The 1,060,809-nt window shown below is 38.8% G+C and overlaps 2 protein-coding genes, 3 long non-coding RNA genes and 1 other non-coding gene across 9 annotated transcripts; 3 read left to right on the top strand and 3 right to left on the bottom strand.

The window, feature by feature from the left end:
* The first annotated feature begins 32,018 nt into the window (after positions 1-32,018).
* Positions 32,019-84,860, top strand: TRIM36 (tripartite motif containing 36). Of its 4 annotated transcripts, none has more exons than XM_067731460.1 (11): positions 32,019-32,410; positions 43,834-44,068; positions 47,308-47,337; positions 51,369-51,694; positions 53,246-53,392; positions 57,549-57,644; positions 74,335-74,588; positions 74,821-74,945; positions 78,350-78,640; positions 81,664-81,961; positions 83,416-84,860. In XM_067731460.1, the coding sequence occupies exons 1-11, from the start codon at positions 32,348-32,350 to the stop codon at positions 83,768-83,770; spliced, it is 2,220 nt and encodes a 739-aa protein (XP_067587561.1). In that variant the 5' UTR covers positions 32,019-32,347; the 3' UTR covers positions 83,771-84,860. The 4 variants fall into 4 exon arrangements, with proteins under 4 accessions (XP_067587561.1, XP_067587562.1, XP_067587563.1 ...); XM_067731462.1 differs by lacking the exon at positions 32,019-32,410 and adding an exon at positions 41,588-41,720; XM_067731461.1 differs by lacking the exon at positions 47,308-47,337 and having other exon boundaries at positions 32,022-32,410.
* On the bottom strand, positions 39,716-42,172 carry LOC137221574 (uncharacterized). The gene is made up of 3 exons (XR_010942067.1): positions 41,996-42,172; positions 41,524-41,688; positions 39,716-39,969 (listed from the first exon to the last, which is right to left on the bottom strand). It is a non-coding gene; the product is annotated as an uncharacterized lncRNA (long non-coding RNA).
* On the top strand, positions 77,298-77,370 carry TRNAW-CCA (transfer RNA tryptophan (anticodon CCA)). The gene has a single exon. It is a non-coding gene; the product is annotated as a tRNA-Trp (tRNA).
* A 407,685-nt stretch (positions 84,861-492,545) lies between the features above and the next one.
* KCNN2 (potassium calcium-activated channel subfamily N member 2) lies at positions 492,546-819,894 on the bottom strand. The gene is made up of 10 exons (XM_067731458.1): positions 819,807-819,894; positions 676,488-676,686; positions 674,364-675,652; positions 673,638-673,733; positions 630,432-630,850; positions 537,953-538,094; positions 518,781-518,891; positions 502,610-502,737; positions 496,258-496,327; positions 492,546-493,349 (listed from the first exon to the last, which is right to left on the bottom strand). The coding sequence occupies exons 2-10, from the start codon at positions 676,507-676,509 to the stop codon at positions 493,062-493,064; spliced, it is 2,565 nt and encodes an 854-aa protein (XP_067587559.1). The 5' UTR covers positions 676,510-676,686; positions 819,807-819,894; the 3' UTR covers positions 492,546-493,061.
* LOC137221572 (uncharacterized) lies at positions 673,750-676,961 on the top strand. Its single transcript, XR_010942066.1, has 2 exons — positions 673,750-674,339; positions 676,693-676,961. It is a non-coding gene; the product is annotated as an uncharacterized lncRNA (long non-coding RNA).
* Positions 819,895-831,132: 11,238 nt separating the features above from the next.
* LOC137220773 (uncharacterized) lies at positions 831,133-980,127 on the bottom strand. The gene is made up of 4 exons (XR_010941791.1): positions 979,709-980,127; positions 972,475-972,578; positions 858,084-858,165; positions 831,133-831,318 (listed from the first exon to the last, which is right to left on the bottom strand). It is a non-coding gene; the product is annotated as an uncharacterized lncRNA (long non-coding RNA).
* Between the last annotated feature and the right edge of the window lie 80,682 nt (positions 980,128-1,060,809).

Below are 1,060,809 nucleotides of genomic sequence, written 5' to 3'. Positions count from 1 at the left end.
CCTAACAACAGATGTCATCCTTCCATGAGTTATTCCAGTTTGTACCAGTTTAAATTCTGACAAATTAAGACATCTACATCTCAAACTAACTCATTTCGTAGACATCAGGAGTTAAAATGGCATATATGTAACGGCTTTAGAACTATTCAAAAAGCCCCCATTTTTTTTTTTTTCCTGAATTGCCATTAGTGGTTGGAAGCTTAAAAAGTTAGTAATAGTAACCGTATTCGTATGAAGGAGAATTCCAAGGTCAAAGTATTTCAAAAAACTACTAAATATTTTCTAACTCCTTGTGTAATTTAATAGCATAAGATTATATATTACAATATGATTCTAATTGATATACTCGTGAGAGACCTCCTTGTGAAACTTTATGGGCCAGTGAATGTTCACATTCCACAGCAGCATATTGACCAAAAAAATACCAGCCCATTGTGAATTGTGGAGAAACTATTCCCAACTTTTTCTAAATAGTTACCTACAAGAAAAGTATTAATAAAATAAATTATAAGCACTATTTCATATATATACTTGGTTCTTTAGCAGTGGTGATAGAATGAGGAGGGGAATATGAAGTCTCAGTAACTCTGCTCCCTATGCTCTACGGCCAACTCCAGTATGGTATTTTTTAGACTATGGTAGGAGAGGCCTTGTTTTGAGCATATGCATGAAAACAAGGTTCATCAGGTCATATAACACAATTCAACCTATTTATCATCTACAGTGCTTTTAGATTTGACCTATACTATGTGTACATTTTAATTAGATCTTTAAATAATTATTTATAAATATTCAAATTCAAATAGAAGTTTTGCCGACAGTGCTACATAGTTTGAAACTGTTGGGCCTGATAATATTTGAGAGTCAGTATAGTAAGGAGGTGCTCTGGAGTCAGATGACTTGGGTTTAAATCCTAGATCTGCCAGTTCACCAGTGTAATCTTGGACCCTAACTTCCCCTTTGATAAAATGAGGGGGGAAAAATGTAACTCACAAGATTGTTTGAAGATCAAATGAGGTAATACATATAAAGTACTTAGCATAGTACTAAGTAAATAAAGTAAATTCCTAATTATAATTTGTCATAACCATCATAAAGTTGTTTTTAAAACCTCTCTTTTCTGTAATAGAGATCCCACAGAGTTTAAACTCGAGGAAGATGATGGCAGCACTGTAGTTTCTGAATCTCCCCATTCGAATCCAGAGTAACTAGGATAGCTATTCTACAAAACTAGATGACAGGGTGTCCCCATGAACTTTAGAATACAGTTTTATAAGGACAAACCACTGACCAACATAGTTTCAGCATCTCTGTGGGAGGAAGTGAAAGGCAGGCAGCTGGTTTCTGACAGCCTTGAGAATAGAACTATAGCATTGCCCCCAGTTTCTCACTAGAAAGTACAGTGGGCCAGTCTGAGAACAAAAGCTGAAACTGGGAGGGGTTCTACAGGTCCCCATTTGCAGGTAAGTGTTAGAGCAATATGATATGGTCTGATGATTGTGCTAAGAGCAGTCTGGGCCCGTCCTGTATACATCTTAAGACTAATGAGATAAAGCCTAGCTAGAATGAGAATCCAAATTGGGATAGGTACAATAGGACAAAGAGAAGAGAGAGTCCAGATAAATGTTGGGAAGGAAAGTCAATATACCTAGACATTATATGTGGACATAGATAATCTTTTAAATCACTTTGTGAAAATGAAAGAGGAACTTTAGGGCCGTAGAGCAAAGAAAAGTCGTCCTAGGGCACCCCTTCCTCCTAAAAGTACAGGAAAACTCATTTCACCCAAAAACAAAAACAAAACCTGAGGATTACAGTCAAAGCCCATTCAAAGTTGTTTTAAGGAATAAAAGAATAAGCAGCCCAATATCCCCACAGACATTGGAAGCACACCAGCAGGACATGACCACAAGACTGATGAAAACCTAGTATTTATTGATTAAAAAAAAGCCATTATGACAGGAAATTTATAATTTTAGAGCAATATCAATAAAAATGAGAAAAGCTAAGAATTACACAATCGAGTCTTAAAAGCTGGAGGAAAAAGCAAACCAAAAGGAAGTAGAAGGAAGGGATTAATTAAAAGGGGGAAGGAGGGAAGACAAGATAGACAAACCACCAGACAATCTTTTCAAGAAAAAAAGGGAGGAAGCAAAAACACAAAAATTTAAATGACAAGAGAGAGAACATAAAACAGTAAATTTTTCAAAATTATAACACTACTTTGAGTAATTTTATATAATAAATTAGAAAATGATAACCTTTCTTAGAAAAATGCCAATTGCCAAGATTACCAAAGTAGATACAGAAATTCAAAACAAATGGACTCTTTACAAAAAAAATCAGGCCCCGATTGTTTCAAGGGTATTTCTACCAAACTGTCATGATTAAATCATCCTAATGTTGTTTAAACATTTCCAGGGGCTATAAAGAGACTCTTGAGGGCAAAAAAACACAAAAAAGGCTTCTAAATTCATTTTGTAAAGTGAACATGATAAGCATTGTTTCTAAAACCTGACAAAGTTTGTACCAAAGAAAATTATAGACCGCTCTCACTTATGAATATATCAGTACATAAATGTTAACAGTACATTAGCAAACAATTCAGCACTTTCAAAAAATATTGTCATGAGTAAGTTGGATTTATTATAGGAATGCAAGAATATTATTAGACAATCCATTAATATTCATCATATTAAAAGAGTTAAGGAGAAAAATCATATGATTATCTCCATCTTTGCAGAAAAGACACTTGACAAAATTAACATTTATGTTAAATACACTTAATAAGTAGAAATTGATGAGTAATTCATTGACAGTGTACCTGTGCCCAAAAGCCAGCATCTTAATGTCGATACTAAAGTCAGGAACAAGGCCCACTATCTCCTCTACTATTTAACTTTGTGTTGGGGGATTTAGTCAATGAGATAAGACAAAAGAAAACAAAGAGGTGAATTGAAAAGGAAGAGGAAAACTTTTAAAATATGATTTTATATCTGGAAAGCACAAAGGAATTTGTTGAAAAGCTTATAAGAGAACTTAGTAAAGTAGCAACTGCATACAACTTACAACTATCAGTAGCCTTCACCAGACACAAAAGAGTGCATACTCTGATTCCATTTAGATGAAGTTCAAAATGGGCAAAATTGTCTATGGTGTCAGAAATCAGTGCCCTCATTCAATCACTACCTCCCTCCTCAAAGGTAAGCACTATCAAGGCTTAAATCACCATCAGTTATGTCTGGTTTTGAACTTTCTTTAAGTGGAATCATAATCAACGCGTTAGTTTTCAACTGGTTTCTTTTGCTCCACAGGGACTGGAAGAGTACAAGGCAGAGTCTTTGGTGCTGGCGATGTTCTGTTTCATAATTTAGGTGCTGGTTACATAGGTGCATTCACTTTATGAATATTTATCAAGCTGTACACTTATGATTTGTGCACTTTTCTGTACGTATAATTACAGTTCAATAAAAATGTTTACTAAAAAGAATAAAAGACTATATATGTATATAAACCTAAACTAGTTAGAAGATGTTCTTGAAGAGAAGATCCCTTTTATGATTGCAAAAAAAGAAAAAAAAACAAGAAACGTATATGTAAACTTGAGGTCCAAAACCTGTATGAGAAAATCTTAAAACTCTTGAAAGCCCTCACATGGCTCTGATGCACACTGAAATTTGAGAGCCAATTGCTGATTTAGAAAAAGCAGCTTGCGCAGGAGAAGCAAGTAAGAGCCCCATAATTATTTGCAAATGTAAATTTTAAAAAGTTTGAGTTAACAGTAAGCTGAGTGCGATTCAACAATGTGCTCTTTGCTCCCACCCCAAAAAAGCTAATGTGATCTTAGTCTGTGGTAATAGGGTTGAAATGTAATGAATGCTCAGCTATGCAAAGAAAATATGACATTTATTTTCTCAAATGGACCCAATCTTCATTTGCCCGTATCTTCATCTATCAAGAGGTAGCGGAGGCTAAGGAGCGGGGCCATTTAAATTTGTCAGCTAACAATCTCAGTCTCTTCTGATATCAGTGTTTTTTTTTTCTCTCTTGCTCCTTGTTGGCTGAGTATATGTGCCTCCTGGCAGTTCGTGGGGGCCTCTGTTGCAGGTTGCTGCTCTGATCTGGTGTCTACTAAGGTGTCTGCCGCCGGTCTAGTGTGGCCTTTGCAGGTGGGTTGCTGCCACTTGCCGCTAATTGCACAGTCCCAGCGCTATGGCCGTTTTGCTCTAATCCCAGGCCACCGCCCATCTCCCTGATTTTAGTGACACTGTATCTGCACCCTCCTGTCCCCTTCACACACACACACACACACACACACACACCCCACCCCACCCCATCTCTTTGGCCTATGCAGAAGCTCCTAGGTCTTTATTCCTGAAACACTGTCATTTCATTTATCTAGTAACCTCCCCTTCCACTTAATGGTACTGAGCCACCCTGGGTGTAGAGGTAAGCTAAAAGTATTTCTCCTAGGACTGCAGCCTCTTCTAGGAAGCCTGGAGAAGCAGGTCAGAAGGCCACCTCATGTACCACATGTCTAAATATTTAAGAGTTACAAATCACACCAGAAAATTATGTTCTATCCTCCTAGACTGACAAATATAATAACAGATTTGGTGGGGGGAAAGCAAGTCATACCAAATAATTGTGAATAGCATAAATGCACAATTAACTTCATTTTCCACCCCAGGCCATGATTTGGCAGTTGGTGCTGCTGGGCTGGAGCAGAGCAGGCAAAGGGGAAAGATTTCTCCCTGATTTGCTAGCCTGCCAGCCCTGGCTCCCTGCAGTCATTAGAGAGATCCACAGATTCCACATCCACTTCTTCTTCTTGGAGGGAGTGTAGGGGGTGGCTCTTTCACACCCACTTGATCTCTCTCCACCCCCCTGCACCTCCTCCATCTGAGCACAAGCTTCTCTTTACCCCACACAGTCTGAGTCAGGTGATCTTTGCCCACATACATGTCCAGCCTCCTACCCTACCAACATCACCCTATCAAGGATCTCAAAGGAAACTCAGGCTCAGATCTAGAAATCTTGGCCTCCTCAGGGTTCCCAGCCCATGGCCAGCCCTCTTTCCCCACCCTAGGCCCCCTCCCACACCTTGACAAGCTCTATGTCATCTCCACCTCCCCCAGGCAGCTGCTCCATCATCACACCTTGGACCCAAGTGTGAACACACACCCTGGCAGCACAGTCCAAAAGGGACCCAAGAGAGAACCCCATGGAGGCCCTGGAAGTGGGCTCACATGGGAATTCCATGATCTCTGGTAGCTGGGGGCATGCTCTAGAAAGGGGACCCACCAGTCTTATGGGGAGCATTGGAATGGGGTGCTCTTGCCTGGATCTAAGGGCTGTACTGACAGACTACCAGGCCCTATGTCCTTAGTTTCCTTCACACCTGTCTAGACCTTGCAACTAGGCATTCCACGCACCTCCTCTCCTCTGCCCATCTCTTTCATCCTTTCCACACTTTCCCAGGGCTGGGAGTAAATAAGATTTCTCCCCTTTGTTTGTGGCAGGGACTTTCTTCATTTTCTGAGTTCTCTCTACCATTGCCTTGACATGTTAACTGGAGGGGTTTTTTTTGTTTTTGTTTTTAATTTATTTATTTTTGGCTGCATTGGGTCTTCGTTGCTGTGCGTGGGCTTCTCATTGTGGTGGCTTCTCTTGTTGCGGAGCACAGGCTCTAGGCGCATGGGCTTCAGTAGCTGTGGCACACAGGCTCAGTAGTTGTGGCTCGTGGCCTCTAGAGTGCAGGCTTAGTAGTTGTGGCACACGGGCTTAGTTGCTCATCAGCATGTGGAATCCTCCCAGAGCAGGGCTGGAACCTGTGTCCCCTGCATTGGCAGGCAGATTCTTAACCACTGCCCCACCAGGGAAGTCCTTAAACTGCAGTTTAATTTATAAAATCCTTTCTCAAATGACAAAGGCTAGCTTTATGATTCTTACTTTGCTACAAACTCTAAAGCTGCTTATTCCCTCCCTTCCTCATTGCTGTAATATGCTAAACCTCTCAAGCTAAATGAGTGCCTCTGGTGGAACAAGAAATGCAAAGGCAAAAAAAATCAACAGTTTTTCAAAGTTACTATCCCTGCCTATTAAAGTATCATTTTAATAGAAGTAGGGCAGCTAAAATGAAGGAGGTGATGACACCACTGTGTACTGTTGGTTTCAAGGTACCACATATTAAAAAGGTCAGAAGTGGGAAGATCAGGCTTTCTAGGGGGGCAAGGAGAAATGGGCCATATTTATCATATTCAAATAGCTGAAGAGCCGTTCTGTGGAGTAAGGTTTAGATTCAGTGCCAACTCTAGAATTTCTGTTTAGTGGGGGCTTAGGGGGTGGCCATCTTAAGAAGGTGAGGCCTAGGGGACTTGTCTTGGAGTTGATTTGCATATCACCGAACTCTGTTTATTGTGTGATCATTTGAGCTGGCTTTAGAGCATGTGAGGATTAGGGGTTAATCTTAGCATATACCCCTCCTTAGTCACATTCTGGCTCCACCAGTAACTGGACTGCTCAAAACTTTAAACATGCACAACAAATAATATTTTTCGAATAGTGGAATTGATAAATGAATCCGTATGTGAGAAAGATAAAGGACTGCAACGTCAGAGCTGTGTGAAGCTGGAATGGAACCAGTAAGCTCCCTGCCCTGGAGAAGGTAAGCTCAGCTGGGAGCCAGGGAGGAAGCAGAGGACTGCAGGCTGGCAGTGCATAGCTAGACTCACTTTCAGTTGACAGTTTGGACAGGGAAGTGTCAAACAGGAAAACAGACACCATTATTTTAGAGCATTACCTCATTTCTCTAAAAGTCAGCATTCCTATTGCCTGTTCTTGAACAACCTGCATTTTCAGAGTAAACAAATCATCCTAGTTGATGAGGGAAAGTTCCAGTTTTCAGAAAAATTCTCAGTTTAAATGTAAAAGGAATGATGGCAGAAAAGAATTATTTTGAAAATGCTCATAGATTCTAGGCTAAAACCATCAGTGGATACTGAAACCATTAGGAGAAAAGGTGATGGAGAATGTTAAAATGGAAGGCTCGGGCTTCCCTGGGGGCACAGTGGTTGAGAGTCTGCCTGCCGATGCAGGGGACACGGGTTCGTGCCCCGGGCCGGGAAGATCCCACATGCCGCGGAGCGGTTGGGCCCGTGAGCCATGGCTGCTGAGCCTGCACGTCGGGAGCCTATGCTCCGCAACGGGAGAGGCCACAACAGTGAGAGGCTCGCGTACCGCAAAAAAAAAAAAAAAAAAAAGGAAGGCTCATGATGCCAGCACCTGAATCCACTAATCAACGCTGCTGTCTCTAAAAGGAGAACCATCAGTAAGAGCCTCCTGATTAATGCAGAGTGAGGTACACAGTACTAGCTACAAAGTATCCTTGCCAAAACCAGCAGAGACTGAAGCTAATCAATCTGCTAGAGCTAATGTCTAGATCTCACCAGTGAAATGGGAAAAGTAAAATGGCACCACGAGGAAGCATCCAACTGTGTCAGAGGTAGCACATCCTAAAGATAAATCTGGTTTCTTCAACAAGCCAATGGCATAAGGAAGTGGAAGGAGAGGGATAAGGTAGACTGTTCTAGATTAAAAGAAATGTAAGAGACATAGGTACACATGGACCTGACTTGGGCTTGGGTCCTAATTTAAGCAAACTAACTTTCAAAAGACATTTTTGAGAGGACTAGGGAAATTTGATATGAACTAGATATTTAGTGATATTAAATAATTATTTTAAATTTTGTTAGTTGTGATAATGGTTTGTGTTATACAAAATTTTTTTCTCATATTATAGAGATACATTCAGAATTTGGATTGACAAATTCAGAACTGCACTTTAAAAAGGTGAGACTCACCTCCAAAGCTTTTCATTCAGAAGGTTATGGTAGAGACAGGAATCTTTTTAAGTTCCACAGGTAATTCTGATGAGAAGCCAGGTTTAAGAATCACTATTAAATAACTCAAAAGGTCCATTCTAACATGGAGAGTAGATGAGCTTAAGGTGACTTCAGGTTGACAAATGTATGTCTTTTAAATGGTAGTTGGGAGTAGGGTCTTTAGGAGGCAAAGTATATGTATGTACCTCCCCACGCGGCCCCGCCCCACGCGGCCCCGCCCCACCCTGCCCAACACCAGAAGTTCCTCAGTACTAAGAAGCCTGAAGATTTGGAAGAGAACAAAAGAGGTAAGGATCCCAGCAGCTCTTGGATTTTTCTCTGTCAGACCTAGCTCGATGCGGTTATGTCCAACACTGGAGAAGGAAGATGTTTTTATTGAAAACATTGAGGAAGTGGGGACTGGCTCAATGTTAATTACTACGTTGAAATATTTAGATTTTATCTCTAAATCCCTCCTAGATGAAACCTAAAAATGCAGGGAGAATTTCTAAGTGGAAGGCCTATTAATATGTAAGTAGACAAATGAGTTTCAGGAAGCACTACTTCTAAGTTTTTTTCAAACATTGTACTACCTTCTATGAGGAGAGGAAATACAGATTACAGAACATAGAGCTCCAAACCAAATTATTTCAGCTTTCATTTCTACAACAGGCATGTACCAGTATTACCTTAGTGTCTAAATGACTTCAGAGAGCTCACTCCAGTTCACTAAAATGAGATTTTAAGTCAGAGCAGGTTGCAAACTGGGTTATAACTTGTATGTTTAATACTCATAGTGTTTATGGAAGACACGATGCTTCTTCTCTGCTTATAAATATATAATACCATAATGAAAGTTATCCATTAAATGTTAATAGTCAGTATGGCATCTATCTGGAATATGCTTTTCCCCAGAGATCTGTCATAGTGTGTTTGGGGAAGAGAAGGTGGTAGGAAGGGCATCAATGAAGATGTTTCCCTGTGTTAAAAAGATATGTCTTTCCTTCCAGTTCATTTTTATTTTGTAATCTTACATTTCATTTCTATTATGTTTCACCGTTTTCTGAAGAGAGGGCAGAAACTGTCAACTGAGGACACAATTGAAAAAACTTCTGACTTTCGGGGAATTTATTTCAAAGGTTTAGTTCCTTAATAAATTACTCAGGCTCTGGGTAATTTAGCTTCAGGAGACCTGATGACTTTCATCTTTTCCCCTTAAACACACAGAACAAAAAGAGCTTCAAGACGAGGTGGCCCAGGAGGAAAGTGTTACTGCCCAAACCAGCAGACTAAAGGGTGCTGCAAGTGTCATCATGCTTTTCAACCACTGAGACATCTGTCTTCTCTTTTTTTTTAAAAGGTAAGCAGTTATATCAGAAAAACTTTAAACAGGACAAAAAGGGTACTGTTGATGAGGAACTCTCCTCCCACACCAACCCCCATTCTGCAGCCCTCTGCAGAGGCAACATGTGTGACCAGCTTCTATAAAAGGACCTGCACATGCAACCACATATGTGTGAATGTGTTTATATTCACATGCTTACATATGATGGTGACCTCAAGACCAATCAACTCAGCAGAAATTCAAGTTTTCATTTATTTTACGCAGCCTGGCATTTTCCTTTTCCAGATTTCTGTTACCGGTTATTAGGAAAAATGGCCAATTTAATCATCTCTGTTATAATTTGAGAAAGGACTAAGGAATGACTTAAAATAACTTATAAAAAATAAACGATTATATCTGGAAAGTCATAGAACAAGATTCTCATTTCTCATTTCCACCACTCCTTTGTTGCCCCTGCGTAGTGGAAACGTTGAGCTTGGTAGACCTGGGCTGCCACAGACACCACCACAGCCTGGATGAACTGAGTCCCCTGCAGAGGTGAACTAGAACCAAGATTTCAATCTCCTAATGCTTAATGCTTGAGGAGGGAAGGCTCTGGGCCACGCCTACAACCAATATCAGCTGCTTTGGGTAACGGGCTATTTGTTGCAGCACTGTGTTTTCTCCGTAGAAAACCAGATTGTGGTTCTTACAGTGCAGAGCTGCTTGTTTGGACTGGCTTGCCTTCTCCACCCTCCTCACATCATAGAACACAGAAAAGATGGTAGGGCACCCACAGTAAGCCCAGGAGGCAGCTTATGGGCACAATCCTAGAGGCTCTGTTGGCCCAGGTCCCACCCCAAACCCTTCCTCTCAAAGGATTAAAGGTGGCATATCTTAGCACACAGGTGATCCATTTCAGCTATTGGAATTGGCGAATATCTGCTACCTCAGTGAGGCCTGAAAACCACTTCATTGCAGCAGCAGCATCACCTGGCACTTGTTAGAAAAGGTAACGCTCGGACCCATAGAATCAGCATCTATTTTAATGAGCTCCCCAGTGAGTCTTGTGAACGTTAAAGTTAGAAGTGCTGTCCACGGGGTAACATGTATCTCCTTAGCATAATGCCGTGTCAGGCCCTGGAGACCTAAGCCCTGCCTCCCTTTCCAGCCTCACCTTTGGTCATTCCCCTCTGCCCAACCCGTGATACCTGAAGGCACTCTGCTCTCTCTGTTCTTGACTTTGCTCAGACCGCCTCTCAGCCTAGAACGTCCTCTACCTGCCCTTCTGAACTCTTATCCTTCAACTGTCAACTTAAAAGTCCAATTTCACCTGCCCAGCTGAATTAGACAAAGCAAGACACTGGCCCATTATAGTCTTTCTCCCACCCTGTTGCTCCCTGGTTCTGCTTATGTGCTTCTGATAGAGAACTTTGCATGCTGGGCAGTAATTACCTGTTTACTGTCCCTTGTCTCAGGCAGACTGTGAGCGCTTGCTGTCAGCAGCTTTGGTTTATTCTTTTTTTTTTTTTTTTGAATTTCTAAGTTGTGACACAGCACATGGTAGGTGTGAAAGTCATGCTTATTGGAAAAATCAATCAGCGAATCTTGGCCATTTTTACTGGAAAGTAATTTTCCTAAAACAGTAGTGCATATTGTATGTATAAATCATTTCAAAATATTTCTGTTTTTATTCCTCTGATTTGTGGCCAGTTTCATGAAATGCAGGATAGCATGTAAACCCATTTCTTATCCCTCAGGCCAGATGTAAAATTATGTTCTATCTTTGCACAATTTAATATACTTTAAATGCAACGCAGTTATTGAAAAGAGAAATTAAATCATATCAAATAAGTTATAGATAAAAAACATCTTCTGATATGACTACTGTCTACTAAATCACTGTTCATTGCTTATTTTCCAAAAATGTAACACTAAAGACTGATCACTTTTTCCTTAAAAACACTAAAAAAAAAAATCCTGACTCCTAGTTGGTCTGCATCCACTTTAAAAATCACATTCTTGTATTGTATCCTTTTTCTTCCCCAAGTATGGTGAACTTATGTCCACACACATCCTCAGCCAGCCTTTTCTACACACCATCTTAAATTTATTTATTTATTTATTTATTTATTTATTTTTTGCGGTACGCGAGCCTCTCACTGTTGTGGCCTCTCCCGTTGTGGAGCACAGGCTCCGGATGCGCAGGCTCAGCGGCCATGGCTCACGGGCCCAGCCGCTCCGCGGCACGTACACACCATTTTTAAAATCCTCTTCTGGGTGTTAAGGTCATTTCACGGTGTTAGGAAGACTCATTAAAGGAAGATGTTATAAAAGACGAATTTCCCCCTGATGGCTGAAGAATCATTGGGGTAATTTACCAAGGAATTGCAGCCTGTGAGACCACACCAGCCGCTGAACAAAGCCAAGCATATAGAGTTTCTTTTCTCTTCTCTTCTGAGTTTAGGAAAATGAGTGTGAGGGGAAGGATGTTAACTCTCTCAGGATATGATGTGGGCATCGTCTTTGAGAGCAGGAACTTCTAGGACACCAGAGAGGACCTGGTGGTGACAGAGAAGACTCCAAGCAATGACAGAAGAGGACCCAACAGCTGGCTGCTCGCCATCTTCAGAAAACATGGAAAGGGAGCAAATAATTTCAAAAATATACAGAATAAAACTAGCAGAAACAACTGATTTGGAACCTCCAGTTTAGGAAATTGCTTCTTTAATTCAGACACTCACTATTAAAAAGAAAGAAAAAAATCTCTTGCATTTGCCAAATGGGCTTTGTACAGTGCCTCAGATCATGGCCTAGGGGACTGACGAGTTACCATGGCTCCTCACATCTCCCACAGGGAGGAAGTCGGCCCAGGAAGTGGTTCACAACCTACAGAAGAAATGCCTATGCCCCACTATCAAAGGGTATAAGAAAATAGCATTAATTTACGTTGTCCCGACTAGCTAATCAGTCACTAAAAGCACAAACAGAAAATTCAGGCTGTCACACTCTCTTAGGAATGCCAACATACCTCACAGTCCAGAAAATCCTGCACGGATCTCCCTTCATTTATACCTCACAGACACAGGAGGAAGCTGAGTAAATTGGACTGTAACTTTTTTTGCCTTTTTTCTTCTTTTTGCTATTTTGCTATTCATGTATAATCAAAGCCCTTTCATGTTCTCACAAGATCTGGGCCACTGAATGTAAGATTTATGCCCTGCCAGAAAATGGGCTTCAGTGTTGCAGTCCCACTCCTGCCACCAAGTGAACTTTCAGAAGAGCCTTTGGGACTGTAAGAAATCGGATGCAGCAGGGGCCCTAAGGAACCAAGAAACACATTTTCCCTAATCAGGGCTCACCTGCACTTCAGGCTGAGATTTTTCCTAGGGCTAAATAGCCACCTCATGTCTGGGGGAGACTTTCCTCCCAGCTCCCTCAACACTCTCCACATGTCTGCTTGGCACTTAGCTTCTTGTATTGAAAATAACTCTTGATGTATTTGTCTCTCCCCACTGCACCACAACATGGCCCTTGAGCAGGGAGCTGAATTTCATTCAGTTTAAAATTCCCAGTGCTCACAATACTAGTACGTGTTAGCTAACGTCGGTTGAATTGAATGGAATTGAATTCATCTAAGCCGGTTTCCCTGCCCAGCCTGCAGTGATACCAGGAAAGGTAAACAGGGCTCCATGCCCAGCTCTGCCCCCATCCTGGTGACCTTGAGCAAGCCATTGCATGTGCCGGATCTCATTACTCTATAACACGGGGATCATAAAATGTGCCATGTAGATTGGTACAAAAACAAAAACTAAGGTGTCTCTCTCTATAAACTGCCCAAAGCTCTTCAGAGGAGAGGAGGGGTGTTGGGTTCAGGGTTTCCATAAATGTGAGGACAGTATGTCAGCCAGCCCAGTAGAATTTTACATATACAATAGGACTTGACAACACTGCCCATGTTTGTTTTTTTAATAAACTTTATTTTAGAAGTTTTAGATTTACAGAAAAATTGCAAAGATAAATACAGAGAGTTCCCAAACACTCTGCACCCAGTTCCCCATATTATTAACATCTTACATTAGCAGGGTATATTTGCTACAATTAATTAACCAATATTAATGCATTCTTATCATTATTAACTCTATTCAGATTTCCTTAGGTTTTGCCTGGTGTCGTTTTTCTGTTCCAGGATCCTATCCAGGATACCACATTACATTTAGTTATCATGTCACCTCTTGGCTGTGACAGTTTTTCAGACTTTTCTTCATAACATTGACAGTTTTGAGGAGTACTGGTCAGGTATTTTGTAGAATGTTCTTCCTTTGGGATTTGTTTGATGTTTTTCTCATTATTAGACTGGGGTTATGGGTTTTGGGAGGAATATCACAGAAGTAAAGTACATTTTTATACTTTTCTGATTTTTAAAAATTCTGTGTCACTTCCTCCTTATCGCCCCCTGACTCTGCCCAAACACTGTTATTACATTGATAGTGCCAATTAGGATCAAGGAAATAGGCTCTGTTCTTGCGTGTGTTACAGGAAATACTTTTCCCCAACTGGGTATCACTAGCAGGAATGGACTCTTCAGAAAAAAATCTCCCTGGAGAAGTTGACTTGGAGCTGCAGACCAGAAGTTCTCATGGGCTTTTCATAGTGAGCTCAGATGAAGGGTCAACCAAAGGCAGTAAGCGCCCCCAGCACAGAAAACAGTACAATCCTGGTATTTGATCTGGTAGAAGCACTGCCTGAGAGAGTTTACCATCCTTTGTGAGTAAAGAGAGAGTGGAATACGGAATGACAAGTGATAAAAATATGGCCACAATCAAAGGCACTTGGTCAAAGAATCACACCTCTGCCCTCCTTCCGCAGGGACTGAAGCTTGGAGTGTAAAGACAGAAAGTGGAGAGTTTATGACTCCAAGACAGATACAAGGTGCTGGCTAAGAGCATGGGCTCTCTCCTGGCTCTGCCACTGCCTCTCCCGGTGATGCTGGGCAAGTCACTCCACTGTTTGTGGCTTAGGATGACCTTCTCTGAAGGGCGGATATAATACTACCTACCTTGTAGAGTTTCATGAGAATCAAATGGGATGGTAGGAGTAAGCGCTTACAATAGTGCTGACTCAGAGTGAGTGCCTTAGTACATATCAGCTGTTATCATTATTATATTAAGATTAGAGTGGAGCTAATCTGAGAGGCATTCTCAAGTTAAAACCCTAAGGCTCGGGCTTCCCTGTTGGTGCAGTGGTTAAGAATCCGCCTGCCAATGCAGGGGACATGGGTTCGAGCCCTGGTCTGGGAAGATCCCACATGCCACAGAGCAACTAAGCCCGTGCACCACAACTACTGAGCCAGCACTCTAGAGCCCACGAGCCACAACTACTGAGCCCGCATGCCACAACTACTGAAGCCCGCGTGCCCAGAGCCTGTGCTCTGCAACAAGAGAATCCACCGCGATGAGAAGCCCGTGCACTGCAACGAAGAGTAGCTCCCGCTCGCCGCCACTAGAGAAAGCCCGCGCGTAGCAATGAAGACCCAACACAGCCAAAAATAATAAATAAATAAATAAATAAATTCTTTAAAAAAAAAAAAACCCTAAGGCTCAGAAGCTTTCTAAATAAACTAGCTGAAAAAAACGTCAGATTTCTGAAAAAGATTCAGGAAATCTCTCTCTTAAAAAAAAGCCTCACTTACAACCCACATGTACCTGCTGGCTGGTGGAGAAGGCAGACACTTAGTTTCAGTTTCTCCAGCATGGCTGAGTTATACTCCCTCATGTCTTCTCCCACACGATTTAAACTTGGAATCATGTTCAGAGAGCAGTTAACCACGGCTAAGTATGCTGCACAATCGAGGGCTATGAAATGGAATCCAGCCAACTGGCCCTCACTGGAACAGTGAACTTGGACTCTGGCCACTGAGACAGTCAGCTAATGACCTGCCAACACAAACAAGCTTCAACGTTCACCCTCATCTCAGAGCTCTGGTAAGGCTTAGGGGAACTCAGTTATGTGAAGGTGCTTGGTAATCTGTAAAGTGATTTTAATTGAGAAGCGTGCATTATCGTATTATCAGGGTTCTGTTCTGCTCTTTGCTCAGGTCTCCGTCCCTGAAGAATGGGGCAAGAAACAAATGCAGTGATTTCGTTTCTTCACACACCCTCTCCCTTCACATTTAAACTCCAGGTATGATATTATAGATGGTGCAAGTGAATAATAGTAACAGATGGGATTCATTGAGTGGTCAGTCTGCTCTGGTTACAATTCTAATCACTTTACATGTATTAATTCATTTAATCCTTATAACAACTCTCTATTATTGTGCCCATTTTTATAGATGAATAAATTGAAATACAGAGAAGTTAAATGAATAGCTAAAGGTCAAATAGCTATAATGTGGCTTTATCAGTTGGGACTAGATTTGGTTGCATGTAACAGAACTCAAATAACATGGTTTAAACAAGTTAGAGTTTTATTTTCTCTTGAGTGAAAGAAGGTGGGTGGTAGGTAGTCCAAGGCTAGAATGGAAGCCCCATGATTCCTAGAGACTTGGGCTCATCTCTTTCTCTTCTCTAGCCATCCTAGTGCATGACTTCTATCCTCAGGTTCTCCTCAGGAGTCCACGATGGGGATTGGAATGCCAGGCCTCAGAACTGTGTTTCAGTTAGAAGAGAAGGAAGGAGGGGGCAGAGGGCTTTCCCAGGAGCCCCACCTAACAACTTCCAGTGACATCTCATTGGCTACCCCTAGCTACAAAGAAGGCTGTGTTTTTGCTTGTTTTTTGTTTGTTCATTTGTTTGTTAAGTTGAGCACATTAATCAAGGTTTTGTAACAAAGAAGGGGGAGAAAATAAATTTTGGACTGAAGTGCCGTAAAACAGTTTTTCAGACTAGAACTGTGGTGCTGGTAGCAGGTGAAGACAAGGCTGTATTTCTGGTTTTATTTCCCACTTGCAGTAGTCATTTAGAAAAGACAAGGTGGTATATGCAATTTTTAAAAAGTTAGAACTTGACGAAGATTTCCAGCTTTTTCTTATCCACAATTTCGAGTTATAATTGATGAGACTCTGTAACTTCATAGTATTTAAATGGTCTTTTCAATATTTTACAATTAAAAGAAAGACAAAAGTGGTGTTTAGATGAAATAATTTTCTTCCTTATTTTTATTCTGAAATTTTAATCTGAAGGTTTTTTATCTACAAAACATTACTCTCTGGGCTTCCCTGGTGGCGCAGTGGTTGAGAGTCCGCTTGCCGATGCAGGGGACACGGGTTCGTGCCCGGTCCGGGAAGATCCCACATGCCGCGGAGCGGCTAGGCCCGTGAGCCATGGCCGCTGAGCCTGTGCATCCGGAGCCTGTGCTCCGCAACGGGAGAGGCCACAACAGTGAGAGGCCCGCGTACCACAAAAAAAAAAAAAAAAACATTACTCTCAGATTTCCCTTTCAAAGAGTAAATGTCCATTATTAGAACTTTCACTTGTCTTTTAAGAAAAGAAGGGAAAAGAATATTTGAATCAGATTTTCAGGGGATTTCTTGAGTTATACATGATTATGGCTAAAACCTTTCTTTTGACTTCAGTTTCTCCATTTGTAAGGTAGATATGTTCATTCATTCATTGAATATATATTTGTGGGCTTAGTAGGTGTTGGATACTTTATATATGATAGTCATTTTTGTCTCATTGTTAACAAAATAATGGGGTAACGTAACAAATTATTTAGAGTTTGTTACTCAGTGAGTACTTTTACAGTTAAATAGAAAGTACTTCGTTTCGTACAGGTAAACCAAATTTGTAATATTGAAAAAAGAAATTTAAAACTCCTTCTGGAATCACGAGATAGAAAGATTTCAGCTAGGTACACATTACACGTAGTAAAACGCGTACTGTGAATCTTTACATGAAAGGATACTAGAAGATAAATATTAACAATTTTCCTTTTTAAGAGTAAACAATATACTATGAAATGCCAATGTGAAATACAGCGCTCCCCCCTAGCAAGCTGACGGAACTCTAAAATAGATATATTTGCAGCAAATATTCTTCTCATTTATATTAATGTAGCTATATTGCTACTTCTCTAGGGAAATACTTATAGTGTCACTGTGTTCCAGAAGTGATGTTAGAAAGAAAATCATAGTAGAATCCTCTATAATGGGAAGTGTCATAATAATGTTTCCCCTGATAGAATTCAAAATTGTGCATGTCTCAGTAAATGAAGAGATAGGAGTTCAGAGTCAGAGCGTGAGGCTGTGCCTGCGGTATTGTGGTTTAATTCTCAGTTTGTTACTGATTGTAATTACCTTCTGACACTGGCCACACCAGTCAAACTATGGAATTCCCCGTTTTCTTTTGCCAGAGTACATGGGCAGCAGTGTCTGTGGGGGAACCTTGGAGCTCCTGGGAGCTTCAGGATGTAGTTGAAGATACGTGGGCATTAGGAAAGGGGCCGCAAAAGTGGTTTGAGCCCTTAAAAGAGAGTATATCTGTTTCACATCACAAAAGACTCAGATCCCTCCATTTCAATTATGGATTCAAATAAGAAGCAGATTGAAGTAAAGCCGAGTCGTTGAGGAGAACTGAGCAAGAAGAGCCAGACTCTGAAGGAGATGTTCTGTGGGAAGGGAGTACATATCGTAGTTACAGAAAAGCAGCAGACAGGTTAATAAATACAATTCTCAGTGTGTTTTCCCGTTGTGCCATTAATCTTATTCAGAAAAAGGTGCTGTTTTAAAACTTTTAAGCATACACCATAGCTTCCCTCTGCCTTGGCTGGCCAGTTTGTAGGTGAAAATGTGGCTGCTTCTTGGCCAAAAGCTTGTCCTTCCTACTGCTCAAAGTCGACACTATTTTTATAGTACGATGCTTATAGAATCCCTTTCTTAGCATTTTCTTCTACTTTGCAAATTCCTTCCCAGATATTTCTCCCCTCTGTAATAGAACAGCAGTGCTCGAAGCCCTAGCAAATACTTAGATTAAGCAATAAGTCAGTGGCCAATATTGATGTTGTTAACATTTTTAACTTCAAATTAATGGAGATATGGGCTGTGTTCTTTGTTGAGGACCAGTGACACAAGAAGGAGATTTTAAAAATATGTCTTTGTGGCAAAATAAAACAAAGACACACTTTATCACTTTTGCCAGAGCCAATAAACTCTGCTATATGATAATCTTACACTAATTTCTTCCTCAGAATACACCCCCATCTCCTCACTCACTGCCGCCAAAACCAATACCAGATCTGAATATGAGGTCCTGAAAATGATCCCTTCTCCTTCCTCCTATATTGTTACTCCCCTAACTCTCACAAAACAAACAACCCTCTAAAATAAACAAGGAATTAGAGGAAGATGGTCGTGAGAACCAGCCCATTTATCTTATTCCCAACACTAATAAGTAACTTCCTTTATCCCTGGCTTATAACATCTCAAAGCAACAATGCACTCAGGATCCTTCAGGATGGTTAAAAAAACATCGATGCTGAGCTATGAGGCAGGAGGAATAATACAAAGTGGACCTTTGCCCCAGGAGGATGACTGAGGTCCTGCAAGGAGATTCTTTAGCCTCGCAAAGAGCAAACTTCTGTGGCAGTAACACAACCAGGCATCATGATAGAAGCAGATCAAAGAAACTAAAAACGGAGTATGTGGTTAAATTATTTATGATGATGATGCAGCTGTATTGATCAGAGGCAGTTTTCTCTCTTAACCCTCCCTTCCCCGTACCTATAGAAGGTGTCATCCGCCAAAGAATTATGCCCCAATGTGAGCAGGTTGGGGGATAGGGGTGGGGTTAGTGGTTAGGACCTTAGTTAAGAGAAACCTGGTTATCCAATATAGTTCTAGCATATCTAATGACAAACAAACCAATGATCTCTTTGCATATCTCATTTCCTAGGAAAGAAATGGTATATCATTTCACAGTGTACCTTGCAGGAAAAAAAGGTTCTGCCCTCCCTACCAAGATCATATTACCTCAGCATCAAAAAATCTAATACAAAATTGAAGCTTTCAAAACACAGCATGGTATTAAAAGGACATTTATATTTTAAGAATCTTTTTTATCTTGTTCACTGCTGAATCTGCACTGCCAGAACACTGCCAGGCACACAGTAGGCGGTCAGTCATATTTAATGAATGAATGAATGTTGTTGGTATACATATCAAGACTCAGGGAATGGACGTGGGATGCAGGCAGTGCAGTCTCTGCTCAGCAGCATGTCTTGTACGACCGCAGTCTCCTAAGATAGCCTGAGTTGGCCATCCTAGGCTTCCTCCTGGGCCAAGTCTTGCTTGCTAGAGAAATAATAGTGTCCTCCGAGGACGAATTTAGGATATGTGCACGCAGTTCCAACTTTGCAATTTGGGAAACTCTGAGACAAGAATTGATCCTCTGTCCTTAAACAAACCACCCCAAAGCAGTTTGCCCCCCTGTTTGGGCCGAAGATTGTCTGTGATAAACTTCTGAAGAAAAGAAACTGCTAGAAAGTACAATATCCTTTTCACCTCAAGGGAAAGGGGACTTAAAAAGAAAACTCTTCTTAATGTTGCTGAGGTAACCAGCATTTCATTTGGAGAAAAAAAAAATCCTTATTCTGATGCAGAGGAGAAAACAAATGTTGGTAGCTGACCAAGTTGGTTCATTCTAAGAAGAAATTTAAAGAATTTATCCCCAAAAATAAAAAAAATAAAATCTCAGGTAGCTGTGACTTAAAGAAAAAAAAAATGGAGATCTATTGCCCCACATTCTCAGGGTTAATACAGATCTATACTGAAAATAAACCATAGCATTTGTATGGTAAAAAAAAAAAAAATTATCCCAAATGGGTGTTGAAAAGTCACGTAGGAAAGGTATATTGTGACATATCTCCATAACAGACAACTCTGGCTAATGTATTACTGCCTTTCTTCCTAACAGTTAACATTTTATGGAATTAAACCAAAAAGCATATTATGGAAAGGGAAGAAAATGTTAGGTAGATGTGCTTAGTTTTCTGGTGATATTTAAACTGATTGGAAAGTACCAGAAATAATCAAGTTCCAGCAAGAATCTAAAAATGGCATCAGGGCTTCCCTGGTGGCGCAGTGGTTGAGAGTCCGCCTGCCGATGCAGGGGACATGGGTTCGTGCCCTGGTCTGGGAAGATCCCACATGCCGTGGAGCGGCTGGGCCCGTGAGCCATGGCCACTGAGCCTGCACATCCGGAGCCGGTGCTCTGCAACGGGAGAGGCCACAACAATGAGAGGCCCGCGTACCGCAAAAAAATAATAATAATAAAAAATAAAAATGGCATCAATTTTGAATTTTGAACAAGATAGAAGATAGAGCCATGCAAAGGCTTCTGTCCCTCCCATTCCAAATTCGTGGAAATGACAGATCTTTTTTGTTTTTTTAAAAAATTCATAATAGTACTAGAAAACAGAAATGAATACGCTGGGCGGGCCAGAAATTATCATAAGGAATCCTGAAATATGCAAAGCAGATGGAATAATGTTAACAGAGAAAAGCTACTACCTAAAAATGGAAATGACTTCAAATGTGCTACTGACTCAGGGCAGATAAAGGGAACAGGAAGAATCCTAGGCCACCAGAAAGTGACCAGTTGGGACAAATGTGGACATTAAAGCAAAAATGCTGAAGAACATGTTGGTACATCAGATTGAGTAATGTATTAATAGATTTATGTATCATAACCAAGCAGGATTTATCCCAGAAGAGGTTCAACACTGGAAAAAAATTAATATAATTCACTCTATTACTAGATTAAAAATGAAAATCATACAGTCATATAAATAGATAAAAGAATTTGATAAATTTCAACATGTATATCTAATAAAAAATTCTTTTTAGCATAGTAGGAATAGAAAAAACCTTCTTAACCCAATAAAGGGTGTTATTAACTCCAAATCCTCAACCCCCAAGATCCTCAGCTACAAAGGTGAATTATTTGAATGGTTTCCATTAAAGTCAGAAATAAATCTAGAATGATTGTTTTCATTTCTGCTATCCAACATTATAATGAAAGTTATAAGAAAATAAGAAAAAAAATCTCTAAATATTGGCAACAAATAAGAAAAATGACCTATGTGTATTCAGATAATTTTTTTTTAATTCCAGGAGGATCAACTAACAAACTATTAGAAATAGTAACAGAGCCCAACAATGTGACCAGAAACAAGATCAATAGACAAAATCTTCAGCCTTAGACTGAATGTATGTGTCCCCTCAAAACTTCTTATATTGAAATCCTAAACCCCGGTGTGATGGTATTAGAAGATAGGACCTTTGGTATTAGAAGATAGGACCTCAAGAATGAGATTAGTGGCATCTATGAAAGAGATATTTTTCTTTCACGAAAAATGTCATGGGTATTTTGATAGGGATTACATTAAGTCTGTAGATTGGTTTGGGTAGAATGGACATTTTAACAACATTAATCTTCCAATCCAAGAACATGGGATATCTTTCCATTTCTCTGTGTCATCTTCAATTTCCTTCATCAGTGTTTTATAGTTTTCAGAGTTTAGGTCTTTCATCTCCTTGGTTAAGTTTATTCCTAGGTATTTTATTCTTTTTGATGCTATTTTAAATGGGATTTTTTTCTTGCTTTCTCTTTCTGATAGTTCATTTTTAGTGTATAGAATAGCAATAGATTTCTGTATATCAGTTCTGTATCCTGCAGCTTTACTGAATTCCTTGATGAGCTCTAGTAGTTTTCTGGTGGGATCATGGTGTTTGATCCTTTTTATATATTGCTGAATTTGGTTTGCTAATATTTTGTTGAGAATTATTGCATCTCTATTCATCGGAGATATTGGCTTGTAAATTTTTTTTTGGTAGCATTTTTGTCTGGTTTTGCTATTGAGTAATGGTGACCTTGTAGAATGAATTTAGGAGTGTTCCATCCTCTTTAATTTTTTGGAATAGTTTGAGAAGGATGGGCATTAGCTCTTCTTTATATGTTTGATAGAATTCCCCTATGAACTTGTCGGGTCCTGGCTTTTGTTTGCTGGGATTTTTTTTCTTAATTACAAATTCATTTTCACTACTAATGATCTGTCTGTTCAGATTGTCTATTTCTTTTTCTTTCTGATTCAGTCTCGGAACTGAATGTTTCTAGAAATGTGTTCATTTCATGTGTTTCTTCTAGGTTTTCCAGTTTTTGGACATACAGCTGTTTGTAGTATTCTCTCATAGTTCTTTGTATCTCTGTGATATCTGTTGTTATTTCTCCTCTTTCATTTCTTATTTTGTTTATTTGGATCCTCTCTTTTTCTTAATGAGCCTGGCTAAAGGTTTATTAATTTTGTTTATCCTTTCACAAAACCAGTTCTTGATTTCATTGGTCTTTTCAATTGTTTTTTGTTGTTGTTGTTGTTCTCTATTTTATTTATTTCCTCTCTTATCTTTATTATTTCCTCCCTTCTGCTGACTTTGGACTTTGTTCTTCTTTTTGTAATTAGGTTAGGTTGTTTATTTGAGATTTTTGGTATTTCTTGAGGTAGGCCCGTGTCACTATAAACTTCCCTCTTAGAAGTGCTTTTACTGTATCCCATAGATTTTAGAAAATTGTGTTTCCATTTTCATTTGTCTTGGGGCATTTTCGGATTTCCTCTTTGATTTCTTCATTGTTCCATTGGTTTTTTTAGTAGCATGTTGTTTGGTCTCCAGGTGTTTGTGCTTTCTCCATTTTTCTCCCTGTAATTGATTTCTAGTTTAAGACTGTTGTGGTCTGAAAAAATGCTTGATATAATTTCTCTCACCTTAAATTTGTTGAGACTTGTTTTGTGGCCTAGCATGTGATCCATCCTGGAGAATGTTCCATATGCACTTTGAAAGAATGTGTATTCTGCCGTTTGGGGATGGAATGTCTGATAGATATCTCTTAAGCCCAACTGTTCTATTGTATCAAGACCACTGTTTCCGTCTGGATGATCTGACCATTGATATAAGTGGGGTGTTAATAGTCCACTGTTATTGGATTATTGTCACTTTCTCCCTTTATGTCTGTTAATATTTGCTTTACATATTTAGGTGCTCCTGTACTAGGTGCATATATGTTAACAAGTGTAATATACTCTTTTTGTATTGATCCCTAATGCCCTTCCTTTTCTTTTGTTATAAACTTTGTTTTAAAGTCTGGTATGAGTATTGCTACCCCTGCTTTCTTGTCATTTCCATTTGCATGAAATATCTTTTTCCATCCCCTCACTTTCAGTCTGTGTATGTATTTAGCTCTGAAGTAAGTCTCTTGCAAGCAGCATATAAATGGGTCTTGTTTTTTTATCCAATCAGCCACCTAATATCTTTTGATTGGAGCATTTAGTCCATTGATATTTAAAGTAATTATCGATAGCTACATACTTATTGCTGTTTTGTTATTTGCTTTCTGGTTGTTTCTGTATTCTCTTTTTCTTCTTTTAGTTTCTTCTTTTGTGTTTCAATGATTTTCTTCAGTGGTGTGCTGGTGTTCCTTTCTCTCTGTTTTTATGTATCTGTTGTAGGTTTTTGATTTGTGGTTACCATGAGGTTCATATATGTTGACCTATAACTATGTCTACTTGTTTCAAACAAGTAGTCCTTCATGTTCAAACATTCTAAAAGATCTACATTTTTTTACTCCCCTCCCCAACATTTTGTGTTTTTGATGTCATATTTAACAATTTCATGTTTATATTTTTAATAATTATTATAGTTATAGTTGATTTTATAATTTTTTTGGCTTTTAATTTTCATACTAGCTTATTTAAGTGGTTGATCTTCAGCCTTTACTATGTATTTGCCTTTCCTATAGAAGACCCTTTAAGACTTCTTTTAGAGTAGGTTTAGCATTGATGAACTCTTTTAGTTTTTGCTTGTCTGAGAAGTTCTTTATCTCTCCTTCAATTCTAATTAATAATCTTGCTGGGTAAGGTATCCTAGGTTGCAGATTTTTCCCTTTCAGTTCTTTGAATACATCATGCCACTCCCTTCTGGTCTGCAACGTTTCTGCCGAAAAATCAGCTGATAGCCTTTTGGAGTTTCCCTTGTATGTGATTCTTTCTTTTTCTCTTGCTGCCTTTAGAATTCTCTCTTTTCTTTTACTTTTGCCATTTTAATTATGATATGTCTTGGTGTGGGTCTGTTGAGTTCATCTAGTTTGGGACACTGTTTCCTATACCTGGATATTTTTTTCCTTCTTCAGGTTTGGGAAGTTTTCAGCCATAGTTTCGTCAAATACATTTTCAATTCCCTCCCTTTCTCTTCTCCTTCTGGGACCCCTATAATGCAATTGTTGGTACACTTGATGTTGTCCCAGGGACCTCTTAAACTGTTCTCATTTTTTTTATTTGTTTTTCCTTTTGGTGGTTGATTGGGTGATTTCCATTATTCTGTCTTCCAGATCACTTATGAATTCTTCTGTATCACCTAGTCTGCTGTTAATTCCTTTTAGTATGTTTTTCATTTCAGTTATTGTATTCTTCAGCTCTGACCGATACTTCTTCATGTTTTCTAGTTCCTAGTTAAAATTCTCATTGTGTTCATCTATCCTTTTCCATACTTCAGTTAGCATTTTTATTCCTAATTCTTTGAATTCTTTGTCTGGTAAATTGTTTATTTCTGTTTCATTTTTTTGTTTTTTCCCAGGGGTTTTGTCTTGCTCTTTCAATTGGGACAAACTCCTTTGTCTTCTCATTTTGTTTGACTTTGTCACTCTGAAATTGGGTGAGACAGTTACCTATTGTGGTCTTGAAGGAGTGTCCTTATGTGGGAGCATCCTCACTCAGTCTGTGTGTGCCCAGTGGCTTTGGTGGGGGGAGCTGAATCTCATGTGATCATGAGTCACATCTTTCCCCAGGGTGTGCTGGTAGCTATCACCATGGTAGGAGGTGAGGCTTGAGATGGAGCGGCTAGGGCTGGAGCCAGGTGTGAGCTAGGTCTTCCCGTCTTTTCTGTGACCATCATCACCCTATCAGGGGTGGGGTTGGTCCCAAGTTACTGGAACAGAAATCTTGAGAGTTGGGTCTGAGCTGGTTCTGTTCCCTTTAAGTGTGTGCTCTCGCCCTTCCCAGCACCAGTACCCTCACCCCAGAGGGAAGCAGTGCTGGAGCAAGAGGGGCTAGTGTGGGCACTTGGCATGAGTCAGGGTATGGCCTGTGGCAGTCTGGCTGGGGTCAGAGACCCAGACTGCTTCTGATATGCTGCCTATGTAAGCACCAGTAATGGCTGCCCCCACCCTGCTCAGACGTCACATCAGCCACATTTTTGTCTCACTGCAGAGCTCTCTCCTTGGGCCTTGGCAGACTTTGCCCTAGTCTAGAGCTGTGTCATGATGCAAGTGGCTGGAGCTATCACTCATCTCAGGCTGGGGTACATGCAGGGGCAGTGGTATGCCATCTCAATCCACTGTCTCTGTCCTGCTTCAAGAGCAAGTGTTCGTGCACTCTTCACAAGTGGAGTCCAGGCTTCCCACAGCCCTCCTGTTAGTGCCACCAGCCCTCCAACCAGGCAACGGGGCTTGTCTTTCCTGTGTTGGACCGCAGGGCCAAGGCGCCCAATATGTGGCTTGAAGCACTCACTCCCAGGGCAAGTCTCCACCTGTGTAATCTCCTTTTTCCTCTGAGACCTCTCCCAGGAGTGCAGGTCCCAACCTGATTCTTTCTCTTCCCTTTCTACCTGATTCTGTGTGTAGCTTTCTTACAGGCTTGGTTGTACAGCAGTCCTTCTGCCAGTCTCCAGTTAGTTTTCAGTGAGAATTGTTCCACATGTAGTTGTATTTTTGATGTGTTCGTGGGGGAAGGTGAGTTCCACATCCTCCTACTCTGCCATCTCGACCTCCTCCCTTTCATCACTGATTTGAAATATCACCTTTATTACTTAGTAAATCAACAGAAATCATGTAAAATCTAATCATAAGTTTTAATCTGGATTTTCTATTCTGTGTTATTGATCTACTCGTCTATTCTTATACCAGTTGTTCTAATTATTATGGCTTCATTTTTGTATTTGCTACAGCATTGTACTTTTATAAATTGTCTTGGCCAATCTTGTGCATTTCTCTCTTTTTAAAAAAAAATTATTTATTTACTTATTTTGGCTGCACCGGGTCTTAGTTGTGGCACGTGGGATCTTTGTTGTGGCATGTTTAGTTGTGGCATGCGGACTTCTTTGTTGTGGCATGCAAACTCTTAGTTGCAGCATGCATGTGGGATCTAGTTCCCTGACCACAGATCAAACCCAGGCCCCCTGCATTGGGAGTACAGAGTCGTACCCACTGGTCTTTTGAATTAATTTTAGAAGTAACTTGACATGTTTCTAGAAAATCCTGAAAGTAATTTTATTGTGATTATTTTGGATTTACAGATTAATTAAAAGACTGAAGAAACATTGCTAACACATTGTCTTACAAATATACTAAAGGAGGTCTTCAGAATGAAAGGAAATGACTACAGATAGCAGGAAATGATAGGTACCAGAAATGATAAACTGTGAATAAATAAATTGTGTACATATATTTTTTCCTCCTCTCAATTTCTTTAAAACACAGCAATCTTGTCTTAGATTGTGTAAAGCAGTAATTATAAGAATGTATTCTTGGGTTTATAACATACATAGGTGTTATACATACATAATATGTATGGCAGTGGAGGGAGGAGAATTGGAACTACATTGTTAAGTTGCTGTATTTTACTGGTATTAAGTCAGTATTAACCCAAAGTAGATTGTGCTCAGTTAATATTTATATCATAATTCCTAGAGTAACTATTAAGAAGTAGTAATTTTGTTAAAATCAACAGAAGAATGAAATAGGTTCACTAAAAAAAGTTTAACACAAAAGAATGTAGTAGAGGAGGAACAGAAGAAGAACAAAGACCTAAGACATGGAAAACCAACTTTACCTAGCTGATTCCTGGAACGCTGCACCCAACAGAAGAATACACATGCCTTTTAAGCATACATGGAATATTACCCAAAACAGATAATATTTTAGGAAACAATCAGTAAACTACAACTCAAGAGCCAAACACTTAATTTTTTAAAACCATCTTTAAGTGTGCAGTTCAGTGGCATTATTTACATTTGTAATGTTGTGCAACCATCACCATTAACTATACCCCAAATTTTTCATCATCCACAACATAATCTCTGTACCCATTAAACAGTAGCTCCCCATTCCCCTCTCCCTCCGGTCTGTCTAATCTACTTTCTGTCCCTATGAATTTGCCTATCCTAGACATAGGATCCTATCCTATGTCTTTCTGTCCCTATGAATTTGCCTATCCTACTTTATATAAGTAAAATTATATAGTATTTGTCCTTCTGTGTCTAGCTTATTTCACTTAGCCTAATGTTTTCAAGGTCTATCCATATTGTACCATATATCAGAAGTTCATTCCATATTGTAGAAAAAAAATATTCCATTATATGTATATACTACATTTTGTTTATCCAATCATGTGTTGATCAACACTTGGGTTGTTTATATCTTTTGTTTATTGTGAAAAATGCAGCAGTGAACACTTGTGTACAAACAAGTATCTCTTTGAGTCCCTGCTTCCAGTTCTTTTGAGTATCTACCTAGAAGTGGAATTGCTGGTAGTCTTATGTTTAACTTCTTCAGGTACCACTAAACTGTTTCGCACTGCATCATTTTATATTCCCATCAGCTATGTACAAGCCTTCCAATTTCTCCACATCATCACGAAGACTTATTTTCCATTTCTTTTAAATTATAAGCATCCCAGTAGGTATGAAGTGGTATTGAGTTGCATTTCCCTAATGACTAATGATGGTTGAGCACCTTTTCATGTGCTTATTCAGTTGCCTAGTTTTGGAAATAAATGTTTATTGGAACATAGCCTCACCCGCTTGTTTATCTATTGTTGACTGTGCTTTCATCAAAAAGACTGTATTGCTGCAAGTGTTAAATGTTTAACTAACATCTCACCCAGTAAGAGAAGGTTTGCTAACTCCCATGTTAGCCCATAAAAAAGCCTTGATATATTTTAAAAACATTGAAATAATTTTTAAAAATGGTATTTGTTTAAAACTGAATTAGATTAGAAATCAACAGGAAGAAATATGGGAAAACTAAATTATTTAGAAATTTGGAATAATTTGGAAATTATTTCTAGATAGCCTGTCACAAGGAAAAATTAGAAAATATTTCTAAATGAATAAAAACAAACCCACAATGTGTCAAAATTTATGGAATGTAGTTAAACCAATATTTAATGGTTAAAGATGGACTGTTTCTCTGCTACTATTGGAATGAGGCAAGGATGTCAACTCCTGTCACTTTTATTCAGTATTATAATGGAGGTTCTAACTAGAGTTATAAGGCAAGAAAAATAAAGGCATACAGACTGGAAAGGAAAAAGTAAAACTTTCTTTAATTAGGGATTAATGAATTTTACAACATTGCAAGATACAGTTTATTATGCAATTATTAGTTGCATTTCTCTGTACAAGCAATAAACAACCCAAAAATGAAATTAAGAAATCAAGTTCATTCACAATAATGATACTTAGCAATGCATTTAACAAAAGCAGTGCAATATATCTGAACACTATAGAGCACAACTAAAAGAAATTAGAGAAAATCTCAATAAATGGAGAGATATTCCAATGTTTTAGAACTGGATTATGAGATGATTGCATAACTCCATAATTTAATAAAAATTACTAAACTGTACACTTACAATTGGTGAATTTTATGGTAAGTAAATCATACCTCAATAAAGCTGTTAAAAATTTTGGTTTTTTAAATGACCTTTCTAGGTATAGGTGCTAGGATGCATTTGTGTCAGAAAGCTACATTGTATGTTTCCACTTCTGAAATAAAGACTGTTGAAGTAAATATGAGGGTTTATTAAAACCAGGATATTTTTATATTACTAATTCTAGTCTCTAACTCTTAAACTGCTAAACATTCATCATCATAGATTTCAACTTCTAAATTTGTACAATTATTTATTTGTGTCCACAGCTAAGAAAAACTTGGAATGTGTATTTTTTGTGTTATTTGTTAAAACTGTTGTGTTATGTTGTTTACTATAAGGAGGAGAAAATAGGGTGTCATGGATGAAAATGAAGCCAAAAGCTGTGGCTCTCTATAGGTTAGTCATTTCAGGAATCCGCATGGCAATTAAGCAGTTATATTGAAAAGTTTTCTCCATTAGATGGAAACTGACAATTAGATTTCCCACAGCGAGGGACTCTTTAATATTGCTAGACTTCTCAGTGTGAAAAATTCACACATCACGTAATCCCTCTATTAAATATCTTTCTTTTAGGTGGGGAAGTTCCCTGTGAAGCAGCATCTGTCATGCTACTTTTATTATTTTTGAGAAATGTGAATTAACTTTTTTCTTAATTTTGGTTTCTATGGGGAATGAAGTTAGATATTAATCTGTATGATATTAATCTTATTTTGTTCTTTGAAGTAAGAGAAATAATAAAGCAAATTTTGTTTGGCACCTACTGACTGATCCTGTGTCTTTGAAGTCTGTACAGAGAATTTCAAGGGAAATGTAAATGCAGTCTTCATTTTGTATGCCTGTCATCTTTGAAAGGTTCTTAATGTTCCATAGTGCTATTCACTCAGTGACTAAATAAAGAGTGGTAAATACCACCAGGCATCTGAGTAAATGTTCAGTGTCCAACTTGTGGGCACCAATCTGGACTCTTATGGGCAGTTCCACTTCTTGCCACTACAGCAGCTGATTCTAAGACCCTTGCCCCCAGCCCCATCTTGGCCTTGGGTGGGAATCCAGGCAACTGTTAAGCATATTTTGCCTGGAGTATTTCCTAATAGCAAGTGATCGGGTGGACAGACCTTTTATAATAGCAACTTATTCAGGGAAAAGAGGAGAAGCTAGTGCTGCCAGATGGTAAAGGGATCCTTAGATTGGAGACATCAGCATTAAGAGGAGGAAGAGGTTAGAGACCATTTAGTTCAAAACCAGTCATTTTACAGAAGAGAAAATTGAAACTCAGCAAACTGGGACTTCCCTGGCGGGTTCAGTCCCTGGTCGGGGAACTGAGATCCCACATGCCGCGTGGTGCTGGCAAAAAAGTGAAAATAAAGAAGAAAGAAACTCAGGAAACTGAATGGACTTACCCCAGGGGTAGCAGAAACCAACAGTTTCCTACTCAACATCTCTTTCCTCTTCTTCCTCACTAATAAATCCTTGATTTTGTTTAGAGTGGCAATGTTCCCAGAGTAAAATAATCACCTTCCCAGCCTTCCTTGTAATTATGGGTGGACATATGTCCTTGTTCTCATACAGGAGATGTAAGTGGAGGTCATTGGATGGGGTTTTGGGGGTAAGCTTTTTAAGGGGGAACATTTGGCTTTTTTTGTTCCTTTGTCTCTCCCTTCCTCCTTCCTGCTTGTCATGCCTGACTTAAGACTAGTTTGGCTCTAACATCGTGATTTTTATTATGTGCCCAAATACTTTCTGGGTGTGAAAAACTCTCTTTTAAAGCAATACCTCTTTCTGGCAATCTGTCAAGTATTGCTAATATTGGGGAGGAATGCATTCATGGATGCTACAGACCTTGCTTGAATTCTGTTTAGTTTTCCTTATGGAAGCAAAGGGCATACACAGGGTTCTGGAGAACTTGAGAAGGACAAGCTTCTAAACAAGAAGCATTATGATTTTGTCTTATCTCCTACTGAGCCCAACTGTGAACATCCAACACATTAACTTTTGCTGCTTGCTCTAAGAGGCGATCGGCACCAACTTAGAGAGAAAAGTAACACACTGAAGAAGGAGCAAAGTTCTAGTGGAAGAAGAGTCAAGGAGCAACATTATTGGAGCTTTATGTGCAGGAAAAAGAAGAAAGAAATCATTATATACTTTTGGATTTCTGGACCAGAGAAGAGAAATCAGAAAATGACCCAAAGAAAAGGCAAACAAGAAAAACCCCTAAGGGAAATGGTTTCATTCTTGCAGTAAATCGTATAGTTGGGTCTAATCTAATCATAGCTGGCATTTCTTTTCTTTTCTTCTTTCTCTCTCTTTTTTTTATTTAAAGAAAAGGTCATGACCTTATCACTTTCCTCCTTTTCAATTAAGATAAGAGACTGCCTATAGTGGAGGAATAGAGTAGTCCTGACTTTGTTCCGCCAAGTTTTCTTCTCAAGAGAAGCAAAGATAGTCAGGTATGAGCGAAGCAGGGAGAAGACTAAGAGGCCGTTTCAGCTGCAGCCTCCTAGGGGAGCTGCTATTTTTAAAAGAAGTATAAAATGTGAGAAACATGCACTGAATGTTTAACTCAATCAATGAAATAAATAATTGGAAAGTGAGTTAGTCGTAACTAGGAGTGAGAATGTCCAGGAATCTTGCTGGCAGGAATCTTTTTTTTTTTTAAATTAAAGGAAAGTTGAGTATCAAGAGGATATAGAGATACAATCGACCTTACACACTTAGAGTGTTTAAAATACAATCCTGGTATTTGTTCTCATCTCAGAAGCGCTGGCTTGGTCTTTGTTACCTATTGGATTTCAGGAAGGCTGACTTGAGATGCGGCGTTGCCGTTTCCTGGGCCCTCACTTATTTTTTTTCCGGCGCTGTCAGCCAGATCCTTTGTTGTGCCTGCTTTGCATTCATTCTCTCTGCCCTCGCACCTCCAGACAGTGGGGTGAGGATTTTTCCTGGTCCTTGCGTTGAGAACTCCAGACAGCCACCGTCTCAGCCATCGCATAAAGGACGGCTTTAACTATCCCGTGGGTGTCCGGGCTGGGGCGGCGCCACGCCGGGAGCAGACAAGCTTTTGTGTAGGTGTTTGTCTCCGCAGCCTTCCGACCCCTGGCAGGAGGCGCGGGCCGCGATCCCCGAGGAGGCGGGGCCTCCGCGCCCTGCTCCGCCCGGTGAGGATTTCACGGTCGCCACCGCCGCCGACGCCCTCGTTTGTTGCGTTACGTCGCCCTGCCCGGAGCTAAGAACGCTAGACGTGGCTGCCCAGTAGCCCTCTATGGCCTTCATCCCACCCAACCCCGCTTTTTGCTTTTTCCCCCCGCTTTCTCATTTTTCCTCGTTAACAGCACACAGGCGGGGCGCTTGGCAAAACTCAGACTAAAAACAGAGCAAGAGAGAGAAAAAGAACATATTCGATGCACCTGCCTGGTTCCTCCCGAGTTTGCGAAGGGTCGTAACCATGTCTGAGTCGGGGGACATAAGTGAATTTGGCTACATCATGGAATTGCTAGCCAGAGGCAAGGTAAGTGCCGGGGCGCGCGGAGCCGCGGACTGGGCCCCCACTCCAGGCACTACTCAGCCTGTGGCCCCCACTCCAGGCACTGCTCGGCTTGTGGCTGTAGTCGTCCCGGGCCCTTGAAGCCGCCGGGGAGGGCGGGGCTGGAGTCCCAGGTCAGCGCTCTCAGCCAGGGCGCCCCAGCAGCTGCAGAATGCAAAGTAGACGCTTTCTTTTTTTTTTTTTTTAATTGCGCGGCATTTCTGAAATGAGCCAAAAGGCACTTGGCCAGCTGGGCGACCGCGGGGGCTCTCGGGACGGCAAGGGTCAAGATCTCAGCCTGCGAAGATGGGGAGGAGGGTCGGGCATTGGCCAGGGGGCTCTCCTTGACGCACCCAGGGCTCCTAAGCGTGGTGACATCGAGTGGTTGACGTCGCCCGTCCAGGCGCGGAGCGCAGAGGGAGGGTCGGACCAGACGGTGGATAGGCGAGGAGGGTGGGATCGGGTTCAGCAAGCAGTCCGACCTTATGGCGGATAAATAGGAAAAGAACCCCCGTTCGCCAAGCCTTGGCGTTATCAGCACTCCTTCCAGGTCCTTGGCCGTTGTCCCAGGTCGGGAACATTTCAAACATCCTTCCTTTGGTGGGGAGGAAGAGATGTTAAGGCACCGGATTTCAGCCAGGCACCTGTCCCGGAGCCCTTTAGAAACCCAGGCTTGCGCTGTCGGTGACGCGTGGTGACCGCGCCCTCGGCCGGGCCGGGTGGCGCCGTGCCTAAGCTGAAAGCCTTGCGGGGAGGCGGGCCTCCGCGCTGCCTCAGAGAAAGTGCCTGGAGAGGCACCTAATTGGTTTACAGGCGGGAAGTGTCGGGAAATGCGAAGGCTGCGCGGTGCGCGGCCTGCCGGGATTCGCCTGTGGCTAGAAGGCGAGAAACGGCGTCTGCGTTTGTCTTCTGCACCTGGAGTTTCGAGAAAAGGTTGTGGCCCTGCGCACGGTCATCAGAAAGGATAAGGATGATCTGCAGCTCTGGTGCGAGCACCTGAAACATCAGTCTCATACCTCACTAACCCCAACTTTGTGGATGCTTCAGGCCAGACAGTCCCGCGGCTCCCGGGGCTGGGGAGCCGCTTAACGCCCTCCCAGACGAAAGCGTCCCGGGCGAACTGTGAGCCTCCCTGAATTCTCTCTCCTGTTCTGCAAACACGGAACACTCTTCCGAAACAGAATACTTATTAACATTTCGAAGGTAGAGGCTGTGCTTCGGGCCACCCCTATCATTTACACCCCGGACCAGAAGTACAAATGGAGGACCCTGGTTCTACTTTTCTTCGAATCCTGGGGCTCCATCCTACAACTCGAGGAGCCTCCTGCACATGCATAGGGACATCCTGACCAGCATCTCCAAGCTCCTTGTCGCCCCAAACAGCTTCCCCTTGGCCACCAGCACCCTGCCCCTCCCCGCCCCGTCTGGGATGCGTACTACAGCCCTCTCTACCCTCTGGAGGACCGACCCTGGGGAAAGAAGTCCAGGAGGAGGTGCTGGCCCTGAGCGAGAAGGCTTGCCGCAAGAGGGGCAGAAACTGGCCCTCTAAAGCACACAGCAGGACCCTGGTTGCCTAGGAACTCGGGGGGCGGGGGGCGGGGAGAAGGAAAGAGGACGCCTTCTGTTGATTGTAAAATAAATGTACCACTCTTGATGGGATCGGAATAGGATGATGGAGAGGTGAGTTTAGGCCCGTGGTGCTCAGACATTCTTCAGAGTAAGCCAGAATTGTATTGGTTGGTTAATAATACTTTCCTTCAATAGCAGGCAACACTTGATATACGGAGAGAATAGTTTTGAGGTGGGACCAGGGATCTGCAAGTTGACATCCCAGGTGATTATGAAGCAGGCAGGTGAACTTCTCATGAATACTAAATGGGCGAGTAGGGCAGAACCATTAGTGAATCCTTAAAACTTATAATTAAGTCAGGTGAACAAAAACAAACCTCTCAGAATTAGCATTGTGTTTCACAATATGCTCACTGTAATGAAAAAACAGAACCCAAATAACCTTCTGGCTTCATCCACTGAATTTCTCTGCCTCGCTCTCCAGTAGGCGGACCCTCTTCACTAGGTTTCAGTAATGGGCCTGTAGCAAAAGCAGGAGCCGGAGGTCAGCTGACTTCCAAAGTTAGAGAGGCAGGTATCCCTGTGAAATCTCTGGAGTTGGGAAGTAGCCTCTCACAGTGAGATCTTAGGACAGTTCCTCCCTCTGCCTTTTATTTGGCGGGGTGGGGCGTGAGGGGTCAGGAGTAGCCTCCTAACCATGACAATTCAAGCTTATTCTCTGCCCACTTTCCTCACAGCTCCGCCCCCTAACTCTATTTAAAACCCTGCTTATATATGTGATTATACAGGATTTGAACACCGAATACCTCGCTGAGTATTAGCCAAGGACTAGCAGACCTTTGACCTGCTTTATTTTCCTCTGAGAAGTTAGGTTCCACTTTGTAGCTCAAGTTGGTAAGGTGAAAAATAATGTGAAACTGATCTAATTATGCCAAGTTCATGGAGTTAAAAAAAAAAAAAAAAAGAGCAGAGGCTCTTGTCTTCCTAACCCCCTGCCCTTTCCTTCCCTTCCTTCAAAGTTGAGACCAGTGGGTTGACCATCATCCTAATTTCTTTCACTTTTCTCTGATGGCTTTAAAATTTTACAACGTTTAATACATGCTCATTGCAAAATATTCAAACTTTACAGAAAATTTTACGAGTAAAAGGTGGAACTTCACTCCCACCTCCAATCCACTGCATCTCCCAGGGGCAGCAGTTTGCTGTGTGTCTATTTCAAATTAAATTAGCTTACTGTTGTGTTCTTGAATGTGGGAGGTGAGCCTTTCATCTTAGAGTAACATAAAACCCACATGACAAAGTTGATCATCTAGGTTTACTCTATTGTGATGATGACTTTAATATTTAAAGTACACAGTGATCTCTACCATTGTAGTCTTTCTGTTCATCAAACAATACCCTATGAGTATGGTTAATACCTATGATAATTCTCAAGAGGTTTAAAAATCAATGTAAATGGACTTGTTTATATTTCACTATCACAGAAATACAGAAATTTGTACCATTTCTGGAAGCTGCTTTCTGAGGTTTTGTTTTTTTGTTTTGTTTTGGTTTTTCTTTTGTAACTCATCTCTTTGGGCTAAAAGAGAGCTTTCCAACTCTGTGGTCAATATCTAGGATTACACAAAGCAGTATTTTCAAACTGTTTTGGTCTCTAGAAAGATTTACCTTATTAATTTTTTATCATCTTCATACACTTCTTTTCTTCACACTGTCACACACTTTTCTAGAATCATATAATGAAGATTTGATGACAAGGAACATAGAAGAATTTAAATTCAGTATGCTTCTTTATTTAGCATTTAAACATACTTATATTTATGTATTCACAGCCAGAAAGCACTTCTTGTGTCCCACAGTTCAATAATTACTGTTCAGGTACATCCAAGGAGTACAATAATTTGAGCAAAATAAAGAGGCTTTGGAAAGCTTACATTTAATTTTAATCGAGAAACAGGTGATGATTCCATTACTTGGTGAATTATTACTTTTAACTTTGAATATCTTTGAGGCACAAAAGATTCAAGAACTTTTATAAACACAAAATTTGCTTTCAAGAAGATGCTTATACTCTGAAAGAATTACGTTTAGAAGATCCTCACATCTCGACTAATGTAAAGTCTTAAACATCTCCTGAGACCAAAACAAACATACCACCAAATGATCTGTTTCAGAAGGCTCAATAGATAGTTGCTCACACAACTGAATCTAAACTGGGTGATAATACTAAGGTTGTGCACACTGCAAAGTATCCTTTAAAATATTTTTTTATATCTTGGGGTTGGGTAAAGTGTGTGTGTTGTGGGGAGGAGGAAAGCTGAAGAGATTTAGATGATAGCAGGATAACTTGAACATAGCTAATTTTATAAATATCAGAATTTTCCTCTGATGTTTTTACTACATTACTCGAAAGATAATTTGGGGGGGGAAAAACTGTCTCTGAAACTGCTTTGTCAAAGAATGTTTAAATCATATTTTCTATTAAATTGAAATTGCATGTTAGACACTCCTGTGGGCCTGAGTAGGGATGCTAGAGTGACACCCAGGTTTGAATCTTGGCTCTTGGTATCTAGCCATGTGACCTTGAGGGTATTACTTAATCTCCGAATAGAGGTGGAGAGGACTTGTGACTGTTACATGTCCCCTCTGAAGGGAATTATACCTATTTCACAGGGTTATTGCAAGGATTAAATGAATATTCTGTGCAAAGTTCCTAATACTGTTATTGGCACATAGTAGGCCTTCAGTAAGTAAAGCTATTACATCTAGCTACTTCGACAACAGGGTTGGGTCTTGAGACCCCTTATATGCAAACTATGATCATTAACAATGGGAGGTAGAGATGCCAGATAAAATACAGAATGTAGAGTTAAATTTGAATTTCAGTTAAACAACAGATTTTTTAATGTAAGTATATCCCATTCAATATTTGGGACATATACTAAACAAGTTCATTATGTATCTGAAATTCAAATTTAACAGGATGTCCTGTGTTTTTATTTGCTAAACCTAGCAACCCTAAGTGTAGGAATAATAAGATGTGGTCAAAGGGGACCTGCTAACAACCTCTGAATATTATCGAGATTGTTCACACCCCAAGTTGGCTAAGGGACCCCTTTGCCCACCAGTTATGCAGCCAATACACTCCTGCCTTTAATGGGGAAGTGTCTGCCAGAGCAGCACTGTACCTCTCATCAACTCTCAAATCGCTGGTCTGGTGCTACCAGTTAGCAGATAAATGCCTCCTGGATTTTCTCTTAAACAAACAAAAGCTTGAAATGGATGGGAAGATAAGGCTTACAAAACATCAAACATGAGTGTACGAAATGAGAGCATCCTAATTGTGTTAAACTGAGCGGTAAGACTCTAAGTGCTAGAGGAGCTCAGAGTAAAGGGAGCTGATCAATGAGAACTAGACTAATGAGGATGCAGGCTCTAGATTTGCACCTTGAAAGATGAGCTCGAGTTGGCTCGGCAAGGGAAATCCGAACTTCCTGGCTTGCTGGACTCCTCTCCCCTGAGGTTGTTCCCACAGAAACACTTTATGACAGGTAAGCTTGGCTTGTCAGATGCTTGGGTCAATAATTGGTAAATGTCATTTGTCGTGCCTTCACCTGTAACCTCCCGATACCCAGCAGCTTAGACAGTGCATGTGGCAGTCCACTGTGAAACCCTGTGATTGACTTCATTAATTGACTTCATTGCCACCTTCTTTACTTCCCCTAAGTCCAGGGGCTCTCTTAATTGAAAACCCAGGTTGTTTCCACCAGGAGGCAAGGTTTAGAAGTATGCTGGCCATGGGACCTTGTTGCTTGTTCTTGTTCAGGATATACTAACAGAACGGTACCCTGGCTGTTTGACCTCTGACCAAACAGATTAAGAGCCTCACAGCACTGACTCAAATATGCACCAGGGTCATTAGGACCTGACTTGGCCAGGAATTTAAGCTCTTGTTGGGTATTAGGAGTCAGTGTGGAAAGAGAGCAAGTCAGTTTAGTGAATAGTGTAGAAACTAAAGGGTATCAGGTTTATATTTTAAGTGTGAGGTAATGAACATTTATTGAACGTCTGTTTTACCAGACCTGAATAGTGTATGTGTGTGTGTGTGTTTTGGGAGTGGTGGTTGATGGCAGGTGAAGGAGGAGAAATTGACCTTTGGACTTCATGAAGCAGATAGATTTGAGACAGCTCACACCCTCGTGATAGAAGAGCAATTACACAACGCCACCAAGCACAAGATATCATAATATAGGCAGGAGTATTGAAGGTCTGTAGACTGGAGGTGGTGATAGATGTGGAATAGGCTTCCTTGAGTTGAATTTTGACCCATGTTTTAAAAGAAACTACTGGAAAAGAAAGTGCTAGGATACTCCAAACTGGGGAGGGGCAGGCACCAAGGGATGGTGTATGCAGTACAAACTGGGAGAATAATGATTTGAAGAACAAAACAAAACACATCTTTCATGTCATTCCTACATAAACACCTTCAAATGTCTACAGAGAAGAAGCATGGTAATTCTAGGCCCTCCATACTATACTAGATTCATTTTGAGTTGTTGTAAGAGGATTTGAAGGCTGTCAGAGAGAGGTACGGGGAAAGGAAAGAGAAGAATTTAAAAAAAAAAAAAAAAACCCCAAACCACACAGGATTTTAAGTTGAGGAACTGGGAAGGCTCTTGGTATCTTTGATAACTGGGAGGCTGAGATGGATGGATGTTGAGAGAAAGTGATGAGATGCCCCAAAGCATGGCAGCCAAGGGGGGAGAAATGACTAGGCAAATGGGAGAGTGGTCATTTAGACTGCTGGTTTTCATATTTGCTATCTTCTTACCAATATTCCCCCTCCCCCGTTTTGCTTTTAAAAGTATATGGGTTAAATAGTTTAAATAAATATGGATTTAAAAGTTTATGGATTAAGTTACATTAAAAAGTTTCTAGAAGTAAAACATACACATATTATAAAGTGCAAATAATACAATACAATGTGGATGGAAAGTGTCTTCCGCACCTGACTCCATCCCCTTACTTCTCCACAACACTGTTACCAATTTTTGTGCTCCATTTCGGACTTACTTTTATTTACTTATTTGCGTATGTAAGCAATATGCCTGCCTGTCTCACCTTTTTTTTTTTTTTTTCCAAAGTGGCAACATACAGAATCCATATGGTTTTATATTTGTTTTACACTATTTTAGAAATCCTTTTCATGGCATGGATGTACATTATGGATAGTTGATATTTAATTTCTATGAAGTCCCCCTGAGATCTTTGTACATGTTTTTGTGCACAATGCAAGTCTTTCAGTGGGAAAGTTATTAGAAGTGGAATTGCTTAAAAGGAGAAACACTGAAATTTTTTGATAGGTTTTACAAAATTTCCCTTCAAATAAGCTGGACCAATCTACACTGTTACAAAAAAGTTTGAAAGTGTCTAGTTTCCCACATTCTTACCAAGTGTATTAACATATTTTTTGAACTTTGAGAATCAGGTGGAAAATAACTCATTGTCATTTGATTTGCATAATGGAAGGGCTTTCAAATTTATTTTCAGCCAAGTATTGTCTATACAGTTTTTTCTTTAGTTCATGTTAATGAAACCTTCTAATCTCTTTTACTCTGTACTTTCCTTAGTTTTGGACCAAAGCACTATTCAAGTGTGCTGATGTGAGATTACAGCCAAAGGGGTATTGTTGAACCCAAAGACCAGAATTAAAGACAGAAACCGACTTATAATGCTTTTTAATGGTCGAGCCTTTTAAAATCTATATGGGAACATGGTGTAGGACATCATATAGGTAACTAAATTACACACGCATTTTGTTATCTTCCTCAGTTCCCTTCTGATTAGGACGCTTCAGAACCTGTGGGGAGGAAGCAGCCTCAACTCCAGCATGTTCGGCCACGCAGCGGGCATTAATCTGGATCAGAATAGTCCAGTCATTACTTGGCAAGGTGTTCATCCTCTCTGCACCTCATCTGTAAATTGAGGGTATTCCATTAAAGACAATTGCTACGGTCCCTTGCTGTTCTTAATTCTGCACTGCCACAGCGTTATTTAATTGTCGGCTGGAGAAGAGGCTATTACTGCTGACAGTGCTGTGGGAAGACGGCGGAACCTGCCACAGACAGAGACTTGTCCCAAATGGGAAATAAAAGTGGGAAGCGTGTCAAAACCTAAACGGGATGCCGCGCTACAGCTCTGTGGTCCCTTCGCCCAGCTGCTTAGAGCTCCTGTTTTCTCAGTCTATACATGAGATGGAATTATTTAGCCAGCTGGGAGGGCGGTGGCGTGATCTAACAATACGGTTTCCAACAACCCCACGTTAATGTGTTTTCGGTTTGCCTTGAAAACTGGAAGAAACGCGCTTGAACCGCAGCAGGTGAACTTTATGCGGCTAGTCTCCAACCTGGAAAAACGGTGCCTGAACACAGGGCGGGCGCCCACCGCCTGGGTGCGTGGGTGCCGGAGCCGTTAAAGACCAACCAGCTGTCCCGATTTCCCCACACCCTCCGTGCCCGGGGGTGGGAACCGCGCGGCGGCGGCGGCGGCGGGACGCACACACTAGGCGGGGCAGGGAGCTGCCGCCTCTAATTCCCGGCCAGTACCCGGGAGAGGGACCCCTATGCTGCGGCTTGTCCCCGCGCCACTTGGCAAGAACGTGCCGTGCGTGGCAGCGCGGCGCCCTGGTGTGTAAAAGCAGAAGCAGAAAACGAGTGGTTGGTGACCAGTCAGGGAATGTGAAGTTCACGCTACGAATCGGGCCGGAAGAGAAGGAGGAGAGCGGGGCGGAGACAGGGACCCTCTAGGGGAAACCCCCGACCCTGGTTGGGGCGGGGTGAGCTGGGTCTCGCCCTGGTCGCCTCCCCCGCGCGCGACTCTGTGTGCCGGGTGCGACGGCACGGGAAGGCGGCCTGGGCCAGCCCTCTCCCTGCCGCCCCGGCTAGAGTCAGGAAATGGAGCTTGTCTCTGAATGCTTAGTCCGCGCTTTAACAAAGCGCACGGAAAGAAAAATGAAGAGCAGAGGGTCGGCGCGGAGCAATGGCCAGGACAGTAGTCTGTGGCAGCACCGCCGGACCGCTCCACCGCGGCCCCGCCCCGGCTCGGCCCTCGGCCTCCACCGCCCCTTCCCCGCCCTCACTTCCGACCCTCCGAGACTTCCTACCCGGCAGGGGGCGAAGGTGGCGGCCCGGGCGGCAGTGAGGAGGGGCGGGGAAGGGGCAGCTGCGGTGGCTGAACGAGCTGGAACCCCGCCGACTGCCACACCCCCGCCCACTGCTCCGCCGCTGGGCCTTCCACCCGCCCGCCCGCGGCCCCTCCTCCTTTGTGCGGTGGGCGCTGTTGCCCGGGCGACGGCGCCGCCCCGCCCCGGCCCCGCCCTCCACGGACCCCTGGCCCGGTCTCCGCGTGGCTGCCCGCCCAGCCGCAGGCCGCAGGAGCCGACGCTGCAGCCGGCTGCGGGGCGGGATTCACGGAGCCACCGTAGGGAGCAAAGCTCGTCTCTCCGCGTCTTTGCTTTCGCCCGCCCTGACCTCCTCCTCGCCGCGTCGGTCCGCTGGTGGGGTCCGGCTGACCAGCTCGCCCTCCGGCTCCGAACCGAGGCTCCAAGGCCGCCACAGGGACCCGCTTACCAGACCCAGCCAGGGGCCGCCCGTCTGCCTGTTTGGATCCTGCCTTTGATGACACCTGGCAAAAGGCTACCATGGAGGGGGATGGTTCAGACTCGCTGGTGAGTGGGGGAGAGGGACGGCCGCCTAACGCCTCGGTGGCGGCGCGCCGGGTCCCCTGGGTCTCTCTTTCCCCTCTGCCCTGAGCCGTGAGGGACCCTCTCCCCCCGGAGGAGCGAGGGCGGGCGTGTGGTGGCCCCGCTTCCTCTTCGCCTTTCCCGCCCCGGGCAGGGTTTCGCAACCCGGGGCGCCCCCTTTCTGCCCCTCAGTGGGACGGTCGGACTCGGGGTCACCGGGGCCCGGAAGAGTGTGCCACTCCTGTGCGGTGATGGCTCACCTGAAAACCTCGGGGAGTTTGGGCGGGGCTCTTTAATGGTATTCAGATTGTAGAATTAATTCGTTTTAGGGAGTCGGGTGCCCGTCGCGGCCCGGGGCGCGTGTCCCGCGCGTGTCCCGCCTTCCTTTGTCTGGGAGCGCGGTGGCGGCGGCTCTCGAGTCCCCCTCGGACCCTCGCGGGCCGGGCCCGCAGTCACCGCGAGCAGTGGCTCCTCCCCGCCTTTGCCTGCTCGCGGGAGGCGGGCTTACTGCAGCAGCTGTCGGGGTACAAGTGTTTTTGTTTCAAGGGGTCGGATATGCAATTCTTTCCAACTTGCTAGTTTCCCGTCGAACCTCATTTATTTTGAAATAGCTTAATTGGGGGAGCCAGCACATCACATTTCTCTTAATCAGGTTGTTTCCTCTCAATGAGTGTAAAATGAGCACTAAATTTTTCTTTTGCGTAAGAATTGCTTTATATCCATCGTGATTAGCAAGCTTATGCACTGCTCTGTGTACAAGAAAAGTGGAAATGATTTTAGATCTTTCAGTGGGAAGTACACCTCTCATAAAATGGGGCGTGAGAGCCTGTTCTGAACATTCAGGACAATAATTTCCTTTTGAATCAGATGTCAAATTCTTTACAAAATGAGAGAGGATGTGAATATTCTGTATTGTTTGATGTGAATTGTGAGGTGTGGATATCCTCCAAATTTACTAAAACTGTGATGTGATGTGGGCTTTTTTTAAACATTGTGAGATGCATCAAGAAACGCTGCATCACAAGACCCATTGACAGTGATAAAGCCAGTTGGCTGAAGTGCTATTGTCAGGGATTATTAAAGCCCTTGGTGTCATTTTAAGGGGAATACTCACATGCATTTTTATGTAACTAAAACAAGTGAATTAATTCAGTTTTAATTTTCTCTGTGTTTCCAGTAGTTGAAATGACTGTACAGGTTTATGAGTACTTTAAAATTCTACCATCATTAAAATTGCAGGTATGCTAAATATAGATTCATAGCACCTGAAGTTTGGGATCCGTGGGGAAAAACTACACAGGCAAAGAATGGGAAAACTGGTATGAGGTCATTAGACCTTTTTAGTTGTGATGAGTCTAAATGTTTCTCACTGAAAATATTCCAAGCCTGTAGTATCGAGAGAGCATTTATAATGGTTCCTTCTAATCCCCTATACCCTTTTAGTATTCATAAAGTGCTTTTAAGATAACTGCTTTGATATGCAGCCTGAGAAACTCTTACCTACATTACAGTTGCAGCATGTGGAAAATGGTCACATTTAATGTAGAAAGTTGCAGATAATTCAGCTTGTAAATAGATTTCAAGTAGAGTTCCATGAACATAATGGCTAACCCAGTTTTTACCAGCTCTTGTTACTTGCCAGTTACAGAGCTAATGTGCTAAATAGGAATAATCCTATTCTTAGTGCTATATACTTAATTTTTATTGAAGTAATCTACTTTCAGGATTTCATTGAAGTCCTAAATCAGTTAATTAATAATGATTTAATAACTTAATAATTGTTGATGAAATATTATGGTCCCCTAATACTTTATGCTAATTTTCTCATACTTCAGGTTTTCTCTTTTTTTTTCTTTAACCATTTCATGCCCCTTCACCTCTAGGCAATGGATAATGAGGGGGACATAATTAATGGTATAGACTTTCATAACCAAAATGAAACTTCAGACTTTAAAAAAATCTGTTTAATTCTTTTTTGAAAGGTTAACACATGTACTTATACAAGAGGTATAAGCATGTTAATTTACACTAAATGTATTTACACTAAATGTATTTACACTAAAAGCCTTTGATTCTGATTTCTTTTTCTCAACTTAAGGTTACCATTAAGAATATTGAAAGAGAGCTCATTTGCCCGGCATGCAAGGAGCTGTTTACCCACCCGTTGATTCTCCCTTGTCAACATAGTATCTGTCATAAATGTGTAAAAGAACTCTTACTGATGCTTGATGATTCATTCAATGACGTGGGATCAGACAACTCCAATCAGAGCAGTCCTCGACTTCGGCTTCCCTCCCCTAGCATGGACAAAATTGACAGAATTAGCAGACCAGGTATGTGGTAGAACCTGGGGTGGTGGAGTTTGGTTATATGTTCAGTGATAATTGTGGAAGGGAAATTATTTTCGTTGTTTTGGGGTTAATCATTCCAGGTGAATAAATTAAAACTATAGTTAGAAAAGAATCCCTCTCTCTTTTAAAATGAACTTTTAAAACGTCAAAATGAACTTTTATTGTCTTTTGGTATGCATTTAAAATGGATATTGGATATTGAACACGAATTTTGTATTGAACCCATTATTAACTGTGTCTGTATTTTAGGGGGTGTTCTGACCCTGTGAAGTCCTTTATATGAGGAATGAAATAATGGACCACTGAAGTACTTACTAGGGAACCATCTATGTGTGGTAATAGGTAAATAAATATGCAGAATTAAGGGATGAGACTACATAATGCCCAGTTCTAGAAGACTTTTTAGAGGAATGTTATTTGGTATCATTTTATTCCATTTTATTCTTCAGCCATTTTTTAATCCAAATTTTAAAGTAAGGACTTTGAACATCAGCTAAACAGTAGTGGAATTCTGTAGTAGTGTGTAGAAGTAGATCTAATTAGATGTATAGCACATGTACTATACCATTATTTATTTATTTTTAAAAATAAATTTATTTATTTTTAAAAATTATTTATTTTTAAAAATAAAGTTATTTATTTTTGGCTGCGTTAGGTCTTCATTGCTGTGTGTGGGCTTTCTCTAGTTGCGGTGAGCGGGGGCTACTCTTCATTACAGTGCATGAGCTTCTCATTGCGGTGGCTTCTCATTGTGGAGCTTGGGCTCTAGGCGCACGGACTTCAGTAGTTATGGTGCGCAAGCTCAGTAGTTGTGGCGCATGGGCTTAGTTGCTTCTGTGGCATGTGAGATCTTCCCAGACCAGGGCTTGAACCTGTGTCCCCTGCATTGGCAGGCGGATTCTTAACTACTGTGGCGCCAGGGAAGTCCTATACCATTATTATATAGCCGGTGTTTAAATTTTTTCCTATAGGGGTGGTGTTTCTTTCTTCTGAACATCTATTGCAGGATTAATGTAGATCAAAATTAATTTAAAATCATTGGGAACAGGGCCACTGGGAAGTTAAGGGCCAAAATCGGCAGTAAGGGTCAAGGGGAGGTAGAGGTTTGGGTAGAAATACCACAGCATCATGTTCAGCACTTCCTTCCTATGGAGGAGAGTCCTCGAGCGGCCATGAGCACCAGACTTCAGGGCTTCAGCTCTGCCCAGTTTGGGCTTTGAGGTTTTCAGTTTAATCCTTTTGTCCACTCTGTCCATTTCTCCCTCTTTAGTATAGGAGTAACTTTTTAATATTGTAAAAAACAACCCTTTTTTTAAAATCAGAAAAGAATCTTTTTCTCCTCATTTGCATGTTAGAGAATGCCATCTTTTTTGGTCCATGCTGTGATATGGAGTCTCCTTGGGCAATATTTGTGTCTATGTGCTCCATCAGAGAGTGTATAAGAGGAGATTTGTTCTAAGAGTGGTATTATGATATTTTAAAAACATGAATTTTTTTAAAATGGTAATCACCAATTCCTTGGAGGATATTTTACACACATAAAAATTATACGTATATACAAAAAAGGGAGCATTAGGTAACGATGGGAGTGCAGGATGTGTGAGGTTGGAGAGGGTTATGCTCTTTGTGAAGTCATCACTTTTATGTTTTCGTCCCTGTTAGGAAACTGGCATACTGAGGAGGGGAGGAAAGACAGTGATAGCTTAAAATCATTCTATCAGATAAAAATTCATATTCTGTTGCTAGATCCTCATTGGATAATTAGGGACCCTGGCTTGATTGACCAAGAAGATTCACTTTTTGTATATTAATATTCAGCACAGATCATGAAATAAAATTGTAGTTAAATACTAGTATTTCTACTGATCATTAGATTGAGCTCACATGTGTATTTCATGAAATTCTGTGTTTTATATAGGCTTTGAATCTTAAGATTTGGTTTTTATGTGATCGATATAAAGTATGAATGAAATATAGATGAAAAATAGTTAACTGTTTCTGTTTTCAGGAACTTAACTAGCACAGTAGTTGGTAGATGTTTAATAAATATGTGTTGAGTGGATGTTGAATGACAAACGTTTGCTATAAGATTTGTACAGAGCATGCCATGATGGCTTATATTTATCGATGATGGCATTTTTCCAGAACAAGAGATCAAAACTAGATTTACCGAGATGTTCCTCCCTCTTCTTTACGAAGAGCCCTGTTAAGCTGTATTATGTCCTCATGGGGGGCAAGTTAGAAAGCTTCTCTGTGGAGATCAATTATAGGAAATAAGAATATTTGGTGAAGGGATGACTGCAGAATATGATGGCTGCCTTGTGGAAGAGTAGTAGTACTCTGGGTATATTCACAGCAAAAATTCCAGATCTGTCCAGTACACTAGCCACAGGTGGCTGTTGAGTGCTTGAGACACATTAGTCTGAATTGAGATATGCACTTGTACCTCTTAGAGTGAAAAAATGAATATAACATACCTCTAATAATTTTATATTACATTTTGAAATGAGAGTTTTTGGATATATTGGGTTAAATATGTATTACTAAAATTAATTTCACTTGTTTATTTTTACTTTTTTGTGGCTACTGGAAAATGTAAAATGACATATGTGGCTTACACTTTCACACATATTCCTTTCAAATAGCATTGCATGGGTCATTTGACAGATTTTAAAATAAAAGCATGCCTTGAAAGGAGAGTAAGATTTGTGTGTATAACACTAGCATGTTAAATTCTGTAAAAATAAAAGAGCTATATAAGTGTTCATTTTTGGTCATATATATGCAAGCTTTTCTCCCATTCTGTATTACCTGTTGTCATTAAGATACAATCATTGGTAGTAATGTTTATTTACTGTGTTGATTTAGATCACTTAAAAAAACCAGAAAAGAGATGCTTGATTTTTACTTTATATATTCAACAGTTTTCAGAAGTGTGATTGTTTAAAAATACAAATCTGTAGGATAAAGTATAGGTATCTTAAATGATGCACCAACAGTGATTAATTCTGAACCGTGATAGGATAAGCTTGATGACTGTTTTACATTGGTGGCTTTATATAAATACCATGCGTACCAGGAAAAACATTTTTTTTTTTACTGTTAATTCAGTAATTGTATTATGTGTAGGACACAGTTACTGCTTTATCTTTTGTTAACATGTTGTGAATCTTCTCTTTGAAATTAAATTCTAAATCCAGCTTTCTGTTCATTGTTCACAGCATCACAACGGAGATCTTTGGGGTGGAGAGGTAGAAAATGCTTTATTGCTTGTGTGGCCGCAGGCAGTATAGTGTTAGATTTAAATTAAATAACTTTATATAGATAAAGTTTTTTTTAAAATAAATATCAGTGGTCAAGTCTTCAAAATCATGTAGAAAGTGAACAAATTTGGCTGACATGACTTAAAGGTCAACAGGACTAAAATTCCAAACAATTTCTGATGTTTTTAAATGGAGCTCTGATTATTAGTGCTTGCATTTTGCCATGTATACACACACACACACACACACACACACACACACACACACACATCCATTATGGGATATTTTTAAAGAAAATGACATCCCCTTGTTTTTTTTTAATGTTACCTTAAAAATGCTTTACATTTACTTAGTGGAACAAAGCTTACGTTGACAGCCATATTACCCTTCGGGAGGTTAAATAAGCCAGTACTTTCTTCTGTATTTAAAAATTTGCTTAAAGGTATTGATAATTTTTGTAGTTAATACCATAATCTTTGCTTGTTTGTGCGTATGGTGTATTTTTTGTTTTTATTTTAAGGTATTTGGGTTCAGAGTTTTAACACTCAGGTCTCACTTGTGGGTAAATAATGTACATTGCTTTTGTGTGAAAGGTGGGCCAACCCATTTTATTAAAATAATTTTTGTTTTTTTACTCCAGTTGACCTTTAAAGTAAAATTGGCTACTTTTTTTCAGGAATGCTGGTGATACCTTAAATTTTAGTGGAGAAAATAAACACCTGAAATGTATCCCTTTTCTGGTTTCCTCACCTGCTTCTACATGCCTCGATTTTAAAATCTTACAGCCACTTCTAGAAGCCACGTGTAATCCATTCTCTTACAGGCTTTAGTGAGTCCCTGAGAATTTTAAGTGTTGAAAGTTAATAATTAGGAGGAAAGATAGGAACAGTTTGCTTAAAAAATTACCTTGTTACCTACTTTTGCTTCAGAGGGTAGTCGAGAAAAAGTTTTTGCAGTTTGAAAATGCTAATACTCAAAGGGTAAATGTAACTCATAGGCATCAGATGGTCAGAATGTGGAAGCATTAAGGTGGAAGCATAAGGCATCAGTCCAATGCACAACACCAGGAAGCCCAACGTGAGTGTCCAGCATGAGGAGAAATAGTCTACTTAACGTGTCCAGGTGTTAACAGTGGGGAAGTTGTTTGCAGCCAGGATATGGGAGAAGATGCAGCTGGCACAGGTTTGGAACCTGTTATGAATTGACTCTCTTTGTTTTGAAATACTTTATTATTCTCTTTGATCATTTAAACGGTAAAACATATGATGGAAAGCTGACTTTTGGGGGGGGATTTGCTATAAACGAGTTTGAAATTTTTATTGCGTCTTCATTTTATAATTGTGTCATGGTTTATGCTTAACTAGTTTAATCTGTCGTTGAAGTTAAAGGTATGGGGTAAAGAATTGATTCTGTGAGGTGGCAGTGTTCAGATAATTAGCAAATATTATTGACCCCGCAAATGGAGTTTGACATAGAAAATTGCATTGCTTGGCCTATATTGCTTCTTTACCTTTCCAAGACATCATTACTTTTTTTCCCCATTATATCATGCTACTGGGTAGTACTGTCCCATAGACCTTTCTATAATTATAGAAATGTTTGACCATGCACCATACAAGATGGTAGCCACTAGCCATATGTGGCTCTTGAGAATTTTAAATGTGGGTACTACAACTAAGGAAATGAATTTTAAATTAAATTTTAATTAAATTTAAATAGCCACATTTGGCTAATGTTTACTATATTAGCAGAGTTATAGAGAAATGTTGATTCTGTTATGTTTTTTTCTTAGTTCTACCATCTTGATTTTTTTCCATCAGGTTCACTTCCCAGAATATCCTTAGATCTGTCCTGTTTTCTTTATTGCCCTGAATATATATTCTATTGATTGTTTTTATGAAAACAATGGTAGAAGTTAAGACAGATGAAATAAAAGTTCTTTAGCAGATATATTGATTTAGTATTTTGTCTGATATAAGAAGTTCAGTGTGATGCTTTATACCTTGTTTTTTTTATTATAAAAACAAAAGAGGTTTACAGAAAAGGGATAAAACTTTTTTTCTAAAATTTCTGAACATGAGGCCAAAATCTGGGTGTCACCAGTGTATGTGTTAAAGCGTGATTTTACTGGCATAATTTACTTTTGTTTTTCCCCATTACATAATTGATCACAATCTTCTATTCATAAAACCAATAATTCATTTTTTTAAAAACATTGACTGTTGAGATTAGGTATCCATTTTAATTTATATCACCTAGTTCATGTGTGGAAGCATGTAATTAAATATGAATTTCCATTTGTTTAAACTTGACCACTGTACTATATCACTTCCAGAATTATTTGGCTTGTTTTTTCACTAAACAAAATTTTCATTGGCATGTGTTTTAAAAGTAGCTCTGCTGCTTATTTTATTATGTGCCTGCTGTGGTGTGAAATATCTTGTACTGTATTGCATGTTTTTAGAATTATTACAAGAGTATATTTTATGTCAGATTTTCAAATTTTTATGGGGCAGATTTTTTTGTATGCTTTTTTGGGTATGTTTTAAAATGTGAAGGTTAAAAATATCTTTAAATATTTTGAAAATATTTAAAATTTAAAATAGTGTAGCTGCATGTTTGTTGCATAAGTAGCTTTGGGGGCCTAATGCCATTTTGCATGGTGTAAAGTCACTTCAAATGAATAATATCGTGGGCTGATCACTAAATTTTACCTGTAGTGATTTATGTAGTGATATGCCAGATATCTTTTAAGACAGTCTTCAGTGATGATAGTAATGTTGCCAAGGCAATATTAATATAGCTGCTTAAAGACCTTTTCTAAATGTCATATACTAAGTTTAACCATTCACTTTTGGTACTGGATACATAGTAGTATGAAAGAAGGCTGTAGGTTAAAAACTTTGTGTTTATATTTAGGAAGTTATTTTGCAGGCAACCAAGGCTACATACTCAAATTTATACAGAAGAGGAGGGAACATGATAGGCATACACCTGTGTTAAACAGACTACCCCAGATTCTTGTGAACCTGTGGGTAAGGGCCGTCATGCCTTGGTTTCTTGATTTGTTAAAATCAGGATAATACTGAAGAAGAGTGTGATGTTTAAGGTCATTCATTGTATTATTTATATATTGTAAAGTTATCTGTAATTTTTTTGGTGTATCTTCTGGCTTACTGAATTAAATAATCTTAATGATTCTTTTTTTCAGGTCATAAGAAGATATTAAATGGTTGGTTCCTCTTAAAGTCACTAGATTCTAGATCTGTGAATGAGCTTTTTACTCTTTTATAGATTGCACTCAATTAACTAATGATTTTGCCTACTGAATTTTCTAGATAAAACAATACTACAGTGGGATACCCTCTCTTGCGGTGGTTCTTAACAGTTTTGTGGTCACATATTCTTTTGAGACTCTGATAAAAGCTATGGGTTATTTAACCAGAAAATATGTATGGATACATACATGCGAAATTTTGCATATAATTTCAAATAGTTTACCAAACTATTTGACTCTTCCTGGAGTCAATCCATGGACCCTGGCTGGGTTAAGGACTCTTGCTCTTTTATGTATAAACTCAGTTCCTATCAATGAGCCAAGGCTGTGTTCATTTAAATGCAAGCCAAATTCCTTTGGGAATGATATATGAAATTAACTATAAACATTAATTGTATAATTTCAAAAGATCTTGACCCTGTGTAGTATTGTATTATATGTTTTGTCCACATATCTGTTTGATTTAATATGGTTTTTATATGGGATTTATTACAGAATAATTTCATTCCTTTTTGATTTGATCACTGTTTAATAACTTGGGCTTATCTTTTGTATGCCAAGGAAAAACCATTTTAAAAAAAGCATTTTCAGTACATAAATTGATTTATATGGAGCCACTTTGAGTATTATGTTTTTGCAATATGTTTGTAGTTATGTATCTTTCCAAAACATGACTCCTTAGTTTTCATTCTATCCATTTTCCTACTGATGTAACTAAACAAGGACTTAACTAATTACACAGGCTGGAAGCGCAATTCATTGACCCCTAGGACAACTACTTTTCCGTGTCCTGGCTGTGAGCATGATGTGGATCTTGGAGAACGGGGAATCAACGGTCTGTTTCGAAATTTCACTTTGGAAACTATTGTTGAAAGATATCGTCAGGCAGCCAGGGCAGCCACAGCCATTATGTGTGACCTTTGTAAACCACCACCTCAAGAATCCACAAAAAGTTGCATGGACTGTAGTGCAAGCTACTGCAATGAATGCTTCAAAATTTATCATCCTTGGGGTACTGTAAAAGCGCAGCATGAGTATGTGGGCCCAACTACGAATTTTAGACCCAAGGTAAGTGAAGTTTCTATTAAGTTAGAGTATTAAACTTAATATGATAAGATAAATTGTAACAAGTCTAGAACCTGACAGTAAGAAGGGAAATAACTTTAAAAGCTGGAACAAGAAATTAAGGCCTAGTAGTTGGAGTTATTTAGTATGTTGCTAAACGTCCCCAGAGCTTAGAAGGCAATATTATGGTTCACTCTATTACAATACAGTGTGATACAATACAATATATGAATGTTTGTAATGATAACTGAGTAAGAGAGGAAAGGTGATGTCAGATATACTGTCTAAGATTGAAATGGTTAAAGTTAAAAAGCTTTTGTGCTTTAATATGATAAATCCATAATTGTCTAAAAGATGTGATTGGGAAACATTCTGACATTTTTAGTTACCTAAAATTGTATTATGAATAAATAAGAGTAACTAACTACAGCCTAATAGTTTGAAGCTTATGATATAATGGTTCTATAGTATTTAAAGTGGAATTTGCATTTCTTAAATATTCTGGGTAATTTCTATAGTAACGTACAGAAAAACTTTATGAATGAAGTTATAGATGAAACAAAATAGTGAATAGTGTAATTCACTATAGTCAAGTTCTAAAAAGGTGTCTCATCCTATAGAATATTTGCCTTATAACTTTTGAGTTCTTGCATTCCTTGCAGAAAGCCTGACTTTATATTCTATTTTAAATGTAATGGCTTTGAGAATGTAGGAACCTGGGCATGCTTAGAAATTTGAAATCTTTTCCAGTTTTTCTCCTGGAGCTACACATTGGTATTAGGACTTTTTATAATGGAATTAAAAAAAATTTTCTCTAAGTTATCAGACCAGTTGTAGTTGCTTAAAATCTAATCTTTTGGAATAATGGGCAGCTTTTTGATTTCCATTAACACACTAGTTTAAAAGAATCCTCCTTCTTTTCCAAATGAAAACAGCTACATTATGTAAAAATTCAGTGTAACTATGATGATAGTTTACAGAGTAAACAAAAAGGTAGAAACTTAAATCAGGAGAACACAGTTCTAAATTTGGTCAATGTGTGTGCAATCAATATGTAAAAGCAAACATCTGGAAGCTTATAAAGTGTTCCAAGACTCTCTTAGTAACAGATTTCTTGTGAGGATAATGAGGCTATGGGTCCTCATAAGTTATTTGTTATGATACCTTAAAAAATATTGATCATGATCATTAAGAATTTACCTAGTCATTATGATCAGAGGACCTTTCTAGCTTGTTTAAGCATTTCATTTAAGTCTTATAGGAAGTAAATTTTTACCTTCTTATCAGCAGGTTTAGAGGAAATAACACTTACATAATTAATTGACCGTTTGAACCCTCAAATTGAAAAACAGTAATTCTAATGTAGAGAATTCTCATATAATGTACCAAATGCTTTTATTTCTTTTTACACTTTCATTACTTTAAATGGCTTTATTTAGTGATTTCATAAAGCAAATCTTTGTGTTTTGGGACTTTACCCAATTACTTGAAATCTTTTGAGTGCCATGTAAGCTATGAAGACCCTTAATCCTACTTTTATTCTTTATTCAATAGATTTTAATGTGCCCAGAACATGAAACGGAGAGAATAAACATGTACTGTGAATTATGTAAGAGGCCAGTTTGTCATCTCTGTAAGTTGGGTGGTAATCATTCCAACCACCGTGTAACCACTATGAGCAGTGCCTACAAAACCTTAAAGGTAGAACTTATTTTTGGAACTAAATTTTGATCCTTTATAACTTTAGACCTTTAACTTTTTCTGTATAAAATCATACTGTGCATATTGTGTGGTCTGTTTTACTGAAATGAGTTAATAATCTAAAGTGTTACTTAATGATCTATTAATATTAGGTTGTTAGTATTTCTGACCAGGCAGCTCTTTATCCTACTGATATCTAGTTCTGAGGAAAGAGAGGGATGAAGGACACTTCATTATGATCCATCCCTACATGAGCCCAATGCCACGACATTGAGTGTGGTTACGGGAGTGACACACTTTGAAGGGTAGTAGCTGTTTTAAGACACTTGATTCTTATTGCTGCCAATAGAATTAGTATAAGCATTTTTGTTTATTCTGGTGGATTCCAGCTAAAACTGAGTTATTTACTGTCTGTTAACCTTATACACGGCCTTTTTTTTTTTTTCGGTACGCGGGCCTCTCACTGTTGTGGCCTTTTCTGTTGCGGAGCACAGGCCCTGGATGCGCAGGCTCAGCGGCCATGGCTCACGGGCCCAGCCGCTCCGCGGCATGTGGGATCTTCCCGGACCGGGGCACGAACCCGTGTCCCCTGAATCAGCAGGCAGACTCTCAACCACTGCGCCACCAGGGAAGCCCACATGGCCCTTTTAAAACTTTTAAATTTGATAATCTACAGCCAAGTAGGCAGTGGTATAGTGCTATTTTTTTGTTTCATTCTTTTTTCCTTTTTAAAAGGGAATCAATTCATTTATAAATCTACTACCCATTTAAATTTTTGATTCCTTTAACAATATGTGTATGCATTTTTTGACCTGTATCTATTTTGCATCTATACATACAGTTTCATATTTTGTATTTTGTATGTCTGACATGCTCAGTCCTCCCTCTACATTCAACACATGGGTTACAGTATTGTTGTTTTATTGTCTGTCCTCATTTACTAATTCTGTTATCTGTGTCATTACTAGGTCAATTTTGACTGATTTTTCTTATCATTATGAGTTGTATTCCCCTCCTCCTTTGCAAGCCTGGCAACTTTTGATTGGCTGCCAGGTATTGTAAAGCTCACCTCGTTGGGCACTGGATATTTTTATATTCCTAAAGATATTCTTGAGTTTTCTTCTGTTGTGTGATGAAGTTACTTGGGAACAATTTGTTCCTTTTTGGTCTTGCTGTTAAGCTTTGTTAGGACAGAGCAGCATTTTGTTCTAGGACTAATTTTATGTGATTATTGAAGTAAAGCTATTTGTTTACTCTTCCCAATGCCCTATGAATTTTGAGGTTTTTTTTTTTTTTTTTAGTCTGGCTTGTGGGGAACAGGCACTATTTCCGGCATGTGTGAGCTCTGAAATTCTTCCTTCTAATTCTTTTGGGTGATACTTGCCCTGGCCTGTGGCAATTTCCTCACACATAAAAATTGATCAAAGCTCATATGAATAAGCAAGGGGGCTGCTTGGTAAATCTCTGGAGTTCTTTCTCTTTATGGCCACCTGTTCTTAGGTGTTATGTTTTATAAACTCTGGCCTCCGCAGACTCCCAGCTTCATCACCTCATGTCACGGGAGATCCTGGGCCCCATTTGAGTTCTCTGCACCAGGCCTGGGAAGCCTTCTCCTGACAATAAGCTGAGAGCAATCATAGGCTCATCTTGTTTCCCATCCCTCAGGGACACTGTTTTTTGTTTCTTGATGTCCAGTGTCTTGAGAGCTGTTTCATTTATTGTTAGGATTTTTTAGTTGTTTCAAGTGGGTGAGTAAATCCAGTCTTTGTTTCCCTGTTGTGCCTCACAGTGGCAATAACACTGTTTGCTAATTTTAACTTTGACACCTTTTTCGTTTGTTTCTTATTGGTTGGATATTATATAAGTTGTCCAAAACTTTTTTTTTCTGTTACTTGGAATCAGTATTTGACAATAGCATACACTTAAGTTATCCTTTGCCTTGTTGTTAATTTCTCCCATTTATGTTTCACACTTTTAAAACTGAGACTCCATAATGGATTTTGCAATTTATTCACTTTTTAGTAAGAGTAAAATTATTCAGTTTTGCTGAAAGTAGTAAACAGATCTCCCTAGATCTTCCTTTTTACTTGTTTTAGATTTTAAGCTGGAGGCCTTCATGATGTAGGTGACATAGGTAGGTTTATAATATCATTTTCATTTTTACTCACTTGAGTGTTGCAGGAAGAGAGCTCAAACTCTGCTGGGTGTTAGAATCACCTGGAACACTTGGTAAAACTATGGAAGCCAGGCCTGTACTTCTTTAATGACCTTGGGCCTCTGTGTTCTTTATGGACTCTCAGGAGACTGATGCACACCAGCATTTGAGAACCACCGCTCTAGAGGAAGCTTTGAGCAACTTTGGGGTCCTTGAGAATTTAGCCTCTGATCAGTTCCTAGAGAACTGGGGTCCTAATAACACTAAAGGATTTAAACCTGCTTCTCACGTTAGATGAACTAGTATCAGTGTCTGGTGCATATACTTTTTTGAGGATTATGAATAAATGGACCACTGATTCTTGGTTAAGACAGATCTAGTCTTAACACAGACTGCCTAAGTTTAAGGGGACTGAGAAGACTGGAGCCATCTCAGATAAAGGCTGTGGTTGGCCAGAGACTTGGTCTAAGCATCACAGCTCACTGGAACCACTTAGACCTTGGATGGTATTTCTGAATTCTGTCCTCTATTCTTCTCTAGCCTATTTAGCACTGTTAACTTAAGCTGTTTCAGAACTAAGCCCTACTTCAGTTTAAATGGCCAAATTCCTTTCTTTGCTACTATAGCTAAAAAGAGTGCCAGCACTCATACCCCGTAGGTCTGGTCCTAACATGGGCCTGACAGCGGTGGTATTGGAAGAACTATCATCTTCCTTGCAGCTTGGTGCTGAAGAAGCACCTCTCAGCCTGTGACATCATGGTTAATGCGTGGTGAGGAGTTTTCTAGTTCAGCTATTGACTATGTGATATTTGTACTCAGTGAGCTTTGGTTTCCTTATCTGTAAAATGCTGGATTAAAATGCAGGATTTTAATGTCTCTTCCTATCCTTAACATCCTATGATTTCCTTCTTGGTCCCATCCTGCCTTGAGTTCTCAGAAATCTTGTTCCTCTGCCTGACAGGTCTTTCCTCTGTCCCTCCAGTGAGCCATCAAGGAAACTCACTGGGTCTGATTGCTGGGTGTCCCAAAGAGTTAAAGATGGGCCATGCTGGAGACCTGTCACTTTCATTTCTGCATACGTTCTCTTACCCTGTAACATGGTCTAAGTAAAAAAAGAGGACGATGATATAAGAAGGAGACTCACTTCTTCAATTCCTAGGAGCTTTGCCCCTCTTCTTCCAAACTCTTTTCAACCCTTAGTCCAGTTGTGAGCAAGAAATGTTCAGATCCTCCTGTCAGGGCTACAGCATGGGAGGTGTTTTCTGGATGTTCTTATTCTCACTTAGTCTCAGGATACATTGTCTCTTACTGCTTTGTACCCCGTGGTGCGTCAGGGTATTATTGTTTGTTTTTAAATGTATTTCAGGTATATTAATGTTTTCTGGGCCACACTAGTGATCTCACCAAAATCTATGACATTATGGTAAACTATACCAGTTTCAAAATGACTACTTTACGAACAAACTATTCAATAAGCTCTTGAAGTTACCTATTTTTATAAATCTGTGTTTTCATTATTGTGTATTGTGTAATTGTTTAGTGAACATCTAGGCTGGGATGGACTCTGAAGATTATTTTGGAAGGGTCTTTGTTGTTTTTCCTGTTGTGTGTGGGGTGTGTGTGTGTGAGAGTGAATTATAAAATCTGGTGGAAGACAACACTATTTGGATTGCTGCCCTTCCATCTACTTAGAAGCCTTGGGAGGAAGCATTCTGGGAGTGATGATGAGACAACAAAAATATGCTATTTGTGTATTCAGGAGTTTTTACTAATCTGAGCATCACTACCTTGTTCTTTTTTCTAACTGCTTCTAATCCCTCATGTATCTTTAGGCCTGTGTGCTCAACGCCAGTGACTGTTTACGCTGGGTTAATAACGATAATAACCATTGTTGATTTTACTGTCTGTTCATCATAGGCTAGAGAAGAGGATACTGTGTTAAAAGAAATTCTGGAAGGCCTTTGTTACACTTCTATTTCTGTTTCTAATATATTCCAATAGGAAAAGCTTTCAAAAGATATTGATTACCTTATTGGCAAGGAGAGCCAGGTGAAGAGTCAGATTTCTGAACTGAACTTGTTAATGAAAGAAACGGAGGTAAGTGATAAGCTGGTTTGCATATTTTTCACTTATTCATTTAGATATTCATTTATTCGTTCATAAAATCCAGAGGGTATTATTTGAGCTGGGAGTACAAAGTTGTGTTAGATCTCACTTCTGCTTTTCTGGGACTAAGAAAACAAATGTAAAATATAATGCTATGTGATCGGTGCTGATAGAGGTTGTGATTAAATGATATTGGAACACAGAGGAAAGAATGACTAATTCTTTATGTGGCAGTTAACGAGTTCTCCAAAGTAGCAATATAAGGAAAATGATAGCTTTTATGATTATCTGTATCTTATAAAACTAACAGATTGCATTTGAAAAATATACTATATGTCAATAAGACCAGGTTTATTTAAGTTTCCAGATACTCCGAAATATATTCCTGTCACATATGTTCACCAAAAGACATGTATTAAGATGTTCTTAGCTGCATTATTTGTGATAGCCACAAAACGGAAAGTACTCAAATGTTCATTAACAGTGGAATATAAATAGCAGTGAAGGATGAATATCTACAACTATGTGCAACAATGTAGATAAGTCTGGCACTAATATTGAAAGGAAGATGCCAAATACAAAGGAGTACATGCTGGGTGATTCCAAGACAGGTGAAACAAGACTGTGTTGTTCAGGATAGGAGTTACTGAAGAGAGAGAGGATTAGTGCCTGGAAAAGTTATAAGGGTGGCTTCTGGGATACTGGTAATATTGTTCAATCTGGATGCTGGTTACATGGGTGTGGTTGCAAAGCCTCACTGATCCTTACACTTATATGTACATTTTCCTCTTTGCATATTATACTTCAATAAAAAATTTTAAAAACTGATAGCACTTTAAAAATATAGTAAGAGAGGATAGGACTGGGTTATTTTAAAATTCCTAATAGTCTTCACTGATTTTGATCCCTATTTCTTTTCTCTATTTGAAATAAACTGAAGAGCCATTACCCTTGATCACTTTATGTTTTGTAATTAAATATAAAAATACTTTGGCTAGTATGAGACTGTCATTTCTTACAAATTTTTTTCAAAAATGGGTAAAAATCATTGAAAAATTATGTGAATTAGCACCATATTACCAGTAAATTTTTTTTTGAATTTTATTTTATTTATTTTTTTATAGAGCAGGTTCTTATTAGTCATCCATTTTATACACATCAGTGTATACATGTCAATCGCAATCTCCCAATTCATCACACCACCACCCCCACCCACAGCTGCTTTCCCCTCTTGGTGTCCATACGTTTGTTCTCTACATCTGTGTCTCAATTTCTGCCCTGCAAACTGGTTCATCTGTACCATTTTTCTAGGTTCCACATATATGTGTTAATATGTGATATTTGTTGTTCTGACTTACTTCACTCTGTATGACAGTCTCTAGATTCATCCACGTCTCTACAAATGACCCAATTTTGTTCCTTTTCGTGGCTGAGTAATATTCCACTGTATATATGTACCACATCTTCTTTATCCATTCGTCTGTCGATGGGCATTTAGGTTGCTTCCATGACCTGGCTATTGTAAACGGTGCTGCACTGAACATTGGGGTGCATGTGTCTTTTTTTTCTTTTTTTTTTTGCAGTACGCGGGCCTCTCACTGTTGTGGCCTCTCCTGTTGCGGAGCACAGGCTCCGGACGCGCAGGCTCAGCGGCCATGGCTCACGGGCCCAGCCGCTCCGCGGCATGTGGGATCTTCCTGAACGGGGCACAAACCCCTGTCCCCTGCATCGGCAGGCGGATGCTCAACCACTGCGCCACCAGGGAAGCCCACATGTGTCTTTTTGAATTACAGTTTTCTCTGGGTATATGCCCAGTAGTGGGATTGCTGGGTCATATGGTAATTCTATTTTTAGTTTTTTAAGGAACCTCCATAATGTTCTCCATAGTGTCTGTATCAATTTACATTCCCACCGAAAGTGCAAGAGAGTTCCCTTTTCTCCACACCCTCTCTAGCATTTGTTGTTTGTAGATTTTCTGATGATACCCATTCTAACTGGTGTGAGGTGATACCTCATTGTAGTTTTGATTTGCATTTCTCTAATAATTAGTGATGTTGAGCAGCTTTTCATGTGTCTCTTGGCCATCTTTCCATCTTCTATGGAGAAATATCTGTTGAGGTCTTCCGCCCAGTTTTTGATTAGGTTGTTTGTTTTTTTAATATTGAGCTGCATGAGCTGTTTATATATCTTGGAGATTAATTCTTTATCCATTGCTTCATTTGCGAATATTTTCTCCCTTTCTGAGGTCTGCCTTTTTGTCTTGTTTGTAGTTTCCTTTCTTTTGCAAAAGCTTTTAAGTTTCATTAGGTCCCATTTGTTTATTTTTGTTTTTATTTCCATTACTCTAGGAGGTGAATCAGAAAAGATCTTGCTGTGATTTATGTCAAAGAGTGTTCTTCTTATGTTTTCCTCTAAGAGTTTTTTTTTTATTGGAGCGTAATTGCTTTACAATGGTGTGTTACTTTCTGCTTTATAACAAAGTGAATCAGTTATACATATACATATGTTCCCATATCTCTTCCCTCTTGCGTCTCCCTCCCTCCCACCCTCCCTATCCCACCCCTCCAGGTGGTCACAAAGCACCGAGCTGATCTCCCTGTGCTATGTGGCTGCTTCCCACTAGCTATCTACCTTACGTTTGGTAGTGTATATATGTCCATGCCTTTCTCACGCTTTGTCACAGCTTACCATTCCCCCTTCCCATATCCTCAAGTCCATTCTCTAGTAGGTCTGTGTCTTTATTCCTGTCTTACCCCTAGGTTCTTCATGACATCTTTTTTCCTTAAATTCCATATATATGTGTTAGTATACGGTATTTGTCTTTCTCTTTCTGACTTACTTCACTCTGTATGACAGACTCTAGGTCTATCCACCTCATTACAAATAGCTCAATTTCGTTTCTTTTTATTGCTGAGTAATATTCCATTGTATATATGTGCCATATCTTCTTTATCCATTTATCCGATGGTGGACACTTAGGTTGTTTCCATCTCTGGGCTATTGTAAATAGCGCTGCAATGAACATTTTGGTACACGACTCTTTTTGAATTATGGTTTTCTCAGGGTATATGCCCAGTAGTGGGATTGCTGGGTCATATGGTAGTTCTATTTGTAGTTTTTTAAGGAACCTCCATACTGTTCTCCATAGTGGCTGTACCAATTCACATTCCCACCAACAGTGCAAAAGGGTTCCCTTTTCTCCACACTCTCTCCAGCATTTATTGTTTCTAGATTTTTTCATGATGGCCATTCTGACTGGTGTGAGATGATATCTCATTGTAGTTTTGATTTGCATTTCTCTAATGATTAATGATGTTGAGTATTCTTTCATGTGTTTGTTGGCAGTCTGTATATCTTCTTTGGAGAAATGTCTATTTAGGTCTTCTGCCCGTTTTTGGATTGGGCTGTTTGTTTTTTTGTTATTGAGCTGCAAGAGCTGCTTATAAATTTTGGAGATTAATCCTTTGTCAGTTGCTTCATTGGCAAATATTTTCTCCCATTCTGAGGGTTGTCTTTTGGTCTTGTTTATGGTTTCCTTTGCTGTGCAAAAGCTTTGAAGTTTCATTAGGTTCCATTTGTTTATTTTTGTTTTTATTTCCCTTTCTCTACGAGGTGGGTCAAAAAGGATCTTGCTGTGATTTATGTCATAGAGTGTTCTGCCTATGTTTTCCTCTAAGAGTTTGATAGTTTCTGGCCTTACATTTAGGACTTTCCATTTTGAGCTTATTTTTGTGTATGGTGTTAGGGAGAGATCTAATCTCATACTTTTCCATGTACCTGTCCAGTTTTCCCAGCACCACTTACTGAAGAGGCTTTCCTTTCTCCACTGTACATTCCTGCCTCCTTTATCAAAGATTAGGTGACCATATGTGCGTGGGTTTATCTCTGGGCTTTCTATCCTGTTCCATTGATCTATCTGTTTTTGTGCCAGTACTATACTGTCTTGATTACTGTAGCTTTGTAGTATAGTCTGAAGTCTGGGAGCCTGATTCCTCCAGCTCCGTTTTTCTTTCTCAAGATTGCTTTGGCTATTCAGGGTCTTTTGTGTTTCCATGCAAATTGTGAAATTTTTTGTTCTAGTTCTGTAAAAAATGTCAGTGGTAGTTTGATAGGGATTGCATTGAATCTGTAGATTGCTTTGGGTAGTAGAGTCATTTTCACAATGTTGATTCTTCCAATCCAAGATCATGGTATATCTCTCCATCTATTTGTATCAACTTTAATTTCTTTCATCAGTGTCTTATAATTTTCTGCATACAGGTCTTTTGTCTCCTTAGGTAGGTTTATCCGTAGATACTTCATTCTTTTTATTGCAGTGGTAAATGGGAGTGTTTTCTTGATTTCACTTTCAGATTTTTCATCATTAGTGTATAGGAATGCCAGAGATTTCTGTGCATTAATTTTGTATCCTGCTACTTTACCAAATTCATTGATTAGCTCTAGTAGTTTTCTGGTAGCATCTTTAGGATTCTTTATGTATAGTATCACGTCATCTGCAAACAGTGACAGCTTTACTTCTTCTTTTCCGATTTGGATTCCTTTTATTTCCTTTTCTTCTCTGATTGCTGTGGCTAAAACTTCCAAAACTATGTTGAATAAGAGTGGTGAGAGTGAGCAACCTTGTCTTGTTCCTGATCTTAATGGAAATGCTTTCAGTTTTTCACCATTGAGGACGATGTTGGCTGTGGGTTTGTCATATATGGTCTTTATTATGTTGAGGAAATTTCCCTCTATACCTACTTTCTGCAGGGTTTTTATCATAAATGGGTGTTGAATTTTCTTGAAAGCTTTCTCTGCATCTATGGAGATGATCATATGGTTTTTCTCCATCAATTTGTTAATATGGTGTATCATGTTGATTGATTTGCGTATATTGAAGAATTGTTGCATTCCTGGAATAAACCCCACTTGATCATGGTGTATGATCCATTTAATGTGCTGTTGGATTCTGTTTGCTAGTATTTTGTTGAGGATTTTTACATCTATGTTCATCAGTGATATTGGCCTGTAGTTTTCTTTGTTTGTGACATGTATGTCTGGTTTTGGTATCAGGGTAATGGTGGCCTTGTAGAATGAGTTTGGGAGTGTTCCTCCTTCTGCTATATTTTGGAAGAGTTTGAGAAGGATAGGTGTTAGCTCTTCTCTAAATGTTTGATAGAATTCGCCTGTGAAGCCATCTGGTCCTGGGCTTTTGTTTGTTGGAAGATTTTGAATCACAGTTTCAATTTCAGTGCTTGTGATTGGTCTGTTCATATTTTCTATTTCTTCCTGATTCAGTCTTGGCAGGTTGTGCATTTCAAAGAATTTGTCCATTTATCCAGGTAGTCCATTTTATTGCCATAGAGTTGCTTGTAGTAATCTCTCATGATCTTTTGTGTTTCTGCAGTGTCAGTTGTTATTTCTCCTTTTTCTTTTCTAATTCTATTGATTTGAGTCTTCTCCCTTTTTTGCTTGATGAGTCTGGCTAATGGTTTATCAATTTTGTTTATCTTCTCAAAGAACCAGCTTTTAGTTTTATTGATCTTTGCTATCGTTGCCTTCATTTCTTTCTTTTTTTCTTTTTCTTTTTTTTTTTGCATTCTGCGGGCCTCTCACTGCTGTGGCCTCTCCCGCTGCGGAGCACAGGCTCCGGACGCGCAGGCTCAGTGGCCATGGCTCACGGGCCCAGCCACTCTGCAGCATGTGGGATCCTCCCGGACCGGGGCACGAACCTGTGTCCCCTGCATCGGCAGGCAGACTCTCAACCACTGCGCCACCAGGGAAGCCCTTTCATTTATTTCTGATCTGATTTTTATGATTTCTTTCTTTCTGCTAACTTTGGGGGGGTTTTTGTTCTTCTTTCTCTAATTGCTTTAGGTGCAAGGTTAGGTTGTTTATTCGAGGTGTTTCCTGTTTCTTAAGGTAGGATTGTATTGCTATAAACTTCCCTCTTAGAACTGCTTTTGCTGCATCCCATAGATTTTGGGTCGTCGTGTCTCCACTGTCATTTGTTTCTAGGTATTTTTTGATTTCCTCTTTGATTTCTTCACTGATCACTTCGTTATTAAGTAGTGTATTGTTTAGCCTCCATGTGTTTGTATTTTTTACATATCTTTTCCTGTAATTGTTATCTAGTCTCATAGCATTGTGGTTGGAAAAGATACTTGATACAATTTCAGTTTTCTTAAATTTACCAAGACTTGACTTGTGACCCAAGATATGATCTATCCTGGAGAATGTTCCATGAGCACTTGAGAAAAATGTGTATTCTGTCGTTTTTGGATGGAATGTCCTATAAATATCAAATAAGTCCATCTTGTTTAATGTATCATTTAAAGCTTGTGTTTCCTTATTTATTTTCATTTTGGATGATCTGTCCATTGGTGAAAGTGGGGTGTTAAAGTCCCCTACTATGAATGTGTTACTGTCAATTTCCCCTTTTACTGCTGTTAGTATTTGCCTTATGTATTGAGTTGCTCCTATGTTGGGTGCATTAATATTTACAATTATTATATCTTCTTCTTGGATTGATCCCTCGATCATTTTGTAGTGTCCTTGCTTGTCTCTTGTAACATTCTTTATTTTAAAGTCTATTTTGTCTGATATGAGAATTGCTACTCCAGCTTTCTTTTGGTTTCCATTTGCATGAAATCTTTTTCCATCCCCTTACTTTCAGTCTGTATGTGTCTGTACGTCTGAAGAGGGTCTCTTGTAGACAGCAAATATATGGGTCTTGTTTTTGTATCGATTCAGCCAATCTGTGTCTTTTGGCGGGAGCATTTAGTCCATTTACATTTAAGGTAATTATCGATATGTATGTTCCTATTCCCATTTTCTTAATTGTTTTGGGTTCGTTATTGGAGGTCTTTTCCGTCTCTTGTGTTTCTTGCCTAGAGAAGTTCCTTTAGCAGTTGTTGTAAAGCTGGTTTGGTGATGCTGAACTCTCTCAGCTTTTGCTTGTCTGTAAAGGTTTTAATTGCTCCATCAAATCTGAATGAGATCCTTGCTGGCTACAGTAATCTTGGTTGCAGGTTTTTCTCCTTCATCACTTTAAATATGTCCTGCCAGTCCCTTCTGGCTTGCAGGGTTTCTGCTGAAAGATCAGCTGTTAACCTTATGGGGATTCCCTCATGTGTTATTTGTTGTTTTTCCCTTGCTGCTTTTAATATGTTTTCTTTGTATTTAATTTTTGACAGTTTGATTAGTACGTGTCTTGGCGTATTTCTCCTTGCATTTATCCTGTATGGGACTCTCTGTGCTTCCTGGACTTGATTAACTATTTCCTTTCCCATATTAGGGAAGTTTTCATCTATAATCTCTTCAAATATATTCTCAGTCCCTTTCTTTTTCTCTTCTTCTGGAACCCCTATAATTCGAATGTTGGTGTGTTTAATGTTGTCCCAGAGGTCTCTGAGAGTGTCCTCAGTTCTTTTCATTCTTTTTTCTTTATTCTGCTCTGCAGTAGTTACTTCCACTATTTTATCTTGCAGGTCATTTATCCGTTCTTCTGCCTCAGTTATTCTGCTATTGATCCCATCTAGAGTATCTTTCATTTCATTTATTGTGTTGTTCTTCGTTTTTTGTTTCATCTTTAGTTCTTCTAGGTCCTTGTTAAATGTTTCTTGCATTTTGTCTATTCTATTTCCAAGATTTTGGATCATCTTTACTATCATTATTCTGAATTCTTTTTCAGGTAGACTGCCTATTTCCTCTTCATTTGTTATGTCTGGTGGGTTTTTATCTTGCTTCTTCATCTGCTGTGTGTTTTTCTGTCTTCTCATTTTGTTTATCTTACTGTGTTTTGGGTCCCCTGTTTTTAGGCTGCAGTTTCGTAGTTCCCATTGTTTTTGGTGTCTGTCCCCAGAGGCTAAGGTTGGTTCAGTGGGTTGTGTAGTCTTCCTGGTGAACGGGACTAGTGCCTGTGTTCTGGTGGATGAGGCTGGATCTTGTCTTTCTGGTGGGTAGGTCCACGTCTGGTGGTGTGTTTTGGGGTTTCTGTGGATTTGTTATGATTTTAGGCAGCCTCTCTGCTAATGGGTGGGGTTGTGTTCCTGTCTTGCTAGTTGTTTGGCACAGAATGTCCAGCACTGTAGCTTGCTGGTCGTTGAGTGAAGCTGGGTGCTGGTGTTGAGATGGAGATCTCTGGGAGATTTTCGCCGTTTGATATTATGTGGAGCTGGGAGGTCTCCTGTGGACCAGTGTCCTGAAGTTGGCTCTCCCACCTCAGAGGCACAGCACTGACTCCTGGCTGCAGCACCAAGAGCCTTTCATCCACATGGCTCAGAATAAAAGGGAGAAAAAGTAGAAAGAAAGAATTACTAGAAGGAAGGAAGGAAGGAAGAAAGGAAAGAAGGAAGGAAGGAAAGAAAGAAAGAAGGGAGGGAGGGAAGGAGGGAGGAAGGAAGGAAGGAAGGAGGGAAGTAAGGAAAAGAAGAGAAAGAAGGTAAAGTAAAATAAAAGAAAGTAAGATAAAATATAATAAAGTTATTAAAATAAAAAAATAATTAAGAGAAAATAAAAGAAATAATAATAAAAAAAGGACGGATAGAACCCTAGGACAAATGGTGGAAGCAAAGCTATACAAACAAAAATCTCACACAGAAGCATACACATACACACTCACAAAAAGAGGAGAAGGGGAAAAAATCATAAATCTTGCTCTCAAAGTCCACCTCCTTAAGTTGGGATGATTCGTTGTCTATTCATGTATTCCACAGATGCAGCGTACATCAAGTTGATTGTGGAGTTTTAATCTGCTGGTTCTCAGGCTGCTGGGAGAGATTTCCCTTTCTCTTCTTTGTTCTCACAGCTCCCGGGGCTCAGCTTTGGATTTGGCCCCGCCTCTGCATGTAGGTCGCCGGAGGGCAGCTGTTCTTCGCTCAGACAGGACAAGGTTAAAGGAGCCGCTGATTCGGGGGCTCTGGCTCACTCAGGCTGGGGAGAGGAAGGGGCACGGAGTGTGGGGCGAGCCTGCGGTGGCAGAGGCCGGCGTGATGTTGCACCAGCCTTAGGCGCGCCATGCGTTCTACCGGGGGAGTTGTCCCCGGATCCCGGGACCCTGGCAGTGGCGGGCTGCACAGCCTCCCCAGAAGGGGGGTGTGGAGAGTGACCTGTGCTCGCACACAGGCTTCTTCGTGGCGGCAGCAGCAGCCTTAGCGTCTCATGCCTGTCTCTGGCGTCCGTGCTTTTAGCCGCGCTCGCGCCCGTCTCTGGAGCTCCTTTAAGCAGTGCTCTTAATCCCCTGTCCTCGCACACCAGGAAAAAAAAGAGGGAAGAAAAAGTCTCTTGCCTCTTCGGCAGCTCCAGACCTTTTCCTGGACTCGCTCCTGGCTAGCCGTGGCGCACTAACTCCCTGCAGGCTGTGTTCACGCCGCCAACCCCAGTCCTCTCCCGGCGCTCCGACTGAAGCCCGAGCCTCAGCTCCCAGCCCTGCCCGCCCTGGCGGGTGAGCAGATAAGCCTCTTGGGCTGGTGAGTGCCGGTCGGCAGCAGTCCTCTGTGCGGGAATCTCTCCGCTTTGCCCTCCGTACCCCTGTTGCTGTGCTGTCCTCTGCGGCTCAGAAGCTCCCCCCCTCCGCCACCTGCAGTTTCCGCCCGCGAAGGGGCTTCCCAGTGTGTGGAAACCTTTCCTCCTTCACGGCTCCCTCCCACTGTTGCAGGTCCCCTTCCTATCATTTTGTCTCTGTTTATTCTTTTTTCTTTTGCCCTACCCAGGTACGTGGGGGGTTTCTTGCCTTTTGGGAGGTCTGAGGTCTTCTGCCAGCGCTCAGTAGGTGTTCTGTAGGAGTTGTTCCATGTGTAGATGTATTTCTGGTGTATCTGTGGGGAGGAAGGTGATCTCTACATTTTACTCTTCCGCCATCTTCCCGGAAGCCTACTCCTCTAAGAGTTTTATAGTGTCCAGTCTTACATTTAGGTCTCTAATCCATTTGGAGTTTATTTTTGTGTATAGTGTTAGGGAGTGTTCTAATTTCATTCTTTTACATGTAGCTGTCCAGTTTTCCCAGCACCACTTACTGAAGAGACTGTCTTTTCTCCATTGTATATCCTTGCCTCCTTTGTCATAGATTAGTTGACCATAGGTGCGTGGGTTTATTTCTGGACTTTCTATCCTGTTCCATTGATCTATATTTCTGTTTTTGTGCCAGTACCATACTGTCTTGATTACTGTAGCTTTGTAGTATAGTCTGAAGTCAGGGAGTCTGATTCCTCCAGCTCCGTTTTTTTCCCTCAAGACTGCTTTTGCTATTTGGGGTCTTTTGTGTCTCCATACAAATTTTAAGATTTTTTGTTCTAGCTCTGTAAAAAATGCCATTGGTAATTTGATAGGGAGCGCATTGAATCTGTAGATTGCTTTGGGTAGTATAGTCATTTTCACAATATTGATTCTTCCAATCCAAGAAAATAGTATATCTCTCCATCTGTTGGTATCTTTAATTTCTTTCAACAGTGTCTTATAGTTTTCTGCATACAGGTCTTTTGTCTCCCTAGGTAGGTTTATTCCTAGGTATTTTATTCTTTTTGTTGCAATGGTAAATGGGAGTGTTTCCTTAATTTCTCTTTCAGATTTTTCACCATTAGTGAATAGGAATGTAAGAGATTTCTGTGCATTAATTTTGTATCCTGCAATTTTACCAAATTCATTGATTAGCTCTAGTAGTTTTCTGGTGGCATCTTTAGGATTCTCTATGTATAGTATCATATCATCTGCAAACAGTGACAGTTTTACTTCTTTTTTCCAATTTGGTTCCTTTTATTTCTTTTTCTTCTCTGATTGCCATGACTAGGACTTCCAAAACTATGTTGAATAATAGTGGCGAAAAATAAAAAATAGTGGCGAGAGTGGACATCCTTGTCTTGTTCCTGATCTTAGAGGAAATGCTTTCAGTTTTTTACCATTGAGAATGATGTTTGCTGTGGGTTGGTCATATATGGCCTTTATTATGTTGAGGTAGCTTCCATCTGTGCCCACTTTCTGGAGAGTTTTTATCATAAATGGGTGTTGAATTTTGTCAAAAGCTTTTTCTGCATCTATTGAGATGATCATATGGTTTTTCTTCTTCAATTTGTTAATATGGTGTATCACATTGATTGATTTGCATATATTGAAGGATCTTTGCATCCCTGGGATAAATCCCACTTGATCATGGTGTATGATCCTTTTAATGTGTTGTTGGATTCTGTTTGCTAGTATCTTGTTGAGGATTTTTGCATCTGTAGTCATCAGTGATATTGGTCTGTAATTTTCTTCTTTTGTAGTATCTTTGTCTGGTTTTTGTATCAGGGTGATGGTGGCCTCATAAAATGAGTTTGGGAGTGTTCCCTCTGCAGTTTTTTGGAAGAGTTTGAGAAGGATGGGTGTTAGCTCTTCTCTAAATGGTTGATATAATTCACCTGTGAAGCCATCTGGTCCTGGACTTTTGTTTGTCGGAAGATTTTTTTTAATTAATTAATTTTATTTTATTATTTATTTTTGGATGCGTTGGGTGTTCGTTACTGCATGTGGTCTTTCTCTAGTTGCAGCGAGTGGGGGCTACTCTTTGTTGCGGTGTGCGGGTTTCTCATTGCGGTGGCTTCTCTTTTTGCAGATCATGGGCTCTAGGTGCGTGGGCTTCAGTCGCTGTGGTACATGGACTCAGTAGTTGTGGCTCTCAGGCTCTGGAGCATAGGCTCAATAGTTTTGGCGCATGGGCTTAGTTGCTCCGCGGCATGTGGGATCTTCCCAGACCAGGGGTCGAACCTGTGTCCCCTGCATTGGCAGGCGGTTTCTTAACCACTGCACCACCAGGGAAGCCCTGTTGGAAGATATTTAATCACAGTTTCAATTTCATTACTTATGATTGGTCTGTTCATATTTCTTCCTGGTTCAGTCTTAGAAGGTTATACCTCTCTAAGAATTTCTCCGTTTCTTCCAGGTTGTCCATTTTATTGGTGTAGAGTAGCTTGTAGTGGTCTTAGTATGGTTTGTATTTCTGCGGTGTCTGTTGTAACTTCTCCTTTTTCATTTGTAGTTTTATTGATTTGAGTCCTCTCCCTCTTTTTCTTGATGAGTCTGGCTAATGGTTTATCAATTTTGTTTATCTTCTCAAAGAACCAGCTTTTAGTTTTATTGATCTTTGCTGTTGTTTTCTATTTCATTTATTTCTGCTCTGATCTTTATGATTTCTTTCCTTCTGCTAACCCTGGGTTTTGTTTGTTCTTCTTTCTCTAGTTCCTTTAGGTGTAAGTTTAGGTTGTTTGTTTGGGATTTTTCTTGTTTCTTGAGGTAGCCTTGTATAGCTATAAACTTCCCTCTTAGAACTGCTTTTGCTGCATCCCATTGGTTTTGGATTGTAGTCTTTTCATTATCATTTTTCTCTAGGTATTTTTTGACTTCCTCTTTGATTTCGTCAGTGATCTCTTGGTTATTTAGTAACGTATTGTTTAGCCTCTATGTGTTTGTGTTTTTTACGGGTTTTTTCCCTGTAATTGATTTCTAATCTCATAGTGTTGTGGTTAGAAGAGATGCTTGATATGATTTCAATTTTCTTAAATTTACTGAGGCTTGATTTGTGACCCACAATGTGACCTATCCTGGAGAATGTTCCATGCGCACTTGAGAAGAAAGTGTAATCTGCTGTTTTTGGATGGAATGTCCTATAAATATCAATTAAATCTATTTGGTCTGTTGTGTCATTTTAAGCTTGTGTGTCCTTATTAATTTTCTGTCTGGATGATCTGTCCATTGGTATAAGTGAGGGGTTAAAGTCCCCCACTATTATTGTGTTACTGTCGATTTCTTCTTTTATAGCTGTTAGCAGTTGCCTTATGTATTGAGGTGCTCCTGTGATGGGTGCATATATATTTATAATGTTATATCTTCTTGGATTGATCCCTTGATCATTATGTAGCGTCCTTCTTTGTCTCTTGTAATAGTCTTTATTTTAAAGTCTGTTTTATCTGATATGAGTATTGTGACTCCACCTTTCTTTTGATTTCTGTTTACATGGAATATCTTTTCCATCCCCTCACTTTCAGTCTGAATGTGTCGCTAGGTCTGAAGTGGGTCTCTTGTAACAGCATATGTATGGGTCTTGTTTTGTATCCATTCAGCAAGCCTGTGTCTTTTGGTTGGAGCATTTAATCCATTCACGTTTAAGGTAATTATCACTATGTATGTTCCTATTACCATTTTCTTAATTGTTTTGGGTTTGTTTCTTAGGTCCTTTTCTTCTCTTGTGTTTCCCACTTAGAGAAGTTCCTTTAGCATTTGTTGTAGAGCTGGTTTGGTGGTACTGAATTCTCTTAGCTTTTGGTTGTCTGTAAAGCTTTTGATTTCTCCATCAAATCTTAATGAGATCCTTGGCGGGTAGAATGATCTTGGTTGTAGGTTCTTCCCTTTCATCACCTTAAGTATGTCATGCCACTCCCTTCTGGCTTGTAGAGTTTCTGCTGAGAAATCAGCTGTTCACCTTATGGGAGTTCCCTTGTATGTTATTTGTCGTTTTTCCCTTGCTGCTTTCAATAATTTTTCTTTGTCTTTAATTTTTGCCAATTTGATTACTGTGTGTCTCGGCGTGTTTCTCCTTGGGTTTATCTTGTATGGGACTCTCTGCACTTCCTGGAGTTGGGTGGCTATTTCCTTTCCCATGTTAGGGAAGTTTTAGTCTATAATCTCTTCAAATATTTTCTCAGGTCCTTTCTGTCTCTCTTCTCCTTCTGGGACCCCTATAGTGTGAACACTGTTTTGTTTAATATTGTCCCAGAGGTCTCTTAGGCTGTCTTCATTTCTTTTCATTCTTTTTTCTTTATTCTTTTCCGCAGCAGTGAATTCCACCATTCTGTCTTCCAGGTCACTTATCTGTTCTTCTGCCTCTGTTATTCTGCTATTGATTCCTTCTAGTGTATTTTTCATTTCAGTTATTGTATTGTTCATCTCTGTTTGTTTGTTCTTTAATTCTTCTAGGTTGTTGTTAAACATTTCATGCATCTTCTCGATCGTTGCCTCCATTCTTTTTCCGAGGTCCTGGATCATCTTCACTATCATTATTCTGAATTCTTTTTCTGGAAGGTTGCCTATCTCCACTTCATTTAGTTGTCTTTCTCTGGTTTTATCTTGTTCCTTCATCTGGTACATAGGCCTCTGCCTTTTCATTTTGTCTATATTTCTGTGAATGTGGCTTCTGTTCCACAGGCTGCAGGATTGTAGTTCTTCTTGCTTCTGCTGTCTGCCCTCTGGTGGATGAGGCTATCTAAGGGGCTTGTGCAAGTTTCCTAATGGGAGGGACTGGTGGTGGGTAGAGCTTGTTGTTGCTTTAGTGGGTAGAGCTCAGTAAATCTTTAATCTGCTTGTCTGCTGATGGGTGGGGCTGGGTTCCCTCCCTGTTGGTTAGTTGGCCTGAGGTGACCCAACACTGGAGCCTACCCAGGCTCCTTGGTGGGGCTAATGGCGGACTCTGGGGGGGCTCATGCCAAGGAGTACTTCCCAGAACTTCTGCTGCCAGTGTCCTTGTCCTCATGGTGAGACATAGCCACCGCCCACCTCTGCAGGAGACCTTCCAACACTAGCAGGTAGGTCTGGTTCAGTCTCCTATGAGGTCACTGCTCTTTCCCACTGGCTCCTGATGTGCACACTACTTTGTGTGTGCCCTCCAAGAGTGGAGTCTCTTTTTCCTCCAGTCCTGTCAAAGTCCTGCAATCAAATCCTGCTAGCCTTCAAAGTCTGATTCTCTAGGAATTCCTCCTCCCCTTGCCAGACCCCCAGGTTGGGAAGCCTGACGTGGGGCTCAGAACCTTCACTCCAGTGGGTGGACTTCTGTGGTATAAGTGTTCTCCAGTTTGTGAGTCACCCACCCAGCAGTTAGGGGATTTAATTTTATTGTGATTGCGCCCCTCCTACTATCTCATTGTGGCTTTTCCTTTGTCTTTTGATGTGGGGTATCTTTTTCATGAATTCCAGTGTCTTCCTGTCGATGATTGTTCAGCAGTTAGTTGTGACTCTGTTGTTCTTGCAAGAGGGAATGAGAGCACATCCTTCTACTCTGCCATCTTGAACCAATCTCCATATTACCAGTATTGCTTTAATATTTTAAATATTATTTTTCTGTTAGTCACAGATTGCATTTTCATGTAATTTAAAAGTAGGATTCTGTTTCTCACATTTGTATCTGATTGACAGACTCTCTCAGTTTACTGTAATCCCCGAACACATAGCACATTATCATCTAGATAGTAGGTTGCTTCAGGGATTGTGTCTGTGGTAATTTTAGATTTGTCTTTATTGGTTTTCTCAGTCAGCCTGCCTTTACTTCTGAGAGAAGGAAACCCAGTGCTTGTTTTTGAGTTTGTCATTCAGTAGGTTGAAAACTGAGGAACTCAGGCATCAAGTATTCATGTAGGCATTGATGCTTTGGGATCCTGGAGAAATTATTTAACCTCTTCTTTTGCCTTTGACCTAAGCTGCATTTGTAGGCTTATCAGTAAGAATCTTCTGCACTAGAGAATTTGTCTCCATTCTTGAATTTTACTCAGTGAAGACTGTGACACTGTCTTTTTACCTATAATTATACTTAGCTGGAAAAAGTCTTCTCTTGATCTATGTGTAATGATATTTCTGAACTTAATGTGATATGTCACTGAAATACTACCAGAATGTCACTACCCTCTGTTCTCTCCTCCTATCCTCCTTTAAAAAAATTGGCTGTTGAGGTTAGGAATCAGAGAAGGAAATCTGGAAAAAATTTCCTTTCATTTTAAATGTTGGCCAGAAGCCATTGGAAAATGAGCAATGCACTTCTACCATATATTGTCAGCTTTTAAGAATGTTCCTGAAGACTCTTCTGTTGGCTGCTGCTATGAGTCTATTATGATAAATGCTTGTAAGTGCTTTGCTGGTCTTATTTTCAAAATCAGGTCGAGCTCTGATTTTGTGGACATTCAAAATGTTTAATAAGCACTACAGAGAGGATCATTTTATGGCAAAGTAGAGGAATAGCTATGTGTGCAGTGAAAATAATGTTTATTGCGAGTATGTGACATTGTGGTGGGCATTTTATGTGAATAATCTTTTTCAATCTTCAGAAAAACCTAAATGGTCTCTCTTACCCCTAGTTTTCAGAAGAGGAAAAACTTAAGCATAAAGAAGTTAATTTGCATAACTTATAATTAAATCAATATTAATTAAATTACAGCTTAATTACAATTATATATAACTAAATATTAATTTGAAGAGAAGAGAGTTACATTTTTATTACTTAGTATAGGATGTAATTTTTTTGAGTTTCATAGCTGTGGCTTAACTTTTTAAAAAATTGGCATATGGTAGAAAGGATAAAATTTCCTGAATTAGAAATGAATGAAAATAAATAAGTGCAAGATTGTATTTTCCTGTGTCTTTGGTTAAATCAGTTCATTTCTGCCTCAAGTTCCTTTGTATACAAATTGAACGTTGCTTTCTTATTTCATTGAATAAATTGTTTATTGCTGGACTTTGGAGATTGAAAGCTTAAGGAAATATAGTATTATAAAATTACAAAGTATGTCTCAGAGTTGCTGATCATTCCTTAGTAAGCATATTTGATGCCAAATTATTGTTCTGAAAACAAGGAGTCAGACAAAATCTTTTTCTTTCCAGTATTTGGGTTCGTTTTGTTGAATTGTGACTCTTTCTTGAAAAGACATTTGGATTTAGCAGATGAGGTAAAGCTTTGCTTATTTTATAATAGTGTAATGGAGAGCGGGCTAAAGAAGACGCAATTACACATTTTGAAAAGCTCTTTGAAATCCTAGAAGAAAGGAAATCATCTGTTTTGAAGGCAATTGATGCTTCTAAGAAACTAAGATTAGACAAATTTCAGACTCAAATGGAAGAGTATCAGGGGCTGCTAGAGAACAACGGACTCGTGGGATACGCTCAAGAAGTGCTGAAGGAGACAGATCAGTCTTGCTTTGTTCAGACCGCAAAACAGCTCCACCTCAGGTATTTAACTTTGAACTGACAGTCTCTCTAGCAGTGTCATTAAATGCTGCTTTATGTTTCAGCTGTAGCTCTGAGTGGTTCAGAATGCTGTGTTTTGTGCAGTATCTCTTGCTTCACTCTTAACTTGAATGTTGAGTGAAGTTTTCTTTTGTTAATCTCATTGAAAATACTTAGTCTGATTTGCCTTTTTAAAGAATCATTTTTGTGTAAAATATTTTATGTCTGTCTGTAGAATACAGAAAGCTACAGAATCTTTGAAGAGCTTTAGACCTGCGGCTCAGACTTCTTTTGAAGACTATGTTGTTAATACATCTAAACAAACAGAACTTCTTGGAGAATTGTCCTTTTTCTCTAGTGGTGAGTTTTAGTAACAGCATACCTTCACTTTTTTAGTTTGAATTCACATTGTGTAGGAGAAACACAAATTCTCTTTAGTTTGACATTATAATGCAGCATCTCAGTTGCCCAGACCATCATATGCTAAAATCATATGCCATTTATGTTTTTATAACCAAGTTTTTATGCACAGAAGCTAGATTCTTTTGGTTTGTATGTTTTTAAACATTGTGTGAATGGCACCACATTGTATGTATCTTTTTTTGTAATTTGTTTTTTTGAGAAATTAAGTTTAATATAAATATTTGTTAATACATGAAATTCTGGTTTATAGCTATATGTTAACTTTACAGTATTCCATTATGTTAGTAAGTTTCCCACTGAGAGACAGTCTGTTCCTGTTTTCTTTTCTGTTGTAAGCAACGCTCTGTTGAACATCTTTGTCAGTGTTTCTTTGTGCGTGTGTATGAGTTTCCCTAGGGCAGAAACCTAGAAATGATATCTCCAGGCTAAAAATGACTCTAAGATGTTTAAGTGTTTACATTGTTGTATGAGTTTGCTAGGGCTGCCAAAACTAAATACCACAGACTGGGTGACATAACAGAAATTTAATTTCACAGGATTCTGGCAGTAAAAGGTTTTATTTATTTATTTATCTGTCTATCTATCTATCACACCTTGGGGCTTGTGGGATCTTAGTTCCCCATCTATCTATCTCTCTAATCTATCTATCTATCAATCACACCTTGGGGCTTTTGGTGATATTAGTTTCCCGACCAGGGATCAAACCCAGGTCCTTGGCAGTAAAAGCCCACATCTTAACCACTGGACCGCCAGGGAATTCCCTTAGGATTCTGGAGGCTAGAAGTCTGAGATGAAGGTGTCGCCAGGGTTGGTTTCTTCTGAGGTCTCTCTCCTAGGTGTGCACATAGCCGTCTTCTCGTGTCTTCATGTGGTCTTCCCTCTATATATGTCTGAGTCCAAATTTCGTCTTATAAGGACTCCAGTCCTATTAGTCATAGTAGACTAGGGTCCACCTTAACGACCTGATTTTAACTGTGTTACTTCTTTAAAGACCCTCTCTCCAAATAAAGGCACATTCTGAGGTACTAGGGCCTACAACTTCAACATACGAGTTTTAGGGCGGGCAACTCAGCCCCTCACATTTGGTTGTGTTTGTGTTCTGCTGCTCCCCAGCAGGGAGGTCTACCTTTCCTTTTTTCTTCTCACGTTGTTCATCTCCCTCAGATTTCTCTTCTAATAATGGTGAACAATTACAGTCCTTGGAAAAGTACACTTATAGTTTAATTACTGTACAGGTATGGATATATAGATTTGTATTCAGTCAGAGGAAATTTGTCTTGTTTAAAAGTTAAACACGCTGAAGGATTATTACTATGACCACCTTTCTCTTCCAATCAATACCTGTATCTCTGTCAGGTATATACTTTTCTTGTCTATTATGATGATCTTGTTTTTCCAAATATGTGGTGATATTTGAAATGCTGATTCTATTTCATATACTGTACTTTCTTCTTTTTCCAAAATGTATACTTGAATTGTTTTTTATATACATGCTAGTTTACTTAGGAGTACCAGGTCCTCCCTTCCCTGGGGGTCCCCAAACAGTCTTTGGAAAAAGGAAGTTGAGTGTGGGTAATCTCGGATTATACCAGTGCATAACGAAGGACCAGTAAAACGGGTGGGTCAGAATGGAAAGCTGCTGGTCACCCAGCTTCCTGCTGATGGATGCTCTTCTCATTTTTTCCTGCATGCACGTAGAGCATTCCAGTCATGTTATTCTTTAACTAGCTTTTCTTTTTTAACTTTAAAATGTAGTTTGGATGACTTTTCAGATCCCATGGCTGCATAACATTCAGTTGCACAAATGCACACGTAGACATACTTATGCTGTACATTGCTTGTACATAGCTGGAGGATAAGGAGAAGAGGGAGACTTCTGCTTTTCATTTCATGTATTTCTCTGTGATTTGATATAAATATGTGTTTATTTATGTGTGTGTGTGCATGTGTAACTCCTATAGCTTATTTTTACCATATGACCAAAGCAGTTAAGCTGTTTGGAATTTATTCTATGGAAAAGATTATGAATATGCACAAAGATTTAGCTGTGATATTTTAAACATTGTATTTTTAGTGAAAAATTGGAAACATGTTTCTGAAAATAGTTAAATGTTGCTACAGTGGAATGCCACTGGAAGAAAAACACTGGCAGGAGCTACACAAAATTATTGTAGTGATAATCTTTGAGTTACTTAATTTGTGTGTGTTTTATGTAGTTTCTGATTTTCTTAAAAAAATACGTATCTTGTTTATACCAAGAAAAAGTCATTTAAGTTGCTTTGCCAGACTTCCCTGGTGGTCCAGTGGTTAAGACTCCATGCTCCCAATGCAGGGGGCCCAGGTTCGATCCCTGGTCAGGGAACTGAATCCCACATGACACAACTAGGAGTCCGCATGCTGCAACTAAAGATCCTGCACGCTGTAACGAAGATCCCGCATGGGGCAACGAAGATCCCGCATGCCCAACTAAGACCCGGTGCAGCCAAATAAATAAATAAATAAATTTTAAAATAAATAAATAAGTTGCTTTGCAACTCTGTGGAAGATAATATGAAAGAAAACTATATAATGTTTTATTGAAGTTTGTTTATTATTATACTGACCAAACTTAGATTTAAAAATATTTATTAAAATAATTTTTAGGAGGACACATAAATTTCAAGTCTAGGGTTGTTATTCAGTAGATGGAAATTGAAGAGTATGTGGTTAAAAATTTTAATTTATGGTGTTTCAGAATTAATATGTAAAGCTAAAATTGAGTTTTACTTATTTTGTCTGTCTTATTTTTCAGTCTTCTTTCCCCTTTCAGTTATAAACATAAATATACCTTTTAAAATCTCAATTTACTTTCCTTTTTAAATTTTATTATGATAAAACTTACCGTGAGATCTAGCCTCTATATCTGGTATACAATACAGTATTGTTGTCTACAGACACAAGTTGTACAGCACATCTCTAGAGCTTATTCATCTTGCTTAACTGAAACTTTATGCCTGTTGATTAATAAGCGCCCATTTCTCCCTGCTCCTCAGCCCCTGGTAACCACCATTCCAGTCTTTGATTTTATGAATTTGGCTACTTTAGATACCTCACGAAAGTGGAATCACGCAGTCAGCATTTGTTTTTCTATGTCTCACTTATTTCACTTAGCATGTCCTCAAAGTCCAACATCCTGTTGTATTTGCAGGATTTATTCTTTTTCTTATACACAGTATAATAAATGTAGAAAGTTCTTGAACAGCAGAGAAATCCTTTATTGTCAATAAATCATTTTTACTGAGGAAAAATGAAGGTTCTGAAATAATATTTTAACATTGTTTTCTATTTCATAATTCTTTCAGGCATAGATGTGCCAGAGATCAATGAGGAACAGAGCAAAGTTTATAACAATGCTTTGATAAATTGGCACCATCCAGAAAAGGATAAAGCTGATAGCTATGTCCTCGAATACCGGAAGATTAATAGAGATGAAGAAATGTTGTCTTGGAATGAGATAGAAGTGTGTGGCACAAGTAAAGTCATTTCCGATCTTGAAAGTAATTGTAACTATGCTTTCAGAGTAAGAGCCTACAAGGGTTCAATCTGCAGTCCTTGCAGCAGGGAATTGATTCTTCATACTCCTCCAGCTCCAGGTATTGTGAATAGTGGGAATAAGAAAAGCATAGAGTTGGAAAAGACTGTGATAAAAAATAAACCAGTTAATGTGTCCATGCAGACCTACATTAAAACCACCTCTCATCTGTAAAATACTCTAGAAAAGTAGATTCCATACCCAGCTAGGATTTAGAAATAGACTGAATACTTGAATTTCACCATCTAGGCTGAGAACAGGATTAGATTTCTGACTGACATCAGATACAGAAAAAACATGACATTTGAGTGAGCAGGGCTATTAATTTGGGATTAAAATAGCATAAATGCTTGCTTACAAGTATTAAATAGTATAATTCTGTATTTTTGATCAGTTTATAGAAATCTCTATTAACATAGACTCTAGGCAGATATTTAAAAAATTTATTGGTACAACAATGGGAAGAATAATTTTAATTTACCTAATTCTGACTTGTCTGGCTTTTCTAACTCAGTGATTACGAGCACATGGGGATGGAAGGCAGTTATTAGAACCACATGGATAGCTTTTTCCTACACTAAAAGCTCCTCCTGCCCAGCAATCTTCCCTCCCCTTTCCAAGTTAATAACCACTGATACTACTTAAACAACACCTGTAAATTTTTATAGAATGAGAATGACTTACAGGTTAAGTTGATGTTCACTACAGTGTCTCCGTGGGTAAGGGACATTTAGAACCAAAGTTGTGCTCATCCTGGTGAGCAGGAAATCATTGTGCCCAGTTGGTCACGGCCTCAGAGATTCCTTTATTTGGCTTTTAGACCTCATTGCTCCTGCCCATTGTTAGTGGCTTATGTACCTATATTTTGTGCACTCTGCCCATCCTTCCCTTTTTGTCCAGAGTGTACTATTCACTCTGTTTTTCATGTACATTGTGGCTAATTAAAAAGAAATACAAATAAATAGGGTTGCCTCAAATTATTTTTCTTGAATTTTAATAAAATCCAAAAGAGAGTTTTAGGATCCATTTGCAAGTATTAAGTAAATATTTTACTGTTTATGCAGTTTCCGCTTTCTCTTCTAGTCTCTGACTGAAATTGGAAGAAAAAGGAAACCTGAAAGTAGCTACTGTTTTCAGTGACAAAGTGAAGGGGGATGGAGGAAAGGAAACGTTAAAAACTGTGTTTCTTTTCTCCAAGAGAAACCACATGAATAGGGTGACCGTTTGAATTTATTTTGCAAACTGGGAGACTTTTGAGATTGAGAGACAGTGTGAATTGCCATGCCAGGGCAATAGGCATTACCAGGAAGACTGGTCAAATCACATATGGAGAATAGTTTTAGCTTGTTAGCAGACAGTTTTTTACAATTGTGGTATTGTATAGTTAAAATTTGCCATTTTAACCATTTTTACAGATCAGTGGCATTAAGTACATTCAACAGTGTTGTGCAGCCATCACCAGTCACAATCTCTGGAACTTTTTCATTTTTCCAAACTGACACTCTATGCCCATTAAACAGTAACTCCCCATCCACCCTTCCCCCAGAGCTTGGTAACCTTTATTCTACCTCTGCCTCTATGAATTTGCCTATTCTAAGTACCTCATGTGAATGGATTCACATAATCCTTTTGTGACTGGCTTATTTCAAGGTTCATGCATGTTGTAGCATGTATCAGAATTTCCTTGCTTTTTTAGGCTGAATAGTATTCCATTGTACGTATATACCACATTTTCTTTATCTATTCATCTATTGATGGGCGTTTGGAATGTTTCCACTTTGGGGGCTAGCAGCCACCAAATGTTAGGCTTAATGGGTTTAAGTTGATAGAAGAGTAGTGTTATTGAAACAGGAGGGAAGGGGCAGGGCACAACCTTTAAAAGAAAGATGTAGCCATAGTACATGAAGAAAACTAGTGAGAACCAACTAGGTCCAAGATGGCGGAAGATTCGACTTCCAGTAGACCTTGAGCCTCATACACTCATTGTAATACATTAGCATGTTAATGACACATCTGCTAGCACCATGACAGTTTTGAGGCCAACCATAAAAGGTCAAGAAGTGGGTGGTAACACACCACTGTAAAGCAATTATACTCCAATAAAGATGCTAAAAAAAAAAAAAAAAAGTGAGTGGTAGCCCAATTCCTGGCTATCCCCGCCCCTTCCCCAAAATAATTGGAATAATCCTCCTACTCATTAGCTTATGAAATTATCCAGCCCATAAAAACTAACCACTAAACTATTTCGAGGCCTCTTGCTTCTTGTCTTCCAAGGTGGCCCACGCTCTGTCTGTGGAATGTGTTTCTCCCACGGCTTCTTGCCCTCCAAGATGGACCACACTCTGTGGAGTGTGTTTCTCCCAAGGCTTCTTGCCTTCCAAGATGGACCACACTCTGTCTGTGGAGTGTGTTTCTCTCTAAATAAATCCACTTCTTGAATTTGGAATTCTCCAAATTCTTTCGCGAGGAAGAAAGAACGTTAAATTCACCGGCAACATTATCTCCATTCTGTAGTTGAGGAAATCAAAGTTTAGGTTAAACTCTAGTTAAATGCTTGAGCCAGGCATCAAACCCAGGTCTCTCTGAACCCAAAGCCTGTGCTTTTTTTTTTAACACTGTACACTGTTTCTCATGTCTGCCATCTTGATTGATAAGGAAAAGACCTTATTAAAATTGCTAATAGTTTCCATATTTATAAAATTTGGAATAAAATTTTAATAAAATACACAGATATTTTTGAAAATGTATAGCCGCTTATTTTAGGGATAAAAGGACAGATTCAAGAGTGTAAAATACTTAGGATAGATTTGCTATATCTATTCCAAGGAACTGCATTCATAAATTTCTCATGCATTTAAAATGTTTCTTCTGCTTTGAAATTTCTGAAGATTTTCAGGTACAGAGAATTTACTGGAAATTATTTCTAAGTTGGGGTTTTGTTTTGTCATAGTTTGTGTAGGGTAGAATGAGATATTCCTCTTCCTGTATCTTTTTAGTAATTTCTATTTGAAAAACCTGTTAAATTTAACCATAGATTGTAGAAATGCTAACAATTTGCAGACTAATTTTCTGCTCTGTTTACAGTTTTCAGTTTCCTTTTTGATGAAAAATGCGGCTACAATAATGAACACCTCTTGCTGAACTTGAAGAGAGACCATGTAGAGAGCAGAGCTGGATTTAATCTTCTGCTTGCTGCAGAGCGGATCCAAGTGGGTTACTACACAAGCTTAGACTACATCATTGGAGATGTTGGAATCACAAAAGGGAAGCACTTTTGGGCCTTCCGTGTAGAACCATATTCATACCTGGTAAAAGTGGGAGTTGCTTCCAGTGATAAACTACAAGAATGGCTCCGGACTCCCCGGGATACAGTTAGTCCAAGGTAGATTCTTCTACTGATAATTCTTTAGTTCTTTAGGAAGTAAACATCCTGGTTTAGCAAAGGTGAGACTGAAAATAGACTTGGATTTACTTGTTGCATTTAGAGTATTTAGTGTTTAGAGTATACATTTCTTAGACTCAGGTGTTTTGGCTGTGCTTATGTAGCTAGCTGGCTAAGAAAAGGAGTCAGGCTGTGTTGTATTCACACAGTGAATAATGAGATTCAGCAGTTAATTTCTCATGCTGTGAGGAAGTAAGTCTGTTTTGGGTACACCTCTTGATTATGATATAGCTTCGCAATTTAGAATTTTCAAAGTCTTTCAATCAGGTACCTTAATGATGTGATAAAATTGCATAAATAGTGAAATGCCTCTAAATGCCATATTTCACAATTGATATTAAGTTGTTCTTTTGTTAAAGGATACAATTCTTTAAACTGTCCCGTAAGTACTTACAAAATTGGGTCATGGTAAACGTGTTTCCATGGCAGAGAATTCCAGTTTCTTGAGTTTGACTACTTAATGGAGACTGTACAGTTTATTTTTGTTAGATGGTATAGTGTGCACTAGTCCAGTCAAGTAATTTTTGACCATTTATGTCTACAGAAATCCCAGATTAACAATCTGAGTAATAGGAAAAACTTTTTGCACCAAGATGAGAAATTGAAATAACAGCGAAAATTGAAATAGGGAAATAGTCCCTTAAACATAGTGGCATGTCTACTTGGTAGATTATTATTAATAATGGTAAAAAAGTTTACAACATGAGAAATATTAGAAGTGAAAAGACCCGATTAAAGTTGTTGATGTAGTATTATCACAAATATATAAGAAGCAATCATGCATAGGGAAAAAATGGAAGGAACTTTGTATCAAAATTTTCTTCAAGGTGTTACTGTTTTATAATCAAGGGGGGAAGAAAAACCTTCATAATACTTGCTTGCATCATAGATCCATGTAGAGCTCCCAACCAGTAGATATAGTTCTTAGCAGGAGAATGAAACATGTTTTTTTCTCCTGCATTATTTTGCAGTGCCCATTTATTTTACTTAGTCTGATAATTCCTTGGATTAGGGGGCCTGTCTTGGTTTTTAATTGTTTTATATACGATTTTTGTGCTAGGAATATTTAATCTTTGTCAAGTCCCTTCAGTTCCCTTCCCCCTGTTTTATTTTTGTTAGGCCAAACTTAGTATTTTTAGGTTCTCAGATAATATAGGTAAAAATGGATGCTACTTAATGGCAGAATTTGGGGCTGAGTTTGTGGTGTAATTCTAAGTGGCAATGTGTAGTCCTTCTGTTTTTAATTGATTATGGTTTACCAGAAAGGTTTTGATGTACAATTGATTTTAATTTTAACTCAATATATACTATCTTGTGAAAATGTCTTGAAGCTACTTGAAAGCCTGTGCTGATACAGATAAGATTCTGCTTTGTCTGTCTGTGTTGCATTTTAGATACGAGCAAGACAGTGGGCATGACAGCGGAAGTGAGGATACCTGTTTTGATTCTTCACAACCCTTTACGTTAGTTACTATAGGCATGAAGAAATTTTTTATTCCCAAGTCACCTACTTCTTCTAATGAACCTGAAAACCGAGTTCTCCCCATGCCAACAAGTATAGGGGTTTTCCTCGACTATGATAAAGGCAAAGTGGGTTTCTATGATATGGATCACATGAAATGCCTTTATGAGCGCCAAGTGGACTGTTCGCATACTATGTACCCAGCATTTGCATTAATGGGCAGTGGAGGAATTCAGCTTGAAGAACCCATCACAGCAAAATATCTAGAATACCAAGAGACCATGTAGTTTAAGCATCTGATGTGACTTAGGATAAAAAATGTGAGCAAAATAATGCCTTGGTGTTAACCTTTGTAACTCATTACATATCATCTAAGTATCCTGTCGCCACACTTGTTTTTTGTGTATGTTTCTTCTTAAAACCAAAAGCCTAAACAGCCTTCCTGCCTTTTACAAACACCGGGAAAAAGGTACTTTTTCATAGTTAACACTGAAATGGTTAGCTGGATTATCTTTTTATGCACGGAAAATCTAATTTATTTATGTCAGCTTGTGTTGCTGATACTTACATTCCTGTTTCGGGGTTGCGGGAAGGGATACAAAAGTATTTATTGTGCTTCTTTTGTGTTTGGTTTTTCATTTTTGTATCATGTTTATGTCCTAAGAGAAGATATTTTTTAAATGCCTTCTGGATAGAAATTAGTACTAAGCATTGTGTTGTGCATTCATTTTTAATGGGAAAACAAAGGTATAGATAGGTAAAAAAAGGCCATAGAAACGGTAGTATATTTAAGTGAAAAATTATGTATTTAATATTCAGAATATATTGCCTGGAAAATGAATACTACTGTTTTGTTTTTTGAAGACCACAAACTGTATTCTTAAGGACATTTTTAAGAGTTCTCTTAGCTGTAATGCCCATACTTGCATGTGTAGGAAACATGGTTTCTTGCAGGAAACACAAAATTCTTGGCTAATATACGAAGCTTTTCACTTCATATGATTTTTTGGGAAATTTTTTTTCTTCAATTTTTTTTTAGTTCCTCTATGAAAATATTTGAGCTTATATCAAATAATTATTTTTCATAAATATTAGTGAAGATACACTGATAATTGTCATATACTTTTGCTTTCTTTTTGTGTCTTGTAATTTTCATTCTTTGGCACAAATATTATATATCAGATTGTTCTGGTTTATGTTCGCATGTTTGAAAAGTTCTTGATACATTTTTAGTGTCATTAAACATATTATAAAATGTGAAGTAACTATCTGGTCAGTTGTATGGCATTTTCTATGACTCATTGGTAGTAAGCATTTGTCATATAAGCAAGTAAAAATACAAATTTAATTGTTTAGGAATAATAATTAAAATCATAACGATTGTGTGTACCCTTTGTTAAAGTTAAAAGTTCTTTGAATTTGAAGAATCTCATTTTATCTAAATTTTATCTTCATTTTTGGAAGATTCTTTCTTGGGTGTTTTTATTTAAATTGGTTAGTTTTTTTTTAAGTTAGAGTATTCAGAAACTAGACTGTTAGGCATTTAACATTAATCATCTTGGAATTCTTTTGACATATTTTAATTGACTAAACAAAACTCTTAGATCTGTTTTTTTTTTTTTCTTTCTGGTTATATATATATATAAATGGAAATCTGCTATTCAGGTTGGTAGCACTAAATTAGCTTTCTTTTCCCGGACTGAGGTAGGAAATATCATGGAGAATTTCAGTGTTTAGTAAGCTTTGTTCCTTTCCCACCTATGAATAGCACTTTATGACATAGGGTGAACTAAACAAATATGCAGTGTTAACGTAGATCATTGTGCAATAAAGCTGCTAAAGTCACATGTGTGGTAAACTTCGATAGTGCCAAGCCTGTGAAGCACATATTATGTAGACATTTTAAATATAAAGCTTTAACAGGAATAGGAAAGCCACTTAAACATTGTATAGTTGCATATAAATTGTTCTCTTGGACTTCTTTCATTTTTAATAAAAGCTGAAAGTAAGTTAAGTATAATTATAGAAATCTACATTCCAGGAATTCTCTGTGTTTATATGGAAAATAAGAACAGTTTATGAAAAGATGTTTGACTGAATATATTAACTTAGAGCTAAAGTTCTATATAAAATTATTTTGGGCATTTACTAGCTTTAATTCTTGTGGAGATGATCATTAGAAAAGCGTAACATGAAACTAATTTACAGTTGACCCTTGCATAATGCAGGGGTTAGGGGTGTCCACCCTGCCTGCGGTTGAAAGTCCGAGTATAACTTTATGGTTGGCCCTCTGCATCCTCGGTTCTACATCTGAGGATCCAACCAACCGGGGGTTGTGTAGTACTGTAGAACATGTTTACTGAAAATAAATCCATGTATAAGTGGACCTATGCAGTTTAAACCTGTGTTGTAGAAGGATCAACTGTCTAAACTGATCCGTTTGTCTAATATTTCTTTTCTGATCCATAATAGGACAGATTTTGGTTTAGATGAGTGGCCCTTTAGTTCACATTCATACTCTTGGGTTATGGGGCTCTGGTAGTTAAGTTTGAATTGCAGTGAATTGTTACAAATGCTTGATGGGTCTTAATTTTAAAATAAATAAGAGTTGACTCATGCATATCCCTATGATACTGTATAATAACTTAATTCTCATATTCACAATTGCTTTCTTGAAAGTAGTAGGAATTAGAGCTACCTTTGGGGGATTGAACACCATCTGAGCCTGTTAAATCTTTGGACTAGTCCCCGTTATCTGATAGACCCTGACAGTGTATCCCATGTGGGAATATAATCAATTATTGGATTGCTACAGAAAACAATCGAGAACTAGTGTTATAGGCGGGAATATTCTTAAGAAATTATGTTCTACCAAACATTTACATTCATTTTAAATGAGTTTTACCTGCTTATGGGAATAACATCCCATAAGAGTTGGAGATTGTCTTGGGACTCTTTTGCTTTAAAAATTAAACTTGAAGGAATTTTTTTTTTAAGTTTGATTTGAAACCACGTCATTTCACACGAAGTCTTTAACTCCTGCTGTTATTAGACTCCATGCTGTACACTGGGTAAAAGGTGAACAAGACAGCCTAGTTAGGCTCCTACTTTTAGGAGCTTAATTTCTAGGAAAGAGAGATGATAAAAATGGAAGGGAATAAGAGAGTGCTTGAGGTGGGAGCTAATACTAGATTTGGTGGTCAGGGAAGCCCCTCTGAGCAGGGTGATAGGAGTTTGACACCTGATCTCTAAGGAGCCAGTATACAAAAGGGCTAAGTGAAGAACACATTAGGTATAGTGAACATGAAGTGCAAAAAGGCTTTGAGATCATGAATTGGTCAGAGTTCTGGCTGGTAATAGAATTACCCTAGCTGGTTCAATTGAAAAGAAGTTAAGAGTTGCTTAGAGATATGGGCAGCCTGAAAGGAAGAAACAAGCAGTGGTGAGAGGCTGGATAGACTAGCCACAGCCTAAAGCCATTACCGCCTCTAGAGCAAGGGGGTCAAGGGGAAATAGTGTTACTAGATCTCAGGGAGAGTGAGAACAGGAAGGAAGGGTTGCCATGGGATGCAGCGGTTGCCAAAGATGTGGTGCCCAAGACAGGGAGGGAGTCAGAAAGAAAGATCCTCCACCTGATCTGCTGGGGCTGCCTGTTGACCAAACCCAACTGGCAGCCAGCCAGCAAGCGCTCTCTAGAGATGCACACAGCAGGGATCATCTTCCTGGGGGCAGAGATGGGAAGGCAGGGATCTGGTGGTGGTTGTGCGGGTGGCGTAAGGGAGAATAACTGGCACAACTGGGGAGGAGTTTGGTGTATTTGAGGGAAATGAAGGGAGGCTATGGGCCATTGTGCTGGCTGGCTGCTTAAATGAGGGTATTTATAATATTCTGAAATGCTAAAACACATAAAAATGAAAGGAATGATTTTGATTCCTAAAGGGGTTAGAAAGCTAATGCACTTTTTCCTTTTAGCTTTTTTTTTTTTCTTTTTTTTAGTATTTCTCTTCCCCATTGGGCATTCTATGCTGAGATCATTCATCTTTGAGACTAATGGAGTTGCTTCTTTTCTGAGTTTGCCATCTCTTGTCGGAAATATCTTTGGATAGAGAAGAATAAGTGTTATGGTTAAGAAAAAAGTGCCCTTAAAGTTCTGGCCAGACTGATGCCTGCATGTAGAAGTAAGTTTGTAACATACTGTCAAAATAAAATTGAAATGTGCCATAAGTGAATTATATAGTCTGACTGCCTGTGGATAATAAAACATACTTTTTTTCCCTATATTCCTTTGTTTATCTTATCTGAACGCAGTGATTTGTTAGTTTTTCAAATGCCATACTGCATGCTTTTAGAAGACCTAAAAAAATTCCTTGGCTTTGTTTATGTTGGAATGTGGTTCAGATGAGTTTGAATCTATGCTCACTGGCCAGATCATATGACTGCTTCTGAAGATCTGGTTTCTTTTTTTCTAAGTCTTGGTCTCCTTAAAAGACCTTAAGTCTTTTAAGCACAGAGCTAACGTCCTTTGGAATAGTACACCTGTCATGTGTTATTCAGACTATTGGAGCAACATTGATTTTCTAACTTTCTTTCCTTGGTAGAGTGGTGAGTACTGTTAGCTGCTGTAAAAGTATTTTATCTCTTCTAAGTAATATCTATATAGTATATCTATATATCTCCAAAATAATAAATGCAGGGTTTATAAAGTCAAATAATGGTAAAATATGCATACCAAAAAACAGAGGCCACCCAATCCCCCACCTCTACCCCTTCCAGTTCCCTAGAGTCAGTGACATTAACTCTTACTTGTTTTTTCTGCATTTATAGTAATGTTCATTTTCTCCTAATAATTTTAGACATTACTTACCAACATCTTATAATGGATTTTAACTCTCTAAGTAAATATTGTTCAATATTTAGCTAAGTAGATCTGTTATGTCTACCTTTCTTGTACAACTTTTTTTTTCCCTTGGAGTTAATAAGTGCCTATTTTGTTTACATAATTTTCTTTGGCTCTCTAGCTAAGTTGTCCTACATCTTCCAAAAGCTCTATAAAATGCCTCTAATGTGGCATTTTCACAGATCAAACATATTTCTATGTTTTTATTTTTCCTGGGGAACCTCTCCTAGAGCTCTTTGTCATCCTGTTCCAATATGGACTAGCTGGTTCCTCAGCTTGTTACTAGCTGGTTCCTCAGCTTCCCTTTGCCCTTATGCCAGGAATAACCCATCCTTCTCTTCTGAGTTGAACCTCATTTCCTGGATCCTATGTTTTACTTTGACTTGGTTTATGCCCTAGTTTTAGTGAGCATATTCTGCAGTAAGTATCTTGAGAAAAGGTTTGGAGAAGGTAGAATTTTTGGAAATCTTGCATTCTAAAATTTCTTTATTCTAACCTCCCACTTAACCGTTTGAAATCATTTTCCTATTTTTCAAGGCATTGTTCTGTTGTGTCGTAGCACCCAGTCTTGCTATTAAAGTCTGATGCCATTTTGATTATTGATTTTTTTGTTTCTGACCTGTTTTTCCTCTTTGGAAGCTTTTAGCTTCTGTTTTTCTCTCTGTTGTTTTGAAAATATGTAATGTTTCTTAGTGTGTGTTATTTTCCCCTGTTCCATGTTTTGGAAATTTGGTTATTTCCTTCAGTTCTGGGAAGCATTCTTGTATTATTTCTTTGGTGATTTCTTTCCCTTAATTTCATATCACTACCTTTTTGCAACTGTCTTACTAGTGACTATTAGACTACTTCATATTCTTATTCTTTTTGATAGCATCCTGTTCATGTTTCACTGATGCGGTATTTTTTTTTTTTACTACTCTTAGACTTTAAATTATTTTTCTGAAAATTTTTTTCCTCCCTTTGTTACTTTATTCCTTTGAGTTTTCCACTCTTTTTTCCTGACTTCCCTGTTAGAGCATTTTCTCAATTGTTTGCATGTTTTGGGCTATTTCTATTAAAGATTGAAGCACTAAAGGCTGATTATTGACTATTGGACTTCACTACCACTTAATCAAGTGATGAGGTGGCTTTTGTTAGATTCCAGCCCCCAGATCCCCCAAATCACTCTGCAGGTCTTTCTTCTGGGGATATTCATTTTTCTCCAAAGAAGAGTTCTTCAATCTTCTGTCGGAATAGTGGTCCTTAGGAACTGAGGACTTACTGTCCCTGAATAAGGAACTCTTGCAGTTTTCTTCAGAGACTTTCTCTTCTGTCTTCTTTTGAAGTGATTGGTGGTGGTAGTGGTAGAGGCTCAGGTGGAGAGGAGAAAGGTGGAAGGGAGGGTCATCATCTGATAATATAGGGTGGAGCTGGGAAACTGAAAGGGTGGGGTTTAACTGTTTCTTATATATACTAATTTTCCAACAGTCCCTGTTGGCTCGACTTTCAGAATACTCAGAATCCAGCTTCTCCCACCTCCACCATTACCAACATTCTAACCTGATCATTATAATATTTTCCTAACAGGTCTTCTTTCTTTAGCCATGAATTAGTTGGATAGCTAAGTTCTACTACTAGTAAACCCTGAAACCTCTGGATTTAACCAAAATTTATTTCTTGTTCTCACAAAATCTATTGTAGATCAGTAAAGCTCTCCTCCACTGATGATACAGGGATCAGGATCCCTATATTCTGTGACACCACCTTCCGAGCTCACGGTTTCTAAAGTTACTACAGCAGGAAAAGAGCATGGAGGAGTCCCAGCAGATAATAATGCCTCAGCACATGCTTTCCATTCATGTTTTATTGGCTAGAACTAATTGCATGGTGCTAACTAATAGGCATGGGTGTGTTATCTTCTGAGTGCTCAGGAAGAAGACAACCAGATATGAGTGAGGGCTAACAATGTTATACCTCAAGCCCTCACACCGTTACTTTTTCTCCATTAAAAAATCAGAATAAGCCTTTTGAAAAAAAGTGAAACATTTCGTACTACTCCTGCTGTTCCAGGTATCTACACGTTCTTCCCTACCTTTGTCTTTTTTTAGATGTCACTTTCTCAATGAGAACCAGGTACCATCCTATTTAAATTGTGCCCACCCCCCCAATACTTTTCATTCCCTGCTTTGTTTTCCAAAGCACTTTTAAATTTAACTTTTGCCTGCATCCTCTAATGCAGCTTCACGAGGGCAGGATTTTTACCCAGTTTTTATCACTGCTGGATCCCAGCACCTTGAGTCTCCCTTGGTTTTCAGCCCAGTGACTCATCTCTGCCTTTGTGGTACATGGTCCCTGCAATTCCTGAGCCCATCTGGGGTCTGTGTGAGTTAATCAGCCTGCTTCTCATGGGCTTCTCCCTCTGCAAACATTTAGATTTGACCTTCCTTTGCTAAGGCATTTGCCATTCCTCCATCTGTTCTCTTTTCATTATAGTTTGCAGTTATAATGTCTCCTAGGTGCACTGTAGTTGAGTTTGCTTTTCAGTTTCTTGTTCATTTTGGGGGTGATTTTCAAGAGGAGGAGGTGGATAGGACTTTGCCATCTTGAAACTAGATAAAGTATTATTTTGGGAATGGTGAATCCATATAATTAGAATCTTTTTCAGATCTTCATTTTATAATGCTCTAGAAAATAACTCCTTGACTCATTTTTTTTAAGTTTTTTAAAAAAATTTTATTTATTTTTGGCTGCGTTTGTTCTTCATTGCTGCGTGTGGGCTTTCTCTAGTTGCAGCGAGCGGGGGCTACTCTTTGTTGCAGTGCGCGGACTTCTTGCAGTGGCTTCTCTTGTTGCAGAGCATGGGCTCTAGGGCACGTGGGCTTCAGTAGTTGTGGCTTGCGGGCTCTAGAGCGCTGGCTCAGTAGTTGTAGCACAGGGGCTTAGTTGCTCTGCAACACGTGGGATCTTCCCGGACCAGGGCTTGAACCCGTGTCCCCTGCATTGGCAGGTGGATTCTTAACCACTGTGCCACGAGAGAAGTCCCTCCTTGACTCTTAAGGTTTTATTTGTTTATTTTAAATGATGGTGCTATAGCATAGTGTATAGATGTACTTTGTTTGGTAGAAGATATTTTTTGGAAAATCAATGGTAAATTGAACTTGTATTTGGTGAGTAGATTCAGTATTTTACAAAATCTGAGTGTTTTAAGGTGCTGTATGACACCTTAATTTGTTTTCCCATTTGGATTCTTTGTATCCTAGATGGTCCCTCCATTTTTTAAACAAAGCACATCTGACTAAGTGGAAATATTTGTATTCCAGAAGTTATTTTCCTGGTAAAATTTCTTGGGTTACCAGTTCTGCCCATATCTTTGACATGTAAGCATTTGAATTCCTTCTTGGAGCGTCCCTAATATGCCTTAAAAATGTTGAGTGACAGGGAGTTCTAAAAACATTTAAAAAATGTTGTAAAGGTTATTACATTGTGGTACATGTCTAAAGGGTGATCTAACAGTAGTTTATAGGCTTGAGGGAAAGGAGGGGACTCCATGAGCAAATAAGTTTTGGTGATACTCCATTAAGCAAAATTAGATATTTGATGTGTTTTTGACTGCAGGAATTCTCACAGCATTTACTGCCTATATGGCTCAGTCTCAGAATTTTGTGGATCACATGGACCGAGCAGTAGTGTTTAGTATGAAGTTTTGGTTTGGATTTATATCTGAGGTTTGTCATTTAACAATTGTGTGATCTTAGACAAGTTCATAATCTGTGAGCTTCATCTTATCTGTAAAATAGTTCTAGCACTGTGTACTTAGGTAAATAAGATAATGTATACAAAATAGTTAGCACAGTGTCTTGTATATAGTAAGTACTCACTATATGGTGACTTCACATATACATTCTGCTTTTAAATAGCATTTCTGAAAATAGTGTTTAACCTCATAAGATATCTTTTACAAATGATGGGAATATATTTGAATACAAAATTGTACTAGGGGACTCAGAGTTTTCAACTGATGTTATTTGCTTTTAATGTCCAAAACCAAACTGCAGAGGTACAGTAGTCCCCTTTTGTCCCCCTTTATCCACATGGGATATGTTCCAAGACCCTCTGGGGATACCTGAAGCTGCAAACAGTACTGAGCCCTATATATACTATGTTTTTTTCCTATACATACATACCTATGATAAAGTTTAATTTATAAATTAGGCACGGTAAGAGATTAACAACAACAATAATAAAATAAAACATTTGTAACACTATCCTGTAATAAAAGTTACCTGAATGTGGTCTCCCAAGATATCTTATATTTACCTGTACTCATCCTTCTTGTGATGTTGTGAGATGTTAAAGTGCCTACATGATGAGATGAAGTGACGTGAGTGACGCAGGTGTTGTGAATATCATTAGGCTACTATTGATCTTCTGACCATATGACAGAAGGAGGATCATCTGCTTTGGGTGATCCTGGATCATCAAGCCATGATCATATCGTGGTTGATTTTGGGTGTCAGGAGTGGACAATGTCAATGGTTGAGGGTCCTGGGCAGGATGCAGCAGGACAGCGTGAGATATCATGTTACTCAGAACGGTGCGCAATTTAAAACTCATGAATTGTTTATCTCTGGAATTTTCCATTTAATATTTTTTGGACTCTGGTTGACTGTGGGTAACTGAAACCAGAAACTGTAACTGTGGATAAGGGGGAAACTATTGTATATGAATAATTAACTTGAGGTATAATTCAGCCAGTCAGATAATTCAGTTTTCTCTGAGGTCACGATAATATGGTCCAGGTGTGTTTCTTTGCTGTTACATAAAAATGAGCAAGAGAACATAAAACACAAAGGAAAAGGACATGTAGTCTGTGTCACTTCTTCAGGGTCTCATAAACTCAGTTCACTGTGTATCTCTCAGTGGCTCCTGGAACCCGCTGATGATCTTGTTAATTAAAAAGCAGCAGGTACTGTGGGGCAGTGCTTCTCCAGTGTTAACGTGCACATGGATCACCTGGGGATCTAGTTAAAATGCAGATTTTTATTCAGGAGGGCTGAGAAGGAGCTTAAGACTCTGCATTGCTAATTAGCTCCAGGTGAAGCTAACAGTGCTCACCCATAGATCACAGTGTGAGTAGCCGGGCTGTAGAGAGCAGGACGGTTCCTCTGTGCGTGTATGGCTGGGGAGCCAGGAGAGGAGGTATGACAGCATAAAGTTTGCAGTGAAAACTTAGCAGTCTCAGCTCAACTGGAATGGGAACTGTCATCTGAGGTTGGCCTCATGAGATTGACAGGTAAGGCCAAAATTATCTTTTAAAAAAGCTTTGAATCAGCTCGGGCAGTTGGGTAAACACTCAATTGAAATTTCCAAGATACTGGGTCATACAGTATAATAGAGTGAGTTTGGACGTCCCAAATTAAGTGTAGGGGTTATAGAACACATCTATTTAAAACAAACCAGCCAATCTCAACATATATCTGCCAGAATGTGTCTTATATAGAATTTGCTTGATCCTAACCCTTGGTCCTTGGTAATAGTAGAATGAGGTAATTGCAAAATATAGCCACGATTAGCCAAAAGATTCGTTAGAATTTATTTATTATCATTTGTTGACTGCTGTATTATAGGAACTTATGCATATTGCTTTATGTAGATCTTATTTTAATTCTCGTAACATTCACAAGAGTGTATCATTTAGCCTATTTTATAGGTGAGGAAACTTAGAGATTAAATAACCTCCCTAGCATCTCAAAGCTAATTGGTGGCAGAGGGGGATTTGAATGCAAAACTTATCCCCAAATCTAACTATTGAATCAGTATCCAACTTTCCTATTAAACCCATTTAAATACTGAGGAATGTTTGCAAGTAAAATGATGACAATAATTGAAAAAATAGGTTCTATCATTAACTCTTAGAAAACAAGTTTTAAATGACTGAGTAGAATTTAATTGTTGGATCATTAGATTTTCTAGTCTCTTGTACATAATGCTTCGAAGAATATCCTTGGTACGTGGGTTTGAAAGTGGCCACTCCAGGAGGAATGTACCTGTGTATATTTTGTTTCCTCAACTGTAAATGGGAAAAATACCTATCTTGTAAACAAAACAAATCTGGAATTTGAACGCCTTTCTGCTTTGGGGCAGGGCATGTACCCTTCCATTTCAGGATCACTTCTCACCTTTGTGACTTGCCCTGCCTCTGAAAGCCTTTGAGTTTTTCAGTGCTCACATAGAGTTTTGAAGAGATGTATTGTCAGTTGGGAAGATGAGAAGTTCTCTATCTTTTCAGTATCTTTAGTAGACTCAGCTTTTATGTATTTTCGAGAGAAACCATACCCGTGAAGTTTGTAATGCAGATGGTTTAGCAAGGAATCTGGTGGTAAGAAATCTTTTTCACAGGCAATTTTCAGATTTATATAATCAATTCTAAAGTGGATGGAGTTATTAGATTACAGTTAAGGAAAATCTCGTCATCTACAAAGTTTAGATTTATTCTCGGTAGCACCTTGCTTTGCCATTATTAGATATGTGTGTACCTTAGTGACAGTGCCCAAATCTGTCTTTATTATTTGCTTAGTCTACAGTACCCTTTGCCTTTTCCCTTTACCCTAAAATGTAAGTTGCTTCAGAAAAGATTTTAATTTAATCTGTGAATAGTCTCAGTTGAGTTCTTTGAGATCATTTCCCTAACTCCTCCAAAGACTTTTTTGTTTCATCAGTTTTAATTCAACCAACGGCACAACCACTTCTCTCCAGTTTTCCAACCTGTCCACAGTTCATTTGTATGTAGTTAGTAAAATTACTTTATACTTTAAAAGGTTATTTGTGAAACTAGAAAGGTTTCCAGTCTATATTAACTTCCTTCTCTTTATATGTTGGCATTCCACTGATGTATAGTTTAATTTAGGGGCAACTGAAGTTAAAAAAAAGTATTGATTTAAACAAAATAATCACATCGAAGATAGTCCAAAATATTTTGATGAGGGAGGTAAATGAAATAAAGGGCTATTATTTGAATCATTTGCATCAGTTCCTAATTTATCTAGGAATGTAATTGACTCACCTGGACTTAAATTATGGCTTTTAATATTCTTGGATTATGTTGGCCCATGAGTTTGACATTTTTTTTGCCCAGATGATCATTTTTCTAACGATATTTCCAAGTCTTTCCAACCTAGATTCCCCGTGAATAGGGACATGAAACAGCCTTTGGCAGTTAGATGACTTTAGGTTTGGATCTAGACATCTGAGGAATCTACGCTTGTATTAATAGAAGAGATGGGTGCAGTATGACAAAGAAACGCAGACTGAAGGATTAGGTTCTTACTGTAAAAAGACAACTGAAATTAGGCTGCCTATCCTGGTCTCCTGTACTAAGAGACTAGATTGCAAATGAGTTAAATTTGAAGAGATCAGATCTCTTGGAAACAGTTAAGTCTTTAGAGGAAAAATAGAGACTCCAGATGATTGCATTTTTCTCCTACTGACATTCTGGGAGAGGATCTTGAGTCATTTTGGACCATCTGTGTTTGCTTTTGGTGTTTCAGGATTTTCCAATTCCAGCCTATTAATTGATTAACACTAGGAACATAGTGGAGCCCTGGGGATTATCCTAATCCCTTAGGTGCTCGCATCTTTGCACGTGCCTTCAGTCATGGTTCCACAGTTTATTTTCTCCAGCCTGTACCTCTCCTCTGTGTCCCAAATCCATTTATATAACCGCCTACTTGCCATGGACACTGGATGTCTCAAGAGTTTCTCAAAACTAAGCTGCAGTTTCCCAGGGCTCTTGACCCTTGCTCTCCCCAACTAGGCAATTCATTTTAAAAGGAGAGCTATTAATTTTTTTAAAAAAAGATAGAATAGTGGGTTAGAGAGATAATTTAGATAGAGGGTCCTTTTGGTATCCTCAACTGCTCATCAAAGTGCGCCAGAAAATCATGTCAGCAATTCGCCGTCCCACTTCTGAAAGCCTAATAAATCATAAAGAATAATGGCTTCTGTGGTAAATTCTCCCCACCTCCCTGCCTCCTGTCAGTGTTGCTGACTCAGTTGGTCTCCTGGACTTTGGCAACAATGTCCTCATTTGGCATGCTTTCTGGACCCACTGCCTAGGGATTGTGGTGAGATGTAAAGAACTCTGGAACGAGGTAGACAAGTTCAATTCGCAGATCCACTACTTTTTAGGGAGTAACCTCCGCAAAGTGTCATAACCCCTCAAACTACCGTTTCTTCACCTGGGAGATTAAAAAATACCTATTTTGTAGAGTTTGTGAAGATTAGATGAAGTAATGTATGCCTGGTGTATAAACAATATTAATTCCCTCCTACTTTCACAAACAGGGAGCAAATGTCACAAAGTCCCAGTTTCTCTAGAAGCCCCTGGGTTTCTCTATAATTCTCTCACACAGTGGAATATACTCGTTGGCTCCCTTCAATAACATGAGATTCTCGTTTGATCTTGGTAGATTGAGGAAGTAAGATTTTTTTCTTCTGTTTTCCATTTTGTTGTTGTTGTTGTTCTCCTTTATTCAAATGTCCTATCAATAGAGTATGTTCAAAGAAAAATGAATTTTTTTCATTGTAATTTAACAATTTTATTTTTCTAGCTAGACCAGTATCTTGAATTAGATGATAAAAAGGAACTAATAGGAAGGTGTCTCCGGAAGTGCTGGTGATTTCTAGACTTAGGTGGTGATTATAGGAGTGTTCACTTTCTTATTTAAACTATACATTTGTTTGTTCTTTTTTTTTTACTGAAGTATAGTTGATTTACAATGCTATGCCAATCTCTTCTCTACAGCAAAGTGACTCAGTTATACACATATGTGCGTTCTTTTTTTATATTCTTTTCCATTATGGTTTATCATAGGATATTGAATATAGTTCCCTGTGCTATACAGTAGGACCTTGTTGTTTACCCATCTTAAGTGTAATAGTTTGCATCTACTAACCCCAGCCTCCCAGTCCAACCCTCTCCCTCCCCCCACCCCCCTTGGCAACCACAGGTCTGTTCTCTATGTCTGTGAGTCTGCTTCTGTTTTGTAGATATGCTCATTTGTGTCATATTTTAGATTCCACATATAAGTGATATCATATGGGATTTGTCTTTCTCTTTCTGACTTCCTTCACTTAGCATGATCATCTCTAGTGGCACATACATTTGTTTTATGTGCTTTCTTATATGTGATGTTTCACAATGAAATAGCTAATGCAACAGCCTTCCAATTTACTTGGTTTCATTTTTACATGCTTATTTTGGAGCATAGTTGAGAGGAAGGGGCATACGGGGACTTGGGGAAGATCCCACGGCGACTATTCTCCCTGGGACTGTATGTTAATGTTGTGAGGTCAGATTGACACTGGTAACCATACAGCTTTTCATCGTCTGCACCAGAACATCTTTGTAGATACTTAGGCACTGCAGACCTGGGTTCGATTCCTGCTTTACCACCTACTGGCTGTGTAATGTGGGAAACCCATAGCGAGGCAGGTTCCTCAGCTGTGAAGTGTGCGTGATAGGAGCCACCTCATAAGGTTGCAGTAACTAACTGAGGATTAAGATAAACCGTGTAAGCCATTTTCACTGTGGGGGCCACTGCTAGTCCATGGGGTGCTTTTGTGTGAATTAGAAGAGGCACCCTCCTCCTCACAGACACTGCCTTGGGGGGTACACAGCTTGGTGAGCAGATGACACCATTGTGTCAGTTATAAAAAGAGGCAGTGCTGAGCGTGGGCCCCTGAGCTGAGTACTGCTGTGCAGTAAATAAACTGCAGAACTCTCTGCATCCGCTTTGGCGTTTTGCAAAGGGTAAATGTTTAGTGTAACTGCCGTGATATAGATGCAAATTGCTATCCACTCCACACATGAGCTGTGTACAAGCAATCAGCTGAATTACCATGGTGGAAACAGAGCCTCAATTCTTCCTGTTGGAGAAGTTTTTTACACCACCTGAAGGAATCGTTTTCTGTCAATTCTATTATGATGTTTTAAAATACAACTTCACTGGAAAGAACAATGTTTGGGGATTCTCCAGACCATTGGCTCTGGTCTCAGAGCTGGATCTGGAAGCTCTGAAGAGTAACTGATTTTCAGTTTCCTCAATGACACAATGGGAGTTGAACTGAAACTGTGGTCCATGTACCTGCTAGGTGGAAGCCAGAGGTGCTTTGGGGTTAGCAGAACAAGTTATGGTGAGGGCGGGAGCAGTGCTGAATGGGTAAGACCAGGAGTCATTCACACAGAAAATCACACGTTCTAACTGTTCAGGTAAAAATCAGAATTCAGTGACCACTCTTGGGAGTTTTTTTTTTGTGGTACGCGGGCCTCTCGCTGCTGTGGCCTCTCCCGTTGCGGAGCACAGGCTCCGGATGCGCAGGCTCAGCGGCCATGGCTCACGGGCCCAGCTGTTCCGCGGCACGTGGGATCTTCCTGGACCGTGTCCCCTGCATCGGCAGGCGGACTCTCAACCACTGCGCCACCAGGGAAGCCCAGTGTCTGTGTTTTAATCTCTGATAGATATTGGGTGTGCCCATAAGATTTTGATGGAACAGGCTCTTTTACTTAAACAAAAATCAAATGCCATTTAACAATGGCTAAAAACCCACTGAAATTGTGTCCCTGAGGTGATTTAGAATGCAGCTTCTGCCAAACCTCCCTTTCTCTCTGGTGCCCACACAAGGTCAGAGTGTAAGGCTGGAACCAGGAGAAATTCTGGAGATACAGGCTCTTTGGTGATGCTCAGTTGTGTGTGGTCTGTCTTCCAAGCTCCCAGCTCCCTTGTTATCCATCACTGAAAACTCCAGAAGATGTGACAGCCAAGGATCTCCAATTGATGTGAGACATCTGTGGTGTCATTTCCCAGGCACTCCTCCCATGATTTAACTTTCCTTTTGTAACCCCTCCTCCACGCTCCACGCTCCCCACCCCCCGGCCTTACTCCTGTGCCACTGAAGAGCTTTCATAGTGGCTGTCTGTACTTCTTTTCTTCCCACCATTTCTTGAACATATCCCATTCTGGTTTCCGTCCCCTCCATTCAGGGATGGATGCAGGTTTTGTGGACCTGAAGCTTATACAATTTTCTGGGTGGGGAAGCCTCTGTAAGAGTATCAAATTATCAAATTATGAATACAAAACTAGGCATGAAAATAAATATGTGGAATGAGAAAATAAGTCACAACGAATGAAGAATTTTAAAAAGCTGGTAGAGATCACAAACATTACAAAATCCAGAAAAAAATTTTTTTATTACTCAAGTGTCTGACACAGTTTTATATAACTTGTCCCTTACCTTTCTTGGTTCTGCATGTTCTCTGTTTCCTCACATGACAAAATTCTGTAATATAATTTTCTACCGAGAGAATATAAAGACAGTTTAATCTTTCGTCTAGAATAATTGACCAACATTTGTTTCTATTATTGGTACTTGGGATACATAAAACATACAACTTGACATAAAGTTACCTTCATCGTTTGTATTATTGCTGCAGGTTTGTACCCAACAAACATAGGGACTCTGATAAACTCTATCTTACATGATTCACATAAAAAAGCAAATAAATAGCCTATGTTAATAATTGTCTTCACAGCAATATCAAGTATATTCTTGACAGGAGAGAATTTCCGTTTTGGCAATGTGTTGATGAAAATGAACACCCTGCTTATAAATGGGAACTTTGCACAGACTCATTTCTCTCTCCATATATTTTGAGCCTTGTCTCTCCCACCACCCAAATACTCCATGTGCGGGTTGCTAAGCCCAGTGGCCACTCATCATTCCTCTTCTGTCACCAGGACTGGGTCACTCCCTTCCCAGGGAAACACTTTTTCTCTTAGCTGCCACAACTTCATATTCTCCTGGGTTTTTCCTTTTCATTGGCGGTTCCTTCTCCATCTCCTTTGTGTGCTGCGGGGCTCAGTACTGGCTGTTGCTGGTTTATACTCTCTGATGATCACATCCAGCCATATCATTGCACATACTGGTTAGAAAATGGTGCCTCCCAAATTTATACCTCTGGTCTGGACCTCTCCCAGAGCTTGAGACATGTAAGTTATTTACCTACTTGCTATCCTGCTTGCATTCAAATGAGCATCTCAGAAAATCAGTATGTTCAAAATGAACCCCAATCCCAAAGCTTGTCTTCCCCAATTTTGCAAATGCCTCCACCGTTACTCAGCAGGTTGCTCTAAAACGAAGGAGTCATTTGATTTCTCTCTCTGCTTCTCATACACATCAGTCCACTGGCAAGTGCTGTCAGTCCTACCTTCAAAATATATTCTGAATCTGACCATTTCCCCTCCCCCTCCCCCTCCAGCCACCCTAGTTCAAGACCTTCACTATCACTGCCTGAGCTGGTGTCGTTGCTCCCCAGCTGGTTGCCTACTTCCACCCTTGCCCCTCACAGACAGTTTTCCTTCATCCCCTGCTTGGAGTCCTCCAGTGCCTTCCTGACACATTGAGAACATAATCCAAAGCCTTATCATGATCTGCAAGGCTCCACATCAGTGGCTCTCAGAGTGTGGTCCCCAGGCCAGCAGCATGAGCACCACCTGGGAACTTGGTAGAAATGCACATTCTCAGGCCCCACCTATTGAAGCAGTAACTCTGAGGGTGGCCAACAACCTGTGTTTCCAGCCATCCTCTGGGTGGCTCCATGGGTCTGCATGGGCCGGCCTGTGGCCTGTGCTCTGCCCTCAGCTCCTAGCCCTGCCCCTCACTCCTCCCTCTCCTATTACTGGAACATGACAAGTGAAATCCTCCCAGCTTTGGCACTTGTGGTCCCCCAGCCCACCCCCTCCTCCCCAGCCCCGTGGGTGGCTCCCTCCTCACTGTAGGCAGGGCTGTGCTCAAGGGTCATCTCCTCAAAGGGCTTTCCCTGGCCACCCTTCCAACATCACTTGTCCTGTCCCCTTGGCCCACTGCTGCATATTTTTCTTCATTGCCCTTGTCGCCACCTGTCATGACTTCTTTGTGTTTATCATCTCTCTCCCTGACTAAAATATAAGCTCTATGAAGCTAAGGATTTTGTCTGTCCCCATCCAGGCTATCCCCAGCACCTAGAACATCCTCTAGCACTTACAACACTCAGTAAATACTTGTTGAATGAATGAATGTACCGATGTTATTGAATCAGTGCAGGGGCCACTTCTCACCTCTCCCTCTTTTCTTCCCCAGTGAGGATCTTAGGAGTCTACCCAGTTCCTCTATTAAGTTGACCTGTGTGGACCTTAACCCAGTCTAGGTGCATTTTTTTTCATAGCCACAAACCTAAGAGTACAGTGATGAAGTGGAAAAGGCCTCAGGTTTTGTGTCAATCAGATTGGTTTTTTCGTTGCCTTCTGACTCCACCCCAGTTGCTGACTTTGGGCAGGGGTTTGAGCCCTAGGAGCACCGGTTCCTCCCTTGGTGAAATAGGGGCAATAACACCTACACTCAAAATGGAGATAAATTGAGGATTAAATGCACGCAAGTCACCTTTTACAGTGCCTGATATGGGTAGGTGCTAAAGGATGTTCGTTTTCTTTCGAATTTAATGTTCTTGGTTTCTGAACAAGGGAGATATCCCCAGAAGGCAATGGGAACGGCCTGAATATCCCTGGGTTGGTGGGAGGTGGTTTAGAAAGAGGAAGATTCTCAGCTGTTTGGAATGCTCAGTTCAAAGCAATTCTTCTGAGGTGGTGGTCAGCATCTGGAGGCTTTGCAGACTTTCTTTTTCTCAGAAAAGCTTTCTTGCCTTGCCTCAGGGGCTAACTGATCTGTGACCAATTGTCCTCACTGTTAAAACCCAGCAAGGTGTGCAAATACAGAGAAGGGCCTGCAGCGGCTGTGGTGAAATTGGAAACCCACTGCTGGGGCAGTTCATTCATCTTGTGAAACGGGTGGGTTTGTGAAACTCTGGAGAGGCCCCAAAGACTGAGGTTGAGTGGGAGGAGTTAAGACCTTCTAGGCTTGTCCATTATGTGTTTTAGGTGGGCCTTATCTAAGCCAGTAAATCACACTTTAGCAATCACCTTACTCTGGAGTCCAGAGGCATTTTCCTCTGAGCCATACGCCTTCCAGATGTGCCTGTGAGTATGCATACCCAGCGGAAGCCTGGCTGGCGCAACTGGAATGGCTCAAAATGTGTATTTTCCCCCTCCCAGGTCTTCCCGTTTTAGGGTTCTCACCTCAATCTCCATCTCAACTCTCCTTCCCTTGGGGTCTGACTCTAAGTTGAAAAACACCCTCCCCAAAAGGTGATAGTTGCAAAAGATTTTCGATTGATAGCCTTGTTGCTATTTGCATAAGAAACCAAAGGCCTTTGAGATCTCGGTGAATTGAATTTCAAAGGTTGAATTTCAGTGGAGGAAATTAGGGACACACGCTCCACTGGAAGCTTCTAGGGTCCCTCAAATTACAGTATGGGTATCTGCTTCTGTGTGGTTTTCAGTCCCTGAGGAATACAAGGTGCTGCTTTCCTTTGTGCTGTATGAAATCTTGAGCTTTGTTGTTGCTTTTATTTTTATCCAAATAATTATCTCACATTTTATTCTGTGATTATTTCCAAGCTTGCCAAAACAAACCAACCTATAGAACTGTCAAATCATAGCTTATTAAAAACAGAGCTATTATTGAATGATTTCCTTATTATTTATTTTCCCCATAGCTTGCCAGGACTTTGTTAACTTTTGGAAAGCCCTAGGTCACAAGGCTTTATGTTTAAATGTACGACTTCAGCCCCAGCATAACACTTTCCTTTCCTTATTTTGCTCAGTGTAAAACCATGGAAATGAGCCAATGCTTTTCCTGGATTCCTTCACAAAATCTAGCAGTTCCACTGCCATTGATAAATGCTGACTTCTTAAAGCATTTAAAGTTTTCTCTTAGGTCAGCATAGAATTCCAAATATTTGCTGAGCGCTGACAATCTCAAATATGTTGGTGAAGCTTATGAATAAAGATTATTCACCATCTGTCTCCTGTTTTAGTTTATTAAAGATATTAACCCTTTGTCATAGTATATATTACAAGCGTTTCTTCCAGTTGATTGTTTAGCTTTTGACTTTCTTTTTATGGTGTGTTTTATCCCCCCCAGTTGTCTTACGTTTTTATGTGGTAAATTTTAAAATCCTTTTCATTCACGGTCTGGTCTGTGACATACGCTAATCGGTTTTCTCTCAGTAAAAAGGAAGATTTCCATTGACAGAAGCCATTTTTTTGTGCCTTAGTTACCTTCTGCCCTGTTGGACTCAGAAGGTGGGTCAGAATTGCTCGGAGTCTGTGGGGTAGTGAGTTTTGTTACTGAGTATCCCAACACAGAGGTCAAGCTTTTCTTCCAAACTGCGGTTGGTTTACAAAGGTTGTACATGGTTAGTCTAGCTTCTCCCATCTAGGCTTTCTAAAGCCACAACAGAATCAGCTGAGCTTCCCCAGCCTTCTCTCTGGGAGCAAATGACCAGCTTTGGGGAAAAGGACTGGCAGGACCCAGGATGTGATGATCTTGTGGTTTGTGACTGCTGAGAACTTTGAGAGCAACGCTCTCATTAGAACCCTCAGCACCTTGACGCTATTTGTCTCCCTCCTTGAGAGACTTTCTTCCTTCAACTCCAACAAAGCAGTGGTCAATCTCTCTATTCTCTTTCTAAGCATATGTTTTCACATGCTTTCGGTTGTAAACAGAATAAACAGTTGTCTTTCAGTCAACATTATAATGCATATGTCTTTTCATATTCCTATATATTTAGCATTTTCATTGACCACATATTATTCTATTAATTGGATATATCAACATTTCCTTCACTTTCTGGTCCTAGGCTGGATTTCCCCTAAAGTAGACCTTTAGTCAAGGATTTGGGAGTTAAGAAGTTGATTTGGGAGGTGATCCCAGGAAGAACTCAGAAGGAACGGGGAAGTGAGACAGGAAAAGGAAGACAACAATTTGGGTGGCATTAATCAAGGGTGACATCTGGGGGTAACTGGGGCTCAGTCTCTTTGGGATCCCTCTAAGAAACAGTGTGAAACACAGCTCAGAATTGTGCCACCGAAAGGTGAGAAAGCTGGGGTCATTATCAACGCCTCTCATTGGTTGAGTCACTCCGGAGTTGTTAACTCCCTGGTACTACCAGCTTACCCCACATGGGAGAGCCAAGCACACTTCCCAGGTGGAGAAAGCCCTCAGACTCAGAGAGATGCAGGAAGCCAATGGAACATGCGGGAATTATCATTTTCACATGACCTCCAGGGTGTGTCAGGTGATAAGAGCAGGGCATGGATACATCTTCCCTGGTGCCTCCCTTGTACTGCTCATCATCATGCCCCACATTAAGTCACTCTGGCACTGATTCTTCTTCAACATGGTTTTTAGTCATATCTCTAATATAAGGACTTAACAGCAGGAGAGTTGGTAGGGCACTGCTGTGGTGTTCCCTAGGCTAAGATGATATTCATCCTCTCCCTCACAGATGCTTATACTGGATTCTCCTTGCCTTTGGTTAACATTTTCACTGTAGATTGCTAGCTTGATGGGATGACCCAGACCTTCTGCCCTGCTGAGACTCCCTGGTTATTTTGCCCTTGTAAGGCTGTGGAAGCATTAAGAGACACCCCAGTGAATCACCCATGTTCTCAGGCATATTCCTTCCTGCCCCCATTATGTGGTACCCACCTTATTATAATCACAGCCTACCCCTAGTAGTATATGAACTCCTATAGAGGAGCCCCAAATGGCCAAGTGGCAGCGGTAACTAGGTTCAGTGGAATTCTATACTGTGTCCCCTCGCATGTGTATTCCACCCCCATGGACTCTAACTTCTATATCCCCCAAAACCTGAAGTTGCAAGGACAATAAGCCACAAATCCACAAGTGGCTCACTGGAAGTGATGGAGAGAGGGTCATTCTACTGTTACCCGTTAGTTCCCAGATCAGTGTATTCTAACTATCGGGACGCTGACCTCATAAGAGTTGTGATTCAATGTTTATACCTCATATTGAAGGCCACACCCCACCTTCATCAGGTGTCATTCTCAAGTTAGTACATGAGCTGTGCCTTAAAGAGATCATTTCAGTGTTCTATCAGGCAGGCAGCCTTCTAGGTGGAGTGGTAAATGATAGGGCCAGTAGATCCTCTGATCACGTGTCCATTGTTGCATTGCTGTAAAGTGGGTTCCTTGGTCCAAGAAGAAGTTATATGGGATCCCACACTTGTAAATCAGATACTCCGTGAACTCTCTGATAGTGGTATTGGTATAGGCAGCATAAGCAATGAAGGCAAACCTCATACTTGGAATACACATCAATCCTAGTAAGGATGAATCACTATCCTCTCTAGGGTAGAAGGAGGTCAATGAGATCAACTTGCCGCCAGATGACCTGGCCTCCTTTGGAATGTATCATATCAAGGGCTCAACATTAGTTTCTGCTGCTAACATTTATCAGAGGGAATAACTAGTTATCTTTAATAAGAAGGCACCCATGCTACTGGGCCTATGCATAGCTTCCATCCCTGCCACTCTGACTACTCCGTTATGAACCTGTTGTGTAAACGCTCGAGGTGCTCAAGGACAGAGGCTCGCTGTCATGCATGGGATGAGCCTTTCTGTACATCATCTCATGGTGGATGATCTGGTGCTGGACATGGATCTGATTCACAGTGACCTACATTTTGTGCCCATTCCCCTAGATCCAACTATGTGCTGCTTCTCCAGACCTCCTCGCGTCTATTTCTGAATATTGTTCTCTTGCTCCTTCTAGGCCCCTGACCAACATACTGAGTCAGTTGCCACTGCCCGGGAGTTCTTGAATATCCTGACTTCTGATTGCTTCTCCCTCCACACAAAGTTAATGACCATGTGTGCTGCTTGGAGGATTTCCCGGGGTGCCCTGTACTGTGGTAGCAGTACATTTTTATGACCTACCCATGAACCAGGCCTCTTATTCTTTTTTTCCTTTCTTTATCGGCTGGTGTTTGGGAGTCTCTCACAGGATCATAGATAAGAACTAAGGGAGGGACAAGAGTTTGGCAGCTTAGGGTCTGGGTCATCTTTTTGTGTCAATTTGTTGTGTCTTCCATTCTGTTTGGGCTCAGTCCTAAAAGTAGCACTTCTCTTGTACCAGCCACTCATGTTGTGCCTGCCTGACCTTAGGACTTCATGGATCTGACCACACCCAGCTCCTGAATGGCAGCTCTGGTCACGCAGTCTCTTGATTTTCTGTGGTCAGCCATTCAGCCTCTAGCAACATGTTAGAGCTGCTTTCCAAATGGTGAACTGCTATTTGCTTTGCTGTGATCCTTCCATTGGGCTTTTCCAAGGACTCCATATAGGAAGTTTATATGAGAGGTGGTTACAGAAATTACTATGAGGGATTGTGGGAACAAGACAAGGAAAGCCACTAATGAGCCATGGACAACCAGATCTTCATTGTGCTGGGGACCACGTGAGAAATTTGTTTGGAGCATAGCTCTGAGTTGTCCCACTGAGGGTCAGGAAACCAGGACATTTATCCACTAACCTTCCTCCTTCATTGGGGCATTCAATCCTCACACTTCATCTTATACAAGTAGGTTGACACGCTCCCATGGCCTGATGGCATCCTCTGGGCATAGAGATGCCTGAAGACAGCAGTGGGAATAAGAACCACCTACAAGTGCCCTCCAGGGTGAGCTGAGGTCATTAACACAGGGTACCATAGCATCGGCTTTATGCGTCTCTGTTTCTATCAACTCTTACTCCTTTCACAATGAATACAACACAGTGCCTCCTCAGAGGGGCTCACGGTTCCATGGGGAGCTAAAGAGGACACAAGTAACATTACAGTAGAAATGTAATAGAATCAAAGTGCTCTTGGGATCCTCCACCATAGAGAAACTAAACCAAATTCTCCAAATTCCCAGGAATACCTGAAATGATGAGATTTCTTCAGATCAGAACTGGAGAAAGGCAGTTGGTGGGGTTAATTAGATGATTTGGAGGTAAGTGCTTCCGTAAGCATGTAAAATTCCATAGGAAGGAGCTCTATCAGACAGTTTGTTTGGTCTTAATGGTAACGTGGTAGATCTAGTATTTTGCTAGAAAGCATGTTCTTGGTGTGTAGGACGTGGAGGCCCATCAAAATAAAAATCAAAAGCTTGCCTCTCTGTAGGGAAATCACGAGTTAAAGATGAACTCTGAGACTAGCAGAAGAAGGAGGGTGATGCCATGCATATACCCATATACCTCTCCTCTAAGCTACTGAGTCCCCACCCCTTTTTTTTAACATCTTTATTGTAGTATAATTGCTTTACAATGTTGTGTTCTGAGTCTCCTTATGAATTGTCTTGTTTGCTTCTGTTGGGTGGCTTGAAAAACTGGGCAATTTTCTCAGGTGAAGTTTTTGGTTTGTTTAACCTAGGGAAAGGTGGGTGAAGTTGAAGGGTAATTGCTTCTCTATGGTAAGACCAAGAGAATTAGCAAATACTAAGCCACTGATCAACATTTTTCCTTTCCATCTCCCCACACCCTGCTCCGTCCAAGCCCTTGTCTCCCTGCTCTGCCTCAGACCGTCAGCCTCTCTGTTCAGGGTAACAGATTGTCAGAGAAAGCATTGTTTTGCCCTGTAAAATCATTCGTTGTTGACTTTATTTCAAAGCCTTTATGGGTAAAGCTGTAGTAGCTTTAAATGGCAGCCTCACCAGTTCCAGTATTTGTGGTGTATTTGGATAACCTGGACCTCTGGGGGAGGCCACTGGCTTCTGCTTGGAATGGTCTTTAAACCTCTGTTCAAAAGGCATCTCCTCTGGAAAGTCTCCCCTGGTCCTTTGGGTAGAATTACGTTTCTACAAAACTTTGTTACCACCAACAGTAGAGCAGTTACCTGTTTCCAGTTTCTGTTCAGCACTGACAAGCAGTCATGGAGTGGTTGCTATGAGACACCGTCTAGGTCTTTTCACAGACTACATCTTAGATTCTTACATCTAGCAATACATTGTTGATCGCTCTTCTCTGTATGTTCAACTCTAAACTCTTTGAGGTCAAAATTTGTCTCCCATTGTTCTCATCATTTTCAGTCATGTGCTTATTGTATCATTTGATAACTTTTCAGTGAAATTAATGAATGCCCTGTACCAACTAGCTTGAGCCTGTAAGTTTACGTATATAAGAAAAGCCACTTAGCCTTGCCGCATATTGTAGATGGCAACGAATGGTCAACCATCACCAGTGGGTCAACGGTTCAATCATTCCTGACTGAATTACCAAATGCTATTTTTTTAAACATCTTTATTGGAGTATAATTGCTTTACAGTGGTGTGTTAGTTTCTGCTTTATAACAAAGTGAATCATCTACGCATATACATATATCCCCATGTCTCTTCCCTCTTGCGTCTCACTCCCTCCCACCCCCCTAGGTGGTGACAAAGCACCGAGCTGATCTCCCTATGCTATGTGGCTGCTTCCCACTAGCTATCGGTTTTACATTTGATAGTGTATATATGTCCATGCCACTCTCTCACTTTGCCTCAGTTTACCCTTCCCCCTCCCTGTGTCCTCAAGTCCATTCTCTAGTAGGTCTACATCTTTATTCCCGTCCTGCCCCTAGGTTCTTCATGACCATTTCTTTTTTTTTTTTAGATTCCATATATATGTGTTAGCATACGGTATTTGTTTTTCTCTTTCTGACTTACTTCACTCTGTATGACACTCTAGGTCCATCCACCTCACTACAAATAACTCAATTTCGTTTCTTTTTATGGCTGAGTAATATTCCATTGTATATATGTGCCACATCTTCTTTATCCATCCAAATGCTGTTTTAATTAACATTTTTTATTGTAGTAAAAATAGATAAGATAAAATTTACCTTTTAAATGATTTTTAAGTGGCATTAAGTACACTACCATTGCTGTACAACCATTGCCACCATTCATCTCCGGAATTTTTTTATCTCGGCAAAATGAAGCTCCTTAGCTGTTTTCATTAAAAATATTTTAATCAAAGTAACACATGCACATAATTTAAAAATAATATAGTCCAACAAGTCTTACAGAGAAGATCAGTGCCCCCCTTTTCTCTATCTCCTTGACTCATCTGAGAGGCAATTACTTTCTACTCTTTTAATGGTTTCTTCTGATGTTTACCTGCATATCTACAAACATTAAGTTTTTACCACTATTTTCAAATATATCAATTTCACTTTATCTCTAGACTTCTGTGATAGGATTTTAGGCTCCTGCTGTCTTCTCTTCTCTCTGCCACCTTCCCTCCCTCAATCCTCCCTATAGATATTCCACAATTTTTGGTTAAATCAGTAATGATTGTGACATAGTTTTGAAGAACTGAATAATAGTGTTTACACCGTTTGAATCCATAGTGATGTGTAAACCTGGTTGCTGGTATTCAGGGTGCAGGGCTGAGTTCACTCTGAAGTCTTCTTTTTTGCCTGATGCTATATCGGAATTTTTTGCTCTGCTTGGCACCCCAAAATTTTGAGCCTCTCTTAGGCTTGATTTCTCCAGAGAATAAACCCCAGTCTCCAGTGTGGGTGGGGCAGGGAGCCCAGTGGTGGGTGAGAAAGGTAGTCATCTTGTTCTGTGGGGATGGGGTTGTCTGGGGAGAAATGGCTTCTAACAGCTCTGTCTCTAGACTTTGAACCAAGTCCTTTTCCTGTACCTCTTGCTTTACCTGCCTTGGATTGCAGGTGCCTGCAGACACTCGGCTCTCCTCTGCGACTCTGCAGACTGAATTCCTGTGCTTCTCTGCAGCACTGTTCCCTGTGGGCACTTAGGTGGAAATACCACTGCTCTGTAACGTCCACCAGTGCTCAGTGTTTCACACGTGTGCCAGGATCCCTTGTCTGCCGTTGCCTCCTCTCTCATTCTCTTTGCCCTTGTGGGTAATATCTTTAAAATTTTGTCATTGTCATTTTAGTCAAGTGTTGGGAGGGAAAGGAAATGAATACGTGTGATCAATCTGTCACGATTAACCTGAAATTCACATGCACTTTAAACAGAGAAAAGACCCCAACACTTAAAATTTATTTAAAGCCCATTAGGCCAGTTTCTGACAAGTGAGAGCACAGGGCAATGAGGTAGGCTGGCCGATCTTTCTTCCTTATTCTCATCTTTTCTCAGGATGTGGAGAAGATTAGGGAACAAAATCAAATCTTGAAAAAGAAAGTCACGTTTGGAAGGACTTGCTGTTACTGAGAAGCTCCGGGCGTTGCAAGGGTGTGGGCCTTGAAATCAGATTTGCGCGATATGTTTTTAATATGTTTAATACAGAAATTTCTAATTTTATATGAGCTTGGCAAGGATATTATTATTTTTCAGAGAATATTTCCATTGAAGGTCAGTAAAAGAGTTAACATTAGGCTTTAGTTTGGGCCCTAGAACGTTATTGGCATTCCTTCAAATTTGGGCTCACAAGTTCAAGTTCCTGGGAAGAGCAATGAACTGCTTGCTCACCACTTTGTCCGCTGGCCCGCCATGGGCTTGTGCGTTCTCCAGGCCATCTGCCAGCACACTGGGAAACATCAAAGTCCTCCTGGGCTGTCTTCTGGAGCTTTCTCTAGGATGTTCATATTTGCCTCTTCTGTCTGATGCGTTTTCTTAAATGCAGTTTCTTTCTTTTCTTTATTTTTTTTGCGGTACGCGGGCCTCTCACTGTCGTGGCCTCTCCCGTTGCAGAGCACAGGCTCCGGACGCACAGGCTCAGCGGCCATGATTCACGGGCCCAGCCACTCCACGGCATGTGGGATCTTCCCGGACCGGGGCACGAACCCGTGTCCCCTGCATCGGCAGGCGGACTCTCAACCACTGCGCCACCAGGGAAGCCCTGTAGTTTCGTAAATGGAAGAAAATTTTTGGCCAATGAAGTACACAAGGACCACTCACTTGTTCATAGTGTTTCTTTAGGGAGACACAGATATTGCCAGCAGCTTGGGAGTGAGAACTTGCCTTGCTCCCAGCCTTTCCATGGTTGCCCAGCAGATCTGGGCCTTGGAAGATCTAAGGACATGAATATTTGGTAGAGGGCAGCTGTCAGGTTCCGCTCCCGTCTTTCTTTTCCGGTGTCCCTGCCCCTGGATTCTTGCTGCTGCTTCTGGCCAGTAGATGGCAAGCTAGGCCTGGGAAAAACAGCAAAAACGTGAGGCTTGTGTGAAGTAGGTTTGATCTTGCAGGGCCGTTTTCCCCAGACGTGTGGGGCTGTGAAGAATTCTCTGAAGGAAGCAAAAGGATTCCTGGGAGGTCTATCCTCAGGCTAGTTAGAGGGTCATCTTAGTATTAGCTGTTTTTTTTTTAAAATAAATAATGTGGTTGTATCTATGTCTAGTACACACACACTAATTCTTTAATAGGAAGACTTTCTTAGCTCACATGTGCTGATTGTTTCTGGCATCGCGTTCATGAGATGGGGCTCTAGACCAACTGGAAAAACTACTTGGGAAGGATTGACTAGGCTCAGATTAGAGATGAGGATTTGGGATAAACCAGACCCCAAACTAGAAACTAATGTCAGAAGCAAAGAGATTGGAGTCGGTTCACCAAGTCAAAGTCAGGACTCGGGTGGGTCAAGGCAGGCTAGCCACTTGGGGAAGGGGAGACAGAGGGGAATACGGCTGTGTGGACTCACCAGCTGGCGTGACTGGCCAGGAAAGACGTGTCTTGGGGTGTCCCTGGCACCAGCCACTGTAATCCTGCTAACTCCGGGTCTGCCAGTCTGCCTCTTGGCAGGTGTATCTAGTGAGGTGGTAAGAACTTAGGTTTTGTAGACAAAGAGATGCGGGTTTGAATTCCAGCTCTGGCGGCTCCTAGGACTGTGAAGTGTGGCGTGTTACACGCCTTCTCTGAGCCTTTGACTTAACATCATCCAGATGTGGTGATAATACTTAGCTCAAGGCTCGTTGTCGAAGTTAAACGAAAGGGCTTATTACCGATCCTGGAATGGAATAGGCGCTTTATAAATGGTATCTTTCAGTATGGTTATTCGTGGATTATAGCATAATGAAATGGGAAAAATAAAAAAGAGAGGCATCTCATAAACATAATCTTTGGTCACAAGGGGGAATAAATACGAGAAAACAGCACTAAGCAGCTGCCCTTCCCTGAAAGGGTGTTTCCCCTCTTCCCCTCTTCCTCCAGAGAGCAGTATATCTTTCTTTGTGATGGGTGGGAAACCTCTGAGTACGATACAGCAGTGTACCTTGAAGGTGGCAGAAAAAACCACTGTTGAGCTTGTCAGGAGGTACGTCCCTAATTTCTGTCTTTTTATTTAGATAGTAACAATGCAGTATTTTCTAGTCCAGACATATTTAGCTTCATTTAGGAAGAAAATACAGAAGTGTGTTCAGAGCATTCCAAGATATACTTTTAAATAAAATAAGGAAGCCACATAAAGGAGTGCAGACACAAAACAGAAGGACGTTACTTCTGTCCTCTTTCTTGGCTTCCCACACAGTTCTTCACCTCTGGGGTAGACAGCATCACCCCTCAGACCCACAAACCAGCCTAGGCTGTGGAGAGGTTTGGCTATCTCAGGGGATGGAATTTCTTCTTCTTCTTCTTTTTTTTTTTGGCCGCACTGGGCAGCCTGCAGGATCCTAGTTCCCTGACCAGGGATCAGACCCCTGCCTCCTGTGCTGGGAGTGTGGATTCTCAACCACTGGACCACCAGGGAAGTCCCCGGAATTTCTTTTGTGTGCAGGTGTGTTGAGTGTCACAGCCAGCTCTTATTGACTTGGGATACAGTCCTTCTGGTTTTTAACTCTCCCACCTCTAATTTCATTGTGCTCCAGCTTGGTGGTGGTCTGCAGTTAAGAGCTGATAATGATGGTCGGCCTATAAGTTTATGTATTTAGGGGGAACCTATTGTCTTCTTTTCCAAGTGCTGTGTTGAGGCTCTGCTGGTTACAACCGGTAGTCACAAATGGGATGGAGATGGAGCCTTCTATCCCATCGCTAGCCAGTTCTGCCCCATAGAGGTTAACTTACTCCACAGCCACAGAATCCTCCTGAATCCAGACAACAAAGGTACGTGGTTTGAGGGAGGCATAAGGATAAAAGCCCAGGAGGAGAGCCCAGGCCTCACTGAAAAGTAACTGTTAGAACCACCATCCCATTCAAGACATAGAAGTTGTGTTATCTATTAAAACAGAGGCCAGCACCCTCACTTAAAATACATGTTTTACATTTTGTAGTCACTGTTACAGTGTGATTTTATTGAACCAATTCTGCAAAAATATCACTTCACATCTAGTTATGGTTTAAAAAGAAGGCAATCACTGATTTGCTACTTTAAGAGGAGCTTGGGGAGGATTGATGACAGTGGCATTTCTTTGGTTCTTTGTATCAAAAACTCAACAGCAAGTAACTGAGAGACTAAAGTATTTCTAGGTAACTGCCTACCTAGCTTTGTTGTCCATTTCCCTGGAGCCATGGAAGAACTTCATCTGAAGTGGTGGTTCCTAAGTTTTCTATCACTAAACACCCTTTTTATTACTATGTTTTTGGCAAGCTGGATTTATGAAAGCATTCCTCATTTCCTTTTCCATTAAAGCATTCAGTATACTTGTCTAATATGCTGGTTATATTTTAGCATCTTTGTGACTGTGTAGTTGTTAAGATGTCTATTATGACTTTAGGAACACAAAAACATTGCTCTCATTAATCTCTAAGGGGTTCAGGAACCCCAGTTTGGAAACTACCATATTCAGTAGATCTTGTATTCTCTTAATTTCTCCTTTTTTCCTTCCTTCATTCATTGAAAATAACCTGCAATATCTATCAGTGAGTACCCTAGTTACTAAGACAATACTTTGGATGTATGACCATAGGATGAGATATTTGAAACTGAAGTTGTCCTGGAAATTCTGAGATACCTGATCTTTTTTAAAAATTAATTTTATTGAAATATAGTTGATTTGCAATGTTGTGTTAATTTCTGCTGTACAGCAAAGAGACTCAGTTATATATATATGTATAAATACATATATGTATGTGTATATATATATACTTTTTCATGTTCTTTTCCATTACGGTTTATCACAGGATATTGAATATAGTTCCCTGTTCTATACGTAGGACCTTGTTGTTTATCCATCCTATATATACTAGTTTACGTCTGCTAATCCCAAACTCCCAATACATCCCCCTTGGCAACCACAAGTCTGTTGTCTATGTCTGTGAGTCTGTTTCATAGATATGTTCATTTGTGTCATATTTTAGGTTTCACATATACATGATATCATATGGTATTTGTCTTTCTCTTTCTGACTTACTTCACTTAGTATAATCTCTAGGTCCATCAGTGTTGCTGCAAATAGCATTATTTCATTGTTTTTAATGGCTGAGTAGCATTTCATTGTATATATGTACCACATCTTCTTTATCCGTTCATCTGTCGATGGACATTTAGGTTGTTTCCATGTCTTGGCTGTTGTAAATAGTGCTGCTATGAATATAGGGGTGCAAGATACATAATCTTTTTAACGAACCTCTTGATTGTCATAACAATATCAAGATTTACAGAATCTTAACTACAAGTATTGTAATCAAAATATAATAACTATTGCTAGCATTATAGAGAATTCACTGTGTACTGTGGGCTAGGTCCTTTATATGTATTAATCTTACATTTTATAATAATACAATGAAGTAGATAACAGTTTAATTTGCCTAACAGGGAAATGGAGACTTCAATCCTACTACTAGGAAGAGGAAGAAGTGGGACACAGTTATCTCAGACTATGGAGGTCATGCTCCTGTTCTCTCCGTAGTACTGCTCCTCCATAAATGGAACCTGAGAAATCTCAGCTTATCACGGGGAAGTCGGTTTGCTTTTGAGCTCCTTTCTTTCTAGAGAGACAAAGGGGAAAGTACCCGTTGTGATTTAGGTGGTCTTTGTTTTGGATCCGCTTTCTCCTCAAACACTACAGCATGATCTGCCAAAACAGTTCAGTGAGGACAGGAAAGCTTGTTCATGGTAAAGTGGCTTCTTGTAACCGACTGTGATCTTCCTTGTGTGGTCATTGGGTTTTCCATCTGATAGTTTTTGAGAAGAAAAATATTGTTCCATGAAAACCTCTGGGAAGTAGCTCAGCATTATTTGGTTTGGCTTCAGGTGTTCTCTACCTGATGATATTTGAGAAGAAAAATATTTCCCCCTGAAAACCTCTAGGAAGCAGCTTAATGTTGTTTAGGTTTGGCGTCATATGTTCCTGCATTTGTGTACAAACCTGCAGTACTGTTTTTCAATTCTGTACTGATGTCCTAGGAATGATGATCAGTTGATCTCCCTATCTATGTGTCTACCTATCAATCAATCAATCGTCAACCTGCCTATCTCTATCTAGCTCTGTCTGTCTAGATCTATCTATCCATATCTACCTATCTGTATTTTTTGTATCTAACTATATATTTATATATAATATAAATTTATAAAATATTTTAATTATATATTTATATATAATATATAAACATATACTTTATAGATAGTATAAAAACATTATGTTTATATTACATATAAACATAATTTACATATAAATATATATTTATATTTTATAAAATATTTATAAATATTAAAAATTTATACAGAAATATATTTTGTATCTATATATTTATATATCTATGTCTATATGGATATATTTAACATTAGCACTTCCTCACTGGAAAAGTATAACTGTCTGTTTTCTCCCAGAGAGGACTGATAAGATCTCACTTCCTCTGACAGAATTTATCTGCTACTCAGAAAGAAGGGTTGAAAAGCAATACTGAACCCCGGATGATGCTGAATAGTCATGAATTTCTCTTATTTGGATTAAAATGTCTTCTTATTTTAGCTATGTTCTTCTTATGCCACCCATCTAGGTTTGTAAGGTAAGGAATGAAATTAGGTAAAGAACTGCCTGAAGAATTGAGTTGTGGCTGTCTACTTTCACATGGCCCCATTTACTCCTCTTTCTTCAGGAACATTCACTCTGTTCGAAGGGACTCTGGGTCCATTCAGGACAATGGCAAACAGAAGTTTCAGGGAGGAAATTATGGGAGGAAAAAAGAAGGCAGAGAGGAGGATGTTACTGAAGAGCAGTAGGGAAATGAATATTGTTTCTTGTAACCTAGCATGTCTTCACTCCCTAAGCCAACTGGGCTTATTGTTTAAATGGGGAATGAAAGAATTTCACACGACTTTGACCTTTTGAGAGCTGCATGCTTCCTTTTACCAAATGAATGAACTAATTTTTGGTCTGGGGGCTGTGTGGGTTCTGTTAGAATGAATTTGCCAAATGGTACCTAAAACGCCAGTCTACCCAGCTTTGTTCCCAACTAGAGAGAACGGGTGAAAAGATCAGACTCCAGCTGTAGGGCAATTGTTTTTTATTTATTTTTTTTCCCTACTGTTTTTGCTTGCAGAGCCCAGTTATTAAATTTAGGGACATTGTATCTAGTTCATGGCTTTATAATCACATTACAAATTTCACTACCAGGCAAGACAAGAGTACATGAATTGGGATAGAACAGTAAAAATAGTTTTTCTATTCCCAGCATCAAGTGCTCATTTAGGTTTTAGAAAAATGACCAAGAATTCTTTTTGTATTTTCTGCGAGGTTATTTCTATGAGAGGAGTAGTAGGTCTTTTGGTCCGATCCACCCCCATGACAAGACTTTAAACCAAGAGAAGCAAAAAGAGGCTATGAAGCAATAAGATGGCTCCAGCTGCAGGAACTGGAGTCTGTAGCTTAATTTGTTTGAATAGAAAGAGAAATGTAATCTCATGTTCCTTGAGCATGAAATAGCCAGTGAGTTGAGGAACTATAAACTTCCTGTGATTTTCTTGCATTTGCTGTACCCAAGCTAATGGCCAGACTTTCTCATCATTGCCTTTTGGGGCAGCTTAGGGTGGGAATCAAATGCATCACTTGTTGTCTGAGAACATCCCAGTAATATTTTATGAAAGTGAAGTGTGCTGTACTCGGAGTCCAAAGATGCCTTTCACCCACCATGAGCACAACCTGTACTTTGCGTCTCTAGCCATGGTGATGACTTTGTTGAAATTCACCCACACCCTGTTCTCTCTGCCTCAGGACCAGCAGTTCCCAAGGACAGGGCTGTGAGCAGGGCAATGGGTACAGTGTGCTCTCAGAGTGCAGCGTGAAGACAAGTGGCTCCAGAGAGACTCACCTTGGTCTCCAATGAGGCTGTGCAATTCAGACAACTTCTATAATAATTTATTCACCAACTTAGAACGTCACTGGAAGATATCTGTGAGTGAAGACGAAACTATGGATGAACTTCTACATTTTAGAGGTCTAGGAAAGTTGATGAAAGGAGTCAACTATCAGACTCAAATACAATTTATGATGCCAAATCTAAGTAACAAATATGGCTTAATGAAACTCCTATCACCCAAGACTTATGCTTTAAAAATTTTTATTTTACTTTTTATGAATTGCCTTTGAAGGCAGAAAATATAAACAGAGTAAAAACCTGTGTCTCCATGATGCCAAATCATCTGGATGAAAAGTGCAACAAATCAGACAGGCAGGGAATTTTCAGTCTACTTCAGGACAGATACTGGTCTTTTTACTTTTGTAATTTTCTTATCTTTGGTCACTGGCCAACTACTGAGTTCATTGTTCTTCAGGGAATGCTGAAAGTGGTGCTGATTGGAGTCAACTTGGTCTTCATATGTTTTTATTTGTCTTTTCCTGGGGGGAAGGAGAGGATAAAGGGTGAGATGGGAAGTGGATAAGATTAGCAGCAGTATGTTTTTGAGTTTTTTAATAAAATGAAACAGAATATGCGACTTCACTGGGAAAATGCAGAAACCATTCTCTGAGGATGTACAGGTCTCTTTGTCCCTTGGCTTTCCTCTGTGTTGGGATGCCCAGAGAGAAGCATTTTTAGTGGAAATTCTGAGGCTGAGGATGAAGTAACTAAGCTTTAGAAGTACAAGGATCTGAGTTGCATCAAGTCTTAAGGCTTGAGGGGATCTCAGAGACATGGTGACTTACCTTAAGGTCATATACCTTGCTAGTAAGCCCAAGCAAGCTGGTTGAGCAGACTGTCTTCTCTACCATGAGGGAAACTGCCCCACATGGATAAGGGTCTGGATCATGGTCAATGAGAAAGCTTTTCCTGGAAGTCTGCTGTATGGAAAGCATTTGCTGGGCACTAGGGATGTAGGGAGGAATTCAGCATAGTCTCTGATGGTGAGGGAGTTACAATTTAGTGTGGAGAGGGAATAATATAATAATAATTATTATTATTAATCACAAGAGAGTGCCAGATGAAAGATACAGACAAAAGCAATGTTGCAGTTAGTAGGTGTTTGGTAAATCTTTGTTGAGGAATGAATGAATGAATGCTGAATGTAGGTCATCAGTGAAGTGTGACCCCATCACAGGTTAGGTTCATTGGGAAGAAAGACCTCACATAGGAGGTTTTAAGGGAAAAGTAAGACTTGGCTAAATGGTGAATGAGGGAATCCCATCACAGGAAATGTACTTATAAGATCTGACTCTTAAGCATAGTTAAATATGGAAAAATTCAGTCCATTCCCCTTTATGAGTACCTTTTTTATCATGGGGCAACTCAGAGCAACCTGAGAGAGAGATTTTAAAAAGTTGTGATGCTGATGTGGATGATGCTACTAGCTCTGGGTAAAAATTCAGATGTCGGGTATACAAGCAAATTTGGAAGCCAGGAATAGAAAATATTTTAGCAGTGGGTGACCACACGAGGCCAGTGTTAATTAAAAAGCTGAGTAACACTGAGACTTCACAATAAAAATAGTAATGAAACTGGTTAATACTTATGGAGCTTTGACTAAGTGCAGATTCTGTGTTAACTTCCTTCATTTCATCCTTCTAATGACCCTGAGAATGAGCTTTCATTATTACCCTAATTTATAGATGATGAAGTCAAGACCCACAGAGTTTCAATTACTTTTTGCCCAAGGACACATGGTATGGAGACAGGAGTTGAAACCCTCCAGGTCTGCCTGTTTCCTCAGAGACTCCCTCACCCAGCCTCCCGCAGGCCAGCCAGTAGATGGAAAGAGGAGAGTCTCAAATCTACCATGTAGTAGGGCCTAGATGATGGAGCCTTCTGTGAGGTAGGCTGGGATCAAGACCTTTTTCAGTTACTTAGAGGATTCACTGACTTTTCCTAATTTCGGGTCTAAAGTTCCTAAGAAAGCACAGTCTCTAAAAATACAGGCAAGTCTCAAGTGAGCTTATTCTTTGACTTTTATTTGAATTCCAAATAAATCTTTATTAGTATATTTATTAGCACAATGGATGCCTTCAGCTTCTTCTGTGCTGGCGGTTTTCTTCAAAATCACCTGACTTTTGAAAATAATTGCTAAGTGGTCCATTTTCCTTTAATTCTTACTCTTCTCTCAAAAATGACTTTCCCATTGTATTGTATTTTAATGTTTTTAAACCTGAAACCACTAAACATTCATTTGAGTTAGGAAATAGCTTTCAAAATTGTTACAGTGGTGAGGCTCTCATGTCACAAAGACCATTGCAAGAAGGTCCTGGACTATTGCTGTGTTTCTCAGACACGTCTGCTCTTACGAGGACCTGCAGTCCTTATGAAAAAGACTCACGCCCTGGCCCCTGGAGACTCGGATTCAGTAAATGTCGAGTCAGGCCCAGGAATTCATATTTTTAAAACAAGCGCCCCAGTTACCCTATGCTTAGGTAAGTGTGGAAACCCTGTGGGGACGGGAGGCTATGGAGGGGGCACCTGGAGGTTGGGCTTCTTACCTTGTTTCCCTCACTGACCTGTGTGAGATCAGGTGAGGCATCTCTGTTTTTTAATCTCTCAATTATCTAAAAATGCTGCCATTTTCCACACCCCATCCCCATCTAGAACCCTGGTCCCAAATTCCTGCTTTAGGCCAGAAGAATTCCAGCAATCCATCTCATGTGGGGTTTCAAGGCAACACATCCAGGTCCAAGGTCTTGTTTGCAACTTGTTTCATTTTTTTGTTACAGAACTGATTTTTAAAAATTGAGGTATAATTGATGTACAATATTATATGTTTCAGGTGTATGACATAGTGACTCACAATTTTTAAAGGTTATATTCCATTTATAGTTATTGTAAAATATTGGCTGTGTTTCCTGTGCTGCACAATGTATCCTTGTAGCTTATTTATTTTACACATAGTCGTTTGCACCTCTGAATTCCTCACCTTGTTCATTTCTTCATCAGGCATCTGTGGAGCATGTCCTAGGCCAGGGCCTCTGTTGCCAGTACTGCATCTCCTTGGCCTTTCAGGCCCCCTTCTGTGCTCCCCAAGGCTGCATCTCCCCAGAGCTCTGGCAGTGAGATATGGCAGCTGGAGTTGTGGCCTCCTGCAGCCTGTCACTTGTCAGCTCAGCTGGCTTTATGTGCTTCCTTAACACCCACCCTGCAGTGGAGGGTAAGACTCCTCATAGAGGGATTCTCATTTCTCCCTTCACAGCGTCACAACTTCTGCCCTGGCCTTCAGGAGCAGGATGTGACACGTGTCTGTGGATGTGACAGCTGGAAGCTGGCTCCACCCTGGGGGTCTGTCCTTCTGGCCCACCGAAGGGTCTGGTAGCCACTTGGCCTAGGTCTCCTCACTCTTGGAACAGAAGGGGCCCTGTGTTACTCCCCGCCCCCCCCATTTATTGTCCCGACCAGCAGGTAGGTGTTGTAAACTCACCTGGGGCTCTTGTGATGTAAGCTGGAAGCAGCTGGGGTCGTGTCATTTCAGCTCCATGTCGTTTGCTGACATCCTGCTGTGGTGGCCATGCTGCAGAGATGAACAAGATGCTGCCTTTTTGGGGGTGGGCAGTCCCGGCTCTGAAGGTCTGTGCTTTCTAGTTGTGTGACCTGGAGCAATTGATTTGACCTTTCTGAGCCTCGTTCTCCTCAGTTGTGATATGGGTGTAGTGAAAGTACCAACCTTGTGGGGTTATAGTGAGAAATAATTGACAGCATGCAGATACAGCATTTTAAACACTGCTTGGCATACCAGTGGTGCTCAATAAATGCGGATGATAGTATCCATAGGGTGCTCTAGAGGCTGACCCTCGATGACCCTGTGTGAACTCAGATCAAGTTGACACTCAGAGCCTTGCTCAGGCTCAGCTGGCTACTTTTCCTTTTTTTTCAAGTTTTATTTAAACAAATGACCCCACCCACAGTTTGCACTGACATCCTTCGGCGGCTGCTGCTCTCTTACCTCTGTTTGTCATCTTCCTCTCTTAGTTTCCCCGTTGTCAGGTCAAGAAAGCATACGATTGCTCCTAAATTTATTGCCTCTGGGAGCCTAGAGCCCCAGTCAAGCTCAGAAAAAGGGGGGAAGCATACACATTTTTTTTGGACCCACTGCTGGATTTGTCTTAAAGCCCTGACAGGCAGTACCATGTTTACTTGGACGTTGCCCCCTCTGAATCCCACCATCTCATGATTCTGGATTGTTGGATGCGTGGGAGGGAAAGCATCAGTGTGGACGAGTGTACTAGCTTTCCCAGCAGAGCCCTCCGGAATGGAGCTGGGCGGTTCTCCTGGACTACCTCTGCTGGCCTTTGGTAGGCCATTGTTATGGAGGGTGAGAAAGGGCTCAGCTAAATGGCTGAGCGCCAGGGCTGCCGAGGGACCTGGAAACCACCGCCCGCAGCTGGATAATCCCTTCATTGAAGACAGAGGGTGAGCTGTGGTATGTGTGTCTCATCGTGGGCAAGCCTCATGAAACACGCTCTGAATTAGGAATATTTGAAGCTTATCTTTCTTTATGAGCTACTTTTTAAACTGATAGTAAAAAAGGATCAACTTTGGTTCAAAATAAACTCGTAGTTAAATACTACGGGCCTCAGGTTAATCTCTACTGCTTTTCTTCAGAGATTGAAAAAGCCTCTGCCCTTCTTTTGGCTTATGATTTTTCTAACTTCTAATGAATTTGACAAAGTGGGATCTTCATACAGTTTTCGTGTAGTCTACTTTTCCTCTGTCTCTCGAGCAGCACAGTTACTTGTAAAATAGAAGTCTTCAGTAATCCTGACCTTCCTCTCTGGTGGTCTGGGTCCAGCTGGGTGTGCTGGGGGTGGGTCCAAGCAGAAGGATGCCCGAGGTCAGCTGGATGAGGTCCTAGCTGGGGATAGGGTGAAAATGCGACCTGGACAAAGGGCCGCCTCGGTTCCATCTGGGGTCTTTGTGACTTGCTTCACTGGATTCATTAGTGTCCCTGTCCCTGAAACATAGCGTGAGGATTTTAAACTGACTGAGTGAAAGATAATGCTGCCTTTCAAGAGCGCTGAATCTCAAGGTCCGCTCCTCTCCTGGATTCGCTTTCATCTCTGCAGAACTGCAGCTGAGGCTTTTTTCCCTTGAACTTTCTTCATCATCGCAGATGTTATTCACTGTAAAGAGTCCTTCACATTTACGTGGGTTATTGTTGGCAAAGTTGCATTTTTTTTAGCATTAATGCTGAATGCCACGCATGGCATTGAAAAACAACATCCGGTGCTCGGAGTCCTCTTGGTAAGTGGTGTTCTGATCTTGTTTACCAGCAAACCAGAGGAAGAGTCTTGCAGGAGCATTATGTACTCTAGGAAAGGAGGGGGCACAATTCACAGCTCCTCAACGTGGACCCCTAATCGCTATCACTGGAGAACACTTGTTGATGGTTTGACTACTAACTGTTGTGCTGAAAGCCTCTGCCCTCCCTGTTATGAGCTCACCTCTGTCATCAGAGCACCACACTCTTGGTATAAATTCACAATAAAATACAGTCTTAGGTAATGTTAGAAACTGGATGTGGTTGAAACCAGGAAGGACCCAGGTGGAAAGCACTAGATTTCAGAGACCAGGCAGGCCTGCTAGGGAGGGCGGCGTCATGCATCCCAGAGGTGGGGCGGTCCAGTGAGGCAGGGGGCATTGGCGGAGAAGGTGCTTGGTGGTCTTTTGTCCTGTGCCACCGGGCTTCATGTCACCTCTCCAGTGCTGTTTCCCACCACGTTCATTTGACTGTGTGCTCCAGCCCCTTCGGCTTTCTTTCACTTCCTCTAATGTGCAATCCTCTTGCTGCCTCAGGATCTTTGCACATGCTTCCTTCAGTGCTCGTTTACCTCCTTTCCTCCCCTCCCTCTTAGCTTCCTCAGGGATACCTTCCTTCACTCCACTCCCTAGGTCATATCCCCGATAATAAGCCCTCCCAGCACCCTGGGCTTTTTCCTTTTTTGGCATTTAGAGTAGTTAGCAATTATGTGTTTTTTGCTTAGTTATTAATTTTTGTCTTTAATTCCACAATGGCAAAAACTGTCAGTTTCACTGACCACCACAGATAGCAGAGCATTGGTGCACAGAGAGTGTTCAGTAAGAATTTGTTGAATTTGTACAGACCAATGGGAAGAAAGAATGGTCTCCTTGGTAGTCACAGTGTCTGTGATGGTGTAGACCTTGGTGGTCTCAGTCCCTGTGATGGTAGAGACCCTGTATGTAGAGACTCTATGTGCTTTCCATGGCATGACTCCCTCCTCCGTGCTCTAGGTAACCATGTGCTGGCTGGGGTTTGTTGCAGCCTCTTTTATGACAGTGGGCTAAATGGGAGAAGGTGATGTTGTAGAAAGAAAATACAGTAACTTAAAAACGTTTTGTTAAGATACAAGTACAGCCATCCCCGTAAACTCCCTGTGAAACTTGTTAGTATAAAATTTCATAGATGGAGACGCTAAGGCTCAGCAAAAGCAGTCAAAAGGGTAAGAACATCCATTTCTCAAATTTTCAACTTCAAACGTGATGATTTCAAAAGAGAGTATTTTAACCCATGTCCTTTTTACTCACTAGTTGTGTTGGTGAAGGACCAACATCCTGAACCTGGAGGGGCTAAAGGCCTGGACCCCGTCTCCTCAAGCCCTGCATCCTACCTCTTCTGCAGGGTTTAGGGCTGGACCTTTGAAATGGTTGTCGGTCTTCTTTGTAGTACCGGGAGGATGAGATCTTTCCGGGGCTGCACTCCCTAGAAGAATGGACCCTGAGACAGGGGTCCATGTGCAGGAGATTTATTGAGGAAATGATCCCAGGAGAAACTGGTGAGGGGGGGCGGTAGAGGCAGGATGGGGAGGGGGAAAGAGGCAAGCAAGGATGACATTTCAGACAAAGATTCATCCTCAACTTGATCCCACCAGGGAACTCAGAGTTTGTCCTCGTGCAAAGCAAGAGAGCTGGGCTTTCATACTTCTGTGCCTGTCATTCTTCACGCTCCAGTAGCCTGAGGTGTCACCCAAGAGAGGCCCAGGTGCAGATTGTCAGAGGCCAGAGAACACAGAGACCAGGGGAGGGGCAGTCAGGAAAGTTAAAGGAGATGGAAAGGATGTGGGAGGGGCACTGACAATGTCCAAAACAGGTAAGAAATTATGTTACAATACTGTAGACAGACCCCCATGTGAAAGCATGTTTTCTCATTAATTCTAATAACAGATACTATTTATTTAAGCCTACTCTATGCTAGGTATTGTGTAAGTGCTTTACACTTATTATCTCATTTGATTATTATGATCTCCCTATAATGTTATTATAATTGCTCTTCTTACTGCAGGGATTCGGAAAGTGACTTTAAAGAATTTAAATGGGGCTTCCCTGGTGGCGCAGTGGTTGAGAGTCCGCCTGCTGATCAGGGGACACGGGTTCGTGCCCCGGTCCGGGAAGATCCCACATGCCGCAGAGCGGCTGGGCCCGTGAGCCATGGCTGCTGAGCCTGTGCGTCCAGAGCCTGTGCTCCGCAACGGAGAGGCCACAACAGTGAGAGGCCCACGTACCGCAAAAAAAAAAAAAAAAAAAAAAAAAAAGAAAGAATTTAAATGGCTTGCCCAAATTCTCACAGATAGAAGTAATATTCAGACCTAGGCTGACATGACTCTAAACTCCATGCTTTCAAGCAGTGCCTTAAAGCAGTCTTTACTCTCCCAGGCAAATTCAGAGGGACATGGATGGTTGTAAGTGTACGTCCTGAGGCTCAGCTTCAATACACCAATAGTATCTTCCTCCCCTGATGGCTTTAACCCCCATCCCTACTACCTTCCTCCTCCTTCCATGGCCATCATAGTGACTTCTTGTGGTGGTCCACCAGCTGGGCTGAGAGCCACTCTTCAGCTTCCAAGTGGAAAGGAGACTTGGCTTTTTATAACACTCATGCTTTAAGCAATAATCCAGATTAGCCCCAAGAATTCCAGAAACATTAGACAAGTTTTCCTCGGGAAGCCATGGCATGTGTGGAAGAGCAGAGGCTCTGGAGCCAGGTGGTCTTTGCAAATCCATGAGCGTCTCAGGTTCCTTCTCACTAGGGACAATGGTCCTCGTCAGAGTTAAAGGAGATAATGTAACAAAGGGCCAAGGGCAGGCCCTGGCACAAGGCATGTGCTCAAGAACCGATAGCTGTTATTTTTGGAGGTGATTTAGGAATTTTGTTTAGGGAGGATATTTGCTAGGGCCACTGTAATAAATTATCATAGACTGGGTGGCTTAAACAACAGTAATTTATTTTCTCACAGGTCTGGAGGCAGGAAGTCAGAGATTGGGATGTCAGGAGGGTTGGTTTCTTCTGAGGCTCTCTCCTTGGCTTGTATTTGACCATCTTCTCTCTATGTCTTCACATGGTCTTTCTTCTGTGTGTGACTGTGTGCTAATCTCCTCTTACTGATTTTACTTACCAGTCAGGTTGGATTAGGGCCCACCCATATGACTTCACTTTACCTTAATTACTTTAAAGCCCTACCTCCAAATATAATAACATTCTGAGATACTGGGGGTTACGACTTTAACACATGCAGTTTTTGTAGGTTAGGGTTAGGGGGAGCACAATTCAGCCCATAACAGAGGAGTATTTCCAGGAGGCAGAGTGAGTGGGAGCTTGATTTCAGACTAGGCTGGAGAGGGAGGCAGGGACCTGGCCATGTCCTGCCTCTTAGGTCATGTTAAATAAGCAGGCAGTGGTGGCAGGAGGGTATTTGCTCTTCAGAAGGTTACTCTGGGGACTTTCCTGGTGGCGCAGTGGTTAAGAACCTGCCTGCCAATGCAGGGGACACGGGTTCGAGCTCTGGTCTGGGAAGAGCCCACATGCTGCGGAGCAGCTAAGCCTGCATGCCACAACTACTGAGCCTGCGCTCTAGAGCCCGCGAGCCACAACTACTGAAGCCCGCACGCCTAGAGCCCGTGCTCCGCAACAAGAGAAGCCACCACAATGAGAAGCCCGCACACCGCAACAAAGAGTAGCCCCCGCTCTCCGCAACTAGAGAAAGCCAGAGCGCAGCAATGAAGACCCAATACAGCCAAAAAAAAAAAAAAAGGTTACTCTGGTTGTATTGTGGACAATTGATCTGTGTGTGTGTGTATCTGCATCTGTGGGGCATTTAGACTAAATGCCCAGAATTTCAAGAGAATGGAGAGGAGACAGAGTAAATGCAGGTAGAACAGTTGGGAGGATCCTGCATTGGTCCAGATGAGAAGTGGTTGGGACTAGAGTAGGTGTGGGCGTGTTGATGGTAGTGGAGGAGGTGGACAGGAGTGGATGAATTTTAGAGCCATCTATCCTGATTTCAGGAAGTAAAATCAGCAGGGATTGATTATAGATTTAATATAGGGGTTGAAGAAGAAATAGGTGTCAAGGAGAATTCTTAGATTTTTGGCCTGAGCTATTGAATGGGTGGTGGTACCATTTGCAGGAATTGGAAATATTAGAAAAGGACTGGATTGTGGGGAAAAATTATGATGTAGGTTTTGGACGTGTTGAGTTTGAGGTACCTTTGAGACATCCAAGAGAAGACATGGGATAGATATTTGTAGGTAGGGTCATAGCTGAGGAAATGGATGACTAAGTTGCTCAATGTCTTAACTAAATTATATCATTATCAATTGAAAATCCAATTCTAGAGTTCAGATCTCTTAGTTATTACTCCAGTGCTCATTCCCAAGGCAGTGCTTCCTTCTCTTAAATAATTTCTAAGGATAAAGGACAGCGCATACATTTCCCTGGGATTCTGGGCATCCAGTCCAAATCAATCTGCTAAAACACCACATTTATTTGAAGTTGTCTGTTTTTTTGAAAATTCATCTGATTCCTTGTCCTACTGTATAACATATTTGTTATTTCTATATAGTAATGCTATTAAAAGCTACTTATCTTGGAGAGGAACTTCTGCTCCAGGAGGATGCTTTGAATATATTCTGGGATATGGAATCATGTGCCAGAGAAGATGCAGTGCCAGGGCTACACAGGCTGTGGCACTGCTTGCCTGGGAACATCGCATTTGAGCAGCATGGCAGTGTGCTCGTGACAGATACGAAAAGTAGGATGTGGAGTGGATTGGCAGTGGGGATAGAGATGACGATGAGTTCAGTTTGGATGTGTTACTGTGATGTGCCACCTGCACCTACTTACCACAAAGGAAGTGAAGCAATGCACCCCTGACCGTGGGATCCACTGTGTCCACCACATACTGCACCTCCAGCCCTAATATACCATGCCACCTAGAAGGTGCGGCCAAAGAGAGCAACAGAATGGCCTTTCAAAGGCACAGCTGTGGCACCAACTTTGAGGTAATACCTTGCCAGGATGGGGTCATCCTCCAGGATGCAATATGCATTCTAAATCAGCAACCAGTATGTGGCGCTGTGTTCTAAGAAGGTAGAATACATGAGTCTGGAAACCAAGGGGGTAGAAGTAGAAGGTGGCCCCTCTTGCCATTGCTTCATTGACCCACTTGGGGAATTTGTGTTTCTTGCCTCTGCAACTCTGGGCTTCACGGGTTTAGAAGTCCTGGTTCTCAGAAGGACATGTTTCCATCAGGAAACACAAGAAGAGTCTCTATTAAACTTCCAGCTATGACTTCACTTGGTTACTTCAGGCTCCTCGTGCCAATATAGCATAAGGCAAGGGAAGAAGTCACGGTCTTAGCAGGAGCACCTGCTTCTGACCATCAGGAGGAGCTAAAGCTGCTAGATATTCATTTCCTGGGAAGTTGGCTGCCATGGCTCGTAGCTGAATCCCTCCCTGGAGATCGCCATGAAGGACACTGCTTTGCTGAAGATTATGCCCCCTTCTCTGGGGGTGGCCTACAGTCAAGGGCTGGTAGATCTTGGGATAAGAAGTCTGAGCCTCCTTGCCCCAGTCTGGAAAAGATTTGAAGGATCATCTGGTCCCTGTGGGATTGAGGGAGCCTCTGTTGGGGCTGCATAACTGTTCAACCTCTTCTTGCTGACAGGGCTCCCTCACAGGTGGTGTTCCTAAGAGCAGCTCCAATAAACCATCACGTGGAAATCTCTATCTCAGATTCTGCTTTCCAGGGAAGCCAAGCTAAGCAAGATGGCTCAGGGACATGTCAGGTAAATAGCTGAAAATAGAGGCTGGCATTTAGAAGAAAGGTCTGTGCTTCAGATACAGACTTGGACCTCATCCCTCTAAGGACAATAGTGAAACCATGCTTGGATGAGTTTGCTCTGGGAGAGGGATAGATTCTGACAAAGAGAAGGAGGACACCTGTGGTAGGAGAATGGAAGCAATAGTAGTATGTGGTTCTATACATGTTACTGTTTGGCATTTGGTGAAAGGCCTTGTAAAGAAGTAATCTTGTAGACCTTAGTACTTGGGGTTTTTAAAGTTAAAGTTGAAATACTCAGTTCACTAAGATAATGAAGAGGAGGCTGAATAGCATCTGAATTCTTGTAACCCTAACGGTGACATAAACAAGGAACACACTCAAAGTGCGGCCAGATAGGACAGAGGTCTTAAGAGTGAGTAGCTGGTTATTGGAATGAGAGGTCTCTTCCTTGAAAATGATATTATAAAGAGACAAGTCAAATGTAAATAAAACTCAAACAATAATTATAAACGGACAGTATTTGATCAATCTGGCTCCACCTTGGAGAAAGATCTGGAAAGGAATTTGGAAGGGTCGTGAGATGTGATTAGGGTGAGATCATAGGGGTGGTAGTCTTGGAGTTGTAAACAAAGGACAGAATTGAGTTTTCATACTTGGAACTTCCTCTGTATTATAACCTGTCCTGTCTCTTGCTGGCTTGGTGTCATGAAAATAAGATGAATATTTTTATGTATCTGTGTTGCCATTTCTTTCTCCCTGGTGATCACTTTTGCTTAGAATGAAACCCCAAGACTGGGAGGATGTAGAATTCATTCTCCTGACGTGGTAGCTTTTGTGAATCGATTTGGGTCAATGACAATTGTCATCACCCTGTCCTTTCTGCCACTCAGAAAGGTTAAGCCTTCCCAGTGGAGTGAGGGTAGGGAGGTAAGAGTCAACAGAGAGTGTGTAGGGAGAAAAGAGAGGGTGGCTGAGGATGGATCTCAGAGGTTCCCTGAGGGATCATTAACATCAGCTAATGTTTTAAAGGCTTTTATCCAGGATGGGACCAGCTCTTGCCCTAAACCTAGTTTCCCAGGAAAACAATCTTGTATTTTCACTTTGCAGTAAATTTTGTCGCTAAACTTTTCATTTCTCTGTTTGTCCTCCCTTCTTTGACCATGTTCAACTTCTACTTCCAAATTTGAAAGTCTGTAACTTTGCTGAGACATTCCCTGGAGGAGAGGAAATGCATCACATGCTACTCCCACATCTTGGGAGTCAGGAAAAAAGAAAAAGAAAGAAAGAAAAAGGAAGGGAGGGAGGAAGGAAGGAAGGAAGGAAAGAAAGGAGGAAAGAAAGAAAGAAAGAAAAGCAGACACTTGCCTGGCATTTTCAATCTTACTCTGGCTCCTATGAAATTTCATCAGCTTAGTGATGCTGGGATACCCAATCTCCAGTTCCAGTGGAAAACATTTCAGGGACATTTAAGAAGATTTCTGCATCAGGCAGGGGTAGGTATGGTGTTTGGGACCTTCCTACTCACAAATTCTGTGGTCCTACCAGGTATAAGACAGAAACAAAAGCCTGAGATGGTAATTTTTCATAGGACATCAGGCTCAGGGAACACTTCTGCCCAGCTGATTCCATGTGGCCGTTCGCAGTCGTTTGTCCTTTCCTCCCTTTTCCTGGTAGCTTGAGGGATGCTGGTAATGCATTTCTCTGTTTACACACCTTCCCTTGCTTCACTCTTTTCTCCAACTCATTCTTTTTTCTCTATTCTTGTGGTTTTCTCTCTGCTTAACTCTTTTCTTTTTTTCATTTCACGTGTTGGCTTGCTTTGGTTAGTCTTTGTCTATGTGGATGAAGTCTGTGTACTTGAACGTTTGTAATGGATTATTGGAGTTAAAGTATATTCTGGTAACATGGGTGTTGAGATTCCAAGGGGCAATCCAAAGAGGCCTCATAGGGCCACATACAAGCACAGAGGGGAGTCTCTACTGTTGAAAATTACAACTGTTGCCTGACACTGCAATCTAAAAATTGCTACCTCAGTGCTCTAAGTAACTAGCTTTTTCTAAAAGGGATACGAAATGGGATTTTGTCAAAACCTGGTATTGTCTCTGCTCAGTCTGCTTTGTCAATGAGCTTTTTACAATAGATTATAGTCACCTTCTCTCCAAGGGAAACAATCCAGACACAAATCCAGTCACTCTACCCAGCTCTGAGTCCAGGATCTCCGGGTGATTTGCAACAGTTTCTATTAGTTCAATGGACTCCTCCTTCCTCCTATAAACTAAAGAGATAAGATTTTTGCCCTCTCTCCTCATGTATAAATTGTGGAGCCATTTTAAAACTCCCATTTGGAAGGGGGAAGAATGGCAGGCCTACAGCAGTCACTGGTTTACAGCATGCTGAAATCCCACTGGGCAGACATTGTGAAGACCCCCTTACTCTGGAGGTGTGGATTGTACCTTAATTAGACCTGGCTATTCTTGGATAATGTGTGTTTCTGGAGGCTTAGCTGTCCTTACTTGATGGAAATTTTTGAGCAGACGAGTAATGTCATTGAAGCTGAACTTTAGGAAGTACATTTGGGTCAGAGACACAAGTCAGGAAGTTATTGCATCAATTCAAGGGATAGATAATTATTCTCAGAACCAGAGGATCAATCAGAAAGGAAGGAAATGATAAATGTGAGAAGCATTTTGGAGGCCACATTCAAATGGCTTGCTGGCTGGTTGGGAGGGAAAGGAAAGGACCTCTGACTCCAAGGACTTACTCCTGGGTGACAAGGAGAATGGCGGTGAGGTAGGGAAGTCAAGAGTCAGTGCTGACTTCGGGGAAGATGAGTTTGGTTTTGGCCATTCTTTTGCACCTTATCCACTCACACAGAGGAAATGAACCCATGTCCTAACTTCATCAATGCACAGGAGCTTCCTGGTTATAAATTTTAGTGGGGAATCTTTTTCAGGTTTAAGAAACTTTAAATAAATGCATGTTATACATGATGATCAAGCACTCATTGAGCCTTATAAGTTACCAGCATGATGCTTCGTGTCGAAATGAGTTGTACTGTTATTAAAATGCCTTGAGTGTGTTTCTCCTGGAGCAGATTTCCTTGTCACCAGGCTTACTTGAACTCCTTGAGTGAAAAGGACCTCTCAGCCTTTAATGGGAGCCCATATTATTGTTGGGCAGTTCTGGTTGTTGATATCCTCAATTTTATATTGAGCTAATAGTTGTTTTCCTGAAACTTCTGTTCAGAGTACCCAGTTTTTAAGTCTAGAAATACACAGGACAAGTTACTATTTTGAGTCTAGAAGGTAGCAGCTGTGCTGCCTTATCTACTTTCTTTGTGCTCCACAACGCTTGTTTCTCCATTGCTTTTGTGTGAGTTACTTTGTAGGATCCTCCACAGGCTGCTGCTGGAGCCATCTGCAGGGGCTCATGCTTACTGCCTGCTGGCCCTGCAGATCCTCATGGTGGCGGAGGCTGCTTAAGCTTTGACATGAGCTGAAGGTCTCTCTGCTCTATGATAATCCAGTCAGGACTATCTGAAGAAGGAACCCTTAACTTCCACAGACCTTTCGTTGTAAACCTTCCCTTGGAACTGGACTCTGAATTGAATAAGGGATTAATCACTTAGAACATGTTTCTATCACCTTCCCTTGCATAAGGGACGGCTGATGAATGCCTATAGCAGGCACCACTGGTCGCTCACCAGATAGCAATTCCCTCCTTTCTCCTTCCTAGCAGAGACTGCATTTGTTCAGGCCTCCATCCTTCTTTCACACATCCATCTGTACGCTTCAGGAAAAGCTGTCTCCAATTCCAGCCCTGGTGGTGGATGCTAGTTGGTTCCTGACAATACTGGGAATCCTATTCTCTCTGTGTGGTGCTGCTTTAGGGAAAGGGTTGTAACCCAGGTCTGGTTAATGACATGTGAAGGGAGATCTCTGGGGACAGGGGCTTCTGGAGATGTTTCCTCCTTCCCCAGGGAAGCCAGTGGGCGAAGTGACACTATTCTGCCTGTGGACTTGATTGCATCTGATGTGAAGCTTAGAACTCTCCCACCCATCTGGAAGGTGAAGCTAACACATGGAGAAGAACAAAGCCAAGTGAATCACAGGAATTGGATGACCAGATTTCTGAACTTTTATTTAAAGTTAACTCATTTCAGAGTCATCTGTGGTAGTTTCAGTTGGAGTTCTCAGTTACCAGCAACTGAAGGCATCCTAACTGATACGGCGATTCTTTTAAAAGGCACTGGGAAGAGAGAACACAGTGCCATAACAATGGAGACATCACCTCCGAGGTTTCATCCGCTATACTTGTGGAAATGGGAATGCATTATAAGATTGATTGATTGATTGATTAATTCCAGTGTACATTTACCACACATTGATCTTGTAGACAACTAAGACCTTCAGGTTTTTTTGTCTCCACAAATTCCATTTTATGTGTAAATAAGATTCCTGAAAACCCTTTCTTCCTTAGGCTGTGACACCAGGGAAATGGTTGGGAGTGGCCAACTTTATGACTGATCAGAAAATCTTCTGTGAGAGTGTCTAATGTATGGCATTCTGCATGCAAGTCCACCAATGAAGATGGGGGTCATTGGTGACTTATGGAAATTTCTCCAGCTGAATATGCATCTGAGGATGTGGCCCAGTGGCTGCCTCAAATGCCTCTGGATGTAGTAACTCTGTATTTAGTCGACTGTGAACTTGTCAGAAAACTACAGCCCTTCCTCTTCACCTCACTCCCTATCCCAAACAACCATGCAACACCTAGCCTGGATAGATTCTAGCTATTCTGCCCTTGCCAGGGTCCACCTCTGCTTACATCCCCAAACATACTAGAATGTGAGCATTTTCCTCTTGCCTATAAACACTGTCAATCTGAGCTGATTTCAGAGGCATGTCCTTGCCAGTCTGCTGGTGTCCCCTCTGAAATGAGCTCAGATTCATCTGAGCTTGGAGTATAAATCCATTTCCTGAACTGGTTTCTCCTCTCAAGCTGGTGCTTGGCTAAAAGGCTGCCAAGTGCATTTGCTTGCGTATGAAGTCAATGAAAGGGGTAACAAAAAATGTCAAGCCTCTGACACCTTGCCTTTCTTAATAATAAGCTGTCAGCTTCCAAAGATAGAAACTTCAAGTCCTCCCATCCCCTCCCTTCTCTCAGACCAGGAATTGGGCTTTGGTGGTTTTGCAGGAATTTCAAATAATCACTTATTCAGATGCTTGCTATTATGTAACCTCAGATGGCAGTGAGTGCCCTGAAAGAATCTTCCTGCAGAATCCTTCAGCTAAAGCAGTGGAGAAATCCAAATAGCCCCTGGGCTGGCAGCCAATTCTTATAAACCCTACCAGTCACCGCTTCTGCTTCAGAGCCAGTATCCCCTCTGTGTGAGACAAAAAGGCCCCAGAATGTGATAAGTGCCTGCAGGCATGGTGGCCGCACTCCCATGGCCAGCTTGACCTTGTGTGGCGTCATTGTGCACATGGCACTGGCTGGGAGAGCAGAGAGACTTCTTTTAGAAAGCCACTCAGTGGAGTAACTACGGATGAATGTTTTCAGTGGCTTTCAAGAGCTGTTTTTGACTCTGTCCACAGTGAGCATTGCAGCTGCTTCTGACTTAACCAAGCAGCACAGGGAAAAGTATGTGTCCTTCTGGGAACTATTCTAGATAACACAATGATAAAGCACTTTTGTAGGGGGGAAGAATGCATCTCTGCTTATTCTTATTGTGAAGATTGGAACATGTAGAAGTCACCAGGTCTCCACATTTGACATCGTGAAAATTGTGATTTTCAGTATAGGTCATCAAAAGGATCGCTTGAGTTTATGTATATGGATTTCTTCCCAAAGAGTAAAAGCTCTTTTGCATGAATTATGTCTAATATTACTTTGTATTCCTGCTAAATGTTTGGAACATCAAGTTTACTACTTGCTTGTTGGAAGTGATGAAGGAATTGTAACCGTGCGATGGGATTCAAAAATGTCCGTAATCGATTGCTTCACCTCATTTAGTTTTTGAGAAAAATGAATATAATACACAAGGAGACAATGACCTACAACTCAGAGGCAAAGTACTACCTTATTGTTTGCTAGAGCTTTGGACCAAAGCCCCAACTTCTAGGAAGCTGGGCAGGACCACCTGGAGTTCTTCTTTTCAAAGCTAGTGAGCATTTTCTGTTTTATCTCCTGAAGCTCACACCCAAATCTTCAATCTTGCCACCAGGAGAGGACCATCCAACACTCACATTACCTGTGCTGGAGGCATCCATCTGGCATTGAGTGGAATCAGTGGAGGTTGCTTGATAACCCCAGCTCTTTTCTGGAGGGCCAGGCTGAGATATGCTTAAGTGTGTGCTTAGGACATCTGAAAAGCTGGGGCAAAGAAAAGAAAAGTCAGCTGCTTTGAATATTCATAGAAAAATCTAGAAAGAAACTTCTATTATAAGCATACAGCTTTTGTTTCATTTTGAAGAAACTTTAAAAATTTTATTTCGTTACTTTTGTCAGAGGGAATTACTATAATATATTTAGTGCTTAGGCCTTTAGAGATCTTGGTCCAGCCAAGATCTTCTCTTTCTCCTGGTGAGAGAAGTGGGAACATCTGAAAGGGGGTGGTGATGGCAGGACTTACTTGGTCAAGAGAACTTGTTGCTCTGGATCCATGGGTATTAGAGACAGAAGGGAGAAAGCCGTGCCTAAGAGCTGAGTTTTTAGTGCAAAGTGACTGCACCCCAAGCAAACATGATCTACCCAGTGTTTCCATGTCTGACTAATCCCTACCAACTCTTCCTTCCAGGAAGTGTAGAGTCCAGGTGAGGAATTATAAGGGAGAACAGAGGTAAACCTTGGACTTCTTTCACTAGAACAAACCTTTAGTATGTATCAGAATCATCTGTTGAACTTGTAAAAACACAGGTTGCTAGGCCCCATCACCAAATTCTGATTCGGTAAATTTGGATTCGGGATTAAGAATTTACATTTCTATCTTGTTCCTGGGTGATGCTGATGTTGCTGGTCCAGGAACCACACTTGGAAAACTTGTATCCAGAGATTCTGGCCATTGGGGGTGGGGTGGGGCAGGGAGTTAAAAAGTTCTCCTGGTGATTATAATGTGCAGCTAAGATTGAGTAGTACTGCCCAGTGGAAACCTTTGCTAAGGGAAATCCAACAGGAGTGGAAAGCATCTTTTTATCATGATCAAAACTTTTCCTACCATGATCCTGCCATTGATCAAAAGAAAAATAAATTGAGGAAGAAAAATAAATACATACATCTGTGTCTGTATGTCTATCTGTCTTTAGAACGTTCTACTCATGTACTTAAAAAATTAACGACAAACTTGCACAAACCTCTTAGATAGGCTCATCCACCAGAGGGTAGACAGCAGAAGCAAGAACTACAATCCTACAGCCTGTGGAACAAAAATCACATTCACAGAAAGATAGGCATGATGAAAAGGCAGATGGCTATGTACCAGATGAAGGAACAAGATAAAACCCCAGAAAAACAACTAAATAAAGTGGAGATAGGCAACCTTCCAGAAAAAGAATTCAGAATAATGATAATGAAGATGATCCAAGACTTCGGAAAAAGAATGGAGGCAAAGATCGAGAAGATGCAAGAAATATTTAACAAAGACCTAGAAGAATTAAAGAACAAACAAACAGAGATGAACAATACAATAACTGAAATGAAAAATACACTAGAAGGAATCAATAGCAGAATAATTGAGGCAGAAGAACAGATAAGTGACCTGGAAGATAGAATGGTGGAATTCACTGCTATGGAACAGAATAAAGAATGAAAAGAAATGAAGACAGCCTAAGAGATCTCGGGGACAACATTAAACACAACAACATTTGCATTATAGGGGTCCCAGAAGGAGAAGAGGGAGAGAAAGGACCCGAGAAAATATTTGAAGAGATTATAGTCAAAAACTTCCCTAACATGGGAGAGGAAATGGCCACCTAAGTCCAGGAAGTGCAGAGTCCCATACAGGATAAACCCAAGGAGAAACACGCCAAGACACACAGTAATCAAATCAGGAAAAATTAGACAAAGAAAAATTATTGAAAGCAGCAAGAGAAAATCGACAAATAACATACAAGGGAACTCCCATAAGGTGAACATCTGATTTCTCAGCAGAAACTCTACAAGCCAGAAGGGAGTGGCATGACATAATTAAAGTAATGAAAGAGAAGAACTGACAAGCAAGATTACTCTACCGGCAAGGATCTCATTCAGATTCGATGGAGAAATCAAAAGCTTTACAGGCAAGCAAAAGCTAAGAGAATTCAGCACTACCGAACCAGCTCTACAACAAATGCTAAAGGAACTTCTCTAAGTGGGAAACACAAGAGAAGAAAAGGAACTACAAAAACAAACCCAAAACAATTAAGAAAATGGTAATAGGAACATACATATCGATAATTACCTTAAATGTGAATAGATTAAATGCTCCAACCAAAAGACACAGGCTTGCTGAATAGATACAAAAACAAGACCCATCTATATGCTGTCTACAAGAGACCGACTTCAGACCTAGGGACACATACAGACTGAAAGTGAGAGGATAGAAAAAGATATTCCATGCAAATGGAAATCAGAAGAAAGCTGGAGTAGCAATACTTATATCAGATAAAATAGACTTTAAAATAAAGAATGCTGCAAGAGACAAGAAAGGACACTACATAATGATCAAGGGATCAATCCAAGAAGATATAAGAATTATATATGCACCCAACATAGGAGTACCTCAATACATAATACGACTGCTAGCTATAAAAGAGGAAATCGACAGTAACATAGTAATAGGGGGGAACTTTAACACCTCACTTACACCAATGGACATCCAGGTGGAAAATTAATAAGGAAACACAAGCTTTAAATGACACAATAGACGAGATAGATTTAATTGATATTTATAGGACATTCCATCCAAAAACAGCAGATTACACTTTCTTCTCAAGTGCTCATGGAACATTCTCCAGGATAGGTCACATGGTGGGTCACAAATCTAGCCTCAGTAAATTCAAGAAAATTGAAATCATATCAAGCATCTTTTCTGAACACATGCTAAAGAGATTAGAAATCAATCACAGGGGAAATAAACATGAAATACACAAACACATGGAGGCTAAACAATACTTACTGAATAACCAAGAGATCCCTGAAGAAATCAAAGAGGAAATCAGAAAATGCTTAGCCACAAATGACAATGAAAACACAACGATCCAAAACCTATGGGATGCAGCAAAATCCGTTCTAAATCCTACCTCAAGAAACAACAAAAATCTCAAATTAACAATCTAACCTTATACCTAAAGGAACTAGAGAAAGAAGAACAAACAAAACCCAAAGTTAGCAGAAGGAAAGAAATCATAAAGATCAGAGCAGAAATAAATGAAATAGAAACAAAGAAAACAGTAGCAAAGATCAATAAAACTGAAAGGTGATTCTTTGAGAAGATAAACAAAATTGATAAACCATTAAGCAGACTCATCAAGAAAAAGAGGGAGAGGACTCAAATCAATAAAATTAGAAATGAAAAAGGAGAAGTTACAGTGGACACCACAGAAATACAAAGCATCCTAGGAGACTACTACAACCAAATCTATGCCAATAAAATGGACAACCTGGAAGAAATGGACAAATTCTTAGAAAGGTATAACCTTCCAAGACTGAACCAGGAAGAAATAGAAAATATGAACAGACCAATCACAAGTAATGAAATTGAAACTGTGATTAAATATCTTCCAACAAACAAACTTCCAGGACCAGATGGCTTCACAGGTGAATTCTATCAAACATTTAGAGAAGAGCTAACACTCATCCTTCTCAGAGTCTTCCAAAAATTGCAGAGGAAGGAACACTCTCAAACTCATTCTACGAGGCCACCATCACCCTGATACCAAAACCAGACAGAGACACTACAAAAAAAGAAAATTACAGAACAATATCACGGATGAACATAGATGCAAAAATCCTGAACAAAATACTAGCAAACAGTATCCAATAGCACATTAAAAGTATCATACACCATGATCAAGTGAGGTTTATCCCAGGGATGCAAGGATTCTTCAATATATGCAAATCAATCAATGTGGTATTAATAAATAGAATAAAAACCATATGATCATCTCAATAGATGCAGAAAAAGCTTTTGACAAAATTCAACACCCAATTACGATAAAAACTCTCCAGAAAATGGGCATAGAGGGAACCTACCTCAACATAATTAAGGCCATATACAACAAACGCACAGCAAACATCATTCTCAGTGATGAAAAACTGAAAGCATTTCCTCTAAGATCAGGAATGAGACAAGGATGTCCACTCTCGCCACTCTTATTCAACATAGTTTTGGAAGTCCTAGCTATGGAAATCAGAGAAAAAAAAGAAATAAATAGAATCTAAGTTGGAAAAGAAGAAGTAAAACTGTCACTGTTTGCAGCTGGCATGACACTATACATAGATAATCCTAAAGATGCCACCAGAAAACTACCAGAGCTAATCAATGAATTTGCTAAAGTTGCAGGATACAAAATTAATGCACAGAAATCTCTTGCATTCCTATACACTAATGATGAAAAATCTGAAAGGGAAATTAAGGAAACACTCCCAACTACCACTGCAATGAAAAGAATAAAATACCTAGGAGTAAACCTACTTAGGGAGACAGAAAACCTGTATGCAGAAAACTATAAGACACTGATGAAAGAAATTAAAAATGATACCAAGAGACGGAGAGATATACCGTGTTCTTGGATTGGAAGAATCAATATTGTGAAAAGGACTCTACTACCCAAAGCAATCTACAGATTCAGCGCAATCCCTATCAAATTACCAATGGCATTTTTCACAGAACTAGAACAAATAATTTCACAATTTGTATGGAAACACAAAAGACCCCGAGTAGACGAAGCAATCTTGAGAAAAAAAAAAAAAAAAACGGAGCTGGAGGAATCAGGCTCCCTGATTTCAGACTATGCTACAAACTACAGTAATCAAGACAGTATGGTACTGGCACAAAAACAGAAATATCGGTCAGTGGAACAGGATAGAAAGCCCAGAGATAAACCCATGCACCTATGGTCAACTAATCTGTGACAAAGGAGGCAAGGATATAAAATGGAGAAAAGACAGTTTCTTCAGTAAGTGGTGATGGGAAAACTGGGCAGTTATATGTAAAAGAATGAAATTAGAACAGTCCCTAACACCATACACAAAAATAAACTCAATGGATTAAAGACCTAAATGTAAGGCCAGACACTATAAAACTCTTAGAGGAAAACATACGAAGAACACTCTTTGACATAAATCACAGCAAGATCTTTTTTGATCCACCTCCTAGAGTAATGGAAATAAAAACAAAAATAAACAAATGGGACCAAATGAAACTCAAAAGGTTTTGTACGACAAAGGAAACTACAAACAAGACAAAAAGACAACCCTCAGAATGGGAGAAAATATTTGCAAATGAATCAACAGACATTAGATTAATCTCCAAAATATATAAACAGCTCATGCAGCTCAATATTAAAAAAACAAACAACCCAATCAAAAAATGGGCAGAAGACCTGAATAGACATTTCTCCAAAGAAGACATACAGGTGGACAAGAAGCACATGAAAAGCTGCTCAACACCACTAATTATTAGAGAAATGCAAATCAAAACTACATTGAGGTATCACCTCACACCAGTTAGAATGGGCATCATCAGAAAATCTACAAACAACAAATGCTGGAGAGGGTGTGGAGAAAAAGGAACCCTCTTGCACTGTTGGTGGGAGTGTAAATTGATACAGCCACTATGGAGAACAGTATGGAGGTTCCTTAGAAAACTAAAAATAAAATTACTATATGATGCAGCAATCCCACTACTGGGCATATACCCAGAGAAAACCATAATTCAAAAAGACACATGCACCCCAGTGTTCATTGCAGCACTATTTACAATAGCCAGGACATAGAAGCAACCTAAATGCTCATGGACAGATGAATGGATAAAGAAGATGTTGTATATATATACAACAGAATATTACTCAGCCATAAAAAGGAACAAAATTGTGTCATTTGTAGAGACGTGGATGGATCTAGAGACTGTCATACAGAGTGAAGTCAGAAAGAGAAAAACAAATATCATATATTAATGCATATATGTGGAACCTAGAAAAATGGTACAGATGAACCAGTTTGCAGGGCAGAAATAGAGACACAGAAGTAGAGAATAAATGTATGGACACCGAGGGGGAAAGTGGCGGAGGGGGTGGTGGTGGTGTGATGAATTGGAATTGACATATATACACTAATATGTATAAAATGGATAACTAATAAGGACTTGCCATATAAAAAAATAAATAAAATAGAATTCAAACAAAATTAATAACAGGTCATGCAAAATGCTCTCTAAAGAATAAAACAAAAATAGGTTAGTGCTTGTATTAGTTTACATAGTTTGTATATAAACTTGTATGATTTACATAGTTTATATAGTTCTTATAATAAATTTCCACAAATGTAGTGGCTTAAAACAACATAGTTTTAAAAATTTTACAGTTTTTGTGGTCAGAAGTCCAAAATCAGTCTCACTGGATAAAAGTCAGTATATCAGCAGTGCTGTGTTTCTTCTGGAGGCTTTATGGGAGAATCCGTTTCTTTGCCTTTTCCAGCTTCCAGAGGCCACTTGCATTCCTTGGCTTGCAGTTTCTTCCTCATCTTCCAGATCAGCAGTGTAGCATCTTCCAATCTCTCTCTCTGACTCTGATCCTCTTGTCTCTTTCTTATAAGGATGCTTGTGATTAGATTGAGCTCACCCAGATAATGTAGAATAATATCCCCAGCTCAAGATCCTCAATTTAAATCATTTCTGCAAACTCCTTTTTGTCATATAAGCTACCTTTTCATAGGTTCTGGAGTTTAGGATATGGGCATCTTTGAGAGGGGACCATTATTTGGCCTACTGTATTTCTTTCTTTCTTTTTTTTTTTTAGCCTACTGTATTTCTTTGATAAATTACAACAGTTAAAGACAGAGTGGGCGGAGGAAAGTTAGAGGGAAAGGAAGTTAGGGGATGAGAAATGGAAGAAAGTTCCTCTGTGTCTTTCTGTGGGTTTAATCGCCCTTTCAGCTGATGATTTCTAAACTCATATTTAAAGAGGTCTAACTGCTGAGCTCTGGAGTCATATTTCTATTTGCCCACTGGATGTGTCTACTCTATTCCACATAAGTTGAATTCAACATGCCCCCAAATGTACTCATTCTTTTCCACTGCACCCCTGCTCCTGGCTCCACAGCTCTTCCTGCTGTTCCCTGTATGAACTGATTACTTATGGTCCATCCAGGTACTCAAGTCATGACATTTGGAGTCACTATCCATCACTTCACTCATCCAGTCACTAAATTCTGCTTAGTCTGTTTTCCAATCCTTATTAAGTTTATAGTGATAGCCTAGAAGTCAACCTTATCCAAATTTCTTTCTCTACAATTAGCTATACTGACTTGTTTCCTTATTTATTTATTTTCATGGAAATGTACTTAAAAAAAAACTGATCCTTATTACATATTTCAAGACTTAAATACTTTAAAATTATTACACAGATGTAACTTCATAGAATAACTACACAGCATGCTATTTAGCTAACAATTATTAAAATTTATGCAGAGATGTTCTCAAAAACAAGTCTTCCTCCCATGATTATGATTGTTTGGTAGCTCCTACCTGATTAAAGGATAAATAGAATCCTAAACATGGCATCCAAGGACCTCCCTGACCTGCCCCCATCCCATTTCCTCCAGTCCAGCCAGCGATTCCCACACTGGAACCAAAGAGACTTGAGATCCAGTTCTGGCTCAGCCCCTTGATAGCTGAGTTATCCTGGTCCAGTATGCTAACCTCAATTTACATCAGTTACCTCATTTATAATATAAGTTCAGTAATGACATTTAGTCAAAAAGAAATGAGAGAATTAAGACAATGTATATAAAGATGTCAGCATGGTGCTTAGTAGATCCTAAGTGCCCAATGACTATAAATTCACCACATATATTTTTATGTTACTTATTTAGATGCATAATGATTATTTATGTGCTCACCTGTCTCCTACATTAGACTCAATACATTTTGATATCATTCAGTTCAGAATCCCCAACTCTTAGCCCTACACATAGTAGGGTGTTTCATAAATGTTTGAACAGATGAGTGGTGGTCAAGATCTAGCTCATTTTGTAAAACTAGTTTTTAAGATAAAACAAGAGCAAAAATATTTGAAGGTAATTGACTACATATATATTGTTATATTTTGTTAAAAGAGTGTTTTAACTTTTATTTAAGGTCAGTAACCCACCCCCACCACCCCCATAGTTTGCCTCCCTAATAAGATGGCAGTGTCTCATTTAATCTTCTATGGATAGGAAAACATTTTCGGGAATAAAAGAACTTTTTTTTTTTTTTTTTTTGGTCTTTTGAGGATAATCTCATTTAAAGATTTTAAAGCCAGATAACATTTTTTACAACTCAGAGCACAAATGTGGTCACCTCTTAGGATTTGCCTTCCTGTCCAGAAGCAATTAAGCTGAGAACCAGAGGGGGCTGGAAGGTGGAGGCTGCCTTCTTGTGCTCTAGTAAATGAGAGTGGTTAAGATTTTATTTTATGTTTGAGAAATAATTGGATTTGTCTTAACTCTGCTTTTAAGGATGACAGTTTCAGGTTGATTGAGTTAATATAGTAATTTCATATGGTGACAATAATATATATTAAAAAACCTTTTTTTTCCCTTATTCTACTCACTTGTTTTCTTATTTATTTATTTTCGTGGAAATTGTACTTAAACCACCAGATCCTTATTACATATTTCAAGACTTATGTACTTTAAAATTATTACACAGATGTAATTTCATAGAATATCTAGACAGTATGTTATTTAGCTAACAATTATTAAAATTTATATTAGCGTCTCTCTGTTTTGACCATGGAATTGTCAATCTTTTCTAGGTGTTTGGCGTTATCATACATTCCTCTTTGGTCACTTGCTAATATCTTACACATCAACTCCTGTGGGTATCTAGCTGCATAGCATAAAGAAAAGTCTAATCGAGGTGGGAAGAAATTCATGTTATTTGTTTTTCAGCAGCACTCATGTGCAATTTTATCAGGATGCTTGTCTTTACATAAGAACAATGGTTTGGGACGTGACCCATAGACTGAGAGTCTTAGATGGCTGCAGGTAGTGTAAGCGGAACTGGCACATTCCCCCTCCTCGCCATCATCACTGTTGTTTAACACAGTATTTCAGGTTAGAGATGCAGAGAATGGAGCAGGGCTGTCTCTGTGGAGAGGGGAGAGGCCTTGCTTTAGTCGAGAATGCCTCTTATTCCTCTGTGCAGGGGTCTCTGTGAAGGGCGAGCAGGGTGCTGCACAGACTCAGTCTAACCGCAGGCCACTCTTCTTGCTCCTTTGAGCCTCTCTCCTGTCTCTACCCCGGCACAGACGCTGATTTTCCCATCCTGAGCGCCGGAGATGATGACCTTCCAGGGCAGCAGTAAATGTCTTCATTCCCCACAAACAGTAGCCTGGTGCTGGGCGGTGCATCTTCCCCATTCGTGACAGGAGTTAATTTTCTCAGTGACTCCCGGGCCTGGGACTGGAAGAGGTGCTGGTGCTGTGGACAGCGGCGTGGCAGTCACTTCATCACTAAGCCGTCCACGTGCACAGACTCATCCTTCAGGTTCACACATTAGTCCCACCTGTGACGTTTAATTAATTAATTAATTTATGGCTGTGTTGGGTCTTCGTTACTGTGTGAGGGCTTTCTCCAGTTGCAGTGAGCGGGGGCCACTCTTCATCGCGGTGCACGGGCCTCTCACTATCGCGACCTCTCTTGTTGCGGAGCACAGGCTCCAGACGCGCAGGCTCAGTAGTTGTGGCTCACGGGCCTAGTTGCTCCGCGGCATGTGGGATCTTCCCAGAGGGCTCGAACCCGTGTCCCCTGCATCGGCAGGCAGATTCTCAACCACTGCGCCACCAGGGAAGCCCCCAACTGTGAAATTTAGACTGTGGCCACCACCTTGCGACTAGAGCACTGCGCTGGCCCCATTTAAAAGGTGATTCATTTGCTGTTCGTTCACGTCGTCTTAGGTCTAGTTAGTGTGATATTTGTTTCTCTGACAGATAATCCAAGACAGAGAGACCTTGAAATAAATATTTATTAATTTCTGAGTACAAAGGTGCTGTGTGCTCTTTATCTTGGGGATACCCCCAATATCCCAGACATCTGTAATGGAGAAAATGACAGTTCTCTATAATACAATCTCCACACCCCAGCCCCACGGATCCCAGCTGTTATCAGTTTGGTGACCGAATCCCCACATCTGGCTGGTCTTCTCTGCCAGTCCTCACACTGACTCACAAAGTGAGGAATGTGAAACACTAGTGGGACGCACAAGAGATGAGCTTAGGTGGTGCAGGGAAGAACATATTTTAATATTCTGCATTTATTTTCCAGGAGTATCAGAAAAACATACATATTGAACTCAAGATTTCATGGATGTTATCACTCTTCTCTTCCAATACATTCATCTATATAAAAAAAATTGGTTGATTTTTAAGAAACAAGTAAATAATAGCACGAGTGGTATAGAATATGGCAGCAATTTTGAAGGTAGTACCCTAATACTACCCTGAAGTAGAAAATTTTTTACAAATAGTTATCATTTTAAATGAAATCCTTTAATCATATTATTCTTTAATAATCATTTAATAATATTCTATAATTTTCTTTGACATAACTATATTGGGCATGTTTCTGTCTCAGAACATTTTCATTTTGGTTGTTTTAGTGGGTGTATAGAATTCTATTCATAGATGCACCAAAAGTCACTTAACTGGCAACATATGGTCACGTGATTATTCCCAATTTTTTTTGCTGTCTTAGTGCTGCTGTGAACATATGCTGTGTACATGTGTTTTTTGCATTCACACAGGTATATCTACAGGATTAATCCCTAGAAATGTGATAAGTTAAAGGATATAAACATTTACTTTTTTATTTTTTGGATATTGTCAATTTCCCTCCAAAGATGCCGTATGAATTTACATTCCTGCTGACAGTGCCTGCTTCTCTACTTAACTAAAGCCAGACAGGATCAGTCTTTTTAATCTTTGTCAGATTATAATCCTCGAACTGCTTATGTGAGCAGTGCTATTTCTTTTGTGAATTACTAGTTTACAGTCTTTGCGCATTTTGCTTTTAGGTAGTTCAACTTTTCTTTTATATCCCTCAGTAGAGTTTTATAGTTTTCTTCTTAAAACTCCATTATATTTTCATACTTAGTCCCAAAGAGCTCCTTTACATGTCCCCAAACACAATGTAGATTATTGTAATTCAGGCAGAACTAGAGATGGCATCTATAGAGACCAGATGGTTCCCACTGGATGAATTTATCTTGATGTGGTTATCATATTTTGAGAGAGGGATCTAGGAATTTCTTTATTTTTTGAAGTCCAGAATCATGATTTTATCAATGTACAAAAAAGGTATCAGGTCTCTAGAACTGCTTTACTCAAACCCTGTTCAGAAAAGACTATTGAATAAGCTAGAGCATCAGATTAAAAAACCCACTATAATAAATAACAAGTACTAATACATAAATAATAAGATGTAAATGCAAGCAAACATTTATTGGGCACCTACTGTATGCCAGGCCACTGTGCTAAATTCAGAAGATACAAAGGTGACTAAGAAGTGGCTCTATTTTCCAAGAGCTAATACTCTCAAAGATCAGACACACAGTTACGCATGCAATTGCAATAAAATGCTGTAGGTGTTATGTGCAGGGCAGAGCGAGGGTACCGTACAAGGAGTTCTTTCTACCTATGGTGGTATGAAAGGGTGCTTATCAGGAAGGCTTTGGAGAAGAGGTATGTCTGAAGGGGCGTCCTGGAAGATGAGGTGGGAAGGAAACCCCTTCACAAAGGCAGGGCTGTGTGAAATGGCACGGAGGTTCTAGGGAGCCCCAGAGGCTTCAGTACGATTGAGGAATGGGTAGGTTTGCTGGGGACAAGCTGGGGTTGGATTTTTTATGCCATCAAAGAGTTGGGAATTTTTCCTGCAGCAGTGCGGAGCCGTTGGAGGCATAAAACAGGGGAGCAGTGTGGGGGATTTTGGGGTGTTAGAGGGACTGCTCTGACTTCGACTGGAGAATGCGGTGCTATCAGGATGCCGCCTGGATGGGATGTGGTGATTTGGGGGTGAGGGAGGGAGCAGAGTCCAGAGTCTTCATCTGGGTGGGTGATAATGGTGTTAACCTCCTTAGAGAAGTGACCAAGGGAGCAGATTTGGGGGAAAAGATAGTAAGGTCCACTTTATAGATTGAATGTGAGGTGCTGGTGGGAAGCCCAGGTGAAGAGACCCAGTAGTCAGCTGTGTGTGCCCGACTCTAACATTCACTCATTCACTTGGTGAATATTTATTAAGTGTGTGCTCTGTGCCTTGCACCTTAGATAAAAGAAGGTGCTTCCAAAACTCCTCAGCCACATATTTATTTATAGACAATGCCTTTGCTCCTTCTAGCCATTCCTTAGGTGGCTAATATCCTTCATGTTTTTCATTTTTCTAAATTTTATTCTCATCCTGGTATGATCACTTTGATGTTTCCATAAACTGACCACATACAGTTACAGAAGAGACAGAAGAGTAAACATAGTTATTAAATTACATATTTTTTTAACATCTTTATTGTGGTATAATTGCTTTACAATGGTGTGTTAGTTTCTGCTTTATAACAAAGTGAATCAGTCATACATAAACATATGTTCCCATATGTCTTCCCTCTTGCGTCTCCCTCCCTCCCACCCTCCCTATCCCACCCCTCCAGGCTGTCACAAAGCACCGAGCCAATATCCCTGTGCCATGCGGTTGCTTCCCACTAGCTATCTACCTTACTACGTTTGTTAGTGTGTATATGTCCATGACTCTCTCTCGCCCTGTCACAGCTCACCCTTCCCCCTCCCCATAACCTCAAGTCCGTTCTCTAGGAGGTCTGCGTCTTTATTCCTGCCTTACCCCTAGGTTCTTCATGACATTTTTTTTTCTTAAATTCCATATATATGTGTTAGCATACGGTATTTGTCTTTTTCTTTCTGACTTACTTCACTCTGTATGACAGACTCTAGGTCTATCCACATCATTACAAATAGCTCAATTTCGTTTCTTTTTATGGCTGAGTAATATTCCATTGTATATATGTGCCACATCTTCTTTATCCGTTCATCCGATGATGGGCACTTAGGTTGTTTCCATCTCCGGGCTATTGTAAATAGAGCTGCAATGAACATTTTGGTACATGACTCTTTTTGAATTTCGGTTTTCTCAGGGTATATGCCCAGTAGTGGGATTGCTGGGTCATATGGTAGTTCTATTTGTAGTTTTTTAAGGAACCTCCATACTGTTCTCCATAGTGGCTGAACCAATTCACATTCCCACCAGCAGTGCAAGAGTGTTCCCTTTTCTCCACACCCTCTCCAGCATTTATTGTTTCTAGATTTTTTGATGATGGCCATTCTGACTGGTGTGAGATGATATCTCATTGTAGTTTTGATTTGCATTTCTCTAATGATTAATGATGTTGAGCATCCTTTCATGTGTTTGCTGGCAGTCTGTATATCTTCTTTGGAGAAATGTCTATTTCGGTCTTCTGCCCATTTTTGCATTGGGTTGTTTGTTTTTTTGTTATTGAGCTACATGAGCTGCTTGTAAATTTTGGAGATTAATCCTTTGTCGGTTGCTTCATTTGCAAATATTTTCTCCCATTCTGAGTGTTGTCTTTTGGTCTTGTTTATGGTTTCCTTTTCTGTGCAAAAGCTTTGAAGTTTCATTAGGTCTCATTTGTTTATTTTTGTTTTTATTTCCATTACTCTAGGAGGTGGGTCAGAAAGGATTTTGCTGTGATTTATGTCATAGAGTGTTCTGCCTATGTTTTCCTCTAAGAGTTTGATAGTTTCTGGCCTTACATTTAGGTCTTTAATCCATTTTGAGCTTATTTTTGTGTGTGGTGTTAGGGAGTGATCTAATCTCATACTTTCACATGTACCTGTCCAGTTTTCCCAGCACCACTTATTGAAGAGGCTGTCCTTTCTCCACTGTACATTCCTGCCACCTTTATCAAAGATAAGGTGTCCATATATGCGTGGGTTTATCTCTGGGCTTTCTATCCTGTTCCATTGATCTATCTTTCTGTTTTTGTGCCAGTACCATACTATCTTGATAACTGTAGCTTTGTAGTATAGTCTGAAGTCAGGGAGCCTGATTCCTCCAGTTCCTTTTTTCGTTCTCAAGATTGCTTTGGCTATTCGGGGTCTTTTGTGTTTCCATACAAATTGCAAAATTTTTTGTTCTAGTTCTGTGAAAAATGCCAGTGGTAGTTTGATAGGGATTGCATTGAATCTATAGATTGCTTTGGGTAGTAGAGTCATTTTCACAATGTTGATTCTTCCAATCCAAGAACTAAATTACATATTTTTTACATCAGAATTTTAAATTTTCATTTGTTTGTTTCAGGTATATCATCTAAAATAGACATATGTGGTAAAATAGATAGCTAGTGGGAAACAGCTGCATAGCACAGGGAGATCAGCCGAGAGGGGTGGGATAGGGAGGGTGGGAGGGAGGGAGACGCAAGAGGGAAGAGATATGGGAACATATGTATATGTATAGTTGATTCACTTTGTTATAAAGCAGAAACTAACACACCATTGTAAAGCAATTATACTCCAATAAAGATGTTAAAAAAATAATAAATAAATTAAATAGACATGTGCATTTTTCACTTAAAGGCTTTCATCCCAGACGACTGTAAACTATACTCCAAACTTTCAGAGTTGATCTAACTTTGTTAAGAGGTATTATAAAAAAATAGACAACTACTTAAACACCTAAAGAAAACTCATGCGTTATTTTTATTATAAATAATAACATTAATGATGATGAAATTTATCATTTGTGGTGTACCTATTATGTTCCTGGTCTATCAGGGACATTATGTTTCATTTACATACATACATTACCTAATTCACACAACAGCCCTGTGGGGTATAGATTGTTATTTACATTTTAGGGAGGAAATTTTTCCTGTTATACCTTTCTAGAAGCTCTTTCACAAGATCTTTTGTGGGCTGGTCTTCCTATGCACATCCCTTAATGTGTTCGGTGCAGATCTCTCTTCTGAGCTCCAAGTTAGTCTAATGCTCGTTGGTCCCCTGCAGTTGGCCATGCCATTGACACCTGATACTTAACACATCCAAAATGGAATTCTTTGTCTTTCTAAAATGTACTTGGGCTCCCTCTTTTAGGAATGACATTGCTGCATGTGCCAGAAACCTGGAAGTTGTTTTTCCCTCCTTTTCTTTCTCCTCACATCAACCTGTCTCCAGGTTTTGTTGATTCTGGTTCCTAACTCACACCTCCCCCACTCCTCTATTACTCCTCTGCCAGGGCCTTAGTTTGGCTCCTTAATATTTATCACCTCCATTATGGCAACAGCCTCCCACCGACCTCTTTTTCTAAGTCTCCTGTCTCCTCCAATTCTTTCTCTACAAATCAGTGAGACGAGCCTTTGAAAAACAAACCTCTGATTTTGTCTCTTCCTCTTCTGCTCAGTAGTTACCCATGATTCTCACAGTTCACTCCAGACACCTTACAATAACAAGTCAGTCCTTATTTATACCTCATTTTCTGCCAGGCTCTTTCCTACCTACCAATTTTCAGCCACATTACACATCTTATATTTCCTCATCCTGCTGTGCTTTCTCATTCTTGGAGCCTCCATACATTCTGCCCTCTGTGCCTGGAATGTTCTTCTGCCCTGATGGCTGTCTAGTTCTCCCTCCTCCTTTTGCGCTCAGCCCAGGTGGTATGTCTGCTGGAAGCCCCCCTCTTTAGGTTACGTGAGCTCTCCCCTGTGCTTGATAACTCCATTTGCTTCCCATCATCAGAGTACCCACCATGCTCTTTTGAAATGATCATCTGTCCTGCCTTGCTCTGAGCTCCACTAAGGCAGGGAAGGAGTTTGTCTTACTCCCCATTGTAACCTCCTGCCATATAGTAGGTGCCCAATAATTACTGAATCAATGTATTAATGAGTAAGTGAGTGATTCCAATAGCTCAGGTTAAAGCCAGATCACTCTGCCTCTGAAGTCCATATTCTTTCAACTCCCTACTTGGTTTACTTAGAATCTTCTACTTTACAGCCTTGTTTAGGACAGAGTAACAGCAGGGGGTGGATGGGGTGGGATAGGAAGGACCTCGCTATGCAGTGTTACATTTGAGAAGGCAGCAAGATACTCTTGACCCAATTTTAGATGATGTTGCCTCCCACTTGGTAAAGCCGGTGTAGAAGAAACGGACATAGCCTTAAGCCCAGATGCATATCTGTCACAGGAGCCGCATCTGAACTTCACTTCTGGGCTTGCCAGTAGAATGGGTATAGAGCCATTTAAGTACTTTCAGGGCAATTATTGGAGGACTTGGAATATAAAAATTAATACCTGAAGCCCATTTCATCAAGTAAAAGGGAATAATGTTTATTAGAATATGAAAGTCATGTGAGCAGCTCTGGAGATGGACTAGGAATTAGCATTGCAGCTGCATCTTGAGCCAACTGTAAGCTGGAAATAGAAAGCAGAGGAGGAGCTGCTAAGGGACTATCACAATAATCCAAGCATGAGCTCCCTAGGGCATGGGACCAGTTTTCCAGAGGGAAGGGTAGGTGTTTCTGATATCAGTACAGTGGATGGTACTCAGCTTCTCTCTCTATATTTTTTAAAATTTAATTTAATTTTTTATACAACAGGTTCTTATTAGTTATCTATTTTATACATTTATACATTATATTTTATACATTAGTGTATATATGTCAATCCCAATCTCCCAATTCATCACACCAACTCCCCCCGCCCCCTCAACTTTCTCCCTTGGTGTCCATACGTTTATTCTCTACTTCTGTGTCTCTATTTCTGCCCTGCAAACTGGTTCATTTGTACCATTTTTCTAGGTTCCACATATATGCGTTAATATACGATGTTTGTTTTTCTCTTTCTGACTTACTTCACTCTGTAGGACAGACTCTAGATCCATCTGCGTCTCTATAAATGACCCAGTTTTGTTCCTTTTTATGGCTGAGTAATATTCCATTGTATATATGTACCACATCTTCTTTATCCATTCGTCTGTCAATGGGCATTTAGGGTGCTTCTGTGTCCTGGCTATTGTAAATAGTGCTGCAATGAACACTGGGGTGCGTGTGTCTTTTTGAATTATGTTTTTTTCTGGGTATATGCCCAGTAGTGGGATTGCTGGGTCATATGGTAATTCTATTTTTAGTTTTTAAGGAACCTCCATAGTGGATGTATCAATTTACATTCCCACCAACAGTGCAGGGGGGTTCCATTTTCTCCACACCCTCTCCAGCATTTGTTGTTTGTAGATTTTCTGATGATGCCCATTCTAACTGGTGTGAGGTGATATCTCATTGTAGTTTTGATTTGCATTTCTCTAATAATTAGTGATGTTGAGCAGCTTTTCATGTGCCTCTTGGCTGTCTGTATGTCTTCTTTGGAGAAATGTCTGTTTAGGTCTCCTGCCCATTTTTTGATTGGGTTGTTTGTTTTTTCATATTGAACCTCATGAGCTGTTTGTTTATTTTGGAGATTAATCCTTGGCCTGTTGCTTGTTTATAAATATTTTCTCCCATGCTGAGGGTTGTTTTTTCATCTTATTTATAGTTTCCTTTGTTTTGCAAAAGCTTTTAAGTTTCATTAGGTCCCATTTGTTTATTTTTGTTTTTATGTCCATTACTCTAGAGGTGGGTCAAAAAAGATCTTGCTGTGATTTATGTCAAACAGTGTTCTTCCTCTGTTTTCCTTTAAGAATTTTATAGTGTCCAGTCTTACATTTAGGTTTTTAATCGATTTTGAGTTTATTTTTGTGTATGGTGTTAGGGAGTGTTCTAATTTCATTCTTTTACATGTACCTGTCTAGTTTCCCCAGCACCACTTATTGAAGAGGTTATCTTTACTCCATTGTATATCCTTGCCTCCTTTGTCATAGATTAGTTGACCATAGGTGCATGGGTTAATCTCTGGGCTTTCTATCCTGTTCCATTGATCTATATTTCTGCTTTTGTGTCAGTACCATATTGTCTTGATTACTATAGCTTTGTGGTATAGTCTGAAGTCAGGGACTCCGATTCCTCCAGTTCCACATTTTTCCCTCAAGATTGCTTTGGCTATTCGGGGTCTTTTGTGTCCCCATACATATTTTAAGATTTTTTGTTCTACTGCTGTAAAAAATGCCATTGGTAGTTTGATAGGGATTGCATTGCATGTGTAGATTGCTTTGGGTAGTATAGTCCTTTTCACAATATTGATTCTTCCAATCCAAGAACATGGTATATCTCTCCATCTGTTTGTGTCATCTTTTATTTCTTTCATCAGTGTCTTATAGTTTTCTGAGTACAGGTCTTTTACTTCCTTAGGTAGGTTTATTCTTAGGTATTTTATTCTTTTTGTTGCAATGGTGAATGGGATCATTTCCTTAATTTCTTTTTCTGATCTTTCATTTTAGTGTATAGGAATGCAAGAGATTTCTGTGCATTAATTTTGTATCCTGCAACTTTACCAAAGTCATTGATTAGCTCTAGGAGTTTTCTGGTGGCATCTTTAGGATTATCAATGTCTAGTATCATGTCATCTGCAAACAGTGACAGTTTTACTTCTTCTTTTCCAACTTAGATTCCATTTATTTCTTTTTTATCTCTGATTGCCATGGCTAGGGCTTCCAAAACTATGTTGAATAAGAGTGGCGAGAGTGAATATCCTTGTCTCGTTCCTGATCTTAGAGGAAATGCTTTCAGTTTTTCATCACTGAGAATGACGTTTGCTGTGCGTTTGTTGTATATGGCCTTAATTATGTTGAGATAGGTTCCCTCTATGCCCATTTTCTGGAGAGTTTTTATCGTAATTGGGTGTTGAATTTTGTCAAAAGCTTTTTCTGCATCTATTGAGATGATCATATGGTTTTTATTCTTCTATTTATTAATACCACATTGATTGATTTGCATATATTGAAGAATCCTTGCATCCCTGGGATAAATCTTACTTGGTCATGGTGTATGATCCTTTTAATGTGATGTTGGATTCTGTTTGCTAGTATTTTGTTCAGGATTTTTGCATCTATGTTCATCCGTGATATTGTTCTGTAATTTTCTTTTTTGTAGTGTCTCTGTCTGGTTTTGGTATCAGGGTGATGGTGGCCTCGTAGAATGAGTTTGAGAGTGTTCCTTCCTCTGCAATTTTTGGACGAGTTTGAGAAGGATGAGTGTTAGCTCTTCTCTAAATGTTTGATAGAATTCACCTGTGAAGCCATCTGGTCCTGGAAGTTTGCTTGTTGGAAGATATTTAATCACAGTTTCAATTTCATTACTTGTGATTGGTCTGTTCATATTTCTTCCTGGTTCAGTCTTGGAAGGTTATACCTTTCTAAGAATTTGTCCATTTCTTCCAGGTTGTCCATTTTATTGGCATAGATTTGGTTGTAGTAGTCTCTTAGGATGCTTTGTATTTCTGTGCTGTCCATTGTAACTTCTCCTTTTTCATTTCTAATTTTATTGATTTGAGTTCTCTCCCTCTTTTTCTTGATGAGTCTGGCTAATGGTTTATCAATTTTGTTTATCTTCTCAAAGAACCACCTTTCAGTTTTATTGATTTATTATTATTATTATTATTTTTTTGGTACACGGACCTCTCACTGTTGTGGCCTCTCCCGTTGTGGAGCACAGGCTCCGGGCGCACAGGCTCAGTGGCCATGGCTCACGGGTCTAGCCGCTCCGTGGCATGTGGCATCTTCCCGGACCGGGGCATGAACCCTTGTCCCCTGCATCAGCAGGCGGACTCTCAACCACTGCACCACCAGGGAAGCCCAGTTTTATTGATCTTTGCTATTGTTTTCTTTGTTTCTATTTCATTTATTTCTGCTCTGATCTTTATGATTTCTTTCCTTCTGCTAACTTTGGGTTTTGTTTGTTCTTCTTTCTCTAGGTCTTTTAGGTGTAAGGTTAGATTGTTTATTTAAGATGTTTGTTGTTTCTTGAGGTAGGAATGTATTGCTATAAACTTCCCTCTTACACATTCTCATTTGTCTATAGGTATTTTTTTCCCTTGGTTTCTGCTTTGATTTCTTCAGTGATCTCTTGGTTATTTAATAATGTATTGTTTAGCCTCCATGTGTTTGTGTTTCTTGAGTTTTTTCCCCCTGTAATTGATTTCTAATCTCATTAATGTGTGGTCAGAAAAGTTGCTTCATATGATTTCAATTTTCTCAAATTTACCGAGGCTTGATATGTGTGCCAAGATGCAATCTATCCTGGAGAATGTTCTATGTGTGCTTGAGAAGAAAGTATAACCTTCTGTTTTCGGATGGAATGTCCTATAAATGTTAATTAAATCTATCTGGTCTATTGTGTCATTTAAAGCTTGTGTTTCCTCATTAATTTTCTGTCTGGATGATCTGTCCATTGGTGTAAGTGAGATGTTAAAGCCCTCCACTATTATTGTGTTACTGTTGATTTCCTCTTTTATAGCTGTTAACATTTGCCTATGTGTTGAGGTGCTCCTATGTTGGGTGTGTATATATTTATAGTTGTTATATCTTCTTCTTGGATTGATCCCTTGATCATTATGTAGTGTCCTTTCTTGTCTATTGTAACATTATTTATTTTAAAGTCAATTTTATCTGATATGAGCATTGCTACTCCAGCTTTCTTTTGATTTCCATCTGCATGGAATATTTTTTCCATCCTCTCACTTTCAGTCTGAATGTTTCCCTAGGTCTGAAGTGGGTCTCTTGTAGACAGCATATATATGGTCTTGTTTTGTATCCATTCAGCGAGCCCGTGTGTTTTGGTTGGAGCATTTAATCCATTCACATTTAAGGTAATTATCAATATGTGTCTTCATATCACCATTTTCTTAATTGTTTTGGGTTTATTTTTGTAGGTCCTTTTCTTTTCTTGTGTTTCCCACTTAGAGAAGTTCCTTTAGCATTTGTTGTAGAGCTGGTTTGGTGGTGCTTACTTCTCTTTGCTTTTGTTTGTCTGTAAAGCTTTTGATTTCTCCATCAAATCTGAATGAAATCCTTGCTGGGTAGAGTAATCTTGGCTGTAGGTTCTTCCCTTTCATCACTTTAAATATATCATCCCACTCCCTTCTGGCTTGAATAGTCTCTGCTGAGAAATCAGCTGTTAACCGTATGGGAGTCCCCTTGTATGTTATTTGTCTTTTTTCCCTTGTTGCTTTTAATAGTTTTTCTTTGTCTTTAATTTTTGGCAATTTGCTTACTCTGTGTTTTAGCATGTTTCTCCTTGGGTTTATCCTGCCTGGGACTCTCTGCACTTCCTGGACTTGGGTGGCTATTTCCTTTCCCATGTTAGGGAAGTTTTTGACTATAATCTCTTCAAATATTTTGTCGAGTCCTTTCTCTCTCTCTTCTCCTTCTGGGGCCCCAATAATGTGAATGTTGGTGTGTTTAATGTTGTCCCAGAGGTCTCTTTGGCTGTCTTTATTTCTTTTCATTCTTTTTTCTTTATTCTGTTCTGTGGCAGTGAATTACACCATTCTGTCTTCCAGGTCACTTATCCTTTCTTCTTCCTCAGTTATTCTGCTATTGATTTCTTCTAGTATATTTTTCATTTCAGTTATTGTATTGTTCATCTCTGTTTGTTTGTTCTTTAATTCCTCTAGGTCTTTGTTAAAAATTTCTTGCATCTTCTCAATCTTTGCCACCATTCTTTTCCTGATGTCCTGGATCATCTTTACTCTCATTTTTCTGAATTTCTTTTCTAGAAGGTTGCCTATCTCAACTTCATTTAATTGTTTTTCTGGGGTTTTATATTGTTCCTTCACCTGGTACATAGACGTCTACCTTTTCATTTTGTCTATCTTTCTATGAATGTGGTTTTTGTTCCACAGGCTGCAGGACTGTAGTTCTTGCTTCTACTGTCTGCCCTCTGGTGGATGAAGCTATCTAAGAGGCTTGTGCAGGCTTCCTGATGGGAGGGACTGGTGGTGGGTAGAGCTGGGTGTTGCTCTGGTGCACAGAGCTCAGTAAAACTTTAATCTGCTTGTCTGCTGATGGGTGAGGCTGAGTTCCCTCCCTGTTCATTGTTTGGCCTGATGCTACCCAGCACTGTGGGCTACAGGGCCTTTGGTGGGGTTAATGGTGGACTCTGGGCCTGCTCATGCCAAGGAATATGTCCCAGAACTTCTGCTCCCAGTGTCCTTGTCCCCATGGTGAGCCACAGCCTCCTCTCAGCTCTGCAGGAGACCCTCCAACACTAGCAGGTAGGTCTGGTTCAGTCTCCTATGGGGTCACTGCTCCTTCTCCCTGGGTCCTGATGTGCACATTACTTTATGTGTGCCGAAGTAATGTGTGCATTACTTTGGCACACACAAGAGTGGAGTTTCTGTTTCTCCCAGTCCTGTTGAAGTCCTGCAATCAAATACCATTAGCCTTCAAAGTCTCATTCTCTGGGAAGTCCTTGTCCCGTTGCTGGACCCCTAGTTTGGGAAGACTGACGTGGGGCTCAGAACCTTCACTCTAGTGGATGGACTTCTGTGGTATAATTGTTCGGTTTGTGAGTCACCCAACCAGTGGTTATGGGATTTGATTTTCTTGTGATTGCACCCTTCCTGCTGTCTCATTGCAGCTTCTCCTTTGTCTTTGGATGTGGGGTATCTTTTTTGGTGAGTCCCAGTGTCTTCCTATCTATGCTTGTTCATCAGTTAGTTGTGATTCCAGTGCTCTCACAAGAGGGAGTGTGCAAACATCCTTCTACTCTGCCATCTTGAACCAATCTCCTGGTGCTCAGCTTCTGACTATGCCACGTGCTGCGAGGCATTGGCATCAACCTGTAATCACTGGTCCTCTTCTACCTCCTTCAGGGACCCATCACTTTATTTGGTTTCTTCTTGCTCTTTCCTTTTTTCTCTCCTCTCAGCCCAATACTTTATATAAAGAACTTCCAGGCAGGAATATTTATTTATCTTCCCTGGCTATGTAAAGTGCTTCTGATTTTTGCAGCAGAGTTAGTTTTAGGCAGATTCATTTAGTGGAAAGTAAGCTGCTTATACGCAGGCACTGTTTTATTTGTCTTTGTTTTACCCGCAGACACTTTTATACTCAGTGCCTAGCCCAGTGTTAAATGGAACTGAAGCAAAAAGTTAATCCAGATAGTGTGATGAACAACAAAAATTGAAGTGATAAGTTAGAATGAAATGAGTAATTCTTCCAGTCACAGTATTTGACTGTGAAACATAAAAATTCTTTAAGTCCAAACATGGAGAGACACAAATTATATAATAAATAATTTGGAATTCTTGAAGGTTTTGTCTAAATGTTGCTCCAAAATACAGGGAAATCATTGAGAAAGGAGATGTGATAAGACGAGTACACAGTCAAGTGCCAAGTGAATTATTCAGACACCACTTACTCCAAGTTCAGGGATGAGATCATTTCAGACTGCATTTAAGGGAAAGCATTGAAGATGGGTGAAGAAGCTGGGATAAAATTAGAGTAAGGAATGGAGGCTGGTGACAAAAAGGTATCTGAGGTGAGAAGTAAGGAGAAGTGCTTTGTGCTACCGTAACCTTAACCATAGATATAAGTAGGCCAAGCCATCTTTAAAAGGCTAAAGGAAAAGTAGGGAAAATGTAATACAATTTGATGAACTTTTTCTTTTTTAACTTTCTAAACATAGAAGATGAGAGATTTGAGCATTTGTAAAATGAAAACTGGCCAGAATGTTCCAACACAATGTATTAGACAATTAATACGTTCCCAGGTAACTCTCTTTCTCTGTCTAGTCAGTGATTCTTTGTTAGGGGCCTAGTGTATTAATACAGGTGACAATTTTGCTGTTTGACAGAAGGAATTCCATATTTTATGCTGTATGTGCTTATTATTTATCATCCCCATTATACCTTAAAAAAAAACTTTGTGAAAATAGCTCACTTAGTAGAGTGGGTTTTAAAGTAAGAGGGTGGATCAGATTTAGTGGGTCAGGGCCTGTTCTTGTGCCAGTGAGCATTGGAATGGCAGGGGGTGCTCTCTTTGAGCTGTGAGTCATTGTTGTGGGTTTCAGCCTGTGTGCTGCAGGTGTGATCCAGAAGACCCCAAGAAATGGTTTATTTCTGCCCTTTATGGCCCTATATTCCTCCGTGACACAGCTCCTGTCAACTTAAGAGTCATAAAACACAAATGTTTCTCGGTGTCCCTTCAGAAGGGGACAAACAAAAACAATAAAACAAAATCGGCAGTCTCTGCAGATGTTTTTGGAGGCTTTTCTTTTTACCCTTTATATTTCACACCAGCAACATCAACCATCATTGTTTTTAAAGCCTCCTCTTTCCAAAAGAAGAACCATTACTCATTCTTCCCCAGGAATGGGAGGTATGTGAGATGCCTACCATCACAGTGACTGTTCACCTCCTTACCAGAATCCTACATTATCTTTTCTTACGTCTAAAACCTCCACTGAGAATTCACCCAGCTCTCTCCACGCACAAGTTAACAATAGGCATTCTGTCCTTGGTTAGAGAATTGTTCTCTGAGAGGAGGTTCCTAACATCCCAAGTCAAATTCACAGCATTTGGTTCTGTGATAGGATGAACCACTTAGCAAAATCTGTCGGTTGCTCTCAAACTTTAACAAGCATCAGAATCCCCTGGAAACGGGGTGTGTTAAAACACAGATGGCTGGCCCTACCTCTTGAGTGTCTAATTCAGTAGGTCTGAGGTGGGACCAAAGAATCTGCATTGTGAACTAGTTTCCAGATGCTGCTGCTGCTCTGGGCCTCAGACTTTGAGACTCAGCGATGTGATATTCAGATTTCTGTTTGTCAAAGAGACGAGTTCAGAGTGGCTTATGTTGTTTCACTAAATTTAAGACTTGACCCATTCCAGAAATGAATTCTGATGTTGCCTTCAAGTTGGAAAGAACCTAAACTTTTATGTCGTTCTATGTGGGCTCTCATGGATAAAGATCATTCCAGTGACCCAGCTGCAAAATCTTGAACAACTGCAGGAATTCTTGGCAGTATGTCTGAGAGTCTCCCAGAAAGAGGCACCAACCAAGATTATGTTCCCTGCTAGACTTGAGTAAGAAACTGTAGTCTGTATTTAAATGGAGATAAAAGACTCATAAGTCAAATATGGAAGATAAGCCCTTCCAAAGAATGCTCAAAACCTAGAAATAAGTGAACAAGATCTCTGAAAATTGAGAAGGAACACTGTCCAAAGCATGTGGACTTGACTTCCAGGAACGGGCTGCTTCTCGTGTTAGGTCCCCCAGCTGCAACCCGCTGATGGAGTATTGTGTGTGAATCTGACGTTTGATCAAGCTAACTTGGTAATGGCAGACGACAGGATGGGACTGCTCTAAGCCTACACGTGACACTTTGTAGCGATTGAATGACCAAAACTATTAACGAGAAATAGCTACTGGGGTCAAGTTTTGTGATGACCAAGGACCTGCTGCAGCTGAGAAATTGTGGCAGCTAAAGTGGGATTGGAAAGGGAATTGACTTAAAACAAAACAGAATCTACAAAACTGTAGGTTTAGTAAATTGATCATTAGCTATTTATATTGGAATATCATCTAAAGCAAAGAAATGATATTTTAAATATAATCGGAGATGTTTTAAATGGTTCTGAATAATCTTTTTAGTTAGAAAAGTGAAATGTATATTCTAATATGTGTAAAATAAAAATGAAAGTCTCAGCCCCACCTCATCCCAAATACCATATCTAGGGAAGGAGGGTATCTTTTGTTTGGTATCTTTTAAAAGAAAATGTAATTCCCTGAATCAACATAAGGAATCAGGTATTCCTCGAACATCAGAGTGAAGATTTATGCTGTCTTGTTTCAGGAGTAGCTTCCTGGGAAGGCACTCCCCTCCTAGGGGAGGGGCAGCACACCGCACCCCTGGAGACCGTGAGGAGGGGGGTAGATGTCCCCAAGTAGAGGCCAGATGCCCACCTGTGAGGGACTGTGGACAAGGATTTACCCCACCTTATTATTATTGAGAAAATCGTGTTAACAAGATCTGAAGTGTTACCTGCCTTTGCGCCTGTCTTCTTGGCCTTCCTCCTGTCTCCGTGGAGGAGGTTTTCTGCTTCTGTCACGAGTCAGCCGTCGACTTCTGTTCTAGATCCCTAGATCGACTTTTGCTGCTTTAGTTGTCCTCTTGGCCCTCTGCCAGCTTCCTGCCCCATTTCTCTGCTTCCGTCCTGAGCCGGACTTCTCAAGAGAATTGTCTGCTTTCTCTGTTTTCATCTTTCCTTCACATGTTGACCCATTTCTACTCTGGCTTCCACCCCACCGTTCCATATGGAACTCTTTGCAGCGTTTGACACAGTTTACCACTCCTGCCTTCCTCTAGCATCCTTGTGTGTGTGTTTTTTTTAATCTTCTACTGAATAACCAATTACCCCAGTTTAGTGGTTTAAAATGACAGACATTTATTATCTCACACTGTTTCTGAGGGTCGGGAGTCTAGGAGCGGCTTTGCTGGGTAATTCTGGCTCAGGGTCTCTCACAAGGCTGGGACTGCAGTCATCTTAAGGCTTGACTGGGGCAAGAGGGTTAACTTCCAGGGTGACTCCCTCACGGAGCTGTTGATTGGAGGCCACAGATTTTTGCCATGTGGGTCTCGCAACAGGGCTGCCCGGCTGTGCATGGCAGCTAGCTTCCCTTGCAGTGAGTGACCCAAGAGAGAGAGAAAGTGACCAAGACAGAAGGTGCAGTGTCTTTTTATGACCTACTGTCTGAAGTCGACTACACAGCATCACTTCTTTATTTTACTCATTAAAAGTGAGTCACTAAGTCTAGCTCATGCTTAAGGGTAAGAAAATTCAGCTCCACCTGAAGAAAACAGTATCAAAGAATTTATAGACATATCTTAAAAACCACTCAACCCTTGTCTCTTGATTTTGCTAACACCACTCTCTTCTAGTGCCCCCTCCCCTGCCATCACCCCCACTGACTTTCCTGGCTGCTCTTCTTCTGTATGCTAGCCCACCCTTCCATCTCTGCCCTGTCCTTGTAATGTTAAGAGTTTATCAAGAATCAATCCTGGGGGCTTCCCTGGTGGCGCAGTGGTCGAGAGTCTGCCTGCCGATGCAGAGAACACGGGCTCGTGCCCCGGTCCGGGAAGATTCCACATGCCGCGGAGCAGCTGGGCCCGTCAGCCATGGCTGCTGAGCCTGCGCGTCCAACGGGAGAGGCCATAGCAGTGAGAGGCCCGCATACCGCAAAAACAAAGAATGAACCCTGGCCTCTTCTCCTCTTTTCTTTCTTCCCCTTTCCCCCGTTACGTTCTCTCTTTCTCCTAGAAACTTCAAATACTCTCTGCTGGACAATACTCCCAAGTTTCTATCTTCAGTTCTGGATTCTCTTTGGATACGAAGACTTACATATCTATTTTCTTCACCTTTGTAGTTGGAAAGACTGTATATTTCTAAATCTTAACTCTTGGGCTTCAAAACCTGCTTCTCCTTTACTTTTCCACTTCTCTATAAACATAGCACCTCAGTCCGTTGCTGCTGAAGCCAGAAATCTGAGCGCCATTTTTATTCCTCCTCTTTCCTGATCACCACTGCACATCTAAAGCCTTCTGTTCTGAACACTTTTATTGGATTATTTCTCCTTTTGCCCCTCCCCATTCCTTCTCTTACTCAAGTAACAAAGAAAATTTAAAAATATCTCGTAACACAGTTATTTTTTATATTGTTTATTAGTTTTTGATCTTGTATTCTTCACTTTATAAATTGCTTTTTCATAGTTTACATTTTATGTTCCATATTTTCTCCTTTTGTTTTGAACAAAAAATATAATTTATTGTCTCGCATGGTTAGAAACTCCAGGGAAATGGTTGGCTTCAGGGCTCTAGGATGAATCTCCTCATTATATCCACCTCTGCTTTCCTCCTGTTGATCTGATTCTTACACAGTCTCTTTCTGTGTGTGGGTGGCCCCCAGAAGCTCCATGTCTGATCCCCAGCTGTGAAAAACAACTTGCTTTTATTGCATTCGGGTCCTTTTCGTTTCAATTACATTCTAAAAAAACATCATTGGTGATTTTTAGTGAGATTTTACTGTGAGACTTACTCAATGTTAGTTTATATAAAAAATGTCTTTTTCGTTGGTTAAGTCAATTATAGATTGACAGCTTTGGAATATTATTCCATGGGCTCGACCTTCTATTGTTGCTTTCCGGAAGTCACTCATCAGTCTAATTGTCATTTCGTTTAGGTTTTCTGTCTTTTCTCTCTGACTGCTTTTAGGATCTTTGCCTTTGTTTTCCTGCACTTCCACTGTGATGAGGGATAAGGATGGAAAGAAAGGGGTGAGCCGACCAGTTGGCATTGGCTCAGGTGAGAAAGGATAGCAAGGTTGAAGAGAAATTTATTCCAGGATGAATCGTGCAGAAACCTTTGACCTTAAATGTGCTTAATTTTTCAGAGTTGATGAAATGAACTATTGGAGGTGATTGAAATAGAGATTTAACTTGATTGTGGACTAGTATTACATTTTCTTATATCATGTTTGAGTGTCACTTATAGCACATTACTAAGAAGCCAACACAGAGTAGGCTTTCTTTTACTTGCTTTGCCTAAACTTCTGTTGTTTATTTACTTGATTCTAATTTGCATTATTAATGCAAGGTGTGTACCTTTTGTCATCTTTGAGATCCTTATGAATAGATTTTGATATTGAGGATACACATGAGGTGGTGCTGTTATTTGTCCTAAAAATACTTTGGATTTCAGAGGCTCGACTTTGAGAAACTCATTTCATCCATTTTTTCCCTAAGGTGCAAGGCATCACTAGAGGATTCCTTTCTTAAATGTCTGTAAAAAAAAAAAAAAAAATATATATATATATATATACACACACACATATATATATTACTCTCAGTCTTCTGTAGTTTTCAGTAGATCGCAGGTCTTACCACGTTTCCCTAATATCTAACTTAATTTGTTTTGCGCTGCAATATCATCTCTTAAACTGTTATCAGTAAAAATAATCATGTTCATGTCACTCACATTAGCCTTTATCTATTTAAAGGATATTACTAAGTTTCCCTTGAGCCTTTTCTTTTCTAGGTTAAATAAGCCCCATTTCTTTACATTTTCCTCATGGGGGAATGTTTCCTAATCATTTTCATTGTTCTTTCCTGGAACCCCTCCAGATTTTCAGTATCACACTTTAGTTGCTGAGCCAAAAACGGGCAATTATTAAAAGCTTGACCAGTGCTGAATGGGAAGGGAGGCTGACCTATGGTTCTTACTTACATGACTAATTATAGATCCTGTGCTATCAGGCAGGGCCTAGTCCCAGTGAGGAATAATCCACGCACCCCAAATTTTTCATTATTTCTTCAGAGCCTTAAAAACACCCCTACTGGATCACCTCAACAATTCAGCATTGAAACAATGACTATTTCTTACAGGAAGGCTGAGAGGTTTTTTTCCAATGCAAGTGAACATCTAATTCTAGGTTTCTTTCCTAAGTCATCTTCACAGCATTGCATTGCTTTAACTGAATTTTTATGTATATCTGAGGTGCTTAGGTGTGTCTTTGTTTTATTTTAGCTCCTATCCTGTTTTTGTTTTGTCTGAAGTCAAAGAAAGAGGGGAGGTAATGGTCTCCTTTCTAAGCATTTTGTTTGTCCAGGACTCATAAGACATCCCCCTGATCTCAGTAACACACAGGCCACTGGGCACTTTGCAGAGCATTTATATATATATGTTTATTTTTAAATTTTTATTGAAGTATAGTTGATTTACAGTGCTGTGTGGCAGAGTATTATATTATTTCATCGTTGGCTATCCTGATTAATAGATCTGGGGAAACTTAGCGTTTTCCTTGAATAGTGGGGTCCTGGACAACCAGGACGGTGGAACACTCTGTAGCACCCTTTCCTCAGAAGAGAGCTTTGAAATAGCTGGGTTAATGCTGTTCCCAGTATACTCAGCGTGTTCTCCATAGAGCATTAGTCACTTCAGCTCCTCCAGGGTGCTGAGAATTGGACATGGATATAATTTCATTAGCCCTGACTAACAAATGTATTCTCTATATTGATGACTTAAAAAAAATAAAACCACATGTTAATCAAAACAGTATGTAAACACTGGTCAGTAGATTTATTGGAAAAAAAATATTGACCCTGTTAGCTGAAGTTTAAAACTGATTTTACACCCCTGTATCCAGCGGTGGCCCAGTCCTCCATATCCGCTAAGGGTTAAGTTCCTTGCTTTAAACTCTGCTCTGAGTTACTGCTGTTTTAGCATCTTTGTATTTCTGGAACTCCATGTCTGACACTGCTGGTGAGATTATCTGCAAACAGCTGGTACGGAACATCTGCTTCATAATTTGAATGGCTTTTTTGGATGAGCTAAATCTCCTCATTTTAGATAAAAAGCGTTATTAATCTTTGGAATAATTCCTCTCTTAGCAGAATCTCATTGTTGAAGGAGAAATGAGGGACAGTGGGTACGCATTATGATAGGATTTAATTTCTTCACCCCTTTTTACCAAAGGTAGACTTTATTTTTTAGAGCAGTTTCAAGTTCAGAGCAAAATTGAGGGGAAAGTATGGAGAGTTCCCATATACCCCTTGCCCCACACATGCACGACCTCCCCCCAACAATGAACATCCCCCTCCAGAGTGGTTATTTGTTATAACTGATGAACTTACATGAATACATCATTATCACCCAAAGTCCATAGTTTACGGTTCGCTCTCGGTGTTGTATGTTCCACGGATTTTGACAGACATACAGTGACGTGTATCTACCACTATAGTGCCATACAAAATAGTTTCCGTCTCCTAAAGATCCTCTGTGTTCCACCTCTCCATCCCTCCTTTTCCCTTAACTCCTGGTCTTTTCACTGTCTCCCTGGTTTTGCTTTTTCCAGGATATCATGTACTTAGAATTGTACAGTGTGTAGCCTTTTCAGATTGGCTACTTTCACTTAGATACATTTAAGTTTCTTTCATGTCTTGATAGCTCATGTTTATCCATTCACTTACTGAAGGACATCTTGGTTGCTTCCAAGTTCTGGAGATTATGAATAAAGCTGCTATAAACATCTGCGTGCAGGTTTTATGTGGACGTATGTTTTCACCTCGTTTGAGTAAATACCAAGGAGTGTGACTGCCAGTTTGATTGATCCCTTTTTGCGAATTATCTTCTCCCATCATAGAGAGCTGGCATCTGTTGGCGACCCACTAACTGTCAGAATTTTTAATAGGTAATGTCATTTCAGCCTCATTACTACTTTGCAAAGAGTTTTTGGGTTTTTTTTTTTTTAATACATGAAAAAACTGATACTTAGAAAATTTGAGCAGTTTGCTCAAGGAGTCATGTGAACAAATTGAAGATTGAAACAGGGCAACCTCTAATCCCAATGTTCTATTATTTTCTCTGAAATAAGTTAGAGCTGGAAGGGACCTTAGAGAGGTATGATCCGAGCAGGCACACCTTTAACATGTATGGGGCAAGAATACAAAGGGAGACCCCTGCATAGGGTTTAGACAACCCCGATTGTCTAAACGTTTAAAAGCAATAAATCAAGCTAAAAAACTGTAAGTAAGATGTTCTGTCCTCCTACCTGGACACGACCACCTTTGCAACAACCTAAAAGGCCAATTTTGAATCTGGAATTCAAATGCTCAGAGTCTAACGCCAGAATATGGCAGCACAGGAGAAACTACCACAGCACCCCTGCTACCCTCCTTTCTCCCCTTCCTTAGGGACCTTGCATGGACGTATGTGGGTTCACCAACTCACGTGTACAAATTCCGTCCATGCTGCCTGCCCACAGCTGTCCCTTGGCCCCATTTCAGACCTAAGATGTACACGATGAGGTGTGTTCCTTTGTTGGGAGAGTAGACCCAGAGAAGAAGTGTACACTGGCCCAGGAGGCAGGGTTATGGTCACTGAGCAGGGAATTCAAGGATTCCAGGGGTCCAGTGCATGTCTAGCTAGTGCAGAATGTAGGCTTCATGTAGGCAGATTTCTTTGACCCCATGGTCTCCCCATTCCCCTGGAGGTGGGAGAAGGGAGGGTGTGGCCAAGGAGATCCAGAGTCAGGCCCAGAGCAAAAGGCCCTTCTTGCTCATGTCTGAGGATGGAACTGGATCCGGATGCCCCAGTTCATGAATGGGAAGACAGAGGCCAAAGTCACATGGCTCTTAGTGGCTGCACAGGGATGTCCTGATTCCCAGCACTTTTTGTAAGGTTGTCCTTACGAGTCTGGGTTGTTCTCTATATGTATTTATATAAACTCCTCCCAGGAATCACTTCACAATTCTTTTCAGCAAAGAACTAAAAAACCTGCCCATGGATATCATTTCTACTCATAGTCACAACTAGGTGCTCTTGAATGAACAAACAATCATTTAGGTGATATTACAAAGCAGTCAATACCTTAGGAGATATCTAAAGGCTAATTAGAAACTTTTGGGGACATCAATCACAGAACAGTTCCCAAATAATTTCCAAATTACTTCCTATGTAGGTCAGTTTATTGATGTACTTGATGAGTCGACTGGCTCACCAAGAAACCACAATTAGAAATGTGATCAACATAAACTTGGTTGAAACCACTGGCAGATGTTTTCAATGATTTGCATGTAAATTAGTCACCAGCTTTAGAAATCCGGCTTATTAAGGGTTGAGATTATTTCATACATTTTCTCTTTTGTTGGAATGTGCTGAAAGAAGACTTTTGTTTATTAAAAGGTCGTGTCTTAAGAGTCTTCTAGTATTTAGGTTTTTCCCCTGCATACTTAACTCGTGATATTATTTTCTCACGCATTGATAAATATCTCTAAAGATACCTTAACATTTGAACAGCACTTTGTTTCTCATAATGTATGTTTGATATGCTATCTACCTTGATTCTTATGAATGCTCTGTGAGATAATTTGGGCAAAGATGTTATCACTCTAGTATTTTTTCAGATGGGGACCCTGAGGTGTTGAGAGATGGCTCACACAGCTGCTGGGTGCAGAGCTGAAGTCTGACTCCAAATCTCCCACACTTTCCATTATGCCATGGTGCTTTTTTTTTTACTAGTGGAGGATCCTCAGCCTGTGTTAAACCCCCAGGTGGCTTTGCTTTCCAGCCATTCTTGTGAATACCCCCTGAACCAGCTGGAGGTAGACTCATGTTATACTGGGAGGGCTCCCCACTCCAGCCCCCCATCTAGAACATAATCTTTCATAATTAAAGAACCCAAATGGATTCTGGAACCTTTAAAGAAATCAGTAGTCATTTAATAATAGAATAAAATGTGATGTATACTCATTATATTTACTTTTAATTCAAATAACACATATTTATTATTATACATTTTATCCCTCACTACATAATCAGTGAGTCAAATTTTTTATGTTGCTTTTTTTCTTTTTTTTAAATAGAGCAAAACTCTCTCTGAACTTATCCATACTTGATATGGGGCTGGATCTTCTCAATGCTCGTCTAATCCACACTGCCCCCAAACTAGTGATAAGGAGCAGAGGGGAAGGTGCTCAGAAGACTAACTCTGTTGGGAGTATTCTTCAACCACTTTTCATCATTTTGGGTATTCATTACTTCCCCCCTTGAAACACGTCAAGGTGTTAATACTGTGAGGGTATCAGGACATTGTAAACAGTAAAGAGAGAATGGTGCGCGGTTTAAAGTAAACCCATGTTGAAGGGGTGCTCTCTCTTCTGATAGGAGACATTTTCTGATGTACAGTTAGGAAATATTGTGTTAAAAAACAATCCCTTATTTGGTCTCTTACATCAAAGTATAGGGCAAGACAGTAAATATTTTAAGGCCTTGTGGGTCACACCGTATCTGTCATAACTACTAAATCCTGTTGTAATGCTGAAATGGGCTTAGACAATACGGGCAAATGAGCATGGCTGTGTTCCAGCAAAACTTTATTTATAGGAATAGGCAGCTGGCTAACTTTGGCTCACAGGGTAGAGTTTGCCACCCCCTTAGTTTGTATATTTGAACCTACTTCTTTAGCCTATTTGTCAACAGTCTAAAAGGATGCTGTTCCAGTGGTGGAATTTGGGGTCCTGTATCCCTATCAGTTACCATTACTGACCTAGGCACAAAGCCTTCTGACTTCACACATACATTCTGGTGTCATCCTCTTTATCTGTCAACCTCCCCAAGACATGCTATCCTTCTCCCTTTTCTCTTAGCAGTCACTGTGTCAGTTATCCACAGCACACAACCACAAAAACTCAGTGGCACCCAGTCCTAAGTTCCTTGCTCCTAAGTCTGGGGTCAGGTTGGGGCTGCCTAGGTGGCTCTCCTGATCATGGTTGGACTCACCGGCCTGGGGCTGTGCTGGCTGAGGTGATGGGTGGCTCGCTCTAGCTGGCTGTTTTCATGACAAAGGCAAAGGTACAGAGCATGAGTAGAAACAGGCAAGACTTGTAGAAGTCTGGGCTCAAACAAACTCTCTCCTGCCTCTTGCCAGTGGATGAGTTCAGATTCAAAAGGTAAGATGATCCCACCTTTTTAGTGGGAGTGACTACGATTTTGCGTGGCTAAGAGTGTGGTTACAGGGAGGAGTGAAGAACTGGGGCTGTTAGCCCCAAGTCCAGTAGATTCTATCTCCTTTCTGCTTCTCCATGCCACCTCTCTCGATTCCTGTTGCTTCTTCTTAGGTCCACATCTTACTGCTTTAAACAGATGTATGACGATTCTCCTCACTTGCACTCTCCAGCCCTCGAAGTCACCAAGCCCTTCTTCCTTACGGCTGAGCCCTGGTCATATCACTTTCACAAGTAAAAATATTTAGTGCCTACCCATCAAATTCTCTTGGGTTGATTTCCTAGGAGCTCTACCTTTTAGCTCCATTTTACCTGTTGTCTGGGTCACCCTATAGCCAAGGCAAGTTTCTCCCCCTTCTAATAACTTCTTAATTTTTCTCATCTTGAGTCTTTGTTCAAGCCTCTGTGTCTTTTCAAGATGTTCTTTTATGCTGTCTTTGTTTGCAGAAATTGTATTCCTCCTTGAAGATGTGGCTCAGATGAATCTCCCTTTCAGTAACTGGCTCAGGTTCTTCTCTTTCCCCACTGACTCTCTTCCCTGGCAAGCCATGCTTCTTTCCTTCTACTTTTCATCAGCATTTGGCACATTTTACCTGGAGCTATAGGACATTTATTTGGATGATGACTCAACACTTCTAACAATTGTAAGTTCCTTCAGGACGATTAGTGGCTATTTGATGTCTATATGTCTCTGGCATGGGACCTGTTCCAGAGTAGGCATTCAGAAGAGGTCTGTTGAAGGAATGAATGCTTGAATGAATGTGACTAAGGAAGAGGGTGCCTCAGCCTCCAAGACAATGCTGTGAGGTCCTAGCATTGCTGCTGTTTCCATCTTTCCAGATTCAGTGGAAAAGGAACAACCCCCTTCCATTTATTTCCAAAGGGCTAAAGCAAGCAAACAGCTGAAGCCAGCCTGTCCTTCACCTGATGCTGAAAAAGCTCTCTCTTTTCTTTTTCAACCAAAACCCTTATTTTTTGTTGCCTGGTTAATGTCTTCTTTTTCTAAAAGGGACTCCTGGCCTGGGTAAGGAGGACATGACACCTAGTGGCTGCATGTACTGTGCTGGATGGTTTTCTTCCCCCCAGGCTTGGGATGCGCAACAATGGTTGGAATCCAACACAAACCTTCTTCCACACTCACTCCCTTACCCACCCCTCTGGCTAGCAGTATTCCTCTGGCCGGACGCTTCCTATCCCATGGGTATGTGTGGACTTCACCTCTTCAGAGTATACTCACCTCTAAGGGCCTTCAGATTGGGTTCAGTGTTGCTTCTTGGAAAACTGTTTTCTGAACATACCCAGTGAAATTGCAGCAATAGGCCAGTTTTATCTGATTATTGTCCTTATTGATTCTGGCCCTGTCTACTTTCATTGCTCTGCACATTATCTCACTCTGTGTGGTGGATCACGACAGGCTGAGGCCCTGGACCTCTTCAGCCTCATTCTACCACTTGTTAACATTTGTTAAAAGTCTCGATTACATGTGCTTTTAGCTGATTGTCTTTGGCCCATTTTTATTTCTTCTTGAGTTCGAACCACTGGGCTAATATTTATTTTATGGTTAATTTTTCTCTTCATTGAAAATGTGAATGCTTTCCAAGACTTGCTGTCTCTAATTTGAGCTTGTGGCCTATTTTACAACTTATTTTTTCAAGAGCTATTTTAATTCAAATCAGCTAGAAATTATGGCCATCATTTTCTATTTAGTCTTCTCATTTCCTGCTTTGCAAGAAAGATAAGACCAGAGAGGTTGTCATTTTAGTGCTGTGGAAACTTCTGAAATTACATTATTCTTTTGAATTTATTTTGTGTGCTAAGCTGTAAGAAGCTTTGATTGATTCGCTCTCAGGGGTTTTTTTGTTTTGTTTTGTTTTGCTGTTTGTTTTTTTGGAGGCATTGTTTCTAAAGGTAAACCAGTGTTTGTCCATTAATGAATAGATTTCAAACGGCCACTGAGTATGGTGGCCTAGAATTACAGAGTGAAGATCAGGTTTACTGCCTGGCTCATTTCTCTTACGTTCTTGGGTGGATAGATCCGTAAGAAGATTAGATATTTATTTTTCCCAACATCCTTTCTCTTCTCTTTCTTACTAAAATTATGAGACAGTGTACTGTAGAATTAACAGTATGGATGCTGGGGTCAGAGTTCCTCAGTTTAAACTCCAGAGTCATTATTTACTAAGTGTAGGACCTTGAGGAATATATCTAAACCTGTGGCTCAGTTTTCTCTTCTCTAAAATAGGGGCTGGTATGTGAATTAAGTGTGGTAAGATACATTAAGTTGTGGGCATAGTTCACGGACATATTAAAGTCATACGAATGCTATTATTCTTATTACTGCCAATACTGTTTGAATCCTTGCTTCAATTTTGCCCAAATTTTCACATGAGCAAAAATTATAGCTAGAATCTTGGTCATGTCACAAGATAGGCAAATGGAAGGATAGAGTAGAAACGCTATTGATAAAATTAGGTAGAATCGGGCTTCCCTGGTGGCGCAATGGTTGAGAGTCCGCCTGCAGATGCAAGGGACGTGGGTTCGTGCCCGGTCTGGGAGGATCCCACATGCCGCGGAGCGGCTAGGCCCGTGAGCCATGGCCACTGAGCCTGCGTGTCCGGAGCCTGTGCTCCGCAACGGGAGAGGCCACAACAGTGAGAGGCCCGCGTACCGCAAAAAAAAAAAAAAAAAAAAAGGTAGAATCTTCCCACAGAAAATTTGCAATATACTTGGACGGCGCTATATAGTAGTTGCATTTTTTTCCCATTATGCTTACAATTTTATTCAGAAAATAACGAGCAGGGGTGTAGTAGATAACTGTCTTCACAAAGCAAATAATCATTGAGTGCTAGGAAGCTATTTATCATGAATGCAACCTTCCTTTCCTTTCGAGGATAGGAAAGAAAGCATGGTATGTTTAAACTGAAGAATCTTTATAAGTTTTCTGCATGAATCATTAAGGAATGCCAAACCTATTGTTTTCAACCTTAAATTATAAGATAAAAAGTTCAATATTTTTATGACCAGAAGTTAAAAAAAATGTTTCAATGAGTAGTTATTATTTTTAGGTCTTATTAATAATTCTTTGAAAATATGATTTTTTAAATGGCTAAATAATTTTCCATTTTATAGAAGAAGCACAGTTTTTTCTGTAGTGGGCCAATGCCCCAACTTAGGCTCTTTCCCCCAACTCAAGTCTCTCTCCCCAGACAAGACATTATTGTCAGTCAGAAGTTACTGAGCCATTAGGACAACGAGCCACTGTACAGGGAAGGAAAAGACAGGTCCTTGTCCTTGGTCCTTTGTCATGCAGAGCAGCCTGGAAAATGGAGGGGGGTGTTCCTTTTCCTTGTGCTTATGGTAAAAAAAATGACTATTTCAAATAATTCTTGAGAGGACAAGAGAACACTGAGAAATAGACAGGAATAGAGAAAAAGCCCTTGCATATCAGGGGTTTGATCTTCGGGGAGAAGCAAAGTGGGTAGACTACTTGGATAAAGAATGTACACATCGTGATGAGACAAGCCTGATTTCTTATTAAATTGTAAATTTTTAATGGAATCCTACTTAGAGAATATTACTGAGACACACCTCCTCCGACTTCTACGCTTTAAAATTGATCAAGCGGAAAAACCATCTGATTTGTTTTTCATCTCTAGAGGAGAGTGGATTTTCCAAAAATAACCATCGGCTGCGTGATGCCATTTTTCACTGGCAAGCAGCTGAAATGGGTTTTAAACCTACTGTCTTCTCTATTTTTGGTGAAGAACTCAGAAAAAGCACAAATGTCAGCACAACTTGGGATGTATAGGAAGGATTAGGGGCTTTGGGGCTTCAGGTATTGAATATGGGTGTTGATTCTCTTCTCTTTAAGGGATTATATCTATAATAACATGCTGCTCTCTCTTTTAGATTCTCTGAAACATTTGTCTGGTGTCCCAGCAGTTACCATGCCCCTCCTCGCAGCATTTAGAAAAGCCTGCATTATTTTCAGATTCTCTTTGAGAATTCTCGTCTCTTTCTTAGTCAATATGGTCATCAGTAACTTGCAGTACTACAGTAAATCTGAAGAAAGCTAGCAGAAAAAAGCTTATTGATTCTCAATGACCTTTGAAAATAACCACAAGTAAGGGGAAAACTCTGTGGAGCTGAATGGAAAATGCCTGTGTACCAAAACCTGTCTTCCCCTTTTTCCATAGTAGGTGGTCCATGCTGCATGACCATCCTTGCTGGTCACATGACTAAGCCTTCTCCAGGGGAATGAGAGCAGAAGTGATGTGTACCACTTCCAGGCCTGGCCTACGAAACCACCTGTGACATTTTCTAGAATAGTCTTCTTCCAACTAAGTAAAAATCTACATCCCTATCATTGCTATCTGCCAATCTTTGTTTATTTCTCTTACAAAGTAAATAGGATAAGCCTACCCCATCTTCCACATGTCTCTTTAGGGCCCTTTCTAACTTTAAATACCTATGATTTCACAACTGAGCTCAGAATGCCCTTTCAAAATGACTCTGTGATTAGAATTAAGAGCATCCAGGTTAATATTTACAGATATTTGATTATATATCTGTGAGAGGCAGGTGAGTATAGGGGTTGAGAGTCTGCGCCCTGGGGCTTTAATTCCTGCAGTACCAGTTTCTGGCTGTGTGACGTTGGGCATATTGTTTTAACTTTTCGAGTTTCAATTTCCACATCAGTAAAATGGGGATAATAATAGTACCTTATAGGGTTGTTGTGAGGATTAAAAGAATTAATATGTGCAAAAGACTTGCTCAATACCCTCAATAAATGCACTCAATAAATGTTAGCTATCACTGTTAATACTTGTAATAAAACAGGCCACCAAAGCAGGACATCAAGTATTAAATCTGACCACTGCTCTATATACCTATATTCAGCTTACCATATGTAATAATCAGTGATCTCTCCCTACATGTCCCTTTTTTGTCCAGAGCAAAGTCTGTGAGTCTGTGTCATTTTTTTTTTTTTTTTTTTTGTGGTACGCGGGCCTCTCACTGTTGTGGCCTCTCCCGTTGCGGAGCACAGGCTCCAGACGCGCAGGCTCAGCGGCCATGGCTCACGGGCCCAGCCGCTCCACGGCATGTGGGATCTTCCCGGACCGGGGCACGAACCCGTGTCCCCTGCATCGGCAGGCGGACTCTCAACCACTGCGCCACCAGGGAAGCCCAGTCTGTGTCATTTCTGATTGTTTGACTTAACTCATAGCCTGCCTGCTCTGAGGTGATAGAATGAAACGATGAAGGAGCACTGGCAGATAACAAATGGGTTTCTAGAGAGTAAAATATGGGCCAAAGGAAATCTGCTTAAAAGTGATTATGATTCTAGCTCCATTAGTGCCTATCAATTGCCAAGTTTCGTCCTGATGCAGTTTGGGGCTGAGAGATGCAGTTTGTAGGGAACACATCTGCCTCCCTGGCTCTTGGCCCCCTGTGTTCTCCGTGGGGGGCGTTCTGAAAAATGGCCCAGTGAACACATTTCTGGGCTACAGGAATGCAGCTGTCATTAGGCTATCATTTTAAAGCCTTCTGGAAATGGAAAGAGTAACTCTAAATAAAAACCAAAAGATATACACACTAGAGAGTTTCTCAAGACTTTTGTGCAATGTGGGATACCGAGGTTTGCATAACAATGACTGAGGCAAATTGGAAAAAAGTACAGGCATGTCACTGTAGAAGACCCACTTTTGTGAACAGACAAGATCATTGCAAGATGTAAAGCTTGAGTCTGGGGGCCCTTTGTATTCTTTGTACATCGTCTCCTATCATCTGAACTGAAGAGCACCCTAAGGTCTCTCCCTACCTTTGTATCACCTGCATCTCTGCAGGCCCAGGGAGGAAGACTAGCAGAAAGATGAAGAGTGTGTTTTTACTACTCATCCCCTGTATGAACTTGGACCTGTTAGCCAAGTCTTGAAGTCTTGGTTTCCTCATCTATGAATGGAGAATTATTGGTCCCGCTCCTTGGGTTGTGGTGCTGACTAACTGTGCTGTGCTTGTGAAGGGCTTAGTCTGGTGCCTAACACAGAGTAAGAGTTTGCGAAATGGTTGCTTTTGTTGTACGTGTTAGGAGGGTGTGCTTTCTGAATCTGTGTGCTATCTCCTGATTTCCTTCAGTGTGTTAGTCTCACGTGCCCAGGAAGTTTCACCTTGGAGACTTGAGAGTGGTTTGTGAATCTTCTAATCCACTTGCTTACATATGACAAAATACTAATTGGGGTTTTCATAAATTATGCTCTATGTACAGCAAAAATAAATTGAAAACCTAGAGAGCCACACATCTCAAAGGCTGGGTGAACAATTCTTATTACAAAAGAACATGAAGCAACATCTAGGATTCATAAGTTATTAGGCTATTGCCACATGATGACTTTAATAGTTGTGGAAATGGTACATCCACACTCACAGCTTCCATACTTCATTCACTCGCTTTTTAAAAAAATAGATCTTTATTGGAGTATAATTGCTTCACAATATTGTGCTAGTTTCTGTTGCACAACAAAGTGAATCAGCCATATGCATACACATGTCCCCATATCCCCTCCCTCTTGAGCCTCCCATCCATCCTCCCTATCCCACCCCTCTAGGTCATTGCACTGAGCCGATCTCCCTGTGCTATGCGGCTGCTTCGCACTAGCCAACTATTTTATATTCGGTAGTGTATATCTGTCGATGCTACTCTCTCACTTTGCCCCAGCTTCGCCTTCCCACCCCATGTCATCAAGTCCATTCTCTATGCCTACCTCCCTATTCCTGCCCTGCAATTAGGTTCATCAGTATAATTTTTGTTTGTGATTTTTTGTTTTTGTTTTTTTTAGATTCCATATATATCTGTTAGCATATGGTATTTGTTTTTCTCTTTCTGACTTACTTCACTCTGTATGACAGACTCTAGGTCCATCCACCTCACTACAAATAACTCAATTTCATTTCTTTTTATGGCTGAGTAATATTCCATTGTATATATGTACCACATCTTCTTTATCCATTCATCTGTCGATGGACACTTAGGTTGCTTCCATGTCCTGGCTATTGTAAATAGTGCTGCAATGAACATTATGGTACATGTCTCTCTCTCTCTCTCTTTTTTTTAAAACATCTTTATTAGAATATAATTGCTTTACAATGGTGTGTTAGTTTCTGCTTTATAACAAAGTGAATCAGTTATACATATACATGGCCTTTTTTTTTTTTTTTTGCGGTATGCGGGCCTCTCACTGTTGTGGCCTCTCCCATCGCAGAGCACAGGCTCTGGACACGCAGACTCAGTGGTCATGGCTCACGGGCCCAGCCGCTCTGCGGCATGTGGGATCCTCCCAGACTGGGGCACGAACCCGTGTCCCCTGCATCGGCAGGTGGACTCTCAACCACTGCGCCACCAGGGAAGCCCTACATGTCTATTTTTGAATTATGGTTTTCTCAAGGTATATGCCCAGTAGTGGAATTGCTGGGTCATATGGTAGTTCTGTTTTTAGTTCTTTAAGGACATCCATACTGTTTTCCATAGTGGTTTTATCAATTTACATTTCCACCAAGTGTAGGAAGGTTCCCTTTTTCAGCACACCCTTTCCAGCATTTATTGTTTCTAGCTTTTTTGATAATGGCATTCTGACAGGCGTGAGGTGATACCTCGTAGTTTTGCTTTGCATTTCTCTAATAATTAGTGATGTTGAGCATCTGTATGTATGCTTCTTGGCCATCTGTATGTCTTCCTTGGTGAAATGTCTGTTTAAGTCTTCCACCCATTTTTTAACTGGATTTTTTTTTTTTTGATACTGAGCTCCCTGAGCTGTTTGTATATTTTGGAGATTAATCCTTTGTCTGTTGTTTCATTTGCAAATATTTTCTCCCATTCTGAGGGTTGTCTTTTTCTCTTGTTTCTGGTTTCCTTTGCTGTGCAAAGACTTTTAAGTTTAATTAAGTCCAACTTGTTTATTTTTGGTTTTATTTCTGTTACTCTATGAGGTGGGTCAAAAAAGATCTTGCTGTGGTTTATGTAAAAGAGTGTTTTTCCTCTAAAAGTTTTATAGTGTCTGGTCTTACATTTAGGTCTTTAATCCATTTTGAGTTTATTTTTGTGTATGGTGTTAGGGAGTGTTCTAATTTCATTCTTTTACATGTAGCTGTCCAGTATTCCCAGCACCACTTATTGAAGAGGCTGTCCTTTTCTCCATTGTATATTCTTGCCTCCTTTGTCATAAATTAGGTGCCCATATGTGCATGGGTTAATCTCTGGGCAGTCTATTCTGTACCATTGATCTATATTTCTGTTTTTGTGCCAGTACCATACTGCCTTGATTACTGTAGCCTTGTGGTATAGTTTGAAGTCAGGGAAGCTGATTCCTCCAACTCCGTTTTTCTTTCTCAAGATTGCTTTGGCTATTCGGGGTCTTTTGTGTTTCCATATGAATTGTAAGATTTTTTGTTCTAATTCTGTGAAGAATGCCATTGGGATTGATAGGGATTGCACTGAATCTGTAGATTGCTTCGGGTAGTATAGTCATTTTCACAATATTGATTCTTCCAATCCAAGGACATGGTATATTTCTCCATCTCTTTATGTCATCTTTGATTTCTCTCATCAATGTTTTATAGTTTTCTGAGTACAAGTCTTTCGCTTCCTTAGGCAGGTTTATTCCTAGGTATTTTTTTCTTTTTGTTGCAGTGGTAAATGAGAGTGTTTCCTTAATTTCTCTTTCTGATTTTTCATTGTTGGTGTATAGGAATGCCAGAGATTTCTGTGCATTAATTTTGTATCCTGCAACCTTACCAAATTCATTGATTAGTTCTAATAGTTTTCTGGTGGCATCTTTAGGATTTTCTATGGATAGTATCATGTCACTGGCAAATAGTGACAGTTTTATTTCTTTTCCAATTTGTATTCCTTTTATTTCTTTTTCTTCTCTGATTGCTGTGGCTAAGACTTCCAAAACTATGTTGAATAAGGGTGGCAAGAGTGGACATCCTTGTCTTGTTCCTGATCCTAGTGGAAATGCTTTCAGTTTTTCACCATTGAGTATGGTGCTTGCTGTGGGTTTGTCATATATGTCCTTTATTATGTTGAGGTAGGTTCCCTCTATGCCCATTTTCTGGAGAGTTTTTATCATAAACGGGTATTGAATTTTGTCAAAAGATTTTTCTGCATCTATTGAGATGATCATATGGTCTTATTCCTTAATTTGTTAATGTGGTGTATCACATTGATTGATTTGCATATATTGAAGAATCCTTGCATCCCTGGGATAAATCCCACTTGATCATGGTGTATGATCCTTTTAATATGCTGTTGGATTCTGTTTGCTAGTATTTTCTTCAGGATTTCTGCATCTATGTTCATCAGTGATGTTGTTCTGTAATTTTCTTTTTTTTTGTAGTATCTCTGTCTGGTTTTGGTTTCAGGGTGATGGTGGCTCTGTAGAATGAAGTTGGTAGTGTTTCTCCCTCTGCAATTTTTTGGAAGAGTTTGAGAAGGATGAGTGTTAGCTCTTCTCTAAATGTTTGATAGAATTCACCTGTGAAGCCATCTGGTCCTGGACTTTTGTTTGTTGGAAGATTTTTAATTATGGTTTCAATCTCATTACTTGTGATAGGTCTGTTTATAATTTCTAATTCTTCCTGGTTCAGTCTTGGAAAACTGTATCTTTCCAAGAATTTGTCCATTTCTCCATGGTTGTCCATTTTAGTGGCATATAGTTGTTTGTAGTAGTCTCTTATAATCATTTGTATTTCTGCAGTGTCAGTTGGGAGTTCTTCTCTTTCATTTCTAATTTTATTGATTTGAGTCCTCTCCCTTTTTTTCTGGATGAGTCTGGTTAAGGGTTAATCAATTTTGTTTATCTTCTCAAAGAACCAGCTTTTAGTTTTATTGATCTTTGCTATTGTTTTCTTCATTTTTATTTCATTTATTTCTGCTCTGATCTTTATGATTTCTTTCCTTCTACTGATTGGGTTTTGCTTGTTCTTCTTTCTCTAGTTGTATTAAGTGTAGGGTTAGATTGTTTATTTGAGATTTTTGTTGTTTCTTGAGGTGAAATTGAATTGCTATAAACTTCCCTCTTAGAACTGTTTTGCTGCATCCCTTAGGTTTTGGGTCATCGTGTTTTCGTTGTCATTGTTTCTTTTTTTTTTTCTTCTTTGATATTTTCAGTGATCTTGTGGTTATTTAGTAGTGCACTGTTTAGCCTCCATGCATTTGTGCTTTTTACAGTATTTTTCCTGCTATTGATTTCTAGTCTCATAGCATTGTGGTCAGAAAAGATGCTTGATATGATTTCAATTTTCTTAAATTTTCCAAGGCTTGATTTGTGACCCAAGATATGATCTATCCTGGAAAATGTTCCATGTGCTTTTGAGAAGAAAGTATATTCTGTCACTTTTGGGTGGAATGTCCTATAAATATCAATTAAATCCATCTTGTTTAATGTATCATTTAAAGCTTGTGTTTCCTTATTTATTTTCATTTTGGATGATCTGTCCATTGGTGAAAGTGGGGTGTTAAAGTCCCCTACTATGAATGTGTTACTGTCGATTTCCCCTTTTATGGCTGTTAGTATTTACCTTATATATTGAGATGCTCCTATGTTGGCTGCATAAACATTTATAATTAGTATATCTTCTTCTTGGACTGATCCTTTGATCATTATGTAGTGTCCCTCCTTATCTCTTGTAACAGTCTTTATTTTAAAGTCTATTTTATCTGATACGAGTATTGCTACTCCAGCTTTCTTTTGATTTCCATTTGCATGGAATATCTTTTTCCATCCCTTTACTTTCAGTCTGTATGTGTCCCTAGGTCTGAAGTGTGTCTCTTGTAGACAGCATATATATGGGTCTTGTTTTTGTATCCATTCAGCCAGTCTGTGTCTTTTGGTTGGGGCATTTAATCCATATACATTCAAGGTTGTTATTGATATGTATGTTCCTATTCCTATCATCGTTTTCTTAATTGTTTTGGGGTTGTTTTTGTAGTTCCTTTTCTTCTCTTGTGTTTCCCACTTGGAGTATTTTCTTTAGCATTTGTTGTAGAGCTGGTTTGGTGGTGCTGACTTCTCTTAGCTTTTGTTTGTCTGTAAAGCTTTTGATTTCTCCATCAAATCTGAATGAAATCCTTGCTGGGTAGAGTAATTTTGGTTGTAGGTTTTTCTCTTTCATCACTTTAAGTATATCCTGCCATTCCCTTCTGGCCTGTAGAGTTTCCACTGAAAACTCAGCTAATAACCTTATGGGGATTCCTTTGTATGTTATTTTTTGTTTTTCCCTTGTTGTTTTTAAAATTTTTTCTTTGAATTTAATTTTTGTTAGTTTGATTAATATGTGTCTAGGTGTGTTTTTCCTAGGGTTTATCCTGTATGGGACTCTCAGTGCTTCCTGGACTTGGGTGATTATTTCCTTTCCCCTGTTAGGGAATTTTTCCACTATAATCTCTTCAAATATTTTCTCAGACCCTTTCTTTTTCTCTTCTTCTTTTGGGACCCCTACAATTCAAATGTTGGCGTGTTTAGTGTTGTCCCAGAGGTCTCTGAGATTGTCTTCAATTCTTTTCATTCTTTTTTCTTTATTCTGCTCCTTGGCAGTTATTTCCACCATTTTGTCTTCCAGCTCACTTATTCGTTCTTCTGCCTCCATTATTCTGTTATTGATTCCTTCTAGTGTATTTTTCATTAAAGTTATTGTGTTGTTCATCTCTGTTTGTTTGTGCTTTAATTCTTCTAGATCTTTGTTAAACATTTCTGGTATATTCTCAATCCATGCTTCCATTCTATTTCTGAGATTCTGGATCACCTTTACTCTCATTACTCTGAATTCTTTTTCAGGTAGATTGTCTATTTCCTCTTCATTTATTTGGTCTTCTAGGTTTTTACCTTGCTCTTTCATCTGTGAATCTGTGACATAGTTTTTTGCTGTCTCACTTTTTTTTTTTTTTATGAGTGGAATTGTGTTCCTGTTTTACTGGTTGTTTGGCCTGAGGTTTCTAACACTGGAGTTTGTAGGCTATTTATTAGAGCTGGATCTTGGTGCTGAGATGAGGAACTCTGTGAAACCTCACTCCAATGAATATTCCCTGGGGTCTGAGGTTCTCTGTTAGTCCAGTGGTTCAGATTCGGAGCTCCCACCACAGGGGATTCCACCTGACCCCAGGCTCACAAATCAAGATCCTGTCAGCCATGTGCGGTGGCAAAAAAAAAAAAAAAAAAAAAGAACAATAACAAAGTAAAAAATAAAATTAGACTAGGAAACTAACAGATATGTTAGAAAGAATGTAAAAATAAAAATATAGATGAATCAACTGCTGGAAGGTACATCAGTACCACAATAATAAAAAAGAGGAGGAGGGAAAAGAAAAAAAGGGGGGGGGAGGCCTTGGTTGTGGAGAGTGGGGCCTAAATAAGGGTGCGGTTTGGGCAGTGAGCAGGGCCAATGCTCAGGACCCACAGGGCTGGAAAAGGCCCTGTGGGGGTTGGGGCTTAGGCTCAAAGAACAGAAGGGGCCCAGGTGTGTGCCTACCCCTGGTCTCAGAGGGCAGGGGACCTCATCATGGAGCCCAGCAGGCTTCCTGGGCTTGAGTGGGTGGTGTAAATATCCTCCTCTTCTCTCCTGCTCCTCTGGTCTGGGGTCTGGGAGGGCCCCTCCTGGGAGGGGCCCCCCTGCCTGCCTCTCCTGTTCTCCCTGGCCTCCCTCCTATGCCCTCAAAGACCCACAAGGCCTGGAGAGGGGTTTGGAGGGCAGGGGATCGGCCTGGGAGCTCAGCAGGCTCCTAGTGCCCAAGTGGGCAGGGCAAATGCCTTCCGCTCCTCTCCCACTCCTCCCAGAAGGCCCCTCCCGCCTGCCACTCCTGATATCCTGGGCCTCTTTCCTATGCCCCCAGGACCCACATGGCCTGGAGAGGACTTTGGATGGGGGGGCACCGGCTTGGGAGTTCAGCAGGCTTCCCAGCCTGAGTGGGCCAGGCGATCACCCTCTATTCCTCTCTCGATCTTCCTGGAAAGTCCTTCCCACCTGCCTCTCCTGATCTCCCTGGCCTCAGGGACACTGATCTTGTCTGGCCTCTACTTCTCCTACCCCCTCAGTCCTCCTACGACCTACTGGTTCACTCTGGGGTTCCTCCCGTCTCCTTGGGGGTCAGAGTTCCCCACCAGCATCCAGCAGTCACCCTAGTTGTGGGGAGACACTAACTCTGCGTCTTCCCACACCTCCATCTTGACTCCTCCCCCCTCGCTCACTCACTTTTATTAATTCATTCTGCAAATGTCTAATTTGATATCGAGTTGTTGTCAAATATTGATTCAGATGCCGGAAATACCATGATGAACAAGGCAGATGTGTGCCTGCTTACATGGAGTTAGTATTTGAATGGGAAATACAGGAAAACACTGTTAAGAAAACAACTGAATTATTAAAAAATAATTGTAAATTATAATAAGTATTGTGAAAGAAACCAACTGGAAGTAATACCAATAGAGTGGGGGACAACTGTTTTATACCTGAGAAAGAATGGAAGGAACTAGCCATATAAAGAATAGAAGGGAAGTGCATTCCAGAAGGAAGGAACAGCATGTGCAAAGATAAGTGATAAGGTAGGAGATGGGTCAAGCCAGGTCACACAGACCCCTACAGGCAATAATAAGGAGTTTACATTTTATCCCACAAAAGGGAAGACATTAAAGAATTTGTTTGAGCAGAAAAACTACATGATATCATTTATATGTTAGGATTACTCTGGCCTCTATGTGAAGAATGTTGGGGAGAGGAAGGGTCAAGAATAGCAGCATGGAGATAGGAGACTATGGTCATAGTTTAGTCTTAGCCTTGGCTTGGGGCAGGGGAGATGGAGGAAAGGGAACTGACTCAAACAGTCTATGTCTCCATCTATGTATTAGGATTGTTAGAATTTGTGGAGGGCTTAAATGTCTAGTGGGCAGTTGGATATGTGAGTCTGGAGCTCAAAGGAGAGGTCTGAGCTGAGATATAAATTTGGGAGTTGCTGACTTTTATATATTACAGCATTTAAAGCCACATTAAGGAGAAGATCAGCTAGGAAATGTGTGTGGAGAGAAGAGAAGAGAAGAGCCTAGAGAAATGCAATGCTTTAGAGCTCAGGTAAAGAGCAGCAAAGGAGATTAAGAAGGAGTAATTAACAAGGCAAAGGAAATCTTGGAGAGTATAGAAACCAAGAGATGAAAGAGTGTTTAAAGGAGAGAATTATCAACTGAGCTGAATGCTGGCAAGAGGTCCAGTAAGATGAAGACAGAGTGGGTGTTTGTTGGACAACATGGAGAAATAGTTGGTGACCATGATAAGAGCCATTCCAGTGGAGTGGTGGGGTTGGATTTGGTGATGCTGTGTTGGGATGATATTAGAATGGGTTGAAGAGAACATGGCAATGAATAAGTTGATATTGTATGTATAGACATCTCTTTTGAGAAATTTAGTTCTGATGAGGTCATGAAAAAAGGAGGGCTTTCAAAAGATGGATTTCAAGTGAGCATGTTTCATGTGATGGAAATGTTCCTCCAGAGGGGTAATAAGGGAAAAACAAAGTCCTTGATCCAGAGCATAGGGGAAGGATTGTTTTTGAGAGAAGTAGGAAAACTTCTTTTGTTAACAGGAAGGAAGATGGACTTTGGTATATTGTAAGGCCTGTGGCTGTCAATTTGTCTATTTTTTTGTCGATGAAGAATGAGTCAAGACCTTCAGGTGAGGATATGGATAGAGCAGGGAGCATGGACAATTTGAAAGAAAGCAGAAGGTATAAAATGATCAAATCAGATGGTGGGAAGCAGGCCTACAAGAAAAATAACATAGGATTGCTAGCCTTTCGTAAGAGTACATTTGAGCTCATAAACTTCAAGTGAGGCCTGCCCATTAGAATATAGGTTCCAGAAAGCAAGTGCCTTTTCTGTCTTCTTTACATGGTCTCCATGGTACCTGAATGGCCTAGTAAGTAGTAGATGCTAAAGAAATATTTATTAAATGAATGAATGAGTAAATGAACTCCGTTATTAACTTACCCTAGCAATATACAGCTGCTCAGGTAAGGCACTGAAAAGACAGAAGGTAAAACTCAGAGGACTAGGGTTTTCCCAGGCCAGGATGACAGACAGACAGCAGCCAGGGAGTTGAGGACATTAGCAAGGGAGTGGTTTTGATAATGGGTCATAGGATTAAGGATGGATGAGAACAAAAGGAATGCTAATGGATAATTAGCTAATGGATAGTGAGAAAGTGGTTTTGAGGTCATTAAGAGGTCAGAAGGAGTTCTTGAGAAAATCTTCTACAAGAGTAAGGGTCATAATTAGCGAGTGGCAGGTTTGAAACTGGGTTTTGGGAAGAAGGGCAGATACCGGCAATGGCACAGTTCAGTGCATAACAATGACAGGGGTCCAGGTAAAGCAGAAAAAATGTCACCAACGTTGAGGTGGTCAAAGAGCTGACTGTCCCTATTTATTTTCTCTTTAGTATCATTTAATACATCCTGCTTATTATCCTGGCCCATGTGGAAAAGCAGGTGAAACTTACGATGAATTCAGGAAAACATAAATATGAATTTCTTACCCTTTTTATCCCTAACAAATACATATAACCAAGCCTGACGTTCATGGATATAAGGATATTAATATGGTCATTTGGGGAGCCAGAACATACTATGCAGGGATTTGGTCAACAGTCACACATAATCGAATCATGTGGAATATAAGATGTCAGAGGAAAGGCTTAACTAAGCATAAATACATTGTTAAGCCCACTGAACTGTGGTTGTTGAATTGTAAATGTTGAAAATCTGAATAGTATATTGTTTTGCCAAATATGGAGCAATGATGTTAGGCCTCAGCTAGTCTAAGGTGGATTGTCACAGCTGTTATCAAATTTTTTTTTTAATTTGAAATGTTTAGAGTTGGTGGAGAAGGTGATAAGAAAATAATAAAGGAAGTTTATAGATTTAAGAATAGAGGGGGCTATGCCTTGCTTCCTTTTTCATTGCCCTGGGAAGGTGCAAGCTGTCCCATGTTATTAGAACATGAAAGAGCAGGGATCAGACAACCACATGGGGTGCCCAGGCAGAGGGGCATGAGGCACAAGTCTGGATGAGGCACCCTGGATGGTTTGGGGGAACAGTAAAATGTCATTTTCCCATAAGGCTACCAGTAGTATGGACATAGCTGAGAAAAGGCCCGTCTACTCGGAGGGGCCTTTGGGGTGTGTGGACCTGTCAATAGATGTCCCGTAGACATCAGGACTACAGGAATCTAGGTACCTAGCCAAGGTACAACTTGAAAAATGCCAGCATGTCTTTATCATGACCAAGTTCAGAAGTCTCCCTTCATATCTGGACACTAAAGACTCTCAGAGAACCAGGGAATGAAGAAAACCCTAAATTAGTGTAGAAAACCTTGAATGGCTGAGACAACTCTAGTTTGATTGAGGTGATTTTTTTTCACTGTCAAGTTGGAGCTTGAAATAGAGGTTAAGCTGTCATAATGAAAAACTAACTTGCATTTCTTGCACATTTGAGTATATGGATTGAAAAATTTATGCTTATTACATAAAAGGTAATGTTTATGATATTGGTATGGCTGCTAACAAAGGCCCAAATAACAGTAGCTTAAAGAAGATATAAATTCACTTTTCTCTCATGAAGCAGTCTGAACATAAGCAGTACAGGCCTGATGGGGTGACTTCACAATATTGGGTATCCAGGCTCCTCCCGTCTTATTGTTCTGCCATCCTCAGTGCACTTTTTCCAAATTATAGTCTAAGATGAATGCTGTGGTTCTCATCATCATACCCACCTTCTGGCCAGTGGGAAGGGGAATACTGTGGAGGGCACAGCCTGTAAGTTGCAAGTATCCCTTTTTCTCTTACCCCATTGACCAGAACATAGTCACATGGCACAGATAGCTGCAAGGGAGGCTGAGAAATGTACACTTGAGCTGGTCAGCCATCCATCAAGCTAAACTTTGGGGAGAAATATTAACTAAAGGACAAAAGAGAGAACATATTTTGGGAGACAGCCAGCCACTTTTGGTGCTCAGTGTTATGGGTGCCTTGGGGACTTGGATGAGGTATTGAAAAAGAAGCATGGAGGGCATGAGAGATCCTTTGGGAATGAGAGCTGATTTAAGCTACTAACCCAAGGGTGGGCCCTCCATCCCCTGGGCCATTTAATTTCTGACTTCTTGAATGAGCTCATGTCTGGCCCCATCCTAATGACTTCTTTGCATTAATGCTAACTGCTGGAAGCACGACAAGGCTGCTCTTAAGTTTATGTGTTTAAGTTATATTTTGGTAGCTTCTGGATAATGGATACATTTTATTTATATTGTTAATAATATCATAAAACAGTAACTTACAATTGTATACCTATGTGTATATTTTTGGTGGCTTGTTTATATCTGTGATTTGATTTGATCCTCAAAGACTTATGATAAATAAGTACTAAGATACTAGATGTTTACAACTTTCCCTGTCTTCTCAGGTTTCAAATCTATCTGCACGTTCCAATTTTACTATTTCTCCAGTTATGACCTTCGGGGCTTCCTGTAGGTGCCTCTGTTCATTTTACCCAGGATTCCTTTGTTTTCCTTCCTTTCATTTTTTTCCTTAGTTCTAGACTATTTCCTACGGGTCCTTTCTGAAGTCGTCTGAACATATGAAGTTTATTTTCTGTGCTTTTTCCTTTTCTTGGTTTCCCCACTGTTCTCACTTCCCATCCTTTTCACCCTGGTGTCTTTCGAATGTGGCCATTTCTCTGAAGCAGGTCCTACATGAGTCCTTCCCTCTATAGGAGATAGCGTCTCTCTTTTGTTCTGTGCCTCTTGTTTACCACAATCATTTTCTCTTGTTTTTCTTGGCCTTCTCCTCTACTTTCCAAATAAATAGTCTTTATTTCTACCCACATCTCCCTTCTGAAGCACCTTTAACTGCCACTCTTTCTTTTACTATCTAGGAAGTGTCCCTATATCTTTTAGGTGTCCATAACCAGATGTAGTTATTTGATTTATTCATTCTTGCTTGCTTCTCGAAGGTGGTCCAGGGTGTACCTGCCTCTTAACTGTAATCTGGGCTTGATCTGGGACTCTGTGCATGGCATGGTTTCTCAGCTTTCCTGCTAGCAGCCTTATTTTTCTACTCTGAGTGCCCCATGACTTCTCTTCACAACAGCCACCCACTGCCTTCCACATCTAGAGCTACTTTTCAGAGCCGGTGAAACTTAGCTGATAGCTTCTCTTTTGACAGTGCTCCCCTACAATTTCACTTCCAGCCTACTGGTCCACTCACTCGCTCACCCTTTATCTGATGAGAGCAGCATTCTCCTTCTTCTGGACCACTGTTTTCTGGTCTTCAGAGCACTGGGGCTGTCTTCCTTCTGTGGGATAGACTGTACTTTAAATCTTCAGATTTCAGTGAGTCAGAAATTCCAAGCATCTGGGACCTGTACCAAGTAATGTCAGAGCATTCACCACTCTGCCTCTGCCCACTGCCTGAACTATTCTGGGCCCCAGAACTGATGTAGCTAACTGCCTTGGAGAGACAGTTTGCGATGCTGAATGGTGAAATGTCTGCAGACCTAACTGGGATATTCTTTCACAGTGAAGAATGAGTGGGATCCTGACCTTTTTATTATTTTCCTCATGGCAGAAATGTGGATCCAGGACTATCTTCAGTCACTCTGCACTTACATGGTTTTGGATACTGTGGGACACTTTTCCATTTATTCTTTTTTTTTAAATAGTATTTTAATTTTAGAAATACATTTATTTATTTATGGCTGTGCTGGGTCTTCGTTGCTGTGCGCGGGCTTTCTCTAGTTGCGGTGAACGGGGGACTACTCTTCATTGTGGTGTGCGGGTTTCTAATTGTGGTGGCTTCTCTTATTGCCAAACACAGGCTCTATGCACGTGGGCTTCAGTAGCTGCAGCACGCGGGCTCAGTAGTTGTGGCTTGAGGGCTCTAGAGCACAGGATCAGTTGCTGTAGTGCACAGGCTTAATTGAGCTGTGGCAGGTGGGATCTTCCCAGACCAGGGATCGAACCCGTGTCCCCTGAGTTGGCAGGTGGATTCTTAACCACTACTTCATGAGGGAAGTCCCCTATTTATTCTTTTACAGAAACATAAAAAGTATGCAGGAATTCATAAACAGAGAAAAACTTCAAGTAAGGGATATTTAGACAATACTATTTCCTCCCCTTGTTGAATGTATGTGGTCCATTTTCTGGGAAAAGTTGTTGTGATTTTTGTGACTGCTTAGAGAATAACAGCTAATGATCAGTCTGCCAATCCTCTCTGTTTCCTATCAGAAGAAAAAGTGTCAGGATGGGTGGGGTTCCAGTTCTGGTAGAGAAATATCCGGAGAGCTCCCACAATAGCCATCATGTCACTTGTTCATATATTTATTTGGTCAACTATTTAGCTGTATTGTCCTTATCTGTTTACAACTGTGCCTCCCTCACTGGACTGTGAGTTGCTCAAAAGCAGTGCTATTGTCTTATTCTCAGTGAATGGCAGTCTTTGGAATTCAACAAGTGTTTATTTAATGAATGAACAGATAGGTAAGCAAGTGAGGAAATGAGTCAAAAGAGGTAATAAGCTGCATGGTCATGGGCTGTGTGTTAAACTGTCTGGGCCTCACTTATTTCACCTGTAAATTAAGGATGTTAGCAGAGCAGAAGGGAGTAAAGAGGGTTGGATGTGGTATTGGGTACCTCTGAGAAGGGATCTTTTGCCTGGTAGAGGGTAGAGGAGTGAGTGAATGAGTGCTCCAAAGGCTGGGAGGATCTTTCCTTCACACTGAGTGAGCAGGAAAGACAAGTCATAGAGTACCCGGCACCCCTCATTGTGTGGTGAGAGAAGAAGAATTGAAATGCGGACAGCTGTGTCCAAACAGAGAGGGCCTGACAAAGCTATCAGGTTTGTTATAATCTGAGACTGGCAGAGGAGAACATCGAAACATTTCCCACATACCTGCTGACAGAGCCAGAGAAAGAACTGAAGGAGGCCCCAGGATGTGGGGAAGCCTCTCACTGGGATGAAGGGTGCAGCAGCACGGCTGATGTGGAGAGTGTGGCTGACCAGGGACCATCAAGGCTGTGCATGGCTCTGCACAAGTCAGTGGGGGATGCGTGCCAATCAGTGACTAGAGGGATCCAGGACGCTCTAGTAGATGTCAGGGCAGACAGATTAGACCGTGACCAAAGACCATTTCCCATGTTCTGATGCTGAGTATCACAGTCCTTGCTCTTTCTTTGTCCTTGGAACATAACTGCAACCCCAGGGATAAGGGTTAAGAAAACCCTGACTTGATTGATTTTACCCAGAATTGCCTGATTAAAGTTTCTGCCAAAAGATGGAATGGAAAGTTTGAGATAGAAAATCAGGTCATATATAGAAAATAAAGTTACATTTTGGCATAGGTGAGTTTTGTGGATTGAGATTCTGTGCCTCCTGCATGCATGAGATGCTAATGCAGCCAGGAGCACCGAGCACTAACCGATGGTATAGACTCCAGGTAGTGACTTAGAAATGCAGGGGCGAGAACGGGGATTTATCTTGGCTGTGGTTCTCCAAGCATGGAGTTTTGGGTTTCATTTCAGGATTCTGATAATGTCCCTTCAGCCAACCCGTAATCAGGATTTTATTTTTCTTTCTTGTTCTCATTTATAATGTCCATAATTTCCATATATTTGCATTTTAATTTTTCTAACTGAAAGAATTGAATAAATATGCCATCTCTGCATACCACTGGAGCAGAAACACATCAAACTCCAGTGGTATGAATAAAGGTCAATGTTGACATATTCCTTACTTTAGCCCCAAATTATTTGCTAAGCTATGGGTGTACCTTTCCTTTTCGGCACATGAATCAAGTAATTCCATTCCATTTTCGTTTTTCCTTACATTGCTGAAAGATTTTAGACAAGCAGTCTAGGCCAGGTCCTTCACTTTGCAAATGAAGAAATGGGGCTGCAGAATTGACTTCTCTAAGACCACAAGTAATGGTTAGTTACAGATAGAGGCAGTTTTAGAACCCGGGTCCTGTGATGCTAGTGCTTTTCCTATGTCCTATCTCACCCATCCCTCTAATTCGGGAGGCGCCTTCCTATCTTTTAGAAGCTAATTTTTAGAACATATCTATGGTGGAAGCATTAAAGCCTTGGCTTTTTATTGTAGTTCAAAAAATGTAACAGTTAAACATTTTGACTGTATGAAGATACAAGTGCAGCTAATGGAGGCTGGGGTATGTTGAAGGTGAGGAAAGGTAGAGAATGCGGACACATTTTTTCATGTTCAAAGTGAGGCTCAAGGGCTAATGTCTAAAGTTAAAGGAATAATAAGGTTTAAATGTGCAAGGTAACAAACTCTTAATAACTATTTAAAGAATCCCTATCTATCTATCTATCTACCTAATCTGTCTGTCTCTGTATCTATATCTCTATCTGTCTATCTATCTCTATTTCTATCTCTGTCTCTACCTACATCTATATCTGTATATCCTTGCAGCCTACTTTAAAAAGTAGGAAAAATAATAAATAAGAAAAATTTCATTTTCTAAATTGTGTAGTTAATAGTTTAATAATGTTGATAAATCAAGAAGAGTGGGGTAGCATATTGCCTAGAGTTATGGAAGTAAAAACTATATAGGCAATGGAACTAAAGACAGGAACAATTAAGAGCTTGACTGCGTCAGGATGGGAGGCGGAGAAAGCTGTGATTGGGAAGGGGCTGGTGGGGGTTTTGGCTTTTCAGCATTAACACTGCCATATTATTTTGTAGATTTCCATATACATGTACTGCTTTGACAAAAAGTATATGTATTTTATATTTTGATTGGTATTTGCCAACATAGCCTTTGAAAAGACTGAACAATTTATACTTCACCAACAGAGTAGAATAGTTTTTCCCCTACATACTCACACCAAAAATGCACATTGGTTATTTGCTATTCATTGATACTTGCTACTACACGCTTACTTTTTATAAGTCTTTTCTGTGCATATGAAGTAAATGAGTATTTTTGAATGCTTGGAGTTTGTTAATTATGATGTTTAACTCTCCTGCATCTTTACTAATATTATGTTTGATTAAACTATGAATCACTGAGAGAGGTGTTAAAACATTGAACTACCAATGTGGATTTGTTAATGTGACCTCATAAGTGTGGCAGCAATTCCTTCATATATTTAGATGTTATGCTATTAGGCGAACACAAATATAGAATTGTGATATTTTCCTTGTGACCTTCTTGTTTTATCATTGTATGGTGACTCTCTTTATTCATAGTAAGTCAGGTTGCCTTTGGCTTAAGCAGTTAGGAATCTTATTACCTTTTATAGAAAGAAGTCCCCAAAAAAGAGAGGTAGAGGGATGAAGGAGTGGTAGCCATGAGAGACGTCTAACTACAGGGAGCATGATCAACCAAGAACCTTGGTTACCATTCTCTGAAAATCATTGCTGTGCTTTCATGGAAGCTGTGGTTCGCCCAGGCTGCTCCCCACCAATGGCTGAGTGTGGCATTGAGACTTAGGCAGGCCCAGGGAGACACAGGACTCCTCTGACAGCTGGCTTTGGCTTGTGGACCCCCAGACAGTCTTGGACACTTCCATCCAATCTTTCTTCCCTCAGGAGTCAGACTTGCATTGCAATTGGATGGCTCTTCCAGCCTTTCCCAACTCCCTCCCATTTCCTCTCATTTCCTTAATAAAATCCTTGCATGTTTAATCCTGTCTTGGTATCTCCTTTTCAGAGGACCTGTTTCAGCACAACAGGGCTGCTTATTTATTGAATTAGAAGCTTGATGATTTCATCAATGTACCTGATTCCCTTTATTTCTCACTCTTTCATCCTCAGTGTGTTGTTCTGCTCTCAGGACAGCTCCCTTTATGGTCACTGCAGACAGCATATTCAGACACAACAATATCCAGAAGGGGGAAGGGATCACGTTTTCCAGTGATCTCTTTAATCCTGAGAAAATCTTTCCTAGAAACCCTCCAGAAGCTTTTTTTTTTTCTTTTTCTTCTCATTGGCCAGAGAGGGGGTGATGTGTTTGCTTCTCAATCACTGGCAAGTGAAAAAGATCTCAATGATTGACAGACACAAATTAATGTTAACCCCTGAGTTGGAGATGAGGTCACATCCCTCTAAGTCGTACGGTAGAGAGAGGGTAACTGAACAAAAGTAGGGTTCTACTATGATGGAAGAAAGGAAAAATGGATATTGGGGAGGCTAACAACTGTCCGCTATACTTAATAACACTTTTATCTTTAGAATCTATTTCATCAGATATCAATGTCACCTTTCTTTTGGTTAGTTTTTGCTGGTATATCTTTTTCTGTTTCTTTACTCTTAACATTGCTGTATCATTTTATTTTAGTTGTCTCTGTGTAGACAGCCTATGACTATATTTTGGTTTTGTTTCATTTTCCGCCCCCCGGTCTGAAAGTCTTTTACTTTTAGTTAGTATGATTAGTACATTTACACTTATCAGAATTATTGATATAATTGGATTTATTTCTGCCATCTGATTTTTCTACTTTCTTTTTTTAAATTAAAAAAATGTATTTACTTATTTATTTATTTATTTAGGCTGCATGCAGGTTTCCTCTAGTTGCTGCAAGCAGGGGCTACTCTTCATGGTGGTGCACAGGCTTCACATTGTGGTGGCTGCTCTTGTTGTGGAGCATGGGCTCTAGGTGTGCGGGCTTCAGTAGTTGTGGCACGAGGGCTCAGGAGTTGTGGCTTGTGGGCTCCAGAGTGCAGGCTCAGTAGCTGTGGCGCACGGGCTTAGTTGATCCTCGGCATGTGAGATCTTCCCGGACCAGGGATCAAACCCATGTCCCTTGCACTGGTAGGCGAATTCTTAACCACTGTGCCACCGGGGAAGTCCTACTTTTTCTTTTTTTCTTTCTACTTTTTATTTATTGTGCTTTTTTCCCCTTTTTTGTATGCCACCCTTTTTCTGGCCTTTAAGATAAAGCTTTTTATTAAAAAAAAGTCAAGTATATATAAAAGTAGAAAAATAGTATGATAAACTTCCATATTCTTCCATGTAGGTGTGACAGTTATCAATGTTTTGCCACATATATGTTGTTTAATCCTTTTTTCTCTTTTTGTTGTAGATTTTAAAGCAAATCACAGATATCATAGTATTTCACCCTAAATATTTAAGCGTGACTGGTTGAGTTCTCTTTATTTTCCCTTTTCACTCTAATTCTTTAAAATTATATTCATATTCTATTTGTTTTAAACATGCATAGTTAGTCAATATAGCCACTATTCTCCCAAAAAAAGCACAGGCTTTAGAATTAACTTCCCCCCTTATACATTACTCTTGTCTAGTGGTTTAGTTCTATCTTGGTGTATTAGTTAGGCTAGGCTCAGCTATACTGTGATAAATAAATCCTGAAATCTCAGTTGTTTAAAATAAAGGTGTTTTCTTGCTTACAGCCCAGTCTCATATGGATTGGGAAACTCTACTCCAAGCAGACATCAGGGAATCAGCCTGCTTCCACCTTGTAGCTATGGCATTCAAATATTTGATTTCTGAAGTTCTGGTGAAGGAAAAAAGAACTAGAGGATTTGGGGGGGTGATTTTAAGGCCTAGCACCTTAGAATCCACCCACCTTCCATTTCATTGGCTCTAAGTCAATTAAATAGACTCCAGGCTATTTAAGATGGTCGCTAAGAAATGCAGTCCCTATATTTTTAGAAAAAAGTCTGTATAGCACATCAACTCTTACTTTAACTCTTTTTCTTAAAATTGCTTCATTTTCTCACTACTTCTATGAGCATCTTGAGCTGCCATAAAAAATATAATAGGCTGGGTGGCTTAAACAAACATTTATTTCTAATAGTTCTGGAGGCTGGGACATCCAGAATCAGGGTGCCGATAAGGTTTCATTCTGAAGCCTCTTCTCTTGGCTTATAGGTGATCACCATTTCACTGTGTGTTCACATGGCCTTTCTTTAGCATGTGAGTAGAGAGAGAAGCATTTTGGTTTCTCTTCCTCATCTTTTAAGGGTCCCACCGTTAAATGGCCTCATTTAACTTTGATCATCTCCTTATAGAACCTATTTCCAAATACAATCACATTGCAGGTTTGGGCTTCATCATCTGAATTTTGGGGTCCACAATATAGTCCATAGTACCTCTGCTGCTTGGAGCAGGAACATGACCAAAAATCCAGTCAAATCCCTTTTTAGGGATTTATACAGATATTGATGGAGGAAGAATGGTCTCTGCACCAGACATAGGGATACATAAAATTGGATCTGCTGGGGGTCACTGTTACCACCACATGGGTAAGGCCTGATTGAAAGAAGTCAACTGAGTAAAAAATTGAATGGGAAGGAATGGAAAGACAGATAAAATCCTGGCAACATCATTAGAAACTTTGAATTTAGTTGTCACTGAAGTTAGATTTAATCTCTGTATTTCTCAGTTATGTTAGTCAGTATGTTTCACGTTTTTACTTAGAATCTCTGACACTTGCAATGGCAGGATCCTGAAAATACAGTGGTGCCAAATAGAGACTGGTAATATAGGTAAATGCAAGCCCAGAGAGTCAGATAATTTACTGGTTGATACTTTGTTGAGTCGCATGACATGATGTTATTAACTTACTGTCTGCTGTTGATGCCTCAGGATTTCCTCTACAACAGTAAACCATAACTGAACTCGACCATAGCATTCTACACTGCAGTGGATTAGGTACCTGATGAAAAAGAGAATTAGGGAATTGGGCTTGGGAGAAATGTTAAAAACTTTGGTTTTTTTTTTTTTTGGCTGGATCCCCCATTCTATATCTACTGTGAGTGAGGAAGCCTTTGACTGAATCAGAAAATCCTGACTCAAAATGATTAATCAATAAGAAAATTTATTATCTCCTATATTTGCTTCAGGTGTAGTATAAAGCAGTGGCTCGGTAATGTCACCAAGGGCCTAGGTTCTCCTGTCTCTCCATTTTGCTGGTTTTAGTGTTGGCTTCATCCCAAGACTAGTTCTGACATCACCTCAAGGTAGCCTTCAGTGTTACAGGGACTACCTACTTGCCTTTCCATGTCCACCTGCCTACCCTGGACCAATAACAGTGGTGAGGGAAACACCATTCTCTTTTTGATTTAGATTAATCAGAAGCCGAGTTTCGTGCGCCTGAGGATACATCATGACTGGTCTCAGTGTTGGGTCTCTGAGTCCCCCAGCTCTCCCTTAAAGCATAGTGGGAAGGAGTGGATAGTTGTATAAAATTGAGGTTCTGTTATTAAGGAAAAAGAAGACAATGAATGTTGGATTGACATCAGCACTGTCTACTATCAATACATACTGTGTCATAGCAATGAAAGAGAAGAGCTGGATTTACCTATGAATTCAAAGGAGGGGCTTAATATTACCTTGTTACCAAGGTCTTTTTTCTATGAGTGGTAGTACATCACTCTGATAGTTCCCATGGCAACATGAAATTCAGGTGAGTCCTCACAACTTGTATATAGCAGAGGAAGAACATAATGCCAAATTTGTTAGTTTGTTAGTGAATATCTTAAGTCTCAGGTCTTAATTTGGGGACCCAGAATAGATTGCACAAGAGCTAATGATACTGTATAAAGGGGAACATTTAAGCCAGTCTTTGAATGACATTGGAAATGTGAGGCAGTTTTGGAACTTATGGAATAGTGGGGGAAACATTGCAAGACATCCTGGTTGGATAGGCCTAGAGATCTGTGGGGAAAATTTTAGTAAGTCACTTAAGATAGTATAAAAATTGAACAGTTTATATATTAATTGCATGAGTAGAAAAATAAATCAGAAGAAGAAGTGCAGTGTTTACTGGTTACCTGAACCACAATGTACTTGTAGTTGTGGGCATCCCGTCCCCCAGATTAGAGAAAGTGTTAGATTCATAATGAGTATGAAGCAGCTGTTCCATCAAGCTGTTTTCCAAATGGGCTTTTTCACCATTATTGTTGTTGTTACAGAGAGAAGTGATTTTAGTGTGAATGTGAAAATGAATTAATGTTGCCTGTCAGGAAACAAAACCAGTGCCAGGAGATCAGCTTATGCATAGCTGAAATATTGAAAAAGAAAACTCTGGGAAATGAGAGAGCTAAAAAGACAATGATCCCAAATTCATACTAGTCTTGGAACATGGAAGTCGATGTTCCACTTTAGAGATGAAAACAGCTTCGGATAAGGCACTTTGGTCACTATATCCAGGCAAACTGCTCCCAACCTGAATACCAGATAAAAATATCAATTCCTTGACTATCTGAGTTAATCTGGGGTAGGGTTGCCATATTTAGCAAATAAAAATACAGGATGTCTACCTAAATTTTAATTAATTGGGGGTTAAGTATGTCCTAAATATTGCATGGGGCATGGTTAACACTAAGAATTACTCACTGTTTATCTGAAATTCAAATTTAACTGGACGTCCTGTGGTAACTCTAATCTGGGATAATTGATAACATTACATTCTGGGAATCAAGATAATATTATGGTTACTTTTGAACTCTTCCCTGAAATGCCAACACCAGACTCTTACTAATCCTTCATGGCAGATTATATTATATATCCCATCCCACATTGTCTTCTGACAATGTGACATTTACACTCCTCTTTTGAGAAGTGGGGTCTGGGTGGACTTTGTAACTGCCTTGACCAATAGAGTGTGGTGGAAGTAACACTATTTGATTCCTAAGCCTGGATTATTAATGGTAGGATAACTTCCAGTGAGCTCTCTTTCTCTCAGTACATGTACCGTGGGAGCTCTGAGCTGGATGTAAGAGTTTTGGCTACTCTAAAGCCACCAGGCTGGAGACAGCATGTGGAGAGGCCACATAGAGACAGAGAAGATGCCTGAGGAGCCTTGGTGTTCCAGCCTCCAGCTATCACATCTCTGTTTAGTTAATCCCAGCTTTGAGATGACCCCAGTTTCAACCACTATTTGACTGAAATCTCACTTAAGAAGGAGCTGAACTGCCCAGCCAATTCACTCCCAAATTTTTGACCTAAGGAAACATGAGAGTTAATAAATGATTATTGTTTTAAGCCACTATATTTTGGGTTGATTAGTTACACCGCCACAGATAACTAATATATATTGGTTTTTTGGGAAGAGGAATGACACCACTTTCTAGGTTAACTTCTTTCATAATTGTCTTTTAAAATAAGTTGCTTTGTTTTTAGGGATGTGGACATAGTAATATGCCCAAATCTTTATTTAAGTCAGGTTCTGAAGGATTTACTGTTACTGTCTCTTCAGCTACCTTTTTGAAAGTTCAAACAAATGGAGTTAGTGCTACAGGAAAATTGAATTGTCCATGGGGAAAAAGAACCCCCAAACAAAAAACTTAGTCCCAGTATTGTATAACAAAATAAGCACTGATATAGGAGACCTAGGTTGTCTTGGCTTTGACACTAAGTAGCTTCTGGACTTTGAGCAAATTACTTATTCTCTAAAACTCAGTTCTTGTATCTGTAAAATGAAGGCATGATTCTAGATACAAGTGATGGCAAGTACACAGCATGCAAGCTACCATTTTCCCTAGCAGGCATCCCTAATTAATTGTAGCAGTCTTTCCACAGGAAATGACCTTAGAGTTCTTCTCAAAGCGGAACTCCAAGCAGTCAGGAGTAGTCAATCACAGTTGGCAACAATGACAAAATCACTTTTTGCCTTCCCAGACCTTGAACATGTCTACTGTTACTTCCAGCATTAAAATTTAATATCTCTATAAGTTTTTAAAGAGTTGCTGAAGTGATTGCAGAAGTCATGTTGGAAATATCTGAAGACTCAAAGAGCCACATTAATTGATTATGCATTGAGTGTGACAAAGCTATATATGTATTGTGATGGATAGAGTGACGAAAAAGACAAGTTTCTCAAAGAAAGAAAAGGAGAGACACAAATAACTCTAATTAAGATAGTTCTATCACCCTGATTCAAATTAGACTGATTTTGCCCAGATGGTTATGTGAGACCATCTTATACTTGTATCTTCCTATCCTCCCAAAAGCAGTATAGAACAACCAGAACACAAGGCCTCAGCTGTGGCCTTGAGGACAATGTAAGAAAAGAGGTAGTGATGTGTCTCAGGAGTACTTTGTTCACTTAAAAATTTTTTATTTAACTGATCTATTTGTTGTCTATCTTTTTATTTATTCCGATTTTTATTGGAGTACAGTTGATTTACAATGTTGTGTTAGTTTCTGCTGTACAGCAACGTGAATCAGTTATATATATATATATACATATATTCACTCTATTTTATTTTATGTTTTTATTATTTTTATAAATTTATTTATTTTGGCTGTGTTGGGTCCATGGCTGCCTGGGCTTTCTCTAGTTTTGGTGAGCAGGGGCTACTCTTCGTTGCAGTGCGTGGGCTTCTCATTGCGGTGGCTTCTCTTGTTGCAGAGCATGGGCTCTAGGCATGCGGGCTTCAGTAGTTGTGGCACACAGGCTCAGTAGTTGTGGCACACAGGCTTAGTTGCTCCACAGCATGTGGGATCTTCCTGGACCAGGGATCAAATCCATGTCCTCTGCATTGGCAGGCATATTCTTAACCACTGCACAATCAGGGAAGTCCCCACTCTTTTTTAGATTCTTTTCCCATATAGGTCTTTACAGAGTATTCAGTAGAGTTCTCTGTGCTATACAGAAAACTTATTAGTTATCTATTTTATATATAGTAGTGTATATATGTCAATTTTGATTCCAAGTGTATCTAAAGGATCCAGCTGTATAACAGCTCCACATGCAACTCCAATTCTGGAAGAATTCATGAGTCAGCTCCTCTCAGCTCCCTACACCTGGGCTTATTTCCCAAGAATTCATACTCCTCTGTAGTACTGACGACAGCTCCCATCTCTCACTCTTTCCTTACAGGGTTCTCTGCTTTTAATTTAGACCTTCTTTCAACTGTATTACTATCTGCTTATTTCTCCACCCTAGGCTTGGAAATCTCCCTTGAAGGCCACCACCAACCCCCCTTTCACATGCCTCTTATTTGATCATTAGCCATTTCTTATCTTTCCCTATCCTGGACCAAGTTTTCAAAAATTTTCTCCAAGCATGTGGTTAGAATTTTTTTTTTCTAAATTAGGTGAGGTTTCAATTTTTGTTTCTGTGTAACATGTTTTTGACCATTTTATGTATTTTAAATGTACATATTCAGGTGCAAAACTTCCATATAATTTTTTGAATCCTTGAACTATATAGCTCAGGACTCCCATTTTAATATTATCCACACTGTCACATATTAAATCCTGACCTCTTTGCATAGACTACCCCATATCTGAACCAAATAATAAAGTAACTGATCTCAGAAAGTAAAGGAGAAAGTCTCATTTCCAGCTAGGAGAATTGGAGAAGGAACTCTAGAGGAGGTAACATCCTTGACCTTGAAGGACAGATAGGAAATCAGGAGGCAGAAGTATAATAGGGTGGAAATGGGGGAACATTCCAGACTGAGGAAAAATCAGGAGCAAGGCATGAAGACAGAAAGATAGAAGCATGAAGTGTAGTTTTGCCTGCAGTGCAGTTGTCATTAGAGTAGAAGAGAGACGGTGGAAAGACCATCTTTCAGAGGCCCTTGGTATCTGTGGATTGGTTGATTAAGTAATTGAAGGCTAGTCCTGCTTCACTTAATTTTGGGGAGTAGGTGATATATTTGCATGTGGTCTCTAGTGCTTAGTCTCTGCTCTATTTTTGAAAATTAAGGTTTGGAAAAGATGGCTCTCTTGTCTATGTCTCCAGCCTTTTCTGTGGGAGAGAAATGTGGCAAAGGCAGAATTCTTTCTTTTCCCACTATAGACATCCCCTAAGCCTCTAACTGTTGATCCTTCTTGTATACGCTTAAACACAAATGTATAAATTGGGCTTCCTAGGAGCCGCTAGAGAAGTAACACAGATTTCTTTCACAAAGAACTTTGTCTAGCAGTCATTCTCCCTTTATCCATCCATTCAGGAACTGTTTGTTGAACATCTACTGGGTATGAGGTAGTGAACTGGATATTAGATGTAGATTAGTATAAAATATAGAATATCCTTTAGGGGATGAATTCCTGAGGAGCAAAGGTTAGGCATAATTCGTCAGGAGAAACTGACATGCAATAGCACACATTATGCCAAATGTCAAGATGGAAACTAATGGGCTGTAAATATAAAAACTCACAGGAGAAAGAAATTGGGAGATTTGATCAAACTGATATGCTCTAGCCAATACCAGCCTCAATCCTTAGAAATAATAAAGAGGCCTTTTTAGTCAGTGTACTGTATAGATAATACTAGCTGCTGTAACAGATAAACCCCAAACTCTCAATGGTTTCACATAACAGAATTTTATTTCTTTTTCATGCAAAATTTAAAATGGGTATTTATGATGAACTGGTGGCTCTCCTCCAAGAGGTGATGTAGGGATCTGACTCCTTTCTTGTGGCTTTGTCCCTTTCACCATCTGACTTCTAAGGTTGCTGTGTTCATCAGCTCAAGTCTTAAGAGAAAAGAACCCTGTGGATCAAAAGTGGGAAAGACTTGGAAGCGGGCACCTTATTTCTTCCCTCATTCTTTGGCCATATCTGCCTGGATGGGAGGCTGGGAAATGTAATATAGCTGTGTGTATACAAAGAAGAGGAAACAGTTTTGGTGACCAGCGTATGTGTATATATCCTCACGTGAAACATTATCAAACAGATCGTGTGTTAGGCCATGAAAGAAACCCAAACCAACAAAAAAGAAGGGAAAATCACACAATCTGTATTCACTGTCTACAACACAATCCAAGTAGACATTCTCAACATTCAATTCTTAAAATTGAATAAAGAAGTAGTTAGAAAACCTAAAATATAAAGCCATAGAAAACATCTAAAATTTGTAATATCTTCTTAAGTCTCAGGCAGTTTTATGAGTAAAGTCTTCCAAAACTTTAAGGAGAAGATAGTCCTCATGTTCTAGAACAGAGAAAAACATGGCACAATACTTAACTTATTTGAGGAACCTAACACTTTGTTTCACATGGGTCCAAAAATCTGAAGTGAATTCTTTACAAATGTAATTTAGCAGTGAATATATTATGATCAACATAGAGGTCATTACAATAATGGAAGAAGGGCCTACTTTAAAAAAATCCATTGATGTAATCACTATTTTAAAGAACATATGAAGAAATATCAATTCATTATCACCTCACTAAATGTAGGAAAGCATTTTGTAAGAATAAATACCAACTTTAAAGAAAAATCCAGAGAAACTAGGAATAAATGAAACTTCTTTACATTGATGCAGGCATCCACATCAAGCCTCATTTCTGAGGGTAGACTAGGACTATGGAAAGCGCTTATACTTGTATGTTGATATCCTCCCCAAACCAGTATAGAATAATCAGAACACATCATATCATGCCTTCAGCGTAAGTAAAGGGTAAAAGATACTGAATTTCAAATTAACTGTTAATAAAAAATGAAAAAGCACCAAATCCCAGTGAGTGAATGCCCATGCTTCTGGTGTAAGTGTTTGGGGCAAGTAAGGGCAGCTGCAGTAAGGGCAGAAAAACTGGGTGGAAGAGAGAAGTAGAGAGCTGGGGTGTGCCTGGAATTGCTTGAAAGCAACCACCTGAAAGAGAAAGTTCATTTAAAACATAAAAATAATAATAAAAAAAACTGTCAGATTAGAGCACTGATCATAGACAGGGTCTTAAAATTATGCATGATATTAGGTGGCAGTCTTTAAAAAGCATATCTTCTGGGTGAAGAAGGCAACAAGGGTGGTAAAGGGAAAGTTAAGGGTAAATTTTAGAGACAAAAAAGAAGGGAAAAACCCAGCGGACCACAATTCCTTCTCCAAAAAAATAACCTCCCCCCAGAAGCACACAAACATAGTACTAGGAAGTGAGAGGTTTTTCAAAAAGTAAAAGGATGGAGACATGTCAAAGGGACACAGGACCCAACCTGAAATAATTGCCAATGAGCAAAGGTGGAATATTTTGAGCAACAAAATATCGGATTATAAACCAAAGTATACAATAATATAGATGAGTCCATACTGCTATAAATAAATGATGAAATAAACTCATAAATGGGGAAGAACAGACTACTTTTTCTATATAAGAATTCCAAATAATATATGTTGATATTCCCCTCTCCAGGAGGTAAAGCTTAGATCCTCCCCTTTTGACTGTGGGCTGGACTCTATGACTTGCTGCCGAAGAATAGAGTGAGGAAAAGGAAAAATAAGAACTTTACAGTGGAGAAAACTGGCAAATGCTACCTTTATCAAGAAATCAAATTTAACATCACTAATGAAAACATGAGGATATCCTGTACCCTGTGATGTGGTATGATGAGAAAGTCACCTCAACTCTGGTATTCTTTCCAAACACTGTCTTGGTTCTTTCCAACTCTAAACCTAGTCTAATTTGAGAAAAAATCCAGCCAAACTGAAATTGAGGGGCAGTCTGCAAGATGTCTGATTAGTATTTCTAAGAACTGTCAAGGTCATGAAAAATTAGGGAAGGTTGAAAAGATTTCATAAAGCAGAGGAAAGATGGCAACTATATGCCATGTGTTAACTTGGATGGGATCTTGGAACAGAAAAACATAGTAGTGGAATAACTGGTGAAATTCAGATAAAGTCCAGAGTACAGTTAATAGTAATATACCAAGGTTGTTTTTTCCTAGTTTTTATAATTAACACTAGGGGAAACTGAAATTGGTTGATGGGTATACAGGAGTTCTCTGTACTCTTTGCAACTTTTCTATAAACCTAAAATTATTCCAAAATGAATATAGAAACAAACATACAGACAAAAACATTGAACCCATCTACTAAAGAAACTGGATGCTCACTGATAGAAGATGGCACCTTTGAATTAGGAATCTAGAAAAGCACCTCAAATTTGCAAAATGAATAGAAAAAAATGGGATACATCTATGTAAAATTACTGTATCCGAAAATGAGAATTAATCTACCTCAGCTGATGACGGTTCCCCTGTCCAAACAAACAAGCAAAGCAACCCAGAAGCATTAGAGAACTGTCAGGCATCTGTCCAAACTGATGAAATGTATTTCAAAGAGCATTTGGGGATATGATAGCCTATCTTGAGTCAGAAATACAAAAGCCAAAAACAGAAATAGACAAAATCAAAGAAAGAAATGAAAAGAGAGTTGATTAAACTCCTGAAAGAAATAGAAGAAAGGAGACCAAATCATCTCACAAATGAAGACTAAATTACAAGTTGCCAAAGGGAGAATAGACTCAAAAGGAAATTTAATAGGAGCATTCAAGAAAGACAGAAAATAACCAAAGAATAAAAGTGGGATAAAGATAGAAGTAAAAAGGGTCAGAGATGAAGTGGTTGAAATGGAAGAAAAAGAAGACATAACAAATGTTTGATTAAAGCCCTTGAAGAAGAAACAAAATATGAAAACAAAACTGACATTTAAAACCTTAATTCAAGAAAACTTTTTGGAAATAAAAAAGATCTAGTTCTACATATTAAAAAAGTTCACTGGATACATGTAGAAATTAACCCAGAAAAATTAACTTTAAGATGTACCTGAAAAAAATAATTAGACTTAAGAGATAAAAAATCCTCAAGGCCACCAGGCATAAGGATCAAATAACAAAAGTCAAGGTGTCAGACTGGCATGATTTCTCAAAAACAACATAAGAAACAAGGCAATTATGGAGCAGCATTGTCAACAAAGTGAAAGTGTGAACTAAAAATTTATATCTAGCCAAGATATCCTTCAAGTAGCAAAGGTATCAGTAAATAACTTTAAACATAGAGCAACTTAGGGAATTCCCACTATTTCCACCACTATTCATCATTATATTGGAGGTATTGACCAATGCAATTAGAGAAGCAAAATCAGCTAGGGAAGAAGAATTGAAAAAGAAGTAAAACTATTTCAGTTTGCAAGTTATATCATCACATACCTGGAAAACCCTAGAGAATCAATGATAAAATTAACTCAAACAATAAAAAAGTAGTAAAGTACCAGGTTATAGTTATAAAATTAATATACAGAAACAGTTTTTATATCCACACATATAAAAAATGAGGTTATATAGGTAGAGAAAACCCAACGTACAATAGGAACAAAGAAGAAGACTAAATATCTAGAAATAAACTTAACAAGAAATGTGCAAACCTTATTTTGAGGGAACTTTAACACTTTCGGAAAACTCAAAAGTATACTTGAACATATGGAAAGACATGGAAAGACACACCCTATTCTTGGATAGGATGACTCTCTGAATTCATGTGTGAGTTTAATACAATCCTTGTAAAAATACCGGTAAGTTTTTCTTGGGGGTGCTAGACAGGTTGTATCATTTGGAAACACAAACATGCATGAATATCCAGGAAAACAGCTAAAAGAAAAACCATGAAGGAGACTAATCTTATCAGACATTAAAACATAATATAAAGCCTCTATAATTCAGGCAGCATGATACTGGTACATGAGTAAACAGAGTAGTGAAAGAACATAAAAAGTTCAGAGAAAGACTCAAGTATATAAGGAAATTAAGCATATGATAAAGATGATAAATTACCAAGTCAAAGATCCACTTTTTAATAAATAGTGCTTAAGAAACTGTTTATCCCTTTGGAAAAGATAAAATTCAGTCATTCACTCACACCACACACAAGAATAAACTCCAAATGCATGCAGATTTTAAACATAAAACAGAGTGGTAGAAGAAAAAGGAGTGAATTCCTCTATATTCTGGGTATAAGGGAAGGTTTTCTAACTATGATTCAAAATCGAGAGGCTATAAAAGAAAAAGTTGATAAATTTCACTACAGAAAAATAAAAATCTGTATGTCAAAAAGCACCATACACAGAGTCAAAAGACAAGTGACAAACTGGCAGAAAATATTTCAGCAAATATTGCAGTCAAAGGCTAATATCTCTATTGAATATAGTACTCTTAAACATTGAGAGAATAAAATCCAAAAACTTGACAGGTAAGTAAACTAATGATATAAACTGATTTTTAAAAAAAGATAAAAATCACCTTTAAATTCAGGAAAAGCTCTTCAAATTCACTCATAATTACAGAGATGCAAATTAAAACTACATTGTGATACCAGTTCTCACTGATCCTATTGGTGAATATTAAAAATAGTATGACTAAAAATGCTGTTGATGAGGCTGGCAAAACAGTCACTTTCATATAATATTGGTGAAAATGCAAACTGGTACAACCCATTTGGAACGGAATCTAGGAAAATCTAACAAAATTATATATGCACTTACCTTTTAACTCAGCAATCCCACTTCTAGAAATTTACTTGAAGATATACCTCCCCAGATCTCAAAATACATATATGCACATGGCTATTTATGGCAGCATTTAAAAATTTTCAAAATACCACTTAAGGAAACAAATACCCATATACAGGATAGTGATTGAGTAAACCAAATAAACTCCACACTGGAGGGTTAGTGGGGAGAATCTCTATGAATAAAAGTATGTATGATTTCTGGGGGTATATTGTTAAGTGAAAAATATAAAATGCAGAAGAGTATCTGTAGTATGCTATCTTTCATGAAAGAAAGAAGAGGAAATAAGACAACATCTATGCTCATTTGTGCAATGCCCCCTCCCCCGCCAAAAAAAAAAAAACAACATAGGAGGGGCTGGTGAAACAGAATTATGAGGGATGGGAATGGGGTAGAAGGGATGGAGAGAGTGACACTTCTCTGCATATGCCTCTTGCTATATTTCTGACTTTTAGAATCATGTTAATGTTTTTAAATATATATATGTATTGAATATATATGTATTTTTTACAACTTTAAAAATATCCGAAATTATTTCAAAATAAACACTTAAAAATTCACACAGAAACCACTCTCTTTATAGTCAGAAATAAGTCAGTGGTGCCTGCCCTAATTGCTTTCATTGCTGCCATTCTACTTTGTACTAAAAATCTTAATGCATGCAATAAGGAGAACAAAATGCATAATATGCATTAATGTTAGAAGAAAAGTCACATATATATGCAGATGTTGTGTTTGTCTACTTGAAAATTGAAACAGAATCTCATGACATGAATTGTGTTTCTAAGAGAGTAAATCAAAATGAAGGTATAAAAATCCACATCTTTTCTATGCATGATCAATCAACAGAACATATGAGGCAGATGGTGTAAGATGCCAGGTTGAAGGGAATTGAGGAGTGAATGGAAGCAGGTTATAGAGGCTGTGTGTGCAGGCAATTCTTTTGAGAATTTTGCATATGAAGAGAAGCAATGGCTGGCAGGGTATGTGCAAAAGGGTAGTTTTCTTTCTTTTTCTTCTTCCTCCCCTTCCTTGTTCTTGAGGAGAAATATTAGAGCATTTGGGGATCTCTCCTAGAAATTATCAGTAGAGGGAGAAAGACTAATATTGCTGGACAGCAATGGTAACCAACAGTCCTGTGAGAGCATTGGGATAACCTTAGGGAAGAATAGGACACTTCGTTAATTGAAACAGGAATTTGTGGCAGATGTGTCCACATGGCAAAGTTGTAGATCTGTTGGTGTAATGATGAGGAAGCATTGTCAAGCATGAAGCAAAGTCAACATCTGAGGCTGAGAGGAGGTGGGACATTTGGGGAGACAGGTGAACATGTGAAAGAGTAATCTTAGAGGACTGGAAATCAAGTTTATTATAGAAAGGAGTAGAATTGCTGGGCAGTTGAGATTCTATTTGCCACTTAAGAATAGGAACTAAAAGTGAAACCATTCTTCCTGGTAGTTTATTTGGATTTCTCTAGACATATTAAGCTGTTGTGAGTGCAGGCACAGAAAGGTGAATGGTTGCTTTGTATCCAGAGTGGGGTCTTGCCAGGTGGGTATGATGGAGGGAGAGAGAGGAAGTGGATGGTGTTTGCCAACACAAATTATGGTATGATTATAATGATGGAGCATATCATCTAACCTGAGCAAGGAGGGAGGTGAATGGAAGATGAGCTCTGGGTAGAGAAAAAAGTTACTGGACCAGTGGATTGGAAGTCATGATGAGGTTGAAATGTTTAAAAATGGTGGTATTTAAGCAAGTGAGGTAACAAGAGAGGAGATTGTCTAGAGAGTGAAATGTTTGCGTTCAAGATGTCAAAGTTGTACAATTTTTGGTGATGACAAGGTCCAAACGTGGTTTGACTATGAGAATAGGGGACTAAAAGTGAAGTCGTGTCACAAAATAAGGAGGTCAAGAATTTGAGTGTCCTGGGATGTCAGCGAGGTCTTCTATACATGTGTTGGTATTATGAAAATGATAAAAGGCATTGGGGTGCAAAGGAGGGTTGTAAGCCAGGAGCAAGGTGGTATAACCAGATGGCATAGCCTCACAGAACAGGGGATTTGTAAGAGGGTGAAGGTGCAATGGGGTGGACATGGCAATGAGAAACAGGGAGGGCAACCCGTCCACCACAACGTGAAACTTAAGACGAGAACAGCTTGTATCAGAGCCTACCCAGGGATGCTTTGATCTCAAGAGGTAATCAGATTTCAATTAAATGAGAAAGTGGAGGAGCTATTCCAAGAAGAAGATGAGTATGTAGGATTGTTTGCTGATCACCAACACGAGTGAAAGTCTCTAGGAGAAAGGGGATCAAAGGCACATTGGCTCAGACGGGATAGATAGAGCAGTGTGGGTGTAAAGGTTTCAGTAAAAGTAACCAGGGAAGGTTGTACTATGATTTGAATCATGATAGGATTCATCCTGCTCATTTTCTAAAGGGGCAGGAATTTGCTTCACTGTATTTGGGTACAAGAAATATAATATTTATTTAATTTTTCCCAATTAAATCGTACTCGGCTCTGAGTCTTTGCCTATCTGATAAAAAATGAAGTTTTAGGCATATTTGGTGGACCCCTTCTATTCCCTGGGGTTATGTAAAAATGGGAGTTTCTTACACTGTGCAGGGAGTTGGGGTTGCCCTTCTGCGCTCCATGTCATAATTGTTGCTGATAAACTGCTTATGGTCCAAATGGTATTTAATTTGAAGTCAGGCAGTTATTCTGCTTAAAAGGGTCTATTTGTTTCAGCCCCAGTTTGCCCTGTGAAATTTGACCATGGACTTCTAGGCCTGTGTCTCCTGGTCCAGCCCCTGGGAATCCACATCCTAGCTTTATGAGAAGGCCCTAGTGTCTCATTCGATGGAGCATTCAGTGGGGTTGGGGCACTGAACTCTGCCACTGGAAGATCCCACTTTCCTTTCAATCCTCCATATCTTCACAAAATCCTTTGTACCCTGAATTTGGGGAAAACTCCATTTTAACTGTTCCCATGTGTGAGGTCTTTTGAAACAAATAGCTCTATTCTTTCCAAGAGTTAGGTCTGGAAGATAGAAAACACTGCTTGCCCACAGGGTAGAAGGAAGGGAAAAAGACTGCATTTTTTTTCATTTTGAGGCTATAGGGACATTTTTCTTTTGTTTTACACAGCACAAGTCTATTGTCTTATAGTTCTGGTCAGAAGTCTGAAATGGGTCAAAATCAAAGTGCGGGCAGAGCTGCATTCCTTCTGCAGGTTCTGGGGGAGAATCTGTTCCTTGCCTTTTCTGGCTTCTCCAGGCTGCCCTCATTCCTTGGCTCATGGCCCCTCACCACTCCAGCCTCTGCTTTTTTGACCATCTTCTCTGACTCTGACCCTCCTGCCTCCTCACATAAGGACCTTTGTGCTTAGATTGGGCTCACCCAGATGATCCAGGATACTGTTCCCATCTCAGCAGCTTTAACTGAATCTCATTTGCAAAGTCCCTTTTGCCATGTAAGGTGACATTCATAGGTTTTGGGGATTAGGACATGGACAGCTTTGTGCCATTACTCTGCCTACCATCCTGCCACTATGTGGTCGGCTGTATCTGTTCTTCTCTTCTCAAGCCCATGGCCCTCTTCAGGCCCTCATTGTACCTCTTCTGGAAGAGTCCATCAGCCACCTGACCAGTCTCTTTTTGTCCATCTGGCCCCTCTGCAACCCCTGTCCACTGCAGCTAGGGTGTCTCACCCAGAGCATATGGGTCATTTTTAAAATCGCACTCTTCTCATCTTCCTCTTAGAGTTGAGTGGGCACTCAGATCTTGTCCAGGGGTCTGAATACATTACCCATGGCGTGGAAATTTCCAGGGCAGCTAGTCCTTCTGCTTTTAAGGTTTCCTGTGACTATACTTTAGAGTGATGAGAGGCACCGCTGCCTCAAACAGACAGGGTGACCATGGCTTCACTATCTGGCTCCCGGTCCCTTAGAAACTAGCACTACATGTGGAGCTGCAGAAACAGGAAAGACTTCCCCCAAACAGGACTCCGGGAGTTCTCCACCATTATGCAAATCAGTTAACACCAAACAGTTGCTTTCACAGTCACACAGTCATGGTGCCCAGAGTAATCGTTTCCGTTGCCACCATCCGGTGGGTGTGAGAGCTGGGCTCATTTTAAAACATATGACTAATGAGCATGTATCCGGGTGGTCCATCTGGTATTGATCGGGCTGATCTGAAATGATGGCAATGTAGCTGAGACCCAGGAACACAGTTGGGCAACTGACTGAGCTTTCATGACTTTCTGCTTGTGGGGGTTGGTGGTGGGAAGGGAAGGGTTTCCGTGTCTCCTCTTTCACTCAGAATCTATCTTCCCTTTGAGAGCATTTAGTTGAAAGGTATCTAGGCAAATCAATTACCTAATAAGTTTGTCACCTTCTGTTCTCTGGAAAATACAGACAGGGTAACACTGAAATAGTTTTGTGCAGAAGCAGCCTGTGGTCACTCTGGTTCACACCACTTGCCCTTTGTCTTGATCTCACTTAGGAAGGAGCACATGAGTGTGAGGGGCATCAGCTTCCAGGGAAAACAAAATGAGGGCTACATTCATGGGAAGAAGTGCAAGTTCAATCATCCACTTGAATAATTAAGAATAGGAAACACAGGGTAAATCTGATAAATGCAACATGGAAAACAAATGTACTTTAATTCTTTATTATAGATATTTATTTGATTTAGATGTATGTGACTTTCAGTTTATATTTTGATCTCTACTATTACCTGGGGTTTTTCTGGAAATGGGCTAAAACCTGCATCTTATACCTCTATTTTCTATTGCTACCATAACAGCTTAACACAAACTGATTATCTTATAGCTCTGAAGCTCAGAAGTCTAACATAGGTTTTAGGCTAAAATCTTGGTGCCTGGGCTAAAGTCAAGGTGTTAGCAGGTCTGCATTTCTTTCTGAAGTCTGTAAGGAAAAATATCTTCCCTTGCCTATCCCAACTTCTAGGGGCCACCCACAGTCCTTGGCTTGTGGCCCCTTCTTCTGTCTTCAAAGCCACAATATTGCATTTTTCTGACCCTTCTTTCATTCTCACATCTCACTCTCATCACAGCTGGGAAAGGTGCTCCACTTTTAAGTGCTGTGTGGTTAGATTGGGCCCACTTGGATAATCCAGGATTAATCTTCCCCTCTCAAGGTCAGCAGATTAGCAATTTAATTGCTTCTGTAAACTTAATTCCCCTGTCATGTAACATAACACATTCAAAGGTTCCAGGAATTAAGATGTGGCATCTTTTGGAGTTATTATTATGGGTAAGCTATTGATATGCCTACCACAATTTCTTTTGTTTTATAATAATTAGATAACTCCCCTTGTAGGTCTATCAGAATTTATCCTAGTGTGCCAACAGAATTAATCTATGAGGAAAGTTGAATAAGGACATTGTGACCCTAGAAGTGGTTCACTTTTTAAATTTTTTGGAGAACTCACTTCTCCCAGCCAAATTCCATACATATATTTTAAAGATTGTTCTAAAAATTTTGGTCTACTTGAGTCATGGTATATGTGATTTATATTTTATTTTATTAAGTGTTCCACAGTATTTGTCATCTAATGATATTTGGAATTAGCTTTTATGTGTATAGATAGTGCTAGGAAGAGGGAAAATTCATTATGAGGAAATAGGTTTAATCTAAGTTTCTGACTCTGGAGTCCTGATTGTACAGTGTCACATTCCTGTAGGAAATGAAAATGTCTTGAAGAGCTTACTGTCGTCACTTGAACATGAGTCTTTCAAAATAAAAATGTCAATATTAGTGATTCTGTTAACATTGTCTCTGGTTCAAAATTTACTTAAAATTTTTAAGACTTTTGACCCTGGTCATGCCAAAAGCAATGAATTAAATGAAGGTAATGAAATGAAATTACCTTGTCATCTTTCTGTTTCCCCATTTTCTTCTACATCACATCCATTCCTTCCACCCTCAGAGAATCAGGAATAGCTGCCATGGGGAAGCCAATTCTTTGTATTAAAACTCTGGGATGCTGTTTGGTTTTTGCCCACCTACCTCTACCTCGGCACTCACCAAGAGTATTCTCCACATAGTGGAAGTTAGGTATCAGAGAGGGTAATTAATCGTGCCCAAGAACTCATGTCAATATTCACCTCTGGTTCAGCCACTGTAAAAAGCATTATTATTCTTCCCACTTCGTGCACATTATAACCTGGTCTCTACAATGTTAGAAAATGTACTCCTCTCATCTCATCTGTAGGAAATGGCCCATGTCAGAGATACACTCTTAGACTGCTGTTTGGCCAGTGTACCAAAAAAGAGGTGAAAAATAGTTGATATTTTTAATGCCAGAATTCTTGCATGATGACTCCTGAAAGCCTTGATGCTCTGTAATCAGTTTTTTGAAAAGGTTGGACACAAAAGAATGCACTCAGGAAATCACTTACTTTTTCTCTCTGATTCCTGCCTTTAAGCCCATTTCCCTTCTGTTCCTAGATAATATCTTGGGTGGCTGCCAGAGTTTTTTAGCCACTGAAAAAAATTTATTTTTATACAGTTTTTAAAGGTTACTTTCCATTTATAGTTATTATAAAATATTGGCTATATTCCCCAGGTCATACAATACATCCTTGAGTTTATTTTACACCCAGTGGTTTGTACCTCCCACTCTCTGATGCCTATATTGTAATATAGCCACTTTTGAATTGTCTCATAGGAAACGAACGTCAGAACATCACCTGTTATGAGCAAAAGCCCTTGCCTCTGTCCACCACAGGCCCTCACCCAGGCTTTTCCCAACCAGCACAAGGGAAAGAACACATGTAGTTTGTTCATTTACTCGCCTCCCTCTACTTTTTCTTTTACTTGTGGTTGGCGGGTGTAAAAGGAGAGCAGAGTAGGGGAAAAATACAGTCTTCGTTGTATTGCCCAAGTGCTGGCTCTCTCTTATGGGCCCCTGGTTGGCTATTTTGACACCTTCTCACTCCTACACTGAGCCTCTCCCTAGTAGCTGACCTCTTATAACCCATCCCTACCTGCTCAGTTCTTGCTCCCTGGAGTACACTTCTGGCCAAACTGGTATTCAGCCAATATGGATCTGTACTGGGTTATCATTTGCTGGAGTCCATCCTCATTGTTTGGTGCTGGTGTCTTACTGGTATTTAAAATATTGTCCCTACTTCCAGTCTTTCTTCTTCTGGGGACACTCTCCAGCCTGTGGTCCTCCTGGGTGATCTCCTCTCAAGATGACTCAAACCCAGTTACCTTCCATGGGATTCACTTAGTTTATGGCAATGACACTGTCAACACAGCCGGGCTTTCCAGCAGACTCTCATGAGCACAGCCAGACACCAGTCTCCATTGTGCCCCTCTTCTCAAATCTGGGGAACAGGTATCAAGTTTCCCCAGGAACTCTTTAACCTCACCCTTCTCGAGCTGCCTGGCAATATCAAAGCCAGCAAAGCTCTTCGTTTGAAAGGAAAAGTGAAGGAAGGAGAAAATACACAGTCATTTTCTGCCCTTTGTAATTCCTATGAAGACAATTTTCTGACACAACCATATTCACTATTGAATTCAGGTCTCAAAGTTTCTTATGTCCCATACCGAGTGCCCACTATGAGCAGGAGGGTGTTGGGCTAAGTGCTGCTGGAAAAGTCAAGAGGATTTTGTTCTTTAGTCATGCAGTCAATGCACTTGGAGGTTAGAAGGTGGCAAAGATAAAATCTTGACAAGAATAGCTCAAAATCTGATCATCATAATAACAGAGGAATAGTAAATATGCTGTGAAAATTCAGAAAAGAGAAGTTATTTTCAGCTCAGACGACCAGTGAAAGTGTCATAGAGGAGATAGTGCTTTTTATCCAGTAAGACTGGATGAGCTAAAACAGTGGCTCTTAATCTGAAAACCAGCAGCAAACACTGGAGGAAGTTAATTTATTAGTAAAATACCTAACATTTTTGAGTCCTCACTGTGTGGTAGGCTCTGTGTTAAGTTATTTATAAGTAAAGAATTTAATTTTCACAATAACCTTTTGAAAAACATGCCATGATTATCTCCATTTAACTGTTAGGAAAATTGAGACATTGATTAAATTAACCTGACCAAGGTCACACAGCTAGTGAGTGATGGAGCTGGGAACTGAGTCCAGGGTTTTTCTGACTTTGAAACCCAGAAGTCAGAATCTCTCTAAAAGGCAAAAATGAACAGAAAGACATGAGTTCATAAACGAAGGAGAATGCCCGCTAAAGAAGACCGGTTGGATACACACAAATGTTACAGTGTTTAGTCTAGCTGATCCCTTAGTCTTCCCAGGGTGAAGCTCACCCCTGCTTCTGGGCCTCTGTTCTCATAGTTCTTACATTCTCAGATGTTCTCCCCTATCTTCTCTGCTTAGACCAATCCCATATTTCTTCAAGGGCTAAAAAAGACTCGTCATGATGAAGGCAGCCTTGATCCAGCATCCTCATAGGCCCAGGTTTCTGTACTTTTTCATCAACCACTGTAATCCTAGCTCACATCACTAAGTACTGGATGACATGCTTTGTCTATTATTTCTCATTTAACTCTTCAGATAAACTATAAATTCTTAGAAGATGGAACTATATTTTATGTTCCTTTTGTATTCTCACAGTGCCTGGTAGTTCTGCTGATTGATTATAGGGTTGGGGGCTATTTTTAGAGTAGAATTAATTGCTGGTATCTAAAGTTCTGCAGGAAAGATTTGACCTTCCATTTTTCAAAACTTGTGGCAGGATAAAACTACAGGGTCGAGAAACTTCTTGTGAGTTCCAAATGCACTGGAGTATAAGGAAATTGAGAGGATGCTTGTAGTGCTGAAGAGTCATTAAAGATGCCTCCACAAGGGAGGATGTTGGGTTTGATAAGATCCAAAGCGACAGCAGGGAGAATCCAAAGATTCATAAGATCAGTCTGCACAGAGGAGTGTGAGAAACACGAAGGGCCGTTGTTTTTGTCTCAAGTGTTTCCCTTCCCAGCAAATGATCCAAGGGAATATGTGGTTTCAGAGCTTCCCTTCTGTTCTCCAGCTTTTGTGACACCCTGGCAAATGCAAAGTATTGTGCGTGCATGAATTTCTTAGTTGAACAGGAAGAACTCGGGAGGCAGTGACAAATATTTCACAGTAACTCCCTGGCATCTGAGATGGTTTTCTGAGAGAACACAAGCTCCTATTTAGTGGATTCTCAGGGGACATCTGTGGGAGGAGCTTTCCATAGCAAATATGTACAGTCTCACCATCCCCACAGTGCAAATGCCATGAGACTTGTAAAATCTGGTGCAAACCAAGAACAATTAAGGGAGAGTTAAGGAAGTCGTAAGGAAAACTCATGACCACCCACTTTGTCAAGAATACTGCATGGTAATTAATTACATAAATCATACATGGTGTTTTCAAGAAATCACAGAGTGTATGTAGCAGAAGGGAACTCAGGAAGGCAGCAGGTTGGGGTAAAGCAAAATCCGTATTACATTCATGAGGAAGTAAGAAGCACCTTTTGAGAACTGCTCATCTTGAAAAATATGACAGTGTCAGTCTTTAGAAAAAAAAAAGACAATCCAAAATACATCAGTCTTCAAATAGCAGTAGAAACCTGGATATGACTTCATTGACAGTCTCCCCATCCCCCAAATTAAATCACAGTCACATGTCTTAACAGCTAAAGAGCCATGGCTGCTTATCTTCTTGGCTGATATATTTAGATTTTGTTCAGCACATGCTTGGTGAATTTATACTTGCCAAATTAATTCAAGTTGACTTGAATAAGAGCTTAGTCATGTGGCTCTCAAAGTGGATGAAACTGATTAATAATAAATGTCAGAATTTTCAATAATGAATGAAATGCAAGAAATGTAGATGAGAAGGCAGACTTTTGACACTATCTCTTTCCTTTCAGAGCAGTGTCTGTTTGCTCCACCCTCACCAAGGAGGTAGGAAGGCTGCCAGGAGGCGGATAGCTAGAGAATGATAATTATTTTGTGAGTTCATCTTGTCCCTTTGTATATGTGCACATGTGTAGGAATCATCTAGTTGTCTTAGGTGCTTTAGTTTCCTGAGTTCTGTGACTGCCCTTGGACCCTTTTCCATATTGTCTAGGACAATGAGAGTATCCAAGGTGGGATCCTGCCAAGCTCCCCTTGCCCCAGAACTTGCCAAAGGCCTCCAGCATGCTCTGAAGGTGGAATAAGATAAGGTTATGGTTAGCCTGGTGTGGTGGGACTATACAATGAAAAGCCCCATCTCCAATTATGGCCACTGGTCAGTTCTTCCTTCCTTCTCCTTGTATTTTGACCATGCTTGTTCATCTCCTGAGCCTGTTGCTTCAAGTGTAGGAAATTCACTCATGATTTAATGAATTAACTCAACGAAGATGTATTTTTCTGACACCAAGAAGAGACAAAGAAAAATGAGACAAGAAGTTCACAGTCTGGAGGAGCAAGAGCACAACTACGGTTCAGGGAGACACATGCTATGTTAAATGTGTGCACAGCATGCATGGCTATGCAGAGGGGAGGGGCTTACTCCAGCCAGGAGAGCATATAAAAGGGTTAAGGCAGCTTTCACAAGGGGGCGATGCACGGAATGAGGTCTCTTGAGAAGTGAGAAAAGGGCATTCTGTTCATTCATTCATCAAATATCTCTTTAGCACCTGCTAAAAATCTGGCATTTGACTGGTTGCTGGGAAAACATCAGTAAACAAGAACAGATATAGCAGGGCCAATCCAGACATGCGAGCAAGCAATCAAACAAACAAACTAAAAGAAAGTGCTTTAGATTCTAAAATGAATCTTGCTCTAAACACCCTATTCTCTACCAGCAGGGGTGGAAGATGGGAGTAAACTTGCTAAAGTTTAAAGGTTGCTATTTCTTTTGGCTCAAAACAGTCTCTTGTAGGTACACTCAGTTTCCTTTGGGTACCTGGTTGGCCTTTCAGAGCTTTCCTCCCTTCCTTTTCTTTCTTGCTATGAAGCATCTGGAAACAGATGGAGTTTATTTAACCTACTGGAGTTGTGGGGCTGGAGGTGGCAAAGTGAGTTTGATCCTGGGAGTGTCCTACTCTGTTGGTTCCTACTGACCTCAGCTTGTCTCACTCAGTTCCTGGGAACTGACTCTGTCATCACTTCATCTACTGGGTATAGTGGGTAGTATTTGATCTTGGCACAGGGGATGTGTGATGATAGTGGCTTAGGAGCTTGCATATCTCATTCTACTGAATAAGCATCACCTGAGTTCTTACTAGGGATGTGTGACCTGTAAGGTCGAATTATGACACCTCCAAATCTTGACTCCTCTAGATTATGACTGCTGCACTCTTTGCTATATGGACATTTCAACCTTCACCTTAACAGGCTCTTAGTTTCTACCCTCAGCCATCTTCCTTGCCCTCTTCCACCTCTACTGTTTGGAGTATTAATAGAACTTTAAGTTCCTTCTACATAACATGGAAGACAGGGGAGCCTTGGGGGCACCATTTTCCTTTTTATTCTGCTGTGCTGCCTTCCCACAATTCTCAATGGAAATTGGGGTTCAGACTCCTACTGATTTTGGCTTCCCTCTCAACCTATCTAAGATTTCTATCTTCTTGACCCACTCCCCATGGTTAGGGGGCCCAAGCATCATCTTACCCTAGGTCTATACTGGCTCTTTCCTTCAACAGGAAGAGCTATGTATTACTTCCATGGACAACTGGGAGCCTCCTTTGTGTCATATCCTGAATTCTCTCTGTCTACAGCTTGTGGTAAAATTCTGTTAAATCCCTAAGTTTTGTTCTTGGTATGTAAAAGGATGTTTCTGAAAATTATAAAACTTTTCTTTAAAAGGACTAAAGCCTGGCTTTTAACATTATTGTGTCATGCTGGCCTTAGAAGCTTATTTTAGAGGAAAAAATCTGAACATTTTTTCTTCATTGCATTTCTGCTATATCAATTCTAATGATTCCTCAAGTATTAGTTGCCTCAGAATTGATAGAGGGGCGTTTGACATAAGAAAGAAGAACAAAAGAGGACTTATTAACATATTATGCAAATTATTTTCCCACAAACCAGATAAGTTACTGTATCTGCTTTCACCGAGTTTATATTTAGTCTCAGGAAACTAAACATGTAAGATGTTTCCTGATATTGGTAAAAGCAATTAAGATAATACGAGAAGTAACATGATAGAGTATGACTTCGTGTGGGGTTGGGATGGCGGTTCCCTTTAGACTGCCTTTTGTGCTTTGTTGTTATGCATTTTAGTCTACATATATTTAATACCCCACGCTTATTGTTTTGTAAAATTATTATTTGTTTTTATTTTCTCTTACAGTTACCTTTTCTTTGCTGTTTACTCATTCTTGCATTTTAATGTTTTTGTCTGGGATTTTTGCCTTATACTTAAAGAATTCCCTTTAGTATTACTTTCTGGAGTTGGTCTGATGTTGATGATTTCTTTCGTGTTTTGTTTCTCAGAGAAGTTCTTATGTCGATTTTCTCTGGGTACAGAATTCTAGACTGACATTGCATTTTCTTCTGCCCTCCATAATTTCTGCTAAGAAGTCAGTTATCTGGATTATCCAATTTGTTGGCATATACTTTTTCATAGTGGTCTCTTAATGATTCTTTGTTTTTCTGTGATATAAGTTGTAATGTCTTTTCTTTCATTTCAGATTTTATTTACTTGAGTCTGCTCTCTTTTTCTTAGTCTAGCTAAAGGTTTGTTCATTTTGTTTACCTTTTCAAAAAACCAGCTCTTGTTTTTGTTGATCTTTCTATTGTCTTTCTGGTCTTTATTTCACTTATTTCTGCTCTGATCTTTATTTCCTTCCACTAACTTTGGGCTTAGGTTGTTCTTCTTTTTCTAGTTCCTTGTGGTATAAAGTTAGATTGCCCATGTGAAGTCTTTCTTTTTTCTTAATATCGGCATTTATCACTATAAACCTCTCTCTTAAAATTGCTTTTGCTGTATCACACAGGTTTTGATATGTTATGTTTCCATTTTCATTTATTTCAGGATATTTTTTGATTTCCCTTTTGATTTCTTCTTTGAACTATTGGTTATTCAGGAGTGTGTTCTTTAACTTTCATATATTTGTAAAATGTCCAGCTTTCCTCTTGTAATTGATTTCTAGGTTCATACCACTGTGGGAGAAGATACTTGGTATGAATTCAATCTTAAATATTCTTAGCTTGTTTTGTGACCTATCATATGATCGATCCTGGAGAATGTTCCATGAACCCTTGAAAATAATGTGTATTCTGCTTCTGTTGGATAGAATGTGCTATATAAGTCTGTTAGGTCCATTTCGTCTAACGTATGGATTATGTCTGTTTCCTTTTTGATTTACTGTCTGAATGATCTGTCCTATTGTTGAAAGTGGGATATTGAAGTCTCCTATGATTATTGTATTGTTTTCTGTTTCTCCCTTCAGATCTGTTAGTATTTACTTATAATTAGGTGCTTCATTGTTTGGTGTGTAAATTGTATATTTACTATTGTTATATCTTGATAAATTGACACCTTTATGATTATGTAATAATCTTGTTTGGTCTCATTACAAGTTTTGATTTAAATTCTATTTTGTCTGATAGAAGTATAGCTACCCCCACTCTTTTTTGGCTTCCACTTGTATAGAATATTTTTTCGATCCCTTCACATTGAGCCTATGTGTGTCCTTAAAGCTGAAGTGAGTCTTTTTAGGCAGCATATAGTTGGGTCTTGTTTTTCTTTATCCATCTAACCCCTCTATGCCTTTGGATTGGAGAATTAAATCCATTTACATTTAGAGTAATTATTGATGATTAAGGACTTCCTGATGCCATCTTTTTGTTGGGAAGTTCCTCTGTTCCTTTCTCCTTCTCTCACTGCTTTTGTAGTGGTATGTTCTGATTCCCTTCTCTTTCTTTTTTGTGGAAAAAGAGAAAGGTTTTTGCTTTGTGGTTACCATGAAGCTTACATAAATTATTTATAATATAACAATCTATTTTGTACTGATAACAACTTAACTTTGTATACAACAACTCTGTCCTTTTATTCACCCTTTTATGTTTTTAATGTCACAATTTACATCTTTTTAAATTGTGTATTCATTAACAAATTATAGTAGCTATAACTTATAGTAAATATAAAAATATAGTAGATATTGTAATTACTCTTGTCTTTTAACCTTATACTGTAGTTAAAATGGCCAACATACCACCACATTATAGTATTAGAATATTCTGAATTTGACTGTATATTTACCTTCACCAGTGTGTTTTATATTTTCATGTTACTAATTAGTGTCCATTAATTTCAGCATTTTTTGTAAGACAGGTCTAGTGGTGATGGATTCCCTCAGCTTTTGCTTGTCTGGGGAAGTCTTTATTTCTGAAGGATAACTTTTCCAGATAGAGTATTCTTGGTTGGCAAATTTTTTCTTTCAGCACTTTGAATATATCATTCCCATTCTTTCATGGCCTGTAAGGCTTCTGCTGAGAAATTCACTCATAGCCTTAAGGGGATTCCTTTATAGGTTGCAATCTTCTTTTCTCTTGATGCTTTTAGGATTCTCTCTTTGTCTTTGATTATTGACAATTTTATTATAGTGTGTCTGGGGAGGATCATTTTGGTATGAAATTAGGGAGTGACTTATTTGCTTCAAGAACTTGTATGCCCAAATCTTTCTCCATGTTTGGGAGGTTTTCAATCATTATTCCTTTAAATAAGCTTTTTGCCATCTTCTCCATCTCTTCTCCTTCTGAAACTCAAATTATACACACGTTGGTTCTTTTCATGGTGTTCCATATACTTTCTTCACTCTTTTTTATTCTTTATTGTTGTTCTCCTCTAACTGAGTAGTTTCACATTTCCTATCTTTCAACTCACAGATTCTTCTGTTTGGTCTACTCTGGTTTTGATGCTCTCTATTGCAGCTTTCATTTTATTTGTTGACTTATTTAGCTCCAGAATTTCTCTTTGGTTCTTTATTTAATGATTTCTATCTCTTTATTAAATTTCTTATTTTGTGTGTGTGTATTGTGTACTTGATTTTGTTGAATTGTCTTTCTGTGTTTTCTTGTAACTCACTGAGTTTACTTAAAAAAAAAAACAACTATTTTGAATTGTTTATCAGGTAAATTATAGCTCTCCGTCTTTGGTTTCAGTTACTGGACGATCATTGTGATCCTTTGATGATCTCATGTTTCTTTGATTTTTCATGTTCCTTGGAGTTTTGCATTGCTGTCTTCACATTTGAAAGCATAGTCACTTCCTCCAATCTTTACTAACTGCCATCGTGGGGGTAATACTTTCCATCAGTGCTGCTTAAGATTTTGAGGTTTCTCAGCCATTGTATGGATACATCTGCTCCATGCTTCTTGCTCCCTGTTCTGGCAGAATTCTTAAATGTGTATATCTTGATCCTACAACACACCTGTCTAGCTGCTGCTATCTTCTCTTTTGTTTTCTTAATGGTGACACTGTAGCTTAAGTTTGTGGGTTCTCCCTGGCCTACAAACCCTGACCTGCTTTTTGCACGTGCTTCCTAGCTATTTATCAAAGCTCACTCTTGTTGTCATGCTCAGGAGTGTACACAGGGAGCTGGTACAGAGTGAGGGGTATATGTGGGTAAGGCATGAGGAGCATTGGGGGTGTGCACCTACCAGTTGGAATCTGTAGGTGATGGTTTCCCCGTGGCTTGTGGACTGGCTTCCTGATGGAGTCTACAGTGCAGTCAGCAGGAAGCATATCCCTTTAATGCCCTCCAAGAATTTTAACGACCACTTTCCCAATATTGTCCCTCCCCACAGTTATAGAGAATCTGAGCTGCAGGAGAAAAATGAGTCTCTTTGGCAAAAATCTGCACAGCTGGGGAAGCCAAGTGCTCACTCACCTGCTCTCCTTTTCTCCCTTGCTGGAGAAATCACAGGGCAAGAAGGTTTTGCTTAGTTCTAAGCTGTGATGCCTTGGGGGAGGGGTGATACATGCAAGATCAAGCTGTTTCTCTTACCTACTCCAAACTCATACTTTTTTTCCTTTAGTGGAGTGCTGGAACTTCTACTCTGGAAACCTAGATTTCTACAAAGGCTCTCTTGTCTGTGGTGACTGCCCAAGTCAATGTTCTCTGCTTCCTGTACAGTGGCCAAGAGGGGCTGGAACTAGTTCACAGGCCACTGCAGGGGCCACAACCATGGAGGTCTCTCTGCCCATTACTTGATACACAGGTGGGTGAGACTCCTCCAGAGTCCCCTGGTGTATGGTGCCACAACTCCCACAGAAGCACTTTTGTTAGTGGATGAATCTCAAATTTTTGTCATTGTGGGGGTAGACAAAAAAAGAGGGACAGCCTCTGCCACCATAATGCTGACCTTACTTCTCTGTCTTTCTTCTTTTTTTAAATAGTGGCCATTTAATGGGTGGGAGGTGATGTCTTATTGTAATTTTAATTTGCATTTCTCTGATGATTAGCCTCAAGGAGGATCTTTTCAAATGCTTTTTGGCAATTTGTATATCTTTTTTTGGTTGTTTTTTGAGAAATGTCCATTCATATCATTTGCCTATTGTTTTAATTAGGTTATTTGTGTTTTTCTTTTTTCTCTTTTTTTTTATTATTGTTGAGTTGTAGGAGTCTTTATGTATGCTGGTTATTAACCCTGTATTAGATATATGATTTATAAATATTTTCACACATTTTATAGTTTGTCTTTTCACTCTGTTGGTTGTTTTCTTTGATACGTAGAAGTTTTAAAATTTGATGTAGTGTCATTTGTCTGTTTTTGCTTTTGTTGCCTGTGTCCCTTTAGCCTTTTTTGAAGCCCAAGTACACAGCTCCCCATTTAGCTACAGTAATAGGACTGGAACACATACCACTAAGCACACAGAATTAACGTCTGTGCTCCATCTTCTGAAATGCAGTCATTTTGTAAGGTTCAGGCAGGGCAATCCTCTTCACCTTCCTTTGACTGAAATGCCATTGAACTACTCAGCTGTTTTTACAAGATAAAAGCAATTACCTTAAAATTTGAAATTACAGATGGTAGAGCAGTTTTGGTGAGAATGCTTCAGACTAGAAACGTTTTAGAAATGTGTGAAGGATATATAAGCCTTTCTTTCCCTTCTAATGTCCTGAAATTCTTTCTCTCATTATCTGTAAATGTCTGTATACATGGTTTGGAAACATGTCTAAACTTTCAGTTAGATAAATTATTATTGTTTTTTTTAAAGTTGCTAATTAAATTGCGGGCTGAGTTTCACCCAGCCATAGTTTTCCAAACTTTATTTGTGTAATATTTAGTACCATACAAGATTTCTCAATCCAATATTACCTCTACTATCATTATTTTATTTAATAAAAAAATTGATTTTAAATGGAGTCACAAAATTCTACTTAACATTTCTGAAATAATTTGTTGCAACATATTAAATTAAACATATAAAAATAAAAATAAAATTTGTGTATGACCTAAAATGACCTTGTGTGGAATGTACACCAGACTTCTCTATTTGCTCACCATAATCTCCTAGGTGCTGCAAAGTCACCTCAAACTCAGCTCCAAACTCAGGCTGCACCAATCCCAATCATCCTCATCAAACTCTCCCAGTGTCTCTTATCTCAGTGAACAGGACCATCCTCCATCCAGCTGCTCAAGCTGGAAACCCAGGAATCATTCTACCCCTACCTTACCCACTCCCCCCACCCCCGCCCTGCACCATATCCACTATATGTAATCCATCATCAAGTCTTGTCAATTTTACCTCCTAAAATTTTACCTCTTGGATCCATCCTACTCTGAAATAACATTATCTCAGTCCTACCCTCCTGACCGGTGTTGAATGATGTTTCAGTCACCCTCCATTCGGCCCTAAATACTGCAACCAGATTGCTCATTTCAAAGAACAAAATCCTTAACAAGACCCTTCTGCACCTCCAGCCTAATTTCACATGGTATTCTTTCCCAGCCTCTTTCACAGCTACGGGCCTCTCTCAACCTCTTTTGCGCCTTACACTCTGTCTGGTTATGGGATATTTTCACATAGTCCTCTCCCTTCAAAACTTTTCTCTCTTTTATGCATTCTTTAGCCCAGTTACTTCCTACTCCTCTTTCAGGTTTCAGCTCAGTTGCTACCTGCTTAGGGAAACTCTTTTGACTTCAATAACTAGGTCAAATTGACTTATTTTCAGTTCTCCTACTGCTTCAACTCTACTTCATTCCACTCACCAAACTTACAATTTTACATGCATTTATGTATTAATTTGGTTAACGTTTGGCTCCTTCATTAGACTGCAGGGCACGACTTGTGTCTATTTTGCTCTTTCTTGTAAAACCGGTGCCTGTCATGGTTTCTGGCACATAGAATGGCCTCCCTAAATATTTTCTGAATAAACGGATGGATTCATGATGGGTTGTGGAGATGGAACATGAGAAAGACACATTTGCCGAGGGAAGAAATTCAGTGAGAGCCCAGTTTTAAATTTTCCCCAAGAACAGATTGGTTACATAGGCAAGGAACTGTTTGGGAAGCTTCTCTTATCAGCTCTTTAAAGATTGATTGAAACATAATCAAACATTGAGTTTGACAGATGTTTCAGAGAAAAGAGGAAGGAAAGCAGAAATAAAAAGACAGATATTGATCAATGAGCACAATGTTGAGAAATTGGAGGAAGCCTGGAAGGAGAGTTGAAAAATAGGTTAGAGGTAGAGTCTGGGAGTAAGAGCTGAAACACTGGGCTTAATCTGAGGAATCAATGACTGAGGTGTCATTTAGCAAATGCCCTTAACATACCACTGTGCTGACCAGAGCCAGAGAAAGTGGAATGAAATTGCACATAGAGAGTTCTGTTTGATAAAGGAGGGTCTTCTTGTCTTTATGGATGACTACACCATGGAACAGACTAATAGGGAGGGCTGATGAATCTTGGAGATCCTTTAGGAATGGAAAAGACAACCATTTATCTCGAGTAAAGGCAGGTGATAAACTAGTCTCACTCAACTCCTTTGTGCTTTTGGAATTGACGGTTGTCTCACTAAGGAATTTTTTCCCACCTTTTCTGCTCAAATCTACTCATAGAGGCAAGAGTTTTATCTAGGAATACATTACAGTAAAGGAAATGCTCAACTCTTTCCACCTTACAAAGGAAATAAAAATCTTTCAACCACAGGGTCCTTTTTTTTTTGCGGTACGTGGGCCTCTCACTGTTGTGGCCTCTCCCGTTGCGGAGCACAGGCTCTGGACGCGCAGGCTCAGCGGCCATGGCTCACAGGCCTAGCTGCTCCGCGGCATGTGGGATCTTCCTGGACTGGGGCACGAACCCACGTCCCCTGCATCGGCAGGCGGACTCTCAACCACTGCGCCACCACGGAAGTCCCACAGGGTCCTTTTGAGCTGCCATCCTGTCTATCTTCTCTTTTCAGGCAAAGCTCCTTAAAGACTTGTCTGTGTTTGTCTACCTCACTTCTCCACTTATTCCTCTACCAACTGCATCCTGACTTCTTCTCTCCAGCACAGACCAACATACTAACGTGGACACTCTCATTAGCGTATTCGAAGGTGTACTTTTTATCCCTTATCTTACTAAAACTTGTAAGAGCAACAACATCCTTTGACCAGTCTCCTTCTTGAAACACTCTTTTCCTCAGATATTTTGTTGCTATATTTTTTATTGTAGTAAAATGTATATAACATAAAATTTGCCATTTAAACTATTTTAAAGTGTACAATTCCATGACATTAACTACATTCACAATGTTGTTCAACCATCACCACTATCTATTTCCAAAATTTTTCATCACTACTAACAGAAGCTCTGCATCCATTAAACAGTAACTCCCCATCTTCTCTCGGATTTTGTGACACCATACTCTTCTAGTTCTCCCTCTCTCTCCCTCCCCACTCCCTCTTTCTCTCACCCTCCCTTTCTTACTTCTCAGGCTTCTTTGTGGGTGTCTTTTTCTTTGTCCATTACTTAAAAATCTGCCCTTTTTGGATACTGTCCTAGACCCTTGTCTCTTTTTATTACATACATTTTCTTCGGTAAATCTCTATGTGTTCTGAAGCTTCAATGAGCATCTAAAGCTCAGATCTCTTTCCTGAATCCTTTGATATAATTTCTTACTTATCTCTTGCCACCCACCAATGCTACCAGCTTTTTTGTCCCTATGTTTTACATTATTTTTACTTTTTTGCTTTATGTTATTTTTTCTTTAGCAGCATCCAGTTTGCCTCGTGATTAGTGAGTAGCTAAACAAATTGAAAATATCTGACTTTATTATCAATCTTTACTACAAAACTGTAAGATCTTTGAACCCTGGGAAGCACATCTTGTTCAGTGTATTATTCCAGGACCACCCCCAGTGAGGCCTGTTGAGACCCTCATATTCCATGAAAGGAGATAAGGGTGCTGGACCTTGAGTGCATGGAACAGGAATTTTAACTCAGGTGGTCCAATTCCAAAGTTTGAAGCTTCACCTCACCAAAAATCAATTATTGTTAAGCAAATTTAAAAAGCATTGGAATATATGCCATTCATAAAAACCCTTCCTTTTCTTGGAGAGCTTTACATAGATCATGACTTGTGTGTGATTTACTGACTGCTACAACCTGATTGCTCCTCTTGTTTTTCCAGTGGGACTGTAAACTCCTCAGGGTAAGGAGAGTGCTTTGTTGTCTTTTTTCATCCAGTTTTATTGAGATATAATTGGCAAAGTTTTAGTTTCTTTTTTCCTTACCTTTGCAACTGCATTTCCCTATACTTGGAATTTATTTCTCCCTTTGCTTACTTTTCTTCATATTCCTAAGATCTCAGCTTGGAGGTTACTTCTCCAGGGAGCTGGTTGGAAACTCCTCCTAACTTCTCTTACTATGTTGTCATTGCCAGTCTTCCTTGCTGGTCCCTAAATTCCATGACTGGTATAGATGAGAACTAACATATCTATTATGTATTTCCAGTCTCAGCTCATAGTAGGCAATCATTAACTATTTGACTCAACAGCAATGACTATTATTGAATGAAGTTATAAGGAAGTACTGAGGACATCTAAGTATCTTTATGCTGACACATGGATACTAGAGGTTGGAGATAAGTGATTTGGTCTGGCCCTTGCTTTTTTTGTGTGTGATATCAAAACACTTTACATTTTATTGAGAAACAATAAAAGTAATGACAGGGCTTTTATGGACAATTAACTAGAAGCTTCAAAACCTTATTTGAGACTTAGCTTGATGGGTACATTAGCTTAATTGATATTCATTAAGCTAAAGTCCTATCCAGCACTGTTTAAATTGAGGTTCTACCTTTCCTTTTTAATTATGAAAAAAAAGAAAGAGCTCCTATGAAATAGAGTTGCCTCTGCTCTGTTATTTATAGAGCGTGCAAATTTCTGGATGCTCTTGCTCTGTGAACTACCAGAAGGAATCTGTAATGGCCTGTTCTGATGCTGTCTGTGTTCCAGGCACTTTGGAGGATGTATATTTGCTTTGAAATAGACAGCCTTGTTGCATTTCATGTGGAGAGGAGTCTTGTTGAAGAAGATCCAGTTGCACTGATCAGGGTTATGCAAGGGCAGTGTGATGTTATACATTCTACAACAGCCCATAATTGTGAAATCCATACTTCCAAGCCCTTGTTGATAGGAGTTCTATAAAAAGGACTTGGAAGCATTTTCTAACAAAATTTCCATAAAGTATATATATATATTTCAGATTTTATTTTATAGCCATAAGCTTAGCCTTCAGTTTCTTTATATTTAAAATGCCTTAAGATCTTGGTGTCTTGAAAAAACTTCCAATAGGTTTCATGACTGAAAAATGTATTGTTTAAATTCCTTTTTATGAGATGATACTTTAAAATATAATTTAAAAAATCTAAAAAGCCAGACTTAGGAAAATATCTGCAAATCAGTTTAAAAAAAAAAAGGCAAGTGAGGAAAACGGACAAGGGAAATGACTAATTTCCAATATAAAAATAATAAATGGTTAATACATATGAAACAATTCAATTATATTTATAAGGCAAATGCAGATTAAGACAACAATAAAACTGAATTGACAAAGCTCAAAGAGTTGTAAAGATATAAAAATTAAAGATAATTTCCAGTGTTGGCAATAGTAATGGCTAGTGATTATTGAGTGCTTACTTCATGCTAGATATAGTACTTAGTTCTTTGCCTTTACTAATGTACTTAGCCATCATGAAAAATATTTGAGGCAGATGTTATGGTCAAGTCAAATTTTACAGATGAGGAAACTGTGGCAGAATGATGATGAAAAATTGCTGAAGGACATACAACTAGTAAGAGACGAGACAAAGTTTGATATGATATCCATTATACTACACTGCTTGGTGAACTAGTAGGTTAATAGATGCTGCCATAAATAAATGGCTACTTGGGATGATTGTTGTTATAAATATTCTGGAAATCAATATTGGTCTCATTTGGGTTACAGAATATGTGGTTTAACTCTGCAGTAGATGATCATCTCTGCTGCTCTTGCTCAAGAAATTTTTTTACATCTTTTTCCTGTATTCTTTATGTTTTTTGTTCCCCTAAATATTATCATTATGACTGCATCTTACAATTTTATAATCCATGTCAATACACATCTGCCCAAGAATTCACTTACCTAGGTACTCACCTTTGGTAACTATCATATTTCAAATCAGTTTTATCTTAGAATATCTTCTATCTTAAGCTGAATCACACCTCAGAGCAGGAAGAGACAAGGCCCCCCAGTGGACTGAAATGACCCCTATTAGAAGAGATGGGATTGTACAAAAGCCATACTTTACAACTGTGCCCAGAGTCAGCTGTGGCCTGGTTGATCGCGTGGGGCTGATAACTCAGAAAAAGGAGAACACCTTGCTGGGGGATGGCAGATTTCCAATCTCTACCTATGTAAACATCTTGATTAGACCATCTTAACCATCAGGAGCAGGGATCCTGTACATTTTTTGCTCCTCTGCACCCAGGCTGCTCCTTAGACAGAGTGCACCTCAAGTTATGAATCATTCCCTACAGCTCTGCCCCTGTCTTTTCTACTCAGGAAAGTATATCCTATGCTTTTTCAAGCTACACATTCTCCCCACCCCATCACTGTAGCATATACCACCACCCTTAGGAGTACCCCACCCACGTGCACCTGGAGCATTACTGCTCTAGATTAAGAGAAAGAATTTAGAAGAACTATGACTTGATCTGTTTTGCCAAATCAGGAACTTCCGAAACTTAAAACAAAATGGATTTATCTGGAGTGAGCTCGTGCTCCTCCATATCAAGCTGCTCAAGGCCTGAAAGACAGATGCGTTCCGATCTGATCTCCTTCTCTCCAGCCTCCCACCCAGCATCTGGCACTCCCATTCCTTTGAGTGTAATTCCATTGCATTAATGAAAATGTAGCCCCTGCAACTTTATTTCTAGATCTATAAACAGTACCCAAGAATATTCTCATGGGCTGTGCTTATTTGAATATGGATATGCTTTAATTTTTAAAATTAGATTAAATGGCTTAATTTTATCCATAATGGGGATAATTCAAGGTGAGAAGAGTTCTGAGTTATTTATCTAAGGGAGTTTAGTTAGCTGTGGCTCGAGGAAAGCACTGTTTAAAGTCCTTTGATGTGTTTGAGCATTTTGGAAAAAAGCATCTTCTGTATATTAAAAACAACACAGGAAAAAGAGTGTTTGGTTTGGAAAGTAAATTATGTTACTTTCAGATTATGTAAATTCAGAACTTTGTTAGAAATTAAATAGGAATTAATCAGAAATAATCAGCAATAAAAATTAACTTATCTAACTAAATTCAAAATATGTGGGTTTTAGCAAATTAAATGGATGAAATACAGACATCCAAAGCTATTATTATAGTAAAATTAAGAAGATATTTTTCATTCATTATCCTTATTAATTTGATAATCAAAACAATCTCATTATGACCTTAATTTACATCTCTGGTCACTACTTGATCAGGTTTTTCATATATTTATTTTTTCAGGCTATGCCCTCTTTTGGGAATTGTCTGTGTCCTTTGCTCATGTACCTATAGAGATCTTGTTGTTTTTCTGATCAATTTACCACCTTTGTTGCAAATATATTTTGCTCTCTATTTCATGGTCAAGGGTACTACCTAGCACACTTACAGGTGTTCAGTAAATATTGATTTCATTTAAAAAGAGCAATTTTTGTATTTAGAAGTATTTTTTCCTTGTATTATTGATTTATTTTACCAGTACATGAATTAACTGATATATTTATTACTTTAAAATACATTCTAATTTTATTTGCATACCTCCAGAGCATTTCCTTTGGAGTTGTTATTTTTCCTGTTCTAAAGCTTTCTGTGATTAGTATAAGTGCAGGAGAAATTTAAAATGTTCCATAAGGCTGAGCGGTTTCAAAAAGAAGGCAGACATATCTGAATTTGGGTTGCTCCTCTTTCTGCTAATAATAGCTCTCTGCTTTCCATGAGACGAGGTTTTTATGGTGCTTCAGGGGGTTGAAATTGGAATGTAATATGTTGATAACAGAAAATATTTTTAAAAATGATACATAATTTGTCAAAGTTTTCTTATTTAAATGTGTTTGAGCCATTAAATTGCCTATTGGCTTCATAGGGGCAATAAAATCTCCAATGTTATTGCAAGTCAAGTTGGTCTTTACCATTTTTCTGCTTTCCTGGCAATGTTAGGGACCATGACTAATAAGGGAAATCTCTTTGCAGGAACATATTCTGCCTCATTATGTTGAGCTCATGTCTAGGCCTCCAAATGATTAGATTTCCTGGTGCTGAAACACAGCCAAACCAGTCTTCCCGGGACTGGACTTCCATGGTTACTACTAGACAGTCACCATCATTGGCCTTTCCTGCTTTGACCAAATGGTCTTATGTACCACCTGTTTTTTCTCCTACAGGTAAGTTTCCTGATTTTGCTCTTAATCTCAGACTCTTGTCTTTGCATGTCTTATGAACTAAAAAAGCTCATGTAGGACCCTGTGAAACCTTGTCTGCTTTCTTTTTAAAAAAATTTTTGAATTTTTTATTTTTTTGTACAGCATGTTCTTATTAGTTGTCTATTTTATACATATTAGTGTGTATATGTCAATCCCAATCTCCCAATTCATCACATCCCCCTCCCCCCGCTTTCCCCCCTTGGTGTCCGTACGTTTGTTCTCTACATCTGTGTCTCAATTTCTGCCCTGCAAACCGGTTCATCTGTACCATTTTTCTAGGTTCCACATATATGCGTTAATATATGATATTTGTTTTTCTCTTTCTGACTTACTTCACTCTGTATCACAGTCTCTAGATCCATCTACATCTCTACAAATGATCCAATTTCATTCCTTTTTATGACTGACTAATATTCCATTGTATATATGTACCACATCTTCTTTATCCATTTGTCTGTTGATGGGCATTTAGGTTGCTTCCATGACCTGGCTATTGTAAATAGTGCTGCAATGAACATTGGGGTGCATATGTCTTTTTGAATTATGGTTTTCTCAGGGTATATGCCCAGTAGTGGGATTGCTGGGTCATATGATAGTTCTATTTTTAGTTTTTTAAGGAACCTCCATACTATTCTCGATAGTGGCTGCATCAATTTACATTCCCACAAACAGTGCAAGAGGGTTCCTTTTTCTCCACACCCTCTCCAGCATTTGTTGTTTGTAGATTTTCTGATGATGCCCATTCTAACTGGTGTGAGGTGATACCTCATTGTAGTTTTGATTTGCATTTCTCTAATAATTAGTGATGTTGAGCAGCTTTTCATGTGCTTCTTGGCCATCTGTATGTCTTCTTTGGAGAAATGTCTATTTAGGTCTTCTGCCCATTTTTGGATTGGGTTGTTTGTTTTTTTTCATATTGAGCTACATGAGCTGTTTATATATTTTGAAGATTAATCCTTTGTCCATTGATTCATTTGCAAATATTTTCTCCCATTCTGAGGGTTGTCTTTTTGTCTTGTTTGTAGTTTCCTTTGCTTTGCAAACCTTGTCTTCTTTCTTGCATAAGCTGTAATGACCTCCATACTGTACTATATAAATGAAACCAACCTTGCTATTGATGATTGGGTCACGTATGACAAACAAGTCAAACCTAACCATGACAGGGTTGAATATGCAGAAGGCCAGCAGCCTCTGAGATGATGGCTTTATCTCTTCATTCATTCATTAATTCATTCTCTTCTCCATTTGATAAATATTTTAGGGTTGATCATGTTATAGGCGTAGCGCCTGTAACTGTGGCATTCTTTTTTTTTTAAACATAGTCCATTCTCATTATTTTTTAATTAATTTATTTATTTTTGGCTGTGTTGGGGGCTTCTTCATTGCTGTGTGGGGGCTTTCTCTAGTTCTGGCGAACAGGGGCTACGCTTTGTTGTGGTGCACAGGCTTCTTATTGTGGTGGCTTCTTTTGTTGTGGAACACGGGCTCTAGGCACACAGGCTTCAGTAGTTTTGGCACATGGGCTCAGCAGTTGTGGCTTGTGGGCTCTAGAGCACAGGATCTGTAGTTGTGGTGCATGAGCTTAGTTGCTCCACGGCATGTGGGATCTTCCTGGACCAGGGCTTGAACCTGTGTCCCCTGCATTGGCAGGCGGATTCTTAACCACTGAGCCACTAGGGAAGTCCCTGGCATTCTTCACAGATCGTATGTGGCTTACGGTGGCTATTATCAGCACCAGGAAAATGTCGGTAATGTTTTTCCCTTCCTTCAGACCAATAGTGAGCTAGCTCAGACTAGGAGCTGTGTTATAGGATGGCTCTGCTACAGAAACATGGAAATGCTATTTAATTTATGCTCACCATTTGGGTAAAGATTCTGCCTCTTTTTAAAGGTCTTGGGAGGCTTGACAAAAGCAGTAACCATAGTTATCCAGAAGACTTTTTTTCATGATGAGTAAAGAGCCTGAAATGTTCTCATACATTACGTATATTAGAATAATATGGTTTTTGATGACTTCTTAATTTTGTAATAAGTTTGGTTTCTAAGCTCTACTTCTGAACATTGTTAGAAAATTTTAAAAGAGCCAAATTTAAAATAAGTTTAAATGCTTTTAATTTAGTTAATATCTAGAATTAGAAAAAGTTTATATCAATATATAAGGTTGTAAATTAAAAATGGCTAGCTTCTCCCCATCCTTTCTTATCCACACTGACTCCCTTGAGTATTATTGCTAAAAATATGTTATTGCTGAGGCTATAAGTGTTTGCTATTTTTTTTATCTTTTTCTATACAGTCGTATATATACATACACATATATACACACATACATGTTCAAATACACACACATATATATACTTTTTTAAACACATAGCATTACATTGTATATGTTGTTGAAAATTTGGTTTCCTTTTTATTTATTTTATTATATTGTATATGTTATTAAAAAATTGGACATTCTTTCATATCAGAATATACAAATATAATTGATTTTGTTTAAAGACTGCATAGTATTCCTAGTTTGAACAGTTCATGTTTTATTTAACCATTCTCAAACTGATGGGCATTTAGATTGACTTCAGATTTTTGCCTTTACTAAAAAATCTTGCCATGGACATCACTTGTCCACTTACTTTGGGATACTTGTACAAGAATTTCTTTAGGGTGTATTCCTAGAAGTAGAATTGCTTGGGCAAAGGTTGAGCATATTTAAAATTTTCAAAGATACTAAGGACAGAACATTAGAGAATTGGAAGTGCTTCTTTCCCTCTTCTCTCCCCTCCAGAAAGGAATGTATCCATCACAGTTTGCCAGAGCTCTGCTCTAAGCTAGGATATCTGAGGATAAACTTGTATCAAGGAGAGTCAGCCAGCCAGTTCTCCAGCCTGGTATAAGAGCTTGAATTTATAAATAGAGAGGGGAATATTGAATTTGTTATTACTCAAGCTGTTATAAAATTTCTTCCCAGATATTAAAAAAGTAATTTGTTTTGTTTTTGAGCCCAATTTCAAATGGTGTACCCCTTATGTGCCTTGAGAAGATTGTCTCTGAGTCTCACAACTCTTCTTCCTATTGGTCAGGTTTGGCTCTTCTTTTCTTCATAGGACCATCTTCTTCTTGTTGATTATTTTGTATTTCATAAGTAATGAGTTTGCTGACTCACTAGAGGTCCTAGGCTGCTCTATATAGTTTCACTCCTATCAACTTAAATGACATCTTAGAAACATCATGATGGTAAAGGTACAGATCTTCTTTAAAGTAAAAGGAAGAAAAAGTATGTTCCCATTTTCATACTATCTTGAGTTTTCTTAGCTACAACAATCCAAGTGATGTCAGTGACCTTGGTTTATTCCCTCTGCCCCTGATTTTAATAGGTCTGAGATTCTTATTAAAACCAGAACGATGTTTATGTTCATATATAAGTAGCTCAAACACATAGACTGATTTTTACTTACCTCATCAATTTCAGGTTAATGTCCGCACCATTTTCCTCACTGACCTTTAGGCTCTCTGTGAGCATTACTGATTTCTCAGTTTCTGCCTTATATTGAATATATGTTTCTGCTAATTGTATATTCCCTTAGCTGCATAATTTATCTTTTAGTTTGTTTTACTATAAAAGTAATAAACATTTTTTATAACAGAACATACTTTATTTTTTTTAATTTATTCATTTTTGGCTGCGTTGGGTCTTCGTTGCTATGCACAAGCTTTCTCTAGTTGCGGTGGGTGGGGGCTACTCTTTGTTGCGGTGCGTGGGCTTCTCATTGCGGTGGCTTGTCTTGTTGCAGAGCATGGGCTCTAGGCGTGTGGGCTTCAGTAGTTGCTGCACACGGGCTCAGTAGTTGTGGCTTGTGGGCTCTAGAGCACAGGCTCAGTAGTTGTGGCACATGGGCTTAGTTGCTCTGCGGCATGTGGGATCTTCCCAGACCAGGGCTTGAACCCATGTCCCCTGCATTGGTAGGTGGATTCTTAACCATTGTGCCCCCAGGGAAGTCCCATAATAAACATTTATTAGAAACCATTTAGAGAGTATATACATGGGATTTTTGAAAAGTAACCATCACTCTACTCCTCAGAAAGATTAGCTGTTAATATTTTGTGCATTTTCCCCTCGGATTTTAATTTTTTCATTCTACATAATTTAAATCATCCTATATATAAAATTTTTTTATCTTTATACATTTTTATCTTTACACATTTACTTTTTATATTTTGTATTGTGGTAAAATATACATAATATAAAACTGACCATTTTAGCCAGTTTTAAGTGTACTCTTAAGTGGCATTACATACGTTTACATTGTTGTGCAACCATTACCATCATCCATCCACAGAACCCTTTTCATCTTCTACAACTGAAATTCTATACCTATTAAACAAAAACTCCCATTCCCCTCTCTCCTCAGCTCCAGTCAGCCACCATCCTACTTATTATCATTATGAGTTTGACTATTCTAGGTACCTCATAGATGTGGAATCTTACAGTATTTTTCATTTTATTCACTTAGCATATGTCTTTAAGGTTCATCCCATGTTGTAGTATGTGTCACAATTTTTCCCCTTGTTAAGGCTGAATAATATTCCATTGTATGTACATAACTCATTTCTGATCTGTTTACCTGTTGATGGACACTTGGGTTGCTTCCACTTTTTGGTAATTGTGAATATAGGTGTAAAACTATCTCTCCAATCCCTGATTTTACTGCTTTTGGACATATGCAAAAAAGTGGAAACATAGGATCTTTTGGGCATATACACAAAAGTGGAATTATATGTTTGATTTTTTTGAGGAATTGCCATATGGTTTTCCGTAGTGACAGCACCATTTTTTGTGCACCAACAACCGTCCACAAGGGTTCTAGCTTCTCCACATCCTGACCAACACTTGTTCTTTTCTTTTTCTTCTTCTTCTTTGTTTTTCTTGATAATAGCCATCCTAATGTGTATGAGGTGGTATCTCATTGTGGTTTTGATTTGCATTTCCCTAATGATTAGTGATGCTGAGTATGTTTTCATATGCTTCTTGACCATTTATAAATATTCTTTGGAGAAATATTTATTCAGGTCCTTTGCCCATTTTTATTTGGTTTTTGTTGTTGTTGTTGGAGTTGTAGGAGTTTTTAGATATCTGGATATTAACTTCTTGTCCTTAGTCAGTTGGTGCTGCTATTCTCCTTAACTTTTGAAGGATAATTTCTCTGCTTACAGAAGTCTAGATTGGTGGGATTTTTTTTTTTATCTCGCTGTCTTAAATATTTCACTCCACTCTCTTCTTGCTTACATGATTTTTGAAGAGAAGTTAGATGTAATTCTTATCTTTTCTCCTGTCTAGGTAAAGGTGCTTTCATTCTTTGGTTTATTTTGATATTTTTTCTTAATCTTTGATTTTCTGAAATTTGGATATGATAGGTCTAGACATATTTTTTTTGGCATTTAACCTGCTTGGTGTTCCCTGAGCTTCCTGGATCTGTGGTTTGGTGTCTGACATTAGTTATCTCAGGCCATTGGATCCTTTCTTACTCTGTTCCAGTAATAATGCCTTCCCTCTGGGCCTCAAGCGCACCAAGCTCCTTTCTAACCTTAATATCTCCATTCTGCCATTCCTTCTCCTTGACAGACTTCTGTCCTTACTCTTCCTCTAACTTCATTTCATCCTTCAGGTCTGAGGTGAAACATTTACTTCTGTAAGAAGGAAAAAAAGTAGGACATTGACAGGTACAGGCTCTCTGGCTCAGGCTCTCATCTACTTTCTATTGCTTTCTGCAGAGTCTCAGGAAGACGTGAGTTTTAATAATTTGCCAGGGAAAACTTAAGGGCAGAAAGTGGACAGTTATTACAATTTTGAAAGATTTATTTTCAGAGAGTAAAGTTTGTAAGATAATGTTCTGAAGAGACTTGAAGAACAGGGATCATGTTATTTAATTCTTTTGTGTTTATCATAGCAATGGTTCATTATTTGAAAATTTTGTTGACATTTGCCATTAACACTATGGTCGTTACAAGAAATACTTATTGGTAGGTTGATTTCTAAGTATTCCTATTGCATTAAGAGAGATTTACTGGTAAGTAGTCTAGTTTCTAGACTGGTCTACTGTGTTTCTGTATTCTTTGGGCCTCTAGTAATGTACTCATACCTGATTCATTCATTTACTTAATCACTCATCCATTCAACACACATTTCTTGAGACCTTTACATGGCAGGTGATATTGAAATTACAAAGAAAAATAAAGAATAACGATTGGCTCTGTCCTTAGAGCCCACAGTTTGCTGAGGGAGACAGATTTTTGGAGAAACCTCTATACTGTGGTATCCAATATGAGAACCAAGAAAGAATGTTAATCAGGCTTCACTCTAGAGATAAAATATGAACATGTTCTGAAAGGAGAAGTGCAGTCTTGGCAGAGCGAGTGGTGTGAACCAGGGCAGGAGGCTATAGAAATGATGCACATGTGTGGGAACTGAGAATGGTTTAATGTGACTGGAGTGTAAATTGTGTGTGGGAAGAAGGGGAATGGCAAAGGAGGAAGCGAGAAAGCCAGATGGGGCCAGATGGTAAAGTAAACCCTTGAATACTACACAACTGTGTTTGAATTTTCTCATGGACTTGATGGACGGTGACAGTGGGAATGACCTAATCCAATTATTGTTTAGAGATATAATTCTGGAATCAGTGAGGAGAATGGCCTGCATCAGTTGATACACCATGGACTCAATTAACTACCTTGTTTGTGTTCCCAGATGGTGAATGTAAAAAATCTTGTTGCCACCTAAAAAATAATATAGTCGCCCCTTTTTATGGAAAAAAAAGGTAAATGAGAATAAAACAGTCAAAGCAAAAAAATAATGTGTTAGCTCCTCTCTGAAAAAAATAATTTCAGTTGATGTGTTTTTTTAATCTCCATCAAATTATTTTTCTCTATATAATTAGGTTTTTTTTTTCCATTTAAACATTCCACCGTAGTCTTTAAGAAGACCTGTGCCTTATAAAACTGAGTGATTATATGCTTACCAAACAGATTTTAAACTTGTCAAGACTCAGGAACTGGTTTTGGCAGAGGAGAGATAAAGCCAGCGCTTAGGTGTTTACAACATAACGTGTCTATCAAGAGTAAAAACACTGCAGCAGGCAAGCTTCTGCGAAGGCCTTTTATATTCTGTCACTTACTTTTCACACTTCTTCATTCAGAACATTTATGAACAAACTTGGGAGATTCACAGCCATCCCCTAACAGTCAGTGTGTACATTTATGGGTCTAAATGAATATAAAACTATTTTATGAGTGAAAATTCCCCTTCCATAAGAACTGAGAGCTGTACAGCTGTTTTGTCAGTGGTATTTTATCACTTTTCTGTATCATTGGCTTTAAGTAGATGCAAGGGGAAACAAATCATTTCAGTGCTTGGAAGCAATGCCAATCATTTTGAGAGAATGAGAAACATCAGGATTGATTTCACTTTTTTTTTTTTTTTTTGCAGTACGCGGGCCTCTCATTGTCGTGGCCTCTCCTGCTGCGGAGCACAGGCTCCGGACGCGCAGGCTCAGCGGCCATGGCTCACGGGCCCAGCCGCTCCGCGGCATGTGGGATCTTCCCGGACCGGGGCACGAACCCACGTCCCCTGCATCGACAGGCGGACTCTCAACCACCGCGCCACCAGGGAAGCCCTGATTTCACTTTTTATAAAAGGGGTCACTCTCATCGAATGATTTAGAATCTATTTTGAAGAAATATGTTATTTCTGTGAAAAAGGATGGTCAAAATCTTCAGGGCTAGAAGGGACTTTAAAGGTCATTTGATGTTGACTCTCCTCTCCAACATTCCAATCAGTTCCTCCTGTAGGGAGCTTCCTGGTTCATTGGGCTACCTGTGTCTGTACTTGTTATGACACGTGAACATTTTTTCCTTATTTCTGTCTAAAATCTATTCTTTTAACTTTCATGCTATTTGTCCTACTTATACACTCTGGAGCCTGGATTAGAGCTCAATGTTTAGACCAGCACTTCTCAATTTGGGCTTGCTTAAGAAATTATCACAATACAGATTCCTGGGGCCAATCCCCAGACATTCTGATTCAGTGGGTTTGAGGTTTTGCCAGAGCATCTGCATTTCTAAGCTCCCAGGTACTGCGGCTGCTGGCCTGTGGATTACCTTTGAACAGCTGATTTAGACTATTCAAGATTCCTTCTCCCATCTTTTGGGAACTGCACCTGGTTTTCCTTTGGGGACTAACTTGTCTCCTACTACAGGCAGACTGGTTGGTACTGGCAGCCAAGCCATTTAACCAGCCAAGTGGTGGGCATGTGACACAAGGTAGGCCAAAGGGATGCTGATTCTTGAGAATGTGAAATGAGGGCAAGAGAGGTAGGAGCTCCGACCACAACTCCTACCCAGGTCCCAGGGCCTGTCCTGTTCCCCACTGCTTCTGAGTCTAGAACTCAGGTTTTTCTTCTATTCTTTGAACTACCTCATATCTCTTCAATAAGTGATGGTTTTTCTTCTAGTTCCACTTCAGTTTTTTCTCCTCTTCTTTCTCCTCCTTTTCTTCCTCCTCTTCCTCTCCTTTTTTTTTTTTATTTTTACATTAACTGTTTAGTTTCTACTTCTTGCCACCAACAATCTGAACAGGTAAAAATTACAAAGAATACACCTGCTGTCTTGACCCTAGTCCACACTTCCACATAAAGACAATGCTGACTTGCTTCTCCAGGTTCAAATTCCCTGTGCTTTCATTGATTTTTTGTAGAACACGTGTTTTAAGTCTCCACATTATGATGTTTTCTTTTGGTCCATCTACTAGTTGTCTTCAATCCTTTGCCAGTTCAATATAGCATGATCCAGACTGCAGAGAGGAAGGAGATTTTTATTACCCCTGCTGTGGGCACTATACTCTGATTAGTGCCACTTAAAGCAGAAAAAGAAAGAAAAAAAGGACAATTACATAGTAGTTTATTGATCAGTGTCAACAGTGAATAGAGATCATCCAGGTTCCAAAGTGGATCTTCTGTACTGAATGTTTAAGTTTGGATATGATTCCTCCCCTACCTTTCGTGCCATGTTGCCCAGACAGAATACCGGATGTCTCTCGCTTCTGCTGATAGACAAGCAGGGAAATGGGCCTTAGATGGCACAGAAAGCAAGGGTTTCTTCAGACAGCGTGTGCTCAGGGCTGGTCTTGTATAAAGGACGAGACTCAGAATCATTATCGTGTGCTTGGGGAGTGTGTTGGCAGTCTGAAAAACAGTAGAAGCAAAAGGCTCTCCTGGGATTCTTCTTAAATGCAGACAAGACAATTATTTATGGGCTGTTTGGTCTTCTTCATTCTGGGAGAGTCAGAGAAGTCTGCGAAGAAAGCAGGGATACTCAGGGGTATTAGGAATTAAAAACAAAAAACCCTAAGTATTGTTATTATTGCTATTCCATGTAAATACTCAGAAGTTTAACTTTTTGACTTGATATGCATATTCATAACGAGTCATTTCTTGGGCGGGAACTTCTCAGGCAATAACAAATGGTCCTCTTTGTCCTCAACAGTGATTCTGAATTTAAAGCAGAATGACACAAAGCATTTGGTCCCTTGCCATAACAATGGTAGAGAATAGAGGAACAATACGTCTTTGGATTTTTTCCTCTAACTTGCTTAAAATTACTGTCATGTGTTCCTGAGATTTACGTTCAGGCTGCTTCTGTCCAGCAGAGTGAGGTTGGACAGAGGGAGGGGATGGAGTGTGATGCTTTTGCAACAAAGGCCTCTGCGGAGGCATGGGGAGGTCTGCTGTCAGGATGGTCCATCAGAGTTGTCCCAGACTGAAGCAATGGGGCTGAGCCTTTATATTCCCTGATCAACTGGTCACTGGATGCAGGCTACCCTCGGCAGGGGGTGTGACCCTGGCTGAGGTGGTGTTCTCTCTCTGACTGCAGTTCTCACAGAGGGCCTCAGCTGAGAGCTGTCAGATGGCCACAATCCCAGCAGCTGGCCATTAGGTCCTGACCGGGGGATACTGACAAGGAGCTGGGCAGTGCCCCACACCCTCCACCGGTTCTGGCTGTCCCGGTGGAGACCTGGTGGGTCTGGGTGACACAGGGGAGTTACTACTCTGTTGAGAGGGTTTTGATGGACGATGGGAGATGGAAAGGCACCAACAGATAAATCCTCTCCTTTCTTTCCCCCTGTGGACTGTTCTGAGATGCGGTTCCTGAGACTGAGCAGTGTGCTGTATTTGTTGCAAAGGTGTGCCTGGCTTGATGACGTCCTTCCTTGTATGTGTTCTCCCTCACTTCTCCACCTCATTTCCCTATCCTTCTTTTTACCCCTGAGGGTGTACCCTTGCACTGAAATGTCAGCACAATATCTTTTGCCTTAGCCCCTGTTTTCTAGGGAAACCAGGTTAAAGCTGAATGACCTTATTGAAACTCCTGGAATTATAGAACTTAAGTTAGCAGGGGCCTTAAAGATCACCTAGTCTAATACTGCCCATTTTACAGGTCAAAAAACAGAGGCTCAGAATGGTTCAGCTATTTAAATGCATTGCAGACCCAGAACCTGGGCTTCCTGATTCCTGCTCCCATGCTCTTCCAACCCGGTCATACCTTATCTACATTAACCCGCTTGGAAAGCGACTTTACCCCAGAAAATGGCCTTGTGATGGGATTATAGGAGTATCTGGGACGCATCTTGGATACATGTGCACTTGATCTTTTTGAGGCACCTCATGTGAATGCCTCCCAGGGACCGTCAGTAGTCTAGTCTCTAGACTGTTAAAGCTGGTAGAAATCAGGGGGATCAGCAAGCCCTGTGTTCCCAACCTAATCACCATCGAGGATCCCTTCTGTTACTTTCCTTCATCTCTACCCCATAATTAGTTTAAAAAAGATTTCTTCTGAATTGCTTTATTAAGACATAATTACTTTTCTACTTTAACTAAAAACTTATAACGCTTCAGCCTTTTATATTGTGGATAAATATATGGCTTCTATTTAACTCTTCAAAAGAGAGAAGAGAGTGATAAAGCCACCTTTACACAATCCTCCCAGGAGCCCCAGAGATAGAACCACTAATCAGATCTGCCCCCCGTACCTACCCTCCACCGCCCCACCCAACAGAGGTCCAGCAGATATCAGAGCCTGGACTAGAATCTGGGTCTCCTGACTTGAGGCTATTCCCAAGTTCCCGGCAACATTCCTCCTCAAGAGGCTCCCAACCTCATCAGTCACGGTCAGGGTCCTGACGGTGGACTATTAGTTAGCAGACACTGTCACTGCCCACATGTTTGTGCCTGTGGTTCCCTCAGCCTCCCTGCTCTGTGGAGATTCCTCTGCTCCGTCCTCCGTCCTCGGCTGCCGTCCCTCCTCTGGGAGGCTCACGCAGGGGAGAACATGCTATGGGGTCTTGTTAGTTAAACTCCAGTTGTTCTTTATTCCCTTTTCCAGAAGCAGTTGTTGGCGAGCTAGCCATACCACACTGCTCAGCTCCAAACTGCATGTACGACCAGGAGAGAGGGGACACATGTAAGTGGCCCCTGCCTGTCACTTTCAGGTCTGTCTGCATTTGGATTTCCCTGGGAAGACAAGCACTGAGGTTCAGGGAGAGAGGAGTCTGTGGTATGACTTTATGGGAGACATTTTGCTAGAGCTGAGTTCCTTTCTTTAGTTATTGGGACTAATTCATTCAACAGATGGATTCTTATTAGCCTCCTAAAATTGAGCTGGGAATCAAGAGAACTAGGTTCTGGTCCTTTCTCTGCCACTCATTTGCAATGCCATCTTGAGAACATCTCAACTTCTGTAGGATTCTGTTTCTTATTTTATAAATGGGGATAATAACAACCATTTTAGCTTCCTGACAGTTAATCACTCTCTCCGCCGCTGTGTCTTGGTTCAAGCCATAGTCATCTCCCCTTGGACATCTGCAAGATAGGCTCCCAGCTGCTTCCACTCTTCCTTTATAGAAAGTCTGTTCACAGAGAAATCAGAGTCATCTTTTAAAAATGTCAGACTCTCACTCTCCTGCTTCAGTGTCTCCAATAGCTTCTTCTTGGACTTGAAATGTGCGTGTTTTGTTATGGCCTTCTGTGGTCTAGCCTCTGTTTATCTCTCAGTCCTCACCTCCCTGCTCTTGCTGGCACACCATGCTCTAGCCACATGGATGTTCGGTTTGTTCTTGCAAAGCACCAAGCTTTCTTCCTGCCTCAGGGCCTTTGCATTGCTGTCTCCTCTGCCTGGAATGCTTTTCTACACCTGGCTGCCCCTTTGTTGTCAGTCAGGTCTCAGCTCAAATTATTTCCCCTGCGAGGTCTTTCCTGACTGCCCTACTTAAAGTAGTCCTTCATACCTACCCTTAGCCCTTCTTTTTATTCCATGATTACTTATCCCTGTCTGAGATGATTTAAACTTAATAAATAAATAAATACTACATTTAGTAAGTTTTCTTCCCCTAAAATGCAAGCTCCATCAGCCAGGGCCCGTGCTGGCCTGCTTCACTATTGAATCTCTTTCAGCCACTAGACTCCCAGGGCTGATGTTCATTAGCGATGTGTTGAATGCTTTTGTTCATTTCATGATGCTTATTGAGCTCCTACTGCATGGTAGCTACTGCTCTAGTCATGAGGATTATCAGGGAACAAAACAGACAATGCCCCCGACCTCCTGGCACTTGTGTTCAATGGGAGCTGATTTGGAGGAGAAATCAGAAAGTATAAATAAATTAACAACTAAATAAATGTCAAGAGGTGTAGAGTAAAGATAAGACAGAGTAAGGAGTTTTGGAGTGTTGGGGCAGGATGGGGGTCAGGGGAAGTCTCTCATTTGATGAGAGACTTGAGGAGAGTGGGAAGGCAAAGGGTGAAGGTTGGAGGTGGTGGCGAAAGAATATTCTGGGCAAAGCCCTTGAGGTGGGTGTGTGTCTGGTGGGTTGGAGGAATAGTGTGAGGCTGGTGTAGCTGCAGCAGGGATAGCAGGGGAAAGCAGGAAGAGTCAGAGGGTGGGAGACCAAGTCAGAGCTCCTAGGCTGTTAGGTCATGAAACATGCAGGAGTGTGGGCTTAACTCTGAGTGAGAAGGAAACCTCTGGAGGCACAGGATCAGAAGTGACATATGATCTGTCTTACGTTCTAGAAGAGACACTGGCCATCATGCTGAGGATGGAGTCGGTGGAGGGTGAAGATAGGGAAATACTGAGGAGACCAAAAGAGGGGTGTTCTGAGTCAAGGTCTATTTCACAGCGAAGCAGGCAGGATTTGGTGATCGAGGGAATATGGGATGGGAGAGAAAAGAGTCAAAGTTTGTTCCCAGGTTTTGGCATGAGCAATCGAAAGAACAGAGTAGGGTTTCCCTGGTGGCGCAGTGGTTAAGAATCCGCCTGCCAATTCAGGGGACACGGGTTCGAGCCCTGGTCTGGGAAGATCCCACATGCCACGGAGCAACTAAGCCCGTGCGCCACAACTACTGAGCCTGTGCTCTAGAGCCCGTGAGCCACAACTAACAAACCCAAGTGCCACAACTACTGAAGCCCGCGTGCCTGGAGCCCGCGCTCCGCAACAAGAGAAGCCACCGCAAGGAGAAGCCCGCGCACCGCAACGAAGAGTAGCCCCGGCTCACCGCAATTAGAGAAAGCCCGTGCACAGCAATGAAGACCCAACACAGCCAAAAATAAAAACAAATAAATAAGTAAATTTATATATATATATATATATATAAAAGAACAGAGTAGAATAGACAGCATTTCTTGGGCAAGAATCACAGTTGATCCTTGAACAACACAGGTTTGAACTGCACAGGTCCACTTATATGCTGGTTTTTTCAATAGTATAATAAATACTTCAGTGATATAGTATCCAGGTTGGTTGAATCTGTGAATATGGAGGAACTGTGGAGATGGAGGGCTGACTCTAAGTTAATGAGGATTTTTGACTGGAAGGAAGGTTGGCACCCCAAACCCCCATATTGTTCAAGGCTCCACTGTATATCATCTTAAGATGGTGTTGTTATTAACATGATTGATTCTAGACCTGCCTTTATTTAAGAACTATTCTTAGTTTTAAAATTTCTTAAAAATATATTTACATGTGTGTGTATGGGTGTGTTTTGGGGTATATATAAAATTTCGTAAAAATATATTTGCATGTGTGTGTATGGGTGTATTTTGGGGTATATATAAAATTTCGTAAAAATATATTTGCATGTGTGTGTATGTGTGTGTTTTGGGGTATATATAAATGGCCGGAGGGCATTAATAAATCATAACAATAATTGATAGAAGCCTACATTTGCTATGTTGCTAGCTGGGATGGCCTGCCTACCCTGCTTCCCATCTCATTTTGGATAGTAGAAAATCAAAGCCCAGAGAAGTGAGGTGCTCTACTTGAGGCCAAATAACTAGCGAGTAGTGGAACCAGCCCTGGAACAAAGGTCTCTGCTCTGTCTGGCCTCTGCTCCTTCCACAATATCACACTAATTCTCTACTACTGTTACATTGCGTTACAGCAACTGGCATTTTTTGAGAGCAAGGATTAGACAGAGATTGAGTAAAACATACACATTGTTAAAGATCACTGTGTCCTCAGAAATGCTCAGAATCTCCCAAAAGTCAGAGAGGGGAAGGGAAGGCAGCATGAATGTTTACAGTCACAGGATGTGAAGCACTAAGCATGTGTCTGTAACTTATCCCCAAACTTGAGTATTTATTTCCTCTTCTTTATGCTTGTAAAGCAGCAAGAAGATACAAGCTGTCCCATTCAGAAACCACAGAGAAATGCTTCCGTGATCTGAGGCTGCCTGTAGCATATGGGATAAATTCTTTGGATTTAAGATGCAAACATTCAACAGACCATCCTTCCCTCCCAGAGTCTCCGCCTGTGACACTGGGCCCTTGGGCAGGACTGGCTGGCTGTGCTTGCCTTGGGAAGGATAGGTCTTTCCCTCCCTTCCACCCCTACCCCAAGAAGGGTCTTTTCTTGGCAAAGCTGTGAAAGGTCAGTAGTAAAACTGGCACGCTCAGACTCTCCTTGGCTGTTTCTTAAGGTTGGAAAGTGAACGATATAAATGTCTAATTAGAGAAGAAAGACACTTGCACATTTAATCTTGGTGGGGCCTGGGGATCACACTAGGTCTCATTCTCGCCTCTGCTACCCCCGGTCTTCCCTGACACTTCTCCTATTACTTTCCGACAGCCGTGCCAGTCACTGCACTTGAGCAGCTGAGCCGCGGTTTGCTGCTGCTGTCATTGATACAGACAAGACATGAGGACCAAAGCCTGGGTCAGGTTTCTTTTGTACTCCATGGGAAAAAGCCATCAATTCAAATTCCGTCAAGGATCATCATGAGACTTTAGGCTCTGCTAGATTCATCTATAGAAAATTCCCTCCCTGAAAAACAGACTGAAGTGTTCAGATAGGTTTCAATAGAAACTACCAGGCTGTCATCTTCTGGGGAGGCGTGATTTTTAAAGCAAATTAGCCATCGGTATTTTGATGAGTTTCAGCTTCTGAGCTTTTCCAACAATGTGTGGGAACTTTAGAGTACCACTCTTTAGATTTGAAAGCAAATATGTGAACACTCCACAAGTGTTCATAATTCCCAGTCCTGTAGGGGTAAAACACTGGGGAAGAGGATATAAAAAAACAAACATCAAACAGGCCCAAGTGGAAGTGTTAGGCCATTTTGGGGTTGGGACAGGTTCACGATCTTGTCTAATCACCAATTATCCCATTCATTTGAGAGAAGAAATCTCAGTCTTTTTCTTGCAGGGTGTCAGGGACCACATGGCAGAGTTAAAAAAAAAAAAAAGAAGTACAATTAACAGAAATTATCCTTTGCATTCCAAAAACTTTGCCAGTAATTCAAAGGGATGAGGATAACAACAAGCTGGGTTTCATGCCTGATCACCTCTCAGCCCTTTGTTGAAGAAACCCAGCATGTACCTGGATGACTGACTTCAGACACCACAGTGGTATTTTGAATTCAGACCTCGGAAGATGCTGCCTGCTAGGGGTAGCTCCCAGCGCTGCTTGGTGGGAGGCCTCAGTACCCACGGCTTAGTTTTTCACTCCCCTTCTGGCAAATTAGCATACTTCAATTAAAAAAAAAACCAAAATCTTATTTAAAAAAATAAAACACATAGAACAAAAAACAAAACAAAACAAAAAAACCTGGAGACTTGTTTCAGGAAGGACACAACATCGCGCAAGAAGGAAAATCCCAGTAGTGGACAGGGAGGCCCTGTAAGGAGACGCGCGCTGGGGGCCCAGTCCGGGTGCTGGTGGGAGGCGCACACAGCACGGCGGAAAAGCAGGGCGGCCGAGGACCAGCGTGGCCGCAGGCACTCCGCGTTCGCACCGAAGGCGTTCCGTCTGCCGTTTTCGCAGAGCGGGAACAGCCGGCTCCACGCCCTGCCTGCTCGCAGGGAGGGTACAGGCTGTACGGGATCAGGGAGGAGGCAGATGACGGCTGGTTCTGTCATGACAAGGACTGAGCTCTCCGTTGGAGCAAAGTGTCTTCTTCGTGACGGAGGTGGTTATGCTCCCAGGGACCGCGCCTTCTTCTCAGCTGTTGTGGGTTTTTTCCCCCCCGCAGGGCTTCTTGATCTCCTAGAGCAGCTCCATTCCTGCGCAGAGGATGAGCCACGGGCCTCCCTCCTACAGGAGATAAGCCCCGGGAAGCCTTCTGTCTCCCACTCTCTCCTTTTTGGCCTTTCATGCAGATTGTATCTTGATTTAAAACTCATCAGAGGGGTAACAAATGCAATCAAAACGGCAGAGAGCCAAAAGGGAACAGCCTATTAATAAAGGGATAATAATTGGAGTACAGAAAAGGATCAAAGTCAGCAGACAGAAAGCCAGGATGGGTGGCCAGGTGTGTTCTCTGTATTTTAAGGCCTGCTCTTAGGCGGAGGTTTTGACACTGGTGATGTCCTCGGCATAAAGTCCAAACAGCGAGAAATGTTTCTGCTTGGGCTTCTCAGGACACATGGCATCCACTCAGGGCTTCCCACATGTAATCTATGCAAACTTCTTGAAATCTCTTTCTGTACTTTTAGGCTCTTTTTACGGTATGGGAAGGATTTTAAACCACTCTCGGACTAAGCCAGGAACAAGTGGTTTCTTTTTTAAAGTTCTAAGTGCTGCCCCAAAGCCATTTAACAATTATCTTGTTAATTGGGAGACTTTAGATTTTGTTAATTGGGCTCCAGTATTTCTCCATACCCTTCCCAATTAACCCAGTTTCATTTTGAGACAGGGAAATTCCCCAGTGGAGGTAATCCCTTTTAGTGCAGGCTTCTCACAATGCAGAGATTTTATTTTTCTAACAAACGAAACAAAGAAGGAAAACCTTAGAATCGGCCATTGGACATGAAGCCCATAAAAATAGGTGAGCAGAAATGAAGTTCCCAGTGTGCTGCAGGGGCCAGTGGCTGAGCGAAAAGGACAGAGGTCTTGGGATGATGGTACCCTGCTAGAGTGGTTCTCGCAGAGTTGAATTCTGAGTGCCCCTACCAAGCGAGCAGGATAAAAAGGGAAGAAAAATAGAAGCAAATGAAGCCCAAACCAGCTGCAGGCTCAGATGATGCAAAGAGCGGGCGATTGAGTGTTCTTCTCATGGATTATGACAAAGTCTCGAGATGGTTTATATAGAGCTAAATTCCCTTTTCCCCCCTAATTTTCATTTTTCCACCTTCAGCTTCTCCTCACATTTATTTTTTTAAAAACAATATTTTTTGATTTGGTTTTCATTTCCCGTATTTGGTTCGTGCCCTGTCTCTGAATAGCCCACTATCTCATGTCCTTTCCTATATACTTTATTTTCATTTTCTAGTCTTTTTCTATTCTCCCATGATTTCCTGAGCTACTAGCTTTCCAACAATTGAGAAATAAAGCATCTTTCTACAACAATGTTTGTCTTTTATCTTAGAGGCAAAGCTTGTTTGTTTATTAAAAGACATGAGTTCGCTTATTAAATAGTCACAGCAGCTAGTAGGTTCTAGCCACGGTTCAAAATGCTGGGAATATACATTTGAATAAGATAGTAAAGGCAGCTACTTTTTACTGACCATGTACTCTATTCCAGGCACAATGCTTAATGGTTTCTATTTTTTCTTCTCTGCTAATCCTCGCAGCCAGCTTTATGAGGAAAGTTCAATTTCCCGCATTTTCAGACCATTGCCTTTAAGTGTTGGGACCACAGTGTGAACCCAGCAATTTGGTTATGGAGCCCTGCCTTTAACAGCCTGCTCTACTACCTTCCTTACTCCCTGCCATAGTGTAGCCTGCAGTTCAGTGGAGGTGATTGATAGGTTAAGTGAGGAGTACTGCAGTAGAATGTGTGGGTTGCTGTGCTGAGCCATCACGTATAGTTGGGCAGGTTGCACACTGCACAACTCCAGGAAGTGTCATTCATATATCCCTTAGAAATATATAGTGCTCTATCAGGAGACACAAACCATACAAATAATTTAAATGTGGAAAATTTAAGAAGAAGAATTTTTACCTAGTAATGGAGATGAACTGCTAAAGGAGAGTAAAGAGATTTTTAAAGAATAACAGGAATGGCAGATATAAGACTTTAGTATTCTGATTCCTCTGAAATCAGAAGGGGCTTATAGCATGAAAAATTTTTTTCAGCAATTGTAAAGAATATTTCACTAACATCTCAAATGCAAATTAAGACTTTACATCACATATCCAAATTAAGAGGTGTCAACAGGAAATAGTGTGTCTGAGAGATTTTATTTCCCACAAGGAAACTGACTTCAGCGTGCTCATGTGTGCCAGGCCTCCAGACCAGAACTTCCTCTGGTCACAGTCAATGTCCAAACCACCACTGTGGGTGAAAGGACACAGGGACAAGTCATATTTAAAAATTAGCCTGATGTTGCTTCCAAGAGTTGTAAGATAGCTTGTATTGCGATTAGCATTTGCCCCTCACATTATATGGAACAAGTAGCTTATTCAAGAACCAGTGAAATCAATTTGTGGTTATGTTCTAGTTCACCTTTGTTTTCTGGGAAGACTTAGGGCTCATAGTTCAAGGATGGAAGTAACCAGAGGACCTTGTAGAGGATAACATGACAGCCTGTGTTTTGCAACGTGGAAGCCTCTGCACTTCGTTCAGTCTTACTGTAAATGCAGTTTCCATAGGGTAATACTATGACTGCATCATCGTGACCAGGAATCGACAAGCACATCCTAGGAACAGGTGGATTGGATTGCTTAGGTAGGTATCAAGACCTGAGTCATTGTACCAGTACATTTGGTGCCTGCTGTGGTCACCAGCCCCATTTAAATGGTAATTTCTTCCTCTAGCTTCTACTCACTTATTTCTCTATGTAAGCAGACGCATTACTGGACCACTGAGGCACCCCCAAACTTGAGGCTGGGAAAACCTCAAATGGCCAATCTAAAAAAAAAAAAAAAAAAAACCCTAAAACAAAAACCAGGACCTCTCTCTCCTCCTGTTCATTTTTTCCTATTAATTCAACAAGGTATCCTGTAACAGCATCGTTGGAGCCTTCCTCCATTCCATAGGAAACAGTGTTAGCATGTACTATTCGTTACTTGGCTGGCTGCAAGTTAATTACTCTGCTTATGGTGGGGAAAGTACAAAAAAGCATTGAATCAAGGCATGGCAGGCAGAACTTGCCCTGTCTTTTTCCTTTTTCTCTTGTCGCAGTGTCATAACGAACTCATGGATTGCAAAAGGCTGAAGATTTGTTTGTTTTGCTTTTATCCAAAGGCAAAGCAGTGTGCTTCGGTGTTTGTATTTGTGAAATTAGAAACCATAGCTCAGACTATCAAGAGAAGGTGAGGGTTGGGAGTATATGCCCATGACTTTGCATACTGTATTTTTCTAGGTCTGTGATACATTTGTTCTTTGAAAAACAATAAACGTGATTTCATGTAGAAATTCTGAGAATAGTTTTTTTTTTTTAAAGTAGAAGGTGAAAGATTTATTTGATCTAAAGGGAAACCATAGTATAGTCTTGTTTTTTCAGTGTAGTAATGAGATGCCAATTCCTATAGACTTTGAGGGGACTAAACAAACAAAGCTGACAGAATAAAGGCTAATGAAGCCCAAAAGGGAGAAAACTGCATTTGCATGTTACATGTATATACGGGTTTTCACTGGGTAAACACTGTCCAAGAGGGAACGGAAGAAAGATCACTGACAGGATAGGACACAAGAAAGTGTTTGTGAAATATTCTGGTAGCCTCCAGTGCTTGTCTGTTTGCCATTCTCAGGCCTGGATGCTTTTGCCTGATTTCCCTTTTCAAAGTAAGGCTTAAAAAAACTCCAGCTTTATTGAGGTATAATTAACGTATAGTAAATCACATATATTTAAACTACATCATTTAATATGTTTCACATATGTATACAGCCTCACCACAGTCAAGATGTCAGATGTTTAAGTGACTGAAATAAATATTAAAGGCTAAGCTGATATGTATCAGGGAGCCTCTGAAGACCAAGTAAGTCCTGCTCAAAGCAGGGCTGGGATTTATGGAGTGAGCAGAAGAGAGGGATACATGTCCTTGTGCTGTGGCTCAGATAGAAGTCTTAGTTTTTAACTGTTGTGAATCTCACAGCTGGAATCATCAGAATTTATTCCCTTCTTGGTGCTTCTTGCTCAGGACAGGGCAACCTCATCCACATAACTGTCAGAACAGTTCTCCTCAGAGCTGTTTTCTGTAATCCTTATGCTCTGTTAGTCAATGTTTGGGGGAAGGAAGGAGTAGCAAATAAAAGTGAGGGGGAGGGAAAGGAAAGGCATTAAGGGTCAAAGCCAAGGGAATCTGGGGTCTTGCTGTCATGATTTAAAAAATCCTTTTACAAAGATAATATCTGTCACCCTCAAAGTTTCCTCATGCTCTATTGTACCTCCTCCCTCCGACTTCTCCCCACAACAAGGCCATCGCTGGTCTACTTTCTTTTTCTTTTTTTTTTTTTAAAGAAGATGTTGGGGGTAGGAGTTTATTTATTTATTTATTTTTGCTGTGTTGGGTCTTCATTTCTGTGCAAGGGCTTTCTCTAGTTGTGGCAAGTGGGGGCCACTCTTCATTGCGGTGCGTGGGTCTCTCTTGTTGTGGAGCACAGGCTCCAGACACGCAGGCTCAGTAGTTGTGGCTCACAGGCCTAGTTACTCCGCGGCATGTGGGATCCTCCCAGACCAGGGCTCAAACTCGTGTCCCCTGCATTAGCAGGCAGATTCTCAACCACTGTGCCACCAGGGAAGCCCTGATCTCCTGATCTACTTTCTGTCACATACATTAGTTTGTATTTTGTAGACTTTTATGTAAATGGAATCTAACAATTTGAACTCTTTTTGTCTCCTTTCATGAGCAAAATTATTTTGAGATTCAGCCATGTTGTTGTGTGTGTACCAATGATAGTTATTCCTTCTTTTTTCTTTTTTTTTTTTTTTGCGGTACGTGGGCCTCTCACTGTTGTGGCCTCTCCCGTTGCGGAGCACAGGCTCCGGACGCGCAGGCTCAGCGGCCATGGCTCACGGGCCCAGTCGCTCCGCGGCATGCGGGATCTTCCCGGACCGGGGCATGAACCCATGTCCCCTGCATCGGCAGGCGGACTCTCAACCACTGCGCCACCAGGGAAGCCCTCTACTAGATAATTTTGTAGCTATCATTGGATTTTCTACACAGATAATCATATTGTCTGTGAACAAAGACAGTTTTATGTCTTCCTTTCCACTGTGCATGCTGCATTTTCAATTTTACCTTGTAGAGTTCTGTATATCTCTATAAATGTTCTTGAGCTTTTTTTTTAAGTAATTAATATGATTTTTGACTCTGATTTTGGAGAATAAACAACACAGATACCCTCCATACATCAAACCCAGCTCTGACCACACCCGTGCTGTCCTCTTTCTTCATGACTGTTCATGAAGTTCGACCAGGATCCATTTGTGGGTCTGGGTAAAGGGGCTGGGATCACGAGGAGGTGAGGTGAGGTGTGGATTATATGGTGTAATTTGAGGGGAGCCACGTGCATCTCTCTAGCTCCATCCAGACATGAAATATTTCCACCAAGAGATTCATTCCTGAAGGTCAACAAAAGAGTCCTGTCTCTTGAGAAATGTAAATATCCCAGAAAGGGCAGTTGAGCTTTGTTCTTGGATATAAGTTGTTACTTGGAAATAGTTTGATCTTTTAGGATCAGTTCTAGGCTTCTGCAAACTGTTGGGCATCTCATTCCACAGTGCTATTAAGAGCACCACATTCTGGGTGTGCTTCTGAAACTTACGAGGGAGGCAACAATGACAATCACTTCATTTCCCTTTAACTGTATCACCTTTATTTCCTTATTTACTGCTTCAGGAGCAAACGGATGTAAAAGCAATCTTGAAACAAAACTGAACAATCAGTCTTATCCACCCCCTGAAATGTATGGCCTAGTTCAACTCTGTATCTCTTAACCTCTCATACTTTCCCTTCCTTTGTCTCTCTATTATGCATTATAGGTAACTTCTTCAGTTGTAACTTCTAGTTTAGTAATTCTCTTTTCAGCTGTGCCTAATCTGTGGTTTAACCCACCCACAGAATTTCTTTTTAATTCTTTTTTAGTTTTTTTCCCCCGAAAATTTTCAATGGTTAATTTTCCTTGTTAATATTTTTATTCCATTTTAGTTTATTTAAACGTTATTTTGTGTTACGTACATATCTGGTAATTTCTAGGGCTCTAATTCTGCTGGCAGTTGTCTCTGCTGATTCTCATTCATGACAGTTTAAATAATTATGTACTTTTGAATCCATGTTCTCTGGTGCTTTATCTTTGGGAGTCTTTTGAGCTTAGATTGATGACATTTCTCACCAGAGTTGATTCAGGTTTGCTTCTAACTGGTGCCCTAGGTGGCTACGAATCTTGGAGTACTTTAAGTTAATGTTTTGCCTATTCTTTTCCTAAACCACTTTGGTGGTACAAGTTCAAATCTTAAACCCTTGTGAGGGCAAGCATGAGGTTACATGTGCTTAGAGAGATGTTTTCCCCCCCTTCCCGAGTCCAGACTAAGACGGACAAATTTTCTTATCATCTCTATTTGTCAGCAAGCAAATTTTATTTTCATTTTTTTCTATTCCAGTCCTCCACTGAATGCATAGCCCTGATACAACCTGGACTTTATGTCAGGGTCTCAGTTCCAACTTCGACTTTCTCCTCCTGGCTCCTGTGTGGTGGTCAAAACCAAGGCTCTTTGTTACCAGGACTGGCAAAGATACACACATTGGCTGTAGCAGCCACTTCTCACCTAGTTTCCAGCATCTTCTTCCCTTTTGCTCCTGACCTTTTTCTTATTTTCTTTCAAGCTAAGTTCTGCATTTCAATAGGGGACAATTATATTTTATTCAGCATTTCTTTGGTTTTTGATTTTTGTATTGGAAGGGATTTTACTTTTTTACTCTATCTAGCATACCTTTATATATTAAATCAACTAGAAAGAAATCAGATTTTTTTTCCTATTTAGTATCCAGACTGTTGCTGGAATGATTACCAGGTCCACATGTCAGATGGCCAGATGTCATATAATCATGAGGTACTGCAAGGGATGGGAGGGGGTTCCACTACATGGGAGAGTGGAGTTGACAATGGTGTTCTCGTCTACTTTGCTGCTTTCAGTGTTTTGTAGAGTATGCAGGTTTACATGCATGTGGTTGTATGGGTTTGTGCTTACATTGTCTAGTTTAAATTAATCACCACACATGGCTTAAAAAGATTCCTGTGAAAAACCAGGGACTGAGACAATGTTACCTGTGCAAGCACATGGAAACAGCAAGAGAAAGGCAGAGTTTACGCTCCTGCACCTAGGATGAGATCTTCATCAGCCTCATTTTTAACCACTACCAGAAGTTGAGGTCATTTCTTGTTTTTTCTGTTTTACTTTCCGTGAAGTTTGGTCTAATATAATTGCCAGGTCTATGAAATTCTTTTCTACCTAGCTTTTCATTTACTCTCATCAGCAGTGGTATCCTGTAGAGGAGTTAGAATATACATGAGTCAGACTTCTGGGTTTGAATTGTGGGGCCACACCTTTCTAACTCTAAGACTTTAGCAAGTTTCTTAACCCCAGTGCCTTAGTTTTAATCATTTGTAGTAATATCTACTTCTCAGGCCTCTTGTGAGGATGAAAGAGGATGTGTAGAGTGGTTACAACAATAGCTGGTTTAAAAAGAGTTACCCTTCCCTCTGTCTTCCTGTTACAGATGTGTTATGATGTAAAGAAATTGTATGTAAAGTTGCATTGTAAAGGGTGAAGTGATATAACAAAACAAAGGATTATGACGGTAACTCTCTAACCCTGGTGCCTTTCTCTAGAGTACATCAGAGTTATAGAAGGGAGAGGAACTTAGAGAAGGACAATGTTTAGGAAGGCTCTGGTCCAGTAGAACTAAGTGAAAAATAGTGTTATTCCAATAGTAATATACTCAGTAGTGTTACTATTCAAGGTATTATAACAAATATCTCATTTGCTAGGAAGCTTGAAGGGACTAGTTTCTGGAAAATACTCTAAACTTTAAAAACCCATTTGAATATCTAAACCTTTTGGGAAAAAAATGAAAACAGACATTCGAATGTAATTTCTGACCTTCATCTGGAATTTCTCTCTTTCTCTGTCAGCCAGTTTTTAAAAACTAAATTGTGGTAAAATAACCTACTGTATAGCAAGGAGAACTCTACTCAACACTCTGTAATGGCCTTTATGGGAAAAGAATCTAAAAAAGAGTGGATGTATGTATATGTACAACAGACTCACTTTGCTGTACACCTGAAACCAACACAGTGTTGTAAATCAACTATACCCCAATAAAAACTAAAGAAAAATTTTACTTAACATTAAAAAAAATTGTGGTAAAATACACATAACATAAACTTTACACATCTTAACCATTTTCAAGTGTATAATTCAGTAGCATTAAGTATATTCATATTGTTGTGCAAGTTCAAACCGATCTTTGAACTTTCCATCTTGGAAAACTGAAAGTCTACACCCATTAAACAACAACTACCCATTTCTCTCTCCCCACAACCTGTGGCACCAACCACTCTACTTTCTATTTGTACAATCTTTCAGTCAATTTTTAAAACCTCAGGCTGTTTGAGTAGATTCAATGCCTAAGAAGGAACATACCTTTTTGATATATTTATTTTATGATCAAATTAGTTCTTGGAGAACTGTTAAAAATGTTGAAATTCTCCTCTTCTGTATTTTGTTCTTTGAAGGCATCGCCACTTGATCTCCAATTTGAAAGTTCGATGGCTCTTAGCCATTGGAACTCAAAATTCAGGGCCTGGAACAAGACAATTTAAGGGATGCTTCAGGTTTCTCACTCACTCTAGTGGCCATAACTATGGGATTCCTTTTCACCTCAAAGCCACAACACCACTTTTGAAGGACAGTGACTAGCCATTTGGGCCTCTGTAGGAATCATATAATTTTTAGATTTTTCTATCATACAATTTATGTCACCTTGAAGACTTTTGATTTCAAGAAATTTCAGAGCAGAGTGAGTAGATTGGTATCCATTGCAGTATCTGGTGCATATTAAGTACTCAGTGAATATTTATTATGAGTGATTATGTGATAATAAATAGCTAATTAAAACTGTTACACTGAAGATACGTAGTAGGCTAGACAGTCACCAGAAGGATCGGATCATAAAATAAATAAGAAAGTATCATATTGAGAAAATTATTACAATTACTTACATCATGCATTAGTACCTCTAAATCTATCTTTCACATGGTAATCCATATAGGGGATTTAAATATTTAAATTAAAACTTATTTAAATTTTAATTTTAATACGAAAAATAGGTTTGATGTTTATACTATTGGGATGGAGTCCATGTCACAATTTGGATTTTTTTTCTCCTTGGGAAAGCCATTTTTAAACAATTTTATTGTTTTTATTGAAATATAGTTGATTTACAATGTTTCAGGTGAGGGCTTTTCTATTTTAAACTCATAGAAAGGAAATAGGTGGCAAACTCTGCCTAGTTATCTTGCAAACATTCCAGTATTCTGGGAGTCAAAGACAGCTGTGTTTTTATTGCCTCCCTGACTCTGACTGCTGTGTGAGCTTGGGACAAACATCCTACCGTCTCTGTGCTCCCCTTTCTTCTCCACGTGTGTGGAAAGAAGATCCCAGTGTCTTTCCTGAGTGAACCTCAGAGCAGACAATGGACATTTGTTTCAATTTCAGCTTAAGGACAAACATCCTTTCTCCCTTTGGCAGTTGCCAGCAACATAAGCTTGTCTCTTCTGAAAGAGGCAGCCTTCTGTGTGGTACGCAGCTACGCTGTGACGGAGGCCTCTCTGTGGCACGTCCTCTGCCAGGGTTAGGCACCTTCGGCTGTTCGTCAGATTTTGTTGTCTATCTAAGGCAAACCTGGCCCCCACCTTTTCTCCCCGTGGAACTCCTCTGCCTGTGGCCTCACATCAACGAGACAAGATATTGTCTTCATGGTCTACCACACTCACTGTCTGTAACTGGACTTCTGCAATTCAGTCAGGCTGCTGACAGACAGGCAGCTGGCATCTTCTAAGTGTCTTTCTTTTGTTGAAAAAGATCATCATCTACAGTCTTTGATACAATGAAAAAAAAAAAAACGGGCAAGGGTATTTTAATTATGTAGGATTATTCCCAGGTCAAGATTGTGCCCGTAAACACAAAGGAAAATAATTAAAATAATGCCACATTCTTTTACAGTTTACTTATCTAACTTTTTTTTTTTTTTAGTCGTTACTATCTTTATCTTCTGAGAAAATGGTGAGGATGCTTTGTGAGGAAAAGGAGAGAGGAGAACTATAAAGTCTATATGAAAAAAAAATACAACAATCAGAAAATGAGGTGTCCTTGACTTAGCAGACTTTTGGCAAGTTTCCTAGCCTGTCCTGCATGTGAAGGGTCTGGTTTGGGTGAAGTAGGGAGGTATGCTGTTACTTTCCCTTTGTGGAAGTTGTGGCTGGCACTCAGAACTCTGCCACTTCTGGCTGTGTGACATTAAATAGGTGACTCCATTTTTCATGCCTCAGTCTCCACATCTCTAGAATGGGAGTCATAATAGCCATCGTTGGTGAGAGGTCCGAATGAGAACTTGTGGATGAATTGTTTTGCTCTGTGACTGTCACACAATAAATACCCAATTAATGATCACTTTTATTAGTTCTATTCTATTATACTTTTTAATCTGCTTCAGAAAGGCTCAGACTTAGTTCCCTTTTTCTTTATGCTTGGTTCTCCTTTCTCCCAAAAAGGCATTCAATGAATCTTGAGTCTGGAGCATGTAGATGATGATGGCAGTGATGATGATGATGATGGCAGTGATGATGATGATGATGATGATGATGATGATGATGATGATGATGTAAGGGTACCATTATAGGGAACACAGAATGACAGACAAGCCTATAGGGATTTTATGAGAGCTCCGAATAAGCGGGTGTATGGCAGGCAGATACTCAGCCTTACTCTCCTTCCAGTAACACCTTGAAGAACATACAGTTACTATCCCCACTTTAGAAATGAGAAAACTGAGAATTAGAAATTTAGATAACTTACTCAGTGTCACACAGCTAGACTAGGCAGAACTGTCTAGCTGCTGAGCCCACACAATCGTGCAAAGAGGAGAAGTAACCCTGTTCTATCTTCACCTGTTCTCCAGCCCTCACGCCAGGCCTCTGATTATTCTGGTTGACTTGGAGCCAATGAGTCACCTCCTGGCATCTGGTTTCTCCAATGGGGCTGTGAGATTGGGTTTAAAAGGAAATGCGAATGACACAGAGCATTTCTCAGGAGTCTTTTCAAAGCCAGTGGTCACTACTGATATATGTGGATGCTAAGACACCACTTAGAACTAAAGGCCTCTGGAGTCGATTTTCCTCAGTTTCTCTAACTCAGATTTTTTGTTCTCCAGGTTTAGTAGGGGGTCATTGATCTCTTTCTTGGGTGTTTGGATTCTTAAAATACTCAGGCAGAAGTTTTAGAAATAGGTGGCATGTTTTTGGAGATTTGAAATTTCTGTTATAGTGTGGTTAAAACCATTTCAGATCTGTTCAAACCCTGATGAGTCTATGGTATGAATACCAGTGAAACAGATTCTTCTGAAAGAAGTGTGCTTTTTGAACAGTAAAGAAAGTAATGTTTGTTAAGCTCCTGCTTTGGGCTGTCTGTAAAGAGTATCACAAAGTTTACTCCATTGAATTTCTAAGATACCTCTGCATCACTGAAATGTATGTTTCTAGAAGGGCTAGCACTGTATGTTACTCATCTTTGAATCCATGCCTAGCATACCATAGCACTCCATTAATTTGACGAACACTTGAATGAATGTGTCCTTTTTCACACATCAGAGTACTGACGAGGGACAATGTATCCAATGCTAGGGAGCATCTCTGCTAATTGATCGATAACAAGCACAGATTCCTTACAGGCATTGGAGGCTCTGGAGTGTCTACATAGGAGGGATTGGAGAAGACATTCTGGTTGGAAGGGAGGGCTTCAGGACAGGTCTAAAAACTCTCTTGGCATAAAATGCACTCAGTTTTTTGTTTTTATTGCATTTATTTGGAGTGGCTTTGGAGGTGCTGATAGAGTTAATGCAGAGAGATGAGAAAGCGTTTCAACTTGCTTTTTGGTACCGTGATCATACGTAAGCTTCTGAAGAAGTACTCCCAGAGGCTAACAGGACCAACATGGAAATGTACTTAATCTGACTCCTTTCATCAACCCTACGTGAGTCAGCATCCAGTAGAAAAGATGAACCAGTAGTCAGCGGCAACATGATAGCAGAGGAGCCCCAAAAGGAGTGGGCTGTCCCCTGCTCTTGGACTCAGTTGTAATAGGCACTTAAGCTTTCTTTGGTAAAGGAGTTAAAGGTTCTGTCTATGGCAGCAGAACAACTGACCATAGGCTGTTGACCCTTGCAGAAAAGGACTTTTGACCTAAAAGTTGAAAAGGCTATCCATGATGATAAGACGAGCTATAATCATGGAGCGCTAAGGACTTTGTAGATAATGTCTCATTTAGTCCTATCAAGTAGGCCCTGTTTTTAACTCTACAATGTGGGTGAGGAAGTCAAGGCTCATACACAGTACACCACTTGCCCAGAGTCACACAAGTCATCCACGTGAAGCCAGGATTCAACCCTGGGATCCTGGCCCTGTCTGGCTCTTGATCTGGTCTGTGCGACTGCTCACATCTGGGCCTAATAACACCACTACCTACCGGCGGTGTCCTCTAATTGCAGGCCAACAGGAAGTTGCCAGGAGAAACTAAATGTCTAGCCGAGGACTGGGCTGTCAATCCTGACCTCCAAAGGGGTAATAATGTCTCAATAGCACGTTAGTGAGTTGTCGTGATGAGTATGATGTAACGTGTCTCTTCTGACCTCAGGATTCTACAAGCCATTTGCCAGAATGATTTAGGATTATTAACTTTTTGCTTAGGTTAAAAAAAATTCAAAGTGCTCAAAGAGAAATGGATTTCCCTTTGCTTCCCAGCCCAAAATACAGATACAATTCAAAGTCCTTCAAAATATCTAGAGACTGCTTTGTTTGGTATGATGAACACCAGTAAGTACCAAGATGTGCTCAAGGATTCTATCACCAGTATTATAAGGTTTGAATTAACTGAAGAGCCTTTCCAACCTGCTAGAAAGCACTATACCTCTTAAAACAAGAGAACACTCTAAAAGCATTACACCACCATTCAAGAAATTCCAAAAACTAGTCTCTGGCTCCAGCTGACTTCCGATTTTTTATTTTTGATGTTTCTGTTGCAATAAAAGCCTTCCTACTAGGTAGGATGAACATGACGGTTGCCAGTTGACTGACCTGATCATTTATCTTTAATGTCTGAATGAGAAGTGTCCCTGGCTCAGCAATGGAGTCCCTTGGCAGCGCTGACCAGGGCCCCAGGGAGCATCGTCAGCAGCAGCTATTACTAATTTAGTTGGCATCTTGCATTGTATTTAAAGATCACCACGACTCAGCCAAGTGCTATGGGATTATAAACTGCTCAGGCCAAGGGGGGTCACTCACAGAGCCTCAGCCACAGTCAGAGCGCCCAGTCATATTGTGTTACAAAGATACAGTAAACAGCTCTAGCATTGGAAAGTAGGATGCAGCATAATTACACGCAATTAACTAAGGACTCCTTGGGCAGCAGCCCAACTTGAGACTTTATCTGACAGGGCTGCAGGGCTGCAGAGACAGTGGGGAGAGACCTTATTTTAGCTGAGTTAGGGAAAATAATGTCAAAGGTTGTGCCTGATAGGAGTACATCATGTATAATGAGAAATGAAAAGCTTCGACTTCTGTCTTTTGAACTGACCATCTGAAGTATTGCTTTCAACTATTTTGTAGAATACTATTGGTCCACAGGGCCTGGTTTCCCTCTTTGTGTCCTCTCAGAGGGCTGGAGAGAATATTAAAGGGAAGGCAGAGTAGGAACCCAAGTAGAGGCAAACTCCCACCAGGTCAATTAGCAACTTTAAGGTGGAATCCACACTTCTCTATAGAACAAAAAGAAACAGTCTTAGATGATGATTTGGTATGATCTTTCTATGACAGAAAGCATTGCTAAACTTGGAAATACTTCCTCAATATGAATACCTTTCCAGATCTTTTTTTTTCCTCTGCCGCTCAGGGCGAATATTAACTTGAAATCCACACTTGTATTTGTTGCATATGCTAATTCCAGATAAAACGCAAGAATTCATTCTGGAAATCTAGGATTTATTTTCTTATATATTTGCTGTAGCCTGGTGAAACTGCTTTGCATGACAACAGAAATGTACTGTTAGGCTGGGGGAAAGCGCTTCTTGAAATGACAGAATGCTGATCTTCCTATAACTTTGAGGATTAAATGTTTGTGTACAGAATGGCTTCCGTTAACTATGGTGGGATTATTTCAGGAAAAAACCATATCTTTCAAGGGAAGAATGAGGATAAAATTATGAGGAAAGAATTATATAGGAATGAGAAAAAAATTATGTAGGCTCTTGGGAAATTAGGGTACCAGTTCTGTGCAAAGGTCAGTGAATGTATTCCTCACTAGCAAACATCGCAGGAAATAGTCCTATGAAAAGTACTGGGAGAAACACAAGACACTAAGGGATCATTCTAAAAATCCAAGACATAAATAACTTTGCTGCACTACATAGGTTTTACCTATTGTTCACTGGCATTTTATTTTAATTTTTTTTTTTTTTGCGGTACGCGGGCGTCTCATTGTCGTGGCCTCTCCCGCTGTGGAGCACAGGCTCCGGACGTGCAGGCTCAGCGGCCATGGCTCACGGGCCCAGCCGCTCCGCGGCATGTGGGATCTTCCTGGACCGGGGCACGAACCCGTGTCCCCTGCATCGGCAGGCGGACTCTCAACCACTGCGCCACCAGGGAAGCCCTGGCATTTTATTTTTAATGGGTATATTCCATCTTCATCTATAACTGGACTACTGGAATGTTGTCTTTGCCTCAAACTCATCCGAGGCACAGAGTTCCATCTATCCTCTTTTTACCTTAAAGGATGGGGTTTTCTCCTTGCCTAAGACTCTTCAGACCCTGGTGCTTGGCTCTGGTCCTATATGTTTCTCCTCTTGCCGCTCAAGCTCTAAGCTGAAGTGAGACACTTTAATCACTAAAGAGAGAAGTAAGCATCTACATTCTGTAAGTATGTATCTGGATCCCGCAAGGTCTTGCCCTCTGGCTCATTCTCTGCAGATGTAAAGGTGCTGGATGAAATTATTTAGGTATTAAGGCTTTCATCTCCCTTCCTTCCTTCCCTCCCTCCTACCCTTTCCTCCCTCCCTTTTTTTTTTGAAGTAGGAAGAAACACTAATTGTCTTTTTTTAAAGTTTACATATTATAGGTCAAATTTTGTTATGGCAACAATCTCCCTGAGGATGATTTTCCAGCCCAGCAGAAGGACCACATTTTGAGGAAATGTTATTTGTGTTGGCTATTGCTTGAAATCAGTTCTAAGACCAAGTTTCCGGTGGAACAAAAGAGGTGCCGTGTGGTAGAGGGCACCCTGGGCTGGGAGACATGAGGCACGCCTGTACCTTACTCTCCTTGTGCGGAGAACCACTGTGTAAACCTGGGACAGTCACTCCACCCTGGGCCTGGGCCTTCCTACCTGTGACACAAGAGCTTCAGATTTAAAGGAACTCTGTACTCTCTCCCATTCCTCAGAGCCTACCATTCTCTGTGTTGGTTGACAAAGATTTAACTGGACTTCGGAATTTTCAAGCTTCTTTTTTCTTTGTTTTTTTTTTTTTTTTTTGCGGTTCGCGGGCCTCTCACTGCTGTGGCCTCTCCCGTTGCGGAGCACAGGCTCCGGACGCGCAGGCTCAGCGGCCATGGCTCACGGGCCCAGCTGCTCCGCGGCATGTGGGATCCTCCCGGACCGGGGCACGAACCCGTGTCCCCTGCATCGGCAGGCGGACTCTCAGCCACTGTGCCACCAGGGAAGCCCCAAGCTTATTTTTTCCTTCCTTCCCTCCTTCCTCCCTCCCTCCCACCCTGCTTTCCTTTCTCCCTTCTTCACTCCCTTCCCCTATTTCTCCTCATCCCTCTCTCCTCCTTTTCTTCATTTTCCTCAAGCATCCGTCTTTACCTTTATTTTATTTCTCTGTTTCTTAGGGCCCATTATTTTACAATAGGGAAATGGAGGATCAGAAGGGTTAAGTGATATTCTTAAGGTTGCACAGTTAGTGGCTAAAACGCTGAAGGCATCTTTAGGGTTGGGCCTCTCTACTGTGTTCCATAATTTCTCTCTTGCTTTGTCCTCATGATTCTTCTTGTAAGAAGTAATAAGAAGTCCTCCAAAACATAAGTACAGACAGTTAGATTGTACTTTTATCTCAGAACACAACAAGGAAGAGGCAAGAGAGGGATGGACCGTGAGAGCTGTACTGTGGCCCTTCACTCTGGGAGATGGGGAAGAATCAGGCTTGGGGAACCTAAGCAAGTGCTGGGGATGTTTGCTTCTTTAAGAAAGAGTGATGTAAGTGAGGCAAGGTGTTTAATAGCTGGAATTTAATTCGTGAAGGCAGTAGGAAAGAATAACCATTGCGACTACCACCCAAACCACATTCCAGGCTTTGCTCCAAATGCTAGCTGGGTAGCGTGGAGCAAATGACTTCACAAACATCTTAGGGCCTGAGTTACTCATAAAATAATGGTTTGTTGACTATCAATATCAATAATAATAACGTAGAATCTGCCTCAAGGCAGGGAGACTGGATCCTTGAGGGCCTCTCTGGGCTCCATGTTCTAAGTTGATTTTATAACGGAAAAGTAAACTTGGACAGACATTGCCAAAACTGCTAAAAAGCCTGAGGCACTCCGTAACACAACGATGAACAAAATAATTGGATGGAACCAGGTTTTCATCATTCTGAGCTGAAAAATGATAATATACCTTTGTACTTAAAAAGGTGATTTCTCCCCCTCTCCTTCTGGTTCTTTATAGCATTGCATGGTATTTAAAATTAGAAGTCAATTAAAATAATTTTTTAAATAAACATTTTCCTGGCTCTCGCTTGCATCTACTAAGGCAGGCTTCCAGAGGCCTGCGAGGTCTCCCAGGCAGCTGCCTGTAGGAGTCCTGGTGTTTGCCCTTTTCCTGTGCCGTCACCCTGCAGCTGGGCAGCTGCCCACCTTCACTGTCTAGCGATCACTGCTATCACTTAGATGGTATTGCTGTGTCAGGAGGTGCCCCAGCCCCTGGTTCCATTGCCGCCCTGCCTTTGCTTTTAGACAAAGTGAGGCAGAATCCTTTGTGGTACTACATACCTCCAGAGGCTCCTATATGGGGCTGCTGGTTCTGGACAGTGAGACAGTACTCTGGAATTTTCCTTATTGTTTCTTGTTCCCAAATAGGAATCCAACTCTGTATGTTGGGAAAGAGGTAGGGAGGCTAAGTCAAATGAGAAACACCTCCATATACTCAGATCCAGGCTGAGGCTTTGTTCTTGGGTCGAGCATGCTGTGCTCCACAGATGACCAGCTTTCCTGGTCTCCTGGGATGGAGGAGTTTCCTAGACTGAGGACCCACACTGCTAAGACCGGGGCAGTCCCCGGTGAACTGGGACAGTTGACCATCCTCACAGCTCCCTTAGCCTGCATCCCTTTCTGAGGGGTTCCTCAGAGGCCTGAGCACTTAGCCATCTTTGAACCTCAGCAGTGTTTGTAGCTTAGACTCAAATTAGGATTGCTGCTTTCTATTTACACGAAATTTAGTATAGAATAAATAAACCTGAATTTCTTCATTTTTCCGTATCCAAGGAGAACCACTGTACTTGGCACACCACGAGAAGAGGCAGCCCTCCTCACCTGGGCGTCAGTCAGAAGTCATGGCAAAGTGCTAAGACCTCAGCAACCTCAGCAAATATTTACTAAGTGTCTAATAGGACCCTATGCAAACCTTGGCCTCTCTAGGGCAAACCTGAACTCTCTTCTTCCTAACAGAGTAGAAAGATTCTTCACCATTTCCACACCCTTTCCTTGAAAAAGCTCCCACCCCCAAAGGGGATTTTTGGTTCTTTTGTCATTACATCAAAAATTAACAATATTATTTTAAGTAATACCGCCTGGGAATTAGAACCAACCCAGCAGCTTACAGAGATCAATCAGTTTCTCAGTTTTTTCTTTTAAACCATGTGAAGGTAATTTAGCTCGCTGCTAATTGCAATCTATTTAATTACAATGCATGCAGATGTAAAAGCGAGTGCTAACACGGGTTGCAATTAGAGCGTCATGTCAAAAAGCTGTTGTGTGTCTGTGGTGGTAGAATTAGAGGATGGAGGAAACTTCAGAGGTCATTTAGCTCGTCCTATTGCAGGGCCTTCACGCCACATTTATATAATGCTTTGCGTACATCTTCTGTGATTGTTACATTACAGAAAGGTAGAAAGGATTGACACTAATATTTATTCTTTAGCCACCAGCTATCAGACCTGATCTGGGAAGATGACAAAGATGATTTCACTGCATCTGCCCAACAGCCCTATGAGGGAGGTACTTCACCCCTACTTGTAGGTAAGTTCCCAATGCTCAGAGAAATGAAATGACTTTTTCCAAGTCATCACAGATCAAAGGTGGCATAGGGATGAGCTGAACCAGATAGGCTTGGTGTGGATGGCCACACTCTCACCACCCTGGAAAGCAGCTGCTCTTTTCTCATGTGGGGAGAACACGAGATTCAACAAGTGACTTGGCCAAGGCTCACTGACAGGATGTGAGATCTGGGAAGGGTATTGGAGGTTATGAAGCTCAACTTGCTCATTTTCTGAGTGATGCAATCGAGGTTTGGAGAAGCTGGGTTGAACTTAAGGCACGCTGATTGAGGCCGGGAAGCCAGTATTCTCCCCTCTCTCTCCCCCTTCTCCCTCTCCCTCTCCCTCCCCTTCCCCCTCCCTCCTCCCTCCCTCTTCCTCTCCCCACTTTTCCCCTCCCCCCCTCCCCCTCCATCTCCTGCCCCATCAGTGGCTCCAGTGTTCCAGTTCAAACAGTCTCCCCTCTGCTCTCCTGGACAGCTCGCCTGACAGAACTCACCTCTGTGTGATTAACTGTGCTGGGCAGACTGGTGCCTGGAGCTTCCCATCCCTCTAAGGAAGGCAGGGGAGTAAGTGATGGAGAGTTGTCTCTCTCTGTAAGAACTCTTCTGGCGCTCAGGAATTTGCCTCCACAATCCAGGAAAATGTGGCTGTTCCCCAGACAGGGTGCAGAGCTGGGATGACTCTAAACGCTGTGGCTACATATACTCTAAGGAGGAACATCAGGCAGCATGAGCAGAGTTATAAGATGTTTTGCAAAACTGGATAGAATTCCAATCTTGTGTGAGTGGAATTTTGTTTGTGAATAATGCTTTGTTTGCTGGTGATCCTCCAACTAGCTCACATGTGAATCCAGAGGGCCTGTAAAGACTCAAATGCCTGAGCCCAGAGATTCTGATTCAGGCAGGCTGGGTGTGGCCCGAGAATTCTCATTTCTCACTGGGCTCTGGGTGATGCTCAGGCGGTAAGGCCTGAGGCCAGCCACACCCCAGGAGCATTCATGCACTTACCGAAAGCTAGCTGGGCCTCCACATTCCAGCAGGCTCAGGACACAACAAACCTGAATATTTGAACGTGGCCGTGCTTTTTTAAGGTATTTAGTTTTCAGCAAAACATAATTCATAAAGAAAGAACTAAGGATGTCTACCAGTTCGTCCATCTGTTGCTAATTTATTTTCCCTTGTAAACAAATGTAGAGTCTACAATTTGTTATGATGCATAAATTTGGTTATATAATGGGTGAAATCCAGTCTTCTGAAATACACAATAGTGTATACACAATAGTGTAATACTTATAGTGTATACACAATAGTGTAATACTTAAACAATAACATCATTATTCTACACAGTGGATGATGCTGGTTTTTATCCCAACTCGGAGTGTCTATAGCACTTCTGTTGTTTTTTTTAGTCTTCCGTGTCCTTCATAGCAGGTTCATTTGTAATCTTGGCTCCTTACTAATCGCCCCAGTCTCTCTGATCTCCCTTTCCCTTAGTTCAAGGAAGACTAAAAGTCACAGGCAGAACTCTGTTTACATGGATTCATTCCCCTTTTCAGTGGCCATTTGCTGATGAGAAGGTGTGAGATCCTGGCAGCATAACTAAGAAACATACCGTGAAAGAATGACTAATTGATCAAAGGAACCAAAGGCTGAAGTGAGGAAATCACCTTTTAAACTGCAACTTCTCCTTGACTTAATTTGCAGGAGCCCCGCCAAACATTTACAGCGTAAAAACCATTGAGGGGAAGGAAGCAGTATGTTGTTTTCCCTACACCTCCAGAGATAATTGTCCACACTGATTTGTGATTTATTGCTTTCATTGAAAACTTAGAGAGGAGGAATGCATTCAGGTAAACAGAAAAAGGAGAATCCCAAACAAGTATTTTTTAATTACTGGAATAAAATGAAGCCGCATAAAAAGACCCCTTGACAGCTTGCATGATTAAATTTGATAAACAGTTTGGGAAATCTTAGGACATTCACTTGCAAAATTTACCATAAAAGAGCAGGCTTCTTTGAGAACTGAAAAGATCTGACTTTCATGCAGAAAATGACATGGTGCTTTGACGTGGGAAAGTTGAGAAACTTGCAGGAAGTTGAGTAGGGCTGTGCTCTTGACTCTGTCCACCGCTCAGCCTCCTGTGCCTATGCCTACCCTCAACTCCTTTCTCCTGTTTTCTTGAATTACGTCATTCAGTTTCCAGCTGTGCTTTTCTCACCCCAAGAAGGAAAAAATCGGGAGATGAATGCTGCTTCTTTTGTAGTCTGCTATTTTGGGAGGTATTTGAGGCTGTCTTTGCAACTTATTTTATTTAAGTTGTTTTTCCATGCAAATGTTTGTTCTCTACCTAATTTTGGTCATTTCTTTGCAATGCCTTCTCAGAACAAAACCAAAAATATGTGCCAGTGTCACTGTGTGGGTTTGTTACCCAAATGTCCTAATTGTCCTTAATCCACTTCTCTCATATTAGAGAACTATAGCTGCTACTCCTGTTGAGAAAGATTATTTTCTCTGCTTCTGACAGATTCCTCCCTTACTGTCTTGATCCTAAACCCTCTAACTATGGTTAAGTGTCCTGGCCTTATGATACCTGAACATGAATCGTTCTTAAACAACTAGGTTTTCTTTTGGCAATTCACTATTTTGTCTTCTTCTTTCTTACTGACAGTTATATAAAAAGACTTTCAAATTTTAATGGCTATGACAAACTCCATTGAGCTAATGTATTACGGTCCTTTTAACCATTCCTCAGTGATGAATATTTTAAAATTTTTCTTGTGTACCTGATGCTTTTCTACTTTCTGTTCTATTTAATCAGAAGGCATTCCCAAGAGTGAGATTATTAGATTGAAGGACATTATTATTTTTATAGCTCTTGAAACAGTTTGTCAGATATATTCCAACATGTAACAACAGTTTCACGATGATGATGCTGGAATTTGGTGTTACTATTATTTAAATTTGTTTTGTGATCTTAGTAGATAGAAAATGGTGCCTATTATTTTTCCATTTTCATGGCTTTCATAACTAGTATCATAATACATTTTGTAATATATTTATTTGCCATTTGTATCTATCATTTAAAAAATGCCACTGTATATTGGTAAATATTAGTTCAGTGAATACTGAGTTTACTGGACACTTTCCATCCATGGGCAGGATGGGAGGGAGGGAGAGTGGAAGGAAAAAAGGAAGAAAAGGAAGGGACCCGGGGAAGAAGGGAGAGCTCGTGTTCTAACAATAGTCATTGGTAGTGCTTGACCTTGCTCAAATATGGGCCCATCTTAAAAAACCTGTCCTGGTTTAAAATTAGACTACCGTGGGGGACGGTCCATATATACAGGCTTTAGGAACTGAAGCCTTCTGTTTAACTATTCTTTGCTTCTTTGTTATGAACGTGTTTAGTGATACCATATGCTCCTCTCCCTTTGAGACGGGCATTTTGCCATGTGTATAACGCTTTGAGACTATTAATTACTCTGTATGAAATAAGTTATTATTACTGTGCTTCTCTTCTCTGATGATTCCAGTTCTCCAGGAGAAGTGGGTTTTTGTCTTGTTTGTTTTTAAACAGGCTGCTTCTTACTTTGAGACTTAGGTGCAGTGACAGGACACACAGTCATGGTGAGCTGTCATGATAGCTTTCTGGGCTCTGAATAGCTTGGAGGAGACATTTGTCACTGGTGACATTCTTGGAAGACTTGAACCTGCTACATGGCTTCAGCTCTGCTTGGGGGCATTCAGTATCTCCAGTGTGTTTTTTATGGCTAATGCCTGTGAGGACCCATAGACTTAGACAGTCTAGTTCTCTGCCTTTAGGTAGGGCAGCCAGCAGTTAGGTTTGGTCAATCATTTGTTCAATCATTCATTAGTTCATGCATGAATCCAACCCATGTTTATTGAAAAACTGCAATTCCAGGTACCTTCTAAGAATTCTGATTCAAGATTGTTTAGGGAAGGAAAAGCAGCTATGCTTTCATGGGTCTCCTGCTGCTAATTCTCGAATGTCTGTCAAATATTCTTTCAAAAAGTGGCAAACTCTTTCTAACAAGCTAACTTTGGCTAATACAACATGCTACCTCACCCCACTGCTTCAGCACACAGGGCTGATAAAACCCTTGAACAAAGAAAGGAGTTGGAGAAATATATAGGACGTCAAGATCTGAACATGTGGAAAATGGTAGCCTCATCAGAAATAGGATCAGAGTAGGGACGGGCAAGAAATTAATATTGGGCAAATACCAGGTGCTCTACACTGATGTGAGAATTATAGAGGATGACAAATATAAAGCACCTGGTGATCTGATTGCGTTTTCTGAGGGTCTGTGACTCTCAGGTTGATTGAATCGTTGGAGAGCAAGAGAGGTTGAGAGCGCAGGCAGAAGCTGTTGGAGTGTTCCGAGTGATGATGGCAGCTTAAATCACATGGTGGAGGTGGAGAGAGGTGGACAGAGTCCAGATATATTCCAGACATTGAAATGACTGCAGTTGCTGGATGATTGGATGTGGAGGATGAGGGCAAGGAAAGACTCAAGCGTGACTTCTGGGTCCTGCCTTAGGCAAACAGGTGTTGCCATTTAGGATCATTTGTGATCAGGAACGACAGGAATGGGGTATGCTGGGTGCGGAAAAGTTTGGACCTGTATGTATTATGGGGAAAGGGGAAATTCCTGGACCACCATTTTGAGAAATCTGATCTATAGGTTTCTCCTGACAAGTAGGAAGAAATATGTGGGTTACTTATATGTGTGTCATCTTCCACAAATCTGTCCTGATTGAATACCTGGGTTAGGTTCTCAAAGATTTCCATCTCCTTTAGCAAGACGTGATTCCATTCAGGCATGGAAGAAAGTCATGACAAAGAGAAGGAGGTATATTACAAACGTTTCTCATCCCTGAAATTTTCTCTTCAATTGTAGTGATAAGAATCACCGTGAATGTTCACATAGCTGTCACGATGTGCCAGTCACTGTTTGAAGAACTTTGCAAATATTTCCTCATTTAATCCTCTCTGTAACCATGTTAAGTAGGTTCTCTTACTCCTTCTATTTTACAAATAGGGAGACCGAGGTACTAGGAGGCTAAATATCTGTCGTAGTTTTATATGTCACGCATAAAAATATATAAAGATGGTAAAAGATAAGATTTGAACCCTGAAAGTCTGCTTTCAGAATAGATGCTTTCAATCACTAGATTACACAGAATAGAAGAAAATACCATAAGAATTAGGATTGTTTTCTCATGTTGAACGTTTAGCTTTAATAAAAGCATGCTGAATTTCGTGGCTTTTAAGCACAAGTTAATCTGTTTCTCTAGGGTCTGATATTGCTGGATGCTGTTATGCATATTCCCCGGAGGGAGAAATATAGGAAACAAATTAGGAAGGTATCCTATTTTTTTTTGTGGTGTGTTTTTTGTATGTCTGGGTGGCTGTGTATATCCATATGACAAACACAAACACACACACACATGTTCACTCACATAGGCATCTAAAACTATGGAATCTGGGTATCGTAAGGGAGCTCAGAGATCATCTTTTTTCAGAGATCATCTTTTTTCAGCTTCAGAGGGTTAGGTGACTCCACACAACCTGTTGGTAGCAGAAGCAGCACTGGAACTGAATTTCTCAATTCCTAGACCACCTGTATTTTTCTGTTTCTCTCTTATATATGCTATGTCACCTCCATCTGCCTCCAAAGATGCTCCTTTTATGATAATTCTGTGTGAGAAGTTTGGAGAAAAAGTAATAACTGTAGACAGTCATTCACTTAAAGGTAATCACAGATCCTCCAGAGTTAGCAATTCAGATTGCAGAGAGATTTGGAGAAACCCTAACTTATGTCCTGAGATTAGTCATCCTCCTAAAGATCTTCAGTTAATTATTTCTGCCACTACCTCTAGGTGGCACTGTTTCCCCTTTAACACTACTGTGAGCAAGCACCATACTTTCCTTGTAATACCCCATAGCACAGTGGAGTTAAGGCGGAAGACTGTACTTAAATTTTCAAAGATAGAAGAATAACTAAAAGTGTCTGCAGCTCACAGAGCCAATCTACCCTGGTTCTTTTCCAGTTGCTGCAGCTGGACAGAGGGCTCCAGAACCTGGGAGCTGCTAAATTAGAGAAATCAAGGTGGTAGAATGTGTCCCTCTAGGGAGTATATGGGAAGATAGGTTTAGGTTGAAGGGAGCCAGAGGAATCACGTTCAAAGTGTGGGGCACATGGGGAACTAAAAAGCAGTATAGCAAATTCATTTCAAGCCCTAAACATGAAAGTTTAAAAGGGCAAGAAGAAGATAGGAGGCTAAGTGGAAGCTTCCTGCAAGAGAGACAAGAAATGGCTGGGACCCAAAGAATATGGCTGTTAAGATGAGGAAGAAGGGAAAGTCTTGGGGATGGAGAAGAAAGCTGGGATTTGGTGAGAATCTGGCTATGCAGAGTAAATGGATGTGAAGAACTAAGCTTGGCTTCTAGTTTTGAGTCTTTGTGTAAATAGAGAGGAGGAGACAGCAGATAAGTAGAGACACATGCCCCTTGGCAGTGGGAGATTTTTTGGGAATCCCCCAGGAAGAGTTGTTAATGGTGCATCCTGGAATCAGGAGAACTGAGGGGGCCCGGTCCAGGAGAATGTAATGACTATTGATGTGATTTTTAGTAAGAAGGAGAGGAGAAGTATGAGTAAGGATAAACAGTTCTTAAATTTTATCACTGCAAATTTAAGCCTATCCTCTACTCTCCAACATTACCTGTAAAGTGATATGCAGTTATATCTTCAAGCTGTGCTTCTCGGGACCCGTTTACACATAACACAAAGAAAATACTGGTATGAATTCAGCTTCTTGTTTCTATTTTTCTATCAGGAAATGATTCTTTTTACCAAAAGGGACTTTTGGTAAACATCCCTCACTGAAGGATGCTTGCCTATCTATGCTCACACAGAGGACTCAGAGGAGAGAGGCAGGGAGCTGCAGCATCCCTGGCATGGCTGGCACCTTGACAGTGTTGAGCAAACAAAGCCTCCAGCAGAAATCAGTCACTCTTCTATATGCTGAGCAAATATAAGCAAAGACCACGATTTAGTTACAAAGGCTTTGAAACAGTAAGGAACTACCCTGGTGAAATTGAACTTTTCAGAAAATTTGCAGATAGAACAGCACAGAAACTGTTTCCTTAGGTTGAGCGCAGGCCTGGCAGCAGTTCCACAGGGAGGAGGGGCTGAGTACTGTAACTAGAATTACAGGTATATTTTTTCATACATATATATTATGGAAAATTTCAATCATCTATAAAAATAGACTAGTATACCCATAATTCAACTTCAACGATGATCAGCTCATGGCCAATTTTGCTTCAACTGTATCCTTTTTGCTCCCATATTATTTTTGAAGCATAATCCAGACAGTATATTTATTTGTCTGTAAATATTTCAATACACATACATAATCAGCATTCAAACTTCTAAGTATCTCATAATTGTTATAATTTTTTGTTTAAGCCAGGATCTAAATAAGGTGTACTCATTGTGATTGGCTTATGTATCTTTTGGTCTTTTAAATTCTACAGGACCCCTTCACTCCCTTTTTTTGTTTATTCCTTACAATGAATTTGTGGGAGACAACTATATTATTATATATAAGTTGTTTGGATGTAAGACTCTGTGTGGCAGAGACTGGCTAGACATTCACCAATCCTGCTTCCTTTTCCTTCTAAGCACACAGCTAAACCAGTGTTCCCACACTTTTTTGCAGTCAGATGTGACCAGATGACTGAGTTTTGGCCAATGGAACGTGAGTGGAAGGGATGGGAGCCACTAATTCTTGGCCCATAAAGACTTGCCCTGTGCCCTCTCCCTGCTCTTTCCTCTTCCCTAGTGAAAAGGAAGCCATGAATTAAAGATGGTGGAGCCACGGGATGCAAAGAGCCTGCATTGCTGAACCAGCACTTGGAGGATAGCTCCTGGCTGCCTGGGAGCACCTTCTATTTTGTTACTGAGATTTTGGGTTTGTTTGTATCATCAGCTAGCAACTCCTTGACAAATGAAATTTTATATGAATCTCATTATAAAGTGATTCTCAACCCTGGATGCATGTTACAAACACCATGGAAACTTTCAAAAAAGGCTGAACCTGGCCCAGGACAATTAAATCTGAATCACTGGGAGGAGTTTGGGGCATTTAAACAGGGTATTTAAACAGAGCACAACATGTAAGTCTAATGTTTCTGGGGTTGAGAACTACTGTTATTGGTTGTGGGTTCAATAATTTTGGGGGACACCTTTTCTCATATTCCTAAAATACTGAGCTGAAAAACCCCACTAGATATTGTTTCCTTTGTCATGTACAGATACCAGGCAGGATAAACATTCTCTGGTTATTAAGATTCTGGTGTGTAGTGTGGTATTCAGGTATACAACCTCTCACCCCCCAGTTGCCTTTATAGAACACCATTTTAATGGGACTGATTTCTTTCTGGGCCATACTGGTACACACAGTCTTAAAATCTCTCCACAGCAATCCTCTACTTACATGTACATTTCTGCAAGGAGAAAAAGGAATCTTCTTGGGAAGACAAGCTCTGTGTCCTATTATTGTGTCCCATTGACTGGAAGAGTGGCAATCACATAGTGGGCTTTTATTAAATATTATTGATGAAGGAATGAGTGAATGAATTTATCGCAAGGAGATTATGGAAACACCTGTACAGAGTAGTTCTTCCAGAGAGGAGAAATAGGAGTGAAGAGAAATGAGGAAACAGTTGACTCAAAGCACGTAAAGCAAGAAGGCTTCTGGCAAGTTAGGTTTGAAGTGGAAGAGGGTACAGGAGAGAAGAATGAGATCCACAACATCATTAGAAGCATGAATAAGCACATCATAAAATGTTAGACTTGGTAGGGATGCAAGTATCAATCCAGTCCAACAATGCTCAATCTACTACAATATTTAATACCTTCCTAATACTGAAATGTTCTCCTATGAGATTGTGGTAATATTAATGAATATGATTTTTAAATGTCATACATTTTTAAATGTCATACAAAGTAATGTGTCAGTATTTGAAAGATCTGAAATAAGGCAGTGAACCAATATTTCCAAGTGACCAATGCATGCTTTTACAAAATCATGTATCAGGGCTTCCCTGGTGGCTCAGTGGTTGAGAGTCCGCCTGCCGATGCAGGGGACACGGGTTTGTGCCCCGGTCCGGGAAGATCCCACATGCCGCAGAGCAGCTAGGCCCATGAGCCATGGCCACTGAGCCTGCGCATCTGGAGCCTGTGCTCCGCAACGGGAGAGGCCACAACAGTGAGAGGCCCGCGTGTGGCAAAAAAAAAAAAAAAAAAAATCATGTACCAGTAAAAGATACATTCAAAGTGCAAGACGAGCCCATGGATGTAACAGAATACAAAAAGTTTACTGATATGCCTTTTGCTTTGTAAATGATCTAAGAAACTGTAACTTATGAAGTTCAGTATCGAACCATGGATGACGAATGACAATTATCTGGAAAGGCTATTAAAATACCCCTCCTTTTTTCCAACTATATTTTTGTGTGAGGTTGGATCTACTTCATATACTTCAACCTAAGCCACATTTCACAATTGATTGAATACAGAAGCGGATGTGAAAATCTAGTTGTCTCCTCTCAAGCCAGATATTGAATAGATTTGCAAAATTGTAAAAACAATCCTATTCTTCTAATTTTTTGTTTTGAAAAACAGTTACTTTTCAAAAATATGTTTTGTAGGTTAACATGTAATGGGTTTACTGCTACTGATTTAAAACACTTTCCAGTTTTAATTCCTAATATATTAAATATTGATGGATGTAGTCTACCTAAATGAAAGATTTTTGGGCTCCTCAATAATTCTTAAGAGTGAAAAGGATCCTAAGACCAAAAAAGGCTGAGGACCGCTGCTCCAGCCCATCGTCTCTTTGTTCTCATGGGGAAACTGAAGCAAGAACAACATTAAAAGATGGGACATTAAACATCACTAGAGTAAGTTGCCAAAATATAGACGATAAGTGCTTCTTTTGCAGAAGAAAGCGCTTTCAGACAGAAATCAAACACAGAAACAATTCTTTGGTAGAAGTGTTTCAGTTGAGTCTTTCTATGACCTGGCAGTGCAGTTGTCATCAGTGGAGAGTCTAAGCTTGAATAATGTATGACATGGTGCAACCTACCAGAAACAAGTGATTTACGTTATTATTCTAAATTTAAAAACCTTCACTGTGCATATCAGTCCCTTGTCTTTTTAGAAAAGTACAAAAGAAAACAACAGCAACAAAGAAGGAGTAATAGAAATTACCATCATCTGCCCATAGAAAAATGGGCAGATGATGGTAATTTGAGCTGGTGAGTGGTTACGCTGCAGCCAGAAGTCCGAGGTCCTGGTTGTCAGCCCAGGTGACTACAGAAATGAGACCTGCTGCAACCAAGTTCTGAGACAGATGTGATTGAGCAGCACAGGATGCTTTAAAACATGTTTCCTGCAGGCCACGTCCTTGTCAGAGACACAAGAAGGTTCAGCCAATCAAAAACTTTCAAGGACCAGTGGTGGTAAGCTTCAAGTCACGCAGAATTGTTGGGGGCTGCTGGGGAATAGAAGCAGAAGGGTTCTGGGGAGGTGGCAGAGAAGAGGGTGACTCTTCACCCAGAGTTACTAGCATTTTAAACAACAGAGATCAAGGTCTCAGAACATAGACCTGGGGAAGAAGAGCCCTGTGTTTTAGAGGCCCACAAGCTAGCCTGCTCTAGCCATGTAGCTCCCCGCACACAGGGCCAGAATCTGCAGGGCCAAGGGAACTTTCACACACTCAGCCCATGCTATTCACTGGTTGGCCACATTCTGGGTTCAAGGCTCCTGGAATTCTCTGCACAAACAGCCCCATCCTGTATCCAGGCTGAGCCTATCTTGAGGGTAGCCCAGGCACGAGTGTGTGACCCTAAGTCTGAGGGGTGGCTGAAGGGTTGACTATTTGAAGCGAGTGTGAATGGAGCTTGGACATGTGGTCTGTGGTGTCTATGCTCAAAGACATGAGGTTCCTTGTGGTGCAGACAGAGTCAGGAACCCTGGTGACTGTCCTCATGTGACATTATTCCTACACCAAACTCTGAGGAATCTAAGAATGCTAAGTTCGAACCTGACCTTCTCTAGTCCATCACCTCATTGTTGTCAGGGTTAAAAGACAGAACATATATATTTTTAAATAGTGGGGCTCCATTTGTTCTCTTGTCTGTGGACCCATGGATATTAGGGGCAGGTTTGTCCAAAACTGTTTTGTAGACCTGCTGGCTACCTTTAGCACTGGAATATTCCTGGTGAGCCACGGTCTCTGTCTTTAGTCATTTGTTATCTAGAAACTTAAACTCACATTGTGAGTTCTTAGCAAAATAAATGTGTTTGTGTCTAGGCATCATATCAAAGAATTTTACAAGTCACTGTAGTTATTATGGGGTCACTAAACCCCTCCCTGAGTGTGACTCAACTGGGCCAGTGCCCATATTTTGAGCTGGTGGACACAGAGTGGTCATCCTTTTGGGAATATCCGGAGTGTTTGTCTGCGTTGGTGCTGGAATCTTCCCATACGTTAGTCCAGAGATATGGCAGCCCCAGGGCAGGGCCACTGCCCTATCTACAGCTTGTAGGGAAGCCAAGCCTGTTAATTCAGAGACTATCAGACCCAGAGGAGTGATGCGCGGAACCAGAGCTCCTCAATCATGACAACGTCTGGGTGCACACCATACATTGGAGAAATGCCTGTTGACTCACCATCTTCACGGCAGATGGCTCAATTCACCATCCAAACTGTGGCTACTGTGGGGAGTTAAAGATAGGACATTCAGAATCTTTGCAAGTCAGTCATAAATACAGTCGCCATTGTGGAGAGCTACCTCTGTGCCGCTAAGCGCGTCATCGTCATTGTTTACTTATTTTAATTTAAATTCACATAACCTGACTCTGAGCCTGCACAGACCTAAGCATTTTAAAATATCAATGCATACAATCCTGATAACAACCTTATATGGTAAGCACAATGTTAACTTCGTTTTATAGTTGAGGAAACTGAGGCACAGAGCGGTTAGGAAAAATGCCCAAGGTTGTAAACTAGTAGGCGGTGGATTAGGGGCATGCCCTGGGGCAGCCTGCTTCCAGGGTCCAGTTCTAATATATTTAACTCTCTTCGGGCAGACATTATTATCATCCATTTCACAGAGACTTTGATGCTAAGCCCTCTAGTTTCTCCAGCTTCCCTGGCTAAGGTTGCATAGCTGGTGAAAGGTGCTGGAGCTTGAGCCCTGTCTACTAAATCACCTGGACTGTGGAGCTCCTCCACCCCTTTTCTGAGAGTTCTGGATCCACAGGACTTTGCTGCATATTGAAAGACTGACAATAGTGGATATCTGGTCACTGTGTCATTTCCATTCTCTCTAATGACTGTAGGATGAAGGCCTACAGATGGTCTGGAGGAGGCCCGGTGATAGCTTTGCAAAGCACTTGAGATCTGTGAGGAGGAAAGATGGGCATTGGGGGGAGATGATGGCCCTTGCCGCCTCATGACTTTGGAGACTGGTGTCTGAGTGCTCAGTTGACATATGGCTTGATGAGAACCAGGTCGTATGGAGTGGAATGCCTCATGGTACAGTGAAAGGGCCCAGGTTTTGGAGGGTGGCAGACCTGAGTTCGGGTTCTACCTTCATTGTTTACTTGATCTGCTTGGAGTCTCATTGTTTCCTCCTGAGTAGAATAGGGATGGTGGTACTGACCGCGTGGGTGGAGGTGAGGGCAGGGCATAGAGAAGGCAGCCCATACGCGTGCTGGTTTCCTTCCCCTTTCTTCATTCAGAGACTCACATGAGCTCTGAAAGGACCTGTAGAAAGCTCCCTGTACTGGGGATCTGGCTAGCGGGGAGGGTGTCATGCCAGCGTATTCGTCCCCTGGACTCCGGAAAGCGGAGACCTCCCTGGCCAGCAGTGTGGCCTGCTGAGCTCACTGACGCAGTGGCTCGGGCAGAAGGCCCAGCTCTGCCTGGCCCTTTGCCTGGGCTGCTTGAGCCAAAATGCAGGAGCCGGGAGGCCTGGCTGGGGAGGTCCAGGGCCTGCTGCTGTTCTTTCTCTTCAGCCCAGAGTCTGCCTCACCGGACTCAGAGGGATGCATGGGACATTTGCAAAATGGGGGAACTGGTGCCACATTTCTCCTCGTTCTCTCTTGCCGGTTTTATTTTGTGGTGTGAGGTAAAGCCAACTGGGTAGAAAAGGCATTCCCGAGAAGCAATCGAACTTGGCAGTTTGCTCCTGGGTCGGGGCTGCACGGGGCCAGGGAGCTGTAACCTTACGGTTTTTGTCCTCTTGAGGGGAGAGTAAGGAGTCCAGGTCTAGAACTATTTCTAAAGCATTTCCTCTGCTCGCCCAGCCTGGCTTGGAGGGAAGAGAGGTAGCGGGAGCATATGTTCCATACCGATTTGCATGTGCACACTTTCCTGCATCCATTATCTCACCTCATTAGGGCTTGGAAGGGGAAGTGGAGCCGAGTGTGGCAGCAGCATGTGTTTTCCTGAGCCCTGTGGAGGATTGTCCCAAACGGTAAATGAAACAGTTGCGAGGGCCGGCCAGGAGCCCGCAGGTGGCTGGGCATCTCCCGGCCCAGGCCCAGCAGTGCCTGGCCGGCTGCAAGGGTCCAGCTGCGCTCGAGTCACGTGGCCTAGCGAGGGCGCATCCTGGCCAGGCAGCTCTGTGATGGATGGTCCTGCTGGAGCTGCAGAGGCTCCACGAGGCTCTGTGGATCCCCACACGTCTGCTCTCTTGGTTTGGTGTTCCTTGAGCAGAAAAACAAATGGTTAAAATGAAGCAATGCCTTCCCTCCTTCACTGACAGCCACCTTTTAAAAGTGGAGGTGGACAGAGAACTAATGTTTAGCGCTTAATGAAAATGACAGTAGGAAAATCTCAAGGTCAGGGCTGATCAAGAAGTGGGAGGCATGGTGATGGGCGGAGGGGAAGCAACTTTCTTGTGTAGCTTTCATGCACACCTCAAATTTGTAACCAAATGAGCCTCAATGTTCAGTTGTATTTCATATGAGTGTATGAAAATTATACATATGTATGTATATAATATATATGTATATGCATGCATATATGTATGCATCTGTACACATATTTGTACGTATGCATATATGTATGTATATATGTAAATATGTGTATATATGCATGCATATATGTATGCATATGTATGTGCATATGTGTGTATATACGTATATATATGTATATGTATATATGTATATGTATATAATCAACCGAATCATTAAAATACAGGTGTGGAAGTGGCCCAGGCCTCACTAGATATCCGAATAGGCCTGCCTAAGTTTATCCTTAAATGTTTGTGTGATTGTCACCTTTCACCCTTTGATGCCTGTCACATGGTTTATTTCTGAGACTTTCATCTCTCACCCCTTGAGTGGAGACCTGTTCGTAGACCTCACTCTCATTCATCAGCTGTGTGAACATGATCAAGTCATTTGACTCCCCTGGGTCTCAATTTCATCTTTTGAGTAGATGGTGTCATATTGACTGACCTAGTTATGAGGTTGAGGCCATTGAAAACAAAATGACCCAACAGTACCTGCCCCCATACTTTTATGGTGATAAAATGCCACGTAAACATGGAGTGATATCATTTGAGAATGAATAAAGCCATTTTCCCCCTTTGCCTGTGAAAAATTATCTATTGATCATCTCTTGAATCTTTCCCTTAAAGTGGTCTGGACTAACTTAGGGCCTGCTATCAACAAAGCATCGCAAGACCAAAAGCTGGTCTTTGGAAATAAAAAAAGCCCTTCATAAGCTTCCCCAAGGGGTAGGAATTAAACAAATTCAGGGTTTACTGAAGGAGGGCTTTGAAACAGAGAGGTGTTTGGTGGTTGTTCTCGCCTCCATCCAGAATGGGAAGTGGGCGATGGAGCATTTGCTGCCCTGCCTGGCGGTCTTGAGGAGAGAGGGGTCCAGGCTGGAGGAATGTCAGGAAGGTCATGGAGAATCTATGGCAAGAGGTAAGGTCCAGCCAGCTGTGGGGCCATGGCATGACCCGAGCACAGGGTGGGAGAACATCATTTCATTGATTCTGACCTACACTGAACAGACACAAGAGCTGTCAGGACTGCTTTTCACCCCATATCCTTGGAGAAAGGTTTCTCATGGGTCTGTGTTTTATCATCTCTAAATTAAATGGTTCACAGTGCCATTTGCTTGAAGACAACTTGAAAAGAAATCATTAGGCCCAGAACACACAGTACAGAAAAGTGGGGTGGATTAGAAAGTAAAATCAGGCATCAGGATGACAACAGTTTACCCTCATGGAAAGGAATATTCTGCCAACTGTTCCCATATACTTTTCTTTCGAACATCCCCTCATTACCATTTTAAGACATGTGCTTATTCAGCTGCTCTCCAATTCTGCAGTTTGGCAAAGTTAAGTTGGTAGTATTAGCCCTTATGTCGTAGCTCAGGTGTGAGGCCTGCTGGGTCCTTGGCAACTCGGGGTGTGAGGGTGTGTGGAGGAGGAGTAGGGGGAGGGTGGACCCGGTCACAGGGTCCGGAAGCCTTTAGCCCTAGATACACAATGGGGAATGGGCCTAGCAGAGGGGGATGCAGGGGATGTGGGGATGGTTGCAAACCAAGGGATCAGGCAGGCTGTGGTTGCTGTTCCCAGGCAACAGGAGCAACCTGCCTTCAGCTTGGAGGGTGGCATCTCATCTTACGAGAAGGTTCCGGAAGACAGTAATAGAGGCCAGGTGTCCAGACCCAGCTAAATGGACTGTGTCCTGGGTTGGGCTTGGGCATTACACAGGGCAGCAGGCTGTACAAAGGAGGAACAGTCCCTGTTGCCTGTCAGGATCCAAGGGCTAACAGAGCTGGCTTAGGGGCCACAGGAGAGCCCAGGCTTGGCCCTGTTTGCCTGGCTGGGGGTCTGCTTGGCAGGCCAAACAAAAGCCCAGCTGTCTTGATGGGGCTTCTAGTTACAGTTCAAACCCCTCTTGGCTGGCCACAACTATCTGGTGATTGGATCAGGGACTGAGGCTGCCTGAATCTGAAGGATGGACACTGCAAGAGATGCCGCTAAAGGACTTAGAGAAGATAGAGGTTGAGTTTTGGGGATAACGTGGCTCCCTTAAATATCGTTTGCAGGTGCTCAGTTTGGTACAACTCTGTTACAAAACAGAGAAAGTTTTTCTCTTTGGAATGACCATCTTTTACCCTTTTCACACTGTCTTAGATGAAGAGGAAAATCTGATTGGTTCGCAGGGCACCTCACCCTTTCTCCCCACCCCTCCCATGATCATTTTCCTGCGTTTGCTGGGCAGGTGGCTAGAGTTGAAAGCAGTCCGTCAGCATGACATAGAGCACAAGTAATGGGTTCAAACAGTACTTTTGGCCTTGGCCTCATTAACCTCAGGCTTTCAGCAGTTGAGCCAGTTGAGTCTCCACTTGGTAGGGGTAGTTGTGACAACTGCTGTAGCTCTGAAGAGGCAGAGGCAGTGTGCACGGCTCTGTCATAACTGGGGAGGGGAGGGCTCAGGAAGGGGGCTGGGCTCAGGGGCAGGCTGAGCCACCCGTCAGTGTTGTGTAAAGAGCAGGACTTCACTGGGAGGTAACACGGAATCTGAAGTAACAAGAACTTTACCCTTGCATTTCTGAGGGGAGAAGTCAGTCAGTTTGAAAATGTTTTTGGGTTCTGAGCAACGTCCTATCTTGAGAGTGACAAATGTACCTGGCTCAACTGAATACGATCGACATTTTTCTAAAGTCCTGTGATTCTTTGGCCAGTAACACCTGTGCGTAGGACCCGCACGGGCAACTCAACAGTCTGTGCGTCCTGTGAAACTCTCCAAAAGTGCTTAACATGACCTATAAATAATAAGTAATGGTCAGCATAATGAAGATAGTAAGCACTGAGGTGTGTTTACTGGACCTAAACTGATATATTATCCTGCTGAGGATGAAGCTTCCTGTTGGTTTGCTAAATTATTCTTTTTGTTATGTTTAAGGTGCAGTGTTTAGTGATTTTTCCTCTTTGTAATCAGGCTGGGTGATTAGAGAAATCTTGCAGTGGCTCCGTTCTTCCCCTTTAATAACATGCTCACGGGGAGTCTAAAGGGGACGTGCTGCTTACTGCGAGAGGAACATTTAGAGTTGGGTCAGAACATTCGTGCAAAGTGAAAAGAAATGTAAATCTTCTCCAGAGGTTACCATCAATAGTGTCTGTCTAAAATATGCAGCAAAACTCCAATGGCTGGTCTATCTACCTTGAAACATGTTTGGGAAAATAGCTCTTCCGAATGCAGCTACCTAAAATTAGGTCAGACGTCTCAAATTTCTGAAGTCTTGCTCTAATATCAGCTTTTAGAGGGCCAAATATGATGCTAGAGTGATGTTATCATCTTGGCCTCACCTACGGAGATCTCATTTTCAGAAGGCATGTCTATTTTTTGTCTCTGCTGCTACAGATCACCTACAGCGTTTCCTTCAAAGTTGGACTTACACATGGAGGCTGTCTTTTGCATGGCAAAAGGCATCCCGAATGCAGTCAAGGTTCTGATTGAAATTTTCAATAACTTCCTATATCTGCTTCCTTTTTCCATGTATGATATATCGTGGAAGAGTCTCAACCTACAAGGTCCTCGGCATAGATCAGCTTTTGGGAAGCCTGTTTTCTTAGTGATTATATTTAACAACTTTGATAGCCTAGTAATTTTAGTCTTAAAGATGCACTTTTGTATTATCTGGGTAGTTTGCTCCTAGGATTAGAAAAGAGGGCACTTTATTGGGCATCAAGGGACATACCTGAATTAGTGGACCTGAGAGTTCTTGTGAAGTTTTAATGGGAATCGGCAGCATGTTTGTTCATGAGAAAGATGGGAAATACACTATGGTGAATCAGAACCACGTGGTAGTTTTCATTTTAATGTTCCCAGAGACATAGCTCCAATATTTTTTTCATTTATGCTCTTCCCAGATCTTACTTTCCCTCGGTATAAGTCCAGCATTTTGGGAAAAGTCACTTATGTTAAAGGTGACATTGCTTCCTCTTTTGGAACATGCATTTGGCAAGGAATTCATTAGCCAGACAGGTGTTTATGTCACTGTCAAATTGCAATTGCTATTTTTTTGTTCGTTTCTGCCTATGGGAATAACACAGCTATTAGATGTTAATAAGAAGCAAATAACTTTCTATGACCTTTTCTAAGTTTAGGCGCCTGAAAGAAACAGCAGCCGTTATTTGAAAGGTTGCTTATTATTATTGTTTTCTCTCTATAAATTTAAAATGACATGTGCCTGGAGGTAACCTGGGATACATATGCTTGGAGACTAGCTGAAAGAGTATAAAATCAAGAGTATAAAATCAATGCAGGAGGCAGTTGGAAGCCTCTCACGAGAAGTAAAAGTGTCAAATAACACATGAAAGACTTGATTGCTGTTGTATAATTATATAGAGAGGATGGGAAAGGAAAAAAGGGTAAGGAGACTACATTAGCAAGAGTGGAGAAGTTTACACTGGAAAAATTTATGCACAAGTAAAAATGACATGGATGGAGGCTGAAACAAAGGGAAATAGAGGAACACATTTAAGTGCTATTATTCAGCAGAACTTGGCATTGGTTAGGCTAGTTCTGCAGGCAAAATAATCAAGATCATCTCCAAGGTTAAGACATTAGGGTACAAACTGGAAATGCCAGCCATTAGGGGTACGATCAGAAGATGGATAATAAGGGAACAAGCTGTTACTAATTTTAAATGGTAGTAAAACGTTGGAAGGGAAAATCCAGAAAGTTAGAGCTGAAGGAAGCTTAGTAATCATTCAGAATGCTCATCCCAGAGAGGAGACTGGAGAACAGCAAAGGTCAATGAGTCGGCCAGTTAGTGAGACACCTGGGACTACCACCCGTGCTTCTTAGTTTGTGTTTTATACCAAAGTGCTTTGTCAATGCCTCATGGAAAAATAAATGAGAGAGAAGGATATACTAATTTTTGGGGGCACCCATGTTACAGGCAAAAGAGAAGCCAGGATTGCATGTAGAAGCTGGACACCAATGGTTTGAGTATGAAGCAGCGTCCAGGAATAGATGCTTTGGAACCAAGTGTCTAAGATGGAATATATGATGGAAAGGACATTTGAAAGGACGATAAGCCAAAACTCCAATAGTGAGGCTGTGCAACTGCAGTTCTTAGATGTTTGGGAGTTCCTGGGGACCTTAAGTGTGAGGTGGAGCTCAGGATTTGGGGCAGGGGTGCAGGTTTGGGGGCTACTACTGAGGGTGCTCCGTGTAGCTGTAACATACCTAAGAATTTTAAAATGGTCCCGTGAGGCCTCTCCCATCCCCGCCCCGCCACGTCTGGCCAATATGTTACAGTGTTAGGTCAGACGTATCTGTTGCCTTGGTTACCTGACTGGAGATTTAGAAACCAGCCTGGTGAACTTGGGGAGTCTCACTGAACCATCAGGTAATACCAGAGAAGACTCGGGGGCCTTAGTTAATTCCTTGTGCTGGTCAGAAGCCAAGCCTGGTTACTTTGAGAGTTGGAGGGCTTCTCCGGGGGAAGTGGGGATGCTAACTATAGTTAATAGGCGGTGACTCCAAGGGTTGACCTTGACTCTTCAGGGATGACGTTGGGCAGTCAGTGTCTACAGAGTTGCAGAGCGTCTCCTAGGGCCTCACATAAAACTTTCCCTGTGAGCTGTTGCTGAGGGGAGCTTCCAGCTCTGCTTAGCAGTTCTCAACCAGTTTCTCTAGGCTGGGCCCCCAAGCTTTATCTGAGACTGGCTTATAAGTGCACAACTCAGTTATGTGTAGGAGGCTCAGGGAGCACATTAGGGTTGGTTTCAGAGGGCTAACTAATGAAATGATTTCAATGATAGTATAGCCCAGTGGTTAAGAGCATTGAGACTTGACTCTGACACCTTAGTTCTATGATCTTGGGCAAGTTGTTTTACCTCGCTGAACTGCAGTTTCATCATCTGTAAAATGGGCATAATAAAAATACCTGTAAAATTGGGTTTTAAGGATGATTAAATGAGATACTGTATATGAGGTGCTTAACCTTGTGCCTAGCTTATGGGAGGCATTCCTTCAATGTCAGGTGTTATTATTGTGACTCCTGATGAGTGAAGGGTCTGGACTGTAGTTTGAAGACTCCTTTGGAATTCTCAGCCCTGGAGTGCTCTGCATCTTCAACCAGCAAGCAATCTGGTCTCTCAGGATATAGTAGGAAAAACTTCCCTGGGCCTAAAGGAAACCCACTGACTCAAGTATCCATGAATTTCAGAAGGAAGAAAGAACATGGAAGTAAGAGGTGAGCTCAGCTCAACCTCCCCTCACCCCCAGAAGAATGGGGTCTGTGTGTGTTTTGCAAGGATCTGAACCCTGGAGTTAACTGGTCCCCAACATTAAATCACCATGAGCTTCAAGGGTGGGGATTTCTGGGTCTGAGTACCAACAGGAACAAAAGTATTTGGATGTTTGGGAGAGGTTTAGGAAATGGCACAGAGGCAAGAGACAGAGTCCACATGAAGTGCGTGTGGCAGTGGAACTAGTGGGCTTCAGAAACGGCTAGGAAGTAGACGGTTTCACTTACTGGGGAAACCCAAGGCCAAGGTCCTGACATTCTAAGAGATGACTAGAAGTGAATTCCTCCTACGTTTGGCTACAGTCTCCAGAGACTCAGACCATTGGGACGATGATGGGCGGTGCCAGGCCTGGTTGGCGAGGCAGGTGTGCCAACATCAGGGAGCCCTGCAGGGTCCAGGGGGCCCTGAACAGACAGAGAGCTCCTGTTGGCCATGGAGGTGTGAAGAGTAACAGCAGTGACCAGTAATGGTGCCTTCTACTTGCCTGATGCTTTGCAAAGAGCTTCATGTTGAGGCATAAAAAATCTGATCATTTTACTAACGGGCATGAGTTTCTTTTACAAAAGGAATTGTATGTATGTATTAAATGCTTTGTCAAGAGTTTAGGGACAGAAGACAAGGCCCCAAGGGAATGCATTTTAAAGAGACAGAGAACTGTACTATTTTACATCAATGGACATAAATTAGGGGATGGTAGGAGAGAAGAAATATGAGCTGGGACTGAGGGGGCAGGACAGAAATAGGGCTTCGAACCACATCTTGGGCACCAAATGCCTGTCTTGCTAAATAGGGCCCAGGAGACACTGGAAACGTATCTCATATTTAAGTTGTTTTTCTTGGTGTGTTGTAATCCCCCTCCTTTTTCTCAACGTTCAATAACGTCTGCAACTTACCCGACAGCTCTGGTGAGCGTGTGCGAGCTGTGTGCAAGACAAAGGAAATGACCTGGATCTGCTGGCTGGGTTGATGTGGAGAGGAACCCACAGCTGGGGATCTCCCCTCAGCCACTCTGTGCCCGTGTGGGTGCCAGTTAGGAGGAGAAGTCCCGGTTCCTTAGAAATTTCATTTGTTCACCAATTTAATGTGGAGAAAGAGACCTTTTAAACACTAAAATAAAAATACTTTCTTTGACAGAATTCTATACCGTGGCCAGTTTTCTCAGGGACCTCATCAGACAGAAACTCAGGTGAGGGAGACATTGAGAACTCACTGTCCATCGTCAGGACAGGCTGACGGATTCTGTCACTGCTTTGAGAGGGGTTCTGTTCTGGTGACTGTCCTGCAGTGAATCATCGCGTCTGGAGGGATCTTACAACCGCATCAGCATTTTCCTCCCAGAGATCACAATTACCCTCCTTCTATTATCATGTATATAGTCCAGAAGCAAATTATTTTACATCTCAGAGTTCTCAGAGATTGTAATACAAAGTCATACCATGTTCAATATAACCGTTTCAGATCTTTCCAGTTTATGTATTTTCTTGCAGGGGATGGGGGAGGTTGGCATTCCACACCAGTTACTTCTTTATATCTTCCAGCACATTTTGGACAACCCTCCTTGTGTTTTAAGAGTCACTGCCAAATGTCAGCCTTTCCAAATCTCCGGGTAAAGCTAGGCCTCCCCTTCCTCTCCTTTGCAGTCCATTCATGATCCAATCCAGTTCTCCACTTAAATGACATCTCTAGTGATTTGTAAGCTCTGCTGCTATGAAAAATAGTGAGAAATTACATATTAGCTCATGCATCCTTACAGATACTTTTCCTAGTAAAAAAAAAAGCTTTTCATTCTAGCATACAAACTAAAATGCCTTAAAAGTATAAACTATACGTAGTTTTAATATATAACTTGCTTTTTTATCTTCCTTTCATTTCCAGCTATAATGTGTTTCTCTTTGATTGGCTATCTGCTCTTCTATGTTTTAAACATCAAATTCCTCATACAAAGCTTAAAAAGCAATGTGCTGACAAATTATTGGCTTCTTTTTTCTTTTGACCCCTTGGTTCTAATGTTCTTTCCATTAGATTCCTATCCAACAATCATCAGCAGCATCAGGATATTTGACCTTTAACATGAATGATCTTTGAACACAAGAGACCTTCAGAGTAACTCCCACTGATAAATTTGCTTCTGAAAAAATATCCTAAAATTTGTTAAAAAAAATTTTTTTAAACATCTTTATTGGAGTATAATTGCTTTACAATGGTGTGTTAGTTTCTGCTTTATAACAAAGTGAATCAGTTATACATATACATATATCCCCATGTCCCCTCCCTCTTGTGTCTCCCTCCCTCCCACCCTCCCTATCCCACCCCTCTAGGTGGTCATAAAGCACCGAGCTGATCTCCCTGTGCTATGCGGCTGCTTCTCTCTAGCTATTGGTTTTACATTTGGTAGTGTATATATGTGCATGCCTAAAATTTTTAAAAATTTGTTTTTAAGTAATATGTTCACATCATTTTAAAGACATCAAAATCCTTATTAATGTACAATATTGATTTTTTTCTAGAGTTAAGACTAACAACATGTTTTAATAAGTAGAATATGAAGGAGGACAATTCAGAAGTCACCAGTATTTCTGAGGACAAGATGGCCATCATTTATTTTTAAAATAAAAACATCTCCTAGCATATTCTTTCACAAAAACAAATGTTAGATTTTCTTAAACCCCTAGTTTGTGGACCCTGGTGGACACGTCCCCTTGGCCGCAGCTCTTTAGTGGGTGGGTTGGGCAAGGCCAGGGAAGGGCCAGAGCAGCGTTCTCTGAGTGACATCCAGGGCAAGTGTCCACTTGTGCAGAGTTCAAGGGCTGTCTTGTGTCAGAGGTGGAGGCTGGGCAGTGACACCCAAGAGATCCAGTAAGATACGAGGATGGAGCTATCAACTCTACAGTGGCTAGATTTTAACCTATGAGCATCCCTGGTCCTGATGGATCTTGAGTTTCCTTTCACTGTGAAACAAACAAACCAAAAAGGTAATTAACTGTAACCAATAATCATATGGGGTCACACTTTCATGTTCTGGAATGACTCCCAAGAAGGTCCTCAAAGAGAAAAGGTGTTGTAAACACATTTTATTTATCTATTTTTGTAAAGTATTCCGTGATCCCAGTACAAAACTCAAAAGTTACAAAAAATATTCAGTGAAAAATGTCTTTCTTATAATCTTAGCCCAGCCATCCAGTTATTTCCAAAGGCAACCATTGTTACCAGTTTTGTGTGTAACTTTTAAAAAAATATTTATTTATTTTACTTATTTATTTTCTTTATCATTATTATTATTATTTTTGGCTGCGTCGGGTCTTAGTTGCGGCACATGGGATCTTTTCTGAGGTATGTGGGATCTTCTTGGTTACGGCACGCGGTCTGCTTGGGTTTCTCTCTAGTTGTGGCGTGTGGGTTTTCTCTCTCTGGTTGTGCTGCAGGGGCTCCAGGGCACATGCATTCTCTACTTGTGGTGCACAGGTTCCAGAGCACATGGGCTCTGTAGTTTGCGGCACATGGGCTCTAGTTGAGGTGCGTGAGCTCAGTAGTTGTGGCACATGGGCTTAGTTGTCCCGCAGCATGTGGGATCTTAGTTCCCCAACCAGGGATCAAACCTGCATCCCCGGCATTGGAAGGCGGATTCTTTACCACTGGACCACCAGGGAAGTCCCTGTGTATCTTTACAGAGGTGGTTTTATGCATTTACCACTTAAATATACGTATGTGTATGTATAGATAGATATAGATATAAATATTGTTATGCATCTTGTCTTTTCCCCACTTATGTAACTTCGAGATTCCACACCATATTGGTACATTTAGAGTTGCCACAGAAAATGATATTTTTGTCTTCTGTCCTCTGTTTTTCCTGATAGTTGAATAGCTGTAAAGATTTAAGAAAGAGGATTTTACAATCTGCCCAAAACTCTATAAAACTTTTGCCTCGTATTTTCCGTATTTCTTCTCCAAGCACTACCTTCTGAAGATTTAATATAAAATTTGAGAGTTAGAAATTCAAGAGCATCTCATCCGGAGCCAGATTTAGATTCAATTTCTAGTTGTGGTTTTCACTAAGTAGATGAAATACATAGACAATCAAAAATAAAAACCGAGAAGAAAATTGATACAGCCACTATGGAGAACAGTATGGAGGTTCCTTAAAAGACTACAAATAGAACTACCATATGACCCAGCAATCCCACTACTGAGCATATACCCTGAGAAGACCATAATTCAAAAAGAGTCATGTACCAAAATGTTCATTGCAGCTCTATTTACAATAGCCAGGACATGGAAGCAACCTAAGTGTCCATCAACAGATGAATGGATAAAGAAGACGTGGCACATATATACAATGGAACATTACTCAGCCATAAAAAGAGACGAAATTGAGTTATTTGTAGTGAGGTGGATGGACCTAGAGTCTGTCATACAGAGTGAAGTAAGTCAGAAAGAGAAAAACAAATACTGTATGCTAACACATATATATGGAATCTAAAAAAAAAAAAAACAAAACAGGTCATGAAGAACCTAGGGATAAGATGGGAATAAAGACATAGACCGACTAGAGCATGGACTTGAGGATATGGGGAGGGAGAAGGGTAAGATGTGAAAAAGTGAGAGAGTGGCATGGACATATATACACTACCAAACATAAAATAGATAGCTAGTGGGAAGTAGCCCCATAGCACAGGGAGATCAGCTAGGTGGTTTGTGATCACCTAGAGCGGTGGGATAGGGAGGGTGGGAGGGAGGGAGACGCAAGAGGGAAGAGATAAGGGAACATAAGTATATGTATAACTGATTCACTTTGTTATAAAGCAGAAACTAACACACCATTGTAAAGCAATTATACTCCAATAAAGATGTTAAAAAAAAAAAACAAAAAGAAGAGTAGATTTTCCATTGAGACTTGTGATGGAAGATACTCCATCAGAATTTCCTCACTATCCCTGATGATAAGAATCCACTGAGACACTTCATAAATCAACAGTTTCCCAGGCTTCTTCTACCTTAGGAAATCTCATTCAGTGGGTCTGGAGATTTGTAGCTGCAACAAGTATATTTAAATTTACTACATTAGTTAACTATTACCTCAAAATCCCTCACAACTTCATGGCTTAAAACAACCATCATCAGATATTATCTCTTATGATTTTTGTGGGTCAGTTTCTCAGATGGGGCACAGTGCAGGTGGCTAGTCTCTTCTTCATGATATCTGGGGACTCAGCTGGAAGACTCAGTTTGGGACAGGAAGCACTGAAGACTGTTCAGTCACAGGTAGTTGATGCTGGTTGTCAGCTGAGCACCTAAAAGGAACTGTCAGCAAGAACACCCACACATGACCTCTCTGAGTGGCTTGGGCTTCCTCACAATATGGTGTCTCTGTCTCAAGGACTATTATCCTCAGAGAAGGGGAGAGGAAATACAGCAGAAGCTTTATCCTTAGCATGTCCTAGTCTCAGAAATTTACATAGTATTACTTTGACCATATACACTTCCCCACTGATTGGGGCAGTCACTTCCTCCCCTCTCCCTTCCCTCAATTCAAGGAACAAAACATAGACCTCACCTCCTGGTGGGGGGAGTTCACTCAGTAAAAAGAGCCTGTGGGGTGGGATAAATATATAGATGTGGCCATCTTTGGAGACTACTCTGTTCAGGGCACTCGATGGCCACAACAATTCATATTTCTCCATGTGTAGAATACATGCATCCCCTCCCCTGAGACCCCCAAGCCTCATCCCATTACAGCATCTGGCTCAGGATTGGGGACTAGAGGGTGGACTGTGGTAGGTGGCTTCCAAGATTGTCTGTCCTCATGAGCCTCATGTCACCTGGTATTCATGCCTTTGTGAGATCTCCCACATTGGGTCTGGCTGACCCACATGATGGAAAGAATATAGCAGAATGGACAGTGTGTGACTTCTAAGGGCAGGTTGTAAAAGGCATTGCAGCTTCTGCTTGGTCTCCTGTTGCTTGCCCTTGGGGAGGCTAGCCCCCATGCTGTTAGGATACCCAACAACCCAATGGAGAGGCCCACATGGAGAGGAACCAAGGGTTTTCAACAACAGTCAGCTCTAATTTGCCAGCCTTGTGGGTGAGCCACCTTGGAAGCAGCACCTCTGTCCCCAGTCTGGCCTTCCAGTGACAGCAGCCCTAGCGGACGTCTGCCTACAACGAGACTCTGAGTCAGAACTGCCAGCCGAACTTCTGAATTCTTGTCCCTTAAGCCACTGAGTTTTGAGGTGATTTGTTTCACAGCATTAAATAACTAATACAGCTCCCCAGGTAAATCTCATCTTCAGTAAAATTTGACAACCCTGGCTGAAGACTTTACTGGTTATACAGATAGAGTTCCAGGCAGAGGCAGGGAGGTACACCTTTCATCACTGTAAACAATCTTGTTAGAAGTAAACTATGTCCATCTGAAGTAGAAATAAGGGTTCTGTTTCTCATTTTTGAGGTATGTCATGGAAAAGGATGAAGAGAAGTAGGGAAGATGTAACATTTTCAAGTATTTTGTAAAAACAATTCTGGACAGCAGTTCCTTCAGGTAGAAAGCTCCATGATGGGCAACTTTATCCTCAGATTTTGATTTGAGTTTGTATATGTCTAGGCAGGTGTTAGCTCTGGATCCCGTCAGGAACAGAACTTTAGAACACCATGTTTAATTCTGTTTCTCCTGAGATTAGGTCCCATGCAAATAATAGTTTCCACCCCTGTTGTTCTTTCTGTAGGCTGCGTGTCAGTTAGTAATTATTCTCCCAGGGAAAGTCTATCAGGCTGATTCAGCTTTTCATGTCCCTTTAATCTGCCAAGCTGTAAGTGTGTTTTTGAAGGAGTGGAAACCACCTTCCTGTAAGAGAGTTTACGGTGATATCAGCTACAAAATATGTCGCCAATGTTGTAGGTCAGCAACGTTTTAACATATCAAATGATTCTTAAATATTCCATGATGTTTTTCCTTTGGAAAAGGAGAACTGAAATGTTGGCCATTATATTTTCCTACAGTAGGAATAATATTTTAAGTTTAAAAAGGTAGAATAAATTAAAATTTAAAAGAAAGAACAAATAGAAAAAATTTCCAGAGGTAGTGGGAGAACTAAAGAAGTAGGTTTGAAAACCAAAGAATAAACTAAATATAACACTTGCATCAGCCATTAGCTTTGTCTTTTTTATCTGCAGACTCTGTGCTCTTTACTGCTGCCTAACATCCATTCTGTTAGGGTTCATGTTAGTGAGCACCCAGCCCTTGTGATGCTGGAGGGCTCATGGCTCTTTAGGACATGCTCCATGACATCACGTAGCTGAGGCTCATGAAGGAGAAATAGAGACACACACAGAGATGTGTATGATATGAGCTCCTAGGTGACATAAATGATAAATGATTGCTCTGATATCCAAAAAGGAGACTGCTTGAAGGTTGGCCCTTAAATAATAGCTAAGAGTTTTGCAAGTTGTGAAAATAATACATATTTATTATAGAAAATCAAACCAATACAAATAAGCAAATGGAAGAAGAAAATCTGTTGTTTAATCACATGGAAATAACCAGTTAACAGTAAAGTGTATAATCTTTTACTCTTTATCTATCTAGTATCTAGATGTTATCCGTATATTCATTACATTTAAAAAATAAAATAGGGATTACATTATATACATTCTGTCATTTTTTTCTTAATATATAGAGAGTGTATTTCTACATCATTAAATATCTCTCCATAACATTTAAAAGTGACTGCATATCTTATTATCAGGAGGACAATACAAGTATATTGTTATCATATACCATACATGAAGTTGTATAAGATCACTGGAAGGTACGTTCTACAAACCCTAAAGCAACCACTAAAATTAGCTAAGTAAAGGAGCTGTTATAGAATCATAAAATAATTAATTACAAGAATCAGAAAAAGAAAACAAAGCACAGATGAAACAAATGAAAAACAAATAGCAAGATGATAGATTCAAACTTAACCATATCAGTGATCACATTAAGTGTAAATGGTCTAAATAACATAATGAAGAAGAAAATATTGCCATATTGTATAAAAAAGTAAGATGGAACTTACTTTTATATCCTGCCTGCAAGAAGCACATTGCGATATATGGACTCAAATAGCTTAAAGTAAATAATGGAAAAAGATTTCTGTTCTAACACTAACCAAAAGAAAGCTGGAGTGGTTATATTAATATCAGACAAAGTAGATATTAGAGCAAAAAATGTTACCAGGATAAAAGAAGGTCATTTCTTAAACTTAGAGGTTGACTCATCAAGGGGAGATCCTAACTTCTCTGGCTTAAATAATGAGGACACATGATCTCACATGACAGGGAATGCTGAGGTATCTGGTTCCAGGGTTGGCTAGTTCAACAGCTCAAAGACGTCAAAGACTCAGGTTATTTCTGCTTTTTTGCTCTGCTATCCCTAGAATGTCAACTTGGTCCTTAGACTGGCCTCCCTCATAAATGCAAGATGGCTGCCATCATTCTAGGAGTTGCATCCAGAGGAAGAAAAGGAAACTCTTTCTTTTCCCAATTGCCCTCAGCAGACTTTTCCTTAAGTGTCATTTATCAACACTGGGTCAACACTTGTGCACCTGTAAACTAAACCAAACTCTGGCAAAGGGAATGGTATTACTAATTGGCTTAGACCAGCATTTAGCAAAATTTTTCTGTAAAGGGTCAGATGGCAAATATTATAGTTTTGCAGGCCATATGGTTTCTGTTGCAACTACTCAGTTCTGCAGTTGTAGCAGAAAAACATTCATAGATGATACGTAAATGATAACATGGTTGTAGTACATTTTTATATACAGAAAGAGCCAATGAGCTGGGTTTGGCTTGCGAGCCATTGTTTGCTGGCTCTTGACTTAAACTAATCAGCTGGAGTGGAGACAGGGCTACCTTCCTTGGGGGTTGGATACGTAAACAAAATTAGTGTTCTCTAGGCTAGGAAGTTGGAAGGAATGGCTGTTGGGTAAGCAATCAGCAGTATCTGTCACATACTGTCTCTTCCACAGTCCATGTAGTTATTCGGTGCTCAGTAAACACCAGTTGGATGAATGGTGAGTGACATATGCAATAGGAGGGTGAATGAGCACCTCTACAGACAGAGCTAAGTTTTATAGGGAGTTGTTTCCACATTCTCACCTCTTTGTCCCAGGGCTTTGCACACCCTTGAGATGAGATTCGTTCTCCTTACAGTTATTGCATAATGCAACTTGGGTAAGCTGGAAGGCAACCAGGTGAGGCAGAGAGATCGTGGTGCTGAAGTGACATCCCCGCTCCTCCGAGATGACGTCCTCGCCTCCCTCAGGTCCCTGACATCAAAGCTTCCCGATGGCAGCCTTACAAATAATAAATTAAAAGGGGAAAGATCAAGCATGGCCGCACATGGCTGAAAGGTTGAATTATGATGTTATGAAGCAGAAGAAAGAGAGCCCCTCCCCCCCTTTAAACCTAGAGTTATAGTTCTTCTTCCCTTGGCTAGTGAACACACTTCTGTTACTTCTGCAAATGCATTCTTTCTGTACTGAATGTGTACATGCTGTGAAAATATGTGTGTGCCTGCTAGGATTCATTTCCCCAAAACACCTAGCAATTGGGGGAGTCATGTCACCCCATGTAATTGCAGGTTTGGGGTACCCTTCCTGCAGCTATCCAGGAGTTATCATATTCATGACCCATTTGTTGTTAATCCATCCAGGATCCTGGGGAATTCTGAGTGGGGGAGGCACTTTTCTCACGAACTGACAAATCGGTAGTTGGGTAAATGATTTTGTTACTGGGATGAATTCTAGGAAAGGAAACCTCAGGACTGATTATAATAATAGTTTGTTTATAGAAGTAAGAGCTTTCAGGAGTGTTGCCTTTAATTTAACAGAAACAGAAAAATTCCAAACATACAGAAGATGGCAAGTCCTGCTCCATGCCCCTTTCCTCTCAGTGCAAGGACATTTGTAGTAAGATGCAATTAAGATGTGGGGAACACAGTGGGCTCAACTTTTTGGGTTCAAAATCTCAGCTCTGTTATTCACTAGCTTTATGAGTTTGGTCAAGTTGATCAAACTCTCCGAGCCTCTATTTATTTAACTTCAAAATGGGTGTGATAATAGCACCTACCTCACGGAGATACAATGAAAAGAGTCCATCCAAAAGTGCAAAGGAAGGGAAAGTGACTGAGATGTTAGAAAGAGGTACAGGGACCATCCTATCGCAATAGGGCAGGGAGGGCCGGAAACGATGCTCTGGGGGTTATGCTTTCTTGTTCTTGCTCTGTATGCATCCCAGCCTGACTTTTCTTAATTGGCCTCCTGGGAACATGGGATTTTCTAAACAGAGAAAAAAAATGCAAAGTATTTCCTGGGCAGTCCAGCTCAGGAAGTAAACAAAGGTGTGGACAATTTGCCCACTTGTTTGATGAGGTCGATAGAACTGGGATTCCAGGCGGAGCAGAAGTGTGTGTTCCCACTCTGGCTGTCTGAGTCAAGGCCTTCTGTGTCAGGCTTTTAAAGATTTTGTTTGCTTTTCCATTTTCTCTCCTCAAAGTTGAGCCAGCTCAGAAAAAACAAATTCCTAATCTGTGTTTTAACCTAGTGTAAACATTGGTTTTCTCAGACAACAATAGGAAATACCAGCCAATCTGGGGAAAGTTTTAAAGAAGACCATCAGCACGATTGTGAAATGTTTTACAGAATATTAAATTCTATGAATATGATAATCATATTCACATTCTACTTGAGTCTTTTAATTTCAACTATTTACTTAAAACACTTAAATTTACAGAAATACGTGTTCAGTTTCCTGAATACGTGGTCTTCTTCAAATAGTCAATAGAATGACTATTTTCACCATTTTTCCCATATTAGATTGATATATTTATCATAACGCAGGCTTTCAGGACATCACGTGGTTTTTTTCTAAAATCTTGTCCTCACAGCTTCTTGAGTTAGTGTTGCTTCAGTTCACGGCAGCCAAGGTGGTTAGAATCACTGTCTCCAAAGTTGTTGAGATAGTATTCTCTGTCCTTTCCAAAAATAATAATAACTAAAGGAGTTTAGTGGGGTTCCTGGTGCCAGCAGATGTTTTCTGTATTATATTCCATCAGTTACCTTTAATTCCATCTTTTCCTTCTTTTATGTTTACTGATTGAAGATTGAAGTACATTTCATATATGAGTTTCTGTCACTTTAAACATGGTTTAAATGTGCAGGACACATGACAGAGAAGAGAGACTGAAGCCTTAGGGAAGAAGGCCTGAGTGCCAAGTCCGACCCACACTGTCTATTGGTGGTCTGATCTTGAGAAAGTCACTTTGTGTTTCTCAGTTTTATCTGTAAAGTGAAAATAATTTGAACTTCCATACTGTGGATTAGTTGAGAGTATTAAGTTAAAATCCTTATATGAAACTACTTGTATTTGTTTGGCTACATTGGGCTCAGAGCCTTAGTGATCTTTGCTAGTGATCTGTCTAGTAACCCAAAGTGCCCATTGCTTAACTCAATACTTCCTCACAGCAGCAAGAAAAAATTTCTACCCAAAGGATTTGGGTTTCCTGCTCCCAAGGCTGTGATCTCTAATACCTCTGTCACTGCTCAGATGTTCATTTAAATTGTAGGAATTCTGCTTAGGTTCTGTCTCTCTATTTTCTTTTCTTTCTCCTGGTTTTTAAATTATATATATATATATATATATATATATATATACACACACACATATCATATGTATATGCAACTCAGGGTGCTCCTGCATAGGAGAGGGTGGGGCTGCTACCCAGGGCAGCCTGGAGTTCATCAGGAAGTTGGCCCTAAGAGGAGCCTGGATCAGGGGCTAGGGCCTGTGGGTTCCCGGAAGAGCTGTTCTAAAGAATGATAATAAGGAAGGCACAACTTAGATTCAGAGGAAGGGATATATTCCAGGATAAGGCTTTATTTTGATCAATTTCCGCATGTCACTTGGTTCCTGATGTAACAGTGACATCTTGTTCAATCTGAATAAGCGGCTGTGCAGAAGAGGAAATTGCAAAAGGAACACGAATCGGTATTATGCCTTTCACTAATTTATGCATGCAGGGCTCATTTCCTCTAGCAGAGTCCAGGATTAGAAGTGATGGATGCCTCCCAGGGGCCCCAATCCATCATTAGTCGGAATACTCTGCCACCTCCTCAAGGAAGAGCCTGATTCTTTGAGATGCTTTTTTCTCTCCTTATTTTCTTTTCTATTTCTTGCTTGCAAGGATTATCTTTCTTCAGTAACCTGGGCTTTAGTGTGACCCTGAATAAGGAAATCATTCATTCGTGAATGCATGTATCCATTCATTTATTTACTCAATAAAAATCCACTGAAAGTCTACTTTGCGCTAGCCCTTCTATGCACTGAAAATAGAAATGTGAAGAAAAATTAGTTCTAGCCCTCAGGATTTCCAGTTTTGAAGAGACACTGAAGAGATAAACCAGGCAACGCTTATGATGGACTGAATGCTTGAAGAGAAAGACTGTCTTTATACTGTTGCTGTGGGAGAATAGTAATAGCTAATCTTTTACCATGTGCCAGGCGCTGTTCTAAGCACTTGATATGTTTGAACTCATTTAAGCCACACAACAACCTTATGAGGCAGATACAGTGTGTCTACTTTTATAGTTGAGAAAATCAGGTACCCGGAATTTAAGCAATTTGTCTAGTTTTTTAAGGAAAGGGTGGCTGAGGAAAATGAGTCCCTGCTACTGATACTGATTAATGTGTTGTGATTAGATAGATAACACTGTTGTGGTTTGGGCACAGGGCTGCCCTTGAAAGGCGTGGATATGGACCCTGGTTCTCATTTGGGGAGGTGTCAATGTCCTGAAGGAAGGCAGAGCTTAGATTCAGAGGAAGGGACATTCCTGCTTTTCCATGGGTCACTCTTTTTTTTTTTTAAACATCTTTATTGGAGTATAATTGCTTTACAGTGTTGTGTTAGTTTCTGCTGTATAACAAAGTGAATCAGCTATATGCATACATATATCCCCATATCCCCTCCCTCTTGGGTCTCCCTCCAGCCTTCCCTATCCCACCCGTCTAGGCGGTCGCAAAAGCACCAAGCTGATCTCCCTGTGCTATGCAGCTGCTTCCCGTGGGTCACTCTTTTGTGCTTGGACTCATCCATGCCCAGATACAACTCAGGGTGCTCCTGCATAGGAGAGGGTGGGGCTGCTACCCAAGGCAGCGTGGGAGTCCATCAGGAAGTTGGCCCTAAGAGGAGCCTGGATCACAGGTCAGGGCCTGTGGGTTCCCAGAAGAGCTGTTCTAAAGAACGATAATAATTGTGATCGCCACCATTTGGGCCAGTCAAGGTCATCATCATGATAATAGCTAATACTTATCGAGCACTTCTCCAGCAGACAGTGCTGTTCAGTGCTTTGCCTATATTAGTTCCAGTCTTCTAGCCATGCAATGAGATGGGTATTATTTGCATTTATAGGTGAGAATACTGAGGAGTAGATAAGCTCAATCATTGCTCAGGATTACACTAGTAAGTAAAGAAGTTGCCCCAAGGAATTGGGGAAAAGGCTTGTGGTCATGCTTGGGTCAGGAGAATTAAGGGGAGGGCAGGGCCTTCATGCCAGGGGGGATGCTGGCAGCAGTGGCCCAGGCCCGCAGTAGTGACCAGAAACTGTGGACATCAGCTGGAGGTGGGCCTTGGGAGCTGGCACAGTGAGGAGCATGGAGGTGGCAGCAGTGGCACAGGCATTGGCCCTCTTGTGGCAATGAAGGAGACACTGGAGCAGAGCAGGGGAGGCGGGCAGCTGTGGCAAGGACGTGCTCACATAATATACCTGCCGGGACCCCCGGATAGAAGGAGAGGAAAGGGGAGGTCCTAAAAGAATATAGGAGGGGGCCACAAGCTCACAAAACCTGCATACGTATCAGTGTGTTTCCAGCTCACCAAGTACTTATTGAACACCTGTTATGTGCCTGGTGTTGTTTTAGAAGCTGGGGATTCAACAATGGAACAGCTCACACAAAAACTCCTATCTTCACAGAACTTATATTCACATAGGGAAGAAATACAGTAAAGAAGATAGACTAGTAAAATACAATATATGTATGTGTGCTCCGCATAGAGAGAAAGCAGGAATGGGAGAAAGGAAGTGAGAGTGTGTGTGTATGTGTGTGTGTGTGTCTGTGACTCTGTGTGTGTGTGTGAGGCGGGGGGGGGGGGTTGGCTGAAATTTTAAACTGGAAGTCCAGGGAAGGCCTCACTAAAAATGTGACATTTGCAAACATTCCCAGGTGAAGAAGGTGAGAGATGAGCCGCAGACTTGGGGGGAGAGGATGAGAGGTAGAGAACAGCAAGCAGGTGTAAATACTCAAATGTAAATGCTCCAGGAATGGCAAGGAGGCCATTGTGGTGGCCTGGGGGCAGGATCACAGGGGAGGAGGTCTGAGAAGTAGGGGCAGGAGGCAGACAAGGTAGGCTCACAGCAATGACTGGAAGAATCTTTCCTTTTGTTCTGAGTGATGGAAGTTAATGCAAGACCTTGAGAGAGCATCATCTGATCTACGTGATAATAGAATCACTCTGGCTGCTGCATTGAAAATAGGGGGTCAAGAGAGGAAGCAGGTGGGTTACACAGGCTATACAATAATCAGGTGGGAGGTGATGGTGGATTGGGCCAAGGTGGTAGCGGTGGAGATGGTGAGTTGTGGTCAGATTCGGCATATAATTTGAAGGTAGAGAAAACAGGTTTTGCTGCTGAGTTGGATGTGGGGTATGAGCTGAAAAGGAGTCTAGGATGAATTCTGTCTTTGTCTTGAGCCTGTGAGAGAGTGGTCTTGCCATAGCCTCCAATGGGGATGCCTGGGAAGAGCAGGTTTGTGGCTTGTAGGATCAGGGCTCAGGCTTGAACATGTTAACTTGGGAGCCTGTTAGACATCCAAGTGTTGATACGTGCTCATGTGTGCCCAGGACCTGAAGAGACTGTAGAGTACTCTGAACTGAATCAAGTTAAAGAAAGTAAAAACTGTATTGAAAATTCTTCGAGGTGACAAAGCAAATTCTTGCATTTTCATGTCACTGATGTTGCTTACAAGTTCTGGTTTTGATGAATTCATGGTGGGGAAGATCTTTTGCAGGGAAGTCCCTTAGCAGAGTGGCGAGTAGGGTGTATCCCCAGAAACGTGATTTTGAGAAGTGATGCCTGGGACTTGCAGATCTAAAAAAAGAAATATCAGTATTACGTATGTGGACAGTCTTTCCTCTCCTTTCTCTGTGGTACAGGTAACCCTTCTGAAGCTTGCAACCAGTTAATACACTTTAGAGAACATCCTTGATTTTCACCATCTGAAAATCCAAGTTCAGTCATAGTCTATTATGCATGTTGCTCAGGTTGAGATGGTCTGTGTGTTAAGACTTCTGATAGAACTGGTTTTACTGTTTACTCTCCTTTCTACCTTTAAATAGGTTGTCACCTTCTCAAAAGGTGAACTGAATGATTTGGTGCTATGCTTTGTATAGTATTTTGAGGACACTGAGTCTGACTGGATTAATGGTAAAGGGATACAGGATGCGACAAGGCAGAGTTTTGGAAATTTCTTACCTAAAACATCCTTCTGACTTGGATCAGATAAATTTAACAACACCTTGGAAACCCAAGAGAGTTCATGCAGCGTTACCCTGCAGAGTTACTATTTACTCCATAGCAGAGATATATCAATTATTTGGATTTTCGAGGCAGTGAATTTTGATATATTACTGATATCCCTGTAGCTATAGACATAAGAAGTCTCTTTCTATATGATCGAAGAGCTCCAAAATATTTGTAAGTCAAAAAATATCTTCTGCTATAAGGCATGATATTTTAACAATAAAATGAGTTAAGGCATTATTTCTATAAGGCCATTGTAGCTCAGTTCATGCTTATTTTTTTAGACTCACGCTTGGGCATGCTCTTTATTCGAATACCTTATCTATCAAGGTCCTAAATATTGCACCTGGAGTAGGTAAGTTTTGAGAATAAGAAATTGGGGAGAGTTTCTAAACGGAGAGCCGCCCATTGAAGCTAGGATGTTATGCCTGGGCTGTTGTATCTCAGATGAGAATGTAGGTGGTAGGACGTAACTGGGAACTTGGAGACCAACATTTAATGGGACTGGAGGTGACAGCAGAGGAGATGGATGTAGTGGTAGATGAGCTTCGCTTGCTTAAAACTTTGTCTTAAACCAGACTTGATCAACATGCATTGCTTGCTCCAGAGGTAAATTAAATCATACCTTGTCTTGTCCTCCTAGATCATGGCTCCCAGTGGAAACCTAGGGAGTAGAGGAGGTTGGGACACTCAGTTGAAAAGCACAGTTCCTGCACTTGCCATGAAATGCAAAGGGCTACTGGACGTCCAATGCTGTGCCAGGTAGCAGAGGGTTAAGTCATGGTGCAAACATGCCTGGCCACCTTCAGATCAGAGCTCCAGCTGTCAAAGCCATTTATAAAAGCTGACACCAGAGCACATGTCACTATTGAGAGATCAAAGGGAAATTTCCCTGGTAGAAATTCCAGGGAGGACATGTCTTTGTTGAACATTACCATTCTGTAGCTTGTGTATACTGTTCAAGTTGCTGAAAGGAGCAAACAAGGTGAATGGTAATGCTTGTGGATCAGCTCTCACAGCAGGGCTGGTTTCTTTGGCCTCTCGCTGGTAGCAGGGTCACAGGTGGAGATAAATTAAATGCCCCAGGCAATCAGCTAGTGTGAGCATCAGGAGGAGAATGTGAACCTCCGTGGGCAGGGACACATACCAAAAGGGGCAAGACCTTCCCATGATTTAGCTAAATCTGCACACTGTGTAGAACAAATTGGTACAAAAGGCATGTCCTTTGATCACGGAAGAAATCTCTACAAGTCCTGCCTGTTGGAGCAGTCCTAAGTGAAATGAATTAGAATCCTAGGGAAACAACATTTTCAGGTTACTAGGTTTCTAGGAGGGCAGAAAGTTCAATATTAATTTGTCTGGCAAAAATCTTCACTACAGAGATGTGGCGCATATTTTAAGGAGAATCTGTATCTGTTCCGTCTGCTGTGGGAGCCACTAGACTCAGGTGTCTAAGTAAAAGTAACTTAAATTAAATTAAATAAAAACTCCAGCTTCTCAGTCACACTAGGCACATTTTAAGTCATCAGTAGTCACTTGAGGCTAATGGCTACTGTCTTGGACAGCACAGAAATGGAACATTTCTATCCTTGCTGAAAGTTCTATTGGTCAGACTTGACCTGGATCATGAAATTGGCTGACGTTTTTCTGTTTCCACTAAAGGAAGGACAGACACAGGTGGAAATTATGCACCTGGCACAGATTAGGTACTTAAACGCACTTCCTGGAGCGGGGAAGAAGGGGTGGTTCTTGGACCCTGAGCTGCATCACCAAGATGGTGCAGTTTTTCTCTTCCCCTTCTGTCTCTGAAAACTTGAGGTAAGAATAACCTAACTTATTTCTTTTGAGGGATTGTTGTGCATGGATTTGTAGAATTTTATAGATATCCTATAACAGAAATTTTCAAACTATGGGCCATGACCCATTAGACTGTGAAATAAATTTAGTGGCTTGTACTGGCATTAAAGGAAATGGAATGAAAATGTCATCATGCTTTGTGTGTAGTGGGAGTGAATATTATTCTGCAAAATTTTGTTTGAGATGTGTACATATTTGGGTATACTGGTTCACTGTGTAAAAATGTGTATTTTACTCTGAATGATGTTTAAAGCATGTTTCAAGTCAGCTGTGAAGTTGAAAAACTGTGAAATGGCAAGCTCTTAGGCTCTTAGGGCCTAAAGCAATGGCAAGCCGCAAGTAAAAGTGAAGAAGCTCATTTAGTTATTTATACCAAAGTCCATTTATCAAGTCTTACTTTAATGTTGCCTGTAGATGCAGAAGGGAACAGGGCATTTGGCCTCCCTAAGAGGAGATCTTTAAGGCAATCCTGTAGTGATCTATGGGGACAGGATAAGTGTGATGGGGATGATCTCTGTTATCTAATGTCTTTTTTTTTTTTATTTTTGCGGTACGCGGGCCTCTCACTGTTGTGGCGTCTCCCGTTGCGGAGCACAGGCTCCGGACGCGCAGGCCCAGCGGCCATGGTTCACGGGCCCATCCGCTCTGCGGCATGTGGGATCGTCCCAGACCGGGGCATGAACCTGTGTCCCCTTCTTTGGCAGGCAGACTCTCAACCACTGCGCCACCAGGGAAGCCCTAATGTCTTTTAATACCTAACAGCAAAGGGATTTGAGAAGAAGGCATTTTGTAAATGTCAAATAGATAACATGGCATTTAATTACATTTAAGTATTTTATTTCCATTTTGTTGGAAGCAGATTTAGCACAAGAGTTATTGGTAGCATTTCCATTGATTCTGCTAAGTCAGGTGGTTTGTATATATAACTTCCATGTGTAATTTCCTTTTATTCATCGATATAGTCTTTTTAGGTATAATTAGGCCTTGAGTAGGAGTGGCAGTGAGAATTCAGGTTTTTTTGATACAAAAGCGCTTTCCAGAACTGTGAACAGCAAATATATTCTTCCCTTTGTTCTCTAACGGCCTGCCTAGGGTGGGTCTTTTTGCCTCGTTTGAGAAGGGATTTGCTAAAACATAAACAGGTAGTTTGATTGGTTTTGCTGGATTCAACCCTATAGCAGCCAGAGAAAAAGGACACAGGTGAAGAGTAGGTACCAGCACTCTGTCTTTGGAGATGCCATTTCTCACCCTAGAGAATTTCTAAGTGGATTTAACACAGCACTGCCAGAAAATTCTTCTCATTTGCATACTTGCTTGTTGCCTGATGTCCGTTTATTAGATGATAAGCTTCATGAGAGCAGAAACCTTGCCTGTCTGTTTACTGCAGTCTCTGCACCTGGGTCAGTACTTGGGCCATAACAGGCACTTAACATAACAATTCAGTGCAATGATTGTTAAAGTGCAGGCCCCAGATCAGCTGCTGGGGAGTTGGTAGTCATGCAAGTTGTAGGGATCCTACCCGACCTACTGAAACGCTGGAGGTGGTGCCCAGCTGTCTGTGTTTAACAAGTCCCCCAGGTGATTCTGGTCTACATTAAGTTTAGAAAGGGTTTGATAAGTCCATAACTTTAGGAGAATTGGGAGCCTTATGTGGCTTTTTTGTATGTTCTTCTCAAGTGTAGATTTTCTTATTTAGGTTTTCACCTAAGGTCTCAGAGATTGAGTTAGAAAATGTGAGAATCAAAGTTTTTAGGAATAAGCCAGTGAACTAGTCTCTTGAAACCCTCATCTATCAGTCTTTGAAGACTTAACTAAAATGGTCTACTTCTATCATGCCTGTGAAGAAGGAATACCAAAGGTGAGAATTGTGTTTGATTGTGCATGGTTAATGTTGATCAACTGACTTTCTAATAAATATCCAGGTAGAAAATCTTAAAAATTTGAACGAGAAGATTTTTACACATAAAATTATCTAAGTAAATGGTCAGAAATGCTATTATTGCTATTCCATTTGTTTAAAATCTTGTGCTGTTATAACCTCTAAATGTCTAACTCTGGAATAAGTAAACAGAATTATGATATAGTCTTTCTTTGGATTATTATGTAGCTAATAAAATATTCTTAAAGATTTGAAGTGATGTGGAATGCTTAGTATCTAAAGCTAAATTAACAAAGCAGTTTACAGAACATTATGCTTTATGCAATGTATATGTCAGGAAATAAACTGGTAAAGACAAGACAGAAAGGAAATATAATAGTAACACCTTTTGAGGATGGTGTAAGAGACCACTGATTTCCTTAACTTTTCTTTGAATGTTTTATTTGTTTATGAGGATATTTTAAAATGGAAACATTTATATTTTTATGCTACAAAATACTAAAAAATTAAAAGGAAGAAACTTAACCACCCTCCTACTGTGCTAACATAACTGTGTCCCTATGTTCATATTTTCTTCTAGTTTTAGTCCTTACGTGTGCATGTGTTTTACAACTGTGCTGATCAATCACTTTTTAACATTTTATAACTGGCCCTAAACAGAGAGACTTGTCAATTCCTAATGTTTGCTTTCTCAAACCGATGTTTTAGGATTACAGATTTCTTGTGTAGTTAAAAACACTTTCAGAACATTTAGTGCCTTGAAATTTATTTGAAAAAAGAACACATTGCATAGAACACTGTCAATTCAAGAGGTGCTTCTAGGGGGCGTTTCAAGAATAGAAAACAGGGATCTGAATCAGTGAAGTCAACTTTTCCAAGCAAAGATAAGAAGATGAGGACAGTGCATGGGAAGGAAGTATGGAAGAGAGGATGGATGGGCAAAGGTCTAGAGAGGGTCCTGAAGCATGAATGTGGGATTGGGGCTCAGACCTATGAACAATGAACACCCTCTACGTTCCAAGAACTAGGAAGATCATTGTCTCTGCTTTTAGGAAACTTATTCTATTGTTTATACTACTTCCTCTTCTGAGTGAAATGTAACTAAAAAAAAAAAAAAAAGAAACTGTTGCTGGAAGCCATGGTTCTGAGTAGTGGAATAAGCAGACTTGGACCATTGCAAATCAATGCCTACTGCAGCAATCACAGGGAGGTTTTCCTTAGGAGCATCTAGTGGCTGAGATGTTGGCCCTCTATCTTGCAAAGTATACATATATCTGGATATCATACAACACAATGGGCCTAATAATTTGCAGTTTTACTGTACTTTTACTATAAAAATACAGATTAAATCTTTGATCTATTTGGAATTTTCACTAGTAAAAAAGTATATAGTATAATATAATCTTATAAGAAAATTTTTTTTACTTTTCTCAGAATGGTGGTTATCCCAATATCATGAATTTGTTTGAAATGCCAAATTTATTATACCATGAGTTCCTTATGTATTTAGGCCTATTTCTGAACGCTCTACTCTGCTCTTTTAGACTCTTTATGCAGGCACTGGTACCAACCGTTCCATTTATGATATGTTTGTAATGTTTTATTATTTGGTGAGGTTAGTCCCCTCCCATGACTCTTTTTTTTAATGGAAAACTTTGATTATGTATGATCTTAAGAGTCAACTTGTTCAACTTCAAAACTAATGCGAAAATCTTTACAACTTTACAACTTGAGTCTTTTAACCCAAGAATAAGGTATATCTTTTTATTTATTCACCATTCTGTATATTTATCTTCAATGTTTCAAAGTTTTCTTTATCTATAAAGGGGACATCTCTTACAAATTTCACATCCACATGTTTTATCCTTTTGTATATACTGTGAATTTTTTCTTATTTTCTAATTGCACATTGTTGTCATATAAGAAATATGATATATTAAATAAGAAATATATATTATAATAACCAGATACATTACTGGATTCTACTACCATTTTTATTAGTTTTCACCTGATTTTCTTGGGGTTTACAGGTATGAAATTGTATATTCTAAAATGGTGAGTGTTTAACTTTGTCCCAAGTTTTGTCTTTTATTTCTCTTAGCTAATTTGAGTACTTTCAAAACAGTGTTAAATATTGATGATAATGTGTTTCTTATAATATGGAAATGTTTCTAATAATGGTTATGAGAATTATAAGTAATAGTGAACACATGTTTGGTACTAATTATCTTCCAAAAACCTCTTCTAAGTATTTTGCATATATTTAGCATTCAGAATGGCTGGCATTTGACATGAGATATATGTATTTTATCAGGCAACGGAGTTTCTATATATTTATCATTTGCTAAAAATTAAAATTCTTCATTCATTCCAGGTTATAAAGATGAAATGCCATTTCAGCATCTGGATAGCTGATAATACAGGGTGCTTTTTTCTTTTGACTTGTTGATAGAGTGAGTTATATTAATGTGTGTCTTAATATTGAATCATCCTTGGCATGGTTAGTGATGAGTCATTCTTTTAGGGTGATTCTGGCTTCTATTTGCTTATATCTTTATATAGAATATTTTTTGTTAATATTCATGAATTGGATTAGACTATAGTTTTGTGGGGGTTTTGCTATAGTTAGCAGATTTCTGTATCACTATCATGCAGGCTTTTGAAAAAAAATTGGCAGTTTGTGTTCTCTCTATCTGTGTTGGAAAATTTTAAACAATTGAATTTGTTCCTTGATGGTTTTCTTAGAACTCACCTGAGACATTATCCGTACGGGTGCTTTTTGTGAGGAAGTTTTTGGATAACATAGGGTTTTTTTCTACTCCTTCTCATTTTTAGTGTCAATTTTAGTAATGTATATTTTCCTTTCCATTTTTCTTGGTTTTTATTTGCATAGACTTTGAAAAGTATTCTCTTATAATTTGTATTTTATTTTTTTTCTCTACCTCCTATTTGTGTTTATATGTTTTTCTTTGCTCTTCACCTCCTTCCTCCCCCATGATTCTAAATGAGGTTGATTAGTGGTTTGTATTTCCCTCTCCCCTTCCCAAACCAATTCTACCCTTAGATTTAACCTTGAAGTTCTACTTATCTGAAAAATATTACTATACAGCTTTTATTAGAATGTTTTATCCAAGTCTTTGCAAAATATTGACTTTGTTCTTGTTAAGGATCCAGGATCTTTAAAATAGCTTAGTTTGCTAGATGAAAAAAATAACAGAAGAGTGAGGTAAGTCATCAGCCTTGTTGGATTGCAGTGGAGTGTTTGGAAATGGTGCAAGCACTAGGCAGGGGAGAGAGGTGGGCCTTAAAGGGCCACCACTGTTCTTGTGACCAGAGGCTTTTTGGCTTTAGTGGAGCGTCAATCCCTTGTAGTCAGTCAGACTTCCGACATCAAAGATCACATAGCACTTGTGATTCCATGTTGATCTTGAGCAATTTTCCCTTTTATTTCCCACTTTACCTCTCCACCCATTAAAATCAATAGTGTTTGGTGACCAGCTGGAGAGGAGGGGCAGGAACGAAGAGGAATGTTGGAGTTTTCACTTGTTTCTAGGCTGGGAGAGTCGATGGATGAAAGAACCGCTAACCAGTATAAGAAAAGAGGAGAAGGAATAGTTTTGGTTGGAAATGTAATGAGTTTCATTCTGTATATGCAGCGTTTGCAAAGCCTACCAGATACCAAGAGTGAAATGTCCAGTCTGTGTTTTGACACTTGAAGAATTTCAAATACTTCCCTACCTCTCTGTCTGCAACCTCTGCCTTATATCAGGTTCTTATAATTTCATACATAATTATTGGAATAGCTTTGGTTTTCCTTGCTTGCAGTCTTGACTTTCTATGATCGAATCCAGATGAAGGTCTTTCAAACTCTTTATGGTGTCTGGCAGGGTTCTTTACAGTTTGCCCTCCCCACTTTTTTCTTTCAAGCTTAACTTCCTCAGCATTACTCCAGCCCTGACCCATAAACACACACCCCAGGATCAGTCAGGCTGAACTGTTTTATTCTCTGAACACTTTCTCTCATGGCTCAAATGATTTTCACACATTTGCTCTTGTAAGTTGCCCCTCTGCTTGAAATTCAACTTCCCCAACACTTGTACAGCTGAATTCCTCATTCCTTGCCAAACATCCTAAATGCTGTCTCCTCTGTGAAATGCTGCAGACATTCCCCTGATCACCCCATAATGGTCTGTTTTCTTATTCATCTAACTTACTAAAGAACAGACTTGATAGCAGAGATTCACTTCTATGCCTTCAGCACCTGTGTTGGTCTTGGTATGTACTGAGTGCCCTGGACTCTTGGCTAAATGAATGGGTTGACCTTTTAATCAGAATGATTATATAGTGAGAATTTCAAGTTGAATGATCAGTGGAGGTGAATTTTGAAACAAGCAGCTGAGATGTTTGGGGCTATGATGGATCTACCTATAAAACAGCCAGATCCACATATGTGCTGTGATAAAGGTGGTACTTAAATTCTTCGGCCTATAACAGCCACTGGGAATCCATCTGCTTACTTGTCGCTGCACTCTTTGTGCTCCAATTCTTTCCTCTAAATTTGAACTCTTTGCAGTGTGTCTGCAACCACAATCCGACCTCTAACCCCTGGGGTATAAGAGTCACTCTTAATCCCACTTCATTTGAATCTTTTCACTTCCTTACTGGCTCTGCAGTACCCTATAATACTTGTTCTCACTCTACTGCCTTTGTCTGAGGGAGGAGCTCCTGCCCCTCCGAAGCCTGAAGAACCCACCTACTGGATGAGTAACTAGATTCCTGGTAAAGCAGGTCTGGTCTACTGTGAAGGGAAAAATGATATGATCAATACTTTAAATGATTGTGTTTTACCATAAACTTTCATTTTCCATTATAATTGGGCATAGATACACACAAAACAAAAACAGGGATAATGCTGTTAAGGTTTTGAGGAAATAATCAGTTTGAGATATTGCAAAGACAAATCTTCGTTTTCTGCAAGAGGGTGGTAGATGATGAATCATTTGCAGCTGGTGTGGTTCTAGAAGGTTCTGAGATAGTAGTGATTACCCAGGCAGCATCAGCCACTATTTGTCCTGTTGAGAACTCTTTGGAGAGAGTCCTGAGGATTAGGCTTGGAAACAAAATCAAGACCTCTTGCTATGTGATGAGTCCCAAGAGGGACTTGGCTTCTCCAGTATTTAACAGCATATGAGTAATGTTAATGGCCATAACTACTAATGGCTCAACAAGGAAAACCAAAAGCCCCTGAGAAGAGGAGTTAAAGAAAAAGTCCCTCAATTTGTTTTGTTGGGTCTTATTTCACAGGTCTTACTTCACTTAATTCTTTCCTCTTTTTCTTTGTGCTTTGATTTTTTGCCATTAAGTGTAAGGGAAGATCATTTAGGGGGAGTAATACATTAACAATTACTGAGCATTTATCATATAAAGTCACCATATGGATTAACTCATTTACCTCACAATAACCCTCTAAAATAGGCAACATTATTCTCTACCTTTCATAGGCAAATAAACTGCAGCTCAGCTAGGCTTAGTGACTCGTGAAAGTGACATGGTCAGTAGGTGACAGAGCCCAGAATTGACTGAAGGAAGCCTAACTCTAGGACCTTCACTTGGTGCTATTCTAACACTACAACCTGAATCCATGTTTGAAGATGGTCTGCTGAGCTGCCCAGTCTGAGAGGAGAGATGAAGAGAAACAAGGTCTTTGTCTGGGCTTTGCTCAGGAAGAGAAGCCATTGCAATAGGGAAGTGGCAGGTGATGGACCTCAGGCCTTTGGCTGTTTCGGGGAAGAGGGAAAACTAGGCTGGGGGTGGACAGGAGACAAAAACGGATTTGTATACCGCAGAACTGATTCTGAAGTGATCATCTCTCCAGTGCCATTATCAAAGAGCACAACGAGATAAACTGTGGGTGTAGATTGTAAAGGTGATGGGGGAATGATTAGAAACCTAGACCGGGAGAAAGCAAGGGGAGACAATGGGAGAGTTCTGAAAGGACAAGTTGATCAGCCAAGTGGTATAGAAATGAGAAAAGGCTGTGGCTTCCTGGAAACATCTTGACAAAATCAAAGGAGACAGAGAATTCCCGACAGATGAGGCAGGCGCGAGCCCCTGTGGTGAACTCAAAGCAACAGGGCTGGCTTCTCCCAGCAGACAGGAGGGAGCCACCAGGAAAGCAGAGCTTACGAGAGATTTCCAGGTATTTTGTTATAAAAACTTTTCTTTGGCTTCCAAAGTCAATCTTGCAAAATCGTTTTGAAAATTTGAACTTTTTTCTGTACCAGAACTTTTCAATATTATTCACTTTAGGGGCTCTCATTTCCTCTGATGTCAAGATTCTGTGGTTTTACAACTAGAGATTAACACTAGGTACATGGGGACTTATCTAGGTCATGTTTCATGATTAATGTATTCTGCCCTCAGGACACTAATAGCTTCTTTTCACTTATAATCAGATTTTTTTTAAAACTGATAATGACCTTTTAACCTATTTTCATATAAAGTAAGACTTCTCCTCTGGGAATGGCAATTCCTTAATAGACTTGTGCATTAAAGCTCTTTATAGAGAAAAATATTTTTTCTGGGAGTTTGGGGAGAGTTTGGTATACTAAGTTTCCTCACTTTTGGAAAAATGTGTAGTTTGGCCCATTTTCAAGTAATGAGAACTCAAAATAGAAACATACTTAAAAAAAAAACCTCACTGGTTAAAAAAATTAGAAAGTTTGCTCAGATATAGAAAAATGTAAATGGAAATAAAAATAGGAACGCAAATGAGTCCCAGATTTAGTTAAGATGACAGCCCTCTTTAATGCCACCATCCTAAGGCACCCTTTGTACACTCTTTTCTGTTATATGGTTTTAATGGAAAGCAGCTGCCTTGGAAGGCATTGTTTACAATGGATCTCTGTCATAGCTCTGCATTGTAGCTATAAATAATGTCAACATGTTCTCCTATCCAGCAGCCTAGATGCTGATGCCACCCATCCATACCAGATGAGGTTATATTATTCTTCCCAAACATATTCATTATCATCTTAGGCTGTCCCCATCCCTGAGTGTAATGATGACCCTTTGTAACACCATTCATCACTGCCTGTGATTGTTTGCAGCTGAGGCTGTTGGCCTGCGGGTCCTCTCCCACCCAGCTGCTTTGTTGCCCAGCAATATCATGTTTGCTCTGCCTTCTTTTTGATCTTTCTTGAAAACATTTTCATCTTTTTCAATATGGACATGTGGCTGTAAAAGCAATGCAAAGCCAAGGTACATCTATGTTAGCATCTGACATACTCACGTAGTGGTCTCAGCAGTTTAGCCTGGTAAGGGATGAGCCACTGACGGAAAGTCTAGGAAGGATCTTGAAAAATGGATAAAAGGTCAGGGGGAAACTGTGAGGTGGGGTTTTAAATATATTTTCTGGGAAAAGCTGGAGTGAATGGAGGCCAGTGAGTCAGTGACATTTTCTTGTGTCCACTCCCCCTAGCAGATTGGTAAGAGTCAGGGAGCCCTGAAGTCTCGGTGCGTATGTATTTTTCTGGGTAGGGGGTGACTTCATTTTGTTGGATTCTTGGTTATGAACCACAGATACAAAAGGCAATGAATAAATACATAGCAATACTAAGAAATAGGGAGAGGAGCCATCAGTGAAACAGAATTTGAAGACTACTTGAAAGACAGAGGCAGGTGGGATTAAATGATGGGGAAATAGCTCAAAACAGGCAGAGGAGAAGACGGCTACTGCCTGTGGAGACAAATTTAGAGATTCTCTAAAAATCAGTTTTAGGTATCAGGTGCAGAAAGGGGTCCCAAGAGAATCATCAGAGGACTAGTTTATGGATCAACAAGCGGACTAGCCTCCAGTGGGAGGAGTAGGAGGTTCTCTCACCGAGAAGATTAGCTACTTGTAGATCATAATTTTACCCCAATAAGTGGAGAAATCTGTGGGAAAAATAAAGTCAACAAATAAGCTAGCAGTGAATCAAGCACAAAGACAAACCAGCAACTCAGATCTCCAAATGTTTGAAGAAAAAACACCACCAACTCAACAGAGCACCTAAGATCTGAGGTTACTGTGGAGTTTAAAAGAAGTATATTTATTGCCTTCCAGGAGGTGAGATGACATCATACTTACAAAACAAGATTAATCCGTTTCATGATACAGTAAAATCCTTAGAGCCCTTGGGACTAGGAAATAAGATTACCCAAATTGAAAACCAAAAGTTCTGTTAACCTGAATAGCAAAAGGAACACAATTTATGTACCAAAATATTGACCTAAGATACTGAGCAGAAGATTATCCCGGAACCACCACAAAAAGGCATGGAAGCAAAAAAGCGTGGAAGAAAGCTGAAACCAAAAGACCTGGAAATCCCAAAATCTATCTAATGGGAGCTCCCAAAGGAGGAAATGGAAGAGAGGATATAATTAAAGTACTAGAAGGTAATTCCCCACAACTTAGAGGTTAAATGGTACCTAAATTTGAATGGGCACGCTGAGGCCTGTCAGAAGGAAAATGATGACATATCTTCCTTAACTTACCAGGGAGAACTTTCAGAGCACCAATCATAAACAGATGCTTCCAAAGAAAGAAACAAACCCACAAAGATACATATAAGGAAAAAGAATTGGACTGACATCATATTTCTCAATGGCAACATTAGATACAGGAAGACAAAAGATTTGAATCCTGATTTATATGTTTGGTCAAATTCTCATTCATCTGTAAGAGCAAACTTAAATTTTTTCAGATTTAAAAAAGATAAATTCCACTTCCTACAAACCCCACTTAGAGAATAACCAGCATGTATTCTAGCAAATGAACAATATATGTAACAAAAAACCATATAATTACAAGAAATCAGGGTGAGGAAGAATCCAAGAATATAATATTGCTATTATGTCTGAATAATTGTTCATTTCTAGACAAAAATTTATATACCTTAATGTGGAATTAGAAGAGAATAAAGTATGAACTAACATGTATTCCTTGCTCAATGAGATAATGTGATATTAACTAACTATATGTGGTAGGAAAATAAATATAGATATTCATATACAAATAGGATGTTTGAATTCCAGACCACAAAGGACAAAAAAAAAATCTACATTTGTTCACTCTAAGTAAATACCAGAGAGGAAAAGAAATAAGAAAATACAGTACATAGAAAAATAAGGTGGCTAATATAAATCCAAATATACTGATAATCCTAATAAATGGGAAGAGATTAAATTCCCCAATTCTGGGTAGAAATTCTGAGATTGGGTTAAAAAAAGTAAGCTCCAAGCTATTTCAGGAAACTTAAAAAACAAAATGAAGCCGTAAGTTTGGAATCAAATCATAAAAAGAGATACCCTAGCATTTGCCTTTCAACAGAGCGCAAGTAAAGCAAAACACCAAGCAAAAATGGCATTCAAGGTAGGAAGCACTAAAAACATTTTAATTAGATAAATCAGTTAAAAAACATGAAGGACAAACCTTCATAAACCTAGTAACACAGACTTATGATGCATTAAAGCAAAACCTTAAAATGTCATAAGAAGTGAACAAATTCACAATCAAGGTGGAAGACTTAAAAACAAATCCAAAACCTCATTCAGAAATTGATCAAGTAGGTTAAAATGAATTAGAATATAGAGTGATATAATCCACAGATTTGACCAAATGATTATATATATAAATTTATAGAGTACAGAGTATAGTCTTCTCAGATATACATATTCATAGAACTGGGATTAAAAAAATCAAAACTAAAATGAGAAGTAATCATTTAATTGGAGTGAAAGAATTCTGATAAAAATTACACTTTTAAGTACATTTATTGGACACCTAGGATCTCAATGTAAAAGTACTTTTAAAAAGAAGAAATGTATAAAGATAAAATCAAAGATTAGTAAAAAAAAAAAAAAAGCAAATCAATTAAAGTATAAGATGTTTTTCACCTTTAAGTAGAATCTAGAAGATTTCTGGAGAAATCTAGTTAGAAATAAAAGAACCAGAACCTTTTCAAAAATTAAAAATGTGGTAGAATTAAAGATTTTAGGGAATTTTAAGTAAAAGATGTCTAACATTTTGTTAATAAACTTGAGAATCTAGAAGAAATGGATGAATTTCTAAAAAATCAAAAATACTAACCTTGGCTCAAAAAACAATTTATCTGAATAGGGCTGCTACATAACAGAATTGAATTGAGTAAATTTAAAAGCTCTTATCGGCTTTATTCAGCCATTCTCGAATTAGGCAGGGTCCCACCTAGCAGATAGGAGGATGCTCCAAAGAATTTTACAAGATGAAATCCTTTTATAAGCAGAAGGGAGCTGGACAAGGAAGTTTAGCAAAATGCAAATTGGCTGTGGTAAGGTCACCTTCCTTTAGGGGAGGCAGGGGTCTATCAGGCAGATGACCTCACTAGTGCTGACCAGGTGATTCCAGATTAACTGGCTTAAGATTCCATTCTTGGGAGATGCTGAAACTGCAATTAAGTGTTAAGTCTTGGTGATGTGGGCAGGCATAACTGTCTTGCTTTTAACAGAGCAATAAGGATGAAAGTGAAAATACAGTTTAAAACAAAAAACTCTCCAAAAGATGAACTCTGTGTCTATGGGTCAAAATATATATAGGAAGACTAATAAGTAATTACAAGCATAATGAGTGTCATGAATGTGGAAGAAAGAATGCCTTCTTTTTATGTGGCTTTGCTAGAAATCCTTGAGAAAAAGCCAAGGGAGCCTATTTTTTTCAGCCCTTTCCAGGAAACTCTTGAAGTTTTTAAAGAATTTTGACAATCAAGCTGCCACCTGTTTACTCCAAAACACTTGATTTTCCAAAGGAAGCAGCTCAGTCATAAAACAAGCAGGAGAGAGAAGACCTTTCCTTTCTTAAGTAATATTTGATCCCTGAAGGGAAAAAGCAAAGATTAAAGTAGTGGTAATGATATGAGAAAGATACCCTGTTATCTTGATTTACACAGAAAGTGGAGAGGAAGCATTTCTAATTTATGGTTCCATATATATCACAGAATGGAGAACATATGATAACATTTAATGAGTGCATTAATTTTTTACAGTGCTCAGTTGATTAGAACCATGCTGGAATACTAAGGAATGCTGGTGGTATAAAACGGTCCTCTAAGCATCAGTGACAAAGTGTCAGGTGGAAGTTACATTAAGTTTGGCACACATCATTAAACAGTGTCTGATATGAGCAGATGTTCAATTTTTCACACTGAAGAGGTGGTGCAGGAGATTCTATTGTAATGTAACATAATGTTATGGCATAATTTGCTGTGAAAGTAAAATAAGCCATCTATCTTGGATGAGGTAGTTGGTGTTTGTTTGTGAAGTGTGTTAATAATTTCAGTGTTTATGTCTGCAGTGGAAACTAAAGACTCTGAAGGTCCTAAATACCCCTTGTCTACAACTGCTTTTATCCATATTGTACTGACACAGTACTATAGGTGCCATGCTCAGGTAGCATCTTTAAATATCTGATAATGTTTTTAGTGGTGTCCTTTAAGACTCATATTTCCTCAATTTTGCCATTGTATCCTTTAATACTGCCTCACTCTGCCCACTTCCTATGTCCTAGAAGTGAAGGGAAAGTTGCTAAAATATGAGAGTAGTAAATTCCTTAAAGCCTCAACTTCCTAAAAGATATCTTCTTGACACACTTTTCTACCTAAAGGCTGGGTTCTCTAGTCAGCTGTTTTGAATGGTGATGTTCATTGTCATACCTATTCCTCATTTTTTTTGTGTCAGTATCTCAGAAAATAAAAAAATAGCTGAGCCAAGGGTGGATACGTAAATTTGACTCTCCCAACTTCTCAAAATAATAAAGAGCAATAAAAACACAACCACACAAACTTTTCCATCATCATAACTATAAGTCAGACTGGTCCAAACCTTGAATTACCAGTAAGTGGAAGAATAAATATGAAATCCCAGCATGCTATCTCTTGTGTTCCCCACTGCAAGCCTTTGGGAGACTGTATGGGTAGTTCAGCAAAAACTACACAGAAGAAGTAAAATGGGGAGATAGCAGTAGGGGGAAAATAAATCCAATAGAAACCACCAACAGAAAGAAAAAGGCTGAGAAAATACAGAAAAAGTGTAGTGGTGGCAGGCCAGAGCTCTGACTGCAGGGGAGGGACTTACAAGTATGTGTGAGACATGAGTAAAGAGTAGCTGAGTGGTAACACTATAGGCAAAGAAGAAGGTTAAGGTAATGGAGAGCCATCCTTGGAAAGTGTCTGGTGGAGGGAAAAGGAAACAAGATGGGGATGTTTGGACAGAAGAGAATCAAAATATGAGAGGACACACCACACCCCTCCCTCATTTACCTCTCCCCCCAAGCCCCAAAATACAACACTTGGTTAAAAAGAAAAATTACTCCTTGTTACACTGTGGTGAGAAATTATTTGTTCTTTCTCACAAGCACCTCAAACTGCTGGCTCTGTCTACAGAAATGCAGAAGCATGTTTCCATCTTGTTTTTAAGGTTATTACAAAAATACAGAATGAGAATAATCCAAATGTTTAGCTGATTAAAGACTCATCCTCTATGTGGCACATATATACAATGGAATATTACTCAGCCATAAAAAGAAACGAAATTGAGTTATTTATAGTGAGGTGGATGGACCTAGAGTCTGTCATACAGAGTGAAGTAAGTCAGAAAGAGAAAAACAAATACCGTATGCTAACACATATATATGGAATCTAAAAAAAAAAGGTTCTGATGAAACTAGGAGCAGGACAGGAATAAAGATGCAGATGTAGAGAATGGACTTAAGGACATGGGGAGGGGGAAGGGTAAGCTGGGATGAAGTGAGAGAGTGGCATGGACACATATACGTTACCAAATGTCAAATAGATAGCTAGTGGGAAGCAGCCGCATAGCACAGGGAGATCAGCTCGGTGCTTTGTGACCACCTAGAGGGTTGGGAAGGAAGGAGGGAGATGCAAAAGGGAGGGGATATGGGGATATATGTATATGTATATCTGATTCACTTTGTTATGCAGCAGAAACTAACACAACATTGTAAAGCAATTATACTCCAATAAAAATGTTTAAAAAAATTAGGTTATCAAATAATAATTAATAAAAAAGTTTTTGTGATATTAAAAAAGAAAACTCATCCTCATCAAAACCAATGGCAAAAAAGAAAGAAAATGAAATGCAACACTTCAAACTGAATTCAATATCCTCAAACAAGCTTTTGTGGTTTTGGAGGATGCTTTGAACTATAAGTCCAAAATCTGAGAACAAAAGGCTCATAAACCCAAATGAAACAACTTTATTGAACTGAGGGAAGAAATAAAATAAAAAGTTAAAATCATATTAGAAATGTAGACTAACTTATAAGTTAGCAAAAGAAGAGTAGATTAAAAAAGATAAAAAAGGACATTGGAAAAATGTAGAAAAGCAACAAAGAAAATGTGACAAAGGATGTAAAAAGACTCAGGGATGGCAATTGATTTGGAAGACAACCACAGAAGGAATAACATTTAAATAGTTGGAGTCCCAAGGAACAAAAACAAAAAGTGGAACAGAACTAGTAGTTACCACCATTAAAAACAAACAACAACAACAAAAAAAACCTTTTTGGATGTAAATGACTTGTGTCTACATGTTGAAAGGGCTCACTGACACTACTGTAAACTAACCCTTAATAATCAACTCAAAGTCATGCTCTCATAAAGCTACTAAACAAAGATAAAGATTCCTTAGCACCATCAGGGGAAAAGATAGAGTAACTTACAAGAGAAGATAACTAGACTGGTATGAGACTTCTCAAATACAACAGAAAAAGCAAGTCAACAATAGAACGTCATTTTCAAAAAAAGTGTGAACCAGCGATTTTTCCCTCCAGCCAAGCTGTCCTTCAAGTGTCAAGGCTATAGAAAAACAACTTTAAACCCAGAAGAGCTCAGGGAATTATGTATCCTTGAGGCTTTTTTGAAGAATCTACTAGAAAATGAACTCAATTTAACCAGGAGATAACGAGGGAAACTTTAGCAAAAGAAGCGATGGACATCATTTAATAACTTAGATCTAAAACTAAAACAAAGGTGAATAAGAAGGGTGAAGAAGGACTTCCCTGATGGTCCAGTGATTAAGCCTCCATGCTTCCAATGTAGGGGGCGTGCCGTGGGTTTGATCCCTGGTTGGGGAAATAAGATCCCATACGCAGTGCCGTGCAGCCAAGAAAAAAAAAAAAAAATAGTGAATAATGAAATGTTATATGACATATGCTAATATTATGTGTTCTGTGTTCTGATAAAGTAGACATAATGTGATTAGAAAGGTGAAAATAGAGTAAATTCACTAATTGTATAGGTGTTAGATGGGGGTTAAGAATACCATTAGAAACTCATAAATGATTGTGATGATTTAAGAAAACAAGGGAATAATGGCATTTAAAACAGTATAAACAAAAATACAAACCTTAAAAGCCCAAAAAAGGTAAAAACATATAGAGAAAAAAATTATACAGTTGAGATCAAATGTGGCAGTCTTAACAATAAATGTAAATGGGTTCAACTCACTTATTAAAAGAAAAAGCTGTTCAACTGGCTCTCAAAGGAAGGCCTACCTATATGCTATAAATGTAAGAGACACACCTAAAATGAAATAATTTGAAAAGGCGAACAAGAAAGAAATAGGCAAAGTGTATCAGGCAACTGGAAACAATAAGAAAGCAGGTTTAGCAAAATAATATCATACAAAGTATAATTCAATCCAAAAGCATTAAATGTAAAAATGAAGGATGCTTTTTAATGTTAAAAGGCCTAATTCATGATGTATAACAATTATGAACATTATGCACCAAAAAAACATAGCAATCATCTTTATAAAAAAAACACAAAAAACCTAACCAGAAATGTAGGGAGATGTAGAGAAAGCATGATAATATGGGATTTTAAGACACACAAAACAGATCAAATTGACAAAAGCAAGGATGGAAAACCTAAACATCATAACTAAAAGATAGATTTTATGATATATTGAACTTTATACCTCAATATAGATGATACATGTTTCTCTGAAGCACAGGTGAAATGCTGAAAACATTAGATAACAAAGAAAGCAACAGTAGAAATATTAAATATTACAAATAACACTATTAGATTACAATGGACTAAAACTAGAAATTTTTATTAAAACAATACCCAAAGTACTTGTACCTGGATACTTAACTTTTTGTTATACAGCTCCTGAAAGGGAAATATAAAATTTTATAACTTCTAAAAAATTACATAATTATAGAATTTGTCATTTTATGTAATTAAAAAATATGTAGTTTTTAAAAAATGAAAACATTCAAACAGTGACATGTTTAAAGCAGTGATAATAGGGAAATCAGCAGCACAAAATACCTTTATCATAAAAGTGAAAGAATAGAAAAATGAAATTACAAGCACAAAAGTTAGAAAAAACCTCAACGTAAACCAGGAGAGAGCACAAGGAAAGGGCTAATAATGATGAAAGCAAAAATTAAAGAGGACAATAGAAAAACAGATCTAGTTAAACAAACTCCTGGTAATTTGAAAACATTAACAGGCAAACCTATAGATACCATGATCAAGAAACAAAGGGACAAATCACAAATATACAAAGTAAGAAATGGAAAGGGAGAAATGGCCCGAGTGAGTTGGACAAAATTTTAAAATATCATCAGACTATTTTGCAAAACCCTAAGTAATACATTTGAAAATGGAGATGAAGTAGATAATTTCCTAGGGAGATAAAAGTTTACCAAACTGACCCAATTAAAGATAGAATGTTTACTCAAACAACTTGCCCTAGAAGAAACTGAGAAAGTTATCAAGATACTACCTCACAAAAAGTACCATATTCAGGTGAGAATTCACAGCAAAGTTCAAAGAGTAGATGGTCCCAATGCTTTATGCATTATTCCAGAGCATTGAAAATGAAGGAAGACTTACTAATGTTTTAATGAAGCAAGTATAACATTGACATATAAATTTGATATAGTACAAAAAATTTATGAACCAATATCATCAATGAACATTGATGCAAAAGTTCAAAATAATATATGGTGAACAGAATCCAGTGCTACTATAAGGAAACAATACACAATGACCTGAGCTTATTTTAGGAATGTGAGGTTAGTTCAATATTTGGAAGCCCATTAATATATAGCTAAATAATATACTAAAATAATATGTCTAAGGAAAAAACAAAGGATTATCTCCACTGATACTAGAAATTTCAAATTGTTAAATCTGTTAAATCTGTTAAGATTTCAAAACAGATTCCTGATAAAATACACTCAAGCAAATAGGAATTGATGTATACATTTTTTTTGTTGTTACAGATTTAAATAAAAAATATATATACATATCCTACTCCTGAGGCTGGCATCCTCCTTAACTGGGAAGTGCTAGCAGCATTTCCAGTAACATCTGAGAGAAACAACTGTAGCAGGGAATCTGGGTGAAGCTATCTGGGAATTCTTTTGACTAGCCTTGTAAATTTTCTCAAAGTCTGAAATTATGTCAAAATAAAATATTTTAAAATGTGTAGAATGAGGTTACTAATGCTTCTTTTCTTTATTATGACCTAGGACAGATATTTCTAGCTATCTACCCAATGCCTAGTTTTCCATTTTTCCAAATTACTTTTTAGGGAGGTCTGAGGTTAAATACCTTGTAATGCAACTCTGTTGCCTGAGATAAACTTGAAAGGGTAGGGCTTCTGGGAAAAATTCCAAAAAGAGGCAGGCCTGGCTAATAATAGCCTCAGGCCTTTTGCCCTTCAATACCTTCCTGCCGGGAGGCAGCAGCCACCTTATCTCCACAAGGAGGAAATGCTCAGGCTGAAGATGAAATGACAGATATAGAAGGAGCTTGAGTCCCTGGTGGAGTCCGGGAGTCATTACATCAGCCACTGAGGGCCAATTTTTGGATGTTTTGCGTAACAGGAATAATCCTCTTCCTCACTTGGCCGTAGTTGGTTGGGTTTACTGTTTCTTGCAGCTGCATGAATTTAATTTTTTCATATAGGTATGACATAGACTTTAAATGAGAAAATTAACATAGTTGAGAACCACCACAAGATCCAGGATTAAATCCCAAACTGCATTTCCAAGTGAAGGTTTTAGAGAGTTCACACTATGTTGAGAACCACTCCAGTGACTTGAAAAACGAAGCACAAGGCAATAAGCATGGGTAATGCTTTCATCCTCTCGTTTTATCAATTCCATATGATTTGTTGGGAAACTACTAAGTGAAAAATACTGGAAAACAGAAATGTGTCTCAGTAGTTCACAAGGACCTTATAATACCTGCTAGCAAGTGAATAGAGATGTGTGTGCTTTAAGAAATAAAACCCACGCATGACATTATGTTAAAAGTGTCAATAAGCAGTATGGATGGTACAAATCCTACATAAATTCAAAGACGTACTGGATTGAGTGGAGAATTCATGGAGGAGGTGGTATCTGAGTAAGTCTTGGCAAAAAGGTAAAACTTGGATCATTGGAAGGGGGATAGATGGGAAGGCAGTCTTGGCAAAATAAATGCCATATACCAATGGGTGGAAGTTAGGGACAGTAAGACAGTCAGTTCTTTTGGAGTAGAATGTTTCGGGTTTTTTTTTTTGTAAAGAAGATGTTGGGGGTAGGAGTTTATTTATTTATTTACTTTGGCTGTGTTGGGTCTTCGTTTCTGTGCGAGGGCTTTCTCTAGTTGCGGCAAGTGGGGGCCACTCTTAATCGCGGTGCGCGGGCCTCTCACTGTCGCGACCTCTCTTGTTGCGGAGCACAGGCTCCAGACGCTCAGGCTCAGTAGTTCTGGCTCACGGGCCTAGTTGCTCCGCGGCACGTGGGGTCTTCCCGGACCAGGGTTCGAACCCGTATCCCCTGCATTAGCAGGCAGGTTCTCAACCAGTGCGCCACCAGGGAAGCCTGGAGTAGAATGTTTTTGACATTATAAATTCTTCAACAGGGTTATAGTCTGACTGAAGCAGAATTTTAGAGTTATCTAATATGTAGGATGAAACAGAGGAAACTTAGAATCAAACAGGATGAGAAATTTAGTAATCTTAATCGTAGGTGGAATGGAAAAGACAAATTTAAGAGCTATCTCTAAGGAAAAATTCACATGCTTTGGTACCTTATCAGATTTAGGGGTGGATCATAAACTATCCTAAGGTTTCTAATGTAATTGCTTATTAAAAGAATAGTGGTGTCATTGACAGAAACTGGTAATTAGGAATGGGGCTCTTTGCTTGGAGAGAGCTGTGGGAAGAGTAAGAAGATACTAGTTTAAAGAGTTACACTTACTGTCAAAGCGAATATTGGGTCTTTTTCTATGTGTACATTTACAAACTTGGTTTAAACTCTACTGTTCTTTTTTTCTAGTAATTTGAAAGCTGTGACCCTACTCTAAAATGTAAATTTTGGTTTCAAAAAATACACTAAAATATGATGTCTCCGTTTGTTAGTATTAACAATGAAGAAATAGCTAATAAAAGTATATTACCATATTACAGGTTGAAACAATTTTCTCCATTTTGATCTAATCCCATTTATCTTATTATAATCTGACTTTTAGACTTAAATTGTTTTCAACCTATCTTATTGTAGACACCTTTTATTTTGTATACATTCTTTGCTAAGCTGACCAGAAAGAAATAACTGTGTTCAGTGCTGTTATAAAGTGGTATTTAAAACATCACTTCTTCAGGTTTTTATTTAAAATTCTTATTCTCATATCATGTAATTGGGTATCCCTCTGTGTGTGTGTGTGTGTGTGTAAGGATAAATTAATGTAATGTTTTGAGTATTTGATTAGCTGAGAAAGATTTACTCTTGCTTTCTTACATTGACTATAGCTTAACTACTCAGAATTATTAGGTGTAAGAATTACCTTTAGATAAATATTTATTTATTATCTCTGTCCTTCACAGTATATAAGAAAGCACAGTTTCTTGAGAAACTCCTTCCATCGAAAATACCTTTTTTCATCTTTGCTCCTTTTTTTCTTGGTGCTTGACATATCAATATTGTATGTAGGTATGTTTATATCTTGGTTAATTTTAATAAACAATATTGTATGGCACTGATAGAACTCTTCCAAATTATTGTTTGTCCTTTTTAGCTCAAGCAAGTGTTGTAAACTTTGACTACTACTTTTGTTCTTTTTACCCCCAGATGTTATCTGTTAACAGAAATGGTAATAAAACTCTAAAAAACTTTGAGAAATCTACCAGAGTTGGTGTATTTTATCTTACCTTTCGTCTAACATATTTGTAGTTTACATTTGAGGTAGCAGAGATGTTAATATTATTACCTAGGCACAGTCATTGGTAAATAATATGATTAATCATAATTATAGACACTTCAGAGGTTTAAGGTAGTTGCTCTCTCTAGATAGCAATTACATCTGAATTCTAGGTGTTTCATAAAACTCTTTTTGCCAGGAGAGCTGATGATGTGGAATAATTTGCTTTTTCTGCTGCAGCAAAAGGATAGGATATATTTTCTTATCATGCAGATACCTTTAATAGTAGTTAGAAGAACATAACGGCTTTAGAGTAAGTGCTAAATCCATTAGCTTTTGAAAAAAGGGACATCTGAAAAACATTAAAAAAGAGGTCAAAATAAGATTATTAACAAAAGGAATATGTGGCATGTAATGCTTTGCAGCTCTATTTTTGAAAAAAATATCAGTAAGATCTAGGCTGACTTCATTCTCTCTTCATTTAAGTTGTTTTTCTCTCATAATTTCAGTTGTCACTGTGTCTGCATTCTGAGAGGTTTAAAGTTTCTCTTCCATATAACTGATTGTATTTTCAGCAATGTAAAATATACTTTTTATTGCTTTGCCTGCTCATCTTAATTCTAATGTTGCATTTAAATTTTATAGTCATTCTTAATCCTATCCAACTTCCTTTTCATTTCTGCCTCTATCTTGGTTCTAGTTAGCTTTTCTATAATGTAAGTTCTCTTGATTTTTTTTTTTATCATCTTACCCAGAATATATTTTCAGAAGAAAGCTTTTCTTCTCTTTATTGGGTGTTGTGTCCTCATTTAAGTTGTAGAATCTCTATATAACCCCACATTGACAGTTTCTGAAATCCTTGTTCCTATCCTATCCAGGCCTATGTGAAGAGGTAAGTATTTGTTAACAGACCAAATGGTTAGGTTTGCCTCACCCTTCCTGCCTTTTCATCTGTGAATTAACACAGCCCCACTAAGGTGTTAACCTGAAGAACAGATTGGTGTTCATAGCTCCATGCCAAATTCCTGGCCCTTTTCCTGGGGTGATTCTGCTAGACTGAGGAGGGATATTATCTTCCTCCTGCTTTCTACTTTTCTATTGCTATTAGACTATTCATAAGAGGACACACTTGATCCTTTTCTCCTGGTCATGAACGATCTCTGGGGGCCGTGGGGTGTGGTGGCTTGAAGTGGGGTCTTAGTTCCCTGACCGAGAATTGAACCCCGGGCTGTGGCAATGAGAGTGCCGAATCTTAACCTCTAGACCACGAGGACCAGTGGGCTTGAAACAGGAACACGGTCCTTGTCTTTCTTGAGGAAAGAATTCAGCAAAGAGAAAGAAGGTAGTGAAGCTTGTCAAGCATTTATTAGAAGCTAAGTACGTGTGAAAGGACACTGGTGGGCTCAGAGTGAGCTGCACTTTTGGGGTAGCTTATTTGGGGGCAGTTTTCTGGGTTTCTTCTGGCCAATCATCTTGCTCGTTGTTCACATCTGGTCTGACTCAGGGCCTTTCTCGATGTGCACACTCACCTTTTAGCCAAGATGGATTCTAAGCACGAGGGTCACTGGGAGGTTGGCAGGACATAGTACGGGCTGGCACCCCTTCCCTTCCCTGGCTCCTGAGGATATTTTCTGCGCATGTGTGGTCTGGGAGGTCGCCTTGATCCCAGGAAAAATGTGGCTTCCTTATCTTTTACTCAAGCAGAGCTCTGCCCCTGCTGTTATCTTTATCTTGAAGTAACAGGAGACAAGTTCCAGTTGCTCAGCCTGGGGCCCAGCTATCTCCTGTCTAATTACCAGCACACACCAGGCTCTCAGAAGGCAGTGCTTTCACATATCTCTGCTTCTGCCCCTTCCTATCACCAAGCTCTTCCTCAAGATGTGGGGTCTGCCTGCTCCTTCCACAACCAAATAGGCATTGCATTCATCAAGTTGGATGTTCATCGAGTAGGTGCAGTGGAAGAAGCACTGATGAGGGTAGTAGGGACAAGAAATGCTTTCGTCTGACTCAAGCTGATTTGGGCAGTAGTTAGGTCACTCCTTTAGATCAGAGAAATCCTGTGTGTCTGAAGTAAGGGTCTGCCATACTGTTGGGTAGAAATTTTCCATGTCTTTTTCTAACTCTTGTAATTCAGATACATTCTCTCCCTTTTCTTAGTCAAAATTCCTCTGGGTGTATTGCAAGCAGCTGTTTAATATTACCTGTGTTGCTCTGTTTTGCATCCCTCAGGCTTCTATGAATATTTTAATAAATGGATGAAGAAGAAAAAAAGATTTTATCTGCTTTTTAAATCAAGAAGTCTCAAATTTCCTTTATTTTAACAGAGTGTTCATGGTATTAGGAAGTTACTGGTTCACCAGTAACTGCGTTCATCTGTTTTGGGCCATTGACACCACAGCACAAGTCTCTGGATTGAAGTAGAACTATGTGAAGTCCTCAAAAGATGTATGGAGGCAGCAGGCACCATACTCAGGACTTTGTCCCATGACACACATTACACATATCACATGTGGATATTTAATAAAAAGCCAAAAAACTCTCCAACAGGCAGTGGTTCCAAGCAATTAAATTTAGATTGTTTATTTTGCAGAAATAGGGTCATTAGAAGGAGAATTTTAGTTGATTGCTGAAAAGAATAATGGGTGTGAAAATTGCCTTCAGGGATCAGAAATGGACTTTAATGGCATACTAAGGATAAAAATTTGGTATGTCATAAAAAACTGTGACTGGCATGGTTTAAAGCAATAAATGCTGATACCTCTTGTGAATCCATATATGTAACTCACTTAGGACATAATCAGAAGGTGCTGGAACTCTGGAGAACTGTTTGCACTGCCAGAAGCTATGTGACACCCTTCTAGGATATATAACAATAGTATCAGTTAGTTGCCTTGCAGAGATCTCTCTTTCTGTCTCACCACCCCCACCCCATTTATCTATTTCCACAGTGTTGTATATGTTTCTTCTCTAATCCTGACTTGTCCAGAATCAGGATCAATAGTAGTTGGTGGAAAAGAAGGAATAGAGATGAGAGAAAACAAGAAGTATCTCCTATTTGTAATGCAATGATAATGTCGGGACAACTTAATTACCTGAGAGCAGTTTTCCTAGTATCATGGTCATGGTTGCAAATGGTAGCCTAACCTATGTGTGTCACTTGGAAAGTTATTTCAAATTCCAGGGCATTGAGAAAATTTTCATGACTACACTGAGCACACACTTGCCATAGCTTTCCAGAAAAGAGCAGCGGCAGAAGTTTGCTTTAGTAAACACAGAATGCTGGTGCTGGAAAAGATCTGACAGTTCATCTGCTTCTTTCTCTTTATTTTACAAATGAGGAACTTGAAATCAGGCAGGTGAAGTGACTTCTCCCAGATCAAATGTGAGTTTAAGGACACATTCTGGGCCTAAACCCAACTCTCCTGCATCCTACTCCAGCACCCTTCCATTTCCCCATACTTCTGTCAGGAAAAGCCCTTTTGGGAAAGGCAACAAAAAATTGCCTTAAATATTAAAAAGTGCCACATTATTTGGAAAAGTAAAAAATCAGACAGTTGAGGGAAAGAAAAATTCCTTTAGGTTAAGGAGCAGAAATGAAGAAAAGACAAAATGGAGAAACTTGGTTCTTTTCTTACTTTTCAAATCTTTTTAACTTATGATAAAATGTCTGGGGAATTTTTTGAAAGCTGAATTTAACCCGAACTCTACTATAGTGCCTGTTTTTCTTCTTTTTTTAAAAAGCAATGGTCTAGGGCTTCCCTGGTGGCGCAGTGGTTGAGAGTCCGCCTGCCGATGCAGGGGACACGGGTTCGTGCCCCGGTCTGGGAGGATCCCGCGTGCCACGGAGCGGCTGGGCCCGTGAGCCATGGCCGCTGAGCCTGCGCGTCCGGAGCCTGTGCTCCGCAGCGGGAGAGGCCACAACAGTGAGAGGCCTGCGTACCGCAAAAAAAAAAAAAAAAAAAAAAAAAAGCAATGTCTAGTCGTTGGCATGGCAGATGACAGTTTCTGTTTTAAACAATCCAGTAGTTTCAGTTCTTGATTGCGTCTTCCGACTCTTATTTTAGCTCATTATGTGTATTTTTGTAATATTGTTTAAATTATATTTGGAAGGTGACAGAAATAAATGCAGTGATTTTAAACTCCTATTTCCTTATTTAGATTTCTTTAAGATCATTATTTTCATTCCCTTTTCTGAACCAAGTCACTAATTAGCATCATGAGTGGATTTGAAATGTTCCCATAAACTCTTGGTTTCATCAGGATTGATGAGAAAGCCTCTAAACTTGATATAAATATCTTAAATTATTATTTTTCTAATTAAAATGAAACAGCTGATGGGGAGAGGAAAGGCGGGTCCTGCCTTAGTTTATTTGATGAGAAAGGAAAATACCTGTTCTAACTACTTCAGAAAGGAAGAATAGACCTACTCCTGGCCCATTAGTACCCTTTTGAATTCACCAGTTGTATAATTCAAAGGAGCAGAAGCTTTGAGAAGAAATCAGAATGAAATCGCTCCCCCACAAGACCTTCCTCCTCTTGTTAGACCTGCGCGGTCTCCTAGGAGTTTCGACTCGCCCAGGAAACAACAAGAGTCGGAAGTCGATGCAAAACGCGAGAGGTTTATTGAAGGCCGGTGCACCGGGGTTCCTTGGTCCTCACGCAGGAGGTCGAAGAAGGAACCCTTTTGGGCGCGAATATGTCAGTTTTATAGGTTCCCACTTCCCCGTATGTAAATTATAGATTTGGTTGTGTTCTCCTGCTGATTGGTCCCGGCTTAGGCTCGGACCAGAGAGGGAACTTGTCCCCAGCTGCCTGATTGGTCTTTGACAGACACCTTTTTTACATTTTGTTATCTCCCTCCTTCTCCCCAGCTGTCTGATTGGTCTTTGACAGACACCTTTTTTACATTTTGTTATCTCCCCTCCTTCTCGGAAGGGGGCCGGACATCCTGGAAATTCACCCATTGTCTAAGAAGCCCCTATTGTCTGGAGAGTTTCTTAATCATTAGCTGGAACAATGTCCCTCGAGTCCCACACTCTCCCAGAGAGGACAGTGGAAACTGAGCCTCAGAACATGGAACAGTGCCAGAGTCTCTCGGGAAGCTCAGAGGCTTGAAGCTCATGTGGAGATGAAATTCAGGTCCAAGATTGGCAGAGTTCCAATCTGTTGGCCTTTAGTATCTAAAGAGAATTTCCTTGACGAGGAAAAGATGTCTTAGTTTAGGTTATTTTCCTGTGAGCTAAGAGACCCTGAGTGCCAGTTCTGTTTTTGTGTGAACCTGGGCAAGTTAATGAACCCCCCTGGTGCTGTGTTTTCATCTGACAAATGAGTTAACAGTGCTGTTCTACCTGCTTTATGAGGAAGAATGAGGTATTGGTAAACGTGCTTCAAAGAAATAAAAAGGCTTTTCGAAATATTGTTATTCACTAATTCATTCTCTTGGAGTAACTCCTTTGTCAAAAAGAGTTGACTCCTCTTTTCATGGGAATCACATCTGATGGATTGTCTTTTATCCTCTTTTTTCTGTGCATTTCATTTCTGATCCATTTTTTTTGAGATGGGGGTTTTATCATATTGGCTAACTGGGTATGGCTACTAAAAATGAAAAGCAGATGTTCTGAGCTTACCATCACATGGATTCTCAAACTGCCCCAACATTTGGAAGAAAAAGAACATTGATGCTTATATTAAACTGAGCATTCAAGTTCAGTTGGAATATTTGCCATGAATTGTTACCCTTAATCAAGTCAGATACAAGCTCTTAGCCAATGAAATTGTTGACTGAAAAAAAAAAAAGAAAAAAACAATGCACAACCTAAAAGCTGAGAATTTTATTTGGGGATGTTACTGAGGACTATAGCCTACGAAATCAGCCTCTCAGAAAGCTCTGGGGGAACAAACGTATGGACACCAAGGGGGGAAAGTGGCGGTGGTGGTGGTGGTGGTGGTGATATGAATTGGGAAATTGGGATTGACATGTATACACTAATATGTATAAAATGGACAACTAATAAGAACCTGCTGTATAAAAAAATAAATAAAATTCAAAAGAAAAAAAAAAAGCAAGCTCTGAGGAACTGTTCCAAAGAGGTAAGGGAGAAGTCGGGATTTATAGGAATTTTTGCTGGAAAACAAACAAACAAACATGTAGTTGAACATCAAAAGATTACTGCTAATCACAAAAACAAGATATCTCAAGTTAACGATTTTAGTGCTTTCCTATGTATGGGAAGATGCAGGAATCTGGGCTCACGGAAATTATCCCTTTGATCTGCATCATAACTACCTAGGGCCATTCTCCTGTTTTTTTCCACCCTGAATTCCCCTCAGGGTGCACCACTTTGGGGCAGCTACAGTGGCTGATGGCTTGATGGTGGGCATAAGATGTTGTTTACTGGAATGGTAGGCAACATTCTTTGTTTACTGAAATGGCAGGCAACTTTGTTTTTTGTCCACAGAATAAACGCTGGATTCCAGAGGTCTTCCACAAAGGAATTCTCAGAAGTATTCTCTACCTGCCTGGCTCATGTGCGTGGGAGTCCTATAATTAGCATTATTGTGAGAGTGTGTGGCGAGAGGTGGGTCCAGAGCGACCTTGGTAAATGCTGACGGCCCATTTTCTCAGAGACAAATGAATGACTGGGAGTTTGAGAGCACTGAGAGGGGAGACAGGGAGAGGAGGGCTCGTGAATGCCCGGTGGGAAACTTACTGAGTAGGGGGAACACACACTGGTCACTAGAGGCAAGAATCGAGAAAGAAGGTGGTTTTCAGCTTTAGAGTGCGGGGGGAAGCTAGAAGGTGTTTCTTCCAACGCTAAATATTTCAAGGCTCTTGCTTTTTTTGTGTAGAATTTGACCCATGAAAGGCAAATGAGGTGATGTGAGGCCTCTAATCCGCTCAAGGAAATGCAATGAGAGAACTGCGTTACATGATTTATTCATCCGCAGTTTCTTCTCTGGCACCTGAAAGAGCATTAGTACTCCAAACAGCAGATTGAGCTCCTTTGGAAAGGCTGATAGACACATAGGAAGTTAAAATTCAAGTCAGAGGCTCAGATTATTTTAATTTTGAGTTCTTGAATATCTGGAGGCAAAATAAACTTGAGGGGTAAAAAGAGGTGGGTTTTAGTTTGTTTTTTCCAGTGTTGACTGTATCAGGTCACATCATGTGCTCTGGTGACATAGCAATCCTGGGAAGGTTCAGCATGGAGGGAGCCAGCCTGTGAGTTTTATTACCAAAAACAGGAGTTAAATTGAAAGGGAGCCTCTTCTGCTTTCCAGGAAAGACAATACACTTAAATTAACTTGTGACCTCTGTCTCCCTCTTTATCAACTGTCAAAGGACCAGTTTTGCCTAGCTCCAGGCTCACTTCAGTAGTCTGTAATCACCAATCTTGTTTTTCCCTCTCCTTGTTCCAATCTAGTTAGGGTTTCCAATCATTCTTAGACAAGATCTCTGTCAGCTGGGGGCAGGATCTTTCCAGTAAGCACAGAGATTAAATTTGCTAGGTTTTGGTTTGCCAATTTGTTAAGTGGTGAGTAGTTTTGCCTGCTTTTATTTGACCAGCAGCGTGAACTCCTGCAGATTGCAAGTATATTTTGTTTGCAGGGAATCTGTGTGTTGTATGGGAAGGAATGCTGACCTAGTAGTGAGGACCTGAATCTTACCCTCAGTTCTTAGATCTACTTATGAGTTATTTTACCTGTTTGAAGTTTAGTTTCTCATCTTCAAAATGCGAATGACAATGAAAATAATAATAGATGGTTTTAGCACCTTACATGTATTAATCTGTGTTACACGTATTAACACAACTATATGACTTGGGTGCTATTATCATTTTCTCAGATGAGGAAACTAAGTCACAGATAGTTGTAACTTATTCCCAAGGTAACTCAGCTAGTACGTGGTCCCATAGGGATTTGAATCCAGGTGGACTGATGTTTCGTGAAGCAGAAGGAAATGTTAAGGCTTTCTTGGTCACCAAGATGGGGGCCAAATGACTGTATCTAGACCAATCACTGGAAGGATATACTGAAGGAGTTCTTCTCCCATCTGTGCAGAGTGGCATTTGTTGTCGTGGGACACCTTGTGGCCACTAATTCAGCTTTATGTTCAGTTTTGGGTCTGTAAAAATTATCCCTTGTTCAAACAAATTCTGCTGATTTATACTTGACTGAGAATACCAGGATGTTTTCTTCTCAAATCTAACATTTAACTCTGGGCAAGACACTAAAGTTAGGTTGCCTGAATTCCCTTTACTATATCATTCTCAACATTTTTCCTTTGAAGCCTAACTCTAATTTTTTTTATGGGGCTTTATGAAGTATTATTTATATACAGTAAATTGCTTATGTATGAGGTATGCAATTTGATAAATTTTGACCCATGTGTATACCCATAAAGCTATCACTGTAATCAAGATAATGAAAATACTTTTTATTAGATTATAGTTGCTTTACTAGATTATGAAAATATTGATATCCTCACAGAGTTGTCATATACACTTTTAACCTCAGTACCTATCCCCATCCCTGAAAAACCTTGATCTGCTTTCTGTCTCTTGAGATTGGTTTGCATATTGTAGAGTATTTTATGAATGGAATAATACTGTATGCATCATTCTTTTCTCTGGCTCCTTCTACCCATACTCTGCATGATTATTTTGAGTTTCATCCTGGCTGTTGGGTGTGACAGCTGTTCTTTTCTGTTGCTAAAATGTTTTTCATTGTATGGTTATGCCACAATTTGCTTAACTATTCACTTGTTGATGGACATTGCATTGCTTACTGTTTTGTTTTTGTTATTACAAATAAAACATGAATATTCATGAACAAGCATTTTTCCAGGTTTATTGAGGCAAAATTGACAAAACTGTAATATATTTAAAGTGTACAATGTGATAATATACACACATACATTGTGAAAGGAAAGAATTCCCATAATCAAGTTAACACATCCATCAACTCACAGTCCCTTTTTCTTTTCCTTAGTGAAAATGCTTAAGATCTACTTTCTTAGCAAACTTCAAGTATATAATACAGTATTATTACTATAGTCACTATACTATACATTAGGGCCTCATAATTTATTCATGTTATAGTTAAATGTTTTGCACCATCTTGCCAGTCTCTCCCCATTTCTCCCACTCTCCTCCCCAGCCCCTGGCCACAACCATTCTATTTCTATGAGTTCACCTTTTTCTTTTTTTCTAAGATTCCACATATAAAAGATATGAAAATACAGTATTTTTCTTTCTCTGTCTGCTTTATTTCAGTTAGCATTATGCCCTCCAGTTTTATCCATGTTGTCGCAAATGGCAGGTTTTCCTTCTTTCTTAAAGCCAAATAATATTTTATTGTATACATATACTACAATTTCTTTGTCTTTTCATCAATTGTTAGACATTTAAGTTGTTACCATACCTTGCCTATTTTGAATAATGCTGCAATAAATATGGGAGTATATGGGAATAGTATAACTATTCTTCCAGATGGTTATTTAATTTCCTTTGGATATATATGCAGAAGTGGGGTTGCTGAATCATATGGTAGTTACAGTTTTAATTTTTGAGGAACCTCCTCTTTGTTTTCCACAGTGGTTATACCAATTTATATTCCCACCAACAGTGTACTAGGGTTCCTTTTTCTCCATTACCTCAACAACATTTGTCTTTTTAATAATAGGCATCCTGACTGATGTATGTTTTGATTTGTACTTTCCTGATGCTTAGTGATGTTGAACATATTTTCACATACCTATTAGTCATCTGTAAGTCTTCTTTGGAAAAATATCTATTCAGGTATTTTGTCATATTGGGTTATTTGTATTTTATTTATTACTGAGTTGAGTTCCTTATATAATTGGATGTTAACCCTTTATTACATAGTTTACTAATATTTTCTCCCATCTGTAGGTTGCATTTTCATTCTGTTAATTGTTTCCTTTGCTGTGCACAAACTTTTTAGTTGGATGTATTCCCACTTGTTTATTTTTGCTTTTGCTGCTTGTGCTTTTGGCGCCAAATCCAAAAAGTCAGCACCAAGGCCACTATCAAGGGGTTACCTCCTATGTTTTCTTCTAGTAGTTTTATGGTTTAAGGTCTTATGTTATATTCCTCAATTTATTTTGAATTGATTTTTGTGTATTGTGTGAGATAGGGGTCCAATTTCATTCTTTTGCATGTGACTGTACAATTTTCCCAGCACCATTTATTGAAGAGATTTTCTTTTCCTCATTGTGTATTCTTGACACCTTTGTTATAAATTAATTGACTGTATATGCATGGGTTTATCTTTGGGCTCTCTCTTCTGTTTCATTGATCTATGTGTCTGCTTTTATTCCAATACCATATTGACTTGATTACTATAGTTTTGTAATATAGTTTGAAATTAAGAAGCATGATGCTCCCAACTTTGCTCTTCTTGCTCAAGATTCGTTAAGCTATTCAGGGTCTTTTGTGGTTCCATAAGAGTGTTAGGATTGTTTTCTCTATTTATGTGAAAAAAGCCATTGGAAATTTGATAAAGATTGCATTGAATCTGTAGATCACTTTGGGTATTTTGGACAAGTCTGCAATATTAATTATTCCAGCTCATGAATGCAAAATATCTTTCCATTTATTTGTGTTTCCTTTAATTTCTTTCATCATAGGTTTTATAGGTTTCAGTGTACAAAACTTTCACTTCCTTGGTTAAATTTATTCCTAAGTATTTTCTTTTTTAATGCTATTATAAATGGTTTTTCCTAATTTATTTTTCAGATAGTTGGTTGCTAGTGTATAGAAATGCAACTGATTTTTGCATGTTGACTTTATTCCTGCAACTTTACTGAGTTCATCTATCAGTTCTAACAGCTTTTTGGTAGAGAATTTAGGTTTTAAGTATATCTATATCTATAATCATGTCATCTGCAAACAGAAAATTTTAGTTCTTCCTTTTTAATTTGGATTCATGACTTTTCTTTTTCTTGCTTAATTGCTTTGGATAGGACTTCCAGTACTATGTTGAAAAAAAGAGGCAAGAGAGAGCATTTTGGTCTTTTTCCTAATCTTAGAGGGAAAGATTTTAACTTTTCAATATTGAGTATGATGTTAGCTGTGTGCTTGTCATATATGGCTTTTATTATGTTGAGGTATGTCCCTTCTATACCCAATTTGTTGAGAGTTTTTTAATCATGAAATGTCAAATTTTGTTAAATACTTTATCTGCCTTTATTGAGATAATTGTACTATTTTTATCCTTCATTTTGTTAATGTGATTTATCATAATTACTGATTTGTGTATGTTGAACCATCCTTGCATCCAAGGGATACATCCCACTTGATCATGGTATATGATCCTTTTAATGTGCTGTTGAATTGGGTTCAATAATATTTTATTAAGAATGTTTGTTTCTTGGTTCATGAGGAATATTGGCCTGCAACTTCCTTTTCTTGTAGCATCCTTTTCTGGTTTTTTTATCAGGGTAATGCTGGCCTCCTAAAATGAGTTTGGGAGTGTGCCCTCCTCTTCTGTTTTCTGGAAGAGTTTGAGAAGGATTGGAGTTCATTCTTCTTTAAATGTTTGGTAGAAATCATTAGTGAAAACGTCTGGTCCTGGACTTCACTTAGTTGGGAGGTTTTGGATTACTGATTCAATCTCTTTACTCATTATTGATCAGATTTTCTATTTTTTTATGATGCTTTTTTCATAGGTTGCATGTTCCTAGGAATTTATCCATTTCTTCCGGATTTTAAATGGTCCCATTTTTCTCTGAGTCTCTGAACAAAGATAATTCATAGAAATAATGTTCCCCAGGCACAGACTGTTTTATTTCTTCATTATCCTTTGGGATTATAATAATTTCAGAGAGTTTTTTTCTGCCTCCACCTAAGAAATTGTTAATGTATGGTGACATCACCTATATAGTATACTCTAATCTACAGACCATAGGTAATCTCAATGGTCTAAAACTCAATAAAATAGTGAAAGAAATTCTAAAACGTTTTTAGGTCTAACAGTTAGAGCAAGGGTAGTGGAAAGAGAGAGACAAAAAGAAGACATGCTGAGTGAACGGGAAGAATGTAATTTCTCATCAATCCTACTTTCTTCATGCCTTGTTCCCAATAGGAATATTAGTATTTAGAAGGGGAGCAAGGGAGCAGGGACCTGAGCAGAAATGGCCAGTGAGGTAGGACAAGAGCCAGGAGAGTGTGACCTCAGGGATTCTCAGAAAAGATGGTTCACTCACTAAAGTGTGAGAAATAATCAGAGACTATTGAGGTTTGAGTGAATGAAGGATGGAAATGATCACTGGATTTGGTGACATTGAGGCAACTGGTGACCTTGTGGTCTCAGGGGCATGGTGGAGAATTGGAAGCATGTTTGGAAGGGATTGAAAAGAGAATGTGGGAGGAGGAGGAGACCACAACTCAGGCAGTTCTTTGGAGATGCTTCACTGCAAATTAGAGCAGAGAGCAGCTACAGCAGCCAGAAGCAGTTTGCCCTGCCCCCTAGCCCCTAGTTACTATGCTCTGATAGGTATCATATCAGCAACAGTCCCAGAAACTAGATTAGTGTCACTTTCTCCCATGGGATGGAACAAATGGGAAGAGGCGGAGAGAAGGTTTGGAAGATTTTATAATTCTACTCACTCCTGAAGATTATAAGAAATTTTAACTTATGTGATTAAACCCTGCCACCAATGAAATCTAGTATTTTTAACTCTCCTGCAGATAGCTAGCCCCTTTCTAATAATGTAGTCACAGCAAAGAAAATCATGACAGAGGTTCTTATTTTAATGCTTAGCTTTAGTAAATTTTTTTAAATTAAAAAAATTTAAATATTTTAAATTAAAAAACATTTAAAAATTTTTGAAGAAAAGCAGGCTTTTTCCCTGTAAAGAAACAATATCTAGTGGAACAAATATCATCATACTTTAGGCTTGTGGGATAATTTGTCATTTTCATTATTATTCATTAGCAGTTGGGTGACAAAACCCTCCCCTTGTAAGAAAAGAACATTTCAGGACAAAACAGCGGAATCATTTGCATTTTCTTCAATGTCTGCCTTAAAAACATACTTCTTTCTTATTTTTCTGATAGTGATGGGATTCAAGCCAAATTTATTTTTAGTCAGGTTTGATGTCCTCTTTTAAGATATTGCTTGAAACATTTTTGAGTATTTATTTTCTACTTCAAAGATGAGAGGATTTTTAAGAAGCCTTTTGCCTTCTTTGAGAGCTGGACAATTGTGTATATGATGCCAGATGATCCAAGGGGAGGTTACAGAAAGGCAGGAGCAGGGGACACACCTAGAATGTTTCCAATCTCCCTTTAAGCAGGTAGTTTATAAGTCATGGAGGAGAAAGTCATCTACCTTTACTTTGAAGAACAAAGCAGTGTTATATTTTAATTGTACATTTCAGTGTTACATAACATTTGGACAAAAAATATTTCCCTTTGGCTAAATAAATAACTCCTTATAATTTTCAAATTTTATTTCAAGGGAAATGGTGGGTAGAATCTCCTGTATTGGCTTTTTGTAGCTATAATATTGTTGACAACATTTATCTTGGATTTTGATGTAATCCCCACATCATTTATTTCAAATCTGATGTGATTTGTATGGAAAGATAGCAGTTTCTTTCTTGATTAAATTCTGTGTTTGCCTTCAGTGATAATCATTTTGTTCATGTCCATTCCTTTTATCAACATATCCTAGGTATTTAAAAATTTTTTTAAGATTCTAAGTAGTAACTATTACTGTGATTTGATAATACATTTCTCTTAAATCCAGTCTTTAAAATATTTAAAATATATTTGTAAATAAGTATCTAAATCTGGATTGATTAAAGAAATGGTGAATAAAATTGTATACAGACCAATTTATAAAGTTAAAAAATTATTTTCATTAAAAATTTTTTTAAAAAAATCAGGAAACGAACTATCTCCAACTGTTCTAAGTAAGTTGTTTTTAATTTGCTACTGAAGAGTTTCTTTCTTCCTGGCTAAATTTTGAAAACTTATAACCATGAACCAGTGCAGTTATCTTGTTTTGATATTCTGCTCTTAAACACATTTTGTTATTGAGTGAGATATTTTTGAAAGCTGGCTCCTCTTGTTTTCTCTTGTCTGACTTTTAAGTTCCTTAATTGCAATATGTGTTTTGTCTCACAGGGATTCTCAATAGTATGCTCCCTGAAGAGAGAGAGAATTTTTCTTTGCAAAGAGCCAAACTTCAAAAATTCATTTGAAAACTTTCAAATATACATGAAATAGAAAAGAACAATGAATATCTTTTTGCCTGTCACTCAATTTCATCATTTATCAAGATTTTGCCCCATTTGCAATATTTATCCTTTATTTTCCTTTGCTGAAGTATTTAAAAAACAAACATGTTGTTTCACTCCTACATACATCAGTATCCTTCTCTAAAAATTATGGACCATAATCTAACCACAATCTTATTATCATAACTATCATAATTCCTTGATAACTTCTTATAATTATTCTACAATCAAATTTCTTCATTTCTCACTGAAGGTCATTTTACAGTTGGTTTGGTTGAGTCAGGACCCAAATAAAGTACACATTAATATGTAGTTGATCTTCTTCTTGAATCTCTTTTGATCTGGAGTAGTCCTCTTCCTCCTGCTTTTTTATCTTCTGCAGGTGACATGTGTCAGAAACTGAGTTCATTCTTTAGAATGTTTTTTTTTTGGATTTGTCTGTTGGCTTCTTTGTGGTGATGTTTAACTTTCTCTTCTATTCCTCTCTTGCCAGTAAATGAGAAATGTCTACAGGCTTGATTTTATTCTAGTTCATTTGTTTCCACAAGAACACTTCATAGCCAGGGCTATGTGCTTTGTGTTGTGTCCCATTGTGAGACACACACAGTCTCTGGTTTTCTCACTTCTAAGGATGCTAAGATTGATCATTGGTTCATGTGGTAACACCTAGTCCCTCCATTTTCATGTTCCCCATTCTTTTATCTAATGCCTCTGTCCATTGGTGACTGTTGCAAGGGATTGCACAATGGTGCTTTTCTAGTTCTGTTTTTCCTTTCATGTCAATTACCTTCAATTCTTCAGTAAAGAATAACTTTTCTGTTGTTGAACATACTATACGGTTCCCCTAACGTATAAGTTCTTCCAGGAAAGGTGGAATAAACGTTTAATTCTTTAATTGCCAATAATTGCTCCTTCAGCCCTCAGAACTGTTTGCTGCTAACAATTTCCCTGCAGAACCCACAGCTGGCTGTCAGGCAAAGTAAGTGACCAATCTCTCTTTGTCTGGTAGACCTGGCCTGTGAGCCCTTGATTAGAACCTAGCATGGGGTTCCTGATCCTAGCAGATTGAGCCCAGCCCTCTCTGAAAAGGTTTCTGAAATTATGCCCCAAGTCAGATTGCAAAACTGAGGGGGTTTGGAGATTGCTCAGCCAGTGATGTAGGGTTCGTTTTCAAGGTTTCTGATGAACATGCTATGTGAAGTGTTAAAGTCTGTGTCACATCCCTTCACAGTACTTACACAGCTTGAAACCACAGATGTGCTTATCATTTGATTGATATTCTTTCTCACTAGACTGTAATGTCAGAGGACAGACCAGGTGTGTTTGGCCACCCAGTATAAGAAGCTAGAACTTTTCTGGTTTTAAGAGATAGAAGTTCAGCTCAAACTACAATTGGCCCTTGAACAAAATGGGGGGTAGGGGTAGGTGTGCCAACCCTCCACGTAGTCGCAAATCCATGTATAAATTTGTATTCATTCCTGAAAAAAAAACCTCCTTGGAAGTGGACCGGTGCAGCTCAAACCTGTGTTGTTAAAGGGTTGATTTAATGTGTAACACGAGGAGAAATTATTTGGAGAGCTATGAGGGTAGCTCACTGGGCTGAAGGACAAGTTACAGAATGTTCAGCTGCTCTTAGAATTTCAAGCAGTTCAGTTGGACTTGAACGTCTTCAACACTCTCTGTCTCTTTTCTTTTTACCTGTGATTGACAGCTTTGTTCTCTCAAATGCTTCCATGTGGTGGTGGCCATGGTAACAAGCTGCACAAGGAGTTGTGTCCTTTTAACATCAGGGCTCTTGATTGATCTATCTGGAGACATGCTCATCTCTAGACCAGTTATTACCGCCAGGGGAAGTGGGTGCTCTGGTTGGCCTACTTTGGGTCAAGTGTCCGGCTCTGTATTCATGACGGGGGAGAACAGTGATAGTTTCCATCATTCTAGACGATCAGAGTAGAAGTGAAGCAGTTCCCCATAGAAACAGGAGGGTGCTCTTAAGCAAAGAATGGAAGATGTGTACTGTGTAGGCAAAAATAGATGTTACTATACATTTGTATCTCCAGCATCCAAAAAAGTAAATATTGCATTTAGCAAAATTTTGTGGAAGACTCAGTGGAATCAAAGAAGGCTGATAGCTTTCATGTAATGCATTAGGTATGTAGAATCTATTTTGACACAACATACTCCATAAAATCACGAAGATTTTTATTTGCTCTGTGGATTATCTGATCCACAAAACATTTTACTTAAAATTGCTGTTTTAATTTTTCTTTAAAAAACACTTTGCTCTAGCCTTCACAAATTCTCAAAAGTAATGTTGAACTCTCAAAGTTAATCTTTTATAATGACATAAATAATTTCTCTAGTACTAAAAATAGCGAGTCATCAGGACCTACAAATTTCAACATATCTCAGCATGTATTCAAGTGCTGGATCCTTTCATGTTGGTTATGGTACCTGCCACTATTCTGTGCTTCAACGTGAGAGCTGATATACATGAAGACTCAGCCAAATAAAATTTTGTTTTCAAATTTGTTCATCAAGTGATTTTTTTAAATTCCAACAAATAGATATTTTTCATTTTTTTCTGGGACAATGAAAGATCACAAAGTTTTCATCATCATTGTTTTCTGATCCTGTGTATAACTCATTGCCAACTGAGAATTATGACTCCCTGCTACCCACTGCTTCAACTTGACCTAAGTTTATCTAATGAGGAATCATGACCCTAAATTCATTCTTCATGTGTGAATTCATTCAGATCACTTAAAATTATAGGACTCTCTAGGAAGAAAACAGCACATATTATCAGTGGCAGAAAAGTATAACATTCTTCTTTTGTTTCCTAAGTTAATGAAATCTTTGAGCAACTGGATGCAATCCTTTTTTTTTCCTATTAGTAAATGTATCATAAAATATTTCATATAAAAGTTGGGGCCTGTTTGCCTTGAATAATTATTCAACTTTTAAATTGGACTCCTTACAATCATCATAAAAATATGAATTTGGAATTATGTAAAAAATTAAGTAAATACTCAAATGTCTTTAACATTTCATTCCCTTAACTCTTTTTGATATCTATCGTCAAAGGGAATTTCACATTTAAAAGGTAACAAAGTGTTGAATTTATTATCCCCCCTCTCTCCCATTATGGTAAATGTAAATCAAGTTGATGATGAAATCTGCAGTAATGTTGTTTTGATGGCTTTAGATGCAGGAGAATTTGGAAGCCAATATGCAGTTCATTTAACTTGTGCCCAAGCCATCTGTTTATCTGCATCACTCAGCCAGCCAGCTTGCTTCTTTGCTCCTTGAGTCTACAGAGCTGATTAACCTGGATGAAGATTCCTGGCAGCCTCAATTCACTTCCTGAATCTTCCACACCATCCAGAATTCCCTGGTGGAGCCTGGCAGGATATTTGGAAAGGCAAAGAGGCTCTTTTGGCCTGAGATGTAGTGTAGATATAAATGTCAGCTGCTGAACCATTGCTGGGGAGAATGACTTCAGGGTTCAAGGCTTGTTAGAAATAAATTTCGAGTTACCAGCCAACTATAATATAGAATCACCAAGAAGGGGAATATTTTGGTCTTGATCATCTCATTTCTTTGTTTTATAGCAATAGGAATAGTGTAGTTCAACTAAGTTTAATGTGCCAAGAAATTATTTATCAAAGTCACTTGGAGGATAAGACAGGTGACTCTGTTTTACCTTCCATGCCAACCTATATTAGAAATGACCTGGCACTAGAAGTCTTATTCCTTTGGATGGTGGAGGCTGTGCTTTTTAATATCCCCTGGGATATAATTGTATTAAGATCCATTATAGGGGATCAGCCAGGGCAGCAGTGATATTTGGCCTGAGTGACTTCGAATCTTCTCTAAGCGAAGCACAGAGTATTTGGCCATTAATTTGTACCATGAATATGAGTCAGGGACCTGGCCTGCCTTTCTCCCTCATGACTGTGGTTTTAGTCATCTTGTCCATTTGACCTCTGGACTGTGCAACTGCCAGGAGCTGTCCAGTTGTCCAAATCAGAAGCAAGGAGGAGTGTGAAAGCCGATGATAGAATACAGGCCTGTAAATCAGAGAAGAAAAGTCCCTTATTGCCAACAGCCCTTAGGCAGCGGAAACTTGTCTTGCCGTGCTGTCACGCTGCTGCTAAGCGTCCAACCACAGGGCACACCCACCCATCACTGGGTCATCAGTCAGAATAATTCATGGCAATTGTATATTGCCTTGTGTACAGTCCAACAGCATTTAAAAAAAAATTTGGCTTATTTCTTCTTCAATGGCAAGCATGGAGAAAATAGTTTTCTGATGAAATTACCAGTATGAAAAAGAAGGAAGACAAAAAAAGGCAGGTCTAAGAGTACTGTATATCAAGACAAGGGGGTGGTTTTATGATAAAAGCCCAATCACTTAGTGAGGATGAAGGCATCCCATCAGACGTGATCAGGCCCCTCCCTCAGACTAAATTGTGTACAGTTCATTGACATTCCTCGGCACCACTGCCCTGGACTGAGCCTTCTCAAAATTTTGAAGTCAGTCGTGTGTGTTTTCGGTGCCTCCCAGCTTCCCTTGTTTAGCCCCATGTCTGTCTGCATGATCCCTCTCATGGCCACCCAGAGCCCTCCCACCACAGTGCCCCTCAGAGCCTTGCTCCCTTGGGTTGCTGTTTTTACTGCAGTGCGGCCGTCCCTCAGTCCCCCCTCAGTCCTATGCTTTGTTCTAAAAGCACTGCTGAAACTGTGCAACTAAGTACCCAAGAACTGGTGAAGTGTTAGGGATAAAGGTCTACTGATCTATGTGCCTTTTACAGAGGACCCTGGGATGCCACTGGTATTGACTCTATGAAAGAGCACATAAATGGTGGGATATCCCGCTTTTCACCCTTCCCCAGTCCAAGATAATTAGTCCCAAGTTTTGACGTTGGAGCTTGTTAACTATATTCCTTGCTCCTAAAAGTGTGGTCCACTGACCAGTGGCATTGACATCACCTGGGAATTTATTAGAAATGAAGAATCTCAAGCCCTATCCCAGACCTACTGAATCAGAATCTGCTTTTTTACCAAGAGCCCCAGGTAATGATTTTTCATATTAATATTTGAAAAAAAATTGATCTATTCCATACCAGGTTTCAGTGAAAATAAGTGCTGTGTTGTGTCAGGCTTCTGATGAAAATAGAAAATAAGTATCCTGACATATGTAAGGGTGAAAAGCTTGGTATGGAACAGTTGGTCTCAAAATTCCTTATGTGTAAGAGTCAGCTGGAAGGTTTATTAAAACATGGGTTACTAGGACCCACCCTCAGAGTTTCTGATTTAGGTCTAGGGGAAGCCTGAGAATTTGCATTAATAAAAAGTTCCCAGTTGATACTGATCCTGCTAGTCCACAGATTACACTTTAAGAACCAGTGACATATAGTGATGCATATAGTGATACAATGGAAACAATCTATGCTGGTTGAGGCCCTGGACAGGAGCTTTGTGGCAGGAACTCTGGTAGGTCCTTGTACATAAATCAAGAACACTCCATTTAGAAGCTTTAGATCAGAGTTTTAGGGCAATCTTTACCATTGCTGGTCCTGGTGACTTAGTACAGGTCACACTGCCTCTCTTGACTTCTGCTTCTGTACCTGACAAAATAAAGAGCAGCTTAGATGCTCTATATCATACCCACCATTTCTAAAATTCTATGCTATGTAATTTTTTTGGTGACTCCTTGAGACCTAAGTCAGAGAAGTAATTCTAAGTAGAGGATCTCAGATCCAGGAGATGGAAAGGAGCATGAACCATGATGAGAGTTAGTTGGGGATTATTTGAGACAATCAAAAATTATTTCTCTCAAAGTTGGCCAACATTGTGCCTGCAGGTGGACCTAGACACACATTTCCTAACAATTCATTACCGCTGGAATTCTATCTTTACTGGGGAATTGGAAAAAATCAAAGTCTAACTTTTCAGCAGTATGAAATATCTTGGAACCAAAGGATAGAGAGGTCTCAATATATTTGGAACCCAATCAGATAGTTTCAATTTTTTGGATTTCTACCATATGGGAAAAATATATTTCTCAGTAAATACACAGCTCTAGTTAACAAATTACTGCACTGTTTTCATAGATTAGGTGTTAATGTTTAGGAATAAGTACACTCAGGGATTTGGTCTTTCTGTAGGTATGTCTGGGAGTATCAAAATCTGAATCTGTGTTCTAATGAAATTTTACTTCTGTTGTGTAAGTAAATGCATCAGCTATCATGTGTGATGGTAGAGTCTGATCATTGGTGTCAAGGCTCATACATGTTGAAGTACCTTCACCATGTCAACCTGAAATATATTACCAGTTCTCTTGTTAAGGAGATACACCTTCAGAGGAAGGAGACCTCAAGGGTCAGGTTAAACATCCAGATGTCAGAGCTGGGGGTAGAGGTGGGCAGTGTTCTAGCAGAATATGCTGAGAAGCAAGCAGAGAGCTATGGATTTGTCATAAGGAAAGTTAAGAGTCATCACAGGTGATGCCTCAAGCATAAGGAACAACAACGAGAAACAAAAAGAAAAAAAATGTGGAGTCCGTGGTTGTTGAATAGTTTGCAGGAACATACTGACACTTGGGTTTCTGATAACTGCCTCTAGTATATGAGCCTTGAATTCGCTTTCTTTTCCCCTTCTTCGCAGTGCAGTTTCATATGTGAAAGAATTTCTCTGGAGAGGGCTTTAAAAAAACTAACTAAAAATATCCTAGAACATGAGAAGATCCTTCAAGTTTCCGAGGTTTATTTTATATTTTAAAACATAAATTAAAAAGCATTGAGGACCTGATCTAACCCAAGATAAGACATGAGTTCTGGCAGTTGCCACTTCTGCAGTGTGTAGGAAAGTAGGAGTGTGTAATCAAATAGAATAAGTAGCTAGGATGACCCCACATAGGTCCTGGGAGTTAACACTTGTGCCTTGCTTCTAGGCCCTCTTGCCAAAACCCTATTGCTTTACTTCTCTACTAAAATAACAATCCTCTGTCCTACTTTTTTGTTATTATATTTTTTTTATTCGTAGGAAATTTTCTCACTTCATGGCATCGTCTAAAAGCTTTATTTACCCTTGTTTTAGCTACTGTGTATCTAAGTGAATTATAGTGAAAGCTGCCTTATCTAATGCCTGGCAATCCTGTGGAAATCAGCATTTTGAATGTTAATCTATTAACACAAATTCTTTTGGAATAAAGTGGTCAGACCGTGGTGCGGTTGGTGGTGTAAAGTTTAGAGGAAGCAGGATGTTTTATTCTGTCACAAAACGTCTACAGATAATGTTAGTGTCATTGGGTTCTGTTCATTTAATACTGAACAATGAAAAGGTGACAGCCTGGTACAATATACACGGCCTCATAGGTGTCTATCTATATGTTTACTAATTGGACAAGCATGCCAAATACATAAAGATTTTATAAAAGTAATTCATGCATGTTTTGGGAAATTTGGTACAAGCAGAATATATAAAAATGTAGAAAAAGATTTAATCATGACCCCACAACTCAGAGGGCACCATTCATTTGTTCAGTGTAAATCATTTATAATATATTAAAAACTTCTATAACCTGTTTTGCTGTTTCTTCATGGATTTGTTTAATCCTTGCTACAGTGAGGGTGTAATGATATGGCAGCAATCTTGCCCTGTGGATTATTTAAAAAGTAATAACTTTTCTTGACCCCATATTCAGGATTGCCATTGGTAACCTGCACCTCCTTTTTCAAATGATCTCCTCTCTTGGCCCCCTGGACTTTATTCTCCCTTTCGATCCCCTCTTCTCTGTATTCTCCACTAACTCTTTTTTTTTTTTGGATGTTGGGGTAGGAGTTTATTAATTAATTAATTTATTTTTGCTGTGTTGGGTCTTCATTTCTGTGCAAAGGCTTTCTCTAGTTGTGGCAAGCGGGGGCCACTCTTCATCGCGGTGCGCAGGCCTCTCACTATCGCGGCCTCTCTTGTTGCGGAGCACAGGCTCCAGACACGCAGGCTCAGTAGTTGTGGCTCACGGGCCTAGTTGCTCCACCGCATGTGGGATCTTCCCAGACCAGGGCTTGAACCCATGTGCCCTGCATTAGCAGGCAGATTCTCAACCACTGCGCCACCAGGGAAGCCCTCCACTAACTCTTCAACCTCCACTTTGTGCTTCTTTTTTTAAAAAAAATTTAATTAATTTGTTTTTGGCTGCATTGGGTCTTTGTTGCTGCACGCAGGCTTTTCTCTAGTTGCAACGAGCAGGGGCTACTGTTCGTTGTGGTGTGGGCTTCTCATTGCGGTGGTTTCTCTTGTTGTGGAGCACGGGCTCTAGGCACCTGGGCTTCAGTAGTTGTGGCATGTGGGCTCAGTAGTTGTGGCTCATGGGCTCCAGAGCACAGGATCAGTATTTGTGGTGCATGGGCTTAGTTGCTCTGCAGCATGTGGGATCTTCCCAGACCAGGGCTCGAACCCGTGTCCCCTGCATTGGCAGGCAGATTCTTAACCACTGCACCACCAGGGAAGTCCCCACTTTGTGCTTCTTGATGACCACTTCCCAGGCTCAGTTTTCAGCCCTCTGCTTCCTGCATTCTTCACCTAGGTAATAACATCCTTTCTCCCGGTTTCAGCCATCACCTCTGTGGGCTGGGTTCTAAATTTGTGTATCCAGCCAAGACCCACTTGTGCATCTTTGCCACAGGCACTTACCAGGCATCCTTTTGCATGCAGCCCTGGATCGGGCACTGAGTGTGGAGTGGCTAGGAGGTAGGCAAAGTCCATTCTCTCAGAGTTGTATTCTAGAAGGAGTAGACAGACAATACACAAAGAAACAAATAAACCTATAATTTAGGGTGGTGCCAAATGTTTGTGAAGATTAATAAAGCAGAGTGATCTGAGAAAGAGTGATGGGGGTAGCCAATATTATTTTGATAACGTGGTCTTTAAAATCTCTCTAGAAAGGTGATGTTTGAGCTGACACTTCAAACAAGAAGAGTCTGACCATGTGAAAATTTTGGAGACACTCATTCAGATAAAAGAAAACAAAAGGACAAGTGCACAGGTCCTAAATGGAAAAGGCCTTCATATGCTCAGAGAATCAAAAGATCAGTTACAGAGTTAAGAGCAAAAATACTTAATTCCAATTGCAGTAATTTCTATGACAGAGAGGTATGGAATACTATGGGAACATCAACAGGGGAACCTCATCTTAATAATGTATTGTAAAACTTTTACAGTATCAGTATAGTATGTTATTTTATAGCAGTATTTTTAATGTTTACATCTGTATTCCATTTTATGATTATACCACAATTTTTAACCAAGAGTCTTTTAAAAAATTGAATTCCACAGAATCATTTTTTTAATTACAGGAATTCCCAGTGTCTCAAAAGAAAATTACAACCACAAGGCGAGCATATATAAGAAAGCAGCATAAAGATGCTGGCAGCAAACCAATGTGGGTGGGAAATCACCAGCAAGGGGAACTCTGCTCCTCCTCTGGTAGTTCTGTAATGGTTTCAGGAGTGTTATTCCTGTTCCTAAACCATACTGTAAGATTATTTTTTTAAATAAACTTATTTTAGAATAATTTTAGATTTATAGAAAAGTTGCAAAGATAGTACAGAGAGTTCCCATCTACCCTCACCCAGCTTTCCCTATTGTTAACATCTTATGTAACCGTGGTAGATTTGTCAAAACTCAGAAACTAACGTTTGTATGCTACTATTAACTAAATTCCAGAGTTCATTAGGATTTCACTAGTGTTTCCACTAATACCCTTTTTCTATTCTAGGATCCGGTCCAGGAGGCCACATTGTACTGAATAATCTCCTTAGTCTCTTTCCTTGTTTTTCACCATCTAGACAATTTTGGGAAGTACTGGTCAGATATTTTGTAAATGTTTCTCAGTTTGGGTTTGTTTGATTGTTTTTTTTTTTTTCATGATTAGACAGGGATTATGGGTTTGGGGAAGAATACCACAGAAGTGAAGGGCCCTTTTTTTCACATCCCATTGAGAATACATGGTATCAACCTGCCTTATCACTGGCAACGTTAAACTTGATAGCCTAGCCAAGGTGGGGTTTACCAGGTTTTCCACTGTAAAGTTACCTTTCCTTCCTGTTTCCATTCTCTAGTCATCAGAAGCAGGTCACTAAGTCCATCACACACTGAGTGAGGGTTGGGAGGAGTAAAGGTGGGGTGCATAAGTAGAAGGGTTAGGAAGGGTAAGGTCTGTCTCCTTAACAGTGTTATCTGCATAAGTATTTTAGACTTCTTCTGAAGGAAAGATTTCTGTTTTTCCTTCTATATTTATTAATCATATATTTATATTAGTGGGAACTTGTGCATATTTATTTTATACTTTGGCTTATAATCTATTACTCTATTATTAATTTTTCTAGTCACAATGTTCCAGCTTTGGCCATTGGGAGATCTTTCAGATTGGCTCCTTTGGCCCTTTGATAATGCCTTATCCTTTTGTATTTTGATAATCTCTCATCCTTTCTTACTGTTTGCTCCATGTTCATCTTGTATTTTCTCTGCCCCGTACCCAGAATCAGTCTTTTCTTTAAGGATCCCGAATTCCTTTTATAAGAAAATCATATTTAGAAACCAGGACCTGAGCAACCACCAGTCTTTTGATGATTTTCAATCTTAGTTTATAACATTGTTGCTCTAAATATCCCTTGAGCTAACTCTTTGCACATATCTGTGATTATTCCTTATTATAAATGTCTAGAGGTGAAATTGTTGGGTTAAAGGGAATATTAATATTTTAAAGCTTTCAAAATATTGTCAAGTTGTATTATAGAAAGATTTTATCCATTTATACGGCGATGAGTGGTATAGATTTCTAGTTTTGGGTTTTGAACACCCAACCTACTTTATTTCCCTACCAAGTGAGCTCATCTTCATTGCCAACACACTAGTCTAAGTCATACTCACCTCTCGCCTGCATCTCTGCAATGGACTTGTAACTAGTCTCCTCCTCTGCTCCCACTGTCTCCATCCTTTAGAGAAAAGTCAGAACAATGTTTTGAAAAAAAAAAAAAAAAAAGAGAGACAATGTTGTGCTCTTGCTTTAAAACCTTCCACGAGTGTTCAATGTACAAATAATAAAGCATAAAATCTTTGATGAGGACGTAGGGCCATAGGTTTGTCTGGGTCCTGTTTACCTGTCTGGTGTCTTCCTGGGCCTTTGTTCCGCTCACTCAATAAGTACGTTGGGAAAGCATTGGCCTTCTTTATGTTTGCCCAGTATGCCAACCTGTTTCCTGCTTCATGGCTTTTACATAAATTCTCCCCACTGCCTAGAAATCTTTCCACCACCCCCTAAATAGTAAATTTCTAGTAATTCTTCAGGTCTCAATTTAAAATCTCAAGTTCTTGATTCCTACTATAATTCTACCTGAAAATACTTTCATAGTTTCCTACACATTATTTAAAAGCATTTCTCACAGACTCTAATTATAATTATATAATTATTTCGTATCCACCTCTCCAGTAGATTTTAAACCCATGAGAGCAGGAATGGTGTTCATGTTAATCAGCATCTAGCAGAACTCCTGGCACTTAGTAGGAACTCAGTAATTATTTGTTGAATGAATGTGCGACTCATGTCTTGAATTCACTCAGTGAAACACACTCCAGGAAAACATCTGCATTAAATAAGGTGCTATAAAATTTTATTCATATTTAGAAGATTATTAATTGATGTATATGAGAAGTGAAATGGGTCTGTCTATTCCCCAAGTAGAACATGATTTGATTTAGAGAAAAAAATCTTATTTTCTTCATGTAAGGATTAGAGCGTTTATAACACCTCTGGTTTACATTGTCAGTGTAGCCTTCAGAAAGATACCCGTTCACATTTAGCATTCTATGAGAGTATGCATTTTCCTACAGTTTTTCTGTGGCAGACTGTATCTTCTGAGAATGGCCACAACAAAATCTCCCCTCTCATACGGTCTTTGTACAATAAGACTTTGATATTCCTCCCATTGAAAGATGGGGTTTGTTTCCTCCTGGTGAATCTGGGCAGGTTTGTGACTTCAGTGGATTTGATACTATGTGAATCTGGAGGCTGGGTCACAAAGGTGATAAGCTTCCACCTGCTTCCCTTTGGACCCTTGTCTTTGGAGGCCTGGGACACCACTGTGTAATAAAGGTGAGGGCTACATACCAGGCCACATGGAGAGGAGACAGGGGGGTGTTCTGGCCCATAGCCCCAGATGAGTTCCTAGGTGACAGCCAGCATCAACAACCAGCCACGAGTGAAGACACCTCCAAGTGACTCCTGCCACCCCGCTGTCCAGTCATCTTCAGTTCCTGAGTCTTGTTATCTGAGGCCACAGATATCGCAGAGCAGAAACAAACTGCCCCACTGTGCCTTTTCTGAATCCCTGACCCACAGAATCTCTAAACAGAATTAAATTGTTTTAAGTTGCCAAATTTGGGGGCAATTTATTTTCCAGCAGTAGGAACTGGAAGAAACTTCAGGATTATGACTTTCAATTTTTCTTACCTTAGTCTGAGAATAAAAACCTAGTATTTAGACTTATATTCCTTTCAGTACTTGGAAGATTGAATAAGTATTAACCAGTTGTATCGCTTTTCCTATTATCCTTTTCCTGTTTTTCATAGTCTTCTTTTGGATTTGTAAGACTTCTTTGTGTATCAAGGATATCAAACTTCCTTTCTGTTATGTGTTCCAAATATTTTGCTGTTACCTTGTTACCTGTGTTTATTCTTCTTTTTTAAAAATTAATTAATTTATTTTTGGCTGCATTGGGTCTTCGTTGCTGTGCGTGGGCTTCCTCTGGCTGTGGCAAGCAGGGGCTACTCTTTGTTGCGGTGCACGGGCTTCTCATTTCCATGGCTTCTCTTGTTGTGGAGCATGGGCCCTAGGCACGCGGGCTTCAGTAGTTGTGGCACATGGGCTTAGTTGCTCTGGGGCATGTGGGATCTTCCTGGACCAGGGCTCGAACCTGTGTCTCCTGCATTGGCAGGTGGATTCTTAACCACTGCGCCAACAGGGAAGTCCTTGTGTTTATTCTTTAAAGTGAGACTTGTATATTTTTTCGATGTTCTTCCTAGTGAACTCATGACTGTTGAGTCATTGTCTCTTTAATCCCAAGCCACTTATGTTTAATTTCTTCTTCCATGTTGAAGGGTGCAGTGTTCCCTCAGCTAAGAAAACGATCCCCATAACACTTCTATTTTTTTCTTTCATATAATTGACATACAGCACCGTACAAGTTTAAGGTATATAGTATAATGATTGTCTTACCTACCTCATGAAATGATTACCAGAGTAGGCTTAGTGAACATCCATAATCTCATATAGATACAAGATTAAAGAAATAGGAAGAAAATTTTTCCTTGTGATTAGAACTCTTAGATTTACTCTCTTGACAACTTTCATGTATTGTAAATATAACATACACAAGTATTAATTACATTTATCATGTTGTACATTATATCCTTAGTACTTATTTATCTTATAACTGGAAGTTTGACCTTTTGACTGCCCTTCTCCAATTCCCCCTATACATCCTCCACATCCCTGCCTCCATTGATGTAAGTGGGGTGTTAAAGTCCCCCACTATTATTGTATTACTGTCAATTTCTCTTTTTATGTCTATTAATATTTGCTTTATGTATTTAGGTGCTCTTATGTTGGGTGCCTATATATTTATAATTGTTATATCTTTTTCTTGGATTGATCCCTTGATTTTTATGTAAGATCCTTCTTTGTCTCCTGTACAGCCTGTTTTAAAATCTGTTTTGTCTGGTATAAGTATTGCAACCCCATCTTTCCTTTGATTTCCATTTGCATGGAATACCTTTATCTATCCTCTCGCTTTTAGTCTGTGTGTCTTTAGATCTAAAGTGAGTCTCTTGTAGGCAGCACATGTAAGGGTCTTGTATCCATTCAGTCACACTGTCTTTTGATTGGAGCATTAGGTCCATTTACATTTAAAGTAATTATTGCCAGGTAACTATTGCCATTTTGTTAATTGTGTTTGTGTTGTTTTTGTAGTTTTTTGTTCTCTTTCCTTGTGATTTGATGACTCTGTTTAGGGTTATGTTTGGATCCCCTTCTCTTTTTGTGTGTATCTACTACAGATTTTTGATTTGTGGTTACCATGAGGTTTATATATAGCAATCTATGTATAAAAGCATGATTATTTTAAGTTGCTGATCAATTAATTACAAACACCTTTTAAAAATCCTGAATTTGTACTCTCTTCCCCCATAATTACTGTTTTTGACATCATATTTTATATAATTTCATTTTGTGTCTCTGAACTACTTATTGTGAATATAGATGATTTTACTATTTTTATCTTTTAACCTTCCTACTAGCTTTATATATGGTTGATTTACTACCTTTACAGTATATTCACCTTTACCAATGTGATTCTTCCTTCTGTAATTTTCATGTTTCCAGTTGTGGCCTTTTTTGTTTAAGGAAGTGCCTTTAACATTTCATGTGAAGTTGGTTTGGTGGTGCTCAGGTGTATTAACTTTTGCTTGTCTGTAAAACTTTAGATCTCTCCATCAAATCTGAACAACAGCCTTGCTGGGTAGAGTATTCTTGGTGGTAGATTTTTCCCTTTCATTAATTAAAATTTATTGTGCTTCTCCTGTATGGCCTTCAGAGTTTCTGCTGAAAAGCCAGCTGATAGCCTTATGTGAGTTTCCTTCTATGTAACTTTTTGCTTTATCCTTGCTGCTTTTAATATTCTTTCTTTATTTTTAATTTTTGCCATTTTAATTACAGTGTGTCTTGGTGTGGTCCTCTTTGGGTTGATCCTGTTTGGGACTCTGTACTTTCTGGACCTGGATGTCTATTTCCTTTCCCATGTTAGGGAAGTTTTTACCTATTATGTCTTCAAATATGTTCCTTACCCTTTCTCTCTCTCCTCCTTCTGAGGTGCCTATAATGTGAATGTTAGTACACTTATTATTGTCTAAGAGGTCTCTTACATGATCCTTAAAATTCTTTTTTCTTTTCTTCTGTTCAGCTTGGGTGATTTCCACTACTCTGTCTTCCAGCTCACTGATTTCTTCTTCTTTATCATCTAATCTACCTTTGATTCCTTCTAGTGTATTTTTTCATTACATTTTTTATATTCTTCATCTCTTTTTGGTTCTTCTTTATATTTTCTAACTCTGTTAAAAACTTCTAACTTCTCACTGTGTTATACCATCTTCTCCTGAGTTCTTTGAACATCTTTATGATCATTTCCTTGAATACTTTATCAGGTAGATTGCCTGTCTCCATTTCACTTAGTTCTTCTAAGGTTTTATCTTTTTCCTTCCTTTGAAACATGTTCCTCTGTCACCTCATTTTGCCTAATTTACATTTTTATTTCGTTTATCTGGTAGGTTGGTTATGTTTCACACATTTGGAGAAAGGGGCCTTTTGTAGGAGCTCTCCTCTATATCCCTTTGGTACCCCTTTGGCCACCAGAGCTATATGATTTAGAGGTGAACACTTGTGGGATGCACAAGTCTTCTGTTGTGGTAGGCTGACCACTGTGGGTGGTCTGGTAGACATGGCTGGCCTCATCTCATTGGTTGCCAGGTCTTGCCTTGTATGAAGGCTAATGACTACTGGTTGGTGGGGATGGGTCATAAGGTTGATGGTTGAGGAGCCTGGGGAATCCTTGGGCTAGTACTGGCTCACTGGTGGGTACAGCTGGGTTTGGGGATGGGTGGTTGTGGGGTTGGGGTTCCTGGATTAAGTGATGGCCTATGGGTGGGTGGATCAGTTCCTGACATGGCTGGCTGTGGGTTCCAAGGTGTCCCAAAACTGGTGCTGGCCCACTGATGAGTGGAGCTGGATCCTGGTGTGACTGGCTTAGGGGTACAAGGTGTCTTGGAGCTGGTGTTGGCCTCCTGGTGGGTGGGGCTGAGACCCAGGTGGTCCTGTGGCTAGTGCTGGCTCACTGGTAGGTGTAGCCAGGTCCCAGAGTCTCTGGGTCCATATCCCTACGGGTCCTGGAGTTGGTATTTTGGCCTGCTAGTAGGTGGGGCAGGGGACTAGGGGGTTCTGGGGCTGGTGCCTTCCCACTGTTGTGTGAGGCTGGTCCCATGGCTAGTGTCGGCGCACTGGTGTGTGGCCAGGTGTCCTGGGGATGCTGTGGCCTTCTGGTGTCTTAAGGCAGCCTGGTGGCCAGTAGGTGGGGCTGTGTCCCTGCCCAGCTCATTGCTTGTCCTGAGGGGTCCCAGTTTTGGTGACAGGCTGGTGGATGGGGTTGGATCCTGGTGCTGATAAGCTACAGGAAAGGATTCCAAAATGGTGCTTGCTAGCAACAGTGTACTTGTGGTAGAATGAGTTCCCCCAATGGCTATCACCAGTGTCTCTGTCCCCAGGATGAGCTCCATTTGCCTCCTGCCTCTGGAGTCTCTACAAGATCAGCAGGTGGACCTGACCCAGGCTTCATTCAAATTATTGCTTCTTCTCCCTACCCCAGAGCATGAGAGATTTTGTTTGTGTGCCCTCTAAGAGTGGAGTCTCTATTTCCCACAGCCTGTGGCTCTCCTAAAAGTAAGCCCCACCTGGCCTTCAAAGACAAGTATTCTGGGGGCTCTTGTTTCTTGTGCAGGACCCCTGGCCTGAGGAGCCTGATGGGAACTGAGATCACTTGCTCCTTGGGGATAACCTCTGCAAGTGCAACTATACTCCATTTGTGGATTGCCTGCCTGAGTTATATGTCTTGACTATACTGTGTTTCTACTCCTCCTACCCATCTCCCTGTGGTTATTTCTTTATATCTTTAGTTGTAGAAGATCTTGTTGCTAGATTCCAGTCTTTCTCATCAATAGTGACTCTGTAAATCATTGTAATTTTGGTGTACCCATGGTGAGCTCAGGGCCAACTTGGCCTCTCCCCACTTCTAATTTTTCTTAAAACTTTGTTATACTTTGGTTAAACGTATTTTCAACAGTTACATTTTAGTAAAGCTTATAGTTACTTTTAATATTGAGCCTCTTAACAGAAAAGTGATTTAGTGTAATCTTAATAAAGTGTAGGGAAAAAAGACTCAATGATAAATTGATGTAAATCACATACTAATCAGTGTAATGTGGAAATGAAGAACCTTATAGATCAAGGTAAAAATGATTCTTGAAAAATTTAGAAAGGAGATACTAGCAAATTACTGGAGAGAAAACAGTAATTATGAAAATATGTGCTAGCAAAAATTCAGGTGAGGTGTGCTGATGTATTAATTATAAGTGATGAAATGGGGGAAATCCAGGTGTAAGGTAGGTATAAAAATAGAGTAGAAATTTAGAAAAGAAGAAAGGCCAAATATAAAAATGTAGCTAAGGAAGTGACATTTCAAGGCAGTCAATGGGGAATTGAAGTAAGTGATGGGTAGATAAGAAAGGTGCCTGCTTTTGATACATGCTATCTTTAGGCCTAAATTGTAGAATTAAAACCATAGATAAACTCTGGAGATGTATCTTGTGAAAGATATTTAACTAGAAGCATAATGATTAGGGTAGGTAGAAAGACATATATAGTTCAATTCTGGTTTTGAAATTTGAAATTATATTCTATAGTGAATATTGCTAATTAAAGGTTAACAGAATGCCATCTTAAATACCCTATGAATTTATATTCTTAAAATCATGTTCAAGTGAATCTTTTCAAGAAGGATGTTTTCTGAGTCTTTGCTGATTTATTTTCAGTTATCATAGGGAAGCAGATATAATTGAGAAGAAACAACATATTCTCTGCATTTAGATAATATTACAGGAAATGTAGGTGGTTAGACCTTCATATTGTAACAGCTAAGTATTTACCCATTTATTTATTGTCATTTTATCCTAACTACAAACAAGATTCTTGGAGGAACAAGCTATGTCAAGAAACCCACAAAGAGACATGTATTATACTCTGAGACAACCAAGTAGCAGCAGCATCAACTGTTACTCAGGAGAAATCCATCCAAAGTGAAAGGGTGATCATCAGTATTTTACTTACATGATTGGAAAGAAATGTGATTGAAGGTGAGTGTCTATATAATTTTAAAATCCTTCTACATGTAATGCATCATTGTTGATTTCAGAGTGTTTTTGAAAACACTCAAATAGAATAATTTCTATTACGTTTAAGGACTTTAAACATGCATAGTTTTTAGGAACAATGGCCAGAGAATTCTCAATGCTTCCCTTTTTGATAAAGAGCTTCATCTATCAAGCATGGTTTCTTTTAAATAAAAATGTTTTCCCACCACTGTTGCTGGCTCCTAGTGGGTGTGAAGAGGTATCTTGTTGTGTGTTGCTTTGCATTTCCCTGGTGGTGAATGATGTTGAGAATCTTTTCATATGCTTATTGACCGTTTGTATATCTTTGGAGAAATATCCATTCAGATCACTTAAATTTGCATTATTTGTCTTTTTATTATTTATGAGCATTCTTTGTATATCCTAGATACAAGTCAATCATCAGATAAATGATTTCCAAATATTTTTCCTATTCTATGTGTTTTCTTTTCACTTTCTTCATGGTATCCTTTGAAGTACAAAAATTTTGAGTATTGATGAAGCCCAGTATAAACTTTCTTATTGTTGCTTACGCTTTTGGTTTCATAATTAAGAAGGCTTTGGCTAATCCAAAATCATGAATATTTAGTTCTATATTTTCTTTGTAACCTGGTAGCAAAGTTGTTGGGGAAGAGCTAACCCTCATCCACCTAAGACTTTTGTAAGATCATCTTATTTGCCAAAATAATCTAAAAGTTGTGCTTGATCAAGTTGTCTAAGGTCATTTTGGAATAACCATTTGAGCCATAGAATTGAAGCTTCATGAATAGGGTAAATTGAAACTCGAGATCTGGATGAAATCAGCAACACAGTTTTGGAAGGAAATGAAACCTCAAAACTTCCAGCTCACTCAGGTTGCCATCAAGTTACTAAGTAAAACCCACAGTACTTACATGGACCATATTACTCTATTCCCTGCTCAAACTCCCACAGTCTCTTTCTGCAGATCCAGGTGAAAAAAACTGGAAAAAAAGAGGAAAATGTCAATGCCTACATAGGGCTTAACTTGAAAAGGTCCTAGGTAACCCAGCTCTCTTGTTAAGCAAAAGTACGCTGGCTTTAACAAGTCACAACAGGGATTTTCAAGTGAGTCCAATGAGTCAAAGCCTTTTCTGTTCCATAGGATCATAAGAGGATTATGAGGCAATTATATCCTGGCATAATTTATTAAAATCAATGCATTCCTGCAGTGACAGTCTCATTTCCTTGATCTTAATCCTTCCCTAGGTGTCATACATGGGAGAGTGGTTATGAATGTTAACATTTATTAAATATGTTAAGAGTGCTGAGCACCACAGAGTGAACACAAGAGAGGCCACACCAGTAACCTCAATGAATATGGACCCTAGAGCAGTTTCTTCCCACAGCCTGCCCTAGCTGCTGCTGTACGGAGAGCACACTGCAGGGTTTCCTACCAAGTTAGACTGAGGTCAAAGTCACTCACTCGTTCACTGTGTTAGATACTATTTAGCTGGATTCCCCAACTCTACAGAAGAGGTGATTAAGAATCTAGTAGGGTGGGGAAGGACAATACAGGCACAGAACAATGTATTCTAACATTATTGCCTAGAAGCTGATTCCCTACCTTTTAAGAGTTAGCTTATTTCATGATTCCCAAGCATCAATTTTGTTAAGAGTGTCCTAAGCAGGTAGATTGAAATATAAGTAGATTGAAATGGAGATAGACTGGCTATCAATATATCACTTAAAATGTCAAGAAAAGAGCAAGATATACTGGAGGTTCTAATCAGGCAATTAAGGAAGAAAATGTCAAAATTTACATCTTTTTATATTGGGTATCCATTAACAAATTACCTTTTTTAAATAATCTTGTCCTTTAACCTTTATACTAGAATTAAGTGGTTAACACATGACTATATTGTGGTATTAGTGTATTCTGAGTTTGACAACATGCTTACCTTTACCAGTAAAAAATCTTTTTGCTACTTAACATCCTTTCATTGTACCTCAAATAACTCTCTTCTGCATATCTTGTAAATCAGGTCTACTGCTGCCAAACTCCCTCAGCTTTTGTTTGCCTGGGAGAGTCTTTATCTTTTCTTTGTTTCTGAAGGACAACTTTACTAGGTAAAGTATTCTTTGTTGGCAGTTTATTTTCTTTTAGCAGTTTGAATAGATCATCCCACTCTCTCCTGGCCTAAAACGTTTCTGCCTTATGGGGTTTTCCTTGTATGTGAAGAATTTTCTTTATCTTGCTGCTTTAAAAATTCTCTCTTTGTCTTGATTTTAGTTGGTTTAATCACAGTGTACCTTGGAAAACATCTTTTTGAGTTGAAATTTTGGGGAGATTTAGGAGCTTCCTGACATGAATGTCCAAATCTCTCCTCAGATTTTAGACGTTCTCAGCTATTATTTCTTTAAATAATCTTTTGCCCCCTTTCCCTCTCATTTCTTCTGGGACTCCAAACAACTTCTGGTGGTTTTTCTTAATGGTATTCCAAAGTTCACATATTCTTGATTCTCTGTCATTCTTTTTTTTTCTTTGCTATCCTCTGGCTAGATAATTTCAAATGAACTGTCTTCTGCTTTCCAGATTCTTTATTCTACTTGATCCAATCTGATGTTGATGCTCTCTATTGTATTTTTCATTCTCTTCATTGTTTTCTTCAGCTTCAGAGTTTGTTAGGTTCTTACAATTTCTTTTTTCTTTTAAATGCTGTTTTGTTTGTGTATTGTTTTCCTGATTTTGTTGATTTGCTTTAAGTGTTTTCTTATAGCTCACTGAGCTCCCTTAAAACAACTATTCTGAATTCTGTATCAGGCAAATCACAGATCTCCATTTCTTTGGAGTCGGTTACTGCAAAATTGTGTTCCTTTGCTGGTATCATGTTTCCTCGATTTCTCATGTTCCTTGAAGTCTTGCTTTGTTGTCTTTGTATTTGAAGAAGCAGTCACCTCCTCTAGTCTTTACTCGTGGGCTTCAAGAGAGAAATACCTTCTGTCAGCTCTGTTAGGGATTCTGAGGCTTTCTCAGATCTTTTCTGTGGATACTACTGCTCTGCGTTTCTTGTTCCCTTTGGTGGGGAATTCTTAAGATTGTCTGTCTTCCTTTGATCCTGCAAAGCCAGGCCACTTGCTGACCACCTCCTGTTAACTTTCTTGAGGGTGGTACTGAATACTCAAGTTCGTGTGCTTTCTCCCAAACCTGCAGGGTCAGATCAGCTTTCTGTGTGTGCTCACTAGCTCTCACTGCCCTTGGGGACGTGCACAGGGAGCTGGCCACAGGGTAGGGGTGTGTATGGGTTAGTAATGTGCAGTATTGGGAATGTCACTGGGCCAGTTGGTCAGACTTGTAGGCAAGGCATCCCCAATGGTTTGTGGATGAGCTTCCTAATGGAGTCTGTGGTTTGTAGGGTCTGTGTCCGTTTGAATGCCCTCCAAGAACCCTGGTTGCTGTTCTCCTAGTCACTCTCTGCACTCTTACCCAGTGACACAGTACACTTCAGTATTTGGAATGGAGTGAGAAAGAAATGGCCCTCTTTGGCAGCATCCTGCACAGCTGGGGAAGCTGAGTGCTCACTCACATGCTCTCACTACCCCAGTGGGAGGAATCATGGGTTGAGAAGGTTTCTCGTGGCCCTGAGCTGTGCTACCTTAGGGGAGAGATGACAAGAATAAAGTGAAACCATTCTTCTGACTCTCTTCAGTGAATCCAGTCTTGGATAATTTGCTGGTGTTATTGTTCCAACCGTGTACTGGATCTTCTCCATTGGACTCATAGGCTTCCACAGAGGCACTCTTATCCATGGATGATTGTCAAAATTGATGTTCTTTGGGGGAAAGGTGGTAGGAGACTCCTATTCTGCCATTTTGATGGTATTGCATAACAAGTCTTAATATCGCTATTTTCACCAATATAAATGTAATATTGAAATTGCTTATGCTAATGAAAAAAGTCTGTGGTGTTGACTGAGATAGGGATGGAAAGCTACCTCTGGAATATGGCCTCTCAGATTAAATGAAGCTGTCTTCTGCTGGAGTGTGCACTTGTAATTAGTGTCCTTGGAGTCTTGCTTCAACTCTCTGACACCTTATATGATACTATAATAATTTAAAAGTGATTTACAAATACCATAACTGGGTGGATTGGGAACTGCAAAAGATTAAATGCTGTTCTTTTTCAAAAAGCTTATGAAGATGGGAGAGTACATGCCGTTAAGATTTATCTGATATTTTCTATGGAAGAGTCTGCATTAGGCATTGGGGATGTGGAGATGAGTAACATGGTAGCCATGCTTTCAAGGGCAACACCCTTTAGTGGAGGAGAAGGACATGTAAACAAATAATTCTAATGCCATGGGAAAAGCACAAAGCCAGGAAAAATATATAGGTAGTTGGAGGAGCCAAAATCACCACAGAGGGGTGCTGAAACAGGGAAAGCCTTCTCAGGAAAAGAGACATTTGATTTCAGTTTTGGAGCCTGGGCAGAAGGAAAGGATAGTTCAGGTAGAAGCCCAGCACAGTGAAGGCAGGGAGTCACAAGACAGCAGGTGGTGTTGGAGAGATCAATGTTAGTGTAGGGTGGCTGGGTCATGAAGCACTATAGCTTTTGTGGCTGGAATTTGGGTAGGTAGGGGCTAGGTTGTAAATGGCTTTGAGGCTCCACAAATGAACACAAGTAACTAGGAAAAATATTTCTGTTATTTCACTTAGATGCTGAGGATGTTGTTAGATGTACTGGCTTTCTATTGAGTGGCAGAGTTTTCCTTTCTAAAAAACCAAGGTGCAAAACCGACTGAATGTTATGTAAGAAAGTTAAGGATCTTAATTAGGACCATCCAATGGTGAAACTGAGAAGCAGGTGGGATTTGGCTTCTGGTGGCTTGCCGACAAGTGTTTCCAGGACCCTGTCACAGCTTTCCCAGACTCTGGGTTGGGGGTGTTTTACTTGGCTGTCTCTTCTATGAAAGCTCAGGCTCCCATTGCTTTCAACTCTCCTCTTCTTTACTGATTTTTATCAACCAAGGTGTCAATATCAGTGTTTACTTTAGCACAAGCTGTGAAGGTGAAGAGGTGAACAAAATAATGACCAGAATTCCTGCTAGAGGAAGCCTGGACTTTGAAAGAAATACTTGCATATTTTGCTTGGAAACAAAGTATAACCCCAAGAGCATGTTTAAGCCACACAAAGTACTCAGGAAGCAGCTATGACTAAGAAAAGAGGAGCCATTTGTTTTATTCCAGAGAAAGAGAGAGAAAGAGGGAAGAATTAAGTCAGAAGAAAGCTATCTGATCAGGTATCCCCTTTTCTGCCCCCTCTCCTGTTGCGGGGAAAGTGATCAACCAGCTGCAGGTACCAGCCACAGTTAGCTGTACCTGTCAAGAGCTCTGAAAAGGCTATTCTTCAAAAATAAAGAAATTCTCATTTCATCCCTTTCCACACAGCACTCACTGGAGAAAGAGGTAAGGAAGCTGCCAGAAGTCCTTTTGGATTCTCTCTGTTACACCCAACTGCTTTCAAATGATGAATTTTGAAACTAGAGAGTAAAAGAAGAAAGGGAACTGAGACTCTCAGGTTCTGAGAGAGAGAAAAAAATACACTTCCCTTCTTGCCTTCTGGCTTGGGAATCCTGCTGGCTGACTTACAATTTGGAGAGAAGATTTCTTTTAGGCTTTTCTAACGGGTTTCCCAGGCTTTCTTGTACTTATATATGACAGTTAACCTACATGGTAGCAAGTAGAGGGTTTAAATTCAAATGCCATGGGAGTGAAGGGGTACAAGCACCATTATTATAAGAATGATTGTTGTTAAAAATACAGTTCATAAATTAGCTTAGTTTTTGCCCATGTTACTTTAATATTATAATTAGGTGAACCATTAATCAAGCTTTGACAAATTTGCCATAAGCATTTTTAATGAACTTGTATTTGTTATCACGGGATTTGGCATATGTAGTAACAGTCAGAAATAAGGACAATAAATAACCAAAATTTATTAACAACTCACTAAATTATGCCAAGATACTTTTCTTTATGAAAATAGGGGATATTGAATCCTATGTTCATGGAATTTTTATTTTAGTTATAGAGAAGGATGTGAAATGTAGACCAAATAGTATGGTGCCTGATGGGAAAGGAATTCCGTTACAGAAGAATCATTAAAGTTTGGATTGTCAGGGAAAGTACTTCTCTGGATTTGGAAAGAGGATGTTTTATATGAAAAGAAAAAGTATGGGATGAGGAAATAATATTGGAGAGTTTGTAGGACAAAGGCAGCCAGCCACCCTGGAGTGGAAGGCATGTCTCCAGGAGCAGAGGGTGATGGATCTGATTGTATAGACCAGCAGGTTCAGAGGGGCCTTGGAAGACAGATTTGACTCTGGTAGGGTGTTGGTATCATTGAAGGTTGTTGAACAGAAAAATAGCTCAGTGGGGATGTCCTGCTTTACACACAGTGAGCTCTACTGATGTTTAATAATTCTGGTGATAGTGTTCACACGTCGGATAACCTGGCCTCTGCTGCTATTTAGAGCATTTGTACATTGGAGTCAGGTTATCCCTGGGTTTATTGTCATCCCTTACCAAAACTCTTCCTTTCTCTCACATACTAGCAAACTCACTCCATTTCCAGGATACGTCTCCAGGTCTACATGGAATTATTACATAAAACAAAGTAGGTTTCAGTTTGTTGAGAAAGGACGCGGCATAGAGTGGTTAACTGGCTGAATTCAGGACACCTGGTTTACAATTATGTCTGGAGCTGGGACTAGAAAACTTTCCCTTTTTAAAATAAAATATTCAAAATTAGAAATATCAGGGCTGATTTCTCAGGCTAACAACCTCATTGACTTAATTGGTTTATAGTCCAAAAAGAGAAGATTTTTTTCAAGTCCTAAAGACTATATTGTCCCCTGATTGCAATCCAGGAACATAGAGTGATGTTCCTGAATGTTTATTTTTCAAGTTTTGCCTCGACTTCATAGCTCCTGCCTCTGTGGTTTTGCCTCTCCATGGAGAAGCATTATGGAGAGTCAAGGCTTCAAGAGGAGCATCTCACCCTGAATCTTCTGAGTGCACACTCTCCTCCCTAAATCTACACACCCTTCCCCATTTCTCCAACTGGACTGAAAACAGAAAATGTGGTTTTGGGTTTAGTTTAACACTGCTGAAACTTCACTAAGGCATGAGAACACTTCTGTACTGTGGATGTTCCTTGGTTAGTCAACCTCCCTTTGAGCTTCTGCTGTGTTGGAAGCATGAGAGGCACAGTGAGGAGGCTGACCATTCTCTTCCCAGGAGACTTTTCCAACTAGAGAGACAAAAACACTGCTTGAGTCTGAGATTACCAACCCTTTCCAGCCTTGTGAGTCTTTAATCAGGCTGCTACTTTGTTCTCAGAATGAATTGTCCAAAACTGGATGCAACGTCCATTTTCTTTGTTTCTTTTTTTTTTTTTTTGATGTGGACCATTCATAAAGTCTTTATTGAATTTGTTACAATATTGCTTCTGTTTTCTGTTTTGGTTTTATGGCCACGAGGCATGTGGGATCTTAGCTCCCCAGCCAGGGATTGAATCTGCACTCCCCACATTGGAAGGCGAAGTCTTAACCACTGGACCACTGGGGAAGTCCCTGCAATGCCCATTTTTTAGGATGTCCCTAGAAAGATTAACAGTTTTATTTTTAGCAGAATGTTTTATGGCTCTTGTAAGAGGAAACTTTCATGTTTGCTTCACTGAAACAGCTCATTTTTTTACTTTATTTGGTTGTTTTTGTTTTTACTGATACACTAGTGAACTGCTATGACATAGTTCTCAGCTCTGAATACAGCTCTGAATTTTTGTCAATGGGGAGATTCATACCACCAACTTACAGGGATTCATTTGACCCAGGAGTCATTCAGGAGTAATTTAGTCAATTAGCAACACTGGCAGTTACTTGCTTATTTGGTGGAGTCTGAGAAAGAAAATTTACTCACTAGCAATTTGACTTCTTAGGAGGATAAAAAATTATATACATTTAACTGTAATAGCATTATTATTGATATATTATGAATCTTATTACTATAAGTGGCTGAAGAGCCATGTGAAATGGTAAATGATAGCATTGGATGCCATTCTTTGAAAATAAATATTATTAATACAGCTAATGAACATTGCATTTAGTTATAATGGTAAATGTACTACAATTGAATGACTATCTGTTGATTAGACTGCTCCTAAATAATTCTTATTAAATTTAATGAAATCAGTGGGCAGCCTTTACAATCTATTAGAGATTGCATTTTCTTTGAAAAAACTTTATCACCAAATATGGATATGGATGTATATATCGATATATAAAAACGTTGTATATATAATGTGTATATATATAATATACATATATACTATTGTACAGTCTTACAAAATAAAAATCTCATTAAGACTGACAAAATAAAATGGTGCCCACAGTATTCATCTGTAGTTTTCATTACCTTCTAACCACTTTTAGTAGAAGTTCCCTTTTACTGAACTAAGGGTTTATGAAGAAGGTTCTGAATTGATTTCAAGGCATGTGGATTGCATGGTGATCTCTGCTTCCCATGAGCTGTGGGACTTCACATAAGCCATTTTCCCTAAGTCCCACTTTGTCACCCACAAAATTCAGTCATTCACCCAATGAGCTGAGAATATAGTAGTGAAGGAAGACGTGGTCCCTGTTCTCAAGGAGATGGTATTGCTAGAGGTTGAGACAGGTAAATGAGCAAGATGCTTTCAGATGGTAATGAGTGCTGTGAAGATCATAAAAAAAGAAGAATGTATCAAATAGGGACTGAAGGATACTTTTAGATCGGGCAATCAGGGAAGACTTCTGTGGCACGGTGACATTTGAACTGAGACCCAGATGACGAGGAGCCAAGCTATGAAAGAGCTGGGGGAGTGGCATTTGGAACAGCAAGTGAGTCAGCCCCACGGCTAGAGCACACATGGTGGTTCAGGAAGAGAAGGGAGGTCAATGAGCATGGTGTACAGTGAGGAAGGGGACAAAAAAGGGAGACTCAGAGGTCAGAGTAGGGTTGTGGCTGATTCTGTGGGGCCTTGAAAGGCATGCCAAGGATTTTACTCGAAGTGTGTGAGAAGCCACTGGAAGGTGTTAAACAGGTGAACATTAGCAGCTGATGTTTTATAAAGAATCCCCTGCCTGCCCTATGGGAGAATTGACCACAGATGGGCTTGATGGAGGCAGGGAGACTGGATGAGAAGGCTTGCATCCTAATCCCAGGGGCAAGTGATAGGGTTGAACTCTACTTAGTGTTCCTTAATTTCTGAGGATACAGCTCCTTTCCCAAGAAAAATGCAGAAATCCACTTGTATAGCCTTATAAATTCTCAGGGGATTATTATACATCTTGAAGACAATCCATGGATTGCCTCCAGCTAGGGATGGATATTTGCCAAAAGTTTCCTTCACCTCTGATACTATGTTTAAGTGTTTTCTCAAAAAAAGGTACTTACATTTTTTTTTGCATATCCAGATTAACATGAAAACCAAAGACCACTACAAATTTTTTGTATGTGATAGTTTAGTAACATCATTTTTAGGGCTTAAAGCACTTTATCAACAATTTCATTGTTTCTGATGCTCAAACATTTTGCAGTCTGTTTTGATAACTGCTCATTTTAGATGTAGAAGATGTCAAAAAGTCAGGTAAGGAAGACTTCAGATTTTTATGATGATATAAAAACATTTTTACATACTCTCCTCTCTTTAAATACACAAAATAATAAAAAGAATAACAAATAGAAGGGACTTCCCAGGTGGCACAGTGGTTAAGAATCCACCTGCCAATGTAGGGGACACGGGTTCGAGCCCTGGTCTAGGAAGATCCTACATGCCACGGAGCAACTAAGCCCGTGCGCCACAACTACTGAGCCCACGTGACACAACTACTGAAGCCTGTGTGCAGCAGCTACTAAAGCCTGCGTGCCTAGAGCCTGTGCTCCGCAGTGAAGCAACTGGAGAAGACACCTCAATGAGAAGCCAGTGCACCGCAATGAAGAGTAGCCCCCGCCTCCACAACTAGAGAAAGCCCCCGTGCAGCAATGAAGATCCAATGCAGCCAAAAATAAATAAAATTTTAAAAATAACAAATAAATATAAAATAAGTAAATTAAAAAAGATACAGAGGAAACTTAAATGCATAAAAAAAGAATAAATAGAAAAGGTGGCTACAAAATATCTCAAATTAAAAAAATAAGAAAATTCACCTGGAAAGACGAGAAAAAAAAAAAAAACCCAGCCACAACCCCCAAAATAAGGTATAAAAATGATCTGCCAAACAGAATGTAATGTGGACTCAGGGAAAGATGATTAGAACAATACCACATAGCTCCTCTAAAACCAGGGGCCAGGTGACCAGCATACTGAAGGGAGCTGAATTTAAGGCAGCAGGGAATAGGGAGGGGGGAAGTAAATGGCACACCCATATAAAGAGGACAACTGTAGCTCAGTTCCAGCCAATTTTGCCATGGAGGAAAAATTGCCATTGAGGACTGCCAGATCATCTGTTTTTTTTTTTTTTTTAAGGTAGCTGGAAGATGGATTTTTATATGAAATGTTCCTATCTTTCAAAAACTGTGTGGGCCAAACAAAATTATCTGTCAGCTGCATCCCATCCGTAGGCTGACAGTCTGTGATCCCTGTTCAAAAAGTGGTATAATCCTCAAAGGCCCATCTAATCATTCTTTGATTAGGTGGATGAGATCTAGGAGTGGAAAAGAAGCATCCCTGAGATGTCTAATTCCACATTGTAACAAGGTGGGAAGGTAGATTGGTTTATGACTAGGCTTCGAGTCAAGGGGACTGCGTTAGGGAAGGAGGGCGAGAGGGAGCCGTGACATTGATCAGCAGTTTCTGGGACTTTCAGGGCTTCGCTGTGAACTTCCTGACTCCCCAGGCTGTGAGCACTGTGGGGAGATGTGACTCGTGGCAGAAGACACATTCAATCTGGTTGGGTGTTGGAAATGAACCCAAAGCAAAACTGGAAGTGCTTCAGTTCGTCGTTCTCTTCACCCTTCCCCTCCTGTTCTTTGGCAGTTGTTGGCCTGGATGGAACTGCTGCAGAGATGATGAATCACTAGAAGACGCAGCAAATATGAGCAAGTGAACAAGTAGGCATCCAGGCTTAACGTAAATAAAGGAATAGAAGCAAAGAGGCATGATACACCTTAGATGGAGACTTCTCCTAGAAAATAAGGAAGAAGTCAGATGCTTTTCTCTAGTCTCAAGGAAATTCAAGACCACAAGCTTGAAGAAGAAATGTAAACCGTCAAAGAGAAGTCACGCACACAGGAAAGATACAGGGCTATCTGTTCTCTTCACAAGCTGCTAAATCAGGGATTCCTTTCTCTGATTATGATGCTCTTGCTTTCTGGCTGACTTGTTTGCTCCTTCCCACAATGACTGTCCTTCAGACTCACAGACAACTCAGTCCATTCCTGGATGCATCTACATTCTCGCCATTTCTCTCTCCTTTCTGTTTTCCCTCTTTAGTCATATTTTACAGGCCATTCTTTCAAGAACCCTGTCTTTTTGGGGGTTCAGTTCACTTCCTCGTGCTTTGGGTACCAATCTTACCCATTTCTCAAGAAAACATAAACTATTGTTTATATTTTCTGTATTCAACCTCTCCCTCTCAGCAGGAGCCTATCATTTAAAAAAATGCTCATTTCCCTTATTAAAAAATAATGATCCCAAGCGAAAAAAAAAAGAAAAAAAGGTTTGTGCCTACATCTACCTCTAGCTACCAGATCTCTTCCTTTTTTACTGCTCTACAATTTGCTGTCTCTTTCCTCAACTTCCTCGCTGCTTAACTCTTTCGGGATTGCCCCACCTCTCCACCAGTTTGCCTCTGCACAGCAATGACTCCTATGTCACTCTATCCAGGGACATTTTTCAGTCAGCTTGTCCTCTCGGTTGCATTCAACCCTGCTGACTACTCCACCCACCTGAAACCCTCTCTTCTCCTGGCTTTTCAGGCTCCACACTTCTTGTCACTCAGCCTCTCTGGCTTCTCCCCCTTCGATTCCTTCACGGGCTAGTGCTCCTCTGATGGTCTTTGTAGACTGAAGCTCTTCAGGGCTTAGTCCTAGGCCTTCTTCCCTTCTGCTCAGATTCCATCCTCTCTCCCTAGTTGGTTGCAACAGTAATCACCACTGAAGTCATCATGTGTGAGCTTGATACTCTCAGAATTCACATCCTCAGCCTCGCTTCCTTTTCCACTGTGCACCCCGCTCTGGGGACTTTACACGGCCTTCCTCCAGAGCCATGGTTTGTCCCAGTGCGGGCCCTTTTCTCACACTTTCCTTCTGACTGGGGCAGTGCTCCTCAAAATCTCTGGGATGAAAGATATGTTTTCTTAAATTTTCTAATCCATCACAGACTGATATTTTTATAAGGACAATCAAAATGAAACACTAGAAAACTAAAAAAAAAGACACACAAAAAAGCCTCACTTTTTATTATATTCAAGGGACATAAAATGACTCTGTCAAATTGCTCCAAACTTCTAAATGCTTACCTTCAATTATTGTACAGGTGTTGCTGCAGCATGGTAACAAGTAGTCCAAGGACTGGAATGGGTCAAAAGACCCTCGTGTGAGTGGAATTCTGCCTGCCTTTGCTTGGTGTACTCATCAGATTTCAATTAAAACATCTCTAATTTAAGAAAGCCTTCCCTCATCTCCCTAAGTCACTTACACCTATGATTTATTCTGAAAGCTCACGTGCCCCTCCCCTGTACTACTTTGAGCAGTTTTGACATTCATAACCTTTGTGCCCTCCAGGTAAGCACCATGATGGCAGGAACTGGGTTTCTTCTTTTTCTGTTCACTACCATATTCTGGGCACATAGTGCACACTCACAATTACTTACTTGTCGTGTAAAGAGGACAGGCGTGCAGAAAGAGGTGACTACAGAGGCAGTAGATAATTTTGCCCAAAGATTTCAGGCAAATTGAGTTTTGAATGAGACTTCCAGGTACAGATGGTGGAAAAGAGCATTTTTGGTGAAGGAAGTTGCGTATAGAAAAGCACAGATGCACAAAAGCACAGAGCTTGTCTGAGGAAGGGTGAGTGTGTTGGGGGTGCTTAAAGCATGAAGTGAGCTGAGCTGGGGAAAAGGGCTGTGATTCTGTCAGATGGGGATAAAGAGGCGAAGATAAGAGTGTGGTTGGTTAAAGTCCTTGCTGTCAAACTAAGGAGTTCAGATTTTATTACCTCTAGCCAGAAAGTCATTCTTTTTATCTAATGATAGAAAGTCATTAAATAATTTATAGCAGTAGAGTTCATGATTAGATTTGATTTTGTCAAAGATGATTGGTGGTTTTGTGGGACTAAGATTGGATGGGTCAAGGTGGGAGATTCTTGGAATAGCCTGCCTCATGAGGACCTATGTGGCCATTGGGATGGAAAGGAGCAGGTGAACTGGGGAAGTATTTAGAACGTGGAACTCTAGGATGAATCTCCTATTGTCTTGGGGATCTGAGGATGAGGAGGGGCCACTCTAAAATTATATTCCCGGAGATGGCAGCATTGTGAGTTTCTGTTGTATTGCTTCAGTTCTCTGACCACGGAACTCTTTGCTTCACCAGAGTGTTAGAAGTGAGTTCTTGGAGTATATCTTTCTTAAGACCCTAAGTCATAATATTAGCACAATTAACCTTACAATATCTGATTGGAAATGTTGATTAAAAAAAAAAGTTATGCTTTATCCTCTGAATGTGATACACATCTTTATCAAATATTATTTCCTCTAAATAACAATAGGCATTGATAAAACTAGTCTCTTATGCCTGGATGATAATCAGGTGGTTTTACATTGATTTATGGTTCCATGACCTCTAAAATATCAGCATCAGAATTGTAATATTGTACCTCCCAGATTTTGGTGAAGTTGTCCCATTATCCCATTTCAGCTTGGCCAGTCATTCTGAGCTGCTCCAGGAGAGCTGCTGGTGACTTTGACCAGCCATAGGTCCCCAGATGAGAGACAGGAGTCACCTCAAAAGGAAGATTGGGAGGCAGCCATGGTGGAGTGGGAATCACCCCACCTCTTGAGTGCTGCATTCTTGATCTCTAACATGTTGTTAGTAATGCCCACCTCCCAGCCCAACTTGCAAGATGTCATCACTGCCTTTTGATTTCCCATTTCAGCTGCCTTATTCGGTATGTGCCTTTTATTAAAAGTTGCCCCATGTTCTCTTCAGATGTTTTTGGGGTATACTTTACACATAAATATCTTGACCATTATATTGTGTGTAAATAACACTACATCCTTTGACATAATCTGCTGTACTGTTTTTTTTTTGTTTGTTTTTGTTTTTAAAGAAAGAACTTGTATTTTTCTAGCTTCCAATTTTGACGCCTTGCATGAGAGCTGGAAGAAATGGGCTGAAACTAAGACAGAGGCATTTTCAACCTCAAAGGAAATTGTGGAAAATTTTTACAGAAGTGTATGAGCTGATTCAGTTTGGTGGGGCAGGGAGAAATGCACTCTGTCTTGCCTAAATGATGTTCACTGCTTCTTTATGGACCACTCTATCCTGGTGGAACCAGACCTGAGTTTGCCTACCTAAACAGGAACCGTCAGATACTAAGCTAAGGAGCTGAAGGTAGGGGCAGTGAGGGAAAAAATCCCAGGAAACCCTAAGGAAAAGTAGGGTCTCTTACTCTTTCTTATTTTCATTACCTGGATTTCTATTTCCTGGGAGGAGCTTACATTCTGGGATTCTTTCTGCTCTGACCCTTATGGACATTTTAGTTGTTTTTCAGATTTCCCCAGGATCTAAATGAGGCCTTTGCGTTGATTTCCTACTGCTTCCAGATAGAGACCAATTCTGAAAAGTCAACCACGCAGCTTCTCCAGATTTGGGAGGCAGCAGAGCTCTCCTTAATTTGGCCTCAAAAAAGAGAGCTGGCAGATTGAGTACTGGTGAGGTGGTGGTGGACCTTCATTCTTGTCCTGGAAAAAGTCAGGGGTGGAGGGGCAGAAGGCATTTGGGGGGAGGTACGTAATGGGGATGAAAAGAATGAGGTGGACTGGAGAGGTATTTAGAAGGTAGCAATTCTAGGATGAGGCTCCCAGTGTATTGGAGATCTGAGGATGAGGAGGGGTCACTGTTAATTCATACTCCCTGGGAAGGCAGCCTTGTGTTCTCTGCCATCCCCGAACTCCTTATTCTCTGTAGCAGCAGCTACACTGATGAGTTTGTGTCAGCTGGAGTAGAAGTTTCTGTGAGGGGAGGCAGGCACTATTCATAATGTTTGTAAAGAGAAAGTCAACAGCTGCCCCCATGTACCGATACATGCAGGGAAGTCTCCCAATTCCTTATTCAGCTAATTTAAGTTAAATTGTCCTAAAAAGTAGCACTACATATTCAGGTTTGGACAAGAAACATCGTGGAGAAACCAGACTCAATAAAAATGTGGGACCTTTTGGTCATGGGATAGTCTATCCAAAGCAAACAACATTAAGTATCTCTATCAGGAAAGGCTGAAAGTCAGGTTCTCCGTCTCCAGTCATTCTCCTTTGGAAATGATACCGACCAGGGTTCTTGGTCTTCCCCAATCAATAGAAATTGATCAGAGGCCAGACAAGAAATTCAGGCAAGGCTTTTTCGGGGCCCCTTATGCATCAGTGGGGAGCCAGAACAAACAATAGGTTCCCTTGCTCACTCTCCAAGGAGGGGCAAACTGGTTCCTTATATGCGGTGAGGGTAGAGGTGTGTCCAGGGGTGGGACTGGAGGGGTGGCTTAGGTGTTTTGCCCACTCCTTTGGTGGTGTTGAGTGCAGGGGCTTGCACAGTATCCTGCTTTTGCTCCCAGCTCTTCAGATATAGCAGCTGGGCTTTGTGTCTCTTTGTATCTTGTTGTCCACAATTTGCCCCAACTGTGCATGCATGCAGTTATTTTTAGTCCCTTATAATTTCTTTGCATTTTATTGCTCAAGGAGACATTTGTCCAGGTGCAAGCACTGCAGCAAAGGATCCCAGGTCCCAGCCTGTCTCAGAATCAGACAGATTTATCTCAGAACACAGTGCAGGAGTAAACAGCCTCTTCCTCTGTGGTCCCATGATACTTGGCCATAGTGTTCATTGGACACATCACTGTGTATGGTTATATCTTCTTCTCCAGCTGGAGTGTATCAAGGGCAAGAGCTGCTGCTTACTCATCTTTACGTACTTGGGCCTTTATGCAGAGCAAGGCCCAGAGGTGCATTCTATAAGCATTTGTGGAATTAGTTTAATGATACTGACTGTTCTTGAAAACCCCACGAGGGATCTCAAGACCACCTGTGTTGCTGGTAGCGCTATGGCCTCTCTGTGGGAGGGGGTCATTAAGACTATCAGGAAGTAGGGTCACTCATCCCTGATGACTCATCCTGAGCTGACATGAGTAATGCTTAAAATCTGAAAAATCTACAAGGTTCTCTCTTAGCCACGAAGAGCTCACATTGCTGTCCAAAGCAATGTGCATTTGCATACCTAGGAAAAAATGAGTCTATCAAAGTTTAGTGGCTGGTCTAACTAACTTGCTGATAACAGAACCCAGGAACTATGTGACACAGGTAATACTCATCTGGTGCTCTTTTCATCTAGAGGCAGTGCAACTGGCAGTCATAGGTGATCACATTAATCCTCATTTACTAGATTATTTGTGTGGTTATTTTATTAACGTTAGTCTCCCCCAAGGACTATGTCAGTTCCTGCTCACCACTGCATCACACAATGCCTATAGAAAGTGGTCACAATAACTGTTTGGGGAGAAAGGGAAGTTGGGAAGGAAAGACATGTGATAGCCTACTTTGGCTCACATCTTTGTTTCTCTTCATCTACTGCCTCTTTTCCAAATCCAACCACTTGATGTCCTCCTGTGTCACAGAATTCCATGGATCTTACTAGTACTTAAAGAGGGATTTTCTCCTGTTATTCTCTATCCACCAGATGTACATATCACTTAAGTAATTTCTTTGATCCCTTTCAACAGCACAGGGCTGAGGTGAATTATAGTCTTTCGTCTTAATTAAAAAATGAGGAGGAGATTATGACTTTCTAACACGGAGAGCTAATTTGTTAATTCCAGACAAGTAGACAGTAGGTCAGAAACTCGATGCTCTGAGAGATGGTGTGGCAGCTGTCTAACAGTAGCAGTATTCAATAAGGATGCTGTTGTGCTATTTCAGTTAGGAAGTTCTCTACTGTGCGGCACCCTTCTATGGCACGTTGCAGGACATTTAGCGTCACTGGCTGCCATTCATTAAATGCCAGCAGTGCCTCTCAATCATTGTGACCACTCACGAAAGTTCAAGTATTTCCAATTGCCTGCTAGTGGGAGGAGCATGGTACTGAGCTGGGTTGAGCACCACTAGGGGGAGACGGTACAGGAGATGGAGATGATTTTGCTTCCTCTGGTTGAATTGCATTTTTAGTGTATCCTTTTGGAAACTACATTTCTCATTCCTAATGTATGATTCACTTCAGTTATCTCAAAGCCAGAGAGTAGGGCAGGAAGTTATCTCCCTGGATTCTTAAATACTAAATATGACAGTCCCTTCTCAGTAAGTAGGCCTCCTAAACTGACTTAGTGCTTTCAAGCGTTAAGAATTTACTGATAGAAATTTATGGTGGTACATTTGCCATACTCTTGTCTTTTCTGGCTGTAAGCTAACTTCAGTTTCTATTAAATTAGTCTAAGTGGCTAGATCACTTAATGGTAGTCTATGATAGTGATTTCACTTGCAGCTTTGAGCTCTTCTCTCACACCAGCAAAATGACTCCTTCAATCCCTTCAACCACTTGAGAAGGAGAACTTGTGTGTGTTTATAAGATTAGTGGAAGAAAGTGAGAGGAGTAGTAGAGAACATGGGTAGGTGAAAATTAAACATCATCTCTGGGATTTATAGTTGACCAAATATCTAACCAACAAGAAATAGAGAAAGGTATGTTTTCAGAGCTGGTCCTCAGTTTCTACAGTGGTGAGTTGCTCTGGCCCTGGCAGAGAGGCCACCTGACCCATTGGGCAGGGTGAGACTGCTCAGAATCCCACCTTCTGTGGTGCATGGGGGTGTCTTAAGTATGCCTGGGCATCAGGCAGTACAACTTTATGACACATCCTTTGGTTTAAAAAAATAAGGGAAGAAACAGTGCTTCTCAGAAATGGAGATTTGTTTTTCTAGTATTTTTTTCAGTACTGCCTTCCTGACCATAAATTTTGGGTCACTTTGAATAAACATTAGAAAAATAGTTTCCATGTATTATTTTTGAAGGAAACATTTTAATACTACTTTTAATTTTATAAATGTGAAGCACACACTATAAAAATTCTAACATCAATAGTAAATTCAATAAGAAATAACTAACTCCAGATTCAAAATTTTCTTTGCCAGTACTGAAAATCTTAACCGTGTAGCATGTTCTCTGAATATGTAAGCACCCAGGTATATAACGGTCCTTGGTGAGCATCACAGTGCAGTGATAAATGGTGGAGGCCTTGATTTCTAGCCGTCAGACTGCCTGGGTTCAAATTCTGGCTTCACCATTTACTAGCTAATCTAACTTTCTGGCCTCAAGTTTCCCCATCTCTAAAATGGGGATAATAAAAGCACCTACATCACAAGACTTGTGATGACCAAGTGAACTAAACTATGTCAGGTTCTCAGAACATAACCTGACTCATGGGCAGCACAGTACAAATATTAGCTATTTTTGGTTTACAGTCTTGAGTAAAGCTTAATTCAGAAGTTTTTCTTTTAACTCTCTTTGCTAGGCACACTGATTCCTTAATATCTTCTCATCCTGGTACTAAAAATCATTATGAAAAATGTTAGTTTAAGAATTCTTGAAATGAAAACTTTGGAATATGTTCTTTTTCCCCTCTCCCACTCCTTCTCTTCTCTCTACTGTGCCTTTCCTTTCCCTCCAACAAACAACCTTCAGAACACTATGAAATTGAAGAGGTGTGCCCTATTTCTTCATCTTTCTCTACCCTTGGGGTGCTCAGACCTCCAGGAACATACAGCCTGTCCACAGGAGACACCCACACCTTTCTGGATGACGATGACCCCATATGTTCCCATATCCGAGGGTCTTTGCATTCTGTCCTTGAATCTCGGGAGAACCAACACCATAAGTGAATGAAATGAATCTCTCTGGTGGAATTTCAGGCATCATGTCATGGCAGCTGTAAGGATTATTTTTGGACAGGACCCCTTCTTAGTATCCCTCAGAATGTAGTACATAGGCAGCTGCCCAGCCCACTCAGCTTTCCCTTGTGCTTCAAGTGGTGAATGAGGCAAAAGAAAAGCTGGCTTCTTTAAGGGAGGGTGATAATACTGTTAAATAAATAGTTAGCTTTTCTTTCCTGGATATGGCATATTCCAGGCTCAGAGGTCAGTTGGAATGTTGATAAGAAGGATACTTGCTTGCTTCTCAGGAAGGACTGTGAGTGAGGAATGAAAACATGAATCAAATTAGAAGTTTCATTTATAATTTACTGAGTAGCCAGGGAATATAATATGTCCATAAAGGAACTTAATGTTAATCCAGGATTCCAGTCACCTCCTAAAAAGGCTTACCCTTAGAAAATAATAGGGTAGAAGGAGTTAGATGCTCATTGAGTTTGTTCTGATTGGAGCCAAGTAGGGGTCTGTAATGTTTTTCCTTTATCTTTCTGAAGGATCATATAGGTCCAGGTAAAAAAAGACTGCATTTTGAATTTGCTGCTTTGTCAAGAATGATGGTGGTGGCTTTTTCCTGTTTACCACCCACTGAAGCCATGGAATGTGAAATGTTGGATATTGTTTTAGGTGGTCTCCATAAATAACCATCTACAGCCCTCCCATCTCCCTATGTGAAATGCTTTTCTCATATCAAGAGGTGAAGTCTGGACCACTGAATCTGGACTGACCTTGGAACTTGCCTTGACCAGTAGAATGCATCACAAATGATGTTCTGGGACTTTGGAGCTGAGGCCCCAAGAGAACCGGGAGTTCCCGGTCCCCTTCTCTTGGGGCCCAGTTTCTCTGCTGTGAGAAAGTTCAGACTAGACTACGGAATAGTGTGAGAGACCCTGGAGGATCAGGGGTACCTTACATATCCCAGCCCCAGGTAAGTCCTCTGTCAAATGCAGCCACATGAGTGGCCTCAGCTACACCACAAGGAACACAAAACTTGTAAGCAGGGACCAGCCAACTCTCAAAATCGGGAGCAATAGTAAATCATTGCTTTGTACCTCTAAGTGCTGGGGTGGCTTTTAACACAGTAGTAGCTGACTAAGACAGGGGTTGATCTTTCTAATTCCCTGCAGTTTTCACTTCTTCTCTTGCACATCACCTCAGGGACTTGCCTGGACAGAATCACAGGTCCTTCAGACCCAGGGGCTGGAAGTGCCTAGCTGAGAAGGTGGCAATGGGCCAGTGATCCTCCAGAAAAGGGCTGGCTGCTGCCGAGGTCACCTTCAAGCAATTCATAGCCGAGCTTTTCCAATGGGCCTGAGGGAAGTGAAAAAGGATTCATTCTCTTGCATGTGTGGGGTTCAGATTACAAACTGTTCCATTAAATCAGGGCAGCATGCGTCATCTAGGTATCATGGTGCTGCAGCCTTCTAATTTCCGGTATGTTTGGCTACTCAACCATAAATACAGTTCTTCCTACATGTTAACAATACATTGGACCACTCAGATGTGCTTGTAGGAGAGCTCCTTTGTTTCTCTTCTTTTTTTCCCTCTCTTCTCAGCTGCCCTGGGGATAGGAAATGAGAGTCAAGACCCCCACACATACTTCCAGACGGGACAGAGTTTTCCAATATATGCCCTTCTGAATATCAGTTCTGTGATATGAGATGCTAATAGCTATTACATGGCAAAGAAAGATTCTGGGCACTCAGGTTTAGGGGGGAAAGGCTAATCAGAGGTTTTTTTGTGGGGGTTTTTTTGCCTGGTTTTTCAGAGCCTTTGATATACTAACATGCCTGTGAATATCCAGGAAAGTTTGTTACTTTGCTTTCTTTAATTATATATGACCATTGCAAGTTCTCCCTTCATCTCAAAGAAAAGAGCATCTCTAGGGACACGTATTTCATAGGAAATTCTTTGGGCACTGCCCATTTTTAACAGGAGGTTGTTGATGAAGTGTGGAAACGTACTGTTGGAAACTCGGTAACAAATTTGTGTGAAGGAAGTGCAGATGTTATGATCAACTATTTCTTGAACAAAGAGAACAGTAGGATTGATATCCTGCCAGGATATCAGATGAACACCTTTTATGGAAATCAGTACTTTTTCCATATGGAGAGGGGAAGAGTAAAGGATCTTTAAACGTGTTTATTCCTCATTCTCTTTTTTGAATATCCTGCTCTACAGCAAAATGTCAAGAAAATGTTTTCACGGTCTGTCTTGCCACCTAGAATGTTTGGGTGTCACTTGACAGTGGTAGTCATTGTGATCCTAGGTCTGGAATTCTCCTTTCAGACTTCTTTCCATGGTGAGAAGCAGAGAAACTTCTGACCATGGTCTGCATTCCCTATATCCATGCTCATTGAGTGCTTGCTACTGTCATCCTGAATGTTTGACATTGACAAACCCTTATGACCCACGGTAGTGGGTCAGAGGTTATCCCCTAGCTGGCTGATCACAGATGTTGCCTAGTTTCTGTCGCTCAACTGTAACCTGATGTTAAATTCTGTCTTGTGATTCTGGGTTCTGACCTAAATGGTAACAGTTTCATTCTATTCTCAGATTTCCTCAGAACGGGGTTTTGTAGGCTGCTAGGGAAACCTGATACTCCCAGCTACAGGCTGTAGCATCTGGAAGGAAAGTCTACTCATGCTAACCAAAAGGTGGCATTTTCTTCAAGAGATGCTTCTGGATGACAATTAAATTTGATGAAATCCTATTGTTGCATTATCCAAGAACATTGCCCAATGCAATGTGGGGTTGACCTAGCAGTGTGGGCTGCATGAGCCTGCCTTCGTTCCTCACAATTACAGGGCACATACTCAAACTCATGACCCCAAATTGAGGTGATACAGATGCGCTTTTAGATTTCTTTCTGATGAGAACATATACAGTGTCTCTAGACTAATGGAAAACAAGTACCCTGTAACTCCGAATGCAAGGATGTCTGGTAAAACTGAACTGAAGGCAAGGCAGAGGACTGACACTGAATTCAAATACCTATTTTTCTCTTCTGCTGAGTTGAAAACAAGAAAGCCTGCAGTGCTGGCCTGAAATGAGTTATTCATCCAGCTTCATTGATTAGGGACTATGTCCCTACTTCATAAAGGAAGACAGAAGGAGATAAAATGGCCAAAGTGGCAATCATGCCAAAGAGTCAAGTGGGATGCTCTGAAAAATCAGATCAGTGACTTTTCTTCCCTTGGTATGGACTGAGTAAAAGAGTGGAAAGAGAAGAAAGGAATGGATACCCTAACATTCTTACCTTGTGGGGAGAGGGAGTTTGAGCTAAAAGTCAGTAGAATTATGAGATGGGAGAGAACATCTCTTTTTCAACACAAATACATCTTAAAAAAAAATTACAAACCCCTCCAAATTAGGTGAAACTGGAAACATCAATCTGCCAATTGCAAATGCTACATTACTCTGTAAAGAGAAACAAATAAAATTTGTCAGTTTTATTGCAATGATGTTCCAAAGCATGCAATCTGGCATAGGCTGTGGCATAGCCTTAGGGTTAGGAAATACTTCCTTACTTATAATTCATAATTACTTCCGTTCAAAAACTTGACCCTTCCTGGTGCCATCTGGATGAACGGCATGACTACATGACTCAGTAATGTCTGGTTAACTTGTCTTTTGAGAGGTGTCTATCATCTGGTGGTCTGCTTGTGAATGGCGCATATTCATTTCAACCAAAAGATAGAATTTAGACACATCAAAACTGAAAAGCTCCGAGGTGCAAAAGCTCAAATACCTTGACATTTCATAGTGTGTTATGAAGATATTAAATGGCCGGTCGAGAAGATGTAAAAGGAACTGGAAGAAATGAAATGAACATGTAACGACTAAAGAGCATATAGGGAAAAGAATGAAAGCTGACTTAAAGATAAATTAGATAGTGCTTTCAAGGTTTAGACTAGTAGGTGAGCCAATGATAGGCATTTTCTTTTACTGTCTATGCCCATGTAATATTTTCAATATTTCACAGCATGCAAACCACACAAAACTGCTGAAAGAAAGAGTCATTACCTCGCTCATTTTGCAGAGAGGAAAGGGACTCAGGGTAAAATGACTTGCTACTGGTTGCTCAGCCCAGTAAGTCAGAATCATAATACAGAGCTTCTGACTCTAAACTTATTGCTCTTTTCACTATATCATACCTACCTTGGTCTTTTCATATGGTTGATTTACTACCATGTCTGTTTGGATCCATCTCTGAGGTCCTCTATTCCCACCCCCGACTTTTTAAAACTGACCTAGAGCTGGGAGAGAATTGGAATCAAAGGAGATCAGGAACAGGTCTACAGAGAGCTGTCTAATCCAGCCTGTCTCAGGTTGGATGCAGAACATTGGGCTGGTTTGTATCTGTGTTTAAGCTGTTCAGTTGGTTCTGTCCTGTACCATGGGTATCTTCCGCTCTCAGCCAGGACATGGGGGAGGGCAGAGTATTTCCTGTCAGTCTATCTCTAATGTGAGAGGAAGCGATTCCTTAAGTGGAGGTAAGCAAAGGCTAACTGAAGCGTAATGAAAGTCCCAGCACTTCTGGTACTTTCTTATAAAACTGAGCTTAAAAGGCGAAAGGAAGTGTGAAAAGTCAACTCTTCCAGTTTTGTATCTGCATCTGAAAGTCTGTCACACAGAAGACCTTGTGAGTGTAAAGTTAATCTTATTTATTATCTTTTCTGTGATTTGGGATCAGTGACAGGTGAACAGAACCACTTGTAATTTGTTTTCCAAGGAACATCAGACTTTGATGGAGACACAAGAAGGGCAGGATATTCTTTCTGAAGCTTCAGTTTCAAAACCTATAGTATTAAAGGAAAGCTAGAAACAAGCTCTCCTCATTTTGCAAAATTTTCTTGAATGGAATTGAAGGGCTTGTTGCAAATAGCATATTTTGCCTTGGCAGGGAGCAGAATGAGAAGTCTATTAGGGAAGGCAAAGCTTTATAGTGTTTTGCAAGAGGTATTGTTAATTATGTCGGTTGAACTATCCTCTTGGTAGATCAGATCCCAGCTCCAGATAACCCACATTGCTGGGTTTTGTGTGTGTGTGTGTGTGTGTGTGTGTGTGTGTGTGTTTAAGTATAAAACATTTGAAAGAGAAAAGTGAAGAGTACAACAATGAACTGTGTACCCATTGCTCACCTCTATCAAATTGTATCATTTTACCATATTTGTTTCAGTATAATTTAAAATAAATGAAACATTACAGATACAGGGGAAGCCCACTGGTACCCTTCTCCCCTTTATGGTCCCCATTTCAAAATATCAGTATCCAGAAATGGAAGTTCATTTCCATTGCTTTTTATTTTTGTAAATGTTTTAACTGAATAGCACACAGAAGTGAGCAAATCATAGTGACATATAATGATAGATAATAAACATATAATGAGCATATCCATCTCAATCGATGTTTGCTAATGAACATACCCATGTAACTGCCACGCTGATCAAGATACAGACTTTTACCAGGACTCTAGAAGCCTCTCTTGGGCGCATTTATAATCATTATTCCCGCTGAAACTAATTACTCTTCTGACCCCTGTTGTAATTGATCAGTTCTGCCTGATTTTGAACTTCGTATGAATGGAATCATGTACTATTTTGTGAAAGACTTCTTAGGCTCCACACTGTTTGTGGAATTGTTATGTGTTGTTGCATATTACTATTCATCCTTTTCACTGCTGTATGATGAATTTTAAATAACAGTTTACTTAGTCTATTCTACAGTTGATGGATATTCGGTTGTTTTTGCTCTTATGAACACTGCTGCCAAGACCAGGGATGGGACTAGAGTGAGGCAAGAGAGGTGCCTGGGGTGCAAAATTTGAGGAAGCACTCACTCTCAGGATCACACTGGCACTTTTATGACCCTGGGAGTGAGCACCTCCTCAAATTTTGGGTACTAGGCATCTCCCTTACTTCACCCTACTCCTGGTACTGGCCAAGAACACCCTTGCCTATGTCTTTGTTTGCCTGCATTTCTGTTAGGATATACTTAGGAATGGAACTGACAGAGCACAAGATCCATGAACATTTATCTTTTAAAGGTACTACCAAACCGTTTTCCAGAGTGATTAAACCAATTTTATATTCAACAGCGTATGAGAGTTTCAGATGCTCCACATCTTTGCACAGTTGATATTAAGGGATTTTTACTGTTGTTTATTGGTCATTTAAATATTCTTTTTGGGGTATTGTATCTAAGTCCTTTCCCCCATTTTTAATTTAGTTGTCTGTTTTTCTTTTTTTCTTGTTCACTTGTAGGAATTTATATATTTTAGACCCTTTGGCTATGTGTGCATAAAATCTTCTTTCTCTTTAAGGCTTGACTTTTCATTCCTTAATGACTTATTTTGATAAACAGGAATCTTATATTTTTAATGAATTCCAATTTATCAATCTTTCATTTATGGTTAGTGTCTTTTCCTCCTGTTTAAGAAATTTTTGTCTAACTCAAGGTCACGAAGATACTCTTCTATGTTACCTTCTAAAAATTTTATTCCTTTTTTTAATTGAAGTACAGTTGATTTACAATGTTGTGTTAGTTTCTGGTATACAGCAAAGTGATTCAGTTATACATAAATTCTTTTTCATAGTCTTCTTCATTATAGGTTATTATAAGGTATTGAATATAGTTCCTTGTGCTATACAGTAGGACCTTGTTGTTTATTTCATACATAGTAGTTTCAGTTAATCCCCAGCTCCTAATTTATCCCTCCCCACTCCACTTTCCCCTTTGGTAACCATAAGTTTGTTTTCTGTCTCTGAGTCTGTTTCTGTTTTGTAAATAAGGTCATTTGTGTTTTAGATTCCACATGTAAGTTATATTGTATGATATTTGTTTTTCTCTGTCTGACTTACTTCACTTAGTATAGTCTCTAGGTCCATCCATGTTGCTGCAAATGGCATAATTTCATTCTTTTCTATGCCCAAGTAATATTCCATTGTATATATATATACCACATCTTCTTTATCCATTCATCTGTTGATGGACATTTAGTTGCTTCCATGTCTTGGCTGTTGTAAATAGTGCTGCAATGAACACTGGGGTACACGTATCTTTTTTATTTAAATAAATTTATTTATTTATTTATTTTTGGCTGTGTTGGGTCTTCGTCGCTGCATGTGGGCTTTCTCTAGTTGTGGCGAGCAAGGGCTACTCTTTATTGCGTGTGCGGGCTTCTCATTGCAGTAGCTTCTTGTTGCGGAGCACGGGCTCTAGATGCGCGGACTTCAGTAGTTGTGGCTCACAGGCTCTAGAGCACAGGCTCAATATTTGTGGTGCGTGGGCTTGGTTGCTCTGCAGCATGGGGGATCTTCCTTTACCAGGGATCAAACCGTGCCCCCTGCATTGGCAGGTGGATTTTTAACCAGTCCGCCACCAGGGAAGTTCTCATGTATCTTTTGGAAGTATGGTTTTCTCCAGATATAAGCCCAGGAGTGGAATTGCAGGATCATATGGTAACTCTATTTTTAGTTTTTTAAGGAACCTCCATACTGTTTTCTATAGTGGCTGCACCAATTTACTTTCCAACCACTCCAATCCCTTTTCTCCACATCCTCTCCAGCATTTATTGTAAAACTGTTATTCTTTTAATATTTATATCTAGATTCCATGTGAAGTTAAATTTTATGTATGATGTAGGGAAGGAGTAAAAGCTATTTTTTTTCATATGTAAGCCAATTGCTTTAGCATAATTTATTGAAGAGATAAACCATTTTCTACTGTATTCCAGTGACAACTTTGTCATAAATTAGGATCTGTTTCTAGCTATTATATTCAGCTCAATTATCTATTTGTCTATTTTTGCACCAACAAAGGAAGTTTAAATATTTATGTCTAATTTATATGATTTTTTGTTTCTTTCTTTTACATAATTGCAATTGTTAGGCCCTGCAGTACAATGTTGAATAGAAGTGGTAAGAATGGGCATCTTTGCATTACTCTGATCTTAGGGAGAAATTGTTCAATATTTCAAAGTTGGGTATCTTATTAGTTGTAGGTCTTCCTTAGATGCTCTTTATGAATTTGAGAAATTTTCTTCTAAGTTTGTAAGTACTTTTATCATGAATGGGTAAGTAAAATTGTGTCAAAATTTTTTTCTATATCTATTATGTAATTATATAATTTTTCTCCTTTAATATGTTACTCTGATGAATTGCATTGTTTGAATCTCATAAATTGTCACTCTTGTATTACTAAAATTAATCCTTATTTGCAACATATTATCGTTTTTATTTATGTCTATATTCTATTTGCTAATATGATTATTATTGAGTCTATGCTCATAAGGAACACAGTCTCTAATATGATTTTGTGGTCTTGATGTCAGCATTATGTAGGCCTCATAGAGTGAGTTGGCAAGTATTGTATCCTCCTCCATTTTTGAAAAGAGTGGATCTAAAACTTATATTTCTTTCTAAAATATTTGATAGTATTCACCAGTGAAACCATCTTGGAGTGACATTTTCTTTGTGGGGGAATTTTTAATTACAATTTAATTTCTTTAATGGATATAGGGATACTTACATTGTTCTTGTTCCAATTTTTATAAGTTTTTTTCCAAGGAATTTATGCATTTAATGTATGTTGACAAATTTATTGGCATAAAATTGTTCATAATATTTTTCTCTTTAGTGGCCGTAGTATATGTGGTGATAATCCCTCTTTAATTCCTGATATTTAGAATTTGTAGTTTCTCTTTATTTCATTCAATCTTGCTAGAGATTTTTCAGTTTTATTATTCTTTTCAATATAGAAACACTTCTGACATTAGTCATTTTTCTCTATTTATTGTTTTCCATTTTACTGATCTCTGCTGTCATTTTGTTATTTTCTCTCTTCAACTTGTGGTTCAATTTACTCTTCTTTTATAGACCCTTAAAGATAAGCATAGATCATTGATTGTGGCTTTTAAATTGGGCCTTTAAGTTAAAATTTCCTTATAAGTACTGCTTTAGTTGCATCCTGCACGTTGTGACATAATGTTTTTTCATTATCATTTAGTTCAAAATATATTTTGAACTAAACTATTTTCATTGTGGTGTCTGAGTTATCTATGAGTGTTTTGTTTGGTTTATAAATATTTGAGGGATATTTTAGCCATCTTAATGTTAGTGGTTTCTAATTTAATACTGGCATGATCAGATAACATCCTCTCTATGATTTTTTGTGTGTCTATGATTTTGATTCTTTAAAATTAATTGAAACTTGAGTTATGGGTCAGTATATGGTTTTTCTTGGTGAATGTTCCATGTACACTTGAAAATAATGTGTCTCCTGTAGTTATTAGATATTAGAATCTATAAATGTTAACTAGGTCAATTTGGTGGATAGTGTTCAAATCTTTAAAACATTTCTAATTTTTTAAAAGTAATACAGAAATGCTTTAAGGTCAGCAGCATTCAGTGGGGAGTTGTTGCATTGCTTTTATTAATTTTTTATTCGTGTTTTTGAGTACTTTTTTGTTAGGTACATATACATTTCTTCTTTATGAACTGTGACTTTTGTTACTGTGACATATTTATACAGCCACACTAGCTTTATTATGCTTCGTGTTTAAATGGTAAATCTTTAAATCCATTGTTTAGTAATTGATATATGTCCTTCAGTATGTTTCTTATACTCAACATATAGTTGGACTAGGTCTTGCTTTTTTGTCCAATATAGCAATCTAAGCTTTTAAATAAGTTTTATTGCATTTATATTTAATGTAATTATTGACACACTTGTAGATAAGTCTGTTCTCTTGGTGTTAAATTTTATTTGTTCCATTGGCTCTTTCCCCCTCCTTCTTTCTTGCCTTTTATCATTAAATTTAATAATTTTAGTATTTCTTTCCATCCATCTACTGACTTTTAATTTTATCTTTTCTATGTTATCTCTAGTGGTTGTTCCAGAGTTGTACTACCTAATGGAAATATAATATGAGTTATAAATGTGGGCCAAGTATAATTTCAAATATTCTAGTAGGCACATTAAAATAGTAAAAATAGGGAATTCTCTGGTGGTTAGGAATGGTTAGGACTTCACGATTTCACTGCCGACGGTGCGGGTTCAATCTGGTCAGGGAACTAAGATCCCTCAAGCCACATGGCATGGCCAAAAACTAAAAAATGAAATAGTAAAAATAAACAGAATTAATCTTGCTAATATATTTTATTAAAACCAATATATTCAAACTATTATCATTTCAAATGTAAGCAATATAAAATTTTTAATGAGATACTTTACTTTTTTTTTCCTTCCAAGTCTTTGAAATTTGGTTGTATTTTACACTATAGCACATCTAAATTCTGACTAGGCACACGTTAAGTGCGGAATAGCTAGAGACCTGCACCAACTACCACACTGAATGGTGCAGTACAGTCTTCAGCAAATATTTTCCTGCTTCATGAACACTGTCAGGACCTTACAAAGTATACTCCAGTGAACACTTTCCTGATCTTTGTAATCTTACTGCCATATACTTTACACACACACACACACACACACACACACGCACATATACACACATATATCTGTACTCCACATTTCTCACATTTTTAAAACAAACAATCTTTTAAAGAATTTTAAATATATAGTTGACCCTTGAACAATGCAAGGGTTAAGGGTGCCAACCCTCTCAGTCGAAATCTGTATAATTTTTAGTTGGCCATCCATATCTGTGGTTCCTCCATATCTGTAATTCCACAGTCATGGATTCAACCAACTGTGGATTATATAGTAATATAGAATTTATTATTGTAAAAAATTTGTGGACAAGTGCTCCTGTGCATTTCAAGCTCATGTTGTTCAAGGGTCAACTTTATATGTGTATCTATAGCACATATTGTGTGTTAATGTGTATATAGAAATAATAATTTTTAGATGTAAAATCATATATATTTATGAACATTTTAATGTTTCTGTTTTGTGTTCTTTATTCATTGTTTTATAACTTCAGCCTAAGGAATGTTCAGTATTTCTTGTAGTACAGATCTGCTGGAGAGTAATTCTCTCAACTATTTTTCCTGAGAAAATCTTTATTCCATTTTTAGCAGATATTTTTGCTGCATGTAGAATATTAGATTTACAGGGTGTTTTATTTCAGTAATTTAAAATGTAGTATTGCTTTCTGTATTCCATTGTTTTTGATGAGAAGTCAGTCTTCATTCTTATCATTGCTTTTTGGGTAATGTGTCTTTTTTTTTCTGAATGCCTTTAAAATTTTCTTTTTATCTTTGATTTTCAGGTTGAATATCATGTACCTAATTGTGGTTTTCTTAATATTTATCCTTTGAATTTTCTGAACTTCTAGGATCTGTGTGTTTGCTTTCTTTCATCAGTTTTGGAAAATTGTTAAACACTATCTCTTCAAAAAGTCTTCTGATCTATTTTCTTCTCCTTCTGTGCTTCATTAACACAAATTTATTGTTCTGTATATCTCTGATGTTTAGTTTTAAAACTTTTTTCCCATTTGTGTTTTAGATTGAATAATTTCTACTGAACTGTCTTCAAATTCAGCAACTTCTCCCTGTGCTATATCCACTATGCATGTAAGCCCATAAAAATAATTCATCTCAGAATTCCCATTTGGCCCTTTTGTATAGTTTTCATTTTCTATTGAAGTTATCTATCTGCTCATGCATATCATCCACACTTTGCACTAGATTCTATAACATATACATATTTATTTTAAAGTGTCTGCTTTGACACACCAGATTATTCTAGATCTGGCTCTCTTGACTCTTTTCTTTCTTAATGATGGGCTACATTGTCTTGTTCTTCACATGTCTCATAATTTTTGAGTAAATGCAAAACACTGTGAATAAAAGAATAGCAGAGATTTAAGTGGTTAGAGATTTATATCTAGACCTTTTTGTTGTTTAGATTGTGTGCCTCCAAAAGATATGGTGAAGTCCTAGTTTCTGGTCTCTGAGAATGTGACCTTGATTGGAAATAGGGTCTTTGCAGATGTAATCAAATTAAGATGAAGTCATACTGGAATAGGGTGGGATTTAATTCCAGTTATTAATGTTCCTATAAGAAGAGGGAGATTCATAAACAGAGAGACATAGTGAAGAAGGCCATATGAAGACAGAGGTAGAGACTAGCGTTATCCTGCTACAAAATAAGAAATGCTGAGGATTGCCAGCAACCACCAGAAGCTAAAAGAGATGAGAAAAGGTTCTTCCCTAGAGCCTTCAGAAGGAGCCTGCCCTGCCAATATTCTGATTTCAGACCTCTAGCCACTAGAACTGTGAGAGAATAAATTTCTGTTGTTTAAGTCACCTAGTTTGTTGTAATTAGTACAGTAGCCCTAGGAAACTAATATAGGCCTAGAAAAGAGCATGCTGCTGCTGCTGTGAGTCTGTTATACTGTGCTAAGCCAATTTAGTCTATAGTTAAACTGGGTCTAGTGTATGCTGGGCTTTTCTTTTTAGTTAGATTGAATTTATCACAGGTTTAAAATTACAGTTGACCCTTGGACAACATGAGTTTGAACTGTGCAGGTCCACTTATACATCAATTTTTAAAAATAAATACATACTACAGTACTACACAATCCAGAGTTGGTTGACCCCATGGATGCAGGACTGTGTATATGGAGGGCTGACTGTAAAGTTATACACAGATTTTTGACTCTGCAGAGGGTTGGCACCCCTAACCCCTGTGTTGTTTGAGGGCCAGCTGTAATTGAGTATGTTATCAGAACCTTTCTTTCATCGGGACTTGGAATCTGATTGCCTGAAAGAATATCTTATCTCTCCTGCTCTCCTCCAGTCATTGACTGTTGTTGTTTGGTACTCATTACAAGGCATGGAGTACCTGTGGGGTGTACTTTGTTTCTCCTTCCTTGCCCTCATATATCAGTAAGCCCTTTATAGCCTGTGACTCAAGGAGATTTTATCTCAGTGCTCATGCTCTGTCCACAATCATTCTTGTGAACAGTTGATGAAGAACTTGGGTACAAGTTGGCAGGTAAGTGCATAGTAAACCAGCATACCAATCCAAACTTGTCTTGTAAAAACATGTTAAAACTTTGTTTTCTTTTAACATGACTATGGTAGATTTCTCTGCTTTCTGCTGTTCTGCCAAAGATAAAAGCAGCTGTTGATCTATTTCTTCCTGAAAAGGACTTGATGTTTCTTGGATTTTAAGCCAATAGATTTCCTTGTGACCTTTACTTTCTTAAGAGTTTTTAAAATAATGATTTTTATAAGTTATATAGTTTATTCTCACTGTTTGGGCCTGCATCAGAGGTCCCAGAGATCAACACAAGTTTGGTGATTCACTGGAAAGCCTCATAAGATTCAGAAGTTGTTATGTAATTTCTGGTTACAGTTTTTTGCAGCAAAAGAATACAAAGCAAAATCACCGAAAGGAAAAGGCACAAGTCCCCTGAAGGAGAGTTGCACAGGATGTGCTTAGTTTCTCCAGCAACTGAGAGTAACACATGCAAAATGGAAGCTGGCCTGAGCCTATGTGCCCAGGGTTTTTATCAGAGGTCACCCACATAGACATACAGTGTCTTCATGACTAATTGCAGTTACTGAACTGGTGTACTCCAGGCCCCCAGAAGGAAAGCAGGTGTTTATCACAAATCAGAGTGTTTGCACAAACTATCTAGACAAATTGTTTCAAAGTCCTGAGTGAGCAAAATATTTTTATCAGAACATTTCAAGATGTCAATTCTCAGAAACCACCTAAGAGTCAGTCACGAAACAGGCACTGCTTGGGAGTATGCAAGTTTGAGCAACTCAGACCTATTGTATTAACTCCTGAAGTGAGAGACACCCCACAGGAAATTCCAGGGTGCAAGTGAATTTCTCTAGTTATTTTCTATATTCTAAGCAGAATGAAAGCCTCAGTAATAAAATAAAATAATAATAAATAAAATAAGATAAAAGTTCAGTTTCATTAGATTTATTCCTAAGATAGTAATGTTAAGATATTACAAGGAATTGGCTACCACAGTTATGGAGGCTGGCAAGTTCTATGCTCTGCCATCTGCAAGCTGGAGACCCAAGAAAGTCAGTGATGTAATTTAAATCCAAAGTAAAGAAGTTCAAGCCAAAGGTCTGAGAACCAATGAAGTTAATTGTGTAAATCCCAGTCTGAGGGCAGGAGAAGCTGAGTTCCAGCTCAAGCAATGAGTCAGAAAAAAAAAAAGTGAGGGCAAATTCCTCCATCCCCTGCCTTTTGTTATATTCAGGCCCCAAATGAATTGGATGATGCTCACTCACATTGTGGAGGGCAGTCTTCTTTACTGAGTCCAGCAGTTCAAATAATAATCTCATCCAGAAACACCCTCACAGACACACCCAGAAATCTGGGCATCCCATGGCCAGTCAAGTTGATATGTAAAATTAACCATCACAATATTTTATAATTTTTCCCTGTTATGTAAATACTATTATTTTATAAATTTTATTTTCTAATTGTTACTAGTTCATAGAAATATAATGATTTTAAAATTTTAACCTTGAACTCAGCAATGTTTTCTAAATTTAGTTATTAATTTTAAATTCCAATAACTCATCTATAGGTTCTTTGGGATTTTCTATGAATACAATCATATTATCTGCAAATAAGGACTTTTTTCTTCCATTTAAATCCTCTGAATTTTTAATTTTTTTAAATTTTTTTTTTCTTTGTTGCACTGGTCAGAACACTTCAATATAGTGTCATTAGCAGTTGTCAAAACACTTGTCATTGTCTCATTTATAATTTTACAGAAAAAGCTTTCAGTATGAAGTATAATGCTTGCTAAAAGACTTCCTTCCTTTCTTTCCAACTCCTTCTATCAAACTAGGAATATTATTTTTTATTTTTAGCTTGGTAAAACTTTTTCCATGAATGTTTGTAGAATTTTATCAAATGTCTTTTATGCATTGCTTCAAAAGATCATATTTTTTTCTTCTGTTAATGTGGTAACATACATTGATATCGATTGTTGCTCCTGATTTTCATTTCATAATACTTTGTTGAGGATTTTTGTGTCTGTATTTATAAGTGATACTGTTTTTTAACTTTACTTTCTTGTAGTATCTTCGTTCGTTTTGATATCACATTTATCATATCCCAGTAGAGCAAATTGGAAATGGTTCTCTTTCTTTGTACTCTGAGAGAGTTTGAATTAGATCCTAACTATTTATTTTATAAAAATATTAATTTCCTAGAGCTGCCATAACAAATGACCACAAAATGGGAGGCTTAAAACAACAGAAATTATTCTCTCACAGTTTGGAGGCCAGAAACAAATTAAGGTTGGCAAGACCATGCTTTCACTGAAGGCCGTAGGAGAGGATCCTTCCTTGCCTCTTCCTACCTCCTGGGGTTGCTGGTAATCTTTGGCATTCCTTGCCTTAGAGAAACATTACTGCAGTCTCTGCCTGCATTGTCACATGGCAATCTCTGTGTGTCTGGGTCTCTTCTCTTCTTCTTATAAAGATACTAGTCATATTTACTTTAGGGCCCATCCTAATCCAGTATAATCTGATCTTAACTAATTACATATACAATGACCCTATTTCCAAATAAGGTCATATTCTAAGGCTCTGCGTGGACACAAATTTTGGAGGGATACTTTTCAACCTAGTACAATAAATATTGTGAGGAATTCACACTTGAAACCATCTGGACCAAGAGTTTCTTTGTGGGAAAGTCTTTATTATGAGTTCAAATTATTTAATTAAAATTTTCAGATTTTTTTTTTGGTTTCAGTTTTGGTAAGTAGTATTTTTTTAACATATTTATTTGAGTATAATTGCTTTACAATTGTGTGTTAGTTTCTGCTTTATAACAAAGTGAATCAGTTATACATATACATATGTTCCCATATCTCTTCCCTCTTGGATCTCCCTCCCTTCCACCCTCCCTATCCCACCCCTCTAGGTGGTCACAAAGCACCGAGTTGATCTCCCTGTGCTATGCGGCTGTTTCCCACTAGGTATCTGTTTTACATTTGGTAGTGTATATATGTCCATGTCACTCTCTCACTTTGTCACAGCTTACCCCTCCCCCTCGCTATATCCTCAAGTCCATTCTCTAGTAGGTCTATGTCTTTATTCCCATCTTGCCCCTAGGTTCTTCACGACTTTTTTTCTTTTTTCTTAGATTCCATATATATATGTGTTAGCATATGGTATTTGTTTTTCTCTTTCTGACTTACTTCACTCTGTATGACAGACTCTAGGTCCATTCACCTCACTACAAATAACTCAATTTCGTTCCTTTTTATGGTTGAGTAATATTCCATTGTATATATGTTCCACATCTTCTTTATCCATTCATCCATTGACGGACACTTAGCTTGCTTCCATGTCCTGGCTATTGTAAATAGAGCTGAAATGAACATTTTGGTACATGACGCTTTTTGAATTATGGTTTCCTCAGGGTTTATGCCCAGCAGTGGGATTGCTGGGTCGTATGGTAGTTCTATTTTTAGTTTTTTAAGGAACCTCCATACTGTTCTCCATAGTGGCTGTATCAACTTACATTCCCACCAACAGTGCAAGAGGGTTCCCTTTTCTCCACACCCTCTCCAGCACTTATTGTTTGTAGATTTTTTGATGATGGCGATTCTGACTGGTGTGAGATGATATGTCATTGCAGTTTTGATTTGCATTTCTCTAATGATTAATGATGTTGAGCATTCTTTCATGTGTTTGTTGGCAATCTGTATATCTTCTTTGAAGAAATGTCTGTTTAAGTCTTCTGCCCATTTTTGGATTGGGTTGTTTGTTTTTTTGTTACTGAGCTGCATGATCTGCTTGTAAATTTTGGAGATTAATCCTTTGTCAGTTGCTTTATTTGAAAATATTTTCTCCCATTCTGAGCGTTGTCTTTTCATCTTCTTTATGGTTTCCTTTGCTGTGCAAAAGCTTTGAAGTTTCATTAGGTCCCATTTGTTTATTTTTATTTCCATTTCTCTAGGAGGTGGGTCACAAAAGGATCTTGCTGTGATTTATGTCATAGAGTGTTCTGCCTATATTTTCCTCTAAGAGTTTTATAGTGTCTGGCCTTACATTTAGGTCTTTAATCCATTTTGAGTTTATTTTTGTGTATGGTGTTAGGGAGTGTTCTAATTTCATACTTTTACATGCAGCTGTCCAGTTTTCCCAGCACCACTTATTGAAGAGGCTGTCTTTTCTCCACTGTATATTCTTGCCTCCTTTATCAAAGATAAGGTGACCATATGTGCATGGGTTTATATCTGGGCTCTCTATCCTGTTCCATTGATCTATATTTCTGTTTCTGTGCCTGTACCATACTGTCCTGATTACTGTAGCTTTGCAGTATAGTCTGAAGTCAGGGAGCCTGATTCCTACAGCTCCGTTTTTCGTTCTCAAGATTGCTTTGGTTATTCGGGGTCTTTTGTGTTTCCATACAAATTGTGAAATTTTTTGTTCTAGTTCTGTGAAAAATGCCAGTGGTAGTTTGATAGGGATTGCATTGAATCTGTAGATTGCTTTGGGTAGTAGAGTCATTTTCACAATGTTAATTCTTCCAATCCAAGAATATGGTATATCTCTCCATCTATTTGTATCATCTTTACTTTCTTTCATCAGTGTCTTATGATTTTCTGCGTACAGTTCTTTTGTCTTAGGTAATTTATTTTTTTTATTTCAAAGGTAAATGGGAGTGTTTTCTTAATTTCACTTTCAGACTTTTCATCATTAGTGTATAGGAATGCTAGAGATTGGTAAGTATTATTTTAATAGGATTTGTCTATTTTATTTATATTTTCTATTTATTTTATTTAAATTTTCCAGTTTTGGTATAGAGTTCAATATATTCTTCTGTGATCTTAATACTATCTATGTAGGATCTGTAGTAATTTCTTTTTCTCTCTTTTTTTCTTGACTAGTCTTGCTAGGGGTTTATCACCTTTGCAAAGAACCAACTTTTAAGTGTCAAATTTTTCTACTGTAAGTTTTCAGTTTAATTAATTTCTGTTCTTTATTATTTCATCCCTTTTATTTTGTTTCGGTGTAATTTGCCATTCCTTTTCTAGCTTCTTGGGATAATTGGTTTTCAACCCTTCTTCTTTTTGGATATATGCATTTAAGACTGTATCTTTTCCTCTAAGCAGATCTTTAGTTGAATCTCACAAATTTTCTTTATTATTCAGTTCAAAATATTTCATAACTTTTATTGTCTTTTTTTTGATTCATTGGTTATTTAGGAGTGTAATGGATAATTATAAATATTTTGGAATTTTCTAGTTATCTTCCTGTTACTGATTTCTAGCTTAATTGTCAGAGAACAAGTTCAAAAGAATTTCAGTGCTTTGAAATTTGCTGAAACTTGCTTTATGGCCCAGCAAATTGTTTATCTTATTAAATATTAAAGTTGTGCTTTAAAGAGATATGTATTCTACAGCAGTTAAACAAAGAATTTTATCTATTTCAATTATGTTACATTTGTTAATTATGTTTAAAAAGTCTTCTATATCAACTACACCTCTGTAAAAAATAGAAATAAATACAGTAAAATAAAAACTAGTTTGGGGACATATTAAAAAAAGTTTTCTACATGTCTATTGATATTTTGTCTATTATAAAAATGTTTTCAGAGAGGTTATTAAAATCTCTAACTGTAATTGGAATTGTTACCTTTTCCTTTAGGATTGATCAATTTTATTTTTTTTAATTTATTTTTTTAAAGAGAGGTTTTAAAAAAAAAATTATTTAGGTTGTGCCAGGTCTTAGTTACAGCACACGGGATCTTCGCTGTGGCATGTGGGATCTTTTAGTTGTGGCATGTGAACTCTTAGTTGTGGCATGCATGAGGGATCTAGGTCCCCAACCAGGGATTGAACCCAGTGCCCCTGCATTTGGATCATGGGGTCTTACCCACTGGACCACCAGGGAAGTCCCTGAGTTGAGCAAGTTTATAATTATAAAATATCCCTCTCAACCTCAAGTAAAACTTTCAGTCTACTTTGTCTGGTATTTACATCACTCCATTGGCCTTCTTTCTGTTAGTGTTTTCATTAAATAGTTTTCCATTCTTTTCCATTTTTTTCTTTTTGTTGTTCTTACCTTTAACATGTGTCTCTTGAAAACAACAGGTAGTGTTTCTTGGCTTTTTCTTCAATTTAACAATCTTTATCTTTTAATTCAAGTATTTGGTTTGTTTTCTGTTAATGTAAATACTTAGAATCTTTTTGTACACTATTAAATATTTTCAGTATCAGTGTAATTGAGTATTTCTTTTTTATTCAGTTTAAAAATTTCATTGCTTTTATTTTCCCATACTGCCAGTTAGCTTATAAGCTATAACCCTAGTGATCAGGATATCTTTTTTTCACTTCTTATAATTTATCAATTTTTACCGTTATAAACATGATTGTTATGAATATTATATAAAAACTTGAAGTAAATTTTTCTGGAGAATAATCTTGAAAAATTATCACTAGGACTTAGATTGAACTTGCATTGAATTTATGAATAATTTGGGAAGCAGTGGCATTTCAAAGATACTGAATCCTATCATTCACAGGATTTTGTTTTATGTGCTTTTCTAATATTTTTCAGTTTTCTCTGTAACAGTCTTCCATATCATTTGTTCCTCTAATTCTTAGATGTTTTATATCTTTTGGTAGCATTGTAATAGGATATTTTATTATATCCTATATCCTATTTTATTATAATTCCAATTATTCGGTAAGACTAATTTTTTATATATTGTGTATATTAATTATTTTCGTAGTCTTGTTTGATTTTGTATCCAGTTACCTTGACACATTCTCATAAATGCATTTGCCATTTCACTTCCCTGATGGAGTAAGATAAACACAGTATAAATAAATTTTGTTCTCTGCTTCTCTCTTTCCTCCTTTTCTTCTCTTCCCCTGACCCCCTCTCTCTTACAAAAATCGGTAGGATGAACATGTTTATGCATATAGCTTTTCCATATCTTGGATTACATCCTTAGGATAGATTTCCAGAAGTGTCATATCTGAGTTAAAGGAAATCAACTTTTTATGGCTTTTGAAATATATTGCCAAATTGTCTTCCCAAGGGCAAAATCCTAAATCTTGAGATTGCAATTCCTCCAACCGGTATATTCGCCACCAGTGCATCCTTCTTTTCCTGACACTCAGTCTTTAGTCTGTGTAGACTCTGAGTTTTTCTTTGACCACTGTTTCAGCTACCCAGTCTCTTCTCATTGAACTTTGTTGTTCTCCAGACCAGATATGAGCCTCTGAATGGTGACCAGCCTGACGACACAGGAAATGTGTAGAATTTGGAATCATACAGATCTGGGTTCAAATCTCAACTCCATCATTTATTGGCTCTGTTATCTTGAGCAAGTTATTTAACTTCTCTGATCCTCGGTTTTCTTATCTATAAAGAGGGGTACTGCTGACTATCTCACAATATTGCTGTAGATTATTTGAGTCAATATATGCAAATGTCTCCCTAGGGCCTGAATGTCTATCAGGTTTTTCTAATGCTAGTGAAAGTTTAAAGCTTAAAGGAGATGTTCTGTTTTCTTTATTTTGTCAGTTATTGTTGTTATTGGCTTAGTGAACTTTGCACATTTTAGACAAAATATACATAACTGTGTCCATTATTGAAGAAGCACTATGGTAGAGGCCTGGCCCTTTTTTGTGGGATCGTAGCAGAAGATTTTGCTGGATTGACATTATTGATGGATCTTGCCATCAACCGAACCAAACTAGCAAATGTATGTTTCTCATTTTTAAATTGACTTATTTTTCTTTTATTATTGAGCTTTTAGTTTTTTAAAAAAACTTTATATTTTTAGAGCAGTTTTAGGTTCACAGCAAAAATGAACAGGAAGTACAGAGACGGCCCACATACCTGTTGCCCCTGACATGCATAGCCTCCTCTGTTATTGAGATTCCCCCACTAGAGTGGTTCATTTGTTACAATTCATGAGCCTACACTGACACATCATAATCACCCAAAGTCTATGGTGTACCTTAGGGTTCACTCTTGGTGTTGTACATTTTATGGGTTTGGACAAAGTATACTAATATGTATGTATCATTTTCATGTCATACAGAGTATTTCCTGCCTTAAAAATCCTTGGTGCTCTGCCTAGTCATCCCTGTCCACTGGCACCACCTGCCCCAACCCCTGATAATTACTGATCTTTTTACTGTCTCCATAGTTTTCCCTATTATACAATGCCATATAATTGATAATATTCCTTTTTCTGGTTGTACCAGTTTATTTATCTATTCACCTACTGAAGGACATCTTGGTTGCTTTCAAGTCTTAGTAAATACCAAGAAGCATGATTACCAGTTCATATGGTAAGAGTGTGTTTAGTTTTATAGGAAATCACCCAACTGTCTTCTAAAGTATCTGTACTATTTTCATTCCCACCAGCAATGAATGAGTTCCTTGCCAGCATTTTGTGTTTTCAGTGTTCTGAATTTTGACCATTCTAATAGGTGTGCAGCGACATCTTATTGCTGTTTTAAGTTGCATTTTCCTGATGACATTTGATATGGTATATCTTTCTATATGCTTATTTGTCATCTGTATAACTAATTTCTTTGTCAAAGCGTCTGTTGGCCGATTTTTTAGATCAAATTATTCATCGTCTTATTTTTGAGTCTTAATAGTTCTTTATAGATTTTGGACAACAGTCCTTTATCAGCTGTGTCTTTTGTAAATATTTTCTCCCAGTCTGTGACTTGTCTTCTCACCTTCTTGACATTGTCTTTCACACAGCAGAAATTTTAAATTTAAATGAAGTCCAGCTTCTCGATTCTTTTATGGATTATGCCTTTGGTATTGTATTTGAAAAGTCATCACCATATCCTAGGTCATCTAGGTTTTAGAGAGCCCATAAAAAGATCTACATAAATATAGTTAACTGATCTTTGACAAAAGAGCAAAGTCAATACAATGGAGCAAAGACAGTCTTTTCAACAAATGGTCCTGGAACAACTAGACATCCACATGCCCCCCACACCCCCCAAAAAATATTTAGACACAGGCCTTATACCTTGCACAAAAAATTAACTCAAAAAGGATCTTAGAACTAAATATAAAATGCATATTACTCTTGGGATAAAAAACTCTAATCACTTATTTTCCCATATATATTGGCCCAGCATCCCTTTAGTGCTAATATTAGGTCTAAGTAACACAAAGTATTTGCTGTTCTTATTAAAGTCCTTTGCTCAGATGTGGCTTCCACTCAGGCCTCTGTGTCCTTATTCATAAAAAAAAAAAAAGTTCACATAGAATTTAACTTGAAAGAGTCATTCTCTTTCTTCTTGCCCACTAGAGTCAAATCTGTCACCCTGGATATAAATCACATATAGCTTCCTACTCCTAAATGTGAAATTCCACTCTTACAAGGACTCAGTGTAAATGACAAAGTAGATAAAGTATTTTGTGCCATCTAAAACCAACCTCATAAACCTACTGATTTTGGCAGGTTTCTCAGAATGTATAGATAGCAGGAAATTAATATCAATTTTTAAAAGGCATGTACTTTTGGAAAGTCATACCCAATAAAAACAAGAAAAAAATTGAGTGGTTTATGAGTAATGACACTAGTGATACCAAGAAGAAAACAAGGTCCCCATATTGGAATAGCTCCTGTTTTATGAGAGAGACTGACCTGTAAACAGATAATTTCAATCCAGTGAAGTAAATGCTATGACAGAGGGATGTGTGATGTTTTATGAAATCACAGAGGAGGCTCACTAAATTAGCTTGATGTGAGTGGGAAGTAGTCATGGAAGGCTTTGTTTAGAACAACTGTTGGTCCATCATGAGTCAACTAGACATAGGAAATTTTTTTTTTTTTTTTTGCGGTACGCAGGCCTCTCACTGTTGTGGCCTCTCCCGTTGCAGAGCACAGGCTCTGGACACACAGGCTCAGTTTAGGTGCTCTTGTTTGCTGTGTGGCCTTCTGGACTTGGGACATCCTTTCCATATGGCTTATGATGACTACCTGCTTCCCTTTGCCTTAGCTGATTGTATTTGACGCTTCTGGTTATTCCTGAGTGCCAGTCCTGGCTCAGCAGACTCTCCTTGGCCCATTAACACTCATATAGAGGTTTGACATGTGTTCTTCTATACTTTTAGCCCTTCCTTCACTAACACATTCTAATATCCTCTTGTGGTTGTGTGTTTGTATGAGCGTGTATATGAAATAAAGGATTTTAGAGTACATAGAGATCGTAAGTATACTTTTTCAACAAATTCTTCTAGACTTCAGAATATCCATCCTTAGAAACTTTCTCCTTGGCAGGTAATATGTATACAGCCTTCCCTGGCTTGTGGACCAAGTGGCAATGAAGCCATAGTCCTTTCAGGGGTGATTTTTTGTGGCAGTAAAGTTCTGCCAAAAGTTCCTTTGCATTGCTAAAGATGAGGCATTTCCCTTTTGTTCTTCTAAATACACCAACTTTTTGGTTAGCTCAAGGATCCTTGAGTTTCTGCTTTTATGGTTTAAATGTAATACAAATCCCAGGTTTATTTCTACTACCAATGTTTTACCGGCTTTTCTTTTCACGGTACTTTTCAGACACTGGTCAGTAAGATCCATGACAAAGCTACCAGTGTAAAAGCCCTTTGAGTAACCCAAGAGTTGTTGCTAGTTACATCCATTAATTTTCCAGCAGAAAAGAATGCCACAGCTTTGACAAGGAGCTGTACAGTTCTGAGAATTACACACACAAAATTGCTAGCTAGTAAATATTCTTTCCAGGTCCATAGCTGTAATTGATTTTGGGAAGGGTGAGTCACTGAGCAATGATAGCTTAAAATGAGAACTGAATTAGCTACAATGGTGAAGGCTGTGTCTACTGTGGCCAAAGGAATCAGAGAATTAACAAGTTCCTCAACAAGAGATTTGCTTAGACTGCCTGATCTAGAAATTCTTGGCAGTAGTCAATCCGGCCATATGGGAATAGAGTGGTAAACAAGACCATAATAATCACGGAACTGATGATGTTTCCAGTGTATAAGGGATAAAAACATTACATAAATAATTACATATTCTAACTTTTATAAGATTTTAAAAGAGTGTAGGAAATTTTGCAAGCAGAAAGCAGGCTCCTCTGTCCAGCTTGGGATGAGAAGATTACCTAAAAATGGAAGGATATGGCAAGTTATTCTGAGAACGGCAGGAGTGTTTCAGGCCAAAATAGCATGAGAGAAGGACATAGGGTAGAAATTGGCTTGATACATTCAGGAGACTGACAGGTCACGGTCTTTGTTATGTGGTGGGGTAAGGAAAAGAGGGGCTACTAGATGATTTGGTGAGAATGCTCAGGGCCCATTTATGTTCAAGGTGTTACACACATAATTATCAATGTAAGTAGTAGCCAGTTGAGACTTTCTGGAGCTGAGTGGGTTGGGGGAAGAGGTGTGTTTGGTATAGCCATGGAAACTTTTAAGTTATCTAAGGTATCAGGTTCTTGTATCATTAAAGATAAAAAAGATTTTAATTACATATTTAATTTAAGACATATTGTCTGTTAGTGTTGTTGACTTTATTTTAAAGATCTTTATTGGAGTATAATTGCTTAACAGTGGTGTGTTAGTTTCTGCTTTATAGCTGTTGACTTTTAAGGTTGCTTTTTGCTGGGCTTGAGATGTGGACTCTTTTGGATAAATGAGCTAGGATTAATGCCTTTGGTTGTTATGTCCTTGGCTTGAAGTTAAGTTCCAACATGAAAGTGACCTGACACATTTCTAACATGTCCTTCGGCATGGTGAAGTACTCACCTCAAAAACCCAGGGAGGAAAAGCCCTTTCAGAATGGGCCTACTGGGCAGTCATTTACTCTGGGATTCATCCTTCTGTTTTTTCCCACACAGCAGTGTATATTTCAACTCAGCAGGTTAAGCTCTGATTCTCATTATAAAAATTTACCATTTTTTGGAATATAAAATAGACCAAAAGTTTCCACTGGAGAAGATGCTTTAACACCACCCTCATCAATTTGTTCAGGCCAAACTATTTTGTCAATAAAGACCAGTGGACCAATAGGAAAAGGCTTAAAATCTTGGGCCCAGCAGGTTATTTACACCTGCTTGGATGCATTTCCTTTGTATGTTCTGACTCTCAGTGCCTCTGAGGTTGCTAGAAAGAGAGCTTAAGATGGGGAAAAGTAAAACCCATGCTCAGGCTCTGCATAAGGCAAGAGAATGCTGGGAATACCTTTCTGTGTCTTTCATAGTCTCCATTCCCAACCAGCAGTCATCAGACTCAGCATCTTTTTAATGGTTTATCAGCTTTTTGTTTTTTATTTTCTGTTGTTTTTATTTGTTTTTTCTTAGATGTCTGAAATATTCGAAATGGGATAATGCTTACAGTTAAGTGCTTTCTAAAACTCCATCTGCTTTTTTGCCTGGATAGCCATTTTAGTATGTAGTTCCACTAACAAAGGTGGGGGCAGGTGGGGGGAAAGTAGATAATTAATAGAGTAGCATCCAGGAAGAGGCAAGATGGGATGTAGTGTAGTATGTGAGCAGAAGGATTTGCTTTGGCGAGGTGGGAGGGGACAAGGATGCATGTGTTTGTTTCAAAAGCAAATAATTAGGGGATCTAGTAGTGAGAAGGTGGAGAACAGAGGTAATAATCCATTTTCCCAGTGAAATGTGTGTTGAATTCTCCAAGTGTGAGGTAAGTTTTAGGAATGATCAGAAATCTTGAAGAAAGCAAATGTTTGCCAATTTTATATATTTTTGAGATGTATCAATCTCAATATGTAAGTATTCTTAATGCTAGAAGATGTTAGTTGACTTAAGTTGCAGTTTAGATACTTTTTTTTGATTGATTGTATTAGAAGAGCTCTAGTGAAAGAGCTCTTTATTACTGCCCTAGACAATGTACTTGTAAATTGGCCACTTTACATGGAATCTTCTTTTCTTACTCTACATTATAATTTCTTAATGCATTTTATCTGCTTGATCTTCAATGACAGTGACTTCTAACACACTAACTTTAATTTCTCTCTTCATAGTCTCTACCCAGGGTTTCTATTAAATATTTATAACTAAGTAGTAAAGTGAATTGGAAGAATATATTCTTTATATGCTTGGTGACATAATTGTTTTATAAGTTCAGCTGTTGCATACTGTGTTTTACTAAGGCCTATCTACAGCTTGGTCCCCATAGCTGCTTTGCTAATTAATGAAACCTAATATGACTGGTCCTATTGGGAAATACACTTTGAAACTTACTGTTTAGAAATAATACCAAAATATGTTTGAAAAGGAAGAAAAAAAGTAAGAAAAAGTTTTTCATCAGTCTTCTATAAGTAATTTTCTCTTTGAATCTGGTGAGTGATTAGAAGCCAATGAAACACATAATGAATTTTTTTTTTAACAATTTCTTTGGAAAATGTAACCATGGATTTCATCCTTCCCCACTGGTGAGAAACATGGTTTTGGTAGAGAAGAAGGGTTCATTTGTTTCATTAAATTTAAATGAAATGTTTAAGACTAAATGGATGTGGAGCATAATGATTTACAATTGTGCTAAGATTGTATTGTCTTCAAATTCAGATGGAAGGTCCATGGCCCCATTTGTTTGTGTCCAGGCACAGATATACTCTCATACACTCTTGCCTCCAGCCTATCTCTCTCAGTTGATCTCTCATGGAATACGCTTCTCAGCCAAGAAATCAGCAAACCAAGTTATTGAAAGTTAACCAGATTAAGTGTCCACTTAAAAATTACATTTGCTCTTTTATATACATTTTAATTTGTTGTTTCATATTTACTTATCAGTTCCTGTTAACTATAGGAATCTTGTTTCTTTTTTTGTGACCAATAAAATTTAATTCTAGAAAACTGTTGTTGATAAGCTGTTGGAAAGAGAATCCCAAATCATGAGAATGTTGTATATTCCAATGGCAATTTATTTCTGTGTATTTTTGGTACAGGGATATACTTGGAGCAAGGCAAGGGTACACAATTCTGAACTGTATATGAATTGTTTGCCATAAATTATTACACATAATGCACACTGAAAGAACCAGATGTTCATTGCACTTTTTATTTTGGGCATCCTAAAACCAGTTGGGGTACAATGAACTTTTGGAAAAAGCTGTTGTTAAGAACAGTATGAAAAATTTGCCCCTTGATCATTGGATTTATTTTTCAATTTTGTCAGTTATAGTCTTTGAAACTGAAAATATTCTCTATAAGCCATTTGTATATCTTTTCATTTTAAGAGACATATTCATTCTAATAATTATCTGGCTAAATCCATGATTGTGTTGTACTATACAGTTTATGCAAATGGTTTAAAATTTTTTACATTCTTATACATATTTTAAATGGAGAATTTATCTTGACTTATCATCTAAGAGGCAACAAATGTAAATGATAATTATTCTCTCCTGACTTCATTCATGCCCTTTATTCCCCTTTAGGAATAGGGAAAACAGTACATCCTATAAAGCACAGGGATCCTCTTTATTTTGCAGCCTATGATGCTTCCTCGTTCAGTAAGAGATGCCCTTAAGAACCTTAGGTCCAAAACTTTTGAGAATCTATAGAATAGAAATCTAGAATAGTGGCAAAGGAAGGTATCTGTGGTAGGCAGAATTATAAGATGGTCCCAAGATTCCCAACTGCTGATGTACATGCCCTGCATAATTTTGTCCCATTGAATGTGGGCAGGACTGTGAATATAATGGATTTCACTTGTAATTAGGTTACATGGTAAGGCAGAGGTGAAGGGATTTTGCAGATGTAATTAAAGATCTCAAAACAGTTGAGTTTTAGTAAATTAAAAGAGGAGATTATGGGATGGGGGAGGAGAGGGCCCATAACTTGATCAGGAGATCCCTTGAAAGGGACCAGGCCATTTAGGAAGAAAGAGATACAAGGCATGAGAAAAACTTTCCAGCTGCCCTGGAAGAAAACAAACAGCTGTATTGTGAACTGTCTACAAGGGTCACAGGGCAAAGTATTATGGGTACCACTAGGAGCTGATAGAGGTTCCCTGGCCAACAACCAGCAAGAAAATGGGAAGCTTAATCTCCAACAAGTACGAAGACCTGAATTCTATCAACAATCCGAATAAACTTGGAAGAGGATCCCACACTTCACATGGAAGGTGAACACTTTGATTTCAGCTGAGCAGAAGACACAGCTAACCCATGTTTGGACTCGTGACCTACAGAATCTGTGAGATAATAAATGGTATTGTTTTAAACATTTAAATTTCTCTTACACAGTAAGAGAAAACTAGTATGGTACTTAAAGTCCGCATATCTTATTCCATATTTTAATTACATCAGTTTGAAGTGGGATCTTAGGAACTTCTGTGTCAATCTTTGAGAATCGTCAGATGGGGTATAAAATGTGAAGACAGAGTTTTCTGTGGGTAGAAATACTTTGGCAGAGTAGGAAGTGCCCATATGATGGAGTGTTGGGCAGCTCAGAGGAGATAGGGGTGAAAGAAGAAATGGGGATGTGGGAGGGGATTAGAGAAAACATTGATTAAACCACTTGATGTATGTTTACCCTATCTGTAGTAGATGGTATGAAGAATCAGTTTACAACTGCAGGCTGAGTAACCAAGCACACTGTTCCTAGTAAAGGTAGCAGTTAGTTCCAGGATTGTATGTTGTACACAATATATACAACACCCAAGGAGAAGATGCTATCTTGATACTGATTTTGACCTTTAGATAAAGTGGTCACATCATACTTAAGAATTCCTATTCTATAGATTTTCACTCTGAATTTAAGAGAGAAATCTTTAAGATGCAGTGTATTTTTCATATGCTTTCTTCTAGACTTCTATTTTTCACCTCATTTTATAAACCAATTGTCTGAATGAATCGTGTTTCACCTAGACTAATTCTCTGTAACCATATTTATTTAGAGTGCTTTTGGACAACGTATTTTGTTTAATTTTGACCATGATTAAGCCAACTCTGAACTTGACAGAATTTTAGCTTATATAGTAAAATTTACATTGCACTGTAGGTTTTATCCTGTATTGTTGGATTACACAGGCAGGAATTAGCAGACCCAAGTTTCTAATCTTAGTCTGACTCCCTCACCATAGTACTTCTTCTTTGTTCAGGGAATTTGCTGTATAGACCAGCCCCTTAGGAGCTCTGTATAGTACTTGTCTTCTCCTTCTGACTTATTTCACTAAGCATAATACCCACCAAATTCATCCATGTTGTTGTAAATGGCAAAATTTCATTCATCTTTATGGCTCAGTAGTATTCCATTGTGTATGTATACCATATCTTCTTTATCCGTACATCTGTTGGTGGACACTAAAGTTGCTTCCATATCTTGCTATTGTAAATAATGCCTCTTTGAACATTGGGATACATATATCTTTTTGAATTAGTGTTTTTGTGCTCTTTGAATATATACCCAGGAGTGGCATTGCTGGACAATATAGTAGTTTTATTTTTAGGTTTTTTTTTGGGTTTTTTTGCAGTATGCGGGCCTCTCACTGCTGTGGCCCCTCCCGTTGTGGAGCACAGGCTCTGGACGCGCAGGCCCAGCGGCCACGGCTCACGGGCCCAGCCGCTCCGCGGCATGTGGGATCCCCCTGGACCGGGGCACGAACCCGTGTCCCCTGCATCAGCAGGTGGACTCCCAACTACCGTTCCACCAGGGAAGCCCCTATTTTTAGTTTTTTAAGGAACCTCTATATTGTGTCCCACAGTGGCTGCACCAATTTACATTGCCCTTTTCTCTATATACTCACCAAAATTTATTATTTGTGGTCTTTTACACGATAGCCATTCTGACAGTTGTGAGGTGACAGCTCATTGTGATTTGGATTTGCAATTCTCTAATGATCAGTGACGTTGAGCATCTTTTCATGTGCTGTTAGCCATCTGTATGTCTTCTTTGAAAAATGTCTATTCAGGTTTTCTATCTATTTTTAATCGAGTTGTTTGTTTTTTTGATATTGAGTTGTATGAGCTCTTTATATATTTTGGATATTAACCTATTATCAGTCATATCATTTTAAAATATTTTCTCTCATTCAGTCGGTTGCCTTTTCATTTTGTCAATGGTTTCTTTTGCTGACAAAATCTTTTAGGTTTAATTAGGTTCCATTTGCTTATTTTTGCTTTTGTTTCCTTTGCCTTAGGAAACAGAGCCAAAAAAAATATTGCTACTCTTTATGTCAAAGAGTGTTCTACTTATGTTTTCTTCTAGGAGTTTTATGGTTTCTGGTCTTAATTTAGGTCCTTAATCCATTTTGAGTTTATTTCTTTATATGATGTTAGAGAATGTTTTAATTTCATTCTTTTACACATAGCTGTCCAGTTTTCCTAACACCACTTATTGAAGAGACTTTCTTTTCCTCATCAGATATTTTTGCCTCCTTTGTTTTAGATTAATTGACCCTATATGCATGGGTTTATTTCTAGGCTCTCTATTCTGTTTCATCTATTTATGTGTCTTTTTTTGTTTTGTACCAGTACCCCACTCCTTCTTTTACTGAAGTTTCGTAGTATAGTCTGAAGTCAGGGAGTGTGATACCTACAGCTCTGTTCTTTCTCAAGAGTGTTTTGGCATCTGTGTGTTTCCATACAAATTTTTAAATTATTTGTTCTAGTTCTGTGAAAAGTTCCATTGGTATTTTGATAGGGATTGAATTGAATCTGTAGATTGCCTCAGGAGTATGGTCATTTTAATATTAATTCTGCTAATCTATGAACACTATATATCTTTCCATCTGTTTGTGTGATTTTCAATTTCATCAGTGTCTTATACTTTTCTGAGTATAAGTCTTTTACCTACTTAGGTAGGTTTATTCCTAGGTATTTTATTCTTTCTGATGTGATAGTAAATGGGATGGTTTCCTTAATTTCTGTTTCTGATATTTCATTTTTAGTATATAGAAATGTAACATATTTCTGTATATTAATTTTATATCCTCCAACTGTACCAAATTCGTTGATGAGCTTAGCATTTTTTGGTGATATTTTTAGGATTTTCTATGTATAGTGTCATGTCATCTGCAAGCAATGACAGCTTTACTTCTTCCTTTCCAACTTGGATTTCTTTTATTTCTTTTTCTTGTCTGATTGCTGTGTCTTGGACTTCCAGTACAAGTAGCGAGAGTGAGTATCCTTTTCTTGTTTTTGATCTTACAGAAAATACTTTCAGTTTTCCCCATTGAGAAAGATGTTAACTGTGGCCTTATCATATATGGCCTTTATTATGCTGGGATATGTTCTCACTATACCCACTTTGTTGAACGTTTTTATTATAAATGGATGTTGAATTTTGTCAAAAGCCTTTTCTGCATCTACTGAGATGATCATATGATTTTTATTCCTCAATGTTTATTAATATGGTGTATCATATTGATTTCAGATATTGAACCATCCTTGCATCCCTGGCATAAATCCCACTTGATCATGGTGTTATGATCCTTTTAATGTGTTGTTGCATTTGGTTTGCTGGTATTTTGTTGATGATTTTTCCATCTATGTTCATCAGTGACATTGGCCCATAATTTTCTTTTTTGTGTGATATCTTTGTCTGGTTTTGGTATCAGGGTGGTGCTGGCCTTTTAGAATGAATTCTGAAGCAGTCATTCTTCTGCAATTCTTGGACTATTTTAAGAAGGACAGGTGTTAACTCTTCTGTAAATATTTGGTAGAATTCAACCGTGAAGGCACTGGTCCTGGACTTTTGTGTGTTGGGAGTATTTTTATTATTGATTCAATTTCATTACTAGAAACTAGTGTGTTCATATTCTCTATTTCTTCCTGATTCAGTCTTGGGAGATTATACGTTTTAGGAATTTTTCCGTTTCTTCTAGGTTGTCCATGTTATTGGGGTGTAGCTGTTTATTATAGTAATCTCATACAAACCATTGGATTTGTGTGGTGTCAGTTGTAACTTCTCTCCTTTTTCATTTTGATTTTATTGGTTTCAGCTCTCTCATTTTTCTTGTTGATTCTAGCTAAAGGTTTATAAATTTTCTTTAAATTTTCAGAGAACCAGCTCTTCATTTCATTAATCTTTTCTATTTACTTTAGTCTCTATTTCATTTACTTGCACTCTGAGTTTTATGATTTCTTTCCTTCTAATAACTTTGGGTTTTGTTTGTTCTTCTTTTTCTAGTTCCCTTAGGTGTACGGTTAGGTTGTTTATTTAAGATTTTTCTTGTTTGGTGAGGTAGGATTGTATAACTGTAAACTTCCCTCTTGGAACTACATTTGTTGTGTCCTATAGATTTTGGATCATTGTGTTTTGTTTTCATTTGTCTCCAGGTAATTGTTGATTTCCTCTTTGATTTCTTCAGTGATCCATTGTTTAGTAGCATATTGTTTAGCCTCCATGTGTTTGTGTTTTTGGCAGTTTATTTTCTTGTAGTTGATTTGTAGTCTGATAGAGCTGTGGTTGGAAAAAAATGCTTGACATAATTTCTTAAATTAACTGAGACTTGTTTTGTGGCCTACCATATAATCTATCTTGGATAATGTTCCATGTGCAGTAAAAAGGAATTTGTATTCTGCTGCTTTTGGATGGAATGCTCTATTTGTATTATTAAGTCCTTTTGATCTAATGTGACATTTGAAGCCAGTGTTTTCTTATAGATTTTCTTTTTGGAGGTTCTGTCCATTGATGTAAGTGGGGTGTTAATTCCCTAGTATTATTGTTTTACTGTCAATTTATCTCTTTATGTCTGTTAATATTTGTCTTATGTATTTAGGTACTCCTATGTTGGGTGCATATATATTTAGAATTGTTATATCTTCTTGTTTTATTGATTCCTTTATCATTATGTAATGTCATTCTTTGTCTCTTTTTACAATCTTTGTTTTAAGAGTATTTTGTCTGATATAAGTATTCCTATCTGGCTTTCTTTTGATTTCCATTTGCATGGAATATCTTTTTTAACCTCCTCACTTTTTCCATCCCCTGACTTTGTATCTATTCAGCCACTCTATGTATGCTTGATATTGTTGCAGAGGTCTCTTACACTGTCCTCAGTTCTTTTTATTTTTCTTTTTTCTGTTCAGCTTGGGTGATTCCTACTACACTGTCTTCCAGCTAGCTGATCTGTTCCTTTGTAACATTTAGTCCACTGTTGATTTCTTCTGGCTTATTTTTTATTTTAGTTATTGTATTTTTCATCTCTTGTTCTTCTTTATATTTTCTAACTCTTTGTTAAAAAAATTCTTACTTCTCACTCTGTTCATCCATTCTTCTCTCAAGTTCTCTGATTATCTCTATGATAATTACCTTGAACACTTTCTTGGGAAGATTGCTTATTGCCACTTCACTTAGTTCTTCTTCTAAGATTTTATCTTGTTCCTTCATTTGGAATGTGTTCCCCTGTTGCCTTGTTTTGTCTGATTTGCTGTTTTTATTTCTGTGTATCTGGTATGTTGGTTAAATTTCCTGTACTTGGAGAAATGACCTCTTGTAGGCAATGTCCTATGAGCCTCAGAAGTACACTCCCCTCTGATCACCAAAGTTATATTCTCTAGGGTTGCCCCTTCTGTGAACTGTGTGTTTTCTTCTGTGTGGCAGGCTGACTACCACGGGCAGTCTGAGAGGTTGGCTGGCCCCCAGTCTGGTTGGTTGCCAGGCCCTGCCTTGTGTGGAGGCTGCCAATCACTTGTTAGTAGGCCAGCTCACAAGGCAGCTGGCTTGGACCCCAGGGGTATCCCAAGAGCAGTGCCAGGTCATGCTTGACAGAGTTGTGGTCCTGGGTGGGTGATTGTGGAGCTAGGTTTCCTGGATCTAGTGTTGTCCTGCTGGTGTGTTGAAATGGTTCCTGACCTGGCTGGCTATAGCTTTTGGAGTGTCCCAAATCTGGTGCTTGCATGCTGGAGATTGGGGCTGGATCCCAAGGTGGCTGGTTGAGGAGTCCAAGGTGTGTCAGAGCTGGTGTTGGCCTGCTGGAGGGTGGGCCTGGAGCCTGGGAGGTCTCAGGACTAGTGCTCTCTCACTAGTGGGTGGAGCTGGTTTCTGGGGCCTGTGGTTGCCAGACTCATGGGGTCCTGAAACTGGTGTCAGCCTGCTAGGGTGGTTCTGGGTCCTGGGGCTGCTAGCTGAGGCACCCAAGGTGTCCAGGACCAGGGGGGTCCCTGGGCTGGTGTCAGCCTGCTGGTATGTTTGCTGGGTCCTGACAAGGCAGGTTATGAGGTTGTGCTGGTCCTGGGTCCAGTGTCTACCTGCTGGTTGGCAGGGCTGGGGTCCAGGAGATCCTGGGGCTGGTTCCCACACACCACTGGGTGAAGCTGTGTCTTGGGGCTAATGTCAGCTAAGTGCTGGGCAGAGACAGGTCATGGGGCCTCTGGCTACTGGGCCCAGGGGTCCCAGAATTAGTTTCAGAGAACTGGTGGATGGAGTCAGTTCCTGATACAGCTGGCTGCAGGGTCCAGGGTATCCTGAAGCTGTGTCAGCCTGCTGGTGATTGTAGCCAGATGGCAGGGGTGGCTGGCTGAGGGGCCCAAGGTGTCTCAGAGCTGGTGTCAGCCTGCTGGTGAGTGAGCAGTAGTCCTGGGGCTGGTGTCCACAAGCTGGTGGACAGGGTGGGGCCCAGTGGGTTCTGGGGCTGGTGCCTGCTCACTAATATGTGAGGCCAGTCCCAAGGCTAGAGCTGGCTTGCTGTTGGGCAGCCTTGAGGCATAGGAGTTCCTGGGACTGGTGTCCCTTGGTGGGTGGAGCTGGGTCCTGGGGTCTCTGGCTTGGCAGGGCCCTGGGCGTCCCAGGTACAGTGTCTGTGCACTGGTGTATGGGCTAAGTCTGGGCCCTTTGGTGGACAGGGCCATGTCCAGGGGTGGCTATGGGCTCAGGGGACCTTAAGGCAGTCTGCCTGTTCATGGGTGGAGTTGTCTTCCCATCTGGCTAGTTGCTTGGCTTGGAGTGTCCCAGTGCCTACAGGCTGGTGGGTGAGGCTGGGGCTGGGTCCCAAGCCTAATAATCTAGAGGGAGGATTCCAAAATGGTGCTTGCCAGTACCAGTGTCCATGTGGTAGAGCAAGCTCCCCCAAATGGCTTGCCCTTGTCTGTGTCCTCAGGTGAGCTCCATTTGCATCCTCCCTCTCCAAGAGACTCTCCAAGATCAGCAGGTGGGTCTGATCCAGATCCTTTCAAATTACTGCTTCTGCTCTGGGTCCTGGAGCATGTGAGATTTTGTGTATGCCCTTTAAGAGTGGAGTCTCTATTTCTTACAGGCCTCTGGCTCTCCTGAAAGTTAACCCCACTGGCCTTCGAAGCCAAATGTTCATGGGGCTTGGGTTCCTGGTGCAGGATCCCTGGGCTGGGGAGCCTGATGTGGGGCTCAGACCCTTTGCTCCTAGGGAGAAACCTCTGCAGTTGTAATTATTCTCCTGTAATTATTACTGAGCCTGGGTTATGGGTCTTGACTATATCACTACTGTGCCCCTCCTACCTGTCTCCTTTTGGTTCCTTCTTCATATTTCTAGTTGTAGAAGATCTTTTCTGGCAGATTCTGATCCTTCTCATCAATAGTTGCTCTGTAGATAGTTGTAATTTTGGTGTGTCCATGAGAGGAGGTGAGCTCAGGGTCTTCCTATTCTGCCATCTTGGCCGTGCCCTCAAAAAGATACTGTTTTGGCGGTGGTGTTTCCTTCATATAGAGTTAAAAGATGTGTATCCATATGGGTGACTGCTGGGATGGAATGCCCACTGATGTTACGGAATAGCTAACACAGGGCGGTCTTCCCCCATTTGGATTACTAGTAGAAACAAAGCAGTTGTTTTCAGCCATTTGGATCATTCAAAACCCTCGCTTGTTATGCCTATTCTCTCTATCAAATAAAAATCAAACTAGGGATTGAGTTTTAGATATATTTCTAGCCCATCTGAATGAGAAGAGAACACACTGTGAGAATCATTGCTGCGAGAGAAATCATTTATTCCTCTTAAAAAGTTGGCTTGGAGAGTATAGCTAGTAGCATGCTAAGTCAATGTCAATTGAAAGTCATGCAAAAGATGATCCACAGTACCACACAAATACATTAATTAGGTTAACAAAACAAAACAAACCCCCTATATTGGATCTACTATATCTTAAGAACATCTTATGGGAAATTATGGGAAATTCTTATAAAATTGAGACTTGCAGTCTGCAGAATTATTTGGTCACTCTTGAAATTGACCAACTCACCCAACTTTCTCATCTCATTTTGGCAAGTTAGCATTTATCTAAAAAGGTCTTGAATTACACTGGAGAGGTGATGGGACTTGAATGTTGGTAAACACGGTTCTATTATGATCTTGCCCTTCAGTAATCTCCTATATCATTTAGAGGCAATGAGATCATCCAGGGCTTATAATTCAGTGGCTCATTGACCAAATGCCACTTCCCTGTGTTTTGCCATTTGTCAAAGGCCACCTAGAAAACCCAGCCTATCCAGGGTTCATGGGGAAGAGCCATTTTGAGGAAACCTTGGGCATGTCTGCTCTTTCTTGATATCTGTTAGTTTTGAAATGTTAGACCAGAAATTGTTATTTTAATTGCTAATATTTTTTGGCCATTTACCATGAAGCAGGCACTTTTTGGTAAGTACTTTTTACATTTTATCTCATTTTACACAAACTATGAGAAAGATACTATAATTACACTCTCTTGAGGCTAAAGAAAATAAGGACATTTGCTTGAAGATTACACAGCTAGAAAGAAATAGGGCCAGGATTTTAAACTTGACCTAGACCTAGACCTTACCGAGTGTACTTTATTGCTTCTCATTATGGCAAAATGTGGTGTTTCTCCACCTTAAGTTATTCACAGACCCCTTTTAAAGAAAAAAAATTCTAAACTCTCAAGGTAGACAAATTCTTTTTAGAATACTATTACTTAAATATATACATACATAAAACTAGACATGAACTCTAGCTTTATAGCATTTTACAATTATAAAACTGAATAAAAAATAAAATTTAAAAACAACTCCAAAACCTATAAAATTCAAATGAACAATATTAACAACGCTATAGTTAATATTGGTTGAGGCAAAGTTGTCAGTGCTGGAAATAACAGTAGAAGAATATATTTTCCGATCGGATGCTTTATTTGTGGTCAAGTGGACCTTTCATTATTTTGAGTACGATGTATCACTGTTGCCTGTTTTTCTTCTGAACATGAGTATCTTTAACTACTGATATATTATTTTGAAATGGTAGCTAGTTGCAGAATACATTCCCAAAAGTACCATTTGCTGAATATTTTCCATTATATATCTGTACCACTCTATTTTCTGGTAATGAACTGTGGCAAGTTGTTGGAGCAAAAATGAGACCCATGTGACAGCCTGTTATATCGGCTGTCAGAGGTGAGTTTGTTTCGAGTTGTGCACGCCCTTGTTTGTCTGATGAGGGCTCAATTTCTTGGCCACTTTTTTCTCTTTGAGAAGGGACACAACCTGTCTTAGGTATTGCTTGCTCTGAGGTCATTTGTCCTTCAGTTGTGCCGCCCGGAAAGTGAACACAAATGCAAATCCGAGATGTGAAGCTGAACATTTGACGTCAGTGCTATTATTGGAATTATATATGTTCTTCTTGATAATAACTTCCAAGTGACATATTATGAATCACCTTATGATCCAGTGCTGCTACACAGTCTCAGTTCCCACATGAGAAAAAACTTTTGGTTTGGTTTATTTTGGTAAATCATTGGCAAAGGCTTTGAGGTCCTTCTGGCAGTAATACTGAATGGTCAGAAATTGGTTATAGGAGCTTACCATACCTCCAGTTACACTGGAAATAAAACACACACACAAATTAAGATCAGCTTACCCAGAGGAGTAAGAGGGCTCCTTTGTCTATTTTGATGAATTTTAGAAGTGCTTCTATACCAGAATAGCTCTCCTCCCCAAATAGCTCATTTTTCTGTTGTGTCCACATTCTTAAGCCTCGCATATTTTACGTTAAATGCAAATGCCCCTGGAAAGAGGGAAATTATTTAACCATAGTGCCATAGTAAAAGGATTTTGTGTTACCATTTACTTCTAGTGGTAGAATCAGAGGAAACTAGAAACCATTACTTTTCGGGGTGAAAAGGCAAACCAAAAAAGAGGAAACGGTGAGGGCAAATTTTTAAACTTCTGCCTGGGACCAGTCCATGCTGTGGGCTGGTCAGATGTGATCTTTGTGTGTCTGACAGTGTTTGTGGTATTACAGTTCCAGTACCTTAATCCCAGTAGCACTGTGAAATGGGAAGGAAAGAAAAACTCTGATTTGAATCAAATTGTGTGACTAGTTAAGATTTTCACAGGCCTACGGGGAATCATGACCACACATTAATCTTTAGGCTCTTACATTGCAATCTTGTTTATTGAAAAGAGGAGAGGCAGGGCTGCTCTCCACTCTCTGTTCCCACGCAGCACTCAGAACACTGCAGGCAGCTCTGGAAGTAGCAGCATCAGGTCCCCTGGGTATCGGAGAAGAGAAGTTAAAGTCTGTAAATCCCTGCTGGGCTCCTTCTGTGAGCTCAGGCTTGTTTCTGTTCCTCAGCCACTCATTACAGGGGCTGGTAGTGAAGCTTCCTGCCAGGAGTTCTAGGCTATGTCCTGGGTCTGAGTCCTGGTGGCACTGAAGCCCACATGTCACAGGTCACAGCATTCTCTAGACCTCCCTCTTCTCCTCAGGACTGTCTTCTCTAGCACAACAACCCTTATTCTCATGTGAATGAAATAAAGGCAGAAAAATTATTGGGATTAAGTTGTCCTGATGGTGGCACCCTCAGGGCACTGCCCATTAGTTCCTGTCTAATGGTTCCGTAGAGTTGATCCATTTGTTGCTGTGTTATGGTTCCATGGAGCTTGTCTTATTCCTGTCCTTCATGAGGCCTTTTCTTCATTTCTGTATAGCCCTTCAGTTAACTCCCTATTTTGATCAAGTTCTCTGGTTTGTGTCAGCTCTTTTCCCCAGAGGCCGGATTCAGCATCTTTCCACCACCTGCTCTCCCCAACCATGGATCTGCTCATCTGATGTTATGCTTTGCATATGAGCTCCACATCTGTTCTCTATTGCCAAGTTAAAAGTGTTCCTCCCTCACCCACCCCACATTACTGCTTCCTACCTGAATCAGAGATGAACACATCTGTTGGACCCTACACCCGGGAACACAGGTGTTCCATTGTACATGGACTCTACCTCTATGGTGGTAATTGAAGCTTTCACTCTGCCTCTTGTCCACTGGCCTTTCTGTCTTCCAGTCTCAGCTTCTCTTTAGCCCCAGGTCTCCCCTCCCTCATGTGAGAGAGAAATAAAAGAAAAAGTGGGGTCCTTCACATGCTGATAGGAGGATAAAATGAAGAGGATAATAGAAATTTTGAGTAAGGCAAATTATTTCAGATAAGAGGAGAGAAAAAAATAGGGAGTCAAGGAAAACTGGGGGTAGTAGGACAGAAAGGAAGAAAGAAGATGTAAGAAGTGGGACACTGGGGAGAAAATAAGCGGTGTAAATTAAAATTTTAAAAAGACTTCTTTCATGAATTCCCTGAATGCTGCTTTCTCAAGAAAGCTTCAGTAAAGAAGTCCTTTGCTTTTTAGGGTTAAGCGAGTGAGATTCATTTTTCTTTTGAGAGTGTTTTCATACTAGGATGAACCTTCAGGAGGGAGCAAGTAGGTCTAGTTTAATTTGAGATGCATTTCTTACTGTGCATTCTTCACTCCAATGACATAAAGGTGGTGAGGAGGAAGAGTACCTAGGAGAAGTTGGGATGGAGAGAATTCTATTATAGGCTGTTATTTTTGCCCAGGCTATTGCATGTATTGAAAGTTATAAACAAACTCCCACCTTATCCCAAATTATATTCAGACTTTTATTCAATCAGTATTTTATTTTTATTTATTTGCATATACTCAAGACCAGTGGTGAACATAAGTGTAGCCATGGTGCTTGTAGTGCTCTAGGAAGGAAACCCACCTGGGCTCTAGCCTCTCTGTTCTCAGGCCACCTGGAGAACTCTAAGGACATCAACACTCCCCCTCCCCTGCCCTGCACAGGAAGAAGGTATGGGCACCATCATCAACACTGCATTTCACTATGAATTTGTTTACTTGGTTGCTGCTCTTCTTCACATCTCTCTGAGAACTGAGCATCATGTGTTAGGGCTCAAAGAGAGGAGAGTTTTTTTGGAATTTGGAGTATAAGGTGGCAGCACAAAGTCCCTGAGTATCTGGAGATATGGAAGAAATGTGGTGTTAGGAAGACCCAGAAGCTCTCCTGAGAGAATGAGTCCTGTGCAAGATTCTTTTATATCATTACCCCTGAATAGTTATGGTCCACTAAAGGGTTACATTTCTTTTGGGAAGTCTGCAAAGGGCAGCCGGTGTTTTCCTGGTGGTTTTCAGAAATGCACCATCTTGTACTGATTAGGGCATGAAATGATTAGATTCATTTTTGTGGTGCTAAACTTAGACGTGGTAAAAGCAAACATACTCTTTAAAAATGTTTAAGGCTCAGAAAAGCTTCCTGAGAAGCCCATTTTCCATTTCAGTAGGGGAAAAATGTACAAAGAATGCCAGTTAAAAAAATTCATAAAGACTGCATTACGCTCAGTGGAAGCATTTCTTTGAAAAAAGAAAAGAGGTTGGTACTTAAAGATACAGTCACAGACATTTTATAGAGCCCTTCTAAGAAATAAGACCAAGCCTCTCCCAAAATGGGAAGAGTTTTAAAGAAACAGGAAATGATTGGTTTCATGATGTATATATGAGAATAGTGGGTTCATGAGGACTTCTGTAATCACAAGCACGGATGTTCCAGATAAAAGGATTGTGTATTACCATTTACTCGTATCAATGGTTATTTGAGGGCTCTCTGGAGACACAACGAATAATTCAGTCTCTATGGGCTGTAGTCCATTCAGGTGGTCCCATAAACAGATCAGTTTCCCGGCCCTTGCTTGTGGAGAGTTGTGCAAAAACACGGTAGGGCATTCGAATGCATTTTGGCTGTACACAGTACCACATGAACAAATAACTACATGTATGGCCACTGTGTCTTGTGTGTCATTGATCCAAGTTGACACTGGGGTGCCAATGCCCAGGATAAACAAGTAAAAACAGGGCAGGTAGAACCGAGTAATCAACTCTTTTTTGATTCCAAGTCTTCAATGGGCAAAAAACCCAAATGCTTCCTGGCAATCCTCTCTCACCCAAATCTATTCCTGTGTCAGTAGATGAGCTTTTCTTAGATCATGACTTAGCCTGAGATCCTGTCTCACAGATTCTGCTTGAGTGCTTCATTATTTATCACAGCCTTGTCTTGGATGTAAGTAAATCTCCACCAAATCTAAGAGCTGGACATATCCTGGAGATAATTTGTGACACTTCCCTCTTTGTGAAGATGAGAAATTTGATACTCAGGGAGGGAAAATGACTTACCTAGGTCATGCAATAGTTAGTGGTAGAATTGGTGACTTGGATAATATCTTTATAAATTATTTTTTTTCATTTTGTCCTATGTGTTAAATCTTAAACTATTTGGTACCACTTTTTACCTGGGATCTGAAATTGATTTATAACAAGAAAGCCCTTTGCTGTTAATTTAAATAATGATAGAGGACTGGAGTGAGGCAAGTATTGAAATACTGAAATGGTATTTTGCTGATTGATTACATTATCATCTACCAAACAACAAGAGCTATTTAATAGCTAATGATTTTATCTTAGAAGAGTTTTATCCAGTGGACTATTACCAGCAGCATCATGATTTTGTGATTATATGTCCAAAAGTAGCACCTACCCCGGCTTTTATGCAATGTGCCTCTTAAAGGTTTTAGAGTGAGAAATGATAATGGTTTGGACTAAGAAGGTTGCATTGAAGGAAAAGAGAAATAGGTGGATTTATGGTATGTTTTACAGACTGAGTCAGCAGGACTTGCTGAATATTCAGTGTGGGGAGAAAGAGAAGAGAATTAAACTTGACTCCTGGTTTTTTGGTATTGCCACTGGGTAGGGTAGGGAAGAATTGGAGAGGAACATGTTTGGGGAGGAAATCAAGAGTTCTGTTTGACATAGTAATTCTGAGATGCCTGTGAGAGATGCTGTTGTTCCTTTACTTTCAAGACATGTTTGAGTGGCTTGTTCTAAATTCCCATAAGGTCTTTTTACAGAGCTCTGATTCTTTTTCCTGCCTGTTTCCATATATACCCATTACTTTTAGGAACTCAAATATGTCAGATCTCTATTTCTTACAAGCAAGGGCACTTCTCGTAAAGAGCTTATCAGCTAATGTGTACAGCTGGGGCCATATTGGAAAAGATAACTTACTAATAGGGAGAGAAAGTTAAGTCCTTATGTTCAGCAGCCAAACAAAGGCCACAGACATTAAGGCCTCAAGAGTTTAGAGAAGACACAGTGACTGTAGGCTGAAGTGCTAAGAAAAACTTCCTGGGAAAATTGGAACTTGATTGTGGAAAAGGAGATCTGGAATGTATCCAGTCCCTCAGAACCAGATTAGTATGGTTATTGACATGTCTTAAACTAGGATTTTGATGGTATTTGAAGGTAGAAACTAACCCTTCAAATTCCATTTTAGAAAATTAATTTTTCCCTAAATGCTTTCAAATACAATTATAAACTTCTTTTGAGTATCAGATGTGTAGAGAGAGAAATAACCTACTTTTTCCAAGGGTATCTTAAGACTTAGATTAGTATTATTCACCTAATTTAAATTGAGATGACCTGATATGTCATGAAAACATGGTGTATGACAGGAATTTTAAAATTGTAGCAGGTGATGTAATAAGTGAGAGAAACTATTCATTCACGAGTGATTGTGTATATGCACTTGAGGAGCATATGAGAAGAGGCTCTCAGGACTGTCTAGAAAATAATATTTTTAATATTTAATGTGAATATTTAATACAGAGCACAGAAGCAAGTGATGAAAGTTTTCATTGTAATGAACATTATAGATCAGAAGAAAAAGCTAAAGTAAGGTGTACAAAATCAGAGATTTTGAAGAAACCAGGATAGGCCACCAAAGTCGAATGGGGAAACAGAAAAAAGTAAGGTGGAGAGTTGTATATCCTCACAAAGACCAAAACAAGGTGAGCCAAGAATACAGTTGAAGCTGGACCAACTAAAGCTGAACCATGCTTAATGGCCCATGAAATTGGGCTCTCTTCTCATGACAATGACATAATGAGAAAAGTCCCATGTCAGTGAAGGGCATTATAATTAGAGCCAGAGCTTCCACCTTGGTGGAAATCCTAGGCTGGATTCTGGGAAGACATTCTATGAAGTAATCATTTGGGTGAAAACTTTCTGTGTGGGATGTATGTCTTTTATTTCCACCACAGATGAGACACCATTTGGGTGCATAGCCACACAGTTTCACCTTTTCTACTTGTCATCCCCACTGCCCAGGAGGAGCTTGGGACTGGGAAATGTTGGGAGCTCACTCTCTCGACTTGGCCTGGAGGTGACTGCAGCCTGCTTCTTAGTGGCTGTTCTTACCTGTTACAACCTGGGGGTGGTCATGGCAGACCAGAGTGGGTGGTTGATGCAGGCACAAGACAGGGAGTCAAAGCAATGATTATTAAAATTTTGTCCAAAGAACCTTAGCCTCTTAACTGCTGAGGTTCAAAGGGCTGTGATTTTACAGGTCTGTCTTTCTGAAACTTGGTGTTTCAACTGTCATTGGTGCTTCTCTGCTTTCAGTAGACTCAGGGAAAGACAACTTCAGCTGAGGACAACACAGTCATATAGCTCAGAACTTGGAAATTGTCTAGTTGCTCCAGGCGTCCTGTAGGTCAACAGGGTGTTAAACTGGTAACTGAATTTCTTCTTGGTATTTTTCCCCAAAAGGAAAGATATAAAGAGGTGCTCGATTAGTCTTGACCCACATTTAAAATTTCTCCAGTTTAAAAATAAAAAGCAGAGAAGTAGAATCTTCTCAATACTCATTGTGAGTAAAATTATTAGAGATATGGGTTTGTTATCAACCCAGGTCCTTGGACTCTTTAATCAATAGAAATTGATAAGAGGCTGGACAAGAAATTCAGGCAAGGCTTTATTAGGGCTCATGCTGTAGCATGAGGGAGTGAAAACAAGTAAGAGGTTTCCTTGCTCACTCCCCGAGAGGGGTGGAGAAGTGGTCCCTTAAATGGGGTTGGGGCAGATCCATGGGTTGGGCCAGAGGTGTGGCTTAGGTGGTCTGCCCACCCCGTTGGTGGTGCTGTGTGCAGGGATCATGCCCAGTACCCTGCTTTTGCTCCCAGCACCTCAGAAGCGGCAGTTGGGTTTTGGCCTTTTTGCATCTTGCTGTTCATAATTTGCCCCAAGTGCACATGCGTGCAGTTATTTTTAGTCCCTTATAGTGTCTTTGTATTCTGTTGCTTGAGGAGACGTTTGTCCAGGAGCAAGCACTGCATCAAAGGGTCCCAGGTCCCAGGCTGTCTTAGGTTCAACTGAAAACTAGGTCCTTGGGATCTGCTCTAATAGTCTGAGGGACAATGGGAAAATCATCACCATCTCAGGGCTTCTGGTCCCTTTAGGATCTTTAGTGAGATTAAAAGAAAGTCAGACTTTAAGATTTACAAATAGAAGTAACATGTAAACCCATTATTAATTCCTAACCAAGTAAGTGTTTACTTAAACATGTATCATCATTAAACAGGAAGTATAACGATTTAGAGTAGCTCAAATACTGAGGGAAACATAAGCTCACAGGTCAAAATAGCCAGGTGCCTGAAGAGTGTAACCCCTCAATGCCATGGTCAGCCAACTGCAGCCCATGGACCAAATCCACTCTCTATTGTTTATATATGGTCCCTGAGCTAAGAATGATTTGTACATTTTAAATGGTTGAAAAAAAGATAGAAAGAAGGATACTATTTTGTGACACATTAAAATTATATAAAATTCAAATTTCAGTGCCCATAAATAAAGTTTTATTGGAATACAGCCACACTCTCATTTACGTGTTGTCTGGTGCTGCTTCACACTGCAATGGCAGAGCTTAGTTGTGACAGAGACCATCTGGCCCACGAAACCAAAAATTCTTACTATCTAGCACTTTACTGAAAATTAGTGTGCTGACCTCAGCTCTAAGAGAAAGATAAACTGAAAAGCATATCCAACCTGAGGCAGAATTATTGGGACAGCTTAAAAATAAATATAATAAATCTATTTAAGAGATAATAAAGTATAAACGATATGAAAAAACAGTGAGTTATATTTAAAGAACAATTGGAAACATTAGGTGTGGAAAACATAATAATGGAAATGAACACAATAGATGAGATAATTACTAGGGTAGACGGTGCTGAAGAATGAATCTAGCTAATGCTTACTGCTACTTAGTTAACCAAGAGGATGCTTGATTCTTTCCCTTTATTTACTAATTGTCTAGATAACGAATTGGTTCCCTATCATTGTCTGAAGTTAACCAGGTAGTTCATTTTATTATCATTAGGACTCATGAGTATAAACATATTTGATGGGTTTTAATCTGTCACAATTGTTAGCTCAAGTTCGTGTGCCTGGCGCACAGTGAGGCCAAACAAACCAAAATGTTGGACTTTGGAGTAGAGAAAGGTTTATTGCAGGGCCATGCAAGAAGATGGGTGGCTCATGCCCCCCAAAACCTCTAACTTCCCAAAGGATTTCAGCAAAGCATTTTTAAAAGCCAGGTGAGAGAGGGGTGTCACAGGGTATGTGATCAGCTCCTGTATAGTTCTCTCATTGGCTGATGGTGAGCTAGTCCTTCAGGTTCCAGAAGGCCCGGGGCTATGTGCTCATGGTCATCAAGTAATTAACATCTTCCATGGTGTGTGTGGGGGCGCACGGGATGTTTCACATCTGTAAAACAACTCAGGAAATGTGCATTCGATATTATTATCTAGGTACTTCAGAGAGGAGCCAAGGCAGAGGATATGGGGGAAGGCCTGTCCCTGGAAGGCCCCATAGTGTCCTGCTTGGTTACACAATTATTATCTTCATTGAAATTCCAATTTTCCCATATTTGGCCAGTAGAAGCTTCTTCAGGTTGGCTCCTGAGTTTCTTTTCTTTTTTTTTTTTTTTTTTTTTTTGGTACACGGGTCTCTCACTGTTGCGGCCTCTCCCATTGTGGAGCATAGGCTCTGGACTCACAGGCTCAGCGGCCATGGCTCACGGGCCCAGCCGGTCCGCGGCATGTGGGATCTTCCCGGACCGGGGCACGAACCCATATCCTCTGCATCGGCAGGCAGACTCTCAACCACTGCGCCACCAGGAAAGCCCCTGAGTTTCTTGAAGTGAACAGAACTGTCTTGAGAGCTGCTTTCCTATGAACTATGACAACACTTACCAGGATTCTCTTGTCCATTTCCTGCTCAACACCTGGAATCAGCCATTCTCTAAGAAGCCCTGAGTTCTTGTGATTGGAACTAGAATTTCAAGACTACCATCTCTGTACTAGGGATGTTTAATATGACTGTGTTTGTCAGTGTTTCTAGGCTTTTCCAGTGGTCAAAACTACAATGTATGTGTGTGTACCTGTGTTCATGTGTAAAATAGATCATGAAATAATGCTGGTTCTCCCAATTCAAGTTCAGGACTATGGGAATTTTACTTATCTTCTATACTACTTACGTATCTCTTTGTTTCACTCTAAGAATATTCTGCTCAATTATTTTACCCCACATTATGTACACAATACTTTCAGAATAACAGTATAAATACTACCACCATCGATATGATTAATATAACTATATACATAAGCTTTTCCTAGTCTCCCTCTCTTTGATATAGTTGTACTCTATCTGTACTGTCAGAACACATAGCCACCAGTTTTTATACCTTCATTTTTAACCCTCATTTAGAATTAGTAATATATTTAATGCTCAACACCAGCTTTTGTGTTAATGTTTCTCTAGATATTTTTGATGTTTGGATGGAAATAATATTCCCTGAGTTCATGACGTCGATAACTTTATTTGTGCCCTTTGTACTTGAAAGTAATTTTGATGAAAATACAATTCTTTGCTTACATTTTCTTTTTTGTTTTTTGAGTGTCTCCAATATGTTATTTCATTATCTTCTGACATGAAGGATTTTTATCAATGTCTGCTGATAATCCAATTTCATTTTCATTTTATTTATAAGTCACCGGCTCTTGGGCCCAGTTAACAAAAGGAGTAAAATTTTTTTTAAAAGTAAGTTCTAGTAATTTTACTAGAGTGAAATTCAGTTTGTCATTTTGTGTCTACATTCTCCACTATATAGTATACTCTTTCAATGCATAGTTTCAGAATGTATGTAGATATATATGTATATGTGTGTATACATATATACGTGTGTTTACTCACATGTACATATATATATTATTTTTTTAAAGAAGTTTTTCTTAAATTATGCTTTTTTGCTGTTTTCTTGTTTTGGTTTTCTACTTGTTTAGAGATTCATGTTATCTGGATGTTTGATGTGCTTTACTTATCTTACATATTTTCACTTACTCACAAATTTTAAGCATCTCTTTATTTTCTATTTTTAAAATGTTCTTCCTTTTTCCTCCATGTTAAGCTATTGATTTTATTAGCCCTTCTGTTCTTTCTAGATTATTCTTCATTTCTAAAATATTTTTGACATTGTTAAAATATATTTAACATTTTTTCCTGTATTCTGTCACTTCATTTCTAAGTTTTACTATTTCAGCTTTATTCTCTGTTTCACCTCTTGTATCATTTTCTAAATTAATTTTATCTTACTTTAAAATAGAATACTTGGTTTTAGTTTTGCGAGCATGTCTTTCAGGTGTGCTTTCATCCCAGGCATGTTATTCTGCTTCTTTCTTTCTTTTTTTTTCCTCTGAGAATCCCTGGCTCTGTTCCCTCCTCTGACATTTATCTGAAGCTTCTTTTCCTTTGTCTCTGTTTTTCCCTTTATTTCCTCCCACACAGTTGCTGGTCTCATGCTGATTTTGATGGCTCCTGGTAGTTGGTCCATCCCCACATGTCTTTTGAGATTCCTGGGGATACCTTGTTACTTAGTTTTGCTGTAAAATTTGTTCATGGATTTTACAGTTTTGTATTTATTTCAATTTAGTTTTCAACTGTAGAACAGAGAAAACTAGCCAAGTAAAACACAAAGGAATCGGTAAAGACAAAGCACAGATTAAAGAAAAACAAAAAAATTAAGGAAATAAATAAAACTAAGATCTTGTTCCTTGGAAAGATTAATAAGTAAACTCTACACAGGAGTGATTTTTAGGAATGAGAGAAATACAACATGAGGAACAAAAATGTAATTTGATGGACAAAAATATAACATTTAATGTGAAAGCCCAAGCAAAAGATTATTTTCCAGGTAAATATAAACTATAAAAACAAGCTCAAAAATAGAAAACTAGAGGGGTAGAGTCAAGATGGTGGATGAGAAGGACACGGAATTCGTGTCTCTGTACAACTAGGGCATCTACCAGGCACCGGTGGGGGGGACCATGGACACCGAAGGGGATGGGAGGAACCCCAAGCGACCGGGTAGGACGTTGGGAATGGGGGGAATGAAGGGGGAGGAGAAGTGGCAGTGGGACAGGACTGGCACCCCTAAGGGGTGGCTGGGGGTGGGGAGAAGGGATCCCATGCCTGAAGAGGGAAATAGGGGAACCATTGGAACTGCAGAGGATCGAAATGAAGCGTGACCAGGTTTTCCCTGCCCATTTGGACCCCCAAGAACCTGCTGAGATCCTGGGCCTGATCCTCTGCCCACTGAGGCCCCCTCCAGCTGTGCAGGTCCTGAGGAATGGGAGGGAGGGAAAGGGGAGCAAAAGTAAAGGCCAGACGTCCAGGACCAGCACCCCTGAAGGGTGGCTGGGGGAGGGAAGGAGTTCCTACATGCAGCGGGACCCACCCACAGTTAGGGGTCCAGCGGCGACAGAGGAGACCCTTGGGGGGGAAGTGGGGGAGGGGCCTGAAGGAACAGAAGGGAATGGGGCCAGTGCTTTCCCTGTCCACTTAGGCACCAGGAAGCCTGTTGAGAGGAACATCTCAAATAAACAACCTAACCTTACCCCTAAAGCAATCAGAGTAAGAAGAACAAGAAAACCCCAAAGTTAGCAGAAGGAAAGAAATCATAAAGATCAGATCAGAAATAAATGAAAAAGAAATGAAGGAAACGATAGCAAAGATCAATGAAACTAAAAGCTGGTTCTCTGACAAGATAAGCAAAATTGATAAACGATTAGCCAGACTCATCAAGAAAAAAAGGGAGAAGACTCAAATCAACAGAATTAGAAATGAAAAAGGAGAAGTAACAACTGACACTGCAGAAATACAAAGGATCATGAGAGATTACGACAAGCAACTATATGCCAATAAAATGGACAACCTGGAAGAAATGGACAAATTCTTAGGAAAGCACAACCTTCTGAGACTGAACCAGGAAGAAATAGAAAATATAAACAGAACAATCACAAGCACTGAAATTGAGACTGATGAAAAATCTTCCAACAAACAAAAGCCCAGGACCAGATGGCTTTACAGGGAAATTCTGTCAAACATTTAGAGAAGAGGTAACACCTATCCTTCTCAAACTCTTCCAAAATATAGCAGAGGGAGGAATACTCCCAAACTTATTCTACGAGGCCACCATCACCCTGATACCAAAACCAGAGAAGGATGTCACAAAGAAAGAAAACTACAGGCCAATATCTCTGATGAACATAGATGCAAAAATCTTCAACAGGGCTTCCCTGGTGGCACAGTGGTTGACAGTCCACCTGCCAGTGCAGGGGACACGGGTTCGTGCCCCGGTCTGGGAAGATCCCACATGCCACGGAGCGGCTGGGCCCGTGAACCATGGCGGCTGAGCCTGCGCGTCCGGAGCCTGTGCTCCGCAATGGGAGAGGCCACAACATTGAGAGGCCTGCATACCGCAAAAAAAAAAAAAAAAAAAAAAAAAATCCTCAACAAAATACAAACAGAATCCCATAGCACATTAAAAGGATCATACACCATGGTCAGTGGGGTTTATCCCAGGAATACAAGGATTCTTCAGTATATGCAAATCAATTAATGTGATACACCATATTAACACATTAAAGGATAAAAACAATATGATCATCTCATTAGTTGCAGAAAAAGCTTTTGACAAAATTCAACATCCATTTATGATAAAAACTCTCCAGAAAGTAGGCATAGAGGGAACTTACCTCAACATAATAAAGGCCATATATGACAAACCCACAGCCAACATCATTCTCAATGGTGAAAAACTGAAACCATTTTCACTAAGATCAGGAACAAGACAAGGTTGCCTACTCTCACCACTATTATTAAACATAATTTTGGAAGTTTTAGCCACAGCAATCAGAGAAGAAAAAGAAATAAAAGGAATCCAAATCGGAAAAGAAGAAGTAAAACTGTCACTGTTTGCAGATGACATGATACTATACATAGAGAACTCTAAAGATGCTACCAGAAAACTACTAGAGCTAATCAATGAATTTTGTAAAGTAGCAGGATACAAAATTAATGCACAGAAATCTCTTGCATCCTATACACTAATGACAAAAATTCTGAAAGTGAAATCAAGAAAACACTCCCGTTTACTACTGCAACAAAAAGAATAAAATATCTAATAATAAACCTACCTAAGGAGACAAAGGACCTGTATGCAGAAAACTGTAATACACTGATGAAAGAAATTAAAGATGATACGAACAGATGGAGAGATATACTATGTTCTTGGATAGGAAGAATCAACACTGTGAAAATGGCTATACTACTGAAAGCAATCTACAGATTCAATGCAATCCCTATCAAACTATGAATGGCATCTTTCACAGAACTAGAACAAAAAATTTCACAGTTTGTATAGGAATACAAAAGACCCTGAATAGCCAAAACAATTTTGAGAAAGAAAAACGGAGCTGGCGGAATCAGCCTCCTGCACTTCAGCCTATACTACAATGCTGTAGTAATCAAGACAGTATGGTACTGGAGTAAAAACAGAAATATAGATCAATGGAACAGGATAGAAAGCCCAGAGATAAACCCACTCACATATGATCACCTTACTTTTGATAAAGGAGGCAAGAATATACAGTGGAGAAAAGACAGCCTCTTCAATAAGTGGTGCTGGGAAAACTGGACAGCTGCATGTAAAAGAATGAAATTAGAACACTCCCTAACACCACACAGAAAAATAAACTCAAAATGGATTAAAGACCTAAATGTAAGGCCAGAAACTCTCAAACTCTTAGAGGAAAACATAGGCAGAACACTCTATTACGTAAATCACAGCGAGATCCTTTTGTGACCCACCTCCTAGAGAAATGGAAATAAAAACAAAATAAACAAATGGAACCTAATGAAACTTAAAAGCTTTGCACAGCAAAGGAAACCATAAAGAAGATGTAAAGACAACGCTCAGAATGGGAGAAAATATTTGCAAATGAAGCAACTGACAAAGGATTAATCTCCAAAATATACAAGCAGCTCATGCAGCTCAATATCAAAAAAAACCAAACAACCCAATCAAAAAATGGTCAGAAGACCTAAATAGACATTTCTTCAAAGAAGATATACAGATTGCCAACAAACACATGAAAAGATGCTTAACATCATTAATCATTAGAAAAATGCAAATCAAAACTACGATGAAGTATCACCTCACACTTGTCAGAATGGCCATCGTCAAAAAATCTACAAACAATAAATGCTGGAGAGGGTGTGGAGAAAAGGGAACCCTCCTGCACTGTTGGTGTGAATGTAAATTGGTACAGCCACTATGGAGGACAGTATGGAGGTTCCTTTAAAAACTAAAAATCCCAGTACTGGACATATACCGTGAGCAAACCATAGTTCAAAAAGAGTCATGTACCATAATGTTCATTGCAGCAGTATTTACAATAGCCAGGACATGGAAGCAACCTAAGTGTCCATCAACAGATGAATGGATAAAGATGTGGCACATACATACAATGGAATATTAATCAGCCATGAAAAGAAATGAAATTGAGTTATTTATAGTGAGATGGATGGACCTAGAGTCTGTCATACAGAGTGAAGTAAGTCAGAAAAAAAAACCAAATACCATATGCTAACATATATATATGGACTCTAAGGAAGAAAAAAAAAAAGTCGTGAAGAACCTAGGGGCAAGACGGGAATAAAGACAGAGACCTACTAGAGAATGGACTTGAGGTTATGGGGAGGGGGAAGCGTGAGCTGTGACAAAGTGAGAGAGTGGCATGGACATATATACACTACCATATAGAAAATAGATAGCTGGTTGGAAGCAGCTGCCTAGCACAGGGAGATCAGCTCGGTGCTTTGCGACTATCTAGAGGGGTGGGATAGGGAGGGTGGGAGGGAGATGCAAGAGGGAGGGGATATGGAGATATACATATGCATATAGCTGATTCATTTTGTTATATAGCAGAAACTAACACAACACTGTAAAGCAATTATACTCCAATAAAGATGTTAAAAAATAAGATAGAAAACTAAACAGACCAATGTGCAGAAAAGAGTTAACATAGCAGGGCTGAAGCTGCTCTCTTCAGAAGGACCTACTTACAGGCTGGTTCTTGGCTGGCATCTCAGATCTTGGCACTTGACCCATCCTCCACACTATTAAAGGTAGTTCAATGTGCTGTAGACTATGAAATCACTCTGATTTATGCTGAATACCTGCTTTCCATCTGGAAATTTGAAATTTTGGAATGTGCTAGAAAGAAGATATGTGAGTAGCCCCCCCCCCCCCATGAAAACCTTGACCCTGAGTTTCTAATGGGCTTCACTAGGCAGAAACATTGCACATGTGACTGCACTTTTCATTGCTGGAGGAAAGAGCACGTTCTCTTCTTCTGAGTGTCCCCTCCCAGGAAGGAGAGAACATAAGGAAGCTTATGGATGGATTTTTCTAGACTTCACCCATGCTTCTTTTCCTTGGTGATATCCTTTTACTGTAATATGTCTCAGCTATGAGAACAACTACATTCTGTGTCCTTTGGTTAACACTAGTGGACTGTTGAATGTTGCCTTTCTAGTGAATCACACGCTGACAACCCTAAAATATATGGGAAAGATAGTCAAATTTCTACCCACCTAAAAATGTACCAGCTTCAGAGAGTTTCAAGAACACTCTACCAAATCTTTAAAATACCAGGCTTGTAAATTTTCTTACTGAAGCCTATTGTCTTGATTTTTTTCTTGATAGGGATTTCTGAACAAGATCTTTAGATTTGTCACATTCTCTGGTATTTTTTAAGTCTTGTTTTCCTCTCTCTATTTCAGATCTGTTTTTAAGCATAGAAAAATTCATGATTGTTAAATCTTTTAATATGTTAACTCAATCTTAATGATTAGAATATCTCTTTGTCTAGAACACGTGCTCTGAAGTTAGATTCCCCAGATTTGCATTTTCAGTCTTTTTCCTTGATAGCTATAAGATGTAGTGCAAATTACTTAAATTTTTTGAGCCTGTTTCTTCATGTGTAATGTACTAATATAGAGCACTCCTATCTAATATACTTATAGAGTAGTGTAATATACTTTATAGAGTACTCCATAAGTTGTGAGGATTAAATTAAATAATGTACTTATAAAGTGCTAACAAAATGACTGATACATGGAAGTCACTTGACTGTTAAATATAAGGTATATAGTGAATATTTAAACCCACTGGCATTTATTTTGATTACTGATGTTTGAAATAATTTCAACCTATTAAGTGTAACCCCGAAATACATTTATTCATTTATATGTTCATTTACATATTCACTCATCATGTATTCAACAAACCTTAAGTGTCATACAATTCTGGGTCATGATATTCTATAGCAATTGTATAAGGATTGTACTCTGATGAAACATACATTTGAGTGTTATAAAAGCACACAAATAAACTTATAAACTTATATTTTCTATCAACATCTAGAATATTTTTTTCCTCCAATTAAGTCAAGATTTCAGCATTCTTGTATGTCTCCTAACTCCCTCTTCATCCCCTTCTCTCACCTCCAGTTAATCTACTATCTTAATATTCTTTGGAATTTTTGCTTCAGAGTATGGTTGTTCTTGTTTACAAATAAACCCTGTAGACTAAACAATAATGACTATAGCTTTTTTCAGCTAAGTTCATCCTTTTAAATTCATTATTTGTTTCCCTTCTATTAATTGTACTAGTGACTAGACAATTACTACAGTATCAACCAATTGTACAGGTAAAATCTTGCTCACATATACGAAGCAAAAATTTTACATTCTAAGAACTTTGAGAGATTCTCTGCTAGTAAGTTTTTTCTTTTCTTCTTTGTATATGTGAAAGTCTTTATTTTGTTCTCAAAACTGAATAATTTTTTACTTGGAATGAAATTCTAGGATTAAACCCATTTTCCTTTGAAACTAGACAAATTCTTCTGGTTTAACTGATAGAAATTTTATTAATCGGCTTCAAAATTCTTTTTTAAAAGAGAATTTCCCCCTACACTACATGCTTTTGGGTTTGTTTGTTTTTTTAACTGCTTGTAACCACTACTCTGTCCTCCATTTCTGTTATTTTGTTATTTTAAGAGTGTTATTTAAATGGAATCATACAGTGTATAACATTTTGAAATTGGCTTTTTTCACTCATTCAACATTACTCCCTAGCAATTCATACTAGTTGTGTTTATCAGTATTTTCTTATATATATATATATATTTTTTTTTTTTGATTAGTATTCCATGGTATGTACATACCACTGTTTGTTTAACCCATTGAAGGACATCTGAGTGGTTTCCAGTTTGGGGCTATTATGAATAAAGCTTTCAGTAGCATTTGTGTACAGGATATTTTGTGATCATATGTAATTGTTTCTCTGGCATAAATTCCCAGAAGTGCAGTTACTGGATCTATGGCTAAGGCATATTTTACTTTTGTAAAGAAACTGCTATGTTCTATTCTACAGTGGTTATGACATTTTACATTCCCACCAGTGATGTATGAATAATTCAGTTTCTTCACATCCTTGCTAGCATTTGGTGTTAGTACTAAATTTTATTTCAGCCATTTTATTAGATGTATAGTGATATCTCATTTGGGTTTTAATTTGCATTTCTCTAACAGCTAATGATTTTGAACATCTCTTCATGTGCTTGTTTGTCATCTGTACTCCTTCTTCAATGAAATGTCTATTCATATATTTAATCTTCTTCTAATTGGATTAATTGGTCTTCGGCATTGACTGAGAGTCCTTTATATATTCTACATACAAGTCCTTTTTTGGATATGTGGTTTGCAAATATTTTCTCACACTTCTTCCATTCTCTTTGCAGAGCAACTTTTAAATTTTGATATGGATATGTGGTTTGCAAATATTTTGGATATGTGGTTTGCAAATATTTTCTCACACTTCTTCCATTCTCTTTGCAGAGCAACTTTTAAATTTTGATGAGATCCAACTTAGCAATTTTTCCTTTTATGGATCATGCTTTAGGTGTCAAGTCTAATAATATTTTCCTAGTCCCCACATCCTGAAGACTTTCTCCTGTTGCTCTGTAAAAGTTTATAGCTTTACATTTAAGTCTGTTATTCATTTTCAATTAAGTTTTATATAAAGTGAAGTTTGGTTTTAAGTTTAATTTTGCTTATGGATGTCCTATCATTAACTTCTTACACTTCAGTATTATAAGTTTGCATAAGTGTGCAGCTTAATGAATTTTCACAAACTGAGCACATGCAGATAACCAGCATCCAGACCAAGAAGTGCACAACTACAAGATCCTTTGTGTCCCTTTCTACTCTACTGATGGGGTACTTTTCTTGTTTTTGAACTTTATATTATCAGAATCATGTTGTATGTATTATTTTGTTTCTAATATCTTCCATTCAACATTATGTTTATGAGATCCACCTAAATTGTTGTGTGTAACTCTAAGTCACTCATTGTATGACTATTATATGAATATATTTTGATTAATTTCTCCATTTCCATGTTAAGAGATGTTTGGGTTGTTTCGATTTGGGGACTATTGTGAATAGTAATAGTGCTGCTTTGATTATTCTTATCCATGTATTTTAGTGAACAGATATGACCTTTTCTGTTGTGTATATACCTAGAAGTAGAATTGTTAGATCATAGGATAGGCATATATACTGAGCTTTCATATATATTACCAAAGAGCTTTTCTAAAAGGAGTTCCAATTATCTCACCTCCTTGACCACACTTGGTACTTTCAGTCTTTTTGATTTTAACCAATCTAATAGATATGTGTTACATTCCCACTTTTTTCTCTAAGTACTTTTAAACTTTTAATTTGGGGAAAATTTTAGACTACTCAAAAAGTTCTCAAATGAATGAAAAGAATTCCAGTATATCCTTCACCCAGATTCCTTAAATGTTAAGTGTGTGTGTGTGTGTGTGTGTGTGTGTGTGTGTGTGTGTACATAATTTGAAATTTTGAGAGTAAATTGTAGTCAATGTGCCTGTACTCCTAAACACGTGTGTATTTTCTAAACATAAGGACTATCTCTTACATAAACATAGTCCAGTGATCATAACTGAAAACATTACCATTAAGACAGTACTGTTATCTTATCAACAAATCTTATTCAGATTTCATGAGTTGTCACACAGTTATTCCCTATATCCAAAATATATATTTATTCTGGTTTGAGAAGCTGCCCACTTGTCTGGCCCCAACTTGATCTGGACATACCAACCTTCTTTCTCTTCCTGAACTGTGCAAAGCTCATTTCAGCCATCAAAGCATTACACTGGCCCGGTCCTTCTACCCTGCAGTTTCTTTTTTTCTCCAATATCCTAGATTTTCCTCCTTTCACTTAAGTCTTGGCTTAAATATTACCTCCTCAGTGAGATCTTCTCTACTCACCTGAACAGTAGTAGCACCCACTCTCTCTCTTAAATTATCCTATTTTAATTATCTGCATAGGGCTCTTTATTCATTTTATTAGTGCATCATCTACCTCCACTAACATGAGAGGTCTATGAGAGCAGAGAACTTGGTGTCCTTGTTCTTGACTATTTCCATTGCCAAGGTAATGACTGACATTTAGTATGTAATCAATACAGATATATTACCAACTGATTGAACTGATGTTATCCATGGATGTCACATTAAAACTCTTGAAAGGTATCACTCTTTCCTTTCATGACAGTCTATCTGAAATGCTTGAAATAGACTTACCAGATATAATATTATCAAGGACCTACTGTATAGCACAGGGAACTATATTCAATACCTTGTAACTTACAATAACTTACAATGGAAAAGAATCCAACCTATATATATATCTATATATATATATATATCTGAATCACTGGTGTACATCATAAACTAACACAACATTGTAAATCAACTGTATTTCAATTAAAAAATAGTAATTAAGATAATCTCCCAGGACAAGTAACTTTGTAATACAGAGTAATGCTCTACTAGGAAATCCATGAAGGTACAATATATGAAGACTGGAAAATGGGAACTAGTTCAGATGACCAATTTATGGAAATGATGTGAAACTGCTACACTAGGGAGAGCTTAGATAAGTTTAGAAAAATAGAAACTTGAAATAGGGTAAGGACAATTTGCTCTCTGCTCATACTTCTTTCAGGATAAGTCTACTTTTAAAATTAAAAAATACAATTAAATTTAATTTACAAATTAATTCAATTTTTCAAATCAAAAGCAGCAGCATTTTTTGTTTTCAGCTTTAATTTACTTGTCCTCAGTCAACTGTGTTTCATTTCTTGTTTTGAACCCTGTATGTTTAGTCAAATATTTCAGAATATTAAATTCTACCTCTTTTGATAATCTTATGGTTAATTATCAAAGCTTATTGCTCAAATAGCAATCATGGAAAGATACTTTCAGTGTCATGTGAAATTATAATTGTGCATGTTGATAAGTATGTAACACTTGATAGCTATTCATTTAACCTTATAACATGCTGGTGAGTAGAGGTGGGTGATACCTATTTTATAACCAGTCTGTAAATGTGCAAAGGGGTTAAATGACTTGCTCAGCGTTCTATAGAAAAACTGGAAGACAGGTCTATGGGGGCAGCCACCTCCTTAACCAAGACTTCATTCAAAATTGATGGAGTATTTCAAGATCTACTCTTGGAGAATGCTAATCCATGGGGTCTAGGGTTAGACCTAGGAAATTACATTCTTAACACTCCCCCAGATGACTCTAACTAATATTGAGAAATATTTAGTAGTTAGTCATGATCCAGTGATGGTTGTCTGATCCACTAATAGAGAAATAAAAAAATGTATTGGGAAGAAGGGTTCATCTCTGTATTTATACAAGCCCTGGTCAGAACATTTTGGCTCTAACTTGGTACCTTCCACATACTAATTAGACTGTTTTCCTGTCAGACATAAAATTACAGCCCCTCCTAAATTCTTTTAACTTAATTTAGGATCAAAAAGGGCCCAGCTACTGAAAAGGATAAGCAGTTATTAGATAGTGTCAGAAAGAGCTATGAAATTAAGAGATTATGCAATTTCAGAAAGAGTTTGTGAAATTAAACTCCCTGCTAAAATAATCCCTATTTAGAGAAAGCTTGGGAGACAGGTATTCAGAAGCAGCTTTATGAATAAGCTTTTACAGGAAAAAAAAAAAAGGAGAGGAGACCTGATGCACTGAGTTTGTTTCTGTTTTTCTTTTTTTTCCTCTCTGTGCTCTCATTCCTGTCTACCTGGTCTAAAGTTTTCTAGTATCCGCTCCTCACTTTCCTCAGCATGACTAACATTTTCCTGTGCAAGCTTACTTAGCACATGAGATGGAAATTTCAAAAATGCTGTGAGGGGCTCAGAAGAAAATTACTGTGCCAGGCTGAGCTTGATGGTAAGATAGGGTAATAAAAACTGTTCACTAGGAGCACTCTCTAGCCCCTTGGGTCATATTGTAAAAGATTCAGGAAGTAGATCTGTTAGGAGCTGAGCATTCATTGAGTACTTTCACATGGAGAGAAATATATTCCCCACTTTTGTTCTTCTTTCCTTAAGTATCAGAGAGTGGCATTACTCTGTGAGCATGCTGCCTTTCTGGAGATGGGTTACAAAGAGCCAAAAGAAAATGTTCGCATGACTGAGATTATGGTTATGTGAAAACAAGACTAGGAAGATGTATTAAAAGGAGATGCCTAGGAGGAAAGCAACCTGGGTTCTCGTTCCTGATACTGACCAGTCATGTTTCTTCTCTTAGTGTGAATTTCCATGTCTGTGAGAGCAGTAGGTAGACTAGAGCAAGGGTGGGAACTGGTGGTCCACAGACACATTTTATTCATTTTATTTGGCTTTCATGATGCTTCTTTCTTCCCTTTGCTTTCTCCACCCATTTCTTAATTTCTTTTTCCCCTTCCTCCATCAAATTTAAGATAAAATCTGAATATTAGGAAAGCCCATATAACAATATATGTTGTTTATTTTATTTTATTGAAGTCTAGTTGATTTACAATATTAGTTTCAGATGTATGAGATAGTGATTCAGTAATAGATTATACTCCACTTAAAGTTATTACAAAATAACAACTATGTTTCTCTGTGCTGTACAATTATCCTTGTTGCTTATTTGTTTTTAAATCTTTAATTGAAGTGTTACAATCGTGTTAGTTTCAGGTGTACAGCAAAGTGATTCAGTTATCTATCTATGTATCTATGTATCTATTCTTCTTCAGATTCTTTTCCATTATAGGTTATTACAAAATATTGAGTATAGTTCCGTGTGCTATACAGTAGGTCCTTGCTGATTATCTATTTTATATATAGCAGTGTGTATATTTTAATCCCAAACTCCTAATTTATCCCTCCTTCCTTTCCTCTTTGGTAACCATAAGTTTGTTTTCCATGTCTGTGGGTCTATTTCTATTTTGTATGTTGTTTGGATTCTCTTAGGAACCAGGGAGGGATGGTGGCACCAGATCTGGATGGCACCTGTGTCCCATTAGAAGTGGCATGTCGGGGTCTGTGATGTCTCTGTCACTGCCTACTGACTCCCAACCCTAACGGTTAATGTCAGCTGTGTTCATCACTACACTGTTGTTTGTCTTGGATAGAGAAATGCATTTCTTACCCATGTCTCTTTAAAAAGGGTGAAAATGAAAGATAGACCATAACGTCTGCATTAAAAAAAAAAAAAAAAAGGAGTGGTGAGAGAGGGTGTTCCAGTTTCTCTCTTCTCTGTTAACTTGGTCGCATCTATAATGTTTGCCTCCCAAGAAACAGACATCATAAGTGTGTCAAATTTAGCCCATGTTCAATGTGTGCAGTGTCATTGGGGTGAATGAGGTGAATCCTGTGACCCAATGTCTGCAAGAGGGTTTGATGCAGTCTCTGCCCAACACCATGCAGCAGGGCTCAGGTCTGTCCTGTTGGCATGCTGCTCTGTATTCTTTCAAGCGAACATTGTTGGCATTTTGTTCTGTTTCTGTGTTCTTTGCCTTTGCTTCTATTCTTTCACTGAGTAGGCAAAGACATGTGGGCTAAGGTATTTAATTTCTTGTTGAAACAAAATGCAAACTAAACTCCAGATGCTACATTTTAAATCTCCCAACTTTCAGTCTTGAATAAACTCAGTCATTTAGTAAGCATTTCCTTAGTGTCTACTATATTCCAGGATTTGTGCTCCACGTGGTCATGTAGAGATAGAAAAGTACCCCCTGACTGACAGGCTGATGAGAATGAGAGACAAGAAAATAATATCCGGTAGGGTGAAGTCCAAGGCTCTGCCAAAGACCAGCAGGGAAGCCCATTGGTCATGCAAAGCTTGGTTTATTGGACTTGATGAACTAGGAGAGCACTACGTTGACTGAGTCCCAGTGATGTCTACAAAAGGGGAAGTTGGAATAATATTTTTTACTGAACTGGTGGTGGTGGGAGAGGGGTATGAGTACTTGGATTTGTCATAAGGTGGTTTTAAGGCAGAAATTAGAAAGTGGGATCTGGCAGAGATTCTTTGACATTTGCAAACTAGGTGAGTTGCTGGACCACCGAGTGGTCTTACCTTCTATAATTCACCTGGTGCAGGTGATCGGCCAGCATCCGTTAGGCTGATGGCTTTCCTAGCTTATGTGGTTGTGATTTTCCTAGCTATTGATTTTCAAACTAACACAGAGCTGAAGACAGGGGTAGGGAGTCACAAATCTTGTTGTTCTTACTGGGGTTCAAACGTTTTTCTTGAATAAACGCTCCTTGAAGTTTTTGCAGGGCTTCGGTTAATTTCCAGGGTTCTAAAGAAGTTGACTCTGATCATTTTTGCCAGTATTCCCATTGTTTTTTGAAGGAACAAAGTTTTAGAGTGGATTTCCATTTTGGTAGTGTTTATTTTGGACTTACTTTTTTTTTTAAGTTAATTTGTTTATTTTTGGCTGCATTGGGTCTTCGTTGCTGTGCACAGGCTTTCTCCAGTTGCAGTGAGCGTGGGTTACTCCTTGCTGCGGTGTGTGGGCTTCATTGTGGTGGCCTCTCTTGTTGCAGAGCAAGGGCTCTAGGCATGCAGGCTCAGTAGTTGTGGCTCGCAGGCTGTAGAGCGCAGGCTTGGTAGTTGTGGCGCACAGGCTTAGTTGCTCCATGGCATGTGGGATCTTCCCGACCCAGGGCTCGAACCCATGTCCCCTGCACTAGCAGGCAGATTCTCAACCACTGTGCCACCAGGGAAGCCCGTGTTTTGGACTTACTTTTAAATCAGTTTGGTGTCTTATAAAATATGAATCTGAATGGGCTGATGTTAAAACATTTCCAGCTTAGTTTGTCTTGAAATTTTGTTTTGGTACAGATCACCTGTTTTGTGAGTCACAGTACATTTTGAAAGTTGTGATCTTTTTCTTTACTCAGTGACCAGGTGATTTGGATGAAGAGGTCCTGGACTGAGCCTGGATTTGGAGGCAGGTAAAAGTGAAAAGGGCAGGCAAATCATCCTGGAGGAAATGATGTTGAAGAAGAGGAAGAATGAGCCCCATGGAAGTGTTAGTGATGTCCTGGGGTGTGGCAGCATCATCTGATACATAATTCTTGAGCAGCTGCTAATGTGTCAGGCTCCAGTACGGGCCCTAAAGATACAGCAGTGAACAACAACAAAAAAATCCCTGCCTTTATAGAATTTATATTCTAATGCTGGGATGCAGGAGAGGGATAGAAAACAGATGTGATAAGTAGTGAAAAGTGCTATGAAGAAAATAATCTGGCAGGTGATGGAGACCAACTGGGTTGCTATTTTTCACAGAAAGATCAGGAAATTCCTTTCTGATAAGAAGATATTAGAACAGACCTCAATGAAGTGAGGAGTGAGCCCTGAGGCTTTCTCAGGGCAGAGTGTTCTGAGCATAAGCAATGGTGAGGGCAAATGCCTGGGGTGGGAACAGGGCAGTGAATAACCCTGGGTTTAGAGAAGTGACACACTGGTATGTGAGGATTCGGGTGAGAGAAGAAGTCCTTGAGAAAAGATGCTGAGGCTGTCAAGTCACGGAGGAGGGAGGAAGGGAACATTGTCAGAATAGCAGGGGCTTAGAATAAGGAGTGTAGTTCCTTAGAGGGGCTCGTGTTACTGCCTTTAGGATGGACCTGACGAAGACAAGAGTGAGAAGTGGTGGCATCAATTGTTACAAGGTCTCCTAAGGTTTCTTGGTCTGAGGTTGTTAGTCAGGTGGGTGACACCCACAGGAAGCATTGGAGGCTTGACCACTGTGTTTAGTTTTTGCCATTGGCTTTGTAACTGCTACCATGAAGATCCTGCTCTGCCTTTCCGAACAAGAATAATTGTCACAGGATCAGACTGTCTAGTCCAATTCAGATTTCCTAGTCTTAAAGAAGCCCCTCTGCTTGGTCTAAATGGACCCAGTGTTCCCCTGCCCTCAGGAAAGAGGCCGTTAGAGATGCTTGTGCCTCAAAGAACTGTACTGTGAACAGGTATTCAAAACAGAGAATGAATATATTTTCATTCTCTGGGCTTCTCCAGTGAGACAATGCTTACGCTTTACCACATTTTCCTAGCAAGATCCATAAGTTTTAGAACTGTAAAGAAAAGATTTGTATTGTCGGCTTCTTATTTGAATGAATTTGAGTCACTATGATCTTTTTACTAGGAAATTACTGTTTATTGCTTATTCCCTGCTGTATCCCAGTGTTGAGATAATAGGGACTCAAACAGAATTTGTTGAATGAATCAATGTCTGTTAGAAGTGACTTTTAAAAGTGTTTCCTATATTATGGAAAGTGATCATTACTTCCTCTCCTGGGGTCTTTAGACCTCTTTCTCTCTAAGGCTCCTTGGGTTCAGCCTATATATATGCTTGTGTTTGTCCATTCTTAAAATGTCCTCCTTTAATTCTGACTCCCTCTGGCCACTCCATATCTAGTCCTCATTCTCTTATATTATTCACTCCTGAAGCCACTGAGGTCTTACTTCCACATCTATAATGCCAGATCCCATTAAACTATTTTTTTATGGCTAAAATCAGTTGATGACTTTGGAGCCATGTTTCAATTCGTATATACTACTCTTTTTCTTTAAAGATTTATCTCCTTAACTTTCATGACATATTTCTCTTCTAGTTCCTGTATCTCTCTCTGAACAGTTCTCTTCCTCTGTTCATTGCTTCAGTGTAGGTCTTCCTCAGAGTTTCGTCCTTACCCATTCTTCTCTTCTCTTACTCTGTTCCTATAGAAAGATGCTTGGTCTAAAGGTACATCTGAGCTGAACTCCAAACACAGACTCAAACAGCCTCAAATTTAACAGTCCACAAACTTGGATTTATTATCTTCTCTCATTCCTCCCCTGGAAATGTTGTTGTTCTTCTTTTCTTCTCTTTTTTCCTTTTCTTTCTCCTTTTCCATTGCCTTAAAGACCCCTTCCTCTTTTACCATCATATCCAGTCTCCCCCTAGGAGCTGCCAGTTCTGCCTGCTGCCCATGTTTTGAATCTTCCTCCCCTTTATTATTCTCTCTGTATCTACCTTGATTCAGGACTCCTTTAGCTTTAGTCTGTGTTACTTAATCTCCTCTCTTCCGTTCTCTTCATGCCTCTGTTCCAATAAGATGCAAGACGGTTATGTAGGAAAGATCAAGTTGACATCTATTATGTTATTTTTAAAAATTTTCCTACTGATCCATCAGAGACTGTTAAGAGGCAGCAATCCTCCTTCTGACTATACTTAATTTGTGAAGCACATCCTTCTTAGATAAGTGGTGAATTTGAGCAGTATCCAATTTTATAATAATGGATCATTGATCTCGCTAATTCCTTTAAAATAAGGCATTATTATGATGGTTTGGAGACCTTTTCTGTAGCAGTTTTGGTTCCCTCTCAAAAGCCATTCCCCAATTCTTTGCTAATAGCCCCATTTTCCCAGAGCCGTGTCCTTCAGGGGCATCCAGACACATTTCCAAGGCCAAAGCTTGAAGCTATGATCGTACTGATACTAGGTCAAACTTGGTGGTCTTGTTTTTACTTTCAAATGGTTGGTGTGGGCAAAGGCATGTGTAAAAATCCTGAGACTTGGTGGAAATCTGCTGGAATTACTGGGAATTGTTTTCCTAGCTGGTATGAGACACACAAAATAGGGAAAACATGGCTCCTCTTTTCCTGCTGCACGTGGTCGTGAGGACATATTTCCTAGATCTGCTGCAGCCACCTGGTAAGCATAAGAAGAGCTAGTGGGAGAAAAGGCCCATTTGCTGAAGGTGACAGTGTGGCAGAGTGTCGAGAACTTGGGTCTTGGAGAACATTTTTTAGTGGCATGACTTCTGAAAATCTGAGAAAGAGAGAAACCATTCCAGTGTGAGAGAAACCATTTCCTTCCTATTTAATAAAGTGTATTGAGGATTTCTATTTCTTGAGGTCAAACTCATCCTAACTGATATCCCAAGACATTTTGCTATGGTGGTATGTGCTCGGTGACTGAAGATCTCACTTCTTGTTATAGAAGTCTTGTCTCCAGAACTATTTTTTCTCAATTTGTTGTTTTTTTTAAATTAAAATCATATAAGGGCTAAAAGTAAATTTAGCAATCTTCCAGTCCAACTTCTGTCAACCTCAATTCCATTTCTGGAGCTGGTTAGGCATAAAACATAACTACATCAATACTAATAGCTCACCTTCTTTATTCTTACACATAAAAAACTAGAGACCAAAGAGAGTAATGAGTTCTAATGATCTCACCACAGTAACAAACATGGGATCAGAACCCAGGTTTCTTCTTTATTCTCTATGTTGTGTCTGCTTGGTTTCATCCATACTTTTATATATTGAGTCATCCTGTGATTGATTAATCCTGCTTTCAATAAGGAAGTTTCACTTGTTCAGTTACCCAGTTTCCGTGCTTTCTTATATGCCTGCAGATGGCCACTGTCAGTCTCTATGTCTCCTCAAATACTTATGTATAAATGTATTTGACCCGACACAAAGGCCTTTGGATTTTTGAAAAGTGACAGCTGAGTCACTCTGAGTGAAGGTCAAGTATTGACACCTCAGAGTTCAAGAAGATTGATGGATGTACTTTTGGTTAGTGTCTACTGGTAAGTGACTAGCCAATCCAGGACATTATCCAAATAATTTAAGCCAAAGAAATGTGCTTGGCTTTCATGTTTTTGATTTTGGAGGTCTGGGGTTTTGTTTTTGTCTCTAGTATCATGTGTTAGTGTAGTCCTGAATCCAGCAGTCTGCTGGAATCTGCCTGGAAGATCCCTTGCTGAGGTCTTTCAAAAATGAATAGAACAAAATTTGTCCGATGACATGAACCAAGTTTGAGCTGATATATGGCAAAGGAAGCAGGGTCCAACAGTGTGATTCTCTGAGCTCCAGACATAACTCTTGGGATTGGGCTTTTCAGCTTCAGTCCTATTGTCCACTGGTTCAAGTTTCATTGAGGTCCCAGCCAGCCCTTGTAAGCAGCTGCTGCATTCAGAAAGCAAAGAAGTCTTGCTTCTGACCTCCTCTGATCTTTCCCTCTGATGTGCTGACTAAATGCTCCCACTAAAAACCCACATAACATTCCATCATTACCTCATTTGCCTAGGGCTTGGTTTTTTGAGAAGGGAGTGGAATGAAAAATGTTATGGGGACAATGTAGGGGTGAGTAATTGAATTGTACACATACTTAACATTGAGATCCTGGAGCAACCTAATTTAAGCTTTCATTTGTTCGAATGGGTAATGTGTTCATTAAGTTTCAAGAGGTACTCTGAATTTCACTAGAGGTTCAATTTCCTTGTCTAGAGATGTCTACATTGAATACCAGCTTGCTCATTGTTGTGACAGCTTGATAACCAAAACTAATGTGTGGAGGACTCAAGGGGGAGTTGGGGTACAAAATAGTGGTTCTGTCCTCTGAGATGTTGCCAACTTTAGAGTGTTTCTAGCCTAGAATAGCGATTTTCTTCCACAAAAGAATCATTTAATAGTTTGTAATTGAACATAATACCATACGTTCTTGGGTCAAAGCAGAACTTAGTAATTTGAGTTGACTTTGGTGCGAGGTAAACTTTGAATTTTATTGTTAATAGTGTTCCTCTTTCTTTCCTAGTCACATGGCAAGGACAGAGGTGGGCAAGAAGGTGTTGCATTTTAGTATTTCTTTTCTATTCTCTGCAATGAAAGTTGCTATTATTTAGTTTGTATCCATAAATGACAGATTTGTCTTTAAGAATTAAATCTTAAGGTTTGTCTTTAAGAATTAACCCTTACGGTTATTTTCTTCCTTTCCTGTGCACAACACATTGCTGATCTTTACAGTTACACTAATACTTGTTTGGAGAAATAGAAACTATAATTTTAAGGTGTTTTTGCTTTGTTTTTAGTTTAAATAGGTTTTACTTTTGCAGATTCTGATACCAAGAGATATAGTGGTGGGGAGGTTCAGCTTTTATCAAGTCTAAATCTTGTCCTGCTCTGGTTAAACACTGTCTTTAAGGAAGAACGATGGGAAATGCTGGTGAGTTGAGAGGAAAGAATAAGAACTATTGAGGTGCGATATTCATGACTGGAGTCTAAGGGGAGAGGGTGGGTTGAGATGCCTACTGAATACTGTTAAATATAAGAACCCCTATCCCTGAGATGTTACCAGGCATGTCAAGGCATTCTAACATCTTAAATAAGCCAGGCCAGGCTCAACATGTGCCTGATCATTTCTTCTCCAAGGAGAAAATTCAAGTCCTGTCTTTTTAATCAGCTGAGCATCCTACTGGGTGCAGTTCTCCTCACTATTCGCACTGTTCCTATGGTTACAAGTCATTAGTTCTTTTAGGGAACTAGATGCCATCTTATTCGTTACTACATATGTGGTTATTGTTTCCTCCCTTCCTTCCTCTTTCCCTTCCCTTTCCTTCTCCTCCTCCCTCCCTTCCCTCCTTCCCTTCCCTCCCTCCTTCCTTCCTTCCTTCCTTCCTTCCTTCCTTCCTTCCTTCCTTCCTTTCCTCTCCTCATTTGTTCATTCACTCATTCATAATGACTCTTTTCTATTTGCAAGACATTGGGTAATGTGCCACCAGGGATAAATAAGAAGCAAAAGATGCCCATAGCCTACCAAGAAAGATCATATTTGTATTCATATAATTATAATGCAATGTAGAAAGTGATACAGGCCATGAGAGTGATGTGAGGGCCAGCAGGAACTGAGAAGATGGAGAAGTCTCTTCTAGTGAGAAAAATCAGGAAACTCTTCATATCTTTATTTAGAAGTCTAAAAGTTTTATGGTGAAGAAAAAAATTGATTTAAATAAGAAATATATCAGGGGCTGGAATTTAGTATGCTGATAGCCTGAGATAATTTGTTCTCCTCTTCCTATTTGAATTCATAAGGGGATTTTTTTTCTTTTCTTTTGCGGTACGTGGGCCTCTCACTGTTGTGGCCTCTCCCATGGTGGAGCACAGGCTCCGGACGCGCAGGCTCAGCGGCCATGGCTCACGGGCCTAGCCGCTCCGCGGTATGTGGGATCTTCCCGGACCGGGGCACGAACCTGTGTCCCCTGCATTGGCAGGCAGACTCTCAACCACTGTGCCACCAGGGAAGCCCCATAAGGGGATTTTTTATGTTTTATTCTCTTAATCAGACCAAAGCATCTTGATTGCAATTAATCTATATGAACAAAGATCTGTTTTACTTCCCTTTTCTCTCTCATAAATATTTTCATGATATCTGTGAAATCAATTCCAGAATTCTAGTAGAGAAACACTTTATAAGAATTTTTTTTTATAAGCATTGGACTTTCTCCTAATTTTTTTTTTTATAAGCATTGGACTTTCTCCTAATTAGAACAGAACAAAGAATCTTGGACATACAGGGGTCTTCAGAGACTATTATCTAGGTTAACTTACTGCCCCCACTTCATAGGTGAAGAAACTCGGGCCCAGAGAAGCAAAGTAACCTGTGTCTCTTGTAAATGACCAAGTTAGAGATGGAGCATGGATTAGAACCAAGGTTCCTTTTTTGTCTTCTCATGTTACCACATTTCCTCTCTTTTTTATAAGCGTATGGAATGTGGATCAAGTCAGAATGCGTAATGTATATGAAGTAGAACTGGGAGAAAGGTAGCAACAGGAAGATCAATTAGAATTTCTATTACTACAGAAAGGGTAGACAGTTTTTGTAGAAATAGCTTCTTTCTCATCTCTCTTCCTTTGCTTATGCTCATCCTTCCACATTGTTGCCACAACTTGGGAAATGACGGTTACTCCTAACATCTAAATGATACCCAAGTAGACAAACTTGCTTCTCAGTATCGTTGGACGATCCCCACACTCATACTTCTCATTTTACTCAAGGTCTAAGGGTGGATTTTGTTTTACTTCTACTTATTCCATCTTCAATGCTCTTCCTTTTTTTATGTAGGTCAGTCTTTCTAATCTATATTTTTTCCTTCTCTCTAAAGAACTTCTTTCAACATTTATTGCAAGGCAGGTTTATTGGCAACAAATTCAATTTTTATTTGTTTAAGCAAGTCTTTATTTCTCCTTCACTTTTGAAGGATAATTTCACAGGGTTCAGAATTCTAGGTTGGTTTGTTCTTTGAAAATTTTAATTATTTCCCTCCACTCTCTTCTCGTATGCATGATTTCTGAGAAGCCGAATGTAATTCTTACCTTTGTTCCTCTATGAGTAAGTAAGGTGTTTTTTTCCTCTTGTTTCTTTCAGGAATGTTTCTTTAGCTTTGATTTTCTGTAATTTGAAAATGATATACCTTGGTTTCATTTTTGGGGAGGCATTTATCCTGCTTGATGTTCTCTGAGCTTCCTGGATCTTGGATTTGGTGTTTCACATTAATTTTGGAAAATTCTCCGGCATTAGTGTTTAAAATATTTCTCTGTTCCTTTCTTTCTTCTCCTTCTGGTATTCCCATTATGTGTATGTTACGCCTTTTGCCGTTGTTCCACGATCCTTGGATATAATATTCTGGTTTGTTTTTTGTTTGTCTTTAAGGATCCTGTTGCTATATTCTCTAGCTCAGAGATTCTTTCCTCAATTATGTCCAGTCTACTAATAAGCCTAAAGGTAGTCTTCATTTCTGTTACAGTGTATTTGATCTCTAGCATTTCTTTTTGGTTCGTTCTTAGGATTTCCATCTCTCTGCTCACATTACCCATCTCTTCTTACATGCTGTCTCCTTTGTCCATTAGATCCTTTACACTGCTGTTTTAAATTCCTGGTCTGGTAATTCCAACATCACTGTTGTGTCCGGTTCTGACGCTTGCTTTGTCTCTTCAAATGGTGTTTTTGACTTTTGGTATGCCTTGTAATTTTTTTTTTTTGATAGCCAGACATGATGTAACAGGTAAAATAAATGCTGTAATAGGCTTTTAGTAATGTGGTGGTATGGTGTGGGGGATGAGGAAATGTTCTAAAGTCCTATAATTGTCTCAGTCTTTCAGTGAACTTCAAAAGTGTTTCTCACTTTTGTTCTCCTCCCTTAAGGGGGACAGGATGGCTAGAGGGGGTTGAAGTTGGGTGTTTCCTTTCCCCAGGTCATTAGGCTCTGATAAGACCCCAGCAGGTTAGGCTCTGGTTAAATAGTTTCCCCTGAGGTCAGGCCTTGTTAAGAAGAACGGAGTGCTGTGGCATATGTCAAAATAGCCCCTTTTCTCCTACCCCTGCCTGAAGGCTGAGGAGGTCTTTTTCTTTGGTATTTACATGAGAACCTGGTCAAGCTCCTGCAGGTAAATCGTACAATATTGTGTGCCCTCCATCCCCATGACCAGATTCCCCTGAAGTTTTTAATTCTCAGAGTTGTCCTCACTGAGCCTCCAACAATTCATCATCAATTACATCATCAATTACAGTTCAGGTTTTCCTACCCTGGCACCTGTTCCCATGGGAGTTTCTGCTCATGAGCCTCTGCTCTGATAAGCCATGACTCTATTTGCCTGTCTCTCTCTCTCCAGTCTTGGGGCAATGTTTTGCCTGGTGTCCTCTCCACTCGTAGGTATTTAAGAAGAGCTGTTGATTTTTCAGTTTGCTTAGCTTTCTATTTGTTGTTAGGACGGAGTGGTGACTTCCAAGCTCCTGAGATCCAGAAACAGAAACATAAAAAGTCTTAAGTATGGGTTTTGAAAGTTTCTTCTTTATGGTTTACTTCACTAAGCTCACAGTAGTTAGACCCCAAAGAGGCACAATCAATCCTCCCTACCCATATATAAATAAATGTGAGTATGTATGTTGTGTATGTGTTTTTAATTAGAAATTCCGAGGGCATACTTGTTTCATTCCACACCGAACTTACTGAGCAGCTATGCTTCAAAAATAACAGCATTATTCAAAAGTGTATTTGCATTTACCAACACACATTGAATTAACGATTATGCTATAGCTTGGTGATGCAGCTGTAAAAAACCTAGGCAGAACAAAGAATGGGGATGAAGCTTGGAATATATATTTTTGTGTAAAAAACAATTTTTGTTTCTTTTGGTCTGAGAAGTCTCTGATACTGAGGCTTTGAGAATGCTTACAGTACTTTAGTCCACTCTCATGATACTTAAAGAAGGCTTGGCCTGAGGAAAGTATTCAGCATTTAGCTCAGGAAATTTAGTAAAATGTGGTAAATTCATTCTGGAACTCAAACTGCACCAACTGAGTATAATGAATGCATTGGCACTGTTAGTAGGCACCATGGTAATTTTGCTAACTACAAAGAAATAAAGTCTTCCTCAAGGATACAGACATCTATGTATATTGGTGAGAAAATATCGAACCAAGCTCTGACTTTTGGAAAACATAAGTAAGCTGCAGGGGTTCTCAGCACTTAGTAAGTTCTTTTCTTACTATTTATTGACTAAATCTTCTCTTTACTGGACTGTTTGACCTTTTATTGCTTACAGCCAGCAACCTGGGCTTCAGCCCAAATTGTCCACTCCAATCAGTCATTTCTAAAGCCTCTCAAGATCCTGACCCGTTTCTTTGGTCTGTGGTCTGTGGTGACTGCTTAGGGCTAACTTGGTCCATTTATTGAATTTTTTTACCCCTCCTAGTCACCAGCTTAGCCTGTATGCTATTTCTAGCCTCACCTATTAACCCCCCATCTTGGTTTACTCAACATATTACTCTTCCAGAGACATCTCTGCTATGCCCCTGACTTAGAACACTGTTACATCTCTCTGACCAAGCCCTATCTCTTCCTTCATTTGTGAGTTTCTTGAGAGCCTACTTCCTCCACAAAGTTTCTTTTTTCTTTCTTCATTTGTGTCTTCCTCTATTTGCTCCTGAGCACGTGATACCTGCCCATAAAATAAATTGAAAACTCCATTTAGCTTTTTATCTTCCTAGCTGATTGTCACTATAGCTCTTTCGCTATATTTTTATGCTTTTGCTTATGGTAAAATGGGTAGGTACAAGTTTTAGTATTTCAAAGTTTTCATTTATTTGGAGAGGTAAAGGAGAGTGCATTATTTGAAAAGCAGTTGGCCTGAATCATGATACGTAGTATACACAGGAAAGACCTCTGTCTAGTACAAAATACCTTAAAGAATAAGGCCATTCTCAGAAGGGTACATGTGATTCTAAGGCCAAAACTCACTCTCATAATAATTAGTGACCCTGTTTGTAGCCAAACTCTCAACCAAATGAGCAAATACAATCCATATTTTAGTGTATACTGGATTATAACATTTTCTCCCTACAATTTGTAAATAACTTGACCAGTGCAGCAATACCTATAAGGTGTTAAAATTTTTTCCATGTTGTAACTGTTTTTAACAATCTTGATACAAGAAAAAATTTTAGAAGGCAGAACCTATCATTTAAAATATTGATAAATTTTACTAATGTGAAGTTTAACTTGGTACGAACTTTCCCAATGAGGTATTCCATGAAGGCAAAATCTTGACAGAGTTAACAAAAATTAGAATTCTCATTAGGCCATTACCTTTTATATTCAGGCTTATATCACCATTATCAAAATTGTTTACAGTAAAAATTATACACTCTTATTCAAGGGAAAGTTTGACACATGGGATTTTCCTTGTTCTTGAACCATACTGAGCACAGGGAAGGCCATATGCTTATCACTGGAGGTGGGAAACAGACAAGGATAAAGGGTAACCCCACCATCCAGGTGTCCATGGATCATATCTTTGCCTCTAGCTTTCCAGATGTCCAGAAACCCCATATCCCCAGGGTATTCTAACTCTGATTTGATTTGATTTTCTATAAAATTTTATAAGATTTATGACCTCAAATGTAGATTTTTTTTCCTATCATGCCTTTTTGTTTTCCTTCAGTATTTTCTATTTTTTATTCTTTTCTCAATATTTATCTTTCCTCCTTTTCTTCTTTTCTTCTTTCCTTCCTTCCCTCCTCTTTCTTCCTTCTTTCTTTTTTCCTTCCTTGATTACAGAGGTTGAGTCAATCAGATATTTCAGGTCATTACTCATGACCTTGACTGGTCCCTGAACATTCTCCCGTATTTATTTTCCATTCTCATTTTCCACTTCTACTCTATAGACATCATCTTTCAGTGTTTTATGTATATCCTTTATTTGTGTAAATTATTGCAAAATAAATGCTGTTATTTTTGTGCATGTGTGAGGGCTTATAGCCCTCAATCCTCAATCTGTTTTATTTTTTTCATGCCCTTTTGGCCATTTATGACACATCCATTTTACTATCTAAGTCCATCTAGCTTGTTGCTTCTAATTGCTGCACAGTACTTCTGTAGAATGCCTTCACATAGTTTATTTATCCATTTCCCTCACACAAATACCTAAATTTCCTCAAGTCCCCAATTCCACAAATAATGCTAAATAAACCTTTTTATGCAATTGTCACAAATCAGAGCAAATGTTTACTAGGAGTCACAATACATGTAGAAGAACCTCTGTCTTAATACCAAGTGTCTTAAGTAACAAGTCCTTGGTTAAACCCCGTTCTCAGAAAAAAACAAGGATTCCAAGGTCAAAATTTATTCTGTAAGTCTATATTCCCTGTAGATTGTGGCCACTGAAGTCTCTACTCAGTCAGTTAATGATTGAATAGAGATTTCTTAAATGCCTTGAATCAATAAGTCTTTTAGTCTTTGTTGAAGGTTTTGCATGTGTGTGTTGGACCATGCATTTAACACTAAGGCAGCTTGCAAGTCTACCTTAACCTTTACTTTCTGCTTGTGCAGGGTCTCAAGGTCTACTAGAAGAAAGAGCTTAGCACCCTATCAGGTCTTTCCTGGTCATATGCATAGCCCTGAACATTTGTGTGGTCTTGTAGATCTCCAGAAATACGTCAGAGCTTCTCAAAGTCAACTGTGGATATCTCATTACTCAGATCTTCCTTTCAAATGTTTTGGGGTCAGGTTCTTGTTTGTTCAACTAGTATCATGGCTTTAGGCAGCTGCGTTTTTAAACAATTGCCATATATTGTTTTTGACAAACACCCTAGGGATGCGGCTTTTTCTGCAGAGTAAACTTCAAGTCACGTCAAATAATGACAACGTTCTGAAAAGTTATTTAAAAATTTTTTTCTGGGAAGCCATGAGATAAACCAAATAGCACCAATGCCCTGGTGATGGGACTTGAGGAGTGTCAAGGCCCCTTAATCCCCCTGTGATGGCAGCCTGACTGCAGGTTTTACAGCTACTGCAGATGCAATACTACTGGTTTTCAAGGTTACATGGAACTTACAAGAGAGGGATGGGAGTAGGCCAAGTTAATATGCCCTAACTTCACTGCCATTCTTAGTGAAGTTTTACAGTTTTTCTTGAACAAATTGCTCCTCACATTATTGCGAGCCTTTGGTTAATTTGCATAGTTCCTAAAAAGTTGATTTTGAAAAATTTGCATGTGTTTTTATTGATTTTTATGGAAGAGCAGACTTATGGAGGTCCTCATTCTACCATTCCAGAAGTCCCAGTGCTTGCATTTTTTAAAAAGTCTTAATTATAAATCACTTTTTAAGACTTCTGTGGCTTCATCAAGTCCATGTTTCTTATATATTAGGAATTACAGATCCAAATTTCTACAGGGATCAGGTGGGTGCCACAGATGAGAGAATGAGCTTGTGATAATAATATAGGGAGCGATGGTGGGTACCATAAGCCCACCTTAGGGAGTGGCTCCTTCTCAGGTCCAGCCCATTGGTCTGCACTTGGAAATAGGGACCAAATATTGCCAGGTTTTCCAGTTTACTGAAATAAGCAAGAAATTCAGATTTAAAAAGGAAATGTCCTTACATATATTACATATGTTATTTCATGAAGCCTAATGGCACACTTCTGTGGATCAGATTCTACTATCAGGTCACAGACTTGTGTCTCTTATTAATTATTAATGATGGTATGAGCTAGGCATTGTCTTCATTTTTTTTTTCTTAGAGAAAGTTATATTAAGCCAAATGCTTTTCTTCATGGTAATTGTCCTCTATCTGTTATGTGGGGGGAACTTTTTATGAGCCCTATATTAGGAATTTTGTTTTTAATTCATTTTTCAGAAGGGGAGGTCTATCCTTCTGGAATTTTTTGACAGGAAGCATGGGTTGCTTCTGGATAACTTCCTCTTTCTACCCCTACCTATAGGTCTCTCAATATGGTCTGATTATGTAGACCTGGGCAAGATTTTGTGTGTCTTCATCAACTTAGTAGTTACATAATACAATTCTGGAAAGGGTCAGCAATTGAAAGATGATGATTTAATTCTTATGGGATCTTGCATGTGAGTTTTTGGGTAATTCTTTGCCATTAGCAGCCAAAGTGCTCTCTCTTGAAATATTCAGTGTTCAACTACAAGCATAACGAAGGACCACACTCTTACAAAGAAAAGTAGAGTTGGCAGGGAAGATCAGCTTTCTTTGTTTCAAGCAGGAACTCATTTAAACTATCTCAGACCTGACAGAGATGTTTTTTGGACTTCACCCACTTATTCGAGGGAATGGTAAGTATTGCGCTTTGCTTACCTAACTCTAAACTGTAGCAGCTTGCCCTGAAACCTTGTGAGTATTCAGTAAAGAAAAACAGTTGATTTTCATTCTAGGCAAACTAATATAAGGTTATCTTCTATCCTACCTCGCCCAGGCTATGGAATCCCCCTGTGAATTACTCTTTTTTTTTTTAATTAATTGTGTTGTTCCTTCCTGTGGTCATTGCCATTGCTCTCTGTCAAGCCTTCTCTCATGCTCTAATGAGGCATTGTAAAAGAAGAATTACTCTCAGTTCTCTTCCCCATCAGAGATGTATGCTTGTTTTTTCTCTAGAATCCATAGCTTTAAAGCTAAAGTGATACTTCTTTGTGGCTTTCCCAGTAATAAACCATAAGAACTTATCTTGCCATGAGGGTCAAATATAGCTGGGCAGCTTGAGGTGATGTGTACCCCATCTGAAAGAGTAGACAGAAATTCTCTTTCCAACTTCGTTGTCTTCTCCCACTCCTCACTGGCAAAGATCAAACTACTGCTGATCTTTGGCAAATGTAGGCTGGATGTTAAAACCTGTCAATTTTGAAATGGGTAGAAAAAGAGAAAATGAAGTGGTTGAGGAACAAAAGAGTTTGAGAAGGAAAAGTCTAATAAAATTAATTTGTGAACAGGATAACTAGAGGTTGGATAAAATATCTGCTTTTCTGGATGTGGGAGGAGTCAGAAAATATGACTTCTAGAATTATCAGTTGGATATATGAAGTGTAACTCGAAGAGACAGACTGCCAAAGAAATATCCAATTCTCCCAAATGAGCACCTTTTTATATGAGAAATGAAACTCAATGTGTCAAGAGGTTAAGAAGACACACCACAGACTGGGAGAAAATATTTGCAAAAGACATATCTGATAAGACTTTTATCCAAAATATACAAAGAATTCTTAAAATTCAACACTAAGAAGGTGAACCCAGTTAAAAAACGGGCAGAAGTCCTGAATAGACACCTTACAAAGAAGATATATAATGGACAAATAAGCATGAGAAAATATGTTCAACATCCTATGTATTTAGGGAATTGCAAATTAACAATGAGATACTCCTACATATCTATTTAGAATGGCCAAAATTCAAAAACACTGACAACACCAAATGCTGGTATAGATGTGGAGCAACAGGAACTCTCATAGATTGCTGGTTGGAATGCAAAATGGTACAGCCACTTTAGAAGACAGTTTGTCTGTTTCTTAAAAAAATTAAGCATACTCTTTCTATGGGATCTAGCAGTCACACTCCTTGATATTTACCCAATGAAGTTGAAAACTTATGTCCACACAGAAACGTGCAAACCAATGTTTGTAACCGCTTTATTCATAATTGCCAAAAGCTGGAAGCAACCTAGATATCCTTCAGTTAGTGAATGGTTAAATAAACTGTGATACATGTAGACAATGGGATATTATTCAGTGCTAAAAGGAAATGAGCTGTCAAGATATGAAAAGACATGGAGAAACATTAAATGCATCTTAGTAAGACAAAGAAGCCAATCTGAAAAGGCTACATACCATATGAGTCCAACTATATGATGTTGTGAAAAAGGCGAAATTATGGAGACTGTAAAAAGATCAATGTTTACAGGGAATGGGGGAGGGGAGTGATGAATAGTGGAACACAGGATTTTTAAGGCAGTGAAACTGTTCTGTATGACATTATTGTGGATACATGTCATTATACATTTGTCCAAGCCCAAAGAATATACAGTACGAAGACTGAACCTAATGTAAACCATGGGCTGTGGGTGATAATGATGTGTCAATGTAGATTCATCAATTATAAAAAGAAGTACCACTCTGATGTGGTGTGTTGATAATGGGGGAGGCTATGCATATGTGAAGGCAGGGGTATATGGGAGCTTTCTGTACTTCCCACTCAATTTTTCTGTGAACCTAAAAGTGATGTAAAAAATAAAGTCTGTTTTAAAAGCCCCTCAATATGAACCATGGGGTTATATTGTTATGTTTGGTTCAAAAAAATGGGAAAAGCGATTACTGGGATTGCAGCAAATCATCCTGAACTTTGTTTGCATATTTAGCCCAAGTAGCTTTGTGTTAAGACTTAATGAAAACTAAAATAGTAAACATAGCTGATCAGATGGGCAAGATATATGATGAGAACCTTCTGAGTGGGAAATACTAAGTTCTCCCATGTGGTATTTGAAAATGTTTCTCTTCTCTTCTTTCCACCTTTAAATGTGAGTACATTCATCATTCTGGTTTATTTATTCACATTTTCCACCATGTATTTTTTATAAAGGTGATGTTGCCAAAAACAAAAGCATTAATCTATTGGTAGCCTGATGTGGGACAATTAATTAAAGCTTTTAAGTTAGAATCAGTTTCTCAAAACTCCACACTCAGAGATGGGCTCTTTATTTCCCTGGTGTTTCCAAGGCTGGAATCTGCCCATTTAAAAGGAAAGGAAAGGAAAAAAAACCCGCGTCCCTCTTCTGGTTATAATTTGGTGGTGTGACATGGAGGAGTAGCAATTCTAGATGAGATTATGGAAACTCACTCTATGAACGCCTCATTTTGCTCTTTTGGTTGATCACAAGCCTGCTAGTAAATTTTTTTATATGTAACTTTTTAAAAATAATCGAGCCCTCAGTAAATGTAGGTGTCTTTCTAAAAAATTTTATTTATTTATTTATTTATTTATTTACGTTGGCCGTGCTGCGCGGCTTGTGGGATCTTAGTTCCCCGACCAGGGATTGAAGCTGTGCCCCCTGCAGTGGAAGTGGGGAGTCTTAACCACTGGACCACCAGGAAGTCCCTATATATAACTTTTTAATATATAGTTTATTACTGAAGTTAGAATTCTCCCAGAGTGTTCTCTTCTGTCCCCCAGATGAAGTGCACTTGCTGCTCCTCTCGGACTTATTCTACCTGCCACTCTAGTTATCCTGAGGTATGTTCCTGGTACATTCAGAGTTAGCCAGACTCTCACAAAACATTGGATCCACTCCAGCATTGAGATACCCAGGAAAGGATTTAGAGTCCTGGAAGTAGTTTTTCCTCCAGCATAAAGGAGATATTTACAACAAGCTTGGGAAAGTTCTGGCCACTAGGGCTTTACAGATTATACACAGACTGGGAAGGGAGCATCCTTTTCATGATGGCTCTAGACTAGGTCACTCTTGGATGATTCAAAACAAGATATTTAAAGACATCTTTAGGGCTTCCTCGGTGGCGCAGTGGTTGAGAGTCCGCTTGACGATGCAGGGGACACGGGTTCGTGCCCCGGTCGGGGAAGATCCCGCATGCCACGGAGCGGCTAGGCCCGTGAGCCATGGCCGCTGAGCCTACGCATCCGGAGCCTGTGCTCCGCCATGGGAGAGGCCACAACAGTGAGAGGCCCGTGTACCGCAAAAAAAATAAAAAAATAAAGACAACTTTATAAACCTTAAGTTCTAGATAGGAATTTGTATTTAGGTAAAACTTTTTGTTCAGTCATAGTTGAGGCCTTGGTTGTGTTTCTCTCTCCCATGGCACTTTTTTTCCACTTCCCTGTGAAGAGTTAAGAGCACAAGTCCACAGTGGTTACCATTCAGGTACTGCTGCTCTCATAAGAGTTTGGTGGCCTAATCCCTGGCTCAGCACATGATTTTACAATTAGTAAAATTATGGCCAAAATCTGCTTATCAAAATAACTCTACAGAAAATCTTGGGGCAATGGCGTCCTCAATATGTCGAGTGTCTTTGTACAATTATAGTTCGATATATATAATTGCTGATGATCACCAATGGAATGAATGAGTGCTTAGAAAAATATAAGATGTGTTTAGTTGATGAAAGGAAAATGTGGCTAAATTCTCACTAGTCATCAAGTATAGTAGGCCTCACATTTTCCCAGCAACTCAATCTTTCACTACTATTTAAAACTCCTGTAAAAATAATAAGGATTATCAATAAATTAGTAAAATATTTAAAAAAATTAAAAATAGTATTATCCAGTGAACTGACAGAGGGAGGTGAGATTATATGGGGAGGAAGACATATTCCTGTTAGTGTCTCATTCTGTGACTAAACTAGCCTCTTTTTTAATATTTTATTTCCAGCAGCTGTAAAACTGATACAAATAATTCTGTCTTGTACCTTCTCACCAAATCATCCTACATTTTTTTAATCCAACACTTTGAGTACCTCTAAGAGCAGTGATATAGAAACATAGCCCTATCTCCTTCCTCAAGCCTCATCATGTTTTTTTTCCTGGTTCCTGGTAAGATTCTTGCCCACAGTGACTGAAATCCAGCGCAGCACCCATACACATTCTGCTCCAATGTATTTGCTGTCGATAATCATATCAACAAGCAGGTTGAGTCCACCCAAAACAAGTGCTCCCCTTTCTTCTGGTGATATATGAGCTGCTGAATAAAAGAAATAAATGATTTTATGTTAGGATTGGAACGATATTTTAAAAAATGTTCCTAAGTGGAAAAGCATAAGAAAAATGAGAAAACCCTTTTTTTTTTTCGGTACGTGGGCCTCTCACTGTTGTGGCCTCTCCCGTTGCAGAGCACAGGCTCCAGACACGCAGGCCCAGCGTCCATGGCTCACGGGCCCAGCCGCTCCGCGGCATGCGGGTTCCTCCCGGACCAGGGCACGAACCCACATCCCCTGCATCAGCAGGCGGACTCCCAACCACTGCGCCACCGGGGAAGCCCACCCTTTTTTTTTTTTTTTTTCCAGTCTCTGAGCTGTGAACAGAGGCTTGATGCTCTAAAACTGTTTGACTTGGATCATGCTAGGGAAAAAAATTGTACATTTCTTGTTAAGCAATGCTCTTGTTCACGTCCTCCTTGCTTTCACAGAATATCTCTTTAAACAAATGAATTTCCTCATTCTCAGCCAACTTTTAAAAGTAGAGGTCACTTGTGTTATACTGAGGCATGGTTACAATTTCTTCTCTGCAGAGGCACAAAGTTCTTATTCTGCAAACTCCTGCCTTCCCCTTCTCTCCTCCCAGCTACCCAGTCATTCCCAAAGAGGATAGTATTAATATGGTAGATCTGGGGAATCTTCATGGAGTAGCTCCCCCAAAGTTGAGACTTCTCATAGAAGAGAAGGAGAAAAAGAGAATGTTTGGGGCTTGCTCTTTATATTGAAGTAAGTCACTTTCTCATGATAAGATGGCACCTCCCTGCCACAGTTACCCACTCTCTAACCTAAAGACCTTCTTCAAGGACCCTGTGCTACTCTGGCCCAGATCCATCAGAGACCCACCATTTTTTCATATTTAAATAAAAGTGTGTTAAAATTGAAAAAGTTGGCCCAACTCAATTGTCATCTCTTCAAGAAAGCATTTCCCAGAATTTTAGACTGGACCCTCCTAGCCCCTGGTATATATCTCTGACTTAGACACTCACCATTGTATTGAAATTGTCTTATGGTATATCTGTTATCTTATGTATCTCTGTACCCTCAATTCCTGGGATATTGTATACTTTGGACACTGTACAACTCCAGGGTAACCATTCATATTTGTAGTCATCTTAGATCTGTGTATTTCTTATAACAGCTTTCAGGTGGATGGCAGTAAAGCATCTTGGGAAAGGGGTGACACTTTGTGTTTCTTTAAGTGGCGGCATTTGGACTTGTGACAGAGCTCATCTTTTTCATTGTTTTATCCTTGTAGTACAGAAATGGACAAGGTAATATGAAATTTAAACATGTTTGTGGGATAAACAGGTGAATGAATGTATTATGCTCTCAATAAGCACTTTTCAAACCAAATTAAGGTATCCAGTTTTTTGCTGCATTCCAAATCTATGTTCTCTTTCCAAATACTTTTTCTCAGTGGCTATATGTGTACATAAACAGTTATAATTTCCTGCACTTCTGAGTGTGTCTAAATGGAGTCGTACCTTTTCAAACTTTGGCTCTTTTTTACAATGTTCATTTATCACTTCCCAGACCAGTCACCCATCCATAATAAAAGGCCCTAAGTTGAACTGGCTCTGGCATTGTTAAAAACGAATCCAGTTTGGACTTGAGTTTCCCTCTTGAAATGCTGGTTTGTTAGGAGAGCATCATTTAAGGTCCCCTTAGATCCATTAAAGCTAGTGATATTTTAATTAGCTTCACTCAACAGGATTGATTAGAAGTCAACGAGAGCAGCTTTAGTGTAGTGGCAGCACACTTGGCTGTTTTTCCAAACTGTGTTATGAACTTAGTGAGTATAAACTTACATTTGTTCAATAGTTTTGTTACCCTTATGGTAAACCTGTAAATTTGTGGCATTTAATAAATAACACATATATAAAAAGTACATAGTAAATATTAAATAGGCATGAATATATGATTACTAGAAAATAAACTTTCCTAATTATAAAAAATTATTTTTTAATAGCAAGGAAAAAAGGTAAAAGTCATCCCTAAAAACAATTAGGCCTTTTCTTGCTACTGGAAAGGAAATTATTTTTAATGTCAGATTTTTTCATTAAAAAAATATATGGTTATTATATAACTAAAATAATATAAAAATGTATGAAGAATTAAATTATTTTCTCTCCTTTGTCTTCCCTATGATAACCTAGTATGTACCTTTACCATTATTCTTACTCATTGAAAATAAATCCAGGCACAATGTTTTTTATAAAAATGAGAGCCAACTGTACATGTTTTTCTACTCTTTGCATTTTTCATTTATCCATGTATAATAGAGAGCCCTCAGGAGAGTGGATAGAGATCTAACTTGTTGTTATTCCATGCCTGCATTATATGTTCTAGGATGGATATAACATAATTTATGCAACTGTTTTCTTAGTATTGGATATTCAGATTGTTTCCCACTATGAGCAGTGATTCAATAAATATCCTTTGTCTTTATACATTGGCACTTTTTCTTCCCCCTCTAAGAATTTCTAAAGTGGAATGTCTGGGTCAAAAAATGTATATTTAAAAATGTTACATTTTAAAAATATTTAAACATTTAAAAATATTCTTCTGAAATAATTACAAAATTATAAAATTTAAAATATCCTGAAATGTTATAATAGCAGGCAGTTTTCCGACTAATTCCTTTTTTTTTTTTGACTTAACACAAATTTATTATTTTACAGTTCTGTAGTTCAGAAGGTCATTGCCAGTGGCTTAAAATCAAGGTATCAGTAGAGCTGCATTCTCCTTTCTTAAATTCTTCAAATAAGTCTAGGTTACTTGAAGAGATCACCATTTAAAAAAGTTGTTTTTCAAAGCAACATGATATATAAACCTAACTTCCATGATACTGTTCTCTGAAATCTATTTTTAGTGTTGTTTTTTTAAAATAAGCACCTGACCTATCTAGAAATGTAGAAAATTAAGTTCTATAATCATGATTTAGGATACTTCATTTTACCTGGAAACATGCAAAAAATAAGGTTCAGGATTCATAAAATTCATCAAACTAAATACAAATTAGTAAATGCTGTACCTGATTCCAAGACATTAGTATATATCACATCCACACTTATTATTAGCGAGTAGGTGGTATCATACTAAGGAATTCACTGAACCTCCCTCTGATGGTTACATTCTCTCTGGAAGTGAACTTTATTACCTCATAGGGATGGGTCTACTCCATGACATTGGAGGAGGAGAATGCATTTGTAGATTGCACAGTAAGTAAGTTAATTACATTAAATTGGTGTTTCTGAAAGTGTGGTACATCCCCCTCTGGTAGTGTGCAAAATCAATTTGGTTGTAAGAACAGATTTTTAATTTTAATTGTACTAGAATTTTAGATTTTTAAATATGAACTGGAAGAAACAACTGGAATAGCAAACCCATGATTTCATATATATTTATGTTTATGTATATACATCTGTGTATACACTTATTCTCACATATATGTATTTGTAAACACATACATATTTTGCTTATACAATATTAAAGTGGGTATTTCAATTCAAAATGTAAACCTATTGAAAGAAAAATATTAAGTACAGGTGAAATATATATATATATATATATATATATTTTTTTTTTTTTTCCATTTAACAAATAACTATCGAGTACTTACCAGGAGCCAGATGTTCCAAGGGCTGGGGATAAAAATGATAACTTCAATCCAGCAAAAATGGTGAAGCTGCTGTAAAAATTACTGAAGTTCGGGAAAACTTTGGAAAACACACATAGCCATAATTTCATTTTCAACCAGAATGACTAAATCTAACTTGTATAAAATGTTTTTTAGTATCAATACTACATAGGTAGAAATCTCTCTATTTAACTTTCACTAACTAGTTAGAGTGTAATAACTGATGATAGTCGACAAATTGTACGTTGTCCAAACACAATAGAAGTTTACTTCTCACTGTTGTAATAGGAACGAGCAGGGGAAGAGGTTGGCAGGCCACCCTCCTTCATGCCATCTTTCAGGGTGGTAACTTGGAGGGGCTCTGCCATTTTCCACACAGAGCTTCAAGCCAGCCCTGGGAGTTGTCTTCACTCCTGGCAGCTGCCAGAGGAAAAGACCATGTTAGGTTTTGTCAGCCAGGCCTGAATCCAACACAGAACTCTTCCCCTCATATGCTTTTGGCAAGAACTCACTCAGGAGACCCAGCTGACTGCAAGAAAGACTGCAATGGGTAGGCTACCTATGACCATGAGAGAAAAAAAGGGAGCAGCCAGCAAACTCTGCCACTGTGGGTACCTAAATGTTAAGGCAGTCATCATAGTCTGTCTCCAATTCCCCAATCCTGGAATAATTAGAAAGGCACCCTTTGGGTTATGCATGTAAGAAATAATGTAATACACATACATTATTATCCTGTGGACCAGGATGCTGGGAAATGTTTATGATAAACACAAAATCTAATACCAAGCTGGCTTAGAAACATTCTCTCTTCTTTCCACAGACAGACATGTCCAACGACTAAGCTCTATTGTGCCTCTACCTGTTCATCCTCTATACTCCCCATTTAACCTGTACAAACTGTTTTCTACCTCTACCAATTGGCTGCAGCTTGAGTCTCAAAGTCCATGTGGATTTTTCTCACCATTAAATCTAGTGGATTCCTCTCATCGCTCATTCTCTTTTTTTTTAAATATTATTGACTACTACTCTTCTAATTAGCTATGTAAGAAATAAACAAAATGCCAGTGCTTTTGTAATAGCAATAGTATCAAACACATAAAAAGCACATTACTTTCCAAGAACGAGTCTATGAGTATACAATTATTAACTTAATCTTCATAAAAAGCTTTATGGGATACATCTGTTCTTAATCCTTTTTATAAATGAAGACGCTGAGGCATAGAGAAGTTAAGTGACTTGTGCAAGTTCACACAGCTAGTAAGCGATGGGACTGAGATTTGAACTCAAGCAGCCAGTCTTTAGATTCTGTGTTATCCTCTACGTTATGGTGATTTTTTCCCTTCATTTCTACTGTGAGCCAAATTCTGCCAAATCATGGAAACTTAACTCAACCTAATTTGTGGTAAATTCGTATTTTCTCAATCAAATCAGAGCTCTTCCCCATCTTCTCCTTCTCTTCTAGATTTCAGGTTTCATGGAGTCCTACATAAAGTCAGGGCATGAGGGAGTGGTGAGCAACTCGTTCTCATTCTCCACCAGTTCATGCTGGCATTGGATATTAACCTCAGTGTTTGTGGTCACTGTTACCCCTTTGTACTGCTCTCTATACTGCATCCTGTCACCTTGGACTTGTCACCCCTCAGTATCTTGTCAAAGGAATACATTCTGCTGAGGCTCAGAGATCTCTGTGCTTTCCTCTCAGACCCATCTCTCTTGATCCACCTCTATCTTAGGGCAGCATGCAGACCTTGAAACTCTGCAAGGCCATCTACCTTCCAGACCCCTCAGAGGAACTGCCACACAACTTCCCTCCACTCTGGAATTTCTGGACATAACTGGTGGCAGGTTGGCTTTCCCATGAGTCACATGGCAGAGGGTAACACTGCCTCTTAGAGATCCCCTGGCATCTAAGTCTTTGTTGTTCCACTCTTCTCCTTCTCTGCTTTTTGGAAAACTCTCCTCATCATCCTCTGACCTTTGAAAGTTTTTCCTCTTTTGCCTTCTTTGCCAGCTTGTCCACCCTGGTTTTCTGTGTCTCTGGTAGATTTTTTTTTCCTTTCTCCTTGACTCCTTTCATTCTTCCTGTCTCTAATTTGCAGACCTTCTCTAATGTTTAGTTCTCAGTTCTAATTTATTTTCCTGTCAGAGAATCCTTTATCTTTTCTCTTATGATTTCAACTTTCATTTCTTAGGGACTCCAAAATCTGAATTTCTATTCTTTATCTTTCTCCCAGAATCCAGTCCCTAGTGTATATAGACACCTTCACCTGGATACTATCATTCACCTTCAATTAAATTAGACCTGTCTCAAACCAAACTGACCATCTTGTTTCAAAACTTGGGAAGCAAGTTCTAGTGTGTTCTTATTCACTAGTGCCCTTCCAGGATTAGTAGAGCCTTCTAGTTAACACACACTCAATATCTGTTGAATGAATGAATGCTTATTGAAGGTCTCATGCCTTCTGTCTTTCTGTTACATTCACAACTTCCTCATGGTTATACTGTTATCGTCTACTTCTGTCTCACCATTGAAGTTGATTGTTGTAAGATTTTGCATTTATTCTCCTTTTGTTTGACTGATTTGCTGGGACTGTTTCTCTATTAGCAATTTTTCCTTGCTTGTTTAATTTGTATGCTGATTTAGTTTTAGTTTATTTGTTGGAGACTGTTTCCCTTGTTTTCAAAACCTTTCCCTCTGGTTTCTTTTTTCGTGGGATTAGAGATCCAGGTGCTTCAGAGTTCTGTGGTTTCCCCCTGACCCAGGGCTATGGACCAAATCCTCCTCTAGATGGTGATTCTGACAGATGTCCAGAAAACATCTATGTGAGTGTATTAGTTAATGTTCACCAGAGAAACAGAACCAATAGTGTGTGTGTGTGTGTGTGTGCGCGCGTGCGTGTGTGTGTGTGTGTGAAGAGATTTAGTGTAAGGAATTTACTCACTTGATTACGGAGGCTAAAATGTCCCAAGACCTGCATTTGGCAAGCAGGAGACCTAGGGAAGCCAATGGTATAGTTCCAGTCCAAGTGCAAAGGCCTGAGAATCAAGAGAGCCAATGGTGTAAATTCTAATCTGAATTAAAATTTGAAGGCAGGAGAAGACCTATGTACCAGCTAGAAGACAGGCAAAGTAGAAAACAAATTCTCCCTTACTCAACTTTGTGTTTGATTCAGACCTTTGGCAAATTGAATGAAGCCCATCCATTTTGGGGAGGACAATCTGTTTTATTCAGTCAACCAATTCATATGTTAGTCTCATCCAGAAACACCCTCACAGACTTACCCAGAATAACGTTTAACCCAATGTCTGGGCACCCCATGGCTCAGTCAAGTTGACACATAAAATTAACCATCACTGTGAGTAAATCCATGAATGTGTGGTCATGCTAGAAAATAACCCTAACTGCCATCAGTTTGTTTTAATGTGATGGGCTGTATTTGGTTCATATTTATTCCTGTATTATATTCCATTAAATGAATGTACTTCAGTTTATTTCTTCAATCTACTATCAATAGACATCTGGTTAGTTCCATTATTTTTTAGAACGATGAACAGTGCTGCCATGCCCCTCATTAATCCTTATCCTATTCCCTATTTAATGCTTCAGTTCTTCCTGCTTGAGTTTCCCAAAGCACCACAATTTGAATAGTTTTGTCTATAGCACATGGTAATCATGGCTACTGAGCTTCATGCTCCCCTACAAAGATTTTTTTATGGGAAAAAGCCCTGCCAAATGCCCTTACATAGAAGTCTACATTCTTCTGTCCTGGCAGAGTGGAGCCTGAGGAAAGAGAGCTTCTTACAAAAGTGACCACAGTAAAGGGCAGTGTGAGATGGGAATATAGTATGGTTTGCAAACCTAGTCCAGAAGAAAAGAGTAGGTGAAGAAAGAACCTGGTTCATGAAAAGAACTAGGATTTTAGACTGAGTATGGACTTCACTGCTTAACATATCAGTAAACTGGAAAATTTTCTTCATTTCTCTGAATGTGTTTCCTCATCTGTAACATGGGATAATAGTGAATGCCTACCAGGATTATTGGAGGAATTAAAGTAATAAGATAATATTGCTATATCTAAGAATATTCAATAAAATAGTCCATTTTCTTTACCTTTGGGTCTATTTCCAAAAAAAAGTAATTTATACCCCAATAGCATAGATTATGGTGGAAATGTTCTCTATATGTATGGTCATATTAGTAAACTCAAAACTAAGTTTTGAGCAGAATTATAGCCAGGTACCTAGTATCTCTGTAAAGGGAACGTAAATCCATTTCCTGGAGATATTTCTCCTTTTTTTGGCCAGAATTCATTACCAGAAAGTTTGCAAAGTGCTATTCATTATGTCCGGGCCAGTAAGTGAATGTATGGTTTTTCGAATAGGTGAACTGTCAAAAGTCGAGGATGTTATTAATGTCTTGTTTAAAAACCATCACTGCCAAAGTGGTACCAGACTGGGGGAGCCATGGCCACATTAAGAACCTAGAAAGAGGCTGTCAGAGTTAAGTGGGCCACTGGCACTCAATCATATATCCTTTTGTGACTGACCTCACTCTGATAGTGGGCATTATATTTAATGGCTAAATCATTCTTCCTTCCAATCTGACTGGAAAAGAATAAAGCATGGAGGTAATACTATGTTATGCCAAAGGGCGACATGAATCAGGGAAACTGATACATTGAACTTTTAAACTCTGATTTTCAAGCTTTTAATACCTTTTGGTGAGTGTGGTTACCCAGTTTGGAAATTTGGAAATAATCTGCTCACTGAGAAGTCAATACTTTATTTCTTAAAACTGAAAAAGTATTGGAATTGTGTTTTCTCAGGGTGATTCCCCGGATATTGGTAAAATTCTCTTGCTAATCCATGATGGTGGTGATTTATTTTCATTGTCATTGCATCGTCCGAGCTCTTTTGAGAGTAAAGGTAGCATTCCTGTAGGATCTTGAATGGTTTGTAGTGTTTCAACAGCAGGATCATGACATAGTTCATAGAATACTGGCCTGAATCTTAAGGACCAATCATGAAAGAATACTTACTGAATAGTTATCATGTGCCATGCAATATACTAGATGGTAGAGGCTTGATGGTAAGTGAAATATCCTTGCTCCTGTCAATCTTCAAAACTAGAAAGGTAACAGATATTAATGAAATAATCACACAAATCTAAAGTTATAGTCTGTGATGAGGCAACTAAAGGAAAAAACACATACAAATACACACATATATACGCATACATTCAAACAAAAGAGATGTACAGTGTGGTGGAAATAACAAACTATTTAGAATTAGTTAATTCAAATCCTAACTCTCTTATTGGCTATGTCATCTTGGACACATCAATTAACCTGTGATTATTTTCTCTTCTGTTACAATGATAATTGTGAAAAAATCAAATTAAAATCCAATGATATATAAAGTACCTGGTACTATGCATGGCATAAATAAGCACCTAATAAATTGAAATTAATAATAATACTTTGAAGTTACTGAAAAATAGTAATATTAACTATTTACAAAGTTGTCACTCACTTCCTCTAACAGAAAAAGGCCTGAAAATTTGGAGTAAAGCAGGTTCTCTCTCTGTACATGGGTACGTGTTTGTCAATTGGATATCATTTTCTTATTGACTTATACTGTAATTTTAGAGAATATTTATCTTTTTTGAATAATGTGTGGCTTTTATCTTACTTCACCCTAATTTTTGCCCTCCCCTATTCTGTCTGGTGCTAAGTATCTACTGTACAGCATCATTCCAGTGAAGTTAGGATGTTTTCTTTTAGAGTGGAAAATATTAATACAATGCAAACCATGACCTTATATCCACAGATTTACTTAAAGCAGGAACCACCAATGCATTTCGCAAATAATGTTTCCTTTACTCTGGCTTATGCTTAAAACTGTGGCATCAAACATGAATATATTTAGTGTATTTCTTACACTTATTCTTAGGATTGTACCATTTATGGAAGCAACACAAAGTTTTGCTTTTTCTCTTAAAATGTTGCGATTTTTCTTGCAAAAATTTTACAAGTTATCGTTAAAATCTGGAGTAGGGAGGATGCACTGGAAGAAGTTAAGTATACTTTTTATGAGAAGAGGTCAATAATCAAACTATCTGATTGCTCCCCATGCACAGTACCAAGAAGACAAGTTTCTAGAGATCTGAAAAAAATACATAAAAAGTTGGGAAAAATAAATACACAAGTTGGAACACAGTTTTATCTAAAATATTCTTTATTTTTTGTTCTAAATTTAATACAACATGTGACTAAACTGGCTGTTTTCGGAATCCAGATTTTTGGTTAATGCATTTTTCTTAGCACAATAATAATTTATCTTTATTAATGACAGGAAATCCTTTATGTTTATCTTTATAGGAAAATCTTTTTAATGTTTATAATCTATTTTTTGGTCTTGAGGGAGAGTCAAAGCAGCTAAATTCTTAGGTGTGTGATTACTAGTTTAAAGTCAGGACTATCTTTATAACCTTTTTATAGTGTAGTATCTGTATAATTCCAGTAATATTTAAAAGCAAGATATTAAATCTCTCTTGGCCTTGGCTTCTTTTTCTGCACAGGTAGGAAACTTGTAATGAAAGCATCATATCTCCACCAGAGGATGCTGGAGAATAAAATAATTGGTGTCAAAGACTTTGTGAAGCATAACTCAAAATAAGAGTGTTAATAACTGCTTGAAAAATTACTTGTGGTTAGGTCTTCCACTCCTTGGACCTCCATGACGTTTCTATGAATCTTTATAACAATATGTATGACAGCTATAGTTCACTGGTCATTATTTGTGAATTTATCTGCCTATTGGATTCTGTACTCTTTGAAAGAATTGCTTTTCTCTTTTTCTTTATTCATCTTTGCATTCTCAATCTTCATTTGCCGCCTAGTTCCAGAAATGTTTGGATGAATGAATGAATAGTATTGAGGTAGGGGATAGAGGATTTTGGCACACCATTCTTGTTTCGGTCAATGTTCATTTATCCATTCAGTCTTTTCCATTTTCCAACCTCCCAAAGGAATTGTGTAAGTGAAGGGGCTAGTATTTTGACTAATAACAGGAAACAACATGCTTCTAATTGGAGAGTTGTGGGATTTGTTTAGAAAATTAATTAATGGAAACAGGGTGAGAAGGAAGAAAATTTTCCTTCTAAGAAATATTAGTATCTCTCTGCTTGTCCAGGATATCATAATGACTGGGTATTTATTTCCCAGTGAAATTAGGGCATCCACATTTGGCACTATGTGATGAGTATATCATTGACTCCATAAATTCAGAGATAATTCAAAGGAATCATGAAAACTGTTCAGTACAAACTGATACAGATGAGGAAATGGAGGCCTCATGACCTCACTTTTCACATCAACTTAATGGTAGAACCTAACTTAATTACTTATCTGCCAGTTCCAGTGCTGTGCTCTAACCATCCCATCTAATTTGATCTGATAGGTTCTGGGTAATTGCTTCTCTCTGTTGAGCTAGAATGATCAGCTATGAGGGCCAATATGTACTTAGCTAATTTTTCAGAGCCTTGAAAATTGACATCTTGGAGGTACACACATCCTTTTATCTTCCCCATGGATAGGAAATAGGAAGAGGAGCAAAAGATGGTAGCTATTGCTAGAGAAGTTCCTCCCTGTTAGATGGTCTCCCACTTGAAGGACCAAATAAGAATCATACAGCGAGTGGGCATAGGGAAACTATGTAAATCCAGCTCCTTACACTGGAAGGGAGAGTATAGGGTCTTGGAATGTTGCTGGTCTCTGGTACATTTCAGTGAAATGAACATGAAATTTTCCTCAGTTATCAGTAGAACAGTGGTTTATACAGATTAGGAGAAATCCATCAATGCTGTCCAATTCTGGTCTGCTTTGAAGGAAAAGTGTTACTTTTTGTACTTCAGGCTGTGCTCGGTTACTTCTGGCTGTGATTCTGTTTGTCAGAAGGGCTGAGGGGAAAGTGAATGTTCTGGAATAGACAACAGAAGAAAAATCGGGCTTGTTCGGGGACTTGTCAACCCCATTCATATGCAATTGGTGTACAATTACAGACAGGGTTCTCAGAGGAAAACATTACACATCTACCACTGTCACTGTTATCTATAAAGCTTAAAGGCTTTCTAAAAAACAGATAGCTTCAGCTTGTGATAAAGTTCCTCACACATAGTTATATGAAAGACACTGGAGTGTAATACAGCAATATGCAAGGTGACAAGCTTGCAGTGTAGGAGGTCTCATTCATGGATCTCTCAAGCATGGTAGTAAATATTTGCAATATGGAGAGCTAGAGTAGATTGCATTCTCCCTGTGTCCAGGTTCTTTACCATATGACCTTGCAGCTCCTTCCACAAGAGGTGGGGTATATTTTTTTGCCCTTTAACTTGGAATTCCTACGTGGTTTGCTTTAGTCAATAGAATGTTATTGAGTATAGCATGATGGAAAGCTTGGGAAGTATTATGCATTTGGTTGTGCTCTCTACCTTCACCATGAGAAGATGACAATATTAGCCACTGGGTTTGAGAAAGAGGATGAGTCATCCCAGCAAAAATTAGCAAACTGCTAACCAATGCACATACTGAAGAGCTAGACATTACTATTGTATGGCACTGACATTTTGTGGTTGTTAAATAATATTATTGTGGCTATAGTTAGCTGATACATACCATTTGGTTAAGCAGAGTAACCACTTAAACGTCTGTCCAAACTGAGATTTTTAAAAGTGAAATAGATAATAAGAACATGGGTCAGCATATGTAAACTGGGACTTGTCCTAGGTGAACCAAGATGTATGACCACCCTAAACGTAAAGATCTCTAAACTTTCATTAACCCTAGAAGAATTCTTGATGTGTCAGAATTAAGTAAGTTAAAAATAAATAAACATACTCCATTTTTATCTATTTTACTTATTTTGTTAAAATTTATTCAGTGCTTGCTAGGAACCAAACTGATGGCAAGTAGCTTACATTTGATTAGGGAAGATAAGAAATAGAAAAATTATTATGATCATATAGGCAATTGGCATTTGGGGATTTTACGATCAGTGTTAGGACTTGTTTAGGCAACCAAGTCCATGACATGTAGAAATTTGAAATTCTGCAGGAACGTGGTTTAGAATCGTTTGTACCTTTAGGCTGGTATGCAGAAGGAATTAATACTTAGTGAGTGAGCCTAGCCAACCGCCTTGCGTCTCCTACTCAACTCAGCCTACGTGACCTTTTCTTTTTGAATTTCTCATAACTCTTGTGAGTTAAGAAAAATGCTTCCTTGTGGAAAACTGTGACCACCAAGTGACAAAAACTGTAATGAAGAGCTGTACAGATAGCTAACTTGTACTGTGGGTATGGACACAGGAAATGTAAAACTCCCAAAGAAATAGAATTGGGGAGAAAGCTAGAAACTACAGATATATTTAAAGCTAGGACCTACAGGGGGGTTAGTTTTCTTAAACTTTTTCATAGTAAAAGTAAAGTAAAAAGACATACAGAAAAGTATGCAAATGAATGATTTACCCAGATTTAAAGAGGAATTCAGATCAGAGGGTAACTGCAGCTTCATCACAGAGACCTCAGATACTCAGATGCATGTTCTGATGCCGCAAAGCACCACACAGAGTTGCATTTTGATTACAAGTTTGACAAAGACTGACTAGATCATATCAGCATGGGAGGCAACCAAGCCTGGGACCTTTACCTTAAATACCTTGCCAGCCATACAGTACCATTCTTTTGTCCTTACGTTATAACTTATACAAGTTTTACAATGAACAGTCCTGACAGGCATGCAGGGGTAAAGAACCTTCATGTATCAGTATTCAATATATGGCAGGCCCTGAGAGCCTCTTCCATCTTCAGGGTTGATGTTATAAGGAATAGAATGTTAGCCCACAGAAGGCTTCCTTGTGCTTCTTCTTATTAATATACAGCTCCTCTTAGTAATTGCTATCATGACTTCTACTCCCACAGATTATTTTTGAAGTTTATGTGCAAGAGTAATACACTGCTTACTATTTTGTGGCTGGCATCTTTTGCTCAACATCAAGTTTTTGAAATTCATCAATGTTATTGGATGTAGCTGTAGTTTTCCATTTTGATAGTATCTCGTATGGATACACCACAATTTATTCTTCGGTTGATTGACATTTGGATTATCTCTAATTTATAAGTAGGATAAATAATGCTGCAATGCATATTCTTGCAAAAGTCTTTTGTTACACGTATGCATGCATTTCTGTTGAATATATACCAAAGCGCAGAATTGCTTAGTCCTAGAGCAACGTTATTTCTAAGCAAAAACTGACAAAATGTTTTCCAAAGTGACTGTACCAACTTATATATATTCTTTTTCAGATTCTTTTCCATGATAGGTTATCACAAGATATTAAATGTAGTTTCCTGTGCTATACAGTAGGTCCCTGTTGTTTATCTATTTTATACATAGTAGTGTGTATATGTTCATCCCAAACTCCTAACTTATCTCCCCCCAACCCTCGCCATCCCCTTTGGTAACTATAGGTTTGTTTTCTATGTCTGTGAGTCTATTTCTGTTTTTAAATAAGTTCATTTGTATCATTTCTTAAGATTCCACATATAAGTGATAGCATATGATATTTGTGATATTATCAATAATTTTTATTGGCAATCTTGTGTATGTATACTTGTAATATTATTGCATTTTAAATTTCCAGTTCCCTGTTAAATCTAAGGTTTAGGACCTTTTAGAATATGTATTGTCCATTTGAATATCCTCTTTTGTGAAGTGCCTATTCATGTCTTCTTTATTTTTCCATTGGAATGTCAGTCATCTTTTTTTTTTTTTTTGGCGGTACGCGGGCCTCTCACTGTTGTGGCCTCTCCCGTTGCGGAACACAGGCTCTGGATGTGCAGGCTCAGCGGCTATGGCTCACGGGCCCAGCCGCTCCGCGGCATGTGGGATCTTCCCGGACCGGGGCATGAACCCGTGTCCCCTGCATCGGCAAGCGGACTCTCAACCACTGTGCCACCAGGGAAGCCCAGTCATCTTTTTTATTGGCAGGAAGTCTTTATAAATTCAGAATGTGAACCATTAGCTGGTTATGAGTACAGCAAATGTTATCTCCCTATTCTGTGGTTTGCCTTTTCATTATCTTAATGATATCTTTTAAAGATTTTGTTAATTTTGATATAGCTCAATTTGGCAATCTTTTCTTTTATGGGTAGTACTTTTATTCTGCTTATGATTTTTTTGTAATTCAAATTATGAGATTCTACTCCATTATAATCTTCTATATGCCACATTGTTTTCTTACATTAAAAAATTAAAACTTGATAGGGTAAATAATCTCTTCTTCTTCAGAAATGTCTTGAATATTCCTGGCCATTTTAATTTTCATGTAAACTGTAGCTTGTCATTTTCCCCCAAACAATGGCTGCTTGAATTTTTATTGAGATTGCTTTGAAACTTAGACCATTTTGAGGAGAGATGACTGACAGTGATCCTCATGGTAATGAGTTATCTAATTCATTAACACGAATATCTCTTCACTTACATAAGACCTTTAAAAATTACTATCAGGACTTCCCTGGTGGTGCAGTGGCTAAGAATCCGCCTGCCAATGCAGGTGACACAGGTTCGATCCCTGGTCTGGGAAGACCCCACATGCCGCGGAGCAACTAAGCCCGTGCGCCACAATTACTGAGCCTGCGCTCTAGATCCTGGGAGCCAGAACTACCGAGCCTACGTGCCACAACTACTGAAGCCCGTGCACCTAGAGCCCGTGCTCCACAACAAGAGAAGCCACGGCAATGAGAAACCTGGGCACGGCAACAAAGAGTAGCCCCCGCTCGATGCAACTAGAGAAAGCCTGCATGCAGCAACAGAGACCCAACGCAGCCAAAAATAAATAAATTAATTAAAAAAAAAAAAGTTCTTTGTACACTGAAAAAAGAGAGTCAAACTGGTTTAAAAATAAAGAGAGAATATTTCTCCTGTTCCATGTTTTTTTTTCTTAAATTACTATCAATAATGTTTTTTGACTTTATTATTAGAGTTCTTACATATGTTTTTATAGATTTATTTTAGGTATTTCATACTTTTGGCACTATTGTAAATTATATCTATTTTAAAATTTCATTTTCTAATTATTTGTTGCTGGTACAAGAAATGTAATTTTTAGACATTAGCCTTGTGACCAGCAATTCTACTGAGTACATTTATTAATTTAATGATTTGTCTGTATTTTCCTTTGAGTTTTTATGTATGCAATTATGACTTTAAAAAATAACAGTATTATTTCCTCTATTCTGATTCTTTTAACTTTTTTTCTTCTTTTCTTGCTTTATAACACTTAGCAGACATCCAGTTCAATGTTTAATACAATGATGGTATTAGTCTGCATTCCTGTATAATTTCTGATGTTATAAAGAAAATTTTCTAACATTTTAACTCAAGAAATTTTTTTCCCGGCTTGCTAGTAGTTATATTTTAATTTAATATGAATGGAAGTTGGATTTTATCAAATGCTTTTACTGAATCAATTGAGATGATAGTATATTTTTCCTCCTTTATTCTGTTAGTGAGGTGAATTACATTGATTGCTTTCAAATATAGAACCATCTTTTCATTTCCATAATAAGCTCAACCTCTTCATGATAGAGTTTCCTTTTTATATGTTGCTGAATTTGATACTTTTAAAAGTATTTTTCACCTATTGCTTTAAAATCAGCCTATACTTTTTCTTCTTTTTAATATGCATGACAGGTTTTGACCTCAAGATTATGCTAACTTCATAAAATGATCTGGAAAGTTTTTCTCTTTTCCTATTCTCTGGAAAAGTTTAAGGACAATTGGTGGTAATTTTTCCATAAGTACTCAGTGAATTCATTGGTAAAGCCATCTTGGTTTGGGTATTTCTTCATGGATATGTTTTTAATTATAGATTCAATTCCCTAATATATTAGGGTAGTAATTTTTTTTCTGTGTCTCCTCAAGTCAGTTTTGGTAGATTATTTTTTGTAGGGATTTTTATTTCATCTGAATTTTGTTGTGTATTGACATAAATGTTTATAGTATATGACATGTAACCTTTTTTTTTCATTCTCTATATTGCTTATTTATCCTTTATCTCATATTTCTTAAATTACTTTCACTAAGGTTTTATCAATTTTATTGATCCTTTCAAAAAACATCTTTTAACTGATTCTCTTCACTGTAATTTTGATTCTTTTTTATTTCTTTCTGCTCTTTATTATGCTCTGCCTTCTATTATTTTTAAATTTGATTAGCATTTCTTTTTCTAATTTCTTAAGATAGATAACTGTAGTGTTGATTTTTCAGCATCTTAATTTTCTAGTAAGAGCTTTTAATATATGAAAGCAATGTAAGGCATAAATGATAAGGTGCAATTCTCTCTCTTAGATAACTTCACCTGCAACCTAAAAATTTTGCCCCTTTTAAAAACCATTCATTTCACATATATTTTATTTCCATTGTGATTTCTTCTTTGATTCATTGTTTGTTTAGCAGTGTTTTGATTAACCTCCAAAGATGTGGAGACTTTTAGTTACATTTTAAAAAAGTAATTTCTAGTTTAATTCCACTGTGGTCAGAGTGCATGTTCCGTATGACTTCAGTCCTTTGACAGTTTTGGAGACTATCCTTGTGGGCAGTATAAGATCAATTTTTGTAAGTGTTCTGTGTGTCCTTGCCAATAATATGTATTCGTCAGTAGCTTACTAGACATTCATTTGTGTCTGCCTTGCTGCTATGTTGGTCAAATCTTTTACAGCCATACTGACTTTTTTTTCTTTTTTAGTCTGCTTGACCTCAGTGACAACTGAGAGAAGTGTGAAAAAAATCTCTACTTTCTTTGATTAATACAGCTACATAGGCTTTTTTGGTTCAGTATTCTTTATGATATCCTTTTCCACCCCTTTAATTTCAAATGTTCTGTATTCTTATATTTTTGAGTTGTCTCTAGAAGTAGCATACTATCTGGTTTAATATTTTTAAATATTCTGATGATTTTTAAAAATTTGGATATTTAGTACATTTAATTTAATATAATACTGATAAATATGGTTATAAATCTACTTTAACATTCTTTATATTTAATGATGTTTATCATTTTCTCTTTTCTTGCCTTCTGGATTAATTTTTACATTCTATCCTTTTATATTCTATTAACTTGTCATTTGTACACCATTTTTTATTTTACTTTTAATAGTTATCCTAGTGATTATGTGTCCTTCACTTCTAAATGTTTACTATAAATTTGTATTTTATCCCTTTCCTGAGAATGTAAGGATCTTAAAATTCTTAAATTCTCTTTATCCCACTTCTTACTTAAACACTATTGTTTCAGGGTGTATATTAATGAAATACATATGTTTAAACCTCATAATTCATTTTTGTTAATGTTTTCTACTGTCAGCGTTTATTTAAATTTCCCATTCATCAATCCTTTAGATTAGTACTCTTCATTTCTTAGATGTCGGAGCTTCCCTCGAGCATAATTTTTTTTTTCTGCCTAAGGAAATCCCCATAGTACTCCTTTGATTAAAATACTTCTCTTTTAATTTTTCAAGAAAAATGTTTTCTTTTACATTTTTTTGGAGGTAAATATTTGCTGGTTATGGAATATTAGATTGGTTGTTATCATTTCTTTGCTTCTGTTGAAGTTAGCTATCAATTGCATTTTTGCTTCTATGGAGGTAAAATCTTTTATTCCTCTAGTTTAAAAAAAAACTCTTCATTTAAAAAAAATTCTACAGTTTTCTGTAATGTATTTTAGTGTTTTTTTTTTTTTTAATTGTGTACATCATGCTTGGGATTCATCAATTTGTGATGATGTGTTTCTCAGTTTTGAAAAATTCTCATCCATTATATTTTAAAATATTGTTTCTCTCCAATTTTCCATTAACTCTCTTTATCTGGGGTTCTAATTATGTGTGTATGAGATTTTCTCCCTAAATTCTTATTACATTTCTTTTTCTCATACTATTTTTGTGTCTTATACTCTTTTCTGTGTTTATATCTTAAAAACTTTTTTTAACCCTGCATCATGGACATTTTCTCTGACCTTTCTTCCACTTTACTAATTCTCCATTTCATGATGTCTTATCTGATTTTAATTTTATCTGTTTAATTCTTAATATCAGTTATTTTATTTTCCAGTTTTAGGATTTTCAGTTGATTCTTTTTTTCTTTCTTTTCTATGAAGAAATTCTATCTTCTGTTTTGTTGAACATACAGTTGACCCTTGAACAACACAGGTTTGAACTGTGTGGGTCCACTTATAGGTGAATTTTTAAAATAAATACATATATATATACTGTAAATGTATTGCCTCTTATGTTTTTCTTAAACTTTTCTTTTCTCTATCTTACTCTATAGTAAGTGTACAGTATATAGTACATATAACATACAAAATATGTGTTAATCAACTGTTTACGTTACTGTTAAGGCTTCTGGTCAGCAGTAGGCTATTAGTAGTTAAGGTGTTTTTGTTTTTGTTTTTTTGTAGTAGTTAAGCTTTTGTGAAGTTAAAAGTTATGTGTGGATTTTCAACTGCACTGGGGGTCAGTGCCCCTAACCCCTGCATTGTTCAGGGTCAACTGTATGGAGTTCATTTAAAATTTATGTCTGATAACTCCATTTTGAAGATCTCCTATGGGTTTATTTCTATAATTTATTGTTTTTCTTGGCTTTGTAAAATGTTTTTCTCTCTCTTTTATAGCTGGTGATTTTTATAATTGGCTTTAGGATATAGTATGTGAAATGATTTAGAGATAATGGTGAGCCTAAAGTTGTGCTTTCTGTTTTATCATCCCTTGAAGAAGAGCTACTTTTTTTATTATCACAGAAAGGATGGGTACTAACAATCTGGATAACCTTAATTCTGTTAGAATCAGAAATGATATCCATCTGAGGTTTAGGTTCTGAAACAGGGTCAATTTCTAGCCCACCCCTATTGCTAAGATGTCAATCTCGCCCTCTTCCTTTGTATGCCCTGAACTCTAATCCCTGTTACTTTTTTACTGTGATTGTCAAAAGCTCTGCTCAGCTTCTCAGTGTGGAATTACAGAATTGGCAGATAATGTGGGCAAAAGTAGCTCCCAGTGCTCTACTCAATTATCCAGCTTTCCTTTGTCTTGCAGATATTGACTTGTAATTCTTCACTTTTAAAAATTTTATTGATTGATTGATTAACTCTGTAAGAACTTCAAATGGATTTTTTAAATATTTTTTTTCTAGTTATAGTTTCAGTAAGAGGGTTGCTCAAATTTCTTTGTCTACCATTAGTGAAAACAGAACTCTGTGTTTAATAGGACTTTGACTGTAAGAAAGGATCATAGCCTGAGTGTGGCATGGAGGGAATCAAGATTGGAGTTTTTACTGGCAGGATTTGGCTGATTAACTTATCTAAAATAGAATGCTGTTTAGGGAGAACAGGGAGAGCCAGTGTCCACTAGGGCTAGATGGTGGGTGGGTTTCATGTGCACAGATAGAACTTAGGACTTTATCCTGTGGGAGAGTGGTAAGACACTCAGGATTTTGGAGTTAAGGAGAGAAGTAATGTAAGTGGCATTTTATAAAAATGAATTTAACAGCATACAGTCCTGCATGCACTGATGTCACAAAATATTGTATCTGATGCCAAGAAAAGATTTTAGTCTCACAGGAAGTACACTATATTTTGAATACCATCATCAGTTCTTGTGACTGTTCTTGCTCAAACCTTATTTTCTATAGGGCATCCCTTATTTTAGACTTGGGATTCAGAAGTAATTTTGATGAACTAGTCCCAGTATATAGATTATGTTAAAAGTCAAATAACCACTGGGGAGAGAGGGTATTTGCTCCCTTACACAATGGAAATCTCAAGAGTCCTGAAAATTGATACATGTCTAAGCTATAGATCTGATTCTTGGACTCCTACAGATATCTGCAAAGAGTTTACTTTAAAAACCTTTTAAAAATCATTGAGTATTTATGATATTCAGTGCTTCCCCGTCGAGGCAGATTTATAATGCACATGTCCTTTTCTTCATCAGGGAAACTCCAATGCTTTGGAACTGAGAATTTCAGAACTGTAAGGAACTTTAGAAATCATCTTAGTTCAACCTCCTTAATTTACAGGTCTGGAACTGAAGCCCAGATTATTTATGGAATTTATCCAAAGCCACACAGCTGGCTAATGACAGAGCTGGAAGTATAACCAATATAGTTTGGATAGTAGCCTTCTAGAGCATTTTTTATTCCAAAAAAGATTTTAAGAGATCTAACAAGTTAAATGCAACTATGAATATATAAATCAGAAGATTAAATAGCAAATTATTAGTTTATAGACAGGAAGACATTAGTAGTTTTAAAATTCTCTATAAAATTATTAATATGTATACCAGAAGTGAGCTTCAGTGTACCCCTAAAATCACCTACATAATGTTGTATTACATGCATTTGTCTCTGGTAAAAATGTTTTCTTCCCTACAGTTCTCAAAGGAGTCCATGAATCAGAAAAGACTAAGAACCACAACTATAACTTCTTAGATGGTTGGAGTTACAGTATAGCATTCATTCATTCAACAGTGTTAGTTTAGTGCCAATTAGTGACAGGTACTTTGTTAAAGCCTGGGAATACAGAGATAAACGATGCTATTTCCTCAGTGAATGGCCCCACATTCTAGTCAGGGAGATAGGTAAGCTGTGATGTGACAAGAAAGTCATACAAACTCCTGATTAGATGATCTGATTCCCAGTTCACTTTATCTGTCAGATCAAGATCACATTGTTAGAGCCTGAGTAGAAAACGGAAGCAATTACAGAATTAATCTAAGCTAATCCAGGTACATTTTACCTGAACTCCGCAGAGACACATGTCTGGATTCCTACATAACAGAATATGTCTTACCCATTTTTGGATTTCACATCCAATACAGTATCAAGCACATAGGAATGTCCTAATAAATGGTTGTTAACTTTTGCCAATATTTTCTTAAATCACTGATCCATGACTATCTCTTGCTGCCTTGCATGAAGTTAGCAAATCAGTCTATTTTTTCTTAGAGATAATTGAAAATGATGGACTATGGCAATAAAGAAGCTAATCACTTGCATAGTTAAGCACATCAGAATGGTCATTCAGCAAAGTTTACATGCTTGGATGATTTTTAACTATACCAAGTACAGCATTTCTTAAATTTGCAATGTCAGTAGCTGTCAGCTTCTTTGGGTGCCAAAGTGTCCTAAATTGCTAGTTTTATGAAGATAACAAAAATAACATTAAAACCCAAACACTTCTAAAGCTTTTCACTGTTGCTTAAAGACTATGATGATAGAATAAATAGCAAATGTGGGTTTAATAATAAGTTCATGAAATTGAAAAGCATTTTCTCTGGATAACAGTGGCATTTTTCTTTATAAAATGTATGTAGCATAAAAAATAGAATCTCCATTGATGCTTTCACAGAAATTAGTTTCTCTAAGAAGGGCATTGGACTCATGGTAGTGTTCATTTACTTTGAACAGAATTGTCAGGAAACCCATTAGAGAACATACAGAAACTTATGGATAGATAATTTGTCTTTGGACTACCAAACCCCGTGGCATTTTGGAAAACTAAAAACAATTGCTCTAGTTCCCAATTTTTATGTGTGTTATGACATAAGGGTCAGTTTTACTTTTAAAAAATATGGATATCTAACTGTTCAGTCCCACTTGTTGAAAAATTACCCTTTCCTTGTTTAATTATCTTGGTGCATGTGTAGACACACACACACATATATACATTACATATATTCTCTCTGAATATTTATAAATTTATTTGTAACTTTATGGACTCTCTTCTGTTCCCTTGATTTATATATTATACCATTATGTCAGTATCACACTGATTTCAAATAAATCTTGAAATCAGGTACTTTGACTCCTCCAGATCTTTTCTTCTTTTTCAATGTTGTTTTGGCTATATTAGTTCATTTGCATTTGCATTTCCATTTTTTAATCAGCCTGTCAAATTTTACAGAAATACTTGCTGAGGTTTTAATGAGATAACCTTAGTCTATAGATCAATTCAGGGAGAATTAATGCCTTAACACATATTAAGTACTCTAATGTATGAACATAGTATACTTGAAAAATTAGAGAACTAGAAAGCTTGAATACTCTGGGCAGTCACACAGTCAGTTGATGGCAGAAATGGAGGAAGTCAAGCATACTAGCCAACCGGTATATTGCTGAATTATTCAACCCAACATCCTTAAATGTGTGTATACCATACATGCCTTCAGCTGGCTCATGTCTGATTTGAATGTTTTGTCACCTCCTGCCTCTCAGAGTATTTCTCCTCACCTCTTTGAGCCATGTCTGAAACATCGTTTCAATTTTAATGCAAAAGTGTTTTCTCTTTATGCAGCTGCACTATGCTGTATGATATGTAAAGGAGGGAAAATGTAGTTACTGAGTGAAAGATTTCAAGAAACGTGGGTATCAGGATGTCTTTGCCATGATCTTAAGTTGATTAAAAAATGGATAGACTGGAGAAAGCTGGTGAAACAAATAGTAATGGTTCTGTGCATATTAGTGAAGAGTTTTATTGTCTACACAGGAATTTTAGGCATTGCTTCATTTGTTCCTACTTTAGATAGAGGAGGAGAGATGCAGGGGGTTGATAAAACGTGGTTTAAAAATCCCATCCAACAGAAGAGCAATGTGTTTCATGGTTGAAAACTTTGGCTTTTCACACAAAAGATTTTTTTTCTTTAATTCACCTTGCTTGTAATTTATTTATTAGCATCCTGGAGGATCCTAGCTCTTCTATTTTATCTTCAGGCTGCCCTTTCTCAATGTCTGAAAAAAAATTTTTTTTATTTTATTATCTCTTCTGACTTTGGAAGAAACTCAACAAATCATGTGGTTTTTCTGGACCTCTGCTCTAATATCTAATAAGATGATTCTTAAGTTTTTTTTTTTTAACATGGAATACTAAAATTTATTCAATTAACTGAAAAGGAGATAGGAAAGGAGGAACAAAAACCAGATAGAACACATAGAAAAACCCCCAGCAAGGTGTAGACTTACACTCAGCCACATCAGTGATTACATTCAATGTAAATGGACCAACCATTTCAGTTAAAGGCAGAGATTATTAGACTGGATTAAAAATGAAAAGCAAGGGGCTTCCCTGGTGGGGCAGTGGTTGAGAGTCTGCCTGCCGATGCAGGGAACATGGGTTCGTGCCCCAGTCCGGGAAGATCCCACATACCGCGGAGCAGCTAGGCCCGTGAGCCATGGCCGCTGAGCCTGTGCGTCCGGAGCCTGTGCTCTGCAACGGGAGAGACCACAACAGTGAGAAGCCCATGTACCACAAAAAAATAAAATAAAATAAAATAAAAATGAAAAGCAAGACCCAATTATTTGCTGTTTGCAAGAGATTCACTTTAGAAGCAAAAACATAGACAAATGGAAAGTAAAAATATGGAAAATGATATCCATGCAAACACTAATCATAAGAAAGATAGATTAGCTCGAATGATTTCAGACAAAGAAGACTTCAAGACAAGAAGAATTACTAGAGATGATTAGGGTCACTTCATAATGATAAAAGGTCAGTTCCTCAAGAAGACCACATTAATCTGACCCTGATGGTATCTGCCTCACATACCACCTCCTCTCTACTTCATTCTTAAGTTTGGACATGAGACAATAAGTAAATATGTTACGAATGGCTCTGAGATTTGATGCTATTGTTTTGCATAACACAGCACTGTGGCATATCCCAGACAAACACAAATAGGACTCCGAGGGCTTGGAGGAGAGGTCATAGAGACCTCTACAAGATGGCATTCTTCATGGGAGAGGTGAGGCAGAAAATTAAACAACTCCATGTGCAGCAAAATTTCCTAAAACTTTTCTTGAGCCATGGTTTACCAAGTCTCACATGACTTAGTAGCTTCTCTTATTTCCCTTCCCATCTTTTCATTTCTTCACTCCTCAATCTTTTCTACTCCACATTCCTCAAGTTACTCTCTTAGAACCATCTACCCCCTTCTTTGGGCTTGTTCCTTCATTCCTGCTTCATTCCATTGTCCTTGAAGATACAACAGTAGACCCAGAGCCAAACTACTCCTTAAAAGGTGAGGGAAGGAGAATGTTTGGCAATATTTATATTTTATTGCTAGTCTCTCTACCACAAATGTCAGATGGACTTAATGTTTTAGCTTAGAGACCTCCCTGATATAAGGACCCAGCTATACACGGTGAAGACAATTAACTAGAACAAAGGAATGGTGACCTTTTTGCTTCTGAGGCTCTGGGAGTGTGGGAACCTGTGAAAAACCTGGTCTTAGAGTTAGAAGACCAGGACTCAACTTCAGGCGTTGCCCATTACTGTGTCTGTGCCATTGAATATGCTTAACCAGCTTGAGACCTGGTTTTGCCACCTGTAAAATGGTGTTCATTTATCTAACAAATTTTCACACAGTCCAGCACTCTGCCTGTCAGTGTGTATATAGAATAGTTTAAGATTGATTTTTTCTGAGGAAGCTGACAATATGGTTTGAGTAGAAGGACATAAACATAATTTTATGTTAATTATAATAATACATCAGTGCTGTTGTAGAGGAATGAGGAGAGTGGGAGGGAGCCCAGCAAATGCAGCAGCCCACCTTCCTGGGCAAGTCGTGCCATGTTTTAAATTGGTAGGTGATATTTGTTCTAGATCATGATGGTGGGGATTTAATTCCCAGGAAGGAAATGCAGTTCTGGATCAAGAGGCATAAATTTCAATGCCTTCAGGGGCCAAGCAAGTGATATAAATAAGCCAAGAGGAGCGGGGGTAGGCAGAGATACCAAAGGAGCCTGTGGTAAACGGAAGAGTGTATGCCTGTTTAGAGTTATTCAAGCTCAAAATTATTTTCTAAAAGCTCTGCTGACCAAACTAACAAAAATCTGTGGGCAGATAGTGGTAATTCCATGCATAATGTGTGTGAGGAACACACTGTAGGATGCTCGGGGGTAGGGGCAGCTAGCACAGTCAGGGAAAGTGCAAGGGAGAAAGGACATTTGGAACTAGGTGTGAAGAGCCTAAGAAGTTTAGGATTTGTCTTGTAGACAGCAGGGAGCCAATTGTGTTCTTCCATGAGGAGGAATGACATACAAAAGTTTGTTTTGTAGGGTAGTTTATCTCCCCCCTCCCCCATCCCAGCCCCCACCCCCGCAGAGGATGCCAAGATCTCAGAAAGGCAGTGGCCAAACCCATGGGAATGGTGATGAGGCCTGAACCAAGGCAGTAACAGTGAGAATGGTGATGGGCTTAGTAAAAGGAGAGATGTGTGATGTAAAATAAAGCCGGTCTCCTGAGTTCTCTCAAAAGGGTGACATGAGGGAAAGCAAATTTGTAACCAGCACAGTGTGATGCGCATGGGAGGTGATGGTAACCCCTTACATGCATGGAGTGTGGCTGGGGTCAGGCGGGGAGGGACTGGCGTTCCCTTCTTCCATTGTCATGGCCTCCAGGCTGACCTCTTTTGTGCAAGAAGACAGGCCCGGACCTCAGCCTAAACCTGGCCACTTCATCTGGGTCTGGGTGCTCAGACTTCTTGCTGCCCCCCGGATGGCTTCTTCTTTGAGCCTTCAATTTTCTTCACTAAGAGAAAAGGCTAAAAAGAGCAGACACTTATATCTGCAGAAATGTTACTCCATGTAAAAAATAACAACACGAATACATCTTACAACTTCTAGCCAGAATCTGTTAGGCTGCTGCTATAGCAACCCCAACAGAATAGATTCAACAAACCCCTACCCGATCCCCTGCTGAATCCATATACCTGACAGTCACCCTCCTAGTGAGGCTGTCTCTCTTACATTACACCCACTACGTGAAGATCCAAAGCAAAGAGACAGAAAATAACATCTTCTAACAATCTGCTTGTCATTTAGAAAAAGCTCCCTGTATAAATGTCATGGAAACAAGCTGTTCTTGCAGAGAGAAAAGAAGAAAGCCCTGCCTCACTTGCTTCCCTTTCCATTTTAATCTTCCTAATAAAAGGGTAACACAAAGCAAATGTTAAGTGCTTGAAAGCAAATATCCCTGGAGCCTGGCCATGGTGTGGTTCAGCCGCGTTCAGCCTGCTGGAGGGCTCCAAGCAGCAGGAGCTCCAGATCAAGTTCTAGGTGAAGAGCAACTGACTGCTCAAGATAATATCTTGAGAACACTTAGAACTCCAAACGCACTGATAGGAGACAAGGAATATTTTTCTTCTAATCAGGATCGAGGATCCTTGCTAGGATACTGGCTGCAAGGCCAACATATTTCTGTTCAGTTAACGAGCATTCATGGGCACGTAGCACGTAGAATTCACCAGGCTTTGATTCTTTGAGGGGTGCCCAGATAAACACGAGTCTGTTCTCCGTTCATGGGTGAGGGGTCTTGTATGTCTCAGCTGCAGCAAGAGGCAGGGTGTGTTAAGCACACGAGGAAAATGTGGAAACTGTCTGCCCAGAGGAAGGAGCATTTATTTTCAACTGGGATGAGCAGGGAAGGCTACAGAGGAAGGAGTATTTGAACTGAGCCCCAGAGGAGAGGTAGCATTCTAATAGCCTTTGCACATATGAATACGAATGCAGAGACATGTATGGTTTTGTGTGTGACGTAAGTGGGGTGATAATGAATTTGTTTTCCAAGTTTAAAAAGAAAACGATAATACTATGCCTTGGAGAGCTTTCCATGACTGTATTAGACCTATCCCATTCTTTTTATTTTCTGTAAAGAACTCTTCTTATTATATCTGCCCCCTATTGATATACTTTCCTTTTGATAGAATTGAGATATAATTTCAAACTTACAGAAAAGTTGTAGAGATAATACAAAGAACTTTGGTATAGCTTTTAACTAAATTCCCTAATTGTTAACATTTTTTTCCATAGTGCTTTATCAGTCTCCCTTCAACCCCCCACTCCCTCCCCGTTTTCTGCCTCAAGACAGGTGATATCTTTCTGGATCATTTGGGAGTAAGCTGAAGACATTAAGCTCCTTTATGAAAAATTCTTAAACGTGTATTTTTTAAGAACAAAGCCTTGTCATTTATAATCACAATATCTTTAGCAAAATAAGAAAATTTAAGATTGATACAAAACTATTACCTAATCCATAGTCCGTATTCAGATTTTGCCAGTTTTCCCTGTAAATGTCCTTCATAATTTTTTTCTCCTGGTCCAGGATCAAATCCAGAAACATGACTAGCATTTAGTTGTTATATATATTCAGTTTCTCTTAATCTGGAATATTTCCTCAGGCTTTCATTGTCTTTTCTAAAAATTGAGAGTTTTGAAGAGTATAGGTTGGTTTTTTAAAAAAATCAATTTGCATTTTTTTGGGGGTGTTTTTGGACTGTCTGCTAGCTCCTCATCACTAAATTCAGGTGTGCATTTTTGGCAGGAATATCACACACATGATGCACCCTCCTTATTGCATCATATAGGGAGGCATATGACATTGGCCTGAACCATTATTGGTGATATTACTTCATTTCCTTGGTTAAGGAAGGGGTCAGTAGGTTTTTCTTTACTTTTTTTCTTTCAACAGTAAAATTACAATTAACCCTTTGTAATTAGTAGAATAATGTATTGGGAGATATTTTGATTCTTTGTAAAAATCCACACTGTTCTCCACAAACTTTCACCCACTATAAGGAAGAGTATTGCTTTTTTATTTATTAAGCATGGATTCATGCATTCTGTTTTAATTTGATGGGTTATAAACTATTAATATTCAGTATTTTTGATGTTCCAGTTATCCCAGATTTATGATTTTATGATAAATCTGATTTTATTTTATGATTTTATGATAAATAAATTCAGGCTGGCCTTTGTGCCTTTAATGTCCTCATGTTCTCACTTGAATATTTCTTACTCTCAGGCATAAGATGTCCAGGCTTATCTGAAACTTCCCTGCCCTATTCCTGGAATCTGCATTTCTACAAGGAGGATGGTATTCAGTGTTTAGCAGAGACTTGTTTTAAGAATACAAGATTGGAGCACTAGGTTTGGGATTTTTTTTTTTTTTTTTTTTTTTTTTTGCTTCTAGGTGTTTTCGGTAAACAGAATTAGGAAACAAGCACACAAACATATGTTTATTTAAAAATATATCTCTATCTATTTCTGTATCCATGAGTCCATACTGACGCCTCGAACTCTGTTGCAGTGGCACAAGGTTGTTCCCAGCCTAATGCCATTCTGCACTGGTAACTCCCCTTCTTCAACAGTGAGAAACCTGGTCCCACTGTCCTCAATGATTTACTCATTTTCTCAACCTTCCACTACACAGAAAATAGTTTCAGAAACGCTAACCCACTCTACTGTGAAAAGCAAGCCTAATAAATTTCTTTAGACTGAGGTTCTTAAAGGTCTGTTGATTAGTTGATACTGTACCGATGTTAATTTGTTTTGTTTAGTTTTGTTTAGTTTTTAAAGAAGATGTTGCGGGTAGGAGTTTATTAATTATTTTTGCTGTGTTGCGTCTTCGTTTCTGTGCGAGGGCTTTCTCTAGTTGTGGCAAGCGGGGGCCACTCTTCATCGCGGTGTGTGGGCCTCTCACTATGGCAGCCTCTCTTGTTGTGGAGCACAGGCTCCAGATGCGCAGGCTCAGTAGTCGTGGCTCACAGGCCCAGTTGCTCCGCGCCATGTGGGATCCTCCCAGACCAGGGCTCGAACCCGTGTCCCCTGAATTAGCAGGCAGATTCTCAACCACCGCGCCACCAGGGAAGCCCGTTAATTTGTTTTTTTGTTGTTGTTTGTTTTTTGCGGTATGCGGGCCTCTCACTGTTGTGGCCTCTCCCGTTGCGGAGCACAGGCTCCGGACGCGCAGGCCCAGCGGCCATGGCTCACGGGCCCAGCTGCTTCGCGGCATGTGGGATCTTCCCGGACCGGGCACGAACCCGTGTCCCCTGCATCGGCAGACGGACTCTCAAGCACTGCGCCACCAGGGAAGCCCCGTTAATTTGTTTTTATAAGTATACTCTGGTTACGTAAGGTGTTAACATTAGGGAAAGCAAAGTAAGGGATATAAGGGAATTCTTGGTTTTTGCAGCTTTTCTGTAAATATATGACTAGTACAAAATAAAAAATTGTAAAATATTACTAAGGTTTTTCCCCCCTCAACACACGCACTTTGATATGGTTCTATTTTTCTTTTGAAATACAATGAGGTTTATTTTGTTTGTGTTCCGTTTTAGGGTTTTTCCCATATTCTTGTTGATAGAATTTTTTGAGCACGAAAATATTAACATGATTCAAAAAGTAAAAACTGTTAATAATATGCACGGATAAGTGTCAGCTACTCTTCCCCATCCCTTCCACCCTATTCCCACCTGTGCCCTGTAGGTATAGTTTCATTACTTTCTGGCTCATCCTTCCAGTATTTCTTTTTGCAAAAATAGGTGTATTTTTCTTATTTTTCCTTCTTTTTATACATATATATATATATATATATATATATATATATACCGTTACATATATATACGGTTACACTTCGCTTTCTTGACATTTATCAGTAAATCCTGGAAGTCATTCCCTATTTGTTCAGTGAGATCTTCATTGGTCTTTTATGCAGCTGCATAGTATTCCATTTTGAACAACCATTTTAAAATGTCGGCATTTACATTGTATCTGATGTTTTGCAATTACAAGTAATGCTATAACTTATGACCTTGTTTGTATATACTTTCATACTGTTGAAGTTAAATCTTCAGAGAAAAAACTTAAAAGAAGGATTTCTGGTTCAAAAAGAAATCCACTGTAGTTTCCTTAAATACTGTCAAATTTCCTTCCAGAGGGTTGGACCCTTTGACATTCCCACATGCAAAGTATTGAAGTGCTTGTATACCCACTTCCCAGAAAACTAGGTTGTCAAACTTTTAATTTTTGCCAGTTTAATGGGTGAGAAGTGGTATATCAGTGTAGTTTAAATTTGCATTTCTCTTATGAATGAAATGCATATCTTGTGATCTGTTTTAGAATTAGTTTATATCCCTTTTTGGTAAGTCATCTGTTTTTTGCCCATTTTTCTATTTTCTATCAGGGTTTTAGAACTTTTTCTCTCAATTTTAGGAATTCTTTCTCTATGTTAGAGATTTTGGTCCTCTGTCTGTGATAAATGTTGCAAATATTTCTTCCAGTTTAATCACCTTCTTTTAAGTTTGGTTACCATCTTTTCTTCTATTGCTATGCAATAGTTCTTTTATTTTTATGTAGCCAAATTAATCAGTCTTTTATTGCCTCTGGAGTCTAGAAAACCTTTCATTATACCTAGGTTTTAGAGAAATTCATCCATGTTGTATTCTACTACTTGAGTAGTTTTAGTTTTCACTTTGAGCTCTCTGATTCATTTGGAGTTTAATCTTTTTTATGATGTAAAGCATGGAACTAGTATTATCGTTTTAAAAATGCCTACCTAGTTCCTCCAGGTCATTTATTAAAAAGTACATCTTTCATGTTTCTGTTAGTTCTTAGGCCAATTCTGATATTTATTTTTCTTGATACCATGACTATTAATTTTTGGTTCATTTCATCCCTCCAGGCTGAAAGTGATCTTAAAATCTACCACAATTGTTTTTTCTTTTATTTCTGATAGGTTTCCTTTACATGCTTTGCTCTTTAGTGCATACAATTCATGTCAGCTTTCTCTTCAGTGATCAATCTAACATAGTCTTCCTCTTATAACTTCTTATTTTTTCTCTTAAATTCCATTAATCTGAAATGAATATTGCTACCACTGTTTCTGTTTGTTTGCACTAGCCTAAATTATCTGCTGTAATTTGGGTTTTAACTTTTTTCTATAATTTTATGTCTTTTCTAAAAAGCACATGGATGCATTTTGTGTTGAACTCAATCTTATAGTTTCTGTTCTTGATGAGTATAAATTAAACCATCTTGTGCACTTGTCAGGCTGTCATGTTACATTTTACTTTGGACTGCTTGCTTTGTGCTTTCTCATTTTTGTGCTTTCTTGCTGGGGTTTTTTGTTTTTCCAAAATCATTTTAATTTATAGTTTTCTAATTATCAAAGCCAGAAATGAAAACACATGTTATACCTTTATTTTCATCCTTTTTATAAACAAGTTTTCATTAAATACTGTTGCAAAGAGTTTTTCCTCTAAACATTTAATCTTCAAATAAAATCAAACACTGCTTCTTAAAAAGCAGCATTTGGCTTTTTACTAATCTTTCAGATCCTCTCTATTATTGATACAGAAAAAGTATCCTCTTAATGTGATTCTTTCTAGAAAAGAGAGGGGACAGGAATCTAATGCAGGTACAAAGGATTTCACACTGGGGATATTACCCAATCACTAGAAAATTTTTGTTACCTTTTTGTTCTCCACTGCAGCCTGATTTAAGAGCAATAACACCTTTGTTGCCAGTGCTCTCTGTTAATTATAATCCTCAAACTCCCTGAACATGGTTTAGAACATATACAAGTAATATAGAATTAAGGTTTTAAAGAAAGTAAGTGAAAATGCCCTATTGCAGTCATATTTAAGGGATGCCAAAACTTCTTTACAGTATATGTTTTTCCCTCTACAAATTCAAAAATAAAAATATTGGCTCACTTAAAGCCTTTTATCTAGTCACTGTCAGTTTTCTCTCTGAAGCACCATGGTTTTATCCAACAGAAAGGCTAATTTTGGACTTATATTCCCCAAAATATGAATGTTTGACCTAACAATTCCATTTATAAGCAGTATAACAAATGAAAGTGAGAATGAATGAGCTAGAGGGATGATAGGTAGTCAGACTCAGAGTGACACGTCATCACATTATGTGTGTAAAAACCGAAGAGACAGGCTGCATCTACTCTAGGCCCCTGAAAGGGATAGTTGGTGGCATGGTGAAGATTCTGGGGTTTTAGACAGAATAATGTAGATTTAGAATGTTATGACCAGAAGGTGTTAGATTTTTGTTGTATGCTGTACCAAATGTCTTCTTCCTAAAGCAGTTTTGATTCTTTCTTTACAGTGAAGATGCCAATATCTTTATTTTACTGTCACATCTCATCCCTCACCCTCCATCTGAGGAGGGCTGGTGGCCACAGTCTCTATAAGCACGTGAGGTGTTGGCCTGCATGACTGAGGGCTCAGTAACTGCCCAGTTTTAGCAGAGGTGATAGGTGGCCTTGCCTCAGAGCATGGGTGGGAACACAGTTTGTTCTGTGACCGGAGTCCCTTGTCCCTCATATCTGCAAAACATCCCACAGTGCATGTTCATTTTTTCTTTGAGTTAAAGTCCTCAAGTATTTTCCTTCTTTCACCTTAGCTAAGGGCACTAGGTTTCCCTGTCCCCAAATATTTTTTTTAAGTGTTAGGATTGATTAACAAGATATATCTTGTTTCCAGATTTTTCTTTTTTGTTTTTTTTTTTGGCCACGGTAGATGACCACAGGGAAATTGATAACTAAATAGCTGGGCTATGGAGAGAGGCAAGAGTTGCTTTCCTAACAAGGAGTAGAGGAGGCAAGTTATTAAGAAAGTGGGAGGCCTGGAGTGGAAGTATCCCTCTGTTCAGCTTCCTACTTGGCTGCGGTCTGTGGACCACTACCTTCCTCACACTCTACTTTTAGCTAGATCTGAAGTTGAGCAAGCTCCAATCCAGTGGTCCTAACACTGCCAGGATGAGCAGGCCCACTGGTTTCTAATTACTTTTGTAGCTGCTTCCCCTCCCCCACTACCATGTAGGGACAGCAAGAACATTGGGTCAGAGGAAAACCCATAACTGGAGAAAAGCATAGGTTGGGGGGAAAACAATTCAAAGTATTTCTAACAGTTCAAAATAAGAAATATCTGTGACATTATATTTTCCATTTCTGGGTTCACTGACTTGTGACATATTTAATAGAAGAAGTATTAGAAAGCATCACTGACAGGGCTTTTTTGTTGTTGTTGCTTCCTGGCCTAAGAAACTGAAATAGGGCATGCCCAGCAGGGCTTCTCAAAACAGTGACAGTGAGGAAAGAATTCCGTGTGTCATCCTCATTGATGCAGGTGCTCCAAGTCTCACATCTTTCAGGACTCTATTTGTCAAACCACCAGTCTGATCATTTTTTCTGAATAGACTGCCTTGACAGTTCAGTGAGAACACACACGCTGTGTCAGGGAGGGTTACACAGACAGGGAGAAGTATGTGAAGGCTCATAGACTTGAGCCTATAGGGATGGATTTGGAAAAGGAAGTGAGCCCTTTGGTCCAAGTCTTGGTTGATGGTACCAGCACACCCGTAATCAAGTATTCCAAGTCCTAAGCATAGGGCACAATCATCATCAGCATTTCTGGATCATTTTTGTGAAGAGATTTTCTGGGATGGCAAGAAGTAAGTGTATGACAGAATCACAAAGAGCATGTATACCTGTTGATATTCTAGGACCACATTAAACAAAAAACAGTGATAGCATCAGGAAATTAATAAATGAATCCAGAGTCCAGTAACTTGTTCTAAGAATTAATTAGGTGAGGGGGAGAATTTATAACTTCTACTGCGAGGTATTGAAATTATAATAAGGTAGGTAATATTTTAGGGGTGTTTAATATTTAATTGCCTTATATTGGAAATAGCGTTAAGAATATCTACCATCATTTGGTAAAATAGATGCAAGGTGTTACAGAGCTCCACTGATATCTGTGTCTTTTTATATTCCTTTGTAGATGAGAAAAAGGGGGCTCAGAAGGATTAAGGCTGTTCAAGTACATAGAGCTATAGCAAGAAGCAGATCTCAGTTCCAAACCCAATTCTGACTTGTTTTAACCCCCTATTCTTTCCATTTTGTCATTCTACTTCTCAAGACTGGGCAAAGTTGAAAGACAGTAGGGATGTAAAACTTTAATCCATCTCTCAAGATTTGAATGAAACCTAACCAACAGATTTTTCTCCCAGTTCCCATATTGTTTTGGAATATAATTATTTGATCATTACAGATACCTTGATGGAGAGTCTCTTGGAAAACTGTTGCCAATGGAGGTGAAATTAGGGAGAAAGCATATGAAATTTCCTAGATCTACTACCTGTTATGACTTTGGTTCATCATTTTTTTTGAGAGCATAGAGTCTTCTTTCTAGTGGCTAACCCATGACACTGTGTATAAGTAGGGGAAATGAAGAAAATTATTGAGGAAGGTGGTGCTATTGTAATTCACAATGATTTGTGGTGGTCATATGTTCTGGTACTGGCTGCAGAGAAAAGACAGGCTAGGATGTGGTCGGTTGAAGTGTAACAGACTCAATTAACATTAGAAATTTTGGAAAACAAAGTATAAATTAGAGAAAGTCATAGATCTCACTAAAGACTGGTTATCTAAGGAGCGCTCAGAGGATCTTTCTTAATGTTAAAAGCCATGTGGGGAGAGGCTTGGTAATATCAGGTAGAGTTGGGTTCATTCAGCAAATTGCTGACCACAAGGTCTATGCAACAGATGAGTCCTCACCTCCTCTTCAAAACTGTGGTTATTTGGTATTGTTTAAAATACAGAAACAAGAGATCATACACTTTTGTTGAATCATCACCAGTCTTCATATACTTTGTATACTTTGTATACATATACTTTGTATACATATACTTTGTATATTTCATATACAAAGAAACAGGAAAAGTAAGATCAATTTTGGACTAAAGAATTACATCCTACATGAGCTGCAGTTAATTGGGAATAGGAGAATAAACAGCAGACAATGAAATCTAAATTAAAACTCACATTCTCTTCTCTCTTCTTCAGCCAGAGGAACAATACATTATTCTTGCCCTAATCTTCTAGTGTTCTGGGATGGTGGGGCTAATTGATCAGTAAGATGATAATTAAACTGAATTCTCTGCTATTGGGCCTTTCCGTCACAGTAGAGATAGCATATACAAGAACTAGCTGCAACAATTGCAAGAAATTAATCATCTTTTCACAATATCTCTTCCTTACATCCAGTGTTCACACCAAATACTTGATATATTCTTGTATGTTACCCAGAATAAATAAAAGAAATTTTTTTATTTCATCCATGAAGTAGAAATCCTGATGGAGTAGGATTTTGCAGTTCGTTTAACTCAGCAGTATGTTCTGGTAAGCAGTGCTCTAATAGTTTTTCTTTCACTTATTTCCAGGCTTTGTCCTACACTGACATATATAAGACGTGTGAAAGAGCTTCATTTTCAGCCACTCTGGATGGGTAATAAATGGTAAGTGATTCTCAAGCAATCTACAGGAATCATACTTTTATGTCCTTGATGTTGAATGGAAATGTTTGATTTTTGCCTCAGTTATAGAGAATAGTTATGAAAGTGATTTTGTTCATTAAATTATGCAAGGTGATGAATGTATAGCTCTAGTTTTGTGTTAAAGAAGAAAAATACTTGGTATACTAGCAACTTGCAATGTCGTAAGGTACACACCAAAGGGTATGGTGCAGAATAAAGGAGAAGAGGGCAAAAGCAGATTTCTCTGAAAATGAAGGAGTCATTTTTAAGTTTAGGCCAACCCAAGAGGGTTGGTTTAAGAGCTGTCCAAATGAAGCCTTATTTTTATGATGTGTTACCCTTACCACTGACCAGCTCTTCCACACTGCTGTCACCTCAAAGGTGGTTTTTCTAAATCCACTGGATTCTTAGAGTAAATTTGGAAAGAGATGTGTTTGCAGCAGTAACTGACCAGTTCCCTTTCACAGAAACCCATCTTAAGTGCCCGTGAAACAAGCCTAATAAAACTTGTGAAATTTACTAGTTGCCATTCACCTCCCTGTACCAAACATGCACAGACCAAGAGTACAGACCATTTGCCAGGTGGTATGTGACATGTTAAGAGTTACACTCATTTATGTTGATTATGCTATTAGGAGCTGCGCCATCACGTGTATATGTGAATAAGCATGTGTGTAATCCAAACGCTTAGAGTGCATCACGGGTCCTTCATGATAAATAAATACATGTGAAGAGATGAAATAAGTAGTTTAGATCTAAATTTCTGCAACATTAGTTCATAGACAGTGGTGTACCCTGATACTTTCTTCAAGTAAATTTGCTGGTAAACTGGGAATAAAATAATTCTTGAAAGCATCTGTGCCCCTAGTTTATATACAGGCTTTGATGTAACAGCATCACTTTCCACATAATTTGGAAACAAACTGAATTAGAAATGAGACATGGGGGACTCAAAAAGAATAGTAAGCTGGCTGGGTCAAATGGTTTTGACTATAATATTTCATAATGAGAGAAAAGTCTTAGTGACTAGGGTATGGAGTAATGGAAAAGTTTCTTCCAATTGGCAAAGTGGGAAATAAAAACGATCAACATGCATCGGGTGATAATCAGTCATTTCACCTTGAAAATAATGTGAAGAGTGAACCTTTAGACATCTCAAGTGACCAAACAAGTATGTGCAGAAATTAACTTTTTTTTTTATTATATATCATATAATGTAGTAGTAAAGTCTGAAGTGCATGAATAAAAAGTTAGTGAAATTACAGGAGGAACAATCTATATAGCAATAATAGGTGCATTCCCTGTGCATCTGAAAGAAAAAAAAAAAAGAGTTTTCACTCATTTTGGCCTAAAACTTAGTGTTCAGGTTCCCAGGATTCTGACATCAGAACCCGGATAACGCTGATTAGAACCATAGGGGCTTTACAATAAAAGCTAAAATATTGACCATATGATGGCAAAAAGTCTTATTTTGTGGTTAACTGATTCTCTTCTAGCTACTCTCTGATGAAGTTGGTGGTGCTGTAGAGGAGGACCGCCGCCTCCTGGACGAGGACCGGGACCGCTCAGCATCGTAGGGGACATGCTTGTCGTAGTTCTCCATCTGAGCCTCAAGGAAATCTCTCTGCTGCTGCCTCATGGTCTGGCTTATGAGCCCAGGTAGGGCATGGATGCTACCAATCAAAGTCTCCAATTTGGTTTCCAGGGTAACGATCCTCTTCTCAAAGTCTTCACTCCTTTCGTTTAAGTCGGAAATCATGTCATACATGATGTTCTGGGTCTAGAAAACAGGATTGAGAGAATAGAGAGATGAAGAGCAAAGTTTTAATTCACTTGCCCTGGAAGCAAACTATCAACTCTCAGAGCTTGAGGGCTGGTCTCCTTTCGGTGACATGCAATGCAGCAGTGGGGTCAGCTAACTGAACACTTGACCTGGCAAAGCAAATTCAGTGTGTCCGTTCAATGCCAGGATTTAGGAAAGAAAAGATCTTAGGCCTTAATTTGATCCAGCTGCAGAAAATGGTGTGCAGGTACTGCTGGTGGTATGTCCAAGGATTTTAGGTGGTGTGCAGGTAGACAAACACGTTTTGATTTCATATTTATGTATATATTCTAATGGTTGTTAGAAAAGTTAGCATGTCAAATTCATTTTGCAACATGTAATACTAATTAGGGCAAGGCTGATTTTTAAAAACAAGCCCATTTAAAGAACAATACATAATAGTACAGATGGTATTAGGATGTAGCAGAAATTTTGAGCGTGGAATATGAATGAAGTTTAGGACAAACTGATTTGATCAAGTAATTTAGTAACTTAAAGCAATTAATATCTTTTTGCTCTCCTATGTTCCAAATTACAGGCTCTCCATTGGGTCAAATAGCATTTTTATAGATAACTGCTGAGAGAATAAAAGTTAGGGGAGACACTAAAGTTACCAATCCACCTTGTTGGCTATGGCTGAATCAGAACTAAGTGGTTTGAAATAGGAAAATGCTTTTGGTGCCCTAGAGAATTTTGCAATTGGTTGTCCTGATCAAAGGGTATTCATAACTCTGACACCCAGTTATAGTTCCGGAAATAGCCAGGAGACGGGGAAAGAAGACCTCAGGGCTGATCAGCTCAGAGCCAGAGAGGGAAGGGGGTGCTCAAGAAGGGAAGGCTGGAGACATTAACCTTAGCCCAGTGCAGCCTTTCCCAAGCCTAGACCCCTTTGGCTAAGCCTGCCCTCCTGTCTTATTTCCCTCTATAATATGTGCTCTTATCCTGCTTAACAACCTCTTAATGGTGATAAATAATGATGAACTGATTAAATAAGGGAGTTACTGTTCGGAACACAGGCACCTCCTTTGAGTTTGGCCAGGAAGACAGAGTGCATTAACTTTATTTTTACTGTTGATACATAGTCTTGAGACTATATGAGCAACATCCATTCATTCAGAAACCCTTATGGCATGGATAGTCCTGCAAACATAATAATAAGCACGGCGCTAAAGAAATAATTGAGGGGCTTCCCTGGTGGCGCAGTGGTTAAAGAATCTGCCTGCCAATGCAGGGGACACAGGTTCTAGCCCTGGTCTGGGAAGTTCCCACGTGCCGTGGAGCAGCTAGGCCCATGAGCCTGCACAACTACTAAGCCTGCACTCTAGAGCCCGTGAGCCACAACTACTGAGCCCGCGTGCCTAGAGCCCGTGCTCTGCAACAAGAGAAGCCACCACAATGAGAAGCCCATGTACCACAACGAAGAGTAGCCCCCACTAGCCGCAACTAGAGGAAAAAAATCCCACGCGCAGCAACGAAGACCCAACACAGTCAAAATGAAAAATAATTAAAAGATACAGCATCTTGCCTCATAGATATATAATTTTACTTCAAGAGACTATCTATTATATATAATAGTATATATAATATGTATTTATATATGCTATATTACATATAGTGAAATGATATATAATATATATATTATTTTCAAGGGGTCTCTTATTTTTTCATAAAAATACCCAATTTCTTTTATCATTTGATCTAGGAGTGGTGGAAGAACCTGCCCCATCTTTGTCCATGATGTGTCCCAGTGAGAACAATGTGTGTAAATACTGAGCACATCTTCAGGCCTCGTATGTGTGTGCTGCCCAGCCTAAATGAATGATATATGATCTCCCAGGGGTAAGTCATTAAATACTTCACTTATCATCTTCTATGTATAAGATATCAAATATTCATCTTCAACATATTTATACAGTATGTATTATTGATATACATTAAAAAATGAATATAATTAAGCGCGTTATTTCATGGGACTAGGACAAATGGATGTAATTTTTGGAGAATATACTGGAGGCTTTATAAAGGACATAGCAGTTATAGCAAACAAACAGCAGAACACAGGTCCAACAGAGAGTTGCCTCTTTCAAAGGATTCATGTTAACAGGCTCAACACTTACACATAAATCTATTCTAATGCCTCCTATAGAATTTAGAACATTGAAAGGTAACGTTGTCATTATTGACAAATATTCACATTTTGAAAGTGGACTTCACTTGAGAGGAACAACCAAAAATAAACCAGATAAAGCGTATAACTGATAGAAGAATTGGGGATTATTAATGTCCTTTTAAAAAGTGGTATGAAGACCTTGAATAGTCAAAACTATCTTGAGAAAGAAGAAAGGTGCTGGAGGAATCAGGCTCCCTGACTTCAGACTATAGTACAAAACTACAGTCATCAAGACAGTATGGTACTGGTACAAAAACAGACAGGTAGATCAATGGAACAGGATAGAAAGCCTGTTGCTTAAAATATATAAAAAATAATTTTATTGATGAGTCCTATTTAGCCCTGAACCTCATAGTAAAGCCTAGAATGTGGTTCTGCTCTCATAGAGATGAGACTAAACTACATATAAGCATTCCCAAAGTACTATCTCATAGTCCACTTACGTTTCTTACTGAACTTCCAAATCACTGCAAGTAGGAAAGCTTTTAGAATGGGGTTGAACAATGTAGGTAGGGAAAGTGCATATTAAGTAAGAGTTTCAGAAGAATTCTTATAAGTTGGGCCATCATGTCAGCATAGTTTGTTGGTTTGATTTGTTAAATAAGTTTGGGGTGGCCTCCTCCTGAAGCATTATTGATTTCTATGCAGTGGTTAGTTCCAATAGATGCAATCATGAGGGCTGAGACCCCAGCTTACCTTTGCCAGGTCCACCAAGGTATTTGCTTGATCATTCAGTTTCCTCTGCTCCATTTTTACACTTCTTAATCTAAAAGACAGAATCTGAAGTCAGAAAGGTTCCTTTTCTTCCCTACGACTATCGTAAGCCTTCCAAAGAGCATGCACAAAATTGACAAGAGCAAATAACTGCATGGATAATGCCTTGAATATTTGGCATAAAGTCCAAACTGGTTATGTATCTGGTACAATGAGAAGCATGCTTCCCCAACACCGCAAAAAGGAAGGGAGAGAGAAAGAGATGAGGTGTCCTTAGGACAACTATTTACTAGGTAGTTAAAGTTCAACTGAGAAAGGCTCATAAGGCTTTAACCATATGAGAAAAACCAAAACATTCCTTAAAGACCCAGTATCGTGACAAATAGACATAGGAAGAAAAATGCAAAGCAACTGGAATTTTATCAATGTTGGAAGCAGTAAGCACCTTCCTATGCCTATGTGACTAGATACAGGTGTTAGCCCTATTTAGTCTGAAATGGATTGGGTTAGGTATTTGAACCTGATGAAACACAGTGATAAGTGAGATTCTCATTAGCAAAAATAAAACTTTTATTCAACCAGCAGCAAGATAACTCAAAACACATAATTCTCTTATTCGTCATTGTATTTCACTTGACTTTTATCTTAAACTGCCATTGAATTTGAAGGGAAGCCAGACCATTTCCTTGGGAGAACTTCCTTTAATTTTTATTCTAGATAAAGGCACAGGACAATTAAAGTGTCTGACAGGTGGGATCTCTTCTACTGGTAAAGTTACCTTTAGAAACTTTTAAATATCAATGTGTGTATCTGATTGACAGTCAAAAAGCTGGTTTTCTTAAAGACAAATTCTGAATGAGTACCTACTATTCCTTAACTTATTCACAGTAATATTTCAACAAACATTTACTCAGTGCTTGTTATGTAGCAAGAAATTAAGATTTTCCAACCAGAGAAAAGTAGTTGATTGTCCTTTAAGCCAACAATTCAAAGCCATGCTCCAAAAGAGAAGCAGGTCTCTCTGAGCTGCTTTGTGAAAAACCCACGCTAACCTTATCACTTTGATGACGAGTCCTTTGCAAAGTATAGTGTTAATGTTGGAGAGAGTACGCTTGAGTATGTCCCAATTTAAATGAAAGGTAATTGGTTAAAGGGATAAAAAAAAATTCACAGGGCAAGATTTTCCTGCCAGGGAGATTTTTGTAACACATGTTCACGATGCTCAGTGATCCTGTTCTGAAATGTGGATATCCAATATGTCACCAAATCTGCTCCACAGTGAAGAGACAGTGCCTTCTGCCAGTAAGAGTTGAACTGACACCTGCTTACAACATGATCTTTAACAGTCTAAAACAGTTTAAGGTTAGAACTTGTGATTGTGACTGTGTGTTTCTTTATTAGAAGACTTGGAACTAATTTAACTGGCTCCTTTTTATGTTATTATAGTGATGGAAAATGTTTCAGTCTAAAAGAAATTTACAAACATATATTTAAATCTAATATGTTGTTGAGAAATGTTTCTCTAAGTACTTACAAGGGTTACAATTCTTGATGTGTGCCTTTTAAAAACAAGTCAAAAAAAAAAAAAACCAAACACAACAAAAAAAACCAAGCAAAGCGACTTTAAACATGTGTGGGTCATTACAGAGAAATGTACTAGAAAGACTAAGTGTCAGACATGTATTCTGTCCGCCTTGGCCCTAACCTGACATTCAGTTTCTTCATGTATGAAAAGAAGAGAGTTAGATTAGGACTTTGTTTTTGAAGTGCTGGATTTATACCAACAGAGGTGTTCTAGATGACTAAATGATACTCAAACAAGACATTAACCAATACTAGAACAGATGGAGAGAGAGTTATTCCCTTTAATTCTCTTCCAATTCTTGATTATTATAAGAAAAATGTCTCAGGCTAGTCCTATCCTGTTTTTATCTCCTAACAAACACCTGCTCTTCCCCTGTTTTTAAAAAAAGAGGGAGGAGAATCTCAGCTCAGAGCTTTCTGCAGGCAACAGCTTGTGGCTAGAATTCAATACCGGTGTTTCAATTGTCGACTGATGTTCCCTTTACCTCACTCTCCTTGCTGGGAGTGATATATTTTTAAATCCACTTATGATAGGGATTTATCATAAGCTTTCTTTTCAAATTTAGGTAAGTCATAGCAGAGCTGGCACATGAAGTTCGGGGACACCGGAGCGGAAGCCTCCAGCAACTCGTGAGGGCAGCACGGCCCTGAGCCCTACTAGCCTGGGTGAACTGCCTGAAAGGTAGGAGAACTGGTACAGAAAGCCTACGTAAGCTGCAGCTGCCAGAATAAAAGGTAACATGCAGTTGTGTTTTTCACTTCTTCCCACCACCCGCCCTCACCCCCAAAAAAGAAGAATAAGAAACATATGTTGATTTCTTCCTTGTGAACTTCACTTATCACAGGAAAATATCATGATTTTGGAACACATTTCCATAGCAGCAATCAGACTACTAAAATTCACAAATAAAGGATCCGCTTGGGTGCATGCAGCCAGTAGAAAATTCTGCGAATGTTGAGAGGAGCGGCTCACACAACTTACTTCCGAGCTCTATTTTCATTTTGTTGAAATAAAAAGACAAAACAAAAGAAAAGAAACTGTAAAATATTCTGGAACAAAATAACACAGAGTGGTGTTCATTCATGCACAGGGGGCTCGATTCATTAGCTGGAAGGTCCTGTTAAGATTCTGCAGGATTTTGGCATATCGATCAGAAAGAAATGCTATTCCATTATGTTATCATCCTTCTGCATCGCTACTCTACTTCCCCACCTGAAAGCACATAGCTTCCTCCAGAACTAGAGTTCGGAAGGAAGAAGTTGTGTAAAGTCATCTTGGCCTCTTTGAAACATGATGTTCAAGTAAACAATAGGAGACATTTTTGCCTAGTATCAAAAGATAATATTCTAAACAATAGGATTATAATTTTTGGAGGGGGGTACGTCTTTTCCAAGTTGGTCTTTTGAGAAGCCGGGGCTATTGAAGAGCCCGGTCTTCTGACAGGGGGTTAACCTAACACTCTCTGTTATAGACATCACATTTATTGGATTTCTTGGCTGTGAGACAAGTTCATGTTAATTGATGGGTCTCTAGCTGAGACCGAAGAATGAGAAACTGTAAAGTTGATACCAGAAAAAGTGGTAAAAGTTACAGAAACAGAATGCTTCATGGCACTAAGTGACGATCCCCAAAGACAGCTACGTTACTGAAGAGAGGACACAGGCCTGCAGAGTTAGGCATCCAACAGAGACTAGCAAGGTCATGTGTCCGGGAGAGAGGCTGGGAAAAGAGAAGGAGAGTTGAGATAGAGGAGGCTGGTAGAAGGGGGAGAGAGCTGCTGCAAAAGCTCTCTGGACAAATCAGAGGAGAGCAGAGGCCAGGAGAGCTCTAGCAAGTCAACTGGTACATTTTCCCTCAAGTGGCAAGGTCCGATTTCACCTGGTGCTGCCTGACAAGGCTGGGGCAGTAAAGGCAGTAAAGGCCTTGCCCTTAGGAATCGAGCCCTGTGTGCTTTCATGTATGGCTTCACTCATTAAGTTCAGTGAAAGATAATTATGCATAATTAGCATAATCTATCCACACCCAGCCCATCTACTTTTCACAAAGTATAAGTACCCTCCCACCTCAAGGAAACCCAACAGCCCCAAGACTAATTTATAAAACAATTCAGAACATTTTTGCGTTGCTTAAAGCTCATCTACTTTAGAAGTACACAAGGCTACAGAAGAAACAATGAGAAATGTCTGAAAGAAGCAGAAGAATCACGTGTGGTTTCCTCTGTTACTCTACCCAAAAACAGCATGCTGAACAACCCATGTAACCTACACCACGAAACCCTTCAGATCATGTCAGTACAGCTTGTAGCAATATGCCAATGGCCTAGGGACAGTTTTTACACTGAGTTTCACCAAAGATTTTTTGCCTTTTTTTTTTTTTTTTTTTTTTTGCGGTACGCGGGCCTCTCACTGTTGTGGCCTCTCCCGTTGTGGAGCACAGGCTCCGGACGCCCAGGCTCAGTGGCCATGGCTCACGGGCCCAGCCGCTCCGCGGCATGTGGGATCTTCCCGGAGCGGGGCACGAACCCGTGTCCCCTGCGTCGGCAGGCAGACTCTCAACCACTGCGCCACCAGGGAAGCCCCTGCCTAACATTTTATTATAAGAATGTTCAAACCTAAAGCAAAGTTGAAAAAGTTTTATAATGACCACCCATAAATTGTCCCCCAGGGTTTTGAGTGTGAATGTATTCCACACTTAAGAGTTCTATGACAATTTATATAAATATAGAAATACCCACTATTTACACATGGCTACAGAATTATATGACAAAAATTGTCAAAGCGTTTGCTTTTTTTTTGGTTATAAGGAAATTTATCAATGGCATCAAAGGCAAGTCACGTTTCATTACATATTGACCAGGTAAGTTACACTAACAGGAAGGGACACAAATACAATCCTGGAGGAAATGGGATGTGTGGATGCTCAACCCAAAGACTGACCCACTTGCCTACTTCCACGTCATCTCACATCCTTTCCATCCTGGGACACCACATTTTCTCACACCCGCAAAGGTAAGTATTCTTTTTAATAGATCTGAACAATATAGGTTAGTATCGAAACATACAAAGAATGATTTCTCCACAGTATACCATGTGTACCTCTTGTATGAATGTTGCGGTTATTGTGTTGTATATGGTTTGGGGGCTGTAGGAATGATCACTCTACCAGGAAATTTTACCAGGTGACCCTTGAGGGAGAGGTAAAGGCTCAGCATCTCTCAGGGGACCCACTCTCTTAGGTCTAAGCTTCAAGGAGTCAAGATGTGGAGGCAAGTGGTCCTAGGTGGTGGCACCTGGTTATAAAGGTAGCTGTGAGCTCCAGGGAGCGAATTCCTGCTTGTGAGCCAGATCGAACACAATGTTGCTCTCTGTGTTTTTCACTTTTACTCTCTCCCAGACTTTGAAAGAGTACTCGCTTAAAATTCTTTTCCTTATATGGGGAAAATGCATAGTTGTGTGTCCAGTCAAGTCACAGAGCTAAAGGAGAAATAATGTCACTTTGGTGTTGATGGCAGCAAGGGAAAGAACATGTGTGAATTGCTAAGAGTAGCAATGAGGACCAGCTTACTCTACCATATATGCAGAGTCTCCTATTTTAGAGCTCAGGGTGCTTGGATTTTATTTTCATTAAGAAAGGTAGCAACTTCTATACAAGTACATGTATGTCTATAATTATAGACATATTCCACATTTTCAGTGATACCTATTTAAGAAGGAGAGTGGATGGCAGATGAAGAGGTGAAAGATGAATGCTTGGTGATTTTCAACGGAATGTGAGTGTAATATACATATGAATTCCCTAAATATGTAAAATTAACACTTCAGCCTCAGAACTTCCTGTCTGCTGTACTAATTAGCTCTAAGAAAACACATCTCCCTTTATAATCAGGATACCTAGTATTTACCTACCTTTCCACGATTACCCTGGTAGGTTGCATGAGAAAAGCCACTTTTCTGACCCACAAAATGTGATGCGTCTGCCCTGCCCCATACAGAAATGGCATTAAGAGCAAAGCTGCATGGCATCATAACTGACACCCGCATAATGTACTTACGGTAAGGATGCTGCCAGCCTGGGGGAGAAAGACCTGGTGCTTTCAAATTATCATTGAAACTTGCTAGATAGAGATTTGTATTTTACAAATCTATGATGGTAGGTATAACAATAACAATAAAATGGCACGAAGGACTTAAACAAATTGAATAACAGTGGCCTCGATGAAGTCAGAATAATGACTGCAAGGCCTATAGGAACTCTAAACTCTATAATGAACACATAGCATCTAGAAAATCCCCCAAGTTCTGAGTGAAAACTAATTTAAAAATTCGAGTATTAAGTCAATTGTACGTACTACCTTCATATAAAGATGCTTGGCAGTATGTTAATTTCTTTAAAGAGTCTGTAGTAGATACAAACTAAACATCTTAGAGCAAACTATATGAGTAAGTAAATCAAGAAATACAATTTTAACTAAAATTATTGCTTCTATCTAAAAAAAGAAACTGAATAGACCCTTTAATTAATATATTATGCGGCTATTCTCCCAATAATAAATGATTTTTAACCATCAAATGAACTGACAAATGAAATCCTGAGAAAAATTATGGAATTATTAAAATGCCAAATAACGTCTTCTGGGAACAAACATGATAATGTTCTCTTTTTCCCTCCCGCATGAAAGAAGAATAAGCAGGTGCAAGAATTAAAACCCAGAGATACAAATGCAGAATGAAAGAGGAGAATGGTACTTACTGATGAATAGCTTGCAAGAATTTCCGTTGATGTTTTCTGACTTTTGCATGATCTATCTTTTTTACTAGCTTTGTATTTTTGTAAATTAGCCATGTTTCCCTGAGTACATTGGCAGCTGCGTTTTTCACCTGTTAGGAAAAGAAACAAACACAGCAGTTGATAAATTCCAGAGCAGAATCCTTTGCAACTTGGCTGGGTGTCAAGCTCTTCATCCCAATGAACATGGTAAGCTCTAGCTCTGTTTAGTAACTGTATCTCAAAAATTTTTTTCTTGACTCTGTGCCTGTCTAAAAGTACCTGTATCTGTCTGGGAATGCTTACCTTGAAGTATGAGGGGCTAATGATCACTTTCACGGCTAACTTCTACTCTAACTCTACCCCATGAGGAAACTTTCTTTTTTTTTTTTTTTTAAATCAAGAGGTGCTGCTTTCTTCACCTTGTATCGCAGTTGCTCTCTCCATGTTCTTCGTTTTCCTGGAGAAAGGCAAAGTGCCAGAAGGCCAAGGTTAACCCTGTCCTTTGCAAGCTTGCTCGGCATTTCTGGCTGTGCACTACAGGAAGGGCATGTTTCCCCTGCTGAATGTACAAGAAGACCCAGTCATCCAGCCTCCCAGGGTGACTTAGCAAATTGCTTGTTAGCACACTTTAATCAACTGACAGAGAGTCTGTGTTGTCATGATTTTGTTGGTAATTTAAGTACACTGCGTTTCACATGGACAGGACAAACCTAAACGATAAAGGCATGAAAGTAACACTGCCAAGACTTACTGCAGCTGATGGAAGGTGTGAATACTTCCTAGTGAGACTTCAGTCACTTGCTTTCTTGACACTTTCAAGTCTTCAAAGATTCCTGCAAGTTGGTAAGTCCTCTTCCTTGCTCACAAGACAAGAACTGATGACCCAGAGCTTTCACTTGTGCTTGTTGTTAGCTACTTATTCTGGGAAGTTGAGTCATTTAATTCTTTTGAGTGATCGATAAAGGGTGTCTCACAAGGGGAGCTGCAGGCTAGAGGGGGGCTGGGTGGAGGAAGACAACTTTTTAAAGACAGGCAGTGTGGTGGGGTAAGACAGAACAGTGAACTGGGCTGCAGAAATGGGTTCTAAGTTCTTGACTGTGGACCAACCAAGTCAGGTCAAGGAGACAAGCTAACCCGGCAGGATTTTAGTTTGCCCTAACATGAGAAGGTTAGAGAGAATTATTGTTAAATTCCTTTTCAGCACTTAGATTTACAATAAGGAAGAGTATTATAATTTACCAAAACTATGGCCCAAGTACGTATGTGTATTTTTTCACTTTAGCAGAGAAAACATCAGGTTGGGTGGCTGAGGGTGAACCCTTTTTCATGGCGCTGAGTTTTCTTTTTGAGTGAAATTGTATGGCTAGAACCCACTTTAAGAACATGGCTGGTTTCTGAAGACTGCTTTTAGTTGTGACTTCCTCTGGATATTCATTAGACTCTGCATGGAGAACATTCTCCAACCAACAGAAAGACGAAACACGGGGTGTTGAGCACCAGCGGTGCGTGTAAGTGACTTGTCCGCAGTGAAGTGTAAGTGACTTGTTCCAGTGAACTCTTGCTCTTCGTTCTTATGGAATCATTTCTCTTCCTCACAAGGTAAGAGTCACCATTCAGAAGGCTCTTCCATCTGACACTGGTCACCTTTGCAAAGGTAAGGAACTGGATGTAGTGTAATTTGCTGAGGTTGGAGGACCTTGCTTTTATTTTTAATGAAAACATTTTTATTTTATATCGGGGTATAGTTAGTTGATTAACAATGATGTGTTAGTTATGGGTGTACAGCAAAGTGATTCAGTTATAACCATTCAAGTATCCATTCTTTTTCAAATTTTTTTCCCTTTTACGTTATTACAGAATATTGAGCCGACTTCCCTGTGCTATGCAGTAGGTGCTTGGCGGTTATCTATTTTACAGGCAGTAGTGTGTACATGTCAGTCCCAAACTCCCAATCTATCCCTCACCCCCACCCTTTCCCCCTGGTAACCATAAATTCGTTCTCTAAGTTGCTGTTTCTGTTTTGTAAGTGTTTCTGTTTTGTAAATAAGTTCATTTGTATCATTTGTCTTTTAGATTCTGCATATAAGCGACATCATATGATGATATTTGTTTTTCTCTCTCTGACTACTTCACTTAGTATGATAATCTGCAGGTCCACCCATGTTGCTGCAAATGGCATTATTTCATTTTTTAATTTATGGCTGAGTAATATTCCATTGTTTATCTGTACCACATCTTCTTTACCCGTTCCTCTGTTGATGGACATTTAGGTTGCTTCCTTGTCTTGGCTACTGTAAACAGTGCTGCAATGAACATTGGGGTGCATGTATCATTTTGAATTATGGTTTTCTCTGGGTATGTGCCCAGTAGTGGGATTGCTGGGTCATATGGTAGCTCTATTCTTAGTTTTTTTAAGGAAACTCCATACTACTCTCCACTGTTTTACCAATTTATATTCCTGCCAACAGTGTAGGAGGGTTCCCGTTTCTCCACACCCTCTCCAGCATTTGTTGTTTGTAGACTTTTTGATGACGGTCGTTCTGACCCGTGTGAGGTGCTACCTCACTGTAGTTTTGATTTGCATTTCTGTAAATAATTAGTGATGTTGAGCATCTTTTCATGTGCCTCCTGGCCATCTGTATATCTTCTTTGGAGAAATTTCTATCTAGGTCTTCTGTCCACTTTTGGATTGGGCTGTTTGGTTTATTTTTGATATTGAGGCACATGAGCTGTTTGTAAATTTTGGAGATTAATCCCTTGTCAGTTGCATCGTCTGCAAGTATTTTCTCCTATTTTATGGGTTGTCTTTTCGTTTTGTTTATGGTTTCCTTTGCTGTGAAAAAGATTTTGAGTTTAATTAGGTCCCATTTGTTTATTTATTTCCATAACTCCAGGAGGCAGATCAAAAAAGATTTTGCTGCAATTTATGTCAAAGAATGTTCTTCCTATGTTTTCCTCTAAGAGTTTTACAGTGTCTGCGCTTACATTTAGGTCTTTAATCCATTTTGAGCTTATTTTTGGTGTTAGTGAGTGTTCTAATTTCATTCTTTTACATGTAGCTGTCTAGTTACCCCAGCACCATTTACTGAAGAGACTGTCTTTTCTCCATTGTATATTCTTGTCTCCTCTGTCATAACTTAATTGACCATAGGTGTGTGCGTTTATTTCTGGGTTTTCTATCCTGTTCCATTGATGTATATTTCTGTTTTGGGGCCGGTACCATACTGTCTTGATGACTGTAGCTTTGTAGGAGGACCTTGCTTTTAAAGAGAGAGGAGTGGGAAGTGACTAGCCAGCACTGCCTGGGGTTGGGACAGGCCCTTCCCTGCCAGCAAGGAGAAGGGCTGGCTACTGGAGGTCTCAGCTCTCTGAGCAGATATACTGCCTGGAGGACTGGTAAGGGCCCTGGTATATCCTCCCTCCCTGGTTTTATCCGCTCAAGACACAGAGTAAGAACCTAGAACACAGACCAACGAGGCACCGAGAAAACTGGGTAAGAAGTGATGAGACAAGAACACAGCAGTTCAACACAGCAATTAATTTTGGTTTGGATTCTCATCTAAAGTCTATAAAATTTTCAAAGGTGATCCAATGCTTGTCCTTAATGTATTTTAAATGATTCTTTTTCTTTGGGATGGTGGGGGAATGACTGGAAGGGCGTAGGGAACCTCAGTTTCAGAGTGTACTGCAGTGGGCGATAACCCCTGGACCTTATATTGTAGGATTCGTATTCACTAAACATGCAATGTAGATGACAGGCTGAAAAATAATTGACTCCTCATCTGAAAATGAAATCCCTACAGCTGCTTTTAAGAACTGTGAAATATATCCATTTATGGCAAAACAGCCCCTTTCTAACGAAAACTCCCTTTCAAATACAGGAATAAATCTCTCAAAGCATCTTATTTAACTGCTACTTTTCAATACAGCAGAAACAAAACAATACATCCAAACATAGAAAAACTTATCCTCTACTGATAATAGTAGATTTTTTTCCCTCGGTTCCTCACAGGGTTGAAAGGGAACAGAAGACAGTGTGGAAACACCTCAGTGTTTTACAGGTTTGAAGGACGGGAATTGTTACATGAAAATGCTAATCCAAACTTACAGGAAAAACAGGGGAGAGGAGAAGTAGGTCTGCGCATTTGTGATCACTGAGGTGAAAGTTTACTTGCAGTTAAGAACCCTGCTCTATAGTCATGTAACAATGTAACTCTGGAGCCCCTGCTCCACTTTCCAGGGCATTTACAAAGTTTTAGAGGTCACGTCATTGTTTCTCCCTAGCTCAGTGCTTTTGGCATAGCTGGTACTAAAACGTGTCTATGGTGTTAAATTTGGCACCACAGTAATTTGTATCATAAAAACTTCTAATCATAACCATAGATGCATATTTATCAACCAAAGGACCTTCCTGATACGAAGGGTGTACAGGTTTAAAGAAGAGACCTAGGATCTAAAGGGGACAGAGCATTTCCATTTATTAATTCAACAAATTTACTGAGTCTCTATCACTTGCTAGATAACATGAGAGTTGGTACGAGGGATTCACAGATATCTCTCAATAATTAGTAGCTGTGTTATATGTTGCCAATTAATGGCCCAGTGCTACTCTGAAATAATAACTTATTTCTTCTACTTCACAGAACAAGGAAAGTGAAAAGTGGGCCCTTTCTTAACAGGAACCTTCTCTTCCTCTCTCCATTTCCTGTACCCCCAAAGACACAAACAGGGAAAAAGGAAAATAAGAACATTTGTTCTACCTCACTAATTGACATGTACACACTGCTATATTTAAAATATTGATAGATAACCAACAAGGACCTACTATAGCACAGGGAACTCTGCTCAATAGTCTGTCATGACCTAAATGGGAAAAGAATTTGAAAAAGAATAGATACATGTATATGTATAACTGAATCACTTTGCTGTACATCTGAAACTAACACAACATTGCAATCAACTATACTCCAATATAAAATAAAAATTAAAAAAAAAATTATGGGCTTCCCTGGTGGCGCAGTGGTTGAGAGTCTGCCTGCCGATGCAAGGAACACGGGTTTGTGCCCCGGTCCGGGAAGATCCCACATGCTGCGGAGCGGCTGGGCCCGTGAGCCATGGCCGCTGAGCCTGCACGTTTCGGAGCCTGTGCTCCACAAGGGGAGAGGCCCGCGTACCGCAAAAAAAATATTAGTGGTCAACTCAAATGCAAGTCTTTTATCAGAAAAATTTTGAAAGGCATAAAATAATCAGGAATATTTGAGAAAACAAAGCCCCTATAAGCCATTTATACTATTAAAAGTAGTAACAGTCACTAGATGCCTTCAACCCTCTTTCATAGGTATAAAGGACATGACATGTTATATTGCTGGCTCCTAGGTAAAATAAATATATTTTTTATGTGAAACAATACTTTCTAAACCACAAAAGCTCTTAAAGCTGATTATGATACATACAATTAGAGTTATTTAGCAGGCTACTTTGTTTATAGATTTCCTTTGCTTTTTACTACTTTCTTTTTCTTCCTCTTGCTTCTCCCTTCAGAGGCTTTTCTGAGGCAGAAGAGTTTCTTGCCTCTCATTCTGATAATTACAGTAAAATGTTGCTCTATATGCTGTGGGTGATGCCTGGGGGACAAAGTCAAGGCCACTAAGCCTGTGCAGCTTAGTAGGACATCATGTGCTCTCACTGCCCCTGCAGCAGCGGGGCTGGATGTGCTCAGGGCACCAACCTTTCTTGCCAGCCCAGTTCTCCTTGAGACCAGGTACCTGTGGCGGGGTGGATGGAACAAGGCAAGGTCAAGGGTTCCATGCATTTATATTTTAACCCACTGGGATATGTAGCCAAGCAGGATATAAAAGTTACACAGTAAATCCTCTAGAATTTCTGTTCACTTGTTAAGAGATATGCAAGAAACAAAATTACATAATTACATATAATTACATAATAGTGTTCTTATTATGGATCTTATTGAGAATTCTTAACAGGATTGGAAACACCCACAGTGGACATTAATATGTATAATTATCCTTCATGGTACATCTAGCAACTTTAAATATTATGCCTGGGTTCTCAAAGTTTCTTTCCAAAATGAAAGTAGCCAGAGAGCCAAACTCCAAGATTTCTTTTTGGTTCAAACCTGAATGAATAGTAATAATAATATATTTCCTGAAGCTTTAAGCATGGTAAACACATTGCGGCTGTAAGGTCATATGCTACGAATCGATTAAATAGCTGGTTCTGTCTTACTAAGCCTACTGATAAGTTATTGCTATTATGCTTTGATTTTGGAATCCTTAGATTATTTAGGTTACATGGACCTATTGGCCATTTTTGAATTGCAGAGTGTCATGTAAACTTTTGGAATTATATAGGACAATCCTCCATTAATGCTAGTGCCCAGTGAATTGTGTGTTCTACTTTCAAACATAGTATTTTATGTGGTTAATGTAGTTCCACAGAGAAATGATTTCTGTATAAAATTGTTCCTCAAACTTTGTACATGGTGGATAATTTTTCATGGACATTGTTCAGTTTAGTTAAAACACACACTAGAAGGCTTGGAAGGTTCCATTTCTTCCTGGAAGAATAATCTATCAATCATTTAAAGAAAAGCAATATGAATGTTAAAAAAGTCATATTAAGATTTCAGAATGTCTGTGACCACTATTCCTGTTGACCATCAAAAAACTTCGATGTAGTGTTTCAGGGGATATTTTCATTTTTAATCTGTCCTCTTAGTAACTATGTATGGCTTTTAGGTCCTTGTTTATTCTTGGTTATTATCCAGAAATTATTTTAGATTTTTTTCTTCAAAAATTCCATAAATAACCAAATGGAATCAATGTATAAAATAATACAGAGAGAACCATAAAAGGGCTATTATTTTCATGTTATATTGAGTATAATAACGGAATGGGAATCATAAACCAGAAATTTATGTTTGATTTAAATTTATGTTTGATTTTAATGCCATTTTAACATTTGCTTTGGTACTTAGTGACATTTTGCCTATAAAAATAATAGACCTGTCATCAAGCCTGCTCGAGTGTCTTTCTCAGACCTATTAGAGACCCTGTTCGCAAGAAATACTTCAAAGTAGCTGCGCTTTTAAGCAATAGTAGTGAGATAACAGAATTAATAAAGCATCATAAGCATGATGGAGAATGTGAATTTTGAAACTAGAACAGTACTTTTTACTGAAAAAGCTTTCTACCAACAATATGACTCCTAATTCAACATCATCTACAGGGAGTTTATCAAATGTATACAAGAACTTACGACAGAAAAGCAGTAACATCAGAAAACCTGATGATTGATTGGGGAAGTGAGTTCTAGTCCCAAGAACTAAAGGAAGGTCATCTAGATCCATAGATCTTTCCCGCCAAGCAGGTAGAAACAGAACTTTCATCTGATTTACTGAAGGAACAGCATTATAAAAGCTTAAAATTATCTGATCCCTGGAATATAGCAGTTAACTCAGAACCCTGACTACATTAGGTCCAAGTATATTTTTGTGAAATGAATACATTATTCCCAGGAAGAAGATGACAATAAATTCAGGATGGTCAAAGAGTATCTGTTAAGGGGACTTGTCCCCGTCTCCAAATCTTTGGGGAATAACGAGCAAAACCAGTGGTTCTCACTGTAGACGTTTTGTCCCTTTAGGAGACACGTGGCAAAGTCTAGAGGCAATTTTGTTGTCACAAGTTAGTTAGGGGAAGTGCTGCTGGCATCTAGCTTCTAGTGAGTGGAGGCCAAGGGTGCTGCTATACATGCCGCAATGCACAAGAAAGTCCCATACAACAAATGCCCAGCCCAAAAGGCCAATAGTGCTGAGGTTGAGGGACCCTCAGCTAAAGTAGCTAAACTGTAAAATCAACCTGGAGTGTCTCCTGAAAGAAACTGGGAGACTTCTGTGATTCTCACATACATCCTCATCAAAAGCAGTATACAACAATGTTAAATGGTAGATTTTTAAATCAAAGCCCTTGTCTTTTCCAACTGCTAAAATGTTTCAATAATAAAGATATAGAATATCAATATCCCAAGGTAAATGTAAAGAAATTACTTTTTTTTCCTTCTCAAAATAAAACATGGGGAAATCTGTCTAAATGTGCTAAGTTGTTTTTTAAAAAGTTTTTTCATTATGTGGATTTTGTCACCAGTTTTTTTTTCTATTGAAAAGATTTCTCAATACATGGATATATGTGGATTATACGCTGTTGTAAGGTATTTTTCTACATAGTATCTTAAGTGTGGCATTAACTTAATTCCTGTGAAAACATAATCTTCATGATAAAATTATCTGGCTTATACAAGGGACTTTATGGAAGAGATTTTTTTGATATTGCACAACTTCTGATCCTTAAGATACACGAAACATGTGCTACAATTTTGGATTAGATGTGGACTAATAATGTAATGTGCACGTATTTTCGTTTCCTAGGATATCTTTGAGGGTTACAAGAACCCCAACCTTCAACTCAGCTCTTTTACCTCTCTCCTTCCACCCTCTGTGTGCTTCCCTGTAACATTTAGAAATGTTCACGAATTTAGAGAATGAATTCAGGAACTGAAGAAGATGAGAGAAACCTGTGTAAAGTAGAAGACATTCCAAAGTGGTAAATCCAGGTTGAAAGCATGGTGGCAACTAAGTGTCTTTGATCATCTAGAATTGTGTGGACCTACTAACTGCAATGAAGTCTCAAAATAGTGTCTGATAGATAAGATGTAGAGTGAGTAAAAACACTACAATTAGAATGCTGCTTGAGACCTCTCTTGATTCTTTTATGGGTAAAGTATGACAACGTATTTTGTTATTTCAATGGCAGACCGATCAGATTCCATGTTGAGGAGTGGTTATATAGCAAGATGACTGCTGTAAAATAATTTTGTTATTTTGGTGTCTCAAGTGACTATGAAGAGAGGCTAAAAATTTAGCGTGATACAAATCTTTTTCTTTGTACATGGGATACCTAGCCTCTGGGTCTTGGCTTCCACATTTGTATAATGGCTATGATCCTAGCACTTCACTCAGAAAGTTGTAAGGATGAAACAAGTGTGCCAGCCAGCGCTCTAAGGTGACATGCTTAAAGCAGTGGCTGGCACAGAGCGAGGGCTCTGTAAAAACCTGTGATGACTGTTTTCTCCTGTCTGGATGCCATACCATTTTCAACATCTCTCTACCCCTACCTTGGGGTCCTAAAGGTAGTGGGTTTTTTTTGTCTTTGCAACCCCAGTCTTTACAACAGTGACTGTCTCACAGAAGCTCAGTAAAATATCAGTTGAATCACCTTCCCATACAATTTTTTATAATACACGGATGGTATATTCTTTCCTACTCAATCCAATATTGGTCTCCTCTTGCAGGCTGCAAACTTAAATGTTAAGTATGCCTCTTTTAGCTTTATGTGGTTTATTTTTATACTTGAGTAAATACCAAGGTTTTCCAATTACTTCCTGACTGACCTAAAGTTAGGAAGAGTTTATTCTCAATGTGAAGAAATGGAACTGACTCCAAGAATGCCTTCACTTTAAACCATATCATTTCAGCTTCAAAGTAAAAACTATTATTGTCCAACACTGAAAGAAACCAGGCGCCCCGGACAAGATGGCAGAGTAGAAGGACCTGAGCTCACCTCCTCTCACGAAAACACCAAAACCACAACTAACTGCTGAACAACCATCAATAAAAAAGGACTGGAACCTACCAAAAAAGATATTCTACTTCCAAAGACAAAGAGGATGCCACAACAAGATGGTAAGAGGGGTGCATTTGCCATACAATCCCACTGGGTGGGTGACCCACAAAGTGGAAAATAATTATACTGCAGAGGTTCTCCCACATAATCATATCACAGAGGTTCTGAGCCCCACATCAGGCTCCCCAGTCTGCAGGACTGGCATCAGGAAGAGGAGCCCCCAGAGCATTTGGCTTTGAAGGTCAGTGGGACTTGATCGCAGGAACTCCACAGGACTGGGGGAAGCAGAACTGCCACTCTTGGGGGGGTGCACACAAGGTCTTGTGCACACTGAAACCCAGGGGAAAAAGCAGTGACTTCGTTTGAGCCTAGAGCAGACCTACCTGCTGCTCTTGGAGGGTCTCCTGGGGAGGTGGAGGGGCAGCTGTCGCTCGCTGCAGGGAAAAAGGACACTGGTGGCAGAGGTACTGGGGAGCACTCATAGGTGAGAGCTGTCTTGGAGGCTGCCACTTTTGATGCCAAGACCTTGCCCCACCCAAAAGCCTGAAGGCTCCAGTGCTGGGACACCTTAGAGCAAGAACACAGCACCACCCAACAGCAGACAGGCTGCTTAAAAGCTTCCTGAGTGCACAGCTGCCTAAAAATACACCCCTTGATATGGCCCTGCCCACCAGAGGGACAAGACCCAGCACCACACACCAGTGGGAAGACACCGGAAGCAAGAGGAACCATAATCCTGCAGCCTGTGGGACTGCAAACACAGACAGATAGACAAAATGAGATGGCAGAGGAATATGTTCCAGACAAAGGAACAAGATAAAACCCCCAAAGAACAACTAGGTTAAGTGGAGATAGGCAAGCTACTTGAAAAAGAATTCAGAATAATGATAGTAAAGATGATCCAAGATGATGGAAAAAGAGTGGAGGCACAAACCTAAAAGATACATACAGGAAATGTCTAACAAAGATCTAGATAAACAAAGAACAAATAACCAGAGATGAATAATACAATTACTAAAATGAAAAAATACATTAGAAGGAATCAGTAGCTGAATACATCAGGCAGAAGAACAGATAAGTGAGCTGGAAGACAGATGGTGGAAATCACTGCGTCAAAGCAGAATAAAGAAAAAGTAATGAAAAGAAATGAGGACAGTCTCAGAGACCTCAGGACAGCAGTAAATGCACCAACATTCACCTTATAGGGGTCCTAGGAGGAGAAGAGAGAGAGAAAGACCCTGAGAAAATATTTGAAGAGATAATAGCTGAAAACCTCCTTAACATAGGAAACACTCACTGAAGTCCAGGAAGTGCAGAGAGTCCCATACAGGATAAACCCAAGGAGAAACACACCAAGACACATAGTAATTGAATTGACAAAAATTAAAGACAAAGAGAAAATATTAAAAGCAAGAAGGGAATCCCCATAAAGTTATCAGCTGATTTCTCCACAGAAACTCTGCAGGGAGTGTCATGATATATTCAAAGTGATGAAAGGGAAAAAGCTACAATCAAGAATATTCTATCCACCAAGGCTCTCGTTCAGATTCAATGGAGACATGAAAAGCTTTGCAAACAAGCAAAAGCTAAGAGAATTCAGCACCACCAGACCAGCTTTACAACAAATGCTAAAAGAACTCTAGGTGGGAAAGAAAAGGACATAACTAGAAACAAGAAAATTACAAATGGGAAAGCTCATCAGTACAGGCAAACGTACAGTAAAGGTAGGAAATAATCCACACACAAATATGATATCAAAACCAGCAAGTGTGAGAAGAGGAGAGTTCAAATGCAGGATACCGGAAATGCATTTGAAACTAAGAGACCAGCAACTTAAAACAATCTTATAGACTGCTATATCAAGACTTCATGGTACCCACAAACCAAAAACCTACAACAGATATACACACAAAAAAGAAAAAGGAATCCAAACACAACACTAAAGATAGTCATCAAATCAGAAGAGAACAAAGGGGGAAAGGAAGAAAAAAGACCCATGAAATTAATCCCAAAACAATTAAGAAAATGGCAACAGTAACATACATATGGGTAATTACCTTAAATATAAATGGATTAGATGCTCCAAGCAAAAGACACAGACTGGCTGAATGGATACAAAAACAAGACCCACCTATATGCTGTCTACAAGAGACTCACTTCAGATCTAGGGACACATACAGACTGAAAGTGAGGGGATGGAAAAAGATATTCCATGTAAATGGAAATCAAAAGAAAGCTGGAGTAGCAATTCTCGTATCAGACAAAATAGACTTTAAAATAAAAGACTCACAAGAGACAAGGAAGGACACTACATAATGATCAAGGGATCAATCCAAGAAGAAGATATAACAATTATAAATATATATGCACCCAATGTAGGAGCATCTCAGTACACAAGGAAAATGCTAACAGCCATAAAAGGAGAAATCGACAGTAACACAATAATTGTGGGGAACTTTAACACCCCACTTTCAGCAATGGACAGATCATCCAGACAGAAAATCATTAAGGAAGCACAGGTCTTAAATGACACATTATATCAGATAGACTTAATTGATATTTATAGAGCATTCCATCCAAAAAGAGCAGAGTACACTTTCTTCTCAAGTGCTCATGGAACACTCTCCAGGATAGATCACATACTGGGCCATAAGCCCAGCATTGATAAATTCAAGAAAGCTGAAATCATACCAAGCATCTTTTCCGACCACAATGCTATGAGATTAGAAATCAACTACAAGGGGGGAAAAACACTATAAAAAACACAAACACATGGAAGCTAAACAAGTGTTACTAAACAACCAATGGATCACTTTAGAAATCAAAGAGGAAATGAAAAAAAACCTAGAGACAAATTAAAACATGATGATCCAAAAGCTATGGGAAACCTTTAACAGAGAAGTTTATAGCAATACAATCTTACCTCAGGAAGCAAGAAAAATCCCAAACTAACAACCTAACCTTACACCTAAAGCAACTAGAGAAAGAACAAACAAAAATCATAAAGATCAGAGCAGAAATAAGTGAAATAGAAACAAAGAAAACAATAGCACAGATTAATAAAACTCAAAGCTGGTTCTTGGAAAAGATAAACAAAGTTGATAAAGCTTTATTCAAACTCATCAAGAAAAAGAGAGAGAGGGCTCACATCAATAAATGAAATGATTGAAGTGAAAAAGGAGACGTTATAATGGACACCAAAGAAATACAAAGGATCATAAGACTACTACAAGCAACTATATGCCAATAAAGTGGACAACCTGAAAGAAATGGAAAAATTCTTGAAAAGGTACAATCTTCCAAGACTGAACCAGGAAACAATAGAAAATATGAACAGACCAGTCACAAGCACTGAAATTGAAAGTGTGATTAAAGAATGCCCAACAAATGAAAGTCCAGGACCAGATGGATTCACAGGCGAATTCTATCAAACATCTAGAGATGAGTTAACACCTATCCTTTTGAAACTATTTTGAAAAATTGCAGAAGGAACACTTCCAAACTCATTCTATGAGGCCATAATCACCCTGATACCAGACAAAGATGCCACAAAATAAGAAACTTACAGGCCAGTATCACTGATGAACATACATGCAAAAATCCTCAACAAAATACTAGCAAACTGAATCCAACAGTACATTAAAAGGATCATACACCCATGATCAAGAGGGATTTATCCCAGGGATGCAAGGGTTTTTCAATATTTGCAAATCAATCAGTGTGATACACCACATTAACAAACAGAAGAATAAAAACCAAACGATCATCTCAGTAAATGCAGAAAAAGCTTTTGACAAAATTCAACACCCATTTATGATAAAAACTCACCAAAGTCACCAGAAAGTGTGTAGAGAGGGAATATACCTCAACATAGGGGCCATATATGACAAACCTACAGTTAATATCATACCCAATGGTGAAAAGCTGAAAGCATTTCCTCTAAGATCAGGAATAAGACAAGCGTGTCCACTCTCACCACTTTAATTCAACATAGTTTTGGAAGTCCTAGCCATAGCAATTAGAGAAGAAAAAGAAATTAAAGGAATCCAAACTGGAAAAGAAGTAAACATGATATGACATGACACTATACACAGAAAATCCTAAAGATGATACCAGAAGACCATCAATGAATTTGGTAAATTTTCAGGTTACAAAATTAATACACAGAAATCTCTTGCATTCCTATACACTAACAAACAACTGAAGATCAGAAAGAGAAATTAAGGAAACAATCCCATTAACCATTGCATCAAAAAGAATAAAATACCTAGGAGAAACCTACCTAAGGAGGTAAAAAGCCTATACTCAGAAAACTATAAGACACTGATGAAAGAAACTGAAGAGGACACAAACAGCTGCAAAAATATACCATGTACCTGGATTGGAAGAATCAATTACTGTCAAAATGACTATACTACCCAAGGTAATCTACAGACTCAATGCAATCCCTTTTAAATTCCCAATTTTCTGCAGTTCTAGAACAAAAAGTCTTAAAATTTGTTTGGAAACACAAAAGAACCTGAATAGCCACAGCAATCTTGAGAAAGAAAAATGGAGCTAGTGGAATCAGGCTCCCTGACTTCAGACTATACTACAAAGCTACAGTAATCAAGACAGTATGGTACTGGCACAAAAACAGAAATATAGATCAACAGAACAGGATAGAAAGCCCAGAAATAAACCCACACACCTATGTTCAATTAATCTACAATAAGGAGACAAGAATATACAATAGAGAAAAGACAGTCTCTTCAATAAGTGGTGCTGGGAAAACTGGACAGCTACATGTAAAAGACTGAAATTAGAACTTTCTGTAACACTGTACACAAAAATAAGCTCAAAATGGATTAGAGACCTAAATGTAAGACCAAATACCATAGAACTCTTCCAGGAAAACGTAGAACACTCCTTGACAAAAATTGCAGCAATATCTCTTAGGATCCACCTCCTAGAGTAATGAAAATGAAAACAAGATAAACAAATGGACCAAATTACACTTAAAAGCTTTTTCACAGCAAAGGAAACCATAAACAAAACGAAAAGACAACACACAGAATGGGAGAAAATATTTGCAAATGATGCGACTGACAAAGGTCTTAATCTCCAAAATATACAAACAGCTCATACAACTCAACAAAAAGCCAATCCAAAAATGGGCAGAAGACCTAAGTAGACATTTCTCCAAAGAAGACATACAGATGGCCAGGAGGCACATGAAAAGATGCTCAACATCACTAAGTATTAGAGAAATGCAAATCAAAACTACAATGAGTTATCACACCAGTCAGAATGGGCATCATCAGAAAATCTACAAACAAAAAATGCTGGAGACAGTGTGGAGGAAAGGGAACCCTCCCACACTGTTGGTGAGAATGTGAATTGGTGCAGCTACTTTGGAGAACAGTACGGAAGTTCCTTAAAAAGCTAAAAATAGAGCTATCATAAGATCCAGCAATCCCACTCCTAGGCATATATCTGGAGAAAACCACGGTTCGAAAGGATACATGCACCCCAATGTTCATTTCAGCCCTGTTTACGATAGCCAAGACATGGAAGCAACCTAAATGTCCATCTACAGATGAATGGATAAAGATGATGTGGGGGCTTCCCTGGTGGCACAGTGGTTGAGAGTCCGCCTGCCGATGCAGGGGACTCGGGTTCGTGCTCTGGTCCGGGAAGGTCCCACATGCCGTGGAGCGGCTGGGCCCGTGAGCCATGGCCACTGAGCCTGCACGTCCGGAGCCTGTGCTCCGCAACGGGAGAGGCCACAACAGTGAGAGGCCCGTGTACCGCAAAAAAAAAAAAAAAAAAAGATGATGTGGTACATATATACAATGAAATATTATTCAGCCATAAGAAAGAATGAAATAATGCCATTTGCAGCAACATGGATGGACCTAGAGATTCTCATACTAAGTGAAGTAAGTCAAAGACAAATACCATAGATGTCACATACGTGGAATATAAAAAAATGATACAAATGAATTTTTTTTTTTTTGCGTTACGCGTCCCCTGCATCAGCAGGTGGACTCTCAACCACTGCGCCACCAGGGAAGCCCCCATACAAATGAATTTATGTACAAAACAGAAACAGACTCACAGATTTCGAAAACAAACTTATGGTTACCAAAGGGGAAAGGGGTGGGAGGGGATAAATTAAGGGTTTGGGATTAACATATACATACTACTATGTATAAAACAGATAAACAACAAGGACCTACTGTATAGCACAGGGAACTCTACTCATTATTCTGTAATAACCTATGTGGGAAAAGAATCTGAAAAAGAATAGGTATATGTGTATGTATAACTAAATCACTATGCTGAACACCTGAAACTAACACAACATTGTAAATCAACTATGTACTCCAACATAAAATAAAATGAAAATTTAAACCAAAGAAAGAAAAAACACTAATATTCCCCTTGGAGATACAAGGGTGGTAACTTACTCTTTTTGTCAGTTGAGTGTCCATCATGAAGTTGTGCACGTGCTTTTCTGCTTTGGTAAGTTCCAGCTTCCTTGCGACCACAGCTACCACCAGGGCTGTGCAACCAGCACCCTGAAAACCAGGAGAGAAAAGAACCCTGAAGAGTTATTATTTTTGGTCTCAAGCACATTAAACAATGTTTTGTACTAAGTACATTACTACAGTTTTTAATCTTCAGATAGTTATCAGTGTCTTCCATCAATATGACAGAAACCGCATGGCCAATACGAACAAGTAACATGCCTTTAGCTTGATGGTAAAAAACTTAAAATAGGTGAACTAAGAACAAATGTGTTTGTATCAAACACATTTTAATCAAAAGAAATAAATGGTAAAACAGCAACTTGCTGAATTTTCAGGGACTTAAACACAGAGCAAATCAGTTATACATGGATATACAAACTAGTGATTAGCATAAATGCACAGAGAGGAAATAATTATTCTCTAAAAATAATATTCTATAATCTTCTGTGAAGATAAGACCAGCAGGTCTTCAGGGCAATCAACTGTGAAAAGCCAGGGATGGAAATTGATGCATTATGTGCACAACTTCAAACGTGTTCACATGCAGAACAGAAAGGATCACAGTGATCTGAACCTGGACAACAGACATACGTGAAGTGCTGAAGGTCAGGGATAACAGCCTTACTGTTCCAGAGGTTTACCAGCATGAAGAAAGGAATGGGCTACCTTTATTTTGAAAAACTCAACAGTGGTCCTTTTATGAATTATAGGCTATTGTGCTGATCTCTTAGGAAGAGTCGTGTGACACTGCATGGTGCCCCAGAGATTAAAGCCTTCCTGCTCCAAGATCAAGGTGCATGCATTCCAAGTTGTGAGGTATGGGGTCTTCTTGGTTGAAAGACCAGTGACTACATGCAGGGTCAGGAGGCAAGGCTGGGGCACCTACAGGAGGGTCCAGGCGAGGAAGTCCAGATCTCCAGACAGAATCTCAACCTTGGGAGGACCACAGAGAATCAAGATTGCCTAGCCATCTCAGTAGGCAGACAACGAGCCACAGGGCACAGGCAGGACCCACAGAATAGGGCCGCAAACAATGAGACTTTACAATATATGGGGATCTTTCAACAGACTGGAATCCTTTTCAACTACTTTTAAATAGCATCCCTTTTATGTTAGCTAAGATGATTAGGATGCTCACTGTATAGCCATCCAAGAGTCTCAAATTCGCACAAGGTAACCTGGTTTTCCTCATTCCCAATAGGTCTCAAAATCATGAGTTATATCTAAGTTTGAGGGAATGGTTATTACTTATAGCATTTCCCTAATATATTATGAATATATTTTTATATCTATAATATTTAAAGACAATGTGATATTTAAACAAGCAAGTCAGAAACTTGTATACATAATTTGCTCCTAATTTTATTTTTTAAAAGGAATTCATATTTGTGAAGCAAAGAAATAAGCCCAGCTGTGAAAAGAGCATCTCTCTCAGTGGTTGGAATACCAGTAAGTTATTTAGTTCTTTGTGCTTTCCCGAAGAGTCCACATTTTCTACAATGAATACATATTACTTATACAAACAAATGCTTACACATTTCAAAAATGACAACAGTTTGTAGTTTAAGAAAACGTCTAACCTAACCTTTACATATCTTTATTAACCTTAAAAAAACTCAATCTAGGAAAATGATCTTTCTTCGTACTTACTTTTGTTTTATTAAATAATTAATTATAATCATCTCCATTTGAATTGATAAATGTAATTCAGCCATTCAGTTACTAACCAAAGAAGGAATTTTTGGTCTCACTGAATGAGTTGTTGCAACAAATCTGGCAGGAGGGACAAGACTGAGGAGAAAGGGAGAAAATAAATACACTTGCCCTGTCTTGCTACAACCGGATAATTACAATCATAGAAACATGGCCTTATTAGTAAGTTGATACTGTTTAAATATAATATTTCCAGAGGGTTTAAATATCCCCTTCCACCTAGCTCTATGGAGAAATCAGTATCCTCAGAAATGAAGTGGTACTGATGATAGGATCAGAGAAAGAAGCCAGAAGGTATTAGACCTACCTGGTTTAACCTTCAGATTTTGGAGATGAGGCAATTAAGGCAGAGTAAGTGATTATTCAATTATGAACTCAGAGTAGCATTGGTATATTTCCCACCCTTTACCTCATCTCATAATACTTTTCTGTATACGTAAGATCACATATATTCTTACTTGTGGTCACTTCCATATTCATGACACAATATGAAGCACTGTATTTCAAAGCAAAACAAATACTCTTAAGAGTATGAATGTTTAAAAATTGAGGAATATGGTTACCAAAATAAGGCAAAACATTATTCTTATTTTGTAACTGGTGCAACTTTTAAATCAGTGTTTTTTAAACTTAAATGTGACTAGAATCTTTTAAAGCTCTCCATGTGATTCCAACACAAAGTCACTGCTTTAACTGAAGGATGATATGGAAAGGAAATGGCAAACTCCATTACTTACTTTCTCATTTAAACACGAGGTAAAGGTTCTTACCAGAGTCATTTCACTTATGAAGACATTCTGATAAACAAGGAGCATAAAGGAAGAGGACAGAGAGGACAAGGTCAGAAATGTATGGGCTGTGTGATAGCTATCTTGATATTTTGGGCTGTGTACAGACAATGAAAGCAAGTGATTTTTATGGCTGGATACCAATGAAAGAAAAGAATGGCCTTTGGAAGCATCTACACCTATTATGTTGACTTTCAGACACGTGCCGCAAAATCTAAATAAGTTACAGTATACTGATGAGAGGCTAGCCTGAATTGGTGGAAGGAATCAGTGGCCACCCAGGCTAGCCTTCTGTACCTACCCACAGTGTGATGGCATTTGTTTGACAGAAACGGGATCACCTGTTGTATGTAGGCTCCCAGGCATTCCTCGATCAGTGAGCCAAGGGAAAGTCAAGAGCTTTTTAATAAGCAGCAGATATAAAAATCTGAGGGGCTTCTACCACTGGAGAGATAGCTATAAGTGGCAGTTGGCACTATAAGCTGAATATTGTTCTCCTTTGGCAGGAGGCCACTGCTGCAATTCTTCTGGAAAGAAATCAAAATCCCAACAGGAGTGGAAAATCACTGGTATCACGAGCCTTTGGAAGTTGATTTTTTATTTGTGCTTATTCTTGAGTGATATTTTTTCCCACTGCCAGCCCATTTCTTGCTGAGTGTTCTCTAGCTCACCAAAGTCTTGTGTATTAAATGATTACCTCTGTTGTAAACTAGAGAAGCAAGTGAATCTGACAGTTAAGTAATTAGTGAAACCATTGCCTATATCCCTCACTCCATTATCTTAACTGTACCCTTTAAATTGTACCCCAAGAGCCACTTAGAAACCTCTTTTTCTTCAAAGTCCATTACTCCTTATATGTAAGTCTTACACCTCCCCAGGTTCTTAATAAATCATAAGAAGACTTGATATGTATAGAATCAGGTTTCAAAAAAGTAACTTAAAAAAAAAAACTTTTAGAGTTATGCAAAATGAAGCTGGCTTACCCCTGAAAGGTGCAAGGTAAGTTCCTGCCAACACATTAATTGTTATAGTAATTTAAGTAATGGCATGATGGTATTGTCCACTCAGTGTCTATTTCCTGGACTATTCTGTTCCATAAAATGAATAGAATGAAAGTAAATATGCTTTTACAACATTTTCTCCAAATCTTGTCATGATCACAATGGATATAGAAACAGTTGGGACTAACATATGTTATTCTCTGAAATTAAGATCCCTGCATGCCTTTAACAAGATGAGTCATAGTCCTTTTACCAAAGTCAGAAAATGTATCCTGGTTACTTTTCTCTCATTTCATTTATGTTATTAAGAAAAAGCTAAGCAAATCACTAACTTGCCACTTCAAGATGCTCAGACAACGAAAAACTAAATAAAAAACAAAACAAAACATGGTGTTTATGACGCCAATACATTAAAGTCAAAGGTTTAGGTTTTCCTTGGCTAGTTTATCATCTTTCCTTCTAACAAATTAGATGTTGCAAGAGAGAGAGGAGGAGGGGGGGAGAGAGGCCTTGTCCTTAGAAAAGATAAGTAAGTATTAATGCTCGTTGTGCCAGATCAAAGTGAACAGACAAATGACAATCAGAACGCATAAGCTATAGTTGAATCCCAACACCTGGAGAGTCTTAGATGCTGCCAAATTAAAATGCAGTGCCTGCATAGCAAACGAAACTGTAAAAAAAAGAGACAATCTACAGAATGGGAGAAAATATTTGTAAACAATGCGACCGACAAAGGCTTAATCTCCAAAATATACGAACAGCTCATACAACTCAATATCAAAAAACCAGGGACTTCCCTGGTGGCACAGTGGTTAAGAATTCACCTGTCAATGCAGGGGACACAGGTTCAAGCCCTGGTCCGGGAAGATCCCACTGGCCATGAGCAAATAAGCCCATGTACCACAGCTACTGAGCCTGTGCTCTAGAGCCCACGAGCCACAACTACTGAGCCCACGTGCCTAGAGCTCATGCTCCGCAACAAGAGAAGTCACCACAATGAGAAGCCCGCGCACTGCAATGAATAGTAGCCCCCACTTGCTGCAACTAGAGAAAGCCCATGCACAGCAACAAAGACCCAATGCAGCCAAAAGAAAAAAAAAAAACGACTCAATTGAAAAAGTGGGCAGAACACCTAAATAGACATTTCTCCAAAGAAAACATACAGATGACCAAGAGTCACATGAAAAGATGCTCAACATCACTAATTATTAGAGAAATGCAAATTAAAACTACAATGAGGTATCGCCTCACACCAGTCAGAATGGCCAAAAAGTCTACAAATGACAAATGCTGGAGAGGGTGTGAAGAAAAAGGAACCCTCCTACACTGTTGGTGGGAATGTAAATTGGTACAACCACTACAGACAAGAGTATGCAGGTTCTTAAAAAAACTAGAGTTGCCATATGATCCAGCAATCCCATTCCTGGGCATGTATCCACACAGAACTACATTCAAAAAGATACATGCACCCATATGTTCACAGCAGCACTATTTGCAATAGCCAAGACATGGGAACAGCCTAAATGTCCATCGACAGAGGAATGGATAAAGAAGATGTGGTATATATATATATATATATATATATATATATATATACACAATGGAATATTACTCAGCCATAAAAAAGAATGAAATAATGCCATTTGCAGCAACATGGATGCAACTAGAGATCATCATACTGAGTGAAGTCTGACAGAGAAAGAGAAATACTATATGATATCACTTATATGTGGAATCTAAAATATGGGACAAATGAACCTATCTACAAAACAGAAACAGACTCACAGACATAGACATCGGACTTGTGGTTGCCAACGGGGAGGTGGGGAGGGAGAGGGATGGACTGGGAGTTTGAGTTTAGTAGATATAAACTGTTACATTTAGAATGGATAAACAACCAGGTCCCTACTGTATAGTACAGGGAACTATATTCAATAACCTGTGTTAAACCATAATGAAAAAGAATATGAAAAAGAATGTATATACGTGTATAACTGAGTGACTTTTGTACAGCAGAAATTAGCACAACGTTGTAAATCAACTCTACTTCAATAAAAAAAAATAAATTAAGATGTAGTGCCCTTCTCTGTTGTATTCTTCTCTAATATAGCACATACAATGAAAGCCATGTCGGTCCCTAGAATTTAAAAGAAGTTCAAGCAGCTCGTTTTCCCCAAGATCATTCATCACACAGTGTTTGAAAAATTCAGAGAAGTGACATATTTTTACTTTAGATCACTGGTGATGCTGATCCTACTAACACTTTTAAGAATGATTTTGAAATACCACTTTGGGATCAAGCTTTAATAACTTAATACACAAGGCTATGGAGAGGGAAATTCCTTTAATAGCACACCGGGGAAAGGTTTTGATTCTTTTCTTATTTAAAAAAGCATCTGCCAAAGATTCAACATAATAATAATAAAATTTATAATTTGGGGGGAAATTCCAGAATACTCACCATCACAGAGAAGCACTCTGCCAAAAACTGCTAAAGTTCCAATTATTCCAGTGTTAAATTAATTATCATCCTGGGTCTTACAATAGCTCTTAAAAGGCCAAACTTTAGTTTGATAGCTGATTGATTGCCTATCACTAATGACAATTTCTTAACATATTTTGAAAAAATCATGCTTTCTACTGAAAATGCACCTAAGTTAAAGATTAACTTGCATTTTAAAATATTAACTTGTTCTTCAAAGGGAAGGTAAAATGAGTACTTGAAAACATTACCCATGTTTTTGTCCCTGGGGTTGACTGATTCAATATCCTAGAAAAATAAATACCTTTTTTAGTGCACTTGCCTGACAATTATTCTTTCATAAAGATACATAAAACAAGCATTTCTGGCAAGTAAGAAGGATTCTATAAAACATTCAACTTCACTATAATATCCCATTGGAGTTTTACAAGATCTCTTTAGGTTATGAAAATAAACAACATTCAAGATAACTTTGAAGATAAATTCCCTCTGAGTATCTTCAAATACAGTTGGCCCTTGAACAAGAAGGGGGTTAGGGATGCCCACCCTCCTTGTTGTTGAAAAGCCGAGTATAACTTACAGTGGGCCCTCCATAGCTGTGAATTCAATCAACCATGGATTGTGTAGTACTACAGAATTTACTACTGAAAAATATCTGCAATAAGTGGATCCAGGCAGTTCAAACTGGTGTTGATCAAGGGTCAACTGTATTGTTGATAGGAGGGCAGAGGTCAGTTAAAACGTTCTCATCCTAAGGAAGAGGGGAGAAGGTGTGTGTGGGTTTTTGAGTTCAGTGATAAAACCTGGGTTTAGGAACCCCAACTCTCCTTTAGAGTCATTTGCTTGTTTAGCTCCTTGTGTGCTCTGGTGGCTGGAAAGAGGAAGTTGTACATAAGACGGGTCATTAACAATGAGTCATCCTCAGGTTTAAATCTCCTTATTAGCAATGGTGCCAATGTGAGCGCACGCGTTTCAGAGACAGGAAGGGCAGCTCTGCCAATTCAAAGTGCTGATAGTTTAGAAAATGTAGGTGGAATTGTAGAGACAATATGAGTCGAATACTAGAAGGTCACAACAACTTTCAGCTATATTTGCCTGTACCTGGAAAAAAGCAGCTGTCTTATTTCTTCAGAAATTTTCTTGGGGAGAAGTGAAGGTCTGCTTAGGGCAATGGTGGGGAATTTAGCTTTAGGACTGAAAAGGCCCATCATCCCCTCCAGCTGCTCTGCACAAAACAGAAATTATGCTAAGAATTTAAAGATACGCTCTCTTCAGTGAGGCTTTATTTGATGAGATTCAATGAACATGCCAGAAAGTACCAAAAAACAAAAAGTAAGGTAAAAACCTCTTCAAGGTTATTATTTGATATTAAACACCTCATATCAAATTGTACAAGACATATAAAAGATCCTGAGATTTTTTTTTTTCCTTATTCACACATGCAACACCAAGGAATGGCTCTAGTCTAGTTTTTCAGGGCTCCTACTTCTACTGGCAGGGTAAAAGTAATCCTTAAATGCAAAGACAGGAAGTAGCAGGAATATAATCATACTTTAGGTTTAGCCTTCTTTAATACCAGTCATTCTCTTACTATAAGCTCTGGCTAATTTATGGCTCTCTTTTGGAATATCTTCTGATTGAATTAACACGGTAGTGTTACTACCCTTCAGGGTGAAAACTACTGAACTCTGACAATTGACTGAGATGCCATGTGACCTTAAATCAAGACTCTTTGATACCTGGTAAATTTGATGATGACAATTATGAAGTGTTCTTATCCTAATGTGGTGTAAAAAAGTGATTACTGTTTTATTTTTGCTCCCTGAATAAAATTTAAAAAATTAACTGGTGTGATTTTTAAATTATTACAAAGTGGAAAACCTTTATGCATTGCTTTTGTTTATACAGAATTACTGATGGGATGGAAGAAGCTTAAATTGGTCATATCTGAAGTCACCTCACTTTTGTTGAGGAATACATAGTGGACTTGTTGAAATCTAGGGTTTACAGGTCACTATCAGTAGAGGACCACTTATCAGATAATAACCAGTATCCCTAGGACTGTGCAGATATTACTCCATATTTAAAAATAATTTATGCCAAAAAATGCAGTCATCCATACTCTAAATAGTTAAAGGGCCAACAGGAGATGTCATAATTTTACAAAAGTAGAGAAGCAAAAATTAAAAATGAATGATTTTCATTTTAATATAAGACTAGAGATACTCTTACTAATGAGGCTGTATTCTACTCTTGAAACAAACATATATACCCATAGGTAAGGAAAAATGATAGCATTCAGCTTGTGTTGTATCTTTTTTTTTTTTGGTGGTACGCGGGCCTCTCACTGTTGTGGCCTCTCCCGTTATGGGGCACTGGCTCCGGCCGCGCAGGCTCAGCGGCCATGGCTCACGGGCCCAGCCGCTCCGTGGCATGTGGGATCTTCCCGGACCGGGGCACGAACCCGTGTCCCCTGCATCAGCAGGCGGGCTCTCAACCACTGCGCCACCAGGGAAGCCCTTGTGTTGTATCTTTATGTACAGATATAAAATGGTAGATAGGGTAACTTTTTAAATGCTAAGCAAATCAATTACTTTATTATAAAGTTGGAGATACTGAGAAACTAGCTGGTACTGACAAAAAGCTAAGACACCATGATGTAACACTGTTATTTGCCTGCCTTCAACCAAAAGGATAAAGCCATTTAAACTTCATCCCAGAGTTTATCATGACATCCAAAACAATAAATCCTCAGCACCTCCTCAAAAAGTGGAAGGATAGGGGATCGGAATCAAGATGGTGGAGTAGTAGGACATGGAACTCATCTCTTCCCACAAATACATCAAGAATACATGTACAAATGGAAGATTTCTCACAGAACACCTACTGAACACTAGCAGAACACCTCAAACATCTGAAAGGACAAGAAAGATCTCCAAGTAATGGGGTAGGACGAAAGGGGCTGTGCAATTTAGGAAGCAGAGCTGAAATCTTTGCCCACGGCTATGCAAACTGCAGATTCACACCTCCGCAGCTGGCTTTGTAAATGCAGTGCCTGTGGAACATCTGAACGGACAACTGGTGCTCCCATGGCTGGGACGGGTCTGGCCTTAGCAGCTGTGGGCTTTGTGGGCACGTACACATGGGGGCTGGGCTGGGCCAGGGTCTGAGATGCCTCCATAGCTCCCACAGTGGGTCCAGGTGTGTGATGACTGCAGTCCTGGGACCTGACTTCAGCAGCCCTGTGCTGGTGGCTTTGTGAAAAACAAAGACTGAGAAGCACCAGGGCTGATAGTCAGCATACCCATGGTTACATAGGGGCCAAGGGCAGTGCTAACAACAGTGTGCTTTGTGAGCCTGCTTAATGGATGAAAGTGACATAGCAGAGTACGCTCACAGGTGAACAGGCCCAGTGGAGGAATACTCAGTGGCTTCTCTCCCCATGGGAGCACTCCAATCCCGCCCACCTCACCCTGCATATCAGAAATGCAGGTCAGAAATGGAGCTGGGGGCTTCTACTCCAACAACTAGGGAGCAGACTCTGCCCTGGACAGGTCAGTGACAGCCACAGAGCAAAGAGGAGGCCCTGCTCAATATTCAGTGCAGGCTCTGGTCACCACAACGTCAGTCACACCTCCTATCAAGGGGATAATGGCCAGAGTACACTCAGGAAAGAGGTGGCAGTCATCCATACTAAAAACAGCCTTCACACCGAAAAATATTAATGAGTTGACATGCAGGCTACACAGGGATGTTCCCACATAAAAATAGTCCTCCAAGACCACGGTAGATAATTGTTCTTCCTAAACTCATAGAGCAACAGAAATATAAGTAAAATGAAAGCAGAGAAACCACTCCCAATTAAAAGGTCGAGATAATTCCCCTGAAAGAACAAACAATGAAACAGCTCTCTTCAGTCTAATAGTCATCGAGTTCAAAAAGGAGATAATGAAAAATCTGAAGGAATTAAGAAAGGCTATTGACAGAAATGCAGATTACTGTAAAAAGGAACTAGAAACTATAAGGAGGAGCCAAGAAAAATTAGAGAATTCATTTGAAGAAACAAAAGCTGAACTAAAGGCTATGAATAGCAGAATGCATAATGCAGAAGAACAAATTAGTGATCTAGAAGATAGAATAATGGAAATCACCCAATCAGGACAGCAGACAGAAACCCAAATGAAAACAGAAAGAAAGCAGTATAGGAGACCTATGGGATAACATAAAGCATGCCAATCTACACATAATAGAGATCCCAGAAAGAGAATAGAGAATTGAAAATGTATTTGAAGAAATTATGGCTGAAAACTTCCCAAAACTAAAGAAGGAAACAGATATCCAGATACAGGAAGCACAGAGGGTCCTGAACAAGATAAACCCAAATAGACCTACACCAAGATATATTATAATAAAAATGGCAAAAGTTAAAGAGGATTCTAAAGGCAGCAAGAGAAAAACAAATAATTAATTGCAAGGCAACCCCCCATAAGGCTATTAGCGGATTTCTCTACAGAAATGATGCAGGCCAGAAGGGAGTAACAAGATATATTCAAAGTCCTAAAAGGGAAAAATCTGCAACCTAGGATACTCTACCCAGCAAGATTATCATTTAGAATAGACGGAGAAATAAAGAATTTTTTAGACAAGTAAAAACTAAAAGAATACAGCAATACTAAACCTACCCTAAAGAAAATATGGAAAGCTCTTCTTTAAATAGAAAAGTAGCAAGAATCTGTAGAAAAGAGAAAATCACAATTGGAAAGTAAATCACTTAAATAAGACAGTACACAGATTAAAAAAATCAAAAAAATTCTGTGAAAGCAATAACCACAATGAACAGAAAAAGGATGAAAATGAAGATCCAAAATAGGACATCAAAATCATAAAATGTGGGGGAAAAGAATAAGAAAATGTAGATTTTTTTTTTCTAGAATGTGTTTGAGGCTATATGACTACCAGTATAAAGCAAGTAGATATAGGAAGGGGTTATCATACTTAAACACAGCAACCACAAATCAAAAACATACAATAGAGTCACAAAAACCAAAAAGAAGAGAACATAAGCATAATACAAAAGAAAATCATTAAACTACAAAAGGAAAAACAAAAAGAAAAAGAAAGGGACAAAGAAGAAATACAAAATCAATGGAAAAACAAGGTTAAAATGGCAATAAATACATATCTATCAATAATTACCTTAAATGTCAATGGACTAAATGCTCCAATCAAAAGACACAGAGTGGTAGACTGGATAAAAAAACAAGATCCTACAATATGCTGCCTACAAGAGACACACTTTAGGGCAAAGCACAGATAAATTAAAAGTGAGGGGATGGAAAAAGATATTTCATGCAAATGGAAAGGACAAGAAAGTGGGGGGGGGGCACAATGCTTATATCAGACAAAATAGACTTTAAAACAAAGGCTATAAAGAAAGATAAAGAAGGACACTATATAATGATAAAAAGATCAATACAAGGAGAGAATATTACACTTGTCAATATATATGCACCCAATATACGTACACTCGAATACATAAAACAAATACTAACAGACATAAAGGGAGAAATTGACAGGAATACAATAATAGTAGGAGACTTTAACACCCCACTCACATCAAAAGATAGATCTTCAACAGAGAAAATCAATAAGGCAACAGAGATCTTAAATGATACAACATAACAGTTAGACTTAATTAGGACATTACATCCAAAAAAAGCAGAATACACATTCTGTACAAGTGCACATGGAACATTCTCTAGGATTGACCACATACTTGGGCACAAAACAAGCCTCAGCAAATTGAAGAGTACAGAAATGACTTCAAGCATCTTTTCTGACCATAATGGCATGAAACTAGAAATCAACCACAGAAATGAGAAAAAAAACCAATTACATGGAGACTAAACAACATGCTACTATAAAACCAATGGGTCAATGATGAAATCAAAGAAGAAATTAAAAAATACCTTGAGGCAAATGACAATGAAAACACAACCATACAAAATCCATGGCATGCAGCAAAGGCAATTCTTAGAGGGAAGTTCATAGTAATACAGGTCTTCCTTAAGAAACAAGAAAAATCTCAAACAATCTAACCCGTCTAAAAGAATTATAAAATGAATGATAAACAAAACCTAAAGTCAGCAGAAGGAAGGAGATAATAAAGATCAGCGAGGAAGTAAATAAAATAGAGATTTAAAAACTATAGAAGAAATTAATAAAACCAAGAGCTCGTTCTTTGAAACGGTAAGAAAATTTACAAACCTCTGGCTAGGCTCACCATGAAGAAAGAGAGATGACCTAAATAAATAAATAAAATAAGAAATCAAAGAGGAGAAATCACAACAGATACAGTAGAAATACAAAAAAACATGAGAATACTATGAACAATTATATGCCAACAAATTTGACAACTTCAAAAAAATGAACAACTTTCTAGAAACATACAGCCCACCAAAACTGAATCAAGAAGAAATAGATAACTTGAACAGACCAATCACTAGAAATGAAATCGAATCAGTAATAAAAAAACTCGCTACAAACAAAAGTTCAGGACCAGATGGTTTCACTGGGAAATTCTACCAAATATACAAAGAAAAACTTATACTGATTCCTTTCAAACTCTTCCAAAAGCTTGAAGATGAAGGAATACTCCCAAAGACATTCTATGAAGCCAGGATTACCCTGACGCCAAAACCAGACAAAAACAGTAACAACAAAGAAAATTACAGGCCAATATCTTTGATGAATATAGATGCAACAATTCTGAACAAAATATTAGCAAAGTGAATCCAACAGCACATAAGAAATGTCATACACCACGACCAAGTGGGATTCATCCCAGGTTCACAAGGATGGTTCAACACACACAAATCGATCAATGTGATACACCACATCAACAAAAGAAAAGACAAAAACCACATGATCATCTCAACAAATGCAGAAAAAAACATTTGATAAAATTCAGCATCTATTCATGATAAAAACCCTTATGAAAGTGGGTATAGAGGGAACATATCTCAACATAAAAGCTATTTATGACAAACCCACTGGCAGTATAATACACAATGGTGAAAAGATGAAAGCCTTCCTGCTAAAATCTGGAACAAGACAAGGATACCCACTCTCACCACTTCTCTTCAACACTGTAGTGGAAGTCCTAGCCACAGCAATCAGACAAGAAAAAGAAATAAAAGTTATTCAGTTTCGTAGGGAAGAGGTAAAATTGTCATTATGCAGATAACATGATAATATATATAGAAAACCTTGAAGACTCCACACAAAAACTACTAAAACTGATAAACTAATTCAGCAAGGTAGCAGGATACAACATTAACATACAGAAATTGGTTGCATTTCTTTACACTAATAATGAAATATAAGAAAGGGAATGCAAACTAGCAATCCCTTTTAAAATTGCACCAAAAAAAATACTTAGGAATAAATCTCACCAAGGACATGAAAGACTTATATGCTGAGAACTACACAGCATTAATACAGGAAATTAAAGATGATTCAAAGAAATGGAAAGCTATCCCATGCTCTTGGATTGAAAGAATTAATACTATTAAAATGAGCATACTACCCAAAGCAATCTACAGATTCAATGTGATCCCTATTAAATTACCCATGACATTTTTCACAGAAATAGAGCAAATAATTCTAAAATTTATATGGAATCATAAAAGACCCAGAATTGCCAAAGCAATCCCGAGGAAAAAGAACAAAGCTGGAGGCATAAACCTCCCAGACTTAAGATGATACTACAAGGCTATAGTAATCAAAACAGCAAGGTATTGGCACAGAAACAGACATACAGATAAATGGAACATAATAGAGAGCCCAGAAATAAACCTGCACACCTATAAATGATTAATCTTCAACAAAGGAGGCAAGAATATACAATGGAGAAAAGACAGTCTCTTCAGCAAGTGGTGTTGTGAAAGTTGGACAGCCCCATGTAAATCAATGAAGTTAGGACCCACGCTCACACCGTACACAAAAATAAACTCAAAATGGCTCAAAGACCTAAAATATAAGACAAGACACCATAAAACTCCTAGAAGAGAACATAGGCAAAACATTCTCTGACATAAATTGTACCGATGTTTTCTTGGGTCAGCCTTCCAAGGCAAAAGACATAAAAACAAAAATAAGCAAATGGACCTAATCAAACTTACAAGCCATTGCACAGCAAAGGAAACTATAAACAAAATGAAAAAACCTACGGAATGGGAGAAAATATTTGAAAATGATGTCACCAACAAGGGCTTAATCTCCAAAAAAAACTAAACAACCCAATCAAAAAATGGGCAGAAGACCTAAATAGACATTTCTCCAAAGAAGACATACAGATGGCCAACAGGCACATGAAAAAGATGCTCAACATCACTAATTATTAGAGAAATGCAAATCAAAGCTACAGTGAGGTACCACCTCACACCAGTCAGAATGGCCATTATTAAAAAGTCTACAAATAACAAATGCTGCAGAGGGTCTGGAGAAAACGGAACCCTCCTACATTGTTGGTGGGAATGTAAGTTGGTGCAGCCACTATGGAAAACAGTATGGAAGTTCCTCAGAAAACTAAAAGTAGAGTTGCCATATGATCCAGCAATCCCACTCCTGGGCATATAACCAGACAAAACTATAATTCAAAAAGATACAAGTACCCCTAGGTTCATAGCAGCACTATTTACAATAGCAAAGACATGGAAACAACCTAAATGTCCATCAACAGATGAATGGATAAAGAAGATGTGGTATATATATATATATATATATACACACACACACACACACACACACACACACACACACACACACACACACAATGGAATACTACTAAGCCATAAAGAAGAATGAAATAATGCCATTTGCAGCAACATGGATGGACCTAGAGATTATCATACTAAGCAAAGTGAGTCAGAAAGAAAAAGACAAGTACCATATGATACCACATGTGGAATCTAAGATACCACACAAATCAACATATCTATAAAACAAAAACCGACTCACAGACATAGAGAACGAACTTTTGGTTGCCAAGGCGGGTGGGATAGGGGAGGGAAGAATTGGGAGTTTGGGATTAGTAGAGGCAAACTATTATATATAGGATCGGTAAACAACAAGATTCTACTGTATAACATAGGGAACTATACTATATTCAATATCCTGTGACAAACCATAAAGGAAAAAGAATATGAAAAAAATATATATTATGTATAACTGAGTCACTGTGCTGTACAGAAGAAATTAATACAACGTTGTAAAACAACTATATTTCAATAACATTTTTTAAAAAAGAGGAAGGATAGAAGAATAAGGAAAAAGTAAGTAATTGCAACCATTATAGTTTTCTCTTGAAGGGTAATGAGGGACCTTGTCTATTAGGCAATCCTATGATCTTAGGTTTTTAAAATAATACCCAGGGGAAAGGAAGAGATCTTTGTCTCTTAAGCTCTAATATTAGTTAGGTCTTGGTAAAAGAAAAATTTCTACTTGACTTGTTTGATCTATCACAATGGAATTCTTGTTCAGGCATTTCAGTATATGAAGTCCACTTGTTTTAGTATTTTCATAATCATCTATGTATAGCATTGTAAACACAACCTAAAACTCATTTAAAAAGCTTTGCATGATTGTCTTGGATTTACAATTTACATTTCAGGCAAGGAGAAGTTATTTTTTGATAAGACCATTTGTTTCTCTCTTAGAAATATTCTGGAAAACTCTCTCTCCTCATGGTTTAACAATATATTTCTGCCAAGACCATGGCTGAAATGTCCTAAATCTTAATGTCCTTGGCTCCCAAAAATATAACTCATGACATAAATTAAGCTATTTAAAAATTTTAAATTACATTTTAATTTTGAGTTTTTACCAATGAAATGTGAACATCTAAGATGATCCTATGACATAATTCATTAGCTTTATGAAGAAATAATGCAGTGCTAATTTCTTGATGTCTACATTTTTGAAATAGGAAAGCTTTGTAGGTATTAGCATTCAACTGTATTTTACTTCAAAGTGAAAAAAAAAACACATAAAGGTATAAATTCTATCAAAATTTCCTAAACACAAGAACAAGAAAATTGAAATATAAAAGAACACAAAGAATCATAGTACTTCAGAGACAATACACAAGATGATTCAGGGATGACCCTGTGCTCTCCCAGGAGTATTGTGAATTGCGTTTCTTTTTCACAATTTATTAAAGGCCAGAGAGATGACTCATGAGAAATGTGACAATATGTATTTTACCTAAACATGCATTGCAAAAGTCCCGGGGAGAATAGGCTGGAAAAAGATAGAAAAAAAAAAAAAGGAAAAAGAAAAAAAAAAAGCCTGAAATTTTTTTTAAAAAGTCATATCTAGCTTAGACAATCCCAAAGTAACAAACGGGTATTTAAACTTCCTGATATCAAAAGCAAAAAAAAAAAAAAAAAAAAAATTGTCTCACAAAAGAGAAACACAGTTCATCTAAAGGAAACTAACCTTTTCTATAGACTCTGAAAAAAATTTATGTCTTAGGAAACTATATTCGTCAGCCACTCTCTGTAATAGTTTCTAGGTAACTGCAATACATAGGCTCTTCATCCCCAGGAAATTTACATGGGATATAACCAATTCCCAGAAGCTCACCCCCAGAAGACTGCTCTGTGGCCTGCCTCTGTGGGAATTTATTTGGCCGATGGATAGAGACAATGCAACTCTATACAGTATTTCAATTAGGCTAGTCAAAGAGCACCCAATTTCTCTATATGCAAGTAAACAATTTTTGATTGGGTCAATTAAGAAATGTCTGTTCCTTAAGAGGGAGATGGAATGGAGCTCCTCAGCTTAAGGAGGGACTGTTTTCACCATGAGCTTAGAGGACAGCAGTGAAGTCACTGTAAATTTCACTGCATATAACATTTTTGTGTCCATATAGATTAAAAGTGGCTTATAAAATATTTTCTAAAAATAAACTAGGATCACCAGTGACATCTAAGCAAGGAAGTAGTTCAATGAACTAAATATAAAATTTGTGCCATCAGATGAGATTTTGCAGGAGCTGTTCTTGAGACATTAGGGACAGAGAAAAAAATCAAGGAAAGATAAAAGTATTACAAGATCCAGGCAAGGTTAACCTCAAACTTGGCTCTGATCCGTGGCAAATGAAGAGGTTTGCATAAACCCTGAGTCATACCTGATTCAAGAATAAAAGGGAGGTATCTTGCCAAAAAGCAAAACCAAGGAAATTGTTTCTAAGAAGCATAAGGGGAAAGACTCTGCAATTACCAGTTCTGTGTTTATAAATAGCATCATTCATGTCCCTTGTGGGCTTGTTATGGGCCCTCCAAAAATACATCCATGCAAATTTTATTTCCCAAAGCATTATACTATATAATAAAATGCTATCTTTTGAGGAAAAAGGAAGTGATCCAAGAGTAAACATAAAGGACCATACCAATTTTAATGAAAAAAAAATCACTAAAATTCACAAAACTGTACTTTTCTTTTACAAGCAAACAATGTTACATTATGACCCCACATTATATTTTCCACGAATGGTCATCTTGTTACTACTGTAACCTTAAAATTAGCCCCCCAGGTTTTATTTTCACATCTAGCTATTCAGTGCTACTAAGTGGGAGAAGAATGTTCCCACTCTATGTATGTCATGGGCACTCAGTCCTTCCAGCTAGTTCTGACTCTTGGAACAATCTTCCTAGGCAGCTGCTACAAGGGTACACGCTGCCCTGGCTACCATTCAAAGGCCCTCGCATGGGGAGCCTGTTCCTCTCCTGCCAACTTGTGGGTGGACACAATGAAGGCGTTGGGCAGAGATGCCTAACTTCAGACATTCTGGGAATTTCCTGACTAAGGAGCTTCCAGTACTAGTTCACATCCTTCTGTAGGCAGGAACCAAACAAGTATCAGGATAATGCTCTTTGCTGTAATCCAATGATAAAAAGAAGATAAGAACCTAGGTCACTAAAAGTGGTGCATCTGGCTTAGACATTTCAAAGTTCACACCACATAATAATAAATTTTAGACAATTTGCTAGCCTTTCATTTTCAGACATCTAAAACAAACGGTACACACCAACCCTGGCCACATCATAGTGTGTAAGGGGCAAGAAACATGTCTCAGCCTGCTAGGTGTCCCAGAAGAGTGACACATCACCACAGGCAGCAAACCTCACTCAAGAGATCCCCAAGATCTGGCCTCCCACCCCCAGCCTCATGCCACTTTTCCTCTTTACTCTGTACACTCCTGGCCTGGTGGCCTTACATCAACGTACCAAGCTCCTCCTTGCCTCACTCTCTTCAAATAAACTATTTCCTCTTCCTGGAATGCCCTGCCTTCCCCCCACTTTGCCTGGCTACCTACCCTTCCCACCTCAGTTTAAAAGTCAACTTTCCAGGAATTTATTTCTCTTAGTAGATCCCATTCTTCTCCCTCAGTCCCCCCGAATCTGATCAGAAATCTTACTTCCTCACATACTTGTCACAAATGTAAATAACAATGATTTTTTAATTATTTTAAAAAGTAGGCATTCCCCTGTAAGCTCCATGAAGGCAGGACAGAAACAGTTCATCCCTTTCCTGCTATATTCTCAGTTGCTAGGCCAGCGCCATAATCGGCACTCAAGTATTTGTTAAAATGATAAATATTATCTAATTATATAATTGGAAAAAAAATGTAATTCTTCAACCATTCAACACATTGCAAGATAGTTATTATGGTCCACATTTTACAGATGAGAGAAGCATTTCAGAGAAGAGAATTTCACTCAAGTTCACATGGCTAATAGGAAATGGCAGAACTCAGACTTAAACAAAGAACTTCCGACCTTGAAGCTGAAGCTCTAAGATCAGATTTGCTCATCAAATTAGCACACAGCCCACAAAGAGCATTCTAGCAGCACTCTGTCCTCAATGGAGCTTCACAATGAAGAGAATTAGGATGAGAACTGTTGATGTTCTCTCTGAACAGAGAACTGATTTATTGATGCTGCCTTCCTGATGTTTGGAAATTGAAGTAGCATACTATGACTTATGCACATGGATGGAATGGTCTAAAGTACTTTCTTGAGTGTTCATCAAAGAGACAGAAAGTGAAAAGACACTTACCATAATTCCAGTGAGCAAACAGACTCCTTTCCCACAGTATGTGTTAGGTACCATGTCACCATAACCAATGGAGAGAAAAGTTATTGATATCAACCACATTGCTCCAAGGAAGTTGCTAGTAACATCCTGTTGATCATGGTACCTGAAAAATAGCAAACAAAGCCAGTCCTTCATAATTAATCTAGAGTAGGGCTTCCAAGGGCAGTTTGATTCAATACAGTGAATTTACTAATAGCGTCTATAAAATGCTGTATTTAGAGGTTTTCAAAGCTCATTATTATAAATAAAATTGGAGTTCTACCTAAGCAATCTGAAAGACATCAGAATTTCTCAACTTTAAAAATAATCTGAAAGAGAAACTGTAAAATATAAAAATTGCTTTTCTCACTGGTTTAAGTTGATTAACGCACATTTATCTTTGAATCCTGCTTTGGCCTTGCTCACATCTCATCCTTCCTTGATGCCCACTGATGTGCCCAGCTGGTGGAACAATATGCAGTGCCCCGATCTCCCTCCTCACCTTTGTACCAAAAGGAGCCTCGGTGTTCCCTTTGCTACCTTTATTTCTTATTGGGCCAACTCCTAGTCATCTTTCAAAATAAGTTCAGGTGGGAGCCTCTTCTATCTACGCTCCTCCCAGCCCATTTCTGGGGCTCCCTCAGTACCCCATATATTCCTCCATCACAGAACTACATTGTAACTGTCTACCTGGAGGTCCTGTACTAGCCATCCTCCTTGAAGATGGAAAATGTACCTTTGATTGCATAATCCATGCCCAGAACTGGAGCTTAATATAAGTTATTACCTCACCAGATACACACAAAGAGTTTATAGTCAAAAAGAGGGAGAAGGATGCAGTTTATCCTCATTATTCTATGAGGTGTCAAATTTTTCTAATGAGAAGAAGGATTTTTATATCAGAAACAGATATAAAATTTTGCTTGAATTATCAATGTGAAACAGTAACCCTGGCCCATCGTGGGGCACTATTATCCACCATGCATACAACTGTGAGGCCATGCAAGTTGTTACTTTAGAGAAACTTGCCCTGGATGCATGCTCTGTGTAGTCATGGGGCAGAGTAGCCCTCCTCCATGGCAGTCACACCCCAGACTCTCTCTGGTCACTAGAGACATTCCCTGCTCTTCATCCAACTTCTGTAAGGACCACCCTTTCTTCCCAGCTCTCATATACCACTGCGGATGGCTTTCCCTTCCTTATTTCTTGCTCTCCAAAGCATGCTGATAATCCCCTAGCTTGCACTCACTCAGTCCTGCCTTTCAGCTCGACGATATGTCTGTGTAGCCAGAGCTGTGGAGGCAAGGAGGCTGCCCCATGACCCGAGCCCCAGGATTGATCCCATATACAACCTACATTGGGCCAGTGCATTCTCTCCCTCTTTTTTTTTCTGTTCTTCATATCATTCCAAGGCTTCTGCATCTATAGCCCAAAGTGCAGGAAGTTTATAGAGTATAAGCTTTCCTCTGCAGTATCATACCTCTGAAGGGGAGACTGTGGATCTTGCCTCTGTCTTTGGATACAGAAAGGCCTATGCTTAACACTTTGGTACCTTTGTTTTCTAACAAAGAAGAGAGAACTAAGAAATGGTATTTTTTGCTACTTTGGTCTAGGGAAAGAGAAACCTCTGCCTGGAGTGAGTGGAACCCCAGAGTAAGGAAGAGTGACGGCATCACCGTATCTTCAGAAAGAAAATGGAAGGGCACACACACAGGCAGCCAGCCCTGCTGAGGGGCATCCTGTGATTTCCCTGGTGATGGGAGGGCAGCAACCTCCACCATTCTACCCCAGGGAACTGCCACTATGACTTAGATGCAGAGTCCCCTCTTCCCAGGATGGCTGGGTGGAGAGGCTGTCATTGCCAAAAGGAAGGTCAAGATGTACTCGTATTACTCAGCCTTAAAAAAAGAATGAAATAATGCCATTTGGAGCAACATGGATGGACCCAGAGATTCTCATACTAAGTGAAGTAAGTCAGAGGAAGACAAATATCATCTGATATCACTTATATGTGGAATCTAAGAAAATGATACAAATGAACTTATTTACAAAAAAACCAGACATAGAAAACAAATTTATGGTTAACAAAGGGGAGGGGTAAATTAAGAGTTTGGGATTAACAGATATACACTAATATACATAAAATAAATAAACAACAAGGACCTATTGTATACTACAGGGTACTATATTCAATATCTTGTAATAACCTATAATGGAAAAGAATCTGAAAAAGAATCTAGATATGTGTGTATATATATATGAAAAGAATATATATTTATCTGAATCACTTCGCTGTACACCTGAAACTAACAAAACATTGTAAATCAACTATAATTTAAAAACAAGATCAATTCCTAGCTTTTAAGGAAGCCAGATGAGTGCATTTCCTCTGAGAAACTGTTAAATAACATGCACATAGGATTAGGGTAACACGATCCATGCTGTAGTTCGGCTACAACATGAGCTACCAGGCTCTGTGGACTGCTCGGGGAGCCTGCTATGCCTGTGTGATGAGGCTTCCATGGGGCCATGTGGTTTTTATTTCAAACAAGACCCTTAGAAGTAAGCTTTGGATGAATAACCCACTCATGGTATTGGGGCTTTCTATGAATAGTCCTCATCAAGCAGTTGCCTGAAACAGGGAATACATTACCCTGGTGTGGGTGTGGGCTACGTGAGAGAGGGGAGGCAAAAGTTTCATGGCCTATTCAACCTTTAATTGTGAGACAAAGTTTCTTCTTAACAAATCATGATTTACACAAAGATTTGATACGTATAAGAGCCAATGGCCCTAATTTCCTGGTGCATATGAAATATGTGTTGAGCCTTCACTATGTGTTCAACACTTGACTTTCATTTTCTCATTTTACATTGATGTTTTAAGACATGGACAACCTTTCTGGCTGAAAAAACTATACTCTTCACCCTTTCTATATCAACAAAGTGTCCTCAATCACTACCCACTTAGAAAATGTGACCACGTCTGAGTGATAACCTCAAGTTATTGCTACATCGCTAGTGACCAGAACACATCTCTAGGCACATGGTGTTCCTTTGGTAGAGCAACTACAAAGAGGAGTTTGAGATTTCATATTGTAAACAAAGGTCTTTAAAGGGGCACCTTCACTGCTGGTGCCCACAGGTAAATCTTCTCAACTTTGGCAAGGGTGTGAAAGTCTTTCTCATCTGTTCTTCCTGAAGCACTTTGATTTGGTTTTCAAAGTTTAGAGCAGTAAATGACTTTGAAAGTTACAATAAAAAGCATTCACTGACTCTCCTTTAGTTACCTACATTTGATAAGTACACAAGTTTTAAATACAATTTAAATACAAATTGCTTCCATCCTCATTAAACTCTTCACCATTCTCAAGTATTATGCCATTATATCATTCAGTTATTATTTGTTATATGTTATGCATGTTATATTGGGTCAGATACTGTAAAGCTGTATTGAAGGGCCTAATTAGAAACAAATATCTTTCTAGGAGTTGGTATTTAAGGGCTTGGGGTTCAATGGTAAATTATCTTTTTTGCTTAATAAATAATTAACCTACCTGAAAAATGGCTCAGAATGGAAAAATAACATTTCATACTCATGTTTTTGTTACATTCAGGTATACTTAGTCATGACTAGTCAAGAAGAGGCAGGTAATTAGGACCACATTACCTACTATTAGAACAATAAAGGGTTCTTTCTTGGCAACTCAGAAACAAATATTAGACTTATCAACAGGATGACGTTTTCACTTAGAACACTTCCAGGTTTTGAATTTATGCCAGAGTCACACCACTGCGAACGATTAGTATATACAATTTAAACGGTTAAAAATTTTCAAAACGTTTCTTACAGATTAAGTTCACGTCACAAACTTACTCAGACAATTCCGACCTTCTCCACAAGGGGAGCTATTCTGGGAAAGACTTGAAGAAATGACTTACATGGCAAAATTCAAATTCTAATGAATATGAATGCTTGTTTAATTAAAATATATTAAAGAAGATTAAAATTAGTGTAAGGAATGCCTAATGATCGCAAGCTTTTTAAAAAAAGGACTTTAGCGTTTAGGGAGAGGACTTATTGCTGTTTTACAGCATTGCATGTTTTAGAGACTTAAAGATTGTAAGATCAGCTTTAATGTTTTAAAAGAAGTAAAACGTTCCTTTTCTTAGTTTCCATTAATTTCTTCATTCATTCTTGACTGTGGGTATACCACTGTTTCTTAAATCACAAATATGGCAGCTTTCCATAATATTTGTTTAAATTCACAAGGGTGATCTTTCCAAGAGCATTACTGAATTCTTCCCACTCAATGAAGCAGTCTCTGCCCATCACTCCTGCCTCTCTCACAGCACCATTCCATAAGTAACAGGAGCTCTGGCCACAGTAATAGCTGGCAGTTATGCCATCCTCTTCACCAGCTCTTTCTCTACAGGTACATTTCCTTCTGACTAAAATCACCCTCCCCCACCTTCCTAACCCTGATTTGTACTTTGAGAATCTGCTCATAACTCCCCTTTTCCAGACTCCACATAGCATTTTTAGCATGGTACTCTAGGCTGGACCATAGGTCCTTTCTCTGTATCCTGGGAACCTCTTATAGATATCTCTCATGCCATCAGTCAATGTCAACATGGGTCATAACACATATAATGTATACTTTGCTTATCAAACATGCCCCGAGAATCTAAATTATAAAGCATTTGAGCACAAAGATTATGCCTTACTCATTGTTTTATCTTCACTTAGAAGAATAGAGCAGGGAATTGGTGTTTATTGAATTAATTAATATGACAATATGAAACATTTTTTCTCAAACTGACTGGCCCTTGGCCACATGTTAGGCCTTCAGGATCACAAATATAGAAGTACAAAAAAGGGACAGAAATGAGTCTTTCCCATCAATCAATATGAATCAGATTTGTCATGTTATGTTCTAAGACCTGTAGGCAACTTATAAGTTATTTTTACACATGTAAAAAATATTCAACAATGGAAGCTTACAGCTGACAAACTATGTTTATTAATCCTTTTCCATTAAACATACTATTAATACTATGAATAGCAAAAATACCTTAATTTTCAGCTCTGATCTCAAATGTCAGCCTCAGTTATATAGTGAAAAGTATTATGGAGATTCAAATGCATGTGATCAATCTATCATCAATTCTCTCTCCTGAATCCACCATTCTCTCCTGAAATATTGCTAAAATGATAGTAAGGCAATTTTAAAAAGGTATAAGCCCACAATAACAAAAAAGAAAAAAAAGAAAGAAAAGACAAATCAGAGAATGAAAAATAACACATTTTTATACAAACAAAAGGGCATGGGGAATTCTGCTTCCAGCCAAGATGGAACAACAAAGGACGAATTCATGCTGCTTCTTGAAACAACTACAAAACCAGACAAATATTTGAAACAATAGTGAACAAGACATAGATAATCTAGAAACGAAGAACAATGATCCCTGAGAGATGGTAAACAGCCAAAGCGAGTCATAAAATTGCCCCAGCTTAATGCCTCAAGAAAGATTCCAGAATGTAGCTCAGGTATGGAAATCAGCAGAGCCCAGAGGTCTCCCCAAATTGAGGACAGAGCTGGGAATACAGGGAAGCCATGAGTTTATAGGGCGAAAAACCAGAGAGGAAACATCTGCACAGAGAGAGATCCAGAGATCTGTAGAAAGGTCTCCTTGATTATTCATCCAAGTACTTACTGATAGATATGCACAAGTAAAACGGCAAGGTTGGAGAAGTGAAAATACTATAGGTAAAGTGGTACATTATCACTTGAAGGTAGACTGTAGTAAGTGATACAGTGTCAGGGGAAGATAAAACTGTGACAATTTAGTTATAGTATACCTAAATGTATAGGTATGCTATAACTCCTAAAAGAATCATTAAAATAATACATCAAAGAGTAATAAGTGATAATCTTATAAAGGATATAAGATAGAGTAAAAAAAGATAAGCAATCCAAAAGGAGGCAGAAATGGAAAAAAGGAACAGAGACTAGATAGGACAAATAGAAAACAAGTAGCCAGAGGACAGATTTACCCAAGCGTATCTGTAACCAAATTAAATATAAATGGCCTAAATACCCAAAATTAAAAGGAATAGATTATTATAGAACCCATGGAAGGCTCATAACTTGGAGAAACCAGATGTCATGCAATGAGTGGGTAAAGTCCAAAGCTGAAAACAGGAGAAATTATGATGTCTAAGTATATGGCATAATAGATGCCCAGGTGCTTGTCCCTGCCTGGTATTGCTAGACAACTAACAGGAGATAGAGGTTTGTTCACTGAGGAAACACTGGAGATTTTGATCCAGGCCCCAGCTAAGGTCAGGAAAGATGTTTGGGGCTGAAAATGTGGTAATTAAATTCAAGTTTCCAAGCTGAACAACAACATTCCCAGTTTACTTTCTTCACTCCCTGTTCTTGACCCTATATTAGAACTTACTAATACAGAGAAAGAATATATTTCTCTCTGGAGAAACAGAATAGTTTCAGTGAAAAGACATTCATTACTAACAGCAAGCATTTTCTAATGAAAAATGCAGCTTTCCACTTATCCACCCATAGTGAATTTCACCAGACACTAAGCTCCTCTCTCCATACAAAGTTTCCAATTCCCACTCTTGAACGTGAAAGACTAGCAAATGATCAGTACACATTGGAAGTATACGTTCTATAAAAAAGATACTGACAAAAATAGGATGGGAAAGAAAGGAAAGAAAGAAGGGAAAAGGGAGGAAACAGAATAATCTCCAGACAATGGAGAGTGATGGGGTGTGGGATTCCTGAACTTTCTAAGTTATGTCATGGAAGAACTAAAGGAAAATATAACATCCATAAAAGGAACAGGATGCTACAAAGGAGTGCAATTAAAGAATAAAAAAGAGGGACTTTTAAAAAACTTAAAATTATAATAAAAAAATAATTGCAATACAATTAGAATATAAATTGGTAGAAATCTCCCAGAAAGTAGAATAAAAAGACAAAAAAAGAAGGGAAAAGGGAGAACAAAGAAGATATATTCTCAGAGAACACAGAGCGTCTAACAACTAACTTCAAAAGGAGAACATAAAAGTGGAAGGAAAGAAATGATAATTTTTTTTTATTTCTTTAGTTTTCCAGGAAAACTGGAAGGCAGGCATCTCTAAAGGAAAGTTCTACTTAGTATTTGCACAGAGAATAATGAAAGACCTGTGCCGAGGGTGATCATCGTAAAATTTTAAATACTAGGAATAGAGAGATGATCTTTGAAAGTTTCAAAGGGGAAAAATAGATCACAGATAAACATTAAAAATGGTTGCCTCACAACAACAGACGTATGGGTCAATGGAACAGAACAGAGAGCTCAGAAATAAACTCACACACCTATGAACAATTAATCTTCAACAAAGGAGGCAAGAATATACAATGCAGAAAAGACAGTATTGTCAGCAAGTGGTGTTGGAAAAGTGTGACAGCCACATGTAAATCAATGAAGTCAGAACACACCCTCACACCATACACAAAAATAAACTCAAAATGGCTTAAAGACTTAAATATAGGACATGACATGATTAAACTCCTAGAAGAGAACATAGGCAAAACATTCTCTGACATAAATTGTACCAATGTTTTCTTATGTCAGTCTCCCAAGGCAATAGAAATAAAAGCAAAAATAAACAAATGGGACCTAATCAAACTTACAAGCTTCTGTACCAAAAAGGAAACCATAAACAAAATGAAAAGACAACCTATAGACTGGGAGAAAATATTTGCAAATGATGCAACTGTTAAGGGCTTAATTTCCAAACTATACAAACAGCACATACAACTCAATAACAAAAAAACAACCCAATCCAAAAATGGGCAGAAGACCTAACCAGACATTTCTCTAAAGAAGACATACAGATGGCTTAGAGGCACATGAAAAGATGCTCAACACCACCAATTATTAGAGAAATGCAAATCGAAACTACAATGAGGTACCACCTCACACCGGTCAGAATGGCCATCATTAAAAAAATCTACAAATAATAAATGTTGGAGAGGGTGTGGAGAAAAGGGAGCCCTCCTACACTGTTGTTGGGAATGTAAACTGGTGCAGCCATTATGGAAAACACTATGGAGGTTCCTCAAAAAACTAAAGATAGAGTTGCCATATAATACAGCAATCCCACTCCTGAGCATATACCCAGACTATATAAAAGCTATAATTTTCGAAAGCTATAATTCAAAAAGATACATGCACCCCTATGGTCATAGCAGCTCTATTTACAATAGGCAAGACATGGAAACAACCTAAATGTCCACTGACAGACGAATGGATAAAGAAGATGTGGCATATATATACATACATATACATACAGGTACAATGGACTATCACTCAGCCATAAAAAAGAATGAAATAATGCCATTTGCAGCATCATGGATGGACTTAGAGATTATCAGACTAAGCGAAGTAAGTCAGAAAGAAAAAGACAAATGCCATCTGATAGCACTTAAATGTGGAATCTAAAACACGACCCAAATGAACATATCTATGAAACAGAAACAGACTCACAGATATAGAGAACAGACTTGTGGTTGCCAAGGGGGAGGGGGTGGGAGAGGGAAGGACTACAAGTTTGGAATTAGCAGATGCACACTATTATGTATAGGACGGATAAACAACAAGGTCCTACTATATAGCACAGGGAATGGTTTCAATATCCTGTGATAAACCATAAAAGAAAAGAATATGAAAAAGTATATATATGTATAACTGAGTTGCTCTGCTGTACAGCAGAAATTAACACATTGTAAATAAATCAACTATACTTCAATAAAGTTAAAAAAATAAATACTAAAAATGGTTGCCTCTAACATTATTTAATTGTATTCACGTGTGTGGGGGGGTGGGGGGGAGAGGAAGGTGGAGGCAATCTATTTCTCCCAGATTTGTAGAGGGGAAGGATGGAGAATCTGGGAGAAGGAACTGAACAGGAGTAATTCCAGCCCTCTCTCTGCTCTGCCTGCCCACAGAGCAGGTGTATTTGGTTCTCTATATGGTAAGCTGCCCAGGCCAGGGGTGATCCAATACAGGGTATAAAGGTTCAGCTATGACTCCATCTAACTCAGTGGTGAATCATCAGAACACCAGGCAGCCCACTGGGATATAGGTCAAGTGGTGGTATCCAGATCTGCTTCACATCAGTAACGAAGCTGATAATTTGCTGTCTGCCAATTGAAGACCCAGAGAAGGATGATAAATTATCTCTCTCCAAGCTCCAAATATGTGCATGGAGTTTTCACCTAAAGCAAAAGCAAATAAAATAAGTGATCCAATTAATTAAAACATATACAAAGAAGTCCAATGAAGGGACATATTTAGGTTCAAAGGAGAAAAGTGCTGAGTGCCAAATGGCTCAGAAAGGAGGGGTAACATGTATCTCTTATTTGCCACTGATCCATATCAAAGGGGCACACCTGTAGCTGCATATTAGAATCACCTGGGAAGCACTGACAATTACCTATGCAAAAGCCCCATCCTCAATCAATGAAGCCAAGAACTCTTGGGGTGGGGTCATGACAGAGATTTTTTTTTTTTTTAAAGCTCCTCTGGTAATTTGTATGTGTTGTCAAAGCTGAGAACTAACTATTAGCTTTATTTCAGAAGTTCTCATTCAGTAACATGTTGAGCTTCTATATGTATAACAGAACTTTCGGAGGCACTGGGAACATGCAGATGGATAAAAAACAGTAAGCATTCATGAGAAACCTAAAATGCAGAAAGGCGGAAAACTGCAAGAAATAATAAGGTAATATACAAGTTGTAATAAATGTGAATATGAGCGGCAAAGGTAGATCAAGAAAAAATGTATATAATAGATTAGAAGTAACCACACGAGTGTCCAATATAACACTGACACCTAAAATTATAGTTTTAAACTAAAAAAAAAAAAATGTAAAATTTTGTAGGTCCAAACCCTTTACTAAAAACCTCTCTGAGTAAGGGTGCTCTAAAGTGAAAACACTTTAATTATATGTATAAAACTACTCAAATAATTTACAGAAATCCCTTCAGCTCAATTTGAATTGCCCCAATCTGTGTGACTTTCTCCTAATCCCTTCTTCATACTCCTACTTTTTTCCCTATCGCTGAGTTATGAAAACACAGACATGACTTTAGGACCTTGGGGATCCCCATATAGACTTCCTTCAATACCAACAAGTATCCAGAGAAAAGCGGCAGAGACAGGCTGTGTAATGTTACCTATAAAACCTAACTCATTTGGGCATAAGCCAGATTCAATTTTTATTAACTGCTTAATTCTTTAACTCTAAAACACCAAAATGAGTTTTCTACTTTAAATTTATTTTGCTCCTTTAACCTTGCACGTTTGGAATTTTTTCTTCTCTTCTGTTAATTTAGAAAAGTCAAAAAACTAAACACTTCTCTCTCTTTCTCTCTCCTTTCCCCCACACTTCCACTTTCCCTCTTCCTTCCTCTCCCTTTCTCTTTCCTCCGTGTGTGTGTGTGTGTGTGTGTGTGTGTGTGTGTGTGTGTGTGTGTGTGTGTGTGTGTGTGTGTTTCATTCACAATACAGACACAGAAGATTGATCTTTGGGTAGAGACCATCAGTGGGTATGTCTAAGGGCATAAGCTTCCTATGAAATACAGCTCAAAGTCCCGAAAGGAAAGCAGTGTGTAACAGAACATATATAGATTTTCAAATTTGAAGAATTACATTCCTTATGTTTCCCTAAAAAGATGACAAAATGTTTTATTGTCTGACTATTATTCATTTATGCATTTTCATTTCTGTTAGAATAAGTGAGTTCAGAAATGACATCTGTCAATAAGCTAACAGTCTTAGATCGCATATATAATTATTTGACGATTATCTATGTTAAAGACCTATAGGAACACAATGGTATCACATCAACATAAGCTAAACAGACCTGAAAAGACTTATCAGCATTCAGGCTCTCTTTGATAAAGGGGGTTAGTGAAATATGCCCAGCTCTAGGAAAGAACTTTCAGGTCAGAGAGCCATGGAGATTAAGTCTGGTTCCTAAAAACGAAGATGGAGGAAGAGCCCAGGGCATAAGTGTCCATCATGAGAGATTTCCTGAATGCAGAACTCGATGTAAGCAGCAGTTCTCAATCCTAGTGCACCTTAAGATGCTCTTGCTTAAGATCTTGAAATATAATTCAAATAATACAACTTATCTATACACATGATTTATAAAACAAAAATCAATATAATATCCTAAATGTAATATAGAAAAATAAGAGAGAAGTAATTTATAATAAATAATGTATTTCAATATCTAAATGCTCGGGCAAGGCTAACCTAGAAGATTTAAGAAGCAGTCAGTTGTTTGCACCTATATGTAAAAGCACTTGAATACAGTTCAGTCTGATGAAAGTGTATGGTTCTGAATTCAAATGCCACAGGGGCATGGTCATACCTAATGTGATTTTCTAAAATGTGAAAAACTTTTGGTCAAATTCCAAATAAAACAAATGACAATTTTCCCTCAATTTACACACTAAATAACATTATTTAAAAATCAAGCATATGTTACAATTGAGCAAAAATATTTTATGTTTATATTTTAAATGGATTTAGGTCTAAACTAAGAAGATTATAAATAGGTTTTTAGTACACAGAGTGTCTACCAGGTGAGTCTAAGGTCAAATGGGATACAGAACAGTTCTTTGTTGGGTGGGAATGTCCCATACAAACAGAATACAGAGCATCCCTGGCCCCACTGATTGACAGCAAAAAACCCCTTCTCTGGAATGGCTCCAGGGAATAAAACTACCCCCAGTGAGAACCAGTGGTCCAGAGTTTCAGGGCAGCTGGCACTGTGCAACAGCCATCAGAAAATCTGGAGCTAGCTTCATTTCAACACATCTGGAGTGCAGTGAAACTAGAAAACCATGGAATTTGGCACAAATTATATTCTTAAGCCCCGGCTACTCCCCAGGCTATCAAAAAAATACCAAGTTCCAGAGCAATGTTATAACCACGGCTTGCATTTCCACCAAGGTTCTCTTCCTTCTTTGTTTCTTTACTAACTTCCCAACCAACAGTTATTTTAATTTTTCTGGAGCGAGGTCCATTCCTTCCACTCCTGCTATGTGCCAAGCATCCTCCACACACTGCTCCTCTAAGGGGAAGGTGGAAGCCAGGAGACAGACCTGGAGACACACTTGGTCAGGCCCCAGATTTCCTTACCAGAAAGTCAATTTTCAAGCACTCCCTTACCAAAATCACTTAGTACAATTCATGTCTGACACACACCAGGCTCTACTAATAGCAGAGAGAGCATGTCTATACTGGCCTGGCGGGCTGTGGTTTTAGAAGCCCCTCTACCCTCAACCCTCCATGATTTTCCATCAGCGTGACAGCCTGCAGAGCTATTTACTTCCCTTCTGGGAAGAGCGGCGGGCAGACCGTCACTAGGTGGCAGTGCCACACTAATTTATCCCCATGGCTGCCTGGCTGAGTTTGGGCCGACCAGTGCCAGAGTCAGCTTGTGAGGGGACTTTCCTGAGAATACCTTCAGGCAAAAGCCCCTCTCCTGGGCATCCTGGAAGAATGGACTGTTCCACTGAAGAAACAGCCACTACAAGTGATACACACAAGCCCAGGGCCACTCCTACACCTGCAGCCTCAGGTGTTACCAAGCATCTTAGGGGTATCATCTGAGGTGAGAGAGTATGTATATGTGTGGGTCTGGACATGCATTCCATTCTAGATCCAATTAATACAGATCTAAGGTAGCTGCATATCTTCACATTTCAACCCTCTGAGGTTCTCTAGATCAAATACCAGAACATACCTTGTAAACCTGTAAGAACAAAAAAGTCCCTGTGGATTTTTCTAACCAGGCCATGTTGGAATAGAACCAGCATTTGAGGATATAGATGTCAGGGTCTTGTTTACTCACTCTGAGATCGAGTCCAGGAAGGGTTGCTCTATATTCAGAGGCAGTGATCGCCCACCGCCTCCCTTAGCTTCTTTACCCAAAGCAGCAAGTCTTAATGTCTGAGCCTCCCTTTCTTCTATTGTGAGACTCACCCATCTACCTCCCAGGTGGCTGCCAGCACTGAGATCACGAAGTACTAGCCAAATGCTACTGGATCAGTACATAAAGACTGTGTTTGTGTTCTACTTGACCAAATCCCTCTCTATTTATGGAAAAGCAGACACAAAGAAAAGTCACTGCTTTTGCAAGTGTGCCTTCTTGCACGCAGGTGAGGTGGCAAACACTGGGGCTTTTCCGAGCATAGGCAGCTTTCAGGTTTGCTCCCTTCTGTTGTCACTGTCAATGAGTACAGTGATTGGTACCACTGAGACGTGAAAGAGTGGAAAGAGGACTGGGGAAAGGAAGGAGGGAGAGGAAGCAGTAAGTCGGGCGTTATCCTGGCACAGCAAAAGTAGTAGGGGGTGAGGGTAGATCAGTCAACAAAATAAAGAGAGTAAGAAGAAAGACGGATTGTTCAGCAACAAGAAGTCCAAACAAGAAAAAAGAGAAATATCGCAACCTTTCTATGCCATACTGTTCCCCTACTCCTCAGCTGCCCTCCCTCCCACAGACACTAGGACTTCAATCCTCAGGGGTGCAGGGGACGGGGATGGTACATTTCTGTGTCCCAGCATCTATCATGCATTCCTGAGAAATTTTTAACATCTGTTTAGGGCTCTCAGTCAACTGGAAAAGAATATACCCTAGTGATTCCAATCAGCCCAGCTCTTGGTGGTGGCAGCAACAGCCTTAGCGTCTCATGCCCATCTCTGGGGTCCATGCCTACTGGGGTCCATCAACAGTAGGCAATTATCATGAACTGATTTTAAAGCTTGAGTTTTCAAATACAGCAAATGAAAATTCCAACTTAGAACCTATGATGACAAGAAGTTTTAGCCTCCAGCACTTCACAGTTCCAGGCTATGTTTCTAGGGAAGCAAAACATTCCTGGATGTCCTTTAATTTCTCAGAGAGAGACGAGAAGCAGCAGAGAGTCAGAAAACTGAGCCACCAAACCAAGAAGAGAGCAGAGAGCTCTCAGGGACACTGAGCTGAAGGTGACTTCAGCAAGGCTGAGGTGATGGATCGTACACTTTCTGAGAAGGTCATTTGCAGGGTTCACCAGTTAAATTTTCCTATTTCAATTCTAACAATTCATCTTTGAGGGCCTGCTAATTGCATCTTGCTTGATTGAGCACGAGCAGCTTAAATATAGACTGCAACACCAAAACGTCGTGAACGGAATTAAAACCCAGGTCTAGGTTCATGAAGGAGAACACGTGGGGAACAGACCTTCCTCAAACCCAACCCACTGTCACCAAGGGCCTGTCAATCCTCCACTGTGTAAAGTCCTCAGAGGTCTGAAGTTGAAACAGTATGTCTGGAAAAGGGCCAGGGCCCCGCTGGATGGTGCCCCAACTGGCCAACTCTGGTTCGAGAAGACTGAGCCAGAATCCCTTCCCTAGGACTGGAAACGTCTTCTTCCTCCCTCTTTGGGGCTTGGAGGCTGGGAAAGAGGAGGAGGGGGACCTTCAAGAGGGCAGAGGAGTAGGACATGGAGATCACCTTCCTCCCCACAAATATATCAAAAATACATCTACGTGTGGAACAACTCCTATAGAACACCTACTGAATGCTGGCAGAAGACCTCAGACTTTCCAAAAGGCAAGAAAATCCCCATGGACCTGGCCATGTGTCTGACAGGGTCTTAGTGTCCCGGCCTTGTGTTAGGCCTGAGCTTCTGAGGTGGGAGAGCCGAGTTCAGGACACTGGAGCACCAGAGACCTCCCAGCCCCATGTAATATCAGTTGGCGAGAGCTCTCCCAGAGATCTCGGTCTCAAGGCTAAGACCCAGCTCCACCCAACGTCTGGCAAGGTCCAGTGCTGGATGCTCCATGCCAAACAGCTAGCAAGACAGGAACACAACTCCACCCATTAGCAGAGAGACTGCCTAAAATCATAAGGTCACAGACACCCCAAAACACACCATTGGACGATGCCCTGCCCACCAGAAAGACAAGATACAGCCCCACCCACCAGAACACAGGCACCAGTCCCCTCCACCAGGAAGCCTACACAAGCCACTGAACCAACCTTACCTACTGGGGGAAGACACCAAAACAACGGGAACTATGAACCTGCAGCCTGTGAAAAGGAGACCCCAAAACTGGTAAGTTAAGCAAAATAAAAAGACAGAGAAATATGCAGCAGATGAAGAAGCAAGGTAAAAACCCACCAGACCAAACAAATGAAGAGGAAATAGGCAGTTTACCTGAAAAAGAATTCAGAGTAATGATAGTAAAGATGATCCAAAATCTTGGAAATAGAATGGAGAAAATACAAGAAATGTTTAACAAGGACTAGAAGAACTAAAGAGCAAACAATGATGAACAACACAGTAAATAAAATTACAAATTCTCTAGGGAGGCGGACCTTCAAGATGGCAGAGGAGAAACACGTAGAGATCACCTTCCTCCCCACAAATACATCAGAAATACATCTACACGTGGAACAACTCCTACAGAACACCTACTGAACGCTGGCAGAAGACCTCAGGCTTCCCAAAAGGCAAGAAACTCCCCACGTATCTGGGTAGGGCAAAAGAAAAAACAGAGACAAAAGAATAGGGACGGGACCTGCACCAGTGGGAGGGACCCGTGAAGGAGGAAAGGTTTCCACACACTAGGAAGCCCCTTCGCGGGAGGAGACGGAGGTTGGCGGGGGTGGGGGAAGTTTCGGAGCCACGGAGGAGAGCGCAGCAACATGGGTGCGGAGAGCACAGCAGAGAGATTCCTGCACAGAGGATCAGGGCCGACCAGCACTCACCATCCCGAGAGGCTTGTCTGCTCACCCGCCAGGGCGGGTGAGGGCTGGGAGCTGAGGCTCGGGCTTCGGTCGGATTCCAGGGAGAGGACTGGGGTTGGCTGCGTGATCACAGCCTGAAGGGGGCTAGAGCGCCACGCCTGGCCGGGAGGGAGTCCAGGAAAGAGTCTGGAACTGCTGAAGAGGCAAGAGACCATTGTTTCGCAGTGCTGAGGAGAGGGGATTCAGAGCGCCGCCTAAATGAGCTCCAGAGACGGGCGCAAGCCGCGGCTATCAGCATGGACCCGAGAGATGGGCATGAGACGCTAAGGCTGTTGCTGCCACCACCAAGAAGCCTGTGTGCGAGCACAGGTCACTCTCCACACCACCCCTCCCGGGAGCCTGTGCAACCCTCCAAGGCCAGGGTCCCGTGATCCAGGGACAACTTCCCCGGGAGAACACACGGCGTGCCTCAGGCTGGTGCAACGTCACGCTGTCCTCTGCCGCCGCAGGCTCGCCCCGCACTCCATGCCCCTCCCTTCCCCCGGCCTGAGTGAGCCAGAGCCCCCGAGTCAGCTGCTCCTTTAACCCGTCCTGTCTGAGCGAAGAACAGACGCCCTCAGGCGACCTACATGCAGAGGCCGGTCCAAAACCAAAGCTGAACCCCAGGAGCTGTGCGAACAAAGAAGAGAAAGGGAAATCTCTCCCAGCAGCCTCACGAACAGGGGATTAAATCTCCACAGTCAACTTGATGTACCCTGCATCTGTGGAATACCTGAATAGACAACGAATCATCCCGAAAATGAGGCAGTGGACTTTGGGAGCAACTGTAGACTTGGAGCTGGCTGTATGCGATTGACTGATTTCTGGTTTTATTATTATAGTTTAGTTTTCAGAGTGTATTATCATTGGTAGATTTGTTTATTGAGTTGGCTGCTCTCTTCCTTTTTTAAAAATATATAGATATATTTAGGGAGGGTGGGAGGGAGGGAGACGCAAGAGGGAGGAGATATGGGAACATATGTATATGTATTCACGTTATAAAGCAGAAACTAACACACTATTGTAAAGCAATTGTACTCCAATAAAGATGTAAAAAAATATATATATAGTTCACTTTTCTTTGTGTGATTTTGTCTGTATACCTTTGCTTTTACCATTTGTCCTAGGGTTCTGTCTATCTGTTTCTTTTTTTTAATATAGTTTTTAGCACTTGTTATCCTTGGTGGATTTGATTTGTGGTTTGGTTGCTCTCTTATTTCTTTTTTTCTTATTTTTTAAATACATTTTAATGTTTTTATTTTTAATAATTAAAAAATTATTTTAATAATTTTATTTCTTTTTTTTTTTATTTTTCCCTTGTATCCTTCCTCCCTCCCTCCCTCCCTCCTTCCCACCATCCCTTCCTTCCTTCCTGTCCTTCTCAATTTCTTTCTCTCTTTTTTTCTCCCTTTTCTACTGAGCCATGTGGCTGACAGGGTCTTGGTGCTCCAGCCAGGTGTCAGGCCTGTGCCTCTGAGGTGGGAGAGCTGAGTTCAGGACACTGGTCCACCAGAGACCTCCCAGCTCCATGTAATATCAAACGGCAAAAGCTCTCCCAGAGCTTTCCATCTTAATGCTAAGAGCCAGCTCCAATTCAAAACCAGCAAGCTACAGTGCTGGACACCCTATGCCAAACAACTAGCAAGACAGGAACACAACCACACACATTAGCAGAGAGGCTGCCTAAAATCATAATAAGCTCACAGACACCCCAAAACGGACCACCAGATGTGGTTCTGCCCATCAGAAAGACAAGATCCAGCCTCATCCACCAGAACACATGCACTAGTCCCCTCCACCAGGAAGTCTACACAACCCACTGAACCAACCAAAGCCTCTGGGGACAGACACCAAAAACAATGGGAACTATGAACCTGCACCCTGCGAAAAGGAAACCCCCAAACACAGTAAGTTAAGCAAAATGAGAAGACAGAGAAACACACAGCAGATGAAGGAGCAAGGAAAAAACCTACCAGACCAAACAAAGAAGAGGAAATAGGCAGTCTACCTGAAAAAGAATTCAGAGTAATGATAGTAAAGATGATCCAAAATCTTGGAAATAGAATGGAGAAAATAAAAGAAACGTTTAACAAGGACCTAGAACAACTAAAGAGCAAACAAACAATGATGAACAACACAATAAATGAAATTAAAAATTCTCTAGAAGGAATCAATAGCAGAATAACTAAGGCAGAAGAACAGATAAGTGACCTGGAAGATAAAATAGTGGAAATAACTATGCAGAACAGAATAAAGAAAAAAGAATGAAAAGAACTGAGGACAATCTTAGAGACCTCTGGGACAATGTTAAATGAACCAATTCGAATTACAGGGGTCCCAGAAGAAGAAGAGAAAAAGGGTCTGAGAAAATATTTGAAGAGATTATAGTTGAAAACTTCCCTAATATGGGAAAGGAAATAGTCAATCAAGTCCAGGAAGTGCAAAGAGTCCCATACAGGAAAAATCCAAGGAGAAACACACCAAGACACATATTAATCAAATTATCAAAAATTAAATACGAAGAAAAAATATTAACAGCAGCAAAGGAAAAACAACAAATAACATACAAGGGAATCCCCATAAGGTTAACAGCTGATTAACCTTATGGGGATTAGCAGAAACTCTACAAGCCAGAAGGGATTGGCAAGACATATTTAACATGATGAAAGGGATAACCTACAATAAAGATTACTCTACCCAGCAAGGATCTCATTCTGATTTGATGGAGAAATTAAACCCGTTACAGACAAGCAAAAGCTAAGAGAATTCAGCACCAAAAAACCAGCATTACAACAAATGCTAAAGGAAATGCTCTAGGCAGGAAACACGAGAAGGAAAGAACCTAAAATAACAAACCCAAAACAATTAAGAAAATAGTAATAGGAAGATACATATCAACAATTACCTTAAATGTAAATGGATTAAATGCTCCCACCAAAAGACACAGACTGGCTGAATGCATACAAAAAGACCCATATGTATGCTGTCTACAAGAGACACACTTCAGACCTAGTGACACATAAAGACTGAAACCGAAGGGATGGAAAAAGACATTCCATGTAAATGGAAATCAAAAGAAAGCTAGAGTAGCAATTCTCATGTCAGACAAAATAGACTTTATAATACAGACTATTACACCAAAGAAGGACACTACATAATGATCAAGGGATCAATCCAAGAAGAAAATATAACAATTGTAAATATTTATGCACCCAACATAGGAGCACCACAATACGTAAGGCAAATACTAACAGCCATAAAAGGGGAAATCGACAGTAACACATTCATAGTAGGGGACTTTAACACCCCACTTTCACCAATGGACAGATCATCCAAACTGAAAATAAATAAGGAAACACAAGCTTTAAATGATACATTAAACAAGATGGACTTACTTGATATTTATAGGACATTCCATCCAAAAACAACAGAATGCACTTTCTTCTCAAGTGCTCATGGAACATTCTCCAGGATAGATCATATCTTGGGTCACAAATCTAGCCCAGTAAGTTTAATAAAATTGAAATCATATCAAGTATCTTTTCCGACCACAAGGCTATGAGACTAGATATCAATTAGAGGAAAAAGTCTGTAAAAAATACAAACACATGGAGGCTAAACAATTCACTACTTAATAACCAAGAGATCACTGAAGAAATCAAAGAGGAAATCAAAAAGAAACCTGTAAACAAATGACAATGAAAACATGATGACCTCAAACCTATGGGATGCAGCAAAAGCAGTTCTAAGAGGGAAGTTTATAGCAATACAATCCGACCTCAGGAAACAAGAAAAATCTCAAATAAACAACCTAACCTCACACCTAAAGCGATTAGAGAAAGAAGAACCAAAAAACCCCTCAACATTAGCAGAAGGAAAGAAATCATAAAGATCAGAGCAGAAATAAATAAAATATAAACAAAGAAAAAAAAAGCAAAGATCAATAAAACTAAAAGCTGGTTCTTTGAGAAGATATACAAACTTGATAAACCATTAGCCAGACTCATCACGAATAAAAGGGAGAAGACTCAAATCAATAGAATTAGAAATGAAAACGTATAAGTAATAACTGACACTGCAGAAATACAAAGGATCATGAGAGATTACTACAAGCAACTCTATGCCAATAAAATGGACAACCTGGAGGAAATGGACACATTCTTAGAAAAGCACAACCTTCCGAAACTGAACCAGGATGAAACAGAAAATATAAACAGACCAATCACAAGCACTGAAATTGAGACTGTGATGAAAAATCTTCTAACAAACAAAAGCCCAGGACCAGATGGCTTCACAGGCAAATTTTTTCATTTAAAGAGCTAACACCTATCCTTCTCAAACTCTTCCAAAATATAGCAGAGGGAGGAACACTGCCAAACTCATTTGATGAGGCCACCATCACCGTGATACCACAACCAGACAAAGATGTCACAAAGAAAGAAAACTACAGGCCAATATCACTGATGAACATAGATGCAAAAATCCTCAACAAAACACTAGCAAAAAGAATCCAACAGCATATTAAAGGATCATACGCCATGATCAAGTGGGGTTTATCCCAGGAATGCAAGGATTCTTCAATATATGCAAATCAATCAATGTGATACACCATATTAACAAATTGAAGGAGAAAAACTATATGATCATCTTAATAGATGCAGAAAAAGCTTTCAACAAAATCAACACCCATTTATGATAAAAACTCTCCAGAAAGTAGGCATAGAGGGAACTTACCTCAACATGATAAAGGCCATATATGACAAACCCACAGCCAACATCGTTCTCACTGGTGAAAAACTGAAACCATTTCCACTACGATCAGGAACAAGACAAGTTTGCCCACTCTCACCACTAGTATTCAACATACATTTGGAAGCTGTAGCCACAGCAATCAGAGAAGAAAAAGAAATAAAAGGAATCCAAACTGGAAAAGAAGTAAAACTGTCACTGTTTGCAGATGACATGATACTATACACAGAGAATCCTAAAGGTGCTACCAGGAAACTACTAGAGCTAATCAATGAATTTGGTAAAGTAGCAGGAAACAAAATTAATGCATAGAAAACTCTTGTATTTTTAAACACTAATGATGAAAAATCTGAAAGAGAAATTAAGGAAACACTCCCATTTACCATTGCAACAAAAAGTATAAAATACCTAGGAATCAACTATAAGACACTGATGGAAAAAATTAAAGATGATACAAACAGATGGAGAGATATACCATGTTCTTGGATTGGAATAATCAACATTGTGAAAATGATTATACTACCCAAAGCAATCTACAGATTGAATGTAATCCCTCTCAAACTACCAATGGCATTTTTCACAGAACTAGAACAAAAAGTTTCATAAGTTGTATGGAAACACAAAGGACCCAAAATAGCCAAAGCAATCTTGAGAAAGAAAAACAGAGCTGGAGGAATCAGCCGCTCACACTTCAGACTATATTACAAAGCTACAGTAATCAAGGCATTATGGTACTGGCACAAAAACAGAAATATAGATCAATGGAACAGGATAGAAAGCCCAGAGATAAACCCACACACATATGGCCACCTTATCTTTGATAAAGGAGGCAAGAATATACAATGGAGAAAAGACAGGCTCTTCAATAACTGTCACTGGGAAAACTGGACAGCTACATGTAAAAGAATGAAATTAGAACACTCCCTAACACCATACACAAAAATAAACTCAAAATGGATTAAAGACCTAGATGTAAAGCCAGACACTATAAAACTCTTAGAGGAAAACATAGGCAGAACACTCTATGACATAAATCACAGCAAGATCCTTTTTGATCCACCTCTTAGAGAAATGGAAATAAAAACAAAAATAAACAAAAGGAACCTAATGAACTTTAAAGCTTTTGCACAGCAAAGGAAACCATAAGCAAGACAAAAAGACAACCCTCAGAATGGGAGAAAATATTTGCAAATGAAGCAACTGACAAAGGATTAATGTCCAAAATATACAAGCAGCTCATGCAGCTCAATATCAAAAAAACAGACAACCCAATCCAAAAATGGGCAGAAAACCTAAGGAGACATTTCTCCAAAGAAGATATACTGATTGCCAACAAACACATGAAAGAATGCTCAACATCATTAATCATCAGAGAAATGCAAATCAAAACTACAATGAGGTATCACCTCACACTGGCCAGAATGGCCATCATCAATAAAATCTACAAACAATAAATGGTGGAGAGGGTGTGGAGAAAAGGGAACCCTCTTGCACTGTTGGTGGGAATGTAAATTGATACAGCCACTATGGAGAACAGTATGTAGGTTCCTTAAAAAATTGAATATAGAACTACCATATGACCCAGCCATCCCACTACTGGACATATACCCTGAGAAAACCATAATTCAAAAAGAGTCATGTACCACAATGTTCATTGCAGCACTATTTACAATAACCAGGACATGGAAGCAACCTACGTGTCCATCGACAGAAGAATGAATAAAGTAGATGTGGCACATATATACAATGGAATATTACTCAGCCATAAAAAGAAACGAAATTGAGTTATTTGTAGTGAGGTGTTTGGACCTAGAGTCTGTCACACAGAGTGAAGTAAGTCAGAAAGAGGAAAACAAATACCACACACTAACACATATATATGGAATCTAAAAAAAATAAAAGGTTTTGAAGAACCTAGGGGCAGGACAGCAGTAAAGTTGCAGATGTAGAGAATGGACCTGAGGACAAAGGGAGGGCGAAGGGTAAGTAGGGATGAAATGAGAGAATGGCATGGACGTATATGCACTACCAACTGTCAAATAGACAGCTAGTGGGTAGCAGCTGCATACCACAGGGAGACCAGCTCGGTGCTTTGTGTCCACCTAGAGGGGTGGGATAGGGAGGGTGGGAGGGAGATGCAAGAAGGAGGGAATATGGGGTTATATGTATACATATAGCTGATTCACTTTGTTATACAGCAGAAACTAACACAACATTGTAAAGCAATTATACCCCCAAAAATATGTTAAATTAAAAAAAAAGAAATGATATGTCTTGTTAAAGCCTAGAAACCATACTTTTTTACAAGCAGAGTATAAAAGGGGAAAGAGATGAAGAGAAGAGAGGAGAGAGGGGTAACACAGAAGAAAGGCCAAAAGTGACAAAAGTGAATAAAAAATAGTGGAAATTATTACATGTAAAGCTCTACAGGGAAAACGTAAATAAATGATTGGAGAAAAATCACTACATAAGCCAGGAAAACTCAAAAACCTTACTCACTTAAAAAAATTAAAAATCAGCCTCATTTTCTAGCATCATGCACAAATCGATCCCATAGCCTTCACTAGTTCCTACTACAGTTTCCAACTACTCCAGAAAAAGAAAAACAACAAAAAACAACTCAAAAGTCTTTCATTATCCTTCAAGTTTTAGTATTTTCAGAATTTAAAATGGTAATCAAAACCCCTCCTGGCTGTATGTGTACCACCTGCAGAAGCAAGGCACGTAATGTGTACACTCAGTAAAGTGGGCTATACACTCAGCTCTCCAAATACACTGGAGATGATTGCTGTTGCCAGATACAGAAGCAGACGTTTTTCCCCTAAAGAATCATAATTTTAGCTTGCCAAATGGGTGAGATTCACTTTTTTAACCAGAGAATTCAGGAATCAATAAAAAGGAATACTGCAAATGGAAACCTGGGTGGAAAATGACCTCTGCACTTGGGCTGTGCGCACGTAACCAAAAGCCATCAAGGATCAAAATTACAACAATCAAACAAACCCATGAGCTTAAGCCTAGGAGTGTAATGCTTGTCAGTCATCTCTTCATCTCTATCACATGGCAATGGTATGTTCTCCTTAAACTCTATTCCTGTTAAACTGCACTAGCCAAATGTGAACCTACCAAGCCAGAAACATTTCCCTCTGCTAAAATGACAAAACTGGGCTTATAGCAGCCAAGTGCAACAGCTGGATCTAAAAGCAGAGCACTGTGTGTGATGAACTTAGATGATGAAGGGGTAGCTATGGAGGTAAAAGTCAATAGCTCATCACTAGCTTTCTCTTCCATCCTAACAAATCTGGTTAAAAATTACCGTGTGCATAGTTTGGTAACCATAGAGTGCCCCAGGGGATAAAGTATTTGCATGAGTTCTACATTTGCTGTGAGGCAGCATATAGGAAATATGTAACCTGAAGACATACAAATTAGAATAGGAAGCATGAACTATATTACAGCACTGTTTAAAAGAACTTTCTGCAAAAAATGTGAAAATGTTCACTATCTGTGCTGTCCAATTCAGTGGCCACTAGCCACAGATGCCTACTGAAGATCTGAAATGTGGCTAATGAAAATGAAGAACTGAGTTTTTAATCTTCATTTTAACCAATTTAAAATTAAAATTAAATATCCATGTGGGGTGTCTGGCTGCCATATTGGACGGTGAGGACAAGCAGGCCACACAGTGGTAGGAGAGCCACAGAACACACATAATCATGCTTTAATAACACAGTTGTTTTAATTCAGCAGTAACATTCACACTGAACTCTCTCTCCACCAAAGTGAAATTGGGTAAAGAAGTACAATATATTCCCTGACTTCCAAGACCTTAAACTATATATATATATGTTTACATGATATTCCACGTTCCATCGTCATTTGGTTACTTATTTTCTTGTTATGCTTCTTGGATAAAGAAGTATTTTAAAGAAATACATTGAATTTGGATTACCTTGTGTATATTAATTCATTCAGACATGCAATGCTCCCCAAGTTCAGAGAGACTGTGCCAGGTGCTGGGGCCAGCAGGGCAGGCCAAGTACCCTACCCAACAGTTCTGAAATCCACAGGGAGTCAAGGATTACCCCTAGTCTCCACTGGCGGGCAAAGCACCCCTGTTCTTTCTATCAGACCTACTTTAGTCCCTTTGCATGATACTGCTCATACCGTGGGACTCAGCTGGTACCCCAGGAGGAATCCACAAAAAGATTATATCAGGGCAGGTGTCTTTTGGGTTGATTGCTTTCCAAATCAGACAACCTGAACACCAGAGTTCTTCTCTCATTGTCAGTATTCAAACTCTGCCCACATGGTGTACTATTGAAAAAATGACAGAAGCAGGCTCCATATGTATTTACAAGATAATCCTGCATATTGTTTAGTGGTATGTATACTGATAGCCAATAAAGAAAAAAAAAGTCATGGGAATGGGTGCATAGACGATCTCTTACTACTCTGTATCTTTTGATATATATCGACATTATTTCAAAACAGATGTTTCTATGGTGTGAATATTCTATTTATGCAGCTACTTAGCTTGCATAGAAATAGTTTTGAAGCAGTGTGAAGAATCATGCAACCCACAACGGTTTTCTTTTGCTTCATTTGATTTAATGAATGTTTGTTTCTGAACTTGTACATTTTACTTAAAAATAACATTTTCATAAAAATCTCTCACTGATGTAAAGTCAGCTGAACACATTATACAAGTGTTGACTTCTAAAATTAAAGAGGAAATCAGGAATAACTGCCACACCTTTTTTTTTTCTGAGTTAGTCAATGGAGATAAGGTTTACTGTGGGATATTTTCCTTTCTATATTAAGGATTATATGATTCTCAGTTTATATACACACATTATTAATATAAGGTATGCTTATCCTGCAATCACTTGGCAGGTGTCACTTCATATATTGTCCAGGGTATATCTTTCAAACCTACAAACATATATATATATATATATATATATATATATATATATATATATATATATATATATATATGTTACTACTGTATTCAGAATTGTGACCTCCATCATATTCAGCTCAGGAACCACTGAACTTTGTTTTCTGAGAATGACCAGCACAGACATATGGTGGCTTACGAACAGAATGTGATGTACAGGTAATGAAGACACACACTGAGCTCAGTGCAATGTGGGGTGCAAGGGAGAAAACTATTTCAGGGGCTATTTTGGGGTTGGCTAAGAGGAGCAGCGGGCTTCCTGCAGGTCTGTGTCCTAATCCCCCTGGCTCCAAGGAGAGACAAGAAGTACAGTGTTCACCACGACAGTTGGGGTGCACACCAGCCTCTGGGGAAGCTCAGGTCAGTCAGCACTGAGACATATAAATAGTATGGCTTCCAATCTGTACCATTTCTGCAACACACTGCTGTCCTCCATCCAGACCCCTCTTCTCTGTCAAGGGTATCTCCAGACACCAAGCTGCCCCAAATCAGACAAGTTGGGGTGACCTTTATGCCTCATCCCTACAATCAAGGAACCATGACGTTCTGAGGCATCCACCTGCAAACATTCCTAAACTGAGCCATTTCTTCTCCACCTGGCCTCTCCGGTCTTAATTCCTGCTTGTCTCACACTTGGATTCTTAACTCCAGCTGAAAAACTTTCACAATTCATGGGATATACGTTGCTCACACCCCTCCAGGCCTCTGCACATGCTGTCCTTTCTTCTTATACCTTAATCCCCCTTTTAGCCTGGCTTCTGGTCCTTCGAATCCAGTCTACAAAGTCATGTCTTAACATTTATGCCCCTCTTCCTCCTAAGAGTGGGTCAGGCAGCCTCCTCTGGATGGGCTCATGGCTCCTGCACTGCACTTTACCACCTACCACTTGTCCATAGGGGTGCACACTGTTTCTGGTTCAAAGTTACATGCCCAGTGCTGGTTAGTATTGTGACTGATGCATAGTAGATAAACAATAGATTTTCTTAGTGAATGAACAAGTGAAAGATTCCCCATTCCCACTATTGTATTCTAGGTCTGGGATGATGGAGGCTTAGTCAATTACAATAGACATTTTCCCAGCCTCTCTCTCTGCATCCTCCTCCTCTCTCTGGTCCCTGAGTTATGTTTCTAAAACATAAATCTAACAATGCTATTTTGTCTCATAACCTTGGATGGCTCCCTGTTAAAAAGAAAAGTCCCATCTCCTTAGCATAATATCCAAGGCCATATGCAACTTGGTCCAACCCACCATTCTTGCCATTTCTTCCCATCACCAGCTACATGCCAAACTCTGCTGCTTTTGTCCCTTGGCTTCTAATTGTCCTTATCTCACTTCTCCATCTTCAACATCCATCCCATCTGAGAAGTATCCCTTACTTCCCTGAGGCACAAGTCCTTACAGATGTCACAGCATTTGTGTTAAACTGTAATTTTATTTTGTTATTTATTTGCCTCTTCCACTGGTCCTTAAGAATCCAAAGGGGGAAAGTCTCTTAAATCCCACTGACTAGCTCAATACTTGGTTCCAGTAGGAGCCCAATAATTGTTTGAACACTAAATTTCAACAAGTTTAAATTCTATATGCTTAATCACTAACAGGATTTCAATTTTGGAAGTTATTTGCTTTAAATAGGAACATAAAGGCAGGATAAATCAAACTTAATACAGGTGCATTTTGTCATGTAGCCAAATAGTAAGATAAACACATTACTGAGAATATTTATCCCCATGTTCTCACTTCTAGTTTGTATTGTTTTGTGTTGTAATAGGTGGCAATTTGCTGGTTGCTTCTGAGTCTCAACATTAACAAATTAATGAAATTTAGTGAATGCAAAGAAAATCTGATTTTTATTGGTTTTGGTTCTATAATTATAAACCTATCAAATTAATTAAAATTGTTATTAACCCCTTTTCCCAAGATAAAATGACAAATTCCTTAACGTGTAGGATACTATATATTAATTTGTGATTCTTGTGCTTTTGTTCTTTTTTTAACTCTTCAGTTCAATTTTGACTCTAGAAGAAAGATATTTCTTACACAATCCCAATGAAGCAGCACCTAATGATTCTAAAATTCTTTCCGTTTGTGGAAAATGAAGATTAAGTGACAAAATGCTGTAAATAGCTTATAGATTATGTACTGCAACAGAAAACAATTTCAAAACAGCTGTTATTGCTGTATTTAATACCCCAAGTTATTACCATGTATGTATGCCACAGATAAATGGAAATACGGCTTAGCTCCAAAGGGTCTGATTACAAAATCCACAGGACAAAAGGTAACAAAGGCCTCTGAAGAACGTGAACTAGTTGATAAGGCTGGGAAGTAACACAGTCACCTGATTTTAAATGGCAATCAACAAAACACTTATTAAATAAAACAGGATGTGCCCTTGGCGGTACAGCGGTTAGGGCTCTGTGCTTTCACTACTGAGGGAGCAGGTTCAATCCCTGGTCGGGGAGCTAAGATCTCCCACAAGCTGCGTGCGCAGCCAAAAAATGAAGTTTAAAAAAAAAAAGATGGAGAAATAACTTAGACTTAGGAGTTTGGGAATGATATATACACACAACTATATATAAAATAAACAAGGACCTACTGTATAGCACAGGGAACTATACTCAATATCTTGTAATAACTATAATGGAAGAAAATATAAAAAAAGAATATATATCTATATATGTATAACTGAATTACTTTGCTGTGCATCTGAAACTAACACAACATTGTAAACGAACTATATTTCAATAAAAATTTTTTAATAATTAAATTAAGAAACTAATCCCCTCTGTTACTTTCAGTTTAAAGAAAATTGGAATACACTAATGACTAAAACTTAAATTTCTTCTCTCTGAAGTTTTTTCTCTACTTATTTATTGTCTTACTTTCCTACACTTATGAACTGATGAATGGATCTTACAAGCCATCCAGTTCAACCGTCTCAATAATAGCTAAAGAAACAGCCCTAGACATGTGAACTGACTGCCCAAGGTGAGAAAAGTAATGATCATCAGACAGGAATTAGAACCCAGGTCTTCTTACTTCCAACCACACACTCAGGCTTCCCCTCTTAAGTAAATCTGAGCTTTGCCAACTGGCATCCAGGTTTCAAGACTTGCTACCCATGGACTTATTTCACAGGTCTTCACAGATTACTTCTACTACAAAACTTTTAAAAGCGTCTAAAATCAGTACCCTTCATTAAACTGCTTTCCTGAGAGCCCTTGAGGGCAGAAAAATAATTTTAGTAAAATCCACTTATTCATAAGAAATTAAATATTTTATGCAATGGATAATTTGAGATCCTTGTGTTCATGCTCCTTTTTAACTCTTCAAACCGATGTAGACTCAGGAAGCAAGACATTCCTTACATAGTCCCCATGAAGCAGCTCATAATGATTTTAAAGTTCTTTCTCCATGAGAAAAATGAACGTTATGTGACCAAATGCTGAAAATAACCTACAAGACTTCCACTGAAGCAGAAACATTTTAAATCGACTGTTAGTACTATATTAAAGACCCCCATGTGCTCGGGCATTTAAATAATCAGTCGTTCTTTTCTTGAAAACACTTTAAAAATCTCTTATGCTGGCATTTGGGGTCCACTAAATGAGTCTCCAAATTGCCCTTCTGACCTTACACACTATGTTCCCAAACAGAACAACTAACTTGTGTATTCTCTCTTCAATCTGTCCCACATCAATCCCTTGGTTCACAACTGTTACGTATTCTTAAGGTCCTGTTCAAATGACACTTTCATACCATCATAGCATTTTCTGTCCCTTTCTTGGGCACGTGTCCCTTTCCAATTTAGATTGTTGTTGGTGCTGCACATCCTCCCGCTCTCCTCCTAGACTGTGAGCCCTCGAGCTGGGTCCTTGGTCCAAGTATTCTTTAATTGCATCCATCAGCTGTGACAGCATCTGGCAAGGCCTGTTCCAGAAGGCACTCAAGGAGGATGTTGCTGAATGACGGCAGGAAGGAGAAGAATCTACCTCAGCTGAGAAGCACAGACGCAGCCGCTGAATCCCAGGAAGCAGAATTCCAGGTTGATGCAGAGTCTTGCCAAAGCCCACATAGGGGAATTTCTGATCATTGAATCCCAAATAACCAGCTAACTTTCTGCATCAAATCATATTGACTGCTTACATATTTTTTTTCTAAAATTCACTACTTAAACGTCCCAGTCCTCCTTGTAAGGAACGGCACCAAAAACGGTGGAGAGCTTAAACAAGCTTTATTTGGGAACGCTCCTGGGCGAGGTTCACTGGTCCGAGAGAAAGGGGCCAGAGAAGTCGCGCCTGGGCGAGGGTTTGGGCAGAATTTATACGGGAAGAAGGGAAAGGGGTGTGGTGAATCTGGGAGGGCGCAGGGTAGTCCTTACTTGGTCTCTTCGGGTATCGTGGCAATATCTGGTGCCGGTTGCATCAGTCTTGGGACCGTTTGTCCCACCCCTCGAAAGGCGGGAAGGCTGGGCCGGGTGGAAAGTCCCCAGGTCAGTTCCTGGAACTGGGTGGCTGGGAGCTCCAGATCAATTCCGAGAACTGGCTGTGTGGAACGTTCAAGGCTGATGCAACCTGTGAGTCTGATTGCGTTCCCCTGCCTCGGGCCAGTTGGCCTTACACTCCTGACTTGACTACACAGAACAGGAGTTCCTTTTTGACTCATGAAAAAAACTTGTCTCTCTCTCTAATTGACTCTAGGTATTTGTTCTGCTGTGATAGTGACACTGCACTGAGCAGCGACGTTTGTCCCCAAATGAAAAAGCATTAGACTGTGGTGTCTAATGTAGTAGCTTTCTCATTGCTTTGTTTGTCCTATTCCCATGCAGACAGGTCGTCACTAACTGCTGCTATCCCACTTCAGCAGTGTCCTTCCCTTTCTAATTTGCAGCTATTGGAGAAACGGGATTCCAAGCTGCACTAAAATAGTGTCTAATGAAAGGCAAAAATCTCTCATTGAGACTGCCACTTATTTTTTCTATGAATAAAGCACACTTTAGCTTTAAAACCTATATTTTTGGCTACTCGCTGACAGTTTTGATTTTTTCTCAGTTGAATTTTGGAAGGACAGGCTGTTAGATAATAGTTCACTGGGAGCAAAGAAAGTCCACCCAAGGTCATGCGCCTCTTTTATGAAGCTCTTCTTTTAGATAGAAAGTTATATCAGTAATCTATTAAAGAAGGACACCTGTAGGTACTTCCGTAGAAGCCTATCTGTGATAGCCTGCTGAGTTAAAAGACACACAGGATGTTGTAATCATAAGAGTTATCTATTTTAAAAGTCTATACTGATATACAGTTTGGAAGAATACAAACCTATTATTATCATGGAGTTTTTGCTATGGAAATAGCCGTTATTGCTAGGGAGCAGGAAGGCTAAAGTGGGATGTTTCTGGTTTAAATTTTGTTATCTTTAGAATTTTGATTTCTAACTTCTCTGCATTACTGTCCAGAAACACAGACTATACAATGATGCTAAGTCTAGGAAATCTACTAAGACATATTTCTCAGATCACATCTGGTCAATTACTGAAAAAGTTTATGAAAATTAGAAACAATGTATATTCACTAATTGCTGGGTACAGGGCTGAATATATGTTTGTAAGATCGGGGTTATTAATTGTTATTCATATCATGTATAAGTCATTTATATTCTTACTGACTTTTGGTCTGCATGACTTATTAAAAGCTGAGGTGTATTAGTCTCCCTCTGTGATGGTACATGTGTAAACTTCTGCTTAGAATTTGTTCATTATTTTATGTATTTTTGAAGTTATATAATTAGACATACACAGACAAGTTTAGAATTCTTAAATCTTTCTGGTGAACTGTACCTTTATGTTATGTAATGATCTTTTTCACTCCTAATAAAGTTTTTGCTTTAAACACTATTTTTATTTGGTATTAACAAAGCTATACCAACCTTCTTTTGATTAGTATTTGCCTGATGTATCTTTTCCCAGTCTTTTATTTTCAACCTGTTCATGCACTTTAGATATATCTCTTGTCAACTTTACATAGGTAGAATTTAAAAGAAAAATAATAATCTCATTTACTGCAATTACTAGTATCTGTGGGTTTGTTTCTATCATACTATTGTGAATTTCTAGTTGCCCTATTTGTTATATGCTTCCTCCATACCACACATTTTTCTATCCTCCATTTGCTTGGGTGTTATATGCATTCTAGTTTTCTTTTACTAGTTATCCTTGCAACTTTCAACAAGAACTTTAGACCTTAAGTTCAATAACCCTCTTTCCCCAAGTGCTACATGGACTGTAGAACTTAAATCTAAACCTTCTTTCTGAAGGACATCCTTTAGAAGTCCCTTTAGGGAGGATCCGTCGGTGGTAAATACCCTTACTTTGGATTATCTAATAATGCCTTTACTTTGACCTTGTTTTTAAATGGAATTTAGGTAGTTATAAAATTCTAGATTGTCAAGAAGATTACCTTCTTGCAACACTTCGCGGACATGCCACTGTATTTCAGCTTCTGTTTTTTTGAAGTTGGGATGTCTACCTAAATAGGGATAGCAATCACTGTGACAAGTTTCTTTTCTTTTTCTGATTCCTTTTAAGATCTTTTACTTGATGTTCTACAATTTACTACAATATGTCTACATATATATTTGTTTTTCTTTACCCTCTTGTTATTTATTTGGCTTCCTGAATCTGAGGATTCATGTCTCATTAGTTTTTAAAAATTCTAAGCCACACCACCATTTTCATTATTTTCTTCTTCTGGAAGTCTAATCTGAGGTATTTGTACATTCTCACTGTACCCATGTGTCTCTTCATTTCTTTCATATTTTCTATCTAATTCTAGACATAAAGAATATACACCATTCAAGAAATATTTCTTTAGCTCTATCTTCCGGTTTACTAATTCTCTGTGAGATAGCTGTGTCTAATCTGCTACTTAACCACTGAGATTCCTGTTTGGTACTTTTAAAGTTTTCCCCAGTCTTTATGACAGTGTACTTCTGCTTAATGCTTTCATCTTTCTTCAATCAATTTAGACATATTTATTTCTTATTCTGCATATCTGAAGTTTTGAGGGGCCTGGTGTTCAATTTTTCTGTTTGTTATTTCTGCTTTCTCCCTTGGTGGTTTGTATCTTTATGCATTTGGCAGCCTTGGATGATTGAGAATGGGGTGGGGAAAGATGTATATCTTAGGTTAGGAAAGACCTCCTGCTGGACCTGGGTTGAGGTGTGCCCCTCTGGAGAGGTTTGCATCTGCTCTGCCAGGTGACTCAGAGCGTCACATACCAGGGGTTTAAAATGTTGGTCTCTCAATGGGCAGTAGTGTAAATTTAAAAGCATGTATGATTAGCCAGTGGTTATATATTCTTCAGGGGAGACCACTTTGGACCCCAACATACCATCCAGGCTGGGAGATAGTATGTTTTCTGTTTGTTTGGTTTCCTTCTGTGGTGGGAGATTTTCTATTTAGTCTACCATTTCATTAAACGTATATCCCCTTAGAGCAGTGTGTTTCAAACCACTGTCAAGCCCTATTAGTAGATAGTGAAATCAGTTTAGTGCTGTGGTTCTCAACCTTGACTATGTGTTAGAATCACCCAGGGAGCTTTTAAAACCCTGACTCCCAGGCCACAACCCAGGACCAATTAAATCAGAATCACAGAGGGTGGGGAGCCAGCAACGTATATTGTTATAGCTCCCAGGTGACCTGAATGAACAGCCAAGATTGAGAACCACCACGATGACCAGCATTTTATAATAAAACAGAGTGGAATACAACAGAACAAAGAGTACATTAGCATTGATCCTTAGTAAGAACTCTGCACATTGCTACAAGAGCTGCTGCTCAGTGGTGTGTGTGTGACAATGTATCATGTTCTAATACATACTGTATTCTTTACTGTGGTTTTCCCTTAAAAAAAAAAAGAACCTAAAAACATTAAGCCTCTTGGTTACCAAGATTAGAAGCTGTCCTCAGAATAGCTGAAGCATGAGAGCCAGTTTCTTACCTGCATTCCTACTGCAATTTTTTTTTTTTTTTTGGTATGTGGAGATTTCCCTAACTTTCTTGGACATCCAGCTGTACATTTCCATTTCATCCAGCTCCTCCAGGTGTTTGGTAAAAGGTTATCAGGATATCAAAACTACCATATTGCTGAATATGGAATTTCACATTTCTTTATATACTTCTGGTGTCTTTGAAGTTTATTCAAAAACACACACTATGATGTCTAATTTTACACCTAAAATGTGCTCTAATTATACTCTATGGATATTAATATATTCTACAAAGACATCACAGAAAGTGATGTGGTGTGCCTTTACAACACACCCACCACAGTACCAAGCTTGTCATAGATAGATCTGCAGGAAGATTCTGTAAGATCAGGGCTTTGGAGTTTTTGTTGCCCAGTTCACGAGACCAATGGGAGTTTTCAGAAGGGGAAATAAGAGAAAACAGACAGAACTCAAAAGGAAGAACCAGGGTAGAATTTCTTATTGACCAAGTGCTAAAGTAAGATGACCAGTGGGCAAAGTGACCACATGTGAAGGGCACGTCTGAAGCATAGAAATGTTACCACTTCTCTATAAACTGGAATGAGGGAGGCATCAGAGACATGGTGTTTGTTGTTGCTGCTGTTAGCATGGCTAAACTAGCCATTGCGAACTTTCAAGCACCTTCCCAAGCTCTTTTGGACAATTTTTTTTTTTGGTGAGGTGTGACAATAAATGAAATTAAAAATTCTCTAGAAGGAATCAATAGCAGAATAACTGAGGCCGAAGACGGGATAAGTGACCTGTAGGATAAAATAGTGGAAATAACTATTTCCACAGAGCAGAATAAAGAAAAAAGAATGAAAAGAATTGAGGACAGTCACAGAGACCTCTGGGACAATATTAAATGCACCAAGATTTGAATTATGGGGTCCCAGAAGAAGAGGAGGAAAAGAAAGGGACTGAAAAACCATTTGAAGAGATTACAGTTGAAAATTTCCCTAATACGGGGAAGGAAATAGTCAATCAAATCCAGGAAGCGCAGAGTCCCATACAGGATAAATCCAAGGAGAAACATGCTAAGACACATATTAATCAAACTACCAAATATTAAATACAAAGAAAAAATATTAAAAGCAGCAAGGAAAAACAACAAATAACATACAACGGCATGCTCATAAGGTTAACAGCTGATCTTTCAGCAGAAACTCTGCAAGCCAGAAGGGAGTGGCAGGACATATTGAAAGTGATGAAAGGGAAAAGCCCACAGCCAAGATTACTCTACCCAGCAAGGATCTCATTCAGATTCGATGGAGAAACAGAAACCTTTACAGACAAGCAAAAGCTAAGAGAATTCAGCACCACCAAACCAGCTTTACAACAAATGCTAAAGGAACTTCTCTAAGCAGGAAACACAAGAGGAGGAAAAGACCTACAATAACAAACCCAAAACAATGAAGAAAATGGTAACAGAAACAAACATATTGATAACTACCTTAAATATAAATGGATTAAATGCTCCACCAAAAGACATAGACTAGCTGAATGGATACAAAAACAAGACCAATATATATGCTGTCTACAAGAGACACACTTGAGACCCAGGGACACATACAAACAGAAAGTGAGGGGATAGAAAAACATATTCCATGCAAATAGAAATCAGAAGAAAGCTGGAGTAGCAATTCTCATATCAGACAAAATAGACTTTAAAGACTATTACAAGAAACAAAGAAGAACACTACATAATGATCAAGGGATCAATCCAAGAAGAAGATATAACAATTGTAAATATTTATGCACCCAACATAGGAGCACCTCAATACATAAGGCAAATACTAACAGCCATAAAAGGGGAAATAGACAGTAACACAATCAGAGTAGGGGACTTTAACACCCCACTTTCACCAATGGACAGATCAAACAAAATGAAAATAAGTAAGGAAACACAATCTTTAAATGATAAGTTAAACAAGATGGACTTAATTGATATTTATAGAACACTCCATCCAAAAACAGAATACACTTTCTTCTCAAGTGCTCATGGAACATTCTCCAAGACAGATCATATCTTGGGTCACAAATCAAGCCTTGGTAAATTTAATAAAATTGAAATCATATCAAGTATCTTTTCTGACCACAATGCTATGAGACATCAATTACAGGAAAAAATATGGGAAAAATACAAACACATGGAGGCTAAGCAATACGCTACTAAATAACCAAGAGATCACTGAAGAAATCAAAGAGGATATCAAAAAATACCTAGCAACAAATGACAATGAAAATATGATGACCCCAAACCTATAGGATGCAGCAAAAGCAGTTCTAAGAGGGAAGTTTATAGCAATACAATCCTACATTAAGAAAAAAGAAACATCTCAAATAAACAACATAACCTTACACCTAAAGCAATTAGAGAAAGAAGAACAAAAATCCCCTAAAGTTAGCAGAAGGAAAGAAATCATAAACATAATATCAGGAAAAAATGAAAAAGAAATGAAGGAAACAATAGCAAAGATCAATAAAATTTCTTCTTTGAGAAGATTAAAAAGTCGATAAACCATTAGCTGACTCATCAAGAAAAAAAGGGGGAATTCAAATCAATAGAATTAGAAATGAATAAGGAGAAGTAACAACTGACACTGCAGAAATACAAAGGATCATGAGAGATTACTACAAGCAACACTGTGCCAGTAAAATGGACAACCTGGAAGAAATGGACACATCCTTACAAAAGTACAACCTTCCGAGACTGAACCAGGAAGAAATAGAAAATACAAACAAACCAATCACAAGCATTGAAATTGAGAATGTGATGAAAAATCTTCCAACAAACAAAAGCCCAGGACCAAATGGCTTCACAGGCGAATTCTATCAAACATTTAGAAAAGAACCCATACCTACCCTTCTCAAACTCTTCCAGTATATAGCAGAAGGAGGAACACTGCCAAACTAATCCTACGAGGCCACCATCACCCTGATACCAAAACCAGACAAAGATATCACAAAGAAAGAAAACTGCAGGCCAATATCACTGATGAACATAGATGCAAAAATCCTCAACAAAATACTAGCAAACAGAATCCAACAGCACATTCAAAAGATCATACACCATGATCAAGTGGAGTTTATTCCAGGAATGCACGGATTCTTCAATATATGCAAATCAATCAATGTGATAAACCATACTAACAAACTGAAGGAGAAAAACCATATGATCATCTCCATAGATGCAGAAAAAGCTTTTGACAAAATTCACCATCAATATATGACAAAAACCCTCCATAAAGTAGGCATAGAGGAAAATTACCTCAATATAATAAAGGCCATATATGACAAACCCACAGCCAACATCGTTTTCAATGGTGAAACACTGAAACTATTTCCTCTAAGATCAGGAACAAGACAAGGTAGTCCACCCTAACCAATATTATTCAACATAGTTTTGGAAGTGTTAGCCACAGCAATCAGAGAAGAAAAAGAAATTAAGGAATCCAAATTGGAAAAGAAGAAGTAAAGCTGTCATGGATTGCAAATGATATGATACTATACACAGAGAATCCTAAAGGTGCTACCAGAAAACTACTAGAGCTAATCAATGAATTTGGTAAAGTAGCAGGATACAAAATTAATGCACAGAAATCTCTTTTATTCTTATATACTAATGATGAAAAATCTGAAAGAGAAATTAAGGAAACACTCCCATTTACCACTGCAACAAAAAGTATAAAATACCTAGGAATCAACCTACCTAAGGAGACAAAAGACCTGTATGCGGAAAACTATAAGACAATGATGAAACAAATTAAGGATGATACAAACAGATGGAGAGACATACCATGTTCTTGGATTGGAAGAATCAACATTGTGAAAATGACTCTACTACCCAAAGCAATCTACAGATTCAATGCAATCCCTATCAAACTACCACTGGCATTTTTCACAGAACTAGAACAAAAAATTTCACAATTTGTATGGAAACACAAAAGACCCCAAAGAGCCAAAGCAATCTTGAGAAAGAAAAACAGAGCTGAAGGAATCAGCCTCCTGCACTCAGTCTATACTACCGAGCTACAGTAATCAAGACAGTATGGTACTGGAATAAAAACAGATATATAGATCAATGGAACAGGATAGAAAGCCCAGAGATAAACCCACTCATATATGGTCACCTTATCATTGATAAAGGAGGCAAGAATACACAATGGAGAAAGGCAGCCTCTTCAATAATTGGCGCTGGGAAAACTGGACAGCTACATGTAAAAGAATGAAATTAGAACACTCTGTCACACCATACACAAAAATAAACTCAAAATGGATTAAAGACCTAAATGTAAGGGCAGGCACTATAAAACTATTAGAGGAAAACAGAGGAAGAACACTCTATGACATAAATCAAAGCAAGATCCTTTTTGACCCACTTCCTAGAGAAATGGAAATAAAAACAAAAATAAACAAATGAGACCTAATGAAACTTAAAAGCTTTTGCACAACAAAGAAAAACATAAACAAGACCAAAAGACAACCCTCAGAATGGGAGAAAATATTTGCAAATGAAGCCACTGACAAAGGATTATTGTACAAAATATACAAGCAGCTCATGCAGCTCAATATCAAAAAAAGCACCAACCCAATCCAAAAATGGGCAGAAGACCTAAATAGACATTTCTCCAAAGAAGATATACAGATTGCCAACAAACACATGAAAGTATGCTCAATATCATTAATCATTAGAGAAATGCAAATAAAAACTGCAATGAGGTATCACCTCACACCAATCAGAATGGCCACCATCAAAAAATCTAGAAACAATAAATGCTGGAGAGGGTGTGGAGAAAAGGGAACCCTCTTGCACTGTTGGTGGGAATGTAAATTGATACAGCCACTATGGAGAACAGTATGGAGGTTTCTTAAAAAACTACAAATAGAACTACCATACAAGCCAGCAATCCCACTCCTGGGCATATACCCTGAGAAAACCATAATTCAAAAAGAGTCATGTACCAGAATGTTCATTGCAGCTCTATTTACAATAGCCAGGACATGGAAGCAACCTACGTGTCCATCGACAGATGAATGGATAAAGAAGATGTGGCACATATATACAGTGGAATATTACTCAGCCTTTAAAAGAAACGAAATTGAGTTATTTGCAGTGAGGTGGATGGACCTAGAGTCTGTCATACAGAGTGAAGTAAGTCAGAAAGAGAAATACAAATACCGTATGCTAACACATATATATGGAATAAAAAAAAATGTTTCTGAAGAACCTAGGGGCAGGACAGGAATAAGGACGCAGATGTAAAGAATGGACTTGAGGACATGGGGAGGGCAAAGGGTAAGTTGGGATGAAGTGAGAGAGTGGCATGGATATATGTACACTACCAGATGTAAAATATATAGCTAGCAGGAAGCAGTCGCATAGCACAGGGAGATCAGCTCGGTGCTTTGTGACCACCTATAGGGGTGGGATAGGGAGGATGGGAGGGAGACACAAGAGGGAGGAGATATGGAGATATATGTATATGTATAACTGATTCATTTTGTTATAAAACAGAAACTAACACACCATTGTAAAGCAATTATACTCCAATAAAGATGTTAAAAATAAATAAATAATGTGAGGTGTGAGATTAAGGATTCTTGCTTTTAAGCCCTTTTACTATTCTGTCCCCAGCACATCAAAAGATGCAACAGAAATATTTTTTTAATACTGCCATGTCCCGCCTTTGGAATTCAACACTTCCTCCTATCTTAATCCTCCCAAATGCCACTGACCTGGCCATAATTCCATCCACCCGCATGGGTTTTAGGAATTAGTTTCCAGTGCAGTCTGTCCAAACCAGGCTAAGCATCTCATTATCTAAAACTTTCAACCTCCTTCTTTGTTACTGTTGTGGTGCTCCTACATTTTAAACTGTAAATATAGTAAGTATGTTCTCCTGGAATCATTATATAAAGAAATGTCACACCCAGACCACAATACTGAAATCTGGCAGATTGTGGGCAATCTGTTTTTTCTCTCCAAGGAAGTAAACAGCTGCACAGTTGCTTTAGAAATGTTAAGAAGTAGATAAAGGTGAAACGAAATATATTAACAGATTGACTGAGGTAAGATGAGGCTTTGCGTTTTGTTTTGCTTGGGTTTAACTGGTCAAAACATTTAAATATGTTACTATGCCCATAGAACTGGATGATAATACTTTGGGATAGATAAAAAGCAAGAGAAATGTAATCAGAGAAAAATAAATGTTGAAGGAAAGAAAGGTAAGAGAGAAATAAAGCTTTGGAGAGAAAAAAAATATTACTGCCCACCTAGATGAGGTTTTACTCCTTACACATCACCCAGGCACTGCTGCTTGACCTCCTCTCCCAGCATCACAATTTGCCACCTTCCCACGAGGGTGGAGATCCCCTTACACTGGACTGTACTACAGGAAGGTAGATTCTTTAATTTCAAATTATATTTTAGGACCACCAATAATTGGAAAAACCCCTGAGTTTATCATAAAGGATCTGAATTATGTAACACTTTCAGTAGTATCCAAATCTGTAAATTTAACTTTTTATTTTCTACTTTTAGGTCTTTCCATCTTTAATCTGAAAGTTAATTGTCATGGAGGAATAAGTAGATTTTGCAGAGCATTGTTTATTTACCTGTAACTCATGAGTGTTCACTATAGAAAGCAGATTAGTTTTTTCCCCTACTGTATTAGAAAGCCAGTGCAGTAATAATATCTCGTTTAGAATTTCTAAAATTTCAACAAATAACTCCTACATTCATCCATATCCTCCCTTTCTCTCTCTCTCTCTCTCTCCCCACTGGCTCCCTCTCTTTCTCCCTCCTGTTAGCAGACACTGTTTTCAATTCCTAGACTGCTGTTCCACTGTTCTGGGAAGAAGTCCATTTAATCTGTGTACCAAATTTATTATACTTTAAACTATCTCTTGGACAATTCTTTCAGGTTCTATATATAACCACGTCTATAGTTTTTGTGCCAATTTCTCTTTTGGATAGCTTTCTTTGGATGAAAGACTTGTCCTTAAACTTTTCTTGCAACAAGGCACACACAACCAATTTTATAGACATTAAGAAAACCAACCAATCAATAAACAAAAGTCTAAGTCTGTGCTACCCAAAATGGTAGCCACTAGCCAAAAGTGCCTACTTAAGTTTAATTAAAATTACATAAAATTTTAAAATCTGTACTTTAAAAATGTTAGCCACATTTCAAAGGCTCAATACCCACATATGGCTAGTGACTATCATACTGAATAGCACAAAAGAACAGTGCCATCACTGCAGAAAGTTCGACTGGACAGCATTGTTTTAAAATGTCTACAGAATTTGCAAAAACACTGGAAAACTGAAATACATGACTCACTGGTTTCTTTTTCATGTTTTTACATTCCTTCCTTTAACCAAATGAAAAACTACACAGATGTCTTTCATTAAATGTCAATGTTAGATACAGTCCAAAAATGGAGAAATAAAGTATATTATGAGGATAAAAAATAAACAACCCCCAGTCCAAGTGAGTTTCAGAATAAGCATCAAGGTCAAAAGTCAGGATTCTGAATGCAGATTTCATGGGGGGCTGATTTTCTAAGGCCTTATCCACCTAATCATATTTATACAAGCAAAATCAAGACTGTTGATATTAACACATTCTCTGCTCTCCTAATAGTTTAATGGTTCCATAGGGCAGTGGTCCCCAACCTTTTTGGCACCAGGGACAGGTTTTGTGGAAGACAAGGATGGGGTGGGGGATGGCTCAGACAGTAATGCGAGTGATGGGGAGAGATGGGGAGTGGCAGATGAAACTTCATTTGCTCACCCACGGCTCACCTCCTGCTGTGCGACCCCATTCCTAACAGGCCTTGGACCAATATTGGGGACCCTTGCCATAGGAGAAAGAAGACAACCATCTGAACTGTTTATTACTATATTCATACACTCAGGTCCAACACAGTGTGTTACTGACTATCTCAAGGTTGATAGAAAATCATTCCTAAAGCTATTACACTGACCAAACATCGAAAACCTCAAAAATACTACAAAAAAACAATATAAAGTGTCGGTTGCACCTTGCAGGCCTACAAGCCTTATAGTGGGCCAGCCTTGAGACTGAAGAAAGAGCCCAGAGACAGCAACAGAAACATCAATGGCTTATTGGACAGGGGGAACTTAAAAGGGTGCTGGAGCCACACCCTACCAGGTGCAGCAGATGGTGGAGAAGACATGGCAGCAGGCTCTGCTCCTTGGGAGAGAAGGAGGTTACCATTCTGGGAGGAATTGATGTCAGGTGGGCTCATCAGTTACCAGGGAATAATTGAGCCCTATAATTAAAAGAATTGGCTAGTCATGTGAATGAACAGGGACTGGTCGAGCTGGGGATGTAGAGAGAGCAAGATAACAGCCATCCTGAATGGCCTAACCATTTTGATATTTATAAACTACAGCCAATAGATACAGCTTTTTTACAAGTTTTAAGTTAGAGTATGATGAGCTGCACAGTGTCATTTCATATTTCACCTATGATGAAATGACGTTGACTACTCCATTAGAGTGGGAAAAGTGAAATGCTGCTTTCCTGAGAACACACAAGCAGATTAAAGCAAGCAACCTACCCTGCTACCCAGTTCCATGTATTCAGTGATAAGGACCCACACCTGGGGGATTAGCAGAATTTAAGGCAATCCTTACTAAGAAGCTTAGTAACTAAAAGTAAAATAAAAGTTCAAATGCTCATTAATTTATTTAGTTAATGAACTGTGCCTTCTTGAAGATAACACAAAATAAAGATAGTTTCCTTGTAGAAGAAATGACTAAATTTTGCTTTTAGATTCATGTAAAAATTTAAAATGGAAAGCCTCCAAAATGATTACCATCAAATACTTCATATTTACTCCTGAAGGTATGGAAGGGAAGACTTAAGAAGAAGAATCTAAAAAGCCTAAGTTAATAAATAGAATTACAAACATGTAAAATAAAATGAATTCCCAGGGTAAAAAAGCAAAAAATTCTGTGATATTTATACTTGGGTCTCTGACTGAACTAAAAGATCTTTTCTTCTTTCAAAACAAAATTTTGTCAGGAGTTAGACATATATCCACATGATGAAATACTATTCAGCAATTAAAAATAATGCTTCTAGACCTTTGGGTTCTAGTCTAACACATAGAAGCTTGGAAGTTGTCACTCCCATTCTCACAATAAAAAGGTGAAAGACTGAAAATCAACACCTCTTCTTAGATCCAGGGGAGGTCATTGGACAGATAACCACACTGAAAACTAGAGCCATGAGCAGACACAGAAAACCAAAGCTTACCTGGCACAGAAACTGCTCAGAAACCCGCTCTGAAGCCAGTATCTGATAGGAACACTTCAAGGCTAATTGACTAATTGCTGGAGACTGAGCATGAACTAGCTTGAAAGATAAACACAACTCCAGGAGGCCTCAGCTTGGGGTGGGAGTGGCCAAACACAGTTGGTGAGTTTCACGACCAGGAGCCCCACCAGGATCTTAGGGGAAAGATCACAGAAAAATTCCATCCTGCTTACAGAAAGAAGGGAAAAATAACCATTTTACAATAAGCCCAGAGCAATTTGTTTCCCTTAACAAAAGGCTGCACTCATGACTATTTTACCAGAGTCTAATCAAGTGGGGAAAGGGCAATACCCAACTGTCCCCAAAGTCTGACTTGGAGGAAGGGAATTGCCTAACTCCAGCCCCCTCTAGCTTTCTTATATCACCTAAAGGGGGAAAAAAGAACCTGAGAAGCATTTGTGAAGATCATAGCCCAGTGACCTGGGCTCACTAAAAGACTGAGACTTAATCATAGCATATAGAATGCTTCCCTCCTCCACACCTCACTACCACATCAATAGGGCTTCTGTATAATAACAGGGGATTACAATGGACCAGTTTAACCTCAGTTCCTTTTACCCAATATCTTATGTCTGGATTTCCAAAACAAAAACAAAAACAAAAAACAAACAAAAAAAAAGAAGACATGCTAAAAGTAAAAAAAAAAAGAAAAAATGAGAAGCAGCAGCAAGCAGCAGCCAGACTCAGCTATCAGACATGTCAGAGATGTTGGAGATCTCAGACAAGGATTTAAATTAATATAATTAAAATACTAAGGAATCTGATGGAAAAAATAGACAGCATGCAAGACACATTAACAGTATAAGGAGAGAGAGATGGAAGCTGTAAGAAAGAACCAAACAGAAATTCCAGAGGTTAAAAACAAAACAAAACAAAACACTGTAAGACTGGATAAGGCTGAAGCTTGAAGATATGTCAACAGAAACTTTCAAAACAGAAGACAGATAAGAATAAACACTGAGGCATGATACTATACATAGATAATCCTAAAGATGCCACCAGAAAACTACTAGAGCTAATCAATGAATTTGGTAAAGTTGCAGGATACAAAATTAATGCACAGAAATCTCTTGCATTCCTATACACTAACAATGAAAGATCAGAAAGAGAAATTAAGGAAACACTCCCATTCACCACTGCAACAAAAATAATAAAATACCTAGGAATAAACCTACCTAAGGAGGTAAAAGACCTGTATTCACAAAACTATGAGACACTGATGAAAGAAATCAAAGATGACACAAATGGAGAGATATACCATGTTCTTGGATTGGAAGACTCAATATTGTGAAAATGACTACAGTACCCAAAGCAATCTACAGATTCAATGCAATCCCTATCAAATTACCAATGGCATTTTTTATAGAACTAGAACAAAAAATCTTAAAATTTGTATGGAGACACAAAAGACTCTGAATAGCCAAAGCAATCTTGAGGGAAAAAAACCGAGCTGGATAAATCAGACTCCTTGACTTCATATTATACTACAAATCTACAGTAATCAAGACAGTATGGTACTGGCACAAAAGCAGAAATATAGATCAATGGAACAGGATAGAAAGCCCAGAGATAAATCCACACACCTATGGTCAAGTAATCTATGACGAAGGAGGCAAGGATATACAATGGAGAAAAGACAGTCTCTTCAACAAGTGGTGCTGGGAAACTGGACAGCTACATGTAAAAGAATGAAATTAGAACCCTCCCTAACACCATACACAAAAATAAACTCAAAATGGATTAAAGACCTAAATGTAAGACCAGACACTATAAAACTCTTAGAGGAAAACAAAGGCAGAACACTACTTGACATAAATCACAGCAAGACCTTTTTTGACCCACCTCCTAGAGTAATGGAAATAAAAACAAAAATAAACAAATGGGACCTAATGAAACTTCAAAGCTTTTGCACAGCAAAGGAAACCATAAACAAGACGAAAAGACAACCCTCAGAATGGGAAAGAATATTTGCAAACAAATTAACAGACAAAGGATTAATCTCCAAAATATATAAGAAGCTCATGCAGCTCAATATTAAAAAAAAACCCAATCCAAAAATGGGCAGAAGACCTAAATAGACATTTCTCCAAAGAAGACATACAGATGGCCAAGAGGCACATGAAAAGCTGCTCAACATCACTAATTATTAGAAAAATGCAAATCAAAACTACTAATGAGGTTTTGATTTGTGAGGTATCACCTCACACTGGTTAGAATGGGCATCATCAGAAAATCTACCAACAACAAATGCTGGAGAGGGTGTAAAGAAAAGGGAACCCTCTTGCACTGTTAGTGGGAATGTAAATTGATACAGCCACTATGGAGAACAGTATGGAGGTTCCTTAAAAAACTAAAAATAGAATTACCATATGATCCAGCAATCCCACTACTGGGCATATACCCAGAGAAAACCATAATTCAAAAAGACACATGCACCTCAGTGTGCATTGCAGCACTGTTTACAATAGCCAGGTCACAGAAGCAACCTAAATGCCCATTGACAGACAAATGGATAAAGAAAATGTGGTACATAAATACAATGGAATATTACTCAGCCATAAAAAGGAATGAAATTGGGTCATCTGTAGAGACGTGGATGGACCTTGAGACTGTCATACAGAGTGAAGTAAGTCAGAAAGAGAAAAACAAGTATCGTATATTAATGCATATATGTGGAATCTAGAAAAATGGTACAGATGAACCGTTTTTCAAGGCAGAAATAGAGACACAGATGTAGAGAACAAATGTATGGACACCAAGAGGGGGAGGGGTGTGGTGGTGGCGGTGGGATGAATTGGGAGATTGGGATTGACATGTATACACTAATATGTATAAAATAGATAACTAATAAGAACCTGCTGTATAAAAAAATAAAATAAAATTCAAAAAAAGAAAAAGAAAAACAAAACAAAAAGAATAAACACTGAAAAAAATAAAACAGAATGTTCAAGAACTATGGTACAACTATAAACGGAATAACATACATGTAATGGGACTACCAAAAGGAGAAGAGGGAAAGGAAAAGGAGAAACATCTGAAGCAATTATGACTGAGAATTTCCTAAAATTAATGTCAGACACTAATCAACAGATCCAGAAAGCCCAGAGAACATTCAGCAGGGTAAGTGCCAAAAAATCAACACGTAGGGACATCATATTCAAACTACAGAAAATCAATAATAAAGAAAAATCTTGAAAAGAAGACTTAGAAATAAAAAAAGTTACCTATAGAGGGGAAAGAATAAGAGGTACACCAGATTTCTCAGAAATCATGCGAGCAACAAGAGAGAGGATTTAAACATTTAAAGTCTTGAAGAGGAAAAAACTCACCAACCTAGAATTCTATATCCAGAGAAACCATCCTTCAAAAGAAAAGGAGAAATAAAGACTTTCTCAGACCAACAAAAATTGAGGGAATTTGTTGTCAGTGATCTTGCAAGAAATGTTAGAAGTTTTTCAGAGAGAAGGAAAATGATACAGGTTAGAAACTTGTATGTATTTAAAGAAAATAAAAAGCATTAGAGAAGGAATAAGTGAAGGTAAATGAAAAAAAATTTATTTTCTTATTCTTAATTGATCTAACAGACAATAGTTTTGTTAAAATAATAACAGCAACAATGTATATGGTCATTATATACTATGGATAAATGAAATAAATGACAGCAATGATATAAGAGATGGGAGGAAAGAATTAAGAATACTTTGTTATAACAGACTTGCACCACCCAGTGAAGCGATACAGAGGCATGTCTGAGAGATATTGCTGGTTCAGTTCCAGACCACTGCAATAAAGTGAATATTACAAAAAAGCAAGTCACATGGATTTTTTTATTTCCCAGGGCATGTAAAAGTTATGTTTTCTCTATACTGTAGTCTATGAAGCGTGCAATAGCATTATGTTTATAAAACAATGTATATACCTTAATTTAAAAATACATTGTTCTAAAAAATGCTGTCATCTGAGATTTTAGTGTATCATAGCAGTAACATCAAAGATCACTGCTCATAGATCACCATAACAAATAACAATAAAAAAGTTTGAAATATTGTGATAATTATCAAAATGTGAGACATAGACATGAAGTGAGAAAATGCTGTTGGACAAATGGCACCAAAAGACTTGCTTGACACAGGGTTACTGCAAATCTTCAATTTGTAAAAAATGCAGTATCTGTGAAGTCCACTAAAGTAAAGTACAATAAAACAAGGTATGATGTAGTGTTATTTGAAAGTGGACTTGGATTAGTTGTAAATGTCTACTGCAAACTCTAGGACAACCACTGGGGGGAAAAATACATAATTGATAGGCTAAGAAAGGAGAATTACATAAAATGCTCAATTAAAACCAAAGAAGGCAAAAAGAGTGAAAGACAAAAAAAAAAAAGAGAAGGAATAAGACCAATGAAAAGAAAACAACAACAAATATGGTAGTTATTAATCCAACTATATTAATAATCACTTTAAATGTCAATGGTCAAAATACACCAATTAAAACACAGAGACTCAGAATGGATGAAAACCCAAGAGCAAACTATATGTTGTCCACAAGAAACCCACTTTAAAAATGAAGATACATATGAATTAAAAGTAAGAAGATAGAGGAAGATATATCATGGCAATACTAATCAAAAGAAAGCCAGAGTATCTATATTTCAGACACAGCATACTTCAGAGCAAGGAAAATTATCAGGAATAAAAAGGGGGTTATTATATAATGATAAAAGAGTCAATTTTCAAAGAACACATAAAAGTCCTTAATGTGTACTGGCCTAACCATGGAGCATCAAAATATGTGAATCAAAATCTGGTAAAAATGCAGAAGAAATAGGTAAACCCACTATTACAGGTGGAGACTTCAACACTTTGCTATTAGTCACTGAAAGATGCAGCAGGCAGAAATTAGTGAGGATGTAGTGGAACTGAACAGCATGATCAATCAACTGGATCTAACTGGCATTTATAGAATACTTTATACAATAACAGCGAATACACATTCTTCTCAAGATCACAGACAGACCACATTCTAGACCATTAAACACACCTTAAAAATATAAAACAATAGAAATCATACTATAGATGCTCTCAGAGCACAGTGAAATTAAACCAGAAATCAATAACAGAAAGATAGCTGGAAAATTCCAAATATTTGTAGATTAAACAACATACTCCAAAATAGCACAAAGGTCCTAGAACAAGTCTCAAGAGAAATTTAAAAAATATTTTGAACTAAATGCAAATGAAATCACTACTTATCTTAATTTGTAGGGTGAAGTGAAAGCAGTGTTTAGAGGGAAATTTATAGCACTGAATGCTTATATTAGAAAAGAATAAAGATCTAAAAACATAATCTAAGACCCGACCCTAGGGTACTAGAGAAAGAAGGGCAAATTAAGTCCAAAATAAGCAGAAGGGAAGTAATAATAAAAATCAAAGAAATTAATAAAATTGAAAATAAGAAATCAATAGAGAAAAATCAACAAAACCAAAAGCCTGTTCTATGAAAAGATCAATAAATTGATAAATTTCAAGCTAGGCTAATGAAAAAGAGAGAGAAAACAAAAGTTACTAATATCAGAAATGAAAGAGGAGTCATCAATACTGATCCCATGGGCATTAAAAGGATTATAAAGGAAATAATAAACAATACTATGCCCACAAATTTGATAACTTAGATGAAATGGACAAATTTCTTAAAAGATATAATCTACCAAAACTCACAGAAGGAAAAAAAAAGATAACCTGAAAAGGACTATTATCAATTAAATAAACTGAATAAATAATAACTTTCAAAATAGAAAATATCAGGTCCAGATGGGTTTGCAGATGAACTTTACCAAACATTATAAGGAAGAAATTATACCAATACTCTACAATCTTGTCTAGAGACAGAAGCAGAGGAAATATTTCCTAACTCATTCTATGAGGCCAAAATTACCCTAATAATAAAACCAAAGACATTTCAAGAAAGTAAAACTATAGACCAATATCTCTCAAGAATGTAGATGCAAAGATTCTCAACAAAATGATAACATATCAAATCTAACAATGTATAAAAAGAATTACATACCATGACTAAATGATATTTATTTCAGGTATGCAGGGCTGGTTCAACATTTGAAACCACATCAACAGGCTAAAGAAGAAAAATTAAATGATATTATAAAAAGATGAAGAAAAAGCACTTGTCAAAATCCATCACCCGTTCATGGTAAAAACTCTCAGCAAACTAGGAATAGAGAGGAACTTCCTCAACTTAGTAAAGAAAATCTACTAAAGCTCTATGGCTGAAATCACACATAATGGTGAGAAATTAGGTACTTTCCTGCTAAGATTAGGAACATGGCAAGGATGTCCCTTCTTACCATCTATTCAACACTGTACTATGAATTCTAGTTAAGGTAATAAGATAAGAAAAAGAAACAAATGGTGTGCAGACTGGGAAGGAAGAAATAAAACTGTCTTTGTTCATAGATGACATGATTTTACATGTAGAAAACCTCCAAGAACAAAGAAAACTCCTAAACTAATAAGCAATTATAGCAAGATTGTAGTATACAAGGTTAACATACAAAAGTCAATTGCTTTCCTATATACATGCAATAAACAATTGGATTTGAAATTAAAAACACAAACCATCTACATAAGCACTCCCCAAAGTGAAATACTTAGGTACAAATCTAACAAAACATGTATGGGATCTGTATGATGGAAATTACAAAACTCTGATGAAAGAAACCAAAGCAAAGCTAAGTAAATGGAAAGATATTCAATTTTCATGGATAGGAAAACAGAATATTGTTGAGATGTCAGTTCTTCCCAATGTGATCCATAGATTTAATACATTCTCAATCAAAATCACAGCAAATTATTTCACGAATATCTATGAAAAGGCAAAAGACCCAGAATAGCCAATATAACGTTGAAGGAGAAGAAAAACTTTGGAAGAATGACACTACTTGATTTTGAGACTATAAAGCTACAGTAATCAAGACATGTGGTATTGGTGAAAGATTAGATAAATAGATCAAGGGAACAGCATAGTGAGGCCATAAAACAGACCCACACAAATAGTCAGCTGACTTTTGACAACAGAACAAAGGCAAATCAGTGGAGAAAACATAGTCTTTCAATAAATGGTACTGGCACAACTGAATATACACATGCAAAAAAAAAAAAAAAGATGATATAGGCCCTGACCTTACACCTTTCATGAAAAATAACTCAAAATGGATTGTAGCCCTCCATGTAAAATGCAAAACTTTAATACTTCTAGAAGATATCACAGAAGAAAATCTAGGTGATCTTGGGCTTGGCAATGAACTTTTGTAGTCAACTCTAAAGGCATGATCCATTAAGGAAAACACTGATAAATTGGACTTCATTAGAATGAAAAATGACTGCTTTGCTAAAGACACTGTTAAAAGAATGAAACTATCAATATAAGCCACAGACTGGGAGAAAATATTTGCAAAACACACATTTGGTAAAGGTCTGGCACATAAAATATACAAAGAACTCTTAAAACTCAACAATACGAAAATTAAATTAAAAATGGGTAAAATATCTGAACAGACACCTCTTCAGAAAAGATATACACATGGAAAATAAGCATATGAAAAGATGCGCAACATCATGTCATTAGAAACTGTAAATTAAAACAAGATACTCCTGTACATCTATTAGAATGGCTAGAATTCAAAACACTGACAATACTAAAATGCTAGGGAGGAGGTAGAGCAAAGGAGCTCTCATTAGTTACTGGGAGGAATGCAAAATGGTATGGCCACTTTGGAAGATAGTTTCTTACAACTCTAAACATACCTTTATCATAGGATCCATCCATCACACTTCCCGGTATTTACTCAAATGAGTTGAAAGTTATGTCCACATAATACTTGCATACAAAATATCTATAAAAGCTTTATTTATAATTGCCAAAACTTGGAAGCAACCAACATTTCCTTTAATAGGTGAATAGCTAAACAAATTGTGGTACATCCAGACAATGGAATATTATTCAGTGCTAAAACAAAATAACTATAAAGTCATTAAAAGACATGGAGGAGCCTTAATGCATATTGCTAAATGAAAGAAGCCAATCTTAAAAGGCTACATATTGTATGATTCTAACTATATTACACTGAATAAAAGAATAGGCAAAAGTGGGAAGACAGAAAGATCAATGGTTGCCATGGGTTTGGGGTAGGAAGGGAGGAATAGATAGGTGGGAATGAATAGGTGGAGCACAGGGAATTTTTAGGGTAGTGAAACTACTCTGTATGCTATTGTAATGGTAGACACATGTCATTATTCATTTTTCCAAACTCAGAGAATGTACAACACCAAGAGTGAACTCTTATGTAAATTATGGACTTTGCTTGATAGTGATGTGTCAGTGAAGGTTCATCACCTGTAACAAGGATACCACTTTGGTGCTGGATGTTGATGGTGGGGAAGGCTATGTGTGGGGAGTTGAGGGGGTATGTGGGAATTCTATTTTCTTCTCAATTTTGCTGTGCATCTAAAACTACTCTAAAAAATGAAGTCTATTAAATATTAAAACATGCTTCTATATCACAACTGTAATAGTATAATGTTAAAAAGGTACAATATTATATATAGTATGACCTCAATTGAGTGAAAGTCATTATGTTAAATACTAGGAAAAAGTGAAGAGAACAGATTACAGTCCCTACAGCCAAAGAGCTCACAGTCTGTGAGAAAGACAATCATCAAAACAAAAGGTCATGCAAATAAATATACGGTTGCAAACTATAACAACTATTTTCAAGAAATGTCCCAGGAGCCCACCACAGGCCTAATTTAGATAGGAAATGGGAGTAGCATGGTACTAAAGGCCAGGCAATGTGACTTTGAGGAAGTAACATTAAGACTGAGACCTAAAAGAGGAGTAGGGATTAACCTTGTGAAGAGATGGATGAAAGAACAAGTATGAGGATGTTTGTTCCCAGAATGGCATAGGTGCCCATCACTGGAGGAAGATAAGTATGGTAAACACATGTAATGAAGTGCTACCCAGAACTAGCATGAATAAGCTAGATTTGCAAACAGCAACATAGATGGATCCCAAAACAGTGTTGGGAAGGAAAAAGAAACTGAATGAGATTTATCACACAATACCATTAATGAAACTTAAAAACACATGCACTCACAGAAAACACGATGTATCTTTCAAAGATGGACGTATCTCTAAACACATACTTAATAAAACTGAATGGCTATTTTTGTGGGAAAGGGAAAGGGGAGAGTAGGCATGGGATCTGAAGACAAAAAAAATAATAAAATAAAACTAATAAAGACTAATATAGATGGAATGAATGGCAGAGTATGACAGACTCAATTCTGCAAGTGAAGTACAGAACAAGAAATGAAGACATTGGAAGGGGAATATGCTGGTAGAGGAAACAGCACATTCCAAAACACCAAGACAAGAAAAGTCTTGGCTTTTTGAGGAGCCCAAACAAAAGACTTGTGTGGTATTTGGATCAACGAGAGGGGCGAGGAGGAGAGAGTGGCTAAAGATGCAGTTATGGGGGTAGCACAGGCCAGGCTAGTGTGTCCTCGAGACTTCATCAGGGGCTTTGGATTACATCCTGGTTACAGAGTCTTGAGAAGTGAAAAGCCAATAAACAGAATGAAATTTTTTAAAAAAATTAGAAAAGACAGAGTATTAACACTGACTACATTTGGATGAAATTATTTTAGGTGATCTTATAAAAATTTTACATGTGTTTTAAAACTACTTTAAAAATAAATACTTAAAGTATTTAAAAATAAATACCTAAATATTTAAAGATAAATATTTATCTATACAATAAATATTGTATAGATAGAAAAGCAGGTTATTTTGAAAACATGTTTTTTGAAGTTGTTCAAAACTAATATTTTTATACGTTCAAGGAACATAATTAGAATTATGCTTCAGGAGATATCAACTATTCCATAGTATAACAACATATTGCAAATATGTCTGAAAGAGCTAATATTTCCCTTTAAAGGGTGTAGTGGATTCATTTAATGCTTGTTCCTTTAAAGCGTTTATTACTTTTTATATTTGTTATTAAAACATTCTTTCATTATTCTAATGAGAAAATCCTCATAAAAATGAGACTGAAATGAAAAACCACAGTCTAACAAAATTACTTTGTAAAATTGAATACAGATAAAAGAGCTATCATCTTTTCATTGAATAAATATGAAAGATATAAAGAAACAGAAGAGGGAATAATCATTGAGCAGCCCTTAAATGCACTGAAATAAATACAGCTTACTCCCAACTTGTGACAGAATTAGGCCTGAGGCATTACATTCCGCTCTTCCTTATCTTCTCATGCATATATGGCCCTTTCATAAGAGCAAATGCCCATTACAATGCATTCCAATTTCACAAGAGACAAAGGCACATACAATTTAGGTCTGAAATAGCACTTTTAAATTAATGCTACTGAACAAAAGCAAAACAGAACTTTCCTTACCAGACATCATGATGTAGTCACAAAATGTAATAGTATACAGTAAAGAAAATAAACAAACCACAGATATATGCATCAATATGAATGAATAAACAATCTATAATAGGAAAAAAATGAATGCTACTAATTTATTTATACACGTCTATGATGGATTCACTCTGTTACGATGCAATGCTAAGTAGGGCAAAAGGCACCATTAAAAAATTAAGCACAATAAAACACTTAACTGTTCAAAGACCTATAGGTGATTTAGTTTATTCCCCACCTTATTAATAAGGCTCTCTCATAGCATCCAAACCAATCTCCAAAACTTTTTCAAGAAAGAGGCTTTCTTTATCTGGGGAAGACCCCTGTACTAAAAGCTATGAGGAAATATTCCAGGAGAAATCAGCACACAAGAGGAACAGTCTTCTCTATATAGTGCATTTATCACCAGCTGGAATAAAGCAACTTCCAAGAAGAGAATCTATAAACCCTGAGACGAACATTAACATTATTCAGGTTTTAATGAACAAGAGTGGGATGAGTTTGGTGGGAATTTATAAGCCAGAAAAATACCCACAGAGCCACCTGAGCTGGTGTCCTCCTCTGTAATTCCCCATCCCCACCCTATTGGCCAATCCTCACATTGGCCAATCCCCCTCCTCCTCCACCAGCCCTATTTAATGACTCTCCTCTTCTTTCTCCCCTGTAGTCTGAGCACTCCCACCGCACCCACATGTCAATTTTTTTGATACTGTTAATTGGAAAATCTTTCCAAGAAATGGCAAGATTTCTAAAGTACATGGCGAGCAGAAAGGAGAGACCTTGGTGAGGCAGAAGTCAAAGAAGTTCCAGGCCAAGTTTGCTCTGGGAAAAGGTATAGGGTAAGAAGAGAACAGTAAGGGAAACAGGTGTGTGCAGTGGCAGGACAGAGATGACTTCAGTATCTTTAAGGTCATTGGCAACAAGTATGTTCCCACGTGGTTTATTTGGAAAGAATCATTAAAATGTCTATGAAATGTGAAACTGTCCTTTCCTTTAAGAGCCTTATAGTGCTTCAACCCATGGAAAGAACTTAATTTTATGTACTTCCATTAGAAAATCTGCCTACAAACTGAGGGAAAAATTGGAAAGGTAAAACTATAACCTTAAAAAGCACATACTAGACATGATGTGAAATGAACAATTCAGGTGATTTTCCTCCCTTCTCAATATGAAACGATTCAATACATGAGTCTAAAAAAAATCTCATTTGGGTGCTATTCTTCATCCCATAACAGCACTGAAAAGTGCTACCATGTTTTAAAAACTTAGTTCAAATAACCATTGATATTCCAAGTATTCACATTTGGCAGAAATTTTAAGAATAAGTAAGATGGGGCAGAAAGTCAGAGAGGGCCAAAAAGACATCAATAAATTCTTTCAAACATTTAAAGAATAAAAATTATTCATAAACAGTCCTGAAAAAGAGGAGGGAATATTTCATAATTCATTCTATTAGCTAGTATTCACCTGATACTAAAATCAGTAATAAACATCAAAAGAAAAAAACTATAGACCGATATCTCTTGTGAATATGGATGCAAAAATTATCAAAACATACTGGCAAACCAAACCTAGCAATATATAAAAATAATTATACAACATAATCAAGTGGGATTTATCCCAGGAACACAAGGTTGGTTTAACAACCAAAACTCAATTAATGTATACTACACTGGCAGAATAAAAAACAAAATCACTTGATCATCTCAATAGACAAAGTATTCGACAAGGTCTAACACCCTTTCATGATAAAAATGCTCACCAAAGTAAGAATGTAAGGGAACTTCCTCAATCTGAAAAAGGCCATCTAATCTATGAAAAACCCTCAGCTAACATCACACTTAGTGGTAAAAGACTGAATACTTTCCCTATAAGGTCAGGAACAAGACAAGGATGTCTGCTCTCACCACTTCTACTCAACATTGTACTAGACACTCTAGCACAGCAGTTCGTCAAAACATGAAATAAAAGACATTTATATCGGGAAGGAAGAAGTGAAACTATATTCGCAGATGACATGATCTTGTAGAGATTCCTAAGGAATCCACTAAAAACATTAGAACTAATAAAATCAGCAAGGTGACACGATCCAAGATCAATATACACAAATCAACTGTATATTTGTAATGAACAATCCAAAAATGAAATTAAGAACATAATTCCATTTAAAATAGCATCAAAGAGAATATTTAGGAATAAATTTAAGAAGAGAAGTACAAAACATATACTCTGAAAAGTATGAAACGTTGCTGAAAGAAATTAAAGATTTAAATAAATAGAAAAAAGGAATGAAATTGGGTCATTTGTAGAGACTTGGATGAACCTAGAAACTGTCATACAGAGTGAAGTAAGTCAGAAAGAGAAAAACAAATATCGTATATTAATGCATATATGTGGCATCTAGAAAAATGGTATAGATGATCTTATTTGCAAAGCAGAAATAGAGACACAGATGTAGAGATCAAACGTAGGGACACCAAGAGGGAAAGGGGGGTGAGATGAATTGGGAGACTGGCATTAACATATATACACTATTGATACTGTGTATAAAACAGATAACTAATGAGAACCTATTGTACAGCACAGGGAACTCTATCCAATGCTTTTTGGTGACCTAAACGGGGAGGAAATCCAAAAAAGAGGGGATATATGTATACGTACAGCTGATTCACTTTGCTGTACCGTAGAAGCTAACATAACGTTGTAAAACAACTATACTCCAATAAAAATTAATTTTAAAATAACTAACTGACTAAATAAATAAAAAGACATGTAGTGTTCATACATCATAACATTTCATCTTCTTAAGACAGGAAACACTCCCCCAAGTGATCCACAGATTCAATGCAATCCCTATCAGAATCTCAGCTGGCTTCTTTGTAGACACTGACAAAACTGACCCTAAAACTCACATGGGATTTCAAGAGATTCAGAATAGCCAAAAGAATCCTGAAAAAGAGGAACAAAGCTGTGGACTGACACTCCCCAATTTCAAAATTGACTACCAAGCAACAATAATCAATTAATCAATCAATTTTACTACCAAGCAACTACCAATCAAAACAAAACAGAATTGAAATAAGGATAGATATAGAGATCAATGGAACAGAAATAGAGAGCACAGAAATAAACCCATACGGTCAACTGATTTTCAACAACGGTGCCAAAAGCATTCAGTGGAGGAAAGGAGTCTTTCAAGAAATGTTGCTGGGGGGGCCTCCCTGGTGGCGCAGTGGTTGAGAGTCTGCCTGCCGATGCAGGGGACACGGGTTCGTGCCCCGGTCCGGGAAGATCCCACATGCCGCGGAGCGGCTGGGCCCGTGAGCCATGGCCACTGAGCCTGCGCGTTCAGAGCCTGTGCTCCGCAACGGGAGAGGCCACAACAGTGAGAGGCCCGCATACCGCAAAAAAAAAAAAAAGAAAGAAATGGTGCTGGGACAACTGGATAGTCACATGCATAAGAATGAATTAGGAATCTCTTCTAGTGCCATATATGAAAATTAACTCAAAATGGATGAAGAATCTAAATGTAAGAATTATACAAATAACTTAGAAGAAATTTTAGCGGTAAAACTGTATGAACTTAAATTTGGCAATGGACTCTTCGATATGTATCAAAAGCATAAGCAACAACAACATATAAATTGGACTTTATTAAAAACTTCTATGTTTCCAAGTACACCATCAATAAAGTGAAAAACCAACACACAGAATGAAAGTATTTGCAAATTTTATATTTAATAAGAGATTTGTATCTAGAATATATAAAGAAACTTTTCAGTTCAATACTAAGAAAACAAATAACCCAATTAAAATATGGGATAAAGATATGACTAGACATTTTCCAAAGTATATAAATGGCCAATGAGCACATATGAAAATGTACATCTTCACTGACTGTTAGGGAAATGCAAATAAAATCCACAATGAAACACCACTTCACACCTAGTAGGATTGGTTAGACTTAAAAAGTCAGACAGTAACAAGTGTTGATGAGAATGTGAAGGAACTGGAAACCTTAACACACTCCTGTTGGCAATGTAAAATTGTGCAGACACTTTGGCAGCTACTCAAATGATTAAACACAGAGTTATTACATGATCCAGCGATTCCACTCCTAGGAATAAACCCAAAAGAACTGAAAAATATGTGCATGTAAAAACTTATACATGAATGTTCACAGCAGCATTATTCACAATAGCCTAAAGGTGGAAACAACCCAAATGTCCATCAACTGACAAATGGATTAAAAAACTGTGGTGTAGGGCTTCCCTGGTGGCGCAGTGGTTGAGAGTCTGCCTGCCGATGCAGGGGACACAGGTTCGTGCCCTGGTCTGGGAAGATTCCACATGCCACGGAGCGACTGGGCCTGTAAGCCATGGCCGCTGAGCCTGTGCGTCCGGAGCCTGTGCTCCACAACGGGAGAGGCCACAACAGTGAGCGGCCCGCGTACCACACAAAAAAAAAAAGAAAAAAGAAAAAAATGTGGTGTATTCATAGAGTGGAATATTACTGGGTCATATAAAGGAATGAAGTATTGATATATGCTATAATTACTGATATATGTGTATTGTTACTCAATAAAACTATTACTTTTTTTAAAAAAAGATCACTGAACTGAAATACACACAGTTCAACAAATGTTCATTGTCAGCATGACCAAGGGTATGAGGTAAAACAGTGGGAAAGGATGAAGAATTTAATCACAGTAAGGGAAGTAGTTACAATCAAGCCTAAAAGTTGAATAAAAAATTGCAGAAGAAGCAGGTAAGGAAAGGACATGAGGGTGAGACTTGGGGGTGAGAATCAATTCCATCTAAGGAAGGAGGCTTCTGAATTCCCTCTTTCTGGAACAACTGGAAGAAAAGGGCTGGCATGTCCATCTGCAGTGTGGGTAGATCTAGTGAACAGATGAGCACAGTCTCCATGTCCTGTGTGCATCCTCAGTGAATAGCTGGGTCACTACTTCAGACTTCCTGGGAGGAAAGAACTCTCCCCAAAGCGGGCTAAATGTTTAAACACTAACTAGGCTCAAAATTTATCAGAAGTAATACCATAAAACAACCCTAATAATCTGTTATTTTTACCAGAGTTGTGATTTTATGCTAAGAGATACTAAATCATTTGATTAAGTTTATAAAACAGTGTTAGAAAGTTTAAGGGAATTTGATTTGCTCTAAGGTTAGTTTCTTAGATTAATAAAAGTAATTTAAGGGTTTGAGAAGCTTGGCATGTTTGTGCTATAAATGTTTTTTGCCAGGCATCTGAAAGGCTTAAAAACAAAAATGAAGATATTAAATTGTAACAGAACTTAAAACAGTGAAGGCAATTTAATTAACCAAGCTTGTAAATGAGAACAACTGTTTATCAACTTGAATTAATCAATCAATAATAAAAGAAACAGTAAAGCTGCCTGTTTTTCATTTTACTATATTTATCAACAATATATTGAGATTCATAAGTTGAGCTTAAATTCTTAAGGGAGACTAGGTTTCAAATATGTAACATTAAGTAGATTTATTAAAATTTTACAACCTAAGTAACATAGACTCTTATTATATAGAAAAGGCCCCAGACTTTCATTAAAATACTAATTTTTACATAAATTTCTTTAAATAACCAATGATGCTTTTAATTACAGAGAGTACAACTAGCAGAATTCCTTCATTCAATAAATATTCTGGAGTGCCTACTACGAGCCAAGCAGGGTTCTAAGAGCTGGAGATACAGCAGAAACTAGGAGAAATCAAGTCCTGCCCTGCATGGAGCTTATGTTCCAGTAGGAGAGATCGGCAATAACAAAAAATATTTCTAAAAACATATTTATATCATACATAAGAGTGGAGGGCAGGATGACTTAGAACATGGATTCTGAAGTCAGATAGCCAACCACAAATGCTGTCTCCCTTATGTTCCAGCTGTGTGATCTCAATAAGTGACTTAACCCTTTGGTGCCTCAGTTTCTTCATTTATAAACTGGGCCGGGGGATAGTAATATAGCTACCGCATAGGGTTATTAAGAAGTTTAATGAATTAATAGACGTAAAGCACTTAGAACATTGTCTGGTATGCAGAATGCACTATGGATTTTGTTATACAGAATGTCAGGTAATAAGTGCTATGAAGGAAAATAAAGCAGAGTAAGGGAACAGACAGCAATGCATCTGGGAAGGGAGAGGGGACAATTTTCATTGTGTTGTCAGGACCCATTTCCCTGAAGAGGTGATATCTGATCCAGGGGCTGAGTGTTGTGAGGAAAAGCACATGCAAAAGTGGGGAAGGCATTCAGGGAAGAGGGAAGTGCAAAGGCCCTGAGGAGGGGGCAGGTTTGAGGAGTGTAAGGAAGACGAGGTCAGTGGGAAGCAGCCAGAAGGAAAGGCCTTTGGATTTGCTCAAAGTATAATGGAAAGTTCCTGGAGGGTTTTGGTGAGGAAAGTTACCTGATCTTATCTGCATGTTGAAGGATTTCTGGCTGCTGGGTGGGGAATCTGATATAGGGGCAAAGTGGCCACAGAAAGCCCAGGTAGTAGGCAATTATGTGAGTCATTCTTCTTTTTATTTAAATTTTTAATTGAAGTATAGTTGATTAATAATATGTTATTCAGGTGTATAGCAAAGTGTTTCAGTGTGAATCATTCTTTACAAACTATTTTCCCTCAAGAATGACAAATGGGGGTGAATCGGACTAGACTGGTAGCAGGCAGCTACTAGAAGGTAAATGGATGCTGGATAACACTTTGAAGGGAGAGCCAACAGGATTTGCAGGTGAGATGCTTTTGACAGTCGAGAGCCTTATTACTTAAAATGTGGTCCTTGGACCAGGAGCATCAGTAACACCTGGAAGCCTGTAAGAAGTGCAGAATCTCAGGCCCCAGGCGAGCCCTACTGAATATCACTTGCATTTTAACAAGATCTCCAGGTGATGTATCTGCACAGTAAAGCTTGAAAAGCACTAGTCTAGGGTGGTGCCACAGGCGTGGGTGAATGAGGTAGAATAGAGGACAAGGACAGGAAGCTCAAGAACCCGGGAGTCCAGGGTAATGGATGTGCTATCTATGTGGGTGTTGACAGCGTCAGGAATGACGACTGCCATGTGGTGGAGAGAAAGTCAACAAATCTTCAGTGTGCGTGGGGGAGTGGCCAAGAGGAAAGGAGAGAGTTGCTACCAGGAGGAGCATCTAAAGCAGGTGCTGCAAAAGCGCTGGGGTCGGAGAAACACCTGCGTGCAGCGCGTGGCAGCGGCCCCGCTTTCCAGGCTTGTCCGTAAAGAGTTTGGCTTTTGCCACCTGTCTAGCAACCCACAATGCCTCGCACCAGCCGCCTCGCCTCAGGAGCCCTGCCAAGAGTGGTAACGGGCTCTGCCCCAAAGGTTTTGAGTGACTCCTCAAACCAGAGTCGGTGAGTGAACTGCGCGTTTGCGGCCGCAAATCCATAGCCTTCACGGAGGCCGAAGGGGCAGTGCCACGGACTTCTGAATATAACAACTTCACATGAATTTGCACCGTGTGGATGAAAGGCTCTTGGTGCTACAGCCAGGAGTCAGTGCTGTGCCTCTGAGGTGGGAGAGCCAACTTCAGGACACTGGTCCACAAGAGACCTCCCAGCTCCATGTAATATCAAACGGCAAAAATCTCCCAGAGATCTCCATCTCAACACCAACACCCAGCTTCACTCATGACCAGCAAGCTACAGTGCTGGACACCCTATGCCAAACAACTAGCAAGACAGGAACACAACCCCACCCATTAGCAGAGAGGCTGCCTAAAATCATAATAAGTCCACAGACACCCCAAAACACACCACCAGACGTGGACCTGCCCACCAGAAAGACAAGATCCAGCCTTATCCACCAGAACACAGGCACTAGTCCCCTCCACCAGAAAGCCTACACAACCCACTGAACCAACTTTAGCCACTGGGGACAGACACCAAAAACAATGGGAACTACGAACCTGCAGCCAGCAAAAAGGAGACCCCTAACACAGTAAGATAAGCAAAATGAGAAGACAGAAGAACACACAGCAGATGAAGGAGCAAGATAAAAACCCACCAGACCTAACAAATGAAGAGGAAATAGGCAGTCTACCTGAAAAAGAATTCAGAATAATGATAGTAAAGATGACCCAAAATCTTGGAAATAGAATAGAGAAAATGCAAGAAACATTTAACAAGGACCTAGAAGAACTAAAGATGAAACAACCAATGATGAACAACACAATAAAAGAAATTAAAAATACTCTAGATGGGATCAACAGCAGAATAACAGAGGCAGAAGAACGGATAAGTGACCTGGAAGATAAAATAGCGGAAATAACTACTGCAGAGCAGAATAAAGAAAAAATAATGAAAAGAACTGAGGACAGTCTCAGACACCTCTGGGACAACATTAAATGCACCAATATTTGAATTATAGGGGTCCCAGAAGAAGAAGAGAAAAAGAAAGGGACTGAGAAAATATTTGAAGAGATTATAGTTGAAAACTTCCCTGATAGGGGAAAGGAAATATTTAATCAAGTCCAGGAAGCACAGAGAGCCCCATACAGGATAAATCCAAGGAGAAACATGCCAAGACACATATTAATCAAACTGTCAAAAATTAAATACAAAGAAAACATATTAAAAGCAGCAAGGGAAAAATAACACATAACAAATAACACACAAGGGAATCCCCATAAGGTTAACAGCTGATCTTTCAGGAGAAACTCTGCAAGCCAGAAGGGACTGGCAGGATATATTGAAAGTGATGAAAGGGAAAAGCCCAAAACCAAGATTACTCTACCCAGCAAGGATCTCATTCAGATTTGATGGAGAAATTAAAACCTTTACAGACAAGCAAAAGCTGAGAGAGTTCAGGACCACCAAACCAGCTTTACAACAAATGCTAAAGGATCTTCTCTAGGCAAGAAACACAAGAGAAGGAAAAGACCTAATATAACAAACCCAAAACAATTAAGAAAATGGGAAAAGGAACATCCATATCGATAATTACCTTAAATGTAAATGGATTAAATGCTCCCAACAAAAGACACAGACTGGCTGAATGGATACTAAAACAAGACCCATATATATGGTGTCTACAACAAGAGACCTACTTCAGACATAGAGACACATACAGACTGAAAGTGAGGGGGTGAAAAACGGTATTCCATGCAAATGAAAACCAAAAGAAAGCTGGAGTAGCAATTCTCATATCAGACAAAATAGACTTTAAAATAAAGACTATTACACCAGACAAAGAAGGACACTACATAATGATCAAGGGATCGATCAAAGAAGAAGATATAACAATTGTAAATATTTATGCACCCAACATAGGAGCACCTCAATACATAAGGCCAATACTAACAGCCATAAAAGAGGAAACTGACAGTAACACATTCATAGTAGGGGACTTTAACACCCCACTTTCACCAATGGACAGATCATCCAAAATGAATATAAATAAGGAAATACAAGCTTTAAATGACAAGTTAAACAAGATGGACTTAATTGATATATATAGGACATTCCATCCAAAAACAACAGAATACACATTTTGCTCAAGTGCTCATAGAACATTCTCCAAGATAGATAATATCTTGGGTCACAAATCAAACCTTGGTAAATTTAAGAAAATTGAAACTGTATAAAGTATCTTTTCCTACCACAACGCTATGAGACTAGATAACAATTACAGGAAAAGATCTGTAAAAACTACAAACACATGGAGGCTAAACAATACACTACTTAATAACGAAGTGATCACTGAAGAAATCAAAGAGGAAATAAAAAAATACCTAGAAACAAATGACAATGGAGACACAACGACTCAAAACCTATGGGATGCAGCAAAAGCAGTTCTAAGAGGGAAGTTTATAGCAATATAATCCTACGATAAGAAACAGGAAACATCTCAAATAAACAACCTAACCTTGCACCTAAAGCAATTAGAGAAAGAAGAACAAAAAAACCCCAAAGTTAGCAGAAGGAAAGAAGTCATGAAGATCAGATCGGAAATAAATGAAAAAGAAATGAAGGAAACGATAGCAAAGATCAATAAAACTAAAAGCTGGTTCTTTGAGAAGATAAACAAAATTGATAAACCATTAGCCAGACTCATCAAGAAAAAAAGGGACAAAAAAAAAAACAAAAAAAAAAAAACCAAAAAAAAAAAAAAAAAGAAAAAAAGGGAGAAGACTCAAATCAATACAATTAGAAATGAAAAAGGAAAAGTAACAACTGACACTTCAGAAATACAAAAGATCATGAGAGATTACTACAAGCAACTCTATGCCAATAAAATGGACAACCTGGAAGAAATGGACAAATTCCTAGAAATGCACAACCTGCCAGGACTGAATCACGAAGAAATAGAAAATATGAACAGACCAATCACAAGCACTGAAATTGAAACTGTGATTAAAAATCTTCCAACAAACAAAAGCCCAGGACCAGATGGCTTCACAGGCGAATTCTATCAAACTTTTAGAGAAGAGCTAACACCTATCCTTCTCAAACTCTTCCAAAATATAGCAGCGGGAGGAACACTCCCAAACTCATTCCACGAGGCCACCATCACCCTGATACCAACACGAGACAAGGATGTCACAAAGAAAGAAAACTACAGGCCAATATCACAGATGAACATAGATGCAAAAATCCTCAACAAAATACTAGCAAACAGAATGCAACACCACATTAAAAGGATCATACACCATGATCAAGTGGGGTTTATTCCAGGAATGCAAGGATTCTTCAGTATATGCAAATCAATCAATGTGATACACATATTAACAAACTGAAGGAGAAAAACCATATGGTCATCTCAATAGATGCAGAGAAAGCTTTTGACAAAATTCAACACCCATTTATGATAAAAACCCTCCAGAAAGTAGACATAGAGGGAAACTTTTCAACATAATAAAGGCCATATATGACAAACCCACAGCCAACATCGTCCTCAATGGTGAAAAACTGAAAGCATTTCCACTAAGATCAGGAACAAGACAAGGTTGCCCACTGTCACCACTCTTATTCAACATAGTTTTGGAAGTTTTAGCCACAGTAATCAGAGAAGAAAAGGAAATAAAAGGAATCCAAATCGGAAAAGAAGAAGTAAAGCTGTCACTGTTTGCAGATGACATGATACTATACATAGAGAATCCTAAAGATGCTACCAGAAAACTACTAGAGCTAATCAATGAATTTGGTAAAGTAGCAGGATACAAAATTAATGCACAGAAATCTCTTGCATTCCTAGGCACTAATGATGAAAAATCTGAAAGTGAAATCAAGAAAACACTCCCATTTACCATTGCAACAAAAAGAATAAAATACCTAGGAATCAACCTACCTAAGGAGACAAAAGACCTGTATGCAGAAAAGTATAAGACACTGATGAAAGAAATTAAAGATGATACAAATAGATGGGGAGATATACCATGTTCTTGGATTGGAAGAATCAGTATTGTGAAAATGACTCTAATACCCAAAGCAATCTACAGATTCAATGCAATCCCTATCAAACTACCACTGGCATTTTTCACAGAACTAGAACAAAAAAATTCACAATTTGTATGGAAACACAAAAGATCCCGAATAGCCAAAGCAATCTTGAGATCGAAAAATGGAGCTTGAGGAATCAGGCTCCCTGGCTTCAGACTATACTACAAAGTGACAGTAATCAAGACAGTATGGTACTGGCACAAAAACAGAAATATAGATCAATGGAACAGGATAGAAATCCCAGAGATGAACCCACGTACATACGGTCACCTTCTCTTTGATAAAGGAGGTAGGAATGTACCGTGGAGAAAGGACAGCCTCTTCAATAAGTGGTGCTGGGAAAACTGGTCAGGTACATGTAGAAGTATGAGATTAGATCATTCCCTAACACCATACATAAAAATAAACTCAAAATGGATTAAAGACCAAATGTAAGGCCAGAAACTATCAAACTCTTAGAGGAATACATAGGCACAACACTCTATGACATAAATCACAGCAAGATCCTTTTTGACCCACCTCCTAGAGAAATGGAAGTAAAAACAGAAATAATCAAATGGGACCTAATGAAACTTCAAAGCTTTTGCACAGCAAAGGAAGCCATAAACAAGACCAAAAGACAACCCTCAGAATGGAAGAAAATATTTGCAAATGAAGCAACTGACAAAGGATTAATCTCCAAAATTTATAAGCTGCTCATGCAGCTCAATAACAAACAAACAAACAACCCAATCCAAAAATGGGCAGAAGACCTAAATAGACATTTCTCCAAAGAAGATATACAGACTGCCAACAAATACATGAAAGCATGCTCAACATCATTAATCGTTAGAGAAATGCAAATCAAAACTACAATGAGATATCATCTCACACCAGTCAGAATGGCTATCATCAAAAAATCTAGAAACAATAAATGCTGGAGAGGGTGTGGAGAAAAGGGAACCCTCTTGCACTGCTGGTGGGAATGTGAGTTGGTACAGCCACTATGGAGAACAGTATGGAGGTTCCTTAAAAAATTACAAATAGAACTACCGTATGACCCAGCAATCCCATTACTGGGCATATACCCTGAGAAAACCATAATTCAAAAAGAGTCATGTACCAAAATGTTCACTGCAGCTCTATTTACATAGCCTGGAGATGAAAACAACCTAAGTGTCTATCATTGGATGAATGAATAAAGAAGATGTGGCACATATATACAATGGAATGTTACTCAGCCATAAAAAGAAACGAAATTGAGCTATTTGTAATGAGGTGGACGGACCTAGAGTCTGTCATACAGAGAGAAGTAAGTCAGAAGGAGAAAGACAAATACTGTATGCTGGCACATATATATGGAATTTCGGGGAAAAAAATGTCATGAAGAACCTAGGGGTAAGACAGGAATAAAGACACAGACCTGCTAGAGAATGGACTTGAGGATATGGGGAGGGGGAAGGGTAAGAGAGTGGCATGGACATATATACACTACCAAACGTAAAATAGATAGCTAGTGGGAAGCAGCCGCACAGCACAGGGAGATCAGCTCGGTGCTTTGTGACCACCTAGAGGGGTGGGATAGGGAGTGTGGCAGGGAGGGAGACGCATGATGGAGTAGACGTGGGAACATATGTATATGTATAACTGATTCACTTTGTTATAAAGCAGAAACACACCATTGTAAAGCAATTATACTCCAATAAAGATGTTAAAAACAAAAAAGTGCTGGGGTCTTTTAAGGAGCAAGGAGAGAGAAACACTGGTCTGGGAGCAGAAACCAGGAGAAGAAGGACCCCAGCAACTGCTGTAGTGAGAAGGTAATTGAGGTGTGTGAGTGGAAAACACATAAGAAAGCTTCCAGAAAAGCAGGATCCTCAGAGGCAGCCCGCTTAGGTTACTAAATGTAACACTAACACAACATCTGACCCATAGCTGTCAAAGCGCCAAAAGTATCAAAGTGGGGCAGGTTTTGTGTTTTGGGGTTCTCCTGACAATTCAAACACACTGTGCAAATATCTGCATCTCTAAACATGACACGCTTTAAAAGCATGCCAAAGTTTATTTAAATAATTTGCTAGTGGATAGGAGATAGTAATATATGCATACAACTTCAAAAGCACGGATAAAAGTGTCTTTCTAATTTCTTAAATGAAGATACCTAAACTCTTCACACAATAAGTCTTCAAAAGTTTTTATTTTAATAAACCCTTATACGGCATTTAAAAATATTAACTTGTTGAATCCTCAGAACACCTGTATGAAGTAAGTACCATTCTACCCCCACTTTACAGTTGAGTAAACTGAAGCCCAGAGAAGTTTAGGTAAGTTCCTCAGGATCTCACAGCTGGTAGACAGCAGAGCTGGGATTCAGAGCCAGTCCATGGAGCTCCAGGTTCTGTGCTATAACCACCATGTTGCTTCTCTTTAACTCAATACAGATAAGTTTCTTCAAAAAAGATCGGAGACTCACTGGACATAAGAAACCTTCAGCAAATTGTATTTATTTTCAAGGTAGACTTATTCCAACGTCTTTCCAGACAGATAAGAAATCAATCCTATATTTAAAGAGCCTTCAAGAGGCCATGACATTACTTCCCTTGATAACTGATTCCAATGTCGGATACCTGCGCCTGCCACGGTATTCTTCAACTTAACCTGGAACACTGCTGCTGCAATGTAAGCATATTTCCCCTTTGCAGTTCTCTGAAGATCAGCCTGGTAGGCTCTGAAATTTTAAATCCATCCCATTTCAGGGCCACCCCCCCTTGCCCTTTTTTCCTTGCACATCCTAGAAATTTCCCGTGCTGAATCATTACATTCATTATTACGTCCAAAATGCCCTAACTGCGATTCCCTTGCTAATCTGCTCTTAACTTGGAGCATTAGAAGCCAGGGACATCAAAGGTGTTGTGACGGAGTGTCCTTATGTGACTTGAGTGCAAATTACCTCCGTGGGGAGGCTTTGAGGACAAGCACGTGTCACCAAGGAGGTGTGCTGTTCTTGGGTCTCACTCTCAATAAACACAACCCAGAGGTTCTGGCTACATATACACAGAGGATCCAAAACTGCAATGACATTCTTACAATCACCTCCACCTGTGTCATTAGCTAGAGATAAGAATAGCGTTATCACAAGAAATCAATGATAAGAATTCACTAGTATATTCAAAATAAACAAGGACCTACTATAGAGCACGGGGAACTATATTCAGTATCTTGTATAACCGAATGGAAAAGAATCTAAAAAAAGATATATATATATATATATATATATATTTCTGAATATATATATCAGAATCACTTTGCTGCACACCTGAAACTAATATTGTGAATCAACTATACTTCAATTAAAGAAAAAAGAATTCAGTGGCTCCTATGTTCGGGTGCATTAAGTGTCTCAAGGGTTGAGAATTAATGAATGAGGAGAAGAAAGCAAATGTGTACAATGATCTGCCTACGTGGATTTAACCTACACCAATGACAGGCCGAAAGTGTGTACAGGGGCCTTAAATCTACAATGCAGATTCAGAATCCCTAAAATGCCTTTTAAAAATCCACCTTGGCTATCATAGAAACAAGTAAAGTGAATTTAGCATGAGCACCGTTGCAGGACGTTTATCTGCACATGGCAACAACCTACTTACAAACACTGGGAGCTTCCCTTCCTTGCTTCCTCTGTGCCTCTATCAACATTTGGGTAAACTCCTTGAACATAGCAGAATAATCCAAAGCTGCTAAAGCCTGCGCTGCTAACCCCTCCTAGACAGCCAACAAAGCCAGCTAACAAGTTCGCAATGCACAGTGGTCTTCGGGATCAGTCAGTGTGGATTCAACCAAAGTCAGACCACCTTAACTTTCTGAGTTACAGACTGTCTAGCTCCATCTTTAGGATAATCTGCATTTCAATACATCAAGAAGCCTTTTTTAACCTAATCACCCACATGATATTGTAATAACACAGGTTACTATAGATCTGATTTTCTACTTCATGTATATTTGAATTTTATACATAAAGAGCAGAATTTGTTCATCCCCCAAGAACCAATGTTCACCCCCTTGAAGGTGCCATCACCCCTACTGAGGGTGTACGGGATAATGATGTCTGTTTTCTAGGGTTGTTAAGCAAAGAGTTAATGAGCATGACTGGGCACCAGGCATCATCAAGATCTTTCTCTTACGGTGCTGACGTCTTAGTAGTTAATCTATGTATAAGCACCTTTCCCTGAGAACATGGGAACTATTATTCTTTATCATAACGCATCCCTGTACCACATGTAGCTAGACTGGGCTAAATAATGTAAATGGAGCAACAAAACTTGATCAATGTACTGAGAACCCATCTCTAGAGCTCCTACTGACAGCCTCTAAACCGTCACAGAGCAAAAAGCACAGTATTGGAGCTGGGAGGGACTGAACTGGTGAGTTTGCCCATGAGCAAATCAGATCTCTTTTCGACGTGTATTTTTTTTTTAACCTCAGTTCTCAGGAAGGAGGCCCTGAATGGAGCTACAAGCATATTTAGGTATTGATAGGTAGTATGTCCAGCTAAAATCCTTATAAAAATGTATACACTCTTTTGAATTTGTGAAAATTTAAGGAAAAGCAAAACATACTCTACCACTGTGCCTTAACATAATTCAAGATGAATTTTTTAAAAACTCCTTTAATGCAAAAGAGACTATTATTATTTAATGCAATAATATTTAATGCAAAAGAGACTGTTATACATTTAGAAGTGGCTATGGGACAAGCTTTATTGCTTTTTCCACTTCTTCTACTAGCTGAACTTTTCAATAAAGTTATGGAATCAAATCGCAGTAGCTCTTTTAAAGAGAGGACAGTTTACATACAGCCATATACAATCATTTGATGGGCATAACCAAAGGGATGTGACCCTTTCCTTTTTTTCCCTGTAAATCAAAGTTCAGGGTTAGTTCTTCCTGACTGAGGATAAAAAGAAAATCCTTGTTTTCCAGTTATTTTTAGGAAAAAAGCATTATTTGCTAAGTTTTACAGAGGCTGAATAAGCAGACTGAAGACTCATCCTCAGAGAACGGCAAGTCCTTCCATCCCTTTGTGAAATAAAGCACAACTCTGTCCTGAGGAGTCAACAGACAGAACTACTGCTATCAGGACAATGAAGAGTGAAGGTGGCATCAGATAGGAAAGGGACCCTGTGACAGGTCTGAAGCAGATGCTATTGTTAGAGAGAAAATACAGTCTAGCTCTGGAATTTGTCTCATCGAGCTGCCAATGGTGTGCAAGCAGCAGGGGTAGAAAGAGAATGACAAATGCTCGGGACAGGTGGCCCAGGGATACACGTGGACCAACTTCCCCCGCTTCCTACAGCTCTAGAGGAGAGAGTTCAACCCTGCACTTGGCCACACTTGTGTCCCCAGTTCAGCCGTCCCTTCAAATATTTTTGAAAGTAAGTGTTTTACCACCAGTTTTTCTTCTTTTAGCCTCAGCTGCGCTGCAAGTCAAGGTGACCTCAAGCAGAAATCATGTGCTCATCAGGCAAGTAAAAGGCAGAACTTGAAAGGGCTGCTGACTGGTGGGCAGGATGGAGGACGAGGGCGATCAGCATTGGCTCCTTCCCCCTGCTTGCTGAGCCACCTCTTCATCTCTGTGGCACTCAAACATCCCCAAGGCTAGGTACGGGGCACAACTTTTTGTTTTTCAATGTGTGTCAAAACCTTAAATTCTGTGAGGTCTGAGATAGGAGGTAGGGCTGCAGCACCTGTCTCCCGCTTCTTACCCAGAAGCAAAAGAGCTTATCATCCTCCAAACTGCTCTCCAACACGTTCTACTGATTTGTCAGCTATTTATGGAGTAGGTACAGTGTGCCCAGCACTGGGCAAGGCCTACTGATTTATCCACAGAGGAGTGAGAAGAATGTAAGGAACCTGTCACCCTTCTCAACCTGGCCCTGGACGAGACCCTGGCACGGCACGGGCCGTCATATGTAGCTGACGGGTGGAAAATTGAAGCAATGCGTGAAAGAGAAATAAGTGTCTTAGAGAGCTCACGGTCTGATGGGTCCAACATGAATAGCCATAGCAGTATCATCCCAGGTAGAAAATGAGGAGAGATGCTTAAGAAGCTTAGAGACGAAAACGTTTTAGAAGCTTTGAAGAGAGAAACACAATGCATCTTAAACTCTGTATTCAAACGGTATTTCACTATAAATATTTAATTAAAATACTCCAAACATCATCAAATAGAAACAACCCCATATTTGTATCAAATAAACTCTGTTGCTAGGAAACAAGGTGTCAGCATAGCATGAGTCTTACTTCTTGCTCTAGTGGGATTCAAGAAGGCGGGGATGGAGGGGCGGCAGGGGGTCGGGAAGGAGATGACACCAAGAAACTCAGATTTAGCCAGCTAGTAAAGGCACTAAAATTGTTTCATCAAATTTTGGTATATTTAAAAATAGAATAAGTTGGTCCGAGGATAGAATAGTTTTTTGGTTTTTTTTCAGGAGTTGATAAGGATATCCTTTGAGGTCCCAAGCATGGCTTGAATGACCCTTTGTTTGGTTGGTAGGATTTAAGAATTAAATTAATAGTTGGCAAGGTAAACTTGAAAGTCCATCCCGTCCCTCAAATTCCAAAATCCTGTGACTCTGATACATAGATGTGTACATTTTTGGATTGTTGGTATACGTCACTCAGAATTAGGAAGGTGGGACCCTTCAGACATGTGCAAGAACCAGAGCATATTCATTCCTAGCTGAATGTCCTAAGGAGTTGTCATGTGAATCTGAGGTTGTAATATTTTGAGATCTATGCAGAGTTTGTAATATGACAGTAAAGCTCCTTATTCATACCTAGGCCTTGGGTAGAACAGATTGCATTATCTTTCACTTACTGAGTTTAGATTATTGTCATTTCTCCACCAAGCTTGCTTTCCACACGTAGCTTTAACTTCCATTTCACAGAGACCAAAGGTCATCTGATCAGAATTCCCTTAATTTTCCTTTCTTTGAGCCTTAACTTCTTTTCCCCTCTTCCCTTTTTTCCATCTCTTTAGTTGAAGACCAGGCTGGTCTTAACCACCTTATTCTCTTCTTTCGACATCTTTTTGGCATCTCCAAAAAAAACCCCTTCGTTGCTTCTTCAACTTTCTCCTCCTGTATTCAGTGTATCTTTAAATCCCCACAACATTCACCACTTCACACAAGTTAGAACCTCAGATTGTTCTCCCAGCCTTCTCCCTGACCCCCACACATCACTGGGTACCACCTTCTCAGCACCTGGCACAGGGAAGAATATGGTCTCTTAGTCCGGGCCCCTTGCTTCTGGCCTAGATTCCATGATAGGCTCTTGGCTGGTTTTCCTGTTCCCAGAGCCCTTTACAACAGGCTGCCAGGGTTTTCCTACTAAAGTGCAGGCAGCGTTTACATTACTCAGATACCTAAACATGTCAGGCCCTCTCCAGTGTCTCTAGCAGAGTTTCTGAAAGTGTAAGATGTAGGCAGTGACACAGGCCAAAGTTTTAGGAGGTACTTGAGATGAATTTCACTAGCACAGAGACTCGGGATTCAGGAATATCATTTTAATCATTTACTTTCATTTGGATCTTCTTGTGATCCTTTCCATATGTCTAAGAAAAAGCATCAGTTAGCGTCAGTAAGTCAAGATCAGGCCTTGGACATTTGCTGATCTCTTTTTAACAAGCCTATAGGCTCAGCTCAGAGCAGTAGTGAAGGAACAGTGTCAAATTAGAATTTAATAACTGTATTGAGTTTTCTGGACTTATTTAGAGCAAGTAATATGGGTTTACTATTGACCATAGTGATAGTAAATTTCCTTTTAAAGTAAAGGTACTCAAGAAAAATAAATGCCGATTTAGTAAAGGTTCTCATAAAAAATAATACAGGGGACACAGCACTACAAAGGAGGTATAAAGGAACAGAGCTATAGACGAAAATCCAGACTCCTCACTCTCCTGTGCCTCAGACCCAAATGGGCTTAATCTCCAACCACAGCCCTTCTTCATAAATCCTCTGCTGTGGACTCAGAGGCCTCTCTGCCCTGTACTTCCCCTGCTCCGTACCCTTATTTATGCTGTTCTTTCCATCTGCACTAGCCTTCCTCACTTTTTGAACGGCTGAAATTCTATTTATTTTGAAGTCCCGAATCAAATGTTTTCTTCTCTGGGAAGTCTTCCCGTAAGTGTTTAACTTCTCATTTACTGATCCATGTGCTTGTCCTTCGGCTAGGGTGCTTATTTTATTCTCTCTCATGTTAGAGTTTGTTCACACATTTACCCTACTATATTGTAAATTCCTCCTGGGCGAAAACTATGCCATTTATATATTTCTGCTCCCAATATAGATATTGAAAATGCCTATATATATATATATTTGTAAATGAGTAATGAGTGGGGATTTTTGATCTTATCTCATTGTCTGCTCCAGAACCCATAGGTAGCATTTTTTTTCTCTTAATAAATGAGTAGCTTTAGAAATTGGTCTTAATATAAATAAGAGTAACTCGAGCTTATTGAGCGGTAAACAACTTATGAAACACTTCCTAAGTCCCTGAAGAGAATAGATTTTTATTAGTCTCCTCATTTAAACTTATATGATTCTGGCTTTTTTTTTTTTTTTTGCCTGTTTGTTTTGTGTGTGTGTGTGTTGTTTTTCGGTGGGGATGAGTAGGTGCTGAGCTGTGTTCCCATCTACTTAAGTCTGGGGACTTGAAGAAAGGACCTTAAAAATTAGAATCAACCACTTATTCTTTTATCCAACAACTACTTATTGATGGCTGGTGTGGTTCCAGGTTCTATGCTTGGTACCAGGCACACAGAGAATCAAAGCCACCATTCTGCCCTGGAGGAGCTGAGCTGTGATCAGTTTCACCACACTCCGTGAAAATAGGGACACAAGCCTTGCTGCTTTGCTTCAGGTGACTAGCAACTGACAGTAAATGAACTTACTGGACACCAGCTTTGTGTGCCAGCTCGTGTGCCGGGTACTGGGGATGTGTGTACTTCTCTGTTTCAACTGTATTTGCCACAGTGTATGATTTGTGACTTTCACCCCCTAAGACAGTATCTGGCCAATCAATAATAATAAGCTCCATTAGTTTTAAATAATGGACTCGTAGAACCATGGACTCTTAACGATTATAAAAGCGCTAATCATTTGCCTGGCAAGACACCAGCTGGCCTTAGCACTTGCTTTCTGAACCATTCCAGTCAGTTCTGTGCCAACCATCTATAAGTCTCTGATGATGGCCCATCTCATGACGCTCACATTTGCTCAGAGAAAAGAGCTTATGCCTGTGCCCAAAGCAAGCTCCAGGGGCCGACACAGTCAGGCTTAGTGACTTGGCCTCATCACCATGGAGGCCACAATGACAAGAAGGACCGACCTCACACTGATCCGAAGGGTACTGAAAAGATGGTACTCAAATTATAAATGTATATAATTTGATGATTATTATTATTTTGCGAAGACTCAGCCATTACTGGTTCTTAAGAGTCTTGCACACACACAGCCTGTTTCTATGCTTTATGGAAGACTAAGACACATCTAAACAATCTCCTTAATATGGAGATGCCAACTGGAGCAGCAAGAGCTCTCCTTCTGATTGAGTCATGCTTTCCCTTCGTGCCCAGTCGTGATTTTAGAAAAGACTCATTAGCAGAATGGAATGGTTTTAGTAGACTGCCAGTGACTAAATACTGATAATGAAAAACTGGGAAGCATACAGGTGGTTCAAACACTGTGCTGTCTTTCAAAACATACCAAGAAAATTAATTTCAATTTGAATAAAAGTGGACAAATTACAGATACTTATTTTAAAATGCAATCTACCTTAACAAGACTTAACCCACATGTTAGCTTTTTTTCTTTCCTCTTCTTTTTTTACAATTTCACCTACATAGGCTGGTTGACTAGTAACCATAAAGGATTTCTTCCTTTGCAAGAAAGACAGTCTATAAAAAGGAAATGTAATATATGCTTAAATCAGAACATCCAAGGCTATGTGCAAAATAGATTGGAAAGTGCTTAAGAAAACTTAAGGCTGTATTGGAAAGGTACAAAAATCTGCAGCATTCAAAAAATAAACTTGTTTGGAGAAAGAAGCGTGTTGCAATTTTTAGTCACATCCCACCTATCTGTCTTCAGAATGTGAAAAAAACTGCCCATCAAAAACACTGGGTAAGGAAGAGGAACATTATTTTTACCTAGCTTGAAAACTGCTATGAAAAGATAGTCCTCTGGGGCCAGAGCAGGTGCAGCCAAAACAAGATAGATCTACAGCCACTGTGAAGGATCACATGGAATGAGGAGGTGGGGAGGGGGGAAGTGTGATTTGACACTAATATGAAATTCTTGTCAGGCTAAAATGCCATTAAAGTTCTGGATATCCTATAAAACCCGTTTTGTGAATGCTTTCTTAATTTAATATAAAAATGTTATCACAACCATGATATTGTCCCAGATAGCTGGTATCTTAGCCAAATTATAGCTTCTTCCTTTACATTCTCCTGAGAAATGCATATGATATTTAGGGAAAAGAGAAATAGCTTAAGAGAAATAGCAAGCAAACCTCATGAGAGGGCTTAGAAGAGATTCGTATAAGAAAGTCAAATGGGAAGACCCATGTTAAGTACCATCAGCTGACTTGATAGAACCAGTCCTGCATTTGGAAGCAGAGACTGTAAAACAAGGGCAATCATGGTTTGTTATGATGATCCTCCATTATATAACAGAATAAAGACTGTTTGACTCTTAAAGGTGCCAACAGTAGGCAGCATGGAGCCACTGCTGGACCCACGGCTCAGTTTACAAGTTGTGGAGAACAGTACTGCAAGAAGACTTCAGATGATTTTCTTAGGCAAAGGAAAGTCATTATGCCAAGGACCACATATTAACAGCTTCAATTCTAAGTCTGTCTCAAGATCCACTCCTCCACAATGGCCAGATTAGATTTCTTAATGACTCAGTGTTTCTACTGATGTTACCCAAGGTCAGTGAAGTCAAAACCCAGGAGACTAGACCCCATGACAAATCAAAGGACTTCTTTCACATCTTGCTGCCTTATCTTAAGGTGGACACTGGAGGTAGTTTTTTTTTTTTTAACGTACATTAAAAATAAACTATGCTGGCATCTACCTAGTACTGGTCAATATAGCTTGGGTCACTGACTAACAGCTGTATGATACTGGTACCTAATACTTGAGCCAATGTCAATGTTTGATCCTTGGTCACCAGAAGTAGTTTATAGTTAGTCCTAAATATTTTATAAAGATTATTTGAAAAAAAAAACCTTCCTGATTTAAGCTGTGGCAAATATAAATTCATTGTCTGAACCTCAAAGTAAAATTAGAAAAGTCCTTTGTAATTGATACTATCACATTGTGCTTGAAACAAACTTGACAAAAATGATGTTTCTTTAAGATTGGGGGTCAGTAAACTTGTTCTGTAAAATGCTAGATAGTAAATATTTTAGGCTTCACAGACCACATATGGTCTCTTTCATACAATATTCCCCAACCAGTGATTTAAAAAGGTAAAAACTGTTCTTATTGTGGTCTGTTTGAAAACAAGCATGGGTGAAATCTGACTCATGGGCCACAGTTTACAAAGCCCTGCTTTAGATATCTCAGGATCCTGAAAAGAATATTTTCATTTCCTCCATTCAACCTAATATTTGTCGCTCTAACAACTGGTCAGTAAGAACCACCAATTAAGACAAAGACTAATCCAGATAAGACCTCTAATAAAAAGTAAAACTGGTTAAAGGGTCATGAAAAAAATCTCCTGCTATCTTTCAAAGAGCCTACTTGGACTTGTTAAGTAAGCACAGCACTGAAGGATGTGATATGATCGTATGAGGAAGTGAATCCTGGTCGTTTAAAACTCATGAGGCTTTTTATCCAGAAGGCTGTGGTCAGGATTCTGGGAAGTTCTGCAGACCAAGGGGAGCAGTACTTGCTGTGTACATTCCTCACAGGAGTAGTGCTAGGTTATCTATTACTGTTCAGGAGGCTTTCAGGAAGTACCTGTGACATGAAACACACTGCAGGACTGAAGTTGAGTGGCACAGGGGACAACACCAGTGATCTTAGAACATGGGAAGCTTCGTGAAAGGAAAGGTGGAATGCTGCTTTAGGGGCACTAACTTCTGTCCCTATGGTTCTCTGCACTGTGGAGCTCCCTCACTAATGTCACCTCGGGGTGGGGTTCCCTCTGCCTTCCCCTTGCAAACCCCAGTCAGTGATCAGAGCCACACAGACGCTGAGAGCCCATAAAGCAACGCCCAAGATCAAAGACCAAGAAGCTCTGTCAGAAGTCTGTGTGCTCCCGCAGAGTCAATGGAAATACTTTCAGGCTGAACACTGAGAAGCGTTTCAAGCAGTGCTGTACCATGCCTGTCACGTTTCCCTGAGGCCTTCTGCCTGTCGGTCCAGCGCATAATGAAGGTTTCAGATTTCCAAGACCAATGTGCCTGCACTCCAAAAGTTCACCGAGTGCTACTTTTACCCCTGCTTCAAAGAAATTTTAAATTAACACAGAGCTCCTCATTAACCTCTGTTAACTTACTAAACAGTAAAACTCTAATTACTTGCCAACGAACCAGTTTCCAGAAGATGATAAAATAAAGATGTAAGAATTTTTTTCCACATTTAACATACACTATTCCCATTAGTAGTATTCTTCATAATGACTCTTGTAGGGTTCAACTTTAGTACATGAAGTCACTCGTGAACTGTTACAAAACAGCCTTCTATTTTTCTGACTGATGGGTACACATTTGTGTGGAACTATTTCCCTGATAGGTCCTCATGGAGCTATGATAGTGGTATTGCTCTTGACCTGACAGAATTAGATGACTTGTAGGGTCTCATCTGACCCAGATACTAAAGGTCTCTGGGCTGTAGGGCTCCAGATGGTACTAGATATCGTTTTTATCTTTGAGGAGTTGAGTTCACGTGGGCCTTTCATATCCCCATTTGCACAGAGTGTAGAATACCACAGACACTCAAAGAATACCTCTAAAGTAGAGAGAAGACTCATCCCCTCACCTCACCAGGATCAGATAAGAGTTTTGAGCATATTATGCCAGTGACAAATGACTACAATTGCCTTCCTGGTTCTTCCTCAAGACCACATCAAACCTGCCTATCGTGGCACCTTCATTCCCTTTACCATCCAACCATGCATCATCACACCCCTACCCCAAACACCTGTTCCCTCATGAGAAATGCCAATGACCTTAGTAGGGCTAAAAGAACAGGGATCCAGATGACACAGGAGGTGAATAGTGGATGAGAAGAGGAGCAAAAGCTATCAGTATTTCAGAAATGGAGAATCTTTAAACAGGAATACAAAACCTGACAGAGTGGCCTCTCACTTCACACTGACAATCCTGAGCTTCTTAGAAACTATTAAAAAAAAAAACTACCTTACTACTAGAAAGCACAGTAGGCACACTACCATAATAACAGTAGTAAATCTCAGAAACTCATCCCTTTCCAGACTTAGAACAAGTCAGAAATTCTAAGGGCTGGCCACCACTAAACCAGATTAAAATTACTAACCAAAGCTGATCTTTCTGTATTGGATGCTTCATTCCATGCTGCTTTCTAAGATACAAGCATAAAACTACCTCAAAATAATGGCAAGTGGAGATTCAGGATAATTCTCCATAGATACCTAGCCTGTCCCCAGTTTTGTTCAAAAACAGAGAGCTTATGATCACTAATATACCCAATCACATGAAATATTGGGAACCACTTCTTTATTTTTTTAAATTAATTTTTATTGGAATATAGTTGCTTTCCAATGTTGTGTTAGCTTCTACTGTACAGCAAAGTGAATCAGCTATATGTATACATATATCCCCTCTATTTTGGATTTCCTTCCCATTTACGTCACCACAGAGCATTGAGTAGAGTTCCCTGAGCTGTACAGAAGGTTCTCATTAGTTATCTATTTTATACATAGTATCAATAGTGTATATATGTCAATCACAATCTCCCAATTCATCCCACTCCACCCTTTCCCTTCTTGGTGTACATACGTTTGTTCTCTACGTCTGTGTCTCTATTTCTGTTTTGCAAATAAGATAATCTATACCATTTTTCTAGATTCCACATATATGCGTAAATATATGATAATTGTTTTTATCTTTCTGACTTACTTCACTCTGTATGAAAGACTCTAGGTCCATCCAAGTGTCTACAAATGACCCAATTCCATTCCTTTTTTATGCCTGAGTATTATTCCACTGTATATACATACCACATCTTCTTTATCCATTCCTCTGTTGATGGACATTTAGGTTGCTTCCACGTCCTGTCTATTGCAAACAGTGCTGCAATGAACATTGGGGTGCATGTGTCTTTTTGAATTATGGTTTTCTTGGGGTATATGATCACTAGTGGAATTGCTGGATCATATGGTAGTTCTATTTTTAGTTTTTTAATGAACTTCCATACTGTTCTCCATAATGGCTCTATCAATTTACATTCCCACCAACAGTGCAAGAGGGTTCCCTTTTCTCCACATCCTCTCCAGCATTTATTGCTTGTAGATTTTTTTAATGATGGCCATTCTGACCAGTGTGAGGTGATACCTCATTGTAGTTTTGACTTGCATTTCTCTAATAATTAGTGATGTTGAGCATCTTTCCATGTGTTTGTTGGCCATCTGTATGTCTTCTTTGGAGAAATATCTATTTAAGTCCTCTGCCCATTTTTAGATTGTTTTTTTTTTTTATATTGAACTGCATGAGCTGCTTGTATATTTTGGAGATTAATCCTTTGTCAGTTGCTTCATTTGTTGACATTTTCTCCTATTCTGAGGGCTGTCTTTTTGTCTTGTTTACGGTTTCTTTTGCTGCGCAAAAACTTCTAAGTTTCATTAGGTCTCATTTGTTTATTTTTGGTTTTATTTTCATTACTCTAGGAGGTGGGGTGAAAAAAGATCTTGCTGTGATTTTTGTCAAAGAGTGTTCTGCCTATGTTTTCCTCTAGGAGCTTTATAGTGTCTGGCCTTACATTCAGGTCTTTAATCCATTTTTAGTTTATTTTTGTGTATGGTGTTAGGGAATGTTCTAATTTCTTTCTTTTACATGTATTGATAGCTGTGCAGTTTTCTTAGCACCACTATTGAAAAGGCTGTCTTTTCTCCACTGTATACTCTTACCTCCTTCGTCATAGATTAGGTGACCATAGGTGTGTGGGTTTATCTCTGGGCTTTCTATCCTCTTCCATTGGTCTATATTTCTGCTTTCGTGCCAGTACCATACTGTCTTGATTACTGTAGCTTTGTAGTAGAGTCTGAAGTCCAGGAGCCTGATTCTTCCAGCTCTGTTTTTCTTTCTCAAGATTGCTTTGGCTATTTGGGGTCTTTTGTGTTCCCACACAAATTGTAAAATTTTCTGTTCTAGTTCTGTGAAAGATGCCATTGGTAATTTGACAGGGCTTGTATTAAATCTGTAGATTGCTTTGGGTGGTAGAGTCATTTTCACAATATTGATTCTTCCAGTCCAAGAACATGGTATATCTCCCCATCTGTTTGTGTCATCTTTGATTTCTTTCACCAGTATCTTATAGTTTTCTGCATACAGGTCTTTTGCCTCCTTAGGTTGGTTTATTCCTAGGTATTTTATTCTTTTTGTTGCAATGGTAGGGAACCATTTCTTTAAATCAAGAAGGTTACTAAATTTAAGTTTCCACTATGTTCACTGGCAAAAGATACTTTCTGCCAATCCAACTCAAGCTGAATACTTTGAGCCTTACATTGTGGCTTTTGTACTTACAGGCCATCATTCTTGCATGACGTTTCCTAAGAGGTTTTAAAGCTACAACAAGAGATATCACAAAGTCTGCTAAAACTTATTTTTAAATTGCATCTTCTGTTAGAATATTAAATACAATTTGATAAACTAGAAGAGTATATTTTATGTAACACAGATAGCTTTTAGAACATGAAATCTATAAGAAGAGACATGAACACAAAGATATTAGGTACTAGTCACTCAAAAATCTTTTGCCCCTGAGCCAATGTGAAATACTGAGTGTCAAATATCAATTGCCATGTCCCTGTGATTTTTACTATGATATCCTGTCACTGTGATACAAAGCGTCCTATGAAGGATAGTCAAACAAGGGTCATCTGGTCAGGTAGCCCATGGCTAGAGCATCACTCTTCCAAAGTCATGACTGTGGACTGTCATAAAATCTAGCGAGGTTACACAAAGAAGAGAGGGAGCTTGGTTTTTAACAGTCTCTACCTTCATCCCTAAAACGGGGTCAGACATGTTACAAATGTTTGCCCTTGGTCATGAAGAGAGCTGTGGATCAATTAAATCAAATTATTGCCTCAACTGGAGGAGGGGGGAAAGAATCTTAAGTATCCCTGTGGGAGGCAAGTCAGGAACATCTTCACCCTAAGTGTAAAAATGACAGATAGTGTCTGGACTTAATTTTTCATAGTACTACAATCATTAAAGCAATGTAAGAACTACAAAGGTAGTTGAGCTGAAAAACCATCTCCCTTTCTTCTTCCTCTCTTCCTGTTATTAGAAATTAGTGGTTACTAGAAAAGCAAGACTTCAGGGTAGGAAAAGGGCAGGAAGGAGAAGCATATGAAGCAGCAAACTTAAGGGATTCAAGTCTCTTCAAAGAGCTCACAGACCCCTATGTGTGTGTAGGTGGCTTTCTTCTTGTATGGCTTTGGGAGACAAGGCTGATTTAGAGAAAGGCAAGTATACATGGCTTCTACATGTTCAAACAAACAGGAATGAAAATGAAAACACAAGTCACAGAAAATATTTGCAAAACATATACCTGATAAAGAACCGGTAGCTAGAATACATAAAGAACTCTTAAAATTTAATAAGATAAATGACCCAATTTAAAAATGGGCAAAGTATTTAAATAGACATTTTGCCAAAGAAGACACACAAATGGCTAATGACAGCAGGAAAAGATGTTCATCATCATTAGTCATTAGAGAACTGTAAATTACAACCACAATAAGATACCACTTTATACTCACTAGAATGGTTATATAATTATATAAGACTACAAACACACACACACACACACACATGTATATATATGACTGACAGTGTTATATATCCATATATATGTATATGACTGACAATGTTGTCAAAATGTGATGAAACTTGAACCCTCATATATTACTGATTGCTGGTGGGAATGTAAAATGGTGCAGCCACTCCTAAGTGTTTACCTAAGAATAACAAAAACATATGTTCATACACAGATTTCTATACCAAAGTTCACAGTAATCCTATTCATAATAGCCCCTAACAGGGACTAAATGTGTATCAGTTGGTGAATGTATGAACAAAATGTGGCTTATCTTTACAGCAGAATACTATTCATCAGTAAAAAGGAACAAACTATATACATACTATACAACGTGGCTAAACATTAAAATCTTTAAGCTAAGTAAAAGAATCCAGATGCAAAAATAAACTACATATTATCTGATTCCACTTCTATGAAACACTCAGAAAAGCCCATCTATGGAGACAGACAGCATATCAGTGGTCGCCTGGAACTGGAGGGAGCAGGGACTTAATGTAAATGGGAACAAGATTTTGGGGAGGGCGATGAAACTGTTTTAAAACTCAATAGTGGTGATGACTGCATAGGTGTAAACAATTACTAACAACTATTGAATTGTACAATTAAAATATGTATATAAATTACACCACAGTAAAGTTGTTAAAAAAGAAACCCACAAGCATGACAAGAATCCTCTTTTCTTTTTACACTTTAGCCAAAAATTATGGTGGAACTCTGTGTGAAGTTTTTTTATTCCTTTATTTATTCACCAAACATTTATTGAATAATGGCCATGTACTCAAAATGGCTTTGACTTCACCACCATGCTACCTTTAAAATATTTGATGACTGGGCCTTTTCCAACATCCCTAGGAATTTGGCAGTGATCAGACTATTTATTAATCCATGGGATTCTGAATCAGGGACAAAACAGGGCTGAAAATGGCAGACTGGGGGAATTCAAGGATTGACAATCCCCTCTGTGGGGCCTCAGGAAGCATCAATAGACCAGATTCTGGTCGGGCAGGTTGGCAAGCAGGAGGGACACAGTTCATCCAGTCCCACTGAAGGGAGTCAAGCCAAGCAGCCCTCCTGTGAACAGTAGGTGCTCTATACCACAACACCAGCTCTGGGATACAATTCTAACACCCACCTCATTCCCTAACTGAATTCTCATAACACTAAGCAAGCCCACTGAACTGTACTAAGGCTATAAAAGTTTAACATTATAATAGAAGGCAGATTTGTCCAAACTCTGTAAATGTTCAAAATTTGTACATTTTATCACATATAAAGGCACTTTTTTGTTCTTCAATTTCTTTTGTTATTCTAGTGCTATTTTGCAATACAGTAACATTAAAAATAAATGATATAAGGGATAAGAAGATGTAGTACATATATACAATGGAATATTACTCAGCTGTAAAAAAGAATGAAATAATGCCATTTGCACCAACATGGATAGACCTAGAGGTTATCATACTAAGTGAAGTAAGACAGACAGAGATTCCACCTATCACTCATAGGTGGAATCTTAAAAAAAGATACAAATGAACTTATTTACAAAATGGAAACAGATTCACAAACTTTGAAAACAGACTTATGCTTGTCAAAGGGGAAAGGTGGGAGGGAGGGATAAACTAGGAGTTTGGATGTACACACTACTATATATAAAATAGGTAATCAACAGGGCATACTGTAAAGCACAGGAAACTCTACTCAATATTCTGTAATAACTTATATGGGGAAAGAATCTGAAAAAGGATGGATATATGTATAACTGAATCATTTTGCTGTACACCCGAAACTAACACAATATTGTAAACCCACTATATTCCAATATAAAATAAAAATTACAGAGAAATGAAATTGAGCTATTTGTAATGAGGTGGATAGACCTAGAGTCTGTCATACAGAGTGAAGTAAGTCATAAAGAGAAAGACAAATACTGTATGCTAACACATATATATGGAATTTAAGAAAAAAAAATGTCATGAGGAACCTAGCGGTAAGACAGGAATAAAGACACAGACCTACTAGACAATGGGCTTGAGGATATGGGGAGGGGGAAGGGTAAGCTGTGACAAAGTGAGAGACAGGCATGGACATATATACACTACCAAACGTAAGGTAGATAGCTAGTGGGAAGGAGCCGCATAGCACAGGGAGATCGGCTCGGTGCTTTGTGACTGCCTGGAGGGGTGGGATAGGGAGGGTGGGAGGGAGATGCAAGAGGAAGAGATATGGGAACATATGTATATGTATAACTGATTCACTTTGTTATAAAGCAGAAACTAATATACCATTGTAAAGCAATTATACTCCAATAAAGATGTAAAAATAAATAAATAAAGGATATAAACTTTAAAAAGAAACAGAACGTAGAAAATCCTTCAGGCAAGTAGGGAACACTTGAGTTTTTGCCAATCAAGCCCCATTGATGTCTAAGACATATATTAATTTTCTTAAAGACAAAATAGCTTGAATGTCAGGACCTCTACATTTAGACTTTATGTTCTTTCTTTTTATCTGGCACAGTGGTTCTGAAGCTGGAGAGAAGGAGGACGCTGCCCAGAACTGCATACACACACCCTGTGTAATGTACTATATGGATGACCTAAAGGGTTTTCCAAAATGGGAAGACTCTCAGAACCCATACTGCATAAAATCTGGACATTGGCATGGATGTCAGGATGGGAGGACTGTGATGAACCGACTAGGTCAACGAAGTTGGATTTCTAAGCTGTTCGGCTTCTCACTTTTTCTGCTTGAACATAACCATTGCTGGTATTTTCAAACTGTACTCATGGGAACAGAATCTCAAAGCATCTTGGCAACAAATATTAATCCTTATTGTTGTCTCAGGAGGTAGACCAAAAAACAAACCCTATGTACATAGGAATGAAGAGAAAATCGCACTTGAGAGAGCACTGGCTTGCTTTCTGTAAGACTTTAACAACCAATTTATTTGGCAAACATTACATTGAGCACTGATGCTTTGCAAGGCACAGATGCATGATGAATGCTTTCAAACTGCAGACTTTTATAACTTGAAAGGGCCCATTTTAAAGTTGTGACTCATTTATGGGCCTGAAAATGCTACATCTGTATGTATGAATCAGACCCTGGAAGTATAAGTTTACAAGGTATTACATGACCATCATCCACAAATTACAAAGCCATTGATGAAACGCGTAGACTTTACCTAGCAACAGCTGAAACTTGAAGTGGTAAGAAATAATCTAATTATCCAGGATACTGTAATAAAGCAAGGTGCCAGCAGGAGGCATAGTTTATGACTACTTTTACAACTACTGAAGAAACTTGATGACAAGTAACATGCTTCAAATTTAAGTAAATCAACAGGAAGTGAGGCATCTCTGGGGATCAGGGCTTGAAAAAGGGCAGGCCTTTGAGTGAGTCTCCTAAAAATGTAAGAAATAAATCATAGACGGCAGATCAAGAAAACAAGCTCGTGTTCTAGAAGTGTAGCCTCTCCTTTCGCATCCCCCTACATGTGATCCTATATAAATAATAAAAAAATAAATAGAACAAATGAAACTTTCAGATCCCAGCTACCTCTCCTCCTTGAAAAACTGGCTTATATCACATTAAAAAAATAAAGCAAATGAAAACATTTTTGAAACGTGAAACTTGAAAGTTAGAACTTACATCATTTAATCATCCTAAATAGTTTATCACATAGTGAAACTTAAAGTTCAGTTTTATGTAAAATTGTCCTCTATATAGAGGAAGTCACAAATGTATATGATTTGAGAGTAACAGGTTCACACCTACTTATAAAATGGTAACCACCACAATGGTTAATTAATTTCCTAGATGTAAATAACTACCATTCTATAATTTGGCCTTATTGGTTCTGAGGAATAAGGGTATTCATTTAATCTTAGTATGTACAAAATTTAGATGATATTCAGGGCCCATATTCAATAGAAAATGAAGGCCTAAATCAGATGTCCTCTATGAATTGGTGCTAAAAGTGTAAAAACCTGTTTAGTTACAAAATAAGATATTCTAATCCTACAGGGACTTTCCTTAGCAAGTCCTCCTTCATAATACTGATGTCTGAAGACATAACCAATTCTTGTGCTAAAAACAGCTATTTTATATGAAATATATGTTGTATAAAGTTTCATTATGGGGCATGATTTGACATAGGATATAACATTCTATGTTATAATAAAATAAATTTCAACTGCATTTCAGAAATCACCTTCCAAACAATTAATAAGAATGCAATGTGACCATTAGTGACAGAGTTAAAAAAAAAAAGGCTAAATTGATTAATAGAAGAAATGAAACATGCTTTTAAGACACTGAATAGTAGATTCTAAACACAATTCAAACTCCACTCCTCAGGTTGCCTTGGAAAATTAAAAAATAAATACCAAATGTGTTTCCATCTGTTTTTAGTGGTGGAAAGAATTTATTCTTAATCCGCCTAAAATGCAGTTTAGATTATTAGAAGTTATTCAAAATAAATTTCATTGTTTGCTTCTCTAATTTTCCCCCTTTGAAAAAAAAGCAAAGCATTCTTAAGTCATTTTTAGAAAATTTACTCTAACTACTGCCTATTAGTTAATGCACACAAATGCTCATAGTTTAAAACAATGAGATGATTAAAAAGAGTGTTTTTAGCTACTAATGTCTTAACTAAAGGAATCTTTTCCAGACACAGAAACAGTGCCAGCATGTCTAGTTTATTACACATTTCTACAATGTCACTTTTCTGCTTGGTAACATTGCCAACGAAGTTCCCAGTTTGCCTTTCTTTCCCCTTCTTCCTCTCCATCCTAAAGTTGGCTCCTCTCCCACATTATAAAACTTGTAGCAAAAATAAAAAGAATATATTGAACCAAGAAACATTTCTAAAAATTCTCAAACTGTATAGAAAGTTACAACCCCTTTCTATAACCTTTGGAAACTTCAGTGTTGACATAGTACTATGTTGGCCAAATAAATGTTCTTTTCCCCTCTTGGATATTCTCAATGCACATTCACATATTAAATGCTCTGAGAAGTAAAAAAGAAAAAAAAAAAAACACTTTTCTTTATGTAATACAGCACTGGCCCATGGTATCCAGTCCTACCCCTTGTAGAACAGCTACTAACCTTCCTCCAAAACAGTGTCTAGTGAAACACACTTTGGGATGAACAACTCACCTATGCCATCTTTACAGAGCCAGTGAAGCCTCAAAAAGATTAGGTCAGGATAGGGTAATTCCTAATTTTCAGGACCACAAGCTCTGGAAGTCAGACTTCTTCTAAGATATAAATGTTCCTGAAGTTTCTCCTGAACAGCCTCAGGCCACACTTCCCAGGCTGCTTCAAAAGGGAGTGTTCTTTGCAGGCCTGATGTCACCTCAACACAAGGCCAGACCAGAATCAGAGAGAGAAGGGATATTGTAATCTGGTCTGGGACAGCCTCCTCCTGACAAATGTAGGGCACAGAAATAATGCCAGACACTTCCTGCTCTGCTTCCTCTTATCAAAGAGAGAAAGAGAGAGAGAGAGAGAGAGAGAGAGAGAGAGAGATGAAGGAAGGGAGGGAGGGAGGAAGGAAGAAGGGAGGAAGGAAGAAGGAAGGAAGGGAGGAAGGAAGGAAGGAAGGGAGGGAGGGAGGGAGGGAGAAGGGAGGGAGGGAGGGAGGGAAGGAAGGGAGGGAGGGAGGGAGGGAGGGAGGGAGGGAGAAAGGAAGAAGGAAGGAAGGGAGGAAGGGGGAAAGGAAGGAAGGGAGAAAGGGAGAAGGAAGGGAGAGAGGGAGGGAGAGAGGGAAAAAAGAAAAAAAAGAAAAGAAAAAAAGAGTTCTTATAACTTATAGGTAAATCAGAGGTACATGATCTGCCAGGGAAAGTAATACTGTCAGGAATAGATGCCTCCTATAGGATGCCCTCCTCATTAGTGGATAATATTTTCCAGAAACCTCTAGATGTGCTGTGCTCAGTAGAAGGAGACAGATAGGTTTGCCAAACAAACTGCTCCAGAAAGCCATCTGCCTTTCTCTCCCTCTCAAAATCTCTCTCCTTTAAAAAATATTTTTAGAGTTATTCTAATAAACTAAGAAGAAAATTTCTGTCAGGTGTGAATCCCCTTTTATAGGGAAAGAATATTTGGATGAATCAAAGATGGACCTGGTGGAGCTCATTCAAATCCAAATTCCAAACCAAATAATAAGTGAGTTGTGTATTATATTTAAGTATTGCAGATTTCACAAAGAAAGGAAAGGAAGGAAAGAAGGATGGATGGCCAGAAGGAAGGCCAGAGAGTAAACATCTAAGGAAATGAAAGATGCAGGCTACAGCATGTTCAAAATTAACTTGGAAAAACAAAGTAAATTTTAAAAATATCTTTGTATCTTACACATTACAGTCTAGAGATTGTGTGTAGCAAAATGGGAAGTTTAATGAAAAACAGAATGTGGAAAATCTCCTACTATCACAATGCTGGTTAATGATTTTCTTCTCAACACTTGTACAATTATAAAATGTTGTCTTTGGAAGAGAAAAGCTTATCAATCCATGTAGTTTTGCAATGAAGAATCCAAGGCAAAAAGAAGCAAGCTGGTTGACCCGAGGTCACCGAGCCCCTAAATTGCTCTACTGGGACTGAATCCCATGATTGTCCCAATCATGGCTGTGGGCTCTTTCCCTTCCCCAACCCATGGATTTGTTCCCTTTAGGTAACTGTTGGCTGCAGACTCTCATTCTTGATATGAAACAGACAATTTTCACTTTCTCATGCCTTTCTATATGAAGACAAGGATGATACGTCACCTAACGATCTCAGCGCGTTAAAAAGCACACATACTTGGGGATGTGAGAAGGTTTGGCACAGCTTGCCTCCGTCTTTCTGTGTTTAGGGACAATGGGTTAAAAAGCTAAGATGAACGATTTTGAAAAGAAAATGAATGACATGTGCACGATTTTGAAGCTGTGTTATTGAATTGGCCCTTGGGAAGCATATGCACTAGGGACCACCCATATAAGTGTATGTGTTATTCCATTATGCTTTTATCTCCATTGTTATGTTGTTACGCACAACATTTAAGGAAGAGTAATCTTCATAAACTAAATAGGTGTATCAACTGAGGTTTTCCATATTTATTCTTGAAACTTTATAGGTACAGCTGCTCCAGAAAATATGACAAGCCTCTAAATACCATGATTGCTAGGAAACAAAGCATTACCATAAGCAGTCTACCTTTCTTTAAAAGGAAAAACTTTAATCCCTCAAATGCCATATTTATGTAGAGAAGTTCTAAAAGAGATTCAGGTACATAATGTTAAAAACTTGTCACTACAAAATTTCTCATAAAAGCAGATGGACTCACCAAACATGCTGGCCTCAGCTCCCTCCCTAGACCCCCTTAAAATGACTAGAAAACAAACAAAAAAAGCACAACCCCACAGGGGTTATGAGTGCCAATACCGTAATAAAGTAGCTAGAAAGCCAGCTGACCAGTGATAGCTTGAGAAAGGAGAATTCTAGACCAGCAGTGGGGAAAAGTCAGGAAGCAACCATATTTGCACTGAGAACCAGCAACCTTGCCCCTGCCTACACACACACACACCAAAGACTCAGGAATTCTCGGCACCAGTACCTCTAGGAGAGGAGATAAATGACAGAGCTTTCAACGTGAAGACAGGTTCAAATACTGCATAAAAGCAGTTAGACATCTAGATTCCCTCTTCCACTCTGTGTAACTGGTAATGCCTTTTGCCAACCTGGAAGAAGTCTGCAAATATATTGTCTGGAGAGGTAAAACACAAGGTCTATGGGCTGACTGCAGGGCGTTAAGCACTGGAGAGAGTAAGCCTATTCCATTGCAACTAGGAAGACAAAGACACATTCACATATTAACTGCTGAAACCCCTTCTTTGCCCCATCTTTCAGTTCCCAGAACACTGCCACCCAAGCATCCACTTTCATGGCAGGACAGTAAAAACACTTCCCATGAGCCGGTCGGATTGTTCAGAAAAGAATAAAAATACGTAAAGATACCGAAACCGGTGTTCCATGCACCCACCCAAATTACCCTGTAGTGAAGTCCACAGTCAACAAGTTCTAGATGTGTACAGAAAGCTTCTAATCAGGTCTTTAGTGCCTCAATCTTAAGTATGAGTGGACAGCTAAGGTTACTTAAATACTTAAAGAAAGCTTCTAAAACAGACAGAAGCCAAAAACAAACAAACAAAAAAAACCCAGAAAAATACATCTTTGGGGAAACAAAAAATATACAAAGGGAAAAATTTCAAACATTATCATTAACATCTCTAGAGAAATAAAACAGTACATCTATGAAAAAAAAGCATGATGTTAGTTTAAAAAATGGGCGTTTGAGGATCAAATATGAGACTTTGAAAATTAATACACAGTAAAGAAGAAATAAAATTCCAAAAGAAAGCGTTTGAAAGATAAATTGAAGTTAATCTCTATATATGAAGGGAAAACAGAGATGGAAGACAATACAGAAGGAAATAAGAAAAAACTAATAGAGGAGGGCCGATATCCATAAACAAAAAAACAGGAACAAGAATCATTAAATAATTCAAGAAAAGTTCCAAGAACTGAAGGAAATTAATTCCAAGATTGAACAGGCCCACTGGATTAAAACAGAATAACACCATGATATACCCTGGTGCAATTTTAGATCACTGATTCTAAAAGCTTCCAGAAAAAAAAAGGGGGGGATTAAAAAATGAGAATAGCATCAGACTACTGGACCCTGGATGCCAGAAGAAAATGAAGTCTTCAATATTCTTCGAGAAAGTGCTTTTCAATCTAGAGTTTTCTATCCAGCCCAGTGATCAATGAAGCAAGAGACAAGAATGAATGCTGCCATACCTGAAAGGTCTCAAAAAATATCTCTCTTACCCAGTACCTTTCCTCAGAAGCTACTGGAAGATGGAGTTTCCAAAATGAGGGAATAAATGAAGAAAGAGGGAGAAATGAGGTTCAAGAAAAAAGGTACTCAACATACAAACAAGGCAAAGGAAATCCCCAATACGATGGAGAAGCAGTTTACAAAGTCTCCAGAAATTCAAGTTCAAGGTGAAATGGATAGATTTTCCCCAATATATAAATCCAATATAGAAAACTGAGCAAATAAAAAGAGGCAATTATTAATTCCAGAGAAAATTTTAAAAATGTGTAGAAAAGGCAAAATGTTTATAATATACTACATAGTTCAACTACAAGTGCAGTTTGCATAGTCATAATAATGTAAATATGCAATATGGATTATTGGTGTTTACATAACTTACCGAGAAGAAAAATTACTTTTTTGGGGGGTAGATTCGGGAAAGTGTGTACATGAAAGTGAAAGAAAACTAAAACTCCAACTTCCCTAAAAATCTAGATGAAAAATCTAAAGGTAGCAAATAAGCAATGCCATTTAGAAATACGGAAAGCAATTACTAAAGAAATGGCTGAAGGAATTTAAAGTGATTGCTTCTGGAAAGTAGAAATGGGTGAGGTGTGTTCTGAGTTTGCTATTTTTGCAACAATTCTCATACAGATATTTCCTTTGTTAAACTATTTGTGTGTGTGTATATGAATGTTTGATTTTCAAAAACTAAATTTAAAAATACCTAGCTACTACAAACACCAACATCCTAATATTTAACAGTTCTATAAACTCCTAAGTCATTCCTGTATGTCTATTGCTAATTTCAACTGGAATTTTCTTCACCAAGGTCACAAGAGGTTCCCCCCTCATTATGGTAGAGTTCCTCCTGTTTACATAACAAATCTATTTTTGCTTGTTTGTTAAATGGCAAGGTTAACATCACAGATGCTCTAACTGATTAACCTAGACTCACTGAACAGTTTCTGAGTTCTGAGACCGTGTCTAGGCTCTACACCACCAGAACTCTTCAGACAATAAAACAAATACACACAGTCTCTTTTCACTAACTGTTGAGAGGTCAATAAAACCAAATATACACCTATAAGCCCCTTACCGGTAATCACGTGAACACTGTTATAAATAGGCACTACAACCAACAAACCACTTTGAGACATTCCCTAAAGTTCAGACGTCTTGCATCCCCACTTTTCCACTGGATTTCTGTCTCAACAATAATCAATACTATAACCAAAGAGGTGCCAAAATGATTCAGCATTACCGTTAAACAAATGTTTCTGATGGAAGTCTCCTATGCAATTTGTAGGTCTCCAAGTTTTGACAAGGATTATAAAGGCAGCCCTCTACTGAAAACTGATTAAATTAGAAAAGAAAATACATAATCATCAAGACATTGCTGTATGCAAGGTATCTTAAGAAAAGTTCTGTCACACTCATTTAAAAGAAGCACATTAGAGAACCTCAGATTTTCAAGAGTGAGTCTCTACATACCTCTAGTCTAAAATGCATTCTCTCTCCCACTTTCAAGGACACCATAAGACAAATTATGTTCTCAGGAAAAGAAACAAACTTACCTTTCACAAGCTCGGACAGTCCATGCAGCAATTATCCATAATGAGATACTAAAAACCAAGAGTACGGTTCCTGGGCATATAGTCATTAAAGTCTTCATAACAAAACGCGTATTGAAGTTTATCTTATTAAGTGCTCCAATGCTTCTAGAAGAGGCATCAGTGAAAAGTTTGCTGTGTAAAAGCATGACTCTGGCAATCAGATAGAGTCTTAAGAACATTGGTATAGATAAAATAATATCCACATCAGCAGTGGTGGTGGATGGGGCATAGGAGAAGGCAAGCCGGGCCGTCCATGTGAACGTATAATTCCCAGGTATGGGATGAATAGCACACACCAGTATTTCCAAGCAGATGAAGAAAATACGCTCATAAGTCATGGCTATTCTCCAGTCATCTGCTCCATTGTCCACCATGAACAACTGAAAAAATAAAGTAGAAAATCAGCTTCAGTATGGCATGAATGGTCCACAAGTGTTAGTGCAGATTTTTAAAATACATAACAGGTAGGTGACTTTTAGCAATCATGGCGAGCTCTAGGTCATAACTTCTAAATGCTAGCCCACACACCGCAACGGAGAGTAGCCCCCGCTCGCCGCAACTAGAGAAAGCCCGCGTGCAGCAATGAAGACCCAATGCAGCCAAAAATAAATAAAAAAATAAATTTAAAAATAATAAATAAATAAATGCTAGCCAGGTACACTATTTTAAGAAATTGGTATTGGCACAAAAGGAGAACTTTATTTTGTTAACAATTAAAATTACAAACTTGCTATACAGGAGCCGAAGATATTTTGGAGTCCATGCCCCTGGACAATCACGTTAGTGACATCATTTTAAAATAAGGGGCTTGGGCCTGTCAGTAATGTATCTCCTCCTTAGATGAAGTCAGAAGGTCTTTCCTTATAACAAGTTGCTCTCCTCTTTCAGGGTCTGGATCTAAACCTTGCACAATTCTAGCCATATTCTCAGTGAAATCTATTTACAGTGCCTCTGCAATCAGTTATACCCTATAATGCAACAATGCCTGAATGTTCTTAAAGGAAATCTTATTCTTGGCTTCTGAGAGGAAATCACAAGGGACCACAGTCAAATGTGGCAAAAACATTTCTTCCAGCTTCCTCGCTCCTGCTCTATTTTTTATCTCTTTTCTTCTGCTCTCCCATAGCTTTCCCTTGGATTATTAATTTGTTTTCCACCTTTCTTTCTCCAAAAAAGTTTCCTTTTTCCTATTTCTGTCATTCTTCACTCCACAATGAAAGAAAACGAAAAGAAAAGAAAGAAAAAGGAGATAGATAGATAGACCAACCAACCATAAAGGAACAGAAAAGAATGTTTCCTGTCCTTGCTGGTTGTTCAGTAAACAAGTCCCCCAGGCTCTAGTCCATAAACAACCAAAGGCATCTGGAAATGTGTGGTGACATTTCTGACTGCCGCAGTGACTTGTGAAGGCTACTGGCATTTAGAGCCAGGAAGCCAGCGGTGCCAAGCAGGCTGAGATTCTAAGAGTCCCACGCACAAAAAAGACCTGTCTGCCCAGAATGCCGACAGTGCTCCCCCACTGAGAAAGATGACATATTCTTTGCCTTTTGGTAAGTAGCCAACTTATGTAGAAAGCATGAGATGAAAGCAACCCAAGTGAGAACAGTGTGTTCTCAGGTAAGTGAGTCGCAAAGGAAGGTGGCTGAGCAGACCCCCAGGATGACTAGATTCTATGATCTCTGCTCCTCTGGGGTCAAAAGAGAGTCATTTTCCCACCACTTAAATGGTTACAAATTCCCATTCTAGGGTAATTATTCTGCAGGTCCTAGCTACTGCCCATGCTGTTATTCAAACACTGCCATCAGCGCTACTTTGCAAGGACAGGAATTTGAGGACAAAAATGATCACTTCTTTCTGGTACTTCAAACAGTTAGAGAATAAGCAGAATCCCTTGTCAAAATTTTAACAAATTAAGTTATGGCAACATAATGGCTGTGGGTATGCCTTTATCGTATCTTTTCATCTAGGGACCTCAAAGTGTTTGATAAATAAATGCTAACAGACAGTACAAATTAGATTTTCCAGTGTCCAATAAAGAAACAGATCCTAAATAAAGCTGCCAAGTTGGCTATATAAATATTCCTGTTCAGTTCACCACTTTCAATACCACGTTGGCATAAAGGATTTCATTAATAAAGATATACAAAAGATTGTATAGAAAAAATGGTAGACATCCTCTAAACTTTATATCAGTAAGTATTTACTGGGTACTTTACAACTCTAAAGGAATGTGACCCCAAAATCTTTTAAGGTGTTTATGTCCAAAAGAATGTATCCCTCCAACTAGTTACTTTGAGAGGCTCTGTATATTCTAGAGATGCTATCACTGCTCTCTTTGTAAATTGCTATCAGGGCCTAGTATAAGTCAGGTAAGAAAAACAGTATTGTTATTTAAATCTACATTTCCATTTCTACCAAAAATGGTATTACCCAGTTTGTCTACTTTCTTCACCAAACATGGCTCTTAACGACTTGGCAAAAAATCAAATCCACCCCCAAAAGGAGTACCAAGCACGAAGACTCCGGCTGAGCACAATTCCAAGACAGGCTTTGCCCACACCATTCTGGGCAACAGCAGCTTAAGGGCAGAATAAGTACCTTCCCAGGTAAGTGGTAAAGAAATGTATAATTCTCATCTATTACTTCCAGTCTCATACCTTTCCAGGCCTGGCCCTCCTCCCATCACTTAGATAAGAGCACTTGTTCCTCTGACCTCAGGCTACTCTCTTTTTCCAGGCCCCTTTGCATTGACCCCTCTGCTCACTTCCCTAACTAGGCTGGCTCTCTCTATTCTTTACCATCACTTCAACCATTATGTCATCGGTATTCTCAGCAGCCTTCTCCTTTATATTCTGGTGGACCTGCCCTGGTAACTTTACATCTAAGACCTGCAGGTGGGCTGGGGTCACCACATGCCTGCGCCTTTAAACTCAACTGAACACTTAGCGTCCCTGTGATCATGCCCCAGCTCCCTATAGCTTCTGCCCTGAAAAATCATCTTTCTCCTCTAGAGCCAATTTTGTTCCCCTGTCAGTACACTTTCCCCCAGTATCAGAAATACCTCTACTTTATACTTCAGCCACAAACTCAAGTACATCTCACCTTTTCTCCTTATTTCCCTTCTCTTTTGTTCCACCTATTTAAAGCAATGTTACACGAAAACCCAGTTCTCCTGCACTGACAGCCTAGTTCCTGTGCTTTCTCTCTCTCAGCAGAGTATACAAGCAAGTTCAAATCTGTACTGTTCATTAAAATCAAAGCAACACAAACAAACAAGGACTCCCACTGGCTCTATGTCTGCCCTAAGCGGTGTTCATTTTCTCACTTTTCTTTCATGCCTCAACACCCCCATGGGGCTTCTATCCTCATCACCCCACCAATATAGCTCTTGCTAAGGGTCACTCAAAATACCTTAATTATGAGATCTGGTCCTTCCATCTTAATTTTTATCTCACTTGATCTGATATAAATCACTCCTTCCTTCCTAAAAAAGATCTTTTCTCTTGGCTTATGTGACATATTGCTTTCTTCATCTGCTGCCATGCTGAAGAATCCATCTCAGTTTCCTTAAAAAGCACCTTCCTCCTCCCCATTCAAGTGCCCCTGCTCTACTGAGGTCCATCTCTGACTCTTCTTTCTGTACTTTCCTAGGTGATCCCTTCCCTGCCTTTTATCTCCACCACCAGATTCCTCCTACTGGAAGCCATCCTCCATCCTCCAATGACCTTCTGAAAATGTAAATTATATAATCTTGCCGTCAAGATTAAAACCATTCCAAGCCCCCCATTCGGCAATCTGGTTTTGCCTATCTATTCAATCTCATTGCCCATTACTCTTCTTACATTTTCCTCTGGTTGCAGATTTCAAAACATACTACCTTAATTGTGCCTCTATGTCCTTGTACATTCTGTCTTAAGGACTGGAAAGTCTTTCCACCTAGCAAATTCTTATTCCTTTAAGACCAATTCCACAGCCTCCTCCTTTGGGACACTGTCCAGGCCCCAGACAAATCTGCAAAACTCTCCCCTTTGTTACACCATGATCCCTGTATGTGCCTCTTATTGATGCTGCCACAGAGGACAACAGGATTTTTTTGTCAGACTGTCACCCCTACTTGTCTGTGAGGCTCCTTGAGGACATGATCCACATCTACCTAGTAGAGAATAATAAACACCTGGAAAATGAACTACCTTGATATTTCTCAGTTAATATTGATTAATCACTGGACAGGTCCTAACACTAATGATACATGCTCATGGGAGATGAGAATACTAATGCAGAACATAAGTGAAATAAATCTATGACATTTTCCAAAGTGATACAGAACACATCCTATTAAATGTTCAGGCATTGCAGCAGCATAATTGTGCAATTCCATAACAAGTTCAGTAACATCCCCAGAGAAAATTTCTATCATGTAGTTGCTTTCTACTATCAGGGGTTTAATCAACACCTAAAATGATTTTAATTCTTGGTTTTATCACAGCACATACTTCAATGCCAAAGTTAAGAAAGAAATATTTCCTCTACTCTTCACATAATCCCCACCCTTAATGGCTGCTTACTCCTTTAGTTTATTCATTTATTTACTAAATATCCAGTGTACTGAATACTCACTATGTGCCAGGTACTGTGCTATGTACTAGCCACACAGTAGGATTTAGAGCAGAGAGTCTGCCCCATGGAACTAACTTTCACCAGGAAAGAAAGACAAAATCAAAAAAGCAGACCTAAAGCAATTTAATGAAGTAATTATGCCTGTGGACACTGTGATGAAGGAAACAAATAAGAGATGAAATAAAGAACAATAAATGGTGGTGACAGCAGATGTGGTCACCAGGGAAGACATTTTGAGAAGTACCATTTAAGGCAACACCTGGACAAAGAGAAAAGCCAGTCATATAAACTGCCAGGAGAAGAACATTCTAGGCAGAGGAAATAGCACATGTAAAGGCCATGGGCTATAAAAGCTTAGCATGCTTAAGGAAATGAAAGAACACCAGAGTGGCTGAAAGTTAACGATCAAGGGGAAGAGTGAAAGGAGATGAGCTTGAAGAGCCAAAGATGGACCAGACATGCAGGACCTTGTTGGCCATAGTGTCAAGACTGGATTTCAGTCCAAGTGCAGCGGGAATCCACTGAAAGGTATTAAGCAGAGGAATGACATGATGTGATTTACAGATAAAAGGGCTGATCCTATTGCTGTGGGAAAACCAGAGTTTACAAGGGAGGATACTAGTTAGGAAGTTCTACTGCATCTGATTAGTTGTAGTTAGCATCCCCCTGACCTAGACCAGGGTGAGTAGGGGTTGCCATGGAAATGCATATAGTGGGTGCACTAGAAATATAGTTTGGAGATCTTGCTAGAATTTGCCGATGGGCTGAATGTGGGAGTGATTAAAAAAAAAAAGAATCATAGACAACTGAGTTTCTACTCTGTCAAACACAGTGGATGTCTGTGCCACTTCCTGAATATAATGGGTCGGATGCAAGGAGTGGGGAGGTTCCATTTTGGCCACTGTCATCTGAGTACAGATGCCAAGTAGGCAGCAGGATATGCAAGTCACTCAGAGGAGAAGTCTGGACTATTGAAATAAATTTGGAAGGTGTCAATATTTAGGTAGTTTTATGAGATCAAAAGAAAAATTAGAGAAAATGAAGAGGACAGGACACAAGGCCAAGTCCTGAGGAACCCCAAATGTGGAGAGCAGCTGGAAGGTCAAGCCCTTCTGTGAAGTAGGAAGAAAAGAAAGTGTTATTTTTGGAGTCAAGGGTGAGGGCTGTCAATTATTAACTGTAAAATAATATTTACCAAATTCAGAGCTATGTTAATGTACTTAATATTCTATACAGAAAATGAAAACACTCTAAACATCACAGTTTTTCATCATCTGATTCCATGCCGAGTTAAAATCCAACTGTAAAAATACTCCCATTACATTCCATATGATCCATATTATATATATATATATGATCTCTTTTAGGCTAACTTGTGGGGGAGTTAAAGTCATCAAAATGACACATGAAACCATCTCTATATTCATTTATCATTTTGATGTTGATAAAAGAAGAAAGATTTTAGGGCAAAAGCATGACAGTTTCATCTACTTTAATTCTAGGGCTGTGGTTAATGGTCTTTGCCAAAGTAAAGTAACTTGTAGGCACAACAGAATATGCCCTACGAATATATCCCACCACAAGCTTGAACTTTCCAGTGCAACTGCTTTACATTTGCTCAGATACTCCAAAAATAATCTACTTCAAGCTCATTGTCCAAGGTGAACTGGCAGTGAGAGTCATCAGCAGGAAGAAGGTGGGAGAGGTCTGACGTAGTGATCAGGTCACATGCTGGCATGGGAAACTCTGCTCAGCCAGCTCAGGAGAGCAAGGGGCTCAGCTGCAGAAGCCTCAGCTGCCTTTGACATATGATTTTCCTCTTCAATGAGGCTGAAAGCTCTATGGTCTGATCTGGGCCAGTGTCTTACATATCCTGAGTTTCCTTTCTGGTAGAGAATTCACAGCAGTGCTCAGCAAAATAGTGGTGCTTGAAAATCATTCTGAATAAAATAAATTTAGGCATGTATTTGTTAAGAAAGTAAGTATAGGTAGAATAGCCAAAAAAACTCTGAAAAGAAACAGTAATAGGGAGAAGCAGCTCTGATAGATTATTAGACAAATTAATGATTGAAACCATGTGGTACTGGCACATAAAATAACAGAGAGGCCAGTGGGACAGGAAAGAAAGTTCAAACTAAACCCAACACACTGGAGACTTCACAGGATTATAAAGGCAGACAATCAAATCAGTGGGGAAAACACAGTTTATTAAAAAATGATTTGGGGACAACTAAACAGCCATCTAGAGAAACATAAAGTTGAAAGGATGCCTCATAGCAAATACATCAAGAAAAATTCCTGGCGGAGGAAAGATTTAGATGTAAAAATGAAACTATTAACATATTAGAAGAAATCACGTGAGAATTATTTTGCAAGCTCACTAAAAGGAAGGCCTTTTTATTTATTTATTTAAGTATAGTTGATTTACAATGTTGTGTTAGTTTCAGGAGTACAGCAAAGTGATTCAGTTATACATACATATGTATTTTCTTTTTCATATTCTTCTCTATTATGGTTAGGAAGGCCTTTTAACTCTGACAAAAACACCAGAGTCTTAAAAGAAAATACTGATACATTTTTGGATTGACTACACTAATCTTTTGCTTTCTGCACCTGGCCAAAACTATAACAAAGAGAATAAAAAAGACAAACACCAAACCATGCAGAAACTCTTCACAACTGTTACCACAAAAAACTAATTTCCCCAACTGTATAAAATTTCTTATAAATACTTAAGAAAGAGATGAGCAGCCTAACAGAAAAATAAACAAAGGATACAAACAGCCGGTCATGGAAAAGGAACTAAAAATAGCTCTTAAACCTATATTAAAAAAAGATGCTCAACTTCAATCATAAGAGGAAAATGTGATACCATGTTTTTGAGCTGTCATATTGAACAATACTAAACATTTTATAACATACTATATTAGTGAAGGTGTGGAGAAACAGGAAATCTCATACATTGTAGGTGGAAGTGTAAATCGGTATAAACCCTGGGAGGGCAATTTATCACGTCATAAATATACATACTCTTTGATCATGCAATTTCATTTCCTTAGATGAAATTTGTCCTGTTGACATATTTACCCATGTGAGAGCAAACATGTATGATCATTTGTTACAGCACTGATTGTATATTAGCAAAAGACTAGAAATAATCTCAATATCCACTAACAGGAAAGAGGGTTAAACAAATTAGAGATGTCTACAAAATGGAATAGTACGCTGCTAAAAAAAAGATGATAAAATTGTTATATACTATTTAAGAAAGTGGTCTACTTTTTTTTTAACATCTTTATTGGAGTATAATTGCTTTACAATGGTGTGTTAGTTTCTGCTTTACAACAAAGGATATCAGTTATACATATACATATGTTCCCATATCTCTTCCCTCTTGCAACTACCTCCCTCCCACCCTCCCTATCCCACCCCTCTAGGTGGTCACAAACCACCTAGCTAATCTCCCTATGCCATGCAGCTGCTTCCCACTAGCTATCCACCCTACATTTGGTAGTGTATACATGTCCATGCCACTCTCTGACTTCATCACAGCTTACCCTTCCCCCTCCCCATATCCTCAAGCCCATGCTCTAGTAGGTCTGTGTCTTTATTCCCGTCCTACCCCTAGGCTCTTCATGACATTTTTTTTTCTTAGATTCCATATATATATGTTAGCATACGGTATTTGTTTTTCTACTTCTGACTTACTTCACTCTGTATGACTGAGTCCAGGTCCATCCACCTCACTACAAATAACTCAATTTCATTTCTTTTTAAGGTTGAGTAATATTCCATTGTATATATGTGCCACGTCTTCTTTATCCATTCATCTGTTGATGGACACTTAGGTTGCTTCCATGTCCTAGCTATTGTAAATAGAGCTGCAATGAACATCTTGGTACATGACTCTTTTTGAATTATGGTTTTCTCAGGGTATATGCCCAGTAGTGGGATTGCTGGGTCATACGGTAGTTCTATGTGTAGATTTTTAAGGAACCTCCATACTGTTCTCCATAGTGGCTGTATCAATTTACATTCCCACCAACAGTGCAAGAGTGTTCCCTTTTCTCCACACCCTCTCCAGCATTTATTGTTTCTAGATTTTTTCATGATGGCCATTATGACCAGTGTGAGATGATATCTCTTTGTAGTTTTGATTTGCATTTCTCTAATGATTAATGATGTTGAGCATTCTTTCATGTGTTTGTTGGCAATCTGTATATCTTCTTTGGAGAAATGTGTATTTAGGTCTTCTGCCCATTCTTGGATTGGGTTGTTTGGATTTTTGTTATTGAGCTGCATGAGCTGCTTGTAAATTTTGGAGATTAATCCTTTGTCAGTTGCTTCATTTGCAAATATTTTCTCCCATTCTGAGGGTTGTCTTTTGGTCTTGTTTATGGTTTTCTTTGCTGTGCAAAAGCTTTTAAGTTTCATTAGGTACCATTTGATTATTTCTGTTTTTACTTCCATTGCTCTAGCAGGTGGGTCAAAAAGGATCTTGCTGTGATTTATGTCATAGAGTGTTCTGCCTATGTTTTCCTCTAAGAGTTTGATAGTGTCTGGCCTTAAATTTAGGTCTTTAATCCATTTTGAGTTTATTTTTGTGTATGTTGTTAGGGAGTGTTCTAATTTCATATGTACCTGTCCAGTTTTCCCAGCACCACTTATCGAAGAGGCTGTCTTTTCACTACTGTATATTCTTGCCTCCTTTATCAAAGATAAGGTGACCATATGTGCATGGGTTTATGTCTGGGTTTTCTATCCTGTTCCATTGATCTATATTTCTGTTTTTGTGCCAGTACCATACTGTCTTGATTACTGTAGCGCTGTAGTGTAGTCTGAAGTCAGGGAGCCTGATTCCTCCAGCTCCATTTTTCGTTCTCAAGATTGCTTTGGCTATTTGGGGTCTTTTGTGTTTCCATACAAATTGTGAAGTTTTTCGTTCTAGTTCTGTGAAAAATGCCAGTGGTAGTTTGATAGGGATTACATTGAATCTGTAGATTGCTTTGGGTAGTAGAGTCATTTTCACAATGTTGATTATTCCAATCCAAGAACATGGTATATCTCCTCATCTATTTGTATCATCTTTAATTTCTTCCATCAGTGTCTTATAATTTTCTGCATACAGGTCTTTTGTCACCTTAGATAGGTTTATTCCTAGATATTTTATTCTTTTTGTTGCAATGGTAAATGGGAGTATTTTCTTCATTTCACTTTAAGATTTTTCACCATTAGTGTATGAGAATGCCAGATATTTCTGTGCATTAATTTTGTATCCTGCTACTTTACCAAATTCATTGATTAGCTCTAGTAGTTTTCTGGTAGCATCTTTAGGATTCTCTTTGTATAGTATCATGTCATCTGCAAACAGTGACAGCTTTACTTCTTTTCCGATTTGGATTTCTTTTATTTCTTTTTCTTATCTGATTGCTGTGGCTAGAACTTCCAAAACTATGTTGAATAAGAGTGGTGAGAATGGGCAACCTTGTCTTGTTCCTGATCTTAGTGGAAATGCTTTCAGTTTTTCACCATTGAGGACGATGTTGGCTGTGGGTTTGTCATATATGGCCTTTATTATGTTGAGGAAAGTTCCCTCTATGCCTACTTTCTGCAGGTTTTTTATCATAAATGGGTGTTGAATTTTGTCAAAAGCTTTCTCTGCATCTATTGAGATGATCATATGGTTTTTCTCCTTCAATTTGTTAATATGGTGTATCACGTTGATTTACTTGCATATAGTGAAGAATCTTTCCATTCCTGGGATAAAGCCCACTTGATCATGGTGTATGATCCTTTCAATGTGCTGCTGGCTTCTGTTTTCTCGTATTTTGTTGAGGATTTTTGCATCTATGTTCATCAGTGATATTGGCCTGTAGTTTTCTTTCTTTGTGACCTCCTTGTCTGGTTTTGGTATCAGGGTGATGGTGGCCTCATAAAATGGGTTTGGGAGTGTTCCTCCCTCTGCTATATTTTGGACGAGTTTGAGAAGGATAGGTGTTAGCGCTTCTCTAAATGTCTGATAGAATTCACCTGTGAAGACATCTGGTCCTGGGCTTTTGTTTGTTGGAAGATTTTTAATCACAGTTTCAATTTCAGTGCTTGTGATTGGTCTGTTCATATTTTCTATTTCTTCCTGGTTCAGTCTTGGCAGATTGTGCATTTCTAAGAAGTTTTCCATTTCTTCCAGGTTGTCCATTTTATTGGCATAGTGTTGCTTGTAGTAATCTCTCATGATCTTTTATATTCATGCAGTGTCAGTTCTTACTTCTTCTTTTTCATTTCTAATTCTATTGATTTGAGTCTTCTCCCTTTTTTTCTTGATGAGTCTGGCTAATGGTTTATCAATTTTGTTTATCTCCTCAAAGAACCAGCTTTTAGTTTTATTGATCTTTGCTATCATTTCCTTCATTTCTTTTTCATTTATTTCTAATGTGATCTTTATGATTTCTTTCCTTCTGCTAAATTTGGGGGTTTTTTTGTTCTTCTTTCTCGAATTGCTTTAGGTGCAAAGGTTAGGTTGTTTTTTTGAAATGTTTCTTGTTTCTTAAGGTAGGATTGTTTGCTATAAACTTCCCTCTTGGAACTGCTTTTGCTGCATCCCATAGGTTTTGGGTCATCGTGTCTCCATTGTCATTACATAATGATCAAGGGATCGATCCAAGAAGAAGATATAACAATTGTAAATATTTATGCACCCAATATAGGAGCACCTCAATACATAAGGCAAATACTAACAGCCATAAAAGGAGAAATCGACAGTAACACAATCATAGTAGGGGACTTTAACACCCCACTTTCACCAATGGATAGATCATCCAAAATGAAAATAAATAAGGAAACACAAGCTTTAAATGATACATTAAACAAGATGGACTTAATTGATATTTATAGGACATTCCATCCAAAAACAACAGAATACACATTTTTCTCAAGTGCTCATGGAACATTCTCCAGGATAGATCATATCTTTGGTCACAAATCAAGCATTGGTAAATTTAAGGAAGTTGAAATCATATCAAGTATCTTTTCCCACCAAAACGCTGAGACTAGATATCAATTACAGGAAAGATCTGTAAAAAATACAAGCACATGGAGGCTAAACAATATACTACTTACTAACGAAGTGATCACTGAAGAAATCAAAGAGGAAATCAAAAAATACCTAGAAACAGACGACAATGGAGACACGACGACACAAAACCTATGGGATGCAGCAAAAGCAGGTCTACTTTCTTAAAGTCACTCAGTTTAACAAACAAACAAAAAAGGCATTCTATATGCTACTAATTGTATAGCTTTGTTAAGGGAAGAACATATAGTCATCTTTGTATGTGCATAAAATATCTTTGAAAGAATATTCTAGAACTTAATGAGACGTGTTGCTTAAGGGAGGTAAACTGAGTGGCTGGGGATGAGAGATGGAAGGGAGACTTTTAATTATTTTACTTTTTTATTTACTTTTAATTAATTTTAATACTCATTTTGGAACCATGTGAATAAATAAATATAAGTTAATTAATAACAAAAATAAGGGAAAATGATTGTTAAAGAAGAGAGGAAGGGAAAATGAGGATGACTGAGGTCATGAGACATTCAAATGCACCCTAACAAATAGTTTACATGTGCAAACCTGCTAAACTAAAGAACAGTAACTGACATTCAAAACAGCAATCTACAGAACCAAATACACTGAATACAGTTTTTATCTAAAATATTCTGCTTACCAAGGCAAGACCCTGAACCATTACTTCACACAACTGTTTTCAACAGGATGAACAAAGATAAGATTTCTTGGTTAACCTTTAAACCAAATATTCAATAAAACCGAGCTCTCTTTTCCATTCAGTTACTGAATGCTTCTATTTGTAAGGTTCTATGAATACAAAGATTAAAAAGCCTCTTGGTGTTTGATGAGGAAGTGAAATATAAATGAATGACTACAGTGCTGGTGGAAATTGCCAGAACAAAGGTGTGAAGAAGATACTGAGAAAATACAGAGGAGGCTCCATCATAGACTAGTACACAGTACCCACCCCTCCCTTCCACTGCCATTGCCTGGACTCTTCATATAACTCAGGACTATGAACTTCCAAGTTGAGTTCTAGGATATTTGGGGGATAACGGCCCAAAAGAAAACACACAAAATGTATTCATCCAAAAAAGAAGCTCCTTCCTCAGGAAACAGCTTTTGGATGAAATAGAGTGAAAAGCCACTAGAGAGGCAAGACAAATAATGAGGATTTCTTCATTAAGGCATTGCCAAGACTAAGTCAACACAGAATTCAGACCACAACTGCCTTCCACAGAGTAGGTCAAAGGACAAACAGGGGAAGAGAGAAGATGTCCATGGTTTCACTGAGATTTCCTACAAGGCTCTCAGCCCAGGACTGTGGGAGGAAAAAACAGAAAAGCTATGTCCAGAATGCACATTCAATGTTCATTCCTGAGCCAACTGGGAAGAAACAAGCAATGCTGATGTCTGTCATTCCCTCATCACCCACCCTGTGGTCTTTCCTCACTTGTGGAGTCTCTTGCTCATTCCAGCAGCCCTGTGCACTCATGCTGCCCTGAGAGTTTTCTGCATCCAAGGAGGAGGATTTCAAAACTAATACAGTAAAATATTAATCACTGAATTGCTAACTCCTTCCTGGGTGAAGAGTGTAAAGAACTTGCCCGGAATGCAGGAAACCAAGGCTCAGATTCCAGAGAGTCTAACTGGTTATATGACTTTGGGAAGTCATCCAAACTTCATGGACTTATTTCCATGACCGGTAAAATGGAGATAATGTTATTAGCCATCTCTGAAAGTGTTATAATGATGAAATGAACACACAGCATACATTGTGGCCAACACTGTTCCCTGGCTAAGGCAGTGCCATTCCCCTCCCTCTTCTCTCTTGCCCATCTCCATTCTAGAAATATCCACTTTCCCAGACTCTTTTCAGGTATGTGTAGCTGTGAGATGTAGTTGTGACCAGAGGTTATAAGCCAAAGGTTGCTGGAGGACTTACTAGAATGTCTTTGCTTTTTTGGATAAAAATGACATCTGGCTGGCAAAGCATTCTTTGTTCCCTTCCTCTGTCCCTAAATAGAGGTGATACCTGGGTCTGCAGCAGCTATCTTGTGACAATAAGAAAAAGGCCAAAAGGATCATGGTTATTGCAGCCCTGATATCTTAAGCCACTGAGCCAGCAACCATGTACCCTATTTGTTTAAGCCACTGTTAGCTGGGTTTTCTGTTATTTGAGCAGCTAAAAGTATGCTACATTTAATTTAATATACATTAAAGTGCTATGTAAAGGTCTATAAAAATAAAGAATAATCATTACGTTAAACACTTAATAGAGAGAGCAGCCAATAATTCAAAAGGGATGCATCTCAAATACTGGAATTTAAGGCACAATAATTATTGAGTGGTAGCGTTATTTCTGGGTGGGAGGCTTTTGTTCATGCCTTTTAAATATCAACCAACTGCTCAGAATATCATATAGTGTGACTCATAGGAAATACACACACACGTTTTGGAGCCAGAGAAGCTTGGATTTAATTTCTGACTTGACCACTTACTAGCTAGTGATTTGGGGGCAAGATACTTAATCTCTCTAAACCTCAGCTTGCTCATCTACAAAAAAAAAATTAAGATAAAATCAACCTTGTATGATTATTATGAGGCAATCACCCACTCTGCAGTCCCCAGTAAAAATGACCCCATGAATAAGTAATAATATTCCACAGATCCTCAATTGGGGCAAGAACATGAATTAAATATTAACTTGTGATATGAAAATGAGAAAGCCATGGAAGAGGAGGAAGGGACGTTCATAAGGAAAGACAGATTAGAGCAAAGTCATTATTGAGAGGAGCTCTAGAAACTTCAATTGTACCTATTTTGAAAGAATTTTTATCCAGCTACAAGTTTCTGAAATTATCCTCTTCTGACTTAGACTAGGGCTTTGTCTACAAACCAAGATCCTAGACTTGTCCAGTGGGGTCCAGTGATATAAGGTTATCATAAACCCATGCCCTACTGCTATTAAAACTTGTTTAAAATCTTAACCCCCTTTCACGTGGCTTCTCACAAATGGGCCCACATCTTCCACGGGCCACTCAGGCATTTTACACATGCTCATGTATCATTGGGTAATTATAGTCACACTGTCTTGAAATTCATGCAAATTGTGTCTAAAATTATTTTTGAACTTCCATAAAGATAGAATAATTATTTTTCCCCTTTTGGTTCTCTCAGCCGAAGTGATATGACAGAAAGCACAAAGGTGTATTGCTTGGGAGGCTGTGCTCTAGAACCTGGCTAGACTCAGGCAGATCTAGGCTTCACTCTGACCTTCTACCACTGACTAGCTCTGACCTCAGAAAAACCACTTAAACTTTCTAAGCCTGAATTTCGTCATCTGATAAGATCTAATTAGAGACTCTCTCTCATGGGACTGAAGGACAACTGGATGAGACAGTGCTCAACAAATGTTAGTTTCTTTCATAATTCATTTCAGTACTGGGTGAACAGGTGGCCTCCAATGAATGTACTCTTACCTAACTGAAAGAAGAGTAAGAAGAGGTGGACACAGACACTGACATCACTGATTATAGTATTGGAAAGGAGGAAAATCAAGATTAGAGCAAACAAGAAACTGGAATAAAATTCTTCCATGGTCAAGTTTTTACTAACGTTTCATTGACATGCTTATGTTAACTGTCCATAAATTTTTGTAAGCATCCTGAAATCATTTTGGGAGTTGATAGAGGACAAACCACAAGTAAAATAAAATAACTGTGTTATGTCCTAAAGCCATGAAATAATTGAATATGAGTGAATCAGTTGATTCTAAAAATTTAATCTGAAATAAAACCTGTATATTTTCATTTGAAGCATTACAGCAATTAATTGCTACATGGCTAAAATGTAGCATCATCACCTTAGTTATTTCAAGCACTTAAAAAACTAGCTAAAAGCCCATTCATATGTATTAGCCCATTAGCCCTTACAACAGTCCAATTAAAGCACAAGCAATTGAAAGGATTTGGTCATAGTCACATGGTGAGTTACTGAAAAGCCTGGAGTTAAAGTTCAAGTCCTCCAGAATCCACATTATTTGATGGGGGCATCAGGCTGAACTGAAAAGTTAGATGCAAATCAAACATTTATAAAGCAAACGCTTACCCACTAATTTACATTATGATTTTGAAAGTGTCACATCTTAACTCCCTGATGATCTTAGGTGACAGTAGCTCCTCAGACCCCCTGCTTCACTGGCAGAAGCAAATACTTAAATAAATTTGCACATTGCATTCAATGCCCTGTGGTAACAGAAATAGACTGCTTCCTTGTTTAGCTTTTCTCCAAGTTAGATATTCTTCATCCAGAATACTTATTAAAAACTTTGGTTGTAACTTTGGTTGTATAGAACCTCAAATTGCACACAGTACTTGAGATGAAACTTAAAAGTTGTTTTAAAGTGTACTTAACGTACCACATGTTAATTAGGGCCTGGCACTGCTTTAACCTGTACGTGTATTAATTCACCTTAAATACATACCCTAAAAGGGTAGATAAAATTTTCATTTCTCTCTTAGGAATGAGGGAACTGAGGGGCTAGGGAGCAAGCCAGGGTTATATGGTGCTGAGGTATGGGTCTGAGATATGAACCCAAGCACTCCCGCTTCAGAATTTGTGTCCATAATAAGTCTACTGCTGCGCATCGTATAATTACCCAGTTATAAAACAATTTTTAGGAAGAAAACAGAGACAATGCTAGCAACAATATCAAACAAACCCGTGTATTATTGACAAGTCTGGTTATCTAGGGCACTAACATCCAACTAAGGTGAAACAAAGAATATACAATAAGGAAGGAAACAGCATATTGAAGGAAGAGAATTATTATATTTAGTAAATCAGTTGTAGCAAGAAGTCCTGGCAGAGAGGAAAGATATACACAACACACAATACACACACACACACACGAAGCAGACACAAGGTCTTAAAAGACCCCACAGTCTTAACTCATTTAATGAAAGACCAAACAATCTTGTACAGCTCAATCACCCAAAGGACATCATGGCATTACGACACACACAATCTCACGTTCCAGATAACTGTGCTTCCTTGAACAAAGGCTCTCTGAGATTTAACTGATGCTCTCTTGAAAGGCAGGAGTATGTAGAATCATTATACCTCTGTCTAAATTTTAGAAAAATTTCTATCTAAACTGTTACAATAAAAGTTGGTATGGAATAAGGGATTATCATGTCCTTCAAAGTTCTAAAAGAAAAAAGAGTCAGCCTGTATACCTCTATACATAGGTAAAATCTCTTTCGGGGGAAAAAAGGTGAAAGACATTTCAGACATAAAGATGAAGAGCAGAATGGCTGCTAAAGGATTTACTACAAGCTCTGGAAATAGGACCCAGAAAGGAGTTGGAAGAGGGAAGCAACAGGTAAGCATGCTAGTAAATCTAAATAAAAAATTGGCTATAAATACTTAGAGTCATCAACATCATCATAATGACTAATTTTGATGAGGTTGGAACAGCAATATATAAATAAAAAAATGGACACCAATGACATAGATGGAGGGAGGAAGGGAGATTAAATGAAGGCTTCCAAGGGTCATTACATTGCATGAAAGGAGAGAAATTCTGATTGACTTCAGACACCATGAAATATATATATTTGCTACAAATTTAAGGAAAAATTAGAGAAAAAATAAATTTTTAAAAATCCTCACATCGCCCAACATAAGGAAAGAAAGGAGAAAGACATAAGTCATGAAAAAACGTTATGAACTCAAAGTAAATGTCAGAAATTGGTACAAAAAGAACAGTTGCTATAATTAATGTAGCTGAACGAGACTAGACATCCAAAATACAGTGCTGAGTGAAAAAAAGCAAGTGGTAAAATGATAGACACAGCATAGCATCTCTGTGAATTTTAAATAATTCCAACTACTATAGATTGTTTATAAATACACGTATATTTAGTGCACACATCAAAGCATGGACTGGAAATATGTAGACACATTTCTGAATGGCATTTGCCTCTACGGAAGGAAGGGGAAAAAAATGAGACTTGGAAGAAAATAAAGAATATTTTGAGTTTGGCTGTAATGTTCTGTTTCACCTATGATAAATACAATCTGGGGGGAAAAGAAACAAAAAACTTCTACTGCTGAAGGGCAAAACCTAGAGAGTCTCTGGGAAGAATCCCTTCTGAAATGTTGGGGAATCTTGGCTCAGAGTCTCCCTCGCAGTGCTGGGATGTGCGTCCTTTCTTCTTTCCTTTCTCATGTACAACAAAAGGCTCTGTTGGAGCTGAAACCAGTGGAGAAGCTGTGAAAGAAGAAAGTCACCAGCAAGATTCTACACGCTCGGCTGCTCAGAGTCCTGGCAACTGGGAACACATCCCAGCAGTGTAAGAAACAAGAGCCCCAAGTCTGAGTACAAACCACAAGGAAGAATCTTTTTTAGTTGTTGTTTATTTTTATTTTTCTAAGTTCAGCCCTCAAAGTTAGCTGCACAGAGCTTTATGAAACACGTTAAACCCAGTCTGATGACACTCAAGGTTAAGCAAAAAAGCTCTTAATTGTAGCTTAGTGTTGAATTCTCAAAACTTCCTTTTTAAAATATTCTACTTTACTCTTTCATGACTGTTGTTATATTAATAGTTACTTTCCGAGGGAGACGCAAGAGGGAAGAGATATGGGAACATATGTATATGTATAACTGATTCACTTTGTTATAAAGCAGAAACTAACACACCATTGTGAAGCAATTATACTCCAATAAAGATGTTAAAAAAAAAAGAGCTTAGCACCTAAAAAAAAAAAAAAGTTACTTTCCTGATTTGAAAACATAACAAGGTAGACCTTAGGTGGCAAGTCTGTCACAACTAGCCACGCCTGTAATTAAGTCCGAATCATGGGGACTAGCTCTGAACAGTCAGTCACGGCTGGTACTGGTGATTTTTAATAAAGACTATACATTTGTATTCTTTGGATTCAAATCAGACAAATATTCTTGTTTAGTGCTCCAATAAAGATGAAATAACCAGAGGGGTCACAATGAAGTTGGTGTTCTCCAGAGTCCCTGTTAGGTCCATTTCACTCTAATGCTCTGGGGAATGACACATACTCAGGACTTATTACATGACTGCCAACTGGCCTAACATCATACTGCATCATAAAGGCAGGCTGTAGAAAATAAGGTAAAAATAAAAACCTACCTACTTCTTAAGGGAGGTTCTCTATCAAAAAGCAGAACCACCAACCTTGTGGATAAATCAGTGGTGGTAAATAGAGAACCAATTCCTGACAAAATAAATCTGAGAGGCAGAAAGAAAATATTATCTGTTATTTTAGCCAACTAGTTCTTTGCCTTCTACACAATATCAGCTGTCCCTCCTTATATTCCTTAGGCGGTTATTTTAGAGACAAAGAAATTAAGAATGAGAAAAACAATCTCGCTCAATCTTTCAGATGACAGGAATTTTACAGTTCCATAACTCTTCTGAACATATTAAATTCAAAACTTAAGGTTATTGCCAATAAGTGAAATTGAGGATACATGATTTTTAGATGTTCAGAGAATACACAAAAATCGGAGGAAACATAAAGAAAGAAAACCAGTTTACTATATGTTTCTACACTCTAAAATTTGCAGAGATGAATGATGGGATAGTCTATTACAAATGAGACGTCAATCAAATTTAATGGAGCAAACATTTTGAGCCTATATGACATGCCAGCTGCTAGCAGAGACACAGAAATCAGTGACAGCCCATGACATCAAGGAACTCACAACAATGCAGGGGAGAAAAATCTGTATAAATCAGCAGTTAAAATTTTGTTCAAAGGATTCCACTGCACTCAAGCATTGTGATCTTGGGCAAGTCTCTTTATTTCCCTATACTTCACTTTCCACAATAAAACAATAATTGCTATTTCACTAAGTTATCATATGACTATAAGACAATGCAAGTATGGCCCTTGGCATGGTCCCTGGCACACAGAAAAGGCTGAACACATATTACCTGTGTGAGTCATCATGGTTTATGATAGTATTACGTAGTAGTAGGATCATGGAAAGATGCAATACAGAAGGACAACTAGGTCAGCCTATGAGGTCAGGAAAAGCTTGCCACAAGAGGGAAAACTGAGCTGGGTCCAAAGGCAGATGGATGAAAGCAGTATGTTCCAGGCAAAAGGTGTAGCACATAACACACAGAAGCACAGAAAGCTGAAAGAATAGCACAGCTTTGGCTCTCCAAACAGTTTGGGACGGTTCCACTGATGTGTGTGTTTGCATTTATGTGTGTGTGTGTGTGTACAGAGGTGGGGGGGTGCTGTTAATGAATAATGGGGCTGAAGGGGTGGGAAAGATCAGATCGCGAAGAAACTTACAGGCCATGAGGATTTTGACTTTCCTTCCACAGTATTCGCTATTTGCATTGAAGGTGCTTCTCATGGTTGGTATCAGTTATATAAATCAAGATGAATATGTACTTGTACATTTCAAATCAGAAACAGTACAAGAAAAAAAATTTAAGGTTTTAATGACCAGGGTTTAACTTCTGTTCAATGTTGTAAAGAAAGGGAGAAAGGGAGAGAGAAGATTAAAAAAGGGGGAGGGAAGGAAAGAAGAAAAGAAAAAAGAAGAGGAAGGAAGGAAATGAAGGAAGAAGAGGAAGGAAGGAAACAAAGGCAGGCAGGCAGGAGAGAGAACACCAATTGCCTGACAGTTGATTAAATCAGACTCCAATTTCCACAATAGCAAATGGGGCAACATATCTGCACACCTTGAATATTATGAGGTAGAGCATTTCACCACACCAAATTCATTCCACATTTATGAAAATAAACTTCCTAAGATAGTGAAAAATCTGTGCATGTAAAAAAAGCATAACTAAGATTCCCTAATGATTATTTTTGAAACTGAATAGCTTTTTTGTGTGTGTGTGTGTGTGGTACACAGGCCTCTCACTGTTGTGGCCTCTCCCGTTGCGGAGCACAGGCTCCGGAAGTGCAGGCTCAGCGGCCATGGCTCACGGGCCCAGCCGCTCCGCGGCATGTGGGATCTTCCCGGACCGGGGCACGAACCCGTGTCCCCTGCATCAGCAGGCGGACTCTCAACCACTGCGCCACCAGGGAAGCCCCTGAATAGCTTCTTTACTCAGAGAGTCATAATTTATTTGTACAGAGAAGTGAACATAAGTTATACATTTAAAATTGTTGAGACGGGATGGCATGTATGTGTCACACAGGCCACCACTCACTTCCCCATCCCATACTCATGGCAGACATGATTAATCAATCCAGATCCTCACCAGTACAGCCCTTTTGTGGCCTCAAGAATCAATCTCAAAGCTGTCCTACAGTGACAATCAACTCATAGGACTTGATGTGTGAGAGGAAACTTATTGGCCACATGCAACTAGAATACATGTCTGCTTCCCAAGAATCTTTCCCTGAACTACTGTGCCACTTAGTTTGGTTGAACATGGGGCTACACTTGGGAAATATGTCAAAGAAAAAGTTGTGAGACCTGAATTAGGGCATTAAGATGGGAATCCCAGAGTGGAGCACAGATAAGGCACAGACTCAGATATCATAAAATTTTATTACATTCATCAGTGTTCTTTCCCATCCTTTACTTCACTTTAATGGATAATTGAACACTGGCTTCTATCCCAACACTGTGGCTCTTTCTGAACAACCCCTAGAGACAGATGAAAAATACTAAATAAGACATATTTTCTAGAACGATTAATTATGGATAAAGATTGTTCTACCACAGTCTCCTTGTATCAACTATGGTGAAGTGAAAGTAACACAATGTAAACTTCAGAGGAAAAATCTCCCTTATCTACATTAAAGTAAACCAAATGTTTGAACATCATACGTTTTCAAGAAGTGGTTGCTTTATTTCATGGTTATAGCTGACACAGAAAATAGTATTTTTCTCATATATTTCAGATAAAATCACAACTAAAAGTAAGGGCCATGCTGCAAAAAGAAAAGAAAAGAACTTTTGAAGTCCCAGATCTGAATTGCATTCTCAGCCTTGCTACTCACTAGCTGGATAAGAATTATAATCTAGATAAAATGAGACAATGCATATAAATATACTCAGCACAGTCTTTGTTCATAGTAGGTATGGAGCACATATTGGTTATTCTGATACATACTAGCTATTTGACCTCTCCAAAGAATAGCTATTAAGCATGTAGCTAACAAACCCTGACCTCTGTTTTACATAGCTCAACGATTTCCACATTAATCATGGTCTTCTATTCCTACCCCATATCCACTCAAAAGGATTAAGTATTAAGTCTTCCAATATCTCCCCTTTGCCTTGTCTTTCCTTCTAAGACCATATTCATCCTCAGGCAGTCAATCTTTTTGCATATTCCTTGAAGAATACTGCTTTCATCTCATCAGTAACTTAGCCATCATATTTAATTTTTGATATAATCATCAAATATCATGTGAGTGCAAGAACAATAATAAAATACAGGGCCAAAACATACAGACTTTTGTAGGCTGGAAGCTCAAATTCAGAAACAGGAGACTTGGATTAAAAAAAACCCTATCCAAACCCTTCCAATAACTGCATGAAACTCAACTAAATGGTTCTTCCACTAAAGGTCACAGATTGGTTATTACAGCTTAACACCTGGGCAATTTGGAAAACTCTTTTCTGAGATACTTATTTGTTCCTATTGACCTCAATGGCTACACTCAAGGAGGTTCACACATTCATGAAGTGTTTATTCCAACCATTTTAAAGCCAGGGAACATGATATTAAACACAAACAGCCCAGAGAGAAGCTCTGAACATGAACAAGTCCAATCGCATGGGGTTAACAGAGTGAGCTGCTAATCCCGGGAGTGGCCGACTTCCAGGGATGGACATATGACCAGTAATGTGAGAGCAGATGCCAGCTGTCCTTTAGTTTTATGGCAGAAAGCTGAACCAATGGGCAAGGGGAACAAAAGTCTCTCATTAGACAAGAGAACTACTGACTCCTGAGAGGGAAAGAAATTCTCCCCTAGGTGACTTTTCTGTGTTAACTTTCTCTTTTTGTCTCTAACATCCAGAGAAAGAGGCATCTATGCAAGCACCTGAAAGCTTGCATAGAAAGCAGTCTCCTAATGTAATCCTATGGAAACGGAGCACATAAATGCCAACACGAGAATAAACATAAGACGAGATTTACTATTTTCCCCAGAGGTAGCAATCATCGTGTGTAGATACCTATACATCGAACAATTATAACTTGAGTTCAGGCTGGCGAACATCCACTACAGACAACAATTTACTTAAGTTACTAAAGCTCCCAAGTGGCTGTATATCATAGAAGGATCAGAACTGACAGTTGACTTGGAGATGGTCACCTAGTAAGACTAACTGAAAAGCTGGAAAACGTGTTTTAACAGTCATGGAAGGCAAGGGTTGCAGATTATTAATAAAGGAAAACCAAAAGGAAACGTATACCCTGGGCTTCTAAGTTGCCTTCCACTGTGCAACCATTTTCCAAGCCTATTTCTGAACCATGACTAAAATATGGGAAAAGCTATATACATGAAAGGACGTTAACTTCATGGCCCACCTTTTAATAGGATGATAACCTGGCATTCTCTTGCAAGTACAGGTCTCCAGATCCAAGACCATGATCACATTATATCAGATTACAGAGAAATCGACACAATCAAAGGATAGGTACCACCACCTCCTACCATTGGCCAGCACTGGCCTGGCACTGTCAGGAGAAAACATGGATGGCAGAGGCAAGCTAGCCCCCGCCCCGCTCCTCCTCTGGTTTAGGTCCACAAGAGTTTCGGATGACAGCACACAATGGAGCAGCTTGGGGGCAAACAGCTGTGTAACTGCCCGTGAGAAGGTAAAGCATATCCACAGAAAACAACTCGAGGAGGCTTAAATCCTCAACTATACAGAATGGTAATCAATACAAACATAGCTCAGAAAAAGAAAAAAATTAAGTGTCTGAAATAATCAGACAAGGCTTCACAGAGGTGGTGGTATTTGAGATAAACTGAAAAAGAGCATATTTCGTAAGGATCAAGAAGTAAAAGAGGACAAGCATAGCGGAAGACACCACCACCGTCTTGTAGGGAATGGAGGGAGACCCAAAGAGGAGGGTTCTGCCATCAAACAGAAGTACTGGAAGCTGACCTGTCACCTCTTAGAGCCTCGTGATTCACAATCCCCTCCTAAAAGGACCAGTGCTTCCTAAGCACAGCATTGTTGTGTCTGGATAGGTTCATTTTCACATTTCTTTCAGCCAAATGTACAAAACCTGTCTCTTTTGATAGAGTTATGAGGAATAGAAACAAATGCACTGCTACAACTTCACACAATGATATCTAACTACACTTGTGCTCATTTTAATATCTGGTTTTAATAATTTAAAGTCAAAATGAATTACAAATAGTGAAAGCTAAACTTCTTTTGTGATATAGAAATTATGGTGGGAAAATACAATAGATTAGAAAGAGCTTATGCTAAGATAAGACACATTAATTAAACTATTATTAGTATTAGATCGCCATACCATCTTTTCTAAGACTGGTTGGTTTACACACAAGGTCAATTATCCTTCAGTGAACTGAAAAGCAGTAGTGATGGCCATCCCCATTTCACGGATGACCCTACAGGGACAGATGAGATGACTACCCTAGCTCACTATCATAGGGATCTCAGCAAGATGTATGAACCCTAGATGCACCCACTGCAGGTCTGTTCACTGGGCTGCTCAGCCCTGGGAAGGAGAATCAGACACGACATCTGCCCTCAGGGAGCCAACAAGGTCTGAGCCAGAACCTGATAAATGCTGTTGTTATAATGACCCCCATGAATGGATCCTGAAGGTCATGCTGTGCCAGGCACTTCACAGTTCTCTCCCAGCCTGACTGCCTCTTCAAACTCCATGATGCCTTATCCCCAGTGACACATGAGAGACTGAGGATCACAGAGGTCATGATTAGTGATGGCAAGTACAATAAAGACAATAATAATGCCACAGTCTGTGTGATTACTATGCGTCCAGCTCTGGGCAAAGCCCGTAATCTCAGCATAATCCTCTGCATAACCTCACGAGATAGGCTCTATTCTCCCCATTTTACAGATGAGAAACTGAAGCTCAGAGCTGTTGATAGGTTGTCAGAGGGAACTGGTAAAAGTCAGGGAAAACTGGGTTTGAATCAAGTTCCATTTGTCATCAGGGCTTTTATCACTGTGTTAAATAGTAGGGGCAGCCAGAAAAATAAGGAGGGAGGACAAGTCAAGGTGAGTGAGGGGCTGGGCAGGGAAGGCTTCCTGGCAGAGATGATTCTTGAATTGAATTTTCATGCACCAGCAGGATTCAGGAAAATAAACTGGAAAGGCATTTCAGGCACAGAGGCATGGAACAGTGTGATATCCTTCAGAACTGCAAGTGATCCAGTCTTGCTGGAGCAGAAGTGGTCTATTTGGGCGATAAAAACAGGGCTGAGTGGGGCTGACAGGCAGACAAGGGCCACGTCACGAGAACCGTGTTGTGAAGTATCTGCATTAAAGAATGTCCCCGCTGACAACAACAGAGAGCCATGCAAGGATTTTAGAACTGTTGTGACAGGATCAGGTTTATGTTTGGGACAGACATCCATGTAGCAGTGGGGGAATGGACCATCAGAAAGAAGCGGGGGGGTGGGAGGAGAGGCTACATTCATACACATTAAAAACAATAAGGGTAACAACCAAGGCAGAAATTCCCAAAAGGAGTTTCTTCTGACATGTTCCTCTGAGATGATTCTAGACTGTGTGTTGTTCACTTACAGTTTTAATTCATTATGTATTAGAACACATATGTAATTATACTATAACATAATTTCATAGATATTATTACTTAAGATGAGGCTAAAAGAAGGGAGCTGAAAGAAAAATATTAATATAGTATAAAAATAAGATAATACAAATATTAAAATATGAATAAATAATGTGTTATATATACTATATGTTATTTAAACATATTTATATAAATTATATATAACTATATATTATATATTTATATTATAATATATAATATATATACAATGTATATTATTGAACTATATTTATATATTATATTTTCTAATATATTAGATTATTATATGTACGTTATATTCTATATTTTATTGTCATAATATAAGTATATATTATACACATATCAATATACAATATATGTAATTATATATGTACATGTAATTGTATATAATATATACCAGATAATATATAATACATACTATAAATAATATAAACATAAAATATTAATGATATGTAAACAAAGTAGAGATTGTAGGAGGATCTGGGAAAAGTTGAAGTTCAGGAAACACAAAACCTAGGCCCTTGAGAATGTTACCAGAAAGCAGAGGTAACTCAAAAGACACTATGGAGGAAATACTTGTAGGACCCGGTGACTCTACTGGGGGTGAGGAGTGGGGAGGGGAGAGGAGTGGAGGAAAGAGCAAGGGTCCTCAGTGGGGCCCTAGGTGGTTGGTAGCGCCTTCTGGAAGATAGCAAGCATGAGAGGGCAAGAGGGAGGACTGGGCGAACGGTAAGGGGGTAAGGGCGTGCAGGGCTTCCAAGGGGAGCTGTCCAGCAGGCAGCTGAGAATGGAGGTGATCCACATGAAATATATTATAACTTTAATCACTGGGGAACAGAAATCCACAAATTAATAAATTATACATACAGCCACAATTCCAGACCTAAAGAAAAAAGCCAATATTCTATATGGCTTCCCCCAATTAATTTGTGATTTTTTTTTTTTTGATAAAACGTGGAGTTAAAACACTTTCTTCAAAATTTGAAACAAATGAGCCTCCTTTCCTAATTGAGGTCAGCAAACACCGACAGGGTCATAAGAATGTAAACCACACCCAGCCTAGCTTTTCAGAGACTAACTTACAAAGCACCAAGGATCACACAGGCCCAATGTCTCATCACTGGCCTCCACCAGAAAGGATTCTGAGTTCTGAGGCTCCCACTCAGACTCTCCATGAAAGTACTGATAGTTCCTACCACAGCCATTTTCCTCAGTTGTGATGATGTAACTCTAATTCCCACAGGCCATTCACCTCAATCCCAGAATGCAGATCCTACAGGTAGACTGAGGGCTTGTATCACAGCACAAGACTTCTACCCTACAGAAATCTGCACTTCCCAGGTGCGAGCAGGTCTACCTGAACCTCTGCTCATCACATACCTTAAGAAGCCTAAAATTGGAGCAAGGAATAAAGTAACTTATGAAACAAAGGCAGAAGAGACAGTTCTATGTGTATTTCTCTCTGTCTTTGTTGACCATCCTGGGCTGTAACTCAAAGGTCAGCAAACTTTTTCTGTAAAGTAAATATTTTTGGCTTTGCAGCCAAATGGTTTCTGTTGCAACCACTCAACTCTGCCCGTAGTGCAAGTTGTAGTGCAGAAGTAGCTGTATACAGCACGTAAACAAGTGTGTGCCAATAAAAATTTCTTTATAAAAACAAGTTGGATTTACCCAGGAGGCCAGATTTGGCCCAAGGGCTATAGTGTGCCAACCCCCTGCCCTAACTAATCAAGTATTTGCCTTCTCTGCCCAACCTCCCTCTTAACCAGAACGTGGTTCAACTACCTTGAAATATTATACATTATTATCCAACCCCCTTCCCACTTTGAGATCCTCCTAGACTCTAGGCTCTGCTTCCCTGCTTGGGCTATAATATTTGCTTAATAATAGCAATGATGGAAGAGTAGTAATAGAAGGGGTTAACATTTATTGAATGTGCCATTTACAATGTGCCAGGTATCACACAAGGTTCTTCATAAAGACTGTCTCGCTGAATCCTCAAAGCAATCTAGTGAGATAGGTATAATTCTCATTTCCATTTTACAAATAAAGAAAATGAGCCTGAGAGGTGTCAAATTTTCTTCTCATGGTCACCCAGGGTGAAGCTGAGTTCTAACCCCAATCTGTCTGGATCCACAGCCAGAGTTAAACGCCACCCTGGGCTGCTTCCCAGAAGCACATGTGGTTGTCCAGTTAGAAGGTGTCTATATGACCACTCCTCCTACACTTTCCTCTGGGGGGTGGGGCATACTTTGTGTTGCCACCCACACTCTGGTGGACAGTGACAGGCCCTGACAGATGACATCTATTACCTCGAGGCAGTGGCTCTTCTACTTTACATAAAGTTTTAACATTCAACATAAACCCAAGTACAAGTGCCAGATATGATGCACCATGACCGGAAAATGTTATATCTGTGCCTATTTGTCCTCCCTCCAACAACAGTGATGCACCCAAGGGTATTAGAGATCAGCACGTACCCTCAACTCGTTCCCTAGGTTCACAGTCAGACAGAGAATCTTGACACGACTGGAAATCTCAAAACACAGCATGTGTTCCCACAGAAGATTCCCCAATGAAAACAAAGCTGGAGAGGCTGTCTTTTCTCCACTGTATATTCTTGCCTCCTTTATCAAAGATAAGGTGACCATATGTGCGTGGGTTTAACTCTGGGCTTTCTATCCTGTTCCATTGATCTATATGCCTGTTTTTGTGCCAGTACCATACTGTCTTGATTACAGTAGCTTTGTAGTAGAGTCTGAAGTCAGGGAGCCTGATTCCCCCTGCTCCGTTTTTCTTTCTCAAGATTGCTTTGGCTATTTGGGGTCTTTTGTGTTTCCATACAAATTGTGAAATTTTTTGTTCTAGTTCTGTGAAAAATGCCAGTGGTAGTTTGATAGGGATTGCATTGAATTTGTAGATTGCTTTGGGTAGTAGAGTCATTTTCACAATGTTGATTATTCCAATCCAAGAACATGGTATATCTTTCCTTCTATTTGTACCATCTTTAATTTCTTTCATCAGTGTCTTATAATTTTCTGCATATAGGTCTTTTGTCTCCTTAGGTAGGTTTATTCCTAGATATTTTATTCTTTTTGTTGCAATGGTAAATGGGAGTGTTTTCTTAATTTCACTTTCAGATATTTCATCATTAGTGTATAGGAATGCAAGAGATTTCTGGGCATTAATTTTGTATCTTGCTACTTTACAAAATTCATTGATTAACTCTAGTAGTTTTCTGGTAGCATCTTTAGGATTCTCTATGTATAGTATCATGTCATCTGCAAACAGTGACAGCTTTACTTCTTCTTTTCCAATTCAGATTCCTTTTATTTCTTTTTCTTCTCTGATTGCTGTGGCTAAAACTTCCAAAACACTGTTGAATAATAGTGGTGAGAGTGGGCAACGTTGTCTTGTTCGTGATCTTAGTGAAAATGGTTTCAGTTTTTCACCATTGAGGACGATGTTGGCTGTGGGTTTGTCATATATGGCCTTTATTATGTTGAGAAAAGTTCCCTCTATGCCTACTTTCTGGAGGGTTTTTATCATAAATGGGTGTTGAATTTTAATGGTGCTGGGAAAACTGGACAGCTACATGTAAAAGAATGAAATTAGAACACTCCCTAACACCATATACAAAAATAAACTCAAAATGGATTAAAGACCTAAATATAACGCCAGACACTATCAAACTCTTAGAGGAAAACATAGGCAGAACACTCTATGACATAAATCACAGCAAGATCCTTTTTGACCCACCTCCTAGAGAAATGGAAATAAAAACAAAAATAAACAAATGGGACGTACTGAAACTTAAAAGCTTTTGCACAGCAAAGGAAACCATAAACAAGATCAAAAGACAACCCTCAGAATGGGAGAAAATATTTGCAAACGAAGGAACTGACAAAGAATTAATCTCCAAAATTTACAAGCAGCTCATGCAGCTCAATATCAAAAAAAGCAAACAACCCAATCCAAGAATGGGCAGAAGACCTAAATAGACATTTCTCCAAAGAAGATATACAGATTGCCAACAAACACATGACAGAATGCTCAACATCATTCATCATTAGAGAAATGCAAATCAAAACTACAAAGAGATATCATCTCACACTGGTCAGAATGGCCATCATCAAAAAATCCACAAACAATAAATTCTGGAGAGGGTGTGGAGAAAAGGGAACCCTCTTGCACTGTTGGTGGGAATGTAAAATGATACAGACATTGTGGAGAACTGTATGGAGGTTCCTTAAAAAATTAAAAATAGAACAACCATACAACCCAGCAATCCCACTACTGGCATATACCCTGAGAAAACCATAATTCAAAAAGAGGCATGTATCACAATGTTCATTGCAGTTCTATTTGCAATAGCCATGACATGGACGCAACCTAAGTGTCCATCAACAGATGAATGGATAAAGAAGATGTTGCACTTATATACAATGGAATATTACTCAGCCATAAAAAGAAACGAAATTGAGTTATTTGTAGTGAGGTGGACGGACCTAGAGACTGTCGTACAGAATGAAGTAAGTCAGAAAGAGAAGAAAAAATACCGTATGCTCACACATATATATGGAATCTAAAAAAATGGTCATGAATAACCTAGGGGCAAGACGGGAATAAAGACACAGACCTACTAGAGAATGGACTTGAGGATACAGGGAGGGGGAATGGTAAGCTGGCACAAAGTGAGAGAGTGGCATGGACATACATACACTACCAAGTGTAAAATAGATAGCTAGTGGGAAGCAGCTGCATAGCACAGGGAGATCAGCTCAGTGCTTTGTGACCACCTAGAGGGGTGGGATAGGGAGGGTGGGAGGGAGGGAGACGCAAGAGGGAAGAGATATGGGGACATATGTATATGTATAACTGATTCACTTTGTTATAAAGCAGAAACCTCTAACACACCATTGTAAAGCAATTATACTCCAATAAAGATGTTTAAAAAAAAAAAAAATCTGGAGGAGCTGAGAGGGATGGGTTATGTAAACACACCCAGCAGGGACCTCAGAGATTGCTGGGTAGGAAGGGCTGCTCCTCAGAAGAAATGAACCAATGGGCAAATTTAAAACAAGTCAATGAGATGATTTGAAAATCCTGCTGTTCTTATCTTTTTGGTAAAGAGGACCAGACCTGTAGCACTTCATTGTAATTTTCCCCACTGTGTTTAAGAAAAAAGGGTGAAAGTCATCAACTTTTTTGATCCCACTGTAAATGTACAGGTCATCATTATACCAAGAGAGGAGAGAGGAAATGAGAGCCAATTAATAAAAATTTGTATTCAGCCTGGGAATTTAGCTAGAGCACATATCACCGGGGTATCTGAGCTCGTCACCTCCACCCCGTCAGCCACCCGATCTGATCCTATTCCTTTGTATTTGTTGAATTTGGTTCCCATGTGGCAACATATCATAATTCAGGTCTTGAAGATGAGCCCTCATCCCACCCTCCATCACATCAATCATCTTGCTGTGGTGACGTGTGTTCCTGCACAACAGTGCAGAAAAGACCTCTTGTTTTTGGGAAAACGCTGCAGAGAAAATGCTCACCACTGATTGTGCTGTGTGGTCCCTGCTCAAGACGTTCTGACATGGGCTTGAGGGACTAAGTCCTAAACACACATCCGCTTTCCCTCTGTGGCCAGCTGTATAAAACTGCAAAGAGACACACTTAATGGATTCATGATTTCGAAATAGCTGCCACTGAAGTAATTTGTGTATACAGCATCAGACTAAGCGAGACAGTGAACATGACAGTGAGTGGGATGGATCTTCATCCCCCAATGTAAGGAGCACCCAAGGGACACATTCTGAGATGTGAAGCAAAACATGGCCCAAATGTAACAACCAAAAAATAGGAATAGTTGTCAAAAAGGATAAAAAAGACTGTGTAAAGCAGATATGCTGAAAGAAAAAAAAATACGGAAGACTAAGCCTTTAAAAAATGATATTTAAAAAATCTACAAGAGCCAGCGGATTCCAAATCAAAGATATTTTGAAAAATAGTTTTCAGCCTTAATACAGTATTGTTGCTTTTTACCCCCAAAACAAGCAAATTAGAGATTTCTCTTTGTATCACTACTGCTTAATTTTTGAAAGTCTGCCCAAATGCATTTTCATTAAGTACCCTCTCTGACATTGACAAATGCGAACAAATAGTGAGGGTTCTTGACTAAAATACTAAAGGGAAAGAAGTAAAATTCTATTCAAAATAATTTTCAACGACAGCATTAAAATTTACAATATTACCCACAGGTTTAAGCAAGAAGCTGAAGCTTTAAACTAACAGCACGTTCACTAAATAAATATATCTTCAGTTGTTTTTGCTTCGAAGGACAGAAAGCAATTCATGCTCTTTGATATAAAAACATTTTTTTCCAAATATGGGAGGATTTACCAGTATGAAAATTGACCTAAGGTAAGTTTCTAGAAGCCAAGACTTTTCGTCTTAAAATTTCATAGCTAAATCCACATAAAAGAAGTTAAGTGTTCAGTCAATAACTCTGCTTGGGTGTATGTCTGGAAGTACTAGATATACCTGTGAAAAGGCATGAGGTGACTATAATAAAGCCCGCAGCCATCACTTTTACATCACTTTATATGTATGCAACTTGAATAAATATTCAGCCTAATTATTATCTTTCAATATTTTAAATGACCTTTGACCTTAAAAATAAATCCAATACTAGGATATAATTTCCCTTACTCACTCAACAAAAATTTAAGCAGTTTAAAGATTAGCACCTGTGTATTTTTTACTCCTCTTGACAGCAGACGCTATCCTCAAAAAAGCACTACCCAAGACCACGACAACCACATTATGGTGCTTAACGCCTCCTCCCCAAAATTCAGTATGCTTGTGTCAAAACTAATATATAAATATCGAATGAAATTTCCTTGGAAGACCAAAACTTCCTGATAGAAAGAAGACTATCTCAGTGAATAAGACCAACAGTGGATGCATATCCAAATTTCAATAGTCAGATTGCTTGGAAACAACCCCATCTTAACACCTTCTTGATAACCATTATGGACAGATACATAACTAGGTAAAGATGCTCAGATATTCAAGAAAGCACATGATAAAATTATAGATGTGAAACACTGGCTGTTAACACTTGTCTACACAGTTCAGTTCAAAGTTTATACTGTCTGAATCTCAATGTGTTTTATAAAGTCAAAAAGCAAAGAAAAAACTCACCCAACAATAACACAGTGTTCAAAAAGAGAGATAATACAGACTCAACTAATGGTCATTTGAAATGAAACAGAAGAGAAGATATAAGCTGTCTGATAAAAAGTAAACCCAATCACTGAACCAAGTATATTTTGAGATGTTACTTGTCATATTGACACATGAAAATTCTTCTCAATTCTTTCCAATCAAGGTACTCCAAGCACGGTTGAGGGTGGTGGCATACTAAACAAAACTCTTTCCAGAGATAAACCTAATCCAGAAAAAGAAAAAAAATGCTTTTTATTTAAATATCCTGTAGACCTACAATGAATACAGACAGAAAATGCTGTCAGTTACAGTCCTTTATACATATGCCTGTGACTGTTTATTACCTCTCATCCTTTCAGCAGGGGTTTAATACCAGAATTTTCCATTATCAAATTATTCCCTTTGCTTACTTTTCAGGGCGCTGCACTTAACTCTTTTAAGTCACCAGGGTCCTAATTAGTAGGAGATGCCATCGGCTGTGACCTGGATGTCTGAAGGAGTTAATGTAGCTCACAAAGCTTCCAGCAGAAGCCACACCTATGGTGTGTTTATAGGGGAAATGGCTATTTTGGTAAAACATGGTGACCCCTAACATTATAGTACTCTAACACTAGTTTACTGATCTGAAACCTGACAACCAAAATGAACACTTACCTCCTCAGACAGCCAACTTGCCCCAGGGAAAATCTAAACTAAGTTTAAAAAAATATTGGCTGTCCTTAATGGAGATCAAAGCTTTTATTAAAAAAAAAGAACGCACACACACACACATACCCCTATTCTAGATTAAGTGTGAGTAAACTAATGAACACTGTTTGAATGCACACCTTTTTTTTTTTTTTTTCCTGTTCCCTCCTGTACGATTTGTAAAAGAAGAAAAAAATATCACTGTTGCCCAGAGCCCAGAGAAGCTGGGCTCCAATTCCTCCCCTTCCACCCCAACGAACCCCGAAATAGCTAACAATAACCAGCAGCTGACACCTAAATAGCCCTCACCACATGCCAGGCAGCATTCTAAGTGCTTTATATATATATACACACAAATATATACACTCAATCCTCACAACAACCCAATGAGAGAGGTACTCTATATTCCCCATTTTACAGACAAGGAAAGTGAAGTACAGAGAGATTAAGTAATATGTCCAAGGTCACACAGCTAACTAGTGGCAGAGCTGGGTACAAGCCCAGACAGATTGGGCTCCAGAAGCAGCACACAAAGCCATGAGGCAATGCTGCAAAAACAGTAAACAACTCAAAGGAGAGTCTGATTGCTTTGCTTTGCTCAGCAGGAAAGTTTGTAGAGAAAAATTTCAGAAATTATGGTTTTTACAGCTTCCTATAATAACAAAGACTGGGAATATCTGTGGACAAAGTTATCTTCCAAAACTGCTTTTGCATCATTTCTATATAAACTTTAATTATTAAGCAGGAATACCCTTTTACAAACCTGGTTAGCCAAGATTTAGAAACCAAAATCATGGAGAAATAGGAAGCTATAGGAGACTCCAGAGAAGCACATTTCTAGATTCACAAAGGAGGACAGTACTCAGAATACTAATCAGGAAATGGATCTTAGACACTCCAGAAAATAATCAAGTCAGTTATCTAACAAAGTGGTTTGTAAGTACTTTAAAAATGAAAGGCATGATATAAACCTTTGGAAGGACCATTTGACAAACTCTCAGTTGCCTTAAATAATATTCTTTAACTAAGTAATTTCTGCCTTGGCAATTTTTCCTTAGGAACTCATCAGAGATGCTTACACAAGTTCATCTGCAAAGGTATTTATTACACAAATATTTTAAATAGAGTCTTTCTAATTTTTCTTAAGGGTCCAAAAATAAGGGAAAGGATTAAATTGCTTATAGCTATATGATGCAAAAAAAATTGGAATGTTTAATGGCATGGGGAAATGAATAGAAAATTACATGAAAAGAACACTAAATTTCCTTATCCTGATATATAGCAAATATCAGGTCCATCTACTTCATATAAATACATTATATCACAATAATTATCTCTGGGTGGTGAGATTAAACTAACATATTCTTTTTCATGTTATCTATGTTTTACAGATTTCTAACATAAATGTTTACTAATTTTATAATCTGGAGAAAAAAACAAAATTTTTAAGAGAAAAGGCATTTGGTCATGAAGCCTAATACATTATAATGCTTAAAATGATAAGCTCATCAGTCTTGTTTCCTTCTTGGATATCATGAATAGACTGGCAGATCATGAGACTGCACAGAATACATGGATTTCAGCAAGGGATCTGACAGTCCTCATGACATTCTTGTAGAGAAACGTAGGCTGGCTGATAGTCAGGGTTCAGAGAGTTGTTAGTACGTGAAAAGCTGAACCAAATATCATGGATGAACAGATGGCTAACTACAAAGAAGGTCCTACTTCTCAGCTCTGACCGTGCCTTCGGCATGGGTACCCAAGCTACACTTTTCAAAGTCATGGCTAGTGAGAAGCTAGGAAGAGTTGGATGTGTGAAAACTGGGTAACAGCCACTAACATTGACCATGTTTCTGGAACAGAATTTAGCACTGATGTGGGTCTTTCCAATGCCAGAGCCCCCTCCACACACAGCATTTTCCAAACCTAAGTAAGTGTTTGTCAAATAAACATCACAATTATGATTCAAATAATTCTGACAGGCTAAAACACTCACCTGAAACCAAGATGCTATTTAACAGAGTCAGTAAATGTAAAGCCCTACATTCAGTTCAGTAACAATTTTACAAGTGTACTTGGCAACAGTTTGGGTGACGCAATGACCATTTTAGACTAAATAACAGTCAGCACAATGGAGGATTTTTGTTGAACGGAGGTAACAAGTACACTGGCAGATCCCATCTGAAAGTACTGAGTACATTTCTGACCTTACTCAAAGTGGGAATTCAACAAAACAGAGTAAGTCCAGAAGAATATGATCAGGGACATTCTAAGCCTGATTGGGAAAATTCAAAGAAACGGGGACTATTTAATTAGGTGGGCATTTAAAGGGACCTAACCAATATTTAAATGTTTGCTCTGTAATTCTGGGAAGAGGGGGAATCAAATTACTCTGTTATACTGGAAATTACAGTTTGTGTTCTGTTTCTACCATTCCACTGAAACTGCTCATCAAGGTCAGCAACGACCTTGAACTTGCCAAATCCAAAAGGCACCTCCCTACCCGATATTAACTGACTTCATGGCATTCAGTAAACAGCTCTGTGCCCTCCTTCCAACACTCCCATTACCACCTCTAGGACAAGTCATTCTTATCTCTTTTCTCTAGTTCCTGCTTCACACAACCTCTAGATGTCAGAGGTTGATCTGCTCTCGACCTTCTTCTCTCATTCCTCTATTTTCTCTCAGTGATTTTATCAATTCCTGTGGGTTTAAATAGTCTCTACGCTGATTACTGGCCAATTTAAATTTCCACTCCACACCTTTTCTCTGAACTCAGGGTTCTCTTGTATAATCAGAAGCATTTCCACCAGAAGCATTCCTGATTCCACATGCTACCCTTCAATGTGAGTTCTCCCCTGTCAGCATAACACACTCAGATGCTCCACCCAGAACCCTGAGAATCATCTTAGCATCACCTCTTGCCCTCACCTGTCATACCCAATCCCTAAGATGTCCATTCTACCTCCAACCTGGGTCTTGAATCAGACCACTTCTCTTCACTTCCACCACTACTACCCAAGCCAAGTGAGCGTCATCTCTAAATGTGACTTGCCAAGGGTCTGCAGACCAATCTCCTCAGAGCTTCAACAAAAGGTCTGCTTAAACAATAAGCTGGATCAGGACTCTTCTGTGCTTTAATGGTGGCCTCATGCACTTTGAAGAAAACATCACAAAATTCTTGTAATGGTCTCAGGACACTTCAGTATCAGACCCCTGCCTATCCACTCTCACCCCATCCAGTACCACCGTCGCCCTGCTTGGGCCACACTGGTTTGCTCTCAATTGTATAAGTGCAGGAAACTCCTTTCAGCCACGAGGGCTTGGAAAAGTTTGTTCCTCCAGACTCTGCCAATAGCTGGTAACTTCTTTTCCTTTATGTCTCAGCTTAAAAGTCACTTCCTTAGAGACTGCTCCCAGGACCACCCTGTCTGATGTGTACAACGCTCTGCCCCCAATTATTTTCTATCACAGCCTTTCATGGCCCCTTTATGACACTTATCACAACTTCCAAGGATTTTCTTCCTTTACTTAATTTTTGTCTCTCTCCTTAACCCCGCCTGCTTGGAATGTCAGTTCCAAGAGGGAAGGAACCTTACTGTCTTATTCCTCATTGTATTAGCAGAGCTCAAAAACTTTTTCAATGTTGAATATGGGAAGGAATAAAACCAGACTTCACTCCCAACATAAGGAAAATCTTCCTAAAATTAAGAGTTGTCTGGCAATGGAATAGACAGCCTTGTACAGACAAACTGACCATCAGGGGAAGAGGGATCAAGCAGAAATTGGGTGGCCACTTTTATCTGAGATGACATAAAGGGAGTTTCCATGCTGGGTGGGATCCTGGGCAAGATAACAATTCAGGTCCTCTCCACACAGTTTCCAGTTCTATAAAGAGAATTCTAAAGGAGTTTCAGGTTAAACATATACTCCCAAAGTAGCAAACATCATAATTCCTAATGAGAGGAAATTCTCACTAAAACGGCCCCGTGAAACCACTTTGTACCCTGACCAAAAGTAACTTCCTGAAGTTAAATCAGTGCAGGCTCCCTCTGTCCACCCTGCCAGATGTGGTTTGGGACAATGACAGCCCACAGTGGTCTCCTTTCCGAGCTGTACAAAACGTGGCCCAGAAACGAGTTGGCAGATCAAGCGAACCCACTCGCAGTAAACCTAAAGTTCCACTCTTCATTCATTTGTGATGCTGCTCTGTAAACACACCAGGATCGCTTTATTTAGTGTCACATCCATTAATAATGCAGAGATCTTTATACAGGCAGGCAGAGAAAATTGGCCCTGAGTGATTTCGTTACTACAGGGTATACACGAAGTCAAAGGGACTGAGAGTCTCATTACAACTCTGTAGAAGTTGCTGGCAATATAGACAGCGGTTGTGGAGCTGACCACCACACAACAAAGCAATTCAGGCAAGGTATCCACTTCATGATCTTCTGCAGTCTTACAGTCAAAGAGTTAACTCTTCTCTCCCTCATACTATAGATATACGAGAGACCTAAAGACCAGTCGAAGACCATTCCTTCTACTCTTTTAGCTTCCTTCATCTCTAACTTTTTTTAAAGTAAAAAACCCAAAAATATGGCCAATGCTTGCTTCTGATGGCACCTTTACAAGGATTGGTCATTTTGTCAGCAGATTAGATAACGCACCACTAGATATTCCAAAATGTTGCTAATAAGCCTATGAGGCCATGAGCTTTATCCTTGAATTTTTCACCAAAATAAAATGTTTTTTCAGGAAGATAGTAAACTTTACAAAGCCAAAGGTATTTAAAATTCCTTTTTATAACACTCAGTGTTAACAATGCTGTGGGGAAATAATGTGTAGGGAAGCCGAGAATGAGAACTCTGAAGACCTTTCTAAAGGGCTGGTGGGCAGTACTTTCCATTTAAAATACAAACTCCCTTTGATTCAGCAATCTGTCCGTTGGGTATATGCCATATGTGTATCCTCTAATTAGTAGATTTAAATAGTATACAAGAGTGTTCATTTTTATTATGGCTTATACCAGCAAAAGCTTAACAGTAAGCCATAGTGCATCCGTAAAATGGGATAATAAACAGTTGCTAAGAAAGAATGAGATGGGTTTCCATGTGCTGACAATAAAAAACCTTCAAGATATATTAAGCAAAAAAAGCACAGTATGTGTGTCTCTAAACACAACTAAATATTCATTTTTGAAAATTCTGGAGAAATGTATGAGAAATTTAAAAGTGGTTGTCTCTGAAACACTGGATTGAGAATGTGACTATCATATTTATTTTAAGCTCTTCTGGACTAGTTATTTTCACTGTGTGTAGTCATTATTATTTTATTAATAAGAATAATAACTATATGCAGTATTTTCTGCATGGTCTGGAAGCATCTACTTGCTCTCTGCAGGAGTGGGAGAGCGAGCATTCTTTTCCATTCTCCACAAGGTGAGCCAGAGTCTACTCAGTGGGCACGTAGCCACCCCTCCTCAACCAGTCCAGGAGACTTCAGAGGTTGCTGAGGTCCCTGCCCACACTCACTCCTTCCCCCTTTGTGTGGCCTACATGCACAGGTAAGGGGTAATTTTCATTTCTGCTCTTCCACTTTTAGATGTATATCATCCATCTCTGAAAAGCTGACTTAAGGGAGAATGTGTAGAGTTCTTCCACTGCAAGAGATACCAGGGGAAAATCAGTGTTTCCCTTAGTGCTATTTATTCTATAAGTATATTATTACCAAAACAAAACCAAGGAAATAAAACCATTTTCAACTTTAAAGTATAGCACTCTCCATTCTGCCAAATCCCATGAGAACCAGAAAGATCACAATCCAAGGGGTTTTCTTCCCAACTTAGAATCTTGTAGTTGCCTATCTCAAAATACTAAACAACTCTTTCAACTAAAATTGCTTCCACAAGAGAAAGTCGAGTACACTAAAGTTGAAAAGATGAAGTGCAATCTACATTCAACTTATTCGATGTTGAAGACCTTAAAGAGTACTTGAACATTGTTTTGTTCTTATTCCATCAAACAAATGCTTCCAACCCTACAGAAGAGGGGGGAGAAAAAGAAAAGTCACAGGAAATCATGCCTTTGTTTTTCCTATTATTTGACCTTGGACTTGAGGTGGGGAAGCTACTTAAAGTATCAAGTGACCTTTCCAAACTGTATAAAACAATCCCCATAGTACTTTTCCTTTGTCAGAAGGTTGTGATACAAAGGCATTTGCTAAAATTTATTTTATGTATCTATTCATCATTTTTTGACTTTACTGATGAATACAGAAAGTAAGGCCAAATGTCTATTTGAAAAAATCTAGTATCTACTTAGCTGAAAATCTGCTCCCACTAAATCTGATTTTATATAAGCTTTCTGATCCCTCCCTCCAAAAAAGTAATTTCATTTTTGTTTTGAGGGGATGTAAAAGTAATTAGTGAAATGAGCAAACTATAGTCTGGTGCATTGAGCTGTCTGTGGTACTGAAAAAATGACACCAAAGCTGAAATGTACTGAGCTAAGTTCTTACAAAGCCTCTCCATCACACTATTTTAATTCAAGCACTTCCGTCCATGACTCACCTGAACCATCTATTTTGATAGACTGTGTATAAACATTTTATAAAAGGTCACACTGACTTGCTTTCCAAGGTTCTCCATGGAAATGTCAGGGCCTCCCCAAGCTTCGTTAAAGCAATTCCGGTGGGCAGAGAGCCAGAACATTGGCTATAACACTTACTTTTCCTGAATGCAGTAAGAAATCCTACCACGTACCAGAAACCCATACTAGCTAGCTCTCACTATCCAATCATCATACTGCTATGCTAAAAAGAAAAAGAGGAAGTGTCACATTAGACTGCATGCTATGCCCAAGAACATGCTCTGAACAGCAGCATAACCCCCGCATTGAGTTCCTTAACTCAAAGCTAATCTATATACTTAGAATTCTTAATAGTAAACTGAGAAGTACCTATTTGCTTAAAACTTATGAAAGAAGCACATCTATAGCAGTGACATCAATAAGTTAAAAAGGGGTCAATTCATCATTTTCCACACATGGATACATTAGCCTATGCACTTGATTTTCCTGTGTTTCAGAGTGAACTATTTCAGCAGCAATCACTGACTACTCTCTGGATAAATTAGAACATGTTTTTTCTGGTTCTTGATTCCCAGCTCAGGGTCTCCACATTTATTTGGTCCTTTTCCATTTCATATTTTTAAAAAAGCATCTCAGGTAAGAATTTGGAACTTCAGCTTGAGGAAAACAAAAATCACTCTAGATTAAACACTGAATGTAAAAGCTACATCCAAAACAACTAAATGATATTACCTGAGCATCCATTTTGAAATTATCTTAAGTGTGGTTGGTTTAGCAGAAACCATGTATCAAGTCAGATAATTCCAATTATAAAAATATAACTTTTTGTGATGTTTATGTTGCCCCAACAATAAAGAGGTTCACTGTGCTTATAACCCTTAGAGGGGGAATTCATGTCTTCATTTTTATCACCCGTGCTCTTCGTACTCTAATCAGTATATCTATGCATTTGTATAACAGAAATGGTCCTCAAAATTAGCCAGGGGTGGAATTCTTTCAAGTGTGAAATGATCTTTAAAAATATGACTTCTTTTATTTGTATTACTTTCTCTAAGTTTTAAGAGTCCTAATATGGTATCAAAAATTTTTTACACCACGTAATTAACATCTGGCCAATGTTAATGGCCAATGTTTGGTCCTCACAAACTCCTATAAGTTATTTCAAAAAAATCTCCCCATAATTCTTAAAAGGTTAGCATTTTCAGGAAGACACTTTGTTCTTGGTGTTAATACCATCAAATGTCCTCCGCCTTGAATGCTTGTTTTGCTGTGTGTTTTTCAGAAGGAACAGGAATAATACGAAAGCTGATGTTTAATTTAAAAAAAAAAAAAAAACAGCAAGGTCTCTTTCTAGGGTGGATTAAATAAAACTACTCTGGTCTTCAAGCCAAAAAAAAAAAAATTAAATTACTTGATTTTTATAAATACCTAAGAAGATTTTAGAAAAACCGTTTAAGTCTAATCCTATTCAAATACCAAACGTTTGGATTTAGAGAGGAACCACAGACAAAGACATGTCCATGTTCAGGGTTGCTAACAAGCAGTAGCAGAGTGCAGCAGGAAGCATTCTGGGTGGAAGCTAGGAGGACAGGCCTGGTCACGCTCTGCACTGTCTAGCTATGGAATCTGGCAAGCTGGTCACCTCTTCTGACTGCAGGTACCTCATCTGTAAACCAAGTCAAAGGGCCATTAGACCTATTTTGTTCCCTAGCCTTAAGTGTCTACCCTTCAAGTCAAAATGAAAAGATACTCTCATGATGCTTAAGTTACATTTTAGTATTACTTTAAAATGTTTGAAAGAATCTCAAAAGCCCACGATCATTAGTGCTGAATTAAAGATGTGTAATTATTTAATAGTAAACTGAGAAGTAATTAAAGATGTGTGAATTATTAAAATTTTAAAGGGTCCAAATGTGTTTGCCTTGTTTTGGCAGTGCAGTTTTATTACTTAACTCTAAATATTCTCACTCTTTCTAATTCTCATTCTCTATCCTCCTTCCTTCAAAATCACACTTTTCAAAGTCTTTGCAAATTTGAAAGCATGATGAAGTAATTTCTCCCCCCTCATGTGGGGTCATGTGTATCTTTATTTTGCTTGGGCAATAGCTAAAATTGGTTTCTTCCATATTTAGTATGTTTTTGCAAATTACTAACTTAAAATTAATTTAACTTATAATTAATGCTAAGTTATTTAAATTCAACGGCAACTCCTAAAGGAAAGCAGCCTAAATTCGAGGGTTTAATAGTTCTGCCAAATGCCTAACACCTGATCCAAAAAAATCAGAAAATGCATATTAGTGTAAGTTCTAAACTGGAAAATCTCAATCTCTCTTAATTTTTGAAAACTCTAGTTATTTTATTCCCAAACCTTAATATTCCTTTAACTGAAAGCTACAGCAAAATAAACAACTTAAAAGACAACCCATGAATTTTAGACGGACTATTCTGAAATGGTCAGTAACAGTCAAATCTAACAATAGAGTTCCTGGCTACATTTAAACAAAACAAACATTTTCCTAACAAGTTCACTCACAAGGGCAGTGGCCTTTGCTCTTAAGTGACATTTTTAATAAATAATGTAACGATTGTACCTGAAAATCTACCAAACTACCAGATATACAGAATTTGTATTCTTAATTTACAACAGATTTTTTTCTTCAACTTTACAGTAAGATATAGAAAAGGTTAGAGTTTTCTTCTTGTCTTATTGATATACAGTAGCAAGAAATATCACGGGCCTATTTTCTTCTCTAAGCTACAGTTATGGAAGGTGATACACATGGGCACAATCTTCCATAATGGCCCACCCATCTTGTTAAATGTTTATTAGACAAGAATACACATTTACCTGGCGGACTAAGGCTAGTATATAACTGGCCTTGAGCAAAACAAATACAGTGCCTGATATGGAGAAGTGGATCTACCTAAAGAAGAGAGGGGAAAATCTGAAAGGTTTAACAAATACATCCTGGAAACTACTGCACATTTACATGCTGCACTGTTTGTTTTGTTTTTAACTTCTTGAAAGAACAAGTCAGGTGCTAAGGTAAGAATACAGCGTGTGTCTTCTGTAACCTCAAGCAAGGACACGAGAGCTTGGAAAAAGCGTTTGCTGCCTTGCACTTCCCCCAGCTGAAGTCATTCATAAACAGCAGAACCCCGAAGTTACCTGTATTTCCCTGGCGTGGTACACGATGATCAGACCGAGCAGGATGATCGTGGAGAGACTGATAAGGCATTTCAGAGCTAAGGAATACAGCGACGCCTGCAACACAGACAGAAGCACTTTTTAAAAAAAAAAAAAAAAAGAAGAAGCACTTTTAACCACCTTTAAGATCCGGGGGGTCGGTCAATCCCCAGCAAGGGGACCTGAATTCCCAGTAGGAGGATGGGGGTAGGGGCACCTGTCTCGGCTCTGTGATCTGTCAGATCACTTGGCCTCACAGGAAAGTGAGAGAGGAGATCCCGGAAGGCCAAGCAACGGGGTCCTCGACACCACAGACCCAAGCGCAGCTCGTGGCTCTCAAAACCTGAGAGGAAGTTATCCTTGAGTTTAAGCGCTTGGGTTTGAAAGGGGCCTCCGACATCGTGAGCACCAGGAGAGGAACAGAGCATGCTTTCCTCACCGACTCCTGAAATCACTTCTTTAACGTGCCCAAACTCGCTGGGCATTCACTGCCTCCAGAACTTTGCGCGCGGAAAAGCTTCCTCTCCAGAGTTGCCTTGCGGATTAGGGGAGCGAGTCTCAGCGGTGCTCGCCGTCCCGGCGGGCACCTTCAATTGTCCGGGAAAAGCTCGTAACTGGCAGGCAGAGAGTTCCCACCAGCGCCCATCCCAACCACCCGGTGTCCGGCTCTGCGGCCCGGGAACGGTGAGCAAAGGGCTGAGCACTTACCTTGTCGTAGGCGCCCCACGACAGCTCGGTCTCGATGACCATGACCACGATGCCGAACATGCCGAAGATGAGCGCGTAGTCGCTGAGCCGCTTGCGCTTCTCGAACAGGGCGCGCCGGTGGCCCAGCTTGTAGCCGATGTTCTGGTTCTTCTTTTTGCTGGACTTGGTGCCACCGCTGCTGCCATGCCCGCTGCCACCGCCGCCGCCGCCTCCAGCGCCGCCTCCGCCGCCGGCTCCGTAGAGCGCCAGGTTATTGGAGTTGTTGTGCTCCGGCTTAGATACCACGATCTCCGGGGCTGAGGACGAAGCGGCGGCGGCCGCGGCTGCAGACGGGGAGGACGCGCCGCCACCTCCTCCAACAGACGCCGGGGGCTGTAGGGGCTGTGCCTCGGAGTCCATCTCGTGCAGGTTCCGGCGGGACGCGCTCAAGTTGCTGAGCGGCCGCATGACGCCCCCGTTGTACCTACAGCTGCTCATGGCTATTTCGGTGAAGGGGTTGCTCTCGCGGCGCGCCTGGGGCTGGCTGTGCTGGTGGTGCGCCGGGTGCGGGTGGTGGTGGTGGTGGTGGTGGTGCGAGAGCGGGGGCCCGGAGCCCAGGCTGCCGAGGCTGCCCGTGGGGCTGGCGGCGGGCTGCAGGCTGTGGCACTGGTGGTACTGGGAGGCGGACGCCGGCTGCTGCGCGTACTGCTGCCGGAGCGCACTGGCATGGCTGGACGGCGTCAGCTCGCTCACATTGAGCTGGCTGCCCCGGCGCGACGAGCAGCAGCAGCAGCACGACGAGCCTGACAGCGGCGAGGAGGTACGGGTCCGGAAGGCGCCGCCGGGCGAGGAGGTGCGGAGCAGCAGGGACAGGTTATCCCCCGCCCCCGCCCCCGGGGCACCGGAGGAGGCGCAGCTGTTGCACCGGAGGCATGGGCTGCTGCCGCCGCTGCCCTGCTGCTGGTGCGCGAGGTGCGGGGGGTGGTGAGGGTGCGGGAGGGGCGCGAAGGGCGGGCACGGCTTGTCCTGGCTCTGCTGCTGCTGCTGGCAATGCAGGTGTGAGGAGAGCGGTGGCGGTGGCGGTGGCGGCTGCTCCGAGAAGAAGCCGCGCTGGAACTGCAATGGGGTTTCCATGTCAGGGCTGTTAAAGCTGCAGGGAGACCAGGCGGTGGTGCACCCTGCGCAATGCGTTATGGTAGGGAGCGGAGACTCCTGCTGCTGGTGCGAGGAAGGGCCCATGCCGGCTCCGGTAGAATCCAGGCGGCGCGTCCAATTGGTTGGGCTCACCAAAACAATGGGCATGACATCACCTGCGGGGACCAAGACTGAGTTTGCAGTGCGCGCGGTTTAGGGGAGCGTGTGAGAGGGAGAGAGATGGGGGCGGGGGGGGGTTAGAATCTGCAGAATGAAAACCCTCGGAGGCGCAGGCCAGGACAGGGTGAGGGCGGGGGTTCCACCTGCTGATTGGGAGCACCCGTGAGCACCACCAGGTAGTGCAGCGGGTCTGCAGAGGAAGGAGGAAAAAACAGGCGTCCCCTCCTTCCCGTGCCACCACCCCCCTAACTAGTGCCGGACGCGCAGTCTAGATCCCCTGCACCGGGCACTGCAGCACGTTGAGCTACCCCAGCCAGGGGGTCAGGCGAGGGAACAGTGCGGAACCCGGGCCACTCCTCCACCGGCATGCACGCCTCTTAGAGCTGCAGAACAGCAGCCTCCTCGCCCCACGCCCACTTCTCCCTAATTGTCCCGCTGAGAGTGGGCTGCCGGCTGCCCGCCAAATAACTGCGGGGGCACCCGCTTTGGAGAGAAAAAGTTTGACGACTAGCTAAGCCAGTGCAGCAGGGCTTAGTGAGAACCCCGGGGCCTGAGCCCTTGTTTGGCCGCTGCGAGACCCGAACGGGCCCGGCTCACCGATCTTCCCCACGCCGCTGGTCTCTGGCGCCGGGGAGTCGGGATTGGCTGCGCGGTGCTCTCGCCCTAATGCGCTGCGGCGCGGGTAGGGTTAACCTCCTTGGCGCCTGGGCCTGGGGAGGATGGGGGCGGGGCCGGAGGAGGGGATCCCCTTCGTCCGCGGGAGGAGCCCGCGCGGGCTTCCCGGGTCCCCCTGGCGGGGGCGGAGGGCTTTCCCCGCCACTGCCTGCTCACATTTGCGCCTTCTGCAGAACATGAGGGGCTGGCGCCCCCGGCCGCCAGGTCCCGGGCTACGGCGCTCAGGCCCTCTGGCCGCCCCAGTGGGTAGGTCCGCGGGCTTTTCCTGCCATGAAGAAGAGGTTTGCTCGAGAGTCTGGGGAATGCTCAGCGACCGCCGGCCACCAGCTTGTCTTCTGTTCTTCCTCCTCCACACCTGCAGCACAGACACAAAGCAAAGGCGGATCACTGTGGCGCAAACACCTAGCATCTTCTGTGCCAAGCCCTGACTGCGGCGGGGGCGGCGGATGGAGAGGGGCCTGGCGCTGGCTGATTCACACCGGCAGTCATAGCCTGGCTAGGAAATTATTAATAATAACTCGGACTGAATAATAGCTGCCTGGGGACAGTGCTGGAGTTTTGCTAGAGTTAGGTGTAATATTTATTTATTTGCTAATAAACTAATAAAAATTACGCTTTGTGTCTCACAAATTTCCTGTGATGTGTCCTTCTTTTGGGCGATATACTAACACAAAGCGGTAGGGAACCCTTTCAAGGGTTCGTTGTTACTGCTCCATCTTAAGTCATTACCGTTTGTATTTCTTTGTAAGTTGAGATTCCCGTCTCCAGAAAAGGGAATGAAATACACTGGCCAGTTGAATATTTGTTTCCCTTTTAAATCGTGATTTTAGAGCATGATTTGTATGATAGAAGTTACAACGAGTTAGAAATTAAAGTGAAAGCGGATCACCCTCATTAGGTAATTGGAATTCTCAGCTGGATCCAATTTCTTGATATTCTACTCGGCAGCTACCCTGAAGTTGCTTACCACGTACCTGCTCCTAAGAGAGAGTTCGCGTTTTCAGTGCCTTGGAGTGAATAATTCATTTTAGGATATCCTTTGGATATGAGTTAAGCAATTTTAATTTTTTGTGCATGCAAGTAAACAGATCCAGAAGAAAAAAAGGGAGAGGGTTGCTTTTAGTCCCACAGAACTTGCATTTCTCTGTAGTCTTGGTCAAAAATAGAATTTGAATGGCTAAAAACTGGAGACAGCATTTTATTTTTATATTCCATGATGATTTTTGGTAATTTAATAAAATTTGTTTAGAATTTTGATCATAGAATCTTTGTGGTAGCAGAGTAGCTCTGCATGAATTGTGTGGTGAACATGACTATTAAAAACAATTCTAATGAGTAATTTGAAATTACAATGAAAGCTTCCAAATTAAAATATTTTCACCTTCTGGTGTGAAACAAAATTCAACTCAAGCACAAAATCCATAATACATTCATTTTCACTTTATAACAAATTATATGAGCTTCTTCTCATTGCTACGCATAGCTGACTAAGTGAAAAAGTTTGACTCATCCTTCCAAACCTAAATACATCAAATACATTTATCATGGTAAATTAATACTTTCATTAGCCTTTGGTAAATTTTGTTGAACGACTACATCAATCCCCTCTCCAAATATCACAATAATTGTTACCAGCACAAAATTAGATATAAGGTTCTAAAGTTATTAAAATGTCATTCTAAAAAGTAATGGCTGCAAAAAAACACAAGAAAGTAATGGCTGCATCTTCTATTGTCAAACTGACTTTCTCAAATAGCAAATTCAAAGCTTCAAAGAAGTTCCATAGATAAAATAACAGGGAAAAAATTATTGTATCTTTTGCCATGTATATCTCTATGCCTTAGTACCGGATTAGGTGCAGTGCCTTTAGTCATGTAGAAACAGAGTGTTTGCTGAGATTTACGACAATGATGGAGTTAACCACTGCTCACAGAGGGGGATCAGGGGAGGAAAGGGTGCACAAGGTAAGAAAGAAATGGAGATTTGGCAAACAAAATGAGGAGCTGTCAGAATACCAAAACTCAGATTACCAGTGCTTCCACCTAGTCAGTGCCTTACAAAAGCTCATGAAATAATATAGTTATGTAAAACCCACTGTGATGGAGAAAGAGGAGAGCAAGTCAGTCAGATATTTATCATCTTTCTGTTTCAGGGAATCATCTGATCACACACACTCAAAAAATCTTCTTGCTAATAAATGTCTGTATTTGGAGTACAATAATCCACTATTAGTATGGTGATGAAAAGCGACAAGATGCCCCGACAACTTTGTTTTACTTTTAGCCTGAATCCTCATAACTTTATTGTTTGGGGCATTTTACACTATTGGGTTATGACAGGGGCACATTTAAGAAGTTCTCCTTTTCATCAATCCTCTTTTCTTTATAAAATTAACAAATGGATTTTAAGCTTATATGTAAACTTTTCATATAGCATACCATAATTTTGCTTTTTTCCCCATATATAGGATTATAGATGCGACATGTAAAGTTAAGCAGTTAGAACAACAAAGACAATATTCTTCCATGTGGATAGTACTTAGCACATAGTAAACACTCATTTATATTTGTGAGAGTGAGGAGGGAAGGAGAGGAAGAGAATTACGAAAGATTGAAAGGCGACAATACAAGGGCCTATAACCTCCAATAATAAGCTCTTGGAAAATTGCATGTGCTTCTCTTTCTGTCATTAAGATATATAAGTGCTGGAATTTCTCTAGTTTAACACCAGAGGTCATACTCATCCACAAAATACATTTCAAATACTATCAGTTAAATACCTTTATTTCCAGTGTCACATTCTTGTAAAAATTCCCTGTTTTTTTTTTCCTTATGGATTAGAAAGATTGCTTTTGAATTTGGATGTTTCTGATCTATCTGCAAAGGCAGTCAGAACAGCTGATGCAGGGGTCCAGGGCATCTGTTTCCCACACTGAGTGCTCTGAGGGATACTTTGACCTACACAGTAAATGTTTTTCTGGGATTTTCTTTTTTCTTTGCCTGGTTGAGTAAATTATTTGGTGGTGCCAAGCACAGGGGTTGTGACAAGACACAGCCTCTCTGAACTCAGTTTGCTTAGCAGTCAGTGCAAATGGGGACTCGGGATAATGTCAGAGTCGCTCCTTGCTTCCCGACATGTCTCATGAAAAACACTTCTTCTTAAGCCATGTATTGTCATCCTAACTTCATAAGAAATGTACATTTTAGGATATCATTGTTACACGTATTCTTTTGCTTCCACATTTTTACTAGAAAGTATCAAGACCTGAATGAGCTTATTGATGATAGTCTTGTTAAGTAATACCACCATTATTCAGGGATTAATTATCCTGTTAGGGCCTATTCATTAACTTTTCCAAATTTGTTTTACCCTTATCCTTGCCTCCTACCATTTCTCAGCTAATTAGCATATCTATAAAAGTCTCAGTAGTGCCAGCAAAAAAAAAAAAAGATAGAACTTATACTAGTTTTGTTAGCAGAACTGAACTATGTTACACAATTAAATAGGTGAACAGGTTGAAATTATTGACTATAAGTCTTTTTAAAATAGTCTACGGATTACATAAACAAATATCCCTTGGCAACTAGAAACACACACCTGAATCTAAATAGAAAGTCATAAAAAAGACAGTGGATAGCACATTCTAGTTTATAAAGCAGTTTCTCATGTGTTACTTTATTTGCATCTCTCAAGAACCCTATGCAAGGTAGGGAAGTTTTTATGATCATCTCTACTTTACAGGTAAGGATAATCCTGAGATGTGGGCTACCCCAGGTCACACAGCTGGTGAGTAGCAAGAAAAAGCCAGACTTCAAGTACATTCTTCTGAGTCTGTCTGATGAGTCTGTTTAACACTCCTCTAGCCTTTCCTCCATAGCAGAAAAATTACCTATTGACTCTATCAACTCATACAGGCTGGTACTCCACTAATAGTCAAGGAATGGACAGCAGTGGCTCATCATTACCATTCACTGCCTTTGAATGACCTCATGAACATATCCTCACTGGCTTGGTTGGGATTCTGAGATTCTTAACTACTCCCCTTTCGTTAACTTCATTTGATCAACAGAATAATTCATGAGGATCTAATACAAGTGTGGATGAAATGGCAGTGCTGTATGCATGCAGGTCCAAGGTACCCAATTAAAAAGTATTAAAAAAATAAAGATTCTACTCTATTCAGACACAGTCTTCTGCTGACTTTGCTGGCAGCCTGGGCATTTCTCATTTTTGCCAATGTCCATAGTAAAAGCTGAAGGCCATTGAAGACTACTTATTAGCACTAACAGAGTCCATTTTGTCTTTTTATGTAATAAGTGAGAAGAAAGAGTCACAAGCTCTTTGCCCTGTGGCTTAGAGGAACTCTCCTGCAGTCCTGCAGGGATCCAGCCTGGCTCTCGGCTCTTGTGCTCTGGCAGAGTTGTCTTCCCATTGCATCTCCCTTTGTGCCAAAGAGTGAGCAGGGAACCAGAGAAAGGAGGTGGGGCTCTATGCCACAGGCAGAGATAAACCAGTGTGTCTTACAGCAGGAGTAGAGAGTTACCAAAAGTGGGATCAAGGATATGCAAAACCATTCCTAAGTATGGAAGTCAAAGCTTCCACTTGGTGATCCCCGAAGTTTCATGGTGGCTCAGTGCTCAAACATAATGATGCTACAAAAGTTCTTGAAGTTTGTTTTCCCTCTGAAATCCAATGTATTGTCCCATCATTATTTTCTCTTCTCTTACAGGATTAGGATCCATGATGAATTAGCTCTTTTTTCTCTTTTCCTGTTAATTCCATTCCCATAGGTTATTCATCAACCCTCTATGTTTTCCTTTTTCTTTTCTACCTCTTGCCAAACAGGCTCAGGAAATCAATTAATCATCCTTTGTCTATCTTTATATTACTATTTCCCTTTCTGGAACTATTTGTAAATTCCTACTCCCAAATAATTGCTTTAGGGCAAGGAGAGAGCTGGTGCCCACTCATATAAAGGTGAAAAGCATGCTTTTCTAAGTAGAATTAAATATAATATCATCAGCAACAAAATACTCTAAATGTTGATAAATCTTGAAGTTCCACATATTCATCCTCATCCAATAAACCAGATTTTTCTTAAAAATGACTTTTATTCTGTGTTGTTGATGTTTTATTTTTTAGCTATAAATTTAGTAGCACTTTTTCTCTATTATTTCTATCCATATGCTACAAAATGACATACATGATACAACATAACAGAAAAAAACACAACAGATATATACTACACAAATATAATGACAAAACACACTATTTGACACAGTGTTTTACCCTTGTTCCTTAGAACGAGTGCTTCTCAAAACTATTGGTTACTTTTGTTCAAAAGTTCACAAGTCAAGTTCTCTTAACAAGGGGTATTTCTTGGCTCTTGTAACTGCAAATATCATGATTAGGGAAGACTTCAGTGCTGTTTGTTTCAGAGGTTAAGACATCGTCAGGTTTCCAGCAACTTTCTTGTCATTGTCCTCCTTCATATATATTGATCAGACTAATTTACTTTATGGTGGGAAAAATGGCTGTAGCAATTCTAGGCTTCATATCCACAACCATGCTATCCAGAGGGCAGCAGATCACCCCTGTCCCAACATTCCAACAACTCTCTTGACATATCTATTGAACTATCTCTATTCACCAATAACATGATTTTGTATTTAGAAAATCCTAAAGAATCCACTACAATATATTAGAACTAATAGACAAATATAGCAGACTTCTGGATACAAGATTAATATTTAAAATGTCAATTGTAACCCAAAAAATTGTCAGTTGTATTTCCCTACACTAGCAATGAGCAATTTAAATATGAAATTAAAAAAAAGTTTAATGTGCAATACAATAAAAAAAGATTAAGAATATATCAACAGAAATGTGAAACTTATACACGAACTAAAAAATATTTTTGAAAGAAATTAAGGAAGACCTAAATAAATGGACATACATCCCATATTAATGAATCAGAAGATTTAATATGGTCAATACTCCCCAAATTGATCTATAGATTCTCTCAAATCTTTATCAAAATACTAGATGATTTTTTTGGAGAACTTCACAAACTGATCCTAAAATTCAAATGGAAATACAGGTAGCACAGAATAGTCAAAACAATCCTGAAGAAGAACAAAGTTGAAGGACTCACACTTGCTGAATAAAAAGTTACTATAAAGCTATAGTAATCAAGATAATGTATAATGGAATAAGATAGATATATAGATTAATGGAACAGAATTGAGAGTGCAGAAATAAACCTTTACATTTACAGTCAATTGACTTTTGACAGGGTGCCAAGATAATTCAATGGGAACAAAAACAGTCTTTTCAACACATGATACTAGGAAAACTGGATATTCACATGTAAAAAGCAAACTTGGACTTCTTCCTTATACCATACATAACAATTAACTCAAGTAGATCAAAGACTTAAGTGTGAGAACAAAAACTATAAAACTCTTAAAAGAAAGCATATGGGTGAGTCACTACGATCTCGGGATAAGTAATAGTTTCTTAGACACGACACTAAAAGCATAAGCTACAGAAGAAAAAAAATAGCTACATTGGATTTCATCAAAATTTTGTGCTTCACAGAACACCAAAAGGAGAGTAAAAAGACAATTTACAGAGTGGGAGAAAATATTTGCAAATCATAGATGTGTGGGACTTGTATCCAAAATATAAAGAACTCTTTCAACTCAATAATGAAAAGAATAAATACCCCAAAGGCAAAGTCTCTGAACAGACATTTCTCCAAAGAAGATATAATAGTGATAAATAAGCACTTGAAAATAAATACACATCATTAGGCACTAGGAAAATGTAAATCCAAACTACAATTAGATACCACTTCATAACCGCTAGGATGCCTTTAATCAGAAAGACATATAATAACAAACGTTGGAGAAGATGTGGTGAAATTCGAACACTCATACGCTGCTGGTGGGAATGTAAAGTGGTACAGCAGCTTTGGAAACCAGTTGGGAAGTGCCTTAAAATAATAAATGTAAAGTTACCGTATTACCCAGCAATTCCACTCCTAGGTATATAGTCAAGAGAAATGAAAATATACATCTACACAAAAACTTGCACATGAATGTTTATAGCAGCATTATTTATAATAGCTAAAAACTGGAAAGAATTCAAATGTCTGTCAACTTGGTGAGTGTATAAATAAAATGTGGTATATTCTTACAATAGAATATTATTCATCAGTAAAAAGAAATGAAGTACTGATACATGCTACAACATGGAGGAGCCTTGAAATATGTGAAAGAAAACCAGTCACGAGAGACCACATGTTGTATGATTCTATCTATTGGAAATGTCCAAAATAGGTAAAGCTATAAACAAAAAGTCACATTAGTGGTTGTCTTATGCTGGGAATGAGGAAGGGGCAGTAAATGGGGATTCATTATTAATGGGTACAGTGTTTCCTACTGATTTAATAAAAATATTTTAAAATTAGATTGTGGTAATAGTCATGTAACTCTGTGAATATACTAAAAATCATTGATTTGTACACTTGGAATGGGTGAATTGTACAGTATATGAATTGTATCTCAAGAAAGTTGTCAAAAACTGATGAGAGAAATAAATCCCCAAACAAAACTGAATGCTAAAATGGAAGTATCAATTTAAAATGAATAGTGCCAAGGCAACATTACATAAAAGTAGAGAGGAGCAGGAATAAGTTTCCTAAGTGACATGAGTGACTATTATCTATGAATTTTAGGGAATTTGAGGATTCAAAATTTTTTTCTCTGAGCCTCTATCTAAATGGCTTAAAAATCCTAACAGTATCATGATTCAATAAATATCCAAGAAGAATTTCAGGAGAAAAATGAGCTGTGGCATTATTATTTTAATTGTGGGATGCAGATTTCTCTTACATATAAGTAATAGATCAGGTATATTTTGTACTGAATTCTACAGTTAAAAATCACTGTCATCATATGATTCTAACAGACAGTGTAAAGGAACTAAGACTAAAGCATTCTCTGAAGATGACTCGTAATGGTTACTTGTGACCATTAATTAATTTCTCTGTAATGTGTTAGCTCCATCACCCTTCAGTAGTTCAGACAAATACTTATAGCATGATGAGAGTAAAGCCGTTTTTAAGAGGTTATCTGGGACAATTTGGGAAGTATACACTCTTAGTCTTGAGGGTTGGCAGCAAAAGTGCACTCTGCACCCAGCCCACAGCACGTGGTTCAGCTGTTTGAAGCAAATGGCTTAAAGGACTCAGCAGTCAGGAAGACATAGCACAAGGCAGACACTGTGTAGGTGAGAGAGGTATCATTTGATATTGACAAGTGACTGTAACACCAGGATCAGACTTACTTCAATGCTCATTTTTAAAGAGAGACCAGAGGAGTCAGAGGCCCTCTATGAAAGCCGAGCCAGTGCTCAAAGCTGTCTCATGAATGGTTGTCTAGAGGAGCTCAGAATTGGGTATTAAATCAGGGGAATGCAATATTCCTGACGATTTCCCATTCTTACATGAAGAACTGATTTGTTCATGGAGTTTCTTGTTTGTTTGTGTCTTTAGACAAGATAAAGGTCATGTTTTTGTTTAAATTTATTAAATACTTTGCTAAAACAGTTTTTCTTCCCCTTTATTTTAGTGGCCCCATAGATGATGGAAAAAAAGATGCAGAAAACAGAACACTTTGTTCTTGAAGATAAATTAAATGAAGTGTACTAAGCCGTTGAAATGAGATTAATCAAAAAGATTTTTCTAGGTTATTAAGCAGAGTTCCAAGATGAAGGACTCTTATATTTCCTGTTCTAGATTTTAGTATTTTGCTTATCTCAAGATCAGGACTTTGGAGAACAACAGAGAGAACAACAATTTTAAAAATGAGCTTTACCTACAAGTAGTAAATTCTGACATAATTGATGGGGTGCCACTTGCTACTTTAGCATGCCTGAGTGTTGACTTTTTTTATTAGATTTCCACACAGAGGGAGGGGTAGAGAAGTTAGTTTTGCTTGGATTCGCTAAAACGGGGCAAGGAAGGGTCTTTCACTTCACTTTTGTCCCTTTCTTTAACAAGTAGCAAAGAAAATATCTTATGTTTGTATGTCTTAGACTTATAGTCCTTAGGAGGCCCTTATGATGTTTTCTTTTCTTTTTCTCATTTTTTTTTCCCCCTGAAGGGACTGTGGATTTTCCTAGGAAGCAGGCTTCATTCTCGAAGGTTTAAAGAGGATCATGGTCTCACAATCTTCAGGAGAAGTCAGAAAATGCGAGAAGGATGAAATCTTTCAGATAACTAACTAGAGAACCCTCAATTCCCAGCAGACCGGAAGAGGAAATTGGTAAGAAGAGGGAACATTAGTTCAAACTTAAATGTAGTAATGGATATGATACAGACTATGTCCTCAAGAAGCTAAAAGGACAAGGTACTCTCTTTCTTTCTTGTTCAATTTCTAAAAACAAGGAAACTTGCTTCAAATAAATGTTCAGAAAAGCTTTCTAAACCTTCTTTATGTAGCTGACCTAACTACTCTTTAAAAACACAACTCACTAGACGTAAGAAGAAAATAAAGGAGATACAGTTTTATGATCTTAAGATGGAGAAGGTTTTCCTAAACAATTGCCTACACGCAACAGCCATAAAGGAAAAGACAACTGATTTTCTTATAGCATTACAAGACATCCATAAGGACCAAAATCAAAAAGACGAGTGCCATATTTAACAGACAAAAGGTTAATATTGAGAAATATGTTTTTAAAAAAGGTCTAAGAATTTGATACGAGAAAAAGAAAAGAAAACTGGACGGAGAAATAAGAAAAGGATATGAACAAGCAATTCAAAGAAGATGAAATATGAATGGTCCAAGAAAGCAAAAAAGACCTCTGAATAATCAAGGAAATACAAATTGAAACAATTTGCATTTCCGTTAGACTGAATAATACTGTATAATGCATTGGTAAGGATGCAAGACACCAGCTTTTTCATACACCATAGATAGAAGTGTAAACTGGTAAAGCCTGTTTGAAACCAATTTGACAAGACCCCTCAAAATGTTAAACGAACAACATCTTTTCAGTTAACAAGTCCACTAAAAGGAACCTATTCTTTAAAAATATTTGCATGTGTGCACAAAGATATATTTACAATGATGTACATTATAGGAAAACAAAACAGAATAAAATAAATGCCCATCAAAAAGCATCCTATAGTAGTTTCTTTTTAAAGGATGAATAAGACCTATACGTAGAGGATGAATAAGACCTATAGAATTATCACCAGTACTCTTATCATTAAATCAAACAGAACAAATCATACAGTATGATCACAAATATAAAAATTATATGCTTCTATCTGTATATAAATTCATAGGATGGAGGCCATCAGGATTGTAGTGGTAAGTGTGGAGGTGTACATGTGGCTGTGGGCATGAGGGCAGTTTTTAGGTGTTGCTTGCTGGGTGAATCTTAAACAATGAATACATTTTTGAAAATACAATAAAAAGAAAGAAAGGAAAATAAGCCCATATTGCTCAGGCATGTGGACCTATCCCTTCCCAATCTCTTACATGCCCACCACTGTATTTCCCCATATTGCAACAAATGATTCCCCATCCCAATTAGTATAAGCTTCATGGGAGGTGTCCAGTAAGTGTTTGTTGAATTAATACTTAATTAAATTCATAAATTTAAAGTTGTTGCCTTAGGAAAAAAAAGTAAAACCTAGAGGCTGTGCAAACATCCAAGAATCAGTCTTGTTTCTTTATTTACTGATGTATTAAGTTAACTAGTGAACTTATAGATGTGAACTTAATTTTTGCTTTGCTTTGTTTTGCTTCATGGAAAGGAAACTCTACCGTGGTCTTTAATCAAGGTTTCTAAATGCCCTGCGTTGGTTGTCCATGAACTCCAGATGGCATTTTCCATCCCAGGGTTAATTAGGCCTCCACTGAAGTCTTTCTATGTCTCCAAAATGGAAATGGTTGTAATCATGTGGGCAACAACTGTGCCAGAATCAGATTCTAGCTATCAGATTTTTATAGGGTAAGAGCAAAACTAGAGATGAACCACAGATTGGGCCCAGTTTTACCAATGAGGTAGCTGCGTATTTACCTTTTTGGGGTAAATGATCTTTTTGGCCTTCAGGCAAACTAAAGTAACAATATCCTAAACTTTGCTACAAAAAGTTAATTCCACTTAACGCTCTGGAACTATTTCATCTATCACTGTTGAGGGGGAGATGGAGGTGGTCACGGTCATGTGGCAACAGAGGCTCTCTATAGGGTTAAAAATCTTCTGCCTTTATTTTATGTGAACAGCAAGTATAAAAAAATCATTTTTTTCTATAATTCATGCTAAATGAGAACTATGGGCAAAAAAACCACACACCATTAGCTTTTCAAGAAATCAACAAAAATATAGAAATTGAATCAAGAAAGTCTTATAGAAAATAAAATATAAAAGGTAAAACTGATAGTTCAGGGAGCTGAAAATAGTAAGGCCACATGCAAGTAATAAACAAGCAACCTTTCCAAAACTAAAATCATTGCAAATATAATGTTTCCAAGTAATACCTGTGAGGAATTTTGTACTCCTTAATTAAATGTATTTTAGACTCACTTTTTTTACTCTTCTAACTTCATTTGCTCACAAATATCTCCTGACATAATAGGACTTTGATTAAAGAAGTTTAAAACACATTCATAATGCAACTGCTACTCACATTTTCATCACCCCCTCCAGTGAATTTTGATATATGTGTGTGTATATATATCATATATGAATATCATTGTTTATCACAATTTCTTGCAGTCTTCATCATTCCCTATCTCAACTGCTGTTTTGATTTAAACTCCTTTTAGTGGGGCATGCTCTCAAAATCCTTACATGCCTGAGATGTCCTTTTATTTTCAGATGAATAAAATATCAATATATTCTGGTTATAGGTTCTTAGAATGGAGTCATTTCCTCTAAGTAGCCGACATATGTTATTTCACTATATTCTAGTTTCTAGCATTGTTATTGAGAATTCATATGCTAGTTTGTTTTCCTTTCTAATGAAAATAACCATTAGTCCCTTTATCTAGAATCTTGCAATATTTACTTATATTCTTGGAGTTCAGGAAATTTTGATGGGGTATATTTAGATGCATGTGTGTTTTCTCCACCATTTTCTCCACCACTTGACGAGTCAGTCTAAAGGCTATAGCCATTCTGTAGCTCAGGGTATTTTTCTTCTATTATTTATACTTCAACTGTTATTTTTCCTTTTTCTAGAATACTAATTAATAACATATTTTGTATCCTAGATATGTCTTCCAAATCATTTATTTTTTTCACTCAGGGTTCCAATTTTTTTGTATTTTTGCCTGTTTTGAGATACAGTTTCCATTTAATCTTCCAGGATGCTAGTGTGATACTCATCATACACATTCTTACTTTAAGTCACTTTATTAAATCATTAAGTTTTTTAAATCATGCTTTAAATTTCAAACTCTCTCCTGGAGAGTTATCATTATGATTTTTAAGCTTTTTATTTTGAAATAATATTAGACTTATGAAAAATAGTATAGAGTTCTACCTACTCTTCATTCAGCTCCCCTTAATGTTAACATCTTATACAACAAATATGCTTATTAAAACTAGGAAGTTAACACTGACACAATTCTATTAACTAAGCTAAGATCCTATTTAAGCTTCATCAGTTTTTCCACAATTATCACCTTTTTTTATGGTCCAGGAACCAATCCAGAAACTTTGTACCTGAGATTTCCTCCAAATCCTATCTGTCCTACTTATTTCAGTCACAGTTGAAAAAAATGTATTCAGGTCACAAGCTTCCTTTTATTCATTTCTACTTATGTACATTTATGCATTAATACTTTTAGAATTAGGGAAATATTAATTATTATATCTCAATACACATAACATACACATTGTAACCAAATACAGATAACAAGTCAGTTATACAGCACTCTCTTACTAAGCAACCCATCTTTCCAGAATTTAGCCAAAGACTAGGAACAAACTACAGCCTTTAGGAGCCAAAATGAAAGCCTGTGCTGGTTATTCCTAAACAAGCCTTCAGATTTTCTGTAATCCTGATTGTCTGATTTCCATATAAAAAAACTTTAAGACTAAGAAAAAAGATTTATTGAGTCTGATAAATTGAAAATAGCAAGAAATTGAGAGGTGACAACTAATTGCTTGGGAAACTACCTAATAGTCAAGTTATAAACAAAACTTAACACACATTAAGAGGCAGACAACATAAGGACTCAAAAAACACAATATGGGGTAAGTGGTCTTGCATACTTGAATAATCCCTAGTGTCTTCCTTGAATCCAAAATAAGGTGAATATATGTTTTTTTAATTGAAGTATAACTGATTTATAATATTGTGTTAGTTTCAGGTATACAGCAAAATGATTCAGTTATGTGTGTGTATATATATATATATATATATATATACTTTTTCAGATTTTCCATTATAGGTTATTATAAGATATTGAATATAGTTCCCTGTGCTACACAGCAAACATTTGTTGCATGATCTATTTTAAGTACTATTAGTAGTTTGTATCTGTTAATCCCATTCTCCTAATTTATCCCTCCTCCTCCCTTTCCCCTTTCCCCTTTGGTAACTGCAAGTTTGTTTTCTACATTTGTGAGTCAGTTTCTGTTTTGTATATAGATTCATTTGTATTATTTTTTAGATTCCACATATGTGATATCACGTATTTATCCTTCTCTGACTTACTTCACTAAGTATAATAATCTCTAGGTCCATCCATGTTGCTGCAAATGGCAATATTTCTTTCTCTTTATGGCTGAGTAATATTCCATTGTATATATGTACATCTCCTTTATCCATTCATCTGTTGATAGGTGCTTGGGTTGTTTCCACGTCTCTTGGCTATTGTAAATAGTGCTGCTATGAACATTGGGGTGCATGTATCTTTTTAAATTAAAGTTTTCACCTTTTCTGAATATATGCCAGGAGTGGGATTGCTGGATCGTATGGTAGCTCTATTTTTAGATTTTAAAGAAACTCCATATTGTTTTCCATAGTGGCTACACCAATTTACATTCCTACCGACAGTGTAGGAAGGTTCCCTTTTCTCTACATTCTCTCCAGTATTTATTATTTATAGATTTTTTTTGATGATAGCCACTCTGACCAGTGTGAGGTGATACCTTGTTGTAGTTCTGATTTGCATTTCTCTAATAATTAGCAATGTTGACCATCTTTTCACGTGCCTGTTGGTCATCTGTATGTCTCCTTTGGAGAAGTATCTATTTAGGTCTTCTGCACATTTTTTGATTAGGTTATTTTTTTCAATATTGAGTTGTATCAGCTGTTTGTATATTTTGGATATTAACCCCTTGTCGGTCGCAATGTCTGCAAATATTTTCTCCATTCTGTAGGTTTTCTTTTCATTTTGCTGACAGTTTCCTTTGCTGTGCAAAAGCTTTTAAGTTTGATTAGGTCCCATTTGTTTATTTTAGATTTTATTTCTTTATTCTTGTTTTGGGAGACTCATCTAAGAAAACATTGCTACGATTTATGTCCGAGAATGTCCTGCCTATATTCTCTTCTAGTTTGATGGTGTCATGCCTTATATTAAGTCTTTAAACCATTTGAGTTTATTTTTGTATATCTTTAAACCATTTGAGTTTATATTTGTATATGGTGTGAGGGAATGTTCCAATTTCATTGACTTACATGTAGCTGTCCATCTTTCTCAACATGATTTGTTGAAGACATTGTCTTTTCTTCACTGTATACTCTTGCCTCCTTTGTTGTAGATTAATTGATGATAGATGTGTGGGCTTATTTCCAGGCTCTCTGTTTTTTTTTTTAAAATCAACCAGCTGACACTGGATTTTTTTTTTTTTTTTTTAGATTCCATATATATGCATTAGCATACAGTATTTGTTTTTCTCTTTCTGACCTACTTCACTCTGAATGAGTCTCTAGGTCCATCCACCTCACTACAAATAACTCAGTTTCGTTCACTGTTATGGCTGAGTAATACTTCATTGTATATATGTGGCACATCTTCTTTATCCATACATCTGTTCATGGACACTTAGGTTGCTTCCATATCCTGGGTAGTGTAAATAGAGCTGAAATGAACATTTTGGTACATGACTCTTTTTGAATTATGGTTTTCTAAGGGTATATGCCCAGGAGTGGGATTGATGGGTCATATGGTAGTTCTATTTTTAGTTTTTTAAGGAACATCCATATTGTTTTCCATAGTGGCTGTATAAATTTACATTCCCACCAACAGTGCAAGAGGGTTCCCTTTTCTCCACACCCTCTCCAGCATTTATTGTTTCTAGATTTTTTGATGATGGCCATTCTGACTGGTGTGAGATGATGCCTAATTGTAGTTTTGATTTGCATTTCTCTAATGATTAATGATGTTGAGCATTCTTTCATGTGTTTGTTGGCAATCTGTATATCTTCTTTGGAGAGATGTCTACTTAGGTCTTCTGCCCATTTTTGGACTGGGTTGTTTGTTTTTTCGATATTGAGCTGCATGAGCTGCTTGTAAATTTTGGAGATTAATCCTTTGTCAGTTGCTTCATTTGAAAATATTTCCTGCCATTCTGAGGGCTGTCTTTTCATCTTGTTTATAGTTTCCTTTGCTGTGCAGAAGCTTTTAAGTTTCATTATGTCCCATTTGTTTATTTTTGTTTTTATTTCCATTTCTCTAGGAGGTGGGTCAAAAAGGATCTTGCTGTGTTTTATGTCATAGAGTGTTCTGCCTAAGTTTTCCCCTAAGAGTTTTATAGTGTCTAGCTTACATTTAGGTCTTTAATCATTTTGAGTTTATTTTTGTGTATGTTGTTAGGGAGTGTTCTAATTTCATTCTTTTACATGTAGCTCTCCAGTTTTCCCAGCATCACTTATTGAAGTGGCTTTCTTTTCTCTATTGTATATTCTTGCCTCCCTTATCAAAGATAAGGTGAGTATATGTGCGTGGGTTTATCTCTGGGCTCTCTATACTTTTCCATTGATCTATATTTCTGTTTTTGTGCCAGGATCATACTGTCTTGATTACTGTCGCTTTGTAGTATAGTCTGTTGTATAGTCTGAAGTCAGGGAGCCTGATTCCTCCAGCTCTGTTTTTCTTTCTAAAGATTGCTTTGGCTATTTGGGGTCTTTTGTGTTTCCATACAAATTGTGAAATTTTTTGTTCTAGTTCTGTGAAAAATGCCATTGGTAGTCTGATAGGGATTGCATTGAATCTGTAGATTGCTTTGGGTAGTAGAGTCATTTTCACAATGTTGATTCTTCCAATCCAAGAACATGGTATATCTCTCCATCTATTTATATCAACTTTAATTTCTTTCATCAGTATCTTATAATTTTCTGCATACAGGTCTTTTGTCTCCTTAGGTAGGCTTATTCCTAGATATTTTATTCTTTTTGTTGCAATGGTAAATGGGAGTATTTTCTTAATTTGACTTTCAGATTTTTCATCCTTAGTGTATAGGAATGCAAGAGATTTCTGTGCATTAATTTTGTATCCTGCTACTTTACAAAATTCATTGATTAGCTCTAGTAGTTTTCTGGTAGCATCTTTAGGATTCTCTACGTATAGTATCATGTCATCTGCAAACAGTGAGAGCTTTACTTCTTCTTTTCCAAGTTGGATTCCTTTTATTTATTTTTTATCTCTGATTGCTATGGGTAAAACTTCCAAAACTGTGTTGAATAAGAGTGGTGAGAGTGGGCAACCTTGTCTTGTTCCTGATCTTAGTGGAAATGGTTTCAGTTTTTCACCATTGAGGATGATGTTGGCTGTGGGTTTGTCATATATGGCCTTTATTATGTTGAGGAAAGTTCCCACTATGCCTATTTTCTGGAGGGTTTTTAATCATAAATTGGTGTTGAATTTTGTCAAAAGCTTTGTTTGCATCTATTGAGATGATCATACGGTTTTTCTCCTTCAATTTGTTAATATGGTGTATCACATTGATTGATTTGCATATGTTGAAGAATCCTTGCATTCCTGGGATAAACCCCACTTGATCATAGTGTATGATCCTTTTAATGTGCTGTTGGATTCTGTTTGCTAGTATTCTGTTGAGGATTTTTGCATCTATGTTCATCAGTAATATTGGCCTGTAGTTTTCTTTCTTTGTGACATCCTTTTCTGGTTTTGGTATCAGGGTGATGGTGGCCTCGTAGAATGAGTTTAGGAGTGTTCCTCCCTCTGCTATATTTTGGAAGAGTTTGAGAAAGACAGGTGTTAGCTCTTCTCTAAATGTCTGATAGAATTTGCCTGTGAAGCCATCTGGTCCTGGGCTTTTGTTTGTTGGAAGATTTTTAATCAGCTTCAATTTCAGTGCTTGTGATTGGTCTGTTCATATTTTCTATTTTTCCTGGTTTAGTCTCGGCAGGCTGTGCATTTCTAAGAATTTGTCCATTTCTTCCAGGTTGTCCATTTTGTTGGCATACAGTTGCTTGTAGGAATCTCTCATGATCCTTTGTATTTCTGCAGTATCAGTTGTTACTTCTTTTTCATTTCTAATTCTATTGATTTGAGTCTTCTCCCTTTTTTTCTTGATGAGTCTGGCTAATGGTTTATCAATTTTGTTTATCTTCTCAGAGAACCAGCTTTTAGTTTTATTGATCTTTGCTATCATTTCCTTCATTTCTTTTTCATGTATTTCTGATCTGATCTTTATGATTTGTTTCCTTCTGCTAACTTTGGGGTTTATATATTCTTCTTTCTCTAATTGCTTTAGGTGTAAGGTTAGGTTGTTTATTTGAGATGTTTCTTGTTTCTTATAGTAGGATTGTATTGCTATAAATTTCCCTCTTAGAACTGCTTTTGTTGCATTCCATAGGTTTTGGGTCATCGTGTTTTCATTGTCATTTTTTTCTAGGTATTTTTTTGATTTCCTCTTTTATTTCTTCAGTGATCTTTTTTATGTACTGTTGGATTTGGTTTGCTAATATTTTGTTGAGAATTTTTGCATCTATGTTCATCAGAGATATTGGCCTGTAATTTTTTTTTTGTAGTGTCTTTGTCTGGTTTTGGTATCAAGGGTGATGGTAGCTTCATAAAATGACTTTGGGAGTGTTCCCTCTTCTTCAGTCTTTTGAAGTAGTTTGAAAAGGTTTGGTATAAATTCTTCTTTATATGTTTGGTAGACTTCCCCAGTGAAGCCATCTGGTCCTGGACTTTTGTTTGCAGGGAGTTTGTTTGTTTGTTTCTTTCTTTTGGGCTTTTTTTTTTTTTACAGATTCTATTTCACTTTTAGTGATCAGTTTGTTCAAATTCTCTGTTTCTTCTTGACTCAATTTTGGTAGGCTGTATGTTTCTAGAAACTTGTCTGTTTCTTCTAGGTTGTCCAGTTTGTTGGCATATAACTGTTCATAGTATTCTCTTATGAATTTTTATATTTCTGCAGTATCAGTTATTTCTCCTCTTTCATTTCTTCTTTTATTTGGATCCTCTCTTTTTTCTTCTTGGTGGGCCTGGCTAGAGGTTTTTCAGTTTTGCTTATCTTTTCAAAAAAAACAGCTCTTGGTTTTATTGATCTTTTCTATTTTTTTAATCTCTATTTTATTTATTTCATCTCTTATCTTTATTATTCCTTCTGCTGACTTTGGGTTTTGTTTGTTCTTCTTTCTCTAATTCTTTTAGGTGGTAGATTAGGTTGTTTGAGATTTTTCTTGTTTCTTGAGGAAGGCCTGAATCACTAAGAACTTCCCTCTTAGCACTGCTTTTGCTGCATCTCATAGATTTAGTATGGTTGTGTTTTCATTGTCATTTGTCTTGAAGTACTTTCTGATTTCTTCTTTGATTTCATCGGTGACCCATTGGTTTTTTAGTCTCATGTTGTTTAGCCTTCATGTGTTCGTTGCTTTTTTCCTGTTTTTCTTTCTGTGGTTGATTTCTAGTTTCATTCCATTGTGATAAGAAAAGATGCTTCAGATAATTTCTATACTCTTAAATTTGTTTAGGCTTTTTTTGGTGACTTAGTATGTGGTCTATCCTAGAGAACATTTAATGTGTACTTAAAGAGAATATGTATTCCAAGTCTTTTTTTTTTTTGGATGTAGTGTCCTGTAGACATCAATTAAGTCAAACTAGCCCATTGTGTCATTGAGGACCTCTGTCACCTTATTGATTTTCTGTCTGGAAGATCTGTCCATTGATGTCAATGGGGGTGTTAAAGTCTCCTACCATTATTGTATTCCTGTCATTTTCTCCCTTTATGTCTGTTATTACTTTCTTTATATATTTAGGTGCTCCTATACTGGGTACATATATGTTAATGGTTATAACATCCTCTTCTTGTATTGATCCCTTTGTTATTGTATTGAATATAATGTCCTTCTTTGGTCTTTCTTTATAGCCTTTGTTTTAAAGTCTATTTTGTTAGATATGAGTTTTGCTACCCCCACTTTCTTGTCATTCCCATTTACATGAAGTATATTTTTCTATGCCTTCACTTTCAATCTGTGTGTCTTTTGCCCTGAAGTGAGTCTCTTGTAGGCAGCATATTGTCAATTCTTGTTTTTTAAATCCAATCTGCCACTCTATGTGTTTTGATCAGAGCATTTAGTCCATTTATATTTAATGTAGCTATTGATAGGCTTGTACTTATTGCCAGTTTAAACCTTGTTTTCCACTTGATTTAGTATTTCTCCTTTGTTTATTTCTTCTTTCTGTTTTTCCTTTTGTGGTTTGATGTTTTTCTTTTGTAGTATGCCTTGAATTCCTTTCTTTTTGGTGTTTGCAAATCTATTGTATGTTTTTGATTTGTGGTTACCCTGGTTTTCAAGTATGTTGACCCACAGCTATATCTATGTGCTTTAAACTGATAGTTACATAAATTCAAACACATTCTCAAAGAGCTACATTTTTATATTTCCCTCCCCCACATTTTGTTATATTGATGTCCTATTTTACATCTTCATGTTTATCCTTTTGGTGTTAATTGCAGTTATAGTCACTTTTACAAAGTCTTTTGATTGTTTTTTAATCTATGTTATTATTTAAGTGATCTTCAATCCTTTTATATACTTGCCTTTCCTATTGTGATTTCCCCTTTCCTATAGATTCTTGGTTTTTTTCTATTTGGAAAAGACCTTTCAATATTTATTTTATGGTAGGTTTAGTATTTCTGAATTCTTTTAGTTTTTGCTTGTCTGAGAAATACTTTCTCTCTCCTTCTATTCTAAATAATAATTTTGCTGGGTAGAGTATCCTAGGTTGCAGGGGTTTTTTCCTTTAAAGACTGTGAATATATCATGCCACTCCTTTCTGGCCTGCAAAGTTTCTGTAGAAAAATCAACCAATAGCCTTATGGGGGTTCCCTTGTAACTGACTCTTTGTCCCTTAGAGCATACTTTATAAAGGCATCAGTGAGTTGATGCAAAGGCACAGAATATCAAGAATTGCAGAAGGTGTCTAATCTCATACAAGCCATGTGATGTATGTGGGGAGGGGTTTGTGGAATGTAGATGCAAGTTCCCTCCAGAAAGATTTTGTCGCTGTTAATAGTCAAACCAACGTATGTGACCTGAAAGTAAGTATGTCACAGTAAATTCTTAACAACTTCAACTATAGTGAATTCTTAGAAAGCTAGAATTATTTGTAGAAAATCAGTGTGCTGAGACAAATGTAATGATTTTATAGTTAATTCTTTCTAAAATGAGTTGTATACTTCCCTACTTTATTAAATAGACCATGATGTACACAATTTAAAGTCTTATTGATTACTTAGGATTACCATCTGTAATGATAAATTTTGTATGTCAACTGTCAAGATATTTGGTGAAACATTGATTGTTAACAATGAAGAAATCTTTCTGGAGGGAACTTTTTAAGATATTATGAAAATGTTTTAGTTTCTGTTTTGTGACTTATTTTAACCAATAGCAGGTTTGTGTCATTATCAAGTAAAATTGAAAAGATTAAAAGTTCTTAAAACTTCTATATTTTGGCCATAAAACCAAAACTACGAATATAAAAGTCTAAATCCTTCATCATTAATATTTTAAGAGTAAAATCTCTCTAATGATATATTTTTAGAGAAATTTATATTATACTCTGGCTATTGTTCATTTTAATGGAAGACACCTGCTTGGGAAAGCAACATCAACCATGGGAAAGATTTATGTGTGTGTGTGTTTGATATCACACATACACACAGCGATCTTCAGATTATAGTCATTTGGAATATAATCAATTGGATATAGATAATGCAAATATTTGTAGACTCCATTATAATTTGGTTGTCAAGTGGTAGGCTGGGACAACTTAAAAAGACCACAAGCTTTGACAGTCTGCTCAATCTTTTGGCAAGTAATCATTTGAGTTTCTCTTTTTGTAGGTGAACTTAAATATTTGCAGATAGAATCACTAAAATCTTTTCGGGAAAAATGTTAACTTCTACTTTATTTCATAATGCATTTTTTCATTGTCTAATGGAAAACATTTGGACTTTGGAGGCAGAAAGTCCTGAATTCAAACTGTCACTTGAGTTATGTATCCATAATGCAAGTGTTTCATCTTTTCTAAGCAAGTTTCTTCTGTTGTATGTGGTAGGATGAGTGGAAAAGTAATGGGTGTGTTTTCTTCTCTTACCCTTCTCAAGAGGAAATGAGGACTTTGTATCTCAAACTGAACTCTCTTTATCCACCAGGCAGGAGGCAAATAAACTGGGCTTTGTGGATTGAAGGTCTAGGGGGAGGTTGCAAACTCAAATACCTCCAGGGCCCTGCCTGAAACAAGTGAGTAGAGACCTTAGGGTATAAGATAATAGGGAGTTGTAGATACTCTGGTAACTGGGAAGTATCTGCCCTACTTAAAGGAAGCTCACCCAATTCAGCTGAATCTAGCTGTTGCCATCCAGGTCTGAGGACTTAATATTGCCAGAGTTCCTGTGTTTTTAAAAGAAGTATGAAACCCAACATTTTACATTAACTCTCCTAATTTTTAAATATTTGTAGCTTTAAACTTTTTTTTAAACACAAGGCAGTAGATGGGAATGTTTTCTGTTGAGAGCTAGTCTAATACCACCAGTTTGCAACTTGAGGCCAGGACCATAAAGGACTGAAATGACATGCTCTGACAAGGTGTAGAGGTTGGAATGAACCAAAAACTGTAGCCTGGGAAGGGGACCTGGGTTACAGGCTTTCTGAGTGGCCAAGACCTCAGCCTTCTAAAATATACTACTCAGGGCAGCAAGATCCCAGCAAGAGCTGGCTGCCTAGGTGACTATGAGAAACCACACTGTGTACTGTTGCTTGGAAAACGTTTGTGATGATTTTCTGGGAATGGGCAGGGAAGGAAAGAACCACCAGTGGAATTGCCCTACCCTGAATAAGCCAAGGGCCTTAGGCACAAAGCAACAGCAGACACTGGCATGAAGGACTGACCCATAAGTCCCAGGGTTCTTGGATGGGAACTGAGTTTTCTCCCTTATTTTGCAGGAACATCTTCTTCAGTAACTTCTAAGAAAGGGTGTGCTGGAAATCAATAGGTATCTGTCTCCTATCTCATTAGTCAACCCTTCACTTGGTCTACCTTCAACCCCAGTGGATATGCTGTCCCAGGCTGCTGGGGTCACAACAAGGGTTAGGGACAGAGAAATTCCAGCTCCCACTCCCACAAGGAAATCTCAAACCCAGAAATAAAGCTAGGTTTTCCAAAGCTGTAACTGTAGTACTATTGTTAATTCCCTCATGGATTATATCCAATTCTATGGGCTGGCGCTGGTATCTAGCCTCCCTATATAGTAATGTAGAGTAACTAAAAACGCTATAGAGGAAGGAAGACTAGATTTAAATCCTGCTCCACTCATTTTCTAGTCAGATTACTTAATCTTTCCAAATTTCAGCATTTTAATCTGTAAAGTGAGGACAGTGCTTGCCTTTGTGGAATGTCATGAGATTGACTCATACTGGTACTTACAAAAGGACATTTAGAATGCAAGTTAGATGTGATCTGAAATATATAAACTCTTTTACATGTATAGCAAGATTATTATCTTTCCTTGTTCCTAGATATGTATGCCTATTTAGAAAAGATCGGTGGCATCTTAGATCTACTTTATCATCACCTCCCTGTGCTTATTACTGATTCATGGAAGTCCTTTTAGCTCCAACCAGTTTTCAGTATTAGGATTTCAGATGGAAACAGCACTTGAATAATTTGTGTTTACCTACCAAACTGTGCATGAAAAATAAAAAGGAAAGGAAAACTTAAAATACAGATGTAAAAGTACAACGTTGGCTTAATGGACCTTAAAAAATGTGCTCATAAAAAGTACTGCAAAAGGTGCTCAAAGTGCATAGCTGGTTGATTTTGTTCAAGGAAATGATTTGAAAGCCTTGAGAAAAATGAAAACATAGCCAGCCTCTCTAGCTGGTATAAATTCACTACATCTAATCTTTTATTCCCAGTGACTACATTTATCAAAGGTGCAATTCAGACTTGGAGCCTTAGTTAATTTTTCTGTCTAACGACTGAAGGCAAGTCAAATGTAAATAAAACTTCTAATACGTGAGCTTATTTGTACCAGAAAGAAAAAAAATCTAGTGGACTAAAGTTACAAATTCATGCTGGGCTCTGTATGTTAAAATTCAACACAAGCCAAGAGTAGACTTTTTTTCCCTAGATGAAAGCACTATTGACTATAGTCATCCACTAAGAGCAACTTGAAATTCTTACGAATCAGCTAGCCTTGTCCTGGCAAAAGGAGAATAAGGAGAGCTCTGGCTACAGTCTTAAACTTTGTGTATTTGTTCTCTATGGCAGTTTAGCTGTAACTAGTGCTAAACTGCCATAGAGAACACAAGATAAGAAAATGTTTACTCTGTGTACTCTTGTTACATAAATAGATTGTGTCCACTTTTTCATATGTTGACATGTTGTTCTATGAATACCTGCAAGTTGCTCTATTACTGTATGCAGATGTTCTTGTCTCTAACTCCATAGGACACCTTTCTTCTAGTCTGACATCACAACAAAAATGTCTTCCAGGTCCCTCAACCTCAGTGAGTGCAAATGCTAACTCAGCAATTCATTCCACACTCCTCTTAGATCTTGTCTACTGCCTGATTGCCTGTGTCTGTCTATGGCACCAAGTTGCCTATGGCATAAACCTCTTTTCCTCAACTCTCTCTTTCATCACATGCAGTATTTCAGCAGGTTCTGTCAATATTGCCTCCCAAATCTAACTCAAATCTCTCCATCTATGCTCTGGTGGCCATCCTCTCAACTTGATCATTAGAACAGCTCCTTAACTAGTCTTCCTGCTTCCACTTGTGCCCTTTTCAAATCTATTCCTATACAGAAGTCAAGGTGGTTTTATACCAAATATCAGTTTGTATCACTCTTAAAGATCTTTCTGAAGGAGCCGTCCTCACTATCCTTTCAGGGGTTCTGCATGTCTGTCCCTTATTTGATTTCTTCAAAACAACTAACAAATTGTAATTAATTCATATATTTGTTTACTTTTTCAATCTGTCTCCTTCACTAGGATATAAGAAGTGTTGGTATAATACGTTGTTCGATGATTTATCCCTAGTACCTAGGACAGTGGATGCACATAAATTTTGAAATGAATGAAGGAATATCTAGAACTGGTGACAAGATGACTAATATTATTTGAGTACTCTTTGTGTTCTAGGAATTCTGGTTGGCATTTCAGATACATTATTCAATTCCTTTACAAGTAAGAATTAATAATAAGGCTTTTAAAAGAATCTAGATATCATTTCACTTTCCTGCTTTCCTGAAATGATCATACATACATGTACACACATACACTTATAGTGATTTTCTATGCTTTTTTTTGAAGACATCTAAGGCCAGATACTCCATAGCTTCTAAGGTGTTCTTCTCTGTGTTTAATGGCTCTTTCTTATATGTAAGTGCTTTAAACATGTTTGCTTTCATGAAGCACTTTGCAAAACTTGGTGAATAACTGTTCATTCTTATTCATAGGCTTAAAGGCAATTATGACCACCTTTCAACCTTGAGCAATATCAACTAATTACTTTAGAATGTCTTCAAGAAGTCAACTTTCAATCATTTCCATCATTTAGTTTTTGAGAGGGTAACTTGGCAATAATATCAGGAACATCAATTAAATCAAGACCAGTTCTCAATTAGGTTCTTTCCAATCTTGGAGACTTTTTCTCATTCTTAATCTCACAGGACTTTCAGCTCTTTGCAACTATTCATCTGCCTCCATTTCTTGAAGCTCTTTCCATTCTTGTTTTTCTTGTGAATCCTGGACCTTCTCCCATGATCTCTAACCTCTCTTTCTGTTTCTTTTGCCCTCTCCTTCTCTTGACTTTTAAACTTCAGCAACATTCAAGGCTCTATCATTTGCTCTGCTCATTTCCACATGCACTTATTTCTTTCATTTTTCCCGTATATATCAATTATATACTGAGATATAATTGACATATAACATTGTGTAAGTTTAAAGTGTACAATTTGATATATGTGTGGGTGTGTATTAAAAAATAATTACCACAATAAGTTTGGTTAACATCCAGCACCTCAAATAATTAAAAGCATTTTTTCCTTGTGATGAGAAATTTTGAGATCTATCCTTTTAGCAACTTTCAAATGTACATACAGTATTGTTAATTATAGTCACCATGCTGCACATTACATCCCCAGAACTTGTTTATCTTATAGTTGGAATGTTATACCCTTTGACCACCTTCATCCAATTGCCCTACTCCACTTTCCCCACCTCTGGCTGGCAATTATGGATCTGAACTCTGTTTCTATGAGCTCAGTTTTTTAGACTCTGCATATGTCTAAATTAGACAATATATGTCTTTCTCAGTCTGACTTATTTCACTTAGCACTATGCCCTCAAGGTCCATCCATGTTATTGCAAATGACAGGATTTCCTTCTTTTTTATGTCTAAATAACAATCCAGTGTAAATATTTGCCACATTTTCTTTATCTATTCATCCACCAGTGGACACTTAAGTTGTTTCTATGTCTTGGCTATGGTAAACAGTGCTGCTATGAACATAGAGGTGCAGATATCTCTTCAGAATAGTGATTATATTCCTTCAGATATATATCCAGCAGTGGAATTGCTTGATCATATGGTAGCTTTATTTTTACTTCTTTGAGGAACCTTCATACTGTTTTCCATAGTGGCTGCACCAATTTACATTCTTACCAACAATATTCCCACAAACTCATTTCTATGGATATAGACTTCACCCACAGTTTATGAAGACCACCCCAGACCCCTCTATATTTTTCAGTAGCGTGAGTATATTCAGGTGACTTCTGAGTCAGATGATGGTAGTGAGGTATACACAACCCAATGGATGATATTAAAATACTTAGGGATGGGGCCTAGCCCGAGAGAAAAGATGTGGAAAATAAGAATAGAGAATTCAGAAGGTATATAAGAGGTTTGTGAGACAGTTAACTGCCATTGTGTAAGGAGTGCAGGGTTTCTTCTACAAAAGAGAAATATTAAATGGCCTTTAAGTGTCCTGAAAGCTAGACAGGGAGAATCCAATCTAGTAGTGAAGGATGCTTTCTGCACCCTTTGTAGGAATGAAGATGTATGCAGGGGGAATTTAAATCTAGGAGAAACCAGACTTCACTGAAATGGAAGGAATCTGAGTCCCCAGCAGTTATATTGACCATAGAAAGTACACAATGTGCCCATCTGTGCCACAAGTGGCAACACTCTAAAAACACATGACTTTTGAGACCTCTGTCCTGTTCAAATATCACTGGCTAATAATAAACCTTACATCACTCACATGAGTCAAATTATTCTCTTTATGAGTAGAGAGTTGGTTCTTTTTTTTTTTCTTTCTTTCTTTTTTTTTTGCGGTATGCAGGCCTCTCACGGTTGTGGCCTCTCCCGTTGCGGAGCACAGGCTCCGGACACACAGGCTCAGCGGCCGTGGCTCACGGGCCCAGCTGCTCCACGGTATGTGGGAACCTCCCGGACCGGGGCACGAACCCGTGTCCCCTGCATCGGCAGGTGGACTCTCAACCACTGCGCCACCAGGGAAGCCCCATGAGTAGATAGTTTTTATCCATGGGAAAGTTTAGAATATAGAAATGAAATAAATTAAATGCATAGTACTAGTACTTTAGTGTGAAAGTCAAGATAATTTCCAAATTTGATTTTTCTTAATGGTTGTAATGTGTGAGAAAAGTTAGCAATGTTAGAAAATCCAACATATTAATATGAAATCCAGTTCCAAATGTAAAAATAATTTTACTTGTGATTTTTTTAAGTTGAAAGTTAAAATAAAATTTATTCTGTTAAAACTATTGATATGTATAAAAAGTTTGAAATTATAAATGTACTTACAAATAACTAGATTTATAAGAAATTGCATATTCATATTTGGAAGGGTTTGCTTGTTAGGGTTCTAAATCCACCAAATCAGACATGTGAAGTGTTTAAACATTAAATTAATTGTAGCAAATTTATACATGCAATTTAATGTTTAAGGGGATTAACTAAGCTAGTAAATAGGGCAAATTGTTTAATGGGGTTTGCACTTAGATTTGGTAAACTTGAATTTAGCAAAAATTATTCAAAGGATCCCTTAAAAATAACTGCTCTTATTTTATATGATTGAGAATTATAAATAAAAATATTTGTAAGTTTAATTTAAGGGGTTAAGGAAAACTACATTGTAAAATTTATACTTTAATAAATTCAGTATTAACTTCAAATTCAAGTACTTTAAATAATTTTTTCCTGTACACAAAAATTTCCCTTGCACATAAAAATGTCACTGTGACCAGCTTAACTTCAGTCTCCCAGTTATAACTACACGGTTGATAGTTTATGTAGAACCTTACTTTCTGTTCCTTTTGTACTACCTTTCCCTTATTTTTTGGCTTTTTTTAAAAAAAATTGAGGTGTAGGTAATGTACAATATTATATAAATTTCAGGTGTACAACATAGCAATTTGTAATTTTTAAAGATTATATTCCATTTATAGTTATTATCCCTGTGCTGTATCTTTCCTGTGCTGTATTCCCTGTGCCGTACCTTCCCTTTGTTTTTGTGTAAGGATACTATACAAAGATATTTATGTTTTGTCATTTCTACTGCAGAAATGAAGGAGAGATATTTCATCTTCCCCCATTCTAAGAAGCTTCATGTTCTGAATCTAGGTTCCAAAGTCTAAGGTGGTCAATAACGGTTTCAGTTACAGAACCAAAAATAGAAGCTGCAGAACACCCATGGGATTACCCCTCTTACAGACTGTCTGGAGAGTACAGGAAAATGGAAGAAGGTTTCTGCTAGAGGGTGCCAGCAGGTAAAACTGCTCCCACATGTGTAGAAGTGATTCTGCTTCCCTGGACCTTGAGAAACAGCGGTGCTGGATGGGTTCATTATACAAATATAGTCTGCCCTCCATATCCGCGGATGGGGAACCCACAAATACCGAGGGCTGACTATATTCATTGTATTATGCCATTTTATATAAGAGATTTGAGTATCCGCAGGGGTCCTGGAACAAATATCCCCCTCAGATATTGAGGGACCACCATAGAAACCACCATCTCACTTGCATATTTGCAAGTAAGTGATGCAAAATAATGTTTGTGACAGTCCAATAAGATAGATACATTTACAATCACAAGGCTGTTTGAAGACCAGGCAAGGGAATGAGAAATGTAAGCTTCTTGGGATGGCAAAGAGAAAAATAACTCATCATTTTTACAGCAGAAAGAACAAAACACAACTGAGTACCTCAGTAAATTATCCTGCCACTTTTTGCCTCCAACTTAACTGGCTCCATATCTTACTCTTTCTAGACTTGGTAAATAGCAGACAAGCTCATAAAATTATAATGTTACAAGAAATGCCCTAGACTCCATGCTTCCATGTTTCAGGACAGTGTATAAAGGAAGGACTTTGTCTTTGTGTGTATCTACATTACCCAGGACCTGGTGGGCATTGAAGGATTATAGTGATAAAATATCTAAAACATTGACTTATGTTTCCAGAATTACTAAGCGAATAAATCGAAGAAACTATAATACATCTGTAAAATAGAAGTGTTAGAAGACAGCCAAGAATCTCCCCAAATATTTTCCCTTACTAAAATATCCCAACAACAATAATAAATGTAATCTATAGAAATATAGAACTACACCAGTTGGTGACTATTTATAAAATCACCTGCATGGAAAATATCAGAAGTCAGCACCTGCGATGCCCAACAGCTATGACACCAGCACCTGTGAAACCCAGCACAAATCAAATATATTTTATTCATTCAGAATAAACCACCCAAAAAAGGGAAAGGATGTCTTTGTTGTAAACTTCTACAGGAAACATTATTTTGGAAGGGAAATATTGGTTGATGATAACCTTCAGTGTAAAAATACCAAGACAGCATATGTGGGAATAAAATTCAGTCTATAATTAAGGCATAAAGAAGAAAAAGGATAAAGAAAGCTCATTTTTGTTCAAATCTATATTTAGCTTTTAGCTTTTTTGCTTGTTCAATCCCTACTGCAGTTTTCATTTGGTGGCAGGTTTGCCACGTGTCCCCTCCATGCTTTATCCCCACATCGTATTCCCCCCCCTTCCTTCTCCGTACTCTATTTAAAATTTTAAAAAATGTGCCACTTCTTCCTTCAGGTGCTCTCTTTATTCTCACTCATATCATCATTTCTTCTTTCAGACTGTAAACTTTTAAAGGGTATGAATCACCATATGTTGCCCAATAAACATGATTTTTACGGGTAGAAAAAGTACACTCTAAAGTGAGCAAGGCCTGTATTATTATGAGGCAAGGCCAGATGATATATCAGTGCAGGTGGGGAGAAGTGGATTTCCCCAAGGACGAGTTAGGTGACTCTGACATTGAGAGTACTCTTCCCAATTCATATTTGGGGTCACCACCAATAAAATCAGGGAAAGGGTAACATCTGAATGAGTCAAGGGAAATGTAGGGAAGAATGGTTCTTTGGATTCTGTGAATGCTTAATTCAATTTACCAAGCAGTTAAAACTACTATGAGGTGCCCCTCCATGGTTTTCAGCTGATGTCCTCACCCCCAAAGTCAATGGCAAGTGTATGAGAGGTTACTTCAGCAAGTGTGGTGATGAATGAACTGTGCTCATGGCTTGCTGGATACAGACAGTTCTGTCACTATGGGGGAGCTGGGCAGCAGCCCGAGACCACCTCAGATTTTTTTCTCCTCAGATCTGGTTGAATAACAACCCCAAACAAACTATCTATTCCTATCATGAAAACTGAGACATTTCCAGCTTTACTTATCAAATCACCATTCATTTCCCCATCATATGGCTTCACCATCTACTAAATATTTCTGGAATCTTCTATGCTACTTCCTTTCACTGCGTTATTTTTCCTTGCAGGGGATGGGGAAAGTGGAGGAGACATTCTCCAATGTCTGATAAATTCTTATCTATCCCTCAAGACACAACCTTGCTGCTGAGGAGACTGGAATACTCAGTTCAGGCAGTAGGAGATCATCCACTTCTTACACTAATTAATTATCAGCATGTCCCTGTTACATGCTCTCAATCTCTTCTACTCAACCCTGCTCTAGACTGTAAACTCCTTGAGGGTAGAGAATATCTTATACTTTTAATCTGTATGGCCCCTGAAATTCAAAATCCTAGAAAGGATAAACAAAGGAAATGAATTAATTAATCCAATCTTTGCCTCCTTGGAACTCCCAAAGAGCTCGTGCATACCTCTCCCTCATGGAACTTTTAGGTTTTTAGCTTTTGTATCAGAGACATTTTTGCATACATAAAACTCCCAACTAAACTCTTAGCAACTTGCAAATAGATTTGAGCTTGGTTCTGCTGCAGCCCCAGCTGGTAAGCACAAGTCCTGGAATTGAGCAGGGGTTCAATATATATTAAAACAATGAAGGGGCTAAACCTACGAATGAGTGTTTTCCGAGCAGAGTGTGATTTTGCGTGGGAGAAAAGTTGTAATACCTTTCAAGAAATGCAGTCCTGTTACTTACAGACACATTTATCATTTAAAATGTTATACCAACTGTAGTCTGATAGATGTTTATGGAGAACATACTGGGTCACTTGTTGAAGAAGAAAATTAATCACTGTTTTTATGTAATCAGTGCTTCTAAAGTACTTGAGGGTACTTGAAAGCAGTTGATTTTCTTAAGTAGATTAATTATTTATACTATAATTTGCATAGTAAATTCTGCACAGCGCATAAAGCTTTATTTTATCACATTCTCTTAAAATACCACAAATTTTATTTTAGTAAAATTCAAATTAATGAGACTTCTTTGTTTCCTGATGTTTTGTTAATATTAATAAAATACCAACATGTCTTCTTGGACTTCATGTGGCTGAAGCATTGCTGAATGAGGCTTACCCCACACCACACTGCCTTCTGCAGACTGGGAGGGGAGAACAGAACCTTCATAGAACAGCTCAGCTTCCCTTACTCAGCACCCCTGTCCAGTGGTCCTCAGCTCTTCCATTTCTAGCTCATCAACTACTCTTTCTGTGTCTCCAAACTGTGAGGTCATCTAGCTCTTTTTCCTCCCAAACTCTCCTCTACTCATTTCCATCTTTTTCCTTCTAAGCTATCATTTAGCTTTTTTTCCATGCCTCAGAATTTTGCCATCTTTATTACCTGCTTATGCTCAGAACAGGGCTACCCCTTCAATTGTTGTAGCAAAGCCATCAAGCAACCTGTTGGCTCTACAACACTTCAGCCAGTGACAGAAACACAACAAATAATCCACTAGAGAGGTGGAAAATTTGGTGGGGAGTTCATTCACGATGATCAGGTAGATGTGCTTTGTAAATAAAGATGTGTGTATAATCATTAGTGTTCTTTTCCCACTTTGCCATCATTTAATTAACATTGAGCGCCTGCTAATTTGCTGTGCACTCAACTGAGATATACAATTGAGTAAGCCACGGTCATCCTGTCCAGCAGGGATGTATGGTTTAATGTGAGAGAAAGATTCTGCTCATGGGTAATTACCACACAAGAAGCAAGTTCTCCAGTGTGAACAAGTGCCCATGGGGCCCAGAGGAAGAAGCAACTACAGCTATCAAGGAAAGCTTCACAAAGAAGTGACTTTTGAACTGTATCTTAATGATTGAGTGGGCATTTGTCAAATAGACAGATTGAGGTCAGTTTGCTCCAAGAAAGGATGCATCCTTTGTAGAGCCCTTGGAGGTGTGAGAATCAAATACATTGAGAAACACAAACATTAGACTGTTATGTAGAGGTTGGGGTGCTTACAGGTAGCAGGAAATCAGGCAAAAAAAAATTTGTGCAGCATGATATGGGCCACTCTAAGAGCACTGTCATGTTGCATATAATGGAAAGTCTTTAAAAGTCTTAAAATATGAAGGCATTCATTATGTTCAGAATGTGATGAATACCTAATTTGAGCATAGACATTGCTGGGAATTCAAAAGTGGTCAGGGGACATAAATGGGAAATGTGAGGAGTACTCCATTAGAAGAGAGAGAGAGAGAGAGAGAGAGAGAGAGAATGTGGATAAGGGGTGCTGGGTGGGTAAGAGTGTTGATAAAGAGTGGCCTGGGACACTTGGGACCTCTTGAAGTGCCTGAACTGGGCACAATAAGCCTGATGAAAGGCCACTGCTTAGCTGAGAAGATGGAAGAATCTGAGTACAGCATCAGTTTTGTAGCTCATGCTAGAATTCACATCAATTGCAGGCAACTAGATAAAGGTCAAACTCCTAATAGGAGAATGAATTGTACATAGTACCAACATAGGTAGCACCAACATGCTCTGTAACACAATGGAGCCTTGGAGCCATCTAAGAGAGCAGGGCCCACAGGGGACAGTCCATTTTCCCTTCTCTGTTGCAAAACTCCACAGAGGGTGGTTCTCACAAGGGAGTTCAGGGCTGCTGCCTGCAGAGAAATACTATGCTCCACAGAACATCAGGAGAAATGGTGGCATCCTAATGAGCAGGACAGAGAAATATTAGGGCCCCACCACGCTTAGCAGAGCAGTATCGGCAGGCAGGAGAAGACATGGGGAGAGCTTCTGGGGATTCCAGATTCTTGAGGGAGCTAAACTTGGCAGAGGCTCGGCATCCTGCAACAGTAGATGGGTGTAAAGTGCCAAGGACATTCAGGGATGGATGGACACTATTAGCATCCATGGAGAGGAAAGTCAGAAGGGCTATTTAGGCTACAGAAAGAAAAGTTAACTGGGAAGACAGGAAAGGAAATATAGACACAAAGATTGGCTATAAGGCTATTGGAACTTTCTAAGTATGGAATGATGAGGGCAGGCATGCATTGAGGATATAGGAATATAATTAAGGAATGTATGAGATAGAAGTATATTCTTTTTTGGCCAGCTGAAGGGACTGTTGTTGAATGTCTTGTGGCATTTGCTATCCTAGGGCTGGCAGTGTGAGGTGCAATTATCTGTAGCATCAGAAACTGACCCCTGGTGTCCATTTGGCACTGCTTACAATGACCTAGCTAAGATGAGTTGGGGGGCAGTGTTCTTCCTATAGGAGGGGTTGCTCCAAAGCTCAGTTTCCCACAGAACAGTGACTTCTTTTTTGAAGAAGGGGGCTGCAAGGTAGGCCCCAAAGTGACCAGGCACTGGGCAGCTGGTTTCCAAAACCACATCTGGAAACAGCTGTCCCTCAAACATCAAGATCTCTGTTTATCCCTCAATAGCAAAGTTGCATTAGTACTTGAACCATCATAAAAGAGAATGGGAGGTGGGAAAGAACAGGAACATAAACTGTCCCAGCAAAGCATCCTGGGATGGTGAGAAGGTGGCAGGGTAGTGGGGGTGGTGTACCTCCCACTTTCTTGCTACTTCATGTCTTCATCAGTTTCTCCTGCCCTCAGTAAAGTCTATTCCTTAACCCATGGTACTGTGCTGCTGGAGAATTTGTCTCAGACCCTGCAGTATGACAACTAATGACAGGTCCATTAAAGGATTCACCTAGCATGACCCGGGTAGAGTCTCATGAATGATTCAACCACAGCTGGCACATCCTGGGGTCATAAATTTTAGTAAGAGCATATAACATGATTAAAATTGTGGTTAGACTGGAGACTCACCAAAAAATATAAATAAAAGCCAACCACAAATTGACTAAAACATTGACAGTGGTACAGAATAAAAGGTTCTAAGAGCTCCCACAGCAATCAGGATGAGTCTCGATGAAACACACGACATGCATTAAGTGCTCAAAGTCTTTAGGATCTACATCTTTATAGAAGGCCACTTGCCCCTTCAATAAGTAATATCCATAGGTTTTCTAGTGAAAGTAGAGTCAGAGGTCAAGCAACAGATTGGCTGATTCAGGTAACAGTATTTTTAGAAGGTAATTAAAATTACGAGAGTACGAACTACTTGCCCTTATTACATTTTCATATACCATTTTGATTTATAAAACTGAACCAGCTGAACTCTCCTTTGGGAAGTGAATAATGAAGACATCTTTGCCCAAGTTCTGTCTCACTGTTGGTCCAAGAGAAGTCACAAAAAGAAAGCATGGATGGAGACTCTTTAAATGACAGTTATGACCAACTCACTGCCAATATCAGAAAATCACCCTGTTGATTCTATAGATTTAGTTTGATCTAAATTTTAATAATTTTTCTAATTCCAAGCTTCTGTGCCCTACACAATTTTATTTATTTGTGTGGGACAGTTATTCCTCGGCTCTTACAATATAGTTAAAATCAATTTAAGATAATTATTTTCTTTCAGGATAGATTTGTGACTTTTGCCTGTGCTTTGAAGTGATGTAATTATGGTAGCTGTGTTAATAGATCAAAAAGCACTTCACCAAAAATGTTTACTCAAATCCCATTGTGAAGTGAAGGACATTCAGAAGGACACCTTGGTTCTGGGAGCTGTGGGACTCTGCTCCTGCATACAACAATCTGAAATAGGACCAACTTTCAAACATCTAATTCAAGAGACAGATGAGAAAATTAAAACCAGTGATGCTTTAGTACTCACCAAGAGTTTATTTCAAATGACTGTTCAAAATGTATCTTGTAGGGTGAATGCTGGGATCATTAATAACTCTCATAATATCTTCTCACAGTATCAAAATCAAGAATTGTTTTCATTTGATTGCAGGGAAAACGTGCCATTTTATTGACAGCACAACATACTGTTTTCATTTCTTTCCTGCTTTCATCCCACCTCACCTCTCACTTATATTTGTGTGTGTGTGTGTGTGTGTGTGTGTGTGTGTGTGTGTGTAATTTGCTCTTGCCCTCTTAATTCCTCTATATTTTGAACAGTATTGGGTGGGAGGAACTAGGTAGAGGAAGGAGAATATTTCACCTTGGCAGTATGTTCCCTCAGCTTGTAAACAGCATCTTCTCTCTGTTCCAAGTCAGAGTCCACTGCTGCTAACAGAACAGAATTTGGTGGGACCCAGGAAGAAATGGCTGCTACAGCCAGGAGGAAACTTGCCAAATGGAAAGGGAAGAACAGGACCAAGGACTTGGAGTACACAATAGATTTAAAAAATGAATCTCATCCTTAAAGATTCTTTGTTGGGATACCTAGTGAGGCCAGAAGGCTGTGAAGGCAAACTGATGTAGGAAGAGAGCTGAACTTGGACCAGAGGGCATCAAGGGAATTCTAGGCATGGTATGGCAAGGTTTGGTCTCTCATGGGCTTTCAGAGAAATTGTGGAGAAGCACAGTTTTCTAGATGCACCCATGCTTTACCACAGGGTTGCAGGAAGACCTGGCCATGGTACTCTCTTTCTGGAAGCCTCTGATGGCTTATGTTGGTGCAGAATAAAGCACACACTCTTTTGCCTTCCCAATCTGGCAGGAGCTCTCTCTCCTACCATTCTCTGTTGAGTACCCACGGTCCAACCACATCATTCTTCTCATTGCCCTCAGAGTGTACCTCTCACTTTCAGTCTTTGGCTACTTTGTCTATATTGCTTCTTTTACCTAGAATGTTCCCTTACCTCCCATGGCCCCTCTATAAAACTCTACCCACTGTTTTGGGTCCAGTTCAGACTCTCTTAGACAGAATTAATACTTCACCCCAAAACACTCGCTTTGATTTATCAGTATGGCTGAATATATATCTCTGCTTTTTTTCTCTCTCTCTCTTTATTCCTCTCCCATTCTCACCCTCTTTCTTTCTACAAACACACACACACACACACTCTCTCTCTCTCTCTCTCTCTCTCTCTCTCTCTCTCTCTCTCACTTGCTCTCTCTTGCTCTGCAATTCCCAAATCTTCCAAATTCTGAAAGCTGAAAGTTTTTCTTCATAATACATTTGGTGGCAACACTGGAATTGAATTTACTTATAATCTTGATTTACTTCACTATTATGAGAATTCATGCATTTTCTGTACCCTCCCCCACCCCCCAAAATAAATAAAACATATGCTTGACCACAGACTGCTGTTCCAGACCTCACTGAAAGTATTAGATCATATTTGTATGCAGTACTTCCCTAAGACTTATGTGGGTTCCAAGAACCAGAAGTGCTCATGGAAATTTTCCATATACTCCCTCCTCTTGGATACAAAGAACTAGCTGGGGCGGCAAGTCCAGGGGGGAAAGGCCCAGGCCCATATCCAGACCCACAGGGGCCCTTCTCATTTCTCTCCTTTGGGGCACTGTGGAGTCTAGCAAGCGGCCCAAGGATGCCTGTGTATGTCACAGCACTTCACTCCACAGTCAGGCTTATCTGCAGGTCTTTTCTAGATAATCCCATCTTTGTTATAGGCTTTTGCTGAGATGGCTGGGGGTCGATGCCCTTAAGCTTCCTAAATGCTCCTGGTTTGAATGAGGGTATTTCTTAATCTCAATATTTTCTGAATTATTAGCAAAGGCTGTACAGCAATACCCTTGGTTTTTTCTTTAGCGTACACTTTCCCGATATTGAATCTCTTATTTTTAGCACCTTTTGAAAATTGTATAGGCTAAGAATTTCCCAAATCATCACACCCTGGTTCTGTTCATCCCCTCAATTTATCTCTCTTCTTTCATTGTACTGTAGGTAGCAAGAAGAAACCAGGCTGCACCTTCAACATTTTATTTGAAAACCTCCTCAGGTAAAGAGCCAACTTCATCATTTACAAAATATGCTTTCTACATACCTAAAGGACACAATTCTGCTAAGGTTTCTGCCACCATATATCAAGGATCCCCTCTTCTTCAATTTCTAGTAAAAGTTCCTCATTTCGTTCTGAGCTCTCACCAATAGTTACCTTCCCTTCCATATTACTACAACACTACTTTCACAATAATTTAAGTATTCTTTAAGGCAATTTATGTATTCTTTACCATGTTCCTCTTTTCTGAGTCCTCACTAGCTGAGTCATCAACATCCAAATTCCCACTGACAGCCTATTCAAGACAATCCAGGCTTTTTCTATCATGCTTTTCAAAATTCTTCCAGCCTCTGCCCAATGCCCAATTCCAAAGCCACCTCCACATTTCAGTTATTTGATACAGCACCATCCTTCTTCTAGGTACCAAAATCTGTATTAGTTTATATTGCTGCTGTAACAAATTATCACGTGCTTAGTGGCTGAAAACTAGTCTATCATCTTACTGTACAGTTCTGTAGGTGAGAAATCCGACATGGGTTTCTGTGGGCTATGTTCCTTTGTGGCAGCTTTCGGGGAGAATCTGTTTCTTTCCCTTTTCCAGCTCCTAGAGGCCACGGTATCCTTTGGCTTTGACACTCTTCCTCCAACTTCAAAGCCAGCAACATTGAATATTTCTGACCCTTCTTCCATACTCACATCTGCATCTGACTCTGACCACAGCCAAAGAAGGTTTTTCATTGTAAGGACTCAAGTGATTAGGTTAGTCCTATGTGATAATTCAGATCAACCTCCATATCTTAAGGTGCTTAACCTTAATCACATCTGAAAAGACCTTTTTTTTTTTCCTCATAGGAATTAGGACATGAACATCTTTAGGGGGCCATAATTTTGCCTACTACATAGTACTTACTTCACATTTCATGGGCCTTGGTACAGCATGTGAAGAATATATCATAACAAAAGTTATTCTTTAATGAAGTTGACAAAAAGATGATCAAATTAGCAATCATCTTCATGCACTGCATTTTAGCTCATACTCAATGAACACCTGTTAACAGGTTAATTTGGATTCTAGCAAGATTGGGTTTATGATAATAATTATTGTTTATATTTTATAGGGCTTTATAGTACACAACGTGCTTTCAGATCTCACTGATTAACTGATTAAATCTGTTGATATATTAATATCATGATATTTATTCCCGATGCTCAACATGTTTTCTGTCACGTTATCCAGACAGGAAGAACAAGTCACAAAATATCATACAGTGAATGCAACATTAATGTTCATTAAGTTAATGTAATTTATACCGTAAATGACAAAATAAATATTTTGCTTACCAAGTTAACTTTCATTTTTATTATCTTTAATGATTTAAGCTTAAGTGGTTGAACTCTAACTATTAACTCAAGGGAGATGCAGCATTTGGTGCTTATGATGGTACCAAAATGAGATGAGTACACCTATTAATTCCAACTGGTAGATAAGAAAACTCTGGCACACAGACTTCAAGCAGCTCTGCTAGAATTTTATAGCTGGTTAGTAGCAAATACAGGTTTAAACCTAGGAAGTATGACTCCAGAGCCTATGCTCTTAACCACTATCCTTTGCAGCTTCTTAATGAGATGTACTGTTAACGGTGGCTTAATAATTAGGTAACCTTAATGTAAGCTGGGTTCCTCATTGTCCAGTCTATGCATGGACTCATTTAAAAGAAGAATAGTAATTTTATTTTTTTATTGTGTTTAAACACATTACCATCAAAATCTCAAGTATACTCAATCTCTCAAGGAAGTAACAAAGGAGGAATTGCACAAGATCACCAAGGTGCTCCTCAAGCCTGTCTCCTTCACTCTCAAAGTCTCTCACATGTTTAGCTGTGGCCTCAAGCATCTATAAGATATTCTGCTGTCCTGGAGTCAAATTTGACTTGCCAAATAAATGGATATGACTACATGAGATTTACGTTTCCAGCAAATTTTGAAAATTCAGCCTCCAAGTGGAACTTGGAGATTACATTAAGAAAAGTCCTGGTGTTTAGTTGAATGATGATTTTAAAAATTCCAAGACTTGAAAAAGTTCTTTTAACCTACTAAACCTACATTTTTGGCCTTTAATTAAGCTATTTAACATCTCTTTTTTTCAGTTATGTTAAATGCTAAGTGGAGTGACTGAACTAAGAAAATTTCAAAGTTCCTTCAAGAACCAACATTCTATCATTCTCTGGTAAGTACCTCATACTACAGCGGGTTCTACAAATAAACTAATTTTGAAATACAGCCAAGAAATGGGAAATTCAAACTGTTAAGTCTTCATGTCATTTCAGCTTAATTGTGGGTTTTATTGTAACAGGATATCGAATGGGACTTCCAGTTGTCTTAGAATTTCATTTAAAGCCTCTAAGCTGAGGAAACAGGGGGCAATAAATTCTATCATATTCTGAAGGGAGAAGCTAGATAACTCTCTACAAACCTCTATAAAACTTCCAGTGACAATCAGACCTAAGAGTTGATATAAGAGAAGGCAAGAGATCTATTACAGAGAGGAAACTTCATGAAGGATCTTTCATAGTTGAAAACATTGTGGCATTTACCCTTCCTGCCCTGTGCTTTTAATTCCTTGCCACCAAGTCAAGTGAGGCAACACAGCTACTCAGAAAGAACAATTGTTTTCCAGAAGAGGAAAATCTTATTTCATTCATCCCCCAACTTGCACCAAAGTCCCCATAGAAACAGTAGGCCTGCCCATGCTGCCACCAGAGAAGAGGAGCATAACAGAGTTCTTGGCAGAGCTCAGGGGTCTTGCAGTTTGGGAGCACATATGAACACAAGACTCCTCACCTGGAGAAGATGAAGGTGGGAAAATGTTTGAAACATCCCTCAATATAAGATAAGGAAAGAGGACAACAGTGGGGGCAAACTGCACTTCTGTGGTTTGGAAAAGCAAGAGTTTCCCAGCAAGCAACTCAATACTAAAGAAGGTAGCTAGGATCAAGGTGCACTGAAAGAACTGCTCTATGCAAAGACATGGGGAAATAGAGATGCACCAACTGGGACAGGAGCTGGGGAGGAACTTTACGGGTTCAGCTGGAGACTATGTCACCCCATCAGGGACTTGTACAATATAGGGGACCCTGTGAAGTGGGTGTCCCCTCTAGTGAACCTCATGAAAAAGTTGCATTTCAATGCTTGCCATGACAGAGGATGTTTGACACCTAAGAGAACTGAGAGAGGCAGCATCAGCTAAACAAACAAACAAAGACAGAACAAAACTCTCCTCCCTTACTTTCACAAGAATAGGGAAAATAAAGTATATTAAGGGTGACCTTCACCAGCAAGACTACATTCTGGGTGGGAAGGCAGAGAAGTCCACTGACCTCTTCCACAGTCAGGCTCCTACTATGTTCTCTTTGGTGGGATGGGGCTTCCAGCCCCTCTCCATTGCTGTGTACACCCTGAGTTCCCTGACAGGGAGCTTTCCTAAGGGGGTGAGGTATTTCCCTGAAGGGCCCTGCAAGGGTAAGTAAGAAGACACTACGTAGGTAGATTTCCATGCAGCTCAGACTCAGCCTTTGCTGCTGCCCTGCTGTCATCATTTGGCCATTTGCCTCAACACAGTGGAAATTCATAGTTGAAATCTACTCTCTCATACACAGCAATTTAGAATATAGGCTGAAGCTCAGAGAGATAAAGAGGAATCTTTTTAGACCCATAAATATATTTAAATCTGAGATGAGCTGCTGGATAGAAAGTCATTGTTTCACATGAAAATATCTACTCTGCTATGGTTATTATATTTCTTGTTCGCTGTAAATAAATCTTTATACAGTCAGGAAAAAGTCTGACTTAAGCTGCATTCAGGTTAAACAAAATGTAACATAACACAATTATTTCTTGCTCCTAAATCAAACCTTATAAAATATAATGTTTTATAATACCTTACTCAATGTTCCATTATCATACCAAAATGCCATCATTTTCCCTTTTTTTAAAAGAAATTCAAACCAAAGACCCTTTGTACCAACCCATCCTCTATCTCACTCTGTAATGTTTCTATGTGATAATTGTGATACATATAATCTGCTTATAGAAACTTTCCATCTTTCTCCTGGTTATTAGTCAAAGGAAGAAATCTAATGTTTCCCTTGACACAGAGCTCAGAGAAAGACCTCCCATTTCCATCCCAACCTCTTTCCCTCTTTGAAGCTCATGGGAATTATGGAGAAAATGGTCAACAATGATACTCCACAGTCTTCTTCTTGAATGGAAGTGTTAACACAAACGTAGAAACAGTTCCCCATTTCCCCCACACCCCCCAAAATGAACGAGTAATCATAAAGGAAGAAAAGATTCAAGGGTAATCATGTAACTGATGTACTGAATGGGTTAACTTCATAGGGTGAAATCAGGTAAGAGCTTTATTTCCCTACCACTTCTTTTAAATAATTCCTGTCCTTCCTTAAATCTGGATGATCTCTCAAATCCCATACCTTTTCTGAGTACTATAGAATATTAGGGTTAAAAAAAACTGAGTCATATTTAAATAGAACGTTATAAAGAATTCATCCAATTCCAAGCTTCTCCCTTCCCACCAGATCTGGCCCAACCAGTGATTCCATAGCCAGGATTGGAAGTGGGGGGGGGGGGCATGGTCTGTTCCTCTCCATCCTTGATGCATCTCCTTCCCCACTCTTTTAAGAGAAGGCATGAAGTGGGAGACAGTAAAAGTAAAGGAGCAGAGTTTTGTTGTTGTTGTTGTTTGTTTGTTCAGCTGATGCTGCCTCTCTCAGTTCTCTTAGGTGTCAAATATCCTCTGTCAAGGCAAGCACTGAAATACAACTTTTTCATGAGGTTCACTAGAGGGGATACCCACTTCACAGGGTCCCCTATATTGCACAAGTCCCTGATGGGGTGACATAGTCTCCAGCTGAACCCATAAAGTTCCTCCCCAGCTCCTGTCCCAGTTGGTACATCTCTGTTTCCCCACATCGTTGCACAGAGCAGTGCTTTCAATGCACCTTGATCCTAGTTACCTTCTTTAGTATTGAGTTGCTTGCTGGGAAACTCTTGCTTTTCCAAACCACAGAAGTGCAGTTTGCCCCCACTGTTGTCCTCTTTTCTTATTTTATATTGAGGGTTTGCAAACATTTTCCCATCTTCATCTTCTCCAGACAAGGAGTCTTGTGTTCCCTATATTTGGCAAGTCAACTATGGGAGGGAGTAAGGATTTCTGAATATATCTCCAAAGTCTGCACATGGTAGGGTAGAAAGCAATGAAGACTAGAATGATAAAAGTTAGGATGGCATGACTAATGCCTCAATATCTTTGCACATCAGTTTACCCACAGTTAAATCCTGGTTCTCCATGTATCTTTCAGTTCTAACACTTAAATTGTTCAACGAGAATGGTTAAATAGAACACAACTAAAACACTGAAATATCACATGCTTATAATGGAAATGGAAGGAACACATTCCAGGGAGTATGAAAAAGGGTTTATGAAGGAAGGGAATTTAAAACCTAACTATGATTTTACCCATAGTGTCTAAATTTAGTCAGTGAACATTGAGTAAAATTATATTACATAAATAATGTAATTCTAGTGCCTAACAAACAGTGAATAGTAATATGGTATAACAACTGACATGTAATAATTATAAGAATTATCACATGACACCATAAAGCTCCTGGAAGAGAACATAGGCAAAACATTCTCTGACATAAATCGTACCAATGTTTTCTTAGGTCAGTCTCCCAAGGCAACAGAAATAAGAACAAAAATAAACAAATGGGACCTAATCAAACTTATAAGTTTTTGCACAGCAAAGGAAACAATAAACAAAATGAAAAGACAACCTACAGAATGGGAGAAAATATTTGCAAACGACGAGACCAACAAGGGCTTAATTTCCAAAATATATAAACAGCTCACACAACTCAACAACAAAAAAACAAGCAACCCAATCCAAAAATGGGCAGAAGACCTAAATAGACATTTCTCCAAAGAAGACATACAGATGGCCAAGAGGCACATGAAAAGATGCTCAACATTGCTAATTATTAGAGAAATGCAAATCAAAACTACAGTGAGGTACCACCTCACACTGGTCAGAATGGCCATCATTTAAAATTCTAGAAGTATCAAATGCTGGAGAGGGTGTGGAGAAAAGGGAACCCTCCTACCAACATTCCCTGTTGGTGGGAATGTAAGTTGGTACAGCCACTATGGAAAACAGTATGGAGGTTCCTCAGAAAACTAAAAATAGAATTATCATATAATCCAACAATCCCACTCCAGGGCATACATCCAGGCAAAACTATAATTCAAAAATATACATGCACTGCTATGTTCAGAGCAGCACTATTCACAATAGCCAAGACATGGAAACAACCTAAATGTCCACTGACAGATGAATGAAGAAAGAAGATGTGGTACAAATATACAACGGAATACTACTCACCCATAAAAAGGACAAAATAATGCCATCTGCAGCAACATGGATGCAACTAGAGATTATCATACTAAGTGAAGTAAGTCAGAAAGAGAAAGGCAAACACATATGATATCACCTATATGTGGAATCTAAAATATGACACAAATGAACCTATCTACAAAACAGAAACAGTCTCAGGAACATAGAGAACAGGCTTGTGTTTGCCAAGGGGGATGGGGGTTGGGGGATGAGTGGAGGGGGAGGTTGGAGTTAGCAGATATAAGCTATTATATATAGAATGGATAAACAACAAGGTTCCACTGTATAGCACAGGGAACTATACTCAATACCCTATGATAAACCATAATGGAAAAGAATATTAAAAAAAGAATGTATATATATGTATAACTGAATCACTTTGCTGTACAGCAGAAATTAACACAACATTGTAAATCAACTACACCTCAATAAAAAAAGAATTATCACATATAATTCTATATTCTCATACAATCCAGCATTATATTAAATTACAATTATTATTATAAGTATGTAATTATATATATATTGTATGATAATATAGTAAACTATAACTATAGTTTATGTATTGTTTGAAGTCTCAGCTCTTTCAGATCTGGGATTATAAATATACCCATTAAACAAAATATGTACTTTACAGATAGCTACATAAGGGGCCATCCTTCGGATTTTACTAGGAAAGAAGTCACTTGAGAACATCAAACAAAAAATGAGTGAAGACAAGAATTTGGCAATGGACTTCAAATATTCTAACATGAATTCTAGGCAACCTCTGCTGATAGGGCACTTAGAGAACCTGTCTTTAAATTGTATTGCCTTTTCCTCAAAACACAGCTTTATCTTGCCCAAGCAAAAAGGAATCTAAATTAAGAAGCATTCTAGAGAGTAGAAACATTATCAGTGCAATTGAAGAGAAGGCAGGTAATGAGCAGGACACTGCCAGGTGCTGGGCAGCAACCAATGAGCACTATAGTGCTGATTGCAGCAATGCAGAGATGGAACTAAAAGCTTAGGGGGTACACATCGATTTCTAGTTCTAATACAGGGTAGCAAATATCCAGGTGTTCTGTTGGTCTGTGGCTTTGGTATGCCCATTAGCTCTGGCCCTTCTTGGTCCCTTTTCTGTTTTCCTCAGTGTCTTACAACCCATTTCATGGTCACATTCGCTGTGAAGTTCGGCAGGCACACTGGCCATGGTGGGCAGTTCCTTGGCAACACATCATGTTCATTTTGCTCAATATGTGATTATTGGGGAATTGAGTACAATAGCTACTAGTACTCATTTCTACTGGTATTTCTCCTTTGTGTTCTGAATGGTCACCACAGTTCTTTGACATGAGATCTGCTTCTTGCTGTCTTTCTCATCACTTCAACTCCATACCACTGATACCACCAGTAGCCTCCTGACTGTATAAAGCACTTTATTTCCCTGAGCCCCTACTTCTCATTTGAAAAATGGCATTAGCAATGAGATAATCTCCAAAATTCCTGTTCCCTCGAAGACTTGCTACAGCACACACCTCACAGAAAGGCAGAGTGGTCAACACCACCATAAGACAGCTAAAGCCAAAACCAGGAGAGAAGAGTGGGTATCAGATACGAAAGTAAAACCCCAAGAAGAATCAAAGTCAGAAAAAGGTTAATTCAAGTCAACACAGGTTTGAGCTCAACAATTACAGTCTAAGGGAGAAGAGATGATTTTTGCTATAGTTGCAAGCTTTCAACAATGATGGAATAAAATTGGCTTGAACCATTTGGGATCTTTTAATTAAGGGGCTTGGATTTCTAAAATCAAAATTACCTTGGAAGGGGATTGCTTAACTGAAAGTGAATTGAGAAGTGTGGCGCTCGTAACACTTCACTCAGCCTGAAGGCCAGGTGATGTAAGCTTTGTAAAAAGTGTATTCCTTTAAGCTGGAGTTGAGATATTACACAGCTGGCTTGCTGAAAAAAAAAAAAATCAGTAATTCCAAATTTCTGCAGTCCAGAGAAGCCTCTATTTTCTTTTTATTTCTACAAGATCTCAAGGGGCTCTGTCTCAAAAGCAGAAAGTGATGGTAGCAGCAGAATCAATCGAGACTCACTAGGAAGAGAGATGACAGAATGCAGCAAGTGAAAAAAAAAAAAAAAGAAATGATCTTGGAAGAGGTTGCAAGGAGGCCACTTCTGAAAATCCCCTCTGAAAGGCATTTGCTGGTCTCAAAGGGCTTTAGCATGAGCCCAGAACCTGGAATTTATTACATAAACATTTACTAAGCAAATGCAATGATTCAGAGAGAGCACCCTGCCCTGCTCCTTTCCCTGACTTTTATTTTGTGCATGTGTGTATATGAACTCAGGTGTGATTACTACACTCCTGTGTGAATATGAGCATATTTATAAATTATACATACAAGCCTCAATGCTATGACTTCATTGGAGCATGTCTTAAATGGTTGACCTAGACAGTAATATGTGTTAAATATTTCTACACACATGTGTTTTAACATCATTGGTTGTGGTATGATTTCTATAAGGATTTCTCTCTGGGCCCAGGTTAAAGCTTACCATACACCATCATTCCTGAGGACCCTGGCCTTCTGAACTCAGAATAACATGGGATCAAAGTGAAACTACTCCCTTCTTTTTCAGCAATTCCTACTGGGGAAAAAGTGCTCCATCGTGTATCTGGAGATATACTTCCCCCCCCCCCAGATGGGCAATCTTCAACAGCATACCTAATCTCTCTGAGCCTAGATTTTGGTATCTGTAAATCAAGGGGGTTAAGCCAACCTAGAGGTTTCCAAGTCTTGTTTTCTGAAGTCTTAAGTTTCCTCAGAGGTATCTTTGGTGCTACCTCGAGGGCCAGGAGGAGGCTCAGGTGACCTCTGATTTTAAGAGAGCAGTTCTGCTTCTGTTTGTCTTACATCTTGGGACCCTGCACAGGCTGTCAATGGAAAAAAAACCATTTATTGCTAAAGAAGAATGTATCATAATCCAGACCTGTAAATTCTGTAAGGTACCATATCACACCTTCTGTAAGTTAGGAGAACTCATGGCCACTTCCATTTTGGGGCCTCCTGATGAAGAGAAGCTAAAAAAGATTCCAAAAATGACAAGTTACATAAGGTATGTGAAGAACGTCTTTCAGTGATGTCAGTGTTTCTCGCTCCTGTGTGCGTCAACTTATTTGGAGACAGCCTGTCAATTTGAGGCCCTTGGTATATAAGGACAAGGCCGAATGGTTTTCTTGTCTCCCTCCAAATCACACTCTCAGAGTAATACCTGGTTCCTGCCAACTTCCCTTCTCTATGTATCTGCGAGTCTTAGATAACCCTCACTTCTAGGATTGGAATATTCCCATAAAATTACTCCACAGGAAAGCTCCTCTACCAAGCACCTAAAGAACTCGTAAGTGTTCTTCACGTATTTCTATTACATCTTTCTAGATATCACCTTATTAGATGTCTTAACAGGGTTACTTTATTTCAAGAAACACATTCCAACAATCAAAATATTTGATTAGCCCAAACCCAATACAATAAAGAAATGTGAATGGGTCTCTGAATTTGCAGTAATGGGAGCTGACAACTATTGGAGTCTATGTTAAATCAGTGTTTCTTACTTCACAAAAGGTGAAAATCTAGCAAAATATTTCATTTTTAAACCATCTAAACCCCGGAAGAAGCAATAAAATATGAGATGAATCATAAATAATGAAAAAAAGACCCATTTTTTTAGACATAGAAGGGAGAGATATATTAAAAAAGTTTCTGCTTTCCATGGGTGGCATTGTATAAAGCTGTTTATTTTAGTTGTGTACCATGGAATGCATTCATTTTGTCTTTTGACAGTTCTGTAAAATAAATGCTGGCACTGTATTCCACCAGATACCTAAAGAACTCAGATTATTAGGGGCCTGTAACTGGTGAGAGTGTTGCTGGAATTAATTGGATTCACCGGGTACAACAGTTTTTGAGAAATGTAACCCACCACACAACATACAAGGAGACAGGAGAACGGTAGGTGTTCATGCCTTCTTGAGGCAAAGAGAGTTGAGAGCAGTGAAGCTTTGTTGAGAGCATTCTGATTCCTATTTCTTCCTGTTGTAAGAGGTCTAGTTGGGGTCCCTGAGACCTTTTAATTCCATTGATTTAGCATCTTAGAAATCAAGCTTAGCTGCAGGGGTACAGGCCAGCAATCAAACTTGTGTGATCTTGCTAGAAACCAGCCTTGGTGTCACGCTCCAGCCTGCTGGTTTCAGTTTATTTTTGGCACTCGTGGATTTAACCCTCAGGATTTTGAGGCCTCCCTAGAGCACCTAAAGGTCCATGCCACGTAGCAATTTATCATTTTGTTAAGGAATAAACTTGACTCTCAGGCTTCAAAGCTTAATATGCAAGAAGGAGTCACTTAGCAAGTTTACTAGGCCTAGGTGGTCTCTAAATACTGATAGCTCAGGCTGGTCATTTTTGTTCTATACCTTTGCTACCTTGGCAATACGTTTTGGTGGTAAAATTCATATCCTTCTTGTAAAGAAAATCTTCTGCTTGTTCAGTGATGAAAATGAGGGGAATAACGTAGGCCCAAGGCATGGTTCTCAGCCAGAAAATAAAGTACTTTTGAGCAGTGAACAGTATTAGAAAAGGCAACACTATAAAGATGGCAAAAAGATCAGTGGTTGCCAGGAGTTGCTGGGGTGGGGGAAGGGGTGAGGGAAAGGGACAGATAGGTGGAGTACAGGGCATTTTTAGAGCAGTGAAGATATTCTGTATGATACTGTAACGTTGGACGTATGATATTGCGCACTTGTCGAGAGCCATAGGACTGAACTACACAAAATGTAAACCCTAGTGCAAACTATGGACTTCAGCTAATAATAATGTATCGATAGTGGTTCATCAATTATAATAAATGTACTGCAGCCATGCAAGATGATCCTAGCAAAACTGTGTGGGGAAGAGGAGGCACATAGGAACTCTTTCTGCTCAATTTTTCTATAAACATAACACTGTCCTAAAAATAAAGTGTTTTCATGAAAAAAAACTGTATCAGAAGGTAGCTCAGATCTACACAGCAGGAACAACTACATAAGTACTGTAGAAACAGAAAAAGTGGTCCATGGAACCATTTAAGGAAGGGCTGTGCGCCGTGCAAATGAGAAACGAAATGTTTATCAAAATGAAATAAATTGTTATCTGGTTATGTTAAAAAAAATTTAACTGAACAGTGATATTCGAATAAGCCAAAAGCCCGTACAAGTACTTCTATGAAGCAACCAGTAAGACAACCAGGCTGACCTTTCCCATGAGTAAAATTTAGGAATTGTTTTCGGAAGTGTTCTATGCTGCGAAATTAATAGGAGAGGGCCGCTTAGCTGCAAAAACATGTCTTCAGAGTTGAAGAGAGGAATGGACACCTATTAAAGGAAGATGCCTTTTGCAAATGTGCATATCCAGGAAGGAAGAAGTAATTTTGGAATCTAAAGAGTCTGAGGGCAGACCGTCTTCTCTGATATCTAGCAAATACACCCCAGGACTCAGGGTCACCTTCCCGAGCTGCTGTGACTTACTTCACACTTCTGTGTAATACATTTGGTCTTCCTCTTCACCCTTATCCACACCTCAGCACATTTTATCACCACTGAGGCAGTTTTGCTGATTTACGTTACTAGCAAACGATGATAATGTAGTAAAGGGTTGGGTTTATTTTAGTCTTTAAAGCTATATACATACAAATGACTTAAGCTCATATATCCAGAATTGTTCAGGGTCTGAAGAGTTCAGTTAAAGTTTTCAGTTATAGCTAATGTTTTGTGGAGGGGAGGAATGAAATATTCCTTGAAATGAATCCATTGAGGATTCTTGAAGGCCTTGGGAAGGTTCCCTTTCGAATGAGAAGGTCTGTTTTAATTTAAAAGAATTGAGAACATTTAGTGCCCTGGCAGAAGGAAAGTGAAAATCCTATTGAATTTCAGAATAAATGTTTGAATGATGAAGCTAACTATATAGGAGCAATGCAAATGGAAGCCATATGAACAAAAACAAAAGAAACATATAAAAGCAACTCAGGCTAGTATACACTTTTCTATAGAGATCAAAACAATATTCCAGAGAGGCAGGGTAGCTTATAAATGTAATATCAGTAGAGCGAATCAGAAAAAAATGTTTCTAGCTCAAAATATAATTAACCAGGCACTTTGCAATTACTGACAACTTGTGTTTTTCAGTCTTATCACAGATCTTCTTTGAGCTACATATGTTACTGAGAAAATTAGCATGTTACATAGCTATAACATTCAAGGCATTACTTTGAAAAGCACCACATATAAAATAAACATTGCCTTGAAAACTGGGAGATCGCCAGGGACTTATGTCAAATGCAGTCCTCTCCAGTTATGTCTGATTTTTCCATTTTATATCTTCCTCAATCATTAGGGCTTAACCCCTACAGGAATTTACACGAGGATAGCTTACATACCTCAGCAAATATAAATTTTCCAGGGGTTCCATTCGATCCTTAGAAGGCCTTAGGCATTAGTGCTAAGAATTTTGGGCAGGATAGCTGTTTTGGAAAAGGGCAACACTTGGGTTCTTGACCATATGGGGGTTTGTACAGAACAGAAGATGGAACTAGGCCTGGTCTGTGTGGACATTTACATCTTCTCCTTCTGTTTCTACAGAATGAATCCAGGGGGAAAAGGCCTAGTGGCAAGCCAAATCAAATGATTTGAGTTATTTTAAGAAGAAGCAGTTCATTGCACTGGTTGACAAACTTAAAATGCCTGGACAGCCTGTTCAAAGAGCCAGCAGCAGGAAGAGGAGAGACTGTGCCAGAAACTCAGGCCAAGAAGCACTGAGAGGGCTGGTTCAGCCCCCCTCCTGTGAATTAGCATGTCAATGGTCCTACTCCCCCTGGGTCTGAGAAAGCCAGGGATACTATTTTCATAGTGGGTCAGTTCCTAAGATCTTCCTTTCCATTCATTTGTATCACTTTCTAGGAGTGGGTCCCTGATTTACTGATATAAATAGGAGTAGATAACAAAGGGAAATAATTCATTGTGAGATCTGGATTTCTTTTCCTCTCAACGTTAATAGCTATTGTGTGTACTGCACGTCACAGAATTCAAAGCATTGTGGTTACAGCATTTAGCATCTTATTGAACCTCATAGCACCTTGTGAGATGGTATGACTTTTCCCACTTAGAGGTGAGGAACGGAGGCTCAGGGAAATTGTAACTAAGTGGTTCGATGTATCAACATGATAAATGGTAGAGCAAGAATTTGGAAATTCAGATTAAGTGGATTTCACTGAAAACGGAACCAAAGGTCCATTCCTAATGCATGCAGAAAGACCTTCTTAGTTACAACAATAAGAAACTGAGCACCTAGTAAACATCTGGCTGTGTGCTAGGTACTCTGCATGCTTGACTCCTAAGCCATCATAAAACAAAGCAAAACGAGAGAAAATCATCTTCATATCAAGGCAGGGCACAACGTGGATAGAGATGACATGAGAATGATTTTCCGGGAGAGACGGAGCCTGCCAAAGACGGTGAAAATAAACTTCTTGAAAGGAAAATTTTAATTTTCATTCAGCTCTAAATGAAGAAGTGTCTGCCAAGGGGTGCTGGCCAAAAGCAGCCTCTCACTGGATAGATCCCACATTCACGGTCATGGCTATTAAACTGCCGAGATTCTTACTTTATAAATCAGTTGTTGCTAATAGAGTCACGTTAATTTCCAGAATCCACAAACGAGACGGTAAACCAAAGGCAATTTTACCTCTATTTTTATCTCTTATTTCAATGACCACAAATATATCTGGGCTAAGTCATCTCTAGTCAGTGCAGTTATCTTTTGAGGAGGAAATTTACCGATGCCTAACTAATGCACTCCATGCAGAGACACAAGGTCACTTTAAATATACAGTCCACTTAGGCTGAATGTTAATATAGGCATCTTTTAGCTGGCCATTGCCCAAATTTATAGAAAAGCAGATTCTCCAGCCAGAAAGCTTCCCTGTTCCAGCTTGTGTGAGGAAGGAAACTGTCAAGTGCTGGCAAAGGAAAACAGACTGTGATTGATAAGCAACTCAAATATTACGATATATGGGACCTCAGATAGCACTGCACCTCATTTCCTGTTCACATATTTGCCCTCAGGAAAAGGAAAATGAGTTTTGCTTTAACAATAGAGCATTTAATTAGTCATAGGTCGCAGCTGATGAACACAGACTCTGGTTTCACATATGCCCCTAAGCCCTCCACTTCCTATGGTGCTTATTCAACAGGTAACTGCAATTTTATCTGCCCACTTTCAGATGCAGTGCCAACCCTTTAAGAACTTACAATTTATGAAATAGCCATGTCTAACATAGTCACAGTTGCTATGTCCTAGCTCTCTGTTCATAATTTTCTAATTTTCTCTGAATACGTTTAGTAAATGGTCATTTGAAAACATTTAACATTTGGAGTATTTTAGTGTGGATCCTATATAGTCCCCCTGGAAATGGAGTCTCTAAGGAAATGGCATATTCTACAAATATTGAGCTGTCCTAGGTTTAGCTGTTTTTTAAAACAATTTTATTGAAATATAGTTGCTTTACAATGTTGTGTTAGTTTCCGGTAGGCAGCAAAGTGATACAGTTATATATACATAAAACCTTTTTTATAGATTCTTTTCCATTATGTTATTACAAGATATTGAATACAGTTCCCTGTGCTATACAGTAGGGCCTTGTCATTTATCTATTTTATATATAGTAATGTGTATATTTTAATCCCAAACTCCTAGTTTTTATGTTTTTATGTAGAGTAACACTTTTCGTTTTTTTCTGGTCCTCACTTTAATGGGTTTTAAAATGTTTTTCTAATAGAGAAAAGAAGATTAACCTTATTACTTCTGCACTGCTGAACCGCTCTTCTGCAAAGACCCTGTGAAAGGCGGCCTTGTCTTGTGCAGGTTCTCACATGGAATGCTGTCGCTGGAGCACTGTGGTCCCTGTGTATTCCAGTGGTGCATCTCCCCCTCTCTTCCCCCTTCTCTTTGTCTCTTGTGTTGTTACATAAGCACAGGAGGGTACGTGGCCAAAGGACAGAAAGGAGGACTCGACTGGTGAGAAAAATCTTACCAGGTGGATGGAATAAGAATTCACAAAATAAGACCAGAAAAAAAGCTGCGAGCTGTGCTCCTCATTGCCTTCTTATTCATGTCTTGATTTTATTGCAAACTGAGTCTGTCTGGAGTCCTGTCCTGGATACTGGTGCTCCATGAAAGAGTCAGACATGAATCCAGCTTTCAGGTGTCCCCCCTCTGGTAAGGGAACTGTGACATGCATGCAGCAATAATCTAAAACAGGGTGTTATAAATACTAGAGAAGAGGTATAAACAGCTTGAAGAAGAGGTGGTTCTGCAACTTGAGAGGAATAGGGAAAGAAAGGCTTCATGAAAGAAGTTGTATTTGGGTTGAGCCTTAAAGGATAGCAGAGTTGTTCTCTCCATCTGGTGTGCCATTCCACTTCTATTGTCACCTTTCCAAATCCGAGCCATCCCTCCTTTGGACTCTAGCCTATTTGTAAAGCCATTCCTGAAGCTACACCAGAACCTGTTCATATTTTCTTTGCATTTCTTGGACCAGGAGTCACTTTGCACTCCTCTTGTAGCATCTATCACACACTCTTTCTTGTATTACACTTGTCTGTGTATTTAGTGGTTGGCTGTACTGGACAGCTAGTTTTTCCCAGCTTTCCTTGTCCCTTTCAGCACATAGCCTGGTTTGTATCATAGGTCCCCAGTGACTCCCTGTGACAAAAACATGAATGACTTCATTTACCTTCCTCTTCATTATATCCACTGGCCTGTGGTACTACATGCCCACCCTTTCTACAAAGGAGCAATCCAAGCAACTGCTTCTCTATCTTTCCCAATATTGGGGGAAAATACATTAAGAAGCTTCACCTTATACACAATGAAGGCTGGACTCATAACACGAGGTTGTACCCTGCATGTTGGTTTCTTACAAGATCGTATGTAACTCAGGAGGAAAAGCCAGTCTAAAAACCCCAATGTTGTATTATTACACAGCTTCCCATGAACGATTAAGCTGAAAGCTGGACTTGCCTTTGATGACTGTGTCTAGTTATGTTATGTTATGGACCCTGATTTTAACTTTGAATTGCTATTTTTCTCTGAAACCTACTGCCCTAATTTTGTCTGCCTCAGGGAAAACTGTTGGCCCATATAAAGTATTTTAAAGGTAATATGCAGACTCTTAAATGGACACAAGTGAATGAGTACAAGTGTTGACATGCCCTAAATTAAATATATTTGCAACTAGTTTACTAATGGTAAGAAAATAAATCAGACATCAAGATTAATTTAATTTTCAGCCCTTTAGGCCTAAACAAAGTGTTGGAATAAACATTCGAGTTTCTTTCAACTGGAGTCCTGGAGTAAAGATAGCTGTACAATAACCAATTTCGACAAAGAGTTGTTAGAACATTAAAACAAATTTTCTATAAATTACAAGTATTGGCAAAATTTCACTTTCCCTTTCAGAAAGGGAATAATGTAGCATTAAGTTTTCGTTCTGTATGTCAAGACATGAAGCAGAGAAATAGGGATTTGTTTATTTTTTATTTAGTCCTTCCATCCATAGTAATAATTCATTCATCCATCTTGGTGTGAGCCGTTGCTGTGTTCTCCCTTAGTGATTTGGATGCCTCTTGTGCATCATTTCACATCCTTTCAGCCCCAGCTCTTACTAGAGCCATTATTATTACCACATGGCCCATGTTGGCTTTGACCGCCTTCACTCATGCCATGACAACACCTCAGCTCAAACAGTGTGGTCTCACTTCCTATTCCAGGAGTTCTCTGATACTGGCATGTAGGACATTTGTGGGAATACACTTGATACTCACATATATGTAACCTAGAATTTCAGGGGAGTTCATGAACATGAGGCTATTCTTGATGAATTCAGGCTCAAGCATCAGTCATCTGCAATGTGGCCAACTTGCTAGTGTGATATTGTATATCTTTCTCTCCTTCTCTGCTTCTCTTCCCAAGTCCCTAACTCCAGGATCACTTCCCAAATAAACTACCTGCATTCAAGCCTTCATCTCAAGCTCACCTTTCAGGGGGACCAAGGATAAAATGGTTGCTACCAGGACTGGCTGGAGAAAAATGTTATGATGGGATTTTGGAATTGGACCCCTTAACAGACAACTAGCAGTAAGGACCCATTGTTGGTGGTAAGCAGGGGTCGTGGTAATACCTAGTATGCAGTGGCATCAGAATTATTCTCAGATGTGATAGATTAGGATGGGGTAGGAGAAAGTGTTAACCAAGCCTGACAGAGGAAATACAGTTTCTTCTCCAGAAGGAGATACTTATACAATGAAGGAATCAGCTAATATGTACCAGGAGGTATGAGCAAACTATATGTGGGTATGGAACATGAGGATTTTGGACTGTGGTATGGGGAGGAATAAACCTGAATAGGGGATATGAGGAGGAATATGACCGATGGTCAATGTCCTTGCAGGCCCTCATAGATCCACTCCTAATATGCTACTAGGATTGCTCCTTGAAGACTGGCCTGAATGATGGCCTAGAGTAAATGATGTGGAGATGCTGAAGTTGTCTTGGTAGAGTATGGAGGTTAGATGCTTGAGGAGGTAGAAATGTTGAATGTATTGATTATGTCGATATATAATCAGAGAACTCATCCCTTGACTATTTTTCCAGAACAGTCCCTTCATTAAGGCAATAAAAACGCACTAGTGAGGAAACACTGATATCTTTGAAAACCACAGTGGTGGCTGCTCTCTATAGGACAGAATTTACAGAAAGAGGTTCTACCACGGGACTGAGTTTCATAATACCAGTGAGGATGACAGGATTCTAGAAAGACAGAAGTAAGGTGGGTGGCATTTAACCGTCAGAAGTTGACGTAATTTCCACAATGGGCAAGAAGGCCAGAGTGCCTATCAGACCCATAGGACCTAGCATTGCCGGGAGCAATACGTACATAAACAGTGACGAATGTTACTTCCTTTTTTAAAATCAGGAACCAGCAAGCAGAACTCTGACGTCAATTGCTACAGTGGAACAAATTGTGATTCCTTATCCAGTCTCCAGATCTAAATCAATTAACAGACCCACCACCCAATGACTGATGGGATAATCCTGCGGTGTCACCAGAAATGTGTACAATAAATATTCCCATTGTCCTTCTCCTAATGTATCTACAGCCATTTACTGGTAACTCTGCACTGGAGAAAAGATAGTATTCAGACTTTTCAAGGATCACTGGACACAGAGTCTACCACTGACACTAGGGGTACCAAAACATCATCACAGTCCCTTGGTGCTAAATGTATTTCTGCCCCAAGTACACCTTCGTTGGGTTCTCAGACCAATCCTGTGGTTATTTTCCTGGGCCCTAGGTATATAAATTGGGCTACCAATGATTAGTAGCTAGGAGAACCCCTGTTATGGTTCTCTAACCAGTGAAATATGAATCATTTTTGTAGCAACAGTCAAATGTAAGCCTCAACAACTACCTCCTGTCATAATAGTAAATGGAAATAATAGCATATTCCAGGAGGAATTGCAGAGATTAGGATAACTGTCAAAGACTCAAAGGATGAAAATATCCCCCATATAGTCCCATTCAATTTATCTGCTTGTCCCCTGCAAAAGCAGTTGTAGTATGAGGCATGAGAGTGGGCACCCATAAAGTCAACCAAATTGTAGCCCTAATCAGAGCTGCTGTGCTGAATGAGGTATGCTACTGGGAGGATAAATACAGACTCTGGAACAGGGCATACAGCCATAGATCTTCATAGGTGAAGCCTATATGGTGAATGCATCCTTCTTCATCCCATCAGTAAGGATATCAGAAGTAGTTTGCTTTTATGTAGTAAAGATAACAGTTTACATTCACTGTTTGGCTCCAGAACTATGACCACTCTTTGACACAATACAAGCTGTAGAGACCTTGTTCACCTTGACTTACCACAGAAGATCATGCTGTTTCAATATATTGATGACATCATGTTATTAGACCTGACGATCAGGATACAACAATTATCCTAATAGAAACATGCATGCCAAAGCATGGGGATTGAATCCCTCTGACAGTTACAAGTTTATTACCTCAGCTCCAAATCCACCTTTTGTGAACTACTTCTGTGGGAATATTTGGGAACTTACACTCCCTTTGCAGTGAGTATAATATTAATCTTTGTCAATAGAGGGCACTTGAGAGACATTGCAGAGAAAGGGGCTTTTTTTTGGTTCAGGTGCGCTGTTTTGATGCTTCTTACTCCTATTCTGCAGCTAGCAGAAATGCATGCATGGAGACATCCAGAGATGCTTTGCCATAGCTTCAAGCTCAGAGCACACAATCCTTTGAGGAGCTTGCAGCACGAGCCCTGGCCCAAGGACCACCTGGCTGATGCCCTCTAGATGTGGACACAAGCACGCTGGGCCTTTTGCTACCTTGCTGTTGAGCAAGCCGCTGATGCCTCGACTTCCTCTGTCAGCCCACCCATTAGCATTGATCTGCCAGCATCCTGAAGAGATATTTCCAATTTGCCCAGGCAAAGCAGTGAATTCTCTGCCATCCAGTGGGCTGCAACCACATGTATTTCACAATTTGAACCCCAGCCTTGGGGAGGGGACCTCCAGGTAAGTTAGTTCCTTCCTTGCATATTCTCTCTCAATCCTAGGGTAGCCTTTAGAGTTTTCTTTAAATCTTGATAGTCATTCTCCTGTTATAGTTAATGCTTGATGTTAAACTTTGGGTTTTTATCTTATGATTATACCCTGACAGATACAATCTCACAAAAAATCAGGATCTGCTACTTTGGTCAATACTTCAAGAGTCTAATGGTCTGTGGCATGGTGGGACATACTCTCTAAGGTAAAAGACAAAACCCTTATACTAAGAAACAGGCATACCACTTGGTTGGTCTCTCTGGATTTTGAAGGTACCATACAGCTTCTGGCATGCCCTTTGTCCCTAGCTGAGATGCAGCATTTGATTATGAACCACCAAGTGACTGTATGACCAAAGTTCCATCACAAGCTGGTTTCATAAAATTCACCAAAATCCTAAGTGTGGGCAGGCTCAATAACAATCAACTGTATGGTAAAAAAGGGTACATTCAAGGTTAGATCCAATAGGTCCAAAAGGCCTAAAAACATTTCATGATAAGATGGCCCAGACTCCCATGGCATCTGCCTCTGTTGCACCAACTTTTCTCCAACAACTCACGCCAATGGCCCCATGAGAAATTCCATGCGACTAACTGATGGAAGCAGAAAGTCTCAAGCCTGCTTCACAGACTGGTTGGCTCAATATACTAGCACCAGCTGAAAACAGACTGCCGTTGTCTATATCGTCTTTCTGTGGTGGCTCTAAAGGACAGTGATGAAGGGAAATTCTTCCAGTGGGTAGAGCTTTGATCAGTATACTTGGTTTTCATTTTGTTTGTGAAAAATGTAGCTTGAGTATGGATATGTATGGCCTCCTGGGCAATGGCAAATGGTTGTGTTGGTTGCTCAGGGGCCTGGAATGAATATTATCAGAGAATTGGAGATAAGAAATTCTGGAGAATAAGTACATAGATGGACCTATGGGAGAAGAATGGATTTTCGTTCTTCTCTCTTAATGTCTGCCAGAGAACATGCCTTTTACATGCCAAACAGCATATTTTTTCAGATACTCCAATGATGTCCCAGTGGACTCATGAATGACAGGGATATGATAGACAAGATGGAGGCTAGCCCTGTCTGGGTCATTCCATCTCACTAAGCTACTGCTCACCAAGCTTAGTCTCACATTAGCTACTGCTCCTGCTCATGTACACTGACTGGGTTCCCACTCCTTGGCACCAGAGAAGCTATGATTAGGCTCTAAGATAAAATGCATACATACACACACACACACATATATACACACACACACACACATATATATACACACACACACATATATACATATACACACACCCATATATACATACACACACATATATATACACACATATATATATACACATATACACACACATATATATACACATATACACACATATATATATACACATACATATATGCATATACACACACATATATGTATACACACATATATATACACACACATTTATATACATATACACACACACATATATACACACATATACATTTAGAGAGAGATTGAGAGAACCAACAGCTGATAAATGCAAATGTGTACCCAACAGTCAGAATACACAAATCCAGCAAAGAACTTGCCCCATTTACCATGATCCCTGTGACCTACCTGTAGTGTATATGCTTCACATTCAGAAAACTTAAGTTCTGTGGATTAGAGTCCTGATTCCCAGTAGCATGTAGGGGAATGTTTTCACCAAGGAATATGGTAAGGATTCACTGAAATTGAAATTTTGACTAACACCTGGTTACTCTGGGTTTCTAATATCAATAGACCAGTGGGCAAAGAAAGGGATTACTATGCTGGTGGGATAACTTTCCCTGCTTAGCATTTGGAGTTAGGATTGGAGGGTATGTCTGGAGCACAGAGGATTCAATGTGGTTTTTATTTCTTCCTTGCATGGTGATAATAGCGAACAGCCAACTGTAGCAACCACAGCCTGAACTTGACAAGGCAACCAAGGGCTTAGATACCTTGGAAATAAAGGTTTGGGTTACTTCACTACAAGCAACCTAGATCGGCTGAACTGATGATTTAGGGTTAGAGAAACAGAGAATGTGTGGAATAGCCCAGGGTGATGATTAATATCAATTATAGCCTTACAATCACTAGTGCTGTTTCACTGACTCTAAGGTATGAAGTTTGTAGAGATTGAGGCTGGCTACCACCTTAAATAAGATTCTGTGACAGATCTTAAAGAGGTCTTGATGTTGGGCATGAGAGGATTTGAGTAAAGAGAGGGCTGAACTATACTGAATGTCTCTCATGCACTACTTCGCTTTCCCTCAGCCCCAGCACCATGGAGATCAGGTCTACACAGCTTTGCACAGTGTTCTATGGCCTCATCTTACCTGTATCCTTTTATGTCCTGCTCTGGGGCTTCTGATGCCAACGAGTGGAAACCCAACTAATACTCACACATATACAAACTAGGGGTGTGGAGGAGTTAACACCCATGAGGTCAATGGGGGTATTTCTTTGATCACTACACAAATCTCCTCTGAAAGTTCCGCAGGACTGAGCAGTGGTGGCCAACCTGATTGTGCATCTTTGTATTTGTTCCCTTTCCTTCCTATCTTATCTCCCCTCTATCTTTATTCCTGGCATCACATTCCAAATAGTATACCTGCAAACAACCTTTGTCCTTGGCTCTGTTTATGGTCAAATTGCCCAAGACATTAGGTAGGCACCCTCATTTCCCATCTCCAAAATTTTCTAAATACTGCAATCCAACGTACAATTTTTATTTTCTCAAATGGCAGAGTTTTGTCTCATGTCCAAAGATCAAGTTTCCCATTTGTACTGTCAATCCTATTACCTTCCATACCCTTCAGGAACTTGCTCCATCAAGCATCCCTTCTCTGCCTTTTATCTTCAATTACTCCTTTCCACGTGATTCTACTCTGTAGACTACCTTCTCAGGTTTCTGCTCTACATTAGACTTTTCTTTGCCTCTAGATTCCTGCTCTTTTATTTTCACCTTCTTGAAAGATGAGTGTACTTTGGTTGACCCTCCTTCCCCACAGCTAATCCTCCCCTCAATCCCTAACATCTGGTCATATAGTGTTCCTGGCCATCATTCTACATCATATTACTTTTTAAAGGTTACCAGTGACTTTTTCATTTACTAAAGTATTAAATGGTGTTCATCTTCGTTTCCTTGAGCTCTCTGAACTGTTGATTCTATTGATAGACCCCTTCCTCCTTTGTTGCCACTGTCCTCTGAAACTCAGTGTTCTCTTCTGTTTCTCCCTCTAGGGATCCTCTTCATTGATCAAAGGTACTTAGAGGCTTAGTTCTCAGCCCCTGACTATTCTAACTGTACTTTCCTTCCTAAGTAATTTGATTCAAAATAAAATATCTAACAGTACTTGGCACTGTTTCTCATCACCTTCTTTTTAATGTAAACCGACTCCTAAATCACATCTCAGCCAAAACTTTCTCCAAGGGCAAGTCACAAATTTCCATCTACCAGAAGGACTTCTCTGCTTGTGTATTCAATTGATACCTCAATTTCTCAATGTCAACAATATAATACATCATCCTTCCTCATGAGTGTGCACTTCAAAATGGCTTTCAAACTTCATTCAATAACAATACTTTTGTCACAATCTCCTCTCTTTTTCTAGTGCCCTACTATAAATCCCTAATTTCTATTGACTTGCTATTCCACCTCTCTTAAATCTGTTTGATTTTACCAATTTTCATTGTAATCCTATTTAGGCTCTTATTTCTTATAGGATCTACTGTAACAGGCTTTTAAGTGTCTCTCTGACACTGTATACACTGATTATAAGATTAATTTTCTTCCAGCACAAATAAGGTACTGTCACTCTCTTTCTTCTAGTGAATCAATGGTTCCCAGTTCTCAGGTTTGATATTCAAGCTCTAGCCTCTGCCTATAGAGCTATTTCCACCAATTTCCCTCCCCAAAGTCTACTTCAGCACTAACTTGGGCTGTGTGTTGAAGCAGAAACTAAAGGGTGTTAAAACCAAGAAAATCTGTGTTCAGTAGTAGGTCTTCAACTAAGTGACTGGGAGATCTTTAGACAAACTTTTACCCTCTATATTCTATGATGTTCAGTTTTTCTATTCTGAAAAATTAGTATAATTAATATGTACCATAAAGCCTTGCTGAAAAGGTGAAATAAGATGATATATACAAAGCACAGAGCACAGTGTTCAACACCTAGTATGAGAGAAATAAATACTGTTTCGTTCATCTCTTTTCCTTTTTTATACATGCTCCAAGATTTCCAGAAGCAAGCCAATTCGCCAAAAGTCAACTTGCCCAATAGCTGGTATGCCAAACTGAATTGACTTTTTGGCAAATTGGTTTCGGCACATTGACATATGTCCAAGTTTACTGTCTCTGTACTTTGCTAAGATTGTTCTACCTGCCCTCATGTTACCATCTATGGGGCCTCTTCTAGTCCTTTCCACACAAAGTCTTGTCTCTTACATTTGAACTTCCATAGGGGCTTGCCTGTGTCATCACTCACCTTCTGAGTCTAACTAATGTAGCCCCTGAAATGCAGAGTGGCACGTGCTTTGGTAACTTATTTAACATTCTTATGGCAGTTGTGCTATCAAGCAGCCTCAGACACACCTTGTTCCAAGTCCAGGCTTGGTTGTAAACTGTCTACAATGACCTCATGCCAGAATGCACCAAATCCTCCAGAATGCTCTGCTTTAGTCTAATGGTCTCAGAACTCTCAGATGCAAAGTGGAATCAAAGACCTAGAAAACCCTCCTCTTACTGCCTTTTCTTTCAGAGGAATGTGATGTCAAATAAATAAAATGAAAAAAAAATCTATTTGTATCCTGCCATTTGCTTTGTCTTTCTTTCTTTTGCCAACCATCCATTCTCATTTTTCTAACTACTTCTAAAAGTTAAGACCTATCATCCTCTTCTGTTTTAACTCTTATTCCAATTATCTTAGTTTCCCTACTATTAGATGAAGAATTTCCTTGTGAGTAGCGACCTCATGTTTTTATATTTTGTCTACAGTAGCATCTATCTAACATGGTACTTTGAATGTAGTAGGTTCTAAATAAATATTTTGGAATAAACAAATGTTCACTGTCTATATATAGAAATACACTGTCTATATTTCTTTACATATCTAATATGGTGTTTTGAATGTAGTAGGTTTTAAATAAATGTTTTTGGAACAAATGTTCACTGTCTATATATGTAAAGAAATATAGACAAGATCTCAATCCACAAGGAATTTACCTTTCAGTGGGAGATATAAGTTACTTACAAACGAACTCAATAACTATGCAAGTTCAAGCATGATAACAAGTTCAATAGTACAAAAAGAAGTGGCTGTGAGAGACATCAGCTCCCAGCTAAGAGCACTTTCAATCAGCAGCTTGCCCTCTACCTAAAGCAGTTCCAAAAAACACTCTCCAATTCTTAGGAAGGTGGAAAGCTTTGAAACTTGACAGATATGGATTGTAATTTTTTGGGGGTGCTACCTAATGCTGAGTACCAGTATTTTCAGATCTAAAATAGTAATACATCTGTCACCAGGACTTTTTGAAGGGAGTGTTTGAGATAATATATCAATATGTAAACTGATTTACATTTACTAGTTGTATAACGCATCTTCTTTGTTAAATTGCTTTGGTCAAAGAAGTAAATCTGCTTTCACCCCAGCATAAAAACTTTATCACTCTGTGGGCTAGAAACTGTCCCACATGAAGGAGATCAGTTTTATCCTCTTCTGTAGGCTTCTACAGAATAACTTCCCAGTCAAGAGCCTAAAGAGGGCTCAGAGCCCTGTCAGGCTGGGGAGTGTTTACTGCAGCCAATGTCAAGTTGTGTCAGCTTGGCTCCTGCACCGGCCTTTTCCTCAGAGCTCAATGCAGATGTCGTAGGAGGAGGCTGTGAAAAAAACGTGGTGTGTGAGGAGCTGGAAACAGTTCCAATGTCTCAGAAAGTGGGACCACAAAGAAGACCAGGAGAAGGGCAAGCCCATGTACACTACAAGGGTCTTTCGTGGCACTAGCATTAGAGTAGAAATAGGTTACAAGAGAGCTTTTTGTAAATGGAGAAAAGGCCCAAGAAAATGCCCTCAGCAGACATAGGATGAGGGAAATGACAATATAGAAATTTCACTTGAGCTATCAAATAATTCTAATCATAATGAAAGTAGCTACCAGGTTTTACATAATTTTCTCATTTAATCCTTGCAAGTAACAGTAAGATAAGGTTTATCATTCCCATGTTACAGATGAGGAAACAGAGAGGGGTTAAATAAATGTCCAAGGTTATAGGGCTAATAATTGCAGTAAAGCTGAAAATTTCAACTCTAGGAATCAGTAAGTACAGTTCCAGGTAGAAGGTACTCAGTAGGGAACTTATTTACATAGTAATGTAAGAACTCTCAAAAACAGTCCATACATCCTAGTTTGAAAGCAGAGCAAATAAATAAAAACAGACCAAAACACTAAGAACTAAAATTTTACTTCTTATAGAAGTTTTTCCATCACAATGGAAAAATAGAAAATTTAAAAATAGAAAATTTACCTTTCGGTTTTTTCTTTTTTTTTTTTAACATTATCACCTAAAGGAAAAATGAAAAAAGATCTCTTTTGTGACGATAAAATCAAAATGGAGTCTGACGGTAAAATCAAAATGGAGTCTGTATAGCTAAGAGAGCTCTCTAAAATGGGGTCTGGGGGCCACTGAGGAAGTATGGCTTACGCATTTCTCAGGCCAGATGGAATCTAACCTTTTGACCACTTATGGTATTAACGCAGGCATCCAGAGCATCTGCCCAGTGTTCCAGAAACTCATAATACTTATCAGATCTTTACTGTAAAACAACTCATGAGAGCAATCCCTTAAGGACAAATATTTCCTTTCTTGTGTCAGAGTACAGGCTCATAGCTTTTGCCTTTATAAACCTCTCTTTCTCTTCCCTGGAACACTCTTTTGGTTTTACCTGAATCTGTGTCTCCAGAATCATAGTTCTTAAGACCTCCAAAAAACTCTTTACTTATTAGTATTCTTCTACGTTTTTTGGTTGACACTTATGACCCCCATTTTGAGAGGTACTGGTGCAGTCCAATACAATCATACAAACTGTACTGGATAACAACAGGAGGCATGAAATTTAGGAAAGTTAACTTAGAAAGGCATATGTGTGCTTTATGCTTTCTGAAAGTGATGAGAATTATGTGAAGTGCTGCTATAGATTATTTGTGTCCCTTCAAAATTCATATGTTGAAACCTAACCCTCAAAGTGATGACATTTGGAGATGGGGGCAGGGCTCTTTGGGAGGTGATGAGGTTATGAGAGTCTGAGATCAAGCCCTCATGATTGGAATTAGTGCCCTTATAAAAGAGACCCCAGAGAGTTCCCCCACCCCATCCACCTCACGAGGACACAATGAGAAGACAGCCTTCTATGAATCAGGAAGCAAGCCCTCACCAGAAACTAAATCTGCTGGCACCTTGATCTTGGACTTCCTAAACTCCAGAACTCTGAGAAATAAATTTCTATGGTTTATAGGTTACACAGTCTACTATTTTGTTATGGCAGGCTAAAACAAGTAGTCTTTTGAGGGAAATGATATATGTAACCAATAATTATACCTACAAATATATGGATCAATTCCTGCCTGATCTTTACTAAAGGAGAAGCTCATCATAGAGAATCGTGCACTATATAATCCACTACAGCAAAGGCAAGCCACCAAAAATAACTGCGTTTCTTTTTTCGTCTTATCAAACTTCTACTCATTCTTCAAGAATTAGCTCAATTCCCACTACTTTCATGAATAATATCTGATTTCCCTTGCTAGAACTTATTTTTTCTTCTCTTTGAACCCCTATAGTGTTTAATGTCTGCATGATTCTTGGCATTTATTACGGCAGCAAGACAACGTTTTGAAATATTCCTCAGTGTAATTGCTTTAAGCCTGTATTTTGCCCTAAAGCCCTTCTGCAATTAAAATTAGACTTGGAGACTGAAATCTATGGCTCCAGGTAAAAAAGACATAAAAGAACTCAATGAGAACAAAGAGTGGATTTCCAGGCTTTTGAACTCCAAATTAGACTTTTAAAAACCTATAGTAGAGACAACAGTTCTGAAAGTCACTTTTAAATGCAAGAGGCTGAGCAAGAGAGTGAAAAAGTTGGGGAATTTTCAAAACTTTACTTGGAAACCAAGAGCCAAAGCCCAAGAAAGAGGTCATAAAGTTTATCCCAATATAAAATATTAGAGAGAGAATTAATGGCGATGTAAGAAGGAGAAGGAATGTTGAGTATGAAGAGAGTAGGAGGGCTGAGTAAAGGCAATGGGGTGGACAACAAAAGCCCATGTTTCGCTAAATCACCACCAGGCTTTTCAGAATATAACCAGGGAAACTGAAAGCCTCATGGCAGAGGTTACTTTCCAACATGGCCCTGTGTATAGAGTAATGACTGAGTAGGTCTGAAGAGAGCCTCACAACGTCTGTGTTTTAGCTTTTCACCTTTTCTAAAAATTTTTTTTAAACATTTGAAAGTAAGAACTTACTAAGTAAGCAAATTTTGACTGCATTCTGAATGAATCAGGATAATTCTATCTCCTTTGGCTCAGTATTGATTCAGGAATAAGGATGAAACTCAGGCCTAAGCCAATGAGTACATGACATTCTTCCAGGCCAAGTTACTGGTTCAGGAATGACCATGTGACTTAAGTTGGTCCAGTCAGGACATTTCTGTTTGTGTGAATGAAGAGGGCTGTAGCCTTGGTCGCTGCTGACAAATACAGAGGAGGCAGCCTTAGGATAAAACCATCCTCATGGAAGCAGAGATAGAAAGAAAGAGCAAGAAAACAAGACAAAAAAGAATGAGAGAGAGGGAAGGACTTTTTGATGACATTTTTAAGCCATTAAATTAACTTTCACCCTTTGGATTATTCCTAATAACTTCCCTCTGGTTATTCAGGTTTGACTAGATGTTTCTGATACTTTCAGCTGAAAGCACTCTAATTTATACTGATATTGGCCAAATGTGGATTGGCTACATGTTACCAGCCTATTACAGAAATTCCCCATGAAAAACACTGTACACCTGAAGTGAGTCCACAAAATAGAGGTATCACACATGATACAAAAGCTTTACTACTATCATTCCTCTCAGCTTACATACGGTATCTTCAAATTATAAAAATTTTAGAAAACAGAAAATCTGAAAGAGAACAAAGTAAGTCACCCATGATCTTACTACCCAAGACCAACTTCTGGATACATTTTGGTTTCTTTGATTTGATCCTTGGTTTCTATTCAGGATTATTTCTTATAGCATATTTATGATGATATTTGATATCATGATTTTTCTTCTTGGTTTATTCACTTAATATGTAATCGCAGGAATAAGCTGCACAGCCCCAAAGCCTGGGCGTACTAGGGGGAAGATATACCTGGAAAACGAACCCAAATTCAACTTTTGATCATCTGGTGATCACTTAGGAGTATGCTGGGATTACTACCATGGTTTGGGTTTGGTGAGCTGGTCGAAATTGGTCTTTATGGAGGGGGAAGGCAAGGGAAGCCTGGCCCTCTGACAGAGAGTATTTCTGAGTCTCTTAACCAGCAGAGCCGTCTCTGTGTAGTAAGTGGGATCTTTTGCCACATTAAAGAACCTGTATCTTTGCTGGTGTCTACTGGCTTCTTTCCCTGAATCTACTGTAATAAGCTGGCAGTAATGATGATAATAACAGGAGCTAGTATCTGTGGAGCACTGACTCTGTGCTAGGTGCTGTTTAAGCAGTGGACATAACTAGGTAACATACTAACTCCTAATCTTCATGGTCATTGTACAAAGGAGCTACCATCATTTCACAGTTCTATCATTCCCATTTTACATATAAGAAAACTGAGACAATTTGCCCAAATACATAGCTAAGCGCTTATGCTTTTATCACTGTACTAACACACCTCGTTGTTCTATACTGCACAACTTCTTGAACATTTTCCATGTTATTAGAAACACTTAATATATATTATTTTTAATGGCCATATATTACATCCTGTATGTAACCCAACCTCTATTATGTAATATTTAGATTGCCTTAATTTTTAATTTCATAAATAATGCTGTGGTGAATATATTTGCACAGAAAGATATTTTGTATTTATGATTTTTTTCCAGGATAAATTCTCAAATGTGGAATTATGAAGTCTAATCATATAACTATTTTAAGGTTCTTGAGGTAAATTGCAACTTACTTCCCAAAAGTGTTGCAGCAATTTACTTGCCCAACAGCAAAGTAGAAGGGAGTCCTCTTTCACCAAACTCTCACTATCATTAGGTCTTACAGTATTCTTTTGTCAATCTGTCATGACCGGTAAAGAATAATATCTAATCATTTTTTTATGACTTGTTTTTATAAGCAAATAATATTTTTATAGCAATTAAGAAATGTAGGTAAAAGAAATGACTTAATAAAGTTAACACCTTACAATTCAATCCTATATTTAAAACAGAGTTTTGTATCAGTGAAATAATGAATTAGTTATGTTTAAAAAGAATCCAAAGAGTGCACAATTACATCAATACTAACTCTTTCCTCAGTATAACACCAAGGAGGTAACTAAGGATGGAATATTATTCACAGAGAGACATTGAAATAAATGGACCTGCCAAGGCCACATGTAAACAGAATAATGTCTAACAGGCTTACTTTACACCTCTCAATTAAAAGAAATAACAAAGATTATATACATGGGGGAAGGAAGGAAATATATATCACCACATTTTAATGTTAAGGTATGAAAATATTTCTTAAAAAGAAACGGTTGAGTCTCTTGATGCTTACTTTAACTTTTAAACGTCCTTTCCAGTTGATGACTTAAACTAGAGCCTTGAGATGCTATAAATAGTTCTATCCACTCTGCACCACGCTCCCCCCTCCACCCCTTTAGTGTTTCATGGCCTTCTTTAGGAATGTGCTTGGGCCAGATGGCCTTCAGCCCAATTTCCTGTAAATATTCATTTTTAACGATAATAATTAAAAACACTAATTTGCTCTTACCCAAGGCCATTTCTACAGAGACCTCTTGGTGCTGCTAATACTAATTAAGCCTCACAAATGAGACTTTTTTTTTCTAGTCTTACTAAATGCCTAAGGATTTGTGCCCAAAGCTATTTTATAAGTGTAAGCAATGACGTCAGCAGCAGAGACAAGAGTTTCAGCCTTTTCCTTCCATCAGGACACCGGGATTTTATTCCATTTTGGGACAAGATATCACCAGAAGGGAACAGTAAGGCTCTTCTCTAGGATGGGGATGACTTGTGGTAGGGGCTATGTGGGGTTGCCCATTTTCCTTCCTTTAACCCCAGAAAAAGAGTTTACCCAATGGCTTAGAGCAGTGTTTTTGAAATTGAAGAAAAACCCATTAAATGAGAGTTCTTCATCTAGGGTCCTTAGGCCTCCAGAGGGTCTGCGGCTAGAATTCAGTATGTCTATGAGCTTCAGTGAGAAAAAAGTGGCATCTTTATTTACACTAAACTTTAACTGAAATATGTTATTTCCTTTAATTACTAAAGACACTAAGAACTTACAACTTGATAGAAATGCAGCCTGGAAAGAGGGGGAAGATGGCGGAAGAGTAAGACGGGGAGATCACCTTCCTCCCCACAGATACACCAGAAATACATCTACACGTGGAACAACTCCTACAGAACACCTACTGAACGCTGGCAGAAGACCTCAGACCTCCCAAAAGGCAAGAAACTCCCCACGTAACTGGGTAGGGCAAAAGAAAAAAGAATAAACAGAGACAAAAGGATAGGGACGGGACCTGCACCAGTGGGAGGCAGCTGTGAAGGAGGAAAGGCTTCCACACACTAGGAAGCCCCTTCACGGGCGGAGACAGCGGATGGCGAAGGGGGAAATCTTCAGAGACGCGGAGGAGAGCACAGCAACAGGGGTGCGGCGGGAAAAGCGCAGAGATTCCCACACAGAGGATTGGTGCCGACCGGCACTCACCAGCCCGAGAGGCTTGTCTGCTCACCCGCCGGGGCGGGCGGGGCTGGGAGCTGAGGCTCGGGCTTCCTCAGAGCGCAGGGAGAGGACTGGGGTTGGCGGCATGAACACAGCCTGCAGGGGTTAGTGCGCCACGGCTAGCCAGGAGGGAGTCAGGGGAAAAGTCTGGACCTGAAGAAGAGGCAAGAGACTTTTTCTTCCCTCTTTGTTTCCTGGTGCGTGAAGAGAGGGGATTAAGAGCGCTGCTTAAAGGAGCTCCAGAGACAGGCGCGAGCCGCGGCTAAAAGCGCGGATCCCAGAGACGGGCATGAGATGCTAAGGCTGCTGCTGCCGCCACGAAGAAGCCTGTGTGCGAGCACAGGTCACACTCCACACCTCCCCTCCAAGGAGCCTGTGCAGCCCGCCACTGCCAGGATCTCGTGACCCAGGGACAACTCCCCCGGGAGAACGCACGGCGCGCCTCAGGCTGGTGCAACGTCACACAGGCCTCTGATGCAGCAGGCTCGACCCGCATCCGCACCCCTCCCTCCCCCTGGCCTGAGTGAGCCAGAGCCCCCGAGTCAGCTGCTCCTTTAACCCCATCCTGTCTGAGCGAAGAAAAGACGCCCTCCGGCGACCTACATGCAGAGGCAGGGCCAGATCCAAAGCTGAGCCCCTGGGAGCTGTGAGAACAAAGAAGAGAAAGGGAAATCTCTCCCAGCAGCCTCAGGAGCAGCGGATTAAATCTCCACAATCAACTTGATGTACCCTGCATCTGTGGAATACCTGAATAGACAACGAATCATCCCAAATTGAGGAGGTGGACTTTGAGAGCAAGATTTATTATTCTTTCCCCTTTTCCTCTTTTGTGAGTGTGTATGTGTATTCTTCTGTGTGAGATGTTGTCTGTATAGCTTTGCTTTCACCATTTCTCCTAGGGTTCTATCCGTCCTTTTTCTTTTTTTCTTTTTTACTTAAAAATTTTTTTTCTTAATAATTATTTTTTATTTTAATAACTTTATTTTATCTTATTTTATCTTTTCTTTCTTCTTCCTTTCTTTCTTCCCTTCCTTCCCTCCTTCCCTCCTTTCTTTCTTTCTTTCTTCCTTTCTTCCTTTCTTTCTACTTTTTCTCCCTCTTATTCTGAGCCGTGTGGATGAAGGGCTCTTGGTGCTTCAGCCAGGAGTCAGGGCTGTGCCTCTGAGGTGGGAGAGCTAACTTCAGGACACTGGTCCATAAGAGACCTCCCAGCTCCACATAATATCAAACGGCAAAAATCTCCCAGAGATCTCCATCTCAACACCAGCACTTAGCTTCACTCAACGACCAGCAAGCTACAGTGCTGGACACCCTATGCAAACAACAAGCAAGACAGGAACACAACCCCACCCATTAGCAGAGAGGCTGCCTAAAAGCCTAATAAGTACACAGACACCCCAAAACACACCACCAGACGTGGACCTGCCCACCAGAAAGACAAGATCCAACCTCATCCACCAGAACAAAGGCACTAGACCCCTCCACCAGGAAACCTACACAACCGACTGAACCAGCTTTAGCCACTGGGGACAGACACCAAAAACAATGAGAACTACGAACCTGCAGCCTGCAAAAAGGAGACCCCAAACACAGTAAGATAATCAAAATGAAAAGACAGAAAAACACACAGAAGATGAAGGAGCAAGATAAAAACCCAACAGACCTAACAAATGAAGAGGAAACAGGCAGTCTACTTGAAAAAGAATTCAGAATAATGATAGTAAAGATGATCCAAAATCTTGGAAATAGAAGAGACAAAATGTAAGAAACATTTAACAAGGACCTAGAAGAACTAAAGATGAAACAAACAACAATGAACAACACAATAAATGAAAAGAAAAATACTGTAGATGGGATCAATAGCAGAATAACTGAGGCAGAAGAACGGATAAGTGACCTGGAAGATAAAATAGTGGAAATAACTACTGCAGAGCAGAAAAACGAAAAAAAAAAAAAAAATGAAAAGAACTGAGGACAGTCTCAGAGACCTCTGGGACAACATTAAACGCACCAACATTCGAATTATAGGGGTCCCAGAAGAGGAAGAGAAAGGGACTGAGAAAATATTTGAAGAGATTACAGTTGAAAACTTCCCTAATATGGAAAAGGAAATAGTTAATCAAGTCCAGGAAGCACAGAGAGTCCCATACAGGATAAATCCAAGAAGAAACACGCCAAGACACATATTAATCAAACTGTCAAAAATTAAATACAAAGAAAACATATTAAAAGCAGCAAGGGAAAAACAACAAATAACACATAACAGAATCCCCATAAGGTTAACAGCTGATCATTCAGCAGAAACTCTTCAAGCCAGAAGGGACTGGCAGGACATATTGAAAGTGATGAAGGAGAAAAAGCTACAACCAAGATTACTCTACCCAGCAAGGATCTCATTCAGATTTCATGGAGAAGTTAAAACATTTACAGACAAGCAAAAGCTGAGAGAGTTCAGCACCACAAAACCAGCTTTACAACAAATGCTAAAGGAACTTCTCTAGGGAAGAAATACAAGAGAAGGAAAAGACCTACAATAACAAACACAAAACAATTAAGAAAATGGGAATAGGAACATACATTTCGATAATTACCTTAAATGTAAATGGATTAAATGCTCCCACCAAAAGACACAGATTGGCTGAATGGATACAAAAACAAGACCCATATATATGCTGTCTACAAGAGACCCACTTCAGACCTAGAGACACATACAGACTGGAAGTAAGGGGATGGTAAAAGATATTCCATGGAAATGGAAGCCAAAAGAAAGCTGGAGTAGCAATTCTCATATCAGACAAAATAGACTTTAAAATAAAGACTATTAGAAGAGACAAAGAAGGACACTACATAATGATCAAGGGATCGATCCAAGAAGAAGACATAACAATTGTAAACATTTATGCACCCAACATAGGAGCACCTCAATACATAAGGCAAATACTAACAGCCATAAAAGGGGAAATCGACAGTAACACATTCATAGCAGGGGACTTTAACACCCCACTTTCACCCATGGACAGATCATCCAAAATGAAAATAAATAAGGAAACACAAGCTTTAAATGATACATTAAACAAGATTGACTTAATTGATATTTATAGGACATTCCATCAAAAAACAACAGAATACACATTTTTCTCAAGTGCTCATGGAATATTCTCCAGGATAGATCATATCCAGGGTCACAAATCATGCCTTGGTAAATTTAAGAAAATTGAAATTGTATCAGGTATCTTTTCTGACCACAACGCTATGAGACTAGATATCAATTAGAGGAAAAGATCTGTAAAAAATACAAACACATGGAGGCTAAACAATACACTAATAACGAAGTGACCATTGAAGAAATCAAAGAGGAAATCAAAAAATACCTAGAAACAAATGACAATGGAGACACGATGACCCAAAACCTATGGGATGCAGCAAAAGCAGTTCTAAGAGGGAACTTTAGAGCAATACAATTCTACCTTAAGAAACAGGAAACATCTCGAATAAACAACCTAACCTTGCACTTAAAGCAATTAGAGAAAGAGAAACAAAAAATCCCCAAAGTTAGCAGAAGGAAAGAAATCATAAAAATCAGATCAGAAATAAATGAAAAAGAAATGAAGGAAACAATAGCAAAGATCAATAAAACTAATAGCTGGTTCTTTAAGAAGACCAACAAAATTGATAAACCTTTGGCCAGACTCATCAAGAAAAAAAGGGAGAAGACTCAAATCAATAGAATTAGAAATGAAAAATGAGAAGTAACAAGTGACACTTCAGAAATACAAAAGATCATGAGAGATTACTACAAGCAACTCTATGCCAATAAAATGGACAACCTGGAAGAAATGGACAAATTCTTAGAAAGGCACAACCTGCCAAGACTGAATCAGAATGAAATAGAAAATATGAACAGACCAATCACAAGCACTGAAATTGAGACTGTGATTAAAAATTTTCCAACAAACAAAAGCCCAGGACCAGGTGGCTTCACAGGCGAATTCTATCAAACATTTAGAAAAGAGCTAACACCTATCCTTCTCAAACTCTTCCAAAATATAGCAGTGGGAGGAACACTCCCAAACTCATTCTACAAGGCCACCATCACCCTGATACCACAACCAGAAAAGGATGTCACAAAGAAAGAAAACTATAGGCCAATATCACTGATGAACACAGATGCAAAAATCCTCAAAAAAATACTAGCAAAGAGAATCCAACAGCACATTAAAAGGATCATACACCATGATAAAGTGGGGTTTATTCCAGGAATGCAAGGATTCTTCAATATACGCAAATCAATCAACGTGATACACCATATTAACAAATTGAAGGAGAAAAACCATGTGATCATCTCAATAGATGCAGAGAAAGCTTTTGACAAAATTCAACACCCATTTATGATAAAAACCCTGAAGAATGCAGGCATAGAGGGAACTTTCCTCAACATAATAAAGGCCATATATGACAAACCCACAGCCAACATCGTCCTCAATGGTGAAAAACTGAAAGCATTTCCACTAAGATCAGGAACAAGACAAGGTTGCCCACTCTCACCACTCTCATTCAACATAGTTTTGGAAGTTTTAGCCACAGCAATCAGAGAAGAAAAGGAAATAAAAGGAATCCAAATCAGAAAAGAAGAAGTAAAGCTGTCACTGTTTGCAGATGACATGATACTATACATAACGAATCCTAAAGATGCTACCAGAAAACTACTAGAGCTAATCAATGAATTTGGTAAAGTAGCAGGATACAAAATTAATGCACAGAAATATCTGGCATTCTTATACACTAATGATGAAAAATCTGAGAGTGAAATCAAGAAAATACTCCCATTTACCATTGCAACAAAAAGAATAAAATAACTAGGAATAAACCTACCTAAGGAGACAAAAGACCTGTATGCAGAAGACATACATGTATGTATGTATTATACATGTATGTATAAGACACCGATGAAAGAAATTAAAGATGATACAAATAGGTGGAGAGATATACTGTGTTCTTGGATTGGAAGAATCAACATTGTGAAAATGACTCTACTACCCAAACAATATACAGATTCAATGCAATCCCTATCAAACTATCACTGGCATTTTTCACAGAACTAGAACGAAAAACTTCACAATTTATATGGAAACACAAAAGACCCTGAATAACCAAAGCAGTCTTGAGAACAAAAAACAGAGCTGGAGGAATCAGGCTCCCTAACTTCAGACTATACTACAAAGCTACAGTAATCAAGACAGTATGGTACTGGCACAAAACCAGAAATATAGATCAATGGAAAAGGATAGAAAGCCCAGAGATAAACCCACGCACATATGGTCAATTAATCTTTGATAAAGGAGGCAGGAATGTACAATGGAGAAAAGACAGCCTCTGCAATAAGTGGTGCTGGGAAAACTGGACAGGTACATGTAAAAGTATGAGATTAGATCACTCCCTAACACCATACACAAAAATAAGCTCAAAATGGATTAAAGACCTAAATGTGAGGCCAGAAAGTATCAAACTCTTAGAGGAAAACAGAAGCAGAACACTCTATGACATAAATCACAGCAAGATCCTTTCTGACCCACCTCCTAGAGAAATGGAAATAAAAACAGAAATAATCAAATGGGACATAATGAAACTTAAAAGCTTTTGCACAGCAAAGAAAACCATAAACAAGACCAAAAGACAACCCTCAGAATGGGAGAAAATATTTGCAAATGAAGCAACTGACAAAGGATTAAACTCCAAAATTTACAAGCAGCTCGTGCAGCTCAATAACAAAAAAACAAACAACCCAATCCAAAAATGGGCAGAAGACGTAAACAGACATTTTTCCAAAGAAGATATACAGATTGCCAACAAACACATGAAAGAATGCTCAAGATTATTAATCATTAGAGAAATGCAAATCAAAACTACAATGAGATATCATCTCACACCCGTCAGAATGGCCATCATCAAAAAATCTAGAAACAATAAATGATGGAGAGGGTGTGAGAACAGGGAACACTCTTGCACTGCTGGTGGGAATGTGAATTGGTACAGCCACTATGGAGAACAGTATGGAGGTTCCTTTAAAAACTACAAATAGAAATACCATATGACCTAGCAATCCCACTACTGGGCATATACCCTGAGAAAACCATAATTCAAAGAGTCATGTACCAAAATGTTCATTGCAGCTCTATTTACAATAGCCGGGAGATGGAAACAACCTAAGTGTCCATCGTTGGATGAATGGATAAAGAAGATGTGGCACATATATACAATGGAATATTACTCAGCCATAAAAAGAAACGAAATTGAGTTATTTGTAGTGAGGTGGATGCACCTAGAGTGTCACACAGAGTGAAGTAAGTCAGAAAGAGAAAGACAAATACCATATGCTAACACATATATATGGAATCTAAGAAAAAAAATGTCATGAATAACCTAGGGGTAAGACGGGAATAAAGACACAGACCTACTAGAGAATGGACTTGAGGATATGGGGAGAGGGAAGGGTAAGTTGTGACAAAGTGAGAGAGTGGCATGCACATATATACACTACAAAACGTAAAATAGCTAGTGGGAAGTAGCTGCATAGCACAGGGAGATCAGCTCGGTGCTTTGTGACCACCTGGATAGGTGGGATAGGGAGGGTGGGAGGGAGGGAGGGGCAAGAGGGAGGAGATATGGGAACATATGTATATGTATAACTGATTCACTTTTTTATAAAGTAGAAACTAACACACCATTATTAAGCAATTATACTCCAATAAAGATGTAAAAAAGAACCTCCAACTTTGTCACCAAATGATAGATATTTTTATATCACATTAGATTAAGTAGGTATCTTAAAATATTGTTTATATGCATTACTACTTTGAGATTATGGTACCTTATTCACTGTTTTAATTAAAAATCCCACATATTTCTATACAATAACATTTGAAGATAATAACTGAACTGTTTTCCATTATAACCCAATATATCTTATTTTATGCACAGAAACATGGTTATAACAGAATGCACATTCTTCTCAAGTGCACATGAAGCATTCTCCAGGATAGAGCCAGAAAACAAATCTCAATAAATTTAAAAGGTTGAAATCATACAAATTATCTTTTCTAAAAGCGATAGAATGAAGTCAATAACAGAAAGAAAACTGGAAAATTCATAAGTATGCAGAAATTAAAAAGCACACTCAAATAACCAATAGGTCAAAGAAGTAATCACAAGAAAAATCAGAAAATAGAGACAAAGGAAAACAAAAATACATTACCAAAATTTATGGAATGCTGCAAAAGCAGTGATCAGAAAGAAATTTATAGCTGTAAATGCCAACATTAACAAAAAGAAACATTCTCAAATCAATAATCTAACTTTATACCTTAAGGAATTAGAAAAAGAAGGGCAAACTAAAGTCAAAGCTGGCAGAAGGAAGTAAATGATAAAGGTAAGAATAGAGATCAATGGAGTAAAGAATAGCAAAATAATAGAATCAATGAAACCAAAAATTGATTCTTAAAAAAGATCAACAATTGAGAAACTTTTAGCTAGACTTACTTCTAAAAATAGAAGAGAGATGCACAAAACTAAAATCAGAAATGAAAGTGGGAATATTACTACTGACCTTACAGAAATAAAAGGGATTACAAGAGAATACTATAAACAATTGTACACAAACAAATTAGATTACCTAGAGAAATAAAATTTTCTAGAAATACAAAAATTATCAAAACTGATTTGAGAAGAATAGAAAATCTGAATACACCTACATCAAGAGATTTTTATCAGTAATCAACCGTCCAACAGGGAAAAGTCCAGGACTGAGCTTCACTAGTGATTCTTATCAAACATATAAAGAAGAATTAACATCCATCTTTCTCAAACTATTCCAAAATAATAGAGCAGGAAGGAATACATCCTAACTCATTCTGTGAGGCCTGTATTACCCTGATACCAAAGCCAGAGAAAAATATCACAAGATAAGAAAACTATGAGCCAATATCCTTATGAATAATAAACAAATTCGACAAGTTGCAGGATACAAGATCAACACAAAATATCAGGTGTGTTTTATACACCAGCAATGTATAATCCAAAAAGGAAATTAAGAAAATAATTCTATTTACAGTAGTATTCAAAAGAATAAAAAACCTAGGAATAAACTTAGCCAAAGACGTGAAACACTTTTACACTGAAAACTATAAGAAAGTTGAAGGAAATTTTCTTTTTTAAAAATCTAAGCAAATGGAAAGATAACCTATATTCATGAATTTGAAGAGTTAATATTGTTAAGATAGCAATATTACCCAAAGTGATCTACAGATTCAAAGCAATTCTCTCAAAATTCCGTCAGCCTTTTTCACAGAAATAGAAAAGCTAATTCTTAAATTCATATGAAATTTCAAGTTAATCTTGAAACTGGTTAAATAGTCAAAACAATCTTAAAAAAGAACAAATTTGGAGGATTCACTCCTTATTTCAAGACTTATTACAAAGCTAAAGTAATCAAAACAGTGTGGTTCTATAATAAGCATAAATATATAAACCAATGAAACAGAACTGAGAGTCTATAAATAAATCCTTACTCTTTGGCCAAGTAATTTTCAACAAGGGTACCAAGATAATTTAATGGGGACAGGGACAGTCTTTTCAACAAATGGTAATAGGATAACTGTATAGTAATATCTACATGTAAAAGAAAGAAGTTGGACCCCTTCCCCATACTATATATAAAAATTAACTAAAAATGAATCAGTGACCTAAATTAACAACTAAAGTCATATAACTCTTAGAAAAAAAATTTTTTTCTTTTTTTTTTTTTGGCCACACGGCATGTGGGATCTTAGTTCCCTGACCAGGGATCAAACCCATGGCCCCTGTATTGGAAGCATGGAGTCTTAACCACTGGCTTGCCAGGGACGTCCCTAGGAGTAAGTCTTTATGACCTTGGTTTGGCAATAGATTCTTAGATTGACGCCAAAACACAAACAACAAAAGAAAAAAAATAGATAAACTGTACTTCATCAATTTAATTGCTTTGTGCATCAAAGGACATTATCAAGAAAGTGAAAAAACAAACTACAGATTGGGTGAAAATATTTACAAATCACATATCTGACAAGGGTTTAGTCTTCAAAATACGAAAAACATGTACAATTCAATAACAAAAAGAAAAACAAGCCAAGTAAAACAATGAACAAAGACTTGAATAGAAATTTCTCCAAAGTAGATATACAAATGGCTGACAAGCACATGAAAAGATGCTCAATATCATTAGTCATAAGGGAAATGCAAATCAAAACCATAATGAGATACCGCCTTATACCCACAAGGGTGGTTATCAAATAAACAAGCAAACAGATATAAGAAGTGTTGGCAAGGATGTGAAGAAATTAGAAAACTCATACATTAGTGGTGGAAATGTAAAATGGTTCACTCACTGTGGAAATCATTTGGTGAATCCTCAAAAAATTAAACAAAGAATTGTTACATGAACCAACAATTCTCCTAGGTATATACCCCAAATAATTGAAAACAGGTATCCAAACAAATAATGTTTACATGCTCACGGTTGCCCTATTTTACTAACTAAAAGGTGGAAACAACCCATATGTCCATCAATAGATGAATAGATAAATAAATTGTGGTATAGACACAGAACAGAATATTATTCAGTCATTAAAAAGAAATAGTGATACATGGTACAACTTGGCTAAACTTCAAAAATTTTATGCTAAGTAAAAGAAGCCAGACTCGATAGGTCACATATTGTATAATATCATTTGTATAAAATATCCAGAATATGTAAATCTAGAGACAGAAAGCAACTTGGTGCTTGCCATAAGTGATGGAAGAGAGGAATAGAGAGCAAAGGCTCTTAGGTTGGCTTTTATCCTCTATTCTCTTGACCCTTAGTATTCTCTAGGATTCTGTCTGTGGGCATCTTCCAAATATTCTTGGAGTAACTGTCCCCACTCAAATCTTAGAATACCACGGATTGACCGATGATTCTGAGGTCACCTTCTTATGGGAGCACCGGTTAACATATAACACTAGACAAGTGATACAACATTTTGGAACTTTTTCCCTTTACTTTGGAAAATAAAGACAAGGATAATATCTAGCTCAAAGCCAGCAACTGTTGGATGTATTTTCAACTGCTAATAGACATCTCTGACATTCTGAAGTCATTTCAAAATTTTTCATATTTTCTAAATCTGTTCTTCTGACTTCCCATATTAGTAAAAGGCAATTTCATCTACTCAACTTGCCCAAGCACTTCAAACTCATTATCATCCTTATCCCACTCTTCTTTTTCATCCTCCATTGTCAAATTGTTGTTCTAGTCTTCTTTGTCAACTAAAATCTCTGAAACAACATTCCTCCCCTCAAATTCCCTTCACCACTGCTGTTGTTCAGTGGTCTATTATCTAGACCACCGAACTAAAATGTTACTTTTCTTTCATTGAGTCTCTGCCCACACTACAATGTTAGTGCTCCTCAGAATTTCGTACCCGTTTTTTTAAATCAGTCTTCATATCTTCTCAAGATGATCTAATTCTTTTTCTTAGTTTTAACTTCTACTTATTCTCTGATGACTCCTAAATTAGTATACTTATTCTTGAAATTCAGATTTCAAAAAATTCAGACTATTATATTGGCATACTTTCAAACATTTCTAACTGCTTCTGATGTCTACATGGGGATGACCAAAACTAAACCCATTCACTGTCTTCCTCCTTAACTGTACCCTTTCCCTATGAATGTTAGCAGAGTTGATGGCACAAGATCTACCCTGACATTCAAGCATAAAATCTGCCAGTGGAGATGAATTTATCATGGAGTCAAATTGGAGGGGGATTTTTATTTTATAATTTTGCATTGTTTTCCCTAAAGAGGATCCCTTAAATTGTTTATGCTTCAGGCCCTTAAAAACTGGGATCCAACTCTGCCTGCAAAAAATCCCTTACATCTCTCTTTCTCTTAAATTTTACCTCAAGGAGAACACTGAGATGTTATTTTACATACACAAGAGTATTTAGATCCATTTCAGCTCTTTCCATCTTTACCTCCAGTGTAGTAGTTTAAGCCTTTATCATTTGTTATCTGGAAGACTAGAACACTTCCTAATGATCTCCTCTCCCTCAATTTATGTTCACAAAAAATTCATCATTCACATGACCTACAGCTGTTGATTAAAAATAATTTTAAAAATCCCATAAATGTCATCTTGTGAATTCACTACTTAAATCTCATCTGCTTTTTAGGACAAAATCCACGTTCCTTAGTATGGAATTTAAGGACTTGTATGAAATGATCTAATTTATTTATTATTATTTATTCATTATTGCCATTCTTCCTCATTTATCACAGTCTTGTTTCAATGTTCTAGCAATGCTAATCCACTTGCACGTACCTTCACAGACTACCCTTATCCTTTCTTCCATGCATTTGTTCAGATTTTCTCTCCTAATTGGAATTATCTATAACTTCTACCCAACTGTGTGAGTCTGCTCAGGCTGCCATAACAACAACAACAACAGAAAGTCTTGGGTGGCTTAAACAACAGAAATTTATTTTTCCCACAGTTCTGGAAGCTAAAAGTCCCAGATCAAGGTGCTGGCCAGTTCAGGTCCTGGTGAGGGCTCTCTGCCTGGCTTGTAGACAACTTCCTTCTCACTATGTCTTCACATGGGCTTTCATAGTGCATGTACATGTAGATAAGACACCACTCTCTTGTGTCTTATAAAGATACTAATCCTATTTAATCAGAGCCCCTACCATTATGACCTCATTTAACCTTAATTACGTCCTTATGTAATTTCTAGCATTTCCATCTGGTTATGTCTTATAATTCCCTTCTCTGGTGAAATGACTCATCTGATTATGGATGTTGTCTACCTTTTCAACTAGAGTTTTTAACACATTTATTTGCTTCTAACTAAATAAGTTATTTAAAGTTACCAGGCTTCAACGTTCTTACCATCAGAAGACAAGGAAAGCCCTACTTACTACAAATTATATCCTTTGTTTTAGATGCCAAAATGAGATCATTTCTTTTGAACAGCAAAACTTCCAAGTGCCAAGTATCTAATTGATTAAATGTAACTTTATTAACAAAAGCTAACAATAAAGAAATTTGAAGAGAATATTTTAGAATATAATAATTTGACATCAAATTGTAAATTAAAACCAGAAATTTTTCTGTTATCTAGAAAGATCTAGAATTGTGGTGCTCAGGTTACTCTAATTGTCTAAGGAAGTTAAATATTTTGGTCTGTTTTAGACATTGATAAAGAAAAGGAGTTTTACATAACAGCAAAAGAGTTGGATGGAAAAGTTTTGTAATAAATATTTGGAATGATCTCACATAAGTCATGATATCTAGCAATGGAAAATAAAGGAAAAGGAGTTTTAAACCTATGCGTTAAAAGCTTACATGTGGACATGGTAATAGTCAACATTTATTGAGCATTTACTACTTAAATGCCATGCATTGCTCTAATTGTTTTACATATATTAATTCATTTACTTCTCATAGTAACTCAATTAGGTAGGTACTATTATTATCCCACTTAAGTGATTAGAAAAATGAAATATAGAGAGAATAAATTACTTTACCCAGATGACATAACTAATAAGTCAGAACTCAGGTAGTGTGGCTTCAGTGCCCATGCTCTTAACAGTCTCCAAAGGACTGTGGAAACCATAAGTTTGAAAACAATATACAGGGAAATACCAACTTATCTCTTATAATGCAAGTTAGTGCTGAACATGGAAAATGTCACTTCTCTGCCCACTGCTGGTATAACTGTCCAAAGTGTGGGGGTGAAGTTCATCCATAAATCTATGCAGTGAATACACTGTCTCACAATGGGGCATGCCTACCTATTTTCATCCAATACACCCAGCAATGCTTCAAACTATAGTGATGAAGGCAACAGGACTGCAAATGGAGACTTCATCAGTCTCCAGTACTCAACTGTCTAGATCTTTCAATATGAGTGACCAATGAAAAATCATCAGACATGATGGAAACTCACAATGTAAAAGGAGAATAACGAGTTGACACCAGGAGAAACATCTTGTACTGAAATAGACTGGTACTAGAAATGAGTTTTTAAAAGAAATCTAATTATTATACACACACACACACATAAGCATACACAGAGGCTTCCACTTGTGATGATGGCAGACTAGGTCATCTGCACTACCACTTTGTTGAAGACCACTAAACCATTTGGTGAAAAAGCCAGAAAAGATTTTAATTAACATCAAAGACCCAACAAGATATTACGGAATTTCTTGTTGAGAAGATAACACAAAAAGAGATTGACTAGAGACCTTCTTTCCAGGGACACTCACCTATATAGGTGAAGCATCTGAGAGGCGGAGTTCCTGAAATTGAGAAGGGAGCAAGGTTTAGGGTGCTGAAGGTGTCAGGAGTCAACACCCTGAAGAATATTCCCTCTTCCCTGGCTGTCACTTTTATACCAATTTGCGTATTCTGGGGTTAAGGGCTTAAAGGCAAGTAGATCTTTCATGGAAATTTCAGGAGCTGAAAGGATGAGTCTGAATTTAGTGCCCACCAAAGGTATAAACCTAATGTAGCATATACTCTATTTATGGTAGGGACACTTAGGGGTTGTACTCTTAAGTTAGGGCACTCTGGCAGGTCAACGAGGTAGTGCAGAAAATCCCTAAGCCTTGATCCAAGACTGCTCTCACTCTTAGGTACCTGTCATTTAAAAGCAAATTCTTCTCTGGTTGAAGATATATTCTGTCTCAAATTATTTCCCCCAAATAATTTTTCAAATAAAAATTTCAGCAAACAATAAAAGACTATACAACACAAAGAAAGATGGTGATAGTTAAAATCAACACAAACCATAAACAGAAAAAAAATCCCTATTTATGAATTACCAGATGTATAAAGTAATGTAGTTATAGTTACTATGATCAATAAGATATAAGCTGAATTTAAGTATTATAATAAGCAATTGGAAAAAGTAAAACGTGACACTAAAGATTTGAAAATTAACTGGAAGTTGTAGAACTGAATGAACAACACAATAATAAAATTAAGAACTCAGTAGATGGGTTTAACACCACTAAAGAGAAAATTAATAAACTAGAACATAGATTAGAAGAAAACAGCTGGAATGAAGTGTAGGGAGACAAAAATATGAGACACATTGGCCAGGATAAGAGACATTAAAAGACATAGTCTAACATACATTAATTTGAGTTCTAGAAAAATAGGAAAGAAGCAGTGTATAAAGTGAACTGATATTTGAATTCAGATTGATGAAAGAAAACAGTACTTATTCAATAAACTTAAAAAAAATACTTATAGGATGAGTAAAAGCAAATCCATAACTAGATACATCAGAGTGAAGCTGTAGAAAATAAAGACAAACAAGAAAATCTTGAATGCAAAGAGTAATAGATTAAATTCATAGAAGCAACACAGGCTGATATTGGAAGTATGAAGTAAGCATAAATATTTATTCACAAAAATGTAATTAGAAATTAAATTGAATCCATTTATTAAGTCCAATAAAACTTTCCCACAAAGAAACCTATGGGTTCACATGGCTTCTCCAGCAAGTTCTATCAAAGGTATTTAAAAAAATCTAATCTTACACAAAGTCTTTTAGAGAATAGGAAAAAGAAGATATGCCTCTCCTGGGCTCCGTCTTCTTTTATAAGACTAACATAAACCTTGTTACCAAAACTCAACAAAAGTAGTACAAAAGGAACAAAAATCCAGGCTAGCTTCAGTCATGACCGTAGATGCAAATATCTCACAAAGTTGATATAATAGCCATAAGGTTTTACGCTTCAGTTAACACAGCATAAGAATGTATAAATCAAAAATTGGTAGAAATAAAAGGACAATCAATATGGTTGTTCTAATAATTTAAAGTACCATCAAAAATTAAAGAGGACATAGATAACACAATTATCTGGCTTGATTATAAATATAAATAAAACTTGTGTTCTATACACTCTCTGGAACATTTATAAAATGAAAGTTTACAAGACAGCTTGCTCTATTGTGTGGGAATCTCAATACATTCTGAAGCACAGACTTCTAGAGCTTTTTATTTTTTGCTATAATTCAACTAAAGTAAAAACAAATTTCCCTCATAGGGGAATTGATTAGACCATGAGAAAGGAAAAAAAATGTATTAGAACCAAGTCTCTTTACCATCAAAAGAAATAAATAGTTGCATTAAAATAAATAAAACCAAGTAATAGAGACTGATACAACATATAAACTCTGGCATATTTACCAAAGGACCAAAATTTGATAAATATTGAAAAACATAGACATATAAACATTTGGATTGGTAAACATACTATAAAAGCACATACACAAAGGGTTTAAAAATATGAGAATATTAAATAAAAATTATGGCACCTAAACTAGATAATCCATATTAAGTCAGTGAATTTCCAGAAAAAAATATGTAAATTGAATAAGTTATGAAGAGGTATAAAATTGTAATGGGTCTTAGAAAAACACAGAAGACTGTCAAAATTATAACCCTGAGTATTGATATCAGATCCAGATACATTAAATTTCTCTCAAGACTTCAAGGAAATAATTAATGATCTTATTTCAATTTTAGCTGTTTCAGATCATAAGTATAAACTTAAAATTTCCACTTAATTTTAAAGCTGGAAAGACTCTTATCCCAAAATCTGATGAGGATATGATATCATAAAAACAGAGAAAGAGTGAGAACAACATAGTGGGGTTCCCAAGCCTAGGTTCAACAGAGCAATATTCTATAAGCTCTTACTAGCAATATATTGGGAAACAGCTTATCATGTTCAAACATTATGTAAAACAGGAAGGCCTTAAACAAGGTTAAACAGAATTTTCAGACTTCTCAGAGTCTTTAAAATGCCAAGGTAAATGTCACTTTCCATGAGGGGCATTTGGGAAGTATTGTAACCATTGATTGATCCATCCTAAAAATAGCATGCATTGAGTAACTACTATGTCCAAGGCACTATAATCATGGAGGATTAAAGCAACAAGCAAAATATAGACAGACTTCCAAACTGCCTATATCCTTACAGCAGAAACAACAATAAACAAATAAGGTAGCGTGTAATACAACATCAGGTGTTTTTAATTGTTAGGAAGACAATTAAAACCTGAGTAAAAGGACAAAGAGAACAATTAATGAGATGCTACTGCAGATAAGGTGCTCAGAAAAATATTTCTCTAAGGAGGTATTAGAGCATGGATGTATACAAAGTGAGGAAGGAGGTACAGGAATATCAGGGTATAGAATATTCCATAAGGAGGGAAATATCAAGTATAAGGGACTGGAGGCAGAAAGGCTGGTTGGTGTGTTTGAGGAACAACAGAAAGGCCAGTTTAGCAAGACTGAGAACAGAATGGGGACAGATAAGAGTTTTAGGAAATAAGCCTGGAGAGGTTGTCAGGGGTCAGATCATGTAGAAACCTTGCAGAAATTTGGAATTTATTCTAAAGATGATTACAATGCCTGGAAAGTTTTAACCATAGCATTGACAACATTAGCTTTACATTTTCAAAAGATCATTCTGACTGTTTAGGGACAATAGATTGTAAAGAAGGAAAGACAGATACCGATAGACCTCTTACCAGGCTACTGCAGTGTCGGGCAAAAAATCATAGTGACTTGGTCTAGGGAGTAGTAGTAGAGATATTTTAAAGTAACTGGAGTATAATTTTGAGGGTATTTCCAATTGGATTTGCTAATAGATTGAATGTAAATTATGAAAGAAAGAGAGAAACCAAAATGATTCTAAGGTTTTAGCAAACAAACTTAGCATTTAAATGAATGGAGCCTTCCTAGTAAAGTCAAGAGTGTAATAAGGAAGATAGCATTTATAATTATTCAACATGTAATGGCAATTTTGGCCAATGCAGTAAGAAAAAGGAATGAAAAGTATTAGAAAAGATCAGACATAATTCTATTTTTTGCTCTTGATATAATATCTATCTAGAGAATCCAAAGAATAAACTGAATAAAACTAAGAAAACAAACAGGAAAATCCACTAAGGGAACCTGATATAAGACAAAAATACCAATATTAATAGCTTTTCTTCATAGCAGCAATAAAATTTTAGGATACAAATGAATCTTTAAATTACAGGAAAAATGTGCAAAACATTTATGAAGAGAATATTTACTCATATTAACATGCAAAGGTTTCTGGCATTTATCAAGCGATAAATTCAAGATTTTATAGAACAGAACATTTAGTATGATCTCTTTAAAAATTATCTATATAAATTATGTGGATTTGCATACATACATGTATGCATATATAATTGTAATTATAGCTATAGCAAAAATTTAACACTATAAACTATTGATGGTAGATAGAGGATGGGAGAAAGCAACTATTTAGAAGAAGGTATTTTCTCTTCCTAATTTGCACATGTAAGTATTGTTTATAATAAGCATTAAAAAAACTTATGATGAGAAAAAACAAAAGCTTTTATTCAAAAGTACCACAAACATTCCCAGTAGTAGTTGGCATAATAGTTATTTATTAAATACCAGATACTGCACTAAGAACTTCACATGTATTTATTCATGCACCCCCTATTAGGATAATTGTTCCTCCTTATGACATTGGTATGACAACTGTCCCCATTTTATAGGATATAAAGTTGAGACAAAGGGGAGATGCAACTTGCTCGAGTTCACACAGCGTCGAAGTGCCAAGGCCAATTATGGGAAAACTGGTGACTTGGAAGTCCAAACTGCTATCCAATATGCTATATTGACTTTAAATAATAATGGTCTTACACATCATATATACAATCCAGAAAGTAGTCCATATTTTTTAAAAAACAGGAATTAGAAAAGGATGATCACATTCCAATGAAAAGGATAAAGCATAAGACAACATGATAGATGACTGAAGATTAAAAATTCCTGCTATCATGATAGAGGTTAAACTTCCCTATGGACAGAAACCACTCTCATTATATATAGACCCTGAGGATAGGATTATTGGTACTTTTAATTTCCTTCCTTGTGTTTTTCTGTATTTTTAAGTTTTTACACTGTCTATGCAATTTATTTAATAGTAAACCTGTTACAAAGTGTTCTGAGTACAGGCTTATCAGATCTAGCAAACATAAATTGCCAACTTTCAAATACTGGGAGTAAAACATGACACATATACAACATTTGTGAATATAACTGAATGATTCCCATTGTGCTTCAGCTTCATACACATGAACTGTTTTTGTATTAGTGGTTTCAAATGTATTAGTAAGACCAGAGAATGCTGAGGCCAAATAAATCAGTTTTTATAATATGTTATCATATTCTTGTCTCGAAGACTAAAATTTGATGTAAACGTAAGGGTTATTATCCATATTTTCAACATGTTATATAGCTAAAGCAAACTGCTCTGCACAGGCTGATTTGCTTGAAGTTATGAGACAACGGAAGTACCTTACAATTTGAATAAGAGCTCATATGATTATTATGACCCTTCACATAGCCAACAATTACTATAAACTGTTTCCTGTCTCAATAGAAATAAAAAGTAAGTTGCAGGGTAAAATTGTTTGGATCAGACGCTTTTAAAATAGCAGAAACACTCAAAATATTAAGGCCAAAGAAGAGCCATTTAATTCCTGGTCGATTAACATGTTTCTTATGAACAGCCTAGAGTTACGCAGGGGGGAAAGTGAATCAAAATTAACCAGAAAAATAACTTCTACATATGCCATTATGGAAAAGTCTAATACTGACCTTCAGTTTTATTCTTTTTCTTCTTCTTTAGTTAAATTAATATGTGGATATTCCTATCCAGACTGATTAAATAATAAGAATTATTACTTTCACTGTTGCTAAAATAAGATCTGAAGCAATCAAATTATTTTCCACTATGAAAATTGTCTCTATATTTTGCCATATGTTGGGCAGATTTTCATTTTCACTGGGAGGTAAGACTTTCTTACAGTCACCAGATCCTAGCCCTGGGGTTCATGGATGGACCTGGGGTTCATGGATAGAGATCACAGAGTCATAATAACCTGCAAGTATGAATTTGTTTGCATGTGCAGTTATATGAGGAGTGGGTGTATAACATTCAGCAGATCTAGAGTGGGTCTGTGACCTGCATAAAAAAAAGAGTTAAGAACCACTGGGAGAAAACTTGTGACTTCATCAATCAGCTAGCAAGTAAAAAAGTCTGAGCTAAGAACTGGAGAGAAAGTGTGTCCCCTTCAGCAAAGTCCATGTGTGAAGCTGATAGAGTTGGTTTGGAGGTTAGGAAAGGAGACTAGAATAATTAATTGAAACTTATATCATGCTAAATGCCTTTAGAGAACCTTATGTGGTTAAGTGTAGGCCATAACTTTCAGTCATATAGTCACAGACAATACAAAATAATCAGAAAACATGAGCAGAAAACTGAGTATTTGAGATCCAGTTTGTGTATGTGTAGAATATGCCTTCCCATTCCTCGGAAAAACCTGAATGACAAGAAGAGACATATTAAGGAAAAGAGAGTATTCTGTACATGCAGTTATATCTTTAAAAAAAGAGCTTGTTGGGGCTTCCCTGGTGGCGCAGTGGTTGGGAGTCTGCCTGCCGATGCAGGGGACACGGGTTCGTGCTCCGGTCCGGGAGGATCACGCATGCTGCGGAGCGGCTGGGCCCGTGAGCCATGGCCGCTGAGCCTGCGCGTCCGGGGCCTGTGCTCCGCAATGGGAGAGGCCACAGCAGTGAGAGACGCGCGTACCGCAAAAAAAAAAAAAAAAAAAAAAAAAAAAAAAAAAAAAAAAGAGCTTGTAAGAGAAGCCCGTAAAGTTTTCAAAGCTTTATGGATGGACTTGTGACACGAGGGCAAACCTTGTCAATTGGAGGGTCCTGTGTGCCTCCAGTGTCTGGGGATCCGTAGAGAACCCCACAGACGGCTGGAAGACTGAGAGAGGATGACTTGCCTCTCCTTTCTATTCTGCACCTTCTGCCTAGCCAATGGGAACAGCCTTTCTGGGCTGCATTCATGTCCTTGAGTTGAATTCCTCACCTTGAGCTCTGAGATAGTAAAACTAAAATAAGCCAGTGTCGTCTGGTTTGGCAGCACCATCAACAAGAGCTGCTTGGCTGGGACTAGATCAACTGATTCTATCTGGCAGAGGAATGACCCCTGAGACCTGGTCTTAGAACCTCAGGCTAGATTCTGCAGAGTGGTTCTGGTCTTTTAAGTCCCCAGCTCCCCAGGAGGCACCACCGATCATGACCCACTGCCTCTGCTCTTTTGGTTCAAGCATCACGTACACAAGCCCTGACCCCTCCTGTGGAAAAGTAAAAGGAGTCAAGTTTGTCTTTGCACAAAGGTGGTTTCATATGAACCTATGGAGCCCAAACTGTAGAAATAAAAGGCTGGTAAGGGAGAAGTCAAGAGATGCTATCACATTTAGCTTTGCAGCTCTATGGTCCATTTTTCTTGTTTTTTGTATAAGACACTGGATAATTTTAGGAAAGGAGAACTGGAATCCAATTCTAGAAATTCTACATAGAAAGGATAATAACCATAAAGATGTACATGAATAATAAAAGCTGGTGACAGAAATTAGAAAAATGAAGAAAGGCAAGCGAATGCACAATAAATGAATTGGCTCATTGGACTAGACAGTTTTCTCTATTCATCAGTTCTTCGCGTTTTCCTCTGATTTGGCTTAGGCGGTTTGGCAAGATGCATGAGTTTTGGTGAGTGCCAGCGTACACAACGTGCAATTTAGGGAGCAAACGAGGTGATCTGGGAAGCGTCAAGTAGGAAGTATTGAGGGTGGGGTCAGAGGGAAGTGGTATTTCAGGTATTCTGGCACAGCCTGGGAGAGAGCTCCTTGCAAAGGATGTAACATTCTCCCACAAAGAAACAATGGTCATCAAACCTTCTGAAGAGAGAAAAAGAAACACTGGTTTCCCACATCAAGAAAAAATAACTATAAATTGACTCAAAACCTTACATCTAAATCCAAGTGCCCAAATTAGCTACAATTTATATAACTTAGTCTGACTTTAATAATATTAATAACAATTGACTTTATAATATTAACAGGATATGAAATTCCTTTTTCTCCCAAGGGGAAAACCATTTAATCACTACTTAGGGAATCCTGTTTTCTCAGGGAAAATAAAATAATTTTTATCTAAGAGGACAAAGGGGATTTAAAAAACCAAACTTATTCTCTGCTTTATTAATCAATATTATGTTCTAAGAAAATCACCACTATAGAACAATGAGCACTGGGTTCTAAATCTGTTCTATCTCAAAATTCAGGGTCAGCTACTACTTTTGGGGGGTCCTGGTTTCTTGAGAGTTGAGGTGATTTTTCCCTTGATATGTAATATCAGTGACATCGTCCACCCTCAAACTGATACACACATAAAAATACCATCACCGGGCTTCCCTGGTGGCGCAGTGTTTGAGAGTCCGCCTGCCGATGCAGGGGACACGGGTTCACGCCCCGGTCTGGGGAGATCCCACATGCTGCAGAGCGGCTGGGCCCGTGAGCCATGACCGCTGAGCCTGCGCATCCGGGGCCTGTGCTCCGCGGCAGGAGGGGCCGCGGCGGTGAGAGGCCCGCGTACCGCAAAAAAAAAAAACCCATCACCAAGGGCAGTTCCATGAGCTGGAAAAGACTCAGCCTGTAAAGAATGGGGGTGGGTGGCAAATAGACACAGAGAAGCCTTCACATGAAAGTATGCCTGGGAAAGCCTCATTAAGAAAGAAAGAGGGAAGAGTGCTTGGGTAGCATCTTGATAGCAGTAACCCAAACGGGACAAGGAGAGAGGTGGACCAGAAACGGAATTCTCATATTACCTTAAAGGTATGATGTGGGGATGTATAAGGCATCCTCAGGGGAAACTACAGATCTTTATTTAAAGGGGGGCTGCTGGTGGGAAGTGTAAGTGCGAGGAATGCATATTATGTACATTTGATGGGAATCAGTTAGCAAAATCTTATGATACTAGAGTATTCTCACCCTTGGCTGTTTTGCAGTATAAGAAACTCACGGAAAGTGTGATTTGGCTTATTCTTTTCTACACCAGTCTATACTCTCCCAGGCCCAAGGAGTTGCTCATTTGGCATGGGACAGTAAATGTGACTTGGGAGGGAAGTGACTTGAGTAATGCAGAATAAGAAGTAATATCTAGGAGCAGGCTGGCCAAGAACCGGTCTATTCTGGTTCAGAAAAAGTAGATAACCTTGTAACCATGTAGTTCTGACAGTTGATGGATCTAGAGTAACTGGTGATGATCCAGGTCTGATTTTCCTAGACAGCTTGTCCTGAGAAATATCATTTAGACCTCCCTTGTGTTATAGCAAATCCTCCAAATAGGTTCTTTCCCCAAACTCTCAGTTACTTGGTTCTCAGACCATAACACAGTGTGATAAGATATATGAGACGGAGCATTCACAGCAGACACTGTGGATGCACTGCCTGTTCAGCAGCCCAGTCTTATGTGGCTACAGAGCACTTGAACTGTGGCTGGTCTGAATTGAGATGTGCTGTATCTGCAAAATACACACTGTTCAAAACTCAGTTCAAAAAACAGAGTGTAAAATATCCCAATAATTTTCATGTTGATTACATATTATAATCATAACATTTTGGAATCCTGGGTAAAATAAAATATAGTTTTAAAATTTACCTTTTTGGGTTTCCCTGGTGGTGCAGTGGTTAAGAATCTGCCTGCCAATGCAGGGGACACGGGTACGAGACCTGATCCGGGAAGATCCCACGTGCCGCAGAGCAACTAAACCCGCACGCCGCAACTACTGAAGCCCACGTGCCTAGAACCCGTGCTCCGCAACAAAAGAAGCCACTGTAATGAGAAGCCTGCACACTGCAACAGAGTAGCCCTGGCTCGCCACAACTAGAGAAAGCCTGCGCACAGCAATGAACACCCAACACAGACAAAAATAAATAAATTAATTAATTAAAAAGAAATTTACCTTTTTAACATGTAGCTGCTAGAAAATCTAAAATCATACTCATGGCTCGTGTTTGTGGCTTACCCTCTAATTTTAATGGACAGCACGTCTCTAGAGGCCCAAAGACCATTTTATGATGAGATCAGCCCTGTTTTCTCCAATTCCTCCAGGGTAGATACAGTGTGCTTTGCTCTGCTTCAGTCTTTTCCAGTGGCAGGGAGCTGAGCACAGCGTAGGTAGTCAACAAACACCAGTGCCGACTGCCAAAGAACCATATACCACAGGTGTGACTGTTAATGTTATGTGTCAACTTGACTGGCCATGGAACGTTCAGACATTTGGTCAAGTATTATTCTGGGTGTGTCTGTGGATGAAATTAACATTTGAATTGGTAGACTGAGTAAAGCAGATTGTTCTCCCTAATGTGGGTGGGACTCATCCAGTCAGTTGAAAGCATGCATAGAACAAAAATACTGAGTAAGATGGAACTCCTCTTGCCTGACTGCCTAGAGCTAGGACTCTGGTCTTAAGATTTACACTGAAACACTGGCTCTTCTTGGGTCTCAAGCCTGCTGGCTTTTGGAATAGAATGTATACTGCTGGCTCTCCCAGTTCTCAGGCTTTCAGACACAAACAGGAACTACATGTCTGCTCTGCTCTCTCACTGCCAACTGCAGGTCTTGGGACTTCTGAGCCTCTATAATGGTGAAAGCCAATTCCTTATAATAAATCTCTCTCTCTCCACACACACATACGCGCATATTGCATACACATACTATTGGTTCCGTTTCTCTGGAGAACCCTAATACAACATGTGTAACATTGGTTAATTTTGTAATAGAATCTTCCACAAAAATCACAATTCTAAAATTTAGTGAATAAGAGGTTTGTTTTCTGAATATATTTTACAGATGGCTTGATGAATGACTAGTTTGAGAACACAGAAAAGTTACTTACTCTGAATTTCAATTTGCTCATTATAAAAATAGAACCTTCCTCACAGGGATAATGTGAAAGTTAAAGGAAACGATGCCTAAGAAAATGCTTGGTCCCCTGAAAGCTCTCTACAAGCTCTAGTTAAAAGTTACTTAGTCCCACGTTCTTTCCACAAAATGACACTAAATATCAAATGGTAAATACAATGAGAAGATAAATTCTCATTAAATAACTCATGGGTGGAGTTAGGTTTTCAAGCAATAGGTAGAATCCATCTGACGTGTTTATGTCCCTAAGGGTACTTGCCCCTTTCGTCTTCAGCAGGGCAGTTCCTGAGTCTAGAGGGCAAGGGCATATGACCTACAGAGCAAAGAGGTATATGGGGTCCCCTGGGTGGAATGCTGCTGTTAATGGTGCCATTTGTGTGGTACGATTCATGCATGGTATGGTAATGCTACCAGCAACATGCTAGCTTCCTCCCAATCCAGACCTACAGTGCTCTTTACACTTTACTTATGAGGCCAACTCTTTGCAGTCTATGGCTCTTAAAATTGTTAATATTCCAAAATAATCATCTGGAGTATTTTTTCCATGTTTGGCAAGAGGACTAGAACCACGATGGACAAAGATACACTGACACCAAGAGAGGGGCTTCCCCTGTGCTGTCAATAGGGAAGAAGTAATCCCCTGTTTCCTTTCAACAGCAGCATCAAAGGATGAATTATTTCCAACTATAAAGGTAGAGCTGATCATTAAGGCATATTTAGGAGGGAGCTTAAAATAATTACCTAATTGGAAGGATGTTTTCTAATGCATAAGTCAAGTTCACATATACTTCCTCATTAAACAGCAACAAAAAACTGTTGCTGTTATTCAATAGTTCAGTTTCTGACAAAAGCATCACAACACTTAAATTTATATTTTATGAAATTTAGCTTTATATAAAGAGATCAGTTGACTTCTGTCATTTACCTCACGTTTCATACGTGTACAAACTAAGTGCTGTGAAAAGGAAAGCTCAGAAGTACTGGAATTATGGCTCATGAAAGATGATAATGAAAAGCACATATTACAATTTATATACAGAAAAAGTCAGAGAATGAGTATTGTTAAGGACGTTTTAAGTAAGAAAAAATGCATAGGGTTATAGAGATGATGAAAAGATGGAGACTTCCAGCTCTTGGAGGAAAGATGAACTGTTTCCAACTATAAATAGGTCATTAAGGCCTAGTTAGCTGGGAGCTTGAAATAATCACCTAATTGGAAGGATGTTTTCTGTCCATAACTCAGGTTCACAGACAGTGTCTCATTTTTCTCATTAAATTACACTACACAGCTGTGGGGTGGGGAACATTCTCGTCATGCCCCTGAGAGAGTAGAAGCTCAGAGGACCCTGCTTGCCTTTGGGTCAAGCTCAGGATGAATGCGGGGATCTGACTGAGCATCCCCTCCTGGAGCTCATGCACCTCATGCACAGTTTGGACAACAGTCCCTTTGCTGAGAAGAATCTCTCTAGAGTTTCCAACTCCTCTGCGAGAGGAAGGGGTAAATGCACAGTCTGTAAGGTGCTGATCAAATTGGCCATTTTATTATTTTATCACTTAGTATTTTAGCAAATAGAATCACTTTTCAGAAAAGGGAGGATTTCCCCATATGAGATAAAACCTAAAAATGGAATAGTTTGTACTTTATAAGCAAAGATTTAAAAAAATTTATTAACTTTATTTAAACTGAAAATATAAAATAAAAACAGTTCACCTATTTCTCCTACCCCTCCCTACCTCCTATAACCATCAATCTGTTCTTTGAATCTATGAACTTAGCTTGTTTTATTGTTGTTGTTTAGATTCTACATATAAGAGAGATCATAGAGTGTTTATATTTCTGTCTATTTCACATAGCATAATGCCTAAGGGGTCCATCCATGTTGTCACAAATGGCAAGATTTCATTATTTTTTATAGCTCAATAATATCCCATTGCACATATTTATATATATATATATATATATGCACAATTCCTTTATCCATTCATCTGTCCAACAAACACTTAGCTTGTTTCCATATGTCGGCTATTGTAAATAACACTGCAATGAACATGGGAGTGCGGGTATCTTTTTGAATTAGTGTTTTAATCTTCTTTGGATAAATACCCAGGAGCAGAATTGCTGGATCTATGGTAGTTGTATTTAATTTTTTGAGGTTTAAATTTTTTTGAGGTTTCTCTGCTCAAAATTTTTTTTTGAGGTTTAAAAATTAAAAATTTTTGAGGTTTCTCTGCTTTATATAGAGGTTGCACAAATTTACCTTCCCACCAGCAGTACACAAGGGATCCCTTTTCTCCATATCCTTGCCAAAACTCCCTATTTCTTGTCTTTTCATAAACAGTCACTCTAACAGGTGTGAGGTAATATCTTGTGGTTCTGATTTGTGTTTCCCCGATGATTAATGATGTTGAACATCTTTTTATGCACCTTTTGGCTGTGTCTTCTTTGGAAAAATGTCTGTTCAGATCTATTGCCCATGTGTTAAGTGGACTGTAAGAATCAGAAATAGAGTTGTCTTGCTGGGACAGGAAGGAGCCTGGTTTTAGATAGCACTGGCCACCGAGGCAGAGCTGAGTTGGAAAGGCTGCAAGACAAGAACTCAGGTGAAGAGGGCAACCCAATCCATAGGTTCATCATAGGGTGAAAGAGAGCTCTTTGTTATACCAGAATAACTCTTGTCTACCATGTGTTACATATTTTTAACACAACAAGAAAATAAATAACAGCTTTCTCATTCCCAATCCCATGAGGTACAGGAGTTGGTCCCTTTCTAGTAAGACCACTGGCCTGACTTCATGTATTTAGTTTCTCTGGACATGGATTTTCTCTCTGGCTTCTTGGGGTAAGATGTCTGCCTACACACACCCCATCTCCACCACCCTGACCCCCACTCACATCAAACCCACCTGCAAACTGTTTATCCTCAATCAAAGCTTTTCTTTTTATTCTTTTCATATTACTACCAACATGCTTGTCAAAAGCCAGATCAGACCAAAAAGAAAAATAAAAAGCAAGAGGTGGGGTGGATTAGAAAGGACAACTAAGTGGCCAGGCCTGGACCCAGTTGTTCTCACTCCAAGTGAAAAGACATTTAAACACAATCTCTCCTTTCCATTTATACTTTTATTACTTCTTTTTGAGACTCTCCTTTAAAGCATTTTCTTTAAAGTTCAGAGTGGAGAACGATGTCATAGAATCATAACATTTTAGTATTACAGGAAAACTTGGAAATTATCTGGGTCAATCCCTTTCTTTATAAACAAGAGGACTGAGCCTAGAAAGGTCAAATCACTTTTCAAGGTCACAGAGCTGGTGGGTGGATATGCTGCAAATAGGATCCTTTCAATTTTTCCATTACAACAAAGTTCCTGTTTATCGAAGTTATCATTGAGGATGGCCTTGATAATACAGATAATAGTTAATTTTTTAAAAAACAAGTTTTGGCCAGTATTTTAAGCACTTCTCAGGCCTTACCAAATTTAATTAAGCCAACCCCATTAAGAAATTATAACTATTTTTGCAATTGTACAGGTAAGGAAACTGCAGCACAGCAAAGTAAATTTCCCAAGATCATTCAGCTAGTCAGTTTCAGAGCCAGGATTCACTCCCAGACAGTCGTTCTTATCCACTCTGCTAAATTGACTCTCTTAAAAAATGTTGGTAAGGCTTATATAAACTTGAGAGGTCATATGACATTTTTGTATTTTAACTGTAATTTGCTTTAATGAACCAAAACATGAATTTGCTAAGTGGCTGGTCTTTAGATATAATTCTCCCTTTCTACAGTCTGAGGATACTAAAAATTTGTACTTTCTCAGGATCAACTAAGAAGAAAACTAGTTGAGCTATTAATAGAAGGAGGCTGCTTTCCTGAACAGAGAAGTTTGAGAAATGGTGCAATGAGAGAATTCTGGTTCAGGAAAACTGGACGAGCATAGAAATGAAGTCAAACTGGAAAGCAGAGATCAACATTAGCAAGTTGGTGACACCAGGAAGTTACAAACTGAGACACAAATCTCCTGAAGTTTGGTGTATGTATCGCTGAAGCCCCACACTGAGATCTCTTGTAATAAAAGCCGTGTCACCATGAGGATTTAAATGTGTGACACTGTGGTACACAGCACTGTGCTTGTTTTGAACCAGCCTCCCCTAGTTTTCACAGGCAAGGTTTCTAAATGTGCGGTTAATCAGTGACCAGGCAAGGCAACAGGCACCATATGCCCAGTTCTCCCCGGGCCCTCTCTTGAATGGCAGCTGCCCCGCTCAGTCAAGCCTGTGGACCACTGGTCTCTGGGTGATGTGAGAGAGCCGGGCACGTCCTCTGAAGCAACCTATGTCACCATTCACATGGAACAGACTCTTTAGTAAATGTAGACAGCTTCTGACAATGCACAAGTGGAGTTATCTGCCCGCTTCCCCGCAACCTCATGACTAAATTGCATTAGAAATGATTCTCAGAGAAAACCCTACCACCAGCACAAACATTTCTTAGGAAGCCGGTGCAAACACGTTATGCATCCTGCCCGCGAAAGTTCAGTGATGCTTGGGTTCTCTGCCTTTTGGTTGCCCTCATTAGTACTTTATATGAGAAAGCTTCACTCTGAGGCCAGCACACAATATTCTGATTGTGAAATCAGCCTGCTTTCTCCCTGAATCACATGCTCGGGATCTGCATTAAGGGACAGTGGACGCCAGGACTAGGAAAAACTGAGGTCTGCACCTGGCATGCTATGCTGGGCTGCTGGGCTTGCTGGATGCATCGTTCATGGTGGGGCAGGTACTTCAGGTCCTTGCTTTCATCATGAAAGGGCATGCTTGTGTCATCTTTCTAGCCAACTGAAGGTTTTGAACACTATTACTCATTTCACCAATAAAAAGCAATACTATTATCACTGCTGTTAATCCATGAATCATCAGATATATAGTTCTAAATAATGATGTTAGAATCATTTTTCTAGACATCTTTGGAGAGTTGGATCCCTGGATGGGGCACTTCCAGTATTAACAAAACACCTGAGATTGTGTTATTAATTTACACACACTACGTTGACCACACGTCTATACTGAACTATTTAAAACTAAATCACAGGGCTTCCTTGGTAGCATAGTGGTTGAGAGTCCGCCTGCTAATGCAGGGGACATGGGTCCGAGCCCTGGTCTGGAAAGATCCCACATGCCGCGGAGCAGCTGGGCCTGTGAGCCACAACTACTGAGCCTGCGCGTCAGGAGCCTGTGGTCCGCAACGAGAGGCTGCAACAGTGAGAGGCCCGTGCACCGCGATGAAGAGTGGCCCCCGCTCACCGCAACTGGAGAAAGCCCTCGCACAGAAACGAAGACCCAACACAGCCATAAATAAATTTAAGAAAACAAAAACAAAGAAAACTAAATCACAGTTAGCATGACCACGTTGGGAAAATCAACAGTGCAGGGTTGTGGTGTTGTCATGGTTGTAGACTTAAGCCACATGGTCTTGAAGGAAAACAATCTCCCTCTCTTCCCCCCCTCCTTCTGCTCCGGGCTTAGAGCAGATCTGTGGCCTGCCTCGCTCCATGCAAACACTGTAAACACAGAAAGGTGGGAGGACTGCCAGTTTTCCATTTGCAAACAAAAGCCACCTGCATCTCCTGGAACACTCAGCTGTAAGAGGAGACTTCAGGCTGGAAGAAGAAGGCAAACCAGACAAAGAAGGCAGAGGGATTCCCCTAAATTGCTCTCAGGAAGAAGGGAGCTAAAGGCATCAAGAAAGGCTCTTTTCTTTCATTTATTCATTCATTCTCAAAAATGTTTACTCACATTCTACTATGTTCCAGGCACTGTGTTGAGTACTCGATAAGATACTCAAGATTCTTGCTTTTAAAGATCTTACATGACAATGAGAAATGACATTTAATATCTGCACATATAAATTTATACACACCCAAAGAATTATAGATACTCAGGAGTAGCAGGGTTTAAGTTAAGACCTGATTGACAAGAAGAGGTAAGACTATGAAAAGATCTGGAAAAAGAACAATGCAGACAAAGGAAATGGGAAAAGCTGACGAGGCTGACTTGCAGATTAATTTTGAGATTAGGGCAGAGAAGGAGGCAAAGACTCTGCATCTCAGACCAGGGAAAGGCTCTAGGATTTAACGCTAAATGTGAAGTAAAATTGTTAGTGGGGGAGTGACATGGTCTGATCTACCTTTCAGAACGACTCTCCAGCTGCTGTGTGGAGAATGGACCACTGGGGGACTAGAATGGAAAGAAGGTGACAATTAGGAACTACTGCAGTTAAGACAAAAGGTACCTATTTTGGTGACAGCCTGGAGTAGGGTGGTAGGAGTAAAGATAACGTAAAGGGAGAAATTTAGGATAACTTCTGAGGTAGAACTGAAAAGACATGCTGAAGAACTGGATGTGGGCTGGGAGAGAAAAAAAGGAAGCAAGGATGACATGTAGATTTTATTTTCTTTTGCTAAAACATTGAACAACTTCTGAAACACAGAGTTGGAAGCCAACCTAAACCCTGGTTTTATTACCTGCTAAATTTCTTCTGTGTATGCCCATGTCCTCCAAATGATTCTATTTATGCCTCTACCATCTCTGATCTGTTAAAATAACTCCAAACTGCCTCCGATCCCAGCCTTCTGCAACTATTCCCCTACTGCTCTGGTCATCTTTCCAGAATGAAAATCTGATCATTGTATAATGGCTCCTCTCTGTCTACCAGATAAAATCCAAACTCCTTCCAGAAACATTACAAGGCCTTTCCTGATCTGGCTCCTACCTACCTCTCACTGTCTTGTCTCTCATCATGTGTTTCTCTTCCCTCCACCTCTGCATATCCTTCATTAAGGCCATAGTAAGCTCTTTACACTTTCCAGAACATACCATGCTCTCTTTATATTGCCGTCTTACTTAGAAAGCTTTCTTAACACCTAATCTATTGGGAAAATTCCTCTTTTTCTTTCAAGAGTCAGATGAGTTTCCCTATACCCTGTCTCTTTCAGTCCAGTTTTAGTTGGCATTGCACCGTGTGTATGGCTCTAGTACCACATTGCATTGCACCTGTAAGGTCTTGTTCACATATCTTCCTCCTCTCTGGACTGTAAACTCCTGGAGGGCAGGCACAGGCAGTCACTGATGTTCTCTTCTTTGTATAACCATGTGCCTTTCACAGTGACTGACATATAACAAATGATCAATAAATATTAGTTGAACAATTAAATAAAAACCCTGTACATTATTTCCATCAATCAGTTATCTAGCGTTTGGATAATCTTTACTGACTGTGAACTCAAAATTCTATACCTGTTCCATTCCTAGGGACTCCTTGATTTTTTTTTTTCACATATTTATTAAATGCCACCATTAAAGGAGTCAAGCAACTAGACAGGATCTCTATTTTCATGATATTATATTCTAATGTAGAGGAGGGACAGAGTGACAACAAATAAACAAGAAAATTAAGTGTGGTAAGTCCTATAAAAAATCATACATGCTGAATTGATAAAGATAACAGATCTACTGAAATTGGGCGATTCAGGAGTACCTTTTTGAGGACATGATAGTTTTTTTACACTGACATTTGAATAATTTTTTAAAAAAGGATCCAGTCTTGAGACAATTGGGACAAGATGATTCCACATAGCTGCTTCAAGGGATCTAAGGTAGGATCGCGCTCCAGGTGTTCAGGGAATGGAGGTGCTATGTGGTTAGATAATCAATCATAAGCCACAAAGAGAGTGGCAGAGGTGGGTTTAGAAGAATGGGCAGGAGCTGGGACATGGAGAATGCTGGAGGCATGGGATGGAGTTTGGATTCTAACCTAAGCATAACGGAATGCAACTGGAGGACTGTAATCAGGGTAGTGGCATGACCTGAATTACATGTTTAAAAGGGCACTTTAAAAAGCTAGGAGTGGGCTTCCCTGGTGGGGCAGTGGTTGAGAGTCTGCCTGCCGAGGCAGGGAACATGGGTTCGTGCCCCGGTCCGGGAAGATCCCACATGCCGCGGAGCGGCTGGGCTCGTGAGCCACGGCCACTGAGCCTGCGCGTCCGGAGCCTGTGCTCCACAATGGGAGAGGCCACAACAGTGAGAGGCCCGCGTGCCGAAAAAACAAACAAACAAACAAAAAAAACCTAGGAGTTTGGGATTAACATATATATACACACTACTATCAGCAAGGACATACTGTAGCGCTCAGGGAACTACTCAGTATCTTTCCTTTTTTTTAACAACTTTATTGGAGTATAATTGCTTTACAATGGTGTGTTAGCTTCTGTTTTATAACAAAGTGAATCAGCTATACATATACATATATCCCCTTATGTCCTCCCTCTTGCGTCTCCCTCCCACCCCCCCATCCCACCTCTCTAGGTGGTCACAAAGCACGGAGGTGATCTCCCAGTGCTATGCAGCTGCTTCCCACTAGCTATCTATTTTACATTTGGTAGTGTATATATGTCCATGTCACTCTCTCACTTTGTCCCACCTTACCCTTCCCCTCCCTATGTCCTCAAGTCCATTCTCTACGTCTGTGTCTTTATTCCTGTCCTGCCCCTAGGTTCTTCAGAACCATTTTTTTTTCAGATTCCATATATATGTATTAGCATATGGTATTTGTTTTTCTCTTTCTGACTTACTTCACTCTGTATGACAGACTCTAGGTCCATCCACCTCACTACAAATAACCCAATTTTGTTTCTTTTTATGGCTGAGTAATATTCCATTGTATATATGTGCCACATCTTCTTTATCCATTCATCTATTGATGGACAATTAGACTGCTTCCATGTACTGGCTATTGTAAATAGAGCTGCAATGAACATTGTGGTACGTGACTCCTATTGAATTATGGTTTTCTCAGGGTTTATGCCCTATAGTGGGATTGCTGGGTCGTATGGTAGTTCTATTTTTAGTTTTTTAAGGAACCTCCATACTGTTCTCCATAGTGGCTGTACCAATTTACATTCCCAGCAGCAGGGCAAGAGTGTTCCCTTTTCTCCACACCCTCTCCAGCATTTATTGTTTCTAGATTTTTTGATGACGGCCATTCTGACAAATGTGAGGTGATACCTCATTGTAGCTTTGATTTGCATTTCTCTAATGATTAGTGACGTTGAGCATCCTTTCATGTGTTTGTTGGCCATCTGTATATCTTCTTTGGAGAAATGTCTATTTAGGTCTTCTGCCCATTTTTGGATTGGGTTGCTTGTTTTTCTGATATTGAGCTGCATGGACTGCTTGTAAATTTTGGAGATTAATCCTTTGTCAGTTGCGTCATCTGAAAATATTTTCTCCCATTCTGAGGGTTGTCTTTTCATCTTGTTTATGGTTTCTTTTGCTGTGCCAAAGTTTTTAATTTTCATTAGGTCCCATTTGTTTATTTTTGTTTTTATTTCCATTTCTCTAGGAGGTGGGTCAAAAAGGATCTTGCTGTGATTTATGGCATAGAGTGTCCTGCCTATGTTTTCCTCTAAGAGTTTTATAGTGTCTGGCCTTACATTTACGTCTTTAATCCATTTTGAGTTTATTTTTGTGTATGGTATTAGGGAGTGTTCTAATTTAATTCTTTTACATGTAGCTGTCCAGTTTTCCCAGCACCACTTATTGAAGAGGTTATCTTCTCTCCATTGTATATTCTTGCCTCCTTTATCAAAGATAAGGTGACCAGTGTTGTGCGTGGTGGTGTGTGGCAATGGGAAGCCTGGGAGCATCAGAGTCAGTTTGGGGCCATCTGACTGGTTAGGAGAAACCCTAGAAGTCACCCCTTGCTCCTGGGAGACCCCGGTGGGGTCCAAATGCTGCATGAGCCCAGCATGTCCAGTAGTTTCCCTAGGACAGAGACCCAGGCCTCGAGATAACATGCAAGATGCCGCCTGCAGCATTGCCATCTGGGAGAATGAGAGGGGAGAGAAACCTGTAAAAATCTGCCACTACCCCAAAGAGGCCTCGCTTAGCCAGAAGTTACTATTCTACCCTGGAACTGTGTGTTACAACTGGAAGAAAAGGAGTAACGTTAATGGACCGGTTTACTTCCCAATTCTACTGAGAGTGCAAACTTGAGCAACACATTACGTCAATTATATGGACAAGAAAGGAGCCATATTTTCACAAAACATGTCTTAATAGTATTTTGTCCTCATAAAAATGTGGAGAACTTCACCAGACTCAATCCACTGTAGTGCTGAAAAAGATGGGCGAATTTTTTTTCATTAAAAAATTGGGCTGCACCAGAAAGAAAAGGTCCAGCCTCATCCACCAGACCACAGGCACTAGTCCCCTCCACCAGGAAGTGTACACAACACAGTGAAACAACCTTAGCCACTGGGGACAGACACCAAAAACAACAGGAACTACAAACCTGCAGCCTGTGAAAAGGAGACCCCCAAACACAATAAGGTAAGCAAAATGAGAAGACACAGCAGATGAAGGAGCAATGTAAAAACCCACCAGACCAAACAAATGAAGAAGAAATAGGCAGTTTACGTGAAAAAGAATTCAGAGTAATGACAGTAAAGATGATCCAAAATCTTGGAAACAGAATGGAGAAAACACAAGAGACATTTAACAAGAACCTAGAAGAACTAAAGAGCAAACAAACAATGATGAAAACACAATAAATGCAATTAAAAATTCTCTAGAAGGAATCAATGGCAGAATAACTGAGGCAGAAGAATGGATAAGTGACCTGGAAGATAAAACAGGGGAAACAACTACTTCAGAGCAGAATAAAGAAAAAAGAATGAAAAGAATTGAGGACAGTCTCAGAGACATCTGGGGCAACATTAAATGCACCAACATTCGAATTATAGGGGTCCCAGAAGAAGAAGAGAGAAAGAAAGGGTCTGAGAAAATATTTGAAGAGATTATAGTGGAAAACTTCCCTAATATGGGAAAGGAAATAGTTAATCAAGTCCAGGAGCACAGAGAGTCTCATACAGGAAAATCCAAGGAGAAACATGCCAAGACACATATTAATCAAACTATCAAAAAATTAAATACAAAGAAAAAATATTAAAAGCAGCAAGGGAAAAGCACCAAATAACATACAAGGGAATCCCCATAAGGTTAACAGCTGATCTTTCAGCAGAAAGTCTGCAAGCCAGAAGGGAGTGACAGGACATAATTAAAGTGATGAAAGGGGAAAACCTAAAACCAAGATTACTTTACCCAGCAATGATCTCATTCGGATTCTATGGAGAAATGAAAACCTTTACAGACAAGCAAAAGCTAAGAGAATTCAGCACCCCCAAACCAGCTTTACAGCAAATGCTAAAGGAACTTCTCTAGGCAGGAAACACAAGAGAAGGAAAAGACCTACAAAAACTAACCCAAAACAATTAAGAAAATGGTAATAGGAACATACATATCAATAATTACCTTAAATCTAAATGGTTTTTAAATGTTCCAACCAAAAGACATAGACTGGTTGAATGGATACAAAAACAAGACCCATATATATGCTATCTACAAGAGACCCACTTCAGACCTAGGGACACATACAGACTGAAAGTGATGGGATGGAAAAAGATATTCCATGCAAATGGAAAGCCAAAGAAAGCTGGAATAGCAATTCTCATATCAGACAAAATACACTTTAAAATAAAGACTATTACAAAAGACAATGAAGGACACAATATAATGATCAAGGGATCAATCCAAGAAGAAGATATAACAACTGTAAATATTTATGCACCCAACATAGGAGCACCTCAGTACATAAGGCAAATGCTAACAGCCATAAAAGGGGAAATTAACAGTAACACAATCATAGTAGGGGACTTTAACACCCCACTTTCACCAATGGACAGATCAACCAAAATGAAAATAAATAAGGAGATGCAATCTTTAAATGATACATTAAACAAGATGGACTTAAGTGATATTTATAGGACATTCCATCCAAAAACAACAGAATACACTTTCTTAGCAAGTGCTCATGGAACATTCTCCAGGATAGGTCATATCTTGGGTCACAAATCAAGCCTTGGTAAATTTAAGAACATTGAAATACTATCAAGTATCTTTTCTGATCACAATGCTATGAGACTAGATATCAATTACAGGAAAAAATCTCTAAAAAATACAAACACATGGAGGCTAAACAGTACACTACTTAATAACCAAAGATCACTGAAGAAACCAAAGAGGAAATTTTAAAATAGCTAGAAACAAATGACAATGAAAAGACGACAACCCACAACATATGGGATGCAGCAAAAGCAGTTATAAGAGGGAAGTATATAGCAATAGAATTCTACCTCAAGAAACAAGAAACATCTCAACTAAACAACCTAACCTTACACCTAAAGCAATTAGAGAAAGAAGAACCAAAAAAAAAAAAATCCCCAAAGTTAGCAGAAGGAAAGAAATCATAAAGATCAGAACAGAAATAAATGAAAAAGAAATGAAGGAAACAATAGCAAAGACCAATAAAACTAAAATCTGGTTCTTTGAGAAGATAAACAAAATTGATAAACCATTAGCCAGGCTCATCAAGAAAAAAAGGGAAAGACTCAAATCAATAGAATTAGCAACAAAAAAGGAGAAGTAACAACTGACACTGCAGAAATACAAAGGATCATGAGAGATTACTATAAGCAACTATATGCCAATAAAATGGACAACCTGGAAGAAACTATCAAATTCTTAGAGACGCACAACCTTCTGAGACTGAACCAGGAAGAAATAGAAAATATAAACAGACTAATCACAAGCACTGAAATTAAGACTGTGATGAAAAATCTTCCAAAAATTAAAAGCCCAGGACCAGATGGCTTCACAGGCAAATTCTATCAAACATTTAGAGCAGAGCTAACACCTATCCTTCTCAAAGTCTTCCAAAATATAGCAGAGGGAGGAACACTCCCAAATTCATTCTATGAGGCCACCATCACCCTGATACTGAAACCAGCCAAAGATGTCAGAAAGAAAACTACATGCCAATATCACTGATGAACGTAGATGCAAAAATCCTCAACAAAATACTAGCACATAGAATCCAACAGCACATTAAAAGGATCATACACCGTGATAAGTAGGGTTTATCCCAGAAATGCAAGGATGCTTCACTATATACGAATCAATCAGTGTGATAAACCATACTAACAAACTGAAGGAGAAAAACCATATGATCATCTCAATAGATGCAGAAAAAGCTTTCAACAAAATTCAACACCCACTTATGATAAAAACCCTCCAGAAAGTAGGCATAGAGGGAACTTACCTCAACATAATAAATACCATATATGATAAACCCACAGTCAATATCATTCTCAAATGTGAAAAACTGAAAGCCTTTCCACTACGATCAGGAACAAGACAATGTTGTCCACTCTCACCACTATTATTCAACACAGTTTTGGAAGTTTTACCCACAGCAATCAGAGAAGAAAAAGAAATAAAAGGAATCCAAATTGAAAAGAAGAAGTAAAGCTGTCACTGTTTGCAGATGACATGATAATATATAGAGAGAATCCTAAAGATGCCACCAGAAAACTACTAGAGCTAATAAATGAATCTGGTAAAGTAGCAGGATGCAAAATTAATGCACAGAAATCTCTTGCATTCCTATATGCTAATGATGAAAAATCTGAAAGAGAAATTACGGAAACACTCCCATTTACCACTGGAACAAAAAGAATAAAATATCTAGGAATAAACCTACCTAAGGAGTCAAAAGACCTGTATGCAGAAAGCTATAAGACACTGATGAAAGAATTTAAAGATGATACAAACAGATGGAGAGATATACCGTGTTCTTGGATTGGAAGAATCAACACTGTGAAAATGACTATACTACCCAAAGCAACCTACAGATTCAATGCAATCTCTATCAAACTATCATTGGCATTTTTCACAGAACTAGAACAAAAAATTTCACAATTCGTATGGAAACACAAAAGACCCCGAATAGCCAAAGCAATCTTGAGACACAGATATGGAAGAATCAGACTCCCAGACTTCAGACTATACTACAAAGCTACAATAATCAAGACAGTATGATACTGGCACAAAAAACAGAAATATAGATCAATGGAACAGGATAGAAAGCCCAGAAATATACCCATGCACATATGGTAAGCTTATCTTTGATAAAGGAGGCAAGAATATACAATGGAGAAAAGACAGCCTCTTCAGCAAGTGGTCCTGGGAAAACTGGAGAGCTACATGTAAAAGAATTAAATTAGAACACTCCCTAACACCATACACAAAAATAAACTCAAAATGGATTAAAGACCTAAATGTAAGCTAGACACTATAAAACTCTTAGAGGAAAACTTAGGCAGAACACTCTATGACATAAATCACAGCAAGATCCTTTTTGACCCACCTCCTAGAGAAATGGAGATAAAAACAAAAATAAACAAATGGGACCTAATGAAACTTAAAACATTTTGCACAGCAAAGGAAACCATAAACAAGATGAAAGGACAACCCTTAGAATGGGAGAAAACATTTGCAAATGAAGCAAAGGACAAAGCACTGATCTCCAAAGTATACACTCAGCTCATGCAGCTCAATACCAAGAAAACAAACAACCCAATCCAAAAATGGGCAGAAGACCTAAATACACATTTCTCCAAAGAAGATATACAGATTGCCAACAAACACATGAAAAGATGCTCAACAACACTAATCATTAGAGAAATGCAAATCAAAGCTACAATGAGGTATCACCTCACATTTGTCAGAATGGCCATCATCAAAATATCTACAAACAATAAATGCTGGAGAGGGTGTGGAGAAAGGGGAACCCTCTTGAAGTGTTTGTGGGAATATAAATTGATACAGCCGCTATGGAGAAGAGTATGGAGGTTCCTTAAAAAACTAAAAATAGAACTACTATATGACCCAGTAATCCCACTCTTGGGCATATACCCTGATACAACCATAATTCAAAAAGATTCATTTACTACAATGTTCATTGCAGTAGTATTTACAATAGCCAGGACATGGAAGCAACCTAAGTGAACATTGACAGATGAATGGATAAAGAAGATGTGGCACATATATACAGTGGAATATTATTCAACCATAAAAAGAAATGAAATTGAGTTATTTGTAGTAATTTGGATGAAACTAGAGTATGTCATGTAGAGTGAAGTAAGTCAGAAAGAGAAAAACAAATACCGTATGCTAACACATATATATGGAATCAAAAAAAAGAAAAAAGAGTTCTGAAGAACCTAGGGGCAAGACGGGAATAAAGACACAGACGTAGAGAATGATGGACTTGAGGACGTGGGGAGGGGGAAAGGCAAACCGGGATGGCATAAGAGAGTGGCATTGATATATATACACTACCAAATGTAAAATAGCTAGCTAGTGGGAAGCAGCTGCATAGCACAGGGAGATCAGCTCGGTGCTTTGTGACCACCTAGAGGGGTGGGATAGGGCGGGTGGGAGGGAGACACAAGAGGAAGGGGATATGGGGATCTATGCATACGTATAACTGATTCACTTTGTTATACAGCAGCAACTAACACAACAATGCAAAGCAATTCTACTCCAATAAAGATGTTAAAAAAAACTTTATAATTAAGTAAAATCTCTGTGTGCTGTCAAGTTTCTCTTGCTGAGCCTTCCTCAATGACAATGTTGATGACATACATGTCTATGCATTTGTTTATTAAATAATAAGATCCTTAAAGCAGAGTGCCAAGACTCACAGATTAATTGCATAATAAGGACTCACTAAAGATGTAATAAGCATCCAACTATCTAATAAAAGCATGAAACTCTTTCTGAAAAATAATTATAAAAGATTCATAAGCTGTAAAAGCCCACGGTACAAATAGGATAGAGATGAAATTGTTATAATGATAAGAGACGAGAGTGAAAATAGAGATCTCTTCTTCCTCTTAAAGTATCATTTATAAAATCTTTCCCACAACTGAAAAAGACTGCATCATCAGTGTTTATATCTGTAAGTTTCATGTGAGCAATCCAGATAACAGTTCTCCGATTTACCCATGATACCTCTTTTCTCTGCTTCTGCTCTGCTCAGATAGGAAGCTAGTTCCAGTCTCACTGGGAACTTTACCAGGTGCTTTGCTCCTCCCAATGAATACACATTCCATAAGGCAGCCTCATCTCCCTTCTAATTATTAATTCCAGACACTCCTTATTTTTTAGGGGTTAAAGGCACTACCAAAAATATCTAGGTCTATTGCCCCAGCATCCCAGATGGAATGGAAGGCAGTCATTGAAGTTTGGCTAAGGAAAAAAACAAAAAGTGTAAAACCTCTAGTTTCCTCTTTGAGCAAATATTGAAAGGATCCTATTGACTACTGGAGGTGTACAGAAAATACTACCTTCCAAAGAGAAGCAGGGCTCTTTGGGATGAAAGTCATTTTTAACAAGCCAGGGGAAAGGCTCTGCTTATAAAAGAGATGCATGTGACAGCAAAGTTGCTTGTTGAAGTGGTGGGATGGGTCAGGGGGCATCAGCAAGACTGACAGCCCTGGCTGCTCACTTCTCTCTTCAATACTAGCCTCCTCTTACATGGCCATCCACATACATCATCACATCATCTTGTCATCTCACCATTTCTCTTTCTCTCCCCACCCCATCCATCCATCAATCTCTCCCTTTCTCTCTCTCTCTCTCTCTCTCTCTCTCTCTCTCTCACACACACACACACACACCCCCCACAATGAAAACACACCAACCTATTTCAGGATGAACTTGATCTGGCAATCAAGCCTAATAAAAACAGAGAATAATAATTTAGGAGGCATTTCCTGGGATGCTTACTTCCACAAACTACGAATTCTTATTGTTCAGTTGTTTTACTCTGTTAGTTAAGGAGAAAATAATTCCTCATATGGGATCAAACTAAAGCCCTCATTGCCCTTTTCTCCTCCATTGTGGGCTCCTTCGTGTATAATAACTGATGGTTGTATAAGAAAACAAGAAGGAATCTATCCACACAAATACAGAGCCACCTATCCTAGTATCTGCAACATGGTAGCTATTCCCTCTCCCGATGAAGTTCCCTTATTGCCTCAGTTGTGAGAAAATGCAGAAGGAAAGTCTCTGTCACTTCAACCTTCCATCTCATCTGAGGGGGTCCCTTCATAGTGATTTCCCTCCATTCTATTATATTACTCTTTTTTTTCTTGTCTTGACTTTTGTTGCATTTGTTTTACAGCCCAACTCAGAGTATAAAGAAATACATGTTAAAGACAAATATTTTTAAGTATTATAAGAAACAGAAAAATCATATAATCCACAAATAAACTATATTATTATATTATTCTACTTCTCCTGTTAAATATAAAAAAAAAATGCTGAGTCAAGAAAAAGTAAAGGAATCTATATTTTCTGAGAAAAAACCCTAAAATAACCAATAAGCACAATGTAGTTTTTGTGAGAAGATGCAAAATATAACAGCAACAGGTAGAATGCACATGTTACCATATCTACTGCACAGCTATTTTATTTTTGAGTGTTTTGAACATTATCAAAGACTTAATGGATTTGTTTTATTAAACAACAGTGTAGAAAGAAACAAATAATAACAACTAGTTTTTATTTGCTATTGCTTTGTGCCAGGCACTACACTATATCTATACATTTTAATTATCTTAAAAAATTTTTTTTATGTATATTTTCTTGGCTCCACAAAAAAACCTTTCACGGTAGGCATTAATACTCCCATTTTGCAAATATATAAACTGAGACTCAGAAGTTATTTGTTCAAAATTATCCACCTAATAAATGTTATAGAAAGATTCAAATTGAGATCTCTCTGTGTTTGTGAGCCTTTGAGCCTTCCATTAAGCCATGGTGACTTCCCATTAGTCTTGATCAGGGTTACAAAATAAAACGTTTAAAAAGGCTAAGCAGGCAACAAAAAATGGGAGAAGAAGGCAGGTTGTAAAGGCAACTAGCACAACAGCTGTGTTGAAAAAAGGCATCCAGAGAGTACTTGCCCCACTTCTACAAGGAGTCTAGTTGATCATTACCAGGATGCAATGTGGAACTGGTATTACAGGAGCTTTCAATTATTCAGATAATTTAGAAGTCTATATATTTTTGTTTTAAATCACTCTATTTTTAAATATCGGTGCTAATGTGGCTTGCCGATCAAACCACATCAGCATCTTAGGCAGCATCTGGCTGGATACGTCCTTAAAACCTTAAAGCCAGAGTTAACCTGCTTAGTTTTTGTGGTCAGGGAATCATAATCTATTCTGCCCTGTGGATGGGCAAGGAATGGTCTCCGGAGAGCTGGAGAGAAGTATTCAGCACCTTTCAATTAGTACCAGGCTGAAACTCAGGCAGTAGCAGCAACTCGGTCACACCCACGTGGCTCTAAGTGTGGCCCAAAGTGTGGCCCAAAATAGACCATGGCCTGGCTCACTCTAAATCCTGCTTGTGCATTTCACAGACTTTTGCCTGCATTCCTTCAGGGGGCACAGACTTCATTATAACATTTATAGGATCCAATTACCAGCCATCTCCTGGATGCCATTTTTATCAGACTTACCAAGATATGCCCTGTGCACTCTACCTTTTCATATTATCAGCTGACATTTTCATCCAAGTACTGGAAATGTCTCTAATTTTGTTCTTACACATCAAAGCAGATATAGCAGGCTTTCATTTCTAAACCTCTGGTCTCAGAGAACCTTTGAAAATGAGTGCAACACTAAGCCAGCTCTCTCTCTGCTCCTCAAGAAAAGAGACTCTTCCAATTCTCCAGAGGCTCTGTGTGGGCGGAGAAACCCAACAATACGCCAGTGGTGATGAAGCAGCTCTAGCAAGTTCCCCAGTCCTAAATCCAAACCTGCTAAGATAACAGAGAACTATGCTGCCTTTGGGGAAAGGCATCCGTTAAAACAACAGTGGAGCTTGTTTATAATATAATATCCCTTTGACTAAAGCTTCACCCAAAATGCTCACACTAGACTTGGTATTTCTATTCTCTTTACAAAACTAAAGAAAATGAAGATACAGATTCACACTGTCACTAAAAGATTGCTCCCAATTTTCCTAGACTCTTACCAGGATCTTACTAGAAATGTACATCTTTAACTTTATACAGCACAATGAAAAGCACAAGGAACCAGGGAATCCAGGCAACTCTATTTGAGTTATCAGAAAAGCTCACGTAAGGCGAACCTTACATGTATTCTAAGTCGCCAAGACACTAAGCCATACCTATGTCATGAAAAGTGGGGTACTAAATTCCAGCATTTGCAATCTTACCTGCAGTTCTTCTCTTTGAAGTCAGATCCATTACATTTTTGCAGAGAATCAGCTTTGCATACCTCTTGCTGAAAAACAAAATAAAATGCCTCCCATTCATTTTTTTTGGAAGCTAGGAAATGTTTTAAAAATCCTTAACTGTTTAGGTTTTTATTCATTCAGCCTAACTCCAACTTATGCCTATTTTAATAGCTCGATTGATTTCTGTAAATCTGAATCTATTATAATATTGTCAGTGAAAAATTTCTTTTGGGAATCTGCAAAGAATTTTCAGGGTACCATGTCTGTGTCCTCCACAAACGTTGTCCATAGCTCTTCAAGCTTCAGACTTAAAATAAATGTCTAGGTTTCATTAACTAAGAATCATCAGCAGGACTCACATAATGTCCTGCTATTCTGATTGTCTACACTTTCCTCATGCTTTTTTTCATGCAACAACTTTGTCTCTGTTGCCTTGTACTCTTAAAATTTTCCTACCAACTTAGATCTTAAAGAGATGGCATGGAAACCCTCTACTGGGGTGACCACACATTTCAGTTTTTGCCAGGACAGTCCTGGTTTTCATCTGCTTTCCTGGAATAATTATCAACAGCGCCCCTTTTACTCCCAAAAGTATTCCAGTTTGAATGATTCATTTAAATGGTCACTACATGCTGTGACTCTTTTCAGAGTGCCTTCTGTAACTTATAGGTTAATGGGAGCAACTTAAATGTATTTGTTAATAATATATTTATTTTCATAGAGCCAGTAAAATTATCGGAAATAGTTTCTTTAGGTAATGTACAGTATATCCCTCCATGATCAGAAATCAACCTGATAAATACTTGCTTGACTTTAATTTCCAGGATGATGTTTTCTTTTCTGTAAATAAATTCAGTAACATTCTCTGTTTGGTAACAGAGACTACAAAATTATGTACACTTACTTTTGTGCTTTAGCTGCCAGGAAATAAAGCCTAACGGATTGCATAAGCAACACAATTTTTCACAAAAGTGCCTAGAAACATCTATTCCCTCTGCTTCCTTCGGATAGACTCTGAGCTCCTTGATCCATAAGTGCCTTACCTTTTATCATCATCTACCTCACATATTCTTTTGGAAGTTGGTCAAGTATCCATTTATATTAAATGTAATATTGCAAAAATTACTAAACCTTGCATTAGCCTTGCCAGTTCTAAGTGAGATAAATTAAAAGAGGTACTATAGGGCTTCCCTGGTGGCGCAGTGGTTGAGAGTCTGCCTGCCGATGCAGGGGACACGGGTTCGTGCCCCGGTCCGGGAAGATCCCACATGCCGCGGAGCGGCTGGGCCCGTGAGCCATGGCCTCTGAGCCTGCGCTTCCGGAGCCTGTGCTCTGCAACGGGAGAGGCCACAACAGTGAGAGGCCCGCGTACCGCAAAAAAAAAAAAAAAAAAAAAAAAGAGGTACTATAGGTACCATTTCGTGGTGGAACTACTTTTGGTCAGCATTCTACTGAGGATGGGGAGGAGTTTTCTTAATATCATTATTAGGATAACACCCATTCTCAAGCTGAAACCATGTGTATCTGACTTACTTTGAGCCTGTTATGTTCATTTCCCTTTCCTGTCCATGTAAGAATATGGACGAAACAAAGAGTGGTATTATACAATAAGGTCTAACACTAAGACCCTCAAGTAAAACAACTACAACCCAACCCAAATAATGAAGAAAGCATGGTGAACCTTCCACAGCAGTAATCCAACTGGTGAAGAGACTAGAGACCTGCTCTAAATCAAGATGGAAAGCAAAAGGAAAGGGAAAGTCCAGAGTCTCAAGTGGAAAACATAAAGACAATTAATACTGAATTCTGAAAATAATTATACTGAGAGAAGCACACCAGGGCTTCCAATTAAGCTTGGAAGAGGTAAATATTACCAAATCCAGGTACCCACTAGAAACGTAATCCTCTCCTGAAAAATCTCAATTAAATCAATAGTAACTACCCTTTTGAGTGCTCGTTATGTGTCAACACTGTTGTTAGCAATTTCCATGGAGGAGATAATTTACCATATTTGATTAAATCTAAGCTACTGTTAATTGTAAGAAGAATCATGTTGTGTGCCACCAAGAAAGAAAGAATAATGCCATGGGTTATATTATGACACGCCATTGATTATATAGTGTACTCTAATTTCAGAGATAGTAAAATATTGTTTAAACATGCTTTTTTAATTTTTAAATTTGATACATGGTCATTCTTACAACTATATGATGAACATAGATACTATTTACTATCTCTGACTTACAGATGAGGGAACTGAATCACTGTCACCTGTCCAAGGTTAAGGAACTAATAAGTGGAAAAGTTAGCATTCAAACCTATGCACTCTGGCTCCAGAGATTATGCTCTTAACCACCAAGCTATAGACCCATTCATATCTCAGTTTCCATGACAGTGATAGTAGCACCTTCAATGGCAACCCATTCTATTTTTGGCTAATTCTTAGGGTTGGAATATTGTTTTTCTTTACTGAACTGAATAATGATAAGAATAACAGTAGCATCAATAGCTACCATTTATATGCCAGGTAGGGTGCCAGGTACCTTAAGAAATTCTAGTAGTCCCTGAGTGCTGGCCAAGCAACCCACTCTGAGCCAAACATACCAAAGTCTCACCCATCCCCTGTTAAAAATAGAGTCTGTGGGGACTTCACCACGAGCTTCTGATTTTGCAGGTCTATGGCAGGCCCAGAAGTCAGATATTTTTGGAATGACTTATAAAAAAACCATCATTTTACCATTTCAACACCCCGCGAAGTAGGTATCATTGTACCAACTCTGTGGGCACATCTCCCCACTGGCTCACAGTCTCCTGAGTCACCTGAGTTTACAAAACACTTATATTTTCTACGATATGCAAATTAGCATTATGTGCCCAGTAGGAAGCTTACAGCTGTCCTAGCATCAAACCTAACTGAGAAAAAGATCACTCTTTGAGGATCTGGACCTGATCCTTTTACTGCCATGGGGGTGGGGGAGGAGGGTGTGGCCCTTTGGCAGCACCTCTGCTGTGTTCACACTGGAGGGATGAACCATGACTGCCCCATGATGGAATTTGGAACTGAAGAAATTCAGAACATGCCACCTTAAACTACACCCCTTTGGCATATTGATCATTCTGAGCTGAAAGCACTTGAGAAAGAGCAGATGCAGGAAGAACTCTCTGCTCTCCCCAATCCCACCTCAAAGCAGGTTATAAAGTTTCCTATGAGAAAGGTGCCCTCCCTATACCACGGAGAAAAGCACATTCTTATCAGCAGAGCCTGGAAGTCAATGGCAAAATGACCTTTACAAACAAACCTACTAAAATAAGCCTTATCTTCTGTTAGTTTCCCTCATATATTTCCTAATCACTGTCCCACAATTTACTGCCCCTAGCCCAAGTTCATTTGTCTTGTTGCATCCCCACAATTTGCCATTTTTTGTATAAAATGGTATATAAGTTTATGGGCCTAAGAGCTTCTCTGGGTCTTCATTTGCCTCTGAAGACCCCCATGTACAAGTACAAATATGAAATAAAATTTGTATGTTTTTCTCCTGTTAATTTGTCATATATCAGTTTAATTGTTAGGCCCAACTGAAGACCCTAAGAAGGTAGAAGGAGGTTCTTCCTCCTCTTCAGAACCTAAGCTTGGCCTGGGAGTTAGATGGAAAGGAGGGTGAGGTGGTAATACTAAAGTATGTTGCCATAGAGAATCTACCGGAGTGCATGTTTGTGTTGGAATTTTCCACTCCTGAGATGAGTTACTGCCACTAGGTAATGAGGCAATGAAACTCTCCATCCCAAGCTTTCCTGGGAATGGCTTGCACAAAAGCACTGAACAAAGCCACATTGGCTCCTGGCACCAGCATCTTGTTCTCTTTTGAATCCTGGCATCTTGAACCTTACACAGGAATCTCCTGCTTAACTCATCCATCACCATCCCAGGAAGTGCACCTGGCCTCATCTACCCACCTCTTCCTGATTCTCCCAGCCCCTGCTGCTTCAGAAGGAAGCCCAGAATGTTACCTTTGGCCCACTCCAGCATAACATAGCAGCAATCCAACCTAGCCAGTGCCTGTTCTCGGTTGAGAGGAAGAAACCCATCTCGGACAGATATTTATAAAGGTATGAACTGGTACAGAAGGTTTAGGGAATGCAGTTTGGAGCCACTGAAATTCACCAGAGCTGTACAAGCTCTCTTTTAGATAGTTAAGTGTTAAGTACCTCCTGCCCTTACCCCTTAGATAAGAGCGAACATTCTACTCACACTTTGTGGTCCAGTTCATAAAGCAAAACTGCCATAATAGTGAATGTCCACAGTAACAGACACTGCAGCAATTGCTGCACATAGGGCCCATAAGATTTTACACAAAACTGGCAATTTTTGTGAACATCACAGATGAGCAATACTTAAACTATTAGGTGAAGTTCAAAGGTACTTCCTTCCTGCTTAATTTTTATACGTCTGAGAGGTTAATGAATAGAAATATGGTTCTCTAGAGGCAGCTGACAGGTGGTTTCTCAAAATACCTTTTCCAGAAAGTTCCCTACACACCCTTGCTACTTTTTCTAGAATTGTCTCTGTATTTATGGCCTGGGACAGCCACTTGATTCCTCAACAGGTAACTAAAAATTTCTCTTTTCCAATTGAGAAAATCTCATTTAGGAGTCAAAAGACCCTTAGAGGCTCTCCAAAGACACCCTCCAAGATACCTCAAGTGTATTCTTTTAAGATTAGACTTTCTCTATGGCTCTTAAGCACTCCCAAAGCAAGACATCAGGAATCATATTGCTCTCACTATACCAATAGATGTGGACAATTGGGTCACAATGCCAGAAACTAGTTTTCTCTGGCTCTACCCCCAGCTGCCACTGCAGGATCTTTGAGATCCACCTTCACAAGAGACCTCCACACACTTGATTTAGGATGTTCCAAAGGATCATCTCACCTGTGCTTACAAACACTGCCCTCTCAGGTATTGATTAGGGTCTGCAATTTTCTTCACATCCTCTCTCTTTCTTCCTTTGGTGATGTCTATGCTGGGACAATGTCCAGCTGATTTCTACCAAGAAAGATGCCCCCTCCCAGCTTCTTCTGCAGGACAGATATGGACTAGTCTGTGTGCTACTCAAGCAATTGTTTCTCTCCAGGGCTCCAATGTGCCCCAGTGTGCTCCCTGCCATGATGGTTATTCTTTGTTGTAATGGGTCATTCTCAATCCCAATATATTTTATGAACATTACAGGGTAATGCAAGAGGTCTTCACTTTGCATGGTTCAGACATGCATGCATTTCCGTTACCATGCTTTAGTTAAATAACACCAGCCTCCAAAACGACAGGGTTTAAATTTTAGTTACCACCATATATTAACTAGGAGAAAGTACACAGATACAAACTTTTTTTTTTTTTTTTTTTTTTTTGTATTCTGTGGGCCTCTCACTGTTGTGGCCTCTCACTGTTGTGGCCTCTCCCATTGCGGAGCACAGGCTCCAGACGCGCAGGCTCAGCGGCCATGGCTCACGGGCCTAGCTGCTCCACGGCATGTGGGATCCTCCCGGACCGGGGCACAAACCCGTGTCCCCTGCATCAGCAGGCGGGCTCTCAACCACTGTGCCACCAGGGAAGCCCCCACAGATACAAACTTTGATGCTAGCTCTTCGGTCCACAAACAGAATTCTTTTTCCAAATCCTATCCCTGATTGGTTACTGCCTATCTGTTATTCAGTTCACACACAGACAGCAAAGCATGTAGTTGCACTGCTTATTTGTCCCTCCAGTGATAAACCCACATGACATTTTACAAAAATGGTAATCAACAGAGGGAAACAAATGATCAACAAAGATGAAATCACAGCAAAGAAACAAAAAGTGGTAACTCAGGAAGTGAATTTGGCATAGAAAATAAATGGGGTCATAGAAGAAATAGCTGATCATAGGAATGGTGGCAGTGCCAACATTCAAGAGAGTCTGATATGCAGCCAGAGAAACTGGGTGAAGATGAATTTATAGCCGAAAGAATGAAGATGTTTTAGAAGAAGTGATACGAGCAAAAACCTTCACATTAAAGGAAGCCTTGGAACAATCCCGTGACACTTGCAAAGAATAAAATATTGGAAGCTAATCCATGATTAGAAAGGAGTGTGACAAGACATAGAATACATGCTGTTCCATATATTAAGGTATTTGATGAGAACAAGGTGGCAAGTACTGTTCAAATTATTCTTAAGAAATTTTATACAGGGAATTGAAACACTTTAATTCTCAATGTTTCTAATGTTTTAAATTACAGTGTACTAAATATTAGTTTTTCTATTTTTTTTTCATTTTTCTCCAACAGTAAGAAATTTTTTTAATGTTTTGACGAAAATTTTTAAAGGTCGTGGGACAGTCTAATTTTTCCCATTGATTATTAAGATCATTTTGTATATTTTCAGATTACACAGTCATTATTATAGTCCTGCACTACTGTGCAAAGTGAGTACTGTTTGTATAGTTTGCTGTTTTAATTTATAGGCTCCTTTTCCTTAGTCTAGAGCAGAGGTCCCCAAACCCCGGGCCATGCACTGGTACCGGTCCGTGGCCTGTTAGGAACCAGGCTGCACAGCAGGAGGTGAGTGGCGGGTGAGTGTGCAAAGCTTCATCTGTATTTAAGGCCGCTCCCCATCACTTGCATTACCGCCTGAGCTCTGCCTCCTATCAGATTGACGGCCGCATTAGATTCTCAAAGGAGCATGAACCCTACTGTGAACTGCACATGCAAGGGATCCAGGTTACACGTTTCTTATGAGAATCTAATGCCTGATGATCTGAGGTGGAGCTGAGCCAGTTATGCTAAAACTGGGGAGCGGCTGCAAATACAGATTATCATTAGTAGAGAGGCTTGACTGCACAGAGACCATAATAAATCAATTGCTTGCAGACTCATATCAAAACCCTATCAGTGAGTGGCAAGTGAAGACAAGCTCAGGGCTCCCAGTTATTCTGCATTATGGTGAGTTGTATAATTATTTCATTATATATTACAATGTAATAACAATAGAAATAAAGTGCACAATAAATGTAATGCGCTTGAATCATCCCGAAACTAGCCCTAAGCCCCCAGTTCATGGAAAAATTGTCTTCCATGAAACTGGTTTATGGTGCCAAAATGGTTGGGGACCACTGGTCATGAGGATATCTATATGACAAATACTTTATTGGCCCTCTTTTTTCTTTTTCCTTTTGCCCCTCTTTTCCAGACCAGGACACTGTGTTTTGATCAAGCTTATGTTACCAGTCCCTTATGAAAACTGGAGTGGGTACAGTGTACAGATGAGCTGAGACGTCCTATACCTACCCCCATGGCCATCAAGTCACTATCCTTTCTATACACCTGCACCACAGCTGGAGACATTGCTCCAGACATTCTTGCTGGAGCACAGTGGAGAAGAATTACCTCTACACTCCAATAAGAACTCAAAATAGCCTGCCAAATCCCATCATGGAAAGGCCTGTGTTAGCGTGTTCTTAGCAAGTTCAATGTACTGAAAAAGATCAGATGAGTTAATGACGTTTTGCAGTTGATCTAAGTATTCAACCGTTTACTTGGAAGAGAATCCTAAATCTCTTTGCAATCTTGGTCCTTTATTAAAAAGTCTTCAGAAGTTATACAGGAGGACAATTTGGGCCTTATTTTCAGCATTCTGCTAGCTTTTTGGTGCTTGCCAATAACAGAGCCAGAGTTTGAATGTAAATAAACTTTATAGTGCCTTGTTGATGTCTTTTAGTCTAAATGGACCTTTGGGAATGTTGATAGGCAGACGATGACCGAGATTCATCCCTCAAGTGAATCACAAGAGAATCAGGCAGGTGTAGGGAACTGTCTCTTGCAGGCAGGGCCAGCACTGGCTCTTTCTTACTCCTTTAGTCCCCATCAGTGATACTACTCATTAGCCAGTGATGTAATCTTAGCATTTCCAGATAACATAAGTTTTGTTTGATTTTTTGTTCTCAGAATGATGAGGCAGATAAGGGAAAGTATATTCCAACAAAGGTGTTATTTTCTTCTTTATCAATTAAAAGCATTCCAATAATTTATCAATTTAGATTTTAGAAATTCCTATTAAATTATTTAGATGATAAAGTCGTTATTCAATGAGGCTTATCAATGAAGTAAAAGTAACATTGTGTTCTTCATTTGAAAGTTAAAAACCAACTGGCTTTGGAAATAGCTTTGGATTACGATGATCACAAATGCTCTCCGGTTTAATCAGCCTTAAAATATACAAGACTCAGTCATATAATACAAAATGTTAGATTTTTTTAGTTTCATATGATGATAATGTTAATTTAACTTGGCATAATTATTGATCACTGGACAGCCTTTCTGGTTTCTCAGTGATTTATTCTATTCTATAAACAATTCAGTTCAGAGCCCAAAATACATCATTACAATAGGTAGAAGTTCATAGACATGAAAATGACCCTGACATTGTTTCTCTTCTAAAATTTCAAAAACACATTTTATCTCTACCTTAAAGTTGAGACCACTCTTGCTGCCTAAAGCAATCACAATAATTTTATCAAACAGGATATATAACCACCCTAAATTACATTTAGTAAGTGTTTTTTATGAGTGTAAATTTTAAAAAGACAGCATTTCTTGGCCTCTTTAGTATTAGATACACTTTTATCTCAAAATACATGAGGATTTACTGAGACAATTTTATAGAGGAGCTACTCACATTCATGAAGGCAGGAATTCAAATCAGGGACAATTCAACCAACAGATCAGAGAAAACCAGAAATCAAAATCACGGTGCTGCACCGAAGCCCGGAGCCCACCCTCATGCAGCAAGAAGTCGTTTCTATTTTAAGAAATCTGTTTGTATGCCTCAATATCCCTGAGGGGTGTGAGGCCACAATAACTTACTTGACCTTCAGAGTGAGCTCTCCGTGAGTTTTAGCGGAGGTTGCATGAGCAAGAGGGGAGATGAGCAAGGTGGAGGCATCCCAGGAGAGCAGAAAGAACACTCCCTGGCTTTGTATGTAAGGCATGTTGGTTCATTCCCAACTCTTCAACTCTTCTCCAACATGATCAATGGCCAATTGCTTAGCCATTCTGGACCTTGCTTTCCTCATCTGTGAAATGAACGGCTTGAACTACATCATCTCAGGCAGCTCTGTGGGGTTTTTTTTCTTTCATTTTTTTGAGAAAGAATATTGAAATTTGTCAAGAAAATTGCTTATATTGTTATTTTGCAGTCATAAGTTGCACTAGAGCAAACAGGCAAGGAGCTCATCAGAGCTGCCTTAACCAAAAAGACAGCTATACTGTGGCTGAAAGCATGTTGTGCGAGAAATTAGAAAATTGACTTTTGATATAGTCTCCATGTAAACTTGGGCAATTCATCTTTCTTCTCTGAACTTCTTGCTAGTAACAAGTCTTGAGAAGATTAAGTGAAATAATATATGTGAAAGTATTTGGTGAAGTACAAAATGCTGAACAAATATAAGGTGTTTTATTATGAGGCTACAGAGATATCACATCCATCAATAATCCTGCTAACATTCGGGCTACTTTAAGTCTGACCAGACACCCAAATTCCTCTCTACTTCTCTCACCTGCATACCAAATGCATCTAGAGTGACTGTAGGATCAGAGTTTTTGATTAAGGAAGAAAATGACCCTGCTTTTACCATGGGATAATTATTTTCATCAACTTTGACACCTTTATCTTCCTTTATTATTTTAAGGATTTAAATATTTTATCAGTACCTGCTTTTGTCTGATGAATTTGTTTGCAGCTGGCTGAGTGTTTTAATTGACAATTCTTTTGAAACACTTAATGCATTGTAAACCCATTATTTCTTGGCTTTTATGCTGAGTAATTTGACAGCCATTAACACTTTTGGCTTTATTTTATTTAAGGGTTTCACCAGCATAATTATCATTAAGTTACAGAATAATCTAGCAGTTTTAGGAGCTCCAAAATGAAAGCACCATTTTAAGTGATAAGCAATCCACTATATGAATTTGAATTTACAACTTTAGGGACCCATAACTTGAGGTATTAGACTCAATGAGCAAAGCTGAAGATAGCATAATCAAAGACATAAATATAAAACCAAGAAACTGCTGCTGTAGTCCAGAACTTGAGCAAGGAAATATGTCTGGACCAGTGTCTGGAGAAATCCACACACTTCCTTTTCTCCCTCTCTCTCTCTTTGTTAAAGAAACAAGCAAAAAATCTTTCTCGCTATTAGGTCCAATTATTCTACTCAGGGTACTGTCTGGACTCTGTTTACTACCTGCTCCAAAAGAAAAATGGTGCAGTCACTTTGACTTCCCCTTCAGATTTTCAGGAAATTCTGGAATTTGGGGACAGCCCTAAGTAGATATGAATGAAGCTTCTTAAGAAGCTGCCTTTTCATGATGGATTTGCATGACCACATCACTCAGCACTCAGGAGCATCCTCATGTGTGCTTATATATCAGTGGACCAACCACTGAGGTTAGGTTTGTCAGGTGTCATTGAAATTCAACATTAACTACATTCATCTTGTAGTTATTTTTAGTGAATCCTTCCTTTTGGGGTCCTGTACTTGTAAGCTGCAGTGGTTGAAGACTGGGATTTAAAGGTGTTTTTATACCAATAAAGGACTCTGGATAGAAGCTTGCTCATCTCCTGTTTACTCCTGTCCAAAGTGAAACCTCCTTTGGTCATCTGTGACCTAAGTAGACATATTTGTGAACTGTTGTTATGTGGTTGACACTACATGTCACTGTAGGTTTTTGTTTCTTTTCCTTTCCATTAAGAATTTACAATACCTTTCTTCCAAGCCACAATCCAAACATCTGAAAAATGTTCAGTCAGAATTCAGCTATAAATTTATCTCAGTCTAATGTGCCAAAAAGTTTAGATTTCTAATTATCTTTCTAAATCTCCTATGGCCATTGTCTGTTTGGTGTTTACAGCTGATGATTCAAAGGCTTTAATACCTGGGACATTAAGTGAAGATCTCAAAAGGTTTTCTCAAGAAAACTGATAAAGGACATTGTTGGGAAGAGCAAAATCCTACCAGAAAACCACTGGGGAGTTGCTTCATTAGCTCACACTGCAAAGAACCACCTTTCTTACTTGGATTCGAGTAAACACAGGAAGCAATAGGACAAACAACCAAATGATCCAAATTGTTGAACCCAAACAAGAAGCTTTATTTGCTCCTTTGTCGAGTGCTCCGTCAACTGACAGGAAGAAAAACAAGGTCCTATCCCATTTTCTTTGTCCCCATATCTGCTTTGCCCCAGTTAGGCAACATTTTAAAATAAGGTTAGGAAACAAAATGGTCATTTCCTTTGCAGGACTAATTGTTTAAGCTCTTAAAGATATTTCTCTAAATATTTCAATAAGCATCTCCTCTCTGGCCTCTCTCCCTCACACCAGTTAATTTCCCCCCTCTTCCTTCTCATAGTCTTCAGTGTTTTGTTTTGTTTTTTGCTTTTTAATCAGGCAGCTGAAGCATGTCCCCTAATGTCAGCCATTTCCTACATCACTCTGTTTATAATTTTATCTTTGCTTCTCTAAGTGAACTATTTTCCCAGTCCTCCTGTCAGCTATACCCTCACACCAGGCATAGGCGTCTTTTCATTGTGCTCAACTGTTGCTCAGAGTCACCAGAATCACCCTCCAAAGAGCACAGTAACTCAGCAGTGGTCCTTTCCTGAAATAATTTACACACTTCTGATGCAATCTTTGAACCTCTCCTGATCATCAGCAACATCAAAGTTAAGTCTGTTGTTTGAGAAAGTGATCCACATCAAGCATGCTGTACCACTGAGAGATGAGATGCAGAACAGGATGATAAAGGCAATATCGTCAAGCTCAAAAATAAAATAAAGTCACAACATCATGGTCAGAAAGACAGTTTGTACTCCGTGTTCTCCTTCATCTCAGAGCAACACAGAAAAAAACAGGCACATGCTTCATGAGGAAAGGGCCATGCATTTTGATCTGCATAGAAGGAAACAGATTGCTTGGGCTGATGCACTGCTATACCTACTCCCTCTGGTAGAGCCCAGAAATTGCTTTTTTTTTTAAATTGAATTTTAGTACAATAAAGACCAATAACCCAAGTTTTGTATTTTATCTTTCAACCCTAAAAGCAAGAAAATTATGGGCTCTCAGAGGAACACTGTATATTTTCCAGAAAACAGGAGACCACATTGGAAATCTTTTGAAAAGAATATCTTATTTGAGGATAACAAAGTACCTTACTGAGAAAATCTCCACTATTTAACTGTATGTCACCCTGACTCTGATCACCTGCCATTTTGCATCTGAATTATGCTTCTTGCACTTGGTACGTGAGCTAGAGTTACTGTGTACCAAATATCCCATGTGTTCCCTCACATGTTCCAGGCTGTTTTGGGGGTAAAGTTGGGGCCATGTGACTTGGTTTAGCCAATGGGCTGTGAACTCAAATGTCACTTCTGAGCAGAGTCAGTTAAAGCTGGGTGTACTTCCTCCATTCTTCTCTTCCTATGCTGCTACAACCTAAGAGGCCACGGGGTGAGAGCACAGCATCACAAGACTGAGAGAGTGTCCCTCAGTCACCTGATGAAGGAAAGCCTCTGCCAACCCATAGCATGCTATGTGTGAGTTAAAAATAAATCTGTGTTGACTAAGCCATTGAGATCTGGGGCTTTATCAGTTGTAGCAGCTAGCATCATTTGTCCTAAATAATACAATGCATAACCACAGGACATTAGGGCAGAATGGAACTTAAGAGATCACCTATTTCAGCATGTTTCAAACTTTTGATTTATCTTATCAACAGAAAAACTTCATCACATAAAATACAAAAAACTTAGAGATGAAAGTGAATCTGCTTTGTTAGCAGTGCTGATGGATCTCCTAGAGTCCCAGCCTTATCTCTTCTTCCCCTCCCCTACCTCCACCTTCAGCTACCAAAAAATCTCCAACATCCACACTTTCATAGACATACAGAGCAAGGTCGTCATGGGACACAGTTTGAAAGGTACTAATCTAGCCCAGCTCCCTCAATTTGCAGAAGTTCTAGGAGCTTATATGTCTTGCCCATGTTCTTTCTTACACATAGCCAAAACAGGGCTATTTCTCTGTGTGTGTGTGTGTGTGTGTGTGTGTGTGTGTGTGTGTGTGTGTGTGATTTTTTCAACACACATCATAAAATGAAGGCTGAATTCTACCAGATGGTAAAATTTTTGAGAAGAGGGGTTGTGATGATGATTTACTGGTTTGCCTCAAGGGTGAAGTCCAGCCCACTAACTACCTGTTGATGCTCCATGAATATTCACTGGTTGCATATTTATCAAAAGACCCATCAATGTTTGTATATATCCAAGGTACCAATAAAAATTTTTAAATGTAAATGGGAAGTGCTGCAGGCATATGGAAATGAGTCTGACGTTATATCCTAGAGACGAGCCACATAATTCCTGGGACCCAGACATTTCAATTCTATGAATATATTCCCAAGAGAAATACATGCATATTTACAACAGAATTCCCATTCAAGAATATTTTAGCAGCACTGTTCACTATTGAAAGAACCTATTTTGAATAGTAATCTTCCATTGGAGAGTTGATGACTATGATGTGGTACATTTCAAAGAAGTTAAAATGAACAAACTATAGTATCATAGAAAATACAGATGAATCTTGAAAATGTAATATTTTAAAAAATTAATTCCCCCCAAAAACTACATATAGTATGATATTCTTTCTCATAAGTTTAAACAACAAATAAGTGTGTTTGTGTGTATTCTGTATGTGTGTGTAAATAACTATGTGTAATATACATGGAAGCAATAGATACAGCTTTCACATATAGAAAGGAAGGATAATATTTAGCCTGGATTAACAGAGACAAAGGAATGGAGGGAATACGGTTAGATGCCAGTCATTATTTCCAAGGTCTTAGCTTTGGCTTATGTTTTGTGTTCACATGTGCTTATTATTTTTAGATAGTTAGACAGATAGATGTGGACCAACAATGAGCATGTGACTTCAACCAAGACTGTGATTTGAATTCAATTCTGGGACTTAGGTCTAAAGGAAAAAAATAATGTTAAAGGACTCCAATGGATTTTAGGACAAAAAAGGAAGCAAAACTTGCTTCCCTATCCCTCCATAAGGATACCAAACACACATTTAGCTACTCTTGGTTTAAATATTGAAGGGAAAATTAGCAATTATCTGATAATATCAGTAGCTTTTGGAAAGACAGATAAAGAACTATTCTAGGTGACCTAAAGAGTACAAATGGTAAATGATAGCCAATTTAAGAATAACAATGGGGCTTCCCTGGTGGCGCAGTGGTTGAGAGTCCGCCTGCCAATGTAGGGGGCACGGGTTCGTGCCCCAGTCTGGGAAGATCTCACATGCCGTGGAGCAGCTGGGCCCGTGAGCCATGGCCGCTGAGCCTGCGCGTCTGGAGCCTGTGCTCCGCAACGGGACAGGCCACAACAGTGAGAGGCCCATGTAGAGCAAAAAAAAAAAAAGATTAACAATGGACATTCATGCCTCAAGGAGGAGAAAAATATATATGATCCATTCAATTATGGATGTTAACATACAAACATACACTTCACCTAAGGAGGATAAAATGGCACCAGAATAGTTTAAACAGTCTTTGAATGCACTCCACACTTCTCATTTCACATCCTGAACACTAGCATAGTGTACTTCCACTCTGCCTAGGTTTCCCCTCTGACCAGGTGGGTAACCTTGAGCACATTGACTAACCAGTTTTCATACCCCAGATTCCCCACTGGTTGTTGTGAGTGCAGGGGAGAAAAATTTTCCACCCCAAAATGTGTCTCTTTGGCATGAGGATTAATTCAAGCTGATAATTTTTAAGAAACAGAAGACTCAGAAAGTTTTTCTTTTTACCTCCCCCTTAACTGCCTAAAGAATTTAGATAGATTCCAGGCCTGTTTCCAGAATAGAGTTATCACCAGAGGTATCTGCAAAGAATATGGGCTAAAGTGGTGGGGGAAACTCAGCAGGGCCTAGAGATCAGAGTCCATTCTGTGTCTTACTGTCTCTGCATGGCCCAGTAGACATTTATTTACCAAGAATTTGTTTTTCTATCTTCATGTGAATTGCCTTCCACCCCTCTGAAGTCCCAAACCACTATCTGCAACATTTTCTTTTGCCTTTAGCTGAAGATGGTATTTAAGGTGAGGGCTTTGGCCATCTTGGCAACTTACTTAGTTTCCCTGGGTCTCTCCTATGTATACATGTCATTAAACTTTTGTTTGATTTTTCTTCTGTTAATATGTCTCATGTCAATTTAATTTTTATACCTGCTAGAAGAACATAGAAGGGTACAGGAAAATTTCTTCCTCGCTGACATGAGCATTAGGAAATGAAAAAAATTATTAGTATAGGGTCTGATACTTAAACATTTTCAAAAAAAATGTTGGTTAAATTTTAATCTCAAAGTAGACCAAAAGGAAAAGAAAATTGAGATGCATAGTCAGTGATGTTTCAGGCATGCTATAATCTGATAATACAGATGTAAGTCCTTTAAAAAGAACTAGCTAAGCCTCATTCCTCCCACTTTCCTTAAACTGTCCATCCAGAAACATAGAAAAAGAAAATGTGCATACGTTGGTAATCTATAGGTATAGTGTAGTGGCTGTCTATTAAATAATCAATGTTCATTTATAGCATATTTTGAGTTTCAGAATAATTATTTTGTTCTATTTGGTGCTGTGATAATAAAGGTAATGAATTTTATCTTCATTTTTGTGCTAGAGTTCCATTAAAATATTTATTAAAATTAGGAAATTTTTAAACCATGGAAACTTAATTGCATTAATTATCCTTTCTTACCCTCAAATGTTTTATAGTGAAACTAAATAGTGAATGCAATAATGAAGCAAAGGACAAGTTGGATTTGCATATTTTATAAACATGCTCAGGAAAGTAACTGTGCTATTTTGTTTGGAATTGTAGTTAGGTTAATCATGTGTTGATGAAAGACAGAGCTCAATTTCCTTGGGGGAGGGAAGGGTGAAGAAGGGTGACTTTGAAATGATGTCCTGGGTGTCCTCCTTTGCTCTCATATGGGAGAAGATTAGAAAATAAAGTGTTCAAAAAATATTGATATTTACATAGAAGTTAATGAAATGAAACTTGAAGCAGTTTTTCCATTGCCCCCATGTGTGACATAAATATGTTTAACTGACTGAGTGAAAATCTAGATTGAGAAAATCCTTTCAAGGCTTTAGCTCATGAAATGTTCTGAACTGCTTCATGATATAAAAATTATCATAAAAAAGAGTGGAAGAGGCTGACGCGCTTGACCATCTTTGCTCATTAGTTCCAGGAAGGCCCACTATTCACTAGGTTGGCAGCTGTCCTGCTCCAATACCTAGCTACCACCCCTCCGGGTAGGTAGAATGCTTCCTTGGCCACCCTTCCTCCCTCCCCTCTCACACACATACAACTGAGACTGCAGATTCCTGACAACAGTGAAGTAAGTAGCACAGTGCATTTTTGGTCAGTGTTTCTCAGAACAATGTCTTATTGGGTGAAGAATCTCTGAATAAAGAAATGCTCTAATTCTTCTGGAAACTGTTCTGTTTGATATACTGCATTCATTCAATATCGTAGCAATAACAAGGCCTTGGGGAAGAAAGAAAAGGGGCACCTGGGCAAAAGAGAGTATACTATATGAAAATCTGACAGAATCTTACAATTTAAGTAGACACTACTTTATCTGCTCCTCAACCCAATTTGTTTATCTGAGAATAGAAATGTTCTATCACACCTGTGGACAAAGCGCAAGACCAAGGTCAGTCTTCTCTGTTTGTTGGAAATTCTGAACTTACATTATTTGAGTATGAGAGTGAGAAAAAAATGACATGTGACCTATGAAATATATTGTCAAATAAGGTAATGATTCAGAAGATAAATGACACTTCTGAAAATAATTTCGAGTAGAAATCAGAAGAAAAATTCCAGGAACTGTTTGACATATTCAGTAAAATTCAAGAGACATGGCTGCTATTAAATAAAAGGAGGCTATTATAAATAACTGGTTGAGGCAAGAAGTCAAATGAATGAAATAGGATGAATTGTTAAAAAATAATACTATAGACAAGTTAAAATTTGTGTTGTAGCAAGAAGTGTCAATTCTAAAAAGGTGTATATCAGGTAACTGTATAAAAAACTCAAGAGACTTCTCAGAACTCAGAAGAATGGGACAAAATTAAATACAAAAGAAGATGACTGAGGTAGAGGATGTGAAACAGAGCAAAGCAGGCAAACAAGTAATTTTCTTAAAGGAGAGAACAGAAGGATCAGAACAAAAGCAGTCAGAGAAAAGCACAATCAATATTTTCTGAGCAAACTGAAAAGTCTCACTGTGTTCTAATAAGACTGATTAAACTATACCTATTGATAAATTGTTGAACTATAAGAAAAAAAGGGAATTCTGATACTTTTAAAGCTATAAGAATGAAGAAATAAATTCTGCATATGTTAGTTCAGAAAAAAGAAAGTGTTTTTCCACAAAGGACTCAAACCAGCCTGACTCCAAATATTTTAACCATTGTATAGACTATGAGTCAAGGAAAGAAACATGCAAATAATGATAAAATAAGACTGTGGCCTAATTTTAAAAAATCTATGAAATCTGTTTTTCATGCACTAAGGCAGAAATCTATTCTCAGACATGTGAGTGATCATAATATCTAGTATTTGTATGTTAAGGTACATGAAGAGGTACTCCAACTGACCCAGAAACAGAGCATAATCAAGAATTCAAAATTGCCCAGCACCATAAGAAAAGGACTATTTTAAACAGTAAAACCAGGTTTAAAAGGCAAAAAACTAAATTATTTTTGTATTTGTTAAGAATATTATATAAAAAACACCTCTAAAAATAAGTAATAAATACTTTCTCCTTCAAAACACCCTCCTGCCTCTGTGAACATCACTGCTAATCAATCACCTGCTGAGATTTTATGAAGACTCAGAATCCTTCTCAGCACAGTGTTCTGAGCCCTAACTATCAATTTATTAGAATTGGCCTTAAGATACAACTATGTGACATCACAGGATTAAAGACCATGACTTTTTAACCTAGAGACAATAATTCAACAGGAATTCTTTATTAAAAACTTCAACAAATATATGCTGTCTACAAGAGACTCACTTCAGACCTAGAGACACATACAGACTGAAAGTAAGGGGATGGAAAAAGATATTCCATGCAAATGGAAACCAAAAGAAAGCTGGAGTAGCAATTCTCATATCAGACAAAATAGACATTAAAATAAAGACTATTACAAGAGACGAAGAAGGACATTACATAATGATCAAGGGACCAATCCACAAAGAAGATATAACAATTGAAAATATTTATGCACCCAACATAGGAGCACCTCAATACATAAGGCAAATACTAACAGCCATAAAAGGGGAAATTGACAGTAAAACATTCATAGTAGGGGACTTTAACACCCCACTTTCACCAATGGACAGATCACCCAAAATGAAAATAAATAAGGAAACACAAGCGTTAAATGATACATTAAATAAGATGGACTTAATTGATATTTATAGGACATTCCACCCCAAAACAACAGAATACACATTTTTCTCAAGTACTCATGGAACATTCTCCAGGATAAATCACATTTTGGGTCACCAACCAAGCCTTGGTAAATTTAAGAAAATTGAAATTGTATTAAGTATCTTTTCTGACCACAATGCTATGAGACTAGATATCAATTACAGGAAAAGATCTGTAAAAAATACAAACACATAGAGGCTAAACAATACAGTACTTAATAAGGAAGTGATCACTGAGGAAATCAAAAAATACCTAGAAACAAATGACAATGGAGACACAACAATGCAAAACCTATGGGATGCAGCAAAAGCAGTTCTAAGAGGGAAGTTTATAGCAATACAATCCCACCCTAAGAAACAGGAAACATCTCAAATAAACAACCTAAACTTGCACCTAAAGCAATTAGAGAAAGAAGAACAAAAAAACCCCCAAAATTAGCAGAAGGAAAGAAATCATAAAGATCAGATCAGAAATAAATGAAAAAGAAATGAAGGAAATGATAGCAAAGATCAATGAAATGAAAAGCTGGCTCTTTAAAAAGATTAACAAATTGATAAACGATTAGCCAGACTCAGCAAGAAAATAAGGGAGAAAACTCAAATCAATAGAATTAGAAATGAAAAAGGAGAAGTAACAACTGACACTTCAGAAATACAAAAGATCATGAGAGAATACTACAAGCAACTCTATGCCAATAAAATGGACAACCTGGAAGACATGGACAAATTCTTAGAAATGCACAACCTGCCAAGACTGAATCAGGAAGAAATAGAAAATATGAACAGACCAATCACAAGCACTGAAATTGAAACTGTGATTAAAAATCTTTGAACAAACAAAAGCCCAGGACCAGATGGCTTCACAGGCGAATTCTATCAAACATTTAGAGAAGCGCTAACACCTATCCTTCTCAAACTCTTCCAAAATATAGCAGAGGGAGGAAAACTCTCAAACTCATTTTACGAGGCCACCATCACCCTGATACCAAAACCAGAAAAAGATGTCACAAAGAAAGAAAACTACAGGCCAATATCACTGATGAACATAGATGCAAAAATCCTCAACAAAATACTAGAAAACAGAAGCCAACAGCACATTAAAAGGATCATACACCATGATCAAGTGGGCTTTATCCCAGGAATGGAAAGATTCTTCACTATATGCAAATCAATCGTGATACACCATATTAACAAATTGAAGGAGAAAAACCATATGATCATCTCAATAGATGCAGAGAAAGCTTTTGACAAAATTCAACACCCATTTATGATAAAAACCCTCCAGAAAGTAGACACAGAGGGAACTTTCCTCAACATAATAAAGGCCATATATGAGAAACCCACAGCCAACATCGTCCTCAATGGTGAAAAACTGAAAGCATTTCCACTAAGATCAGGAACAAGACAAGGTTGCCCACTCTCACCACTCTTATTCAATATAGTTTTGGAAGTTCTAGCCACAGCAATCAGAGAAGAAAAGGAAATAAAAGGAATCCAAATCAGAAAAGAAGAAGTAAAGCTGTCACTGTTTGCAGATGACATGATACTATACATAGAGAATCCTAAAGATGCTACCAGATTACTACTAGAGCTAATCAACGAATTTGGTAAAGTAGCAGGATACAAAATTAATGCACAGAAATCTCTGGCATTCCTATACACTAATGATGAAAAATCTGAAAATGAAATCAAGAAAACACTCCCATTTACCACTGCTACAAAAAGAATAAAATATCTAGGAATAAACCTACCTAAGGAGACAAATGACCTCTATGTAGAAAATTATAAGACACTGATGAAAGAAATTAAAGAGGATACAAATAGATAGAGAGATATACCATGTTCTTAGATTGGAAGAGTCAACATTGTGAAAATGACTGTACTACCGAAAGCAATCTACAGATTCAATGCAATCCCTATCAAACTACCACTGGCATTTTTCACAGAACTAGAACAAAAAATTTCACAATTTGTATGGAAACACAAAAGACCCCAAATAGCCAAAGCAATCTTGAGAATGAAAAACGGAGTTGGAGGAATCAGGCTCCCTGACTTCAGACTATACTACAAAGCTACAGTAACCAAGAGAGTATGGTACTGGCACAAAAACAGAAATATAGATCAATGGAACAGGATAGAAAGACCAGAGATAAACCCACGCACATATGGTCATCTTATCTTTGATAAAGGAGGCAGGAATGTACAGTGGAGAAAGGACAGCCTCTTCAATGAGTTGTGCTGGGAAAACTGGACAGGTACATGTAAAAGTATGAGATTAGATCACTCCCTAACACCATACACAAAAGATAAGCTCAAAATGGATTAAAGACCTAAATGTAAGGCCAGAAACTATCAAACTCTTAGAGGAAAACATAGGCAGAACACTCTATGACATAAATCACAGCAAGATCCTTTTTGACCCACCTCCTATAGAAATGGAAATAAAAACAAAAATAAATAAATGGAACCTAATGAAACTTCAAAGCTTTTGCACAGCAAAGGAAACTGTAAACAAGATGAAAAGACAACCCTCAGAATGGTAGAAAATATTTGCAAATGAAGCATCTGACAAAGGATTAATCTCCAAAATTTACAAGCAGCTCATGCACCTCCATATCAGAAAAACAAACAACCCAATCCAAAAATGGGCAGAAGACCTAAATAGACATTTCTCCAAAGAAGATATACAGACTGTCAACAAACACATGAAAGAATGCTCAACATCATTAATCATTAGAGAAATGTAAATCAAAACTACAATGAGATATCTTCTCACATCAGTCAGAATGGCCATCATCAAAAAATCTACAAACCATAAATGCTGGAGAGGGTGTGGAGAAAAGGGAACACTCTTGCACTGCTGGTGGGAATGTGAATTGGTACAGCCACTATGGAGAACAGTATGGAGGTTCCTTAAAAAACTACAAATAGAACTACCATATGACCCAGCAATCCCACTACTGGGCATATACCCTGAGAAAACCATAATTCAAAAAGAGTCATGTACCAAAATGTTCATTGCAGCTCTATTTACAGTAGCCAGGAGATGGAAACAACCTAAGTGCCCATCTTCAGATGAATGGATAAAGAAGGTGTTGCACATATATACAATGGAATATTACCAGCCATAAAAAGAAACGAAATTGAGCTATCTGTAATGAGGTCGATGGACCTAGAGTCTGTCATACAGAGTGAAGTAAGTCAGAAAGAGAAAGACAAATACCGTATGCTAACACATATATATGGAATTTAAGAAAAAAAAATGTCATGAAGAACCTAGGGGTAAGATAGTAATAAAGATGCAGACCTACTCAAGAATGGACTTGAAGATATGGGGAGGGGGAAGGATAAGCTGGAAAGTGAGAGAGTGGCATGGACATATATACACTACCAAATGTAAAATAGATAGCTAGTGGGAAGCAGCCGCATAGCACAGTGAGATCAGCTCCTAGAGGGGTGGGATAGGGAGGGTGTGAGGGAGGGAGACGCAAGAGGGAAGAGGTATGGGAACATATTGGAAGGCAATATGCAAATTTGGAAAGATTATTGATGGTTACCAGTAACTATTTAGTTTTCTTTTTTTAATGAAATTTTTAATAATTTATAAAGGAAGAGAAGGAAATGCTGCATGATTTAAGATGGACCATTAATTTTATACATTTTTATAACATTTATTTAGAATTAAATTTAATGTAATAACTGCAGAATAAATAGGAGTGATGACGTGTGTTCTATTTCCAATTCAGGCAAGACCATCAGTTCTCTATTCCATGGAGGCTCTTACCTTAAAAATTTACTCCAATGTGCCATGTTCTATTTCTACTCAAAACAATGAAAAGTGTGGCCAAATCACAGATATTCTCAGTGGCAATATAAAGTTAGTGGGGCTCTCACAATTTTTGCAACATTACTTATCATCGGGATATCAGTACAAGTCTTAAAAGTAAAAAAAAAAAAAAAAATGAAATCAGTGGAATAGAATTACGTGTTTTAACTGAATTCAATACATTTTTTTTCGTGGTACGTGGGCCTCTCACTGTTGTGGCCTCTCCCGCTGCGGAACACAGGCTCCGGACGTGCAGGCTCAGTAGCCATGGCTCACGGGCCCAGCCGCTCCGCAGCATGTGGGATCTTCCCGGACGGGGGCATGAACCCGTGTCCCCTGCATTGGCAGGCGGACTCTCAACCACTGCGTAACCAGGGAAGCCTTGAATTCAATACTTTGAATTCAATTCATTTAAACATATTTTTGCCAATTCAGATGCTAGTAGTCTTGAATCCAATTATCCTATGGATCTGTGTACCTGTAACAGACTAATGCCAAGTAGAAGAGTTTAACAGAAAAATAAGGAGTTTCATGGGAAGTTAGAAATTGGAGAATAGGATAAGTGATTAAGCCATCCAGTGATGAACAGGGCTCTGGAGGATTCACCTTTCCTATTTACACAAAATTCAGCCAACCAACTCAACCTAAGTTTTCTCTTAATTAGCTGTCACAGTTTTTAAACATAACTGGCAAACTTAATTTACACTTGGATTAGAAAAACACTAGAATTAGAAGGCTAATAAATGTGACCCTGGGGGTCACTGTCAGCAGAATTGATCATAATGTCATCTATCAAGTATGTAATAAGAGACTGAAAATCAAAGAATAAACCAGTTTCTCCAGGTAAATTTAAAATAAGGACACTACCAATCCTTGGGTCTACCTTTATTAATATCCCTTGGACATGAAGAATCCTACTTTAGTGTTAAATTTACCTTTCATAATTCTGTTTGTAAATACATTTAAAGGACAAAATTAACTGCCAATCAATCTCAAAAGAAATACAATATCTTAACTTTTAACTTCTATTGTGTTTGAGATATTTTTCACTTTTAAGTCTATTTGTTTTAACAGATAGACTCTAACGGAAGTCTATGTGGTATCTATCTAAAATACCTGGTATTCAACGCAAGTAAAAAGAGAAAAATTTTGTGAGGTGTGCTCCAGCTGTGAGGATGTACTCAGTGCAAACTCAAGTTCATTCCAGGGACTCAGTCCTCTTTCAGCCTATACTCTCCCCCTTTGTCTCTGGCTTTAAAATGGAGCCTTATTTCTCTCTGTCCCATCTTCCCCAGACTGCCAAATGTTTTCAATGATCCAGTTGCTTCCATTTTTCTCAGTAGCACCACAATAATAATATTTTTTTCCAGTGAGTAAACTTAAACAAGGTTACCTTTGCTTTGTTTAATAAAAACTCTGTGTGTGTGTGTGTGTGTGTGTGTGTGTGTGTGTAGATTTAACTGTCACTTCCATTTCTTCATCTGCTACATCAAATAATCACAAATAGAATTTTTAAGGAAAAGCCATTTATGAATTTATAACATTTAAAAGAATTTCAGAAATTTACATGTGAAATGCATGAGTACACTAGGAAATTAACATAAAGATAAAAAGCAAGGGCCTTTTAGGAAAAAGGAGGAGGTAACTATGTCAGTGAGAATATAATTGCTGTGTTTGAATACTAAGTTCAGTGGAGAGCTCCTAGACAACAAAAGCTAAAAAGGAAGTGCAAAAAGTGATGGCAGAAATCTTAGCAGATGAGAGAAGAAAACAAGCAAGTAGTTCACATTTTCCAGGAATCAAAATTCTAAAAAGAAATCATCATTATTGTTATGAATCCTTGTGAAAATGAACACTGAGTAATATAAAGGAAAATAGGTTTATCTGAAGTACTGAAAAGGGATCAGTGAATTTTTTCTTTTACTTCTAGGCAACCTTATGTTTTTGAAGATTTACCTTTTCTCTTATTTAATTAAACTAATTAAATAATAATTGTAATAATTGAAATAATTAAGGAAATCAAATTAATTTCTCTTCGAGCTGTTTTGTTATATCCAGAAATAATCTATTCTAATGTTTTTTAAATATTAGGGGCATTAGGCAATATGCCATGAATATTTTTTATGATATAAATTAAAATGATTTTTTGCTGTTATTGTCTTTTATTTTTTAAAGTAAAAAAAATCATAATACTTATAAAGAGAAAATATAAATGACAGATTTTATGGGTCAAAAGAGAAAGTTATAATATAAAGCTTAAATTACATAAACCCCAAAATCACTTTTTTCTTCTATATGATTGACAACATTCTGAAATTTCTGAGCCCCTAATTAAATAATAAAGAAGACACAGTGTGAAAAATCATGATTATACACTTTCCAAGTAAGGAGCTGAGTAAGAAGAAAGTTCATTTTACATAACAGAAATGGAGCAACATAAAGTAAATTACCAAAACTTAAATTTCAGACATTATACTGCTATTTGGTCTATGTTTTGTTAAAAGAAAACATTCTACCTAAGAAGCAGAATAGAACACCATGATTTTATTTCAAGTAATTAGATAGACAGTTAAAGTTTATACATTTTAAGCTGACTGATTTTTAAATGAGTTTGGTTGACAACATTTTTAAAATCTGAAATGCAGTCATAAAATGTAGTTTTATTATACTGTTTTGGTAAATGTAATATTCAAGATTTTCTCTTGTACTCCACATGCTAATAAACTTTATATAAATAGATTTTGCTTACTTCACCTAACAAGACCTCAAAAGTAATTCATATATTCTTCAATTTATTTTGAGGCTTATAACAAGAGGAGACTCTATGTTTAATAATTTTTTAATGAAATAGAATTTGATCTCAAATAAATTAAAAAGACATCTTAAGACTGGAGATGTCTTTTACTCCAACATAGTGTGTACCAGAGCTTCAAACCTCTTAATCACGTAAAGGAAAATGCTTATTTTTTATCCTTGTTTTTATCCTTCCCCAAATTACAAACATCTATCAGTGAAAATTCTAAGGCTTGGGACTTTTTCATCATAATAATCGTCATAATTGTCTGGCACAGAGCAAGCACTCAATGTTTACTGAGATAATGAAAAATCAACAAATACCCATCTACTGTGTTCCAAGGACTATGCTTCATATATACCCCTCATGTGTACCTCACATTTACATGTTTTATATTTACTCTTCACACGTAACCTTGCAAGTTAGGGATTATAATCCTCATTTACAAAAAGGAAAGAGGTATGTGGAGTTTAATCCAAACAGAGTATTATACAGCTAAGAGTGAAAGAACTAAGTTTCATACTCTTTATTTCTGATTCCAAATTTGAATGTTTTTCTACTAAGCCTATTAAAGCATTAATGTACTTACGGTAATACTTTCAAAGAAACAGAAAGGTATCCCATGCTCTTAGACTGGAAGAATTAATATTGTTAAAATGGCCATACTACCAAAGCAATCTACATATTTAATGCAATCATTATCAAATTACCCATGACATTTTTCACAGAACTAGAACAAATTATCTTAGCATTTATATGCAACCACCAAAGACCAAGAATTGGCAAAGCAATCCTGAGGGAAAAGAACAAAGCTGGAGGCATGACCCTCGCAGACTTCAGACAATACTACAAAGCTACAAGAATCAATACAGCATCGTGCTGGCACAAAAGCAGACATATAGATCAATGGAACAGAATAGAGGGACCAGAAATAAACCCACATACCTACATTCAATTAATCTATGTCAAAGGAGGCAAGACTATACAATGGAGAAAAGACAGCCCCTTCAACAAGTGGTGTTGGGAAAGCTCAACAGCTACACGTAAATCAATGAAACTGGAACACTTCCTCACACTATATACAAAAATAAACTCAAAATGATTTAAATATCTAAATATAAGACATGACACCATAAAACTCCTAGAAGTGAACATAGGCAAAACATTCTTGGACATAAATCATAGCAATATCTTCTTAGATCTATCTCCCATGGTAAAAGAAATAAAATCAAAAATAAACAAATAGGACCTAATCAAACTTAAAAGCTTTTGCACAGCAAAGGAAACCATCAGAAAAACGAAAAAATAACCTATGGAATGGAAGAAAATATTTGCAAAAGATGCAACCAACAAGGGGTCAGTATCCAAAATATACAAAGAGCTCTTACAACTCAATATCAAAAAAACAACTCAGTCAAAAAATGGGCAGAAGACCTGAATAGACATTTCTCCAAAGAAGATATACAGATGGCCAACAGCCACATGAAAAGATGCTCAACAGCACTCATTATTAGAGAAATGTAAATCAAAACCACAATAAGGTATCACCTCGCACTAGTCAGAATGGTTATGATCAAAAAGTCTACAAATAATAAATGCTGGAGAGGGTGTGGAGAAAAGAGAACCCTCCTATACTGTTGATGGGAATGTAAATTGCTACAGCCACCATGGAGAACAGTTATGGAGGTTTCTTAAATGGAGGGGAAAAAAAACTAGAGTTACTATATGATCCTGTAATCCCACTCCTGGGCATATATCTGGAAAAAAAGAAAACTCTAACTTATGTAATGATACAAGCACCCCAATATTAATTCATTCTTTAGCTGTGTCTATTCTGCCTTTAAGCTAACTAATGAGATCTTAAAATTTCTACCAAGATATTTATATTGGTATAAATACTGTTGATTCCGTGTTGTTCTGTATGAATTAAATTCATCTGCTTCCTTTTTCCCCCACCTGCTTTCTGTCATGAATTACTGTTTTACAAAACAATTAAGATTATTTTAAAATTAACAATGATTTATAATTACCAAGATAATCATTTTTCTTCTGATAATGGCTTTTTACAAGTAGATGTTATAACAGACTGTCATTTTCAAGATTTTAATATCACACATATATTAATGGGCAGTCAGAGTTCAAATGCAGGTGTATCTGCTTGTAACCCAAAGTCTTTTTACAATTCTTCCTGGAATGGATGAGTCGATATACATATGCTTATACTTTGTTCATATTTTGGAATATCTATAGTAAATGTTTCAAATTAAAAAATAGATGTTATATCATCTCTTCAATAACGATTATAGTTTAACTTTTGTTTATTCTAATAATTAAAGTTTCAGGTCTAAAGTCATCTATTTGGTGAATTTGGTGACTTCCATAGTGACAGATTTCCTCATGCAATTCTTGACTGTCTGTTCATCTTTGTATTCCAGAGTCACTGTTTGACCTGTTCCTTTCTTAGATAGTTACCTCAGGTGTTTGTGGGAAGAGGGCAGGGCATGTTTTGTAGGTGAGTTTGTAGCTGGTCTTCTACTCTCTGACACTATGCCCCTTCCAGGGGTCACTAGCCATGCAAGGGACTCCCTCACTGGCCTCACAGCCTACACACATCACTTTATCTTGACAGCAAACTCCTTTTGCCCACTGCTCAGCACCTTTGGAGATAAAAGGCGGGGACTGACTGGTTTTCCTCTTCATAAAGAAATTACCCTATTACTCATCCCAATGTCCCAGAAACCTTACCTGCTTCTCATATTCATTGATTTTTGGGTTGCAGCTCCCTGGGAACCACTCCCACATCTGCAGTGACATTATCCTGCTTTCTTTGTTGATGTGCCTTTTCAAATTCATCAGCTTTCTTTTTCCCCCCTCTGCTTTCTTTCTGTCGTGAATTATTATTATTATTTTTAATATAATTAAGATTATTTTTAAAAATACCTCTTCAGCTATTTTAAGAAATGTGGGAAAGCACATGCATATGTTGAGCCAACCATCTTTATCCAACTAATTTCTTTGCAGACTCCATTAAGTTAATTGAGCAAGAAAAATACTTTCTCAAAAATGATTATTTTTACCTAAAATATGAAGGCTAAAAGTATTAAACTTATTTTTCATGAAATAATCATAGAGATGGCAAGCAAGACAAGTCAGTTTTATTTTATTTTCTCCTGTGCTCATTATTAAACTATCGTTTCTTAGCTTCTCCTGTGCTCATTATTAAACTATCGTTTCTTAGCTTCACTTTTTGCGATTCCGGGGCTGGGACTCTGCAAACTATTTCTCTTTGGCTAGCGGGATCGCCATTAGGCTCTGACAATAGGGGGCACTAGAGAGAGAGTAGACAACAGAAGAGAAAAAGGATACTGTCCTTCTAGGTTATTTCCTCTTCCTGTTTTGATTCCTGTTACGTTCATCACCATCCAACAAAGATACACCTGGCAGTGGTTGGTTATTCCAGTAAGTGCAGCTGATTCCAGTTGCATTTTTTCCAACACTGGCAGAACCAACATCACTGTGGCTTCTCACTAGCCCCATCTGCAGAAGCCAGTTGGTATCTCCTCCTTAAAAGTCTGGTTCCCAGTCCTGTGCAGCATCTCTGTGGCATTCCTGAGGCACTAACTTGGCTCAGCCACACCCTCTCCTCAGAAGTCTGAGCCCAAGCTCTGTGAGTCCCTCAGCCAAGATTCTAAATTTTTGATAATTCTAATCTCTTCCCTTAATTTTCTCAGTTCTAGGGACGGTCTGTGAAACATTAGTGTTCCCTTTATCAGATGTCCAATTCCCGGATGACCATTCTTTATATTAAATTTTCTTGTTAAAATTACTCTGGTTTCTATCAACTACATGGATTCTGAATAATATACTTCCCTACTTATCATGGCTGTTTTCAAATGCTCAGTGAGCCTTCTGTCTTACTGTCAAAATAACCATTAATTTTATTATATGTGAAAAATATATACTATATGCTTTATTGAAACATTGAAAAATACAGTTAAAGGAAAATGGACATGGTCCCCTCTCTCTAATAATTTCAAAGAAATGAGTTTGAAAATGTAAATAAAAGCATTTCCATAAAAAATTTTCTCTAAACAAGTTTTTCTGAAGCCCCAAAGCACCAAACTCCTCACTATGTGTCTTTGGAAATCTTTTTATTCCAATAAATCAGGGTACTTTTCTACCCAAGACTGGGAAAGTGTTAATATCAAATGGATGCTCTCAGTTGAATTGTATTTATATTTCTTTAACTCTTGATCTAAATTATAAATTTTCTTTTAAATAGGTAGCAAAAGAGAGCAAAAACTGATTAGATATTTATTAGGTTTATGTTTTATTTTTGCAAAAATCAATGGATGCTAACTAGTTGTTAGTAGTCTGAAAGACAGAAGGCATGAAAGCAGAAGGGACTTCAATGTGGATTATGAGCTGTGGCTTTCATCCTGATGCCCTAAGTGGTTAAATAGTTGAGTCCAAATACATGCTCTCTGTGGCAGCTCAATCTCAGCAGGTAGCCACATCACCAGTTTTAAGAATCAAAAACTCCAGATGAAACAACAACACAACATATACAAGACCCGGACTTTTTCATAGCTCACTCACCAAGAAATACCAAAACATGCATATTTTGGTACTTGAACCAGCTGCTTCATGAAAAGTCTGGCTTTTAACATAAATGCCTCACATAGCTTGGCGGCCATGAGAATATGGACAAAAGCCATTTCTTTCTAAGGTAATCAGAAAATTAGGTGAGGAACCTTGACTATTAGTGCTGGTGCTTTAAAGGTACCCAACTACTGACTGGCAAGCTGAGTATGGAGCAAAAGTGTAAGGAAATGACCAGTAATCTGCCAAGGTGATGATTTTACCACCAGGTTGGAGCTGCCAGCCCATCTTTGAGATTGCCCTAAATGAATACTAGGGCAGCAACACAGCCTGGACACAGAAATTGCTTCCGGGATGACGGTGAGAAGCTTGTCTGCCTGTTCCATATAAAAATAACTGGGTGACATATCATGAAAGAATACTTCATGAAGAACTTTAAAAACACGTATCTCCTTTCCAACCAAGAACCAGTCTTCTTTGTTGCTCAAATGGGGTGTTGGTGGTGGGATGAATTGGGAGATTGGGATTGACATACATATACTAACATGTATAAAATAGATAATAAGAACCTGCTGTATAAAATAAATAAATTAAATTTAAAAAACAACTATTTTTTAACCTAAGATTAATCTATTCAAAACCTAAAATAGAACACCCAGAAAACCATCTCCACCAAAATTATTCTTTGAAGCTTGCCATTAGTTCTTAAAAATGTAGACTTTGTAACATGTTTTAAATCACAGTGATTTTTATCACTGTCTTTTGAGAAAAACAAATCAAGGATATGAATCTCTGTGCCAATAACTAATCTTACTAAGTGCTGGAAACTATTCTTAAAATATAAGGGAGAATACATTTATTCATTCAATCAATATTTTTGAGTACCTTTTACATGATAGGCACTTTTATAAGCACTAGGGGAGCTTACTCAGGGGTTACAAAGAAAAATACTTTGTTTTTTTCCCTTGTATTATTGAAATAACAACTGTTTACCTTTTCTTAGTGTAGTGGTAGTCAGTTAGCAGGAGAAATGGACACTTAATTGTTGAAAATGAGTGAGTCACTATATTGAAAATAGTTGAAACCATAGGCAGAGAGCAGTATCCAATTGAAGTAAATTCAGCTGACCTAAATTTAACATTCTTTTTTCAATAAAATCACTGTGTGTTACATTAGAATTAAATGCACACATTTTACTACTATTTTGTACTCACCACTATTACTTATATCCCACTCCATTCCTTAGATTCACTTTTTCTCTTGCTGGAATCCATCCTTTTGTAGTTCTCTCAGCAAGAATCTGTAAGAGGTAAATCCTATTAGATTTTGTCCCAAACTATTTCATCCTTAATCTTTTTTTTTTTTTCGCGGTACGCGGGCCTCTCATTGTTGTGGCCTCTCCTGTTGTGGAGCACAGGCTCTGGATGTGCAGGCTCAGTGGCCATGGCTCATGGGTCTAGCTGCTCCGCGGTATGTGGGATCCTTCCGGACCGGGGCACGAACCCATGTCCCCTGCATCGGCAGGTGGACTCTCAACCAGTGCACCACCAGGGAAGCCCCATCCTTACTCTTGAAGGATAATTTAGTGCTGTATAGTGCCTCAGGGTGTGAATCCTTTTTCCTCTGCATTTAAAGAGTTTATTCTATTGCCTTCTAGCATGCATTATCACACACATGTGGAGAAAAACGCTACAGTCAGCATAAGTGTTGCTACTTTGTAGGAAATCTATAAGACAACTTTTAATTAGATTCTTCTATTTTTCACCTACTGTCATACCATGTACAGTTCTATAATTCTTGCCCTGCACAGAGGAATGTGGCCAAGGGATCAAGTGAAGACAAAAACTAGGCCACGAGCTACTCAGCCAAATCACGAAATTAATGGACAGCACCTGCCAGAAGGTACTGCTTCCTATTTCATGCGAAAGTGTCATACACGGTGGTGGTATCACTATAGTGTATATAGGACTGAATTTTTATTTCTCATATTTACCACTTAGGTCACTATCTATTTGAGGATCTATGTCTTTCGTCAACTCAGAATACACTCTCATTTCTTCAAATCTAGACTCTTTCCCATGGCTATATTTCTTATTTTTGGAACATAGGTTAGAATTTCTCAAATCTATTTTCTGATCTGGGTCTTTAATTTATTTTCACTTTTTTCCCCAAATTTCAGTGTTTTGTTCTAGGTTTTCCAATATATTATCTCTTTAGTTATGTTCACCTATTAATTAAAACATGACAATAATTTTCAATTCCAGAATCTCTAATTGGTTCTTTTTAGTTTTCCCTATTCTTTTTTTTTTTTTTTTTTTAGTTTTCCCTATTCTTGAGTCACATCTGTCTGTATTTCATGATTCCTTTATCTTATTTTGTAAATATTACTTATTCCTATATCCCTTTTAGGATTTCAAAGACACTTGTTTTGAAAATCTGTTTTGGAAGATTGCCTTAGTAATTGTATTTCTTTGAATGACAATTCACCTGTTTACTGAGTTTATCAGCCATCTTTCATGAAGTTTTGTTTTCCTCTTCTTGGGTAAGACTCCTCTCTCCTTTTGCTCAGTGTCATAGTGATGTAGCATCTAGATACTTTAAATATATATTTAAAATATTTTGTCTAGCATTGCTATGTCGGGGGTGTTCAGGGAGGTGGACAATGCATCCCTTAACAATACCATTTTAACTAGAATATACATTTCTAATGTATTATTTGTTAAACCAGGAGGTACTCAAAAACATTTTATCTATTTGCAAAGTTAGCATTCAGAACGTTTTCTGAAAGACCAATGTTTCTAATTACACAGTTCAGAGACCAGCAAGCTATGACCTAATCCAAACTGCCAACTGATTTTTAAGGCAATCAGTGGGCGATTGTTTTTACATTTTTAGGGAATTGTCAAAAAACAAAGAATAATGTGCAATAAAGACCATACTTGGCCCTTTACAGAAAACGTTTGCTGACCCCTGCCATAGTCTTTCTTTGACTACCATCCCAATGACTTTGCTCCCTAATTGTTTTAAAAAGAGACTTAATTTTTTAGAGTTTTAGGTTCACATCAAAATTGAGTGGAAGGTATAGAGATTTTCCATAAACTCCCTGCCACAGCACATGCATAGCCTCCCTCATTATCAACATCCCCACCAGAGTGGTACTTTTGTCACATTTGATGAACCTACATTGACACATCATTATTAGCTAATGTCCATAGTTTACACTAGGGTTCATTCTTGGTGTTGTACATTCTCTGAGTTTGGACAAATGTATAATGATATGTATTCACTATCACAGGATCATACAGAGTACTTTCACTGCCCTAAAAATTGTCTGTGCTCCATCTATTTATCCCTCCCTCCTCACTATCCCCTGGCAAAGACTACTCTTTTCCCTGTCTCCATAGTTTTGCCTTTTCCAGGATGTCATATAGCTGGAATCCTACATTACATAGCCTTTTCAGACTTGCTTATTTCATTCAAAAATATGCCTTTAAGGTTCCTCCTTTTTTTCATGGCTTGATAGCTATTTTTTCGCAGCACTAAATAATATTCCATTGTATGCACCATAGTTTATTTGTCCATTCACTTTGTAAGGACATCTAGATTGCTTCAAAGTTTTGGCAATTATAAAACTGCTATGAACACCTGCGTGCAGGATATTGTGTGGACATGTTTTCAACTCCTTTGGGTATATACCAAGGAGTGTAATTGCCAAATCACATGGTAAGAGTATATTTGGTTTTCTGTAAGAGACCACCAAACTGTATTCCAAAGTGGCCGCTCTATTTTGCATTCCCTCCAGCAGTGCATGAAAATTCCTACTGTTCTCTGTCCTCTTCAGCTTTAGGTGTTGTCAGTGGTTCTGGATTTTGGCCATTTTAACAGGTATGAAATGGTATCTCATTGCTTTAATTTGCATTTCCCTAGTGACATATGATGTTGAATATCTTTTCACATGCTTATTTGTCATCTGTATACCTTCTTTGGTGAGGTATCTATTAAAGTTTTTGGCCTATTTTAAAATCAGGTTGATGGCTTTTATTGTTGAGTTTTAAGGATACTTTGTATATTTTGGATAACAGTTGCTTATCAGACATGTCTTTTGCATATATTCTCCCAGTCTTTGGTTTATCTTTTCATTCTCTTCACAGTGTCTTTCATAGAGCAGAAAAAATTTTAATTTCAATGACGTCCAATTTATCAATTCTTATTTTATGGATCATCTTTTGGTGTTATACCTAAAACTCAAGGTCTAGATTTTCTCCTATGTTATCTCTAGGATTTTTATAGATTTGCATTTTACATTTAGATATATGAACCATTTTGAGTTAATTTTGTGAGGGATGTAAGGATTTGTCTAGATTCTTTTTTTTTTTTTTGCATGTGGATGGTCCAGTTGTTCCAGTACAATTTGTTGAAAAGACTATCTTTTCTCCATTATATTACCTTTGCTCTTTTGTAAAAGACCAGTTGCCTGTATTTGTGTGGGGGCTATTTCTGGGCTTTATATTATGTTCAATTGATCTATCTGTCCATTCTTTCACCAATAGCACACTTTCTCAATCACTGTATCTTATAGGAATTCTTGAAGCCAGGTAATGTTAGTCCTCCAACTTTGTTCTTCTCCTTTAATACTGTGTTGGCTATGCTGGGTCTTTTACCATTCTATATAAACTTTAGGGTCAGTTTGTCAATATCCACAAAATAACTTGCTGGGATTTGATTAGAATTGCATTGAGGGACTTCCCTGGTGGCTCCGTGGTTAAGAATCCTCCTGTCAATGCAGGGGACATGCATTCGAGCTCTGGTCCAGGAAGATGCCACGGAGCAATTAAGCCCATGTGCCACAGCTACTGAGCCCATGTGCCACAATTACTGAAGCCCATGAACCTAGAGCACGTGCTCTGCAACAAGAGAAGCCCACATACCACAATGAAGGGTAGCTCCCGCTTGCCGCAACTAGAGAAAGCCCATGCGAAGCAACGAAGACCCAAAGCAGCCAAAAAAAAAAAAAAAAAAAAAAAAAGAATTGCATTGAATCCATAGATCAAGGTAGGAAGAACTGATATCTTCACAATATTGAGTTTTCCTATCCATAAACATTGACTCGTTCTACCTTTATTCTTTGATTTCTTTTATCAGAGTTTTGTAGTTTTCTTCTTACAGACATTATACATATTTTATTAGATTTCTTCCTAGGTATTTACTTTTGGGGGATGCTAACGTATATGGTATTATGTTTTTAATTTCAAATTCCAGTTGTTCACTGCTGGGATATAGGAAAGCAATTTACTTTGGTATATTAACCTTGTTTCCTGCAACTTTGCTATAACTGCTTATTAGTTCCAGAAAGTTTTTGGCAATTCTTTTCAATTTTCAACATAGAAAATCATGTCATCTGTGAACAGTCTTATTTCTTCCTTACCAATCTAGGAATACCTATTAATTATTTTTCTTATTGCATTAGTTTGGACTTTAAGTGTGTAGTTGAAAAGTAGTTGTGAATGGTAACATCCTTGCCTTGTTCCTGATCTCAGTGGGAAAACTGCAAGGATCACAGCATTAAATATGATGTTAGTGGTAGATTTTTTTTCTGCTTCAGTCTCTTTTATTAATTAATTAATTTAATTATGTATTTTTATCTTCTTCATTGGACTATAATTGCTTTGCATTGTTGTTAGTTTCTGTTGTATAACAAAGTGAATCAACTATACGTATACATATATATCCCCATATCTCCTCCATCTTGCGTCTCCCTCCCACCCTCCCTTATCCCACCACTCTAGGTGGTCACAAAGCATCAAGCTGATCTCCCTATGCTATGCGGCTGTGTCCCACTAGCTATCTATTTTACATTTGGTAATGTATATATATGTAAATGACACTCTCTCACTTCGTCCCAGCTCACCCTTCCCCCTCCCTGTGTCCTCAAGTCCATTCTCTAAGTCTGCATCTTTATTCCTGTCCTACCCCTAGGTTCTTCAGAACCTTTTTATTTCTTTTAGATTCCATATATATGTGTTAGCATACAGTATTTGTCTTTCTCTTTCTGACTTACTTCACTCTGTATGACAGACTCTAGGGCCATCCATCTCACTACAAATAACTCAATTTATTTTCTTTTTATGGCTAAGTAATATTCCATTGTATATATGAGCCACATCTTCTTTATCCATTCATCTGTCAATGGACACTTAGGTTGCTTCCATGTCTTGGCTATTGTAAAGAGTACTGCAATGAACATTGTGGTACATGACTCTTTTTGAATTATGATTTTCTCAGGGTATATGCCCAGTAGTGGGATTGCTGGGTCATATGGTAGTTCTGTTTTTAGTTTCCTAAGGAACCTCCATACTGTTCTCCATAGTGGCTGTACCAATTCACATTCCCACCAGCAGGGCAAGAGGGTTCCCTTTTCTCCACACCCTCTCCAGCATTTATTGTTTGTAGATTTTTTGATGATGGACATTCTGACCGGTGTGAGGTGATATTTCATTGTAGTTTTGGTTTGCATTTCTCTAATGATTAGTGATGTTGAGCATTCTTTCATGTGTTTGTTAGCAATCTGTATATCTTCTTTGGAGAAATGTCTATTTAGGTCTTCTTACCATTTCCCGATTGGTTTGTTTGCTTATTTGATATTGAGCTGCATGAGTGGCCTGTAAATTTTGGAGATTAATCCATTGTCAGTGGCTTCATTTGCAAATATATTCTCCCATTCTGAGGGCTGTCTTTTCATCTTGTTTCTGGTTTCCTTTGCTGTGCAAAAGGTTTTAAGTTTCATTAGGTCCCACTTGCTTCTTTCTGTTTTTATTTCCATTTCTGTAGGAGGTGGGTCAAAAAGGATCTTGCTGTGATTTATGTCATAGAATGTCCTGCCTATGTTTTCCTCAAAGAGTTTTATAGTGTCTGGCCTTACATTTAGGTCTTTAATCTATTTTGAGTTTACTTTTGTGTATGGTGTCAGGTTGTGTACTAATTTCATTCTTTTACATGTAGCAGTCCAGTTTTCCAAGGACCACTTAAGAAGAGGCTGTCTTTTCTCTATTGTATATTCTTGCCTCCTTTATCAAAAATATGGTGACCATATGTGCATGGGTTTATCTCTGGGCTTTCTATCCTGTTCCAGTGATCTGTATTTATGTTTTTGTACCAGTACCATACTGTCTTGATTACTGTAGCTTTGTAGTATAGCCTAAGTCTTAGAGCCTGATTCCCCCAGCTCTGCTTTTCTTTTCAAGATTACTTTGGCTATTCGAGGTCTTTTGTGTTTCCATACAACTTCTGAAATTTTTTGTTCTAGTTCTGTGAAAAATGCAAGCAGTAGTTTGATAGGAATTGCATTGAATCTGTAGATTGCTTTCGGTACGAGAGTCATTTTCACAGTGTTGGTTCTTCCAATCCAAGAACATGGTATATCTCTCCATCTGTTTGTATCATCTTTATTTTGTTTCATCAGTGTCTTATAGTTATCTGCATAGAGGTCTTTTGTCTCCTTAGGTAGGTTTAGTCCTAGGTATTTTACTCTTTTTGTTGCAATGGTAAATTGGAGTGTTTCCTTAATTTCTCTTTCAGATTTTTCATCATTAATGTAATACATCATTGTGCATTAATTTTGTATCCTGCTACTTTACAAAATTCATTGATTAGCTCTAGTAGTTTTCTGGTAGCATCCTTAGGGTTCTGTATGTATAGTATCATGTCATCTGCCAAAAGGGACAGTTTTACTTCTTCTTTTCTGATTTGGATTCCTTTTCTTTTTCTTCTCTGATTGCTGTGGATAAAACTTCCAAAATTATGGTGAATAATAGTGGTGAGAGTGGGCAACCTTGTCTTGCTCCTGATCTTAGTGGAAAGGCTTTCAGTTTTTCACCATTGAGAACAATGTTGGCTGTGGGTTTGTCATATATGGCCTTATTATGTTGAGCTAAGTTCCCTCTATGCCTACATTCTGGAGGGGTTTTATCATAAATGGGAGTTGAATCTTGCCTAAAGCTTTTTCTGCATCTACTGAGATGATCCTGTTTTTGATCCGGTTTTTATCTTTCAATTTGTTAATACAGTGTATCACATTGATTCATTTGCGTATATTGAAGAATCATTGCATTCCTGGGATAAAGCCCACTTAATCATTGTATATGACCCTTTTAATGTGCTGCTGCATTCCCTTTGTGAGAATTTTATTGAGGATTTTTGCATCTATGTTCATCAGTGATATTGGCCTGTAGTTTTCTTTTTTTGTGACATCTTTGTCTGGGTTTGGCACCAGGGTGATGGTGGCCTCGAAGAATGAGTTTGGGAGGGTTCCTCCCTCTGCTATATTTTGGAAGATTTTGAGAAGGATAGGTGTTAGCTCTTCTCTAAATGTTTGACAGAATTTGCCTGTGAAGCCATCTGGGCCTGAGCTCTTGTTTGTTGGAAGATTTTTCTTCACAGTCTCAATTCCAGTGCTTGTGGTTGGTCTGTTTATATTTTCTATTTCTTCCTGGTTCAGTCTCAGAAGGTTGTGCTTTTCTAAGAATTTGTCCATTTCTTCCAGGTTCTCCATTTTATTGGCATATAGTTGTTTGTAGTAATCTCTCATGATCCTCTGTATTTCTGTAGTGTCAGTAGTTACTTACCCTTTTTCATTTCTAATTCTATTGATTAGAGTGTTCTCCCTTTTTCTCCTGATGTCTCTGGCTAAGGTTTATCAATTTTGTTTATCTCCTCAAAGAACCAACTTTCACTTTTATTGATATTTGCTCGTTTCCTTCATTTCTTTTTCATTTATTTCTGATCTGTTCTTTATGATTTCTTCCCTTCTGCTAACTTTGTGGTTTTTTTGTTCTTCTTACTCTAATTGAATTAGGTGTAAGGTTAAGTTGTTTGAGATTTTTCTTGTTTCTTGAGGTAGGATTATATTACTATAAACTTCCCCCTTAGAACTGCTTTTGCCGCATCCCAGAGGTTTTGGGTTGTCGTGTTTTCATTTTCATTTGTTACTAGGTATTTTTTGATATCCTCTTTGATTTCTTCAGTGATCTCTTGGTTATTTAGTAGTGTATTGTTTAGCCTCCATGTGTTTGTATTTTTTACATATTTTTTCCTGTAATTGATATCTAGTCTCATAGTGTTGTGGTCAGAAAAGATACTTGATATGATTTCAATTTTCTTAAATTTACCAAGGCTTGACTTCTAACCTAAGATATGATCTATCCTGGGGAATGTTCCATGAGCACTTGAGAAGAAACTGTATTCTGTTGTCTTTGGATGGAATGTCCTAAAAATATCAGTTAGGTCCATCTTGTTTAATGTATCATTTAAAGCTTGTATTTCCTTATTTATTTTCATGTTGGATGATCAGTCCATTGGTGAAAGGGGGGTGTTAAAATCCCCTACTATGATTGTGTTACTGTCAATTTCCCCTTTTTTGGCTGTTAGCATTTGCCTTATATATTGAAGTGTTCCTATGTTGGGTGCACAAATATTTACAATTGTTATATTTTCTTCTTGGATTGATCCCTTGATCAATATGTAGTGTCCTTCTTTGTCTCCTGTAATAGTCTTTATTGTAAAGTCTATTTTATCTGATATAAGAATTGCTATTCCAGCTTTCTTTTGATTTCCACTTGAATGGAATATCTTTTCCCATCCTGTCACTTTCAGTCTCTATGTGCCCCTAGGTCTGAAGTGGGTCTCTTGTAGACAGCATGTATATGGGTCTTGTTTTTGTATCCATTCAGCCAGTCTATGTCTTTTGGTTGGAGCATTTAATCCATTTAGATTTAATGTAATTATCGATATGTATGTTCCTATTACCATTTTCTTAATTGTTTTGGGTTTGTTATTGTAGGTCTTTTCCTTCTCTTGTGTTTTGTGCCTAGAGAAGTTCCTTTGGTATTTGTTGTAAAGCTGGTTTTGTGGTGCTGAATTCTCTTAACTTTTGCGTGTCTCTAAAGGTTTTAATTTCTCCCTCGAATGTGAATGAGATTCTTGCTGGGTAGAGTAATCTTGGTTGTAGGTTTTTCCCTTTCATCACTTTAAATATCTCCTGCCACTCCCTTGCAGAGCTTCTGCTGAAAGATCAGCTGTTAATCTTATGGGGATTCCCTTGAATGTTATTTGTTGTTTTTCCCTTGCTGATTTTAATTTTTTTCTTTGTATTTAAATATTGATAGTTTGATTAATATGTGTCTTGACATGTTTCTCCTTGGATTTATCCTGTATGGGACTTTCTGTGCTTGCTGGACTTGACTGACTATTTCCTTTCCCATATTAGGGAAGTTTTCAACTATAATCTTTTCAAATATTTTCTCAATTCCTTTCTTTTTCTCTTCTTCTCCTGGGACCCCTATAATTTGAATGTTGGTGCATTTAATGATTTTCCAGAGGTCTCTAAGACTGTCCTCAATAGTGTTCATTTTTTTTTTCTTTATTCTGCTCTGCAGTAGTTATTTCCACTATTTTATCTTCCAGGTCACTTTGTTCTTCTGCCTCAGTTATTCTGCTATTGATCCCTTCTAGAGAATTTTAATTTCATTTATTGTGTTGTTCATCATTGTTTGTTTGCTCTTTAGTTCTTCTAGGTCTTTGTTAAAAGTTTCTTGTATTTTCTCCATTCTATTTCCAAGATTTTGGATCATCTTTACTATTATTACTCTGAATTCTTTTTCAGGTAGACTGCCTATTTCCTCTTGATTTGTTTGGTGTGGTGGATTTTTATCTTGCTCCTTCATCTGCTGCATATTTCTCTGTCGTCTCATATTGCTTAACTTAATGTGTTTGGTGTCTCCTTTTTGTAGGCTGCAGGTTCATAGTTCCCATTGTTTTTGGTGTCTGCCCCCAGTGGGTAAGGTTGGTTCAGTGGGTTGTGTAGGCTTCTTGGTGGAAGGGGCTGGTGCCTGTGTTCTGGTGCATGAGGCTGAATCTTGTCTCTCTCGTGGGCAGGACTGTGTCCTGTGGTGTGTTTTGGGGTGTCTGTGAACTTATTATGATTTCAGGAAGCCTCTCTGCTAATGGGTTTGGTTGTGTTCCTGTCTTGCTAAGTTGTTGGGCATGGGGTGTCCAATACTGGAGCTTGCTTGTTATAGAATGAATTGGGTCTTAGCATTGAGGCAGAGATCTCTGGGAGAGCTCTCACTAATTGATATTTCATGGGGCCAGGAGGTCTCTGGTGGTCCAATGTCCTAAACTCGGCTCGGCTCTCTCACCTCAGAGGCTCAGGTCTGACACTAGGCCAGAGCACCAAGACACTGTCAGCCACATAGCTCAGAAGGAAAGGGAGGAAAAATAAATAAAATAAAATAAAGTTATTAAAGTAAAAATTTTTTAAATATATTAAAAAATATAAAAGAGTAAAAATAAGAAGAGAGCAATCAAACCAATAAAAAAAATCCACCAATGATAACAAGTGCTAAAAACTAAACTAAGATAAACCTATAAATCAGAAACTAGATAGTAGTATACAGCAAACTCAAGTTTACAGTTGCTCCCAACGTCCACCACCGCAATTTTGGGATGATTCTTTGTCTATTCAGGTATTCCACAGATGCAGGGTACATCAAGTTGATTGTGGAGATTTAACCCGCTGCTCCTGAGGCTTCAGGGAGAGATTTCCCTTTCTCTTCTTTGTTCACACAGCTCCTGGCTTTCAGCTTTGGATTTGTCCCTGCCTATGCATGTAGGTGGCCTGAGGGTGTCTGTTCCCGTCCAGATAGGATGGGGTTAAAGGAGCAGCTGATTCGGGGGCTCTGGCTCACTCAGGCCTGGGGGGAGGGAGGGGTACGGATGCGGGGCGAGGCTGCAGCAGCAGAGGCCAGAGTGACATTGCACCAGCCTGAGGCGCACCACGTGTTCTCCCAGGGACTTTGTCCCTGGATCACAGGACCCTGGCAGTGGCAGGCTGCACAGGCTCCCGGGAGGGGAGGTGTGGATAATGACCTGTGCTCGCACACAGGCTTCTTGGTGGCTGCAGCAGCAGCCCTAGCATCTCATGCCCATCTCTGGGGTCCGTGCTGATAGCCGCACCTCGCGCCCGTCTCTGGAGTTCGTTTAGGTGGTGCTCTGAATCTCCTCTCCTCGCGCACCCTGAAACAATGGTCTCTCGACTCTTAGGCAGTTGCAGAGTTTTGCCTGGACTCCCTCCGGCTAGCCATGGTGCAGTAACCCCTCCAAGCTGTGTTCACGCCACCAACCCCAGTCCTCTCCCTGCGCTGCTCCGACCAAAGCCCGAGCCTCAGCTCCCAGCCCCCGCCCGCCCCGGCGGTTGAGCAGACAAGCCTCTTGGGCTGGTGAGTGCCAGTCGGCACCGATCCTCTGTGCGGGAATCACGCCGCCTTGCCCCCAGCACCCCTGTTGCTGTGCTCTCCTCCGCGGCCCCGAAGCTTTCCCCTCCGCCACCCGCAGTCTCCACCCGCGAAGGGGCTTCCTAGTGTGTGGAAACCTTTCCTCCTTCACAGCTCCCTCCCAGTGGTGCAGGTCCCGTCCCTATCATTTTGTCTCTGTTTATTCTTTTTTCTTTTGCCCTACCCAGGTACGTGGGGAGTTTCTTGCCTTTTGGAAGGTCTGAGGTCTTCTGCCAGCGTTCAGTAGGCGTTCTATAGGAGTTGTTCCACGTGTAGATGTATTTCTGACGTATTTGTGGGGAGGAAGGTGATCTCCACATCTTACTCCTCTGCCATCTTGAAGGTCCTCTCTGTAGATTTTTGTAGATTTTCTTTATCAAGTTGAGGTTTCCCTCTTTTCCTAGTTTAATGAGAAATTTATTATGAGTGCATGTTGTATTTTGTCAATGATTTGTCTGAATCTATTGATACCATCTCAATGATTTTACTTAAAAAAATTTGGAGTGAAGCTCAGAAATTTATCTTTTACATTAGAACCTCAGATCATTCTGATTCCTCTGAGATACCCTGTCCTTGGGAGTTTATACATCATACTGGTTTTAGGGATACTTTGAGATCCACCAAACTAAGTTTTCCCGAAATGTTTATAACTGAGTCTAATCAGTTGGGCATCCTGTCACTGATTACAGAGTCATGTGCTAATAGTCAATTATTTCCTATATTAGCCCAAACCAAATACCATATCTAAGTGTAGTCTCCTTTCTGAGATCAAAACTGAGGAAATAAGTTCCTTTCTGTTTTTCATTTCTTTCTCACATTATTGAAATTTCAAACTATTTTCTTTTCTTGGTATAGTAATGGCAGGCTGAAGAGAGAAAGGGGAAGTTACTGGCTGAAAAAATGAGTCACTAAATCAAGAATGTCTGAAAATCATAGCCAGAGAGGAGAATCCCAGTTGAAGTAATAAATTCATCAGACCAAACTTAACATTATTTTCAAAATAACTGAGTTCTATTTTAGAACTAAAAAGAACCAAATGCTACATTTGCCCCTGAGCATAGTTTGGCTAGCAGGCCAGTGAATAAAAATGCTTCCAAGTCTAGATGGTAGAGCCCTAAAACTTTATTTCTTAGTCTAATTCTAGGTATTAAAAACTGCTGAAAAATTTTGGCTAAGACAAATGTTGCAGGGCAAATTTACATCCCTTTTCTAACTTAGAGGGGCAAGAAGAGCTTCTAAAATTGCTTACAGAGCTAGTTTTCAAACATGTGAAGGCCATGGGTAAATTTCAGTTTGTATTGAGAAAATAGTCCTTACTTGCCATCTTTCTCTTCTCAGAGGCAGGCAGTCCAGGAACTAATCGACTGCAGAAACACTGGTGGAAGTTTTGATGTGTAGAGAGAGTGGCTCAAGGAGGGAATGTAAAGGGAGGTCTGACTTGTAACATAGTTTTGTGGCTTGGGTTCTAATCTGATTTGTTGATTTAAACATAATGACTACACTTGACTATTTTTCAAAGCCTGGATACAGCACGATCCCTTCCCATCTTAGACTCTTAGTCCATAATCATGCTGAAAGTGTTTTGTGTTACAGAGCGTAAGGAATATGTTTCACAATGAAGAAAGAAAAGTAACCCTCCTTTGCTATTCTTTATCTAGCTACCAGTTTCTTTCTTCCAACTGAATATAAAGTACATTTTCCACTTTAAAAATCACCCTTTAGAAATTTCGTTCTTATTCCCTGTGGCAAAGAAGATAAAAAGTGATTATAGCTTCTATCCTGAGCCTCAGATCCTGGTTACAGCTGACAAGTCCATACTCTAGTAGGAATAAAACCTTAAGTGATTGCTATCTTGCTGGCTTCCTATACAATACAAACTGTGACCCCAGTTCTTTTGAAAAACTGAAACATTTCATTAAGTCTATCCAAGTTATACTGTCGGCAAAGCAAAGTTGTTCTGTCCCCGAACCAGAACATTTCTTAAGCCCTGGGTTATATGGTGGCAATAAGTAAACCCTTCCTCTGATCTTGATTCCAAATGAAAAATATGAGCAATAATGTCTGGTATTATTCATTTGGAACTGATGATACCATCTGTTTCTTGTTACCAAAACCACGTGGCTGTAGCCTAAAGGTTAATTGTTGATGACTTTACTGGATTACTCCTTTTGATTAACTTTGAGGTTGCTTTTAATTTTTCCTGATAAAGTTTTTTGTGTGTTTGTTTTTAAGGTGTTAGAGGACTGAAAGGCACTCAAGTGGAGCTTCCTCTTGTCCAAATGACAACTGCTGATTTTGGTGCCATTAGTCCATTTTCATTATTAATTCTTTGAAAGCAAGCATCTGACCCATATGGGGAGCTATGGACCCCCAAAGGAACAGAGCAGTGAGCACAGGAAGAACCTGCCCAAGTTGTGGTGAATCCTCCATCTCTTCTTCAAGCACTGTTGCTACTAGTATTGGCCCTTACCTCTGACAACTTCCTCCTCCTTTTAGTCAAGTTCTAAAATCTGACAATCTCATTTGAGGCTCTGAAATGCCCATGCATTTTTTGACTCTCTGCCTAATAGCAAGAGTGTAATAATCTTTCTGGCTGGAACAGAACTTAGCTTCATCACCAGGTGTTCATTATTTCTACTTTTTAAAAATTATCTAAGGCAAGGATGCACAAACTACAGCCCACAGGCTAAATTCAGGCCACCATCTTTTTTTTGTAAACAGTTTTACTGGAACACAACCATGTTCATTCTTTACACATTTTCCTATGGCTGTTTTCTTGCTACAATGGCAAAGTTGAATAATTGCAACAGAAACCATACAGCAAACAAAACTTAAAATATTTACTATCCTTTTACAAGAAATGTTTGCACACCTCTGGTCTAGGGTCCTGATACAATTTATTTAGGATTTTCTCTTACTTCTGTGTGACCATTCTACAGCTCAGTTTTCTCATCTGTAAACTGAGGATAGAAGTCGACCTCTCTCATAGGGTTCTTGTGAGGATGAAACTAGATAATGCATGGGAAGCACTCAGCACAGGGTCTGCAGAAGCACTCAATAAATGTTAGTATTGTTTGACTTGATGTCTTGTTTGAAGTTATCAATTTGAACTATTTCTTGTGAAGCAGTTAGTACAGAGAACAAGACCTTCAAATCTGGGTTCAATCCCTATAGTACAGGTTATTACTTATACCACTTTAAGCAAGTTATTTTACCTTTATCATTTTATCTATCTCATGGAAATAATGAAAGCTACCATGGAGGGTAGTTGTACACATGACAGATTAAATGCATATCTCCTTCCAATGTTTCCCAATGTCTAATTAAAAAGACAGAAAAGAAGTAAAAAGCCCCAACTCTACAAAATCAAAGAGTACTGGTAAAAAGATGAAGCAGGTAAGAAATTCCAACAAATATTTACAAGCCAGAAAGCAGAACATTAAGAAGGAACTGGTGGGCTTCCCTGGTGGCACAGTGGTTGGGAGTCCGCCTGCTGATGCAGGGGACACAGGTTCATGCCCCGGTCTGGGAGGATCCCACATGCCACCGAGTGGCTGGGCCCATGAGTGATGGCCGGTGGGCCTGCGTCCGGAGCCTGTGCTCCGCAATGGGAGAGGCCACAGTAGTGAGAGGCCCGTGTACCGCAAAGGGGAGGGGAAAAAAAAAAAAAGAAGGAACTGGTTAGAGAAAGCTGCAAGCTAAATGTGGACAATGGGGGAAGACAAAAAGCAAGCCAAGCCACACAAGTCTAGACGAAAGGACTGAGAAAAGGGAGGAACAAAGAATTTCAGGAGGTGGATGGGTGTTTGTTTAAGAAGCAGTTAGGGCACTACTTCACCTCTCCTGTTCTGTCGTAAGACTGGAAGACTGAAACCAGAGGGACTCTGAATTCAGCATAAAGCAGTGATGTTCACAAGTAGATGTTGTCATGCTGAAAGCAGGGAGATTAAGTGGAAGTATACATGTATACGGTGAGATTCCCACCCTCCTTTCCTACTTGCCTCTGAGAAGCCTGGCAGTCTTAGTTCCCTAGCGGGAGAGCAAAGGATTTCTCTGTAGAGAAATTTCCTGAGTCATGAAACAGCTCTTGAATATTGGGACCATAGGAGGGTGTTATTACACATCCACATGCCACTGTGTGGCTCAGCAATCGACAAACCTTCCAGTGACCTTCCTAGTACCTCATGCTTAAACAAGAACAAATATCAAAGGCCTAAAGACATTGAAATAAAGCACCTCATACCAATGACACCAAGACAGACAAATATTAAAAACATGGTAGAAACAAAATTTCAAAGCAACTTAAATGTCCATTGACAGAGGAATGGATAAAGAAGATGTGGTACATATATACAGTGGAATATTACTCAGCCATAAAAAAGAATGAAATAATGCCATTTGCAGCAACATGGATGGACCTAGAGATTATCATACTGAGGGAAGTCAGACAAAAAAGAGAAATATTGTATGATATCCCTTATAAGTAGAATCAAAAAAGAAATGATACAAATGAAATTATTTACAAAACAGAAACAGACTCACAGACTTAGAGAATGAATTTATGGTTACCGGGGGAAGGGATAGTTAGGGAGTTTGGGATCAACATGTACACATGGCTATATTTAAAATGGATAACCAACAAGGACCTACTGTATAGCACCAGGAACTCTACTCAATGTTATGTTGCAGCCTGGATGAGAGGGGAGTTTGGGGGAGAACGGATACATGTATATGTATGGCTGAGTCCCTTTGCTGCGCACCTGAAACTATCACAACATTGTTAATCGGCTATACTCCAATATAAAATAAAAAGTTTTAAAAAAAAGAAAATAAAAACAACCCAAAGCTACCAGAGAAGACTTCAAAAATACTCAATTAATATCCTTGGCAAGAAAAGAAATATACTTACATTTATCAAAGATCCAGAGATAGCAAAATTCAAGCCACCAAAACAATGAATAGTATTTAAAGAGCTTATTGTGCATATAAGAACAGTTCATGAACTCGGAGCTTTCAGATTAAAAATTGAGGGCTTCCCTGGTGTCACAGTGGTTGAGAGTCCACCTGCCGATGCAGGGGACACGGGTTCGTGCCCCGGTCTGGGAAGGTCCCACATGCCGCGGAGTGGCTAGGCCTGTGAGCCATGGCCACTGAGCCTGCACATCCGGAGCCTGTGCTCCGCAACAGCAGCGAGAGGCCCGTGTACCGCAAAAAAACACACAAAAAAATAACAAACAAAAAAAACCTGATATGAAGCTCAGGGGGATGCTGTCACGGGATGACTTATAAAGTGAAAAAGAGGACATTGTTTAATGTTTTTAATGATTGGTTATTACAATGGGTATCTCTAGACAGCAGAGAATTGGTTAAAAGTGATAATCCCACCCCAATTTTAGGAAGATGACTTAAGTTTCTTTTATGACTATCAGAGGCATTTACAAGAAGTAACCTAAGTTTCACTTAAGTTCGTGAAATTAGCTAGATTTAGTTTTGCTTACTTTGCCACTTTAGTGGCTTAAATGGTTTTATCCAGTCAGGGAATACTCAAGTCCCATCTCCATTTTGTATTTAATTTTAATATACCCATTAAGCTAAAATGGTATGCTATAAGAAAAAGGACATAGGAATGAAAAATAGTTCTTAGAAATTAAATATATGATGGGAGGACAACAAAAATATCAAAAGAATATCAACTATACTTTAATAAAAAATAATTTCTTTAAAAAATCAAAAGAAATATTAGAAGATAAGGTAATGTTTTATAGAACAGGAAAAACACAAGAGTTATGAAAAATAAGGGAAAAATCAGAATTAGAAGATGAATCTAGAAGAGATACCACCTGACTAGGTATCTGAGGAAGAAATAAGAGAGATTATTGAAAGGAGAAAAATTTGAAGGAAATAATATGAGGACATTTCCCAGAATGAAATGGAGGACCTATCAAGTCCCCAGTACGATGAAAGAAGAAAATATTATGCTGAGATAACACAGTGAAATTTCAGAACACCAGAGATAAATAGAAATCCTTAAAATTCTCAGAGAACAGCAAGACCCTCAGTAATAGCGAGACAGGTGACCTATGATGGATGGAAGACCTTAACGACAACGGACTTAACAACAATGTTGGGGGGCTAAGAGGAAATGAAGACATGCTTTCAACATCTTGAAGGAAATGGACTTTTAACCAGAATTCTCTCCTTAGGCAAACTGTCATCTAAATGCATGGATAAAATAAGGATATTTAAGGAATTCAAACTTAAAAACACAAAACCAAAACCAAACCAAACTTCCCCTAAGCTCCTTCTCGGCAATTTATTGGAGGATATGCCACAGAAGAAAAAAAAGAAGTTAAAAAAAGAGGGAGATGTGGTTTCTGGAGCACTCTGGGAAGAAGGTGAGGCTTGCAGTGCAGATTTTAAATCTCCCTGAATTACCCCCAAAGAAAAAGCCAGTAGAATAAATTAAACAAAAACTAATGGGATAGACAACACCTACAACAAACCCCTACAATGCCTCTTCCAACATCATGAAATATGAGTGAGTGGGGAAGGACCACTGAAGTAGTAAGACCTGAATTTTATCAACAGTAGTGTGGGATGAAACATATTGGAAAGTTGGGGTTGGGGGGTACGTGGGAGAGATAAAGGAATTTCTAATGGCCTTGAGAGCTGGAGGAACCAAACACTCAAATTTTCTATTGGTTTCCTAGTCTAAAATTAGTTAATAACCTCTGCTTCCTCTGCATCTAATTTAAAGGAATACCCTTTTACTCTCAGCAACACTTCAAAGGCAATTATTAGGCTTATGCTACTTTTTGTAAACGTACCCACTTTTCCCCCTACCATTAATATGTTATATTATATCTGCATTGTTAGAGAATATAGCCTTTACACAATCAACTATGCTCCCATAACTTGAGGACATTCATATGATCTACGAAATCAGAAAAGTTTTGGGAGTGAAGGGGGTCACTACAGATTAGACCAAGACAAGAGGTAAAAATTGGACTGTATTGGCAAACTAGACATATGATCATCCTATTTGTAACAACCATTTAGTCTTACTACTACAGGTAAATATATACTTAATACTTATTACATGTTCCTACACTGATATCTCTCCAGTCATTTTGGTCTCCTGAAGGCCACTGTCTAGTAAATTCTGCAGGAAGAGCTCATGATAGCAATATGCCTTGAGTCTGCATGTTCATAGGAGTCCTATTCAGCCTTTACACTTAAAGTTCAGGTAGACTGAAGATGAAATGTGATTCATGTTTCCTTTCTGTTAGTAAATTTTTATGACAGATTTATTGAGATATAATTCACATATAATACAATTTATCCACTTAAAGTTTACAATTCATTGGTTTTTAGTATATTCTCAAGGTTGTTCAACCAGTACCACAATCAACTTTAGAACCTTTTTAATCACTACAAAAAGGAACCTTTCACCATTATCAGTCACCACTCATTTCCCTGCAACTCCAGCCCTAGGCAACCACTATCTTCTGTCTGTACAGATTTGCATGTTATGGGCATTTCATAGAAATGGAATAATGCACTATATAGTCTTCTGTAACTGGTTTCTTTCATTTAGCACAATGTTTTTGAGGTTAAGCAATGTTATAGCAGGTATCAGTACTTCATTTCCTTTTATGGCTGAATAATATTCCACTGTATATGTAGAATCAAGTAAGTAGAATTAACATTTGAATGGAAATAAGAGTTGACAAAAATTTTTAAGAAATGGTTTGACTGAGTTTTTTTCTCTTATCAGCATTATACTTGACGTGGTTATCACATTAAGTATGATGTTTAATATATACTTAACAAGTAGAGAATATATTTAACAAGAAAATATATTTAATACTGTAAGAGTAGGAAGTATTTCATACTTTAATATAATTAAATACCTTATTTTAATACTTATTTTAATAAAACTCCAATACTTAATTGAAGTAAAATGTTGAGCACTTCATGAAACCGACCACAAATATGGGTATCAGTAAGGAGAAGTAATGAGCCCTGTTAGAGGTCCAGGCAGATACACAAGGGGGAAGGAAAGAAAGAAGTTTCATGGATCTTTTTCTGTCTACAGAGGAAATAACATTCTGAGTAAAGTTATCTTTTAGTGGACCAATCACTATACCACCTTAAACATTACAGTTTTTTCAGAGCAAAGGACCCTAGCATTCAGTGAACAAAGCACTGAGTGGTTACTTTTCTTAGTGAGAACTGGTTAAAATTTCTGAGGTCAAGTATATACTTGAGAAATAGTGCACATATTAATTCTAGTAATCAAGGCACAAACTATTCACCTCCCTGTGCTTCTCACTATCACTAGTAACTACACTTTTGTTTGACGGGTATTTGGAACCTTCTATAGAGTTTAAATTTTAAAATTACTGTAGCATTATACTTATTTTTTTACTTTGGTTAAATGAAGAGTAAAATTCACTCAAGTCAGATATAGTAATAAGAGTATGGATGTGAAGAAAAACATTATACCATGATTATTACTGGATGGAGATGTGCTCTGCATAGTGTTGAATGGATCTGTTTCAGCACACAAAGATGCCTGCCCTTGCAGCGGTTTTAGGCTAAGGACCAATTTGTAAGCCTGGCTGTTCATGGGACTCACCCAGGGAACTTTTAAAAAGTACTGATACATAAGTTTCACTCTCAGAGACTCCGACTTCATTGGCCAGAGGTGGAGCCTGAGCATCAGTTTTATAAAAGGATGCCAGGTCATTCTCAAGTGCAGCTAGGGTTGAGATCTACTGTTCTAGAAAGATGGATGGGTTGATCAATACACTTCACAGCTATGTACTAGATCTGGCCTTGGACATCGTCCTCATGCATTTAAACAGGAGTGAAAGAAGTCAGCATAAGATGGATGAAAAAGGATGGAATTTAAGGGAATTATCACTTCATGGCTTTTATCCTCTCCAGGAAGTTAAAGATAAAATCTTCTACTGAGAGTGAGGCCAGAAGGAGATTTAAGAAAGGGACAAGAGTCTAGATTATTTACCCCAACAACTGGGAGACACAGTTGACACAGAGGTATTTTCTGGAAGATCTGAGGACCCAGATGAAGTAAGAAACCTTGAATTTGTAGCAGCACTGATTTGTATCTATGTTTGATTTTCTGTCATAGATGGACAGAAGTGTGTATGTCTTATTATACCAACAAAATGTGAATTATTCTCATTTCTGTTTGAATCTCTGAGCCTATGATGTGATGTTGGTAATGCTAATCTGTACAGAGTCAGTAAGTGGCATAAAAAGGCCTAGAATCCAGTGCTAGTCCCAGCTCACTACCTAAATTCCCACTGTGGAATTTAGCTCTGACATGCATTGCCTCTTTTGGGCTTCATACATCTTTAAATCACTTGTGACTGAGATGGGGCTTTTAGTTAAACAACTGAATTTGCTATCACTTTGATTCCTTGTGATAAGACATCCCCATCCTAACACACCTTTCACCATGTAAATGTCAGGGCTGGGCAACTGGTGTGTCGAGTATCACTGGAGAGATGAAAATCATTTAGGAAAAGAGTCTAATGTTTTCTTTCCTAAACTGTCCTCAAGAGGTAAACATAAGCAGATTTAATGTTCCTGAAAGTCATCCTGAGACAGACACAGTGTGCTAGGATTGTTCCTATTTGCCTTTCTTTCAAGGACAAGGAAAAACTCCTACAGTGATTTTAAGAAGGGTTGGGGGGTGGGGAGGGCCGACAAGATCTAAATTAAAAGGCTTAAGATGCTGAAAATCAAGCAACAAACATCAACTGAGAATTTACAGATCTTTCTGCAAAGACAACACAATACAATAGGTATGGGTATAGAAAGTTGGCCAACAATTCATGGTCATAGAAAATACATGTGCAATGACCAGAATCATGGAATTACATCAATAATACACTATTTTCAATTCTTCCTTCCACACGTGAGGAGACTGAGTCCTAGGAAAGGAAGACCTTGTCCAAGGTAGTTTATTCATCAACAAAAAATACACTGGGTACCAATTTTATCTACTGACACCATGAGGTGGTGAGAAAGTGAATGACATGAGGGTCTATATAAGTTCAGAGAGCAGTTATTATGAGAGGCCTCTGCACAGTTCAGTGTTCTTTCTGCTACAGTGCAAAGCGGGGACTAGTCACAAGAAAGCGAGGCACAAAGACACTTACCTCAGCTCCCATCAAGAACAGCTATGGAGATAGGATCCATTGTAGATGTTCACTAAATACATGGTGAGTAAAGAAAAAAGTCTACAAAAGGAAAGGAGTGTGGTAAATACACACTAAGATGGATCTGGGTGGGCATGGGTGTGAAATTCTAAGCGAGGAATAAGGACAAAATGACTCAGAATCAGAAAGAGGAACGATGATTTTGCTGGCTAGACAACAGATTGGCTCAGCTGGAGTAGAGAGACTTTGGGTTAAGAAATGACACAAAGTGAGAGGGAAAAACAGAATGTGGCCAGACCTACGTAAATCCTTGAGGCTGTGATCTTTTCAGTCTACTCCACAAGCAAAAGAAATGCATGAGGGTGTTACACAGGTGAAAGCCACGATGAAAGAAGGACTTGAGGAGGGCTGCTATGGTCATGTGGAGGACAGATTGGGTTCAGGACAGGGAGGTGAGGGACCAGCAAGGGAGCCCCTGAGCCAGTGCTGGTGAGCTGAGGAGAGTCTGCAAGGGCTGAGGAGGGTGAGAGAAAGAAGGAGCTACTTGAGAGAAATTCACAAGGAAGAAGATGTGGTGCTTAAAAAAAGAGGGGGAGGGGGAGGGAGGAAGTAAAGGAAAGAAAGGTAGAAAGGTCTTTTCGAAACTCCAGGCCTGGGGCAGTGAAGAAAGATGGTGTTGCTGACAGAAATGATACTACGGGAGGAAAAAATCTGAAGTTGGTTTTAGACACATTGAATTTAGGTGTATCCTAAGATCCAAATGGAAGTACTCAGAGAGGGGATAGAGATTAGAACTAATCCTAGAAAATGGGGGAAAGTCTTAAGGGCTCTAGATGTGGGAGTTCATATATTTGGAGCTGATAGCTGAAGTCACAGAAACAAGTATCTTGATTAGGCCAGTTAGCAAATACATCAAGTGTTTTCTTGTTTTAGATTGAATTTAAGTAGTCTTTTAGAGTTGCCTACTTTGTAAAAATAAAAACAAGGCAAACAAACAAAAACTACAGTCAAAGAAGGAGGAAACAAACCCAACTAATCAGCAATTTTTATGAACTTCGGGCTTGAGGTCTTTCCTTGAATGAACTAAAGAACACTCACAGTGGGAAATTACTATTTAGCACTATCTAGCACATTAACAATCTTACTTTTGAAAAATAACAAAATAAATCTGTCTTTTTCATACCCTCTCCTATCTAATTATAGTAGGAAGCAGATGCCTTTGGAATGGAATGACTTAGGTAATTTTTTTTAAAGCCTGTAAGTATCATCACTTATGTTTTCTAATATACTGCTGAGAGCAGTTAGGATCTGGACATTTTAAATTGAGTGAAATATTGAGAAAGAAATACTGTTTGTAAAATAGAGACTATCCTTAAGTGAGTTATATTTATTCTTCATTTCATTAAGATTTAAATAAGTCATGATTAGTGTGTTTTGGGGGGTTTCTTTCCCCAAAAAATCTTCTGAAAGATCTTTAGTCTAGTGCTATGTTCTGCTTAATATTCCATTTACATTTGTGATGGTTCTACTGTTTTGCTCTCCTATCCCACCTACAGTGACCAAGTCTCATTCCTTTTAATTCTCAGTTCTACTCATTTTTTATAGATTATTTAATACTGCATAATAAGGCAATTAGGCCACAAACCAGCACACTCTAAACAGCACGGGAATGATCCAAAAAATACGAAATGAAGTTAATGCAACATAAAAATGACTGTGCAGCATACAAAGAAATCAGATTACTGGTAAATACTTTAGTGTCATGAGAAGTCACTGCAAAGTCATTCAGCAAACTTAATATCCTCAGTGTCTCCCACACTGCATGATTTTAACCAGACTATTCTCAAATATGTTTAAAAATATTTTTTTAAAAAGAAAGAACCTCAAGTTTAAGTGCATGTCCTATGAGCTCTTTGTGTTTCACAACAACTAAACCTTAGTCAATTTTACCTATACACCAGCATGGACAGTGTTTCACCAAAATATAGGAATTCTGAATTAGAAGAATTAGAAGAAAAACCTGAAGAATCCTCCCATGCTTTTGCCTTCATTTCGGCTTACTTCTTCCTGCTATGCCTCAGTTGGCCGTTCTGATGCTGTGTCCTTCCCAGTTCTCATTTTCAAAGACCTCAGCACACTGTTTTCAAACGGAGTCTTTTATGCAACAGTGGCATGAAGTGATCTCCTACTAATTTTTGGAACTTGTACTAATAAGGATATAGCAGGTTATGCTATGGTAACAAATTGACCCCCAAATCTCAGAGGATTAATACAACAAAATGTATATCTTTCTCATTCTTTATGTCTAGAATTGGTAAGCCCAGCGTCTGCTCCACGAAATCACTCAGGGTTTTGGAGGCTACCCTATAAGGTGACACTGCCATTTCAAAAAAACTTGGCTCCAGCATACGCTGTGGAAAGGAAGATAGAACATGAAGAACTCTCACCCTCATTTTCACTTCTACTCACCTGGGAAAGTTGTCTAGGAAACCCAGGAGGAGAAAAAGACATGCTGAACTCTAAGAACTGTCTTTACATCCTGAGAAGTTACCTCTCCTTGAGGCAGCACGGTGAGCTCAGAGGATCACTAGACTTGGCGGCAAGAAACTGTCTAATTTTGGACAAGACACTTGGCTTTCCTGGGCCTTAAGCTGCAAAATGAGGCATTTAGATGAGATTGTGGGAAGAGGAACATTAGGATGTTAGAAACTTGTCCTGTCACACAAGGCTCAAGGCTTTAGATGGTGAGTTTTGCCATGTTGTAAGAATTTTCTTACAATAATAAACAAAAGAGGTCTAAAACTAAAATAGAATTACACATTAACTCCAAAAGGGCCAAAAAACTTAAAACTCTCCTCCCTCCCTCCTTCACTGTCAGGAGCAACTTCCACTCAGCAAAATTGCCTTGAATGGTGGGACAAACATATAACAGCTTTCCTTTCCTGTTAAGTTGGAATTCCTCTGTTAAACAAGGATACTTCCAGAGTTTGGACCCAGTTGGAGTCCTCAGAAATTTTTTTTAAAAAGGTAAATAATGTCTTTTCCTCATTCTATATATTATATACTACCCGATATTTATGATTTTTAATCATAAATTTTAACATTAAACAAGATATCTAATAAAACCAGGATTCTTTAATGTTTTGGGATGGAAATAGAGTATCATAAAATACCAGGAACTCACAACAAGATGATTTTCTAGAACTCTCAGAATAACAAGAAAGGGACTCCATTATACTATTTCCCTTGGTAAGGTTTCTACTCTCCCCACTATGTCTGCTGCCATTATACAGATATGAGTAAAGTATTGTATTAGAAAATTATTGGAATTGATAGGAAAGACCTAGAAAATTATTTTAATTTGGGGTTTTATAAAATATTTGAGAATACATCTTTCTCTGAGGCATAATTAGCTAGGTCTGTGCTTGATTCTCATATGGGGAAAGCCTTGTATCCAATGAAATCAATTTTGTCATGCAAATGATTTCTGCCTTAATTTGAATTATACCAGGACCACAGGAGCCATGGCTACTAGGGGGAAATATAATTGGTAAGCTATTAAAATTATAAAGATGTACACTATGTCTGGATTGGGGGTAATACCGTAGCTCCAATCTTAAATCCACGTAAGAATCAGAGACCAATTTCAGGTTTGGCCTGAAATTTAATGCCATGTAACAAGACTTTGCACAAGCAAACTGAAGGATGTGATGATTTGCCTGGATAAAGTTCTAAGATTCGGTCCCCACAGTGCTCCATGAAGAAGCTCACTGACTGTAGTACATCTGTGTTTTATAGGAAACAGAACAGATTCAATGTTATATTATCTATGATTTCTATCAGACTCAAACTCGTAAATCTCAATAAAGCCATCTGTGTTCATGAATTAGCTAAGAAATGGCAGATACAGATCCCACAGAGAAGAAACTATTTATTGAATAAACCTTCTAAAATTTCATTTCATGTTATTAATACTGAAATAATCTCCTTACAAAATAATTAATAAAATAAACCAAAAGTGGGGGAGAAAATATAAGGAAGGAAAAAATCATTATATTTCAGAATCTTCAAAAAGAGGGGAGTGAACTTTGGGAATGAAGGAGTAAGGACCAGGGCAGACTCCTTCCCAAGAAAAACAACAATTTAACAGGATCAAATTATTTTTTTAAAAATCATTAATCATTCATATTCTCTGAAAATTTCCCTAAATGCATATAACAAATGGAGAAACATTCATTCAAGAAAATACACTAAATCTCAGTAAGAAGACTGAGAGTTTGGCATTTGATCCGTAACCCAGTCCATTACATCCGTTCCCCAGCTCCCAGAAAACTATCCCAGGCTTGTGCAGCCAAGAAGACAAGAGCTCCCTCTCCCTACAGCTCCCAGTTTGAAATCACAACTTCACAACAGGAAAAGTAGGCTTCTGCATTGCTCATCTCGCTCTCCTGCAAGCCCCACATTGCAGGTGAGACCAAAAGGACTAGGTCTGTATTTCCCCACCCAGCTACAACTTGTAGTGTAGAAGCCTTATCCCCAGTGCTATAGGCTGAGTATACTGGGCCCTGATCACCTCCGTCCCCACTCACTCTCATAGGATGGAAGTTCCGCACTGAGAGAGGCAATGTGAAAAGAGGCAAAATTGACAGAATTGTAGGGAAAAATAGGCAATTCGACAATAATAGTTGAAGACTTTAATAGCTCAATAATGGGTAGAACAACCTGGTAGAAGATCAACAGGAAGTAAAAGACTTAGATAATTCTATAAACCAACCAGAACTAACAAATCTCTCTAGAAAACTCCACTAAACAATAGAATACACATTTTTCTTAAGCACATACAACATTCTTCAGAGTAGACAAAGTACTAAGCCATAAAACAAACCTTTAGATTGATTAATCTAAAATAATTGAAATAATAGAATATACGTTTTCAGACCACATGGGAATTAAATCAGAAATCAATAACTGAAAGAAATTTGAGAAGTTGACAAATATCTAGAAGTTAAACATACTAACAGCCAATTGGCAAAAAAAGAAATCATAAGGGATATTAGAAAATATGAATGAATAAATGAAAATGAAACAAAACAAAACTTATGGGACGCAACTAAATCAATGCTCAGAGTTAAACTTATACCGGTAAATGCCTACATTAACAAAGAAGAAAGATCTCAATGAATCCTAAGAAACTAGAAAAATAAGAATAAACCAAATACAAACCAAGCAGAAGGAAAGAAATAATGACTAGAGCAGAAATAAATGAAATAGAGAATAAAAATACATTGTACTAGAGGTGCTAGTCATAGTAGTTAGCCAGCAGAAAGAAATAAAAGACATCTAGATCGAAAAGGAAGAGATGAAACTATCTCTATTCATATATGACATGATCTTGTACATAGAAAATACTCAGGACTCAACTGAAATATTATTAGAATAAACAAGCTCAGCAAAGTTCTGAGGTAAATGATAAATTACAAAAATCTGGTGAATTTTTATACACCAGCAATAAAAAATCCAAAAATAAGATTAAGAAACCAATTTCTTTTATAATGGCATCAAAGAGAAAAAATAATCTTAGATATGCATTCTACAAATGAAGGGCAAAACACCTCAAAACTATAAAACATCATTAAAAGAAATTGAAGAAGTTCTAAATAAATGAAAAGACAGCTCATGTTCATGGATCAGAAAACAAAATACGGCTGTCGATACTTCTCAAATTGATTTAAAGTTTCAATGCAATCATGTTAAAATTCCAGCTGGCTTTTTTTTTTTTTTTTTTTTTTGCAGAAATTGATAGACTGATCTTAAAATTCATATGTAAATACAAGAGACCCAAAAGAGCTAAAACAATCTTGGAAAAATAAGAACACAGTTGAAGCACTCACACTTTTTTATTTCAAAACTTAACTAGAGTTCCAGTATTAACACAAACGTGTCACTCCCAGAAAGATAGACATATAGATCAATGAAGCAGAACTGAGAGTACAAAAATAAACCCTTACGTTATGCTCAAATGATTTTGCACAAGGATACCAAGATAACTGAATGGAGAAAGAATAGTCTTCTCAATAAGTGGTGCTGGAAGAACAGGATAACCACATGCAAAAGAATGTAATTGGGCTCCTTCCTCACATTATATACCAAAGTTAACTAAAAATGGATCACAGATCTAAATGTAAGACCTAAAATTATAAATTCTTAGAAGAAAACAAGGAATTACTACTTTGGGCTAGGTAATGTATTCTTAGATATGACATTGAAAACACAAGTGACAAAAAGAAAAAAAAAAGACAGATTATATCAAAATTTAAAACTTTTAAGCTGCAAATAATAACAAGAAAGTGCAATGAGAATCTAATGAATAGGAGAAAACATTCACAAAGACTATATCTGATAAAAGATTTATATTCAGAATATATAAAATGCAATTTAATACTAAAAAGACAATTCAATTTAAAAATGGGGGGCTTCCCTGGTGGCACGGTGGTTGAGAGTCCGCCTGCCGATGCAGGGGACACGGGTTCGTGCCCCGGTCCGGGAAGGTCCCACATGCCGTGGAGCGGCTGGGCCTGTGAGCCATGGCCACTGAGCCTGCGCGTCTGGAGCCTGTGCTCCGCAACGGGAGAGGCCACAACAGTGAGAGGCCCGCGTACCGCAAAAAAAAAAAAAAAAAATGGGGAAAGGATCTGAATGGACATTTCGCTAAAAAAGCTATACAAATAGCCAATAAACTTATGAAAAAATGTTCAACATCAGTCACCATCAGAGAAATGTAAATCAAAACCACAATGAGATACCACTTCACTTTACTAGGATGGCTATAATAAAAAAGAAAGACAATGTTAAGCATTGGTAAATATGTAGAGAAATTGGCAACCTCATATGTTGGTAGGAATGTAAAATGATGCAGTCACATTGGTAAACAATTCAGCAGTTCTTTAAATGGTTAAACACAGAATTACCATTCCACTCCCAGGTATCAACACAAGACAAATGAAAACATACGGCATATGTTCCTACAAAAACTTGTACGTGAATGTTCATAGCAGTATCACTCACAACAAACCAAAAAGTGTCCATCAACAAAGGAATGGATAAAAATGAGTTACATTCATACAATGGAGTATTATTCAGCCATAAAAGAAGATAAAATAACTGACACATGCTACAACATAAATGAAACTTGAAAACACGTTAAGGGAAAGAAGCCAGTTACAGAAGGCCTCATATTGTATGATTCCATTTATATGAAATATCCAGAATAGACAAATCTATAGAGACTGAAACTAACTTAGTGGTTGCCTAGAGTAGGGGAAGTGGGAAAAGGGGAGAAATGGGGAGTGATTGGTAATGGATAAGGGTTCCTTTTGGGGGGATGAAAGTGTTCTAAAATCTAAAATCATATTGTGTGATGGATGCATAACCCTGTGGATATACTAAAAAACACTGAATTTTACACTTTAAATGGATGAATGGTATAGCATGTGAATTATATCTCAATAAAGCTGTTTAAAATTTTTTAAGTATAAAATCACACACATTTACAGGCTGCACTCATTCTGAAAACAAATATCTTTTCTCATTTCTGTGTTTCCAGAGCTTGAATCCTGGGACAGGGACAGTCCTGAAGCAGAGAGACTGGTTGCAAAAGAGGATATTATTCAACATTTAGGAACTGATTCACAACATTTAGGAACTGATTCACAAAACTTCAAAGGAATAAGTTATTTTTACCATCACTGTGGACAAAAGAAACAACCCCCCCCCACACACACACACAAACCAACAGAGCAAAACACATATTTTTGAATAAATTTCCCTGGTTATAGTTTTATCGTGGAAGAATCTCAGTCTATTTTATATAGCTTTTTTTCATCAGCCAAGGAGATATCAAGAGTGGGATCTGAACAGCACTAACTCAAAGGATTGCCCTGTTGTGCTGGAACACAATTACCTGATGAAGGCTTGGATTCTCCCTACGGCGAGTGGGATGAGTTGAAGAATTTGGGGCAAGAGAAAACGGATAAGGAGTGTCAGTACTAAGTAAGTGTCTCAGTACTCGTGATGTATTCTTAGCATAACCTGTTTCAATTTGCCCAGAGACAATTCTCTCGCAATGTGAGAGTAGAATACGAGGACATAGTTGAGCAAAACAAATCCAGCTTCTTCTGAGGACTCAAAGGCCCAGAGACTGAGCTGAGCTCAGTGTAGAATCTCAGAAAATGTAGTTGGTCATGGAGTTGAGGCATTTGAGGAGCTGGATGACAGGGGAAGGATCTGAAGTAGGGTTGCCAGCTTAAAAAAAAAAACAAAAACAGGACACCCAGTTAAATCTGAATTTCAGATAAACAACAAACATTCTTTTTTAGTTTAAGGATGCCCCAGATTTTGCATAGACATATTTTTATTTGCTAATTTGGTATCTTTATTTGTATTTATGTTTGCTAAATATGGCAACTCTAATCCAAGGGACCAAGTTGATTAGTGAAATATCTGGACAATCAGTTGGCAATTGCAAAGGCTGGGAAGAGAGGGAGAAGCTCCAAGAGATGAAGATTGGGATAGTAGGCGAGGAAGGCTTGGGGCAAATGTTGGAAGAGCCTACAACAGCAGGTTTTTTTTTTTTTTTTTTTTTTTGTGGTATGCGGGCCTCTCACTGTTGTGGCCTCTCCCGTTGCGGAGCACAGGCTCCGGATGTGCAGGCTCAGCGGCCATGGCTCACGGGTCCAGCCAATCCATGGCATGTGGGATCTTCCCAGACCGGGACACGAACCCGTGTCCCCTGCATTGGCAGGCGGACTCTCAACCACTGCGCCACCAGGGAAGCCCAACAGCAGCAGGTTTTTTTAGAGGACTCAATTTTGTAGCCTCGAGTAAAGAAATCATTACAAATACATAGTCACTGTGGGCATAATATAGGGTGATTTGAGTTCTTTATATTTCATTTCTCACGATGTAAACATTTAAGAACTTCCCTGAGCCATGTGATTATTCCCAGGCTAACATATGACCCTGAGTAATGGCTTCAAGAACCTGTTCCCTTCAGGGACTCCCAAATGATGACACTTTCTGACTGGACCTCTCAAAAACATAAGGTCGTAGATTCTCACCCCTGATGACCCTGAGACATCTCTAATAGAGCCACCCTGTGAAATCTTCCTCAAAGAAATAGAAGAGAAATGGTACTTCCATGACAACTGAAGTTCTCAGAAACACAGGGGAATGAGAAAAGGCAAAGCTAATGTCCACACATACATGGAAAGCAAGTAGTCCCCGAAAACTCAGAAATAAGGGTGGGTGTCCTCAGAGTTAAACTAGCAAAACCTACCCTAAAGAGCGTGATTTGTCACTTGGGGGGTAAACCAAGTGATGACTTATAATGTGTAACTAAAGCATTAGACAGCAACCAAAAAATTCAATCAACATGATGTGCGGGTGACCTCAAGGAGGTAGACATGGAATGTGAGGGTGATTTAGTTGTGTGACTATAACAGAATTCATCAAATGTGGAAGCCTGGGTAAATAAATTCAGAAGGAAAAGCTGATAGTGTCTGTCAAAGCAATGTCCTAAAAGTGCAGATCTTGGCTAAGCAGGACAGAAGCATTACCATTTATTTGGCTAGTAAACTCTCCATGAACCTTTCCAATAAGGTGAAAATGTGCTGGTCAGGCCAACCTGAGCACTCAGGTCACTGTAAATCAATAGCCCTACATTCTGGCTTGTGTACCTTAGTCTCTGTGAGTTTAGTTAAAGGTGAGTCCACCCCTGAGAGGCAGATCCACTCTCATCACATTAATAAGCCAATCAGGTTTCACAGTCTAAAACACTGAAGACCAGCTTCTGAGCTGCGGTGAATGGCCCAAGGAAAGCCTTTGGTGACCTGTCCAGACAGCCAGCCTTCCCGGGCAATGCCTCAGAGTTCATTGCTTACCTCCTTCAAACAGAAATGCACAGTGTTCCTAGGTTAAAAGAAATCCTTTAAACTCGCATAATATGGTCTTCCCATCACATTGCTTAATTCTCCTCCATTCCTGGCCAGCAACCAGGTAATATACATGGTAGATTACCTTGTAGTTCTGAATCTATTAATAGAGTTAACATTCCTGTGCTCTGACTACTGTATTAGCCCAGCTGAAACAGACATTATCAATTATCCATAGCCTCATCTCTGTTTCATTTGTAAATGCTCAGGACCCAAACTGTAATTTTTTGGATTCAGTGAACCACTTCTTCCCACATACCTTACACTACATAAAAGTTTCTGTTAGGTTGAGGCAGATCTCTTAACTATGAATGGCTCTTGTCAGAAACTATAGAATTGCAACAGCAGGGCAATGGGGAGCAGTTAGAGAAGTATCTTTGATTTTTGAGGCTTAAGTTCCTTAGTTATTGCAGGCAGACACTGAGCCATAAAAAAGGTATGGGGATGCTTTAGGTGAAAGAACAAATTCCTATTAAGTAATAGATTGTTGCTGGCAGCGAGGTAACACATCTCTAACAGTCATCTCTAAACTCTTCTAACTCTTGATCTTCACACTTGGCCCAACCTCCTAAGACATAGAGGCTTTATACCTTACGTACACACTGAAAAATAAAGTTCAAGTTTACCAATAACTCAAGTCACATAGTAGTAGTAATAATAATAATTAGTAACATTTACTAAACATTTATAATGTGGCAGATACTCTGCTAAGTTCTTTACATCTATGTCCTGACATGTTCATACCTAAAATAATCAAGGATTGCCACCATGGATCTGTTTGGAACTCTTCAGCTCCAATCTGTAATCTCTGTCAGAACTGGTTTTTTAGCTTTATAATTTCATCCTAAAATAGTCTGATCATCTACTCTGAGAGTCAATAACCTTAGGCTCCATGGATGTAGAAGGGGAGTATGAAGGATGACAGCTTTCTCCTTCTTTTAACCTATCATCCTTCTAGTCAATATCTAATCAAAATCACTGCAAGCATATAAAAATAGCATGACTACTCCACTCCGTCTCTTTGGTAAAATGTTTTATCTCTTATTTGATTTCAATTAGTATTACATATTTCAAAACTATAAATAAGTAAAGATGGTAATATTTTTAAAATCTATATACTCATCACCCAGAATTAATAAACGTTAACATTTGATATTCTCATTTTTTTAAAAAATATTAAAGATACAGTAGAAGCTCACTATATATTGTTTAAATTTTCTTTACGTATTTCTATACTTTAAAAAATTTACATATTACCAAATAATATGCAAAATAGTGTTTGTTTATAAAAGTAGATAATGATATTATACCTATGTACGGCTCCACAACTTTTCTTTCCACTCAACATTATTTTGTGGGCTGTATCTATGCTGAGTTATATAAAGTTCATTAATCTGAAAATGTTCAATTATATGAATATGCCACTATCATATATCTATTTGTCAGTTTGATTGCTGATGGTATATTGAGGTTGCTTTCAATTTTGGGTGATTACAAGCAGAACAGCGGTGAAGATATGCAAGAATTTCTCTAATGTATCTTCCTACAAGCAGAATTGCTAGGTCATTGGTATGTATGTCTTCAGCTAGTTTTGTGAAGCTTAACTGAGTTAATATATTAAAGTGATTAGCAATGCTTGGCAGGGGAGAAGCAACTGTTAAACATTTAGGGTATAGTGGCTATAGATGTTTTATATTTTGATGCAAACTAACAATTTTTTTTTAGCATCTTGTTTCAGAGAATTCCTTCCCTACTATGTTGTAAAGATATTTTTCCACATTTTTTGTTAAGTCTTTGAACGTTTCTTTTCACTTTGAGATTTTTTAATTCATATGGAATTTGTTGTATGTGTGCTGTGACCCCAAATAGTAAATTTTCATTAAGGATAAGCAATCGTCTCAACACCATCTTATCCCCAACTGATTGGCAGTGCTACCTTCAACTTACTCCAAGATTCCACATACCTGTGAGTGTCTTTCTGAGCTGTCTATCCTATACCACTAGAATAAATGTTTAGGTTTTTAATCACAGTGAGCCTCAGTTTCATTAATAAAATGGAGATAAAATTGTACCTATTTCATAGATGGCTGTGAGAATTAAATTAAATTAACATACCCAGAGTGCTTAGAATAGTGTCTGGTATATAGTAAGTAAAATATACAGCTAGCTATTGTAATGGTTAATTTTATGTATCAATTTGACTAAGCCATGCAGGGCATGCAGACAACTGGTCAAACATTGTTGTAGACGTATATATGAGAGTGTTTTCACACAAGATTAACATATAAACTGGTAAATTGGGTTAAGCGTATTGCCCTTCCTAACGTGGGTGGCCCTCACCCAATCAACTGAAGACCTGAATAGGCTGAAAAGGCTGCATAAAAAGGAACTTCTTCTGCCTGACTGCATGAGCTGGGTATCCATCTTTTCCTGTGCCGAGACTGGAACTTACACCATCAGCTCTCTTGTCTCTCAGGCCTTTGGATGCTGAATGGAACTACACCACTGACTCTCCTAGGTTTCCAGCTTGCTAACTGCAAATCTTGGGACTTCTCAGCCTCCATAATTGCGTGAGCCAATTCACTGTAATGATTCACTGTAATGAATTCACTGTAATGCAATTCACTGTAATGAATTCACTGTAATGTAATTCACTGTAATGATCCTCTTCTCTTTCTTCTTTTTCTTCTTCCTGCTCCCAACCCTAAGTTTAGTTTATTTACTTTTTGATTTTTGATAGAAGAAATTTTCTATCTTGTACAAAATTTTCCTCACTTCCTTAGACCTTCACTTTTTCATATGACTTTTGGAATCAGCTTTTCAAATTCCTCAGAAGGTCCCTGAGGATTTGAATTAGAAATGCAGTGAGTTCACAGAATTGGGAGAATTGAGATCTCACAAGACTGAGTCTGACCTTCATGAGCCTTTTATATCTGTCCCCCCTCTTTTTTTGTCTTCTTTTTTCCAATTAAATATTTTAATTTTCCACACGATGAACTTAGATAGTTTTCATAAGGTTAATTCCTAGTTACTATTTTTTTTTTAGTATAACAATTTTATTGTACAAATTCAGTTTCAATCTGTTACAGCATTGGGATTCTGTCAAGTTTTATACATGGATCTTGCATTCAAACGTGCTCTATTTTTTATTAGTATTAATAATTTCTTTGTATGGTACCTTGAATGTTCTGTGTACACACTGTTCAGACTGCAATCTATAACCAGGATTGTCTTTTTTTAATCCTTGTATATTTTTATTATTCTTATCTTTTGTATTGTTTAAGACTTACAGTAAAACTTTTATACTGGCTTATTATTAATGTCCTAGTGTTCTGAGACACAGGAATATATAATGGTATCAGGATAACGTTTGCCTTCACTGTCTGTAGGAACATGCTATAAGAAATACGTCTGTGGCCATTTACCTAGTTAATTGCTCTGATCTAAAAGAATCAAGAGGGCCAAATGCTTATAGGCTGGTCTAGGTCCCTAAGGTGCCAGGAAGACTGAAGCCCTACTTCCCTAAGTATTTACATTTCAAATAATATAAATGCCAGACCTTGAACACATCTCCAGATCTTAAAAGCCAGAGACATCAGCCATTTATCAGGCCCTTAGAAAAATACATTTACATTTTAAAAGGTTAGACTGAGAACCCAGGATCATTTCTATCCCCTCTCAAATAAGTAAAAACACATGTGTTTCTTCTCTTTCACGAGGCAAGGAGGTGGCTGTCTCTTTCCTCTACATAAAAAAGATTAAATTCTTTGTTCTCCAACCCTCGCCTATGGAGTGTCAGGCTACTCATGTAGGTTTGTCCACCTGGCTTTCATTGTGTTAAAACGAGGGTAAGGCCTGGAATGAAGGGGGTAGGAGAAGTGATGTGCCTATTATTTACTAAAGACAACTAATAATAAATCTATCTCTCATTCAGAATGCCTCATAGGCCATTCAGTATAAAATTAATGAACATGAATATTAAAAACTCACATTAGATTTTTCTAATGTTAAACATTTCTGCCTTCCTGAGACAAACCCTAATTAATGATAATATATCTAATTTTAAACATTTTTAATGATGGATGTACCAACATTATATTTTGAACTTCTGCATCAATGTTCATATGGAGACTCTTGTGATTTTATTACCTTTTTCTATCAAGTTTGGTATTATAGTTATATGAGCTTAATAACTGGGTGGGTAGTTCTAGCTTCTTTCTCTGTGACAGCTTGCACAAAATAAAAATCATCTGTCCCCCTCTTCAATAAATGGTGCTGGGAAAACTGGACAGCTACATGTAAAAGTATGAGATTAGATCACTCCCTAACACCATACACACAAAAAAACTCAAAGTGGATTAAAGACCTAAATGTAAGGCCAGAAACTATCAAACTCTTAGAGGAAAACATAGGCAGAACACTCTATGACATAAATCACAGCAAGATCCTTTTTGACCCACCTCCTAGAGAAATGGAAATAAAAACAAAAATAAACAAATGGGACCTAATGAAACTTCAAAGCTTTTGCACAGCAAAGGAAACCGTAAACAAGACGAAAAGACAACCCTCAGAATGGGAGAAAATATTTGCAAATGAAGCAACTGACAAAGGATTAATCTCCAAAATTTACAAGCAGCTCGTGCAGCTCAATAACAAAAAAACAAACAACCCAATCCAAAAATGGGCAGAAGACCTAAATAGACACTTCTCCAAAGAAGATATACAGACTGCCAACAAACACATGAAAGAATGCTCAACATCATTAATCATTAGAGAAATGCAAATCAAAACTACAATGAGATATCATCTCATACCAGTCAGAATGGCCATCATCAAAAAATCTAGAAACAATAAATGCTGGAGAGGGTGTGGAGAACAGGGAACACTCTTGCACTGCTGGTGGGAATGTGAATTAGTACAGCCACTATGGAGAACAGTATGGAGGTTCCTTAAAAAACTACAAATAGAACTACCATATGACCCAGCAATCCCACTACTGGGCACATACCTTGAGAAAAACATAATTCAAAAAGAGTCATGTACCAAAATGTTCATTGCAGCTCTATTTACAATAGCCAGGAGATGGAAACAACCTAAGTGCCCATCTTCAGATGAATGGATAAAGAAGATGTGGCACATATATACAATGGAATATTACTCAGCCATAAAAAGAAACGAAATTGAGCTATTTGTAGTGAGGTGGATAGACCTAGAGTCTGTCATACAGAGTGAAGTAAGTCAGAAAGAGAAAGACAAATACCGTATGCTAACACATATATATGGAATTTAAGAAAAAAATGTCATGAAGAACCTAGGGGTAAGACAGGAATAAAGACACAGACCTACTAGAGAATGGACTTGAGGATGTGGGGAGGGGGAAGGGTGAGCTGTGACAAAGCGAGAGAGAGGCATGGACATATATACACTACCAAACGTAAGGTAGATAGCTAGTGGGAAGCAGCCGCATAGCACATGGAGATCAGCTCGGTGCTGTGTGACCGCCTGGAGGGGTGGGATACGGAGGGTGGGAGGGAGGGAGACGCAAGAGGGAAGAGACATGGGAACATATGTATATGTATAACTGATTCACTTTGTTATAAAGCAGAAAACAGCACACCATTGTAAAGCAATTATACCCCAATAAAGACGTTAAAAAAAAAAGTCATCTGTCCCTTGAAGGATTATTTAATATATTCTGTAATACCATCGGGGCCTGGTGTCTTGATGCGGGAGGGGAAAGGGCAACTGGTTCAAAATCTTTAGTGCTTTATAGTTTATTTCTTCTCAAGTCAATTTTTATCATTTATAATTTCCAAATGAACTGTATCCTTCATTTATGCTTTGAAAATTAAGTTATATAGTAGGTCCTAACACTGATATTAATTATCCTTTGTAGACTTTCAACTTTAGTACACAAGCATTTTCCTGGCTTTGCATTAAGTTTTGTATCTGGGGCCTTCCCCTTTTTGCTTTTAAGCTCAGACTTACTGATTGATTGATTATATTTTATCCAGTATGAATGATATTTCTTATATTAGCTCACTCTTTCATATTGACCAGAAAACTGCACTTCATTTTTCTCTCTCAGTGACTGTTTTTACCCTTTTCTAAGCTCTTTATTCCAATTTTTGATGCATTAATGTGAGGATATACTTTTGTAAGTACTATCAAATACAATCCAGCACTTTTTCATCTGTATTTTACAGGTTGTCATATTGTAGCCAAGTTATCAGGACTATCTGATGACATCAAATTGTGAGGCAGAAAACGTTTATAAACATGTATTTATTTAGTGTATTTTGTCATAAAACTAGACTGTAATTTTCCACTAACAGATGGCGTCTAAGATTGCAGACATTCCACAATTCCTTAGTCAAAGGAAAGAGGAAGGAAACTGACATTTACATTTGCTAGAAATTAAATAATTAATCAGCCACATGAAAAATACAGAGAAATGAACAATATGCATCAGGCTGCTCTCATTCTGCTCTAAAAACTTAGGTCTCAGCTACAGAGTTCATCTGAACTTTTACTATACAAAGCAGAATTTAAAATTTCCAATTGTCTCCTTAAGGCAGTCACCATTATATTTCAGCCTGCTCCCAACACGACAGTCTTCAACCAAGTCAAACAAAATGTTTTACCCAGACCAGCTGATGAGCACATTTTAACATGGTCCTTCTGCTTTGGCCCCTCCTTGCCAGTAGTCAAATTCCTTGAATTTTGAGCAATCATCCAAATTTTGTTGATAGATAAAATGCGAGTCTCATTTTGCTACTGAATTAATTACTATCTTATTTTTCAAGACTGCCATATGGTCTATAATAATATTCACATATAAGGATGAATAGAATCTTACATCTAATAATTACTCAACATTTTTTCGGAAGAGAATATTTAGGCCAAGAAAGGCTAAATAACTTGCACTAGGAAACATACATGTAGATAATGTTAGAGCAGGCCTTGAGCTTAATTCTACTTACTCCTAGTCCTGTGTTTTTTCCACTGTTTCATGTTTTCCCTTCTTTCCTTTTTCCCTTTTTTAACTTCAGCATCCTGAATCACCTAGAAAATAGTACAAGATGCTCATGAGAATTAAGAGCCATACTTATTTGTCATAAGCCACCAATCTTTCTAAAAAACTGAAATAGGGCTTCCCTGGTGGCACAGTGGTTGAGAGTCCGCCCGCTGATGCAGGGGACACGGGTTCGTGCCCCGGTCCGCGAGGATCCCACATGCCGCGGAGCGTCTGGGCCCGTGAGCCGTGGCCGCTGAGACTGCGCGTCCGGAGCCTGTGCTCCACAACGGGAGAGGCCACAACAGTGAGAGGCCCGCGTAATGCAAAAAAAAAAAAAAAAAAAAAAAAAAAAAACTGAAATAAAGGCTTATATTGCAGCTTTCAACTAAAGTAGTGCAAACGGCCTGGCTAGACTAGTAGATTTATGGTTCCTTATAATTTTCTGTTATAAACGAGTTAAAATGATTGCTGCTAAATAATGCACAGACATGTTACAAAAACAAAAAACCCTTAAATTCAATACAATTACACCTATTACAAAATCAATTCCAAAAGGAGTCATTTTAAGGATAATCTGAAATCTCAGAAATTATGGTTAGTATGGTAAGGAGAAGGGGGTCAGATACCTAACATTATTTTAGTGCCTATGTTGAATGGTAATAGAGATGGAGATAGGAGAATGGTAAGCATTGTCCATCATTTATCTTAATGAACCTTTAAACAAAAGGGAATTGCTAGAACTTCACTAGCTAGTTACTTTGACTTAATTTTTAAAACATCAGCACATATTCTTAAATATAAGCAAGCATTCTTAACCTTGTAGCCAAGGCAAATTTGATAAAAATGTCACAGCATAGGGCCATACTATAAGATTCTAAAGAATAACTCATACTGGGCATTACAAACTTTTCTCAATAATTCTGAAAAAAATGGCATATAGTTTGTTCGTGATTGTAGAATTTGAAATTTAAAAAATCTTTCAGTTCCACTTTTGTTTCTATAGATATTTTTATGATATTTTGATCTGGCGCAGTTGCTTTATTTGCACTTGAAGAATTTATCAACATTGTTACCGATCTGGTAACATTTGGGGGTTTTGCCAGTTATGTCATCACTTCTGAATTCCTCACCAATCAAAGCATTTCCAAAGGCTCTGGGGCAGTGCTGATCATTTACAGCATTTATTTATCAGCTAGGCATTGTTTTTAGAAAACTAGGCTACTCTGAGTCTTTTGTAGTAAACATGAGCTCTGCACCTTTCACAATCCACAGGAACAAACTGAAACATCGAAGTAACTTAGAATGCTATAGATATGAGAACAGAGAAGAGGAACTGAGCAATGTGATCTGGTGGAAGAACACTGGGCTGAAATCTATTAGACCATGTCTAAGACCTAACTATCATTGAAAACCAAATGAAATAGAGATTAAAAAAAAATAGAAAAGATCAATGAAACTAAAAGCCAGTTTTGAAAAGATAAATAAAATTGATAAACCTTTAGCCAGACTCAACAAGAAAAAAAGAGAGAGGGCCCAAATCAGTAAAATCAGAAATGAAAACAGAGAAGTTACAACCAACACAACAGAAATACAAAGGATTGTAAGAGACTACTATGAGCAACTATATGCCAACAAAATGGACAACCTAGAGGAAATGGACAAATTCTTATAAAGACTGTGGCTTCTGTCTTGGATACGGTCTTTTTTCCTCCTCCCTCTCGCTCATATCACTTTGGAAAAAGCAAGTTCCCAGGTTGTGATCAACCCTGTGGAGACGCACACATGAAACCAAAGCCTCCAGCCAACAGCCAGCAAGGAAGTGAGGCATGCCAATATCCACTGCAGTGATCATGCACACAGACTCACCAGCTCCAGTTGAGTGATGAGAACCACAGCCCCAGTCAACAGCTTCCCTAAAACTTTGTGAGAGAATCTGAGCCAGAACCATCTGGTTCAGCCATGGCCAGATTTCTGCCCCTCAAAAACTGTGAGATAATAAATGTTTATTGTTTTAAATTGCTAAATTTGGGGGTCAATTTGTTGCACAGCAATGGATAACTAAAACAGTTCCTTAAGTCTTTGTTCTTTCAGATGAATTGTCTCGGAGGAATCTCAACAAACCTATAGATGCTTTTTTTTTTTCTTTCAGTTTTTGCTTTCAGTCTCCAAGGGCCAAACCACTTCCATACTCCCTCTTAAACTACTACCAGAATTAGAGAAGATGGAAGGTCATAGAAAAAAAGAAAGCAGGAAAGATAATTCGTTTGCCAAGTAATTCTGGTCCTAACTCAGAAAATACATCAACCCAGAACATCAAAGTACAACCAAAGTTTAATACAACCACATGATGTGACCTTCTTAACAAAATGACAAATGAAACCCTAACTCCATGACTAACCTAAATTTTAGAGTGAGATAAAATGCAATGGCAAATTAACTGCTGTACTCTTGGAACTGTTAAAAGCACTTAAATTTTTCAAAAGAATAGTGTTCCATAAAACCAACAGGACCCTCCTAAAACACTAAATGAATTGAAGTGAAAAGGTTAGACAGTTAAGAGGTTCTTATTGCATGGAAATAAACCGAGATCAGGCTTTGGAGAGGGAAAAGGTGATTGTATCTGGAATTTTTCATGTATAGTTTCTGATAATCTTCTAAAAGCTTTGAAAGTTATTGTGCTTCCATAGAAACTATCTTCAACGTGTTTGACTACATATATTTCAGGAGAAACTGTAACATGATTATATAGCGGTGCTATATGTTAATTCATCTGTCTTCAGTTGGACACATTCTACCATCAAATGAAGCAAATCAGACCAAAGTGGAAGGCAATTGTTAGCACATAGTTTATGGAACTATCATTTGACCACCTTCCACCTATATTACAATTTTTAAGTTATGGAAAAATATGAGCCTCTGTAGAAGTCATAAGACACACACATCAAAAAGTCTGTGTATTTCTTATTTAAAGGCTGACAAAAATGTAAAGAACATTTTACTGATTTATTTTAGCATGATTATTATCTTCATTTTCTTTCTTGGTGGTGGGGGATGGGTAGTGAATAGGAAGGATGCAAAAGGAGTGACATTTAAGGTAGGGTTTATTGTATTTCAGGGCTGAATGAGAAACAATGTCACACATTAAAAGTGCAAAGGCGGGCTTCCCTGGTGGCGCAGTGGTTGAGAGTCTGCCTGCCGATGCAGGGGACACGGATTCATGCCCCGGTCTGGGAAGATCCCACATGCCGCGGAGCAGGCGGGCCCGTGAGCCATGGCCGCTGAGCCTGCGCGTCTAGAGCCTGTGCAACTGCAAAGGCATCTAAGTTTAAGACAGGCTTATATAAAATGGGGAGGATTCTGAAGATGGGTCATAACATATGCTGCTTTACAAAGACCTCAGGTCTATTTTTCAAAGGCCTTTATTTTGGAGGAAGAAGAAAGAAAATGGAGAAGATTGCCCATGGGGGAGAGAGCGATTCTGGACCTGGAAGGATTTACCTTGAAAAAGGGTAAATATCTCTGTGTATGAATAGGAGCTGTTTAAACAGTATTAAGAATATTGATTAAAGGTCCACACCTTAGTGAAGTTCTGTGTTAACTTGTAGACTTTTATCTTGTAAAGATACATATCATTTCTGTTTGATGGAAAAGAAATCCCCAAAAGTTATTCTTTACTACCCTCAGACAACATTAACCAGTTCTGTGTCTAAGATGCATTTATTAAATTGCCTATGAATACCTGCGTCTCAAATGCTCTTTGGACCAGTTTAACATCTTACTGATTCCCTTCTTAATTAATGTGTTAAATGAAAGAAATGTTTAACATGTGTTAATTTTGTATTTAAATGAAAGTCATGACTAATGGCTAATAGCTTCTAGTAATAATAATAATACCACTGCCTTATTATAAATGTATCATCACAAGCAATTCCTTTCTTCTCAGTCATTCACATGATGCTTTCTTCATATTTAGAATGTAAAGTATTTGAGGAGCTCTGCCCATGAGTAAAATGTTTTGTAAACTAAACTTACATGTTCAACCTTACAAAGCTTTTCAAGCCCTGGGAAAAGTAGGCTCACTGTTCATAATTTATTTTGACATGAATAAATGACAAATTGTTTCCAAGTGAACCAGTAGTTAAGGGACCAAAAAATTAGACATGGTCTATTGCTTGGTCTGCAGCAAGGGGCAATCTGACTCTCCAGGGGATATTTGGCATCACCTGATGACATGTTTGGTTCCCAAAACTAGGGGGAAGGTGCTACTGGCATCTTGTGATCAGAGGCCAGGGATGCTGCTGAAGAGCCTACATTGCACGAGACAGGTCCAACAACAAAGAACTAGCCAGCTCAAAATATTAGTAGTACTAAGCTTAAGAAACACGGTCTACAGTAGAAAAATTAGTTGAGGAATTATCAGGCGAAAACAAAGGGGAAGACAATGACAGAAGAAATGTAATTTTCTCCAATAAAAAATATGTATAAGAATATATTAGCTTAAGAAATAACAGTATAGAAATTACCTTTGAAACTCACTCTGTTTCAGGTAATATAACTTGTGATTCATTTCAGAATAAGTGTAGAACATTAAGAATAGCAAATTCTTTTCACTTCTCACAATAACTTTGGCCAAATGGTGAATTATACAGCAATTCAACTAAAGTAAAATTGCTCTTAGGTTTATGGGCTACGTTAACTCTCAAAAGAAATGAAATATTTCATAGATTTAATTTCATCTTTGGTCATTAACCACAAGAATTTTGGGACAAAGTGTCTATTTTTCCCCTGGAAAGTATGTGTCCATGAGTATACCTGTACACTGTACATTATATTTCCTTTCAACATTCACTACTGGAATTGAGTAATTATTTCATTTACAGAATTATTTTTTTTTACCAGGGTTTTCACTGTAAAAAGAATCCTACTAGGCTCTTCTCTTTGGACAAACCAACAAAATCCTCACCCTTTCAAAAGCTATGCAGATCCCACCATATCCAACTGTAAATCTTACTCACCTTTGATACATACACCTGACTTTATAGGAATATGTTCAGAGATTCATGAGCATGTCATTTTTAAGAAAGGAAACAAAAATCTCTACGCCTAGTACAACTTAATGGGACAGAGACTCAAAATCTGTAGAAGTACAATTATAGGCAGAAACAGACCTTCAATCCTTAGGGGGAAACTTCGTGATACATATAAGTGGCAGGATATATTTTCCTTATGTGTCAGAAGAATATTAAAAAAGAATTCCCCATAATTTCCCATAATTCTAGCCTAAAGGGAGAAGAGTTGTTAACATGATAAAATTAATCATTCTAGCCTTTTGAGAAACATACTACTAAAACCACAGCTTATAAACTACCTCTCGAGAGAGCTTCAAGATGGCGGAGGGGTAAGATGTGGAGATCACCTTCCTCCCCACAAATACATCAAAAATACATCTACATGTGGAACAACTCCTACAGAACACCAACTGAACACTGGCAGAAGACCTCAGACTTCTCAAAAGGCAAGAACTCCCCCCAAGTACCTGGGTAGGGCAAAAGAAAAAACAGACAAAAGATTAGGGACAGGGCCTGCACCTCTGGGAGGGAGCTGTGAAGGATGAAATGTTTCCACACACTAGGAAGCACCTTCACTGCTGGGGACAGTGGTGGGGGAAGCTTCTGAGTCATGGAGGAGAATGCAGCAACAGGGGTGCAGAGGGCAAAGCGGAGAGATTCCCACACGGAGGATTGGTTTCGACCAGCACTCACCAGCCCGAGAGGCTTGTCTGCTCACCTGCCGGAACAGGCGGGGGCTGGGAGCTGAGGCTCGGGCTTCGGAGGTCAGATCCCACGGAGAGGACTGGGGTTGGCTGCGTGAACACAGCCTGAAGGGGGCTAGTGCGCCACAGCTAGCTGGCAGGGAGTCCAGGAAAAAGTCTGAGCCTGCCTAAGAGGCAAGAGACCATTGTTCAGGGGTGCGTGAGGAGAGGAGATTCAGAGCACCGCCTATACGAGATGGGCGCAGGCTGGCTATCAGCGCGGACACCAGAGATGGGCATGAAATGCTAACGCTGCTGCTGCTGCAGCCACCAAGAAGCCTGTGTGCAAGCACAGGTCACTATCCACACCTCCCCTCCCGGGGGGCCTGTGCACCCCACCACTGCCAAAGTCCCGTGATCCAAGGACAACTTCCCCAGGAGAACACACTGCGCACACCAGGCTGTGGCAATGTCACACTGGCCTCTGCTGCCGTAGGCTCCCCCCGCCTGAGTGAGCCAGAGCCCCTAATCAGCTGTTCCTTTAACCCCTTCCTGTCTGGGTGAAGAACATATGCCAGAGGGTGACCTACAGGCAGAGGTGGGGCTAAATCCAAAGCTGAGCCCCAGGAGCTGTGCGAACAAAGAAGAGAAAGGGAAATTTCTCTGTGCAGCCTCAGGAGCTGTGGATTAAATCTCCACTATCAACTTGATGTATCCTGCATCTGTGGAACACCTGAAGAGACAACAAATCATGCACAAATTGAGACGGTGGACTTTGGGAGCAATTCTAGACTTGGGGTTTGCTGTATGTAACTGACAAGTTTCTGATTTTTATATTTATCTTATTATAGTTTTCAGTGCTTTTGTTTGGTGGATTTGTTTATTCATTTGGTTGCTCCATTTTTTTAAATTACTTTTAAATTTTTTTAAATTTTAATAACATTTTTTAATTTTAATAACTTTTATTTTATTTCTTTACTGTTTTCTTTCTTTCTTTTTCTTTTCTCCCTTTTCTTCTGAGCTGTGTGGTTGAAAGGGTCTTGGTGCTCTGGCCAGGTGTCAGGTCTGAGCCTCTGCATTGCGAGAGCCAAGTTCAGGACACTTGATCACCAGAGACTGCCCAGCACCATGTAATATCAATCAGTGAGAACTCTCCCAAAGATTTCCATCTCAACACTAAGACCCAGTTCCACTCAATGACCAGCAATCTCCAGTGCTGTACACCCCGTGAAAAACTACTAGCAAGATAGGAACACAACACCCCCATTAGCAGAGAGGCTGCATAAAATCATAATAAGTTCACAGACACCCTAACACACATCACCAGACGCAGTCATGACCACCAGAAAGACAAGATCCAGCCTCATCCACCAGAATACATGCACCAAGTCCCCTCCACCAGGAAGCCTACACAACCCACTGAACCAAACAACGCACTAGGGGTAAACACCAAAAACAATGGGAACTACGAACCTGCAGCCTATGAAAAGGAGACCCCAAACACAGTAAGTTAAACAAAATGAGAAGATAAAGAAATACACAGGAGAAGAAGGAGCAAAGTAAAAACACACCAGACCAAACAAATGAAGAGATAGGCAATCTACGTGGAAAAGAATTCAGAGTAATGATAGTAAAGATGATAGAAAATCTTGGAAATAGAATGGAGAAAAAACAAGGAATCTTTAACAAGGACCTAGAAGAACTAAGAGCAAAAAACAATGATGAACAACACAATAAATGAATTTAAAAATTCCCTAGAAGGAATCAATAGCACAGTAATGCAGGCAGAAGAACGGAGAAGTGACCTGGAAGATAAAATAGTGGAAATAACTACTGCAGAGCAGAATAAGAAAAAAGAATGAAAAGAATTAAGGACAGTCTCAGACACTTCTGGGACAATATTAAATGCACCAACATCCGAATTATAGGGGTCCCAGAAGAAGAAGAGAAAAAGAAAAGGACTAAGAAAATATTTGAAGAGATTATAGTTGAAAAGTTCCCTAATATGGGAAAGGAAACAGTTAATCAAGTCCAGGAAGCACAGAGAGTCCCATACAGGATAAATCCAAGGAGAAACATGCCAAGACACATATGAAACAAACTATCAAAAATTAAATACAAAGAAAAAATATTAAAAGCAGCAAAGGAAAAACAACAAATAACACACAAGGGAATCCCCATAAGGTTAACAGCTGATCTTTCAGCAGAAACTCTGCAAACCAGAAGGGAGTGGCAGGACATATTTAAAGTTATGAAGGAGAAACACAACCAGGATTACTTTACCCAGCAAGGATCTCATTCAGATTTGACAGAGAAATGAAAACCTTTACAGAAAAAGCAAAAGCTAAGAGAATTCAGCACCACCAAACCAGCTTTACAACAAATGCTAAAGGAACTTCTCTAGGCACAAAACACAAGAGAAGGAAAAGACCTACAATAACAAACCCAAAACAATTAAGAAAATGGGAATAGGAACATACATATACCTTAAATGTAAATGGATTAAATGCTCCAACCAAAAGACATACACTGGCTGAATGGACACAAAAATAAGACTCATATATATGCAGTATACAAGACACCCACTCAGACCTAGGAACACATACAGCCTAAAAGTGAGGGGATGGAAAAAGATATTCCATGCAAATGGAAATCAAAAGAAACCTGGAGTGGCAATTCTCATATCAGATAAAATGGACTTTAAAATAAAGACTATTACAAGAGCTAAAGGAGGACACAACATAATGATCAAGGGATCAATCCAAGAAGAAGATATTACAACTGTAAATATTTATGCATCCAACATAGGAGCACGTCAAAACATAAGGCAAATGCTAACAGCCATAAAAGGGGAAATCGACAGTAACACAATCATAGTAGGGGACTTTAACACCCAACTTTCACCAATGGACAGATCATCCAAAGTGATTATAAATAAGGCAAGACAAGCTTTAAATGACACATAAACAAGATGGACTTAATTGATATTTAAAGGATATTCCATCCAAACACAACAGAATACACATTCTTCTCAAGTGTTCATGGAATATTCTCCAGGATAGATCATATCTTGGGTCACAAACCAAGGCTTGGTAAATTAAAGAACATTGAAATTGTATCAAGTATCATTTCCGACCACAATGCTATGAGTCTAGATATCAATTACAGGAAAAAAACAGTAAAAAAACCAAATACACGGAGGCTAAACAATACACTACTAAATAACCAAGAGATCACTGAAGAAATTAAAGAGGAAATCAAAAAATACCTAGAAACAAATGACAATGAAAACACGATGACCCAAAGCCTATGGGATGCAGCAAAAGCAGTTCTAAGAGGGAATTTTATAGGAATACGATACTACCTCAAGAAACAAGAAAAATCTCAAGTAAACAACCTAACCCTACACCTAAAGCAAATAGAGAAAGAACAAAAACTCCAACGTTAGCAAAGGAAAGGAATCATAAAAATCAGATCAGAAATAAATGAAAAAGAAATGAAGGAAACAAGAGCAAAGATCAACAAAACTAAAACCTGGTTCTCTAAGAAGATCAACAAAATTGATAAACCATTAGCCAGACTCATCAAGATAAAAAGGGAGACGACTCAAATCAACAGAATTAGAAATGAAAAAGAAGTAACAGCTGACACTGCAGAATTACAAAGGATCATAAGAGATTACTACATGTAACTATATGCCAATAAAATGGACAACCTGGAAGAAATGGGCAAGTACTTAGAAAAGCACAACCTTATGAGACTGAATCAGGAAGAAATAGAAAATATGAACAGACCAATCACAAGCACTGAAATTGAAACTGTGATTAAAAATCTTTGAACAAACAAAAGCCCAGGACCAGATGGCTTCACAGGCAAATTCTATCAAACATTTAGGGAAGAGCTAACACCTATCCTCAAATTCTTCCATAGTATAGCAGAGGAAGGAATACTCCAACACTCATTCTACGAGGCCACCATCACCCTGATAGCAAAACCAGAAAAAGATGTCACAAAAAAAGAAAACTACAGGCCAATACCACTGATGAACATAGATGCAAAAATCCTCAACAAAATACTAGCAAACAGAATCCAACAGCACATTAAAAGGATCATACAACATGATCAAGTGGAGTTTATCCCAGGAATGCAAGGATTCTTCAATAAATGCAAATCAATCAATGTGATACACTATATTAACAAACTGAAAGATAAAAACCTATGATCATCTCAATAGATGCAGAAAAAGCTTTTGAAAAAATTCAATGCCCATTTATGATTAAAAAAACCCTGCATAGGGCTTCCCTGGTGGCGCAGAGGTTGAGAGTCCGCCTGCCGATGCAGAGGACACGGGTTCGTGCCCCGGTCCGGGAAGATCCCACATGCCGCGGAGTGACTGGGCCCGTGAACGATGGCCGCTGAGCCTGCGCGTCCGGAGCCTGTGCTCCACAATGGGAGAGGCCACAACAGTGAGAGGCCCACATACCACAAAAAAAAAAAAAAAAAAAAAAAAAACCCTGCATAAATTAGGCATAGAAGGAACTTACCTCAACATAATAAAGGCCATATATGACAAACCCACAGCTAACATCGTTCTCAATGGTGAAAAACTGAAAGCATTTCCACTAAGATCAGGAACAAGACAAGGTTGACCACTCTCATCACTATTGCTTAACATAGTTTTGGAAGTTTTAGCCACAGCAATCAGAGATGAAAAAGAAATAAAAGAAATCCAGATCGGAAAAGAAGAAGTAAAGCTGTCACTGTTTGCAGATGACATGATACTATACCTAGAGAATCCTAAAGATACTACCAGAAAACTACTAGAGCTAATCAATGAATTTGGTAAAGTAGTAGGATACAAAATTAATATACAGAAATCTCTTGCATTCCTATACACTAATGATGAAACAAATGAAAGAAAAATTAAGGAAACACTACCATTTACCATTGCAGCAAAAGAATAAATACCTAGGAATAAACCTACCTAAGGAGACAAAAGACCTGTATGCAGAAAACTATAAGACACTGATGAAAGAAATTAAAGATGATGCAAACAGATGGAGAGATATACCATGTTCTTGATTTGGAATAATCAACATTGTGAAAATGACTATACTATGCAAAGCAATCTACAGATTCAGTGCCGTTCCTATCAAACTACCAATGGCATTTTTCACAGAACTAGAGCAAAAAACTTCACAATTTGTATGGAAAAACAAAAGACCCCAAATAGCCAAAGCAATCTTGAGAAAGAAAAACGGAGCTGGGGGAATCAGGTTTCCTGACTTCAGACTATACTACAAAGCTACAGTAATAAAGGCAGTATGGTACTGGCACAAAAACAGAAATATAGATCAATGGAACAGGATTACAAAGCCCAGAGAAAAACCCACACATATATGGTCACCTTAACTTTGATAAAGGAAGCAAGAATAAACAATAGAGAAAGGACAGCCTCTTCAATAAGTGGTGCTGGGAAAACTGGACAGCTACATATAAAAGAATGAAGTTAGAACATTCCCTAAAACCATACACAAAAATCAACTCAAAATGGATTAAAGCCCTAAATGTAAGGCCAGATACTATAAAACTCTTAGAGGAAAACAGAGGCAGGACACTCTATGACATAAATCACAGCAAGATCCTTTTTGACCTACCTCCTAGAGAAAGGGAAATAAAAACAAAAATAAACAAATGGGACCTAATGAAACTTACAAGCTTTTGCACAGCAAAGGAAACCATAAACAAGACCAAAAGACAACCCTCAGAATGGGAGAAAATATTTGCAAATGAAGCAACTGACAAAGGATTCATCTCCAAAATTTACAAGCAGCTCATGCACCTCCATATCAGAAAAACAAACAACCCAATCCAAATATGGGCAGAAGACCTAAATAGACATTTCTCCAAAGAAGATATGCAGATTGCCAACAAACACATGAAAGGATGCTCAACGTCACTAATCATTGGAGAAATACAAATCAAAACTACAATGAGGTATCACCTCACACCAGTCGGAATGGCCATCATCAAAAAATCTACAAATAAATGCTGGAGAGGGTGTGAAGAAAAGGAAACCCTCTTGGCACTGTTGGTGGGAATGTAAATTGATACAGCCACTATAGAAAACAGAATGGAGGTTCCTTAAAAAACTAAAAATAGAACTATTATATGACCCAGCAATCCCAGTACTGGGCATATACCCTGAGAAAACCATAATTCAAAACCATTCATGTACCACATATTCATTGCAGCACTATTTACAACAGCCAGGACATGGAAGCAACCTAAGTGTCCATCAACAGGTGAATGGATAAAGAAGATATGCACAATATACAATATTTCTCAGACATATAAGGAAAGCGAAATTGAGTTATTTGTAGTGAGGTGGATGTACCTAGACTGTCATACAGAGTGAAGTTAAGAAGAGAAATACAAATACCATATTCTAACACATATATATGGAACCTAAAAAATAAATAAATAAACGTTCTGACAAACTTCGGGGCAGGACAGGAATAAAGACGCAGACATACAGAATGGACTTGAGGACACGGGGAGGGGGAAGGGTAAGCTGGGACGAAGTGAAAGAGTGGCATGGACATATATACACTACCAAATGTAAAATAGATAGCTAGTGGGAAGCAGCTGCATTGTACAGGGAGATCAGCTCTGTGCTTTGTGACCACCTAGAGGGGTGGGATAGGGAGCGTGGGAAGGAGACGCAAGAGGGAGTGGATATGGGGATATATGTATACGTACAGGTGATTCAGTTTGTTGTACAGCAGAAACTAACACAACATTGTAAAGCAATTATACTCCAATAAAGGTGCTAAAAAAAATAAAACTACCTCTCTCCAAACGTGCTGAAGTTGATATTACATGCTGAGAAAAAAAGGAAAAGTCCCCAGCAATAAATAGTATTAGATGTTACAAGTTCAACAGTATTAGAGGAACCTGAGGAGTTTCACTATTTCCTGAAGGGAGGATACAGCAAGACTCACACAACCCATTGAGGAGGCTTTGATTTCATATACTGAAGACTCAAAAGACAACTTCCTGTCCCCTGCTTTGTCCTAGACACAGAACCCAGTTCATTTAATTGATGTTTGGCACTTTTTAGGGTTTCCAAAATTATCCCAGGCATGGAATATTTTAAATTATTCTGTGACCGGTGGAAGTATGCCTTTTGGAACTAATCAGGAATTAAATTCCATGAAATGCTGTTTCATTGAGAAGGGAAATAGACAAATTCATCTGCAAGGGCATGCCAGACACAGAGGCTTTCCACTGCATCTGGGCAAACGCAGCATGTCTGACTGTAGCAGAAATCTTTGAAATATACATCAAAGCACATGCAATACAGAATAAATTCTTCCAGCCTTATGGGACAGATCTTCCATTTTAGGTGAGACGTATGCAATACTAGAAAACTTATGCTTTACAAAGTTAAAATGAGATTTTGCACAGGTCAATTCCTGCAATCTACTCTAAGTGCTCCTGCCTAGACAATTCTAAACTCTACAGGGAAGCCTTTACACATCTTTCTTTTCTTTTTTTTTTTTTTTTTGCGGTACGCGGGCCTCTCACTGTTGTGGCCTCTCTCGTTGCGGAGCACAGGCTCCGGACGCGCAGGCTCAGCGGCCACGGCTCACGGGCCCAGCCGCTCCGCCGCATGTGGGACCTTCCGGGACCGGGGCACGAACCCGTGTTCCCTGCATCGGCAGGCGGACTCTCAACCACTGCGCCACCAGGGAAGCCCTACACATCTTTGATGGGTCTCTTTGTGTCACTGCTTGGCTAGAAAGCAAACTTATCACAGGAAACAATTCTTTGGAAACATTTTCTGTGTTGTGTTTTAAGACAGCACATAGTCTCCCACAGGGTTCCTATACCCTGTGAAGCCGAGACAACCACCAATAGGTTATACTGGGGCATAAAATTTGCCAGCTGACCTTGGATTTTCTAAATTCATTTTCTCTTCAACACTTCTATTTCAACTGTCCTTAATTTAAGCCACTTGAAGAGACTAAGAATCATACTGGCATTGTAAGAAACATTTGACTAAAAAGGCAATTTTGGGAAAATGTACCCATTTAGAACTTGTTTGTGAAACCTAGATATAAATGCTCCTTCCTTACTCCATTAATGGATGTATCATAGTTTGTTTCTTCGTTCACCTATTGATGAACATCTTGGTTGCCTCTACTTATTGGAAATTATGAATAAAGCTTCTATAAAAAAAATGCTCCTTCCTCATGATACTCTGTCATGGAGACATTTCAGAAGATTTTTTAAAAAGACCTTATTTCATAACTACATTCTTACTAAATTCGCCATTTTATTGCCAGTAACATTGATGATTTTCTTAGACATTTTTTGATTTGGTACTTTAGGCATGATGGAAAATGAAGAATAATTCAATAAAAATATTCTATACATTTTGAGCACTCATCAATCCATATGAGGTGAACTGTTAATATCTGAAGATAATGCAAAGAAAATAAATTAAAAATTTCTCTTCTCGAAAGGAGACAGTGTTTCCATTGGAATTCTTCAAAGTCCTTCTTTTGAATTTGTGGCATGTTAAATACCAATCTCTAAAAATCAGTGTGCTACAGTTTCAGAGAAAAGTCAGTGCAAAATTTGAAGAACTTCATACAAAATAGAGTATGTAGAGGTAGGACTTGAATCTTCTGATTCTACCTATAGGTCCTAGAGTTGTTCTTGCATATGTTCACCAAGAGCATGTATAACTTGTTAACTGCAGTAGTGTTGACAATAGGAAAAGCTGGCAATGATTTAAATGATAATTAATAAGAGAATATTTAAATAGGCGATATCATAAACAGGAACAGTCATTGAAACAGCCATGTAAAGCAAAGTTGCACGTGCTAACAGAGAAAAATTTTAATATATACTGAAGTGAAATAACTAAATGGAATTTTTCTTTTTTGTAACTCACACACACACCATATGTAACGTGTAATGTATATTGGAACTGTATATCAGTCACCTCTATTTTTCCCAGTTGAAAGTTTTCATGATGAAGTGTAACTTTCCCACTCACTATATTTCTTCTAATCCCCAGAAGGCCAGGGTCATTCTCTAGTTGTTAAAAACCTGTGACTATCCCAGTGATAGATAAAAAAGAGGTGAAGGAGTTCAAGCCTATTCTTTCTGTTCTATAAAAATTTGTTCAACTTATGGATTTTGACGCATAAATATTGGTTACCGGGAGAATTCAGAGTTAAAATATGTTGGTGGTTGATAAGAAGGCTGGAATGATTGAAGACTTTGGCTTAATAGGTAAAATTATAAACCTTAGAATTTTTTAAAAACGATAAGCCACTTGGAAATGGAAACATCTTTTCTACCTCATGTGTTAATATTTATTAAGTGCTTTGTATGATGCCTTGCCCTTAAGAGGCATTAAATAAACATTTGTGGAATTAATGAACAGTGCTGGTACTTCACTTTAAGGTGTGAATTGTTACGTTAGGATGAAAGGGAGTGTTTTACAGAGTTGAGAACTGACTGCAGAAGCCATTATGATCATCTCCAAGGGCTTATCCATGAGTCTTTAAAAAGAGTTCCCTTTCCTTGGTCAAGTCTGGAATGGGATGGCATCATAAGATTAATAAAATTTCCTAAGTTCCCAAAACCCAGACCCGATTCCATGTGTTTTATTTTTACTGCTTTACCACAACTACAGGTCCCAATGCTATAAACCCTAAAAATTGGGGTGATTATACTAATAAGTTTTTTTCCCTTATGATCTTCTATAGGCTAAAGATCGCATTTATAATCACCATGCAAAATCATTAGTGAACAGTCCCAACAACAATCAAGGTGTTGATTCATAATTAGAGTCAGGCATCGGGGGAAAATACGAAGAGAAAGAGGGTATGAGTCCCAAAAGAAGCGTTACAGAAGAGCCAGGCTCTGGAATTCCAGAATCTTGAGAGGGAATCCTAAAGAAGTAATAATGTATCTCTATACATTCAATGAGGAAATTAGTAAAGACCTGAATGTGGGGGGTTTGTGCTGTGCCTCCAAGGAACAGGAGAGGTGAAGGGGAAACTGTGTGGTGCTTTTGAAAATATTAATTTAATAATTTGTAAACGTAACTAAACTTCTCCATTGAATTTCCAAAATCTCTTAGTCAAAGGAACAAAAACTGATAGTTTGCAAGGTCATGAGAAACAAATTGAAGTGTCAAGTATTTGAGTATTTCCACCCCTACTCAGAGGGCATTTCTCAGTGGGGTATATGTCCCAGATAAAGGAACTGTGAAGAGGTTTTTTGTTGTTGCTGATGTTTTAACATCTGATGTGATGTGCCCTCCTAGCTGAAGGCAAAGCTACTGGAGTGCCTACTTCCTTCCCCAAAATGGTTTTTGCTTTGCTACATAAATGTGGTCATTGATGAATAAAACAGAAGAATAGAAAAGGAAAAAATGAAAAATTAGGGACCAGTGGAGTATCAGAATGAAAAAGTAAATTTAGGATTAATACTTGAAAGCCAGACCACAAAGTCTCCAATTGTTAAAGCTGGGTGAAAATATGACTTTGAGCATCCTAGTTGGCCAAAGCAAAAAGTGAAATACACTCACAGTACCCCTATGATAAAAACAAATTAATTCTCAGCAAAAGCATGGCTTGAGGTCATGGAGAAATTTGCATGTGTGTGTATTTTCATAAAGGAGACACTTGATATAGTCCAAGTAAGCTGGTTTCTAAAGGTCTGATGGAATTTAAGAATATGATTTAGGATGTCAAAAGAAATGTATATAATTAGGGTTTTGGAAAAAAATTGGAGACAAATTTTGAGTTTGTATTCTCTGATATGACTCTAGATACAAATATTTTATGTTATTGACAGAAGAGTCATAAGTTTCAACTTTCAGCACAAGGAGAGTTGGGTATGACTGGCATCTTCTTTTGAAAATGTGTCCAGACACGGGTGTAAAAATGTAGCCACCCCAACTTCTTAAGGAGATGTGACACATAGGCATCTATAGATAGGCTAAATATGTGCTTGAAAAAGTTCTGGTCTTTCCAGTATACATATGAAGGAGGCTCAGTACTCCACCCCAGAGAGCACGGCCAAAATGATTTGACCATGGAAAAATTTCAATATGGTTTTTAACATTATCCCACTATTGACTTAATATATTTTCAATAAAACCCATATAAGATCTCATTTTACACAAAGTAGTTTCTTAGGGAATCCTTCAAGATCGATTACTTATAAAATGTACTGCCAGGTAACTGAATGACTTGACTTGCCCTGTTAGTGTTGCATGGAAATTAATTAAGTGATAAAGAGTAACTGCCAAGGGCTTCCCTGGTGGCGCAGTGGTTGAGAATCTGCCTGCTAATGCAGGGGACACGGGTTCGAGCCCTGGTCTGGGAGGATCCCACATGCCGCGGAGCAACTAGGCCCGTGAGCCACGACTACTGAGCCTGCGCGTCTGGAGCCTGTGCTCCGCAACAAGAGAGGCCACGATAGTGAGAGGCCCATGCAATGCAATGAAGACTGGCTCCCCTTGCCACAACTAGAGAAAGTCCTCACACAGAAACAAGGACCCAACACAGCAAAAATAAATAAATAAATTACTAAACTCCTATCCCCAACATCTTCTTTAAAAAAAAAAAGAATAACTGCCAAAAAATAATGCTTTTGGATTAGGATAGTTGATCTCAAGCCAGAGTTTTTTTGACAATTATTAAATGACATAGTCAAGTTTCTATTTAGGTTCCTCCTAGTAAGTGACAACGTAACATATTAAGTGGGGAAGAAGAAGAATCATCTTTCTATTTACAACAGCAGAACATGTGCATGTAACTAGTCTAGAAATAGTTCAGGTTATTAAGGTGGGCCTAATATGAAGGGGGCCTAAACTATATTCCTGTTTCACATTGAACAAAACTATTCTCTTATCTGAAACGATTTCATCAGTCCTATCCTCTTTGACATATTAAGTAGTGGGTTCTATTAGAACATTAGTAACTTGGGATCCATATTAACCTCTTATAACTTAGCCCAAGTGTCCCCAGAAGAGAGGAAAGGAGAACATCTACGTCCTTGTTCAACATCTCTTTCCATCTCACTTCTCACCAGGAGGGGTAAACATGAAACTGGTTGGTCAGATTCCAAGACCCTTACTGGGCCATATGGCAAGCAGGAGAGGTCAAAGTGCACTAGGAGATGAAGCATGGGATAACAGCTCTCTGGCATTCTTCCTATCTTGTTCTCAAGCTGCAGAGGAGATAAGAGATCCAGGATCTAATCTTCAGAGCGAGTCCACTCATTCCTCCCATTTGTCTCTGCTTTCATCCTTTGTAGTCAGAAGTCTTTTCCCATGAGGAATTCAGCATTCTTTTTCATATACCTTGTACTATTATACTTTCATACTCTGACTCTTACCTTTCCTTGTGAGCTTGGCATTTTGTTTGAGAGAGGTCAAGAGTCCCCACACAAAGCCTTTGAATTATTTTGTCAAGCGACGTGGGTCCCCAATGAGAAAGTTCCCATTTGACTTTGTATGTACGTATGTATATACATATAATTTACATATCCCTTGGGAATCTTATGGGGAGTGAGGAGAGGGGGCAGGTGTATAAGACCAGAATTCTTGGGTCTACTGGCCATTATCAATGCTATTAAAACCTTACTCTAATTATTAACATTTGACATAATTTTAGCAAGTCTGAGAACAGTGACTAGATTGGTGGTTTTTTTTTTTTTTTTTTGGTTTTTTTGATTTTTTGCTTTTAGGTTAGAATTTATATAAGATAAGAATTAAAAGATGCATTGACTCTGGAGTTAAATTGCTTGGCTTTGAATCACAGCTCTACAACACATTAGAAATATAACATTGTTGATTTACTTAACCTTTCATGCTTCCATTTTCCTTTCTGTGAAATCAGAATATTAGCACTTCTTTTACCCAGTTGTGGTGAATACTAAAATATCTATTCTGTGTGAAGCACATAGAACAATACCTGGTATATAACTATTATTATAAAAGCAAAGACTTAAAAATAAGCCGGATGATGAACAATTTCTGCTGTTCTCATCTTTTTTATTTTTTTAATATCTTTTTTGGAGTAAAAGTGCTTTACAATGGTGTGTTAGTTTCTGCTTTATAACAAAGTGAATCAGCTATACATATACATATAACCCCATATCCACTCCCTCTTGCGTCTCCCTCCCACCCTCCCCATCCCACCCCTGTCGGTGGTCACAAAGCACCGAGCTGATCTCCCTGTGCCATGTGGTTGCTTCCCACTAGCTATCTATTTTACATTTGGTAGTGTATATATGTCCATGCCACTCTCTCACTTCGTCCCAGCTTATCTTTGCCCCTCCCCGTGTCCTCAAGTCCATTCTCTACATCTGTGTCTTTATCCCTGTCCTGCCCCTAGGTTCTTCAGAACCATTTTTTTTTTTTTTTAGATTCCATATATATGTGTTAGCATATGGTATCTGTTTTTCTCTTTCTGACTTACTTCACTCTATGACAGACTCTAGGTCCAACTACCTCCCTACAAATAACTCAATTTCATTTCTTTTTATGGCTGAGTAATATTCCACTGTATACATGTGCCACATCTTCTTTATCCATTCATCTGTCAATACAGTGACTGTTTTTAGTTACACACTGCGATAGAATGACATCACATCATTGTGCCATCCACTGAAGCTCAGAACAGAGAGCTTAGCCAATAAAATGTTCCTATCCACAGAATAAAACACAAAGAAAATATAAATTAAAAAATATACATATATACACTACCAAACGTAAGGTAGATAGCTAGTGGGAAGCAGCCGCATAGCACAGGGAGATCAGCTTGGTGCTTTGTGACCACCTAGAGGGGTGGGATAGGGAGAGTGGGAGGGAGGGAGATGCAAATGGGAAGAGATATGGGGATATATGGATATGTATAGCTGATTCACTTTGTTATAAAGCAGAAACTAACACACCATTATAAAGCAATTATACTCCAATAAAGATGTTAAAATAAATAAATAAATAAACATTTTGGGTTGCTCTTAACAAAGTTTACAGTAGCAAGCTGGCATAACCAATACCAATTCCTCATGAAGAATATTGCCTGAGAAACAGACTTGACTTGTCCAGGATGGTGCTGACTTAGTGACTAGAAGAAATGCTCAAATCAACTAGAAGTTTACATTTTGAGAGATTAAAGAAATGTATTTTAGATAAAAATAGTCTACACCTTTTTGAAGTAGATGATTAAGGACAGAGGACTTGTCCTCTTGTAAGGCTCTATTAAAGTAAAATTTGGTGTTGGCACAAAGGAAGAGAAATAGGCCATTGAAACTGAATGGAGAAATTATAATCAGACATATATATTTGGAAACTGTGTGTGTACAGCATTTACTATACTACTGAGGTTAGATAGCGATACAGATGCCAAAACTAGAAACCTGAAACTCCATCAACACGGGAAAAGAAGCCAGGAAATAGCTATACAATGGCATAATATTCAGCCATAAAAAATTATGAATAACTGATATTTGCAACAACAGAAATGAATCTCAAAAATCACTGTGCTAAACAAAAAGAAACAGGAGAAAGAGTACTTAAATACATGTATTCATTTGTACCAATTCCATTTATATAAAATTCTGTAACATGCCAACTAATCCAGTGATATAAGGAAGGTCACTGGTTGCTTGGGAATTGGGGTGGAGCATGGATGGACTGCAATGAGCATGAGGAAATGTTTGAGGTTAAATGTCCATTGTCTTGCTTGTGGTGGTGGTTTCTCGGGTAAACACGTAAGTTAAAACTAGTCAACTTGTACAGTTTCAGTATGTGAAGTTTATCACACTCCAATTATACCTCAATATATTTTTAAAAAATGAGTTGGGTCCAGTTCAAAGACAAGGGATTCAAAATGTAACAGAAGAGGAGGAGCTTCAAGATGGCTGAAGAGTAAGACGCAGAGATCACCTTCCTCCCCACAAATACATTAGAAATATGTCTACATGTGGAACAACTCCTACAGAACACCTACTGAACGCTGGCAGAAGACCTCAGACCTTCCAAAAGGCAAGAAACTCCCCACGTACCTAGGTAGGGCAAAAGAAAAAAGAATAAACAGAGACAAAAGGATAGGGACGGGACCTGCACCAGTGGGAGGGAGCTGTGAAGGAGGAAAGGTTTCCACACACTAGGAAGCCCCTTTGCGGACGGAGACTGCGGGTGGCGGAGGGAGAAAGCTTTGGAGCCGCGGAGGAGAGCACAGCAACAGGGGTGCGGGGGGCAAAGCGGAGAGATTCCCCCGCAGAGGATCAGTGCTGACCAGCACTCACCAGCCCAAGAGGCTTGTCTGCTCACCCGCCAGGGCAGGCGGGGCTGGGAGCTGAGGCTCGGGCTTCGGTCAGAGCGCAGGGAGAGGACTGGGGTTGGCTGCGTGAACACAGCCTGAAGGGGGCTAGTGCACCACAGCTAGCGAGGAGGGAGTCTGGGAAAATGTCTGGATGTGCCGAAGAGGCAAAAGACATTTCCTTGGCTCTTTCCTGGTGCGCGAGGAGAGGGGATTCAGAGTACCGCTTAAAGGAGATCCACAGATGGGCGTGAGCGGCGGCTATCAGCGCGGACCACAGAGACGGGCATGAGACGCTAAGGCTGCTTCTGCCGCCACCAAGAAGCCTGTGTGCAAGCACAGGTCAATATCCACACCTCCCCTCCCGGGAGCCTGTGCAGCCCACCACTGACAGGGTTCCACGATCAAGGGACAACTTCCCTGGGAGAAACGCATGGCGCTCCTCAGGCTGGTGCAATGTCACGCTGGCCCCTGCCACCGCAGGCTCGCCCCGCATCCGTACCCCTCCCTCCCCCCCGGGCCTGAGTGAGCCAGAGCCCCCTAATCAGCTGCTCCTTTAACCCCGTCCTGTCTGAGAAAAGAACAGATGCCCTCAGGCGACCTACTCGCAGAGGCAGGGCCAAATCCAAAGCTGAACCCCAGGAGCTGTGCGAACAAAGAAGATAAAGGGAAATCTCTCCCAGCAGCCTCAGGAGCAGCAGATTAAATCTCCACAGTCAACTTCATGTACCCTGCATCTGTGGAATACCTGAAAAGACAACGAATCATCCCAAATTGAGGAGGTGGACTTTGGCAGCAATGATATAAATATATTTTCCCCCCCTTTTTCTCCTTTTGTGAGTGTGTATGTGTATGCTTCTGTGTGTGATTTTGTCTGTATAGCTTTGCTTTTACCATTTGTCCTAGGGGTCTGTCTGTCCGATTTTTTTTCTTTTTTTCTTTTTTAGTATACTTTTTAGCATTTGTTATCATTGGTGGATTTGTTTTTTTGGTTTGGATGCTCTCTTCTTTCTTTCTTTTTTTTATTACTTAAAATTTTTTTTTAATAATTATTTTTTATCTTAATAACTTTATTTTATTTTATTTTACTTTATTTTATTTTATCTTCTTCTTTCTTTCTTTTTCTTCTCCCTTATATTCTGAGCCGTGTGGATGACAGGCTCTTGGTGCTCCAGCCAGGTGTCAGGGCTGTGCCTCTGAGGTGGGAGAGCCAAGTTCAGGACACTGGTCCACAAGAGACCTCCCAGCTCCACGTAATATCAAATGGCAAAATATGCCAGAGATCTCCATCTCAATACCAAGACCCAGCTCCACTCAATGACCAGCAATCTCCAGTGCTGGACACCCTATGCCAAAAAACCAGCAAGACAGGAACACAACCACATCCATTAGCACAGAGGCTGCCTAAAATCATAATAAGTTCACAGACACCCCAAAACACACCACCAGATGCAGTCCTGCCCACCAGAAAGACAAGATCCAGCCTCATCCAACAGAACACAGTCACTAGTCCCCTCCACCAGGAAGCCTACACAACCCACTGAACCAACCTTTGCCACTGGACCAAGTACCAAAAATAACAGAACTGCGCACCTGCAGCCTGTGAAAAGTAGACCCCAAAACCGGTAAGTTAAGCGAAATGAAAAGACAGAGAAATATGCAGCAGATGAAGTAGCAAGGCAAAAACCCACCATACCAAACTAATGAAGAGGAAAAAGGCAGTCTACCTGAAAAAGAATTCAGATAATGATGGTAAAGATGATCCAAAATCTTGGAAGTAGAATGGAGAAAATACAAGAAAAGTTTAACACGGACCACACAGAACTAAAGAGCAAACAAACAGTGATGAACAACACAATAAATGAAATTAAAAATTCTCTAGAAGGGATCAATAGCAGAATAACAGAGGCAGAAGACCAGAGAAGTGACCTGGAAGATAAAATAGTGGAAATAACTACTGCAGAGCAGAATAAAGAAAAAAGAATAAAAAGAATTGAGGACAGTCTCAGAGACCTCTGGGACAACATTAAACACACCAACATTCAAATTTTAGGGGTCCCAGAAGAAGAAGAGAAAAAGAAAGGGACTGAGAAAATATTTGAAGAGATTATAGTGGAAAACTTCCATAATATGGGAAAGGAAAGAGTTAATTGAGTCCAGGAAGCACAGAGAGTCCCATACAGGATAAATCTAAGGAGAAACATGCCAAGATACATATGAATCAAACTATCTAAAATTAAATACAAGGAAAAAATATTAAAAGCAGCAAGGGAAAAACAACAAATAACACACAAGGGAATACCCATAAGGTTAACAGCTGATCTTTCAGCAGAAACTCTGCAAGCCAGAAGGGAGTAGCAGGACATATTTAAAGTGATGAAGAAGAAAAAGCTACAACCAAGATTACTCTACCCAGCAAGGATATCATTCAGATTTCACAGAGAAATAAAAACCTTTACAGACAAGCAAAAGCTAAGAGAATTCAGCACCACAAATCCAGCTTTACAACAAATGGTAAAGGAACTTCTCTAGGAAGGAAACCCAAGAGAAGGAAAAGACCTACCATAAAAAACCCAAAACAATTAAGAAAATGATAATAGAAACATACATATTGATAATTACCTTAAATGTAAATGGATTAAATGCTCCAACCAAAAGACATACACTGGCTGAATGGATACAAAAACAAGACCTGTGTATATGTTGCCTACAAGAGACCACTTCTGACCTAGGGAAACATACAGACTGAAAGTGAGGTGATGGAAAAAGATATTCCATGCAAATGGAAATCAAAAGAAAGCTGGAGCAGCAATTCTCATATCAGACAAAAGAGACTTTAAAACAAAGACTATTACAAGAGACAAAGAAGGACATTACATAATGACCAAGGGATCAATCCACAAAGAAGATACAACAATTGAAAATATTTATGCACCCAACATAGGAGCACCTCAATACATAAGGCAAATACTAACAGCCATAAAAAGGGAAATTGACAGTACCACAATCATAGTAGGGGACATTAACACCCCACTTTCACCAATGGACAGATCATCCAAAATGAAAATAAATAAGGACACACAAGCTTTAAATGTTACATTAAACAAGATGGACTTCATTGATATTTATAGGACATTCCATCCAAAAATAACAGAATACACATTCTTCTCAAGTGCTCATGGAACATTCTCCAGGATACATCATATCTTGGGTCACTAATCAAGTCTTGGTAAATTTAAGAACATGAAATCGTATCAAGTATCTTTTCCGACCACAAGGCTATGAGACTAGATATCAATTGCAGAAAAAAACCTGTAAAAAAATACAAACACATGGAGGCTGAGCTATACACTACTTAATAACCAAGAGAACACTGAATAAATCAAAGAGGAAATCAAAAAATACCTAGAAACAAATGACAATGAAGACACGGTGACCCAAACCTATGGGATGCATCAGAAGCATTTCTAAGAGGGAAGTTTATAGCAATACAATCCTACCTTAAGAAACAAGAAACATCTCAAATAAACAACATAACCCTACAACTAAAGCAATTACAGAAAGAACAAAAAAAAAACCCAGTTAGCAGAAGGAAAGAAATCATAAAGATCATACCAGAAATAAAGGAAAATGAAATGAAGAAAATGACAGCAAAGATCAATAAAACTAAAAGCTGGTTCTTTGAGAAGATAAACAAAATTGATAAAACATTAGCCAGACTCATCAAGAAAATAAGGGAGAAGACTCAAATCAACAGAATTAGAAATGAAAAAGGAGAAGTAACAACTGACACTGCAGAAATACAAAGGATCATGAGAGATTACTGCAAGCAACTATATGCCAATAAAATGGACAACCTGGAAGAAATGGACAAATTCTTAGAAATGCACAATCTTCCGAGACTGAACCAGGAAGAAGTAGAAAATATGAACAATCACAAGCACTGAAATTGAAACTGTGATTAAAAATCTTCTAACAAACAAAAACCCAGGACCAGATGGCTTCACAGGCGAATTCTATCAAATATTTAGAGAAGAGCTAACACCTATCCTTCTCAAACTCTTCCAAAATATAGCAGAGGGAGGAACACTCCCAAACTCATTCTATGAGGTCACCATCACCCTGATACCAAAACCAGACAAAGATGTCACAAAGAAAGGAAACTACAGGCCAATATCACTGATGAACATAGATGCAAAAATCCTCCACAAAATACTAGCGAACAGAATCCAACAGCACATTAAAAGGATCATACACCATTATTAAGTGGGGTTTATCCCAGGAATGCAAGTATTCTTCAATATATGCAAGTAAATCAATGTGATACACCATATTAACAAATTGAAGGAGAAAAATCATATAATCATCTCAATAGATGTAGAGAAAGCTTTCGACAAAATTCAACACCCATTTATGATGAAACCCTCCAGAAAGTAGTCATAAATGGATTTTCCTCAACATAATAAAGGCCACATATGACAAGCCCACAGCCAACATTGTCTTCAATGGTGAAAAACTGAAACCATTTCCACTAAGATCAGGAACAAGATAAGGTTGCCCACTCTCACCACTCTTATTCATCATAGTTTTGCAAGTTTTAGCCACAGCAATCAGAGAAGAAAAAGAAATAAAAGGAATCCAAATAGGAAAAGAAGAAGTAAAGCTGTCACTGTTTGCAGATGCCATAATACTATACATAGAGAATCCTAAAGATGCTACCAGAAAACTACTAGAGTTAATCAATGAATTTGGCAAACTAGCAGGATACAAAATTAATGCACAGAAATCTCTTGCATTCCTATACACTAATGATGAAATATCTGAACGTGAAATTAACAGTGTCATTTACCATTGCAACAAAAAGAATAAAGTATCTAGGAATAAACCTACCTAAGGAGACAAAAGACCTATATGCAGAAAATTATAGGACACTGATGAAAGAACTTAAAGATGATACAAATAGATGGAGAGATACACCATCTTCTTGGATGGAAGAATCAACATTGTGAAAATGACTCTACTACCCAAAGCAATCTACATTCAATGCAATCCCTATCAAACTACCACTGGCATTTTTCACAGAACTAGAACAAAAAAATTCACAATTTGTATGGAAACACAAAAAACGCCAAATAGCCAAAGCAATCTTGAGGAAAAAAAAGGAGCTAGAGGAATCAGGCTCCCTGATTTCAGACTATACTACAAAGCTATGGTAATCAAGACAGTATGGTACTGGCACAAAAACAGAAAGATAGATCAATGGAACTGGATAGAGAGCCCAGAGATAAACCCATGCACATATGGTCACCTTATCTTTGATAAAGGAGGCAAGAAGATACAGTGGAGAAAAGACAGCCTCTTCAATAAGTGGTGCTGTGAAAACTGGACAGCTACATGTAAAAGAATGAAATTAGAACACTCCCTAACACAATACACAAAAATAAACTCAAAATGGATTAAAGACCTAAATGTAAGAGCAGACACTATCAAACTCTCAGAGGAAAACATAGGCAGAACACTCTATGACATAAATCACAGCAAGATCCTTTTGACCCACCTCCTAGAGAAATGGAAATAAAAACAAAAATAAATGGGACCTAATGAAACTTAAAATCTTTTTCACAGCAAAGGAAACCATAAACAAGATGAAAAGACAACCCTCAGAATGGGAGAAAATATTTTCAGATGAAGCAACTGACAAAGGATTAATCTCCAAATTTACAAGTAGCTCATGCACCTCCATATCAGAAAAATAAACAACCCAATCCAAAAATGGGCAGAAGAGCTAAATAGACATTTCTCCAAAGAAGATATACAGATTGCCAACAAACACATGAAAGAATGGTCAACATCATTAATCATTATAGAAATGCATATCAGAACTACAATGATGTATCACCTCACTCATCTCACTCATTCTCACAGAATGGCCATCATCAAAAAATCTACAAACAATAAATCCTGGAGAGGGTGTTGGCAAAAGGGAACCCTCTTGCACTGTTGGTGGGAATGTAAACTGTAAAAGCCACTTTGGAGAATAGTGTGGAGGTTTCTTAAAAAACTAAAACTAGAACTACCATATGACCCAGAAAGCCCAGTACTGGGCATATACCCTGAGAAAACCATAATTCAAAAAGAGTCATGTACCAAAATGTTCATTGCAGCTCTATTTACAGTAGTCAGGACTTGGACACAAGCTATGTGTCCATGTACAGATGGATGGATAAAGAAGATGTGCCACATATATACAGTGAAATATTACTCAGCCATAAAAAGAAATGAAATTGAGTTATTTGTAGTCAGGTGGATGGACTTAGAGTCTGTCCAACAGAGTGAAGTAAGTCAGAAACAGAAAAACAAATACTATATGCTAACACACATATATGGAATAATAATAAAAAAAGTTCTGAGGAACCTAGGGGCAAGGTTGGAATAAAGAAACAGACCTACTAGAGAATGGACTTCAGGATACGGGGAGGGGGAAGGGTAAGCTGTGACAAAGTGAGAGAGTAGCATGGACATATATACACTACCAAACGTAAAATAGTTCGCTAGTGGGAAGCAGCCGCGTAGCATAGGGAGATCAGCTCTGTGCTTTCTGACCCCTAGAAGGGATGGGATAGGGAGGGTGGGAGGGAGGGAGACGTAAGAGGGAAGAGATATGGGGACATATGTATATGTATAGCTGATTCACTTTGTTATAAAGCAGAAACTAACACCCCATCGTAAAGCAATTATACTCCAATAAAGATGTTTAAAATATATATATATATATATATATATATATAAACAGAAGTGATAATACTTATCATTAATTTACTGGCAAGTGGGAATGGTGTACAGAGGTTTAAAAAAGCCATGGAGAGAGTTAATTGCTCAGAGAAATACTGCCGTGCAGCAATGTAAGACCCACCCAAAGTTGGTGATGTGTAGTATATAGTAGAACTACCTGTTCTATTCTCTCCAGTAGTTTCCACGGCTGTCTCATTTTGTTAATTCTCCCAATATTTCAAACCTGTTATGGTGGTTTGTGATCAGTGATCTTTGATGTTACTACTATGATTCACTGAAGGTTCTCAGATGATGGGTAGTACTTTTTAGCAATAAAGTATTTTTAATTAAGTTATATATGTTGTTTTTTATATTTAATGTTATTGCACACTTAATAGACTACAGTCTATTTTACATGCCCTGGGAAGCCAAAACATTCATGTGACTGCCTTTATTGCATTGTTTGCTTTACTGGGGTGGCCTGGAGCCTAACCCATAATATCTTCAAGGTTTGCCTGTAGTTGGGCTCATCAGAGGTGAAGGTTTGTCAGGTGCAAAAACACAGGGAAAAGAGAATTTGGGGCATTGGCAAGAGTGTGTGAATCATAGAATTAAGTTGGGTAAGAAGGAATTTTTTAAAATTAAGTTGAATATTAAGGAATTTTTTAAATTGAGCAATAATAGATAGTGAGACAACACACAGACTGATACTTATCAAGTGGAAAAATAATAAGGAAAAAAAATACATTGGCAAGAACCAGAGCAAGTATAGAACACTGAGTAAAAGCACAAAGCCAGACAATGTCGGTTTGACTTTTACCACTTACTTGCTTTGTAACTCTAAGCATGGTAAACTTTCTATGCCTCAGTTTTCTCATCTATATAATGAGATAATAGGCCATTCCTCATGGGATCATTTAGAACATTAAGTTGATTAGTATATATAAAGCACTTAACACAGTTCCTGGCATATAATAAGCACTAAGTAAGTGCTAACTATTATCCATGTTAGAAAAGGCCAAAATAATTCTTGGTATATAATGGCTTCATCAGATGTCTTACTTAATTACAGTTTTAAACTTGGCTATATAAATTTGTGCTTCATAAAAGACTTAGAGGCTACATTATTCTACAGTTTATAGGATCCTTGTATTATTAAATTTAAATATGTATATCTCTAACATGAACCCACAATTTCAGGAACTCAATTCCAGTCACAGAATTTCAGTTTTAATGGACACATTCTGGCCCTTCCCAATGATTTGTTGTGCCTGATTTTACTTAGAAGCAATAATATTATCTTTGGATAACTTGAATTCGATAAATATCCAAGGTTGCTACTTCCTAATTCCATTCCATTCACATGTCATCTCAACAGACTACCCAAAATAAGTTTAGTTTCCAATGGTCCTGACCATACATACCAGCATCCATGTGGAAAGGATGTAGTCAGTTTAGTTTATCAATAATTTCTTGATGGGAATGACTGTAGCACATAGTTTTAATGTTAAAATGGAAAGATAAATCTAAACTGTTTATGACTAAGGTAAAAATAAATTCTTATTCAAGTTAAAGGATGCATTAGTTCTTAATGCCTCATGGTACAAGGACTTTTTACCTTAATTTTTGGTTTATCCTGGTCCTAATGACACTCATTAAAAAAACAGACTTCCTGACCTAGTGCTGATTCTTGGGCCACTAATTTGTTCTAAATATGTTTTATTTACAAATTGGATTGATTATGCTATATTTCTCAGGAGAGTAATGCCCAGGTATTTTTCTGAATACTTTTGTAATCTTTCCTATAAGACATAGTACAATTCACTGGAAATTAGTAATTCACTCACTGTGAAAATGGGGAAATTACCAAATAAATACTTTCAAGAATAGTGTGAAATGTAGATAAAATAAATAACTTTTAAATATTTTACTGAATTGAAAATTTGTTATCCAAATATTTTTCCTGACCTTATTAACACTTTTTGAATCCAAAAATATCACTTTAAAAAATAGGTGACATTTCCCCCATAGCAATTTGAATCTAAATTAATGTAGCAGAAACAAAATGGTGGTTAGAACTATAACTGAAACATTTAAATTCCTACTCCAAAGCATTTATTCTCATACATAACTTCTGAGCTTTGACTTTCTGGTTTTAATGCCTTTTTTTAATATGTAAAAGGAAATGCATAAACTGAAAAATAAGGATTACCTCCACATGAGTAAAAACAATATACTTTATCTGTCACTATCTTATCGCTGTGACAACAAGAACAGTTTAATTTCCTCATTTTTACCTATGAAGGTACAGCATTAACACCGTATGAACACAAACATTAGGACTTTCATTTCCTATTTTAATTAAGAAATGTGATAAAGAGAAAATATATTCCCTGTAGTACCAGACAGAGATTTTATTTTTCTAGACAGTCCCACCAATTCTAAAGCTAAACACCTGGATAAGGCATTGGAAATACATCTTTCCTTCTTATTTCAAACTCTGTGATCTGTGTCAGCAGCTGACACAGCGACTCTAGGACAACTCTGCTACCAGTTGAGAAATTTTAAAATGCCATTAAGCATTTTATCTCAATGTTCATATATCATTATATGTTCAGTTTGATTGGGCTGTTCATTGAACTGACTTTTTTTGTCCTTGGCATCTCTCTCTTTTACATATTCTTTGTTGCAGCTGAAACTGCTATGGGTAACAAGAGCAGATAAGCAAGTCCAAACCTACAACTGATTTTCCTAACACTTCTCATTACATGGCGGAAGAGGAACTAAAGTGACACAATGGTATAATGAAAACACATTAGATTAAGGTAGGGTTGTGGATGGTACCTGAGTTTTGTCCCTTACTCGTTGCCATTTCATCTTCCTTTAACTCAGTTTCCAAACTTTAAAAAATGACTGGCAGGATTAATTCTAAGGTCCCTTAAGCTTTGTGATTTCTATTGCCAAAAAGAGACAAAAAAGTAATCATTTTTTTCTCAGCTCAAGCAGAACTTATATTTTACACCTGAAAGTTTCTCATTATTTGGTTTTAAAAAATAATGAGGATGACAATAACTTTTTGCAACAGATGAATATGTAGAAATCAATAAAAACATTTTTGGTTTTATTTCTTAATAGCCATTGATAAGTACACATACAAAAAATTAAACAAATTCTAAATCTAAAATGCTCATAAGCCAATATCAATTTATGGAATTCGAGTTAACTGTGTAATTTTGCTCTTACTTGAGTCACTTTGCTTGTTATCAAATTAGAAAGTTACATTGTTATCAAAGTAGAAATTTCTATCTAAAATTTAGATGATAAAATGCTAACTAAATGTATATAGATGGTGCCAAATATTTGAATCTCATAGCACCTTTTAGGAGTTAATCATTCCATCTCTAGACACTACTTTTATACTGAAGCCTCTCTGAGGCAAACAGCTCAGAAAGCACACGTGGATATGGGGTGAGAAAGCAATGCACCAAAGCCCCTCACTCAGTAAGATCCACATGGGTGTAAGGCAAGCACATACATCACTTAGCTAGCCACTAGGAGGTGGTCGTGTAGGCACAGGAATTCCAGGTCTAGCTCCAACCAAAGGGTTTAGTTGAGTGGCTGCAGTTTGGCTTCTTGAAAATAAATCTCTCCTATATGCCAACAAATCTACAAATTTTAGTCTCAGAATCTCTTTGCAATTTAAAAATTTTTTGAGGGTCTCTAGAAAGCCTTTGTCTATATGGGTTATATCTACCATTAATACTGTGTAGGAAATTAATACCAAGAAATCTTTTAAATATGCATTTATTAATTTTAAAATAATAATGAGAAAACTATTTTATGTGAAGACAAATAACATTTATATGAAAAATAATTGCTTTGTAAACACAAAAAAAGTTAGCAAAGAGACTGGCATTGTTTTACATGTTTTGCAAATCTCAATGTCTGACTTGAGAAAAAACAACTGGTTTTCCTGTATGTTTCTGCATTCAGTCTATTGAAATACATTGTTTTGATTGAAGCATGTGAAAAAAAAAATCTGGTCTCATCTAAATATATAGTTGTAAGGCAGGATTATTTTCATTTAATTGTGGATATTCTACATGAACAGCTAAATGAACTGATCTAAAACAAAGTAAATAACATTACTAGATTCAAAAAGCAACTAGTTGATCAAAACGTAGAAAGACTTATGATTTAAAAAAAATAAATGTACAGGAGACTTCCGGGAAGATGGCGGAAGAGTAAGACGCGGAGATCACGTTCCTCCCCACAGATACACCAGAAATACATCTACGCGTGGAACAACTCCTACAGAGCATCTACTGAACGCTGGCAGAAGACCTCAGACCTCCCAAAAGGCAAGAAACCCCCCATGTACCTGGGTAGGGCAAAAGAAAAAACTAAACAGAGACAAAAGGATAGGGACGGGTCCTGCACCAGCGGGAGAGAGCTGTGAAGGAGGAAAAGTGTCCACACACTAGGAAGCCCCTTCGCGGGTGGAGGCTTCGGGAGGCGGAGTGGGGGAGCTTGGGAGCCGCGGAGGAGAGCACAGCAACAGGGGTGCGGAGGGCAAAGCGGACAGATTCCAGCGCAGAGGATCGGGCCGACCGGAACTCGCCAGCCGAGAGGCTTGTCTGCTCGCCCGCCGGGGCGGGCGGGACTGGGAGCTGAGGCTCCGGCTTTTGTCGGAGCGCCGGGAGAGGACTGAGGTTGGCGGCGTGAACACGGCCTGCAGGGCGTTGGTGCGCCGCGGCTGGCCGGGAGAGAGTCCGGGGGGAAGTCTGGAACTGCCGAAGAGGCAAGAGACTTTTACATCCCTCTTTGTTTCCTGGTGCACGAGGAGAGGGGATTGGGAACGCTGCTTGAGAGAGCTCCAGGGACGGGCGCGAGCCGCGGCTAAAAGTGCGGAGCCCAGAGACAGACATGAGACGCTAGGGCCGCTGCTGCCGCCACCGGGAGGCCTGTGTGCGAACGCGGGTCACTGGCCACACGCCCTTCCGGGGAGCCTGTGCAGCCCGCCACTGCCGGGGTCCCGGGATCCAGGGACAACTCCCCCGGGAGAACGCACAGGCGCGCCTCAGGCTGCAACGTCTCGCTGGCCTCTGCCGCCGCAGGCCCGCCCCACACTCCGTGCGCCTCCCTACCCCCGGGCCTGAGTGAGCCAGAGCCTCCGAATCAGCGGCTCCTTTAACCCCGTCCTGTCTGAGCAAAGAACAGACGCCCTCCAGCGACCTACACGCACAGGCGGGGCTAAATCCAAAGCTGAGCCCCTGGGAGCTGTGAGAACAAAGAAGAGAAAGGGAAATCTCTCCCAGCAGCCTCAGGTGCAGCGGATTAAAGCTCCACAATCAACTTGATGTACCCTGCATCTGTGGAATACCTGAATAGACAACCAATCACCCCAAATTAAGGAGCCCTGTGGATGAAAGGCTCTTGGTGCTGCAGCCAGGAGTCAGTGCTGTGCCTCTGAGGTGGGAGAGCCAACTTCAGGACACTGATCCACAAGAGACCTCCCAGCTGCACATAATATCAAACAGCAAAAATTTCCGAGAGATCTCCATCTCAACGCCAGCACCCAGCTTCACTCAACGACCAGCAAGCTACAGTGCTGGACATCCTATGCCAAACAACTAGCAAGACAGGAACACAACAACCCCACCCATTAGCAGAGAGGCGGCCCAAAATCATAATAAGTCTACAGACACCCCAAAACACACCACCAGACGTGGACCTGCCCACCAGAAAGACAAGATCTAGCCTCATCCACCAGAACACAGGCACTAGTACCCTCCACCAGGAAGCCTACACAACCCACTGAACCAACCTTAGCCACTGGGGACAGACACAAAAAACAACAGGAACTACGAACCTTCAGCCTGCAAAAAAGGAGACCCCAAACACAGTAAGATAAGCAAAATGAAAAGACAGAAAAACACACCGCAGATGAAGGAGCAAGATAAAAACCCATCAGACCTAACAAATGAAGAGGAAATAGGCAGTCTACCTGAAAAAGAATTCAGAATAATGATAGTAAGGTTGATCCGAAATCTTGGAGATAGAATGGACAATAGAATGGACAAAATGCAAGAATCAGTTAACAAGGACCTAGAAGAACTAAAGATGAAACAAGCAACGATGAACAACACAATAAATGAAATTAAAAGTACTCTAGATGGGATCAATAGCAGAATAACTGAGGCAGAAGAACGGATAAGTGACCTGGAAGATAAAATAGTGGAAATTACTACTGCAGAGCAGAATAAAGAAAAAAGAATGAAAAGAACTGAGGACAGTCTCAGAGACCTCTGGGACAACATTAAACGTACCAACATTCGAATTATAGGGGTTCCAGAAGAAGAAGAGAAAAAGAAAGGGACTGAGAAAATATTTGAAGAGATTATAGTTGAAAACTTCCCTAATATGGGAAAGGAAATAGTTAATCAAGTCCAGGAAGCACAGAGAGTCCCATACAGGATAAATCCAAGGAGAAATACGCCAAGACACATATTAATCAAACTGTCAAAAATTAAATACAAAGAAAACATATTAAAAGCAGCAAGGGAAAAACAACAAATAACACACAAGGGAATCCCCATAAGGTTAACAGCTGATCTTTCAGCAGAAACTCTGCAAGCCAGAAGGGAGTGGCAGGACATATTGAAAGTGATGAAGGAGAAAAACCTGCAACCAAGATTACTCTACCCAGCAAGGATCTCATTCAGATTTGATGGAGAAATTAAAACCTTTAGAGACAAGCAAAAGCTGAGAGAGTTCAGCACCACCAAACCAGCTCTACAACAACTGCTAAAGGAACTTCTCTAGGCAAGAAACACAAAAGAAGGAAAAGACCTACAATAACAAACCCAAAACAATTAAGAAAATGGGAATGGGAACACACATATCGATAATTACCTTAAATGTAAATGGACTAAATGCTCCCACCAAAAGACACAGATTGGCTGAATGGATACAAAAACAAGACCCATATATTTGCTGTCTACAAGAGACCCACTTCAGACCTAGAGACACATACAGACTGAAAGTAAGGGGATGGAAAAAGGTATTTCATGCAAATGGAAACCAAAAGAAAGCTGGAGTAGCAATTCTCATATCAGACAAAATAGACTTTAAAACAAAGACTATTAGAAGAGACAAAGAAGGACACTACATAATGATCAAGGGATCGATCCAAGAGGAAGATATAACAATTGTAAATATTTATGCACCCAACATAGGTGCACCTCAATACATAAGGCAAATACTGACAACCATAAAAGAGGAAATCGACAGTAACACATTCATAGTAGGGGACTTTAACACCCCACTTTCACCAATGGACAGATCATCCAAAATGAAAATAAATAAGGAAACACAAGCTTTAAATGATACATTAAATGAGATGGAGTTAATTGATATTTATAGGACATTCCATCCAAAAACAACAGAATACACATTTTTCTCAAGTGCTCATGGAACATTCTCCAGGATAGATCATATCTTGGGTCACAAATCAAGCCTTGGTAAATTTAAGAAAATTGAAATTGTATCAAGTATCTTTTCCGACCACAACGCTATGAGACTCGATATCAATCACAGGAGAAGATCTGTAAAAAATACAAACACATGGAGGCTAAACAATACACTACTTAATAACGAAGTGATCACTGAAGAAATCAAAGGGGAAATCAAAAAATACCTAGAAACAAATGACAATGGAGACACGACGACTCAAAATCTATGGGATGCAGCAAAAGCAGTTCTAAGAGGGAAGTTTATAGCAATACAATCTTACCTTAAGAAACAGGAAACATCTCGAATAAACAACCTAACCTTGCACCTAAAGCAATTAGAGAAAGAAGAACAAAAAAACCCCAAAGTTAGCAGGAGGAAAGAAATCATAAAAATCAGATCAGAAATAAATGAAAAAGAAATGAAGGAAACGATAGCAAAGATCAATAAAACTAAAAGCTGGTTCTTTGAAAGAATAAACAAAATTGATAAACCATTAGCCAGACTCATCAAGAAAAAAAGGGAGAAGACTCAAATTAATAGAATTAGAAATGAAAAAGGAGAAGTAACGACTGACACTGCAGAAATACAAAAGATCATGAGAGATTACTACAAGCAACTCTATGCCAATAAAATGGACAACCTGGAAGAAATGGACAAATTCTTAGAAAGGCACAACCTGCCAAGACTGAATCAGGAAGAAATAGAAAATATGAACAGACCAATCACAAGCACTGAAATTGAAACTGTGATTAAAAATCTTCCAACAAGCAAAAGCCCAGGACCAGATGGCTTCACAGGCGAATTCTATCAAACATTTAGAGAAGAGCTATCACCTATCCTTCTCAGACTCTTCCAAAATATAGCAGAGGGAGGAACACTCCCCAGCTCATTCTACGAGGCCACCATCACCCTGATACCAAAACCAGACAAGGATGTCACAAAGAAAGAAAACTACAGGCCAATATCACTGATGAACATAGATGCAAAGATCCTCAACAAAATACTAGCAAACAGAATCCAACAGCACATTAAACGGATCATACACCATGATCAAGTGGGGTTTATTCCAGGAATGCAAGGATTCTTCAATATACGCAAATCAATCAACGTGATACACCATATTAACAAATTGAAGGAGAAAAACCATATGATCATCTCAATAGATGCAGAGAAAGCTTTTGACAAAATTCAACACCCATTTATGATAAAAACCCTGCAGAAAGTAGGCATAGAGGGAACTTTCCTCAACATAATAAAGGCCATATATTAAAAAAAAAAAAAAATGTACAAATATATATATATATATATATAATGTGTAGATATGGCTGTATAAGCATAGGGAAAGTTCATGAAAAGTAAATACCATATTATTTAACTTCTATAATATGTATCATATATTATTATATAGTATATATAAAAAGGATTTACGTTATTGCTATAATATCTATTTAACCTCTACAATAAGCTCTGGAGGTGTGTGGTCCCCCCAAAATGACACATGAAATGTGGGTGTGTTTCACTTTCTCGTGGTGTGTGCATGTGTGTGTGTGCCTTTGTGTTTCAAATTTTAAAAGAGTTGGGGTTGGAGAGGAAGCCAGGCACATTTCAGACTTCCTTACAACATACAATGCCATAAGACATTGGAAAATTTACAGAGTCCTCAGTAAAAGTAGTTTTACCAGAAATTTCCTATCAAATCATTTATTAATACATGAAAACAACATAAAATTCTCACATAAGCAAAGGATGAAGAAACATTGCAAACATGTCCTCTTGAAAAGTAAGATATATTCCAGCCAAGTAAGAGAGAAAATTCCAAGTTAGGAGGTGAAGAATAAGGAGACTGCCACGTAAAAGGTTTATTTATTAAATACACTGTGTCTGCCCTAGGATAGTGTACGTTTCAAGTAATAATATAGCAGCCCAACTACTTGAGTTAAGCATATAAAGTAGATACAAGGGCAGGCAGAACTTATGATGTAGAATCTACAGTATTTATTTCCTTTGCTTTGGGAACTCTCCTTTACCAGTGGTAAAACTGTAATAAAGTGTGTCCAGAAATCAAATAAAAACCCTTCAATAAATTAAAGTTCATAGAGGAAAATGTAGAAACAAAACTGAAAATTGGTAGTTTCTGATCTGTGTTTCTCCTCCTGCTTCTGCTTTGGCTTCATCAATGGTACTCCGCTCCTCCCTCTCTTCCTTCCCCTCCCTTACAGATGCTTGGCTCCCATGCCCAGAGAATTTGTTCACCAGTTATAGAGAGGAACCCAGACATTGTATTTCTTAAAGTTTCTCATTCAGGGTTGAGAGAACCACTGCTCTACATGGAGGTAGAATGGAGGAATAGATCAAGTTAATAACAGCATTACTGGCTATTCATCTAGAAAATATAGATCCCAACTTTTAATTCCAAGAGGAAACAAAAATTTGGATTCCACATTTGGTTACTAAACCTATGACCTTCACCCAATTAGAAGAGAAGCATATACAACCTTAAGAAAACTTTATTTTCTGACTCGATAAAAATGAACAGATGGAATGTCCATTACAGACATATATATATTCATTTACTCAAAATATTTATTGAATACTTTGAGGTACCAAGAACTGTGCTAGATACTGGAGATATAATGGTAAATAAAATAGATACATGTCCTGCCCTCCTACTACTCAGATTCTTTGTCATAATTTGTCATAGATAAGACAAGTGACTAAAGACAACAAATATACTTAATAAAATATTCTCTTGAGATACAGAGTAGATTAACGACTTTATTTTAGACAAAAAAAACAACAGAATGTCTGCTGGATTCAAAGTCAATCTGTTTTCTAATAATAAGCTGCAAAGTTTAAATAACTGGTCTGAAATTTTTTCCATGTGTCTGAAAAACATTAAATATTTTGAAATAAATTTAGCCAAACATTAACATGGTAAAAAAAAATTAACTAAAGTAAACTGGGGGGGTTATTGCCAATTTTGACCATCTATAGTAAAAAACCAAGATGGAAGCAATAAGTTGGTTTATTTTCCTAGAATTCTGTTCTCTGGAAGATTATATTTAATATAGTTCCATTTAAAATATTATTTAATATTTCCACATACACTTTATAGCAATTGATTTAAAAACAGCAAACTTAAATGTATTGTCATTATACTCATCCTGTTTCTCCCCAATTATTTTCTAGTATTCTCATTTTCCAGATATGCAATATTATTACATTTCTTCATCACTATTCATCCAAGTTTTTCTTGTTTAATTATCTTAATCTTTTCTCATATGTCATTTGGTCAACTTCTTATCATTCTTGTCCTTTTTTCTAGATTTCTAGAGTTAATGAGATGAGAACTTAATAGTACTTAGCATGCTGCATTTCTCCAAGAATTAGTGAAGAATTATTACCACCCTGTCTTATGTCATATTATTTCTATACATAAAACTATCATATTTTATTTAGGCTTCATGATGCTATGCAAAGGATTATTTAATCTACTCTTAGGTCCTTCTTGACAACTTTCTCATCCAGGATAATATCTATGCAATTGGTTTATTTCAAGTCAACACACAGTATCTACTCTATGTTCCCCTCTGTGGTGTGTGTATGAAGGACTCTCGTGTGCCCAGGAAAGAAACTGGGGAATAAGGGCACGAACACTATGGAACCCTTCCTGAAGAAGAATTGCCAAAGAATTAAAAAAAAAAAATTTCTGACATATATTAACAAGCTTGGGATGGGTTGACTATTATTTATTTTTTAAAATAAAGTGTATTGTAGTATACTTTGAAGACATTTTTATCTCTATTATGTAAATTAGAATGGGTTATCATCACGGTCTAATAACATTAATTCAAATATTAAGTGTCTATTATGAATCTGGCACTGTTTGGAATAAAGATAACAGAAGTAGTTTCTACCTACAAGGAAAAGTAGGAAAGAGAAGGCAGTGTGGTAGCAAAATGCGGGCTCAGAGCTCAGACTCTCTCAGGCAAATGTGGCTGTTATGTTTTTTAGCTGTGCGACTGGAAAAGTTATTGAATCTTGGTAACCCTAAGTTTCCTCCACAGAGGCTTAGAGGCTTATATAAATAGAAGTTTAATGCCTGCCATTTACTAAAGCTTACTTATGACTAGCACTTACTATAATTAATGCTTTACATAAATTATCTCATTTAGTCATGACTTTCCTTGTTGAAGAAAGGGGGGGCTCAGAGAGATTAAGTCACACAGTAAAAAAAAGAGACTTGTGATTGGAAAATAATTTTAGTTCTAATCCCATGCTGTTTCTTTCTGTTTCTAATCAAGTTTGTTTTAATCAATGATAGACACAGTTTTAAGTATTGATATTACATTGTTCTAAAGGGCTTATTATGAAAATCATTAGTCTACTTTCCACCGTTTCCAGCTGCCCATAGTTAACTGCTTATAAGTCTTTGAGCTGTTTCTTTTGGTATTTACCTCCACAACACTAAATACTCCTGTTTACAGTGTACCACTTGATTGCGGAAGGCAGGAGGGGCAGGCGAGGGGATAGATTGACGGCTGGCTTTCCACAATGAAAGATGAGAATCAACCACTCTTTTACTATTTCTGTATGTCCACCACTTCCATACTGCCCTCCTCTTCCATCCTTTTCAAATAGTAATATACTGTATTCAGGGTTGACATTATTATGTCTATTTAATATTTGTAGCTAAGTAGAAATTTGATTTCTTGCACAACTTTTCTTCAGATTTAATAACTTGTAGTGCCCCATGTGCTTAACGTTAACGTGTTTATAAACTCTTCTCCTATTCTCTAAATCTTTCAATGTATTTAAATACGTCAGGCATTTTTTTTTTAATATTTCCTTTATTGGAGACATTTCTCCCAAAGCTCTCCAACCTGTTTCACTCTGAGATGCTCGCCCTCTATGCTGGACACAGTCCTCATCCTATGCATTCTTTTCAAAATCAACTTGAATATTCTCTTCCTTGAGTTGAATTCCTTATTCCCTGAATCCCATTAATTCCTCTTTCTTCATGTATTCCCTTATTTTAGTGAAGAAACTCCTCTTGCAACTTCCCAAGGAAGAGTTTTTAGGAGTTAAGTTTTTGAGGCTTTGCTTGTCCAAAGATATTTTAGACTTCCTTCATACATAACTGATGGTTCTGCTGAGTATACAACTTTAGGTTGAACTTTGTTTATCCTCAAAATTTGGAAGTCTTCACTCTACTGTCTTCCTACTTTCAGTGCTGCTACGAGGAACTCCAAGGATGCTCTGATTTCTGGTCTTTTATATGTTACAATCACCACCCCACCACTCTTGATACTTCTAGGATCTCCTGTTTCTCTCCAGAGCTCTGTTTCATGATGCTATGCCTTAGTCTGGGTCTATTATTATCTATTGTTTTGGGAACTCTATCAGCCCTTTCAATCTGGAAACTCATTTCTTCAACTTCAGGGATTTTTCTGGAATTAATTCGCTAATATTTTCCTTCCTTCCACTTTCTTTGTTCTCTCTTTCTGGAAGTTTTATTATTCAGATACTGATCTTCACTATTGAATTTCTAAACTTTTTTTTTCAATTTTCCATATGTATATATTAATTTCCAAGAGTTTTTCTCTGAATATTCCTTTAAAAATGGATCTTGTTCTTGTTTCACAGATACAATAGTTTTTCTGAGAAGATTAATGATTAATTTTTTGAAGCTTTCATTTTCATGATGTCTCTGTTTTGTTTGCTTTAATCTCTTCCATGTTAGACACTTCATCGAATATGTGTTCATTGCTACCTATCCACTTATATCTAAAACACTGACTGAAAATTCTGTGGGGCACTCGACCATGGCCTTTTCATACAGGAATCTGGCTAGCCTTTTTCATTTAAGAAACCCTGTTCTCAGTATCTTTTTTTTTAATTTGTTTTTTATTGAAGAATAGTTGAATTACAATGTTGTGTTAATTACTGCTGTACAACAAAGTGACTCAGTTGTACATATACATTCTTTTTCATATTGTTTTCCATTATGGTGTATCACAGGATATTGAATATAGTTCTCTGTGCTATACAGTAGGACCTTGTTGTTTACAATTCTATATGTAATAGTTTGCATTTGCTAATCCCAGACTCCCACTCCATCTCTCCCACTTGGCAACCACAAGTCTATTCTCTATGTCCCTGATTTTGTTTCTGTTTCATAGATAGGTTCATTTGTGCCATATTTTAGATTCCACATATAAGTGATATCATATGGTATTTGTCTTTCTCTTTCTGACTTACTTCACTTAGTATTATAATCTCTAGTTGCATTCATGCTGCTGCAAGTAGCATTATTTCATTCTTTTTTATGGCTGAGTGGCAGTATCTTTAAATATTTTCTCTTAGGCTTGTTGGAAGTCCCAGAAAATAGTCTTCTAATTACTCGAGTTTTGGAAGCACAGTGGGAAAAGAGGACAGGGGTGGGGAGGTCTTAATATTCAGGTGTAACCTTTCATTTAATACCCCTGTTTCAGTTTGGTTCTCTTTTCTTATATGTACCCAGTTCAGCAACACCTGGCTTATTATCTACTGAGAAAAATATGCTGTATTACCTACAGAGAAAAATCTCCAGTTTTCTGTTGGGGTGGAGTAGGGGCAGTGTTGGATGAAAGGAGGAAACTGCTTCTTTAAGGATCTTTCAGCCAACCTTCTTGATTTAGCCCCACCTTCATCCTCACTTGCTGAGGTATTTGGGGCTACCAGTTCTTTAGCATATTCGGGCTTTGCTGTGCAAATCAAGGTACATTAAGTGTTTCTCTATGATGGCTTAAGAGTCAGCTCTCTCAGATCTGCAAAATCTTTTTATTACTTCTAGTGGGATCTTCCCAGACCGGGGCACGAACCCGTGTCCCCTGCATCTGCAGGTGGACTCTCAACCACTGCGCCACCAGGGAAGCCCCATGGCCTATCTTTAACCAGAAATCTTTAAATTCCATGCTTTTCCCACTATTCCAGGGTAGGGAAACATTGAATAGTGTACTTTACTTTTTCACATTTTCTTGCTTTTGGCTTTCCCTCTATTCAGCAAGAGACACTCACTGCTTTCAGGAAGATTAGGATTACCGTGGCTGGAGTGCAAAGGAAAACTATTGCAAAATAGGGTCTTGGAGCCCATTTCAGAAAAAACAGCTGAAAAGTCAAGCTTTCAATGACAAGAACCATATACTTAAGAGAGAAAAAAAGTTCTCTAGACTAAAAAATTTCCTCATAAATATTAAGAAACAAAGCTAAGAGGACTGAGAATATGGTTTTACTGTAAACCCATAGGATATAAAATTTCTGCTGTATAAGATGGTAAGAAAAATTTCATCCCAGGGTAGGGTAACTAGCCTGGAGGAGCAAAGAGGAGGGCTCAGCCCTGAGCCTCTTCCAGCACTGGGTGGGAAGAGAGGCTGGTAAAAGAGTATCTCAAGAGGAATTTAGCAATCTGTGAGCAGCATACATATGGCTCCCTTGCCATATGGAAATATGAGCAAAGACCTCCTTATGGATTACATCCAGCCAGTATGGGACAGGGGCAATAAAGTTGTATAATTAGGCAGTTATAATCCTCAAATGGAGTCAAAATGAGCAGATTAGAGAAACTGCTTCTGTGTAATGACAAACTGGAAATATATTGGCTACCTCCTTGTGCAATGATAAAAACAAAATAGAATCAACATGCATTTTTAACCATCAATAAGATACCAATAGACTCCGCACAGGGTAAAGATGCATATAATGAGGGTAGGCGTTGATAACCTGAAGAAATAACCTGAAGAAATAAACATTGGTTTTTTCCTATAACTGGTAAGATCTTCACTTATTTACAATCTAATTCCCCATATAAAGATCTGAGTTTCATTTAGCTAATCCTGTGGCAGATTTCAGAGATCACAAAGGGACACCAGAGAGGTCACCAAGAGGATGAAAACTCTAACAGCCCCTGTGGAAGCTGTGGGACTCGTGTCTCAATAACCAAGGTTCACAGAGAAGTGAGCAGTGTAGCACTTGCTTTCCTGGATTTCTCTGTGGTACAGGGGTTGTTAACAGTCCAGACAACATGTGGAGTTGAGTGCCCCCAACCTTTATTCTACAAACAAGTAATTACAGGGAACGTCAATAATTACAACCAAAATAGCAAATCAAATCTAGTCAGTGCCTGCGCAAAGTAAAATGCCTATTCCTATTACAATCATAATATTCAAGAAGGTATTTGAAAAGTAAAATGGCAGATAAATCACATGGTACAAAAAGAATCATAAAAATAAAATACCTTGGGCTGTATTAATCTACTGTCAAGGTTACATTATACCTCTAGTGGCTCTAAAATAATGATAGAGGAATCTATCCCAGAAATTTAAAAAAGTCTAATTGGAATCAATTATAAATAAAAGACTGAGATAATTATCAGACTCCAAATAATGCACAAATGAGATAGAGGTTCATCAAATATTATTCTTAAATTTAGGTAAACGTAGTCAAACCACGAAGTGTTTTTTTTTTTTTAGTTTTTCTGGCTTTGAAATATCCTAATCAGTACCAGGCATCAAGGGAATATGAATAAAAGAATCTTACTTTCCCACTTAGATTAGGGTGTGTAAAACGTCCCTTTTTCAATAGATCATCAGTGTTTATGCATCTTTTAGAACTGTCTGATCATAATGAGCTAAGTATGACCTTCTACAATTATGGTCAATTCTTAGACTTTTTGTGATGCAAAATATGCCAGCTTGTGTGAATTTCTTTAGCAAGCCATTTCTCCTGTGTAATAAACTATAAATGAAGATATTAAATAAGAACTTATTGAAGACTAATTTTTATGGCACTGAATGTGATGCTTTGCTGTTTATCATTATGCTTTATTGATGGTCTTTTAGCCATTTCAATCTATGTTGCCAGGATCCATCAAGACAATTCCAAATAATAATGAAACATTAGAGTCTATGCTTCTCTAAAAATTAATATACTAGACATTAAGAATTCTGCATGTATTAGCCATACCTAGTTCACTAATTTTGTAAAGAGAAAAGTAAAGTACATTGGACAGGATTTAAATATGTCATGGTAAGAATCCTGCTTGGGAAACCATGTGGGTTTTTCCATTTATTTCCAGATGTTCACAGTTTTATTTTTGACCCAGAAAATTAAAGTCACTCACTTGCCATAGTCTGAAGCTTATCCCAGCCTGAGGCCAAACTCACTGACCTATTCAAGGCAACTAGAGTAGTCAGATCAAAGCACTGAGATTTTTGTTGTTGTTGTTGCTTTCTAAAATAAATTAAAAAAAATTTTTTAAACATCTTTATTGGAGTATAATTGCTTTACAATGGTGTGTTAGTTGCTGCTTTATAACAAAGTGAATCAGCTATACGTATACCTATATCCCCATATCTCCTCCCTCTTGTGTCTCCCTCCCACCCTCCCTATCCCACCCCTCTAGGTGGTCACAAAGCACCGAGCTGATCTCCCTGAAAGCACTGAGCTTTTTTGAATGACTGTTCTACATAGACTTATATGAAAACCTGTGTGTGTGTGTGTGTGTGTGTGTGTGTGTGTAGGTATATATATATACCTACACACACACACACACACACACACACACACACACACACACACACACACGGCATTTGTCTCTCACATGCGGAGAATTGAGGTTCTCTGCATTTATACTTGGTTATAAACGTATAACCAAGTATACATTGGTTAATATACCTGCATGGACTGTGTTAGTTCTGGACTGTGAAAGGCAAATGCTGCAAAGTATATAGCTTTCTTATGTAGTGGGTAGAGATGAAGAGAAGCAAAGCTAGATAAGGGGATCCAGGTGGACCGTAGGCCCAGAAACAGACTAAATCTACATCCACCTCTGCAAGTCAGAAGTGACAGTAAATCTACAAAGCTGAGATGGCAAGACGGTGTGGTATACAGTCAAAGAAACAGAATTACAGGATGCTAATCCACTGGAACTGATCAGGAGACTCAAATTTTGGTAAACAAAAAAGAGAAAGCTGGGTCCTATTTGAGTAGCTCCAACAGGCAGATATAAAGCCTCTATTTCCTCCCATGGTCCTCAATTTCCCGAATGAATTAAATAATTGCATGAGCCCACATTTTCTCATCCTGCTTAAGTTCCACTAGCACCTAAGTAACCAGGAAAGAAAGCTAAGGAAAATACACCACTCTATTCTTAAAGAGACTATACATCTGAGTAAATCTACACCAATCAAGGAAGAATAAACAGAAAAAAATTAGAGCTATTTACATAAATGTAAAAGAAAAGAAAAACATATGTATAGCATGTAAAACAAATTTAAAGAACATATTTATTAAATTTGATATCAGAATAATAACAAAATTGTAAGCAGCAACAACCTTGCATTCTTAAATGATGGCAGGAGCTGGTATACTCAACAGCAAGGTCAGGGGGATGTCCCACATGATTTACGATGTATATGCCGTAAATCAACAGCTGATATTTAGTGCTGTCTCCCCTCCAACTCCTGCCAGAATGAATGGGGGCTGGGAACAAGAGTGGAGGTGAGGGCTTCCCTGGTGGGGCAGTGGTTGAGAGTCTGCCTGCCGATACAGGGGACACGGGTTCGTGCCCCGGTCCGGGAAGATCCCACATGCCGCGGAGCGGCTGGGCCTGTGAGCCATGGCTGCTGAGCCTGCACGTCCGGAGCCTGTGCTCCACAACAGGAGAGGCCACAGCAGTGAGAGGCCCGCGTACTGCCAAAAAAAAAGAGAAAAGAGTGGAGGTGAGGATGACTACTCTCACAATCATATCTATTAACCTTCTTGAAAAACTTTGGGCTTGATACATTTGGAGGTCCTAGGGTCCACAGAAGCAATGATTCTACCTGGGAACCAAGTTATGGAAAACAAAGTGGAAACAGAATGCCCCCCAAATCATTTTGGGTCCCTCATGCCACCAAGCCAACAGTCTGAGAAGCAGGTCTCCACACTGGTCATGATGATTGGGTTACTACCATACAGTGGAGGACTACGTGTAAAACCCAGGGAATTCACTGGGTTATCTCTGAGTTTCTCCTTGTCCAATAGTAGTGGTTAGTGAGAAACCACCGTGATCTAACATAAATAAGACCACTGAAAACTCAGATCCTACAGGAATAAAGAACTGGGTCACCAACTAGATAAAGAACATCATCCAGCTGAGTTTGCAGCAGAGGTAAGAGGAACATGAAATGGATGGTAGAAAAAGACAGCTATGATTAGTAAGGAAGAACTCTGTGTAACCAGCTACCAAATCAGGGAGTTTAGCAGCTATGTTTTACATCACTAAATTGTATCCCTAGCCCTCTTTCCCTTTTTCTTCTTGCTATCTTATATGAAGAGCATCAGTGGCATCTAATGTTTAGGTAAGAGAATGACCATTGCCATCATCCCTAATTAAGGTAGTTGAGGGAATTTCTTGCAACACCTTTGTTAGGTTTCAACCAGAGGAAGGAGAAAGAGTGGATACTTGAGAGGCAGAAGGGTTTAGCTGTGCTAGACATCTTCTAATGCACTCATATCTGCTCTCCATCTTTCTCCAACCTCTGTGCTGACCTGACATGTATGGACTAGATCATAGGGCTCTCTTTTACTCTGGACTCCAGTTGGGTTTGGCTAATGGAGAGCCACAACAGAGGTTAGGAAAGAACCTAAGAGATACCTGTTTTCCTTGCTCCCTCCCAGGTCTCACAATCAAAGGTTATTGCTACTCTTTCCATTCACTGCTCACCTCCTTCCCTTGGATCTAGTGGTGGTAACTGATCTGCTATCGTTAGCCCAGGACACCAAACCCACGGCATTGTAGATTATCCTCTATTAAATCCTCCTTGAATTATCTCACTTTGAATGTGCCAGCTGTTTTCAGCTAGGAGCCTGCCTAATACGTGTAGCATAGCACAATCAAAGACACTTTTTAACTAGAAAACTTTATTGAGGGAGGGAAATTAAGTATTACTCTGTATCTGGAATAGACTTGGGGGAAATCAATGAACTTAAGAAAGTTCCAATAAAATTTAGATTTACTAGAATTGTCTTTGAGATTTTTTTCATTTAATTTTCTATTTTTAAGTATTAGACAGAAAATAACCTTAGTAAGGAATCCAGATAGATATAATGTTGAGCATCCCTTTGAGGGAAAGCAGGCACACTCTAAACAAAGCACCAAGGCCTAAACTTAACATGAGTCCCAAATGGAACATGAATCAATAGAATCACTGTTATGGGTTAAATTGTGTCTCTTAGAAAGAAATGTTGAAATTGTAACCCCCAGTGCCACAGGATGTGACCTTATTTGGAAATAGGATCTTTACACAAGTTAAAATAAGTAATTAGAATAGACCCTAATCCAATATGACTGCTATCCTTTTAAGATTTGGGGAAATTTGTATACAGAGACAGACACACACAGGGGAGAACGATGTGATGAGATCCAGAGGGAAAGGCCAGAGGAAGATAGAGGACAGAAGTGATGCAGGTATAAGACAAGGAATTCTTGGGGCCACTAGAAGCTTGGAGAGACAAGGAAGGATTCTGCTACAGGTTTCAGAGAAAGTATGGCCCTGCCAGTACCTTGATCTTAGACCCCAAAACAGTGAGACAATAAACTGTTGTTTTAAGCCACTCAGTTTGTGATATCAATACTTTGTTATGGCAGCGTTAGGAAACTGATACAATCAATTTTCATTTGCTATAGTGGGAACTCTATATTTTAAAAGTCCTGAATTTTAATTAGTAAGTCACCAAAAACTATATCTGGATTACTCAGTCCACATATCAAACAAACATTTCTAACTAGGTTTAAACACACTTGAATTGTTACTTTTAGCCCACCTCTCAAATCTCTCACTAACAGATGTGGCCCTGATGTTCTGGGAAGTTATAAATATCTCCTCACGTCCACAAGCATAGATAGATGCAGAAGTAGGATTTGAACCAGATACTGTGGCTCATAATATGGCACCTTTTCCATTGCAGTTTGGAATCTGCCCTGGCTCTGCTTAATGGATCTGTGACTTGAACAAGTGATTTAAACTCTCTGAACCTCAGAATCCTGTTTGATAGTATTTCGTAACTCACAGGATTCACGTATGACTTACTAGTCATTATGCATAAAGGGCTTAAAACCAGAGCCAGCACAAGGTAATTGTTCACCAAAGGCAACTGCTATTAAGATGAGCCAAGCAGACTCTGGGTTGACTTCAAGACTCTTCAGCTGATTATGAGTTAAATTCAGAGAAACAGAGAAACCAAGAAACATGTGAGGCCTTCCCTTTCCAGGAAGCTATAGAGTAGAAGGCATAGGGAACAGAAACAAACATCTTTCCTATTTATTTCAAAATATATTTGGAAAGCAATAGTGTCTACAATTTCATTTTCACTGCTTCATTCAGTTTACAGCTAGTAATGTTCATTAGAATGAATTTTAAAATACATTAATCCTAATGTAACAGGATGTAAAAATGGAAATATCTACCTCGATTGCAGCTGAGGTCCTGAGACAACATAATGGAAAGGGGTCCCATTCTCCCGAGAAAGGTGCCAGATCACTTAGCATGACTTTTAAAGAAGTAGCTAACAGCTGTTTGTTGTTCGTTTGCCTAATATCTATGATGAGGGTATAAAACGTTGATTTGGGGTTTTTTTAAAATAACAAATCCCTGAGGTTAACATATTCTATTAAGACACTAGTTCTCCAGTATAAATAGGTTACAGCAAAATTCTAGGTAACCAATTGCCCCTTTTAGTTGAAATCTCATTTATTCATTCAACAAATATCTATTGAGGGCCCATTACGTCCCACGGACTATTCTAGTGCTGGGGATACAGCAGTAATCAAAACAGAAAAAGAAAATCTTCATCGTCCAAAGCTTACAGCTCATGAAGCGGAAAGGTAAATAACTAGATAGATGAAATATTTATGATAATAGATGTGATAATGCTGAGGAGAAAAATGAAGCAGAGAAAACAAATAGATATTGTGTGTGTGTTGGAGGTGTGTGCCATTTTTGGGAAGAAATGCCACCAGGGAAGAAAAGCCACATTGCACTGGAGAGACTGAAAGGAAGTAAGGAGTCCAGCTATGCAGGCTTCTGGGAGAAGGATATCCAGAATATGGGAAACAGTGATTGCAGCTTCCCTAAGCAAGAGTGTTTGCTAAGGATCAGGGAGGAGGCCACTGTGACTGGGGCAGAGAGAGCAAGGTGGAGGATAATAGGAGATGAGGTCCCACAGGTAACTGTGGGTGGGACAGGGGAGTTATTTGAGGTTATAGTTTCTCCTTGTAATAATCTATTGGGTTGGCCAAAAAGTTCGTTTGGGTTTTTCCATAACATCTTATGAAAAACCCAAATGAACTTTTTGGCTAATCCAAGATATTCTCCAATGGCAACCACAATGTCCCTTACTTCACTGTCCACAGTGAATTTCAGGGGGTAGAGGATCATGTGTGTTTTTTTTTTTTAATTGACTTATAGTTGATTTACAATGTTATATTAGTTTTAGATATACAACACAGTGATTCAATATTTTTATAGGTTATACTCAATTTAAAGTTATTACAAAATATTGGCTGTGTTCCTGTGCTGTACATTACATCCTTGTGTCTTTTTATTTTATACCAGTAGTTTGTACCTCTTAATCCCCTTCCCCTAACTTGCCCCTCCCCCAACCCCTCTCTCCACTGGTAACCACTAGTTTGCTTTCTATATCTGAATCTGTGTCTGTTATATTCACTCATTTCATTTTTTAGATTCCACATACAAGTGAAAATATACATTATTTGTCATTCTCTGACTTATGTCACTAAGGATAATACCCTTCAGTTCCATCCATGTTGTCACAAATGGCAAAATTTCATTCTTTTCTTTATGGCTGAGTACTATTCCTGTGCGTGTGTGTGTGTGTGTGTGTGTGTGTGTGTGTGTGTGTGTGTGTTTCTTCTTTATCCATTCATCGGCTGATGGGCACTTACATTGCTTCCATATTTTGGTTATTGTAAATAATGCTGTGGTGAACATTGGATTGTGTGTATCTTTTTGAATTAATGTTTTCATTTTCTTCAGACATAAACCCAGAATTGGAATTGCTGGATCACATGGTAGTTTTATTTTTAGTTTTTTAAGGAACCTCCATACTGTTCTCCATAGTGGCTGCACCAATTTACATTCCCACCAACAGTGCAAGAGTGTTCCCTTTTCTCCACACCCTCTCCAGCATTTATTGTTTATCTCTTTGATGACAGCCATTCTGACAGGTGTGAGGTGATGTATCATTGTGGTTTTGATTTGCATTTCCCTGATGATTAGTGCTATTCAGCATCATTTCATGTGCCTGGTTTTTGATCTGTATATCTTCTTTGGAAAAATGTCAATTTTTCAGTTGAGTTGGTTTTTGTGATATTGAGTTGTATGCACGCTTTATATATTTTGGATATTAAGTCCTTGTCAGACATATCATTTGCAAATGTGTTCCTCATTCAGTAGGTTGTCTTTTCATTTTGTTGATGGTTTCCTTTGCTGTGCAAAAGCTTTTAAGTTTAATTAGGTCTCATTTGTTTATTTTTGTTTTTGTTATCCTTGCCTGAGGATACAGATCCAAAAAACATTGATAAGACTTATGTCAAACACTATACTGCCTACATTTACTTCTACGGGTTTTATGGTTTCTGGTCTTACATTAAGGTCTTGAATCCACTTTGAGTTTATTTTTGTATATGGTGTGAGAAAATGTTCTAATTTCATCCTTTTACATGTAGCTGGCCAGTTTTCCCAACACCACTTACTAAGGTGACTGTCTTTTCCTCCTCATATATTTTGCCACCTTTGTCATAGATTAAATGACTATATGTCTGTGGGTTTATTTCTGGGTTCTCTATCCTGTTTCATTAATCTACGTGTCCATTTTCATGCCAGTACCATGATGTTTTGATGACTGTAGCTTTGTAGTATAGTCTGAAGTGAGGTATCATGATACCTCCAGCTTTGATCTTTTTTCTCAGGATTAGTTTGGCAATTTGGGGTCTTTGTGGTTTCACACAAATTTTAGGTATATTTATTCTAGTTCTGTTAAAAAAACCCAAAAAATCCATGGGCATTTTAATAGGTTGCACTAAATCTGTAGATTGCTTTGGGTAGTATGGACATTTTAACAATAATTCTTCCAATCCAGGAACATAGGGTATCTTTCCATTTCTTTGAATCACCTTCAATTTCCTGCATCAGTGTATTACAGTTTTCAGAGTATAGGTCTTTCATCTCCTTGATTAAGATTATTCCTAGGTATTTTATTCTTTTTGATGCAATTTTAAACAGGATTATTTTCTTGCTTTCTCTTTCTGATAGTTCATGATTAGTGTATAGAAAAACAACAGATTTCTATATATTAATCTTATAGCCTGCAACTTTACTGAATTCTTTTATTACTTCTAATAGTTTATTGGTAGAGACTTTAGGATTTTATATATATAGTCTCATGATACCTGCAAATAGTGAGCTTTACTTCTTTCCTTCCAATTTGGATGCCTTTTCTTTCTTTTTATTGTCTGATTGCTGTGGCTAGGACGTCCAATACTATGTAAAATAGAAGTGGCGAGAGTGGGCATCCTTGTCTTGTTCCTGATCTTAGAGGAAAAGTTTTCAGTTTTCACCATTCAGTTTGATGTTAGCTGTGAGTCTTTCATATGGCCTTTATTATGTTGCAATATGTACCCTCTATATCCACTTTGTTCAGAGTTTTTTATCATGAATGGATTTTGAATTTTGTCAAATGCTTTTTTCTGCATATATTGAGATGATTGTGTGTTTTTACTTCCTTTTGTTAATTTAGTGTATCACATTGATTGATTTGCAGATATTGAACCATCCTTGCATTCCTGGAATAAATCCCACTTGATCCTGGTGTATGATCCTTTTTATATATTGTTAAGTTCAGTTTGCTAATATTTTATTGAGGATTTTTGCATCCATATTCATCAGAGATATTGGCCTTTTGTAGCGTCTTTACCTGGTTTTGTGATCAGGGTAATGGTGGCCTTATAGAATGAATTTGGGAGTGTTCCCTCCTCTTCAACTTTTAGGAATAGTTTGAGAAAAATAGGTATTAGCTCTTCTTTACATGTTTGGTAGTATTCCCCAGTGAAGCCTTCCAGTACTCAACTTTTATTTGTTGAGAGTTTTCTGATTACTGATTCAATACTACTAATTGGTCTATTCAGATTATTTGCTTCCTCCTGGTTCAGTCTTGGAAGCTTGGGTATTTCTAGGAATTTATCCATTTCTTCTAGGTTGTCCAGTTTGTTGGCATATAACTGTTCGTTGTTATTCTTTTATTAGTGTATTTCTGTGATATCAGTTTTAATTTCTCCTTTCATTTCTTATTTTATTTATTAGGGTCCTCTCTCTTTTTTTCTTAATTAGTCTGGCTATAGTCTTATCAATTTTATCTTTTCAAAAAAACAGCTCTTGGTTTCACTGATATTTTCTACCATTTTTAGGTCTCTATTTTATTTATCTCTGTTCTGATCTGAATTATTTCCTTCCTTCTGCTGACTTTGGGCTTTGTTGTTCTTTTTATAATTCTGTCAGATGGTAGGTTAGGTTGTTTATTTGATTTTTATTGTTGTTTCTTGAGGTAGGCCTGTATCACTTAAAATTTCCCTCTTAGAACTGCTTTTCCTGTGTCTCATAAACTTCGGAGAGTTATGTTTTTATTTTCACTTATCTCAAGGTATGTTGCAATTTCCTCTTTGGTATCTTCATTGACCCATTGATTTTTTTCAGTACTATGTTGTTTAGTCTCCATGTTTTCGATTTTCCCATTTTTCTTCCTATAATTAACTTCTAGTTTCATACCATTATGGTTGGAAAAAATGCTTGACAGGATTTCAATTTTCTTAAATTTATTGAGACATGTTTTGCAGCCTAACCTGTGATCTATCCTGGAATGTATACTCTGCTGCTTTTGGAAGGAATGTCCTGTAAATTAATATAAAGCCCAACTGGTTTAATGTGTCATTTAAGGGCACTGTTTCCTTATTGATTTTCCATCTGGATGATCTGTCCATTGATGTAAATGAGGGGTTAAAGACCTCCACTATTAATGTATTATTGTCAATTTCTCCCTATATGTCTATTAATATTTGTTTTATATATTTAGCACTCCCATATTAGGTACATATGTTTATAAATGTTGTATCCTCTTCTTGTATTGGTGCCTTTACCATTATATAATGCCCTTCTTTATCTTTTATTATAGGCTTTGTTTTAAAGTCTACTTGGTCTCATATGAGTACTGCTACCCCAGCTTTCTTTTCATTTCTGTTTGCATGAAATATCTTTTTCCATCCTCTCACTTTCATTTTGTGTGTTTCTTTAGCCCCTAAGTGAGTCTCTTGTAGGTAGCATATAGATGGGTCTTGCTTTTGTTATACAATCAGCCAGGCTATGTCTTTTTTGTTTGTTTTGTTTTGTTTTGTTTTTGTTTTTGTTTCTTGCAGTACGCGGGCCTCAACCGTCGTGGCCTACTCCCGTTGCAGAGCACAGGCTCCGGATGCGCAGGCTCAGCGGTCATGGCTCACAGGCCCAGCCACTCCGTGGCACGTGGGATCCTCCCGGACCGGGGCACGAACCCGTGTCCCCCGCATCGGCAGGCAGACTCCCAACCGCTGCGCCACCAGGGAAGCCCTAGGCTATGTCTTCTAATTGGAGCATTTAATCTATTGACATTTAAAGTGATTATTGATAGTTATGTGCTTGCTGTCATTTTGTTATTTATTTTCTGGTTGCTTGTATAGTTCTTCTTTTAGTCTCTTCTCTTGTGATTTGATAACTTTCCTTAGTGTTATGTTTGTGTTCCTTTCTCTCTAGTTTTTGTGTATCTATTGTAGGTTTTGAATTGTGATTATGATGGAGTTTATATATGTTGACCTATAACTGTACCTACTTGTTTTAAACTGATAGTCATTTAAGTTTGTTCTGTGATTTTTCTTTTCTGGGTTTCTGTAAAAAAGTTACCAGTATTCAAGAATTATTTGTGATCTTGGGGGAAAACTCCTTTTATGAAGAGTCATTTGAAGGTCATTATCTTTTATTTTTATTTGAATGTCCAAAAACTTTATGAAGTTATCCCTTTGGTAATTTCAATCTACTTGTCTTTTTTTATGGCAAGCATCTTAGCTGATCAAACTAATAGGAAATGAGGGAATTCAATGAAATATATACCTACAGTATGTATTTTACAAACTACAATATGCATGTGGTGTTTGTGACACCTTGATTACAAACATACAGACTTTTCAACACATCTACTGCAAAAACTTGGGAAGGAAAGAATGCAGTTAAGGATCAGACAATTTGAACAAGCAGCTTTGTTACTGACAAGACCTGGTAGCCAAAATTCTAATTAGTAAGAACACGTAAAAAATATCAAGAAACCAGTGTGGCTTCACAGGGAATCCCTGAGGGGGCAAAATTTTACAGGTATTTATTAAAGGAAGTAGGAGCACATAGACTAGGAGAAACATAGCAGAGTGGTGTGAATCTATAAGTGTCTAGAAACCAAAGACAAAAAAGAAAAAGGCCTAAAACAACATGAGGGAACCTTTAATTTGAATTGACAAAAAGCAATAAGACAGTGTAACTCTAAGTATTGGAACTCATCTTATTATAGATGAGGCTATGCTAAGAATGCCATCTGCTTTCTTTGAATATATGCAGACCTCCAAGCGTAGAGGAACAATGAACAAAATAACAAGAGCTTGAAAATGTGATTAAAGAATCTGTCAACAATTATTTGGAAAATTACAGTGAATTAGAGATATAACAGATCTCTGGACAAAGAAAACATGGCCTCAATTAATAAGAGTGCTGCCTAGTTCACTTATAATCTGAATTTATCTTTGTGTTGCATTGTCCATTTTAAGCAATCCTTAACCACATCTCTCAGTTGTTCTCTGTCACATAAGCCTGCCCTGCAATGAATGGACATGTCCTCAAAAGTTCTTAATTACTTGTTGCAGAAAATGGAGAAAATGCTCTCTCCAAATACATATGTATTTTAAAATACAGGAACTTCATCTTCCATTTAAAAGAGTTTACTTTCCTCCAACATTCTTAATATCTGTTGCCAGCAACTTCTCACCCCAGGGGCAATTTCTCTTTCTATGTCTGCAGCCCAATAGTCTATTCTTCCATGTCCCCCACTTTTCTCACTTTTTACTTCCTCTCCCTGTCAAGAGGTACGGTGCTTCTTCTTTCTCTCCTTTTTATTGGGGAGGGTGAATTCCAGCTTTGAGTCTAAGCTCAACACAAATCCTCCAATGGGCAGTGCAGAGGGCTTGTTTCCTGTGTACCACCAATAAATACCCTTCCCAAGGGGCCATCCCTAGAGTGTGAGGGGCCCTTGGGAAAAAAATTTTTGGTACCCTTCTCTAACAATAGAAATTTTATTTTTAAGATGTAAAACAGAATTATGGGCTCAGCTAAGGTATAATGATTTTTTGATGAAGAGATAGAATAATGAGTAGAGATACATATTGGTTTATTTTCCTATCAATTCATGTGAAGTTTCTTAGTGTCCAGCGTTTCTTGTTTGGGTCCAGGAATCATCAATTCATGTTCTTTATTGCCATATGCATCATTCTTGGCTAATATCATATCACCCACAGTGATAAAAAAGGTAGCAATGCTATTATTACTCACTGTGTCATGACTCTTCAGAACCTGTTTATATTGAAAAAATGTAGGTCTTCTTGCCTCTGCAGTTCCCTACTTTCACTTATTTAATGCTGGATACATCATTACTCCTGACACTACATCATCCACCGTGCTGCCCATGAATACTGGCTTTTGAGGACTCTTACAATAATTTTTATTGTGCTTCACTCACAATATCCACAAATGCAAGTCTTACATAAAAGACACAGGGAAATGAAATGACAATTTGTTTTCTGGTCATGTTAAATTTACTGTACAGAATTGTAAGACATAAATAAAGAACAAAACATCCTCCAATCCTGTTTCTTCTCTGAACTCTTTAAGACATAATCACAGCATTCCTAGAATGTGATTCTTCTCAGTGTTGACCTCACCCTGTCTTTCATACACTGCCACAAGTGGCAAAGATAAAAGGAGCATCCACACTAGGGAAAGGAAGGCCTCTCCCTTGTCCAGCAACCTGGGAGAGCATGACACCACCATACTGATCAAAGGCAAGAGAGGACATCATATGGAAGGCTTCATTGGCACTACAGAGCAACAATCTCAAAATACCTGAGAGGATATAGGTACAGTTGCCCACCAGTGGCAACCCAATATGTGGTATAGAGCCTACGAAGGGGATGGGGCAACTTCACGGGTGCCAGCAGGAGGGGATAAGGGGTAAAGAATACCTGCCTCCAAACCTGCTGTACTCATGTGTAGGAGAATGGAGGTGACCCTTCAGCCATCACACGGACAAGCAAGAGCCAATCCATGGGTCCCTATACATAGCTCAAACCGAAGAGATACTGGTGGACTACAGGTATCCCAGGGCCCTAAACTTGTCCTATGTTCAACATGTGTGAAAGTTACTCAAAATGATGATGTGAGCTTCATTCTGACAGTCTAATCTTGCGTGAGCTCACAAAAAAATTCTGCACTGGCTAGGAGGAATGATCAGCTCACCAGGCTATGCTTCTGGAACTAGGGCCCACCTATATGAGCCCAGCCAGGGAGCCCTGGTATGATACCATAAGTGCAAGTTCCACAGTGCCTCAGGATAGCTGGTCAACCCATCATATGAGGTGGAGGGCTACAGATACTCCACATGGGAGAAAATGAGACTGGGGCTCACTCATGTCCCAATCCAGGCTCCGGGTATTCTGGCTAGATAGCACTAAAAGCTCCCAGGACAGTACCAGGTATCTGACGGGAATTTAGAACATTTCAAGGAAAGTACAGTCAAGGCACAGGGCACCTAAGGCATGGATCCTGAGGCGGGGCTTCACTTGCCCAAGTCTAAGGGTAGCACTGCTCCGAGACACAGCAACTCATACTTTTAAATATGCCATGTCCTGAATCATGTAATGTACACACACATATAACTTATATCTCTTAGTTTATGTTAAACTAAATTTAATTAATATGTCTGTCTTTCTTGACACTCCACAAAATGGCAAGATGTCTCACAATCTGAATATGGAAAATAATTATCATTTAGTCTAATTTACTATTTACTTCATTTTTGATGAGACCAAAGCCAAGTGAGGTATCATTCACTTGCTATTGCACCTCCACCTCTGCACCCTAGCACTCACTTTCTACCACTAACTGGGTTCCCAAAGTATAAAGTGTCCTCCCTCAACTGCATCCAGTGCAGTGGCCTGATTTCCTTGGCACCATGTAAGATATCGCTCACCACCAGTGCTCAGTGAATACTTTCCAAATAAATGACCCAAATTCACATAACATGAATGACTCAGAGTTCACTTAGCTCGGTTCAACATTCCATGGGGGTGATGATACAGCAAGAGGTGTATCATCTTGTGATACAAACTAGGTCTTGTGACAAACTAGGTCTCAAAACCAAGAGAATCCTGAAATAAGAGACTTGGCACTGACCTCAGTGATGGGATAAACAAATAGGCAGCTGTGATCACTCCAATGTAATCCTATTAATCACAACGGCCCCAGAATAAAAGAGGAAGAAACCAAGATGACTGCAGCAGCAATAAATTAACTTCCTCCACCATTGTCACACAGGAGGAAACAATTCTTCATATTGAAGCCTGAAGCTTATTTTCCACATGAAAAATGAACTTAAGTTAATGAAACCTCAGAAAACAGGTCCATTTCTATAATGTTTGGGGATTTCTTTTAAAAATCTAGAATTCCCTGGCTAATGAATGGTGAAAGACTGCAGTACTACCCTAAATGAAGTCCATTTTAGAAGAGGTACTTTTGACCTTCCCTGCCATGGATTCCTTATACACTCTTTACTGAGTAAATAAACAATTTTGCCTGTGTGTGTGTGTGCGCGTGCGCTCTTGGTGACTTTCCATCTCCTGATGGCATATGGTGATTATCTCCAGCAGCTCAACTGTCCTCAAACCCTATACCAGACATGAGGAGACAGTAAACCTGCCCCCCTCTCTCCCTTAGCGTGACCATCTAAATAGGGCATTTGGGCTACAATCTCTTTGCTTCAGGTTGAAGCCTTTTGGGAGTTCTACAGACTTCAAAGACAATTTCTGCTCTTCTCAAAAACTGGAAAAAAAAAGTATTGTATGTCATTCAAAAGGACTGGAGAGGGCAAGGGAGATATCAGTGTGGACTAGAGGTCCACACTGAGAGCTTTTGAGAACATGCAGATCTTCAGTTGAGCCTGGAAAAAAGGGAGATGTGACCAGGCATAGAGGAGGAGGAAGGGTGTTCCAAGAGGGGAGATTAGAATGCTCAAGGCATAGAGGCAGAAAACAGAAGGGCCCTGAGAGATGCACAGCCAGATGTTCCCAAGTGTGGGAAAGTGAGAAGGATGCCATCATCCAGAGCCTGGAAAACGTGGTTTGGATTTTGCTTTACAGACCAAGGTTATACAGTAGATATATATGGACAACTTTGCTTCACATATCAATGTTTCCAGCATAAGAAGTGTGTATGTGTACATTTGAGTGCTACTCTTGGTGTGCTGATGTGCTGTGATTGTTTGGGGAAGGTGGTGGGGAATGAATTCCAACTAATTCACCAGAGCACTAGGGCTCCTGGAAATCATGAGTCAATGACTTTCCTTTTCACCTGAGTGGGGAAACTCTACAGAGTAAGCCCTTCTTTTTTAGCAGCTCTCTAGTTCCACAGCTGTACAGTTGTGCCAGCTAAAGCCTATGAGTGCAGGCCAGCTATATATGATACAATGCAGGACCGGCCTCTCATCCTCTTTGCACCACTTACTACCTTTGTGACTTCAGGCAGGCCAGTTCGCCTCCCTGAGCTTCTTTCCTCTCTGAGCTTCCTTCCTTCTTTCCTTATAACAGTACCTATCTGTGGAGATGAAATGATGGAACACATGACAAACATGTGGCACAGTGCCTTGTACGATATGAGGGCTCAGGGAATATTAATAATGTTGCTATTCCCAGTTATGGTTCATGTGGTTCTTCCCACCCAGAAAGCTTCCCCTCCTCTTCACAGTAACTTCTCTCAATGTTCCCACTCCTTTCAGGACAGGTGAAGTCTAATTTCATCTAGGCCCCCAAGTTTGTCTCTTTTCTGGATGCCTGGGTCCACACATACTCACAAACAGCCTCACGGGCTTAAGTGCGTCCCTGCTGTCCAGTCATCTCACAGGCAGGTTGTTGTCCCCCAAGAGCATTTTGCTGTTATAGAAGAAATAGTATCCGAGGCACTGGTGCTTGTTACTCCCAAGTGTTAGGGACTAAGCTGTCAACCCTCACCATGTTTACTATAAGAAGAAAGGCTGAGGTATTCAGAGGATTGCCAGAGCAGTCAGAGTGGGTTAGGTAGGAGAATGGATAAGATGCAGGATGCCCTGCTCAGGCCTTGTTCAAATGACTCCTGAGGTTGTCAGAGTAGTCACAGCCAGTGTAGGTATAAAAGTGACCAGGTTAGAAAGCCTCCAGTTGAGTCCTAGGTGTGCAGCTCTGAGGCTACTTTTAAGCAAGCCTCCCCAATATGCTTAGTCATGTCCTGATCTCTCCTATACAAATCAAGAGAAATTAAATTCCTCTCTTGGCTCTATGTGCTCATTTTTTCTATTCCCCTTGTTCTCAGGCTGAATGTCTACCATTGTAAAGGTCACAGAACCCTCCTAGCCTTCTTACAAGCAGAGAAGGCAACAAGAGACAATTATCAAACGAGTTGTCTGCCCCTCTCCTTATAGGACCTCTCATACTCATGGAAGCAGACAGCAATTTTATGATGAATCAAACCAACCATTTCCTGGTGAGTAATTGTCCAGGAAAGCAAAAGATGAGGACATGTCCTTATCTCTAAAATCCAAGAATAATTCTTGAAGCAGTACAGATAAACTGACAGTTGTTCAAACCAAAGTTGCCTGCTAAATCTGGGCAGGACACTTTTTCTTGTTTCCAGAATAAAAAAACAAACAAACAACAACAAAAAAAATGGCTTCAGTCTCCTAGGCCTTCCCCAAGTTCCAAAGAACAGACTCAAGCAGTTAATGATCAGGACAACAGAGTCACAGGACTCCTAGTTCCTCCTGAAGGGATATACATAACAATCTGATACATACCTTTGAGTTGTTCTGCAGAAATTAAGACCCCCACCGGGGTGGGGGATGGTGACTACATACTGACTACAATCACGTAGACCCCAGACTGGTTGGAACCAAAAAGTCGAGAGTCCAGAAACATCACACACCTTACGACCCTCCCTCCTAACACAATCTTTAAAAACCCTTACCTGAAAGCCATGAGGGACTTAGGGTCTTTCAAGCACAAGCTGCCCATTCTCCTTGCTTGGCCCTTACAATAAACCTTTCTCTGATCCAAACTCCAATGTTTCGGTTTGTTTGGCCTCACTGTGCATCAGGCACATGAACTCAGGAAAGACCTAAGAGACTAAAGCCTTTTTTTTTTTTTTTCTACAAACAAGAAATGGGGGACATGGGGGGTGGGCTTTTGTACCCAGGAGGGCCCTGTAAGGTTTCAAACCCCCCTTTTCCTTGATTCTCCTCAATCTTGAGGGGAACAGGTGCCAGACAAAACAAAGGAAGAATGTTTGGACAGAGAGGTTAATCATAACTTGGCAGAGGAACTTTGTTTTACGAGGACTCAGTTTCACTAAAACTTTCCAGAGAATAAAAAGATGGATGAAGCCCAAGTAGAAATTTACCAAATTCAATTAACTGAGGTGATGCCACCTGTAAGTCTGAATTACTAAATGGTGTTTTAAGTTTCAGAGTGGGCCATAAAAGTACATTTATAATCATTAGCTATATTTTCATAAAGTAATAGATATCATTAAACTGTCTCCTAAAGTATTTGTGCAAGTAGGTAAATAGCAACATTCTTCTGATACTATTTCTCAGTGGACCGTTTCTTCATAAATGAGCCAAATTTCAACCTAACCCTGGTCAAATGATCATGAAATCAACACTAATGGAGTTAAAGAAAATAATGATTTACCTATCCTTAACATTTAAAAAATGCTTTTAAAATCCAAATTTTACAATGACTCCTCTTGTAATTGTGGGTCACTTTCATCAGATCATGAGAAAACTTCCATTGTTGAAAAACTTTCCCTTTGCCTCTCTGACTACAGAGAAAATCCTTCATTTTCTTTCCCTAATATTGATTCTCCCTTCCTCTGGCAATGACCCCACTGGTTTCCTGACTTGGGGAAAGACTGACTTTCTATCTTGGCTCTTAGTGATCATTTCACAGCCACTTCCCCTGGAAGGAAATGGAACGAATAAGACTGTCCCTTATCTCTTATATGCTCGGTTCTCTGCCTTCTGCTTCATTCCTCTCAATCTCCACAGATCTGCATTCTCCATTCCTTCATTCACATGGCAGAATATGGTACCCCATAGCTCCTAAGTTTTGTTGTTACAGTCCTATTCTCATGCAAACACTTACCCAGTTCCTAAAGACCAAGAAAAAGATTCCAACAAGTACATATTTTTCTACCACTGGATCAAGCAGCTATTGCCATGAGTGTAGGGGCTTAGATTAATATAAATTTGGGTGGCCCAGTCCTCAAAAAAATAGGATCAAAGACCAAAAAAGAGGGTGGGCTCATCAGTTGGGTGACACCCCACCAAAAATGTTGTCTACTATAATCTTCTTCACTTTTAGTCACACATTTTTTTTTTTTCTCCTCAATGTACCAACATTTCCCAAATCACCCAGAATGGCCGTTTCTCAAGTGATAGCTTACCATGATTCAAACAAGGCAGCAAAACTTTGGAAGTCTGGTTACCAACACCAGTTACAAAGAGAATCTAACATTTCCATAGTAACATCAGCATCAGTGTCATCTTCCATAAGGGATGATGAAAGTTATCCAGGTGATTAGGTATGTTTTTCACAAGGGCTTTATCATCAGCCTTATATATTCAGATGCCTTCATGCAAAGTTCCCAGTAACTAACCCACAGCAAGAAAATGTTAATTTGTTGTCTTTATAATTTGCCCGATGCCAGCCATGGCCTGAGGAATAGTAAAAGCATTTTACTATTGACAAATGGTTAGTTTGTTTAAAAGGAAAGTTAACAAAGAAAAGGATTATTTGCATAAATTAGAAAAGTTTGAGGTGTTCTGGAACATCTAGATTATTGTCCACATTTTGCTGCTTGGAAGCATACATTTAATAAGCTTAACCATATGGAATAATCATTAGGTTCAGTGAATTTAATGAAAGCCTGACATGTTACTAAATTGATTCAGAGCAAAGAGATTCCCACAACGAAGGAGAATTAGAACTTCACATCATGTTACCACAGAGATTCTATTAGTTGACAGGAATGCAGGCAGACATCAAATTATTTTTACATTATACATTGTGAAGGGAAAAAATACTTTATGACATAATTTAGCAAATACCTCCTCAGAATCCTAGTCACCCATTCCGCTGTTAATCCTGTGTTGTCTTGCAAAATCTCTTGGTTGCCTTAGGTTGTCATGTAACGATCTGTGTTTTGGCTTCTTCATCTCAGCTAAATTACAAGCTCCATGAGAGCCCAACGCCTAGCATGGGTGGATACTCAATGAATGTTGTTTGAGTGACTGATTATAAAACCAACAATAGTGATGGCTAACTGAAGATGAGATTAGCAAGGAATAATCCAGTTTACAATTTCTAGAATCACCCCTACAATCATTCCATTTTATTCATGGTCCATGACGGAAAGCACGTTTCAATTGTGTTTTACTTTCTCAGCTGTATCTTTAGAACCTTTAACAGTGCCTGGCATAGACTAGGGGCTGGATAAGCATCTGTTAAACAAGCAAATGAATTCCACCAATGTAGTCCAGGACAACAGGAAGGGTCTGCATCATTTTAACTTTTCATACACAGAACTGTTCTTCTGCATATCTATTTCTAATCCAAAAAATTAATAGAAAACCAGAAGACAAAACATATATACTAAAGGCTTGGAAAAGGGACTTCTTTTAAGGAAAGGGTTGCATGGCTGGAGTTGTTTCACCCTGTGAGTTTCAGTATTGCTTGTCTAGGTATCTATTATTTTTTCTCCCCCACATGAAGTATGTAATTGCATACTGTTCCTTTGAGTGGTGATTTTAACTCAGATGATGAGGCTAAGAGCTGACTTCATTAATCTCCTTACTTATATGAAGAATTATTAACTGAAAGATTCTAGGCAACTGCTGGTCATTCTGTGTAAGAAGAAATGCCTTTAAGGGAAGCAAGAAAGATTTGGGCTAGACATGAAAAGGAACTTCAGACTGATTAGATATTGAGAATCTCCCAAATAAGCATAATAAAATGGTCCTATTTAGAGACCTTTAAAGCAGAGAAACCAAAACTTCTTTCAACTTTTACGAAATTCCCCAAGGAGACTGTCTTCAATGGTTTCATAAGGTTCCTGTCTGCTTGCTGAGTCCTTGCTGAGTTCTGATTCTCTCTCCCTCCTTAGTAAGTGCATTCCTGTCTCAGAATTTGAGGTCAAAACATCAAGTAATTCAGACATTGGCTAACTGATTAAGTTCTGCCTTCCAAGTTTCCAGGTATTAAAAAATTATCCAATAAGAGGCATTATTTTCTCTGAACTAAGGATCGAGAGGGATGGAGAGAGATGCCATTACCATGTACAGACATACACAGTGGGAAGTAATATGCCCTCGCTTCCAGGCACAAACCTGGTATTACTCATTTTTTCAGAAATTATTTTGATTCGTCTGGAAAAAACCCAATTTAGGGCTTCCCTGGTGGCGCAGTGGTTGAGAGTCCACCTGCCGATGCAGGGGACACGGGTTCGTGCCCCGGTCTGGGAAGATCCCACATGCCGCGGAGCGGCTGGGCCTGTGAGCCATGGCCGCTGAGCCTGCGCGTCCAGAGCCTGTGCTCCGCAATAGGCCACAACAGTGAGAGGCCCGCGTACTGCAAATTTAAAACAAAACAAAACAAAAAAAAACAATTTAATGTAGATACTTCCTCTTTCTCCATCCACATACTCATTTGCATTTTCAGCTTTTAATTATGTTTGTAATATTAAAAATACTCTTTAAATATACAGTCCTTTGAGATTAACTGCTTTATTCAGTTTGTACATTTACAGAGAAATGTTCCAGGCCCAAAGTCACTGTAAATAATTGGTGGAAAAAAATCAAATTAGATCAATATGTTTTTGCCAAAACCCATGTGGTCCAGAAGCTTTTTTAAAGTGTGTATGTCATTCTGGTCCATTTATTTCCTTTGTTTCTTTATATTTCTCATTCTACACCCTTCTCTGGGTAAAATCATCCATGCCCAGAAATTGACAAATATTATCAGAATTACATATAGCCTTTACTCTGAGTTCTAGACCCATCTAGCAACTGTCACTTGACATTCCCTTTTGGACATTTCAAATGCCTCTCAAAATCCTCATAACTAAACCCTAACTCATGAACTGCTCCTAAATTTTCCTTCCCTAAAATACATGGGCTTCTTCCAGTGATGTCTGTCTCAGGGACTGGAACTACCATTCGTCCAGTTGCACAAACCAGAAGGCACTATTCCAGTAAGTCCTGCTGATTTATACCTCCTAAAGTATCTTTCGCATTGTTTTTCTGTTTCCAGTAGCTCCACTCTAGCCCAGGCTACATTATCTTTTACTGCAATATCCATCCTACTGATCTCCCTGAACTCACTCTTGCCCCCTCTTCAGTCTATTCTTTTTTTAATTATTATTTTATTGAAGTATAGTTGATTTACAACATTGTGTTAATTTTTCAATCCATTCTAGACTGTACACAAAGTGATCTTTTGAAACTAAAATATGCCTCTTCCATCCTGATGTTTTAGGAAAAACAATAAAATCCTTAACCTGGCATAAAAGAATCTTCATGACCAAGCCCATTCTTCTACTATGACCCATGACTAGGATATCATGTGTCTCCTTTTCTGTGCCCTAACTAGTGTCCTAACTTTACTATGTGTGGGTGAATCACTGATAAGTCTGACACCTCACTAGACTAAATAATCTTGAAGGCAGGAATAATGTGCATTTTTCTCACATTTTATTCCAGCACTAACACAGTTCGTAGCACCAACAGGTGCTCTACAAATAACTGTTCAGTGCATGAATGGACAGATGACTTTTCATTGAAGGGTCAGTAGCCCTCTGTAGGTATGATTTCAGAAAGATATACATTCAGGATATCACTTTCCTGTGGAACTCTTCTATCATTCCCAGAATAGTTGAAATTCTAACATTAAGGTACAAGGCCTTTTATTCCACTATTTGAAAGAATGCTTAAAATAGAAATGTCCTTAGGAAATGGAGGGAAATATATTTAGGCCCTGGAGATGGTAAATCAAAGAGAGAAATAGGAAGCTGTAAAGGGAGGCTGCTTATGTTGCAAGCTCCCTGAGGCCTCAGAGGAGTCACCTGACAACTGATCCCACAAGGCTTTCTGTTTCTAGAGCTTCTTCTCCTTATAACTGCAGGTTTACTTCCATTCCAATTTCCAGACTCAATCCTGCCCAAGGGCAGGAGAAATCGAAGGACTTAGGAATCTTAAGCACTCCAGAATTCAGCGGAGTTTGTCTTGACCTTGTAACTTAGGCATGAGATCTATGTTTCTTATCCCAAGCCCTCTACTGAAATTTCTGCCCCAGTTCTAACAATTTGTACACAATTGTTATTTCTTAGACCCTTGTCTTTATTTTGATATCTCATCCAGTACTGGTTCCTTCCTCATGTTCCTTCAAGTCCAGGAGCTGGGGTACTGCTAGAAATCCCACACCTTAACAGGACATGCTAGCTGCTGACAAGTCCCCAGATGGTGAGCATCTGCCTAGATTCTCTACCCCTGTGCTCTGTCGGGGTATTAAGGAGGCCCAGTTTTGGACCCCTTCTTGGACTGTAATTGGACTGTTATCAGCTGGTTGTCTATTATTCAAATTCTTCTTCCTGAGAGTCTCTGCTCCACATGAATGGATAAGTCTAATTACAAACCCTGATCCCTCCCTATTTGTCCTGTCCCATTGCATTTATTTGGTCATATTCAGTTGTATCATTACTCTCTGGGGTGTTACGGCTAAGAAGATAAAAAAGATGTGCTTCACTGGAGAAGAGATGTGATTATCTCTGAAACTAGTTGTGATGGACAGACGCTAAGATGGTCCCAGTTATCCCCACCTCCTGATATCCCATGTCCTTGTGTAATCTCTTTGCCCAGAGTGTTGGCAGGACCTGTGAATTTTTTCTAAGCAGAAGAAAAAGCCAAAGTGGATGAGAAGTCATTTCCTTGATTATGTTTTATAAGACTGTAACTTCCTTCTTGGCAGATGACTTTCTCCCTTGATTCTATCCATTGCTGGCTTTGAGTGAGTAAACTGCCCTATGGGGTAGCCTACATGGCAAAGAACTCAGGGAAGCCTTCAGCTAATAGGCAGCAAGGAGCTGATATTCTTCAATAGGGGAATGGATAAACAAGCTCTGATACATCCATCAATAGAATACTATTCAGTGATTTTAAAAAAAGAATGAAATATCAACTCATTCAAAGACATGGGAGATTCTTAACTGCATATTGATAACTGAAGAAGTCAGTCTTAAAAGGCTACACTGTATAATTCCATCTGTAGAACATTATCACAAACATAAAACTGAGACGGTGAACAGATCAGTGATTGGTGGAGATTTGGAGTGAGGGGTGTATAAGTGAAGCATAAAGGATTTTTTAGTACAATTCAACTATACCGTATTATACTGTAGTGGTGTGTATACGATAGTATACGTTTGTCAAGACCCATAGAATTTTAGAGGAGAAAGTGAATTTTAATGTATGTAAATTTCAAAACATCATTTAGGAGTTCAGAGAATCCCAGAATGGAATGCAGATTGTGACAAAAGAATATGCTTTACAAATACATAAAACTGTGGGAGTTAGGGCCAGGAGGTACAGACCTAAGTAACTTTGGAAATGAGTAGACTCTGTAAGACTGAAGATAAAAGGAACTACACATAAGCACTGTCCTCTAGTTAAGGGTATAGGTGAACAATTCTGAAACCACTATTCATGTATATTGGAATCAAACACATAAGTAAATGGATAGCTGATGATGGGGTCCAAGTTTCTCACTGGTTACGTGGGAGATCGTAGAAAAGCAAAAAGAAAAGCCTATAATGTTCCATGTTAAAATTACAGTTAGATGCATCAGAATGAACTCATATTTAGCATAATACAGATACAGCTGGTTATCTAGATATGTATATATTTATGGGTTCATATACATACACATATTATATTGCTTTGTCAGCTAACAAGATCTAAAAGCAATGACAATCTGATAGCAATAAATAACTAACACCAGCTATAGGTTTCTAATTACATTCTCCAATAAAAAGAACCAGGGCTCCCTGGAGACACGGAGATTCTAGGAGTGGAGCTGGAAACATACAAGATGAGCCTAGAGCATCTTATGATGCCAGGAAGTAAGGAATTGCTAAACAACAAACCAATAACAATGAATACCTCATAATGGGAGTATATTAAAGAGACACAGGAAGCAACTGAAGGAGTGCCCGATGTCCAAAGTTGGAAAAATTTGAGCAAAACATAAATAAAGTAGTATTGGATTAGAACCCAAAGGATACAATAAACACACAGGAGGCTATACTGATATAACTCAATCAATGAATAAATGACAATCGACAAACCACCTGTGCAGAGAATTCCAAATAATTTATGTAGATAACTCTGCCCTTAAGGAGATGGAGCATAACTTTACATTCCTTGAAGTGTGATCTGACACAGTAACTTTCTTCCAATGAGTATTGGTATGAAAAAGAGGAAAAAGAATAACTTTACAGTGGAGAAACCTGACAAACAGCACCTTAAGTCAGGTGATTAAGACTAACATCAACAATAAGTCATGTTAATAGAATGTACCTTAGATATGAGGTGTTAAAATGGGCACTTAACCTCAGTGGTCCTCCTCCCAAAAGCTCATAACCACAGTCTGAATCATAAAAAAGAAATTCCAACAGAGGAACAGCCTACTTGTGTATTGGACCAGTACTCCTCCAAACTATCAAAGGCATCAAAACATGAAAAATTCTGAGAAACTGTCACAGCCAAGAGAAGCCTAAGGATACACAGCAACTAAATGTCATATGATATCTTGGATGAGATCTGGAACAGAAAAAAAGATATTACGTAAAAACTAAGAAAATATGAGTAACATATGGACTTTAGTTAATGATACCATATCAGTATTGGTTCATTAACCATGACAAATGTACCATACTAATGTAAGATATTAATAACGGGAAATTGAAGGTGGGGTATATGGAAACTGTACTATCTTTGCAATGTCTCTGTAAATCTAAATTTATTTTCAAGTAAAAATGTTTATTTCAAAATAAGGCAAGCCAGACACTGGGAGAAAATATTTACAGTGTATATGTGTAACAAAGAACTTATCCAGAATGTATTAAGAACTCTACAAGTCAACAATGAAATGATAAACTCAGTTTTTAAAATGCTCAAAAACCTTGAACAGACACTACAAAAAAGAAAATAAGTAGCCAGAAAGCACAGGAAATGGAGCTCAATATCACCAGCATGAGGGAAATACAAATTAAAACTATAAGGGGATAGCACTTTACAACCCTGGAATAGTTCAAAGTGAAAAAACCAAATATTGATGAGGATGTGAAGCAACTGCAACTCCCATCTACTGCTGATGACAGTGTAAGATAAATAACCACTTTGGAAAACTCTTTGACAATTTCTTATAACTTTAAATGTACACCTATCTTGTGATCCAGCAGTTCTACTCCCACTGACCCAAGAGAATGAACACAAATGCCCACAAAATATTTTGTAAGATTTCTAAGACATTTAGAAGATTGCTGATTGCAGATTTAACTACAAACTCCCCAAAGTGAAAATAACCCAACTGTCAATTGATAGAATTGATAAATAAATTTTGGCCTCTTCATTCAATGGCATATTGCTCAACAGTAAAAAATAATAAATTACTGATACATGCAACAACATGGACGAATCTCACAAACATTATGTTGAGACACAGAAACCAGAATGCCCCTCCAAAAAATATAATTATTCCTTTCATGTCAAGTTCAAGAAAAGGAAAAACTAACCTTTTAAAGAAGTAAAAAAATGTGCTGGAAATTGATTGCAAGAGGGCACAAGGGAATTTTTTGGTGTAATGAAAATATTCTAAATCTTGATAATGTTTTTGAATACATGGGCAAAACTTGCCAAATTATAAACTTAAGTTCCTTACAGTTCACTGTGCCCACATTTTGCCTTAATTAAAAAGACAAGAGACACTGTGAACAATTTTATGGAGATAAATTCAACAATATAGATGAAATTAACAATCTCTTCCATCTGGAAAAGAGCTCTTAGCAAACTAGGAATAGAGGCAAACCACAAATCTAACAAAGTGTTGCTAACAAACAAATAGAAAATATCTTACTGATGGAATATAAAAATCTTTCCCTTTGAGTTTTCCCTTACTACCATATTCACAACAAGAAGGTCTGCTAAAACCAGGTCTATTCAATACTGCCCTGGAGAGCCTACCTAGAAAAAGAAATAAAACGTATAAAGATTGGAAACCAAGATATAAAATTATCAATATTTGTAAATGATGTGATAAGATACAGATTAACCTTGAGTAAGGCTACTGGATAGTCTATATACCAAATGAGAAAATAAAATTTCAAAACAATACCATGTCTAATAGCTTTAAATATCATTAAATACTTTGTAATGAATCTAATGAAAGAAATGGAACCAATAATACTACAAAACATCACCAAGAGAAGTGAAAGACCTAGATAAATGGAGTTTTATATTCTATTATATTCAAGAATGGGAAGACTCAATATTGTTGTTTTTAACTGACCCCAACTTGATATATACATTGAATGCAATCCCAATCAAAATTCTGGCAGTTTTATTTTGGGTGGAAATTGGCAAGCTCATTCTAAAATGCAAATAACACAAAATATGAACACTAGGAAAGGAGATCTTAAAGGAGAACAAACTTGAAACACTGTGTCATTGGCATAAGAATAGACAAATACACCATTAGAACAAAACAGAGTTCTGAAGCCTCCACATGTATGGCTACCTACTTTATAACAAAGATGCCATTGCAGTGCAGTGGGAAATAATGGTTTTCCCAATAAATGGTGCTAGATTATTTCGATACATACGAGAGGAAAAAGTATCTTGGTCCTTAGACTTTATACATAAAAATCAGTTCTGGATGGACTGAAGATTTAAATGTGAAAAGTAAAACTTCAAAGCTTGTAAAAAAATTACACAGAAGGGTATCACCATGACCTTGCAATTGCCAAAGATTTATTAAACAAGACAGAAATAACATCAAGCATAAATAAAAAGGTTGATAAATTGGACTTCATTAAAATATAAAACTTCTGTTCATGAAAAGTTACTATTAAGAGAATAGGAAGATAAACCATGGAGTGGAAGGTGATTTCAATACATATATCTGAATGAAGACTCACAGAACATATAAGGATATATTGTAAGTCAGTAAGAGAAAGCAGGCAAGCTATTTTTTTTTTAATGAGTAAAAGTATGGAACAGGAATTTCACCCCCCAAAAGATATTCAAATGACCAATAAACAAATATAAAGATACTTAATTTCATTAGTCATCAGGGTAATTTAAAATAACAATATGATGTGTTATGTATCTTCCAAAATGGTTTAAAATAAACACAACAATACCAAGTGTTTGTAAGGATGTGGAGCACCAACAACTTTCATATATTGCTGTTATGATTTTAAATTAATATAACAATTTTGAAATTCATATAACCACTTTGGAAAACTTTTTGGAAAATTCAGTATAGACTAAAGCTGTATATATGTAAATCCTCTGACCCAGCAATTCTACTCCCAGATATATACTCTATATCAATGAATGTATATGTACAAAAATACACTTGTAGGAAAATGCTTATTACAGCACTCTTTCTAATAAAGAAAAACTAAAAACAACCTAAATGTTCATGAACTGTAGAATGGGTAAATTGTAAAATTCAAACAATGGAATATGACATGGTGATAAAAGAGAACAAAGTATTGCAACATGAAACAACAGGTATAAATCTCACAGAATTAACCTTGAGCTAAAAGGGCAAATATAATAGAGTCCACTTTTTATCATTCCATTTATATTAAGTTCTAAAACAGATAAACTAATCCATGCTGATAGAAGTTCTCAGAATAGTGATTCCTTTTACAGGGGTTGCTGACTGGAGGGAACAAGGAGAAGCCCCCTGCAGCTGTTAATATTCCCTTTCTTCATATGAGTGGTGGTTACACTGATTCTACATATATAAAAACCTAATTTTTGTGCAGTATTATATTATACTTCAATTAAAACACACACCAAAACAGAAGTATAAATCATCCCAGAGGCCAGATACATATTACTGATGTGTTGTCAAATACCTAGAATGTTAGCAGAATCAATCTTCCATTTTCAAACCAACATATGAATCTCAATATTTCCCAGGAGAATGAATGATCAAACAACTACTCTGGAGAAAAGAATTGTCATTAAAGCAATTTCTACCATCCCTACCTTGTCTCAGGGAGTTTGTGGCACGTTACTCCATGAATGGAATAACTAAATACCAAATGGCACAAACAGAAGGCTACTCCTGTATTTCACAACTGTGCTATTAAGCTTAGAAATGATTAAATTAATTTTCACAAAATTATGGCTGAGTCAACTTATTTTATTTTTCTTACTATTGGTTATTTTGTGTTGACGTAGCTCCAATTTTGAATTTTGACCGTCAGACCACTGATGTTTTAAAGGAAAGGCCTAAAACACCACGGTTTTAAGGATTCATTGTACTGAAAGGAACTAAGTTAAATATTTATTTTCAACTCAAACTTTTGAAATATTTGCTTGATAAAATAAAAGGAAGTCTCAACATTGGCTTTGCAGTCCTCAGAGATGGATTCTATTTCTTATTTTTATATTGATTCTCTACATCTATGTCCACATATATACACAGAAATGGTGATTTATTTTTCTTCTATTTTGTTTCTTCTACCTGCCCATACCTTCTAAGTTGTATTTTCTCTACAAATTTGATCTTGCAAGGCAAGCCATATAAATTTGATGCTTTCTAGGACACTGTGGTTTTAATTCTGGTAAGTCTACCAGCTGTACAGTGATGTTTTGGGATAGGAATATAGAAAATAATTAGCTAGGCTTTACCAAGTGAGGATAGCAGAGAGTAACATTCACTTCAAATCTTCCTTTTCTTAATAAAATTGCTATTCTTTATTCATATGTCATCATCATCAGTCTTTAAGTGCTACTGACATTAGGGGTTAATAATGTTTAGAGCAAGATGTTAAGAAATAGCAACCTCTAAATATGTCAGCAATGTAGTTTTTAATTAAACCATGGTCCCTGGACCACTGCATCAAAACATCTATGATGCTAACTATGAGTTCAAAAGCTTGGGCTCCTCCCAGTGCCATGGAGATAGGCCCTGGGAACCTAAAACTCAACAATTCCTCAGGTGATTTTTATTCCTATTGGCACTAATGTTTGAGAATCAGTGGTTTGGGTCTTATTAAAGGTTTAAAATAATATACCAGAGAAAGAAGGGCCATACCATAATCTATTTATCAAGGTCCCCAGCTGGTGGTTTAGGGCCTTTATGGAGGCTTAATTCTTCAAGTGTGGTCTCCAGACCCCCAACATCAACATCACTGAAGAACCTGTAAGGCCTCACCCAGAGCTACTCAATCAGAACCTCTGGGGATGAGGCCCAGAAATCTGTGTTTTAACAAGCTTTCTAGGTATTTTGATACATACTAAGGTTTATGGACCACTGCCCTAAAAAAATGGTCACAACTCCTTTATCTTCCACCTACTACTGAGCTGTATTGCCACTATATTTATGTTTCCCTTGCCAGAGGACATACTTTAAAAAGAAAGAGCATAGGCTTAAACAGCAAACTAATCCAGAAATGATTCTTAAGATCAAGAGTTACATGGTACTGCTCCCAGACATTTGTACATTTTGTCCCTAACACTGTAGAAATTGAGAGAGAAACTGTGCCTTGACCTTTGATCGCCTGCTTATAATTTATTACAAAGTAGACACAATTGCTTTCCCAAGACTCTTATTTTTCTCTATTCTATGGGAAACCTTCATTCGATTCAAGAAAAAAAAATTACTTTTTTTCATTCTGAAGATTGTCTATATTTGACCTTCAGAGTTCTAAACTGCCAGTCCCTAAGAATTCATTCCTGCATTTCTAGGAGGTAGAACAACAAAAGGAATGAAATGATTCCTTGAGACCGCAAACCTCTGTAACAGTTTCTTTTCATTCTGGAGAATTCACTGGCAACCATACTTCAAATTCCACTCTTCTCTTTGACCCACAAGGATTGGTATTATCACAAAATGGATACAGAGGTATATACTCATGAATCTAGATGTTTCTGTTAGCCACTATCCTAATTCATTATGTTTTTTTCCTTCTGGATTTAAAAATAGTTCATTGCAGCATCATTTACAATAGCCAGGACATGGAAGCAACCTAAATGTCCATTGACAAATGAACGGATAAAGAAGATGTGGCACATATATACAATGGAATATTACTCAGCCATAAAAAGGAACAAAATTGAGTTATTTGTAATGAGGTAGATGGACCTAGAGTCTGTCATACAGAGTGAAGTAAGTTAGAAAGAGAAAAACAAATACTGTATACTAACACACATATATGGAATCTAAAAAAAAAACGGTACTCATGAACCTAGTGACAGGGCAGGAATAAAGACGCAGATGTAGAAAACAGACTTGAAAACACAGTGGGGGAAGGGGAAGCTGGGACGAAGTGAGAGAGTAGCATTGACATATATACACTACCAAATGTAAAATGGATGGCTAGTGGGAAGCTGCTGCATAGCACAGGAAGATCAGCTAGACGCTTGTGACAACCTAGAGTGGTGGGATAGGGAGGGTAAGAGGGAGACGCAAGAGGGAGGGGATATGGGGATATATGTGTACATATAGCTGATTCACTTTGTTGTACAGCAGAAACTAACACAACATTGTAAAGCAATTGTAGTCTAATAAAGATATTACATTTTAAAAAATAGTTAAAATTTAAAATAAAATTTGCTAACATCATTAAACTACAGAAAAGTATAAAGAAAGTACTATGGCCTATGATCATGAAAAAGCATTATCCTGTTATTCAGTGAACTCATTTACTTTTTATAAAATAGAAACGAATGCATATAGTGAAAAAGCTAAAGCAGTACTGAAAAGTATAAAATTAAAAGGAAAGACATTTCCTAGCCCCTACTCTTTTTCTACAGACTTTGACACTGTCAACAGATAAAGGGAATCGTATTATGTATACTCTTAGGAGGTTATTTAAAATGTATCACCATTCCCCTTATAAGGATATAGCATTTATCTCATGTAAAAGGAGACAGAACTTCAATTTTACAAATATTACAAATTAAAAATGAAAAAGGAGATAGAATCACTAATGGAGACTTCATAATAAATATTTTAAGAAAATATCCTATGCAACTCAATGTGAAATGGAAAAGTTCTTAGAAACATATAAGAAACCAAGACTGAATCAAAAAGAAATAGAAAATTTGAATAGACTATTACTAGTAGAGATTGAACCAGTAATCAAAAACCTCCAACAAAGAAAAGCCCAGAACCAGACGGTTTCACTGGTGAATTTTACCAAACATTTAAAGAAGAATTAACACCAGTCCTTCTCAAACTTTTCCAAAAAAATCGAAGAGGAGGGAACACTCCCAAACACATTTTACAAGGCCAGCATTATCCTGATACCAAAACCAGCAAAGGACACTACTAGAAAAGAAAACTACAGACCAATATCCCTGACTAATATAGATGCAAAAATCCTCAATAAAATACTAGAAGACTGAATTCAGCAGCACACTAAGAGGATCATTTGCCATGATCAAGCGGGATTTAACCCTAAAATGCAAGTATACTTCAACATATACAAAATAATCAATGTGATAAATCACATTAATAGAATGAAAGAAAAGAATCATATGGTCATCTCAATAGACAAAGAAAAAGCATTTGACAAAATTCAACATCCAATCTTGATAGAAACTCTTAAATTAGGCATAGAAGGAACATATCTCAACATAGTAAAGGCTATCTATAACAAACCCACAGCTAACGTTATGCTCAGTGGTGAAAGTTGAAAGCTTTTCCTCTAAGATGAGGAACAAGACAAGAGTGCTCATCACTCCTGTTCAATATAGTACTGGAAGTCCTAGCTAGAGTAATCAGGCAAGAAAAAGTAATAAAAGGTATCAGAACTGGAAAGAAAGTAGTAAAATTGTCTCCATTTGCACATGACATTATTTTATATATAAAAAATCTTAAAGACTCAACAATAACAACAAAAATCTGTTAGATCTAATCAATGAATTCAGGAGACTTGCAGAATACAAAAATAACATAAAAAAATCAGAGTTTTTATACACTAAAAACAAATTTTCTGAAAAATAAAAAAAGAACACATTTACAATAGCATCATAAACAATAAAATATTTAAGAATAAATTTAACTAAGGAGGTAAAAGATCTCTACTTGGAAAACTTCAAGACAATGATGAAAGAAATCAAAGAAACAAATAAATGGAAAAGCATCTCATGTTCATGGACTGGAAGAATATTGTTAAAATGGTAATATTACCAAAGCCACTTATAGATTCAATGAAATCCCTATCAAGATTCTAACGGATTTCTTTTTTACAGGGGTAAAAAAAGCACTTTTAAAATTTGTATGGAAACACAAAAGACCCTGAATAGCCAACGGAGAAATCTAAAGTGAAATTCGTGAATTTGTGGGAAAACAAATTAAATTGAATTAAAAAGAATTAACCTAGAAGTTTGCCTGGACAGATTTTTTTCAAATCATTAAGGAAAAGATAATTCTCATGCTATGTAATGCAAATTTCCAGGTCATAGAAAAAGACAGACAAATTATAAAGCAAGCATAACCTGCATGTGAAAATTCGGCAAACTCAGCTTAAAAACAAATCAAAACAAAAGTTACTAATAAATCTATTTGTAAATTAAAAATGCAAGATCCTCAATGAAGTATTAGAAAATCTAACTCATCCATATATTCAAAGACTAAAACACTAAGACCGAGTAGCTTTTACTCAATTAATTACAGGATGTTTTAATAGTAGGACATCTATTATCACAACTTAACATACATACTGTATTAGACTGTAATCCCCAAGAAGGTAGGATTCAGGACTTTTGGAGATTTTATCCCTACAAGTATATTTAGTGCCAAGCACAGTGCCTGAGACAAAATAGGATTTTAATAAATATTTCATAAAGTAGTGAATAAAATCAATTAATAAGTCAACCAGAAAAATCAAAGGAGAAAAGGAATGATTATCAATAAATGTCCAAAGTTATTTCAAGAAATTCAACCTCTAGCCCTGATGAAGAAATCATGTTATTCTATGAATAACAACACTTCCTTAATATGAAAAAGAACATCTAAGCCAAATCATCATCAATATTACACTGAACAATAAATTATTGGGCATATTCTTTTTATTCACAGGAACAAGTCAACAGTAGCTATTAATTATAAAGCATTTCTTGAATTAAGCCAGAAAAGAAGAGGTAAAATATTGATAAATAGGAGAAAATTATTTGTATAATACTTGTTTATCTAGATAATCCAGGAAAATTAAGTTTTAAAATATCAAATGAAAAGGATTAGCAGGCATGGTAAACTATTAATAGTAGAAACTAGAGGTTGGGTACATGGATATCCACTGAAAAATGCTTTCAACTTTTCCATATGTTTGAAGTTTTTCATGGTGAAATGTTCAGAAAAAAAGATTAGAACTAATAATATATTTCAGCACCATGGTGAGTTCAAAAGAAAAACACAGGTTAAATAACTACACTATAAACACAATAACAGCTTTGGAAAAATAAAAGATGAATGATCATATTTGACAGACAGAAATAATATCAAATCTCTTAGAAAAACCAAAACAAAAATGATAACATAGCTAAAGGAAGATTTTGAAATGTTAACTAACTCAGACAAAGGGACTAAATATACATTGCCAAGCAAAACCAGCTGAGGACTGAAGACTCATTTAGATATTCATTAACTTCCTTCAGGACTAATTTAATTCCTGAAAATTTCACTAACCTAATAAAAAAAAGCAACCAAGATAGCCTATTGGCAACAAATTACCCTGATATATATGTATTTTTAAACATCTTTATTGGAGTATAATTGTTTTACAATGGTGTGCTAGTTTCTGTTTTATAACAAAGTGAATCAGTTATAAATATACATATGTCCCCATATCTCTTCCCTCTTGCCTCTCCCTCCCTCCCACCCTATCTATCCCACCCCACCTATCCCACCCCTCTAGGTGGTCACAAAGCAACGAGCTGATCTCCCTGTGCTACCGGGCTGCTTCCCATTAGTTACCTATTTTACGTTTGGTAGTGTATATATGTCCATGCCACTCTCTCACTTTTTCCCAACTTACCCTTCCCCCTCCCTGTATCCTCAAGTCCATTCTCTAGTAGGTCAGCATCTTTATTCCCATCTTGCCCCTAGGTTCTTCATGACTTTTTCTTTTTTATTTTTTTTTAGATTCCATATATGTGGGTTAGCATACAGTATTTGTTTTCCTCTTTCTGACTTACTTCACTCTGTATGACAGATTCTAGGTCCATCCACCTCAATATAAATAACTCAATTTCATTTCTTTTTAAGGATGAGTAATATTTCATTGTATATATGTGCCACATCTTCTTTATCCATACACCTGTCGATGGACACTTAGGTTGCTTGCATGTCCTGGCTATTGTAAATAGAGCTGCAATGAACATTTTGGTACATGACTCTTTTTGAATTACGGTTTTCTCATGTTATATACCCAGTAGTGGAATTGCTAGGTCATAGGGTAGTTCTATTTTTAGTTTTTTTAAGGAACCTTCATACTATTCTCCATAGTGGCTGTATCAATTTAAATTCCCACCAACAGTGCAAGAGGGTTCCTTTTTCTCCACATCCTCTCTAGCATTTATTGTTTGTAGATTCTTTGATGATGGCCATTCTGACCGGTGTGAGATAATATCTCATTGCAGTTTTGATTTGCATTTCTCTAATGATTAATGATGTTGAGCATTCTTTCATGTGTTTGTTGGCAATCTGTATATCTTTGGAGAAATGTCTATTTAGGTGTTCTGCCCATTTTTGGATTGGGTTGTTTGTTTTTTTGATATTGAGCTGCATGAGCTGCTTGTAAATTTTGGAGATTAATCCTTTGTCAGTTGCTTCATTTGAAAATATTTTCTCCCATTCTGAGGGCTGTCTTTTGGTCTTGTTTATGGTTTCCATTGCTGTGCAAAAGCTTGTAAGTTTCATTAGGTCCCATTTGTTTATTTTTGTTTTTATTTCCCTTTCTCTAGGAGGTGGGTCAAAACGGATCTTGCTGTGATTTATGGCATAGAGTGTTCTGCTATGTTTTCCTCTAAGAGTTTTATGGTGTCTGGCCTGACATTTAGGTCCTTAATCCATTTTGAGTTTATTTTTGTGTATGGTGTTACGGAATGTTCTAATCTAATTTTTTACATGTAGCTGTCCAGTTTTCACAGCACCACTTATTGAAGAGGCTGTCTTTTCTCCACTGTAACTTCTTGCCTCCTTTATCAAAGATAAGGTGACCATATGTGCATGGGTTTATCTCTGGGCTTTCTATCCTGTTCCATTGATCTATATTTCTGTTTCTGTGCCAGTATCATACTGTTTTGATTACTGTAGCTTTGTAGTGTACTCTGAAGTCAGGGAGCCTGATTACTCCAGCTCCGTTTTTCTTTCTCAACATTGCTTTCGCTATTTGGAGTTTCCATATAAATTGTGCAATTTTTTGTTCTAGTTCTGTGAAAAATGCCAGTGGTAGTTTGATAGGGATTGCATTGAATCTGTAGATTGCTTTGGGTAGTATAGTCATTTTCACAATGTTGATTCTTCCAATCCAAGAACATGGTATATCTCTCCATCTATTTGTATCAGCTTTAATTTCTTTCATCATTGTCTTATAATTTTCTGCATATAGGTCTTTTGTCTCCTTAGGTAGGTTTATTCCTAGATATTTTATTCTTTTTGTTGCAATGATAAATAGGAGTGTTTCCTTAATTTCATTTTCATATACTGCATCATTAGTGTATAGAAATGCAAGAGATTTCTGTGCATTAGTTTTGTATCCTGCTACTTTACTAACTTCATTGATTAGCTCTAGTAGTTTTCTGGTAGCATCCTTAGGATTCTCCATGTATAGTATCATGTCATCTGCAAACAGTGACAGCTTTACTTCTTTTCTGAATTGGATTCCTTTATTTCTTTTTCTTCTCTTATTGCTGTGGCTAAAACTTGCAAAACTATGTTGAATAATAGTGGTGAGAGTGGGCAACTTTGTCTTGTTCCTGATCTTAGTGGAAATGATTTCAGTTTCTCACCATTGAGGACGATATTGGCTGTGGGTTTGTCATATAGGGCCTTTATTATATTGAGGTAAGTTCCCTCTATGCCTACTTTCTGGAGAGTTTTTATTATAAATTGGTGTTGAATTTTGTCAAAACCTTTCTCTGCATCTATGCAGATGATCAGATGGTTTTTATCCTTCAATTTGTTAATATGGTGTATTACATTGATTGATTTGCATATATTGAAGAATTCTTGCATTCCTGGGATAAACCCCACTTGATCATGGTGCATGATCCTTTTTTTTTTTTTTTTTTTTTTTTTTTTTTGTGGTACGTGGGCCTCTCACTGTTGTGGCATCTCCCGTTGCGGATCACAGGCTCCGGATGCGCAGGCTCAGTGGCCATGGCTCATGGCCCAGCCGCTCCATGGCACGCAGGATCTTCCTGGACCGGGGCACGAACCCGCATCCCCTGCATTGGCAGGCAGACTCTCAACCACTGCGCCACCAGGAAAGCCCCATGATCCTTTTAGTGTGCTGTTGGATTCTGTTTGCGAGTATTTTGTTAAGGATTTTTGCATCAATGCTAATCAGTGATACTGGCCTGTAGTTTTCTTTCTCTATGTCACCTTCGTCTGGTTTTGGTATCAGGGTGATGGTGGCCTCATAGAATGAGTTTGGGTGTGTTCCTCCCTCTGCTATATTTTGGAAGAGTTTGAGAAGGATAGGTGTTAGCTCTTCTCTAAATGTTTGATAGAATTCGCCTGTGAAGCCATCTGCTCTTGGGCTTTTGTTGGAAGATTTTTAATCACAGTTTCAATTTCAGTGCTTGTGATTGGTCTTTTCATATTTTCTATTTCTTCCTGGTTCAGTCTCGGAAGGTTGTGCTTTTCTAAGAATTTGTCCATTTTCCAGGTTGTCCATTTTATTGGCATATAGTTGCTTGTAATAATCTCTCATGATCTGTTGTATTTCTGCAGTGTCAGTTGTTAGTTCTCCTTTTTCATTTCTAATTCTATTGATTTGAGTCTTCTCCCTTTTTCCCCTGATGTCTCTGGCTAATGTTTTATCAATTTTGTTTATCTTCTCAAAGAACCAGCTTTTAGTTTTTTTGATCTTTGTTATAGTTTCCTTCATTTCTTTTTATTTCTGATTTGATCTTTATGATTTCTTTCCTTCTGCTAATTTTAGGGGTTTTTTGTGCTTCTTTTTCTAATTGCTTTAGGTGTAAGGTTAGGTTGTTTATTTGAGATGTTTCTTGTTCCTTCAGGTAGGATTGTATTGCTATAAACTTCCCTCTTAGAACTGCTCTTGCTGCATCCCATAGGTTTTGGGTCATCATGTTTTCATTGTCATTTGTTTCTAGGTATTTTTTGGTTTCCTCTTTGATTTCTTCAGTGATCTCTTGGTTATTAGTGTGTTGTTTAGCTTCCATGTGTTTGTATTTTTTACAGATTTTCCCCTGTAATTGATATCTAGTCTCATAGCATTGTGGTTGGAAAAGGTACTTGATACGATTTCAATTTTCTTAAATTTACCAAAGCTTGATTTGTGACCCAAGATATAATCTATCCTGGAGAATGTTCCATGAGCACTTGAGAAGAACGTGTATTCTGTTGTTTTGGGATGGAATGCCCTGTAAATATCAATTAAGTCCATCTTGTTTAAATGTATCATTTAAAGCTTGTGTTTCCTTATTTATTTTCATTTTGGATGATCGGTCCATGGTGAAGTGGGGTGCTAAAGTCCCCTACTATGATGGTGTTACTGTCAATTTCCCCTTTTATGGCTGTTAGTATTTGCCTTATGTATTGAGATGCTCCTATGTTGGGTGCATAAATATTTACAATTGTTATATCTTTTTCTTGGATTGATCCCTTGATCATTATGTACTGTCCTTCTCTGTCTCTTGAAGTGGTCTTTATTTTAAAGTCTATTTTGTCTGATATGAGAATTGCTACTCCAGCTTTCTTTTGGTTTCCATTTGCATGGAATATCTTTTTCCATCCCCTCACTTTCATTCTGTATGTGTCCCTAAGTCGGAAGTTGGTCTCTTGTAGGCAGCAAATATATGGGTGTTGTTTTTGTATCCATTCAGCCAGTCTATGTCTTTTCGTTGGAGCATTAAATCTATTTACATTTAAGGTAATTATCGATATGTATGTTCCTATTACCATTTGCTTACTTGTTTTGGGTTTGTTATTGTAGGTCTTTCCCTTCTCGTTTCCTGCCTAGAGATTTTCCTTTAGCATTTGTTGTAAAGCTGGTTTGGTTGTGCTGAACTCTCTTAGCTTTTGCTTGTCTGTAAAGATTTTAATTTCTCCATCAAATCTGAATCACCTCCTAGGTTAGAGTCATCTTGGTGGTAGGTTTTTCCTCCTTCATCACTTTAAATATGTCCTGCCACTCCCTTGTGGCTTGCAGAGTTTCTGCTGGAAGACCAGCTGGTCACCTTATAGGGATCCCCTTGTGTGTTATTTGTTATTTTCCCCTTGCTGCTTTTAATATTTTTTCTTTGTATTTAATTTTTGATAGTTTGAGCCATTTGTGTCTTGGCATGTTTCTCCTTGGATTTATCCTCTACGGGACTCTCTGTGCTTCCTGGACTTGATTAACTATTTCCTTTCCCATACTGGGGAAGTTTTCAACTATAATCTCTTCAAATATTTTCTCAGCCCCTTTCTTTTTCTCTTCTTCTTCTGGGACCCCTTTAATTCCAATGTTGGTGCATTTAATATTGTCCCAGAAGTCTGAGACTGTCCTCAATTCTTTTCATTCTTTTTTCTTTATTCTGCTCTGCAGTAGTTATTTCCACTACTTTATCTTCCAGGTCACTTATGCATTCTTCTGCCTCAGTTATTCTGCTACTAACCCCTTCTAGAGAATTTTTAATTTCATTTATTGTGTTGTTCATCACTGTTTGTTTGCTCTTTAGTTCTTCTATTCTTGTTAAACTTTTCTTGTATTTTCTCCATTCTAAGATTTTGGATCATCTTTACTATTATTATGAATTCTTTTTCAGGTATACTGAGTATTTCCTCTTCATTTATTAGGTCTGGTGGGTTTTTGCCTCGCTCTTTCATCTGCTGTGTTTCTCTGTCTTCTCATTTTCTTAACTTACTGTGTTTGGGGTCTCTTTTTTGCAGGCTACAGGTAGTAGTTCCCATTGTTTTCGGTGTCTGTCCCCAGTGGCTCAGTTTGGTTTACTGGGTTGTGTAGGCTTCCTGGTGGAGGGGACTAGTGCCTGTGTTTTGGTGGAGGACGCTGGATCTTGTCTTTCTGGTGGACAGGTCCATGTCTGGTGGTGTGTTTTGGGGTGTCTGTGGCCTTATTATGATTTTAGGCAGCCTCTCTAATGGAAGGGGTTTTGTTCCTGTCTTGCTAGTTGTTTGGCATAGGGTGTCCAGCACTGTAGCTTGCTGGTCATTGAGTGGACCTGGGTGTTGGCATTGAGATGGAGATCTCTGGGAGACTTTTGCCGTTTGATATTACATGGAGCTGGGTGGTCTCTTGTGGACCAGTGTCCTGAACTTGGCTCTCCCACCTCAGAGGCACAGCCCTGATGCCTAGCTGGAGCACCAAGAGCCTGTCATCCACACGGCTCAGACTTTTGGGAGGTATAAGTTTTTCTGCCAGCGTTCAGTAGGTGTTCTGTAGGAGTTGTTCCACATGTAGATGTATTTCTGATATATTTGTGGGAGGAAGGTAATCTCTTCATCTTAGTCTTCCACCATCTTGAAGCTCCTCCTCTACCCTGATATTTCAACAGCCAAATTAATGTGAAATATATTTGATGTTTTAAAATAAAATTATAAGATAATCTGATTCGATGAAAGGAGTATTACATAAACATTTTTATAAATGGGAATACAATTCATCTTGATTTTTTTAAGATTCTCTAGATGGACTCATGTCATTTTATCAATACAATTTTGTTTGCCTTACAGACAATTTGTTTTGACTGCTAACAGGAAGCATACCAGAACAGAAGCAAACAGGACTAGCAAACAGGACCCTGTCAGAGAAAATGGTATGCTTTTGCTCTTAGCTTCTCTGTTTTGCTTTTAGTTTTTGCATATGCAGGTATGTCATATCTAGATCAAACCTGTTTCCGTAATAATTGTTTAAATTTCAGTTATGTATATTGATGGAGACCTCAACAACCAAAACATCTCTGAAGATGAACTGTGGGCAACCAATCAATGGATGCTGTGTGTGTGTGAAGATGAGAAGGACATAGCTACTGCCCTCTGCAACTGACAAGCCCTGGTCTAGGGTGGTGATTTACCTGAGGTCACACTGTAGCATAGTTGCTGGCAGAACATTTCCCAGGGTATATTTTGTACTTGTGATGAATAAATCTGCTGTAACTTAATGTGTTCATTAATGAATCAGAAGAGAAGATAGGGTAGGTGACACTACGCAACTCACTTAATCTCTTGCAGCCTCTAGTTTTTCAGACCATTTCTGTGTTTCTTCGGCAGGACTATTTCTACTCCCTGAGCACTAGCCTCTCTCTTCACCTTCAAGAACTTGCCATTAGGTTGGCCAGAACAATCTTCCTCCATCTCTTTCCCCTTCCTTTGCTTTCTTTAGCCTGTCTTTTTCATTCAGACCTCAGCGTAAATGAAACATTTTCTTAGGAAACCTGCCCTCATCCTCCAGATATGAGGTAGTTGCCCCTTCTATGATCTCCCACAGAAACCTGTCATGTTGCCTTTATCAGTTGTATACTTGCCTATTTTTATGTGTATTTTCTTCTCTAGACTGAGAAGTTTCAGAGGTCTGGGGCTGTTTTGTCTTTTTCACTATTTTATCTCAAGGAACCAAGGTGTTGCAAACAAATGTGGTTTGCAAAGCACAAAGTGAAACACAAGTGGTGCCATTCCATAAACCATCATGTGAATGGTGACACCTAGAGATGTATAGGATACAACCTACACCAGCTCTACTATAATGCTGTCATGTCAAAGTCTTAATACATTTTTGTGGGATTAATGAATATTAAACCAAATATTCCCTAAAATCCTTCCAATTCTAAAATTCTTCAACTATTCATAACACTTACAAAATAGATCCCAGTATAAATTACAAAAACTGCCAAATTATACACATAAAACTTACACACACAAATAGTTTAGAATACATAGGCAATTCAATTTTACTGTACAATCAAATGAAATACAAGTTATAGTAATAATAGTGAAAGATATTTATTAAAGTGCTTAGTAGAAGTAGATACATATGCCTGTATATATAATAAAATTGTACATTTTGAAAAATATCTAAAAGGTTGATATATTTATAATTATGTATATATGTAAAAGTTTGCATCACTATGGACTTATAGATTCTTTTCATTAAGTGTTTAATAATTTATTATTGTAACTATTCTTTTAATATTCAAATTGTCCAAATTTGGTCAGTAGAAGTCCTTTCCTGAATCATTTGACATCTCTATATCAGTTTTGGGGCACTTCTTACTTTAAGCTTAATTTATACTTCTTCCATAGCAGAATCCATAATTTCTGCAAGGAGTCCTAGTTCCTTTCATTTAGGAACCAAGGACTGGGATCTAGATATCTCAGTGCCATCAAGGGGTCATTGCTACTAGGCCCTTTAGGTGCACAGAACACATACACACACACACACATGCAATATACATATTTATTATATATATTCATACTGATACATCCAAAGAGAAAATTCCTCTTCTTTTCTCATTTCATATTTTATTTTTCCTCCTCCACAGTGAGAATATTGGTTTCCAAGAACAATATATTAACTTTTTTGATTAATCCTTTAATACACAAAATTCAGCAATACTACACCCACACCACTTGCAACAAATTTTGCTCTTAGAATATATCCCACTAAATGAATAAAGTTAGAGAACTACATATAAAAGTTACTTGGACTATTTTTTTCCTCTTTGTGGTTATAAAGTTGATAAATATTTAAAGTCAATTAACTTTAGGAGTTTTTCCCATCCTTTTAAATTCATTTTTCCTGTTGGAATATGTAAAACATTAACATGGTTCAAAGTCAAAGCTACATTAAAATTATACTCATCAATGTCTCATTCCTTTCTAGTCTATTTTCATCCACTGCCTATAAATAACTAATTTCATTTACTTGTGGCCTATAAGATTTATAGGGATGTTTCAATTTGGAATAGAGATAAAATAGATTGTAATTTGTGAAGTAATACATGGAGCATCTCATATTCCTATGGAGTTAATATCAAAGGAGCACATTTTAATTATGGTATTTTACATTTTAAAGCATACAAATATTTAATGACTTACTTGAATATTGTTTTAATGTTTTAAAATCAATATTTTAAACATGTGTTAAGATAAATCTTTTTGTGTAAGGATGTCTTTAACATCAAGAATAGAAACCAATTAAAAATGATTAGTCATTCTAGAGACAGTCTTTTTGACTAAGTATCTTTTTACTTTTGAAAAGGAGGGATTACTGCATTCAAAGAAAATTAACCTGGTCAACATATTTTTTTTCAGAAGAAAAATTTAAATAGCTCAACTGTCAATGAGCTCTGAACGTGATGCCTGAAGACTTCATTTGTAGTCTTGACTCTGCATCAAAGTAGTTGTTGGGACCTGGGCAAGAAATTTCACTCCTCTAAATCTCAGGTTTCTTATATGCAAAATGAATATGAAGGTGGGAAAAGGGAGTGGGATAACCTTTTTCAGTCTAACAAGTTGTGATTTTTGTAACGTTACAAGCTGTAACCAGTAATTATGTTTACGTTATAGTAACTCTCAAACTTTATTGTCCAAATTATTCACTTTAAGCCATTCATTATATGTCACTTATCAGCCCTTATAATATAGGTCTGGGCTGGGGCCCTGAACTAACCGTTTTTAACAAGTGTCCCAGGTGGTATGATTGCAGATGACCCATGGACCACACTGAAAAACCTTGGTCTACATATTCATGTATATGACTGGTCCCAAGTTGAACAGGCCTTAATATTGAAGGAAGAACTTGGTGGACTATGTGGTGTGGTTCCAGTAGTAAATATGTTTCTTTGCCTAAAGAAAGTTATTCTCACATCAAATTTGATGAATTATTATTTTTAGAGTAAAGTCAATCCTTTGGAGAAAAACCTAATCCACAGTAAAATTGCTTCAAGTCATTTATATTTTAATATAAATAAATTTGTCAAGTATGGAATTTTATAGCTAAGAGAGACATCAGTGAATTAATCGAAGACCTCAATCACACAATTTTATCTGAGAAGTGAAGTGCTTTGTTCATGGTCTGACAATGGGCATAATGTCAGATTCAAGACTGGCGTCTAATCCCTGCTCCAAGTTTCACATCATGTTCATGACACCACAGAATACTTCTTTTCTTTGAGAAGCCCTTCCTAAGAAGGAGGTATGGTAGACAGAACAATGGCCTCCTAAGCTATGTGGACACTTCATAATCCCTGAAACCTATGAATATTATCTTACACGTAAAAAGGGGCTTGAAGTTGTGATTAAATTAAGGACCTTGAGATGGGAAAATTATCCAAGTGGGTCCAATGTAATCGCAAGGGTCCTTAAAAGAGGGAGGCAGGAAAGTCAGACAGAGAAGGCCCAGTAATGAAGCAGAGGGAGAAAAGGTGACAAGTCAAGGCATGAAGACAGCTTCTAGAAGCTGGGAAAAGCAAGAAAATGGATTCTGCCCTAGATCATCCAGAAGAAATCAGCCCTGCCATTAGCTTGTTTTTATCTCTGCAAAACTCTTTTTGGACTTCTGAACTCCAGAACTGTAACATAATAAACTTGTGTCATTTTAAGCCCCTAAATGTATGGTACTTTGTTACAGTAGCAAAAAGAAACTAATACAGGAAGTTAAAGGAAGCCTAGGGCACTGGAGACCAATTAGCATAAAATTGAGAGGAGGAACCAGCGAGGAGGAAGACAAGGCACTTGACAAAGGTGACTCACTTGACAAATCTGGGTGGAGCTGGTGGCCAGACCCAGAGCTTAAGGCAGAAGAGAGGTTCTAATTAAAGAGTTTGTACTCCAATACTTGAAATGGATGGGGAACTTCATCTACTTTATCCATAAAGCATGGATGAATGTTAAACAAACACAAGTGACACTTATGACTCACCAACAACAGGACACAATTTTCCAGCAGTGCTAATGAAGTTTCACAGATATTGCAACACTCTTTGTTTTTATTCTCCTCTGAAATGCTGGAACTCATTTACAGGTCAGAGAGTTTGTAATCCAAACAGGCTGAAATTGACTGAACTCTGTGGGAACCACCTGCCCAACCATAGTTACTTCCCACCATATGAAAACTAAGGTAGCACCAATATTTAACCTGTAATGTCGCCTAGGGAAAAAAGCTTCCTTAAAAGTTTACTGTCAAAAGAATTTTTTATCAAGTCTAACCGTTAGACTCGGTCTACCCTTTAGAATTAATACATTCAGGATCCCTTTATAGCAAGAGATATAAATGTCAGAGCACAGAGTCAGAGAGACATGTGTTCAAATCTCTGCTCATCTACTTACTAGCTGGGTAATTCTGGGCCAGTTACTTGGTCTGAGTCTGTTTCCTCATCTATAAAATGGAATTAACAGCAGAACCTGCTTCATGAGGGTCATGGACTGACTAAATGGGATATGGTACAGAAAGTATTCTTGCTTCAGTAGCCATTATTTTGGGCTACCCTCTGAAGGATTAAACATAAAGTTCTGTCTGAGCTTTTTTTCTTTCATATCTATGGTTTTCATTCGGCTTGGTGGATCCCTAGAGTTTCTGTGGCAGAGTCTTAGGGACTTCCTGCTGAGGAAAAATGAAGCCTGCAGGGCTCTGGATCCTCCACATCACCTTTCACTAGGGCTGACACCCGTCAGTCCAACAGAGAGGTTCAATAACACTTCTATGCATATACTAAGTTAGGGGGAATTTCTCTACCTGCCATTTCCATTTTCCCTTCCCCATCAAGCACACTGCACATCATCTTCTCCCCAGTCCTGGTATAGGTTTGTACAGAGTCCCAAACAGAAATAGCCTGCAAGGGCTTCCTGGCATTTGTGATAGAAGCCTTGGCTCTCAGGAGAACTGGGAGTCAGGTGGGGATGTAGGAGGGAAAGGAGAAGGTCTGTGGGAAGAGGCAGAGCTTGGCAGAACCAGGAGGGAGAGAGAGACTGTCCTGAGGTTACAGTGATACCGCCCACCTCTGGGGGAAATGAGAAAGGTATGAAGGTCCAGGTCTTCTGAATTCTGAACAACAGCCCCTGACAAAGAGGTGAGAAGGGAATGATACCCCATAGAATGACCCTGTGAAGTATGGGTTATCATTATATAACTTGGTTACAAGTCTCTGTACCAACTAGACAGTGCAAGTCCTTCTTTTGATTTCATTATGTAACACAACTTGTAATTCCAGATTGTGTTACCAAATCAGCCAGGATCCAGTGTGCCATGATCAAAGTTGGTTTATCATTCTTTATGTCTTTTAACTTCCAAACCATGGACTCCCATACAGGAATAGGATGCTGCCTAAGTACTTTAAATGCCTGATCTCATCTAAATGGGACAATGAGGCCTCAGAAAAAGGTAGTCTTTTTGGGGGGTGGTTGAGACTCATGACCAAGATCATGGAACCTCTGGGGTTGCAGAGTCATGGTTTGAACCCAAGTCTGTTTGGCCCCTGAGCCTGGCTCTCTGCCATTACATTATGCTGCTCCAAAGCAGTGATCTCAACCTTTGGACTCCAGACCCAGGAGACCGTCAAGTTAAGGCAAGGGGTCTGAAAATCCATATGTGCATTTTCCATAGACCAGATATATACTAATATAGCTCATTTTCAGAGACATGTAGTGTTGATGTGCTTAATAAAAGACAGACTCACTCATATAAATGTAGATTTAAATTATCTATTTTAAGCACTCTGCGGAAAGGATACAGCAAGTGCATGTACAGGGCCCAATTCGAAAGCCATATAGGAATTATTGGTGACATAAGTGTACAGATAAGTAGAATATACGGTGAGAAGAATTTCACCCCAGGGAGGAAGAGATAGGAGTTAGGCAAACCAAGCCCTAAAGGAAGTCTGATGCACTAAGCAGAGAAACAAAGTAGGAGATGCAGATAAGGAATTAAGGCCAAGTGGATCGTGGTTAAGAGCATGACCTCTGGGGGAAAAAAAAAATATATATATATATATATATATATATATATCAGAATTGTATCTCAGTTCTGCCATTTGCTTTGTGACCCTGGGAAATGAAACGTGTTAAATAGAAGCTTTTAGGATAGAATTTGTAATTCTATCATGTTGCCAAGTCGCCCCAGGATCCAGTGTGCCTAGGTCAAAGTTTGTGCTCTGTTTTACCTCCAAGTTACCTTCCTGTGAGATACATAGAGATGTTTTGATCACTAAGGGAAATAATATATGTAAAGCACTTAGTACAATGCCTGGAAAATTTTGCACTAAGACTTGTTGTGAGGTTTAAATGACATAAGGCATAGTGCTGACAACCTCACAAGTGGTCAGTGAAATGCCAGTTATTAAGTAGGTCTTTGGCCAAGTTCTGCTTCCTCTCTCTCCCTTGGACCCAGTGATGCTTTGTGTCCAAGCCTGCCTGGAAACAGATGTAAATGGAAGAGTTATCTGCGTGTTACGAGAGAAAAAACTGCCACAAATTCTTCACCCTCTACTCTGTAAGAGAGGGTGGGAGGCCATGTGTCATGCAGACTATGTATAAAATAAGACAGAAGATTTAAAGCAACGGCAAAGAATATATTAACAGCCATCAAAAGGAGCAGTTAGTAGAAAAAATTAGCATTTAAAAATATGTAGGAAAATACATTAAAAAACAGGATGGAATTACACAAAAGCACAGAGTACTCCACTGGGTGGTCATCCAGAAACAACAAAACCCCTAGGTCTCTAAGGAAATAGTTTATATTAGGAGTGGTGTGATTCAAAAAGCAAAGCAGGGGTGTGTGCAATAGATCTTAGAAAGATTTCAACCTTATAATGTTCAAAATAGGTTTTTATAAAGTTTTTGATGCTTAAAGTGTTTCTTTAAAATTCACTTATGGAGCAGCTCTTCCTCTGGCAAAGCTGAATTGGGAGGTTTTACTGTATTTAACCTTTAAAAAATCATATTACTTGTTCCTTTTCTTGTTCACAAAATGTGGAAGTATTTTTTCTCAAGTCTAAGCCCATTTTTCTGCCATTTGGGCTCACAGGGGTGTTAGGGGACTGTCTAAGGGCAGGTAAGCCAGCCAATACAGATTGAAACAAATAGGAAGAATCCTTTCTTTTACCTTCACCTATCCACTACAGGGTGTCTTTGGAAAGACTACAATTGTGAAGACCCATTCTAAGGTAAAATGGTCAGCTTGGCTGGATCAGATCAGAATCAGACTTCAAATGACTCAGGCCTGGTGGATGTGGTTCATTAGATAATCTATTCTGAGAGGAAGTCCTGGAGCATGGGAATCTGGACTTGAGGGGGCAGGACAGGCAAAGAGTATCACAGCACAGCCAGGGAGCCACACAGACATCATCCCTCTACTAGGGTGTGAGCAGAAGAGCTTATACAGTCAGATCAGCAAACTTTATTTAGGGAACAAAAATGGTCAGCCCCACACACGCGCACACACACACACACACACACACACACACAACAACAACAACAAAAACCACCACAAGATTTTTATTCTTAAGCGGCATGGTAATTGGCAGACAGAATGGTTAGTTGAAATGAGAATACACTTTATTCAAGTCTCCCCACTATACATATAGATCAGTTACTTAACCTCACAGAACCTCAGCTTTTCATCTGTGAAAGGTTGCAAAAGTATCTGTAATAGGGAAAATTCTTCAGGTTGCAAATAGAAAAATCTACTGTCATGAATTGAATGTTTGTATCATCCCCCCAAATTCACACGTTAAAACCCTACTCCCCACTGTAATGGCATTCAGAGGTGGACCCTTTGGACTAGATGAGGACATAAGGGTGAAGCCCTCATGTATGACATCAGTGCCCTTATAAGAGTTACCAGAGCTTGCTTTTTCTCTCTGCTATGTGAGGGTACAGAAGAAGTCAACAGTCTACAGCCTAAAGGAGGGCTGTCATCAGAACTCAACCATGCTGACACCCTGATTTCAGTTTTCTAGCCTCCAGAACTCTGAGAAATAGATTTCTGCTGTTTAGAAGTCACCCAGTTTATGGTCCTTTGTTATAGCAGCCTGAATGAACTAAGTAAGACAAACCATCTTAAACTACCTTAAGAAAAAAAGGAATTTATTAGCTCACGAAACATGGTCAAATATGGCTAGATCCAGGGGTTCAATGCATTAAGTAATTCTTATCTTTTTATTTCATCCATTCTCATCTCACCATGTTAACTCCATTCTCCCTTATTCTAGACAGCTTGGATTTTCAAAGCATCTGCGAATTTGTATCCATCTAGTAACACTAGCCCAAAAGCAAGAAGATATTTTCTCTATTTCCATTTCAGCAGCAAAGTACCAGGGAGAGCTCGTGTAAGGCCCTTTAGAATCACATACAATTTCTTAACCAGTCACTGTGAATAGGAATGTGAAGGCGGCAATTTTGACTGACCAGACACTGTAGCCTAGGGACAGTTACAGAGGAGACTATGATTAACAGCCTTTCTTGGAACCATGTTAGCAGAGCAGGGATTTCCCTAAGGAAGCTGGAAGATGGTTATTGGTATCAGAAGAAAAGAAACCGGAAAAAGTGCTGAGCAGAGAAAACCATAAGTATCATAGATCTCTACACTATCTTTTTCAGGGTGGTAATAGGAGGATTAAAATAATGGGGAAAATATTTTACAAACCATAAAGCTCTATTCAAATGTCCTTATTCAATTTATATTTGGATCTCCCCGAAATTCATAACTATAAAGACATACTAAGTATAGTATAAAGAGAAAAAATATTATGAGACCATTTTTTTAGATTTTGTCACAGTGCCTGACTATGGTGATTGGCTGCTGGTTCTCAATTTATCTTAAGATTTGAGGTCTAAAGTATCACAATACTTGTTCCAGTCTGAGGGAAGACTTCCTTCTGATAGAAGGTTGAACAAGAATATGATTAAAATTATAACCTTTCTTCACTGAAGAAATTTAATAAGAGAAGGCAACACGTACAGTAATGGTTACAGATGCAGTCTTTCCTGTAGGATACATAAAGCTGTGAAGATTTTATCCAACCTTCCAATTTTAGATAATTATCCATGGCTGTTCTCTGCAGAGCAATAAAACCAGTTCTCCTCCTTAGGTTATACATGTACTGATGTATTTTTTCCTGGAAACTTTAGCTCATCGTTGTGTTATTTGGGTGTGCCATAGAGAAACTTAAGAGAATCAAAGTATCCTGAAATTTTTCTTCTCACTCTTAAGGCAGGCTTACTGACCACTGTTAAACTGTAAAGATTTTCCTGAACCTTTACCCATCAACTTATATAACACTATAAGACATACCACCTCTCCGATTTTAGATCATTAAAAAATCTATGAAATTGCCTTTGCTCTAAATACATGAAAAGATACCTGAAGCGACAGCACAGCATAGTTCACACTCCAAAATTCAGTTTTTCCCACTTAATTAAGGGAATCTACTGATTCAAGCCCTCCAGTTTTTCCTTAGACCCAACCATGAGAATATCCATTCAACCTCCAACCTCACAAGGAAAATATTATAAAACAATAAAGGTATTAAGAAACATTTAAAGATACATATTTATATCCCTGATTTGTACTTAAAATACATAAGAGGAGGACTGAAAAATTCTAGAAGCTTTCTTAAATTCTTCAATTACTCTGTTATCAAAGACAGTGATTTAACACACATTACATCTCAGTAAGCACAAGCTAATTATCAATAATTATTGTGATAGGTTTCAATAATACTTTTTCAGCAAATGGTGAAAGATAAAATTGAGTAAGATAAAGAAGACTTAAAAAACCACACTATCAACCAACAGAGTTAATAACATTTATAGAACAATCTACTCAAGAACTGCAAAATAAAATTATTTTCAAGTGCACCTGGAACATTTGCCAAGTTTTATCATATGCTGGGTTATAAAACATGTCTCAGTAAATTTAAAAGGATTGAAATTTTAGAGTGTGTTCTCTTACATAACAGAATTTAACTGGAAATCAATTTTCAAAATCTGTGATTACAATAAAATTTAGGATACAAGGTTAATATATAAAAGTCAATTGCTTTTCTATATATACCAGAAATAAGCAATTGGGATTTGAAATTAAAACATAATACCATTTATAATAGCATCACCCAAAAATGAAATACATAAGCATAAGTGTAGTAAAACATATACAGGATCTCTATGGAGAAAACTATAGAACTCCAATGAAAAGCAATGAAAGACAATCTAAATAAATGGAGAGAGATTTCACGTGCATGGATTTGTAGATTCATTATTATTAAGATGTCAGCTCTTCCCAACTTGAAGCTCCTCCTACAATCCCAATCAAAATCTCAGCAATCTATTTGGTGGAAATCAGTAAACTGATTCTAAAGTTTATGTGAAAAGGAAAAAGACCCAGAATAGCCAATACTGAAGAAAAAGAACAAAGTTGAAGAATGGACACAAGTGACTTTAAGACTTACTATTAACCTACAGTAATCAAGACAGCATGGTATTGGATAAAGAATAGGCACACGTATCAGTGAAACAGAATAAAGAGCCCAGAAATATATCCACACAAAGTCAACTGATTGTTGACAAAGGCAATTCAATAGAGAAAGCATAGTGTTTTCAACAAATGGTGTCAGAACAGTTGGCAATCCACATTGAAAAAAAAATTAATCTAGACACAGACATTATACCTTTCACAGAAATTAACTCAAAATGGACCACAGACCTAAATGTAAAACACAAAATTAGAAAATTTCTAAAACATAAGAGAAAACCTAGGTGAACTTGGGTTTCATAATTTTTAGAGAAATACCTAAAGCAGGACGCATGACAGAAAAATATTGGTAAGTAGGGCCTAATTAAAGTTAAAAATGTCTGCCCTGTGAATGACACTGTTAAGAGAATATAAAGATAAGCCACAGACTCAGAGAAAATATGTGCATAACACATATCTCATAGAGGATATCTATCTACAATATACAAAGACTCTTAAAACTCAATAAGGAAAAGAAATATGACAACAAGCAAAAGTCTAAATAAACACCTCACCAGAGAAGATATACAGATGGAAAATAAGCATACAAAAAGAAGCTCCACATCACATGTCATTAGGGAACTGCAAATTAAAGCAACAGTGAGATACCGCTACATACCTCTAAGACTGGCTAAAATAAAAAACTGACAATATCATATGCTAACAAGGCTGTGGAGCAAGAACAATTCTCATTCATTGCTGGTGAGAATGCAAAATGACACAGCCACTTTGGAAGACTGTTCAGTGTTTTCTGTTCGTTTGTTTTCAAAACTAAGCATAGTCGTCTTATATGATCCAGCAGTCACGAACCTAGATATTTACCCAACTGATTTGAAAACATATCTACACAAAAACCTGCATATGAAATGTTCTATGAGCAGTTTTATTCATAACTGCCCCAAATCGGAAGCAACCAAGATATTCTTCAAAAGGTGAGAGGATAAACAGGCTGATAGATCCACACGATGGAATATTATTCAGCAATAAAAGGAAACAAGCTATCAAGCCATGAAAAGACACGGAGGAACCTTAAATGCATATTATTAAGTGAAAGAAGCCAATCTGAAAAAGCTACATACTGTATGATTCCAACATTCTGGAAAAAGCAAAACTATGGAAACAAGAAAAATATAAGTGGTTGCCAGGGACTGGAGTGGAGAGAGAGGGATGAATCAGGGAAGCACAAGGGATTTTTAGGGCAGTGAAACTATTCTGTACGATACTGTAATGGTAGATATAGGACATTATGCATTTGTCAAAACCCACAGAACTGTAAAAATAAAAGAGGGAATCCTAATGTAAAATATGTACTTCAGTTAATAATAATGTATCACTATTGGTTCATCAATTGTAACAAATGTACCACACTAAAATAAGACGTTAATAACAGGGGAAACTATGAACAAGGGAGAGAGTGGGTGTATGGGAACTATTTTCTGCTCAATTTTCTGTAAACCTAAAATTATTCTAAAAATAGTCTATTAATTTTCAAAAACCTACTTCCAAAAATAGGTCAACAAGGAAATAAGGGAAATTAGAAAATATTCTGAACTAAATGAAAATAAAAACACAAATTTCAAAACTTACAAGCAGGGCTTAGAGGGAAATGTACAGCTTCAAACCCTTATTCAAGAAAGAAAAAAAAGTGTCTAAAATTAATTATGTAAACTTCTCTCTCAAAAAGTCAAAAAGCCTAATTGAACACAAAGTAAGTAGAAAGGAGATACAATAAAGATACAAGCAACATATCAAAGGAATAAAAAAAAATGAAAAAAGTCAGTGAAATGCAAAATTGTTTTTCAAAAAATAAACTTCTAGATAGACTAATCAAAAATAAAAGAAGCTATCACTTTGGCTCCTACAGAATCATACAGACTATAAGGGACTATATTACAAATAATTTTATATCAATAAATTTATCAAAATAGATAAAATGGACAAATTCCATGGAAGACTCAAAACTTACACAAAAGAAACATGATCTAAATAGTCCCGTGTAAAGAAATTGATTGTGTAAATAAAAACCTTCTCACACAGATATCCACAGGCCCAGAAGCCTTCACTAGAATATCCTGTCATACATATATAGATCTTATATCAATTCTTTCAGAAAACAGATGAAAAAACTCCCAACTCTTTTTATGTGGCTAGGATTCCCTTGATAGCAAAATCAGAACATAAATGTGCAACTAGTCCTGCCGTGCTATTTCCACTCTGCCATGCTGCCTAATTTAGAAAGAGCTTAACTTGATTCCGATTATATTTTACAACTTACTAGTGGAGTAACTGATTTGTATTTTATCATGGCTAATAGTGCTGTATTATAGTCACTGCACATCTGTTATATTTTTGAATGACTGATTTTGGATTTGAAATTTTTATGAGACTACGTTTAAAATTCTGCTAGGTGGAAATGCAAAAATTCTTAAAATACTTTCCCCCTTAATCGTGAAGTAGAAATAAACAACTTAATAGAATCCTTGACCTCACCCAGAAACTTAGTGAATGGATGCCTCTGCAAAGGTTTTTACACAGGCTGTTAGGAGTTTGGTTATATTTGAAGCTGGGGGTAGTACGAAAGTATGATTGTACTCGGACTATAAAAATCAAGTCCTAATCCAAATCTCCACAATGCAAAGGGAACTTTCATGTAAATTTCTGATGTCAGATCATAAGATTGATAGACATATACCAAAAAATGTCATATTCTTTCTTGCTAATAATTTTGATAAATACCTCACCTGCATTTGATGTGAGCAAGTTATCTGTTGGCAGTGGGAATAGGGAATGAGGTATCAAGTCCTAATTCCTGATTTGGAGTCCCAAACCTCCGGCAATAGAGCTCGACCCTACATTTTCTTACCCATGCCACAGAAGCCACAACAAATAGCAAGCCACTTTCTAAAGATTCCTCTAGGCCTCTAAAAGAGAAGCCATCCATCTTCACCTTCTAGCAGCCTGTAAGGCTCAACTACCTTCTCTTTCATAAAACCTCATCCCCGGGGCTTCCCTGGTGGCACAGTGGTTGAGAGTCCACCTGCCGATGCAGGGGACACGGGTTCATGCCCCGGTCAGCGAAGATCCCACATGCCGCAGAGCGGCTAGGCCCGTGAGCCATGGCCGCTGAGCCTGCACGTCCGGAGCCGATGCTCCGCAACGGGAGAGGCCACGACAGTGAGAGGCCCGCATACCGCAAAAAAAAAAAAAAAAAAAAAAAAACACAAAAAACAACCTCATCCCCATGGTAATTCACCTCTTTCCACTTGGTTGTCAGAGAAAGTTGCACTATTGTCTGATGACCTGCTCATCATTTGTCCTTATCAGGGTGCGGGGCATGGGGAAAGGAGACTGGGTTGTGTCCTTTCTTCTTAGAGACTCATACTTTCTTACTACCCCCAGCCTCAAATATACCCAAACTCCTAACAACCTGTGTTAGCTAGTTGCTAGCAACTAGCTCAGTGATAACCCCAATTAGGCACTGAATAAAGAGCAAAAACATGGGGACTACCTTGGTGGTCCAATGATTAAGACTTTGCCTTCCAGTGCAGGAGGTGCAGGTTCGATACCTGGTTGGGGAGCTAAGATCCCACATGCCTCGCAGCCAAAAAACCATAACATAAAATAGAAGCAATATTGTAACAAATTCAATCAAGACTTTAAAAATGGTCCACATCAAAAAAACTTTAAAAAAAAAGAGCAAATATATGAATTAACATGTATGGAAAGGAAATCAAGCCAAGAAACAAAGCTCCACTAGTTCACATGGCAACAGGACAGGGATGAGTCAGCGCCCATTCTCAATTCACCACCAAGGTCATTGCTTTGTAGGGCCCATGTGTTCCATATTCTAATTTACCTTAAATCATTGACGTGATTCTCAATTTGGATTTCCAATTTAAAGCGAGACCCTTAAGGTACTCTTTTTAAATCTCTTTTAATCACTTTTTAATACCCATCAGAAGCTTGAAATTGAAATGTGATAACTAGACTGCCCTAATTTTCCTGTGCTACATTCACACAACGAATGGTCTCCTCAGATCTGTACTGTAAATATACAGATCACTTTCCTCAAGTCATATTTATTTTCCTTATTGGAAGCAGCATTATTAAACCAATATCAGAGATAAAAGAGTATGCCCAGAAAGAAAGGCTTGGGAATATTTTTAAAATATATCAAAGACAAATACATTTGTCTAAGTAAATAATGTCTCTCCTGATCTCCTTTTTATTTTTTTTATTTTTTTTTGCGGTACGCGGGCCTTTCACTGTTGTGGCCTCTCCCGTTGCGGAGCACAGGCTCCGGACGCGCAGGCTCATCGGCCATGGCTCACGGGCCCAGCCGCTCCGCGGCATGTGGGATCTTCCCAGACCGGGGCACGAACCCGTGTCCCCTGCATCGGCAGGCGGACTCTCAACCACTGCGCCACCAGGGAAGCCCCTGATCTCCATTTCTGACGGCACAGAGTGGCCGGTGAGGGGAGCAGCGTGCCCCTGCCAGGCCCTCCTCTGATCCTGGCCACAGGGAAGCCTCCCGCTGGTTGCAGCAGAGTTGTGTTCTCCTGTGTTCACACACCTGCTTTGTGTCTGGCAGCACTTTTTTTGGCGATACCTCAAAGTGATTGCCTGACTGCTCCAGCACTGGGTGGGCTTGAAGCCTTCCCGAGAACATAGATGTGTACCCTCCCCCTCAGTGGCTCCAACCCCCAACTTCTCCAAGGCTTTTCAAGCTTTGCAAGCAAAAACCAGTCACAATGCTCTTAGTGAAGGTGAAAGGGAATGCCTCCAAAGGGCCATCTGTCACCTGAACAGAGAGAAGAGCTGCAGGCCCTCAGGATCCAGGGGCTCGGCGGGGAACTTCACGGTTTGATACTGGGATATGAACACCCTATAGCACTTTTAGTGTCCTGCATCCTGTAAGTCTTGCTGCCCCTGCAGTACAGTAGAATCCCCACAACATAGGATCCAGTCTGGCAACCATGGCTGTCGGCACTCCAGACCTCTCTCTGCTGTACTGAGCCTTACTCCCACCCAAGGTCTCAGTAACGTGGAGGTGGTTCTGAGGCCCCCCATATGGACCAAGTGTGCTCCAGTGTGGAATCAGTGTCTGAGCTAAGGCAGACACCACGAGTAGCCGTGTGAGTTTCCATTGAGCGCACCACTCCAACTGCATGCGACCCTGATTGGCTGGGGGAAGCTGCTTAGGTCTCCAAATATCACCAGGCCTGCTTAAACTATAGCTCCATCTCCAAAGCACTTCTCAAATGAAACAGCCATTTAAACAGGCTGACACAAATCTGAAAGGGAAAATGGGTATCTGTCTCCCATTACAATCACACCTCAGACTTTTTACTTATCACTCTTGGTAAGTTCTCCCAAAACCTACATTCTTTTGGAAAATTAAGAAAAGCAAAACTGATACAAATGAATGGAAATAATCCCTAGATTTGGAGTGAAAAGATTTCTGTTCTGGTCCCAGATCTGGCATTCATATATCATGGGACCTTGGGCCAGTGATAAAGTTCTCTGTGCAAGGATCCTCTTTTATAAAATGAGAAGTTGGAATAGATAATCTCTAAGGTCCCTCCAGCTCTCAAATCACACATCTTTTATGATTTTGTCCTAATTATCCCTCTCCCTTTGTCCTAATTATGAAACAGCAGAGGTCCCAAAATGAGTTGGATTGCACATTACAGTGTGGGCATCTCTGGTAGATGCCAGGAGGGCTGTCATCTCCAGTGTCACCAGCAGAACTGCCCCTTTGGGCACTGACCACCACCAAAGACACCAGCACCACAGGGACCCTGAGTCAAAGAGGAGGAACGTAGGTGAGTCATAGCAGCCAAGAGTATCATACCTCAAAGAACATCAGCGAAATCCACTGGGGACCCCTAGAACTATTGAGGAGGAATTTAAGAAAGGGTGGAATTCCTGCACAGCACTACCAGGGTGTATTAGTTATCTACTGCTGAATAACAAGCCATTCCAAACTGAGTGGCTTAAAACAACTATTTATCTAGCTCACAATTTAGGCTGGGCACAGTGGGATGCTTCTTCTGCTTGCCCCACGTGGGCTAAATCATGCACCCATGGTGAGCTAAGTGGCTCTGCTTCTACCTGCCGGCACAACTGTGTGTCCTGTCATCACCCACTAGGGTAGCCTAGGCTTCTTCACATGGGTCCCCAGGGCTGTGAAACACAAGTCCAACATGCAAGCATTTTTCAAAACTCTACTTGAGGCATATCTGCTAATGCCCTACTGGCTAAAGTAAGTCACATGGCCAACCCTGATCCAAGGGGTAAGGACATGAGCTCTACCTCTTGATAAAAGGATTTCTAATGTCACTTTCTATGTGTATGAGTGGAAGGAGGGAAAGGATTTGTGGCCATTCACACAACCTACCACAAAGAGAAATACAGATTTGTGCCTGTCAATGTGACCTTACTTTTATTCCCAAATTCATATTGCCAAGTAAATAAGTGAAATGATTCTTGCATTTTACTCAGCAGCATATTTTACAGAAAATTTCAATAATAAATGAAATTTGTGAGCCTGCAGATGAAAGAGGAATCGGAGAATTTTATTTATTTTTTTTTACAAATTATAAGCCTCACTTATCCTTTAGGACTCCATCCAAAGTTATACATGGAAATGCAAATGTAAGGAATTCCACATGGATGGTTTGCTCTGTATCTCATATTATTCTTGCACTTCTAAAATCCAACTCTCTGAGCTCATGCCTTCAGGCAAGTCCCTCAATGACACCTTTAAGAAATTCATGAGAAATCACAGCCAGTTAGAATTTTTAAATCTCTCAAGTGCATGGCTATATAATGTATACCACTTTTTCCAGTCTCCAATCTGTGTCTGGCAATTAAACTGAGCATTGTACCAGTTTCATTTGACAGTAACTCATTTAATTTCTATTTCTTACCAATTAACTAGGCACTGTGCTAAGGGTTCAGATATAATAGAGACAGGAAGGAAGGAGGATGGGAGAGAAGAAATGAACCAGCCTTCTTGTGTCTTGGGGTTCAGTGGGATGCAAACCAGTAACTTTTACAAGGAATACAGTTCAAGAACTTCAATTCATTTTCAAAATTAAAGTGAATTTTGCATTTTAAACAACCTCCAATGGATCCCTTTAAATTTTCATAGTCTGGCTCCTCTGAAGGTTTAAAAGTGACTTTTCATTGTTAAATTGTCACCAAGTTCTTTTTAATTCTGACAGTGTCCTCAAGCTCCTTCTGAGGACATTAATTTCTTTGGGCAGTTGGAAAAAATTCTGAGTCAATTTCCTCTTACAGGGAACCAGCCTCTCACTTAGATAATACTTCAAAGGAAGCTTGCTTGACTACACAGGACTGGAACAGCATGTAGAGGGGCTGAAGACATGGGCCAGTGTCATTGCTCCTAACAACTTTCTTTCTTTTTTTGCGGTGCCTCCCTCTCACTGCTGTGGCCTCTCCCGTTGCGGAGCACAGGCTCCGGACGCGCAGGCTCAGCGGCCATGGCTCACGAGCCCAGCCGCTCAGCGGCATGTGGGATCTTCCCGGACCGGGGCACGAATCTGTGTCCCCTGCATCGGCAGGCAGACTCTCAACCACTGCGCCACCAGGGAAGCCCCCTAACAACTTTCTTTAAAAATCCACAAAGGCTGGTTCTCAACAGGTTTGAAACAAGCAAAGTCCACTTTCGGCTCCTGATCTATCCTTTCAAATGTTCTTCTTGATGTCTTCCTCTCTATTTTAACTGCACAAATTATAGAGATTTTTTTGATGCTATTTTTAGTAACAACTTATAGTACTTGTCTCCTTGTGGAAGTTTTCATTTTTAATAGGCTACCTTAAAGATCCTCCCTTTCCTTCTCTCTCTCTCATATACCACAGCCTTTATAACTCATGAGAGATTAGCTCTGTTGATGAAATTTTAGACAGTACAGTAAGAGATATTTTGGTAGAGCATGCCTGCTCTCAAGACAGGTTCCATCAACTCAGAAGCCCAGAGAACATGAATTGTACCTAGCTTTGCTAATCAGTTTAAAGTTCCTCCATTTTCCAAGGAAGACGTACAGATGGCCAACAGGTACATGAAAAGATGCTCAACATCACTAATCATCAGGAAAATGTAAATCAAAACCACAGTGACATATCACCTCACACCTCCCAGAATGGCTAGCATCAAAAAGACAACAAATAGCAAGTGTTGCTGAGGTGTGGAGAAAAGGGAACTCTGTGCCCTGTTGGTGGGAGTCTAAGTTGATGCAGCCTCCATGGAAAACAGTATGGATATTGCCCCCAAAAGTTAAAAACAGAACGGCAATATGGTACAGCAATTCCACTTCTGGGTATTTATCTGAAGCAAATGAAAACATTAACTTGAAAAGACATAGGCACCACCCTGTTCACTGCAGCATTATGTACAATAGCCAAGATATGGAAGCAACGTAAGTGTCCATCAACGGATGAATGGATAAAGAAGACATACACTAGAATATTATTCAGCCATAAAAAAGAGGGAAATCTTGCCATTTGTGACAACACGAATGGACCTTTGGGGCATTATGCTAAGTGAAGTAGGTCAGAGAAAGTCAAATACCATATGATCTCACTTATGTGGAATTAAAACAAAATTAAAAACAAACAAAAAACCAAATTCATAGAATCAAGAACAGGTTCTCGAGAGGCAGGGGATATGGTGGGTGAAATGGATGAAGGTGGTCAAAGGTATAAACTTGCAGCTAAAAAATAAATAAGTCATGGGATATAACATATAGGACGGTGACTGAAGTTAATAATGCTGTATTGTATATTTGGAAGTTGCTAAGAGAGCAAAAGTTCTCATCACAAGAAAAACGTCATTGTGAGGTGACAGATGTTAACTGGACAGTGTGGCTATCATTTCACAATATGTACAAATATTAAATTATTATGTTGTACACCTGAAACCAACATAATGTTATATGTCAATCAGAGCTCAATAAAAATTCCTTTCTAGATCCCCACAGAAAAAAATCATTGAGGAAATTTTTTTAAATAGACAATTTTTCCTCAAAGAATAAAATACAGACTGTGAGTAGAAGTTCTAATAAAATCCAGGCAAAATTCTGAAAGTTGTTGATATTATCCTTAGAATCCCATCCTGAGAAACTTGAGAGAAAAACAATTCCTCTTACCACCAGAATATATTCAGATGAAACCCTATATTACATTGTACAAAGTGAAGGAACTATATTTTGTCTGATTTTGTAACTGCTTTCTTAAGCAAGTATTAATTGTAGCTTAGTTTCCATCACTGACGTTAATACTCAATGTTTTCTTTTTATGCTGTAATAGCTTCATCTGTATGTACTATTCAAGTTACTCGTTTTTAAAAGTTTTTGAACATCTACTGTGAGTCAGGCACTGTGCCAGAAAATAGGAACACAACGCTGAATAGACCTTCGGGCCTGCTCTCAAGGGAACTCAAAGGCAAATATAAGGAGTGAAGAGTCTTAAATGTGATGTTCAGCTAACACATATGCCTATTTTCTACGGAGGAGACGGTGGCAATGGGGAGAGGAGGAGATGAGGGTAGACAGAAACTTTAGACCTGGGGTGTTATCAGTCTTGTGGGACTGTAAATGGTAAGGCTCTTTTGAAACCACACTGAACCAGGTTCTAAAAAGGTTATTATAACAGCAGTAATACTAACAAGGAGCCAGCAGTGTCGTCTGTGCTAATTGAACAATCAGGATAAAGTCTGGAATGCAGATTTACAGGGAGAGAGTGAATGTGTCAAGAGAATAAGCAGATGAGAAGTTACTCAAAGGTAAAGACATTTTGAAAATGAATGATGGCCAATGTGATCAAGCCAGTTAAAGACATCCCATGTGCTTACCCTTGGGTCTGCCGCAGAGAGACTGCTGTACTCCTCAGACCAAACCTCTGGGGTAAAACTGGTGAGAATATTCCAGTAAGATCAGTGCTACCCAGGGTGCAAAAGAATAGAAAGAAGACACTGACTAAGGGAGCAGAGAAGTTATTACAACAGTCTTGGATTTCATATGTAAAAAAAGGTATATTGGAGAGCCAATGCCTCTAAAATTATAACAGAAGTTGCCTCCTGCTTATGAGTGACCAGAGAAACATCACTGTGACTGAACAATGGTCACTGTGCATCTACATATCAGACTGCAGGCAGGGGATCAAAACTGTCCTAATTATCTGAAAATAGACATTATTAGCAGCATGTAATTTATCTAACATTTATATAGCTCTTATTTTAAGTACTGTTTTAAATACTTTGAAAATATTAACTTATTCATCCTTGCTGCTACCATACGAGATATGAATAGTCACCTCCATGATACCGATGAGTGAACCAGAGGCACAGAGAAGTTAATTAAACTGTCCAAGTTCAAAGAGCCAGCCAATGGGAGATCCAGGATTGGAACCCAAGCACTTGGGCTCCAAAGTCCATGTGCTTCACCACTACATCATTCTACCTCACATGCTATCACTTATGAGTATGAATATAAGAAGGAGCATCTGACAGTGTCCTTCTGGTGCTGCCCTGAGAAGATGCTGGAGCTCAAAGAGAAGAACAGCAATAACATCACCTGTACCATCACTTATTGAGAGCTTTGTGTACCCAGCACCATGGAAACATTGCTTCATTTTTCTTTCCAAATTCAACACATACACTTTCTACCTATGAAGATTGCAGGTGATATACCAATGAACTTTATTTTAATGTGTGTGGCAGACTCTGTATTTTGACTTAACCCCTATTTCAGTCTCCCGGTAGTCGCCTTTCTCTACTATAGAGGTCAGAGGACTCAACAGCATTCCCTGGAATCCCCTGCAGCCCTAGTGCAAGCATGTGACCTAAGTTTTTTCAGACACATCTTCACAAAATGTCAGTGTGGGAATGAACAATGTGATTTTTTCAGCCCAGAGTGGAAGTTCAGATTTCCTGACAAGGTTGAGAGTGGTGAATGTCCTTCTGGGGTAGCTGTCATGGAGCAACGTTGTTTCTGTTAAATGGTGTTTCTCAGTGGTTTGGCATATGTCTCCTGGCTGTGTGCTTCTTCGCGCCAGTATTCCTAGATGATTATTCCCAAGGCTGATTCTCTGGGCCTTCCAGAAATTCTGGGAGCTATCTAACATCCTTTAATAAAAGTTCTTCCTGTTTAAACTAGCTAGAGTCGATACTATTGTTTGCGACCAATTACCTTTACATATGTAATATGTATAATACACACACATTATAATACATGTATACAGCTAGTGCATCAAACCTTATGATTTTAAAAATAAATCATTACCTTGTGTGAAGTTAATGTTAAAAAAAGTAGTTAATTTAAGAAAACTATTTAGGACAGGTGGTGATGCACATGGACTTTGGAGCCAAATTGCTTGAGTTCCAAACCTGGATCTACCCTTGACTGACTCTTTGAACTTGGAAAATCTCAATAACTTCCGTATGAATGACTGGAATTTAGAAAAAGGCATTAATTCTTCACACTCCTCAGAAATAAAAAGTATCATTCCCACAATCCTACACGTAAACACACTGACGTTTAGAGAGGTCTGGTACCCTGCCCTACGTCACACGCTAGTGACGACGAACCCTGGTCCGTCTCACTCAGGGACACATATTATAGCATCACAACCCTCTGTAGTTATAATCGACAAACAAACCTGACGAATTATCACTAGGGCTGAAAGCTTCATCTCCATGAGTTTCATTAGTCTGCACCAGTTCTGAGGATACTGTTAATTGCTGAGGACACTGGCAAAATACAAGTTTCGGGACCTGCAGAAACAAGTGTTAGTTCCTGGTTTGTGGGAACTTCATCAAGTTAGCTATCAGTTAACTTGCTAACTGGCCCCTTTAAGAAGCAGCCTAGCATCTCCTCTGAGGAAATAAGACTAGCTCTTGAAGGAAGAGTGGGCATTACCAAATAGAGGAAGACAAGAAAGATAAAGCATAGGTAAAGACAGAGCTCATTGGGTAAATAATAAGTAATGAAGTGCAGCTGAAACATGAAAATCATGCTAGTTGAGCAGTGAAAGAGAAGGCTAGAGAGTAGCAGAAGTGAACCCATGAGAGGCCTTGTATCCCATGCTGGTGAGTTAGGACAGAAGCCAAGGGAACATTTGAAAGGTTGAAACAGAAGGCTGCACAACCAGATTTCATTCCAAAGGAGGTCGTGGTGGCATTACGCCCCAGAGACGGGAAGCTGGCGAGACTGGTAGGAAGACCAGTCAGGAGATAATTGCTAGAGTCCGAGGTTGAGATAATTAATGACAGCTTAAACTATCAGAGGAAGGCAGGGATAGAGAAAAGAGTAGATATGCACACCATTAAGGAAGGGGAGCCCAGTCCAATCACTGTTCTACTAAATTTAGCAGTGACACAGTGAAAATAAAAGGCGTCTGGGTATAATTAAAATGTTTGAGTTGCCTCCTCAGAATTCACTCAGAAATGAATAAATGGTAAAGTAGGATGTACTCATATTCTCAATAAATCAAACTCAATAAATCTAGTTATTTAGGGGAAAATTATAACAAAACTTTCTCTTACTGGTATCTTGTGGCACACCCATGATCACTCGCACTCCCGTTGCTACACCTCTGACCTTTAGCTGAGATGAACCGATGAGGGAATGACAACTGTGATAGGATTGGCATCCACAATGGTGGATACTGGAGAAGGTCACTCAGGGTTGAGGCAGGAGGCAATTTAAGACCTCTGGAGGCAGGGCTGGGAAATCAGGTTCTGGCATTCCAGAACAATCTGCAATGATTTTGAGATTTTCATTCTGTAACTGGAAAATTATACTGCTGGTGATATATGTGGCTAGTGTGGAGACCCATAAGATTTAGAGAAAAGGAAAATAAGGCTGGCCTCAGAATCTTACAAACAAAAATAATATTGCCATGAACCCTACTAAATGGTTTAAAAGTCTTGGAAATCTATAGTTGAAGATTTTTCATTTTCAACGGTATTTAATTTAAAAACTGGAGAGAAGGTGTTGGCACAAGTGCTTTCAAGGAGGAAATTACTAATTTATGCATTACCATAAAAAGCTGAGAGACAATAGACTGCATGCAAATTTTCCTGGTGAGGATGGTGGCAGTGAGATGTAATCTTGGGGAAGCAGAGTTAGGCAGGAAAATAAGGAAAGCAAACAGGAGGGAGCATGTAACGGGGCTCCACCATGGACAAAGTTGGCTGTGCAAGCCTCCATGTCATCTCCACATGGGGGGTATTGACTCCTGCATCTTAGAATAGTCTGCAGGTAGGAGAAGAAAGGCAAACGGTTTATCCACAGGCTTTTTCTCTCCTCTCTCTCTCTTTGGTCAAAGCCCATTTCGTTATGCATTAAATCCCACCCCTCCACCACTCTGGATTGTCACCAGCCCCTCCAGCAGCATGTGGGAAGTCAGAGCCTCTGAAGTCTCTCCTTGTCAGTTTGTGCTATATGTGGGGACCCTGGAATGTGTGACAGAAGAAGTGACAGCAGCCTGAGCTTTCATCCATGGAAACAGTGTGAATAAACACTGGCTGCAAATCTGAGGCCCAGGGTGCAGGCAGGGTTAAGCTGACCTGGAACAGTGAATCAGTAGAGTCTGCTATGACTGCAGACCACATATAACCATAAAATTTTTATGTGGTCATAAATTTTCTGTTAAATCCATATTTCTTCTCTATCTTAAAAGCTAAAGTTGAGTTTCTGCACAAATCTGTCTTCTAGAAGAGGCAAAATCTTGCATGTAATGTTCAGAGATGTATTTAATAGTTATCTTCCAAGGACAACTGGCTCTGAGGCTAAGTATATTTGTTAGAGAAAATACATTCATTAGAATAGCTCATGTAAAAGTTAGTTTTTTTCGATTAAACATATAAACGATTTCAATAACAGGAGGTTAAATGTACTTAACAATCTTGTGACAATTAACCATCAGCCATGACCTCTGTGACTTTGTTATAATATTCCCTTATTAAAAGCATATCTAAAAATCTCCCTCCTACAAAAAGTTACCTTTTGTTTGTAAAATAAATGTGATTCTATCCGTTTAATTTTAAAGTAAAACACAACACCTCATTCTTCCATGTTTGGAAAAACTACACATAATATATATGATTAAGGATCTGTAGGAATAAAATTCCATCTATAAAATAGACAAACGAAAATTTTGAGAATAGCCATTAATATCATGTAAGCAAAGAGTAACAATATGAAGGTGCTCTCAAATTAAATTGCAGTAAATAAAGCAGGAATCAAATGCTATATACAATATACTCAGACCTCTGTTTGGGAGGACTAGGATATGGATACCCACACATAAAAAAAGAAAGACAAGAAATGGTAATCAAAGTACAGATGATTTTACTAAATGCATTATATATTTCCACTCTTTCCCAACATTCTACATTATTACTTTCTCATCAGAATTTTATAATTAAAGTGAACCTAAAAATACCTTAAATTGAGCACTATGATGGGTAGTCAAAATGAAAATGTTTAATAATTTATTAAGCAGAAAGTTGATCATTTATATCCTGTTAGAATAAAGACTATGTGAAGAGGGTTTGATTAGCTAAGAGGAGAAACTCTCATGCTACAGAGACAAAACCAGAAGGTTGTTGAAATGTAGATTCATTTCATCAATTCCAATTAAGCAGGTCTGGGTGAGACCAGAAACCTGCATGTTATCAAGCTCCCTGGTAGTTCTAATGAGTTGGTTGGGGATACACTTTGATAAATACAGGCCAAAAGCAAAGTCCAAAGTATCAAAATTTCATAGAGACTCTCCATATACCAGCCAGGAACAATGCTGCTCTGTCCCTGGGAACCCCTGTTCTCTGGTTCCCAGGGCAGATCCTACTGTGGGCAATTACACTATCTTCTCTTGCTCTGATCCATCCTTATTTAGCAGATTTCTTATGATTGGCTTTCCTTGTGATTTTCCTACAGGGAAGAAAATGGACTGCTCTGTCAACATTGGCATTTAAGGTTGTTTCCATGTCCTGGCTGTGAACTAATAAATTGGCATTCGGTTTATACATCAGTCTCTCTGGGCTCAGTCAATGTGAGTCTACTCCTGAAACTTGAGTCCATTTTCAGATAACTGACAAAACAAGGCATATGAGCTCTCAAAGCTAGTCTCTTAGCTAGGAGGTAGTGGCCCCCTTTCCCAAAGAAATGGGTATTTGTTGTTTTTGCCAGACTGGCATCCTTTTCCATTTTTCTGGTACAGCATCTTGAATTTCCCCTGGGGAATCACCTCTATTCTGTTCTCAAACTCCTCCCAAATCTGAACATAGCTTGTCCTTTTAAACTCAATCCTAGAATGTTTTTAAACAAAGCTAAGCTTTAGAGGTAAAGCTTAGATCTGTTGGTGCCTGGCATGGAGCCACTAGAGAAAAGAGTGCCTGAGAACAACGCCATTGTAGACCAAAAAAAAAAAAAAAAAAGAATCAAGAGTTAGAGATAAAATGAAAGAGAGAGAAAGAAAGAGTTCTTTATGATATCATTGTTTGAATCATGGATACAGTTGGTCCCACCTGTATCCTCTGTCTTACATGAGCCAATGAATTTCCTTTGTTTTTTTGAGCCAGTTTGAATTGGACTTCTTTCATTTACTCAAGAGTCTTAAATAAAACAACACGTCTGTATCTCCGCATACAGAGTATACCTTCCATTCAAGAGCAACAATTAGGTCCAAAGATCTACCACCTGTTCAGGGGAACATTTACAAAATCCATCCTGGCAGGAAGCAGGGACCTGCTGGACATTAACTGCATGCCAAATCTCCTTCATTTGAGAATAAGGTGAACTTAAGAATTGTCACTGGAAAACAATGATACCACAGGCTTAGGACTTTGCAACATGGGGAGGGAACAAAGGCATGAGGTGTTTTACAATTTTTATATCTTCATCTATGGCATATGAGTCTTCCCATGTTTATTGCTCAGGAATATTTCTATAAAAATGAAAGGAAGTCTACCTCTCTGTGCCCCAAGTAGGGAAGAAAAATTAATGACCAGATATCATCACAGTCAATCACCTCAGTCATGGGAAATAGGAGGGGAGGTTGTTACCTGTCCACAGGAAAAGCAATGGCCAGATTAACTCCACAGACTTTTAATTAGACGAGATTCTTTCTGCCTACCTTTTTGAAGTTAGATGACCTTCACTGCTTATATACATGAGACAATTAAAAAGAAAATCTCATCAGCAAATTGATGAGAAACTAGTGGAAACAATTTTCTCCCCCCAAATCATACACTGAACACTAAACCCTTCAATGTGTTAAATAGACTTTTGATTCCCTACATAGTGGTTCCTACAACTAGAGTGGGACTGGGTTACAAAATATAATGCCATCAGTCATATAAAGCCCCTGATGTTTAGGAACTCCCTAGCCTCATGAAATAACTAAACATGGCATGTTTTTGCTCTTTATCTCTTTCCCCATTTCGAAAAGGACCTGACTAGGAAAAGACTTAACAGCTTGTTGAGAAGGATGGATGTTCAGAAGTGATAGCTCATTGGTGTCCTGCTTCTCTCAAGGCTAAAAGGCACGCACACTCCATTCTATCAAGAAAAGACTGGGCTGTGCAAAACAGTAAAATAAAAACCAAATCCTTGGATTTGACTTTTGCAAATGTCCAGGGAGATGGTTGCGTTTCGTAAGATTATTGGAAGGGAAAAGACCAGTCAGGACTAATATTGCATTTATGTTGGAATTGATACTGAGCATATGGGTAAAAGCAGGATGGCAATCTAGGCTAACGGATCATCTCAGCCTCAGAACGTAATTTGCAAACACAGTATCAAAGTCAGATACCTCATACTATGTTTTAGTAAAAACCAATGAACAAGCAAACAAACAGAACCCCCACAAAAACATTATGTACCTTCTCAGATTCCCTCAACCTCTCCTCATGTCTGTCTCTCTTGGTGAGCACCTGATCCACACACAGGTGCAGCGCCTCTACTTTCAGACTTGGGGAAAATAACGTACTGTGTAGCATGGTGCCCAGATTCCTGAGCAGCCAGAGACACAGGAGTAGTGAGAGTTAGCTTCCCATGAAGTAAAACTGCATCAGTGAGAAACGAAATGAGAGGAAACCGGGAAGCCAAGTTCCTCTTTCTTTTCCTCTTCCATTCACTGCACCAAGGTATCGTTCTTTTCTGCAACACCTCCAGGGAAGCCCCAAATGTCAAGTAAGACAGTATAGAGTGACACAGTGTGTCTCAGCGCAGCTCCTTGTTAAGCAGTAGCTAGTGTGGCAATACACGGCATTACACTGAATCACATCACTCTCTCTCGTGCCTTGTCACCCTTGCTCTCCGAGTTGCACAGCCCAAATCAGCTGATAGCACTCTGAGCATTGCCTTGGGCTCGGCTTTCTAGAGGATGCAACAGAAGGCATAGTTGAGGCTACTATGTTAACAACAGTGAAATCTCTTTGTCACCATCACTAATAATTTTATGAATATAATAATAATTTCCCCTTCAAATATTCAGCAATACGGTTTGCGTTTGCATTGCACTTTGATCTGGATGGCAAATAAATCATTCCTCGTTCATATGGGGTCTTTCAAAATGCCCCCTTTGCATTATTATTACCAATAAGCGCAAGGAATACACTTGTGTTTCAGCTGTATATTGTTCCAAAACCAACCACCCAAAATGAAATTACTTAAGGCAAAGATGAGGGGGGCTTGCCTGCACGGTTCTGAACCTGGTGACGCCAACCGGAGTCACTCACTTGGTCAAATTCAGTTGTTACTGGGTCGGGCTACAAGGTCTAAGAAAGCTTCACTCACATATGCGTGCCCAGCCCCTCCTTCACACAGCGGCTTGCTCTCCCCAAGGCGAGCTGGGGTTTCCTCACAGCACTGTGGATTCAGAATAGTCAGACCTCTCTCAAGGAGGCTGGCTTCCAAGAGGGAAGAAAAAAAAGCTACCAGGCCACAAGCCCCAGAATTCAAAGTCATTAAATTTCATTGTTCAAAGCAAGTCACAAAGGTAGGATGACTCAACAGGCAGAAAACAGACCTACCTCACGGCAAACGGCATATGTGTAGAAAGAAGGAGGCGTTGCTGGCGGCCATCTTTGGAGACTCTCTACCAGGCTGATTCCCAGACTGATCTGCAGATTGGAATCATCTGGGGGCCTTTTAAAACTAGCAGAGCACAGTGCACACCTTAAACCAATTAATTCACGATGCTGGAGAGGGCAGAACACGGGCATCCCTTTCTTTTTTTTTTAAGCTCCCTGGATGATTCCAGTGTGCACACAAGTTTGGGAACCTCCAATCCAGCACAACTTGTGAGAAAAGAGATTTAGAAAAGCTGAAGATTCTAACTGGCAGTCCTCAGTTACACGTGATTACGTGTCATTTCACAGCATGCTCAGTGTTCTTTCTTGGGTTTAAAATTTAAGCCAAACGCCCATCTCTTCAAAGCACAATAAAGCTGCCATGATAAGCCAGTCAGTCTTGTAGAATGACCAGTCTTCTAGTTTGCCTGGGACTGAATAGTTTCCTGGGACACAAGACTTTCAGTGCTAAAACCAGGACACTCTGAGTCTAACTGGACAGTTGGTCACCCTAGCATTGCCTTCCCTCCCTCTGCAGGACAGGTCATGTTCTAGTGAGCTTTGTTTCTAAAATGCATTCCCACTGTTAATACCTAAGTTTCCTCAAAATTAATCACCTAGGCCAGAGCTGCCTGAGTGTGTCCATGGACCTGCAGTATAAGCATCACCTGAGAGAGTCTGTTAGCAATGGAAATCTGGGGAAATTCTAACAGAGTCAGAATATCTGGGATTAGGGCCTAGAAATCTGTGTTTTGAAAAACATGAATTTGAGAAGCACTGGTCTGGCCTGCCGTGCTCTCATCTCCATCTATCTCTACCCTTCCACGTGAGGCAAGATCAGGTTTCTGTTTTGCTGTAAAAGTATAAAAACCACAGCAGGAAGATTCAATGCTAATTGGCCAGAGATGCCTTGACCAAGGGCAGCCAGCATCTTCGGACATAACCATGATAATCATCATTTTTGGCACAGTTTTTGCCAGCCATTTATCTGAGAGGCTGTATAAAAAATTGTTATATTAACAATAGAGGCTGGAGCCTGGAATGAGGGGCGTGCTGAGCACAGCTGCCTGAAGTTGGCAGGGCCCATCTCGTCCAGAACACATCACAGCTGTCAATACAATTCAGGTGGTAATTTTTGCTCCAACCTGAAAGGAAAAAAAAAATCTTTCCCTTAAAGTTAAGCAGAAAATCAAGCTTTATCTGGGACTGGATGCTTGGTTTTCAATTTGAATTTATAGTAAAAATCATTCAGGTTTCAGTAATTTAGAAAGTAGGTTTTTTTGAACCAGCTTGAGCTGAAGTTACCTAGGAACAATGACGAGTTCTGCCAAGCAAATTAATACCCTAAAATGTTAACCACTTTAAAACAAAACCAGATTTGTTGAAGGACTTACCTGTTTATATTCAACTGATTTTAATAACTGCGTATGAATTTTATCCATACATGAAAGAAGAGGCTCTCATCCAAAACACTCTGTTGGTACTATTACTGCATGAGCTGAAAGTAAAACAAAGATATTTCTTAAAGCACTCAGACACACTGTAATTCAGACCTTCTACGAATTCAGACCAGTCTCCCTGAATACAGAACAAAAATTCTAGTAGTATTTCTTTACCAATCAATTAACATATAACTTGATCCCCAATCCACTGAAGCATATGGAATTTTAAAAGCCCTTTTGAAAACTCACCTTTGATAAATTATGACTTTTATTTCTCATGTGTTTCACAAACTTCATATTTAAATTCAAAGAAAATGACCAGTTAACCAATTTTCCCCCTGCATAAAATAATCTAATTAAAGTTATTGTGGTAAGGTTAAAAATCTGGGGAAGGAGATTGCTCCTTCAGTATTTCTGAACCACTACAGTCAAAATCATCCTCTTGCTGCACTGCAGGCCTGGCAGGAGGTGTTTGAGCTGCCCCACCCAGACATTCTGTGGGCAGCAAAAATACCTAATAACATCTTTCACAAAGGTGAAAAATACAGTAGATTTGAAAAACGCATTTTCTCAACCAAAAACTCACTTCCCCATGTTATAATCACAGGAGAAGTCTGTGAGATTTACTTTCTCTCATTAAATTTAAATATATAAACAATATTTTTGTAAATAACCATAAGCAGATTTTAATCAATGATGTATTCTGTAGACTTATAAGTATTTCATAAATGACCAACTTCAGTTAAAACATCTCTGAGAAAGTGTAAATAAGTCATTCCATTCTTAAGGAGGTTCGAGTGATCCCTATATACTTTCCCTTTTTAGGAGAAACATCCAGGAATACAACTGACTAAACCAGCATCGTGAAACTGGGGAATGAAGATTCTTCTGCCACTTCCTTCACTTCCCAGTTGCACAAGCATAGTTAATCAACCTAGCATCTATCCCCTTTCTCAGGGAAGCCGTCATGACCCTCACCTGGGCTTTGCCTAATGGCCAGTGGCCAGTACCAAGACGGACTCCTGGAGATCAGAAGCGTTGCACAAAGTTGACCAAATGGGATCAGGTGTCAGTTTAAGGCTACAGAGAGCAAAGGTCCCAACATGGAAGCTAAACTTGGCCATCAAATCCAACGGGATAAACTCAGAATCAAAACTAAACCCCATTCCACAAGGGTGGTGAGCTGGACAGACCCCTGCACGGGGAGAATAGGAGAGGCTGGAAGGACAGATCATGGCCTAAGACAGCTTGTCTCATGTAAATGCATCTGCTCAATGGAGTCTTAGATTTCATTCATAAAATGAGTAGTAATCTCTACCTACCTCATAAAGTTGTCATGAAAATCAAATGAAAAATTTCAAAGTGAACCTGACTTGTACCCTGTAAATACATGTGCAAATACAAGGGACCAACACTATTACTGAGATAGGCTGGGACCTGGAATCCTTTGTCAGGGCGCTTGCTCCCGGACAAAGGTCTCCTCCTGCAACAGAATACAAAGAAACTATAAGGGATTAAAAATAACTGCAGGCATGTGCAGTCCTAGCAAATTATGAACAATAAGATACAATAAGGCCACAAACCGACTGCTATTTCTGAGGTGCCAGGAGCAAAACTGAGTACTGTGCATGATCCCTGCACACAGCACCACCAAGGGAGTGGGCCGACCACCTAAACCACGCCTCCAGCCCCACCCACGGACCCGCCCCTAACCCTCACCCCACTTAAGGAACCTGCCCGCCCTCCTGCCCTCCTCGCTGCCCTCCTCGGGGAGCGAGCAAGGGCAACTCTTACTTGTTTTTGCTCCCCCCTGCTGCAGCAGGAGCCTCAGTAAAGCCTTGCGTGAATTTCTCATCTGGCCTCTTATCAATTTCTGTTGATTAAAGAGTCCAAGGACCCAGGTCGGTAACATTACTACGTTTACATCATTCCTCCCAGCACTGGGCAGGGGATCTTGTGGTCAGGGGTCTGGATGAGAAGTGATCCGCTGAATGTGTACACTGTAATTGTCAGTAGGTATTTGTCTGCCCCCCTAACTAGACTGTGATTTCCTTGAAAGCAGGGACTGTGTCTTAGTCATCACTGCACCTCCATTTACATAGTAAGACATTCAGTCACATGTTGAATGAATAAATTCTGAGTCCTCACTGTTACTCAGACTCCTGGCTGGCCATGAATTATGTGCAATGGAATACTATGTGGCGTAATGTGAGAGATGAGACATCAAATGCCCATGTGCCCAAGAATCGTTCCCCATCTGCCAGAAATGGCTACTACCTCACTGTCAGAGCACAGGCGCCTCTGGATAAGGAGGCTAAGTCCTCAGAATTAGAAGCATTCCTTGAAGCTGGTCAATAAAGGAGGCACTGACAATCAAATGCCTTAGGAAATAAGAATACCTAAACTGTACTGCGTCCCTATTTTATGCCAGGCACTGTGCTTAAAAGCTTCACATCATTGTCTTATTTAAAATTCACAATGACAGCATAAGGGAGGTTTTGTTATTATCTATATTTGACATATGAAAAAATTGAGTCTGTGAGAGGAGTGAAGTGACCTCACCAAGCTGTATGAGGTAGAGCCCAAACTGAATTCCAGGTCGATTTTATTCCAAAGCTTACATTCTTAAGCAATACTGTACCCAGCTGTCCAAGGAAAGAGAGGCCCTCGTGCGCCTCTCGTTAGTGAGAATGGGATGGTCTCATCCTGATCAACTGAAAGCCAAGCAAAAAAGGGGAATTCCTCCTCCTACCTCCCTCTCTTCCTTTCACAATTCCTGCAGACAGCCCCTAAGCCAGTCACTGTGCTCACACCAGAGATACACCAGTGAACAGAAGCAAGGGGTACCATTTGAGGGAAGGAGACAGACAAGTGAACAGATGTGAACTGCCATGCGAGGGTGGTGGCTGGAGAACTAGATGTCAGCAGAGTGATGGAACATGATGACATGGGGGAACCTTGTCAGGCCCAAATGTAGTCGTGCCGGGCCAGCCCCTCAAGCCTGGCACTGGAGGGTACTGTGGGGGAAGTACTGCCTAGGAGGCCCAGCAGGGGGATGGGATGCGATATCTGGGATGGGAAGGCCTCAGCAACCTTTTTTTTTTTTTTCCCTTCTTTTCCATCTTTTACTTTTATTACTTATATTTTATATTTCTCATTTGTATTTATTACAAAGAGTTATAAATGGAAAATCAAAAAAGAAAGGGAACTAAAACTTATAAAGTTAGGAAAATAAAGCCAATGACTGTAGTCCGTTACATTTCCTGAAAGAAACCAAGGGAAGAATTATAACCCATTCTCCCTTTATGCCCACAGTGGAATCATTGACCATTAAAAATACTCTCTGCCAACTAGTCCATCAGTTGTCCTGCATGGAGGCATTTCTTTCAAAATAAGGTTTGATTCTAACAATGGTAATAGAAGCAAAATAATTTTTTTATATAATGGAAATAAAAACATTCAGCAACCATCTTCTAAATGAGATGCCCCAAAGGACTGCACAGCCTGAGGTCCTGTGGGCCTGGGGGTGGTGAGAAGGTTGTGGCCAGTTACCTGGTGATTATCAAATATGTCTGCAATATACACTGGCTTTTAAACCGAACCTGTGGCTCCACGTGTACCCACTGCCTTGCACCGTTTAATTCAGCCCCCGGGGCCTGTCTCCTCTTGCTGATTTCACCTGGCCCTGCCTCCACAAGGTCTGCTGCGTTCTCAGCCGAGTGCCTGTGCTAGCTCAGTGCTTCCTCATCTGGCTTCTCCGACCCGCAGGGCTCTTCTGGCTTTCACCCTCTAGTCCGTGCCATTTTTGGTTTCTCTGAATAGCTCTGGATACCACACATGACAATGGCCCCAAGGCCCCTAGGTCACATCCTCCTAATGGGGTGCCACCACCATTAGACTTGCTTCAGCCTCAGGAGGAAAAGGACACAGTGTCAACTCTGAGACACTGGCAGGGTCCAGTCACCTGGGACACTTCCTCCACGTCCCCTCTATTTCTCCACGTCTGTACTGTTGATGCAGCCTTCTGTCATCTATTCAACCAATATGTACTGATAACCTACTCTACTTTACCCTCCTCTGGGGATTAAAAAAGACAAAGTAAAAACTTTCTCCGCCCCCAAGGAATTCACAATCTGACAATGACAACTGAAGTGGAGGAATTTGGACTATACCATCTACAGGCTTATACTTTCCACATTTAAGTCTCTTGCCCCAAATTCTCCTTCAAGCTTCAGACTCAAATCAGCTCCCTACCTGACGTCTACACTTGGCTGTCTAACGGCATTTCAAAATTAATACATTTAAAATATGATTTTCTTCCCTTCTCTGCTCTTCCTCGTCTCTGTAAACAGCATCAATATCCTCACCGCCAAATAAAAAATCTAGGTGTCACTTTTGACTCCTCTCTTTCCCTTACTAACCCCCATATTTAAATCCATCAACAAGCCCTGTTCATTCTACCTTCAAAGTATGTCCCGAATCCATCTACTTCTCTTCAAGTCCATTCTCACAGCCCTGATCACCCCTGAGCTGCTGCTGGCACACAGAGCCCTTCATGTAGATTTGAAAAAGATGCCCCTCCTCCAGGCCTTCAAAGCCCTGTGACAGGACATTTGCTGGCAAGAGAGCACAGGCTAGATTTTGACCTCCACTTGACCTCCAGGCTGGTGCCCGATGCAGTAAATAACCTGCAGAAACACAGTCACACCCCCGCCACCATCTTCTCTCCTCTCCTGTTGCAGTGGCCTCCCACGTGCCCCTCCCGTATTGTCTATTCTCTACATAGCCCCAGAGTAGCCTTTTAAAACCTCAGATTCAATTTTATTTCGCTTCCCTGATTAAAACCCTTCAATCTTTACTTTGACCTACGAGGCTCTGCATGTTCTGGTCCCAGATTACCTCTCTGATCTGCTGGCCCATGTTTACTCTGGCGGCCTTCCTCTTCCTGAAGAACACCAAGCTCCCCTTCCCAGACTGAGGTGTCTACCTTCTGCTCTTTCCTACCTTCCACCCTGGACCACAGTACATAAAACAGGATTAGTCTTAATATTTAGTTCATCATTTACTCCCGTTAGTCCATGCATGGCCTGTCCTATTTCATTATTTACGAGTTATTTTTAACAATGTAATAAGCACACCTGGCCCTACCAGCCAAAACTCAGCTGAGACCCTGCCACTGACTCACCTCTAACAAACCATATGGTCGCCCTGCTTCTCCCCATCTAAGGTAACCACAAGTACAAACCTCAGGTTCTCATTCTCTTGCTTTCCTATTTATATAATGTTATTGTATCTACATATATTCCTAAGTAGTAGGGGTTTTTATTATAGTAATTTTCAATATTATAAAAGATTGTCATGTTATATGTAATGCTATATGTAATCTTTCGGCCAATTTCCATTTAATATTATATAGCTTATATCCAGTCATATTGTTATGTGTCACTTATTTTATTCATTTTTGATTGCTGTATGATATTCCTCTATATAACAATATTACACTATTCATCTATTCCTTCGTGATGGGCATTGAAGTTCTTTCCAGGGTTTCATTACTGGGAACCAGACTGTTACAAAGGTTCACACACAGGTCTCCTGTTAAACATATACAAGAGATTCTAATAGATATAAATCTACAAGTGAGTTAAACGGTTGGATCACAGGTGTACAAATTAGGATACAATGCCAACCGTTTCCCGAACTCACTGTGCCAGTTTATACTCCTGCCAGCAATGTTGGAAGGTCCTGTGGATCCAGATCCACATCCTCTTCAATCACTTGATATTGTCAAACCTTTTAATATGGGGCCAACTAAATGGGTGTAAAGGGATCCCCAATGTGACTTCGATTTGCATTCCCGTAAGTACTAAAGGTAATAACTATCATATGTTCACAAGCTATTTGTATTTCCTCTCCTCAGAGCTTTAAAGTCTCAGCCTGAATGTTCCTACCACACTCCATGTGAAGGTCGCCACTCCCTATTACACTACTCTGTTCTCTTTTCTTTGTGGCATCTACCACTACCTGAATTATCCAATCTGTTTGCTGAATATATTGTCTATTTCCCTCAACTTAAATACAAGCTCCAAGGATCCTGGTTGCCTTGTTCACTCCTCCATCTCAGAATAGATGGATGAATATGTGATGACAGAGCTATGTAATAGATTAAGAGTTATGGTCCAGAGTCAGATGTTCTGAGTTTCAATGGCAGCTCCCCCACTTAATAGCTGTGTGATCATGAACAAATTATTTAAATCTTCTGTTCCTGAGTTGTCCCCTGTGTAAGAAAGAGATAACAATTGTCCTTACTTCATGGGGTTGTTATGAGGTTTAAATGAGTGAATACTTGTAAAGTTCTTAGAACAATACCACAAACATAGCAAGTGCTTGATAAATGGTTATCATGGTTAATGTGTGATTATAGTTAGTACTACTCCATAGCGTGAGAGCACAGAGGCACCCAACTAGCTTGGACCTAAGGAGCTTCCTCCTCTTCTGCATGTCCTACAGATGCCCATTCCCGCAGCCTAGAGGAAAGCAGAGAGGTGCCCAGGGAAAAGCTGGGGAGCAGTTTATTCTCGAGAAAATGAGAATCCGGTCATCGTACACATGAATAGTAATGTGGTCAGACAGAGTCAGTGCTCAACAATGCTTGCTGAATAGATCCTTCATAGACCATCAGTCCATACCCCCTATAACCCCAGGCCTACATTACACACAGAGTCACAACACTCCCCCCTCCCTCCCTGCATCTTGGTTCATATTTGCAAAGAGGGAAAAGGGAACTTAGAAAGGGGAAGGGCAAAGAAATAAAAGCAGGCTGCATCAGGAGAGAGGATAGCAGGGAACTCAGGCAAGAGAGAAAGGAGGGAAGGTGGAAGAGGAGCAGACATGGGAAATTTCAGGTCGCACTGTGTCACCTGTGTCTAGTGTTGAACATGAAAATGCTGAAAATAAGAACATAAGGGAGTCTCCACCAGCCACCCACTCAGGGGAATTTTCCTTTATAAGGCGTGAGTGGGGGTAGGGAAAAGGTGAAGCAGAAAGGCCTGGGGAGGGGCAGGAAGAGGGGAAGCCCAAGGCAAACTTCATCTCGCCGTCTTGCCTAGGGGAGGATGGTCCCGGTTAAATATGTCCCCCTCCCCCCCGCCCCCCCATGTCAATGTCACCTTAGTCTCCAGCATACCTTGTTCTGCAACCGAGAGCCCCGCTCCATTTGGAACCTTCCTTGTCTCAAAGTGATAAATGCGGCTTATGTTAAATGCGCCAGGAGGCAAGGCCGAGGTGAGATGCCACTGAGAATTCCGGCAGGTTCATCGGGAGAAAGTGTTTCCATTTGAGAAGGATCAGGAGTGCTGGCCAGGGACCAGCTGCCTTTCCGGGTGTCGAATTCCGTGACAGTTCGCCGCCGGGGAGAGCACCGCGTCCCCTGCCTGCGCCTCCTCTCCGGGGCTCCGAGCACCCGCCGGGGGAGCCCGGGCGCGCGGGGGCCGGGCCGGGTCCCTGCCGCCCACTGGTGGCTCTTCCGAGTGCACCTTCCTGGAGCCCAGCTGCCCCTTGCCCGTCCCTGCTTCAGCACCGACCCTGCGGAAATCTGAACCTGTTAGCAGGATGCCCTGCCGGGACTGGGGACTCCCTCCTTTTCCAGTCCTTGGCTGGCAGCGACCAGCCCGGAAGGCGGGGGCCGAGAAGGCTCAGGGTATTGCCGACCTTGAGGCTACCGAGGAGTGTGCATCAGCCGAAAATAACACACACGGCCACAGACACAGACACACAGACACACACACACACACACACACCGTTTGACAGTTCCCTCCCGAGGAAAGTAACTGTCCAGAAGCAGCACGGGCGAGGGAACCCTACGGTGAAATATGACAACCAACATTATTCCGCAAACCAAATTGGGAATGGTTTTAATTTAAAGATTTGGATTTCAGCCGCTCAATTTTTTTTTTTTTTTTAAGTCATGGAACAAATTCCCTCTGTGTATTTCAAGGCCGAATTTCAAGGGTTAACCAGAGCTTGGGGGGAAAGAGAGGGAGGGAGAGAAATCCCAGACTGTGGTTTGCCAGTACTAGGTGAGAAGCGTGTCTTCATTTCCCTTCCCAGCCCGTTCGCCATCACGTCCTCCCCGCTGCCTCCCGGAGTTGCCCGGAGTCGGGAGGGTTAACGCCGTCAGCCCGCAGAGCAGGCTTCCCCGGCAGAGAGCGCGCGCCGCGGGCTGATGGGGAGGGAAGAGCCGGGGATCTCCCGCCCACTCCCCCTGCGGAGGGAGCTTCCAGCCTAGCTCTATTTATAGCTCCGCTTCCAGCTGCTGCAGGGAACTCGCCAGCCACGCTGAGCCTTTCGAGCTGGGAGAGCCTTCCACAGACAGGGGGTTTTTCATAAATTCTGTGAATGGCAGAAACGTCTCTAGCCTTCGGGATTTTTATTGATACTGTTCAGTCTGTCTTTCACACATGCCATGTCCAAGGTTAAAAAAAGAGAGACAGAGAAAGAGAGCCAAGAGAACTTTGAGATAGGTGAATTGCAGGCAGGCGGTTTGTCATGCTGGCGACCTTTTGTTATCAGATGCCTAGGGAAAAAAAAAATTATCCTCCATGGATTTACCGGCTTCAGGCCCATTTCACATTTTCTGCAATACTCAACCTGTTTGGGTTTTTGTCTGTCAGTCACACGGTCAAAACAGGTTGGAAGTGACTTCAAGGGCAATGAAGAATCACATCCTCTGCCAGTGGATTGCATGCTTACCGGGGGTCTCAGGGCTGCTGTCAGCAGGATACACACCTCTGGGTGGTCTCTGTATCAAATCCCACACTGACCCGCCCCCCCCCAAAAAAAACAACAGGTTAGTTATGGTGTCACATACGGGTTTCTGGCTCCAGTGGATACTGGTGACACAGGAGAAAACAACATCTGCTGCTGAGTCTTACCTTCAGCATATAATGGAGCAGATTGCATCAGCCTAGAAGATCCTAACCTAACACGTGGCTCCCAAGCCCCTTCCTTCAGGTACTCCTTCCCAAAACAGTTCTTGAGCCCCTGGGTTGTGCAAAGCCCCTGAAGAACCCCTGGATGCTGCAGAGGAGCATGAAACAGCATCTGCCCTCACAGAACTGAGCCAGGAGGGCTCTGTGCACTAGGTGTAGAGGGAAGCCTGGACCCCATCAAAGGGCACTCCTGCAGGTCTGATGTCGGGGTGCTAAGCCCCCCCAGCCCTGCCTCTTTTTCCCTGTCTTCCACCTTCCAGTCTCAGGGTCTTTCCTTTAGAGGTGATCCCAATAGAGTCAGAGGTTATTATTTATTTAACTGTATTTAATCAGAATGATCCTAAAATAGGGTAATTAATTTAACTTTGCAGTTATCTGTGGGCTAAGTGGAAACTCCTGCTTTAAGTCGTCATTGTTAAAACACGTTTTCCTGCGTTCACTTTCCTGCCTTAGAGCAGAAAGGGTACTGGATGTATTATTTCTGTAATGAGTCAGGATCTAGGAGTGAATCAGGGAAATGCAAGAGAAGGGCTCCGGAGTCCCATGTCCTGAGTTCATCCCGGCTGTTTATATGATCTTGTTGAATTTACTTTACCTGTTTGTGCTTCAGTTCCTAATCTGTAAAATATGAATCATAGCGATAGTAAGTATTTCATGGGCTTCTTGTGAAATTTTAATGTGATAATCTACTTAAGTTGCTTAGACCAGTGCCTGGCCCGTGGTAAAGCTCAATATACATTGTATGGTATTATTACTGCACAAATATGAACTGGAATTGGATTGGCTGAATTTGTACAGACAAAGAGGCATTTAAATAAAGTCTATTTGAGCTATGTAAATCTACAATAGAGGTGAGTTTCCTCTGCATTACACTAAAGCAGATCCCTGAAGGCGTTCCATATATACGGGAGGCCCCTGGTCACTGACCCTGCATTTTCTTCTTCCAGGGAAAGACAAAATCCCCTCAAAAGGCTTTTAAAAAGTCCTGCTGCTAATCTATATAAGATACACCCTGACACCTAGGGTAAAGAATCACCCGCTTATAGTGGTTCACTGCTGTCCTGGGGATAATACTTTGATATATGAAAAGTTTGTTAAACATGAAAACACTCCATGAAGTTTTCCAAGGGACTATGAAGGAAAAGCATTTCTATTTACAAAGCTCAACAAAGGTTCGTACAATATCTTATTTCCCCTCCTAAAAATTAGGCTCTAGAAGGTAGGAACTGGGTCCTGTAAAGAGTAGTCCTCTGGTGGAAAGGTTTTGTTACCAATGTCATCCTCCCTTTCAAAAGAAGAGCACCTCTGATTTTTTTTTTTTTTTTTGCGGTACGCAGGCCTCTCACTGTTGTGGCCTCTCCCGTTGCAGAGCACAGGCTCCGGACGCACAGGCTCAGCGGCCATGGCTCACGGGCCCAGCCGCTCCGCGGCATGTGGGATCTTCCCGGACCGGGGCACGAACCCGTGTCCCCTGCATCGGCAGGCGGACTCTCAACCACTGCGCCACCAGGGAAGCCCAGAAAACCTCTGATTTTTAGAAATACAGCCCGATATGTTCTGCATGTCCTAGACAGTAAGCTATAAAATAAAGTGGCATATGGAAGCTTCCAAGAAACCTCCCCCAAGATACCTGGCAGTGGTGGTTTTGTGCTGTGTCAACCTAACTAAACTGGAACAGTGTTTCCCAGACTCCTCTCCTCTGTATCGTCCTGGGCTAGGATGGGGCACGGGAGAAATTCGCGCAAGGTTAGGAAGGCAGAAGTGAAGCGGCAGCCATGCTTACACTAGGAAGGCCACAGTAAAGTCAGGTGCCCTTGCAGCTCACGCACCTTGTCTCGGATCTGCTGGCTCATCCTGTCAGCATGACATAGCAGCTGGGTCTGCCGCAGTTCCTGCTGGATCCTGCTGCTTCTCCAGCTTCTGGACAAGGTGCGTTAGGTCCATGACAAAGGGGGCCAGCTTTTCACCAGCCTCATCAGAGCTGGAGGTTTGGAGGCAGTTAGAGATGAATGTAGGTTCTACTTCGTCCTCGTGGGTTCCAGAGCATCCTCGTTTCTCTCACACCAGATCTGTGTCCATCAGCGTTCTGCCAGAGAGACAGAACCAGTAGGAGATACAAATGAAGAGAATCACTGCAAGGAATTGGCTTACACTGAAAGCTAGCTAGGCAAGACCAACGTCTGTTAGGCAGGCCATCAGGAAGGGCAGGCTGGACCTCTCAGGCACGAGGAGAAGCTGCTATCCAAAGGTGGAATTTCTTCTTCTGGGAAGCCTCGGTTCTGCCTTTCGACTGAATGAATCAGGCCTCCTCAGGTTATCAAGGATAATCTTCCGTACTTAAGGTAAACTGATTACAGACTTCAGTCACATCTACAAAATACCCTCACAGCAACTGACTGAATGACTGGGGATGACAGACGAGCCAAGATGACACATAAAACTGACCATGAACACGTCCATTTTTCCTTTTAAATGGCCTGCCGTGCTATCTTCAGGCCCAGCACCATATACAGAACCGACATAGCAGAACATAAACAGTTTAACCCATGCCTTTTAGGGAAGGTCAAGTCCCTAAAATAAATCCCTTCTTCTACTTCACTCTTAGTAGACCTGCTTTTCTGATCACACCTGGCTGATACGGACACAGTAACACTCATACTTCACCTCTTTCTTCCCTTTACACTACGCTGTTCTCTAGAATACGGATATGATGGCCAGACGAGCCAACTTGGACGTGAGGACAAGGGCCACGCCCCAGGGATGGTGGAGAGGTGAGCTAGAAAGACCTGAATCATGAAGATTACAGAGCAACCTCACCACCCCTGAGCTGCCTATCTCTGCATTTCTTTTACATGAGACAGAAATCAATTTCTCTTTTATTTAAGCCACTGCTGTTTTGGTATTTACGGCTGCCTTCACCAAAACCATTTCTGAGTGATGTAAGCTCTATGTCTTCTATACAGAAATACACTCTAAGTAAACAGCAATTGGAAGACTCAAGAGTTGGAGCATCATGCATTGGGGTGGGTGTGGGGAGTCACTGAACTATTTTCTTTTATTTTCATCTAATTCTCAGGGGAAACTTGTTACAAGTAATCTTACATCTGACAAAGGCAGTCACTCGCTCTGAAGACATAAGCCAAGTTCCTTTTATTTTCTGGGCCTCAACTGTCACATCTATAAAATGAGACTTTTGGACCAGATGGTCTCCAGTATACTTAAAGATCTGAAGTGTGTGATATCAACTGAGAACACAGGACGTCCCAGAGAGAAGGGAGGCTTACCAGGACAAAAATACAGTTTGTCAGAAAGGCAGGTTGAACTAATGGAAAACTGTATCAATCAGGTGGGAAATTTTGTTTCCAGAAAACCTGTGCAAATTGTTTTACATGAATTATACACACCTTCCCTGTGCCTTCCTTATAACATAGGATACAGGTTGTACAAGGATGAGAATCTTTGCCTGTTTTGATCACTAACATACCTTAGAATGGCACCCCAGCACAATGTAGGCTCTCAATAAATATTTGTTGAATGAATGAATGAATGATACAGGTGTTACACCCAAGTTTGGTATGAAGGACAGCTTCAGAGTTACTAAATAAACCGAGTACAGGTTAGTGCTTCAAGTCCTGCCAATATCCAGCCCAGTAAATTTGGTCTCATTAAACATGATTTTACTTTCGCCTCAGAAAAACTGGTTCATGAACGGTGATTGCCCAATTTAAATGGTAACCAGTAAAGATGTTAAAGAAAATGTCACTTTTGTCATTGACTCCTGACATTACCATAGGCGTGCACAGTGCCTGGCACTGGAGGCACTGAACCACTTAGCAGATGGCTGTGTAACAATCCAGGAGAATGGGCATCTTTAGTACTGTACCCACTAACTTCTGTTTATTTCCCACTGTGCTCATAGAGGAGAGCTGCCGAGCTCCATCCTCCTTTAGTTATCTACCTACCATTTTTCCCTTGATCCCTACCTCTGTGCCCACACTGAACCTAAAGATAAGTAATAATTATAGCTTATGCTTATTTCAAGTTACTACATGCCAAGTGCAGGTCTAAGTGCTTTACATGCATTGAATAACTTAATCCTCACAATATCCCCATTGGATAATTACTATAATTATACCCATTTTCCATGGAAGTAAACTGAGTCACGGAGAAGCTGCTCAAGGTGCCATGACTATTAAATGGTAGAGCCAATGCACCTGACTATGGCATTACCCGTGTGTAATTCAGAGAAACCAGTCATAGCTGCCCAGCATCTTGGACTGGTTCCAGTGCCTGCCACGGGAAGCAGTTCAGGCAACCTGTCTATTTTGAAGACTAGACTAGAAGAAAGCTGGTTGCCTCCTGTTCTTCCTGGCACTCCACCACTGAGCAGCCAACATGGATAAACACCCTTGAAGTCTTAGCCATGCATCTCTTTGGGGCCCAATCTGCCACTTGACCTGCTCCATCATGATCATCACCACAGCCATTGTTTCCACAGAGGTTAAGCTAAACTGACCAAGAGCACAGAAAGCCAGGGAAGCTTCTCTGGGGTACAAAAATCAATTGGGATAGGGAGGGTGGGAGGGAGGGAGACGCAAGAGGGAAGAGATATGGGAACATACGTATATGTATGACTGATTCACTTTGTTATAAAGCAGAAACTAACACAGCATTGGAAAGCAATTATACCCCAATAAAGATGTTAAAAAAAAATAAATTGGGAAACAAGAGTCATACAAGCTCAATTTTGTTTTCTTCTCTGCACTCTCTTCCTAAATTCTTACATTCACTCCCTGGTTTTAACAGCCATCTTTGTGTCGTCAACTCCCAAATTTATCCTCAGCCCATACTTGATTTCTGAAATCCAGGCTCATATATCTGACTAGCAACTGGGCAATATCTCCACTGTTTCAGGTATAACAAATCTAAAATTAACCTTATATTCTTGATTCTTCATGCTTCCTGTTCTGACCCCCGACATGCAAACACACAGCCCTAGGTGTTACTTGTTTTACCTCCTTGATAGCTCTTGAATCCATTTGCTCTTTTCCCCACTGTAATTACCTGGGTTCAAGCCACGATCAAATTTTTTCTTCGACAACTGCAATAACCTTCTCGCTGGTCTCCCTGATCCCACTCTCGCCCCTGTCATAAACCATTCTCCATTTAACAACCAAATTTTTTCTTGTCACTGTCTTCCATTTCTACTAAGGAAGAAAATCCTGGTCTGGCCCTGTTGTACATCTCTCATTTCATCTCACACCAACTGCTCTCTCACCTCCAAAAATACTGAACTTTCTTTAGCTCCTTGCAAAAGTCCCAGATTTTTGTTTGTTTTTGCCCTTTTTTCTCTGAATATTTCTCCCCAAATTTTCCCTCTGTTTGAAATACTTTTCTCTTAACCTTTACAACAACATGGCCTTGAAAAATCCTGCAGGTGTTAGCTTCAATCACTTCCTCCAGAAAGCCTTCCCTCATGACTTCAGATTAGAATAAGGCTGACAACTATATATTCTCTGGCACCCTTCCACTTTTCTAATTAATACAGCCTTTCTGCTACAATGCATATTTCCTGCAATATAAATAAGCTCATATGTCACTGGTGAGTAGGGAATAACAATGTACTCTTGAAGTAGCATTGGTTCATATATGATTTTTTTCTCTCCAGCATACTAACGTGTTACACAAGTAACACAGTTCAAAACAAACTCCACTAACATAGCAAAATACAGCAAGCCACAGAGAAATAGGAATGTGTACATGAAACCTATTCAATCACATTTTTCTTGGGTTGAGTTTAGCCAACTGTTCTCTCTTAGAAGGGCTTATTGCATGATTCCCCAAAACTATGTATGTTTTTCTCCTGGCTCCATAACTCAAGAACCTCAACTCTTCTGTATAACAACTCCGTCAAGCCAAGCTTACCTTTCTGTTTTTTTAAGCAAAGATCTATATGTATCATAGAGTTTATGCTTTTTAACTGTGCAAGAATTTGTGATTGCTTTTTTTGGTGCCCTAGTTACAGAGTTGCATAGGTTCTCAGTGATGGAAAGGAGGTGGTGAGTTTCAATATCTAAACTTATGCTCTTAAGGTAGAAAATACTTAAGTACACTAACACTAACATCCTCTAATCCTGAGTACAAAAAGGATAATACTTCTCTACCACTTTGACACTGTGAAGCTTTCCACCTCTCTCTCACCCTGAAGCCATGTATGGGGTCTCCCTCAGCCTGAGTCCCTGCACAACAATGATGAGCAGAGCACCCCTGCAGAAGACTCATTTTGGACAAGTAATGGGCATGAAGCATAAATATCTGCTGCTTTAAGCCCCTGAGATTGATCGTAGACTAACCTGATTAATTCATAGTTTGGTGTGAGGAGTAGGATGATGTCACAACAAAAATCTTAAAATATGTGGGGTTGGCTTAAGTAGTTCTTCTGTAGGTAACGGATAATGATAATGGAAGTTTAAAAATAGTGTCCATGTTACACAATGGAAAAATATTTGATAACACTGTTGCCTGCAGAAACTTGGGGTTAGATTATGCACCAAGGAACGAGCAGCAATGGAAGATTGGTACAAGGAAATCTGGGGACGATTTATGTGAATAAACCTCTCTGAATGGGAAAAAAAATGTGAATATATTTGTATCCAATGTGAATGTTCACCAATGGGTGACCTCAGCAGAGGAGGATTTGAATAATTAAACGGAAGAATGACCTGTTCTGTGGATACTAGTTAGCCTCTTTTCACAGTCACCCCTGTCATCACCCAATGGGCTCAGGGACAAAGTGGCCATGGTGGCAAGGATAAAGGTTGTGCATGGACTCAGCAACATGGACGTCCACTCGCCAAGGCTGACTGCACTATTGCTGCTACTGAGTGCCCAGTCTGCCAGCCGTAAAGAATGATACTGAGTCCCCAGTGTGGCACCATTGCCCAAGATAATCAGCCAGTTATCTGGTGGCAGTTTGATCACACTGAATCCCTTCCACCATGGATAGGACAACATTTTGTTCTTACTGGAAGAGACACTTACTCTGGATATGGATTTGTCTTCCGTGCATGCAATGCTTCTGCCAAAAGTAGCATCCTTGGACGTAAAGAATGCCTTACCCACTGTCGCGGTATTCCACACAGCACTGCTTCTGATCAAGGAACTCACTGTACAGCAAATGAAGTGAGACAATGGACCCGTGCTCATAGAATTCACCGGTATTACCATCTTCCCCACCATCTTGAGCTTGATAGAATGGTAGAATGGCCCTGTGAAGACTTACAGTGCCAGCTAGGTGGCAAAGAACTTGGCCAAACTGTGTTCTATATTTTGTGGAAAGTAGAAGTTAAAAGTGATGAACTTGGATACTTAGCTGAGGAGATTTCTAAGCAAAGTGTTGAAAGTGCAGCCTGATTCCTCCTGACAGCTTATAGTAAGATGTGAGAGGAAAGAGAGAAATTGAAGTAATTTTTAAGCAAAAAGTAACCAGAACTTGAAGATTTGGAAAATTCTCAGCCTATCCATATTGTAAAAAATGAGAAAATGAGTTCAGAAAAGAATAGCAAGGGAGTGGTTGGAAAATCATTTGATAAAGAGATCCTGGGTGTGACTCATGGGTTTAATCAGCCATTGCAGCAGAAACCAGGAATAGAGATGGGATTATATCAGCAGGGACACTTACCAGTATGAAGTAAAGGGGACAGAGGCAGGATGAAATGAAGGACAGCTGTCAGAATTCTGGGATTCTACAGGATGGGACAATAGAGCTATCTGACTGCCAACATGCATTGTGGTTCAAGAAAAGGTAAGAGTGACCAAGGATGATTCAGAAATCAGTAGGGCTGCCACTGCCACCACAGGCAGGGTCAGGGCTACCTTCTCCTTGGCTTCAAAGGCAAGACTATGACTCAGAGCCTTGGAGGACTGTGTTGCCCCCGCCAAAGAGTTATGCCCCAGTGGGCCTGGAGAGCAGAGAGAGTGGAACCAAAGAGGATTATTCCTGAGCTTTAAGATCTAATGGAAAAAAAAAAAATCTAATGAAATTTGCCTTGCTAGGTTGTGGACTTGCTTGGAACCCATCACGCCTTTTGTCTTTCTAATTTCTCCCTTTTGACCTGGGAATATCTGAACTACGCCTGTCCCACCACTGTATTCTGGAATCACATAACTTGTCTGGCTTCATACGTTCACAGCTGGAGAGGAATTTTTGCCTCAGAATGAATTGTACCTCGAGTCTCACCCATACCTGATTTAGATATTTAGATGAGACTTTGGGCTTGAGCTTATGCTAGAATGAATTAAGAATCTGGGGTCTATTGAGATGACATGAATGTTTTTGCATGTGAAAAGGACATGAATCTGGGGGCAGGGGAAAGAGCAGAAAGTTACAGGCTGGAACATGTCCCCCCAGTTCCTGTGTTGAAGCCTTAATGCCCAATGTGACAATATTTTGATATAGGACCTTTAAAGAGGTAAAGTTAAAAGAGGTCAAAAGGGCGAGGCATAATCCAATATGACTGTTGTCCTTGTAAGAAGAGAGAGAGAGAGAGACACTAGGGACCGAAGCACAGAGAAAAAAGCCTTGTGAAGACACAGCCAAAAGACAGCTGTCTGCAAGCCAAGGAGAGAGGCCTCAAGAGAAATCAACCCTGCCAGCACCTTATCTTGGACTTCCAGCCTCCAGAATTGTGAGAAAATAAATTTCTGTTATTTAAGCCACCCAGTCTGTGGTATTTTGTTATGACAGCCTTAGAAGACTAACACAGGCTGTATTTGACAAGGTAAAATAAAAAAGACTTGGGCTCATAAAAGAATTGTTTGGTTTTCAAGGGAAAGTGGAACAGACAGAACACAAAATATTCAGGGTCTTGTAGAGGTAAAGTTCAAAATGAAAAGTTTTTCTTGACTTTGAAGAATAAAGGGTAAGCTTGAGTATGCCTTTAAGAGACAAAGAACCATAATGTAATAAATCAACTGTATTTACGAACAATAAAATTCATATATTTTAAATTATAAGTTTGGTGACTTTTGGCAACAATACACAATCAAAATACAGAACATTCTCATCTTCATAAAGGGTTTCCTTCACGTCCTTTCCCAATCTCTCTCTACTCCTGGCCCCCAATCAGCAGTTGATCTGCTTTCTGCCACTATAGATTACATATGTCTTCCTTAGAATTTTATAAAACAAAATTATACAGTATGTACTCCTTTGCATCTGGCTTCTTCCACCAGCATGTTTAAAAAATTTGTCTGTGCTGGTATGTGTATCAGAAAGTCATTTTGTTTTTTTGCTATGTAGTATACTATTGCACGGACTACTGCAATTTGTTTATCCATTCATACACTGATGAAAATTTGGATGGTATGCAGTTTTTGTCTATGATAAATAAGGCTTCTCTGAGCAATCATATACAAGTCTTTGTGTAGGCAAATGTTTCTATTTCCCTTGAGTAACTATCTAGATGTAGAATTGCTGGGTCATATGATATGTACCTGTTTATCTTGATAAGAAAATGCCAAAGAGTTTTCCAGTGTGGTTGTACCATTTTACCTTCCCACCAGCAATATATGACAGTTTCAATTGCTTCACATCCTCACCAACATTTAGGGTTGTCAGTTTTAATTTCAGCGACTCAAGTTAATGTGTAGTGCTATTCATTGTGAACTTAATTTGCATTTCTTTGATGACTAATGATGTTGAGCATTGTTTCATGTGCTTACTGACCACCGTACACACTCTTGTGAAATGCCTGTTCAGATCTCTGGTTCTTAGTATATTGGACAATTTGTCTTCTTATTATGAGTTGCAAGAGTTCTTTATGTATTTAGAATATATAAATAACTCTTACGTGTATTTTATGTACCTGTTGGATATTTTTATTTAATCTGTAGTTTCTACTTTCAGTTTCTTAATGATGTCTTCCAAAGAGTGGCTGTTTCAATAATGATAAACTCTAATGTATCAATGATTTTTATGCTTTTGGTGTTTATCAAAAAACTTTGCTTATCCCAAGGTCATAAAGATTTTTACCTATTTATTCTTATAGAAGCTTTAGCATATATATTTAGTTATCCATTTCAAGTTTATTCTTGTGTATGGCATGTGGTAAAAGTCAAAATTCATTTGTCTTCCTTATAGATATAATAAAGCCAACACAGTTTGTTTAAAAGACTGCATTTTCTCTACTAATATTTATTGGCTACTGGGTCTGTTTCTGTTGACTGACTTGTCCTCTAATTATGGGTTTCATTTTCCTGATTTTTTTATATTTAGAAATTTTTTTCACACCCAGGACATCATGAAGTTTATATTGATGAGAATCTTGATTTTGTTGTCTTCCTTTAAGGAGTTTGGGCTTTGTTCTGCTGGACAATTAAGTTATTATACTTGCTGTTTAGTTGGATCCTTCCAAGTTTTGTTTAAGATTTGTTAGGATGTAGAGTAGCCTTTACTTTTAGGTCTAGTTTAACCCCATGACTAAGGTGTGGCCCTCCTTGGTCTCTGCTGAGTGATTATCGGGAACTCTTTACTGTGGCTCTGGGTGAGTTCTGGGAACTGTTCAGCTCACAGCTCCCCAGAGGCTCCCTTGCTTGATCTTACAGAATTTCATCCGAGGCACAAACAGATTGTTTTCCAGCTAAAGAGTCTAGGGAACTCATAGTCAGATTTCTTAAGCTCTTTTCTGTGACATCTTTTTTCCCCTCTAGAACTCTTTCGCAATTTCTGACTACCTCAGACACTCTGAACTCTCACCTCTGCCTTCTTAACTTATTGAGGCAACTGAAGTTCTGTTTGGCATCCTCTTCCTGCTTCACTGGTCCAAATGTGGCTCCAGGTAGAAAATTAGGCCATCCTAGAACTCAATTCATTTGTTTCCTATTTCTCAGCAATCACAGTCCTGTGCTGCCTTATATCCAATATGTGAAAACAGTTGTTTCATATATTTTCCCAGCTCTTTAGTTGTATAAAGTGGGAGATTAAATCAGGTGCATGTTTTGCCATCATGGCCAGAAATGGGAGTCCTGACACAGTAACTTTTCAACCGGAAAAAAATGACTCAGTATAACTGATTCACTTTGTTATAAAGCAGAAATTAACACACCATTGTAAAGCAATTATACCCCAATAAAGATGTTAAAAAAAAAATGACTCAGTGTAAAGAGTATAAGATATGGCTCTTGCCCCAAAGCCAACAGACTCAAGGTGCCTTCCATTAGTCAAAAAGTGGAGAAAAATATTGTTGATTCAACTTTGCCCATGTAGCAGTTTTGGGATCCTTGCGAAGAATGAGGGGTGTGGCTACTGGCAGACTGAAATTTCTAGAATCGAATAGATAAGAATGCTATTAAATTTTTGAGAGAGCTGTACTGATAAAAGAATCAAGAGCTCATGACTATTTGAGACTTAACATGACTCTTGGTCACCCAGATGCCCACACATAGAAAGTGATCAATTAACTTACAAAGTTCCCAGTATCAGCATATTCCCCAATACCTATTTCAGATTTGGCCAAGCAGTATAATAGAAAAGGCAGGCTCCTAGGAGGACGGAGCTAAGGGCCACGGACAACAGTGAGCAAGGGATCTCCTCCTAAGAGTATTTTCAAGGGCTTATTAATGAGCGGTCCTCACTCCCAAAGTGTGTGGCCCTCACCGTTATCTGCCAGTGGAATTTAGAAAATGTATGAACCAGTGACTTTTGTGTGTCTTCTATTTTTTCTCATCATAAATGGGGTTGTTTATTACTGTTATCCTATCTTTATCTCACCATTATATATTGGGTATGTGGCATGGGGTCAGGGGAGATAACTTGTATTTTTACTTCAGAATTCTTAGGATCAACAGTAACCATAGCTGAATCTGATAACCACTACACATTATCCTTTGATATGAAGAATACTTTGGATCATTCAGAAATCCTGGATTTTGATCTTAATGCCACGATTAAATGAGAATTTGAGATTATCTCCCTTGTTGAGGGTGGAGTGTGTAACGTGGGTGGGAGAAAGACTGTATTGAAAATTTGGTAATCAGATTTACGATCTGTGGGAAATATTACCATTGTTCATCAATGTTCTGTTCTTTTACTTCTCGGTACCTAGAGGATTGCACTCTTCCATCCTATTGAAATTAGATGGCCATGCGAAATGTGAGTGAAAATAACATATGTCCCTTTGGGGCAGAAGCATTTAATTGCCAGTACAAGAATTTCTACCTCTCTGCCTCTACTAAATTGGACCCTAAATGACCCCAGTTGAAATGGCAGCATTATAAGATAATTTTGCCTCCATCAGACTAAGATGAACAGATGCCCTTTGCCAACCAACTCTGGATATCTAGCTTAAGTGAGAAATACAAATTTGTTGCTTCTTATCACTAAGGAACATTTGTTGTTCTTGTTAACTCATCAAAACTTAGCTTATTCCAATAAAGCCCTGTTTTATTAAATAATTTTATAGAATATGAATTATTTGGAAACTTTAATACTAGCTCTAGAAGATATACCTGTATTAAGTGCAACAGTTAATATTTGTTCATTACAGAGACTTTCCTTGATAAACTACAAATTTCACGAGGGTAGGGGTTCTCTTATTTACCGCCATATCTCCCAAATACCTAGTGCAGGTAAGGTAGGTTCACAACACTTAGTTTAAAAATGAATAAGCATGAATAAGCATGTACTTGAGCATAACAAATTAATGCTATTACACTCTACACTCCATTTCATAACCTTAGAACAATAACTTGACTCAGTCATATAAATAGTAGTTAAATATTATTGCTACTTTTGTATCTCAAAATCATCCATATCTTAAGAAGAGAAAACATTTATCAGACCAATATTTTTCATTTTAGATACTAGGCTAATCCTGCAAATAAATACTAAACTTGCCACACATATAATATTTAATTATCCTCCTCAAATATGAATAGACAGTGAAACAAAACTAAATTTTTCACCCTTCCCAAAAGAGACAAATACTCTTTCCTAGCAAGTGTGAAAAATATAGTAGAGAGTAAATGACGTTTCGCAGAATATCAAATACTAACACATATAACAAGTACTTTCTACAAAGCAGTGATTTACTTTGAAAGGCACTAGGGTTACAGTAAGACTAGCATATGCTGTATCAACACAGGAAATGTTATTAATGTATAATTCAATGAACGCCTCATCTAAAATGTAGTCTCTGCTAATTGGTTAAAGTAGTGAGATAGTAGGTATTTAATTTATACTTAGAGAAATTGCTTTGACAAGGTTAAGTTTTATTAGCTTGTTGGTCAACTTGTATTTTGATAATTGAATTCAATTGTTGGAGCCATTCCTAGATCTATTATGCCACAGTGTCATATTAAACCAAGCAGACTTTGAATCCACATTTTCAACAATAATTTACATGAAAATGTAAGAACATTTGCTATGTATTTTCTTTGACTTTGATAGAAAATTTATTCTAGTTCTTTTCTTATGCACTCTGACTAAAGAAATAAAGAACATAGGAATTTAAAATAAATATGAATAGGGCTTCCCTGGTGGCACAGTGGTTGAGAATCTGCCTGCCAATGCAGGGGACACGGGTTCGAGCCCTGGTCTGGGAAGATCTCACATGCCGCAGAGCAACTGGGCCCGTGAGCCACAACTACTGAGCCTGCGCGTCTGGAGCTTGTGCTCTGCAACAAGAGAGGCCGCGACAGTGAGAGGCCCGCACACCGCGATGAAGAGTGGCCCCCACTCGCCACAACTAGAGAAAGCCCTCGCACAGAAACGAAGACCTAACACAGCCAAAAATAATTAATTAATTAATTTTTAAAAATATGAATAAAAATCCTCTCTAACATATGTAATGAATACCTATATTATAGCAAAACAGTAATATAATTTCTTATAAACATCTGAAGCTAACTAACATTTGCTAGTTCTATTTCTTTAAAAAACAACCACCCCTGAATTTTGTATATAATAGTGAGTTCAAACTTCTGGGCCCATACAATTGGCCCCTTTCAATGAGGTAAAAGTCAAAGACACATGGGATCATTTTCATTTTCCTGGGACCCGACCCAAGGTCAACAGTAATCCTTTTAATCAGCAACAGCTGTTTTGCAACCCCCACTCTGTCTAAGGCAACGTAGGTTACTCTCTACTCAGAGAAGTCAACACTACCAGGAGTTGATTTCCCAACAACAGCAAGACAAGAACTAAGTAATAATAGCCTTAAAGTGATTAGAGAAAGTAGCCATCAAACAAGAATTGAATGCTCATTAATATTATCTGTCAAGAATGAGTTTGAATAAAGACATTTTCATTATCAGCAGCCTCTCACTAGAGAAAAGATGCCCCAAGACAAAGGAATAATGATGCCAGGAGGAAGGTCAGAGTTGTAGAAGAGACGGAACGCACAGACCAGTAAACACAAAGGCAGTGTGTCCACATGGGAGTTCCTCTGCAGCATTTCCAGGCAGATGTGCAAGTTTTTCCAAATCTTAAATTCCAGAAAAATCAGTTGAGAAACAGAAAATTTGGAGAAGTATACTTCTGCTATGAGTCTTAGGGTTTAATCAACACAGAGATGTTAGTGGCTCAAAGGAATGCACCCACGTCAAGTAGAAAGCAAGATCAGGAAACACTAGCAGGCGTCCGGGGTATGGAAGAAAGAAGTCACCACTATCTAATCCACCTTGCTTGTAACGCTACCATATTGTAAGTGCTCCTTTGTGGCCCTGCGTGTTGGCAACAATGAGGCATTCTTACAAATAAAATTAAGATCAAGAAATTTATATGCATAATATACCCTATACACATCCCTTAAGTGGTATTCTAAAAAATAAGTTTTAGTAGCAAAATAAGTCCTTAAATTGGCAACATTGACACGTGATTCTGTGAAGTAGTGTTAATTTTGCCAGGAGATCAGAACATTACATTTTTTTTTAAAACTACACAATCAAGGTTGCTGCCTTTTCCACTGTTTGAATATTCACTATAGGCTACCATTAGAGGGACTGCAAAGCAAAGAAAATGTGAATGTTGAATGTTGTGGAATATTCTTTCATAAAATCAGAAACCAATCTAAAATCCAAATTAGTAAAATAGTATATCAACTTCAACAGTGAAACTAAAACCAGGGCAAGCAGACAAAACATTTTATCACTCTGCAATCATTATAGAAGGACATGAGCTTAGATGAAGGACATATACACAAACACCCAATTAAACAGGCTTTTGGATACACTCTTAGAAATCTGACTAATATCAATACAAAATTAAGTAATTTTTCTATGACTGATGATACATTTTTACATTTTAGGGTTGAACCATAAGGAATTGCTGTTTTTTTGTGTGCAGATTTATGTATGTGTACGAGTGTGTGTCTGTATGGTTGGGGAGAGAGAGGAAGAGAGTGCAAATATAGCACAATGTTAAAAAATACTATGGGCTCTAGCTGCAGTTACAGCTAGAGTGATGCTCAGAAGAAAATTACACCTGTAATTGCTTATAGTAGGAGAAAGATAAATGGCAGAAGAAGTTAAAGAAAGAAAAAAAGAAAAAAATTACAAATGATGTAGAAAAAATGAAATATTAAGATCAGAAATAAATAAAATGAAAGGATCAACAAAATCAGAGTTGGTGCTTTGAAAAGCCTAGTTTAAAAAAAAATCTTTACCAAGATTAATCAAGAAAAAAAGAGATATAAATAAACAATATTAGCAATGAAAAGGGAGAGAGAACTCTAGATGGAACACAGATTTAAAAGATAAGAGCATATTATGAACAACTTTACATCAACATATTTAAAGACTTTGATGAAATGCACACATTCCTAGGAAAATATAAATTACCAAAATGATTTAAGAAGAAATTAAAAATCATTAATTGCTTGAGAAATTTAATCAGTAGTAAATATCCTTTCCCACAAAGACAGCATCAAGCCCACATACTTTTTGGTCAAGTGCTACTAAACATTGCACTTAAAAGAAATAGTTATAATGACAATAATAATAACAAGCTTAAACAAATTCTAACATGGGGAAAAAAAAAGAATACCACCCAACTCATTTTATAAGACAAGTATAAACCTGATATCAAAATGTGACAGATACTATAAAAATAAAATTGACTATTTTTAATAATAAAATATATACAAATATTCTAAACAAAATATTAGTTAGCCAAAGAAACAATATAAAAATATACATTATGATGAAGTTGTTCTATTCCAGAAATGGAAAAATGTTTAAACATTAGATAATCTATTAGTTTATTTTCAGTCTCTCCTTTCCAGTTAATATGTTTTAAGACCATAAAATTTCCTCTGTGTGTAGCTTTAGTTATGTTCTTCTGTCTTGGTTGAATTTTTTTTCTCATTTTTGCAAATTTATAGATAATATTTGAGTTCAACTTTGATTTCCCCTTTGATACACACATTTTTAACAGTGAATTTTTACTTTTCACATAGTTAAAATTCTGGTAGTTGGTTTTACTAGATTATGGTAAGATAATATAGCCTGTAAAATTTCTGAATTTTAAAATGTATTAAGCTTTATTTGTCTAAGCACACAACTGGTGTAAAAATAACCCAGCATGCTACAGAAAAGGAAACCATAAACAACATGAAAAGACAACCCTCAGAATGGGAGAAAATATTTGCAAATGAAGCAACTGACAAGAGGATTAATCTCCAAAATATACAAGCAGCTCAATATCAAGAAAACAAACAACCCAATGCAACAATGGGCAGAAGACATAAATAGACATTTCTCCCAAGAAGATATACAGATTGCCAACAAACACATGAAAGGATGCTCAACATCACTAATCATTAGAGAAATGCAAATCAAAACCACAATGAGGTATCACCCCACACCAGTCAGAATGGCCATCATCAAAAATCTACAAACAATAAATGCTGGAGAGGGTGTGGAGAAAAGGGAACCCTCTTGCACTGTTGGAGGGAATGTAAATTGATACAGCCAGTATAGGGAACAGTATGGAGGTTCCTTAAAAAACTAAAAATAGAACTACCATATGACCCAGCAATCCCACTACTGGGCATATACCCTGAGAAAACCATAATTCAAAAAGGGTCATGTACCAATATGTTCATTGCAGCTCTATTTACAATAGCCAGGACATGGAAGCAACCTAAGTGTCCATCGACAGATGAATGGATAAAGAAGATGTGGCACATATATACAATGGAATATTACTCAGCCATAAAAAGAAACGAAATTGAGTTATTTGTAGTGAGGTGGATGGTCCTAGAGTCTGTCATACAGGGTGAAGTAAGTCAGAAAGAGAAAAGCAAATACCATATCCTAACACATATATATGGAATCTAAAGAAAAAAAAAAAAGGTTCTAATGAACCTATGGGCAGGACAGGAATAAGGATGCAGATGTAGAGAATGGACTTGAGGACATGGGGAGGGCGAAGGGTAAGCTGGGATGAAGTGAGACAGTAGCATGGACATATATACACTACCAAATGTAAAACAGATAGCTAGTGGGAAGCAGTGGCATAGCATAGGGAGATCAGCTCAGTGCTTTGTGACCACCTATAGGGGTGGGATAGGGAGGGTGGGAGGGAGACGAAGAGGGAGGGGATACGGGGATATATGCATACGTATAGATGATTCACTTTGTTATACAACAGAAACTAACACAACATTGTAAAGCAATTATACTCCAATAAAGATGTTAAAAAAAAAAAACCCAGCCTGCTTTTTCATGCTCATGTTCCATGAGCATGAGAAAGCAAAGCATATTTTATTGTACTGTACAAAGTTCTGCAACTGTCCTATGTTCTTATCTCTCCAAATAGTTATAAAATATAGACATACAATTTTGTTGGTTATATTATTTAAATCCTCTACCTCCTTGTTTCATTAAATTCTAAGAGACATATATTAAGAGGTATCATTTCATTTTTATCTTCATCTCTTTGTATTTTAAGGAATTTTTGCTTTATACACTTCGCAGTTCTTATTTGATGACTCAAGTTTGTGGTCGTTTTATCTTCTTGGTGGATTGTGACTTTTATCACCATATAACATCCCTTTTTGTCTCATTAAATGCTTTTGGCTTTGAAGGTCCTTTTATTACACCAGGTATGTTCCTGTTTCCTTTGAGTTTGTGTTTGCTTTATACATCTCTGCTTAATCGTTCACTTTTTACATTTCTCTATCGCTTTGTTTTAAATGTATTGCAAATAACACAAGTACTGATTTTTAACCCAATCCGACTGCCTCTGTCTTTCGATGGGGGATTCAGCACTTCCCATTTATTACAGCAGCCAATATACCTGGATTTCTTTCCTCCATCTTATTTTATTTTTATTATTTAATAAATTTAGTTGTTTCTTCTTTTCTCCTTCCCTCACTTTTACTGGCTGAGTGAACCATCTCTTCATTCTACCTCCTTAACTAAAGTCTTGTGTGATTTTTCCCTCTGCTCTCCCATCCCTATTCTCACTGACCAAGTAAAACATTTGGGAAGAGATGCTGATACTTTACCACCAATCCCTTTCACGTTCTGGATTTTGCTGAGATAATTTAGAATTTTAAGTACCAGGTTAACTCAATAATATTTACATGAATTTTCACCTTACAAATTTCAATCATTTTCATGTACATTTAATCACCTATAATGAAAGGCTCAGTACTCATCCCTGTTGGCTCTACATTTGCTTTCCTCTATCTTGAAATTTCTATTTTGATTCAATGAGAGTACTTTCTTCAGTGTTTCCTTCAAGATATGGTATGGGGCAGAGCTCTCTCTGAAAACATATATGATTCAAAATACCTTTGTATTAATTTTCTATTGCTGAATTACAGATGAACACAAACCTTACAATTTACAAAACCACAATGAAATATCACCTTACATCTGTTAGAATAGCCATCATCAAAAAGACAAGAGATAAGGGGGACATGTGTATGCATATAGCTGATTTGCTTTGTTGTGCAACAGAAGCTAATGCAGTATTTTGAAGCAATTATACTCCAATAAACATCTATTAAAAAAAGACAAGAGATAACAAAGGCTAATGAGGGTGTGGAGAAAAGGGAACCCTTGTGCACTGTTGGTGGGAATGTAAATTGGTGCAGCCACTATGGAAAACAGTATGGATATTCCTCAAAACATTAAAAGTAGAACTACCATATGATCCAGTAAATAATTCCACTTCTGGGAATATATCTAGAGAAAATGAACACAATAACTCAAAAAGATATCTGCAACCCCATGTACACAGCAGCATTATTTATAATATCCAATAAGTGAACATAATCCTAAGTGTCCATGGATGGATGAATGGGTAAAGAAGTTGTGATAAATATATATATGTGTGTGTGTGTGTCTGTGTATACACACACACACACACACGCACATATATATAATGAAATATTACTCAGCCATGAAAAATGAGGAAATCGTACCATTTGCAGCAGCATGGATGGAACTTAGAGGCATTACATTAAGTAAAATAAGTCCGACAGAGACAGACAAATACTGTATGACCTCACTTATATGTGGAATCTGAAAAAAAACCAAAAAAACTCATAGAAGAAAGGATCAGACTTGTTGTTACCAGAGACAGAGGGTAGGGGGAGAGGGAATTAGAGGAAGGTGGTCAAAATGTACAAACTTCTAGTTATAAGATAAATAACTATTGGGGAGGTAATGTACAACATGGTGACTGCAGGTAACACTGTTGTATGGTATGTAGGAAAGATGTTAAGAGCGTTAATCCTAAGAGTACTTATCACAAGGAGAAAAATATTTTTTTTCTTCTTTCCTTTTTTTTAAAATGTATCTATATGAGATGATGTATGTTAGCTGAACCTACTGTGGTAATCATTTCACAATCAAACCACCATGCTGTAGGCCTTAAATTTAGACAGTGATGTATGTCAATTACTTCTCAATAAAACTGGGGGAAAAAAACCCCACAATTTAAAACATTTATTATATCAAAACTCTATAGGTCAGAAATTCAGGGAAACTTGGCTGGAATCTCTGCTTAAGGATTCATAGGCCAAAGTCAAGGTGTTGTCCAAGATATTTCCTTATCTGGCAATTCTGGATAAGAATCCACTTCTTCACTCATACAGAGTGATGGCCAAATTCAGTTCCCTGTGAGTGTACAGCAGGGCTGTCTTCATTTTCTTGTTGGCTATCAGCTAGGGACCACTCTCAGCTCCCAACGGCTGCCCGCACTCTTTAGCATGTGGTCCCCTCCATCTTCAAAGCCAGCAATGGGGTAAATCTCTGACTTTATCTTCTGCTACCAGTCAGAGAAAACTCTCCTGTTTATAAAGGGCCCACCTGATTGGGTCAGACCTATGTGGATAACCTCCATATCTTAAGGCCAACTAACTCGGGTCTTGAATCACATCTGCAAAATCCCTTCACATCAGTATCTAGATTAGTGTTTGACTAATAAGGGAGGAATGCTGGGATCACATCTTTACAATTCTGCCTACCATACTGTTCTCATAGATGAGTGATAAATGATTTATCAACTGGAAATTGAGTTCTTGGACCACAGTTTTTCGCTCTCAATGACCCACTAATTTATTCCATTGTCTTCTACTTTCTAGTGATGCTGACATGATATCCGAAGCTATTTGGATATTTTTTCATATATAAAGAGCATCTTTTCTTTCCCTGCTGGAATCTAAAAATATTTTTTCTTGTATTTTAGAATTCAGGATACCCAGCATAATTCTCCTAGGGCTATCCTCCAAACATCTTACCGTCTTCTACATCAGGAAACTTTTTGGCACTAGGCACCGGTTCCGTGCAAGACAATTTTTCCACGGAAGTGGGGTGCGGGGGGTTGGTTCAGGCAGTAACGCGAGTGATAGGGAGCAATGCGGAGTGGCAGATAAAGCTTCACTCACTCACCGGCCGCTCACCTCCTGCTGTGCGGCCCAGTTCTTAACAGGCCGCGGACCCCTGTTCTACATGATATCTACCTCTGTGTTTTGGCTTTCTGTTGTGAGATATTTCTTTCAAGGTACTAATTCTGTGCTCAGAAGAAATCATCTATTTTGAGGTTCATCCATTCAATTTTGAAATGCAGAAAGATTGGTATCTTGTTCCCTGAGTACTTTCAATGCTCTTGTTTTATCTCCTTGAGAGTTCCCATAGGTTTTTATTTAAATTCTCTTCCATCAGTTCTAGTTCACTGGGAGCCGTCTGTTCTGATCAGCTAGGTCCTGCTCTTCCAATGAACAGGTTGTAAATTTTCTTCACCCGCTCACAGTCCTGCCTTCCTTCCATACTGTGCAGTCAGGCTGTTGGGATCTCTCTACTGTGGCAAACCTGCAGGCACAGCATGTTCCACACTTACAGGCCAGGCATGTAAAACTGGAACCTCTTACCTTTCTTCTGAGGTACTGGGAGGCTGTCTCCTCTCTCCACATCTCACAGACAGCAGTTGTCTCCAAACCACAGAAAAGGGGAGCAGCTTTGCCCATTAAGGCATGCTGCCTCAGTCACACTGGGGTCACAAAAATCAGGAGATCCCTTCTAGTGCAATAGGGAAGAGGAAACCTGACTCCGTATTAGATTTGTCTCTTTTACTTTCATCTTTTGTATTCGATTGTTTTTGCTTCAAGTTAAGAGCTGTTGCCTATAGCCTGAAATACACAGGATAGCCCATTCTCAAGGCTCTGACATTTAAAGGTATAGCACTTTTCCATTCATATAGAGATTAAAAGTTGCAGAACAGAGAATAACATCTGTCTTGTTGGAGGTTTACAGGAACAACGTGACCTGACCTATGTGGACAGCTGTAAGAACAAAGGATTCAGACACCAAGAGCTTTGGAACAACCAACCACCCCCCCCCCCCCCCCCCCCCGCTTTTAGTATAAGAGAAGCCTGAATTCTGACTTGGGGAAGACGGTTCTCTAGGACATTAGTCTGCCATCTCCTCAGACTCCCGGCTTTCTAAATAAAGTCGGTATTCCTTGCCCCAACACCTCTTCTCCCAAGTTACTGGCCTGTCACGTGACAAGCAGAACGAGTGTGGACTCACTAACACAAGGTACCTCATCTCAGTGCAAAGCAACAGGATTTCTCTGCCTACAACCCCTTGGGGCACTGTCAACTCTGCCATCTTTGCCTCAAGTTGAGTCAAGTCTGGAAGGAGAGTTTCAAGAAGAAACCATATCAGGATCTAGAGTAGGTTTGGTGTCTTAGCTTAACTTAGAGCAGTCAGGTGAAAACATTTTAATAAACACATTACTGATATTTTTAGCCTACCTGATAATAAACAGAGAAAACATTCTAACAAGATCCTGAGCAAGGTTTCTGGGAAGATGGCAGCCTGGGTGCCTGAGCCTGAAACCTTCCCACTGCTGCCTTTCTGTTGCCCATTTAGGAAAGAGATTTTGGATGGGGCTGTATTCTTTTTTTGTTGTTTTTTAATTTATTTATTTATTTTTGGCTGCTTTGGGTCTTTGTTGCCGTGCATGGGCTTTCTCTAGTTGCGGCAAGTGAGGGCTACTCTTCGTTGGGGTGCATGGGCTTCTCATTGCGGTGGCTTCTCATTGCGGAGCAAGGGCTGTAGGCACATGGCCTTCAGTAGTTGTGGCATGTGGTCTCAGTAGTTATGGTGCACAGGCTTGGTTGCTCTGCGGCATGTGGGATCTTCCCGGATTAGGACTCGAACCCATGTCCCCTGCATTGGCAGGCGGATTCTTAACCCCTGTGCCACCAGGGAAGTCCTGGAGCTGTATTCTTCCTGGCTCCGGGAAGAAGCAAAGATCAGCAGTAGAGGTAAAAGTTTGCCTCACCAATAATTTTGAGGTGCAAATCACAAGTTTTAAGACTCCCTGAAGGAAAAACAGCAGGCAAGTGATGATAGGTGACTATGGAAAGAGCAGCATCTAAAAACAATCTTTGCTACAGGACTGAAGGAGAGGCAAGCTTTCTCTCTCCCTAGTCTCTGATTCCTTGTTCTGGTTCAGGGTGATAGATGGTTGAGCCCTCACACCCAACCTATACTTCAAAATAGCATGCATGCATGTGTATGTGTACACCCAGACACCAACACAGAGAGAGAGCAAGTTTTTTTCAGTTATGGGGCAATATATTCTCAGCAATTATCTTTTAGTGTTGAAATTATAGGTCATGACTTTCTTTAAAGTTTTTATATTATGTAAAACATTTGATGAGCATACATTCCTTTTATAACAAAAAGCAATATTTTATAAAATATTATGATTGCCACTAATCTGATTTTTCCTAAAGTGTGTGGGATCATTTGAGGCTCCTAACAGCACTTGTTTTTTGTGGGATCACTATTTTATGCCATGAGAGTTTCACTGAGCTGATTGTTTTGACTGCAAAAACAAAACATAAAGGTATCTGGAGATACTAAACATCAAAGTATTTGGAAATATATAGATAGCTGCCTTGTCATTGTTGTTGTTAAAATACTTAATGTTCAGTGAATATAGCCTTTCTTGATTTACAGCTGTTACTTGGATTCAAAATACTTAATTCACTGGGAAATCAGCTAGTTTACAATTATACATAAAAGCAAAAACAAACAAAAAGAATATAGCCAGATATATCCATTTTTTTCTCCTCCTTTACTCACCCATTCACCAAACCAGGTGACTGGTGCACAGCCATCTGCAGATTCACTCAACCATCCATCCATCCATTTATCCATCACCCATCTTTCTACCCATGTATCTCTTAAACAAAAACACTGAATGCAAGGCATTGTGATATGCATAGTGAGGGAAATATCCAGACAATGCCCTGACTTTCGAAAATTGTACAATGTAATTGGGGAAACAAATGGTATAAAATTGAAACCTAGAAATAAAACAAGTGTATAACAGATTGATTCTGAGTCATAACAGATTAATAATAGGAGTGATAAAGCATGAGATATTAATTGGGAAGAAGGAAATAGTGTGGAATCTATTTAAGCAGTCCTTATAGAAAATGAACTTCAGCTGCACTGCTAAACACACACAATTTTTTTAGAGGAAGAGAGCAAAGTAATTCAAGAAAATAGAAAATAATCAAAACATTGCAGCCAGGGTGCCCACCCTCTAGAGGTGACGCCTGATAAGAACACCATTTGCACCTACCCTGTAGGTTGCCAGGGCACGAAGTCTTCCCAAAGAGTGAGAGTCTTTATATGTTGCCTCAGACTCACAACTGGCACCTCACTGAGCAGAAAATTAACCTGGGGATAGTTTACAGTTGATTTACTCTTTGAGGTGCAACCAGACCCATCTCTTTTAGTCACTCTTCATTATGTATTCATGAGCCAGGCTGGCTATCTTTCATTCTTTATTGTATTCAAGGAAGAAAAAAACCCACGTGAAACCATTTTCCTGGCTGAATGGGTGAAATAATTTAAAAGCCAATATTTTAGCCTGGCAGCTTGTCTAACAACCATGAGACTCTCTTCAGAACAATAATTAAAGTAGCTCTTTATTATATAAATTATTCATTCACTTTTTAACATCAGGTGAAATTATGTTTATATGGAATGAGTACTGAAGACAGTTTTGCCATTCCAAGAGTCACCTCCCATTAGTTTGTCACACTTTCATCATGAAGTGAAGTTACTGCGCAGCTGCTTTCCTGTGAAATGAATATCTTTACTTACGTAAATATAAGATTGCACAATAAGATTAATGTTGAGTTTACACTGACTGACATTTTAAAGGCATGCATCTACTCAATGGGAACAGAAGTATCCTCAAGGGAAAGAAAACATTTTGTGGATATCTCCTCCTATACATCCTGGAAACATTGGACTAAATATACTATCTCCCTGAGGTGCAATTCATGGAGACAAGATGAGGAGATGGTGATTTCTTAGTACTAAGTACGAGCAGTGTGTTAAGACTCCCAAAATTCTTCAGGCACAGGAAGTCTCACCACTGATCTTTTCACCATCCATCACCCTCCTCATGTACTCACCACTTCACTTGCTTAGATTCTATGCTGTTCCTACAATCACTTCCTTGGTCCATATCCTGAATTCCCTTACCTCCATCCTTCTGTACTACTCAACTGACTAAACTCTACCAGGTTAATTTCAACTCTCCATTGACACTCGTTGTTATCACTCTTTTAAATTTTGGCCATCATTATTTGAGTGTAGTGGTATTTCACTGTGATTTTAATTTTTTTTTTTTAATTTAAAAAAAAATAACTATTTATTTACTTACTTATTTACTTTTAGGCTGCATTGGATCTTTGTTGCTGCACACGGGCTTTCTCTAGTTGCGCCAAGCGGGGGCTACTCTTCGTTGCGGCGTGCGGGCTTCTCATTGGAGTGGCTTCTCTTGTTGCAGAACACGGGCTCTAGGCATGTGGGCTTCAGTAGTTGCAGCACGCGGGCTCAGTAGTTGTGGCTCGCGGGCTCCAGAGCACAGGCTCAGTAGTTGTGGCACACGGGCTTAGTTGCTCCGCAGCATGTGGAATCTTCCCGGACCAGGGATCAAACCCGTGTCCCCTGCATTCACAGGTGGATTCTTAACCACTGCACCACCAGGGAAGTCCCCACTGTGATTTTAATTCACACTTCTCTGAAGAATAACAATATTGAGCACTTTCCCATGTGTGTTTACCCATTGAGATATCATTTTATGTCAAGTACCAGTTCAAGTATCCTACCCATTTTTTCAATGGGTCATTTGTCTTTTTCTTATTTACTTGTAGTTCTTCATATATTCTGGATACATATCCTTTAATGTTTATATATATTTTAAATATTTTCTTCCCATCTAATTTTAATGATGTTCAAGTTATCACTTTTTCCTTTATGGTTAGTTTTTTTTTTAATGTCCTGTTTAAGAAGTCTTTGCTAACGAACTTAAGATTTATTAATTCACTGAGAAATTAGAAACAACCAAAAAACAGTTTCTATGCCCCTGCCTGACAACAAATCCATCAACCTACCTGCACTTCTACTCATAAATTCTGCCCTCCCTCCTGCTACAATGGACGGGTTTTCCTTGCTCCTTACTAAGGTCAAACTTGCTACTGCTTCCCATCCCCTCTCATCTCTAAGACCTTCTCTCTTGCCAGTATCTTTTTTTCTCTTCTTCATCATCAAGTTTTCCTTCTCTACCAGATCATGCCCATCAGTATACAAACATGCTGTGATATCACCCATTGCAGGAAACCAGCAAGAAGGTGATGGCACCAAATTAGGGTAATGTGAGGAGGATTCATAAAATGGCCATTTACAAAGGCAAGGGCAGGGGGTAGAGAAAGATATAGAGTACCACAAGGTTTATACAATGACGATGTAGCCAAGCCTAAATCCCTAGTGAAGACTCAAAAAGAGTCAGCCAGGCAGAATGACTATTGAGAGATGTAGTAAAGGGAACCAGGTGATGGTTACATAAGAATTTTCATTATGAGTAGTCATTAAATTACAACTATATTTTTATGCATTTACAAATAAAGGTGTGCTATAACATATAAATAATATATATTAAAATTACTTTTGGAAAGTAAACTGATATACAATTGTTCAGCATTCTTATATTAAATAAAAAGAAAATAGAGCTTTCACAGTGATCTTTTAATTTACAGTGACCAAATCTTAATATAGGTGGCCTTTGCAACATGAATTGTTGAAGTTCATCCTATCAAAAGACATTACTGAGGATCTATTTTTGAGGATAACATAATAATAATAATATCTTATTTTTATAAAAGGCTGTTGGCTTGTGTCATATCTTATGACCATCAATTCTACATCTTACTCTGTCTGGTATTCTAAATAATTCCCATGCATTGTAATATTATTTCCACAGTTTGTTTTGACAAATGTGCTAACAAATGCTATTTGAAAATTTTACAAGAGGACTTAGGAAGGAAGTTTTACGGTTATAAAATTTTATGCTTAAAAACTAAAAATGTACTTTTATTGTTGCAGACCAATGCATGCAATTAATCTCTTGGTGAAGAGAACATCCATTAGGCTTTATCAGGGAGTACAGTTAAGAGTGGCTTAGCAGGTTGCAAATAATAGATCATTCCAACATTCCCACTTCCCCGAGTCATCAGACTCACACCTCTCTGGTATTCCAGAGAAATTTCAGTTTTTCAACTTTTTAAAATCTAGGCCATCATTGAGTTTATGCTTAGATTTGCCAACCCTGCAGAGGATAAATTTCTCAGGGTCCCACTTCTTGAAAGAGCACATCAAATCTTCACTCTTTGGTGGTAAACCCATAGCAATGCATTTGGCCACTTGAGGTTTATATCTCATCCCCCTGTTCAAACACCCTTAGAATTCACCGCCACATGCGCCCCAGGCTCCTGTTGATGTGAATTGCAGAAGTCTTATATGCTTTTGGTCTATAGGTTATCTCAGGTCTGAGCAGCCCTTCTATTTAATCCTCCTAGCTATGCTGGTTTCTAAATCTTGTAACTGCCCTGGAGGCAGTAAAAGTTGGTAGGGTTCACAGCTGAAGAGAACTGGCATCAGTTTGGGAGGCTAGTGTCTCAAGTGTAGCCACTGAAAGGCTTTTATGGAAGTCCCTCAACAGGCAAAGGGAATTTGGTGAAGTTCAAGCTTTTTGGTCTTGCCTAGGTCAGTCCAAATGTCTCTATCCTATTTCTCAGGATATTTTTCTTCTTCCCCACTAATGCCCTTACCTTAATGTAAGAGACTGAGTGATGTCTTCAACTCCGCAGCCTTATAATCTGTCCTGGGATTGATCCATAGTCCTATCTGCCCTGAAACATTAGGAGACAAAGCATTCTTTCAAAGGTTTCATAGAGATCTTTCAGTTTTCCATGTGTGTTCTTTACTGGATGTCCATGGCCATTAATTTTCCCTATGTATGCTCTCCAGAACCATATTAAAGAAGGCTGATGATTCCACCATCTTTATAATCACTTCATTGCTATAGTGACAAAATTTCACTTTCCACTTTATTCCATCCCACAGTGTTACCTGAGTAACTGATTCCACTGCTTGCTATGGGTTACCCTGATCCTTGCTCCCCCATTCCCCTATTCCAGTAGATTTTAATACTTGGACATATGAGAAATGTCATCCAGGAAAACCACGTTGAGGATCTGTTTCTTGAAGCCACTTAATTTAAATCTTCTTTGAGTTACTATAAAAATTGTGTTGTTTTAAGCCACTAAGTTTGCAGTACTTTATTACAGCAGCAAAAAGAAACTAGTACATCAATTAACAATTGTTATTTCAGGACAGCCACCTTCCTTCATTTTACTGAATGGCTAGAGTTTAGTTACCTCACAGGGCAGTTTAAATTTTTTCATTTTCTTTTTCGTTTGTGGGAGTATGGCTTAGCAAATTCTAAAGGAGAACAAAAGAGTATTTATCATCATTAAGTTGTTTATACTCTTTATTGAATGCTTCTCTTGCACTCCAACTTTCTCTCAAAAACACACACACACTTTTCAATTATAACCCTGGAAGTTATTACCCTGGAAAGTTAGTGCTATTATTTTTCATTTTAAAACTAGACAAAGTTTTAGAGTGGTTTAGCTACTTGCTTAAGGTCAAGTAGTTAATATGTGCCAGAACCGCAAGTCAACTCCCAGAACTGTAGGAATTCAAAATCCATGTTCATTTCATGATGCAATGTGGCTTCCATAAGAGCCAGCAACATTACACTATAAGCATCTTACATCATGCTCATCCTTCCTTTCACATAGCAAGGAAGAGATGTGCATGTAATAATAAAATTTAATGCCTATTGAGTAGGATTTTGGAGGAGAGGGTGTCAATGAGCATATTTTCCCATTTTTATCCCAGCCTTTAGTTTCAACTTACCTCAGTTTGCCCCAATAAAATCTGTGATTTTTCTTAAAGAAACATTCTTATCTGATGGAAATACTAAACACAAACAATTGGAATATTCAGAAATTCTTCAATCAACAAATCTGCCAGTGTCTAATAGGAGCACTGTCCTAAAAGGTGTGAAACTATTGAAGTGTAAAAACTCCCACTGCTAAGACTCCCATTGAGTTTGTTTTAAGTCCTACTGTGAAGAAGGAGGAGGAGAAAGAGGAGGAGAAGAAACCAACATAAGTAACCTATTCAAGCGCAAGTGCTGTAACCACTAACTCATCAGTCTGACACTAGAAGTTATGATCAAGTGGACCCAACTGTCACCCTCCTGCTGCCTTCTGCTATTGCTGATAAAGTTAAATGTCAAGACAGTGCAGGACTGACATCAAATCTTCTGATGAACATACAAGAGCCACAGACGGTATGGGTGGAACTTAACCTGCATTCCTGAATGGCTCCAGGAAAGCTAATACTCCCTGCCAACGTCACTGGACCATGCTAGGATAGAACAATTATCTAAACCACTGAGTTTTGAAGATTTATCTGCTAAACAATTAGAAATGTTACCTTACAGAATAAAAGCAATTTTCAAAATCAGAAAAAAAAAAAAAAAAAGAGAAACTTTTAAGGAATCACAGAGGTACAGTAAGCAAGCACAGAATCTAATCTCTCAATCACAGCCCTGGACCTTACTAAATCAGGGTGGATCCAATACTGCGTCTTCTAGCCCTGCTTTATGAACTTCAGAAGATCAGACCACAGATGTGAAAAACTGAAATGGGATTAACTCATTTTCAGGGGGTTCAAAATATCACTTTGTATCTATTGACCATGGAATTTGGAATGTACACTCTAGAAATTCTAAACTGGTATACATATTTATCAAAAACATATTCCCACCTATGGGCCCAGACGACATCAAAGTGGTATCAACATTGACATCAACTGTGAAAATCTGTTTCACTAACATCCAATTTTATTGTCTCCTCCCTCCCTCCACATCTATAGGGTAAAACTTAAAAGAAAGAACTATAATGCCACATACTACAGGATCTTGTCATTGAGATTCTGGGAGAGTATGTTTCCTTACCACAATACATTCATTTCTCAATAGTGTGTTTTATACTTTGCTTCTGTAACTGGCCTTACACAAGTAAGAAAATTGAGTTCACAATCATGTTTTACCCCCTTGAAATTATATGGTTCTGCTGCTGTAAATAACTGAGTTATTTATTTATTTCACTGAGTTACTTATTTATTTCATTATTTTATTTATTTATTTCACTGAATTATTTCAGTGAGATGCTGAGTTATTTAACTCTATAAATAACTCAGCATTTCATCTCTATCAACAGGAATCTACAAGTGACTGAATGGTCACCTGCACAGAGGGTTGTCAGAGTGATTTCTCCAAGATGAGAAATGAGCTGGGCAACCCAGCTTGCCCAGGTGAATGGGGCACAAAGTCTCACATCCATCATATCAGCCCACTGTTGCTATTTTCTCTTCATGCCATTAACCCGAACAGCAGGACCCAGACTACCAACCTTAAGTTGCTCAAGTGATATCAAACAAGGAAGCTGGTTAAGATGCAACCACTCACAATTTGAACTAGAATCTATGAATCAGGATTAGAACGAAGAATAAATGTCCCTTTGTCAGTAAAAACATTTTTTTTCAATAGCAAAAAGAGCAAGAGTGACACTTGGTGGTCAATACAAGGTATCACAAAGGACCACACCATAGGAAATATTCTCCTCAGCAACGTCGCTCTGGTGTTTTGAAGGTAGGGGAGAACTGTGCTGTTCACAGTGAAACAAGACCCATGTGTACAAGAATAGTATTACTCTTGCTCTGGTTAGCAGCTAACTATTAGAAGTGACAACATACTGCTGCTATTGCAAATAAACAGAAGTCAGCGTGTCCAAAGAAGGACATTCCAGGAAAGAAGAAATATAGGCATTAGGACACTAATTCATATAACCATTAAGAGTCTTGAGAAAAACCTTACGTGATAAATAACAACTTTAAATAAAGCAATTATCTGCCACTGCACAGAACTTGGTCTCTCATTCCCGCACTCTGAACTTACCACTCTTCCCGGGCAAATGCCTCTAACCCTTGTTTAAATCAAAACCCATCCTATTAATATTTCTTAGCATAACCGAGTTAATTTCCAATCACTCATAACTACCTTCTTATCTTTTATCAGTTCAAGCACAGACCAAAGAAAGAGCCCATTTAAAAGTATTTATTAAGTAAATACATGTATAAGTGAATGAAAAAGGTCAAGCAAATGGAAACCAGAATGGTTTATGAAAATATCACTCCAAGTACGGGAGATCAAAGATAAACAACTTTAAAAAAAAATTTTTTTTTTTTGTTTTTTCTGCATTGGGTCTCCATTGCTGCGCGTGGGCTTTCTCTAGTTGCAGTGAGCGGGGGCTAATCTTCGTTGCGGTGTGTGGGCTTCTCATTGCAGTGGCTTTTCTTGTTGAAGAGCAAGGGTTCTAGGCGCTCAGGCTTCACTAGTAGTGGCTCATGGGCTCAGTAGTTGTGGTTCGTGGGCTCTAGAGCGCAGGCTCAGTAGTTGGGGCACACGGGCTTAGTTGCTCCGCAGCATGGGGGATCTTCCCGGACCAGGGATCAAACCCGTGTCCCCCGCATTGGCAGGCGGATTCTTAACCACTGCACCACCAGGGAAGTCCGAGCTACACAACTTGTAAAACATAGCTTTCCAGGAGCAACAGGGAACGAGAGTTACCAAGGGATACCAAAAAGGGCTACAAGTCCATCCTTATACTCTGGAAACAGAGATGCTGGGAAATGTGTTCTTGTGACTTTGTGGGTATTTATGCCTAAAGTGACCATTCAGGATGTAGCCCATGGCAGTGGTTCTCAATCTTGGCTACACATTAGATTCAAGGTTTTAAAATCTTTTCACCTAGGCCACAACCCAGACCAGCTAATCAGAACTTCTGAGGTTGGGATCCAAGTGTGAGAATTGTTTAAAGGTCCTCAGCTGACTTAGTTGTGCAGCTATGATTGAGAATCACTGCATTGAGAGAGAATAAGAATGGTGTACTCAAACATTTTGGTCTCAAGAGTTTTCCACATTCCTTTTTTTTTTCTTTTTTAATTTTTGGCTGTGCCACGTGGCTTGCAGGATCTTAGTCCCCTGACCAGGGATTGAACCTGGGCCCACGGAAGTGAAAGCGCCAAGTCCTAACCACTGGACTGCCAAGGAACTCCCAAGATCTTTCCACATTCTTAAAGATTATTGAGAACTCCAAAGAGCTTCTGTTTAGATGAGTTCTATATATTGATATTTTCTAAATTAGACATTAAAACTGAAATAAAAAAATTATCTATGAACTCATTTAAAATAATAATAAATTCATAATATGTTAGCATAAACAACGAATATTTATGAAAATAACTATATTTTCCCAAACCAAAATATTTAGTGACAAGAATGGCATTGTTTTACAATTTTGCAAATCTATGTAATGTCTGACTTAGGAGACATATAGATACCCACGCCTGCTTCTGCCTTCACTCTATTTTAATATGCCACTTTGATAGAAATAGATGAAGAAAACCTGGTCTCCTTCAGATACACAGTTGGAAAAGGAAGCAGTATTTTAATTACTTTGCCAGACAACTGTGGATCTTCTTTGATACTTCATTAAAATTCAACAAGTGAAAGGATAGTTGCAGTGTGGAATCTGAACCCACATCAGTGAGCTTTTTGTACTTTGTTACATTAAAATCCTTTGGTAAATCTTACCATTTAAATTGATCTTTGACCCAGGCATGAGTTAGCAAAATTATGCTTCGTTCATTTGGAAAATATTGTCTCATTAATTACCCAGACCTTTTAAATGTTGACACAGTTCATTATCAAAAAGTCAATTTATTTAAATAATATCATTCTGATCTGTATTATTTTAGGGCAGGCAGGCATTAGGATTGTGTTTCTTAGACTTCCAATATCTATATACTACTCAGGACACTGTCAGTGGACACGCAGATAATCAATTTTCGGAAATGCTTAAAACAAAATGGTAAATATTAAAATAATATTTTAAAACTATTAAAATAATATTTAAAAAATAAAAACACGTGAATGTTTTTAAAAATTCTTTTAGGGGATTTTTGAGCATTAAAGTTTGAAGGCCACTGAGTTGGAGTATTTCTAAACCTTGCCTTTCCCCTTTCCTATCTGGCAGTTTAAGGCTTTATAAAATAGTGCAAGTGTTGTGTGGGGTTTGGGGGGGGGATTTGATTTTGTTTTGAGAACACATGACCTCTATTAGGATCTAGAAAGAGCAGAACTCTGCCCACTGGAAAGTTTCCTATTGCTCAGGCAGAGAACTCTGAGTCCATCATTCCAACTAGGTCTTTACTCATATATACCACTAAGGACAGAATAGAAAATCACAAGTTCACACACAAAAAGAAATAAGAATAATTTTTAAAAGCCTATTCTGGGCTCCAAGCACAGGACTCCCAGTCCTTTAAATTTCAATTCTAGAGCCAGCACGACAAGTCTCTCTTCTTTGGTCTTTACTAAGGAGAGATAAGTAGCTATAGCTAGAAATAACCAGATTAATCAAATTTTAAAGTACTTTTACTAAAAGGTCAGTCTTTATTATAATAGTTTCAGAAAATGATGATTAATAATTGGCTTTCGACACAAAGAGGCCCTAAATACTTTGTCCATTTTATTCAGCCTTCTCTTGACCTTCATTAGTACCTAGGGACAGGCAGTCTTTGTGGTACCAGATCTATGGGGCCTGTATAGGGGAATGGGACTTCTTAGTGTCAGTGTCAGATAATGGCTGTTTGCCTGGTCACCCAAGAGGTTAGAAATTCACCATTGGAAATTAAATCAAGTATTTTAGACCCATAGACATCTGTCAGCCAGTTTCGTGGAAGTGTTCTATCCCTGACTTCAAGCTCTCTGGGATGCAAAAAAGGGATGGGAGGGGCTGGGGTAAGATAGTGGAGTAAAAGGAAAAGTCCAGTTTCTCCAAGGCCTTGGGTAGCTTGGACTGCCAGCTTGCCCAACAGCAGTCAAGAACCATGCCTAGTTTACTTCTGTATCCACATTACTGAGTACACAAACTGGTTCAGAGTCAGGATTTCATCAACTATGTTTATTTCTAACATATCTCAGTTCTAAATGTCACAGGCAATGTGTGTTATTCCAGATCCTCAGAACTTTGTAGCTCAAACTCTTAAATAATTGTTTGTGGGCATTTAAAAACTGCTTGAGAAATTTTTACAGGGTAAAATTTAACATTTTAACTATAATAAGTAATTAGCTCTTGAGATTTCCCCACAGAGTGATGATAATTTGTCTTAAATCTTTAACGTGGCACAAGAAAACAAATGTAAACATGAGTTAAAGATGGCAATGAGCTACCTAGAGATGAATGGAATCTCCTTCTCCAATGATATTTAATAATGGAACAATATTGAAACTCCCCAGGTTAGAGTAAAGAGGAATTCTGCCTATGGACAGTAATAATAGCTACCAATTATTGTGCCTTTGCTACTTGTCCAGTACTGTGCTATATCTGTATAATAATTCTATAAATACTCATATCCCTTTCACTGGGGAAGAAACAAGGTTAGAGAGGCTAAATGACCTGCCCATGGCCAGAGAACTGGTAACTGGTAGAGTAAAGATTCAAACCTAGATGTTAACACAGATGGGTTCCAGAAGAATCTCCAGCTGTGAGATTCAGTGGTTGTGTGCCAATCTCCCAGGAGCCACGAGAATGGCTTGCCCATAAATGGACTGTGTGGCAAAGAAGAGAGCTGGAATGAGCTGTGTGGGTGGCAACCATGTGCAGCTGAGCCCTGCACAGTTCTGTGTGAGATTTTACTGCACTGTGAAACTCCAGCATCTTTTCCTGTGGGGATCACTATCTGATTCAGCACATTGATAGGCTTCTCACTGTTCAGCAATTCACTAAAAGCAAGTATAATATAAATGAGCCAAGCTTGGTTAAGTCCATCTATCATTTAAGATCAGTCCAATTTGACCCAAAAGTTTTTCAACTATTCAGTTGCCAGTTTAAAGAATAACTTTTGGAACAAGATTGAGAGTAGTGCAAAGCATTTTCCACATGAAGAAGTGCATGTCACAGCTGGGATTTCAATTCTATCTGTAAATTGCTTTTCAAAGAAATCCACAGTTAACATGTTCAATACACATTTGATTTCTCAAAGTCTTAGAATGTAACTGTCATAGTTTTCTATGCCTCAGTCTATTCTTTTGACACAAAAGAAACTAATGAGATTCAGCTCCCCAAAGGCAGCTGTTATTGCCACAATGGTCGTAGTTATACCCTGTGACCCAAAATTCATCATTTAAAAATGTATAAACACTTCCTATAATCATAAGATATCAGGATCTACAGAAAGTATCAGGTCAGCAAGTGTTATTTAAATGTAGATGGAAAAACCGGGCCTGATTCTAAGGTAGGAAAAGACCAATTAGCAGATGATTGAATCAGAAGGATCTATATTTGGTTTTCCAATACCTTGGCCATCGCAGTCTTGTTTTTTGCCCCATGGCAAGCCAGATCTAGTCAGTCACTCAATAAACTGAAATTTTGAATTGTTTTGAAACAATTAAAACAGAAGGAACACATTTTTTAAAAAACACACACAATGTATAAATCTGCAGTTGTCATTTGTTTCTTAGTCCTGATGGCAGCAGTCAGGGTCATATATGAATATGTCCAGTTCTGTGTATGAAATTTATCTCAGAAAACTGGCCTAAGATTTGGCAGCTGTGGCACATGACTCCATAGCACTGCTCTAAAGCATTGCCATTTCCTACCCATATGACCACAGAAAAGTCACTTAACCTCTTAAATGAAGTATTTATATTACTGCAGGCAGTTGCCATGAGAATTATGTAGCATAATATACATGAAATACTTAACACCATTACTGGCACACAGTAAATGCTCAATAATGTATAGTATTAATATATGTTATTAGACTTCATAGAAAACTAATATAAATCTGTAAATTCACAAGAGTGGTCATTAGAGACAAATAGATCTTCTTTCAGATCTAAACTCTACTACTTCCTGGTGGTTTGACTTTGAGAATGTTACTTAATCTCTCTGAGTCTCACTTTTTAAATTCCAATTCTTCTTTGTGAAGAATTGAGTTCTTTTTTTAAAAAGCAACATGTTAGGAAGCATCCTATAGAAGAAAGGCATGCTTAAATTATGCTACTTCTCAAATTTATGTCTCTTCCATGACCAAGGAAGGGGAGTACATGAAGTGGAGGTAAGGTGAGGGGAAGTGAGAATACCATTCAAGTGCAGACTCTAAGGGTTGTATTGTTTTTAGATAATATTTAAAAACAATAACACAACTAACTCGAAGTGAAGTAGAAGATAGATGGGCCCCAGGCTGAGCAGCTGTAACCCATCTCCTGCTGACACTTGGAGATAAGATAACAGCAGCAACAGAGTCTTGATTGGGTAAAAGACAAAGCAACAACATTTTTCTCATTCTTGTGGTCAAGAGAATTTCCCAGCCCATACCTGCACAGAGAAAGTCCTCAGGGGTCAAAGGAGGGAGGGGGCACCAGCCCATAATATGTCCTGCTAACCTCCTAGGAACCCTCACGCTGGAATCCATTTTGGCTGAAAGATGCACATACATATCAAGGAGTGCCCTGAGTCAAGACCAAATATGGGCAAAAGCAAGATGATTGGCCACAGACAATCCAGAAGACTGCCCCCATACAAGCAACCTAAGCCACCCCCATTCCATGCAATTCACTCTGAGTTAAACCATGTGTTCTTCCACATATACTTTGCCTCTAATACATGTTTTATCTGCTTCACAATCTCTGTCTCTTTGCTGAATTCTTTCTTCAAAGAAGACAAGGAACACGGTCCTGCTTCAAGCCACCATACCCCTTGCTCCCTGGCCCCAAGATCAAACATTTGTCTTCTTTTTATCATCACTATGGTTAGATGTGGGGTATAAATGGGCCACCAGATTTTGGCCTCTTAAGGATTTTATCATTCCAAGTTTTAAGCTTGCCCTTATTGGAAAGGGGCTATTTTATTTGATTAATACATTTCCTTCTCTCTTGTATTTAAAATCATATCATGTATAATATGTGAAGGTAGTTTTTTAAGTTGACTGCTGAAATACTACCATTTCCTCATATAAAGACTTTTCCTTTGTACAGACTTTATATGAGCATTTTGTACTAGAATGAAGACATTAGAGACATGATGAGTCACAGCTTAACAGAACTGTCATCAAGAATAAGTTCAAAGCAGTTAGCACTCTCAGACAACCAGTCAAGCAGTTAATGACTAAGAAAATCCCCTAGTTAATTTGTCAGTTGAAATCTCAGTAGTTAGGAGCTTCATAAAGTACATGGCCTGTATCCTACTCAACAAACTATCATCTAAAAATCCTGGAAATGGCTAATGGGTAGAAATTCTCTCCCTCCCCTCTGGAATTGCTGCTTTCTGTGAAAGAGTATTCCTATCAATGCTCCAGTGACAAGGCTGATGAACAGCAGGTACAGAAAGACCAACAGCTTGCAGCCTGCTTATGGCCCCAGAGAGCCCCATGTGGTGAGGAAGGACATTACTGCCATCTTGGCCAGGGACCCATGCCAGAACATGTAAATGAATACATGTCCCATGAAGAATTGACTTCTGTGACTATTCTTACTGAACTCAAACTGCCAGAGAGTCAGAAACACAATTTGGGCATAAAATCACTTCTAGGAAGTTCACATGTATGATCTAAAATGTTTCCAAGTGGTCATATTAATCCAGAGAACAATAAGAAATCTTCCCAAGACCTTCTGAGGGTAACATGCACCTGATGCAAGGGAAGCAGAAGTTGTCCACCACCACTAGAAACAGGAACGGCCCTCATTGTTCAGAGGCCCTCAAGCCCTGGAGTCTGGACTCCTGCCTACAAATATTGAAACTGCTTCAACTTCAATGTATGAAGAGAAGAGGAAGGTATGGACAAACAATGGAGGGACAGATAGCAAATGGTCAGATATAAAATAATCTTTATATTCACAACTGAAGAAAGAGGAAAATGGGCATGGGAATGACAAAATGCTAAAATTCATCAATTACAGAATCTGAATTCTGTATACTTCATCTAAAACTATTTTCTTAATGTGCCACTGTTCTGGAGAAGCTCTCTGAGAAATTTGATCAGATAGTTACACCTCTCTCCTAGACTCCCAGAAAAGTAGGTCTGAAAGGGACTTATAAAGTTTCTAACCCAGTAGCTTCATCTTAGAAAACTAAAATCAGAGCACTAAGCTGCTTTCCCCAAGGTTATAAGCAGCGAGCACGACGTCGAGCAGCGTCCATATTCCCAGGCCCCCAAAGCTGAAGAGCTTGCCGAGGCCTTCCTGCCACTGGCCCAGGTAGATAGAAACAGTCTGCTCCAAACTCACCGAGGGTGATGGTCAGAGCCAGAGCAGTAGACCACTTATAACCGCCCGTCCAGTTGTAGTACAGCATTTTTGGAAAAGTACGGTTACCCAGGCAATGGATGTGGTCCTGCACGGTGCAGTTGGCTGTGTAGCGCTGCCAATCAATTGCATTTTATTCTTCTCTGTAGAGATTTGTTATAAAGACCTGCCCTGCAGCCCCTGATTCTTCAGGGATTCTCACGCTAACTTCCTATGCTGAATTTCCCTCTTAGGCAACTCCCTAAACCTGCTCACAATCACTCACTCTTATGCTAAAATTTACCTGTCCTGTGCCTTATTCTCTCAAAGTCTCAGCAAACATTTGGCTGAAAGTCTGTTAAACCTATCTATATACACCAGAAGATTTCTTAACCTATCTCCACTTAGCTGACTCTCCAGTTTAAGTGGCACCGTCCATTCCCTCTTGTGCCCTCCGCATGTTGAGGACCTCCAGCTAGCCTACTAACGTGTGTGAGTGTGCGTGGTATGTGTTTTGCAGTATGGTGTGTGTGCACACAGCATTTTTTTTTTTTGACAGCAAATAGACAGGGGACAGTTGAGAATTTCTGTAATATCTTTCTGGTTTCACAGTAGTGATCTTACCAAAAGCATGAACACAAAGTAAAAGAGCTAATTTTTGTATACTCCTACTTCCTCTTCACACTTTGCAGAAGCTACTAAAAGCTAAAGTGTTAGAGACATAAAATTTGATTACTTTGTGATGGAATCTGTAAGCTCAGAAGGAAAGAAATTATAAGGGAGGGGAAACGAGTAGAAGAAATAGAGTCTTGCTGACCACTCATTGTCTTAACTAAGCATATCCTCTGTTTGGAGCTATTTTTCAGTGATGCACCATGGTTTTTATATCTCCCTGGTTTTTTGACATTCTTTCTGTTTTTACCTTTGCTTTCATTAATTTTGTTACAAACATTTTTAATGTGTTGAATCCCAAACATTTTAATGTGTTGAATTGCTCCCAACACTTAATTTTTATTAGAATGATGAAAATGTTTTACCTTTCATTTCAATTCTCTGGATTTTATAAAGTACAAAACCTTTCTTATTTCTTGGGGGAATATTTCCTTCCAAGTCAAGAGAATGTAGACTATTATTTTGAGGGAAAGTCAAGTTTTATTTCGGTAACCACCACATTGATCATGTTTCTAATTCTGTCTACCTGAGCACAAAGCAAATTAATCCTGTTCTTGGGATTACTGACAGATTGGAAGAAAATACAAAAACTGTCTCCTGAGAAGATATAACTTATTAAAGTGCTGTCTTAAGATCATTTAATAAATTCAGAACCAACTACTTGTCACTGGCAAACCAACAGAACCAAACAGAAATATGAACACCATATCACCTAGATTTTAAGAAATGCTCTCTTTGACCATACACATGCATTTCCAGGACCCTATCCAGAATACAGTTGAAATCATTGATCTAGTCAGTATCAAAACTGGAACAACAATCTACATACACCATATCCCAACCTAGTCCCCTTTCAACTGCATAATGCAACTTCTTCCTTTTTCAAAGTTTGTCCTCAAGGCACAAGACATCCACCAGATTTATCCAAGTTTAGTGAAACATCGAGTCAATTCAGTGAATCAAAGTTATCTACACTGGTTGTTTGCCCAAACAGACTACCTGACTGACCAAAATGGTTGCTCCAATAACAGCTTATAGAAGTAGCTAGTGAATAAGAACTGGCAAGGTGGGTCTTTCATTGGCTGAACAGAAAGTATAGTACCTCAGGGACAGGAGATGCTCCTAGGCTGTCCTTTGGGACTTTTCACTCCTCTCTGAGCATCCAATGTCTTCTTTTTCAACTCCAGGTCAGTCTAGGCCCAATATATATACAAGGTAGGTAAATTAACCCTTTTTTTCCTATTTATTTTATATTAGACACTGCTGATTGAAAATAAAATCTCCTTTGAGCAGGATTATGCATTCCTTTAGTTTTTCCTATTACATCAGCTGAGACACCTCACAGTCTGCGTGGAAACAGGGATATGAATGTGTGGTATCTTTTCCTCTGTATGCTCCCCCAGCAAGAAAGTCACAGGGATCATCCAGATTCCTGCTAAAGCTGGTAAATTATTCTGGGCTATCTGTCCATCTGAACTTGGGTGAACCAAGATGTGAACAGCAAAAAAGAGGAAACTTTACAAGTAGCCATTCAAAGGACTTGCCTTGTTTTACCAAAATTTATTACAGAACTGCCTTAACATCTTCAAATTGGAAACTAAAATCCATGGGGGACAATCTGTAGAACATAAATAAGGTCCCTTGAGCAGTTTCAAACTTTAAAACTCTTTCATTTTTATAGTCACCAGCTTATTGCTAGTGTAGCTTTTAGCTAAGTTTTGCAAACTATGCAAACCTCTCATCCTAGTCTAAGTAATTGCGGAACCTTTATTGATCCTGTTGAATGTGTGACTGATCACCGTAAGACCTTGTGCTTGGGAGCCAAACTCCCAAAGCAAGTTTCCCCAGGTTTTTGTTTGGCTAACCTTGAAGTAGTATGCAAATACCCAGGCATACAACTGGATATTTGGATTTCCTAGACCAGTATTTCTCAACATGTGGTTCACAGACCAACAATGTCAGAATCTCCAGATGTTATTTAAAATGAAGATTCCTGGGCTTCAGGCAAACTATGGCATCAAGATCTCTCCTGAGGGTAGAGGAGGGCAGAAACCCGCACCTTTAACAAGGACTATAAGCCACTGTGATAACTGACAGTTATATATGAGAACATGTGTGTGTGTGTATATATATATATATATATATATATATATATATATATATATATATATAATCAAGGAGAGGGTATTTTGATTGTGGGATGGGACCTTTGGAAATGTATTTTCAGGAAGGATTTCAGGCTTAGACCATGTGACCTGAAGCTCTGACCTTCAAGGTCCAATGTATCAGGTACTTAAACTCCTCTATTTCCCATTAAATCTAATGCTTTCTTTAGAAGAACACATGGCAGCCCTTGTTCAGAGGAAATTTGAATAAAATCTGAAAATCTTAGAAAGTACATTATGACAAGTCTTTAGACATTCATCAATTTAACATGTAATTATCAAACACCCATCATGAGTAGCCATTGTTCTTGGCAAGAGAAATGTAGTAACAAACAAGAAAGATGATGTGTCAGCCCTCATGTAGCTTATATTGATACTTTAGTGAAGAAACAAATACACCCATATATATGTTCAGATTTTCACCACTGCTGTGGAATAAAGGAAAAGGATGATGACCTACAGAGTGAATCAGATGTAGGTGAGGGAAAGGGATTTAGATAGAACACTGAGATAAGGACCGTCTGAGAGGTGTGACCTGAAGAATGAGGTAGCCAAACATTTCAGGCACAGGGAATGGTAAGCACAAAAGCCTAAAGAAATGGAAAGTAGGTTAGTGTAGCAAGAACCCTGGTGACCAAAGGGGAGAGTACGGGTAGACAAGTTTTGAAAATTAAGAATGTAAGGCAAAAAGATGACTAATGTGATGTTTGTAGTCATACTAGTGTATTATTTAACAAGTTGCCTAAGAATCATCTGACTCTTGGGGGTTGTAACTCACTATTTACCATTGATTAAAACCAGGGACTTTTTATCTCTGTAAAGGTATATATTAATTTACCAGAAACTGATAAACTGATTTCTTCCTGGTACCGCAAATAATCCCAAAGGCTATGATTTTATTTTTCTGTAGTATTTAACCCATGCTATACCTAACTTAGCATTATTATTCCAACTTTCTTTGCTTTTATTTTTCCACTGATCATTTTTCCACTGATACATTTGTGTCTTACATCCTTCTCTGAACCAACTTTTTATCTCACTGGTTTCCTCATTAATGAGTTAAATAATTGTTTGAAAATTATACTTTTGCAGTTGAGAGACAGGCAAGAGCTGCTCACATGGGGCCTTGTAGGCCCTGAAATGATTCCTGGGTGCCTTTTGGAGAATGGGTATGGAGGAGGAATGGCAGCAACAGAGAGACCACTAGAAGCCTACTGCAGTAGTCCGAGCAAGAGAGAAAATCAGGCAGAAGAGGGAAATTCTGTGGAGACAGAAAAGATAAAGTTGAGAATAAACTTTCAACCAGCTATTTAGTGAGGTTTTGATTTAATGGGACTCATGGTAATAGATAAATTTTGATATGTGAATAGTGGGGTAAAGGAGGGGAAATGTCAAGAAGCAATTCTATTAGATCATGAAAATCTTAGGAGGGAAACCCAGAGTGTAAGGCCATTTTGTAGGACATGAAACAACACAGCTTGATAAGGATGAGAAATAAGGTTCTTGTTCTTTTCTTTTCAGTCTGTCCTACATGAGATACATGCCCAGATAAATTGATATAATAAAAATAAAACATAAGCTATATTTATAAAAATTTAAATTTGCAGAGAGTAGAAACAGAATGCTTACTAAAGTTCAGTGTTAAAGCTACAAAGCAGACTTAAGTAGACATTATTAAATGCATGAGCAGGAAAAAAAATTAGGACTCCAGAGAATATGTAATAAAAAGCTCTTCATAGACTGGGAAGAAGTTTAGATAAGCAAGAAATCTATTTTACTAAATATGTTTAGGAAATGTATGAATATGTGACTCAGCATTTTCTCCTGGCCATGATTTTTGGGAATAAATTTAGTGAAGGAATTGTGGAATTTTCCATTTATTTACCAAACTACTGGGAAATTCTATTTTATATGATTTATAAAATCTCCACATCACTATCACAAAATTCATTTACTTTTCACTTGGGTCTCAATACAATCAAGCGATTTTCTTTTGTGTTCATTTCTTTTATCTAAGCAACCAATCGATCAGGTGTTTTTCATTCTACTACTTCAGTTTTACACTAGTACATTTTCTGACAGCAAAGCCATAGAGAGGCTTTGAGAGTTAAGAGAGATTACTAAACTAACCTACCATATTAGAGGTACAACAAAAGAGAATTTACTCTCGTTGATAAATTAAATTTTGTCTTTAAAAGCATGCACGCCCCCGAATACCTGGAATATGACTTACAAATGAGAAGTCCTTGTTCAGATTAAGCTCCCATGCATTATACGTCAAAGTTAAAATATGCAATTGCAAATTACGAAGACATATTCTGTCTTTGTATATTGTGTCATTTTGGTACATGCAGTGGGGAAAGCATGAAAGAAAAAGAGCTCATATATCAACAGTATCACTGTTGTATAGTTATTGAACCTTCGTAAGCAGGAATCCCCAAGTGATTACTCAGTGCTGAAGGTCTGGATTTATCATATAAAGTATCCATCAAAACGAAGATGATGAAGGATAAGCAGCTTTGGAGTGATTAGTAGGTACAGGAGCACAAAACATAGGCGATTAAAAAAGCCAATGGGTTTTATTGATAGAGTCAACCTCAACTCTCAGCAAGGCAAAATACTCATTCAGTCAGCAACCCATTAAGCTGCTTGGAAAACTACTTCTCTGCTCCAGGTGAAAAATTAGCATGAGCTTGTAGATGATAGGACATTTAGCAAATTCATTTGTGAAGTTCAATAAGAAATATTTTCTTGAATTAAAAATCATTATTTCTTGAAAGAGATTAAATCAAGACAGTCCTATAATGAAGGGATAGGATTTTATTTCATCTAGAAAACCCCCTGAGTTCAGCTGAAAAATTATACTGAAGCTGCTATAGATTCACTTAAAAAGGAGTTGCATAAACAATACTAATCCAAGAACCTGCCTGTAATTCTTCCTGTTCCTTGATTCTGTGTGTGTGTGTGTCTGTCTGTCTTAGGGCAGCCAGATTTAGCAAGGAAAAATAGAGAATACCCAGTTAAACTTGAATTTCAGATAAACAACAAATAATTTTAGACATAGTAAAAATTATTTGTTGTTTATCTGAAATTCAAATTTAACTGGGTTTCCTGTATTTTGTCTGGCAACCTAGCATGCCTATGTATGTATGTCTGTGTTATTCAGTTTTCTTGTTATAACTACTGTTCTCAACACTGGAACAACTAATATTCACACAGATGACAGCCTTAGAATTATAGAATTTAGAGCAGGAAGAGACATAGACATAATATATTTTAATAATTTTATTCTATAGTTAAGTAAACTGAGACCCAAACAGATTAAAAGACTTGTTAAGATCCCCCAGCTAGTTTATATACAGAGAAGGAACTAGAATATAGTTGTCCTAGATTCCATTTCTTTCTCTTTCTAGTACCATGTATTTTCTCTCTTAAATCTGAACTACCAGTTGGTTTTTCAGTGACAAATTTTGGCCAAACTAATTACTTCATTAGACATACCTATTTATGCATCATTTTGTTTTCCATATATGGGATGAAATACACACACACCCATATATATAAGCGAGAAGGAGAGTTTCAAGGCAACACATTATATAGAAAGAACATTTGTTGTTTGGGGCTGCCCAGAATCCATCCCTCCTTTAAGTATTAGCACCCAAAACTCGTTTTAGGGAAGGACCTTTTCCTCCACTGAATATAGTCTGACAGGGCTATTGATCAGGACACCCTTCCTAGCCAATGGGTGAGCACGTGACCGACTTAACAAGCTAAGCCAGTTGACAGTTTTCATTTCCCAGCCCCTGCTAGACATCAGTTTTAATTGTGAGGCAAGTAGCCAAAGGACTATTCCTCCACCCCTACCCTACTCAAGACAAAGAGATGGTTTCAGGTCATCTATTACAGTAGAAATGACTAAGAAAGACAATGGAACAGTTCATACTTCCAAGACCCTTTAGAGCTAATTAGTTCCTTCTATTTAAAGCCTGGCTCTTCAGCTCTTTCATATTCTTCCAATAAACTACCTGTTTAGCTAATAGAAGCAGAGTTGGCTTCTGGCTTCTACTGCTTGCAACCAAGGAACTCTGACTGACACACAATATTTACATATTTCAAATAGAAACTGAATTGTAATGCTGACATGGAAAGAACTCTTAGTGTCATAGGCAATCCAAGAACTGTGAGATGTAAAAGAAAGAATACTGAGTCATTGAAAATTTAAAATACAGTCAGTCCCCTACATACGAAACTTCAAGTTACAAACTTGCAAAGATGCAAACGTGCATCTGGTTCCAGCAAGGAACCAGAACCTGTGCCATCAATGTCAGGCATGAATGAAACTGCTGCTTGCCCTCTGTCTCCTAGTGCTGACGATCCTTCAGCTCTACTATCCCCATCCTCCCCTCCCTCCTCCAGTCAGTAACTATACTTGCTTGTTCACTCGATGCCAGCCCCTGTATGCCAGCTGTGGTACTGTACTACTGCACTTTTCAAGGTACTCTACTGTAAGATTAAAAATGTTTTATTTTTTGTGTTTGTTTTTTATGTATTATTTGTGCGAAAACTGTTATAAACATATTACAGTACGTACTATATAGCTGATTGTGTTAGTTGGGTAGCTAGGCTAACTTTGTTGGACTTACAAACAAATTGGACTTATGAATGTGCTGTCAAAACGGAATTCATTCACATGTAGGGGACTTACTGTATATACATTTTACTTGTGTGAGTGTAAAATTGGTCTGAAAAACATGTTCAATTTCATAAAATCAAAATTCAAATTGTTATGTAGATTGTTATTAATAAACTTCCAAAGATCTAAATATAAAAACTGAAGTTATAAAGCTTGTAGAAGAAACATAGGAGAAAAGTGTTTTTACCTTGGGTTAGGCAAAGATTTATTGAAAAGTCACAACAAGCATGAACCATATAAAGAAAACATTGATAAATTGTACTTCATCAAAACTGAAAACTTTTGCTCTTCAAAAGATACTGTTCAGGAAGTGGAAAGACAAGCCACAAACCACAGACTGGGAGTAAAACTTTGTTAAAAAAAATCTGATTTAAAACTTGTAGCCAGAATTTTTAACAAAAAAACCTCTCACAACTCAATAATTTAAAAAAAAACAATAAAAATGAGCAAAAGATTTGAACAGACACTTCACCAAAGGAGATACACAGATGGCAAATAAGCATATGTAAAAATGTTCATTCCTAGCTATTAGAGAAATGAAAATTAGAAACAAAATGGAAAAAAACTCACAACCAAAAGGAACCTAAGGATTCATGACAACTTAATTTGGTTTTCTAGATAGCATCCTAGAATCTGGGAAACACTAAGGAAATCTAAATAAAGTATGGACTTTAATAAATGATAATGAATCAATATTGGTTCATTATTATAACAAATATGCTATCTTAAAGTAAGATGTCATTAATAGGGAAAACTGGGTGCAGGGTATATGGAAACTTTCTGCATTTCAATAAATCAAAATCTTTTAGTAAATCAAAAACTGTTCTGAAAAATAAAGCCTATTACACACACACACACACACATGCACACACACCTATTAATGGCTAAAATTAAAAAGGATGACTATAGCAAGTGTTGACGAGGAGTGGAGTTATTAGCACTCTCATATACTGCTGGCAGGGATGTAAAATAGTACACTTTTTAAAACAGTTTGACAAAGCAAATATCTAATTTAAAAATATAAACTTTTATCCAGAATATATTTTTTAAAACTCTTACAATTCAATAGTAAGAAAACAATGCCTGAAAAGTGGACAGAAGATTTGAACAAATACTTTACCAAAGAAGGTATACAAATGTCAATAAACACATGAAAAGATAATGAACATCATTACGCATTAGGAAAACACAAATTAATAACCACAATAAAATATTACTACACTGCTAAAATGGCTAAATTTTTTTTTTTTTTAATATTCATTTTTGGCTGTGTTGGGTCTTCGTTTCTGTGCGAGGGCTTTCACCAGTTGGCGGCGAGTGGGGGCCACTCTTCATCGCGGTGCGCGGGCCTCTCACTGTCGCGGCCTCTCCCGTTGCAGAGCACAGGCTCCAGACGCGCAGGCTCAGTGGTTGAGGCTCACGGGCCTAGCTGCTCCGCAGCATGTGGGATCCTCCCGGACCGGGACACTAACCCGCGTCCCCCGCACCGGGAGGCGGACTCTCAACCACTGCGCCACCAGGGAAGCCCCTAAAACGGCTAAATTTGAAAAGACTTATGATACCAATCACTGGTGAGGGTACAGAGCAACTAGAACACTCACATAGTGTTGGTGGAAGTGCAAAATAGAATAATAGTATAGCCCATTTGGAAAACATACGGATGACTAATAGCCAGAACCTGGAAACAACCCAAATGTGTATTAACAAATGAATGGATTGAATGGATAAACAAATTGTAGTATACCATATAACGAGATTTTACTCATAAATAAAGGAATGAACTATTGATACATGCAAAAATGTAAATGAATCTCAAAACCATTATGCTAAGTAAAAGAAGCTGGACAATAAAGTGATACACTATATATTTTGTCTACATGACATTCTGAATAAAGCAAAACCATAGGATGGAAATCAGAGGCTGAAGGATAGGAGAGGAGATTGACTGCAAAGGGGCATGAGTCACTTTTTGTTCTGATGAAAATGTTATATATCTTGACTGTAGTGGTAGTTACACATTTAACAAAACTCACCAAACTATCCACATGAGAAGAATAAATTTTATTTTATGTGAAGAATACCACTAAATACCTTTTAAAAAATTGAGGCAAACATTACAAAGAAAAAAAAAAAAAACACAGTTCCAGGAGAGATATTAAAAGGAATCTGACAGACTACCCTGGAGGCGCAGTGGTTGAGAGTCCGCCTGCCGATGCAGGGGACACGGGTTCGTGCCCCGGTCCAGGAGGATCCCACATGCCGCGGAGCAGCTGCGCCCGTGAGCCATGGCCGCTGAGCCTGCACATCCGGAGCCTGTGCTCTGCAGCAGGAGAGGCCACAACAGTGAGAGGTCCGCGTACCGCCAAAAAAAAAAAAAAAAAGGAATCTGACATATGTTAGTGAAAACGTAAAGGCTTTCCCAAGGTACTAAAGCTGAAGGACTTTGAAAGATTAATAGAAATTTACGTAGTAAAGGAGAGACATGACAGGTGTACACAGAGAGTGTTCCAAATAGGGAGTGCAATATGTACAGAGGATTGATGGTAGCAAGAAACATTGCACACCCTGATCTGGGGAAATGACAGTAAGCTATAGTAGCTGGGCATAGAAAGCAGTCCTAGACAAAGACACGGACAAAATTTCACAGCATCAGGTATAAAAGATGGGGCATAGGTTTCCAGCTTACTGAACTGAATGGACAATGGTACATCTCCTAATGCAGGGACAGCAGCTTTGCAAAAGAAGATCATGAGTTTGTTCTTGTATATGTTGAATAAAAGGTTCCTCCAGGTGCTACAAATACGACAAGTAAGGCAATTGGAGAGTTGAGGTTAAACCATATAAAATTTCTAATATTCAACCACCTTGACCTATAAAAGGCAACTTGTATGTTTGGATCTAGAAAGTTCCTAGAGTTCCTATCCAACCAAGAGTGATATTATTGCTTTCATTCTTTCTAAATAGCAGACACTAACTATTCTTCAAGCAAAATTATTATAACAACCACACTTCATAATATAGAGCCATTTATGAAGAATATATAAGTTTCAAAGTTCCATATGATGTAAAATACACTTTATGCATCATATATTTTTGGCAGTAGTTATTAATCATTTTCTTTCAAAACAAATTAAAGTAATTATGATCCACCACAGAAGATGATATAAATAACTAAAGTCATTTAGAAAAGAAGCAATTCACCTTTGGACATTTGCCGAAAAATGATTCAAGTATGACTCACAGTTGCTCCTCTGAGATCAGTTAACTGCTTCTACAAGTCAAACTCCAGCATCTGTAAACTCAAATAATCTATCAAATTCTTTCTGTTGTAATATTTCACCAATTACCGATTGTAAAATTTTACCAATTACTATTCAATTGTAGGTAGGCAAATGCAATCTAATCACCAACTCCATAACAGGAATAGGTTTCAAGAGATAACAAATAGGCTCCTGATCAAGATGAAAAAGTATAAAAAAGAATGTGTGTATACGTGTGTGTGTGCATGTGTGTATGTATAGCTGAATGACTTTGCTGTACAGCAGAAATTAACACAACATTGTAAGTCAACTATACTTCAATTAAAAAAAAAAATGGAAGAGTAGGAAGAGCCTGAGCTTACCTTCTGCCATGGACATACCAAACTACAACTACATATGGAACAACTATCTCTGTGAATGACCTGAAGACTACCAAAACAGTTCTACATCTAAGGATATAAAGAAAAGGCTACACTGAGATGGGTAGGAGCAGGCAGAGATGCGGTCTAGTTTGAACCTACACCCCCAGTGTGGTGACCCACAAGCAGGAGGGATATCACAACCTTGGAGGTTCCCACTGAGGAGCGAGGGTTCTGATCCCCACCTCAGGCTCCCAGCTCAGGGGACCTGCACCAGGAAGATGAGCCCCCATAATGTTTAGCTTTGAAAACCAGCAGAGCTTACCTCCGGGAGAGCTGGAGAGCTAGGGAAAAGGAAGATTCTGCTCTTAAAGGGCTCCCATACAAACTCACTTCCTCTCAGTCTGAGCACAGAGGCAGCCTGGGTCATATGAGGAGGAGAGATTCATTGCTTAATTTTAGGCCATGTGTTAGAGGCTCAGGGATCCGGTGGAACTTTCTCCAGGGACAGAAGCACCAACAAGAACATTTTATTTTTCCTTTTTTACTCTCCTTCCACCTAGATGGCCTGGGTCTGGCAGACATTTTTTTTTAAACTTTCCACCAACCTAGCTAATACCTTGCAACCCACCCTGGTGTTCTTCTGAATACCAACCATGCTTAACCCATCCACCTGGGCTAACCCCTCCAAAGAAACTCCCACCCAGCAGGCCATCTCAGCCAGCACCAGTGACACTCCAAACCCTGCTCTGCCCCATCCAGCAGGTGGCCCTGGCCAGCACCAGCACCCCCTCCAAAATGGCTTCCATTCCTAGGGTCCAGCCTTGCACACCAGCTCACCTACAACAGTTGCAGACAGACCTCACAGCCAGTCACACTGAGCGACAGCCTTGTGCATCAGTGGACCTATAGTAGTCTTGGCCAGACCTCATAGATAGTCAGGCTGAGGACGAGTGCCCACCAGGACATCCACAGCAGTTGCATGCAAGCTTCAAAGCCAGCCAACCTGGGCGCCAATCCTGTCTAGCAGCAGCAATCGTGGCCCAACCATAACAGGTGTGTGCATGCAGCCTACACAGAGTATACACCTGAAGACCTGGCTTTAATAATGAGGGGGGATTGCACCATTGGGCCCCACTAGACACCATCTACATAAGGCCATTCTTTCAAAACCTGGAGATGTAGCTGATGTACCTAATACATAGAAACAAAAACAGAGAGTTAGACAAAATGAGGAAACAAAGGAATACCATTTAACAAAAGAATACGATGAAACCTCAGAAAAAGAACTAAATGAACTAGAGATTACCAGAAAAAGAGTTCTAAGTAATAGTCATAATGATGCTTACCAAATTTAGGAAAAGAATGGATGAACTCAGTGAGAACTTCAACAAAGAGATAGAAAATATAAAAAAGAACCAATCAGAACTGAGGAATATAATTACTGAAATGAAAAATATACTAGAGGCCATGAATAGCAGATTAGAGATGCAGAAGAAAGGATCAGTGATCTAGAAGAAAGGGTTGTAGAAATCACCTAACTGGAAGAAAATAAAAGAAAAAAGAATTTTTAAAAAATGAGGGTAGTTTAAGGGACCTCTGGGCCAACATAACATTCACATTATAGGGGTCCTAGAAGGAGAAGGATGAGGAAAAGGGACAGAAAACCTACTTGAAGAAATGAAAGCTGAAAATTTCCTGGTGAAGGAAACAGACATCCAGGTCCAGGAACCAAAGAGAGCTCCAAACAAGGGGAAACCACAAGGACCCATACCAAGACACATTTAAATTAATATTTCAAAAGTTGAAGATAAAGAAAGAATCTTAAAAGCAGCAAGAGAAAAATAGCTAGTTACATAAAAGGGAACCCCCATAAGACTATCAGCTGATTTTTCAGCAGAAACTTTATAGGCCAAGAAGGACTGTCACAATATTCAAAGTGCTAAATGAAATAAACCCTTACAACTAAGAATACTACACCCAACAAAATTATCATTCACAATTGAAGAAGAGAATTTCCCAGACAAGCAAAAGTTAAAGGAGTTCATCACTAATAAACTGGTCTTACAAGATATGTTAATGGCACTTCTTTAAATGGAAAAGAAAATGCCATAACTAGAAGCAAGAGAATTGTGAAAGAAAAAAATCTCACTGGTAAAGGCAAACATATAGTGAAGATAGTAGTAAAATCATCTATATCTAAAATAATTAGTCAAGCAATACACAAAGTAAAAATATGACATCAAAAACATAAAACATAGCAGGGGGTAGTAAAACTACAGTGCTTTTACAATGAGCTCAAACTTAAGTGATCATCAACTTAAACAGACTGGTATACACATACGTTATTCTATATAAACCTTATGGTAAGAGAGAAGAAAAAAGGAGCAGAAAAGAACTATAAAAACAACAAGAAAACAATTAACAAAATGGCAATAAGTGCATGCCCAGCAATAATTACTTTAAATATAAATGGACTAAATGCTCTAATCAAAAGACATAAGGTATCTGAATGGATTAAAAAAAAAAGACCCATATATATGCTGCCTACAAAAGACTCACTTCTGATCTAAAGCTACACACAGACTGAGAGTGAAAGGATGAAAAAAATATTCCACGCAAATGAAAATGAAAAAGCTGGATAGGAATACTTATATCAGACAAAATAGACTTTAAAACAAAGACTGTAACAACAGACAAAGGCATCATATAATGATAAAGGGATCAATACAATAAGAGGATATAAAACTTGTACCATAAGCCCCCTACATATGAATGAGTTCTGTTCCAAGAGCGCATTTGTAAGTCCAATTTGTTTGTAAGTCCAACAAAGTTAGCCTAGGTACCCAACTAATACAATTGGCTATATAGTATTGTACTGTAATAGGTTTATAATACTTTTCACACAAATAATACATAAAAAACAAACACAAAAAATAAAGAAAACATTTTTAATCTTACAGTACAGTACCTTGAAAAGTACAGTAGTACAGTACAACAGCTGGCACTTCTTAGCAGTACCAGCTACATCACTGCTGCTTTTATGCTTGCCTCTGGACATCCTGGGCTTGAAATAAAAATACTGTACTACTGTACTCTATACAGTACTGTAAAGTACACAAAAGCACAACCACTTGTAGAGGATGCATGCACGTGACAATGTACGCCAGACTCGTGAACTAACTTAAGTGATTGGACATGCAAATGCACGTTCACATCTTTGAAAGTTCACAACTTGAAGGTTCATATGTAGGGGACTTACTGTAAATATCTATGCACCCAACATAAGAGCTCCCAAATACACAAAGTAAATATTAGCAGACATAAAGGGAGAAATTGACAGTAATACAATAATATTGAATAGTAAGGGACTTTAATATCCTACTATATCAATGGATAGATCATCCAGACAGAAAATCAGTAAAGAAATATTGGCCTTAAATGACACATTAAGCCTGATGGACTTAACAGATATACCATTGACCCTTGAAGAACATGTGTTTGAACTGTATGGGTCCACTTCTCTTTGGATTTATTTCACTACATAAATACTACAGTACTACACAATCTGTGGTTGGTTGAATCTGTGGATGTGGAAATGAAGATATGGCAAGGGGATTGCAAAGTTATACAAGAGGGTCGGTGCCTCTAACACCTGTTGTTCAAGGGTGAACCATATACAGAACATTCCACCCCAAAACAGAAGAATACACATTTTTTCAAGTACACATGGAACATTCCCCAGGATAGATGGCATGTTAGATCACAAAACAAGTTGCAGTAAATTTAAGAAGATTAAAATAATATCAATCATATTTTCTGATAAAACAGTATGAAACTAGAAATCAATTACATGAAGAAAACTGGAAAAACACAAATACATGAAGGTTAAACAATATACTTTTAAACAACCAATGGGTCACTGAAGAAATCAAAGAGGAAATAAGAAAACACCTGAAATGAAAGAAAATGGAAACACAATGTTTCAAAATCTACGGGATGCAGCAAAAATAAATCTAAGAGGAAGTTTATAGCAATACAGGCCTAACTCAGAAAACAAGAAAAATCTCAGTTAAACAACTAAACTTACACCTAAAGGAACAATTTAAAGAAAAACAAATAAAGCCCAAAAAGAGTAGAAGGAAGAAAATAATAAAGATGAAAGCAGAAATAAATATAATAGAGACTAAAAAAACAGAGACTAAAAAAATTAATAAAACTGAGAGCTGGTCCTTTAAAAAGATAAACAAAATTGATATACCTTTGGCCAGACTCATCAAGAAAAAAAGAAAAAGGTCCAAATAAATAAAATCAGAAATGAAAGAGGAGAAATTACAACTGACCCCACAGAAATACAAAGGATCATAAGAGATTATGACAAACAACTATATATCAACAAATTGGACAACCTAGAAGGACTGTATAAATTCCTAGAAACAGACAACCTTCAACAACTAAATCAGGAAGAGACAGAAAATCTGAACACATGAATCAGTAGTAATGAAGTTGAATCAGTAATAAAAACCAACTCCCAACAAACAACAGCTCACATGTAAATTCTACCAAACATTTAAAGAAGAGCTAATACCTATCCTTCTCAAACTTGTCCAAAAAGTTGAAGAAAAAGGAATGCTTCCAAACTCATTCTAGGAGGCCAGCATTATCCTGATACTAAAAGCAGACAAAAACACTAAAAAAAAGAAATTTTCAGTCTAATATCCCTGATGAACATATATGTAAAAATCCTCAACAAATTATTAACAATCAAATTCAACAATACATTAAAAGGATCATACACCATGAGCAAGTGGGATTCATCTCAGGAATGCAAGGATGGTTCACCATCTGCAAATCAATCAATGTGATACTCCACATTAAGAAAACGAGAAGGATAACAATCATATGATCATACCAATGATAAAGAAAAAGCATTTGAAAAAATTCAATATCCATTTATGATCAAAACTCTCAACAAAGTGGATATAGCGGAAACACACCTCAACATAATAAAGGCCATATATTACAAACCCATAACTAACATAATATTCAATGGTGAAAAGCTGAAAGCTTTTCATCTAAGATCAGGAACAAGACAAGGACGCCCACTCTCGTCACTCTTATTCAACATAGTATTGGAAGTCCTAGCCACAGCAATCAGACGAGAAAAAGAGACAACAAGCATCCAAATTGGCAAGGAAGAAGTAAAACTCACTACTTGCAGATGACATGATACTATACATAGAAAACCCTAAAAACTCAACCAAAAAAAACCTATTAGAACTAGTAAATGAATTCAGTAAAGTTGCAGGGTACAAAATCAGTATACAAAAATGTGTTGCATTTCTATACACTAATAATAAACTACCAGAAAGAGAAATTAAGAAAATGATCCCACTTACAACTGCATCGAAAAGAATAAAATATCTAGGAATAAATCTAACTAAGAAGATAAAAGATCTGTACTCAAAAAATGATAAGACAGATGAAAGACACTGAAGACAACACAAAGAGATGGACAGATACAGCATGTTTATGGATTAGAAGAATTAATATTGTTAAAAATGATGGTACTCTCAAAGGCAATCTACAGAGTCAATACAATCCCTATTAAAATACCAATGGCATTTTTCACAAAACTGGAACAAATAATCCTAAAATTTGATTGGAAACACAGAAGATCCCAGATAGGCAAAGCAATCTTAAGAAAGAAGAAGAAAGCTGGAAGTATCATATGCCCTGATTTCAAATTATACTATAAAGCTATAGTAATCAAAACTCCATGCTACTGGCATAAAAACAGACTCATAGATCAAAAGAACAGAATAGAGAGCCTAGAAATGAATGCATACTTATTTGGTCAATTAATTTACAACAAAGGAGCCAAGGATACACAGTAGAAAAAAGACAGTCTCTTCAATGAATGGTGTTGGGAAAACTGGGCAGCAAAATGCAAAAGAATGAAATTGGACCATATACAAAAATTAGCTCAAGGGCTTCCCTGGTGGTGCAGTGGTTGAGAGTCCACTTGCCAATGCAGGGGACATGGGTTCGTGCCCCGGTCCGGGAGGATCCCACATGCCACGGAGCGGCTGGGCCCATGAGCCGTGGCCGCTGAGCCTGCGCGTCCGGAGCCTGTGCTCTGCAACGGGAGAAGCCACAACAGTTAGAGGCCTGCATACCACAAAGAAAAAAGAAAAAGAAAAATTAGCTCAAAATGGATTAAATATTTAAATATAAGAGCTGAAACCATAACACTCCTATAAGAAAACATAGGTAGTGTGCTTGTTGACATCAGTCTTAGCAATATTTTTTTGGCTCTCTCCACAGGCCAGGGAAACAAAAGCAAAAATAATAAATGGAACTACACCAAACTAAAAAAGCTTTGCACAATGAAAGAAACCATCAACAAGATAAAAAAGCAACCAGCTGAATGGGAGAATATATTTGCAAATGATATATCATATGAGGGGTTAATATCCAAAATATATAAAGAACTCATGCAACTCAATACAAAAAAATAAACAGTCCAATTTAAAAATGGCAGGGACTGTGTAGGTATTTTTCCAATGAAGACATACAGATGGCCAACACATGAAAAGATGCTCAACATCACTAATCATCAGGGAAATGCAAATCAAAACCACAATGAGATGTCTCCTCACATCTGTCAGAACTGATATTATCAAAAGGATAAGAAAATAACAAGTGTTAGCAAGGACGTGGAGAAAAGGGAACCCACATATACACTGTTGGTGGGAATGTAAATTGGTGCAGCCGCTATGGAAAACACTATGGAGGATCCTCAATGAGTTAAAAATGGAACTACCATAGATCCAGCAGTTCTGTTTCTGGGTATCCAAAGAAAACAAAAAACACTAATTAGAAAAGATATATGCACCCCCAAGTTCACTGCAGTATTATTTACAATAGCCAAGATACAGAAGCAACCCAAGTGTCCATGAATGGATGAATGGATAAAGAATATGTGGTTATATATACAATGGAATATTTACTCAGTCATAAAAAACAACGAAATCTATCTTGCCAATAGCAACAGCATGGATGGACCTAGAGGGTATTATGCTAAGTGAAATAAGTCAGACAAAGAAAGACAAATACCATGTGATCTCACTTATATGTGAAATCTAAAAAACAAGCAAACAAACAGAACAGAAACAGACTCATAGAACAAACTGGTGGTTGCTGGAGGGAGGCAGCCTGGGGGCTTGGGTGAAATAGGTCAAAGAGAATAAGAAGTATAAACCTACAGTTATTAAATAAATAAGTCATGGGATGTAATGTGCACTAAAGCAATATAGTCAATAATATTCCAATAACTTTGCATGGTGACAGATGACTACTATACTTATTGTGGTGGTCATTTGCAATGTATATAAATGTCGAATCACTGTTGTACACCTGAAACTAATATAGTATTATATGTAAGCTATACTTAAAAAAAAAGCAAAAAAAGAGAGACTATTAAAAAGGGAAAAACAAATACGTTATATCAGAAGCATGACATTTGATCTGTAAATATGCCATTTTCATTATATTGTCAAAGATGAGGAAAATATTACAAGTCACATTTGAAAAATCAGATTCATTTGTGTTGTAATATTTTTTCTTTCTCTATCTCCCACAACTATTGTGCTTCAAATCATTGCAAATTTAGAGTTAAAACTGTCTATAGGTGCCAATCTATAAAACCTAGTGTAACCAGCAACTTTCATTTGAGTCTTACTTGAGATCATTTACCTTAAACATCATTAGAAACTATTTTCATACTACATCAGGGAAGACTTTCAAATTTCTCTGAGAAATAAGTTTTCTATCTGCTATTCTATAAGCAACAAGTAGAATTATCAAACCAAAGAAATAGTAATACTACATAATTTAGCTATAACTTGCTATTATGTTCAGCAATTATATATTTCACATAGAACAAGAACTGGAAATCTGGTTATCTGGGTTCTGTCTCTGCCCAGAGTGGCTTTATATACTGATACATTTCACACCCCCAATAAACTAGTTAATTAAAGGTTAGCTAACATCTAAATTTCCTTCCATTTCAAAAACTCCATGACATTCTGAAAGTCTGCAAAAACAGGAAAATATAAACTTGAAATGATTATATTAGTACTGCTTTTCTATAACTTTTCTGCCAAAGTGACTCCAATGGCAAAGATGAAGGTACACATTTCTCCTTAACCACCTCATGGGCTGGTCTGGGGCGTAGCTTGAGGCAGCTGTCTGAAGCAGGACTTTTTAAATTTCTAGATCTATCTTTAAATCCATTCCCCATTGCATTCCATAATATATCTATATTGCATTTAATATAAAAATAATGTGTTTTCTAAAACTTAAAACACAAATTCACACTCTAGCAAGGTCTATTATGTTTATTGAATGACATTGAATATACCCCATAGACCACCTTATAATCCATAGCCTGTTTTGAGAAATATATACAAGCAGCAGAGAAAAGGTGTCTATGCCAGGGGTGACACCTCAAGTGTTATGAGGCCGGGCAGGAAACACGATGAGTGGTATAGGGCAGTAGTGCAGTAGGCTGTGGTGGGGCCCACGGCAATCTTTGGATAATCTAAAGGAACAGTTGTTACCCAGCTTCAACCAGTCTGTTGCCCAGTGTGACCAAATATTCTGATTCATCAAGGCAGGTGAAAAGACGAATTTTATATGAAATTTCTCCTCTTTGTAAAACATAATGCATACAAAATAAAACAGGTTAGATGGCCAGATTCAGTTCAAATTCTGCCTGGTTTTGAGTCCTCAATTCTAAAGCCTGCTTCAGGAAATGAGTTCAGTTACACAGGCGAGAGAGCGTCTCTGTGGAGGATGAAGTAGAAAACCATTTTCAAAGGGTCAGAGTGAAGGCTATGGACTTCTGAGGGCAACAGTGGAATTTTCTTCCTTTCAGTTAGATCATTAAAAGCAGAAAAGACATCAGTTTTTCATAATCATCATGGGTAGCTTAGCCTGGAGGCAGAAGGCTGCATCAGACAGACCCTAGAAACTGACTTCCAGGTTGATGAGAAAGCTGTGCATTTTTGCATTTAACCTTGGAATAATGACAACGTATCTGATAACCAGGTCAAAAAGCTATGGCATATAAATGAAATACATTTAAAACCACATGAGTATAACATACACCAAGCTATGGTCCGTATAGCAAACTATGGTATGGGTGCTTCAATGTTTTCAATCATGTGAGAAAGAAAGCAAAGGAGCAACCAGAGACATTCAGAAGCTGGTCTGGTACCCACAGCAAGTCCATATTATTCTTTTATTGAACATTAACAATCTCAGAGTATACTAACCTCAGACAAGATTACTCTGAGACTATGGATTAAATGAGATAAAACTAGGTCACTATATAATTTTTTCTAAGCAAAGACAAAAATCAAGGTCACTGTGCCACCCACAAAATGCCAAACACCCCTGTTTCTTGGTTAAGATGAGTGATGGCTATCTAACCAGATAGATCTCTATGCTCATTCCATTCCCCACTTTCTATAGATAAGATTTAGACACCCAATCATAGAATTGCCCCTGCTTTCTGACAGCCAGCTTACAGAAAAGCCCAGCTTTCTCAGACCCTCTCCCAAACCCTAGAACATCCTCTTACTAAGACACCAATAGTTCTCCATGGTGTGTGCTCTCCATTGTCACTATGGGTAATGAACTCAACTCATTTCATCACAGTTGTGTTCCTGCTGGCCTTTGGCTGAAGGGCATTGACGCATGTGAACAATCAGAATGGTTTAACACACAATGAATCATTCAGGTCAGAAGGAGATGACCTTGAAGGTAGCTGAAATGATTCTGCCCAGCATAACTCACTTTCCCTGCCAGGTCATGTCCTACTTCATTCTATTCTGTTCCCTTCATGTACTTGATTAGGCAATTTTTTCTGTCTCTGATGAATGCAGAGGGTTTGCAGGCCTTCCTGAGATTCATTATTCAGACAGCAAATAAGCAGTGTCTACACATTGTGACCTTACTCAAAAAGCCAATGAAGTATAAACATTCCTCTTAAAATGATCAAGTTGAAAGTAAATATAGTGTTGTGAGGGAAACGGACTTTGAGGAAGGCAATGTGTGATTTTATGTTTTTTACATTCTCTTTTAGTTGCACAAAAGAGAAGCAATTAAATTCCAAAATGCTATTAAGCATGGAATTTAACAAGAAAATATATTCTGCTTTGTGTGACTTCAGAAGACAAATGGAGTCATGTCTAGCACAGGATGTAGTCTGGCAAATTTGTAGACACAAGGAAATGATTATATTCAGTTTGGGTAAATGAGTGTTAAGGCAGTGAAATGTAAAACCAGGACAGCCAATATTATTAGATGCCTGCAGCGTTTCCTTGACATTAATTCTGATGACAATACAGAGACAGGTATGTAGACATTTACTTCCAATTTGAAATAATATCAGAATTGTTAAACATTTATTATGAATTTGAAAACAAATATAAAGATAAAAAGAAAACAATGACCCATAATCCTGGTGATCTATTAAATGTAACATATCAATATATGCACCTAAGAAATACAAACAAAACAGAAAGTTACAAGTAAAATGTCTACTCTTCCTTTTGTTTCCAAACTGTTTCCCTCAATATAACCATTGTTATTAATTTCTATATATCCTTTGAAAATGAGATATTTCAATGAGACATCACCACACTTCTTAGAAGAGTTTTCTAATAAACTTATTAGAAGAGCTTTAAAAAATGTAGTATAACTGAATGCTGGTGACTACAGAGAAACCGAAACTCTCACACATTGCTGGTCAGAATATAAAATAGTACAGCCACTCTGGAAAATTGTTTGGCGGTTTCTTATAAATTTAAATATGTACTAACTATACGACCCAGAAATCACACTCTTGGGCCTTTAACCCAAACAAATGGAAACTTGTATTAACACACACACACACCAAAACCTGTGTGTAAATGTTCATGGAAGCTTTATTTATAAAACCAAAAATTGCAAACAACCCAAATGTCCTTGGGTGAATGGTTAAGCAAATTCTGGTGCATCCATATAATGGAACGTACTCATCAATAAAAAAGAACAAACTATTTATATATACAACAAACAGAATTGTTCTCAAGGGAGGGCCTTATGCTTAGTAAAAATTAGCCTCAAAAGTAATTCCATTTAAATAACACCTTCAAAATTATAAAACTCTAGGCTAACAACTTATTAGTGGTTGTCAGAATAGGTGGGGAATAGGATAGCAGAAAGGAGTTCCTTTGAGCTGATGGAACAATTCTTAATTGTGGTGGTAGCTACACAACTCTATATATGGGATAAAATTGCATAGAATCACACACACACACAGAGGAATGTATGTAAAAACAGTGCAAACTGAATAAGATCTGTAGTATTACAACAATGTCAATTTTGTGGTTGTGATATTGTACTATGGTTAGACAAGGTATTACTTTTTGGCGATGCTAGATGAAAAGTAGGCAGGTCTTTCTATAGTATTTTTGCAACCTCCTGTGAGTCTACAATGATTTCAATATAAAAAAATTTTTTTTAAGTTACATATATTCTTTTGGCTACAAGTAGCAGAAAATTCTAATTCAATTGGCTTAAAAAATAGGAATATCTTACTATCTCATCCAACAAGAAGTATGGAGATGGGTTAGCTCCAGGACTAATTAATTAAGTGCCCATAAGCATCATCCAGGACCCAGGATTTTTCCTTACTTCTGCCCTGTCATCATTAGCACATAAGCTTGGTCCTTAGGCTAGCCTGTATCATGGCCCCGAGAAGGCTATCAAAGTTAAAAGTTATCACATCCAGTAGTAGAGGGATAATTTCCTATTAGTGTCTCTTTTAATCACAGAGGCAAACATTTTCCAGAAGCCCTCCTGCTAACTCTCTCTCATGTCTGATTGGCAGGGTCTCATGCCAACTTCGGAAGCAAATGCTGGGGCTAGGGGAGCTAGAGGGAGTGTCAGGGTTGGGGAAGTGTAAGCAGGGATGGAACCACCATGATTGATGTAGACCAACCATGATCCACTCCAGGGGTTTCAAAAGAAGATGAATGTCTACAACTAAGAGTTAAATATATTAATGCATGTGCACACAATAATATACCACACAGCCATAAAAATGAACTAGATATTTATGGGATGATATAAAAAATTCTCAAAAATATAATATAAAATGAAAGAAATAAGGTACAGAAGCATATATATATATATAACATAATGCTTATTGGGCAAATTTTTCAAAAGGATAGCAAACAACATTCATGTTATGAACTGAATGCTTGAGTCCCCTCCAAACTCACATTGAAATTCTAAGTCCCAAGGTGATGGTATTAGAGGGTAGGGACTTTGGGAGATAATTATGTCATGAAGGTGGAGCCCAGTCATCTATATGCCAGAAAGCAGGCCCTCATTACACAATGGATCTGCTGGTGCCTTCATCTTGGACTTCCCAGCCTCGAGAAATGTTAGAAATAAATATTTGTTGTTTAAGCTTCCAGTCTACGGTATTTTTATTAAAGTAGCTCAAACTGACCAAAACAGTTAGTATATTCTAATTCAATGCTTTTCATCCTTTCCTTTAGGACCTCTATTTTATTCAGGACAATACGTAATTTATTTGATTAATAGGGCAAGCTGCCATACCTTCACTAGTATCAAACCTATTCATTTTTGCCAATTCAATAGATTTCAAAAGGGATGTCACTATTGTTTAGACATATATATATATATATATATATATATATATATATATATATATATATATTTTTTTTTTTTTTTGCGGTACACGGGCCTCTCACTGTTGTGGCCTCTCCCGTTGCGGAGCACAGGCTCCGGACGCGCAGGCTCAGTGGCCATGGCTCACGGGCCCAGCCGCTCCGCGGCATGTGGGATCTTCCCGGACCGGGGCACGAACCCGTGTCCGCTGCATCGGCAGGCAGACTCGCAACCACTGCACCACCAGGGAAGCCCCTAGACATATATTTTTAATGAGTGAGGTTAAACATCTTTCCACATGCTTTTGACATTTGACTTTATTTTCTTTAACATTTTCAATCAAGTTGTTTTTCTTTTAGTTATTGAATTATGCAAATTTTTTATAAACCTAAGGAAATTACCTTTTTGTCTGTCATTAAAGTTGCAAATATTTTCCATTTTTGTTATTTTGTTTTACTTTGTTTATACCATTGGCTATGTGGAACTTCCTAATTTTCATATAATTAAACTTATCAAAGTTCTCCCTTTCTAGGTTTTATAACCTGCTTTGAAAGGCTTTTTCTATAAGATTATAAGTAAATCCACCCAGCTGCCTTATAGAACTTTGTCAGTGGTATAAATGTTCTACATCTACACTATCCAATATGGTAGCCACTAGCTCCAAAGGGTGGGGTACTTGAAATGCAGTTAGTAAAACATAGGACTTGAATTTTCAATTTATTTAATTTTAATTAACTTTAATTTTAATGTAATAGCTACAAGTGACTGGTGGCTACCATGTTGGACAGTGCAATTTTAAAGTCTTTATGGTTTTATTTTTTAAAATATCTAAATATTTGAGTCATTAGGAATTTATTTGGATAAAAGGAGTGAATTATCAGGATTTATATCAGTGATTTCTGTGTTATGTTAGAAATACCTACTACCTTAAAATTCAAATGAAAGTTATGGAAGCTATCCCCAGAAAAATAAATATGTGGAGATATAGAGTTCTGAAGCTTATATCCCAGTGGCATGAAATAAATAATACACAAGTACATCATAAATCAAGATAATTTCTGATGATGATAAGAATCAAGAAGGAAATAAGCTATGAGACAAAGATTGTGTGGGATGGAGGGTGGGAGACACTACTTTAGAGACAATATACAAGAAAAGCTCTTCTTGGGAGAGGACGTTTGCACTGGACGCTCAATGATGAGTAGGAGCCAGCACCCCAAAAAGCTGGATAGAGAGCATAGAGGCTGAGGAACGACAAGAGCAAAGACTTGGATACAGGAGTAAGTTTCATTCTTTGGAGGTCATTAAAGAGATCTGGTATAGTTAGAGCCTAGTGAATGAGGAAGAGTTAGATGACATGAGATTAGAGGGCTCATGGGGCCACACCATATCTCTGCTGGATTGTGAAATTAAAGCTTAAGCAAGCTAAGTAAGTAGACCGAGTTCACACATGGTTGAAGTGGCAGAGTCAGGACCCCAGTTACTCCAAAGTCCCTACTCTCATCCATCGCAGTGCCTGTCCTACGGTGTCCTTCTGATTCCAGTCTGCTTCTCCATGGCTTCAATAATGTCACTTGATATACCCTCTAGTCTCATGTTTTGCTCCCAATATTCCATCATCCCAAACTACTGACATGTCCTCAGAGAAGTCATCCTGGATTTGTTCTAATGGCTCCTTATGCCTGTAAAGCCCTCTCTCGCCATTTATGCCTGATAAACAGTTATTCATCTCAGCTGTCATATTACATCCTGACCCTCTGACCTTCCTAAAGCCCCTCCAGGTACATTGACCCCTTCCTTAATAACCCACTGTAGCCTGTGCACACTGCTATGGAGCTACTTATGACAATTGATGGCACATTTTGTTAATATTTTGTCACTTCCAACTAAATCTCAAGTTCTTTAATGCCACAGATCATGTCTTACTCATCTTAGCACACTAACACATACACTTTTTTGAATGAATGACTAATGAGTCAATTTCCACAGAAGGACACACTTTCCATTATGTTCCCTGTTATGAACCATGGACAAGCACACTACAGTGCTCAGCTGATAATGCCAATAAAGGGTCTATTTGTCCTGAACTGTGGAGCTGAGGTTTGATTGGTGTTTCAGCCACACTGTTGACTTCCTAATATATTACGATAAAGCTTTCAAGCTCTCCATATTGTCGAATTAAGTCCTATCTAATAAGGAGCCTATCATTTTTATCTTTCCCTTGAGGTCTTGGTTAATAATTATTTAATTTTCTACTCACCACATTCTGGAAAGTCTAGTCTATTATTCTCAAAACCCACACAGACTTGATGCTTTGTATTCATGCTATGTTAAACATGCAGGAAGCTTAGAAGATTTTATACTGACCAACATGATTTTCAAGCCATTACTTGAGTACCTAACGTTAAAAATTACTCTCCCATTTAAAGAGGGACTTAAATAGCTTTGCCTTGAATGAATTAGTGGCTTGGTATGATCCAGGTTTCATTTTCTATGTCATGACTTAGTTTGATTTAACACTGATTGAACAAGCTGAGTAAATATAAACTAATTTTTTCAGGAATGATGCTTTGATCATTTAGCTGTCTATGTGGCTTATATCTATATTCATTATGGAGAGAAACCAAGAAACAGAATTGAAGCAATGTTATATGCATTGGAGAATCACTGGTCATCTAATGTGTGTGCACAAAGTGACCTTGTCAAATTAGCAAAGGAAACATCAAGTGCTGTGGAATTTTAAAGTCATGTAATCAAGTATCAGAGCCAAGGTCTACCTTAGACCAGATGACTTAGAACAAAATTTATTGCCATTACCTGAGTCCTTCCTTTCAATGTCCAATCTACTCGTAAGAGTGCAGTGAAATTAATAATGTCATCTGATTGGGAAGTGTAATACCACCATGATAATATGTTCTAATTAAAGCACTCCAACTTGGGAGAGCCATCAACATCTGGAGGAAGCCCACAAAAGATGCCAAAAGATCTAATTGTGCTTTCGATGGAATCATTCATACAACTGGAATATTTTGCCAAGGACATATAAGACTCAACTTTTGCTTCCAGTATAGCCATGTAGTGCATCCTGAACCTTATCTTTGCAGATTAACAACTATAAACTCAGGACAAAATACAAAAACAAAGCAAAGCAAATGAGAAATGTTCTACCTATAGTAGAATGAATAAAACAAGGCTGAATCTGGAGAAGAGTCACTTGGAAGAAGAGATTAGCAGTGTGAGTTGCTCATTTCTAAAGTTTCTAGCCTGAGAGCAGTTCATTGTTCAAACCATGTCTTTCTCCAATCATATGTTTCTCCTGCTCAAAATATACAGTGGTTCCCTATGTCCTATATGATAAACTCAAAACTTAAAAAAAATATATCATTCAAAGCCCTTTGTGATAAGGTCTGACTTTACAACTTCATATCATTTCAATCACCATGTCTTCCAGGTTTCTGGACTCCTATTCAAGTCAGCTCCTCCTCTTGGGCACTGGATCCCATTTTCATGTGCCAGCTCAAGAACATGTTTCCTCCAGTTGTCCCCTTTCTTGCCTGCCTCATTCCTTTTCTCTTCCAATCTCTGTATCCCTTCAGCTACTGCTCCAGCTCTTAAATACTTTTTTATAACTAAGTCCTTGAGAGAGTTGTTTATAGTCTTTCCATTCAGTCTCTCTAGAACCTACTCCAATTATGCTTTATCCCTCCAATCCTCCACTGAAACTGCTCTTGTTAAGTCACTAATGACTTTCCAGTTGCTAAATCTAGTAGTCGATTCACACTTCTCAAACTACGTGAACTACCAATAGCAGTTGTCACATCTGATCACTGCCTTTTCCTTAAAACACCTTATTCTCTTGCCCTTTGGTATGCCACACTCTCCTAGGTCTCCTTTTCCTCAATAGCTGTTCCTTCTCTGTCTCCTTTTCCTCAATAGCTGTTCCTTCTCTGTCTCCTTTACTGGATTCTCCTGACCTACTGGATCTCTAAAGACTGAAGTCCCTGAGAATAATTCCTCAGAACGATTCTCTTTCTACATTCCCTTCCTAGGTGATCCCATCTATTCCTAAAGTTTTGAATATCAACAATACAATTAATAATCATGAACTTATATATCAAGCCCTGATCTCTTCATTGAACCTCAATCTGTGATATCTAATTGCCTTCTCAACATCTCCAACTTGGATGGCCAATAGATGTCTCAGACTTTACATATCATAAGCTGAATTCTTGATTCCAACCCCATCCCCACCTTGCTGCCCAACTTGTTTTTCCTTTGATCTTCTCCATCTCAGTCAATAACAACTCTGTCCTTCTTGTTGGAGTCAGGTCCAACATTAGTATCACCTTTCATTCCATTCTTTCTCTCATACTTTAATATGCAACTAATTAGCAAAACCTATTGGCTTTACCTTCAAAATACTGATCACTTATCACTACCACCCTAGTCTGAACTTTATTATTCACAACCACCAGAGACAAATAAATTCCCATTCAATAAACAACTTCCATCATCACCAAAATAAAAGGGAAATGTCCTCTACACTGTAGCTGGTGTGCAGGAAGTGACGACACTGCCACAGTGGACAGTGCACTGCTTTAGGAATCTGGAGACGGAGGCCTCTGCTCTGACAGATGCATGTGACCCTGAGACAATCCACCTCATTTCATTTTGTTCATATCTTTAGTATTGTATTTATTCACTCAACCACATTGCATTCTGTTTATACAAGGGCCTCTTGTAAACACATGGTCATCTAAGGGCAGGGACCATTATTTCTTTCTGATGGGACTGAAGTAGGTGCTTAATAAGTGTTTATTGGAATAGTAGTTGTTTTTGAAGATTTTAGTTGGGTTGAAATAGGAGCAGATAATAAGAAACTGAAACCAAGATCAATTAAAGGAATACTTCAATAATCCAGATAGAAATGATAGGGAACCAATGCATATGAAAGTTGGAATGGAGATAAAGGAACTAACTGTGTAGATGAGTTTCTGTTAGAGGTGACAAGAATTGGATGAATAATTTAGGTATAAGGGAGGAGTCACTAATGACCCTGATGTTTCTTGCTTGGGAAAATATGTGGATGGGATTGTCATTAGCTAAGGTAATGAAAGCAGAAGGATGAAGTTTAGGAAATGTAGATATTGGAAAACTAATGAGATCCATTTTAGGTGTGTCTTCCTGAAGTGGTATTGAGTTGAAAATACTCAATAGTAATTTGGCAAAACAAATGTGAAGCTCGGAGTGGGGGATGTGGTGATTGGTGATATCATAGTAATTACCACCAGGGTGGATGAAACTGGCTAGAGAGTATGTAAAGAAAGAAGAAGGAGTAGTCCTAAATTCTGGAGGACACAACTCAAGGGGAAGATGGAGAAGCTGATACAGCAGAGCTAGAAAAAATGTGCTTGGTGGACAAGAAGAAAACCAAAACAATATTAGAAACCAATGGGGACAAACCTTCAAGATGGGGGGATTAGATACCACCACCAAAGCCCACAAAGAGATGAAATAAGATGAGGACTAAAAGAAGACAATTGATGGTTTACATTAGCCATTTCAGTTCTGTAGCCAAGAGAGAAGTCAGAGGGTAAAGCAGTGAATGGAGGAGTGAGGTTAAAACACATTAAAAATAGATACACCCTTTCCAGAAGTCTTGTGATGTCAGGAAGGAGAAAGAGGACATTAAAGATCGAGGCAGGCTTGGTATGCAAATTTTTCTTGAATGAGGGAGACTTAATCATGCTTTTAGGGTCCAAAGAAGAGGGAATCACAATAGGTAAACATTACAGGGGGAAAAATAATAAGCAAAATTCCACAGGAGACAAGGCTCTAAAGTACAGACTGAGAAAAGGACATAGAAAAGAGAAGGGAAATATCATTCACTTACTCATCCATTCATACCTTCAAAAAACATTTACTGAGCATCTACTATATGCTAGGCACTGTTCTAGATCCTTGGGATATATCCATGAAGAAAACACAGGAGCCTGCCTTTATGAGGCTAATGTCCTAGCAAGATTGATAGAAAGGGGGGATATAACATAACAAAGAACACAATAAATATATAAATTAAGGTTTGTTAGAAGGTGACAAATACCATAAATTAAAAGATAGAGCATTTGGTGGGGAGAGGTAACGGGGATTGAGAGAGTCAAGACTGGAGATTGGGTTATACTTTTTTCATAGCATTGTCAAAGTACAGATAATCAAAAAAGTATGATTTGAAGGAAATGAGGGGATTAGCCACGTGTTACATGGGCAAAAGGAAAGGATGGGCACAGACATACATAAATATGGAGGAAGAGAGAGAAAATTTGCATTTTTAGTATCAGAGAAATACAGATAAATTAACTGTCAAAGGAAAAAATATTGGTGCAATTTAGCTGTATGTTTATAGGTATGAAGAGCCAGAAAAAAAGAATTACAGTTGGCCCTTTGTACCCGTGGGTTCAACATCTATGAATTCAACCAGGAGCAGATCAAAAACTTTTTTTTAATTCCATAAAGTTCTAAAAGGTGAAACTTGAATTTGTCCAACGTTGGCAACTATTTACATAGCATTTACATTGTATTAGGTATTAGAAGTAATCTAGAGATGATTTAAACTGCATGGGAAGATGTATGTAGCTTAATGCAAATACCACATCATTTTCTATAAGGGACTTGAGCATCTGTGGATTTTGGCATCTGTGGTGATTCTGCAATCAATCCCCCATGGATCCTGAGGGATGACTGCAATCACTTTATGGTTCTCTGGGGAGCCACTCTGGTATCTCTGGTCTTAGTATATTAAACCTCTGTTAGCAGTGGGGTCAATGAAAGGTTACAGAGGCCCCACAGTTAATTAATAGACTGCTTCTGTCAGTCACACCACAGAGAATCTAAGCATGTAGTTCAATCTCATTATTACAAAACAGCCAAGCAAGGAACTTCACAGTTATTTCTCATACGTCTCTTTACTGATTCATTTGGTTAGCAATAATTTATTATTAAACTAAATTTACTCAGAATGCTCATGCACATAGGTAAATAATGCCTCTAGCCTCACATATGAAGCAAATTTAAACAAAATTACACACTACCGGGTGGAATTCCTCTTTCAACCAAAGACAGTGACACCATCAAGGAAAAGTTGGTCTAGACGGTAGGAAGTGTTTGACATTTCATCAAACCAAGAAAGGATGATTGCATACTTTATGTCCAATTTTCTTGCATGTTCCCTTTTTTCAGGGTCCAGGAGAGTATGGCTCCTGGTTGAAAATGGCATCGTTCTAGCCACAGTGACATACACTCAAAACTTCCCACAGTGAGGAGCTTTGAAAGATGAAACTTCAGATTGCCACAAAAACCACTGGAGAAGCTGAGGAATTTCCATTAACTATGAAAAGTAAAGGAGTAAGAATGAGAAAAGCTATTCTGATTTGTCACCTGTCTGAAAGAAGGTAGAAAGATTGTGTGTTCCTCTTCCACCACCTGACTCCCCACCCAGAGACTCTAACTCAGAAAACAATTTTTAAATATGGTCTGTCAGTTCTTAATTTATGTTTCTCAAGTGAGCAGATGATGCCTCCCTTTGTTGTTTCTCTATATCCATTGAGAGGCAATAAATCATCACACCAAAAATGGGGGGCTAGGACCGGGCATTGTGACACAGTATAATCAAGGGTGTACAGACCCTACAGAGAGGTACTCTAGTTGAGCATAGACATTCCCTGGCAGAAAAAGCCCTGGCAGCGGTTTGCCCTGTAATTATAGCTTCGCATGGATTGCATCTGTTCAAAATGTCAGACAGCCAAGAGTGGGGAGCAAGGGAAGCTCCCACCTCAGTACAGCCAAGAAGTATTAGACAAATGCCTGCTCAACATTAGGAATTTGGCTGGATGCTGTCCACATCAATCTCTCCTCTAAACAGTAGATTTGACAAGGGGATTTGACCGGTAGCCAAGTTGACACTGAGAAAAGCCAAGGGAATTCCACACATCCAGTCTTTTGACAGAGTATAGATATTTCCTGCTTTGTTTGAATCAAAGTGAGAAAAAAGCTTTGGACCTATGGGAATAAGGGGAAAGGATCATTATCCTATACATTCAGAGAAATAGTGGATGAGTAAAATTACTTCTTACAAGAAATAGGTATTTTGGAAAACGTGTCACTCAAAGACCCAAGAAGCTATTGTCTATATAAAGAAAATCACAAGAAGTGAAAGGCAAGGCAAAAATACAACAGGACGAGTTGCAAAGATATTAAGTTAAGATAAAAAGGAGCTTAATGCATTGCAAAAGAGTATAATGAAATGAAAATTTCACTAGATATAGTAAAATCCTCACTAAAGGAAGGAAAAGCAGAAGTATTATATCAGAATTTGAAATCATACATGTGGAAAAGAATCTTGGGGAAATGAGTTAGAGCCCAGGAATGTAAATATTCCTTTGTTGGTAGAGAGAGCACTGAAATAAGAAATTTAATGGAAATCAGAGAAGAGAGCAAAATCCAGATCATGTATCTAAACTCTACCCATCCCCATATGCCTGCATGTATATCCATAGCCTCCAGCACAAGAAAAGTAAAAGGGAAGCAACACCTCATAAAGTATGATTTGGAAGGAAAGAGAAAACAGATTCAGATTAGGCATGATGAATGCTAAGAAGAATTAACCCACATTATGTTAGAGTATAAGAAGATCTGGACAGAACCATTCAGATATAAGCAAGAGGAAAAGCAGCAGCATGGCATTTCTGCAAGTATTCTCTGCTGGTTATCTCCCATTTGTCCTTCTCTCCAGCCCCTTTCCACCCATCTCCTGAATGCTCTATGTCTTGGAAGGTTGACCTTTATCACGTTTACCTTTTGGCTCCCTGTTGGAAGACACTTGCAAAAGTTTAGAGGAAAGGAGAGGAGTAAGGCTGGGGAATTTAGTCCCTCTCTCTCATCTGACCTCATATGACCATGGAGAAGCTCAGCCCTCTATAAAAGGCCACAGTTTCTATCAGGTGGCCTTTTCTGCAGCTGTCTTCTATGCGCTCCAGGACCTATGCAATCTCTTCACCCCTTAAAGCTTGGGGGTGGAAATGGATCCCTGCTGTTGATGGCTGAGGGATGCTGCACTAGTTTTTGTTGGTTTGGGCATGCCAGATGCCTGCCTATACCTTTGTAAACAGTTTCTTTATTAAACTTTCCTCAATAATCCCAGTTTTCAGGTACCATCAATTTCCTGCCAGGACCTTGAATGAAACATATACTACAGAAAAGAAAAGAAAAGAAACAGCGTGCAAAAGGGAGAGAAATAGCTCAGAATCGAAGAAAACTTAACCTATGTAACAAGATTCCTTGCATATTTTTGCAATGGATTGTGGGAGCCTTTAGTTCAATGAATAAGAGCTCAAAAACAAAGAATAAAATTTAAAAGGAGACTACAGAAAGAATGCAACAAATCGATAATCAATACAATGAACTACTGTCACTCATTACTGATATATAATTACATATAGCAAAAAATAGAATGAATAGAGCTGAGAAACAAATTAATGACATTGAGAAAACTACAATAAATGCAAAAGAAAAAATATATACTAAAGCAACTAGATTTAGAAACAAGGTATGTGGAAAGACAAATACAGTATAATATAAAGACAATCAAGGTCTTTGAAGTAAAGAACCCCAAAAGTGATGCCAAAAATATTCTTAAATATTTAGGCAGAATTAAACCTGCAAATAAAACTGGCATATTTTTTGAATTAAATAGATCGATATCAAGATATCTGGGAAATAAACTTTAACAATAAAAAAGAATTCTTTAGGCGTCCAGACACAGAGAGCAAAGTATCAAAAAGGCTGAGAAATCACACCAGCCTCAGTTTTCCCCACAGCAATAACCACTGTAGAAGATTAGGAGACATGTCTACGTGACTAAGGGGAAGCAAGTAGAAATAAACAGTGTCATACTCAGACACATTAAAATTCAATTATAAAGGTAAGAGGAAAACACAGTCAAATGAGAAAACACCCAAGGACAACTATAACTCCCACAAGAATTTTTGAAAAATTGTCCCATAATGAAAACCAGCCAAACAACAATAACATAGAAATAACATTTAGAGCAAGCAAGAAATTGTGACAGAAAGCCTGGTGGAAAGCAGTGAATCCATTTAGACATACAACAAACAATGAAAGAATTAGGGTTGGGAAAAAAAACTTTAAATGTTACAAATGCTAAAAAATAAAATTAAGCAACAGAAAACACAAAGGGGACAGGAGAGGAGAAGGAATTGATTCATTGTTCAGAGCTGGGAGTCAATAAATATTTATTAAAATAGAAACATGTCTATTACGGATATTTTTTCTTAACATTAAAGAAATGTTTTAGAAATAAATCTCTTGAAGTAACAAATATTAATCTGAAGTTTAATAATTCATTTGATTTTCCTTCAGTTTTCTTTTGTTCTGTTAAGTTCAAATACAATCAAATTTAGTACTTGTATTGAATAAGAATATGCTGCTATTCTTTTTTTTAATTCTTGAATTTTATTTTACTTATTTTTTTATACAGCAGGTTCTTATTAGTCATCAATTTTATACACATCAGTGTATACATGTCATTCCCAATCGCCCAATTCATCACACCACCACCACCAACCCCCGCCGCTTTCCCCCCTTGGTGTCCATACGTTTGTTCTCTACATCTGTGTCTCAATTTCTGCCTTGCAAACCAGTTCACCTGTACCATTTTTCTAGGTTCCACATACATGCATTAGTATACGATATTTGTTTTTCTCTTTCTGACTTACTTCACTCTGTATGACAGTCTCTAGATCCATCCACGTCTCAACAAATGACACAATTTCGTTCCTTTTCATGGCTGAGTAATATTCCATTGTATATATGGACCACAACTTCTTTATCCATTTGGCTGTCGATGGGCATTTAGGTTGCTTCCATGACCTGGCTATTGTAAATAGTGCTGCAATGAACGTTGGGGTGAATGTGTCTTTTTGAATTATGGTTTTCTCTGGGTATATGCCCAGTAGTGGGATTGCTGGATCATATGGTAATTCTATGTTTACTTTTTTAAGTAACCTCCATACTGTTCTCCATGGTGGCTGTATCCATTTACATTCCCATCAACAGTGCAAGAGGGTTACTTTTCTCCATACACTCTCCAGCATTTGTTGTTTGTAGATTTTCTGATGATGCCCATACTAACTGGTGTGAGGTGATACCTCATTGTAATTTTGATTTGCATTTCTCTAATAAATAGGGATGTTGAGCAGCTTTTCACATGCTTCTTGCCCATCTGTATGTCTGTATGTCTTCTTGGAGAAATGTCCATTTAGGTCTTCTGCCCATTCTTGGATTGGGTTGTTTGTTTTTTTAATATTGAGATGCATGAGCTGTTTATATATTTTGGAGATTAATCTTTTGCCCACTGATTCGTTTGCAAATATTTTCTCCCATTCTGAGGGTTGTGTTTTGTTCTTGTTTATGGTTTCCTTTGCTGTGAAAAAGCTTTGAAGTTTCATTAGCTCCCATTTGTTTATTTTTGTTTTTATTTCCATTACTCTAGGAGGTGGATCAAAAGAGATCTTGCTGTGATTTATGTCAAAGAGTGCTCTTCCTATGTTTTCCTCTAAGAGTTTTATAGTGTCCGGTCTTAAATTTAGGTCTTGAATCCATTTTGAGTTTATTTTTGTGTATGGTGTTAGGGAATGTTCTAAGTTCATTCTTTTACATGTAGCTGGCCAGTTTTTCCAGCACCACTTATTGAAGAGGCTGTCTTTTCTCCACTGTATATCCTTGCCTCCTTTGTAATAGATTAGTTGACCACAGGTGCATGGGTTAATCTCTGGGCTTTCTATTTTGATCCATTGATCTATGTTTCTGTTTTTGTGCCAGTACCATATTGTCTTGATTACTGTAGCTTTGTAGTATAGTCTGAAGTTAGGGAGACTGATTCCTCCAGCTCCGTTTTTTTCCCTCAAGACTGCTTTGGCTATTCGGGGTCTTTTGTGTCTCCATACAAATTTTATGATTTTTTGTTCTAGTTCCATAAAAAATGCCATTGGTAATTTGATAGGGATTGCATTGAATCCGTAGATTGCTTTGGGTAGTAGAGTCATTTTCACAATATTGATTCTTCCAGTCCAAGAACATGGTATATCTCTCCATCTGTTGGTATCATTTTTAATTTCTTTCATCAGTGTCTTATAGTTTTCTGCATAAAGGTCTTTTGTCTCCCTAGGTAGGTTTATTCCCAGGTATTTTATTCTTTTTGTTGCAGTGGTAAATGTGAGTGTTTCCTTAATTTCTCTTTCAGATTTTTCATCATTAGTGTATAGGGATGAAAGAGATTTCTGTGCATTAATTTTGTGTCCTGCAACTTTACCAAATTCATTGATTAGTTCTAGTAGTTTTCTGGTGGCATCTTTAGGATTCTCTATGTATAGTATCATGTCATCTGCAAACAGTGACAGTTTTGCCTCTTCTTTTCCAATTTGTATTTCTTTTATTTCTTTTTCTTCTCTGATTGCTGTGGCTAGGACTTCCTAAACTAGGTTGAATAATAGTGCTGAGCATGGACATCCTTGTCTTGTTCCCGATCTTAGAGGAAATGCTTTCAGTTTGTCACCATTGAGAATGATGTTTGCTGTGGGTTGGTTGTATATGGCCTTTATTATGTTGAGGTAGGTTCCCGCTATGCCCACTTTCTGGAGAGTTTTTATCATAAATGGATGTTGAATTTTGTCAAAAGCTTTTTCTGCATCTATTGAGATGATCATATGGTTTTTATTCTTCAATTTGTTAATATGGTGTACCACATTGATTGATTTGTGTATATTGAAGAATCCTTGCATTCCTGGGATAATCTCCACTTGATCATGGTGTATGATCCTTTTAATATGTTGTTGGATTCTGTTTGCTAATATATTGTTGAGGATTTTTGCATCTATATTCATCAGTGATACTGGTCTAAAATTTTCTTTTTTTGTAGTATCTTTGTCTGGTTTTGGTATCAGGGTGATGGTGGCCTCATAGAATGAGTATGGGAGTGTTCCTTCCTCTGCAATATTTTGGAAGAGTTTGAGAAGGATGGGTGTTAGCTTTTCTCTAAATGTTTGATAGAATTCACCTGTGAAGCCATCTGGTCCTGGACTTTTGTTTGTTTGAAGATTTTAAATCACAGTTTCAATTTCATTACTTGTGATTGGTCTGTTCATATTTTCTGTTTCTTCCTGGTTCAGTCTTGGAAGGTTATGCCTTTCTAAGAATTTGTCCATCTCTTCCAGATTGTCCATTTTATTGGCACAGAGTTGCCTGTAGTAGTCTCTTAGGATGCTTTATATTTCTGCAGCATCTGTTGTAACTTCTCCTTTTTCATCTCTAGTTTTACTGATTTGAGTCCTCTCCTTTTTCTTGATGAGTCTGGCTAATAGTTTATCAATTTTGTTTATCTTCTCAAAGAACCAGCTTTTAGTTTTATTGATCTTTACTATCGTTTTCTTTGTTTCTATTTCATTTATTTCTGCTCTGATCTTAATGATTTCTTTCTTTCTGCTAACTTTGGGCGTTTTTTTTGGTTCTTCTTTCTCTAATTGCTTTAGGTGTGAGGTTACGTTGTTTTTTTTTTTTTTTTTTTTTTTGTGGTACGTGGGCCTCTCACTGCTGTGGCCTCTCCCGTCGCGGAGCACAGGCTCCGGACGCACAGGCTCAGCGGCCATGGCTCACGGGCCCAGCCACTCCGCAGCATGCGGGATCCTCCCAGACCGGGGCACGAACCCGTGTCCCCTGCATCGGCAGGCAGACTCTCAACCACTGTGCCACCAGGGAAGCCCAAGGTGTGAGGTTACGTTGTTTATTTGAGATTTTTCTTGTTTCCTGAGGTCGGATTGTATTGCTATAAACTTCCCTCTTAGAACTCCTTTTGCTGCATCCCATAGGTTTTGGGTCATCGTGTTTTCATTGTTATTTGTCTCTAGGTATTTTTTGATTTCCCCTTTGATTTCTTCAGTGATCTCTTGATTATTTAGTAACGTACTGTTTAGCCTCCATGTGTTTGTATTTTTTACGGTTTTCTTCCCTGTAATTCATTTCTAATCTCATAGCGTTGTGGTCAGAATAGATGCTTGATATGCTTCAATTTTCTTAAATTTACCAAGGCTTGATTTGTGACCCAAGACATGGCCTATCCTGGAGAATGTTCTATGAGTACTTGAGAAGAAAGTGTAATCTGCTGTTTTGGATGGAATGACCTATAAATATCAATTAAATCTATCTGGTTTATTGTGTCATTTAAAGCTTCTGTTTCCTTATTTATTTTCATTTTGAATGATCTGTCCATTGGTGTAAGTGAGGTGTGAAAGTTCCCCACTATTGTTGTGTTACTGTCCATTTCCTCTTTTATAGCTGTTAGCAGTTGCCTTATGTATTGAGGTGCTCCTATGTTGGGTGCATATACATTTACAATTGTTATATCTTCTTCTTGGATTGATCCCTTGATCATTATGTAGCGTCCTTCCTTGTCTCTTGTAACATTCTTTATTTTAAGTCTATTTTATCTGATATGAGTATTGCTACTCCAGCTTTCTTTTGATTTACATTTGCATGTAATATCTGTTTCCATCGCCTCACTTTCAGTCTGTATGTGTCCCTAGGTCTGAAGTGGGTCTCTTTTAGACAGCAAATAGATGGGTCTTGCTTTTGTATCCATTCAGCAAGCCTGTGTCTTTTGGCTGGAGCATTTAATCCATTCACATTTAAGGTAATTATCAATACGTATGTTCCTGTGACCATTTTCTTAATTGCTTTGGGTTAGTTTTTGTAGGTCCTTTTCTTTTCTTGTGTTTCCCACTTAGAGAAGTTCCTTTAGCATTTGTTGTAGAGCTGGTTTCGTGGTGCTGAATTCTCTTAGCTTTTGCTTGTCCATAAAGCTTTTGATTTCTCCATCGAATCTGAATGAGATCCTTGCCGGTAGAGTAATCTTGGTTGTAGGTTCTTCCCTTTCATCACGTTAAGTATATCATGTCACTCCCTTCTGGCTTGTAGAGTTTCTGCTGAGAAATCAGCTGTTAACCTTATGGGAGTTCCCTTGTATGTTATTTGTTGTTTTTCCCTTGCTGCTTTCAATAATTTTTCTTTGTCTTTAATTTTTGCCAATTTGATTACTATGTGTCTCGGCGTGCTTCTTCTTGGGTTTATCCTGTATGGGACTCTCTGTGATTCCTGGACTTGGGTGGCTATTTCCTTTCCCACGTTAGGGAAGTTTTAGACTATAATCTCTGCAAATATTTTTTTGGGTCCTTTCTATCTCTCTTCTCCTTCTGGGATCCATATAATGCGAACGTTGCTGCGTTTAGTGTTGTCCAAGAGGTCTCTTAGGCTGTCTTCATTTCTTTTCATTCTTTTTTCTTTATTTTTTTATGCAGCAGTGAATTCCATCATTCTGTCTTCCAGGTCACTTATCCTTTCTTCTGCCTCAGTTATTCTGCTATTGCTTCCTTCTAGTGTAGTTTTCATATCAGTTATTGTATTGTTCATGTCTGTTTGTTTGTTCTTTAATTCTTCTAGGTCTTTGTTAAACATTTCTTGCATCTTCTCGATCTTTGCCTCCATTCTTTTTCTGAGGTCCTGGATCATCTTCACTATCATTATTCTGAATTCTTTTTCTGGACGGTTGCCTATCTCCACTTCATTTGGTTGTTTTTCTGGGGTTTTATCTTGTTCCTTCATCTGGTACATAGCCCTCTGCCTTTTCATCTTGTCTATCTTTCTGTGAATGTGGTTTTTGTTCCATAGGCTGCAGGACTGTAGTTCTTCTTGCTTCTGCTGTCTCTGCTGTTTTTCTTATGAAAGTATTTACACCTACTTATCTGCCTTTCTCCATCTGTACATTTGCATATATGCATTGAGTCTGGCTGGAATGATGATCAAAGATGTTAACATTTTTTACTTCAGGGTGGTGGAATTTAGGGTGGCTTTCATGTTTTTTAATTCTCTTTAAATTGTGCTGGAAAACTTTTGTAGTAAACATGTGTCCTATTTAATTTTAAAAGTACGATATTACACCATGCCTCATTTTATTGTGCTTTGCAGATATTGTTTTTTTTTTTTTTTACAAATTGAAGGTTTGTGGCAACCCTGCATTGAGCGAGTCTATTTATGCCACTTTTCCAACAGCATTTCCTCACTTGTGTCTCTGTCACATTTTGGTAATTCATGCAATATTTCAAACTTTTTCATTACTATTATATGTGTTATGGTGATCTGTGATCAGTGATCTTTGATATTACTACCACAACCAGCTGAAGGCTGAGATGATGTTTAGTGTTTTTCACAATAAAATATTTTTAATTAAGGTATGTAATTTTTTTAGACCTAATGCTATTGCACATTTAATAGACTACAGTATAGTGTAAACACAACTTTTCTATGAAGTGGGAAACCAAAAAATTTGTGTAACTTGCTTTATTGTGATATTCACTTTATTGCCGTGGTCTGGAACTGAGTGCAAAACATCTCTGAGGTATGCCAGCACTCTAAAGCCAAATAGACAAACTTAAAGAAATTTTCTGGACCCGAAAGATATAAACAGTTGAAGTGTACAGAAAATGTCTATAAGTCTCAATATCTAGAAAGAAAAGACAGGCTTCCTACCAAGGAAGAAACATTTACCTCAGTGTCCTGGGGTAAGGATAAAGCATTTATTATTCAAGAGTTTGATATCAAACCATGTGATCATTCATGTACGAAAGCAATGGAAAAATTCAAATGCACCAGGCTTAGAAAACACACCATCCAAATGCTCTTAAAGCTGAAGATATACCTTAGATAATCAGTAAATGAATTTGCACTGAGAGTTTACAAATTAGAAAGTGACTGTATAAAAAGACCTGTAGTTCCTCTACTGTTGAAAGTAAACTCTAATGGGCCAAGTCTCAACTGTGGAAATACTCATATTCAGGGACATTGGCCACTTTACAACCCAAGTTTATTGACATATGTCTGGTTTCTCCATCAGACTTAAGATTCTGAGAGACACTGGCCATATGGGGGATGGTGATGGCAAGTGAAGAAAACACTGTACTGAA

This window comes from Pseudorca crassidens, chromosome 3, assembly GCF_039906515.1.
Source record: "Pseudorca crassidens isolate mPseCra1 chromosome 3, mPseCra1.hap1, whole genome shotgun sequence".
In the NCBI taxonomy this organism is placed as follows: domain Eukaryota; kingdom Metazoa; phylum Chordata; class Mammalia; order Artiodactyla; family Delphinidae; genus Pseudorca; species Pseudorca crassidens.
The sequence above is the reverse complement of the archived record's forward strand: the minus strand, read 5'-3'. Positions and strand labels throughout refer to the sequence as shown.

Bases quoted from the DNA above. Each gene is read 5' to 3' on its own strand.
- KCNN2 (XM_067731458.1), bottom strand. From the start codon at position 676,509: ATGTTCTGCAGAAGGCGCAAAT. The intron at 675,653-676,487 runs GTGAGCAGGCAG...TGGTCCCCGCAG, and splicing joins GTTCTGCAGAAGGCGCAAAT to GTGATGTCATGCCCATTGTT. The intron at 493,350-496,257 runs GTAAGCTGGGGT...CCTGTTTTCTAG, and splicing joins CCTTGGTGGACCTGGCAAAG to ACCCAGAACATCATGTATGA.
- TRIM36 (XM_067731460.1), top strand. From the start codon at position 32,348: ATGTCTGAGTCGGGGGACATAAGTGAATTTGGCTACATCATGGAATTG. The intron at 47,338-51,368 runs GTAGAAAATGCT...CTAATTACACAG, and splicing joins GAGATCTTTGGGGTGGAGAG to GCTGGAAGCGCAATTCATTG. The intron at 51,695-53,245 runs GTAAGTGAAGTT...TTTATTCAATAG, and splicing joins CTACGAATTTTAGACCCAAG to ATTTTAATGTGCCCAGAACA.